The following is a 1,153,433-nucleotide window of genomic DNA, read 5'->3' as shown; positions in this document are numbered from 1 at the left end:
TTTAGGGACTTAAGAGAGACTTTACTAAATAAATAATAGTGTAAATAGAGGAACATGTTTTCCCAAACCATCAATTCAAACACTACAGTGTTTCTGGCTTTTTGTAAGCAGATTCAAATAAATTTGAATAATAGCCTGTTTACCTACCACAAGATGGAACTAACAAGAAAAATACATTAAGCAAAGAACTTTACCTGGTAGGCATCCTGAATCACAAAGGCTAACTTGTTATTTTATTTAATTGTTTTTATTTATCCTCACCTAAGGCTATTTTTCACTGATTTTTAGAGAAAGTGTAAAGGAGGGGGAGAGACACAGAGAAAGAAACATCGATGTGAGAGAAATACATCGATTGGTTGTCTCCTGCATGTGCCCCAACCAGGGCCAGGGATCAAGCCTACAACTGAGGTACATGCCCTTGACCAGAATCGAACTAAGGACCCTTCAGTCCACAGACTGATGCTCTATCCACTGAGCTAAACTGGCAAGGGCAAGACTGACATGTTTTGTTTCACAATAGTGAAATGGCTATATTTTTTATCATTTTGTTACAAATATATGGTAAATCTTCAGTACTTACCTAATGTATTTGATGGTATGAAACTAGCATTGTTAAACACAAACACACACACACACACACACACACACACACACGTACCAGAATTACTTGATGCTCATATTCTCTTCAGCTGAGCTCTGAAAACATTCTAAAAAATAATGCATTCACAAAACAGCAAAGTTCATGCACTTGCCCATTAGACTATGTAATGCTGTATTTACATTCACAAAATTGTATATTCTCCCTGCAAACTATTGTAAAACTTAAATATACAAAATATTTTATTTTTTTTTATCAAAAGAAGTGAGGATGGAACATGTTCTGTATACCAGTAAAAATAATAACCATTTGAAATAAAAAAAAAATTTAATTTAAATTATCACTAAAAATGTATAAGTACTTCCTTTATTTTTGAAAATAAATTTATACTAGAGTAGAAATCAAATAAACATTTGAAAGAACACATAAAACATCCATATTATAACTAATCTATATGGCTGACTTGTAAATTTTAAATACTTTCAATAAAACCATATTCTGACTCTAGCACTATTTAGTTAGGGCTTTATCAAAGCATCTAATTATAAAGTAAGATCATTGATGTTCAGATGAAACCATACATAATATAATCAAATCCTTAACATGAAACCCTTCAATTTGTCATTCTGAGGTCTGGTTTCTGGGCCTACTCCAGTTTAAAATAGCTTCTCCAGTAACACAACACTTCCCTATCTCTCCTTTGCCCTCAGATTATTAGAGCATAATGTAATTCTTTTACAAGCCTTAGGAAATTATTATTGGAATGCATGGCAAAAATGCAGAGATAAAATGGAATGGGGGGAGGGAGAACAAGTTTTTTAAAAGTGGAAAATCAATTACTGTTTTTAATAACAGTAGTAATAGCTTTTGTGGTAAGAAAAGAAAAATTGCCCAGAGACAAAATAGATGTCCAATATTACAGTGCCCTAATGAGTACATTTACATATAATTTTCTGAAATTTATGGCCAAGACTAACTGCAAGTAGAATTTAATATCAATAGGAGTTTACAAAATCCATTCATTTTTCCTCTAATCATATTGGCTATATAAGGTACTTGATTAGTCTGGGTTATTTTTCTTCTGGAGCTAACAAAGAGCTCAGACAGCTCTGAAAGTGATGGATTAGTGGGGCATTTCCCACCAGTGGGCAAACATTCCCACTGCCACAGCAAGAGGAAAAGCAATGAAAAAGTTTGTTTGAATTCACACGCAGGCCCTGGACACAATCTGCTGTGAGCAGGGAGCATGCCCACTTGTCAGAGGCCCACTACAAGAGGAAGAGGCAGAGACCCAAACTTAGGAAGACTTTGGTGCCTCTCCCTTCAGGGCAGCCTGGAGAGAAGCCTCTGATCGAATGCGTCTCCCTCCGCCCTTGGAAAGATTAAAGAACACAGGCCTTAAGCTCCTGAGCCTGGGAACTGAGGAACAGGAAGGGGAATGCAACACATCCGCAGTACCTGCTTGCTTGTACAGACTTCCCAACACATAATAAATAGAGGCTGTGTCTCCAGGATTCCACTTCCAGCTGTGCCCACAAGTTGGAAAAAACAAGATGGGACATGGTAATACTCCCATCAACCTGCCCCTGTGCTCCCACTCTTCCAAACAATGCTAAGGGGGGTGTAAGCCCTTCCCCAGCATGTTTTAAGAAGAAATGTTCCTGACTGGACAGGGAGATTTAGGTGACTCCGGGCTGAATGCAGAATGAGGAGCAAAATGCTCTCTTGAGGTGCCCAATCCTTGATGCAGTATGTTCTTCTGTCTGCTAAAAGCATCATCATAACCTAATTAAATGTTTAAGTGTTGCTTTGATGATTCGTGTAAAATTCAATGTCCCATCTACCCAAGATGTTGAAAATCAGTAGTTATCCTGACCTATGTCCCCTCCATCCTCCCTCTGTTAGTTTGTTAGCATTGATGTAATAAATGCCACCAACTGGGTGGCTTACAGGAAAGAAATGTATTGTCTCCTGGTTCTAGAGGTAAGAAATCCTAAATCAAGGCCTCGGCAGGGCCATGCTCCCTCTGAGATGCTAAATAGAATCTTCCCTTGCTTCCTCCTCACTTCTGGTGGTGGCCATTAATCCTTGGTATTTCTTGGCTTACAGCTGCATATTCCAACTTCTGTCTCTGTCACATTCTCCCTCCTGTGTCTGGGTCTCTTTTCTTATAAGGACACCAGCCATATTGTGGTAAAGATCCACTCCATTCCAGTATGACTCATCTTAACTAATGACATCTTCAATGACCATATTTCCAATAAGGTCACACTGTGAGGCAATGGGAGGGACACCATTCAACCCATAACACTCCATACTGAATCAATCACCAAGTCACAACCAGACTACTTTCTACTTCCTGAATCCTGCCCTCATTTTGCACTGCTTCAATCTAGTTTCTAAAAATCGTATTTATTTAAATGTAACATACATACAAAAATACATGAATTATAAAGAACTTTCACAGAATGCAAATAACCAAGTAACCAACACTCAAATTAAGAGATAGGGCATTACTAGGACCCGAAAAACACTAATTACCCCTCCCCACTAATTAGCCCAAAGATAATCATTATCTTGACCTCTAAAAAGATCAATTAATTTTACATGGTTTAGGATTTTATGTAAATGGTGTCGTACAATACAGACACTTTTGTTTTTGGCTTCTCCTATTAGTGAGACTCATTCTTGCTGTTACAAGTAAAAATAATTTATTCATTTTAATTGCTTTATAAATATTTCATTGTAGAAATATACCATTTATTTATTCATTGTACTGTTGATGACCATACAGATTAAGTTCCACTTTGCAGGCTATTAAAAATAGTGGTGCTGTAAACATTCTCAGTTGTAAGTATAATCTAGTAGAACTGCAAAATCAGAAGGCATATCATAATTCACCTTCAATAGATATTGCAGTTTTCAAGGATATTGTATTAATTTTCAATAGCTCGACACTATATGAAAAGTCTAGTAGTTTCATATCTTTGTCAACACTTGGTAATATCAGGTGTATTTTTTTAACCATTTTGATGTGTTTGTAGTGGTATCTCTGTCCTTTATTTTGCATTTTCATGATGACTAAATATGATAACATCTTTTTCATATGCGTATTAGCCATATGGATATCTTTTTTTGTGAAGAGCTTATTAAAATCCATTGCCCACTTTTCTACTGAGTTTCCTCTTTTTCTTATAGATTTGTAGAAAATATTTATATAGTCTGAATATATGTCCTTTGTCAAATATATATGCTGCAATTATCATTTCCCATTCTGTGGATTGCTTTTTATTTCCCTTAATGGTGTCTTTGATACAAAACATTTTCATTTTAATGTAGCCTAATATATTTATCTTTTCATTTTTTGCTACATAGTTTCATTGAGATATTTTGAAAATGAAATATATTTTAATAAATGCTGCCTTTAAAGTATGTGTATACACCCTATATAATTCAAAACCTTTTCATGTAGCCAAGGGTTTGTGCAGCAATCACTTTAATCTAATTTTAGAATATTTTAATCACCCCAAAACAAACCCTATACCCACCATCTGCCACTTCCCATTCTTCCCAACACCCTCACTTCACCAAGCACTAAGCAAGCACTAACCCTCTTTCTGCCTCTTGAACATTCCAAACATTTCATATATATGTAATCATTTAAACTACAATCTTTTTTGACTGATTTGTCTCACTTAGCATAATGTTTTCAAGGCTAACCCATGTTATAATGCATATTAGTACTTTATTTCTTTTTCTTGTTAAATCATATTCCATTGTATGGATATTCCACACTAATTTATCCATTCATCAGTTGATGCACACTTGGGTTGTTTATAATGTTTTGGCTATTACAAATCCTGCTGCTTAGTTAGTATTTTTTGTATCCTGTTTAAGCAGTATTTGGCTATGCCAAAATCACCAAGATATTCTACTGTACTTTGTATCGATGCTAAATGTTTTCTCTCTCACATTCAGATTAATACATCAACTGGAATTTATTTTACTTAAGAAGGGATCTAGATTAATTTTTTCCCACATGAAAACCTAATTTTCTCAGTCCCATTTAAGGAAAAAGATCTCCCTTTTCCCATTACTCTGTATTGTCACTTTTCTCAAAAATCAAACACCCCTATATGGATGGCTCTATTTCTGTATTCTCTATTCTGTTCCATTGTGCTAGCTGCTTATCTCTGTCCAGTACCACACAATACTAATTATTGTTGCTTTGCAATATATGGGTATACTAGTGTGATAGTTTAAGTCCTTCAACTTTGTTGGTTCTTCATCAATTATCTTTTCAACTATTGGTCCTTTGTATTCTGGTATTTTGGTTGGCATTGCATTGAATTTAGAGATCAATTTGGAGAGAACAGATCTTTTTACCATATTGGGCCACCCATTCCATGAATATGTCTTTCCATTTAGTTAGGTCATCTTTAATTTCTTACTTTTCTCTGAAAAGATCTAATACATCTTTTGTTAGATGTATTCTTCTTTATAATGTTTTAAGCTACTTTAAATAGTAACTTTCAAAAAGAGATTTTAGTAAGATAGAATTTACATACCTACCATGAAATTTACTCATTTTGAGTGTTAAATTAGTTTTAGTAAATCATACAGTTATGCAACCACACCCACAACTTAGTTTTAGAATAAACCTAACCACCCAAAAAGTAACCTCATGTCCATTTGCAGTTAATCCCCACTCCCACACCAGGCAACAGCTGATTTGCTTTTCATCTCTGTGGTTTTGCCATTTCTAGAAATTTCGTAAGAAATAAATCATAAAGGACAGACTCTTTTGCATCTGTATTCTTTCACTTTAGCATAATGTTTTTAAGTATATCCAGCTTGTTTCATGTGTCAGCAGTTCATTTGTTTATATTGTTCCCTAGAACTCCCTTATATAAAGAGACCAATTTTTGTTTATCCATTACCAGTTGGTAGCTATTTGGATTGCTTCTAGCCTGAGGCTAATATGAATACCACTGCTATGAATGTTCACACACAAGTCTTTGTGTTGACACAAATTCTGCTTTTCTGTGAAGTTTTACTTCAATAATTACAACTGGAATTGCTGAATCATATGATAAGTATATGTTGAACTTTTTTGAAAATTGTCAAACTGCTTTCCAAAGTGGCTGCACCATTTACATTCCCAGCAGCAATTTCTCCATATCCTCACCAACACTTCTTATTATATATCTTTTTTTATTTTAGCCATGTTAGTGGATATGAATTAATATCTCATTATGGTTTTAATTTAAACTTCCCTGATATATATGCATAGGTTTGTCTTTTTACTATTTACATGTAACAGTTCTTTACATATCTGATAAATATTTTATAAGATAGGATGTGCAAATATTTTACCCAATTCTGTGGCTTGTCTTTGCATTTTCTTAATACTGTCTTTTTTAAAATATACTTTTATTTATTTCAAAGAGAAAGGAAGAGGGAGTGAGAGATAAAAACATTAATGATGAGAATAAATGATCAGCTGCCTCCAGCATGCCACCTACTGGAGATCAAGCCTGGGCATGTGCCCTGACCAGGAATTAAATTGGTGACCTCCTGGTTCATAGGTTGATGCTCAACCACTGAGCAAAACTGGCCAGGTTTAACAGTGTCTTTTAAATAACTCATTATTTTTCCTTTAGAGATCCTGGTTTTCATAATTTGTTTCAAAAAACATTTGACTAAGGTCATAAAAACTTGCATCTAGATGTCTTATGATTTTAGTGCTTATATTTTGGTCTGTAATACATTTCAAATTAATTTTGTATATAATATAGAGTATTTTGGGATATAGGCATCTAATTGTTCCACCTCATATTCTCTGGAAATACAATTTATTCATAGATTATAATCATTTTCACATATTGCTAGGTCCATTTTAAGTGGCAACTTTTTAAAATTTTATTTTGTAATTCTTTGTTGCTAGTATATAAAAATACGACTGATTTTTTAAAATATTGACTTTGTGTCCTGCAAATTCATTTGTGTGGCTAAATTCACTTGTTAAATGTACATTATTGTATCTTCTGCAAATAATATTGTATAATTTTATTGCTTCATGTCAAATCTTGACACTCCTTTTCCCCTTCATTGCATTCACTAGGACCTCCAGTATAATGCTCAAAGAAGTGTTGGTAAAGATCCCCCTTTCCTCGTGCCTAATGTCAGCTAACAGCTCTCAGTATTTTACATAAGTATAATGTTTTCTATAGGGTTCTTTTAATATATTTTTATTAAGAATGTTTATTTATGCCGAAACTGGTTTGGCTCAGTGGATATAGCGTCGGCCTGCAAACTGAAAGGCCCCAGATTCCATTCCGGTCAAGGGCATGTACCTTGGTTGTGGGCACATCCCCAGTAGGGGGTGTGCAGGAGGCAGCTGATCAATGATTCTCTCTCATCAATGTTTCTAACTCTCTATCCTTCTCTCTTCCTCTCTGTAAAAAAAATCAATAAAATATTTTTTAAAAAAGAATGTTTATTTATATTCTTAGTTTGCTTTAAGTTTTTGGGAGGATTAAGATGGATTTTATCAAGTACTTTCTGCATCTATTTAAATAAAATAATCATATATGGTTTTTCTCTTTTTTTAATAACTATATAATTTGATTTTTTAAATGTTATCCCTCTCATTCCTATATTAAATACAATGTTGAGTAACATATTATCTATTTAATATACTGATTGGTCTTACATCACTTCATTTAGGATTTTTGCATCCCTAGGACTGCCAAAATCTTTGTTCAACTTCCCTACCTCTTAACTGCCGCTTTCTACTGGGACTTTCAACTTGGCAAAGCTTTATCATTTGCAAATCTGCAAATGCTTCTAAGAGAAAAGAGTGGGAATTTTCAGGTCCCTTAGTGCGCTTCCTCTCTCCAGTATTCTGACCCCTTGAGTCCTGGCTGCCTTGGTAACTTTTCAATGCCTTCAAAGACATATTTTATCTTTATTTTCCTAGCTTTACTGGTTGTTCTGTGGGAGGCTATGCTGCCATTACCAGAGCAGAAATCCATTTTTTATAGTATCAACTAAATCATATTACTCTTCTCCTCTAAAATTGATAACAGCTAACCCACTGTGCTTAGAATAAACCTATATCCCCTACTATAGATCCTAAATGACCCAGCCTCAGCCTTCCTTCTAATCATCTATTGCCACTCACTCCCTTGCTCATCCCTATGCAGCCTCAGGTATCTACTTTCTGTTCTTCTAACTTCACAACTTCATTCCCAAGTCAATACTTCTCCATTTGATCTTCCCTCTCCCTGGAACACCTCCTCCTTCACCTTTGCATAGCTGTCTCACCCCTTTGATTCTGTCTCAGTTTCAGTGTCACCTTCTTGAAGGGGCCTCTCCAGGAAAATTTATCTAATCTTGTGCCTTGCCTGCCTGACCCCTACCCGCCTCAAACTAAAATAAGAGTATTAAATTTCCAGGAAGTACAACAATATCCCCACCACATCTCCATAGTCAACACACACACACACACACACACACAAATACACACATACAGAAATATAGCACCTGTGAAGTGGAACAACATCTCTTATTACAAAGCAGAGCTCAAGAGTATCATTTTTCTTTGTAGTGTGACATACCTGGATTCAAATCATTGCTTCATCTCTTTCCAGATATACAACTTCAAGCAATGTTCTCAGCCTCAGCTCCCAAAATTATAAAATGGGAGTAGTGATAGTATCCATTTGATTGTATTACTGCAATTGTGTAATAAATGTTATTTTGTATGCAAAGTACTTAGTACAGTGGTTGAATCATAGAAAGTTCTGTATAAACAAGAGCTATTATGATGACAATGATGCTCATGATGATAATGATGATGAAAATAAGGCTCCATAGTATCTGGTGAAGTACCAAATCATTTAATCAAATACACACACAAATACAATTACATTTACAATGCTCACTAAGTGGATGTAGCCCTTATCTCTCACATTAACTTAGTTTAGACTTAGTTTCTTTCATTTCTGTATTGGGTAACTTCATTGGCAAGAAATATAGACCATCCCTAGCAAATGTCCTCAAAAACAAGAGAAATGTATTGGAAAAAATATGGCAGTACTTAACAACATGGAAGGAAGAACTGAATTACCAAGCTTTGTGAAGAACAGGAATCAAGGTAGTTCCAGAGAACTGGGAGGAAAGACCTTCTAGAGCAGTAGTTGCCAACCGGTGGTCAATGGACCACTGGTTGTCTGTAAGGTCCCAAAGTTGGCACCCGCTGTTCTAGAGCACAGCTATTTAAGTGACTAAAATACCATCAATACTTAGCTTTGTTCTCAGTTCAAAATTCCAAAATCTTGAGAGAGAAGCTGCTTGGTATCACCAGGTCAGATGCCTACCCCTAACCTGGTCTCTCCAGCAAGTAACAGGTCAAACATTATAGTATCAGCTGCTAGAAGCCCACCACTGTGAGTCCTTGGGAAGTGGGGGGGCTGTGGAAGCTGCCCAGAGAGAGGTTTTGTTTTAGAGCCAGAAAGCCATCCCAGGAAACACTACTACATTATACAAAGACTCTATAGAGACCCTATCTAAGAGAAGCGTTCTCTAAAAGAAGTCATTCTGTTGTATTCTTTATGCATTTAGAAAGGTAGTGTCCAAGTTCTGCACCATTAGTTTGCTTGGGAGGGAGTTAATTATAAATTAAATATAACTGAATTGTTGAATCTGCTTTCAAGTCTTCTAAATAGAGTAACAATATGTAGAGCCAAGTTTGCAAATCAAAGCTGAGTCCCATGCTTCCTATGATGAAAGAAAGCCTCTGTGACATTTTTAAAGTGGAGAGGCATGCTTTAAAAAATTGTTACAGCCCAGCTGGTGTGGCTCAGTGATTGAGTGTCAGCCCATGAACCAAGAGGTCACCAGTTCAGTTCCTGGTCAGGGGACAGACCCGGGTTTCAGTCTTGATCCCCAGTAGGGGGCATGTAGGAAGCAGTTGATCGATGGTTCTCTCTCATGGATGTTACTATCCCTTTCTCCCTCTTCCTTCCTCTCTAAAATCAATAAAAACATGTTGTTGTTTTTTTAATGTTATAGTGCCAATCAACAACATTTATGAGAATATATAATGAAAACTATGCTCCATAGGAGCCATTAAAGGAGCTTTGGAAAGTATAACATAGTCATCAATGACAAGGAAAATTTCATATTATGCAGTTACTCAAAATGATAATAAAAATCCCTGATTTTAAAATTTAATTCTCCTCTTATAACTCAAAAGGTTAGCTACCCAAAAGGGTAGGAAAGAACTACAAAATGTATTGAATGCATTCTACAGCAAAAATTAGCTTTATCCTAGTATATTTGCCAAAAAGATAGAGGAAACTATAGGTATGGATGGGATGGAAAGAGCTGAATTGTACTGAAAATTTGGACAATGGTGGAGAGTCAGGAATTGGGGGATATCAGCAACAGAGAAAGAAAAATAAGTTTAGGATGGGGATGGGATATGATTCCTATGTTTAATATGATTGGCATCAATGTATATGCCCCTAGCCTAATAATGCATCATTTGCAATGGGAATATTTACTGAACATTTTCTTACCAGGAAAAAAAAAATATTCAATACTTGGAAGGCTGGCATCTGGCTTACAAGGAGAGATAGATAGTATGGTGAGAAAGGTTCTTGGCTCAGATTAGTAGGTTCATTTCTAGCTCAATGATTTATCAGCTGGGTGACATTTGGCAGTTACTTTATCTTTGAACCTCAGTTTCTTCATCTAAAGTGAGTATTTTTATCTACACTTCCCTTAAATTGTTTTAAGTATAAAATGAGCCAACAACTATAAAAGGCTTATCATTGTGCTGCCACATAGTAAGTACTTTATGAACATTTGTTACTGGTATTGCTACTCCCCTTCTTTTATTCTTTAATATATAATGGCTAGAATCATTGTTTCTAGACATTTACCTTTAACAGTACAGAAAAATTAAATTAAAAACACAGACAGCACTCTGAATCACAAGGTTTCTATTTGACCAGTCAGGACATAAAAACAAATAAGACTATAATTATCTTCATCATTTTAAAGGAAAAAAAAAACATTTAAGGTCCTTCAAATGATAGGAAGCACCTAATCTCAGAAAAAAAGACAGCTTATTGGGCTATAGACAGACGAAGGCAAGGTAAGTCTCATGGACTGGCTCTGGGGCACCACTGCACCTATAACTTATGTGGCAGCCTAAGGCAATAATTAAGGCAAGCATGTGGAGCACGTCCCGCACATTCATAACCTGCTCTTTGGCTCATGCTACTCCCTCCATCAGAGAACCTTCCCTACATGTCTACATGTCCACATTGCTGTTCTGTTTTGAGCCCCAGGCCCAGGACTTCCCTGAGAGCCACCTGATCCCCTCAGCTGGAGTGTTCCCTCCCAGTTCTCCTATCGAGTCCATCTCTGGCTCTCTGATTGCACTGCCATTGTCTACTTTGCAATTTTAAATGTGTATACCTTATCCATCCACTGCACTTAAGATTTAAACTCAGGAGTGGATCCAAAGCTGACTCACTGCAGCAGGCCACACAGTGGCTGGTGGGGCTGCACTCATGCAATTGACATAGGCTTATAGATTGATTCTGAATATAAGATTTGTTACCTTGAGTCAGCAAACCATTCCTGAAACAGTTTATATGGTTCCAAACCCAGCAATGTGAAATGGATTTTGTAAGAAAGGTTGCACTTTCATAAGCACATAACCAGGCAACCCAGCATCTAGTCATCTATGAATCAACAGATAAAAAGGTACATACATATGGTACATATACAATGGAATATTGTGCAGCCTCAAAAAAGAAGGATTTTCTGACACATGCCACCACCTGAAAGAACCTTGAAGACATTATGCTAAGTGAAATAAGCCAGTCACAAAAAGGCCAAGATTACGGAGATCGATGGTGATGATGGTTTCACAATAATGGGGATCACTTAATGTCAAAGATCTGCACACTAAAAAATGGCTAAAATAGTACATTTTATGTATATTTTACCACAATATAAAATTTTAATAAATTTTAAAAATATCTTAAGCACATAATCAGTTAAAAATAAACAAAGGGCAGAGACTAGAAAGGACTAGAGCTCTGAAGCAAAGAAATATGAGAAGGGGCACTACGACAGTAATTGTCAGTTCAAAAACTCATTGTGTGTAAAGGGATCAAACTTGTTCTATTCAGTACCAAGTTATCCTACATAACCAGTGAGTATCTACAGGAGATATATTTCAATTTGACATAAAAAAGAACTTTCAACAGTGCTGTCCAAAGATAGAATGGATTGTTGTTGTTGTTTTTATAAATAACAAGTTCCTCTTCTCTGAAAGTATAAATGGAATAGTCCCTTGACAGAAATTTCTAGGAAATTAATTGCCTTTATGGTCAAGTTATTTAGCAATGATTTGTACTGTTAAGAAGCACATAAAGGACCCATAGAAAAACACTGTCTGAAGATGACTAATAGAAGTAGTTGGTCTCTTAAAAAAAATTATTTTATTTTTTTAATAAGATTAAATTTATGCTCAGAAATTAGTCTAAGAAACAAGATTTTGTTTCGATATTTTTTGTTGTTGGTGGTGATATTTTAGAGAGAAAGGGTTAACAATAAAAATCAATGGTGTAAACATAATAAAATATAGGACCTACAATTCCCTTAAACTGTTCTTCCAGCTCACCAGCTGAATAAATCCCAAACAAAGAAAATATACAGAGTCTGACTAATTTGGAGCCCCAAACAACTCAGTAGTTTAGTGAAAACATTTCTCAGAAAGCCCAGGGCTCTGGAGGCACACAAAGCTGACACAAATCCTAGCTCCGCCCTTCGCAGCTGTGCGACTCCTGGCAAGTTACTAATCTGCTGAAACCTCCAGGCCTGGCCGCCCCCAGAAAATGAAGTAAATAAGATGATGAGATGTTTTAAGGACTTACTGAGATAATGCATGGAAGGTGCTTGACACTTTACCAGGCACATTGTAAACCTCAATGACAAATGTTAATATTTATAAGGATGGGGGGAGAAAGGAGAGAGAGAAATGGATTTCAACAGGCAGTGATGCCCTGACTGGCTTTGGCTCAGTGGATAGAGTGTTGGCCTACGGACTGAAGTGTCCTGGGTTCAATTCCAGTCAAGGGCATCTACCTTGGTTGCAGGCACATTCCCAGTAGAGGGTGTGCAGGAGGCAGCTAATTGATGTTTCTCTGTTATTGATGATTCCAATTCTCTATCCCTCTCCCTTCCTCTCTGTAAAAATCAATAAAATATATTTTAAAATAAATAAATAAACAGGCAGTGATTTTGCTCCCCAGAGGACATTTGGCAATGTCTGTGGACATGGTTGTCACCCCAAAATATGCCTCTTTGGCATAAGGATTATGTTAGACTATTAAAAAAAAACAAAAAAAAACAGCTAAAAGTTACCTTTTCTCAAGAAGCATTCAAATTTATATAAGGAAATTCTCCATTTGTAAGGGTGTTTCCCTCTGTGCTAGAAAGAGAAGGGTGATTCTAATCTCTAGAAACTCTTATCAGTGAAGAAGGCAAATATTTAAATCTGCAAAATAACCTTGCCCTTGACACCACAACTGGCCTCCCCGCTTCTCCCTCAACATCTTCTGCCTTTAGGTGATGGATTTGGGTCAGTTTTCCTGGGTCTCTCCCAAGTATGCAGGAGGTCTACATGTTATTAAAGTTGTTTGTTTTTCTCCTGTTCAGCTGTCTTTTATTATAGGGGTGTCTCAGCCAAGAACCTAGAAGGGTAAAGGGAAAATTATTTTTCTTCCCCCGCACAGTTACACATTCTACTCTGCACAGGACAGCCCCACAACAGAATTATTAGAGACAAAATGTCAACAAGGCTGGGGTTGAGAAATGACAAAGACAGAGAGAAGCAGTGTGATTTACTGAATTTAGGCTCTGGCTGGGTGCCTGCGGTGCACAAGTTCTTACGTGCTCAGAACCTCAGGACTCGTTTGTAAAATGGGCGCAATACCAACTACCTCAAAAAGCTTATTAGCAGGTATGATATTCACCCTTACCCAGATCATTATGGATGCCCACCATATAACCAATAGGACTATACCAGGGTCTGTCCCCACTGTCTGTCAACTCTAATTGTTAGATACTTAATAGGTTAGTGGTTATATTTTTACATGGTAGACCCGCAGCCAAGTGTGACATTTAGCAGGGCTAAGCTGGAAAGGTGAGGTCAGCAGGACTTGGTTCCCTCTGATAAAGAAGTCACCAGCAACCAGAGCCCTAGTGAGTCCTCCCCACAGGGGGTGTTCTCACCTGTGATCCTCAGAACATCTGAAACTCTTATAAAGACTCTGTTTTTTTCTTGAAGAGAGTCTATAAATGGTTAAAGACCACTGGGCCCCAGTTGTTTCACTGAAAAGTAACAAAGGTGCAGTAGGATGTCTGAAGAGATAAGTAATATGTGAAAGGAACCTTACTTGGTATTTAAGAACTTAGATGGGGGAGTTTGAATTCTGTGTCTGCCACTTACTGGCTGTACAATCTTGACTGAACTAGAACCTCTCTGAGTCTCACCTGTATAGTTGGAATGCTCGCAGTATCTGCTTATAATGGGTCTTATGAGAAATAAAATGAGACAAACGCTGTAAGGTATTTAGCATGAGCCTAGCCGTTCGTAGCACATGCTCACTAAGAATTAGCTTCCAGGAGGATGTTTTTTGCACAGATTGTTCTATGTCCAGATGGTGGTAAACACCTTGAGCCTTCTCTAGCTCCATATGATGTGCACTATCAGAGAAACTGCAGGATTCTCCAGTTATCCTATCCACCTGCTACCAGCTCAGCCAGAAGAGTCAGTGATTCTGAAGCTTCCCCACTATAATGCTATCTATACTACATCAAAAAGTTGGCAGGAGAAATAGATGCGAATGTGATCCAAAACCTCTCTACATAGAGCCTCATATAAACTTTAGTTCTCTGATAAGTCCCAGAGAACTCCCAAAATACAATAAGGTGCGTGGTTTTCTAGTGCTGTGGAACAATTCTAAGCCTGTCTTACATACATAAAGGAGATACATTCCTCGAGGACTCTTTTCCACAGCCTTCATTCGTCCTGGTACTTATGCAAACAAAACTTTATGCACAGGTAGCCTGAAGAAAGTGACCTGCTTGAGGCCTGTCTCTGCCAACAATATATCCACAAAGAGTGGCTGTGGGGATTTGCTTGTGCATAAAATAGCCTAAAATTCCTCCTCATCCACTCATATCCCCAACTTTCAAGCAGCTGCTTAAAATTAATTAAATAAAACCTCATCTCTCTCTCTGCATCTCATTCTTCTCTGCCCTTACCCAATATCCCCTCCATGTCATACACTTTCTTCCTGCAGCCCGGGATACCTGCCCCCTCTCTTCATGGTATAGCTTCTGGAAAATAGGGTATGGCCTGCATGTTTGTTTGTTTTTTTTTTCTTTTTTGAATCAGCCCTTAGAATTCCAGTTAATAAACTCTCCATCTCATTCCACAGGGAAGCCCTCCACAAAACTTTCCTCTGTCCTCGGCTTGATGCCCACTCACTCTTCAGCCAGGGGCCACAGGTAAATGACACCCCTGAAGTCCTCTTCCCCACGAACTGTACTGAAGAAGCAGAGGCCTCGCTGCTCTTGACCTGACTTGCAGGGCAAAGCCAGTGTGAATCAGAGGTGCCCTTTGTGCTAATGACAGACAAAGCAGATACGTTCATAACCAAGAGCTTCTTGCCAAACACTCAGGGCTTTAAATCTTTTCCAGGCAAACAGCAATTCGTAAAGAAACCCTTTAAATGGTGTGCATGGAAATTAAAGCAGGCACAGAAGGATGGAGTAACATTTCACCATCTGCCCGGGATAATAATAATGCCTACGCCTTGCAAAGTGTCTAATTGATTGTGCGACCAAAGCCCAGAGATCCTGCCATAACCTAACGAGGAGTGTTCTAAATTATACCTTTGCAGAGGAAGGGACTAAGGTCAGTGCTCCGAGGAGCCAATTTTGAGCATATGAATTTTCTAGTGGCAGAATGAGAGGAGCCCCGGGACAAAGGAGGGCAAGATTGAACCAATATATAGTTCCTTAGAGCAATGGCAAGCTGGGGCACAGAGAGAGTGGGGGATCGGGACTGTGTGCAGGACAGTGTTCCTCACTGCTGGAACAGAATAAGCCTTGGGCAGTGTGCATGAACCTGTCTGGGTTCCTGTGGAGGGAGAGCAGTGTCAGGCCAGGAGGCTTAGGCTTTACTTCAGAGGAGGCATGTCATGCGCGGTGAGGTGGCAATGTCTGCACAAGTCCATGAGCTGGCCTAGCAGGGCTTAGGCCTCCCTGATCACCCTGTTTTCTACCATGGCAGAGCTCAGACCTGAATTAAAGGGCTTGGAAGAACAAGGTATGAAAAGCAGCTTTGATTTCACAAGTCTCCGAAACCAGTGGTCGGCAAACTGCAGCTTGCAAGCTACATGCGGCTCTTAGGCCCCGTGAGTGTGGCTCTTCCACAAAATACCACATGTGGGCACGCACGTAACAGTGCAATTGAAACTTTGTGGCCCATGCACAGAAGTTAGTTTTGGGTTCTCAAAAGAAATTTCAATCGTTGTACTGTTGATATTTGGCTGTTACCTTTTCTTGGGTCTGACTCAAGTGGAAATTCGTGACTTATCTCATTGCCCAAGTCCCTATAATCACAGATAACTATTAAAAAGTTAAATTATAACCTGTTTTCTTTTAAATTACTCTTTTCATATATATATTTATATATTTATATATATATTAATATATATTAATATATAATATTTATATATTTATTAATATATAATAAATGTTAATATATAAATATATAATAATATATTTATTATATATAATAATATAATAAATATATATAATATATTAATATAATAGATAAATATATAAATATATATTACTATTTATTAATATATTTATTATATATATTATATATAATATATATATATTTATATCCTACATACATATTCTACATGGATATGCATATATGATAGGATTTGGGTATAAAATAATAGTAAATCTAGGAGAAAATTGTCTTTTCATGTTTTTCTTTAAACTAAGCAACAAGGAACTAAACATGCTCTTATTGGTAATTGATAGTAAAGAGTTCCACTCTGCTCTTAGGGAAACCTACTTTCCAACATGTACGTTAAATTTATACTAACTGCGGAAACTGTTTTGGCTCAGTGCATAGAGGGTCAGTCTGTGGACTGAAAGGTCCCAGGTTCGATTCTGGTCAAGGGCATGTACCTTGGTTGCGGGCACATCCCCAGTAGGGGGTGTGCAGGAGGCGGCTGGTTGATGTTCCTCTCTCATCGATGTTTCTAGCTCTCTATTCCTCTCCCTTCCTCTCTGTTAAAAATTAATATATATATATATATATATATATATATATATATATATAAACAAATTTATACTAACTATTCTTTTCTCTAATTTTTAAACATTGCCTTATTTTCACTATATATTGTGTTGTACTTTATAATCATTACTAGAGACCCTGCATAAAAATTCATGCACTGGAGGGGGCATCCCTCAGCCCAGCCTGCCCCCTTTCACAGTCTGGGAGCCCTCAGGGGGAAGAAGCGGCCTGGCGATCAGGGGGAGGTGACACCACCATCACACCTCTGCTGCTGCCACTGCCGACAGCATAAGCCTCATCGGACCCTAATTATCTGAGTTTCGGGCAGCCACCATACAAGATTTGCCTGTGCCTTGGGCCGATCCTGGGGGTCTGGGGTCTGAGGGGACTGGGTTCCACCATCTTGTAGCTATTGGGCACCACCACCTTTGAGAGTGTGGCAGCCAATTAGCATATTCCCTCCTTATTGGCTGTGGGCACAAACACTTTTGAGAGGGCATGATTGTCAATTTGCATATTCCCTCTTTATTAGATAGGATTATGTATGTTATCACTATATATCTATATATTATTACTTTATTTATGGCAAGCAATACTGGTTTTCCATTAATGGAGTTCATAAATTCTGCTTCATGTAAATAAATATATATAAAGAGAAGTGGAATTTAAAGAGAGCTATTACATTACCAATGATCAAGGTGTCTGCACACTTATTCCAAACAACAATGTGTGGGAGCTACTCTCCCTATGCCCAGCTTCTCCCACTCCACTAATCACCCGATTTTTCTCTTTACCTTGAAACTCATTTGGGAATAGGTCATCTGTGCTGAGAAGGTCAGGTTCTCTTTTACTGGAGATTAGCAGAAAAAAGAAAAGGAAGGAAGGAAGGAAGGAAGGAAGGAAGGAAGGAAGGAAGGAAGGAAGGAAGGAAGGAAGGAAGGGAGGGAGGGAGGGAGGGAGGGAGGGAGGGAGGGAGGGAGGGAGGGAGGGAGGGAGGGAGGGAGGAAAGGGTCCAAAGGTCTTTCCAGATTCCTACAATTTTTGTGTTTTAAAAATGGCAAAAGGAGCCAAATCTCCCACTTACCCATAGTTTGTTTCTTCTGCCTTTTCCAATGGTCTTGAGTGGCTCTATGAGAGCATGTTCCAGTTTATCAGATAGAAGGCAAGGTTTCCTACACAAAGAAGTCTTAGTGTTTTCTCTTCACCTTTGGAACCCTCTGTTTATTAGCATTGTATCCTTGGGCAACTCACCCAGAGCCTGAATTTCTTCACCTCACAAATGAGGGCCTACTTCCCAAGAGAAATAATGAGCATCAGGCACTTAGCCTAGTGTCAGGCACACAGAAATGCTCAAGAGGAGCTATTATTATTTTATTATTGTTTATGATGATGAAGATGATGATTGCAATTATTAATAATGTTCATTAAACCACACAGCTATAGTGATCATTATTCTAACAGGAACTTTCCATTTTCAAAAAAGGTACTACTGCCTAAGTAATCATTTACCTTAATTCTGGGCTACAACTTAAGGCTTCTTTAGGCATCTTTTCATGCAACATTCATTCAACACATCCTTCCTAGAGCCCCTGTTCCGGGTACTAGGGAAACCACACTGAACCACAGCAGAGAAAGCCTTGCCCTGTGGCTCTCCATCTGGTGGAGGCAAGAAACAGCACATATAACGAATGAATGTTAATTATAGCACATTTGGCAATAATGAGTGCCACAGGGGGGAAAAATGTATTTTGACCTGGCAAGGCCTTGCCTATTAAGGCAAAGGCCTTCTCTCTTCTGGAGCACTTGGGTTTTACCTGTAACTAACTCATCAAGACCTTTGGATATTAGTCTTATCTTTGGGCCAATGATCTCCTTGATGTGATTTCAGAGGTGGGTGGGCCTCAAATAATGAAAAGAAAAATATTTCCTCTACCTACTTGCTGATGTATGCAATCCCTACATGAGGGGAGAGAAGAGACAAGAGGGCATTTTTTGGTGGCAGCCAACACTAGGCTATCAAACGCTAGGCACGAAGGATACGCACGGCCTAGCCCTGTAATGGCAGATATTATCAAGTTTTCCTCTTCTCTGCTGAGCCTGCAACCAGCTGCACAAACTGTCTCAGTACCATTCTCTAGGCAACCACTGTGAGTGACTCACATTAGCATAACTACAGATGTAATCTATGTGTCACCACAGAGTTCGAAGTAAGGTTTAAATGTAAATACATCCAGGAAATGTATCATACTGACTTAAAATCACACGAAGTACTAAATGAGTGATCCTTTCCCAGGAGTACATTTTATCGGGTGTATTAAGTAGCTAAGAGAAATGCCGTAAGTGCATGGGGATGAGAGGTGTACCCAGAGGAGAGGACATACTTTATAATCCCACCCACATTCTCATCGGAAAGTGTCATAAGGCATGTCCATACACCCTCTGAGTTGAAGGCACTGTGGTAGGCAGTTAGACAGACATGAGCAGAGCAAGGACAAAGGGCCAGGTACAAAGGTCACTAGGGCAGAAGGTCCCGGGTCCCCAGAAGAGTGGGACCTCACCCCCAAGGTGACCTTTCTTCCCCTAACAAATTGCTGATCATGTGGTTGGGACCCAATGACCTTTCCTCCCTAGAGATAACATGTAGGCCTTGGTTGTATTTTAGCTTCAGGCCCAGAAAAGCAGCAGACAAGTGACACCACTGCTGCATTGAATAATGACTCCCTGCCCTGGCCGGACCAATCAATCAGTGGAGACCATGAGCCTAAAAGGACAGACCAGGTCTGGTCCAACCACACCAGTCTAACATCTGGTGTTGTCCCACTGCCTAAAACAGAACCACCTCTGTTAGTGTACCTTATGTCTTTCACATAGACACATAGCTGGACCCACAAATTAGTGCTCCCAAATGGAAGTTCTAGCCTTCCAGTTATATAGGCCAAAACTGTGGAGCTCCTCATGCATCCTTTCAGCCAGACTTTCAAGAGATTAACAGAGTCCAATCATTTCTCGCCTTCTCCACCTCCACTTCCCAAATCCAGCCACCACCATGTCTAGCTGGATGGCTGCAATAATTCTCTAAGGATCTCAGCTTCAGCCTGTGCTTCTGTAGACCCTGTTTTCCCCACCCCCACCCCTCACCCTCACCTCCAAGACTTGAGTCAGATCGAATATCTCCTCTGGTCAAAAACTTCCTGTACCTCCTCATCGTCATAGCAAAATCCTACCAGGTTCTTCCCACCTTTGACCCCAACTCTGCTGGGCCTCTTCTTTGTCTCCTTCTTATACTCTTCCCTCCAGCCCAACCGGCCTGGAATGTTTCTACTTCCAGATCTTTGCATGTGCTGCTCCCTTTGACACTTTTCCTTCAGGAAGCTGCATGGCTGCACCCCCACTACAATCACATCTCTGGCATGGCCCTGAGAAGCTCTCCTAGACCACCCTATCTGAAATAGTGCGGCACCAGCCTCTACCTCCACCCTTCACTCTACTTCACCTCACTCTGCTTCATAATTCCTCCTGGCTCTTATGGTACCCAACACAATCTCACCTCCCTCCCTCCCTGTGTCCATCCCTCCCTTCCTTTAATCATTCTCTCTCCCCGAGTAGAATATAAGCTCCATCAGAGGGAGGGCATGATCTGTTCTGCTCATTTTCTGTGCCTAGAAGAGGGCCTGGCCTGGAGCAGGCTCTCCAACTGCTTTGATTAAAGCTCAGCCAGCACAGAGAGAAGAAACCGCTGCATCTACAAAATACAACCGCTTTGCTTGAGTGGCTTGAACTCAATCTCCCGGAACAGTGTGTGATCAAGGTCTAAACACTTAATGATAGTGCTGTGTGACAGGAAGTGAAAGTCCTTTACTCTTGAAGGCAAGCTGGATGTTATCAAATGCAGGATTTGCTCAGTGACATTTAGGTTATATGACTATAAAGCAATATTATTATTTCTTAGAAAAAAAAAAAACACCTTTGATTTGCCAGTCTGAAACTATCTGGTGCCCCTTAACTGTGTCCCCTGAAACAAACATTTTAACTCAATTTTTGGTAACACGGCATTTATTAAAATGTAGCTATTACGTTATTGCAAAATAGGCTGTATGCATGGGAAGATTTAGCATGCTGTCACAGGTTTCCTCATTGGAACTGATAGCTACTCCTAAAGTAGAGATGGTCTTGAGCATATCATTTACCCATTTTAAGCCTCAGTGCCTTTAATCTGTAAAATGAATGGTTATACCAGGCTATCTCTAGCATTTATTCCAAAATATATATTCTATGAGGTAGGCAGTAGGATCCAATAGGAAAGACTTGGAATTTGGAGTCTGAGATCTTAGTCACTTATCAGCCTGGCTGAATCTCAGTTTTTTCCTCTATAAAACATTAATCACTGGAAATAGCAGCCTTGCCTATTTCACTTCTTACTTCCTTAAGACATGCATTTGCAGTGTCACTCAAGACACTGTGAGCCGTGGGGACAAAGATCCCATCTGTGTGGTTCACCAGAATGAGCAGATTACCTGACACATTCAGGCACCATTCCCCTTGGCTGAATGAAGAAAAGACTATATGAACAAGTAGACAAAAATTCTTCCCTACCTCCCTGATTGCATGGATTAAATACAATAATGTATACTGTCAGGACTTACTAAAGCAATATATTTTGAAAGAGCTTTTAAAATTCTAAAAAAAAAAAAAAAAAAAAAAAATACAGTGCCAACAGTTACCATCATAGATCCTCTTCACACTTGCCCAATTCAGCTTTGGATATCTTATTAAATTAATGCCAACATGGCTACAACTGGAAAGAAACTAATGTTTATTCAAACCTTACTATGTTCCAGGGGTGTGTGTGTGTGTGTGTGTGTGTGTGTGTGTAATTTGAGTCTTCTAACTTTGAAACCTGCCCTGCTGTCTTAGTTTAGTCTAACTTTAAGCCAGCAGAAGTCGTAAACTGAATCAAAACTGAACTCCCAAATCAGTCAACAATCATTTAGCACAAAGTACTTGACAGCCTTTATATATGCAGTTTTTTAGATATACTAATAAGCTCATTTAATTTTTAATGTAGATTCTTTGAGGTAACTACAGCTACATAGCACACTTTACAGATGACCAAACGGAGACTCAGAAGTTAAGTAACTTGCTTCAAGTCCACAGTTAACAGGTGGCAGAATAAAGAGCTGACTATCTTACTGAAAGCCCATGCTCTTCACCAGTGTATACTCTGCAGCACATCCATGTAAATTTATCATGGAATGTGTGCTGAGTAATTTTGGCACTTTTCTTTTTATTCAAGGAGAAGCTGCTTTAGCATGCAATGGGCACTGCCTTATTATTTTTCCCCTTACGTAAAAAATATATGCCTGGGAATAGGGAGAAAAACTAGCAATGAAACAAGAGGGAACCCACAGCGAAGGTAGGCAGGTGCAGATTCGAGGTCATATTCCTCACATTGGCCCTTCGTGTGCTGTCCTCCCAATTGTGTTGTCAGGACCTGGAAGGTGGTTTTGAGATCAGGAAGGCCAATGTGCCCCTGACAACTCTGATCATTTCTGTTACTCAAGGATTACTGACATTTCTTTTCACTTCTCCACCTTTTTCAGAGCAAACATGTCCACTTCGGCAGTTATGGCCATTAGCTGGCCAGTCACAAGCGGTTCCTAATTAAGTAGGACTATTGAAAGCTGTTAGATACGAAATCTCTTGCTGCTAAATTGCACACAGGATGAAAACAATGAGAATCTGTTTAGATACGCACAGTGCTTCGTATTCGGGGAGCAGTAGCTCTGAGACATTGAAACCAATCATCATTAGGTCAGCTACGTCTTAGCTGCCAGAGCAGAAATGTCCCTACACCAAGCTACCTGCCCAGACTAGTGGTCAAGAGGCTGATGAGACATTAATGAGACCATGAATCAAAATTTACCAAACAAACAATGTCCCCGAATGCCTTGGCTTCTAGTTATTTCTGTCTGGCTTTATCTCAGAACTAAGGACAGAACAAGATGACTCTTTAGATGTCTTCATTAATGGCCTATTCTTGAACAATTCTCCCAAGCAACCATCCAACCTCATTTCCAAGTAGAAAAAATAAAAAAAGAGGTTCAAAGGATTATATTATAAAGTTCAGATCCTGACAAAAGGCAACTATATTGCCTTCTACTAATGTATTTTTTTCTATGGTTCTTTCCCTGGGAAAGTGAACCACATATTAAAAATAGCTACTATTTATTTTTTTAATACTGAAGGCCCGGTGCCTGACATTTGTGCACTGAAGGAGGGAGGGGGTCCTCAGCCTGGCCTGCACCCTCTCGCAGTCTGGGACCCCGAGGGGTCCTTAGCACTGTCGAGGAAGCAGGAGAGACTTTCACCACCACTGCTGTGCTTGCCAGCCAAAGGCCCAGCCTCTGGCTGAGTGGCACTTCCACGGGAGGAGGGTAATGATCACCAGGGGGCAGTTCCTGCATTGAGCATCTGGTGGTCAGTGTATGTCATAGCAACCCATTATTCTGCAGTTAGGTCGATTTGCATATTAGCTTTTTATTATATAGGATATAACAATAGCTACTATTTATTTTTTAATATGTTTTTATTGATTTCAGAAAGGAAGGGAGACATAGAAATAGCAATGATGAGAGAGAATCATAGATCAGCTTACCTCCTATACATCCCCTACTTGGGATTAAGCCAAAAATCTTCTGGTTCATAGGTCAATGCTCAACCATTGAGTCACACCGAACAGACTATTTATTGAGCACTTACTATGTATTGTACTAGGCACCATGCTGAGAGCTTACATGGACTGACAGTTATAGTTACAGTAACCAGAGAAAGTTTTCTGGGCTGGTCATTTTATTGTTCTGTATTCTCACAGCACTAAACACTTCCTGTCATTAAGCTTATCACAAACCCATCTGTGTATCGATATCTGACATGTCTTGCACTGAACTATAAGCAACACAAGAGCCAGACTCAGGTTCATTTTTGTTCCCCATTGTAACCCCTGCTGCTAATGTACCACCTAATTAATAATAGATCCTTGGTAAACATTTGACAAATCAGTGAAGGCAGTGTGTAGAGGTTAATACAAACAGTAAGAAGCAAAGTCAGCATTTGAACTCAGACTCCAAAACTCCTAACCTGCAGCACATGGTCTCTCTCTGGGCTTGGCAGTCTTTTGCATCAAAACGCATCTACCCATCAACAAACAAGAGCAACTCTTATTATCACCAAGGTCTTTTACAGACATTAGAAAGCAAAAGCAGCTTTCTCTATGGCTATTAAAGTATATTAAAGAATAATTACAGAATAAACACTAGTGGGCACAAAAATATATTAGAGAAGTTTTAAGAGTAAGTGAAGTCATATCCAGTCTTTCCTAAGGGTCTCCCTCCATTTTCTACCTACACTGTTTCAAGTTTATTATTGTTATTACTGAATACACAGGACTTTAAGAATGCTAGCTCGTGGAACATATTGAATTATCAGTACTCCAGCAACAGGTGTTTTCTCACCTGGATTATCAGAGTAAAAGGAGAAAATAAATGTGCATCCCTGAGCCGGTGTCTGGCAGATAATAAGGATGCTATTATTGTTAATAACATTTGCTCTTATTAATATTTGTCTTACTGTGATTATTGGCAGCTCAGAGCCTGAGCTTTGGAGTCAGTCTGAAATGGATTCTAATACCAGCTCAACCACGAAGGTTTCTGTGAGGTACTGGCCAAGTTATGTAACGGCAACCTGTTTCCTCACTCATAAAATATGAATAATAATGTTACCTACTTCACATGAGTGCTGGCACAGAGAAAAAGAAACCCATCAACAGTGCCTATTTTCATCATCTTACTCCTCGTCATTATAGAGTCAGCTGTGAGTGAAAAGAAGCTTGCCTTGGAACCTGGAACTCTGACCCTGATGCCTGTCTTAATGCAAAGTTGTAGAGAGTGGGTTTTATTCAAAGTGTTTCTCCACCCCACCCGCATAATCCCATTACCCTCTCAAGAACTCAGTGGTCCTGGTCTTGGCAAAGTATAAAGCATATATTCATCTCTACCTTGTCAGGGATATCCACATGTGAGATCACCAGACCAGGGACTCGTCACCTACAGCAGCTCCCCAACGCATATAATAGAGTTTAAACCTAGCCTGCCACTCCAGACTCAACATCACTTGGTCCAAACAACTTTGTATTTAACCTCAGGGCTAAAAGATGCTTTTTCCCATTAAGAACAGCAATTTAATCTAGTAGACTCATGATGGATATGCCAACATACCACCTCCCTCTCCATCCACATGTGAACCTATCATGGCAGTAATGTGGCAAATTATCTACTCATTCATTAAAAAAAAACAAAACAAAAAAAAAAACTATTGAATGTAATACTTTCAACAGTAAAGAATTTAAATTAAAAAATAATAACAATAACTATTGAGCCCTGACCAGATTTGCTCAGTTTATTGGAGTGTCCTCCTATACACCAAAAGCTTATGGGTTAAATTCCCTGTCAGGGCACATACCTAAGTTGCAGATTCCATCCCAGTCAGAGCACGTTCAGGAGACAATCTTAACATAACAAAAATAAAAGGAATGATTGAGGAAAATCTTGGAATTTCGCTTCAGAAAAAATATTGACAACACGGAAATGGCCCATCAGTTTTTCTAGGGTTTTTAAAATATTTCCAGTGAAGTGCTCAGAATAACAGAAGAGAATGATCCTAGGGTCCTGATGGGATGCAATTTTAAGCTTACCTCTACAAATGAAAATAAGATTTAAAGCCTAGTCTAGGATCTTAAAAATTCATGCAAGCTTTGCATGTTACTGCATAATGTAAATGGGCTGATTTTAATACAAATACACGTGTGCTTAATTCCCGCAAATACTGAAGGAAAAATCATGTGCTATGAATGTGCCTCAATTAGCCTCTGACTTTGGGGATGCCCTTGTCCAGAGCTCTGCATACAGGGTGAAATTCATTACCCAAGTTGAGAACCATGAAATTAATATGAGATGGACTAGGTAGGTTTTCCCTTAGAGCAGGAATCGGAGTCGTGACCTCTGGAAGTCACTCTTCATTCCTCCAAATCCCGTATCTTAATAATAATGTTAATATTAAAACCACATTAAGTGGTCTTTAACTGCATTCTCTCTCATGAGAGGTAGTTACTACGGTACATAGTGGTGCCTGTGAGAAATGAAGGCCTTCTCTGCTGTATATTAGCAGGTGCTCACCTTGCTACTCTCTTGGTGTTTTCAAGAACAAAAACTAAAAGGCATGCTTTAAATCAAGGGGGCTGGGGGAGTTTATTTTCCACAAACATAATTTTACTTAACTGAATAAATCAGTTTGCAAATTGGACATTTTTGATACATAAAGTTGTGTTACTAATTAAGTAAATGAGTGATGAGTCATAATATCAACACTAGTCATTAAATAAAACTGCATATAAATTTAATTTACCAGATAGTTTACAGTACAAAAACCATAACTAGCAAACTTTAAAGAAAGCTTCCAGCATTTTATTCTTAAAGCCTATATGGTAATGAATTCTCTTATGTTATTTTAAAAGATGAGTACAGTGGGAGAGTAGACTCCATGATGCTTTCTGTCCCTCTCAACATTTGTCTAGAGCAGCAACAGGAGACATGATTTAATTCCCCCAGGAGAGGTCACCTTGCTTGAGGGGCAGGCACTTTCTGTTTAAATTCAGTTTACTCAATCAAATGTACCACAGGAAGAAGTGGGGAATATTTCTCTCTTGAAATTCTTCCTATGTTAACTAAAATCACCCTACTTTCACAGCAAATGAGCCATGAGATACAATGCCAGAAATTGATTTGGAAGAGTGAGTACATAGTCTGAAAAAGTGCCTGCTTATTTTGTATGAAAAGTCCCTGGATGGCCCTAGATACCAAAGAGAATGTGTAAGAGGCCACAGGGATGCCACAGGGACAGAGCTGCACGGAAAGGCTGAATGCATCATCCCTGAAAAGGACACATTCTTCTACAAACATGTGCACTGACTGATTGCTCATGTTATCTGATGAGTGGCTCAGAGGTGGCCTCAGCAAAATGTCATCTCGCTGAGCTTGTGTCTTGACCTAGTGAGGACAGCTCCCTGATCATTCCTTCCTAGAACTTTTCCAAAGCTCCGATTATTTCCTTTCATTTGTCCACCTGCTGTCTATGAGCCGTGTTTTTAGGCTCCTTACAGCATCAACTGTGCCACTCAATGCCCAGCTCAGTGCCTGGCATCAGCTGGGAGGTGCTACATTTCTGAAGGAACAAAGCTCTGGATGACAAACAGGATGCAGCGCTCCTTTGAGTTCATTTTACAAATCAGATTCTGTTTCATTTCATTAAATACTTTTATTTACTGGCCATCCCCTAAAATTACTCTGGTTTCTCATTAATAAGGAGAAACTAATCCTATCTTCAGGGAAGAGGAGGGAAACAACTTTCAGTCACTTGCTCCAAAGGTCTTTTAGAATGATGGTGTAGTATAATTTGGTTTGAAAGTAAAGTCCAACATTTTATTACTTCCAAATTCATTCAGAAAAGCTGAAGGCTCATGATAAGGCTCATTAAATCGCTGAAAGGCCTATCTTCACATGCCTTTCACACAAAAGGTCTCAACTTAATGCCAGGTAATTACTGTTAATTATTCCTGGTTATTGCCATTTCCTGAAGATTCCCATGGAGGTTGGCCACAGTGGACACTACCTAATCAGACTGAGCCATGAGCATGGCAAGAAGGGCTCATGTTTACCAGAGGATCTTTTAAAACTATAACTAAGGAATGACAATTCTGCTTCTAGGGCCTAGAATTTAAACTTAAATAATCTACAAGTCACTCTCTCTTCAAAATTAAGGCCAAGAGAGACTAGTTCCTGGCATGCAAATTGTTTGGCGTCTACATATTACATGTACCACTTTTTACATCACCTGTAGTCTGTTCCACACTCCAAGTTACCTGGGCTCAACCCTCATCTCCATCACTTGTCAGTTTGTAACTCTGGGCAAATAACGTAGATTCTCTGTGCTTCAGTTTCCTCACTCATAAAATAGGACTCATTGTGCCTATTGTAATGTCATTGTGAGAATTAAATGTAAAGTACATGGAACCACATCTTACATACACTAAGTACTCAATAATATTATTTATTAATTATTATAATCTCTGATGTTCCAATTATAAGCAGGACTTATCCCTGTTATTTATGATCAATTTGATCCTACTTCTACTGGCTCCATCAATGGTACTAGAGGTGGTAAAATTTCATTTCTTATGAAATAGCCCAATAAAGGATGGGTGCTAACCAGGGAATACACTTTTTTTTTGGCATCTTTGTTTCAGCTTGGCAGGAAAGGGTGGCATAGCCCCCCTCTTAGAGATCACTGAAGTCACCAGTCCCAAATCTATACCTGTTTTTGCATTTAGTTGGCTGATGGTTGCAATTTACCTATCTCCACAGCAGTGATCCAACTAGCAGCCTTCTCTCCCAGTGGGCTCTCCTCACATCAGCAGTGTCCCTAAATGAGCAGCCAGGTCATTCAAGAGAGCTTAGTTTTTTACAAAAACCATCCACAGTCCAATGGACTTCTGGGAAGGGCAATAACTAGATCTAAGTACCTCACAATAAGTGTTGGCCATTATTGTTGTTGTTCTTGCCAGTAAGAGCATACCATTTCCCAAAATACTTCCTTTATTTCTGCCTACACTTCCAAAGATCTTCTGATTAGGCTTGGTAATTTGGTCATTTGTTATTTGAAGCACAATCATTGGTTACAAATATTGACCTTGGATTTGGGCATCCTTGGACTTGAGAAATGAAAATGAAAACCAGTAGAAACAATAAAATAACCTACTTATAATAGAAAATAAGTTTCCCCATTTGTTTTTCAAATACTCCAGAATACTGAATTTGTCTCAGCCTGCATTTTTCCCTTTTCAGACTTCTGCCCCTTCTGGCCCTGCTTCTGACTGCACCAGGCTGGGAGAATGGCTGCTCTCTGGTGCAAATCCTCAGAGTTCTGCCACAAACACAGACTTCTGCAAAAATTACACAAAAACATCCCAGTGAGGAGAAGCAAAGTAAGGTCAGTCTCCTATAAAGCCACAGAGCTACAAGAGGTAGTTAAGTAGAGTACCTAAGAGCATGAGCTCTAAATTCAAATGGCTTGGGTTCAATTTTTTACTTTGTCAGCAGACTCAAGAAATAGTTCTGCTATTTGGGCATGTCACTTAATACTCTAAGCTCAGTTCACTATCTAAAGGGCAGTTATAAGGGTTCAATGAAATTATTGTGGGCTACTATGTAAAACCCTTAGTATGGTGTCATTTCCAAAGGAGTCATTCAATAAACATTATTATACGTAGATGTGTTTTGGGTATGTGAATCTCAGAAGTCTGTTTTTATTAGATGGTCACTATAGAAGGCAATTTATAGACCACACCCTCCAATGGAGCAAACATTACCATATTTGAATTCAGTGTCTTGACCTCAAAAGGCTACAGAGAAATGTTTATTTAACAGCAAATCAGAAATCACTGGTTGGAGAGTAAAATCTCCCTCATCTTTCTCAGCTATCCAACTTCACCTAAAATGTCAGGACACTTTTCTCATTTACAGAGATGTTTCTAGAAGTTTAGAACTATAAGTAGGTACTTAGAATTCATTCTTCAAAATAGAACTTTTTCAACAATTTTTAAAATAGTAAGATATTAACATGAAACTTGGTAAGAACTCACCAAATACATTAAGAAGCAGGAACAGAAGGCAGTCATGGTCTAGGGTCTCATTAACCTATTTCTTCCTAAAATAGGTTATGTGAAGAATATGAGAATAAATATGTTAAGAAGTAGAATCAATAGGATCTAGTTTCTTCTTGAACTACCAGTACATTCTTGCCAAGTTCACAATTCAGAGCATACAGAATTATGTGAACAGAAAAGCAAAGTTAGAAAGGTAGAATGAAAAAAAACAGGAGCATACAACTAAAGAAAGACAGTTGAATTTTCTCCTACACAATAGACAACATAATGTTTAGACATATCATGTCTGGGTTGGGAGTGACCACTGGGTCAAAATATGTTTTAGAATCAGAATTTTATATTTAAAAACCCACTGGCCTAACACTGCCCTATGTTTCAGAAGGCATTTAGCATTAAGAAGAGACCTGTGGTCTAGGACTTCCCATCACACTAACCAGGCAGAGAATCCTTCTTTGAATGTTCCCTCTCTCCTCAAGCCCAGCTCCTCTACCCCATATATGGTAGCATGGTGGTAAAGGTTTACAATTGGCTGGGGGTTCGGGAGATACATTTATCATAGTGTTTGCAAATTTCTATGGTGTAAATACTGTCACCATGGCTGGTTTTAAGCTATCAACATGCTTTCACTGAAAAGGGGGTTGAAAAGAGATGCATATAATCACCTCTTACAAAGAGATACAAGTTGACTCCAGCAATATCTAAACTATATTTTAAGGGGACAAAAAGCATACTTACAAACATCCATCTCAGGCATATCTGGTTAAAGTAAAAGCAAATTTTTATATGGCTATTTGTGAGAGTTCAAGTATGCCTTTAAATACTAGAAATGGAACTATAATTCCTAATCCACTTCTTATCTGAATGAAGTGTTGACTTCTATCATCCATCTGTGCAGTTCCTCTTCTAGTAAATGTGATTTTTAAATTTTTTCTTTTCTCTTTTCAGTTCTACATCTGCTAGTGTTTTCCATTTGCCAGCTCCCAACATGTCCCCAATTACTTCTTTTTTATTTTATAGCCTACATGCTGATGTTTCATCAGTTACAACCACTGGGTTCCTCTGAGCATTAACAGTCTGCAGTGCCTCTAGGAGGGAACATAATTCACTAAGTATACCAAACCTTTCTTTCTCCAAAGAATATTGTTTAATATAAATACAGAATGAGGTTAATATAGTACAAAAGAAAGATTTTTTCCCTTGTAATTGTCAAAGAAGAAAAAACACCTTTGACTAGTTTATACACAGAAATAAGAAATCACTTGCATTTAAGAAGTACCATTACAATTGGAATTTTTAACTGAACAAGAAGCAAAAAATTAATACATTTGAATGCATGAACAAGTTGATATTTTAACCTATTCAATCAAAATATTTTTACTACAAGAACATGTAGTTAAAACTACCTCATAGTAGGCAATACAAATGCTTAAAAATGTAGAATACAATAGGCCTCCAAATTATTTGTCAAAAAATGAACTAAAAGACTAAGAAAAAAGGTTCTTGCTCACTCTAACTATATTTTTCTGATAAATACATAATCATCCTCCATAAACAATTCATGAATAATGCAATGGACATTCTGCAAATTCCCAAGCAGGTAGGAAGAACCCAAAATACTGAAAACTAAACCACAGGACCCTAGTCATGGCTTAAAATTTTTACAAAAGTTTATAAAAATCATTCTGACAATTATCTCTTCCTCAAGAGATGAACAATAAAACTATGAGGTTAAAACTCTTTAAAACTATGTAGTCCAATGTTCCCTGTTTTAGGCCAGAGTTGATTGTGAAAAGGAAAGATGCTGGAGCAATCAGAATTTTGGGGAGTGGAGAAAGAGGGACATGGATGGAAAGAGTGATAATCTTAGAAAGGTATTTTTAAAACAATAATTGCAATGCTTAATATTTATAGGGTCTCAAGCAACATAGTTGGCCTTCAACATACATAATGATCTTCCATCCACAGGACATTGTGAAGTAGTTATCACTGATCCCATTTTACAGATAAAGTAACTGGACAGACAGTTACCACTCTGAGTATTAAGTAAATGACCAATCCAGCATTAAACCAAGTCTTACCTTTAAGGGGTAGAACCAGGGGGAACGGTTGCTGTGGCTGAAGGAATGGCCACTTGTTTTTGTTTCAGCTTCTAATTTCCAATCAGCCTTAGCAAACACCATTTTACCACCTTTAAAACATGCTACTTCCACTGGACAGGCTCAAAGGTTGAACCGCTGCCCCCACTCCAGTTCACAGCTACATTTTCATTCATTCTTCAGTCAAATATTTATTAAGCATGTACTCTGTTCAGACACCATTCTAAGCACTAGGGTACAGCAATAAACAAGACAGAAAACAAAAACCAAACCAAAGTACTTATCTTCATGCCTTCTAGGTCTCATTTCTAGTTGGAGGAGATAAACAATGAAACAAAATAAATAGTAAAATATATATCATGTTAGATGGTGATGGGGGCTCTGGAGAAAAACAGTGGGGAATCTGAGGTGGGCAGTGAGAGAGGCTGCAACTTGAATGGGGTGGTCAGGATAGACTTTGGAGGAGTCTTAAATATATCAAGAAGGGGAGGAGTAGGCCCTACCCTACAAGTTTAAGGGAATATAATATATTGGGCTAAAGAAAGAACACAAGAGCAAAGCACTCTTGAAAGGGTGGGTGATCAGGCCGGTAGGGGAGCAGTTGGGGGTGATCAGGCAGACAAGCAGGCAAAGGTGGTTAGGGGTGACCAGGCAGGCAGGCAGAGGGTTTAGGAGCAATGAGGCAGGCAGACAGGAGAGCAGTTAGGAGCCAGCAGTCCTGGATTATAAGAAGCAGTCTGACATCCCCCAAGGGGTTCCGGATTGGAGAGGGTGCAGGCTGGGCTGAAGGATCGCTTCCCTCTCCCCCATGCACAAATTTAATGCATCAGGCCTCTGGTATCCAAAGAAAATCAAAACACTATTTTGAAAGAATATAAGCACCCCTATGTTCACTGCAGTTTTATTTACAATAGCCAAGATTTGGAAGCAGCCCAAGTGCCCATCAGTAGATGAGTGGATAAAAAAAGCTGTGGTACATTTATACAATGGAATGCTACTCAGCCATAAAAAAGAAGGAACTTTTACCCTTTGTGACAGCAGGATGGACCCGGAGAACATTATGCTAAGTGAAATAAGCCAGTTGGAGAAAGACGAATGCCATATAATTTCACTTGTATGTGGAATGAAATCGATAAAATAAGCTAACAAAGTGGAGACACACTCATAGACACAGAGAAAAGTCCGACAGCTGTCAAAGGAGAGGCAGTTGGGACTAGGTGAGAAGGGTGAAGGGATTAAAGAAAGAAAAAAAAGAAGGGCACAGACAACAGTATGGTGATTGCCAGAGGGATGGGGTGGGACAGAAAACAGCAAAGAGGGATATGTGGTGATTTGACTTGGGGTGGTGAACACACAACACTATACTGTATACAGATGATGTATTGTAGAATTGTATACCTGAAACCTATGTGATTTTATTAACCAATGTCATCCCAATTCAATTAAAAATAACATTAACGCCAGCATGTTCTTCTCCGGTGTGGTTTTTGTTCCGGCTCCATGTGTGACTCTTTGGTAATGGACCACATAGAAATGAAGGACCTCAAGTGGATGAGAACTTCAGAGCATGTTTGAGCTCAGGAATGAATGAACCAGATTCCCTCAGTGAACTGACTCTGCTATGGAGCCCAAGAGAAATGATAAATTCACTTTTTCACACCACATGGATAACTGTAAATAACAATCTCTCTGCTGCCTTAAAACTTTGTGAATATCTGGATAAAACAAACAAACCCAGAGCAAGATCTTTGAAGCTTAGAGAAATTGTATATAATCAAGAGGGAAAAGACTTGCACTTTGGCTATCTCAGCTACTCTATACACCAATGCCCCTCCATTTCATCAAAATACTACAAAAGTAATTAGGATAATAAGCATAAAAAATGTTATACTTCTTGGAAAACCAGTGCTTTAGATATTCAGTAAATGATATCTTGATTCCAAATTTCCTTAGCAACCTTGAATTCTTAATCATTCACTTATCCATTTAATCATTCAGAAAATTTTTATATCTTTGTTCTCCTGATTGCATGGTAAATCATGCTTACTGTAAAACATTCAAATGAAATAGTATTGCATAAATGAGAAAGTATCTGGAAACTCCAGTAACATGAATATTTTTTAATTACTGCATTTAGGCTCTATGAAAGGTGCCATGGAGTTGTCAAAGCACATGAGACAATATCCCTTTCCTCAAAAAAACCACAGTCTAGGAAGAAAGATGCTAACTATAAAAATAACCACAACATAGTATAAGAAGCAATGCAAGCCATAAGAAAGATATAAAGAAACACTACAGGAAATCAGAGAAGGGAGATTTTATTTCTAGCAAAGTATGTCCAAGGAAAGCTTCCTCCTCTGCAAAAAAGAACCTCTGTTCCCACCACTTCCTATAACTCCATGTGTCGTGTTACTCACGAGCCCTGCTGCTCTGGGCTGCACTTCCTCCACAAAGATCTAAGAGCTTTCATATAAAATTCCCAATGCTGCTTTCTTACCATTTCCCCAGAGTTAGCAGTTCTGAATTTACAGCACACCTCCAAACAAGGCAAACATGGAAGAAATTATTTGATCATTAGTCACTTCCCGTTATCATTGTTCACAGAAATCAGGGAAAATAAAAAAAAATAGTAAGACTGGGAAAGGAGAAATGTTAAGTTCCCCATTGCACTTCCATTATTTGCTGTTGTTGTTAATCCTCACCCAAGGATATTTTTCCATTGATTCTTAGAGAAGTGAAAGGGTGGGAGAGAAGGAGGAAAAGGAGAGAGGAACATTGATGTGAGAGAAACATCAATCCGTTATCTTCCATATGTGCTCTGACCAGGGATAGAACCTACAACCCAGGTATATGCCCTGACCAGTGAATCCAACTGGCAACTTTTCGGTGCACAGGACGACGCTCAAACAAGTGAGCTCAACCAACTGAGCCACTTTGGCTGGGTCCTACATGTATATCCTGGTCAAACCCTGCTTGGAATCATCAGTTCATCTATAATAATAAAAGAATAATATTCAAATCGACCAAATGGCCAAACAGCAGAATTACCATCCGGATGACCATGCTATGACATTCACTGCCTCCAGACCAGCCAAGCAGGTGTGATGAGATTGGTAAGGGGTCCAGCCAAAGTGGCAATACTTCTCCCATGACTGCCCAGCAGAAGGAGCCCTAGGCCACTGGTTGGCAGTGTGATCCATCAGGGGTGCTCCACAATGGCCCCAAAGAAGGAGGCCCAAACCACTGACTGGTGGTGCTATGGCAGGTGGGCGGGGTCTCCCTCTGCAGGGTGCAATCAATCACAGAGCCCCAGCTGGGTGGCAGGGCCTACCTCTTTGGAGCGTTTGATTGTGGGGCTCCTGGACTGTGAAAGGGTATAGGCTGGGCTGAGGGACACCACCCCACCCCACCGTCCCACCCCCTCACCACCCCCCCACACACACACACACACCCCAATGCTCAAATTCATGCACTGGGCCTCTAATATAATTAGAAAAGGTCTGGCTTTTTTCTTTCAGCTCTCCTCCCATCCACCATTGTCTTTGCCTCCCTTACTCTATTCACACCTGGACAATTAAATCACAAATATCTACTGAACACCTGGGAAGGAGAGATGAGCACAGTCTTGATCCCAGAGGAACACATGCTCTCGGTTCATAGCTGCATGAGAGAAATGTGCAAATACAAATACACAGATGCATGGAACAGACTGAGGAATCTCAGAGGCGAGACTGGGGTGTGGATAGGGTGAACAGGAATTAACCAAAGAATTTATATGCATACTAAAGGCCCAGTGCACGAAGTTTATGCACTTGGGGGGGGGATATCAGTAGGAGCTGATCAGGTGCAAAGGACAGAGGAATTCAAAGTGACAGGAATGAGCTGAGACAGGAAAGCCTCACAGACATGGTGTGTTCAGGAAACTGAGAGTCCATAGTTGTCATGTGCTAAGAAGTGGCAGGAGATGAAACAAAGGCCAGATTTGGAAAGTCTTTGACTGCAATGCCAGATGCTTGTGGTTTTACCCTGGAAGCAATGGGGAGCTACAGTGGTTTTTAGCTTGAAGTAAATCTGTGGTCAGATTTGTGTTTGGTAAAAGCACTTTGGCAGCAACATGAAAACTAATGCATGGGAAGGGAGTGTGGAGTTAGAATGGCAATAGACTAAGTTGAGAACAGAAAATAGAACAACTGAGGCATTTCACAGGCACAACGCAGGGACTTGGTGACTACGGTGCATAGTGATAACGAGGGAAGACTTCCTCTCTCTAATTAATTCCTACTCATCCTTTAGATCTCAGAGCAAGTGCTGCTCTTCCTAAAGAAAGCTGTACAAACCTCAGGAATAAATTAGGCCTTTCTGCGACATGCTCTCAAAGAACATTGGACTTTTCTTCTGTTATGCACAGAATGATCAGCTAGCAGAACGCATGGGAGAACAATCAGCCAACACTCTGAGGGAGGAAAGTTCAAATCTTTATTTCGCAGGTCTGCTGGTCCAGGGAAATTCCGGATCCAAAGCCTGAACTGAAGTCGTGGATAGACTCTGACCTATTTATCTCCCCCTGAGGGTCCCCGCAACTCTGCCCGAGTCAGTCAGAGTGTGGAAGTAAGACTACAGTTTTAACCAGATAGTGAACTAGGTTGCAAGATCCCCCCATTTTCCTTTTCACTTCCACCACACTTACCTTAGTTTGTAAAACTATATTTGTGAGAGAAATCAGAATGGTATATTTATTTGCTACCAGACTATGAGCCTCTTGAGGGTCTGTATGGTTGTTCATGTATCTGTAGGACCCTACACAGTGTTTGGCTCAAAAAAGAAATTCAAAAATTATTTCTTGAAAACAATGGAAGGCAGTTAAGGACCCAGGAAGGCTATTATACTGCAATACCAGGTAAATGGTGAGCCTATTGACTAAGCCAGAGAGGGAGGGAGGGAGGGAGGGAGGGAGGGAGGGAGGGAGGGAGGGAGAGAGAGAGAGAGAGAGAATGAATATCAAAGAAAGAGCTCTGGAGAACCCAAGTATAATATCAGCTAACAAGCCAGCCAAAACTTAGGAAGGAGAAGTGGGAGAATTCAGAGAAGAACCAGGAAAATTAGATTTCAACAGACCTAGAGAAGCATAGTTCAAAAAAGAGAAAGTGTTCAGCAAGCTCCAATATTGGCAAGGTATGAGTTGGCTGGTAGGCCTAAGACTCAGGCCATGATGTTTACTTCCAAAGCAGAAAGTCTCTGGACTTTCAGAAATAAAGTCTAAAGGAACAACCAATGATGAAAACAGCATGTGTGGACAGAAGGAGACTAAAAACATGCAGGAGAAAGGGAATAATTCTTTTTTTTTTTTTAACTCATTCAGTAAGTAGTTGTTGAGCTCTATGAGCCAAGAGCTCTACCTTGGAGGAGTAGATGTAAACCAGTTTCAACAATCTAAGGGCCCAGAGGATTAAAGAGGAGATAATCTCAAGATCAAAGAAGAGTTGGGCCATGAAAATTCGTGGCATATCTCTTCCCTGTAAGCTAGAAGGGAAACAGAAATAATACAGGGCTAAGGGTAACACTGGCAGGGCCTAGATACATCAGGAGGAAGGAGATCCCAGGGCTGTCATGGGTTGGGTTCCTTGAAGGCAGAGCCTGAGACAAAGTGCATGAGTTTATTTGGGAGGTGGTTCCAGGAAACAGGAATAAGGGAATACAGAGCAAGACAGGAAGGGAGTAAAATCCAATAGAAGGGTGCAGTATCAAGTGTGCCACTGAAAGCAAGGGGCTTGATTGGCCAGGACCTCCTAAGAAGTGTACAGAACACATCCAGAATTATGCACCTGAAGAACGGAAGGCAGGAGCATTTATTCACATGCCCCAATGCCCAGTGGGTGATGAGGCCCCTGAGGACATTTATTCCCTCCTCTCCCAAGCTCCTCTTGGCCCAGGCCAAGCAGGCTTCCAGCCTGAGAGATGGTCCTAGGGAAGAAAGGAGATAAAGGGCAGGTGCTAGAGTTAAAAAATGACAAATCCTGTTACTACAGATGCAACTGAAATCAGAGACAGGGACTGTGGCCACCAGGGGAATCTGCCACAAAGGTGTATTGGTGAGAACTAGGTGGAAATGGCTAAGCATTCAGCCCAGACTGAGTAAGAAGGGAAGGGAGGCTAGGAGAAAAATAGCTTGAAAATTTTTGAAGGTTTCAGCTTTCTCACAATACTTTGGCCTCTTTATAAAGATACTAACTTAGGATTTATTAGTAGTGTGAAGTTAGGAGCATAAAGAAAGCTTTGCACTCCTGCAGGATAAGAACCATGATATCACCTGTAGATATTTATTGAGCATTTATTATGTGCCAGGCACTTTGCAACATAATAAAGTAAATTATCTCTGCAACTGTATATAGTAAGAACTATTATTGTTCCCATTTTAAAGGGAGAAAACTGAGGCTAAAAGTTGGGGTTTTTTAAAATTTATAAGGTCTATTGACATAGGTAAGTGGCAGGACAGCTGCAATCAATAAAAGCTCCAGGAGCTGTCAAAGGAGATAGGGAGACTAACCCCCAACAGATTTATGGCTCAAAACCAGCAGAGCAGCTTGATTCCACAAGGTGACTAATTTCACCTCCAGTCTCATTGTAATACATTAACATGCTAAACTATACACCGCAAAACACCCTGTAGAAAGATCATATAATGACACAAAAAGGGCAACAGAGCTCCCATGAGAAATCTGTACCCCTCTCCTGGGAAGATCCTATATTCCTCCCCCTCAGTGAATACCCTACCCCCAATTAAATTAACTTCAATAAAGAAAGAAAATTCCACTAAAAAGGTGCTGTCTTGTCTGTGGAGCAGCCCATTCTGTCTCACTGCTTCACTAATAAACTCACTTTCACTTTAGACTCTGCTGGCTTGTCTCTGCATTCTTTCCTGCACAAAGCCAAGAACCAACAGCGGGTTTCAGACGCTCGGGTCCTTAGATCCCGAGAATGCCTGCAACACTAAGGGGTAATAATCTACTCCATTTTGAGTATATGTCAATAATCTAGATTTGTATACTTATATCTATAATAAACACACACACGCACGTGCGTGCGCGCACACACACACATACACACACACTTAAATCAGATATGAGGGTTTCCAAAGAATGAAGTTTACTTAGTTTCCTTACCATTTCTTCATTACGTGGATAATGGAGCACTTCTAAACTCTTTAATGAACATACTTCTTTAAGTTTTTTATTTATACCAATAAAACTGGAAATGAAAAAAAAAAAAAAGGTCTTTTAAATATGAAGACTGGAGCAAAATCCAACAACAAAATACCACCCAAACCACAGAGCTAAATTAAGTCAACAAAGCCTCATAAAGGGGAGAAACTAAAACAAGTTAAACTAAACTCATTACAGACCAAAATGTAAATCTGATTGCACAATTATCTGCATTTTTCATTTGAAGACTCATGGTCATGCTGGAGGTAGGAGGCAAAATTTAATTTAAGGAACAATTGTGGCCAATCACCCTATTTTCTTTAACATGAGAGCAGGAAGGGAAAGAGAATGACATTGACAATATCCACAGGCCGGAGGAAGGAAAAGCAAATGTGATCACATCACCAACACACTGGGGGCTGGCTTGAGGAGGCCGGTTAGGCAATGCAACCCTCCCCGGGCTGGAGCTGGTTTGTAATTAGTTTAGGCTGCAGAGGTCTGCATCGTTAAAAAGATGACAACTGGACACTTGCCACAATCAAGATAATGTTTCATAAGCAAATTAACCCGGCTCACGAGCTTGATTCAGAGCCTGTTTATGGTCAAACATCAAATGGCTTCCAGGGTACTTTGAGCATAAGATATGAAAAAAGACAGTAGGTAAGTACTACTGCATGAACATACAAGAAGCACATGAAGATACGGCCATTTCTAGGCACAGAGCATTTATAATGGGGGCGGGGCCAAGGAGGCAATGAGTATTGAAGGGATAAAAAAAATCACTCAATGAATCTTTAAAGAACTGAATAAATTTTCCATAAATGATAGTAAAGCCACATGCTTTAAAATGTGCATGGTTAAATCTTCGGTAGAAGTATCACACCAGATCCAGAGTTACTCAAAAGCAGGATCTTCAGGCCAAAAACTTGATGACCAGAACTTAATGCTACTGCCTGGAGCAGTGTGCCGCCTCAGAAAGCTTGTGTCCTTACCATGATGTTATAATAATTAGGAGAGGACAACATAGAAACATAGAAAACCTTTTTGATTTATTGGGAAGTGAAAATGATATGTGGATGGATTGCCAACATGTACAAAAATAGGCATGTTTGAGAACAACTAGAAGATAATGTGCAAAAATGAAAACAGTAGTGTTGGGGGTTGGGATTCTGCGTTTGGTATTTTTTTTCTAAATCTATCCTTAACACTGTCAGAAAGCGATCATTCCCATTTGAAAATCTAAATGTTTTTATGATAAAGAAGGAGAAGAAGCCTGGTAGTAAATGAACTGCTAGTTTATAGAATAAGGTTCAAACTCCACAGCTTAGCACTGGAAACCCATATGGTCTGGTTCACCCAAGAACTCCAGCTGCATAATCTACCCCATTTCCTTCCTCTTCTCCATCACCCTTAATTACTCATCCTTTCCAAAACAGATCCAAACATATTTCCAAAATATGTTTTCTTTTTTCCCCACAAATCATTCTCTCTATCTGGAATACTCTTCCTTCCATCCATTCTTCATATAACAAAATCCTATTTATTTTCCAAAAACTGCTCAAATAGCCCTTCTCTGAGAAGTCATCATCTCAGATTCCTCACACCTACCCCATTCTTTTCTTTTCCATACCTCTGTTTCCATAGCAACTTATGCTTACCTCTCAGAGAGCTTGTCACACTATGTTATCATCACTGGTTAACTTGCCTTTCTCCTCCACCGGCCTAGAGGCTACCTACACATAGAGTGGAGATAGCTGGAAATACAAAGACTAATGGATGACCCACAGTCTTTTTAAATAAGTTGTGATGGTGTATTTGGTTCCTCAACATTTTTTATTATAATTAATGAACATTCATTGAAACTATTTTGTGCACAAAATTTATAAGGACACAAAGATACTTCTCAAAGCCCAATAGTAGAAAGTGCAATCAGTAAGGTCTGGACCCTGGAGTCAGAAAGCTACAGAATCAAGGCAACTGCTCTCTTAATCCATCAGTCTTATTCTTCCTCTCCTTCCTCCCTCTCCGCAATCTCGAGTTCTTTAATCTGCATTTCTCCATAGGCCTGTTGTCTTCCTTTCTCTTTCTCAGAAAAACAGCTGTATATTGGCTAGAGACATGAGTTCATGATACTTGGGTTTATGTCTGGCCCTGCCACTACCCAATTAGATGACCTTGGGTGAATTGCTTTACCTCTCTGTGACTCCATTTCCTCTTCTACAAAATGGGAATAAGAATAGGAACTATCAAGGGACTTATGAGGATTAGCAAATAAAACTAAGACATGGCTTTCCATAGCTCCCAAGTCTACCTATTTACCCAGTCCATCTAGAGTGTTTTAGTCCCAAGTCCAACTTCTGGAAAGGCCATTTGACTGGCCCATCTTCAGTCAACTGTACATCCTTGGTCCACTCAAGCATGGCCATGGAGCCAAATTACACCTTACAAACATGACTATACACCTCAGAAAGAGAGAGTTGGGGGCAGTTCTCAGAGAAATGGACCATGGGCTAAGATGGCACCTCAGACAAAAGTCTAATCTAGCCACCAACTATCCTCTTGCCACCTGTGCCGCCACACTTGTGGGCCTGCCTTGGATCACAACTGGGCCCCCGGAGCTCACTGGGACCCTGGAGCTCACAGGCCCCACACAAAGCTCTTATTTAAAGCACACAGCTACCTATCTGCCTGCAGTGGCACCTAGGGGAACTCCATACACTGGCACTTCATAAGGTCTAATGGTGATGATGGCAAAGCTGACAAGAATGACGGTAGCATGACAGGTCACACCATGACTGTCATTGCTCCCCTGCAGTTTGCTGCTGGGCCCGTGGCTTGAAATGGAAGTCAGCACATCCTTCTAACTCGGCTAATGTGACCTGGCTCTCTGGCCGACCTTGATCAGCTCCCATCCAGCTGCCATTTAGGTAATCCATTGTCACACAGGATGTCCTCCTCACTGCCAGGTTTCAAGAACACAGGAACAGCATCTGACAATCAGAAGAAGAAAAGCCTCCAAAGAAAATTAACCATTGGACTTCAAAGTGTTTTGTTGCTGTTATAGAATTTCCAACTAAATGAGCTCAGCTGGGTGAGCTGCATCTTGAAAATAAAGTTACTGCAGCCTAAGGCTCCAGCCTGGCCCATAAATAAAGTTCCATTTGCAACTCTACATCAAACTTGTTTTCAACCTAGTGTAATCTCCTAAACAAAAAGCAACATTTGTAGGCAGGGATTCTTCAAAGTCCATTCACAACACATTATGGCATATATTTCTCAAAACAGCCTGATGGCTGAGTATTGCTATCATCTTTTCACAGAGCAGAAAACTGAGGCTGGGAAAGTTTAAGACAGTAGCCTGAGATCATGTGAGCTGGAAGCAGCAGACCCTAATTAGACCAAATCAGCCAGTGTCTTGTACTCACCCAGCCAAAACAGTTCATCAGACTCATATATTTAGCTTCCAAGGAAGACTTCTTTTGGAGAAATGAAGCATGTGTTACCTTACTCCTTTTACTACCACTACTCAATATCACATTTATTTATCACTTCCTGGGAACCAGACACTGTACTGAGTGCTTTACAAGAATTATCTCAGGTGACCCACACAGTGATGAGGTACTTTTACTACCAACCCCCTTTTTTTACAAAGCAAGAACTTGAGGCCCAAAGCCATTTGCCTTGCCCATGGTCACAGAGCAAGAACTATCTAATTCGACTCTAAATCACCTTTACTGGTGCTGAGAAAAATCAATTCCAGGACCAGTATCAAGCTCTTCACTGCTCTCTTGTGTAAAAATATTTTTCCTTTAAATGTTTAGCTCTCAGTGATAATTAAAACATACTAGTAATTATCTCAAATCCTTTCTAGAAGCAGGAAGGAAAATAAATAAATAGCCAGGAATTCTTTTAAGAATTTTAATATACACTTAAATAAATTTTGCTGCAGCATGAAAAGCAACCTCATTTTCAAATGGTGAATCCTGGCTCATGTGTGTGTGTGGCACTGTAATCACCCAAGGAGAGTTTACAGTCCACCACTCTCAGGGAGGTGGGCACTTTGTATGAATGTAACAAGGGCAGCCTTCAGTCAGTCACCACCATTGAGCAGTCATTGGAAGGCCTGGACTTCACTTTTAGAAAATTCATCTGAAAAAAAAAAAAAAACAAAAAACCTCCAGAAAATGGCAACATTAAAGAACTGAACACCTGGAACATATATAATTTTACTAACCATTATCACCCCAATAAAGTTAACAAAAATTTAAAAAAGAAAGTGGTAATGTTTACTCACGGATCAAAGGCAACCTGAGTATTTAACTCATTGCCATCTATGAGGTTAAAGATTTTTAACAACTGATTGTACAAGAAAGAACATAGAGAGATAGGGATGGCAGAATATAGTTGTCAAGAGCACTTTAGAAAGAACCATCTCTGGATGGGAGTCCTATATCACTCATCAGCTCTGTGGCTTCGGGACAGTTATCTAAACACTCTAACTGGTTTGGTCATCCATAACATCTGAACAATAGAGACACCTATTTGATAGGATTTCTATACTTAAGGAACAACAATGATGACAGAGATAATAGTGATCACAATGAAGATGACTAACCTAACAAAAATGGTATGTTTGCTTTTGCTACGGGGAACGTGACCAGACAGGACAGCATCTTTCTTTTCTCTTCCCGGCTCGTTTGGAAACTCTTTTCAATGCTCATCTATGTTCAAACCCTGACCATCTCTTGAAAGCCCCTTACAGTGTCTGTTAAGAGAAAGGGCAAGCCGAAGCTGGTTTGGCTCAGTGGATAGAGCGTCGGCCTGCGGACTGAAAGGTCCCAGTTCAATTCCGGTCAAGGGCATGTACATTGGTTGCCGGCACATCCCCGGTAGGGGGTGTGCAAGAGGCAGCTGGTCGATGTTTCTCTCTCATCGATGTTTCTAGCTCTCTATCCCTCTCTCTTCCTCTCTGTAAAAAAATCAATAAAATATATAAAAAGAAAAAAAAAAAGGAGAAAGGTCATGCTTCATCTCTTCCCAACCAGGTGAGCGCAGAGGAATTTGCCACTTCTTGGCTTCCTCTGAAGCAAAAAAGCTACTATTCAAAACTAATAAACTTAATGCAAGGAGATTCTGCTTTCTATACTAGTATATTATTGTAGCCAACGATAGCTGGCTTAGTTTGCCAATTTTCACAACAGGGCCCAAAATATAAGACTATTGACATTTGAGAGAATTGCTGATTCACAGTGGAGATACTGGAACCATTTAGTTCAGACTTATTATTACTTAAGGGGACATAGGGGAGATGAAGGAAGGGAAGCATTCTGAAGGTATCAACAGTATACCAGGCAGAGCACTAAAATATTAGACTTAGTTCTAGGCATTGAATTTATAATCCAAATTTAGCTGACAAACAAGACCCAAATGTGAGGAAAACTATAGAATGAATAAGGAGATTATTTTCTTATTAATCAAGAATATCTAAAAGTTTGCAAGACCAGATAAGAGTGTATATATGTATAAGCAGCTGTACACACATCATCCACTCTGTCACTACTGAGCATGCCAAAGAGGACATATTGTACAAAAAATGGCTCTGATCATAATCAAAGGAAGGGGGCTCCTTGAGGGAAGGAACCGTCTGTGTCCTAGTAACAAGTGTAGCCCCAGCCCCTAGTAAAGAAGTTAGCAAGTAGAAAGCATGCAGTCAAAATGCTGAATGAATGCAAGAATGCATGGTTGCACCCTGGATATGAATGCAATCAAAGCCCAAAGCCCTTGGTCGGTCTCACTGGTGACCTTCCTTATTCATCTAGATAGAACACCCATTTTCCTCTCATGCCACACATAAAGTAATTACTAAAAATCTGCAGCACATAAAAAAATATATTCTTTGCCCATCTGACAAAAATAAATAGATATGATTTTATACATTCACACCAGACAGCTATTGCTGTGTTAATTGTCAACATTTTTTTTTTAATTTGACAATCTAAGGGAAAAGAGGTCAGTGTCCCTGACCAAATAGTCAGGGTGTCAGGGACACTGACCTCTTTTCCCTTAGATTGCATGCTTTGAAAATTCTTGCAGCACACAAGTTAAAAATCGCTACAAGAAGGTCCTACAATACCTTAAAACTTTGGCAATTATATTAATACAGATAAGTAAGCTGGTTGACAATAATGAAAACACAAGTTCATAACAAAATAAGATTCTAAACATACATAGCATACCAGGTCATTAAAAATAGAGAATATTTTACTTTGAGACACTAGGGAGCATCATTACTTTGAAATGTCACTCTTCTGCTTTAATTAGTGTGCTCTAATGATAAGTATATGTCATTCTTCTCTAATGTAAGTTTGATTGCATATGGAATCTGGGCCACAGCCCTCTCTGGGAGGTACAGGGATGTACAGAGAACAAGTAGAATGCATGTGTTGATGTCAACTAGCTTACTTATCTGTATTAATATAATTGCCAAAGTTATAAGTTTTAAAAATTGAGAGAAAAAATTGTTCAACACACCAAGCACTGTGCACAGCAATGTGATCTCCTTTCATATTTCTCAAAACAGCCTAAGATGCTGCAAGGACGTGAGAAGTTGCCAGGAGGACTTTCAAGCAGATCCTCTGGGAGGTACCCTGGGCACAGGACCACCTGCGTGGCATATTTTTAATAAAGACAACAAAAAGCCTGCTTGTTCACAGGGAAACTTATAAGGCTGTCTTTGCTTCCTTCCACCTATTGTGGTGCTTTATCCAAGTAGAAAGTACTCTTTTTAGCTTCAAAGCCACTGATAATGGACTTCTTTTCAAAGTCTTAGTTGTCTGCTCCTTTTATTCAACAGTCAGCATATGAAAGACCAGAGTGATACTGACAAATACATCCGAGGAGCTGCCTGTTGTGGCAATATCAGATAAAGAAATTCTGTAGTCTGATAGGTACATTCATTTGAATGTCAATACCAAGCACCCTGCCCAGCCACTCCAAAGCAGCAAGAATATGTCTCAGAAACAGAACACAAGAAATCATAATTCAGATGTGGCTTTAAGTTCCTTTTTATAGTTTCCGGGGGGATAAAGCAGGAATCAAGAACTAATGTTCTCTACTTTGTGTTCCTCAGATTTGGTCAAAAATGAAGGTCATTTACAGCTTCGTCAATGATTGACCCTGAGCAGACTCCAGTTTCCCAGGATTGTAATGACAATGTCATTTGTCAAAAGCAGTCAGGTATGTTAACCAATGTCCAGTTCCTGGCCAAGGCTGGTTACCCGGGGCTTCGTTAGGTGGCAAATCTGCATCACCATGACCCTAGGTCAGCCTCACTCACTACGCAGGCTTCAGCTCATGCACACCCACAAGGACCAATCTGCCTTCCCAGCCGCAGGCTCCCAGCACTGGCCCAATCACACAGCAATTTCTCAGGGGGAAGTCAAAGCCTCACTAGCTTTTCACAGAAATGGCTCGTGGAGATATTATCTTAAAATGCTTTCTCTTAAAATTTTTTTTGAACTGAGAATTACATGCTGTGCTAAATTAGAATGATGGAGGGCTCTGATTATATCTTTTTTCCCCATTTTGGTTTCACTCAAAAGTATGGAAAATACCAGTTGCCCTCTCCTCCAACTCCCTTTTCTCCCTGATACCAAAGCTTAGTTCCCGGAGTCAAAAGCAGTTTCAGTGTTACACTTCCAGCTTTTACCTCCCCACCCACTATCTGAGAACAACGGGAATAAGGATCATTTCATGCTCCTGAGAACTGCATGCAAAATGAAGCAAGGCAATGGTGCATGGGAATGTGAAGCTCATTGAATTCTAGCCCGATGGGATCACCTTTCCTGCTCTTAAATGAGTGGGCTGGAGAGTCTCCAGCTCCGCTCCGAAATTGGATTGTGCTTCGGTACCTCTTGGAGCAACAATATGAAAAGTCATGCAAGCATTAAAAATGATATTGGAAGGAAAAATAATATTTATGATATAACATTTAAATCTCTTTAAAATGAAAAATTATTCCACAAATTTTCTGTAAATGAACTTTTTTACATTAGGACTTTCTTACAACATACCATATCAAAAGGGGTATTCCAAACACATCGGAGTAATTTTGCTAACATTTAAAATTAGGTTGTTAAATAGATCCAGAGACAGAAGCATGGAACAGACTGTCAAATCTCAGAGGGAAGGCAGGGGAGCGTGGCAGGGGAGGGGGAGGAGGACGTCTAGAGATCAACCAAAGGACTTGTATGCATGCATATAGGCATAACCAATGGACACAGACAGTAGGGGGTGAGGGCATGTGCTGAGGGGTAGGAGCGGCTGGGGAGAGATCAATGGGGGTTGGGGAAGGAAGATATGTAATACTTTAAACAATAAAGAATTTAAATTTTAAAAAATTAAATTAGGTTGTTAAAAAACTATAACATTTTTAAATAACAAAATTAGGCCATTAGTCTTTAAAGACCGTATTTTTTTTTTTTGGGGGGGGGGGACATTATATCTTTGAGACATTGCAAAAAAAGGCAAATTATTCACTTCCTAAAAGCCTTAAAAAAATGTGGATTTAAGCTTTTTCTTCATTACTTACTGAAAATTAATCATGTATTTTAGCTTTTCATTTCTTTTTTTTAATATATTTTTTATTGATTTTTTTTTTTTACAGAGAGGAAGAGAAAGGGATAGAGAGTGTCAGAAACATCAATGAGAGAGAAACATCGACCAGATGCCTCTTGCACACCCCCTACCGGGGGTGTGCCCTCAACCAATGTACATGCCCTTGACCTGAATCGAACCTGGGACCTTTCAGTCCGCAGACCAACACTCTACCGCTGAGCCAAACCGGCTTCCGCATAGCTTTTCATTTCTTTACCCAATCCAGGGAATTTTTTTTTATGTGCCCCAGGCACAAAACAGCTCTGGCCACCAACACAAGCATCAAGGTAGGATGAATTAAGACTGTATCTCTGCTTGGCCTCAGCTGGTATAAGAGCAGCACCAACAATCAGGTGTCTCCTTGCCCACTGCCAGAGGGTTCAGGAAATTCTTTTAACTGAAGTAAATTTTATGTTTCTCAATAACACCAACTATTGTACTTCACTTCCCACAAAATGACAAAATCAATGATAGCCTAATCAATCATGAAGTTTCAGGTTTGAGGGGAAAGATCCCAACTGATTTTAAAATTTTAATAATACATAATTTTGGCAATTGTTTTATAAAAACTAAATACTTTATTAATAGAAATCATTCAACTGAGTAACAGGGAAAAGTTCTATAAAAATGACATACTCATGCAGATCATGGAAAGAACTATTGAAATGAAGAAAGCAGTCATGAATCCAATTTAATACAAGTTTCAAATGTTTACGCATAATGTATTGTATATAACATACATGGCCTATAATATATACAGTGCATGCTCATCATGTATGTGTTATGTGTACTGATTGGCTTTGAGACAGATTCTCACAATTAGAAAAACCACTGATTGCTGACATTTCTAAACAGTTATGGAACTGACCAGTCTTGATCTTGTTAGCATTCAGATATGGCAAGAAAATCATTATCTAAAAAGAATTTTCTACAGATCTGTTTTTGGAGTTTATTTGAATGAGTAATTGCATTCTCTTCTCTTTAAGTAATGCAGTACTGTCAGTCTAGGGAATTATTATCATGCTAGCATAATAAATGAATTGTCTTTTCTTTTTTATTGTTGATGTTATTGCCAATGTGCTTTTTTTCCTTAAAGCTTTTTGAGATATCTTTCACATACTATAAAATTCATCCATTTAATGTATAACTCATTAGTTTCTATTATATTTAGAATTGTGCAATTAACATTATAATTAATTTTATACTATTTCATCACCCCCAAAAGAAACCTGGATCAATTAGCAGTCACTCCGCATTTCCCTTAACCCCTAAAGTCTGTGGCCTTTTGTAACTGGCTTCTTTCACTTAGCATGTTTTCAAATTCCATTCATGTTGTAGTATGTATCAGTACTCAATTTCTTTGTAAGGTTGAATAATATTGCATTATATAGCTATACCACCTTTGTTTATCTCGTAACTGTAGACATATGTTTGGGTTTTTCTGCTTTTCAATTAATATAAATATGTACAAGGTTTTATATGTATATATAGTATATATATATATATATTTTTCAATTCTATTGGGTATATACCTAGGAGAATTGCTAGGTCATATGATAATTCTATATTTAACATTGTAGAGAACTGGCAACCAGTTTTCTACAGTGGCTGTATCATTTATAATACCACCAGCAACATATGAAGGTTCCAGTTTCTCTATATCCTCATCAACAATTGTCATTGATTGTTTTATTTTAGCCATTCTGGTGCATACAAAGTGGTACCTTGTGGTTTTGATTTGGTTTTATTTCATTTCCCTAATGATGAATGGTACTGAGGATCTTTTCATATACCTATTAACTATTTGTTTATCTTCTTTGGAAATATGCCAGGGCAGATCCTTTGTCCATTTTCAATTGGATTATTTGTCTTTATTATTGAGTTGTAAGAGTTCTATATATATTCATACAAAGTCCTTTCTTTACCAGATATATTATTTTTTCCCATCAATGGGCCATCTTTTCACTTTCTTGATGATTTCATTTGACACACAAAAGTTTTTAATTTTCATGAAGTCAAATAATCTATTTTGTATTCGTTCATTTGTGCTTTTGGTGTTGTATCTAAGGAACCTAATCCAAGTAAAATAAATAAATAAATAAATAAATAAATAAATTATTAACTCCTGTTTTATTTTTTAGGACTATAATTGATTTTGAGCTAAAATTGTTGTGTATGGTGTGAGGTAGAGGTTATATTCACTTTTTGCATGTGGATACCCAATTTATCCCAAAAACATTTGTTGACAAGACTAATGTTTCCAGCACTAAATTGTCTTGGCACTCTGTCAAAAAAACAATTGACCATAAAAATGAGGATTTATTTCTGGACCCTAAAATCTACTGATCTAGCCAAAACCGGTTTGGCTCAGTGGTAGAGCGTAGGTCTGCAGACTGAAAGGTCTCAGGTTCAATTCTGGTCAAGGGCATGTACATTGGTTGTGGGCACATCCCCAGTAGGGGGTGTGCAAGAGGCAGCTGGTCGATGTTTCTCTCTCATTGATGTTTCTAGCTCTCTAGCTCTCTCCCTTCCTCTCTGTAAAAAAATCAATAAGATATATATATTTTAAATCTACCTATCTATTCACACATTCATGATTACTATAGCTTTGTAATAAGTTTTAAAATCAGGAAGTGTCAGTTCTTCAATTTTGATCTTCTTCTTCAAGATTGTCTTGACTATTCTGTGTCTGTCCCATAGTTCCATATCAATTTTAGAATCAACTTGTTAATTTCTAAAAAAATTAACCCACCTAGGATTCTGAAAGGAATTGCATTTTCTATTTGGATCATTTGCAGAAGTATTGGGATCTAAGTAATGTTAAGTTTTCTGATCCATAAATATGGGATATATTTTCACTTATTTATTCTTTAATATCTTTAGACAATTTTTATAGTTTTCATTGTATGAATCTTGTACTTTTTGTTAAGTTTATTCCTATGAATTTTCTGCTCCTATTGTCAATGGGATTTTCTTAATCTTATTTTCAGATTGCTGTTGCAACTGTATAAAATAAAATTATTGTACTATTACTATATTTTTTGTTAAGCCTCACCTGAGGATATTTTTTCCATTGCTATTTACATGGAGTTGTAAAGGAGGTAGGGAGAGGGAGGAACAGAGAGAGAAATATCCCCCATGCACCCTAACTGGGGCCGGGGATTGAACCTGCAACCCAGATACGTGTCCTTGACCTGGAATCCAATCTGCACCTTCAGGGTGAGGGTTGACATCCTAACCACTGAGCAACACTGGCCAGGACTGATTATTGCATATTGATCTTGAATCTTACCATACTGCTGAACTGGTTTACTTATTCTACAAGTTTGTAGTGGATTTGCCAATGCACTTTTCAGTTTAACATCAAAATTATTTTGATCCCCACCATACTTCTAAACATCAGTTTGTTACTATTATACAACAATTATTCTCAATTTTCACCAGTTAAATCTTGTCTGCTTCCATCTCTCATGCAGCCCTTTCAATTAACCCCTCAGGCTTGATGACCATTCTCCACAGGAAAGTGGAAAGAATGACACAAATGAGAAAAATTGCTTCTTCTTTAATTCCTTACATTCCATTTCTACTGATTAGTAAAATTATTCCGACTAATAAAATTAAACATAAACTAAGCTACTGAAACTCTTCTTACCTTGCTAAGATGAAGTCAAACAAAACGTAACCAGAAGTGAATTTTGACATTTCACATTTTGTTGAATGCCATTAGGGTGCTGGCAATCACTGTCTCCTACACATAAATTAGCAGCCTACCATCTGTCAAGTATTGGGATAATCACAGGGTTTAGTGCACAATATGGTTATTAGAATATGACCTGACAAAAAGGAAAAGAACACAACCTAATTTGGACTATAAAATCTATGATCTCACTTGCAAATGACAGTTGACAAGCTATTATTCTGCATTTGGGCTTCTACAGTAAAAGCCAATTTATGCATACGTAATTCTATTAGTTATACAGGCAACAGCCTGTGGAAGATTGCTTTAACCTATAAAATCTGCTTGGTCATACAATATTTTTAAATTAATTCTTAGACAAATATTTGCACCACGAATAAGTGGGAATGTAATGATCTGAGCCTCCACATTTCCAAGTGAAGCACCAATCATTAGGCAAAAAGTTTTTGTGATACTGCTGTCAGCAACTGCCTGGGATTTTGTAGGATATATGCTACAGAACTTATTAAAACTATTCACGTGGACATACATCAAAGTCAAAACGTTGACAGTTTTGAAAAGTGTAATATATGAAACACTTTGGTGTGGAATTTACTTCATCCCCAACAGTGACATCTGCTAATGAGCATCATTAATATTGCCTACTTTTATTTATCCTAATGCCTCATGGGTGCTATCTTTATGTACATTCCTGGGTAGCACCTTTTGTTTTCATCCTGGGGGGAAATCCCATACTGACAGCTGCCTAATAAAGATGTCTCCAACAAAATACTTCTCTTCTGGTTACAGGGCGCACATACAGTCCCAGGTTCCTTTTATTGCTGTTTTCTGTGAACCAGTGCAGAAATGCGTGGTGTTCCTGAAGGTTATTTAAGGGTACCCCATTGTGTCTAAAACACATGCTTAACGAAGAAATGCATTAATTAAGTCCAGAGGTAAAACATTCTATTGAGGTGACAAAACAAAACAAATTTTTTAATATTAGCAATTATATTACCTGGGGAGCTTAAGTGAGATAATAACTGCATAATACATTAAGCAACTCACACTGCAAATTATGTTGCTTTTAGACCGTAGACCCCATGCCACACCTAAGCATCTCTAAAATCCTGATGCCCCCCCCCCCCGTGACATATAATTCTTATTATTAAAAAAAAAGTGAACTCCTATTCATGTGGAGGAAGCCCTAAAAGGCCATTAACTTGATCTAAACAAGCTTCCAAAGAACATGGCATCCATGAAAGAGAAATAAAATAGAAGAATTGAAGTACTGAGAAAGAAATCACTAAGAAGCTGTTTAAAAATATTAATATGCAGTGATATAAAAAATAGCAAGTAAAGTTTCAAAATATATAATAGAGAACTGAAATGCATAAGTATGTCAGAATATATATTTATATACTGTATAGGAGGTCCATAGGACCATAAGAAATGCAAAACCTTCACTGTTAATAACTCATTCTCAAATTGCCCCCTCTAAAAATCAAATGGCCCCCCTGTGGGGCATGTGCCCCACGCTGGGAACCAATTTTAGACTATGCATTTTTTCTATTATTTTCACACTTCTTCCCTTTCATGGTAGGGAAAATATTATGTATTTTTCTGTCATGTTGGCTCAGTAGAAGGTGAGTGAGAGTGCCAAGGTTCTTCTATAAAAGATCTGGGGATCCAATTTTAATAAGCTGCAATATCAGGCTGCACAATACCCGCAAATTTCCCAATACTAAAACCTTCACAGCCACTCCCTAAAAGGAAGAAAAAATCTGATCCAGATTTGCAGAAGACCTTTGAATATACAAAAAAATACAAAACACTATTCATATCCATGGGTTTAGAATGATTTGTCTACAGCAGCAACCCTGCTTACAAGTACAATAGGAGAGCAGGGAACATAGAAAGAAAAAAATTCTGCCCTGGCCGCTGTGACTCAGTTGGTTGGAGGGCTAGCCTGTATACCAAAAGGTTGTGATTTGATTCTGGTCAGGGCACATATCTGGGTTGCAGGTTCGATCCCAGATGGGGTAAGAACAGAAGGCAACCAACTGATATTCTCCCTCACATCAAAGTTTCTCTTTCTCTCTCTCTCTAAAAATAAATAAGCATACCGTAGGATGAGGATTTAAAAAAAATAATAATAACAAATAAATAAAATTTTAAAATTAAAGAAACAAGAAATTAACAAGAATCCTGGAAACATCATTCAGCTACAGAAAAGCCAGTTCTTTTTCTTTCTTTGGAAAATAAGTAAATAAATAAATAATAAAAAAATAAATCCCAAGTTCTTTCAAGGCCATTATATTCATGATTTTTTTTAATGTGAAGGTTTTCTGTCATGTATAAATAAATAAAATAATTTCCTTTATAAATCATTTTTCTTCAGAAAGAATAATTCCCAGATTCAGAAGTCCAGTTAAAAGCAACATTAAAGATGTCAAAAAGAGACTGCCAAAGTGAGAAGTAAAGAATGAAGAATAAACAAGAGAGAAAGAAAAATAACCCATGCCCAGACAAAAGGCTAGAAGAAAATTAATCAAATTATTTGTGTGATGAGACTCTAAATGACTTAGTTTCTTTGAATTTTTATTCATTTCTAAACAAGTACACATCACTTATTGATGAAAAAGAAACTTTTTACATGTATTTTTTTTTTCTCTATACTTTAGATCAGGGCGGAGAACCTTTTTTCTGCTAATGGCCATTTGTATATTTTTAACATCATTTTGTGGACCATACAAAATTATCAACTAGAAATTAGCCTGCTATTTTTGGCCAAACATTTAACTCACCCCTAATGCCTTGGGAGGGCCAGACCAAATGAATTCATAAGCCTTACTAGTATATAGCCCCTAGACCAGATGTTCCCTACCCCTGCTTTATTTATTTTTTAGATATATTTTTATTGATTTTAGAGAGGAAGGGAGAGGGGGAGAGAGATAGAAAGATCAATGATGAGAGAGAATCACTGATTGGCTGCCTCCTGCACACCACCTACTGGGGATCGAGCCTGCAACCCAGGCATGTGCCCTTGACCAGAATCGAACAATGCTCTATCCACTGAGCCAAACCGGTTAGGGCCCCACCCCTGCTTTAGAAGGATGTTAACTTTCCTTAACATACCATATATTACATAAATCTTAAGTATGTAGATCCATAACATCTTCATAAACCCAATGATCCTCCACCCAAAACAAGATATAAATTTATTTCCAGAAAATTCTCTTGTGACCCTTTCCAGGCAATAGTCTCTCCATCCCTCCCTTTTCCTGACTTTTAAAACCATTGATTTATATTGCTGATTCTCGACTTTTATATAAATGGAATCATACAGTGTGTACTTTTCGCTTTGTATCTTTTGTCAACATAATGCTTTGGAGATGCACTTATTTTGTTTTTTATATAAGTTGCTCTTTTTGAAGGAAGTAGTATCCCATAGTACTGTTATCGGTGGGTGTCCTCTGTGGTCCCACTGTTGCTGGTGGAAGTGGGCTTCTTGGGATGCCAATGGAATAAGAATGTATGGAGGCCACCACAGGAGGAAGAGGTATCTTGGAAAGCTTTATTTCTGTAGAATTAAACCCCTGAATTTCCAAGGTCCAATCTCCTGCTGTCCTGCCAAGGAAAAGGTCCCGTTTCATCTTCAGCAGAACTAAGATCAAAGCCAGTGCCCAGAGTTCCTGCTCAACATTTGCACAGTCCAGTCCAGCATCAGGCTGGCTTAGCTTGTATTCCCAGCTGCAGTCCATTGTACGTGGGGTCCACATGGCCATGGGCCATGCAGCTTCTAGGACCACCTGGCTCTGGAGGAAGCAGGAGTGAAACAAGAGGAACAAGAGAGGGAATTCCTTTGTCTGAGGATTTTAACCTTCTAAGATTCCATGCACTTGCAGTGGCTCCAATCCCTCTCGCCTATTATCTTTGTTCTGCAGGTTAGACTGACAAGTACCTTTCCTCAGACACCCCAACTTCACAGTACCTGCGCCTATCTTCCTCTCCGTTGGATCCCTTCCCCCAGTGATTGTTTCAGGGAATGCAATAATTCTATGTACAACCCAAAGTATTTTTTCACATTTATGATTTTCACTGAATTTTTCAGGAATGAAACTAGCATGTAAACCAAAAGAAGACTGTACTTTATTTTGTTCATCTTACCAGTTGTTCACTATTTCAGAAAATCACATCACTCACAGCAATGGGGCATATGACACTCAGTCTACCAATATAAAACACCATCCATCAGTCTGCATCCATATCTGCCACATGCAAATATGCAAAGAGAGAAACAGGCTAAGCAACAAATAATTATAATTGGCCATGATACATGATAAACAGGAATACCACTAAATTGCATTCATGGAGAGTGTCTTTATTGTCATAATATATGCCTTTTTAAAATCCTGTAGCACAACAAGAAATCTATATTTTAAAAATGACTAATTAAAATTATTTACTTATTTAAAGTTGCCTCTTGTTTCTCAGCCTTACACTGAAACTATCCCTAGAGATTGCACACACAACATTTTTATGATTTTTTTTATATTACTGTTTCTTTTTCCAATCCATTTCCTATTCCCAGGTGCCTACTGAAGAGCTTTTTAAGAACTAGAGACCAAATATATGCCTCAACCTGAGGGAGGATTTCCAGAGTAGAGGTATTCTTCTTATGATTCTTTAATACCACCCAGTCGCTTATCGAAACATAAGGAATTATTTTGCAACTACTCTTATAAATAAGTCTAACTTAATTCCAGGAATATCACACTTGTTATGTTCTCTATCTCAAAACTGTGTCATCTACTTAGCATGTTAGCACTACTTCAACTAATATTATATCCTTCTTTATTTCATCATATATGTGATTATTTATCCTAAGACTACTTTTTATTCTAGTGTCCCAATACTTCTCTCCTTTTGTTTCAGTACTCCTTCAACAGAAGGGCTTCCGGTAGTCTCTTAAATTCAATTTTATTCAGATCAAGAAGACATTAACATTAACTAATACATTGTGTCTTCAGATGTAGTTGCACCATTGACAATTAGTTTATTGTAAATTGCTCCCCTTTGCTTTTTTCTTTATATTACAGTTAAACCATTATAACAATTTTTAAAGTATGTGGGGAGATAGATGATATTGTCTATGAATTTCATGATAATAAAGAAAACATAAGAAAATATTCTTGCCCTGGTCAGGTGGCTCAGTTGGCTGGAGCGTCCTCAGGTACACCAAAAGATTGTGGGTTTGATCCCTGATCAGGGTGTCTAAGGGAACAGCCAATCAATGTCTCTCTCTCATTTCTCTCTCAAAAATTTCTTTATCAAAAGAAGGCACTTTACGTGACGTGATTAAATAGTTCACTCTAATTGAATTTGGAGTTGTGGTTGCTTAAACTGAAACTACGAAGATGGGTAAGATTAGCTGATGGGAGGGAAGCGGTCAGGAGAGACAGGAAGGAAGACCAAACCTTCTAAGCCAGAATCCTCTTCTTGTAAAAACAAACAAACAAACAAAACCACTGAGAGAATTTGAGCTGGAGAAATTGTTTCTAAAAGATGGTAGTGAAGCACTGAAGGCACAAAGCTGATGTTGATAAAAAAAAAAAAAAAAAAAAAAAAAAAAAAAAAAGGCTAACTTTTAAATGTTAATAAAGTGTCTAAAAATAAATATTCAATGAATACTATTTTCCACTAGAGTGGTAAGACAAAGTTCCCCTTTAAAATAAATTTAAGAAAACAGTAAGTGAAAAATTTGTTTTAGTGAGGTGGGACAAGAATATGGTAAATATAGGGCTCCTGAATGACAGTACTTGAGGATGCTCTGAGCTGCAGCATGGGGGTCGAGGGAAGGAAGAGAGTTTGAAATAAGATGGATGAAAAAGCAAGAGCCTGGCCGTCCAAAGTCCTGCAAGCCAATGCAATGGCCTCTATTTAAAAGGTCTTTCTTTTGCCCTGGCTGGGTGGCTCAGTAACTTGGAGCATCATCCCATACACCCAAAAAAGGCTGCACCTTCAATTCCCAGTCAGGGCAAAAACTTAGGTTGCAGGTTTGATCCCCAGTTGGTACTCATACTGGAGGCAACAGATCGATGTTTCTCTCTCATGTGTATCTCTCTCTCACACATACACACCTTTCTCTTTCTCTCTCTCTCTCTCTCTCTCTCTCTCTCTCTCTCTCTCTCTCTCTCTCTCTCTTTGTCTCTCTCTCTCTCTCTCAAAATTAATAGAAACATATCCTTGGGTAATGATTAGGGGGGAAAAAGGACTCTATCTTCAAGTCAATGAAAGGCCATTAAAGGACTTTAAACAGAGGAATGGCAAAATCTTATTTGCATTTTTTATAAGATCAGTGTGGCATCCATATGGGAAATGGACTGGAAATAAGTAAGACAGCTGTGGGTAGGCCAGTTGCACAGCTGTTCCAATTGTCTAAATAAGAGACATCAGTGGTCCAGACTCAGGTGATAACAACAAAGATGAAGAAGAATCTGAGAAATAACAGACATCCTGGAATCTAAGTTGCCATAAATTGGAAGAACATTGGCTTAATGTTCTTTTCAGACACATGACACTGTAACCTACACTGCCACTGCCACTTTTTTAACATTGTTTCTGTAAATGGTGACTTGTAAGTTCACATTTAGCTATGAATAAATAGCATACTTGCTCAAAGGATTCTAGGACCTAATCTGAAAGTAAGCTGACCTTCAGGCAATGCAGCTCCAGGAGATTTGCTCACCTATGACTGACAAAAGCCAGACCATTGCTTGTCCGGCTCTGGATGGTTATTGGAGCAGCCTGCTGCCTGGGACACAGCACCCTAAATGGAGCCCACAATCCCCTCCAGGTTTCTTTGTTCTTCCTTCCCCTTCCTGGCTCAGAAAAACCTCTGCCCGCACTGAGATTCGAAAGGGGTCTTTGTGACAAGAGTCCCACCAGCACCTGTCTCTTAGAGTACTGGCTTTTGAGGAAGCAAGCAGCCGAACCTGGGTTCGGTATCAACACTAACTGATCATATCAGTTATTAGGTCTCAGATTTCAGAAAGAGTAAAATATAGAAAACCTATGGTTCTTTGAACGGATGAAATAAAAATTTAGTAGCTAGAAAGTATGGTATGGAAACTAATCAAATGATCAATGATAATAAACACCAGTTGGAAATAGGTGACTTTGCCAAGTTCCCCTGTCCTCAAAATTCCAAGCATCTAGTGAGTTGGTTCAGTTGTTCTTTTGTCTTTAATTATCATGACATATAATTTTGGTGATGTAGATATAAAATTGAGATGGACACTGGAGAATATAAAAGTGAAAATCCCTTCTTAGGTAAAGATATATTTAACTAAGGAATGTTGCCTGGCCTGCTGGCCTTCCAAAATCAGAGGCCTAAAACTTCAAGGTGAAATTTGCTTCCAGGAAATAATGTTTACAGTACGTACAATGAAAGTCAAGGCCAAACTGTCTACTGATGTGAAGACGATGATTTATAGCCGATGCCAGTGGTCTAGTCCTCGAGGTTTGTTTACAGTTTACAGTAAGAGGAGCACAACCCTAAATTATTAACAACCCTCGAACTGGGAAAAAAAAAAAAAGAATTATATAAGTACATACATATCATCTTTAAATTTATTTCTTAGGGGACAGGTTTTACAACTATATACATATCCTCTTAAACTTCTCAAGATGAATATATTCTTTGCCTCTGCTCCATCATTAGGAAATTTTAATTACTGTATTCTTTTGTGACTGTCCATCATCTTAAAAACCCTGAATCAGCTGGTATTTAAAAATTAAATACAACCTGGTTGGTGTTGGTCAAATGGTTGAGCATCAACTTATGAACTAGGAGGTCAGGGTTCAATTCCTGGTCAGGGTACATGCCCAGGTTCTAGGCTCAATCCCCAGCAGGAGGCAGCCAATCAAGGATTCTTTCTATCTCTCCCTCTCCCTTTCTCTCTGAAATAATATACATATATTTGAAGGGGAAATTAAATACAGTGTATTTTCAAGGTATGGAGGGGCAGGGGGAATAACCCTGCTCACCATGGCAGGTTGGCCTAGCCGAGCATGTCTGTCTATTCACAAAAGCCATTTCTCACTGGGCCCAAGGAAACCTTCCAGAATGATAGGACCATTTACGCTAAATGAACCGAACACAGACTGGAGTAACAGTAGACATTAAAAAGTCTATTACAGCTGCCAGGGGCAGTCTCAGGGAGAATCCCGGGATGACAGGCAGCATGATGGTATATTAGAAGGAAGACCCTTCAGAATCAGAAGGGAAGAGGAAAACCCCTCACACAACAGTTTTTAAATATATAAAGAGGAAATCATGTTTAAAGTAAACCTTTGAAGAAGCAGAGAAATTTTGTTCTTTTTCCTCTGCCTGCGGTAACCTTCTGGCATTAGTGCTGCAACGCATTTGCTTCCCCATAATATGCTCAACACTAACAAGATCAGAGGAAATAATTTATTCCACCCCCTCTCCTGCTACTTCTGAATGGCAGCGGGTGTCCTTGGGGACATGAGATTTCTGAATTGCTTTCGGCCATCTAATATTGCAGTTCTGCTGCCTTGCTTAGAATGAGCCAGAAAAATCAAAATAATTACATTAACGCTGGGAATCAAAGTTTATTGGCTCTCCCTTGAGGTGGAAAACCAAAAAGCTGGTTACAAAAGTTGCCAGCTTATTTAATGATACCATCGCCTCCTCCCTGATCTTGTCAAAACAGCTCTTGAAAGCATTTTCAAATAAAGCCACCTCTGATGTGCTTCAATAGCTTATCTATTCCCTTTTAAATAAAAGCTAGCGCCCATCATCTGGCCTTCCGCATCCAGATCTCCTCCAAGGGAGGACCCTGACAGGCCCTCTTCCCCCACCAGGCCGCTGCCAAGGCAGTCCTCGGGGGCAATAGCTCTGTCATCATTTCCTCTCCCCTCAGGAAGGTTCTGCTCACTGAATATTCTTCTAAGGCAATGAGAGAATCACATGCCTCCCCGTGGTGGCAATCTGCATGTATTATGGCATTCATGGAATGTAGCAGCTGGTTTCTCTCACTATCCAACAATTCTTTGCAACACCAGAGTGAGGGGGAACTCAGGAACACACTCATTTCATAGATGAGCCCAGAGACACAAAGATCAGGTGTCTTGTTGATCTTTGCACCTTTCACAGGAGGTAGCTACAGCCCTGCCAAATAATAGGCTTCAAGAAAAAGAAGGAAAAAAAAAATCTTGAATTAATTGAATTATACTGAATTAGTTATTAAATTAAATTTTTATACTTAACCTGAACCAAATTGAACTAAATCAAAATCTAGCCTCCAGGCCAACATTTATCTTTCTTCTCTTTATTTCCATAGTTTGATTTCGGGGCTTTGGGGTTTTTTAATTTTTATTATGAAAACTCTCAAACAGAATGAGAAACCAATATAATAAACCTCCAGTACCCATCTACTCAAGGCCAACAACAATCAAGATTTTCCCACATTTACTTCATTTTCCCCCTCCTTTTTTTCTTTGTTGAATATTTTAAAGCAAGGCCAAGACCTCCTGTCATTTCGTCCCTCCTTTCTTCAGGCATTGTGTTGTACAGAATAAGTTAGCACAGCAGGCCTGCGGCTGCTACACCAAGAAAGGTTGGCTCACAAAGTCTTGGCTGGCCTCTGGGAAGTTGAATTTCAGGGGCTTCCCACCACTCCCAGAACTAAGAAGAGTGGCTCCCTTTGCCTAAACTGTTTGCATAAACAATATGGTTGATGCCAAACCAACTCTCTTATTTGGAGTCTGGAGTTTTGATATGTGTTGAGCAGAGGGTGCCTAAGTGACCAGCCCCAATAAAATCCTTGGGCACTGAAGCTCTAATGAGCTTTCCTGTTAAGACAACCTTTCACACATGTTGTCACAATTAGCACAGTCCCTGAGTGACTCCACTGGGAGATATCTCTAAGCCTTGTGCCCAGTTTCCTCTGGACTTCACCCCTTATGCCACATACCTCTACTGATTTTGATTTTTAACCTTCTGCTGTGATAAATCACAGCCAAGAGTACTCCAAGCAAATCATGAACCTGGGTGTGGTCTTGGGATCTCTGATCCATTTGACCACTTCAATTTTTCATGAAGACATCTCTGACCTTGGAGAGATGCCAAACTAGGGTAAGTCCCCATTGCCCACTCTCATAGCACCCTGAACTTCTCCATCATAATATTTATCAAAACTGCCCCTGCATAATGTGCAATTATTTATTTATGGTCTATATTCCCGCTCAAGTCTCTAAGCTCCCTCAAGGTATGACTTTTTTAAATATCCAAGAGAATACCATACCTTTCCTCCAAGTACAGTTTCAGTTTAAGAGGTGCAGTGTCCACAATTTCCCCTGCATTTCACACATCCATTCACTAAATAACACACACTTACTGTGTAATCCTTACATGTGCTCATTCAGATTAATATCTGCTTCAGTATCAACATTTTATAATTCACAAAATCATCCAATATTTCATCTTCTGGGAGATAGGGCTTTCCCCTCTGCTCTGGCAACTAATAGATCTATTCGCAACACATTGTAGGACCCTCTTCTCCACCTTACTATCCTCTGGAGTTTTTTGTTCAAATGAAGATCTTTGGAATGATTTATACTAGTATATGTCTAATAAACTTTGTAAACCACTGACCTAGGTCACTCTCAAAATTAGAAGGAAAACCACTAATAAGAAAACACATAGATTTGACTTTTCAGCTGACTTTTTAAAAATATGAATGCACCACAAGCTAAAATGCAAAATAAATTATACTAACCACATTCCACTATTGAAATACCATAAGACAACAGATAGAATAAACATGTATTTCGTTAAAGAAAAGAAGTGAGCTTCCCATATGCTGGAAGGGATACATCTATATATACACATGCTGTCCTGTGCACTTAATTTGTGTGCAGCAATGAGTCAGGAAGACTTTTTTTCAAGGTGGATGAAAATAAAATGTGATGGGACACACTTGGATGGGAGGTGACAATATTTTGAGAAACTTAAAGTATTCACATACCCTCCCCCATTATCCAACAAGTTTATTTCTAAAAATATCCTATCTAATAAAAGAGTAATATGCAAATTGGCCATACCTCTGCTATACCCACAAGCCACGCCCACCAGCCAATCAGGAGTGAGTATGCAAATTAATCCAACCAAGATGACTATAGCCACAGAGAGCAGGAAGGAGGCTTGGGTTTCCATGGCAATGGAGGAATCCAAGCTTTCCACCTGCCCTAGCACTCGAGGGGTCCCAGATTGGAGAGGGTGCAGGCAGGGCTGAGGGACATCCCCAAACCCGCCCCCCATGCACAAATTTCATGCACCGGGTCTCTAGTATATTAACAGTCAATACAACGTTTAGCATTTGTTTCAAAGGCCACCAGTGAAATGCCATCAGAAACACACAGGCAGTCCAAGTTAAACATTTCAACTTCCAGACAGCAAAGGGAAAACTTACTCCAAAAGAACCTTGGGAGCATCTTCATAAGGGCTTTTTCTAGGGGTTGGGGGATCAAAGCAGGCAGGAATTGGCCTAGAAATAGTGATCACACAGAGAAAGGCAGTGATGTTCAGAAGAGAGGGATGTTCAATAATTTTATAGGGCTATAGAATTGTTTTGTTTATAGCTTATTCTGAGCATTGCTTATGCTCAATTGCCAGCAATGTTTTACTTTCACACACGGATACCAGGAAATGTGTGTAAGAACTTTCACAGTGGCACCATTCTTTAAAAAAAGAATAAAGAAACAAACCAAATGACCATTGATGGGAATATCTGTACAAATTAAAATTTAAAAGAACAAAAAATGATGAACATAAGGTTAATAGTTGACCTATTAGGAGGAGGCAGAGATGAAATTAAAAGGACACACACTGAATGAGTTACTCATAATATTTCGTTCTTAGCTTCATGACTATTTGTTATTTATGAAATAAATAAATAAATAAAGCAGAATGGAGTTGTTACATGAACTGAGGATGACAGTGTGTCATGAACCAAGGATTATAGTTAATCTATCTCTGTGACCTTAGGCCCAAATTGTTTTAAAACAAAAAAATAACAATAATCATCTTTACCTATGTTTCATGCTCAGACACACATTCTCCAAGGAGCACTTTTAGCCACACAACACATTAAGTGCCAGTTGTGTTTGTACAGAAGCTGCAATAAACATGACTTTTTATTAAATGCAAATGTCACCACAAAGCAGAATCAACTATCGACTTTGTGCAACCACTCATCAACAAAACCATCAATATGTCCAGCAAGGCACAGGATTTATTATCCATGCACACCTTTCCTGAGAAACAACTAGTTTCCATTATTGGTAACCAAATAAAACCATGAGCAGCCAGAAGAACTCAAGCCTTTTTAGGAAACCGTAAATTAAAGAGAAATGTCTAATTAAATGTGTAGTGCTAACTAACACTGGCATTTCATAGCTTACTCTTTCATGAAGGCAGCCCTTGCTACTTCCTCCACCTACAAATATGGCTTCATCTCTGACATAAAGATCAAAACACTTCACATGAGTTCACTCCTTTTACCTTCTTCATATCATCAACTGCTTTGGAAATGTCTTTATATTAAACAATATTTGCCTTTGAGGACATTTTTATAAAATAGCAACACTAAGTCCTAGTTCACTACTGCAGTGGGTTCTATAAGAACCAAAAGAATGAATGCTTTTCAGCAAATGAGAACACACAATCACATGATCATTATTTTTAAAAAGCTCTATAAACTATATCAGGAAAGGGAATCACATTGCCAGACACCATAATTAGCCCTAGCTGTCCAGTATATGACACAGTGACAACTCCTTCTAGCAGTTGTGATGACTGGATGGCTTAAAAGAAGTAGACTGGCCCTAGCCGGTTTGATTCAGTGCATAGCCTGTTGGCTGGCCTGCGAACTGAAGGGTCCCAGGTTCAATTCTGGTCAAGGGCATGTACCTTGGTTGCAGGCACATCCCCAGTAGTGGGTGTGCAGGAGGCAGCTGATCGATGCTTCTCTCTCATTGATGTTTCTAACTCTCTATCCCTCTCCCTTCCTCTCTGTTAAAAAAAAAAAAAAAAAAAAAAAAAAAAAAAAAAAAAAAGAAGTAGATTGGGTAAAGTCTCATGATATTGGGCATGGATTCAGCATCAGTGTTGCTGCTATTTTTTTAGACCCAAGTATGATTGCCCAATATTACTACCCCTAAAAATATAATACAGTTTCTTTTAATAAATATCTGGTTTTTATCTGGCTTTGGTCTAGACCAGGGGTGAGGAATGTCCGACCCATGAGCTGTATAAGGTCTGGCTTTGCCAAGGCATTAGGGGTGAGTTAATTAAATGTTTGACCAAATATAGGAGGCTAATTTTTAAGTTGTATTGCCCACAAATGATGTTATAAATATCCAAGTGGCCCTTGGCAGAAAAAAAGGTTCCTCACCCCTGGTTTAGATTGAGTTGTAGTTTATTTTAATAATACTTGATAAATAACTGTGTCTTTTGTGATGTGATCTGAGATAATGCTTTTGAAATAAATGGGACCAATATTTTCTATAGGTCTTCCTGAAGTTTTTGATTCACTGAGAAGGACACTAAGGAAATTAGCCTACCTCATTGATGGACAGGTAGCATATATTAGCCTTGTGTCTTTTATGAGATCTATACATACAGGGCAAAATATAATATCATCCTTCAGAGACAAAGTCCCACCTTAGGGTGTACTACGTGGCCAACCGCATACAGCAGCATTTCAACCCACCCACACCCCCTGATTTTCACCTTTGTTCAACTGTATGGGTGTTCTGGATACCTATGCCCTGTTCTTCCTTATTCACTTGTGTTTTTGCTTCCCCTTTCCCCTTAAAATAATTCCCATCCAGTGAAGAGTTCCTGAGACATAAGGCAAATCCATAGGTACCCATGAATGGAGTGCAAAGGGTTCATCAACCCCTGAAACTGGGTGCAAAATGACATCTCATGTGCACATGCCTGCTTCTATGAGAAGAGGTTCCCCAGAACTTTGATGCCAGGTTAAAAGGGCTGTGTCTTGAGTTTTTAAACCAGGAAATGAAGGAATTAATAAAATAAAGTGTGTGTGTATATATATATATATATATATATATATATATATATATATATATATATATATATATCTGCATAACTGCTGCATATTTTCTTCCCAAATCACCTTCAACAGTTTATTCCAATCACCAGGCTTTTTTCATTCCCATAAATCAATGTTCAGATTTTAAATGTGCTAACAAGTCACCTGGGGAACTTGAGAAAACTGCATCTTCCTGGTCCCCACCCTACCCCAGCCCAGGAGAAAGCCCAGGAATTGGCAAGTTTTGCAAGTGCCTCCTTTGCAAGTGCAGATGGTTGGAGAAGCAAGCTTTGGGAAACATGCATGACCAGACAACAGGCAGGAATCAATGCACATGTATTCATCTCCTCAAGGGAAAAAATAACTGTATTTATTTTTTTGGAAAAGTAGGACCTTGGGAATCTTGACTTAGATTACTCTGTGAGCCACAAGGAAATTAAAAAGAACTCTTGTTTTTTTTTTTCCCAGTAATCACTTTCTTGACAGTTCCTGCAGCATGTTAAGATGGCTATTATTGATGACTCTTATACCCTTCCCTACACAATAAAACACAGAAGAGATGGATATATTTTAAAACAGCATAGCAAAGAAAAATAATAGTGGTCGTGTTCCCTTATTTGTGAGGATTGACTACCATGGGAATAATGGAACGCCTTTTTAAAAGTTACACTGTGGATTTATATTGGGTTAACTCAGTGTGTGTGGTTATGAAACAATGGCCATAGAGATGTAAAGGATGCGACACTCTTCTACATTTCTCTTTTGCCTTTTATTTTCTCTGTGGTCTTTAATGCTTTTCTCTTTGCAGTAGATGAAGTTATAAAGTTGCCTTACATAAAAGCTTTGCTTGAAAGATGGGTAATCATTTACTTCACTACTGAATTGTCCAGTCTATTGGACCTAAAAAAGGCTCTTCTCTTTTGTTCAGCCAGGATTAACTTCTTTGCAGAGTATGACAGGAATGTCTGGGTATAAAATTGAGAAATTGTTCATAAATATTATGGAAGGCTTTTTGAGCTGTTTACTATTTGAGGTCTGATTTAACAAAAAGACTGCTGTTTCTGGGTTGTGAATTTTTTCCTCTTTTCTTTTAACTAAATCGCTTACAATTCAAATAAATGATACACATTTCATAGCACTTTCACCTGTGATTATAGCAGAAGGAAACAAATTGCTATTTTTAAGGGACAGTTTTAATATCTTTTACTACATTTGGAGAAGGAAAAAACATACCAAGAACACTATCTCCTGTAGGTAACTTATTTATCTCACCATTTCTTTATTTAAAGTCTTGTGCTGAACCAGCCAATGAAATGCATTATTCCACTGGTTGGCGTTTTCTAGCAGAAACAAAACGAGAGCCAGCATGCATTACTGAGAAGTCAGACACATTAATTCAAAAAAACAAAATAAAGACACTTGCTAGAGGTTAATAATAAAACTCAATAAAAACCAGTGACATTTTTACCGAACATTTGTGAAACTGCAGTTTTGAATTCTGATCAGCTACAAATTAAATTAAAAGGGGCCTTTCTAATTCTGCCTCCTAGTACAGTATGGCATTTACATAGAAAACAGGGAGCCTGCACTACACACCCACTTTACAATGGAAAAAAAAAAGGGTGATTCATTCTCTTAAACATTAAGGAACTATTTAACACATGGCTGCTGAGTGGGTTGCCAATTAAGGTGTTGTAGAACCTGTCAATGCTGGTTTAACAGTCAACAAAACAAATCATCAATTCAAACTCACCAGTACCAGTCATCCTGTTAATTGACCAAATGATTACCCCTCTCTTAGTTAAGAGGGAAGCTGACACACATGAAGAAATCCTTCCTTGTTGCAAACCTTCTGGAGGCTGTGCCAAACCTCAATTTGGCAAAACTACTTAGGTTTTCCGCTTCATTGGAAAGGTGTCTCCCTTTGTTCTCAGAGGGGCTCCTGAATGAAGGCCAAGTTCTCCTCTCACTTTCTGATTGCCTTCCCTCAGAGATATTTCTCTTGCTTTCTGCCAAGAGAAGGAAAGAACTGGCCATAGGACACTGATTAGACTTGAGTTTAAAGGGAGTTAGCAAAGGGTGGGTATTTTACTCGTCATACTGGGTCATACTCAAGGTGGAGTAAGAATGGTCTAGCAGTAAACTGTACCCATATTTTTTTGAAGTGACTAACACATGAGCCATGTACTTCTTGAGATCAAATCCAACAAGCTGCAAACTATAAAAATAAGTCAGTATCAAAATACTCATAGGAAAATAAAACGTACATCAATGGAAAACTCTGCACTTGTTTTGATTGTAAAGGAAACCTCCTGGTTCTCAGATTCTATGAGAGTTATTTTAAAACTCTGTAAATTATAGATTACTAATAGTAATACAGGATAATTCTCATCTGTAGACAACCAAATTATGTCCTGGCCATTGGAGTCTCCTTTGACTATCACCCCACCCCCTAGAAACCATTTTTGCCATTGTAACATTCATTTCAGTATTCCTGATCTACAAATGTGTTCTTTGGGTTCTCTTTTAAACTGTTTATAACATCTAACTGAGTGTTCTCATTATGAGTTGAATAAAATTTAATAATAATAATTTTATCTCAATATGAGTCACAATTTTGCCTTTTTTAAAGAATTATCCTTTAATATGAGAAGAATCAGATTTAATCTTAAGCTGTGCCGTGCTCCCTCTTGTCACAGCCTCTGCACATACCACTCCTCTGCCTCCTCACCACTGGAGCCTCGGCACCCACCAATCCCTTGTCTGCTTTTAGGTTTGTATTCACTCATTATTTCCACAAACAAGCTTTCCCTGACCATCCCTTCTCTCCACCAACAGGCTCAGATCTCCCTGTTATATAGCACTCCTTGGTGGCACTCACCACTGACACCAATCTGATCTTTCTAACTAATGTCTGCTTTTCTCACTAGAATCAACATTTTCTAATGGCAGAGACCATGTCTGATTGTGCACACCATTGTAGTCCCAGCTTCACCAAGGTACTGGGCACATAGAGGATTCAAATATAATATGCAGCAATAGATCCAGGGATCAATGATTGGACTGGGCTATGAAGACTCCTGTTACAAATCAGAACAGATCTGGACCAACGCCAACCAAGGAGGAAAATGAGACACTGTACTCTGATGTAAATGCCAATGATTTGGAAGACCCTGGAGATAACCTATTGGAGGGTACAATGGTACTCCTTCAGACTTTAGAAGGGACCTAGTTGAACAGAACCTTTCTAAGATTCATCTCCCCTCCTCCTGACTTCTAAAAATCCAAGAGAACCTGGGAATTCCTAAGAATTTTGAACCAGATCAAAGGCAAAGCAAAAAAAAGAATCAGCCTGAGTCCTTTATGGAGCAGGAACAGCATGGTTTAGAGCAGGGGTGGGGACAGCTGGCTGTGTAGGCTTGCCAAATCACTTGGTCTGGCCCTGCCAAGGCAGGGCTTGAAATTGAATAAATCGAGGAGCTTTTTTCATGGCAACATAAATTTATATTAAGTGAATTATATTAATTAAATTATGTTATAAATATCCAAGTGGCCCTTGGCAGAAAAAAGGTTCCCCACCCCTGGTATAGAGGAATGGCTCTCAAAATGCGGTCCCTACACTAACACTATCACTTGAAAATACTCTGACTGTACCTCAGATCTACTGAATCAGAAATTCTGGAAGAGGAGGCAGCCATCTGGGTATTATCAAGCCCCACAAGTGAATCTGATACTTGACAAAGTTAGAAACCCCTCTCACAGAATAAAGATGAGCCTCAGAGTCACCCAGACTCTGCTATCTATAGCTGTGAGACCCTGGCAAATTACATAAGCTCTCTATACCTGAGTTACTCATCTGGATAATAACAACACTATCTCATAGGATTGTTGTGAGAATTTTTAAGTAACATATATAAATTGCCTAGCAAAGCAACTGACAAAATATGAATATATTAAATTATATCTGCTATTCCATTTCTCATTCATTTCATCACCACTATCACCACCACCACCACCACCACCACCATCATCTTTATCATCACCATGTCTAGACTCTTAAGGCCTGGAAACCCAGAATAGGAGAAAACTGGTTGATATCACCATTTTTTTTTTTGTCAGTGATTTATAATAAAACTAGTGGTTTGGTGCACAAATTAATGCACATTGAAAGGAAATTAATTAGAATAAATATTTTTAATATTGCTATTTTCCCTTTCTCTATCATAGAAGTGTCAACCAAGTTCATGATCAACAAGGACAGTGTGAAACACATGTGTGCAATTGGCACCATCAAGAGCTTTGTATACAGTATATCACACATGTGCAAGTCAACTTAGCCTTTTATATATATATAAAATAAACTTGCTTAATTAGATCTGCTTTCTGTTTTAGCTAAACTTTTTCCAACCCATTGAAGCACCCCAACTTCTCTTTTAGGTAATTGTCAGCAACATAGCAGTAAATATCAACAAATGAAGTAGTAAAATAGTTAACTACTCAAATAGCATTGTTTGACTATAATCTGCACAGTGAGAAAACTGAAGTCATTTTCAAGGTCTACCATTTCTTCTTTTTAGTCAGGCCAATTTTCTCACCTTTCTAAATCTCCATTTTCTGGCTAATGAAAAAAAATAGAATTCCACCGAGTCTCCTATCTACCTACTCCAGAATTTCTGTGAGATCAAATGAGACAAGGCACAGGAAAATACTTCACAGGCATTTGGTTAAACTGTAAAATGTTTCCACCTGGCTATAAAGCAAGTCATGTTTCTGGTCTGAAGAAACTGCAAAGAGGCTAGTTGCTAGGGAGAGGAAGCTGTGCATTGCTAGTAATGTCATTACCCGGCATCCACAGCGACTGTTTTCAGGCTGGGCTGGGCTGTGGGCCACAGTTTGCATGGGGTCTCCACAGTGTGGCTGTGATTTGGTGGGTGTCGCTCTGGGGTGCTGGTGGGGCCTGTGTTCCACTTGGGGGAAGCTGAATGTTTCTTTGTTGGCACTAGGTCCACAGTGCCATTTTTCTGTAAATAGCCAATGTGTGTCACAGCAGCTCCTGTGTTGAGTGTCTGCCCCCTGGTGGTCAGAGCACATCATAGCAAGTCGGATGGTCAGACACTTAGAATTTTAGCCTTTTATATATAGATATACTAACTTACTAGTAGAATGGAACAGTGCTTAAGAGGTTAGGCAGGTACTTGGCACACATGCTGTTTGATTGTCACACAAAAACTGAGTCTTTTATTTTGGACAATTCAGCGGATTTTCCCGATGTCACAATGCTGGTCCTTCCAAGTCATCTGCAGATCCAGAACTTGAACCCCGATATCTGTATTCCAAATTTAATGCTTTTCTCCTCTACTCTTCACTGCCTATGCTTCTGTTTTTGTTTATAACACTTTTGTAAGGAAAAAGACACTCACTAGACACACCATATAATAAAATAAGCTCGACATTCTTTAAAGAGCTCCTTAGACCCTGGCATATGGTTCTTCTGATTGTCCTTACTTATAAACCTCACATTTAAAGGAGCAGTCCATATTTGCAAACTCCTAATTATTAGCAATAATTGGTCCCTTCTGTGGTATGTTTTATTTTTAGTATAGCCATTTACTTCACGTTAAACTCCAATATGTTTGATGCCAGCCTTTTAACAATCCAATTTGCCAAATATACATTTGTAACACAGAAAGCTATGAAGCATCCTCTCTGCTCCTCAAATATGGTCACCTTCATAAATGCTATCTATTCCTTCTGGCAACGAGTATTCCTAAAACACGTGCTCTTCACCGTGTACTGAGAGAGCAGGCACTGGCCACCCAGCGGTGAGTCAGGCAGATGTGCTACTTGCCATCCCAAGAGTCGGGGCAGCAGACACTAATTCAACAAGGAAAGGAAAGAGCCTCAGACTGCAGGAATGGCCACTGCAGAGGAGCAGCATGAAATGATAAAGAGGTTATGACCTATATCTCTGCAGGGGCTGCAGAAGCCCAGGGGAGCAACTGCAGACATGGTGGTCAGGGAAAGCCTCTCTCTCATCAAACACCCACAGACACACACACACACACACACACACACACACACACTAAAGCTTATCTTGACAAAGAAAGTCTAATATGAAAATCCAATATGTGCAAATATAAGCCATGAGAATAAGTGAGTTAGGAATAGGTTATCTGCTTTAAAATAAAGGATTTAATCTAGATTTACTTGCCCGAGATCTCTCAACAGGTGACAGAACAGAAATCTGATGTAGCAACTATCTCCTATAAAGCAAAGGGCTGGTAAATTAAGGCTCAAAGGCCAAATTTGGGCAGCTGCCTCTTTGGACAGCCTCAAACTGTGAATGATATTTACATTTTACAATTGTTAAAAAAAAATTTTAAAGAATACTTTATTCCATGTGAAAGTTATATAAAATTCAAATTTCAGAGTCCATAAATACAATCTCATTGGAACAACCACATTATCTATTGTCCAAGGCTGCTTTCAAGTTACAAGTAGAGTTGAGGATCTGTGAAAAAATCCAAAACCTAAAATATTTACTATCTGGCCCTTTAATGAAAAAGTTTTGCAAACCTCTGAGGAAAAGAAAGTAAGTCACAGAAATAGAAGTAAAAATATTCTTGGAAATGTTATTTCAAATATGAGTGACAAACACATATGCAAATAAAGGCTGTAAGATGCCTCAGAAAGAACTTGACCTTGTGGCAGTTGCCTAAGGTGCTCCTTGCCCAGTCCACCTGGAGGTCTCATTTTCCTGGCCCTGTGTCCTAGGAAGGAAGTCATAAGCGGGGATTCATCACATTTCAACTTGAGCAGCAGCTGTGTCCAACTTGTGTTCACAGAAGGGAAGCAACAGTGTCTCCACTCCACATTCGCTGGCTCAACTGGGTTCTTAAACAATATGAATGGTTTCAAACTGTTTTTGTGGATTTCCAACTATCTTGTCTTCTCTGAATATTAATAGTTCAAGTGAGTATGCTCAATTATGAAGATGAATTCTTATAAACAGCCCAATCTGGGTGGATAGTGGATTCACAGCATGAAATTAAATTTTTTAAGTATAATATTGTACAAGGAAAATATTACTTTTTCTTCTCAGTCTTCAAGCTATACGGTTGAAGACTACAGGCTATCTATTACAGAATGTCTCCAATTTTTCAGTGCTTTGTAGCAATCCTATCTAACAAAGAGGAAATATGCTAATTGACCCTCACACCATTGCAAAGATGGCAGAGCCCATAGCCAATAAGGAGGGAATATGCTAACTGACTCCCATACCCTCAAAGATGTTGGTGCCCACAGCCACAAGATGGTGGTGCCCAGTCTCCTCAGCCCTGCCAGGGTGGTAGGCGTGCAGCAAGGCCGTCTTTCTCCCTCCCCCCCCCCCCCCCCAGGCAAGCACAGTGCTCTCAGGCACCAGCTGCCCAGGGCTGGCCTGGGTGCAGGCAAGCCTTGGATGGTGGCTGCCCAACCACCCAGGGCCGCCCAAAGCTCAGGTAACCAGGGCCAGCCAAGGCTTGAGCTGCTGGCAGTGGCAGCAGCAGAGGTGTGATGAAGGGTCGCCTTCCCCTGATCGCTGGGTCACCTCCCACACGAAGGCTGCAGGACTGTGAAAGAGAGCAGGCCAGGCTGAGGGACCTCCCCTCCAGTGCATGAATTTTCATGCACCAGGCCTCTAGTACAAAATATATTGGTCTCTATGTCTTCTTTGTCATTTACTTGTATATTGTCATCTTCAAATATTGGATCATTTTGTACTTTTCAAAAGTTGAAAGTTAATATTTAAGGCATACACCTTAACTCAAAGATGTCCTTCACCTTGTAGGGGAAAAAAAGTGCCATTTCAATAGGAAACTATAGCATAACCTGCCCAGCTGTCCAGCTGTCCAATTCTAGCCCAGTTCACTGTTTTTGAGCTAATTTGGACCACTTTGTAAGTTGCAAGTAACTGATAGTGATTTTAATTTATTTCTACCCCACAGTGGAGAAACGAGTTTTGTCTCAATTTGCAATTCATCTCAACATTAGTTTATTCTGTACATATCTGTGCTATTTTGACTTTCCCTTTGAGCCAATTACAACACCTGCTGGGTTTCTTCACATCACATAAGTAAAATAAAACCTTTAGCACATGTTCATTTTTATACCTATATAAGTTACCCTTCTCAAAAAAATTGTCTTTTAACAACCTAAAAAAGGGGTAAAGGACACAGATTCATTTCAAGTGCTATTTTTATAAAAATTAAATTTTGAGTGATATTCACCTAATATGAATTTAATGTGAGTAATAAATCAGCTTAAACCATATAGAAAAAATGAAATGGGATGAATTGTCTCCTTTTGAATTGATGCAAAATAAAAATTTGCAGCAGTACAAGAAACAAGTATTAAAGGAAAAAAATATTCTGACACTGGTTTAAAATGGCAAAGGAAACCTAACTCAGAACTATTACAATAGGGGAGAAAAATCAGGTTTGACTCTAAATACAGCACATACTGAGGGGGTCAGTGAGTGGAAAATCACTAGGAGGGAACATCAAGAGTAGGAATGTTGTTGCTAAACTGGCTTAACAGGCAGGATCTGTGCTTGAGGCTGGCCAAGGACTTAGACATTAAGGATGGGAGATGAGGACCATCATCAGAAATCTAGGGTGATCAAATGATCACTCAGCAGGATTCTTGCCAAAAAGGGTCTTTGGTAGGCCAGAGAGAGAAAGAGGGCAAAGTTCAGGAAGAAGGCTCAGAGAGCCTAACTCAAGTTTGGTCAAGGATGGAGTCTTTGTCACAGGCAACAGCAAGTTTATAAGATGGCAAACAGTTAAGCAATTCTTGTCCTCAGCCTAAAAAATATAAATAAGTAACCCAACTTAGCCAAACTGCTTTGGTTTTATTTGCAATTAAATTTTATACCCAGAAGCATCCATACAGTATATAAATAACATCTTCAAAGAAAAATATAAAATGATAACTTAAAAGTTGTTTCAATCTCTATAATTTTAGTAGATTAAAATAATAATTTGACAGTATGCCCATTAAAGTATATCATATACCTTAATCAAAAATTGTTTAGAATACTAAAGGCCCAGTGCATGAAATCTGTGCACAGGGGGCGGGGTCCCCTCAGGCCAGCCTGCTCCCTCTCCAATCCAGGATCCCTCTCACAATCCAGGACCACTAGCTCCTAACTACTCACCTACCTGCCTGCTTGATTGCCCCTAACTACCCCCCCCCCACCCCCTGCCAGCTCTTCACTCCTAACCACCTTTGCCTGCCAACCTATTCATCCCCAACTGCCCCCCTCAGCCGGCCTGGTCACCCCTAACTGTCCCCCCCGCCCCTTGCTGGTCCAGTAGCCCCACACAGTCTGCTGTTCAGTTGTTTAGTCGTCCTTCACTAACCCCCCTGCCAGCCTGGTCACCCCACGCAGCCTGCTGCTGAGTCATTTGTTGTCTCTCACTAATCTTCCTGTTGGCCTGGTCGCCCCATGCAGTCTGCTAGTCATTTGGTCAACCTTCACTAACCCCCCTACAGGCCCTATCGCTCCACACAGCCTGCTAGTTCAGTCATTTGGTCGTCCCTCACTAACCCCACTGCCGGCCTTGTTGCCCCACGCATCTGCTATTCAGTCTTCAGTCTGGTTATTTTGGTCATGACGCCCATGGCTTTTTATATATTAGGATACTGAAACAAAAACAAAGCATATACTACAATATTTACCCTACTGTCACATAGGCAAAAGATACCACACTAGCCACCAAATTCAGCACCTCAGCCTATGAAACAGGTGATTATGGCTATTTGTGAAATGTAAACAACACTACTCACTATATTAAAATAGAATGCCAACAAAGTTCGAGTCTCGTTTCTCCAAGTGCAGTCTGCCCACCTACAACCTGGAATCCTGGGAGCTTGTTAGGAATACAGAATCTCAGGCCTCGCCTGTTTCAGAATTTGCACTGCAACAAGATCCCAAATAATCTTATGCACATTAAAGTTTGAGAAGCACTGATCTAAAACTGTGGGATAACATAACTGGGCTTGTTATAGTTAACACATTCCCTCAATTATCATTTTTTATACAACTATGTATAGTGTCTTCTGAGACAGATGGAGAGAAAGATTTTATTGTGATTCTAGTAACCTGAATTTTTAGCCTTCCAGTAGACCAAAAGTTTCGCATTGATTATTCGGTCCTGCCAGTAAAATTAAAGTAACAGGGAAAAGGGAGAGGGTGCAAACACAGGAAATTGTGGACCCACAGAATTTTATCCTTGGAAGATAGAAAACAATCTCAATTATACATACAGTGTATGTACTCAATACAGTAATGGTTACATAAATTATGATACAACCATACATCACAAAGGCATTAAAAAGGAGCGAGGTTGTTCTTCATATACCAATATGCAAGGACTTAAGACATATAATATGCTAGGATAATCTCTGTTTAAAAATGCAAGGGCAGCTGAAACTGGTTTGGCTCAGTGGATAGAGCGTTGGCCTGCGAACTGAAAGGTCTCGGGTTCGATTCTGGTCAAGGGCATGTACCTTGGTTGCAGGCACATCCCCAGTAGGGGGTGAGCAGGAGGCAGCTGATCGATGATTCTCTCTCATCGATGTTTCTAGCTCTCTATCCCTCTCTCTTCCTCTCTGTGAAAAATCAATAAAATATTTTTTTTAATGCAAGGGCAGCACAGTAAATAGTTGTATAGCAAGTTATCATTTATGTAAGAAAAAATACCTAATTGAGTATAAGCACAGAACATCTTTGGAAAGATACATAATACACAATGTTTGCCTTCTGGGAGGAGCTGAGGCATGAGGGACAGAAGTGGAACGAAACTGACTTTCCATTGTGCATCTTCCAACACCTTTTGAATTATGTAACTATATTACCTATTTAAAATGTTTTTAAAAATCTGACCACATAAGAATTCCTTAAAGGGGATACTGTTCAGTTCCCAAGGTAACAGAGGAATCCCTTCTTCTTAGTTATCTGACTATGTCCACTATTTTCTGTGACAGTTCAAGGCTGAGAAGTCAAGTGTCTAAAATTAATTCAGACATTGAGCTAAAGTCTATATTTCTGCCCCACCACCCCACTCCTAACCCCTTTTCACCTGCATCTAGTTCTTTCTCTGCAACACAGAGTAAGCCTCTTCCTCTCCCAGCACTTAAAACATTTGATGAAGGCTTTTGCAGTCCTTAGTGAGAGGTCACCAACCAAAGCTGGCAGGACAGGCAGGCCATGTAAATGAGTAAAGCAGCCTAGCCAAGTAAAAACAAGCAGTGCACCTCCCACCTGGGGACAGGACAGGATGAGGCGTGGTGAGCGCTCTGCCCAGGAGACAGAGAGAGTCAGCAACTATTCTCCAAAGAAAGCCTGCCATGTTGGAAAGACGGCCAGATGTTGCCATATCTTCCCAGAGGTATTATCAACTAATGTTTATTTTGAATACCTCAATTTTTCAAATGCTGACAGCTAAACTAAAATTTTAAAACACTGAGTGGACCAAACAAAGTACACGTGCAACGACATGTGGCCTACAGGTCGCCAGTTTACAATACGTCCTGCAATCTTTCTCCCAGGTACCACAAGAATTTAAGTTGGATTTGCTGGGAAGAAAAGCAAACAAAAATATATTTTCAAAACACTTAATCAGTTATATTTTGATTTGGTTTGACATTGTATTAATCCATCTATTACCACAAAAAGGTGCTAGGTAAGTTCTTTACCCATTTTGTGTATGTGTGCCTATGTGGGCCTACATGCATTGTGCAGAGTGTGCTATTGTTTCTAAAGAATTTTACTATTTATTATTGTCAAATAGTCTTTGGTGGCAAGGATTGCAAGGTATTTCTGATGGACTGTATTCCACAGTTGAATATATGTGTGTTCATGGCTCATTATACCGCTGGGGTTTATTTTCAAAACATAGTTCTCATTTTTCCACAAGCTTTCAGTGGGAGAAAGTTTCAATAAAAAAAAAATTCCTTCCCACTCTACCCTGTGAGAAACTATTAAGCTAAATATATTTAAAAAATAAATTGAGGTATAAATTTAACACTTAAAAGTGACTCTTTTAGGAGGAGGTTAAGGAGAAGTAACTTTATACACATATCCGACAGCAGCCTGATCTCCAATCTTCACTGCTCCTCACTAAAAGCCCCTCACCTAAAGTGCCCTCTGAGTCATCTCAGCCAGCCTGTCCCTAATGCGCATTCTGTTTGTTGTCACCCTCTACCCTCTGGAGTGCCAGGGAGGCTGACTGTGAAACTGCTTTATTTAAACAAACAGCAATGAAAGAAGAGCCCTCTGGTTGAATCATAACCTGCACTACTTAGAAACTTATGTGGAGATCCCACAATGCTCACAAAGATGATGGAGGTGGGGGCTGGAGGGTCCCATTACTAAAGGCTAAGTGCAGAAGAGTGGATAGAGGAATAGGCAGTTGCTAGAGAAGGTACGAACATGTATCTTACCCCCAGGATACAAGACTAAGTTTTTAAGTAGCATAAAAAACAGATTAGGAACCTCAAGATCTTGTGGTTCATACAGAATATGCTTACATTAAGTATGGTCTAACTGTAAAGTAAAAACTGATGACTCCTTAGGTTTTCCAAACCAAGACCCACCATGATAAAAAAAAAAAAAAAAAAAAATTATCCTTCAATTCTGAGGAAAGAGACAACACATAAAATTTATGTAAGTAAATATTATCACTTTAAGTTTCTAAGTCAATAGGCATGTCATTAAATATAAAGCATCAGAAAAGAATTTCAAAACGTGTGTGATCCATCTATGTTATCGAATATGATCTATACAGAGAGACTGCTCCAGAAAGAGAAAGCTCAGGAGTCCATCTTTACAACCTAACCTCTGGTTAACTTCCAAATGAAACCACTTTATTTGACAAGTATTTTCTATAAGAAGTGAATTTTTCTACCCTAACTGGTTTGACTCAGTGGATAGAGTGTGGGCTTGCAGACTAAAGGGTACCAGGTTCTATTCTGGTCAAGGGCACTTGCCGGGTTTGGGCTCAATCCCCAGTGAGGGGTGTGCAGGAGGCAGTCAATCAATGATTCTCTGTCATCACTAATGTTTCTATCTCTCTCTCCCTCTACCTTCCTCTCTGAAGTCGATAAAAATATATATTTTAAAAATAATAAAGGAAAGTGAAATTTTTACCATGCTATGGGCATGACAAACTTTGTTTTCAGTTGTTTAGATACTGATATATCTTCAAAACTTCCCTACTCATTAATTGCAGAAGATTATCTGTGCATATTCCTCAGAGTGTTCTTGAAACACATTTCTATGTAAGTTAAATGGGCAATTAAGATTTTACCATCCAATTCTATGTACCTACTTGCAATAAAATTCTAGAGAGGACACCATTATCTAACTGGCCTATTTATCCATCTTTCTAGGGCATTAGAGGTAGGAGTCAGGCATCTGGGTTCCAGTCCAGATGGAAAGCACTGTATGATCTTGCAGAAAGCACAAAAGCACATCCTCCTGTATTTACTTTTCCTTATTTGGTAAATGAAAAGGAGAAAAATTATCCTAGGAGGATCGCTGTGAAACCCACAAAAAATAAAGAACAGAGCATGACGAAGACAAAGGGACCTATTGTAATTGTGAAAATAATTCAAAAGAAAAAAGCAGCAATGCATATAAAGACCTTTAGTCCAAGCATGTCAAACTCAAAGCCTAACATGGGCCAAATAAACAAGGTTAAAGTTTATCTGGGCCGCAAAAAAATAAAAGCTTCAATTTTCATAAAAATGTAGGTTTATTTCAATAGAGACATGCTGAATACAAAAGGGCTGAAATAAATGAGTAATCATTAACATAAAATAGAAAATTTTAATAAAAATTAATATTTTTTTCTTGAGCGTTAATTTACCAGTCTCTGGATAACTGCACAAATTAATAAGCATAACCCAAATAAACATATTTCTCTTATTCCCTGAAAATGAAATATTTCCTGCTGTGCATACCAAACAAGTCAGTACAAGACTAATTATGTAGCAATCAGCTGCTAAAATATTTGCTGCTAGTATTAGTGGAGAGAAATGGTGCACTTGCGCATAAGGCTCATAAGGGAAATGAATGCAACATGATTATAGTAATCAGTCATTAGCGAACGTTGTAGTTCGTTATTAATAATTATGTATAACAGGATATTATAAAAATGAAGTTACAACATTTTTATTAAAATGTTTCTTACATACCATTATATTGGCTGGGCCACAAAAATATTCGTTGTGGACCATATGTGGCCCATGGGCCATGAGTTTGACAAGTTTGCTTTAGTCTATCACACAAAGCACATATTTTTAAAGAAGCAAATAGAAATAATTAAAAGTAGTTCAAGTAATTTAAATGTATGTTCTCTCTTGAAGAAATGTCAGAAGGGAAAAACATTTTCCTAAACCACAACTCTCCTAAAACATCACTCTGTCCACCTCTGTCACTCTTATCACCCTCCACCCAGACAGCAGCCTGGCCTCCCCATCAAAGTCACCAAACAGCTCTGGGAAATCTTCCACCAAATAATGAGCAGCACATGGCAGCTACTAGAGACTCAGCTTTGATCTTATAACATAGGTAACTAACTAATCTACATTCCCAAACTAGTGGGTTTCTGACATACCTTGGAACTAAACAGATAGAGCAAAAGCCAAGATCTCTTTATCTCTGTATAAGACAATTATAGTTGGCAAGTATCTCAAGAGTATTCAACAAAGTGACTAGCAGGCAATAAATGTATAGGTAAGTGAGTAGTATTCAGAATGTAAAGATTGACCTGAATTTTAAATTCCCTTGGGTCTCAGAGCACCCATGGCCAAGGACTGAAACTCCTACCTGAACAGCTTTCTCCAGAGTTTGAGCCATTGAAGCCCATAGTGACAAAGACAACACATATGGTAGCTCAGGGCTTCAATCATCTTATTCCGAAGACAGCATTACGATTCACACAGATGTCAAGGCCAGATGACACTCTGCTGCTGGAAAGCTACCACATGAGTCAGACAAAGAAGTCAATACCTCGGGAAACACATCTTTCTGGAAAACATCAACACCTCTTCTTTTTATTTACACATTTTCTAATGGATCTTCTACTGCAATGAGTTATTCTTAGAGGCTACATTCTAGAACTATTCTGCTTTACAAGAAGTACTTTTAAAGCTTTAAATTTTATAAAACTTTTTTTCCAGTTCACTTGTAAGAATCTTGTAATATCTACCTCAAGGTTGACTTGAAACTTGATTTCACAGCTTATTCCAACTAGATGTCTTCTTCATATTATAACTTTCTATATATTGTATCATCTAACAGTTCTATTCTGACTGTCTGAGCAGCATGTTCAATAGGCAGAGAAGGACTGACATGATGCTGATGAAGCCTAATCTTCAGGGCTCCTCCTAGTGCAGGGCCCTAGAAGTGATGGAAGCAGGTGGGCAGCATTCCTATGTAAGCATTTCTGACAAAGAGATCATGAAAGAAAGAGAACCAAAACATTGAAATAAATACTAACCTTTATTTCTAATGTTTTATTCATCATTTTTTTATTTTCTTTCTTAAAGAGGACCCTCTCCCAAATTGTGTAAGCATCTGACAAAACCTGAACCTGCCCCGATGCAGGCAAAGATGTGTACATGTGCTTCTCTAGTTGTACTCTCCATTGCCCAAGTATTCACTCTATAGTCTTTAAAAATTAAATGCAAAGGCAGAGGGGTAAGGAAAAAGTTATTTTAAATGAACAAAGTTAAGACTGATGATTTCAGTAGGTGCTTTCCAAAACCAAAATTTAAATAAAATAAAACCTGCAAAACTGTTGGCTCTCTGGCAGTTCTGCCCAACAACCTAAAACTTTCAGATGGATGTGATTTGTGGGTTCTGTATTATTACTGCTCCTCACAATATCAGGCCTAAGTGGGTTTTTTATGTTTAGACTAGTGCACATAAAAAGCAAACATTTCTCATATGACTGATACGGCTGCCTTTACAAAAAGTACCCTGGTCAAAATTATTAGGAAACAGATCAGCAGCCCCACTGGACTCTGAAGCAATGTAATTAGGAGTCCCACACCACATTTTGTCAAAAAACTATGACAGCCTAATAACCAGATTGTCATCAGACAGACATTGAAAAATGATGCAACATTTATTCCAGCATTAAAATACCACTGCTTCTTGGGGTCTTTTGTTTTGTAAAAATAAATATCTATCAGAGATGCATCCCTTGGTCGGGTTGGTGTTAAAATGAGTCTTTCCACCTGAGGGATGGAGGAGGGGGTTTTGTTTTAAAGCTTAAGAAATAATTTTTCTAAGAATTGCCTACTTGATTTAAATCATTAAAACCCTATGTGTTAAAAGGGACATTATAAAAGGAGTGATTATAACAACACTAACTGGCATTCACAGAGCATTTAGGTTGTTCCAGGCACTGTGTTCAGTTCTCTGTGTTACTGGACTCCTCCCAACAACCATCAGGAGAGGTGCTATTACTAATGTTATTATCATTTTCAGAGGAGGAAAGAAGCTTTTAGAGGCTAAGGAGCCCACCTGCACATCCAAAAGCAGCAACCCCATGTTCTTAGCCACTGTACTATGGTGATAAGAGGGTTTAATTTGGTTTTGAAGGGAGTGGGAGGTATTGGGGTGAAAGATGTTTTTTCCAATAAAATCTATATATATATACTGAGTGGACAGATTATTATGACCTCTGAATAAATAATAATCTGGTCACTCAGTGTACATATGTATAAGAAAAAGCTTGCAAATCTTGATATTTCAAGGGACCAGGAGATAGTGGTCCCCAGCCTCTGGCTAGTAAGTCCTCTGCTTCTTTATAACTATCCATAATGCAGTTCTTATACATGGAAAAACCTTATTTTAAAATCCTAACTCTGTGGTCAGACTACACTGAGTGGCCAGATTATTATGTGTTCAGAGATCATAATAATCTGGCCACTCAGTATATATAAAAGCCTAAGAGACCGTCTGACCATTCAACAGGCAGCTATGACACACTCTGACCACCAGGGGGCAGATGCTAAATGCACAGGTATGGAAACAAGGAACAGACTAATGAATCTCAGAGGGATAGGGGAGGGGCAGGGTGGAAAGAGATTAACCAAAGATCTTATATGCATACTAGAAGCCCAGTGCATGTATTCGTGCACCAGAAGGGTCCCTTGCCAGGCCTGCAGTTATTGAGCCAAAACTAGTAACCAACATCCCCCAAGGGGTCCCAGATTGCAAGAGGGTGCAGGCCAGGCCGAGGGAACCCACTGGTACACAAATCTGTGCCCCAGGCCTCTAGTAATTATATATTTAGCCTCCCAGAATAGGGTAGTCAAGTGTTCAGTCAGACCTGTAAGCTAAATCCTATATATAGTATGACATTGGAAGAGAAAAGGTTATAGATTCTTCACACATATATGCAATTACATACAAAAAGATATAAATATTAAGATATAGCCTTAGGTTTAAAAATACTTTTGCTTCCATTTAATTAGTCAATTATAAGAAGTTATCCACTAACCTGTACAAGAATAAACCTCAGGGAATACATTTCTAAGATGACCTTTAGAACCCTAATATCCAAAAATCTTATAGTTTTATCTATTAGGATATAAATGACTTGCCCCATGTAAATCACTGTCAAATTTGCAAATGCAAATTGTGTGGCTGGAATAGTCAGTAATAACTCAACGACATCAACTTTTTTTGTCCAGAATACATAAAAATATTCCAGACTACTTAAATGCCCTGGCTACAAACTCAGTATTACAGTTGCAAGGAACTTCAATGTGTTCAAAATATTTTCCCATCTAATGATTACATTTGACACCCATAAGCCTACATTTTCTCTTAAAAATAAACACACACAAAAATGATTCCAAATTTACAAACATAATGTTGAACGAAAGATGGCCCACACAAAGGAGGTCATCTGTATGACTCATTTATATAAAATCCAAAAACCATGGCAAAACCAATTTGCGATGATAGAATCAAGAAAGAGGTGGCCTCAGCTGGGAGCAGGGTAGTGACTAGAAGATGGCAAGAGAGAGTTATGTTCTATATTTTATGCTGGATGCAGGTTCTTGGCATGGGATCGCTTTGTGAAAATTCCTCAGGATGTACACTTTGGATTGGCAAGTGTATAAATCCTGTGAATATGTTATACTTCCATTAGGCTGACATGGAACAATCATTCTCCTCCTTCAGCAGTCTGCCAGCTAGACCAAAAAGAAAAGCTATACTGGGCAAGAAGTGGGCAACCTGAAAACACAAAGAAATTTGACTTTGCAAACTACTGGACTGCTGACAGTCTTAAGAGAACCTTTTAGTATTCTTTCCCTCACAGCATCAAACAATTCATGTAGCAATTCACTATATTAATTCCTGAAAGTGCAAGGAGGTTTGTAGTCAATCATGATTGTGCTACAGATTCCGGAAAATGTTTGCTGGGATTTGGGTCTCTGGTGGCTCAGTGAGCAATTTAGAGCAATGTAGTGAACTTTACAGTAATGGTTCATCAACACTTGATATATTTTTTGAAACATCAGTACTAATTACATGCCTTTCACTTTACCAGAAATCAGAAGATATCATGGCCCTAGCTGGTTTGGCTCAGTGGATAGAGTGCCAGCCTATGGACTGAAGGGTCCTGTGTTGGATTCCAATCAAGGACACATGCCCATGTCTCAGGCTCAATCCCCAGTAGGGGGGTGCAGGAGGCAGCCCACCAATGATTTTTCTCTCATCATTGATGTTTCTCTCTCTCTCCCTCACTCTTCCTTGCTGAAATCAATGAAAAAAAAAAAAAGTTTTTCCTTTATTGATTAAGGTATTACATATGTGTCCTTATCTCCTTTTTGCTCCCCTCCAACCCATTCCCATTCACGCCCTCACCCCCCTGTTGTCTGTGTCCATTGGTTAGGCGTATATGCATGCATACAAGTCCTTTGGTTGATTTCTCTCCCTTACCCCTACCCTTCCCTACCTTCCCCCTAAGGTTTGAGCCTCTGACATATGTTTCTTTGTCTCTGGATCTGTTTTTGCTCATCAGTTTATGTTGTTCATTATAACCCACAAATGAGTGACATCATGTGATATTTATCTTTCTCTGACTGGTTTATTTCACTTAGCAAAATGCTCTTCAGCACCATCCAAGCTGTTGAAATGGAAGGAGTTCTTTTCTTTTTATAGCAGCATAGTAATCCATTGAATAGATGCACCACAGTTTTTTAATCCACTCATCTGCTGATGGGCATTTAGGCCATTTCCTTAAAAGAATAGATGTTAAGTAGATTGTTTACTTTTTCCCCTCTCAACAATCAATATATTAAATAGTAAGTTAAACCTAGTGTGTTTTTTTTTGTTTGTTTGTTTTGTTTTGTTTTGTTTTACTTTTTTTTACAGAGAGGAAGGGAGAGGGATAGAGAGTTGGAAACATCGATGAGAAGGAGAAACATTGATCAGCTGCCTCCTGCACACCCCCTACTGGGGATGTGCCTGCAACCAAGGTACATGCCCTTGACCAGAATCTAACCTAGGACCCTTCAGTCTGCAGGCCAATGCTCTATCCACTGAGCCAAACCGGTTGGGGCTTAAATCTATTTTTGTTTTCTGTTTTCATAAAAACGAAATGTGAAGACAATGGGAATCCTCCTTGAGTTTCTCTATCAGTTTCCACTGTTTTAGGGAGCACAGTTTTGAAATGTTTTGCATATGTTCCAAGACTAAATACCGAGGTTGTGTTTGTGCAACTGCCTAGATAAAACTGATGCTATTTCCAAAAATAACAATATAAATTGTTTTGGTCACAAAAAGTACCAAGCAATGTACTGATGGATTCAATTGCCCTGTTTTTACTTTAAGCTAGACCACAAGAATTATGGGGCAGAGACTTTATCAAGGATGCTAACTGCTATATACTCTCACTGAGCAGTTACAGAAAGATAGCATTAGAACTATTAATTACTGAATGACTTACTTCACCAATCTTTTCTTTTTAAATATGTTCTTATAGATTTCAGAGAGAGGGAGAGGTGTATAGTATAGAGAGAAAGAGAGAGAGAGAGAGAGAGAGAGAGAGAGAGAGAGAGAGAGAGAGAGAGGGAACGAACGAACATCAATGATGAGAGAGAATCATCAACTGGCTGTCTCCTGCACACTCAACACTGGGGATCGAGTCCACAACTGGGCATGTGCCCTGACTGGGAATCAAACCAGGAACTCCTGGTTCAATGGTCAATGCTCAACCACTGAGCTACACTGGACAGGCTGCTTCATCAATCTAGATGCCAAGTGAAAAACAGTTAATGACAGCACTTTAAGCTTGAGTTTCTTTAACTTACAATGTAATAGTTTTACAAGATATATACACTTCAAATAAGTTTATCTTCATTTTTTCCAGAAGTTTGGATTAATTTCCTTTGCTTATACAAATATAAGAAAAGTGGACTTTATTATGTTAAAATGATATTCTTAGATTTACAAAACACCTATAGGGGACACAGCAGCCTATATTATCTGAAAGTAATTAATTGTTCTTTTGTCAACAGAAGGAAGAATTTGGCCCCCAAAATAAACCCTAAGTAATGACCAAGAGTAGCAACAACAGTAACTACTTACTTTTTTTCTGTCTCTTGCTCACCCACTATCAGAAGGCTATAGCAAACAAACACACACAGTCTGTGGAAACACCAATGCTTGTCTCTAAAAAAGGATTGAAGTTACTTTGTATAGTATTAACCCTTCCACTATGTTTTAGAAAAGATGTTAAAGCAGACATTTAGGAACAAGAGTTCCTTCCAGTACTCTGAGAAAGCATCCAATCAAATATACCGTGGGACGGGGGGAAAGTCATCAGAATCACACACAGGTGGCAAGAAGCCCAAGATGTCACCTGGCCTGTCAGGTGCACATGACCAGCAAGTTTCCTTTGATTCCGCTGTCACTGGCTGCTCTTATTCCTCTGGGTTCCCTCTTTGGCTCTGCCTGATAACAGGCCCACTCAAAGGCCAAAACGCCCTTCCAAGTGGTCTCATGCTAACCAGCCCCAGTCCTGCCACATCAGGCCACTGAAAATTGCAGCCAAGTGTTCTCTGTCCTATTCTAATTGCTATTTCAGAGAAAAATCTTTCTTTGTTTTGACAATTTGTCCTGTTCCTTAGGGAAAAAAATGGGTAGATTCTGGTGCTATTTTTGGTACATGAAATAAATAGGCATTCTATTACATTTCTATTCTGTCATTGTATGGTTAAGTGTGTGGCTGCTTCAGACATCAGGTTTACTTTACATACCCTGGCCAGCTCACATGAGCATTAATGATGAAGAACCCTGCAGCTAATTGCTTCAGAGTTTCTCCAAATTTAATGCTAAGAGGAATCACTTTCTCTGAAGTATGACTATTAACTCAAGGAGAAAGCCTGGTGTGACAGGAATCATCTGTGACATCAGTGAATCCCAATTCTGTAGGGAGAAGGAGATGACCACCTATGAAGTAAGAGTTCAGAGGTGCTCTTGCCACCCTGGTTGATGAGATTATCTTCCTATGGGACGAAGCTCAGTATGCCACAGCGGAGGTTTGAAATGCAAATACATGCAGGTGAATTGTCTAAAACTTCAGTCATTCACATTCCTCTTTTGTGATTCTTATAATATCTGCAAACCAATGTCTTATCATTAATACAATATTTTCTTTTAATCAACTCAGTTTTGCCAGCCTAAAGTAATTTTTTAAATTAATTATCTTTGGAAAGAACATTTTATATTACCATTGCAAATTGCAAAGATCACTTTAATTTAGCCAATATTGTTTGCCATTTATAAAAGAAAACCTAAAAAATTAATGGCTAACCAAAAAATTGTTGCCTCACATACTATGTAAGATCATCTCATGTACCACAAGAAAAACTAAAAAATTATTAGTTTAAATATACATTAAAGAGGAAATGACTGACATCAGAATTCTCAACACACCTCTATCCTATCCCTTCAGTGAAGCAGGAGGGACCACTGAAAGAGGTAGGAGGGGCACTGGAACCTGAAGGAGCCTGTGTGAGGCTGAGTGCCCGGGGCAGGTGGGGTGGACGTCACAAGCTCTGAGAAGGAAGGGTACAAAAGAGCAGCTGCTGCGCACCTCCCAGGCTTTCTATCTGGTGCCGCCCCTGCATGTGTGTCATAGAGGAAGCCCACTGTTTGGTATGAAGATCCCACCTCCAATTCTGTGCACCATCTCTTTTAGACACACACGTCCACACTTACAAATTACCCATCACAAAGAAATCACATGCTGTTAATGGTCTCTTCATTGTGGCTGACAGTGCAGAACAAACGCCAGTCCCTGCCCTGAGACCAAATTTCTGGAATGCTAACAGGGCTTCCCAATGGGAGGAGAGCCATGGTCGGCAAACTGCAGCTCGCGAGCCACATGTGGCTCTTTGGCCCCTTGAGTGTGGCTCTTCCACAAAATACCATGGCCTGGGCGAGTCTATTTTGAAGAAGTGGCGTTAGAAGAAGTTTAAGCTTTAAAAAATGTGGCTCTCAAAAGAAATTTCAATCATTGTACTGTTGATATTTGGCTCTGTTGACGAATAAGTTTGCTGACCACTGACCTAGAGATTCTGCTGCTGCTTGCCACACTCACCACTAAGCGCTATCAGTTCTGTGTCTCCCAGCATAGCCTCCCCATCCCCACCCCCACCCCAGGGAAATTCTCAACTCTCTGATCCTTTCCATTGCTCTACCACCTGGCTCTCAGCAAAACAGGTGTTCAATTTATAGAAAAAGCAAGTGAGTGAATCTGAATGAACCAACCGTAAGTGGAAACAGATCAGCTTTGCAGGAAGGAGCACCTGGGGCCTAAGGCATGCACCCAAATTATCTCAACCCCGTCCATAGTTTTATCAAGGAACCACAGCACAAAGCCCACCAGTGCCACTCTGCCTTTGCAGATAAATGACAAGTTCTCCTTCCTTTGCCCTAGGGGACAATGATCTGCTGCTTTCTCTGTTTCAAAGTGCCTCCTTCTTACTGTGCATTCTTGGTCAAGTTACTTAACCTCTCTGAACTTCGTCTGTTAAGAATATCTGCCCCCTAAACTGTGAAATGAGAGAATTAAGAAAAGTGACTACCGCATTGCCTGGAGTACATTGTAAGCTAAAGATGCTAGGTGCCTTTTTGGACCAGGTCACAATGGCATGATAAACATCGATGGTAGCAGAGTTTCTAATGTTTACAGGAGGATGGAGCAGGTTAGCAGGTCTTGGGGGCATGAACAGGTGCAGGGTCATGTGCAAACAGTTCATAGACACATCTTACTTAATGTATCCTGGGCTGACGGTGACCACAGTTCATTCCCACTTTGAAGTCCCTGCATCTTTACTGCTTTCTCACTCTGAATCTCCCACACTTTTAATACCCATGGAGCTCCCCTCATTTCTAAATAAGTAGGATGAGCACTGCAGCCACAGGGCAGAAAGTTTAGGATCTGGTGCCTGTGGTATTTTTCAGACAGAAAACACTCTCCCAATGCCTCTACCCAGGAGATGGTAAACTACTCTGACATCTCAGCTGTTGGCCCTCCAAGCAGAGTCCCACACCTCTCGGCTAACACCCGCTTTGGGCAGGCATCTGACCATGTTTACGGTTATTCATTATGACTGGCTCTACACAGACAGTGCCTTTGGTGTCAAACCAAATGGCCTTGCAGACCCCTAGTCAAGACAGCCAGAAGATACAGACACATTGAGTAAGACACAGGCAGGAAAGTCACATTCACTTCCTCACGAGACTAAGCAGACCCCTACGGGCCTCCAGAGCTCCAGCTGGGGAGGCTCACAGCAAGCAAAGCAGGATCAGAAATCGGAGGTGCTTCTGGGTCAAAAAGCTTGCCCTGCCAGCAAATATTCTGGCAAGGAGAAGAAGAAGAACTGCTTTGCAGGGGATTCATCTTGAACTAGATAGAAGGACCAGTATGCATTCTCAGTCCCAGGCACTTCCTGGCTCTTAGGTAGTGCACATCTGTTGTGACTCCACTCAACTCGCTGTTCTCTCCAAGAACACAAAGTGAAGAGAGTCCTTTGCCATCTGCAATCATCTAAATGGAGGGTCGTGGGGGGGGGGGGGGGGACAATGGCCTGGAGAGATGGCCCCAGTCTCAGAACCCACCACAATGAAGACTCTGGGTTTAAACAAGGGGAACGTGGACAGTCACATCATCAGAAGTGAATCTGACTACAGAATGAGCGCACCATTTCCCCTCTGACGCAGCTGTATTGAAAAATCAACCTGTGACTCTGAGGGAAATGAAAAAACACACTGGTGATTTCTAGCGTGGCATCCAATCTTCATTTTTGTGATCCCTCAATTCTCAGTTCAAGTATAAACAGACTTTTTCCCCTGAAGTAGGAAAAGGATTAAGTAGGCAGGACGCTTTCTGAGTTCTGTGTAGCATATGTTCATAAGCTTTCCTTTTGTAGCATTTATGGATTCATTCTGGAGTAGGGTTAAGCCGGAGCAAAGCAATTTGGCATGCTTGCAATTGCTTTATCAGGAAAAGCAAGTGCAATCTGCAGGGGCCACCCTGACCCGAGTGCATGGAAGCTTCCTGGAACCCTGAGGGGGAAGCTGATTATTTTCCTTCCAGGGAGGATCAGGCTCAGCCACCTTCCCTGCAAAACAGTAAATGAGCTTCATGCAAATCATCCTCAGGAAAGCGGTGGCCCAAGGGACAAGAGTGATCATTATCACACAAACTTAATTTCTGACCGACTTCAACAATCCCCCAGCAGTATCTGCACTGGGACAGAACCTCGGGGTCAGCATTCCAATCCATTCCAGCCCGAGGGCCACATCCGCTGCAGAAGAGCTTTCCAGCTCCGCTTCCACGTGCTACAGCCACAACACAGGACACAGCGTGCCTCTAATGATGATGTGTAGAATTTCTAATGTTCAAGGTACAATGTTAGGTGGAAAAGCAGGCCATGCCATTTTTTTTATTTATCTTTACTGTTGAAAGTATTACAGATGTCCCCCATTTTCCCCCCATTGCCCTCTTCCACCCCACTTCTGCCCCCTCCCCAGATTTTTTCCGCACTATTGTCTGTCCAAGTGCATGCCATTTTAAAAAAATAGTTTAAGCAAATTTATTGAGGTGACATTAGTTAATAAATTATATAGATTTCAAGCGTATAATTCCATGACAAATCATCTGGACATTGCTTTGTGTTTGCCACCCCAAGTCAGATCTTCTTCTGTCACATGTATTTGACTCCCTTTACTCTTTACCACACCTCCCATCCCCTTTCATTTGAAAAACACACATATTTACACAAAGAACTTGATATCATTCTATTTAACCCAGTTATTAACGGGAAAGGAATAAAGGGAGGGCCAAATAGATGCATGCCCAGTACGAGCTGGGTGACATAGGGAGGGTGCTGGCCTGTGGGTCACACCTGGGAGCAGGTCACTGGCCAGAGCAGGCATGGCCATTGCACGCGCTAAAAGACTTGAGATACATGAACTCCTGAACAAAGGAGTCCCTCCCCCTTTCTTGCTCTCTTGCTCTTGCTGCTCAGCCTGACTCCTGGCTTGCGAGGCTCTCACCCTATGCATTTGCCCACATGGCCCAGATCTATGTGCACCCCACACACAATGGACTAACGGACTGAAACTAGCATGATGCTGTGACAGACTCAACTTCACCATGGAATGGAAACTTTGGACACTGGTTTTGGTTTAATCTCTGCTGAATTCCCAGCTTCACCTTTTCCAGGACTGGTTTAAGGGAAATGGGACTTTTGAAACCCAGGAATGTAATTCCACGCAAATAAAGCTTTCTATCATATCTCATTCTCGCCTGGGAGCCTCTGGAAATCCTTAATCCAGCAGTGCTCCTAGAAACCCACTCCCAGTGGCAACTGAAAAGGCCAATCTACACAATTCTCCCATAACAAACTCTCTGGGAAAATATTACCCAAGATGCCATACATGATCATCTCTGGACTGGAGGCTTATAAGCAACTTCTGTTTTTTTTGTTTTGTTTTGTTTTGTTTTTGCTAAATTTTTCCTAAATATTCTAAAATGCAAATGAATTATTTTTGTAATGTAATAACATAATTATAAAGGGATTTAAAGATACAGAATGGCATTTACAAAGGGTTTTTCATCTGCAAAACAATCATCCATTAACATAATATAATTGATCGACAGCAGAGAAAGAACTACTATATATCTCACATTCAACTTCGTTAATCACCATCACTCACTACTTCTTACTAGAAAGTACCTGCTGTAATGCAGTGCTCAGTGATCAGTACTCAACTAAACAAGGTCGTAACTAAGTTATTTACATCGTTGGGATCCCACCAGTGTTATTAAAGTTGGAGAACCTGAAAAGGCATTGAACAAGGGTATTAATCCACCTGCCTTGTATTCTGCCCTCTCAGAGACTCTTCCCCCAATGCTGCTGAGCAAGATTGAGTAGAATTAAGTAGCAGCCAGCCTGATGGACCCTGTGCCCAGGCCACAGCTGATTCCAGCAAGGGTGGGCACCTGACCTACAGCAAGCGATACACATACGTTTCTCCTCTTAAAAGAGGAATTGACTGTGGTGATTCCTGTTAGGCTCTATGGAGCCCTTTGCAGGGCCAGAGCTGCAGGGGCAGTCAGGGTGGACCTGGTGACAGAGAGAGGAGCAGAATCCAGGGAGAAGCAGTGGTGAGAGGCTGTGCAGCTCCAAGACACTGCACTGAGAGACAGTGTGGAGCAGACACGTTTATCCGTTTACCTGTCCTGCTTCTGTTAGCTGTTGAGGGCCAACCACTTCCTAGTGCAATGCCTCAGGAGGCTCTGGGTCCTATCTGACCTCAGGTCAGTATAGCGTAGCTCACTTTATTGCACTGAACAGAAGTTGCATTTCTTATAAATTGAAGACATTAAGACCATTCATCAGCAAAAAAGATTACGACTTGCTTTTTGGTGATACTTTTTGCAGTGGTCTGGAACCAAACCCACGGTATCTCCCAGGTATGGCTGTAAGCTACCCTGGCCTGATGGCAAGTGCCCATCTTCTGTCGTTTTTGTTGCTGTTTGTTTTGTTTGTTTCGAAAACAAATGATTCCTAATTAAGTCATAGATACAAGGGTCAAAACTATGAACCTTCATTCCCCATTCTTCATAGCTGATTCCTCCCTCTTGTCCTTCCTTCAATCTCAGCTAAACTGTTATGAACTCAAAGAAGCCCTCCCAGACCACCCCATAGGAGGAGGCCTGCTCTGTTTTGCATCATTTCCTGAATAGGTCTTACCATACTTCTATCGATAATTACATATGCTCTGCTTGTTTAAGTGTTTAGATCTGTCTGCCGCCCTAAAGTATAAAGCCATCAGCAGGGCCCATGTTGCTTGCATCTCACACAGCTTGTTCCTGGCACATTGCAGGAGGTCAATGGTGTTGCATGAATCAGTTACTCAAGTACATGAATTTGTGTTCATTCTATATATGAATAACCACTGAGCACTTAAATTTTGCAAGTCTTGGATCTTTCTCCGTGAAGGACACTAGGTATTCGTATATGCAAAGACAAGAAACATCCACACAACAAACATGGCTGAGGGCTAATCTAAACAGGCATAGCCTCTTCTGCCTTAAGTTTTATAGTGGGATATCACTAAGCAAAGCCATGTGCCCAGGGAGTATCACAGCTCAGGGGCAAACTCTGGTTAGTTTAAGCTAGGGGTGTCGAACTCAATCAGAGAAGGGGCCAAAATCTAAAATCCAGCCTAAATCGTGGGCCGAATGGTTTACTGAACAGTCATAAACTGTCATTGTGATGGAAACGCAGCGGAGTGCAGTGATGACAGCGCGGTGCGGGCCACATTGCAAGGCCTGGCGGGACGGATTTGGCCCGCGGGCCTTGTGTTTGACACATGTGGTTTAAGCCATGCTCAGATGGCCATCCCTTTAACTCCTAGGGCAACCAAGCAGAAACAGGAAGGGACACACACACACACACACACACACACACACAAAACACACACATATCAGCCACCTCCAGCTTAAGCAGTCTCTTCTGTTTACCTAATGTGCTGACCAAATGTTATCATTTTCTATGTGTACCATGACAAGAACAAACTTAAATTGAATAGCACCAATCTAAGCAAATTAAAGTCATCCTATCCCAGGTGCCAATGTCTGACTGACATAGGAAGGAGCATGTGTCTGCAATCAGCCAAATGGGACCTAAGGAGAGCCTGCTGGAAGGGTTATGGGAGCCGCCCCTTGCTCTTAAAAGGGATACACAGAATAGACAGCCTCTTATGCCAGTGAATGCTACCATAATGCAGGCAGCTCCCCAAAATGAAGCCGCCATTTTAGAACCATGAAGGCAGCCAGTCTGAGGACCAAGTCAACACGCTGAAGATGGCAGAGGAAAAGGAGCAAGAAATGGAAACTTTAATAGCATTGTTGAGCCCCAGAATTAACACAGCCTAGAGCTGCCCCTCCCCCTCCCACCCCCAGAATGTCTTGCTCCTTGAGATAATTCATTTTCCTTATTCTAATTGGTTTTATTTTGTGTTCAAATGTGGTAGAAAAAAAATCACAAAATAATTGACAATGCTTAGCAATCTGTCAACAGTTTAGTGCTCAAAATCCTCTCCCTGCTGCACAGTGACAACCATCAAAGGCCCCCTGGTAGGTCCCCGGTTGCTTGGCACCAGGGAAAAGTGGATTGAGGTTGGATTCCAGCCATGAAGAGCCAGGGTTCTCTAATTCCCTTCCATCAATCATGACATCCACGGTGCTCAGCAGGTAGACACACAGAGAATGGGAAGCTTTTTTCTTAATTCCCTCCTTATTTAAACCATTTTGAATTGACTTATTATTTGCAGCCAAAAGCATCTTCACTGATAAATCTATCTTCACATAATTAGCAGCAAATTTATGTGACCTCCTTCAAGCAAAAGACTCAGGAGAAAATGATAGAGATTCATAATTCTGCACACATTCCCCCAAATCTTCAAATGATGAGTCTTAAGTGAATTTTCTCCAAAAGTTAGACAATTGAGAAGCCAGAAAAATAATTAAGCATATGATCACCCAACACTCTCTCCAAAATGATAGTCATAAAGCACCCCAATAATACTGATGCACAACCTTGTCCCAGTGGTAACTTGGGGCCAGCATAATTTAATATCAATTTGTATTTTTTGTTATCCAGGTTGTGTATATTTTTCCCTTTCTTATCTCAAGAACTTGAATGAAGCTCGCATTCCCTTTGTTTCAGGGGCCTGTCCAGAAGCTGATGGCAATCTCTAACCCCCCAAACCTGGCCTCCACTAAAGATTTTTCTTTCAAAAGCCAAAATTCATGAAAGGGCATGTGCTAGATACCAGCAGAAAGGACAGGGTTAAAAACAAGTTTGGGTTGTTTTGTTTAAGACTGTTTGGTTTCCTGTTATCTTATTTGGGTGGAAGTAGGCTTTCCTGATACTGGGGAAGAGCTGCAGGTTTCCCAGTTCCAGAAAGCAGTTGGAGCTGGCACCTTCCTACCTGGCAGGACTCTAATAAGGTGGCAGGACCTTTGATAGGGATAGTAAGATAATGCTGAGAAAATGAACATTGAGATCTTAAAGCCACAGCAAACCCCCCATCTTCCTTTGCATAGACATGGCAGGGCCATCAACACTGTGTGGACAAGGAGCCTCTAAGAGCCAGCAGAGACTAAGGCTCAGAGAAACTTTGCATAGATATACTGTGTGGGCAGACCTCTAGCTCTTCTGATCAATGACACTAGTGAGCACAAACCTTAAATGCCACTGAGATAGAACTTCCCAACATTTAGAGAGAAAAATATAATAATCATATATGCATGCATGATTAAAATTCATACGTGCAACATTCAACACAATTTTTCCTATTAAATCTTAAATTTGAATGCAAAATCAGTTTTGATTTTTAATTGGCTTGACATGACATGAGTTCCCAAAGGATATCATACTACCAGGCCAAATTCCCACTAGTTAGTCCTGTAAATCCTGCTCCCTACAAAAAGAAAATTAATAGTTAAGTAGACAGTTCCATAGCTGGTCAATATTACTGAATATTTTCAAAACATTCAAATAAAGGTGATAACAAAATGCTTTTATTTTAATTAACGCTAAATAATGCCACACCCATTTATAAGAAATGCCAATATTTCACTCAATGTGCTGGGAATTAATGAAGATTGAATATAAAGAAGTGCCCTGTGTGCATGGCACTTTAAATAATTGAGATTCCCAAATAATACAAAAGCATTTTCAAGTCACAAATGAAATCTGAAGTGAAAATGTTCTTGGAGGAAATTTCTAATAATACTTACCTACTTCAGAGGGTGCTGGGAAACTCTATTGACACCAAAGGAACAGTTTTAGATCTTCAAATAAAAGGACTATAGAAATGCAAAGTATTATTATTATAGTTCTGAAATAATTTCACACCTAGGGATGAGAAAACCCCAGGCCAAATTTTATGCTTTTCTCCTGTCTGATAAACAAGAAATGCCACAAGCATGAGGGGAGTGGGAGACGGGAATCAAATAGGACAAAGACATCAAAGTTTCCCTTTTACTTAAGCTACAGACCCCCTAGATGTCATTTTAGGGGACTCTCAGGAAAAAAAATGAGTTCTTTTTAGGTCAGGGTTAAGTACAGGGGCAATGTTCTCATTGCTTTTATACGAGATGGAGTAACAACCAGCTGAGCTGAAAAAAAAAAAAACTTTGTCCACTTCTATGGGCACTTGCCAAACTTAAAAATAGTCAGATAAATCACAACCCGAATCACCCACAAGTGTGGCTCACCTCAGAGGTCAAAACACAGCTGCTTTCAAGGACACCAGAATTTAGCCGAAACCGGTTTGGCTTAGTGGATAGAGCATCGGCCTGCAGACTGAAAGGTCCCCAGTTCGATTCCGGTCAAGGGCATGTATCTTGGTTGCGGACACAGCCCCAGTAGGGGGTGTGCAAGAGGCAGCTGATCGATGATTCCCATCGATGTTTCTAACTCTCTATCCCTCTCTTCCTCTCTGTATAAAATCAATAAAATATATTTAAAAAAAAAAAAAAAAAAAAAAGGACACCAGAATTTCAAGCTCAGCTACTGAGAGCCCTGTACAAGACTCTTGGTGGTGCTGATGGAGGTGGCAGTGGTGATGATGATGTTAATGGTAAAGATGGTCATGACAGAATAAAGAACTGTTTTCAAACCCTGCTGATCAATGGAATCACCATAGAGATTCTTAAACTACAGAGTCTTGGTCCCCAGCTCAAAACTACTGATTTTTGAATCTATATACCATATTTTCCAGCGTATAAGACGACCCCCTAATTTTACAGTTAAAACATAGGTTTAGGCCTGTATTCGCTGTATAAGACTAACCCCCCACTTCCGAGGCAACACCAGTTCTTTTTTTAATAGACGGCCTCTCTGAGTCTGGCCAATCTGAGCAGGCTTTTTTTTTGTTTCAAAAGTCGTCTTATACGCCGAAAAATACGGTAGATAGAACTTGAGATCTGGTTTGGTTTGGTTTGGTTTTGGTTTTGATTTCTAATGTAGCCGTTAGGATAACAATTGAAGTGACAGTTTTTGTAAATAATGTCATGATTAAGAATTCAGGCTTTGTAGACAAGTCTGGCTGGAGACTAATCCCAATTCTAACACTTATTAGCTGTATGACTCTGGGTAAAATACTCAGTCTAAACTCTAAAGCCTCAGTTTCCACCTCTATCAGAAAGAAATGCTATTACTACCTACCTCATAAGATAGATACCTAGGAAAGTAAGTGAATTTTTAAAAGCATGTTATTTCCAAGGATGACAAAAAAATTACATGTTAAAACAAAAACAAAAACAAAAAAACTGCCAACCAGGCCAGCATGATAATGTAAATATTACATATGGACTCGAACAAAAATTGTGATGTAACCATATGATTATGTTAGCAGGCTATGAAGACCAGGGCATATGAAAGAGCTATTGCTAAAATTGATATATCAGGAAAAAAGAGAATAAGTACATTACTTAGAAATATATAAACACCAGAAGTATTGGAGTTGAAAACTGCCGATTCTGGAGAAGGGGTCAGAAGAAAAGGAGAAAGGGAGAAGGAGGGGGATGGTATCACAGTTTTTCAATATTTGCTCTTTATTGCTGCATTATTCATATAATGTAGATGTTACTTTGATAAAAATAAAATGAATTTTAAAGGACATAAATGAATCATAAAGCTATTACTGTGTAATAGTGTAATATTGGATATATTTACATACTAGGGTTAAAAAAGGTTTTCAATTTACCAAAATTTGCTTTTTTAAAAACTGATTAATATAATACACCCACTCTACCACCAAAATGTCCAGTTTTTGAAAGTGTATGATAAATACTTACTATGTCCCTGGTACACTGTAAGTCTTACAAAGACATCTGTTGAACTGAACGGAAGCAGGAAGAAATATAAAGTGCTTTGTGCAATGAAGGTCGCAGCAGGAAAGAGACAGCACCTGCACCTGGGGTCACTGAGGTGAATTTCATGAAGGGTATGGGCAAGGTTAAGGGAAATGAAGAGGGGCAGCCTAGTACCCTGGGTTAGCAAAAATGCCACCATCGCCACCCAGTCTTCAAGGTGAAGGGAACACCTAGCAGGAGTGGAAAGAGCGGTCACTGCAGAAGAGAGGTCCCACCCACTCTGTGGCCTTCCTTAGAGGAATGCAGCCACTGCCAACCAGGAGTTGCCAAGAAGGCAGGGAATAATATCCAGCCTCATATTCTCTGAGTTTTGCCCAGAGCCTTCCCCTGGTTAACCCAACCGCAAGCCAGAGAGAAGGGAGTCCGGGAATGCTGGCCACAGAGGTTTGCTTCCCCAGGCTAAGAGCTTTCAGAGCAGTGAGGAGGCATCGATAAAAATTTCAAGCACAGGCACTATACAAGTACACAATGTGGTTTTTATTTTTGTTTTTTCATTTACTTCCCTTTCCTCCTCACCCCCATAAAAGAAGCCCTCACATTTGCAATCTATTTAGTAAATACACGTGGCATAATACTAATTAATAACAATGCAGGGATGTTATGCAGCTTTATACAATAATTTGCTAAGCACTTTTTCACACATTATCTTATGCCACCCTCAGAATAGCCCTATGCAGAGATAGGGCAAGGCTTATCCTGATTTTACAGCTGAGAATGCTGAAACCTTAAGAAAGTTAGGTATGTCTCCCAGAATCATGAAGGCAGCAAGCAGCAGGGCCCAACTAGAAGGCAGGTTTCCCAACACTCAGCTAAGCTCCTGCCACCATCCAATGCTGCTGTGCTCTGTACTCACAGGAGGTCAAAACGGATGTCCCTGTGAGAAAGTCATTAACCAGCTTTGTTCTAAGCACTGCACAGAACACAGAAGTCGTCAACAAGTAGAAGGACACAAGGGGAAAGAGAGTAAACGTGCCCATCCATTCTCAGGAAACCACGGCAATGCCAGAGACGGAAGTAATTGAGTTTTCAATCACATTTTACACATCATTGAAAATAAGGTGTTCGGTAAGACAAGAGAAGTGTTCAAAAGGGGAGTAAAAATTCAGGGAAAAGTACAAAAAGATTTAAAGAGTTTTGTGTAGGAATGCTGGGGTAAGTATAAGGAAACCCCAGCATTTCACAATCCCAGGCCACAAGGAGACCAGGATTCCAGAAATTCTCTTCTCATTTTCAACTCCATCCCCACATACACACACACCTCCTTGAGAGCTTAGAGAAGTAGCCAAAAGTGCCTTATTTTTACCAAACACAGAAGTACTAGAGAGTCCAGTAAACTAGCCATTTTTGAAGCGCTAATTGAGAATTCTGCACCTTTATAATCTACTGCAAAATATCCAGCTGCTTACTAGTATACTTGATGGGAGAAAGTAATGAGTGGTTATTTTACCTGTATGCCTCTAAGCATATCTCATGTATTCCAAACCTAGCTCTGTAATATCTACATTACTCTATCTATGCCTACAAGCAACAGAAACGAATAGGCTAATTGAAGATCACTGGAAGGAAATTGGAGGCTCAGTGAATCCAAAGCAGACTCAGTGAAACAAAGCTTGGACAGGCATGGAGGCTAGGGAGTGGAAAGGCTCTAGCAGTCTCACAGAAGGTACTCTCAGACAGAATGTCTGTGGGGAAAAAGAAGAATCCCTCAGCTCAAGATTCAAATGCACCCACTTAACCAAGCTGGTGGTCATGCACCATTCCTAGGCTAAGTATAGGCCCCTGAATTATAGTTCCATTAGTCTAATTTCTTCAAAAGGAAATAAAGGTGCAATAAGGAAAGAAAAAGTGATACCAGACAGAATAAAAAGGGGAGGGAAATAAGTTCCTCTGTACTTCCCAAGACTTTCTTCAAAAATTCCTTAAAATCTAATTAGCTAGCAGATCACTAATTTCTTAAAAACTATATTATGGCGAGGATGTGGAGAAAATCGTACACTGCTGGTGGGAAAGCAGACTGGTGCAGCCACTGTGGAAAAGAATAGGGTGTTTTCTCAAAAAATTAAAAATGAGACTCCCACTTGACCCACTAATTCCACTTATAGAAATATATTCCAAGAAATCAGAAACACTAATCGGAAAGAATATATGCATTCCTATGTTCATAGCAGCATAATTTACAATAGCCAAGATTTGGAAATAGCCTAAGTGCCCATTAGCAGATAAGTGGATTAAAAAACTGTGGTACATCTATACAATGAAATACTATGCTGCTGTAAAAAAGAAAAAAACTCTTACCATTTGCAACAGTACAGATGGACCTAGGGAACATTATGCTAAGCGCAATAAACCAGTCAGAGAAAGATAAATATCACATGATCTCACTCATTTGTGGAATATAATGAACAACATAAACTGATGAACAAAAAATAGATCCAGATGCATAGAAGCATTGAACAGACCGTCAAATCTCAGAGGGAAGTCAGGGGAGGAAAAGGTGGAGTAAGAGATCAACCAAAAAACTTGTATGCATGCATATAAGCATGATCAATGGACACAGGCAATTAGGGGAGTAGCAGCATGGGCTGGGGTGGGCAGGAGCAGGTAGGGAGAGGTCAATGGGGAGACATATGTAATACTTTCAACAATAAAGAATTTTTAAATAAAATAAAAATAAAGAAGACTATATTACTTAGTAATACCCACAAACAGCAAAAAAAAAAAAAAAAAAAAAAAAAAGTGTTTACCCTGATGCCTACAAAACTTCAATCTGACAACACTTTACTTCAGAGATCTCACTTTTCCTGTTACCTGAAAGTTATCTTTTCATTTGACTCCTAAAGACAAAGCAGAACTTGCATCTCCTAGTAACGGCATGCTTATTTTGTAGACATTATCCTGAAGCTTCCAAAAAAAAAAAGACTTCTCAAAATACCTAATGAATACATCCTTAAGGACGCTAATATTGATGTTAATAATGATGACAGTAATAGCAACAAGAGCAGCCGCAGCTAACATCTAGTGAGTACTTACCATGGTCCAGGACCTGTCTGTTCTAAGCCCCTGACTCATTTAACCTCCACACAGCCTTATTAGGAAAGCAATATTATTACCCCATCTCACAAATTAGGAAACTGAGACACAGAGCGGGTAGATAACATGTCCGTGGCCCAATAGCTAATACAAACCAAACCAGGAAGCAATCCATGTCTTTCTCTAGAACACAAATTTAACGAGAGATTTTCATTGAGAGCAGAGAAAACGGGCTGTACGGGTGTGAAAAAACCTCTCCAAGAGGAATGTGAGCCCCATCAACAGACCCAAAGATCTCAAGGTTCTGAAGATTGCCTTCTCTTCACTAACTCCAATAATTTATGAGGCTTTTTCCTGAAAGCTTTCAAGCACTGCTTTATTCCAAGATGTGGCTCAATGGTCCAGAGATATGCAGGTTATATAGTAAAAAGAAGAATTATCTACTTTTGCCCTAGCCGGTTTGGCTCAGTGGATAGAGCATCAGCCTGGGGACTGAAGGGTCCCGAGATTCTGGTCAAGGGCATGTACCTTGGTTGCAGGCATATCCCCAGTAGGGGGTGTGCAGGAGGCAGCTGATTAATACTTCTCTCTATCCTTTTCCCTTCCTCTCCGTAAAAAATCAATAAAATATATTTTTAAAAAGAATTATATACTTTTAAGTTCATTTTTCCTTCACCAGTACCCAACCATTACAGAAAAGTTCCAGGCAGTCAGCTTCATGCACCAGAGTTTAGTCATCTCAAAGCAAATCCTCAAACAGTGTTTTCACAGCTTATGTTTTGATTATTCAAAAATGGTTTTCTCCTATTTCTTTTTTACCCTCAAAATAAACAGTAAAAATTCAACCCCAAAAGTAGATCTGCCATAAAGTTAGGAATAACTTAAAATATAAGGAAAATCAAATGGCTTTTCAACTTTAACTAAAGTGGTCACAGTCATGATTACTGTAATAAAAATGACATAAAAAAATCTTAAATTGTCAAAAACATAATTGATGATGAAAACAAAGGTAAAATTACGGCATATTTCACCCTGGCCACCAAAGACTCTTGATGAAACTGCAGCCCTATAATTCCCCAGAATGAATTCTTTAAATTAAAACACTTCATGCAGAACAGAAATTAAACAATGAATCAAAGAACAATGCTGTACAGCGGTATGTTTATAAATATACCTAGCAAAAAGGAAACAATTACATTTTTTCCAAGTAAAAACCGACTGACTGCAATGCTTCACAGGAGGCTGCATAGATGCTTTTCCCACTGCTGCGAACTTGGAAGTTCATTTCCTGTAACTCACTTAGGATCCACCTTGACTGGCTGCAATGAAATTAGCTACACCAAACTGGCTGGCTTTCTCCTTTCTACAAAACTAGCTTCTCCACACAACTGCACAAACTTACTTTCATGATAAATTTCACCCAACACAAATGAAATGCCACTCTGCATTTTATTTTAAATGCTTTATCTGGCCAACTGGTCTTATTTAACTATTGACCAGAAGTGGTACGGGTGCATTCATTTTCCATCTAGCATTAATCTTGGTAAACTTAGCCCCATTGAAATGCTGAGAAGAAAGCAAAAGTCAGCAAGCATACAATTGAATTTGGGTACCCTCATCACATCATTTTATTTCCTCCTGCACTCTGCTAACTATTGCTCAGCAGTTTTGCCTATGAGGGAGGACAAGCAGGTGGTTAAGGAAGTTGTCCTGTCAGCTATATCTTTAATCCAAGTGTTTAAATCTCCGAACAAAAGAAAAATCAATGTTGTAAAGGCAATGTTTGTCAAGGCCATGTAATAAATACACTTACCTTTACAGGCTATTCTCAATGGATTCCCTTCTCTGCTGAGCTTCAAAGCTATAAAGAGATAAAAATGAAAGCACTGAGTTATCTGCGTAAAACACCAAACGTTTTCCCTCCGTATCTCTGAGTAGAATTTCCATATGCCAAGGTATGTGGTACTAGCCAAATAAAGCGTTGAAAAAACTTGCTCCTCATACCTCCAGTACAAGAGGCAATAACAGACACAGTCATAAACTGAAAACGGCACACTTCTCCCCTGAACTGAAGCACACAAACATAGCCAGATCTGCAGGCAAATCTTTCGAGGTGTGAACTCAACAGAATGGGATGTGCAGAGATGAACATAAAATTAAATGTTATGCCGCACACTCAATCTGACCAAGCATTTTATTTTCTTATTTCTTTTAGTATCCTCTTTCCTGCACACTCTATTTCCATTTCCCTGCACAAGTTTTCCTTGAGGAAGCCTGTTTATTTATAAGAGATACATGGTCCCTCCGATCCAGACCTCAGCACTTGCCCCATGAATACAGGGCCCTGATCCTAATCCCCGGGAGACTCGTTCCAAGACTCCAGTGGATGCCTGAAACTGGGTAGTACCAAACTCTATATGTGCTATATTTTTCCTATACATGTTTCCCATTAATAAAGTTTAATTTATAAATTAGGCATAGTAAGAGATAAGCAACCATAACTAATAAAATGGGACAATTAGAGCAACCTATAATGATAAAAGCTTAATATTCTAATTAGACCGGATGTTCATCCAGACGACCTTACAGATGAAGCTGGGCCTGTGAGGGAAGCCTGGGTCTCAGTGCCTGCCGGCGGCTTGAGGCAAACCCAGACCTGGGCGCATGCTGGAAGCCCAAGGGAAGCCCGGATGCCCAGTGCCAGAGGGAAGCTGGTGCTGGCAGCCGGGAGAAGGAAGGCCTACTCTTGCACAAATTTTGTGCATCGGGCCTCTAGTATACTTAGGTGAATGTGAAGAGACCTGGGGAGGGGAGGGCTAACAATCTGAATCTGTGCCAGTGACCAGTGTCCTAGTGCACATTCTTCTTAGCCTATAATTAAGTCACTGCCCCTCCCTTAGGCAAGAGTCCATTTTCCTGGGTGCTCCCAGTTTGCAGGGGCCACAGGCAGCTTGGCCTGAGGGGGGTCGCTGGTGCCACCCAGACCAGGCATTCAGATACAATCTAACTTCCTCATTCTCCTGACTCAGGAGGGGCTGTGAAAGCCAGCCATAGAGGCTGGTAGTTAGGAAACAAGCAGGGAACAAACTTAGGAATATGTATAATGAGTAATTGCATTGAATAAGGGGTCAGGCTTTGGATCTTCGAATATCCTGAGCCAGCAGTGCTGCTTTAAATAAAGGGTTTTTTCCTGAATCTCTGAGTACTTGTTGTATATTTTCTGGTCACCTGGTAAATTCTGCAACTACTGTGGTCTTTCAGCAAACCAGCACAAATTTATTTTTCCTTCTTCAGAATTTCATAGAATATTCATTCTTACCACAAATTTCAGCAACCTAGCATATGATTTCTTTTTCTTATTAAGTAGAAAACTTCAACCTTCTCACTTAAAGGAAGCACTGGACAGCTTCTGAATAGTCTTGTGCTTTGGAGCCGTTATGAAGTAAAATGAAGGTGACCTGAACACAGCATGGTGATACGGTGACAAACATTCTGATCACCTAAATGGCTAAGTTACTAACTGGGAAGCAGATACAGCGTGGAGACACTGGACCAGGGGATGATTTATATCCTTGGCAGGATAACACAAGATTTCATTGTGCTTACTCACAAGAAGTGTGCAATTCAAAAGGTATGATTTGTTTACTCAGGGCATTTTCCAATTAATATGTTCAGACTGCTGTTAACCACAGGTTACTGAAAACACAGAAAAAGACATCACCGATAAGGGGGAACTACTGTATATGTGTGCAAGTTTATAGGTACAATCCCGAGTGTAGCCTTCTCTCAGTAGAAACTCACAAAACACATGACATTTCAAATCAAATCTTGACATATAAAATTAATCTCCCTATAACAAAAATATACTATGCATTGGCCACACACAAGTCAATATAATAGGAGAGATGGTAAATCACAGTAGCTAAGCAATAATAATAGCAAGGTTTCAAGGGGCTGATTCTATAGCAGTCAAACGTTACTTATATGGTAACTCCAAAGTGAAAAATATTTGGTATATGCCTCCTTTTTGCCTAAGTCCTAATATTTTCAAAAGGTGTTGTAATTGGGAATGGCCAACTATTCCATGGTCTTCCCATGGTTTTCTTTTTTCCCTTCAATGTTCTAAGCAACTGCTTTAGCCCTTACTGGCCTAGTTCCCTCTGCATCCCCCTATCCCACCCAGGGACCCATTACCACTGATGTATGACCACCAAAGAGTAAAGTCATATTTCTGGACTGTGATGTCAATCTTGGAATATTAATGTCGGAGATAGGCCCCTTTAGGGTACAGCATCAGAAATTTCTCCTTCCTCATTTGTTAAGTGAATTACAATAGAGTTGGGGAAACATAATTGGGGAAGATTAAATAGTATAACATTATATTTTGTGAAATCTGACAAATTTATGCTCTGACAACATAAAGACTGAGGTACAGCCCTTTCCACTTGAAACACTGAAGTGCTACATAAAATATAGCAATAATTTTAAATATATATATTTAAATAAATATATGTATTCCAGCCCCCAATTTTCAAATCTTCTAGACGAGGCCTTTGGCATTGTACAATAGCATACAGAGAAGCCGGCTCATCATACTTTGTCAGAATTCCCATTTCAAAGAAACCTGAAGAGATAATAATTTGTTATTTTTAAGTCACTAATTCTTGGATAGTTTGTTATGTAGCAATAAATAGCCACTGCAAGTTCCTATTATATTATTGCTAACTTCCTTCCATTTGCCAAGTTATCTCATCACAGTACATTAGTTAGACATTGGTTATGAAATAAGATCTTAAAATATATTTGAAAATTACAATCTTTATGACAATTTTCCTTTCTGAGTTGGGGTTGAACAAGTCCATTGAATTAAAGTCACTTTGTGAGGGTCCACATCTCGAGTTAAAGATCAGTATTTTGGTTGTAAATATATCGAATTTGACATGCCTTAGAGATATCTAAAAGAAATATCCTGCCCTGGCCAGTGTTGCTTGGTGATTGGAGTATGGACTTGAGCACTAAAGGGTGACCAGTTCCATCCCAGCCCCAGTCGAATGCATGTGGGAGGCAACCAATCGATGTATCTCTCTCATCTCTCTCTCTCTCTCTCTCTCTCTCTCTCTCTATATATATATATATATATATATATATATATATATATATATAGAGAGAGAGAGAGAGAGAGAGAGAGAGAGAGAGAGAGGTACAGCCCTTTCCTCCCTCCCCCTCTCTCCCACCCTAAAATCAATGGGAAAATATCCTCAGGTGATGATTATATATATATATAGTCAAGCTCAAAGAAAGGAAGAAAACCAGTATGAAAAAATAATTAATGTAAATTTTCTAGAAAGACATGAAGAAATGGATTTTTTTTTAAACCTTGCTATGTAACGTTTATAAGGAACACATCTAAAACAGAATTTGAAAGGAAAAGTTAGAAAACCATACATAAAGCAAACAGGAATCAAAAGAAATCTGGTGGAAATAAGTTAATATTAGGCAAATGGAAGTTAGCAATAATATAATAGGAATTTGTATTGGCTATCTATTGCTACATAACAAACTATCCAAGAATTAGTGACTTAAAAATAACAAATTATTATCTCTTCTGGTTTCTTTGAAAATGGGAATTCTGACAAAGTATGATGAGCCGGCTTCTCTGTATGCTGCAATGCCCAAGGCCTCGTCTAGAAGATTTGAAAATCGGGGGCTGGAATCACCTGAAGGCCCATTCCCTCGAATGTCTGCCAGTTGTTGCTGAGGGTTAGCTGAGACCGTAGCTGGCGCTATCAGCTGAAATACCTACATGTGGCCTCTCTATATAGTTTGAGTCTCATCAAAACATGGTGGCAGGTTCCAAATGTAAAGGTTCCCAGAGAGAGGGGCAGGCAGAAGCTGTATTTTTTATAACTTAGGCTTGAAAGTCACATTACCACCATTTATACAACACTCCACTGGTCAGAGCAGTCACGAATCCCCACCCAGATTTCAGGGAAGAGAACAAAGACTCCATCTCTTAGTGGGAGGAATGTCAGTCACCTCAGAAAAAGCACACGTGGGAATGGATGCATGCATTCCTGAAACTACCTTTGAAAAATGCAATGTGCCGTGGTGTTCTTTATAAGTACACATGGAACATAAGCCAAAACTGACCATATGTTACACCAAGATAGTCTCAACAAATATCAAAAAACAGAGAGCCAAGTTATCTCATCACAGTACATTAGACATTAGTTATGAAATAAGATCTTAAAATACTTGGTAAGGTTCCCAGAAAGTCGAAAGGGAAAGGTAGTGGGACTGGTCTTAAAGCAGCTTTCGTCTCATCTTAAGCATGTAAGACCTGGGGTAGGCATGCATGCTGTTGTGTGAAAATATTACTTTCTCCTTTGTGTATGTTTTATCACCTTAATTAGTGTCTAAGCTCTTTCAAACCTATGGCCTTTATGTTCAAACCAAGCTCACCCTGCCCATTCAGTGTGAGTCCCAGGTTCTGTGCCAGCATCAAAGATTCATTCCACAAATACTGTTGAATAAACAAGTATAAGTGGATTCTGCAGTCTTTGTGTCCATCTCTAGTGCCTCAACATTTGTTCTTGTGTGTGCATGTGTGTGAAGGGGGGCGGTGAGGCTCATCTGGAGTAAGAGGAGGGCAGGATCCAGAAAACTCTTGTTCTAATACCCAAAATGCCAACCTCTCTGAACAAACATCAGTAAGAGCCACTCAAACAAGTATTGATACTTCTTTCCCATGTTTGCCTTGCCCAGAAAAATCTAAGGACCTAAACTTCTACAGGCCGTGAAAACATTTCACCTGCAGCTACAATGCATTATACAACCTGCCACTCCTGACCTGCCACTCCCCTCATGCGTAACTCATCCCCATTTTGCTCCAGAGCAGACACACTCTGTAACCTTCGTCTGACCTCCTGCAAGACACCGATTAGATTTAAATGAATCCAAATAGGTTTGGGCTTCAGCTGTCCTAAAAAACATAAACGTAGCAGCAGGGAAGTACAGGCCAATAACACTGTTTTTCCTGGTGCCTTTTCAGAAGATAGTCACCCAGAAAATGTTTACCAACCCCAAGCCTCTCACTCCGTTATCCAGCCCCCAACTCCTTAAAAACCAGATCGAATTTAAATCAACATCTTTCTCAACTGAGAAACCTCTCCTGGTTGTGATTCATCTTCTCTGGGAGCCATCCAGCCTCACTTTACTTAGGGCAAAATTGTTGCTTTCTGCAGCTCTCACCTGACTTGATGGTCACATTCAGGGACTGGTGGTTGATGTTTAAGCCTGACAACATCTACATACCTAGGAAAGAAATATGTTCACTCAGAAATAAAGACAAGACACAAGAATGAAGACACAATGAATTCAGCCCTCATTTTGGTTCTTAGGCCATGGTCAGTGAGCTATTAATGGCAGACAAATTATTACAGCATTCTTTCAAATGATAGCCAATTTTCAACTAAGAGAAGACTTGTAAGCCTTTTTCTACATATCAGTGAAAACCAGGAAGTTGGAAAATGTAGCCCTGTTTAAACTACCTGATGATAAACGAATGTTTTAAACACATGGAGTTGAGAATCTACATACCAATTTAACCCTCACAAGAGCAAGCAGCAAAGACCCCAAAAACCTGACACTTCAGAGATATATTTCTAAAGTTTTATTTTAATTTATATGTATTTCTTATGGAGTATTGTCAGAATTTGTGAAATTCAAATATATTTGGAGTTCAGAATAATTCTTAGTTTGGTTATTCACCTGGAAAACTGATTCATGTTCCCCAAATGTATGTGAGCCCAGCCAGTATTGCTCAGGTGTTGAGAGTCAACCTATGAACTAGAGGTCATGGTTCCATCCCTAATCAGGGCACATGCCCAGATTACAGGCTTGATCCCAAATATGGGGCTTGCAGGAGGCAGCCATTCATGATTCTTTCTCATCATTGATGTTTCTCTCTCTCTCTCTCTTCCTCTCCCTTCCACTCTCTGAAATCAATAAAAACATATATATTGTTACAGAAAACCAGTGAAGAACCAAGCAATGCTTAGGGAGATGGAGTTATATTTTTTATAATTATTATTATTATGCGCAAGCCCAGAGGAAAATGTCTCTCAAATTCTGGGCCCCAATATGGAGGAACTTTCCCTATTTATATGGTTTTACCTTATTTGTCTCCCAAATATGGGGTGTTTCCAGCCCCCTTTGCAAGTTCTTAAAGAGCCCGTATGTGCTGGGGCTTTGAGACCTCAACCAAAGGCTTGGCCTGGTGCCAGCACTGATAACTTTGTCCGGGGAAGGTTTAATGGCCTCTCTGAAGTGGGAGTAGTCTTATTTTCCTTATTATTTAAGCAAGAAAGCATTTAAAGAAGCCAAATAGTAGGGTTAAAATTTTAAACAGCAGTTTTTATATAAGATGGATGCTTCAATATATTAAAAAGATGTATGTGAAAGTCTTTCCTAGACCATATGTTCGACATAGATACAGACCACATCTATCTTGTTCCTTATTGAATCCACAGCCTCTGGCACATAAGATACATGAAATTTTCTTAATAAGGGATTATTATAAGTTTACATTACTATTAAAATTAAAAACTGACAGACTTCTTCAGTTAGGGTGAGTTTTGTTTTTTATTTTTGTTCTTGTTTTCCTCCTTCTTTTATTTGTACTCTATACTTTCATAACATTTAAAGGTCTCTGTCTACAGAAGCTTACAAGTCTGGGGCCTAAGATACACACAAACACACATACACACACACGTGCACGTGCACGCACACACATGCAAAACACAATACGCTATCGCCACACCTATTCAATGTTGTCATATTTGTCAAACATTAGAAAAGCAAATGTTCCAAGGAGCATGAGCTCTGTAAAATCATTAGGTGGCATCTGAGGAGCAGAATAGCAATCAGCCAATAATTAGCGTCTTAACATTCAGAGAGCTAGATGCAAATCAAATTCCATGAAATCTCGGGGAGCATGACCTTGGCCAGGCTGGCGGCCTCACCATGAGGAGTCAGTGGCTTTGTCGGACCAGATAGACAGGACTGGGAAGTACCATGGCTGCTCTAATCCCAGGGGAGACACTCTGACAAAGTGACATTTGCACAGGGATGCTGTAACATGGCCCCAGTATGTTTTCTCAGAATGGGATGACATTTCAAGTCAAATAGCTCTGCTCCCAAAGCACAAACTCTAATGTAACCTGAGTCTGAGAAAACGAGGGTCCTCTCAGAGAGGAACTGAGGTTGTGTAGACATAACGTTAAAATAATCCATTCTTAAGGAAGGCCAAACCAGATATTCAGTGTTTAACCTCATCTTCATCTGTTATCATGCCATCATTATATAGACCTCAGATGGCCTTAGTCTAAAATATATTTATTTGAGTAAAATCCTATTTCTGGAGCATCCACACTGAACATTTTTCAATGAATGCTAAAACTGGTTACAAAATTGAGCTACTGAGAGGTGTGGAGAGTGAGTGACAGTCAGTGTGCTGTGTCCTCACCAAACCCCTGCTGCCTGACCCTGCTGTCCACATGCTGCCCATCCCACATGTATGGCTACCGCTGCCTGCAGCCTTTCTTACATGCTGACTCATTCTAAACAAAGAAGCAGAGATGCTGGAGAACACCAGCTCCCCATGTGGTTTCTCAGTTGCTCACAAGACTTGGGAAATGCATTCTTAAAGGAAGTTCAGGATGAAGGGCGAAACCTCCAAGCAGATTGCTCCAGCCTTCAGGGAAAATGCTGTGTCTCCACCACATGGCCTGTGTGCCTGTCAGAACATGTCCCCAACCCAAGCCAAGAGTGACCATCCTGCCAGGCCGCTGTGCGACTGCAGGGCAGGCGGCAGCCTGTGCTCCTGGCTCCTGGCCCGATGCTCGGACAGCCCAGCTACATCATTGTGGAGAGGGACGTGCCCTCCTCTGAACTCTCCATCTGGAAGATTCTCTGGCCTCCTTCCCTCTCATTTTTAACCTGACACACACTGCTGGACAGGAACACTCAGAGCACACCAAAGTTCATCTTCCCTTCCCCGCTTCTCAGCCAGCTTAATCACAAGGGCAGCATGAGGCTGGCATGGACCAGGATGCCAGGAATTAAATGAGAGGCCCTGAACACTGGACAACATTAGTCCTGCCTCCCAAGGTCTTAATCAGTCCTCCTCTGCCTGGCACACCCACTTGCCTTTGAAAACAGAGAGGTGGCCAGGTAAGATGCCACATTCACAGAAATGTATTCAACAAAATATTGGCCAAGAATGGCAGTCACAAACGCCTGCTGGCTCATGGCATTGCAACAACAGTTTTGAGTCTGGGCTCAGTGGCAAGACTTCTAATGCAAACAGTTCTAGCAACATTGTTCTGAGTGATATTTAGCCACCAGCTCGTTTTGGAAGCACAGTGATCTTAACAAACAGTGGCAGGCAGACAGAGAGGCTTTTGAGCCTGAGGACCAAAACAAAGGATAAAAAGAGAAGGAAAAGGAAGGGTTGATGGAAGGTTGGGGAAGGAAAATGAACAGTGCAGAGAGAAATGAGGAGGGTTATGGAACTAGATACCTCAGTTCTATGGCTCTGAAATGAGCTATGAACCTAACAGGGATTCAGGGGTGGAAATGATGTGGAGGAATCCACAGAAAGGGGACAGGGTAGCATTTGGGAGAATTTTGACACTAAGATAGACTCGGAGCTAGCAGTGAAATAGATGTGACAGTAAGTAACATTTGAGAGGTTTCAGAAGACAATGAGTCTTAATTCTGTCCTGTTTTGCACCTCTTCAACTACAGTGACTCATGGACATTTGCTGTTTTTTAAGAAGACATTGCCAGACACAATGGAAACTCTGAATACATTTTTCTCTCTGCATTCATTATCTCTGGCCCTTATCCATAGGCCTATTGCAGACTAAATTGGATTTTGGATCACTGGTACTGAGGCACTGAAATTAATTAACAATAGAAACATAATATTTACATCCAGGCCTAACAACATCTGACATTTAAACTAGTCTGCCAGTCAGGCAAATTCCATTCGACACATTTTCATTTTAATGAACACGAAGGGCCACAGTTTACATGATAGGCCAAGAAGCAGAACGGAGCTGATCTCTTGCATGCACCTTCCAGGCCTGGCCACACTGGAGGAGAAACAAGCTGGGGGACTGTCAGAACAGCAGAAAGACCAGGCCCCCAGTCCCACTCAGACAGATCAAGGACACAAGTCCCCAACAAAAACACTAGCATGAAACTGTCCATGTTTCCTGTGCAAGCTCAAACTTAAACACCTCTGCCCCTTATGGTCCACTGGATAATTTTTCTACCTTTGGGCTGTTGACATTTTCTTTGGGGTACTAAAATCCCTTAGTCCTTCCTAATTAAAAAGTGATAAACGTTTTACAAGGCGTCCAATAATGTGCAAAGTACACAAGAGTTGGAACCGATGCAGCTTTCAGTTGGCACAAGACTGGCCTTCGTGTTGTGCCAGATGGTATATCTCAGTAAGTCCCAATCCCTGACTCAAGTGAGTGGCATCGTCAATAGGATGTGGAAGCAGAGACTGTCTTTAAATGCTATCTTATTTTGCATTCTACCAACACAAAGGCCTAACATTTTTGCTTGCTGAAATTTTCACAGCCAGAGAAGTTTTCTTTTTTCTGTAACTAATTATTCAAGCCAACAGAAGAAGGTGCAGACGATGAGAAAAACGTCAATCCGACAAGAACCATGTAAATTTGCTGAAACCAATGTCAGAAACCTGATCTCCCAGCCTGACTTCCTACTGGTCTTCTATGGGTTAGTGGTCCGAAGGAATCTGGGTGAGATAGTGTGGATTGCTCCAAACCTATATCCACTACCCCAAAAATGTGGATGTAAAGACAGAGGAAAAGATAAAAAGTTGCAAAGAGAGCAAGACAGTTAGTGAGCTTAAAGATGTGGGAAACAGTCAGAAAAAAAACAAAAACAAAACAAAACAAAAAAACAAACTAACAAATAATGTCAATAGAAGTCATTTTAAATGGAAAGGACATATATTTCTAGTCCCCATATCTAAATACTCTTTATCCTAGCTTCTATGTTAATTTGATGGAATATATATATATATATATATATATATATATATATATTTCTTTATAGATAAATTATACCACACAAATTAAAAATATAATATATTTCTTTATAGATAAATTATACCACACAAATCAGATTACTTTTTCTATCTGATTACTGAGTTATCAGAAAGTTTATCTGTATTTAAAGCAGCAACATAAAATTTTACTATGAAGAAATTCTGTATCTTGACCAAAGGACTGTAAAGTGGATTGAAAATTTTAATGACAAGATAGAACTGGCAACTATGGTGCAAGTACTGTAAGAAGTTTATTTTCTATGTTTTAAATAATAAACAGCTCTCCAAAAAGGGTAATACATTAAGTAAGCAGATGACGTAGCCAAGGAAAATCACATGAACTGCAATCAGCACAAAAGTTGCACAGAGGCCATGGAAGCTTGAGAAGGTGTAAAAACAAACAGGACAAGGCAGCTCCTTGGGGTCATGCGTCCCTGTGCTCACTGAAATTGAGCACTTCAGCTTGAGAATCAGCGCGATTACCCATTTCACAAAGAGGGTTTTATCTTTAAAGTAGAAATAGCTTAGGGAGAGAAAGCTAAACATTAGGAAAGCATTAACTCTTTGAAGAACTGAAAATTACTTAGGAAACCAAATGAAACAACAGAGAGTACAGTGGTTTTTTAAAGTGGGGTTCAGACCTAGCCTCCTAACCTCTTCCTTGCCTAAGCTCAAACATTTCTAATGCTGTTGTGTCTTTTGTGGTTTCAGGAAAAGATTTCTCTTTAAAAAGAAAAATGAAATCTGATGCCATCACTATCTCTTGCTATTTTCTTCTTCTTTAAATACCAGAGACCCAGTGCACAAAATTTGTGCACTTGCGGGGCCGGGGATGAGGGGGGTCCCCTCAGCCTGGCCTGCTCCCTCTCACAGTCTGGAAGCCCTTGGGGATGTCCGACTGATGGTTTAGGCCTGCTCCCCACCACCACGCTGCACTCACCAGCCATGAGTCCGGCTTCTGGCTGAGCAACACTTCCTGTGAGAGCACATTGACCAGTAGGGGGCAGCTCCTGCATTGAGTGTCTGCCCTCTGGTGGTCAGTGCATGTCACAGCAACCAGTTTGTTTCGCTGTTCGGTCAATTTGCATATTAGCCTTTTATTATATAGGATGATCAGAGATCTAAACATATTTTCTTGGTCTGTGTTACTAGAATCTGAAAAGTTTTGACAAAGATTTGAATATTATTCTATAAAGTAAATGAGCAAAAGAAGTTCTTAGAAACAAATAAACTTTGTTAGTCTCACCTCCCCTAAATCTATTCTTTCACTGCCTCCAAACCCTCAATATTTCTGGACAGTATAAAGAAAATTCTAATGAACATTCCTGCCACTGCACTCCAAAGACATTTCCTTCAGTGGCTACATAGACTTTTTTTGAGAAGGCAAGCCCCAAATTTATAGAAGTCTCTAGAATGAGAATTTTCAATTACGAAAAATAACATACATAATGTCAGGATAGAACCTGTGTAGCATTCTTCAACATACTTGCTACTAAAGAACAGCCAGACCGCCTAGAACTTCTCTCTGCATTCAGTAGCAAACAATAGCAAAGTGTAAATGACAATCAGAGAAAAATATGTGACACAAAGTCCATTTTTCTTTGTTGGAATCCAGAAGAAAATGCAACCCAAAGTTTGGCCACTTACCAAGTGGAAGGAATTTAAATAAAGTTCCACTTTCAAGGTAAGACTTATTTGAAATATGGGTTTGATTTTTCATGGGTTCCAATCTCAGCAATTAAAATCTTCATGGTGCCAAAACCGGTTTGGCTCAGTGGATAGAGCGTCAGTCTGTGGACCAAAAGGTCCCAGGTTCGATTCCGGTCAAGGGCATGTACATTGGTTGCAGGCACATCCCCGGTAGGGGGTGTGCAGGAGGCAGCTGGTCGATGATTCACTCTCATCGATGTTTCTAGCTATCTATCCCTCTCCCTTCCTCTCTGTGAAAAATAAATAAAATATATATATTTTTTTTAAATCTTCATGGTGATATATCTTCAAGCTGTGGCTTCTAATAGGTATGAAATGCTAACTGCTCCATGTTACTTGTAGATAGGGCCATGATACTAGAACGTAAATCCTGAAAGGAAAACAGCATTTCCACTATTATAACCTTATTTATAGTCAATAATGTTTCAGTCAACATGTAGAAGAATGTGGCAACACATACACACGAAGTTATAACAATAATCCTATGTTTGAGGACACTGCATTCCCTCCTAAATGAGAAGTAGTATGAACACTATTACACACTGAATAAAAGGCGGTCAGAGAAAACCGACTTCCCTAAAAAGTTCAAGAACACAGGCAGGTAAATGGTAGAGTTAAAGTGTAAATCCAAGCTGCCACCCTCTAGAGTAGGGGTGTCGAACTCAATCAGAGAAGGGGCCAAAATCTAAAATCCAGCCTAAATTGCGGGCCGAATGGTTTACTGAACAGTCAAAAACTGTCATTGTGATGGAAACGCAGCGGAGTGCAGTGATGACAGCGCGGTGCGGGCCACATTGCAAGGCCTGGCGGGACGGATTTGGCCCGCGGGCCTTGTGTTGGACACATGTGCTCTAGAGCCTGTGCTCCATACAACACAGTGGAATATGACAGCATCCCCAGAGAGGCAGCATGAAAGAATTGATGCCTTTTGGCAATAGTCAAAATATCTTAAATATCAGGCATATAACATTTTCAGCTCAGCAGATGCTTATTTCATTTTGAAAAATCAATTTTGAGAAGTAGTTTCACATTTGTTAATGCCTGGTTATATTCTTGAAAACGTACAGAACTTAAAAAGAAAAGATGAATTTTTTAAAGTCAGTAAGAAAAACAAGACTCTAGCTGGATTGAACTGAAAATGTTTGATAAAACACAAATGAACAGAATCTGTAACTTTAGCATGCCTTTGCAGGAGGCTCATACTAAAATGGTCATATCAGATTCAGAACACAAAAGCCTTAACATGCTTATTGTTGTAAACAAAGGCATTTGGTTAAATGAAAGTTCCATCAAAGCTTAGTAACCAAATTCAACTGAAAAGAAAGTAAAGGGTTATATACTTTCTGCAGCTCCAATAATAGCTAACCTAATAATGGCAAATGGAGGGTTATTGTTGATTCCTTTGCCTCTGTTTCATAAATTAGATAAAGCAACCTGGCAGTTACAGTACTTTAGAGTTTTATTCGACTAAGTGATTTTAAAGTTATCTCCAAATAGAACAAAGTCATGACTTGAATGACTGCTGGGTGGTGCCGTGCTTCCCATCGGCATGTTAGTACTTCTGACCAGTGTCAAGTAAAAAGCTTCCTGGGAACTAAACCTATTCTATAAAGCTCAATTTTTTATATCTACAGGACTGACTATTAGAAGGCAAAGTGTCATTGATACAGTATTATCTGATATTCCATTTCACCAGAGCTCAGCTTGTAAAACATAAACTATTAGAGCAGTCAAATGTTATTTATTTCGTATGATCCAAAACTCAGGAACAGCAGAATTTCTCCGGTTAATGATTTTTCATAGCACATTTCCAATATTTTAGTGCACTTTATTGATCTGGAATACTGAAACAGCTTTCTTCCCTGGCTAAAGAGCACATTAAGGCTGAGCCCTGGGTCCCTTGGGATGTGCCTCCAAAGGCAACGGTGGTAGCAACTCATCAGGCAGCGGCAGAGTGGTGAGTGAGTGACATTTTCCTGACGGAAAGAATATTCTGGTGGAATGTCGGCCTTTTGATAATAAGAAACACTTCCCTAGCCTTTGTACTTGAAGACAGGACAGTTCTGAGTGCCGATGAGTTGCCCTTCACAAAAGCAGGCTATTTTTCCCTTGTGCCCTGATATGGTTACTTTCAATTACCCTGATATCCCAGGAAGAAAAATATCCCTCTCTCCATATTTCATTCACATAATAAGGATCTGCAAGCTGTTCTCTGTGACATAGGAGGACTGTGAGATGAAGCAACTTGTTCCGCCTGTCAGCCTCCAAGAACCCACAGCAATGAGATACAGTCGTGATGACATTACTAGAGAAGAAGTGGGTCAAATACATGGTCACTTGAAACAGAATGTCAACTGTTCTTTCTACTTCAGTAATTTGATGCAGTGGTAACACCCGCCCCCGCAACACACACACACACACACACACACACACACACACACACACACACCAGAAAGAGGTACTCACTGCTATTAGCATGTACACTCGCACGCATGCAAATATTGTTAAAATTATTGTTCCCATAAACCCTCTAATGACATTTTCAGCCTCTGACCCACCAGTCTTCAAAAGTTTACTAAACATCTACAAGTGCCAAACAATGAACTCGATAGAATGTTGACATCAGACGCAGACTCTGCCTCTTAGCATTTACAGTCTGGGTCAAAAGACAAACATTAATAAGGCAATTAAAACTGATGTAATGCCCTAGCTAGTATGGCTCAGTGGACAGAGCATAGGCCTGCAGACTGAAGGGTCCTGGGATAGATTTCAGTCAAGGGCACATGTCCGGATTGTGAGCTCGATCCCTGGCGTGGAGCATGAAGGAGGCAGCCGATCAATGATTCTCTCTCATCACTGATGTTTCTGTCTCTCTCTCCCTCTCTGAAATCATTTAAAAAATGTATTTTTTTTAAAAAAAGTTATATAATGACAGCTGCAAATGAAGTAGTATATACTAAAGGGGCTTATGTGGTAAGAACTAACCAAGTCTTATGAGTCAGAATAAGTTTCCCTGTGGAGGAGACATTTAATCTAAGGCCTAAGTAGAATTAGTAGCCAGGTAAGAGGTGAGGAGGAAGAATTTCCAACTGAGGATCTTTCCCTTCAATTGTTCCTATTGGAAGAAACCAAGGATTCAAAAGATGCAGCAGAAAGTATAACGAAGTAAATGAAGTCATGGAGTCTGCCACAGAGACATTATTATCTATTCCTTGTTTTAACCCCTAGTTTAAAAAAGTAATTAATTAAAAGAAGTAGTTTGAAAAGTATTGGTATGCACCAGTACTATCTTGCCAAAGAAGGGCACAAATAATCATAACCAATTTCCTTGCTGATCTAAATATTAAGGTAGATTTTGCTTTTATAAAATCTAATTTATCTTGATTGCACTGGTTAAAACCCCTGGGTTACTTTTAAAAACATGTTTTGACAATAGTGAAACTTCCAGCACATACAACACCAACAGCATAAATTTGTTCAAGGTATAAGCACATGAAAACTAACACAAGCAGTTGGTAAATGTGATTGACAAAAATAAAAATAAAAATAAAAATAAAAATAAAAAAAGGAAGACTCTACCAATGACATGCCACAAAGGGTGAAAATTATAAGGTTCTCTTCTCTAAGATTTGGTCATAAAAATCCTGATTTGTTCTTGAAAGAGTTTGTTTTGGATCATCATACATTACTCTTGTAGCACACAATTTCTTTTCCCCTGGGTTCTACAAATTGGAGTGGAGAAGGGAAACTGGATTTATTCATGAATATGTTCATGCTACTTACTAAACCCCAGTGTGTGATATTTGGACCATTTTCTTTCCAAACTCAAAATCCATCCCCAGAATCAATTAAAATAAATGAGGGCTGAATTTGCCTTAAAAACTCAATGACTAAGTAGAGGTCCAAGTATGAGAGGAAAAATTATTTAATGTCCTTAGCTACTAATGATCAGCAATGACTTTCAAAGTTGCTCTAAACTGAACACAACCTAAGGCTACTTTAAAGAAATGTAGTACACAAACCATGAGAATTAACAGTCCTATTCTACCCTGTTGCTTAGATCTAAATTAGAGTTCAGTCTGGAAGGCATGTTTTAAGAGGAATGAGATTATAAAATACTAGAGGAGGGCAACCAAAAGTAGGGAGAGGAGTGATCTGAACTTCATGTAATAAACAACTGAAGTTCTCAGGGAGATTTAGCCTGGAGAAAGGTAATAAGAGGCACAGAAAACTTCTTTCATATACACAATCATTGATAAGGCCTTGGTTTTATTGAGCACTTTCTCTGTTCAAGGCACTGTTAAAAACAATGAAGATACAACACTGAGCAAGAAAGCCCCAGTCCTTAAGATCACATGGAAGAGAAAACAGACATTATCTACTCTTCACAGTATATAATGTAGAAGCAGAGAATAGATTCTGGAATCAGAGCACTGAAGTCAAAGCCTGTAGTGGGTCCACTAGTTGTCCCCAAAAGATATGTCTATGTCAAAGTAATGGAGCCTGGCAAATGTGGCCTTATACAGAAAAGGGGTCTTTGCAGATGGAATTAAGTTCAGAATGTAAAGAGAAGTCATCCTGGATTACTGGGGTGGGCCCTAACTATAATGACAAGTGTCCTTATAAGAGAAAGGCAGAGGGAGATTTGAGCTGGACAGAAGGAGAAAAGATACAGAAAAGGCCAAGTGAAGAAAACAGACATGTGATCACAAGCCAAAAAATGCCTGCAGCCACCAGCAGCTGGAAGAGACAAGAAAGGATTCTGCCCTAGAGCCTTTGGGAGAGCATACAATGGGCCTGGAACTCTGTGACATTGAATTCCTTAAAAGTAACAGGCCTCCAACCCTTGGATAAGAATGGAGGGGGTGCTCTTTTCCTGAACTAGAACATGAACATATCTCCAGGCAAAGGTAAGGGCTTTGGGCAATCACTGCTTCTTCCAAAGAAGACAAACCTACTTTTATAATTTTCTCACTTCTTAGATTCAGAATAGTTCAGACACTGGAAGGCAAAGTCAAAATGTATAGCAGGCGAGGCAGTAGGTCTAGGAAATTAAAATACAGTTGCCTATTCCTATTTTGGTGGAAATGCAGGGCCAGGTATGGTTCACTTGGGCCTGATTTGGCTGAAAAGACACATGTTACAAATAAGCCTAGACAGGAGAATACATCAATAAAATTATGGAATATTCACAAAAGAGATATTATACAGCAGTCAAACCAAATAAAGTAAGATACAGAAGAGTGTGTATTATATGTTACTTTTTTTGTAAAAATGGGAGGAAAATAATACATATACATATATGCCTATGTGTGTTAAAAATACTGAAAAGATGCAAAAGAAGATAATAAAAGTGACTGCAGAGATGGGGTATAGGGACAGGAACAAAATTTTTTTTTTATGTCTTTTGTATTGTTTTGATTTTTGAACCAGATGAATATATTACTACTCAAAAAAATTAAGTCTATTGAAAATAAACAACTAAAACAACATAGTTCAAAATGGTACATCTGAAGAGGGCAATTTGGTTATATACATTAAAACTGGCACTTCGAGGATAGAGTGGTTCCACTTCTGAAAAAAATTTATCTAAGGAAATGACAAGAGAGTTTTTCACAGAGAGAGGGAGAGAAAGAGAGAGAGAGTGTGTGTGGGGGAGATTCATTACAGAATTATTTGTCATAAATAAAATGTATATTTTTTTAATCTACATGTAAAATAATGAAGAACTAGTCAAAGAAATAATGAAACATGCAAACAATTGAGCAATATGCAATTGTTAAAAGTTATACACATCCAAAGATATAGAAAATATTCATAGTATATTTTTTAATCATTAATTTATTTTTAAATAAAACTGTTAATGCATCTACCAGGTGCTAGGCACAGAGATGGATGCTGATTTTAAAAGGCCAGTTAAAAGGCAGTACATAAATGGATTGTCCCACTTTTTTGTGCATTTTTAACTAAACTAGAAAGATAAACACCAAAATGAGAGCAGTGATTACCTCTTGGTCATGAAATAGTTGGTGAAAAATATTTTCTATAATGATCATATATTACTTCTACAATAAGAGAAAGAAGCACCATTTTTAAAAATCAGGCCAACAGCTCCATGATCAAAAATGTGTCTCATTCATCTGTGTTCTCTCACCCCTCACTGACTCCCTGAACACAAGCATGATGCCTGCTTCAGCCACAGCCATCCGTGACCATGAGAAAAGGCTAAGAACACTGTAGCTACTCTCTCCTTGACACGTCTGAGCTGCTGAACTAAAGCCACAGCCACCCCCACATTTCCAGATTTCTTGTTACATGAGAGAAATAATCCTCTATTTCTTTAAGCCACCATAAGTCGACTATTCCATTACTTGCAGTTGAAAGCATCCTGGCTGACAAGGCTTACTAAATAATACAGCACATGTTAAGACTGGTACCCACAACCCAGTGTGTTTATTTTGATCAAGTAGGAGAGCCTAAAGATTGATCTCCATTTCCCCACCAGCTTCTGGCTGCATAGCCTCTTCTCTGAAGTTCCTAAGAGCCCAGAAGTGGTGAGCATGGATTTTAGGTGCACAGGAGAGCACTGCCTGCAGTGAAGAAAAACGAGAGAGCTACACCTGTGGTTTACAATATGGCCCAGCATTCCGATCCCTGAAAACAGATGCTAAGAAAAGAATCATAGATATGATTATGCATGTTTGCAAATATTCTTCATTAGTATAGACAGAAATAGAAGTAAGGGAACCTAATATTAAATATTTGAGATAGATATAGCCTAATAGTGGAGTATTTTGCAATCATTAATGAGATGGAAAAAGTCTCACAATACATTGATGAGTGAAAAATAGGTAACAAAACTATAATGTAAAGTGTGATCCCAATTTAGAGAAGTAGAAGAACAAATATATATAATACATGTAATAAAAAGAAATGAAATGTGTATGTACTGCAATACTGATAGTGGAATGGCAATGTTATTTTATTTTTCAGCATTTGTCTGTTTTTTAAAAGCTTCTAAAATGAATTCCTTTTCTTATGTAGTTGATAAGAAAAGTGTTTTTAAATTGCACCTTTCATAGAATAAATAATCTGTGCCCTCTGACCAAGATTATGGCCTCATCAACACCAACTCTGCCTAATATCTGGTTGCAGACCTAATGAAGTTAACAAAGAAACATTTTTTTTTGTTTGTTTTAAAAATACCCTGATGCCAATAGCTGCAAGCTAAGCTACAGAGGTAAAGAAATTTTGTTTCCAAGTGAATCTGCATTATATAAATGCAGTATGTTTTATTTATTTCCATGAATACAGTTTGATGCTGCTGATTTGAGAAATATTGATATTTCCTTAAATAACACTATTCTGTTTTGAAATTCATACCCTTATATGAAATGAGAGCGACCTAGGAAACAACATAAATAAATGTTAACTTACTATGTCATTCATAAAAAAACAAGTCCATTTGGATCCTTGTCTTAATTCATTAGACTTCATTACACAGAAATGGTAGCTATCAGGCGGGTTTGATCCTTTTTACCATCTGAGGACATCTGCTCCTAGATCTCAAGCTCCCTGGTTAGATTCTGGATCTTTAGCATGTGTATCAAAGAAGGTAACTACCCCCAGTTGCCTTATTCTATCTACTTCTTTACAAAAAGTAATATTTCATTTAATGTATTATGATTAGTAATAAAAATAATAACTAAAATCATCTCTAACTTACATTTGGTACTTACTATGTACCAGGAAATGTCTATGTATTGGACATTTAATCCTCACAATTAATCAATGAGGCAGGTTCTTTCATTAACCCCATTTTCAGATGAGGAAACTGAGGTACAAAGAAACAGACAAGTGCTGAGTCAAGATATAAACATAATGTCTAAAAATAGCAATAATAATAGAACAGCATCATCATTAAATCCCTATCATGTGCCAGACAGCACTGGATGCTTTCCAAACATCATTTCTTGTGTTTTAACAACCTTGTACTATTCCCACTTAATGGATAAGAACGTAAGCTAATTAGCTAAGGAAAGGTATAGGTCAGTCTGCCCCCCAAGTCAGCCATGCCAGGAAACTGCCAGGGATATTGGGAGGCAGGGAACTTCAGAATGATCAGACTCAAGCCACTCACTCTACAGAGGTGGAAAGGGAGAGGACAAGGCTTGCCTAAGACAATGAGACAGCCACCACTAAAACCTAGGTCCCCAGTATATTGTCCTTTGGGTGACATGATGAGGGCCTCTCTCACTGAGTCAGCCATCTCAGGCCCAGTGAATGCAGGGAGAGCCTGACAGCCTCAGAGTGATGGCATCAGCCTGTCAGCTCTCTCTCTGTTCCCTCCTAACCCTGGGGACTGCAGTGCACACTGCTGGAACATTCAGAACTCAGAATAATAGAAAATCTTGGGGAAAGAATCCACAGCCAAGACAAGAAGTACCTTGTGACCTTTCATGATCTACCTAGAGCCAATTTCCAATATGATTCTCCTGAAATAGAACTGGAGATCAATGGAGGAGTTGGCTCAGGCACATGTGGGACTCTTGTTTGAGAACAGTCTGAATCAGCAAGTCCCCTGGATCCTTTCTGACTAAGGGCACATCTTCCCTAGTTTGTGCACTAGATACAAATAATTATTATAAACTCACTGAGAACTTTTTTAAAATAGAATTTTGGTGGTGATGAATTTAAATTCATTCAATATTATGTAATCTCTGAAATATAACAGTAGTTTACTCGACTTTGATTTCTAGGCTTTCCTTTGATGGCAAATATTAATATTTATCATTTTTCTGATGTTGGACTAATGAGAATCTTAAGTGTTTATGAGAAGGCATTTAAATATTACAGTATGGTAGATGTGTTTGTTTTCTAATTTATATTCCCCTGTCTTTAACATCAAGCAGCATTAATTTTGGGGGCTGAATCCTGGGTTGCTGTTCATCAACATTTTGAGTAAACTTTCTATGGCCAGAACTGAAGGCCTGTACATTTATTTGATGACCAAGGAGAATATGACAGTCCACCAAATAACACAATACTAAAGAAAAGATCTAACCCTGATTGTCAGCAATCACAGGTGTCATGTTGCACACTGAAGGCATTCTTTACATCAGTAATCTCGCCTGATCCTCACAACAAATCTGAGATCTAAGTAATCTTGTTGTCTTTATTTTATAGAAAAGTGAGATGCAGAGAGGTTGAGGACTCTGCTCAGGATTACACAGCTAATGAGAAACACATCCAGTTGTCAGAGCCAGATAGTGGGTTCTTCTCTGTACTCCCTTCCTTACAGCCCCTTTTTGACTCCCCAGCCTTTGAAAATTCCAATTGTCTGTGCAGTATAAATAACCCATCAGCATGGAGCAGTAGCTTTCAGGGCAACCCAGACTTTCATATCTTGATGGTAATGGTGACATAATTCTGTCTACATAGGCCACACATTGTTCTATGCACAGCAAGAAATAGGAACAACAATATCCCTGCAGTTGGGGAGCAAACTTTCTAGAAGGGAAAACACACAACATTGACACAATAAACAAGGCATTATCTCTAATAATTGAAGGAAATGGGAGTTGGTACAAGTTCAAGAAATGGTAAGAGGGGCTATGGTTGGGGATTTGTGTAGATTTCACTTACCTATACTCCACCATGCAACCAAAACTCAATTAATCAAAGAAATAATGGAGGACAGCCCAGAAGTCTATGGATCTATGGCACAGTGCAAAATCCAATACCAAATTCTAAGTTAGGAACCTAGACCACTTATCCAACGTGGGGATCAGATGCTGGGAAGACAGCATCAGCAAAATAGCAACTGGTCCTGCCTTCATGGACCTTATAATCCAAAGGGAAAAGAGGCATTGATCAAAATTTAGGGTTTAAATAAAAGCTATTAAAAAAAAAAAAAAGCATAAGACAAGGAAGCAAAAGACAGGACCTAACCTACAAAGGTCTTTGAAAGAAGGTTATCATTCTGACATTGACTCTATCTCTGACCCAGAGCAAGTCATTTCCCTTCTTTAGAACAAGCTTTCTTCAAACTCTTTCAAAAAATCTTCAGAACCTATCATTCCAACATATAAAAATTCTGTTGTTAACCTGGAAGGTGTGGTTCAGTTGGCTGGACATCATACTGTACACCAAAAGTCTGCCAGTTTGATTCCCAGTCAGGGTACATGCCCGGGTTTCAATTCCCAATAGGGGACATGCAGGAGGCAACCAATCGATATTATGCTCTCACATTGATGTTTCTCTCCCTCTCCCTCTCCCTTTCTCTCTCTAAAAATCTATAAAACTATTCTTAACATACACACACACACACACACAAACACACACACACCCCTATATATTATTGCTTCTTCCACCAATCATTAGTTCCCAAACTGCTCTTCCTTTTCCTTTGGTCCCTTTCGTTCTCTCCCTCTGCACCCCTACAGCAATGGCTTTGTTCTTCCTTGATCTGACAGAGGCCTCAGATCAGGAAGAGCATGGACCTGATATTCCATCACAGGCAGAAGTGGGTATAGCAGACACTCTAGGCAGAACCCAGGTGAAGGAAATGGGAAGAAACCAGGTTCCACACATGATACCTGGTGTCCAAAGAGCACATTAACATGTGAAAGAGAAGCCTGTATGGAGAAGGCAGTCATTAGGGAGGCATCAGCCAAGACCATAACTGGTATCTGGCAAGAGGGAAAGACAAAGAACTCGGAGGAGCAGATCAGCAGAAGGGTGGTCTGAACAGTAAAGAGAAGGCTACAACCACAGTAACTGAGATTTAGGGACAGGATCATTACCCACAGAATACAATCCAAACTCCACACTTTGACCTCCGAACTCTGCATGGCCAGGCCAGCCCCACTTGCGCCAGTCCCCCATTCAATCTCTGTGGTTGAGTGAGAGGCCTTCTTTTGTCCCTTTGAGCATGTCAAGCTCTTTCTTCCCTTCAGGCTGCCAGGCAGAATGGTCCTTCTGCCTGGAAGGCCACTTTGCCTGCTCTGCACATAGCTGCCTCCCTCTCATCCCTGACTTAGGTCTCAGCTCAAATATCAGCTCCTCCTCTCTGGTTACCCTAACTCAGCAGGTCACCTCTGTCATGATCACAGTAACTTGTACTCTTTTTTTGCCAATATTTGGCATTTTACAATTACGTTTGTTTGCATATTGTCCATCTCCGTGGGGCTGTGCCTGTTTTGTTCACTGACGTAAAATCAAAGAGCTAGCACCATGCCTGACATATAATAGGCCTTAGTAAGTGCTTACTGCGTGAATAAATTAATGATAAACAAGAAATCACTCATACCCAAGTGGAACAGGCAAGAACAAACTTGGGGTTTAGGAACTAAAATCGGGTACCAGACAGGTCAGAGGCTGTTGCCAGACTGTTACCTCACACTGCACCTGCTTGCTTGCCTTCACTGAGACAGTTCCTGCTTCCAGATCCTGGGCCCACACTCTACTTTCCTGTCTCTAGTGTGGGCTGCTCCTACAGATTATTATGATCTCTGAACGTATAATAATCTGGCCACTCAGTGTGTGTGTGTGTGTAATATATATATATATATATATATATATATATATATATATATATATATATATATATGGCTTGGTGCATGAATTCGTGCATTGGGGGGGGGGGGCCAAGGAGACAATTTGCATATTAGCCTTTTATTATATAGGATGTACACTGAGTGGCCAGACTATTATGCATTCAGAGACCATAATAATATGGCCACTTAGTGTAGAGTCTCATAAGAACCTGACCAACCCCAAGAAATGAAAGCTGCTTGTGCAAACCCTTCACATCCAGTGATTAGTATCATAGTCATTAAGAGTAGCTAATATATGCCAAGGATGTTATACATGCAATCTTATTCACCCTTCACAATATCCATAGGTAGCGACAGTTAAAAATACTATTCTAAAGATGTGACATAGCCAAAAAAGTGGTCCATACTCATATATCTGGTAATGGGTATAACCATACATGCTTTGGGTCTATGGATATGAACCACTGAGTTCAAAATAATAAAAATGTAAAATATAATAACAATAATAAAATAATACATTTACTAAGAAATTACTATATGAGGGGTACTTTGCTAACATTTCATATAGATTTTTCCCATTTAATTCTTATCTACCTCTGAGGTAGATACTATTATGTGTTCATTTTATAGAGGAAAATAAAACTCTGCAAAGTAAAACAACTTGTCCAATGTCACCCTCAGCTTGTTAACAGTGATATGTGTATCTGTGAACTCTAACAACACTACTCATTACATGAACACAGAATGGCAACACAGTAGAAGCCATAAAGATCTAGAGTCCCTTTGAGCAGTATGGCCAGCAGTGTCTGCATCACGTGGGAGTTTATTAGAAATGCAGAAGTTTCTGGCCTCACCTGGACCCTTGCCCATAGTTGCGGCCAGTTCCCAACCCATAGGAGTCGGACCAGCTGTTCCATCTGCACTAGGAAGCCAAACACAGCCAATTCCTCTAGGCCAGGAAAACCTTGGACTGCTCCCTCTTGGAAGTTCAAGAGGGTAGAGGAAGCCATAGCTACGGGGAAGCTTTCTGCCCGCTCAGAGGGGCCAGGACAGGGAGGGCCTCAGCTGCAGATTTATTTGTGGCCACGGCTGCTGAAGCTTCCTGGCCTTGCTTTTACCCCATCAGCCAGAAGAACCCAGAAACAAGGATTTCAAACTGTTTTTGTATCCCAGAGGTGCTTCCCCTCTTCTGAAGGTACCAGGGCCTCCCATTAATCTCTGTGTGTACAGCCCTGCTCGCTGTGTACCGCATCATTCCCAAGAATATTTGTAAAAACAAAACACTTTCCCTCCCCTCCACCCAGCTATCTTTTTGTTGTCACACCCCCTCCATTCCCTCTGCATTTGTGTCCATCTCTCCTGCTTTTTCCCTGCTCTCCTTCAGATCACTACCTCTCCCTTCACAGGGCATGTTCCCAGGGCAGGTTGAACAGGAATCACCAGCACTCCAGGATTGAAACAACCTTATTCCAGAGGGTCCAGCCCTGTCCTCTGCCTGTCCTCAGGGCTCCAAGAACATACACGAACTGCTGCTTCTAGACATCACCTAAACATCTCCTGGCACAACAAAGCAGGTACTGGCCTGCACTTAACGGGGAGATTGGACAGAAGCAAGTATTCTTTCTTTTTCTTTTTTTTTAACTGAAGACATGGGAAGAAGTCATCAAGTCTCACAGAAAATGAAAATTTTGTTCTCACCACCGACCACACACTCCAGTGATTAAATGTCTGCAGACAATACTCTCCTCCAGCTCGGGCCCCACTAAAATATGCACGCATTAAACCTCATGAGGGAGTACCAACATTTCCCATTATCTGTGATGGGTGTTAGCTCCAATAGCTGTGAGGCTGAGAAACTGCAGAATATACTGAATTTTAATGGAAATCTGATTGTTAATAAAAAGGGTAAATCCATAATGAGCAACACTAATAAACACATAAAAAGACTCAGAGTCTTTAAGTTCCAGAATGCTGTCAATATGTGCCTTTTGCGAACCTCTTAACAGTTTCTCGGTTTTCTCTTCTATTCCTAATTATCTATCATTAAAAGAAAACCTTAGCATACATACAAAATATCCCTAAAATATGTAAAATTTTAACTGTATTAACCCCTCCAACAAAAGCACTCTTTCCCACTCTTTTCTTTTTCTCTTGAGTCAACACAGCAGAAAAATGAAGCAGGTCTGCATTGAAGACACTGCAGGTTTGGTTCCAGACCAAGTAATGAAGCAATCATTGCAAGAGAGCAAGTCATCATCTGTTTGCTGGTGGATGGTCCTGACTTCAGTCTTTAAAAAACATGCCACCTGTGAAGTGCAGTAGAACAAGGCATGGCTATACATTGTTAAATGACCTCCTGTGAGTAGAGAAGCTCAGGAAATGCTGAAAAGTGAAACTATGGTGCAGGGTAATAGAAATTCAGGTAAAGAATGCTTCCGGATCCTGAATATAAGGTTTTAAATATAAATTTTCAGATGCAAACAAACATAAACATACATATATTCTGTAAGGTAAAAAAAAACAAACAAAGAAAAAACAACCTTCATTTTTTTAATCCTCACCCAAGGACATTTTTCCATTGGTTTTTGAAAGAGGGGGAGAGAAAGGGAAAGACTGGAAGAGAGAGGATATTTTTCCATTGAAAGAGTGAAAGAGAGAGGGGAAAGTATGAAAAGGAAAGGATATTTTTCCATTAATTTTTAGAAAGAGTGGAAGAGAGAGAAACATTGATGTGAGAAAAACACATTGATTGGTTGCCTCCTGAATGTGGCCAGATCAAGGAGAAACGTGCAACTAAGGCACCCTTGACCAGAGTCGATTCCAGGATCCTTCAGTCAGCAGGCCAATGCTCTATCCACTGAGCCAAACCACCTAGGGCAAAAGAAAAGGAAAAGATTCCCATATACTGTAGATAATCCAACAAACTAAAGTTATTTAATCAAATTAGCTTAATTGTTCTACACCAAAATGGAGAGTGTGGGTAACTACAAAAAAAAAAAAAAATTTTTAGCCGAAACCAGTTTGGCTCAGTGGATAGAGCATCGACCTGTGGACAGAATGGTCCTGGGTTCGATTCCAGTCAAGGACAAGTACCTTGGTTGCAGGCACATCCCCAGTAGAGAGTGTGCAGGAGGCAGCTGATCCATGTTTCTCTCTCATCGATGTTTCTAACTCTATCCCTCTCTCTTCCTCTCTTTAAAAAATTTAATAAAATATATTTTTTTAAATTTTTAAAGGAAACAAATCTGTATAATAGGTGCCCTCTCTGACAGTGGTTCATCTCAAGCTGCATTAAATTAGAATGTAAGAATGTTACAAGTAAAACTGGGCTGTATTTTCTATGAAAAAATAGTTTAAAAATTTAAATCTTTTCAATAACATGGATAAGCACAGCTCATGAAAGCATGCAATACATTCAGTTTCTTGTGAATTTTTTTTAATGGGTTAATGCTTTTTTCAGCCACGACAAATTGAACAAACTAAATATCAGGAAGAGAAACGCAAGTTTAACTCAACATTAAGGAGAATCCTAACTCGAGTAAGTACAGCTAGAGTTACAAGAAAGCGGGGTGGCCGGGGTCCTTGGCAATTAACCTAAAAGATATAACCCAGGACACAGCCCGGTTAGTTCAAATTCCATGAGAGCTTTGAGATGAGGCTCATCATCTCTTTCACTGCCAAAGCTACTTTCTAGATATCTCATTCACCACCAGGGCTTTCACCTGTTCGACTGTACCTGATTCATTTCACGTTCTGTTTTTAAACTCAGTGATTCTCATTCCTAAAGGCACTTCAGCATCACCTGAGAAACTTAAGAAAGAAAATACTAATGCCTGCCTCCCACACTCCGCTTTTAATTCATCTGGATGGGACCACCCTGAGGTGACTCTAACTTGCAAGAAGGCTGAAAACCACTGGTTGGAAAGCAGTCCAAACAGGTTAAATCAGATACAATATGGTACTTTAAGGATCTCTGATTGTTTCCTCTCAAATAGATAAAATCAATCGCATGGGAGATATACATCTATTGGCTCATAATACTTGTTTTTACAAAGGAGTGAAGAAGTTCCAGACTTTGCATTTGAGACAAAAACAGAAACCTTATATGTAAAGGTAATCTATTTCACCTAGTATTCAAATGTGATAAACGAAGAAACAGAGAGGGGTCATAAAGTTGTGATTTTTATTAATAACAATAAGATTAAAATCAAAGCTACCATTATTGAATGACAATTACTGTGTTCAAGCACTTTCCATAGATTACCTCACTGAAAACTTAAAACATCCCTACACAATAGGAATTATTACTACCATTTCACAGATAAGGAAACTGAAGCTCAAAGAGATTGGGACACTTTCCCAGAGTCACACAGCAAAAAAGTCGTAGAACTAAGGTTAGAATCCAGGTCTTTTGCTCTGTTGAGTTCATCCTCTTAACCACATCATTCCTCACCTAGTATACTCAAGGGTTTCCTAAGTTCTTGTTATTCAAAGTAGAGTCCTTGGGCCAGCAGGATCAGCCTGTTAGAAATACTGAAATCTGGCCCATTCCAGATCTACTGAATCAGAATCCCCATTTCAAGAATTTCAAGATAAGCAGGAAATTCATATTTATACTAAAGTTAAAGAAGCATAGTCCTGTTTTTCCCATATCAACTATTCCCTCTCACAAATTCATCATCTATACTGCATCCATACTTTTTAGAAGACAAATGTAACCGTTTCATTTCTCCACTTAAGATTGTTAAATGGGGTTTTAAGACTCCTGGAGGATCCAAGATGGCTGCTCGGATAGACACCTAACTGCAGCAGCACACAATTTCGATGGAATACAACTAAAGTGTAGAGTGGACATTGCCCAGAGCTACAGGTAGTCGACTGACTGAAAATTCTACAACAAGAAGGAAAGAGAAAACCAGAAGGAAAATCAAAGGAGCTGAAAAAAAGCCTAAGGTACGGAGACATGCTGTGCGCCCGCACGCACGTGCGCACGGAGAGGTCGCAGCCGGAGAGGAGGAGAGGGCTGGGTGCTGCCTGGCGTTCCCTAGCAGGAAGGAAATAGAACCCCCAGCCTGGGCTGAACCCCCGAACCGGCAGCGCTGACCCCCAGTTATGGGCCAAACCCTGGGGACCCAGGCTCCGGCAGGGGGAGACGGGGCTGTGAGGTGGAATCCCACGGAAGCAGCGAAAAGCGGAGCCCCCAGAGTCGCGCACACTGTGCGCAGACGCGCACAATGCATGCAGAGGACAGAATGTTGACTCTGATGCTGTATTGCCCTGGCGGGAAGAAACAAAATCTCCGGCGGTGCTGAGCCCCACTCCCGACTTCCCTGAACTCCAGTTCTAGGCCAATCCCTGGGGACCCAAGATCAAGCAGAGGGAGACGGGGCTGTGAGGTGGAGTCCTGGGGGAGCTGCGAAAAGCGGAGCCCCCAGAGTTGCACACACTGCGCGCAGAGGACAGTCCGTTGACTCTGATCCTAGGCTCCCCTAGCGGGAAGGAGAAAAAAAGCTCCAGACTGGGGGAACGCAACGAGGAGCAGGAGCCCCTGCTGGACACCGGCCAGCCGGGCACCAGCAAGGAGCCCGGCGAAGGGGCCCCCAAAGGGGGGTGTGTCCCTGAGCATTTGACCGCTGATCGCGGGCAACAGAGCCAAGGCCGGGGGCTGCTTCCTGGGCGGCACCGACCCCAGCAACAGGCTGAAGCAGCGCAGGAGCCTGCAGAGAATAAAGGGGTGCCACAGGCCAACCTGCTAAGCTCCCAGGACAAGGAGGAAGAAACCAACGAAGTTCTCAATGTGAAGAAATCAAGTGAGAGCAAAAGATAGTAAAATTACTTAAGAAAGAATACAAAGAAGATCTTGAAAAATCAAAGACCAAGTCAGAACTCAACTCACCAGCCAACATTGCAACATAAATGCGTTTAAAAAAAAAAAAAAAAAAAAAAAAAAAGGACAGAATGTTGGAACAGCGGCGGCCAGGCCTAGAGTGGCCAGGCACAAGGCAGTGGCAGCCGGGCCGGGGCAGCAACGGCCAGCCCCCAGAGCAGCAGCAGCCAGAACCAGAGCAGCAACAGCCAGGCCTGGAGCAGCCAGACCTGGGGCAGTGGCAGCCAGGCCTGAGGAGGAGGCGGCCAAGCCCAGGGTGGCCAGTCCAGGAACACCCAGACCCGGAGTGGCCGGGCCCGGAGAAGCCAGGTCGGGAGCAGCCAGGCCCAGAACAGCAGTAGCCAAGCCCAGAGCAGCCAGGCCGGGAGCGGCCAGGCTCGGAGCAGCCGGGTCGGGTGTGGCCAGGCCCGGAGCAGCAGCTGCCAGGCTGGGAGCGGCCAGGCCCGGGGCAGCTGGGTCTGGTGCGGCCAGGCCCAGAGCAGCAGCTGCCAGGCTGGGAGAGGCCAGGCCCGGGGCAGCTGGGTCTGGTGCGGCCAGGCCCGGAGCAGCAGCTGCCAGGCTGGGAGCAGCCAGGCCCGGAGCGGCCGGGCCCGGAGCAGCCGGGCCCAGAGCAGCCGGGTTGGGTGCGGCCAGGCCTGGAGCAGCAGCAGCCAAGTCCAGAGCAACTAGGTCGGGAGTGGCAATGACCAGACCCGGAGCAGCTGGTTGTGGAACGAACCAGAGCAACAGAGGCCAGGCCCGGAGCAGCCAGGCCCGAAACAGCTCGCTCCTTGCCTGCCCCTGCCCCACGACTGCCTCTCAGACATGGCTGGAAACTTCTGCAGGAACTTGAGGATCTGCTGAATCAAGTGATGAAGGCTTAGATCTGGATGTGTTGAGTTAGTATGGGGCTGGGGTGTTGATCTGTGAGTGCCTTGGGTGGGGCCCGGATGAGGCTGGTTGACCTATTTGGAAATGTCTTTTGTGTGAAGTGTATCATTGGGCATGTGGAGGTATTATTGATATGAGAAAATGCTAAGTAACTGATTTACTATCTGAAAAGGGATTTACTATCGGGGAAAGGGAGGGAGGAAGAGACTGAACATAAACTGTGCACCTATGGATGAGGACAATGGGGGATGGGGAGGGGAAAGAGGGTGGGGTGGGAACCTGGTGGAGGGGGGAAGAAATGAGGAACCTTTGTAATAATATGAACAATAAAGATTGATTTAAAAAAATTGTTAAATGGTTTCCCAAATGCCCTTGGAATTAAGTCCAAAATTATTTTACAATACAGATAACTGGACTCTGCATAACATCACCCATGCTTGCCTCTGTGGTCTCATCTCCCCACTTCCCCACCCATTGGTCTTTATACCCCAGGCCCAGAGACCTTCCTTCTGCCTGTCAAATCCCAACACGCCTTTCCTTTTTCCTCTCCTCCCTCCCTCCCTTTCTCCCTTCCTTCCTTATTCTTTTCCTTCTTCCCTTCCTTCCATCCTTCCTCTAAGCTCTTCCCCAGTTAGAATAAACTACTACTAACCACCATTCACTGCTGCCTCTCCCATATGTAATGGCACCATGCCTGGCACAGAGCTAGGAGCAGGATAAAAGGAGCTGAACAAATATGTTTAGGATACTGAGGACCTCAGCTCTATCTTTTGTCTGTCTCTCCACCATTTGCTCTTGCTATGATCCTCATTCCCCTCTCTCCTTCCCTGTCCCCACATCACCCCTTTTCTGTAACTCACCTCCTTATCAGTAACCTCATGGCTGTTGAAGTTGTCAGCTTTAGAAAGCACTGCCATGCCCACATGGCCACTGCCCTGGGATTAGTCACCATCTGGGTGACAACTGCTCTGCTTTAACCCCGAGGCTCCTGGGATAGGCCCAAGCCTTTCTACATGCGAACAGAAGGCCCCACTGACAGAAACAGGCTGCTTTTCAATCGAGATTTAATATATAGATGGAACTGTAGATCAGGGACCTCTCAGCTGGCAGTGCAGAGCCAAAAGCCTCACTATCTCTCTGCCCACACAAGAGAGTGTCACTGTGCTGACAAGATGGGTTATCAAGAGTGGTGGGTAACTTCATATTTCAAATGTGATGGCCAGCCTTACTATTCTAAGAAAACAAATGGCAAATCCTTTTATACAATAGAAATCTGACTCAAGTTTAAATCTTCAGTAAATCTGATATATTTTCAAATATCAAGTTACATTTAATAAAAGTAAGAGCTACTATTCATCTATTGAATACAAGCTATTGAGTGCCTGACAACATGCTGAAAGCTTTAAGCACAGTACCTTATTTAATCTTTATCATCACTATATGAAGTAGAAATACTTATTATCTTATTTTATAGAAGAAACCAAGGGCTAAGTAACCTGCCTAAGAGACAGGGCTGGGATTTAAATCATAGACCTCCCAACTACCACTCCCTATTGCTTCTCTGCTATGGTGAGCTGTCTGGATCTCTTGTTCATCTGAGAAGTTACAGACATTGACATTCCCAAAGAAACAGCCCCTCAGAGGATGATCTCGAAGGCTGAGATTTTTCTCTGCAATGCAGACATCAAAAGGAGAGTTAGCCCGGCTGGTGTGGCTCAGTGGTGGGGATCCTCCTATGGACCAGGCAGTCATAGTGAGTTCCAATCAGGACACATGCCTGGGTTGTGAGTTCAATCCCCAATCAATGATTCTCTTCCATCACTGATGTTTCATTTTTTTCTCTCTCTCTTTTCTAAAAAATATATATACATATATATAGATATATACAAACATACACCTGCTACCTCTTAAATAGGGTGGGGCAAAAGTAGGTTTATAGTTGCCTGTATGAAAAATGATACAATAATTAATAAATAATAATAGAAGAATGAACTCTGTGTTTCCCATACTCACAACTGTAAATCTACTTTTGCCCCACCCTGTATTTCAAAGTGGTATTTGTACATTAAAAGAGAAAACTGAGATTCAAAGAAAAGATGTGGGATCATAGCTCAGGAGTGCTTATGAATGCAATTCCCCAAATATTTTTTCAGTGTCTACTAGTGGTCATGCACCATGTTGGAAGCTGAATGATTAGACAGTCAGCTGGGAGAGTGCTTGAAGCAGGCAGGGTGAAAAGGGGATGATGGGGGAAATGTCACCCATAGTGACTGTCTCAAGAATGTTTAGCCCCTAATTTATAAATCTATAACCTTACTATCTAATTAGGAAGAAATTATATTTCACCCACAGAGGTGAGAGTTGTCTGCTTTATTATCTATGAATATGTAATTGAAAGGGCCAATGTATCTTCTGAAACAAAACTTTTGTGTAATTCAAACAACTCATGTGGTCATTTCTGATGCCCTATATTATTTAGAGCATTAGATTTTAACACACGTAAATGCAGAGTCATATTTTGTTCTCAACTGTCTGAAAGAACAAAAGAGAAAAGAGTATTGGGAGCCAAAACAACACCAATTTCCAAAGTAGAAATGAAGCATACTGTAGCTGCATGTACATACAAATAGATGGGGACACGGAACATTTCCTAAAGCACTCCATCAAGCATGCACAGGAATGAGGCGAGGACCAGTATCTCAAATAAAAGAAATTGTGAGCCTAAAAGGCCACCTACAAGGCCTCCAAAATCCTGCATGCTTGCAGAAACAGGATGCTTTTGACACACGGGCTAGGATGAAGACCATGGAGATTTTGTACCTCACGCCCCTCGTTTATAAAATGAGAGTTAGATTTGATTATTTATAAGGTCTTTCCAGCCCTAACTCATTAGCAACTTTTCATCCAGGAGTCCCCTGCACCTAAAGAGAGATAAGTATATAAAAATGCTCAAACAAATCTGTGGAATTAATTAGCATTACAACCTTAGAATAATAATAAAAGAGAGAGAGACTGTACAATTGGTCCTGGTCTATGGCTCAGAGAGAACACATTAGGGGAGAAGCCATTATCTAAACAGCTTCACATCTGGTGTTCCTGCTAGCTGGCTGCTGGTAGAGTGAAAATAACCCTGGACTGGGAAACAAGACATTTGGGTCTAGTCTCATCTCTGACCAACTATGTGACCTTGGGCAAACTGCTCTACCACCTGGGCCAGTTTCCTCATTTCTAACATAAAGGTATTATAAAGCTATATATAACTAACATTTGTAGAACCTTTACTATATGCCAGGATTTAAATGATCTCAAAGGTTTTTGCTGTTCTAATGTTAGTGTCTAACTACAGAGGCAACATGGTATAATGGGAAAATTTCAAATCCTGAACTCAGAAAGGTACCCCCCTGCTCACTCTGCTAAGGTACTAAGATCTCTTTCTAATCAGAGACGGCAGGTAGACTGGACTACAATCCCAGTATTCTGTTCAGTAGCTCCCTTAAACTTGGACATGCTGACTAACCTTTCTAGTTCTCTAATATGCAAAATGCATATGAATATGGCTATCTCTTGCATGTAGCCTTTGAGAGGATTAAATTAAATTAGAAAGGCTAAAGTAATATACATTTATTTATATTTATTTGTTTAATAGTCTGGATTTTATTACTAGGTGTGTGTCCCTGGACAAATCATCTTTTCAAGTTGTTTTCCTCATCTTCAAATGAGAGATACAGTGGTATTAAAAGAGATAATATGAACACACCTTGTAATTACACTGTTGGCTGTCAGGTGTGTTTGAAAGCATGCACCATCCCTAATACTTGGAAAAGCATATACAATAATTCCCCATCTAGTACTTGGAATATATAATCAATGACGACAACTAAAGACATCTTCCCTGAACATATCTCTCTAGAGCCAGCTCACAGTAGGTGGACGCAAAGGCTGGCAGGCAGGACACAGGCCACAAGGAGTTGTATTTTCCAGACAAGGACAGCTGCACAAAACCGCAGAGGGGAAACTTCATCTCCCAGGAGGCACCTCGCCCTGAAATGGCCCACAGGGAGGTGGAGTACCGCCCCTCCTAGAAGCAAGAAGAGGGACTTGATACCACCAGCTGCGGGCCCTGCGGTGGAGCCGGGAGGGAGAGCTGGGGTACACCTCTCTGAACTGGTGCAAACCGGGACGCTGTGGGTAGTCTCGGACCCAACCCGGGTCAGAGCTTTTCTGAAACAACCACTGGACCCCTGCACATTTCTGAGACCCGGATCAATGAAGCAGTAAGCGGCAAACTTTCGCAAGCAAGACCTCATGGAGATTTTGGCTCCAGGTAGCTTCCCTGGGCCACACGGGCAGGGAGCTTTAAGCCCCTTTTCCCCAGAGAAGCGCTGTGTGGCTGGTCCAAGGTCATGCAGCAGAGACAGCTGTAAATGCTGCTCCAGTTCCACTAACCTGCCTCCTTCTCCCCAACGCCCCCGATGGATAAACCTTTAAACACCCTTGCATATTTTCATGTAAAAAACATTCAGCCATAAAATAGGTGTAAAGAGGTCCAACAAAGCACTTATGAGTTCTTCCACCATAACGTTCGATGCTTTTTTGTGTTTTTTGAATACAAAGTATCAAGTTCTCTCCCGAGATACTGCCTTCCCGGTGCCCGGTTGGTTCCTGTCGGGACACGTGTTCAAAGCCACACCCCCTTTGGGGAGCCCAGAGCCGGGAGTGTTAACAAAGACCTGTTGGGGCAGAGACCCCTGCTACTTGCCTATGAAACGGGCAAGCCACCTCAAAGCGGCCAGGGCCAACTACACCCCCGGGGCCGGGAGCTGAGGCCGTCCGTGGGACCGCTGGCGTGGCCCCATGCCTCAGTTTACCCACTGACGAAATGCCGCGGAGGGAAGGCGAGTTTGAGTTGGGGTGGGGTTGGGGAAACACAGTAACTGGCCCTGAAAGGGCCCCAGGGATGGGGGTGAGGGTCTTCCTGACAGACCCCCACCTCTCAACGAGCTGTGTGGGCGCAGTCCCCGCCCCACTGGGCCGCCAGGGTGAAGACTGGACGCGCGTGGAACCCAGACCAGCGTCCCCGAAACACTGTTCAACTAGTGCTTGGCCCCCGCCCCTACCCTCCAAGGTCTTGGCAGCCCGGAAGTGAAAGGCAAAGGGAAGGAGCGCGGGGCAGGAGCAGCGCCAGCGCGTGTGGCCCCCGGGGTGGCTGCCTGAGGGGCCAGGAACCAAGGGCAACAAGTCCCACGGCCAGACTGAGCCGAGCGGTGACTACAACTCCCAGACTGCCCAGCAGCAGGGGCGGGACCCAAGATGGCCGCTCATCTGTGGACAGGCGCAGGGGCCAATAAGCACAGAGCACACGCACATGCCGGTCCAATCAAAAGCTACAGTGATAGAGGCGGGAACACGTGTCTCACAGCCGAGAGGCTAAGGTGAGAATCCCCCTGGAGAGGAATTTTTGTCGTAAATCCTACGGCCATTTGTGGGGCTGTTTTCCCAGTGAAAAAGTAACAGAATTCGTTAAGCTATGCTACAGTTTTGCTTTCTTCTTTCCTCCCAAACCAAAACTTCCTCTGTTTATCTTTCTCGGGACAGGAGCTCACAGGCCCTTACTTGATGCAGGTTACTACTACACGCAGCCTCCCCTTGCTTTCTAAGTAAAATTGCTCCGTAGGTTCCCTGACCTTCCTTTTGAAACAGGAATTTCAGGGGGACATAGGCAGGCTTAGGAAATTTTTAGAATTGGAGTCCGTGGAGAAACACAGGGTTACAGACTGGGAGAAAGTACTTCTCCATAACACAAGAAACCCAGGTGCAGTTTCATCTCAAGACAAGGAAGCCAGGTGCTGGGAGCTGCAACAGTGGCATTCCAGAAGACAAGGGAGCTGGAAGTAGCCAAAAAAGGACTATATTTACAAAATAAAGAAGAAGGAAGAAAGCCAGAAAGAAAAGAACAATGAGGGAGGAGGGCATCACACGTCCCCTGTGGTGCTTGACCTTTGAGTTCAGGAGTTACTATAGTAACCAGTCTAAGGGCCCAATCAGAGGGGATATCAAGGCGCCAGGATCTGCAGCCTTTATAAGCCACAGGGAAAAAGAACTCAGTGGGACCCTTTCCCCCTCCCCACGTAGGAGTCCATTCTGTGTGACTCTTCTCTCTCCCCACGTGGGGGTCTGTACTTGTTCTTCAATAAATCTCCATCTTTACTATACTACTCTCTGTCCGTGGATTTATTCTTCAATTCTGGCAGACAAAGAATCCAGATTCCAGTCCAAAAGTTGTTTCACTTTCTCCCTTTTTAATTTTTCACCTTAGCACTTGTCATTTCCAAGCACTGTCTATAATTTATTTATCTTTCTTTGTCCTCTTACCCACTAGAATGATCTGTGCAGATGTGTGTGTGATGGGGGGTATGGGGGGTTCAAGTCACTACAATATTTCTAATACCTAAAACATATTGAGTATCCCAAAAAAAAATGTGCGCACACACTTTGAATAATTATAAAGACACTATTCATTAAAATATATTTCATTTTCAAAATTGAGCTATCAGCTCTTAATGTATTGTATATATTCATTTTTGGGGAACACCCTGTATATTATACACAGTACAATATATGTACATGTACAACTATATTTAATGTTAGTTTATATAGCAGGCACTCAGTATATCTTAAATAAATAAAAGAATTATTCTCTATTCTCCCTTTCTTTGTTGCTAATCAATTAAATCCATCTATGACCACCAACGGACCCTGTGCTTCCTCTTTTTTGTTTCAAACTCAAAGTCATTCTCTCAATACTATGATAGTATATTCTATTCCAGATGCCATGTAGGTGCTGGAGAAATCATTGAATCAGACCCAATTTCCTGACCTCAATATGTTCCTGGTCTAGGGGATTATGAGAGATAAACTTAAATTGCACAATAAATGCAATTGAAAATTGCAGAGCAGCCATATAATTTTCACAGTCATACAGCTCATGAGCAGGAATAGAATCCTGCAGATTCTTGATACTACACCATGTTGCTTCTTCGAGATTGCCTCCTTTCCTTCTAATCCTAGTACCAAAGAAGAAGATACATTTGCCTGTCATCTCTTACTTTAAAAAGAAGAAACAGTGAGCAATTATACTTGAACAAACGTTAAAAAATGTCCCTACTTTCCCTGGCACCATTTCCTTTTTTTGGTTTTTCCTTACTTTTCTCTTTGGTTTGCCTTATTATCAGCAAGTGATTACATCTTTCTTAGATCTTTCATCTTTTCTGATGTTTGAATCCTATAGAGAGTAACAAAGTGTCCTACAAAAGGCCCTGGTGTGAAATGCTGATGTTCTAGGAGTTTGACTCTCAAAGAATGTCACAATGGATTATGATCATTTTACACATCACCACACAGAAACCAGGACCACATAAAATATCACAGAATTGTGAATAACTAGGTAAAATTGAAAACAATTACAGATGGAACAGCAGGATCAATATGTGTACAGGCTAATTTTGTATGTAGGGATTAAAATTCCTGTTCAGGCTTCCTACTCTAATCTTCTGTCAATTTGGGGTTGTTTCCTATAATACAACAGTTCTTTTCTAGCCTTTACAGATTCAGCTCAGCAGTCCCAGCTTTTCTCAAGCTAATCGGCATGAGAGATTTCAACACATGTGTCAGCAGCCAGACTAAACAAAGAAGAAATCACTGAACCATATGATATTGGAAAGCTCAACAACTTGACTCTCCTCCTGAGAGAGTATCAGCTTATAATCATTATATCTATTACTTATCAACAAAAGGCTAATGTCAGGAACATACTCAAAATCTAAACAATAAACAGTGGTGTGTAATGATTATTAAGCCATTGTTGGGCACCCTAGTATGAGCATATAGGTGTTACTTCAGCAGAAAGTCAGCTATGATCATCAGCAATACATACATTCATACTGAGCATTTAGACACGCACTTGCCTTGGGCCCAGGATATCCAAGTGCCAAGGCAATCAGTGGGGAGATATGATATACAACTTGATTAATAATCACTTAAAGATAGTACCTTAGTTTGAGTTCTCCCAGACCTATATCCTGAGACAGATATTCCAGTGCATATAGTTTATGTAGCAGGTAATTACAGGAAATATCAGTAAGAGTATAGGAACGTGAATGAGCCAAGGGAAGACAGACAAAAATGGTCACTGTCGTCCTAGCTGGTTTGGCTCAGTGGATAGGACTGAAGGGTCCTGGGTTCGATTCCACTCAAGGGCACATGCCTGGGTTGCAGGCCCGATTCCCAGAAGGGGGTGTGTAGGAGTCAACCAATCAATGATTCTCATCATTTTTATTTCTCTCTCTCCCTCTCCTTTCTTCTCTGAAATCAATAAAAAATATATATATATATCTTTTTAAAAAATGGTGCACTATCAAACATGTCACTACAAGGGATGATTAGAGCTTCATCTTCCTGGAGAACATTAGGAAATGACATGAAACACATGCATTGGACTGACCTAATCCACCAAAGGGACAAAACACCTGGGTTGTTTAAATACCAGCTCCCATCCATCCATCCATGATTAGGGGCTCATTTCGGAGGCTGTGAAGTTCCTGGCTCTCCCGGCATGCCATATGAGAGAGCAGAATCGCCATGGTGGCTAGAGCTACAGGAGCTGCCACTGGAAGTCAAGCTAGTGCGCACTGAAATAGTAAGGGAATGGAGAGTACTGACAGGGCACCAAAGTATCTGCTACAGGTGGCTGTGGTTCACCACAAACTCAGGTCACTCAAACTAGCAGAATAAGTAAAAAATTTGATAAATACATTCCAAAAAAGTAAGCAGCCTACCACCTTATTTATAAGACTCATTATGTGAACAAGTAAGATAAACAATGTCTTCTAAATGCTCACTAAGACACACAAACCAAACAAAAGCTAAAACAACAAAAGCCTCTCTTATAGTGGGAAATGTGAATGCTCTGGGGACTAAAGAAGAGGCTTCAGTGAGACTGGGGTTTGTTAGAGAGAGGAGCAAGGAGATCAAAAAAGGGGAGAAGGAAATTTAAAGTAATTAAAGTAATATTGGTAGAGACAATATGTTGTTCACTTCATGATATTGAAGAAACACAAGTAAAGGACTTGGGACTTTTTAGAAAAGAGCATTGTGCTCATAAAACCTAGAGGATGGTTTTGTGAAAGACCTCTGTGGATTGCGTCATGATAACACTTCAGAGCAAATAGTCTTACTTGAAATTACAATCACTATTTATTTGCCTTTCTGTTTATCACCTGTCTTTTCCAAATAAAATGTAAGCACCATGAAGGCAAGAACTTTGTCTTATTCGAAAATAGTTATAAGTGAATGAATGCCACACAAAAAACAAAAAGTAGTAGAAAAGCCTGACATTTGTACCACCCCATTACATTCAGTTAAGCCATAAAGAGATAAAAATAACCTCGCATTATTATAATATCACAAAGCTTGGGACCTTCCTGATGTGTGGAAAGCCTTATGGCCATATACTCTTCTGCTTTAGTCACAGACTCCCAACAGCATCCTCTTCAAGCACACAGGGCCTACTTTACCATGGCAACCGAATTTCAAAGCTAGAATGGCCTTACAGGTCAAAGAGTCCAATCCTCTGCATAATTAATCTCTGCTATAGATTACATACAGATCATAATCCACACTTTCAGAAAAGAATATTGGGGCATTTATTTAACTGGAAAGAAGTCACATCTAATATGAAAATATAATATTAGAAAAAATAAAAATGAGACATTGTATTTGCAATTCAAGGTATAAAAAGGTTGAGAAACACAGCTGTACCCAAAAGCTCCAACCTCCTTCACAAGTTTCCCAGCCCATAGTCATTCAGCTCTTTGGCTGTTATTGGAGCATTCTAGTTGCTAGTAAGTGCCATTTCACAATTTACTGAAACATTTCTAAATGTTTCTCCTCTCCTTTTTTTTATTCTCTCATCTTATTTATCCCTTCATTGTTCTATGTTAAATGTAGCCCTTGGGTGGAGTTGTTCATCAGGTATTTAGAGATGGGTCTATTCCCTATAGTTAGTGAGCATATGCATGCTGTCTTCTTTTAACTATATCTCATAAATAATCACACTTAATCCATCTTACTGCCATCTTTTGCAATCATCTTCCAGTTACTTAGAACATAAGGTGCATAAAGCTAAGCTCAGTGTCCAAGCTGTGATCTCACTAGGGTGGCTCACGGATAAGCTATGCTTTTTCATCACTCTCTTTCAAGAAATTATGCCTCTAAACACATGGCCCTGGTTTCACTGCAGCTTTAAAGGCATTTCATTATTCCAGAGGAAAATAACCCTTAAAAGCATTTCTTAAAAATTAAAGAATGTATTTCTTTACTAGAGGACTTAATGCATAATTGGATGCAATTTCAATTCAGCTGTTTTTCATATATTAAAGGTTACTCTGGGCCAGCCACTGTGCTAGTGGCTGGGATTCACCGATGAATCAGACACAGTCCCTGGTATTATTGTACTGTCCTGGAGACCATAAACGAGTTTAAAAAAGTGAGCAAATCAATGTGATGCCACAGAAGTCAATAACAGAATGAGGCGATTTTACCTACAGTGAAGGAGAAAGGGAGTTCTAGGCAGAGGTAAAAGCACACAGCAAGTGCCAGAGCACAGATAAGGTAGAGTCATCAATCCACAACCTAGAGCGCAATAGGTTGGTGGTGAAAGAGGCTGGAAGTGTCCCAAGGACCACCTCCTGAAGGATTTGTAGGCATGCTTCTTAGTTTGTCATAAAAGCAATTGAGAGCCTTGTAACTATCAACTGATTTGCTTAATTTTGAGGTAAAGGAAAAATGCATTCAACAAATATTTATGGACACCGACTGTGAGTCAGGCATTATTCAAGTACTAGGGTTGTAGCAGTAAGTGCCAGTGTGGCTCAGTGTTTGGACATTAACCTATGAACCTGGAGGTCACGGTTCTATTCCCACTCAGTGCACTTGCCTGGGTTGAGGGCTGGATCCCCGGTGTGGGGATGAGATCACATCTCTCATCATTGATGTTTCTATTTCTTTCTTGCTCTTTTCCTCTCTGAAATCTATAAAAATATATTTTAAAAAAGAAAGAAAAATAGTCCTACCCTTCTAGTAGAGAGTACAGACCCAATATACAACTTTATAATATATCAGAGGTGTTAAGGAATGCGGGGGGTGGGGGGGGGTGGGGGGGTAGAGTCAGGGGCTAGAAAATGATGGGCGGTCTTTCTTTGGGTAGGGTGCTCAGAAAGGGCTCTTTGAAGAGGTGTCATTAGAACAAAGATCTCAATGAAGTGAGGGGACCACCCATAAGGAAATCTGTGGAAGAATCTCCAAGACAGAGGAAATAGTCAGGTCAAAGGCCTAAAGATAGGAACAAGCCTCACATGGTGGAAGAATAGCAAGGAGGCCCATGTGGCTGGAGAAGAGTGCGAGGGAAAGTCATGGGAAATGAGGTCAAAGATAACAGAGCCAGATCACAGTAAGGTCTGGAGGGAAAATGTTTCTTGCGAGACAGTATATATATAGTATGATCCATTTATGTAAACATAAAAAGATTGTTCACACATAGTATTGAGGGTCATATCACTCACCCAAAACTTTTGAACAGATGTGTTTTGGATATTAATAATTTTTTTTTTTTTTTTTTTTTTTTTTTTTTTTGCATTTCAGAAAGATAATTCGTGCCTGTGCCATCGAATGTGAAACACTCCTGGAGCAGCCTTGGGAGAGCTCTGCAATCAAACCTTTTAATATTTCTGCAGCAAAGTATATATGGGATAAACAAACACTAAAAAAAATAGCCCTGTATCAGGCTAGTCTTTTGGTTTTCCGAGCTTTTTGGATTTTAGAATTGTAGATAGAGATCTTGGACCTAATCTGCACTGTGTAGAAACCCTCAGGGAGTCTCCCAAGTGACTGTGTGCCATGGTTGGAGAAATGAGATGGGATGGGTGGCAGGAGTGTCTTTTATTCTACTTTATACCATCCTGGACTTCTGCACTTTTTTTTTTCCCATGTATTAGTGATGTCATTATAATAACATTAATTTAAATGTAAAAATAAAATAAAATGTGGATACTGATTTTCATTTATTCATGTAGTCTTTAAGTATTCAACAGTATGGATGGTATTAAGGGGAAAATACTTTAAGCCAAAAATAAAGTAATAGGAAAGCTTTTGAATATGCATTACAAAATTGCTCCAAAATTTAAGTGTTTTATTCATGACATTCAGCTTTTACTGTGTCCTTTGTCTGCTTTTCAGATTTTCATCTTTTAAATATATTTGTGGACTTGAGAGAGTCATAGATAGTATCAAGATTATTGTGTAAGTAGTAGGAAAATTCATTTCTGAAATTCAATATAAAACATATTTTTAAACTAATGGCAAATCGTATTTTCATATATATTATATATAATTTACATTTATATATATATATATTTTTTTGAGATTATTGAGATTATTACAGTACAAATGTCCTTTTTATTCCTCCCATAGCTCCCTTCCACCCAGTTCCCACCCCACCCCAGGCCCTCGCCACCCTATTGTCTATGTCCATAGGTAATGCATACATGCATAGAAGTTCTTTGTCTAATCACTTCCCACACGCCCCCACAAACACCCCTTTCCCTCTGAGAATTGTCAGTCTGTTACATTTCCATGCCTCTGATTCTATTCCATTCACTAGTTTATTCCGTTCATCAGATTTTTTTCATTTGATTGTTAGATTCACTTGTTGATAGATATGTATTTGTTGTTACTTTGTTCTTCATAATTTTTTTATCTTTACCTTTTTCTCCTTTCTCTTATTAAAGAATATCCTTCAGTATTTCGTATAATACTGGTTTGGTGGTGATGAACTCCTTTAGCTTTTTCTTGTCTGTGAAGTTCTTTATCTTACCTCCACATTCTAAATGATAGCTTTGCTTGTTAGAGTAATCTTGGTTGTAGGTTCTTGCTATTCATCACTTTGAATATTTCTTGCCACTTGCTTCTGGCCTGCATAGTTTCTGTTGAGAAATCAGCTGACAGTCGTATGGGCACTCCCTTGTAGGTAACTGTATTTCTCTTGCTGCTTTTAAGATCCTCTCTTTGTCTTTTGCCCTTGGCAGTTTAATTATGATATGTCTTGATGTAGTCCTCTTTGGATTCCTCTTGTTTGGAGTTCTGTGCACTTCCTGTACTTGTAAGTCTATTTCTTTCACTAGTGGGGGAAGTTTCCTGTCATTATTTCTTCAAATAGGTTTTCAATATCTTTCTCTCTCTCTTCTCTAGCACCCTAATAATTTCGGATGTTGATATACTTGAAGTTGTCCCAGAGGCTCCTTACACTATCTTCATATATTTTTTATTCTTTTTTTGGTTTTGTTCTTCTGGGTTGGGTATTTTTTGCTTCTTCGTATTTCAAATCATTGACTTGATTCTCTGGATCCTTTAGTCTACTGTTGAATCCTTGTGTATTATTCTTTATTTCAGTCAGTTAATTTCTGACTTGTCCTCCCCCCGTTTTGTTTTGGGTTTTGTGTTTGTTTGTTTTTGCATTCTCAATATGATCCTTGAAGTTCTCACAAGTTCCTTAGAGGTTTCTAGAAGATCCTTGAGTAACCTTATAACTGTGGTTTTGAACTCTAAATCCAGTAGTTTGCTTTCTTCCATTTCTTTCGTGACATGTTTCTTTGTTTCCACATTTTGGCTGCTTCCCTGTGTTTGTTTCTATATATTGGGCAGCTGCTAAGTCTCCCTGAGTTGATAGAGCGGCCTTTTATAGTAGGTGTCTTATAGGGCCCCGTGACTCAGCCTCCCCAACCATCTGAGGTAGACACTTTTGGTGCACCCCTTTATGGGCTGTGTGCACAGTTTTGTTGTATTTGAGCATTGATTGATGTTGGTGTCACTGGGAGGAATTGAGCTCCAGGCAAATTGGCTGCGGGGACTAGCTGTGACTACAACGGGAGAGCTGCTGTGCTGAGCAAGACTAGCTTCAGTGGGGTTTGGTGCTCATTGAGTCTTCCCCTTGATTGTGTTGCTTATGGATGTGAAGAGTTGTAATCTTGTATGGTGTCACAATGACCACTGGGTACACTGGCTCTTGGGTCTCCAGGGAGTTGCAAAGTCAGCCACTGCCTGGGGCCACAGAGCAGAAACTACAGAGAGATCTGTAGATTCATCCTCTTTGTAACCAGTTTGGAAGTGCCCAGACAAGGCCCAACTGTGAAGCAAGGCAGGCTGGTGCTGGTGCCAGATCTTGGGCCTTTTATTGATAGGTTTGGAGTTCTCTGATCCAGCTGCAGCTTGTTTGACAGAGTTTTAGCCTGAGAAAGAACAGTCCATTCATATGCAAAACCTGCTGTGCACAGCTGGGGTGGGGTCGCAAATTGTGTGGGGCAGGGTCTCAGGGAATCACCAAGGAGTAGCAAACAGAAATGGCTGCCAGTCAGCCCTGCAACTGGAAGGTGCCAGCATGGGAACAATGACTGCTGTGAGCACCTCCGTCTGGAAGAAAGCTGCCCCCGAGTTCCTAATCCAATGCCAGACAGTTCAGTTTCTCCCTGTAAGTGTCTGGGTCCCCCAGAGCCTTGCCTAGCACTGGAGCTCAGAGCAAGCAGGAGCTTGTAAATTCAGTTCACGGTGCCAACCTTTTAAGAGGAACAGCTGGGTCTCCAGCAGCCTGTGTCATTCAGCACCAATCCACACTGGTTTTTACAGTCCGTAGTTCTTAGTGACAGTAGAGACTTCTTTCCCTGGCACTGGAACCCTGGGCTGGGACCCCTCACTCCTCTGAGCAGCCTGCACAGAAGTGATCTCCCTCCTGATTAAAAAAGTGGCACACTCAGGTGCCGAACCAGCCCGATCTGGGGCTTGGCACCTCTTACCAGTCTCAATGTGCTTTCTTCTTTACCTCGCTAGTTATAGTACTTCCACTCAACCAGCTTTCCAGCAGTTTTGGATGATAGTTGTTCTGTATTTTAGTTGTAATTTTGATGTGGTTGTGGGAGGCAGCAAGTAGAGGTGTTTACCTATGCCACCATCTTGGTTCTCTCCAAATCAGATTTTCTAATGTTCAGAAGTTTCTTCTGTTTCCTCATAGAATGTGGTCCAGTCTCATGACCTGTGGTTGTTTCTGTTTTGTTTGATTTTGCTTTGTTGTTAAAACAAATCTGTGGGGTTGTTGTCTATTTTGATAACAGGATGTCAGATTTGTGATAAATACTTGCCTGAAAGAGATGTATAATGTACAAGCCCCTAAAATATTTAGACGTTTTTAAATTGCGATTTGAAACCTCCCTATTTCCTACCACTCTCCCCTCAAAGAATTCAGAGATGTATTTAACAGACACGGTGTTCCATGGTGAATGTTATTGGCTGTGTGGCTGAAAACTGTAATTAGCCATGCCTCACTGATTCACACATGAATCGTTCTGAGGTTTATTATTCCACTGGAATGTTAATGAATATGAATACAAAATACTCTAAGAGATTTTCTTTTTATCTTGGTAAAGTACATATTGTAAGGGAAATTTTATTTAAAGTAATTAATGAAAAATACTCTGTGTATATAACTAGGTCCTTGAGTTTTTGAATAGTAAATAAGACTATAATTTATTGCAGCCTCTTCTCTATGAAGCACACATTGACTTTACACACATTAATTAATTAAGCTTCAGGCCCCCTACCAGGTAAATGTTAATAAGTCCCAGGAGTCCTAACTTTCTGACCTTTGCTCCAATCTCCAGATAAGGAACCAGCTAAGATGCTTCTACATCTTTTAAACAGAATAGGCATGAAACCAACATTCAGTGTTCAGGTGTCATTTATGAGTAACGTTCTCTTATGAACTTAGTTGAAAATAAAAGTAATTTAGGGAAAATGATATTTCAGCACTGCCTTAATCTAGCAGGGATTTTCTTCATGAGAAAATGAAATCAAACACAAACTGGACATATGACTTAACTGGGTCTACTTTTGTATTTAGGGTCACCGAAGCATACAGTAAATGGAAATCAGATTGCTTTAGAATCCAAGATCAAACTCTACTTTTGACCTTTAGAAAGCTCATGATGTATATGTCCACAAAATAAACAAAATAATTTCAAAGTAAATTCGTTGAGTGCACCTGACCTTTGAAACAGAGCAGATGATGTTAATCAGATTTGTACAACTTTAATCTAGCTCAGCCTCCATCTCTCCGTGTAGTTTTTAAATATCATAAAGAGGAGTCTCACAACAGGGAATCTTTCAGATCGGAATAGATTTAGAAATAGAGCAGAATGTATGACCTTGCTTCAAGCAATGAAGTATAACTCAGACAATGCAAGAGAGCATTATGACCATAAACCAATACACAGTGCTCTTGAGGGAAAGTGACTTTTTAAAAATATTAACTTAAACACATTGTAGGCAGCTTCTCAATATTACAATAAAATATGGTCTCAGTCCTGATACCAGGAGAGGTACCTTTGGGAAAACTCTGAGTTTAAAATGGCTTGCATGTTATAAAAAAAAAGTGCTCTATCTGAACACTACATCATTTCTGCATTCTGGACTTCAAATATTTAAGACATGGCCTTTCTAGAACGGACAATTAAGTATCTTGATAGATGTCTGCTTGTCTTTCCAGGATCACCTCCTTTGGTAACCAACCCTGACCCCATTCCACAATCATCTTTCTCAATCCAAGTGGCTCTGTGGAGCTGATCACATTTATTATTGCCTAAAGTGGTGGGAAAGGGGTGCATTTCACAGGAAAAAGCTTTACCAAAGCACTCCAAGCCACTTGGCCACACTGGACCCCAGCTGAGCCAGTATCCTCTGGTGTTTTGTCAGAGAGACCAAGAAAGATGATCCTTCTTCTCTATAATCACAAGCTGTAATGATGAGACAAGAGTGGGGCTCCTGGCTACACTGCCCACTTAGAAATTAAGTCAAGCAAGGGCAAGCAGAGCTAAGAGATAGAGAGAGGAATAGGACCCAGGTGGTATTGCATTCCAGAATCCAATGTTGTCTGAAGCCATCCCTTAGATTTATCAGTTAAATGAGCCTGTTCTTATTTAAGTTGGTTTGAATTAGGTTTTTGTTACTTGCAGCCAAAAGAGTCCTTTGAATTATGACTAACCCATAAAGTCCAGCTGACAGATAAACTCTAACTGCCCAGAATAGGAAAGTGAAATGAAAGGGATAATAATCTTTCATTTAGTTGTAACTTGGGAATTCTCAAAACCTGGAGCCACACCAGCCTCTGCTCTGCCAGCCCCCAAACTGTGCCCTTATTAAATACAAATAAAACTTGGTTTACATCACACCTACCATGTTGAACAATGCTGCATTTAACTCTGGTTCTTTGAGAAACTATGTGTCCCTATAATAATTTATTTAAAATTTTGTAAATATATATTTGATGACAATATATTAAAGAGTACTGTTACCGGAAAGGGGATCTGACCCTTGACAGGTCTGCCTAAGGCCAGCTAGTAGTGTGCGGGTTCTCGACATCGGGCAGGAAAAATTTCACAACGTCAGTCCGATGTCAGAGGGAACATTTATTAAAGCTGAAGACAAGAAATAAGAAAGGGCTTAGTATGGAAGAAGCAGCAGGGGAGCCTAGGCTGGGCTGCCATAGCTCTCTGGGAAGTCAGAGAAAAGAGAGCCTTGGGGTCAGGTTTAGGGGACTAGCTAGTGACAAGCTGTCCTGTCCATTGCTCCCCAGGTTGTAAGTCTCATGGGGGACCCTTAGAGTTTAGGAGATACATGCCTGTCGGGGGGGAAAGTGGAAGAAGAAGATGGGGGAAGAAATAATGGGGGTGGGGAAGTTTGCTCCCCAGAGGGAGAACACCAGCTGGGTACTTTGTCTTGAGGCTTTCTCTCTTTCTTGTCCATGGGAATCTTAGGGGCGGTCTCAGGGGAGGGTTTTCGCAGAATATTTTTCAGGGCCATGGTCAGTGTCAGGGCAGGAGATCATTATTCATCAGAGTTGGTGTCAACCACCTGATTTTGCTGCCTTTTTGGATCTGGAGCAGAAATATATGTAACCAAGACCTAAGATGTTACTTCTAGGGAAATGAGCTTTGGTATCTGCTGTAAATTGCTCTGCTAGTTTGTTCAGTTATCTGCTTCAGTCTCCCTATTCCACTTGTCCTGGCTTACTGGCCTGTCTCAGTACTATAAAGAAATTTTTACATTCGCATACCTTGAGTGTTTCTGTTTGTATATCAGATAGCCAATAAGCATTAGCACAACAATGTATGCCAGACACTCCCAGCCAATGAATGTGAGTCCCCATTATTGCAGTCTACCACTCATCTCTGAGTTGAGAGTGTACATTTTTGCTTCTCTGACATTATTTTGAGTACTGGTCATTTATTTTTTTGTCCTCAAAAGCATTTTTGACACTCAATGCTTAACAAAGAATAACAAAGTGACAACACCATGCTAGATAATAAACACAAGTTTTAGAGAAGTTCAGGGAACCTTTCAAGAAATGTTTGAGAAGAAGGAATCAGGCAAAGGGGACCGAAATACGTCCTTTGGCATTTATGAAGGACATCGGAAACACTACTGCAGAGAGAACAAACAAAAAGTATGACAGCTACTTCAAATTATTGTAAGAGGCACATCATGATATAAGGGTTTTAAATAATTGTAGCTGCCATGTGAAGGGCTGGAACATCCTGCATGGGCACAATGACGGGAAAGCCAGTAAAGCACTAGCCACAGTAGTGCTCCTGTTCTCAGGAATGGAGCACCCGATCCATCTTCCGCCATCTCTGTAAGCAGGCTCCTAGAGCTGTGAAGCAAGAGGGGAAGGCATTCATGGCAGGACAGCACGTGCAAAGGAAAAGAAGTATAAACCAACTGAAATTGCCTGCTATGGACTGAACTGTGTCCTCTCGACATTCATATGCTGAATCCCTTACCCCCAATGTGATGGTACTTGGAGACGTGTGTGCAAAGAGGAGGTCACGTGAGCCTAGTGAGATCGTGGCCATCTACAAGCAGGAAGAGAGTCTCCACAGACCTGTATCGTTCTTGCACCTGATCATGCACTCTAGCCTCCTGACCGGAAACACTGTTGTCGAAGCCACCTAGTCTACGGTGTTTGTTATGGCAACCCAAGCTGACTAATACACTGCTCAAATTGACTCCAAAAATAACAATTCCACATGTTCAACCTACTTAAAAGAAATAGAACAAGAGACTGTTGTTAAAAATGTCTTTGCGATTAATGCTTAGGGGCAGACCTAAAGCAATAATGATAAGATAAGCAGATCAAAGATGCAAAGGATATTAAAAGGGTAGATTCTATAACATGGTGATTGACAGGATTGATAGCCTAGTGTGAGTGAATAAGAAAGAGGATCTCAAAAATGAATTCCGTATTTGCATTTAGAAACTGGGTGATAGTGATGGTATTATTCAAGATAAGGAATAATCAGAAAAACCTGTTTGGTAGCTATCCTCTGCAATGGTCCCCAATAATACCAACCTCCTTGTATACACACCCTTGATTACTTCCCTTCCTCATGCATGAGCTGGTCAGTATTCTATGTCATCTATAATGCTGCAGAAGCAGAGTGATGATACCCACGTCAGAGATGAGCACCCACGCTAGGAGCCAGCTACTGGGTTGTAAGGGTACTCAGCCTACCTAGAGTTCCACATGTTGAGAAACAGGTCTGACAACAACCACTTGAGAGAGGCTGGAAGCAAATACTCCAGTCCCAGAGAAGCCTCAGTTGACTGCAGCCTGGCTGACACCTTACTCTAACTTCATAAGACACCCGGAGCCAACTACCCTGCTAAGCTATGCCTGGATTCCTGTCACACAAAGAAGTGAGGTAGTAAATATTTGTTATTTTAAGCTACTAAATTATAAAGCCATCCTATTACACAGCAACAGGTAACTAATACAGTTTTGATTAATTTGCTGATTTAAAGAGCTGAATATTTCTTGACGGCAGGAATCGTGACTTAATATCTAAGGCTCTCATTGCATGTAGAATGTGGTCTATGTTCAGTAAATAAATATTGCAAGCTGGAAAGGTAGAAAGGAAACTGGAAAAGCTGGCAAAGTAGTTGGGACATGTCTTAGTGGGGACCCACTAAAGGGTTAAAAGATATAACAGCTCAGGATAAAGATTTGTTTGAAAAGTTATTACTTTAGTGCTTGATGCTACTTTAAGGACTTGTATTGATTGCTTGTAGGTATACTTCAATAATCTGATGTGCTGCAGAAGTCCATAAATCCAAAATGACACCAAAAAGGAGAACTCTACACCTGCAACTTTTTTTTTTTTTTTTTAAGAACAAACTTTGGGGAAGTGTGAACCTAAAAAATTTTAACTATAGAAAAAGAGCAAAATATTTTTCTCCAATTTCATTTCAGTACTATAATTTGTAGGTAGCACTTTGTAGGTAGGTAATTTGTAGGTAGCAATTTTCTGCCAGCTTTCCATTTTACTTTGGACTATTTTGACCTTGATTTAAAGCCTAAAGTTGATGAAAGTCACATTTTATAGGATAATTTACCAATTATATGATGCAATAGACAATACAAGAAAATCTTCTCTCTCACTGCATCCATAACTGCTCTCTACTGTTATAAACAACTGACTGGTCCTCTTTATACTTGGCTTGTTAGAGCCACCGGAGAAACAGAGGCAATGGACTGAATGGTTGAGTCTCCCTAAAATTCATGTTGAAATCTTAGCTTTCAACGGGATTTATTAGGAAGTGGGGATTTACTTAGGAAGTAATTAGGAACCCTCATGAATGGGAACAGTGTTCTTACAAAAGGGCCTCCAGAGACCTTCCAGCCCTCTCTGTCACGTGAGGATAAAGAAATCAGCAGTCTGCAACCTTCAAGGGAGCCTCACCAGAACCTGACCATCTTGCACCCTGATCTCAGCCCTCCAGCCTCCAGAACAGTGTGAACAAATTTCTATTGTTTGTAAGCCACTGAGCCTATGGTACTTGTTATGGCTGTATGAACTAAGACACAGAAGAGATACTAAAGAGGATCAGTCCGTTTAAACTTCAGTGTAGAGACAACAATGCCTGGTCTATTTACTTTGTTATTGAAATAATCCCACAAAAACACATGCACACACATCACAGATCTTTAAAATCCACCTCATATTCTCTTCACCCTAGAGCTCAATGAAAATTAGAGGGAATTTGTGAGTCTCTGGAAAACACTGCATGCCTAGTGACAGTGAAAGCAGAAAAATCTCACACATCCCTTTTGTTAAAAGGTAGAACATAAAAATCTTTCATACTAGCCAAATGTAAGCAGAGATTCACATGAAATTTATGTCTCTGGATAGAACCACAATTGATGAGAAAGAAGAACCAAGATGGCCAAGGAGTTAATCCCTCACACATATGAGGAAGGACTGGATCTTGCAACTCTTTCTCATTTACTATAGAATCTGGTTTCATTTGACATCCCCTCAACCACTCAGCTGCCATAGCTCTTGCTTTCCAGACTACCGAAATAGGTATGGCAAATAAGAACTTTTTTCCACAGCATGCCTGGCCTTTCTCTATTTTATATCATTCTATAATTTACTTTGATATTCCTTGAATTACTATTTCCATATGATTTGTAACTTTCAGACATTATAAGATAGCATTACTATGAGATTTTACCTCCTTTACAAAGAAATGGCAAGAACATCTTTGACCTTACATCGTAACTGTAATTAAGATATCATCTCCAATGTTTTCCTCTAGAAAATCAATAAATAAAATATGTATTCATACAACAAATTCATTCACACTGAAAAGCAAATAACCTGACTTTCAATGGGATTTATTAGGGAGAGTATTCCTCATCCTCTGCTGCAGTCAAATGGAAGGATTCCTGGCTGTGTGACCTTTAGAAAAACGTTTAACCTTTCTATGTCTTTGCTTTCTAATATGAACTAGGATAATAGTTCCTATCCTGGGATTGGCGTGAGGACTAAGATAATGCGACCCTTTCCCAACAACATAGGTAGTATTATTTGTAAAATCTCCCAGACCCGAATAGAACTCTTTGGATTTCATTTTTCAAAGGAAACAGGGCATAGCACTCAGTAAGCACATTATTTTTGTGCCTCGCTACCTAAAACAAGTTTGGTTGAATTGTTTTTAGATTTTGCATTATAAACAGCTACTGAGTTCAGCATCCCAAGATGCAATGGGCAATACTATGAGAGGAAGTATGCAGGAATATTCATATATGCACACATGTGAACAATATATTTGTATATACCCACATTGGCTGTATGAACAGTAACAAACAAAGCATGTTGTAAAGAAAGGAAGAAGTATTTATTCTGAGGCCCATTACTTATATATTTATATATTTTTGTTATTCTGGTTTGAAGAAGACAAGGTTATTCAGATATATAACCGTGACTAAGAAAAAAAATGGTGAGTCTTAGCACCTAAGAGCTGCCCTTAGCACCCAAGCAGCTATTGCTGACAATTCCTTCCTCTGCCTCTTCTTTTTCTGGCTTCCTTCCCATTTCCCTGAAAGAAAGCTTGAGCTGAATTCACATGAAACCAAAGAGTGAACACAAATTGCTTGGGCTTTGAAGCCTTCTAATCCAAACCCTGCTACTTTCTAGCTGTGAAACCAAGGCTAAATTATTTACCTTCTCTGAGCTTCCTTTAAACTTTGGCAAAATGGCAATAATGAGGACCTACCTCCATCCAGTTGTAATGAGGATTAAAGGAGATAGCATATGTAAAGAACAGTGCCTGGCACTCAGTGAGCCCTTTAAAAAAATGGTGTTGATGGTTTTTGCCTGAGACAGAATATAGACTTTACCTGCTGCAGTGAATAACAAAAACCTAAATAAAACAGAATATAGACTTTACCTGCTGCAGTGAATAACAAAAACCTAAATAAAACAGAATCAGTTCCTCACTCTGAACTGATATGGCAGCTGTATGGTATCAAGGACCCAGGCTCCTTTTATCTTATTACCTTGCCATAATTAAGTGGTATCTTCCATGCCAGAGTCCAAGAAGGCTGCTGCCACTTCCGTCATTTCATCCACATGCCAGCCAAAGGGACGGTAGAAAGAAGTTAGGTAATTATCGTTTATTTGTCATTCTGGCTACCTCTTTTGTGTAATAAACAAAAAACTTAGTGACATAAAACAATTAATCATCTCTCTTGGTTTCTGTGGCTTATGTTTGTTGTGCAATGTCAGGGCATGAATGAAAAAGAGGTTCTATGAAAAGTAGCTTCACAAGATGATCATAAATTCCTAATTGGGCAGGTCATGGTGGGTAGTCATATAACTTCTTTAAAAAGCCTTTATTGTTGAGAGTATTATGCACATGTTCTTGGCTTCATCTTTTCCTCCTCCATCTTCCCCCACCCCCTCCTCTTCCTCTTCCTTCTCCTTCAAGAATACCTTCAACATTTCATATAATACTGGTTTGGTATTATATGAAATTCAAATTTTTATAGGATGAACTCCTTTATATTTTTCTTGTCTGTGATATTCTTTATCTGATCTTTAATTCTAAATGATAGCCTTGCTTGGTAGAATAATCTTAGTTGTACGTCCTTGCTATTCATCACTGTAGATATTTCTTTTCACTCCCTTGTGGCCTGCAAAGTCTCTGTTGACAGTCCTATGGGTGTTCCCCTGTAGATACCTAACTGCTTTTCTCTTGCTGCATTTATTAAAAGTCTCTCTTTGGCCTGGCTTGTATGGCTCAGTGGTTGAGCATCAACCTATAAACCAGGAAGTCATGGTTCTATTCCCAGTCAGGTTTCAGACTCAATCCCCAGTAGGGAGCATGCAGGAGGCAGCCGATCAATAATTTTCTCTCATCATTGATGCTTCTATTTCTCTCTCCCTCTCCCTTCCTCTTTAAAAATAAAAATAAATTATATATATATATATATATATATATATATATATATATATATATACACACACACACACACACACACACACACACATATATATATGGATTCTCTTTGTCTTTAACCTTTGTTTTTTTTATGATATGTCTTTGTGTGGTCTTCTTTAGATTTATCTTGTTTGGGACTCTTTGTGCTTCCTGGAATTGTAAGTCTATTTCTTTCACCAGGTTTGAGAAGTTTTCTGCCATTATTTCTTCAAGTAAATTCTCAATATCTTGCACTTTCTTTTCACCTTCTGGCACTCCTATGATGCAAATGTTGATACTCTTGAAGTTGTCCCAGAAGCTCTTTACACTGTCTTCATATTTTTGGATTATTTTTTCTTTTTGCTCTTCTAATTAGGTGTTTTTTGCTTCCTCATATTCCAAATTGCTGATTTTATTATCAGTATATTCTATTCTATTGTTGATTCCTTGTAAATTATTTTTCATTTCAGTTAGTGTATCCTTCATCTCTTCCTGGTCCTTTTTTATGCCTTTTATGTTCTTATTAATTTCCTTGAAATTCTCACTAAGATCCTTGAAAGTCTCATTAAGTCCCTTGAAGCTTTTATTAAGATCCTTGAGTACCCTTATAATCATTGTTTTAAACTCTGTACCTATTAGTTTACTTTTTTCCATTTCCTTTAGTTTTTTTCCTCAAGATTTTTTCTGTTTTTTTCATTTGTGACATGTTTCTGTATCTCTGCATTTTGGCTGCTTCCTTGTGTTTGTTTCTGTGTATTAGGTCTTCTAGAATTGGTAGAGTAGCCTTCTTGGAGGGTGTCTTATAGGGCCCAGTGGCTCAGCCTCCCCAATGTCCTGAGCTGGGCACTCTGTGTGCCTGTGTGTGGGCTGTTTGCAGAGTCTTGTTGTAGTTGGGGCTTGATTGTAATTGGAATCACTGGGAGGAATTGATCCAGTTGGCGGTGAGGACCCTGCTGCAGTGGAAAAGATGCTGTGGGGGAGACATCTCTATGGAGCAGGACTTAACTTCAGTGGGGCTTTGTTGCTCACTGTATCTGCCCCCTAAGTGTGTCACTCATGGATATGTAGAGTTGTAATCCGGAGTGGTAACTCTACACCAGGTGCACTGGCTCTGGGACCACCTGTCAGGAGCTACAAAGCAATCTACAGATGGCTGCTAATTGTACTGGGCTTGGAAGTGTACAGGAAAGGTCAAGCTATGAAACAAGGTATGCTACTGCTAGTGCCAGGCCTGGGGCCACTTATTGAGAGGAATGGGGCATGCTGACATCAACTGCTGCTTGTTTGAGAGATTGTAGGAATGTCTGCAGCCTGAGCCAGGACAGGCCATTCATATGGAAAAGCCACTGCAAACAGTTTCAGTGGGGCTGCAAATTGGTTGGACAGGATCTCAGGGAATCACTGGGGCAGAGTAAACAGTGTGAGCCGGGCTGATGGAAACTCAGATACGTCACCTACCTGCTGGTCAGGTCTGCAACATGCATGGTTTGGGGGAAGGTTTCAGCATAGGAACAATGATCTCTGTGAGCACTTTTTTATGGAAGAAAGCTGCCGGAGTTCTTGCCCTGATGCCAGACAATTTAGTTCCTCCCTGTAGATCTTTTCAAACTGCTGCCCAGCGCTAAAGTTAGAGGGTGTGAGTCTTAGTAAGTCTTAGTGCAGACCCTCTACGAGGAACTGCCTATGTCTTCAGCAGTCTTTGTGTCACTCAGACACTATCCCCGCTGGTTTTCACAGCCTGAAGTTACAGAGGCTTCTCTTCCCAGCACTGGAAACCTGTGCTGAGGAGTCCAGTGTGGGGCTGGGATCCCTTAATCCTAATAGTTGGCCTCCACAGCCTAGATATCCCTCTGATTAAAAGCATGCCACACACATGGGTGTCAGACCCGCCCATTCCACGTCATATAACTTCTTAAGTGAACAGTTCATTTTTGCCTAAAGCAAACTTTGTCCATTATTTCTGCGCATCTAAGTTAGCACACCTTTAAAACAACCACCCTTAAAAATAGCACATAGTCTTATTAACTATACTGCAATCCAACCCCCACTTTGCTTTCTCCTACCTTCATGTAATCTTCCTTCAATTCCCTCCTTAATTCCAAATGAGAAAAAACAAAAAACAAAAAACAAAAAAACCTGCAAACTATCATTCTCTGAAACATTTGAGATCTAGTTCCCAGCAATGGTGATCAGTTTTGGCTCAAATAAAATCTTATAAAAATCCTTTACAGGTTAGAATATTTCTTACATCAGCAGGTATCACAACTGGAAGATTCAAAGGCTGTGGGTCACTCAATGGCAGAGGGCCGCAGCCATGTCCAAGGATTCCTCACTTACCCGTATGAGGGTTTATGTGGATTACTGGCTGGGATCTCAGCTGAGGTGAGGTTAGCCAGAACATCTACAGGTGGTCTCTCCTGTGGCTGCTTGGGATTCATGATTGAATCATGGCTGGACTATAGGAAAGAATGACCCAAAGAGAACTCAAGGGAAGCTTTTTATGACCTAGCCTTAGTGGTCATAAATAGCATCACTTGTCCTGCAGTCACAAACCTGCCCAAATTCAAGAGAGGTATTATAAAGCCGACCTCTCCATGAGAGAAATGTTAGAGATAGTGTAAAAAGATCATGTGACATGCAAGAATATAGTGGGCATTTTTGGAAAATACAATCTGACAATATAACAGCTTTATGGTAGGAATTATTTGTTCATTATGCTTTCAATAGATAATTTTTGAGTGCCCACAATATATGAGGTACCATTCTAGGTTCTATGGATCAGTGGTGAACAAAACTGAGTCCCTGGCCTCATGGTAATTGCATTCTAGTGGGGAAGACAGACAATAAACCAATTTTAATACCTGATTGGGTAGTGTGACTTTGTAATAAATCAGTGACCAAAAGTAACCTCACAGGGTGAGCTGATCATAAATTCTTAACTGGGCAGGTCATGGTGGATAGTCATGCCCCAGGGCTATACCTTCTTAAATAAAAGGTTTACCTTTGCCTTAAGTAAGCCTTGTCCATTGCTCCTGTGCATCTAGGAGGAGAGGAGAAAAATACCGGGGAAATCTTCTTTTTCAGAGCCCCAGAGAGGTAACAGGGAGCACATAATCTTGCTAGCTATCATGTATAATAGTAGAGATTCCCCAGTCTTGTTTTCTCCCACTTTCGTGTAATCTTTCCCTACATTTCCTCGTAATTCCAATGCATAAAAAAAAAACCCTGCAAAACTGTCATTTGCCAGAGCAAGGTCTTGCTTCCTGGCATATCATCAGTTTGGCTCAGATAAACACTTATAAAAGTTCTCTACAGGTTTGGACATCCTTACATTGACAGTAGTTATGAATGCTATGAAGAAATTAAGGCAGAGTAAGGGTTTAGAAAATGACAGCATGTAAAAGTTATTTTTTAATAGTGTGGTTTAAAAAAAAGAGAAAAAAAAAAGACCTTTCTTTTTGAGGAGGTGACATGTGAACAGAGAACCAAGTAGTCAGATGGACCAGCCACACAAGAGCTGAGAAAAGATCATTCTAGGCAAACAGCTTTATCCTAGTAAAGATCCGAGGTGGAATACAGCTTGGCTCATTCACAGTCCAACAATAAACACATACACATGTGGCTGGAGTATAAAAATTATGTAAGAGGGGGTCAGAGCCTACAACAGTAACTATAGGCCAGGTCATTAGTCTGCATTTTATTCAAGTTCTATTTAAAGCAGTGAGAGTGATACAACAAAAATATTTAACGCTCATTCTACCCACTGTGTGGTGAACAAGTGTTTAAGAAATTCAAAGTGAAAGTAGAGATTATTCCAATAACCCAGGCAAAAGGTAGGATAGTAACCCTGGAAATAGGGAGAAGTAGCCAGATTTGGAATCTGTTTGGAAAGTAGGGACAACAGGACCTGCTGATGGGGTGATGTGGGGTGGAAAAGAAAGAGGAACATAAAAGATGACTATTCGGTTTTAGGTTCTGGTTTGCATTGGAAATCTTCCTGGCAGTGGTAGGTCAAAGTGTAAAGACTGAGACAACCTTGCAGTGCCCTTCAGTACCTCCCATTCCCACCAACCAAGGACAGAACTAGCCCACACACTGAAGGTTAGCTATCAGGGGAATTAGCTTCTCAGCTAAGGAGAGAAGAAGAAAGCAGGGGGTGGACCAGGAGCGGGAAGATTATTTTTGAAGTAGCAATGGCACAAAGGAATCAGATACTCCCCCAGCACAAGCACAATGGAACCCTGAGGAAATCAGTCCTAGTAATTCACTCAAAATCATGGCCTTTCCTTCATGTATGCCAGGAAACCAGTGGGCACTCCCTAAACACCACTGACAACAAATTGATGTTGTTGGCTGGGCAGTACTACCACTCATTTGACCAATTACTTATGAGCATTCAGCTGATTTTTCACTCTTGTAATAGTCTTCAGTTTTACTGCAAACACATTTAGGGCATGCCAACGCAAATTCTTTACTACCACAAAAATGCCCCCCCAATGGATGTCTTTATGCATTAAATTTGTGTCTAACAGATCCGCTATCAAAGTCCCAGGCAGGGTTCCACTGTCTGCAGATGAAGACAGCTGTAGGAAAAGTCAACAGACTGAGGTCATTGTAGGATGGAGTCTACCTCTCCCCTCTTAGCAACCTGAGTCCACCTGCTTCTTCCCCACCATTTTATTATAACCTCCTGATATATAAATATAAATATAAATATAAGCGTAAGTATAAATATAAATATAAATATAAGTATAAGTATAAATATAAATATAAAGTATAAGTATAAAAATAAGTATAAATATAAATATAAATATAAATATAAGTATAAGTATAAATATAAATATAAATATAAATATAAATATAAATATAAATATAAATATAGTTAAAAACAATTAATCCAGAATGGCAGTATTCTTACTATTTTTACTCTCTGAAGTCAAACTGGAATGGAGGTGGGGATTGAAATTACATCCCTTTTCAAAGTCATACAATTAAACCTTTTCTCCTTAGAATGTCTATTTTTCCTTTCTAGATATTCCACTAATATTTATCTCATAATCATGGTAATGGAATACTAATGGCCCAGTGCATGAAATTTGTGGGGGGGGGGGGGGGGAGGGGGTAAGGGAGGGGACGCGGGAGGGGGAGGTTCCCCTCAGCCTAGCCTGCACCCTCTTCAATCGTGGACCCCTTGGGGGATGTCTGACCACCAGTTTAGGCCCGATCCCACAGAGGACAACTGGTGGTTGGACATCCCTCTTACAATCTGGGACCGCTGGCTCCTAACCACTCACCTGCCTGCCTGCCTGATTACCCCTAACTGCCTCTGCCTGCCTGATCTCACCCCAAACTGCCTTTGCCTGCATGATCACCCCTAACTGCCCTCCCCTGATGGCCTGATCTCACCTCCAATTTCTCTCCCTTGCCAGCCTGATGGTTCCTAACAGTCTCTGCTTCAGCCCCCACCACCATGGTTTTGCCCAAAAGAAAGTTGGATGTCCAGAAGATGGCTAGTAGACCCAGTCTAATTTGCATATTACCCTTTTAGTAGTATAGATTATATATAGGATAGGATTGCTTAAATGGGAGGGGGGGTGCTTTTTCATCAGGAGGAGATATTTTGGCAGACAAAAATACATAATCTCTATATCTGGACTGATAGTCATATGCACTATACTGCCAAACTGGTCATTAAAAAACTGAATTGCTTTCTTACACCTTACATCAAACAGCTGTTGCCCTTAAAACCTCTCCTCAGCCCCCACCTTAGGTCACCCAGATTAGGTTCTGATTGGTTGGTTTCTATGCCAATCAGAGTCTCCAGGCTTATTAATGGGCCTGATCAGAGAAATGAGGCTGATCAACAGCTCCAGCAGAGGCCAGAGAAAAAGAGCGGCCCAGCTGCTGGCCAGGCCCAGAGCAAAAAAGAGAGGCAAGTGCTGATCAACAGCTGCCATGGAGGCTCTGGATCAGACCCTGCTTCTCTCTCCCCAGGCCTCTCTCCCGGCCTAATCTGCAGCCCCCTCAGCAGTCAGTGCTGGGTCCAGGCTACAACAGTGACCCAGCACTGACTTCCAGTTGGTTGAGCCTCGAATTGTTGTAGATGTTACGGATCCTGGGTTTTTATATATTAGGATTGTTTTTTGATGTCAAAGATGTTGTGACTTAGACCCTATACATATTACTAAGCTTCTCCACCAATAGCAACTGATGGAAAACAGAATGATAACAAGTGCAAATCCAAGTGAATAGATTTGGAGTGGAAGTGGATGGCTGTTTCCCTTTTTGCTTCAATACATCTATCCGCCTCCACTTCAACCCCCTTAATTCAAACATAACCACGGAAAGCAAGCTCCTGATAATATTTCCAGAACATGTTTCAAACTAGAAAAAAAAAGTGATTTCTCTAAATTGTAATGTACAGGGCCAAATGGGGGGCTGAGGGAACCTGGGGATAATCCAAACATCCTCAATTAGTACAGCTAATCAATATTTGATTTGTATATTTTTGAGACATTTAAACCATTGATTTCTTTCCCTACCTCAGAGGTCTCTCAAACACAATGTTGCAAGCCCACCCTATGTGTGACAGATAATCTCAAGTCTTTCTCCTGGATATGACAGTTTTAGCCTTTCCCTTCTAGGGCTTCACTAGTCCTCACTTAACTGTTTTTCGTTTTATTTTTAGGTCAACAATAAAGAAACATCTTGTCTCATTAAAATTGATTTATTAAATCTTTGTGAGTGAATAATTTATTGATTTTCTAATCTTAGAGACTGAAGGCTTGGTTATTTTAACAAATTGAAACTCTAGTCCTCACCCTCTTCTAACTTTCCCACTTCCTAAAAAGTAACTCTTATCAGCTCCACTAAATCCACATTGCCATTTAAACCTAAATGTTATTTAACTTATTCATTGCATGTCAAAATAACAGTAAACTGAAAGAATAAACACACAGTACCAAATTACACTTTCCACAGACTCTTGAGGCTTTAAACTGTCCACAATGTTTTGATATTCTTCCTTTGAATGTGGGTTGGACTTAGTGACTCACATCTAACACATAAACTATGCAAAGTGTCTGTAACTTTCAAGGTCAAGTCATGAAAGACACTGTAGTTTCTACTTGTCTCTCTCTTGCACAACTTCCTCTTGGGGAAAACCCAGCTGCCATGTCACAGACACTCAAGCATTCCTTTGGAGAGGTCCACATGAGAAGGGACTGAGGCCTCCTGCCAACAACCGTGTAAATGAACCTCTTGAAAGTGGATCTTCCAACCCTGATCAAGCTTTCAAATGATAGCAGTCCTGGACAATGTCTTGAATGCAACATCATGAGAGACCCTGATCCATAGTCACCCAAATAAGCTGCTCCCTGATCTCAAAACCTCTGAAACTGTGATATGATAAATATTTTTTGTTTTAAGATGTTTTGAGATAACTTCTTAGGCAGCAATAGATAATTAATATACTGATTATTTCACAGGTGTATTACCCTGTTCTCTACTCGATCTTACATAGGTAACTTATTTACACTTACTTTTCTGTAAGTCCCTCTACTCATGACAGTTGATTATTGCACAGACTATCTGTGCAACATATAATTGACTAAAAAATATATAGTAATCTGTGTGTTTTTTAAGAAAGAAAAATATTTGGGGGACTTCCAGCCAAGATAGTGGAGTCAAGCCCTCCTTCTATGACCACATTAAGATTACAACTAATTATAGAACAATCACCTTTGAGAGCCACCTGAATACTAGCTTTAAAGAACTATAAGTAAGGATATAAAGAATAAGTCATATTGAGACTAACTCCACAAAAGAAATATTTTTAAATTCATTTTAATCTTCACCCAAGGATATGTTGATTGATTTTTAATTAATTTTTTTTTAGAAAGAAGGTAAGAGAGAGAGAGAGAGAGAGAAATAGCAATGCAAGAAACATCGATTGGTTGCCTCCTTTTCAAACAAACCCCAAGTGGGGATGTAACCCATAGCCTGGGCATGGGCCCTGACTAGGAATCAAACCCACAACCTTTTGGGAGAATGCTCCAACTAACTGAACCACATTGGCCAGGGCAAGAAATATACAATATGTTTAAAGTATCATCCCTCTGATGGAAAATATTTATATTAGGTAAGTATAATTTACTGACTACCCATCTGTATGAGACAATTACATTCATTTGATATACAGCATATACATTATAAACTACATTATATTTACATATATATGATATATTATTTTATTTATTATATTACACTAGAAGCCCAGTGCACAAAAATTCATGCACTCGGCCATGGGGGTAGGGTGTGTGTCCAGGAGAGGGCAGGTCCCTAAGCCTGGCCTGTACCCTCTCGCAGTCAGAAGGATTGGGCCTAAGCTGGCAGTCAGACATCCATCTGGCAGCCCAGAAACCCTTGTGAGATGTCCAACTGCTGCTGAGGCGGTGAGAGGCTCCTGCCACTGCCACTGCACTTGCAGCCATCAGCCCAGCTTGTAGCTGAGTGGAGTTTCCCCTGTGGGAGCACACTGAGGGGGCAGCTCCTGCATTGAACATCTGCCCCCTGGTAGTCAGTACGTGTCATAGTGACTGGTTGTTCCACTATTAGGGTCAATTTGCACATTACCCTTTTATTATATAGGATTATAAAATTATTTCATTTCATGCACATCCTTTGCAACTGACATCTATAGCCCCATTTTATAGAGGAGAAAAGTATCTCTAAGAAGTTGAGTAACTTATTAATAAATGGCAAAGCTGGACCTCAAAATCATATCTTGGAAAACTAAATTTATGCTTTCTGTGTGACCACAAAATATTATTTTAAATTTCTAACTCAAAGAATAATCCAGTAAATAGGTATATGTGGATTTTGAATTTAAACATGTATCTTATCAGACAAGGTATCTCACAGTCTTCCAAAACCATATTATTCCAGAGCCTAAATTATTATATTATTGTTTTCATCCAGTTTTCATCTAATTTTTAACAATTAGAATATATCAAACTGATGTGAAAACTGATCATCTCAGATGTGCCTCAAATTTTCCTCCTATGGTAAAATTCATTTCCTGCACCGGCTTCCCTCCAGCACCCAGGACCCGGGCTTCACTCCAGCTCTGGCTTCATCCAGTAGGATGTCCGGAATGATACCCAGAAGGACTTTCAGTTTAATTAGCATATTGCCCTTTTATTATTATAGATGAGTTTACTGGTACCATTGCTTACCAATTTTACTCACTATTACTCTCACGTCTATATATATAAAAGGCTAATATGCAAAGTGTTCCCTGGGGAGTTTAACTAGGAGACTGGAAGTTCCATCGCTCACTATGACGTGTGCTGACCAATAGGGGGCGGTGTGGAACAAAGGAAGGCCCCAGCCAGCAGCTAGAAGTAGGAGGAAGAAAGGCCCTGATCAGCCCTAATCACCAGCCAGGCCTAGGGACCCTACCCAGGCACATATTTTGTGCACCATGCCTCTAGTAGGCTGTAAAAATCTTAGTGAGTTGTTGGGGAAAATTAATTCAAACATCTATATCATTAAAGGTAAAATAATGTTTCTATAAAAAACTGTCTCAACTTCTGAATAAGCTACATGGAAGTGCACTTAATTGCAGGCTCAGTAGATGGTGGGGTGTTTTTCTTCACCATCTAAATGATCTGTCTGATCATTTAATGAAAATAACAGAATAAAAACTGATTGTTAAAAATTTTTTCTCTCAAACTGCTATAATCTTTTTCATATCAAGACTAATTAGTAGCAATGGTTTTCTACATTCTCTAGTGAATAATTTACTCTAATTTTTAAAAGAAGTGACCCAAAATAAATTATTTTCAGAGAGGTATATTATTGTGTTTGTTAATGTAGCTTCATGTTTTCTTAATTCAGTAAAAGACTAAAGGGTTTTATATATACCCTGTTTCCCCGAAAATAAGACAGTGTCTTATATTAATTTTTGCTCCCAAAGATGCACTAGGTCTTATTTTCAGGGGATGTCTTATTTTTCCATGAAGGAGAATACGGTACACATTTATTGTTAAATGAAAATAAAGGAAATTTATTACCTGTATATGGTACAGTACAAACTAGACAAACTGTGAATCCTACAGTATCAAGAATTTACTCATTTTTTCAATGACAATCATGTCATCATCTTCTGGAACATCATCATAACAATCCAATTCCTGAATTTCCTGGTAAATTTCTTGTGACTCCATTTCTTTCAGAATCAGTGGACCAAATCTCTCATGTTTAGCAATAGCACTGTCTTTACATGAGTACTTCTTGTCAAGGTAGCCTGCTCGCAGTGCATTTGCAATGCTACTGTCAGTGATTTTCTCCCATGAATTCTTCACCCAAGTCACAACTTCTTGCAGTTTAGGTTTCACAAAATTTCCATGCTGATTCCTCTCCATTCTATTTTCAATGTAGTCATTAATTTCCATGCACAAATTGTCTTTGTATGGCTTGTTTATTGCAATATCAAGAGTCTGGAGATACGCTGTCATTCCTGCAGGAATCATTACCTGATTTATTTTTCTTTCATGAAGAAATGTCTTCATGTCTTTAGCGCAGTGAGTGCTGGCTGCATCCCAAACTAGCAGACCTCTTTGGCTCCCTCGCATAACAAGCGGCAGCATTAAATCGACCCACTTCCTTATAACTGCTTGTGTGGCCCAGGCTTTTTCAGTTTCAAGAATAAAAATGCCCAAACACGTTCAATCTTTTCCTTCTTGCCCTTAGAATTCATTAAAGGTGGGATTTTAGTGCCATCCAGACGAATTGCCAAAATACAGGGAACACATGCACTTTCATAAGCAGTGGAGGGAATGTACACTAAGGAGGCAACCCACTGTTCAATTGTTGTTTGAGATGATTGGCCCATAAACCCTGCAGTTTCATCCATAGCAATCATGTTGGAAAGACTGTATTTAGAGAAGTCAGCATCATCAATAAAAAACTTGAATGCAAGTGCTCGCTTAATTACTTGAGTATCTTCCCACCTAAATAATGTTGTACCGGTAAATCTTCTTACAAGACAGTTCACTTCAATGAAGGAAATTATCCAGCCAGTGTTGTGATGCTTTGAAGTCTTCAGGGGCTATGTCAAACTGTGGTGCCATTGCAAGGGCAAATTCTTGAATCTGAGCCCTATTCACAACCAAAGCCTTTGCTCTCCTGTCAACAACCCATTCACAGATCAGGTCTTCCAGCTCGGAAAATAATGGTTGCCGACCTGATCTACACTTGTGCTTTTTAGCATTTCCCTTGTCCACTTGTTCAATGAGGTTACCATACTCTGCTCGCCATTTTCAGACCAATCGGATACTCAACATCTTCTCTTTGCAGAAAGCAGTAAGATTTTGGCCCCAAGAGTCTTCCACGATTCCTTTCTTGTACTCCACAGAGTAGCTTTTTTTTTTTTTTTTTTTTTTTTTTTTTTTTTTGCACTCATATCTAGGGGTAAAAAAAAGGAATTGGGGTATCAAGGTGGGGGGAGGGATCACTTAAAATGACACAGGGGGGATCAGAGGGGGGAATTAAAATGCCACAGGAGAATCAGAGGGGGGATTACCATTTTAGTAACCCCTTTTGATCCTCCTGTGTCATTTTGATTACCCCCTCTGATCCTCCTGTGTCATTTTAAGTGATCCCCCTCCCCCCACCTGTGCCACTGAACACCTTCACCAGACATCCCCCCTACCCCTTTATCAGACATTTACCCCCTGGGGCTTGCCTGGGGACTGTCACTGGGCTTGCTGGGGCCTGGATCTGGGCTGGAGCAGGGTCTGCCACTGACTGAGAACCTTCAGTAATCATGAGGGTGGCTGCAAGCATCAGATAGTGTCACCAGAGACAGACCAGCACTCACCACCTTCACCGCGCCCCATCTGCTCTAATCCTCCTGTTCTACACGTATCTGTGAGTCTCCTCCTCTCTCCCGCCCCTCGCTCACCGCTCACTCCGACCTCTCTCTGCCTCCTCACAGCAGTGACGTCAGGACTCCGAATAATGTCACTGGTTGCTAGACGCCAGTCCGGGCAAGCCCTAGCGACCAGTTTACAATAAATTAATTTTCATTCTGAGACAGAGCCTAGAGGAGGCCTTATTTTTTGGGGGGATGCCTTATATTTCACTCAGAAGGAAACCTGTAAGTAGGTCTTATTTTCGGAGGATGTTTTATTTTCGGGGAAGCATGGTAAGTTGGTTTCAGAGAGGAAGTAAGAGGAAGAGAGAGATAGAAAAATCAATGATAAGAATCATTGATTGGCTTCCTCCTGCATGCCCCTCACTGGGGATTGAGCCCACAATGTAGGCATGTGCTCTGACCTCCTGATTCATATATTGATGCTCAGCCACTGAACCACACTGGCTAGGCTAAAGGGATTTTTAAGTTCCTCAAAAATGGGTCTCATTGTCCTTTATATGATTCTTCATAGTAGCATTTTTTTTTCTTTCCTTTAATTTGATACTCTATACTGTTCAATTTGTTGAAAAACAGAAGGCTTAAGAAACATATTAATCTATTTTTCAAAAGTATGGCGCTCCTAAAATCTTCTCTTAAAATATGGGTAATACAAAGTAAACTTATAAAAAAAAATTTCCCAATTTAGGAATTTGGCAATTTTTTTAGATTTTTCGTTATAGAAATTAAAATTGGGAGATCAAACCAAGAAAACAAATTATTGTATATTAAATCTACCATTTTGCTTGCAATTGGTCTTTGAAGGACACTTACCACCTTATATGTTGGTATAGAATTAGTTATACAAATGCCTATTCTCTTCTCCAGCACATTATAATCAGTGTATAAGCAGGGCTGTTCTTTTAAATGTCTGGGTCTTTTTCAGGACCTAAATGAATTTCTCAAATTAAATATTTTTTAAAATCTTTAAAAATATTTTTTATAGAAACTTTAGTCCTATAGAATTTCAAACACAATGTTAACAAAAGAGCAATTACTCTTTTGATCTCTATATGAAACTTTTGAAATTTATCACTTACTCATCCATTCTTCAAAGAGATCTATGGTAGATTAAATTGTTGGTTCCCAACCCTGATCAGTTTGGCTCAGTGGATAGAGCATCATTCTTTGGACTGAAAGGTCCTGGGTCCCAGGTTCTATTCTGGTTAAGGGCATGTTCCTTGGTTTCAGGCACATCTCCAGTAAGGTGTGTGCAGGAGGCAGCTGGTTAATGTATCTAACTACCTCTCACCCCTTTTCTCTGTAAAAAATCAATAAAATATATTTTTTAAAGAATTGTTGGTTCCCATTCTTCACTCCCTTGTGGTAGAATTATACATGTAATTTTACAGTTCTCTCCCATTGAGTGAAACATACATATTTCTCTGCCTTGTTGATATCAGACTTGCTCATTGACATACTTGCTTTGGCCAATGAAATGTTAATGGAGACCATACATGTAGGCCTCCATTAACATTAAATGAAAGTTTATTCCAAAATACACTTTATTTGCAAAGTGACATATGCATTGAGTTGGGTCCCTCTCAAAACTAGAATATTAACATTCCTAGATTCCAGGACCTCAAATTATGATCTTATTTAGAGATAGGGTTTGTATAAGATAATCAAGTCAGAATGAAATAATTAAGGTAGACCTAATCCTAAATGACTGGTTGCTAGAAGCCAGTTCCAGCATGTCATAATTGTAAGAGTTTCATCAAAAGGTTGATGAAACTTGGGGACTCAACAAAGGGCTGAGACACATATGTTATCACCTGTTGGGAATGGGTAAAGGATGACAGTTTGCTTCCAGATAGCTTAGGGCATCTTAATCTACATGTTATTGCCTCCTACTGGCCAAACACGTGAACAGCCATAGGCTATTCCCATTCTGACAAAAATGGACTCTGTAGAGAAACCCTACCCTTTGAAGTGTATATCTCCACCTTGCCTTAGGACAATTTGTGTTAATAAAAAGCAAGGGATCCTGAGATAAGGAGAACTTAGTTTCTTTAGCTAGGCTCCTCTGATCCCCAATTCCTTTCAAAATTATCTTTAGCAGTTACACACAACCTTCCTCCAGATTACTGAATCCCTTTCTAATGCTGGAACAAGAACCCCGGCAACTGGTGTCATTGTAAAAGGGAGAAATTTAAACACAGAGGCACACAAACAAAAGAAATATGATATGAAGAGACACAGAAAATTCTTGGCTGGTGTGTTCAGTGGTTAGAGCATTGGCCCATGCACCAAAGTGTCTCAGGTTTGGTTCCTGGTCAATAGCATGTACCTGCATTGCAGGTTCCAATCTGGCTCTGATCAGGGAGTGTGTGTGAGCCAACCAATCAGTGTGTCTGTCTCACAGCAATGTTTTCTCTCTCTCTCTCTCTCTCTCTCTCTCTCTTTCTCTCTTTCTCCTTCTCTTCCCTTCCACTCTTTCTAAAAATCAACAGAAAAAATATCCTTAGGCGAGGATAAGCATAAAAGAATGAGAGAGAGAGAGAGAGAGAGAGAGAGAGAGGATCATCTTCAAACCAAGGACAGAGGTGTGGAACTAGAGCCTTCCCTAAAGAGAAACTAATGCTGAAGACACTTATTTTTAGATTTCTAGCATAAGAACCATGACACAATACATTTCTATTGTTTAAGCCACCCAGTCTGTGGTACTTTGTTATAGAAGCCCTAGTAAACTTATACACAAAATTGCTAATTATAAAATTGAAAAAACAGAAGATTGAAAACAATCTAAATAACCATTAGGAAAATAGTTAAATTAAGATTATAATGAAGTTATTTATATATTTATACATATTGTTTATTTGTATATACTTATATATTAAATGTTATACATCATTTAAAAAAAAGATACATTTTGTATTAATATTGAAATGTTCCCAAGACAGATTTATAATGGAACAAAAAGCACAGAATAGTTTGAATATTAAGCTATGATTTTGGGGGGGAGGGGAATGTACATATAATTGTTTGAATCTTCCTAAAATATTTCTGTGAGAAGAGAGAACAGAGAACATTGGGGGACTGTATGGAAAGGAACTGGACAGCTGAAGTTTGAAGTAGAAATATTTTTTTATTTTATAACTTCTTTGCCTTTTGAATTCTGTACCATACCTATGACTGCATGCCTTTTTCAAATATAATTAATGTATATATATATATATATATATATATATATATATATATAGAGAGAGAGAGAGAGAGAGAGAGAGAGAGAGTAAATCAATGCATTATCATATATATATATATGACAAATTAACATAAAGCCTATAAACATATTATCTTAGGGCAGTGAGATGAGGTTATATTTTTACTCTTATCTTTTTATGCTTAAACTATTACCCTTGCAAGCACAAAAATCACATTTTAAAATTATGTTATATTTTAAATGGAAACATAAAAACAACAGGGAGACGACTGCTCTGTTTTGCTTTGCTTTTCAATCAACATAATAGCAGGAAGCACGTTAATAGAAGGACCTTATAAAGAACCTGGCAGCCTTATGTTAGCCTGAGAACGAGAGAGCAAAGGCAATATTAAATAATTCTCTTGGTTATCTTAATTTCACTTGTAGTAAGTCAAGGAGAATTATTTTCTTTCAACAGAGGCCAATGCAACAACATACTTTAATTTGCTTGCTTGAAATATAAGGCCCATTATTCATTAGGATGCCATTAAAATAAAGCCTATATATGTCTATTCTAAGATTTAGTCCTCTCGGAGCCAGAAACAGTCCACTACTGTAATTGTGTAGAAGCAGTTGTCTCACCATCATATGGAGAATAGCATTAACAAACTGTATCATATGTGAAAGACTGTCTCTGAGAGGAGATAAATGAAATTGAGGGCAGGTATTGGAGTCCTTATCAGTTCATTAATGAACTAGCAAACTTTCTGTATAATAAATAATACCACAGGGCCAACCCAGCTAACGCCAGCAATGATACTATTGTATGTGGAGCAAAACAGATCCTATAGGCATGCTCTCAGATACACCATGAAAAAGAAAACCCTGCATAATGTAAATTTTAATGTTGACTCTGAAAAGATTTTTCTATAGGATAATCTAGGTCAGCAAGAAACCTTTACAGATTTGCTAATATTAAAGGTCTATAGAAGGAAATTGCTTATTTTTTTTTTAAAGGCTGCACAATTTGTATTCTCTTGATTTTACAAAGCAGACAGCCTATCATTCATGGCCTCATATTTATCTTTAATATGTGGTTATTCAAAAATGAGGTAGTTCAAATGGGCTTTTCATTTGCTGGGTTAAAATAAAATCTTGTCAAACTCAGCAGAGAATTAATAGAGCTCTGGGTAAGATTGGTTCTGCATTACAGGTGGATTTAACATCCCAGTTTCCTGAGTCAGATCCAAATGCTTCTCAGTTTTTCTTCTCCCCCTACAGCAGTTAGGATAAAATTCTTGGCTCTGCTTCAGAAGAGAAATAATACATCAGTATTTGATGCTGGGCTTCAATGAGGAATACTGAGGCAAAATCACGTCTCTGTAATTCCCAGTTATAAAAAATGTTGAAATATCTGGATAGTGGATACTCCTAGAAACAAAAGGAAGATATTTCCAAGTATTCATTGAAGACCCTTTGAGATGGTTTTAAAACACAGGTACCACTTTTTTGGCACTCCTCTCTTGAGAGATGGGGGTCTATGTTCCCTCCCTCTGAATCTGGATTAGTCTGGGTGGCTTGTTTATCCCCATGAAGGCAGAGGAAGGGATGCTGCATAATTCTGAGGCTAGGTCAGAAGAGACCATGTGGCTTCCTCTTAATTCTCCTGGGAAGCTCACTCTGGGGAAAGCCAAATGCTGTGTAAGAAACCTGACTACCCCGAGATCACTCTGCTGGAGATGTCCTGGGTAGGCAGTCAGTACACGGCCTTGCTGCACTTCCAGCCAACAGCCATGTAATTCTTAGATAATGCCCTGCCCAATCAAGCCTCCAGATTTCTGTAGCTTCAGCCAATACCTGCCTGTAAGCACATGAGAGACCCCCAAATGTGAACTGCCCAACTAAGCCCTTCCCTATTTCTTGACCCACTCAATCATGAGCAAAACAAATGTGTTATATTAATCTCTGCAATTTTTAGGCAATTTGTTACTCTTTAACATGAATTATGAAAAAAAAATAGTGTTTCAGCCTTTTAATGTCTATAAAATCAAGATCAGTAACCTACCTTTATTCCTTTAGAAGCCTCTGGTATCTTTCCAATCTGCTCTGATAATTCTGGTTCTCAATAGTCCATTGATACTAAAATCTAGAGTTTAGATTGGGCTGAGATGCCAATAACTTCAATAACAATACTTAGTCTTTTTACTGGTCAATACAATTGATTATGAGAGCTGAACAAATGCCACTTTAAGGAGAAGATGCCATCATTCAGGACATGCTCAAAGATCTGAGAATATTGACTATATACTTGTAGAAATACTTCACTTGAGGATAGAAATGATGCTCATGTCTGTTCTTATCCCTTAACATTTTTCATCCTCTACCTTGTATTATTCAAGGTCAGAAGGAAATATTGGATGGTGTGTTTTTTTGTGTTTGTTTTTTGGGGGTTTTTGTTTGTTTGTTTTTGTATTGTCCCCAAAGCACAGCCATTTTTAAGGCTAATAAGCCAGGCACATCTAGAAACAGCAGAGTTTATGATAAAACTTAATTAATGGTCCAAGTACCTCCATGTAATTGATTGTTATAGAACATTTAAAACCCCAAACCTAAATTTATCCAGCATAAATGTGGGATGCTTAGATAGATTCAGTGAGCTTCAGTTCTCACTTGATTTGCCAATGAAGCTAAGAACTTCCCAAGATGGTTGAGCATTTTCAAATGATATTAATGACAAAGCACCTTGACCTGACCACATCCATTTAGATAACCTCCACATGGCATTAAGGATGAACTCAGGCAAAACAGACTGACTGAATTTTACAGTTCTGGGTCCAGTTCACTCATGACACTTGTCTCATCATAATGATAAATTCTCAAATAGATAAAAAGGGGAGCCATACCTGTGCCTTGGCTAAGGAGTGATTTTAAGAATCTTTCCTGAATTGCAATACTCTATATGAATAATCCACTGCTTCAAAAAATGATCTGTTGCAAAGAAAATTCAAATTTCTTTCTTACAGACATTTTAATGATTTTCAATCATCTAACATATTCTTAGATCATTTTGTATATGAAACTAAGTTCAAAACTAAGTTCCTGGTTAAGGAGGTTATTCAAAATTATTTAAAAGAAGTTAATCAAATGTATAAATTAGTTAAGGTAGTTGGAGGTTTTCAAATAATAAGCCCTATATGATGTCTATTACATGCTCATTACCCTTTAATAAGTCATTTCTTGAGTGCCTATTGAATGCCCATGATGGTTGATGAAAGATAGACTATTACTATGTTTTCCTGACCAGCATCCATTTCCATTATTCTGGCAAGGGGACCCTTGTTTTCATTAGGGAGAATTACCCTTTCTTCATCTATAAACCCTACATTTTGTGTGAGGTAGACCCATCCCAACACCCATTTTCAAGTATGGGCACATATTCGCTGTTTTGCCAATCAGAACATTTTAGGAAGGGTGGAGAATTGCAAGTGGTAGGTAATAAATAAGCAGGTCACTAAAAGAGCTAGACTCCAATGAGCACAGAATAAATTCCACAGAGTATGGAAATGAGAGGAAGTGGAAAAAGGTGAGGAATAGGGGCCTTGATGCCTGCTGAGGAATTTGGTATTTTTCCTGGGAACCTTCTGAGGGCTTTAGGCAGGGAAAATATGAGAGCATATTCATGTTTTTATAAAGTAACTCAGTCTGCATTGTGGAGAATGGGTTTTAGAGACCTAAGATGGAGTCAGGGAAACAAGTGGGAAGATTGCTTAGAAATCTCAGCATGTGATCATTATGTCCTGAACCAAGGTTGTGGTGATGGGTGAAAGAGAAGAAATTTAACAAGGTAAAAGCTGATTGCTGATTGACTGAGGAGAGGAAGTTAGGGGAGGAAGAGGGAGACTTGGGCTGCCCATGTGCAAACCCTGTATTATATTGTAAACATCTTGGGGTAGGACTCATGTCTGGTTCATTCAGTATCACTCACTTAGGAGGAAGGCTTATTTAAATTAAATATAGTGTGATGGTTAAGATCCCAAAAGCCAAATGTTTGAGTCCCAGCTCTGCCACTTACTGTGTGAGTTGGGCACTATACCAGACCCTTTGTGCCTCTGTTTCCTCATCTGCAAAATGGAGAAAATACCTGGACCTACCTTACACAGTTGTTGTGAGTACTAAATGAGTTATCCCATGTATAATACTTAGGGATAGTTCTGGAATATTTCAAGCACTATATAAGTGATAGCTACTATTACTAACCTATAATAAAAAAGTGTAATATGCTACTTAGACAAGATGACCTTCTGGATGACCTTCCGAACTAAGCCACAGCACCACGGGGCCAAGGCAGAGGCAGCCACCGTGGCAGCAAGGGGGCTGAGCCCTTTGCATGAATGTTGTGCATTGGGCCTCTAATATCGAGCCTTAAATATAATAAATATTATAATCTCAATAAATATTATAATAATTAATTAACATTTTTCTCAAATACATATCCCACAGGGACCTTAAAAATGTCTTTTGGCATCATGTATCTTGGTTATCTGCTCTTTAGTGCTGAAAATAAGAAGAGTTACAAGCTATTTTCTGGTGTATGTTTGTTGCCTTGCTTATTAATCCTCAACCAAGGATATTTTTTCCATTGATTTCTAGAGAAAGTGAAAAGGAGAGAGAGAGGGAGGGAGGGAGGGAAAGAGGGAGGGAAGGAGAGACACAGCTATTGGTTGCCTCCTGAATGCTCCCTGACTGGACCTGGGGATCAAACCTGCAACCCAGGCACATGCCCTTGATTGGAAATCACCCATGACCCTTAGGTGTTCGGGCTGACACTCTAACCACTTAACCACACCAGCCAGGGAAACTACTTTTTGTTTTTAATAAAAGTATATTATAACAATTTTTTAACAAGAAAAAAACTGACAGAATAAAAAATAAGTATTAACAAGCCAGAGTCGAAATGGGAAAAGCAGGGTGCCGAAAGGCAAACACTGAAGTACATGCTATTTAATGTCTTTATTAATGATCTGAAACACAAAGTAAATTGTACATTATTCTGCAGAAAATCATAAAGAGTGAAAAATAGACCAAAGGAATAATCCAGAGACCTTGGAGAGGCACACAAGTTTAAGTGTGATGAGTTCAATTTACAGGAATATAAAACAATTCTCTTAAGGAAAAATACTATGAAGCATAGTCATAAACTGAGAATTCTCCTAAAGACCAAAAAGGCTTAAGAGATTTGGGGGTAGAAGTCAATAACAAATTCACAGAAGCTTATAATGTGCTGCTAGTAGCAAAAAAAAAAGGGGGGGGGGGTGTTGAATGTTCTAGAGGAGGAGCAATATGAAATTACTGGTAGAGAGCAGAATCACACAGGCAGTAACCTAGGTTATTCCAAGTTGCCCCATGAATTTCCAATTTCTCCTTCAGAAAAGCATCTAGCAATATACCCCTCACTATGAAAATGTGCATCTTCATCTCTGTACCCCTGAATTGCAAGGAAACATAAAAAATAAGCCTGAGCAAATGGAAATAAACAGGACTCTTTTCAATGGAAAAAGGTTCCCTAATAAAACTGTCTTTTACTTTAAGGAATTTGGGTGAACAGTGACGGCGCAGTTAGAAGCTAGCTAGCTTTTAAAAAGATGATGGCTACTACAGGCATCAGGTTTTGCCATCGTTATCTGTAAGGGAACATCGAGGAAAAATACATTTCAATCACTCATTTACTCTTTCAGCAAAATTTATTGAGAATATAAATAATGAAGCCAGGTGTTGTGCAATGCCTAAAGACACAAAAATGAATGAGAATAATTCTCCTGCAAGAAACAGGTCCTTAAGCTGATGATTATAAACGCAGGGATGGATGTACATACAGACAAGAACCTAGAGCAGTGTTTCCCAACCTTCTCTCATGATGAGAATCACCTGGTGGAGTTGTTAAAACACAGATTCCTGAATCCCAACTAAGAAGTGCTAAACTAGAATTTTTGAGGACATATAGGTAAAATTGCATACCTAACTTAGTGCTCTGTATATAAAATCTGTCTTAGAGCACTAGTTAAGTATACAATTTTACCTATATGTTCCCAAAAATTCTAGTTTAGCACTTCTTAGTTGGGATTCAGGAATCTGTGTTTTAACAACTCCACCAGGTGATTCTCATCATGAGAGAAGGTTGGGAAACACTGACCTAGCCGGATGGCGGACCTCATGGCTGGGAGAGCTAAGGCGGGAGATGCCCTAAACAGCTTGTGAGGCTGAAGCATCAGGTTCAGGCTGTGAGAGGTGAGAAGTTACACCACAATTCACTAGGTTCTCAAGGAGTCACTGAAGAGTGTTAATCCAGGAAAGATAAGAGTCAGTTTAAGGTTTTGTTTTATTTTAATCCTCACCTAAGGACGTGCTTAGAGAGAAGAAGGGGGGGGGGGGGGGGGAAAAGAGAAAGAGAGGAGAGAGGGAAGGAGGGAAAAAAGGAGGGAGGAAGGGAGGGAGGGAAAAAGAGATTGAGAGAGAGATTATCAGTTGCCTCCCTTATGTGCCCCCAAGCAGGGCTCAAACCTGAGACCCAGGTATGTGCTTTGACCAGGAATTGAACCAGCAATCTTTTGGTGCACAGGACAATGCTCAATCAACTGAGCCTTTCCAACTGGGTTTAAGGTTTTCTGGGCATCACTCTGGCAATCAGTGTGGAGATTAAATTTGAGAGAAACTAATTGGGAGATGAATGACACCTAAGCATCCAGGTGTAGAGTGCCAGAAGTAACATCTGATGTTTTTACTGGGCTGAATCCAGGAGTGGCCTCCTGCCTTTGAAAAGCGCACTTGCATTTCAGCTTAAGAAGACCCTTCCCCAATGTCTTCAGGCTTGGTGGAAAGATGTGGGCAGGAGACTGGGGCTAGACTAACCACACTCACCCTTTCTCCCTGGATTTGAATCATGAGCCAAAGGACTTAAAACAAATTCATTCTTTATCTCTATGGCAATGTCCTCAGGGGATCTCACTATTTCCTTCCCCCTGCATCTTCCGAACCCCCTATTACCCTTCTACATGCCTGCTTGCCCTTCATGAGGCTTCACTTTTCCCCTGGAGTCTGAGATTCCATCCTCCACTTTTTTGGCTTAAATTAGCCAAATTCCCATTCTTTTATTGTAACTAAAGAAGTCAAACTAATAAAGGTCTGAGAAATAATTAGAAGTTAAAATAAATAGGGCATAGTTTCTACAGTTCAAACTGTTTTTTTTATTAAGAAGTATGGCATATATATATATCTAGAGGCCAGTGCACAAAATTCATGCACTCAGGGGAGGGGGTTCCTCAGCCCAGCCTGTGCCCTCTCACAGTCTGGGAGCCCTTGGGGGAAGTCCAACTGACAGCTTAGGCCCAGTCCCAGGGGGGAGCAGGCCTAAGCCAGCAGTCGGACATCGTTAGTGCTGCCTAGGAGGCAGAGAGGCTCCCACCACCACCATTGTGCTTGCCAACCATGAGCCCAGCTTCTGAAGCACTGACCTCCTATGTTGAGCATCTGCCCCCTGATGTTCAGTGCATATCATAGCAACCGGTCATTCTGCCATTCAGTCAATTTGCATGTTAACTTTTTCTTATATAGGATCTTTCTAATATTTACATATTAGTCTTTTATTATAAAAGTGTGTACCAAATTGCAAATATTAAAAAGTTCTAAAATTGGCACAAAAAATTAACAATTATTTGTAACTACTTCAAGTGAATCATTCCAAAAAAAGATTTGTGAAATTATTGTTTTTAAGACACAAAGTAACTTTCAAAGATACTGAGTTTCCGCAACTGGCATTTGAAAATGTTTAAAGCTCAACTTCAAATCCCTTAAAAACATATTGAAAAGGCATATAAAATCAAGTCATGACATCAGAAAAACTATTGAAAGGAGGGCTCCCAAGCATTTTCCCTTAGGGGGAAAGGGTGGAGTACTTAAAATGATTTTTTCCACCAGGTATAGCAATGAAATCAATTTGAAATTATTGAGCAGCCTACATTATAGCACAGAGGAATAATGTTCTAGAAGTCTTACTTAAATTACTGAAATTACTGACATCAGATATTTGAAAATGAATGACTATGAAATCTGCCTTCAGGTAAGATACTATGTATGCAATTATTCTTTCAATTTTAACTAGAGAGACGTGCTTTTTAAAGCTTACTACAAAAGGTGTTTTCTTAAAATTACATTACCCATTATATATACTGGGTATAATTATACAATCATGGACGTAGGGCCTTCTCTTTTTCTAATAATTGAGGGTTATAAATTGAGGGTTTTCCCCTATCCTGAAGTTAAGTACTAGCAAGATACATAATATCAGGTCATACTTCTGTTCAAAATCTTTAATGATTCACCATTTCTCTTAGAATGAGTCGCCCTCTTTATACGTAATTTTCAGAAACGTCCGTCATTAACTCGCAAGGTCTTTCAAGTTTCAAGATGAGATGCTGACAAAAATGTGCTTAGTCTTCTCTTTTGTCCTCGTGTATCTTTCTCCCACTGCCACCATTTCTGTCCCTGTGCCTGTCTGTCCAAATCCAGCCATTGCTTAAAGATCACCTGAGTTTATTACCTCTACAAAGACCATTGCAGCCACCCAGACCACCCTCTTTCATGCTTCTTCTACCAGTAATCGGCATTGATCAAACATCATTTGTGTCATTACTTTTCTTAGTATATGTTCACCTACCATTTCCATGACTCGGGCATTCATTCATCCATCCATCAAATACTCCCTGAATTCCTATTATATGCAGACAAGGTTCTCCATAGAGAGAACTGAATGGTGAGCATATCAGACATAGATATGGTCTAGTTGGGGAGGAGGATGGGGATGGACCTTTTTGTTAATCAAATAATCATACAGTTTAGAATAAAATCATTGTGTCCATAAAGATAGCTCTAGCTGCTAGTAATAGAAAATCTTCACCTCAAAATGGCAGAAAGAGTATGAGCATTTGCCCCTCTCCCAGGAAGTCTGGTGTAAGGTGAGACTTGCTTGCAGGTGTCTGTGCTGCCAACAGCTTCCCATGGTCTCTGTCCTCAGGCTTGAGGAAGGATGGCTGGAGCTGTTCCAAGCACTCCTCTTGGTAACCAGAGGCAGAAAATGGACTGTGTCCTTCTGAATCCTCATCTCCACAGCAAGAAATACCATCCCCATAACCCTTTTTGTTTCATTGGCCCAACCCTTAACCAGTCATTGGTGAGGAGATTTACTATGAGATGAAAATAAGGTCATCCTCTCCTAAGTCACATAGGGAGGGGCAGACACCTGAACAAAATTCAGGTTTGGTTATTAAAGAAAGCAGTGGGCATAAATGATGAGTAAGCAACTAACTATGCCTAATGCAACTAACTACTAACTACTGATGGGGTGTTATGAAAGGAAAAAAACCCAATTCCATGAAAGTATGCAACAAAGGAAGAGGACATAAAGTGCAGTATGGTGGAGAGAGGAAGTCAGATTTGTGAGATATTTAGGGGGGAACAGTGACAGGCCCTGATGACGAATTAGACAGTCCTGAGGCGGACGGCAGCATCAGCAATGACCTCCAGTATTCTGGCTTGCATCTGCCTTGAATAAGTCATACATACGCTGGGGCCATTTCCCAAGCTAAGAAACATTTGAAGGAGACTAAATTTGGAAGGAAATGAAATCATAATCCCAGTTCAGTGCCTGTGTTTCTTTAGCCTTTGAGACAGCTAAGACGCAATACCCATGGAGCAGTTGGAGAGAGAGGAGTGATCTGGGCTGAACATGTGAATTTGTGAAAGCTACTTATAAGATGTCACTGAAGCCATGGGCATGGAGGCGATGTTCCTAGACAGAGAAAGTAAAGACTGAGAAAGGAAAGGAGTTGAGGAACTCCACCATTTAATGGTTAAAGATAAAAGCTGAAAGGGGGCTAGAGTAGGAGTTATCAGAAAGTAGTAATATAAGCTCTATACATTGCAAGCATATTGTATCATATTTCATATTTCCTGATTGGCTATAATTAGTCTTTCTACTTAAACTCCATTAATTAATCATAATCACAATTAGCACCTTCTAAAATTACCATTATTCTCAAATGTTCTCTAACATATAATTTAGCACTTCATTTTATTGCAACTATTTAGATTTGCACATCTACTGTATTAGTATACTTTTGTTTGGGTCCCCATTAGCAAGGACCAGCTCTTGTATTTCCTTAGTTCTCAAGATCATAGCACAATATTCTTCCCACAGTAGTCAGTCATTCAGCAGATAAGTAAATTGATCCTTACAGTCCCCATTTATTTATTATATCCTTAATTCTAGTCTATGAATAGGCTTACAGTTATTGTACTAAGTTCTAGGCCTAACCTTGGGCTGCAGTAAAAGGAACTAAGTTGCGGAACCAACCAGACTATTTCAATCCATACCTATTATGTTCCGAAGGTCAAAATTATCAAAAGACATTTTTACTAACTATTCCTTTGCCATTTAATCTGAAGCTCCTAATTATTTTTCTAATAGAATGGTTAATAATTCACAAAGTACAAAAATGAAGATTGTGACTTTGAAGAAACATGCCCCTCTCCCTATTTTAACTAGATATGAATTGCTAATTACATCAGACTGCTGTCAATCAACCAATACCATTCTAATTTTATGCTACTAAAATGCATTAAGATTCATTTATTCTTTGTCCCTTTAATGGCCAACATTTCAAATTAATTTTAGAAACTCAATGGATAATGACTCTAGGCTGTCCCACTTCTAAGAAGTTGGGACTTAAACACAACCTGTAGTCATCCAATGGATATCTGTCCACTTGCCATTTACAGTAAAGACATAACAAAAACAATTGTCATATGAGCCTGTAAAATCATTTCAAGAGGCAAGTAAACCCCTATCCAAATGGGAAACATAAAATATCACTGCCTGAATATTAAGAAAGAAGTATTTTCACATCCATCAACAGAAAAACAAAAGTATGGTCCCTAGTGAAGAAGAGAGTTGGTGACCACCAACAGCAAATCTTGCCATAAAAACCAGAAATTCCAGAATTCTCCCATCTGCCAGAATTTCATGTCAACATCTGTGACATTTCAATGGAGGAAAAAAAAAAAAACAGCCCACACTTATTTGTGAAGACCCCAAAACAAAGGAGCTAGGTGTGTTTTAAGGTGCACTGAGCCAACCTATACAATTTACCTGCTTTGTATCCTAAAGCTCTGTGCCCAACAACCCATCAGTTAGGCTGTCAATCAATCCCCAAACCCATATTGAGAAACTTCTGCAAGTCCATGTGGAGAGGAGGCGAAGCTGCAGAAGCAAGCTGCCCAATCTGGTGCCTTTCATTAAATTCTAAAAATCACTTGTCTTTGTCTCTATATTAAAAGAAATTATTTCATATCCAGTCTCTCCTTTAGAAAGTGACAGAACTCAACCATTCAATATTTATTACTTCTTTTTGGCAATCCCATTTAGCTAATGGAAAATCAGGTACATTCATATATAATTATTAGAGATTGAAAAATTATAAAATGTCCAACTTTTCTTTCCATGGCACACACATACTCCCAGGTTTTACTTTACAATGTGAAATTAACACATGCAGCTGTGACATGTCAATAAGCCTCATATAACTGACAAGTTTTCAGTTTGCTGTATCTACATGTAGTAGGATAAATAGCCAGTTAGAACTTCTTTATTATTTTTAACTCTACCACACGTTGTTCACCAAAGCTATGCACCTACTAACCAGTAATTTACCCAAAGTAAGGAGAGTTTAGGAGGGTGGCCCAAAGTGGGAAACCACATACCACTTCTACACTTTTTGGATATACTAGCAGCCACCAAAAGGCAGTGATTAGGAGAAAGGTCTGCGTTGGTGGTTGGGCTCACTCTGGCATCATCTGAGGTCACTATGTGATGTATAGCCATTGGCCTCATGCATCTGAGCCTCACTTTATTCATCTGGAAGATGGAAATAATATTAGTACCAAGGCTGGGAGTATGGAGTAGAATGTGGTAAATGATGCACTAACCTAAGAGCAAAATTTAAGTGTGTGCCAAAAACTCAGTAAAGATAAATCAGACTTTAATGCTCTATTTTAGGAAATCAAGTTGGCAACCAACATGTATTTTTATGAAGTTTGATTGGAACCAGAGTTTCCAGTTAGGCAAACAGAGTGAATTGAGGCAGTCATGGAAGTACGGGTTGGTTCTCTCTTTATTTAAAATGTTGATATTTGTTTAGCACAGTGTTTTGCATTAATTTCAGGTTTTGAAAGTATTATATTAAAATATTACTTACCTTGATTACTGAAATTTTTGGCACTCATTCACTTTACGCTATCCTGGCCCCAACTCTCACTATACCTACCTTTTTGGGAAGACTAAATGAGATAATGATCTAGCTATTGGCCACTGGCCATTCTGTCTAGTCACCCTCATTCCTCATTTCCTTGGTCCACCTCAGCTGCCAGGCACAGTCCCCCTACATGCTGACAGGTCCTGCCTCCTGTGCCCAGCCTCTCAATTCTCTGTTGGTAGTTTTCTCCCACACAGAGGAGCTTCCACAGCCTTGAGCAAGGCATTCAGAAATGCTGGGAATTTAACATTTATGTCTAACATTATAATAGGATTTTTATATTGACCCAACAGTCATGCAACAGAGATGCATGCCCCCAACCTATATTCATGCCAGTAGACCCATAGCCACCAATCAAGCAAATACTATTTGGAAACCCCCAAACAATGCAGATGGTAGTTGATGAATAAATATGCTCATTCACCACATGGAGTTTTCTTCCCAAAGACTGTTCGCAAGCAGAGACATGATGACATAGGGTTTGGTAAAGGAGGCACTCCTTTCAGGAGCAAAGAAGTGACAAAAATTCAGTATCAAGATTGTCAGTGTAAGAAATCTATAGAGAATTTTTATGAGAGTATTTGAGCCAAACTGACAACAATTGCCAGGAAGCAAAACCTCAGTGCATTGAGAAAATGCTCTGGTAAATGGCAGTTTTGCACCTTATTTTATATGTCAGAATTAAAGGAGAAGACATAAGGGGGTTAGCAAGGAGGGAGGTCAAAAGGGTCAAAAGCGGGACATTTGTAATACTTTCAACAATCAAGATAAATGTTTAAAAAAGACATATGGGGTTACATGAAATCCATTGGTAGATTAGGGAGGTGGGAAAAAGCAAAGTAAGGAAATCTCTGGAATTGGATAAAGAGTAAACTGAAGAGGCACACATTTCCTTTACATTGGTGGGAACAGAATAGTCAACAGTGAGCATTTACACACATAGAAATGGTTCTGTGGTCTCATGTTCAGGTGTGCCCTGATGGGTCTGTGAAAAGGGGGATACTCTGACATTCCAAAGAAATGTTATCGAAGATGCAAAAAGATAACAGACAGGCCCAGCCGGCGTGGCTCAGTGGTTGAGGGACCTATGAACCAGGAGGTCACAGTGCAATTCCCAGTCAGGGTATATGCTCTGGTTTCAGGTTCAATTCCCAGTGTGGGGCATACAGGAGGCAGCCAATCAACGCTTCTCTTTCATCATTGATGTTTCTATCTCTTTCTCTCTCTCCTTTCCTCTCTGAAATCAATAAAAATACATATTTTTATAAGATAACAGACAGGCTTAGTTAAGGTCAAGATTAACCTTTGTCAAGGAAGATACTAGCCTAGGACAGGACTCCCCTCTAGTTAGGAAGTTTGGTCTACGTGGTTACCATGTGGTCTCTGAGTTTACACGTCTGCCATGTAGGCCTCCCCTACACTTGTCAAGCTTAATATGTGGCCCCTTTATTCATCCAAAGATAAATATTGTCTTAAACCAATGCTTAAAAAAAATCAATGGTTAAGTTGAAAAATAGAAACTAAGATTTCTGGATTTAAAGAAAGTGAGTATTAAGTTCCACATAATATCATCTCCATCCTGAAAGCGGAGATAGAAATTTAGAGTTTCATAATTTAACAGAAGAATACAGCAGGAAGAAACAATAAGGAAAATGTTCTTCTCACATGAAACGAAGTTCTCACTTGCCAAGATCTCTTCATTTTCCATTCCTAGCATCATAATCCTCTTCCTTACCAACACATTACTCATTACATATGAAAAGTATGACTACAGTGTTATTGCAAAACAAACAAAGAAGTATAACCAAACACATTTGGCCAAAACACATTTTTCCCTATAGCCAAAAATCACTTTTTACTTCCTTGCTAATAGAGAAAAACAAATTCAAATATGTAAAGCAGACAAAGGATCTCTATGTGTTCTAATTAATTAGTTTCTACAATTCAACCCAAAGAGAAGCCAACTCGAATCTGTCAAGAGCACCAATGAGATACCTAGTTCAGTGTCTGTTGGACGAGCTATCTCTTTTCTTGTTTGTACTCAATGCTTCATGACTTCAAAAACCTAAACCTAAGATTTTCTTTCCATAATCCTTCACTGCAGCACAGAATGCTACTATCTTCCTTGTTTTGCCAGTTTACCTCCCTCCTTCATTGAGCAAAGTGCTGAGGAAAATCAGTGCTTTTGCTGCCAACAGGGATTGGAAAGGCTGTCTGTTACAGAGATGCATGGCCCCTACAGTTTGTTTTGTACCTAGTGCCAATGCTTTCATAAAAAGCATGTTATCCTAAAATAAATAATCCCGGTGGGCTGGGAATGTAAAACGTATCTGTGCTCTAAAAGAAGTGTGCTACTTCTAGATCTTCATGCCATTGCCTCGAAGAACCTATACTCATGCCAGTAGCACCTCCCTGAGTTGTTTCTGTTCAACCTGGGACAATCTTCCTGGCTCCTCCACCTGCTTTTCAATACAGCTGGTTCCACCATTAGAACACACACCAGCCAGCATTTCTTTCAACTCGACCCATAGCCACCAGTCGAGCAAATATTAGCTTCATCCTATTTGCACCTAAAATCTGAAGACCATTCCAAGAAGAGTCCATGCAGAAAATACTGGTGAAAGTCAGTAACAAGTAAGAGTAGTCAGGATGGCCCACTACATTCAGCAAGACTCTGGTAACCTTCCTGAAAATAAATGCAGGCTCCAAGGGAGTATTTTTTTTCCTCCAAGTAAATTTCAAAGTATTTTGTTGAAACTCCATGCACAGTTCAATAAGAAATTAAAAGATGAGCAAGATTTTTTTTTCTTCAGCAAATGTCATATCCCATTAAGCTATATTGATTTAATGTAAAATGAATCCTATTATAATGTTAGACATAAAAATACATAATTTTTGTCCTGGCCAGTGCTTAGAGTGTTGGCCCATAGACCAAAGGGTCACAGATTCGATTCCCGGTAAAGGGCAGGTATCTGAGCTGCAGTTCATTCCTGGCCCAGTCAGGGCTCTGGTGGGAGGTAACCAATCAATGTCTCCCTCACATCAATGTTTCTCTCTCTCTCCCTCCCTTCTACTCTCTTTGAAAATCAATGGGAAAATATCCTCACTCCTCAAGTGAGGATTAAAGAAACACATAATTTTTAAAAGAGCTAAGTGTGGTCTAGGTGCCAACCACACTGTGGTTGGTGTGGGTGGGTGTTGGATTGTTAAAAATGTGTAAAAGTTCAAGAAGCTTACTCAAGAACAAATGTCCCCTCTGAAGAAAATATTAAGCAATTATGCACCTTGAAATGCAAGCCATTTCAATGTTGGTTTTAAATTGTTTGTGGAGAAGACAGTTGGAAAATTAGTCTGAAAAGCAAGTGATAGATTAGTGTTATTAGAATAAAATCTGAAATAGAAGAAATTGGCCAGAAATTCAATTTTAGAAAATTGAATCAACATGATTATATTGAAAAACCTATGCTTAGCTTTTATGCTTTAAAATTATATTTTCTTTAAAAATTCCCAAAGACTCTTGTGAATAGTTTTCAAAATATAGGTTGGGGCAAAAGCAGGTTTACAGTTGTGAGTACATGAAGCAAGTTTATTCCTGTATTATTACTTATTAATTATTGTATCATTTTCCATAAGAACAACTGTAAACCTACTTTTATCCAACCCTGTATATTAAGGTATGGATTAACCAGATACGTAGCTTCAGAAATGACACATTCTGGTTAATCTAATTTGTTTCAACCTTGGGTCTTGAAATTCTTTCTTGAATGCCTTTTTAAGGGACGTATATGCAACTTCATCATCCCTTGAGAATCTGTTATCTTGGATGATTGAACATCCTATACAGCTCTGACACCAAAGCAAAAATTCAATTGCATGGATGCAGATAAGAGGCCCTATTTGGGGAAGTGGGGTGGAATACAAGCCACACTCATGCCTCATCTCCTCCCTTGCCCAACTGACATATAAAAAACCTGTCTACCCAAGTTGGGATCAGACTTTAAAAAGGTGGTGGTGGAGCCCTGGAAACTGTGGCTCAGGGGTTAAAGCATTGGCCAACTCACCAAAGAGTCACAGGTTCGATTCCCAGTCAAAGGCAAATACCTGGGTTGCAGATTCATTCCCCAGCCCAGTTGGGGCATGTGTGGGAGGCAACCAATTGATGTGTCTCTGTCACATCGATGTTCCTTTCTCTCCCCATCTTTCTCCCCCTACATCCTCCTCTCACTTCTTCTACTCCATCTAAAAGCAATGGGGGGCGGGAATCCTCAGGTGAGGATTAAAAACAAAAAAGATGGGGGTGGAGGTGGACGTGTATTAGTCAGGGTTCTCCAGAGAAACAGATAGAATGTGGAGAGAGATTTGTTCTAAGAAATTGGCTCCCATCATTTTGGGGGCAGGCAAGTACAAAATCTGAGGCTAAGCAGGCATGACCCAAGGAAGACTCTGATGGGGGCCAAAAGTTTTGCCTTTTGGGATTCTTATAGTTAAACTGGTTAGTAAGAACTAGATTCAGAAACTTTGGCCCTCTCCCCTTTCCTGCTTAGGAGATTCAGAGGGAAACACCCATTTCAGGAAGGAACTCTGAGGATGTTTGCCCCAGCAGCCTCATTTGAATTTAGTCTGGTGAATGGGAGGGTGTCTAGCAGGAACCTGTTTACTCGATTACCCCTGTGTCTCATTGCTCTGGGATGCCAGCAAAAATTTACCAGCCATGCATGTCATATTCTTCCTCAACTGCCTGTAAATTGCCTACTGCCTTTGAAATTCCATTAGTACCCCACCTTCTCCTTTGTCCAAAATAACTACCCAATTTCCTCTCACAGTCCTTGGAATTTTCATGCTTATATGCACATGTATTAAAATTTTAATTTCTCCTGTTAACCTGCCTCTGTTAATTTGATTAGTAGCCCAGCTAGAAGAATTTAGAAAAACATAATATTACATACACACACACACTCACACTCACACACACACACACACACACACACACACACACACACACCTGTCTGAAGGCAGTTTGGAGGCAAATTTCCCTTTGAGGTCAGTCTTTTTTCTTAAGACTGTCAGCCAGCTGGGTCTGGCCTGTTCATATTTTGGAGGGTAGTCTTCCTCATCAAATGTCTGCTAATGTTAATCTCATCTTTAAAAAAAACAAAAACAAAAAAACTTTCACAACATTTAGATTAGCATTTGACCAACTAGCTGGTACTGGGGCCTAGCCAAGTTGACACATAAAATTAACCATCACAGATGGGTGGGACATTTTTGAAGAAGTCACAAAATATTCAATAAGGCAATTAAAAATACATAGAAGAGCGATAAAGGGCAAACATATCTGCCTTGACTTAACATATGAAGGGACCAAAGTCTGTCACCTTGAAACTGCCTTTTGAAACATTAGTTTTAAGGAAGCTACTAAGAAACAAAAGATTCAGAAAGAAAGAACCTTGACACCACCCCCCACTTTCCTGCTCAAGAGATTAGGATAGAAAAACTTGCTTCAGGAAGGAGATGTGAGGATGTTCACCTTAGCATAACTGAATTAGGAATGGTAAATAGGAGGGCTTTGGGCACTGGCCCTTTAGCTGGGTACCCCTTGTGCCCAAGGGTTTCTGAGTTGCCTAGCAAGGGTTTGCCAGCCATGTGTGTTCTGTTCTTCAACTATCCATAAATAGCCCATTCTACTTCTAACATCTAATTCTCACTTCCCCTTTTCTCCTTTTTCCAAAATGTCATATATACCTAATGTTTCACTGTCTTTGGAATTTTCATGTATATGTGAATCCCCCATGTAATTTGATTTTCTCCTGTTTATTGTCTCTGTTAATTTGATTTTTAGCCCAGCTAGAAAAAATGAGAAGGTAGGAAGAAGAGTATTAATTTTTTTTAGCCCCATACACATGTCAAGGCAAGAGGCAAGGGCATAAAGATTAATATTATGCATATCAGCTTAGGTCGTTTTTCTTTCAATCAGAGAGTTTAAATATCTCCTTATATGCCCCAAAGCATCAGGTCCACATTCAATGGCCTAACTCCCATAGCTTTGCTTTATGAACCTTGTGAAATGTCTGAAAAATATCTTAACAGATAATATAGTTAATAGTGATTGAGCACTACACATTTTCCATGCATTAACTTATTTCATTCTCCTAACAACCTCTGATGTAGATAGTAATCTATCATCATTTCATAGATGAGGAAACTGAGAACCAGAGAGGTAAAGTGACCAGTCTAAGATCACCAGAAAGGACGAGGCAGAATAGTAACTCCTAGCCAGATCCACAGAATCCTGAAGCCCACATTCATACACATTGTGATAGAATGCATCTCTATTTTCCTTCATTAATTCTCAAGCATGTATCTATTGTTTGCTACAAATAAATTGTGCTATTTAGGGCACAGATACATAGAAAATGACAAGCTGAAAATTGTTGCTGGTCTGCTCCCTACCTCTCTCTCTTCTGCTTTCCCACTTAACAAACCCACCTAAGCCATCTACTGCATACCAATTATATTAAGTCACTTCCTTATATATTTTCTTGAATAGTTGCTGAAAATAAAATAACCATTCAAGTACAGAAAGGCAATGTAGGTATAAACAGCCCACACAGGCAATACTGACCAAATGGGCTAAATGTAACATATCTGATATGGGATACTGTACATGGAAAGGTATAAAAATTGTAATCACAAAAATCTTCTACACAGCAAAAGAAACCATCAGCAAAATGCTAAGGCAACCAAATGAATAGGAGATTTTTAAAAATATATTTTATTGATTTTTTACAGAGAGAAAGAGAGAGGGATAGAGTTAGAAACATCGATTAGCTGCCTCTTACACACCCCCTACTGGAGATGTGCCGCAACCAAGGTACATGCCCTTGACCAGAATCAAACCCAGGACCTTTCAGTCCGCAGGCTGACGCTCTATCCACTGAGCCAAACCTGTTTCGGCTATATATATATTTATATATGTGTAAAAGCCTAGCAACTAGAATATCAGAATGATTGGTGATTATGATGCACACTACATCAGCCAACCAGCCTGATCTGGGCCCCCATAGCCCTGCCCTTGGCTGCCCCTGACCCCAGATTGGGGGCGGGGGCAGTGGGACAACTGCCCATGGCCCCTCCCCCCCGCCAGCCTGGCCCAATGGGCCCCCATTGGGGCTGGCTGGCCAGACCCCACCCATGCACAAATTCATGCACCAGGCCTCTAGTACTTTCTATAAGGGGCTAATATCCAAATATATATATAAAAAATACAATTCAAAAACAATATGATTAAAAATGTGTAGAGGAACTGATAGCCATTTTTCCTAAGAATACATACAGATGACCAACAAATATATAAAAAGATGCTCAACTTCACTAGCTATTAGGGAAATGGAAATCAAAACCACAATGAGATATCACCTCATACCTGTTACGATGGCTATTATCAATAAGACAAAAAATAACAAGTGTTGAAAAAAAAATGTGCTGAACCCTTGTATACTTCTGGTGGGAAAGTAAATTGGTGCACCTCTATGGGGAACAATATGGAAGTTCCTCAAAAACTACCATATGACCCAGCAATGCCTCTTCTGAATATCTACTTGAAACTTTTGAAAACATTCAATTTTAAAGATATGTATACCTCCATGTTCATTGCAGCATTAGTCACAATAGCCAAGATATCAAAACAACCTAAGTGTCTTTTGACTGATGACTGGATAAAGAAGACGTGGTACATATAAAGATAAAATATTACTATTTATGGCAACGTAGATAACTCTTGAGTATCATGATAAGTAAAATAAGTCAGACAGAAAAGGACATTATATGGGATTTAAAACAAAAAGCAACAAACAAAACACAAAAACTCATACGAGGAGACAGACAACAGTACAGTGGTTACCAGAGGGGACAGGGATAGGGAGGATGAAGAGGACAAAGGGAGTCAAATATTTAGTGACAGAAGACTAGACTCTGGGTGGTGAGCACACAATACAATATACAGATGGTGTGTTATAAAACTGTACACCAGAAATATAAAATGTTATTAACCAATGTTAAACCAATAAATGTAATTTAAAAATTGCAATCACCCGAAGTCTAGATTGAAAATCAATGCAAATAGTTCCACTCCTTAAGCATTCATAGAAGAGTGATTCAAGGATACAATGTGCTCTATGCTCAGATGTTCATTGGAGAAACACAACTCTCCTGGATGAACCAGGAAGGGCAAAAAAATCACTCCAACATAATTAAGCACTGACAAGAAGTGTTTCAGGGGCCTCTGGGTGAGAAAGAAAATGCTGGTTAATAATTGGCTTCATTCTTTGAGCTCCTTCAAGAAAATTGTAAGAGAAGCTGGACTGCTGCCAAGGTAGTGAAAATCAGTTAATGCCACCTTTCAAAAGTGGCATACTTCAGCCAGGAACTTCCAACTCAATAAAGCCCTGACAATAACCTGTTATGACTTTCCAAATGGCTGCCTTCACAAGCTTTGCCTCCACAAGTGGCACCCAAAGAAATGAAAGCAACCACGAGTTTCATCAATATAAGTAATAACGCAGCCAAGTTGGCAATGGCAGCTGGCTCAGGCCTCCAGCACCTGTGGGATTTGGACCCAGTCCAGGGTTATCCTGCCTTGTGCTTCTAAAGGTCCATGGCAGCAGGATCTATGTCTGGTTTGCTCCTGTACCCCCAGTGCCCAACACATTGCCTGGCAGACAGTGAGAGCTCAATAAATCACAGTAATGAATGAAAATCAAGCTACTATGATGAATAACTAAAGTTAATTTTGGGATGGTATTGACTTCTGAAGGCTCTTCCTTTAATTTTATGATTCTCATTTCAAATAGACAGCTAAGCTTTGGGCAACTTTTTTTTTCTTCTTCTTCTTCTGAGGAAGTCTGAAGTCAGCAGTAATAATCAGTGAGATGATTATTACAGGTTTTCTGAACTTAGTGGGGAGAAAAGAGTATCTTTAAAGGTCATAGGAGGGGAGAGGGCAGCATTTTTCTCAGGGAATATGGGAAGAGGATAATATTGGGGATCCTCTGATTTAAGGCCCAACCATGGCAGCATTCTGTGAGCACCAAAACCTCAGAAGGGACTACTTTGGGATGTTTAAAAAGGATGGAAACCAGGGACACAAGTTCAACCTCTGCCCCAAATCAAGTGTCCCAAGCCTGAGGTCATTCATGCTACAGGATGGTAACCCATGCTTTCTTGGGGACCATGTGAGACTCAGGAGACTTTTGCACAGCATCCTTGGTGGAGGGTGTGGGAAGAGAACATGGAGAAGAAAAGTGTTCTAATCATGACCAAGGTTGAAATTGGACTCATTTTGTCAGAATGAGAAAACTTAAGCAAAGTTGTAAGAAAATTAAGAAATGTAATCATGTTTTTTCACCTGTAGGATTGTAGGTAGAGAGTCATGCCTGATGAAACAGATTGGTTTACAAATTGTAAACAATAGAAATAAAGTCTTCAATTGGTAAATATCATCCAATAAAGCTAGGTGAGTTGGTAAATATCACTTAGCAGGAAGTGCATCCATGCAGAGCTGTGCAAGGGCATGGGAATGCCAACACCAACTCCGCAGAATGAGGTTTCTGACCTTGATCACATGAGGCTACCATTTGGAGCCTCCGGGCAGGATACTCCACAGATAGCCACATCCAGCAGTTTCTGCAGCTCCTTTTTAACTGACTACCCAAATTACATGTCAGCACCCCAGGTTTTAGACATTCATTTCAGTGTGGGATTTATGGTTCAGCTTTGTAGCCATCTCACCGTCTATTGACTGGTACCACATTAGTCTTAATAACAGCATCAAAGCCAATAATAATGATAATGAAAACAATAAAAACAACAATAGTGATCGCATTACTGACTTCTTGCTTCTTAGAGAATATACTCACCTCTTTACATGGATGAGGTGGGGGAAAAAAACAACCTCTTAAATTTCCATTTTACAGATGAGAGGATTCATATTATCACAGATGAGGGAATAGAGACAGAATGGTTTTAAAGTTACCCAAGATCCCAAAACAGGTAGGTGGTAAAAGATCAGGCAGGCTATCTCACTCCAGACCCCATAATTTTCACTGTTACAGAATATTGCCTTAATATGCAGTTGTCAACAAGAAGTTCTAAGTGTTCAAAGATGGTATGACTTAACATAGTCTCCAAACCACAGAGATCCAGACTGGCCAAACCTTACCAGGCCTTGTGATATTCCAGTTTCCCACACCAGAGAGAAGACAACCACTATCCACTTTATCTCCCTGTCTCCGGGCAAATGCCCTTCAAGCTAAACACTCTTCCCTTCCAGGCACAAACCTTCCTCCTATGATCCAGGCCATTCTGCTATAGTGACTGCCAAGAAGGACCGGGGTGTGGGGTTGGGACAGCTCCCTAGGAAGAGATATCACTCCTGCAGGAAGAAGTAGTTGTATTTATATTTAAATAGGTATTTTAATATAGAGGTAGTTTGAAATATATATATGTAATATTTTTCTTGGTTCAGTACAAATTACATATTGTTTTATGATATAACCTATGTGACAGATAATGAAATCATCTAGGGTTCTATGAAGGTGTGCAAGATGGGTGATTTTCAGTGTAGCGCGCATGCAGCCCCGGACATCTAAGGGCATCACAGACCTGTTATTGCTCAATCTCGGGTGGCTGAACGCCACTTGTCCCTCTAAGAAGTTGGGGGACGCCGACCATAGGCACACGCTGAGCCAGTCAGTGTAGCGCGCGTGCAGCCCCGGACATCTAAGGGCATCACAGACCTGTTATTGCTCAATCTCGGGTGGCTGAATGCCACTTGTCCCTCTAAAGATGGGTGATTTTCAAAGATGAGGAGAATAAGTGTTAATAATGAACTGATTTATTTGCTCCTCAGAAACACCTCCATGAGATGAGACCTTATCTCAGTTTGGTTCCCAAAATAAGAATTTGTGTGGAAGTGTTCAGATGTGTTCCCATCACAGGGGCGGTGAGGAGAAAAGTGAGAAAGCGGGACAGAGAAGGGAAGGAAAGGGCAGCAAATAAAGAGGGCCCCATTCGCAGTCTTTTTTAAAAATCTGGCTCAATCCAAGGAAACTCAAGAGGTAGTCAGTGGTTCTTAAAGACCACTAGTATTAGCATCACATGGGAATTTGTTAGCAGTGCAAATTCTCAGGCCCCACCTACTGAATGAGAAACTCTGGGGTGGGGCCTAGGGTATTGCATTTTTAACAAACCCTGCTGGGATTCTGATACCCACTAAATGTAAGTATAGCACATTTCAGAGTTGTTCTAATTGGGCAAGAGAGCCAAAGTATTAGATCCCACACCTGTCAATCATTCGTCAAGGCTACCGGGTGGTGGGGGTGAGGGAATGCAGATTCAGAGATGAAGGTGCTGGGAGAGAAATCTCACTGGCAGCTGGGGAGGGTGGGGGGAACAAGGGGGCGTACTAACTGTGTCTGCTAGGGACATCACAGGACATGTCCAAAGAGGCCCGTGAGGCCAGTGTGACTTGCCCAATTCCATACAGTTGATGAGTACCCACGTCAAGGTTTGAATCTAAGTTTGTCTGATTCCAGAAACAATCTCCGAAACCAAAATACAAAACCAGCTCAGAGCCCCTTCCTTCCTCTCCTTTCCAGGCTCTTTTCCTCAAGTAAACATTCTCACTGGATGAAATCCTCACTTAGATAAAAATAACAATCAAATAGGTTACTGTACCAACCTGCCTATCAGCAATAAAGCTTTATTCTACATTTAGAGAGTCATGGTCTCTAACTTAACAAATCAGGAAAGCCATAAGAACTTTTCTTAAAATTTTCTATTAATAATGGATTCTAAATAGAACATAAAAAATGGAAAAGCTTGCCTTCTAGTCCTATCAGTAGTGGTATCTATTTATATACCGATGAAAGGAAGCATGTAAAATGAAGATTATGTAAGTTTGTTTTGCAAGTTATCCAATATAACTGCTTGGAAAGAAGTTATCTATGGAAGGTTTTCTAGATAATAACCTTTCTTTTGCTAATGTGCAACAGCCAGGGAAACTGGGAGAACAGCCACTTAATAAATGTGGATTATTCAGTGCAATGGATTTACAAACTGCCATGTAACATGCAATGTACCGCTTCTTGATTTGGGTTTCATGAGCACCTCAAGAGTTCATAGTCTTACTTTGCAATTCATGAGTTACACGACTGTTTTATATTTTTAAAAAATTATAACCTACTTTTTTTACCAATTATAAAAATAAAATTTAACTTTTATGTGGTATTTCCTAATTGAAAGACTGTTAATAGAATCAAACTCTAGTTTATGTCTGCTGTTTCTGCACTTAAGGTCCTCAACTGTATTGCTAGGAGTCCGCTACTTTTCCCTGTACAAATAAAATACTCAAGCCAGCAACCATTGTGTAGTGGATCAGACCCTTGCTACTTGAAGTATGGTCCCTGGACCAGCAACATGTGGTTTATTAAAAGTTTAGACTCTCGTATGCTGAGTGAACTAAGCCAGTCAAAGATAGACAAACATCAAATCATCTCACTTATATGTGAAATCTCAGGAACACAATAAGCTGGTGAATAAAATAGAACCAAAAGCATGGAAACATGGAACAGACTGAGAAATCTCAGAGGGAAAGGAAAGAGGAGCGGGAAGAGATTAACCAAAGAACATATGTTCGTGTATACATTGCCCATGGACACAGACAACAGGGGAGCGAAGGGGGGAAGAAGGGGAAGACATTTGTAATACAATAATAAAGATAGAAAGTTTTTTTTTTTTTAATTTAGACTCTCAGGCTCTACCCTACATTTACTGAATCAGACCCCAACACAGGTAGCAGCTGGGATTAGATCCCAACTCTAAAACTTACCACGTGTTATTTATTTAACACTTCTGAGCCTCGGTTTCCTCATCTGTAAGTGAAGATAATATAAAATCATACCCTATAGTTTGGCTGTGGGCAATCAAATGAAAAAATGCACATAAAATATGTCACCCTTACAGTAAAACCCAAAGCGCTCAATAAGTAGTAGAAAACAATAATAGAAAAAAAATCTTAGCATAATGGTCATTTTCTATTTTAGCCAATAAAACGATGCACCTTCGAATATGCTCATGACTGACGTTGCCTTCGACATCTGGGGAAGACACACTCAGAAATTCTACTAATTTGTTAATGGACGATAGACTCAATATTGATTTGCTTAATGGCCATGTGTAACCTGATAGTTTATCAAATTGTGTGATGAAAGTAGATTTCCAGAAACAGCATTTAAGCTCTGCTTCTTAGAAAAATACTTCCGTTTGATGGAGAAATGAGGAGCGTAAGTGAGAAAGTCTCCTACTGGCAGACTTGCATGCAGAAGAGAACTCTTTGCATCTTTTCTTCAAAACTTCTACAATATTGACTCATTTTAAAAGACAACCTCAAGCCCAATTCAATGTGACTGAAATTAAGCCACAGGGACAGCTTCATCATGGTTACAGCAACTTCTCATACAACTGTTCTTTTAGTCATTGAACAATTGCTAATTTTCTCACTTTGCAAGAGAGCCTGGGGTTGCTTTCTCAGAGGGCTTATCTGGTAGCAAAGGAAATTGGGTATGGTGGTGATAGGAACATTCACAACAGTAACTTTTGGAAGAAAAACATTTTATTATTAGTCACACTTAGCATTTCAATGTGTTTCCCTGCTCAGCGGGCAGGTGATTTCCCACAGTTCCTCAGACTTCAGCAATAAAGGGACTGGGTAGAACTCTGCTTTCTTCCTAAAACCCAGGCTAGCACAGAACATGAAAATGTTCCTTAAAAGGTATTTTAGCCGAAACCGGTTTGGCTCAGTGGATAGAGCGTCGACCTTCGGACTAAGAGGTCCCAGGTTCGATTCCAGTCAAGGGCATGTACATTGGTTGCGGGCACATCCCCAGTAGGGGGTGTGAAGGAAGCAGCTGGTCGATGTTCCTCTCTCATTGATGTTTCTAGCTTTCTATCACTCTCCCTTCCTCTCTGTAAAAAATAAATAAAATATTTTTTAAAGGTATTTTACATCCACCTGAGAGGGAAGCTTTCTCTTCTGTGTCCATTCATCTCACTGGCATGTTTACTAGATGAGTGACAGAGAATCACTGAAGTTCCAAGATGTTTTTCATAACTATTTTCATCTTTTCCGAAGTGCATAAGAATTGCTTTAATATTTTACTTTCACACGACTCGAATGGAATAATCCATGAAACAAATCAAGGATTCAAAAAGTGACAGTACCTAGAACCATGTTTGGAATTCAGAAGGCTCCATGATGATATCTGAAACAAAGACCTTTATTTGTGAAACACTATAAAGTCTAAGGAATTGTTCTAGATTAAAAGGAACCAAAGAGGCATGGTAACTATACAATGTGGTATCCTCAATTGAATCCTGAATTGGGGAGGGGAAGGGGGGGGTTATAAGGACATTATGGGAATAACTGGAGAAAGTTGAATATTAGAAGTCTATGTATGATATTAAATTCAGTTTAGACTCACAAATAAAGACATCATATTGTGATTAAGCAGAATTTAATTGTTTTCAAGTGATGACTATTAAATTATTTGTTGCAATTCTCAAATGGTCCAGAAAAAGTATATGTGTATTTATTTACATACATTTGTATACATATGCATATATATGGAGAGAGAACACAAATGTGGTAAGATGTTAACAATAGATGGATCTAGTTGGAGTATAAAGTTGATTGTACTATCTTTCAAATCTTATCTGTTAAAATAAAAGGCAGGGGTGTGGAGTCCTTTATGATGAAAAGCTTTAAGCTTCAAATCCTTAGGAAGACAAAGAGCAAAAAACAAAGACCTGGTATTTGGGTAACAGGAGAATATGATGATCTGAGAGTGTATGAAATTGTACAAAAATTCTTTTGGGACCAAAAGCATACACATAAGATGAATCTCCATAGAGATAATATTTGACCCTTAATATATAAATAGATTTTATTGCACATAAAAATATCTTTAGAATAATGGAACTGGAATGAAATGATACAAGACAGCTACTGAAGCACCAGAAATAGTTATTAAAATAAGACAAAAGAGAGGAACAGATATCTTAGACCGTCTTCTTAAGTGACAAGTCCGCAACAGATGAGTGGCAGAACTGGGAACCTCAGCTTTCAACTGCTCATGTGAACATCAGCATCAATAGCATGATCTCTTGCAAAAGCTTTCTAAATAGCAAAAAGTTCCAATAAGCCAATATTGTTTCTCAAAATCATATTAATAATGGATGCAAATCTGACAAATATTCCTTATACTCGTGTCTGTTGTTCTTGTAAATTGTTTGCGGATTTTAAAAAAATTGATTGGTCTATTTCTTCTTTCAGTTGCATTCTTCAAAAATCATTAATACACAATATAATGGACCGGTGAAGGGTGTGTGCTCTGAAGTCAGACTACCAAAGGTTGATATTTAGAAGCTATCTGATCTCTTAACTTGAGTTTTAGCATCCTCGTCTGTATAGTGGGAAAGGGAATTACTTTGAATCTCATAGACTTCCTGTGCTAATTTAAAGTGATGCTTTGGCATAAGACCAGGCACATTCTATACACTCAATAAACATCAGCTAATATTACTTATAACTCATTTAACTGTATCCACTTCACTTATTTCCTTGGGAAAATTATGAACACACAGTACAATATACAGATGCTATACCATATTAAAGAATTGTACGCCTGAAGTCTATATAATTTTATTCACCAATGTCACCCCAATAAATTCAATGGAAAAAGGAAAAAAAGAAGAAAAAAGAAAACTAAACAAATACATTCAAAGATTTACTAAAAGAAGAGACAGGAATATGTAACAGCTGTGCATAGCAGAGTACTTTGCCTTTTGTAGAAAAGACTAATAAAATTACTAACTCATCATTTAGAATATCTGGATGCCACATAGAGAGGAAGAAAGCACATAAGCTCTGGATTTTTAGAAACCTGGGTTTAAAGCTCTAGTTTATTCTCTTTAGCTATGAGTTCTTTGGCAATTACTTAAGATGTTTCTGGCTTCACATGCTCATCTGCAAAGTGGGAATAATGTCACATTCCCTATATTGAGATGACAAACTGGGTACAATGCCGCTCACAATACAGGCATTCAGGAAATGGAAACCATGATCTTTCTCATTCTGCCAGTCCACTGAACAGGAAGGTTTGTCCAATAACAAAAGTATGTGGGCATATATCAAAATCTAAAAATAATCATATTTCAATTGGACATGTACATGCAAAAAATTGAAACTAGACCACCAACTTACAATATATACAAGAGTAAACTAAACACAAATGGGTTAAAAAAAAAAAAAAAAACTTAAATGTAAACTGTGAAGCCATAAAAATCTTAGAAGAAATCATAGGGAGTAAAATATAAGACATCTCTCATAGCAATGTGTTTGCCAAAACATCTCCTAGGGCAGGACAAAGTAAGGAGAAAATAAACAAATGGGACTACACCAAAATACAAAGCTTCTGCACAGCAAAAGAAACCATCAACAAAACAAGAAAGTCCACTGCATAGAAGAACATATTTGCCAATGACACATCTGATAAGGGGTTTATTTCCAAAATTTATAGGGAATTTATACAATTTAACAAAAGGAAGACAAACAATCCAATTAAAAAAATGGGGAAAGGGCCAAACCAGTTTAGCTCAGTGGTAGAGCATCAGTCTGCAGACTGAAAGGTCCCAGGTTTGATTCTGATCAAGGGCATGTACATTGGTTGCGGGCACATCCCCAGTAGGGGGTGTGCAAGAGGCAGCTGACTGATGTTTCTCTCTCATCGATGTTTCTAACTATCTCTCTCCTTCCCTCTCTGTAAAAAATCAGTAATATATATATATATATATATATATATATATATATATATACACACACACACACACACATATATATTTTAAATGGGAAAAGGACCTAAATAGACACTTCTCCAAAGTGGACATACAGATGGCCAAGAAACATATGAAAAAATGTTCAATATCACTGTTCATCAGAGAGATGCAAATTAAAATTACAATGAGATATCACTTCGGATCTTTCAGAATGGCTACTATCAACAATCAACAAATGACAGTGCTGGTGAGGATGCGGAGAAAAAGGAACACTCGTGCACTGCTGGTGGGAATGCCAACTGGTACAACCACTGTGGAAAACAGTATGGAGTTTCCTCAAAAAATTAAATATGGAACTACCATTTGACCTGTGATCTGACTTCTAGGAATATATTCTAAGAAACCCAAAATACCAATCAGGAAGAATATTATATATGTTCATAATAGTGTAATTTATAATCACTAAGATTCTGAAATAGCCCAAGTGGGCATCAGCAGATGAGTAGATAAAAAAGTTGTGGTACATTTACACAATGGAATACTACACAGTTGTTAAAAAGAAAGAACTCTTACCATTTGCAACAGCATGGATGGACCTGGAGAGTATTGTGGTAAGCAAAATAAGCCAGTCAGAGAACATAAGTATCACATGATCTCACTCATATATGGAATCTAATGAACAAAATAAGCTGATGAATAAAATAGAACCAGAAACATAGAAGCATGGAACAGACTAATGAATTTCAGAGGGAAGATGGGGGCGAGGGGGTGGGATGGAGTGATTAACCAGGAAACTTATATGCATAAGCCATGCACACTGACAATAAAGTGGTGAAGGCCTGGGAGGGACAGGAAAGGGGTAAAAGGAGTCAATAGGGAAAAAAACCACAAACAAACAGAGGACATCTGTAATACTTTCAACAATAAAGATAAATGTTTTAAATCACAAAAATAAATAAAAATAATTATATTTCAGATAACCTCAGATATAGTCTATAATTACTGCAAAGTATATACCATGTAGCAACTAGCTTTGTAAATACATTGTTTTGTTTTACTTATTATTGAGGAATAACACAGTAAAGTGTACTAATTTTCAAGTGCACTAACCACAAGTATACAGCTAGCAGAATTTTTACATGTATACATATGTACACATTCCTGTACCCAACACCCAGATCAAGATATAGAACATTTTGCGAGTACTGACTGGAAAAGGTCTAATAATCCTGGAAATGGTAGTTAGTGTATACACTTTTCTTGAAACTCACAAAATGGTAGTTAGTGTATACACTTTATATATATATATATATATATATATATATATATATATATATATATTATTGATTTCTTACAGAGAGGAAGGGAGAGAGATAGTTAGAAACATCGATGAGAGAGAAACATCAATCAGCTGCCTCCTGCACACCTCCCACTGGGGATGTGCCCTTGACCGGAATCAAAACTGGAACCCTTCAGTCCACAGGCCAATGCGCTATCCAGTGAGCAAAACCGGTTTCTGCTAGTGTATACACTTTTTTAAAATTGCAATGAACAGTATATACTTTTTTTAAAAACACATTAAAACTTCCACTGTGCTTCTGTTGAAGTATATTCCCAGACTCTTGTCCCTTTGATTTTATTTTTTACTTGTAATTGGAAATCCCTTGTCTGAGTTCCATATTCACTTGTTTGCTTCAGGTCAATTTTCTGGACATGCTCTGAAATTAATGGACTGCATCCAACCATCTTTCAGGAACTAAATGATCACTACTTGTATTATTCCTTTGAAAGGAAAAGCATGAGTGTGGGCACTGCAGTACATCCTGTAGAAAAAGAACACACAAGTGGCTGTTGGAGCTATTATATAACCAACGAGCATATTCTGGTATACGAGGTTTAAAGCATAAATGTTTTCTATTGGAGTGAAAAAAGCAAAAATTCAATTGTGTAGAGTTTGGGAAAAAGATTCCGCAGTATGAAAAGAATACAACTCCAGGATACAGCTCAATGGGCAGAATTAGAGAAGCAACAGAAGCAAGAAATTATGGCAAAGCCTCTAAAAACACAAAAGGATGTTATGCCTAAGAAAACAATGGCTACTTTTGCTAAACCACGGACTAGAACATATTATGAAAGATGCAGAGAAGAGTGAATATGAAACTCCTATTTTGTTTCTGCCTTTAACACAAAGAAGAAAGGAAGCAGGCGAGTGGTAAGATAAATATTAATGAGTCTCTGGGAATATCAAAAAACAGAATTAATAAGAGGCAGGTAAAAGAATATTTATACAATTTAAATATTTATAAATCACAGGGCTGGACAAGATTCATTTGAACATATTCAACGAGCTGGCTAAGGCCGGACATACCTTCAATACTAGTAGTGTCTGTCACGAAGACTTATGTACCAGGGAAATCTAAGCAGGCTGATTTAGTGTTGGAGATAAAGCAGCCAAAAGCAAATCCGGGAAAAGGTGGGCTAGTTAGCGTATCCAAACTACCAGTCAAGCCCCTAAATGAAATCATAAATCAGTCCATGAGCACCTTGAGGAAAATAACATAGTAAGTAATAGCCAAAGAGGTTTATAAAAAATGGAGCCTGTCAAAGCAACTTAATCCATTTTCGGATATGCTAAGGTATTTGGGAAGGTAATGAATGTTATAGGCATGGTTTAGGGAACCCTGCAGATACCACCAAGTGATTCATTTTGGACCCATCTTTTGATGCAATGGCTGTTGTTCTCACCCTTTCCACAGAAAAGGGCAATTTCACTCGCACACTTAATATGTGGGGATAGGACTCTCTATAATAGACACCTCAGGATAAAATCTGTTTGGTAAATGTAGTCGGTGCCCAGAAGTGCAAACTAAATTTTGCCCAAATGAGAATGCGAGATATTGATAATACTGGAGCAAACTAAACTATTATCTGTGTGTGTACATGCACACATTAATCTGCAATTATCAGCATAATTCAGGCAAAAATGATTTGTTTTTGCTTAATTTGCTCATATAACATAATAATGTAAAATATAGAAGGATGTGAAAACAAAGGCCCCTTTAATACAATAATATGCAGATTTAAGTATGTAACTGTACTGACCTGTTCGTGACTGCCCACAGTTCTTACACCAGATCCCTACCTAGTTTGCCTGTGCTCACCTCTGTGCTCACCTCTGTAGCACTCCTCCACACTCTGTGCAGGCCAGCTCTCTGGGCCTTCCTTCACTTCTTCCAAGGCATCCTGATGTTCTTACCACCTGGCCTTTACACATGCTGCCTCTCCTTTTACTTACTTATTCATTCTTTAGCTTTCTATTCAAATCCTACTTTTGTGAGAAAACTTACTGTAACCTTCCAGACCGGTTGCTTTTCACTGTATTTTGCTCCTTTGTTTTCCTTTTTCAGAATCACATTTCCTTTTCAGAAGTGTTTACTTTAGAATGTGACTTGAAGTTCATCTTCAATAACTAGCAAAGTCCTTTCCTAAGATGGTAAGCTCCACAACAGAAGAGTCTGACTATGAGTTTTTTCCAGGATTGTATCCTTAAGACCTAGCACAGTACCAAGCACAATAAATATTTGTGATCAGATAAAAAATAATTTTTGGACTCCTCTCAAAAAAGGGTGACTAGAAAGAAAACTCTTAATTCTGGATATAATAATAATCATGTCTTCAGTTTTCTTTTCAAGTAGAAAAAATCAGGGCAAAGTCTTTAATGGGGGTCTTGTTGACACAGGTGTAAAAACATGAAGCAGCTGAAACTTGAATTGTTGAATTCTACATTTGCACATTATATTTGCCTCTGATGCATCCCCAAATTCCATTTCACGGTGATAATGAATCTGTGGGAAATTAGCATTCTATCATTCTTCACGCGAGAGCGTTAGGGAAGGTTTCCCAAGCCAAGTATCATGCAGAATACAAAATACATTGTAACACACCCTACTGCTTCAACAGTGGTATCTTTACACCTCAGAGAATCCTAAGCCTGGAATTAGAGGGAGCCATGAAGTTAGAGAAGAATATTTTATTCTTAGGTTAGTCACTGTTGGGAAATTTTCTCCTTTTGCAATTATATTTGGATGTATAAATTTTATTTTTAGTACAAGTTTGTAATTTCCTAAGTGATCAGACCTTTATAGGCAAGGTTTTGATATATTCAAAGTCATACAAAAACTAGAGACTCAGCAGGGACTAAAACTCAGGTTTATGGTTTCAGTCTTTCTTCTTTCATTAGTTTTCTGTATTCATTCAGCAAATGAGACTTGAAGGGCTCCCAGGAGAATGGCACCATGCTAGGCACGGGGGAAACAAAGATGAAGAAGCTGTCCTTGACCTTGTGGAATTCATTATTCCATGGAAGAAACCAAGCAAGAAGGAATGGTTACAATACAACTGTGATGAATGCTATTAGCAGCGCCTTTATTGGTGCCCCAGGCTAAATGGGCCGAGCCTTTCTCTGACTTCAGCTGCAGCAGTGGTGGACAGCTCCCAGGCTCCCAGCTTCCCTGGGGCCCAGCTTCCTGCTCAGTTCATGATAGGGCAGACCAGGGGGAGTGGTGAGACTGCCCCTAAGAGTAACCCTCAACGAAAGAAGGATGAGAGTTGGTAGATAAGTGTCCCACGCCCCCATCCTTCAGAAGGACAATTCTGACAGATGTGCTACATAGTTCTCCAGAGTGCCCTGGAGATTGAGCCCAGGTGCCCACTGCAATACAGCTCAATAATGTAGCTTTACAGGCTTTTTCTCTGACTCACTCTCCTCACTTCGTCACTTCTGTATTCTAAGATCACCTCCCAAATAGACTGCCAGCACCCAAGCCCTTGTTTCAGGCTCTGCTTTTAGGCGAATTGATACTACACAATAAAAGTGAGTGAATGAATGAACGAATGAGTGTATCAGAGCAGACACTAAGGCTCAGGTTGTAAACTAGAGTGACTTTTGTTGGCTATGCACAGGGTCATAGTCTATACTGAAATGGTTTGAGGGGTTTTAACCTACTTGAAGATCATATTATTAAATGCTGGATGTGGGGATGCTAGATGTGATTGGAGCATCCAGGTCAGAGCTGAATGACTTTCCTAAAGAAATAGAAATAAATGTGTGAGTGGAAGGGAAAATCCAGGAGCTGAGGAGGCCAGATTGGCACACCTGTGACCTAAATGATAAAAGAGTGGTAAGGAAAATGATGAGCAGAGGAGAAGGTGGAAAATATCTGGGTATTGAGAATTACTTTCAGAAAAGAGAATGCTGAGTGGTGTAATATTAAATCTCCTGAGCTTTCCCCAGGCGTAGACTGGGCCCCTTTGCCTCCTAAGCTCCTGGGACCATGTGCACAGGACCACAGTTCAGAGTCACTTCTGTGACTCCAATCTGAGCTCCTGGGAACTGTGTCACTCACAAAGATCCCTATCAAACAGAGGACAGTACATGAGAAGTCAAACAGCAGAGCTGGTATAAAATTTCTAGCTAGGGTTTTTCTTGAAAGCCACTACTTATTTAGAACAGTGCCTTACAGGCAAGAAGAAAGATTTGGAGTTAGATCCAGTCATATTTAGAAATTCCCATCATACTGGGGTGATGTCTGATTGGAGCCTCAGCACCCAGCAAAGTTAGTGCCTGGCACACTGTGGTGCTCAATGCATATTTAATAAAAGAAAATCAGGAAGAAAAGGAGGAAGGGATGGAATTAAATAACTGATCAATACATTGTCAATCAAAAGATTTAACAATGGTATAAAATCAGGAACAATGCACAGAACCCAGTAAATTAAGTATTTATGAGAATGAAGATATGTAATTCAGGATCTCTTCTTTGGATCCTTTGGGGGTTTGAACAGAGAGACTGAGGAGTTTGTGAAGAGAACATTATGTTCCCATCAAGGAAATAGAAAGTCTTTTTCCCCTTTGGAAACAACAGTGGATAAGAAGATGCTCTCTTATTGGTAATGAGATACGGGCTTCCTTCCACAGTGACAAAGATGCTTCCAGCAAATCTTGGGTCCTTTGATGTGAGCACTGCTGAGAAAATACCTTCAGTTGAATAAGTATGGAAGGAAACTTGTAGAAGGCATTTCATGTACTCTTCTGTTGCATCTTTGATGTACACAAAGGATTTAGTCCTAGAAAATAAGACTTTACTCTTCTCCTTTTCCCTGAGGATAGCTTTGTTCCACATTTCCCTTTGGGGGCATGATCCTGGTGAGTATGTGACAGTAACAATAGGGTTCTCTCATGATCCCAGTTTTCATAACCCATCTTCACAGGCAACAGGTTGCATAGAAAAGTAAAAGTCATCATAACATAAAATATTTACTAATAATCATACTATTTATAACATTACCCTTGACAATATTTGTCAATTATAGAAACCCATACTTAACTATGAATCCAAAACAAACCAACTACTGAGATCAATTGAAAATGTTATAAAGAATACAGAGCTTTTCATGAAGTCAATAAAAATTATCTGGAAGAAGTGCTCCAAGTACAGGCAAAGCCACTTGCAATGACAAATTGACCTAGTTAAACTAGTTAACAGCTAAAAAATAAATAAATAACAATGAAATGGATGGGTGAAGCGGGTCAAAAAACATAAATTTCTGCCCTAGCCGGTTTGGCTCAGTGGATAGAGCGTCAGCTTGTGGACTGAAGGATCCCAGGTTCCATTCTGGTCAAGGGCACATGCCAGGTTGCAGGTTTGATCCCCTGCAGGAAGCAGCAATTAATGATTCTCTCTCATCACTGATGTTTCTATTTTTCTCTCCCTCTTCCTTCCTCTCTGAAATCAATAAAAATGTATTTTAAAAAATACTAACTTCCAGTTATAAAATAGATAAGTCATGGGGATGTGATGTATAACATGGTGACTATAGTTAATATGCTATGTTGCATATATGAAAATTGCTTAAAGAATAGATCTTAAAAGTTCTATCACAGGAAAAAATGTAGTAATCATGTATAGTGACAGTGTTAACCAAACTAATACTATATAATAAAAGCCTAATATGCTGTCAGTTGTCCAGTTGGCCATTCAACCAATCAAAGCATAATATGCTAATGATATGCTAAATCTGCTCAACTGCTCACTATGACATGCATTGACCACCAGGAGACGGACAGTTGACTGGTCAACCAGTCGCTATGATATGCACTGACCCAACCAGTAGGTTAGCTTGCTGCTGTGGTCCAGCAGATTGGGACTGAGTGAGACAAGCAGGACATGCCCTAGAGCCTTCCCCAATCCCAATCATGCACTGGTGGGGTCCCTCGGCCTGGCCTGCGCCCTCTTGCAATGTGGGACCCCTTGGGGGATGCTGGAGAACCTGTTTTAGCCAGATAGCGGAATGACTGGTCACTATGATGCTCACTGACCACAAGGGGGCAGACAGGCAATGCAGGAGTTTCCCCTGGTGGTCAGTATGCTCCTACAGGTGGAGTGCTGCTCAGCCAGAAGCTGGGCTCATGGCTGGTAAGCACAGCGGTAGTGGCAAGAGCCTCTTCGGTCTCCACGACAGCGCTAAGGATGTCCAACTGCCAGCTTGTCAGACATTCCCTGAGTGCTTCCGAACTGTGAGATAGCACAGGCTAAGCAAGCTGAGGGACCCCTGCCCAGTGCATGAATTTCTTGCACCAGGCATCTAGTTGTAATATAAGTAATGATAGGATTATTCTTCTTTGTACACCTGAAACTAGTATAACATGAGATGTCAATTATACCCATAGGTGGAGGACATAACAGCACCCTAAAAGAAAATAATTTGAATGACAAAATAAGATTCTTTTAGGGAAATTGACAAAGAGCAAAGACTTCCATCAAGATGGTTTTTATTATGAACTTGCTAAATACCGGTACTTAAACCTGAAGCAAAAAATGTCATTATCATACTATCATAAAATTGTGTTAAAGTGATGTCTCCCGATTCATTATTTAATATAAACATTACTTCATAACTGTGGTTATAACTGGAATAATTATTTATAATATTAAAATAGGGATTTAAAAACTAATTTTAGTTTAATTTTTTAAGTTAGAGTCTTAAGTATTTTGCCCTCACTATTTACTTGAAAAATTGGCCCCTGGATCAAATGGCTGTATTTTCAGTGACTCCTTCCATGTATCAGTTATCGTTGAATAAAGAAGACTTCTTCCACCAGCTGGCTGGTATGGCTCAGTGGTTGAGTGTTGGCCTTTGAACTAGGAGGTCACGGGTGAATTCCCCATCAAGGTACATGCCTGAGTTTCAGGCTCCATCCCCAGTAAGGGGCATGCAGGAGACAGCCTGTTGGTGATTCTCTCTTATCACTGATGTTTCTATTTCTCTCTCCTTTTCCCTTCCTCTCTCTAAAATAAATAAATAAATAAATAAATAAATAAATAATGATATGCTAAAGGGGAAAAAAAGACTTCTTCCATTCTTGAATCTATCTCCTCCCACTCTCACTGCTACATCCTTAATCCAGACCACCATCATTTCTCACTTAGGTTATCACAACCACTTCCTATTGTCTCTGCCTCCCAGCTCATCCATTCCAGTTCTTCTCACACACAAACATGGCAATGTCACTCCCCTTGGTGTTCACTCATCTTAGCATGTCTTGCAAAGCCTTCATGATTTAATCCCTTTCTTCTTCCTTCCAATCTTATCCATCCCTCTCCTACATCCTCAGCCCTCGCTGCTATTCAGCTGTGCTCTTCATTCCATCTTCTCAACATCCCCCAATATGCTATTGGTTACTATACCAACCTAATGCCTATTCAGCTTTCAGTTCTCAAGTAAGAAATCATTTCCTCCAGGAAGTCTTCCAAGATCACCTGGGCTTAGTGTCCCTCCCTTACAATCCCACAGCATCCAGCACTAACTGACTATAATGAAGCACTTAACGCACAGTATTATAATTATTTGTAAGGGATGAGGACACTGGACCTGATGTTTCAAGAGTCTCTAGCACCTTCACCAGTGGTACCTGGCAAGAGCAGGTATTTAGTATATGCTTGATAAAGGAATAAATAGATGAGTGAACGTAGCTCCAAGCAAACCACAGCAAAATTAGAACTGTTGTGAAAAGAGTGAAACCTTGCAATTAAGCTAAGACTTTTCAAGTCTGGTAGGTAGAGAATATGATATTTAAGATAACAAAATTGTCCCAAGTGATTATTTATGGGGAGTGGGGCTGAGAAAGTGTGAAAAGAGAATTTTTTTTTTTTACTCTATATACCTAATTGTTTGACATTTCTATAAGATTGCATTACTATTATAACAAAAATTTTTGAAAAACAATAAATACCTATAACCAAATGTTTACTATTAGTTTTAAGATAGCCTCTTATAATCTTGTTAATTAAAAAAAATTGTTTGAAAATAGAAAAAAATTTAAATAAAAGCTATCTTAATGAAATGAAACATTCTGACATTTTCCTTACATGTTATATGATGCTTACACAGGACCTCAAGGATTTTTGCCTGTCATAAACCTCAAAGTATTCTTAATAATAACATGTCCTGAGAATCAATGTTTCTTCAGGGGAGTGAAATTGATTTGGAAGGAAGAACAGGGTACATTTGGAGGGAAGACACTTCTAGTTTTTACTATTCTGTTCTGTACTATACCCTTCTGTGCTGTTCAAAAATTTATAAAATGCTCATATTACTTTTATAATACAATAAAGACAGATTTAAATGAAAAAAACAAATACTGGCAAGCATTTCTGAGGTTTTTAAGTACATATATTAATACTCTTGGTAATTGCATGGGAGATATCCTCATTTCGTTTTTTTAATTTTTATTTAGTTATATATTTTATTGGGATGACATTGGTATTATTATCATTTTAAATACGAAGAAATCGAGGATCTAAAAAATTCTGTGAATTATCAAAAGTAAAAAGTGACAGAATGAGGATTTAAACACAAATCTGATTTTAAGGTCAAGGTATATAGCAGTATAGGTGTATGTAATACACCATGTTTTCCTGTTTTATTAAACAAACAGTGGGTGGTTTGCTTGGAGGATAAGTGTCATTTTAAGGATGGAGAGAGATTTATTTTCTTAGTTTAGGGTAGTAATAAAGCTTAGGGATTCAAATTAAATGCTTTCCTGGATGAAGATAGACAAAGGGGAATTATATTAGCTGCCAAAATGAAAAAAAAGAAAATTCTAACATCATTAGTCTTTTAAACACTATTACCTAAATATTCCCTCTCAACTTAAGCAACAATAAAACTTTAGACATACAACCTTCTATATAGGAAACAGTCAATATTTATTTTAACTTTATTAAGTATGAATGTGCTTATAGTTACACACATCTAAATATGTGTTTTTTCCTTGTAAAGAAAGTGAAAAGGCAAGTCATAAGCAAGGAGAAAATATTGGCAATGATTTAAACAAAGTGTTAGTCGGGGTTCTCCAACAGGAAGGTGAAATATATGTGTACGCATTATAGATATGAGATTTAGTACAGGAACTGGCTCACGTGATTGTGGAGGTGAGCTGTCCCACAGTCCGCCCTCTGTCCCTGAGACTGGAAAGCTGGTGGCAGGATTCAGTAGAGCCTGAAGCCCTGAGCCTGATGGCCTGACTGGAAGCACAGGGGGCCTGAGCACAGGAAAAGATGGGTGTCCAAGGTTCCTGTTCCAAATGGCAGCCTGGGAAGATCCTGAACTCACCTCTTCCCACAGGCACACCAAATCTATAGCTAAATATGGAACAGCTAGCTTTCTCTGACACAAAACTAACCTAGAGGTGTGACCCCTTCACCTCTGGCAAAGAAGAGAGAATAGCATTGGAGCAAGTAGGGAGGCTGAGACACAATCCACAATCTCCCCATAGCACACAGCGAACCACAGCAGGGAGGGAGTCAAAACCCCAGCTTCTCCCCTGAAGCAAAGCGTTCTTGGCCCACCCTGGCTGCCCCATATTTCAGACCAGCACCTGAGCAAGCAGAAAAACAAGCACCCAGCCTGAAAGACCAACGGGCTCAGGCCCAGGAGACCTGCAGCCGAGATGAAGAGAGAAATGGCTCCTAGAGGGACCAGTGCAGAGGAGCCCTCTGCAGAGCTCCCAGGTCTTATGTGAATGGGACTCATTTCCTGGTGGGCAGGCTGGGAGGCTGGTGGGCCCTGTCTGCCTGGGCGCCCTCTGACTGCTGAGCCAGCGGGCACCACTTTGTCTTTTTCTTTTCCTCTTCCTTCTTTTTTTCTCTTTTTCTGTATTTCTTTTTTTCCAGTAGGTGCCACCTTTGCACTCCCCTCCTGCCACGCTCCAGAGTACCAGTGCTTTGCAGGGGGAACTTCTACAGGCTAGGGCCCCAGTTTTATATCTGGTGACTCAGTTTTGCGGCTGCATCCAGGAGACGCCCTTGGGCTGCCTGGCTCTGGAGGCCCCGGGAGTGTGTGTTCCTGGATCCCAGGATCCCAGCAGACTGGGACAATCAGAGACTCGGCACAGGACCACTCCCAGGGCCAGGAGAAGAAACATGATCAATTCACACAAACACACAAATACATCTATGGCCAATTAATATAGAGAGATTATAAATGTCATGAATAATCAGAGAAATGCGGATCAAGGTCAAAATACTGTTTTATATCCATTAGTTTAGGTAAAATAAGCATGTCAAATGTAAGGGAGGATGTGGTTCAACAGGAACTTTACACATTCTGAAGGGAGGATAAATTATAACTCACTTTCCATGTTATCTGGTAAAGTTGAACATTTACATACCTATAATCCAGTAGTTCTAGTCTCAGGCCAAGGGTCCCAATAGAAAATCTTGTTCATGCGCATGAAGACATGTTCAAGAAGGGCTTCATAATAGCAAAAATAATAAATAAATAAAAATCAAACAACTGAAATGCCCATTGACAAGAAGATGAAAATGTCTTAAGGTAGTGCCTGGCATATAGTCCATAGTCAATAAATGGTTATTAATATGAATACCTACTTTAAAGCACTGTATGAATAATTAAATGAGAGGCATGTGTAAGCCCTTGACAACTAGAAATCATGTGACAAAAGATATTGCCTCCTTATAGATCTGCATGAAGGCTGGGAGTGACCATCAGGTTGGTAATGGACGTTTGTATTTATACAGTGCTGTCAACTGAGAGTTAACCTTTGCAGGCCTCCAAGGCTTGCTGTTTTCATTTGGAATCAACATGTTAGTGCTGTTCTATGCCAGGAAAGCACTGGATGAGGTGGTACTACTATTATCCCCATTTTACACATTTGGAAATTGAGCTTTGAGAGCTGAGATGCCTTGCCCATAGCCACCCAGCTCAGAAGAATACATCTGAATTTGAACTCAGGTTGCCTGATCCACTCTGAAAACCAGCACCTCTACTGCTTTCCAAATACCACCAGAGCTAAGCATCAACTCCAAGAGAAAATTAAACAGAATCTCTACTGGCAGGAATTCCAGAATCCTCCTTGCATTCCTTATCCCCGAGGAGTGTGTGCGTGTGCATGCGTGTGCATACGTGTACGTGTGTGTGTGTAGGAAGATGGCCCAATCTTGACAACCAATGGGAGACCTAGGACAAATGCCAGCTTGGAGGAGCAGAAGCCACAAATGGTTAATGGCATTATTCCCCAAAGGGCATCAGAAAGTCAAGTAAGCAATTCCTGACCTTTCGGAAGCTGTTAGGGGGAAAACATAAAGAAACCATTGTGCAGGCTTAATGAAGGAACGCTAGGAGAAGTGTAATGGGCTATTTGCCCACATCTCAAGAGCATCATATAATCTGGCACACTTGGCAGCCTGTTCTCCAGCATGACCAAGCAGGGTGTTGCTACCTAAGCCCAGAGTGCCTTGGCACACCAAGTCTCCACCTACATCCCTTCTCTAAAACCCAGGGTGCCCATGATTTAATTACAGAGGCTTAAACATCAGCTGCTGAAACAAAATGTAGCTCATCCATTTTTTCCCCCGAGTGCAAAACTATGCTTTATGCTTCAAAATATGAGCCCTAGTTTGGTTTTGGTTTTTCCTGCTTTTATACAGAGTTATTTTATTTTTAAATCATATTTTCAGGCAATTAGTTCATTATATTGACTCAGCTCTTCATGCTTTTGGCGGGAATGGGGAGAAGAGTGAGGTGGTAGAGTACTTCATTATATATATATATATATTTTTTTTTTTATTTTTTACAGAGAGAGAAAAGGAGAGGGATAGAGATCTAGAAACATCAATGAGAGAGAAACATTGACCAGCTGCCTCCTGCACACCCCCTCCACTGGGGATGTGCCCGTAACCAAGGTACATGCCCTTGGCTGGAGTCAAACCCGGTACCTCTCAGTCCGCAGGCTGAAGCTCTATCCACTGAGCCAAACCTGTTTCGGCAGTACTTCATTATTTTTAAAAATGGTTATTGGCTATGTTCAGGTCCCATATTTCATTTCCCACTTCAGAAGGGCATTTATATGCAAAGTCTCTGCATAAGATCATCAGCTGCTACATTAGCACAATGGCTCTTTGGAGCCATAACAATCTTCCACAGAAATGGCCCGTGAATTATATAGTTTGTAAGGTCTGGTACACTTACAAACAAAGATTTTTTTCACCATTTCCTATTATTTATTCCTTATTGGGCTTCCCCTCCCTTTCTTTCTACTCTTTAATACAAATGTAAAAATAACATCCAAACCCAGGAAAAGACACTCCAGATCACAGCGGGTCCTTGAATAAAACTGTAACATTGATAATGAAAAACAATGGGTTCCCGGCCAGGCCCACTGTGTGAGTGGAGTTTGCACAGGCTCCCCATGTCTGCACAGGCTCCTCCCACATCCGAGAGATGTGCACGTTGGGTTAATTGGTGTGTCTAAATTGTCCCAAACTGAGCGAGTGTGAGTGTGTGTGATGCATCTTGCAATGGAAGGGCTTCCTGTCAGGGCTGAGTCCCATGTGCCTTAAGCTGCTAGGATAGGCTCTAGCCACCTGCAACCATGACCTGGAATCAGCATATGGGAAAATATTTATCTGATTTGTTTTTATTCATCTAAATGCTTTTCACATTTATGTCATTGTTTAATAATTGTAAGTGTTTGGGGGTTTTATTTTTAAGTTTGGTGATGTTTTGTGACCAAGAATATACTGTGAGCATTAACTCTTATTTTCATTAATTAGCCTATGGTGAAAATTGATTTTGTCATCTGTGATTTTGTTTGAAGTCCAAGTTTCCAAGAACATATTGATGATGTTAAGTGAGGGCTTACTATATGTTTCATTGAAACTAAGAGGCTGAGGAATTGATTCACAAAAGCAATGACTTTCTGTTAATGCTGGGCTTCTGCCCACATTGTCTTCTTACAGAGTTTCTGCTGATGGTTCAGGTTGTCTCCCAAATAAATGAGGAAGTGCCTGACTGAGGGGTCAGCATTCTCTAGCTTTTTTTGTGGTCGTTCCCCAGTCTGGAGGACTGGTGCTATGTTGGACATCAGGGACTTGAATCTATTCCCGTTTCCTGGTTGTTCTAAAACCGAGTGGTAAAAGTTGGAAGCAAAACTGGCAACTGTGTATTTGAAAAATGTGGGCATTTTTAATCAACTTATTTAAAAAATAGAAAACTTTGTCTTAGGCTGGCAGACATCAGTAGGCAGAGAGCAACTGAAATATCTTCAGTGGCCTTAACTATGCTGGAATTAGAGTCCATATGTGCTCAAGTAATAAACAAAAAGCAGCAATGAAGTGAATTTAATGAAAACAGAAACACCCTGGACAACTGTCACTGCTCATGTTTGATTTAGATAATTACTTACCAACAGTATTAGCCTTCCCCTTCACTTCTGACATGAAAGCATAGGTTGTTTACATAGAAACTGAATATTCAAGTGAGAAGTATTTTTAGACACCTCCAGTAACTAAAAACAGAGGGCTGACTATAAGCATTTATTGGGTCTTCCAACCAAGACCCAATAAATGATAGTAAACGGATGAACCCATAACCAAGACAAGCACAAAAGGGAGGTTACAGTGAACAAGGAACCTCAACACATTTCGGATGGATGGATGGATGGATGGATGGATGGAGGAAGTACAATATATTGTTAAATGAAGGAGCGGGCATAAGGAAGTATGTAGGAGGAAGAAAACAAGTGACCTAGGGGAGCCCTAGAGAAACTCTAGTCAGGTTGGGCAAAGTCAGCAGAGGCTAGGAATAAGAATGAGATAATCATTGAAAGGGTAGTCCATCAATTCCCTGGCTCACTTCCCCTTCCCAACCCTGCTGGAAACATGGCAGTGACTGGTTTGTGGGATACCTAGGCAAGCAAACCCAGATCTGGCCCTACTGCCACCTCCTTCCAACCCCAGTTTTACCCCTGGGCTGGAAAACCAGGTGACTTGTCTAAAGAAGCTGAGTAGCTGCCTACAGAGGAAGGAATTCTGGATGCAGGATCTCCCTCAGTACACATCTCCACCTCCTAGCATTTTGGAGCCCCCAGCTTAGAATCCAACTCCTCACCTGCTGAATTAATTCCCTCCATGAAGTGAAATCAGCTAAGCAGTAAACCTTGCCCTCATAATCAAAACTCCCAGCCAGCCTAGCCAGTTTATGGCTCACAGTATAGAGACCTATCTATGCCAGAGTCAATTCCAGTTATCCTTGTAGTTGTCATTGACATTGCTGCCTTCATCATCATCATCAAACGTTTACTGAAAACTAGTTGACATCACTTCTCAGATGGTTCAAAGACAATGCAAACTCTTATCCCCAACTGGGTTGATATACTCTCCCCCGACTTTCATCCACCAAGTCCTCCTCTTCCAATGCCCTCTTTCACAGAATGGACCTACCAACTACCGTAATTAACACTTACATAGCACTTACTCTACACAGGCACTGTTCTAAACACGTTACATATAATAACTATTAAAACTCACAACAAACTTAGATATTAGGGGACTGAAATCAGCAAGGACGCCCATAACCATTTCAGATCAATTGGCTAAAGAGGTTTCAAGAGATAGGAACTTGAATCTCCAAAAACTTTGGTTGTTTGCTATGATTTTTTTTTTGCTCTGATTCTAAATAAATTTCATACCAAATTGTGCGTGCGTGTGTGTGTGTGTGTGTGTGTGTGTGTGTGTGTGTCTTGTTTTGTGGTCTTTTTAAATTTTAAGGCCTAAATTCTTGGATTCATCCCTAGGCCATAGGACTAGATAGAACTAGAATCGAACTTATGTGAGTTCTCACAGGCAGCACTGATACCTGAAATATGTAGAACCAACATGTATAAATGTAATTAACATATTTAACATGGGCAGGCACTGTCTATAGTACTTTATACATATTAATTCAGTTAGCATATTTCTCCATTTTACCTATGAGGAAACTGAGGCACAAAATATTTCAGTGACCTGCCCTAAGGTTTCAAGTAGCAAAGTTTAAAGACTCAGTGCTGTCTCTTGAGTTTTATAAAGCCTTGATGGAAAATTTTAGATGTGCAATATAACTGTGGTTGTGGTTTATAAAATGTATGCTCACCTCAAAAAATTAAACATACAATTACCATAAGACCCAGCAATTCCACTGCTATATATATAGCCAAAAGAACTAAATGCAGAGACTCAAACAGATACCATTCACCCATGGTCATTACTCAAAATAGCCAAAAAGGTGGAAGCAATCCAAATGTCCATCTAGGGATAAATAGATAAATAAGTATAGTATATACACACAATGGAATATCATTCAGTTTTTAAAAGGAAGGAAATTATGATGCATACTATAACCTGGGTGACAGTCAAAGACACTCATCAAAGTGAAATAACTACAAATATTGTATGATTCAATTTACATGAGGTACCTAGCATAGTCAAATTCATACAAAAAAATAGAATGGTGTTTTCCAGAGACTGGGTATTAGGGGAGTTTCAGAATTATTGTTTAATGGGCACAGAGTTCCAGTTTTGGAAGATAATGAAGTTCTGGAGATTAATAATGGTGATGGTCACACAATAATGTGAATGCATTTAATGCCACTGAATTACATACTTAAAATGGTTAAAATGGTAAATTTGTTATTTTACTACAATTAAAAAAAAAAAAAAACAGGAAACCAACAAACTCACCAAAAATAAATATAATAATAATTTTAAATGGTGCTCATCTGTTAGAAATAAGATCTGAAGTATTCATAGATGAAAGAATATGCTGCCTGAGACTTACTTTAAAAATAATCTGGTGAGGGGAGAGGTTGAGGAATGTAGGGGCAAGGGGAGAGACGGGTTAGAAATGAAATAAGACTGTCCAAATGTAAATAATTGTTAAAGCTAGGCAATGGTATATATGGGTGCACGGCACAAATCTTTCTACTTTGTGTATGCTGGAAGCCTTCCATTGAAGAAAGACGTTTTGAAAATGTCATCTCAGTAGGCTATGGTTCAGCAGCTGCCATCGTAATTATTAATGTTCAGATAGAGCCAGGGTCATGGAGAGGAACTGCCCCCCTCAGCTCACTCCATAAAGCTCCCGAGAAGACCTCCCTTTCCACCTACACAACTGCCACCAATAAGGGATTCGCCCTCCTTGTCCCTTAAAAACTCCCAGAGCCTTTACCATCAGCAGTGCCATCCTGGTGCACTCCAAGGTGCAGGGAAATGACAAGCAGCTCTTTCTGAGCCACTTTGTACAGAAGTGTTCCATCACAATACAAAAAGAAAATGCCCGAGAAGGCTCATGTCATCAAGAACCTCTCCTACACGCTGCATCTGTATCAGCACACCGGCCTTACCAACCCTCAGGCAAAAGAAACAAAAACATGCATTTTATAAATTATAAAACTAAGGAATCTATTTCCTCTAGGGCAACGTACAGATTTTTATCTGAGCTTACACATAAATGACCTCTCTCTCTCTCTCTCTCTCTCTCTCTCTCTCTCTCTCTCTCTCTCTCTCTCTCTCCCTCTCTACCTCTCTACCTCTCTACCTCTCTACCTCTCTACCTCTCTCCTCTCTACCTCTACCTCTCTACCTCTCTACCTCTCCCCACCTGGATCCAAGAAACCACAATGGAAGGCTGTTCCCTGTGAGCAAATGATGAGCACTCTACTCACCACTTCATTTATTCGTGTTCCAACAAAGATCTGCTAGGTAAGTGGTCGGCAAACTGCAGCTCGAGAGCCACATGCAGCTCTTTGGCCCCTTGAGTGTGGCTTTTCCACAAAATACCACGTGTGGGCGCACACATACAGTGCGATTGAAATTTCGTGGTCCATGCGCAGAAGTCGGTTTTTGGCTCTCAAAAGAAATTCCAATTGTTGTACTGTTGATATTTGGCTCTGTTGACTAATGAGTTTGCCGACCATAGTGCTAGGTAATGCGGGGACCCACTGGGTCTCTGGGTCTCAGAGCTGGTATGAAGATTCAGTTAAGCTAAAAGCGTTTGAGATTCACTGGATTCAGAAAGAAGCCTTTTTGGAGCTTCCATTATACCTGACTAAAGGCAGAAATTTCTGGCACTGAGGCTGCCGTAATTCCCCTTTTCGGGGCAGCCTCACTCTCACGAAGGAAACTAAGAGTGAAATATCCATTAACTCTCCTCTCAGGGCAGAAAGACGAGGGAGCTAGGAATTGCACCTGCATAAACACTCACAATCACAAACGTTCTCCCCTCCCAGTTCGTTCTCCTAAAAGCCCATTTGTCTTTTCTGAAGAAATTCATTTGTTCTTCCCATAAAAGCCTTTTTCCCCTATTCCCTTTCCCCTGATTAAGTAAATATAGAAGCCCCTATATTTAGCTATTTGGGGAGCCACATTTTTATATTAATTCTCACATCCATAAGTGAATAAAAATCTGTCTTTTATCATAATAATCTTTGTCATTTTAGTTCACAGGCCCTCGATCACTGGACCTAAGAGTACAGAGAAGTCTTTTCTTCCCTAAAAGTGACAAATAGAAAAATTCTTGCTCTCATGGAAACTGCATTCTACCAGGGAATATACAAAGAGCAAATAAACAGATCAATATTTACACGTTGTAATTATTTCTGTGAGTCCAATAATCAGGTGGGTCAGCAGGAGCTGGTGTTCACCTGGTTAACCCTGGACAAAGATACAACTTGTCAACACTGGAGTCTGATCTGATTTGTAGGTACCTTGGCCTGAGGGTGGTTAATATGTACACCATCACACATGGTGGTTCAGGAGAGCCTCTCTGAGGTGACGATACTTAGGCTGAGTCCAAACGCACGAGGAAGAACTCCCTGGGCATTGGGAGAATTGGGAGGACATTCCAGGCAGAGGGAGAAGCACACACAAATGGCCCCCGCCCCTCAGAGCTTAAATTGCTCAAGTGTAAGTAGAGCAGGAGGAAGGGTGGAGTGGGCAAGACCCCATCTCACAGGACACGGCAATGCTACCGTCTGTACAGGACTGCAGGTCACCACCAGACTCAGCTCTCTCCATCATGGCAGTGGGAGGAGAAACCAGTGCTTATAGACAAAGACGATGAGACTTCAAGTTAAAAGAGTCAAGAGATGAATTAAGCACTAGACACCAATTCCAGAGCAAAGACCTGGTGGTAGCCAGAGACATCAATTACAAAGTAGAAGCTCTCTGGCCTTTCAGAAACTTGGTGTGTGTGTGTGTGGGGGGGGGGGGGGGGGGGGGATGAAAAAGAGTCCCAGTACTGATTTTGGCCACTTCATCCTGGGACCTTACCATTTCATCATGCTTGACTACTGGGGAGCAGGTGAAGCTGAATCCAGAGGCAGAAATACACAGACCAAGTATTTACCAACCCAGGTAATACAGTTCCCAAAGACCTGACCTGCCATTGTGTTTTGGTTCTTTTTATGGGAAGAGTTTAGAAGGTCAGGGTCACTCTTAGTTCTGCAGTCAAGGAATGCCATTTAAAAGATCCCATCAATAAAAAAATTTTAAAAAAATATTTATGTTAAAAAAAAAATAAAAACAAAAGGTCTCTTCAGTAAGTAAAGTTTCATTAAGTAAACAATGTCCTGACTTCCCCGGGGACAGGCCCCAACCCCGGAGCCGCCTGGAAGGTGGGCAGGGCTGCTTTAGCTGTATTTATAGGTGGCAACAAAGGGAAGAGCGTCCAAAATTACACGACTCCAATATTCCTAGAATGCTGTCTGGAGTCATTTACTGAAGGCTTGCGATTCTTTTCTCTAAAGGAGAGTGAATTTTATGTCATCCTCGAGGAAATGCAGTATTTAAAGTTAACCTTATTATAGGAGGGGTTCCTGGAAAGATATAATAAAATCCAACAGTTGGTGGATTCAAGCTGGAGGTCACTCTAATTAACAAAGTAAAGAGTAAATGGAATGCAAACAATTCTATTTCACATTAAACAATTCAACGTGGGGAATCATTTCAACATAATGATTCAAGGGTAGATTACATTCTTCCATGCACAGGCATGGGGCCCAGAGGCTAGTGAAATAAATTGTGTGAATCAATTTAAAATGCAGCCAGATGTTTCTGACTCAGAAAGATGGGAATGGGGAGGATCCAGAGATAGCCCACGTGGCAGCCGACTGAGACAGGCAGCTTCTAAAAGTCAGCTACAAATCGGCTAACTTGACCTCTTTTCCTAATTGTGTATCTGTTCATTCTGTTTAAGGAAGAATGCATACAAATAAGCTATTTTATTTGACAAGTATTTCAGAAGACCTCCTCATTTTCAAGCACTCTGAGGAAACAGACATGGATTGCCCTGAACGCTGACCTCAAGTTCAAAGTTTAGTTAATAGGAGAAATGACTTGTGCATGTACAAGTTTAAACAACTTTCAGGAAAAAAAATCACAGATGTGTGAAAAAAGTTGCCTACAGGGATTTCAATGGGAGTATTGTCAATGTAAGAAGCATTCAAACTTGTGGAGAATTTTTGTGTTTATTTGATAATTGCCGAGAAGCAAAATCTCAAGGAACTGTGAAAATGCCCCACAGAATGGCAGTTTTGCACCTTATTTTATACATTACAATCAAAAGAGAAGAAATAAGTGGGTTAATGAAACCCTTTGGTGTGAGATGAGGGAGAAAGCAAAGCACGGGAACCTCTGGGATTGGATAAAGAGTTAAATGATAGACATATTTCTTCTACACAGGTGGATGCAGGATCTTTAACAGTCAACAATTAATAACAATGAGGGGACTTGTGTTCTCTGGAGAGCTATGTCTGTGCTTTGAGGGGTCTGGAAAAAGGAAATTACTTTGACATTCCAAAGGTATTTTATCACAGATGCAGAAAGACAGGTTCTTTAAGGTGAAAATTGAACTTTGTCATGGAAGATTCTAGCCTAGGACATGACTACATGCCATAAACTAAAAGTTTTTAGTTTCAAAATTTTCATTGCAGACCATCCTTTGAGGTTACTTTAGGTCTCTGAGTTTACAAGGTCGCCACATGGGCCTCCCCTGAGCTTGTCAGGTTAGCATGTGGCCCCTTTTCGTCCACAGTATTACTGTAGTGAAAAAATGTCTGAAACAGGGAGTAGCTAAGACTGATACCTTTTTAAAAATATTTAATAATGATGAATAGTTTGCCATCATTATAAAAGATAAAGAAAATATTTAAAAATTTGGAACACTGTTGAAATATTATTAAATAAAAAACAGCTAACCAAATATTATGTACTTCGTTTTTTAAATATAGGAGAGCAAAAGTAATTTTTCTCCTCCTTTCAAATTTTTTCTGACTGGACTATAAACATATTATGAAACAGACTAATGGGAGAAATGCCCAAACTTATTAGATATGCACACAAATAAGACTGTGAGACCCCAAGGACAGAAGGGGCAATTAAGGCTTCTATGCCATCGGCACTAAGAAGAAGGGGGCTGTGGTTTGGGACTTCACAGTTAAGCAAGGCAATTCACATGAAGGGAGAAGAGCAAATGTTTGGTAAGTAAATGCCTACTAGGCCTTCTTTAACAATGGGACACAGACAGGACTGTGATCAAAGGGGCCTGGTGAGGTGCCCCTCTCTATCACCTACTGTAAGCCACAAGAGGCCCAGTGCACAAAATTTCATGCCCTTGGCGGAGCCCCTCAGCCCAGCCTGCATCCTCTCGCAGTCCGGGACCCCTCGGGGATGTCCACCGGCTCAGGGGAGTGGGCCTGAGCCATTAGTCAGACATCCTTAGCGTTGCTGCAAAAGCAACCGCCACTGCCGCGGCTGCACTTGCCAGCCTGAGCCTGGCTTCTGGATAAGCAGTGCTCCCCCTGTGGGAGCGCACTGACCACTAGGGGGCAGATCCTGCAGTGAGCGTCTGCCCCCTGGGTCAGTGCGCATCATAACATGGTCTTTCCGCCACCCAGTCGATTTGAATATTAGGGTTTTATCATGAAGGATAGTTACCTGGGATGTTCATTCCCTCTGGGAGCAGGCAGGTAGGGCGAAGGGCACAGCTTCTTTCTGAGGCTTTCATTCCTAAAGCACAAACAAAAAACACTGCTTAAAATTATCAATATGCCAAAAGGCAAAAAAGAGGTTTTTAAAAAGGCAAAAACAGTTTTGAAAGAGAACAGAAAGGCAGTATAGAAAATTTAAAAGAGGGAGAGAATGTCAGTTGAGATGCAAAAGGAATTCAGTGGGTGGAGTTGGAGGAGGTGGCATTGAAGCTGGTCAATGAAGGAGGGAGAAAACCAAAGTCAGAGCAGCCCACACTGATGCCTGTCACCAAATTTCCCACTGTAAACTCTTTGTGGCCTTAATGTAGAAGCACACAGGATCACACCATCACACAAACTGTAGGGGGCACCATTCGTAACGCATGCCATGTAAATGGCCCCCCTGGAGTTGTGCAACTACTGCCATGTAGGCAAAGTTCTGTTCCTTCTAGAACCTAGGGGGCTTGCCTTAAAAAAAAAAAAAAATAGATAAATAAAGGGGCGGGGAAAAGAAAGGAAGAGAGAGAGAGAGGGAGAGAAAGAAAGAAAGAAAGAGAGAAAGAAGGAAGAAAGAGAGAAAGGAAGAGAGAAAAAAATAGAGAAAGGAAAGCCAGGGAAAGCCAAGCACTTCGTTGCTGTAAATCAGTAGAGGCCTAGAATTTCACTGAGATGCTTCATGGGCATCTGACAGAGACAGGCTTCATAACAGGGATGTGGGACTTTTCTAGCCTCCTCCGGCCCCATTCCAATGGCCAACTACATAGTTTGCAGGGTTCAGTACAAAATGGAAATGTGAAGCCCCTTGTTCAAAAAGCAGGAAAAACACCCAAGTTATTTAAAAGGACCCAGAATATACCAAAAAGCTAGAAAAACAATCAAGTTATTTGAATGGGCCCAGAATATACCACTTCAGCATAAAAATTATTTTGACCTGAAGACACATGAGAATCAACAGATGCAGGAAGAGGTTTTTTGTGTGCTTCCCTTTTCTGTCTAAAATCAGAGCTTTCGAAAGAAGTCACCTGCTATAAAGCCCTCTCCAGGGGTCTTTGTGCAGAAGTTGGTGCAGGGGTGAGAGATTGCATAAACAGACTTTTAGTAAAACAAACCTTAGTTTCCCCTACATATTTCTGTCATTACCCGCCATTTATGGTCCCTTGAAATCCTAACCTCTTTCCCTGTTAAGATGGTATATATCCCCAAATTCTAAGCACTTCTTTGAGCCACAATATTCTGAGAACTCTCAAGTAGGCATATGAGAATAAAAATGTGTCTTTTCTCATGCTAACCTGTCTATTGTCGGTTTAATTTGAGCCTAATAGTGTAAAGAAAGATTTTCCTCCCTAACAGTACTAAAATATAAAACACTTCTCTTTCTTCTGAGGTTTCTCTTTGACTTGTCATAGTGGTTTTTGTTTTTTAGAGCTGTTCTATGTAAAGAACAAGAAAATAATTAAATTATTAGCACGACTTGTACCACTTGTCTTTATAATGTGCAATGCAGTTTTAGGACAAATATAAGAGCAATTTATGTTTTGTCGCTCATACATAAGTAATTTTTTCTTATAAGAACAAAGGAATAGCTGCACAAAAATTAACAACTGTTTTCTACTTTACTTCTTTATTTGCATATCTTCTACCAATACTTTGTTTTATCTTTCCCTTTTTTTCATCATTTTCAGCATAAGTGGCTGGCTGATACAGAGGAGTAACAGGAGCAAAAAAGGATATGACAGGATTCCTTGGTTGTGTGTGTTTCTTAGAATTGCCTTCTTTCTATGTTAGCAAGTTCTGTTTAGAATGAAAGATGTGACCTCAGGCCCCATTTACCGAATCATAGATATAAGCCATTGACCTTGCAATGGTCTGAGTCTTGCTGAACTCCCCTGCACCCTGGCTCCACTGGCATTGTGTGCTACCAGAGAATCGCTGGATGCTATGTGCAAATGAACAGCAAGAAGCTGAGTCCTCAGCCTGTCTCCTCTGCTTCTGGGAGTGCTCCACTATCCCCTCAGACTCCACTTACAAAGCATAAGTTCAAAAATAAAAATAAGAATAATTTCAAGTTGGTGACAGCAGACCTTTAAATGCTGGGGCCCTTCTGAACACAGCACCTTGTGGGACTGCACAGTCCACACACCCAGGAAGGAGGCCCTGTCCACTTCCACCAGAACCGTTCCACGTGGCCTTCCACTTAGAATGCCATTCGAAAAGGACTGTTAGATAGCATTTAAAATGGTAGTCTAGACTAAGAGGTAAACTCAAACACCCGTGGAGCTAGGGAGACAACAGGAAGGCACAAGCAGACTTTCTCGGTCTCTCCCCCGCTGTGGAGAGAGGCAGAGGGCAAGTTATTTCCATTTCCTCTTAACTCTACCTTAAGGAAAACAGCAAAGCATGTGCCATAACAAATGGCAGCTGATTCTCAGCTTCAGTGCCATTTGGAGACTGTAAGAGAATGAAGGTCTCTGCCCTCCCCTCTGAAGGAATGGCCAGCTGTGGGCTGCCTGAGGAAGCAAGCCCAGCGTTGCCAGATCCTCCAATTTCTCAAGAGAAACTGAAAATCTAAACTCTGTGTGAGTGCCACCAATGGATGAGGGGATAAAAAAGCTGTGGCACATTTACACCATGGAATACTATGCAGCAGTAAGAAAGAAGGATCTCTTATCCTTTGAGAAAGCATGAAGGGACCTGAAGAGTATGATTTGAAATAAGCCAGTCAGAGAAGGACAAGTATCACATGATGTCACTCATCTGTGGAATCTAATTAACAAAATAAACTGACAAACAAAATAGATCCAGAGACATAGAAGCACAGAACAGACTGTTGAACCTCAGAGGAAAGGTGGGGGTGGGATGGATAGGAAGAGATTAACCAAACAACTTGTATGCATATACGCATAACTCATGGACACAGAACAGTGTGGTGAAGGCCTGGGGCTGGGGTGGCAGGAAGAGGACTAGAAGGGGTCAATGGGGGGAAAAGAAGGCAAATGTAGCACTTTTGACAATGAAGGTGTTTTTTGTTTGTTTTTAAGTAATAGGAGAAAATCTAGGAAAAGAGCTTTGTGACCTAGGCATGGAAGTCTTGTTTGCCAAAACTTTGCCCAGGCTGGTGTAACTCAGTTGGTTGAGCATCTTCTTGTGCACTGAAAAGTGGACAGTTTGATTCCTGGTCAGGGCACATGTTTGATCCTGGGTAGGAGGCATGTGGGAGGCTGCTGACAGATGTTTCTCAAATTGATGTTTCTCTTTCTCTATCCCTTTTCCTTCCTCTCTAAAATCAATAAAAATATGATTGAAAAAAACTTCCAAAGCACCAAGTATAGGGCAAGATCACTGATGAATGTTGTTAAAACAGAATTAGAAAAGTAATGGAAACTGGTATTAATTTTAATAATGTATTGTATATATATTAATCTTTTATTGTACAAATTATTAAAATATTATACTTCTGTATTCTAGATCTATAAAAACCCTTGTGTATTTAAAATTTTAACATATTTCAAACCATACCAGCCGCACTGTAACTGCTCAAAAGCCACATGTGGCTAGTAGTTACCATGTTGGACATCACAGGTCTAAAATACGTAAGGAATTCCTTTAAATCAATAACTCCTAATATCAATCCTATAGGACAATAGGCAAAGGATATGAATATGCAATTTACAGTAAAGAAAATACTTCTAAAATATAGAGATGCTCAAAATCATTGCTAATTAAGAAAAATATGAAATAAAATCTATGAGCCCAGGAAAAAAATCACGAAGTTGGATAATGCTAAGAGTTGGTGGAGATACAGGTGTATGGCAACCTCATTTGCCTGGGTAGGGGGGAAAGTAGACAGGTGTAGACATTATGAAGAGTGATTTAGTCAAAATAAATAGATCACAGAAATTAATTCTGCTCCCAGATGTTTATCAGAAAGAAGTTCTTACACAACGTAGACATTTATTTTTCTGTTGAATGTTTCTTCCCCGCTGGACGATCAGCAGGACTTTTATTTTGCTCATTTCTGTATCTCCAATGTTGGGATGAGGGCTGATACATAGTAGGTGCTCATAAATATTTGTAGAACGGATGATTGAATGCCATGCTTATCACAGAGAGTCAATGAGGAGTGTGTTTTACAGATGAGGAAACTGAAACTTCCTCCAACTTCACATGTCCATTTGCCAGCAGAGCTGATGTTAGCATAAAGTCCAACTGGCCAGACTGACTCCCAGGCACCATTCATTCACTATTTCTTTTTCTTTATCTTTTTTAACCTGATTATGTTTTTGTTGATTTTAGAGAGCGAGAGAAACATCAGTGTGAGAGAGAAGCATCAATCGGTTGCCTCCGGAATTCAACCCAACCAGGGACTGAAAGCACAGTCGAGGTATGTGCCCTGACAAGAATCAAACCCGCAGTCTTTTCGTGTAGAGGACAATGCTCCACCCAACTGAGCCACCACGCCCGGGACCATTCATTTCCTATCTCAACGTTTCTATTGAGCATGTCATACGGAAAGTGAGCCTGTAAGTTACTGTTAAGAGCAACTACATAGCCACATTTTCAGGTTTTAAATTAGAGCGTGTCTAAATACAGACAGTGTCTGCTAGATAACGATGCCCTCTAAATGTCTTTGTGCATTCTTGGGTCATGTCTTTTCCAAGAGATGTTATTAAAAAAAAAAAAAGGGGGGGGGGGTGGGGGGGGAAGAAAGGGAAGGAGAAAGAAAGGAGATGGTCTAACAGATTTAAGGCTTTTGTTAACTACACATTTAACCGTTCAGGAACATAACAGGCAGTCTCAGAGAGAATGAATTCACAGCTTCATTTTACAGCTTTAAGTTAAAAGGGGTTAATGTTTACCCACCAGCTTGCATGCTTTTCGGGTTTTTGCCTTTTTTCTCCATAGCTTTGATGAGCTACCTTCGGGAAAAAATTCGAGTACTTGCTTCAGCTTTCTCAGTTCTTTTTGGCCATCCATACCTTGCCAGGTCTCACCTTATGTGGATATAAGCATTCACTTTCCATCTCCACCCACTATGTCAGGAATCAAGTGTTAACTCACTTTGTAGCAAAAACAAATCCATCTGGAAATTGGCATTTCTATGACATGTTCTCGCAACTGCTGTTCATCATTCCCAGCGTGTGCGCATGTGTGGAAAACTCAGAATTCATTTAAAGAAGGACACAGGCAAATCTTTATTTTTTTAAACATATTTTATTGATTTTTTTTTTTTTTTTTTTTTTTTTTTTTTTTTTTTTTTTTTTTTTTTTACAGAGAGAAAGGGAGAGGAATAGAGAGTTAAACACATTGATGAGAAAGAAATATCCATCAGCTGCCTCCTGCACACCCCCTACTGGGAATGTGCCTGCAACCAAGGTACATGCTCTTGACAGGAATCAAACCTGGGACCCTTGAGTCTACAGGCTGAAGCTCTATCCACTGAGCCAAACTGGTTAGGGCACTGGGCAAATCTTTAGAAGTCAGATGCATACTATAAGGGGAGAGCACACTCTGAGAGCTCTGAAGGTTGACTATCACTTGCATCAGGCATGCTAAATATTTGACCATTTTGACTAAACGCTATTATTCTGAACAGGTTCCACCTTCTCTATTTACCAAAAGAGATTTCCCAATTGCAGGAGGGATTGCAATTATACCAAGTCAAAACACACAGCCCCCTTTCTTCATTAGTTCATTTACTTATCCCCAGCCCTGCCTATGACAAGGGGTTTGGGGCAGCTCAAACATGACATGAAGGATTTGATTATCCAGGAAGCTTTACTTTCCTACGCTGACTCCTACTTCCAAATGGATAATAGTAGAAAAATTAATAACAACATCAAATGATTCAGAATCACTAACATCCTTCCAATGCCTGCCATCTGCCAGACTCTTTACCAAGAACTTTGCACACATTTTCTCATTTAACCCTCAAAGAATTCTATGAGTAGACACTATTTTCCCATTTCACTGATAAGTAAAATGAGGTTTATAGAAATGGAGTTATACAACAGCATTTAATTAGCAAGGGATAAAGCTGAGATTGGAATGCAAAGCTTTTCCAGAAAGTTCCCTCCCTACCAACTGCTATTCACTACATTTCTGGTGGGAGATGTCTGGGCTGGAGGAAAAAGCACTTGATTCCAGGACACTTTAATAGCAAGCTGGAGGAGATGAGTGACTAAGGCTAGAGGTATAGAGTCAAGATAAGTGATTATCTCAAATTGCTCATATCCAGTGGGGATTTATATAATAGTATAATGAGTTCCCATCACCCTGGACTGTAAAGCATTGAAGTTGACCAGGTCTATCATACTGACCTATCTATCCCCAGGCTCTGGCACATTGGTGTTCCTTGGGTATTTAAGTGAATGAATATACCATTGTTTACCAACTCAGAAACCTTCTTGGGAGAGAATGCCTGAAGAGTTATTACCTTCAGGAATCAAATGGAGCAGGAATATAAATGAACTTCCCTGTAGTAGGCAACCTCTAAGATGACCTGCAAAGATCTTACTTCCTGATAATCATCCCCTGTGTAATCCTTCTCATGATTATATAGGATCTCACTTCCAAGATTAGATTATAAAAAGACTGTCTTCTGGAGATAGATAGATAGATAGATAGATAGATAGATAGATAGATAGATAAAATCTGCACCCTACCCCCTCTCTCATTTAGATGACCAAATTCATGTCATGTGAACACTCAGGCAGCACACAGAGAGGCCCACATGGAGAAAAACTGAGGCCTGCCAGTAATGGAAAAGGGGAGTTTAGGAACAGATCTCAGAGGCCTGCCTGCAGCCATACAAGAGAGCTTGGAAACGGATTCTCCAGACCCCCAATTGAGCTTCGAAATGTCTGTTGCTCCAACTGACAGATGGATTGTAACCTCCTGAGAGACCTAAGCCAGAAGCACCCAGCTAACCCATGCCTGTATTTCTGACCTGCAGAAACTGTGAAATAATAAACATTTATTGTGCTAGGGCGCTAGGTTTTTGGGTAATTTGTTATTCAGTGATAAATAAATAATACATTCCCTGATAAATTCCAATCAATTAAGGACTATAAAGAGGAATTGCAGCTATGAGAATGGTATAATACCACTTATAGCTGTCCTCTTTGTTACTTCCTGACTCCATGTGATTATCTATAAACATCCACAATAGGAAGGGATCAAATGCTTATTTTCAGGTGCAGCAAAGGAATGAGGAGGACTGGGGACCATTGGTCCCATACCACAGTCAGTCCTACAAAGAGAAAACCCTAAAAAACTGAGTGGGTGGCTTTGTGAAGAGTTAACTGTCCAGGAGTAACAGTTAACTCTCTGGAAAATTCATCTTGGTTCCCCAACACTCATAACACTAACATTGGGTGATGTATCAATTAGGATTAGGTTCAGCTACATAAATCAATAAACCACAAAAAACACTGGCATAAAGGAAAATGCGTTTAATTTTCATGTGGAATCCTTGTATAGGAGGAAGTCGTTTTGAGGACTGGTCTGGCAGCTCTATGATGTCATCCAGGACCAGGCTCCTCCTATCCATCCTCAGGGAGATACCCAGAGGGCAGTCCCCAGTCCCACCCCTATATATTATCATTCCAGCAATCGTATGGAGGAGAGGGCAGGAGGAGCATACCCATCCTTTTAAATCAATTTCCTAGAATCCCACCTGACTCTTCTGTTTACATCTCATTGACCAGATCTTATTCACATGCACATGAGCTAACATCAAGGTTCTGTTACTAAATGAAGGGGGAAATAGATACTAGGGAAGCAAGTAGTAACCTCCACACAGGTAACAAGACGGATAGAGTACCACAGGGTTTGTTAATCTAAGATTTCATGACAGACACATCTTACATTGTTGGCTTTATCGCTCTTCTTTAATTCCATCAAACAGGACTAGACACCACTCTTTTTAAATTATATTTTTATTAATTTAAGAAAGGAAGGAAGAGGGAGAGAGATAGAAACATCAATGATGAGAGAATCATTGATTGGCTGCCTCCTGCATGCCTCCTGCTAGGGATCGAGCTGGCAACCCAGGCATGTGCCCTTGACCAGAATCAAAATTGGGACTCTTCAATTCACAGGCTGACCCTCTATCCACTGAGCCAAACTGGCTAAGGCTCATAGGTGCAACTTTTGCTGACTGGTTTACTTCTATGTCAACAATGTTGTATTGGGTGCCTTCCCCACCATCAAAGATAAAATTTTCAGATATGTTCATGATCCAGAGTGTGTAGCAATGCCTGGGAAAGTTATAGGTTCAGTTACCACATTGCTTCCTCCATAACTTAGCACTGTACATCCACCCACCATTTCTTTCAAGACTGAAATGTCAAAGGATTCACTTCCTGAGAAGGCTTTCAGTTGCACAGTCACTATCTATATATATATAAAAGCCTAAGTGACTGTTACAACAGAACGACCAGAACAACTGGAACGACCAGTCACTATGACACACACTGACCACCAGGGGCCAGATGTTCAATACAGGAGCTTCCCACAGCCCACAGGCCCCAATCGCTGATGGGGACTGCCAGCTAACCTCCCAGTCCTCCACCTGGGCGGCAGGGATGGGTGGTGGCAGATGCACGTGGTGAGGAAAGGAGGAGGGAAGGAGGTGAGAAGTTGGGGAACCTAATCGGCCCTGATTGCCGGCCAGGCCTAGGGACCCACCCATGCATATCATATATTTTGTGCACTGGGCCTCTAGTTGGAGAATAAAAATGCTAAAAGTGGTGCAGAAATTGTTTAAGGACCTACAATCACTGATAGATTTCCAATCATCAGCCTTGGTCAGATACATGAATATACAAGTTGTACCACATTCTCTACAACATTGGGATGTATGGAGAGATATATCTCCCACTTTATTTTAAAGACAAGATCTTTAATGTTGCCATTCCCAATTCCATATGCATGTCCAACTTTCAGGGGATCAATAGCTCCACTGGAAATGAGTCCTGATAAAAAAAAAAAAAAAAAAAAAAAAAAGAGATGAAAGAGGGAGAAGAGGAGGAAGACGATGATAATGATTCAACAGAGATGGACAAATCTAATGAAGATGACAAGACAGGCCAAAACTCAACACTATGAGTTTTACCATATTGTTCCCATTCACAGAAGCTGCTACTCTGGCCTCTTTTAGCAAGCCTCTGTGGTGGAAGCATTGAAATGAATCCAGCCTGTTAAACAGATTTCTGAAAAATGTAAACAACTAAACTGCCCTCAGCATGTAATCAGAAAACTAGCATGAAATATTGTTCCAGACCCTGTGTTCTATGTGCCTCTTCATGTGTTTTTGAGGTAGAGGAGAAATGGGGATCTTTTTTCTCTTCTAGAAGTCAATGAGGGAATAGTTCTCTAGCTAAGGCACTGACATCTCTTTGTTTAAAAATATGTAATACTGCCGAGGCCGGTAGAGCGTTGGTCTGCAGACTGAAGGGTCACAGGTTCGATTCCGGTCAAGGGCATGTACGCTGGTTGCGGGCACGTCCCCGGTATGGGGTGTGCAGGAGGTAGCTGGTCGAAGTTTCTCTCTCATCGACGTTTCTCGCTCTCTATCCCTCTCCCTTCCTCTCGGTAAAAAAATCAATAAAAAAATATATTTAAAAAATATGTAATACACAAATTTGGAAGTAGAAGGGAATTTGTTTTGAATGAGGATTTAAAACATGGCAAATACTACCTCAGGGTAGAGAGAAACTATGTGACTGAAAAATTCTGTGAAAAGACCTCTTGCAGTTGCAAGTTATTTAGAACTGAACATAATTTGTAATTAGGTTAATCCATTTAGTAATTCAGATATTTTGTACTCACAGGGAACTAATTGACTAAACTAAACAGCTTGAATGCTAGTTGTTTTGTCCTTCCTTAGACAATCTACCCTTGAATTTAAAGTTTTTATCACGTGACCTTGACTTTAAGTTTAATGTTCAACTCTTCCAACCTTAAATTTAATTTAAAATCTTCAACATAAATTTAAACTTAATTTAAAGCCTTCAACACTATGAGTTTTACCATATTGTTCACAGGTGCATCATTTTGAAATGTGGAATGTAAGAGTGTGTATTGTATTGCTCATTAACAAAAAAGTCTTCACAATGTCTCATGTAATCTAAATTTGTATATACTGCTTCTGTTTTCTTTCTCCTGTATGTACTTAACTGTCTAAATTTTGATAAATGTCATGAATTTAATGTTAAGACTAGAGATCCAATGCACAATTGGGGTGGATTGGGGCTGGGCTTGATAGGAGGAGGAGACAGCAGCGGCCTGCCCTGATCAGGCCCTGGATGGCTGCCGGGAAGGGCTGTGGGCGATTGGTCCACAGGCCCTGCTCCTGATTGAGGTGGGACCTGCCATGGGGAGGGTCTATGGGGGTGGACTGGCTGGCCCCTCCCCTGAATGGGGTAGGATAAGCAGGGTGGGGCCAGCTGACAGGAGGGGCTGCAGGAAAATTGAGGTGGTGGGGGTTGGGGGATGGGTTGCAGGAGGTTGGCTGGCCAGCCCCGCCCCTATAGGGTGGGGGGTGATTAGGGGCAGGGCTGGTGAGGGGGAAGGGCTGCAGGCCAATCAGGGCCAGGGCTGGCCAGGGGAATAACCATGGGGTGGGGGAGGTTGGCCGGCCAGCCCCAGCCCCCAATTGAGCAGTTTGTTGGCCGCAGTGAACATCATAGTGACCGGTTGTTCCAGTTGTTATGGTGTTCCAACTGCTGGCTTTTTATATACATTGAGTGGACAGATTATTATCATCTCTGAACACATTATTATGATCTCTGGCCATTCAGTGCCTATCCTATATAATAAAAGGCTAATATGCAAATTGTCCCCTTGACGAGGAGTTCGACCAGCGGGTAGGCCAGCCAATCGCCATGTCCCCTCCCCCTGGCCAGGCTGGCAAGACCCCACCCATACACGAATTCATGCACCAAGCCTCATACACACACACACAAACACACACACACACACACAAAGCGGCCAGATTATTATGCATTCAGAGATAATCATAATCTGGCCACTCAGTTATAATTAAGTATTTTTTCCTGAAACATAGATATATTTGAGAGTTTGTAATTAAGTTCTCCAATTGTCAAAAGGTCAATTTTAAAAAATAAATTTTGGTTCTGATGCTATATAAAAGAAAAAGAATAAGCAAAGAAAGAAAATTATTGGTTGGCATAATAGAAAAAGTGCAGTGGTAGGAAGAGCTTTGAGTGTGGTTTGAACCAGGCTCCTGTTTGTTGCTGCTACTTTCTATTCTGCCCTGTTCTGCACAGCTTCACCCTCAGACTGCCTTCCATAGCAGCTTTATGGGGGTCCATCTCACCACCCTAGCATATAGCACGGTGCAGTGGTGTCATAGCTGGGAAAGGGGAGCAATCTACCCTGGGTGCAGACAATAGGAAGCACATTACCTATAGAGAATTTTAAAACAATAATAAGACCAACAAAAGCAGGTCTATTAATTTCCTTACCATGAAGTCTGAAACAAAGTTAATGATGAAATGCTCATTCCAGCAAGGCTAACTGCAACCACATCCAATGCTTGGCACTCATGCATCTGTACTCCAGAATCTCCAACAAAAGTCCTGAGAGCCACACTGATTGGTCTAGATTAAGTCATGTGCCTACACTTAACCAATCATGGACAGCAAAATCACGGTATGTCCTGATTGGCTTAGCTTAAGTTTATAGGCTGATTCCGGAACTGGAATCAGCTTCCCTAAATTCCTATCGATTTCCAGTTGAAACCTGGAACAGAAGAGATAGGGAAAGATGAACCACCCTGGTGACCTTCAGCAAGTTATTTGACCCAAGTATCAATATGTGCTAGATACTGTCCTATCAGGTCTACATATGTGTAAATTCCAACCGCTGGAGGAAGCTACTCTGATTATTCCCGTGTGTCATTCAGGATTCTAACAGAAAACAAATAGTCACTCACATTAAAGTGCTTTGAGGAGGGCTTATCTGCAAAGAGGCTATTTACAAAGATGTAGACTGGGTGTGGGAACTATACAGGTGAGTGCAGGGACCCAGGCTGGAAGCAGCCAAGCTACCGTCCCCACCCCTCACACGTCTAGTCCTGCAGGGCCAATGGGAGGGAAGAGCTCCCGGAAGCTGAAAGACAGAGTGAGTTATAATGAGATAATGAAGTTTGGGCTCAGTTAGCCCAAAGGCTCAGTTAACCCAAAGCAACTTCAAAGAAAGAGAGCTAGAGAAACAAACACCCTAACTCACTCTTTGCCTTCTCGGCTATGGCGTGAGCTCCCTGCTGACAACCTGAACAGGAAGTACAGGGCCATCGCCTGCTGATGACATCCTTACAGCTAGGCTCTTGGAGCAGAAATCAGGGTAGAAAGTGTGGAGAGGAAGATTTCCAACACACTCCATTGTTCAGAGGAGGAAACTGAGGCTGGAGAGGTTAAGTCACTTGTCTGGTCCAGAGCATAAACTTTTTTTTCCCCATCAGCTTTATTGAGTTACTAGAGGCCTGGTACATGAAAATCCGTGCACTTGGGGGTTGGGGGTCCCCTCAGCCCAGCCTGCACCCTCTCGCAGTCTGGAAGCCCTCGGGGAATGTCCTTCTGTCATTCAGACATCCTTAGTGCTGCCACAGAGGCAGTAGAGGCTCCCACCAACCGCTGCTGCGCTCTCCAGCCATGAGCCCAGCTTCTGGCTGAACGGCGCTCCCCTTGTGGAAGCGCACTAACCATCAGAGGGAAGCTCCTGCATTGAGCATCTGCCCCCTGGTGGTCAGTGCGCATCATAGTGACTGGACGTTCTGCCATTTGGTCAACTTGCATATTAGGCTTTTATCATATAGGATAATTGCCAAATCAGAGCACAAGTTTTTAATCACTATACTATACAATATCTCAGAGCAAGTAAAGCACAGGCACATTGCTGTACACTATATTATATATGCTTCACAAATGTTACTTTTTCACTTCATTTTAGCCGCCACTGATTAAATCAGTGTCCGAATCTTCCCCACGTGGGGCACTCCCACCAGCAAATAGACTAAGGCCCCCTCCCAGGGAGTCAGACCACATCTCTCAGCCCACACAGCTCTGAGCACCACAAGGGAATACAATATAAATGTAAAAGACATGCTGCTTTTCCTCTCTGCATTTCTAAACTAACTTGAATTGCTGGCAGTACAACGAAAATAAATCAAAATGTGAGATTCTGTGAACAGCTTCCATTCAAGGTGCAATTGATTTGTTACACAATGCACACGGCGACCAGAGCCACCAACTAAGTGGACAGGGAGCCTGACAATATGCACGCACTCCAGCAAGCACGGCGAGGAAATCAAAGTGTTCGACTGGCTGCTTCTTAATCCAATTCATGCTCGCCTCCCTCTTGTCAGGAAGGTGGGGGTGGCAGATATTATTTGTCACTCCAGTGTCACTGGTGGGCTCAGCAGGGTGACATGATTTACCTATTGTCAAACGAGTTTTCCCAACAGCCTAACTCCATTTGACACATTCTTTTCAGCAAGCCAAACATGCTGTTGATCCATACCTTAAATGTGTCCAAATAATTTGCAAGCAACACCCACATCCCCATTCTATTTGATAGAGTTGAGTTAGTCATTTGGAAGAATTGCCAGGGAGGTTAGTCAGAAAGGAGGAATGCCAGAAAATTATTGCTTCGGGGCTTCGCCTCACGTGGAAGAGGCCGATAATTAATTGTGTTATTGACGTGTTAGAGAGATGACTGTGGGCAGGCCACTGCTGCTAAGCCTGATGCTTCCATGATCTCATTTAATGCCTACAAGCACCCAATGAGGAGGTTATTACTACCATTACACAGAGGAGAAATTTGAATCTAGAGAGATCATAATTTACCTGGAGGCCAGGTGAGCTTCATGGGCATGCAATTTGAGAAAGGACCTGTACTTGGTTCAATATTCTACTATCATCATCTTGAAATTCTTAGTAACTTTTGAGCAAGGGGACCTGCATCTTCTTTTGCATTGAGCTTTGCAAATAATGTAATGGGCCCTCCTGGAGGCCTCTAGCCTACGAATACTTCCACCATGTGTACTAGGCACTGCATAGGCCGAGGGGTCAACAATCCCATGATGTTGATGTCCCCTCTGTCATGGAGCTGCATTCCACTAGAGGAAAGATCACAATTAAAGATAAGAATAAGGTTGGGATTATGACAGAGATCTGAAGAAAGTAAATGGAATGTACCTGGCTGGCATGGCTCAGTGGCTGAGCACCGACCTATGAACCAGGAGGTCATGGTTCGATTCCCAGTCAGGGTACATGCCCAGGTTTGCAGGCTCAATCTCCAGTGTGAGGCATGCAGGAGGCAGCCAAACAATGATTCTCTCTCATCATTGATGTTTCTATCTCTCTCTCTCTCCCCTCTCCTCTCTGAAATCAATAAAAATTATTTTTTTTAAAAGACAGTAAATAGGGTGACATGAAAAAGTAAATGTTAGTGGGAGGGGCACTACACTGCATAAGGTGGTCACCTCCAAGAAGTGACACTTAAATGAGGCCTGAGGCAGAGAAGGAGCCAGGCTGGCAGGACCCTGGAAAGGAGCTCAGGCCCAGGAAGTGGTAACAAGGGCAACGGACCAAAGGAAATGCCCTGCTGGAGGGCCAGAAAGAGCGCCTTACTTCACCTGAGTGATGGGCGCTGAGAGGCAGACAGTGAGAGGACAGGGGCCAGGGAAGTTGAGAGTCAGGTGGAAACCAGTTCACCTGGGCCTTTAGGTCCGCGCTCACATGGATTTGATGCCCCAGCGCTGGGTATTAGGGAATGAGAGGATCTGAGACATTTTAATACTCAGCTATTATATGTAGAACAGATAAAAGGCAGGCAGGAGATATGGGAACAAATCACCACCACACGTCACAGCCTCCAACAGGGCCAGGTGGATGGATTCCAGGAAGGCCTCTAGAGAATCAGCTTTTAACTGATGCACATTGGATGTGCAGGCACGTGTGTGTACAAATACATATGTGTACATTTATAAGGCATCTGGAGAACCACCATCTAACTGGCTCTCATTTCATATGTGTGTATAAATATAAACATATTTTAAAACAAAATATAAAAAAATATGCACACACAAATGTATCATGTTCTCAACTGACATCCTATGTATTGATTTGTGCAGCTGGATTAATTCATTTTAATATTATAAACCTGATATGTAAGATTCCTTCACTATATCTGCTTATTTGAAGAGTCTCTTGAGATTGCATGATGAAATGATTAACAAGACCATCATGATTTATTTATTTTAATATTATCTCTTTTTTTTATCCTCACCCAAGGATGTTTTTATTGATTTTGAGGGGGTGGGGGAACGAGATAGAGAGAAAGAGAGACTCAAAATGAGAGAAAAACATCAACTTCAACTGGTTGCGTCCCATGCACACCCCAATTGGGAATTGAACCTGAAACCTAGATGTGTGCCCTAACTAGGAATCAAACCCACAACCTTTGATGTTTGGAACAACCCTCCCACTAACTGCCAGGGCTATTTATTTTAATACTAGAGGCCGAGTGCACAAAATTTGTGCACTGAGGGAGGGGGGTGTTCCTCAGCCTGGCCTGCACCCTCTCCCAATCCAATGCTAGCAGTCGAACATCCCTCTGGCAATCCAGTTCTGCTGGCTTCTAATCACTTGCCTGCCTGCCTGCCTCATTGTTCCTAACTGCTCACCTGCCTGCCTCATTGCTCCTAACTGCTCACCTGCCTGCCTCATCGCCCCTAACCACTTCTGCCTGCCTGCCTCATCACCTCTAACCACTCGCCTTGCCTCATCACCCCTCACTGCCTCTGCCTTGGCGCCCCACTGTCACGGCTTCGTCCAGAAGGACGTCTGGAATGACATCTGGAAGGTCATTTGGCTTTCTGGTCTAATTAGCATATTATGTTATTGTTGTTATTGTTATTATTATTATTATTATTATTATTATTATAGATTATCTTTTAAAAATAATTTTATTTATTTATTTTAGAGAGAATAAAGGAAGGAGGGGGGGAGGGATAGGGAGAAGCATTGATTTGATTTTTACTCATTTATATATACATTGGTTGATTCCAGTATTTGCCCTGACCAGGGATCAAACCCACATGGTGCTCTAACCAACTGACCTACCAAGCCAGGACAATACCATTACTATTAAAACCATTATTAAGTGTTTCCTAACACTGTACAACCAGGACAAAATTAATGGGATGCTGGGACCAATAGAAAACTAACAATTATCCAATATCTTCAAGTTCACATGTGGTGTTTCCCAGCTTGTCACTCACTCTCTTTAAAGAGAGTAAAATACTATATATTTAAAGGCATACTTGTGTTTTGTATCTTAAGACTAATTTGTCTATTTATTCTTGATTCAGCAAATAATAATAATTAACATTGACACACAAGGCAAATCTTTGTCCTAAAGTTTCACACTTACTCAGCATGAAACCTGACAACTACAGAAAAACTATTACCCCACTTTTCACAGGTGAAGAAACTGAGCCACAGAGAACTTACCTCCTCATATTAATAACTTAGTAGCAAGGTCATGCAGCTAATGAAGAGCAGTAGCACGATAAAAACACAGGCAGTACAACTCTAAACCAGAGGTTGGCAGATTGGGACAAATCTGATCCTTCGTCTGTTTTTGTAAATGAAGTGTTATTGCAACAGCCACACCCATTCATTTATGTGTTGTCTATGCCTGCATTTGCTACAATAGTAGAGTTGAGTAGTTGTGGCAGAGACCATATGCCCCAAAACCCTAAAATATTTACTACCTGATCTTTTACAGAAACGTGTGCTGAACCTGCTCTCCACCACCAACCCATACTGCATCTACCTACTATGTGCCAGCACTGATGTAAGTGCAAACAAAACCAATAAGCCTCCTGCAGTCATGGTGCTTACAATTATGTGATGTATTTTCCAAGATGGGGTGTGTGTGTGTGTGTGTGTGTGTACACCGTACTTTCCGGCGTATAAGACGACCCCTAATTTTACAGTTAAAACATAGGTTTAGGCCTATATTCGCTGTATAAGACTACCCCCCACTTCCGAAGCAACACCAGTTCTTTTATTAATAGACCGCCTCTGATTCTGGCCAATCTGAGCAGGCTTTTTTTCGTTTCAAAAGTCGTCTTTTACACCGGAAAGTACGGTGTGTGTACACACACACACACACACACACACACACACACCATCTTGGAAAATCCATCATATAATTGTAAGCACCATGACTGCAGGAGGCTTGTTGGTTTTGTTTGCACTTACATCAGTGCTGGCACATAGTAGGTAGATGCAGTAGCTTCGGGTACTGAACATGTACACTGTGTTCTAGTAAAAAGCCTGCTCAGATTGGCCAGAGTCAGAGAGGTGGTCTATTGAAAAAAGAACTGGTGTTGCCTCGGAAGTGGGGGGGGGGTAGTCTTATACGGCGAATATAGGCCTAAACCTATGTTTTAACTGTAAAATTAGGGGGTCGTCTTATACACCGGAAAATACGGTATATTATTGGTAATGTTAACTTTGGTTCCTCTCTGACCGGCCAATCTGAGCAGGCTTTTTACTAGAACACAGTGTACATGTTCTGTACCCGAAGCTACACTGTGTTCTAGTAAAAAGCCTGCTCAGATTGGCCAGAGTCAGAGAGGCGGTCTATTAAAAAAAGAACTGGTGTTGCCTCGGAAGTGGGGGGTAGTCTTATACAGCGAATATAGGCCTAAACCTATGTTTTAACTGTAAAATTAGGGGGTTGTCTTATACTCCGGAAAATACTGTACATGCATGCACCTAAAGGAGCACCGAGAGGGGCAATATTCTGCTGCTAAAATTTTTGACCATCCAAATATATATGCTCCCTTACATCTAGTCCTCTGTTTAACAAAATCTACTAGCAGAGCCTTGCATCTCTTAATTGCTTTAAAAGGGAAAACAACTGAGATGATTCTAGGACCTCTGTCACAAAGAGCGTGGCTCTGACCTAGCAGGATAGTTCTCATGTATAAAATACACCTGCCTATTAGAATAGTACAGCGGGCTTGTTCTTGAAAAGTATGCCAATGCAAGAATAATTAGTAGAAACAAAGATAGCTAACATTGATAAATGTTCATAATAACCAAACCTGAGCTTGCAACTGGAAAGAAAACCTGATTAACACCACAGGAATTCAAATTTTTCTGAGTTGAAACCCTACCTGCAATATTTATTTTTGCTCATGCCATCAATAGTCTCTATTACGAATTTTTGATTGTCAGCATTACCATGGCAACCTGTTTGAAAGGGGCTGCAAAAGATGCACCTTAGGCTTCCCTACAGCAGATACTCATCAATAATGCTCAATTTTGAATAAATGGGTAAAACACAAACTCTTGATGTAACTAGCATCCTACCCCAAAAGATTTGCTTTTTTTTTTCCCCCCAGGCTATCAGATAATTAAGAAACTCAGAAACTCATTGAATTCTTAATATGAGCTGAATTCTTATATGATTTCACATTTGCAATCAAAATGTGGTGAAAATCCATCAATAGAGAAAGTTTGCTGATCATATTATCATAATTGAGTGATAGATGACATTAACAGTCTAAACACAGATTTTCCTTTTTTTTTTTTTTTTAATTCACTCTTAATTCTCACTTGTGGCCTTACCTCCTAAATTGTGAAGCCACTAATTTGGAATTTGTGATTCAAATTCAATCAACATGTATTGAGTTCCTACCAGGTGCCTTCACATGCATCTTTCATTTAATTCTCCAAGCTACACAACCATTCTTGGAAGTAGGTATCACACCTATTTTGTAGATAAGTAAACAGAAGATCATAGAGGATGAGTAACTTGTCTAAGGTTACCCAGTGAGAAAAGGACAGAGCCAAGGGTTAAACACTAGTGTTTGTACGCTATTTCCAGGCTCAAGCTAAAGTCAATCATTGCCTAGAAATATTTCTTCACAGACTGTTGATTATATATTGGTTGGGGAAAGGGCAGGTATTAAGATAAGTGAGGCAATTATTTTCAAGTAGCACAGACTCTTTAAATTTTAACATTTTTATTCAAATCACTACATGTTTGATGATTACGAATAGCTGTCTTGTTAAAGTAAACTAAAGATTTTTTTCCTGAAAATACTTGGCTTATACTTTAAGTTCTTGGTTAACCTTGAAAAAGCTGTGCTGGATATTCTCTACCATTCACCCTATTCTATGTTCTTGGAGGTCTTTATGGAGCAAGCCTCCTCTGCCCTCTGACTTCCTTCTGGATTCAGTCAATGATCAACACCATCGGAGGTCAGAGGACAGAGAGAGAAGTCAGGGTATTTATCCCCCTGGCTCCTTCCCCATAGTAGGCAGTGGCTGCATTTCTGTAACAAGTGCCAAGTCCCTTCCAGGCCACCGTATCCTACAGCTGCAGTTCTCACCAGATTCCAGCAGAAACTCCCTCTTCGTGTGCCTTCAGGCCTAAAGGAGGGGAGTACTTTCCACCACTTTGGAACCTGAGGTGCTTCACCATGCCTTGTTAGTTCCCTTTAACCCTGCCCTCACCTTCATCGATAGCTACTTCACCGAGCACTCTTCAGCCCCGGCTGTTGAGGGAGAGCTCAGAATATTGATTGAGACCTTTCCCCTTTGCTAATAGAAGCATTAGTATTACAAGTTTTCCTCTCATCACTGTTTTTGTTATGTCCTGTAAATTTGGCAGGAAGTACATCATTCACTTCAATTTTGTGTGTGTGTTTTGTTTTTAATTTCCCTTGAGACTTCATTTTTGGCTCTTGGATTATTTAGAAGTGTGTTGTTTAGTTTCCAAGTGTGTGGGGTTTTTCTATTATCTTTCTGATATTCGTTTCTACTCTGATTTGTGGTCAAAGAACACTCTGTATGGTTTCAGTTCTTTTAAGCATTTGAATCTGTTGAGGTTTGTTTTATGGCCCAAAACATATAGCTCTATAAATGCCAATTAGGTTCTGTTGATCTACTTCCTTGCTTGTTTTCTGCCTAGGTGTTCTATGAGTTAAGTTTGCAACTATAGTTGTGGATTCATCCGCTTCCTTGTTTCACTCTCTCACTTTTGTTCCACCTGCTTTGCAGCTCTGTTGTTTGGCATCTTAGTTACAGCCTGGCAAGGCTGGGTGTGACTTCCCAATCCGTCTCTGCAGGTGAGGAAAAGGGTAACACAACCATTTTTTTCTGTACAGCAGTTGTTTCCTAAAAATTGTGTGTCTTATCAGGCTGCCATTTCCCTGATCCTGTGGTTAAAGAAAGCAGGCTTTGGTTAAGGTTCATTTTATCTGCACCCATTGGTGGTTTGGGGTTGCCAGTTTCTCAGTAACCAGTTGGAATACCTGAGACAAAAAGAAAACCAGGGGACTCACTGCCATGTTGTTATTTGGGTCCTGGAATCCTAGCCAATCTGCCTTCTCTCCACCTTGCAGTTTTCTTATATTTGTAACATACTATAGTAACAATTATACAAAATATAATATTTATAACATATTTATAAATTATGCCCTATCTAATAAATATTCTATTGTATATTATATATAGTTAAGATATTACATCTATTATAATTTATTACATTATTTCCAAGGTTCTCATTTATACTCAGCAGAAGGAATAGGATAAAGTTTGTCTACTGCAGCTTCCCAGAAGCAGAAGTCTTCGTGTCAGGTAGTGTAAAAAGGGAAACTATAATACAGGAATTTAGTGACAAAAAGGTTGGATGAGCTGAAAAGAAACAGGGAACAGTGAGGCCCAAAGATGTGCAGTAACAGAAGGAGGCCAATGCCCTAGGACAGGCAGCACGCGGAGAGGAGGGGTGCTACCTGAGCCCAAGGCTGGAGCAGTTCTATGGGAGGCTGGACCAGCGGGCGAACTGCCCACAGAGAGTGTGAACCCCACAGAGAGTGTGAACTCCACAGAGTGTGTGAACTGTAAAGGGAGATGCAGTCAGTGACAGAATACCAAACACAGGTAGAAAGAGGGAGAAAAAATACCTTGGCCTCTTCAGTCCTCCCTCGACTCCACTCCCCTTCCACTGCCTTCCAATGGCCACACCAGCCAAAAGTCACTTCTCGAGGGAGCCAGGGAAATGTCATTTGCAGGGGGCATGTCTTGAATTTGGAGTCAACAATCCCGAAAAGAAATATGGATGTCAGCAAGAACAGATAAAATAGGTTAGAGGCCACAGAAAAATATCATTCCTGGGCAGCCCAGTGTGTTTAGAGTGAGAGGAAGACCAGTCTGTCATACCCTAAGACATTCTGATAATTTCCTTAAAATCCACCTACTTTCCTCTGGCTATAAGCACCTCACTTGAAAGATAATAAATCCAAAACACTTACTAATATTCTTATAACTCTTTTGTCTTTAAATGCCAATGCTCTGATAATTGGGCCAAAACTGATCCAAAAGGTATAGGTGTGCCTCCCTCTGCTTCTTCACTGGGCTAAAGTACTTGTAATGTGTTTTCTTATCGTTTGTTAAGGATATGCACCTGGGAGATCCAAGTAGAAGTTGGCTACGATTCCCCTTTCAGATGGATTCGTGGACTTAAAAAGACACTAGAAGGTTCTGTTTGAATAGGGAAAAGTCAACATGACTACAAATACATGCTCCATGCCTACCAGTCCAGTATGCTCCATGCCTACCTGTCCTATGGGTAGATAAGTCCCCAAAAAAGATCAACAGGCTTCAGACAAACAACTGCCACTGCACCGATGATGTTAAGTAGGTGGCAACCCATTTCTTGAGAAAGAAGTAGAAGAAAGTCAAATTCAGCAGAATCTGTGATGTGAATAACGAAGAATAATGAACGAAAGAACTTAAGCCAAACATTTTAAAGAATGCTTTTTAAAAATCCATTTTGGTGAACAAATACTGTATTCATCAAAATTCTGATCCTTTTACTATATTTTGAAAATGTATTTCTAAACCAGGGAGACAAAAATCAACAATTCTTTAAAAATATTTTGTAACTCAGATTTGTTAGCATGTTTCTCTCCATGGTATGTATGGAGGGGGGGAGGGACATGGGTTAGTTCTATGTTATATGAAGGAATTTATATACAAGACAAATAAGCTATGTCTATTCTCACAAGTGAGTAAGTGCCCTGATTGACAGTTTTGTCCTAATTAGTATAGCAAACGATGGCTGACTGTACTAGATGCAGAAGCCCAGCACAATAAATTATCCTGCAATTGTCATTCAAAACAAAGTTCAAGAAAGAACTAAACATCAGGCAGGAAGGAGAGAAAGCACAGTATGCCTGGTTTATTAATAATGTGCAAGGACGGCCAGCACAGTACTTGAGTGAGATGGGGGTGATAAAAGTCAATTAAAATCTCGAGACAGGTTTTGAGATTTGGAATATTAATTAGAGAAAACAACTACAGCATACTGGCATAACCAGGCACACATTGGAAATTTTGTTGGTAGTTCAAGAAGCCATTTTTAAAAGAGCACTTGAGAGACTGAAAAGATGCATCCAGCAAAGAAAGCAATTAAAATAATTCAGAGCTGGAAGACAGCAGGTCAACTCGGTGAGTGTCGCACAAAAGGAAACTGGTCTGGAGGACACTCCAGGAGAACTAGCACAGCGCCTTTCATGGGACTCTTCGGTAGTTTTATATTTTTTCTGGCAAAAGATACTTTAAAAACATAAATGTGAGAAAGTCAGTTACAAGTGTGTAGCATTGCAAACTATTATGAATTGCCTCTTTCAAGCATAAGTGAAAGGCCATTTGTGCCCTGGTTCAGCCAATCACGCTTGTCTACAATAGGAGTAGACATGCCATGGACAGTAGTTTGGCTGTGTCTGTGACAGGATGGCTACTCTGCACAGATAAAAATTGCCAACATCTTTCCAGAGCCTTCTGGTGTGCAAGCACTGCAGTGTGCTTCTAAGTGCTTTAGCCCCTCCGGAATGCCCCTCCGGAATGGAAGCTGCAGGAAGGCAGGGCTTGTTTTGAATATTTCTGCATCCCTCAGGCCTGGCACATACACAATACATATTTTATCAGTGAACGGTGTTTCTCAATAGTTGAATTTTTATGTATGTATTACATTTTTAATTTTTTAAAAATGAAATTGTGGTTGACTGCCTCTTGCTAGTCATGCCTCTCTGTAAGTAGCTCACTTCTAATAAGTAAGAATACAATGAAAGTAATGGAGTGTCACTTCTAAGAGTAGGTTATAACTCGAATTTCTACCGTGTCCTCTATTGCTCTTACGTTTGCTCTTTCTGATGGAAACTGGCTGCCATGTTGTGAGCTACTCCTAGAAGAGTCTACGTGCATAGGAACTGAGGGAGGCCTCTGGCCATAGCCAGGGAGGAACTGAGCCCACCAGGAATGGGATCCTGCCACCAATCATATGACTGAGCTTAGAAGTAGATTCTCCAGCCTCCACGAGTCTAGAGGTAAGCACATTGCTAACCATGTAATCTTGTGAGATCCTGAGCCAGAGTTACCCACCCAATCCATGCCTGGATGTTTAACACTTAGAAACTGTGAGATAAAAATTGTGTGTTGTTTTAAGCTGATGAGTTTGTATAATTTATTACACAGCCATATATTTGAATACATAAATTTATAGGACGTGGGTTTTTTTAAGTTGTGGTTTTTGTTTTGGTTTATTCAAAATATATTTTTACTGATTTCAGAGAGAAAGAGAGAGAGAGAAACATCAGTGAGAGAGAATCATTGGTCAGCTGCCTCCTGCATGCCCCCTACTGGGGATAGAGCCCACAACCCAGGTATGTGCCCTGATGAGGAATGGAACCATGACTTCCAAGTTCATAGGTTGATGCTCAACCACTAAGCAACACCAGCCAGGCAATTGTCAGGGGTTTTGTTGTTGTTGCTGTTGCTGCCGGTTGCTATTTGTTTGTTTTTCTAATGAATTGTCAATTTTTTCTTAACGCTTTTCATGGAATGTGCTAGTGTCTCTCAAAAATTGACCCTGCTTTTTGCCCTGGCTGAGTAGCTCAGTTAGTCAGAGCATCATCCTGATGCACCAAGGTTGTGGGTTCAAACCCTGGTGAGAGCACATACAAAAATCAATCAATGTATGCATAAATAAGTGAAACAACAAATCAGTGTTTTTATCTCCCTTTCTCTTTCTCTAATATCAATCAATAAAATGTTTTTAATAACTGCTTTGGCAATGTGGTTGCAGCTGTTCCTCCCATGACCAAATGATAGAGGTAATGTTACAATTGAAAATGTCTTTACCCATTCTACTATGGTACCCTAGCATACTGACAAAGAGAGCTCTAAACAATTCCCAGAAATTTACAATTAAGTCAACGTTTTAAAAATACTTTAAAACCCATTAGATTTATTCAACACAACACTGTACATATCATAATGATACTAATTGCTAAAATTCATCTTTAGACATGTTCCCATTGAGGTTAAAATGGGCTCTCTCTATCTAGTTCCTTCTCTGGTATAATGACATCCATCTGTTTTTATTCTAAGCCAGACAACAGCTGTACAAACGAGACCTAAGGATTCACACCACTTCACCATTCCATTCTAAGAATAGTTAACACCCTGTTGTCTGGCCTCCAAATCCCAATGATACCTTACTTCTGCACTACCAATATATAAAACTTTAAATTCTCTAAGATATATCTACTACTACAAGGAAACCAAAATAATTTAATTTTTAAAACTGGAAGAATTTTATGAGATGCCACTGTAAGTAGCAAGTATTATCCTATTCAATTAACATGGACCTCTTACATGTATTTTTATCATAGCCCTTTTACTTATGTCCCCAGACTGTAGGTATTCTGTTTTAATACCAAGGAATACCTGTCATAGAGTAGAAACTAGGAAGTACATATCTAATGAAATAAGATGGGTGAACTTCACCCTCAATTGTCCATTCAAAGATACTTCAGCATAGTCCTAACCCTCAAGGATTGATGGGCAAAAGTAGGAAATAAACAAATAATCATCATGTATGGCATGATAATTGCTTTGAAAAGTATTCATAATGCTAGTGGAAATTTATTTAAAATACATAAATCCCTAGTCCACAGCCTCCTCCAGTTGAATGTTTAATTTACTATATGAGGGGTGCTGTAAGCAAACTTTTTCTATAAAGGGCCAAAGAATAAATGTTTTGGTCTTGGAAAGCCATATAATCTCTGTTGCACTCTAACTATAATGCAAAAGCAGTCACAGACAACAAATAAATGAATGGATGAAGCATGTTCCAATGAAACATTACATATGGACAATGAAATCTGAATTTCAAACAAGTTTCATATGTCACGAAATATTTTTCCTCTTTTCATTTTCAACCACTTAAAAATATAATAATAATTTTTAGCCCTTTGACTGTACTAAAACAGCTGGCCAGGTTTGGCCTGTAGACTGTAGTTGGTCAATCCTTGGCATAGATGAAAGAACACAGACTCTGGAATCTTCTTAACCTAAGTTTGTATACCAGCTCTGCTCTTTACTAGCTGGTGACTGGGTCAAGCTACCTACCGTATGTGAATCTGTTTCTTCGCCAGAGAGATGAGCAACTTCAGAAATACCTACTCTATCTGTGACGTGGCAATAAATTTGAAGCTGTAACAACAACAAAAGAGGCTAAAAGGCCTATGTGCTAAAACAACAATTGTGATACTTGAACTATCACAGTAAACATGTTTTCTTTTAACATGCCAATCAGGGAACTAATTTGGACATGGGATTTAATTAAATTCAGTTGGCTGCACCAGTAATCTACTCCTCTCTCTTCATCATATTCCATTACACAGTAGTCACTTCTTTTTGGCATTTGTTATTGTAATGTGATAAGACCTCACCATAACATGTCAGGGAGTGCACCAGGCAGCATCTTTTATTTTTATATGACTAGGTTTTAATGGGATTTTACAATTTAGCTCTAGGATGTCTAGCCTGCCAAATCATTCAGAAAATGCTAAGGAAATTGACTTAACTAGCACACTGCAAGTAAATGGTTCAATTTAATACATCATAAAAATAATAAAAAGAGGAAAATAAAATGGATAGGGAAAAAGGGGTTTTGGAGAAAAGCCTAGCTTTCTCCTGAATTAAGATGTTAAGAAACAGTTTACCTTTTACTTCTCCTTTTTAAACAGGGACAGGCATTATAGTTACTGTGATCCTAATTCCTGGCTCCCCTCTCCCCAAAAGAGAGATGTTCTTAGTTTAATCACATTTATTTCACATCATGCGTAACAAGTTGTCAATCATCTAGTCTCATTTCAACAATCTGTCCCTGATAAAGGGGAATCTTAAGGCAATAATGCCTTAACCCAAGAGAATGAATATCTAGATTAGGGGTGTCGAACTCAATCAGAGAAGGGGCCAAAATCTAAAATCCAGCCTAAATCACGGGCCGAATGGTTTACTGAACAGTCATAAACTGTCATTGTGATGGAAACGCAGCAGAGTGCAGTGATGACAGCGCGGTGCGGGCCACATTGCAAGGCCTGGCGGGACGGATTTGGCCCGCGGGCCTTGTGTTTGACACATGTGATCTAGATAATAGAATATTATGCCATTAAACTAGAGGCAAGTGAGTAATTTTGGGAATATTGAGGCAGTAGAGGTGTAGGTAGAAATTTACCCACCCCTATTATTTGTGGGAGCCAGGAAAAGAATACAAATTGAGACTACATAGCATGTTGAAATATTCAGAAGTTATAAACTGACCTATCTCCAGCCAGGCTCTCTCCCAAAGCCCTGCAGCCTAGTATCTCCAGCCTGGATTTTAAAGGCCCACTGGTAGCACAATATGCCTAGCAGGGCAGATGGAAGTAGGTCTTGGCTTTGACTCAGGACCTATGTGTGGTAATTGGACTAAAAAACTGTTAGAACTCAGGATCAAGTTCAGCAAGGTTGCAGGATACAATATCAATATACAAAAATCAATTGTATTTATAGAAATGAACACTGAACAATCCAAAATCAAAATTAAGAAAACAATTCCATTCACAGTAGCATCAAAAACAATAAAACACTTAGGCATAAATTTAACAAAAGAAGTAGAAGTATAAAATGTATATACCAAAAAATATAAAACATTTTTGAAAGAAATAATGTCTTTAATTTTCATGGTATTTTTCTCCTCTCTTCCCAAGTATGAAACCAAGGCTTTATACCCTGGAGAACTCAAATCCAGGGTAGTTAAAAATTTTGTTTTTTAAAACCCCAAATCACAGAGCAATCTATATATATAAAAGTGTAATATGCAAATCAATGGAACTACCGGTCGCTATAATGTGCACTGACCACCAGGACACAGATGCTCAACGCAGGAGCTACCCGCAGCCCGCAGGCCTCGATTGTCTCATCGGAGCCGGCCGGCCAACATCTTGGTCTCTCCCCTGGCTGGCAGGCTCCGATTGCCCAATGGGGAAAGGGGACCTGGGTGTGGGAGGTGGCAGACATGGGCAATGGTGGGCGTGGCTGGCTGCTGGCAGCCAAGGAAGATGGGCCCTGATCACAGGCCAGGTCTAGGATCCTACCCATGCACAGATTTCATGTACCAGGCCTCTAGTATAATAATAATTATAATAATAGCTGACATTAACTGAAGGTTTACAAATTGCCAGACACAGTGCAAAGCATGTTTTATGACAATTAAATTATTTCATCCTCACCAAAACCTTATGCAGTAGAATTTACTATTATTCCCGTTATCTAGGAAACAGGCTCAGAGAACTACAAATCATACATAGCTCTGAAAGAAGTAAGATTTCAATCTGGTCAGAACCTGTTGTTTTAATCGATACATGTATTAAAATGCCAGAACCTGGTAAAAGGAAGGTAGCCTGACCCCTTAGAAAGCCAGGTTCCCATAAAACCAGGGAAATTGAAAGGCTCTATGAAGATGCAGACCCGTGCCCCATACCCACACAGAATCCCTGGGTCAACAAGAACTTTGATGGGGTATGTGGATTTCTGGGGGACGAAGCACAAGTTAATAGTGTTAAAAGATGTTACTGAAGTCCCAATAGCCAAGATTGACATGAAAAAAAGGAAAGAGAGTGGCTTCAGAACTACCCTCCCTCAAATAAACCCAGGTTAAAGAGAAACAGAATAGCCACCACTGGTTTTTCTGGACACTCATAAGTCTCTGAGACCATTTCTAGCCCTGTAAGGAGAAGTGCCCAAAAAATAATGCTGACTAAACCTGGCTGGTTAGCTAAGTCTGTTAGAGTGTCGCCCCAATATGCCAAGATTTTAGGTTAAATCTCCAGTCAGGGCACATACAAGAATCAACCAAGGAATGCATAAGAATGTCAAACAACAAACTGATGTTTCTTTCTCTCTCTCTCTCTCTCTCTCTCTCTCTCTCTCTCTCTCTCTCTCTCTCTCTCTCTCTCTCCCCCTTCCTCTTTTTATCTCATATTAATAAAAAATAATAACTCTGATTATTCATCATGCCAACTAGATGTTGAGGTCTGGGTTGGATTCAGTTTATTTTGGCAAACTAAAGAAATATGTTTCCTTGTAACAAAGAAGAACCATAGAACAAATTCATACTACAAAGTTGAGGGGCATGAGAAAGGATAGCAAAAAAATGCTATCTGATCTGGTGATGGAACATAAAATAGAAAATTTAATTTCCTCATTTGAAGTAGAGTTGGTCATTGGAGGAACCAGTCTTGAGGAACGAGGCAAGGAGAGGATGTAAATGATCTACTACAACAGTGTCCTAAAAATCCAGAACAGTCTTGCTTTCCTTTTCTGCGCTAAGCAATTCTGGGACCAAACTATAAATAACTCTAGGGAATATACCTGCTTCTAGATGATAAGACTGTACTAACTACACCGCTTACTCATCAACATTTGCCTCCAAATATCATCTTGTGTCACCAATCCAAAATTAGTATCCCACAAACTCAGCCCAATTCCAATCAGTTTCTGCCTTGCAAGACTTGTCTTAAAATCACCCAAAACTATAAATATCCTCCTCTAACCTCCCCTTTCTGAGACACTATTAAGATTGTGTGAGATTGTTCTGTCTACTGCAGTAAATCTAATACACTTAGCTTTGCTTGATCAACAAGTTTTTCTGGTGATCTTTCTGAGTAGTCTGCAGTCAACAATCTATTAATAGAGTAGATAAATTAAAAAGTAGTCAGAAATAAATATCATATAGAGATACTTAAGTGAGCACCTGAATAAAGAAATGCTTAACAGATATCCCTCTGGTGGTGGTGGTGAAAGTAGAGGGGTCAAGCAGGGGACAATTGCATTTCGTGTTAAGTCTAATAAAAATATATTAAAACTTTTTTTAAAATATTAACAATTAACACAGTGACTATCCATCCATTTCCCCAACTTCAGTGTGTACCAGGAGGGCTGGCATCCCTTTCTGTATTTAGCCCTGAAAACAACATAATACTGAGTTAACAAAGAAACGTTACTAATTATGTCGAACCCCATTGCACAAACACAAATGTCACACCTTAATAAGCATATTCTACAGGCACAGAGATGGTGTTGACAGAATCAAAAACATTTCCAGGATGCATAACAGACTCTACGTCTACTGCTACAGGACTTTCTAGGTATTTGGTTATGTCTAAGAATTGATCTAAACAAGTTTAGGACTGGGACCCATTCCTCAGCCTGCTCTCACTACACACATACCCAGCCAACTCCTACTTTTAACCTTCAATAACAAAATAGCACAAAGAAAAAGTCATTTTTCTTATGGGACAGACCTTTTCCTGAGCACCAATTATTTTCTAATTTTAAATCATAGAGAGGAAATTAACTTTTCATATAGCAACTGCAGTTCTGCCTAACTCCAGCCTGAGTTTACACATGAAGAACTTTGCTGTGAGGGCACTGTGTTCTGAGTAAGTACGGGGAAGGCTGATGGGAGAACTTAGAGGTGGGTCATGGAAACCCTTTGAGAGGTCCCAGGAGACCAAATGCAAAAACACTGTAGTTCAAAGAATAAATAATGTATGTGAAGAACTTCTTTGAAGTACTTTTCTAGATACACACACACTATGGTATGGTAAAGAGCCTCTTTCCATAGTCAAAGACCATAGTCAAAGCTGAGTCTGGATCTCAGCATGGCCTCTTTCCCAGACCTTGGAACAGAAAGAAGCCACTCACACTTCCGAATCCAATTCCAGCACTGCCCAAAGATTCATTCGTGGCAGGAAAGTGGCTTAATTTTTTAACACTTCAACCCTTGGTTGAGGTGGTACTAGTAGAAACACTATTAAGTGTTCACTCAATGATCATTCATCCAATGATACCTACTGAGCATCTCTACATACCAGGCACAAGTGTAGACACTAGGAATGAAGGTAAGCAAGACCAAAAGTCCCTGCTACAAAAAGTCCCAACATGTAGTGAGCACATCACAAGTATTTGATAATTAAATGAATCAGTAAATACATTTTAAAAATTAAGTCAAAAGATAATAAAATCACAATTCAGTGTTAGACTTTTTTAATTCACCTGAAACACATTTTTATTAATAGTTTTTTATATATTTAAGAGAGAGAGAGAGAGAAGAAAATCAACTTGTTCCATTTTTTTATGACTTCATTGGTTGTCTCTTGTAATATTTGCCCTGACTAGGGATCGAACCTACAACCTTGGAGTATTGGGACGATGCTCTAACCAATTCAGCTACCTGGCCAGGGCCTTCAAATATATTTTTAGATGCCAATGAAAAGTAGCTAAGGTGGGAAAGTATTCAATGATGAGAAATATCTATGATACTACCTTAGAAACAAAAACAATACAAACTCTATATATGATTTTATTTGTTTACAAGGAAAAATATAAATATAGTTACATAGGAGAGGAAAAAATCTAGATGCAATAATCTAAAGTGTTAACTATAATTTTTTAAGAATTAGAATATATTTTTTTGTTGTCTGGATTTTTTTTTAAGTATTTTCATCCTTTACTTTTAAAATTTTTTTCTATACTAAATATACATTCTTCATATAAAGGGGGGAAACTATTATCTAAAAAGAAAAATGTGGTAATTTTGCACTTAGCACTGGAACTAAGAGATCTTCAGAAAACATACTACATTAACAAGCTAACTGGTTTCTATCAACTTTCTCCTGTATTCCACAAAAGAGGGTGAGAGAAACTTATCACACTGCCCAACATAAAGTAGTAAGTGCTAAAAAAAAAAAAAAAAAAAAATAAAATAAAAAGGTATCTTGCTGATATTAAATTATCATTTTAAAAGAGGAAGCCCCTCAGCTCTAAAGCCCCCTGCTGTCGTGCTCTCTACTTCTGAAACTCCTCTCAGGAATATTGATTCACCTTCTCATTTTCTCCTAGTTCAATCTTCCATTAGCATTAATCTTAACTTGCTTTGATCATGATATCCCCGAATTTTGTAAAATCATTATTAGACATTCAAACAGTTATTGAGAGGGCCTGATACGGCAGGGGCCAGACATGGCAGGGATCTCCCGTTTCTGCGTCCCACGCGGAAAGAGAGATGAACAAACCGGTTCTAAGTGGAGGCGGCCAGGGATTGAGAAATATTAGAAATAAAAAGAAAAGACACAGAGATAGATTTTAAGCTTGGAACTGGGTGGGCCGCCATACAGTCTGCTGGAGAGGCAGGAAGACAATGACAAGCCCCTCCCAGTGCATTTATTTTATACCCACAATCCCAGGAAGTAACACCAACAAATTTGCATTCTTAAGTAGGCCCTAGCATGCCTGGATTTACGTATCTAGTCCCCAACACTTGGGCTGATATGAAGGCCAAGCTGACAACATGTCCACCATCTTGGGGAAACATGTTTCAAAGGAAAGCTCTGCCTACACCCTGAGTTCAGCTGACAATAATTAAGGAAAATTGCCATGTGCCTTCCCAGGCAGCCCTCTACAAGTTATCTCTACATTTTGAAATATTTGAACATCAAGAGAGCCTATTGTCTATTTTGCCGAGATCAGTTTGGCTCAGTGGATAGAGCGTCGGCTTGGGGACTGAAGGGTCCCGGGTTCGATTCTGGTCGAGGGCATGTACCTTGGTTGCGGGCATATCCCCAGTAGGGGGTGTGCAAGAGGCAGCTGATGGATGACTCTCTCTCATCAATGTTTCTAACTCTCTATCTCTCTCCCTTCCTCTTTGTACAAAATCAATAAAATATATTAAAAAAAAAAAAAGAGAGAGAGAGAGAGAGAGCCTATTGCCTATTTTAACCTTAGTTGATACAATAATTGTAAGTGGTCTCCTTGGATCCATTCATGTGGTGACTAATTTTAACCCCACAATGGTAAGTTATGTACATATATAATACCTTAGTTAAAAAATGAGAAAAAAATAAAAATAAAATAAAATTAACCCCAAACCACTAGTTAATTAATTAGTTATCAAAGTACTGTGCTAATGTTTTCTACTAAGGACATTCTATATATGTTTGATTTTTAAAGGATACACAAACACACATTCAATTATTGACACTAAACTGATTCTTTCCATTGTATATACCTATACACATTGCTCAAATATTCTATTTCTCTACTACATTTCTTGTCTGTGAGAGATGTGTTAAAATCTCTCACTATTATGATTATAGGTTTGTCTAGATCTCCTTTTATTTATAATCTGCTTTAGTTTTTATATATTTGAGTTTATATCATTAGTTACATAAAATTTAAGATATAAGACATATCTTCCTGTTGCATTGTCCCTTTAATCATTATGAAATGACCCTTTTTATCTCTAGTAATAGTTTTTATATCAAATTTTATTTTGTCTACTACTGGAATAGACAAACCACCTTTCTTTTGGTTAGTGTTTGCATGCCATATCGTTTTCCATCTTTTTAATTTCAAGTTTTCAGTGACCTTATGTTTAAGATATTTCTTTTGTAATCTATTATATATTTGGTTATCCTTAAAATTCAGTGTAATAATAATTACCTTTAATTGAAATGTTGCACCATTTACATTTAATATAATTTGAGTTTAAACTTACACATTACTGTTTTCCATTTGTCCCATATCTTTACTATTAATCCTAGATACTGAAACATACATCCAGGACTTATTAATTTGCTTTAAGTTAGTAACTGTACCACTTCTCAGTGCAATTATCTCACAACACTGTAAGTCCAATTACTCCACTCTTGCCTTTTGTGCAACTGCCATGTATTTTAATTCTTCATATAGTTTAAACAGACTCGATATTATTATCTTAAAGAGTCAATATTTATTTATACTTATATATTCATTTTTTCTGCATTTCCACACTTTCACCTAAGATCATTAACTTTCTGCTAAAGAACTTCTTTTACTGCTTATTTTAGTGTACGTTTTCTGTCAACAGTTTCTCTTCATTTTTATTTGAATGGAAATGTCTTTTATTTCACCTTTGTTTCTGAAGGATATTTTCACTGGGCATAGAATTTGTTGGCAGTTATTTTCTTTCAGCAGTTTATAGACAGACATTTCATTATCTGCTAGCTTTCCTTATTTCTTTTGAAAGGTCAACTATTAGTTTATTGTTGTTCTTTCAAAAAGCAATTTGTCTTTTTTCTCTGCATATGACTCACATTTTCTCATTATGCATTTGCACTTTTTGCTATGACAGTCTGTATTTATTTTGCTTGGGAGCTTCCTGAATCTGTGGTTTGATATCTTTCATCAGTTTTGCAAATTATTGATATCTTTCATTAGTTTTGCAAATTATTTGGCCAGCATATCTTTAAATATTTATCCTGCACTATTTTCCCCTCCTTTTCTTTTTGAATTCCAATTCCACATATTAGACATTTTCACCAACTCTTATATGTGCACTATGCTCCTATCTTTGTTTTTCATTTATTTTTTCTCTCTAATTCAAACTTAGTATTTTCTACTTAACTACTTTCAGCTCCCTAATTTTCTGTTTTGTTATGTCTAATCTGCAGCTAAACTCATCTTCTGATTTCTTGATTCTTTCTCTCTAGAACTTCCATTTTATTATACTTTCATAAATTCTAATTTTCTGGCGATATTCTCCATTTTTATCTACTTTAACATATTAACCATATTTATTTTAATTTAATATTTATGTTAACCCCAATATCTGTATGACCTATAGCCTATTTTTTATTGTCACTCTTTCTCATAGTCGTGTCATTTTGTCCCATCTGATGGCACAGCTGGTAATTTTGGATTGTCTGCTGACATTATGCATGGTAATTGTAAAAACTATGAATGATACTATATTTTTCCAGGGAATATTTTATTTTCTTCTGCCTGACAAGCAGGAAGCCTTAATTCAATAAGAAGCTGAAATAACTAGAGGCTATTTTTAAGACTGACCTATCACTGATTTAGCTGTATCATCAGCATAACACTTCACAGGTCTATTTTATTTTGTTTTTTCCATCACCATTTATCTCCCTTATACCTTCTCCCACCTCCAACTACTCCCTACTCATGATCACAACACTGTTGAGCATGTCCATGAGTACTTTCTTTTCTTGCTCAGTCCCTCTATCCCCTCACCAACACCACCCCCTAACAGTTGTCTACCTGCTTTCTTATCTATGACTGTCTCTATTTTGCTTGTTAGTTTCTTCATTAAATTCCATAGATAAGTGTTTCTTTTTCTTTGATTGGGTCTATTTTAAAAGCCTAGGAAATTTACTGCTATTTTTTGTCCTTGGCAGAAACTAAATTATAATTTTTGTCTCTCCTTAGCACTGTGAGACTGCCAAATGCTCTGATTAGCTTTTTAGCCCCTTAGTAATGACTTTCCTCTGGATTTCCTAACCTCTCATGCTACTCATGCCCCAATTTAGGAATTTGCTAGTGCCTTAAAGAGAAATTGTATGGAAAACTCTAGGATCACTTTTCTGAAGTTCCCATTTCTTCAGGCTCTTGGCCCTTAAGTCTTGGCTGCATTAATAGCCTTGAAGTGAAATTTAGGTTCCCCATTCTAGTGATATTGCTGCAAGCCACAGACCTCTGTTTTCTCTTCAGTATCTATGCCTTGCAAGGTAAATTAGCAAATATCCCACAAGGAAAAGCCCCAGTAAATGGAGGACTCACATTATACTTTTCCCTTCTCTTCGAAATAGGTACTGGCCCTTTAACTTTTGCACACTTTGGTTATTATTGTCTGATGGCTTCAAACAGTTGTTATTTTGTATTTTACTGAAATTTTATAGTTGTTCTCAGTGAAGATTAGTTTAATACTAGAGAATTGGGTTTTAATTTACCTCACTACTTTCTCAACCACTAAGGAAGTTGGAATTAACATTTAAATAGGGTGGTACTATATCCCTGTTTGCCTGGGATGATTCTGATTTATGACTTTTATCCTGGAATAAATATTACTAGTGCCCCCTTTCACTCAAAAAAGTGTCCATATGTTCAATAAATTATATGATTATTTTACCTATAAAAGTGATTTTATCCTTCTTCTTGCCTTCATTAAAATAGCTATTAAAGCCGAAACCGGTTTGACTCTGGATAGAGCGTCGGCTTGGGGACTGGAGGGACCCGGGTTCGATTCCGGTCAGGGGCATGTACCTTGGTTGCGGGCATATCCCCAGTGGGGGGTGTGCAAGAGGCAGCTGATCGATGACTCTCTCTCGTCGATGTTTCTAACTCTCTATCTTTCTCCCTTCCTCTCTGTACAAACTCAATAAAATAAATATTTAAAAAAGATAGCTATTAAATAATTAATTTTTAAGAATAAAATATTTCATATGATTAAACAATAAAAAAGAACAGAGACTTCATATATATTATTTGTACATGGAATTACTAGTACGTTTAAAGATCAAGGAAATTTCTACATCTTCAAGTAGATAATCAATTCCAATGATTAAAAACTCATAATAGTATCATATGAATATACATAAACATATACAAGTAAAATATGCTCACTCTCTCTTTCCATTAAATTCACAAATTAAAAATTTGCAAAAGTCAAATGTTTCTGCATGCATAGTTTTCAGTCTCTTAGGACTAAAAGAAATCTTACAGTGATTAAATTCATCCATATATTCCTTTACAATAAAGACATTCAGCTCTCAAAAGTTAATTTAGGGTTACCTAAATTATTTACCCAGTGTCACAGGTAGATTCTGAATGCTCTTAACACCCAACCCAACAGCATTCCCTCTCTACATACTACCCAACACACTCTTTTTTTTTTTTTTACTACAACAAATACCTCCTGCTCCTATGTCTTAGTACACAAGGATAAAAATATATTTTTTAAAATAAATCTTTATTGTTCATTCATATTATTACAAAAGTTCCTTGTTTTTTTCCCCTCCACGAGGTTCCCACCCCACTCTCTGCACTTTCCCCACCCCCCATTGTCCTCATCCATAGGTGCACGGTTTATGTTCAGTCTCTTCCCGCACCTCCCACTCCCCTTTACCCTGAGAATCGTCAGTCCACTCCCCTTCCATATCTCTGATTCTATTATATTCAACAGTTAATATTGTTCATCAGGTTTTTTAATTCCCTTGGTTTTTAGATTCACTTGTTATAGTTACATATTTGTTGTTCATAATTTTTATCTTTATTTTCTTCCTCTTCCTAAAGAACCCCCTTCAGCAATTCATATAATTCTGGTTTGGTGGTGATGAACTCCTTTAGCTTTTTTTTATTAGTGAAGCTCTTTATCTGGCCTTCGATTCTGAGTGATAGCTTTGCTGGGTAGAGTATTTTGGGCTATAGGTTCTTGCTATTCATCACCTTGAATATTTCTTGCCATTCCCGTCTGGCCTGCATGGTTTCTATTGAGAAATCAGCTGATAATCATATGGGTGCTCCTTTATAGGTAACTACCTGCTTTGCTCTAGCTGCTTTTAATATTCTCTCTGTCTTTTGCTCTTGGAATTTTAATTATGATGTGTCTTGGTGTGGTCCTCTTTGGATTCCTTTTGTTTGGGGTTCTGTGTGCTTCCTGGACTTGTAAGTCTATTTCTTTCACCAGGTGGAGGAAGTTTTCTGTCACTATTTCTTTCCATATGTTTTCGGTATCTTGCTCTCTCTCATCTTCTGGGACCCCCATAATTCTGATGTTGGTTCGCTTGAAGTTGTCCCAGAGGTTTCTTACACTATCTTCAACTTTCTGGATTCTCTTGTCTTCTTGCTTCTGCAGAGGAGTGTCCTCTGGCTCTTTGTATTCCAAATCTTTGACTTGATTCTTACGATCTTCCATTCTGTTTTTAGGACTCTGTATAATATTTTTTATTTCAGACAATGTATTCTTTATTTCTAGTTAATCCCTTATCATATCATCATAGGTCTCATTATTTTATCGGCCTTTTCTAGGAAATTCTTGAAAAACCTTATAACTGTGGTTTTGAATTCTATATCCAGTCGCTTTTTGTCCTCCATTTCTTTCATTTGTGATCTGTTTCCTTGTCTCAGCATTTTCACAGCTTCCCTGAGTTGGTAGGGTGGCTTTGTGTGCTAAGGTGTCCTATTGTATATGGTTCAATGGGTCAGCCTCCCAGTTATCTGAGGTAGACACTCTTGGTGCACCGAGGATAAAAATATCTTAGAATCCTTCCATATTGAGAAGGGCAAGATTCAGACATTAATACTAGGATATACAGGGTAAGAGATTTCCTTTCTGTGAATTTCATAATGTAACCATTTATATTTTTATGCATTAAAATTTTACCAGAATACCTACTGGGTAGTCCCTAAGGATATGGAGTTGCAGATGGTTCATTAGGATTCCTTGTTTATTTCAAATGGAAGAATTTACAGAACACACAATTTATTAGGTAGCTGCAGCAGACACATCTGGCGCCCTGAGTCACATCCACCTAGCTTTGCATCTGGTTTTAGCCAGGTTGGAATAGATAATTCAATGCAAACTTAGATTTGCTTCATCCCACCTGCAGCCCACACAGTCTCTTTACTTTCTACCCCACTGCTGTCTTGGGTATTAGCATAACTTTTCTGGGCCCTTACAAATGGGCATGGGAAGATGGGGGGGGGGGGGGGGGAACAATCTTAACCAATGATTAGGAGCTAAGGGTAAACATTCCTGCCTCTTAATCAATGAACAGGAGCTAAGGTTAAACATTCCTCCACTTAACCATTACGTGGACAATTCTTAGAGGCATTCTATGTGCTTCTTAGGACATATTTTAGGCTTTAGCCCTGTTGCCCAGTGATAGTCTTGAAAACATCACCCTTATGTTTCTACTTTCACTTCTAATCTCTATCTTCCGCTCTCTCATTCCTACCTCCAAAATCACCTCTCAAATCAAACATGTACACATTTCTTGTTTCAGAATATTCTTTTGAAATAATCCAAATCACGTAATTCTTGAACTTTAAATTCTTCACTTGTAAAATGTCCCTACTATTCCTAACCCACAAAATTTCAGTTTCACAGATGCAGACAATACCTTGGCTCCCCTTTCTATGGCATGTCTTGCTAGATAGTAAAAGATAACTATAACAAATGAGTTCCATTATAGTGCTATCTAGTGGCAAGGATGAAGCAAAGCTCATGGCCTTTAATGACTATGTTGTAACTATTAAACTTAAATACTGGTAATTTCACATTACATGAGATAGATGTATTCAAGAGCAGGTAATCTTTCCACAGTTCTATTATAGGTCAAAAAGATAAATGTTTGTGACAAGATATTAAAAGGTTGGGATAATATTATGATATGTAGGTAACACAAGCTAAGACAATGGTAAAGATAATCAAATTTCATGCATGAAAAGGCAAAAGCTAATCACTGACAAGGTCAGGTAGATCATTCCCTCTGTGTTTTGATTTAGCTGAGCACAAAGCCTTATCAAATACACAAAGCTGGCTGACACAATACAGAAATCTGCCCCAACAATACTAAAAAAAAATCTCAGGACAGGAATGAGCAGTAACATGAAAAAAAATAATAATAGCAATTACCATTAAGTGAGTAGTTAATATTTTTATGCTGTTAATCCTCACCTGAGGATATTTTTCTCATTGATTTTCAGAGAGAGAGTAGAAAGAATAGAAGAGAGGGGGCAAGAAAAATAGAGAGAGACAGCAAGGTGAGAGAGACACGTGGATTGGTTGCCTGGCACAGGTGCCCAGAAATAGGGACTGGGGCAGAATGAGCAACCCAGGTACATGCCTATGACCAGGAATTAAACCTGAGACACTTTGGTGTGCAAGTTTACCCTCTAACCACTTAGCAACACTGGCCAGGACTAATGAGCACTTAGTATGCCCAGGCCCTGTGCTATACATTTTATGCCTGTGATTTTATTTCATTTTTCACAACAACTTTATAAGAGAGGTACTAATGATATCGTCATTTTTCAGATAAAGAAAAAAAGCCTGTAAAAAATTACTTAAGTTCTCAAAGTCACACACCCAACAAAGAGCAGAAGGAGATTTAAATCCAGGTCTGTTTGTTCTCTTATCCAGTTCACTATTCATGTTGCATCAGAAATCATGACAACTTTTATGTCAACTACAATTGTTAACTACAGTTATCAATAATGACCCCACCCATTTCACAGATAGGATGCTGAAACAGTCTTGGTTAAATATGTTTCCTCAAGTCACCCAGAAATCACGGGCCTGCCTGAATTAAGACTCCTTGGTCATTGAGCTCTAATCAAAACATATAATTTTTTCTCTAGACTAACTTCTGCCAGCAATGATTTTATATCCTTAAGCAACAGATCTGATTGCTATATTATAGAGCAGTGTTTTTCAACCTTTTTTGGGCAAAGGCACACTTGTTTCATGAAAAAAATCACGAGGCACACCACCATTAGAAAATGTTAAAAAATTTAACTCTGTGCCTATATTGACTATATATAAAGTAATTCTCTTGAATAGGAATCAAATAAACACAAAGAAAGTATTTTATAATTACTTTATTATGAAATATTAAGTAAACAAAATAGTGAAAAATTATAAAATTCTTGTCTTGTCTGCACCTACGGCACACCAGGCAACATGTGCCGCGGAACAGCGGTTGAAAAACGCTGTTATAGAGCATGTAGCTAAAAATGCTATTACTAGATAAGATATTCTACAGACCTATGAGAAATAATTTATCCTACAAAATTTAATTCTGTGCCATCTTCTGATAGTGAGTTTCAAGTTTGACCAAGTTTAGGGTGACTCAGGACTCAGAATATATGTCCTAGCAGCAGTTCATACTAACGTAAGAATCACGGATTTACAATTAAAATGCTTATGGAGCTTCATTGGGATAAAAAAAAAAAAATACAATCTTCCAGTTGTAGACATACCAATCTTAAGAAAAAGAAAAAAACATCTGGATTCTGTTGAGCAACCATTTGCACAGACTTGGCTGGAATACCTAAAGCTCTGAGTCTTACTTTTTAATCTTTAAATAAAGCAAAATGGTGGTGAGGATTCATCTATGTAAATAAGCAATAATAACACGAAGATGTACAACCTTAAATTATGTTTTTCCACTTATATCCTCTTTTGTTTCATAAAGAATTTTAAGTTGCATACAAAAATAGTCTCCAAAAAATGTATTTCTCTTCTTCCTTCCTCTGGTCCAAAGAAGAAAAGTTCTTGCAGCAAGTAAAACACTATAAAAGACTTGAGAAATGAATACTTTTTAAAAACAATTTCGAGTAAAGATTTTGAAATATCTGAGATTGCCAATCAAGAACAATTTAGCAATATCTAAAAACTTACAAATGCAAATACTGTTTGATGTATCAGTTCTACCTGCTGGAATTTATCTTCCAGATGAATGATTTATGTACAAGGCTATTCACTGCAGCATTAATTTTAATAGCAAAATATTTTTTTACAAGTCTAAATGTCCATCAATAAAAAATTGGCTACATAAATGAACCATTGGCAACATGGTTCATTTATAAAAGGGACTAATATGCAGCTAGAAACAGATTTCAGGATTTTTTAAGTGAGAAAAAAGATATTAAACATTATGCATAATTTACTTCTATTGTATAAAGGGACATAAAATATTGTAAATGCTAATATTTGGTGTATGTGCATAAGGAAACTCTGGAAAGACACCAAAAAATGTGGTTTCTGATGAACAGGATAGGGGAAAACAGGGTTTATGCATAAAATAGGTAGGAAGGTTCTCACTGTGGCAAAATTTTAATAAATTAATTGAATATTTAAAAATATTAACTGGACATGTACCCACTTTCTAAAGATAAGAAGATCTTGAAATTTGCCATCTTATCTCATAAAGGTTCTAACAAACAATTGGATGGACTGAGACATAAACAGGCTTTTCCACGTAAATCTCATCACATCCTGGAGATATAGAACTACTCACATCTCTGACTGTTCTATTTTGGTTACTATTTTATTTTTCTGGTGTTCTTCCAGTAACAGAACCATATGCCTGTGATTCATATGGTATCCATTTGCACGTGGAGGGCAATCACAGCTTCACTAACTGTCCTTTCGCATAACTGACAGCACATACCACACACCCTTTATTTCCTCTTCAAACAATCGTATACACCTTATTGAGCTATGAATTACATCGCTGATTTTTGAAAATGTCAAAACCTTGCACTCAGCGTTGTGGGGTCAAACCCTGGGTTCAAAATAAGACCACCGGAGGCTAATGATTGATTTAAAAAAAGCAGGCAAGGATTTATTGAAAAACTGGCCAGAACGGCCTCGAGAGCACCACATGCAGGTGGCCACACTCACAACCGCACTGTTCCAGGGGTAGGCAGTCTTTTTAAAAGTCCAAACCACAGGAATTTTCCTTTGTTCTAAATTCTAAATTCTAAAGGCTGGGAACAGCCTTCAGGGTCGCTCCCAGGCACATCCTGCAGGACACTGGAATGTGGCTCTATCTTTAGATAACACAAAAGCAGAGCTCAGAGGTTAATCTCTAAAGGTTATCTGCAGTTTCTACCCCTGAAGCTACTGAGTCAGTGGGAATCAATCTCCTGGTCCCAGTTCTGGTCCCAGGTCTCCACCTGAAAGCTGAGATAACTACCCTATGTTTAAAAAGGTGCAGAAGCCAGAATAGCAGGGTTAAAATTCAAATAGCAGTTTTTACCCAAGTATGGTTGCTACCTTATTTCACTCAGAATCAAACCGAAGTTGAGACTCTCATGATAAATTTTCTTCTGATGTTGTTATATTCAATGAGCTCTTCCTTATTTGAACTCTTATTTTTCTACTTCATAAGTATGCTCTAGCATAACTAAAATAATAAATTTCTTTTAGAATATCAGAGGGTCATTCCCTAAATTTCATTATACACATTCAAAGAAGTGACTTAAATGTCACAAATTGACTTTGTGATTTCCCATATTAAAATGTTACTACCCAACATTCCCCATCACAGTACATTATACTATCTTCACCTGGGTGCTCAAGCCAAAACCCTTACAGTCAACCTAGATTACTTTTTTCTTTCATGCCCACGTCCAATCTATCACCAATTCCTCTTAGCTCTACAATACAATACAATAAATGAAATAAAATAATAGCAAAATTTGAAATGAAACAATATACTTGTGTTTTTTTCTTGCTAGTGCCCCAACTGGGGATCAAACACACAATGCAAGTATGTACCCTGACTGGGAAACAAACCCACAGGACGATGTTCAAACCATCGAGCCACCAGGCCAGGGTGAAACAATATACTTCTAAGTAACCCAGGAGTCAAAGAAGATACCTCAAAAGAAATTAGAAAATATTTCAAATAGAGATAATTAAAACATATGAAAGTTCATTGAATACAAATAAAGTAGTGCTGAGAGGGAAATTTATAGCTTTAAATGATGGTATTGAAGCAGGAATTTCAATGGGGATATAGGCAGGCTAAGGGGTTTTTTAGAATTGGGATCCATGGGGGCTAAAAAACACAGGGCCACAGACTGGGAAAAGGTACATTTCCATAACACAAGGAAGCCAGGTGCAGTTACACCTCCATAAGACAAGGAAGCAGCAACAGGTATATTTCCATAAGACAAGGGAACTGGAAGTAGCCAAGAAAGGTCTATATTTACAAAATAAAGAGACTGAAGCCCTTTATTCATAAGAAGAGATAGCCCAATAAGGAAGAAGGGGGGGGGGGGGGAGAATCTCACCTGTGCAATGTGTGCCATGTGCCACGTGAGGTTCAACCTTTGAGCCCACGAGTTACTGTAGTAACCAACTCAGAATATTGACCAATCATAGGGGATATCAGGCACCAGGATCTGCAGCATTTATAAGCCGTAAGGAAAGGAACCCAGTGGGACGCTTCTCCCCTCCCTACTAGGGAGTCTGTACTTGTTCTTCAATAAATCTCCATCTTTGCTATACCACTTTCCGTCTGTGGAGTCATTCTTTGATTCCGGGGACAAAGAATCCAGGTTGCAGTCCAAAAATTCGGTATCAGTATTAATTAAAAAGAAGTCTAATATCAAAGAGTTACATTTATGTCTTCAGAATGTAAAGAAGCAAGTTAGGTACAAAGTAAATAGAAGGAAGAAAACAATAATAATAAAAGAAAAAAAACAATGGCATAGAAAATAAAAAATAATTTTTAAAAATATTTCAAAAAATTGGTTATTTGAAAAGATTGACCAGATTAATAAACCTCTTGCAAGACTGACCATAAAAAGAAAAAGCCCAGAAACTGTCAATATCAGGAATGAAAAAAAAAAAGAAAAAGTTATAACAGCAGACCCTATAGACATTAAGAGAATAAGTATATGTTACCAACTACTTTATGTCCATAACATTAATAAGTATATGAAATAAATAATTTCTCTAAAAATACAACTTATCCACTAGATGCCAGAAGCATCTCCCCAGTCATTAAAAAGAAATGTCCTGCCCTAACCGGTTTGGCTCAGTGGATAGAGCATCGGCGTGCAGACTGAAAGGTCCCGGGTTCAATTCCGGTCAAGGGCATGTACCTTGGTTGTGGGTAAATCCCCAGTAGGGGCTGTGCAGGAGGCAGCTGATCGATGTTTCTCTCTCATTGATGTTTCTAACCCTCTATCCCTCTCCCTTCCTCTCTGTAAAAAATCAATAAAATATATATATTTTTTAAAATGTCCCCAAACATTGCCCAAATCATCTCCAGTTGAGAATCACTTATCTACTCCATGACCCAGCCATTGCACAGCTAGTTTCTCAGGAGAAATAAAAAAATATGTCCAAAAACATTTTTGCACATAAGTTCATGCTTATTCTTAATAACTAAGAAAAAGAAGAAAAACACAAATGTCCCAACAGGTAAATGGACAAATTGTAATATATGCATATAATGAACTAATTCATATATTTTCTTCTCAGTTTCCACCCCTCACCCTACCCAATCTCCTACCTAAATGAAATCTCCATGAGGAAAGCGATGACCAAATTTGTTCATCATTGTACATCCAGTGCCCCATTAGTGCCTGGAACATGGTAGACAATTATCAATCACTTAATTGAATGAATAAGTTGTAACCAATTTTATAGATTTAGTTTAGGTCCCTTTTTGGCCTTTATGTGTATTTCTTCCTCTCCTAGAACAGTGGCTCTGAAAATATGCAGACTTCTGGCAATCTATAAGGTCAAAAGTATTTTTATTATAGTACTAAAATGTCATGTGCTTTTTTCATGTATTGACATTTGCACTATGATGCAAAAGCAAGGGCGGGGAGAATCAAGGTAGTAGCACCAAGCAGTTCTAGAAGTGGTTGTATCTTACTGCCATGTAATCCCAGTTTAAAAAAAAAAAAAAAAGGCCAGGTTAATTTAAGAATGTCTCCACTGAAAAAATATATATAAATGATTAAGGCTTGACTTTTGAATACAGTCTCTTTTATTCTGTGTGATAAAATGGGAAATGTGTGAGTACTTCTGCTGCATAACCATGTTCAATGGCTGTGTCTAAGATGGGGAGCATTTGTGTTTGAGTTTGAATTGCAGGCTGAACTAACTGCTTTTCTCATGGAACAAACTGTGGTTATTTAGATTTAGGTGTTTGGCAGACATTTTGTGAAAACTTATCTCAAGAATGAACAGAGTGAGCCAGTCTCTTCAAAACAACTAACAGTATTTGCTGCCAATAATAAAACTTGTTTTCAAGTGAAAAATTAGAATGTTGGAAAATTTGTGTCTTCCACTGTGAGCCAAATGTCTTCCAGTACTTTTCTGATGAGATTGGTGGTGATGGTAATATAGGTAATGTTTTATATATATTATGCAGTGAAACCTGTCAACACTTGGAAGATCTGCAAAAGGCAATGATCCACTATTTCCCAAATAACCAATGCAAGATGTTTGAAATCATGCATAAGTAAAAAATCCTTTTCAAGTACAAGACAGATCAATGAACTGTAATTAAACCAGATACAGAAAGTTCATTGATACAGGTTTAGATTTAGATTCCACATTGCCAATACACCTTTAAAAAAACTATGGGTTGTCCAGTTTTGATGTAATATGAAATATGACTACCACAAACTATCTGAACAGGCTGTTAAAAATATCTCTCTTTTCTAATTACATATACTTACGAAGTTGGATTTTCTTCTTATATTTCAACAAAGACAACATCACAATAAACAGAAGCAGATAGGAGACTCCAGTTGTTATCTATTAAGCATAGATATTAAACTTAAAGTAATAAAACTCTTGCTATTAATTTTATTGTTTTGGAAACTAATTATTTTTATGATAAATGTTATTTAACATGTGATGGTTTATTATTTTATTTTTAAATATATTAACAAATACTTTTTAACTTAAACATTTTAATTTTGAAATTGGTAAATATAGATAAGTATAATTCACATAAACAAAACATATTTAGGGTTCTCAACTCTTTGTTCATTGTTGTAAAATACACATAACTTTTAATTGTTTTTAGGTGTAAAATTTGGTGGCAATAAGAATATTCACAAATTTTTGCAACCATCACCACTATCCATTTCAAGAACATTTTCATCATCCCAAACTAACACTCTATACTCATTAAAAATAATTCCTCCTTTCTCATTCCTCCAACTTCTGGTAATCTCTATTTCATGCTCTGTCTCTATGAATGCATCTATTCTAAATACACCATGTAAAAGGAACCATAAAATATTTATCCTCTTGTATTTGACTTCACTTAGCATAATGTTTTCAATGTTCATTCATATTGTCACACATATCAGAATTTCATTCCTTTTTACTAGTAAAGCAGTTTATGCATTCATCTTGTTGATAATGTTCATAATGTTGCTATAAACATTGGTGTACAGTGCCTTTTTGAGACTACTTTGAGGCACTGGATGTTCCTTGGAGTATACACCTAGAAGTAGAATTGCTGGATTATATATTAACTAGAGGCCCGATGCACGAAATGCATGCAAGAATAGGCCTTCCTTCCCCTAGCTGCTGGCACCGGCTTCCCTCTGGCACCAGGAACCCTGGCTTCCCTCGCAGCCCTGCCTTTGTCTGGAAGGATGTCTGGTATAATTAGCATATTACACTTTTATTACTATAGATCCTATTTTTCACTTTTGAGGAATCCTCAATAACCTTTAAGATTATAAAGGAAGTTGAGACACACAAAAAAAGGTTGAGAACTGTCCTAGATCATCCAGCATTGCCTGTATAACTCCTGTTCATTATTCAAGATAAAGGCAAGCATCATCTCTTAAGAAAACTGTCAAGTCCTGCCCTAGTTGGTTTAGCTAAGTGTATAGAGCGTTGGCCTGTGAACTGAAAGGTCCCAGGCTCGATTCCAGGCAAAGGCACATTCCTAGGTCATGGGCTCGATCCCCAGTGGAGGACTTGCAGGGGGCAGCCGATTCTGTCACATCATGGATGTTTCTCTCTCTCCCTCTCCCTCTTCCTTCTTCTCTGAAATCAATAAAAATATATTTAAAAAAAAGAAGAAGAAGAAGAAAAACCCACACACACCAATGGAGGAAGAGGAGGAGGAGGAAGAGGAGGAGGAGGTCAACTCCCTTCCCAGGTTGTGTTATGAGGCTCTCCTATGTGAACCTCCATCTTTGCTCTTAGTACACTATATTTTAATCACCTGCTAACTTCACTTTCCCCTCTTTAATTGAGTATATGTCCAATGTCTATAATATAATAATGCACATGAAATATTTATGACATGTTTTTGAAGGAAGTTAAAGACTATTTGAAATGCTCTGTAGAGGGAGTGATAAAGACTTCACTCATATGCAACCTCTAATTGCCTAGTATTGGCTATGATATCTATGTTGGGAAGGATTCGGGGTCATCAGTGGTTTAGGAGGAAGAAATGCAGGGAGTAATTAGCAGTATAAGGGGAATGTAGAAAGATCTTACCTAACCTAGATGCTAAGTCTCTTGTAGTCCTAACATTCCACATAGGGAAATGCAAATAATTTTGTCTGCAAATCTAATTCTTTTTACTTTAGTCTAAAAATCTGACACCTCTTTGATTAGCAAATTAAATATAACTATGCTGCAAAATCCACTGTATAAAAACACACAAATATTCCCTCTTCAGTTTTCATCTATCCCCCTATATCCTGTCAAGATCAAAAGGTCCTTATAGAATTCTTCAGGGATTTTAACAAATACATCAGTGCAATTTTATGATAATATGAGGTTGTTAGGTTTGAAATGACTCACACTGCTTTCATCTGGGGACTCATTCCTTACCCGAGCAGCATTCAAAGACAAATATATACAGTTCACATTGTCATTTTATTTCTAGTTTCATGTCTTTTTATTTATAAAAAGCTACACATTGTCAGATAATAAAAACCATTCAAATATGTATTATTTCTCCAATCTCTATTTTTATAAATGGACAGCTATTGGAATTAAAGAAATTACTGACTAGTATAAAAAAATTAACGATGCCTTAGAAGAAAGACTAACAAGATACATTTGAGTGGGGAGTCTGAAATGGTTATGACCTCCATTTCAGGGGGGGGGGGGAAGAGAGACATCTATAAATTAACTGTGGTTTTATTATTATCCAGGTAGCTGACATAATTATCAACAGTATTAACTTATCAACAGATTGATCCATACATTTCAAATTGGACTTGAGATGTTACTCCTACAGAGATCCTCTCATTTGTGCTGCTTAGATTTAGTCAAAGATTATCAGACCTCAGAGAATGAATTACGTACTTATTCTAAACTCACCCTGAATGATGTAAAAACAACAAGACTGAGAATTTCATGAAAATCTAAGTGATGCTAACTCCATAAAGAGACAAAAAAATTCTAATTTATTGAGGTTAGAGAAAAAAGATCATAAGTGCTCTTTTACCAGTATGTATATACACACACATATATATAACTTTAGAGACGAAGGAAAAGGTAGAAAGATATAAACATCAATAATGAAAAAGAATCATTGATCAGTAGCCTCCTGCACACCCTATACTGGGGATCAAGCCCACAACCCGTGCATATGCCCTGACTAGGAATGGATCCATGACCTCCTGGTTCATAGGTTGACACTCAATCACTGAGCCACGCCACTAGGCTAGATGTGCCCCCCATTGCCTCCCTCCACCCAGGTCCTGCCCCACTCTAAGCCTTCACCACCATATTATGTGTGTCCATAGGTAATGTATATATGCATGTAAGAGCTTTGCTTAATATCTTCTTACCCTCCCCACCCCCTTCCCTCTGAGATTTGTCAGTTTGTTCCATATTTCTGGTTCTATTTTATTCATCACTTTATTTTGTTCATTAGATTCCTTGTTCATTTAAATTATTAAATTCAATTGTTGATAGATATGTCTTTATTGCCATTTTATTGTACATATTTTTCTTCTTCCTCTTCCTCCTCCTCCTGCTCTTCTTCCTTCTTTTTTAATTAATTAATTTATTATGGTCTCACATAATTGTCCTTATTCCCCCATTCCCATCCCAACCCCCTCCCTACATATGCCCCCACCCCCCTGTTGTCCATAGCCACTGGCTAGGCCCATATGCATGCATACAAGTCCTTTGGTTGATCTCTTCCCCTTACCCCCACCTTCCTCTTCTTTCCCTCTGAGGTTTAAGAGTCTGATCGCTGCTTCTCTTTCTCTGGGTCTGTTTTTGTTCATCAGTTTATGTTGTTCATTATTTCCTCTAGATGTGTGAGATCATGTGATCCAAGAAATACCCTTGTAAGAACCTAAACTGCGACAAGCCATAATGGTTATGCTGAGAGGCAAATGAATCAGTCTGTAGTGAGTTCCTTTCTGGGCCAACAATTCTTTTGAGTCCCAATTTCAATGTCAAATAGTTCCTTATGTGTACATGTCAGCCATGCTATTTCAGATCTGGTTGGTGGACAAATGGTGGTAATGCAGGTCCGACCGTCTCTGGTTTGGCCCTGGGCATCATTCAGCAACATGCAGCTGCTGTCTGCTGGTATGGTGAGGCGTCGTCAGCATCTTCCATCTCTGAATTGTGTCTCTTCTCTCTTCATGGCTGAAGCGCTTCTGTCTATTCCTTTCTGTTACAGGATTCCAGATGGTCTCGGAGTTGTTTTCTGAAAATATACAAACATATTCTCGACCAAAAGTTAATAAAGGGATATTTTCTTTAAATTTGATTTGGGATTATTTTTCATTTCCCACCCCCCCTCCCCCAAATAATTTTCCCCTGGTTTGTTTTGACACCATGTGTGTATTTTCATAGGTATTCAATATTTCATGTAATACTAGTTTTGTGGTGCTACACTTCATTAGCTTTTTCTTGTCTCTGTGGAGTTCTTTATCTGACCTTCAATTTTAAGTGATAGCTTTAATGGGTAGAGTAACCTTGGTTGTCAGTCTTTGCTATTCATCACTTTAAATATTTCTTGCCAATCCTTTCTGGCCTGCAAAGTTTCTGTTGAGAAATCAGCTGACAGTTGTATGGAAACGCCCTCATAGGTAACTAACTGCTTTTCTCTTGCTTTTTTTAAAATTCTCTCTTTACCTTTAACACTTGGCATTTCAATTATGATGTGTCTTGATATGAGCCTCTTTAGGTTTCTCATTTTGGGGGCTCTCTGCACTTCTAGACTTGTAAGTCTATTTCTCTCACCAGGTAGTGGAAGTTTTCTGTCATTATATTTTCAGTATCTTGCTCTCTCTTCTCCTTCTGGCACTCCCATAATGGAAATATTGATACTCTTGAAGTTGTCTCAGAGGCTCCTTATATTATCTTTTATTTCTTTTTCTTTTTGCTGTTCTGATTGGGTGCTTTTTGGTTCCTCATATTCAAAATTGTTGATTTGATTCTCAGCATCCTCTACTCTGCTATTGATTTCCTGTAAATTATTCTTCACTTTAGTTAGTATATCCTTCATTTCTGACTGGTTCTTTTTCATGTCATCAACATTCTCATTAAGATCCTTGAAAGTCTCACTAAGTCCCTTGAAGCTCTTGTTAAGATCCTTGAGCAACCTTATAACCATTGTTTTGAACTCTATATTCAGAAATTCGCTTGCTTCCATTTCATTTAGGTCTTTTTCTGGAGATTTCTTCTGTTCTTTCATTTGTGACATGTTTCTTTGTCTTTTCATTTTGGCTGCTTCTCTGTGTTTGTTTCTATGTAGTAGGTAAAGCTGCTATCTCCTAGAATTGGTAGAGTGACCTGTGTAGTAGGTGTCCTGTAGGGGCTAGGGACTCACCCTCTCCAGTCACCTGAGCTGGGCAGTGTGGGATATGTACACAGTCTTGTTGTAGTTGAGCTTTGATTGTTGTTGATGTCATTGGGAGGAATTAACATCCAGCTTTGACTACAGAGAAAGAGCTGCTGTGCAGGAGACAGCCCTATGGAGCAGGACTTGCTTCAACGTGGCCTTGGTGCTCACTGAGTCTGTCCTTGAATGTATTGCTTGTGGATGTGTGGAGGTCTAATCTGGTATAGTCTGAAGCTCCACCAGGTGCACTGACTCTAAGGCCTCCCAGGAAGTGCAAAGTCAGCTATTGACTAGGGCCACCAATCAGGATCTCCTGAGGTATCTGCAGATGGCTGTTACTTATATTACGCTTGGAAGTGCCCAGGCGAGGCCAAGCTCTGAAGCAAGGCAGGCTGGTGCTAGTGCTGGGTCTTATGCCTCTTATTGATGGATATGTGCTGACACCAGATGCTACTTGTCTGAAAGATTTTTAGGATTCTCTGAAGTCTGAGCCAGGACATGCCATGCATATGGAAAAGCTACTACAAGCAGCTTTGGTGGGGATGCAAATTGGGTGGAGCAGAATCTTCAGAGTCACTAGGACAGAGTGAACAGTGTGAGATATACCGTATTTTTCGGACCATAAGACGCACTTTTTCCCCCCCAGAAGTGGGGGGAAAAGTCCCTGCGTCTTATGGTCCAAATATAGCCTACACATATACTTTAAAAAAAAAGTTTTTTTACTTGCCTGGCTCTGTGTGGTCTATGTGTGCTTGCCTGGCTCTAAAATGGTTCTAAATGCTGCTGTTTACTTTACAGGGTTGATTACATGTGTTTATGACTGTGATGTTGGGTTTTAATGCACATAAAATATTTTAGGACACTATTTGTTTCAGAATCTTTTTTTCTTCATTTCCCTTCTCTAAAAACTGGTGCGTCTTATGGTCCGGTGCGTCTTATGGTCCGAAAAATACGGTAATAATGCAAACTCAGATATGACTGCTAGTCAGTTCTGCGATGGGGAAGGTCTCAGCATAGGAACACTAACCCCTGCAACCACCCATGAAGAAAGCTGTCCCTGAGTTCTTGCTTTAATGCAAGACATCCAATTCTTCCCCATATGTTCCTGAATCCTCCCCAAGCCATTGCCCCAATGCTGGAACTCAAAGGGATCAAGTTAGAGTTAGTCCATGCACCTCCCCCTTTAAGAGGAACACCTAGGTCTCTAGCAGCCTCTGTGTCACTCAGCCACAATTCTCAATGGTTTTTACAGCCTGAAGTTAGGGGAACTTCTCTTCTGAGCTCTGGAACCCTGGGATGGAGATCTAGTGTGGAGCTAGGCTCCTCACAGGAGGTCTCTGCAGTGGAAATATCCTTCCCGATTAAAAACATACCACACGTGGCCCTGACTGGTTTGGCTTCATGGTTAGAGTGTTGACCTGCGGACTGAAGGGTCCCAGGTTCAATTCCTGTTAAGGGCATGTACTTTGGTTGTGGGCACATCCCCATGGGGATGTGCAGGAGGCAGCTGTTCAATGTTTCTCTCTCATTGATGTTTCTAGCTCTCTATCCTTCTCCCTTTCTCTCTGTAAAAAATCAATAAAATATTTAAAAAATAAATAAAATAAAATAAAAAACATACCACATGTGGGTATAGGACCAGCCTGATTTGGGCCTCCAACCCTCCTACCAGTCTTGACGTATTTTCTTCTTTACTTCTCTAGTTGTATAACTTCCATTCAGCCAGATTTCAGATGGTTCTGAATGATGGTTAATCTGTATTTTCTTTGTAATTTTTATGTGGTTGTGGGAAACAGTGAGTACTGGTGTGTTTACCTACATCACAATCTTGGTTCTTCTCCACATCTAATTTTAAATTGCCTTTCTCTAGCACTTTTTACTTTTTAAAAACACACTCATATCCATTTTTTTGTTTTGTCCTCTCAAGTAACCTATGAAGATGTTAAGTCAGGTTTCATTATCTCTAACATTTATCTAACACTCTTGCCACTATTATTTTGAGACTAGAGGCCCAGTGCATGGATTCATGCATGGGTGGGATCCCTCAGCCTGGCCTGTGAATCCTTGCAATCTAGGACCCCTCAAGGCCGAAACCAGCAGTCCGACATCCCCTGAGGGATGTAACAGGGCCGAAGGAGCCCCAGCCAGGAAGGAGCCCCAGTTGGGACTGGGTGCATGTCCACTGCCATTCATCCTGGCTAGCTGTGCTTGCCACTGCCACTCAGTAGTGCTGCCAGAGCAGGAGAGGCGCCCGCCACAGAAACTGTACTCACCAGCCATGAGCAAAGCTTCTAGGTGAGTGATGTTCCCACTGTGGGAGCGCACTGACCACCAAGGGGCAGCTCCTGCGTTTAGTCTGTCCCCTGGTGATCAGTGCACATTACAGTGACTGGTCGACCAGTCATTCCGGTCATTTGGCCTTAATGCTCACTTAGGCTTTTATATATATAGATAGGGTTCATGGATCTGGAGAATAGGTTCTTATATTATGGCCATATCTGGTGACTCACAAGAACTGGAAAAATGAATTAATAAGGAACAAAGACATTATTTCTTAACTTGGGAGTTGGCTTTCCCTTATAAATATTCCACCAGCAAAATTAGCAACGAGCACATTTGTTCTGCTGTACTAAAGTGGAGATTTCCAGATAAACCAGTTTTGACTTGGCAGCATAGGGAATAACTATAAAAGACAGACTCCAATGCAACATGCAGCAAAAGCAATGCCTTATAATTTCTTACCCTTTTCTTATCTTTCTCTTACTATTTCTGATATCTTGAAGAAACAGAGTTCATGTTTCTATTTCATTTATGCATTGTTTAGTCCATGCCTTATTAAAAGCATAAATGAATAACATTTATTGGATGCTAATAACAGACCAGGCAAATTAAAGAAATTAAAAAATTTATTACAAAAATGTTGCTTATAGGCCAGGCCCGGAGCAGCGGCTGCCAGGCTGGGAGCGGCCAGGTCCGGGAGCAGCGGCTGCCAGGCTGGGAGCGGCCAGGCCCAGAGCAGCCGGGCCCAGAGCAGCCGGGTCGGGTGCGGCCAGGCCCGGAGCAACAGCAGCCAAGTCCAGAGCAACTAGGTCAGGAGTGGCAGTGACCAGACCCGGAGCAGCTGGTTGTGGAACGAACCAGAGCAACAGAGGCCAGGCCCGGAGCAGCCAGGCCCGGAACAGCTCGCTCCTCGCCTGCCCCTGCCCCACGGCTGCCTCTCAGACATGGCTGGAAACTTTTGTGGGAACTTGAGGGTCTGCTGAATCAAGTGATGAAGGCTTAGATCTGGATGTGTTGAGTTAGTATAGCGCTGGGGTGTTGATCTGTGAGTGCCTTGGGTGGGGCTGGGATGAGGCTGGTTGACCTATTTGGAAATGTCTTTTGTGTGAAGTGTATCATTGGGCATGTGGAGGTATTATTGATATGAGAAAATGCTAAGTAACTGATTTACTATCTGAAAAGGGATTTACTATCGGGGAAAGGGAGGAAGGAAGAGACTGAACATAAACTGTGCACCTATAGATGAGGACAATGGGGGATGAGGAGGGGGCGGAGGAGGGGGTGGGAACCTGGTGGAGGGGGGAAGAAATGAGGAACCTTTGTAATAATATGAACAATAAAGATTGATTTAAAAACAAAACAAAACAAAACAAAAATGTTGCTTATAAACACACTAGCTCTATCTCAATGTGTGTTCCTTTGTCACAGTGAGAGAATCATTTCTTTAGGAGAAGGGTGGAAAGAGCTGTCATCAGCTGTGTTGATCAGTACAGCAGTACTTAGGCTCTTATATATATAGATAGGGTTCATAGATCTGGAGAATAGGTTCTTATATTATGGCCATATTTGGTGACTCACAAGAACTGGAAAAATGAATTAATAAGGAACAAAGACATTATTTCTTAACTTGGGAGTTGGCTTTCCCTTATAAATATTCCACCAGCAAAATTATGGCCAACATTCTCCTGACTGCTCGATGACTGCTACCTGTTAAACATTTCACATACCATGCCTGACATAAATATTTGCTATTTTATTCTCTGTACTTTCTTATGTGCTTGAAATTATACAAAGACCTGCGCGCACACACACATATATATGTGTGTGTGTGTATGTGTGTGTGTGTGTGTGTATATGTGTGTGTGTGTGTATATATATATATGGTATCACAAAAATGTATATACACGTAAGAGTTGATAGCTCAATTGATGTGTCTTTCTTTTCAGATTTAACCCATTAGAATTAGTAATTATTCAGAGTGTGTATATATTTTTGGGACACCCTGTATAAATATATATTACTTATATGCATATATGTGTATACAGACATACAGTATATAAGACATATATTATACAAATTTTTTAAAGAAAAACAGGTGTCTATAAAGCATTTCATCTTGGCTTGTAAAGCGGAGAAGACCACTGCAACAGGGGTCCCTCCTCCAGGGCCCATGAGGTTCTGACATCCACAACCTTTCTCACCAAGTTTATATCTTAAACTAGCATGGCTGAGAGTTTATCGTCAAACTCATTTCTTCTGTCAATGGCTTACATTTATTGGAAGAAATGAGAATGTTATATACTATTATATAGTAAGACACAAATTTAAATTTGACAACATTGCAGAAAGCCTCTATGGACTGTTTTACTTGTAGCTAAACAAATCTGGCACACATGGGCTCTTACTCCTCTGTTACCCCTGCCAGCTCAGTCTAGATGGAAAATGCTGTTTGGGAGACACAAGCAGCTGGAACTGGGTTCTAGTTAGCAGTAAGTCACTGTTAACAATGAGGGGAGTGGTCCTCTCCTCCTCCCTCCACCGACTATGTCTGTTGCCTCATGGTTACTGCCTGGGTTCTGAGCTCAGAATTTGTATTCCAGCACCTTTCCTTTTTGAGTACCTTGGGGGGGGGGGGGGGAATGGTTTAACATAGGTCTTAATTTCCTACTTTATAAAATACTAGAGGCCCAGCCCAGAAAATTGTGTGAGACCCAGACTTGCCCCACCGCCACTGGACCCCATACCTGCCACACCACGAGGCCCTTCAATGCATCTCCTGGTGACCAGTCATTTGGTCGTTATAGCGTTATGGCCACTAGCCTTTTATAATATAGACTAGAGGCCTGGTGCACAGATTCATACACCGGTAAGGTCCCTTAGCCTGGCCTGTGAGGATCGGGCCAAAAACAGTTCTCCAACATCTCCCAATTAGTCCCGGATTGTGAGAGGGTGCAGGCCAGGCCGAGAGACCCCACCAGTGCATGATTGGGGCCAGGGAGGACCGCAGGAGGGCTCCAGGGCATGTCTGAACCATCTCGCCAAGTCCCAATTGGCTGAACCCCAGCAGCAAGCTAACCTACCAGTCAGAACGTCTGCCCCCTGGTGGTCAGTGCACATCATAGCAACTGATCAAATGGTCAAATGAACAGTCGGACACTTAGCATATTAGGCTTTTGTTATATAGGATGGATACTGAAAGAACTTACCTCATGGGGCCTTGTAAGAATTAAATGAGGTAATACTTCAGATAATGCTCAAAATGTTATCAGTGCTTAATGTTAATAGGATATCCTACAAAATAAAAGCCTAATAAGAAAACTGCCCCTTCGACCAGGAGTTCAACCAGGGGACAGGGCCAGCTGGCCAACCACCCATGACCTCTCCCCCAGCCAGACCCACACTGGCTGGCAGAAGCAGCAAGCAGTCAGGGGGAGGGAGGCCCTAGCAGGCAGCTGGCAGCTGCTAGGAACCATACAGGTGCACAAATTTTGTGCACTAGGCCTCTAGTGGTTATACTAGCAGAATTATCAACCATGGTTCTTGACTCCGCCAGCAAGCAACTTTATGAAAGGTGAAATACCCTAGTCTAAAAGTCTTATTTTCTGATACTTTTTCAGAGTCCAAGGAGAGTGCATACCTATAAAGACTTCTGAAGCCACACTCAAAAAATTGCCTTTTTATCCTTTTTATAATTATTTCCAACCTCAGTTCTACCACTGTACATCACAGTCACCTACACATCATTTTGCACAGTTATTTCTCCTATCCATTGTTTTGTCCTATCTCAGAGAATGGCACTAGAGAATGGGGATCTTTTACTTAACATTGGCTCTACTACTCTAGCTCCACTGAAAGGTTCTTACAGTGATTGCCTCAGACTTCCACAGTGCCCATAACCAAGATATTTCCTAGACCTGATATTCCTGGGCCTATTTCTCCATAAGACCCAGTTGATGACTAGGTCTTCTTGAAACTTTCCCTTTCAAGATGCTACCCTTGGCTAATCCTCCTCCTTACCACTCTATTTCTCCTCCTCCTTCTCTACCCAACTGATCACCAAACATTGGTATTCCCACTAGGCAGCAGCTTAAAAGAAAGAGGTAATTCTGCATGTTGAAAGATTTCCAAAACAGCCAATGAAATTAGGAAACAAGGTGTTTCACTTATAGCTTGTTGTCCTACTATCTTTATTGTTAAATATCCTAACCATTAGTTTCCTAGGGCAACTATAACAAATGGACACAAACTAGGTGGCCTAAAAACAGTAATTTATTCTCTCAGAGTTCTGGAGTCCACAACTCCAACATCAAGGTGTCAGCAGGTGTGGTTCCTTTTTGGAGGGGCTGAGGAAGAGTCTCTTCCTTGCCTTTTTCCTAGCTTCTGGCCCTTGTTGGCAATCCCTGACATCCTTTGACTCATAGACTCATCATCCCAATCTGTGTCTGTTTTCACATGACATTTTCCCTGTGTCTCTATATTCACATGACATTCCCTTCACTGTGTGTCTGTGTCCAAATTGTACTTATCTTATAAAGACACAACTGATTTGTTGCCCTGAATGGTGTGCTCAGTTGTTAAAGCATTGGCCCACATACTTAAGGGTCACGTGTTTGATTCTCAGTTACAAACAATGTATCTCTCTTACATCAATAACTCTCTCTCTCTCTCCCTCTCTCACTCCCTACTTTTCTCCTTTCCACTCTCTCTTTAAAAATCAATGGGAAAGCTATCCTCAGATGAGAAGGAAAAAAAAAAGACAACTTATTTGAGCCCTGGACAGTGTGTTCAGAGGTTAGAGCATCATCTGTGCACCAAAGGGTCATGGGTTTGATTCCAGTCAGGGCATACACCCATGTTGAGAATTTTATCTCTGGTCAGGGCACAGGAGGCATTCAATCAATGTTTCTCTCTCGCATTGCTGTTTGTCTCTCTCTCTCCTTTTATCTCTCTCTCTCCTTTTCTCCCTCTCTCTCTCTCTCTCTCTCTCTCTCTCTCTCTCTCTCTCTCTCTCTCTCCCCCCCCCCCCTTTTCTGTCTCTTTAGAATCAATGAAAAAAGTGTATCCTCCAGTGAGGATTTAAAAAAATAAGAAGACACAAGTTATTTGATTAGGATGCGCCCTCCCTAAGCTTGTGTAACCTTTTAACATTTAAAAATAATTAAAATCAAAATATACTATTAGTTGAATTTTGTCCCTCAGAAAGGTAAGTTCAAGTCCTAACCCCCAGAAACCTGTGAATGTGACCTTTTTGGAAATAGGGTCTTTGCAGATGCAATCATGTTAAGATGAGGTTGCACAAATCCCAGAGACAACCAAGCTGGAAACCTGAGAGTCCTCTCTGAGTACTCCTTCTCCCTCAGCCTTCATGTCCAATCAATCACCACACTGATGATTACGTCTCATCGATCTCTCTCCACCCAAGTCCTTCTCTCTAGCCTACTGCTATTGCTTAAGTCCAAGAACTCATTCACTCTTACCTGGACTTTTGCAACAGCTTAATCAATGGCCCCTCTCGATTCAATCTTGACCCCTTAAAATAATTATTTCCAGGGTAGCTAGAGTTATTTATATAAGATGCAATCTGATTACATTGCTCTGCTGCTTAAAAACCATACCTTGCTTCCCCTTCCCTCTAGTTCCTCAATCTGTACACAAAAACTTCCATCCCCTGCCCTACCTATCCTTGAACCTTACTTATCTCCTGCCTCTCCTTGCTTTCAATGCTACACCACTAACATCAAACAGCTTGCAGATCCTGGTTTCCATTTCTCTTCTTCTGCTATATCAGTCTCTCTGCCAGAATGTCCTTTCTTCCTCTTCTCAACCTTCAGTACACATACCGGGTGTCACAAGTCTCCCACTAAGCAAGCCTCTTTGCTTAACAATAACCCACAACCTTCGGACCAACTTAAGCAAGCCTCTTTGAATCCCAGGCGAGCTATAGGTGTCTCTGACTATGAGCACTTGAAAGTTGAATGCCATGTCTGTTAAATCACGTATCTGTTGTGCTTAGCCAGGTCCCTGGCATGAAGTCATTGCTAAATAAAGGCTGGTTGCCAATAACAAAGGAAGATATGTCTTATTATTTAAGGATTTCCACAAACTGTTCACTAACAAAGGAATAAAAGACAATCACCTATTTTTTTTAAACCCTAATTTTAAATAGTCTAGGTCTTCTCAAGCTTGGGCACTATTGGCATTGGAGCTGGATAATTCTTTGTGCAGGGCCTGTCCTGAACATTAGAGGTTGTTTAGCAGCATTGCTGGTCTCTACCCACTAGACACCAGTCGCTACCCAGGTCTCAGTGTGACAACCAAAAATGTTTCCAAACATTGTCAAATACCTCCTGGCAGGGAAGGGAAGACAAAATTACCCTCACTTCAAAGCACTGATATAAACTGATGTTCAGTTTACATTTTGAATTTCATAACTCCTGTGAAGGCAAGAATTCCCATAACACTTCATTTGGTCCCTCGGGATATCAATTATTTCCTGTAAGAGGAAATCTGCCATAGTTTATCATATGTTTCTAAAGGTACTTAAATCAACTGTATGTAAAACTTTTAAGGGATTTTCTAATATAATTACCTCGTAAAAAGATGATATCATGTCATTTATTGTTCTATTAAAATGTATGGTTATTTTTAATATATATATATATATATATGTGTGTGTGTGTGTGTGTGTGTGTGTGTGTGTGTGTGCTGATTCTCATTTGGAAAGGAGAGAGGTCTATAATTTAATTTGAAAGATGTTCTCCTCTGGCTGTGAGAGAAGCAAGGAGGTAGAGAAAGGAAAGGGGTGAAAAGGGGAGGGAGGGAGGTAGAGAAAGAAAGAGAGAGGGAGGGGGAAAAGGAGAAGATTGTTTTAATATAAAATTTGGAGAGCTTTTTATGTTAATTCTTCATTTCCTTTGCTCTCTGTATGATTCTAACCCCCTATTATTGACTAGTGTGGTCAACATTAAACAAAAAAACAGTGAATTCTATTACACAGTCTGGTCAAAGGGCAATCCAATATTCTGGTTGACAGTTTCCAATATTCAAAGTATTCTACTATTCATAAATACACAATACATGAAAACTATACTAAAATATTTTAGAAATTCTTTGAGGCAAAGGAAACACCTACTATGGGCCAGGAACTATGATTTTTTTTTTAAATGAGCCACACAGGCATGATCTATGTTCTCTGAAAGTTTATGGTCTAGTAGGTGGATATAAAAATTAATGAAATAGTCACATTGATGGCAGTATAATTAGAAATTAAATAAATGCTACAAAGGAAAGCAATTAAGAAACATGACCTAAACTTGAGCAAATGACACCTGAGTTGAGTCAAAAAAATTAATGAAAGAGACAGAAGAGCAACCGCAGGTGGAGGGACCAGTGTGAGTAGATGCCTGGGCTGGGCTGTTTTTTTTAAATGCTCTTATGTCTTAAGATAAAACAAATTCTATATTCCTAAGTAAAAATACGTTTGAGAGCTGACTTTTAAAATCCTAATTTCAAAGTCATGTTCTTTAAAATGCCTCTTATATTGTAAAAGTCGATTAGCTAAAATTTAAAAATTGTATGGAAACAGAGGCATTTAAACAAGAACTGCTGATCAATGATTTAGAAAGAGCATCATAATTCCTAAATCATAGTTTTTGTTAAGAAAAATTATAAAAGCGCCAGCCACTAGGAATGAAATAAATTGTACTTTTACTATTTTGTCAATTCAGTCAAATAGTGGACTTTAACTTCCAGCACGATTTTCATTTTCTACCCAGACAACCACTTAGCAGATATGTGATATCAATCTTGATTTCAAACCTCAGCTTTCTGTACGAATTTAACAGGGCACTGTTCTTTCAAGGAGTACAGTATAAAGAACAGGATTTATGGAAAACCTCTAACAATGACACTGGCTAATATTTATTTTAAAACTCAGGTTTACATTAAAATAATTGCCAAGAAAGCAGGAACTAGTGCATTGGTTCATTTTCTACATCAGGACTCCTTTCGGTGTGACAGAAAATCCTACTTAAAACAGCACAAGTGAAAAGACAAATTTGGGCTTTTCAACAGTGGTGCTACCTTCAGGCACATCTGGATTCAGGCTCTCAGGCCAGTTTCTGCCAGATTGGTTTCATTTTCAGATTCAAAGTTGTCTCCTGATGGCAAGATGGGAGTCTCTCTCCCCATAATCTTAGCACAACACTCACTGTGGCTGTCGTGTGCTAACTGAGTCATGTTCTCAGTCCTGGTCCAACCACCACAGGCAGCAGGATCAAGCATGTTGAGTACCTTGGGTTTGGGTCACATGATCACCTTGGCAGGGCAGAACCCCATTCAATCGTATAATACCAACAGCAGGGGGCAGTAGAAAAAAAGACAGCGGAGGCTGGCAGGGAAAATCGCTTTAGTCCACTGACGTTTCCAATTAAAAGCTGGGCCAAGATATAGGGCAGTAGGTGGGAAGTTGAGTGGACCCTGCTGGGAGTATGTTCTCAGCCGATTACCCTTCTCTGAGAATTTCCCCATTTTTCTCCTGAGTTGAGCCAAATTCCTTCCAGTTGCCCTCTAGAGCCACTCTTGCCCTTCTAACCCTGCTTTCTAAAAAGGCTGAATTAAATGGATGAGAGGAATAGTTCCTGGGCCTCCTCACTTTCGGCTGGGTTAGGTGAGTAGGGAACACCACTTGGAATCTAAGGGAGAGAGAAAGGGGTCATTTCAGTCTCGTTGTATCCCTCAACCAACCATCGCAGCCCCCACATTTCCCCAGCTATATGGAGATACAACTGACATGTAACACTGTGACAGTTTAAGGTGTACAACATGGTGTGACACAGTGCATATTGTGAAATATATATTACCACAATAAGGTTAGTTGTGGTAACCTCATATAATTACCTTTGTGGTGGTGGTAGTGAGAACATTTAAGATCTATTCCCTTGGCAACTTTCAAGTTAACAATTCAGTATTGTTAATTACTGTCACTGTGCTGTGCAGAGATCCCTTTTATGATGCCCTCTCTACTCAAACTTTCCTTCCTGGCCCTGGTAACCACTCCCTGCTTATCCTTTTAGGCCTAGAGATGGTAGGGACTTTGGGGGGCGGGGGGGGGGGGGGGGTACTACGCTGTTCTTTGAGGGTTTCCATAAACCATTCCCATATCTTTGAAAACAGTTAAATCTTTTTTTGTCCCATAATTAAACCTTGACTTATTGTAATTTGAGTGCATAGTCTGTTCCCTTCTGGAACCCTGGCAGACATATATAATGAACATGACAACAACACACTTGTTACATGACCTCAGTTTATGTTTTTTCTAATCCTCACGTTCATTCTATGAAATAGGTATTCTTTTTTTTTTAATATATTTTATTGATTTTTAACAGAGAGGAAGGGAGAAAGATAGAGAGCTAGAAACATCAATGAGAGGGAAACATTGACCAGCTGCCTCTTGCACACCCCCTACTGGGCATGTGCCCGCAACCAAGGTACATGCCCTTGACCTGAATCGAACCTGGGACCTTTCAGTCCGCAGACCGACGCTCTACCGCTGAGCCAAACCGGTTTCGGCTGAAATAGGTATTCTTAATCCCTATATGACAGATGAGGGAACTGAAGCTCAGAGAAGTTAAATAACTAGACTAAATCCCACAGCGGCAAGGGGCCGAGCTAACACTGGTCTCATTTTTCATTCCGTATGTCCATGCTGCATTATCTCTGACCTGGACTACGGCTTCTACTCTTCCCTCTTGTAGTTTTCCTCCATACAGCAGCCAAATATCATCTGTTGTATAGATGTGCCAAGGTGATTAGGAGGAGTCAATGAAATAACAAGCAATAACACTTAGTAAAGAGTTTTAAAGATGTCACACACTAGCTCAGTGAATATATATGTAGATCCTCTGGTCACTTTCAGAATTAAATTTCTAGAAGTTCGAGGATCTAGAGGAGACAATGGACGAACTGAATATAGGAATCCAATCCCTGTGGACTCAGCTTGCCCATCCTCTACTTCTAGGAGGTGTTTCTGAGACTGGAGGAAGAGCAAGGTGCCCACTCTGCTTCCATAGTATTTACCCCACCTTGGCATCACCCAGGTGTTGTAATTATGATTTGCTTTCTCTTTATCTCACATCCTACTCCACTATAGTTGTCTATTTACTTCTCTTTCTAGACTCTTAAATTTCTGAAAGGCAAGAGCCATATCTATTATTTCTATATCTCTCGTGTCTCACACACCTTTAGATAGGTGCTAAATACGTATCTGCTGAATGACTGATGACCTAGTTCTGAATGAAAAACCATGCCAAGAGTTTCCAGGATGGAATGTCAGTGACAATGCTGAGAGGATCCCCTCAAGAGGTGAACTGTGACTGCTAAGATTAGAGTCAAACTCTAAAAATCGTGATTCTGGATGATAGAGCTGTGATTTAGTCAGAAAATGTGTTTCTTCAGGGGTATGGGTTGTAATGATTTTAAAACCACCTTATGTAGTATCTACTAACATTGATCACATAACAAAACATGTTGTAAATGATAAAATCCAGGTTTTCCTCTGTTAGAGAAAAAACTAGTGGGAAATCTGATGGAATTTAAGTAAGGTCTTCAATGTAGTTATCATACAAATGTTAATTTTGTGGTCCTGATCACTGCATATGTTTATGTAAGATATTAACATTAGGAGTAGCTGAGTGAGGAATAATGAAACTTCTGGACTATTTTTAAAACTTTTCTGTAAGTCTAAAATTAGTTCAAAGCACCACTATCCAATGGCACATTCTTTTAAAGCTATACTCTTATTGATAGAATCTAATAAGGTGATAAAATTTTACCAAGAAGTTCACTGGGCATGTGACATTTTAACAGTGTGCTGTGTTATTCAGAATCACAGAATTTTACAGTTTGGATGTAATCTTGGCAATCACAATCCATCGTTATACTCTTGAGAGACTGCCCTCAGTACTATCCCTGACAGCCTAGCCTTTGAGGCATGTCTCCAGAGCAGTGTTGTGCCACTGTCCCAAAAATGAATGGCTGGAAGAAGAGCTTGGATTGCTGGAAATGCCTTCCTCCTGCTCTCCACCAAGCTGAACCCGGACTCTTGTTGATTCTCTGGACCCACGTGGTGGCCCTTCAGATACATGAAGAGGCAGCAGCCTCCTTTCATGGTGTTTTTCTTCTTCAATCAAAGTATCCTGTCCCTTTCCAGATGTGACAAATGATGTTTTAGTATGGAGTTATAATGCTTTGATGCAGCCATTTCTGAACTGCCTCTTCAGCCACAGAACGCTTCAACAGAAAGGTTCTCAGAGGAAGGCAGTATGTAAAATAGACAGAAGTAAGACTCCTAGGCTGGAGGTGGTGAGGGACCCAAGGACCATCTAATCCCCTTCCCTGAGCTAATGGTTCAAACACATCCTTGGAACTTTAAAAACTCGCAGAAAATGTAACAAAATCTTCCTTAAACCAAAGTTTTAAAGGACATGGGAACCTTAGATCCCAAGGCAGATCTATGGCAAGATGTTTTTGAGAACATGTTTTCTACTGTCCCAATTATACCACTCAGATAATCCTGTTAGCCCTCTGTAGGGCCACACACAATGATGATCACAACAATTAATACTTTAAATGGACTAATGTAAGAATGGTCCAATGTAGATATGATCATTCCATTTTATAGATGAGGAATCAGAGGCATGGAGGGAAAACCATCTTATTCAAGGTCAATAGAAGTGATAGCCGAAACCGGTTTGGCTCAGTGGTAGAGCGTCGGTCTGCGGACTGAAAGGTCCCGGGTTCGATTCCGGTCAAGGGCATGTACATTGGCATGTACAGGAGGCAGCTGGTCGATGTTTCTCTCTCATTGACGTTTCTGGCTCTCTATCTCCCTCCCTTCCTCTCTGAAAAAAATCAATAAAATATATATATATTTTTTTAAAGTGATAGAACAGGGCTTTTAACATAGATTTTATTTATTTATTTATTTATTTATTTATTTTATTTTTTATTACTGAACCATGCCCTTAACCACTCTACTCTCCTGCCCCTCTGGAACAGAAATTGAGAAGAATTATGGGACTCTCATCCTTACCTGTACACTAGTCACTTTAACACCTGGAAATCATCCCAGAGGATTCGACAGGGAGTGCATTATAAACAGTTTATTCCTGACATTTATGTAATACAACCTGTACCTCTTCCCTTAAATACACCTAACTTCTCATTCATAAAGCAAAGACAAGAGATGAAAAGAAGCAAATTCTAGAAATCTCCTTAGAAGCTGCATCAAGCTGTGCCTAGGGATGGACTTCCGACCCTTCTGTGAATTCCCTTTGAGTATAAACCCATTCAAGCTGGAAGTATGGACTCTCTACAGGCCTCTCCTCTCCGTTCTTTATGGAATTTAAATCACACCATCCACTGGCACTCCTTAAGCTCCTCCCCTATTTATTTTTTTTCCTGAGCACTTACCACACTATATATTACACGTATTTGTCTTCTTTCTTTCTAGCCTCCCCAACTAAAATGTAAACTCCATAAAATCAGAGGTTTTGCCTATTTGTTCATAGCTGTACTTTATTTTTTTTATTTTTTTTATTTATTAAATTATTATCTGTGTACATATTTTAACATTGCCCCCCCCCACACATACCCTCCCTCCCCAGAGTTTTGTGTCCATTAGCTGTACTTATATGCATGTATACAAGTCCTTCGGTTGATCTCTTATCTCCCCCAGATCTCCCTACTCTCCCCAGTGTAATTTTACAGTCTGCTTGTTGCTTTACTGTCTTTATATCTATCTTTTGGTTTGTCAGTTTATAATGTTTTTTAATGTCCATAAATGAGTGAGGCCATGTGGTATTTCTCTTTTATTGACTAGCTTATTTCACTCAGCATAATGTTCTCTAGTTCTATCCAGGTTGCTGCAAATGATGAGAATTCCTTTTTTATGGCAGCATAGTATTCCATTGTGTAGATGTACCACAGTTTTTTGATCCAATCATCTCATAGCTGTACTTTAAATGGTACCTGGAATGATCCTGAAAGTTGCTCCATACATATTATATGTGAAATGAATGAATAAGATAACTTACAACTAAAGAGTTCCAAATGGTTTTTATGTAAATTCTTTTGACCATTATAGAAAAGGCCCAGCTAGAGAGAGTCACAATAGAAGTTTTCCCTGTGGCCTAATATGAGGCAATTTCTCTCCCAAATTCACACATTTTTTTCAATAACCATTTATGAGCATCTACCAATGGTTATCAATGTGCTAAACACAAAAATAAATAAAAACATAGTACCTAACTTCCAGTAACTTTCAGTCTTGTACTATCCACCCATCTTTACAATAGTCAGTAAACATGGTGGGAGAACAGCCAGCTTTGGAGTATGAACATCTTTGTTCCCTCCCTCCCTTCCTTCCTTTTTCTGTCCCTCCCTCCTTCATTCCCTACATCACTCCCTGCCTTGCTTCCCTTCCTCCCTTCCTTCCTCTGTCCCTCCCTTCCTTCTTTTCCTCCCTCCATACCTTCCTCTGTCCCTCCCTCCTTTTTTTTCTTCCTTCCTTCCCTTCACTGAGGTATAACTGACGTTTATAATTCACAGTTTGGTAAGTTTTACATATGTTCACATCTGTGAATCCATCACCACAATCAAAAGAGTGAACACATCTGTCATCTCTGCCTCTCCACACTCCCACTCCCTATCTCCAGGCAATTGCTCATATATTTTCTGTCACTAGGTTAGGTTGTATTTCCAAGAAATTTCTATGAATGGAATTACACAATATGTACTCCTTTTGACTGGTTTCTTTTGTTCAGAAAACTTATTTTGAGATCCATCTATGTCATTGTGTGTATCAATACTCCATTTTTACTGTTAAGAAGTACTCCACTATAGGAATATGCCACAATTTGTTTCTCTATTTACCTGTTTATGGATATTTGTATTGTTTTCCATTTTTAACTATTACAAATAAAGGTACTATGAGAATTTATGGACAAGTTTCTGTACAGATGTGTGCTTTCTCCTAGTAAGTGAATATTTAAATTTTTAAGAAAACACCAAACTGTTTTTCAAAGTGGTTGTACCATTTTATATTCCCAACAGCAGTGTATGAGGTTTCCTTCCACATCCCCACAAACACTTGGTATGTCTACCTTTTTAACTTTAGCCATTCTAACAGGAGTGTTGGCATTTTCTTGTGGTTTTAATTTGCATTTCTTGAATGAATAATAACGTATAGTAAATAATAAAAATCTTTTCATGTGCTTATTTGCCATCCATACATCTTCTTTGGTGAAGTATTTGTTCAAGTCTTTGCTCACTTTTTTATTAGATTGTTTATTGTTCTTATTGTACTCGGAGAATTCTTTATGTAGTTTAAATAAAAATAATATTTTTCACATATGTGATTTGCAGAAACTTTCTCCAAGTCCCCAAGTTTTATGCTCTTAACTGTGTTTTTTGATGGCAGGAATTTTTTGTTTTGTTAAAATCCAGTTTATTAACTTCAGTATGGTTTGTGATTTTGTTGTTATGTTTAAACATTTTGCCTTACTCAAGGTCACAGAGATTTCCTTCTGTTTACTTATAGAAGCTTATATTTTAAGGTTTTACATTTAGGTCTATGATTCATTTAAGCCAATTTTTATAAGGTGTGAAGTATGAATTGAGGTTCATTTTATTGCATAAGAATGTACAGTAGTTATTCTAGCACCATTTGTTGGGGAAACTATTCTTTCTCCACTGAATTGCCTTTGTCAAAAATATATTGACTAGATATGTGTGGGTCAATTTCTGAACTCTCTATTCTTTTCCAGTGACTTATTGGTCTTTCTAGATACCAATACCACGCTGTCTTGACTACTATAACTTTATAGTATGTAAGTCTTGAAATCAGGGAGTGGTAGTTGTCCAACTCTCTTTGTGGTTTTCAAATGTTTGTTTTGATTTAGCTTTTTAAGTCAGTTGGAATTTTTATTGGGATTACATGGATTACATTAATTTGGGGAGAAGCAAGACTTTGATAGTGGTTTTCAACACTTGAATATCTTTCCATTTATTTGTATTATCTTCAGTTTTTCTCAGTAATGTTATATAGTTTTTCAGTTCATAGGTCTTAAACATCTTCTGTCAAATTTCCCTTACATACTTTATTTTTTCTGATATTATTTTAAATAGCATCGTTTTCATAATTTTAATTGCTAATTTCTTTAGTTAATTGCTAGTTTCTTTAGTTTTATTTCTATTTAGGGCAGATCTTAAAAAGCCAGGCTATCTCTTAAGGCCCTGGCCTGAGCAGCTGTCCTAGATGAGAAATCAGCTCCCTCCTGCAGCTGCAGCTAAGAGTCCAGAGTCATGTGGTACAGATCATACCCTTGCCCACATGAGCCTTAGCCTAGAATCAGGAAGCCTGACCCTCAGCAAGGATAACCTTTGACTAATTCACTCCAGACACTAGTGAAATTATCATTTATAAATCAGTAAAATGAAACAAATTTAGCTTTGTGCCTTTCAATTTTATGGAGGATAATTCTGTATAGCTGTGGGGGGGAGCAAAAAAGAATCTTGCACTAGAAGTCAGATATTTATTTCTGCTGGCACTTCTAAATACAACCATATGGTCCTAGAGGCCAGAGTGTTACAAATTCCACCTACTACAAAAGCTCTCAATTTCTAGGAGACCATATGTCTAATGATGCATCCCAGCCCTTTAATTTACACTTTGGTCTGTCAACAACTCTGCTTTTAACTGGTTTGTTGAGCACAGAAGGCAGTCCAGTCCAGGGGATGCTCAGAGTTAATAACAAGTATGTTTGGGGAACTCCTGTCTTTGAGGGGACTTAGTACTTTGTGAGTCAGCCACTCCCCACCCCCCAGAAAAGGCATCTGAAGCCAGGAGCAATTTTAAAGGAAGGCATTTTTCAGATTCAGTTTACTTAATGAGTTATAATATTTTTCAGCAAAAATTTGTCTTTTATTGTCATTCATTCAGCAGATATTTCTGAGGAACTACTTTGGATTTCAATGTAGCGTGCTGGCAGGGGTGAAAGAGAACACCAAGATTCTTAACACAGGACTCCTGCATATAGGTGGGGAAACACACATACTCATTCAATACAATAAAAATAGAAAGTGGAATATTTGGCACGGCACTTTGTACAATATAAGGCACTATTTTAATTATTATTTTATAGATCAGGAGAGGAGACAGCACTGCAGAGAGTTGCAGAAGGCCTCAGAGGGTGGAGGCGGCTTTGGTCTGGTTTCACAGTGAACAGCCATTCCTTCACCAGGTGGGAGAACACAGAAAGTCCCTGGTTTGCCTGCCCACTTCTCCAAAGAACTGTGTGTATTACGTTGGAAAAGAGGACATGGGAGAAGAGTGGGCAACCTCATTTTCCAAAGACAGCCACATCTCTCATTAAAAGATGGAGTCTAATTCCTTTTTCTTGGATGTGAGCTGCCTTTTGTGACTATTTCAACCAAACACATGCTACTTGCAAGATTTACAAAATTTCTGCCTCTTTCACCTGCACACTCCTGCTGGAACAAACTACCATGTCAGCAGCACATTTCCCTGAGGGCGCCATTTTGTGAAGAAGCCCAACAAAACCCAATAAAGATTGCTGGAGACACCTTGAGACTACACAAACAGAGCGAGAAACATCCGCTATTCCCAGCCAGCTTCTGACTTCAGCTGCATGGGTACCCAAACCAGACCTGCCAGCTGAGCCCTTTTCAACCTAGTGACCCACAGAAACCATGAAAGATAAGGAAATTCATTACGGTGTTAAGTCACTCTTTCAGCATGATTGGTTACACAGAATGGATAAGCAGAACAAGGAGATAAGAAGTGGTGTGGCTATTTTCTTTTTCCTCATTTCATGTCAGATTTGGGTTTGGTAGAACTAGGCAGAGAGCTGATTGGGACCTGGAGATGAGCCTGACCTCACAGGGCAAAAGAGGTAAATCAGGCTACACACAAGAGTAGGAGAAGAATCTAAAAAATTGGTCAAGGAGCCAAAACTGGTTTGGCTCAGTGGAGAGAGCGTCAGCCTGCAGACAAGAAGTCTCAGGTTCGATTCCAGTCACGGGGCATGTACATTGGTTGCGGGCACATCCCCAGTGGGGGGGTGTGCAGGAGGCAGCTGGTTGATGTTTCTCTTTCATCGATGTTTCTAGCTCTCTCTCCCTTTCCCTTCCTCTCTATAAAAAAAAATCAATAAAATATATATTTTAAAAAAGAAAAGAAAAATTGATCAAGGATGCAGAGTTGCTAAACTGTGGACCAAAGCAGGGAGTCACATGCAGCAGGCAAAGGTAGGGAACTGCTACTCTGGATGCACCATATGCTCATAAAACCAGTGACAAGATCACATCAAAATAAACAAGTGATGCTTGAAGAAAAATAAGAAGAGTGGCTCCACACTGAGTTGTAAAGCTCTGACTACAGTGTTTCTCTTAATTAGGGAGTCCAGAATGTTCTCAGAGCCTATGATACTACCTGCATGAATTAGACAGAGGCAAAACAAAGGGCTGGGTGCCAGTCAGGTTATTTGGTTCCCAGACAGCCCTGATTAACTGCCTGTCCCCCTCCACCCACCCTCCAGCAAAAGGGGGGGGGGGGAGGGGGAGAGAGAGAGAGAGAGAGAGAGAGAGAGAGAGAGAGAGAGAGAGACACCACTAAAGAAGTCTAAAAGAAAAAAAGCGAAGGAGAAAACTGAAAAGATTATGATAGTATTCTGAAATAGTATGCATCCACTGAAAAAATCCAATTAGGTACCTACCCCTAATTTGGCAACATATATTAAAACATTCCTGGCCTAGCCAGTATGGTTCAGTGGTTGAGCACTGACCTATGAATCAGGAGGTCACCGTTTAATTCTCAGTCAGAGCATATGCCTGGGTTGTGGACTTGATCCCCTGTGAGGGGTGTGCAGGAGGCAGTTGATCATGATTCTTTCTCATCATTGATATTTCTATCTCTTTCTCCCTCTCCCTCACCCTTTCTCTAAAATCAATAAAAATATATATTTTTAAAGCATACATGCCTGAAAATAGTTTAAGCCAGAGCAGCAATTAAAATGGGAGGGGGGGACCCTAGGAATATTCTTTATTTACATTATGCATTATTTTCACTGGCCAGGAAAAATAGAGAAAGAGGTGGTGGGTAAACAAATTTGTTGTTAGATAATTTGATATCAATACACATGGAAAATGTCAGTAAAAATCTTTTAAATCCGTTATTCTGAGGTCTTCTACTTCTGGATCCATTTTATCTCTACTTATCTATATGCATTTGTTTCAGCACCTATTACAGGCATAATTTGTCATAAATTAATTTAAGTCTGTTCAGAAATTTTAAAGATTCTTCCCATCAAGAATTAAGAGAAACAAGAATAGAGAAACAGCTGATAAACCTTCCCCAAGAGACTCTCCCAAGCTGGTTCTCAGGTGTTGCTAGCATGAGGGTAAGACTCAACTCTGAAACAGCATTAATGCTGCATGCACATTTACCATTAAAATGGGCACAGGACCAGCGAGCCGTTGCTTCCCTCCCACACCTCTCCATTCCTCTGACAGCACTGGGAATTCTGATTTGAAATGTGGGTGGTGGAAGAGTAGGAGGTGTTAACGAAAACCCCCACCCCAACTTCTACACTAGGCCACTCTGCCTGGCTCTGCACTGTCCACAGCAGAACATATGTTCGTTCCTCCCTTCATTCTCACTCTCAGAAGGAAATGTGGAAGGTTAGATAAAACTGCACCTTAATAAGGGGTTACTGAGTGTGTAGTTGCTCCCAGAGTGTCCAGAGGGATAGTCCCCTGGTAGGAGCCAAGCTTGCTGTAAAGAATCTCACTAAATGGCCCAAAGACTGCAATCCATTCATTTGTGGTTGAATAACACACCAAAGATTACGGAGCATCGTTTCCTTCCTACTTCAGCTCAAACAGGTCAGTAAATTTAGAAGTTCAAGGTTTTAATCCCTGAATCATGGAATGAACAAACCCTGAGATTAGTGCTGGGGTGACTCCAGACCCTTCTATCCTGCTGCAGACTTGACTGGCAAGATGCGATCTCTGGCAGGGTTGTAGGCAGAACCAGTGCACTGTGCTTGTTTCAGAGCTCAAGAGACCTTAAGGGCCACAGCTGCATGCACCTGCCCTGTGTCATAAAGTCGCCCTCTGGGAATGGAGGTTAGTTCTGCTGAGTGCTACCCGGCTGCTCTGCCCATTTTCTCCAGAGACACCAGTGTGACATAACCAGAACAAAATGCATGGTGGCTCAGGAGGGATGGGCACAACAGTCTGACTCAGAAGATAGGCTCTGCCCAAGTTGACACAGTTCTCACTTAGTATTAGTTTCTTTTGATGAAAACTGTGCCAGCTTTCCCTTGTCCCAGAATTGGTGAGATCTGCCCCCTATTTTGTAGCAATATATTTGCCAATACATCTCCGAAGGCCGGGGAAACTAAGGAGAAAATAAATAAATGGGACGACATCAAAATAAAAAGCTGCTGCAAAAGAAACCATCAACAAAATGAAAAGAGAGCCCACTGCAATGGGAGAACATATTTGGCAATGATACATTTGATTAAAGGTTAATATCCAAAATATATAGAGAACTCATACAACTTAATAAAAGGAAGTTGTAAACAATCCAATTACAAAATGGGAAAGGACCTAAATAGATACTTCTCCGAAGTGGACATACAGATGGCCAAGAGACACATGAAAAAAATGCTCAAAGTCACTGATCATCAGAGAAATGCAAATTAAAATGACAATGAGATATCACCTCATACCTTTCAGAATGACTATCATCAACAAATCAACAAATGACAAGTGCTGGTGAGGATGTGGAGAAAACGGAACCCTAGTACACTGCTGGTGGGAATGCAGACTGGTGCAGCCACTGTGGAGAACAGTATGGAGTTTCCTCAAAAGTTAAAAAGGGATTGCTATTTGGCTCAATGATCCCACTTCCAGGAATATATCCTAAGAAACTCAAAATACAAATCAGAAAGAATGTATGCACCCCTATGTCCATAGCAGCACAGTTTCCACTTATATGTTTAGTCTCTCTGTGTCACTCAATGTAAGTCTACCATCCAACAGAAAGCTCACTGAGAATCTGGACTACACCTTTCCAGTTATGGATGGTGTGCAGCTATGTATAGTATGGACAGGCAGGCAGTCAACAACTGTTTGTTGAATGAATAATAGTGAAGTATTTAATAGATACGACTATTTTTAATCATTACAAAGTACACTATAAAATTTAAGAAAATGTGGCTTATATATTTCACTGTTTATCTTTATTAATATGGATAATTAAGCATTATCTGTGGGTCCATTATCAGAAAGGAAAAATAACAAATAATGATGAATTGAAAAAGTCTGTTTGCAAGGACCTAAGAGTGAGAATGTTCACAAAATGATCATGAGTTAGCATTATATTTAGGTGTTCTTCTCCAAGCTCTTTTGGTGATAAGTAACAGAAACTTAGCCTTAGTAGCACAAGTGAAAATGGGAGGTAGGTTACTTATAATGCTACAGGTAACCTCAAAGAATACAAGAAGAGTTATGCAAACCAGAACATAAAGAGAACAATCAAGATTTTTTATATGAATTTTATCACTTCTTCATCTCAGAATTATCTCCTTCCTCTTCCTCTTGCCTGGCTTCTTCTGCCTACTCATCTTAGTCCAGCAGTGATAACCTCAGACTCTACATGATGTGACTTCTTACTCCATTGTTCATCTCCTGAGAGGATATCTGAGCAACAAACTCATCTTACTTTTGGTAGTACCTTAGAAATCACAGCAAGGCAGCCAACCAATGGAGGGGCCACCTTTGACTCAGATGCTCATCTCTAGTCTAACCTATAGCCGCAGAGGACAAGGAAGGAAGAAGATATATCACCTAGAAAGCTTCAAGCATGGGGCAGACAATGAAACATATCTAGTACTTTTGTACTTCTAATAGCCTATGAACTGCTCAGTGTTAGAGATTTTTTTTTTTTATTCTTCACTGTACACTGGACACCTAGAATGGAGGCTGGTATTAGATATTCAGTAATTATCTGACAAATGGTTGAATGATTATGCATGATAATGAATTTCCACCAACCCCTATGAGATATTGTCACACATGCAAGATTATACTATACTAGAGGCCTGGTACATAAAATTTGTGCACGGAGGGGTGAGGAGGTGGGGGAGGTGGTATCCCTCAGCCCAGCCTGCACCTTTTCCAGTCTGGGACCCCTCAGGGGATATCTGACTGTCACTCCCCTGCTGCCCTAATTGACACCTAACTACTCCCCTGCCAGTCCAATCGCCCTTAACTGCCCTCCCCTGCCAGTCCAACTGACCCAACTGCCCTCCCTGCTGGCCATCTTGTAGCGGCCATCTTGTGGTGGCCATCTTGTGATGACGTGGGGGCGGCCATCTTGTGACGACGTGGGGGCGGCCATCTTGTGTCAATGTGGGGCAGACATCATGTGATGATGTGAGGTCACAAGGGCCTGCTAAGGCTGTTCTACCACACACTATGACGTCTACTGGCCACCAGGAGACAGATAGTCACTGGTCAGCCAGTCACTATGATGTGTACTGACTACCAGGGGGCAGAAGCTCTGCCTAGTAGGTTAGCTTGCTGCTGTGGTCCAGCCGATTGGGACTGAGCCAGACATGCCCTGGAGCCCTCCCACAGTCCTTCCCTGGCTGGCCAACCTCCTATAACCCTCCCCAGCCCTGATTGTGCACCAAGTCCCTTAGCCTGGCCTGCACCCTCTCGAAATCTGGGGATGTCGGAAAGCCGGTTTCAGCCAGATCCTGCAGGCCAGGCCAAGGGACCCCACTGGTGCATGAATACATCCACTGAGCCTCTAGTCTATAATAAAAACACACACACACACACACACACACAATAACAAGTGTTGACAAGAATGCAGAGAAATTGGAACCCTCATACATTGCTAGTGAGAAGTGGTGCAGCCTCTTAAAAAAATATGAAATATAAATTTACCATATGACACAGCAAAATTACTCCTAGGTATCTAACCAGGAGAACTGAAAATATACGTCCATATAATGGCTTGCACATAAATATCCCTAAGAGCATTATTTATTATAGCCAAAGAGTAGAAGTAGTGCATACTTATATCAACTGGTGAGTGAACAAACAAAATTTGTTCTATTTATACAAAAGAATAATATAAAAATGAACTAAGTATTGATAATGCTACCATGTGATGAACCCAAAAAAACATATTGAGTGAAAATACCCCAATACAAAAGATCACATATTATATGATCTTATTTTATGTGAAATGTTCAGAAAAGGCAAATCCATAGAAAGATAAAGTAGATGAGTGGTTGTCTGAGGGTGTAGTGGGAAACAGGAAGTGACACAAATGGGCACACACCTGGAAATTTATTTAAAATTATGGAATTATACATTTAAAATGAGTTAATTTTATGGTTTAAATTATACCTCAATAATGCTATTTTTTTTTAAATCTGTGAAACTAAAAATAGTCACATAGGTTATCTTGGATAAACAAACCCCTTTGACTGATCTTTAATTTTATCCCCTTCTGCTTTCTGAACAAATCTGCACCCAATCTATTGTTAGTTCCCCATCCGCCTGCAATCAACTTATACAAAAAAAAAACAAAAAAAAAAAAAAAAACGATCCTAGCAAAATCAGAGTAGTTAACCCATTCATTCTGGGCAATAAATTGTAACAGAACTGTGTCCAGATAACAGAATTATCTGCCTAAAGCTAAGATAGCACTGATTGTGATAGCCTCTTCTTCCTGTTCATGACCTGAATGACCAGCCAAACCATTCCCTGTCATACAGACAACTGACTCATCTGGGGAGGTTTCACACACTGTTGTTCTATGGACTGTTTGCTCCAGAAAATAGAGCCAGCTGATCATTTCTGGTATCCATAAAAACCATAATGTAATTGTTCAATATACACTGTTTGGGGAATGCTTAATGTTACATTATTCTTCACCAATACATATTGTGATGCTTACATTATCTCTTTAACATAATCTTTCCATTTGGTAGGGATTTAGGCTGCAGATGACAGAAAAATATGGGAATAGTCACAATATTTCTCAGCCACCGGTATCATTCTCTCTCCTGAGTGGTAAAGGGAGGATGATATTCAGTAAATAACAAGTTTGAATAATAAAAATATCATAAGTACATATTTTATAATACTTCTTCAATTCACTAAAAAATTAATCTTATATATTCAAGTAACCATAACTCCATCCCTGCCATACATGATGCTTGAATACATGATTTGAAGTAAGGAATCACCCAAAGAGACTTGTGCTCTAAAAAAAGAAAAGTTAAGTTTTTTATAATCTCCAAAGTAGGGTCATAAATCATAAAGTATGATTTAAAGAAAACTGACTTACTTTTGTCAAACTACAGTGGGAAGGCAGTGGAGGGTTGGGGGCCGGTGTAAGAGATCAACCAAAGGACTTGTATGCATGCATATAAGGATAACCAATGGACATAGACACTGGCATGTGCCGGGTATAGGAGAGGCTGGGGGGAAGTCAATATTGGGCCAATGGCAGGGAAAGGAGACGTATGTACTACTATTTGTAATACTTTAAACAATAAAAAAGAAAAGAACTGACTTTTTAAAATACATTATGGATTCCCTAGATAAGCTGGTTGGTTCATTTAAGAAATTTTAATGTATAGATAAATATATAAATGGTGTATCTCTAAGATGTTTTTCTCTGATGATAAAATTGCACTAGTAGATATCTGATTTATCCCTACATTAACCCTCACACCACAAAGTACAGTCATAGACAGGAAAGTTAGTGATAGGAGCTGCTAGTTAATGGGATTTTTTAAGGCAATAGAGCAGGGCCTATTCAGGTAGAAAAGAATTAGTGCCAAAAGACAGCAAACACCCAAAGGTACTAGCTGCATTCTCTAAAAATGCACAGAAAAAAAAAATAGTATTCTTAAATGCAAAGTCAAATGATAAAATGTTTCCTAGTTAACCAGAGCATTATAGAAGTATTGATTATAACTTAGGAAAATAATAAACTTGTGCAGCATAAATCATGCAGAACATGTTGCTTAAGGCATAATGGAAAACAATGGGTTGGACTTATTAAAAGTTCATTGCAAAAACAAAATGATTTCGATGATAAACTGTTTATAATTCCTGTTTATCATATGATCTTCCTAAGTGAAATAGATCTTGAAACACATTTTTCAGAAGCTGAGACACTGATCTTCCTGCAGTAATAGAAAAAATGGGGGAGGGGGGAAACCATCACTCAGTCCAAAACATTACATGACTCAATGTCTCACGAACATAATGGGATTATAAAAAATGAGATTTTGATGCTGATGTTATTTTGTGGAGGGGAGGAGGGTTATAAACAAAATAAAGTCTTGAATTGAGGTGTCTATCTTTAAGGGTTTCTATGCACGATATTTATTTATATTTATCTTGGTCCATTTATAAGATACCTGAGCTTAAAATGGAAGTGTTGGAAATAATCACATTTTGTGAAAACTAAAGTAAGAAAATAGCTTTTAAATAGTGTGGAAATGGAAGAATAATTATTAAAGAGTGTGCATATTGTAAAATGGCACTAACTTGGATTAATGAAGATGAAACTGGTATAAATTAATAAAATATGAACTGGAAGATATTTGGAAATAAAAATAAATGTTGTTTTTCTATGACAACTGAAATAAAAAAAAAAAGACTAACAAGGTATTGGAGCTGATGTTAGGTTAGTAACTGAGACTCGTTTTTAAATGTGCTTTAGCCCTGGCTGGTGTGGCTTAGTTGGTTGGAGTGTCATCCCATAAACTGAAAGGCTGTGGGTTTGATTCCCAGTCAGGGCACATACCTATGTTGCAGGTTTGATCTCTGATTGGGTATGTGCTAAAGGCAACCAATCAATCAATGTTCTCTCTCACCTAGATGTTTCTTTCTCTCTCGCTTCCTCTCTCTCAAATCAATATGTCCTCAAGTGGTGACTAAATAAGTAAATATGCTTTAATTGATTCATTTTACCTGTATTAATCTGTTTCAATCAAGTATTTATTGAGCTCCTTACTTCATGCTCACCATGTACAAAATGCGAGAGAGGACACCAAAGATATGCAAGAGGACTGCATAAATCTGGCTTTCTTAGAAGATCCATTAAATTTATTGAGCAGGCTATCAAATTACAGGGCCAAATATTTCTAAAATAGAGACCCCTCCCACATTATAAAGTAACATATTTCATAAGGAGTCTTATTGGGGCACTTGTTATTAGCTTGTACTACCGTTCAATGACACTCTGAGGAACTGCTAAGGCGCAGGCAGTCCTTGAAGTAGCATCAGCCACTCTGACACTTCTCCCACTATTGCTGGCAGGCCTTTGGTATCAACCTCCCCCTCCATTGCAATGGGAAACTGGACCATTTCCCATTTTATTTTCATTTCAGTCATCTACATTCTTTTAATTTAATCATGATTTGATTTTAATTTATTTCCATTTTAATCATTCTCAAAGTAATAATTGTAACAAACATTCTATGCGCCAGCCTGTGGGTTAACCCTCTGGTGGACTCCTGATTTGCACCCATTTCCCTTTCTTTGGCCAAAGCATTCAGATTTTACTTTGAGGAACTTTTTTCACTCCCCGTACCTACACACTCACACACACACACACACACACAAATACACACACACACACACACACACACACACACACACACTTATAGTACATTTGGTTTATGTAAGGGACCCAGGCAAAATCTCAAAAGATTCCATCTCCTTGACTATGATTATTGGTCAGGGATGACCCAAATTGATCCAATGAGAACTTGTCCCAGTTTTGCTGGAACTGGGAAGCCAGTCTCTTTCTGTTGTGGTGATTAGCTATAAACATAATAGTGTAAAAGTGAAGAGGACTTTGGGGGATGAAATAACACAGAGAAGAGCACAATCCAGAGGTGGAAAAAGAGGCAGATTCTTGATAAAATTTAAGTCCCATGGATTCAGCTGTATCTAGTATCCACTCCTAGACTTTTCAGTTACCAGATTCATTACAGACTTTTTTTCTTATGAGATTTGGACCCTTGCAACTAGAAATACAGTATCTGCTTAATAGACATATTCTATTTGATTTCTATCGAATTCTGTGTGGAAGATATTGTAATTCTCTACATTTTAGCCATCAGAAACCTGAGGCTCACAGAGAATAAGAACTGTGCCCAGCAATTCAGCCATTCAGTAATATAGCCAGGACTCAATCCATATCCCTCTAACATCAGTGTTCATTCTCTTAATTCCTGCAGTCATTTGCCTGCATTTCACATTTCTCTCTTTGTCTCCAGCACTTAACATAGGCTATGACACATACTGGGTGTTCTGAGAATATTATATGAATTAGTTTGCATTAGAGGAGAGAGGAACAGGTTTTCTTACCTAATGGGGAAAAAAGCATAAAATAAAATAACATGAAAGAAAATAAACTAGGTAGTGGGGAGGTTCTTGGAGATGGGAGAGAGAAATGAGACAAATTTGGCCAGAATAAAGGATTTGGGAGAATTCTTGGAAATTGGTTTGGTAAAATCCTTTAAAATAGCTGATTCTCAATAATGAATTAAACATTTATGTGAACTATCTTATTTCTGTGATTTATTTACTTTATAACCCTATATTTCATTGCTAGTACAAAGGTAAACTGAATGATTAACTTTGCCCAAATTCCTAATGAGTAAAGGCAAATCAATATCTTCTTCATATTTAAGCTTTTCCACTTTGCTACTCAATCATGACAGCTTTTTTTTAAAACTCACTCTAGCTTATAAATACAAAAAGCCTACATTCGACTCATGTTCCAAGGGCTGTAATACTTATCTAAGAACAGACTTCTCCCAGAGTTCAAAGGGAACTCTGTCCTCACATATGCTCTGTAAAATTATGTAGTAAGACATAAACAGCCTCTTGAATGACATGGAATCATTACTGTACTGCTTAAATAATACCCCACATAGCCTCTGGCTAAATCATATCATAAAACACACTCCAACAACCATTAGTCCCAATGTACACACAGACATATTAGGGCCAGCACCACTGTACAAGGCAAAAATGTGCAGTGTGAAAATGGCTATTAAATTAGACCCATGTCGTGAATCTCTGCCAGGAATGATTGACAAGCTGCACCTATCTGGATCACTTTTCCTTGGGAGGTCTGAGTCTATTAGGCAGATGATGAGGGAGTGAAGCTAAAGCAAACTGAAGATATTAACACTCCTAACATCCATGAAAATGAATAATTGCACAGAGATTTCACCCCAAGTGGTAGTCTGGGAGGCAAAGAACTCACTGAGAAATTCCATAAATTGTCCTCAGTATTTAGCATATTTAAAATATGTGAAGTCATACTAATAGATTCAACTCAATGAAGACTTGCTGTAGTCCAGACACTTTGCTAAGCATCCTGCAATCTTTATCTCATTTTCATCACCAAGCACGGGGTTGTTGCTATTCTGAATCATGCTGATTCCTGAGCTAGAGAAAGTGAGGAACACAGTGAAATAAGTAACCTGCCCCAAGTCACACAAGGCATACGTGATGAGGCTGGGGCTCAATCTTATGGCTGGTTGGTTGTCTTGGGAATGTGGTACTTGTCCACCATGTTACACACCACTATAAGAGACTATGCAGAACATTAAAGATAGCCTCTGGAAAGCAACTTGGTTAAATTGCATTTATTTTAAGCAAAAATACACAATTATCATTTTGTATCTGGATTATTTATTTAGCATAATGTCTTCAAATTTTGTTCATTTTGAAGCATATATCAGAATTTCATTCCTTTTCCACAGCTGAATGATATTTGACTATACATATATACTACATTATGCTTATCCATTCATCTGTTGATGGACATTCAGGTTGTTTCTACCAGTTGGCTATTGTGAATAATGCTGCTATGAATATCTATGTGTAAATATTTGTTCAAATCTCTGCTTTCCCTTCTTTTGGGTATACACCCAGAAGTGAAATTGCTGAATCCTATGTTCTATGTTTAATTTATTTGAAGAACCACCATACTCTTTTCCATTTTATATTCCCACCAGCAGTTCACAAGGGTTCTAATCTCTCTACATGCTTACCAACATTTGTTATTTTCTAAGGGGGAAGGTGGCTTTTTTTATAGCCATCTAATGAGTGTGAAGTGGTATCCCACTGTAATTCTGATTTGCATGCACCTGATGATTAGCGATGTTGAGCAACTTTTCATGTGCCTATTCACCATCTATATATTTCTGAAAAAATATCTATTCAAGTTCATTGTTCATTTTGGAATTGGGTTATTTAGTTGTTGTTGAGTTATAGGACATCTTTATATATTCTTGATATTAATCCTACATTAGATATGTGGCTTGCAAATATTTCCTCCTATTCTGTGGGTTGACTGTATCTTTTTATGTTCAAACGTTTTTAAGTTCAACTGCATTTTAATAAAAATAAATGTTTATCTTCTGGGTACCCAGCATTGTGGTCAGGAAGAAAAGCAAAGATGGGTAACAGCGATCGTCCCCCATCAGAGAGTGAAGCACACAAGAGGAACCATATGATTAAAGTTTTATGAGGACATTTTTTAAAAGTGCAGGAAGTGATGGTTCACATCAACAACAGGGACCGGGAAACACTTCTAAGAGTTAGCGCAAGTGGAAACTATTGCCTGAGACGGTAAAGACCCTGTGGATGACCTTTATGTTGCTTCAGAGAGGAAGAACAGCACCTAGCCAGGGAGACTGAGAAGGCTAAGTTAGAGGAAAAGAAAGAGAATGTGTAGGTTGGTATAAGATATCCACATGTACACTGGGCAAAAAGTCTTGACTTGGCATCAAAAAACCAGCAGTCAAGTCCTACCTCTTTCAGATACCAAAGATCTGGAGCAAGTCACTTAATGTTTCTGAATATCAGTCTAAACCGGTTTGGCTCAGTGGTAGAGCGTCGGTCTGCAGACTGAAAGGTCCCAGGTTCGATTCCGGTCAAGGGCATGTACACTGGTTGCGGGCACATCTCCGGTAGGGGTGTGCTAGAGGCAGCTGGTCGATGTTTCTCTCAAATCGACGTTTCTAGCTCTCTATCTCTCTCCCTTCCTCTCTGTAAAAAATCAATAAAATATATTAAAAAATAAATAAATAAATAAAAATAAATAAATAAAGTGGGGGTAAACAGACCAATTCTTTCTATATTCATATTTGCTGTAAGGATTAGGTGAGATAATATAATTGTCACAAACTGTCCGTAAAGAATTATGAAAAATAAAAAGGCATCAAGCTGGAGTACATGCTCAGGTATTTAAAATTTGGCACAGTATATAAGAACTTAGGGATGTGGCAATCGGGAGGCCCTCAGAGTCCAAGAAAGCCTCTTGAGTGGCAGAAGAGGAATGGGGGTCAGACTGCCATGGTCTGAAGAGTGACTGGAAGAGGAAGGTGTCAAACTGCCAAAAATGGAAAATGTTTTCAAGCTATTGTCAGTGGTAATTTATAAGGAAAAGAAGGTCATCAAAGTTGTGTGGTTCTAATGGGGATGTCTAATTTATAGGTTCCACTCTTCACAACTGGCACAGGAGTGTAGGGCCACAAGATTTTGGACTGGCTGGCTACTCATTTATCTACAATGGTTGACCCATGATAATTATACATGTCAAATCAACCTAGTTAAACAGGACTATATTTGTAGATACTGAGAGACGGAGAGGCACTCTTTCCTCTGAGGTAACTAAATTGGGATGGTAAGGCTGGAGTTTTTGTTGATCTTACTCCCAATCCCACCTCCACTCACTTGTGATGTGGAGGAAGTCCATTTATACTGGGAAAGAATTAGACCAACACCAAAAGGGGAACAGAACCATGTGAGATATAAACACAGACAGAGAGATGCAAACACCTAATAAAGCCTTCTGTGTCTAGACATGAGTCATCAAACAAACATCTGAAGGTCAAATCCAGCCCTTCACCTGTTTTTATATGGCCTGAGAAAAAAGTATGACTTACATTATTTTATGGTTGGAAAAAAATCAAAGGAAGAATAATTCATGATACATGAAAATCCCATGAACCTGATACATAGTGTCCATAAATAAAGTGTTACTGAAAAACTGCAATGCTCATTCATTTACATCTTATCAAACTTTTGAACATGGCTTTTGGATGTTTGTGCTTCAATAATGTTATTGAGTAGTTGTGACAGAGAAGATAGGTCTGCTAAACTGAAACTATTAACCTCTGGCTATTTACAGAAAAGTTCACTGATTCCTGCTCTAGAATAAGGCCAGTGCTAGCCCTGATCTTTTAGGTGAGCCCCAAAACTTAAGTTATTAGAAGTTAGATCTCCATCACTTAAGCAAAGGATTTCCCCCAAAATTACCAAAGTAGGGGGTGGGAATGGCTGGGGGGGGGGTGTCATTGGAGAAAAAATGAGACATATGTAATAATTTAAACAATAAAGAATTTAAAATTTAAAAAAGTTACCAAATTAAATGTCTATTGTATGATATTTTAAATATAAAGATAAGAGTAAATATGAACTCAAAATCACCATCACTTTACTACACAAGATAGTCAAGGCTAATATAAATTTTTGTCACTAACACTTATAATTGTGATTTCCAATCAATCTTCTATGCACATTTAAAACTTTAAAAATTTGAGTCTCACTGTATAGTCTCACTGTTAAGAATTTGCTTGTGAGCATTTCACCAGGTGTTCTTTACTTTGTAGAGTCTGCATTATTGTGATGGTTCATTTTATGTCAGCTGGACTAGGCTAAAGGATGCCCACATAGGTGGTAAACACTATTTCTGGGTAAACACTGTATCTGTGAGGATGTTTCTGGAAGAGATTAACAACATTTGAATCAATAAACTGAGGAAAGATCACCAAGGCAGCTGGGCAACATCCAATCTATTAAGGGCCTGAATAAAACAAAACGGCTGAGGAAGGGCAAACTCTCTCCCTTTCTTCTTAAGCTGACACATGCATCTTCTCCCGCCTGGGACATCAGAGCTCCTGGTTCTTGGACCTTCGGTTTTGGACTGAGAGTTACACCATCATTTCCCCTGGTTCTCAGATCTTCTTCCACAATAAATCTCTTATATCAATACGTGTATATAGATCCTATTGATTCTATTTCTCTGGAGAATCCTGACGAACAATTATTTATTTATTGGCTGATGGGCATTTCAGTTGTTCTAATCCCCAAACATTTAAAACAACACTGTAATAAACATCTTTATAGCTATACTAGAGGCCCGTTGCACAAAATTCATGCACTCAGGGGGGAAGTCCCTCAGCCCGGCTTGCAGTCCGAGAGCCCTCGGGAGAGGTCCTACTGCCAGCTTAGGCCCCCTCCCCAGCAGTCGGACATCCTTATCGCTGCAGTGGAGGCAGGAGAGGCTCCCACCACCGCCACTGCACTTGCTAGTGGAGAGCCTGGCTTCTGGCTAAGCAGTGTGCCCTTTGGGGGAGCACACTGACCACTAGGGGGCAGCTCCTGCATTGAATATCTGCCCCCTGGCGGCCAGTGCACATCATAGCGATCAATCATTCCGTCATTTGGTCGATTTGCATATTAGCCTTTTTTTATATAGGATTGATGAGTATACCTATATTCCTTTTTTAAATTTCACATTAAAGACTAAAAGAAATGATCCTTACCCTCTATGATTACATAGCTTCTCATTTCCATAACACTACTGACAAGGGAGTTTGGATGAAAGTATAATTTTGAACATCTCATAGAGCAGCATATACATGTAGTCTTGCTCAACAAATGATAACTATTAATATCACCAAGAGAGTGTAGCCTCCATGATATCAAATTCAAAAAAAAGTTTTCCTTAGATGCCATTTGTAAGCTTTGACATAGCCTCTTTAAACAATTTATATGTTTGTGTTATATCATCCCTCAGCAAATGGGTTCCATTAGTTTAGTACTCATGTAAAAACATAAATATTGCCCGGCTGGTGGGGCTCAGGGATTGAGTATTGATCTATGAACTAGGAGGTCACGGTTCAATTCCAGATCAGGGTACATGCCCATGTTACAGGCTCAATCCCCAGGGTAGGGCATACAGGAGGCAGCCAATCAATAATTCTCTCTCATCATTGATATTTCGATCTCTCTCTTCCTATCTGAAATTAATAGAAATATACTTTTAAAAAATACATATCCTCTTGTTCCACTTATATTTCAGTGACTCTCTCATCCCAATACTTCAGGATTAGTTAAATCCATTTAACTCAAAGTACACGTAAAACTTAACAAATTTACAGGGATGTACTGTATGCAAAACAGAGTTCACTACTGTTCTTTTAAAAAAACAGATTATGATACTTTTAAAAACAAAGACTCATTCACATCAATAAAAATTTATGGGACAAAAGGCTTTTACTCTCTGTTAAATACATCTAAAATATTTATTATAATAGCAGCTAACTTAATTTTTTTAAATAGATTAAATACTGTAAGAAGACAAAATTTATTTCCTACTTTGTTCAATATTCCACAAGGGACTTAAGTCATTTAGACTTTCAAGTAAACAAGCTTCCAACATGGCAAGTCTTCATTTAAATGTCAGGTTTTTTATGAGTGTCTGAAATAATCATCACTTTAGGCACACTAAGGATTACTGTGGAAAGGGGTACAGACTAGCATTCAGCTTAGGGCCTGGTATATAGGTAACAATTAAAATTGTATTAATAAATAAATTAATGAATCTATGTCACTAGATATTGCCTTTGACCATTAACGTCCAGGACAACTTTTATTTCTTCTATTTATTTCTAATCACCATTGATTAATAACTTAACTTTGTTCCCTCATCTGTAAAATGGGAATAGCAACAGTACTTTGTACAATCATCATGAGGACTGAGCAATGTTAAATATGTAAAGCACAGCATCAAGCTCTTGGTAAACCCTCAACAAATAGTAGCTGCTCCCATTAACAGTATCATAATCATCACCATTATCATCACCATTATCACCAACATCATCATTATCATTCTGAAGCACAAATGCCATCTGTCCTGCTCCCTTCTTAAGCAGGGATGAGCCTTATTTTCTCCTTGAGAAAAAGGTTATTCTACTATAGCTGAGTTTCCAATACATTCCCTGCCCGAGGATATGAGGTAGAAGGGAGTTGAGAATGAGAGCTAGAAGAGAAAAGAATCCCGTTAATATGAGAAAAGTAGCATGCTCCAGAAAACCTTGGCCAACTGTATGGAAAAAAATGAATTCAGCAATTACAACTGTTATGAAACTGTGTTTTCTGAAGCCAGAGGCTAGAACTGTACAATAAAACAACTCCAAAATATCAAAAGCCCACTTTGGGTGGCCTGCTAGTGGATTATAGACATGACTTTTGTACTGAGAGGGTTTGTCTGGCATTGAATCAGAGAAACTATTGGGTTGAGCAGCAGGATATCAGTAGCTAGTTTGGAATTAAATTAAAAAAAAATCAAAAATGGCAGATCAGTACAGCATAAGCAAAACCTAAGAGATTTGTTACGTGCAATATAATGCAAACACCCCAATCTGGAGGAAAATGCTGCAGACTTTCCTTTAAATCATTTCTCTCGGAGCACTGAAACTTTTCAGGGGCTTAGTTGATTTTCAGGAAGACATTTAACATTACAAATTGTATAGGAACATTCTTCACGTTAATTTAAGAGCAAGTTTATCATAAAAGCTCATTTTTCTAATTATTGAGGGGAGAGTAAAAATGGTCGCAGGTTGGAGAAGGACATGGCAGAGCCCATGGGGGAAAATCTCCAATTTCCTAACACAAAAGGATGAGGGAATTGCATAAATGCCTTCTGTTGAACACCTGCAAAAGCAAGTAAGAGCATGGCATGGTTGTCCATCAATCACTGATGGTTCATAAGCACCTAGCCTTATAAATGCTACCAGTTCAAAATGGGAACAACAGCATGCATAAGTTTTAGGCCATAATTGGTCAGAAAGACTACTGCTTGCTTCCAGAACTCTGCAGCTTGCTGCTCCCTCCTTCAAGACAGCTTAGGAACCACGTGCCATTCAAGTTCTAAATTCACGTTTGCAGCACCATGGCTGGCCATTTCTCACCCACTAGAATGCAACATACAAAATATACAAGGTGGCAAAAATGGAGCTGTGTCCGAGGATGCTTAGGAGCCAAGTGATCTGTAAAAGCAGGTAAATTATGAAACAGAAGAGGATACCAGTGCTAAAGCTGAACACAAACAAGCCATCCCTTCTCCCTGGAAACTTTCAAAAGGATTTTGCCAATGAGTTGCTCCATTCTAACAAAGAAGAGACTTCTGGGCATTGCAAATGATGTTGCTATACCTGCAGAAAGCCATCTTCAAGAAATGGATGTTTTGAATATTAACATATTTGAAATGTTTATGACTGGAGTCTGGTTCACCTAGAGCAGTGGTCGGAAAACTCATTAGTCAACAGAGCCAAATATCAACAGTACAATGATTGAAATTTCTTTTGAGAGCCGAAAACTGACTTCTGCGCATGGGCCGTGAAGTTTCAATCACACTGTACGTGCACGCCTGTGATGTTTTGTGGAAGAGCCACACTCAATGGGCCAAAGAGCCACATGTGGCTCACGAGCCACTGACCACTGACCTAGGGGGTGAAAAACTGAAGGCTTCTTTACATTAGAATCTTTACCCAATCTTGTATGCTGATGTCCTATAGCAAAACCTATTGACTGGTGATCCCACCATTGGCCTCTCAGTCTTCTCAGAAAGAATGTCTGAATGACTCTTGATTGCTACTAATTGTCTCAGCTCCAATCAGTATGCAGGGTGGGGCAAAAGTAAGTTTACAGTTGTTCATATGGAAAATAATAACTAGTAAATAATAATATAAGAATAAACTTCATGTTTCACATACTCAAACTGTAAGTCAACTTTGCCCACCTGTGTATATACATACCAGCCCAGACTCCTGTGCTAGTATCAGGGAAATCAGAACTCTTTCTAAACTCTGACTAATCTTGCTGTCAACCACCTCACCTCCTTGGATCAATCCTCCAAAGTACCGTCCGAGACACCTTTCTAAAACATAAATCTGATATTGTCAGGACCCTGTTTTAAAAAATCTTCAGTGGCTTTCCTACTGAACTCATAATAACCATGAAGAAAACTATATGTTGGGCATTTTATAAATATTTCATTTAATAGCTTTACAATTATGATATTTTATTAATTATTAAACAAATACTTTTTTTCATTTTCTCCTAAATGATGTGCCCTGTGGCTTTTTGTCTGCGGAGTAAATGGTTTCCGTTTTTCCTAAGTAGAGCAGATCCACAGTAGAACAGTAGCTTCCATCCAGGGGCGATGTGTCCCCCTGGGGACATGTGGCAATGTCTAGAGACATTGTGATTGTCACAACTGGGAAGGAATGACTGGAGTCTAGCGGATAGAGGCAAGGATGCTGTTCAACATCCTCCAGTGCACAGGACAACCCTCCATATCCAGAATTATCCAACCAAAATGTGTCTAGTGCCAAGGTTGAGAAGCCCTATGCCAAAACAGTAAAACACAGTGTCACTTATGACCACAAAATTCGGGTTTGGAGTCTCATGCTATAGAAATTGACCGGAGAGGCTGACAGGTGGGTCCCTCTGGAAATTGGCCTTTGCTTCATACAGGGATACAGTAAACATTAAGGAGGGAATTGGGACTATATTGTAAAATACAGGGTGTCCCAAAAATGTATGCACACACTTTAAATAATTATAAAGGCAGTGTTAAAATACATTTCATTTTCAAAGTTGAGCTATCAGCTGTTAATAGTGAATATACAATTTTGGGGGACACCCTGTATATACGGCATAAGTAGTGGGCCAGTGTCCAAATCCAACAGGAAAAAAAGTCAGAAGAATTTTTAAAATTAGAATGATAAAGGAGCATCTCATACCTGGCAGACTCCTTACTCAGAACAGATACTAATAATGACATTCATGGCTCTAGGTCCTTATGAGGAACTAGAGGGACCTGAGAAGCCATCGCCCTGAGAATGTGCAGAGACAAATTCTGCTTTAACCAGCAGTGTCTCTGTATGCTTTGCCATTTAAGATTCTTACATCCTCCAACTTCATGCTTTGGAGTATGCTTACATCCTCCAACTTCATCTGTTGGGCTTCCATGAATCACCATCTCTAGGACAGTGATGCATCAGTGAAACAATGATTTTGGAAGCTAGCTTTAGTTGAGAAAGGAAAAGCATTTCTAAAATCTCCCTTGAACATATCAAAAGTAAAGGTTTTTAGGATCTGAATGTACTTTTTTTCCACCGCAAACTAAAAGAGCCTGAGAATCAAAATATGACATAAGGAGCTGTCCCACTGCCCAGGCAGGAAGTGGAGGGTATTTGCAAGGTAAAGGAGTCTGAGTGGAACATAGAAGATGAGGAAAAGAGGCCAGAGGTCAGGCACAATGGTGCTGACTTCCCTTCCTGATCAAGAGTTTAGGTGGAGCTGAGTGAAAGGCAGTAAAAATGCCAGATAGTATGAGGTGGGAGCTGAAAACCTCAGGGATTTGGGGCCAACTTTTTACTTGAATTCTAGAATGCTTTTAGGGTCTTTCTGACAAATATGAAAAATAGAGGAAACGGAAGCATGGCATATTTTTCGTAAAAAAGGCATGGAAGAGCTCTGATGGGTGTGGCTCAGCTGGTTGAGCATCGTCCATGCACCAAAAGATCCCTCCCTGTTCCATTCTGGTCTGGGCACATGTAGGAGTTGCAGGTTCAATACCCAGTAGGCAGCATGTAGGAGGCAGTTGATCAGTGTTTCTCACTAACATCTGTTTCTTTCTCTCTCACTCTATCTGTATCTCTCTTCCCTTCTCCCCTCCCACTCTTCCTTCCACTATTTCTAAAATTAATAGAAAAAAATATCCTCAGGTGAGAATTAACAAAAAAATGAAAATAATTTTTAACAATCAATAAAAACGCAGTTTTTAAAAGAAAAGGCATGGAAGGAATGCACCGAGTGAGAAATACAAAAAGATGACTATTAGGGCGAGAGTCGCAGTCCTTTGAGAGGTGACTGTGTAGGAGAGGCTAGCGATGGACCAGATCTTGGACTCAGATGCAGGTGATGGCTGACATTCGGGAATCTGCCGCAAATAAGCCCACATCAGCATGGGAAGGAAGAAAAAGATACCAAAGAAAACAAACCAAGAAAATAGGACCAAGTTTCACCATCTCTAAACTTCAGTGGCAATTACCTGGCAAGATGAAGAACAGCTTCGTGAGTCAGCAAAGACCCGAGGGACCAGCCTTATGGGCCAGCAGTCCAGGCTCCTTTTCCTAACAATACAGGGAATCTGCATACACAAGCTCCGGTTTAGGAGGAGGAAGAAAAGCAAGCCTTTAGGAGCAACAGGACTGAAGATCTACCCCGTGTCTATGCAAGATTAAGGGAATGGGCACTCAAGATGTTTAGATAAACTGTGGGAAACAAAGAAGCTATAATTTTTGGCACATCTACACTGTACTATTTAAAATGTTGATACTCGTTTCAGTAGGAAACCCCTACTTAAGAGTATAATCATGAGGGAACTGAAGCTCAAAAAAGTCACTTAACTCACCCAAGTTCACAGAGCCAGTAGATTGGAGACCTCCGGCCCAAAGACCGGGATCTTTCCACTCTGCCTCTTGTTATCCGGAAATCCCAGCAGACCCATGACAGTCTGGCCCACCCAAAATTTCTGGCCTCATTTGCCACCACATTCTTCATCTTCTTTGTGTTTCAGTCATAGGATTATCACCCTCCTTCATGCTATTGAACAAACTTTTCCTGCTGCTTCAATGCACATCCAAGTTCACCCTTTTCTCTTCTCCCCAACTTAACAGCTTTGGGTATGTTCCTTGTTGGTAGCGAAGGTGGGATGTACTGAGAAACACACTGACAAAGCTTAGTTACCCTGGCCAGTTCCCAGGAAAGAGTGCTCTTGTCCCAGTTGTTTCCTCTGGGCGGAGGCTGTCAGATCAACAGGCAGGGAGGGCAGCCTGGGTTTATAACCTCCTACTTGGTTATTGGTGGTTGTGACCACAGCAACAGAATCACACCGAGTCTGCAATGCCTTCTACCTTCTCAAGCTCAGAGGCTGGATCCAGCCATTCTGTTTATAGCTCCACTGTCCCTTTGACTTTCATTCTTATTCCTCTAGCACACAACCCTCCCAATTTCTTCCTAACTTTCCTCTACAATGAAATCAGCCAGGCCAGCCATAATCCCTGTTTATCTTATTTGCACATAGTCTCTTACAATGTCATTAACATGAGAGGAAAACTCCTTTAGCCAGTACAATCACAGGTGTCTCCGCCAAATCCTCTGCTTCACTTGGTTTATCTCCAACTGACTCATCTCACCCTGGTCAAAAGAATCTAACACCTCTACCACCTCTTCCCTTACTAATCCTTACCAAGGTCTTCCTATAACTTCTCTGATCAATTTGTGTTCTCCTAAAGCCAGTTAGGGTAGCACAGCTCTTTCCCACAGAACCTTCTGCAATGGGGTAAGTCTAATATGGTACCCACTAGCCACATATGGCTATTGAGCCCTTGAAATGTGGCTCAGTCTTCCTGAGGAACTTATTTTTTTTTATTTTTTTATCAATTTCAATTAATTTAAATGCAGAAAGCTTTGTGTGACTGATAACTCCCACACCAGACAAACATAGGATTAAGACATTTTATTTTGACCAATGTAACATACAGGGTATTTCCCAGAATATATCCAAAGCACACACGATATATTTACATACTTACAAACCAAATACATCTCATATACTTCACACTTAACTTAAAATATTCCTCTAACACAGCAGACTTTCCTTCTCTTCAATAATAGCTATAAACTATTGTATTATAACCAAGCCAGAAATTACCCCCTCAGCAAAGCTTTTCCTGCCCCCCTCTGTAGAAGCAATCACCGCTCCTTTTCAAGCCTCAGGAGTATCAATCACAGCATCCATCACAGTGTATCAGTTCATTGTTGACATTTTGATCTCCACTCCTGTTAATGTGCTCTCTCTGAAGGAGGGAAGAGACTCTTTTATTCATATTTGAGTTACCAACACCTAGAGCAAGAGTGGTTATACAATAGTAAGTATACACTGTTGGATGAGTAAATGAGTGAAAAACAGAACTGGTAGAAATGTTACAACTGTATTGATTTGTTTTTAATGAACATGGAAAGGACAAAATCTCACTGGGGCAGAGGTAATGAAAGTATCATCTGTTTTATGTTTTTTCCTTTCACATTTCTTTTTGTGGAAGTTGCTGTGATCTATTTGAGAAATAACATAGAATACTAATTGCTAAGGAGGCCTCTGTGGAAGCCAGTATTTGAGTTGTCAGTTATCAGATGTTAGTAATAGATGGGAGACAACATGCCTGGTGGAACAGTTCTCACCACAGTTGTCATCTGCTACACACACCAACCCAAGATATGTCTCTGCAGAGTTGAGTCACAATTAATACACTGGAGTGTTGCCATCACCACTTCAGTGTCTTTTTTCATTTTAATTTTTCAATTACAGTTGACATTCAATATTCTATCAGTTTCAGGTATACAGCATAGTAATCAGATATTTATATAATTTACTAAGTGATCCCCCCTTAAGACTAGTACCCACCTGACCCCATACATAGTTATAATATTATTGATTATACTAGAGACCCAATGCATAAAGACTAGTGGAAGAATCATCCTTCCTTCCCCTGGCTGCCAGCACCACCTTCCCTCCTGTCGGAGTCACCTTTCTGCCTTTCCAGGCTGCCCAGAGGCCCGGAGTAGCTGGAGCAGTGTGGAATGCCTGCGTCATTGCCATGACAATGACACAAGTGTACCACCCCCAACCACTTGGCACCTGTGTATGCAAATTAACCTGCCATCTTTGTTGGGTTAATTTGTATACTTACTCCTGTGGGTGACACAAAGGTATGGTCAATTTGCATCTTTCTCTTTTATTACTGTAGATTCCCTGTGCTGTACTTTACATTCCTGTGACTGTTCTGTAACTACCAATTTGTATTTCTTAATCCCTTCTCCTTTGTTACCCAGTCCCCTAACCACCCTGCTCTCTGGCTACCATCAGTTTATTCTCTGTATCTATGAGTCTATTTTTGTTTTGTTTGTTCATTTATTTTGTTTTAATCCTCACTGAAGGATATATTTTTATTGATTTTTTTTTTAGAGAGAAAGGGGAAATAGAGAGAGAGAGAAAAGAGAAAGAGAGAGAGAGAGAGAGAGGCGCGCGCAGAGACATCGATCAATTGACTCCTATACATACTAACCAGAGATTGAGCCCATGACCTAGGTATATGCCCTGACTAGGAAAAGAATCCAGAATCATTTTAGTGCACAGGAGGGCCCTCTAACCAATGAAGCACCCAGCTGGCACTCAGTCAGCACAGAACATCACCATCTGCAGTGACCAGCAGATGCTTCCAGAGGTAATTAGAAGCACTGATGCTAAAATATCAAGAGATTATCATTGTGGGATTTACTTCAGGATCATGGATATGTTTTAGCTTACATGCTTCCTTATATTTAAACAAGCCAAGGGAAATAGTGTTTCACTTTTCGCTTTTGTGTCTGGTTTTGGACATAATATCCTATATAATAAAAGGCTAATATGCAAATCAACTGAACAACAGAATAACCAGTCACTCTGACATGCACTGACCACCAGGGGGCAGACGCTCAATACGGGAGCTGCCCCCTGATGGTCACTGCCTTCCCACAGGGGGAGTATTGCTCAGCTATTAGCCAGGCTCATGGCTGGTGAGCACAGCAGTCATGGCAGGAGCCTCTCTCACCTCTGTGGCAGCGGTAAGGATGGCCGACTGCCAGCTTAGGCCCACTCTCCGAGGGCTCAGACATTCCCCAAGGGCTCCCAGACTGGGTGAGGGCGAGGCCAGGCCTGAGTGCACAAATCTCATACACCAGGCCTCCAGTGTACTTTATAAACATACAATAAAGCACATTAATTACACATTGATATTAACTCATCTGTTCATTCAACCACTATCTAGCAACTCACTAACATTGCCCAGCATCTATGGACAAACATAGACACAATATCTGGCCTATGGAGCCTACACTCCAATGAATAAGAACTACAATATACTCAAGATATACTCTTGTTCCAAGCACTGTGCTAAGAGCTTGAAATGCGTTATCTCGTTTTAATACTTACAAAATCACATAATGGGTATTTTTTGTTTGAGAACTTCCCAGATCCACAATTTTTAACAGCTAATATTTCCCTTAAGAAACTATGTTCCCAGGAAATAGTCTCTATTTGGGCCTCTTAGACATAGGCCCCACCCTCCCTATCAAGTGTCAAGGTATAACCCAGGCTTCTGGGCTTCTTCCTGGAATCTGAATAGAGAATGAAAGGGACTGCATTCAGACCAGACTCCTCTGACCAGAAAACTGTCTAAGATTTCCTTCTTCCTAACATTCTATACATGCTATCTTCAAATCCATGAGTCCCTAATATAATTCTAATAAATTATTTTTGCTTCAGTTAGAGTTAGTTTCCTTGCTTACAACTTAATATTGTCATTAAGAAGATGATAAATGGCCCTGGCCTTCGGATCTCAGGTTTTATTCCCAAAGACAAGTGCCTGGGTTGTAGATTCCATCCTCAGCTCTGGTCGGGGCAAGTCAGGGAAGCAACCAATCGATGTGTCTCTGTTTCTGTTTCTCTCTCACGCACCGCCTTCCTTCTACTCTCTCTAAAAACTATAGGGAAAAAATATCCTCAGGTGAGGATTTTTAAAATGAAGAAAAAGATGACAAGATGGGTTAAGAAATGTACCTAAGGTCACACCTGCCAGAACACAGTAGAGGTAAGATTAGAATCATTGCAGTCTGATTCTAGAGATCTCCTTGCTACTGAAAACAACAGTGTGTCCCTGGGTGCCATGGCCCACAGGGTGATCTTCAGCAGGTTCTGTACTACACACCTCAATCAGGGCTTTACCAGTGTACCTACCACCTTCAGCTCATAGTGAGTCCGTGCCTCACACGTTTATTTGAAGTGGCTGAAGGGCCTCCTAGAGCAGAAACATGAAGGTTGCCTGAAGCAGTGGGTTGTGACCAGAACCAGCCAGAGAACCAGGGCACTCTCTATCACTTTAAGCTGGGCACGGGCAGATGGGCCAGCCATGGCAGTTCGTGGTTTCCCCTAGATAGCACCCAAACTGACCTTGGAACTGAGAAAGCTTCTAGCCTGAGAGGCTTATCACGTTTTGGGAAGTAGACTAGTTCACCCCCAAAGCATACATCTGAAATCTTTGGGCCAGAAGCCTCTTTCTCTAAGGTGTAAGTCTTTGTTGCAGCTTCCAGAGTGAGTGAGGAAAGCCTGGGAGGAGAAAAAGGCCCTCAGAAAACAAGAAAGAAATCACAGGGGAGCCACACCAGCAAACCGGAGTTACGATTCTTCCCCGTGACCTTGCCCCAAAGGTGCACAGTGACAAGTAATCCTTGTATACTCACAAGTGAAATGAATGTAATACATTGCTGGGAGTCCACTGACGAGCCCAAGAGCACTTCTTTGGCTGTGTTGGTTGTGGGTTTCTCACACATACAATAACAAGTTTCTGGCTTCCCTGGCACATATGCTTGAGCAATGTGTTGCTATATTTCTGACAGTTGGTGACATTTCCTTTGCAGTCAGCAAGATTCGTACAGAGGCTGTGTGTCCAATAAAGAAATTAACATCCTGAGTCCCTATCTCTGCTATTAGTCATCATTTGAGCTTTCATCCAAAAAGCATTCAGTGAACACCTACTGTGTACCCAGCCCTAGGGGACAGAAAGATGAATATGAAGCAGTTGCTGCTCCCTCAAGGAGACGACACATGTACTCTAATGACTATATTATTAACTAAAACAATTGCCATTAAAATTTATTTGAAAACTTACATTGTTCCAGGAACTGTTCTAAAATATTTTACATGTAATAGCTCCTCTAATCCTAACAGTAGTTCTGCTATTATACCCATTTTATAGAGGAGAAGCATGGAAAAGTTATATAATTTTTTCCAGATGACACTAGGACAGAAGAATGAGGACAAAGTACTTCTGGATTCCAGGAAGGAGATGCCAATCGCGCAGAAGAGTACTGGGAAGGTTTGATAGCAGAGACTGCGTGAGCTGGTCAGCTCCTCTATTAAGGTGGTATTAAGGAAAGGTGATCACATTTCTCTTGTGATTGTCACCCACAAGAATCATGGTTAACACACATTAATCATAGGACAGTTGCTTATGAATCTGCAGGGGCTGATAACAGACTTAAGATGAAGACTTTAGGCTTATATCGATCACTTTTCAAAGCTTGAAAAAAATCATTCTATTGTCTATTGTGTTTGAGATCTGAGAATTCAGTAAATTGCTTAAAAAATTAACACAGACTTAGGAGATCAATTCAAGAAACTGATACTGTTTTGGCCAAAAGGCCATTTAACAATCTGAACTTTTCAACTGAGTGAGACCTTCGACATCAGAAACTGATCAATCACTTTCAATTTTAAAGTGAAAGAATGAACTAAAAAACACTGTCCAACAGCACACACAGACTTTATATGGGAGCCAGAACTGGCACTCCTGCCTTATGAATCCTAATCCAATATTCTTGTAAGATTAAAACAACAACCTTACCAAAGCATAATTGAAATACACTAAATTAAATAGTTTTAAAGTGTACAATTTGATCCATTTGACACATGTATTCACCTGTTACCATCACTGCAATAAACATAAATATTAGCGCTCCCCATCCTTCCATTCCTAGACAACCACTGACTTGCTTTCTATCACCATAAATTTGCATTCTCACACTTTTATATAAATGGAAGCACACAGTATACACTCTTTTTGGCTGGCTTTTTTCATTCACATAATCACTTTGAGATCTATCTGTGTTGTGTGTATCCATAGCTCACGCTTTTATTGTTTAATAATATCCTATCGTATGGTATAAGACAAGTTGTTTAGCCATTCACCTGCTAATGGACACTGAGTTGTTTCCAGTTTTGAGCTTTTAGAAGCAAATCCACCATAAACATTCTTGCACAGGTGCTTGTGTGGATATATGCTTTTATTTACCAGATCAGATACCTGGGCGTGGCCTGGATGGGTTGTATGGTAGGGGTATGTTTTTAAGAAATTGCCAAACTACTTTTCAAAATTGCTATACCTTGTACATCCCCACCAGCAGTCTTTGAGTTCTAGCTATTCTGCATCCTCTCCAACATTTAGTATGAACTTCCTTTTCTTATTGTTATTAGCTAGTCATGATTTCCATCACAACTAACTGGTAAATTCCTTAATTCACTGCCAGTCGAGGAGTGCCTCAGATGGCTAGGGCCTGATGTGATTCTCTGACCCCACCCCCATCCTTTTCCTTTCTCCCTGAGTCAGTTTTGTGGGATAAACTTTGAGAAACAGTAAAAAGAGTAGACATTTGAGAGGAGATGTCAGTGTGAAAACCTGGAAGGTCTAACTTTCTTATAGGTGCTCCTTTCAGTGAATAACAGGGAGAACTCCTCGCTTGGTGCACAGGAAGTGCATGGCATTTCCACTGACGGGAGGGAAACAGCTCTCTCAGAGGCTCCAGGACCTGATGCCAGGACCATGAATGGTCCAAGGAAGGGGAAGAGGGAGGGAGACCAATGAGAAGCTTCTCCACTTCCTATTCTGGTGGCTCTTTACGGATCACAAAGTGTCTTATTTTTCCTTCCCTAGACTCTTTGAGAGTAGACAACTTCTCTTGGTCACCCCATAAATACCTGGTATTAGTTATTTATTCAATTAAATTAGCAGGGACCTGATATCAGGAACTGTGCTAAGAATTTTACGTTACCTCATTTTAATTCTCATAAACACCATGTGAGGTTGGCATTACTAATCCCATTTTACATGTGAAGAAAGTCAGACAGAGAGAGATGTAACTTGTCCTCGATCACCAAACCAGTAACTGGCAGAGCAGAATTTGAACCTAGTTCTGTCTGACTTTAATCCCAAGCTCTTAACCACTGAACTCCTTTTAAATGACTATGGATGCTGTGAATATAAGTGTGAAAAGTGAAACCCCTTTCAAACCTAACCCTCAATAAGTCTCTTCTGCCACACTATGCATTGATTGTAGACACGGCATGCTGAATACTCAAGGGATTTTTGCAATTCTTAAATTTTTGCCAAGAGTAGTTCCTTTGTGCTCTCTAGTAAATTTGGAGGAAATGGGGAATTCATATTTACAACTTTGATTACTAACTGCACTGGCTTTTCTTCTCTTTTCTGCCCACCCAATCAAGTTAATATTGCAGTAATTGCTACAGATTTTTCAGATATGACACACAGGTATCCCTCCCCATGAGGTCTAATGGCTCTACACCTTTAGTGTGTGTAATTCTCACCTGGGGAGCTTGTTAAAACCAGAAATGCCCAGGGCTTCACATTTTGGGATTCTGATTCAGTAACATTGGTTCTGGCCTTTGCTGGGTAGCTCAGTTGGTTAGAGCATCCTCCCCATCAGTTAATTCATAAATAAGTGGAGCGACAAACTCATCTCTCTCTCCCTCCTTCTCTCTCTCTCTCTCTCTCTCTCTCTCTCTCTCTCTCTCTCTCTCTCTCTCTCTCTCTCTCTCATATCAATATTTTAAAAAAAGATTGGTTCTGAACCCAACAGGCATCCTAGGCAGAGAGATCATTGTTGTTTCATCCATTCATTCCCTGACCTAGAACCAACCCAATTTTATTATAGGAGTTGCCTATCCCCTGCTGGGCTTGGTCCTGGACAATCCATGCACTCCCCTTCATACTTTGAAATTGCAATGAAAGAACAAGTGCAGATAATGCAGCTCCACAATGATGTCCTGTTCCAGCTGTGGGGCAATTGTGTGCTTACTGCTTCTTGGACACAGTGATTCCTGGGTTCTTATCTTGACCCTCAAATCTATGAATCCCTATCCAACTTATACAAATATCTTTTCAATAAATACATTTTGGCTCAAGCTAGTTGGTCAGATGCCCATGTTTGCAACCAAAGAGATATTCCATGATACCTCAGGCAATTCTAAAAGAGATCCAAAGGCCAGCCTTTGAAAATACTGCTCTTGATTTTCAGCCCTTCCCTACTTGACCATATGGGGAAAGGACATGTTACCACTAGTAGCTATATCCAGCCATCATTCCTCCATAAGTAAACTTGTTAAATCTGTTCAAAAGCATAAGAAGACCCTGTTTTCATAATACAGGGTGAGGGAAAGTAGGTTTATAGTTATTCATATGGAAAACACAATAATTAATAATATAAGAATAAATTCTGTTTTGGGTGTTTTGTATTTACTCACAACTATAAATCTCCTTGTGCCCCACCCTGTACGTATTCATTCTTCTTTTGCATCCCATGCTAGTAGTCTCTGCATATAATAAGGGCCTTTTTTTCCCTTCACTATTAGAACTCCAAAATGCTGTTCGTAGGCTGGCAAACCTGAATTATCCTCACTCGTTTTTCATTATTTGTGCATCTCAGGAGCCTCTGTCAGCCCACAAGTAGAGGAAGAGTTGGTAGAACCAAGTGAACATCTGACAAGCCACTAATGAGCTACCTGGTAGAGTGCTGACGTGGGCCACGACCTCAGGGAACTGACTGCAATGTGAGGATCCATAGGAAAGCAGAAAAACCAAAGAGCGCAATTAGAAACTCCTGATGAAATGCTGACATTCCAGTGGTAGCAATGGATGCTAACTGTCTCCTCAAAGAACGTTTCTAAGGTAATAAGCCTTGGTCACAACTTTCTAGCTAAAGAGTTAGTCACTGAAGAACAAATTGTAGCAGACAGAATAAGGGCTGTGACCATTTTCCCCCAGCTAAGGCAATTCTCTATAGTGTTAACAAACTAGTTCTAATGCTACATTCACCTTGATCTTCAGAAGAATTAACTTCCAGTGGGGAGTGGCCCTCTGAGACTTTTGACTGACCAGCATCATTATTATTCCCCTTCTCTGAGGACAGCATTCCAATATGCCTCTGGGAGACCGCCATTTCCCAATCATGATCTGGATCATTCCAATGGCACCACCTCCTAGGTTCCAGGGCAGACACAGAACCTAGGCCTGGCTAGTCAGGGCATTTAATCTTCCTGGCTACCATGACAGATTTGAAACGGATATAAGATGCAAGCCAGACCAGGGAGACTCAGATCTAGCCTTTTGATGGATCTATGGGGAAGAATATACTTTCTGCTGAGTATGTTAAGCTACTTAGATCCAGGCTGTTTTGGCCGCCATTAAAGGAGAATAAATTTAAGAACTGGTGCAACTCAGAGGAAAGCAGAGTCAAGAGACTAAGGAAGACAGATTCCTGATGTCCCTCGATAGCCTTTGAATCCAGTCATGACTGACGGAGCACTAAACACTGAACTTTTCAACATCCTCTCTCTTCCCCCTCCCCCAATAAAGTCCTTTTGGTTTTTCTTAAGTTATTTCTGAATTGGGTTTCTGTCACTTGCAACCTCAAAAGTCTTGATTAATACACATGGGAAGCAGTAGACTAATTCCCACAAAGATTATTTGGTGTTGTTAGTCCATCCATCTGGAACTACTCTTTCTGTTTGAGGGAAAGTGGTACAGCATAAGAGAAGGGCAGGAAGCTCTTGTGATTGAATCCTCCTGCTGCAAACACATTCCCACACATTTCCCAAGCTATGCGGCAAGGCTTGTTTCCTTGCCTTCCTTCTGCACAGTGTTTTCAAATTCAGAACATATGCTGAAGTATTCCAAATGAACTTGACTTCTGCTGTTTCGTTTTCTTAAGGAAACCATTTCATTTTGTGTGGCCTCTCCTGTGACCTTGATGCCTTTCTGTCAGCTGTGATTCCTTTAAGAAACAAGAGCACCTTCCTAGCATCACCATCCAATAATTTGAGCAAGTTCTCCATCAGAATAAATCACGAAGAAGATTTAGAGAAGACAGGTCAAGGTTGCCTCCTGGACCTCATGCCTATTTGCACACTCAGCTTCTTCATGCATCAGCCTTCAGTGAGAGACTCCGGCCCATTAATACTGAATAGCTTTCCGATGGGCCGGGATGGAACTATGAGTACCCCCAACATGCCTCACTAGTGTGAAGGTATAAAGTTGATTTACAGCTTATCTCTCTCTCACACACACACACACACACACACACACACACACCTTGACTCCCCACAAGTAGTTTATTGCCAAACCCTGTGATCTCTGCCCCCGTGGAGCTTAAAAATAAAACTTGTGTTGCTTAAAAGAAAACACAGAGGTTTTCAACGCCACTGGACCAGGGGATGGATAACCTGGAGATCCTCTCCTTTAGATAATATGAAAACAATGAAGTCTAAAATCTTGCAGAGAATGACTAGAGACAAAAAATAAATAAATAAATAAATTGAAGAAACGTGAAAGAAAAAAGAGTAAAATCTAGCAAAAATTGGACATAGGAATACAAAGAAAGAGACCAATTGGAAATTGTGCTAGAATTTCTTTCTTAAGTAAGAAGTTAGACATTAAGGAGAAAATACCATGGATTAGAGCTGGTAAATGTAAAAGGCTAGAAGGATGAACGGGTGGAGGGGAAGTGGGGGAGACATATGTAGTACTTTCAACAATAAAGATTTTTAAAGTATTACTTTTTATAAAAATAATATTGGTTCATTGTAAAAATAGAAATCGCCCGTAATCATACTGTCCAAGGATAAATACAAATAAAAGTTTAATGTGTTACTTCTATGCTGATATATAGACACTGATTTAGAACACTGGGGTTTTATTAGTATTATTATACAGCCTGTTTATTTAAGGGTAACATTTTATTATTATTAAATATTATTATCATCCACCTCACTAAACATTCTAAACATAATTTTAAAATCTATTTTTGCAGTTAATTATCCAATATTTCCAGAAATACAAGAAGGTTTAAGAAGTAATATAAATACCCTATACCCTCACCCACAGCTTAAGAAATAAACCATCAATTGAAGCTTTCTGATATACCTCTGGAATAACATTCTTTTCTTCTCCCCACTTGCTGATTAAGTATAATATTTTTCCTGGCTGCGTAAGGTTCCCTCAAAGAAATGAATCTTACTGCATTTAATTCTTTATTGTTAGGCATGTAGACTGCTGCACATGTTTCATTATCATACACAACACTGCAATGAGCAGTACCATAGATACATCTTTGCACACCCATCTGTGATTATTTCCTTAACACAAACTCCTGAAAGTAAAACTGCTATTGCCCAAAGGTAAGAACATTTTGCTGCGTATTGCCAAGTTGCCCTGCAGAAAAGTTCCGCTCAAGTGCACCGCACCCCACCCTCCAGCCTTCCAAGGACACACGTACAGCGCAGGGGCGCACGGAGCCCTGGGAGGCGCGAGAACGTTTCCAGGCCACACGTTCAGCGAGCTTACCTAGCAGCTGCGGCCACTGAGGAGCCTGGAGTAATGGAGATCATCTGGGAGTGGGGGGTGTCGTACGGAAGTGGGAGGATCACGTGAGAGTGGGAGGGTCACGGGGGAATGGGAGGGTCACGTGAGAGTGGGAGGGTCATGGGGGAGTGGGAGAATCGTGCGGGAGTGGGAGGGCCACGTGAGAGTGGGAGGGTCACGTGAGAGTGGGAGGATCACGTGAGAGTCGGAGGGTCACGTGAGAGTGGGAGGGTCACGGGGGAGTGGGAGGGTCACGTGAGAGTGGGAGGGTCACGCGGGAGTCGGAGAATCGCGCGGGAGTGGGAGGCGGAAGTTGGAGACTGGGAAGGTAGCCTCGCCCAGTGGTTAGAACGCTGCTGTGGGAGCCTGACTCTTCCGTGGCAGTTATTTAACGTTCTGTGCCCATTTCCGCACCTGGAAAACAGGGGTCCTCAAACTTACGCAGCACACCCCGTAAATCTGGGACAAAAAAGACAACGGACAGTGCCCCTCACTCGGACGCGGTGTAACTGACGTCCACACGCACAGCCGCTCAGGAAAATGCCGGGACAGAAGGGAGGGCGAAGGAGCAAGTCAGAAAATAGGAACAAGAAGGGGGCTGAGCAGGGTGGAGAGCAGCAAGGTTTGGCTCGTCGCACACAAAAATACAATGACCTCTAAGTCAGAGGGCCCAGGAAATGCTGCCTGCTGGCTTTCCTGCCTCCCGGCCCGTGTGTCCCCTAAACCGGATTAATGAAACGCTTGGAGACTGTGATCCACTCCTGCCTGAGGCTACATAGGAGACGGGTTTCTACCACGGCCTTGGCTCCCGTGCAGAGGGTGAGTTTTCTGTCGCCAAGAAAGAAGGAAAACGCTGTCTCATCACATGTCCAGTATTGATGTGCCCCATTTAGCAGCATGTGGACTCAACATTGTAGAGAAAAGCACGTGTAGAGGTGAACCAGGGTGGCTGCGATGGAAGTGACTGCGGGCCAGGCCCCTGCCCACAGCATGCTCCTGTTGTCACTGCTTAGGACGGCTCAGAATCACGCGTGTTATCGGAGCTTAAACACAGGGGACATACAATGGGCACATGGGGGCAGCACCATCCAGTACCTGCACATCCCCGATTAGGTCATTGACTTGGTCACAGAGATGGTGGCCTGCAGCAGCAGGAGCAGCAGCAGAAGCAGCAGAAAGGCCGAGCATGGAGGGGTACCCGGTGAGGCTGAGGCTGGATCCCAGGCACAGGCAGAGGTCAGCCATCAAAGAAACCTAGCAGGCAGGCAGGCAAACAGAGCTGGCCCTGGTCCTCCAGAAACTTGAGCCTTCCCCTGACAGGTTGCGTGTCTGCTCCAGTCCAGGAGTCTGTTCAGAAGAGAAAAAGGCAGGTGTTAGGGGGACCCCCCCCACCTCTGCATTTGTGGCCCTTCTCTCTATGTTAAGGCCTTTTCTTTTTTATTGACTTTTGAGAGAGAAAGAGAGAAAGAGAAATATCAGTGCGAGAGAGAAACATTGATCTGCTGCCTCCCGCATGCACCCTGACTGGGATGGAACCTGCATCCTGGCTATGTGCCCTGACTGGGAACGGAAACAGCAACCTTTTGGTGTAGGGGACCATGCTCCAACCAAATAGTCACACTGGCCAGGGCATTAAGTCTTTTCTGTTTAAAGCTGGCATTTCCAGTTGGAAATGTTATGTGATGCTTTTTATTTTGTGAAGTCGCAGCCAGCTTGACTCCTGGAAGGTTCTGTATTGTGAATGCATCTGCAGAGCCTTCCCCCTGGTGTGAAGGGGGCGTTTTCCAAACAGGTTTGTTTTATATCTCTTGTTGGATCCCTGTGTGACAAACAGATGGGAGTTTTCATTTTAAGTCTTTGCACTGAGATTGACAGTCCAGAGATTTTTCCTGAAATTCTCTTTTCAAAATCAACCCTCACAGACATGTGCCTCATGTTGTGGGGATGTGGTTGGGCCCTGTTCCTTTGCCTCCTTTCTCCCTCTTCGTGTTACAAAAATAAAAAAAAAACAACTACCCAAAAAAGCATACATAGATACATAAATTCATAGAATCACTCGTTAAAAGGAATTCACTGAAGGCTTGCTTGTGCCTGCACACTGTGCTGCGAGTGGAAGGACTTGGTCACTCCTCTTAATGGTCACTTCACTGTTCTCTGAAGTTTCCATCCCAATAGCAGAGACTAGCATCTCTATCGTATATGCTTATATATTGTTTGACTTTTTAGAAGATAATGGCAAAGTACTACCTAAATATTACAAAAAACTAACTTACTTGGTTTTAATATAATGAATGATCTGCAACAACTAAGCAAATGAAAACATGAAACAAAGCAAATAAACCAGGTCACCCTGAACGTGTGGCTCAGCTGGTTGGAGCATCACCTCTTGCACAAGGTTGCGGGTTGGCTTCCCAGTCAGGGCACGTATACCAGGTTTCCGGTTCCATCCGAGAGGGAGGCAACCAATAGATGTTTCTTTGTCTGTCTCTCTCTTTTTCCCTCTCTCCCTCCTGATAGTAAATCTTCTAGGCTTTTTGGACCACACAGTTTCTGCCACAGTTATGTTACAGTGTAAAAGCTGCTGATGACAATACGTTGATGAATTGGCATGGCTGTGCTAATTTTTTTTTTTTAAATATATGGACACAAATTTGAATTTCATAGGATTTTCACGTGTAGTGAAATATTCATCTCTTAACCTTTTTTAATTACTTAAAACTATAAAAATCATTCTTAATTCATGGTGAAATTTTGGCTCATGATGCAAAACAGGTACATAGTCTATTACATGGGTATTTTAAAATATTTTTCATGAACCCCCAATTGGTGACATTTAGATGGTTTCCAGTTTCCCCTGTTACACACAGGGCTGGGATGAACTTCCTTGGAGTGTGTATTTGGATGTGTAACTGTATTCCATCTATCTCTGAGTCCACGCCCCTATTGCTAGTAGGAGCCCATATGAAAAGATTAAATGGGAGGGATTCTTGAGACAGCCCTGCTGAGCTCCCAAAGAGAGGACCATATTGACTTTTTTACTCACCAGCCTAATAATTCTATTTTTTTAAAGGGCTGTCAAATTGCCGACATGAGTTACTCTGAACGAATCCTGCTGCTTGTTTTCAAGAATTCTCAAGATGGCCTTCGAGGTTCCCTCCAGGAGGCTGTCAGAAGCACTTGACAGCCCCTTGACAGCCACCCCACCTCGCTGAGAGACCCCTCCTCCCAGGGCCTCTGGCAGGATACTCACCCTGCCTTTGTTTTAGACATTCAGTCAACTTGATATAAGATTTCCTTCCTACCTCCACTGAAACTCAAATACTTGGAATATTTGTAAACTTTTTCCCTCCCAAGAATCCTCAACTTCTATTTATCTCCATCCTCTGTACACAATTTCTTTACTTTTGTTTTTGCTTGTTTCATTTCATTTTTTTTTAAAGGGGGGTGTTAATTTTTAAATTATCTTTGCAAAAGAAATACAGGCTATTGTATGAAAAACAAATACAAGCTTATTAAACTCCATAAAATGTATTATAAAATTCCTCCTTGCTATGTCCACCCCCAGAGGTAGCCTTGGGTCTCCAGCTGCAGAACTGCTTGTATGTGTGACCTTGGATAAGTCACTTAACTTATCTGAGCTGCACAGTCTTCATCTGTAAAATGGGAGTGGTAATTCATTTTACCTCAGCTAGAAACCATGCTTCTAAAATATGTAACATTTACTACGATGCCTGATCATAGTAAATGCTCAAGAAAGAATAGTTATGTTAGTATCTTTTTTTACAAAAGAATTTTAGTATAAATACATAGAGTACTTTCCACAGAACCGCATCAGCTTTTAAAGCTCTTGTATTCACACTGTGTTCCATCTTGTCCTCTGTAATCAGATGGACTTTTTCCCCATGTCTTCTCTTATGAAGGCTTTTTTTTTTTTTTTTGGTAAATTATAAGCCATTTTTTTCCTCTAATAGGGCTTCTTTAAGTCCTTGACTGTAATGCCCTTGAAGATTCCATAGAATATCGAATTCCATATATCCAAATCATGCCAATACTTGAAAGCAAGAACAATGGCGCCCAAAACACTACTTTTCCAGTTAGTTGGGCAAATGTCGATTTCAGCATAAATTGAAAGTCTTTTTATATAAACCAAAGTTGATAGTACATATCCGGCTGTTACATTTATAGCTATAAAAAAGGGTGAATAAACCGATAGATAGATTCAGGTTCAGGATTGTGTTTAAAGAGTTCCTCCTGATCCGTGTTCTGGGGAAAAGAATGGATTCTGTCATCAAAAATGTCCTTGGATCTATTTGAATCTCTGTTCTTTATGTGGTAATATATTGCTAATACCGGGCACTGCATGGTGATTTCTCAGATCAGACTGGTAAATAGTGTTATCTACAAATATTGTAGCACATGAGTTATACTTTTCCCTAAGGTGACCAGGAGACACCATCAGTCATTCCCACAGCTCAGGTCCATAGTTCTGTAGCTCAGCGCCCCCAACACAGGACGACAGGACCATGATCAACCAACTGAGCCCTCCAGCAGAGCTATGTTAACATTATTAAACCTCTGTTTTATCATCACTCTGTGTAAATGTAGTCATAATTTTTTTAACATAAATGATGTTTAGCATCTGGTATCATTCTATGCATAAGCTTTTATAATATTTTAAGTCACTTAGTTTATCTGAAACATCCATCTTTTTTAATGACTTTGTAGAATTCTAATGTGTCAGAATCCCATAATTTGTTTAATCATTTCACTATTCATGTTTTTTTTAGTTTTCAATGCTGGAGGGAAAATCCATGGACATACAGGTTTGGGGATTTATGGGAGCATCTTATTAGGATGAATTCACAATGAAATCGTGTGTCAACAGGTATAAGCATTTTTTATTTTTATTTTAATAGCTGTGTCCCAAGACAGTCATCTGTTCAGTCCCCAGAATATTTCCAGCTTTTGGCCTTCCAGGGCCTCGTAGGACTGCACCTCCTTGCCTATAGAGGGGCCATGTGACTTGGCCAATAAATTTTGAGTACAAGGAACATATGTCATTGCCATTTAATTGCTGTTGGGAGCCAGCAGAGTTGAGACAAGCAACTCAGTCTTAAGGAAATAGAATTAAGTTCCTTCTAGCAGAAGTTATGCGGTGCCCTGAGGGCTTGGCCAGAAGATAATATTAACCTGGGGCTTAGCATCTTCCTGTCTTCCTGCCTCTTCCCCTTCCTGATCCTCCCCCCTAGATAGCCCAGCCTTGGAATGTTGCACCTTGGAATGTTAACATCTTTGCAACTTCCCCTTCCTGATCCTCCCCCATGGACACTGCCAGGGACCCCTCTGCATGGGCGGCCCTGCCCCCCTTTGTCTCTGCTGTATAAATACAGCCATTTCAGAGAATAAAACGGAGGCTTGATCAGAACCTTGTCTTGCCTTCATTCTTTCGCATTCCTTGTTTGTTTCATTCTCTTAGGTGGTTCCTGCGTGCCCCGTTGTTGTCCCGCGGGTCGGGACAAATTGCCAGATTGAAACCTGCCAGGTCATTCTTTATCTTCTGCCACAGTGACCAGCAATATTCCAGATAGTGGCTGCTCTAAACAGCCTGAGTCCAGTAGTGAGGTCAATGCTGGACAGAGCCTCAGCTGACCCACCACACACATGGTATAAATGAGAAATTAATATTTGTTGTTTTAAGCCACCATCATTTGGAAGTTGTTAGTCACTTTGGTATAACCTGACACACACAAGTTTTCTTTTTCTTTTATTGAATTTATTGGGGTTACATTGGTTACTAAAATTTTATAGGTTTCAAGTGTACATTTCTAAAATACACCATCAGTATATGGTATTGTGTGTTCACCACCCGAAGTGTAGCCTCCTTCCATCATCAGTTATCCCTTCTTTACTCTCTTCTTCTTCCCCACCTCCCTTCCCCTCTAGTAATCACCATATTATTGTCTGTGTCTATGAGGTTTTTTGTTAGTTTACTTAATCCCTTCACCTATTTCACCCAGTCCCCCAAGCCCCAAACACACACCTGTCAGTCTACTTCCTATATAAGTCCGTTCCAATTTTGTTTGTTTATTTTGTTTATTAAATCCCACATATAAATCAAATCATGGTATTTGTCTTTCTCTGTCTGGCTTATTTAACTTAGCATAATACTCTCCAGGTTCATCCATGCTTTAACAAAAGGTAAGATTTTCTTTTTTAAGGCTGTGTAGTATTCCATTGTATAAATGTGCCATTGCCTTTTTATCCATTCATCTACTGATTGCTTCCAAATCTTGGCTATTGTAAAAAAGTAATGCAGTGAACACAAGGATGCATATACTCTTTCAAATCAGTGTTTTGGGGTTCTTTGGATACATTCCCAGAAGTGGAATGGCTGGGTCATAATCCATTTTTAATTTTTTGAGGAAATCCCATACTATTTTCCACAGTGGCAGCACCCACAGGCATTCCCACCAACAGTTCACAAGGGTTTCCTTTTCTCCACATCCTCCAACTTGTTTGTTGATTTGTTGATGATAGCCATTCTGATATTAGGTGATATTTCATTGTGATTTTAATTTGCATTTCAGTAATGGTTACTGATATTGACCATATTTTCATATCTTTACTGGCCATCTCTATGTACTTTTTGGAGAAGTGTCTATTTCCTTTTTAGTTGGATTGTTTATTTTCTTGGTGTTGAGTTGTTTGAATTTATAAATTTTGGATATTAACCCCTTATCAGATGTTTCATTGGCAAATATGTTCTCCCTTTCAGTGGGTTGTCTTTTTATTTTCCTTTTTTTTTTAAATATATTTTTATTGATTTTGTACAGAGAGGAATGGAGAGAGATAGAGAGTTAAAAACATCAATGAGAGAGAGTCATCGATCAGCTGCCTCTTGCACACCCCCTACTGGGTATATGCCCGCAACCAAGGTACATGTCCTTGACCGGAATCGAACCCGGGACCCTTCAGTCCCCAAGCCGACTGAGCCAAACCGGTCCCGACTGTCTTTTTATTTTCTTTATGGTTACCTTTGCTGTGTAAAACCTTTTTAGTTTGCCCAGCCAGCCTGGCTCAGTGGTTGAGCATTGACCTATGAACCAGGAGGTCATGGTTTGATTCCTGGTCAGGGCACATGCTTGGGTTGTGGCTTGATTTCCTTCCATTGGGGGGCATGCAGGAGGCAACCTAAGAATGATTCTCTCTCATTATTAATCTATCTCTCTCCCTTCCTCTCTTAAATCAATATAAAAAAAATACATTTTAAAAAAACTTTTTAGTCCCTTTTGTTTACATTTTTTTTTGTTTTTGTTTGTTTCCCTTGTCAGAGAAGATATATCAGGAAAAAATATTGCTACAAGAAATGTAAAAGGTTTTACTGTTTTCTTCTAGGATTTTTGTGGTTTTGAGACTTACAGTTAATATTTCCATCTATTTTGAATTTATTTTTGTATATGGTAAAGGAGGTGGTCTAGTTTCTTTTTTTCTTTTCTTTTTTTTTTTTTGTGGTATCAGTCTAATTTTTCCAATATCATTTATTGAATAGACTGTCTTTACTCCATTATTTGTTCTTGCCTTCTTTGTCAAATATTAATTTGGGTTTATTTCTAGGCTCCAGATCTATTTTGTTCCATTGATCTATATGTCTGTTTTTATTCCAGTACCATGCTTTTTGATTACTGTGGTCTTCTAGTATAATTTGATGTTAGGTAGTGTGATCCCTCCAACTTCGTTCTTTCTCAAGATTGCAGAGGCTATTTGTGGTTTTTTGTGGTTCCATACAAATTTTTGGAATATGTGTCCTATTTCTGTGAAAAGGACACATATTCAAATTTTTACCAATTTATACTCCTACAAAAAGAGAGTCTACTACATTGTAATTTTTCCAAATTTTACAGATTTCTCCTTTCCATTATTTTATTAGAGATGAACAAGAAAAAACAGTACTTAATACTTCTGCCACTTACCAAAGCTTGATTAATTTCATTTATTAGTGAATCCCATTTTCTCAAAAATACCCTCCATGCTAACCTGCAACTAAAAGCCTTTCTCATGCTCATGAATTGCTTTCCAGCCCTCCCCTCCACACACACAACATTAGCTAATCCCCTTTTTGCAGGTCTCATCTAATGTTCACCAGCCTTAACAAATGCATTGTAATCCCATGCATCGTTTTCCCTGCCATCTTGATTTTCAGAAGTTTTTCTCTTCCTATATTAGAGAAATGAGCAGTCATTCTATTATATATATGTGACTATCTCAAATGGCCCTTTTGGTAAAATGCACATTAACAACTTCATATCTCTTATCTTTTTTTTTTTAGATAGAGTGGAAGGGAGAGGGAGAGACGAGAGAAAGAAACACTGATGTGAGAGAGACCCATGGATTGGTTGCCTTCCGCATTGACCCTGACCAGGGCCAGAGATCAAGCCTGCAATTGAGGTGTATGCCCTTGACAGGAATCAAACCCAGGATCCTTTAGTCCGAAGGCCATTGCTCCCAGTGGTCGGCAAACTGTGGTTCTGTTGACTAATGAGTTTGCCGACCACTGCTCTATCCACTGAACCAAACCAGCTAGGGCCACTTACCTTTTTTATAATAAAGATGAATAAATGTAAGTGTGTATTCAAGTCCTACTCACTGTTTAAGAACCAGCTCAAAACTTACCTAATGAAGCACTTCACCATCATTTCCAGCTCAAGATAATGACTCCCTTGTCTAAATACCCAGGTACTTTTGTAGTATCTTTATCACCACTCTCTCTTTGTTGGATACAATTAGAGAGGTCTGCTCTGTGAACTGGCTTTTCCTGTGTTTCTTTTTGCAACATGTCACTCATTTGCGGCATATTTTGCTATCACTGCATTACAAAGTTATATTATTGGGAGAGAGGAAAGGCATGTGATCAGAGCGCACCAGTGTGAAAAAAAGACCTTCTCAAGAGATTATTTCAAAAAGCCTAGAAGCCTTAAAAATCTGATTGCTCAAATTCTCAAACCTCAGGTGCATTGTTGTATTTTTTTTTCTACAAGTTAAGCTATTCTTCTGATAAAAATCCATGAAGAAGGGGAATCAGAGGATGTATTTTATAACCATTGGCATCTGAACAAACTCTCTGTTGGGATGTACATGTCTCTGGCCTGGGAGGATGGAGTAGGACAGGGTGAACTGACTTAGGCCAGTTTGGGCAAGTATAAACTACTAAGTATTTTTGTAGAATGTAAGTTCCAACAGGGCATATGGTTATTGTTCAGTAAGCAACTGTTTAATGCATAGTTAGCGACAGGTCAGTATAAACTACCCCTAAATGTTGCTGCAATGAAAGTGAATCTAGTACCAAATTTTGTCATGCAGACAAACATTAGAGAAATATTTATAAGCAAGCAGGACCCAAAACGGTCAACCAGCCAAGTTTGATGACACCCCAGTTCAGCTGTCTGTCCTTTCGTGTGCTCCAGCCATTCTTTTTTTTTTTTTTTTTTTAATCTTTATTGTGGAGAGTATTACAGATGTCGATGTCATTTTTCCGCCTATTGCCCTTCTCCACCCAGTTCCGATCCCACGCCAGGCCTTCACCATCCTATTGTCTGTGTTCATAGGTAATGCATATATGCATGTAAGATCTTTGGCAAATCTCTTCCCACCCCCCCCTTCCCTCTTACCCTCTGAGATTCATCAGTCTGTTCCATGTTTCTATGCCTCTGGTTCTCTTTCATCAGTTTATTTTGTTCATTTGGTTCCTTGTTCATTTATTTTGATTTTTAGATACAGTTGTTGGTAGATATGTATTTATTGCCATTTTATTTTTCTATTTTTTTTCCTCCTCTTCTTAAAGAACACCCTTCAACATTTCATGTCATACTTGTTTGGTAATGATGAACACCTTTAGCTTTTTCTTATCTGTGGAGCTCTTTACATGACCTTCAATTCCAAATGATAGCTTTGCTGGCTAGAGTAGTCTTGGTTATAGGTCCTTGCTATTCATCACTTTGGATATTTCTTGCCACTCGCTTATGGCCAACAAAGTTTCTGTTGAGAAATCATCTGACAGTCGTATGGGTGTGCCCTGGTAGGTAACAAGCTGCTTTTCTCTTGCTGCTTTTAAGACTCTCTCTTTGTCTTTAACCCTTGGCATTTCAATTATAATGTATCTTGGTGAAGGTCTCTTTGGGTTCCTCTTATTTGGGACTCTCTGCACTTCCCAGTCTTGTAAATCTATTTTTTTCACCAGGTAGGGGAAGTTTTCTATCATTATTTCTTCATATTTTAATAACTTCATTTTTAATAACTTGTTCTCTCTCTTCTCCTTCTGGCACCCCCATAATGCAAATGTTGATATGCTTGAAGTTGTCCCGGAGGCTCCTTACACTGTCTCCATATTCTTGGATTATTTTTTCATTTTGCTCTTCTGATCGGGTGTGTTTTGCTTCCTCATATTTCAACTCATTGATTTGATTCTCATCATCCTCTACTATTAATTCCCTGTAAATTATTCTTCATTTCAGTTAGTGGATGCTTAATTTCTGACTGGTCTTTTTCATGTCTTTGACATTATCACTTAGATCCTTGAAAGTCTGGGTACTAGTGCCAGGTCTTGGGTCTCTTATTGAGAGGTATGGGCAAGCTGACACCAGCTGCTGCTTATTTGAGAGACTTTTGGAATGTCTGAAGCCTAAACAAGGACAGGCCATTCATATGGAAAAGCCACTGCAAACAGCGTGGGCGGGGCTGCAAATTGGTTGTGGTGTGGTCTCAGGGAATAACCAGGGCCAGGTCTAAGTGCACTTTATGAGCCAACCTGATGGAAATTCAGATATGGCTGCCAGTCATATGAGGGGCATTTCAGGACATGAACACTGACCCCGCAAGCACCCAAGAGAAAACTGCCCTTGAATTCTTGCTCTGATGCCAGACAATCCAGGTCCTCCTCCTATGCTCTGAATCCCCCCATAACTGCTGGAGCTGAAAGGAATCAAATCCAAATAAGTCCATGTGCTAGTCCTTTAAGAGGACTCCAGTAGCCTTGGTTTCACTCAGCCACAATCCCTCTGGTTTTTACAGCCCAAAATTATGGACACTTCTCTTCCCAGCTCTAGAACCTTGGTTTGGGGCTCTGGTGTGGGACTGGGAACATTTGCTTCTCTCGGGAGGCCCCTGCAGCAGAGATATCCCTCCGATTAAAAAAATTATTTAAAAAAGTCACACATAGATGTCAGACCAGCCCATTCCATGACTCTGCCCCTCCTACCAGTCTTAATGTACTTTCTTTTTTACTTCTCTATTTGTAAGACTTCCATTCAGCCAGATTTCAGGTGGTTCTGAATAATGACTGTTTTGTATGTTAGTTGTAATTTTAATGTCGTTGTGGGAGGCAGCAAGTATTGGCATGTACCTACACCGCCATCTCCTATTCATAGCCACGCTTTATATGACAGATTTTTGTGAGATAGACACAGAGACATCCATGAGGCAGGATTCACTTAGCCTCTTAGGATCTTCAGGCAACCAGAACCATTTAAGTTCATGGAAGGAGGTAGCACCATATTAGAATCAACCCATAGACACCATCTGAAAGTTGGAGAGTAAAAGGCTCACTGGAGTTAAATGTCCTATTCATATGAGATTAGAAAATACCTCTAAAATATTTTAGCCAATCAACATCTGTTGAACACCATTCATTTCACTAATGAAAACCCACTTCTAGCATTTAGTATGCTAATTAACAAGCCCTTTGTTATCCATCAAGGATAAATGCAGAAAGGACTTGTAGCTAAATTCATCTAGAGCACATGTGTCAAACACAAGGCCCGAGGGCCAAATCCGTCCCGCCAGGCCTTGCAATGTGGCCCGCACTGCGCTGTCATCACTGCACTCCGCTGCGTTTCCATCACAATGACAGTTTATGACTGTTCAGTAAACCATTCGGCCCGCGATTTAGGCTGAATTTTAGATTTTGGCCCCTTCTCTGATTGAGTTCGACACCCCTAATCTAGAGTGTGGTCTTATGAATAAATGCAAACTGGCCATCTTTGGAGGGTATTTTCAATCAGAGAGACTTGACTGCTCTTAGGGTATAGCATAAAACTAATCAACCACATGTTTATATCATACTATCTTTCTGGCACAATTTAAAGTCAATTAAAGACATCAAGAGGTTGCTCATATAAGTTTCTAAAGCATAAAAATTAGGGTATTTAACTCGGTTCTTGAAACCTGAGGTGGATGTGAACAATATGTAGACTCAGTAGGCACCTCTTTGGGTATCTCTGGCCATATTAACTTTCGTGGCAGTATAGCAAAATGGAGAATTTGATTACCAGGAAGACATTTCTCCTGGTAGGTTGCCTGTGCATAGTAGGAACAGCTAAGAGGTGAGCCTTAGCTCTCCATATATGTCCTCCACGCCCATTTCATCCCAAGTCTCAGAAGACTTCTAATACACAACTCTAAAATTGGGCATAAAAAGCAGTAGATCCCTTATTCCGTCCTTATTGTCTTTAAGATGGATATATAGGAGGCAAGACCTTCTCTTGGCCTTTCATTAACTTGTTCCTTCTCACCCCCATCTGCATTTTACTTCCCCAAAAAAGACGTGGAGTTGATAGAAATGGAGAGTTGAAAGAGGTGACTTTGGACAGTCCTTATTTTGCTGCCTCCTCCCTTCCTCTAATCACTCCTCTCACTTAAGAATAAGCTCTTTGTGGCCATGCTATTTTGGGCAGCATCTTAATGTGTCCCTGTAATTTCTCCACCAGCCAAAGGTCAGTATTTGAAGGTATAAACGATTGCACATGGCCTTTTATTATTCCTTCAGTATTTACATGACGCCTTTTAAGTATTTTTTAAAATGTGTTTTAGGTCAGTGTTAATGGATAAAAAGTGTTGAATAGTAAAGCTCTGAGCATTTAGATTCTAGATTTTTTTTTTTCAATAATTCTTATGGAAATATTGCTTGTTATAAGTCTTTACATTGTCCATTGCATTCTTCCTCAGAGGTAGCCTTGACATATACTGCAGACTCCCTGTGTTCTTAGGCATGTCTGATCTTCCCATTAGAGTACTTCGAGGACAAGATCTACACCTCTTTGTTCTTTGCATGTCCAGCCTCTAGCACAGTACAGTGGAGCACAACAGGCCTTCACAGTAGACTTTCTGAGTAGATGGGTGGGTATTTGAGTGATCACGAGCAATTAGCAGCTATTTGAGCCTGGTTTCCCTGTGATTCTGGTTGCATATAGATTTACCTTTGTTGTTAAATTATTTTTTAAAATATATTTTATTGATTTTTTTTTTTACAGAGAGGAAAGGAGAGGGATAGAGAGTTAGAAACATCAATGAAAGAGAATCATTGATCAGCTGCCTCTTGGATGTCCCCTACTGGGGATGTGCCCACAACCAACGTACATGCCCTTGACCAGAATCGAACCCGGGAACCTTCAGTCCGCAAGCCAATGCTCTATCCACTGAGCCAAACCGGTTTCGGCTGTTGTTAAATTATTTTAACTAAAAATACAAATACACATAGAAGAATGTTAGAGTGTAGTTTATTTCATTTCTCCCTAGCACTAATTTTTCATTTTTATAGGAGGATGGTGGGTAGGCATTGTGCCAAGCCTACACATTTTTGCATAAAATTAAGTCAGTAGTTGCAATTTTTAAAATGATTCCTAATTGTGGCAATAATTGGCAGCTAAGTAATTTCATAACTAGGAGATATATTAGAGATTATTTACTAATACTGTTTTATACAGATTATGCATTTTCTATGTGGAAGGCATTGTGCTAAGTACCTTACAAGCATGGTCTCATGGTCTTATTTATCTTTTTTTCTCCTTGCCTTGAACTCCAAAATGACATAGCACAGCATTGTTACTGATCCATCCTTATTGAAAATGTTTATATTTTGTTCATCATGAACTTTTTGCATTAATTTTGGTTTGTTTTTTTTTTTCCAATGTTATTAAATATTAGAGGCCCGTTGCACAATATTCATGCAATAGGCCCTTGGCTTCACTCCTAGCCGCCCGGGAGTCAGCAAGTCCCTGCTCTCTGGGCTACCTGGGAGCTGGCACATCCCCGCTCCCAGGCCTCCTGGAGCTGGCAAATTCTTCTTTCTGTCTGGGGCACCACTCCAGTAGCTCTCTCCACCAACCTCCTTCCTCTCATAGCAGGCTTCACACCGCTCTGTGTGTGCAGATGCAAACTAACCTCCATCTTTATTGGTTAATTTGCATACTCACTCTGATTGGCTGTGGGCATAGTGGAGTAATGGTTTATTTGCATGTTTCTCTTTTATTAAGTAAGATTATCTTGATTGCTGAGTTTTGGGGATCTCCTTAAATTTTGTACCCTATTCCTGGTAACAGCCTTAAAATAAAAGGTTAAGATTATTATTTTCCTCCCTTTAGAGATGAGGACACTGGAAATCAAAGTAGTTGCACTTGTCCAAGGCTTACAGGTGCCAGTAACGGTGGAACCAAGACTGGAACCCAGACTACCTGACCCATCAGACCTCAGTTTAGGCACACAATTTCACAGATGAGGAAACTGAGTAAAAGAGGAGTGTGAGGATGCTGTGAGTCACTCACTAGCTCTGCAGTAGAACCAGTCAGTCTAGAACCCAGAATTCCTCACCTATCACTAAAACAGCACTGTGAGCATTCACTGTAGCTGCATCATACTTATTCTCCAGGCTGTACCAGATTGCCCAATTCATTCCTTCAACAACTATTAATCAGGAGCCTCTAGGTGCTGCACACTTTGTACATGATATAATTACAGCTGACTTACTTGGCAAAGAAGCTGAAAACAGGTAGTCTTAAACAGGTAGTCATTCATTCATTCCTATTCTAGAGTCTGAGATACAGCAGAATAAGATTCCAACAGGTTCTTATTGACAAAAGATGGACACAGATATGCAACTGAAATTTAGCATAAGGTGTAATAAGCTCAACTTTTAAAGACTCAGCAGTTGTGGAACCTTTGTTCCAGATTCTGAAAGCTGGGTAGCCTTAGTTTAATGAGCAGCTTCAGAATTTAAAATACAATGATATATGCTGGCAGAGAAAATTCAGAGAAATATAAAATAACCTTCCTATTTTTCAGGAGTTTATAGTCGACTTGAAGAAAATTTCATTTGCACACGGTCTGTTCAGTATGCACCTGACCCCCTAATAAGGTAGTGACCCTTCTAAGGATTCTCATAGTTTACAGCACTTCCCTGTTGTGTAATCCTTCCTTCCTTCATTCATTAAGAATGTATTGCATGCCTATTATGTGCCAGGCATTTTTGTAGGTGTTGGAGATGTGAGCATGCCTAGAATGAGCAGAGCTTCTGTTCTCATGAAGCTATGTGAACAAAGAAACAAATGTTGCATAGCAATGAACACCTAAAACAGGGTGATGGGACAATGGTCAAGGAAGTTGCCAAGGCATTGGCATGGGAAAAGATCTACCAAGTGATGTTGAGGAGCAAGAGCAGAGAAGGTAGCAAATGCAAAGACCCTAAGTAAAAATGAATGTGACTCTGCTGGTAAGAGCAGGGAGGATGGTTCAAAACTAGTAAGAGATACAGGGAGGCCAGACCACATGGTATCTCATAGACCATGGTAAAAAGTTAAGATTTTCATCAATGTATCCACCTTGTAATTACTTAACATCTGCCTTTCAAACTGGAAAAAAAAAATCCATGAGAACAGAGGCTTTGTTCCTTTTGTTCTCCATGGCATTGTCAACACCCTGAATAACAAATGGTGTGGAATTGGTTCTCTTTTAGTATTTTTGGAATGATGAAGAAGAAACAGAAATAAGAGTTTTATGAATTGTGTCATTCTGATTGAAATTTCTGACACATCGTCCCTCATCTTTTTCTTAACCTCAGCCCCCAATTTGACTTCAGGAAGGAGGTGTATGATTCTCTCTCAGTCTGAAGTTTTAAGCACCTAATAACTATTCAGTTCATGGGTTAATGTAATCCAGTGTAATGAAGCCCAGCGCTGGGAGTCAGGCAGATCTAGATAGATATCCTGGTTCCATCAGTTGGGCCTGTTACTTTTAACCCCTCTAAGCCACAATTCTTTCAACTGAAAAATGAGAAGATTAACAGTATCCAGCTATAAAGCTGTTGTGCTGATTAAATCCACTATGTATGCCATGGTAAACATAGAGGTGGGCCACTCACAGCCCCCCTCAAGGGAGAACTAACTGTCCGGCTGCAGGGGTGCAGGCCACAGATACTCCAGCTATCAGCTCTCAGAGTCGGCCTCAGCATTCGGCTCCAATCAATCAAGGACATGCCCCTCTTGAGGCAGCCTACATCTTGTGGCTGAGTGATGCAATATAAAGGCTTAGCGATTCAGCTTACTGCAGGATACCATGACGGCCAATACCACAGAATTACCACCCCTGGTTAACTAGAATTTTGGGGGTGTATTCACTTGCCCAGTTCTTCTTCCTTTTCCTTCCTTTTAGTGTGGATTCCTAATAAACATATTGCACCCAACTCCATTTTAGCATCTGCTTCTGAAGAACCCAACACGAGACATATATCAAGTGCTCACCACATGAATCATAAGCATTCAAAAATAATAATAGTGATTTTGCCCTTTACAAAGACAAGAGTAAAACTACTTGCTTCTTCTCAGCATGATCCTCTACAATGATACTGAGATTTAAATTTTTCGATAGAGTTGCAAGGACTTTTGAACCTAGTTCTTGCTCTCTTTGTCTCTCTTCTCTCTCTCTCTTCCTCCCTCCCTCTCTCCCCCCTCTCCTTCTCCACATACATACACACACACACACACACACACACAGATTCATTAATTCTAAATTGTGACAGACTTCTATGTGCCAGGCTCTGAACTATAAAGAATGAGAATAATACAACCATCCTTGCATTTTAACTGGCCCCAACCAGGAACAAAGGTGAGGGTGGGACTTAACTGCCCTCAGTAATGTAAATGTACTAACTGTGAAACTGTTTGTCCCTGATAATGAAAGGGATGGAGGAGACACAGAAGTACCCTGTTTCCCAGAAAATAAGACAGTGTCTTACATTAATTTTTGTTCCCAAAGATGCGCTAGGTCTTATTTTCAGGGGATGTCTTATTTTTCCATGAAGAAGAATACAGTACACTTTATTGCTAGATGAAAATAAAGGAAATTTATTACGGGTATATGGTTCAGTAGTACGGTAGTTGTCAACACAAACCAGACAAACTGTGAATCCTACAGTATCAAGAATTTGCTCATTTATTCAGTGACAATCATGTCATCATCTTCTGGAACATCATCATAACAATCCAATTCCTGAATTTCCTGGTGAATTTCTTGTGACTCCATTTCTTTCAGAATCAGTGGACCAAATCTCTCATGTTTAGCCTAGGGGGGGTGGGGGCCCTTATTTTCAGGGGGATGCCTTATATTTCACTCATAAGGAAACCTGTAAGTAGGTCTTATTTTCGGAGGATGTCTTATTTTCGGGGAAACACGGTAGCAACCATAAATTATTCTATCGATACCTCTCAGCAGAAAGGAACAAGTTACAGTCAGTGCATCTTTATACAACTTCTGTCAATTTTCTCTCACACTCACGCATAGATGTTAGGGGAAATGCATGACTCCCTGAGTAGATGGAAACTCTGGCTCCAACTATGGCCAAAATAGAAATAGTCAAGAATATACAGCCAAAACCGGTTTGGCTCAGTGGATAGAGCATCAATCCATGGACTGAAGGGTCCCAAGTTTGATTCCGGTCAAGGGCATGTACATTGATTGCAGGCACATCCCTGGTGGAGGGTGTGCAGGAGGCAGCTGGTCAATGTTTCTCATCGATGTTTCTATCTCTCTGTCCCTCCTTCTTCCTCTCTGTAAAAAAATCAATATATATTTTTTAAAAGAATATACAGAACATGATAGAGAGATAGAAACAATTCTAAGGCAACCAGTTATTTCATTCAATCATTTCCTGAGCAATCTGAATGCCATGAGGCTGGGGGTAAGAGCGAAATAAGTAAGACAGTCCTCAGCCCTAACATACTAAAGGCCTTGAGTAGCAACTAAAACACATACAAACCAACTCTAAGTGTTTGTGTAAGCACACCTCAGATGCATGAATATAAGGTAAGTTTTATTATCAAACATTTATCCACAAAAAAGAAGTGATGTACCTTATGTTTGAGTTTTTATCAAATCACAGGACATGTGCTCAAATATTTTAATTTGAAAAATGAATTACTGAACCAGAACTATCTTCAACAATGCTTATGTGGGATGGTTATGGAAGCATACTGTTTTTAAAAATAGAGAGATTTAAGACAGATTTAGAAAGTGTTCCTAAATGTATAACTCACAAATCCAAGTCATGTTATTTGTAAACAAATCTTACGAAAGACCGTTTTAGAAAGCAATTCAGCACTTTCCTTTAGCAGAGCAGACACTAGATAAACAACATTGCTGAATAAAAGAAGTAAAGAGCTGGATTAAAAATATAAAAACATCTGTTTAAGTGCTTCGCTGGGCTGGGATGAAAGGATTCTCTAGAGGCCAGGAACCAAAACCAGGGTTTCTGGAGACCTTCTTCTGAGATGAGAGGCCTTGAACTATGGCACTGACAGCTGCTCAGAGGGGTGCCTGAAGGATGGGTTTGGGGGGCGCGGGAGTGTTCTAATTTGGTATTCCCACATAAAGTAGAGACCTAACAAGGCTACTAGGAGTAAGGAGAAATAAACCTCATGTACTGAAAGGAACCACAAGAAAGCAGCTCTAAGTGAAGGGGGGGAAATCTCCCCTGAGAAATTGTAAGTTCAAGCCAGCCTTCACCAGGTTTGTAGTCTGAATTCTACCTGTGTGATCCCACAACACTTCCGGAATAAAATTTAACACATAAAGTAGGACAGGATAACCTAAAGGTTGTCTTTCCATTCATAGAATTGCAACAATTAAAAAAAAACACTTTTATTTCTTTATTACATAGGTATACTTAACTATTATCCATTTTAAAAAGCTAAAAAGAAGCAGACTGTCAAATTGCAGCGGGGAGGGTAGGGAGATCTGGGGGAGATAATAGATCAACTGAAGAACTTTATACATGCATATAAGTACAACCAATGGACTCAAAACTCTGGGGAGGGAGGGCATGTATCGGAGGGGGTGGGCAATGGTATATGTACAAAGATAATTAATTTAAAAATTAAATAAAGAAAGAAAGAAATAAATAAGCTAAAAAGACAAAAAAATAACATGAACAACTTTCCACAAACTCTTTGTATGCATTTGAATGAATAAAAATATCATAGAGAGTTTTAAGGACAGCAAAATGCTTATAAGTAGCTTAATGTAAAGAAATACTTGTTTTAACTATTTGCTTAACTCTGTTTTTTCACTATTTTGTTTTTTCATATGAAAAAATATGAGAGATTTTGGAGATATTTTGAAACAAAGTGATATGATGTTCCTTATTAATTTGCTCAATTAATGAACCAGAACCAACTTCAACAATGCTGATGTGAGATGGTTATGGAGGCCACCTGCTATTGTTTTTAAAAATAAATCAAGAGAGATTTAAGACAGATTTAGAAAGCATTCCAAAATGCATAACCTCACACTAAAGGCTTCTAATTATATCAGTGTTCAAGCTCACCAGAAATGGTATTAACTTCTGCTGGATACCATGGGATGTAGGCATTTAACACTGAGAAGGTCTCAAAAGTCTTTAAAAGACAAATGGGGAAGAGGAAAAGAAGTTAGATCCTGGTAAGCATTCAGATCAGGGGAAAGTAATGTAAGGAGAACAATTATCTTGATATATTAGTGATTCCAGCTGATAATCAACCTCACTCTTCCAGATGTTCAAATTTGCTTTATTTGTTCAAAAGGAACCAATGAAGGCCATAAAGCACATCATTTAAATAGTCAGGCAACAAATTTCATCCAAGTTGCTTTCCTCTGCTATAAAATTTGCCCATCCTTCAACATTTCTTTTTGCAGACATCCTACTATATATAATTTCAAGTAATTCTGGCATTGCCATAAATGTAGCTGTTGGCAGACAAGGAGATGAGGCTAATGTTCACCAATGCCTAAATAATTAGTAGCTCTCTTGTGGGAATTGGGCTTATTCAAGCTGGAACTATTTTAAATCCAAAATCAAAAGTCTCAGCATGATTCCCTTCAATTTATGAAAATTGGTGTGCACAGTATTCCGTTAGACATAAAGGTGCTTCTTTAATAAATAAAAACTAGTCTGATCTTTCTAGTGGATGTTTTCAATAGGAAAAGCCAAAGCACACTCTCTTATTTCCAAGGCAACCAATAATAAGTAGGTAGATGATTGTTCTCTAACTGAAGTCAGTCATCTAGCCTTACTAGCCAAAAATTGGCAAAAAAAAAAAAAAAAAAAAGATTATATTTCATTGCAACTTAGGGAAGAACATAAAATGAGTATACCTTGAAATAAATTTTTAAAAAAAGCATTTTGGAGACAATATTTGTTGGTTACCTCCCACAAACCTTCTAGCCTTTCTCTTTCAAATAGGACTTCAAACTTCTCTGCCATAAGCTTTGTCTGGCATTGAACTCTCCCAAAAACCCAAGGGCAGGCCCTGACTGGCTTATGTCAAGCAAGGCCTGACTCTTCCTCCAGTCACAGTGAATGTTGTTTTTGTGGGGTTTTTTTTTGGAAGAATTCTGAGAAAGAAGGGTTTTTTCTTCTCTGTAGAAGCTACCAAAAGAATACTTTCTTCTCTCTAAGAAAACAAAACAAAAAAAGGGAGGCTCCTATTCCTGCTGTCAGCCTTTTATTGCAAAAAGTAAAAGAAAAGAAAAAAAAAACAGTCTTTAAATGAAACTGATAATGGGGAAGACAATGTGGAGAAACAAATAGAAACTGAGGCCCTAATGATAATGACTGAGCCACTAAATCAATCCATGCCTGGAACCCTGCCCTACCACTGCTCCGTTCAGTTAAATGACTTGATTAATTCCCCTCGTTGTTTAAGGTAGCTTAAGCAATGAGGGGAATTTTCTGTTACTTATAACCAAATGACTATAAGTAACACATACTTGCGACCTAGTTAATTAATAGAGGCTGAAATCAGATTAGAAGATAAACATCCTTTAAAAACCAGACTTGAATAAAATTATCCGGCTATCTTAGCAAATCACAGGTTAGACAATGTAGGGCATCTGACTCGACAAGCAAATGCAGCCTGGTGTTTAGTAAAAGTGCAATCTATTTCAACAAAGAGCTTAACGTCAACATGTGGAGAAGTCTGTTGCTGAGAGAGTGGCAGATTTTGTTAAAACAGTTCACTGTGGAAAGAGCTGAGGCTGATCCCTGAGTCCTTCCTTCTCCACAGGCTGTGAAGAGAAAAAGAACAAGAGCATCATTTCCTCCATGATGTCCACAGCAGTTTGCAAAGTCTCCATCATGAAATGTTTTACCCAGAACATTATTTTGTTGTTGTTGCTTTAGGAAGAAAGATGAGAATTCACAGAGATACTCTTTATACAACCAAGATAAAGCAAAGACTGGCGGGTGGTGGTTTTTTGTTTTTGTTTTTTCATTTTTCCCTTTTCCTATTGAACACCACCTCGTTGTACTTTTGGAGGTTTTCTTGGTATACCGAAGGCTTCTAAGTTTATCTGGCCAACGTCCATGACCTGTCCTTCTTCCTTCTGTCTACGTAGTTACAACATTGGGTTCTCGGCTGTCATGGTTACTTAATAGGTCCCTGCCAACTGGATTCATTTTTTTGGATCAGGGATGGTTGCCTATTTCACAAAGCCAAGCAATCTCCTTTAGAAAGTTGGATTTGGAACCAAGAGAATGTCAAGTTAATTTGTTCACTGTGGCTAGACCAGAATCATATAAAATTAGAAGGACTGAATGGTCATCTTTATACACGTGGACTAGAAAGAAATCAATTCTGCAGTGACATTATGATAAGAATTCAAAGAGCTAGAATTTACTGAGTGCTTGCTAAATAGCAGGCCTGTGATAATTCCTCAATGCTTTAATGCTCAGAACCACCTATGAGAAAGCTAACGTTATACCCATTTAACAGATAAGCACACGGAGTGAGTAAGTAAATTGTCCAAGATCAGAAGGCTTATGTCAGCGCAAAGATCCATGCTCAATATGTCTTCAGAGCATTGGTTCTAAACCACCAAATCCCATCCCTGGTGCCATTTTGTGTCTAGGGTTCAGTATTTCGGTCATAAATTTTCCCTTTTTCTTTAGTTTAAGTTGGTTTCTGTTTCTTGTAACCAAAAAATCTTAAGAAGCACCTTAGTGACAATCAAGGATCAACAGTTACAGTTCCCAGGAACTCAATAAGTAGTGAGTAAATGAGTAAATGAACAAATGAATGTCTGATTACCACAAAGTTCCCTTTGCAGTGGGCTACCGGGCTTTGAATTCACCACAACTTCAGGCTCAGATTCTCTGAGCAATGTCTCTCATGTGTGCCCTGTACACAGCAGATGCTACATCTCTGGGCATGTTGATAGTAGGTGGATGGTTTTCTGGAAATGCAGTGTATTCGTCATGTTCCTGAGATGTAGTACAAGACAGTGTCCTCCTCTGCAGTCTTGACATTTTGAAGGACAGATGTAGGACTCAGTCACTAGTAGACTCTTAGGGGTGGAGAATGTGTTTATGTTAAATTTTTTAAAAATAAACCATATTACTTACAGCAAGATTAACTCAAGGCTGAGAACTGAGCTGCAGATGATTTGCTTTGAACCCCTGCCAGCTCCCCCCTTCACAGCTTTGTGACATCGGGCAACTTTTCTAATGGTTCTCTAATTTTTTGAATTTTTAAAATATTACTTTGGTAATTTAAAAAGTACCCCCAAAAGTAGAAGAAATGAAATAGTGAAAAGAAAGAAAAAAAAAGAAAAAAGAAATAGTGGTTAACCATATTTATTCCAGAATTAATTGCCATTACATTTTGGCTTATTTGCGTCCATATTCTATTTTTGTTTATTAGGCTAGTTGGTTGACATAAGAAAAAACACACAATGATGTTCATAAAAATGATATGTGTTCAATATAAAGAAACTTGGCAATATAGAAAAATTAAAAGAAGTTTATTTAAATTACCAGAAATTCCACCATCCAGAGATTATTATTGTTTATATCAGATGAAGATTATTATTGAGATTTTTCTATGTATGTATAGAAAGAAATGTAACCTCATAGATAAGTTGCTTTAGAAATACATTAGATATACAGATAGAAATACTTTTGTAAAATCAGATTTTTTAGGTAGTTTTTAAGTAAAATATTAAATTTTATTTTATTTGACTTTTATAGAAAAAAAATAAATTGAAGGGAAACTAAGGGCTTTATTCCTGAAGTTTTTAACTTTTGATTTGTTTGGATTACAACCCAAATCTTATCAAAAGCTTACACAAATATCCCCATACTTCCTTATATCCATGTATCCTAAATTTCAGAAGAAAAGAGATCTTCGTATAATGCCATGTATTTTTTGTGGTAAAATACACATACTGTAAAATTTGCTATTTATCATTTTATTTTATTTTTATTACTTTAATCCTCACACAAAGATGTGTTTCTTTATTGATGAGAGAGAGAGACAGAGAAAGAGACGTTGATCAACTGCCTCCCATATGTGCCCCAACCAGGAATTGAACACACCACCTTTTGGTGTATAGGACAGTGCTCCAACCAACTAAACCACACCAGCAAGGGCCATTTTAACCATTTTAAAGTACACTGATACAATTCAGTAGCATTTATTATATTCACATGTTGTATAATCAGCACCATTTGAAATGCAAAACACTTTCATAAACTCAAAAGGAAATTCTGTAACTCTTAAGTATTAACTCCCTCATGACTCCTCCCTCTAGTCCCTGGCAACCACTAATCTGCTTTCTGTCTCTATGGATTTGCCTATTATGGACATTCCATATAAATGGAATCATACAATCTGAGGCATTTTGTATCTGGCTTCCTTCATTTAGCATGTTTGTGAGGTCCATCCATGTAGTAGCAAGTATCGGAACCTCATTACTTCTTACAGTTGAATGATATCTACTGCATGGATATACCACATGTTTTAAATCTGTTCATCCATTGGGCATGTGGGTTGTTTCTACCTTTTGGCTATTTAGAACAGTGCTGCTATGAATGTTCATGTACAAACTTTTATTTGGAGACCTGCTTTCAATTCTTTGGGGTATTTACTTAGCAGTAAAATTCTTGGGTAATATGCTGTTTATATTGATGTTTAACTTACTGAAAAGCCACGAGACCACTTTCATGCTCAAGTGCGCCATTTTACATCTGCTGCTGTTTTCATCACTCCACATCTTTAAAGACTTCCTGATGAAAGGTTAAACACCCTAAGACCAGTTTCAATACCTTTGTAATCATATTTTGCCTATTGTTCTCTTTTACTTAAATGGCTAGAGGCCCAGTGCATGGGAGCATGTGTCCCTCAGCCCAGCCTGCACCCTCTCTAATCTGGGACTCCTAGAAGGATGTACAACTTCCCATTTAGGCCCAATCCCTACCGGGAAGTTGGCCATCCCTCTCACAATCCAGGACTGCTGACTCCCAACTGCTAGCCTTCCTGCCTTCCTGATTGCCCCTAACTACTTCTTTTATATATATTATTGATTTTTTACAGAGAGGAAGGGATAGGGATAGAGAGCTAGAAACATCGATGAAAGAGAAACATCGACTAGCTGCCTCCTGCACAGCCCCCACCGGGGATGTGCCCCCAACCAAGGTATATGCCCTTGACCAGAATCGAACCCAGGATCTTTCAGTTCACAGGCCGACATTCTATCCACTGAGCCAAACAGGTTCCAGCACCCCTACCAGCCTGATCACCCCCTAACCACTCCCATGCCAGCCTGATTGTTGCCTAACTGCTTCCCTGCCAGCCTGATTGCCCCTAACTGCCCTCCCCTGCATGCCTGGTCACCCCTAACTGCCCTCCCCTGCTGGCCATCTGTGGCAGCCATCTTGTGTCCAATGGGGGCAGCCATCTTATGTGTTGGAGTGATGGTCAATATGCATATTATGCTTTTATTAGATAGGATAGAGGCCTGGTGCATGGGTGGGGGCTGGCTGGTTTGCCCTGAAGGGTATCCAGATCAGAGTGGGGGTTCCCTTGGGGTGTGGGGTGGCCTGGGTGAGGGGCCTGTAGAGGTTTGTAGGTTGGACATGCCCCCCTGTGACCCAAATGGAGGCTCTGGTATCTGGGATTTATTTATCTTCTATAATTAAAACATTTTAGCCTTGAGTAGAGCCAAGCCTCCTGCTCACTCCGTGGCCACAGTCATTTTTGTTGAGTTAATTTGCATACTCGATCCTTATTGACTGGTAGGCGTGGCTTGTTGACATAACAGAGGTATGGTCAATTTGCATGTTTTTCTTTTATTAGATAGGATACCATCTCAGTCATTTAGAAAATTTTCTTTTTTATTTATTTTTTAATTTTTCAGTCAAGTTTATTTCCAATATTATTTTGTGTTAGTGTCAGGTATACAGCATAGCATTCAACCATATACTTTACAAAGTGTCCCCTTTGATATTTACAGTACTCACCTGGCACCATACATAGTTATTGCAATATTATTGACTGCATTCCCTATGCTGCACTTTACATTCTCATTACTATTTTGTAACCACCAATTTGTACTTCTCAATCCCTTCATATCTTTCACCCGTTCCCCAACTTTCCTCCTCTCTGGCAACTGTTAGTCCACTCTCTGTGCCTATGAGTATGTTTACATTTGTTAGTTTTGTTCTTTAGATTCCACTTGTAAGTGAAATCTACAGTATTCCTTTATCTAACTTATTTCACTTAACATAATTTCCTCTAGATCCATCCATGCAGTCACAAATGATAAGATTTTTTCTTCTTTATGGCTAAATAATATCCCATTGCATATATGTACCAGAGCTTTTTTTCCACTTGTCTATGATGGACACTTGGGTTGCTTCCACATGTGGCTATTGTAAATAATGCTGCAATGAACATGAGAGTGCATACATTCTTTCTGATCGGTGTTTTGGGTTTCTGCAGATAAATACCCAGAAATGAATGCCTGGTTCATAAAGCAGTTCCATTCATTTAGAAAATTCTTAAACAAATTCTAACTTTTTTTCTCAGAATTCCCAACCTAGTACCATTACCAATCAACCAATCAAAGAGGAAACATGGAAATTAAATATTTTGTGCCCCTTGTCTTAACCCTCCTCTCATTCCTTTTTTTGCTTAGGATGTCTGGCTAACTTGGAAACCCCTACCCATTTCTTTAAGGTGTCTGATGGCTACTTGTTTTGAAGACCCAGATTAGATCTTATTGTCCATGAGTACTGCAGGCCCCCTACTGTGAGCTCCTATACCTGCCATAGTTGTCTGTGCCCCATAGTTTGTGACCACTTTGTAGTGCTTAACATTATAGCTTTTCTTTATATGATATTGTATAACAGCTTTCAGTCCCATCTCTCACCAACATATTCCAACATGAACAAAACCTGATGTGACCAAGTGTTTTTTTTAATCTTTAAACCAACATTCATGGAACATTAGTCTGTGCCAGGCACTGTGCTGGGCAAGTGATACTTTTGAATCTGTTGAAGGAGAATTTATTCCACTTATTTAACTATTGGATATGCTGTATGTCTTAGGAAGACCATTGGACATGGTATAGCCATTGCTTTGTTCTTCTGGGCAGCCTGCTAACCACTAGGAATGAGGTTAAAGAGGAACTTGAGTTTGTATTTAAAACTTTGTCAGAATCTCAATCAATATTATTATCATTTAATTAATCCTTCTCACTTTTCTAATGTTAACATTAAATGTCAGCTAAACCTATGAATTTCACATTAGAAAAAAAAAGTCATGTCAAGATGGAACAATTTAAGCGTGTTATCAGAATGAAACCACATATACTTCATGTTCTTGCACCCTGGCTATGGGAGGCAGAATAATGGCCAAAAAAATCTCCTGAAGCTGTGAACAAGGCAAAAGGGCCTTCGAAGATGTTTTTACTAGTAAATTCATAAGAGTCCTGAAATGAGGAGCTTGTCCTGGGTACTCAGGTGGGCCCAGAGTAATCACAACTTGTCCTTATTAAGAGGGAGGCAGGCAGGTCAAAGTGAGAAGTAGATACAATGAAGAAAAGGGAGTGAAGTGGTGCAGGGTGAGGGGTCAAGGATGCAGCAGCCTCTAGAAGAGGAAGACAAGGACACAGATCTCCCCTAGTGACTCCAGAAGGAGCACAGCCCTGCTTGCACTAAGATTTTTGCCCACTGAGGCTGGTTTTGGACCTACAGAACTTACAGAACTACAAGATAATAAGTTTGTATTCTTTTAATTTGTGGTAATTTGTCACAACAGCAACGCGGAACTTACAGACTTCCTGAATCACATGATAGCTAGATGTTAGATTACCTCTGAGTGAAAGATATACTGGCACTTAAAAAAAAAAAAAAAAAAAAAAAAGGAAGCATCCTTTTATACTAGTGTTTTGTTAATTCCTGAAAAAACTAAACATGGTTCTTTTTATGAAGGCAAAGGGGAGAAAGGAGGCAGAATGGTACAATGTGCAAGAGGCCAGGGCATCATCTGTGAAATGGAAATAATGGGAATTCAAAAGGCTATTATGAGTGTAACTCATATAAAGTCTCTGCAAACCTCTACCATGTTCTCAAGTTTCAACTGAGAATGGCATTCAAAGAGAGCAGATAGAAGAGCACAATTCAGATCAACTCAAATCTTGATTCAAGCTTTCATAAAAATTCTCTAAGGGAAAATTCACTCTTCACAGTACCTTCTTTAATATCCTTTGGTGCTTCCTTCATTCTCTGCCTGTAGGAGTGGCTCAAAAAAAAACACAAAAAAACAAAACAAAACTCTTTCTCTGTCCCCCCACACCCCAAACCCCACCCCCAAATTGTCCTCCATACCCAGCTCCACCACCTTTCTACTCTAGCTGGCCTCTCCGCTTTAAGCCTCAATCTTTTAAACATAAGTCTATAATTCTCCAGTGGGGGCCAGGGATGCACAGGCCAGCCCCCAAAATGAAGAATTATTTGGCACAAAATGTCAAGTGCAGATGATGTAGAACAACTGAGTCTCTCCATCTCTTGATTTTTCTTTCCATTTAGGACTCCTAGATCCTGCACAACAAAGGTAGCTCCTTGGTGAATGAGGTAGCAAGCCTCCTTCCCCTTTAGAAACAAGGAGAGGAAAATGCCTGCAGCCTCTTATAACTAAATATATTTTCTTTTAACTTTGTCCCATAAGAATTTAATGCAATAACATATACAAAGTGCCCAGCATGGTTGCTCAAACCATGCTAATGGATGCTCCAAAAAATATTAGTTCCCATTCCTTTCTCCAGAAGGGAATGAAGAATCCAATTTACTCTTATTTTGATGTCCCAGGATAATAGCAGCTCTCCCTACTGTGTCCTCCCGCCCCAGAGCTGCCTCAAATTCTTGAATATTCAAGTTATAAAAACTATTCACGTTCTATAAGGGAGTAACACATTCCCCAGGAGAATTAGGTTTTAGCAATAAGAACATCAGACAAACAGCAGAGAAGAGGATTATTGAATCCCAGTGTTCAACTGCTGAATATTGCTGGCTCCAATTAATGTTTCAATATTCAAAATAAATAAAAATTTTAATAAGTAGCATTTACAACATGTGAGAAGGAAAATGACTTCTACCTACTTTAAAAAAATAACCTCATTTTTATTGGGATGATCATGAAGCCCTTTGTATTTGGTTGAATACATAAATGTCAGCTTTCCTATGTGCATTGTTTTACTTAAAAACTTTAACGTTGACATAATTTCAGGTATTCCTCATTGCTCCCCAACCTTTGACCATTTCTACCCCCTACCCTCTCCCTTGACCTTCTCCAAACTATTGTCCCCGTCCATAGGATATGCATATATGTTCTTCAGCTAATCCCTTCACTTTCTTCATCTAGCCACAAGCATCCCCCTCCCTCAGGCATTAGCCGGTCTGTTCCATGTACCCATGCTTCTGGTTCCATTTTGTTCATCGGTTTATGTATTCCTTAGACTCCGAATAGTAGTGAGACCATACAATATTTGTCTTTCTCTGACTGACTATACACATTTTTTTAATTGTATATTTTACCATATATATTTTACAATTTCAATCATATTTTAATGTACAATTCAGTGGCATTAAATACATTCATATTGCTGTGTGGCCATGACCATCACCCAGCTCCAGAACTTTTTCACTTGCAGGACTGAAATTTGTGCCCATAAGACAGTAACTCCCCATTCCTCACCCTTCAGCCCCTGACCACTACCATTCTAGGTACAGTCACCATGAAATTGCTCCAGGTACCTCATATAAATTGAATATAGCTGTCCTCTCATGAGTGGATTAGCATAATGTCCTCAAGGTTCCTTCTTATTGTGGCATGTGAAAAGCTTGCCTTCCTTTTTAAATATGAATAATATTCCATTTGTGTGTAGACCTCATTTTGTTTATCCGTTCATTAATTAATGGACACTTGGGTTGCTTCCACCTTTTGGCTGTTATGAATAATGCTGCTATCAGCATAGGTATAGAATATATGTTTTTTAAATGCTCAAGTCATGGGGATGAAAGAGTTCATCCATATTTACTTTAGATATGAACATGCTTAACATGGAGTTCAAATTTTACTTTTACTAGGAGGGAAAGGGGAAGAGAAATGAGAGAGGATCATTAATCCGCTGTCTCCTTCATGCCCCCTCCTGGGGATCAAGAGAGAGAACAATAATGTGAGAGAAAGACTGGTTGCCTCCCATATACACTCGACTGGGGACTGGGGTTCGAACCTGCAACCCAGGTATCTAACCCACAATCCTTTGGTGCTCAGGCCGACACTCTAATCACTAAGCAAAACTGGTCAGGGCCCAATATTAGTTTTTATCATTTATTAAATACTAAATAAACACCAATATTGAGATAGGCACTTTACATGTTTTAGCATATGAACTGATCATAATGCATTGAGAGATATACCATTATTATCCCAATTGTGCTTAGCCTAGCAGCTGATAGTATGTATTGAAGCCACATTGCCTAAGTTCAAATACTGGCTCCTCCACCTACTGTCAGTGGGATCATGGCCAAGTTAATTAACTGTGCATTAATTACCTCAGATTTAAAATAGAAATGAGAGCATCTATTTCAGAGTGCTGTTATAAGGACTGAAGTGATGTATGTGAACTCTCATCTCAGGACCTTGCATATAGTTAGCAGTCAATAAATATTACATATCAATATTTGCATCTAATTTTCACTCAATAAATCCTGGCCTTTTCTTCCCCATTTTTTTGTAATATATTTTTATTGATTTTAGAGAGGGAGGGAGAAAGGAAGGGGGAGAGAGAGAGAGAGAGAGAGAGAGAGAGAGAGAGAGAGAGAGAAAGAGAGAGAGATCAATGATGAGAGAATCATTGATCAGCTGTCTCCTGCACACCCCCTACTGGGGATCAAGCTCAAAATCTGGGCATGTGCCCTTGGCCAGAATTGAGCCTTTCAGTCCGAAAGCCAATACTCTATCTACTGAGCCAAACCTGCTAGGGCTCTTCTCCATTTTTTTTTTCCTCTTCCCCATTCTTAATGGTCGTTTCTGAAGAGAGTGAGTACAGAATTTAAAAACTAACTAGTAGCCCGGTGCACAAAATTTGTGCACAGGGCAGGGTGGGGATGGGGGCCTCAGCCGGGCCTGTTCCCTCTCCAATCTGGGACCCTTGGGGGATGTCTGACTGCCAGTAGGTAAAACACAGATGAGTAAGAGCCTATAATCTGATAAATAAAATTATTGGGAGGTACTGTTTTGAGGTATTATTACATATTCCCACACATTCTCCTTTATTTTCTCTTTTTCCTCTCTCCAAGATAAATAGCTAGTTCTGCCTTTATTGATAATGGAGAAAAATTCAACAGAACATTCTGGATGGTAGTTACCTGGGTGTAGACATAGATAAACATTTATTGAGCTGTACAGTTGAGATTTCTGTATTTTACCTGGACATTTGGCTCTTAGGTTTGCATAAACATAAGCAGTGGCTTCTAACCCACAGGTTAGAATCATTCAGGGACACTTAAAATTTGCTGTTGGCTGGATACTCTCCAAATCAGCAAAACCAGAATCTATGGAAATTGAGCAAAATGGGAACACTAATTTCCGAAGGGTTAAACTTGTTATTTGGAATATTTTACACACACACACACACACACACACACACACACACTCCTGAAGTAATTACCATGAACAGCTATCATTGAAAATCAACCCCTAAGGGAATTTAGAGTCCTTGTAAGGGAGCAGAAGAATTCAGGCACAATAAATAGACAATTGTGTTGCTAGAAACAGCAGGAAATGGGACTTTGTGGGCGGGGCATAGCACTGCCCACCCGACCTCCCCCATCCTCCAATGGACCCAGACCCTGTGCTTGGGGCCTGGTGCTGCCTGCCCTGCCTCCCAACCCCCAATGAAACAGGACTTTGTGGGCGGGGCCTGGTGCTGCCTGTCCCACTTCCCTGTGCCCCCAATTGACCAGGGCTCAGGCCCTGGTGCTGCCCTCTTCGCCTGTGTATGCAAATTTACCCACCAGCTTGGTTGGGTTAATTTGCATATCACTCCTGATTGGCTGGTGACGTAGCAAAGGTACAGTCAATTTACATCTTTGTCTATTATTAGGTAAGATAGCTACTTATAAAGTCTTTTCCCTCTTCAGAGCTAACAGCATTGATTCAGACCCTCTATTCATTTTTATCACATTCTTTTTTTTTTAATATGTGTCTTTTTCATCACTGGAGTCTTCATAGAGCTTAACCTGGAATGTTACAAATGCTCACCAAACATTTACTGATTGGTTGCTACTTAAAGACTATTGAATTGCCCTAGCCTTGTTTGTGTTTCCCTCAACCATCCTCAGAGTAAACAGTGTTGGACTGACTTATCTAAACAGGTTATTTCTTCTGCCTTACCTTCATATTGTTTAAATCTTCTTGATCAGAAAATGTAAGACTGAGAAACCCAGAAAATCAAATAGGAGCATGTTGTTCATTATAGATAGAAAAAGCTTCCTGTATTTGACTTAGTGCCATCCTAAATAACCTAATGAAAGGGAAGACAAGCTTTGACTAGGTTGACTTCAATAGCGTTCTATGAAGTTTCCTGAACATGAGCAACCAAATACCAAATGACTTCAAAAGCTCTTATAGATGATATCAATAGACACTAAGCTGGACCAACTCTGATTGCAAGTAAACAACTTTGGGTAGGAAGAATGGATGGAAATACACAAATATAGACCAATATCAATTTGCAACTTCTATGAAGAGAAAGTGAATGGTCTTTTGGGTTTATCAAAGTCCATAGAGCTGTGAATTAAGAATAAAGTATTTAGCCAGGACCAGTTTGGCTCAATGGATAGAGCGTCGGCTTGGGGAATGAAGGGTCCCGTGTTCAATTCCGATCAAGGGCATTTACCTTGGTTGCGGGCATATCCCCAGTGGGGGGTGTGCAAGAGGCAGCTGATCGATGACTCTCTCTCATCGATGTTTCTAACTATCTCTTTCCCTTCCTTTCTGTATAAAATCAATAATATATATATATATATATAAAAATTAAGAATAAAATATTTAAGAACTGGCAAGATATAAAATCTATTGGCTGATGTTACCCAGAGCCAACGTTTTCACCTTAAATGTTTAAGGGGTTCATCAGTTTCACCTTGAAGAATTGAGTGCTACATACTAGTAATGCTAAAGAGAGGGAAACCACATGCAATCAAATATAGGAATTATCATATTCAAATGTGACAGTTAGCTAGTAATATTTGCCATGAATAATTAAATCTAGAGTTGAATGAAGCCAGACTCCAACCTTTGGATGTAAAACCCAACTCTGAATAACCTCCAGGAAAGTCCCCATGTATTAAGTGGAAATCTGAGTCCCAAGATTCTGGACTTGCTCTTGGGAAGAGAAAAGGTTGGCTACATTCCTGATGTTACTACCAGAGAGTCATGCTCAAATACTCAGTGATTTAGATGCTCTGTCTTTCATTTTTCTCAATTAAAGTCATAGGAATACAAAATGATCATTATATTTTAAACAGTTTAGCACTTTTTACTAAAAGCATTCATGCTGTGTTAAGATGGATGATTAAGACAGAGATAATTAAGACATGGTTTCTGTTCTCAAGGAGCACACTTTTTTTTTTTTTTTTAATCCTCACCAAAGGATATGTTTTTATTGATTTTGGAGAGAGAGAGAGAAAGAGAGAGAGAGCACGCAAGAGAAACATCAATGTGAGAGAGAAACATTGATCAGTTGCCCCACATCTAACCCACAACTTGGGTATGTGCCCTCACCAGGAATCAAACCCAAAACCTTTTGGTGAATGGGACAATGCTGAGCCAATCAACTGAGTCATTCATATCTTTGTATAGTTTTTATAATGGTTATTCTGGGTACTTTAATATATATGTGACAACATTTACTGATATCAACCTTTTACCTCTGTGTGTGTAGAAATCTCAATTCTATTTAGATTACTTTCCCCACTTTTAAATATCATTGTTTTGGACATCAAATGGTATAATTTTTGTTTCAATCATCAAATATTTTTTATAAAACTCAATTGTTTTCCTTCAGCACCTCAAAAATAATTCTGGCTTCCATTGTTTCATTGTGCTCTCATTTGAATTGGTGGTCCCCTATACATACTAGAAATGCAGTTTCTCTATGGCTACTTTCAAGATCTTTTTTCTATATCTTTAGTTTGCAAAGTTAAATTATATGTATCATTGTATGGGTTTTTTTTATTTGTTATATTTGGGATTTACTCAGCTTCTTGGATCTGTAGATTTGTTTCTTTTACCAAATTTGGGGAGTTTTTAACATTATTTCTTCAAATACTCTTTCAGCTCCCCTGCCCTATTGCCTTATCCTCAACTTCTGGGACTCTGATGATAAAAATGTTTGATCTTTCAATATTTCCAAAAAAAAAAAAATCTCTGAAGTGATTTTTATTTATTTTATTCTAGTCCCTCTTTGTTCAGATGGAATTAATTCTGTTGTTCTGTTCTCAAGTTCACTGATCCTATTCTCTCTCATCTCCAGTCCATTTTTAAGCCCATCCAGCAAGTTTTTTTAAATGTCTGTTATTTTTATTTAGGTCTATCATTTTCATTTGGTTCTTTTTTTATAACTCCTATTTTTTTATTTGAGATTTCCTATTTTTCCATTTTCATTTGTCTCAAGAGAATTTGTAATTGATTACTGAAAACATTTATATTGGATGCCTTAAAATCTGATTTATCTCAGTACTCGTGTTAATTGTTGTTTCTCATTCAAATTGTGATGTTCTTGGTTCTTGGTATGTTAGATTTTCAGTTTTATTCTGTACATTTTGTTCATTTTACTAGGAAACTCTGGGTCCTATGCAAATCTCATTTTAGCAGTCTGACACCATGCTTAGAATTACAGTGTAGATCTTGGTCTACTTGCCTGGTTTCAATGGCAGTTTAATTTTTAGAGCAATTGTAATGTTATTTTGGTCTGCTCTGTTTATATGATGTCGCTGGTGCTATCTGGGAGGCAAAAGAGGTTTCCCCAGGCAAAGCCACCAGGTGTCTCCTGGTGAGGGAGGTACGCAGGATCTTCCTATTGCTGGCATTGGGTGAGGGAGGAGACTTTTGAAATCAGGGAGACAAAGCTTTTGAAACCAGGCCTCCTGCTGTGGTGAATGCTCTCCTGCAAGTCCACATGCCTGGCAAAAGTGGAGAGTCTCAGGGCTGGCAGGAAAAAGGGACATCAGTTGAGTTTATACTGTTAAGTTAATCTTGTATTTCTGGAATAAACTCTATTTGAACATGATATCTTTTTATCTTTTTATATTGTTGCACTTGATTTGTTAATTTATTTTGCTAAGGATTTTGCATCCATGTTTCTGAGGAATATTGATCTGTAACTAACTTTTTTTTTGAATTTGAGGAGTCCTTTATTCAGATCAGTTCTCCAATTTTAGTGACCATACGAATCACCTAGAGCAGTGTTTCCCAAAGTATGGTACGTGTATCCCCAGGGGTACGGGAAGAGTTTGGTGGGGGTACATGTTGCACCGGAGTTTGGTGGGGATATGCACTGCATCGTGCTTAGCTGCGTCTAATTCTGCGTTCTCATGAGTAAGAGGGGTACTCAGTGTGTAACTAACTTTTTTATAATGTCTTCCTCAGGTCCGGGTTTAGGTTAGCCTAGTGAAATGAATGAGGGTGTGTTCTCTCCTTTCTTTCCTGATAAAGATTATGTGATAGTGGTTTTAAATCTTACTTAAGGATTTGATAGAATTCACCAGTGAAATTTATCTGGATCTGTTGTTTTATTTGTGAGAGAGTTTTTTTTTTTAAATATAATATAATTAATTTCTCTACTAGATATAGAGTTATTGAGATTTTCTGTTTCACCTGCTAACAGTTTAGGTAAGTTGTATTTTTCAAGAAATTTGTCAGTTTCTTTTTTTTTTTTAATATTTTTATTGATTTTTTACAGAGAGGAAGAGAGAGAGATAGAGAGCTGGAAACGTCGATGAGAAACATCGACCAGCTGCCTCTTGCACACCCCCTACCGGGGATGTGCCCGCAACTAAGGTACATGCCCTTGACCGGAATGGAACCCAGAACCCCTCAGTCCACAGGCCAACGCTCTACCACTGAGCCAAACCAGTTTCGGCAAGAAATTTGTCAGTTTCATCTGGTCTGTTAAATATGCTTATTGCTTTTTGGCATTAAGTTGTTTAAAATATTATATTATCCTTTGAATACCTATAAAATCTGTAATAAAAGTATCTATTCAACTCCTTATTTAGGTGATTTGTGTTTTGTTTTCTCTTTCTAGCTAGGGGTTAGTCAATTTTGTTGATAATTTCAAAGAACCAACTTTTTGATTGGTTAATTTTCTTTATTGTTTATCAGTTTGCATTTTATTGACCCTCTCTTATCTTTATTATTTTTCCCTTTTTCTTATTTGGGTTTACTTTAGTCTTCTTATTTTAGCTTCTTATGAATTTGCCATCTTTTGGTCACTGATACAAGCTTTTAAAATTTTATCCTTCCTTCAAAATGCTATTAGAGCTTTATTCCACAAAATTCTGACATATTATGTATTCTTTACCATATTGCTCAAAATACTTTCTAATTCCCCCTGTGATTTCTTCTTTGACTCATGAATTATTTAAAAGTATGTTGTATAAGTTCTAAATATTGAAGGTTTCCTAGATGTTGTATTGTTATTAATTTTTAATTTAATTCTTCTATAGTCAGAAAACATACTTTGTGTGATTCTTTTTAAATTTATTGAGGCTTGTTTATGACAGTTATTTTTATGATTTATCATGAGACCTTAAAAAGTATGTATTCTGGCCCTGACCAGTTTGGCTCAGTGGCTAGAGTGTCGGCCTGCAGACTGAAGGGTCTCAGGTTCTATTCCAGGCAGGAGCATATATATCCCCAATGGGGGGTGTGCAGGAGGCAGCTGATCGGTGTTTCTCTCTCATTGATGTTTCTAATTTTCTATTCCTCTCCCTTCCTCTCTGTAAAAAATCAATAAAAAAAATTTTTTAAAGTATGTATTCTGGTCATAGTATAGTATTCTCTAAATATCAATCAGTCTAGGTGGTTGATAGTACTGTTCAGAATTTTCACATCTAGTTTTTGTATTAATTCTTATGATGGAGTATCAAAATCTAGTATTGTAATTGTGCATTTTCTTTCTCCCTCTAATTTTGTCAATTTTTCCTCATGTATTTTGAAGTTTTGAAGTAGAAAACAGCAGGATATAGTCAAGAAGCCCACATTCAAACAGAGTAAGGATGGGCATGAAGTAATGTCGGAGCTATTAATTTTCATCTATATATAAATACCGATTGCATGGTAGCATTAACAGCATTATCATGCTGTTTCAAACTCAAGCTATAACACTTTATTAAAATAAAAATGGTTTTATCAGAAGTATCTGCAGGCACTTCCAGAACAAAATAGCATTAGGTCTTTTAAATGAGATCCTTTATAGAAAATTATCTTAAAATGTATAAACACAAGTAGGGGTTATCATAATCATCATCATTATAAAACCATAGAGTCCTCTTCTACCCAATTCCATGCTAGAGAAAGTTGTATTCTATAAAGACAAATATTCCTAAAGTTTATTAGACCTGTTCGTAAAACTCTTTAAATGGTCCTTATATAATAATGTTGGTCAAGGGGGAGCTTTATTCCTATGGGAAAAAAGGAGGAGAGCAAAATAAAAATGTGCTTAAAATTGCAAAAGGTTCATTATATGAAATATACCTAATGTGATAAAAATAAACATATGTAAGCATATGGAAAGTTGAACAGGATATATTGTTAAATGAGAAAGAGAAGATATAGAACAATACTGTATGTAATGTATGTGTGGTTTTTAAAAAGCTCACAAGTCTATATGTGCATATGTATATATGTATGTCTGTGAGGGCCTAGATCAAGAATGAAATGAACTATGGACAACTCTGGGAAGAGGTATTTCAGGATAGAGAAATGGTTAAGGGGCAGGAGGGGACAGGAGAGGGACACTTCCCTTTTGCTTCCTATAGTTTTATATAATTTGTATCTTATTCTACAGCCAATTTGCATTGTTAAATAATAATTGTTTTTAAAAGCTTAGGCAAAAAAAAAAAAAAAAAAAAAAAGATTAAAAAATGGAATAAATGCAAAAAAAAGTTAGACTTTCTAATACTGGCACAAAGCAGACCTGCAAGTAAGACAAAGAGGATCAACTCAGTGAATTTACCGCCAAATGAAAGGCTCGATAAGAATATCAGGACATTTTTTTCATAAGTGTATGAAAATAATCTATTCTGAGCTTAACGATAATTATACATTATAATCTATTTGTTTTATTGGATTTTTAACCAAATTTTTTAAAAATAAGCAAATAGAGCTATCTCCTGAGCATTGCAGCACAATAGTAGCTTTCTCTGGTATTGTCCTTTATTAGATTAATTAAATTAAATTGGCTCTTAGGGGATCACAAATTCTACAAAAGCCTAAAGGAAGAAGACACAGAGGGCTCCCTAGCCACAGCAATATTGAATCAGGACTCAGTTTGATGAGGGGGTCAGGGAGACACACAGAGATTTGCCTGTAGTCAGTAGCATCTTTAAATCTATTTTGTCCCAACAACATATGTCAGCCTGCTCAAGTCTGGTCATATAACAGAAATTGGTATTGCGTAGCAGACACTTACAGTTACTAACCTAAAAGCCAAACATGTAAATTGACTATACCTCCACTACACCACCAGCCAATCAGGAGTGATATGCAAATTAATCCAACAAAGGTTAATTTGCATACACAGGCACTGAGTGATGGGGGCAGGACACTTGTGTCATCTCCATGGCGACAATGCAGGTGTTCTGCCCCAACCCCATCTCTCAGCGCCTCTGGGCAGCGTGGGAAGGTGGGGACTGAGCAGAAAGGGGTTGGGCTGGAGTGGAAAGGCAGTGCTGGCAGCCAGGGAAAGGAAAGCCCATTCTAGCATGAATCTTCCTGCATCAAGCTTCTAGTAACAATATAACAATGAAATCACTAACATTTACAGAGCATTCATTCTATTCAAGGAGCTATTTAAGTTCCTTTACGTATTAACTCACAATAATTCTATAAATAATTCTATAATTTCCCCCATTTCACAAGTGAGCAAATCAGGGTGATAAGTAACTTTCCCAGAATTTCATATCTAATAAGTAGTGGAACTGGGCTATAATCCTTGGAAGTTTGGCTCCAAAGTCTGTGTCCATCCCTTCACAAAACTGCCTCTTAGAAGTCATCTTTTTTCAGAGGCAAAGGGGCCAGTCAGAGAAGAGGAATTAACCTAAGTGACAGATGTGCAGGAAAGAGAGAGGCCACAGATGTAAGAAGGAACACTGAAAAAAAAATGATTAACACTCTCTGAGAGACTGTCCCTGCATTGCCATATCATTCCAAACCCAATTCCCCTGTATCTTCATCTTTTTCTGCAAAAGCAAAGAAGGCATCACTATAGTCCAAATATCCTCCCTTGCCATCCTGCGCAAGCTACCAACCTCTTTACCAAAGCTCGCATTTTTATACTATCCATCCCTTTATTACTTTTTGTTGGTTCAATAACATGTTTACCACCTGATGGAGTTGTACTTTAGGTTGTGACTTGCTTGTCGTTGTTTGAGAGAAGAACTCAGTTTCAGCTTTCTTAAAAAGACAGGAGCCACAGGGAGGGGAAGATATACAAGAAAACTGTCCCTTTGTCCTAGTGTTTCTCTCACATAAGAGTATCCACAGTCAACATGAGACATTACATCTTTTCAATGATACGCACTCACAGCCACTTTTTTCAATGAGGATCCTGAAGCACCAGTGAGATTACCTCAGAAGTGGTTTTACTAGAACTTCTGCTAGGATGGTAAGTCTCAACCTGGGTGCAGTTAGAATCATCTGGGAAACTGTAAAAAAAAAAAAAAAAAAAAAAAAAAAAAAAAAAAAAAAAAAAAAAGCCATGCTGTGCCCCAGATCATTATACCAGAATCTCTGGTGGTAGAACCCAACAGTATTGTGTTAACCTCCTCAAGTTACTCCAAAGTGATTGAACCACTTCCCTAAAAGTAGTTTTGACCTTATTGCTAAAACATAATTTTCAATGCAATTCCTATAAAAATCTCAGTATCATTTTTGCAGAAATAGAAAACCCGATCCTAAAATTCATATGGAATTGCAGGGAACCCTGAATAGGCAAAACAATTGTGAAAAAGAAGAACAGAGTAGTAAGACTCATACTTGCTGATTCTAAAACTTATTATAAAGCTATAGTAATCACACACACACAAATAGAATTGAACAGAGTCCCAGAAATAGACCCATACATTTGTATTTAGGTGACTTTTACAAGAATGCCAAGGCCATTCAATGAAGTAAGAACAGTCTTTTGAACAAATGGTCCTACGTAGTGGGTTCTCCACATGTAAAAGAATGAAAGTGGGCCCTTAACTCATATCATATACAAAAATTAAGTCAAAATAGATCAGAGCCCAAAAGAGCTAAAACTATAAAACTTGGAAGAAAACAAGAGTAACTCTTCATGACCTTGGATTTCACAGTGTTTTTTTAGCTATGACATCAAGAGGACAAGCAACAAAAGAAAAATAAATAAATAAATTGGCTCAAGCTGGTTTGGCGCAGTGGATAGAGGGTTGGCCTACTTACTGAAGGGTCCCAGTTTAATTCCAGTCAAGGGCACATGCCTGAGTTGCAGGCTCCATCCCCAGTAGGGGGTGTACAGGAGGTAGCTGATCAATGATTCTCTCTCATCATTGCTGTTTCTATCTCTCCCTCTCCCTTCTTCTCTGAAATCAATAAAAATATATTTTAAATTAAAAAACAAACTGGACTTTATCAAGAGAGTGAAAAGACATAATGAGAGAAAATATTCTGACCACATATCTGATAAAGATTTATTTAATATCCAGAGTATATAAAGAATTCATATAATAGCATCAAAAAGAAAACCCAATTTAAAGAGGGGCAAAAATTTGAAGAGACATTTCTCCAAAGAAGATATACAAATGATCAGCAAGCACATAAAAAGATGCTCAGTGTCATTAGGTAAATGCAAATCAAAACCACACTAAGATTGTGCTCAGTAGGTTGGCCATAATGCCCCCAAAATGGAAAATATTTGTTGACAAGGTTTAAGGAAATTGGATTAATTGTATGTTTCTATTGGAATATAAAATAGGATAGCCACATGAAAACCAGTTTGGCACTTCCTCAAACAGTTAAACATTAACTGTTTATGACCCAGCTATTCCACTCCTAAATATATACCGAAAGGAATTGAAAACATATATTCAAACAAATACTTATGACAATGGTCATAATATCAATTGTTCACAGTGCCCAAAAAAGTAGAAACAATCTAAATGTTCATCAACTGGTAGTGAATAAACAAATCCTATATAATAAAAGTCTAATATGCAAATCGACTAAACAACTAGGTGCTATGACATGCACTGACCACCAGGGGGAAGATGCTCAGCCAGAAGCCGGGCTCACGGCTGGGTGGTGGAAGCCTCTCCCACCTCCCCAGCAGCGCTAAGAGTGTTGATTGCCAGCTTAGGCGTGCTCCCCATGCCATCAGTCGAACATCCCCCAAGGGCTCCCCGACTGTGAGAAGGCACAGGCCAGGCTGAGGGAACCCTCCCACCAAATGCAAAAATTTTGTGCACCAGGTCTCTAGTATGGTATATCCATATAGTGAAATATTACCCAGCCATAAAAAGGATTGACAGATCAATACATGCTACAGCATAGATGAACCTCAAAAACATTAAGCTAGCCCTAACTGGTTTGGCTCAGTGGATAGAGCGTCGGCCTGCGGACTGAAAGGTCTCAGGTTCAATTCCAGTCAAGGGCATGTATCTTGATTGCAGGCACATCCCCAGGAGGAGGTGTGCAGCAGGCAGCTGGTCAATGTTTCTCTCTCATTGATGTTTCCAACTCTATCCCTCTCCCTTCCTCTCTGTAAAAAAATCAATAAAAAAACAACAACAAGACATTAAGCTAAATAAAAGAAGCCAGATACAAAAGGTCACATATTATAAAATTCCACTTACACAAAACATCCAGAAGAAGCAAATCCATAAAGACTGAAAGCAGATTGATTAATGGTTGCCAGGAGCTAGGAGTATGGTGGAATAGGGAGTCACTGCTTAATGGGTACAGAGTTTCCTTTAAGTTGATGAAAATGTTTTAGAGTAAGCCCTACCCAGGTAGCTCAGTTGGTTAGAGTAGGGGTGTAGAACTCAATCAGAGAAGGGGCCAAAATCTAAAATCCAGCCTAAATCGTGGGCCAAATGGTTTACTGAACAGTCATAAACTGTCATTGTGATGGAAACGCAGCGGAGTGCAGTGATGACAGCACGGTGCGGGCCACATTGCAAGGCCTGGCGGGACGGATTTGGCCCTCGGGCCTTGTGTTTGACACATGTGGGTTAGAGTGTTCTCCTGATGCACCAAGGTTGTGAGTTCAATCTCTGGTCAGAACACATACAAGAAGCAACCGATGAATGCAAAAATAAGTGGGACAACAAACTGATGTTTCTCTTTCTCTAAAAATAAATAAATAGATAGATAGATAGATAGATAGATAGATAGATAATAGATAGATAAATAAAATTTTAAAAATGAAATATTTTAGAGTAAATAAAAGTGATGGTTATACAACATTCTGAGTGTACTATAGGCCAGTAAAGGTTACACTTTTAAATAGTTAATGGTTAATTTTATGTTATGTGAATTTTACCTCAATTTTTGAAAAGGACTTGTTAATGTCCAACATGATCATAAACTTAACCTTTATGGCTATATGTTCTACCATATATAATGGAATTTCTTCTATCTAAAACCCCGTCAGACAAAATCCTGTCAGTTAGCCTCGGCCTCCCCTGAGTTATAAAGTGGCCCTGGCAATAGAAAGGCAGCCCAGCTCTGCCCTGAAGAACACCCACAAGCGTTTTCCTGTTTCTAAGTTTGGAGTATTTTTTTTTTCTTTTCTGACATTATATAGAGTCCCAGTTACCAGTTCCAACTTTGCTCTTCCTGTGAGTTTCTTTAACCTTTAGGAGAGGGCTAGCTTTTTTTTCTTTTTCTTTTTCTAGTCAGTGTCCTCATTCAGGACCTCTCCACCCCATTAACATTGTTATGTTAAAACTGGAAAAGGAAAGTACTGGGGCCTCGATTTCTTTCTTCCCTGGAGATTTCTTAGCCCCTATGCAAATGTGTCTTCCTCTTCCTTGCAACCAACAAGCCATCTGTATGTGTGTCTATCAACTTGTCTGTAGTGTGCATCTGTCGGTGCCACTAATGGGTAAAGAATAAGAGCAGTGTCCTTCCTCTGCTTACAGAGCTGGCTTTTCAGCCCCATCAAGTCCTTTTGCCAAAAGGATTAGAGAAAGAAAGAACTTTTCCCTTGCACTTCGATTTTTACTGAAGGGTTTGAGGTGATTGAACCCTTTGAAAACTTAAAGAAACCAAAGACTTCTTCTGCAGGAAACCACATAGATACAAACATAAAATTGCACAGGTGGTTTCTAACTTTCAGAGGGTTTTGTACTTCCAGAAAGTTTTCCAGGTGAGGCATTCCTACCCTGGGTGCCCAGAACCATCTGAAATGGCCCAAGGAAAGCATTTGAAAATGCTCTGTTTGATCTCACTTGACTGTCTGAGGACAAAGCCTCCAGTCTACAGCTTCCATCTTTTTGCAAAGACTCTCCACAGAGTATCTCAAAGTGCCCCTCCACCCGCAGGCTCCTGGAATGAGGAAATGGACTGTGAGTAGGGAAAGCACCAAAGAGGAAAATGTCTGCATAGGCTTGCTTGTCCAGTTCTTCTTACTAATTAGCCAAGTGCAGTTAAAAGACCTTTATTTTGAAAAATGTACTTATTTTGCTCCACCACATTTTTTTTCTCTCATTGTCATTCTTATGTACATAGATTCCTGGCTAATGAAGTCCGGAACAGCCTTATTCAGTATGCATTTCAGTTTTAGGCTGAAAATGCAGCGAGCTCTCTGTATCAACTTCTAACTGAAATCAACCTTCTTCACTTTTTTTCTCAGCTTGAGGACTTTTTATAGGTCTTTCTGCCTCTCTCACAAACTCATTATTATAATTTGCTAATTTGCTTTTGAATTACTATCTCTACTATACAACTGTATTCAGTGGTTATTGATTTAATAAGTCTTGGACTGTTTCAGAAAAAAAAAATGTCAGAATGGTATATTTTCTTTTTGGGTCTAAAGTTAAAAATAAGATTTACTTTACATGCACCATTAAAGGTGATAAATCTCCCAGCTTCAGTTAGAACATAATGGCATCAAATGTCATAGAAATTCTTTCTTTATGCCATTTATTTCATTAAGAGATTTAAAGTGGAATTTAAAATGTCAGAGCATTGATGAACAGTGCTTCTGGAAAGATGAGGAAAGAGCTATAAAGCCAGGCTGGTGATCCGTTGCCATGCCCGGAACCTTATGTGGTACCTCAAGCATCCCTTCTCTTTGGTCAGGGTTCAGTCTAATCAGTTGGGCAGGGACTGTTTGCATGGGACTTCCCTGGTCTTAACCCTGAAAGTCCAGCATCCTGGGAAGCTCTTCAGTTCTGGGGGAACTGGGACAGCTGGTCAATCTAAAGAGCACTTTCAGCAAAACCCAACATTATTCATTTAAAAACAGCTCAAGTCCACACTTTTAAAACAATTGATTCTCTTCTCATTTGGAATATACACCAGAATTTTTTTTTTAACACTCAACTTCAAACACATTCAAGAGCAGGATGGAAATTACATGAGTATCATGTTAGAGAAGCTTGGTAGCAGGAAGATTAATTTGCATTGGCATTTATAATGAAGATAATTTACATATTATTTGTGAAATTAAAATTATAATTTTTTTTAAAAGACAGATTTGAAAGTATGCCTACAGGATGTTAATCTGAGAAAATATAGAATTTCTCCTGCAGCTGAGATTTTTTTGTTGTTTTTAAATTTGAATTGTATCAATTGAAATAGGCATTAATGTACATAGTGCCAAAGTTCAAAAGGAACAAAAATTGAATATACAATGAAGCGACTTCCTCCCACTCCTGTCTCCCAGCCATTCTGCTGCCCAAACAAGTATTATTAATTTCTATTACATTGTCCAGGGATATTTCATGTAAATATAAATACATGAATAGAATTTTAGAGAGTAAAACGTTAATTCCTAAAGATGAGATCAGAGAAGTGTAAAAAGAAATACAGGTGTGTTCCCAGGGGACCTAACCTAAGGCCAGGCCAGGCTCTGGCCTGGTAGCTCAGTTGGTTAGAGCATCATTCCAAGGTTGCAGGTTCAATTCCCCAGTCAGGGCACCTATGAGAATCAACTAATGAATCTATGAAGAAGTGGAACACAAATCCATGTTTCTCTCTCTCCCTTCCTCTCTCTCTAAAAATCAATTAATTTTTTTTATTTAATTAAAGAAAACAAAAAACACCTACTGCCAAGTCAGAAAAGGCCTCCCTGTAGGCTGCCTTTGGAATTGAAGGGTAGGAATTAATGAAGCCAAAGGCATGGGAGACCAAAGGAGCAGCAGCTCAGGTAAGGCGAGAGTACAGAGTAGCTTGGAACATTCAAGGAACTAGTTCAGGTCAGAGCTTAGGGTGCAAAAACAGTAAGGGCAGTGAAAGGGTACTTTAGAGAGAGAGGCAGGGCCAACACAATTGTTGTTTTAAATGAGTGTGAGCCAGAGAAAAGCAGATTAAATTTCCATGGAGAGGGGGACTATCAAAGGTTTGATGGGCAGTTATCTTCATGCCACGCTCAGTTTGGACCAACCTCTGGATAATGTTTTAGGTCGTGTTGGGTAGGGAGGGAGGTGAGGGCAGATATCGATATTCAAGACCAACCTGAGTTTCTTCCAAGACTGATGTCCACCTCTATTCAGTGAGCCACAGGTGTGGCTTTGACCAAGGTAGACATTAGGGGAAATTGTTCCAGCAATGGCTCTTACTTTTACCCGGGTTTCCTTGACAAGCTCTGTGTGTCTTTTGATGGTTGGGAAGTGTTGCTTTAATAGCCCTCACCAGTCCTGCCTCCTTCAGTCTTAGCTCAACAGATGTCCCAGCTGCCATCTCTCAGAAGGCGTTCTCTGTGGCTGACGCTCTCTCTTGGGGAAGCTTAAGGAACCCTGTGCTCCCTTGCACATTCCCTCTGCATGTCAGTAGACTTCTGGCAACAGTAAACATGTTCTCAGTTGCTGATCCAATAAATAGGAACACTCCTGTTCTAGAGAAAATGACTTGTACCATTGCATAATAATTTCTAAGAAGAAAAGAGAGAATTTCCAAACAGCAAGACAGGAGGAGCTTCCTAACAAAGGCTCTTGAGAATTAAAACAAAATGGCCAAAGCCGGTTTGGCTCAGTGGTAGAGCATCGGTCTGCGGACTGAAAGGTCCCAGGTTCAATTCTGGTCAGGGGCATGTACATTGGTTGCGGGCACATCCCCTGTAGGGGGTGTGCAAGAGGCAGCTGGTCGATGTTTCTTTCTCATCGATGTTTCTAGCTCTCTATCTCTCTCCCTCTCTGTAAAAAAATCAATAAAATACATTTAAAAAAGAAGAAGAAGAAGAAGAAGAGAATTAAAACAAAATGATTCAGTGCACCAATCTTGACTTATTGGGCCAGAATTGGGAGGAGCAATAGCATAAGACGAGAGAGAGAGAGAGAGAGAGAGAGAGAGAGAGAGAGAGAGAGAGAGAGAAAGAGAGAGAGAAAGCCAGATCTCATAATGATCAACCAGATCAGATTTGGGAAACTCCATCTCCTATGCTGGACTGAGACAGAGTCCTCAGCAATCTTTTGTAATCAGACCCATTTCAAACAAGGCTGATTGCACTGAGGGTGTTGAAAGGTCTCTAATCACTTGGGTTAGGAGACTCTATCTCCCTGGCAATTTTAGTCTCCATAGAAGAGGAAATGGCCAGTGGAGAAGGAAGTCTTTATAGAAACCCATTGGTGATGGGTCATTTAACTGTATTGGTGTATCTTAATGCAGTAAATGTGTTCTAGAAAAAAGAGCGAATAAATCAAATTTTTATAAATGGAATTTTTTAAAGTGTACTAGGAGACATAGAGATTTCAAGGGATCTTGTAGGGAATTTTTCAAATCAGTATTTTATTTTAAATGCTATGAGAAATACATGCTCATGGTTTAAAGCAAATCTGCACATAGTAGAGAGGAAAATAACATGAAAGGTAAAAGTCATTCCTCTCCAGTTTAATCCCCCCAGCCATTTTTGTTGTATATTGCAGCATGGTTTTAGTTGCCTTTCATTTCTTCACTCATGATACACGATGGACTCCACTTCGTGCTAGGAGGCAGAGCTCCCTTTCTCTTGCAATTGCTGAATGGATGTATATGTCTGTGGAAATCCCACTACTTATGGAAATTAGGTGATTTTCCACCATCTCTCTCTCTCTCTCTCTCTCTCTCTCTCTCTCTCTCTCTCTCACACACACACACACACACACACACACACACACCCCAAAGTTCCAATGAACATCTTTGCATATGTATATACAAGTATGTCTATAGAATAATTTCCTAGTGAAATTTCCGAGAGGAAGAGTATTTGCATCATAAATTTGGTCAATATCCTCAAAATCAACAAGTATACTACCCTGTTTCCCCGAAAATAAGACAGTGTCTTATATTAATTTTTGTTCCCAAAGATGCGCTAGGTCTTATTTTCAGGGGATGTCTTATTTTTCCATGAAGAAGAATACGGTACACATTTATTGTTAAATGAAAATAAAGGAAATTTATCACCTGTATACAGTACAGTAGTACGATAGTTGTCAACACAAACCAGACAAACTGTGAATCCTACAGTATCAAGAATTTACTCATTTATTCAATGACAATCATGTCATCATCTTCTGGAACATCATCATAACAATCCAATTTCTAAATTTCCTGGTGAATTTCTTGTGACTCCATTTCTTTCAGAATCAGTGGACCAAATCTCTCATGTTTAGCCTAGGGGGGCCTTATTTTCAGGGAGATACCTTATATTTCACTCAGAAGGAAACCTGTAAGTAGGTCTTATTTTCGGAGGATGTCTTATTTTCAGGGAAACACGGTAACTTCTTCTATGTTCCCAAGTCCTCACCTCTTCACAGTATCAAACGGCTTCATTTCATTGGTGAAAAATGGTATCTCGGTCTTATTTCAGCTAGTACTTCTTTTGTTATAAGGGAGGTGGCCTGCATTTTTCTGTGTTTACTGACCACTTCAATTTCTTTCCAGTCTGTTGAGAATTCTTTTGCAAAACAGAGAATCGTTTTTTCAGAGTGACTCTTCAGCTGCCATGATTTCTCCCTTTTTACGTTTGAGTCGTCACAAATCAGCCTGAACCAGGCGTCTCCAGGGGATAACCATACACAGGTGGCCAGTATTCTGAAAAAGCCAACTACTGGATCTTGCTTGCAACCCATTTCTCTGCTTTACTTCGCCGCCAAGAGGTTCATCCTTCTTTCCCCTCTCCTCTTACCTTCCGCGGTCCCCGAGGTGCGGAGCCTCTCCCCCCACCGCACTGGGAAGCGTGCTCTCCGGAAGGTCACCTCCTTGTTGCCAAACCCAGCACCTCTGCTCTGTGATCATTGCTCCTTGATTTGCGGGGGCACACAGGTGCCCCTCTGAACCTCAGATTCCTCTGGAGACAGTAATAAGAATACCCTTTCTGCCTTGGGTTTGCTGGGAGGTTTCAAGGAAAACATATGAATGTGCTGTGTAAGCTATAAACTACTGCATAAATACAAAGTGTTATTATTGTTCGCCTGGGCCTCTGCAGTTCCCAGCACAGGCTTTAAGCTTAAGAGGAGATACTTCATTCTTAGCGATCAACAGATGCATTGCCTTCTCTCCTCTCTCTCTCTCTCTCTCTCTCTCTCTCTCTCTCTCTCTCTCTCTCTCTCTCTCTCTCTCTCTCTCTGACTTTTATTAAGCACCTACTATGTGCCAAGCAGCATGCAGGGTGCTGGGGAAACTGGTAGTTTTGAAAATCTTCAGTGAGTGTTGACAGTGTGCCAGCACGGTGCTTAGAAGCTCTCGGGAATGATGACATTTAATCCTCATACCAATTCTAAGAGGCAGGTATTATTTTTACCTCTGTTTTAAAAATAGGAATCTGAGCCCAGCCAGCATAGCTCAGTGGTTGAGTGTCAACCTATAAACCAGGCGGTTGTGCTTCTATTCCTGGTCAGGGCATATGCCTGGGTTGTGGGCTCAATCCCCAGTGTGGGGCGTGCAGGAGTAAGCTAATCAATGATTCTCTCTCATCATAGATGTTTCTCTCTCTCTCTCTCTTCTCTCCCCCTTCTTCTCTCTGAAATCAATAAAAATACATTTTAAAAATAAAGATAGGAATCTGAGACCCAAACAAGTTAAATAATTTACCCAAAGCTACACAGCTAGTAAGCAGGGACGTCAGGATTTGAACTCAGATCTCTAGGGCTGCTCCATATAATTTTCACTACAATATATCTTGTCTTATACAGCTATTGGGAGAGTTAAGTGAAATCATGCAGATGCTTGATGATATTATGTAAAGGGGGTGAGATTAGTAGGTGCTTAGTAAAGGTAGACTCTTACTAAAAACAGGACCAAGCATGCCAACATGCTTAACTCAAGGAAGAGCACGTTCCAGACGGGACTGACAGGAGCCAGTGCTCAGGCCTTGGGGCACGCAGATGTCGCAGGTGAGCACAGAAGTGGCACTGCACGGTGATCAATCTGCGCCACAGTCAATTACCTACTTCCTCCTTCGCCACGGGGCTCCATAACAACCGGATCTCGCTCCTTTATTGGCCTCTTGCTGGCGGGAACAAGGAAACAGGTGTGATGCTACAGTCCTGAAATCCAAGAAAGACTTTGGAATCAAGTCCCTGTGGGCAGAAAGAGCAGTCTGCTTTTCTGAGATAGAAACTTAAGCACTTTAGTGTGTGGAAAGCGTTCTCTTGAGAGAGGCACTCAGAATCGGGGATTCTGGGTCATTTTGCAGACTGTCCCGTTCGGTCAAAGAAAAAAAAATTCATTGGCCAGCCGTCATTCCAAAGTCTGGGGGAAAAAATCACCTATACATTGCTTAAATGGTTCCATCAGAGAATACACACGGTCCCTGGGAAAATAACCCAAGCACTATTCTGACGACCATGGCCACGCAATTTCCCGTCCGACCCAAAACAACATCAACTGTAGAACACACCACCTTTTAATGAGCCACCAAGAAAAAGAACTGTCAATTAAACTGTGACAAGCCACCAACTGTAATGCACATCCTCATTTCCGAAGAGGTTAAAATCTGTGTGTGCTAAGAATTGATACAATTGGCACTAGTAAGAACAGCTGAAATGTTAGTGTTTTCCACTGCAAGGCACTCCTCCAGGTGCTCTCTGCCCACTCACCTTACTCTTCAGACCCCTTTGGGGGAGCCCCACGGTCCCTTTTTTACAGGGGAGGAGGCTATGAGACTCGGAAACCCCCCAACACATACACCAGATCCCAGGAGAGCCACTGGAGCCCGGATCTGCCCCCACCCAAGTCTTCTTTCCATCGCCACCCTCTGTCCATTTGGAAAAGGTCAGCTTGTCCTTCACAATGCTCAGCGGGCAACGTGGAGTGACTGAGACCAAGTTCGAGAATGCATGTTGGTGGGAACGGTGCCCAGAGCCGCCACCTGCCAAATAAGTCTGGGATGTGTTGCAGAAGGCATGTGTGGCTCCCCAAATGGCTTCACCAAGGTCATCTAATATCAAAGAACACAAGCAAAGGTCAAGAATGCCGTTTACCAACAGGCCACTATTAATCTCATTATTAATCTCAAGCAGTGAGCTGACACAGTGAGGCTGACAGCAAGCACAGTGGGTGAAAAGGACTCACTCAGCCCATCCTAACTGCACTTAATGTGGGTTAATTCTGGAATGCTCATAGCGTTGGCAGACATGCCTGGCTGGCCGAATCAGAAATGGAAGGACCTGCTCCATTAGAACATATTCTCTGAAAAACTGCAATGAATGCCCAAACGCACTTATTAAAATCCTTTGCACTGTTATTATTAAACTAGAGCAGTGTTTTTCAACCTTTTTTGGGCAAAGGCACACTTGTTTCATGAAAAAAATCACGAGGCACACCACCATTAGAAAATGTTAAAAAATTTAACTCTGTGCCTATATTGACTATATATAAAGTAATTATCTTGAATAGGAATCAAATAAACACAAAGAAAGTATTTTATAATTACTTTATTATGAAATATTAAGTAAACAAAATAGTGAAAAATTATAAAATTCTTGTCTTGTCTGCACCTACAGCACACCAGGCAACATCTCACAGCACACAGCGGTTGAAAAACGCTGAACTAGAGGCCCGGTGCACTAAATCCATGCATGGGAGGTTGGGGGAGAGGGAGAGTCCCCTCAGCCCAGCCCGTACCCTCTTTAATCTGAGATCCCTCTCACAATCCTGGACTGCTGGCTCCTAATCACTCACCTGCCTGCCTGGTCACCCCCAATTGCCCCTTTCTGCTGGTCTGGTTGTTCCTAAATGCCCCCGCCCCCTGCTAGACTGGTCACCTCATGCAGCCTGTTGTTCAGTTGTTTGGTCATCCCTCACTAGCTTCCTGCCAACCTAGTCATATGCAATCATCTTGTGAGGGTGTGAGGGTTAATTTGCATATTACTTCTTTATTATATAGGATGCCTACTCCTAGATCAACTTCTCACACTCTTGCATGGGGCCACCTTAGCCTCATTTTCACAACTGAGAAGGAGGTCATCTAAGTAGGAGTCAAAATCAAGTAAAGTCAGCCCCCTGGATGCTTAGTTCCACTCAAGTCAGTTGGTCTCAGAAGACAACTGGATATTTTTACCAAGTAAATCAGGTAGATAAGAAAAAAAAAAAAAAAAGGAAAAAAAGGACAGCATTTTATTGATTTTAGAGAGGCAGGGAGAGAGAAAAGAAAACATTTATTTATTGTTCCACTTACTCATTGTATGTGCTTTGACCCAGGATTGAACCAGCAACCCTGGTGTATAGGGACCAATGCCCTAACCAACTGAGCTACCCAGCCAGCACAGACATCAGTGATGTGATTAATAAGGACAACAGTGCCAGCCTAATCCCATTTTAGGTTTCCCCTGGGGAATCTTACTTAAAATTCTGATGCCTGCATTGTCTCTTCCTAAACATACTAAATTGGATTATCTAAAAATAGATCTAAATTTTGTTTGTTTGTTTTTAAAAAAATGCCTTGGGTGATTCTGCTAAGCCTAATAGTTTGAAAAACCTGCCCTTTGGGCAGTTTTTATTTTAATGTTTGGAGAGCCATTAAAATAGGTGTTGCCTGAGTGGCAATTGCTGGAATGCAGATTACCCCCTCGAGACAAATGTATATTCTCTAAAAGACAACCTTCTAGTCTTTAGTGGGAATGAGTTGCACCCTTAGTGGCTACAACAAGCATGTCAAACTCAAGGTCCACGGGCCACATGTGATCCACAACAAATATTTTTGCGGCCCAGCCAATATAATGGTATGTGAGAAATGTTTTAATAAAAATTTTGTAACTTAATTTTTACAACATCCTGTTATACATAATTATTAATAACAAACTACAATGCTCGCTAATGCCTGATTACTATAATCATGTTGCTTTCATTGTTCTTGTTCTTTTTTTTTTTTACACTATACTTTTCTAAATAAACCTATGTTTCTATGAAAATTGAAGTTTTTGGGTTTTTTTGCGGCCCACATAAACTTTGTTTCTTTGACCCTTGTTACCCTTTGGGTTTGAAATGCATGGGCTACAACATTAGAAGGAAATCTAAGACTGCAGATGAGAATAAAGAAAAAAGAAAAAGACTGCAGATGAGGAACCATGTTTTAGTTGCTAATGATAATCTTCCTGAAACAGTAGTTGCATTGCTCTGTTATTTATTCCCATTTTACAGACAAGGATTCCAATGCCCAAATAAATGAATAATTTGGTGAAGAATTAAGTGTGAATGAGGCAAATGGGAGCCAAAGAGATAAGGAGTCTATGCTTGAAATTAGCATTTAAGTAAATCCAACCTCAATTCTGAAGTGATATCTCAGGCCTTTTAAAAATCATTAGGCTTTGAGCTAAGAGGAGAAAACCCTGCTCTAAAGAAATTAGCTTCCAGCTTTGCCTGCTATTTAAACTCAACCAAGAAGAGTTATCAAAGCCCAAATATACTCAAGTATCATAAATTTTCTAATGGTGTCACCTGACTAGTTTTTAAAATTCTTCCATTGTCTTATCTTTATTAACAAAATGGAAAAATGTCAATGCACTTCAGCTATGCCCATTGTGATTTTAATTGCAAACTTACAAGAAAGCTTTTAACTTATACACAAACCCAAACAAGACTACTCCAGCCTTGTGAGTGTTGTTAAAATAATTCCTTAGTTCTGTTGATCATAAATCTGTGCAGAGGAAACTTTTGTGCCAGTTATTAAAAATGCAGATTCCTGGACCCAGTTCCTGATTAATTCAATAGATTAGGTCTGGGTGAAGCCAGAAATGTGCAGAATGAACTGGTCAATTGAATCTCATGAGAACCCATTTATGAGATTCCATATTAATCAAGCTTCTTTATAAGTTCTTTCCACTCTCACTGTTCTCTTTCACTCCAAGCAAGACTATTTTTACATTCAATTCAGAATTGGCAGAGGTGGCAGAAAAGCTCCGGGTTTCAAAAAAAACAGGTGAATTACCAGCAGAGTGATTTATGAAGTGAAATCTCACTCAGGCATATCGGCTCCCCCTGGTGGAATGTGTTCTATGGCAGATACAGTCTCATAAATGAACCATACTGGTACACAGGTCTTGGTGCTGAGCTGACTAACACAACTCTACCAAGAATATTCTTTTTTATTTTAATATGTTTTATTGATTTTTTTACAGAGAGAAAGAGAGGGATAGGGAGAAACATCGATGAGAGAGAATCATCGATCAGCTGCCTCCTGCACACCCCCTGCTGGGGATGTGCCCGCAACCAAGGTACATAAACTTTGTGCCCTTGACCAGAATCGAACCTGGGACCTTTCAGTACCCACTAAGCCAAACCGGTTTCGGCATCTACCAAGAATATTCTTGTTGCGTGAGCTGGAGTCATGGGAAAGCCATTTGGTTGCCTGAGTTCTGCTTCACTTGATTCCTTGAATCTGATCAGATGCTTGGAGTTCCTCTTTCAATGATGGCATGAATAGAAATTAATTGAATTAGCTAGTCTCTAATTTTCATTTGCACAAACCCACTTAGAATTTAATTCTGCAATCTCTGCTTCCCTCAGAGCCCTCTCTTTTCAGAGGTAAAATCCCTAGACAAACAAACCTCCAGCAGAGGGGTCTTCCCCTTGGCTATTTCCAAAGATAGATGAGCTAAATGGATTTTGTAAAATAGGTCCCATCATCATTTCTAAAACCAACATTTTTTTTCAAAATCTCTTAATTCTATGATAACCTCTTGTAATGTGTGTTTGCTATGATGTTATTTAAGATTATTCAACTCTGCAAGGCAAATAGGAAAAGCAAATAGAGAGAAGAGATGAAACCAAACAGAAGCAGGGAGCTTGTGAGATACATTAGACACAGATAAACTAAGCAGAGGAATCCATGTGCCAAGCATAGATAGGAAGGATAGGAAACCAAGAGGCACAGATAGACCTGCTACCAGTATTAAGGCCAAGATTTTTCCTCTTAAGGATGTTGTATAGGAAATTACATTAATGCAATGGTTACCTCCAAGTATATGAGTCATGCCATAGTCAATCTATGAGGTCTTAAAAATTGGCTCCTGTTGGTGACACATTCTGGTTCCAGAGTTTCCGCCCAAGAAACACCAATGGCTGTTCATCTGGTGTTTTGGCAAGCTCAGGTGTTGACCAGGGGTACTGGTAGGCATCTCAGTAGAACAAGTTTGTGTGTTGGTCCATGGTACCATCTTTAGTACCTTGTTCAAACCTCATTTTTGGTTTTCATAGACATACCATCACCAGGAAGACTGACTGTGTATGTGTCTGGAGAGAGAGAGAGAGAGAGAGAGAGAGAGAGAGAGAGAGAGAGAGAGAGAGAGAGAGAGAGAGAGAATATGTAAACAGCCTCAGAATTCAAACACTGTGGGCCTTTCACCCATTGGTAATCTATGTTAAGTGTATTAACCTATCTTCTCTTCCCGCTTGCTTTGCACTGTGTGTATTAAATTGTTCCAATAACCTGTATGATTTGAACACCTGATTTGGTGTGTGAGCTTTTCAGTTAAGTAATCTCTGAATTTGATTGGTAGTTATTCTGGAAGCTATCATTGCATCCAGGTCATTTCCCACATAACAGCCCTATTTTCATATTGTCTATAACTTATTTCACACTACATCAGAGGAGACATTAAGATACCTGTGTTGTGTATGTGCCCCACCCTAGGTATGGTGAATTAACACTGAAAATGCCTTAAACAAGAATCCGTGATCGACCAGCATCTGACAGCTCTTTTTTTTTTTTTTTTTTTTTTTTTTTAATATATTTGTATTGATTTCAGAGAGGAAGAGAAAGACAGAAACATCAATGATGAGAGAGAATCATTGATCGGCTGCTTCCTGCACACCCCTTACTGGGGATCGAGCCCGCAGCCCAGGCATGTGCCCTGGGCCGGAATTAAGTCTGCGACCCTTCAGTCCGCAGGCCAATGCTCTGTCTACTGAGCCAAACCAGACAGGGCAGCATATGAAAGCTCTTAATGGGAACCAACACACCAGAGAAACCCCTGCCCCAAGAGCTTCAAATGTCCCTCTCTGCATCCAGCACCAGAAGTTTTATTAATTAGCGTAAGAGATGTTTAAAAAGAAGTTCTCCTGTGAAATGATGTGAAGTTGGCAGGAAATTTTGTCCAGGCACCTTCATTGTGGCATGGATGAGGTGTAATTACCTCGTGAGCCAGAAGCCCAACGCCTCCTGAGCGACAGACACCTAAAGGTCACCACGCGCAGCTCGGTTCTGTGAGCCTTCTTTCATCTGGTCCAAGGAGAAGGCTCGTAGGCGCTGCTGTCACAGCAGGGTCCCATTTGTCTGGAGCAAACCTTTCACACAAAATGCCATCCAAGGGGCTGACCTGACAAAGAGCAGGGCTTTTACTGAGGTCACAGACTGGGTGTGTGACAGTTTGATGCCTGCTTGTTTGCGTGGCCCAATTAGATCTGAGACTTGCTTTTGTTTCTTCATTCAATAATCTCGCCAAGAAGGAGACCCAGAGTCCTCACCTGTCCTATCCTGGGGGTCCGCAATAACAATGGGAAAGATCACAGGAGTTGTGAGCAGGCACATTTGCTGAGGTTCACGTGAGGCATGTGTTAGATCTATTGCTGTATAACAAAGTGGCTTAAGAAAATAAGCATCTGTTAAAAAAATAATAATAATAAAAATAAGCATTTGTTATCTCACAGTTTCCCTGTCTCAGGAATTCAGGAGTGGCTTCCCTGGGAGGTTCTGGCTCAGAGCTTCCTAGGAGTCAAGATGTCAGAGCTGCAGGCACTTGAAGGCTTGACTGGGCTGGTAGGTCCACTTCCCAGGTGGCTCACTCCCAAGGCAGGATGGTGCTGGCTGGTGACAGGAGGCCTCAGTTCATATGACTGCTTGCCTTGGTGTCCTCAGGATACTGAGGCTGGCTTTCCCCTGAGTGAGTGAGCCAAAAGGCAGCTCGGTGAAAGTGGCAGGATCTTTTATGATCCACAGTTTAGAATCGCACAAACTTTCACTGCCACGCTCTATGCATTAGAAGTGAGTGATTAAGTCTGTCCCACATGGAAAGCAGGAGGGAATTAGTCTCCAGCTTTTATGAAAAGAAGTGCAATCCTGGCTGGTTTGGCCCAGTGGATAGAGGGTGGGCCTGCAGACTGAAAAGTCCTGGGTTCAATTTCAGTCAAGGATGCATGCCCAGGTTGGAGGCTCAATCCACAGTAAGGGGCGTGCAGGAGGCATCAGATCAATGACTCTCTCATCATTGATGTTTCTATCTCTTCTCTTTTCCTCTCTGAAATCAATAATATATCTATACATATTTTTTAAAAGAAGTGCAAATAACCCATGGGTATTTAAAACCTCTATAAGGTACTTCCTTGATCCTCATCTTTGCAAGTCAAATGGAATTTGTTCTTATCCTCTCCATATTCTTACAAAGTACAGGGTGGGGCAAAACTAGGTTTAGAGTTGAGAGTATGGGAAACATAGAGTTTATTCTTATATTAGTCTATATTAATTATTGTATTACTAGTGGCCCGGTGCACAAATTCATGCACATTGAAGGAAAGTTAACTAGAAGAAATATTTTAATATCGCTATTCACCCTTAGTTGGTCTTCTAATACATTCTGTCAACGACTCTGACTTCTTTCAGCCTTAGAGGTATGTTGTGCCAATAGTTGGTCTTCAGACATATTCTGGCCATAACACCGCTTTCTTTCAGCTTCAGAATGTCAACAAAAACACCCAAGTTTATGATCAACAATGACAGAGCGAAACACATGCAGGCATTTGGCGCCAGCGAGAGCTTTATATGTATCATGTTTATTTTTAAATTGCCAGTGTGCATCATGTGTACCAGCAGGGTGGTCAGTCAGACAGTCGGATGGACATACAATCAGTCACTTAGCCTTTTATAGATATAGATTCTTCATATGAACAACTGTAAACCTACTTTTGCCCCACCTTGCATTTAACAAACAAACAAACAAACAAACAGAAAGCCCTGATGGTTTCAAAATGATCTGAGCAAAAGTAGGGAAAAGATCATCAAAGTCTAAATGCTAGAGTAACACTTCAGCTAAGGATTGAAAGATCAGACTTTCATATATAAATATCAAATGGACAACATATTCACAGAAAGCTCTGCTATTTTCTTAGTGTTATTGATAAGCCTACATACTACTAATAGATACATATATCTTAAAATAATGTTAGTAATTTGTTATGGCTTAAACAAAATCTCTGAGAAATAGAACAGAAAAACATTGTATAGTGGAGGAAATACAATTGCCTCCACTCAAATAAAACGAATTTACAATCATGTACACAATACCTTGGATAACTTTTTGCTCTTTCCTCTTACTGAAAAGAAAGCAATTATGCTACATTTTTAAAAATAGATAGAGTCTTGGCCGGTGGTGCTCAGTGGTTGGATTGTCAGCCCATGCACCAAAGAGTCTTGAGTTCTATTCCCTATCAGTTACTTGGGTTGCAGGTTTGACCCCCGGCTCCCATGGGGCGTGTGCAGGAGGCAACCAATCAATGTGTCTCTGTCACATTGATGTTTCTCTCTGAGCGCTCTCTCTCTGTCTCTCTCTCTGTCTCTCTCTCTCTCTCTCTCTCTCTCTCTCTCTCTTACCCTTCCTCCCTCCCTCCCTACTACTCACTGTAAAAATCAATAAAAAAAATATCCTCATGCCGAGACCGGCTTAGCTCAATGGATAAAGCGTCGGGTTGGGGACTGAAGGGACCCGGGTTCGACTCCGGTCAAGGGCATGTACCTTGGTTGCAGGCATATCCCCAGTAGGGGGTGTGCAAGAGGCAACTGATCGATGACTCTCTCTCATCGATGTTTCTAACTATCTCTCTCCCTTCCTCTCTGTACAAAATCAATAAAATATATTTTTTTAAAAATACCCTCAGGTGAGGATTAACAACAAAAAAGATAGATAAATTGTAGAAATTGATAAAGATATACAGATACAGCCGAAACTGGTTTGGCTCAGTGGTAGAGCGTTGGTCTGCGGACTGAAAGGTCCCAGGTTCAATTCCTGTCAAGGGCATGTACCTGAGTTGCAGGCTCATCCCCAGTAGGAGGTGTGCAAGAGGCAGCTGGTCGATGTTTCTCTCTCATCGACATTTCTAGCTCTCTATATCTCTCCCTTCCTCTCTGTAAAAAAATCAATAAAATATATATTTTTTAAAAAGGCATATAAACATAGAAAAAAAAAGATACAGATACAAGTATGTCTTGAATTTAGCTTGTTGCTTTTGATAACTTCAAAATAAGAGTTATCGATACTCTTAAAAATTTTTTTGCTGAAGATTTTTTTTATTTGGGAGGGAGGAAGGGAGAGAAAGAGAAGAGGGATAGGAAAAAAGAGAAAAACATTGATGTGAGAGAGACACATCCATTAGTCCAGCACCTACCCAGATCAGGGCGGGGATCGAACCTGCGACCCAAGTGCATACCCTGGGCCGAGAATGGAACCCGAGATCCTTTGGTGCCTGGGCTGATGCTCCAACCCCTGAGCAACATGGGCCAGGGCTTGCTATCAGTGCTTCTAGTCAATGCCCTTGTCATTCACTTTATCTCCAAACTGTTTATTCTGTTTTGAGATGCATTTTACCACTGAGAACTAGAAATAATGATGTAGCATGTCTAGATTTAATAATGTGAACTTTGAAGTCAGTAAGGTTCGTCTACCAGGCTCTCAAGCTTAAATAAGTCATTATGACTGACATCCTGTAAATGAAACGGAGTGGGTGTGGCTGTTTGGTTTTAGAAGGTGAATGACTTCTGCAGATTTAATTACAGGGTTAACATTGGGAGGACATTGGTTAGAGCTTGAGTTTTTAACTTCAGACTCTTGGTTCAAGTTTTAGCCTTTGACTTTAGACAAGTAATGACAACTTTCTGAGGTTTTTATTTTTTATTTTGTAAAATAAAAATAATAAGATACACACGCCAACATATTGGAGAGCTAATAAGATCATACAAGTTCCTGTGCATATTGTCACTACTCCAAGAAATGTTAGCTTATCATTATCACTGGCCCAATTGCTTTTCATATGGCACCTCCTGGGAGAGAAGTCAATCCCCCTCATGTAGATCTTCTGGACACTTAAAATACTCGGGGTTCCCAGGGGGCCTCCATTTCCTACAACAGCTGTTTTCTTCAAAGGCAGTTGAACAGCCCTAATTGGTTTGGCTCAGTGGATAGAGCGTTGGCCTGCGGACTGAAGGGTTGCGGGTGATAGATTAAATAGAGAAGGTAGTTGGAGACCGGATGGCAAGACACACACAGGCTTTATTGAAGGGAAGGGTACCCCTGCTGGCTACTTCCACGGAGAGGGGTGGAAGAGAATGAGCGCTGGGGTACAAGCACCTTTAAGGATAGAGGGTGGGGTTTAGGGCACTCAGCACACCCTGATTGGTGATTAGGGACCTAGGGACTTAGGAATCAGGAGCTTAGGGTATTTGGCAGGTGCTGATTGGTGGTTCAGAGCTCAGGAATGTCTGGCCGCAGGTGGGGTTTATGTCTGTCCATCAACTGGAGGAAGGGAGGATCTATCAGCGGATTCTATTCCGGTCAAGGACACATACCCAGGTTGTGCCGATCAATGATTCTCTCTCATCATTGATGTAAGTATCTTTCTCTCCCTCTTCCTTCCTTTCTAAAATCAATAAAAAAATATTTTTTAAAAAGTGTTTGTTTCCTTTGGGGGGCTGTTTCTCTGTTTTCCGTGTCCATCACGGAAAACGACAGGTTCCTGAGTGGAGGAGCTGGGGATTAAGAAAGAAAGAGACCAGGAGGCAGAAATAGATTCATCAAGCTGGGTGCTAGGTGGGCGCCACCTCTCTGATACAGAGGCAGCAAAGGCTACCCCCAAGCCAGCAGCAGGGTTATTTATAGGGTCTAAGGAGCTTATTTGCATTCTTAACTAGGCTCTAACATTACTGGATTTATATATCTAGACCTGCCCCTGCTGACACCTGGACAAAGGTAAGTCAAAAACTGAATACACCCTCAGCCCTAGGCCTCAGATGACAATTTAAAGAATGTCCATGTGCCTTCTCAGGCGGCCCTCTATAGTTTCCAGTTTCCAAAGATTTCCACTACTGAATATTTCTAGTTTCAATATGGGCACAACAGCACTTAAATTTCCTTTGTCACGAAGGGGCTCTTTGTTGAGTATTAAATTGCTAGTTTCACTTGGGGAAGTGAAGGTGCCTGAGTCACCAAATCAAAGAAATGGACTTCCAACCCAGTTTATATTAGTGAGCTGTTCTAGAAGAATGACTTGCTTAAAGGACTATTTAGCTTTTCAAAATGAAGTTACTATTCATTTCACCACCAAAAGGCCCAGAAATATCAAACGGGGGAATGAATAATTGTCAAGGCTCGTGTTGAAGGAAATGTTGCTCGTGAACAAGGACCCTGGCTTCTTTTTCTTTTTTTAGAGTGCTCATTGTTATTTATTTATTTTGCATCCCAGTCTTAAAAGCCCCCTGTACGGCAGAGGGAAAGGCTGTCCCCATTGACTGGAGGAAATTGGGACCATTGGGCTGGGTGACTTTTCCTGAGTTTGTGATGAAGGCTAATGAAAGAGCCAAAATTAGAATCACCGAGTTCCTCCCCGCATCCTCTTTTGCTCCTACAAGCGAAGGCGCTGCACTTTACAGCTTCCTGTTTGGTCTCCCAGGAGCTCAGCCCCTCCCTGTCCCTTTCTTCCTTTGTCTGACCTCCCAAAAGCAGGGACATTTATCCCAGTCCTCTCTCCAAGTGGCCTCACTGGCATCAGCCACCTTCAGATGTCCTAGAAAGAGCAGGCTGGTGACACCCGGGAATCGGGGGATGGGTCCTGTGGGAAATAGGGAATCAGCTGAAGAAAGAAGAACAATCTAAAGAAGGCCTGGAAGAGGAAGTATTAGAAAGAAAAAAAAGTAACTGGCATGCTATAGTAATTGAGAACAGAGCTGGATATTAAAAGACTTAAATTGCAGGAAAGAGGTTGAAAGAGGCGGAAATTTGGTTTCCTGGCTCTGCACAAAAAGGTGGATAACGTGAGGAGAAGGAGGATGTACTTAAGAGAAATTGAATGCAATGCTGTGTGGGACAGGGGAACGGACTGAATGAGTCAGCTGGGCCTCTCTGAGCCACGGGGTCTCAGACAGTGCACGGTGTGAGAGGTGAGAGCGAGCCCGAGAGGCAGGCAGAGGCGGAGGATCTCCGTCGAAGGCAGAGTCTGACTCCATTCCTAAATGGAGCTCAACCCTACGTTTCTAACAAGCTCCCAGAGGACACTTTGGCCGCTGGTCAGCCAACTGCATTTTGAGTAGCAAAGCCTTAGAGTTAAGCTGTTAGGTAGAAATGTAACACGAGCCACAAATGTGATTTAAAATGTCCGGTAGCTATCTTACAAAAAAGAAACAAATGTATTTGAATAAAATTTTATTTAAACCAATATATCTGAAATGTCATATTTAACCATGTAATCAATATATACTTATTGATAGGACATCCTACACCTTTCCTCCCCCAGAACTGTCTTTGCAATCTGGTGTCTCTTTTACACCAACAGGACAAAATTTGGGACCGGCCACATGTGGCTGGTGGCTTCTGTATTGGGCAGTACGGATATAGACAAACCCAGAAAAGACAGAGCCAGTCCGAATGCTCTTGGCAAACTGAAAAGAAATGTGTTTTTGCTCTGACCTGTGTGGCTCCCTTGTTTGGAGTGTTATCTGGCACACCCAAAGGAGGCAGTTTTGATTGCTGGTCAAGACAGGTTGCAGGTTCAATCCCCAGTTGTGGTACCAGCGGGAGAAAACTGATCGGTGTCTCTTCTCTCTCATTCCTCTCTCTCTCTCTCTCTCTCTCTCTCTCTCTCTCTCTCTCTCTCTCTCTCTCTCTCTCTCTCTCTCTCTCCTTCTCTCTCTCCTTCTCTCCCTCCCTTCTTCTCTCTCAAATTAAAAAAACAACAACTGTGCTTTTAGTACCAGAACCCACTTGGGTGGGAACAAGAAGCCTGGGGCAGAGTAGGGGGCAGAACAGGAGTCTTCAAAGTTTAATTCTGCACCAGGAACCCCTGAAGACAGGGTTAATATGCACACTCTTGGGCTTACCCCCAGAGATTTTTTTAAAACTTATTATTAAAAAGAAAGTGAAGACCTGAGTCCAGAATAGAGAAAGTACAGTATTGGATGTTTACCCTTTAAAAAAATTATTTATTGTTGAAAGTATTATATATATCACCTTTTTCCCCCATTGACCCCCTCCAACCCATCCCCCCCTCACTCAGGCCCTCGCAACCCCACTGTCTGTGGTCATGGGCCATACAAGGTTCTTGCTTGATTACTTCCCACCCACCCACTCTCCCCTGCCTTCCCTCAGAGATTCCACACTATGTTCCATGCTTCCATGTCTTTGGATCCACTCAGTTCATCAATTTATTTTGTTTCCTAAATCCCACATATGAATGAGATCATGTGATACTTGTCTTTCTCTGACTGACTTATTTCACTTAGCATGATCCTCTCCAGGGTCTTCCATGGTGTTTCAAAGGTAAGAGATCTTTTTCACAGCTGTATAGTACTCCCTGGTGTAAATGTACCACAGCCTTTTTATCCCCTCATCTGCCGAGGGGCACTTGGGCACAGGTCTTAGCTAATTTTAAATTGTGCTGCTTATGAACATAGGGGTGCATATATCCTTTCTGATTGGTGTTTCAGGTTTCTTAGGATATTTTCCTAGAAGTGGGATCTCTGGGTCAAATGGCCATTCCATATTTAATTTTTTTGAGGAAGCACCATACTGTTTTCCATAATGGCTGCACCATTTTGCATTCCCACCAGCAGGGTACTAAGGTTCCCTTTTCTCCACATTCTCGCCAGCACTTATCATTTGTTGATTTGTTCATGTAGCCATTCTGGGATGTCTTCCTTTTTTTTTTTAAATATATTTTATTGATATTTTACAGAGAGGAAGGGAGAGAGATAAAGAGCTAGAAACATCAATGAGAGAGAAACATCGACCAGCTGCCTCTTGCACACCCCCTACCGGGGATGTGCCCTCAACCAATGTACATGCCCTTGACCGGAATCGAACCTGGTACCTTTCAGTCCACAGACTGATACTCTACCACTGAGCCAATCCGGTTTCAGCCTTTTTTTTTTTTTTTTTTTTTTAATGCCATTGATGTGTTTGTTAGGGAAACTGAGTTGTCACTCCTTGATTTGGCTGATTGCTTCCTTTCACTTGTTCTTCTATTCCCCATATTTCATGAAAACTGGCATTTCATTGCTGGAGAGTTGATGAGACTTGGGACCCAGAGTCCAATTGGAGCTCCACATGGGAAACACCTGGGAGCTTTACAAATTTCAGATGCCAGGGCCTCCCCCTGCCCTCCAGCTTCTGATTTGATCCATACTGCTAAATATCCGACAACGCACAGGACAACCCCTCACAACAAAGAGTAATCCAGTCCGAAAGGTTAATAATGCCCAGGCTAGGAAACCCTGAGCCAGAGCAATGGGAAACTCAAAGACCCTGAGTGGGACTAACCGTATTTTTCGGACCATAAGACGCTCCAGACCATAAGACGCACCAGTTTTTAGAGAAGGGAAATGAAGAAAAAAAGATTCTGAAACAAATAGTGTCCTAAAATATTTTATGTGCATTAAAACCCAACATCACAGTCATAAACACATGTAATCAACCCTGTAAAGTAAACAGCAGCATTTAGAACCATTTTAGAGCCGGGCAAGCACACAGAGACCACACAGAGCCGGGCAAGTAAAAAAACTTTTTTTTTAAAGTATATGTGTAGGCTGTATTTGGACCATAAGACGCAGGGACTTTTCCCCCCACTTCTGGGGGGAAAAAAGTGCGTCTTATGGTCCGAAAAATACGGTAAGTGTTAAGCCTGAGAAATAGACAAAAGGCAGGTGTTCATTACGTATTCTGAGGCCTGGGAAGTGGACAGCGATGAGGGAGACAGAGATGTGAGGCCCAAGTCATGTGATGAGTGATGATGTAATGGTGGATTTACCAGGCCTGGTGGCTGTAGGGATGAGTGTCCCTCAATTGTGGTACATTAGAGCAATTAACATAACCCCCCTCAGCTGCTACAAGTTGTGATTTTAAGCAGATAAAATATTTCCTTTAATAGCTTCAAAATAAAGAAGTCATTGTTTGGGGTTGCTTTGCTCAGCTCTCAGCTATTCCAATAAGAGCAAAGAATGATTTCCGTCTGACTTTCTTCTGAGAACTTGTAGAAAAAACTTCCAAACAATTGGCTCCTTCATTCGGTGGATCAACAAAGTTCCTGCAAGCGAACAGCGACCCAGAAAGTGGAATCTTATTTAACTTTGTTTAATCCAATTCTTCAGTCTTCTGTCATACATCTTTATGGCTCTTTTGCTCACCCAGATTGCTAATGTGGAAAGAAAGACACCTTCATTACTGAGAGCTCAGACATGATGGATGATGATGTAATGATTGATTTGCCATTGTTGGGAAACTGAGCTGTACATGTTAAAACCTCCGTGAAGAGAGGCAAGATTGAACGGGAACGTGGCTGTTAATATGGTTGCAGGGAAACATGAAATAATGTGCCTTTCGAGGTTTTGATGTATACACAAATGTGTCGTTTTCTAAACATACTCATAAGCGCATAGTTATCACTCATTCTATCATTCAAGCATACTTCTAATACTGTTCTCACCTAATGTGTGGGCGAAAATGTGCATGATGTTGGAAGCTAAAAAAAAAAAAAAAAAGTCAGAGCCCTCAGTTTTAAGGAATTCATGGTTTATAGATAAGCTAGTACATAGTGTACAGGGTTTAAAATAATCCAGAATTAAAGTACCAGGTGGAGCCACCGATATCTATAGTTTCTGCCTGTCTAGCATATATTCTCTTTCTCTTTTAAGAACACACACACAGAGAGAGAGAGAGATAGATAGATAGAGAGAGAGAGAGAGAGAGAGAGAGAGAGAGAGATCAGCTGCTTCCTGTACACCCCCTCCCAGAGACCAAGCCCCACAACCCCGCATGTGTCCTGACTGTTACTCAAACAGGCCCGAAGACAACGTGCAGCCAACTGAACCACACTGGCTAGAGATAGAATATATTCTCTTTATTCCAACAACAGCAACATTATTTTTCTTCAAGGAACAACATTTCCCTAATTTTCAGTCCCTGTAGATAGGCTCAGTTTGTCCCATAGGCTGCCAGGGGGCCCAGCAGAACCAATGAGAGTAGGTCCTATCAAAGAGAAAGCCTAGAATAAAAGAGACAAGAATTTGCGGGGGGGGGGGGGGGGGGGGGGGCAAACTCTTGCTGCCATTGTTTAGGCCCCTGTTCCCTGAACCACTGTTTAAAAAATTTATATACAATAAAATTGATTTATTTTTTGGTGCATAGTTCTATGAGTTTTAACACATGTATATGAATATGTATATCTACCATCAAAATCAGGACACAAAACAATTTCATTACCCTCCCACTCACCCCCTCCCCTGCTGCCTGTTTATAGTCAAACCCTCTCTCTAAACCTGGCAACTACTGATCTGTTCTTTATTCCTATAAGTTTATCTTCCCAGAGTGTTACCTAAGTGGGACCATACAAATGTAACTTTTTGAGGCTTAGTTCTTTCACTCAGGATAATGCCTTTGAAATTCATCCAAGTTGTAGTGTGTATTCATAGTTCATACCTTTATATTGCTGAGTAGTATTCCATTGTCTAGATGTACCAGGATTTGTTTTCCATTTCCCACTGGAGGGCATGTGGGTTGTTTCCATTTTGCTGATTATGAATACCATTGCTATAAACATTCCTATATAGAGTTTTGTGTGAATATAAGTTTTATTTCTCTTCGGTAAATACTAAAGTGGAATTACTGGGCCATATGGTAAATATGTGTTGAACTTTTTAATATTTCCTATAGCGACTTATATAATTTCATATCCCAAGCAACAATGAAAGTTCCACATCCCAACCAACCATGCCTCATACACAGCACTTGGGGTTGTCAACTTTTTTTTTTTTTAAAGAGCCATTTTAATATGTGTGGTGATGTCTTATTATAATTTATTTTTTTAAATTAATTAATTAATTTATTTATTTTTAAATCAATCTTTATTGTTCATATTATTACAAAGATTCCTCATTTCTTCCCCCTTCCACCAGGTTCCCACACCATCCTCCGCCCCCTCCCCACCCCCTATTGTCCTCATCCATAGATGCACAGTTTATGTTCAGTCTTTTCCTCCCTCCCTTTCCCCGAGAACAGTCAGTCCACTCCCCTCCCATATCGCAGACTCTACTACAAAACTGTTCATCAGGTTTTTCAATCTCCTTTTTTTGTTGTTGTTTTTTGTTTGTTTGTTTTAATTAATAAACTTTTACACTTCTAAGAATAAATTTTAAAATCTAATAATTTTAAACCTTGTTTTTTTTCTGCCCTGGGAATTGAGAGCAAACTTGTTTACATGTAAACTTGCCCTTAGGCTATCCAAAAGTGTAGCCATTCAAGTGTAAATGGACACATTGTTTAAACGTAGCTGCTGGTTGGAATTGGATTACCTGTTCTGGGTGGGAAGGGCTTGTCTTTCCCCTTCTCCATTAAAATTAAGGTGTTAGCTTTAAAACCTCTTTTTGGCAAGAGACCTTAAACTTTCAGAACTTTAAATTTTTCAGATAGTAATTCAGTTACTTAGCATTTTCTCAAATCAATAATACCTCCACATGCCCAGGGATACACTTCACACAAAAGACATTTCCAAATAGATCATCCAACCTCATCCAGGCCCCACACAAGGCACTCATAGATCAACACCCCAGCGCTATACAACTCAACACATCCAGATCTAAGCCTTCCTCATTTGACTCAGCAGACCCTCAAGTTCCCCTAAAAGTTTCCAGCCATGTCTGAGAGGCAGCCTTCGGGCGGAGGCAGGCGAGGAGCGAGCTGTTCTGGGCCTGGCTGCTCCGGGCCTGGCCTCTGTTGCTCTAGTCCACATGTGTCAAACACAAGGCCCGAGGGCCAAATCCGTCCCACCAGGCCTTGCAATGTGGCCCGCACCGCGCTGTCATCACTGCACTCCGCTGCGTTTCCATCACAATGACAGTTTATGACTGTTCAGTAAACCATTCGGCCCGCAATTTAGGCTGGATTTTAGATTTTGGCCCCTTCTCTGATTGAGTTCGACACCCCTAGTCCGTTCCACAACCAGCTGCTTCCGGTCTGGCCACTGCCGCTCCCGACCTGGCTGCTCCGGGCATGGCTGCTGCTGCTCCAGGCCTGGCCGCTCCCAGCCTGGCAGCTGCTGCTCCGGGCCTGGCTGCTCCCGATCTAGCTGCTCCAAGCCTGGTTGCTGCTGCTCTGTGCCTTGCTGCTCCCAACCTGGCTGCTCTGGGCCCAGGTGCCTCGGGCCTGGCCGCTCCGGGCCTGGGTGCTCCTGGACTGGCTACCCTGGGCTTGGCCACCTCTCCCTCAGGCCTGGCTGCCACTGCCCCAGGTCTGGCTGCTCCAGGCCTGGCTGTTAATGCTCTGGTTCTGACTGCAGCTGCTCTGGGGCCTGGCTGTTGCTGCTCCAGGCCCGGCTGCCACTGCCTTGTGCCTGGCCACTCTAGGCCTGGCCGCCGCTGTTCCAACATTCTGTCCTTTTTTTTTTTTTTTTTTTTTTTTTTAAATGCATTTATGTTGCAATGTTGGCTGCTGAGTTGAGTTCTGAATTAGTCTTAGATTTTTCAAGATCTTCTTTATTATTCTTTCTTAAGTAATTTTCCTATCTTTTGCTCTCACTTGATTTCTTCACATTGAAAACTTCTTTGGTTTCTTCCTCCTTGTCCTGGAAGCTCAGCAGGTTGGCCTGTGGCACCCCTTTGTTCTCCGTGGGCTCCTGTGCTGCTTCAGCCTGTTGCAGGGGTCTGCACCGCCCAGGAAGCAGCCCCTGGCCTCGGCTCTGTGGCCCGCGCTCAGCGGTCGAAGGCCCAGGGGCACCCCCTTCTCCCCCCCCCCGCCCCGGGAGCCCTGTCACCCAGCTTTTTGCTGGCACCCAGCTGGCCGGTGTCGGGCAGGGGTTCCTGCTCCCTGTCGCATTCCTCCAGTCTGGAGCTTTTTTTCTCCTTCCCGCTAGGGGCGTCTAGCATCAGAGTCAACATTCTGTCCTCTGCGGGCAATGTGCGCGACTCCAGGAGCTCTGCTTTTTGCCGCTCCCCTGGGATTCTGCCTCACAGCCCTGTCTCCCCCTGCCCGAGCCTGGGTCCCCAGGGTCTGGCCCATAACTGGGGGTCAGCGCTGCCGGTTCTGGGGCTCAGCCCAGGCTGGGGTTTTTATTTCCTTCCTGCTAGAGAACGCCAGGCAGCACCCAGCCTTTTCCTCCTCTCCGGCTGCGACCTCTCCTTGAGCGTGCGTGCGCGCAGCATGTCTCCGTACCTTAGGATTTTTCAGCTCCTCTGATTTTCCTTCTGGTTTTCTCTTTCCTTCTTGTTGTAGAATTTTCAGTCAGTCGACTACCTGTAGCTCTGGGCAATGTCCACTCTACATTTTAGTTGTATTCCATTGAAATTGTTGTGTGCTGCTGTGGTTAGGTATCTACCTGAGCAGCCATCTTGGATCCTCTCTGTTTTATTATAATTTATTATAATTTGTATTTCTACAATGGATTGTGATGTTGAACAATTTTCATGTATTTGTCATTTGTATACATTCTTTGTTCAATGTTTTTGCTTATTTTCTTATTTTGAGCTTTGAGTTCCTTAAATATTCTAGACCCCAGTATTTTATTGGATATGTGATTTGCAAATATTTGCTCAGAATCTGTAGCTTGCCTTTTCATTCTCTCAATAGTATCTTTTGCAGAGCAAAAATTTTTTATTTTGATGTAGTCAATTTATCAGTTTTCTTCTTTTATAAATTTTGCTTTGGGTATCTTATTGAAGAACTCTGTCTAACTCAAGATCACAAAGATTTTCTCCTATAACTTATTCTACAATATATTTTTAATTTTTTTATATTGTACATTCAGATCTGTGATCCATTTGGAGTTAATTGTTGAAAAAACTCTAAGGTATAGGCTGAGCATTATTTTTTTCTGCATATAAATGCCCAATTGTTCCAATACCATTTGTTGAAAAAACTATCTTACTATATTACATTTGTTTGCACTTTTATAAAAATTGGCTATATTTATGCCTATCAGTTTCTGAGTTTTCTATTTTATTTCATTGCTCTTAGTGTGTCTATATCTCCACTAATAACATATTAACTTGATTAGTGTAGCTTTTTTCTTTTTTAATCCTCATCCAAAGACATGGCTAGAGAAAGAAAAAGGGGGCGTGGAGAAAGAGAGAGAAAAAAACATTAATGTGAGAGAAATATCAATCAGTTGCCTCCTGTACATGCCCCAACCAGGATGGACCACAACCTAGGTCCAGCGAACCCGCAACCTATTTGGTGTACAGAACAATATTCCAACCAACTGAGCCACCCGGCCAGCCAGGCTCTTTGCACTATTTAGTGAAGAGACTATCCTTTCCCATTGAGTATTCTTGGCTTCACAGTCAAATATTAGCTGACCAAATATGCAGTGGTTTATTTCTGGGTTCTAAATTCTGTTCCATGAATCTAAGTGTCTACTTTTATGCCAGTTCCATGCTGTTTGATTGCTATAGCTGTGTAATACATTTTGAAGTCAGGTAGTGTGATATCTCCAGGTTTGTTTTCCTTGCTCAGATTGCAGTGACTATTCTGAGTCCTTTTGAGGTTCTATACAAATTTTAGAAATTTTTTTCTCTTTCTATGAAAAATGTTACTAGAATTTTGATAGGGATTGCATTAAATCTCTAGATGGCTTTTAGTATGGATATTTTAATAATATTAATTCTTCTGATTCATGAACATGAGGTATCTTTGCCTTTGTTTGTATCTTTAATTTCTTTTTATAAAAGTCTTAATAGTTTCACGTACAGATCTTTCACCTCCTTGGTTAAATTTATTCCTAAGTATTTTATTGTTTGTTATGTTGTTTTGAATGGAATTGTTTTATTTTCTTTTGTAGTTTGTTAGTGTAAAGAATTAAAATTCTGCATGTTGAATTTGAATCCTGGAACAACTGAAGTAGTTGATTAGCTCTAATAGTGTTTTGGTGTAGTCTTTAGAATTTTCTTATATACAAACATCTCATCTAAAGAAAGTCAATTTTACTGTTTTATTTCCAATTTAGGTGCCTTATATTGCTTTTACTTTCCTGATTGCTCTGGCTAGGACTTCCACTACTATGTTGAATAGGAGTGAGGATGGGCACCTTTGTCTTGTTCCTTAGAAGAAAAGCTTTTAACCTCACAGTTGAGTCTGATGTTAACTGTGGGCCTGTTAAATATGGCCTTTATTTGTTTATGTATGTTGCTTCTATGCACAATTTGTTGAGGTGTTTTTTTTTTTGTTTGTTTGTTTTTATTTATTTATTTATTTTTTTATCATGAAAGGATATTGTATTTTGCCAAATGCTTTTTCTACATCTATAGGGATGTCACATATAATTTTTTACCTTTCATTCTATTAATGTGGTATAACACATTTATTAACTTGTGTATGTTGAACCACCCTTGCATCCTAGGGGTAAATCTCATTTGATCATATTGTATAATCCTTTTAATGTGCTGTTGAATTTAGTTTGCTAATATTTTGTTGAGAATTTTCAAGCATCTGTATTCATCAGGAACATTAGCCTGTTTATTTTCTTGTAGTGTCCTTATCTGTCTTTGGTATCAGGATAATAGCTGGCCTCATAAAATGAGTTTTTTCTTCCTCTTCATTTTTAAAAAAATATATTTTTATTGATTTCAGAGAGGAAGGAAGAGGGAGAGATAGAAACATCAATGATGGGAGAGAATCATTGATTGGCTGCCTCTTGTACACCCCCACTGGGATCAAGTCTGCAACCTGGGCATGGGTCCTTGACTGGAATTGAATCTGGGACCCTTCAGTCCACAGGCTGATGCTCTATCCACCGAGCCAAACTGGCTAGGATTTCCTCTTCATTTTGAGGGAAGAGTTTGTACTAATGCTTCTTTAAATGTTTGGTGTAATTCATCAGTAAACCATCTAGTTATGGCTTTTCTTAGTTGGAAGGTTTTTTGTTGGTGGTGGTGTTCATCCTCACCCAAGGATATTTTTCTATTGATTTTTAGGGAAAGTGGAAGAGAGACGGAAAGACAGAGAGAAACATTGATGTGAGAGAAATATATCAACTGGTTGCCTCCTGCACAAGCCCTGACCAGGGCTTGCAACATGCCCTTGAATGGAATCAAACCTGGGACCCTTTGGTCCACAGGCAGACACTCTATTCACTGAGCCAAACTGGCTAGGGCTGTTGGGAGGTTTTTAATTACTGATTAATCTCCTTACTTGTTATAGGTTTGTTCATATTTTCTATTTTTTCTGTGGTTCAATCTTAGCAGGTTGCATGTTTCTAGAAATTTTTCCTTTTCTTCTAGGTTATCCAATTTGTCAGCCAGTAGTAGTTTCTTATTATACTTTGTATGTCTGCTATTATTTGTTTGAGACTTCCTCTATTTTTCTTAGTCTAGGTAAAGGTTTGTCAATTTTGTTTATCTGCTCAAAATAAATAGTTGTTACTTTCATTGATCTTTTCTATTGTTTTTCTGTCCGTTTCATTTATTTCTACTCTGATCTTTGTTATTTCCTTCTTTTTGCTAACTTTGGGCTTAATTTGGGCTTCTTTTTCTTGTTCCTTGAGATATTTGTTTATTTGAGATCTTTCTTTTTTCTAAATGTAGGTATTTATCACAGTGCTACCTTCTTAGAGCTGTTTTTGCAGTATCCTATAGGTTTTGGTATGCTGTTTTTCCATTTTGTTTCAAGATTATTTTTATTTCTCTTTTTATTTATTCTTGGACCCATTGGTTGTTCAGAATGTAATGTTAAATTTCCACTTATTTTTTAACTTTTCAGCTTTCTTCCTCTTACTGATCTCTTGTTTTATATCTTTGTGGTTAGAAAAAATACTTGGTATAATTTCAATCTTCTTAACTTTGCAAGACTTGCTTTTTAAAAAAATATATATTTTATTGATTTTTTACAGAGAGGAAGAGAGAGGGATATAGAGCTAGAAACATCAATGAGAGAGAATCATCGATCAGCTGCCTCTTGCACACCCCCTGCTGGGGATGTGCCAGCAACCAAGGTACATGCCCTTGACGAAAATCGAACCTGGGATCCTTCAGTTCACAGGCTGATGCTCTACCCACTGAGCCAAACCAGTTTTGGCCAGGACTTGTTTTAATACCTATTGTATAACCTGTCATGGAGCATGTACAATGAGCACTTAAGAAGAATATGTTTGCCGAAACCGGTTTGGCTCAGTGGTAGAGCATCGGTCTGGTCCCAGGTTCGATTCCGGTCCAGGGCATGTACATCGGTTGCAGGCACATCCCCGGTAGGGGGTGTGCAGGAGGCAGCTGGTCGATGTTTCTCTCTCATCGACATTTCTAGCTCTCTATCTCTCTCCCTTCCTCTCTGTAAAAAAATCAATAAAATATATATATATATTTTTTAAAAAGAATATGTTTTCTGCTGCTGTTTGAATGTTCAAATGTTCTATATATGTCTTTTAGGCCTTTTGGTTTAAGGTATGGTTCAAGTCCAATGTTTCCTTGTCGATTTTCCTGTATGAATGATCTATCGATTGTTGGAAATTGGGCATTAAAGTGCTCTATCCTATATAATAAAGAGGTAATATGCAAATTTACCCTCATGGGCTCGCACCACAAGATGGTTATCCCCATGTTGTCACAAGATGGCTCTCACAAGATGGCCGCCCCCACAAGATGGCTGGCAGGGGAGAGCAGTTAGAGAGATCAGGCCTGCAGGGGAGGGCAGTTGGAGGTGACCAGGCCTGCAGGAGAGAAGAGTTGGGAGCGATCAGGCTGGCAGGGGGGCAGTTAGGTGTCAATCATGCCAGTAGGGGATACGTTAGGTGTCAATCAGGCTGGCAGGGGAGCAGTAAGGGCCTAGCAGGCTAGCAGGCAGAGTGGTTAGGGGCAATCAGGCAGCCAGGCAGGCGAGTGATTAGGAGCCAGCAGTCCCGGATTGTGAGAGGGATGTTTCACTGTAGGATTGGGCCTAAACTGGCAATGTGACATCCCCGAGGGGGTCCCAGATTGGAGAGGGTGCAGGCTGGGTTTAGGGACATTCCTCCAGTGCAAGAATTTTGTGCACCAGGCCTCTAGTTATTGTATAGTTGTCCATTTCTCCACTCAGATCTGTTCTTATTTGTTTTGCCTATTTATGTTTCTGATGTAGAGTGCAATCTCTGAACACATAATAATCTGGCCTCTCAGTGTAATATATAGCATGTTTATGCTAGGTTTATATATGTATTATATATGTAACCTATATATATTACCTCTAATAATATTTGCATTAAGGTCTACTTTATTGGCTGATATATTGATATACTAACATACAAGCTTTATCAATTTGTCCATTGCCAGATTATTATGTGCTCAGAGATCATAATAAACTGGCCACTCAGGGTACATTTACAATTAACATATTTTCTTAATGAATTGAGCCCTTTGTCATAATATAATGACTTTCTTTGTCTCATGTTATCATTTTTGGCTTAAAGTCTATTTTGCCTGATATACATATAGCTACCCCTATTCTTTTTTTGTTTCCACTTGCATGGAATAATTTTTTCTACTCCTTCACTTTTAGCCTTTTTATGTCCTTAGAGCTAAAGTGAGTTTCTTATAGGCAGCATATAGTTGTCCTGTTTTTTGTTTGTTTGTTTAACCCATCCAGCCATTATACGTCTTTTGATTAAAGAATTTAATCCATTTACACAAGTCTAAGTTTTGATTAATAAAGGCTTATTAGTGCCTCTTACTCTTTCTGGCTGTCTTGTAGTTATTTTGTTCCTTGCTTTTTTTCTTGCTGCCTTTCTTTGTGATTTGATTATTTTCTTTAGTGGTATATATGCTTTGATTCCCTTCTCTTTGTCTTTTGCTTTGTGTTCACCTTGAGACATATAGAAAACATAGCTATAACAGTTGATTTCATGCTTGATAACAACTTACATTCAATCACATACTAAAACTCTCCCCTTTTATTCCCTTTTATGTCTTTGATTTGAATTATAAATTTGTCTCTCTTATACTGTATATCATTAACAAATTATCGTAGCTATAGTTATTTTTATACTAGAGTTAAGTGATTAATACTCCACCAGATGACAATGTTATAGTATTCTGAATTTGACAATACACTTATTTTTACCAATGTGATGTATATTTTCATGTTACTAATTAGCACCCTTTCATGTCAGCTTGAAGAACTCCTTTCAGCATTTCTTGTGAAGCAGGTCTAGTGGCGATGAATTGCTTCAGCTTTTATTTGTCTGGGAAAGTCTTTATCTCTCTCTTATTTCTAGACAGCTTTTTTTTTGGATAAAATATTCTTGGTTGGCAGTTTTTTCTTTCCTGACTTCAAATATATCATCCCACCCTCTCCTGGCCTGTAAGTTTTCTGCTGTAAATTTTGCTGATAGCCTTATGGTGGTTCCTTGTAAGTTTTAAGCTTTATTTTCCTTGTTGCTTTTAGAAATTCTCTTTTTTATCTTTGATTTTTTTTGAAACTTTTATTAAATTGTCTTTGAGAAGACCTCTTTAAGTTGATTTTGTTTGGTGACTTATGAACTTTATCAACTTGCATATCTAAATCCATCTTCAAATTTGTGAAGTTCTCAGACATTATTTCTCTAAATAAGCTTTTCTTGCTTCTTTTCCTTTTTTATTCTGGAACTCCAATAATTTGCAATTTGATTTTTTTTTTTTTTTAAATTTCAGAGAGGAAGGGAGAGGGAGGGAGAGGGAAAGAGAGATAGAAACATCAATGATGAGACAGAATCATAGATCAGCTGCCTTCTGGACAACCCCAATGGGGATCGAGCCCAGGCATCTGCCCTTGATGGAAATCGAACCCAGGACCCTTCAGTCCACAGGTCGACACTCTATCCACTGAGCCAAACCAGCCAGGGCTGTAATTTGATTCTTTTGTTGGTATCTCATAAATTACTCTTTTTCATTCTTTTTCCTTTGCATGTCTATGACTGGATAATGTCAGAGTTCCTATCTCCTATCTCACAGATTTTTTTTCTTCTGCTCGATCCAGATCCAGTCGATGTTGATGCTCTCTACTACTTTTTCTTTTCCATTTTATTCTTTGTGTTATTTAGCTGCAGACATTATTTTTGATTCATTGTTATGATTTCTATCTCTTTGTTAGTTTTTGTTTTCCTGATTTTCTTGAGCTTTCTGAGTATTCTTGTAGCTCATAGATTGTCATTAAAACAGCTATTTTGAATTCTTTATCTGGTAAATTGCAGACCTCCACATTGGTGGGCTTGGTTAAGGAAGATTATTGTGATCCTTTGGTAGTGTGGGTATGTTGATTTTTCACATTCCTTGAAGTTTTGCATTGCTGTTTTTGCATTTGAAGTAGTAGTCACCACCCATAGTCTTTATTTACTGCCCAGTCTAGTGTGTCTGAACTCCTATGTTTTCACTCCAGTGGTATGGTGAAAATCCTCCTCTGGATACCTGGACTTCCACAAAGACTCTCATCCATGTGTTATGGTCTAACCAGTGTTTGTTGGGGGCTCCCAGGCTGTGTTGGAGAGGCCCTGGAGCCAGTTCACAGGCCACTACAGAGTCCACAGCCAGGAATGAGGTCTGTCAGCCTATCACCTGATGCACAGCTGGGCAAGACTCCTTTCTTCCAGTTATTTGGTGTATGGTGCTGGATCCCACAGCTTCTTAAATGACTTTTGTGTGTGTGTGTGTGTGTGTGTGTGTGTGTGTGTATGTGGATGAATGCCAATTTTTTGTCGTTTAAATGGGGGGGGGGGGGACAAAAACAAGGGACATATTATGTTACCATTTCCATAAATGTTTGTTTTAAAAAGTAAGTTAATTGTAGAAAGAAATTTTAAAAAAAATTAAAATAAATACAAATTTAAGGAAGAAAAACACCATTTATATATTTTTATAAAGTTGAGCTAAGAGAATGTATTTAATTTTATGTTCTTATTTTTACATTACAAAACAAGGTAAGCATTTTCCCCTTGTCTTCATAAACATCATTTAAATGGTTATTCTGTTTAAATAATAACTTGCCTAATCAGTGGTAGGTGTTTCATCATATTGTTTTATTTGTTTTATTAGCTATTATAAATGTTACTAGAGGCCCAGTGCACAAATTTGTGCATGGGAGGGGTCCCTTGGCCTGGCTGGTCTTAGAAACCTATTGGGGACCTGCCAGCAGGGAGGAGGGGCCAGAATGTTTGTGGACCAGCCTCCTGATCAGGGCTATTGGAGGAAGGGACCACAGGAGATTGGCGGGCTAAGGGGGAGAGGGAGAGCAATTTTGGGTAGGGGCTGCAGGAGGTTGGCTGTGGGAGTGCACTGACCATCAGGGAGCAAAGCCTCTGTTGAGCATCTGCCCCCTGGTGATCAGTGTGCATCATAGTGACTGGTTGACCGGGTTGTTCCGGTCATTTGGTCATAATGGTCACTTTTATATATATATATATATATATATATATATATATATATATATATATATATATATTTCAAGAAATACTTTCATAGATATTTTTTAGGGATTTTAATTTCTGATGGTCTTTGGTGAGAGACTACAAAAAGTTTAATTTCTAGGCTAAAAGATACAGATCTTTGAGGTTTTTGATACATACTGGCAAATTGTTTTTCAGAACATTTATATCAATCTATATTCCACTGGCAGCAAATGAGTATTCAGGTTTACCAGCAGTTAGTATTATCAAGGGATATTTTACATGTGAATCTTCTCCTCCTCCTTCTCCTCCTCCTCCTCCTCCTCCTTCTCCTCCTCCTTCTTCTTCTTCTTTTACTTTGCTTTTTAGGGAATTAGATTGTAAACGAAAACTCAGCCATTTCAGCAAATTCTTAAGTCTTCTTCACTACCAGAAAATCATGAACAGAAACTGTAACTCCATTGCTTTTACATATTTTATATTTATTTGAAGTCTTCTTTGTTTTCTGCAATTGTGGAACACATTATTATAGCTGCATGAAATAATTTAAGGTTTTAACATGTTCAATTTCAGAAACATCACTGTAAATAACAGTATAACATTCCACTTAATGGCTATATAATGATTTAATTAATCCCCTATGTTTGAGCATTTAATTTTTTTTCACTTGTTATCTGGAAAGATTGGGATGAAGGCTCTTGCTCATAAATTACTGTCACTATCTCTGACTACTATGGCCCTCCAATGTAAGCTATGTTACTGTGATGCTCTGACTTTGAACTTAGATCTTGTAACTAGGTTTCAGGACTTATTCCTGAGCCTAGGGTACTTTGTCAACTGAGACCCTGCCTTATTCTCTATTGCTTCCCAGCAGGGACATGAATCAGTAACTTCCCCTCTTTACTCCAGTTGGTTTATTTTTGGCTTCTGTCACATGCCACCAAAAAAGTCTTATCAGTCATTTTTGCTACTAATATATAATCCTATTTTTTATTATTACTACAAGAGACCTGGTGCATTAATTCATGCATGGGTGGGGTCCATCGGCCTGGCTCACAAACAGGGCCGATCAGGGTGAGGGACTGGGGGAGGTTGGCTGCCACGGGAGGTTTGCTGTGGGAGCGCATTGACCACCAGGGGGCAGTTCCTGAATTGAGTATCTGCCCCCTGGTGATCAGTGTGTGTCATAGTGACCACTTGATGGGTGTTCAGTTGCTTAGGCTTTTATATATATATAGATTTGTTAATCCCCATCCAAGGATATTTTTTCCATTGCTTTTCAGAGTGGAGGAGGTGGGGATGGTGGCAGGGAAGTAAGAAAGGGGGGGGGGGGGGGAGAGTGAGAGAGAGAGAGAGAGAGAGAGAGAAGTCGATGTGAGAGAGAGACATTGATGGGTTGCCTCCTGCATGACCACTATTGGGAGCAGTGAGTGAACCTGCCACTCAGGTACATGCCCTTAACTGGGAATCAGATCTGAGATCCTTAGATAGGCTAACTGAAGCTCTAAACACTGAACATACCAGCCAGGTCTTATCCTACTTTTTAAAAAGTATATTTACTTGTTCATTCTCTTAAGGACACTGGATATAGGGTTTCATGTAATGACAAACATCATTATTTGGACTTTCAGGTCTTTCTTTGTTACATTTTTCAGAATAACGGTGTTTTGCTAGTCTTAATTTCATTTACTCTAAAATAAAAATTGCCACAAACTGACAGTCAGAATGACTAGAAAAGCTTTGCTGTTGTTACTGTTTTGCAAGCATTCACTTGTGAGGTTGAAAACAGTCACAAGTGTGGTTTGTCTGCACAATAAAAACCATTTAGGGCAAAAGGTTTCCTAGGGTTGCTTAAGCAAAGCACCACAGACTGGGTAGCTTAGAACAACAGACATTTATTATCTCATACTTCTGGAGCCCAGGAGTCAAAAATCAAAGTGTTGGCTGGGCCACACTTGCTCTGAAACATGGGAGGGGAAACCTTCCTTGCCTCCTCTGGTGTTTGCCATCAGCCCTTGGTGTCCCTTGGCTTGTAGATGCTTCACTCCTGTCACATGACCGTGTTCTTCCCATGTTTGCCCATTGTCTTTCCACTGTGCTTATTTGTGTCTATGTCCGAATTCCCCCTTTTTATAGGGACACCAATCTTATGGAGCTATGACCCACCCTAATAACCTCATTTTAACTTGATTACCTCTGCAAAGACGCTGCTTCCCAATTAGGCCACTTATTGAGGTAAAGATTAGTACTTCAACATACCTTTTTGGGGGGACACTATGCCATCCATACAGGCATTGTTTAATTTTCATATGAAGTAGACTGCTTGCAAAGGCCACAATTTGTCCCACCCTTGCTTTAATGTTCCTTTGCAATGCAACTTTTCTGCTCCTCCCCTCAAGAACTGAAGTCTATTCCCCATCCCCTTGAATCTGGCACATACAAGAAACAATAAATGCATAAATAAGTGGAACAACAAATCTATGTTTCTCTATCTAAAATCTGTAATATAACAATTTTAAAAAAGAATTAAAAAAAAATCTATTGAAGCCTGGCCCAAACTGCTGGACTACAGAATCAAGAACAAATGAATGGTTATTGTTTGAAGCTACTAAGTTTTGGAACGATTTGTTACATGACAATAAATTATTGCACACTAAGTCATTGGCACAGTGGATCTGGCGTCAGAAGCTCGAGTCTTCTGTTGCTTACTATCTCAATTACCCCAGTGAATTCACTAATTCAAAGAGCTCCTGCTTCTTTCTTTGTAAAGTATGAATACAGTATTTTACTTATCTGTCACCATCGGTTGTAGGCTTCAAGTTTTTAATTTCAACCTAATAAAAACCCAACTCAAAGAACCAAAAGGAACAAAAGGGATTTATCAGCTTAAGTAACTGAAAACTTCAAGGTCTGGTCTGGCTTCAGGTATGACACAATCCAAGGACTCAGGTGATGGTGTCCGATGCTGCTTCCACCTCTTTCCTTGGTTTTCCTCTGTGTGTCAACTTCATCCTCAAGCAGGCTCTTCCCAAGGGGAACTCCCCTTGCTTCTCAAGCCTCAAGTGTATCCAGCATAGCAAACCCAAGAAGAAGTCTGACTCATTGAATCCTGTGGAAACAAATGGCCATCCCTCAGTCAAGCGGCCAGAAGGCTGAGAGGCTCTAATATGTACTGTGATGGACACATGTCAGGGCCGGGACACATGCCCATTCCAAGCCAGGGAGGTGGAGAGGAAGAGGCAGAGGGTAGTGATGGAGGAACAAGGGGTCAAGCTCACCAAGCCCAGCTGGGGAGATTAGCACAAAGCAAAATGGGCCTGCTATCATCAGAAGAAAAGAAATGGAAGCTGAGCAGGTAGAAAACAACAGCTGTTCACTTCACATTGCATGGGCTTCTGGAGCAGATAATAGTAATAGCTTACATTCATTAAATGCTTATGAGGTGCGGCTCCGCTCTAAGCACTTTACTCTTTTTAACTCCTTTGAATCTTCTCAAGTGAGGAGTAGATACAGCTACTATTCCTTCCTTACAAATTAGAAAACTGAGGCACAGAGTGGTTAAGTTTCTATAGTCAAGCAGTATAAGAAACACCAGAACCCGACTATACTGGCTTTTACCCACCAGTCTATCCTCAGAATAGACCACCAGAGCTATGGTAGCCAGAGTTCTGGTATATAACCCCCTCTTCTGAGAGTGGGTGAGATCTGTGCATGTGACGCGACAGGCACTCTCTCCCGTGGGTTACATCATATGACAGGAGAGATGAGGTGGTCACTCCCAAGACTCCTTTGTAGTTGACAGGGAGTCTCTGGTTGGCTTTGGAGAGGTCAGGTCCGTGTTGTGAGGGGGCCACAGGGCCTCCACCTAAGGCTGGCCTCTAGCCGAGATGGTCCCCTGGCCAACAGCTGGCAAGAGAACAGGGATCTGTCCTACAGCTACTAAGGACTCCGTTCTGTCAGGAAGCTGAAGGAGCTCTGAAGAGGACCCCCCAAGCTCTAGAATCTTAGGCGACCCTGCTAGCGGTACTCAACCTGTGAGTACCGCTGCTATAGAGCCTAAGACCATCGGAAAACACAGATATTTACATTATGATTCATTAACAGTAGCAAAGTTACAGTTATGAAGTAGCAACGAAAATAATTTTATGGTTGGGGGTCACCACAACATGAGGATCTGTATTACAGGGTCGCAGCATTAGGAAGATTGAGAACCTCTGCTCGAGATGAGGATGTCTTGATTTCAGCCTCTGGAGGCCCTGAGCAGAGGACCCAGACACACCAAGCCCGGATGGCTCACCAATGGAGCTGAGACTGTAAATGTGTGTATGTTGTAAGCCACCGAGTGTAGGGGTAATGTTTTACACCAGAACCTCCCCTTTGGAGTCTTCACTTCCCGCCAGGCCCCTGCACACCCAGGCCCCTCACACCAGCTCTCAGGGGCGCTCCCTGTGCTGTGCAGCCTGTTATCCCCTGGGGGTTGTAAGCACCAGACACCCTGCTGGCTCATTTTGTGCAGCCAAGACATGACACAGTGTCTAATGTGTACGAGCTGTTCTGTAATTGGTGGGGGAATGAATGAAAAGGCCTCCAGTGCCTCGCGCCTATAAAACCTTATTTTGCTATGTGAACTGGTAGGCCTCGGTGGTGGGAGGGTGCTTGTAAGAACAGTTTGCCTTCAAGATCAGCCTAGGGCCCTCGGACAGTGCCCAGGCCAGACCTAACTTGGTGTTCCTTGTTAGCGTGGGCCTCCTATACAATAAAAGTAGTAGTAATTCACTCTCCAAACCCAGGTGAGGTTTCCCACTCCTAAGCCATTTTTCCCCTCCCACAGTTCACTGTCTTTTCAAACCATCACTCCTTTCTCATCTGGGGAGGCAAGCAGGCCTCAGAATCCCAACTCTGCTTACTCACCCACCAGCTGGGGATCCGTTCGTTATGTTGCTTCTCAGAGCAGGTTTCCTTGTCTATAAAACGGGGTTAATAATTCTTATGGCTGAGAGAATGTGTCCTTTGTTTTGGGAGGTAAGCCCCACAAATGTCACAGGCCTCTTCCCTTTAATGTATGCCCGTGTTCCCAGCATGCTCTGCACACAGTAAGTGCTCAGTAAATTCACGGAATGAACACTTTACGAAAAGAATTCAGCACAATGCCCAGCAGAGTCAACATTCACAAATGTCCGTTTTTATGACGTGCATTTTGCAAAGGAAGCAACTCACCTGGGGGGATATCTACCCAGGTGTTCTGTTCTGATTCAAATTCCACGGATTTCCCCATCTTATCCTTCAATGTGTAAATAAGGTAGGCAGACACACAGAGGTCATTCTAACCTCACTCAAAGCTCCCATTGAGGATGGGCATCCCTTAAATACAGCACTCCCCAAGAAAACTGACCCTGGCAAGCATTTAGGCGGGAGTTAAGGATTTCAACAAAACCAGGAAGGGCCAAATTCCAAAGCAAACAAAGTCGACTCATTCCCCCACCCAGGGGGAGGGTGTTCACTCCGGTCTGCTAAAGATAGAGGATGGCCCTCCCCGGGAACTTCCTGGCTTTTATTAGTCTGGAATCCCCAAGGTAACTTTTCAAAGGCTTTCCTCTCGAAAGTGTGGGTGTGAAACTGCTTTCCTAATCACATCTTGCGGGAGGATCGCCGAACATCTGTATATTATTTGAAAATGTAGCATCCGGTTGGGATGTTTGGGTGGGTGGGTGGGGGACCCTGCCTGGTGAGATGAAAACAGCAGGCGCCGTTAAAAACATACACACACACACACACACACACACACACACACAACCAACACGCCAAGACGGCTTTAAATAGTGGCAGAAAAATTAGGCAAAAATTATAAATGGCTAATTACCTTGGCTCCATTACATGTTTAATCAGAAACCCGCCTACCCCACTTTTTTGCACAAGAGTAAAAAGAAAAAGAGGGCGCATAAAAAAGTCTGAGCGATAAGGATCTTCTCACCAAGGGCCAAGGGCCAGAACTCATTACAGATGAGCGCGGTCCTCCCATTTCCCCGATCCCCTCTCCACGATGACTGGAGGCTGCCGCTCCCCCAGCGGCCAGGAGATCGGTGCTGCCCCGCGGGCCAGCTTTCACCTAGCCGGGGGTCGGAGGCCCTCGCCAGCGCCAGGCCGGAGTGCGGGAACCTTCCCTCCTCCTGCGGAGCGGCGAGTTGGAAAACTCTGCCACCGATCCGCCGTGGCGCGGGGACATGGGGGGCTGGATTTTGTCAGTTCAGGATCCATATCCCTCTCCCCCACCCCCACTCACCAGCTGTGGACCCGGCCAATGGAAGCCCAAAAATGAAAGAAAAAAAAAAAATCCTCTCGCTGCTCGAGTGCAAAGGCCGCTTGGCTTTGTTTGCAGGCGGGGGAACGGGCTGGGCTGGGGGCGCGAGCAGGGAGGGAGCCTGGCGCGCCCCGCCGCTGTGCTGCCAGGGCGAAGGGACACAAAAGGATACTCTGGAGCCCTAAAAAAGCAGCAGCCTACCGCCCTCCTCTCCTCAGACCCGAACTACGGTCCCCCTCTCCTGCCCTCCCAAGTCCCAGATCCGCCAGCAGCGAGGACAGGGAGAGACCTAGCCAAGCCCGCGCAAAGCACGGCGTCTTTAAGAGCCTGCAGAACCGGAATCTGGCAAAGCCTCGCCAGTCCCGGAAGGCAGAGCCTCCCTTTCTCTCTTTTTCTCCAAGAATGGGACAGGGCTGTCCCCCTCGCCTGCCCCGGGGAGCGCGCGGGAAGGACGGGGCCGCCGGACCCTTCCGAGGTGGTGGCAGCAGAGCGCGGCCGCTTTAAGAACGTGGAGGGCGCGCGCCCGCAGCTCTGTCTGCGCGCCCCCGCCGCGCGCCCCCAGCTCGCGCGCCGCCGCCGCCGCCGCCGCCGCCGCCGCCGCCGCCGCCGCGCGCCCCCTGCTCGCTCGCTCTCTCCCTCGCCGGCTTTAAAGTCTCTGCCAGGATCCATGCTCACATGTTACTTCCTGTATGGAGGCATGGCCAGCTTCCAGCCCCGCGCTCCCCGTTCCTCCCCAGCCTGCACCGGAGCCACAACTTTCAGGAGCATGGACTGAAGGCGCCGCGGCCCCGGCGTTCCTCTGAGATCCTTTGTGTTTTCCTCCTGCCGGTTCTATTTTGGGGGGGCTCTTTGCTCCCCCCTCCTCCTCTCTCCTCTCTCCTCCCCTTCCCCGTTCGCAAACATGCCTCCTTCCTTCGCGGGGCCCTGGAAGGAGCTGCCTGCCTGAAGCCGGAGACGCCGCGCCGCGCTCAGCCCCGCCGCCGCCCGCCGGCTCCCGGGCTGCGCCGCCGCCTCCACTGGGGGATCCTCGGCCGCTCGCCGCCGCCGCCCGCGGTCCCTGCCCGCCCGCCCCGAGCCCCGGGCGCCGCCGCCGCCGCCCGCCGGCTGCTCGCCTGGCTCGCTCGCTCCTCTCCTTCTTGATCGGAAAGCAGCCCTTCTCCGCCGAGGATCGTCCCCAGCGTGGCTCCGCGTTCCGGGCACTTTTTGAGGTTTTTTCTTTCCTGGGGACACTTGGCTTCCCGGATTCCAGGGGGACTCGCACCGCCGAGCGCCGGGGGCCCGGAGGACGGGCGGGCGAGCAGGGGAAGAGGAGCCCGGGTGCAGCGGAGGCTCCCACGGAGGCGAGAACTTATTCAACAAGTTTACCCCCCTGCCGCCACCCTCTTTTCGATGTGCGTTTTCGGACATGCGGAGGTTACTGGAACCGTGTTGGTGGATTTTGTTCCTGAAGATCACCAGTTCCGCGCTCCATTATGTGGTGTGCTTCCCGGGTGAGTGGCGGCCGCCCCGCCGGGGGACGCGGCCCTGGCCGGCGCGCGCGGGGGGCGCGGAGTGGCCGCGGGGCGCGGGGCTCGGGCGCCGGTCCCGGGGCCCCCGGAGACGGTGTGGGGAGGGGGGCGCCCGGGGAGGAGAGAGGGGTCTCCTCCGCTCGTTCCAATGGCGCAGGGAGGCTTTGGTGGCGGAGGGTGGAAGAAGGGGCTGGCCGGGGAAGGGGGACAGGGGCAGGAGGGGTCTGCTCTCGCTCGGGTTTGGGAGGCCTGGGGAGCCGGAGTCGAGAGAGAGAAAAGGGACTTGTTCTGCCGATCCGCCGCCGCCGTTCGAGAGAGCTCGGTCTTTGGGGCTGCTGGGGGAGACTGGGACCATGGGAGGACGCCTCCGTGGGTTTGAGGGGTCCAGGGTGCGCCCCTCGCTCAGGGTCTTAGAGGAGCTCGGAAGGGGGGGTGGGAGGGACTTGGCTTTGCTGCCCAACAGCCCTTTGGAAAGGCTGGGTCCCTGGGGAGGGAAGCTGGAGACTGGCCGTGGACGATCGGGAATGTTGGGGGCAGGCTGCATGCTGGTCTCGGGGGCTGGCGCGCGGGGCTGCCTTCCGGGGCCGGCGCCGGGCAGCCTCCCCGGGCGCGGGGGGCCTGGGCTCGGCGGGCGGGCGGGAGCGGGCGGTTTAGGGAGATCTCTGGCTTCCGCAGCCCCGACACGCGGCCCCCTTCGCCCCGAAACTCTGCTCGGCGGGGCTGCTCGGGTCCGGGCGCGGGGGTCAGGGGGCGTCGGCGACTAGGCTGCTGCTCTAGCCCGGGCGGATTTTTTTTCTTTTTTCTCTTTCGCGCTCCTGCCTGCCTGCCTTCGTCTCTGCCCTTTTGCAGGCTGCTCGCGGCAGGCAGCCCCAGCCCCGCTGCTTTCTGGCCGGGCTGAGACAGGGGCTATGGACCGCCGTGGGAGATAACAAGTAACCGCATGGAGCAAGCAGGGTGCCCGCTGCCAGCCCTCCGCCAGCAGGCTTCCCCCCAGCCCTCCGCCAGCAGGCTCCCCCAGCCCTCCCCCTGCAGACTCCCCCAGCCCACCTCACTCTTTCCCCTCGCGGAGGGCAGAGACCATCCATCCGCCTCCTCTGCCATCCTGCAGGCCCCCGGGCTGCAGCCCCGAGCTCCCTGAATCCGTCCAGCCGGGAGCATCCTCGGGGCGGAGGCCACGGTCTGTGCCCTCGCTGGGGAAGGGGTAGGAAGGAGGGGGCGATTCGTTTTTTTTTTTTCTTTTTCTTTTGCCCTTTTGTCCCTAGGAGGCTCTTTTATGCCCCTAAGAACAGAGAACGCCTCCTGTCTTTCTGCCTTCTCATCCACCAGCTCCACGATACCTGGAGGCGGGCGTTATCTGAAATTAAAAAAAAAAAAAAAAGAAAGGAAACGTGACTCGATGTTTTTCGCTCCCCCTGGTCACAGCCGCCTGCCCCCGGGCGGCCGGAGCGCTCGGCTTTGGTGCAGAGGGTCCCCCAGCTCCGTGGGGCGCCCTACAGCGGGCGCGGGCGCGTGTGCTGCCCCTGGGGACCAGGAGCGAGTGTCTCCTTTGCAGGCGCCGGGGCGGCCTCGAGGGGCAGAGAGGCCGAGAGGCAGAGCACCGTCCTCCCCGGCCCCCGCCGTACCTCTGCGCCTTCTCCTGCCCCTGGGGCTGCACCGAGCTCAGCCACGGCCCCGAATCCCAGCTCTTTGCCCAGAGAAGGACGTGCGTCCACACTCGCCCTGAGGCCCCGGGTCTGCCCCCCGGAGCCCTGCCTGCATGGGGCCGGGGCGGTGCGGACGTGTCCCCTTAACCATGCCCTCTCCCCCTCAAAGGCCACTGCTCAGCGGCGCCCTTAGCCGTCCTCTTTCCAGACCTCTGGCTGTGGGCTTGCTGCTGAGCGAGCTCAGGTGCACGCCGGGGTCTGCACGGGTCACCTGAGCTTTACATGGGTCACGCGTTGCTGGGGGCAGTGGGGGGCAGTGGGTGGGGGGCAATGGGGGGCAGTAGGCGAGCAGCCTGGCGCATGAGGAGGAATTTTTAATTCCGCTCTGGCTTCTCCTTACGCTGGGCATGCCATGCCGTCAGCGAGTGGGCCGGCCGTGGTTTTCTCGTTCCTGCTCTGAGGACGCTTGGAAGCCAAAATGGGACTGACTGCCAGTCATGCCGCCTCCGTGGGCTCGCACAGTTCCCGTCGTCCACATTTTCTGTCTGTGCCCACATCGCGAGGTAAATGGCCCGTTGCCTGCCCCGGAGCCGAAAGGTGGCGAGAAGGGACAGGGCAGTGGTGTGAGACGCGCGGAAGCGGGGTGGAGGGGTTAGGTGTGTGTGTGTGTGTGTGGGGGGTCATGGTTTGGAAAAGTGGGAACCAGGCAAAAAATGTCAGAGCCTTGGGGGACTCCGGCTTCCCGTTTCCCGAAGGTGCGGTGACGCCGCTGGACCTCAGGGGGCGCCCCCGAACCGCTGGTCGGGCTCCGTAGGCCCCGGAGGGAGCAGGGATGGGGCGCGCGCAGCCCAGTCCCAGGCGCCCGGGTGCGGGTGCGCCCCCGCGGGGACCCGGCCTCCCCTCCGCTGCTGCTTCTGCTCCGCTCTCAGCCCCGGGCAGGCTGGAGCTCGTTTTGGGGGCACCTCTTTGCCCCCCTTACTTGCCGTAATCTGGGAGGCGTTTACCTGCTTGACACGAGGGGTAAAAACGCTTCTGGTATTTAGGGTTCTTGTGAGATTGTAACCAACATCCCTGGTTGTTATTTTGTTTGTGTCTCAGGAACTCGCTCACTTTTCAGCTGCCTCTGAGCTCTCTCTCGGCTGCTGTCTGTCCTCGGGGGCTGCAGCTCGGGAGGGTCTGGGAACAGCCTGGCTCGGTGTGGTCCCAGCAGATCTGGAAACAGCAGCGTGGCGGCCACCGAAGAGTCTGTATGGCAGGTGTGGGACGCGCGTGGCTGTTAGTGTTTCCAGTGGTATTTCCACTTTCCAGAACAGAAGTGTTATTTAACACGATATAGTGCGCACCTAGTACATTCTTTTCATGCATCTCTGAACAGTACTCTTATTATGGGAAAATATAGGAAAATATGATGGACCCCGAAGGACCCCCAGCTCCATGATCAGCTCAGTCTTCCCTCTTTCGTATCCCCATATCCTCCCCATACCGCCTCCTTTTAGAGACTTCTAACACCTGGTTCATGTAAGCACTTGGTATCTTTTCGATAATCACTGAGAATGTAAGTGCCTCCTACAGGATATAAAATATACATCCTGAGAGGGTTAAAAACATTTTATGTATTTTACATTCTTAAGCTCTTCAGCAGAAAGTAAAAAAAAAAAAAAAATTTTTTTTTAAATTGATTTCTTCTCTCTTTCGGTCCTTGGAGTGAAAGCCTTCTCTTTGACTCTGATATGTTTTGTGCCCTAATTAGATTACATCCAGGAGGCTGGGACTGGAAACACTTCAGATGGATAAGCTCCGCTGTATGCTTTTGGAGATGTCAGAATGGGAGGACCCGTGATTGATGGCCGGTGTCTCTCCCTCTAAGCTGTGTCTGTGTATTTGCATGCACATGCTTCAGTCCTGATGGGCATCCTTTACGGCCTTCTTAGAAAGATGGGAGAGGAATGTTTGTAAGTCAGCTGTCTTACTCACAGGAAAGGGGGGGGAGAGAAGAGAGAAATCATGCAGTACCCCTCCTTAAGAGTTTTGTTTGAAAATAAAACATCTTCATCCAGTCGTGAAACTGGCTCTTCTGGCACAGCGAAGTAATAAAATCTTTGATGTTCCCTTCTAAGCATTACCGATGTGGTGAAATTAGCATGCTGCTACCTAACGGGTCATTTTGGAAATCGAGGAAGCGGCAGTGGCTGGAAGCAGAGGTGTTACAAGAGAGGGTGGCTGAAATGAGAAAAAGAAGGAGCCAATCGTGAAGCTGTGAGCATTTCTCCTTAATTATGGACCTGTTTTCACTGAGGAAAAACTTGTTTATATGATGTGGCACGGGACAGGGAATGCTGATGATTTTATGCAGCCACACAGAACAAAACCCCTTTCGGATAGACTCATCCTTTTCTGGAAAACTCCCAAGTTGATGTAGTATAATCAGGTACCTATCCATGCACCAGTGGGAATGAACTTTCTTGCCATTCATGTAAGATCATTTAAGATGCCCCAGAGCCATTGTTACTAAGCCTCCTCCCCCCCGCCCCCCCCTTCCTCCCCTGCCCCGATTTCCTGGAAACTCCATGATCAGAAGGACAGTCTGGATCCTTACTTGAGCCGAATCTATACGGAGAAAGCAAATGAAGTGTTGCTAGTGCTTGCTGGCTTTAACCTCTTCCCTTCTATGGTGAAAGGTTTCTCTCTCTCTCTTTTTTTTAATCCGAATTTCCACTCGGCATTTCACTTGGAGATGGCGGTGTGGGTGTGCATTCTGAATTGCAAGTGTAAAAAGTTGACGGCTAACACTTTGGTCCCGGGGCACATTTTTTTTTTTTCATGTGGTTCATTTCACAAGTCGGAGCTTGTGGGAGAAATTCAGAATGCCGAAAATCATCTCCAAAGTGCTGGATGTCCTCCCCCGTGAGCTCTTGGCGTGCTTGGGTTACAGGTTGACCGCTGTCAGATGACTGGTGGTAATCATTGTAACTGCGTGTTTGGCTGGATCTGTGGAGAGAATAAAATGCCTAATGATAAAGGAAGCCCAGGAAGTGTGCCCCGCTCCCTGTGTAGGTCTCCTTGGGAGGCCGGTCCAGGCAAAGCTGGCAGCTGCTGCCGAGGGGCTCCGAGAAGTGGGAGAGCCTGCCCCCCTCAGGCACCAAGCGCTTATGTGGAATCCCGCAGCAGCCACTGAATTGGTTCCAGAACGAGGTTGCCTGGGCACACGGTTAGGCCTTCGGTAAATATTTGCGAGTGATTAGAACATCTGATATCTGGGCTTCCCTGAGCATTGGGAGTGACCCGCTCGCTTGCAAAGAACCAGACACATGGCGATGGCCGTCTTCTGTGTGCTTACGAGATCAAGTGCACATCTGACTAGAACTATTTGTTTTGTTTTGTTTTGTTTTGTTGGCATTGTGTTTATGTGGAGTTGTGACCCGAAAAATCCACTCCTGAAAAGATGTGTTTTAAAAACCCTTATTTGCCCCTACAATTCCTCTGTCTCAAATTTTCAACACCACAGAATTGTCTCTTAAAGCGGGTCTGGAAGGGATGCAGGTGAATTTCACTTTCGGAAGTGGTTTGCTCCTACTAAGAAGAGGACTAAGGTTTATAGTGATGGCTGGGTGAGATGGTTTGAAGTACCAGAGGGCTCTGTGTGCTATTGTCTCCTTCTGTAGGGACACCTGGAATGGGAGGGGCTGCTTCACCTGGCATCATTCACAGCCAAGTGCTTGGTATTTTGATGGACAGGACACAGATCTATGTGAGGTGACTTGCCAGGACTACGCAGGCTCCAAGTTTTAATGACTACACTTGATAAGACCATTTTAAAGACTGTACAAAGTGCCTTAGCTGGTTTGCTCAGTGGTTAGAACATCAGCCCGAAGACTGAAGGGTCTAGGGTTCGATTCTGGTCAAGGGCACATACCGGTTGCAGGTTCCATCCCTTCCTGGTCCAGGTACAGCGCCTGCGGGAGGCAACAAGTCCATGTGTCTCGCACATCAATGTTTCTCACTCTGCCTCTACCCTCCCTTCCACTCTCTCTAAAAAATCAATGCAAAACACATCATCTGGTGAGGATTAACAAAATAGCAACAACAAAAAAAATTAAGACAAAACAAAACAAAACAAAAAAACGTACAAAATGCTTTTTAGGGCCCGCTGACCATGTTCTAGATGAGCCTGGTTTCTCTTTCGAAGCCCTCTGTTACTGAATTGGGTAGTGTTAACTGATGTACTTGGGAGGCAACTTTCACATTGAAGAAATTCAGTATCTGTCAAGTTTATGAGTGACTGTACTGGTTTATCTATACTAATAAAAGGGTAATATGCTAATTAGACTGGGAGACCTTCGGACCTCCTTGCAGACAAAACCATGGTGGCAGGGTGGAGGCAGAGGTGGTTAGGGGTGATCAGGCCAGGAGAGGAGGGCAGTTGGGGGTGACCAAGCCAGTAGGGGGGGCAATGGGGGGGGCGATCAGGCTAGTGCAGGGGAGGGCAGTTGGGGGTGGGCGAGCAGGTGGGCTGGGGGGGGCCAGTTAGGGGTGAGCAGACCAGCAGGCAGAGTGTTTAGGGGTGATCAGGCAGGCAGGTGAGTGGTTAGGAGCCAGAGTCTGGATTGTGAGAGGGTGCAGGCCAGGCTGAGGGAACCCCCTCCCCGCCCTTCTCCTCCCCACACACAAGATTTCTATGCTCTGGGCCACTAGTAAGTATATAACAAGGAGAAGACTTTTAGGAGCCTGGAACCTGTTAGTACTTTTCATTTTCTCTCTCTGTGAAATGGCCTAGTGATGGTACCCTGATTCTTAACCTCTCTGTGAGGGTTGAATGAGAATGCCTGCTAAAGGACTTGGCACTGTGCATGGTCGGCAGTAAGTGCTCAATAGATTAAACGTTGTTGTTGTTTTTTTTTTTTTTTTTTTTTTTGTGTGTGTGTGTGTGTGTGTGTGTACTAAAGAGATTTGAACAGGAGTATGTGGAAAGAAGAAAAGGAAAAGGACAACTGTATGCAAAGCAAAAACACTTGCGTTTTAAAAATATAAACTCAAATGGAGGTTTGTGTAGGTAGCTTTGCTATTGAGAAGGAGGGGGAATGAGGACTGGCCTCAGGGCATCCCACGTAAAATTAGAGAGTTGGTTGCTTTTTGAGGTTTAAAGAAATGAGAAAGCCATGGTGAAGCCCACTTTTTCAGCTTGCCCTGGGAAAGATGTTTTCTGCGGGTTAGAGAGTGTATGAGCCTCATGTCTGTGTGACTGGCGAACACTAGCATATCCCTGTCTCTGCATCGTCCTGGAACCAGACCGGCAGAGCATCGGAGAGCACGCGCACGTGCAGAGTACCTGCCCTCTAATCAGTTTTCTGCAAACTGGAATCAGCATGGTGGTGTTCTGGCCAGACGACAAAGTGCGATTTTAAATTACCCGACTTAGCTATTTTTGTAGCGGAGTGACACAGTTGGCTACAGAAATCTAGCAACTGAAACAAGAAATGAAAGCACAGTTCACGGACTGTGTGACACTTCCATGTAAGAAAAGAGGACAACTGGTCTTATTTTTGGGTCTGTGATACTATTTTTCTCTTTAAATTTAATTAAATTTGAATTTTTTCTTTACCATTTACCCTCCCTCCCAATACCCTCTCCCACTCCTGTTCCCCTGCAATCACCACACTTGTCTGTGTCCATGAATACTTTTTCTTTTTTGACCTTTTTTGCTTAATCCCTTCACCCTCCGAAACACTCCCTACGTAATACTATTGTATTTTTCTAATAAGAAGAGTGAAGCAGGTTGTTGATTGATATCTCGGAGGGTATACTTTTGAGGAATGTATTTATACCAGTTTTATATGAACCCAAGAGGTATTTAAGCTTTCATACTGCTGCAGCCCCATAAATCCGACAATGCACTTAAATCAGATCCACTCAGCCCTCATTGGCTTTGCTCAGTGGATACGCACCGCCCTGTGGATTGAAGGGTCCAGGTTTGATTCTGGTCAAGGGCACATCCCCAGGTTGCCTGCTCGGTCCCCAGTAGGGGGCATGCAGGAGGCAGCTGATCAATGATTCTCTCATCATTGATATTTTTCTCTCTCCCTCTCCTTTCCTCTCTGAAATGAACAAAAATATATTTAAAAAATTAGATAAGCTCATCCATTTGGAATGATTTGGATAAGGGCTACCGCCATAGGCTGTTTGCCAAATACAAAAGCGTAGCCTAAATGAGTGAGGAAACATTGACTTTTTAAGAGTCAAATTAGATCTGAACTGCCAAAGGATTTTTTTTACAAAGCAGTGGTTATTGGTAAATGAGTTCTGTTCATTTTAAAAAATATATTGCTTGTCCTGAAGTTTTTGGATTTAGTGAGTGGGGAAGCTCTGAACCAGCCTAGCGGTTGGCTGTGTCACTGGCCAGCTGGGCTGCCTTGGACCAATGACCCAGCCTCTTGTGGAAGTGGGGTTGGGTGGTGGTGGGGTCCTGGCAGTCCCAGATATACCGTATTTTTCGGACCATAAGACGCACTTTTTTCCCCCCAGAAGTGGGGGGGAAAAGTCCCTGCGTCTTATGGTCCAAATATAGCCTACACATATACTTTAAAAAAAAAGTTTTTTTACTTGCCCGGCTCTGTGTGGTCTCTGTGTGCTTGCCCGGCTCTAAAATGGTTCTAAATGCTGCTGTTTACTTTACAGGGTTGATTTACATGTGTTTATGACTGTGATGTTGGGTTTTAATGCACATAAAATATTTTAGGACACTATTTGTTTCAGAATCTTTTTTTCTTCATTTCCCTTCTCTAAAAACTGGTGCGTCTTATGGTCCGGAGCGTCTTATGGTCCGAAAAATACGGTACTTGTGTTATCCAGGAACCCAGGGGCCCAGGCTGAAACTGTTGATCTGCTGCCGCAGTGTTACCTGGGAAAAGCGGGCCTTGGTTTTTTAATCTCTAAAATGGGAACAAGGGTTCTAATACCCCACACTCACCAAGTGCTGTGCCTAAACCATGGCTGAGGCAGCTAAAGCTGAAGGGAGGTGCTCACTGTCCAAGGTCACCCCGGTAATAAGTGGGGGTGTCTATGACATACCTCCCTCAGGATTACTTTGACTTTCAGACTGGGTGCTGTTTGATTGGAAGCTTTTTTTCCTACTTGCACAGGAAGGCCAATTAAAAGACAGACCCATGTAAGTAGGTACTGTAAGCCCTGGACGAAGGAAAGGTGTCTTCCTGCTTGCTCCAATTAAATAAGAGTAATGCAATTAGTATAGGATTTTATTTGATTATATGGAAGAGATGACCTTTCAGCAAACTACGTTAGCTTCCTGAACAGGCCGATGATGACTGTGGATGGAGTGAGTCTGTTGGTGGTGAGTTCTTCCGACTCCTCTTTAAAATGTTCCAAATTGATTTAGTGTATAATTTGAGAACTTAGTTTGGGGCATTGAGAACGGTTTATAATAATGCGGTGTTATTATCACATATATCATTTAAGTGTGGCGTGGGCTGCAGGCTCTGAATCACGACTCGGGGGAAAAGGCCTGAGGTGGTGGTGCTGGCCGGCGTGGTTTGGGCTCTGGATTTTTCCTCTGGACTCCAGATCCAGCCATGGGAGCCAGCCACGCCGGTGTGGGATCCGGCTGGCCAAGACCCCGTGTTCCTTTGGGCTTGTTTTCTTTACCCTGAACCAAACACTTCTGAAATGCCGCTGGAGTTTTAGGATTGTTGATTCCAGGCGGGGCAGTTGGGAAGGCTTGTGATCTTTCTGCAACATGCCAGTCAAGTGCCCAGTCAAGTGCCCGGTGCCTGTTCGGTTCTGATCTGTGAGTCTGCTTCTCCTCCGCTTTCCTTGGGGAGGTTTTGCTTCCTGAGGCGCTGTCTGAAACCCTTTGATGATCTTGCTAACTTTGCTACAGAACAGCCTCAGGGAGCAGCCGACTGGGCTGTGAGTGGATCTTGGTTAATGGAATGCCTTTAAGTTATTTTCTTTTTCTTTTTCTTTTTTTTTTTTTTTTAACATTAAACCTTGTTTCACCTGGAGTGCAGGTAAAAAAACGGAGGTTGCTCATGCCAACAAAGTTATGTGTGGCCTTTGGAAGTAATGTGCATGGACAGGATAGCGGTGGCAGAATTTGTTACCTAAACAGAGAGCAGGAGGCTGATTTTGGGTCTTCTGTCTTACAAGGATCGTGAGAAATGGGGAAATAGGCGTTTGACTTGCCTGGAGTACTGCAGGGGCATCTGGCCAGCAGAGGCTGTCTTGGGCCATATTGTTGAAAAAGAAAAAAACTGAATAAAAAATTGGGGCATTTCACATTCTTGCTCTCCACTTGCGTGGCACACTGTGGGTGGACAGTGACGACCCAAGCAGATGGGAATTCCTGCCCTGGTCCGGGCTGGCACTGACGACTGAGCTGCTCCTGAAGCAGCTGGGAGGCACTGCAGCTGAGGCCCTGTGTTCTTGCTTGGCAACAGCAGTGACCTGGAATTAAATGGTGGCTTTCCCCCGGGACCGGCCCACGCCTGGCCCACAGGGGTTATTTACAACATTCAGCTGGTCCCTGGAGGTGTTCGCCTCCCGCATACAGGTGATTTCTAGATTTGCACCTGAGGGACAGGTTATTTATTTATTTATTTAAGGTTTTTATATTTATTACCTGTGTTGGGTGTGTGCAAGTGTGTCTGTGTGCCCATGTGCTAGTGCAAGCAGGTGTATCACTGGTTGATGAAATGACTTAATTCCTCTCAGTCTGATCTGAGTTATCCTGGTAGTGGCTTTTTTTTTTTTTTTTTTTTTTTTTTTTTTTTTTGCTTTGCAAATGCCTGTTCTGTGGATATTTCACAGTAATGCAGTGACTTCTATATGGCTGTTGGCTGTGCTTTGGAAAATCTCTTATTTAAGAAGTAGCTGCCTTGCTGAAACCGGTTTGGCTCAGTGGTAAAGCGTCGTTCTGCGTACTAAAGGGTCCCGGGTTCGATTCCGGTCAAGGGCATGTACATTGGTTGTGGGCACATCCCCTGTAGGGGGTGTGCAGGAGTGGGCTGGTCGATGTTTCTCTCTCATCGATGTTTCTAGCTCTCTATCCCTCTCTCCTCCTCTCTGTAAAAAATCAATAAAATATATTTTTAAAAAAAAGAAAGAAATAGCTGCCTTGGTCACTTTCTTGTTTTCTTTTTTTTTCTTTTTTTTTTTTTTAAATATATATTTTATTGATTTTGTACAGAGAGGAAGGGAGAGAGATAGAGAGCCAGAAACATCGATAAGCGAGAGTCATCGATCAGTTGCCTCTTGCACACCCCCTACTGGGGATGTGCCCGCAACCAAGGTACATGCCCTTGACCGGAATCGAACCCGGGACCCTTCAGTCCCCAAGCCGACGCTCTATCCATTGAGCCAAACCGGTCCCGGCACTTTCTTGTTTTCAAATTGCCTAAGAAGAAGGTGATATGTGGTGGTGGTGGTGGGGGTGGGGGTGGGGGACGGGAAGAGAGAAAAGGACACTTTTGTAGTAGGATTTGAGTGAATTAATATCATCATATTAGTTGATCCCTCGGCAAAGATCTTACATTTTTTCACATAACATTCCTGACCCACTAAGTTTTTTTGCATGTGAAACCTATTGATTTCTCACATATGATAAAAACATCACATATCTTTTTAATATGCTTTTATTGATTTGTTTTTTAGAGAGGCAGGAAGGGAGAGGGGACAGAGAGAGAAACATCAATGATGAGAGAAAACATTGGACGATACCTCCTGCCTGCCTCCTACTGGGGATCAAATCCCAAACCCGGGCATGTGTCCTAACTGGGGATCAAAACATGGCCTCCTGGTTCATAGGTCGATGCTCAACCGCTAAGCCACGCTGGCTGGGCCAGGTATTTTCTAATTAGAGTTCAGATGTTTATGAGGCAGTTGGGTTATGTTTTTATGGTTCAAACGTTTTGTTTTTTGTCTATGAAATAATTAGGCTAAGTTTTGTGAATATGGCTTTCATTGCATCAGAAGTGGCTTCGCTTTAGGGTTGACCGGGGACAAGTAGGCATTCTCACCGTGCTTTGGTTGCTGTAGATCTGAGGCGGCGTAGAGGGCAGCAGAGCTTGCACGCGCTGACTGTAGAAGAAGAAGATGAGTATTGGTCTGCTGCCCAGTGAAGGCTTTTGGTAGGTTGGTTTACGACAGGGGCGGGGAATGTCCCACAGGACACCTGCCCAGTCATTTGGCCTGGCCCTGCCAAGGCATTAGGGATGACTTTATTCAATATTTGATCAATTCGAGCAGGCTGATTTTTAAGTTGATAATTTTTCAAGGCCCTCGAATGATGTTAAAAATATCCAAATGGCTCTTGGCAGCAAAAAGGCTCCCCACCCCTGCTCTAGGAGAAGGGCTTGCCTGGACTGGCTGTGTCCGCTTGCTTGACAGATGTTGGTTGACCACCTTGTCTAATGTCCTCAACTAGACACATGTTGGCTGTGGGACATTATGGAGCTAGGTTTTCTAGAACATGTTGCTAGTCGATGCCTGCCCTATTTTCTTTCTCTCCCATCCAGTTGCTTTCTCTTTGAAGCTAGTAATTTTCTCTGCTTATGTGTGTATGAAGACTATGATTGAAGGATGCAGAAAATCACTGGACAGTTTTAGGCCCTCGTTTTCTCACTTGGTCAGTTTGCACAGAAGTTGCTGAAATTATTTCACGTGATAGAGGGCGGATAACTTGGCATTCTGGTTCTTTCGTGACTTGTTAATCCTCACTCAAGGATACTTTTCCATTTAAAAAAAAATTTTTTTTTATAGAGATTGGGAGGAAGGGGGACAGAGAGAGAAACATTGACTGGTTGCTTCCTGCACGTGCCCCAACTGGGTCAGGGGATTGAGCCTGTCACGAGGTATGTGCCCTTGACTAGAATTGAACCTGAGACTCTTCAGTCTGCAAGCGGATACTCTAGCCACTGAGCCAAACGGGCTAGGATGTGATTTAAAAAATGTATTTTTATTAAAAATAAATAAATAAATAAATAAATATATATATATATATATATATATATATATATATATATATATATTATTGATTTTAGAGAAGAAGGGAGAGGGAGAGAGAGAGAGAAACATTAATGAAGAGAGAGAATCAGTGATTGGCTGCCTCCTCCACGCCCCACACTGGGGATCGTGTCCACAACTGCGCATGTGCCCTGGTTATGACCTCCTCAGTCATAGGTTGTTGCCCAAACACTGAGTCACACTGGGGCTGGGCGAGGTTGTGATTTTTAAAAGGAAAACTCTGTTATTGAAGCATCTTAACGGATATAAGGGAATTGCTTTGCTAGTTCTTGAGATTTCTGCCTTCACTCATTATGCTAAGTGGAAGGAAAATTGATTTCTGGAGAATCTGAGCGAATTGTAACCACTCTGACTAGCTAAACAAAGGAGTTTGTGGAGATCACTCTTTTATGCCTTGGGACTTTAATAGGGTTTTGAGGAAATGAGACTTGAGACAGGTGGATTTTGATGAAAGAGGCTGTGGCAAATGCATGTTTCTTGAATTGCGAAGATCTGTCAGTCAAGTTAGGTACCTGACCCGAGTTAATGAATCCTGGCTTTGTTCTTTCCTAACTTGGGCCACTTACTTAACTTGATTGGTTTTCTCATCTGTAAAATGGGGACTTTAAACCTAGAACCTTTGGGAAGATTAAATGAAATGGCGCTTGCAAAACACCAGAATAGCATTAGGTACACAGGATATTACAAATGGTACCTGTTTTTGTTTGTGTGTGTGTTTTAAAAAAAAGTAAAATATTTTATGATTTTTTTTTACAGAGAGGAAGAGAGAGGAATAGAATGTTAGAAACATGGATGAGAGAGAATCATCGATCAGCTGCCTCTTGCACACCCCCTCCTGGGGATGTGCCCGCAACCAAGGTACATTCCCTTGACCGGAATCGAACCTGGGACCTTTCAGTTGCAGGCCAACGCTCTATCCACTGAGCCAAACTGGTTTCAGCATTGTGTGTGTGTGTGTGTGTGTGTGTGTGTGTGTGTGTGTGTGTGTTTTAATATCCTCTCCTGAGGATATTTTCCCCATTGCTTAGCTGAGTGGATGGAAAGCTGGGGATAGAGGGCAGGGAGAAGAGGAGAGAGAAACATTGATGTGAGAGAGATATATTGACCAGTTGCCTCCTGCGCGCACCCCACGAGAGGTGGGAAGCAAAACCGAAACCCAGAGGTGACGCTCTAACCACTGAGCCACCGGCCAGGGCATGCTACCTGCTTTTCATAGCTGTTGCTTAAAGTTTATGAAACCAGTACCTGCATAAGCATGCTCTCCGTTAATGCCATGCAACTCTGTGACGACAGAGGAGAGCTGGAGCTCAGGGAGAGGGGCGATCCCACAGTTAAAGAAGTGGTGGAATTGAAATGTGAACTTGGCTTTCTGGACGCTGTCATGTTTCTCAGCGGGGCAGGTGGTGGATGAATTTAAGGTGCACATGGTTACTTGGGAACTTTTTTTTTTTAATGTTCTTTTGCCTTCATTTAAAAAAATGTTTTGATTGATTTTAGAGAGAGAGGGAGGGAGAGGAGAGATAGAAACATCAGTGATGAGAGAGAACCATTGATGGGCTGCCTTCTGCATGTCCCCCACCAGGGATCAAGCCCCTGTCCACCCGGGCACATGCCCTGACGGGGGAAACGAACTGGCGACCTCTTGGTGGATGGGTCAACACTCAACCACTGAGCAGCATCGGCTGGGTATGGAATATGTTCTATTATCAGAGGTATGTTTTTTTTTTAATGTATTTTTAAATTTTTGTTAATCCTCACCTGAGGATACCTTTCCACTGATTTTTAGAAAGTGTTGGAGGAAGAGGGAGAAACAGAGAGAAACACCGATGTGAGAGAGACACATCGATTGGTTGCTTGCCTCCTATACACAGCCATCCAGGGCTGGGACCTTGCAACCACAGTAGGACCGGAATCGAAACCAGGATCCTTCAGTATGTGGACCGGCCAACACTATCCACAGAGCCAAAATTGGCTAGGGCTTTACAGAGATTTCTTAAAGATGGCTATTAGGTTTTAATTTGCTCTGTATGCCCCCAGCTTGAAGGAATGGGTTAGAGCTACTTTTGGTATTTTCATTATTGCAGTTATTTGTGTGGGTGCGATGTATTTGCCTTGCTATATATTTCTGTGTTAACATGGGGCCTGTCATGTCCCCTGTGTGCATATGGATGAAGACATTCAGCGAACATCTGCAGCACAGATTTTGTCTTCTTGTCACTGTGTTGTTTATATTTTTCTACATAGGGATTGGAGATTGACATTTGAAGGTTCCCATACTCATAGCTGTGGCAGACATTGCTAATCGGTCACAGATTTCTTCCCCTCTTAACACCAGATCTGTGTCTTAGAATGTTTTGCAAGAGTTGGCCTGGGAGAGAACTTTTGTGCCATCTCTTGCTATACTGAGACAGGAGAGCCAGCTTTAAAAAATATAAGGAGAAGCTATCCATGGGGCGTTTATATCCTTGCAAATAGGTTTGCTGCTATGCGGACAATTTTTAAGCCATAGAGCTATTTTGAAATTGACCTGAAAGAGCAGGTATCAATAGCAAGTACCATGCACAAAGGTTTCCTGATCCGTGAAATTGATTTGGGCTCGTATTTGACTCACATCCTATATAATAAAAGCCTAATATGCAAATTGGCCCCTCAGGCAGTCATTCTACCATTAACAATGACGTGCACTCACCATCAGGGGGTGGTGCGACACGTGGTGGGCTTTGGTGACATGGTGCTGGCAGAGGAGGCGCAGCCAGCCCTGATGGGCCCCAATGAGAGTGGGACTGTGGTGGGATGGTGGAGCAGGTGAGTGGGTGGTGCCAGGCCAAGGCAGGGTGCCAGGCTGGGATGTGGGGCTGTGGGGCTGTGCGGCTGTGCGGCTGGGGGCACCAGCTTGGACATGAGCTGGGGCCCGATCTCTGCAGGCTGCCGGAGAGACCCCACCCTTGCACGAATTCATTCACCAGGCCTCTAGTTCATTTATAAAGGGGGAGAAGGGGAATCCAGTCTTTTGATGGTGGTTGCCTCATTGTCTAGTAAGTGAGCTCTATTAATGGCGGTTTAGGGATTTAAAATTAGTGGTTTATTTTTCCTTTCTTCAAAGTCCAGAGGTTTTGCATCAGATTATAGCTCTTGCAGGACTGTTTGCATTCCAAAGTGACACCTTTTCTGAATTCTTAGCTATTTAAGTAGAAGCTTCAGCCACTCATTGGCTGTGACTCAGGGTTGAGCCTCCTGGCTGCATGGCCAATAAAAGGGCATCCGGTGGGGCCGTGCAGTTTTTCTTCTTAGGCACACGTTTTCATTGTTAGTTACTGATCAAGCTCCTACCAGATCCAAGCGCTGGACTGCAGGTTATTACCAGAGGGGCAGGCTTTCGCACACCGGATTTGGTGGGCTGGGTTGGTGGCAGCCCTGCATCCCTACAGCCTAGCGATGTCCTTTGAGGATGTTTGGGTTCTTTGTCCCACGGAATGTTAAAAGAGTGGCTCTTCCAAGTGGATTAAATGCTCTGTACTCACCAACCTGCTGCGTTGTTTGAAATGGAAAACAAGGAGAATGTGAGACGACAAAGCACTTTTACCTGGAAGGTCAGGTCTGCCCAGAGGGCTTCTCGCATTGGGTCCCAGTTGTCAGTGTGCAGTGCAGGCGGAGAACCTGGGCAGGGGAGGCTGATGCTGGGGAGGGAAGTGGCAGGCCGGCCGGGAAGACCTGCCCCCGGGGGTTGTTCTCAGGTTCTGGATGGGAATGCTTCCTTGGCCGGCTGGACCCAGGCCTTTGGTTTGGTGCAGGTGATAAGAATCTGGGCTCTAGGAGGGACAAACAAGGATGTTGAAGTCTTCAAGTTGGGGCCCTGTGGCTCGAGTGTGGCTCTTCCACAAAATACCATGGCCTGGGCGAGTCTATTTTGTGGCCTGAGAAGAAGTTTAAGTTTAAAAAATGTCGCTCTCAAAAGAAATTTCAATTGTTGTTCTTTTGATATTTGACTCTGTTGACTAATGCTTTTGCTGACCACTGAAAACAGAGAGACCTGAGTATTGAAGCCACCTTCCTGGGTCTTCAGGCTGCACCCCACGCCTGCCTGGGAACCAGGGGGAAGTCAGGAGGGCAGTCAGGACCGCATGGGGAAGGGGGGCAGATTTCAGCGTGACTCTTACAGGAAAGAAGTCTCCAGACCTGTCCGTCCACGGTGCTTTGGTGTTACCCTTGTCACGTTGTCAAGGCAAACCCCCTTTTAGGGATGGTGTGATCACCTGATTGACACCTGTGTCGCCATTACTGCAGCTGCCCCATCCCCGTCCTTCCCCCGGATCTGGGGCTTTAATCCCCAGTGGTGTTTTCCACTGTGAACACCCCATTCCACTCCCCAGCCAGTCCTGCAGGGGGAGGCAGGGTATCCGGAAATTCTCCTGCTGCTCCTTCTAAAGGCATTTTTACAATGTAATGTGGCTAACATAAAGCTCCATTTATTGAGTGCCTACTATGAACACGGCAGGCCTCATGCTAGGGGCTGGACACGCCTTCTCTGAAATTCATCCTTGTATTTCCCAGGTGTGCACATACAATTTTTGCTCAGTGAAGAGGCTTGCCCAGCTGGGGTAGTTTTGAAAGTGGTAGAACCGGGCTTCTGACCCCAAAGCCTATGAATGATCTTTTCCTTAACCCGGCGCTCCTGCCCATACACAGATGACCAGCTCTGCGCGCCTTGTGAAATGATGTCCTTAGTGGACTGAACGCTGGGCACTTTGAGGCTGATGGCTGGGAATGAAAAGGGCAAAGGCCAGGTGAGTGAGGCCTGAAGTCTAACGTGAAGAGATCTCTTAATTTTCCCTACTTGACCATTGTAGGGAAACATAGAATAGGGTCAGTTCTTTTTTTATATTCTGACATAGGGTTGATGAAATGCTAGAATGATTTTCAAACCAATGAATGAAAAGTTAATAAAGGCAAGAGAGAAACAGCCTCTCCGGGTAAGAGAAAAGTAAAATGACTTAAAGATTATTACAGCAGTACCTCCTTATCTGAGGTTTCGCTTTCTGTGGTTTCAGTTACCCAAGGTCAACTGCGGTTCGAAAAAATTAAGTGGAAAGTTCCAGAAACAATTGGCCCATTTAAAACACTGTGTGCGGTTCTGAGTAGTGTGATGAAATCTCACACCAGCTCGTGTGAATCATCCCTTTGTCCAGCCTATGCACGCTGTGTACATGACCCACCTGTTAGTCACTGTAGCTGTCTCAGTTATCAGATAAGTTATCAGACTAGAGGCCCGGTGCATGGACTTGTGCACAGATGGAGTCCCTTGGCCTGGCTGACAATCGGGCCAATGGGGGAGATAAGGGAAGGACCAGCCGGATGGGCAGAGGGACAGTGGGAGGTTGGCCAGCCACTGACCAGCAGGAGGCATTTCCTATGATGAGCATCTGCCCCCGGTGGTCAGTGCGTATCATAGCAACCAGCCAATCAGTTGTTTGGTCGCTTGGTTGCTTAGGGTTTTATATATATAGATATTTTGAGAGAGAGAGACCACATTCACATAACTTGTGTTACAGTATATTTTTATAATTGTTTTATTATTAATTACTGTTGTTAATCTCTAATTGTGCCTAATTTGTAAATTAAACTTTATCATAGGTGTGTGTGTATAGGAGAAAAACATACTGTATATGGGGTTCAGTCCTATCTGCGACTTCAGGCACCCACTAGGTAGGGGTCTTGGAACGGATTTCCCGTGGAAAAGGAGGGACCGCTGTACTTCCTTTCGGCTTCAGAAGCCTTACAGGAGCACTTTGTGAATTACCTTGGGTAACAGGATATAATCCAGAGGACTTGTTTTCAAGGTAGTGTGTGGTTTCTTCCGGTTTATGGAGGTTTCTGGGTAGTTATAGCGAAGTGGTGTCTTTGATGTGGGAGAAATATCTGTGTTTCCTTCACTGCTGCCTTGGTCCCGGAGCACAGCAAACACACGATTTCTGCCTCTGACTTTCCCGAGGCTCGGGGGGTTGGTTCACTCGTGCATTTTTGTTGATGATGTTTTGGGCGCCATCTACAGCCAAGGAAGAAACCAGGTAGCTGGGGCTGACTTTGTGCCTTTTCTTCCTTGGTGGTGGATATGGCTAAAGGCTGGGCAGGGGAGACTCTGGGAGGGACGAGCCCACTGCGCTGAGCTCTCGGTTAGCTCTGTCCTGGAGGATCTGTTGTGAATCTCGAGTCATCAGTTCCCTGCGAGAAAGCTGCCAAGGCTTGTTTTCTTTTTTTTCTTCTTTTCTTTCTTGCTATGCCAGCTAATTAGTTCCAGACACTAGCTAATCAGACAACAAGCGCAGGAGCTCATGGGTGACAAGGAAGGTCAAATCGGTTGTCTTTCTCCATGCAACCAAAGCCCCAGTTTTAAAGGCAAGTAATGGGTCCCAGGCAAATATTAGTGGAAATTCTATGTGTTTTAGTACTTTGCTGGATGCATGGGGTTTCTATTAATAAAAATGTGTGTGAATTGGAGAAATAAGATAAAGCTCCCTAAAACAGCTTGCCTAGCTGTGTGTAAGTCTGGAGATACACTAAAATGCTGAAATACTGATTCAGTTACTAAGTATTCAGGAACGACAGCATATTGAGAAACATGCCTTCCTGGGAGTGGTTGCTTTATAAGCCTTTGGAAGCCTTGCTCGTAATTTCTACTGGAGGCCCAGGGCCTGAGATTTGTGCACTGCAGGGGGAGGGAGGTCCCCTCAGCCTGGCCTGCACCCTCTTACAGTCCAGGAGCCCTTGGGGTAGGTCCGGCTGACAGCTTAGGCCTGCTCCCCACGTAGGAGCACACTGACCACCAAGGGGCAGCCCCTGTGTTGAGCATCTTCCCCCTGGTGGTCAGTGCTCCTTGTAGCAAGTTGTTGTTCTGCTGTTTAGTCTATTTGCATATTAACCTTTTATTATATAGGACTAGAGTCCTGGTGCATGAAATTAGTGCAAGTGGTGGGGGTCCCCCTTGGCCTGGCCTGCACCCTTTCCAATCCAGGACCCCTCGGAGGATGTCTTAACAGCCAGATGGCAGCAGACATCCCTCTCACAATCTGGGACCACTAGCTTCTAACCACCTCTGCCTGCCAGTCTGATCGCCCCTAACTGCTCCTCTACTGGTCTGGTTGTCCTTCCCTGCCCTCTCTATGCTGGCCTGTTAGTCCCTAACTGCCTCTGCCTCAGCCCCCACCGTGCCTTTGTCCAGAAGGACTTTCAGATCTAATTAGCATATTACCCTTTTATTAGTATAGATGTGCACATGGACTAGGGGGAACTAGTAAGCAGAGGCAATAATGAGCCTATTAAAGTGGTTGCCCTGTGGGTAAATGGGCTCATTCCAAAGGGGGGAAGTCATGCGGTTCTGAGACTTGGACCCATGTCTGCCTTGTGTCTTAGCTGCTTCCTCATGGCATCAAGTTGCTAGGGACCATCAGCTTGCAGATGGACACTGCAGAGGTTTGAGAGGCGTGGGAATCAGTGGTGGATGCTTTGGCTGGCCTTTGAATGTCAGACAGACGCACTTGGGCTTGATTTTGTTGTCCATGGAAACTGTCAGGTAGCACAGGGCAAGGATGAATGGCCTTTTCACGGTAATCTTGTACTAGTGTCTTCTTGCTTTGTCAGGGACTAGCTTTATGACCTCAGTCCCCAGTTCTTCACCCATAAGATGAGATAATGGTCGTTATCTCTTAGAGCTGCTGTGAGATGAAATGCCAGTGTAAGTAAGACAATGGTCCCTAGCAAGCACACAGCTGTTGGTACTGTTTTTACTATCTCGCTCTTGTTCTGCCTGCCCAGCGTCCCATTACCATGTTTTGCTAAGAGCATCTTTGCTGTGCTCTTTGGGTGACATCCCTCAGCCATGGTCTTAACGGGGTCTTTTACTGGTCAAGGGGCTCTGTGCACCCCCATTTACGGCACAAAACCCAGGCAAAGCTAGTCATCCCTTTCTCCCTGGAATTGGACTCCAGCCCAGTGACACAGGGTTGACATTTCTCTCAGTTCCTGCTGCCTGAATCCCCAGAGCCGCTCTGATCCTTGCCCTTCCAGACGCTGGGCTGCTTGGCCGTTGATTGGATTCTTTGCAGTGTCCAAGATTGGATTCTTTGAAATGTCCAACATCCTTTCAGTGCTTTCTTTCTCTGCCCGTGTGATCCGAGGGCTGACTCAGTCATTTTCAATCAAAGGGCACCGGGATCATCTGGAAGCACACGAAAGGTAGGTAACGAGGCGTATTGAGACTGACAAGAATCGTCTCCCCTGCCTGGCCCAAATAGTCAGTTGTTAATGGTTTGGTTTTTCCGAGTTCATTCATTTTGAGCTTTTTAGCTGAAGAAATAACAGGACTTTTATTTTGGAGCTAGGGACAGCCTCTCTTGAGGAGACATGCTGATAATGCTTAGCCTTAATGGCTGCTCTTGATTTTATTTGTAAACGAGAATCCTAAGGGTCTGGAAGGAAAGAAGTAAAACTTAATTGAACAACATTTAGAGCCGGAATAAAAAAAAAAAAAAAGTCCATAATGGTAAGAGGCCCTGGAGGATGAGTTGAATGCAGAGCGGTGTGCTTGGCTGTATATTTTGCCCGCCCCTGATCCTGCCTGTCACTTTAACTACGGCTTCTACTGGAGGTCGGCAAAGTGTCTGATGGCTTCCAGGGTTCATCTCTCTTATCATCGCCTGTCCCCACTCACAGCTTCCTTTGCTGGCATTATTGGACAGCAAGTGTTCCAACCTAAATTAAAATCAATAAGAAGCAATTTCATTTGTTTTTAACTGTGAAGATAAGAGCTTCCAGCAGAGCACTGTACTTCCAAGTAAAGTTCAGTGTTGTTTTGCTTTTTTCCTTTTTTCTGTCACATGGGCGCTGTCAGAGATGGAGCTCCTCGGCCTCCCCCCGGCCAGTGGGACCAGGTTTTGCTTTTCCGGAAGTGATCTGGAGCACCTGGACGTTTGAAGACTGCTCTCTGTGTTTGAATGGGGATGCTATTTTCATCTTGTTTTTCACATTTTAAAAAAAATATATATTTTATTGATTTTTTACAGAGAGGAAGGGAGAGAGATAGAAAGCTAGAAACGTCGATGAGAGAGAAACATCGACCCACTGCCTCCTGCACAACCCCCCACCGGGGATGTGCCCGCAACCAGTGCACATGCCCCCGACCGGAATCGAACCTGGCACCTTTCAGTCCACAGACCGATGCTCTACCACTGAGCCAAACCGGCTTCGGCCACATTTTTGTTTTTTTAATGGAAGTGTAACAAACGTTTGTTGTAAAAAAATAGAGGAGTTATTAAAAAAAAAAAAAAAAGGATACACAGAGGAAGATAAAGTCATCTGTAATGCCAACACCAGATGGAACTAATGGCTTACCATGTTGGTTTGTAGCTTCTTGGTATGTCGTTGGAACATTAAAAAAAAAATCATCTATTAAGTTGATATTGTGAAATATATTAAAACATCTTTATTCAGCATAAAGCTTAATTCTTGGGAGATGAAAGATTAAGGTCAAAGATTTTTTTTTTGGGGGGGGGGGTGGTTAGTGACAGAAGATTCTTGAGGAAGAACCCCGCTTTCTCCCAATCCTGTATCATTTGTTAGGTGTCTGCCATGTGCCAGGTGCTGTCCTGCCTGTGGGGCCCTATGGCTGTAATCACAGAGGAAGATGAAAGTGAAGGCACTGGCCTTTTGAATCCTAATATGCACCTTCTGGACAGTTGAGACCAAGGGAATTATTAACATGGCTTGTTGTGTTGTTTTTTTTTTTGCTTCATTTTCCTCTTATTTTTTTGTCTTGCTTTTGCTAATGTGAATTTTGACTAATTGCTACTTTAATTGCTTTCATTAGGTGATAGACTCCTCTGATTAAACAGACCTTTCCATCTGAAAATTTCTAGGGTTTGAAAGTTAAGGTCAGAAAGGACAGCTTATTCAGCTGGGGGAGAAAGGTGGTTGTCTTGGCAGCGGAAGCTTGCTAATTGCACTGCCAGTTGTAGTATCTATTTATGATGGAGGCACTGGGGACCCAATTAGCAGGTCATTTTCATGTAAGCGTTTTGGGATTGGACTCTGGTGTGTGAAGCTGATATGGCAACCAGTGAGTACCTTCTCAGTGCAGGGAAATTGGGGGTGGTGTTAGATCTTGTCTTGGATTGCCACAGGTCGCTGGTAGGAAACTACACCTCTCCTGGCACTGAATTTCTGTTCCTTCTGTTCATCGGAACTAACAGTTCCTAAAGTTAACCTGTCTACAGGGTGAATAGTACTAAAAGTTGGTTCTCTATAGAGAGGCTGGCTTTTCCTTCCTGGGAAGGAACTGGCCATGGAGACGAGGCCAGGAGGGCTGTGAGCAAATGGATGGGAGAGATATGGTGTCGCCTCTTGATCATCCCTTTGGCCTGGATGCCCCCTCTGTCTTGGGGGCCTCTCCCTCCCTGGAAAGAGTCTACGCGGATTCTTTTACTAATCCTCTCTAATAAAAGAGAAACATGCAAATTGACCTTACCTTCGCCACACCCACCAGCCACGCCTGCCAGCCAGTCAGGGTGAGTATGCAAATTAACCCAACAAAGATGGTGCTTATTTTGCATATCCAGGCCAGAGGGAAGACTGAAGACAGCTAGAAAGAAGCCAAGCGCTGCAGAAGGGAGCGAAGCTGTGGAGAAGCAAGGGAAGCAGGCGGGGCAGCGGAGACCAGCGGAGACCGCAGCAGGAAGCCTTATTGCAGGAATCTTCCTGCAAGGGGCATCTAGTGATATAGAAGCGGCAGAACATCAAGAAACAGACTGGGCAACTGGTTTCTTTCTGTTTCTCCCTTAGTGTTTGTAGGAGAAAGTATCACCCCAGTGTGTCTGCACCAGGTGCCAATCCTCTGCCCACAGGAGGGCTGCAGAGGGAATGGGGTTCACTGCTTAGGCGCCAAGGGCCGAGAGGCCGCCTGTTCACTGTTGGGGCCACGGTTTCGAGGGCAGGGGAAATGTTTTGACTCCTTTTGATGTTAGGTCCCATTGTGGCATCAGACGTAGTCTTGACTGTAGCTTACTATATCAACTTACACTATTTTGTAAAATAGAAACAGAAAGCAAATAGGCACACTTTCTAAGGAAGAGCTTTTAGCATAGAACTTGTAGCTGTCATTTATTCTTGGTCCTTAAATTTAAAAATTTTTAAATACTTTGAAATTTCCAGAGAGGTTGCAAAAATAGTACAAAGACTTTCTGTATCCTTTCTGTCAAGATTCTCCAAATATTGTTTCCCATATTTGTTTTTTTCATTCTCTTTTTACATACCCACCTATCCATCCCCACATACATTTTTTTTTTTTTCCTTTCTGGACAGTTTGAAAGAAAGTTGCAAACATGATGCTTCTTTACTTACATCAAGGTGTACTTAAGGATGCTCTTACATAGGCATAATGCAATCATCAACAGAAAATGAACATATAGTTCTATTTATAGACCTTATTCAAATTTAGTTAATTATCCCTCTAATGTCCTTCATAGGAAAGTAAATCATTTTAAGTACTTAAAAAGTTTCCCCTAGTCAGGATCCCAATACACGATCATATGTTGCATGGGGTTGCCCAGTCTCTGGAGCCTTCTTAAGTCTGGAACTTTCTTGGCCTTTCATGAGCTTGCCCTTTGAAGAATATAGGCCACTTACTTTGTAAAATTTCTCTCCCCTCGGATTTGTGTGATGTTTTCTCACGAGTCCCACAGCCTTAGGGGGGAATCTGAGGCAAGAAGTTCAGGAGTGAAGAAGAAGAGGAGAGGTGTGAGTTCTCAGGTCTCCCAGATCTGCTGGTAAGTGGTAACGGAGGAGGGCATAGTCCTTCAGGAATGCTGGGCTGTCTCCATGTCCCATGGGCTTCTGTCTTCTTAGGATGACATCATCTGCTTTTGATAGAGATGATGGGCCAGGAGCAAAGGAGCACCTACTGTTGGGGTAGGCACCTCTGTCATTTTTTTCTTTAATAAACAAAATGCTGCATATAAAATATGAATTTGTTCTTTTTTTTTTAAATGATACTTTTTTTGAATTTTTCATTTTTTAAAACATATTTTTATTCATTTCAGAGAGGAAGGAAGAGAGAGAGAGAAAGAGAGAAACCTCCATGATGAGAGAGAATCATGGATCGGCTGCCTCCTGCAAGTCCTCCACTGGGGATCGAGCCCACAACCCGGGCATGTGTCCTTGACCGGAATCGACCCCAGGAGCCCTCAGTTCACAGGCTGGCGCTTTATCCACTGAGCCAAACCAGCTAGGCCTGATTCTTTTTTAAGAACACTTCAGTTATAGCTTAAATCTACTGACTCTTTTTCCTCATCCTGCCTTCCCAGCATATGAACCCCTATTTTAATAGGTTTACTATGTATATTGATATAAATACATAGATTATTTTTATATAAACAATATACTTTATTATTCTGCTCTTTTCATTCAACAGCAGTTTTCAAAAATATTGATATCTAATACATTTAACACATCCTTTTCGTTTCAATACAGTAGTCCATTGTTATGCATATCCTGCAGAGGCAATTAGCTGTTTTCCTGCTGATGGTTATTCCGGTCACTTCACAGAGAACAGTCTTGATCTGTACCTCCTTGCCCACATTTGCCAGTATTTGTTTAGGGTCTGCACAGAGCATGGGAACTGCTTGGCTTCCCTGTCCCTCCCTCTGGTCCTGGACCCCCTAAGGTATGCTTCCCTTTCCATAGCTGGCCTGCCGGCCTGCCTCCTAGTGCCTGTTGTTTCTGTTCTTTCTTTTTGGGGTGGAGAGGGCAGGAGGAACCCTTGCTCTGATGGTTGCAGGCCAGGTTCCTGATGTAACGATGGTTTGACTTAATGATGTTCGAGTTACAGTTTTTTTGACTTGACTATGGTGAGAAAGCGATATGCATTCAATAGAAATCATACTTCCAGTTTGGTCTTTCCCAGGCTAGCGACATTTAGCCCCAAATGCTTCTGATGCTGGGCAGCGGCAGCGGGATGATTGTGCCCAGCTGTAGGCTAAGGTGGGTGTTCTGAGCATGTGTAAGGTAGGCTGGGTGGAGCTGTGACGTTCGATATGAAAACCATTTTCAACTTAATGGTTTATGGGAAAGTAACCTCCACATAAGTTGAGGAGCATCTGTACGTCAGTCCAAGGATGTCCCCCGGGCTTTATCCCTTGGTTTGTTGTGGAGTGACAGGGCGTCCTTGCCTTCGTGCTAAACTGGTAGCAGGAGGGGCTTGTGGCATCCACCTCCAGGCACACCTTGTGCAAACTAACTGGAGAGGCAGCAGGGAGAAGGGGGGGTAGTGATGCTTATGTGGGGGAACTAGAAGAACCTGCGGGCAATAATAGGTTTTGCACTTGGCAGTAAAGGTGAGATTTGTTCCTGTTTTTAGAAACACTGACGCATCATGAATATGGGGGGGGGGGGGGGGAGCAATAGGCTTTAGAACTGGGCAGAAGCCAGCTAAGTTAGTCAGCCAGCCTGCTGTGAACCTGGCGTTCTGTGAGGATCCTTGAGGTTTCGTCTTCAAAAGTGCGGTTCTCTAGAAGATGATGGATGTGAAGGGGCACACACAGGGCCCGACACTCACTAGGCACTAGCTGTTCAGTCCCTACTGAGTCTCAGTTACTGAGTTTGGTGCTGAGACTAGAAAAGATGACTATGACCAGGTCTTGTTTTCAGAGCAAGACTGGCATGCAAGGAAATGAGCGTCAACAGAATGCTGAATGAGCCCAATGGAGGCAGGAGAAGCCGCACGGTTTCCTCCGTGAGAGGCACTGGAGGAGTGAAAACGTGGCTGACTCTCCCCTTTCTCTGGCGCTTAAACCGTGCTTGAGCTGCTGGATAGTGCCACAGACCTTTTTTTTTTTTTTTTTTTTTTTTTTTTTTTTTTTTTTAATGTAAAGTGTATGCCTCACAAATGACTTCTAATTGTAAGAAATACCCATTTTTTGGGAAAGGGTGTGGCTCTCCTGACTTGTGTACTCGATACCCATGCCGTCTTTGAAAATCACTGCCTCTTCCTTACTCACATCCCAATAAAGCTGGGGATCAAAGGGAAAAAGTCACCCTCTGACCTCCCTGAAGCCTGGTCGGTCCTCTGCAGTCCCCCAGTGGACGTTGGGCAGGCAAAGGCAGCACATCTCTGAGTGGGTCCGGGTTATACGGTAGGATATTACATTTTACTGTGCAGAGTGTCATCCTCTGGCCAGCAGCATAGCATCCGAATCACCTGGGTTGTTGAGAATTCAGAATCTTTTTTTTTTTTTTTTTAAAATATATTTTATTGATTTTTTACAGAGAGGAAGGGAGAGAGATAGAGAGCTAGAAACGTCGATGAGAGAGAAACATCGACCAGCTGCCTCCTGCACACTCCCTATCAGGGATGTGCCCGCAACCAATGTACATGCCCCTGCCCGGAATCGAACCTGGGACCTTTCAGTCCACAGACCGACGCTCCACCACTGAGCCAAACCGGCTTCGGCGAGAATTCAGAATCTTAGAATTGCAGGCATTACCCTGGATCTGTTCTAAACAATACCCCAGTGATTCCAAATTTTGAGAAGTGACAAATTCAGGCAACTTGGTCTACCTCTGTATGTCCCTCTCTACAGCATTTCCCCACATACCCGGTACACCCCGGGCACTGCTGTCCCTGTCAGTTCAGACACGTTTGGAACCCCCAAACAGTATATGAAGGAAGGCCCCCTTGTGGTGAATTGCTTTTGAACCCTGAGAAAGAAGATACCTACTGGAAAGGGTTCCCAATGGCCAACTGGGCTCAAGTTAACAGAACAAAACAAAATAAAACACAGAGCCCAGCAGCCATTTCTACACAAGGACCTTTCATGCAAACTGCACTGAACTACCTACCTATGCACTGAACTGCCTGTCTGCACTGTTGCTGCCATCCGAGCCAGCCCTTATAAAGGAGTTCCAGGAATCATATTTCAACCAATAGGACTGAGGCTTTCCCCATTCAGTCAGAGCTGCACAAGGATATCCCCATTGTTAGCTTCACTGGCCAATCAGAGCAGCTCCGTTCTGACCAATCAGGACAGTGCCTTTTGGATCAATCAAACTGGAGTGTTTGGAGTCCTTTGCATGAGGGAAGACCAACCAGGAACCAGGGGCAGGGACTTACGTCTGTATACATTAGCTCCCTTCCGGCTGTGGGAGCACACTTTCCCTTTCCACCCAAAACTGTGTTTCCCCACTGGAGCAGAGTGGAGCAGGCCAGAGCCCCCTGGCACAGAGGGGAGCTGACCATGCAGGCCAGAGCAGACTGGCCCAGAGGGGAGCAGGCCAGAGGAGGGCAAAGTGGACTGCCAAGGAGCAGACAGTGCTGTCTGGCCAGTGGGCCTGCTGTGTCACTATGGAGCCGTTCCGAAGCTGTGCTGTGTCACACTGTTTTGCAGAGCAAAGTTTTCCTCTTCGCCACACCCAACTTGGGGATTCCTGTTGCTGTTGAATTGCTGCCCGTGACCTCGGTAGACAGCTTTTAGCGAGGCCTCTGCTTTCAGCCCAGGAACCAGCATTTCCTCTAGTTAACCAGGGGAAAGTGGTCAGGTTAAAAAAGAGGGTGGTCCACATTTTCCTCGCAGTCACAACAGCTGCGGTGTTATGGCTGGGAATTCTGCTTGAGGCTTGAAGCCCTTCTTAAAAGTAAGCTGTGTATACAGCTCTCCTTTTCTTAGCTAAACAAAATGAGATGGGCTTTGGAAATTGGAGATAGATGAATGAGGCTCTTTATAATCACCCACTTTACCTCATCAGCTCTTGTTCTTGTTCTGTTCATTTCCTCTTAGATCGAGGCATTTTTAATGAGGAGCGGATTGAAAAAGGGGGTCAGGGAAACCAAAACACAGAGAGAAAAATTTCTGCTGAGCTCGAGGATTTCTCAGTTCTTTAAAGTGCTTGGAAAGTAATATTTTGTTGTGACTAAATCTAATTAATAGCTAGCTGGTACTCATCAAAACCTCATTTCTTTCAACCTTGAAGGCAGTTGGAACGATACACAGATCTGTGTATTATCACAGCAAACGAATTCTCCTTTTTCCTTAATCGCTTAGAGCTTTATCAGCAGTGTAAGCAGCAGATGGACAGCTGTGTTTAAAAAAAATTAAACGCAGCTCAGAGTGTTCACTGTGGCATGTAATGAATGTGTATTGATTGATAGAATTACGTTAAAAGTGTATATATATATATATATATATATATATATATATATATGATTTTGAAAACAGCCTGAGCTATGTAGTAGGTAGGCATGGATCTTAACTGAGTGTCCAGCCTGCCCCTGAGTATTTGGAGGGAATCCACAAGCGGGTTCTCTCCCCAGCACAGACTGGCCGGCATGCTGCAGACCGAATGGATTTAAACACACGGAGAGGATGGGAGGATCACAGCGCAGGGGCCTGCCTCTCTCTGCCAGTGCAGGGGGCAGCCTTGGGCCGGTAGTTCCATGGGCATCTCTCCCATTCTGAGCAGAACCACGTACAGATGGGCCTGGTGGCCGAGGTGCTGATAGGCTCCAGTGAGTTGGTCAGCACTTCATTGTAACCTGCAGATGTTGGGAGTCCCAGGAGAAGAGAGGCCGTGGTGGCCAATGCTGCTTATTGAGGGCAAGGGCCGCCTCCCAGGCTGCCCAGCACCGCCTCTGCACCCCGCCCCTTCTTCCCAGCCCCCGTCCAAATCAGTGCTTTCTCTCCATGACGGACTTGATGATGTTTCGTGTGTGCTAGGTAGAGTGGTACTCAACTTGGCAAGCATTTATTAAGTGTCTGCTTGGTGCCAGGTCCTCGGTGCAGCCGTGTAAGCCTCAAATCTGCGCTTTGATTGCTCGTGCCAGCGGAGCCAACAGCCATCAGCACTCTGTATGTCCGTAACTTATACTATGCTAATCACCTGGCAGCCCCGCTTCCGAGCCTGACTTTCATCAGGAAAGCATGACAGAGAAATCTGCACAGTGTGTTTGGGGAAATCGCTTACAGGAAAGAAACACGATGTTACAACAGAATTGGCCCGATTTGTGCATAGCTGAGGCCTGAGATTGACAGGGGATTGTTACAATTATTTAAACCATTCTTAATCCGTTGTGGGGAAAACGAAGGAGTTTTCTTAATCAGGTGGAAAGTGAGAAAGCCTGTCTGTTTACAGAGGTGGTCATTTAGCCAAAACACCCAGATGCCAGCCCATTTTTTTTTTTTTTCTTTTTTTTTTCTTTCCATCTGGACTTGCTGCACGTGGTTGAGCCCTGATCATCTCCCACCTCCCTGGACAGAGCCTTTGTGCCGGAATGTAACAGCTTTGCCGGCAGTCCGTGAGCCATCGGCTTCCATCTTGGATGTGCCCGCAGCCATGGGACCAGTTTTCCAGGTGGAGAGAAAAATCTGATTATATCGTGTTACTTAGTACTTAAACAAGTTAATTGAAGTAAAACTACAGAAACTCCAAGGTGTCTTTTCTTACAGCTGGAATGTGTCCTCAAAGTTTGGGTGTTCTCCAAAATGCATCAGCAGCATCTCAGGAAATGGGCTAGATGTCATCCTTTGGGTAAAGAGGTATTTCTTATGGCTACTGGAGGGGAAGGTGTAAGAGAATTAAATTTAACTTTTGGAAGGGGTTGACCCTTCTACTAAATGAAATAATTAACACCATACATAGTAGGCACAGTACCATTTACATAGACACTGCAGCTGTCCAGCTCTGGGTGGTTCCGTGTCTAACATTCCCCTGTGCGACTGGATTTGGGTTTTAGAGCCCTCACTGTTTTTTGGGTTTGGGTAACTGGTTTATATAATGGGCAACAATTGTATTTCTTTTTTAAGTTATATATATATATATATATATATATATATATATATATATATATATAAATAAAATTGATTTTTCACAGAGAGGGAAGGAGAGGGATAGAGAGTTAGAAACATTGATGAGAGAGAAACATGGATCAGCTGCCTCTTGCACATCCCCTACTGGGGATGTGCCTGCAACTAAGGTACATGCCCTTGACCGGAATGGAACCTGGGACCCTTCAGTCCGAGAACCGATGCTCTATCCACCCAGCCAAACCGGTTAGGGCTATACTTTCTTTAGACAAAGTTTGAGGCAGCTACAAACATGTTAGCAGCATTTTATTATTATTTTTTAAAGCAGTATTGGCCATGAGAGATTTATTTTCAGAAACAAAGGATAGATCAATTTATTCAAGACATCGTACTGCATGACCTGCTTCCCGACCTCCTCTCCTGGGCCTGCAGCCAGCCCCCTGTCCCGCTGATCTCTGGGTACAGCCACCTTCTCTCTGAGCTGAGAACAGGAGCTGCATTTCCCTGTGACACGGGAATAACTTGGGACTGAAAGTTCTCCGAGTGGAAGGGGTCACGAAGTGGGAGTCCAGGTGGAGGGCGTGCTGCCCTGGGAAAGCAGGATCCCGTCTCCTCCCCTGCATATGACAGAATTGATCTGCTCTTCATCATGCTTTCCTTTCAGTGGTCCCAAGTTGTCATCACTCCCTAAGGGGCTTCTAGAACTTCCTTCTTCACAAACACAATCATATTGCTTCCCCTCTGTGAGCTCCTTTAGGGACCAGAGCAGGGTGGATCTTCTTGATGACAAGAACACGCTGGGAACTTAATTCCAGGCCTCGGCTGGCTGGCAGGGCCTGGATGTGCCTGATGTCTGGGGTTCTAGCGCACAGGCCGCTGGTTCAGAAGTGGGCTCTGGGCAGAGCCCACACAGAGAACGGGTCCTGAACTCCTTGATGATGAGGCAGAGGCTGCTGTGCTCGGCCCGCCTTGATGGGGTGGCTGAGCCCCCAGTCCAAGACTGTGCTCAACTTCTTACTCTAATTGACTTTTTCTTGTTCCATTTTCATCGTTGACAAATGAGGACTTATGCCATTTGCTGCAAAAGGGGTCGCCAGTGTCATCTCCTCACTCTCCTGCCTCCAGTGCCTGGCTACACCCCCTCCCTTTTTCCTTTTTGCCGCAGGGCCCATGGTGCTGGCCCACCCTGCAGCAATCAGCACCATTGTATTTCTTAGCAAAACTTGATCATATTTTTTGAAAGGAAAGCATTTTTGTACATAAATTAAATATGCATAGATCACCTTCAAGGCAAAAGCTATTTAGGCAGGGGGACAATGAGATTTGAAAATGAATATGAACACTATCAATTTGTATTTTGTTTCAGCAAGTCTGGAAAATAGATGCTTTTTAGATTCATTTTCAGTAATTTTGGCCAAAGATATCTTAAGACAAAGTATTCTTCAATAGTTGCTTGTTTTGGAAAACTTAGATTAAGGCAAAAAAAATATATGGTCAACTCCATCCATATTCTTAAACCACCTAAAACTAGTCTCAACTTTGTTTTCCCTTTGTATATGCTGGAATCCACATTGAGCTTAAAGATAAGTGGGATTTCATTTGACGTTTACATCACGTTTCTTGTGTGAGTGTGAAACAATGTAGATGTCCATTTCTATATGAAATGGGATTATTTTGAAAAACAAAACAAAAGACCAGATTTTACCAGTGGTTTTGAAACCTTTAAACACAGAATCCATTCTTCAAATTTGATTTTTCTGGTTGAGGCACAGAATGTGAATACCTTATTTATGTGACAAATGATTGGCAGAGAGGGTACATGAGGCCCTTGCCTGAGGCTTTGAAACAAGGTGTTTGTTTGTTTGTTCATTTATTTTGATGGTGTCCAACTCTTCTCTCATTCCTGATGGGAATCCTGAGGTCAGGGAGCCTGAGACCACTTCAGGGTGACAGGGGGTTAGTGGTAGAAGGGGGCTTGAAATCTACTTCTCTTGGTTGCTAGTTACTGATTGTTTCCTTTTCGATAGAAAGAATGGTGAACAAAAATGATAATTGCACGCACGAGTTTGGAGTCTTAACTGCTTTTCAGAATTGGATAACTTTCTCAAGATTTTTATTCCATTTAACCCAACTTTAGGTATCTGTATATATGATTAAAATAAGTGGTGTGGAACACTTAAATGTCAAATTTCACTTTCCCCAGTCTTTTAGCCAAACTGTCCTCCTTGTTAAAATGGCCAAATAGATTTGTTAAAGGGTTTGATTTAATCTCTTTTTTAAAAATTCTTCCCCCAGGATATTTTTTCCATTGATTTTTCAGAGAGAGTGGGAGGGAGGGAGGATGGAGAGAGGGAGAAGAGAGAAGGAGAGAAGGAGAAGAATAAGATGGAGAGGTGGAGGGAAGGAGAGAGGGAGGGGGGGAGGGAAAAAGAGAGAGAAACATCCATGTGCATGTGTGTGAGAGAGAGAGACATCAATTTATTGCCTCTCATATGTGCTTCAGTGGGGGCTGGGGATTGAACCTGCAACACAGGTATGTACCCTTGACCAGAACTTGGATCCTTTTTGCTCTAACTACTTAGCACACTGGCCAGGGCTGATTGAATGTTGAATTTGGTGTTAGGTCATTGTCCTAAACTTAAAAAAATTGTTTGTTTTAACATCCTATGTGTTTGCTTATTTAACCAATTAAAATGGATACATTTTCAAGGACCTTGAAGATCCCGTATTTCTTAGGTGGGTTTTGTGCATCATTTTATTTTTGCTACGTATTGGTATTTATATGAAATGGATAGACAGAGTGATTGTGTTAGCTGTAATTAGACTCCTTTTACTAATAGGAAGTTTATCCCCTTAAAGCATTTGGAACCATTATTGTGGAGTATAAAACAAAACAACACATTATTCTAGCATGCAAAAGCCACTTAAAGGGCATAGTCATTGCCACAGTTTGTTTTCCTAACAGCCAACATAGGGCTTTGAAATCAAGGGACATTGGCCATGGAAAGGAGCTGTTGGCATGGAATGAATAGGAATTTTGCTCAGGCTCATTTTGAAACTCAGCTACTTCTATTGAGGGTTGACTGGTGTCAGTGGTAACAAGCTTAAAATGAAATAACGCCTTTTTGCCAACACCATCTCGATTCTTCCTGTATGGACTCCGTGAGCCAACGTAACACATAATGCAGAGCAAAACAAGGGATCGATAAAGCCATTAAGCAGCTGGCTGTCTGGCTGGGAATGTTGATGAAGAAGTCCGCGTTTCCCCTTGGGCGTTTTTATTCACCAGGGAAGAAAAGAGTGGGCCAACAAAGTCGAGAAATTGCAGACGGCTTTTCTTGCTTGAGTGAGACAGCGCAGCTAGTGTCTCTGTCTTCTCACCGTGGAGACTCCCTTTCTTATTCACGAACCAGGACACGTGACTGGTCATCCTTGCTGCCCCCTCCCCGGCTCTCAGTTTAGGGCGTATTAGGTGATGAGAGAGTGGAGAACTATGAGACACACTCATCACACTCAGGAATCGGTTAAGTTGTAACTGCGCGTAAAGTCTTGAGCCCAGGGCCAAGAGCCTGGGTGCAGTGGCCTGTAAAGGGAGGCGGGGGGCGGGGGCACCAGAGAACATGTGAGCTTGGGTGTGGTATTAGTTGGCCAGTGCTGCTGTAACAAGGTACCACAGTCTGAGCAGCTTAAGCAAGAGGAATTTGTCTCATAATTCTGGTGCCAAAAGGCTGAGCTCATGGCATGGACAGGGTTGGTTCCCCGAGGGCTCGGTGGGAGAATCTGACCCATGCCTCTCCTCGCTTCTGGAGGTTTGCTGCCAGTCTTCTTCGGTGTTAACACCCTTGGCTTGTAGAAGCATCACCCTGATCTCGGCCTCCATCTTCACAGGATGCTCTCCCTGTGTGCATGTCTATGTGCAAATTCCCCCATTTTGATAAGGATATTAGCTATATTTGCATTAGTGTCAACCCTGATGACTTACCTTAACTAATTACTTCTGCGATGACCCTATTGCTAATTAAGGTCACATTCTGGGCTTAGGATGTAAGATTTTTGGGGACACAGTTCAACTCATAGCAGATGGTGAAGATGGCTGGTTTTGTGTCTGTAAAATCTCATCGAGGAGTGGTTTCTGTCAGGCAGTCCGCACAGATTAGCAAACATCTGTGCGTTGCAGTTTTTCTCTGGGTGCTTTCACATAGCCTGTGTTCCCTACACAGCGAGAGGGTTCACGCTTACGCAGCTTGTAAGGCTCTATGATATAGAGTAAAATCGAGTAAGCCCTGTAGGCGAGCAGGAACCCGCAGCGTCTTCTACTCATCTTCTGTGTTCTCCTGGCTGTGGAAGGGCACAGCGGTTCTGATCCTGACACACCGGCATGAAGACTCTAATCAAGCTCAGTGGGTGGCAGATGTTACCATCACACAATACATGTACTGAATCAGGAGACAACATGTTCTGTACTTTTTGGGTGATTCAGGGGATTTGTCAAGGGTAATTATGATTCTTGCTAAAACCTTGTACACTGACTTTGGAATTTAAATCTTCTCACGACTCCAGATGGTAATCTACTCGTTAAATGAAAGTTTGGACATGATATTGGTTTGAATTTTTTTTTCCCCCCCAAAAAGAAAAAGTCTTGAGGTTGGGTGTTCTTGAATCCACCTTTACCAATGGAAACTATTTTGCAAATAAAATCTAAATGAGAACTTTTAGATTTATTCTCTTAGCAATCTTCAAATGGACAAGTACAGTGTTATTAACTTCTGTTGCCATGCTGTACGTTACATCTTCTTGACTCATCTACATTAATAAAAGAGTAAGATGCAAATTGATCGTATCTTTGCAACACCCACCAGCCAATCAGGAGTGAGTATGCAAAACAACCCAACGAAGATGGTTGGTTAATTTGCTTATGCAGGCGCCAAGTGGCTGGGGGCATTCCGCACCGTCCCAGCTGCTCCGGGCCTCTGAGCAGCATGGGAAAACAGAAAGGTGGCTCTGGCCAGAGCTAACTCATTGCCGGCAGCCAGGTTAAGGAAGACTCATTCTTGCAACAGTCTTTGTAAGTTTGTATCTTTTGTTCCCCTCCATCCATTTTGCTCACCCTCTGCCTCTGGCAACCACCAATCTGCTCTCTGTATCTATGAGCTTGATTTTTTTTGGAGGGAGAGATTTTTGTTTGTTTTTAAAGACCCAACATGTAAGTATACTGAACTGTAGCAATTCCCCCATTCATACAATTCCTTTACTTTCTGGAAATAATAAGCTTGGCCTCTTCAGATTCAGTTCTGCCCTTTTTTGATAGGTGTTTGTTGTTTGCATTTTTGGGGTTATTTGTTTGTCTTGTGGAGCTTTCTCCCCATGTACATATATTTTTCCCTTATTTTTCTTTACTCTCTTACCTTTTTTCCTTTTCTCAATAACATTTTTGCACTTTTTTTTCTCTCCCCTAAGTCTCTTTTCTCTGGCAGTCGATTATACCCCAGGTGCATAAAATTTGTACAGTGGAGAGGGGCAGAGGGGTCCCTCAGACTGGCCTGTGCCCTCTAGGGAGATGTATGACTGCTGGCTTAGGCTCGCTCCCTCAGAGGCGGGAGAGGCTGTCACTGCTGCGCTCACCAGCTGTGAGCTCGGCTTCTGTCTCCTACATTGAGCGTCTGGCCCGGTGGACAGTGCACATCATAGCGACTGCTGGTTCTGCTATTTGGTTGATTTACAAATTAGCTTTTTATTATATAGGATTTACAAAAGCATGTAGAACCCTGGCCTGCTGGGCGGTTCAGTTGGTTGCAGCAGCATCAGGTACACCAAAAAAGGCTTCCGGTCAAGGTGTGGATGGGAGGCAACTAACTGATCCATGTTTCTCTGTCTCTCTCTCCCTCCCTCCCCCTCTCTTCCTTCCTGTCTCTCTGAAATCAATAAATATATCCCACGGGTGAGGATTAAAAAAAAAAAAGAAGACATAAATACTTTAAAAAGTATGTAGAAAAAAAAAAGGTTTTTGTTTCTCCTGTGCAGAAACAACAACAAAATCTTCCTTGAATTCTTTTTAAAAAAAAAAATTATTAATTTTTTTACAGAGAGGAAAAGAGAGGGATAGAGAGTTAGGAACATTGATGAGAGAGAATCATCGATCAACTGACTCTTGCACACCCCCTACTGGGGATGTGCCCGCAACCAAGGTACATGCCCTTGACTGGAATCAAACCCAGGACCCTTTAGTCCGCAGGCCGACACTCCATCCACTGAGCCAAACCGGTTTCGGCTTCCTTGAATTCTTAATATTGTACAAAATGGAAAAATAGATTTTTAAAAAGATCTCATTGAATAAGGATAGAGGCTTTGGTCAGCCCCTTCACCCCATCCCATCCCCTTCCTTGCTTGAGTTCTCTCCTCTGGAGCATAGTTGGAAAGACACCGAAAAATGTCTGTGAATTGGCCATGTGATGAGAGTTTGTTTCATGGAGAGGGAAACTGGAAAATGTAAGGATATTATATCCTTTGGGTAGCTTAGGTTATTTGTGGGTTCAAATCAGTGTTCATGTTTTATTCTTTAGTTTATTCAACAAAAATTGGGAGTGATTTGTATTAGATGTTGGGGGATTCAAAGATCACTGAGCTAAAGCCTCTTCCAGAAGATTTTAGTTTCTCTCCCTGCCTTCATCCATCCATCACATTTATTGAGTACCTCCTGTTTGCTATACTCTGTTTAAGGTGTTTGAAAAACTAACACATGACACCTGCCTTTGGGGACTTGTGCTTTCTTGTGTGAGGTGGCAGGGGTGGTGGGGGGAACTGACACGTAAGAAGATAATGAGTGTCAGGAAAATGGAAAGAAGGTGAAGGGACATGGGGAGTTGGGTAGGAGTCACCTATTTTTTTTTTTAAATATATTTTTATTGATTTTTTTACAGAGAGGAAGGGAGAGAGATAGAGAGTAGAAACACTGATGAGAGAGAAACATCGACCAGCTGCCTCCTGCACACCCCCTACCAGGGATGTGCCTGCAACCAAGGTACATACCCCTGACCGGAATCGAACCCGGGACCTTTTAGTCCGCAGACGGACGCTCTACCACTGAGCCAAACCGGTTTCGGTAGGAGTCACCTATTTAAAATAGACCTCATTGGACCCTAGCTGGTTTGGCTCAGTGGATAGAGCATTGGCCTTCGGACTGAAGAGTCCCAGGTTCGATTCTGGTTGCAGGCTCCATCCCCAGTGTGGGGCGTGCAGGAGGCAGCTGATCAATGATTCTCTCTCATCATTGATGTTTCTCTCTCTCTCTGCCTTTATCTTTCTCTCTGAAATCAATAAAAATAATATTAAAAAAATAAAAAATAAAAAAGATCTCATTGGAGAAAGTTGCCATTGGGTAAAGGTGTGAAGGAGGCACAGTTTAGCATGTGGTTCCAGAACACAGACACCTCCTTCTCCTGTGCAATCTCCTTTGGACCCCACAGAGATGCTGTCAGAGGAGGCACTGGAGATCAGCACTGAGCTCAGGCGGCCGTTGTCCAGGATCGTGTAGGCACCAGCGGTGGGATTCCAGCCTGTGGCTGTGGGATGCAGCGGCTAATTGGACAAATGTCTCTCTGTGACTGGGTTTAATGGGGATCTTCTTAAGCTTCTGGTTCAGGCTCCTAGCTTTTGCCAGGCTGCGTGTGCCAGCGGGCCAAGGCTGTATCTGCTTCGCTCACTGAGCTCTCCAGGCGCCTAGCTCATAGGTGCTGCTCATTCATTATACCTGCTGGTTGAATAAAAGGGATACAATATGGTCTCTGCTTTCCTGTAATTAAGAGAGAGGATCACACACCACAGCTCAGAGAGGGGCAAACGGCGTCCTCATGGCACCAGCCAGGGCATCCGCTTTGGGTTGGACTTGGGGAGCGGCCTTCCGCGTGGGCTCCAGCTAGCTGCCTCACGCACACGGCTTCTCATTTTCTCTGTGGGTCACAATAAATGGTCCATTGTTCATCAAGGAGAGGAGGAATTGATTTCAAATTACTCCTGTATTGCTTAAAAACCAAACTGCCATGGATGCTTTATGGGAACAGGGAGAAGATAGGCCCGGGGTTTTAGCAGCACGAAAGCCTGCGTGATTAACCGGACACTGTCTGTCGCCCTGGGACAGCAGGCGCGACCCCTCTCTGCAGAGGGGCTGGGTGTTAGAGACCACACTCCCCGGCCCGGAGTGGCCGAGACCCGAGGCCAGAGGATTCATGCTTTGTGTGTGTTTTCTGTTGCACGCACGCTTTCCTGGGCCAGGGAGCTGCTGGTGCAGACTTAGGAGGACAGATTGTTAGATTTTCAGGAATTGTGTGCGCTGGTTATTAAGACAATCTTTTAAAGCACAAGGTCATGTAAATTTACAATTACATTATATTCAAGAAGTAGTAAATACCCCAAACGCATCACTTCTTAATTATTTTTACCAATTTCACTGTTATCTATGCTCTTGATCCACTGTCCTGTTGTGTCTGTGGTGGAAATGCTGCATGAGAATGAGCTACTATGAGCCTTTCCCACTTTGCATGTTGTGGTGGCACGTTGGGAGCTTGAAGTTAGCTGTGGTCGGACTGTTTGCTCCATGGTAGCCCAACGGTGCAATCCAACCCTCTCCTAGAGCTGATGGTAAACAAACACATCACTGACTAGGACCGACGTAACAAAGTGCCACAAGCTACGTGGTTAAAACAACAGAACTGTATTGTCTCGTAGTTCTGAGGTCTCCTCTGGAGTCTGGAAGCTCAAGATCAAGTTGTCGGCAGCATTGGTTTCTTGGTGGAGGCTGAGGGAGAATCTGTTCCTTACCACCTCCTAGGTTCCGGCCTTGCCTTCAGTCCTCACTGTTCCTGGCTGGTAGGTCCCTCACGGCAGTGTCTGCGTTCATCTTCACTTGGTGTCTCCCTGTGTCCGTGTCTTCACAGGGCTGTCCTCCTGTCTCAGTAGATGAGAAGACGGAACTGTAGGTGAACTTTGTTCACTGGGCAGGATCACAGAGCTGGTAAAATAGACAGCCAGGAGAGGGGTACAGGTCTCTCTGGACCCAAAGGTCTCTCTTGTTGGGCCCTGCCACACTTTGTTCTTCATCAAATCCCACATCTGGTAAATGGGCACATCCCATTCCTGGTCCTTCTTGTTGTCTGAGGTGTTGAATCATGCAGACATTTTTTTTTTTTTTTTTTTTTTTTTTCATTCAGCTAATAAGTGTTGAGAGAGCCCTGACGGTGCACCTAGGACTATGTTAAGGTTGTGACCTGTAAGTAGTTCAGGTCTCAGAAGTAGACCTAGGGAACTATTGCATTCACTTTTCAGTTTAAAGGGGGAGAAATCAACACAGAGCAGTGAAGCAGATGGAAGAACTTGATGGTGTTAAAATGCAAGTGTGTAGTGGGGTTAGTTATGGCTAGATCCAGGTCATTCTCACTTCCCTAACACCCAGGGTACAGACTTATAGGATATACAGATCTCCTATTTCTAGGGAAAGAAACTCTCATTCAGTCTAGATATTATGCCTTACTCTTTTTATCTTTATTTATTTATTAAAATATATTTTATTGATTTTTTTACAGAGAGGAAGGGAGAGGGATAGAGAGTTAGAAACATCGATGGGATGTGCCTGCAACTAAGGTACATGCCCTTGACCGGAATTGAACCTGGGACCTTTCAGTCTGCAGGCCAACGCTCTATCCACTGAGCCAAAACCAGTTAGGGCATGCCTTACTCTTATCAAGACTTGGGTCACAGGTGGCTGGACTAATAACTGGACAGGCTCAGTTAATGTTCCCATCACTGTCATTGATACAGGGGTGAAAGCCCCTACCATAGCCTCTTGGAATGGCTTTCTTATAGGAAAGAGGGCCCTTGGACAAGGTCATTGGACAGATGGAAATGACAGATACTCACTTTGGAACCTGAGAGTGGTAGGCACATCCTAAATGGATCCTCTTAGTATAATTTCGGGGGTTTAGAATTGGTATTTCTTATCTCTCCTTTCTCAACATCGTAGCTGGTGAAACAGAACTGCCGTGGACAGCCATCTGTGAAATAAAAGCTTTGGGTAAGCGGCGGTCCTTACTTTGGGTAAGTAGGTTTTCATTTCAGTGTAAATCTTCTGTCTTCTTGAAATGGTCTCCTTTAAAGACTGAGGGATATTGTCTTGAGAGAATGCTGCAGGAATTCAGAAGTCGGATCAGACTACGTTCTTGGGGATTCATTAAAAACGAAATGCCGGGGGCCAGATGCGCACCAGATGCATCAAACGCAGCGCTGAATCCGAGGCTGCACCGGGCTGATCTCTCCGATGCGCTCTCGCATTTGATAGTTCTTTCTTCACCATAAAAAGGCAGCTCCACACTCTTTAAATCTTACATGACTTTTCTGGGAGGGGGGGTGCACTCTGAAGAATATAGCTAGAAAATGTTGATTATTAACCTGACTCCCTTCTGTTGTTTCTCCTTGGAATTAAATTCTCTGAAAACAAACTAGAGGTGGCCGTTCCCCTGTTGGACTTTCCCAGTTTGCAGGCCCACTTTCCCCAGCTGGTTTCTGTGATGACTAGTAAGAAGGTTGTAAAGGGAATGCCCTCTGGGCTCAGTCACTGAAGGGAAGGAGTGAGGTGGGCGGAGCCACAGGGAGTGGCCGGGTTGGAGAAGGGTGTGTGTGTGTGTGTGTGTGTGTGTGTGTGTGTGTGTGTGTGAGGGTGGTGGTGGTGGTGGTGGTGGTGGTGGTGGTTACCTTGCCTCTCCTCCAGGAGGTCAGCTCTGTTTGGCTTGGCTGGTGGTTGCCCTGGGGGACTTGAGTCAGTGTTACCTCATTCCAGTACTTCTAGAGAAAGTCGAGTGCTTAGATTTCACCTAAGGACTCTCAATTTAAAAACGTTGCTAATGACTTTTATTACTCTTGTACCATGAGGGCTGCACTAACTGTCTTTTGGCTAGGCTTTTCCTCCGGGTGTCCAGTTTTCTTTTTCTTTTAAAATATTTTATTGAGGCCTGGATGAGGCTGGTTGACCTATTTGGAAATGTCTTTTGTGTGAAATGTATCATTGGGCATGTGGTGGTATTATTGATATGAGAAAATGCTAAGTAACTGATTTACTATCTGAAAAGGGATTTACTATCGGGGAAAGGGAGGGAGGAAGAGACTGAACATAAACTGCACCTATGGATGAGGACAATGAGGGATGGGGAGGGGGCGGAGGGTGGGATGGGAACCTGGTGGAGGGGGGAAGAAATGAGGAACCTTTGTAACAATTTGAACAATAAAGATTGATTTAAAAAAAAATATTTTATTGATTTTTTTTTTTTTTTTTACAGAGAGGAAGGGAGAGAAATAGAGAGTTAGAAACATTGTTGAGACAGAGTCATCGATCAGCTGCCCTCTTGCACTCCCCCTACTGGGGATGTGTCTGCCACCAAGGTACATGTCCTTGACTGGAATCAAACCCAGGACCCTTGGCAGGCTGAGGCTCTATCCACTGAGCCAAACCGGTTTCGGCTGGGTGTCCAGTTTTCATCTCCGGGCTCATCTTGCTCAGGTCGGAAGGCCTGTCAAGGATGCTCTTCGATGCCTTGGCAGCATCCATCTCCTTCTGAACAGAGCCTCAGTGTTACTTCCTAGTGGATGCCACTGCCCTCTGTGAGGCCGAATTTTCGCTTCAGGGACGGGTGTATTTGGGTTACATTCCTTCGTGGTGAGTGGTTCGGGACTGGCCATGTGATCTGACTGTCCAATAGAGGGAGAGGATGTGTGGGCAGGGCCCTCCCTGGAGAGCTGCATGTTTCCTTGAAGCCGGGAAGCTGTGGTCTCCCTCCCTTCTCTGGGAGCCGGCGGGGTGTGCCACCAGCACCACTGCTGCCCTCTCACCCTGCCAGCCTGCGGTTGCCGTCAGGTTTGAGGAGGGGCAGCCTGGAAAGGAAGGGAAGAATCGGAATTCCTGTTGCACGTGCTGGTGTGTGAGATCGTGACTCCTTATTGGTTAACACAGCGTGAGTCGGCCTGAGATGCAGACCAGGGAGAAACCCCAGTCCGTTTCTAGACCTCCATGAACTATTGGCGATAAAGAAGGCCTTCCTTAATGCTGGGCTGTCCCTGAGCTAGGGTTAAGCAATGAAAGGATTTCACCTTGTGTCTTTACTCAGGTCTACTGCTGTTGGTCCCTCGAGTAATCCTCCATCTTCCTGTTGAGAGGGTTGGACTCCATGGGGAGGAGGACTATCTTCCATTCCATCTGCCATGGGGCTTCACACTGAGTGGGAGCGCACCATCTGCTTACCGTCACAGCCTGTGGTCAGGGTCAGCCTGACACGTACTGAGGCCTGTGACTAAACTATGAAAGCATAGCATTTATGGAAATTATTCTTCCGGTTGATGTCTTCATTATGGAAAGATCCTCATCCTTCAGGTAAAGACTGAATTGTGTTGAATAGAATTCAGAAAGTTTCAGGACCTGAGGAGCGTATGAAACAGAAAGGGGCCCCTGCCTGACCTTTGCTGTGAAGACAGAGGAATTGGAATCACCCCACCATCTCTCAACATCACAGATGTTTCTTCTTCCTCCTTTTTAAAAAATAAGAAATAACATTGCATTTAAAAATTTTCCCTCCCTCCCTCCCTCTCTTCCTTCTTTCCTTCCTTTTTGGTTGTTGTTAATCCTCACCCAAGGATATTTTTTTCCATTGATTTTTAGAGAGAGTGGAAGGGAACGGGAGAGGCAGAGAGAGAGAGAAACATTGATGTGAGATAGATAGACATATCAATTGGATGCCTTATGCACGTGACCTGACTGGGGCCAGAGATTGAGCCTGCAACCTTAATACGTGCCCTTGACTAAAATCAAACCCGGGACCCTTCAGTCCACAGGCTGACACTCTATCCACTGAGCTAGATTGTCAAGGGCTAAAATTTTCTTATTTCTATCCATTTATGCAGGTTATTCTTCCCAACCTTTTTCAGTTGTTAGACATTAAAGGCTGCCCTTTGACTATTAATAGCACATAGAGGCTTGCTCATTGCTTTTCACATTTAAATGTTTGGGCTTAATCTTGTGTGGAGGGGCAGGGAGGTGTGTGGTAAGGGGTATGAACTTTGATGCCGCATTGCCCGGGTGTGGATCCCAGCTCTGCAACCTCCTGGCAATTAGACCGTGGCAAATTGCTTAATTTCTTTGTGCCTCAGTTTCCTGATGTGTAAAATAAAAGTAATTATAATGCCAACCTTGTGGGGACGTGAGGATTAACGATTTAAAACACGAGTCCTTTGGAACGGCGTCTGGCACACGGTGGACTCTGTGCGTGTTCCCTACCAGGCCCGATCAGAACCACTGCAATGAAGTCCGCAAGGCTGCTGCCGGCCGTGGCATCAGGCTCTGCTCAGAGGCTTTGAGAGACTTGAATCATCTGGTCGATGCAGTGTCACTGTCTCTGAGATCACAAGTGATTTATGGCTGGATGTAAAAGACGGCCCTGGGAGGTACGCGTGGGGGAAGGCGTGTCCGTGGGGCAGGGCTGCTGGGCTGCAGCCAGCCGTCCTCGCAGCAGATGGATAAAAAGATTATTTAGTGTGTTTGCCTGGATGGATCGACTGTGCGCTGGGTGACAGTAAGTACCGGAACCGGTTGTTACTTAAGAGCTCAACACCGAAGTGTGCAGCATTTAGTAAGACAAACGTGGTCTGTTGGTGACCATTCCCTTCAGGGGTAGGTGGTTCCCCAAGGCCATTCACTTAGATGTTATTTATTCTCTTACAGTCTCAATTCTCTCTTTCCGAGTGGCAGAAGCAGCATGAGTTTTTGAATAGGGGTCCTAATCGTCTTGTAATAGTTAAAAGTAAAGGGTTCAAGCCCATGAAACCTGGGCTTGAGCTCTGAAGAAACCACGTGCTGTTGTGATTTGTGAGGACCTTAGACAACCTCCCTGGGCTCAGTCTCCTCATCTGTAAAATGGGGATAACCGTTCTCACAACATCGAATGGCCTCATGCAGGTAAAGTGGCCAGCACAGGCCACTTTTTACTGTCACCTTTTTCCTACTTTATTTTTAAGCACCATCTTGGCTACCAGGGCGACAAACTTGAAAGCTTTTTGGGGACTTGTACATTGTGCCATTTCTGCTGAGTTTTCAGAGAAGGGAGCCTTGCAGAAAGGGTAAACAAATTTCTCTCATCAGTAACTGCATTTTTCTAGTGGGCTTCCAGTTTTTTTGAGGCCGATTTCCTGGAATCTGTGGCTGAAGTAAGACAGGGATTGGTGCTTGGCTGCGTGGTTGGGTCCCCAGTTGGTTTATGTACTGAACGCAACCTATTGATGATCTCTCTCTCTCTCTCTCTCTCTCTCTCTCAAGTCAGTAAACATACCTTCAGCTGAAGGTTAAACTATTTTAAAAAGAAGAAAAAAAAAGTAGACAGGAATTGGCAAACCTTCTCTGGGAAGAGCCAGATAGAGGATTGACCTTGTGGCTTTGCGGGCCGTGCATTGCAGGTGTGACTTCTCCTGTGCTGTAGCCTGGAAGTAGCCCTGCACCATAGCCAGGGAACAGCATAGCTGTGTTCCCACGAGACTTTATTTATGGACCCTGGACTTTGAATTGCATATATTTTTCATTTGTCTCAAGATATTCTTCTTATGATTTTTTTTTATAGTCATTTAAAAGAATAAAAAACCACTCTTACCTCGAAGACCATACTACAAAGAGACCGCGGGCGGAGTTTGCCAACCCCAGCATTAAGGCCGTGATAAACCTTATTTACGAATAATCCCCGCCTCGGAGAAGGCTCTTATCGACAGAGCTGGGCTGGCCAGCGTCTGGGATCCGGAGCATCTTCCTGTGACATTTGCAGTGACTGCGCTTTCATCAGGTCCCGGCACTTCCCTCGGGCTCTTCCCAGTTAGAGCTGTGAGCGCTGCTGGGCACCAGCTCTGCCTGACGGGCTTCCTGGGAGCCCGTTACCTTCTCTGGCGCTGTGGGCAGGAACGTCCGCTCTCCGCACGGCCAGCCCATTTCGTTCCTCGCGTTTCCCTGCCTTCTCTCCATGAAAGGTGCATTAGTGTATTCTCAGAGCAACACTTTCAGAGTTCTTGGAATGGGCCGAGAGCAGTTAAATCCCATAATAGCAGGATAATAAATGGACACAGATAGACTGCCAGGTTGTAAATCATGTGAGCCGTATTGATGCTATCCGCTTGGGGGGAATGGGATCCCATTACTCCCATTCGGAATTCTCCGGTTCCTGGAATTACTTAATTTCCCCCCCCCGCCCCCCCCTTTTGTATTTGTATTCATTGGACGGGACAGCCTTTGCGATGAACGAGGAGATGACAAAGAGCAGGTCAGCTGTGTCCCTCTCCCTCCCTCTGGTCCTTGCTGTCTACCTCACCCTGGCTGGTTTCAGACCTATGATGTGGAATACTTTCTGTAGCCACAGTCAGCACTGCAGGATGAAATACACTTAGACGGGCGAAGAGTCGAAAGAACATTTATCCCATATTCAGAAGTAAAGAATATCACACCCGTTAGACGGCACTCAAAAACCTCTCAGCATTCTCGGCAAATGCAATTATTGGCAATAGAAAGCAAAGAGCCTTAAAAAAATTTTTTAAAGAGAAATAAACTGTGTCTTATACTTTCTGACTATGGCAGAGATAAAATATGCTAATGACATGTTTTTTTGAAAGCATAGACCAGAGACGTTTGAAACCTTTTCATCTAGCGAATTCAGCTTCCCTTTAAGCGAAGCATCAGGACTGCTTCAATATTTAGGTATTAATGTTCCCTCGTGGCTCAATCAGCTCTTTGAAATGAAATTCTCGGCACTGCTGTCACAATTAAAGCCAGACATGCTGAGGTGAAAGGGAATGTGTGTGTTTCTTAGATTGGGAAGATGTGTTGAGTCGAATGAACATCCTCTCAAGGTTAAATTATCTATTTTAAACCGTCTCAATTACAGCGCCAGGTACAATCTTTGATGAGATTCCGGGAGGACAAATGAATTAATCGGTAGGAGAGATATTCTCTTCGTGTGGAGAAAAGCTGTGAAATCAGAATGAAGTGGACATTGTTTATTATTGTGGGAAAATGCTTGTAAGTTGAACATGGTGTCGTCTCAGTAAAACATGAGCTATTATTGGGTTACTCAAGGACTTATAAAGAAGAGGGTAGAGATGTTTTTTTTTTTTTTTTTTTTTTTTTTGCTGTTTGTGAGAATTATGAGGCGAACAAAATGGAAAACCACCAAACAATATACAAGTCTGCAGTCTGATCCAAGGGATTTAGATGGTGAATACAGTTTTACTTAATATATGGTTTCATGCCCTTACCAGTTTGGCTCAGTGGATAGAGCGTCGGCCTTCGGAATGAAGGGTTATGGGTTCAATTCCGGTCAAGGGCATGTATCTTGGTTGTGGGCACATCCCCAGTAGGGGGTGTGCAGGAGGCAGCTGATCGATGTTTCTCTCTCCTGGATGTTTCTAACTCTCTATCCCTCTCCCTTCCTCTCTGTAGAAAAAAATCAAAAAAAAAAAAATCAATAAAAATACATATTTTTAAAAAAAGGTGGTTCCATGGCCTGGCTTTCTAGAATTATCACCCAAGTTGTTAGGGTTACCTTGTTGGGGTAATAGTTGAATACAGACCCTGGAGCCGGACTGGTAGGTTCAAATCCTGGCTGCACTGGTCACCAGCCTTGTGACTTGGGTGACTTACTGAAATCTTTCCGTTCTTCAGTGTCCTCGTTTTTAAGTTGGGCATAATAACAAGACTGCTTGAGAATACTTAACACTAATTCTGCATAGGATGGCTGTGAGGAATACATGAGTTGAAATATGGAAAGCACCCAGGCCATTGCTTTGCACTCAGTAAGTAATGCATAAGAGTTAGATGGTGGTGCCATTTGTTTTAAAGCCAGCATCACGAGCATCTCCACCCTTTGGGTTTCTGCATGGCAGCAGCTTCTTCCTTTGTACATCTCAGCTCAAGAGTCTTTTCTGAGTGACCTTGCCCATCCATCTTCTGAAAGGGACCACCCCTTCCACAGCCACCCTTCCCTGTACCCATTACACGTTAAAATTTTTTTCTTCTTCTTAGACATAGAAAAGATTACAACGACAAATAAAGGGAGTCCCCCTCTCCCACCCAGTTTGAATTCATTGCCAACCTGGTGCCTGTCATCTCTGACCATTTGTATGTGTACTTCCTACAAATAAGATCATTCTCCCGTAATATTATAGTTCTTCCAGTCAAACTGGGGAATGAACTGTGATACAGCACTACTACCTAGTTCTTAGACACCATTCACATTTCTCCTGATTATCTTTCTCCCCCTTGCCCCCCCCCACAAAAAGCTGTTTGGGATCATGTGCTATTTTTTAGTCTCATTCTTTTCTGGAGAAATTTCTTAGGCTTTCCTGGATTTTTATGACCTTAATAATTTTGAGGATAACAAACCAGTTATTTTATAAACTATCACTTTGGGTTTGTCCAAGGCTTCCTCACGATTAGATTCAGGCTGTGCCTCAGGGCAGAAATATCACAGAAGTGACTGTTCCTCTTATGGCCTCCGGTCACCTGGCTCCCTGTGTCCCATTGCTGGTGACATTAACTTTGATGGAGGAAGCGTCTGCCAGGCTTCTCCACTGTAAAGTTACTCCTTTTCCCCTCGTTGTATTTTGTGGGTAGGAACTTGAAGGCCATTCTTAAAATTCATGTTGTTTATCACATCAGGTGGGACTCGTGGAATTCTCTTTTATTTATTGAGTTATAAACTGTTACTACCATTATGTTGATGCTCAAATTCCCCCCACATTTAGATAGTGGGATTCCTTCCAGCTGGTTCCTGCATCCTTTTGACATGTGTCACCATCATCGTTTGAGCCTGTTCTTACTTTTTTAAACAATTCCAAACATTCCAACACCGTGTAGTTCAATTTAGTTTCCTCCTTTCTGTGTTTTTAACTCCCTGGTCTGATAGGAAGTAATCTTGAATGTATGTGTTTATTCAATCAGTTCCACCCGCCGTTGGGCCACTGTTCCACGTAGACACCATCTTCAACTCTCTTAGGATGCCAACACTCCACGCCAAGCCCTTCTCCCTGCCAGATACAGAAGCCCCCTTCACTGCGCTTGGGTGCCCCTTCTGAACAAATGACACTTCTGTGCAAAGAAAATGGTACCTCTTCCTCCCACAGGAGAGCCAGCCCTATGCCAACATACTCAGCTTGGCACGATGATTAGATGGGCTGGGTTTCACTTCTCTTGATTGACCTACATGCTGTGTACCAAGGACTCAATTTTATGTGACAGCCCTGGTGGCTGCCCCTGACTACACTGGATGGGTTGATGGTAGACTCCTCATCTGCCCATGACCCTCGTGGGATGGAGGGCTGCTGCTCCTGGGGGTTGCTGCTGTGTGAACCACGGCGAGCTGATGTCAGACTACCAAGTTAGCAGGTCACATGGCCACACCCCAAATCAAGGGGCAGAGAAGTACACTTGGGAGCAGATGCATGTTGACTGGCAAAGGACTTGGACACAGGCACCATGATCCAGTTTGCTATTGTCAGATTGTTTGCCAGAGACTAACCTGATGATAAGTGGCAGAGCTAGGAATCAAATGAGGTCTGTTCAGTTACAGTGCTGGTATTTAGTCACTGCTCTGTTGTTTTGGGATGAAATCATCAGGGTCTTGATCCCCTTATGGGTGGGTTTATCAGGGTCTATGGGCACTTTATAAATGGATGCGCTTCTAGCTTTCTCCTGCCCTCTTGTACATGGAAAGCTCACTTTCAAGAACATAGTATTAATCAGATAAAGAACCACTTTCAAGAACCAGATGGCCTTCATTTCTTTCTTCCTGACTAGCTGCAGAAAGCTAATCGTCCAACTGAGAGAGGCTTAATTTTAGGGCTTACATGGGAGGCACGCTCATTGTTTACAGCTTTCCGCCCCCTCTCGCCTTCCTTGCCAGAGGCTCCGTTCCAGCAACACAACCTGAATCTAATGCCAACGAATTTCGGAGGAGGTGGATTTTTATAAGGAGTCATCACATAGTGGCTACATAGGAGAACGCTTCTCTTTAATCTCGAGGGTTAAAGGTGTGCTTTTATTTTCTTAGCTTCTCTATTCTAGGTCTTCTTTGTATTTGTCTTACTTTAAAGGTTTTGACTGACAGCAGGAGTTTGTACGGTGGTTTTCAGGTGTCCTCTGCATGCAGAGAGTTGATTGTACTGGAGACCATATTAAGGAATTATAATGTAAAAATTAGACTGAATTATAAACATGCAGGGACACATTATTATAACTAACAATTAGGTTTACGAGGAGGTCAAGTGGTACTTGGTATGTCTTACTATTTAGTGTGGTGGAAAAGCTATTTGCATCGGTGGAAACATTAGCCTGGAGCGCTGTGCCTTTCACGCAGAGTAAACATGATAGTGGCTGGAACACTGGGTCAGCCGTGCGCTATGTGAAAGGTGGCACGCTAAAAAACCCATTTGCATTTTTGGCAGATTATCTTAACATAATCCACTCGCTTTTCTAATGTAAAATGCTGAAGTTTTTTAAATTTCTATTAAGAACTGGTGAAATCAAGTCTCCGAAGCCTAGACTCCAGTGTCGGGGGTGTGTGTGTGTGTGTGTGTGTGTGTGTGTTAGACTATATGTTGCACTCACCTTTGAATTTTGCATTCACAAATGCATTCCCTCGCAAGGATGTACCATTTTTAATTAAGACTAAAACATGGTGGGGTATTCTAAATTAGGCCTGATTATAATTGCAGATGGCAATTGAGCTTTTGGAAGCTGTTTATTTAACTGTTAAAGAAAAATTGTCTTTTTAAGTACCGGTTTGCAGAAGCTCAGTGGTGTTTATTTAGGGAAAAAACACACACCCTTTTACCTCTTTATTTCCATTGAAGCAAATATCACAGCATATCCATTAAGGGGATTTGACATTGAAGACATTTTTCTTAAGGCTTTTTTTGACAATTGATTAAATGAAAACTTTTGGCCCATAAAACTGAGCTTTCTGGAGGCTTTCTATTGATGAATATTGAAAAACCCATGACAGGTATTTCCCAGGTGTTCTTTTCTGGATAGTTATTGAGAAAATGCAATAATAAAGTGGCAGGATTTATAAATATTTTATTTTGTGTTAAACTTTAAAAAGATATATATTTTTATTGATTTCAGAGAGAAAGTGGACAGGAAGAGAAAGAGAGAGAGAGAGAAAGAGAGAGAGAGAGGGGGGGGAGAGAAACATCAGTGATGAGAGAGAACTATTGATCGGCTGCCTCTTGCATGCCATTGACTGGGGAATGAGCCTGCAACCCCAGGCATGTGCCCTGACTGGAAATTGAACCATGACCTCCTGGTTCACAGGTCGACACTCAAGCACTGAGCCACGCCGGCTGGGGAATTAGTAGACTTTAATGATCCAAATTAGGACCTCAGCATAGCCTCCTGTTTGGTAGGCAAACTTGACTTTGTTCAGTGTCCCATAGGTTTGTGGGCATGACTGGCTGTTGCCTGGGTGTGCAGTGCATTTATGCACGTTGTTCCCTGCTTAGAGGAACCATATACATAAACCCACCAGACCGGTGGTTTGCCACTCCAGGCTCACCCCCTCTCCCCTCACCCCCCACCTGCTCCCGCGACGTTTGGCAGTCTCTGGAAACGGTTTTGATTGTCATGACTGGACGGTAGTGCTGTCACTTGGTTGGTATAGGTTAGGGATGCTGCTGAATATCCTACAGCACAGGACAGCTGCACACAGGAAAGAATTAATCTGGCCCAACACGTCAGTAGTGAGGCTATTGAGAAATCCAGCCCTCCGCAGCGACCTCAGTGTGCCTCTCCCTTTGGCTCCCTTTGTAAAGATGTGCATGGATACACCTTGGACTTCCTGTATGTTATCCTCTCATCGCAGTGCCAGTGGGGAGTATATTAAATTAAACACGGAAGAATTCAACAAAAAGTCAAAGGTGAGCGATGGTCCCGCAACAGGCCAGGTAGTGGATTCGCTTTGGGCTTTGGGGAAGTCGAATTGCTTTATGTCCCCCTCCCTGGGAGGTTTACCTTTGTTAGAGTAGATGTTGTCCTTAAATATTAGCTCTAGGAGGTGATGGCTTCATAAAAGGTTGGTGGGAAAAGCCTCTTCATAAGCAAAATCACACAGTTGTGTTACTCGTTCCCGCTGCTTTTGCCGAATGAAGAGCGGCTGTGTACAGCCACCACTGCTTTATCTTGCTGCATTTTGTGTACACAGTTAGGAAATTTAAGAGACCAGAGAACTAGGATTGAGTAGAATCACAAAAGGACTTTTTTGAATGGTGGCACTTGTGATTTTTTTCTTTTCTTCCTGCCTTCTGTGTCTGGGGGAGTCAGGGGGGGGGGGGGGGGAGATGTCCTGGGGCTTACAAACAGCGGATAACAACAGGCTGCATTTACATTTTGTAGCCTGTATAGCCCCCCTCCTTCAAGCACATGTGTAGGGAATTGAAATTGCAGTTTGCCTATTATGTGTTGGCAGTAATCTTTCAAAAAAAATTTTATGTTTCAAAATCAGGCAGCCAACAGCAGCAGCCAGTGATATATGGTGCTATTGATGGGAATTGAATTTGCAGAGGGAAAATGGGATTTGGTTGCAGTATGAACTCGTAATGAGGTGGCCCCACAGATTTGTAATGCTCAAACATTGTTTGTGCCCAGAATCAGCGAGGAATCAAATACCTTTCAAAGAGAGACAGAAATGAAGCTTGATTTTGTGTTTTTTTTTTTTTCTCTCTCTCTAGCTAATGCAGTGCTTCCACAGTGATGTCATTTTGTTTGGCTATTGAAGGTACTGGAAGTTAACAGAGGAACCTTTTAATAAGTGTGGATGAGTGGTCTTCACTGTTCTCACTCATGTCTTATCAATAAAGTTTGGACTTGTGCTCCCAATATATGTATATGCTTTTTAATCAATTTGGTATATGTGGTCTTATATGAAAATCTCATCTACCTGATAGAAGAATAACATGTTAATTGACTGTACCTTTGTGCTGCCCACCAGCCAATCAGGAGTGAGCATGCAAATTAGCTCAACAAAGATGGTGGGTAAATTTGCATACACAGGCGCCCGAGCAGCTGGGGGCAGGGCAGGATGCTTGTGTTGTCTCCATACCACCCCAGCGGCTCCAGAAAGACGGAATGGGGAAAGGTGACTCCAGCCAGTTTGAAGGTGCTGCCTGCAGCCAGGGGAAGGGAGGCCCATTCTTGTATGAATCTTTGTGCATTGGGCCTCTAGTGTAAATTACAAAACATAAGAAATGCAAAGCATGAGGGAAAAACTATTACCATGGGAGGTTGAGTATTTTTTCTCATCCCTGAGGAATCATCCTATGCACCTGTGGGTGCTCAGTACTGGAAATGACCGCTGTTGCTTTAGGTGACATTGTCAGGTTATGGGCAGTGTCAGGTGATGGGGAAAATTGGGCTTCTTTCCTTTCATATTGCAGGCATCCCAGTAAGATCGTTGTCCTTAATCTTGAATCTTGACTGTGTGTGGTGTGAGCTGCGGATGGGATTGAATTAATAGGAACCATTGAGAAGTGCCCAAGGTGGGAAGTGCAGGAAAGAAATAGTGTGAGTCAAGTAATGCTGACATCTAAGCTTTCTCTGGAGGCTGTGCCTTAGAGGTTTTACTTCCTGATTTACCTTTGCTTCTTCCCTTCCCTCCACTCCTGCTTCCTTTCTTCCCTTCCTTTCTCCTTCCTTCCCTCCCCTTTCCTTTTTGTGTGTGTGTGTGTGTGTGTGTGTGTGTGTGTGACATGGGAAACTGGAACACGGTATTTTCCATATATGTTTCTTCTCTGAGATCTTTGAGTATGGGGTTTGAAGTTAGAATAATTATAGTGTCTGAATGAGTGAATGAAAGGACCATTCGATTGAACGCTTAGTAAACCGTTGGGGTTAGGTGACCATGGTGGGCAAGTAAGCTTCCTGTTTTGTTTTCTTATCTGTGAAATGAGGATCATTGCTAACCATGAAGTTCTTTGTCAGGTTAAGGAGGTGCTTGTGAAGCAGCCAGCACAGGGCCTGGCATCAGGTCAGTGCCCTTTCAGTTATGGTATAATTACTATCTCAGCAGCCCCTGCCTTTCTTGGGATTCTTGAATGCATTTTTTGAAAGTCTTCATTGACTCTGGCCAACACTGTTTTCCCCAACCTCAGAGCTCTTAGATACCGAAATGGCAAGTGGTACAGTATTTGCTGGGTCCGGTTCTATGCTTATTCACCAATCCATTTGGTTTCTGAAGGGTGGAAACCAAGTCTTACCTTTGTTTTGAGGTTGGTTGCCTTTTTGCCTCCCTCCCCAATACCATGCTGAGTGAGTTTAGAATCCAAGAACTGTTAGTTGTTAGGTTAAAAGACATTTTTGTGTCAGATCAGAAGACAGCTTTCGGTTGAATCAGAATACTTGCTTTGGAATTAGAGGTGAATGAGGAAGGGGAGCTGGAAGGAATTCAGAAAGGAGATTTTGCTAATTGTAATTAGTGCTGAACAGAAGTTAGAACATTTCTGTAGTTTTCCGTTGTCAATCACACATTGGGTGATGATTATTTTTGCTATTATTTTTAAGTGACAGATTGCAGAACATATTTTAAGAACTGCCACCCGTTTTGATGTGTAAGATTATGTTGTCGGAATCTCAGACGTTGCAGGTAAAAGACCTAATTTTACTAAATAACAGGGGCTTATGAATCTTGTAAATTACTTCCCTCTTGCTACTGCAAGTGTTTTTCTCAGATTTATTATGCAAATAATTGTAAATCCTATAACTGAGCAAAGTAAAACTTTTCATGCCTTTCAGAATCTGTTTCCTGGCTTAGTTTATTCTGTAACGGGCTTACCTTAATAGGCAAGAAGTACAAATTGGCTTACTGAGCTAAGATGAAGGGCAGTCTCTATTTTGGTTATTTCAAGTTAGCAAACCGCCTCTTAATAAATCAGAGTAAGTACCTTAGTTGCTTCCTCGATAATTTGTTTCTAGGAAGGCATATTTGCACCCTATGAACAATGGAGACTTATTTTACTACTTTAACTAAAGGTAAAAATATCCTTATATTTCTGATGCAGAATTTAAGCATCACCCCTAAGGCTGAAGGACAGGCTAGTTTTCCACTGTGTGTCTTACAATTAGGGAAATAGCTCACATGTATGTCAAACTGATGTAAAAGGTTTCCTTGATGGCTAGCGATGGGATGGATTCTGATTTAAGTCAGTCCTTCAATTTGGAAGGGTGCTGTAGGCTTAGTCTCAGGATGAAAAAAAAGGAGGGTAGGAATCAGAACAATGGGAGCTAACGGGCAAGTGGTGTTGGAATGAGTGTTCCCACTGTGGCTGCTCAGGCTAGTTTCCCGCACATTGGCATCAGGCTAGAGAGTTTGGTTCCCGAGTGATGGTCATACCGTTTTAGTTGGCTGGTTGCTAATGATAGGAAAGGAGCCAAAGGAGGGCCAGGCATTCTAGGCCTGTCATTTGGGCAGCTTCACCAGACAGCGGCAACTTCTCACTCCCCAGGAGAAGGGACTGAACACAGGGAAAGATGGGCACATGTGCATGGGGCCAGGGGATGTTGGGAAGAAGCTTGCTGCCAGTCAAACTCAGGAACAGAGATCATTGGCCAAAGGGAGCAGGGCAATTCCCCCCAAATTTGGGAAAACATAACCCCCTAGACAAAAGATCTCACTCTCTTGGCTCTCCATTGGCTCTTTGGTTCCTTTGGCTTTGCTTCTGCCCAGCGTTCTCTCCTTCGCCATGTGACCATGCAGACCCCACATGCAGTGGGCGGATGGACCGCAGCTGGAAACGCAAGCTAAGCTAGCCTGATGCTGGGTTGGACTCTGCCTTAACATGGAGTGAAAACTCTGGAGACTGGCTTTGATCTTAGCTCTGCTGAAAGCAAAATGGGACTTCTTCCTTGGCAGGACAAAGGGAAAGGGGACTTTGGAAACTCAGGGGTGGCAGTCCACAGAAATAAAGCTTTCTACAACACCTCATCCTTGGGGGGGGGGGGGGCGCATTGAGGGCACCTCCAGAACTTTTTATTCCAGCGGCACATCAAGAACCCCACTTCTTCATATAGTAATTCCCTCTGACACTAGGGAAGAACATCTCTTTCACTTTGCAAAGACTGTACTGACGATGGAGTGGAGCCGGTTCCTATAGACACAGGCTTTCTATAGTAATAGGGAATGAGCAATTAGGAACCAGGTGCATAAAACCAGCTGCTGTTTGTAGAAGCCAAGTAAAGGGCTACTGTGGAAGGCTTCACGAACTGTTTGAGGATTATAAGTATCATGTGAACAAACATCTCGGGGGATAGATGTGAGGTGTGGACCTACAGCAGCCATTTTGGGACCATGAGGGAAAGGCCAGGAGAACTGCAGAGACTTAGGTATCGGAGCTGCTGGGTGTCCACTTGCAGCCACCGACCTCCAGCCTTCTTGTTATTGGAAAGAAATCAACCCTTATCCGGTTAAGCCCTTGTAATGGATCTCTGATAGCATCAGAATGTAGCTCCTGATACCAAGCTTTAGATTCACCACCTACAAAGTGCAGAGTTAATGACTGGCAGCTGCTACTTTCCATTTGAAATCACTGTAACCATGATCACATATGATATTTAGTTGGATGCGTTAGTTCCCTAGATTGCTCACCACAAATGGGGTAGCTCAAACAGTAGAAATGTCCATCTCAGTTCTGGCGGCCGAGTCCTAGATGAAGATGTTGGTAGGGTTGGTTCCTGGGGGGGTGGGGGGGGGGTGGGGGGCAGTGGGGGAGTATCTTCCAGGCCTCTCTTCTTGGCTTATCAAAAGCCATCCTCTCTCTACGTCTTCACAGCATCTTCCCTCTATGTCTGTGTCCACTTTCCCCCTTTTTATAAGGACAGCAGTCAAATCAGTGACACCGGATTAGGGCTCACTCACTCTAAGGAGGTCGTTGTACCTTGATTGTCTCTGTAAAGACTATCTCCAAATCGAGGTACCAGGAATTAGGACTTCAATACATCCTTTTAGCGGGGTACAGGTCAACCCATAACCACACATAACCAACTGGTGGGCAGAGTATGACATAACCTGCAGCCTGGAAATACCCGAGTGACTAACCATGTACCTTTTATGGACTATACCGCAATCAACACCTGCCAAATACCCTAAGCCCTTGTTCTTATATGGACCATACATTAAGCCAAAGCCCTTGTTCTTATATGGACCATACATTAAGCCAAAAAGCCCTTGTTCTTATATGGACCATACATTAAGCCAGCAATCAGCGTGTGTCGAGTACACAAAGCCGCCATTCCTCCCCTCAAAAGGCCTGTTCACCTCTGCACGGGTTGCTGTTCTCCCCTTGCGTGACAGCCCAGCAGGTCTCTCCCCAATATAGCCTGTAATCCTGGTTTTCGGCTCCTGATTGGTCTCTCTCACTCTCTTGGTTCTTAGTGTATTATCAATGTATTATCAGTGAAGTTTTAGTCTCTCACCCTTTTTCCGACAAAACATTTTTACAAAAACCAAATACTACTTCTTTAAAAATAAATATTTTTACTGACTTCCGAGAGGAGGGGAGAAGGAGAGAGAGATAGAAACATCAACGATGAGAGAGAATCATTGATCCACTGCCTCCTACACACCCCTAACTGGGGATGGCACTCCCAAACAGGCATGTGCCCTGATCAGGAATCAAACCAAAACCACTGAGCCACGCCAGCCGGGCTTTACTTTACTTCTTTATGAAAAATTCCCCCCCAACAGTGTTCTGTTTTACAAATGACTTCTAACTTACACTTCTAGATTCCAGAATCAGGCTGTGGAGGGGCCACCAGCTATAGTTGTGTAAGGGGTCAACCATCAGGTTTTACGATACACTTATTAGTAGATTAGGAAGTCACTTGGGTCGGTTTCAAGGCCATGGCTGAGAAATACAAGGGCAAAGGCGGACTGTTTGTTACTCCACAGCCTTTAGAATGCAGTGTCAGTGTGGTCACCGTCCTACCTGGTGTGGGCCCTTGGCTGTTCCTGGTGGATGCACTTGACAGTGATGTCCGGAGGGTCCTCCCACCTGTGCTGCCAGGGCACTGCCTCCTGCTGCCACAGCAGTGTTCCTGCACACTCAGCCTCCCCAGCGAGGTCCGGAGGGTGGAACTGGTTACACCACATTCCACGTAAAACATTAAAAAATGCTGAAATCTCCACTGTTTTCAACTCGTCCTAAATCTGGGGTGGGGTTGGACGGATGTTAACCCAAGTGTTTGTATAGCTGCTTTCCTTGTCTTTGCAAATATTTTATGCATTGAGACCATTATCGCCCGAATGAAGCAGAGTAGTTTCTGCATTAAATAATAACTAACCTGTCCCGACAGGGTTTTTTTGATGATCACTTTCAGGTGACATGATGTGTTTGTAGGGACTTGTCTTCAAATAAAAGGCATAATTGAAATACAGCTGAGTAGGAATCAAGAGTGTGATTCAAGTGTAAGGTAAAATTGATGACATCCCTTAGAGCTTTATAGACGAATTACTTTACATTGGCCTAGTTCCTGATAAAGCTTTTTGAAAACCTAAAAAATGTATTTTCCCGGACTCTGATTGTCCGTCCTCAGCAGCGGCAAAAGAGAAAGGCTGTTCTCTCCCCCAGCACCCCCAGCACCCCAGCAGCGAAAATGGAAATTGCTTATTGCGTGGAAATCTATATTTGCCTACTGGTGTGCCATTAAAAAGGGATTTTGTAGTGTGAATGCCCTTTTTTATTTCACATAAGCCACAGGGGGTTATTTTCCATATTGGCAGGTGGTGGGATGGGCAGGTGACTTGAATGTGGTCTTTTTCATTTGGAGCGTTAACTTACTGTTCAAAACCTGCATATGCCAAGGAATTGGAAATGTTTACATGGGGGGCAGGAAGTAGATGATGTTAGGGTTAGTTCTCTGCCTCCACCAAGTTACTAGCTTTCTGGAGCCAGGAGCTTGGCCAAGGACCGAAGAAGCCCCTCTAACCAGTGCGCTCGGAGCCTGCGCTGGCTGTGGGCCTCCCAGCCATGGCAGGCATAAACCCCGGGGGTGGGGGACAGGGTGAGGGAGTCTGGTTGGCAAATCACTCAGCTGTCATCCTGCCCAGTTTAATGTACGTGGCCCATCTCATCACCTAGGGTGTATTTTTGGGGAAAAGAACACTAATTCAACTCAGATCAAGCCTCTCCATCAGATGCTGGGGATGGTGCGTGATGGGAAGCGCCACTGGGAGGGCGGTCAGCCGCGCCCAGAGTGAGGGGAACTTCATTTTACCCCTTCATTCAGCAAATGTAGGAAACCATTTACAGAGGCAAGGAGGAAGTTTTGGATTAAAAGATTAGAGGCATCAACTAAAGGCAGTGTGTGGGCTGTAGATCCTTATTTGATCCAAATCAAGGTGGGGGAATTTGGATACTGGATGCTATCTGATTTATGGCTTTATTGTTACTTTTCCAGGGATAGACAAGGTAATAGTGTTGGGATTATATTTTTAAAAGAGCCCTTATCGCCCTGACTGGTTTTGGCTCAGTGGATAGAGTGTTGGCCTGCGGACTGAAAGGTCCCAGGTTCGATTCCAGTCAAGGGCATGTACCTTGGTTGCAGGCACATCCTCAGTGGGAGGTGTGCAGTAGGCAGCTGATGGATGTTTCTCTCTCATCGATGTTTTGAACTCTCTATCCCTCTCTGTTCCTCTCTGTAAAAAATCAATAAAATATATTAAAAAAAATAAAAAGAGCCCTTTTAGTGATAGATACTGATTTAGTTAAGAGGGAAATTATGACTGGGATTTGCTTTAAACTAATCCAGTCGAGAGTCAAATGACATTGGAAATCTCTTCTATTTTTGACTGTTTGACATTTTTGTAACAAAATTTAAAAATAATAATGACCTACCTGTGTTCTATTCTTTATGATGACTGCTAACTTTATAAGTCCTACTTTTTAAATATTCTTGGGATGATAAATATTTTAATATACTGAATAACCTTTTACCTGGAAGTAACTAAATATAAGTACAGTCACTAACTACAGCAACCAAGCCTCAAAGAATTGACAAGATTTGTTTAACGACCCATTTTTCTGTATTTAAACTCAACGCTGTGGAGTTCAGACGATGTTTTGTTCATCAGACTCCTCCTCCATTCCCGAATGCTGCCTTTGTAGGAATTAGCAGGAATTTAATGAGCAATGGGAGGATTCTTTATTTGCTGGATGCAGTAGAAAGTCTTAAGAGAAGTTGAAAATATGAGAGTGAAATGGGAGAACGTGGAGAAAACGAATGAATCTGTTCTCTTGTGTCCTGAGTGTATTAAGTTCAAATGAGGTGCGGTTTAATGTTTTGCAGTTTCATTGTAAGCGGAGCCAAAGGAAAGCCTTTCTGCCCTTTGCTCAGACATTCCTGTGTGAAGGGAGCACCAGCACGTGGAACACGGCCAAGGTGTTTCTGGGTCAGACCTTAGACCTCAAGTTTCCATAGTTGAGATAAGCCAGGATTTACAGACAAACCTCGTCAGCGTTGAGCCATTATGTCCGTTTTTGCATTTTATTTCACCATTATTTCTGTTTTTGCAATTTATTTCAAGCTACAAGGATTTAAAAAAATATATATTTTATTGATTTTTTACAGAGAGGAAGAGAAAGGGATAGAGAGTTAGAAACATCGATGAGAGAGAAACATCCATCAGCTGCCTCTTGCACACCCCCTACTGGGGATGTGCCCACAACCAAGGTACATGCCCCTCACCGCAATCGAACCTGGGACCTTTCAGTCCCCAGGCTGATGCTCTATCCACTGAGCCAAACTGGTTTCCGCTCAAGCTACAAGGATTTCTCTGGAGTGCATACTGTCTATTCAGCTCCGTGCTAGGCACTGAGGAGCAAGGCAACCCAGACTTGACTATAAACTGTCTCCTGCTCCCACCTGAAAATCAGGCCCCCCCCCGTCCCCTAGTCCTCTTGTCATTGCTACCTTTCTCTTTTTCTAGCTGCATGGCCCTCTCGGCTTCTAATGATGTAATGCCCATGTGGTGGTAAATTATTTGTTTCTGGGAGAAAGGTGTAATTACGTTGTAGCAGTTTGGAAGTGGGTGAGGGAGGGTGGGGTGAATAGTTGCTATTAATGTGCACGAAGAAATGTCTAACGTATTCCACTAAAAAATCCTGCAAGGTAAGAATCCTTCCCATTTTAAATATATAGAAACATCAGTGCTGAGAGAGAATCATTGATGGGCTGCCTCCTGCACCCCCTTTTAGGGGATCGAGTCCTAAACCTAGGCATGTGCCCTTGCCTGGAATTGAACCTGGGACCCTTCAGTCCGCAGGCTGACGCTCTATCCACTGAGCCAAACCAGCTAGGGCCATTCGAACTTTACAAGGAAGGAAGGCAGCCCAGAGAGCTTGAGTGACTTAGTCAGGATCTCGCGGCTCCTAAGCATCCTTGTTGCTCAGTGCACTCATGTCTGCAGAACGAATGATTGTAACTCACGGGCCATGTACATCTTCCAGAGTGCAGGCAATGAAGGCAGTTTCCAATAAAAATGGCCATGTATTTTGACTTTGATGTTACTTCATGCTTTGTTTTTCCCCCCAAGAATTTATTTATTTAAAAAAATATTTTTATTAATTTCAGAGAGGGAGAGGGAGAGGGAGGGGGAGAGAGGGAGGAAGAGAGAGAGAGAGAGAGGGAGAAACATCAATGCCGAGAGAGAATCATTGATGAGCTTCCACCTGCACACCCCGCACTGGGAATTGAGCCTGCCATCAGGCATGTGACCTTGACTGGAATTGAACCTGGACCCTTCAGTCTGCAGGCTGATACTCGATCCACTTAGCCAACAGACCAGGGCGATGTTGCTTCTTATTGGTTCCATATGGGAAGTTGAGGGACAGGGAGGAGGGACACTTGGGAGCCGGGCATTTGTGCTTTTAAGCAGTTCACGAACTTCATTCAAGGTTGCCTAAATGAGACCGAGAGCTCAGGTATTTTCTGTATAAAAGAGGTGTAGGAAGGACAGACGGCCTCTGGTAGGTTTGGTTACTCTGAAATGGCCTTGCTGGCTTTTCGTCTGCATTGCTGCTTTGAGCTTTGGGTTAAAACGGTCTGCATGATGTTATATATAGAGAGATCTTTGCGAACAAAGCGGCTGTGTGCCCTGTGCATGGCAGGAAAGCTCTGTCTCCCCAAAGCTTGCAACGGATGGCACTTTTGTGGTCTCGGATGAGAAGGAGATAAAAAGGGGAAAGGTTTATTGTAGATCCTTTTGAAGGCACATGGACTTTGTGAAGTAATAACGGGGGCTCCAGTTGATCTGGAGGCTCTCTGGGTTAACCAGTGTGTGTCCATCTTCAGCGTCGGGTTCCTGGTTCCTCTTCTGTGAGGAGCACCATGCCCGGAAGGAAGTGTGGAGTTGGAGCAAACGTTTGAAAATAGAAGGCGGATGGAGAACAGCTTTTTAAGTAATGGACAATTACTTGGGCTGCGATAATGTGCCCAAAGACTGAGCATGGGCTAATGACTGTGATGAGCATTTAAGTGATGTTTCTTGGCCTTAGGGAGTCAGAAATTGATGTGTGCTTTATTTATTTATTAAATAAACTTTTATTTATTAGAGAAAGAGAAAGAGAGAGAGAAAGAGAGAGAGAGAGAGAGAGAAGAGAAGAGAAGAGAAGAGAAGAGAAGGGGGGAGAGAAAGAAAGAGAGAAACATTAGTTTGTTGTTCCACATATTTATGTATCCATTGGTTGATTATTGGATGTGCCCTGACCAGGGATCAAACCCTGCAATCTTGGCATGTTGGAACAATGCTCTAATCAACTGAGCTACCTGGCCAGGGCTGGATGTGTGCTTTAAATGGACGATCTTATTGGTAGGATATGAAATGATGGGGAGAGAACTTAGGTTCGCTTCCTGGACCTTACTTAAGATCTTTTGTGTAGTTGTTGGTCAGAGCAGCTATAATTTAAGTATTCATTTAAAGAGGTTGTCATGAACTTCAATCTGGAGTAGTTTACTTGCTTAATATGGACAAATTCCACTGTTTTGGCTTTCTACCATTCATGTGGAAATAAAATCTTTAAGTTTCCTTCAGTGTTTTAGGTACTACATTTTAGTATTTTATGCTTTCTTATGAGTAGCAAGTTTTTTTGAGTCAGAGATGTTTTGTTCTGTCATCCACCCCAATCAGAAAAAAAGTTACCGTCTCTTTTTGGAGAGCCCATTGGAGGATCTTTCTAAAGCCAAAGGAATTTTCCAGTTCAGTTGACATTTTTTTGCAGTGTGTTTGTGGTTTGGCATGGTTCAAAATATCATATCAAGTTTCTTTGACAAGGGCAGAAAGAAATATTAGTATAGTATCCCTGAAGTACCATAGTAATTGCCAACCAATTTGAACATGTATCTTTAATGACAAAGGAGGGTATCTTGCCATTTGTGACAACATAGATGAACCTTGAGCACCTTAAGTCAGGCAAAGAGAAGTACTGTATTATATCACTTACTAGAGACCCGGTGCATGAATTTGTGCACTGGGGGGTGGGGGATGGTCCCTCAGCGTGGCCGGTACTCTTCTGCAGTCTTGGACCCCTTGCCCGCCTGCTTGCTGTTCCTTACTGTTGCTGCTGAGGCGGGAGAGGCTCCTGCCACTGCCACTGTGCTTGCCAGCAATGAGCCCAGCTTCTGGCTGAGCAGTACTCTCCCTGTGGGAGCGCACTGACCACCAGGGGGAAGCTCCTACATTGGGTGTCTGCTCCCTGATGGTCAGTGCACATCATAGCAACCAGTCATTTTGTCGATTTGCATATTAGGGTTTTATAATATGAGATACTAGAGGCCTGGTACACGAATTTGGGCACCAGTGGCATCCCTCAGACTGTCTGGTGATTGGGGCCAAGAAGGCAGAGGGAGCCTGCAGGAGTGAGGGACCGCAGGAGGTTAGCCAGCCAGGAGGAGGGACCTCAGGAGGTTGGCTAGCTGGGGGGAGGTACCGTGGGAGGTTGACCAGCCGTCCTCTGATTAGGGCCAATGCGGGGGGGGGGGGGGGGGGGGGGACAGCTGGCATGGGGGAGGGACCACAGGAGGTTGTCCAGCAGGCCAGGGGGAGGTTTCGTGAGAGGTTGGCTGTGGGAGCACACTGACCACCAGGGGGCAGCTCCTGCATTAAGCATCTGCCCTCTGGTGGTCAGTGCACATCATAGTGACTGGTCATTCAGTTGTTTGGTCACTTAGGCTTCCATATATATATATACATATATATATGTGTGTGTGTGTGTGTGTATATATATATATATATATATATATATATATATATATATATATATAATCTAAAAAAGCCAAACTCTTTAATTAATCATCCCAACAAGTAACAGCCCTATGGTGTAGGGACTGTCATCTCTACTTATATGTAACTAATAGAAATGATGCAACATGGTTGTGGACACAGAACTATTAACCATATCCAAGTATGAAGAACCAAGTACACAAAAATTACCATTTGTGCCAGTTCTTTCTCTGACTCAAACCTTGAACCCCTGTATATTATACTTCTATCCTGTGGATTGTGGCTTCCTGCTTTGTTTTCTGGATATTCCCCAGTGTATTTTGTCAGATTTGATAAGTACTTAACTGTGAAGTTATGAAAACCAGATCAAGAGCAAAGGATTCAATAGAAGATTTAAAACATCAATTCGTACCACAAAAGCTGTGTCCTATTATGATTTGAATCATCTCATCCTGGTTCGGCCTGGCATTTTTGTTCCACTTGTTTTTTTTGGGAAAACTACTCTCTTAGGTCTTAATGGAAGTGTTTAAGGCCTGTCTTTTTTTGAAGTCTTTCTTATCTCTAGAGAAAAACAAGTTCTTTTTTCCCCCATAAGACCCTTGTATCTTGCACTTGGCTCCACTAAACATAAGTTTTCACAATTATTTTAAAGCCTGTAAGTTCTGTGTGGAGTGTGTGATGTCTTTTTAAGAATTTTTGTATCATAGTTGTTCTCTTAACTGGAGTACACATGGGAAGCACCTGGGATTCTCTGAAAGGCACAGGTCTGGGGTGGGGCCCATAAATTTGCATTTCTAACGAGATCAAGGTGATATTGATGCTTCTGGCCTGGTCCACAATTTGAGAAACACTCATGTATCAGCGGACACATAAAAACATGTTAGGTGAACTCCTTTCTGTAGACTATGTCTTCCTCAGGACAGGTTGCTCTTAATTTTAAGTATGAAGAGAGATGAACCAGTGATCATCAGGTAGAGATTACAGAAATTACTGTGGGCTGTGTCTTCCTCGCCAGGATTTCTAACCAGCTATTTTGAATTGAGAGGAGGAAGCAGAAAGGCAGATTTTTAACTGTGAAAATGCAAAAGCTGATTTCAGTTTGTATTATTCCTGTGGGGGAGAGATCACACAATAAGAATTCCAGTTGAATTTTAAGCACTTTATGAGAGCCAGGAGATTTTAAAATAGTTGTCAGGTCCTACATGAAATAAAATTAATCTGTGTTCTTAAATAAGATAATTTCACACATTGTATTATTTAAAATAATAAATAGCCCAAACTCAAACTCGGAAAGTAACATGATGGTTACCCAGGGGCTATGGGTGGGTAATAGGCTAGATGTTGTTTAAGGGTACAAATTTATGAGTTGTAAATAAACCCAAAGCACAGTACAGTAAATGCAGACAATGTTGTATTATAATCAATAAACTTTCTAAGAAACTAAAAGTTAATTATTCTAACCCCTAAAAAAGGATAATTATAGAATATGATACAGGTGCTAATTATTGCCTCAATCGCAATAGATACATTACAACGTATTAATATAACTAACATATATACCTGAAATCTGCACAATGTTTATGTCAAGTGTATTTCAATAATAAAAGGAAAATGCATCTTTAAGATAATCTAAAATCTAATCTTGAGACTATCAATATTTGAGGGCTGGAACTGTTATTGGGACTTAGGAATCCAAGCTAATGTTGTAGTTTTACTACATTGAAACTGTACAGTAGGATGAAGACGAGCTACTGTTTGCCAAATAGAAATATCTTCCCAGGTTTGTTAAATGAGTATGTTATTTTCTAAAATTTTCACTTCTTATATACAAATACATGTTGTGAAAGTCTTCAAATTAGTAAGCCGTTTGTTTTTGTGAACATTACAGTGGAAGTGTTTATTCTACTCACATGATGATACCATTTTTCTTTTTGTTGTTAATCCACATCTGAGGATAATTTTCTGTTGATTCTTTTAGGGTTAGTGGAAGGGAGGGAGAGAGAGAGAGAAACTTTGATGTGAGAGAGACACATTGATTGGTTGCCTACTGTATTACTCCTGACCAGGTCTGGGACCAAGCTTATAACCCACTGGAATGGAACCTGGGACCCTTCAGTCTGCAGGCTGGTGCTCTTTCCACTGAGCCAAACTGGCTAGGGTGTGATACCAGTTTTTGATCAATAGTAGAAGGAAATTGCAAACATTCAAAGCTTTCCCTTGATTTTTCTGTGATGTAATCAATCACTGGAGGTACAGCTGTGGAACCCCCTTTTCAGGAATTTATGATCTAGTGACAAAAGGTGGACATTTACAGATCAGTTGCAATAAAACAAGGGAGATGGTGTGAGTATAGTCTGGGTGGGGGCAGGGGACGCCAGTGATAGAGTGGTCAGTTCTTCCGAGGTGAGATTGGCAGCAACAGTCTAAATTCTAGAAGTGGTAAGATACACAGATAATGTTTAGAATGCTGGATGGGCAGTGACCCATTAAAGGAGGCAGACAGATAAAGTGCTTTTTTGTTTCTAGAGAAAGAAATTGCTTGTTTTAGGAGACCACGGAAGTCCTTGGCAAGGATGAGGCAAAGCCCCGCCTGACCACCTCCTGTTCCCCCCTTGCTTACCCTGTGTGCTGGCTGTTTCACGAACACACCAAACTCATTTCCACCCCGGGGTTCTTCCATGCCAGCTGCATAGGAAGCCACCCCTCACCCCTTCCTGATTTGGTTCATCTTCAGAATATCCCTCCCCAGGGAGGCTTTGCTGACCTCTGCATCTAAAGCATATACCCCGCCTCCCCATGAGTCTCTTTTTCTCTGTGTTATGTTTGTGATGACACTTAGCACTGTAAAGAAGTTAGAATGTTTTTGTTCATCTGTTTGTTGTCTTGTATTCCCAACTAGAATGTTAGTTTCATGATGGGAGGTGCAGGAATTTTATTTATTTATTTATTTATTTATTTATTTATTTATTCATTCATTCATTCATTCATGCATTTATTTTGTTCACTACTGTTTTCTTAGTGCCTGTAATATGGGAAGTTATTTGACAAATATTTTTTAAGTGAACAAACAAACCTTTAATTGCTTAAGGCATGAGCTCCCAAGAGCCAGAAAAGAGAATGATTGGAATGATTTTGTAATTTCCAGCTTGGAGATTGGAAATTTAGAATTTATTTGGAACAGCCTGATGTGAAATACTAACTTCAAAAATATTTCTTTATTAAAAATAAAACTAATATTAGTTTCAGGTGTGCAACATAATGATTTGACATTTACATGCCATATGATGGTGAGACACAAACTTTTGACTTCAGTTTTGTATTGTTCCTGCTAATGTATACTAGTAGAAATGTATTTGATTTTTGTGTATTCATTATTCAACCGTGCTGGATTCCTTTATTAGCTCTACGAGGTTTTTCTTTTGTGTGTGTATAAATTCCTCAGACACTTCTGTATACCAGCTCGTGACGCCTGCAAAGAAGAAATGGTTTTACTTCTTCCTTTCAAATTTGGATGTCTTTTATTTCTTATTCTTGCCAAGTTGACCTGGCTAGAACTTTGAGCACAGAAGTGAATAGAAATGGTGAGAGCAGAGCCTTTATCTTGATCTTGATCTTGATCTTAGCGGGAAAGCAAGCAGCCTTTTACCCATGAGTATGATGCTAGCTGTGTGTTTTTCATAGATGCCCTCTATCAGGCCGAGGGAGTTCCTTTTATTCCTAGTTTGTTGAGTGTTTTTATTACCACAAGATGTGGGATTTTGTCAAATGCCTTTTCTGTGGGAAATGAAACTTTTAGATCTGATTTTTTCTTTCTAGAGCACAGGTTTGCAAGACAAAACTCTCCTTCTGACCCCCACCGAGCAAGGGTTTGGGACTTTCCCACTTTCCTTTCTGAGCTCTCTGACTGCCTGCCTGGAGCAGTCTGTCCCAGGGTGAACTGCCCCAGATGCTTGCGATTGTCCTCAGGGAACAACTGGTGACGGGTGTTCCCCTGTAAGTCTCAGAAAAGGACTGCTGGAATGTGCTGCCCTGTCTGATGTGCACACCATCGCCGTGTTTGCTTGGGGGTGTAATACTGTCAAAGCGCTGTTGAATGAGCTGATTGCGAGCTGTTGATATAGTTCAGACCTTGGCAGTTCTCTAATCTCCTTGAAGCTTTAGTGTTTGATTGCATTCGTTTGCCCTGCAAATAGTCAATGATGTAAGTGATCTCAAAGTGAGAATCTCTCTAAAGCTGGTATTTATAATAGACAAGGTTCTAAGGAGTGCTGAGACCTTGTAAAATACACATATGGACTCCTGAGCGTGTAATAGAGACTTCTACTCATTGGGGCCTTGTCAAGCACAGCCATGTTGCAGGCATGATTTGGTTGCACAGGACTTCTAGTTTTGATGTTAAAATAACATCCCGTAAAGTGAGTTGGTAAAAAATAAGCTATCAAGCATGAGAGGTGAAGGAAAAGGTAGGGTATCTAAAAATTGTGATGTGTTAATTTAGTAAGTTCAATAGATTGAGGCATATTAGCTTCTTTGTTGGGGAAAGTTCTACTGTCCAATATTACATCATGCCTTCATTAAGGTATTAAAATAGCACTAATATTTCTTAGAATTTCTGGATATTTATTGGAAAACCACATACATGTTTGGATCTCTTTTTAGGAGGGGGTCTTGTCCCTTTTAATCACTGAGTGCTGTTGGATGGTATTTTAGTTTTAGCTTGAAATTTTTATTTTATAGTTCATCTAGTTACCATAAATGCTGAGAATCTCTGGCTTTTGCTCATATGGCTCAAACTCCACTGAGATGCTATGAAAAGGGCCCCATCATAATGTTGTTTGATTCTTATCAATTAGCTGTAAAGTATTGATTTATGTTATTATTAATGATGTAATTTATAAAAAAAACATTTGAGTCTTAGGGTGATTGCTCCCTAAAGCTATCCTCTTAAATGGGGAGTATGGATTTGATTCCAGGCAGTCCACCTCCACATTTTGTACTTTTAAATTAAGCACATCCTAATTCAACAACTAATTCTTCAGTCACATTCATGACAAATATTAGGATTTTATTTTTATTTAAAAAATATATTTTATTGAATGTTTACAAAGAGGAAGGGAGAAGGATAGAGAGTTAGAAACATCAATGAGAGAGAAACATCAATCATCTGCTAGGGATGTGCCCGCAACCAAGGTGCATGCCCTTGACCAGAATCAAACCTAGGACCCTTCAGTCTGCAGGTCGACACTCTATCCACTGAGCCAAACCAGTTAGGGCCAAATATTAGAATTTTAGTATCTTAAAGATGGTTTTTCTCAAGCTTTCAGCTCACAATTGAAATAAATCCCTTTGGTTATATTCTTGACCAAAAGTCAGGTAGTCTGAGCTTAAATGTTTCCAGCACTGAAGAGCTTATTACTTCACATTGACAATCTTTTCCTTTGTTGGATAAGCTCTTCCTTATTTTGAGGAAATCTGAAGGTCAGGTTAGCTTTTCCAGTAATCCTAATATATAAAAAGCCAGGGGCCATCATGACCAAAACAACCGGATGGCCAACCGAACAGCCGGCTGCCTGGGATGACCAGGCCTGCAGGAGGGTTAATGAGGGATGACCAAACACCTGAACAAGCAGTTGAACCCAGATTGGAGAGGGTATAGGCTGGGCTGAGGGGACCTCCACCCTCTGCATGAGTTTTGTGCCCCGGGCCTCTAGTTATAAGTATATTGCTATCTTTATTTAAACATGCATGCAATTAAATCCCATATGATATATATATATATATATATATATATATATATATATATATATATATATATCATATGGGATTTAATTGCATGCATGTTATATTATTTGGTAACAGCTTTATTTGAGGTAGAATTCATATACCATGCAGTTTACCCATCTCAAGTGTTTTTTTTACATTCATTGAGTTGAGCAACCATCGCAATTAATTTTAGAATGTTTTCATCACCCTCAAAAGAAGCCCATACCCTTTAGTAGTTACCTCCCCATTTTCCATCAACACCCCCTCGCTGTAGGCAACTACGAATTTTTCTTTCTTTTTCTTTTTCTTTTTCTTTTCTTTTTTATAAATTTGCCTATTTAGGACACTATAGAAATGAAATGTTACAATATATGGCCTTTTGAGACTGGCTTCTTTTACGTAACATAATGGTTTCAAGATTCATTTAACTTGTTGCACGTGTCAAAACTTCATCCCTTTTGATGGATAAAAATAGTCTATTTATGAGTATATACCACATTATGTTTATCCATTCATCATTTGATGGACATTTGAGTAGATTCTACTTTTTGGCTATTATGGATAATGCTGGGTAAACATTTGTTTTGTTTCAAATGCTTTGTTGACTGAACAGTCTGGTTTCTCCCTGCTCCTTTACCCTGTTTGCTTGTTGATTAATCTGAATGTAATATTTTACATGGTAAAATCTTAGATAATTGGTTTCAGTTTGGTTCCACTTCGCTGGATGTTTGAAAAAAAAATTTTTTTTGATAGGTTGTGTGATCTGTTCATTCCAACCTTTGTATAGCTTGCAAATTGGTTAAATCTCCTGTCTCCGTCTTCATCCACATCTTTTTTTTTTTTTAAATTTTAAAATTTTATTTTATTGATTTTCCACAGAGAGGAAGGGAGAGGGAGAGAGAGTTAGAGACGTCGATGAGAGAGAAACATTGACTAGCTGCCTCTTGCACACCCACTACCGGGGATGTGCCCACAACCAAAGTACATGCCCCTGACCAGAATTGAACCTGGGACCTTTCAGTCCGCAGACTGATGCTCTATCCACTGAGCCAAACCGGTTTCGCCTTCGTCCACATCTTAGTTCATAATACTGTACAGGTTGGGGGTGTCTTCTCTACCACAGGGCCTGTTCCTATGGAAGAGGCAGGCCATCTCCTCCTAGCCACTGCTCTGGGTACTCTTAGGGGACTGACACATTTTTGTGTGTTATAAAGTTGTTCATACGAAGTATTTCAGGTTCTGAACACATCCTTTTATTTCTGCCAACTCCAGGGTGGTCTGGTATTATGGGATTATCCATGCCAATCTCTGTTTAGGTGAATTAGTTGCTTCATGTTCCAATGCAGATCAGAATTTGAATTGTGGCTCTTGCACTGCTTACTCAGATTGACCTTGGGCAAGTTAGTGGAAGCCTCACTTGGTTCATTTTCTCAGGTGGAAAACAGAAATAATAGAGGCACACGCTTCACAACATTATTGAGAGACTGAGCGAAGGAATTCACATCGAGTGCAGGGCATGCTGCTGAGGCTGCCTTTCCAGGAAGAGACTTTCTTGGTGCCAGAGCTGGAGCTTCACAGATCAAGTGCAGCCCTTCCTGCTCCTTCCAAGCTCCTTCCCTGGCGGTACCTGTTTCCCACAGACATGAAGCTGTGATGTTACAGCACACACTTGTGGAACGCTAGATTTCTTGCAGTTGACCAGGTCCCATACTGCCTTCCTCAGCATGTAATCCAGCATGTTCGTGTGCACTTCCCATTGCTGGCCAGGCACCACAAGGACATGTCAGGTACCGCTGACCTGCTGGTCACCCTGCAGGTGAAACTCCTGCACGGGAACACAGCCCAGCCCTTCGCGGATCTGTCTACCTGGTGGTGGTGCTGAGGATAGCCATATTATCATTCTCGTCTGTGAGTTCTTAGTTATCCAGAGTGGGATCATCTAAAGAGAACTGTGGGTAATCTCCACATCATAATCAGCTTTCAGTTACCACTCACAGCTATGACTCAGTCTTGTGGAACTTAAGGACACAATTTAAATAAAACATTCCTATTGCCTTTTAAAAGGTTATTTTTTTTTTTTTTTGTCTTTTGATTTGTCAAACTTTTGGCCATTATTTCTAAAGTTATGATATCAAGTTAATATTTGGCCTTAGAAAAGCTAAAGAGACTGAAGGGGAAGATAGACATCCTTACTGCTAATTTTCTTCAGATGCTGTTATGGAAATGATATGGATATTTCCTGTATTCAAGTTGAAGAATATTTAAGTTACTATTTGTATGTAGGGATTTTATTTTACGTTTAGCAGAATGTCAGGCTCAAAGCATAGGCTGTATTTATCGGACTTATGCACACACCCCTTAACAAAGGGGGACACATTTTGCAAGAACCCTGTGATTGTATCCAAGCCCCACAAACAAAAGGTACTTACGTTGTATTGCATGAAAGTGTCTGTTCACTGCCAGTTCTCAGACCTCTTGCCTGGTTTGGTGTTCATAAATCAGAGTATTTTATTTTTAATTTATCATAGACATAAAAGACCTCAAACTTGTTGACTTTGGAGAATGTCCTAGTGTTTTTCTAATCCTATTTTGAGAAATCTTGCCCAAAGAGGTGAGCCAGCTGGTAGGAAGTGAGGGCTCTGATAGTTTCCAAGTGGTTGCAGTTGTATATTCATGAAGTTCTGGGTCAGACTATGAGATGCGATCTCTTCTTCGAGATTTTTGTTTGGTTGCAAGTTTGCAGGTAATTTCGTTTAAAAAAATTATGTCTCCCGGTGTATGTATCTGTAACTTAAATATGCTGCATATATATGATTTGTCAGCTTTAAATATCAGGCAATCTTTTGTTTACAGCTGACATCCACATTCTCCATACGCACTTGAAAACTGTGCTGTACTGTCCCTGCGTGCTCGCCTCGCTCCTGAGCTGCCCTGTTGGCTCATTTGTTTCTGACATGGCTTCTTAGTTGGTTCCATTTGTGGCTCCTGGGTCACTTCAGCAGGAGGAGATGCTGACTCAACTCTGTTACCTGGGCCTGTACTTACCTGTAAATGAAGTAAGTTTCCTAGGGCTGCCACAGCAAAACGAGAAAGTGCAGAAATTGATTCTTTCCCGGCCCTGGACCTCAGCAGCAGAAATCCGGCAGGGCGTGATCCCTCTGAAGGCACTCAAGGAAAAATCTGTTCCTTTGCCTTTTCTGGCTTCCGGTGGCTGTGGGCATTCCTTGACCTGCGGTTCCCTCTTGGTGTCTGTGGTCCCACTGCCTCTTCCGCCTGTCAGATCTCCCTGTGCCTCACCCTTGTGAGGATGCTTGTCGTTGTATCTGGGATCCACCTGGATAGTGTAGGATAAATATCTCCTCTCAAATCCTTAAGCTAAGAACATCTTTTGCCATGTTAAGTAATATTTACTCTTTGATCATATGAGATGATTATCTACAAGTTCTGTGCATTAGGATAAAGAGTTACCTCTTTGGGTATTGGGGACGCCATTCAGTAACCTAAAGCCCTTAATTGCTTCAGCTGACAAGAGCATGAAGGTAAAATTCAGGATGCTAAGCAGAAGAATATCACTCACTCTCCTTCCAGAGAACTAGATGATGTGTTGCATCATTCTCTGTTTTTCATTCAGTGAAAACTTATCACGTACTAGGCACAGGGGTAGGCAGGGGGATAGATCCCCTTCAAACATTAGGTGCTGGATCTGTCTTTAATTGGGTTTGCATGCCACTGGAGACTGTCAGTGCGTGGCCACTACTTTGAGCCCTGACCACCCGCTATCCTAGACGTTTCCCTCGATCGTCTGCCCTCAGAGCTTCCTGCCCACAGTCCCCATTGGAAAGCTTCGTTTCCTGGCGGAGCGCTTTCTGTGAACATGAATGTTCACCGGGCCTTCTGGGAGGAAGTGAAGCTAATGCAGTTGGTGGGCGGGGCACAGCCATCCTTGTCTTGTCTTTCCCCAAAGCGAAAGCTGCCCTCTGGAGAAATCAGAGTGGACTCGTGGCTACTCTCAACCCTGAAATGGGCTTCCTCTTCTCTCTCTCTCTCTCTCTCTCTCTCTCTCTCTCTCTCTCTCTCTCTCTCTCTCTCTCTCTCTCTCTCTCTCTCTCTCTGTGCCAGGTTTAGTCCTCATACAACCCCCAAAGGGAACTACATACTATTATCATCCCATGTAATAGATGAGGCAAAGGAGTCTCTGAGGAAAGAGGTTGCCTGTTGAAATCCTGTGGCAGGCATGTATCTGATTGTCTGATCCAGAACCCCAGTTTCACAGTTAAACCATCCTGCCCCTTTACTCAACCTGCAAAATGGATTTTCGGGTTTTGAGGAAACTGCCGTTATGTTAAAGGCAGGCAGTGACTGACACAAGGCCCATGGTCTTCAGATATGTCTGGCTCTTCTGGTTTCTTCTTCTTTTTTTTAAATTAATTAATTAATTAATTTTTACATATTTTATTAATTTTTTCTCCCCTCCCTCCCTCCCTCACATCCCCTCCCTCCCCAGAGTTTTGTGTCCATTGGTTGTACTTATATGCATGTATACAAGTCCTTCGGTTGATCTATTATCTCCTCCAGATCTTCCTCCCCTCCCCACTGTTATTTGACAGTCTGCCTGTTGCTTTACTTTCTCTATATCTGTCTCTTGGTTCATCAGTTTATAATGATCTTTATCATCCACCAATGAGTGAGGTCATGTGGTGTTTCTCCTTCATTGATTGGCTTATTTCACTCAGCATGATGTTCTCCAATTCCATCCAGGTTTCTGCAAATGATGAGAATTCCTTCTTTTTTATGGCAGCATAGTATTCCATTGTGTAGATGTAACATAGTTTTTGGATCCAATCATCTGCTGACGGGCACCTAGGCTGTTCCCAAATTCTGGCTATTGTAGATTGTGCTGCTATGAACATAGGGGTGCAAATATCCTTTCTGATTGGTGTTTCTAGTTTCTCGGGATATATTCCTAGAAGTGGGATTACTGGGTCATGGTTTCTTCTTGTTCGCTCGCAGAGTAAATGGACCTGGAATGCACAGGTCCCGTCTTTTGAGTTTCTGTTCTCTTTTGTCATTGCTTTAAGCGGGCATGTGTTGGCAGGTCAGAGGAGAGGCGGAGAGGTTGAGAGGTCTCCAAAGAACTCGGTGTGGAGATGTGGGGAGACCAGGAAAAGCCCTCGGCTTTGGCCCCAGGAGATCCAGGCAGGCTGTTCTCCACTTGCGGAATCAGGGGAATGTTTACCAAGAAGAGCCTGACACTTTAGTCTGCTCATCCCTTTGGAGTGTCCTGTCACTGAGTCACCCAAGGTTCTAGAAAGTTCCTTTCTCTTTTCTTTCTCCTTCTCTCCCTTCCTCAAATACGTAGAGAACCCTTCCCATGAAGCAGTATTCTTGGTGTTGGAGATACAGTGTGAACAGAAACCAGTGAAAACCCTTGTCCCTGTGGGTGTTTTTGTGTGGGACACAGGAAACCTCAGGAGAGCAAGAGGCTGCAGCACGTGGTCATCATCTTGTGGGCTACAGGTTCTGGTGGGTAGGTCGTTAGGCAATATTTATTTTTATTAATCTGGGGAGAGAAACTTTGCAGATGTTTATTTCTCCTTGCTTTCTTCCGAGCCATCCTTTTTAATTAATGTACAGGGCGGGGCAAAAATAGGTTTACAGTTGTGAGTATGTGGACAGTTTACTAGTACTGTTATATTATTTATTTATTTATTTATTTATTTAAAAATATATTTTACTGTTTTGTTTTTTTTTTTTTTTTTTTTACAGAGCAGAAGGGAGAGGGATAGAGAGCTAGAAACGTCGATGATAGAGAAACATCGACCAGCTGCCTCCTGCACACTCCCTACTGGGGTTGTGCCCACAACCAAGGCACATGCCCTTGACCGGAATCAAATCTGGAACCTTTCAGTCTGCAGGTTGATGCTCTATCCACTGAGCTAAACGGGTCTCGGCTTATTATTACTTACTAATGTATTATTTTCCGTCTGAACAACTGCAAACCTACTTTTGCGTCACCCTGCATTTTTAAAGAGAAATCAATGAGTTAATGGTGACTCTCATTTAGGTACTGTTTCTAATTCATGTAAGGCTTATCAGCTTTTGTGTTTCGTCTCACCACAGATGGGCCGTGCTTCTGTTTAAAAGAGGGGCCATTAGTACTTGCAGAGAAACTTAATCCAGGTTTAGGACTGTCAACAGATGCTTTATGAAATCTGACAGCGATGAAGAAAAGGGCTAATTCCTCCGTTTGGTTTGGGCGGGTGGGGGCCCGAAGGCAGAAGCACAGTCATTGGCAGTCACTTCAGGGCCGGTGCCTTTTAGGAAAATTAAAAGCCGGAAACCTTGCCTTCTGCAGAGAGCGGAGGTGTCGGATGGATGGGTCTCATTTGGATTTGCATTAGTGTTTAATGGCCCAGGGCCCTTTCCTGTGGCCTGGTGCACACTTAGCGAATGAATCCCTCCAGAGGGGACCTGTCTGGCCACCGGAGGGCAGGTCCAGCCTCCCAGGCCGCAAGCGCCAGAAGGAAGTCGGGCTCGGCCATCGCGGGGCTCACCTGCGGGGCTGTTTCTGTGCTCCCCGTTCCGCGGGGTTGTTAGTTTATAAAAATCAAAGGGCTGAGGCAGAAGCCCTGGTGCAGAGCCGGAGTTATTAACGCGGCTCCTCTGGCCATTTTTCACAGCCTCCGGCCGCCTTCCAGCCACACCCCTTGCCCTGCTGTGGCGAGGCCATCCTCACCGCCGCCTGCAGTCTGCCTGCAGAGGCCTCGTCAAACAGTTCAGGCTGTGGATTCCGCTTGCCCGTGTACATACAGCTTGCCAGTTCTCTCTGCTCTGCTGCCCTGGTGTGAGGACCTGTCTTTCGCTGGCCTTGGGGGGGGGGTGGTGGTCATCTCTTGGGTTCACAGATGCTGCTGTGTTTGGGGGTGGGGGGTGGCAGCCCTGGGGCCTCTGAGCATTCTGGAAAGTAACTGAGGAGTGGTCTGCATCCCAGAGCCGGCTGGACCGGGCAGAGTGGTGGCTGCTAACCCAGGACAGGACTGCCGGGTGGGCAGGGAACTGCGGAGCCAGAGTGAGACCCCTGATCCATGTGCGGACCCCGTGTGTGTGCTCTGAGCCCTCCTTGGTAACTGAGTGGATGTTAACCCAGCGGCTCCATCCGGACCTTTCGGAGAACCCCCAGACTCCAAAGTTGACTTGACAATAATGAAGCTTTGGTTGTGACTTCCGGTGGTCTTATATGTGGTGGAGGCTTAGATGTTTAAATGTGTATGTATTTTAAAAATTGAGAGTAGCTTTCAATTCTGAGTGACCGAGGAGAAGAGAAGGGAAGGATGGTTTTTCCCTCTTTGTATTGTAGCTAACATTGAGCACTGAGTGATGGAAATAAAAGATGGTTATTTTGCAGCTCGCTAATGAATCTAGGCATGTGGGCATCAACACTTAATAACATCACAAAAAGGCACAGTCAGATGTTCGGAGCCCTCCTCCCCCAAATTACAACAAGACCAAAAGGACCTGAGTTTCTTCACGCGTCTAAAGAACCAATTTTCAGGAAGGACAAAGAAATAAAGCACATGATAAATAGCACCCTGGGAATAGCATAGGTAAATTCTAGACTGGCCAAAGATCGGGAGTTTTTAATGAAAGAATTGCGAGCGGGAAATAAAGAGAAATGGGAGGAGGACTATAGATTAAAGATTTTTAAAGACCTGCCGTCGAATCTCTGTATTGACGGTATTTGAGTCCTGATTCCATTTGGAAATTTCTACCCTTGATTGGAAATGGGACAGAATTAGGGAACTATTTAAATTTTTTTTAGGAGTGGTAATAGTTTTATGGATTAAAAAAAAATAGCCCCACATTAAAAAATATTTGTGAATGAACTAAAGTAATTAAGATTTGTTTCACATAACAGGCCAGGGGAGAATGTGGATGGGCATTGTGAAATAATACAGCCCCTAGGCAAGGAGGGGGAGGGGGAGGGCCTCTGTTTATTTTAATGCTTGTTGGAAATTTTCCATAATTCTATCTAAAAAAAGAGTAATATTCAAATTTACCATCACTCTAACACAAGATGGCTGCCTCCATGTGATCAAAGATGGCTGCCCCCATGTGGACACAAGATGGCCATCACAAGAAGGCCAGCAGGGGAGGGCAGTTGGGAGGGACCAGGCCTGCAAGGGAGGGGAGTTGAGGGCGATCAAGTCTGCAGGAGAGGGCAGTTAGGGGTGACCAGGCTGGCAGAGGAGGGAAGTTTTGGGCGACTGGACCTGCAGGAAAGGGTAGTTGAAGAGGACCCAGACCTGCAGGGGAGAGCAGTTGGGAGGGACCAGGCCTGCAGGGGAGGGCAGTTAGGGGTGACCAGGTTGGCAAGTGAGCAGTTAGGCATCAATCAGGCTGGCAGGGGAGTGTTGAGGGAGTGATCAGGTTGGCAGGCAAAAGTGGTTAGGGGCAATCAGGAAAGCAGGCAGGTGAGCAGTTGGGAGATAGCAGACCTGGATTGTGAGAGGGATGTCCGACTGCTCTTTTAAATAGGCAGTCGGACATCCCTCGAGGGGTCCCAGATTGGAGAGGGTGCAGGCTGGGCTGAGGGACACGCCTCTCCCCACCCCTGCCCAGGGCATGAATTTTGTGCATCCGGCCTCTAGTTAGAAATAAAAAGGAGAGGTCTGAAAAAGCCTTTTCTAATATAAAAGCCACACATGTTCATTGTAATAAATAAAGTTAAAGTAATTCTGTCTTTGAGTTAGTTACCTTGAATACCTGTTTATATGTGTGTGTGTGTGTATATATGTCAGATTTTTTTGGATAAAAATGAATACTATTGTACTCTGTTGGAATTGTTTATTATTTAGTATGTTGTTTGGCGATTAAGTACTCTTCTGAAGCCTTTAGAATTAACAATAGAGAAATGTTTGATTTAATGTTTACATTAAATGTGAGTTTTATTTAATTGTTTCCTTATTGTTAAATGAGTCCTTACAATTTTGGATCTTATGATGAATGCTATGATGAGAATCCTTCTAACTAAATCGTAACACATATCCTTCTTTAAATAAATTCTTTGTGAGTGTTAAGGCAATATCCATCTCCAGTATTTTATTTAGCTTTTGCTTATAGGTGTACTTAATACAGTATACATATAGTAAAGATGCCATCTTTTAAACTTAGGTTTGGCCATGTAGCATCTGTAAAATGCAACGACTATTCAATATTTTCATCAATCTAAAAACTGATTCCACCCCATGCTCTGACATTTATTAGTCTGAATGTAAAAAATTTCTTTGTAAGCAAGCAGCACTGAAATTGCAATAGAAGATGACTGTCAGTGCTCATATTCCATGCAAGTTAGGAAAATGACTTGATTTTGTCCTCACCAGTGTTTTAAAACACGTTGGGTTGGAAGTGTTGGGTGTAGCCATCTGCTAGGGTTGCTAAGGACCTCACAGAAACATCTATTCTGTAATCAGAGTGAAGGGGAATTTAGGGGGGCAACCTGGGAATGGGGAGGGGTTTGCAATCTGAATCTGTGCCAGCGACCATATCCTAATGCACATTCTTGTTAGCCTATAATTAAGTCACTGCCCTTTCCTTAGGCAATAATCTGTTTTCCTAAACACTCCCAGTCTATTGGGGCCACAAACCAAGAATGTAACAGCTTAGCCAGAGGGGAGGTCACTGGCACCACCCAGGCCAGGCTTTTAGCTTAATCTTACTTCCCAATTCTAACTAACTTAGGTAGGGCTGCCAAAGCCCACCACCAAAGCCCGGAAGTAAGGAAGCAAATAATTTGGGAATATATATAAGGAGTAATATCATTGTATAGGGCAGTGGTGGGCAAACTCATTAGTCAACAGTTTGCTGACCACTGGTATAGGGGTTCAGGCTTTGTATCTTTGAATCCACAAAGGTTTCTTTTTTCCCTCTGGAATCTTCTGAGTACCCGTTGTGTGTCTTCCCGTCGCCAGGTAAATTCTGCAACAAGAGGGTGGGTTCTCCCTCTCCCATATTTCCATCCTTCCTCTTCTTTCCTTACTCCCACCAGCAGGGAGGGACTGGATCATCCTTGAAAGGATGGACATGAAATTGATTTGTGTTTACAAATTCCACACAAGAGCCTATACATTTTCCATCTCTGGATAAGGGAACTTTTAGTAACTACAAAGTGAGATGTTTGATATTGGAGTAGGTAGAGGGTGTTGGGAGAGGTCTCTTTGTGCCTACAGATAACAGAAATATAAGTTTCATTTATTTTATCTTATTTTATTTATTGTCTAAAGTCTTACATATGTCTCCTTTCCCCCCAATTATCCCCTCTCCTCCCCCCCTTTCACCCCAGCCATTCCCACCCCAGGCATGACACAGTGTCTGTGTCCATGTTATGTTAATATGCATATATACAAATTCTTTGGTTGCTCTCTAACCACCCCCTCTACTGCTATTTGTCTCTGGATCTATTTTTGTTCATCAAATTATGTTGATCATTATATCTATTTTTGTTCATCAAATTATGTTGATCATTATATCCCACACAAGAGTGAGATCATGTGATATTTATCTTGCTCTGACTGGCTTATTTTGCTCAGCATAATGCTCTCCAGTTCCATCCATGCTGCTGCAAGCAAATGGTAAAAGTTCCTTCTTTTTTATAACGGTGTAGTATTCCATTGTGTAGATGTACCACAGTTTTTTAATTCACTCATCTGCTGATGGGCACTTAGGCTGTTTCCAAATCTCAGCTATTATAAATTGTGCTGCTATGAACATAGAGGTGCATGTATCCTTTCTGATTGGTGTTTCTGGTTTCTTGGGATATAGTCCTAGAAGTGGTAATATTGGATCAAATGGGAGTTCCATCTTTAACTTTTTGAGATAAGTTTCATTCTTAAAATGAGAAACAATATGACGCAGAAACGAAGCAGCTCATGTACAGTCAGTGTACTTCTGTTCCCACCAGCCCTGTGAAGCCAGCCCCGGGAACAGAAGTACCTTGGGCCCCTCCTGTAGCCCCATAGACCCACTGATGTGGAGCATTGCCCAAAGCCTTAGGGGGCAGTTGTGAAGTCCAGCTTAGTGGTTTAAAATCTATGGCTTTTGGTGGACAGAACTGTGTGTGAAAACCACTGTGGACAGAACTGTGTGTGAAAACCACTGTGCTGCATGTGGTTTTATGATCTTGGGCAAATTACACGAACTTGTGTCTCAGTTCCCCCATTTGTAAAATGGTGGCTAGTAATTGGACCTACCTCATAGGGAGTAAATAATATAATAAATGAAATAATACATGTGTTTAAAGGGATTGGAGCAGTTCCTGGTGTGTAATAATGGCTTTATAAATAATTATTGGTATGCTAGCCTTCTTAACAGCATTTTATTTATTTATTTATTTATTTATTTATTGTTTAAAACATATTTTATTGATTTTTTTACAGAAAGGAAGGGAGAAGGATAGAAAGAAACATCTGCGAGAGAGAAACATTGACCAGCTGCCTCATGCACAACCCCTACTGGGTATGTGCCCGCAACCAAGGCACATGTCCTTGTCCAGAATCAAACCTGGGACCCTTGAGTCCGCAGGCTAATGCTCCATCCACTGAGCCAAACCATTTTAAGGCATCTGTCTAATCTAGCACAGTGATTGCATTAATAGGCAGTTAGCAAATGCTTATTGCCTGGCCAGTAGGATACGCTTTTTTCTGAGGTGACCACACCCTATAGTGGAGGACAGATTAGGCTTCTGATTTCCACCTCTTGGGGCTCTGCAGAATCAGATCCATTATGTATAGAGCCCCTGCTCTGACACAGTCACATTTAAATCCTACTGTGCACCTACAGAGTTCAGCAGATGTGTTGGCATTAGGTTATTAATAACTAATTGGGTGCTAACTACGTGCCCTGGAGTTCCTGGAGCTGATAAAGAGGCGGCACTACTGTGCTGAGCCTCTGTTCAGCTCTAGAAAACCTTCTGTGGCAGCTGAGCCCGAGCTCACGTTTTGAGCCTTAGGTTTCAAACCTTGTCTCCCACCAGTCTTGGCTTTATTTTTTGTGCATTGTGAAACCTTTCTGTGAAAGCCATATGACTTGATATAAGTAGAAATCCCATGTACTATTTCCAAAGAAGGGGGTGGCCAGTATTTGACCATGGGTTTTCATCTCAGAGGGGGTAGGACTAAGTGAACTGTGCAATTCAGGGAGGAACTAAAAGCTGCCGAAGGGAATTCGAAAGCGGCTCTAAAGCCCAGTGTGTGTTTTGGGAAGTGACTGTTTCTGATGCGCCTTTAACTCGAGTCTTACAAGATTTAGCTTCAGCACTAAGGATATGCTTCCCCCTCTTACACCCCCAGTTGTTCAAACTCTATCCCAGTTAGTAATAGTTTGGCCTTCTTTAACTGTAAGAAATCTTGGGAGTCGGAAATCCTGGGTGCAAGTTAGCATGCCAGGAATGATCCATGACATCCAAGACTTACGGGATATATAAAATCAAAAGATATTTTTGAATGAGATAATGAGTAAAAATTCCCCCGTTATCTCTTATTGCTTGTAAGCTTTAGATTGCTGGAACTTTCTGCCTCCTGCTTTGAACAGGCAAGATACTCATTTGTCTTCAAGTCAACCCACGGAGCGAAGGTGGTGTTGCTTTATGGTTGACAGAATCCATTTTCTGCGAGGAAGTTGTTAGAACATTAGGGCTGCCTGGTTTGCTTTGTCTTTTAAAATTAGCTTCATAAATGCACACAGTTGAAGAGGATCCTGAGCTTGAGTATTTCATTTCCTCTACCAAACTAAGAGCATTAAAAAAAAAAACCCAAAGCATTTCCAGACCAGGCATAAAAATAAATGCTAGTATGGTATCAAAGATACAAGGGAAAACTGAAGATGAAAATAAATAAATAAATAGAAGCCCACGCTTAGCAAATATTGACAACGATTAGCACCTCTTTTTGGTTAAGTTGGCAGAAAACCCAGTGTTTGGGTTGAGCCACAGAAAATAAAAACTATCCAGCTGTGGTTGATGGCTTTGTCCACACTCCTCCACATGTCCCTTCTATGCAGCGTTTGACTGCCAGCTGTCTGACGCACCTTTCTGGGTTGGGCCTTTCTGCTCTGAGTCCTGGTGGAGACTGTCTGTCCAATGGACGGGTTTCCCGCTTCCTTTGCAGCTAGTGCCTGGAGCATGTGACCTGGACTCGCTGGTCACACACCTCTGTGGCAGACTGTCTCCGTTGCTGGTTTTGCAAAGACACAGGGACAGTGGAAAAGCCATTTTGGCAGTGACTACAGCTTCCAGTTGATAAGGACAGTGGTGGCAGTGGAGGGCTCTCAGAGCCTTTACTGGCTTAGTTCCTGAACTTGGTTATCTAGCCAGATGCTGGCTAATTTTTTTATGTAAAAGGCCTGCTGGCTGTAACCAGTTTGGCTTGGTGGATAGAGCGTCAGCCTGCGGACTGAAAGGTCCCAGGTTCGATTTCGGTCAAGGGCATTTACCTTGGTTGCAGGCACATCCCCAGTAGGGGGTGTGCAGGAGGCAGCTGATTGATCATCGATTCATCGATGTTTCTAACTTTCTATCTCTCTCCTTTCCTCTCATATATATTTTAAAAATATATATATTTTAAAAAAGACCTGCTGGTAAATAGTACAGATACTATGGGACATACGTTCCTTTTTTGGAATTGCTCAACTCTGCTGAAAGCAGCCATAGGCAATATGTGGTTTGGACTAGAGTTTGCCAATCCCTGATCTATCCTATGTAGTGATTTTGGGAGCTGAGCTACCTAATACTTTTCAATAATTTTTTTTTCTTCTTAAATCAGACAGAGTAGGTTTATATTGATTGCCTCTAGGATACTCACTCCTACTTCCAGATGCCTTAGTCCTAAGTTACTGTGTGTAGAGGCTGTAAAATCCCACCTGGTTTATACAGACACAGATAGAGGTTGTATCTATCGCCAAGGAGATGACAGCTCTTTTGGGGTAAATATGATGATCTGAAGTAGATCATTGAATTCTTAACTGAACTTAACCTCTTTATTCAAAACTCCTCTTAGCATTACACATCCCAAAGCACTTCCATTTGAAACATTTTTTTTTTCCTCCAGGGGGATGCTGTATACCAGTCTTCCCCATGGTGCATTCTATAGGACCATATCAGAACCAGGGAATTGGAGTTGTCAAATTCACAAACTTCATTCAGATTTCATCAGTTTTACACATACATATATATGTGGTGTGTGTGTGTGTGTGAGTGTGTGTGTGTGTGTGTGTGTAGTTCTGTGCATTTTTATCATCTGAGTTGATTCATGTAATCACCACCATAATCAGGACACAGGACTGTCCATCACCACCAAGATTCCATGTGCTAACCCTTTACAATCATAGGGAGACCTCAACCTCTTCGCTTACCCCTGGCTAGCACAGATCCATTGGCATTTCAAGAATGTTACATGCTTGGTATATACCTTTTTGGGCTGGGCTTTCTTTACTCATCATCCCAACTCATCCAAGTTGCTGGCACCTTCTCATTGCTGAGCAGCATTCCATGGCGGAGATGTAGCTGTTTGACCATTCATCTGCTGCAGGACATTTGGGTTTTTCTGCTCTTAAAGCTTCTGTGAACAATCATGTACGAGTTTCTGAGTGAACCTGAGTTTTCGTTTTTCTGAAATAAATGCCCAAGAGTGCAATTGCTGGGCCATGTGCTAAATGTGTGCTTTGTTTTATAGGAATCAGCTGAACTATTTTCCTAAACTAGACACAGACATCTTGGAATGGTAGTTTTTGGAGAGTTCTCCCGCTTTCATTTTACTCTCGTTCAAACCATAATGGGTATTAATTTTTCCCAAACAGTAATTGCAGTTCTCCTGCATGCCTGGTATACCAAACACCATGCTTTTTTATTTAATCCTCAGAACTCCCCAAAGGAAGGTCAACACCATTATTTCTGTAGAGAGGGAAACTGAGCCACAAAGCGTGCAATTAACTTGTTCAGTTCATCCAGGTCTTTAAGAGACAGATACAACAATTCAAACTCTTGACGGCTTTGGAGTTAGCGCTGTTAGCCACCCTGCTAGACGCCTTTTAAGTACTGTTGTATGGCTGGGGTTGCTGAGTGATTGGCTCTTGGGACCCATGCACTAAAGGTTGCCGGTTTGATTCCGATCAGGGCACATGCCTGGGTTTTGAGCTTGATCCTTAGCGGGGCAGGCAGGAGGCTGCTGATCAGTGTTTCCCCTCTCACCGATATTTTTCTCTTTCTCTCCCTTCATCTCTCTGTAAAAATCAATAAAATAAAAACAACAACATCCCACTCTATGTTGGATGCACTCAATGCCTTGAGGTGTTCCCTTATCAAGTGATCTGATTCTGATCATGGCTTTTCTTTTTCTTTTCCTTTTTAAAAAAATATATTTTATTGATTTTTTTAAAGAGAGAAAGAGAGACGAGAGTTAGAAACATCGATGAGAGAGAATCATCGATCAGCTGCCTCTTGCACACCCCCTACTGGGGATGTGCCTGCAACCAAGGTACATGCCCTTGACCGGAATCGAACCCTGGACCTTTGCAGTCCACAGGCTGACGCTCTGCCACTGAGCCAAGCTGGTTTTGGCGGCTTTTCTTTTAAAGTGCCTGAGGAGCTCATTGTTTGACTGACCTGATCTGTGCCTGGTCACCTGAGAGTATTCTAACAGCGGAATTAGTAAAGGAAACTTGTAGGGTATAATGAACCACAGCGGGAATGAAGGCTTTCTGGATTAAAACAATCCCAGCAGTGGGTTTATTACCCATGCCAACCTGGTTCCATGGCCAGGCCCTCACACTGGGTCTTAGTTGGACTCCACAACAACTAAACATCACAGATTCCCTGCCATCTGCAAGGACCCCATCCTTTCCATCCCCGAATGCCTTCATGTGTTCCAGGCACAGCCCTAGGCTCCGAGGATGCAGCTATAAGACACTTAGTCTGCCCCTATCAGGGTCCCTGTGGTGCCCACAAAGGGGGAAGGGGTTTGACACTGGGCAGCAAGAGAGCATCTCCAGGGAAAGAATGATGTACTCCCAGCTTATTGTGGTGTAAGAGACATTTCTTCTGGAATACACATCTTGAAATTCCTACATTCTTTTGTCCTGAAACAAAAGCATTTTTTTGGGCCAGTAGCTAAGTGCAGGGTGCTTGCTTGGGTTGGGCCCAGGGGATGGCCTGCACCTCCTTGGCTTTCTGGTGCAGAGCCCGCCTCCTGACACACTCACTTGGCCGCCATCTGGAACACATTCTACAGAGAGGGGCAGGAACTGTTCTATTAGGTCCCATTACCCTCTGTCGGAAGAGGAATGGCATATTGCTTGAATGTTTCCCAAGAGAACGTTTCCATGTGCTCTCTGTGTATTTCAGACTCCAAATGAGAAGACGAGTCATGGTTGGCAGTGGGGGACTGAGGTGGGATTGGGCAGTGTAGTTCCACTTTGAAATTCTGATCTTTGCTGGAGCAGTTATTTATTTAAAAGAGGAAATAAGGGATGTTTTCCTTGAACTGCCTCCACAAGCCCACACGTTAAGAACTGCCTACAGGTTCAATATGGCATATTGATGTACTGGTTCAATACAGTATAGTGATGGGAAGGCACCCCCAGATGTGAGTTTAAAGGAAACGAGGGCCAATTTTGGGGTTCGATCAGAATCACAACAAGGCTTTATTATGTTAAGTGTAGTGCAAGGTTCTTTGTCTGTATCTTGACTCCTCAGAAGTAGGGCGTCCTATTTTACAATATGTATGCGCAAAGTGACACTTCAAGTTTTACTTTTTTTCTCAAGATCATATGGCTGCTGACAGCTTGTAATTGGGAGAGCCTGGGGTTTGGCGTTTGGATCCTGCTTTCTGTCCCTAAGCCCGCTATGTTAGCCTGCGCTCTCTGTTCTGCTTGTCAGATCAGCCTATGAATAAAGAACACCCTTTGTAAATAGTAGCCTGAAGGTCCTAACAGACAGGGCACTGGGTTTTACTTCCAAACTTAATAAGGTTTCTCTCCATTTCTTCTTGTCCTTAGTTCTCCTCTCTTTCCAACCAAAAGGGAAATAAAACTTGGACGCACCAGGGATCTTGATGCCTGCTGATTTTGTTTTCCCCTGTAGACATGGGGTGTTACACAGTGAACGCATGAAACACAGCTGTACACGGTTCTGAGAAATGCGATGCACGAGAGTTACAGAGCTCAGTCAAGGCAGCCAAGGTTGGGGACTGCGTGTACCGTAACCCTCGGTCGCTGAGCGCCAGCGAAGTCTTACGGAAATGGCCATCGCCACATCCCCCGGGACACGAACGGGAATGCGTAATACAAGATTTTTGTGGAATGAGACTCGTGTTTGAAGGGCAGAGTGGGGAGTTCTGCATGAAACTGCTGAGAAGCAGCCAACAAAGAGCTGAGGAATGATTGAGCCCTGGCCAGGAGCAGGGAAATTTGGCGCCTGACTTAATAGGATGCAATAGTTACCCAACCCTGGGCTGCATCTGCCTCCTCCAGGGGAAGACCTTGAGCCTGGGGGTGATGACTGAGTGAGGAAGAAGCTTTGTGTCGGAGTCCATGTGCTTCTAACCAGCAGTGTCCCTTTTCTGAGGAATCAATATTTCGAAGCACTCGTGTGAACATTTATTCAAATTAAATAAACATTTCATCATCAAACGCACCACCGCGTTTTATTTGGAAATTCACTAACGCAGTCATTGCGACTGCTTTGTGTTGTGTTAACTCTTGGTTTGCAAATGAGCATCTTTGTCAGATGTGAGCATTTGGAGGGGGGCTTTTACCGCTGGATTTATGGCTTGCTTTGCTTGTTTACTTTGTGTTGTAAACTAATTTTAACTACCAATAAAAGTTTTAGGAACCCCATTTACATCTGAACAATGATTCAGCAACTCGAACCTGTATTTTTGGCTGTGGCGTTGTCTTGTAAAAAGTTTATATGATTCCATTGACTACTAATAGCTCACACAAATTATACACGTGTCTGTGGGAATGTTTGTATTTCTTTCAGCGTTGCCCACATTTTTAAAACCGTACTCACCAATCTCAATTGCACAGGTGCATTTGGACATTCTCTGTCTCCTTTTTAAAAAAAGAACTTAAATTTCTATATGCTACCAGATGGGTGTGTTGCCCATAAGATAAAAATCCCAAAATACTTAACAGACCATCTGGTGTGTTGGTTCAGGGTTTAGTTGATTAAGTTCTTGCGTCCTGATTTCCAGTCTCAGCAGAGGTAATCTTTTGCCCTTTGGATTTCTACTAAAAAAAGTGTTTATACTTTGTCTTATTGCTAGATGGTACCAGCTATTCATTTCTGTGCTCATGCGGTTACCAGTTGACTGGTGCTGGCATGTCCGGAACAGGCCTCCTGAGATGGGAGGACTAGGCATCCATAGACACAGCTTCTCCAGGAGATGGTAACTGGTGCATGTGGGCATTGGCCTTCGCTGGATTCGCCCGCAGTGAGCTTGAAGCTTAAACCATAGCCACTAAACAACATGCCAAAAGTTTCTGAGTGTTTACATTGTACTTAGCAGGTCAGCTGGTGTGTGTGTGGGGCAGTGTTAAAAGCTTCATATACGTTGTCCTGTGTAAGTCGTAGAATCATTAAATAAATAGCACTATGAGCTTCACTTTGCAGGTGCCAAGAGTTAGCCATTGGCAGGGCTGATCTTCATGACTATCCATGCCCGACTCTGCAGTTGGCATTTCCTCCCTGGGTTAGCTCTGCGTTCCCTCATGGACAGGGCACTTCCTGACTCCTGCCCTGTGTCTGGGCAGTGCCCGGACTACGGGTCCTCAGAAGAAGAGATGTTTCCCATCTCTGTGCTTGGTAACAAAACATATGTGATGCTAATTCTCTTCTCCGCTTTATATTTAGGAGGATAGGCTTTGTGGCTCCTCACACGGTGATTTCCATCCATAATCCTCTAAAGCGGGCTTTCTCAACCTCAGCACGATGGATGTTTTGGGGCCAGATAATTCCGTGTTGTGGGTGCTGGCCTGTGCGTTCTAGGGTGTTTAGCAGCCTCCCTGACCTGTACTCAATAGATGCCACTAGCACCCCGCCTCTTTGGGACAACAAACAGTGTCTCCAGACATTGCCAGATGTTTCCTGGGGGACAAATTCCTGCACTCCGCACCCCACCCCAGTGGAGAACCACTGTTCTAAAGTGACTGCTAGCTCTCTGACACCAGGTAAAGGGTCAGAAGCCTGGCGGGCCGCTGCAGAATCTCCTCAAAGGAAGAGAGGTTTACAGCACAACTACCCGATGTCACGGAGTTAGAACGTAGGTTAACCAACAAATTCCTGTTGTAGAATATTTTATGAATACACGTAAGATAGGGAAAAGGCAGTTTCTAAAAAGTACTGATATGCTCTGGCCAGTGTGGCTTGCAACTTCGTCCCATGCATTGGAGGGTCGTGGGTTCATCCTTGTCAGGGTGCATGCAGGAGGCAACCGATTGATGTTTCTTTCTCACATCAATGTTTCTCTCTCTCCCTCTTCCTTACCCTCTCTCTTTCTAAACACACACACACACACACACACACACACACACACACACACACTGGTAGGTTGTTGAATATTAATATCATGCACCTGGAACTTCTATAATAAAAAAGTAATTTACAAACAAAGAAGAACATTAAAAAAATTCATCTTACATTTTATAATGTAAAAGAAAACAGACTGATGGAGGCCAAAGGGGTGGGGATGGGGTCTCGGGGCTGGTGTAAAAGGTGAGGGGATTGAGAAGTACAAGTTGGTGGTTATGGGCATGTGAAGAACAGCTTAGGGAATACAGTGAATATTGTAATTTTGTATGGAGGGTGCCAGGCAGTACGAGACTTATCTGGGGGATCACTTTGTAAAGCATATGACGGTCTAACCCAGCGTTTTTCAACCGCTGTTCCGCGGCACACTTGTGCCGTAGGTGCAGACAAGACAAGAATTTTATAATTTTTCACTATTTTGTTTACTTAATATTTCATAATAAAGTAATTATAAAATACTTTCTTTGTGTTTATTTGATTCCTATTCAAGAGAATTACTTTATATATAGTCAATATAGGCACAGAGTTAAATTTTTTAACATTTTCTAATGGTGGTGTGCCTCGTGATTTTTTTCATGAAACAAGTGTGCCTTTGCCCAAAAAAGGTTGAAAAACACTGGTCTGACCAACATGTTGTACACCTGAGATCCATGTAAAATCATATTGAATGTAAACTGTAATTGAAAAATAAAAGTTAAAAGGGGGGAAAAAATCACCTCTTAATTTGAAGATAACTATGACTTGACATTTTTCTCTTCACCCTTGCAGATCTTTTTATCTATACATATTATATATAGGAAAGACAAGGCACACATCTAGAGATAGGAAGAACATACTGTCTGTGATGTTTCGTAGTCTGCTATTTCACTTTATATTGTGAACTTTTCCCATTTCTTTAGTTCACAGGCTGACGCTCTAGCCACTGAGCCAAACTGGTAAGAACAACTTTTCCCATTTCTTTAGGTCCCCTTTTCCATCATATTTCATAGTGGACAGTATCTCTTGTCTGCTAGTCTACATAATTTTTTAACAACTGCAATAGTAGCCCTCAATTAATGGAGAAGTGTTTATTTTTCTCTTATTTGGATGTTGCACATTTAACTTCTTTTCATTTTTCAATGCCTTGATGTATTCTCCACATACTTATTTATAATGTATTATGTTTCAAACACTCCTATTTGGTAGCCATGGTAGAACAAGTGAATAAAACAGGCCCCAGCCCTCGTGGGTCTCACAGTCTAGCTCCATCCTTGAAGCTACATCATTGTATATGTCTTTGTTTTTTGTTTTTTGTTTTTTTTTCTTATTCTGCCTGCTGTCATATATGTTGTCTCCTCTACTCCAATTTTCTTTGTTCATCTAGCCAACCTCTTCCCAGTGTAAGGAGCCACTGGAGTCTGCTTGCCTATGAAACTAGAATTAACCTGAGGAGTCTGGCTTAGATTCCCCTCAGTTTTCCCGTGAAATCAGCATGACCCAGAATCTTCTAGAAACAGCATGTGTGTGCTTTGTTAACTGGGGAAACTGTCGAGGAACATGTAAGGCTAATTAAGGAATTTAATCTGTTACACAGAGAGTTGACAGAATGGTCTTTTTCTTGTCCTGTTTTTTAGGGCTGGCCTCTTGGGAAGCCGGGTGCAGAACTGTGGGGAGGAGGGGAGCATAAAGGGGGTATGGACGAGATTGTGTGCCTTTCCTAAGTCTTTGATCTTGGCAAATTACTAACATCTTTGGACCTCACTTTCCTCTTGTGCCTCATAGAGTTGTGAGAAGTGGATCTGGTGTGTGAGTAGATCATAGGGTCTGGGAAGTGGTGGCCACTCAAGAGAATGGAGACTGCTCTTGTTCCCACCCCCTTCAGACAGCGCTTTGAATCATTCTGTGAGTGCCTGCTGTATGCCAGATACTTGACATGCGTTCTCAGGTTTTTAGCACGGTTGTAGATACAAGTAGAATTTTGTAGTTTTTGTTTTGTATATATAGAGGTTTGGTCATTAAATGAATATTGTATATAATAAAAGGCTAATATGCAAATTGTCCCCTTGATCTGGAGTTCAACCAGGGTAGTGGGGCCAGCTGGCCAGCCAACTGCCTGAAGCCCCTCCCCTAGCCAGCGCCGCTCCTGACACTCCTCCCCCCCATACCCATCAGGGCAGGCCAGCTGGATCCCACCCGTGCACAAATTCGTGCACCAGGCCTCTAGTACATTTATAATATCTGTCAGATCAATTCACCAGACTGTTCTGGGTTCTTGCATGTAGTGACTTCATGGAGGGTTCTTCCATACTTTCTTATCAGCTTGTCTTTGTGGTCACAAGATACTTATCCTGCAAGTGGGATGACTGAGTCTTTGTCCCATGCCAGGTCCATCGAGTCACACATGGACACAGCACTGCCTCTCACTGACAGGAACTAGATATTATCTCTCCCTCCATTTCTCTGTATTTCATCACTGATTATTGCCTTTCTAGCATTCAACCACATTTGCAAATTACATTTTCATTTGTTTGTTCATCTGTTCATGATCTTCCTTTACTCTGTAGATTAAGGTAATATTGACAGGGACTGTTTCAGTTTTATTCATCCTTATATGGTCTTACAACAATGCTGGCACTTGATAGGTGCTTTGAGATATGGGTTGAACGAATTTTATTATTGAAACACCTCAGTCAAGAAGGAATGGCAGTTATATGCAATTGTTTTTCTTGAGGATATATCCAAGCTGGTAAGTGCTAATGGATAATTACATAAGTTGGCAATTTCACTTTAAATATATCATTTATTTCATGAACTGGGGTTCTTCCTTTCGAGTTTGTGTTTTCTGTAAAAAGTTGAGGTGCCACAGAAGTGGCCTTAGTCTTTGTTATTGGCAAATGTAGAATTGAAATGTTTCGATAGCCCACAATTTACATGTCATAACTAAGAGCAGACTGTCTCACAAAGTAGGAGGTGGGATGGCCGAGTCTTGTCCAAAATTCTTCAATATTGAAGACACTTTTTCTTGATTCTTTTCTTTACATTTTCCACCCTCCCTTTGTCCACTATCAGCTTGTCCTCTGTATTTACTTATTCATTTGTTTAATCATTTTTCTATTCATTTGTTGTTTTTTTAGATTCCACATGTAAGTGAAATCAGAGGGCATTCATCTTTGTCTGGCTTATTTCACTTAGCATAATATCCTCTTGCCAGGTTTTGTCACAAATGGCAAAGATTCTTTTCCTACCTTTATTTTACTTGTTTATCATGATCATGTTTTCTCCATCAGAATGAAAGCTCCCTGAGGCAGGGACTATCGGATTTTTGGGGCTTCTGCGGAAGCTGGTACAGGAAAGAGGAGCCCCTCTCTCTGCACCCTCCCATTCTCACCTTTCAGTGTTGAAAGCGGATGGAGCTGGATTCGGCGGGAGTCAGTGGGGACAGAGGCACTCAGTGCAGCCTTTGGGAGGGTATGGGGAGCTGGACTCCTCCTGGTCTGGGATGGACCCAGGACCTTGAGGTAGAACAAATACATTTGGGGGTCACCCTTCAGTTACCAGCTCCCTGAGGAACCAGAATTGACCCTCCTTGGTTCGAAGGCACTTGGAGAAGGAGAGAGGAGGGAGCTGCACCTTTTCTCAGCTCCCAGCCCCTAACCTCTGCTGGGCCCTGGCTCCTCTTACAAGGACCCAGGACCCTGCCAAGCTCCCAGCCCCATCCGGAGTGGGTCCCTGTTTGGGAGCCAGAGTGGGAGGTGCCGTGTGGTACTTGGTGGTGGTCTCCAGGTGGCCTCCGGGCTGTCCTGAGCTCAGACCTTGGCCGCCTCTGGAGCGATTCGCATTGGGGCCAGGAGTCCCGCTAGAGCTTGGGTTTCGGGTAAGGTGACCAGACGTCCGCTTTTGGCAGGACAGTCCCGCTTTTGAACAATTTGTCTCGCGTCCCTTGGCGTTTTAAAAAGTTCTGATTTTTGGAAAGAGTGCACGACAAGTTAGGGAACGGCTCCATATAGACCAAATTTTTAATCAACAACCCCCCCCCACCCCCCCCACACACACACACACACACACACACGTCAATGGTGTCCCGCTTTACCAATATTAAAATCTGGTCACCTTAGTTTCGGGTCACCTGCGTTCTGTCTACTTGTGCTCATTCTCTTCTCCTGCCGGCATTTCAGGTTCCTGGCTCTGCCCTGTTTCTCCTCCTGCACCTCCTCCTCCTGGTGCCCGGCACAGGCCTTGGCCAGCTTCCTCCCAGTCCTGCTCCCTCATCTCCGCTGCCAGGTGCGCGCAGGGGCTTGTCCTGAGCCGTCCGTCCCGGAGAGCCTCTCCTTGGGGCGGCGTCCACACCGCTGATTGGGGCTTTCCCTTCGGGATTATAGGAACTTCACCTTCTCCGGCTTCTCAGGCGCTGGGCCAGGGCTGAATGGAGATCCTTTTCGCTCTTTTGGCCAGAGGCCATCTCTCTCTGCCCGGGCAGGCAGGAGGTGGCTTGCCAGGTGACAGGTGTCAGCTCCTGCAGTGGTGGCAAGGGCTCCAGACCTGAGCTCTGAACTTGGGATCCGGACCTGCACTTGCTGATTAGGGTAAGGCTCTGGGGACCCTGGGCCCGGCTGCAGCTGATGTCGGAGGGACCCCCCACCAGCACCACCCTACTCTGGGCCAACTCTGCATTGGGTTCTTCTGGCTCTGGAGGGCTTTGGTGAGTCCCCACTTGGCTTTGGCTGATGTTGGGGGATGGGATGGGGGGGAGATTCATGACTCGATCTTGTTGCCTTCCAGGAGACTCCTGGGTGGACCCTGGGCCTGGCTCCAGCCCCCTTCTGGGGGACCCCAAGCTTGCCCCTGCCCTAGATGGGGTGATCCCTGGCATGTCTGTGGCTGACATGGGTTGGGGGTGGGGACTCCAGGCCAGGCTCCCTCCTTTCTTCTGGGTTCCATTGGAACTCCACAAGGGCTCGTCTGGGGGCAGAATTGAGACGGGGCTCTGGTGGACGCAGGCTTTAGGCCTTCCAGCCCAGGGCTGGGCCTCAGCGGTGTTCCCATGGCCCAGCCCCAAGACTTCTTTTTTGTTACCAAATGATATCCCCTTGCATATATGCACCCCATTTTTATCCCTTCATCTGTTGATTGACAGACACCCAGGTTGCTCCATATAGAGGGGCATATATACCTTTTCAAATTAGTGCTTTTGTTTTCTTCAGATAAATCCCCACAAGTGGAATTGCTGGGTTGTATGGCAGCTGTCGTTTTTAATTTGTTGAGTGATCTCCATCTTGTTTTCCTTTACTTTTTGATCTTTGCTTTCTGGTCTCAAAGCCTTTAATTTGTTTTACTTTTTTGCTGCTATAATAATTTTTATTTATTCCCCAAATACTATTCACAACTATATACCTGCTATATTCTAGGCACCTTTGCTCGCTGAGGATAGAACGGGGAACAAAACAGATCCCTGGCCTCGTGGAGCTTACACTGTGGTTCGTGCTTGCAGCGAACTCATTGCCTATGTCTTGGACTTTGTTAGTATTTCTCTAGTGTTCCCCGTATGTGCCGTGTCCCACCCCTCCAGCTTCCTGGCTCGAAATGAGCTCAGTTGATTAAAAATGAAATGACCACTAGAGGCTTTCACAGAGAGCATTTGGACTTGCCCTTTGAAAACTAGTCCGCCTGGCTGCTGAGCGCTGTGCGTCTTTGTCTTTACGTTGATTGATAACAGGCATCAGCTGGGAAGGTGCATGTACTCTGCTTGTTGAAAAGCGGGCTGCTGAGCAGCTGGGGTCCACGTGGCCTGGCCTGGCTGCTGCTGGTGAGTGTGCACTTACACAGCTGTTACTGGGCTTTCCTGGGCACGCCCACTGTGTGCTCACCCAGGACTGATACCCCATGGACAGGACGTTTGGGAAATACAGGCGTGTCTTGCCCTGCTGTGGGATGGAAAGAGGACCTAACTTTCAGGGGCTTCAGGACAGCAGTGTTCCAGCCTGGACCAAGCAGGTATCAGCGCCTCGAACCCATATGCCCCTGACAAGTAGGTGTCCCAGGAGAGAGAGTAGGTGAGGTCTCAGGGGCAGGCCCTGGCATTAATGGGGGAGATGTGCCATCATGATCAAGAGCTTGGGTTGGCCCTACAGCCAAGTAACTGTGGGTTCACATTCCAGCTCTGACATGAACTCTTCCGCTTGACATTGGCAAAGTTGGATGGCAATTTAAATGTATTTCTCCCCAAAACCGGTTTGGCTCAGTGGATAGAGTGTTGGTCTGTGGAATGAAGGGTCCCAGGTTTGGTTCTGGTCAAGGGCACGTACCTTGGTTGTGGGCACATCCCCAGTGGGGGGAGTGCAGGGGGCGGCTGATTGGCTCTCTATCCCTCTTCCTTCCTCTCTGTAAAAATTCAATAAAATATATTTAAAAAAATAAAAATAAATAAATAAATGTATTTCTCCACCTCTAAAATAGGGGTCAGATGTCAACCTGTGCTACTCTGGTTTCTATTCCTCCTGCATCACCCTCATCACAAGAAAGTTTTAAAATATTGTTTTTCTTATATCACTTAGGATGAAATTTCTTTTTCTTTTTCTTTCCCAGTCTAGCATACTAATTCTTTGAGAGTCAAGAATTTGATTTATTTTTTATTTTTGGTCACTGTTTTATTCTAGCACCCAGCACCTAAGAGATGAAATGTTTGCAGAATGAGAGAATAAATTTGCTAGAGGCTCCTGTCCATTATCTTTTGCTCCTTGGACCATATTTCTTTGCTGCTGCCAAGAAAAGATCTCTGAGTAGGAACCCAGGAGATGAGTTTTAGACATCCTGGATTCTGCCCACTGTGCCCGTGGCACTTAACTTCTGAGTCCTTTTCAGACCAGGAATTAAACATTTGGTCTGTGGCTGGCTTTGGGGGATGTCTTTGGGGATTGCTGCTGACAGCGCTGTACTGGGAGCATGAGCTCTGCTGTGCTTCCTCCTGCCTCTGCCCTGCTCCCCGTCCCCTTTCTCTGACAGTGCCCTGTGCCTGGCAGGGCACCTGGGCCTCCTGCAGCCGGAGAGACCTGCTGATCTCTGCTCTTCTGGTTCCTGAGCCTCAGCCTGATGAACATCAAAGACAGGATGCTGGCTGCTTTATTTATTTATTTTTTAGCCCCACAGCTAACTGCTGGTTTGAATAGATGTTCTCGGGGCTTTGTATAGGCATATAAAACGTATGTTTTCTTTCATCAACAAAGGCTATGATTGAGCAAGTCTAAACAGTGCTGCTTAGTTGAGTATTTTTTAGTTCAATTTTCGGTAGCTCTGGAGGGAGATTGCATTGTGCTTCCTCGGAGAGGAAGGTGGTTTGATGGTGCTGTGCATGCTTCTTTTTTAATTTATTGATTTCAAGAGAGGAAAGGAGTGAGAGAGGAAGAGAGAGAGAGAGAGAGAGAGAGAGAGAGAGAGAGAGAGAGAGAGAGAGAGAGAGAGAGAGAGAGAGAGAAATTCTCACCCAAGGACATGCTTAGAGAGAGAGGGTGAGGGAGAGGGGGAAAGAGAGAAAGAAACATTGATCCGTTACCTTCTGTACATGCCCCAGCTGGGGATCTGACCCAGAACTCAGGTATGTGCCCTGACTGGGAATTGAATTGGCAACCTTTTGGTGCATAGAAAGACACTCCAGCTAACTGAGCCACTCCAACTGGGCTTTTCCTATTTTTTTTAAGAGAAGTTATTTCTGATAGAGGAGTAGCAAATCTTGACTTTGGTGAATATGTTATTTCTTCCCTAGTTCTGTATGCTCTTTCTTGTGCTGGTGTATATCTTATTTATCTGGCTGCCTGAGGCAGATTAAAATATGTAAGCATTTATGCAACTGACTCTTTCTTAGAATTATGGCATCTTTGGTGAATGACTTTCTAGCCTGAGACATTTTATCATGCTATAAATATCAGAAACAGCAGAAATTAAATAATAAGTTTGTTTCACTTTTGTTTATAAATTCTATTCTCTTTATTTTGCAGTGGATAAAGGACTTTGTTTATTTGTTTGTAAATCACCTAGCTTTTTTTTTCTTCTTTCTTTGTAGAGAGTAAGTAAAGGATAGATATTCATTTTTGCATAGATATCAACATTCTCATAGAAAGAATGCAACCTTGGACACATGAAAACCAAACACCTGTGAGACAGTTTGGGAATGTTATTGTGGAAAAGATAATAATGACTTAGGAGCACGGTGCATCAGAAAACCCAATTTCTTATAGTTTCTTTTCAAATATAATTTAAATTAGAATAAGTACCAGGCCTCATATCTCATCAAGTATGCTTTACACACTTCTGGGTTGCTGTCCTGTTAACTAGGTCCGTTAGCAGACCGACTAGTAGACACCACCTTTAAACTTATTTTCTGGGTCTGAGACTGTAGTTAATAAACTTGAGTTCTCCTGACGATCTGATTTCTTCTCATCTTAGAGGACTGTAGGTGCCGAAGATGTAGACTACAGAACATTGCTTCTGACTCATCTCCAAGTTGAGTAACTTTCTATGTGACTCATTTACTTCGTTTTCAAAGCCATTGGGAAGAGCAGCGACATTGGGATTCCATTCAGCTTTGGGTTTGAAATCCAACTTTGCCACTGTTAAGTCTGTAACCTCTACAAAGGCCAAGTTGTGTCTGCCATTCACTTATGAATGCGTGGTGTCGTGGGACATGGAAGGTTTTTAGTAAATACTGATTGAGCCAGTGAATGTACAATACATCATCATGTGACTTTGAGCCACAGTATCCTGCTCTGTCCAATGGGGATAAATAACCCCTATATTACAAGGTTACTGTAAAAGCTTGGAGGTACTGTGGTTAAAGCACAAGGCCTATAGGAGGTGGGCATGTGTTTCTCAAAATCCTTCGATTTAATTCTGATTGTATTGGTTAGAGAATAAATGTGAAGTTTTGTTCATGTTGTACTTTCTGTTTTGGCAGAAATTGGTCTGGGTAGTTCAGTTTCTAAATGTCAGTGATGAATTCAGGATTGGGCTTCATTTCTGGATCGTCTATATGAAATGGATTTGCTCCAAGTTCCCACTCTCCATGCTCCTTATTGTCAAGCTGATGTCACACCTCCCTCCTTTCCAAGATGACGCTGTTGCGGTTGTGAGTCATAGTGTTCCAGGAGGAAGCCACATTCCTGGGACTCAACTTACTCGGTGCTGGCTGCCAGAGCCCCGGACACTGCTCCTCTCTTCTGGTCTTATAATCTCCAGTCCAGGAGTGTTTCAGGGTATCTTTCTTTTCACTGACGGTGTTTCAATAAAGGGACCTGCTGTCAATCTGGATATTCATTAAACAGAATTCTGCCTTTGTGCTGTAAATAATACTTAGGAATGATAGTTTGGGGTTTAACCGGGGCATTATGGGAAGATATTGAGTAGAAGTTTTCTGTCTCAAGGGTAATATGAATTTTAAACAATGGGACAGACCCTGTTTTTGCATTACACAAATGGAGCTTTCTGATAAATTGTAGTGCTACTACTAATATGACTCCTGTTTGGATGGAGGCTATCACGAGGGAGGTCATATTTATTTTTATTTCTTTATTGATTAAGGTTCAGTCCATATTGATATGTTCAGTACATATGTGTTCTTATTCCTCCATTACACCTAGTTCTAGAGGGAGGCCATATTTAATGTCAGAAACCTTGTGCGGGAGGTTGGGGCAATCTTGACCACGTGAGCTCCCGCGTCTTCAGCTTTCAGAAGCTGAGACCTAGAAGAGCTGAGAAATAAACTGTCTGGCCTTCTGAAACACTTGCCTGTATATACTTGCACATCTAAAGGACTTTTTTTTTTCTTCCAAAAAGGGAAATATGCAGATGAAGCTCTTTTAGTGGGAATTAGGTATGTGAATCTGAGAAGTCCTGAAAATGAAATAAAATCAGATTATGATTTGACTGTGGGTGCTGGACACATAGTGCAACATACAGATCATGTATCATAGAGGCGTACACTTCCAGTGTACATAATCTTCTTACCGATATCATCTCGATACATGGAATTACAAAATAAAAGATTATATTGGAAAGAGCTGAGGTCTAGCTCCTAAAGCCTTACCTTTTTTTTTTTTTGTAAAAGAAAATGGCTAATTACACTGGGAGTGGAGACAGGTGCCTGTGAGTGTTACCGGGTAAATAAAGAATGATGCTAACCTCTCCAGAATGCTGGTGGCTGCAGTCTGGGTAGAAAATCCTATAAAGGAGGAAGCGCTGCCTCGTGTAATAAACTCCCCGGTGCTCGATAAAACCTGCCCTGCTTCTGCCGGCTGGCCAAGATCAAGGGCGCTGCTGCCCCGTGAGCGGGAGGCCCCTCGCGGGTGCGCAGGCGATGAGATTCTGCCTTTCCTGCTATCTGTCTGAATTACTTCGGGGCCGACGGAGACGGGGCTCTCGTTTGATAGCAGCTCAGAGACATGGATATCTTGTTTTCTTTAAGTTAAGCCTACCAGTCTTCATTTGCCAAATCATTTCCACTTCTGGGAAGCCTGTGTGTGAAACCCGGAGAGATTGCGTTCAGTTCCTTGAGGCCCTGAGCCATCTTTTCCGTCGTCTGTCAGTGGACAGAGGAAGTGCAGCTTCAGAGACTTGTTTGAAGGCTAACGAAATGAGAAGCACGGTGGGCCTGCCAGTGGCTCTGCTGTTACCGCGGGTCTCTAAGTCTAAGGCAGGGTCTCTCCATCTTGGCACTGTTGTCCTTTGGTGCCGGGCAGTCATTTGTTGTGGGGACTGTCCTGTCGCCGGGGGATGGTTAGCAACGTTGCTGATCTCTGTCCCTAGATGCCTATAGCACCCCAGCCCCCCTCCTGTGACACCAAGCATGTCTCCAAATCTGCCCCTGACCATGGTAGAAAGGTACTGAATGAAGCCTGGCATCAGGTTTCTCCTTTGATCAGAAATGGTGTGGAGCCGAAACCGGTTTGGCTCAATGGATAGAGCATCGGCTTGGGGACTGAAAGGTCCCGGGTTCGATTCCGGTCAAGGGCATGTACCTTGGTTGCGGGCATATCCCCAGTAGGGGGTGTGCAAGAGGCAGCTGATGGATGACTCTCTCTCATCGATGTTTCTAACTATCTCTCTCCCTTCCTCTCTGTACAAAATCAATAAAATATATTAAAAAAGAAAAGAAAAAAGAAATGGTGTGGAATAGTACTTGGAATGAATTACTTCAACTTAATATGATCTCTTTTATGTAATAAATTATATGATGGTAGTGACTGTCCCTCCCTTTTCTTTATCACTCATTGAATGGATGATTAAAATGGCGATTTTGAAACGTAGGCCCAACCATCTGCTCCTTGCTGTTGCCTTAAGTCAGCATTAATCGCTTTAGAATGGACATGGGAGACAAGAGCAGAAACGGTGTCCTGTGACATGAAAGGACTCAGATCCTAAGAGAACCTCAAACGGTTCTTATAAATAAGCTCAAAACTCAAATGGGTCTTCAACAAGCTAAATTTGATTGTATAGATTATGCAGCTGATTTGACATTTTAACTTATGGAAACCTCATTAAATACAAATGTGTTTCTAACATTGATGAAGGGATGAAGATAAAATGTCTTTATAACTTCTTCTAGAATGTCTGGCATCTCTGACATAAGTATACTATAAATAAAAGGTACTGGATCTGGGATAATTATATTAGTCCTATTAAAATAATATTTTCTATAAACTTCATGGTACTTAATATGGCCAGCTACTGTTCCCATCTTAATACACTTGCTCCTCAGAACAGTTTTGTGCAGTAGGTCTTTTCATGGCCACACTCCCTCTGCAGGTTACAGACAGGACACTGGAGTGGGAAGTTAAGTAACGTGCCTAGAATTACCCAGCTAATGAGTGGTTGTCTGGTCTACTACTTGTCTCTAACTTCATTTCTGCAGATTCTAAGACTTGATCTTGGAGACAAGTACCAGTGGTTGGCAGACTAGAGCCCACGGGCAAACATCTGGCCCACTGCCTACTTTTGTACATAAGTTTTTTTGTTTTTTTTCTTGATCACAGCCATGCTGTTTGTTGACGTACTGTCTATGGCTGTTTTCTTCCTACAATGGCAGAGTTGAGTGGCTGCACCAGTTGAGCGATTGCCAGCCAAGCCTAAAATGTTTACCATCTACGCACCTCTGCATAAGTCCATTCTCACCCACATGTATGGTCCAGAAAGGGAGGGAAATAAAAGGAATTATAATTTCATAAATTCCAAATATGATTCATTTAACATTCATTCATGCATTGCATTTTTATTATCGATACCTCTTTCTAGCTACTCGTGAGTGAAGGAGTGAAGGATACCTGCACCCTCCAGGATTGGTTATTGGAATGTTGATGTTAGGTTGAGAGTGGACTGGGCTTGTGTAGATCCAAACAGAAAGTATGAGCGGAAGGATTTGTTTCTGGCTGAGATTTCACAGTGCCTCATTTCCTGTGGGGTGGGTGGATGACTTTTGCGGCTTAGGCTTGAGATGGTGTGACCTACTTATTGAATCTCAGCATTGGGTTGGCAGGACCAATTCCAAACTATGTGGCGTGCCCGGATGCTGGTCTGAGTGAAGCTGGAAGGAACACGGAGCCGTGCTCACAGCACAGTCACACCCATGGCTTCCGGTGTCTGTAGGAGCAATTACTCCTTCCTTTCTGCTCTTACCAATACAGTTAACTACACTTCTGGGGCTATTTCAGATATCATGTTAGTGTACAGTGGGACCCCAGTGCCTAGAATGTATTGTTGAATGAATAAAAGTTTTGCTTTTTGCTTCTTTGAAGCAATGAATTCCCTGCTTGGAACCACATCACTTAGGCTTATCTTAACATTTGTAGGGCGCACAGAGGCATGGTTTCTCCCCTGCCACCAAAAAATCAGTTGTACTCGAGACAGACGGGCACAGGTTGAGAAGGGACCGTAGCATGTCCTGGCATTGTGGGTGACTGATTGGACAGCAGGGAGGTGGCAGGTGGGATTGGCGGTCCCACAGGCTGGAAGGTGAGCTGTCAGTGAGGTAGGGCTGCTCCTTTCAGGGAAGAGGCAGCTTGGTAAGGGAGTCCAGCTGACCTAGACCTAGACTTCTGTGTGAATCCTGGCTTACTGGCTGTTTGACCTTGGACAACTTTATTCAACCCGTTTTAGTCCTTTCAGGCTGCTATTAACAAAAATACCATAAACTAGTCGGCTGATAATTTTATATTTCGTTGGTCCGGAGACTAGGGAGTCTAACATCAGAGTGTTGGCAGATTTGGTGTTTGGTGAGGGCCATTTTCTAGTTCATAGATGGTGCCTTCTTGTTGTCTTCTCAAATGATGGAAGGGACGAGTTAGCTCTGTGGGGTCTTTTTTGTAAGGGCACTTATCCCGATCTTGAGGGCCCCATCCTCATGACTTAATCACCTCCCAAGGTCCATCTCTTAATATCATCACCTTAAAGGTTAGGATTTCAACATAAGAATTTTGGGGGACACCAAACATTTAGACCATAGCAGTCTCCTTGTCTTTTAAGATGGGGATAAATACCAGCTTCATATATAATAGCCTCTTGAGAAGGTGTTGAAAAGTTTAACATCAGCATGGTATACAGGAAATTCTGCATAATTGTTAACATTTTTTTGGTCACTTGAATCTGAATGAATTGAGTTGCATTGGGATTTAGTCAGTGTGGTTAATGTTCAGAATCTTGGGAAGATACAGAAGGGGTTTGACAGGCCATAAAGGGTCATCTAAAGATGTTAGAGAATTAACTATAGTTTCGAGGGCTCTTTAAATGTCACCGTGCCTTTCAGACATACCAGAGTTACTCTTAAAGAGCTCCTTGCCTTCTAGGAGTCCATTTTGTAATATTTGTTTAAATTATATTACAGAGCATTGCAGACTTGTAATCTGTGCTCGGAATAGCATTATGTGTCCCATTGTTGATCAGCGCCACATCTTTGTACTTGTTTATCTCTGCTTCCCATATGGTCAGGCTGCAAAGCTAGACCTCGAGGAGACCCACTAACTCATTAACCTCTGCGACATGAGATAGAAACCTTCCCGGAGGGAACTGGCCATGGGAGGCACTGGGTTTAAGATCTCTCGGAGCCCCATGCATTCATGTGCCCTAGTACACATTTCCATAGCATGCAGGGATTTGTCATGGTCCAGTCTGTGCTGTCATTTGAGAATTATTACCTAGTTCTTGAAAATTAAGTAGAACTGTAGAAAAAACCTTCTCATTAGTATTATTGAAAAAAAAAAAAAGTATGTTTTTATTGATTTTTTTTTTTTTAGAGAGAGAGAGGAAGGCATAGCGAGAGAAGGTAGAAATATCGATGAGCTGCCACTATTGGAGATCGAACCCAGGCATGATCCCTGACTGGGAATCAAACTAGCAATCTCTTGGTGCATCGGACAATGTTTAATCCACTGAGCCACACCTGCTGGGCTCATTTGTGTTATTTTAATAAAAAGATGTTTTTATTGATTTCAGAGAGCAGAAGATAGAGATAGAGAGAGAGAAACAATTAATTATGAGAGAGAATCAGCTGCCTCCTGCATGCCCCAAGTGGGGATCAAATCTGCAACCTGCGCATGTGCCCAGACTGGGGATCCCACCATGTCCTCCTGGTTTCTGTGTTGATGATGCTCAACCATTGCTTTTGAATTTCTCTTTCATCTAACATAGTTAGAGCCATAAGGAACTCTATAAATGCCCTATTTTTTTTTTTTAAAGGAAAGTAGGAGAAGAATCCTCAGTTCTCCAAAAAGTTATTTTAATGTGCTTGCTTTAGTTTGATGTAGCAAATGTTATTGAGCACCTGCTTTTTTTTTAATTTTTAATTTTATTTTTTTGGTTAATCCTCACTGGAGGATATTTTTTCCATTTTATTTTTATTTTATTATTTTAAAAGAGAGAGGAAGGGAGGAAGGGAGGGGGAGAGAGAAAGAAGACACTTAGAGACACATCAATTGGCTGCTTCCCTCACCCACCCAAACCAGGGGGCCCGGGATCGAACTTGCAACCAGTAAGTGCCCTTGACCAGGAATCTAACCTGCCAACACGTGTTTGTGCATGTGCTGATGCTCCAACCACTGAGAAACACCACGCAGCCCCCCCCCCCCCCCGCCCCCCTTTTTGTGCAATTTTTATATCACCTCAGGCGGTAGCGGGAGAAGTTCTGGAATGCCGATAAACACTGGATGGGAATTAATGTTTATAAATTGTCAGAGAGTGTCACTGGGTGATAATTCCCCTCTGTGTGAATGTCATGGTTACAGTCTGCTTTTTTGGCCTCTAAAAGAACAATTATATTCAAGAAATTTCTTAGTGCATTTAAAAACAGCTGGGTGAAAGTCATTTTAAATCCCCAAATCCAACACATTAGTTCTTTTATGCATTTAATTAAGCAGAAGTTAAAATAAATTAGAATAGAAGACATTCAGTGCTGATTGTTGAATCAACAAAGCAAGAAACAGCCTAGCATTACCCTGCCGCAGATGCCTGTCACTCAGCACTGTTCCCCAGAAATTTGCATCAACTCTTAACATTTTTTTGAATAACTCTTTCTTTTGTAGTAAAAACTGGCATGTGATGTATAGCAAGCAGTGTTCTTTATATAAAATTTACTTCGTGCATACGTGTCTGTGTGTGCGTATATGCGTGCGTATAATTTTTTTCCTTTTATACCTTTACATTGTTGACTGGGATAAATTTTTTTTTTTCTGGGGGGGCTAGCCTAGAATGACAAAGTTTAGGAAAATGCTGGAAACAGTAAAATGAGGTCTAGCAATCAATTTGAATGTTATTAGTAAAAATGACTTGAGCTTGTTTCAGTTTTAGTACTAAGGTATTCTTAAGGGCAGGATGAGTCTGAGTTTGTTTGTTTGTTTGCTTGTTTTTAAAAGAATATTCCATAAAAGCTGTGTTCATGGCTCACATTAAATATATTGGCGCAACATTGGTTAATGACATGATACAGATTTCAGGTGTACATCATTCTGTCTGACATCTGTGTGTGCTCACCATCCAGATGAGTTACTATATTTTACCTTCTCTTACTATATTTGACCTCCTTTACTCACTTCACCCACCCCATCCCCTAGTTTGTCTTTATAATGCAAATAGTGTATGGTTGGTTCATTGTTGAAAGAGTTGATTAAAAACATCAGCTGGAAATGTACCCTGTATTCTCATCACCTACAGACATTACTGCTACCTTTTGGGTGCATAGACTTTTCCCTAATATGTATATATTTCTTTCTTTTTGTTTTTTTTTGTTTTCATAAATAGAATTCTGCCTCAGAGGCAGTTTTGTAACACCTTTCCCCCTCACATAATAGAATATCATGAGTGATACAGTGTCTGGTATTGGTTCCAGATAATTGAGGGGGGAGAGGTGAGGTCAAGGTTTAGTCTTAAATTTTGGAAAGTTTTGCTTCAGCTGGCTTGGCTCAGTGGATAGAGCATCAGCCCTTGTTCGGTTCCAGCCAAGAGCACATACTGGTTGGTTGAGGCCTGATCCCAGCCCTGGTCAAGGGTGCATATGGGAGGCAACCAATCGATGTGTCTCACATCAGTGTTTCTCTCTTTTGCTCCCCTTCCTTTCCACTTTCTCTAAAAGTCAATGGAGAAATATCCTCAGGTGAGGATTAACAAAAATAAAAATAAAAATTTTTAAAGTTTCTGCTGGGTAATGGATACATGAAGATTCATGATACTTATAGTTTTGCAAAATTTTTAATTTTCCTTAATAAAAAGTTTACTTATGTGTCAGTCCATAAAGATCTCAGTTTTCCAGGTCAACATCCATGTAATCATCCTTAGGAGTCACATATAGTGCCATGGAAGTATGGGCCATAAGTTATAGCATGGCCCTAAAGTAACCAAGACCCTATTGTTGGATACCTCTGCTCTCAGTATTTTAGACCATATTTTGCAAATGGATGCATACTTGTTTGGTTGTCTTCTTAGGTCTTTGTCATTTAAGTTTTTTTTTTACTTCTGTAATGATTCAACAAGGAATGTTGAATTATAACCGAAGAGATGAGAACCAGAAATCTTTAATTAGAAAAGTTATTAAAGTACAATTACTGAGTTCTTTGAATGCAGCATTGTAATTCAATGAATCGTGTACACACACACACACACACACACACACACACACCCTTTAATCCACCAAATAGCTTTTATTGCCAGGAGTCTTAGAGCACTGATATAGTTTAACTTGTGACATAGCTGCATTTGCTCTTCTAGACACATGTGTATTGTATATGAAGATTGAGTAGTTTATGTGTGTTCTGTCATCTTTGTGTTGTTTATTCATCATAAACTGCAGATTCCCATTCCTCAGCTGAGGGCTGTTCTAGGCCTTTCCCTTTAAACTGGGTAACTGTGAACATGATCAACACTTTCTTACCGGTATCCACCCTTCATTGGATTGAGAATCCTGAGTGAGGAGGAGCATCCGTTCTCTGATCCTCCAGGTAATCTGAGTAAGAGGAATACATTTAATGCCCATCACCTCCTCTTCTGTGAGTGAAGGAAGAGGCAGGCTCTGTAACATACCTGGTACCTGCTTTATCTGATTGAATCCTTACAGCAACATACAGAGATTCTGTTCTTCCTGTTTCATGAGTGAAGGAATGAGGTCTAGAGAGATGAAATCACCAGCTAGTGCAAGTCCCACTGCTGGCTTCAGATGTTTGGGCACCATCGCCAACCCATTGAGTAACTTGGATCAAGATCCCAAAGGATCAGTGGTGAGATTTTGGTGACTGTGTATTCACTTATGAATCATAATATATGCAAATGGAAAGCCCTGGATATAGGCCTGTGACTAAAATCTGCCTGTTGCTATGTGTCTAAGAAGGTGACCATGCCTCAGAGGGTAAATTTTCAGTCCATCTTCCTTTGACTTGGAATAAACTCAGTTCCCAGTGTGCAGGGTTCCAGAGCGGTGGAGTGGTTTGTTTGATGTGTTTTTTTTTTAAGTTAGCAATTTTTGGAAGCTGGCAGTCCCTTTGATGCGGAAGTAGGGGTGTCGAACTCAATCAGAGAAGGGGCCAAAATCTAAAATCCAGCCTAAATCGCGGGCCGAATGGTTTACTGAACAGTCATAAACTGTCATTGTGATGGAAACACAGCGGAGTGCAGTGATGACAGTGCGGTGCGGGCCACATTGCAAGGCCTGGCGGGACGGATTTGGCCCGCGGGCCTTGTGTTTGACACATGTGACCTAGAGCATGAGCCAGTTATGAAGAGTGTTCGTTAGGACGGGGCCTACGTGGGAGGGTCGGGAAGGGGCTGGCGGAGATTTGAAAGGTAGCTTCTGTACAGCTCTCGCTCATGAATTATAGTTTATGAAAACTGTTTGGGAAACTAGAGACCCAGAGGTACAGACACCTGTTTGGAAGGAAACAGAGTGCTCTGCGCAGAGCCTGAGCAGAGAGCTGGATGCCCAGTAGTTTTGGGTGCTTTACCATCCTTAGACAGTGGCGCCCCCAGGTGGTGAGGAGGGGCGGTGGCGGGGATCCAGGGCTCACTCTGCCAGCTCCTAGTTGTAGTCTCAGGAGCAAGCCAAGGGCCTGGGTGCGGATGCGCTGCCCAAGCGAAGGGGGCATGGATGATGGATGTAAGCGATTATTTTTTGAAAGACTCCTCCCTCACGCCCCTAACCAGAAGCGGAGGAAGCCATTTGGAACACCTAAACGAGGTAGCCTGGTCAGTTTTCAAAAATGAAGGAAGGGATAGGCGTTTACGTGTGGCATGGGAAAGCAATAGTCCACTTGCGTTTCGAATCGTCTGCATAGAGGCCTAATCTTCACAAATAATATCGACTGCAAACCCGGAGGGAGTGACAAGAACAGGGAGGGGCAGGAATGCCAGGTACAACCCATTTCCCAGGCATTTCCCTCGTTTAGAAAGAAGTGCAGTCCCGTGTAGCCTGTTCCTGTGTCTGCACCTTGGTCTCCAGCCTGGAGCATCGCCAGAGACGGTGGTCGCCTCCCCCCGATAAAACTGTCCTGGCCGAGGACCCAGAGCGAGTTTCCCCTCCTGGCCTCCAGGTTTCTCAGCTTGGCATCCGCCTGGCTAGGGCAGGATTACCTGCCAGAGCAGGATTACCCGCGCTGTTCCCGGTCCTGCTAGAACCACGTCTGGAGTTGATAATTACTACCAATAACCCCAAACTTGCCCACTTTCTATGGATTGGGGGCCTGCAACGTCCTTTTGTTCTCCAGAAGCCAATGCCCATTGAAATACTGATAAACTTTCCCAGGCCGCATCCCCATCCCTAAATTTTGGGGTGCCTTTGAATGCCCACCCGTCTGTCAGGATCTCTGTAAGGAATACGTCCCTTTAAGCTTTCCTAGAGTAGTGGGTTTTAATTTTTTTTTTTTTTATTAAGACAATTATCCCCGAATTAAGTTCACGTGACCGAGAAGGAGAGCACGTTCGCCAGCGCCCAGCCCCCTGTGGTGGGAGGCGAGGGGAGCGCTGCGGGCTGCGCCATGGCCCAGTGGGGTAGTTGGGAACGCTGCTGGCCCCCCCCCCCCCTCCGGGCGTGGGTAAAAGTACAAAGTCCCAAACGGTAGATTAATTGATTTTGATTATGTGCCTCCAAAGCTTGAGCATTTCATACTGTTTTCAAACTAATGGCTGCCACATCTGGCAGCGAGCCCAGCTGCACACTGGGCTCGTTTTAAAAGCAGATCCTGACAGCGCACCGGGAGGAGGGGAGGGAGGAGGGGAGGGAGGGGGGAGGGGTCCGGGTCGTTGCTCGGTTCAGAGGAACTTGTGGTGTTTTCCTTAAGAAGCACCTCCACCACCAGCCAGGCCGCAGCCTCTGGTCAGCCCTGGGGAAACCTTGCAGTATGGTCTCAAGGTCTCCTCCTTAGATGCCCGCTAACAAAACCTCTAGTGAGCAGAGGGTTCCCGGGGTTCCCTGAAATGCAGTGGGGCCCTGGCTGGTTTGGCTCAGTGGATAGAGCGTCGGCCTGCGGACTTAAGGGTCCCGGGTTCGATTCCAGTCAAGGGCATGTACCTTGGTTGCCAGCACATCCCTGGTGGGGTGTGTGCAAGAGGCAGCTGATAGATGTTTCTTTCTCATCGTTGTTTTTCTCTCTCTCTCTCTCTCTCTCTCTCTCTCTCTCTCTCTCTCTCTCTCTTTCTCCCTTCCTCTCTGTAAAAAAATCAATAAAATATATTAAAAGAAAGAAAGAAATGCAGTGGGAAGTAGGGATAATCCCCAGGAGAAGTAAAATCCCTGACACCTTGCCCCCTTCAACTTGTCCTACTTTCCCTCAAATGCCCGCGCCTGGGACATTTTCTCTTTCTCCATTCTGATTGTCCCCTTAAGCAATTTACTAATTAGACATTAAAATTTCCCAGCCCCTCAATCCCAAGGCAAAACTGGCGAACACAGCCAACCACAGCAGTTGGGCTAGGAAAGGACAAAGGCGTACCTGCAGAGACTTGAAGCAGAGCCGAGGCTGGTACCCACACGTCTCGCCACTGCCATTTGTCCTAATGCATTATTAACGCTGCCCCTTGCGCTCTCAGAAAGGCCGGTTTAGACCATTAGCTCTGAGGACACACCGCAGTGAGGGAAGCAGCGGGGCGGAGGGTGGGGACTGGGCGGGCCCTGGTCTCAGCGGGTGGCTGGTTCTCTGATCCACCAGCAGTGCCTTGGGTGAATGTGCACCCACTGTTGGCCATGAGTGAGTCTCAAGAGAAACCAAAAGTAGGGGTTTTTAGCTGAATGTCCCAATTTAAAAATGTTGGCTTTATAGTGAATGTGTGTGAGCAAACCATGTGGCTGATCTGTTGGCTAGTTTTGAAGGAATTCCTCTGTTCTATTTAAAATATATATATATATATATTATATTGATTTTTTACAGAGAGGAAGAGAGAGAGATAGAGATTTAGAAACATCGATGAGAGAGAATCATCGATTAGCTGCCTCTTGCACACCCCCTACTGGGGATGTGCCCACAACCAAGGGGCATGACCTCAACCGGAATCGAACCCGGGACCTTTCAGTCTGCAGGCCGACGCTCTATCCACTGAGCCAAACCGGTTTCGGCTGTTCTATTTTTTTAAACTCCAGGTGATAAGGAGGGAAAAAGGGAAGACCTGGAGAGATGAGCCTCAGTGTGGGCTGGGGGCATACATTGCTGAGCTGACTTTTCCTCCGGCTGTTCCCTCAGGTTGCTGGGCAGGGATGACTAGGGAGAGAGGATGCAGTAAGAACTCGGTGCCTACACTGTGTAGCTTGGTGGGTAACGGAAATCTGAACATGCCATATCTCTAGTGCAACATGGGATGCGTTTAATGGGGAACGAGTGGAACAGGAATTATTTCCAAACGTGGTCCTGGCTTTTAGGTCATGAATTTTGTTCCCTTCCAAAACCAGTGTAGACGAATGGCTTTGGTTCCGAGTCAGGCTGAGTCAATCTTAGAGCTCTCTGTTCTCCTAAAAACCAGGAATAATGTCCAAGCTTCCCTTCAGCCACTTCTGTCTCCGTGAAACAGGCAATTTACGGTCCGTCCCACCATGAAAGCTTTTAGCCCGTGAAAACCTGCTTTTCTTGCTTTTAAAACCTCCCCTCTGTGTTTAGGATGAATGGCATTCCCGGATCTGTTAAATGGGCAGTTAATAACGCCAGGGAAGCTTCCCAATGTACTGCCAACCCTAAACCTTGTTCAGGGGACGAGGCGTGTGTTGGAATATTCTGCAGTGACCCCAAGCTGTGGGTCACTAACTGCCGAGAACATGGTTAGCACCAAATAAATGATGGCCGTTACGATAATTTTTAATCTGGATTTAAATTTTTTAAAAATCTTGAATTCTGGAGTATTTTATTGACCATTGCAGGGAGTTGAAAAAATATATTGCCTTTGTTTTCTTGATTATAGTAATGCAAGCTAGTAATAAAAACAAATGACAGAATTTTGGGGGGTAATTGGTGTAATTTGAATATGAACTGTAAGTTTGATTATGCTATAGCAATGTTAACTTTCCTGGATTTGATCATTGTCCTATAGGTAGGTAAGAGAATGTCCTTGTTCTTAAGGAGGTTAAAGGGGCATGATGTCTGCAACTTTCTATCAGATGGTTGAAGAAAAAATATGTACCTAGAGAATCATAGAGCACATGCAGCTAGCTGTTGTCAGTGACGGGTGATAGGAATCTCTGTACTATTTAAAATAATAATAATAAAAAAAAGTGGGCTGGTGAGAAAAAAGGTAGCTAGTCAATGTTTTGTGTAACTACTGGTGGAGTTCTCTTAGTTTCCCACCCAAAAATCTCTCTCTCCCCCATTGGGAGCACGTCCCTCACCAATCTGTTCCCACGCTCCAGTTCCTGCTGGCTGGGCGTGGGGAGTTGAAAAGAGGAACTTCCTGCCTTCCAGTTAATACTCCTGCTGTTTCTTTTCCAGCTCCCTCTCATAATCCTTTGTTCATGACATTATAATCATCACCGCAAGTGGCTAATTGTGATGTCACAAACGGAGGATTATGACTCAATGAGGAATACACAGCAGGGGCGAATGAATTTCTAAGCAAAGAAGAAGATTCTGTTTGGTGCAAAAATGCCCAAGGGTCTGCAAACTGCAGCTTGCGAGCCACCTGCAGCTCTTTGGCCCCATGAGTGTGGTTCTTCCACAAAATACCACGGCCTGGGCGAGTCTATTTTGAAAAAGTGGCATTAGGAGAAGTTTAAGTTTAAAAAAATTGGGCTCTCAAAAGAAATTTCAATCTTCGTCCTGTGGATAGTTGGCTCTGTGGACTAATGAGTTTGCCGACCACTGGCCCAGGGTAATGAAACTGAAAACCCGGAAAGGCAGCGGGAAGGCCAAGCCGAACATATGCGATCTATTAGCCAAATAGTCTTCAAGTGGAAAACTTTTCTCTCTCCCCTTCCTCCTAAATTTTCCATGTGGCGCGAATAGCTCCTCTACGGCAGATAAATGGACTTGGCTTCAGGTGTACCGAAGCTCCAGGGGTCTGGCTGACTAATTGCAGGGATGTCACACCTGGACTGAAGAGTGAGCCATTAGGGAGCCATGGATGTGGCTTCGTTTTCCAGGAAGTTGAATTGCTCTTTGCAATCTGCGTTGCAAAAAAGCCAGGCTGTGAAGATCCGCAGGGTGGCTGCGGACAGCTGGGCTGATTGACAGCCGCTCCATCCTGGAGCCCTGGGTGAGGCGGGGGCAGAATGGGAATGGCAGGGCCGCTCAGGCCCAGGACAGCTTCTGAGTGGGTTCCATGCAAATGGAGCCGCGGTGACAGCTGTTGCTAGGGATTGGCCTAGAATTAGGAGTCGATTCTCCGCGGAACTGTAATTTTCAATTCCAAGCCGAGGATGTTTTTTTTTTTTTTTTTTTTTTTTTTTTTTCCCTTTTAGGAAATGTGCGGTTCCCGTGCTATTTGGTTAACCAAATATCCACGTTCCCCCTTGCAGATGGCACCCACAGCGCCGGTATCCCTGGGCTATTTGGCCGTCTCAGGAGCACTTCTGGATTTGTGGCCTTTTCTAAAACCCTGGTGTCGGCAGCCAAGCTAAACTGGAAACCCCTTTGAATTGTTTTCCTCCTCCCAGGACACAGTGTTCCCTTCTCCATGGTGTATATTTAGTTCGTGTGGGGCTGTGGCAGCGGAGCCTGCTCCGGATGGACTTAACCCTCACTTCCATGTTGGAGGCCTTCATGAAAAACGGGGAGGGGGGAGGAGAGAGAGAGAGAGAGAGAGAGAGAGAGAGAGAGAGAGAGAGAGAGAGGGAGAGAAGATTGGAGGCTACAGTCTGGCATGAGGAGCAGAGCAAGGAAAGCCACATTTTAAAAACACGGTAAATTTAGTCATGCTGGAGACTTCCCGGTTGAGTCTAGGCATTTAATAATAGCCTTTATGCACCAAGTGGAAATTACGTGATTATCATCGGGGGCTGTGATTAGGGCGTGCTGCTCTGTTGGTAACGTTCGGAAACGTGCAGCTCCCCGGGGGCTCGGGCTCCGTGGTCCCAGCGGGCGGGGCGTCACGCGGCCTCGCAGCTCCCCGGGACCACACAGCGACAGGCAGTCGTGCCTCCGTTCTCCAGCGGTGACTGGCGGTGTCTTCTGTGTTGTAGGAGCAGCTCCGACAGAAGAAGCGCGGCCTGCTGCCCTCGGGGTGTGAGTGGTGGGGCGGGTGTTCTTCCGGCCATGTCCCTGCTCCTGCGTGGCAGCTGGCTTCTGCAGGGAGCGCTGTCTGGGTGCTGGGACGTGCCTCCGTGTTCTTTCAGGAGCGGCCTGCTCTTTCTGTTCTTTATTATTCTTTATTTATCGACAGTCAGCGCATCTTTCAAAGCGGGTGCACGTTTTTACTTTAGTTTGTCCTTTGAGTGCCTTGTTTGAGACCCTTCAGAAATGCGGTCATTTTTTTTTTTTTAATATATTTTATTGATTTTGTACAGAGAAGAAGGGAGAGAGAGAGAGAGAGAGTTAGAAACGTCAATGAGAGAGAGAATCATCCATCAGCTGCCTCTTGCACACTCCCTACTGGGGATATGCCCGCAACCAAGGTACATGCCCTTGACCGGAATCGAACCTGGGACCTTTCAGTCCCCAAGCCGACGCTCTATCCATTGAGCCAAACCGGTTTCGGCAGAAATGCGGTCATTTTTATGTGTGTTCTCCGGGCCAGCATTTGCCACACACACAGGCGCTGGGAGAGGCATGGGTGCCACAGGCCCTGGCACCTGCTGTTGCTGCTCCCCGGTGCCGCTGCAGGGGGCACAGAAGCTGTGGCGGTGGCGGCCTCTGCGCCTGGGCCCCACAGCCCCCACTGGGAGCCAACCTGGCCCGTGAAATCCCCTAGCAGTTCCCGGGCCAGTCAGTGCACACAGACTAAAGCTGCTTCTGCTAGGCCAGTGGTCGGCAAACTCATTAGTCAACAGAGCCAAATATCAACGATTGAAATTTCTTTTGAGAGCCCAATTTTTTAAACTTCTCCTAACGCCAATTCTTCAAAATAGGCGCGCCCAGGCCGTGGTGTTTTGTGGAAGAGCCACACTCAAGGGGCCAAAGAGCCGCATGTGGCTCGAGAGATCTATGTTTTATAATTTAGGGGAGAGGGATTCCTGGGGTAGTTGAGCCTAGGAACCAGGTTTACAAAGAATCAGTATACGTGGGGGACACCGATTTATGATAACAGAAGCACCTGGGTGAGTCCCTTTCCTGGCATGGACTGACCTCGGGACCAGTTATTTTACTAAGTCTAATCTCTTGGCGATGAACCCCCGCCACCGCTCTCCTTTTTTCTTTTTAAATACAAGGGTATCTACTACCCTGTGTAAGATAACAGTGCCGAGGACAGTTTAAGACAGTCCTGCCTTCATTCATCGAGAATTTGGAATTATCGGTGGAGGCCCAAAGTTTTCCAGCAAACTAGGGAGGGCAGGTTAGGGAGTTTAGAAAAGGAAAGTCTGATGAGGGAGGTGATGGAGTCGGTTAGAGTTAGGAATGCCCCTGATGATCCCAACAGGGTACCCTGCCCATCAGTTCAGGGGTACAGACGCTGAATTAGCAGTGCACGGAGCTTGAGAGATGATGCCTGTAACAAGTCAGGGGGAAGAGGCAGGACTGAACATGGAACCTCAGGCACACCACAGCTCTGACTCGGTCTCAGCCAAGACAGTGGGACGCTGCGGAGCAAAGGTGGCCCGCTTTTAGCTTTGGGCAGAAATGGCCGGGTTCCAGGCCCCAGGCCTCAGACCCCCGGCCTCAGACCCCCCACACCTCCACACCTTTTGCAGCCCTTGTCGGGGGCTGTTTGAAGAGAGCCTCGCCTTGGCCCCAAAGCGGTGGGATCCTGAAGGCTCCTTGCAGCTGAGCATCAAGATCTGAGAGAGACTCGCCACCTCCCAGCCAGGCTCTTCGACCATCTAAATGGGGACCCCTGTCCCGTCTTGTTTTCCATCTTCGTGGTGTTGTATCATCAGCTGTAATTAAAAGTGTGCACACTTTAATTGGCTGCCAGCACGCCAGTGGGCCAGGGCATTTCCTGGCAGCCTGGCATACAGGGAACCGGGTGTCTCATTGCTGTGGTCTCTCATTTGGCCTTGGAAAGAAATGCAGTCTGTGAAGATTTGTTTAAGCATTCACAGGAAATGCATTGTGGATATCTCCCTTACTCTTTCCTGCGTTTCTGCGTGGGGAGGGAGTAGCTTGTATTTTTTAGTTTCTTAAACAAAGTTACGCTTTTTTATTGAATACTAGAGGCCCAGTGCATGAAATTTTGTGCATGGGTAGAGTCCCTAGGCCTGGCCAGCGATCAGGGCCAATCTGTGGGGCCTGGGGCCTGCGAGCTGGGGGAAGCTCCTGGGTTGAATGTCTGCCCCCCTGATAGTCAGTACGTGTCACCCACCAGTTGTTTTTCCTTTCAATCTATTTGCATGTTAGGCTTTTATTATTTAGGATGTTACAAAAGAGGTTTATGCAAAAAGACCAAAGCCCATGTCGTCATCAGATTCTTCTTTCTTCGCTTCCACTGCCCTCTCCTCAGCTGGGACACGGGTGGAGGGGCTGGACCTCCTGCTGGGGCGGTGCCAGCTGTCGGAGCAGGTCCACCAGCCCCTACATTGCAGGTGAGGCTCCCGATGTTGACATTGGCCAGAGCCTTTGCAAACAAGCTGGCCAGAAAGGTTCAACATTTACACCAGCAGCTTTAACGAGGGCACTGATATTATCCTCTGTCACCGTCACTTTGTCACTGGGTGAGCTCTGAGGCAGAGGCCATGGCATGAGTGAGTGCTGGGCCAGCACTGCTGGGAGCATTGCTCATTGCTGGGTGAAGAGAGGGCCTCACCCCAACGCAGCCTGAGCTTCCTCGGGGCTGGGGGTGGGGTGGAGGCGGGGAGGGGTGGTGGTGGTGGTGGTGGGTGGGAGGACTGAACACCTTACTGGCCGCTGGGGGGAGGGGGCGCTTGTATTTTTTCACAGAAGAAGGTATGCATGCAGTCCACTCTATGGATGAGGAAACTGAGCTGAGGGACCTTAGATGTCAGGGTCATTGAACTCAGGAGTAGCAGAGTTGGGGCAGCTCTTCTGCTCACCAAGCCTGTGATCCTCATTGCACTGCGACCCCAGGGCGGAGAGAGGGGAGCTGGGAGTACTTGGCCCACTCCAGCCCCCTGATGCCTCATTGTTCAAGGTGCCAAGGGCAAGGGCCTTTGAAAACTGGCCTGTGCTATGAATGGTTGGTAAGACAGGGGGAAATTGGCCAATCTTAGACCTCGCTCTCAGGTCTTGAAGTTGTTGCAGCTTCTATGAAATCCCAGGCCACTCCCTCACAATCACACGCATGTGCCCTTTGATCCTGCAGCTCTGCCCCCAGATGGGCATCCTATAGATGCACCTCCACAAGCACAGATGACCTGGGTCAGGGTTACTCATCTCAGCAGAGTTTGGATTTGGGAAGGATCGGGAAACAACCCCGTGGTCCTTGAACAGGGTCCCTGTAATAAATGACAATACGCTAAGTAATGGCATGTGTACATTTGTTAAATGTGGTGTATAAGTGAAACATCTCTGTCTGAACTGACATATGTGCTTAATTCTATACTATCCACTAGTGTATCTTGTTTATGAGGGGAAAAGCAAGCTGCACAACAGTATCTAGAGTAGGCCACCTTTTTTCTGGGGCTGTACAGGAGTATCACTAGCATCGTGGTGAGTGCTGCATTGGAGGGTTCAGGAACAGGTGAGGGAAGATGTAATTTTCACTGTCCATTGACTTTGTTTAATATATGCATTGTCAATTCAGGAAATTGAATAAAGAAGTCTCCCAAATCAATGAATCAAAAATGAACTATGGCCCTGGTTGGTGTGTTCAGTGGTTAATCTCTGGCCCTTGATCTGAAGGGTCTCGGGTTTGATTCATGGTCAAGGACACAAACCTGGGTTGCAAGTTCGATCTCTTGCCATGCTTGGGGCGAGTGCAGGGGGCAACCAATCCATGGCTCTCATCTACGTTTCTCTTTTTCCCTCTCTTCTCCCTCTCTCCCTACTTCCTCCTTCCCTTACTTACACTCTCAAAATCAATGGAAAAAATATCCTTGGGTGAGGATTAACAAAAACAAACAAACAAACAACAACAATAAGAACAGAAGAATTATGCATTGGCCATTAGGAACAGGAAGGAGAAATCTTATAAAGTTTACCAGTTAGAGACCACAGGAGGGTCTGCAGGGCATGTCTGGCCCATCTCATTCAGTCTAAATCAGCTGGACCACAGCAGCAAGCCAACCTACTGCTGGGAGCATCTGCCCCCTGATGGTCATTGCATGTCATCATTACTGGTCAACCAGTCTACTGCCCTCTGGTGGTCAGTGTATGTCAACCTGAGTGGTTGAGAGGCCTTAGCATATCATTAGCATGTTATGCTTTGATTGGTTGAACAGTCAACCAGTCACTGGATTATAGGACACTTAGCATATTAGCTTTTTATTATATAGGATAGGAAAAAGTAAGTTAGGAGAGCATGAATTATTTCTTAAGTAGGACTTTGTAGCTTCAATAATGGTCTTGGGAATTCAACACATTAGACCAATTCTTTAGAGGCAATTTGCATTCACGTGCAAATTGAAACGTTTGTGGGGGTGGTGTATAATGTGCAACCATGCCTGCTTTTTTTTTTGGAAATCAGTATGTTAAATAGCCCTCAAATTATGGCAGTTTTATGGTAGGTGGGATTATGACTTTTTTTGTTTCCAGGTCTGCTAAAGGGGTAACAGAATAAGACAGTTTAAATCACACACCCCTGTGTAGATAGGGGTGTGGGAATCTCACACCAGCTTCCAGAGGTGGAATTGGGTTACGGGGCTTTTAAAAGCAGCTTCATAGCAGAAATCATTTAAGTGCGGCTCCTTGGTAAGTGCGTGGTGCAGGGATGTGTCTGCTGACCCCCCTTCTTCTAAGGGTGTCTGACCTTCTTGGGGTGTGGCTGACATTCCTTCTCTACCCCTTGAGGTGTTGCCGGATAGGGATGTTGTCTCACTGGAGTTACCCATGTTTCCAGCCAGAGTTATATTATGGACATGGGACTAGGCATGGAGAATTATATTCACCGTTGAGGCCAGTGCTGCTCAGGAAAACTGTTTTCTGTCCTCAAATCACACAAGTGGCTGTATGCAACCAACCCCGAGAGCAGGTTCCCGGTGGCAGCCTAGCCCTGGAGCCAGGCATTCGCCATCCCAGCTGGGGATCTTTGAGGAATGAGAGCTAGACGAAGCCTGAGCTCATAAGAGGCCCTCTTTCCTGGCTGCCACCATCGTTCCAGAGAGACTCCGGGGCCACCAGCTGTGGAAGCCGGGCTTGAGCTTTGTGAGTGATTAGCTGCGCAGCCGGAAGGCTCTTAGCGTTTTCCTGGTCCTGGAGCCCTTTGGTGGGTTGGAACAGCCTGATCTGGCCCCACGGTGAGCGGATGTGGCAACTCAGAGCTGAAGAAAGGCGACCTTGTCCATTCTCCCGCCTTGTGCTTTTCATACCAAAGGATTTAGGGCTTCCCTTTGTAAAATTCCCATCCTGAGTGCCCTGGTCCACTGCTGTTTGCATTCCCTGTCCTTTCCCTATTTCTGGGTCAGTGGCTGTAAATGGTGAGCATGGCCCCATCCATCAGCTTTCTTTTCCTGGGTCCTCTGTCCCAGCTGGTCAGCAGCAGAATCTTAGATGGGGAGGGGTGACGTTGACTTGTCTGCTGAGTTCCTGGACTGTGCTCTTCTCAGGGCCCCGGGAAACTGGCCTGTGTCTGCTGATATTCTCCTCTTGACAGGGAGGGCGGAGCTTGAGCTTTGGCGATGGATGGAATTGCAGTTGGTTACCCTGTTGGTGGTGGGACCTGACTTAGCCCCAGCATGATGACCTCTGTTAGAAGGAGGCCTCCTTTTACCATAATCCATCACTCTGGGTTTTATTTCTAGGAATGAGAATTACATTTACCATTAGCCTCAGGGGAACATTTTGCAATTCATGTTTGGGACTGCTATTATCAGGCCCTTGATGCCAGCAAGAAGGGACCTGGTGATTGGAGTGACCTATTTGGGTCAGTGACTCATGTACGCAACCACTCTCTATTGTCACCCATAATAAAACGTTGAGATTATATGTATGAATTCACACGTGTACACACACAATAGTATGTTTACTGGATTTACGGAAACTCTAGGATTTCAACAGGACTGGAGGCGTATGTACGATGGTCTGACTTAAATGTAGACTTTAGGGTAGGGGTGTCGAACTCAATCAGAGAAGGGGCCAAAATCTAAAATCCAGCCTAAATCGCGGGCCGAATGGTTTACTGAACAGTCATAAACTGTCATTGTGATGGAAACGCAGCGGAGTGCAGTGATGACAGCGCGGTGCGGGCCACATTGCAAGGCCTGGCGGGACGGATTTGGCCCTCGGGCCTTGTGTTTGACACATGTGCTTTAGGGAATCAGTGAAATTCCGTTACAGGAAGCCTCGGGGGAGCGCCTCAAATAGATGAATAGGTAACCATCCTCTCCTAGTGCAGCTGGAACGGAGCCGGACCCCGTGAGAGGCGATGAGGCTGCCTAGTCTCTGCTACAGGATGCCGAGCACCGGGGTGGCCTTGGAAATGTAGGCGCCAGAGGTGACATGGCAGGGGCCAAAGTGAACGGCAGCCATTCCTTTGCATCAGATCTGCTTCTCTAGGGCACTGCTTAGCATCAGAAACCCCCATATCTGTTTGTTTGTTTATTTTCTGTTACTCTCACTCCAGGATGTTTTTCCATTGGTTTCAGATAGATAAAATGGAAGGGCGGGGGAGGGGGTGATTGGTTGGTTGCCTTTCCCAAGTGCCCTGGCCATGGTGGAGGTGGACCAGCAACCCAGGTACATGCCCTTGTCCAGGAATCAAACCCGAGCCCCTTCGGTGCATGGGCTGATGCTCTAACCATCAGTCAACACCGGCCAGGGCAAGCCTTTTCTATTTATTGATGGTAAATAATTTTCTTAAGAAACGGGGGCAAACAAAATGGTATGATAATCATAAAGATGACAAAGTAGAAGCCTCTCATTATGTAGAGTGTGCTTATTCCATCATTGAAATTAGCTGGTCAGAGAAATGGAGGAATTTAACCAGCGTTGTTTTCTCTTACCCTGAAGCGTTTTGGGAATCCCGGTTTGTGGTCTGAAAAGTCTCCGGTAGCAATGGCACTCCTCTCAGTGACAGCCCAGCAGAGGGAGGACCTCAGCAAGGCCAGGGGCAGACCCAGCAGGCGTCACTGTTTTCCCACAGGGTTGTCCTGCTCCATCTCCCCTTCCTCCGGGCCATGGGGGAGAGCTTTGCCAGACTCTGTTCTGGGTGAGTCCCATCCAGACAGTGGTCCTCACCAGCTCTCATTGTTCAGAGCAGATGGCTTGGAAGGCAAACCCTGTGATCCCAGTGGCTGCCATCACTTCGAAACGTGCAGGGCTTCCTGGTTCTCCGAGGCCTCTACACCCGGGAGGGAGGGAGAACCACCGAGGGGCAGAGTCAGATCCCTTCCTGAGTGTGAGTTGCAGGCCAATGCATTAACGGGTTCTCTCCAGGATAAAAGACAAACGCTTAATTGTCCCTATGCCCGAGGGGGACAGGTGTTGCATACAGCACCTGTTCAGGTCCCTGTCTGCCTTGTTTTCCATCTCATTGACATCTGATACATGCAAAGCAGAGAGATTGTGCAAGAGTCAAAGACAGGTTGAAGAAACACACAACATCAGGGAAAGCTGGGACCCTTAACACCCAGTGCTTTTGTTTTTAAACTTTCACCTGAGGATATGTTTTTATTCCTTTTTCGGGAGGGAAGAGGGGAGAGGGGAGAGAGGGAGGGAGGGAGAGAGGGAGGGAGGGAGGGAGGGAGGGAGAGAGGGAGGGAGGGAGGGAGGGAGAGAGAGAGAGAGAGAGAGAGAGAGAGAGAGAGAGAGAGAGAGAGAGAGAGAGACATGATTGATCAGTTGTCTCCTGTACTCAGCCTTTCTCGGGATCAAACCCACAACCAGGCTTTGTGTCCTGACCAGGAATCGAACCTGAAACCTTTTGGTGTATGGGGGTGATACTCAACCGTTTGAGCCACCCAGTTAGTGTGTGTTTACCCTGAAGGTCTCTGAGGGGATACATTCATCCTCCTTCCCCATCTTCGAGTATTAAGGCCAACATTGTGCCTTGTGCAGATTCCACATCCTGAGAGAAAACCATTTGCTCATACGGTTTCTGGTAGCTGACTTCCTTTCTTTGAAATACCCTTCTAACTCTTTGACCAGAACAAAGCTCCTTGAATAACAGCAATCCTCTTTGGCTTTTGAGTTTGTATCAGGCTTTTGCTAGAGTGTATTTTTTCTTCTTCTCTCCCCCCCCCAAAGAAATTAATAGAATGAATGATACATGCAATGCCAGGCACTTTTAGATCTCAGCTATCTTCCTGGAAGGCACGTTGTATTATCTCTACATCTCCCAGATGAATCTGCTTAGAGAACGATTGATTTTTGGGCGAGAATTGCTGTGTTTTTACATAGACAAAATAAAATCACATTCTCTGTCAGAGGGAACGACTGAGGAAAACATGGCACAGCAGAACTATGGAACATTGGGCTCTCAGATGATGTCAGTCTATGTATGCTGATGTGAAACATGTTTGTTTGCTCTATTGTTGGGTGATAAAAGCAAGATGTGGAACAGTAAGAGGTGTTCTCCTACCTGTGTTTTTTAAAGGAGTGTACGGACCAGCCTGTGGTGTATGTGTGTCTTTGTGCATGTACGTGTATCCACTTTGAAACATGACTAAAAAGCTATAGACAAAACTGTGTTTCTTAGTGGCGTGTAGTGGTGTTGGGGGAAAGGGGGAAAGACTGACCATCATGTTTTGTTTGGACCCACATCCTGTCCCGACCTCACACGAGAGTCTGTTTGTACAACATGACTTACAAGTTCTGATGCCAACAAGGTCAGCGCAGACAGTATGTTGCCGGAGGTCACCATGGGAATCCCAGCAGGAACATACATGTAGCATCAAGTATTCTGGTAAAGTTCTAATACCAAGAAAGTCAGATGGGGCTTTTCCAAGGGCTGCTAGATAAGGTATAGTGGAGTCACATGAAGTATGCAGGTCTTACGTTTCAACCCTGACTGCTAAAGAAAGTATCGATGGGGGCATGGACAGAGAGTGATATATCCTGTGTAGGTGGAAGATAAACACAGTTTAGGCAATAGAAGGTAAGTAGGATGAAAAAGGAGCAGTTCATGCTGTATTTCACTGTATTGTTCTTTGTATACTTTCCAGTGCTAAACTCTGCCCACTATTTGATCAATAATGAACTTTCCTCTCCTGCCCTGGGTCCTCCCATCTTTAAGGACTCAGCTGCCCTATAGTATGTGTGGTGCTAGTTAATGGCTTGATGAAGAGCGTTGAGTTGCACATAAGTTGCAGATGACATTTTTTGAAATTTAAAACATAGGCACTGGTGATTTATGAGACACGTGGAGTAGACATGTACTTAGTGATACAAAGCCTGCCCCATGCACCTGGGCAACCCAGTGTTTAAGTTTCCACGGTACCACTCGGTAGTAACACATGCCTGTATTGTAAGATGGGACTAACAAAATTAGTTCACTTCTTCCCGTTGATGTCAGTGTTACGTGAAGTAGCGATAAAAATAACCTAACTGCAGCTCCTGGCACACATTTGGGAGCCATTGCCTGCTGTTACTGCATGCTGCGTGGCGGGAACGACCAGAAGTGAAAAATCCGGCGTAAGCACATACGAAACTTTTTAGTATGTTGTACATTTCATTCAATATCTTCCCAGCCTTTTTATTAACAATTGTTTTTATAGCTATTGGATATGATGTGAGACGAAGAATTTCTATTAATTGGTTGCTATCCCTTAGAATAAAATGAAAAAAAGATTAACAATGGAAGAATATAAAAAATGCAATTTGGCCAATTCATTTCATCAGACAATTTATTTTTATGGAGAGGTAGGCGTAATTTTAACATCTGACTATTTAGCGAGATGTATAAATGATGAGTGTATGAGAAATTTTGAGTTTAATACCAGTTCAAAACTTGTTAGAATAAATGATTTCGATGTTTCTATTGGGTTTTGTGACAGGAAATAATGTATTTTATGTAAGGGAATATTGAGATGCTGCTACTTACTTACCCATGAGATGTCCTTAAACTAGGCATAGTGTAGTTTCCTAATTTCCTAATACACTCCGGACACTTGTGGTTAAATGCCCAGGTAACGTGTTATAATTGAGTAAATTCGTATCTGTAGTGTCTGTCAGGGGGAAGATAGTGTTAGGCAGGTCATGCCATCTCTGTCACAACTTAATCAACTCTGCCCTTAGGCAGCAGGAAAGCAGCCATAGATGATATGCAAATGAATGGTGTGACTTTGTCTTAGTTAAATTTTATTACTAAAACCATTTATAAAAGCTGGAATTGGCTCAGACACAACATGCAAACAAACATAGCTGTGTGTGCCAATAAGACCTGGCTTACAGCCAAAACCAGTTTGGCTCAGTGGATGGAGCTTTGGCCTGCGTACTGAAGGGTCCTGGGTCAAGGGCATGTACCTTGGTTGTGGACATATCCCCGGTGGGGGATGTGCTGGAGGCAGCTGGTCGATGTTTCTCTCTCATCGATGTTTCTAGCTCTCTATCCGTCTCCCTTCCTCTCTGTGAAAAATCAATAAAATATTGTAAAAAACAAAACAAAGCAACAACAACAAACAAAACAAAAAACAAACCTGACTCACAGAACCAGGCAGGTTGGACTCAGCCCTGGGGATGGTGTCTGCTGGTGTCTTTCCTGTGACAGTGGTTCTCAAACCTTTTAATTACAGGCCTCCTTTACACTCTGAAAAACGAGGGAGGACCCCCTAAGATGTTTACACTTGTATGAAAATTTTAAACAGACAATAAAAAGCTATTGGCTAATTAAAAGGAACACTACTAAAACCATAGCATGTTAACATAACACTTCAATGAAAATGAACTGTTTTTCAAAACGAGACATGCAAGTGGGACGAGTGGCATTGCTTTACCCTTTTGCAAATCTCTTTAACGTCGGGCTCCACAGAAAACAGCTGGATTTTTGTAACTGCTTTTGCACCCAATCTGTTGTATTGTTCCACGCCATGTCTCAGGGGCACCGTCGCTGTTGGCAGCGGAGTTCCTGGGGTGCTGCTGGAGTAAGCATTTCGGGAGGCCCCCACGGGAGGTTGAGATGTGGCGGAAAGCTGTGTTTTCATGGAATTCCATCCTGGTGTGTCATTTCCCTCTGTCTAGTCATGGAAGTGGAGCTGGGGTTCAGTAAAGCTAGAAACAAAGCCAGGGTCCAGAGTGTCCTCTCCAGAGCTGGTCCAGGTCAGCATCAGGCTAGTTACAGCCTTTAGTCCATTGTGTGGGGAGTCCACATGGCTGTGGGCCATGAGGGCGACTGCAGGAGCTCGTGTCCCCAGCAACAAGAGTCCCAAGGGCACTAGCCATTTTGGAGCAGTTGACGGAGCATTGGCCTGCAGACCAGAGAGTTCCTGGTTTGATTTCTGTCAAGGGGCATGAACCTTGGTTGCAGGTTCCTCCCCTGCCCCAGCCTTGGTTGGGTGTGTGCAGGAGGCAACATCTCACCTTGATGTTTCTCTCTGTCTTCCCCTCTCTCTTCTACTCTCCCTACAAATCAATGGAAAAATATCCTTGGGTGAGGATTAACAACAACTACAACAACAGCCAGGACCGGTTTGGCTCAGTGGATAGAGCGTTGGCCTGCGAACTGAAAGGTCCCAGGTTCGATTCCGGGCAAGGGAATGTACCTTGGTTGCTGGCACATCCCCAGTGGGGGGTGTGCAAGAGGCAGCTGATCGATGATTCTCTCTCATTGATGTTTCTAACTCTCCCTTCTCTTCCTCTCTGTGAAAAGTCAATAAAAAAATATAAAAACACACACAAAAGACTACAACAACAACAACAACAACAAAAAGAAGCGTCCCGGGGGTCCAGAAAGCACAAGAGGGTCTGAATTCCTTTGTTCAGGGGATTAAATATCCCCAACGTCCTCAAGCTCACAGTGGCCATAGCCATTATGGCCAACCAGCTCTGTCCCCTGGTGTGGCTGACAGCAAGCACCTTCCCTCGTCTTACCAGCTTTACCTGGAAGCCTAAGAGAACGATTTGCTTAAAGCAGAAACACTTGAAAAACTACAGGAAGATAAGATTAATATAAAAGGAGACTCAACATTAGTAGTGACTGCTTTTGAAATAACTTTTCAGGGTTTTGAAGAACACATGTTTCACCCTTTCGTGTGGAGGGCCCTTGAACTCTAGGGCAGAAATACCTGGAACTCTGGATTCCTTGGCGGGGGAGGCTGTCTCCCTGTTCCCCTGGGAATCGATCGTTACTCCGTGAACAGGTGGTTCAGGGAACCCTGGGAGCTTTCGTACCCAAGGAGTCCTGCTTCCTCTGTGCACTCTCTACCCCCCAGGGGTTTCCATATGCTTCTAAGACTTGACTTTTCAAGCAAGAAAAAAAATTGAGTCACACATTGCTAAAACCACGCTGTGAGATCCTAATAAAAATACATATATGTGAGATTTTCCTCATTAAAAAAAAAAAAAGGCAGAATAACTTACCCAGATCTGTTTTGTTCGGAGACACCTGTGAATGAATAGATTGGGGGATAAAACTGCAATAAGCCGAGGATGTTCGGCAGTAAGATTTCTTGTAGCCCTGACTAGGTAGAAATGAATATTAAAATAATTCAGCCTAGTGCTAAAAGCTTGTACCTAATTGCCTTTTCTTTATATTTAGCTTAACTTTAGGGGGGGATTTATAACTAAATTGGGCTCAATGAATTCCCTGGTCGCATACTTTTATTACCGATTATAACATATTTCTGTTTAATTTACCTCTTAATAGCAGGGATAACTTTGGCGAGGATGTAACTACGTATTTGAAAGATGGTGACGTGAACTTGACTGCCTTTGTGTTAGCTGAGACGTTGCCGAGTCCTCTTCCCCACTGTGTACTGGGGGTGGGGTCCTTAGGGTGTCTGAGGAAAAGAAACACGGGGGGATGAGCGACTTGTATTTGCTTGGAATGACATCCCTGGGTTTCCAGCCAACGAAGAAGTGTCGCTGGGGGTTCAGCAGCGCCGAGAGCAAAGCCACTGTGCAGAGTTTGTGATCCGTGTTGCAGCCAGGCCAGCTCAGCATCAGGCTGGTTGCAGTCCATTAGCCCATTGTATGTGTGTGTGTGTGTGTGTGGGGGGGGGGGGGAGATGGAGGGGGGATGGGGCGGGCATGTAGGCTAACGCAAGGGAGACAAGAGGCGTGCCCCCTGCAACAAGTGTTCCAATGGTACAAGAGGAGCCAAGGGCATAAGAGAGTGAGTTCCTTTGCTTAGGAAATTAAGTATCCCAAATTTCCTCCTGCTTGCAGTGGCCACGCCCATTCTGGCCAATGACCTGTCCCCAGGTGTGACTGACAACTACCTTCCCGAGGCCACCCTCATTTCACTGGGCATGTGTCTGTTCTCCTGCCTGTCCAGTCCCTTCCCCCAGGGATCTGGGCCAGTAGACCCAGTAGCTCCTTGGGGAATGTAAAGCCGCTGTTTCCTTGCAAAGCTGCCCAACTGACATGCCCAGATTTGGCCTTCCCTTTGCCCCTTTCCTGTTGTTAATAACTAGTTAATTACAGTGGTATCATTTGGAAGTTGAACTCCAAGGTTTCTCCCCAAATCCCAGACACACAAAAAACAGAACCCCAAACAAACAAATAAAAATCCGGGCAGTGAAACAGTTTACCTCATTATCGAATGTTCATGTTTTGGGTTTTCTCTTCTGAAGGTAGAGGGATGAATATCCCCATTTCTCAGAATCATGTTCTGTTGGGAGCGCTCCTCCCCGTTAGCATGCCTGTCCATGGCCTCTGTGAATCTGGAACTGCATACATCCGTACTGCACAGGAAATAATACATGTAAACATCCTGACAACTCTGATAGAAATACACGTGTGTCCCTACCGTTAAAGCTACTGCTCTTAGGAGGCTTTGCCTCTGTCCAGGTCCAAAGACCCTGCTAGGTAAGGAGCCCCGGCAATTAGCAACCGAGTGGAAACAGTCCTGGAGGGCGAGGCTCCTGATTTCTGAAAGCATGTGTAGTGGGAGATTCAGAAGTTGCTATTCTCCCACTCCAGCCCCTTGCTTGACCCTCTGTTCCGTTTCCTGCTGGCTGCACCCATCTTTCTGCATGTTCCTGAGCACTGTGCCATCGCACCATCTGGGCTTTTTCCTCTGTGATTAATCAGGCGGTACGCCGGGCGCTCTGATTCTCTGGGGACTGTTTCCTCCTGGTCTTGTCAGAACATGCAGAGGAGCGCTGTGATACTTCTCACCATCGCACCCACTGCTAACAAGATCCCTGACAACTCCACCGACACCTTGGATGCAAGAGGCAGGATGCAGGTTGCAACGGGCTGAGTGCCGTTTCATTTTCAGATCTCCGGCTGGTCTGAGTTTGAGGAAGCCCAGGTCCCACTTTCTAATTCATGTTGCACCTCTGGTTGCAGGTTTATTATCCTACGGGGTGGGCAAAGATAGGCTTAGAGTTGTTCATATGGAAAAGCAATACAATAATTAAGAAGTAATAATAATACAGGAATAAACTGTTTCGTGTATTCACAATGGTAAAGTTACTTTTGCTTACCCCTTTAATAATATTCATTCTATTTTTGTGGGGCTTTCGTGGGCTAAAAGGTGGGGATTAAAAAACCCTATGCCTGTCCTGGCTGGTGTGGCTCAGTTGGTTGGAGGGTTGTCCCATAGAGAGACCTAAAGGTTGTGGCTTTGATTCCTGGTCAGGGCACATGTGGGTTTGAATCCCCAGTTGGGGCCTGCACAGGAGGCATCCGATCTACGTCTCTCTCTCTCTTTCTTCACCTCTCTCTAAAGTCAGTACACACACACACACACACACACACACACATACCACATCCCACACTCAGTGGCTAGTTCTTACCTCTATAACATATGAATGAAGAGAAGTAAGTGCAGACACACTTTTAAGAATTATTATCGTAATGATGATGACAAACCATAGCAGCAGGTTTTGAAGCACTGTGCTAAAATTTCACCCATCCTAACCTTGTTTTCTATTTTACTACAACTTGATGAGAATGGGGGTTATTTTATCTCCATTTTAAAGAAGAGGAATTTGAAGCCCAGGAAGTGAAATATCTGGCCTTCAGTACCTCAGCTAATCAGTGGCAGAGTTGGAATTTTTAAATTTACTTAAAAAACACCACAATTGAAAGCTTTTTCGGTAATTAAGTTATATACAAATCAATACATAAGTTGGTTTATAAATTAACGTGTAATTGAATCATAATTATACTATTTACTACTTTAAAATACTATACATAGGTATACAATGTGTTATAAATACATTTATAAATGTATCATAAATGTAATATTAAATATAATTATTTCATGGTCTAAATATATCTCACACATATGTTAATTGTAATGCTTAATATTTTGTGCACATATATTAATTATAATGTTCAATACATGTGCACATATCTTCACTGTGTGGTTGGATACATTTACATAGTGTGTTACTGTTTTCATCGGTGTGATCTTCTTCCGGGTCAAGCCCTAGGCCATCAGCATCCCATCCACATCAGCCATGCCTTCCTACTCCCTGCAAGATAACCACTGTTACGATTTCACTCACCATACTCTTGCCTGTTCTGGAACTTCAGATAAATGATAGGTCTCCAGGTTTACCCAGAACTTCTGTCCCATTTGGCCACAACCCCTTCCTCAGATTCAGCCATTTGCTAGAATGGCTCACAGAACGGAGAATGCTAGTTTATTTCCTGGTTCATCACAAAGGCTATATGTAAGGACGTACGTGAACAGCCAGATGTGGGGATCACAGGACGAGGTCTGAGTCTGGAGCACAGGGGCTGCTGTCCCTATGAAGCGTGGGGGGCTTTCTGGCTCACCTCCTGGAAGACGCTCTGCACCTGGCTTTCCAGGGGGGCTTTCTTTTCAGAAGCCACCTCGTCACCATGACCTGAGGTGTGGGTGGACGGGCCAAGCTGTAAGCAATGAAAGACACTCCTTTGCTTTTAGGGGTTCAGTGTCAGGAACAGGGACAGTGATAAATGCACGTGCCTTATTCCAGGTCACAGTGTCACAAGACGTTTCTCAGCTCCTTGTGTGAGGCCCACACATCCAGGTGCCAAACCATGACACTGTCCGTCAGCTTCAGTTTGTAAAGTAGATGAAGGACAGATGTCATTATTGCTTGCTTGTAAGTTTGTGAAGAAGCTTCAGCTAGAATAATGTCAGAGTCCACAAGATTGGGATTGGGATTGAGAGGAGCCATGTTTTACCGCTCTGACACTTTTTCTGTTTGGGCCTTATTTTATTTAATACTGCACCTTGGCTCTAAAGGAGGAGTGATCCAAATTCAGAAACCGGGCGTATGTTTCTAAGAATTTCCGTAGTTGGGGAAATTGACGTCTTCCACAGGCTTCCTTTGTGCCTACTTGGTCGCGTGGACTTGGCAAAGCCACATTCTCATGCCTTCATTTGTTCGATTTAAAGGCGGGGGGTGAGGGATGTATGTGGGGGTTGCATTAAGGCTTCTTAACCTTTTTGGGGGTTTTCAACCCCTTTGGTAATTAGAAGGATGATTCCTTTGAAACTCAAACAGATTTGTGTTAAATTTTATATGGGCTTGTTCATGCACATTTGCTCAGGGTTCCTTGATTATAAAGGTGTTTCCAATTTTAAATATTAGATAAAAGATCATCTCTCTGCATTTTGGAGGAGAAAACTTTTATTGCATCACGTTTATTGTCTGGATGCCAGTATATACTGTCATAGCAAAACAAAACAAAACAAAAAACAACTCTGCGGTCACCCTGTAATAAAAGGGAGCTGCATGCACGGCTGATGACAAGTTAAGTAATGTCTTTGTGGACAAGTCCCTAATGTTATCTCCTCATCCGATGCAGCCTTGTGCCCTGCAGGTGGAGAAGCCTCCTGGGCTTGCAGTTAGGGAACCCGGTGAGACTTGGCTGTGTGGGAGGCCAGGTAGTGTAACGTGCTGAAGAGCACAGGCTCGGGAGGGAGACAGGGACACCGGATTGGAGTCTCGTATCTGCATGGGCCAGTTAACCACTGTGTGCCACAGTTTGTCCATCTACAAAAAGCGTGTGGTAACCGAACCCCCATTTGAGGATTGGTGGGGCTTTACATGAGTCCATGCAGGCTTACTCAGCCTTGGAACTGTTGACTCTGGACCAGACAGATTGTTGTTTGGGAGGACCGTCTGTGCATTGTAGGATGTGAGCACCATCCTTGGCCTCTACCCCCCAGATTCCTATAGTTTTGTCAGCCAGAATGTCTCTAGGGTTGCCAATATCCCATGGAGGAGGCCAAGCTCCCCTCTGCCCCCTGGGTCTTACAGGAAATTCATTTTCATAAATGCTGTGAAAAGCCCTTGTTGACTGTTGTTGCTTTGAAGAAAAACTCCTGTGAATAAGCAGTACTTCTCCACCTGATGCCCTTAAGATAGAAACAAAAAGAAAAAGCTAACAAAGCCCCCATAACAAAAGTCTGTTCCCTGCTTGCTGAATTATTGACGTGGCTCTGAGAGGAACTGCATTCATTCCGGTAGGAATAGCACCCACCTGCCTCGGGGAGGAACTGCCCCCTGCCCTTGCGAAGTGATGGTTTCTCTCCCTGACCCTGTGCAGCCCAGCTTCCTGGCATCCTGCAAACAGGCTGTTTGTGGCCCTTGATCAGAGCAGACCTGTTAAGTCATGATAAAGCCAGGCATCCCTGCCAAGAGCAATAACCGGCTGGGCATGGGGACGGGTGCCAGGAGTGGTGAGCTTGGCTGATGGTGATAAAGATATGCAGGGAGGGTTTTGGGTGACTGAGACACAGTCCCTAATATCACCTTCTCACCTCCTCAAGGACCACACACCTCAGAGGTCCACTAAGAAGAAGCTGTGTTTGGGGCGCCTGAGGCTTAGAGTTGAGTTGATGAAGATGACTGTGATGGGCGTGAAGAACAGGTGGAAATAACAGTTGGAAACAGCACTTGGAAACTGGGGAGTGAAATAGCAGTGACTGTTAGGTTTTGGGTGTTAGCGGAGGGAGTTGGAGGTTGGAAAAAAGGGTAAGTAGAGTCTTTTTAAAAAAAGATATATTTTTTATTGATTTCAGAGAGGAAGGGAGAGGGATAGGAAACACCAATGATTGATCGGCTGAAGACTGGGAATTGAGCCCACAACAGAGGCATGTGCCCTTGACCAGAATTGAATCTAAGACCCTTCTGTCTGCAGGCCAACGCTCTATCCACTGAGACAAACCAGCTAGGGTGATTCTTTTTTTTTTTTTTTTTTTTTTTTAATATGTTTTTATAGATTTCAGAGAGAGGAAAGCAGAGAGAGAGATTGAAACAGCCATGATGACAGAGAATCATTGATTGGCTGTCTCCTGTACTCCCCCTACTGGGGATTGAACCCGCAACCTGACCAGAAAATGTACTGTGACCTCTTGGTTTGTGGGTCAACGCTCAACCACTGAACCACAACAGCTAGGAAATTAGCTAGATTCTGATTATTCTTCATTTATTTGTTCAAGGGTGGATGTCATTTGCTTTCTGACCTTGGATTTTTTAGGCCACTTTAAAATAAGACGGGAGGGTTGATAAAAAGTAGTTCCCTATAAAGTTGTCCAATATGATGTTTAAAGAAAACAGAAAGACACTTACTGTCATTTTCATTGCATAAAATAAAAGGTTTTTTGTCACCAAAGAAGGAGGAACACAAGCAGAGAACAAAGAAGAGTTGCTTGTGTGGAATAAATTTGGGGTTATGGAAGGGTGCCCCCGTCCTTGCTTTCTCTTCTTTCTCTAGGGCCAGGAGCAAGTGTCATCTTAGGCCACCACATTTGTTTTACTGCGCATAGTAGGGGTTTGATGCACATTATTGAGTGACAACTGAATTCATGAACGGTGGTATCTCACATTTGCCATTCTTGGTGAGGATGGTGGTGGGGCCAGAGGCCTTGAGGCGCCTTACGTTTGAGGTCAAGGGGATTCAGCTTTCATTTCCCCTGCTCTTCTCTTCCCACCCCTCTGCTTCTGACCTTTCCCCAAGTGGCTGGCTAGACTGTAGGAACACACAGTGTGTTCCCACTTGCCAAGATGCTGCATGTGCCTCTGCTTTCTGTTTTTTGTTTCATATTGTTTGTTTGCCTCCTAAGGGACAATTCTGTTGTGGAAGAGCGAGTCCCCGGGTCACCTCCCAACCCAAGACTGAAGAGGGCTGGCTGATTGAAGGAGTGGGATGTGATCCTTGCTCATGCAAACTAGATTAAGTGCTTGCAGTCCACGGACAGCCTGACATTCTTTGGGCACTAAGGTTTGAAGAGAGCTTTTAGAGTTGGGGACTACCTTTTCATTAACACACACACACACACACACACACACACACACACACACACACACCTTTCTTAAAATATAAAACCTGGGAGAATAATACGATGCAGCTGGGAGCCAGCTCACTGAGTAAGTATTCAATATGAGCTCCGTCTTCAATCTTATGGCCCTGACCTGTTTCTTTGACTGATAATTGGACTGTATATAGTGATACAGTATCTGTAAAGCTATCAGCAAAGGGAGACCTTAATTTCTTGCTTTGGAGAATGAGTGTAAAACTACATTAACTCAATATCTTTCTTTAATTTTTATCTTACTCTGCCATTGTATTGATGTTTTTAAATTTCTTTTGTTAAAAAAAAGATGAATTTCAGACCCCTCTGAAAGATAAATGTGAGTTTTGTGCATTTGCTGCACTTTCACATGTGGAAAATAACTAATTTTCATATTATATAAAAGATATGTGTAGAAGTTAGATAACCTATTTTTTTCCTCCATTAATATACCTTGGAGATCTGTACAGATCATTCCAGAAATAACCTTCCCCATTGAGCTTATATTCATAATCTATCCGCCCCCCCACCCCCCAAGTATCCCGCGACTTTGGAAATGATCTTTGTAGTTACATGGAGTCAGATTTCACATGCTGGCCTCAGTGTTCAGCTGTGGTTACCGCCCACCCCCTGTGTGGCCCGCAGTGTGACCCAGAGCTTGGTGTGTAGAAGGTGGTCACCTTATCTATTATGTGGCAATGAGGCATCCCGGCTCTTTGTCAGCGGCCTGTGCAGGTTATGTGCCTCTTTCCACTTGTTACTGGACATTGTGCTAATTGCACGGGCGATTTAAATGTTAAAAAGGCATTAACGCATTTGTTGTAATAATTAACTAAGGACTGGCAGGTTTCAAATGAATGCCTAATGCCATATTTTTAAAAATACAGCATTCGATGTCTGCAAAGTGGTGTATGTGATGAAACATTAATATTCAAATGAGAGATTTGAACGGAATGATCTCTAATATCCTCTCTAGTCAGTTCTTCCTGATTTTCCCAAAAGTGTTAGCTCTACTCCTACTACTATACTTTGTGAGGCTTCAACTGTGTCACCCTCATGGGGGCCTCAGGGAGAGGCCAGGGCCCGCCTTTTCTCAGACAGCAGTGTGTTCATGGAGCCTTGGACCGTGGACCGGGGATTTCTGATCTTCTTTTCTCATTAACAGAGGCTCTGTTTTCCTAGGTGGATGGGAAGCAGCGTGGAATAAAGACCATCTTTCAGCCTCCAAGTGAGGTGTGATTTAAATTTAGGCTGATGGGATATAAAAGGAAATGACACACGATTTCTAGGAAGTGTCTTAAAGGGAGAGAGTCTGTGCTTCCTCGCTCTGGGCTGGAAGGTGGGCGCGGTGGTCGAGCTTGAGCGGTGGGCATTATGTGCGGAAGAGGGCAGAGCCGCACGGTGGAGGCAGTCTGGGCCACACTATAGATAAAGTTGTGCCGATTATTCCTTAGAGAAGGCCTCTGCCTGAGAGGGTAAGGGCCTGGCATTGAATCCAGGCTCTGCTTCCCAAGTTGTGTACCTGGACGAAGGTTGGGCCTTTTACTTCCCATGAAAGGGTTATGTGTGTACTAAGCCAGGTACCTACAAGGCTGCTTTCACCTGGGGGGTACCTTTCCTAATTCATTAGGAGGCACCACATGAGCCCTATTACTATGGAGGATGTCACCATCCCCAGACCTCCTACCTCTGAACTTCATCAATGGGAGAGAGAAATAACCCTTAATCTTTCTTTATCCTTTACCCAAGGATATGTTTATTATTTATTTATTTACTTTTGAGAGAGAGAGAGAGAGAGAGAGAGAGAGACATCAATTCCTTGCCTCCTGTATATGCCCCAACTACCTGTCTGGGCAATGACCCTCAATCTTGTTTCAGCCACCATTGTGCTAGCATTCCTATGACAGGTAGCTGGACCTACCCTGGTAAAACCTCGCTGTGCTTTTCTCTGCAGGGTTGGTTCCCTTGGGGTTTTGTTTGTTTGCACAGGAGATCCTTCCTGCCCGCCCGCTGTGCACGGGGCAGGGTGAGGATAGGACAGGGGCACCGTGATGGTGGCGGAGAGGGTCCTCCCTGTGGCGACGTAGCCCTGATGGCTGTGACTTGGTTTGTGGCATCCAGAGTCACATGGCAGCTGCAGAAATGGCACTGCAGGCCCAGCCCTCTGCCACCTGCCAGCCTGCTCTTGTGTGACTCTCTAGGAACGGCGGGCTTGCTTTTTCCCCAGAGCTCGGGCTTAGGCCTCAACTCTGAGGGCCTGATGTCAACTTGAGCCCTGCGGAGACACGCTTCCGCCTCTGTAGTGCTATCTGGTGGTCATTTTATGGTTTTCCCCTCTGAATAATTAATCTGAGGAGCCCCGATATCTCTGTGTGAGAGTGAATTTTCGTATTTATCACGGACATGTCTTCACTAGGAGAGAGAAATCAATTTCTTATTAGAAAGCACAGCAGAACATGAGCTCATCTGCCGTATGGGGAAGCAATATGTTTTATGAGCCTTCTGGATTATTATTATTTACATCAGAAATCCGTGATATGTAAACAAAGTGTTGTTCCTTCTCACAAAGAAAATGGTGTATTTATTCTTTTTGTGGGTTTTCTCTGTCCTGTTGTTGGGTTATGAAGTGCCCTCTATTCGCATTGCTTGAGGGCTAAAAAACACTCCTGTGCTTAAACCATCTTGTAAAAATGTTTGCCTAATCTCTTTATAAGAATTCCCAGGAACATTGACTCCATAACCTACGTTGGTGGCTTATTTCTTTTTCTTAAGCTCTTCTGGCTCTTATTGCAAGAAATATATTGAAGCTCTTGTTCAGTTTTCATAAATATTTCCTGGAGTCGCACATTGTAAAGATTCTTGTGCCTCTGAAGTCGAACAACCCATACCAGCTGTTTCTGCAGCTCCTGTGGATAGTTGCCGAATGCCCAGCGGGAAGTAGGATAGTGGTAACGATGGCAAGGCTCACAGTTTACTAAGTGCTTCGTAAGTGCAGTGTATAATCCTGTCCTCAGCCCACTGAGGTGTGTATTTCCATTCCCATTTTACAGATGAGGAAATGAAGACCCCAATTCTCAAGACACAACACTTGGGAGATGGTGCCTCAAAACTCAGTCTTTGGAAAATCAAAACCACTTTTTTTTTTCTTTTCTTCTCACAAATAGTAAATGGATAAGTACTCCACGTTTAAGCTTGATGGGGAAGCAGTAGGTATAATTGTATGGGATGGCTTGCGTTTTATTATAGGTATTAGAATAGATTAAGCTTTGGTAAGGCCCAAAGACAGCTTGTGAGAAGTCTAAGACTCAGGGCGTAACAGACTTAGAAACTCCAACTTCCTCCTCTTCCTGCTGACCTGGTACATTCATTGTGAGATTAATGCTATGAGTTACTTTATTAGGAGATTTTTTTCCACATCCTGGGCTGCTTTTCACTGGAGCTCACAGGCTGTGGGAATGAACTGAAAATGCGAGTGGATTTGTGCTACACACTGGAGAAGGCGTGAATCCACATGAGGTATCCACTTGAATGAGTTTTTGGCTTTATTGAACTAAAATGGCATGGTGTTGTTTTTTTAAGAAATATTTTTTGTTGATTTCAGAGAAGAAGGGTAAGGAAGAGAGAGACAGAGACACCAGTGATGAGAGAGAATCATTCATCCGCTGCCTCTTGCACTCCCTGCACTGGGGATCAAGTCCACAACCTGGGCATGTGCTCCGACCAAGAATTGAGCCAATGGCCTCCTGCTTCATAGGTCTGTGCTCAACCACTGAGCCACACTGGCTGGGCTCAATGGTTTGTAGTTTTGATGCCATCTTTTAGTTTTAAAATCTGGATTCTTTTTATTTGTTATTTGAGTTGAGGAACAAGCAGAGAAAGTGGAAATGTTGCCAGTATCTCTATCACTTTAAAACAAATCATGAAAATTCTTTGTATCCTGAACAGCATCTTGGGAACTGAGTTGAGTGTCCATGTGCGTTGGATGCTTCTCTTGGGCAATTAGAAACCAGGGCGTTTGGAAGCAGAGGACACGGAAGGGTCCTGGAGGCTCACACAACATGCTGATGAGTGAGCCAGGGAGAGCCAGATGTTCAGCAAGATTCTCATAGCCTTTGGTCCCAGTGTCCGGTCCCCTCTCATCCTTTCCCCTGTGTAATAGAAGCCTGGAGTTCAGAGCTGTTGATTTAGTGCGGTCACTGAATTGTGATGCCACAGTGCATTTGAAGTTTGGATCTTAAATTGAAAGGGGATAAGCAATCTACATTGAATTCTTACCTGTCACAGCTTTGTTGGCTTCATAAATTCTCCCCAATAACCCCTCAAGAATGGTACAGATACCAGCCATTGCTGGCTTATTCAGAGCCAGAGAATTCCCCGGACCTCATTTTAGGCAAAGATTTCCTTCCACTTCCCCTCTACAGAAGCTCTCACATACAACAGGGATTCCATATATAAAGCATTGTGTTGCTTTGCCTGCTATCAAGCCATAAAACCTTAACCTTGGAGGGAGGAAAAGGATAGTTAAGTGTGAACTGCAGAAATTTGGGGGAAAGAATTTGTTGACTTGAGTTGTACATGAAATGTAATTGAGGACTGGCCCTGTGATCAATTTCTTAACCGGATCTCTCTATAGGTAAAGAAAGACTACAGGTAGTCTCCAGCATTTAACAAGAGCCCATGACCTTGGACATGAGAGCATGACTGAGGTATGGAGACCTTTTCCTACAGAAGTGCCTGGGGAGTGGCATCCTCAGAGCTCAGGATCTGCCTTTGGGTTCTTCCTAGATGCTGGAAGGTCTCCAAGCCTTCAGTCTTTCCACAGTGGAGCCTGACGAAGGGTCTTTGGTGGCAGGCTCAGTAGCAGCAAAGAAAGGGAACCCGGATGAAGCCGAATAAACCTCGTGGTGGCCATGTGTGCTCATTTTGATTCCCACCTTATTTTTCCTCCTCTCCCCCCCATCCCATTTCCTCCCGGAAGGCGTTATCTCTCCATCACTTCAAATCGGAAGTCTTGTCTGAGTTGAGTGTGTGTTATGTAAGACTCGGGAAAAGTGGGGCTGACAGTGGGTTGGTTTTCTCTGACATCACCAACCCCACGGAATGACCCAGAAGTGTCCCGGGTCAGGCAGGAGCAGCCGCTTCTCTCCATTCTTGCTTCTGCTCCCCTGAATGTTCCTTCAAAAACTCCAGAAGGCCTGTGGGTTCCTGTCTATTGAAATGTTTGTTCCTCAACTGGAGGGCGATGTTGCTGCTCTGGGGACGTGTGGCGGTGTCTGGAGACATTTCGGGTTGTCTCATCTCTGGGGAAGGGTCTTGCTAATGGTAAGTGGTGGGTACAGGCCAGCAACACTGCTCCCCATCCTGCAATGCACAGCCCCCATGAAAGTTATTACCCTGCCCAAATGCCACTCATGCTCAGGGGCAGGAACCCTGCTCTCCTGAGACACCCCCAGCCAGCATAGGAGTGAGTCTTGCCTGGCCCACGCATCATTTGCTGATTTGTCTGTCTGAAGTGTATCAGCCTGGTTTCCTCAACCAGTTAATCATTTCTCTTTTAATTTGGGTTGCAAACTGTTTTTCTAGACAAGACCAAACAAATTGCTGCCCCAAAGGATCACACGTTCCAAAGCAGTGGAATCAGAATTAGAGATTTTATTTCGTGGGAGATGTGCCAATTATAAATCATGTAGGGAAGGATGTTTGGATCATCCACCCAGTTTAACAGCATCCCATGGGATGGTGAGCAAGAGCAGGGATTTTGAAGTTACCCGGCGGTCCAGCTAGTAACTGTGATCTTCTAGGTTGGTCAATAACTTTGCACAGAGTCATTTTTCCCTGTGGGAGGCCTCCCCTTGGCTGTCACCTTTTCTAGGAAGCCTTACTTCAGGCCTCAAGGTCAGAGTCACAGGCCCCTTCCATGTACCTATCGCTCTGGTAACTTAACTCCTTGAATCACAGTGGTTTGTTGTTGACTTTGAGGGTCAGTCCCTCCCATCTAATAATTCACTTCTGGTGGGCCTCTGTAAATATAGGGTGCCCCCCAAAATATATACACACACTTGGGGTGATTGTAAATAGGCAGTGTATATTGAAATACATTTCATTTTCAAAATTGAACTATCAGCTATTGAAGTGCATACAGTTTTTTGGGGATGCCCCGTACTTGGGAAATGACTGACTCAAAGAAAACGGAAAGTCAGCCCTGTGCCTAATTTCAAAAGGCATTTTAGTGGAAAAATAGGAACTCAGAGTGAGAAAACGTGTCTTGGTGTTGGTTCTCTGACTCTCACTTATCAAACAAGTAGGCTGAATGAATGATTCTGAATGGGGAGCCTCTGTGTTTTTTTGTGAGCGTGGCGTGTTCACTGAGTTATCACTATGAGAGTTGAACTGCTTTTCTTCTTTAAAGGATTTCTGTGTATCTGGCATAAGTAGCAGGCCGCGTCCAAAGGCCTTAATTCAGATCTTGCCACTCCCAGTGGACACCGTCTTCCCAAGCGGGAGTTCTCCCAGGAGTGGGGTCCATTCCCTCTGACTTTTCTGCCCCTCCCTTCCTCTGCTCCAGCCACCCTGGCCTTCTTGCTGCTCCTCACACGTTCCCAGGCACCCTCGGGCCTCAGAGCTTTGTAAATGCTTTTCCCTTTGCCTGGAATGTTTTCCCCCAGAGACCTTTGCGTGTCCCCGACGGCCTGTGGCTCTCTGCTCAGAGGCCCCATTTGTGTGAGGCTCCTCTGGCCACTGTCTCAGCCCGCTCCTGACTTGCTCTGTCTCTTCTCCTTGATTTAGTTCTTTTTCTCCCGAGCGAGCACCATTTGGCATTCTGTGTTTTTTACTTTAATTGATCTCGCTTATGGTCTCTTCTCCTCATCCCCACCCCTCTTGGATTGCAGGCACCATGAAGGCAGACAGGGATTTTTCCTTCGTTTTTATTGAATGGGTAACTTGCTCACAGAAAGGTGCACACACACATTGCAGGGAACAGCTGGAGGAGTGATCACAATCTGAGTGTGTTTATGGAAACGGCCCCAGGTCAAGAAACAACATCACTAGCATTTCAGAAGGCCCCTTCATGTCCCCTTCCTGTCACTTTTTCCCACTTGAAGGGCCTGAGTTCTGACACCATGGTAGAGATCCCGATGGTAGGGACTTGTTTCTTTCACTCTTGTATCCAGAGCCCACTATGGCACCATGGGCACGAAGTAAACAGTGGTTGAGTGAATTAAAATAACATGATCTCTCTCTCTCTCTCTCTCTCTCTCTCTCTCTCTCTCTCTCTCTCTCTCTCTCTCGTTGATTTTAGAGAGAGGGAGGGAGAGAGAGAGGAACATTGATGTGAGAAACATTGATCAGTTGCCTCCGGGATGTGCCCCAACAAGAAATCAAACCTTTCCGTGTACCCAAGTTCCAATCAACTGAGCTTGCAGGCAAGGTTAAAGCTGATCTCTGTTGTGGATTAATCTCAGTCGTTGGCAAATGCAATTAAGAGGCTTTTGAAGTATCTGGTTGCAAGACACTGGATGCTATCACTTAGCCTATTTGATTTGTCACTTGTTTCTGCTGTGCTGGCCTTGATTCTTTAAGCATTTTACCCGTGCTCTCTTTAAGTCCACTGTACCTGCTTGTAAGTTTAATTTATTGTCTGCCAGAGGCCTGGTGCATGGATTTGTGCACCTGTGGTCCCTCAGCCTGGCCCGTGCCCTCTTGCAATCTGGGATCCCGGCATCCGGGACACCGAAACTGGCAGTTTGACATCCCCCGAGGAATGTAGTAGTGTGCAAAGTGGAAGGTGGCCGGGGAGGAGCCCGAGCCCAGGCCAGGTGCCGTGCCACTCCCACTCACCCTGGCCCCGCTGCACCTGGTGCTGCCACATCCAATCGCTTGGTAGCACCGAGGCAGGCGAGGCTTGTGCCACCACAGCTGTGCTCGCCAGCCGTGAGCCTGGCCTCTGGCACTGTTGGTCAGCTGAGTGGTGCTCCTGCTGTGGTAGTGCACTGACCACTGGGGGCAGTTCCTGCACTGAGCGTCTGCCCCCTGGTGGGCAGTGTGCATCATAGCGACCAGTCGACTGATTCTACTATGAATTCTATTTGCTAGGCACTTAAATATTTCTCTGGTGATGGCTTACAGGATCATTTAACTTCTTTTTATTTTGTGAAAAGTTTTTCCATTTATTTAGAGCTTTAATTTCCTTCAACACTGTTTTGCAATCCCCCCCTTGAATACAATTTATTAAATGCATTTAAACATGAAATAATCCTGCAATAATTTGATTTTCATGGGATAACTTTTTTTTTTTTTAAATAAAAACATACAATTTTTATTTAAAAAGTCACATGTTCTTTGCATGGTGCTTAAACTTGAACTGAAGGGCCACCTTGAAAACATTATGACATTATGTAACTCTGATAAAACTCCTATTTAAACACAAAAACTGTAAGAAATACATATGTTTTCTTTTTTCAAATTGAATTGATTGGGGTGACATTGGTTATTAACATTATATAGGTTTCAGGTGTACAATTCTATAATACATCATCTGTATATGGTATTGTGTGTCCTACCACCCCAGTCTTCTTCCATCACCATTTATCCCCCCTTTACCCTTTTCTATCTCCCCATCCCTCCTTTCCTCTGGTAACCATACTATTGTCTGAGTTTATGAGTCTGTGAGTTTTTTGTTTGTTCACTTGCTTAATCCCTTCACCTATTTCACCCAGCAAACCTGCCTCTCCCACACCTGTCAGTCTGTTTTCTGTATCTGTGAGTCTGCTCCTATTTTGATAATTTGTTTTCTTTGTTCATTAGATCCCACATGTAAATGAAATAGTATGGTATGTGTCTTTCTCTGCCTGGCTTATTTCACTTATAATATTCTCCAGGTCTAGCCTTGCTGTCACAAAAGTAAGATTTTCTTCTTCTTCTTTTAAAAAAATATATTTTATTGATTTTTTACAGAGAGGAAGGGAGAGAGATAGAGAGCTAGAAACATCAATGAGAGAGAAACACCGACCAGCTGCCTCTTGCACACCCCTCACTGGGGATGTGCCCGCAACTCAGGTACATGCCCTTGACCGGAATCTAACCTGGGACCTTTCAGTCTGAAGACCGATGCTCTACCACTGAGCCAAACCGGCTTCAGCAGATTTTCTTCTTTTTAATAGCCAAATAGTATTCCCTTGTGTAACTGTACCACAGGTTCTTTGTTCACTAGCAAACATGTGGGCTGCATACTTTTTATTTTATTTTATCAGTGTTTCGTGTGTTTTTTTTTCCAGGTAATTCCCCGAAGTGGAATCACTAAGTCATAAGGCAGTTCTATTTTTTAATTTTTGAGAAAACTCCATACTGTTTTCCATAGTGGCCGCACCAATCTGCATTCCCTCCAACAGTGCACGAGAGCTCTCTTTTCTCACATCCTCTCCAGTGCTTGTTGTTGGTTGACTTTTGATGATGGCCATTCTGACAGGTGTGAGGTGATATCTCATTGTGGTTTTAACTTGCATTTCTCTGATGGTTAATGATGTTGAGCATATTTTCATATGTCTATTATTTAAAAAAAATTTTTTTTATTGATTTTGGAGAGGAAGGGAGATGGAGGGAGAGAGACTTAGAAACATCAATGATGAGATTCATTGATCAGCTGCCTCCTGCACTCCCCCTACTGGGGATCTAGACCACAACCGTGGCATGTATCCTTGACTGGAATCAAACCCAGTGCTCTTCAGTCCGCAGGCTGATGTTCTATCTATTGAGCTAAACCTTGGAAACCTAAAGGGCCATCCCCTGGGTCAGGCTAGGGCTGCTTAACTTCTTCTTGCCTTTCAGTTACATTGCAAATCAGCTAAGCATAATGCATTTGCACCAAATATTACCGTTAGGTCTTGATTCTTTCCTTGCTGGAATTGTACATTTTTATTCCTGGTCACTGTCGACCCTCTGGGACTCCTGGTGCTTTGGTTACTGTTCCATTTGGATGTCCACATTAGAATTGCAGCCTGAATTATTTGGTGCTTTAAGTAATAGAGTGCCCTCAGATTTGATTGTTAATCATTTGAGATTTGATGAGTTTAAGTAGGCAGATGCTTCCTACAAGTTTGGTTTAGAGTTGTCTTCAGCTGAAGAGATGTCTACAAACTCAAGGATGTGCCATTTACTACAGAAGCTCTATGTAATTGGTGAGTAAAGTTATTAGGTCTTTATTCTGGCAGATTGCCAAGGAGTGGAACATGTCTCTAACTCACACAAAGTAACCATGTCAAGCTCAGCTATCTATATGATGGAATATTACACAACCACTAAAAATAAAGATGATGAGTATTGTATTTTAGGACACATTTTATGTTTTATTTCTCGCGTTTAACACTATGTCCTATGTGCTATGTGCTTTCTAAATCAGGATTGCTTGGAGGACTTGATTAACTTAGAAGCCTAAAGGGCCGTCCCCTGGGTCAGGCTGCCATATGAGTCACATCCATGTATCACTTAAGGTGCTCTGAGCTGCAAGTGAGGAGAGACGCATTTCTGAGCAGTGAGGAACAAGAAGTGGTATAGTCTCTTATGGAGACCCAGAGGTAGTGGACTTCCAGGTAATCAGTGGCCAACCAACTTTGTTGGGAACTTTGGCTGTTTGCTATTGTCTGCTCTGTCACCTGTGTGTCAAATTAGTCATTGTGGTTCTCCTCAAGGTGGTAAAATGGAGCCACATAAGGTGTCAGGTTCAGATCAGCAGAAAGGAAGTTAGACCTATCTGGACCACTCAGTGGGCGCTGTGAATTGAGGCACAACCTGATTGAGGCTCACAGTGGGTGGCGGAGGGAGAATCTGCAGAGTGTGGGTTCCCATGGGGAGGAGGAGGCAGCTGGTGAGGATGGAGGACAGATACAGGGTGGGCATTCTGGAACTGGGCCTTTGGAGATCTGTCCATCCAGAAGTCTCCCCTGTAAGTTTCACATTCTAAGCAAATATTTGAAATATGAAAATCAACATCAAATTTATATTCCTGTTTTCCCATAATTTTGTTACTACAATTTCAATGTGAAATTATGAGTATAATTGGGGAATTAATAATGGTCAATTTTTAAATGTTAAGTCTGTTAATTTTGGCTAAAATTTTAAACTTAAACACATCGCTTTTACTAAAAAAGAAAAAAAGACTTATTGCACTGTGTGACACAACAGATGCCTAATACACAATTATTTAATCATGAGTATGTGAATAAATGTTTTCTTTTCTGGTCTTAAGAATTCCAGCGCACCTTGTACAGTTACCACTAATGCTTCCTTTGGAATGATTTGAGAGAAAGAAATGGAACTTGGGTAGTGGGCTTGTGGGGAGGACATATGTGGACGATTAATTTGAAGGAAATGGTTTTATAACTTGTCTCTGGGTTTAGAACTATTTGGTATTCAACATAGGCCAAATATTTAGGAATGTGCTTAGTATTTCCTTTCTCCTTTCTTTTCAGAAAATGTCTTTGTTTCAGAAATTACATAATCCATCCCTAATTGCTACATTGTTTAAAGGCCTGGTAATGTGTTAACAAACTTTTGTTTTATTTCCCAGTATTTTATCAGATGATCGGCAGGAAATGACGAATTTAAACTAATGGTGGCTTTTCTATTTTTTATTTTCTTCCTGGTACAACACTATTAACTTTCATGGTTGTATTGTCTGTGAGATACCTTCCCTGAGAAGTTGCTAAGATTCTTGTTCTGTGCAGCCCCTCCCCAATATTGCTATTGTTAAATTTGGGGGAGAAGAAGAAAAGGGAAGAGTCTAATGGTCTTATTGTTTTTAAAGAAGCATTTTTCCCCGTTATGATTTCCTTATTTTTATGTGGAGTTAACAGAATGAATTGACTAGAAAGCAAAAACACCATGGCCATTGTTAGTGTGTCAGAGGTTCTCCTATTTTAACTTGTAATTCTAAAATAGTTGTAGATTCACAGAAAGGTGCAAAATAGTACAGAGAGGTCCAAGTACCGTTTACCCAGTTTTCTTCACCGCTTTCACCTTCCATTCTTCCAGCGCTGGTTCAAAGCCAGGAGTCTGGCTTCTGTCCAAGGTGTCTGCACAGTTCTCATGTGCAGCCTGGTGTAGCCACCTCTGAAATCAAGGTACAGCCTGAGCTCATCACACACAGATTGTCCACTTTTAGCCCTTTTTCAGCCACACACCTCCCCCCACCTTCCTCAGTTCTGGACTTCTACTAGTCTGTTGTACACCTGTGTCATTTCGAGAATGTTCCACGCATGGAATGACACAGTATGTGACCTTTCGAGGTTGGCTTTTGTCCCTGGTGTTGGCAGCTCCCTCACCCTCCCTGCGGAGTCGTGTTCCAGGGCCTGGCTGCCCCAGGGTTCCTTCACCATTCACCTACTGAGCGAGGTTTTTTTGTTTTTGTTTCCAGTTCCTCGTTGCTTCAAAACAGTCAATTATTAACAGTCGTGTACAGGTTTTTGTATGGACACTGGTTTGTCCTTTTCTGGGATAAATACCTTGGAGCAGTGGTCCTCAACTTTCTGATGCCTTGACTCTTTAATACAGCTCCTCATGTTGTGGTGACCCCCAAACATAAAATTATTTTTGTTGCTACCTCATAACTAATTTTGCTACTATTATGGATCGTAATGTAAATATCTGTGTTTTCCGATGGTCTGAGGCTCTACAGCAGCGGTTCTCAACCTGTGAGTCGTGACCTACAGGTTGAGAACCGCTAGCCGGGTTGCCTAAGACCATTCTCTGTTCTGTCCCATTGACCTGGGCTTCTTTCTGTGTGCTAACACAGCACGCTCTTGATTCCCGCAGTTTTACAACACATTTTTAAATTGGGTAGAGGGATTCCTCACACTCTCTTCTTCCCTTTTGAAGATTTGATCCCCCCTCCCTCCCCTCTTTATGATTTGTGGTGGTTGTTTGGAGTGTTTGGTACAAAGGAACTCGGTGCCCCTGAGAAGTCTGCACTGTAATGTTGCACATTTTATCCCGAGGATCAGTCCCACAGCCGGGTGATGTCTGCTTGTAATCTGTTTTATTTTATCCTCTTTCTGGAATCCAAGTCTGAGCAGCATGGAGAGGACAAGGCCTGGCGCAGCAGGGGACGGCTGTGAAATTGGGCAGATAGCCGCCTTGGATTTAGGATAAGATCATGGTGGCAACATGCTGGGTGCTTTCCTTTTTTTTTAATTCATACCTGAGGAGGATATGGTGGTGTGTTTTTTTTGTTTATTTATTTATTTATTTATTTATTTATTTATATTTAAAATATATACTTTAAGTCTGACTCTTCAGTTTTATTTATTTATTTTTAAAATATATTTTATTGATTTTTTTTTATTGAGAGGAAGGGAGAGGGAGAGTTAGAAACATCGATGAGAATCATCGATCAGCTGCTTCCTGCACACCCCCCTACTGGGGATGTGCCCACAACCAAGGCACATGCCCTTGACCTGAATTGAACCCAGGACCCTTGAGTCCGCAGGCCGATGCTCTATCCACTGAGCCAAACTGGTCAGGGCAGGATATTTTTTTTTTTTTAATTTGATAGAAAAAGAGAGAGAGAACGACACATTGATGTGAGAGAGAAATATCGATTGGCTGCCTCCCCTAGCATCCCGACCAAGGATTGACCCCACAACCTCGGTGTGTGCCCTGACCAGGAATCGAATCGAACCCACAACCTTTTGGTATATGGGACGATGCTCCAATCAGCTGAGCAACCAGGCCAGGTCTGGGTGTTTTTCTCTCTGGTTTCAGATCGGCACTGTTGAGTTTTAGTTTTAGCTGGAGAAGAGGCAGAAGTTTATGACGGGCTGGGATGGGTGGACACGGACCTTGCCCACACATGTAATCTATAACCTCTCTGGATTAAATATGTCCAGTGAGTCATCATGCTGTGTGACCTTGCAACGTACATCTGAGAGGAGCTTCTGTTCTTATCTTCCGACTTCCTCTGAGTGTCATTCTGGTGGTTTCCTTGTGACCACATTGTCTTTTGGCTCTTGGCCTCCTGCTGTCTGCTGCTCCTCTGCCTTTAAGAGCGAGGATGTCTTGATCTGTGATATGGTGGATGTTTTTTTCACCATGGGTGGAAATGTGCATGGGTTACTGGTTGAAAACATATGGGATTCAGTTGTTAGAGTGTAACTGGAAGAATTGAGTGGATAATGTTTGGGGACTATATGATCAATTCTTCCTGTCCTAAGGATTTTTATAATGGGAATATACTATCATTAAACAGCAAGGCCCATAAGCAGGTCCTTTCCTATTGAGGGTGCAGCCATTCTGTAATCCACTAGAGACTGATGGTTGTATTGTGTCTCCTTTAAGGCCTGCCTTCTGATCGGCCTGTTTGGATGCCTGAAGTTTCAGCATTAACGGTTGTTATTATTGTATATTGGCAACCCCAGAAATCTTCTGTATTAGATTGCTCCCCTGAGTTTGTGATGCGTTAAGCTTTTCCCATTCATTAAGATCGAGCTATACAATTCAGGTTTGGTCTTCTGTGGCATGTTTCCTTGTGCAGTAATCTGAAAATGGGAAAGAGGAGAGGGAGAGGCCTGGAGCCCAATGTTCAGGAGAGGGGTTCAAGTCATTGTAGGCAAAATCGTAATTTCCACAAAATCAGTGATGCTTACACAAACAATACATATCAAATTCAAATCATTAAAGAGGCAAATAATAATAAGATGGTAAAGCTGATTTGAAGAACTGGGTGTTTGTAGCTAATAAGGTTTGCCAGAATATGATTGCTGGGTTAGGTCCAACACTGGCTAATATCCTGCAGAGTTGTAAAAACGTCACCCATTTGTCTTTTTTGAAACTGGACACAAGTATACAGGTTAACGATTAATTTCTCTAAAGTCTGGCATTTAATCTTAGGGAATAGCAAGTCAAACTGTGGTGCCTTGCCCTAGGCAATTAAATAATTTTTGGTTGACTTTGTTAAATCTGACCCCAATGTGGTGTTGAAAGGAAATGCTGCATTCTGTTGACCTTATTTCTTGCCTGGGATCATTTTTCTTATCAGGTGCCTGTGAAGTTTCATGGAGACTGATAATTGCTGCTTTTTATCTACTGTGTAGTATTGCTTTCGGCTAATGTCGACAGCTGATCTACCTGTCTCCAAGGTGAACCGTTTTACAAACTTGCAATTGAACTATTGGTGATATTTTCTTCGCTTTTGTCCTCTATTGACATTTGGCACTTTTGGTCCCACCCCAGTCCTCACTTCTTTTCCTGTCTAAGTCGTCTAGGGATGTATGACTGGAGAAAAAGCAATCATATACTGGGTCTGACTTACGTACTGACTTCAATGCCCTGAGCTTGGACAGGACTCCCTATGTGACGCTGAGCAAAGCAATTAACCTCCAAATCCCCATTTTACATATCTATATATATAAAAGCCAAGTGACCTGAATGACTGAATGACCAGAACAACTGGTTGCTATGACTTGATGGGGGCATGGATGGCCAGCCAACCTCTTGTGGTCCCTCCCTCCAGCTGGCCCAGGCCCTGATCAGTCTCCCTCATCCCTAATCGGGGGCAAAGCTGGTCGGCTCACTTCCCACGGCCCCTCCCTCAGGCTGGATCCCACCCGTGCACAAATTCGTGTACCATGTCTCTAGTACACACACACACACACACACACACACACACACACACACACACACAAAATCTTGTTATTTTACTTAGCAGATGTTTTCTAGAGGATTTGCAGGGGGCACACCTTAAATAACTGAGGCATCTTCGGGACCAGTTTGGCTCAGTGGATAGAGCATCGGCCTGCGGACTGAAAGGTCCCGGGTTCGATTCCGGGCAAGGGCATGTACCTTGGTTGCGGGCACATCCCCGGTGGAGGGTGTGCAAGAGGCAGCTGATCGATGATTCTCTCTCATCAATGTTTCTAACTCTCTATCCCCCTCTCTTCCTCTCTGTGAAAAATCAATAAAATATATTAAAAATAAATAACTGAAGCATCTCATAAAGTTAAGCATAGGAGCAGGAACAGCTGACAACTGATACCTGGCATCTCAGCTGGGGACAGATTAGTGGCTGGTAGGGACATTGGAAAGTTTGTATTGAGTGAAGGTGACCCAAACTGAACATCTGGCACCAATTGTTGCCATATGGTTCTGTATGGCTTGATATTAGGATTTTTTAAAAGAGAATACTAAAGTCTGGATGGTCACATGTTGTCAGTTGCTGGCAACTGACTGCCATGCCATGCCATGTTTATGGGGTCTTGGCTGATTTAGAATGCTCAGCGGGAGATGCAGAGCTGTTCACATTAGACCACGTCAGAACTGGAAGTGACCGTGCAGTCATTTTTTTACAAACAGTTGGACTTGGGCAAAGTCCCATGCCTGTTAGTGTTGGCACTTTTTAGTTTATATGGAAATGAGCTTTACCCTTGCACATTCTTCCACTTTGAGAGTTCATGCAGTTAAACACAGACTCCTTTTTGAGAGATTCACCATCCATTAAAAATAAAAAGACCCCATTGATTATTGGAACAGAGGAGGAAAATACACCCACATTTTAACAGTGCTTATGGTTATTTTTATTTTCTTTTTTATGCTTGTTATGTACTCTCCTGTCTCCTTAATGTACTCCGCTCATTAATGTACTTTACCTAATGCACTTGTACCACGAATATTTATTGCTTTTATAATCAGAAAAAGCATTAAATGCTATTATGAAAATAATTTATGGTGGAAATGTGTACATGTGTGATATGATTATTGATCAGCTTCATGGCCCCAAGATTGTTGCCAGCTCAGTAATGGTTCATTATTCATTTGTCCCAGCGAAATGATGGTGCATCTTGTTGTGCTGTTTAACTGTGTTTCCAGGGCTCTTCCTTAGGTCTGCAGTGGCTTCTTGGATGGAATGGGGTTTGCAACCGCCAGGGGGTAGGGGAGGGGTAGGGGGTATGGAAGTTGCTGGTCCCACCCGGGGCAGCTGCCTGCCTGGGATGCAGTCTGTTTTGGCGGAGCCTGGGGCTCATCCCGCTGGGCTGGAGCCCACCAACTGTTGCAGCCACAGCGCCTCAGCTGTCAGGCTTTTACACTGACTGCTATTAGCCACACGGACCTTTATGGTTCAAACGAGGCCACATCTGTTGTGAGCCCCGTGACCTTCAAAACCCCGAGCAGACAGAAATGCAAAACACATCTTTTTATCGCCAGTCTTTCTGCAGACGCATCAGTTTAGAGGGCTTAATTAAAATATTTTATAAACCGGTTCTATGAAGGTTTTTATTTTCCTTGTCCTCCATCACCTGTGGATTTTCATTATTGATGATTTGAGCAAATTAGTGTTGCTCAGAATGTGGCCTGTGGACCACCTGCATCTGATCCCAGAAGGAGTTTTAAAAAAAATGTATGCGGGAGCCTCACTGCAGACTAAAAAGCCATGATCTCAGGGCATATTGCTGCACCAGCACGGTGTCAGTCATTGGGGTCTGGGGCCCTGTGCTCCCAGCCTGTCCTGTCCTCTCAGGGAGCAGGTCCTGCATGCCCAGACCTCTCCGAATGTTTGCCATCGGATATAAAGTTTGGGAAAGGTCCTAAGGTCATGCCACCTGGGAAACGTTCACGGTCATTGCGAGAAGGGGAACTGTATTTTCAGGTTCCGCATAGTGATGTATTTGGTTTTGTTTCCCAGAGATAGAATGTCTGAAATCAAACTGTTCTCTGCACGTGCTGTGGCCCCATCACTTGGTCCCCTCCGAAGAACAGGATGGCCCGCATGCTGAACACCGCGATGTGGTTCCTGCATTCTCCAGTGCCCAGCCATTAGGCCTCCTGTTGATTTATGAGCCTTCCGTTCCCATAGCTGAAGCAATGAAGAGATGAGACCAGCGGGCCATATGCCTCCATTGAAGTGCCACCCCCCAGGCTCCCCCCTTCCATCACCCCCCCCCCCCCCCCCCCGCCTTTGTCTCTTGTGTAGAAGAGGGAAAACAAAAGCAGTCAAGCCTCTCGTTTGTGGGAAGAGGCAGACAGCCGGAGGAGGCAGGGTTTCACATTTTCTATTTGCGCCAGAGCATGCTGGGAAACATGTCACACAAAAAGACAGAGAAGCTGCCTTCATAGTGTTAATGTAACGTGTTTCAGACGGGAACCTGGAGATTCTGTTTCTGTTCCATCCGATATGGCCAAGATATCATTTTAACTTGGAATTCAAGTGAAAAATGTTAATGAGCTGCTTGACACTCACGTTTCCTTTTTTGTTTTTTTTCTTTTTTAATATATTTTATTGATTTTTTTTACAGAGAAGAAAGTAGAGGGATAGAGAGTTAGAAACATCAATGAGAGAGAGACATCGATCAGCTGCCTCCTGCACACCCCCTACCGGGGATGTGCCCGCAACCACGGTACATGCCCTTGACCGGAATCGAACCTGGGACCATTAAGTTCACAGGCCGACGCTCAATCCACTGAGCCAAACCGGTCTTGGCGACACTCACGTTTCTTGCTGAGAATTTGAGATCCTGGGTGTATTTTGCACTCGCAGCACAGCTCGGCTCAGGGTGGCCCTGGGCTGGAGGCTCCCGCCTTGGCCCAGCGGTGCTTCCAGAGGCTCCTCAGCCCAGATGTGAGCCTGTGTTCGCGAGGAGCATTCTTTCCCTCCGTGTAGAGCCAGTGTGTTGTTTTCTCGGCTGTCAGCTGGTGTTAGTGTGAGGCCTTCCTGTGTGGGCTGTGGTGTTAGAACTCTCTTCTGCAAGCCATATAATAATTTTCAGGAATTATCCCTTTTTTTTGTAGTATTTTTATTTGCAACTAGAGAGGTTTAACAGTGGGAATCCTTCCGGTGTGAAATCTCTTTCAAGGACCATGGAAAGCACCCTGCTTCTTTTGGGGACACAGGATTGGACATCTGGGCGCCTCGTGGGGTCCTTGAGATGGAATAAGTGAAATTAAAGTCGTCCGTGGGAGTCCTGGTGCAAAGGTCCCTTTGAACCAGTGCAAATATATTCTGTGGAAACATTTTACGTTTTATATTTGGGCCTTTATGTATGTTTAAAAAAATACAAAAACACCTATATTACACCATCCATTTCCATAATGCAGACTCTGGATGTTCTAGAGCAGAGGTCGGCAAACCGCGGCTCGCGAGCCACATGCGGCTTTTTCTTTCCCCGAAATATTGATTCCCAAATAAGCCTCAAATATCAGGTATGATTTCTCACACACCTAAAATCTGCAGCCATTTTTTTTTTTTTAAAGAACAGTTTATTGATTTTTAGAGAGAAAGGGAGAGAGAGAAATATCCACGTGAGAGCAAAACATAGATCTGCTGCCGCCTCCTCACCACCCCCAGGATCGAGCCCACAACCGGCATGTGTCCTGATCAGGAATCAATCAGCAACCTTTGGAGCAGGAGCCGATGCCCAACCAGCCGCAGTGGCCAGGGCACAGCTGCGCCTTTTTGGTTCCGTTGCGTCAAATATCCAAGGATGGATTAGCCTGCACACGGCCATGCCCCAGTCAAAGACTGAGGTTTCCCCTGCTTGCAAAGCTCTTCCTATTTCCTGCCTTTCCACGAACACTCACTGCTTGCACTGGGTTCATCTGCAAGAGGAAATGCGTTTAATAAGCCTTTGTAACTAGTATTTTAAGAGTGCATTTTTCAGAATTCGCTCAGGCTTTCTGCAGTCCGTGGCCCTATAGCTGGGTACACGTGTTGTACCGATTTGTTCCTGAGGATGCACTGCAGGTACTGTATCTCTCTCCTCCGCTGTTTAAAAACCAGACCGACAATTTGTTTTGTTCAATTTCACCTGAGAGGGAAGCTTCGAAAAGTACAAAATTTCCTTTCAGCCATCACTGTATTTATAAAAATAAGGGAAAGTCTTTTCATTCCTCTTCTGATCCCCTGTTTGCGCGGTAGTCATAAACGGAGTTAAATTCAGAGTTGAAATGTCTCCTTGCAGCTGATTTCATTCAGATTCTTGTAAACAAACAGTGAGAGGAACAAAAGGGAAAATTGAACTGAAACTTTCAATTTGGGGTTTGTGCTTTCTAAAGTCATAAAATTGCTTTTCTATTTGACTCCTTAAATATGTTTTTCGGTGTAATTGGTCAGAGTCAGAGAAGGCTTTAGAAAAAGCACAACCAAAAATGGAAAAAGAAGTAAACTTTGTATTTAACAGCTGCCATTTCTTTGTCAGGAGAAGACTTTTGGTTAAATAACTCTTTTTCCAAAAAAGAGCCTCCGCACCCCACCACACCAACACACATCCCCAATAATTGTTTAATTTGGCCATCTTGATGTAACCTGGTGAACGTTTGTATGCAGTTAGAGTTTTTAATTACATCATTGTGGTTAAGAGTCTAATAGCCCTTTTAAGTGATTCTTGTTGAGACTTGCATCAGTTATTTCAGGAGAATAATTCTTCTTCAAGGCAAAGTGCAAGATCTCTCTCTTTCTCTCTCTCTCTCTCTCTCTCTCAAATATATTTTATTGATTTTCTACAGAGAGGAAGGGAGAGGGATAGAGAGTTAGAAACATCGATGAGAGAAACATCGATCAACTGCCTCCTGCACACCCCCTACTGGGGATGTGCCCGCAACCAAGGTACATGCCCTTGACCGGAATTGAACCTGGGACCCTTCAGTCCACAGGCCGACACTCTATCCACCGAGCCAAACTGGTTTCGGCTAAATTCTCTCTTCTGAAGGTCTTTGTCTACAACCAAAGAGAACCAAGCAAACCTCATGCTTTCTGAAAAGGAAGGGGAGCTAGCACCTAATGAAAATGGAGATAACAGAAATGAACTTGAGCCCTGGGGTATTCTCACCAGCAACACGGAAGTGGTTGCCTGGGCAATGCTACCCAATTCCTTGGGTTATTATTACTTTTTCTTTTAGATTTCGAGCAGGTCTACACTGATTGAATCAGACAAAACCTATGGGATGCCTGTTTTCCAAGTGTCAGGAGGGAGAATTGGTGCTATGAACATGGAATTACAGAGAGAGGGATATTTGGTAATTTATTTCCTTCCTAGCCACAAAACATATTTGTTTCTGAATATATTTTCATGACTAGAGACAGCTCTGAAGAGTAACTACAGACAAACTCTTTGTTTTCATTCAGACATGAATTGCCAGAGATTTAATTTATTAATTCCCCTTTACTTAGGCCACTTACTATTCCATTGCTCACAGCTATCTGTGGAAATAGAGTTTTTCTTTATTTAAATAAAAGATTATTTAGGGAGGCAACGAAAAAGCAAGTTGAGTTTAAAGCCATTCACACATGTCTATATATAAACAATGAAAAAATTGTTGTTAAAATAATCACCTACCTAATCTCCTCCAACATCCATAGTAGGTGTTATACAGGTAGGTAGTTTTTTTCTCGTATAATATTGAGGGTACAGTTTTATGCACTGCATAGCTCTAACAGAAAGTATAGTGATAATGTGTGTGTGTGTGTGTGTGTGTTTTAAAATATATTTTATTGATTTTTTTACAGAGAGGAGGAGAGAGGGATAGAGAGCTAGAAACGTCAATGAGAGAGAAACATCAACCAGCTGCCTCTTGCACACCCCCTATCGGGGATGTGCCCGCAACCAATGTACATGCCCTTGACTGGAATCGAACCTGGGACCTTCCAGTTCGCAGACTGACACTCTACCACTGAGCCAAACCGGTTTTGGCATGTGTGTTTTTTTTGTTTTTTTTTGTTTTGTTTTTGCAGTTTTTCTCCTCATTTTGTTTGCCAATAGTTGTATCTCTTTTTTAAAAAAAATATATTTTATTGATTTTTTTTTACAGAGAGGAAGAGAGAGGGATAGAGAGTTAGAAACATCGATAATAGAGAGTCATGGATCAGCTGCCTCTTGCACACCCCATACTGGGGATATGCCTGCAACCAAGGTACATGCCCTTGACCTGAATCGAACCTGGGACCTTTCAGTCCGCAGGCCGACGCTCTATCCACTGAGCCAGACGGGTTTCGGCGCCAATAGTTGTATCTTGCTTGCCTCTCATCAACTGTTTTTTTTTTTTTTTTTTTAATTTTTATTGACATATATAAGCAATTAATTGCCTGGTATAATTAGTACAAATCCTAATTCAGGAGATAAAGGGCAAAAGGGAAATGGCAGAAAATAATAGCAAATACGGGTAGGCAGGCAGTTAGTCGGGTGAAGGTCCGGAGAGTGTTTGCTCTCACAGTTTGCCTCTAGGAGCTCGGCTGCCTGCGCACAGTTGCAGGCACACCTTTAATGAGTGGTCTGTGTGGCCTCACCCTGCGGCCACAGTTTTTGGCTCTCGCCTGCCTCCCTCTGGTCTGTTGCCTTCGTTAGCAGATCACCTTTTAAAAGCACACTTTGATACAGGTGTCCTAAAGTTAGATTGCTGTTATGGTTGCACAGCTCTGTAATTGTACTGCAAACCATTGCATCTCAACACAGCGGCTTTAAAGGAAAGCAGAAACTGGACCCAACTCCTCTTGGTGTCCGAGCTCATGTCAAAGCCTGAAAGTCCTGCAGGACCCAGCCCCTGTTCCTTGCCAGCCCCTCTTCTCCACCAAGCAGCTCCTCAGGGGGCCTCCCGATGCCACACCTTTCCTCACCTGCTGACCTCACCTGCTGTCCTCACCTGCTGTCCTCTTGTCTTGCACTCACTCCATTGTCTCCTCCTGTCAGTGTTTCTAACCAGAATGACATCTCCTGCCCTGACTGCTGTCTTCAAGTGCACTTCTTCCTTACTGTGATCTCTGTGGCTCTGGAAGTTGTCATGTTTGTTTCCCCATGTGCAGAGACGGTAATTTATGTAGTTGTTGGGTGACCCGCCTTGTGGCCTGATGGTCTGAGAGGACTGGAGCGATGTGGGTGAAGTCTCCTGAATGCTTTGTTGCAGTAACGTCTGACCTTGGAGAGACCATGAATACTCTTGTACATCTTACCAAACTCCCTCAGAATTCTTTTTCTGGCCAGAAGGAGTTAGGAACTACTATGTGCGAAGGTGTCGATACTTTGCTGACCAAACCCACAGAGTTTTGGGGAATAAATAGACAATTATAGGTCACCAGGTGGCCAGGATTTAAGTTGTGTCAACCTAAAAATCTAGGAGGCAATAATTGAACAAAAATAGTTTATTTGAAATAAAAAAAATTGCAATTCAGAAAGTACAGATTCAGGCAGTAGCCCCAATAGCGGTACCTCACATTCCCCACAGGAGAGAGACACAGGGCTTTTTTGGAGAAAGAGGAGGAAGATGACATGTTTTTTAACGAAGAGTTCATTGGTGTCCTAGTTCGAGTGACTCAGTAGATAAAGTGTTGGTCTGGGGACTGAAGGGTCCTGGGTTCGATTTGAGTCAAGGGCACATGCCCGGGTTGCTAGATCCACCCCCAGTAGGAGGTGTGCAAGAGGCAGCCAATCAGTGATTCTCTTTCATCATTGATATTTCTATCTTGTTTTCCTTCTCTCTTCCTTTCTGAAATAAAACAAATACACACACACACACACACAAATATATATATATATATATATATATATATATATATATATATATATATATATATATATATTTAAAGAGTTCTTTGGTACTAGATGAATTAAGGATGGATCTGCCTTGAGATTCCAAAGGTTACACTGCACTTCATTGATTGGTTAACAACAATTTGGTCATCAGCAAAGTCCACTGTTCCTACAGACACTACGTTGTCATTTTTACTGCCTGGGAGGGGTGGTGGTTTGGTTCAGTTAGGAAGGTAAAGAAAACAAGGCAAGCAGGGCAGTCCCTCTGAGATGGCTCCTCCGACTCTATTGTAACGTGGCTCCACTCATGTCACCCCTCACAATGGTGTCCCTACCCGGTCCTAGAAGTCTCAGGTTTATGGGTTCACTAAGCCACTTAGCTCTTCTATCCATAGTTGTGCTTGGTATTTTGAGCCAAGGAAGGGATGTGATGGTTGGAATGCTCTTTGTATGTGACCCCAAACCAGGGCTTACAGCTTGTGGCTATGGTTTGGGAATTATCTTGGTGAGTATTTTTGTCACCAAGATGCTCACTACATCCGGGTTCTGAAACGTGAATCCTGTGCTCAGTGCTGGGGTTGGTAGATGCGCCATGGTTTTAAAATGGGCACCCAACAAAGTTTAAGTAGGGTTTTTATGGGTCCATTTCTTTTGGTTCTGTTAAAAAAATACCCATTTTATTAAATATTTTTATGCATTATTTCACAGGGACTAGGTATGTGTATGTGAATGTCTAAACTGTAGTATAAGAAGCCCAAGTTATAAAGCCTATTTATTTCTCAGGTATAAAAATTTATTGGGCAGTCACGATTACAAACCTTAAAGAGAAGACACAGAGAATTTATTAATCAGTGTGTCATGTTGTTTCTCTAACTCCAGTTGTAAGTTAATATTTTGTCTTGAAGTTATTTTCTTTTTTATAGACAATAACCAATGTTTGTATCATTGTAATTGGGTGTTCTCCACATCATGTTAGACAAATTGCTCTCCAGTTTTCTGTTAGGACTCTTATAACATGGGTTTATATTAGACAATTGCCAATAGTGTTGGGAAGAGTAGACTTCAATTTGTTATGTGATTAGTTTTCTGAGTCCTACGTACAAACTGGTTTTCACTTGTGATGGTTACTTTAGAGCAGGTGGAGTAGCTGTTAACTCGGGTATTTTTATAATTCCTAAAATTGAAGTTCATGAAGAATAGTTTTACTATGGTGTCAATTTTATAGGTTTGAGAGTAATATTCATGGTTCTGCCTGTGTATTCTTGGGCAGGTTATACACCATTTCTGAATAATTGTACCTAATCCACAAGATTTTTGGGAGAATTATATGAGCCTTTGTATTGATGATATGTTAATAGTGCCTACCTCATAGGCAATACTTGATTTAGTAAGCAATTTATTATTGAACCAGGCCATGGGTGGCAAACTTAGATGGCGATAAGGACTAGACAGGAAATAAAAAGGATCAAATGTGACTGGGTAGGGCCATGATTCTTCTCTAAAAAGCTAGTCATTATTCACCTGGCATCTTGGTGCTATTTGGGAACAAAGTACAACTCCTATTTAAAAAAAAATACAGATATTGGAGCTCCCGCCTGGATTTTTCCATGTTGGCAATTAATGAAACACACAAGCAGACATGTACAGTGGGTGAAACAGAATTGGGTTAATGGCTGTGTTGAGCCTGGTAGCCACCAGAATGCAGCCGGGGACCCGTATGATCTGTATTTGTCAGTTCAGTTGATTATTAAGGATTCAAATGATGCAATTGTCAGATTGAAAGTAAGACTTTGTGACAGTCGACATTAGCAGATTACTCCCCATGACTAATCCGCATTTTTGCAGGAATTTTGTAAAATCTAGAGAGAGGATCCTTTGAAAACCAAACAGTATTAAAATGGATCGGAAAACTTGGTTGATTTATTTCTACCGGATGTTATAAAATATTTGAAGTCAGACATATAATTCTTTTTTAGGAGGGTGCCTCTGAGCTCCCTTATAAATCCGCTTTCTAGTGTACCTTTTCTTGGACCTGTTAGGAAACATGTATTTTCGTTTCTGAATGTTAAAACTGTGATGTAGTTAACATTGTGGAGCATGGCTCTAGTTTTTGTCCTTTTTCATCTTGTCTGATTAAAAAAAAAAAAAAAAGGGTTCCACCTTTTGGAATCAGTACTTTGGAGGAAAATAGCAAGGAGAAAATTACAGTATTTTGTGTCTCCCCCTGACCTAAGTCCTTTTTACAAGCCCGTTGTGTGTTCTTTGCCCATTAGGATCCTACCCTGCGTGTGCTTTCCCTTCCCTTGAAGTGTCAATTACCTGTTTTACTTGAAAGAGTCATGGCTCTGTGTGAGGTCTCTTTATCCCTTCAGAGGACGAAAAAATATATTTTTGTAGGTGGGAAAATAAGTACCTTTGAATGTGATAAAATAGGCAATTTACTGTAATATAATCGATTATATCTGAGGTCAGTTCAGTATCACAAATATCTGAGGGACTATTTGTAAATGAAGTGGTTACAAAGGAACAAACCTTTTGATTCTGCTTTTTTTGGGGGAGGGACCCTAAGTACGTTTTACTGCAATTAATTGAAAGCCAGGCACAAAGGAGACGAGGGGCTGATTGGAATATTGAATTACTTTGACTATAATTTGATACTTCTGCTCATTGTAGGCACAAAAAAAGATAAAGATTTATTCATTTTCGGCTATTGTGTGGTTTTAATGTTCTTAAATGCTCTTCAAAATGTGGAGAAAATTATGCTTGGTAGCGATTTCGCCATCCTTGAGGGATCTTTAATTAGTTTGTTGTATGCGCTGTTATAATAGACAAACAGCCTGCTTCCCGGTTGCCCGCCCCTCTGGAAGCAGGCACTCTGGATTGGAAAGCAGCGGTGCTCTGGCTGCTTTTCCGGGGGCAGGTTTCTGGCAGTGACTCTGGTAGTGACCTAGGACCCTGTGTGGGAACCATCCGTCCATCGTCCGAAGTAATTTCCATTCTAGCACCAGGGAACCAGAATGTCTTAGTTTTGAGGTTTTCAATTTTGAATGGGAGCTGGCCAATTCTCCCAGGAGTCTAAGTCCTTTGGAATGACCTAGGATTGGACATACAAGGTGAAAGCGGAAATACCTTCTAGGGCCACTATATTGTTTTGCTTTGAGTATCAGATGTGTGACCAGGTTGTTGATGGAATTTCGGGCTGTTCTTGTCTCAAACTTACTGGTTTCACCTCTACCTAACCTCTGCCATCTAATCACTTCATCCGGGGGGAGATCATGGCACAGCTGGGATCAGTGGGCTTTGTCGGTTCAACATGGCGAGGTGCCACCTCAGGTGGAGGAATGCGGTGGTTACATTGACATGCTTGTAGGGACCACGTCTTCCTTTCTTGGTGGGCACCTCAGGCTTCCGTTCCTTTTCAGGTGCACAAGTGCATATATGTAAATAGCCCACCTTTGATAAAAGCAATAAGACATTAGTTCCACTCTGCAGTTTCAATTTCTACATTTGGAATTGTGGGCGAAAAATGTTTATTTTTACTCCATGTAGATTCGGGGACCCTTGTCTCTGACAGTTAAACCGAAAAGCCATTTCCATCAGGAACGTTATCTAATGTGGCGCTTCTAGAGGAGCTGGTGTCTTTGCATGGAGTGTTCAGTGTGCACATTGACACACACGCGTTACCAGCACAGGAAACTCTTGCCCCGACTCCCCCAGGTCCACATTTCTGTGAAACCCAGAGGAAGGGTTATAGAGAGAACCCTCCCGAGGATCACGCTGGCGGCAGATGGCATACACATCTGCTTTTATATTGCCAGCATAAAAACATTTCTCCTTGGAAACTGTGTCCAGTGCTCTGGGAGATGAAGTCATGCCCTTGGGAATCAGTTTCCTTGACATCTTTTGTGGATGTAACTCAGGATATTTTTGTAGGAGAGAATTGAGACTTTGGGTCTGGAAACTTTTTGTCTTCTTCGCTCCAGGAAGGAAATGAGGGACGCTCCGTAGAAGTTCTCAGAGGTGGTGACAGAGGGGATGAAAACTCCCTGATGAAAATCCCCGCCGCTGGCTTAGCTCCCTGCACAGGGACCGGAGGCCTCCTGCTGAGTGAGACTGAGCAGTGGTGGCTGCTTCACGCCCTGGGTTTTGTGATCTCCACTGTCACCCTGTCTCACCTGTCAGAACTGAGAGACCCTGATGGTCCTGGAGTTGCTGGGGTTTTCCTTTCTAAGCTCATTTTATGATTATAGTGTCCAGACCTTGGAAGGCCGCCCATGCTTGCTATTCCTCATGCCCAGATTAGTCAACATGTGGGTGTGTGAATGTGTGTATGCACATGCTGGTTAAACTCACACCAGACAGCACCTCTTTGAGCAGGAGTCCACCTCAGTGTCCAGGCCTGGACGGCCTCTGCCCCTGTCCTTGTCACATCACTGTGACCCCACTTAGATCCCCTCTGTGCTTTCTGCTGACGGACAGCTTCAGCTCCCGCGGGGGGCTTGATGCTATAGAACCCGGTAGTTTGTGTAATGGCGGCTCCTCCTCCTTGTTAGACACACGATAATTAAGGGCAGATTTACACCTGTTGTCTGTCCTGAAGAATGAAGCTACATCTTTTCATAAGCATTCTCCATCTCTAATTGTGTAATTAAGTTGCTGACATAAACAGGGATGCAATTTTACATTAAGGTAAGGACCCGTAAAGGCATGCATTTGCATAATTTAATTTTCTGCAGGGAAGATATTGAAAATCAATAGCATGATTCATGACCTCACCATACCTATCATCACCATGCCGCTGTTGGTTGGCTGTTGGAGTTTGGGAGATACAGAGAGTATTAAAATTGATGGAGTTTGGTGTGCTGAGTCTGTATCTTGGGAACCACGGATTGTGTCTCTCTGCAAATCGCCCACTCCTTGCCAGTAAAGCATTAAGTGCTTTCAGATAGTGTCTTTTTGACTGCTGTTCAAATAATAATTTAAAAAAGTTTTTTTAAAAGAAAAACTTTGTTATGCGATTAACATACATTTGGGAACTTAGAGTTTGTTTGGATTTAAATGGAAGTGCCAGTAGTCTGTGATTATGTTCTTATTCAGGGAAAAAGCAAGCACACTTCACTGACAGAGAGGAAATGACAGGGAACTCTAAATATAGTCATCTCTATCGATAGTGTGCCTGCCAGGGGGTAAAGTCCCCTCCACCCTCTTCATGTCGGAGCTGCCGCCCAAAGGACTGCTTTGAGCCCTGGGCTCATTCCTTCCCGCTTCTCTTGTAGATGCTTGTTGTTTCTGAGAGGGGCAGTGTGAAAGTGAGACTGGAGGAGAAGGCGGTGTTTCTGCTTGTGCTTTATAAAAACACAGCATATACACACAGACACACATAATCTTACCCCCAGCACAGCCACCACCCTCCCCACCTTTCATGTATTTATTTATGTCGTCACTCGCAATTGAATAGCTGTCCTCTGCAAGGTTTCACCGTGGGTGGTAGTTTGTGAGTTCCTAATCTCTAGGGAGCTCAGAGGCCGGGCATCTTGCTCTTTAGAAGTAGGCTTTTTTGTCTGGGGAGAGAGAGAGAGAGAGAGAGAGCGAGCGCGCGCTACTCCAGCCAGGCTTCCTGCCCATTCCGACCCCGCATCCTACCTCCGGACTCTGGAGTGAGATGAAGACAGGGGGACCCACCTTCCTCGAGATGGCTCTGTCCCGGTTGCTAGGGCTTGTTCTTTGGTCTGTACACATCAAAGCCACACGGCTTACTTCCGTTCCGAGTTGAACTACCCGTACACAGGCGGTTCCCCTGCTCACACCAGTGGATGTGTCCGATGGCTGGGAAGGGGTCTGCCTTTGGGGACATGGGTGCATTGATTTGCGGAGTCAGGGGAGCCCTTCCTGCTATGTAACCCCCTTGATTCTTGGATGAAACAGATCTTTGTAGTTTGGCTTTTACGATAATATCTTAGTGGGTTGGGGGAGCCGGCCAGTATTGGAGCCTCAAACCTACGGTCTCTGTCTAATCCAGGTAAGAACTTTTGGCATCAGGGTCTGCTACTCGGGACTGGCAGGTTGGCGCGCTTACCTGATGCAGCTCTGGTCCTGTGTCTGCTTTCCAGCACGATGGGTAATGCAGCTGCCAGTGTGGAAGCCACACAGATGAGAGACAGGCTGGCTGCCTGCATCCTACTCTGCCCCAGCCTGACATTCTCCAAGGTTCCGGGAAATGCAGAGCATCTCCTTTGCAGACAAAAAGAAAAAAAAAAGGAAAAGAAAAAAGGAGGACTGGCTGTAGAGATTGTGATACTAGAGATCATCTCCTGTAAAAGGCACAGGAGTTAATATCCTTGAGGTTCACCTCCTTCCCTTTATGTGACACCTGGTTAGTTTGTCAGTTTCCTGGCTAGAATCTGGCTCCTTCAGGTTTGTTGGTCCAAGTTCTGGGGTTAACACCACACCCGGTGATATCCGTAGCATGTTGTTCCTTTCTGCCTGGCCAGCTCTTTACTCGTGTTGGTGTAACTGTGAAGTTACAGGTTGTAGGGTAGAAGCTGAGCATGAACAGGACTCGGGATCTGACTTATCCATGGAGGTTTGTGCTTCTTATCTCTAAATAATTTACTGTCATCTAAATACTGATGTCTGCAGGTAGGGTCCAGGGTATAGGGTTCTTTATTATTATTGTTACTTTATTATTATTGTTCTTTATTATTATTGGGGCCCAATGCATGAAATTTGTGCAAGAGACCCCCCCAACCCCCCCTGTCATTCTGAAAGGTCACTCAGGAAGGTCATTCTGCCATCGGTCTAATTAGCTCTTTATTATATAGGATTATTGTTGTTGTTGTTGTTATTATTAAAGCATCCAGAGTTGAGAGCCACAGTGGCGTTTACGGATGGAGAACTTAATGATCAGGAGTTGAATGCCTTGTTCGAAGGTCATCAGCTCACAATTTATTCATTTGGGGACCTTTTGCATATGAGACAGAAAAGTAAACTTTGGCAGGTAGTTGGTTTATGCAGATTTAAGGCTTCCATGGGGTTGGTTTTAAATTGGCTTTGTCCCTGGCTGAAAATTTGGCAACAGAAATCATCCACAGATTTTGCTTCCTCTGGCTTGGCTTCATCATTGAGTTCCTCTGCTGACCCCTTGCTGGATCTCCCCGCCCCCCCCCCCCCTCCAGCTTCCAGCTCATGCCATAAGATATCAGGAAGAGAGGAGAATCTCTTTGATTGGTGGTGGATGTCCCCATTGCTAAACACATTGTTGGGAGCCAGGGACGTGGTCTGACTGGCTTAATCCAAAGTAGTGTCATTCTGTTGTCGTCCCCCATTCCCCCATTCCCCCATTCCGCGCACACGTGCACGTACACAGCTGACAGGGAGACAGGAGAGGTCAGGGGGAAAGCCTCCCCAGTGTCTGACTCTGGCTAAGGAAGTGGGGGCTATGGTGGTTTCAAAAACAGTGACAGCCACACATCGCCACTGTGTTACCCGCCATTTAAAAGCACCCCATGCCCCACGCTCAGGTAGGTAGGTGCTCTGCTCACAACAGCTTGTATTTCTAAACAACTATCCCATGGGGTTGGATTTTTTCGCTCTGTTACAGATGAGGAAACTGAGGCTCAATCACATGCCCTAGGGAAGCCACAGGGATTACTCCCAAGGTCAAGACACTCTTACTCATTCTCCTGATGCTAAGAGTAAGAATTATGTGTGAATAATCAGAGTGCACTAACTAGCTCTAAGATACACAGCAAAGAGATACATTTAAAAAGCTTCCCACATACATGGACAATTAGCAGTTATTCGCTTGGTGTGCGTTAGTATATGGACAAAAAGTAGATTAGGAAGTGAGAGATTTAATTTTGATTCCTTGAAGCTTAGAATGATCAACTTCCTGGGGCTTTGTGTGGCTCATCTGCACAAACTAGGATGGAGTAGATGGTACCTGAAACTTCAGCATACTTTAAAAATGAAAAGGGACTTCGATTTTCACTCTGTCCTTCAGGACCAATGAGCAAGCATACACGACACCATTTTTGCTTTTTCGATGAGTTTCCGGATTTTCAAAGATTCTTCTTTCCCTCAGAAGGGTTCATCTTGCTGGAATATCTTTGTTCTTTGTGTAAGCATTAAAGCCGGTGTTTGCAATTGACATGTAAACATATTTTATATGTTTCCTCATTTACTTCACAGCTGTCTCAGCATCTGCATTGCTAATGCCATCCTGGTGAGATTATTATTATTATTATTCCTTTGACTAATTTGGGATAGAAAATGCATTATGCTTTCCTGGTGCCATCCTAATTTTTAATTGACTGTACGGTTCCCTTAACCGCTTTCTTTGCTTTTTAAAAGCACATTCGATTTTGTTTGGATGCGTTTAAACGTTAACACAGACAGCTGGGATGTATTGTTTGATGTGTAATTCCATTTCATTTTGGATTCTGGGCACCTGTGATGTTTGTCTTTGTACACCTTGGTGCACTCAGGTGTGGCTCACAACAAAAGCGATTTGCATCCATGATGGGTTGGGGGGAGGGGAGGTTTGAACACAAGAGCTGGCAGATGGAAGCCTCCACCATGGGGTTGAAGATCGAATTCAGTTTGAGTTTTCAAAAAATACATCATTAAGCAGTCTTTCCTTTTTTTTTTTTTTAATCGTCACCAGGGAATAGTTTCGTTGGTGTTTTAGGGAGAGAGGGAGAGAAAAACTGATATGAGAGAAACATGGATCGGTTGCTTCTCATACACACCCTGACCAGGGACTGAACCCACAACCTAGGTAGGTGCCCTGACTGGGATTCGAACCTGCAACTTTTTGGTGTACAGGATGATGCCCCAGCCAACAGAGCCACCTGGCCAGTGTTTTTCTGTTGTCCTAGGAGGGTTTTAGATTTCATATTCTCACATACAATAGGTGACTGACTTCCTCGGGTCCAAAGGACTTGGAAGTCTGCCACGCTCTTGGCGCAGGCTGTGCTGCCTGTGGGTGGCAGCAGCCCTGGCTTGGATGTAGGCGCTTAAGTTCGGGTCCGTGGCTGGCTGCACACTAACCTTCCGTGACCTGGGCTCTGAGCCTCTCTTCCTCCATCTGTGAAAGAGAAGGAGTGACCCTTGTTCTCTGAAGGTCAACCGAGGCTACAGGCCCTTTGCACCCACCACATAGGCTGATGCAGCTCCAGGTCTTCCAGTCGTACGACCTTGAGCACCTTAAAGACCTGCTCTGAGGCCCAGTGTGACTGCCTCGCAGACTAACGGAGATAATGTACCATATTTTTCGGACCATAAGACGCACTTTTTTCCCCCCAGAAGTGGGGGGGAAAAGTCCCTGCGTCTTATGGTCCAAATATAGCCTACACATATACTTTAAAAAAAAAAGTTTTTTTTACTTGCCCGGCTCTGTGTGGTCTCTGTGTGCTTGCCCGGCTCTAAAATGGTTCTAAATGCTGCTGTTTACTTTACAGGGTTGATTACATGTGTTTATGACTGTGATGTTGGGTTTTAATGCACATAAAATATTTTAGGACACTATTTGTTTCAGAATCTTTTTTCTTCATTTCCCTTCTCTAAAAACTGGTGCGTCTTATGGTCCGGAGTGTCTTATGGTCCGAAAAATACGGTATATAAAGTGCCCAGTGCATTGAGCTTCTTGGCTTGTTGTAAGCTGTGATGAATATGAATAGTCACCATGGCAATGTCTCTAGAGTGTCCCGTAGCTGTTTTTCTGTAAAACCAATAGTTCTGTTCGTTATTCCAACGCTCGTGCTTCCAAGAAGTCACTCACGGGTGTGCCTGTGGCACCTTCCCGGGCTCAGGGGTGTTGCCTTCGTCTCACTGTGGCTCTCCTGTCTCCCTTCCAGCACTGACCGAAGGCTACGTGGGCTCCCTTCAGGACAGCAGACACAGCAGCTCCTCGCAGATCCGCAGGCGCAAGGCCTCCGGGGACCCCTACTGGGCCTACTCGGGTAAGTGCCTGTGTGAGGGGGTCTCCCAGGCCAGCGGCCTCTCCTTACACACACCGGAAGGTTCCCTTGGAGTCGCCTTCGTGCCAGACTTCTGTCTGTTCATACCTTTTGTGATTCCCTGGAAGTTCACATAGTCCAGCCTGTTTTGCCTCGAGGTTATTAAGGTGCCTTAGATGATCCTTCCCGCCCGGGTTCTCAATCTGTTTCCCCTGAATTTATTTCCTGAACTTCCCTTGTGAACGAGTTATTGTGCAAACCTGTCATTTCCCCAAAGACGCAGCCTCTCCTTTTCTGACTGCCCAGTGGCTAGGATTCCAGAGGCTAGTCTGGAGCTGCTAACTGTCTGCTGAATATCATAGAGCATCGCATATCAAAATGAGCATTTATGCTTTAATGATCCAAGAGATGCAACTTTAGTTTCGAGACAGATCTTAGTTGAATAGACTTCAGCCCTCTCTGCTATTGTATATAGTATTCTGCAGTTCCTTTTCCTTTTCTTTTTCATTTTGGCCTTTGAGCCAGTGAAGAGAGCACTACAGGGCAGGCAAAACTAGGTCTACAGTTGTGAACGCACAAAAACACAGTTTATTCTTTATTAATTGCTAGAGGCCCTGTGCATGAAAATTCTAGCACTTGGGGTTGGGGCCCTCCCTCAGCCTGTCCTGTGCCCTCTCCCAGTCTGGGAGCCCTCAGGGGATGTATGACTGATGGGAGCAGGCCTAAGCCGTCAGTCTGGCCTTCCTCTGTGGGAGGCTACTGGAGGGCCTATCGGGGAAGAGCGGTAGCTGGTATCTCCCCCCCTCCCCCCAAACCCCACCCTCTATCACCCCTCTGCCTTCACTGGTCGCTGCTGCCCCTCTGATCGCTGTCTTCTCCATCTTCCTGCTGGTACCTGCCTTGGCTGGCCTGGCATAGCCTTCTCACTGGCCCTCACCCCACCAATGGGGCTGTTCTGTCGATTTGCATATTAGGCTTTTATTATATAGGATAGGATTGAAGTATGTCCTGTACAAACAACTATAGACCTACTTTTGCCTCACCCTGTGTTATAACCATCTTGAATATTCTATTGGAAGTAATTTTATTACATTATGGCCAGGGGGATGAAAACCTATAAGAATACACAAACCTTTCTAAATTAATGCCTCTAACAACTAACAGAGATATGATAGGTGATTGCTGTTTCTAACACATATTTAAATGCTCAATACATGGAACATGTAGCTAATTAAGGAGGAATACTTGAAGAAAATAGGCCACTTTGGAAATTTCTTTGGCACTGAGTAATTTAAATTCTTTGTATGAAAAAGCTGGAAGGCACAGAGTATTAGTCTTAATAATAAACCTGTATATTATAGAATGTGGTTGCCTACAGAACTGAATGGTATTATTTTCATAATGATACTCAGGTTTTAAATCCTGAATTTCTACCTGCAAATCCTCTTAAATATCTGTCAGTGTAAAATTTATAGGCCTGATCTTTAATTACACCTTATCTATTGGCTTTTTGCATCCTTTTGTCTCTTGATAAATCTGCTGCCCCTACAGGGAGAATAGCCTATCTGTTTTGTTTTGCAAAGAACAGATAGTGATTCTGAAGTCTTCCATCACACCCAGTTTCTTGTGATTAGAATGATCTAATTAGAGCCTTTTTGTCAACATTTTTGATAAATGAAGGAAATTTGGAGACAAAAGCCGAAATCACATATATAGAGAGAGCTCCTTGCCAAGAAACCCAAAGAAAATTTATCTTTTTGTACTCTGTGGCTGCAGCTCAGTTGAGAAGCAGCAAAAAGTGGCCTGCTATTTACGGTCCATCAATCTGGGATACTAATGGGCTAGTCAAGAGCTGGAAGTTACGTCCCATCTGCATCCCCTGTTGAAAATGGAGTGAAGGAACTCAAGGCTTAAGCTCTCCTCATTGCTTAGTTAGGAGTGGACACAGTGTATGATCTCTCTCGGATGGTGTCATTGTGGGATCAGGTGGACTTAATGCGTCTCCATTTTGTATTTCTGGAGTGCCTTGTCTGGACTGGGAACGTCTTCTACTGATGGGAAGTCAAATAGTTCAACCTCAGGGATTTCATGCTTTTCTGGAAAGATGCAGATAGTGAATATCTTAGGCTTTGCCAGGTGTGTTGTGTTTATTGCAACCACTTACTTGGTTCTGCCATTTTAATGCAAAAGCACCCGTAGGTAATATGGAAAAACTGGCTGTGTTCCAGTATAATTATATTTATGAACACTGAAATTTTAATTCTATTTAATTTCCATGTGTCAGGAAATATTATACTTCTTTTTCTTTTTAAATATATTTTCTACTGTTGATAGTATTATCGGTATGTTCCATTTCCCCTCCTTTACCCCCTCCTCTTCCCAGCTCCTACTGATTCTCCCAGTATACATCTTATTAATTATTTTTCCCATCAACCATTTTAAAAAATAGAAACCACTCCTGCCAGGTATGTTCAGTGGTCAATAAGGAGTTGAAAAGAGTTAATGTTTAGTAAACACATATCCGTTGGGCCATTTGAAACAAGGGCCACAGGGAGGACTGTGCTCCCACAGGCCTTGCAAGCCTCCTCCCTGTCTATGCCGTCTGCTTCATATTAAACTGCAGTTATCTATGATAGTATCTTTTTTGCATAGGGAAGGTCAAAGATTCTTCCTGTCTTATGTTTCTTAAAAAATATCCGCCTTAAAGTAGTCAGTATCCCCAAAGACATATTTTGGGGGAGCAAATTCTGCTTCCCCTCACACTAAAGTGGTGGAATATTGGTTCTCATGTCCAGAAGACTTGGGGTCCATCAAAGACATTCCTTAGCAAATGGCACTTGGATGAAAAAAGGGCAAGAAGGAGAAAGAGTTGTTGTCTATTATTGTACTTTTGGCACATCAGACCAAGGCCTTTATTTTATTTTATTTCTATTATTTTTTTAAAATATATTTTATTGATTTTTTTACAGAGAGGAAGGGAGAGAGATAGAGAACCAGAAACGTCGATGAGAGAGAAACATCGACCAGCGGCCTCCTGCACATCCCCCTCCGGGGATGTGCCTGCAACCAACGTACATGCCCTTGACCGGAATCGAACCGGGGACCTTTCAGTCCGCAGACCGACGCTCTACCACTGAGCCAAACCGGTTTCGGCCCAAGGCCTTTATTTTATTAAAATTTAAAAAAATATTTATTGATGAGAGAGAGAGAGAAAGAGAGTGAAAGAGAGAGAGGAAAACATTGATTTGTTCCATTTTTTATTTTTATTTTTATGCACTCATTAGTTGATTTCTGTATGTGCCCTGACTGGAGATTGTCCTTGCTATATCAGGACAATACTCTAGCCAACTGAGCTACCCCGGCAGGGCCAGCTCAGGGCCTTGAAACTACAGTAAACCAGATGTTATGGAAGTGGGTAAGGAATGGCTCCAGGCTTCCTGTCACTCTTTGAGCCAATTAAGCAGAGACAGGGTGAATCCTATATGAGCATTTTACTTTCCAATATAGCCAGCAACATGGGAGACTGCAGACTGCAGGTCATCCCCAAAATATGCTCTACCTACCCCCCATTCTCCTCCCCGCCCCAGCCAGCTGCATGTATTAGATAGAAGGCAAAGATTACATGAGGAAGTATGCAAAAGGAACTCCAGGCATGGGGGAGTAGGCAAAAGGAATAAGAATAGGTATAATGATTACAGGTTAGAGGCAATGCAGGCTGGGGGTTGCAAAGAGCAGGATTCCATTGTTTTGACAACAAGGTTGTTAATCTTCCTGTGATGATAGGCAGTTCTAGGACACTATAAGAATGGACCACATTTCTAGGTTAACTCCCAGGTCCAGGGCATAACTCCCAGCCAGGTCAGAATGTGCTTTTGTTTTGTTTTGTTTTGTTAGTAACAAAACATCTGAGAATATTTTTTCCCCACTGATTTGTAGAGAAAGTGGAAGAGAAGAAAGGAGAGAGAGAAACATCAATGTGAGAGAGCCACGTGCAACTTAGGTACGTGCCCTGACCCAGAATTGAACCCGGGACCTTTCAATTACAGGACCCACTTTCTAACCATTGAGGCAAGCCGGCCAGGGCAGAGTGTGCTTTCTTTAATCAGAAAATTTAACAAATTCCTGGCATAAAGTACCTAATATTACTTCTTGCTCTGTTTCCCACCGTTTTTATTGTTGTGATTGGAACTCTCAGTGGGTAACTGTGATTGACAGTAGGTGGGGGTCACCAGGTAGTACTGAGAGCTAAGCAAGCTAAGTTCAATTATTTGTATTTCACCAGAATTTCCCATTTGGGATTTGAGAATAAGGGTTATGAAAACTACCTTCAAGTTCAGGACTTGGTTGGTAAACTATAAACCACCTCCTATTTTTGAGAGTCAAGTTTCATTGGAACGCAATAAGCCATGCCTATTCTTTTGTGTAATTTCCTTGGCTGGTTTCAGGCTTCAACTGAGGAGTTGAGTAGCTCACATAGACCTTTGACCAAAAAGTTTAGAATATTATTATCTGGTCCTTAGAAAAAGTTTGCCAACTTCTGCTCACGCTGATACAGCCCGGGTTTTGGAGCAGATGTTAGCCCGGCTCACACAAAAGTGTGCAGAGATTTGGAACATATCTTTTTTCCTCTTCTCCCCTCGGGTCCTACATTTTCCCCTTGAGCTGGAATATCCTTGGCAAGGTTGGCATTCATTGTGATTCTAGTGGTCCTGTTTGGACTTGGCAGGAACAAGGATGAGAGAGTGGGATGGTGAGGAGATGGAGCCGGGAGAGTGGGTATTGGCCATTCTGGGCCCTCGGGTTACTGTGTCCTGCTCCTTAGATCGCCTTCCTGTGGGGGTTTGGTGAATGATGCTGATCGGGTTATTCCAGAGGCATTCTGTCCTGGTCACTTGAGGAGAGTTATAAGTATTTAAGCTTTGTATGGCTTGCTTTTGGGATATTGTCATAACAGCAGTTCATTCATGTTAGTGTAACTTTGCACTTTAGAACTAGCCAAGTAGCATCATTCTATTTGTATTTGAAGAGCCAAAAGCCTTCACTTCTGTAGGCTTATTAAACAGTGCCATTGTGAGCACACACAGTTTTAGCAGAGAGGGCTGGAGGAGCCCGGAGATGCATGTTCTAGTCCCGTTGTGATCATCTGAAGGTTGGTTCTTAATCTGTCTGCTGTAAAACATGGGTTTTAGTATCTGAGTTCAATGGGGGGAAATACCGTGCATCAGAAACATGAAGCAGAACATAAATGTAAGATATTACTATTGTTAACTGATAATAATAGCAATGTAATTTCAAGATTGCTTTATGTTTTTGGATTTATTTTCTTTATGCCAAGATAGGGAAAGAAGGGGAATGACCTTTTTATGTATTTTATGAAGAATGACTCTAAAAAAAGTGGGCGGTGGGGATGGGGATAGTTCAAGTAAGAGTATCTTAATGGAAATATTAAACCAGTTTCTTTCCTATTAATTTTATTCAACTAACATATAGATACTTTTCTGTGTTACTTGAGGTGATAACAGCATATGCATTTTGGAGTTTGCCCAGAACTTCTGTAGTCATTACACAGAAACGAACACATGTTAGGTAGGTCATCATTGTTGGAAAGGGAAATGAGAAACAAATCTGGGCCAAGTTCAAGTGGAAATCTGAGGCATTTTCATAAAACTCTCTGTTCTCTCTCCTCCCCCTCAAAGCCTTTGGAGAAAAACAGGCAGTGGTTTCTCCTCCCACTCCCTTTTTTTTTACGTATCCAATTTGGTTCTCTGCAGGTTCTATCTGTTGTTCCTTCTGTGAAGAAAGACTTCATGATTCAAAACAAGGGCAACGCTTCTCATGGTTAGAGGAATACAAAACTGAGACATGCAATGACCGAAATGTCTTATAAGAAGCATCTGGTGGTACGTTGGGTGAAGGTCAAGCAGGATTATTCTAGGAGGCATTCGTGCTGTGGCCAGGAAATTGTGGGAGGAGATATATGCAAGGTCCTTTCTCATTGTCCCCGGGATTTGATGACTTGCCCAGCTGTAGAATGGAGATAAAAGGACAGACCTTGCAGGGTGGCCTTGAAGGGTAGAGGTGATGCATGTAATCACCTGGTATAATTCTTAGTTCTGGAGTGGAATAGGTACTTACTCAGTTGGCTCTTAACTATATGTCACTGCACTACCCTATTCATATAAGCATCTGGCTTTCTAACACACACCTGTGTTGTGTGTGTGGGTAGGTGTACGTCTCATTTCCCCAGCTAAATGTGGGATCCGTGGGGACAAGGATGGGTAGAGCTTATAATTTTTTTCCCCTACTGTGTGCCAGCGTATTTCATTTTGTGCATATTTTTCAAGTGGATGAGTGGATGGATGGAAAAATGGATTCATGCCAGAGCCTGTTCTTAGGAACTCACTCAGGGGACCCTGCCATGAAATTCAGATAAATTAGTGGGCGATTCACAAAAGGTTTCACTGTTGGATCCTTTTAAGTAATGAGCTCCTCTGGTGAACTTAAGATATAATTAAGTTCCTAAAATAACATTTCCATGCCTATTTTTAATAATGTTTATACAGGGTAAAGCAAAATATATATGCCTGCAGAAGCCTGCTTTTGTCATTAGAACCATGGAAGACACTGTAGAACCTCTAAGTTTAGTGTTAACATTGTATTATTTGCCCCCTCCCCCTGCTATGCCTTCTCCAAAGTCTCAAGGGAATCATTTTCCCAGAGACATTTTCTTTGCAACAGAGACCTTCGGATCTGATGGAACCAAGTGGTTGGGGATGAATCAGCCTTGAGATTCATCTTCCCAAGCCCCAGTTCAAAGGTTCCCCGCCTTCATGCTTACTTGGCTTTTCCCTAGTTTATTAGTCTCCCCTTTATTTTTTACAATTACATTTTATCTTGATTCTATAGTTCCCTGTTAGCCTATTTATAGTTTATTAACAGTAGTTATTTACTTATTCATCCAGCATAGTTATTCAGAATTGCTACTGCCAGATCTCAGATCCTAAAGGTAGGCAGGTCTGGGAGGCCTTGGGGCATGAAATGATGGCAGTGACCAGGGCCCTGGGAGCAGCTCAGTGGGACTGAGGGCATTGGGGAGGGTGGAGAGAGATAGAATAATAAAGAGAATTGGAGTTGGACCATGAAAGGTCCTGATAGGATCCTGCTTGTGTCCCAGAACAGCTTTCTGAGGATGATAGGGAATCGTTGAGGGTTTCATGGTGGATGTGAACAAAGTTGGTTTTATGTTTGAGTAAAACCATTGGTGGTAGGCTCCGGGAACGGTCAGTGAGGAAGAGGGTAGGATAAAAAATGATGTGGTTGTTTGTCAAGGATTTGAGAGATGAAAGGAAAGAGCCCAGGGGAATTAATTACCACTAGTACACGGAAGAGGAAGCAGAATGTATTGCCTAGATGATCCCAAGGTTGACAGGAGGTGCCATTGCTCTCCACTTAAAATAAGTGAGTGAGGAATGGTGGCGGGGTTTATACAGATAAAAAATATTTGGACTTGGTCCTATTAAGATGTGGCGTAATGTTTTATTCATATATTTTACACTCTTTAAACTTTATGTTCTTTGTGCAGAACCTTTGTGTGTAATTAATCTTTGCATTCTCTGTTGTTGGTTAAATGTTTTGGAATAGGAGGGCCTCGGGTAGAGGACGTATTGTGGAACAACTGTTTTTTTTTCCTGTAGGTACTCTTTTTTTCTTTACACTTGATCAGTGATTACGAGGATAGAGAGGGTGAGAACAAACACATATGGTCACACACGAATCAGGACTTTATGTACAGGAGAGAAAAATGTGTTGCCATATGCTTAGGGCACCGTGAGCATCTTTCAATACTGGGCTGAGTCTGTTTTCCTTTCCATGCACCGTTTGAAAGAAATTATTTGTACCTCTTAGAGATGTCCCCCCCCCCCCCCCCCCCCCCCCCCCCTTTAAAACTTTCATTTTAATCCTGGCTGCCTGAGTTCTAATGTTTTTTGGCATCTTCTCTCTGGAGATGGTTTCACAAGTGCTTGTGATGGTAATGGATGCCATTGTGTGTGCTAGGAGGACAGCAGTACATTTCTTAGGGCCCTTGAGACCTTTGAGAAAGCATCTTAGGAAGGAAGACGGAATAATATTCAACGTTGGGTTGCTATCAAGTAATGGATATCGGCGATAACAATTTCAGTTGTTGCTATGATGGCACATTTAAAACTTGGGTAAATGGAAGCCTAAGAGGTAGGATTTAAAATTGGCTCTGACGGTAGTGAGTTGATGGAGACTTTTGATTTAAAAAAAAAAATTATTTTTAAATTATAGTTGATGTACAACAGTATAATAGTTTCAGGTATTCGGCTCAGTGATTAGACATTTATATACTTTATGAAGTGAGCTTCACAGTAAGGCCAGGCCCCACCTGGCACCATTCACAGTTATTAGGACATTGTTGACCGTATTCTCTATGCTGTACCTGACATCTCTGTGACTCATTTTATTACTGGCCCTTCATACTTCTTATTCCCCTTCACATTTTTCACCCATCTACCCCCCAAACCTCCATCTGTCAACCATCCGAAGATTATTCTACCTCTGGGTTTGTTTTCTGTTTTGTTTGTTTATTTATTATGTTTTTAAGATTCTATACATAAGCCAAATCATATGATATTTGTCTTTCTCTGTCTGACTTACATCACTTAGCATAATACCCTAGAGGGCCATCTATGTTGTCTCAAGTGGCAAGATTTCATCCTTTTTTAGGGCTGAGCAATATTTCATTGTATATCTGTACTACATCGTCTTTATTGATGGAGCCTTTTTGGAGAACTCCTCTTCAATGTCTGAGAAAATGTTAAATATCGATGGTCATCGACCCAATATTTCTGCTTCTAGGTCTCAGTCCTTCAGAAACTCTTGTGCACAGCCCCAAAGTGGTTTTGTAGCCAACAGCCTAAATAACCAGCACTAGGTACTTGGGTAAATACAGTGCATCCTTATAATGGAATGCTTACTAAATACCTACCAAAGTGAAACAGGCTGAGCTGTAGATATAATAAAATAATAGGGGTGAGAAGATCCCATCAATGAAGAGAGATTAGAAGTCTGAAACCTCTACACAAATGTTCATTGTGTTTCTCATTGAGAAATGAGAGATACTGCCTTATATTTCCAAATACTTTAATATCAGATAGAATTATTTAGAGAATATTTCAGTTTCTTATGCCAGCATCTTAACAATCTTTTCTAAAATATTTTTTTTTGTTTAGTTTTGAATAGATGGCTGAATTGAATAGAATTCATGCCGTTTTCTTTGTAACCATTTCGAGGGAAGAGAAAGTCAGAAGGAAAGCAAAAGCCTTTTTGTTCCTGTAATTGGCTGTATCTAAACTATTTGAGGTAAAGCATTTTCCCTGGCATTTCAAAATTTATAAAATGAACCATGCAGAAGTTAATGAACTGCTATTGACTAAGTTTGAAAATGAACACCACGATTTATTGAACAAAGCAGTCAGTAAACAGGGACCTGGGCAGAGATGAGGTCAATATTTGCTTTGATATAACATAAATCCTAATATTCAGTAACCTATAAATTTAGTGGGTCTACAGAAGGCATGCAGACGTATCTATGAGTATATATTTTTCATATTTTTGATGGAACTGAAACATTCCTTCCCTCCCCCGGTCATAAAGTTTGAAGGATGATTCTCTCTCCTTCGTAACTATCTTCTTGGGGGCAGGGGTGGAGGGAGTGTGGTTTGGTGGAGGGGCATGATTAATTTAAAGGTTTCAAAGGAAAATGCACCCCTCCTCATACATGCCTGACAATTGGAGAGCATGATTTGCATGTGCTTTTTGACTTAATTAGAGGCTATTCATCTTCCTTTCTAACCCAACAAAACATTCTCATTTGTTATATCTGACTTCATTCATAAAACCCATTCTCTGACTGGATGAAACGGGAACATTCTATCTTTCCCTTTGGTTATTGTTAAGCTGTTATGTGGAATTTTTGTTTTGTTTTGGCAAATGCTATGCCATTGGTATGTATCATATTCAGTAACACTTTATTGGCCTTTCCTTTGTTGAAAATGTTAAGTTGAGTGTGGACTCTTATTGTTTATCCCAGTGGTTGGCAAACTGTGGCTCGAGAGCCACATGTGGCTCTTTGGCGCCTTGAGTGTGGCTCTTCCACAAAATACAATGTGCGGGTGCGCATGTACAGTGCGATTGAAACTCGTGGCCCATGCGTAGAAGTCGGTTTTTGGCTCTCAAAAGAAATTTCAATCCTTCTACTGCTGATATTGGCTCTGTTGACTAATGAGTTTGCCGACCACTAGCTCATCCTGTCTCTTCTCTTGGTGGGATGAGCTTGGTAGCAATGCAAGCTAAGGGAGAGCTGTGTTCTGGACTGTGAAGTTTTAGTAATGGTGTACAAAACAGGAATAAGTGTCTAATGAGTGTGTAAGCACTGAATTTCCTCTCTGTTTACATGTAGAGGGGGATTCAGTTCACAAGGTTAAGTGTGATCTTGTACCTAACAAAAGTTGATGTCTCTTATGGTCTCCTTGTGGTCAGCTCACCCTGAGTGTTCTTAGGCCAGGGGGCAGCATAGAGAGGAGATGCTAGTCCTCAGTGCTTCAGGTGACCTGAAGTTAACCCCCTCTCCATCTCCCAACCGCTACTCTCCTGGGGCTCTGAGGTCAGCAGCGCTAAGGGTAGTGTGTCTTTTTGGTCGTCTCTTTGGCTACTAAAACCTTTTGCTACTAGGTATGGGAGTGGGGGGAGAGAATGTTTCAGTTCCATCAAAAATATGAAAAATATATACTCATAGATACATCTGTATGCCTTCTGTAGACCCACTAAATTTATAGGTTACTGAATATCAGGATTTATGTTATATCAAAGCAAATATTGACCTCATCTCTAGGTCCCTGTTTACTGACTGCTTTGTTTAGGTTAAAAAAACAAAGCAGTGGTACGTACATAATGTAGAACTTTGGCTTCTTTAGAGATTCTCTCTAGCAACTGTAGAAACTTGATTAGATGCTTTCTGGTAATTTTACTTTTCACTAACAATACTATAGTGTATAATAACTCATGTTTTCCCCAAACGTAGTATTGAATATGATTTTATGCCATATGAAAAAACGACTGCTCTGATTTCAGGACTTGACTTTAACATAATAAAATCATTTCTTGCTCAGATAGTTATTAAGGAGAAACTCCGAATTTGGTGTCAAGAGGTTTGTAATACTCCTGTCACTTGCCAGTATCTCTTTTAATGGAGATAGATCTTGCCCAGAGACTTTAGCTAATGAGTATTCATTCATTGATGGCGAATTTGCTCTTGTGGTTTCATTGTTTCTTGATAACTTTCATATCTGGCAGTCATGCCAAATTTCTATTTTAGTGTGTGAAGCTTCTTATTAATTATACGTTTAAGATTTTATGAAAACTGAGTCAGTTTAAAGAAAAAAAGTTACCTCCGCATTTGTACTGCTGTGTTCCAGTGTGGACAAATACACCTTCATATCGTGGAGGTGTGATCACCTCAGAAAAATTGAAAGGATTCTTCCATGAGGCACAGTTATCCTATACAAAGCGCTTCCTTGAAAGGATTAAGAATTAAGGAGATTTTTCTGTGTCCTAATTTTAAAAAGTATAGCTCATTATATGTCCTATCTCTGTGAGAGCCGTACAGATTATTACAAATCATCAAAGTAGACACTGGCCCAAATCCTGGACTTTCCTCACCTCGCCTCCCTGGCTACTCCGCCACTGTGGGACCTCCCCAGGATGGAACAGTGGTCCCTAACTCATCTGCCACCACCCACTGTTAGTGGTTGTTGCCTCCGACTTGTTAAAATGTTTTAAACACTATCTCTGCGTAGCACAATGGAGAGGATTTTGCAGAGTACAAGGGCGGGCAGTGGCCGTATTGCAGGTCATGTCCTGTGCTCCCTGGCCCACTTGTTGGGTTTAGCTGACCTTGAGATCATCCTTGGGCCTGGGAAGCCACTTGGTCCAGATGTTCTGTTTTTGCTGATCCACATTCTTCCAGTTTGGAGGCCATTGTCTGGGAGGAAAACAAGCTCCTTCTCAAAGTTGCATGGATATTTGCTGCTCCCAAAGGCATCATTTCGCTGCTCTGCCCCAATTATTGTTGGCCTCTTTCCCTCCTGGAACTGTTTTGCTCTGTCCCACCCTTCCCCCCGCGTTCCAAGCGCAAGGCCCGTGCTCTTCCTTCGGCGGGCGTGCACGCCATTACTGCATTTGGTATTGATTGGGCGCCTGAGCCGTTTTAGCAGGAGGATGAAATATGAACCTGCACGGGATCGGCTGCGAAAATGCGAGGAGCGGCTGGCAGTGGGATTCTCTTCTGGGGCTCGCTGTGATAATGGGAGGCATTTTCTCCTCGCAGCTGTGAACCACGGAGTCCACACTGTCCTGTCGGGGAGTGATTTTGACACCTTTGAAGGCCCCTGTGGCTTTTATATTTTTACACCACCTCCTAATGCGCTATCTTACCGCATTTTCTTCTGGGTAAAGACGGCCCTTTCTCTCACCATCCACTGGGGTGTGAAAAGGATGTTTCAACACTCGGGGCCAATTGTGCTGGAAGGAAGGACTCCAGGCTTGCGTCCCTTTGTGATAACAGTACTCCCTGTTGACAGTAATACCAGGGTCCCCTCTCCTGACCCCCTCTCCCCCTCAAATTCACCCGAAGTCATTTCCTGGAGCTTGTTGGAGTGTGAGCGTTGGCTTTTGTGTCAGTTCCCATGCTTTGTCTCTGAAGAGACCTCCGGGCCCTCCCGGCTTAAGCATGAGGGCAGTGCATCCTTTTGCAGAGGCGTCCAGAGGCGGGGCACCTCTAGCACCACCTTTGCGCCTCTGCCTCTTTAAGGAACATTCCTGTGTCCGCGTTTCCACCCTTACTCAGGAGGCTGCATCTGAGAGCCACTTTCCTGTGGCTGTCATATTTCAGCAGTTCCAGAAGTTCCAGAAGTCAGTGCTGACGTGTAATGCCCAGAGAAAGAAGAGAACGCGTCCCTTCCCGTATCTCTGTTTGAGAACCAGAGAAATGTTACTCAGAGGCCCCTACCTCGGGCCAATCAGCCCTTCTGTTTCACCGGCCAGAGCTGGATCTCCTGTTCATGCTTCACCCAGCCCCTGGCAAGAGAAATGGGATTAGCACGACGGGCTTAGATCGATCCGGACTTACCCCGAAGTGGCAGGGGAATGGCGTTTGGATAGGCAGCCCGTGGTGCCTGCAGCCTGGTTATCTTTTTCAGGTATTAACAGCTAAGCAACCTCCTGGCTTAATAATAATACAAGAAGTCATAGGAAAGAAATTAGGTTTGAAATGAAAGTTTAATTTCAGAAGCCTGACATGATTGCTAATAGAATAGGAAAGCTCCATGGATTTGGGGTTCTTTAGAGTATTCAGGGTTGCGCTGGCCTGTTCATCCAGTGCACAGAACAGTACTCCCAGCAAAGAATCATCTGACTCCAAATGTCAGTGTCAAGGCTGAGAAAACCCTGTGCCAGAGGCTCAGCAGAGTTCGGTGCTTTGGCACTCGGTCACCATGATGCCTTGAGAGTCCCACCTTTCTATCGGCAATTGATCTGAATTCTTAACTGAGCAAGCATCCCGTGGTAGGACCGCGGCGGGCGGTGGTGCGCGGGGTGGCTCAGGTATTGCAAAGTCAAGCGAGTGGCATGGTGTCCAGCTCTCTGGAGACTGGAGAGGAGAAAGGGGCAGTGTGGCTCCGTGCCCATCCCAGGTGTCTGTGCATGCAATCACAGAATCTCTGGTGGTGGTGAGGAGCCCTGCCTCTCAGGGTGTGTGAAGGTGATGCGTGAGCCACGAAAGAGGTGGCCAGGTTGCTTTTATTACTGTTTTATTGTTGAGGTTCCTGCTGGCTACTCCACGGGCCCACCCTTTGATCTAAGAGGCTGCTATGAAGTAATATTTGTCTTCGTGTTGCTAACCATGAAGGACTCTCTAGAATGGTGGATCCAGCCAGGGGCAGCGCCATAGAAAATCCAGTTACCTGGTGTGAACCCTGACAAGCCACTCGAAAGCGGGGCAGCGCACAGCCCTCATTCTTAAGTGGTCATTTCAAACAAAGGGAGTGGGAAAGGAAATAGAGCTGTGGATGGTGATTACCGGGTCATCATGAGCCAGCTTTCTGTCAAGTGTTAGCCGCTTCATATTTGATACGAGTTATATAAATGTTGTGATAGTGGTCACAGGTTTCACTTCTTTCTGGGTAAGGATTAAATCAAAATAACGTTGTGTGAGGGTGCAAATGCGTGTGTATTCACGCATGCTCTTAGCGCTGGAGAGCAGGCGGTGGTTGTGTGTTTGCTCTGTCCCAAGACTTCTTGGACGTGTGTAGATGCGAAGACAGGTTCATGTAGGTCCTGCCCCCAGTAGGCAGTTTTCCTCTTTTGCTTTTGAAAACAGTTCCACTACATGTGATAGCCAGTGACTTTGAAGGTTAAATATGCCAAGATCTAATATATTTATCCTGACATACCTATTGTAGGCCAACTGAGAGTTTCAAAAGCCTGGCTCAGAAATACTCTTTGAAATCGGAATGATAATATCTTATCAAAAGTATTGACATGTTACTTAAAATCTTCTGACATGTGTTATCCCAGTTCCCTTGGTCCCTATCCTTTGGAGCTCCAATCCCTTGATGGTGAAGGTCATGTGAGACCCACATTCCCCCAAAGCGATGTTGGAATTATTGTAGCACCTTTTATTTTTTTACTTTTCAGACTAATTCCAAAGGACTTTCTTCAGTCATTGCTGTTGACAAGAGACTATTTAGTCTTTTCCCTTAGAGTTTAAGTCTGACATCTCTGATTGATACCACATTTTGCAGATCTCCATCTGTATACAAAAGTAGATTTGGGATTTCAAATCTCTCCAGTAGAAATACAGACTGCATTACAAAAATAAGTATGTTCCTATCACAAATGATTTAACACCATTCCATTAAAATAGGCTTTCCTAATTAAAGTGCTTAGTGTAAAACACATTCATTATTAAAATATGTTACTTAGAAGAGGAGGATTGCCACACTACATTTTTTAATACGTTTTATTTTAGTGGTATAAGAGTTACACCAGGCTCGTTTACTTCATTTTATTTACTTATTCAAATATATTACGATTTCACTGTAGGAAACACTTTTTCCTAATTTCCCTCTTGTAGACAACTCCAGAATACGTAGGTTCTCATTTAAGTCATTCGTCTCAAGGTAGCTCCAGCTAAGTGCTGCCCTTTGCGGAAGATGGTTCACAGCTTATTAAGAGTTTTTAAAGTGTTCTTTCATGTTAATTGCTTGGCATTTAGAGGTTTTAGGTAATTAATAAATTAGGTACAGTTGTAATAGAAAAGGTGGAAAATACATGCATTCGGGGTCCAAAGGCACTGTAGTGGGTTGCAGAATTCTTAAAATACAAGTTCGGATAAATACTTGATACTTGATTTCTCATCACCGAACCGAATAGCAGGAAATATAATAATTAAAAATATATTAATGGACTTCAGATTTTTGTCCTTAAAATACTAATCATGAATACGGTTGTTAGAATCCATATTTATGATATTAGAATTTGAGAGAGAGAGAAAGAGAGAGAGAGAGAGAGAGAGAGAGAGAGAGAGTTATTTTTTCATTAGAAAAGCATTAGCCCTTCCATTATTTATTGCAAGGAACTGTGAATTATATCTCTGTAACTCACAGGTGTGATGCCTGTCCTTTTTTTTTTTTTTTTTTTTTTTTTTTTTTTTTTTTTTTTAGGGTCATTTACTAGAGGGAGTAATTTTAGACATTGGGAGACTTTTGCAGCCATTTTAACTATTAGTTACGTAAAGATTTAAATTATTTTACTGATTTCTCAATGTTACTGATTTCTCAATGTTTCTGCTCGTAGAAACTTCTATGAGCAGAAACAGCAGGATTTATCCAGAATTGATTATTTCCATGTTCACCTCTGCGGAGTCTCAGAGTAAGAAGTCCCTGGCAAGGGGCTGTGTAAAAGATGGTTGCTGAGAGAGTGTTGTCCCAAAGTCAACCTGGAACACCTTGTAAAAAGTGCCCTTTAAAAAGTCAGAACAAGTAGGCTGTTAAGAGGCTTTTTATGGCAGTAGGTCCTATGGCCAGGGAAAGCTGGGGATTGCTGAGATAAACACAGTAATGCAGATTTCTTTACTGCCGGACTGGTAGAGCCTAACATTCCACCCTTAATACCGAATTGGACATCTCACCTTCACTGAGCGCTCACACTGCTCAGAGAGAGGGGAAAGGAAAGAGGAAAGGGAGGAGTGTGGGGACTATGGGTAGGAGAGTGGTTCTGTTGTCTTCTGTCATCATTCCTTTCTAACAGCCTTGGGGTTCTGCTGGTGCTACAGAGTATGGGTGTAGGGAAATTTCACTCTGAAACGATGAGTTTCACATGACTCACATGTCAATGATGAAGTAAATTGTAGAGATTTGCTTCATTAAAAAGGAAAGCCTTGCCTGTGTACATCAGAAATAGTTTCCTCTTCCTCACTTATTAGAGCGTTTGCATATGAAAGAATTCCTTGGGGGATATAACGCCATTTAGCTTAATGTGATAAAAATACGTATTTAAGTTACCAAAAATGAACATATTTACTAGAAGTGACTACATTTAAATTGATGGACATTTGTTTTGTAGAATATCTTCCTAAGGAAGTATGGGATGGTTTTACATCATATTGGATTTGGGGATGATATAATTGTCACCAACAAATGGTTAGATGAAAGGAAGAAGCCCACCAAGAACAATTTGCCACAATAAAGAAGATTTTAGTCACACCAGACTACACATGCCTGGGCCTCAGCAGTGAAGGTACTTAAAATAATCGAGGCTGGAAATTAAGTTTTTAGAGAGAAGAAAGAATGACCTTGCCTGCAGAGTAGGGAGCTGTAACTGAAATCGAGGTTCTGCTGCCTGCTGCCAGGAAACTCAAACTCCTGAGGTAGGTGCTGGTGAGAAGGAAGGAGGTTCATTCAGGTGCCAGTCACCTGAGAAGATGGAGGACCCTTGTTGCAAAGCCCATCTTAACATCACAGCGCAGACAGAGGTTTTCATAAGGAGGGAGAGGGAAAGGAGAACAAAGAAATCCAGTGGAAGGGGTTGAAAAGTTCTCTATGTGCCAGGCAGGCCAATACAGGCCATTCCCATAAGGACCTCGAAACTGGTCAAGTGATGGTCTAGTGTGTGTCATCCTGGTTCTATAGTTGAAGGTCAGCAATTTTCCTAAAGCTGGGATGACTGAAGGTCAAAGTCTGTATCTTCTGAAGTTAGTTCCTAGGATCCTTATACAAACATGCTGTGGATACACAAGTTACATATTCGTCAGAATCAGCATTTACAGAAGCAATGTCAAAAGAACGGTGGGTGGGTTACAATCACCACTGCTAGAGAGAGAGAAAGAAAGATGGTGGACGATTGTCTCACTGTCCTTTTATTCTTTCTGAGGGGAAAGAGTGGCACCAATCAGGACGACCAGACAGTGCCATGTGCTTCCTCAGGGAGGCAGGAAAAATCGCTTTTGGTTGGAAATCACTGCTATAGAGCGTGCAAGACATATAACACTAGGTATCGATAGTAACAGTATATAATCGTGTAGATGTGTTAGACAGTAATGTTGTCCATGGTGTTTTAACTAACAGGTTTATTTCGGTAATTGTAAAAGATTCCTTATTGCAAGTGGGTTGTTTTAAATTTATTATTATTATTTTTATTTTTTTTACTATTTGTTGTAACAAATGGGCTTGTATGGGATTTGTCATTCTTTGGATGATTTCCTTAACTTCACATATACTTTCCCCCCTGAATTTAATTGTTTCATTCAGATGGTCTCTAATTTCTGGGAAAATGGCTTCACAAAAATTTTTAAAATGAGCTGTGATTTGAGATCTTCTTTCAAAAAATGGAAATTGCATTTCTGCCAGTTAGAATTTTACCCAGACTTAGAGCTTAAAGACTCATGCTATTAACTCAAATTCATATGTTAATCCAATCAAAGTTGCTTTTTTTAAAGTTTGGCGCAGAAAGGATGCTTTTTTTTTTTTTATCTGTCTCATATCTGCGAAGCAATTTATGTTTATATACATATTTTTGGGTGTGTTTGTGTGTGTGTGTGTGTGTGTGTGTGTGGACATCTCTTTTTATCTTCTACCTTTCTGTCCTGAGCTTTTAAATACTATTTGGCAGAATTTTCTCCCTTCCTTCTTACCTCCCATTGGAGCTAGACTAGGCATTTTTTCTCTGGCCCTTCTTTCTGGGACAGCTCACCCTTTGCCTTGGCCTCCTCCATATCTCCTTTGTTTGTGATTCATATTGGCAGGCTGGTCAGGTGGGGGTGGATTCAAGTTCAGTGAAAAGAAGTGGACTCATCTCTTTTTACATCGCACAGTGCCTTTAAAAATGTCAGAACAAGGAGGAAATAAGATACATTATGATGAAACTTTGACACGAGAACATAATGAAGCTTTTAATTTCCATAATGTTGAGTGGAGCCCAGAAAATGTGCCAAAACTCTTATTCTGTGTTCAGCTCAAGTTTGCTCTGGCACTTAAAAGAGAGAAAAGGGGCTGCAGAAACCTGAGTGCTTTATCTTTTTTTTCTTTTTACTTTCTACATAAGTTGAAAGCCTTTTTTAATTTCATAGTCTGGTGGTTCTTTGAGTTTCATTTTGACCATAAGAGCTGACCTTTACATGTGACTTTGGCCTTTATGTTAACTTACATGTAAAGGTCATTAAGAAACTTAGGGTTATTATTTGAATCCTTTGGCTTCCTTTCTTATTTTTGTTTTGAATTTTAATTACCATGGAGATGAGATGTAAATCCAGTACCAAAAGTCATTATAATGCATATGTAGTTTGTATTTTGCACCTTGGCTTCCTGTGTCCCTATTTCGGAGAATTGTCTTTGGAACAATGTTAAAATGATATTCCCTTCCCTGGCCGCCTTCTCTTTTCTTCCCTGAACTATTGGTAATGTTGGGGGTAGTTTGAACAGATATGAAAACTGTGATAACTCTTCTAACCTTTGATCATAAACAGACATACGTGCGCATGCACAGACACACACACACACACACACACACACACACACACACCGCTTATGTAGCATTTTTTTGGTAACTATTTTGTTTTTGATAATGTCATTCCTTTAACAATGTAGAGTAGCTATTCATCTGAGTCAATACATACAGATCCAAGATATTTTAGTAACTGCATGTCATCCATAGTATAGGGACTCCATAAGTTATTCAAACATTTCTTATTGATGGACATTTGCATTGTACCCAGCTTTTGACACTTCCAAAGTTCTTCAGTATTCATTCCTGTGTTCTGATGCTTTTATTTTTTGTAGAAAAGATTGTCAAAAATTGGGCTGGTAGATCAAAGAATGTGATGTTTCTTTTTCCTATGCCCTTAGTTTAAAGCTTTTCAGCTTTGATTATTTCTCCATTACAAATGGGAGACATGAAAGAAACAACGCCATAATGTATAGACTGAAAATAAGTGAATTGATCCACCTTAAATGGATTGCTTTTATAGGCAAAGGCAACATTTCAAACAATAGATGCCAACCTTAAAATCAAAACATGCTGATGCAATTCTTTACAGGTATACTGTGTGTTGAGGGTTCGTGGTGTAGGAGGAGAAGGTTCAGAAGTGAAAAACTTCAAAACTTCTACCTGTCAACTTGCTCATTTATCCCAGGGCAGCTAAGTGGTTGCCATCCTTCTGCAAACTTGACCACACAGAACACAGTAAAGCGTGCTACCGGAGGAAGATTTTTCTCTAAAAAGCCAGTTAATTCACAAAGGCAAAATCTAAACGAGCCTGGTGATTGAGGGTCTCTATAATGTGAGACACTCTTGCTGGTCTGGCAGCACACTGGGAAAGTGTGCCCAGGACCAGATTGCGTACTTATTCATTTACATGCTTCAGCTATTTATTTGTTGCAGAAATTAGTAGGGATATAAATACCCCATTTGGAGTTGGCCTCCTGGCACTTGGAAATCTGGCTTTTCAAATGAGCGATGTGAGTTGGTCTTGGCACCGGTGCACGAAGACCTGGGAGCAGGCAGATTCTGGCAGCTTACACCGATGCAGGTCTCCAGTCTGTTTCCCTTTGTTTCTGCTCATAAGGTTGAACATGTCGTGGCCACTCTTTGGGGAGACTTTAAAGTTGAAATTGGTTTATAATTAGCATGTATATAACCGATGCAGAAATGAATGGATTGGTGCATGCAGGGGGCCTAGAGTGCAGGACACGTGCCTGCTCTTGCCTCTGCCGCACTCCCTGCCCGCGTGTGGCTGTCGACCAGCTTCTGAGGTTGTTACGAAAGCACAACCCTAAAAAGGCTGTTGAAAACAAGATGGAAATGGATGCCTAGGTGACCAGGGACACCCCTGGGTCTGACCTGGCCCTTCTCCTTCCGGTCGCAGGTTAGGCCACTTTCCGTGCCTTCTCTAGCTCTCAGCTCCCTGGGTATCCTCTTCCCTGACCACCAATTAATGGCGTTTACCAGCTTGCGAGTGTGCACGACATTTTGGCCCTTAAAGCAAAGTCTTTCAATATTTGAAATTTGCAAGAGTACAAGGAAAGCTCACAAAACAACATGGCCTGCCCCATTTGCTGAATATGGGGGTATCTTTTCACTAGTATTGATATAATGTCGCAAGAGAAATGTTTGCCTCTTAAAGAAAGTCTTCCTTTTGCTGATTTAGTTGATGTAGAAAGATAAACTGTCTTATCAGGTGTTCAGCACGCTTCACATAATAAGTGGCTCATCTGTAAGAAAGCAAACCCTGAGGCCCAGGCTGAGAGCGGAGGGTCCTCACACCCGGATGAGGATAGCCCGATAACTCCGCACCTCCCGGTTTTTGTCTTTGTCCTGGGGAGTGACTTGGGGGCCAAAGGGTACTGTTTGTTAAGGGGCTGGAGCTCCTGTCCAGGCCAGAAGTGTTTTGCCAGTGTTTCCTTGGATAAATAAGGGCCATGAAGTTGACTTCCTTACTTACAAGGTTAGATGATTTTGGGGGGCCCCAGGTTCCTGTCATTATTGGAATTTTAAATTTAGTTTTATCGAACAGATTATGGCCAACACAGGTGGCTGCGCCTTTGCCAAATGTTGGTAGAAATCCCAGGTTTTGCTGGATGGTTACAGGAAGGACCAGCTTGCATGTTTTCTCGATCAGACCCGTCCTCAGCATAAAGCGCCCCTCACCAGTGAGTTGGGAAAGTGTCTTCTACTCTTGGGCCTTCCTGGGACCGTTCTATGTTTTCCACACAAGAAATCCTTCCCTTGAACTGGAGGCTGCAGGTGCTTGATGTTCTCTGGTTGCCATGATATCTAACCATACATTTTTCCATTTTCTGTCTTATACTTCATACTTCAGCACCAACACCATTTGTCATTCCCGAACTTTCTCTGATTTCTCCTGCAGCTGAATCCTAATTTGCACGGATTGTGAACCTGGGATGGCCTCTTGTCTCTTAAAACGCCCCTTGTCTTCAAGATGTATCTCAAAACCCCCTTCTTTGCCCAGATTTGCTCCATCACTTGAATTAATTATTGTGTGCCTCTATAACTTCCCTGAAGTATTATTTTTGCAATGATTTTCAGCTAACTATTGACTCATCTGCTTTGCTTTGCATACTGGTTTGTGAAATGCTTTTTTAATTTTTTCACTTTATTGACTTTTAGAGATGGGGTAGAGATAGAGATAGAGAGATAGATGATAGATAGATAGATAGATAGATAGATAGATAGATACATCAATGTGAGAGAGAAACATTTATTGGCTGCCACTTGTGCCAGACTGAGAATAGAACCCACAACCTGGGTACAGAGCCAAGGACTCTGGTTAGCCCCCAATGAGAATCAGATTCACCACCTTTTGGGGACGAGGCTCCAACCACCTAAGCCACCCAGCCAGGGCCTGGCTTGTGAGATTCTTGAGGGGCCAGCTGCATGTGTCATTCTTGTTTGAATCTCCACTGGGCCTAACTTGGTACCACAGACACAGAGAAGGTCCTAAATAAATATTTGATGTATTTTATTGAATTCCATGTCTCTGTGGAACACAGAAATAGCATTTCTTCTAGTCAATATGTAATAAAGTGTTTACTTTATAGCTTTATTTTGTAAAGAGCCATACTAGCGCTGTCCAATTGAGTTCTTTATGATGATGGAAATGTCCTGTCCTGTGCTATCAATCACAGTAGCCATTAGGCACGAGTGGCCTTTGAGGACTTGAGATATGGCTAGTGTGGCCGAGGAACGGAATTTTAAATTAAATTAAACTTTAATTAGTTTAATCCTCACTAGCCACCACTATTGTATTGGACAACACAGGCAGGGAAATAAGTTGCTTTCACCTCCATCTTTTCCTCTTACATTTCAGCAGTCTTTATTAAGCACCTATCAGGTGACTGCATTTTCTAGGCCGGGGGATACCAGGGAGCATTTGTTAATTCCGGGACTCGAAAGCTTTCACAGTGCTGCGGAGAGACTAATAATCACGCATTAATCTGGGACGCCAAGTGTGATGCTGTGGGTAATCAGAGGATTGGCCACAAAGTGGGAAAGGGAGGTACAGAGCCACGGACTGTTTGTAGCCAAAACCATGGAATCGGGGGCAAGACTAGGGAGGTCAAGGGTCACTTGAGGTAAACATATTTTGTGGGACATGGTGGGAGGGCATTAACAAAGATATGTTTCTGGATATATGAAACATGGTAAAAGTCATCAAGTGATGTGTTAACCCAGGGGTTGGCAAACTGTGTTTGCCTCTCTGTTGACTAATGAGTTTGCTGACCACTGTGTTAACCGAAGAAAGTCTCCCTTGAAGGATAACACTCAAGTTCTGTTACTTTGTCAATTTATTTTATTTTATTTTATCTCAGCCTTGACACTTAAATATCCAGGCTTTTAGGTACCAGGTGTAACATTTAGCTTTAAGTTGACGCTTCACTGCCCAGCATAGCACCTGTCATGCGGAAGGTATGCAGGAAACTTCCAGTCATTGGTTCATTGATTTATTGGTGTAGCAAGTGTTTGGGGCATGCTCCGTGCCAGGCACTGTGGCTCTGTGGACAATGTGACCCTTTCAGTCCTTGTTCCCATGAGATCCCTCTAGTGGGGCAGTCAGGCAAGACAAGCCTAAAATTGATCTATTGTAGCCAGGAAGAAAGGAAGTGAATGGGCCAGTGATAGCTAGCAGAGGTAGGGATCTATTTTCAGTGGATGGTGAGTGAAAGTTTCCCAGTCATGTGATCATCAGAGGTGCATCATGGGGGGAAATCCCAGGCTGAAGGAACAGCAAGTACAACAAGGAGTATGGAGTGACGAAGAAATATGGCTTGCTCTGGCAACTGGTTGAAGGTCAAGGAGCTCTGAGTACAGTGAGACAGATAGGGAGTCATGTGACATGAGGCCAGGGAAGGAAGGAAGGAAGGAGGGAGAGAGGGAGAGAGGGAGGGGGGAGGGAGAGGGGGTGAGAACGAGATTCTACAGAAGTAAGTAGGATACCTCAAAGGTCCTCAGGATCATGAGCAATCACTAAAGATGGGCAATATTTACACTTATGAATGATTTATTTACACACACACACACACACACAGGGAGGGAAATGTGTAGTTTTTAGTCAGTCTTACGCATTACTGAACACTTCTTATGGTCAATCAGAATGCTATTTTGAGATTCTCTCCTTTTGGCCACAGATTAAAATCCATTAAGAGACTGCACAGAGTTCTCTATCCTCTGGGGAGTGCTTGGAGCTAAGTAAACGGGGGGAACGTCTGATGAATCCTTGGAGAGACGGAAGTGGAGGACTTAATGCTGCACAAGTAGGTTTCAACTCCAGGTCTAATTTTGAGAGTGAGCCTGCTGCGAGCAGCAGTAATTGGCCAGAAGAGTGTGATTGCTCCTAATTGCCTTCCTAATTACACACGCTGGCGTGGGGGGCTGCCGGCCTGGTGCCTGGCACCTTACCTCACAGATGACTTCTCCCTGGAGAGGTGGGACTGAAATAGCTCCCAAGGATGAGCCTCTTTTCGTACCCCTCCAGGCAGTGGAGGTGCAGAAGGGAGAGGCCGAGGGGTGTGGGTTAGGTAAAGGGTCTTTTATAGTCAGATTGGCCTGAGCCAGCTCAGAGTGTCCAGTTACCACCAAACCTTGTAGCTTTAAGAAGGCCGATTTCATTAACCTTTTCTTGTTTAAGTTTTTGCTCATTATCGGTATGCCAAGTGTTGTGGTAGCATAGATGCGGTTAGTACTCTGCTCATTATTTGCTCTTCTCATTTTCAAGGATTTTTTTTTTTTTTTTTTTTTTTTTTACAATTTTTGGCCCTCTGGCCTGTTGTCCACCTGCTGGCTCTTGCAGGTCTTTGCTGGAAGATTCTCTGTGGCCACGAGAACTTGCATCTGGCACTTGGAAAGGTGCGGTCAAGTTCATGTGGCTTAGCCAGCAGCATTCAGCCGCGAATTTATCATTTGGGTAATACTTTTTGTCTCTTATCCCTTCCTTACTGTTCCCTGTGTCACCTCCCAAATAAAGTACTAGTGCAGTTGGCCCTTGAACAGCCTGGGGGTTAGGGGCACCAGCCCCCAGCACAGCTGAAAATCCATGTGTACTTTTTGACTCCCCCTAAAATTTAACTACTAATAGTTTACTGTTGGCCTTACTGATCATATAAACAGTTGATTGATACTTCATATTTTATTCTTACAATAAAGTAAGCTTAGAGAAAGAAAATGTTACCAAGTAAATCATAAAGAAAATGCATTTACATTACTTATGGAACAAAAAAATGTGTGTAAGTGGACCCACACAGCTTACACACATTTTGATCACCGGCCAGCTGTTCTTAAGTCTTTGCTTCAGTATCCGTTTCTGGGTGACCCCAAACCAAGACACTCTACCTTAAGAAAATCTGGCATAACCAGGTATTGGCCAAAAAGCTTCTTTATCAGACATGGAAGTCACGTATAAAACCCAAGTATGTTTCCCTGAGTGAGACCAAGTCAGGGTTATTAAGTGTAACAAGTGATGCTAACTAAGTTGCTTGGAATTAGTCACTTAATCTTCAGAAGCTCTAGGCCCTAGAGTCTAGGGGATGACAGCCAGACGTGGCTTTGTTGTTCTGCAGAAGGACCTCCTCTGAAGCCGGCCAATGTCAGGATCCTGAGTGGGGGCAGGCACACAGGTAGGCCCTGAGCACACATGTTGGGAATGGTGAATGGAGGCTATTGAGTGTCCCCTGCATCCAGCTAAGTCGGAGGCCAATTCCATTTGTCTCTATTTGGGCTACTTTTCTAATGCAAATATTTTGTTTGTTTACATGGTGTTTGTAATATCTTTGAATTAGTTCCCAACATTTGAAAACGGGGAAGAATTTTAATTTAAAAGATCAATGTATGCACCTTCCTTAAATTGAAATCACAGTTCACACCTCTAATGGAAACTGTGGAACCGGGCTGTCTGGCAAAGCGGGGCCGGATGCCTGCGGAGAGCAGAACTTCCTTCCAGGCTGCTGCTGGGCGGTTCCATGCACCCACTCCACATTTACATTATGTGCCTGACCCACCAGACCGTTGGGTTTGCATCCATGGTCTAAGAACTTGTTTTCAGTTCATTAACCATTTGAGAAACTTAATTCTTCGGCCCTCCTGCCAGTTAGCTTTAAATGTGAGGATAAAGGGTCTATGAAATTAAAATGTGTGCTCGTGTCCATCCTCTGCTGTAGACTGGGGCGGCAGGCCTTGATGGCATGATATTGTAAGTTAATGGGATTTTGTTAACAAAAGCATTGATTAGCTCCCTGGTCTCCCGGAACGTGCCTCCAGGGGGAAAGGAGGAGTTTTGTAATTATGTAGCTCTTAGAGTGTCTGACTCGAGTCTCTGTAGTTATGTTAGCTGATTTCTGATGGCTTCGGAGTGTCTGCCAAAAGGTTGAGGGAACACGTGGATATTAAAAGGATTTGGGTAGGAAATTCTCAGCAATGACCTCTGTAGGTGGAAGGATGCCTATTGGGATATTCATGATCGATTCGCTCCTTCCACCCACATTAAAAACGTTCATAAACCTTTGGGAGTAGAGGGAACAGTGAAATGGAACTTGTAAAATAGGATTACTGGTGTGTGCTTTTCAGAGTAAACATTGAAGGATGAGTGGGTATATGATTCCAGGTCTTTTTCTAGGAATAGATGATAGGGAAAAACTGTAACTTCCATTTGATGACTATGACTGGAAGAGAATTATTTGAGATCTGCTATGTCTTTTTGAAACGAATGAGGAATATACTCAGTGGAACAATGAGTTTGGGACATGTCATCTCTTCATCTCCTGACCCCTCTGCTGAGGACAGTTTTATCCATGACGAAGGTAGGCAGTTGAACGATCCAGCTTTAAATGTAGACAAACAGTATATTTTCAGTTGCATTATTATGAGAATTTTGATTACTTGAAATAACTGAATTTTTAAAATAATAGTTACCCTTCCCATTTTTCTTAATAAGTGTGATTTAAACCTTTCTGAGATTTCTGCCCAGTAGAAGTTGACCAATGTGCAATCTTATTGAATGGATATAATTTCCGTCATAAGCAAAGACACCCAGTAGGTAGGTAGTTTGCATAGGGTGTCTGCAATATTGGGAAACAGCATCTCCACCATGACTTTCAGACTTCTAAGGCCAATGAGCAAGGAACTTCATATTTCCATCTTCCTTTGACTTTCATCAAAATTTGGTATTTTTTAAGGATTTTGAGAGAGAGAGAGAGAGAGAGAGAGAGAGAGAGAGAGACTCTGACTGTTTTGCCCCCTCCTGGGATCAGGGGATGGAGCCTGCAACACAGGAATCAAACTGACAACCTTTGAGTGCTGGAAAGATGCCCAAGCAACTGAGCCACTGAACCACACTGTCCAGGGCTAAAACTTGTTTTAATGAAACACATGTACCTGTCTCATTTACCATCTCCTCATTGTCTGTGCTGTTTATTTTTCAGATATCACCAGGCTTACTTGACAGTCCAATCAGTGCTAATTTAGTGACATGAGGATAGTGCTTTGCTCATCAACTGAGTCGTGTTAAATCAGTCAATAGCTGAGTGTGAACTGTCAGCCAGCCCGATGATCCCTGCTTTCACACTTAGCTGGTATGAAAGACAGACATGAGACAAACAATTTCAGCACTCATTGAGTTGAAAGTATGATGTTTGCAGAGAAGAAGAAGAAGTTAGTGTGCAGGGAAGAAGGGTGCTGAGTGAGCTGGAGCTGTGAAGTTTGGGAGGGGAGTGATTGATGGTATTCACGGAAGCCGTAGTCTAGAGAGACATGGGCCGGAGAGGTCTAGGAGGAATTTGTAACTGGTTGCTCTGGGGGCATCATGTAATATTTAGGCTGAGGGTGATAGCCAGGAACTGCTCTTTTTCCCAAGGTAGTAATTATGTGAGTGTTGTTGTTTATTTAATTTTGTAATTCCTCCTTTTTGAGAATATTGAATTGATAATCCACTTTGTGCTAAACTCTGTCCTGAGTCCTAAAGTACTTTGTTCATTGTCGTTGTGTTGGGAGAGACACAGATGACAATCCACGTGATGACCACCATGTGAGAACCGCAATGACGGGGAGTGTCGCTGTGCTCATGGGACTTAGCTGTAATCGCCCTAAGACGGGGTTTGGTGGACATGTAGCTTTTATAGGTAGTGGTGTGATACTTGTGCTGAATCATAGGAATGCATAGAGACCATCGGATGAGGAAGGTGTATTGGGAGGTAGAGACTGAGATTGTTGGGGTGGAGTGTGTTACGTCCAGACTTCGTGATCCCCAAGGACCACCAAGGAGCTGAGTCCGATGCAATAAACAAAAGGGCCTTTTCCATGCTAGCATGGGCTCTGTCCCACTCACGCCAACAGCAAGGTGGAAGAGAGAGCTAATTTCGCCAAGCCCTGGGGTTTTACTCTGGTGGTGATGTCACTGCTTTGGCTGATCCCGATTGGTTGGGTGAGGGCCAGGGTCCAGTTACAAAATGGAGGATAACTCTGCTCTGCCCCACAGTGGAGTCAGGAGTTTGTCCTTGCCCCGCCCTGCCCTCTCAGGGTGGAGGCTCCCGGGGCAGGTGGGTGCAGTGGACAGAGTGGGAGCCAGGTGTGGAATCAGTACTGGCCTGGCTCCTGCCTGAGCCACAGGCAGATCCTGAGCCCTGGAAGGAAACTGAGGGCTGGGAGTGGGGATAGATGAGCTTGGATCGCCAGGCAGGGGCCTCATCGTTTAGATTCTTTGCACCATGTTTGAACTTGTAAATGGAGAGCAATTGGAGGGATCTGTGCAGGGGGTGTCCTGTTGGTAAATTATAGTGGTTGTTGACTTTCTGAGTCTCCAGGTTGGGGTTACCTGAGATGATGTGCAGGGCAATATTCCCTTGAGAAACAGCCATTTTTATAGTGAAGAGCCAGTAAGGTGGAGGAGCCCAGAAAGGGAAGGCCGGGAATGGGGGAAAGTAAGCTGTGAGTTAGCCTGTGCGATGAACCAAAAACTGCTTCCGGAGATTTCAGAACCAGGGATGGTGTCAATGGGCCTTCACTCCCAGGAGTGTGACAGCCTATTCTTAGCAGCTTATCTGAACGGGGAAGACCCACGCTGGTTGTGGTGAGAGGTTTGACTGGGCCAGAAGCAGCGGTCCTTCAGCTAATGGTTTTCCTAATGTGTTCCATAACATGTCAACAACTTTGAAGACATATCTGCAAAGACAGATTTATAACCTCGGTGTGTGTGTGTGTGTGTGTGTGTGTGTGTGTGTGTGTGTGTGTAAGGAATCCTGTAAGTTATTCCTGGGCAGGTACTGAGAAGGAGGCAGCTGAGGCTGACTTAGAAGCTGACATCTGTGTTTTACTCTCATCTTCTATGAGGCACACACTGCATCCAGTTTGTCCATCTTCTGAGTAGTTAAGCTTTTTCAAGTTCTTGTGGGTTGTACTGGGGAACTAGGAGTGTGATGATTTCATTCAGGGACCCTGATCTGTTTCTTCTCCCTTCCCATTCTCACACATAGAAGCAAACATCGTTAACAACCACAATGACCCATTTGCTCTCATTAGGAGATACAATTCTTTGAAAGAATTTAGTATGCGCATCCTCGACCTTTTTTGGAATTAAAAATTATCTTGGAAATTTACCTCCACATCTGTAATTTCTGTGGTGTGCTCAAGAACAGCTTAATAGTCTGAAGACGGATGAGTTTAAAATTAGAGAGTTGAAGGTCACAACCCAGCAGTGATAACCCAGCTAATGAAATATTCATTTCCAAGTGCGGAGTGGCACTGTATATCAATATGTTGTCACCGCCTGCCATTGTTACGTAAAGCACAGGTATGTGTACGCATTTATAAATAGCTGAGGGGGGAAAAGAGGTTAATTACATGCAGGAATGAGACAGAAATTTTCATGGCTGTGCTCCTAATGGCAAGTGCTAACCGTTTTTCCAAGCCATGTTTGTGAGTTAAGTATAGGTTCTGCATGTTAACCTCCGTGTTTGGATTTCAGAATGATGTCATTAGAGGGGGCCAATTCAGGGGACAGGCATGGTTTTTAGGTCACGTTCACACCAGGGGTTTGTTTATACAAATGTAAAATTAAGTGCAGAGTTTATTACTTAGCAAGAAAAATGAAATGAAAACCCCTTTTGTTTGAAAAAAATCTAGAAGAGATACATATTTATATCATTCATGTTACTAATGAAGAATGAATGTACTTTAGCAAAAATAAATGTAATTATCCAGATAATTTGAGCTAATTATTAAAGCCCTTCCCAAATCCTCAGACCTTCATTAGCTGCATGTATCTGGTAAAAGCAGATTTTTTGTGTGTGTTCATTTAGCTTTATAATACACGTTGGTTTTGCTCTGTTTTGCTTCCATTGGCGGTGCCCACTTAATAAACTGGTGTTCCTCAGGCAGCAAATGAAATGGGAAATATAAAACATGGCACTTCACATTGAAAGCATGCGGGCATTCCTGGAGACCGATCCAGGAATCAGCATCGTTATATTCAGAAATACATGGATGACGGTGGAGAAATTATTAGAAATCATGTAAACTGTGTTGAACACATTTGTAGGATCATGGTAATGATACTCTAGTGAACAGCCTGTTACACACACACACACACACACACACACACTCACACACACACACACACACACACACACACACTCACACACACACTCACACACACACACACACACACACACACTCCAAGCAGGACCAGTCTGTGAAACACCTTCCCTTCCTTTCATTTTCATACTTCCCTGGCCTGTAAGAAGGGGTTTCCTCCTGCTCCCCATTTCTGCTATCCATTGTCCCTTTCCTTTAGAGCCTTTTTAAACAAAATGACAGCCATTAATTAGATTTGTAGCTAAATGTAGGTTCCTTAAATACTATTGCTGCTGGCATTTCCCTTTCCATTCTCTGTGGAATTTAAAAAAAACCCATCCCGTTATCTGAGAGGGATGGAGAAGGTGGAGTCAGATGTGCCCGTCAGAGCGGTCACTCAGAAATTAAAAGAGGAAAGCTTCCTCGGGCCGGTCGCACTGTATTTTTGCTTCTAAAATTTCATTTTCTTCTTTCTTGCTTGTTCCTAGCTTTTCATGTGAGGAACAAGCACAGATTGTAGCTTAGGCTCACCTTGTGATGAGGAGAAGGAGGGTGAGAAAACCAAACTTGGTCAGTACAGTGTCGGCTTTGGGTTGACTTGCTGTGTGAGCCTTACAAGGCATTTCATTATCAGCTAGTCACGAGTTTATGGTCCCTTGTCTTTAGAGAACTTTAAGACAGACTTTTTTCATGTCTAGTCTGCTTGTTATAATTGTTGGGGGAATTCAAGGGTGGTTGGAGAGTCAAGGCTGGGAAGATCTGGTAAAGAGGAAAGAAACTCACCCCAAAGTAGTATATATCATTGGTTGAGTCAAGAATAGACTGTAGTATTATTTTTAGAGCAAAGACCTATTTTTGCCTTCTATTTTTAGATTGGTATATAATGATTTAAAAAAAACCCATCAGAAATATCTATATCTGATATTTAGCTACCTATCAAGTTTTGGAATGAATGCATTTAAAAATGATTATTCTGTCTGATTAGGTCTTGTAGCTTTAGAATATGCTAAATCTGAGTGAAATCAGCACAGTGTCTTTGAAATGTCTCAAGGGGAATAGAGCCTTGCACTCTTAGCTTTGCTGAATCGGCAGAGGGAAAGAGAGGTGTTCTCAGTTCTTTCTGTGTTATCTCCGAGGTCTTCTGGTCTCACTGCTGGCTTTTGTAAGCAAAAGTTCTTAGCATGTTACCCAAAAGGGTAATCAGCAGGTGCTTCTTCAGAAGTGTTTTATGACACAGGCCAAAAAGAATCTTTCATCCTTTCTTAGTAGCTGGGCTGTTTATATGGAAGAGTAAAACAACAAATTCTTTCACTTGAGAAAAAAGTTGCTTGCTAAATTGCACTTCTCAATGTGCTCACTTCCCTCCATTCCCCTCCAATAATATGATTGTCACAGAAGGAATCACAGCGATGAATACTTCTTAGTGGCTTTTCAGTGTTCCTTTATATTTCCTGTTGATGATGAAAGTTAAGGTAAGTTACTTGGGGAAGGAAGAACCCAGAAACAAGAACACCTTCCTACAAGGAATTATTTAATTTAATGCGGTTGTTTCCTTTTCCGCCTGTTCCTGATGGACCTCAGGCAACATTGATAGAATCTTTTTCTCTTTGTTTGAAAAAACTGTCCTTTGTTTAGTTTCAGTGGACAGGTTATCTCAGTGATTGGCAAACTCATTGGTCAATAGAGCCCAATATCAACAGTAAGTACAACGACTGAAATTTCTTTTGAGATAGATCCAAAAACTGACTTCTGCGCATGGGCCATGAAGTTTCAATCCCACTGTACGTGTGTGCCTGCCCGTGGTATTTTCTGGAAGAGCCACACTCAAAGGGCCAAAGAGCCACATGTGGCTTGTGAGCCACAGTTTGCCGACCACTGGGTTATCTCATTGGTGTTGGAAACCGGAAGGGTTTCGAGTGGTATCGCTCCTGTTGTGCTTTTCAGTGAGCTGGGTAATCGGAGGCCCCTAGGCAAAGCAGGACAGCGAGGCAGTAACACGTCTGCTTTATTGGGTCTTCTGGGAGCTCGTTCGTGATGCTTCATCACTGACCCCCCGGACCATAAACGTCTCCCTTTGCCTGTTCTGGACCTTAATGTGCATTGCTTATTAGAAGCCTTTAATTTCGGTGTGATGGACACAATTAGATCACAATGGTTCCTATGGAGTTATTAAAGTCAATTTGTTCTTGGAAACTTCTTAAAGGTCAATTTATTGACTTGATGGACTGTAAAAACGATTTCCGTCTATTACAAGAAGTACCTTTTTTTGGGTAGGCATTCGTACCCACGATGGTTGTAGTAATGCTCCTCGCTACTGTGTTAAGCCCTGAAATTGGGCCATTTGTTTCCCAGGGACATTGTCTCCACTGTTGTACTTTTGTCTTGAAGATGACGCCTGCTGTGAGCGTGTCTGAGAACATGTGAGTGTGTCTGAGAACATGTGAGTGTGCCTGAGAACATGTGAGCGTGTCTGAGAACATGTGAGTGTCTCTTAGAAAAAGAAAGTCTCTGAGGCAATGACCAAAGTCAGCAGCTCCCAGGTCCAGAGCCTCCTAGTGCTTACATCTAACTGTCCTCAAACTTACCTTTTTTCGCTAACTTCTTTCTCCTTCCCAGTTTAATAGCAACTATTTGTTTTCAGGTCACATTTTGTACCCAGGACTACTGTATTTGTAGTCTGTATTTTAAACGACATAAATCAGGCACATTGGTTTACAGAGGGAACTAATTGTATTGATTGTCTAGGCTAAATCATTTAAATATCATTAAAATTTGTGATTTGCAGTACATGAACAATTTATTAACATACTAGTGGCCTGGTGCATAAAATTTGTGCACAGAGGGAACGTTCCCTCAGCCCAGCCTGCATCCTCTCCATTTGGACATCCCTCTCGCAATCTGGGATCGCTGGCTCCTAACCGCTCACCTGCCTGCTTCCCTGCCTAATTGCCCCTAAATACCTCCCCTACCAGCCAATTTGGTTCTGATTGGTTGGTTTCTATGCCAGTCAGTGTCAAAAGCTCCGCCTCCTAGGCAGCCTGGCTTGTCATGGTTCACCCAGATTTGGTTCTGATTGGTTGATTTCTGTGCCAGTCCATGTCTCCTGGCCTAGCTCCAGGCCTGATCAGAGAGGCAGAGCTGATCAGCAGCCCCTGCAGAGGTTGTGGATCAGACCCTGCCTCTCTTTTTGGGCCTCTCTCTGGGCCTGATTCACAGCACCCTTGGCAGTCAGTGCTGGGCCACCAACCTACATCTGCAGCCATCACTGCAACCCAGCACTGATTACAGGACTGACTTCCGGTGTTTGGTTGAGCCTTTGGTCAGTCGTTATGGACGGATCCTGGGTTTTTATATATTAGGATTCCATAATAAGATGTAACAGGTGGAACAGCTTTTGTAATAATGAAGTTGTCATGAATGCATAGGACATTTTGAAATACTTGCAGCATCTGTCATATGAGTGCATTCTGATGATTACATATTGCCATGTACTGTTAATAGTACTGTGGTTTTGCCCATGTTTTTAACTTGAAGAAAATGCTGAATGCTGAATTCAACAACCAGTTGACATGGTTGAATAGAAATATATATATATTTTTTCTATTTCAAGTTTATAGATCACTGGAATTTTAGCTACAGGTTGTTCTAAACCGAGGGGGGGTGTCACACATTTTTTTCTGTAAAGAGCCACATAATAAATACTTTGGCTCTGCAGGGTGTATATACGGTAGTTCTTGTTGCAAGTGTTCAGCTCCGCCACAGGAAAGCAGCCATAGACTATGCCCGAAGGAACCTCAGAGTTGTCTGTGTCCCAGTGAAGCTTTAGGCAAACAGAGAGCCGGGGTTGGCCAGGGCCTCCGTGTGCTGACCTCGTTCCTAGAAGACGGCTCTTCATGCCAAGACTCACTCCCCACCCTGCGAGACAGACGCTCACTTTGGGGCTTAGTCACTCAAACCATTCTTTGTAATTCTGCATGTGTCTCTCTTATTCTCATGTCTGGTGCTGTGTCTTATATTACTTACATGTTCGATTCAACTTAATTACTGTATGTTTTGAGCACTAGTATGTCTGGTTTCTGATAATAGAAATATGATTTTTAAAGAATTTTTACTTTTCAATTACAGTTTGCACTCAGTATTATTGTGTATTGGTCTGGGCATAGTGGTTAGAAAATCATATTCTTTACAGAGGGGTCAAGACTAAGGTGACTAACACCTACTCTCATTCTAGTTGGGGAAAGCAACACCTAAATCAGTAACTTTACCAGTGAATATAATGTTATCACTGTTGCAGAAGTGAAGCATAAAATGTACAATATTATAATAAAAATGTCATTTTCCCCCTTCAGGAGACCTCTAAGTTTGCCTTGCACTCAATCCTTTATGTAAATGTTTTTACTTCTTTTCATGACCTGATATATCTGCAAATCACAGTGTCTATGTTTAACTATTTTATTTGTAGAGGGTTGAGAGTTCATAAGTGTTTGATTATGGCAATAAAAGTTGGTTTCAGAGATAGTGAGAACATGTTACTTTGGATGTACTTTTTGCAAGAGTTGCTTTTTATTTTAGGTTTCGGTTTTTAAAAAATGTGTTTATATATTTATTCAATAAAAGTATAATAATTTATTATATATTAACATAAATGCTTATCACAAAAACATATTTAGTGAGAGGAGTGGCATTACATTACATTCTTGCAAATAAATCTCTCCAATTTTTAGTGTAAGAGAAAATTGGAGAGATTTGTTTAATCCTAGCTGGATTCTCTCTTTTTTTTGGCATTCAATCTATTCCAAAAGCCTTTTTAAAAATTGAGATAACATTGGTTATTAACATTATGTAACTTGCAAGTGTATAACATTGTAATTCAGTACACACTATAGCTGGCTCACCCCTCAGACTGGGGTGACAATACCCATCATTTCCCATCTGTCATGAGCAGTCAGGGACTGATGGTGGCTGCCCTCTCCCTTCTCACACCGGCACTGGGCGAAGCCTGAAGACAGATTATTTCTCAATTAATTAATTATCTAATTAATTAAAATATTTTTATTGATTTTAGAAAGAAGGAGGGGGAGAAAGAGATAGAAACATCAATGATGAGGTAAAACATCATCCATCTGCTGCATACTTCACACCCCCTGCTGGGGATGGAGCTGAAACCACAGGCATGTGCCCTGACCTGGAATCCAATCGTGACCTCCAAGTTTATAGGCTGATGCTCAACCACTGAGCCACACCATCTGGGCTCTCTTAATTTAAGGAAGTCCTCCTCCTCTAAAATTGCTGGGCTTGCCGCTGGGTGGTGGCCCACGAGGATTGGTGGCGCCCCCCTGCGCTCTCCTTGTTTCCTCCTCGAGCACAGGGCGCCTCTCTGAGCCATCTCGTCCCTACTGCTCTCCCAAGAGCCTGATTCTCATGAACCTGCAGCTGAATGAAAAGGGTTTTAGTTCAGCAGCGATTTAGATTAAATCACACTTGATGACAAAACTCAGACCAGGTGCAATTTTACTGAAAACATCTACACTCAGTGTATTTCAGCCTGCGCAGTTAGAATAAGAAGTTGCGTGAAGAACAGAATTGCTCCTGGTGTGTTATGGAGCTGAATGGATAAAATATTCTTTTATAAGTTCGTGCCTGTGCACTTTCCTTTCATTCCATGTGATGGAGTTCGGAACAGAAGCACCTTGATAGCTATTTACACTGCTGTTGCTTTGACTTTAGCTTCACAAAGCCAACTTCTTAGTTTGGAATCTCTTCCTTCTTTAAAGTTCTTTGGATTCTCTGATTTTTTTTTTTTTTTTTTTTTTGGAGGGGGGAGGATTTTTTCTTCTTCTGAAATTCATATTGTGATTTAATTATTATTTTTTTCTAGGTAAGTAGGTCTGAATAACTCGTTCATCTCTGCCATAAGTAGGTGCAGTGATTGATTTGTGGAGTCTGTGTATGTCAATAAGATAAAGTAGATGTGAAATCTGATCATTTGATCTGTTATATATTACCTAAGGAATGCTTGGCTGAAGCACATGATAAATCAACGCCTCTGTGTTTTCTCTGACTGTGTTAAGATGAGACATGGGTCATCAGTTTAAAACAACAACAATGCAATCGGTTGTTGCCCTGTTGCGAAATTATTTATGAAACGGGGAGAAATATAATGTAATTTCTATTTGACTTTACTTCCCTGTGTATCTTTGTATATAATTAATCCCGAGCTGTTGCATTCGAAACACTGAGGATAGTTTGGGGAAGGCAGGAAGCAGCATTTGTGCGGGCAGGACAGAGGAGTCCGCATTTATGGAGTGTATTGGGCTGTTAGGTTTGTATGCAAGCGGCTTTCCCAGGCTGGGGACCCTTTCACATCATAATGCAGAGCTCCTGTTCAGTTATAGCAGCACGGATGCTTCCCATGCGCGCTGAGGTTGTTTGCACCAGCTGTCCTGTCGGAGTGCACTGATCTCCATGGAGGAGGTGACATCCTGGAGGCTGAGAGAGATGGCTTTGGTCCATCACTCCATGCTGAAGGCTCACTTTTGTGTTTGGTTTGCTCACGTGTCTCAAGACTGTCTAAGCACCGCCGATGATTTTGGATAAATGCTTTGACCTAAATCCCATCTTTCCCATGGCATGCCCCTGTTTTCTATCTCTATCCCCAGTTTTTTAAAAAAACAAAAACTCAGCATGCAATTTAGTCTCCTTTATTATAATGGACTTTATTTGGGATCTCTCTCTCTCTCTCTCTCTCTCTCTCTCTCTCTCTCTCTCTCTTTTAAAAAAAGAATGTGCTAGATTTACTATTATTTTAAAATTCTCACGTCTTTATTTCCCTGTTGTCATCTGTCCATTTACATCTTTTCAGCTGGCTCCTGGTTTTCCTCCTCTATGCATCCTCAGGCAGGTGGTTCTCCTTTGCTGACACAATAGGTCAGGCCTTCAGAAATCTGGCCCCTGTGTAATTTCACTTGCTCTGCATTGAACACACCGCCTATGCTTTTCATCTCTTAGGCCTCTGAGCAGATGTTAACTGTTTAAATATTTGGTTGTTTGGGTGTAAAGAAAATGGAAATGTAATACGTCAGAGAGCATGTTTTGCTTATGCCAGAGCAGATTGCTGCCTGCAAACTGAATATGCAAAAGTCTGTAAAACATGGAGTGTTCCTTCCCCTTTTGGGTTTGAACCACAATCTGCAGGTTGTGTTCTCTGAAAAGCGCTGCGCTCGTCAGGTTATAATGAAGGCTTCTGTGGCGTCTGGAGCGTATCTAACCACTGGTGTCATTCTCTGAATTAGTTTACAACTCTGGGACCTTAGTCTTCTCCATGGGAATGGAAAATGAATGGGGCGTGTTTTTTATACTCCATACTTGTTGGCTCATGTTGTATTGAGGATGGTGTTTTCATTGATTTTATTACGATGTGAATGGCTAAAATAAATGATAGTAAGTTATTGATATTTTAACGTCAGGAATGTGACATTGCTCTTAGTCGTAGCAATGGCTTGAGTAGCATCAGTGACCAGCATTCATTGTACTCCTACTGTGTTCCTGACAGCATGCCAGGAACATTTTAGTCCTTCACCCCACTCTATATGTTCATCCCTATGACAACCCATTCTACAGATGAGGGAACTGAGGCTGAGAGATGGCTAACTAGCTTTTCTAGGTCATGCAATGACTAAGTAGTGGAGCTGGAATTTCAGCCGTGATGGTCTGAGTCCATTGCTCACAAACTGCCCTCTGAATTGCATTTCTTTGTGAGATAGGCCTTAGGAGCACAGGCTGTGTAGGCCAAGAGGACTTAAAGTCACTGAAGTTAGTTTCTTTCCTCAATAGAAAGTAGATGGGAACTGTATCTACTTTCAAAGTGTTGACAAGTTCAGTGACAAAGTAAAAATGCCTGGTTGGTAAGTGCTCAGTAAATACCAGCTTTAAGGTTGTTGATTAGTGTTATACTATAGAATTTCTTGTATATTTTCTGTGTTGTTTTCCCCTCTCCCCCCTACATGAACTAGCCTTCGGAGAGTCAAGTTCATTATGACTTTGAGTGTAATCATACTTGTAGGTCGATCATGCATCACTGCGTCTGTCTTACATGATATAGTCAAAAACTTGAACAGCAGTAGATTTCCCCTTAACTTTATTCAGATTTCATCCTTGGCTCATTCCTCACCAGCCAACACGAGGAGAAATTTGTAGCTCAGGCCCTCAAGTTGAAAGTGGGCATTAATATGAGCACATTTCCCTTAATAATCACCACATTAAATTTGATGACCGGAGGGGATGTCCCCATAGCTTATAACTGAAAATAATGTCTCTTGGAGACAAGGGAGAGCTTCCCAAATGTTAACCACTGAGGAGATGAAAGAGCCGGAGGACTCGCTGGCCGATGGTCGGTGTTAATAATCTGATAGTCTGCCCTCAGGTAACTCGCATTGGGTTTTCTGAGCATGTATGGATGGCCCTCTCATCTGAGCTGCAGAAATGAAGAAGATTGTAGAAACTTGTCCTAGAGCAAATAGTAGTAATATTTTCCCCTCTTACATGACTCAAAACAAAAGAGGACGGTACTAAGTAATGGCTCTGATCCTCGGTTATTGAAAAGGAATCGTTAAACGCAGCAGCCAGGAGACCGGAAGACCTGGTCGCTTCCAGTACAAGAGCCTGAAAGGGCAGGACTGGGTTCCTGGGCCAGATCAAGCTGTGTAGTCGCTTCAAGAGGACGAACGCCTGCATAGCCTGTGCGTGGGAGATGCACAATTTGGCAAGAGGTAGAGGGCAGTGGAGGGTGGCTCCCGCATGTTCCTGACCCAGCTTTGCACCCTTGGGTGCCTGGTTCCCTCTGCCTTTTTCTTTTCACGGCTGAATCCTCTCTGTCCAGGTCACAGTTTCAGTGTTGGTTCTTAAGCATGGCTCCTGCAGAGCACTCGTATCTTCATACATCACCTTCTTGTATTCGTGCCCTGAGCTTATTTTTTGGTTTTGTCTCTTTTGCTAGAGGCCAAGGCGAGGATTTTGTTCTCCGCCATCTACTGAGGCTCAACACAGGGCCCTGGGGACACATACTAAGCACTCAAAACTCATTAGCAAGCAAATGTCAGTGATTGGCTTATTCTACATAACCATTGTTTAATGGCAGGTGACAGGGTAGATTTTGGACCCAACTTTGTGTGGAAATAAGAAATAAAGCGAAAGACTGATGGGAAAGGTAGAAAACATGTCCCGGATCTGTCAGGGTTGGAAGGCCAGCTTCGTGGGCATGTTCCATCCCAGGGGCTAGGATGGCCATCATCCACTCTAAGTCTGGTTTCCATTCTGTGTGTGAACTGCAGAGGAGGTGTTGATTGTGTTTGGCTTCCCCTGAGCATTAAATTATTTAGATTTCACTTTTGTTGAGGTATTTTTTCTTCTATTTTAACATGTCTGAAATCAGGATGTAATTTTCGTTTCGTAGTGTTTAAAAGCTAGCTCATCCTTTTGGTCAGTTCAGAAGAGTTCCCAGGGTGTTGAATGTAATGTCAGGCATGAAATTACTTCTTCAGGGTAATTAATGCTGGTCAGCATCCTTTGCAACTTCCTGCTCTTCCTCTGAGACTGTGCGCAAAATATTTCCCAGAAAGGAATACAATTTTTTAGTCACTTTGCATTTTAAAAAGCCTATTTTTTTTTTAACCACCCTCTTAAGGTATTCTAAGTATTGTTGCTATTTTTTTTGTTGTTGTTGTTAAACCTTTGTATGATTTTACCTTTGGAAGAGGCTTCTTAATGAAGTTTCTTTTTTTTTTAAATTTGTAAAATGTTTTCAGTTAATAATTGGTTTAAAAACAGCTAGTCTGATATCTCAAGAGTGGCATAAGGCAAGGATTTGCCTAGTGAATGAAATAAACTGCTTTATGGATGAGTAGCAAGTAGGTAATTGGAGGGGTGGTGAGTGGACACACCAGAGGCATGTTGAGTGTTGGGTGCCTGTCCGGAGGCGGAGCTTCACAGCACACACAGACCAGCCTTCCGGTCCTGACAGCTCTCCTCATGGCGAGCTGTGAGGGTTCTTGGTCTTTTACACCTTCCCTGCAACTCTTAGGGGCGTAAACACTTTTAAAAATAAGCAATTTATATTAAATGAACCCTTTTTGTTAAAAAAGATTGTATTTTCATAATTCCATATCCAGTTTTAAAAACACAGTGTTCCCATATCCCATATCCAGTTTTTAAAATACATTTTTATTGATTTCAGAGATGAAGGGAGAGAGAGTTAGAAACATCAATGATAAGAGAGAATCACTGATTGGCTGCCTCCATAATTATTAATTATGTCTCCTTTCATTCTCAGAATTGGGAATCGAGCCTGCAACCTGGGCATGTGGTCTGATTGGAAAGCTAACCATGACCTCCTGGTTCATAGGTTGACACCAGGCCCATAGCCAGTTTTTGTTGTTCCTGACCTTTTACATTAGTTTGGGATATGTGTCACAACTAATGAGCCAACATTGATAGATTGTTACTCCAGTGCATATTTACTCAGATTTGCTCGGGTTTTACCGAACATCCTTTTCTATCCCAGGATCACATCCAGTGACCTTTAGTTGTGTCTTCTTGTGTTCTTCTGGGCTGGGACAGTTTCTCAGACTTGGCTTGTTTCTGATGATTGTGACAGTTTTGAGGAGTATTCACCGGGTAGTTTGTAAATGGCCTACAGCAGTGGTCGACTAACCTCAGCTCATGAGCCACATGCGGCTCTTTGGCCCCTTGAGTGTGGCTCTTCCACAAAATACCATGTGCGGGCGCACACATACAGTGCCATTGAAACTTCGTGGCCCATGCGCAGAAGTCGGTTTTCGGCCTGGGCGGGTCTATTTTGAAGAAGTGGCGTTAGAACACTCAAGGGGCCAAAGAGCTGCCTGTGGCTCTCATGCTGCGGTTTGCCCACCACTGGCTTACAGTTTGGGTTTGTGTGTTCTTTTCCTCAGGATGAGACTTGGGTTTCAGGTTCTGGGTAGGCCATAACAGAAGGAGAGTGCCATATTCATCCTATCTATCAGGTACACGCCACCAGCACAGTTTGTGACCACCTGGCTTGGGAGCTTTTATGTTTCTCCCTTGGCAAGTGCCCGCACCCCACACCTCTCCCACTGCGCTCATTGGAGGGAATTCACTGTGCGTAGCCCACACTGAGGGCTAAGGAGGTAGGTCTGCTAGGATTGTTACTGGCGATGCTGCACTAGAGTGTGGGATGCGAGCAGAGAGCAGGGGAAGCCCACTGGTGTTCATTCCACAGACAGCAGGGAGACAACCCGTACACATGATCGACAGGGCTCAGTGAATACAGTGTACTTCACAGGAAGCGCCACCAACTCTCCCCACCCTTGTTTATGTCTGCATTTTGGAGAGTGTTGACCCAGTTTTTATTGTAGGCCTTGGTTCCTTATCAGTAGGATAACTGTACATTCTGGTGGCCGCCTGCTGTCCAGATATAATTATTAATTATGTCTCCTTTCATTCTCAGAATTGATTTTGTTTGGATGATAAATTATATGGTCAACTCTCTTGGCCCCCGATAGAAACTCCCATTATCTGATTCCATTACTGTCTGGCTCCTTGTGTGACACCAGCTTACAGCAGGAATGTAAATGCACATGGCCAGTGCAGGGAGAGGGCCAGTTCCCTCCCTCGGGGAGGGATGGGGGCACTGGGGGCGGATCACCCAGGCCCAGTCTGAATGCATTCACCTGCTGGGTCCCAAAACATCATCTCCAGGCTGAATCCACCCCCCGGCCCCTGGAATTTGTGTTCCTCTCCTGTAATGACCCGGACCTGAGAAGGTAAACCCACGCTCTCAGACCACATTCATCTGCCCTCTTGTAAATAAAACGTTACTGGAATACAGCCACACCTTGTGTTTATGTATTGCTTTGGCACCAGAGACAGAGCCCAAAATACTGACGGTCAGGCCCTTCCAGAAAGTTTGCTGACTCCTATTCCAGAACAGCACTGCCATTAGACATGTCCCGTGAGTCATCAATGTGATTTACACATGTCATTTAAATTTTCTAGTGGCCACATTAAAAAAGTAAAAAAAGAAGCAGGTGAGATGAAATGTAATAGTATCTTTTATTCAACTCAATATCTCCAAAACATTATGTCAGCATCTAATCAATAAAAAATTATTAGCGTGATATTTTACATCCTCTGTTTTTGCTAAGTCTTTGAAATCCAGTGTGTGTTATGTACTGAATTCTCAGCCACATCCTGCGCGTCTAATGGGCCACATGTGGCGAGTAGCCACTGTGCTGGACATCGTGGTTCTGGAAGGTGTGCCTGAGGCACTTCTCAGAGAGCACTGCAACTCCCAGTACAGTGCTCTTCCCGCTTACCTTCTCGCTTTCTCACATACCCGGCATTTTTTTGCCCGAAGGATTTTCTTTGTTGCCCCTCCCGAATTCTGGGGTACGAACGTCTGGTGGTCGGCTGGGCTCTCTCACTGGGTGACATGTTTTGATGCCCGAGCTCCAGGTCCTGGCAAGTTGTTCCTTTCTCAAGGGATTTCCAAACTTTTGCCGTGATCACATCACCTGGGTCCATTAGAATAGCCGCCGAGCGCCTGGAAAGTTAAAAGTTGCAATGCCGGGTCCTTTGCACTTCCTCTAGGACATAGCTGTCAGCGATGACAAATCTACTGTGGCCAAACCCATTTGCTGTATTAATCACTACCTTTCTCGTAGAGTTGATTTACGGTTCAACTCTCCGGTGGGAAGTTATGGAAAATGCTTGGTGCAAACATGACCACGTTTATTCATGGAGGAGTGGAATGCAGGTTTGAAGGCAAGAAAAATGATGCTCACCAAGGCCCTGGGAAAAAGGGTTTGGTCACTTAAATTCCCCTAAGCTTCCTTTCCTGTAAGAAGCATCAAACCACTGGGCTGCAGATGGGTTTTCCGCACAGTCCTTACAACAGCAGGGCAGGCGTGTTAATAATCCAAAATTCCTTTCAATAGTGATTGGCCCGGGTAATCACTATTGAAAGGAATTTTGGATTATTCCCACATTTCCACAGTCTGAGATCTCCTGTAAGACCGACTGTCCAGGGTATCCCACAACTCCTGTTAGAAAGCTGCTGACTTGTTGGGCAGTCTGGGGGCTCATGGTTTGACCTCGCTCAGCACCCTCTTTGCTGTGGTATGAGGAACCCAATTTCCTGGGCAAGGAACGAAATCTCAGGTTTTCGTGTTCAAGCCGCCAGACTTGGTTTTGCGTTGATATCCCCAAGCAGTGCTGGAACCTTCTATACAGCCCAAGGGAACCGTGTGACAGATAGACCGCATTCGGCAACCTCCTCCCGCCAAGGGGTTAAAATAAATCGGTCTCATCAGAGCCCTTTTGTTTAAGGGCAGCTTGAAAGTGCTGATGGTTAGCTTTTCCTCTTCATATGCTCATTCTTTATTTTTACTCCACGGGTTACTTTTTTTCTGTCTCTCTCAAAAAACAAAACAAAACAAAACCTTCATTGATATGTCAAAGAGATTAAAAGATATTATAAACATACTTTGACTTTTCTCTTTCTTTGCTTCAACGCCACCCCATACCCCAACCCCCACTTTTAAAAATAGGTCTCATAGCATCAGGCATTTGCCAAAGCAGCAGTTTTGATGGGTAGAGTTTTTTTTCCCCCTTCCCTGATGTATAAATGCTAATTCTCCTCCCCCCTTTGCAGACACAGGCATTTTTCCTTCTGGGTTTTAGTTTTATGATAGCACATTATGAAGGGCTGACAGATCCCTTGAGACAAAGGGCTGTAGAAATAGGTGCAGGTGATCTTGGTTCCTAGCTTCATGGGTGATGGGGACCCAGGCGCCGGAAACCCACCGAGGCCGGACAGGCCACCGCCCTCCTCCGCCAGCAGCGCCAGGCCTAACCTTAGTCAGTGTCGATGGGCCATCTCTTTGCCTCTAAAGCAGCGAGTGGTTCTCAGTGGGGCAATTTTATCCTCAAGGGGACATTTGACAATGTCTGGCGATATTTTTGTTTTTTACAGTAGGGCTTGAGCTCCCGGTTTCTAAAGGATTGGGGCCAGGGATATTGCTAAACATCCCATCATGTATAGGACAGCCTTCACAGCGAAGAATGATCCAGCTCACATTATCACTAGTGTCCAGAACCCTGCCTTAAGGGATGCTTTCTAGGATTGAGCTGTGGCCTGTGTGTTTCTTTCTTCTCTGTCTCCTTAAAAATATGCATTAAATGAAAAGCCACCAACTATATTCATAACAAATTGCCTCTTAAAGACAACCCCGTCTATTCTTTCTGCAAAAAGAAAAGAAAATCAAAGTGATCCCCTGGTTCGCGTTCTCCACTGATGATACCTCCCTCGGAGGACTGTTTTCTGGGCTGGGGTAATTAACAGGCCCGAGGTTGTGAAGTCTGTGTTAAGGGGTGTCTTAGAGCCAGTCCCCAGATGGGCCACCCCGCTGGGAGTGTACCACAGCATGAGCTGCAGTTAAGGCTCATGGTGTTTCCACTTTGAAATGGGAGGAAAATAAAGGCGTGCTCTTCAGTTACTCTTTACCGGAGGAAAACATGCATTTTTTCACCATCTCGTGATTTCTTATGAAGGATAGAGTCTGGGTAGTGGGGAAAAAGGGAAATGGACTCACAAAGCTTGTACTTGGCAAAGTGTGACGTGACCTTTTGCTTTTATGTTGTGAATTATGTTTTCTATTAAGGCGTCGATCATATTCCCTCTTTGCCATTTAAGAAAAAGAAGCCATGGACCTTTTTGTGGACTTCAGTACACGGTGATGACATTTGGTGGGATGATTGCTTAAGATCTGGGGCAGGCCTTTGGAGCTAGTTTCTTTTGAATTGACAAGAATCAAATATACCGAAGACAGTCTCGGGTGTGCCTAGGTCTCTACTAGAGCTTGCATGCCATTTTCAGCCCCAGCTCATGGGGCAGGGGTAACGGGAATGCCATTTCAGCATTATCATTTCGGTCTTTCAGAATGAAGGGGGTGGGGAAGGGGGCGACACAGAATCAATGATGGCAAGCCTACTTGACTGGGTAATCTTAGAATGGTCTCTGTGAGCAGCAGTGGTGTTGGTGAGAAACGAAGTTGGGTTTTGAAAGTTAGTGAGCCCTCAGGCAAGTGCATCTGCCTAGAGGAGGTCTCCCCAGGGTAACTGAAAGGGTGTGATGGGTGGGTGGAGACTCTGCTTCTCCATTCTCATCCAAGTTCTACATACATGTGCCCTGTCTGCTTCGGCACTCGTTTTAGATGCAACGAGTGGTAATTTGAGTTTGATGATTAAGGCCCTTTCATTTCTGAGTCGTGGAAATCCTTGTGGTAATTTTGTACTGCTGGATTAACAGCGCATCTTAATGTCATTTTTCTTCTTCTAAAGTCTCTTACAGATGTGCCAGCGGAGTTAGGAGGTTGTGCTGATTTAAAAAATATCTATATATATTTTATTGATTTTTTACAGAGAGGAAGAGAGAGGGATAGAGAGTTAGAAACATCGACAAGAAAGAATCATCGATCAGCTGCCTCCTGCACACCCCCACTGAAGATGTGCCTGCAACCAAGGCACATGCCCTTGACCGGAATTGAACCGGGGACCTTTCAGTCTGCAGGCCGACGCTCTATCCACTGAGCCACACCGGTCTCGGCGGTTGTGCTGATTTGCATCTGCAGGGGAAGGAAGGGAAAGGAACAGCGTAGGTTCCCGCAGGCCCGGGGTGAACCGCAGAGGAGTCGTTATTCTTCCAACACGAAAAGAGGGTTTCCCGCATCCGAAGCCGCATGCAACCAGTGTCCAGCCTCTCTATCTGATTTTTCTGTTGATGCAATTTTAGGAAATCGAATGAAGCGAGATGGAAATTAGGTTAGGTGCGGGGCGGCGGGTGTCCCCGGCACGTTCTATTAGATTTAATAGAGTTCTGCAGGTGGAGACACAGCAGGGCCGCAGCTTTCATCGCTTCAGAGCGCAGGCCCTCCGCAGACGCAGATTCACAGTCCTGCCTTTTATCTCGCCTTTTAAAAATCCCTCATTTTCTGCGCCCGGGTTATTTATCACATGCACGGAGAGGACAATTCAGGATATTGTATTTCGAAAAAGGGGAAGAGAAGCCATTCAGATTCCTATTAAAGCGAATTGCATGAGCTGTACATCACTTTCTAATTTCTGATGCTGTTTGTAAATCATAGGGGAGAGGACATTGAACCACTGGTCGGAGGGGGAATCGGGGAATTTAGTACTTTGTCAGAGATGAATAAGAAAGGATTTCTGCTTGGAAAAGACCGACTTGGTTTTGAACAAGTATGTTTTGAACTTCATTAAGCTTATAAGCAGATGGAGAGTTTAATTACAGTTACTTGTCATTACTCAAGTTTGCCAATTTCACTGTGTCCTGGGGACAGGGCTACACAAGCAGAACTCTGGGAGGGTGGGCATCAGGCTTTTGTGTGGATGTCACCAAACAGGGAGGAGACGCCACAGGCGCAGCCGGGAGCACCTTAGATTTGACCTTGAGAACTATGGATTGTTCTGTCACTCTTTCCATTGCTCTTCCATCATTTAGGAACTGACAAATACAGTATCTTCCAGTCGTGGTCAGCTCTGTGTTACAAATCCTGAGCGTTTAAGTCCCAGTAGTTAACTTTACTTCTTTATTTTATTACTTTACTAGAGGCCCGATGCACAATTCGTGCACGGATGGGGTCTGGTTGCCTGCCCAGATGGGGCTGATTGGGGCTGGACCCGAGGGGGTGTGTATCTGGCCGGGGGGAGGGGTCATGGAGGTTGGGAGGGTCAGATCGGGCCCCCAATCAGGCTACTTGGCCATTGCAGAGTGTGCCATAGCTACTGGTCTATGATCGTTTGGATTTTATATATATAGATGTTTTCATTAAATTTTTAAGCTGATGCTGATTCAAGTTGAAGTAGTCTTTAAGACTGCCAGGAAATAACTAATATATGTATGTATGCATGTATGTAAATCCTATAAGCACACATACACACATGTAAATACCATATTGATAAAAACCATATTGTAAACAGAATCAAATATGTGTGTACATATATATCAACTATGTGTGTACATATATATGTGAGTGTATGTGTGCATACATCACATGTGTGTGTGTGCATGTGTGTATATGTGTGTGTGTGTGTACTATTGAATGTTACCAGGCTGTTTCTTCTTTTAAATTCTGAACTGCATATTGAGATGTTTCATTCTTAAAAGCAAAGCCCGTTCTCTCTGGGGTTCCGGGAAGCTCAGGGAACGCCTGCCTCGGGGAAAGGAGGCTGCATTTGATCCTGTGGAGCTGGAGCGCCCTGATACGGTTTGACAGCAGCGCGCGGGCTCAGGCGCCGTGCCCTTGTGGTGCTTCTGTTAATGCCTGTTTATCAGATTATGGAGAGGCAAGCTGCTTTCCCTGGAACATGCTCCCTCCTCCAGGGTTGTGCAACTCTGCCCGGAAACCGTCCTCACAGGGCTACACAAGCAGAACTCTGGGAGGGTGGGCATCAGGCTTTTGTGTGGATGTCACCAAACAGGGAGGAGACGCCACAGGCGCAGCCGGGAGCACCTCAAAATCGCAGTCAGTGGAGACTCAGGCCAAACACGACGAGAAAAGCCACTGACTTTTTGTCGGGTTATTTTTAAACCAAGTCCGGAAGTGTTGGCACTTGAGGTGTGGACTGCACTTGAGTGCAGTGGTTCTCAAGTTCTACAGAAACCCTTTCTAAGAGGACCGTTCTAAGTGCCCCTCACCCTGTTCCCTAACTGTGATACTGAGTATTCTCGAGCACCCCAGACAGTTCTTATTCAAGGGGTCCCTTGGTCCACTTTGGAAACTCCTAGAATAGGTTGTCTACGTACGACATCGTCACCTGCCCCACGAGGAATCAGTGTCTTTGAATGTGAGTCATTTAAATTCCGCAGTGTGAGATTGGATGTTAAGGCAGATTTAATTATGCAAGACAGACCGTCCTTTTCACAACCACAGAATTTTAAGGACGGCCTAAAGGCTGTGGAACACATGTGCATCAGGCACTGCCCCGCTGCCTGGGTAGCACGGATTAAATGCCTCCCTTCCTGCCCTCCCGCGTACCCACTGGCCAGGGGGCACTGCAGGTCCTCACTCACAGGCCTGTTGTTCAGATCTGGCCATGCAAAGGGCTTTGAAATGTGGGTCCAAACCCTGATGGAGACTTTTCCAGGCGTTTTAGAGTTAGACCTTTTGTACTTCAGTGGATGAAAACTGAGGTGTAGCATCACATTTAAATTTTGTTCGTTATTTCTTACTGAACTTCTTGGGTTTGAATCTGTTTTTGCTGCCTGTGAGCTGTGTGCCCTTGGGCAGGTGACTCAGTCTTGCCACACATTTTTCCTTTCCTGGAAAATGAGGATAATAGAATCCGTAAAGCTATTGCAGGAATAAGAATAAGACTGTGCAGGAGCATCAGCTCACCAACTTCCATGTAGTAAAGGCTTTGTTATCAGTCATTATTACCAGGGCAGGTGGAGAAAGTTACAAATGAATGAGCAGCAGATCTTACCTTAGTCAAGAGCCTGCAGCCTCAGCTTCTGCAGGTGTGATTAAGTCACCAGAGTACAAGTAGGGAGGACTGGCAGAGAAGAAGGGAAAAAAATGATGGCTCTGTTTTGGGGTGGAAAACGGGATTGCTATGGGCTGTCTGGTCCTGCCTGCGCCCAGGGCCGTAAATGACCACCTTCCACAGAGCAGCGTTGGCTTCTGTTCTCTGGCTCACACAGGCGATACGCACCGTTAGACTTTACTTGAAGGTGTGATGGCTGTGTCAGCCAGATAAGGAAGAAATCGCACCATGGACCTTTTCCAAGTTCCCACAGGCTTAAAACACCCCCAGCGCCTCCTGCGCTGGCCCACACCTCGCCCAGTGCCAGAGCCCAGGCTGGTTTGCCCTGTGTGGGTGCCAGAACAGCGCAGGTTATATTAATAGATCAGATCTATCGCTCATCATGAGCTTGGCGCTTTCTCTTCATCAGTTGTGTCATAACAGAAATAATTTCATTTATGAGTGGGCCCATCTTCCAAAGGAGCTTTTATTGTAAAATGTGCTTGAGGCCGCGGTGGGGACACTGCCAGCCCGCCGGAGGTCTCAGAAGGTAAGCTTGTCCCGACGGCCCAGGCTGGGAGGCACGTGGTTTTATGCACGGAGAGGCGCCTGCACCCTGACACGGAACAACTTGGCTGCACAGAACAGATTTCTGGCAACTTCTTTTGGGTACTTTCATGTTGTTTTTTGTTTGTTTGTTTTTTGTCATAACCACGATTTTAGATTTATTGTCTGAGAGGTAATTGAGCAACGGTACTGACATTCTTCACTCACTTTCTCAGTCCATCTGTCAGCCATTCAACACATATTTATTCCCTGCTTTCTTTTCGGGCACAATCAATTTTCCTTTTGTACACAATAATTTTTCACACAAGGCCGAAGATCATTCAAAATGGCTATGTAGATTTTACAACACAATGAGAAATCACCGTTTAAAACCCCGGCGCATTATTAAATGTCCTGTTTCCACACAGTGCCTCAGCTGGCAGCCTTCCACATCAGATGAGGGTTATCCTAAACAAAGGTACACCTTTGCTTACCAACGTAAGCTCCGAGTCATCACTCAACCCCCAGGTTCCCAGGTAGCTCCACAATTAGCTGCTTCCCACAGCGGAGGTTCTGTCAGCGAAATGGTTCTGGGTCTTAAACAATCACTGTGCCTCTAGGGTTCCTTGAAAAGCCACGCTCAGTCCTGCCCTTGTTGGTCCAGCCCCCCCAGGGACATCCGGTGATGGGGACAGGAGTGGAGGAAGTGTTTGATAGCAGCGAGGCAGATAAAAATGCTGTCAACAACTGTTTTGCTGGTTTGAGGACTATTTATTGTACTGGTTCAGGATGCCAGATTCGATTGTGCATACCTGTCTCAGGGTCTTAAATGCCCCGTACTTTATGGGCACATTTAAATTTTAAATCCTATGATCAGCTTTGTTATGTGCAATGAATAATTGCTTAGGGTACCTTAAACATACCACCCATTATTTAGCAAAGAGCAGGGTCTTGACATACCTGGACAGGTGGTGAGGAAGAACATAGTAAAAACCTTCAGCATGAAGTATTGCACAGGCTCCACTTAATGGCAGAGGTTGGGGTTCGATACTTTGGAGAGAGTGAGGAATAGAAGAACTAAATCTGCCCGTGTGTGGTGTGTGTGTGTGTGTGTGTGTGTGATTGTCCCGGTTTTTTTTGCCAGCCGTCACAGTTTGAAGAATTCTGGGCACCTTTAATTATGGTATTGATAGTCATTTATTGAAGGCATGCTGTATTCCTGGCCCAATGCTATATATAATCTCTACATGGAATATCTTGTTCATTTGTCCCTACAATACAGCAATGAGGGACCAGTAAATATTTTCACATCACAAAAGAAACAACATGGTGTCCCAAAACATGTATGTAGTGCTTTTATCTGTGCCTCTTAGACATGAATCCTTACAGAACTCTTAAGAGATCACGTCCTTACAGGTGAGGACATTGAAGCTGAGCTAGTTAAGGCACCTGTCCAAAGGTCCTATTCAGTAGGTGGTGGGGGAGGATTTGAACTCGGGCCTCCATCTCCTGCTGTGGGCTTCTTAAACCGAGCCAGTGTTACCCAGCCTGCCTGGCGGTGGGCTTCGGAGGTGCGGTTGGACCATCTTGCTTATGAGTGTGTTCTTAGTAGCCATGACTTTGTTCCATGTCTTGTATAGAAGGACAGACTCAAAGACAAGCTATACATGTTCTTAACAGAGAGCAGATCAGAAATCCACGGGAGAACTGTGCCTGGAGGTAAATTACTTTGTTGAGGTTCAGCCTCTTTCTAGAAGCCTCATGTGTTTTCTACTTGTTGTTGTTTATAATTTAGATTTTTGTCTTAAAGTCTTCTCTCAATTCAGGGAACTGTGAGTTCCATGGAAGTTAGGAGAAAGAACCTATGTAAAAAAATTGGATGCCCTTGCCAAAACCGGTTTGGCTCAGTGGATCGAGTGTCGGCCTGCGGACCGAGGGGTCCTGGGTTCAATTCCGGTCAAGGGTATGTATCTTGGTTGCGGTCACATCCCCGGTGGGGGGTGTGCAGGAGGCAGCTGCTCGATGTGTCTCTCTCATAGATGTTTCTGACTCTCTATCCCTCTCCCTCTCTGTAAAAAATCAATAAAATATATTTTAAAAAATATATGCCCTTGTGAGGTATTTCTCTCTCTCTCTCTCTCTCTCTCTCTCTCTCTCTCTCTCTCTCTCTCTCTCTCTCTCTCTCTCTCTCTCTCTCGCTCTCTCTCTCTCTCTCTCTCATAACTGGGAGGGGCTCTGGAGAATAAATTTTATTGCTTTGTGCCTAGTTCTTTGCATGCCTGTGCTTTGCACGCCTCAGCTCATTTGCCCGGACAGCATCTCCAGCAGAGAAGCCCCATTCTTATCCCTGTTGTGCAGAGGAAGATGCAGGCTCAGGGTGGCCAGTTGTGGAGACAGGATCCCCATTCACAGCTGCCCAGCTCGGAACCCAGTGCCTGCCCCTCTGCAGGGCTGTCTCAGATTCAGGTTCTCTGTGACCTGCCTGCTAGTTAACAGCAGCCGCTTTCTCAAATTTACTTTCATTTACTATTGAAAGAAACCCCATTTTGGTGGCTGTAATCCTGTTTCCAATGCAGCCTAGAGATGAAGTACGTTATAATGAGGCTAACCATTTGCCAGTGTCACCTCACATTTGAGCTAAGAGGAGAAAACAAGCTTATCTGTTGGCGAGGTTGTAGGGACCCGGATGACGGGCTGTTTTACTGAGTCAGTGGGTTATGCCTCCTTTGCTGCCAGTGCTTACTGAGAACCGTATTGCACTGGGTTCTCGGACATTACCAGGCGAGGTGAAAGATACAGGGGCGTATACAAGGTTAAGGGAGGCCCATGCTTCCACATGACACACGTGTATAAAGCCCTTGTCACATGCCAGGCAGTGTCATAGGTACTGGGTGACCGCAGTGCACAGCGTAAGTTTGTTTTTTGGTTTTCCCTGGAAACAGAGCCAGTGCTTAGAAATTCTAAAAGAGACCTGCCATTATTTTCCTTGTTATTGAATTGTAGGCTACATTACTTCATAAAATCACTGCTTACTGGCCATCTTAAACCCCTGGAAATATCACTGCAAGTGAAGATTTTTCTGTAGCAAAACATGCCTTTAGTTTAACTTTGTTATGAAATCTGTAAGAGAACGTCAAGGTCTCATATGCATTAGATGAGGAAATGAAAGCCCAGGGAGGTGAAGTTCAAATAGCCAAGTTCATAGTAGGACTTCGAACTTGCTGCTATTCTGTGTCTTGGCATTCCTGAAGAGAATTCATAAACACAGAAAACAGTGGTGGGCTGTTCACTGCATCCTGTCTACTCGTGTCTACTAGACACTGTAGCTCTATTGGTCCTTAAGGTCTTGGGGTCAAGGACACCTTGGACTCCTTTTCCCTAGAAAAATACCCATGGTCGCATATCTTCAGGTTGGTTATACATTATTTGAAAATGGATGAAGAGGGACATCCATGGCCATGTTCACAGTGGCCTTGGTAAGAGATGACTAACATTTGGTTGAGGATGATAATGTAGAGAAGTGACCAGATCTGAAGGCTTTGCTGAGACAGCTCCTGAGTGGATTATATATCACTGTTAGAGAAACTCAGAAGGGAAGATTAGAAATAATCAGGAAAAAATATAAAAATAAAACTGTGAATATAGAGATTAAAAGTAGGAAAAAATGAAAGGAAATGCAAGTGTTAATACTTAAAAGTAGAGGAGTAGATGAAACATTTTAATAATCAAAGACTAATGCAGAAATGAAAAAAATGTTTGAGAAAAAGTCTCATAGAAACTGTCTAAAAGTGAACCAAACATATATATTAAGAGTCCTACAAGAAAAAATGGAAGGTTAAACAGAAATAAACAATATAAAAGTCATAAACATTTATTGGAATAAGAGTCCTTGAAGCTACATATTGAAAGGACCTCTTTGTTCCTCACAGTATGGTCTTTAATGAAAGGAAAAATAAACAAAAACAAACCTGTGAGCTTCCAGGAAAAGGGACATTATCATGATATAAAGGAAAAGACAATTAGATTCTCATGAGATTTTTGGACAGCAATGCTTTATGCAAAAAAAAAAATAAATAAAAAATAGTATCATATTTAAGATAGTCATGTAAAGGAAATTAGGCTATGAAAGTTATAACTGGCTAAACTGATCTTCAGAAATAAACCAGCAGGCAAATTGTTGTGAATGTTGCAGAAATCAGGAAATGTTTTTCCTGTGAGCTCTTCTTGAAGAATTCAATAGAGAATAAGCTTCAGACAACTTTAAAACTTGGGGAGGAAGCGCTGACAAATCAGAGTTCAGACAGGTAACTGAATGGCTGATGAAGGATCTCTCTCTGTATAGAAGTGTTTCAGCTTTATTAGCTTTATTCAGGTTTACCTTCGTGATCATAATTGCAGTTTCTGGCAAATTCAGGGACGCTTACTCCAGTGGATATGGTGGTTTACCACCGCGGTGAATTCGTGGATCTAGGCTGTGACCTTTAATGACCACTCGCATTACAGATACAGAGACACCTGGACACAAAGTACTTACCTCTTTATAGGTGTGCACAGTACTGCCTATGAACTAGTCCTGTCAGAAAGATAGGTAGTTTTGCCTGGACCAGTTTGGCTCAGTGGATAGAGCGTCGGCCTGTGGACTGAAAGGTTCCAGGTTCGATTCTGGTTGAGGGCATGTACCTTGGTTGCGGGCACATCCCCAGTAGGGGGTGTGCAAGAGGCAGCTGATCGATGATTCTCTCTCATCGATGTTTCTAACTCTCTGTCCTTCTCTCTTCCTCTCTGTGAAAAATCAATAAAATATATATTTTTTTTTAAAAAAAGAAAGATAGGGAGTTTTATGTCTGATCAAGCTTCTAGATCTCTATATCATAGGCAGATCATTTTTTTTGGGTGGGGGCTGTCATCAGCAAAACGGGTGAAATCAGACCACAGAAACCTTTACAATACAAAAGATTTAGTCTTAAAACAAAAGGGGTAAAGGAAATGAAACGGGAACCTGAAGATTAAAAGGTTAATTTATCGTAATGTGTGGACCTTTTTTGGAACCTGAATCAAGCAACTAAATTGTAAAATAGAAAAATATATAATGTAATTGGGAAAATGTGAATACTGGATGTTTAGGACTTGATAAATCGTATTTTAAGTGTCTTATGATATTTTGACTTTGTTGGTAATAATTAAAAATCACAAATTAAGGGGAAAGGGTTTTTGAGTAACAAAATAGAGAACATGGGATGCTGAACAACTCATTTGAAATGGTAGCATGTGTGAGAGTTCACCACAGAAGCAGAACCAATAGTTACAGATAAATCAAACTAAAGCAAACCTAACAAGTCAAATTGAGAGATGTGATGTGTGGAATTGGCTCAGGTGACTTTGGAGGCTGCAGAGTCCCCGGAGACGCACAAGAGCAGGTGCTGTACGTTCCATCTGAGTCCGGAGGCCTCAGAAGGCCAGTGTCTAAGCCCAGCACTCACACGGGGCTTGACTTTATTCCCTGCCTTTTTGTTCAATCCAGGCCCTCAACAGATTGCAGGATGCTCCCCCACCAAGGGGAAGGCTGTCTGATCTCCGAAGTCTATCCATTTAAATGCTAATCTCATCTAGAAACACCTTAACAGACACACACACACACCTGGAAATAATGTTTCACCAAAATCTATGCAGCCACGTTGACACATAAAATTAATCATCACCCGTGGAAAGCACATTTTTTATTTTCCATCCCTGTGCCTTTGTCCCGCTAGCCGGAGGTGGCCCAACAGTAATTCACTGGTGTTGAATCACTGTGGTCATCAAAATGGAAAAGGCAGGCTTCCCGTTCTGTGCAGGGAGGCTCCTGGTCGCTGGGGATTGTGCAAATAACATCCCCAGTATTCATCCGCAGGGTTCCTTTTTTGCACTTCTCCTGTTAGGGTAGTGAGAAATTGTATGTGAGTGTGATTTCCTAGGGTTCGCGGGCCCCTTGAAGAACTTGATTACTTGTTACCTCTAACACCTTTATAAGACACAGATTTTTTTTTATTTTTATTCACTGACTGTGAACATTTATGGGCTTATTCCTTTTTATACATCAAAATTTAAAAAATTTGCTCTTCTTAGTCAGATTCTTAAAATGTCATGTTTCTTATGGACTCTGTGGACATTTTCTAGGGTCCATCTCAATGCAGATTTTCTCTCAGTCTTAAGACTCCTTAAAAAAAATCCTTTATTGATTAATATATCATATTTTTCCTCATCCCCCCATTCCCATCTCAAACCCTTTCACACGCAAGCCCCCACCCCACTGTTGTCCTTGGCCACTGGTTAGGCTCATATGGATGCACACAAGTCCTTTGGTTGATCTCTTCCCTTTATCCGCACCCACCTCCACCCTCCCTCTAAGGTCCGACAGTCTGATCCACGTCTCCTTGTCTGGGTCTGTTCTTGTTCATCAGTCTATGTTGTTCATCATTTCCCCTAGATGAGTGAGATCATGTGCTACTAGAAATACACTTATAAGAACCAAAAATGAGACAAGCCATAATGGCTATGCTGAGAGGCAAATGAATCAGTCTATAGTGAGTTTCTTTCTGGGCCAACAGTTCTTTTGAGTCCCAATTTCAATGTCAAACAGTTCCTTATGGGTACATGTCAGCAATGATATTTCAGTTCTGAATGGTGGACAAACGGTGGTAATGCAGGTCCGACCCTTTCTGGTTTGGTCCTGGGTTTTAAAAATATATTAACAATAATAACAACAAGGAAATTATCCTTGTTCTGTTCTCATTGGTTTTCATCGGTACTCGTGTGTATGCTCTTCTCAGGTTGAAGGAAAATCAGAGCAGTTTTACATTTTCTGCATTTTTTAATCCTATTTCTTTTGTTTTGGATGCCAGAAAGCTGAGGCTTGAAAAATAACTGACTTGTGCTGAGTCAAAAGATAAAGAGAGGAAAATTCAGTAACTCGAGGGTACAAGAAAGAGGCATAAGAAGGTGGAGAGATAGGAAGGTTCTAGAGCTGTAAACAGTAGGGGGCAGGGAGCTGTGAGGTATTCTGACAACAACAGGCGTGATGATGCTCTTAATGATCATGGTGACAGAGAACATTTTCCCAGGAAGTGCGCTGAGAGCTTTGTAGGTTTGTGCCTCTAGATTTCATTGTGCTTTCATGAGGGCGCCATCATTATGTTCTCCATTTTACAGATGAGCAAACAGAGCCCCTAGGATACTGCACTGGGCAGGCTTAGCCAGTGACAATTACCTGCCTCCCTCCCGCCCGACCATCATGGTAATGCCTGACTCCTTCTCCCCAGGCTCAGCAGCCCAGCCAGGCTGAGGAATGGCCCTAAGCACTTGCATTTCAGTCAGTGGCAGAGCCAAGAAAAAAGCCTCTGTTTTCTGACTCGGAAGCCTTATGGGTTTGTTCAGCGAGTTTGTTTTTGGAATAGCTCCTCTAAGGCAACATTCTTGTCTTTCCTGTCCTGTCTCTGTGACTTCCGTGCCCGGTTCTATTGTTCACCTCTTCACTTTCCGTCCGCGTTCCCAAGGGTGAAGTGAGGCCCCGTTGGGTTTCTCATGATAACTGGGGGAGATAGAAGGCGGCCTGAAAATCATCTGGCCCGTTGGGGATCTTGGCTTGATGCTTAGAGAGTTTCTTTCTTGTCCCCGGCTTTCGACTTAACTTTCCCGCTAATGAGGAGTCACCCGGTAATGTTGTCCCTGAACTTGACTCACTAATAATTCACCCGTGGAAGCACTCACAGCCAGCTCTGGTAATGAATGTAGAACAGCGACCTTCTGTAGAAAAGGAAAGAAAAGAAAGAATCTTTTCTGTTCTCACAGGGATCCTTCCTGTGTGGAGAAACCAAACAGAACAAGAAAAATAAATCAGGCACTTGAAGGAAAGGAGCGACATCTTGAATTTGTAAAAATTCAAATAGCCCAGAGGTTACTTCCCAGTTTAAGCAACGAGGAATTTTCCGATGTGAGATATTTTTCACATGGCTACGAAGAGGGTATTTTTGATGCTAAAATAATTGCTGGTTCTTAGTGAAGTGATCTTTACCCTTCCGGCCACATGTAGTGGGCGAATTTTCTCTGTAACTAACTATGTCCTCAGACCTCCCTGCCTTCCTCAAAAAAGACGCAGGAAAAGCTATAGAAGGGAAAAAGTACCATTAAAAAATACCATACTTAATGGTAGTTGTTTTAGACAGATCCTTTACATGTTTGAGAACATCTGTGCTCTGTTTCTCTTCAGGGGAAAGAGGGTGAGTATCCATTCTCTCTGCCAGTGAAAGGTCAGCATCCTGGAGATACTCTTTGTGTTGTATTTCCAATCGGGAATTCTTGAGGCATTTGATGAATATTTTCCACCTTTCACCTTATCCCATTCGGTGCACTTGGCACCTGAAAGTTTGGGAACCTGGGGAGATGGATGGAGCTGCAGCTAAAGAAACAGTTGCCCCAGGATTATTAATTAGTGAAATGGTGCTACTCAGTGCAAAGGAGTAAGTAGAGGTTAGCTGTGCTATGCATTTTTGGTGTAAGGTATCTGTAATTAAATTGAAAAATGATTTTAACTGTACAGAAGTGATGGGAAAACAAAACTATTGTGGCTGTTCATATTATTTCTATTTAGTTAGCTAAATATTAGGCGGAAACAAAAGAAAACCCACCCCAAAACTGTTCCTCTTGGAGATAAAATTCACAATCCAAGTAGAAATCGATAAATTAGAACAACAGAGAGATATCTTCAATTCCTTGGTTTGTATAGCCAACAAATGTAAAATCTGTGTGATTTAAAAAATTTTATTCTTTAATTTCAGCTTTCTTGAGGTATCATTGATAAATAAAATCACAAGACATTTAAAATATATATGTCATTATACACATACTATATCAGTGTTTTAAGGATTTGGGGAAATTTGTGACATTAGGAGATTTGGATCAGAGAACTTGAATATTTTCACAAACCAAACTATAGCAAGTACTCCTGTTGAATTGTTTTGACTCTTTTGTAGCCTTCCCAGAGAAAATACTTGTTGTTTTTATAGGTGAACATGTTCATTCTGCCTGGGAAGCCAGGTTGAATTTTCATTCGCTTGCTTCCTTGGCTAGTAAGCTTGTACCCCATAAGACGGTGAGCCAGCCCCATGGCAGAGCGGTGCTCCGGTGGCTCAGTGATGCAGAAGCAAACCGAAATTCACAAAGGAGACATAGCTGCCCGCTCATTCTCACTTTCTGCGAGATGTTGGTGTAGAACTATGATTTTGTTGATTTTACACAATCAAGAACATTTTGCAGGAGGTAGACTAAAACCCCCTAACTAGCTGCTTCCCATGTTCATAAGCCATAAAGCATTCAGCTGGCTTTCTAGGTTTCGGGACCCACGGAAGACAGAACCCGGACAGTGGGGAGGATGCGCTTGACATGCAGGTGATGTATGAGGCATGGCTTGGGCCTGTCCAAAGAGGTGGCAGCGACAAGCCAAAGGAGACAGTCTGGAGTAGAGAGAGGGATTGTCTTCCCAGGCTGGCTCCTGTGTCTGCTCGGAGGGGGTTTGTGAGAAGGGTCAGGACCGGAAGGTGCACCGGAGAACTGGAGAGACTTCCTGGGCTTTGTCAGAATTGGGTGACGTCACACATCACACAGGCCACCAGGTCCGAGGAGCCCAAAGGGCTTGCATCTTCTCAGCTTTCACTTTGAAACCTGTAAGTTAAACGCTTCGAGTAGAGGATTGGTCATATTGAACACAATAAATAGAATGACACCAGAAAAGTGCAGGTTAGTGAAGAGACGGATTTGCTTCTGGTCATGATCTGTGGGGATAGTAAGAACCAGGACATACAGAGGGGAAATGTGGGCATTTAAGTATTCCATATCTGTTGATTTGGTGATTTTATAATATGCATTATAGTTAATTAAAAAAACCCCACACAACCAGATAACATTGTATGGTAGCTAAATTTTACAGAATTGAAGTCAGACTAAGATTTGATTATGGTCCTATTATTGCAGGTTCCATGATCTTGTTAATGAAACGAGAATAATAATAACACTTTCATAAGATTCATAGAAATAATCCATGTAAATTACCAGCCACACGGCACGTGGACAATACTCACAGTTTTTGTGCCCCAATTGTTATTAACAACTGTCTGCATAGTTTTGAGAGGATCAAATAGATTTCTTAAAATTGAAAAATTAAAAATTTTGGTGAGTGTGGGTATTGGAAAAGCCCCTTCCTTTGTCTTTCTTCTGGAGATGCAGTGTTTGTCTGCTAAAACACTCATCCTTTTTCTGTCAGAGGAACCGCTCCTCCATGGTGGCCTGCATCCAGGGCTAGTGCATTGTGGTCTTGGAGGCACCGGGGTGGCTGGGCCGTTGGTGTTGCTAAGTGGATGCAGCATGACGGTGAGGTTACTGGTGATTAATGCCGGTCACTGGGGGCCACTGGGCAGTGTATCTGTCCTTTCACTTGACCCTCTCACCTGCACAGACATGTCTGGCAGTAGTCTCGCTGTCACCTCGTCCATTTCTCTACCCATTCCAGAACCCAGCATTTGAATATCTGTACTGTTTTCCCCTTCCCACTTTTGCTGGCTGCTTATTTGTGAAAAACAGAAGAAACGTTAGATGTTTAATGTTTATGTTAGGGGCAACCTGGAATTAAGTACAGTTTTTTTTTCGTTTTTTTTTTTTCATGGTGATAAAAATAGTTGCTTCTTGCCCTACCACTGATTGATTTCTCCAGCATGCTTAACTTTTTTCTCAGCAAAGACCAGTGACTTCTGTTCTCCACCTGTTACGTTCTGTAGGTCAAATATAAAATTTTCTGAAAATGGAAACTTTCTTTTCTTAAATTGGTCAAATGATGGAGAAATCTGTCGTGTCCTGAAACCATTTGGAGACTAAAGTAGTAATTACTGGGTTCAAGAAATAGTTTTAGCTGTCCTCTTCTCAGCTGGGCGTGGCCCTGAGACCTGAGCGGGCAGCAGGACTGTGAGTGGGTGTGAGCGGTGCTGCCTGTAGGCAAGGCTCTCAGAGGGGCACATGCTTTGTATGTCCTCCGTTTTCAGTTCTCTGCAGTCTTGCAGGTGGGAAGGCCAAGCTTCCCTCAGCCCGGGCACCTGAGATTGGGAGAAGCTGAACCCAGACTCCTAGAGGGTGCATTGGCAATATTTGCAAGAAGACACCTGTTGTAGGTTTCTGCTTTGGAGGACTGATTGTTTGTAAATTAATAACTCAATTTACCATGAGAAATAAGGGTCAACAAAAAGGCTTCCATCTTTAGTCTGTAATATAATTCAATGTACATTTTGCAGAAAAGGTTCAATTCCTGGTTCCCAGTGTGATCTTTCTACCCTTTGTTCCTAATTGGGCTCCATCATCTCCCTTCCCCCCAGCAGAGCAGCCCACATCTCGTGGGAGGACAGAGCCAGGGATGCCCGTCTTCCCCATAGATTCAAGGGCAGACATTTTCTAGGTCCTGCCTAGCCACTGAGGACTCTCAACTGGCTTCTTGGCCTCCAGTGACAGCCCTGATCATCCTTTAGTCCATGGAAATGTCCCTGGCTTCCAGGATAGATTCTTAACATATATATGTGTGCAGTATATATATATGTTTATATATAAATTTTTTCCATAGATCTATATATCTAGAAGGACCTATCTATCTCACCATTCATCTACTTCCTAGTATTAATTTGTATAATTATGAAAGGATATAAATATCAATATCAAGTACATAAAATAAAAAGATTTTCTATTTTGAAGTATAAGTTGTCACTGGTAGTCCTTTATATAGCTAGCTTAGAGATCCAAGGAAATATTATGTACATTGTAGGATTAGTTCAAGAATGGAGTATGTGCTGTGCCCATTTTGAGTACCTTAACAATGTCTATGTTAAGATATAATAAAACATCATATTATCTCATGTGTACTATTTGAAGAGCTACTAGTATTGGTCTTATTTTATTTATTTGGACATATTAGGTACTGTACTTACCATTACAGTATATATATTTTTTAAATCATTCCTTAAATCAACTCATGATTGTTAAGTGAAGGCAATTATGCATTTTTGGCTTAAGTTCCACGTACAAAACTTAGTTTTTGTTGGTAAGTATATGCTTTTACCCTCTACATGGCCTTTCTTCTCAGTGTATCAACTCAGGTTATATGAATTGCACATTCCAGGCTTTTCTATGAAGTAAAATAATTGTCAGTCACGTTCAAAGGTTTAAAATCCTAGGCTGGAAAAGGGGTAAATCACGTTCTCACATACAATAATCAAACCTGGTGACAGCAGGAATGGTATTTAAGGTCTGTGTGTACCTGCCTACATCCTTTTGTATAATTACACAGTCATGCGCCCCTACCATGGAGGGGGAGGCGGTAGCATCTGGGAATACACAGAGGAAGGAGTCAAAAGTCCTCTCCGCTCTGTGGAGAGAGTGACACCAGACGGGACACGATGGACAGGGTCTGTTTGGACGTGGTGTGACCTCTCCTTTATGTGCCCAGTGCCTGGCATCTGGTTAACAGCAAACGGTGACTGAGTGAGTGCGGGGACCTGACACCAACAACTGCCATGCGCCCAGCAGGTGCTGGAGCTAGTCTCCCAAGGAGCCATGCTGTGTGGTCAAATGTGCGTGGTTGGGTGGGTGTGTTGGGATGGTTTCACGTTGGGTGCTGTTGGACTCGGGCCCATGGGAGCTGGCTTGGTGAGGACCGGGTGGTGGGGAGAGGAGGGGAGGCCTGCAGCCCACCGACTCACTGAGTAATTTTAATTCCCTGGCCCTGAGGTTGGAGTGAAGGATTGTCATGCCCGAAATCTGTTTGGCTGTGGATTCGGCCTGCACCTGAGGAGGACCATGTCATCCATTCGGGTCGGTGAGGCCACGGGGCTCTCGCACCCCCCAGCTGGTGCGTGTCCTGTGGGGGGGCAGGCAACACCTCTGTGTGGGACCATTATGATATTTCAGCGTGAAGACAGCACCTTTGTTCAACACAGTAGTTGTTCAGAAAAGTTCAATTTACATAAAGGCTGGTCAAATTTATTCTCTTAAAAATGTATTTTCCTGTTGGCTCTGAGAAATGCTGTGACGTCACCTGGCATAACCCTGGGAGCACTGCCAGTTCTAAAAACCCGTGTAGCAGATCGGAGTTGCAGTATTTCTGAAAACGTCCCCGTGACTTTTCCCGTGCTTTGAAATTACTCGGGGTGAGCCGTCTCACTGTCCTGGACTGAGGATGCTGTTTCTTTTAAGTTGATCCTGGCTTCCTTGTGTGTTTATATATCAAACATAAAGCCTGTTTTCTCAATATAAACACAAATATACACATATGAAACACGGACCATATATGAGATATATATATATATATATATATATATATAAATTTTTAAAATAAAATACATACATAGTGTCTTCTCTAGGTTGGCTGGTCCTTGTCAGATTTGTTGACAATTTTCTCTCCATTTTGACTGCTTTGGTGAACACTGGTGATGGGCCCAACTGGCGTGGCTCAGTGGTTGAGCATCAACTTATGAACCAGGAGGTCAGGGTTCGATTCCCAGTTGGGGCATATGCTGGGTGGTGTGCTGGAGGCAGCAGTCAATGATTCTCCTCATTGATGTTTCTAGCTCTCTCTCCCTCTCCCTTCCTCTCTGAAATCAATAACAAACAAAACAACAACAACTGGCGATGGTTCTCTCCTTTTCAGGAGCAAATAGCACACCATGATTTATGGGGCCAAAGTGAAGATTGGGCTTTGTCTTAAAAAAAAAAAAAAAAAAAAAAAAAAAAAATATATATATATATATATATATATATATATATATATATATATATATATATATATATATATATTGTTTCCGAAAGGAAAGGAGAGAGAGAGAGAGAGAGAGAGAGAGAGAGAGAGAGAGAAATAAAACCATCAAAAACCATCAATGGGCTGCCTCCTGCACACTGGGGATCAAGCACACAACCAGGGCATGTGCCCTTGACTGGAATCAAACCCGGACCCTTCTGTCTGCAGACTGATGCTCTACCCACTGAGTGAAACCAGCTAGGGCTGGGCTTTGTCTTTGCTTAGTGGCTTCCTGTCATTATGACTCAGTGGCCATGTGTAAGTAACAAACACTCCCGTTCACCCTTTAAAGCCTTAACGTGCACAACCTGGTGTCCTCAAGTTTTTGACACATATTAGGAGAGTGACGGACATTTTGCTGTGAAGTGTGTTTCTTCTTTGGTGAGCTGTATGCTTAAAGCTGAGGGAAGGCCATATGGTTTTCTCTCATATTTTTACAGAGGGATCAAATTCAGGCACAGCTCAGCAAGCTCCTTGCTTTTGTTGCAAACTTTTTCACTGAAATATATTAATAATGTGTCTAAACATCTGTTTCGCAAAACTTGTGTGAGAACCACAATATCCATTTATGGTGAAGAGAATGAAGAAGCTGTTAAATAAAGCAGCTATGTGAACAATTTTAAGTCATGTAATTTTCAAGAAACCATGGGGTAATTTTTGCCCAATATAAATATGTCACCAATCGAACTAACTTTTTGCTTCATTTTTTAATTCTGGTGACACCTGTCTTTTTTTTTTTTTTTTTTTTTACCCCATATCACTCCCTTTGCTGGATGCTTACCCAGGTGAAAGTGAAACTGGACTCAAGCTGCCATTAATTCTTCTTGCCTCTTCATTTTTCTTTCAAGAATTCCATCCACTTGTTACCTTTTGACTGTGTTAATTAACTTGCTCCATTTATAAGTGTTTCTTACTTGGGGATTTCAAGAATGGATGAGTTGGGATAAGCCAGTAACCATCTAAACAGACAAAGTACTTCCAAATTCTAGGTGTTTTTCACTTCTCTCTTATGGGTGATGTTTTTTGGTGATGTTTTTCCTTATTGAAAAAAGGAAATATAACTTTAGTAGTAATTATTGGTTCTAACATTGTGTGTGTATATACATATTGCTATACACAGGCATACAATATATATACACCCATATGATGTATATTAATATTTATGTTGGTAAATTTTGTTAATTGCTTAAGAAAGAAGACTAAAAAAGTACTTATTAAATAAGAAAAGAGGATAAACTTACATCTTGTTTATATTTATTCTAGATAAATGGCTTTTAAAAATTCAATATTTAAAAATATTCCCAGATGAAGAATTTTATTTATACATTGATTTCTACAGTTGTATCTTACAAAATATCTCAGAAAGAGTCAATCATGAGATTATATCAGCCAAAATAAGTGTAATCATGTTTCCCAGCTTAACAAGAAGGGGGAGGTACTTTGCATGCACAATTCCATGCAAATGAATTCAATTTCCATCTAGCTGTAACAGGCATCTTCTCTCCACAGCTGTGCTTTTCGTTTTGATGTGGTGATAGAAGTTCCACTTTCAAAATTACTGGATTTGGAAATGGGATTTGGAATATTGAATTTGCTGCCGAAAATAATGATATCTTTCTCCCTTTATTTTTCAAAAAATGTTCCTACCTAGACGACATTGCTCGAAACCTTTGCCTTTGCTAACTCATTAAATTCTAATAACAGCCCCATGAGTTAGGTACTGGTACAGTCTCATTTTTTATGGAAATCTGGAGGCACAGAGAAGTTAAGCCTTTGGCCCAGAGTCACACAGCTGGTAGGAGACTGAGTGGACTTTGAACCCAGGCCCTTTGGCTTCAGAGCTTCCCCTGTGAACCGCTGTGACTGACTTGCAGCCTTCAGGGGATCAGCCCCTTCACACTCTAGCCTTTTTCCGCAGGTCCTAATAGTATTGTCTTCATTTTACAGCTGAGAAAACCAAGACTCAGTTGAATTCCCTGGTAAAAAAGTACTCTTTTTTTTTTTTTTAATATGTTTTTATTTATTTCAAGGAGAGGAAGAGAGAGGGAGAGACAGCTAGAAACATCAAAGATAAGAGAATCATTGACCAGTTGCCTCCTGCATATCCTTACTGGGGATCGAGCCAGCAACGCAGGCATGTGCCTTGACCAGGAATGGAACCGTGACCTCCTGGTTCATGCATGGACACTCAACCACTGAGCCACACCAGTTGGGCAAGAGAATTGATAATCTTATCCTCCATTTTATTGCTCTTTTTGTTGTTCTTGTTGTTGTTGGACAGATGGAGTAGAAATGGTCTTAGATGTAGGTGGAGTATCTTGATGGGGAGTTTTTAAGTGCATTCTACAGGAGTTCCTACATGTTCTACAGGCATGTACTTTCATACAATTTTTCAGGGCAGTTTGCTACACCTATTAAAATTTGGCATGCAGACTTTTGATTTTGAAAATCTACTTAGAAACTCACAAAAGAAATCATAAGAGCTTTTGCTGGTTAATTTCTAGTTAATTTCAGCAGTTTAGATTTTCTGTCTGAGGTGGTATTTGCACTTACTCTCTGCCTAATACAAAGAGAGATCTGCTGGGTTATACCGAACACGTGTACCCTTTCCCAACTGTGTCCTTCGTCAGATGTCTATTTGGTGACTTCGGTGCTGAGGCGCTCTCCATGCAAACTCACCTGTGAGAGGAGAGCTCTGCCTGAATGGTCGGTATTACTGTCCTCAAGGTTATGGGGCTTCTTTGTTTCCTATCTACATGGCTGCTTCAGTTAGTCCCACCTCAGTGACTTAGCATGATTAATGAAGTGAAGGTCAGCTTTAGGACTTCAGGAGGTGTTTTTCTTAGGCAGAAAAACATTTCAGATAGTTTATTCTTATGTTCCTTCTTTCAGCTTATTTGTCAAAAAAGAGATTTGCCTTGAAAGGAAATGTTTGTTATGGCATCTTCTTTTGACAGGTTGCCTCTCTCAAGTAATTTCTTTCCTCTCCCTCACCCCCCCCCCCCCCTCACCCACACACACACACACACACACACACCTGCTGTGGTTACAATTGTTGGAATGAGCTTTGATAAAAATTGGTAAGAATCATCTGGGACACTTTTATTGTCAAGTTTGTTTATACAGATTTCTTTATTTTCGCCTCAAGATTATTTTTCTCTCAAAAATATCCTCCTTATAGTACAAAGCTTTCTTTTCTATTTGGCTTAATTTATTTAAAAATCTGGTTCTGACATGTGACGCTGATTCTGGTTTCTCATCCTGAGATTCTTTCTGAAGTGGGACACCAGCAGCACCAGGCTCAGGCTCACACAGGCGGCTTTCATGTTAGGCCGATTGTCGATCCTCGCGATGAGGCCTTAATTTGCAGTCTTACTTACTTATCTTTAGGGTTTTGTTTCATGCTGACATGCCCTTTGACGGCTTTCCATCTTTGATTCCGCTAAATAGAGAAGTACACCTGTGGTCCAGCATCCTAAATGCCAGCTTGCCTGAAAGACCATGTGCATTTGTCTTCAGAATTAGCTGTCACCTTCGGGCGTGTCCAGGTCTGCCTGGCTTGGGGTAAGAGGCCGGCTGTGTTGCCTTTGGAGGCTCTTTACAGAGACTCTTCCTTAAAGCTTTCTCCTAAGAAAAGGGCTCAGGTTGTTGCGTCAGCTTCTGGCCAGCCCTTTCCGTGACGCGTGTTCTGTGGTGGAGTCAGTTGTACATGTCAGTGGGGTCGTGTCATTGTCACCATGCAAATCATTGCCTGTCTGGCCTTGTTGGAGGCCTACATCCGTGCTCTCCCCCCCTGGCTTTCCACCCCAGTCCCCAGTCAGATGAATAGCTCTTCAGGTGTTTTCCGGCTTTGTTCTTAGAGCCGTGACTGGGGACCACTGCTGAGTCCCCACCCTCACAGCCCCTTCTGCTGACACTCTGTTCTTGGCGTGGCTCCGTGGTGGCACGCTCCTCTCACCTGTCTCACCCACCAGCCTCTGGCCTCTCTGGTGCAGGCACACCTCAGCGTGCACCTGGAAACAGTGGCTGAGATGAGTGCATGTGCCATGGTGATGCTCTGGGGCCTGCTGGTGGTGGAAAGGTAGGGAGGCTCAGTCCCAGAACGAGCTACTAGGTTTCCTCTCTCCTGCCTTTACGTGGTGTTCTTAGTGGTACTGAGCACAGCAGCTCCTATTTGCTGTGCTCTCTCTCCCTGTCACCCCACTCCATGCCTTTACAGATACATATATTGATTTCAGAGAGGAAGGGAGAGGAGGAGGAAAGAGAAACATCAGTGATGAGAGAGAATCCCTGATTGTCTTCCTCCTGCGTGCCCCCTACTGGGGAAGAGTCTGTAACCTGGGCAGGTGCCCTGACTGGGAATCGAATCGTGACCTCCTGGTTCATAGGTTCTAACCACTGAGCCTATGATGCTCAACCACTGAGCCACACCGTTCAGGCACGCTTCACGCTTCTTTGATTTTCAACTACGTGGTGCTTTCTGTGTTCCATTTGGAGGCATCATCCAAAATATAGGAAGAAACCGAAGGCAAGTATATTAACTGCTAGGGCTGCAGTAACAAAATACAGCCGACCTAAACAACCAATTGTGTTTTTCAGTTTGGAAGGCTGGAGTCCGAGATCAATTTGCGGGAAGCTTTGGGTTCTCCTGAGGCCTTCCTCCTGGGCTTGCAGACTGCCACCTTCGCGCTGTGTCCTCTTTTTATAGGGACACCAGTCCTTTGGATCAGGGCTGCACACATTTGTCCTCATTTATCCTCATTACCCCTTTAAGGGCCCTGTCTTCAGGTACCATCACATTGGGAATTAGGGCTTCACTAGGTGAATTTGGGGGACACAGTTCAGTCCAGAGCACAAGGGGAGGTTAAATGATTGACCTGAGATTCCATATATGGTGAGTGGGAGGGAGCCAGGCAGCAGGGAACTTGTCTTGAACTTGGTAAGTGAGGAGCAGTGCACCAGGAGGGGTGTGCTGTTGTGTTGGGTGGCTTACCTCAGATCCATTGCAGTTACTTTTATTTTAAGTGATTAATTCTAGAGGTTGGTTCTGAATATAAATAAAGGCCACCAAATCTACACAGGTATATATACTTTTTTTTTCTTGAAAAGGACCATTTTAGATTTAATTACAAAATAAGGTCGCCAAATTTAACCTCCAGTAAGTGTTAGCATGCCTTTGAATTTTCTACATTTTCGATCCAGTTAGCGTGACTGCCTCTCTAGGCCTGGTCTAAAAGGGACGGCAGAGTGCCTGCAATGCATATGCTGGCTTCCTGGTGATAAAAACAAGTCTTTCCCTTTAAACCTCTACCTAGCAGTTTATGGCTGTGAATTTCTGTAGTAAAGATGATTCCTTAAGAGAGTGATGACTTACATTTGCTTGTGTGGACTGGACCTTTAGAATCAAATACCAACTAAGAAAAACTTAAAAAAATTGTCTACTAAGTCGTCGTCCCCCCCCCCCCCCCCAGTACCATAATATTCTGTGTCAAACTATGTCCAATAACTGGTCAAAATTTAGTGCTTTTACGGTTCTCCCAAAGCTCTTTCTTCATTTGCTTTCTCTTGCTAAAATTGTCATTTGGAATTTGTTTTATTTTGCGTTTCTGTAAATAAAATAGATAGCATGTTATCAGTGTCTTTGTTTCCAGGATTCTGAGAGATTGCACTTAAAAGGAGCTGTATAAAATCCAAGCTTTTCATGCTTCCTGGGCTGGTGTTTAAGTGAACAGTAGTGTGAAGTTAGCACATATTCATTAAAATGTCTGGCAAACGGGTGCTTTATGTATTCAGTAATGGCTGAGGGAAGAACGCAAGGTTCTGATTTATGTGTTTTTATCAGAGAATTTTTAATGTTATAAGCAAATCTAAAACCAACAGCATATATCTTCGGTACGATAATAAGTACTTTTCATTTCTGGGTTTTAAGAAGCTGAATTGTAAAATAAGGATGTTTGTTTCGCAGAGAATTTTCATTTTTATTGGTGACAGGAAAAGCTTACAGGGTGTCCTCCCCCAAAATGTATACACACTTAGCAGCTGGAAGCTCAATCGATGTTCCTTTCTTTTCAGATTTAACTCATTGGCGTGAATAATTATTCAAAATGTGAATACAGCCGAAACCGGTTTGGCTCAGTGGTAGAGCGTAGGTCTGCGGACTGAAAGGTCACAGGTTTGATTCCGGTCAAGGGCATGTATTGTACATTGGTTGCGGGCACATCCCCGGTAGGGGGTGTGCAAGAGGCAGCTGGTCGATGTTTCTCTCTCGTCGACTTTTCTAGCTCTCTATCTCTCTCCTTTCCTCCTCTCTGTAAAATATCAATAAAATATATTAAAAAAACAAAAACAAAACAAAGTGTGAATACATTTTTTGGGGACACCTTGTATTTGATGCGTTAACTATTTTAAATAGCTCTTGAGTTTATTACACCTGGAAATATTTATTGTTAGATAATAGGAATTTGGCCTCTGTAGAAAGTAGGACTGTTTTCAGATGACAGATAGCAATGGACATGAGAGTGTTCTACAATATTGTTCTGTTTCTTTAAAAATGTGTCCAGCTGCTCCTGGACACCCGAGGTCATCAAGGAGGATAAATGCAAAAACAAGCTAATGTGAAATGGTAAATATTCTCCAGCTGCCAGAACAGTGGAATGTCTAGGATGGACCAGCTCCAAAAGCTTGGCCTGAAATGTTTCAAACCTCCAGTGACTGAATTGAGGCTTGAGCTGAAAAGCTAGGAATTTGCCTAACGCAGCTTTATATAGCAACATTGCTTTCTTGTTTGAAAGAAAAACTTTAAAAATGGTTGTGTTGACGTTTAAGATTATAGAGGCAACGTGAATATAGAGAAGTTGCAAAGTTAAAAAAAATCGAGAAATAAAAATTGTTAATTATATTGAGGAAAAAGAATGATTTTTGACATTTTTGGTATTTTATTCCAGTACTGTTCTCCTACTGCGTTTTCTCTCCGCTCTCACCCTTGTACACATTTTATTCATTATAAAATTCACCCATCTCACACTTATGGGTTATTTTGTGGTCCCAGTGCATCGTGGAGTTAAGTGTTTTTTTTTCCTGTGGTGCTATTTCTTTTTCCTCCAAAAAAGGGTGCTCTTTAAATGACTGTATTTCAGAATTCATGCAGTCTTAGAATTTAGGGAATATAGCAAATATATATTTATGTATACATTTCTAATTCGTATGCACATGTATGTTAGATGTGTATTTGCATGACCCCTTAGATATTGAGTATTAAGCACTTTCTAGTTGTATCAAGGGGTTGGCACACATAATGGCTAAATCATATCATTTTGTACAATTGTGCCTTAATTGGTAGGATTTTGCTTTTGTTGTCTAGATTGCCCTTATTATTTTGATTAAATATAATTGACTGTCTTAAGAATATTCTTTGTTAATTTTCTACCTTAATATCCAGGACCTATTTTGATTTGTATTTTTTCCAGTTATTAAGTCTTCAAAGTTTAAAGTATCAAGGGGTTAAACCCATATTATCTAAAAAGTGAATGAATGTCCTACATGTTGAATTATGATTTCGGCAAATGAATGTTATTATTCCAAGGCAACAAAACACTAGGCTTTTATCTCTTAAACTAAGCGATTTAATAAGCAGCTTATAGGTGGGGAAGGAGGATGATTTAGGTTTTATAATAAATGGTGTCAGAGTATTAATTGTGTATCTATTTTTTGCTTTAGTCATGATGATTTAAGCCTGAGGTAAGTAATCTTTTATTAATCAAAGAATCATTGACTGCTTACCCATACTGGATGCAGGTGAATGGGACAGAGAAGATGTATTATTTTTTGGAGCTTACATTGGAGGAGGGAGGGCTGGCATTTAGATACTATATAAGTAAACAGATATACAAGATATAGTTAATTCCAGAGAGGTATCTCTAAATTTTTGGTAATAACTTTGATACTAACATTGATTATTTTATCAACTACAAGGAAGATAAAAAATAGACATCAACTCATACAGTGTTGCTGATATAGAAATTAAAACGAAAACTGTTCAGGAGATGTTTTATATATATTTAAGATAACCGTATTACAGTGAGCTGGGAAACACATTTTATTTGGTTTCCCAAGTCAAATGCATATTGAAAAGACAGGAGTTAAAGTGAGGATTTCAGTGCATGCTCCATGGGGAGAAATTTAGAGCTTTTTATATAGTGATTTTTAGTTTTGTGAGGTTAAATTTTTTTCTTTTTAAGAAAGAGAAAAATAATCTTTGTATTGGAGATATAAGTCATTACTCGGACTAATGGGCATTGAACTAATGAGAGATACAAGGTGGACTCTTTTTAAACCTTTTTATTGAATACTTTTGACTTTTGGGTGGGGTGGAAGGAGATGTGAGTGTAGTTAGTCTCCCTCCCCCATCCTTCTGTTCTTAAGAAATGTTTTCATGGCTTAAGCAATGGCACCAAAAAGGGACAATTATGCTGTTCCATCCATTGGCAAGATACTGAGTGATATTAACTGAAAGTAAGAGACAAAGAGAATACCATGGAATGGTCAAGTTGCTTGGGTACAGGTAAGTGGGTAGGCAAGGACCATAAATGGATGTGCCACGTGGTGAGGGGAGCTCAGTGTGTTTGACTTAGGAGCTCTGATCTCTTTAAGAATCTACCCTGAGGTGCTGGAGGCAAAGGAAGCCAGACCCAATGGCACAGTTGGGTAAATCAAGTATTCATTTTTGTGGGATCAAGAAGGGAGTGTGGGCTGCCAAGGGCTGTGCAGCTGGGGAGGTGCAGGAGTCCTGAGGAAGACTAGGACCAAGAGTGGGAACTGGAAGAGAAGGCTGTAGCCTTCTGGGATGCTCCCACATGTGGCAAGCAGGCACAGCCATGTCATACTTAGCCCCACATTGGGCGCCTTATTAGAATTTAGGGAACATAGCAAATATATATTTTTATATACGTTTCTAATTCATATGTACATGTATGTTAGATGGGTATTTGCATCACCCCCTGGATATTGAGTCTTGAGCATTTTTAGCCGTTCCAGCTTAGCCATGTTTGGTGACCCTGAGAGGGGGCGGTGAAGGATTGAGAAAAGACAGACAAGAGAAGAAAGCTGAGTCTGGGTGGACACTGTCCTCTCTGATGGAGAGCTAGCGACAGCGCCACGGACTACAAGCCCTATCTTTATTTTATAGCCAGATGCCACAAGGTGAAGTAAGGGTATGGTCAAGATGTTTACTACATTTTTGTGGGTTTCAATCCTACTCAGTCACATGCACCTGAACTCTATCAAGCCCACATCACTCGGACACGTGGGGTCACATGTTTGGATCATATGTTCGAGCTTACAACTATAGCTATTGGCTATAATTGTGCTGGGAGGGCTCTGCCCTCCAAGCTGGGACTTGCACATGGCCATGAGAGGACTATGCCCTCTCATTAGACTGAGGCTTGAACCTGTCCAAACACTGTAGCCGCTCCCCACAACCACATGATGGTTCTGTGGTGTAGGAGCCTCACCTCAAATGTAGTGTCAGAGTGGACAGAGGCATGAGATGGAAGTCAGGTTAGATTGGGAACCCACGTATTGGAATCTCTTAAAATTATAGTTAGACATTGGCATAATACTGAGTGGCCAGATTATTATGATCTCTGAACATATAATAATCTGGCCACTCTGTGTATGTGTGTGTGTGTGTGTGTGTGTGTGTGTGTGTGTTAATTAGAGGCCTGGTGCATGAATTCGTGCATGGGTGGGGTCCGGTCAGTCTGGCCATGGGGAGGGGACATGGGCGGTTGGCCTGCCTGCCTGCTGGTCGAACTCATGGTCGAAGGGACAATTTGTATATTGACCTTTTATTATATAGGATATATACTGATTGGATAGATTATTATGTGTTCAGAGATCATAATAATCTGGCCACTCTGTTGATTTTAGGCAAACCCAGTCAAAATACTGCCAGATTATTATTTTTAAATAGAAATTGGCAACCCAGTTCTAAAATGCATTGGAAGTATACAGAACCTAGATAGCCAAACAAATTGGAGAAAGAGTTCAGGGATTGTAATGACCTGATTTCAAGACTTACTGTAAGGCTACAGTAAGCACAACAGTGAGGTCTACAAAAAATGTGCGTGTTTATAATTGCCAAAAACTGGAAGCGACTCAAATGTACATCAACTGCTGATAAATTTACACAGTGAAATTCATGTCAGCAGTAGAACAAAACGTACTACAAGTACATGCAACAAATTGGATGAACCTCAGAAACATGATGTTGAGTGAAAGAAGCCAGGCATAAAAGATGATGTAATGTATGATTCCATTTTTGCAAAATTCTGGAAAACATAACTAATGATGGAAATCACATGGGCAGACTATAAGCACAGTGTTAGGGAAGAAATTGACTAAAAGGGGCTGGAAGGAACATGTTGGGATTATGTAAATATTATACAACTTGATTGTGGTGCCAATTATTTTATAGTAAATAACCAAACTGTACACTTAAAATGAGTGGATTTTATTTTACATAAATTATACCTTAATTAAGTTGATTGGAAATTACAATGAGGAGTACTTAAATCTCCTACCTTCTCCTTTGAAGTCATGCCTGAAAGGAAAGTTTGGGAAGGTATTCCTTTTAGTAGCTGTAGATATGAATTTCGCAAGCTATAAAGGACATGAGCATAAATTACAATGTTATTTTATCTGCAAGGAATTTATAACTTGGAGAACTTTATTTTTTTTAAGAGGTATTCAATTTTTAAGAGATTTTTCTGCTCCAGTACCTTGGGAATCAGGTGTTGGTATCAACTCTTAATGTATTTCACCTTATCCCTATTAGAGGAGGATTCAAACTAACATTTCAGAGTTGTAAAGGAAAACTCTTTTCTAGTCATGGAGTCCTGCTGATAAAATTAATATTTTGGGGATGCTAGTTTTTAAAAAAAAGAGGAAAATTGCCTCTGGGATATATACCCCTTGGATTTGGGATGGACTGAAGAATTTGGGAAAGGCGAAAGTCATTAAAATACATTCGATGTAAGCTTAATCAGAATTTTCGCTTCTTCAATAAAATGTTTCAATTAATTTTTCCTCCTGTGAGTTGTCTCAAAATACTTTCTAAGGGCAGGTGCTATTTTATATTTATTTATATCTCTCGTAGTTTCCATTTTGGTAGTACCACAATGGAGGGCATGCTTTTCTTGTAATGCAAACCCTACGTCTTTATTTTTCTCCTTTCAAATTTTCCTGGTGATTCTCATTCCAGATGAACTTTGTAAACTTAACTTAGCCACGTCCTCATATGATGATAACATAGTTTATGAAAGTTTAAATTGACATATTCAGCAAAATTGGATTTTCTTTGCATAATGAGTCAACATGAATCCGAGATAAAAGTTTTTTTTCTCAAGTAGGGAAGTATTATACATCAGGCTGGAGAGAGATAGTTTTATAGAGAGATTTCATTAAATTCCATTTCATTAAATATAATTGGGATTCCATTTGCATTGCACTGGCTTGGGTCCATACTAATAGAAGTGTTAGCTGAAACTTGATAAAATAGTTTGCTTCATGCTCATGCTGAGTTAGTCATTCAGGGCCAGGCTGTCATTCATGGAGCCAGGCTCCTTCCATCTTGTAGCTCTGCATCCCCGGCTAGCTTGGGTTGGGCCTAGAATTGGTGGACATCACTTGTCCCATTCCATTGACCTACACGATTTCTGTGGTGCCTGCCCTGGAATGAGGTACTTTGGTGGGAGTTTCATTATAGTTATGCCATCAGGGAGAAAGAGAAACAAGTTTTATTGCAGCAATCAATGTAAGTCTTTGCTGCAGCATTTAAGTAATCACCCTGCACATATTAAATATAAACCCTGCTGCTTTAATGTGGGCCCTCAGAATATTGCCTTTGGAATACAGACCGCATGGCATGAATGTGGACTTGGACTACCCTCCCATGGGGGCATTTCTGGTGCTGTCGAGGGTCAAGATTGAAGACTTGAGTCAAGAAATGATGCTCATCAGACTGATGAGAGAATGTGTTTGTGTCTGTGTATGCATGTGTACACCACAATGCAGCCACCACCTTTCAAGTGCCTGGCATTCCCTCCAGAAACAAGAAATTTTACTGCCACTGAGTGACGGGTGCACTTAGCATTGATGGATGCTTGGAGGGGCAGGTTGCTAGCCTTGACTTTTTTGGATTAAATGTGATACAGGGTGTGATAGCATCCTGGAAGACCTGTTATTTATCTCTGGCTCTGTTCAACGCTGCATTGTTTCCTGTAAACTGTTTATCAGGTAAATCCAGAGACCACAATCTCATAAGCTGAACTTCAGCTAAACCTTTTATTTTCTGTTCACTTATGGGGTGCTATTCACAGCTGTCCTGGAGTTGCATGGAGACCCAGGCTCTCTTCGTTGACTCACTTTAACATGAGGGTTGGAGTGTGGTTGTTAGCCGGAAGTTAGCAACTCTTAGAGCTGTGGTACAAAAATCAACATTTCATATTTGTTCTGCAATTTAATATTAATGACCAGACCCTATGCTATGTTTGCCAGGTAAAATAGAAGACATACCTGTACTCAAAAATTATTTGTTTACCTGAAGTTCAAATTTAACTGGTCATTTGAATTTCATGTGCTAAATCTGGCAACTGTAGTTTCTGGAACTGTATCATTACGTAACTAAAATCGGTATTAAGTGGTTCCATAGTTTGGGGATAACTACATTAAATATTATAACTGAAAGATTTTTAAGTCTCTACCTACTGAGTAAGGCTATAGCTGACTTACTTGTTGCTCTATTTCTAGTCTTACTAGTGATTGTCACATAGAAAATGTCCAATATCCATTTCTTATTGGATCCTGAATGAGTAAAGGGAAAATGGATCCATTCATCCTGTGTATTGTTTTGTTTTTTTAGGCTCGTCACACTTTCCCTAGCATCCCCTTTTAAGCATCTTGTCTTTGGGGGTTGTTTCATGTCCTTCTTTTGTGTTTCCCTATGAATGATGTGAAAGGCACCTTGTAGGTAACGGTTAGGGGCCCTGTGAATGAACACATACTGGCCCAGGGTTGTTAGTGGGTGCACGGCGCTGAGGGAGGGCGGTGATTTGGGAGAGAAGCTTGTGGTTACCCGGTTGGGATTTAGCAGAGAGAATTTGTGACTATAGACGAGGCCGAGAAACCTGACAGTGAGGATGATTAAGCTTCAGGGTGGCCTCTCGAGGCAAACGGCAGAGGCTGTTGCTTTAGTCAGGCTGTTGCCTCCACTGGGAAGTTGTCTATTGATCCTATTATCTGGGGACTTGAAATAACATTTCAATTTTCCCCTTGAAAAGCCATGATGTTGTTATTTAAAGTCACATGCTTTATCCTTATACTCTCATGCAAACCTATTACTTGTGCCAAACCTTTGCCACCAGGAATCTCTACAAGGAACGCGCTTGGTGTCAGGCCGTAGCTTGTGGGATATTAGGAAAGAAAGGGTTTGCGTTTCCCATGTTTACGTGGCACGGAGTCTGTGAAAATCTCCATGTCACGTAACGCGTTTGCCATTATTTCTCTTGGTGCATAAGCACGTGTACTAATGAGTTGTAAGTACTCATGTGGCAGAGTGGGTCAGGGAGAGAGATCGGAACCTAGGCAGATGGGAGTCCCGGTTCATTCGTTTGCTTTGTTTTCTGAAGCCAATCGCTTAACCTTTCAAAGCCTCAGTTTGCTCGTCTCTTAAATAGGGACAATAACAGTAATTAGTGTCAGGATTGAAGAATATCCGCATAAAATGCTTCTGTCAGCGTCTAACATCTGATAAATGCTGTAAAATTTGAATTGTTATATTATTCATACATGTACTCTTTAAGAGATAATTATCGTTACATGACTGAGAGCCAGCGTGGTACAATAGCAAGTAATTAATCCCTGTAATAGCAATTAACATCTGAGTGGTGAACTGTCTTCGCATAGAAGCAGCTAGGAGTGCAGTCCTCTCGGGCACTGCGGCCGTCCCAGGACAGGTCCGGAAGTTCAGCCGTAGAGGAAGCGCGGGGCGGAAGCCTTTGAAGTGAGAAATCTCCAGGCCTGATGCACTTCCTGACTTAGAGGCTCTTACCTTGCACAGATTCCAAGGACTCATTCTGTGAACTGAGATGTCCTCTGTGGTGACTGACGGTGGCAGTACCTTCCGTGCCCCGAGCTGCAGCCACAGCCTGAGCCCCGGGTGCAGGAGGAAGTGCTTTGGTGGCTGTGCTGTCCAGTGCAGTAGCTGCCAGCCACTCGGGCCATTGAAGTTCAAATGAACCAGCATGGGGTAAAAATAAGTTCCTCAGTCTTTTGTTTTGAATCCTATTCTCCCCCCAATTTATATGTTGGGGTCCTAACCCCCAGTAGTGCAGCACGTAATCTTATTTGGAAACAGCACCAGTGCAGATGCCGTTTGCTAAGAGGAGATCATATTGGACTAGGGCAGTGGTTGGCAAACTCATGAGTCCACAGAGCCAAATATCAACAGTACAATGATTGACATTTCTTTTGAGGGCCGAATTTTTTAAAAACTTAAACGTCTTCTAACGCCACTTCTTCAAAATAGACTCGCCCAGGCCGTGGTATTTTGTGGAAGAGCCACACTCAAGGGGCCAAAGAGCCGCAGGTGGCTTTCGAGCCACAGTTTGCCGCCCACGGGACTAGGGTGAGCCCCTAACACAGCGTGGCTAGCAGCTGTATAAAAGGGAAGTTTGGACACAGACGCACACTCTGGGAGAACGTTGGAACATGAAGGCAGAGGTTAGGGTGGCGCTCCCACAAGCCAAGGAGTGCCAGAGATTGCCTGCAGGCCACCGGAGATGAGGAAAGAGGCCTGGGGCAGATCTCCTCTGGGTCCTCAGAAGAGCCGGCCCTGCCCGCACCGTGCGCTGGGACTGCTGGGCTGCAGATTGTGCGGCCGTAGGTTTCAGTTCTGTGAGTCACCCACGCTGTACTTCTGTTTTGCAGCCCTCCCAGCTGGCTGCACAGAGTCCCACCAGTTGTTGCTGGCCTCGTTTCTATTTTCTGAGTGTTGCCTAGCTCTCCCTGCAGACACTCCCACCGGACAGTACTTTTGGGGGCACCTCAGGCTGCTCATAGCTTTAAGAGCTTCAGCTAAAAAAAAAAGGACGAAAGGTTGAATGGGTTCTATGAAGTATGTTCTTTGTCCTGAAATCCAGAGCAAACAAAACACATAAATGATTTAAAGGAAAGAAGGAAAAAAGCCCTGCATTAACACTGGGCTGGTCAGCCAGCCAGTTTTTGGCAGGACTTCCCGTTCTGGAGGCGATGGAGCTGTGGCCCAGAGCCTGGTCCTCTGGGCAGGAAGACGCTCTGCCTCTGCTCCGCAGCCCGGCTCCGAGCAGCATCCCATTCTGCCCGTACAGCTCCCCTTTGTGTCCAGCGCTGCTGTCCCGTGTCCTTCTGCAGAACGCACACGGCGTTTGCAGCGACTCCTGACCACTCCGTGAGCTGCAAATACACGGGTGGAGGAGGGTCTGCTGCTCGACTTTCCCAGCTGTTGCAGGGTGTGCAGGGGTCCTGCAGCCTTTTCAAAATCCCAGCCATGGCCAAGGGCGCAATACCAAACTCTCTGTACCTCCCCTTTTTCTTCTTTGGCTGGAGAGCGGGTGCCAGGGAAGCTGTCTGGGTGGCTGAGGCCTGGCTGCCGTGGAAAGCCTTGCAGGCTGGTGGGGGGTGAGCACCACCCTGTGCTGGTGGGGATGTGGACTTGCCGGAGGTGGTTGTGGCCTCTGATGGGGGAAGTTATCATCCTCTCTGCAGTCTTTACCCTTTTCCCAAGAGGCCGTGCCTTGGATGCGAGGTGGGCTCTGCTGTTCCTGGTCAAGACAGAACTCTGTGCACCTGACCCCCAGCCGCGCCTCTCACTGAAATGCCTCTGCTGGCAGACGTGGCCTTCAGTGAGTCAGGGTGAAAGGAGAATGCTGAAGGAATGTTTGCATTTTATACCTTTTATTTTTAAATACTTTACCCTTATTGTTGAAAGTATTACAGACGGCCCCTTTATTTGTATTTTTTTCCAGTTGACCCCCCCTTTACTCCACACCCCATTTTTTACCTTTTTAAACTTTAGCATATCTGTAGTATATATTTTATAGCAACTCATAAGGCCTTGGACAATTATGTTATCTTTTCATATTAGGATTATTTCAGATTTTTTTTATTCACTAGGCACTCTAGTAGTGAATGCGGAACAGAAAGAGCTGCTCCTTCCTGCATCGCTCGGTGTACTGTGTCTTGAGCTGTGTTAGACTCAACCTCATACCTATTTTTGAAAAATTATCTGTGTGTGTGTGTGTGTGTTATATACAAAACCATTATGGTGCCCTACTGTGTGCAGGGCACCTGCTAAGCACAGGGCGTTCATTTTAATCCTTCTAATACATCTTATAAAGAGGCAGGCATAACCCCATTTTCTAACTAAGGTGAGGAGTCTGAGGAACTGACCTACTGACCAGAGAACAGAGAAGAGCGTGAAGCTCACCTGATGTCACCGCACAGGCCCCTGCTGGAGAGCTGAGGACGGGCGAGTTAGTGAAACATGGCCGACAGCAGAGCGGTGTGTGTTCCTTCAGTCCCAGGAGCACACGGGGCCCTGTGCGACCCGGACCAGCCATTTTCTTTCTCAGCGGGGAGCGCTCCAATGCTCCTCTGGAAACAAAATGCCCAGGATTATTTTCACAGACTTCTGTGGTGTCCTTTCTTGGACAACACCCTGGGACAGGAAGCCACAGCTTCTCCTCTGCGTGGACAGGATGGAAGCAGATAACATTCTCCACGAAACCACGGCCAGTCAGTGCCTTCGAATCGGCTCAATGGCAGATGGTTTGATTTATGTATTTCTCGACGGAATACATTATGGGAACCTGCCACAGAGGAAGTTCATGAATAATTTTACAGGACTTTCCTTTATTAACTAGGAATGTAGCAAAAAGACATGTGCAGTTGAGGGAAAAAGAGCACTCCATGATTTAAACTGTTTGAGAACTTGGACTGGAAGATGGATTTGAAACAAAATGGGGTATTGCACCATCCGTGCTGAGAACGCCCATGGCTGTGGCTTCCCCAGGCCCAGGCCCTGCTCGCTGTCCGCGGAGAGGATGTGATGTGCTAACGGGATGCGGTGATGTGTGAGGGAAGCCTACACCCGAGTCAGAAGGTGACTGCCTTCACCAAAGCCATTTCTAGAACAGTCCCGTGTTTACTCACCTAAGGACCGGGCTACTAGGGTCACCGTAGGCTTGTGCCTGGACTCTGATGCTCTTTCAATATTTTCTTCTGCTTTCTGAAAAGTTCCAATAGTTGAGTTAACGTAAGCTGAATTAAACATGTTCAGGCTCAAAACAATTTTTTTTTCCTGGTTGTAATATTTTTAGGACCAATTTTTTTATTTATTTATTATTCTAAGCAATACGTGGTTATATTCTCCTGGCTAAAAAAGAAATGTTTTGTACAAATCTCATTCCTTACTGATAGGGATCCCCAGACCCTTTACCTTGTTCCCTCTCCCAGATAAAAACTATCACTGATTTTGTGAATGTAGTTTGCTTTTAATGTGCATACAAAGTATTGTCATATACTTTGCATGCACATTAAGTTCCGGAAATATTTACATTGTTGTTCTTTTATTTTTAAAGATAGAAGGTATAGTGTGTGTGTGTGTGTGTGTGTGTGTGTGTGTGTATGTATAAATATCCTACTTTTAAAAGTTGATGTTTAGCCATTTGTGCCTTGTGTATTTTGTGTGCTTAGTTCTTATGTATTTATTTTGAAAGTACAGCGACGTAGTGCTTTGTCATTGTGGCTATTCTGCGGCTGTATATTTGCCTCTCCATTATTAGAAGTTTGGGTTTTTTATATGTTCTTGACATTAAGGTTGAGCCTTGACTGAACATCTGTCTACAGCGTTTCCTTGTACAGTTCACATGTTAACAGACCCTGCAGATGCGTGCTGTCAGCTGGTATCCAGAGGGCACGGCAGGGAGGCCTCGGTGCCACGTAGGGGCTCCTCTCAGCCGGGGAACAAGCAGGCCCCCTCCCTGCGCGCTCCCTGACAGCACAGAGCGGGGCAGCTGGACAGCTGCTGCCTGGGACTGCCCCTGAGCCCACAGGTACTGCCAAGTCATCTCTGCACCATGCTGGTCCATGTCACAGACAACCTGGCTGAGCATAGGCAGAGACGGACTTTAGTGCAGGAAGACGGGGGAGCTGGTGAAATCTTTAGGAATGCTGAAAACCCGGCTCAGAAAGGGTTCGATCCCGGGAATGGTCTGCTTGAAGCTGTATTCACTGCTGGTATTTAAACGCCTCCGGGTTGTATGATGGGCCCAGTGAAGGGAAAACGGGAATGCATCCGTAGCTTAAACGGCCCATTAGGAAAAGATCTGGTCGGGAGAACCTAGTATCGCTGAAGGAAACCCACCTGCTTTGCGCAAGAGGAGGGATGCAGCTGCCGGCGGCCAGAAACCTCCGTCTCCGCCACCCCTGCCTGCTTTCCCATTGCGCCTCCCAGCTGGATTCATCAGCACCTGTCCCTCTCAGATTGCTTTTCACATCGAATGCGTGTTTACTCACGTGGTGGGGAACTGGCTGTTTGGATTAAGTATGATACCCAGTTTAAAAAAAGTGAGATGAAGGGGAAGTGTGCATAAATCACATTGGAATTTCCAAGCGCCCGAGGATGGGCACCCGGCAGCCTGGCACCGTGAGGCTGCTCCTGATGGGCTCCTGGCCACGTCCTTCCCCCGATGGAGAAGGGTTCTGACGGGGCTCCGGTTTGGCTCCACAATCAGTCTGTTCTTCTCTCCTTGGCTTTCGATGGCGTCGTTTGGAAAGTAAAACATTGGAAAGTGTGCTTAAGAAATGATAACCTCGCATAATTCACTAATGTTTTCTGATGGCGGCTATTTTGATTGGATGGCGCTCAAAACATGATGTAGCGCCCTAGCCGGTCTGGCTCAGTGGATGAGAGCATCGGCCTGTGGACTGAAGGGTCCCAGGTTCCATTCCAGTCCAGGGCACATGCCTAAGCTGCAGACTCAGTAACCTGTGAGGCAACTAGTCGATGTGTTTCTCTCACATTAATGTTTCTCTCTCTCTCTCTCTCTCTCTCTCTCTCTCTCTCCCTTCCTCCCTTCCACTCCTTCTAAAAATCAATGAAAAAATATTATCCAGTGAGGATTAACAATGAAACCTGGAAAAGAAAGAAAGAAATGTGTTGTAACATGTTAGTGGTTTTAAGCCACTAAATTTGAAGTAATCTGTTATGTAATAATTTATAACAAATACAGGATGGACACAATCGGACTGCATTTTTGGTGGATGGAAAAGATTTCTGATAAGTTTTTTACTAGATTTTGGAGCTTTTAACAAAGGCCGCTGTATTGACAGCCTTCTTCCTTCGCTGTGTAAAGACAGTGCCAGGTCCTGTTTTCCTCTCTCTGCTCCGCCCTGCCCTGAACGGAATCTTTGCGGGGAGACACTTTGCTGGTTTTTTACTTCCTTTTCCAAGGGCCCGACTTCCTCTTTCTGTGGTGAGTTGTAACATGGCCCCCGGTTACCTTGACCTCCCCTGGGAGTCTGTCCTGGTGGGTTTTATGTCGAGTAGGTTGCACCGTGATTATACGGGAAAGGAATTTGAAAACGGAATCTGGCGTTCAGATGCTTGCCTATGTGCCGATGCAGCCTCTTGCACATTAGGATTTCCTTACCTGAACAGACTTTCCAAACCACCCAGTCAGATGCTGTCACTGCCGGCTTCGGCGATGTTATAATAGAGATGAGTTCCTCGGTATGAATATGTTGCTTCTTATGAGCACTGACAGCCGGGTCCCCCAGAGGTGAGGGGAAGGGCCTTCGGTGCCGCCCGTTAGGAGTCACAGGCTGTCACTCCGGCCTCGTTCTGCCGGTCACACCGCCCGGCTGGGACTCTCGGCGGGAGGACACCGGGGAAGCGTGTGAACGCTGGGAAGTGAGGATGAGGCCGGCACACACCTCACTCAAAATGTCCCTGGTCTCATAGCTTCTGCTTTACTGTTTTCCCTGTTGATCTCAGCACTCCTTTCCTTATTCCTTCCTCTTCCTCACTGTCTGTTTCCCTCAGTGGAATGTAAGCTGCAGGGACAGGGACTTGCCTGTGTTGTGTTCCCTGTGCTGTCCGTTCTGAGCCCAGGCCGGAGGGCGTGCGGCCACTCTCGCCAGTTCTTTGCTCCGGAGCGAGCTGACACCGATCAGGGGACCCGGGGAGACGTGAGGCTGCCGCCAGCGAGCAGCACCGGCTTGCCAGCAGGTGGCCGAGCCACTTCGGAGATGGATGGTCCAGTGCACAGTGAGCCTCAGGTGGTTGCAGGCCCAGCTGACATCCTGGCTGCAGCCTCATTAGAAAGCCGGAGCCAGAAACAGCCAGCTGAGCCATTGCCAGATACTGACACAGTGGAGAGGTGACAGATAGCGAACGCGCAGTGGTGCTTTAAGCTGCGGAGTTTGGGCGGGTTTTGAGCACAGCAATGAGAGCAGTGGAGGGCACCAGGCAGGCTGTGGCACGAAAAGGCTTTGAGAAACACCAGTGCCCTCCTGCCCTCTCTCTGGGTCACTGTGTCCTGGGCGAGTCCTTTCTTCTCCGGGACTGGAGGAGTGGGTGAGGGGCCCAGGCCGGGCGCTCAGGGTCTTAGTGCTTTGACTGGTGACTCCATTCTCTGCTTTCATCCGGAAGCCCTCTCTGCTGCGGGACCTGTGCCTGTTGGGGCGGCAGCTGGAGCTCCCAGGTCTGCTCGCAGGGAGGGAGGGAGGGCCTGCCGGAGCCTGGGAGCACAGTGAGGGCAGGAGGGGGCGCTGTGGTGGGAGACCCGGCGGGTACAGCAGTGCCAGGCTGACACACAGGCGCCTGAGCATCTCTGCTGGGCAGCCAGGCAGCCTTTGCCCCTTCATTGTGTCTGCTGTAAGCCATTTGAGGTGGATTTGTTTCATTGCTTTCCTCTTCTATAAAAAGGGTCTGATTTTACCTCTTTCAGTGTATGTGTTGTGAGAAGTTAATGAGGGAAGGTGTAGAAGACATTTCTCTGATCCCTCTATTAACTCATTTCCCTTCCCCAACCCTATACTCCATTTCAGAACACGGAGATTTTTTTTTTCTCATAAGGTTCAAAACCTCATGAATATATGTGTGTGTGTGTGTGTGTGTGTGTGTGTGTGTGTGTGTGTGTGTGTTTGTGATCTCCCTATATATAGATAGGTAGAGATCTATAAGTATATCTATGTCCATACCCCCCCCCCTTTTTTTTTTAACGTGTTCTATTAGGAAGACTTCAGTGCACTGCTATATAGCACTCTCCAGGCTGATGAAGCGCTGTTCCAGTGGACAGCTAGTGGTCAGACACAGCTGCAATCCGAGCTGAGTGGTCAACACTGGACCAGCTTTATATCAGGAGTCAGGCCCCGCTCCCTGGATGTGGGGTGTGTAGAGGAAGAGAATGCGGCCAGGGCCGCAGGGAGGGGGGTTTGACATTTCAGGCTTACCGAGAAAGCTGAAGCTGTAGCTGCATGCTATATACCTTTGAATGTAAGATTAAAAATTCCATCTATTTTAGGTTTTTGGTGGGTTTTTTTCTGACTGAGTTAAATATTTGCATTAATTTCTGTAGGGAAGCTGGGAGATGCTGGTTTGTAGAGGTATGACATGGTTTGGAGATGGCTGAGGCAGTTTTTTTGCCTATTTTCATGGAGCGGGAAGGAGCATGGTTACGGTACGACTCTCACTTTGACAATAAGCCTTGTCATGTGTGTTCCTTGCCGTGATCTGTTTTTAGGGCCCTGGACAGATTGCTGAGCTCTCTTGTCATTGTAGCCGCTGACCTTACTCCATGAACCCCGGGGGCGGGGAGGGGGGACAGCAGGAGGATACAAAGATTTCACAGCAGGACAGCTGGACTCTCTTCTTTCATCTCTGCCCATCTTTTTCCTGTTAGAATTCCCTGAGAAGTGATTCCCTGAGAACCGTGGGTTTTGAGGTCAACTCACTGCAACGTACACCTTCCGCCTTTTGCAGACATGCCCCCGACGCTGTCCTGGGGCCCGCGGAGGTGCTGTCACCCCCTTTTCAACAGCAGGCCTCTTCCCGGGTGTGCGGGCTTTCAAAGTGTGTTCAGAATCCTGCGGTTCCCCAGAGCCTTCCAAACACCACTTCTCTGTGTTTTGGTCTTCCGCATAAAACTTCAAAACTCAGTTTGAAGAAAGACTTGAAATAGCTTTAAAAAGTTTGTCACGAACACTTTATAGTTCTGTAATGCTTCAGATAGGGATATAAAATAATGTAATAGGGGAGACCTTTTACAATAAAAGCACATTCGCCATTACAGCAATTTCACACTTTTACTTCCCACGTTGTTGGTTTGAAAAGTGCTCCGTGCCTCACCGCAGGGAGCTCGCTGGGGCTGAATGCTGCAGGTCCGTTGAAGCCCGTCTCCCTGGGGTTCTGGGGACCTCGGGTTTGACAGTCATGAAGCCAGGGAAGCTTGCAGGGAGACAACGGCTGCACATCAGGTGGTGTGGACCCTGGGCTCGGGGTTCCCGTGAGTTAGGGAGAAGCTGACTCCGTATCTCCTCGGGCACACCTCTCCGTCTCATTCCTAGACACTCTGAGTTCCTTCTGTTCCAGCATCTCCTCTATTGCTCTAATATCTACTGGTGGAGGGCTAGCCTTCCAGGTCTCAGTCTCTTTGCCCATATAGAACATTCGGAACAAGAATTTTTTAAATGGTCAAGTATACACAGCATGAACCTTAACATTGCAACCAATCTACGCTGTGCAGTTCAGTGGCACTCAGGACGTGCACAGGCCGATGCACTGGGCACAGCTGTCTAGCTCCAGACACTTCTTCATTCCCCACGTGGGAACTCCATGCTCACGAGCAGCCACTCCCCTTAGCCTACCCCCCACTCCCTGGCAGTGTCTAATCTAAGACCAAGAATTTTTTAAAATATTTTTAAAAGGATAATATTGGTCTTCTAAGCTGCAGCATAGGAATAAGCCAAAAGGGCGAGTTATGCCGAAATGCATGCTCCGGTCTAATGCACAGTTTCATTCTTCTTTTTGTCACTCCTGCTGTCCCATTCCACCTCTGTGCTCAGCATTTTGGGGTGCATCTTTCCACACTTTTTTCTCATTTCATGTGCACTTATGTTGCATTCACATGTCTTTGGTTCATTCCCTTATGGCTTATTACTAACAGGTTATGATGTATCTTTCCCTCTGCAGCTAGCTTCCTGTGAACATGCTCTGAGCAGTACTCCGGATTGTTGCCAACCCCTGGAACCCTTTTGTAGCTCTGTGATTCTCTGTAGTGTAAGGAACCCATCAATTAGTCAGTCAGGCTGCCCTTGGGGCTGGTGAAGGTTTAGTAATTAATCTAGAGGAAGTCCTGTGAGGAGGGTCAGGCAGGAGGAATTAGCCCCCTTTGTATGTTAGACACTGACCCTCAGAGAGAGGTTAAATCACTTAAATCACAGACTCAGAATGGCTCCATGACAATGTGATGCAAGCTGAGGCCTTACAAAGCGAATTCCAGTGCATTTTCTCTATTATATGCTACTAGAAGCCCAGTGCATGAATTTGTGCACCAGTGGGGTCCCTCAGCCTGATCTGCAGGATCGGGCCAAAACCAGCTCTCCAATATCCCAACATACTCCCCAGGGGTCCCAGATTGCGAGAGGGTGCAGGCCAGGCCAAGGGACCTTACCGGTGCATGATTGGGGCCAGGGAGGGATGCGTGAAGTTGGCTAGCCGGGGAGGGACCATGGAAGGGCTCCAGGGTGTGTGCAGCCCTTCTCATTCAGTCCTGATGGGCTGGACCCCAGCAGCAAGCTAACCTACTAGTCAGAGAATCTGCCCCCTGGTGGTCAGTGCACATCATAGTGAGTGGTTGAGCAGCCTTACCAAATCATTAGCATATTACGCTTTGATTGGTTGAATGGACGACTGGACACTTAGCATATTAGGCTTTTGTTATATAGAATTACTTCATTTCTAAAGATAAAACACCTCTCCCTCTTTTTGTTGGCCTTTTCTTTTTCTGGTCAATTCCCACCCTACTCTTATATTCCTGTGTGTATCTAATCTTTCTTCTTCACTCCTTTCATATAGCTTCCTACATTGAACATTTGGCGGTTTGGCAGTTCATTACTCCAGAAGGCTCTTGGTACAACATCTTGTTTGGAATTAGAATGAAAAGATCTGTACTGAGTGTTATGTAATGAGGGACATAGACCCAGAGGAGATTAAGTGACTTGCTTACATTAACACAGCCCTCCAGTGGCTAAGGCAGGACTTGAATCCACCCCTCCTGAAATCACATGCCATCACGAAGGCCAGGTAAGACTGCATCTCCCACGCCAGCCCCGTGGCCTGGAACACCATGGGAGGAAGATTCTGACTTTGATTAATGATGTCTGCTATCAATGGGAGGGAGGAGATGACTGAATGGTGATACAGATGCCCATCACGCCATGCTGAAAGTGACAGTTCTTGAGTGTGGCTGAGGAATTCTACTTTAAGCGTCAGCCAGGGAGCAGTCACAAATTCAGGTTGAGGGTTGTAAAGCTGGGAGCTACTGAGCCACTGTTGCTTTATTTTCTCTAAGAGGTTGAATTCTAAGTTGCTAATTGGTGCTGCGCTGGTGGTGTCTTCATACTAATCTTGGGAAGATTGATGTAGTCCCGAATGTTTTATGCACTTTGAGTCAGTATATTGCTGGGGAAGGTTGGGTACTGAAATTGGCTTTATATTTTCTGCAATCAAATATGGCTTTCTCTTCCCAGGAGAAGAGATGGTACTGGTTTTGGTTAAACCTGGCTGCCTCAGCCTCAGCACTTGGAGCATTGGGCTGGATAATTCTTTGGGGGGTGGGACGGGGGGCTGTCCTGTGCATTGTAGGATGTGTAGCAGCATCTCTGACCTCTATCTGTTAGAATTCAGTAGCACACACACCTCCATCTTGACAACTGTCAGTTCCTCCAGACTTTGCCAGATGTTTCAGGGGCAAAATCACCAATGTGTCAAGTCCACTGTGTGAAATGGTGCAAGCTTTAAGTGGGTTGTAATTCATTTGTAAAGGTCATATTATTCTCTGTGGTCCATTTGTATTTTGGTGTGAGAAGTGCCAAGACAGCAGGAAGGAAAGTAAACTATCTTTGGAAAGACAGTGGGATGCTTGGCTTCCCTGCAGAACTGAGCAGAACCGCACACACAGATGCTGCTCTGCAGCTATAGGTGGCGCTGCCCTCAGGCGCCCCTGCAGAACTGGCCTAAGAGGCGCTTTTAAGAGACAATGCATGGCTGTCCATTTTTATGAACCGTATTACCAACTCTTTTATTTATGGTAGAAGTATGTTCTGTTGCAACACTGCTTCTACCGCCCATTTTATTCTTAAAATCGAGTACAAATTTGCTACTTAGAGTAAAAAACACACCCATAATCAATGCAATGTTTATAATACAAAGAGCCTAGCCTCGTTGGAGTAAACCAAGTAACATTATTTAATGTGTCCATTCCTTTCTCAGTGCAGTACAGAATGATGCTTTTTTACATTTCCTAGAGTATTAGGGTTACATGTGTGGCTTTTTTTTGAAGAGGTATATGCTTTATTATTCTGGTTAAGAAGCTCACTGTTGTTAGCTGTGGCTTCTGTTGGAAATAGGTCATGAGATGCCCATTGTGGGAGCTGAAATTATGGCAAGGCAGTTCCTACTTTTACCAGGAAAAGTAAATACCCTACACTTTCAATTCTGATGCCTTTATGTGCCACTGGAGAAGACTATAAGTTGAATTTTAAAGGTGATAATGACTATGTTTATATCTAGCCTGGAAAACTAGTTCATTACAGACTCCTTTTAATATGTTGTTCATTAACATAAAAACTATGCTTTGCTTTTCCTGATTTAAAAAGTACTACTTCCGGTGATTTGCATATGCAGGTTGTGATGAAAAAATTAGAAGATGGGGTCAAAAATTTCCTGAAAGACTATCTATATTTTTATTGTTGTGTCTCTTTTTTAGGGGTTGGTTTTAAAAACAAAACTTTTTAAAAAAAATATATTTTATTGATTTTTTTACAGAGATGAAGGGAGAGAGATAGAGAGCTAGAAATGTCGATGAGAGAGAAACATCAACCAGCTGCCTCCAGCACACCTCTTACCGGGAATGTGCCTGCAACCAATGTATTATACATGCCCTTGACCGGAATTGAACCTGGGACCTTTCAGTCCGCAGACCGACACTCTACCACTGAGCCAAACCAGCTTCGACTGAAAAACAAAACTTTAAGCGGAATAAAGTCTACCCTATTGAAGAAAAAAGAATGATAATCTACTTGTTCAAAATAATTCTGTTTTAAATACATTTTAATAGTAATGCTTTTAAAAAATATTTAAAGATGCATAGGTTCTTTATTATCAAAATACCAGAGGCCCGATGCACGAAATTCATGCAAGAATAGGCCTTCCTTCCTCCGGCTGCCAGCACTGACTTCCCTCTGGCACCGGAACCCAGGCTTTCCTTCGACCCCCTGCAGGCACCCTGGACCTGGGCTCTCCTCCAACCACCAGCACCTGGCACCTGGGACCCAGCTTCCCTTGCAGAGGGAGGCTCCACCCACCTGCTGGGGCAGCTTGCCTTGGCCCTCAGAGCCCTGGCTTTTTCTGGAAGGTCATCCGGAAGGATGTCTGGTCTACCAGTAATTAGCATATTAAGCTTTTATTATTATAGATTTTTATCGTTTATATTTTTGATCATTTAGTACAAGCTTGTCAACCTTTCAGACCTCACAGACCACCAGTTAGCGACCACTGATTTAGTACATACCGATTATGTTCCAGGCGTTAACAAGGGCGGGGAACCTTTTTCCTGTCAAGGGCCATTTGGATATTTAGAACATCATTCTCGGGCCATACAAAATTACCAACTTGAAAATTAAGTTGCTATGAAAAATGCTCCTAGATTTATTGTATTGTGAGTCCCGCATGTGGTTGCTTGGCAGGACCAGACCAAAGAATATGGCCTGCCTGATGGATGTTCCCCACCCCTGGCTTAAGACCAGAAGGAGATTTTTCTCATTGTAATTAATAATCTGTATAAACTGGTAGGGATGAGGAAATTGAGTCCCAAGGATGATGATTAAGTAGCTCATGTCACCATTTTACTACATCACAGAGAGGAGGTTTAAATCTAGGTCTGGTTTTAAATGATCCTTTACCTAAAATCATAAAATATCACCTCCAGGACACATCAGAGCCATCATGAAATTCAGCCTCACCTATTCCCCTTAGCCTCCTTCCTTGAGGAATGCAGACCCTCTTTCAGGTAAGAATCACAAGGGAGCCATGTCCACGGACACAGGACATCCTCTGGGTTCAGGCCGCGGTGCACAGCCCAGAGTGGCTGCTAGGTCCTGAGGAGCCTGGTTTGTCAACTACTGAACTGGTCAAGATTCTTGGTGTGTGTGTTTTTTAAGAACAGAAAATTTGGTAAATTAGAAGCTTATGGAACAATGGTAGAACTAATGACCTGGACTCAGTAACTGCTCTTGTCTTGTGTCCTCAATTTTGAACACAGGATGCATTATCTGTTAACTATCATTTCCTTTTAAAATTCAGTAAACTCTGGAAAAACATTAAGGGATTCCAGTTTGATATCACATTAACTCAGGCGTGATTGTTTTGTCATGTTACTAAATATGCTGAGATACAGAGAAGGAAACATTCTATGCACATTTCAGATGTGCCTCAAGGTAGGATGTGAAATTGAGCCAGTTGATAAAAGTGCTAGACTGAGAAGGAATCCTTTTCCTAAATGTTAATGTCCTTAATCACCATATTCCATCTCTTGACAGTTGGGCTTGTCTTTTCAGCTGTCATGAATTCTTAGATTATTCTTTTTCTGCTATTAGGGGAGAAAATGCACCCCACATGCCCCAGGCATAAAAATGTAGCTCATTTTTTAAAATTAAAACTTTTGAGATAATTGGTGCTTTATGTGTAGTTGTATACCTTTGCTATTTAACTGGGGAGTGCCTCCAGTGGAAACATTTGGTGAAGTATAGTATATTATCACAATCAGGATATTGGCATTGATACAATCCAGCTGTTTTACTTAGATTCACATTTCCCTCGTTTTCTTACACTTGTGTGTGTGTGTGTGTGTGTGTGTGTGTGTGTGGGCACATGCACAAACATGCGGAAGTCTTAAGTTCTATACAGTTTTATCACCCCCTCCCTTCTCCCCCCCCCCCACACCCCCCACACACACCACAGTCAAGATACTGAATAGGATAGAATCATACAGTAAATAACCTTTGGAATTGCCTTTATTTCATTCAGTCTGTTTTTTCTGCTGAATCATCCAGATTGTTGAGTATATCAATAAGTGTTTGTCTGTGTGTGTTAATTACTAGCTGTGCATTGTCCTTTTAAGACAGTCCTTTAGGAACCAAGCTTTAGTTGTGGTATTTTTAGTGACCTGAGGTGCTGCAGGCAGAGTGTTTGCAAAAACTGTTCTTCTCCAGAGTTTTCACTAAGTAATTTTTTTTTCCTTTTAGTAAAAAAAATAAAAATAAAAGTAAATTGTCAGATACTTGCTCCTAAAAGCTTTTGTCAAATGGTAGGCTGAAAACAGAATCCAGGAAGACTGAGATCAAAGATACCATTGTAGGCGGAGTCCTGGGGGCAGAGAAGCGCTCTCTGCCTTTTGTGGCCCTGGCTGGCCCTGGGGTCCGCCCTTTGTCTTCCAAGCCCAGGAGACATGCTCCACATGAAAGAAATGACATGGGCCACCTTGGGGGCAGCCTTTGCTGTTGTGTAGCGGGAGGTATTGTTCTGGGCTATTGGCAAAGCAATTTCCCGCTCAGGGTGAACCCACACAGTTGTTTTCAGGAGCAGTGGGGCAGGCCTGGAGTGGTGCTAATTGGGATGGGCAGGGAGGATATTGTTGGCATAATCACTGCGGCCCCCCAGGGCTGGGCACCCTCGTCCTTGCTGCAGGAGCTCAGCCAGTGCTTGGGGACACCCAGGGGTTTTATCAGTTACCGGATTTCCTGCCACACACAGTAGGCCTGCATTGCCTCAGACCTGCTTCCGAGTTGTGAAACTCGACTGGAAAAGTCTTGTGGTGCAGAATTACTTCATGGCACAAACAGAGGCTAAGAGGGTAAACGTTGTTATACTCTGAAGCTGTATCATCATGTGTTGAAACTTTTTGATATTGTCACCTCTAAGAATGGTCTCCTTCAACTTTGGCCAAGGAACCACTCTTGGTATTAGAAGGTAACACAGTGGTTCCCAGGTTTAAAGAATGACAGAATACAGCTACCTTTTACTCACGGGTTCTCTGTTTTCTAGGCCTGCTTGGAACCATCAGTTTCAAACGATTCCCCTTCCTGCTTTTCCTAGTTTCGGCCGGTCATCCACCCAAACGGGATTGCTGGGAAAGACTCAAGATGGTTTATTGGAAAGTTCTATGTTCCCTGCTAACATGTCACTCTGGAAATGGCATTGGGTGTCTTGGGTTTCACTCACCTAAAGGGAAAAATAAAAGATCGTATTTCACCGGATGACCCCCAGGCTCCCCTCCGGTTCAGCAGTCAGTGAAATGCATGGGCCTGAAGTCTAAACCTGGTGCCCGTTTCTGAAGCGAGATCGCAGAGCCTGCGGGCCTGAGGCTGCGGGTGCCGCCTCGCAGCTGCCTGTCTAATGGACAGAGCCGTGTCCCAGGGTCCCCGCGCAGCAAGCACTTCCCACGCTGCGAGGAACCGGTGGCCATGGGCTGGTTCTGTCCCTGCAGTGCCTTGCCTCACTCACCCTTCTCCTTTGGTGAGGATGTTTCGCCTGCCTCACCTGTATGTGTGTGCCTGGTGATGGCAGTAAAAGCATTTAGGTGGTGAGCGTGCAGGTGTTGACTCTAAAATTCATTTAACTTTATTGTACGTTTTAACATTTTATTAGTAATATAGAGGGGGAAAAATCTAGTGGGAATTTACTGGTTAAACGTTGAGAGCCAATCAGAGTTGTGTGTGTAGGTGCAGGTTCCAGTAGCATAGACTTAGTTTCGGCCCTTCTCAGGTTCATCAGGTGTTCCTCAGGAGAGACTGAGAGGGCAGGGCGGGGCGAGGATGAGCTCCTGACTCCACTGTGGGGCAGGGCGGAGTTATCCTCCATTTTGTAACTGAACTCAGCCCAATCAGGGTTAGCCAAGGCAGTGACATCACCACCAACCGGAGTAAAACCCCTGGACTGGGCAAAATTCGCTCTCTCTTCCGCCATGCTGCCGGTGTGAGTGGGACAGAGCCCATGCTAGCATGGAAAAGGCTCTTTTGTTTATTGCATCGGACTTGGCTCCCTGGTGGTCCTTGGGGATCACGAAGTCTGGGCGTAATAAGACCAGTGTCTACAGTAAGCATGTCACACTTGCGGCCCACAACGAATATATTTGCCACCCAGCCAATATAACCGCAGTTACTTACAATTATGAAAGGAAATAAGTTTCCTGTCAGACCCAGAATTACTGACATTCACCTTGGGGTCATTTTTGAAAGTAATCACTATGAACAAGATTTCCCCCGAAGTAGGAAAGATAGAAGCAGAGAAGAGATGCCACTTGTCAGGAAGTAAACATTATCCTCCTATTTAATTAAAGGCTAATATGCAAATTGTCCCTTCTACTAGGAGTTCAACCAGGATTCAACCAGGTGTTCAACAGGGATTTCAACCAGGGGGTGGAACTGGCCAACCGCCTGTCACCCCTCCCTCTGGCTGGCTCCTCCCCCAATCAGGGCAGGCCTCTAGTGGTTTCTGAGAATTGAAGGTTTTTTGTTTGTTTGTTTTGAGGCCCCCATAAACTTTTAAACCTTGTTTATTTGGCCCGTGTTAGCCTTTGAGTTTGACATACTTGGTCTACAGGGCAGGCGTGTGATGGGTCTTCGCCCATTTCCCCTCTCTCTGCTCTGCATGCTTGCTGTGCAAGGGCCGGCATCCCAGCTCCCCATCCCGGGCTCGGGGGTTTCTGTGATTCCTGGGGCAGCTGGACACTGGGTTCCTAAGACAGGACTCCGATGCCACCTGCTCTTTCCACACCCTGGAGCGTGCAGTTTTTCACGTATGACATTCAGAACGTAGCATTTAAGGCCAGCTTTGTATGAGTAGTGAATATGCAGTTCACCTTTTTTTCGCTTCCACTGGAAAAGCGGCAGTGCAGCAGATTGGGAGTTACCTGACATGAACCTCAGAGCTTTCTCCTGTGGTCAGCAGAGTTTACTCTGAGCAGGCTGCTCTGGGTCAGGTTCCAGCTGGTTAAAGAAAATGGCAGTTGAACCGGAGCTCTGGGTCCTAATCTTAGACTTGCCCTCTCCTCAGTGGTGGACTTTAGCAAGTCATGTGACTCCCTTGAATCCCCAACTTCTCTTTGTAAGTCGGGGGCAATAAAATTATCTACCACATGGGAACAAAACCAGACCATCGTTTTAGTATTTCTTTGCACCTGCCATGGGTAATACCCAGTAAACGTTACCTGGGGTGGTAGAATTCATCCTGCTGCCTAATTAATTGAGACCTTTTGTATAATTCTACCTCTTTATTTGTTCACCCAGGTTTTATTCAGTACCCCAGGCGATGAAGGTTTTCTATTCTCACAGCAACACAGGGACTATGTCTTGTGACAGTGATCTCTAAAGATGTCCCTCTTTGTCTGATAAACAGGGACGAGGAGAGTGTTTCCCTGGAGCCCTGGTCCCTGGGTGTGGAGGTTCCAAACCTAATGCTGCTCAGTGGTAAGCAAAGCAGCTGAGGCTTCTGGGAGAATTAAGACACAATGTCCCAGGGGCATTGGGGAGCCAGAGTCATTTGCTTGTCACTTGATCTTTCTCTAATGAACTATCCGGTTCAGCTTGCGTGGTGAACCGCATTTGTTTCAGCTCCTGATCTGGCACCTCGAGCTAGGCTCCTGCGGCTGCCCTTGCTGTCTTTAGCTCTGGTTCACTGGCCGCCAGAGTGTTCAATAACGTAGGCGTGTTAAGGTTTCACTTCAACATCTGTGCTTGGCGCATGGAGAGGAGGCCTCGGTGTTGGAATCCACTGCGGAGGAGGCTAAGGGGTAATGTGCAGGGCCTGTTTTCTCCTCCACAGATAGTTTCACAGGCTCCGCTCTGCCCTGAGAGTTACATGGCTCTGTGGCAGGTCTGTGGGGAGAAGGATCGCCTTGTAGCGTGCCTCGGTCACATGAGCACACTCAGGCATTCTCTTGCTCGCATGCTTTGAGGCTGTTCCCTCCCTCGCTCCCAATGTATTTTTTATTGATTTCAGAGAGGAAGGGAGAGGGAGAGAGAGCTAGAAATATCAGTGATAAGAGAGAATCATTGATTGGCCGCCTCCTGCAGACCCCCCTTTGGGGATGGAGCCCGCAACCCCAGCGTGTACCCTTGACCGGAACCAAACCTGGGACCTTTCAGTCCACAGGCCGATGCTCTACCCACTGAGCCAAACCGCCTAGGGCAGTTTGGAGCATTTGGCAATGTCTGGGTGTCTAGGGGTGGGGCTCTTTTTGGTGATCAGTGCGGATGATGGTGCTTTGGTCCAGGGTGGCCAGCGTCTCTGGGGGTCAGGACAGTGCCATGAGGGTGCACCATCATCGTGATAGTCACGCCTGCCAGCAGAGCTCCCAGGGAGAGAGCTGCGTCGTTTCCTCGTCTCTTTCCTTCCCTAAAGAGTCCCAGGGGAAAGTACTGTTTCTCCATTTTCTAGATGAGGAACCCGAGTGCCTGAGGCCTCCGTCCAAAACACGTGTCTAGCACGTGGTAAAGCAGGGACTTGAACCCAGACCTGCGTTTGTGCCCCCAGTGTTTGCTTCCCTGACTATTGTTCTCACGTGTGGAGCCTGTGGGGGAGGGTTTGCTGACCTAACGTGGATGGTCTCATGCTCTGTCATAATGAAATCGTCCTGTTTGGGGCTCGGGCCCCCGCACACTGGCTGGGCAGGTGGCAGCGAGCCGCGGCCGCTGGGGGAGCATGCAGAACCCATTGGCCCCCTCACTGACTCCTGCCGGGAGCCAGATTGCCGCGCCTCCTACCCCCAGGACCCAGTGCTCTTCCTGTGAAGGTCCGGAGCCAGACCAGCCACAGGAGCCTGGGTGCTGTCCACCCCGGCTTGCCTGTGCTCTGCTCTGCAGTGCCGAGCCCAGCAGCTGTCCAAAGGCCCTGGCATCTGACTGTCCTCTGGGCCGTTGCCATAACAAGTCTGCAGAGGGGAGTCCGTCACAGGGCTCTGTTCGTACGTGGGGACATCGGGAAGGGTCCCAGGACAGTTTTATACAAGAGCCCGGACACTCCTCTGGGCCTGCTTCATTGCAGCGTGGATGGCTCATGCACTTGGCCTTCCCGCTGCCTCCGGGAAAGGGCTGCCTTAGATCTGCCCGCTATGTGGGGACACTGCCTGCAGCTGCTGTCACTGGATGCCATCTGGCTACTGTGTTGCCTGTTGAACACCTGTACGTCCCTTAGCACCCAGGGAGGAAAGCTCTTCCCTTTGTCCACAGTGACACACGTCTATTTGCACTTGACCACGATCTCTGTCTTTAACTCATGAAGGAGCGGAAGGTGATGCTGGTCAGGAACTGGGAAGCTTCTGAGACTGTGCCCAGGTGGCGGGCCGTGGCTGTAGCTGAGGAGCAGCAGGAAAAGGAGGAACATGCCCCCGCTTTAGATCCCCCGGCAGGGAGGTGGAGGAACGATGGAGCTCCTATCTATAAAAATTTACAGTTACGCTCTTTTATCCCAGCAGAGACTGTCTGTATGGGAGGGAGGCGGGAGCGGTCACGGTCAGAGAAGGGTTTGACAGGGAATCGGGTTCCTGTTGACGGGGTAGAACATCGGCCTCGGAGCCAGGATTGGAAAGGGAGCCGCACCAGATGGCCTCCGGTCCCTGGGAGTTCGCTTGTCGCTGCAATTCAGCAGCAGCGAGCTCTGATGGCGCCCCTGCTGGGGGCCTGGCAGCCCTCCCGCCTGCTGCTCCCCATCCTGCAGCCATCCTCTGAGGCCAAGGAGTGACTGGGTGTGGAGACACCCCAGCAGCCCCCACTGAGCTGACTGGGTTGCCTGAAGTGAGAATGCCAAATGGATGGAAGCAGAAAGCCAGGGAAGGGGCGCCCCGCTGGGTAACGGGGTAGTTACCAGGCTGTGAATTGATGGCGAGGCTGACGGCGGTGACATTTCCAGAAGCAGACGTTCGTGAGTCTTCCCCCTGCTCTCTGCTGTCCCCAGAGTGCTCTTGTTCCTCTGCGGCTCTCCTGTTGACGTGGCAGATGAGCAGGATCTGTGTTCCAGGAAGGTCTCTATTTACATAAGCCTCTTCCCTCCACCTCTGGATTCCCCCTTAGCCGGTGAAGAAGCGCAAAGAAGAGAGGGGACGTGTCTTGAGACCTGGCTTTGTTCCATTTCAGATCTTGGTTATCTCTCGCCGCTCTCACTAAACCTCAGCAGTGGGTCGTGTTCAGTCTAATCTTGCCAGAGAAGAGCCCCAAGGTCGAGATCGCGTCTTCTCTACTCACGACCCTCTCGTGATGCTGAGCCTCTCTGAAAATCCATTTCAGAATCCCTGCATTCCAGGAGAAAGGCCTTCTAGAACCTTGCCCCTGATTAGCTCCCTGACTTCACTTCCTGCCGCTCTGCAGGCACCTGGCCTCCCTCCACGTGCTGTGGACTTCCCACCTGGGCCCCGGCTGGCCACATCCTCTCCCCCTCCTGGTGTCTCCTCCTTCTGTGACTTTGGTTTTGAAGGTGTTGGCAGGCAAAGGGAACACAGTTGGTTTATAGAATTACCCTGAGGTTAATTTGTAACAGAAAATTGTTTGTAAAGTGATGTTCTTTTTGGTTGAGTAAGCACAAGGGAGCAAATAGCCCTGGGTCAAGGTCAAATACAGTTTCTTACAGATGTTAGGTTTCTAGGGTTAGATTCTCTAGATTTCTTATTAGTTTGAGTTCCTTTGAGCATGGGTCTTTGTACCTGAAATAGCCTCATATTTAATTCAGTGTGCACATTTATTACAGGGTCCTGCTTGATGACTTGCTCAGAACTGTGTTGTTTTTTTTAAGATTTCAGCAGAGTATGGGATTTCTGGTTTGCGGTTGGTCACCTCTAAGAACTCTTTTGCTAAAACAAATCTGGTCTCCTCTGCGGCCCGCCTGGCCTCCCTGCTTGCAGACCATGAGGAGGATGGGATTTCGCTTGCTAGTCACTGCGGCCTTTCCTGCTGCTGATTTTACTGGCGCCCTGAGACCACTCACCATCCTTGGTCCCTTCACCATCATTCCGTGTGGGCGCTGCTGTCTGTGACGGCCTGGGTCACGCGACGAACCCTCCAGCTCTCTCCGCATAGCCATTTCCCACTTCCAAGTGTCTTCATGGAATTCAGAATTTATTTTCTATGTTGGCTTGAGGTGTCCTTGAACAAATCACTGGGCCTTCTTTTGCAAGAAGCACAGAACAAAAAGGTCTTGAGGTCAGTCTGTGGACAGATCTTTGTGAGAAATTGAAGCATGTGTCTGTAGTTTAGCTGCACGACTAAAAAAAAAAAAGTCAATACCCATAATGAACATTTGCTTTGGAATCCGGGTGACTGCACACTTTCAGATCAGTAGCTCTTCAGTGTGTTCATCTGTGAACACCCTAAAGCTGTCTCCCTTGGGCTCTGAAGCCTGAGGCCCACTCTTGACTAAGTCCCTTAAATGTTCTTTATCACTCTCTCCTCTCTCTTCCCCCTCCTGCCACCAGCATCCTCACTCTTCTACCCATCTGCCCCTTCTGGTTGTCCCCAGCGCTGATTGCGCTCCCTGGTCCTCTGTCTGTGCACTTTCTCCACAGCTTCTCCTAAGTGGGCCGTGTGGCTCAGAGCAGGGATTGCTAACCCTTCCCTAGAAGGGGCTCAGTGGTCAATGTTTTAGCCTTGTGGCCCCTCATTTTGTTTGCAGGGACACACTTCTGCTGCTGTAGCAGAGAAGTAGCCACAAGAGGGTATATAATGAGGGAGGGGCTCTGCTTCGGGACCGTCTGTAGGTTGCTGACCTCTGGCTTGGAGAGGTTACTTGTCCAAGAAGAGGTAGCTGTAAGTGTCCGGAGCCAGATTGGACCCTGCAGTCCAATTCTGCAGTCTCTCTGTGCGCCTCATAAGAGACCTGTTGGACTGCTAATCAACTCGTCTGAGCCTTAACTCTTGTCCCTAGGAAATGCACTTACAATTTATTTATTCCCAGGTTATTGAAAGGGACACATGCAGTGTAGGGAAGGCTTTGTTAAGTGAATGAATAATGTTACATAGAAAGTAATTTAAGTTTCTAGTAGATCAGTAATGATTACATAAAATTTTTTTTATTCTGCCTTTTCTTTTTGACTTTTAATTATTGAAATGCCAGTGAGCAGATAGACTATCACTTATGTATGTTATTGAATGAAAACACAGATGTACCTGTTTATTAGCTGTGGTGTAGATTGAAGTGTATGTTGATCTAAGAGATGTTTTGACTGTTCACAGATCTAACGTTTCCGAATGTATCCCTTCCCGGAGCACAGACTTGCTACCCTGTGCCTTGCCGGAGGGAGTCCGGCGATGCAGTAATAACATGCCACCCACCTACTGCATACTTACACAAAAGCGTGCTGTGTCCTTTTTGTGAAAGTGTGTACAGGTGTGCAGTCACTCCTACCCAGGTCAGCTCAGTGAGCGTGTGTGAGACCCTCGTAGCCTCCAGGGTGCCTCAGAGCCTGTCTCCAGCACCTCACCCAGATCCTCCCTCACCGTCTTACCCAGCGACAGCCCTCTCCCAGAGGCTGTTCCTCATCTAATTTCTGTGACCACCACAAGTTCGGTCTGTCCTCAGTCTTCCTGCAAATGGACTCCTGCGATATGTACATATGATGCCTGAGTTTTTCTCTCAGCATTGTAGTTGCATGTAACGCCAGTTTGTTCTCTTTTTCCCATGCCCTGTTTCTCTGCATGTTGGTACCACTGTTTTTTCATCTCTCCTCCTGTGATGGGCATTTGATGTTTTCATTTTGAGGCTGGAGTAAATCAAGGTGCTGTGAACTTAAATGTAAATGTTACTTTTGTGGATATATATGTGTATATATTTATTGCTCTTTGATGAATATATTACTGTTCTTCTTAGTAGAAGAGATAGGAATATTTGTATTCGAGGGGTGTTTAAGAGCCATTGTAGAAGACTTAGGTTTATTCCAGATATGTGCATATTGGGGCTTTAAGATAAAAACACATAAATATGTAATTCTGAAAATATTGCAAGTATTTTTTAAGTGAAGAAGTAAACAGTGAAGATGTATATTGTGTCAGTTAATTAAAATTTAATATTCTGATTTGCAATCATCCAAGCAAGGATACCTGTGACTTGAAAATGCCCAGCATCACCGTTTGAGAACAGAAGTGTGCGATTGTATAAATACCCTTGTGTTCTTGCCTTTTGTTGAGACTATATATAAATAGTTTCTATGCACAAATACCCTTTGCTGATGCTCAATTTTCTGTTGTATAGTAGGAAAAATGATCTTCACCTTCCAGTTTTGAGCATTGGATGATTATATAAATGCTCTAAAAGTGCTGTATAAACCATAAAATTCTATTGAACCGTTGGCTGAAATAGAAGCAATCATCATCATAATAACTGGGTTGGGTTAGGAGTCTGTTTGTGAACTAAATTAGGTCATTTACCGAAAGCTCAATTAGTGAATGTGACTAGGATTTTTTTGTTTTTAAATCACATTTTAGAAATCAGCAGAAGAGAAGTTTAGATGAAAATTCAGCTCAGGGGTTTTAGGAAGAACTGAGAGTAATTTGTTTAGATTGTCAGCCTCCTGATGTTTCATTTTCTTTTCCAGAATGAAGGGGCCATCAGCAGAGTCTCTTGAAGGTCCCTCCCAGCACCCCACTGTCCCCAAATTCCTTTTACTGTCAGAAATTGGATTCTGGTACAGAGATTTCATCCTCTGGGCTCATTTGGATCATGGGGTGCATTTGACAGAATCTTTAGCAACTTCTATGAAAAAAAGAAAGTTTTGTTGATATGATAAATTTTCATTTTATTTTATCTCCTCTGGAAAAACCTAGCTGTTTTGTTAGGTTTCAGGTAACTAACCTTAAAATTGACAGGTTTGCCTAGGGGAAAAGGATAAAGACTGTTTCTAGCCTTACATATACAATATATTTTAATGTAGTATATTACATTTTTATTGACTTTAATATCTTTTTTAATGATTTCAGAGAGGAAGAGAAAGAGAAACATTAATGAGAAGTAATCATTGATCATCTGCCTTCTGCACGCCCCCTGGTGGGGAATCGAACCATGACTTCCTGGTTCATAGGTCAACACCCAATTGCTGTGCACACAAGGGGGGCGCTAGCCTTATGTTTTTGAATTCATCTTGGGTCCCACTTCCCCTCATTTGTGGGGATGATAGCTTTGGTGGTCAAGGCAGTGGCTCCGGAAATCACTAGGGCCATACGTGTCTGTCTGTCTGCCTGTCTGGTTTTCTTTCTGTCTTTCTCAGCAAGGCTTTTAAACTTTGAAGGCCACAAGCACTAAGGAACCGGGGCTCTGTGTTTTAAAGCTGACTGTTCTTGCAGAAGCCAAATTCAAAGCTCTGACCAGCTGAACATGCCCCTTTGTTTATTCAACCACTGTGGAAGCAGCTGAGAACAGAGTGTTTCTCCTGCACTCCATTTATTGTTGGAACCTCATAAGGCAATCACTTGTCAAAGAGTCTTGTTATGGAGAGGATCGGGCCAAATAAATGTATTTCTTGTGGAAAAGCCCACACCCTTATAGTATAGGGCAGTCACTGGAGCGTACAGTTATTGGTTCCAGAGGTACAGTAGAAGCAGCTGCATTCCTAGTGTTTGGCTCTGGGGCTCACTAGCTTTGGGATCTTGGGCAAGTTACTGTCTCTGAACCCCATTTCTCCACATGTAAAGTGGGTCACTCTTGGTTCTGAGGATGGTTGAGCACTGCAGACAGACCTTGCCTGGCCCTGAGCCCTTACCCAGCAGGAGCCACACCTTCCTTTTTCCTGGCCGCCTGGGGAGCATCATCATATAATTGTAAAAAGAGCACATTGTTTTCTCCTGGGAATTCCCGCTGCCTGCCTCTGGGAGCTGTAGTGAGCTTTCCTCAGAGGGGAGAGTCTCTGGCTGGTTTGTGTGTGAGGCTTCGGCAAGTCCAGTCTGTGTATTCCCAGAAACATCCGGACGTTGAGCAGAAGTGAAGGACCCAGCCAGCTGAAATCACTACAGTTGGAAAAAACGATGCTTTCCATGTCACTGTATTTCTCACTGGAAATCCATCCTTAGAAAATCAAGGGGCCGATTCGCAATCAGGCCTATCCATCACTGGAATGTTGAAGAGTCAAAAAAATGCAATAATGGAGTTGGAAAGTGTGACTTGCTTTCTTTTAGTAGAGCCATGGAGTGGGAGTAACTAGATACGCCATGTGGACAAGCTGTTTAGTAATTCAGTAGAGTTTAACATGTCTGCGCTTCATGATCACGTAATCTCGTGTGTAGTTCAGAGAAACTCTTGATACTTGTAGCCTGGGTGACATGTACAGGATTGTTCATAACAGTTGGTGATGGGGAAACTGGCTATAACCTGAATGACTTTCCCTAGGCAGTGGTCTAATAGCTGAGGTATAGTCATCCTTTGGTGGAGACCATGTCGCTGCTAAAGTGAATAAACTAGGCAGCAAGTCAAGGTGGATAAGGTGTTAGCTTTACCTATAAATTCTATGTCTTTAATATTAAATCATCTCAAGCAAATAGAGTGAAGCATTAAATCTTATTAAATAATAGTAGTGGCTGTGTTATTGTCAGTTATATTGTCTCTGAGCATTCAAAACATTTCTTAATTTTAGATAGCTGGTAGAGAAAAAGAAAAATACGTTGTGGCTTGAATAAGGTATTTATTTTATGTTATAAAACAGTATTTCCTTGAGGGAAATACAGCGATCACGTGTAGCACATGGAGTATTTTGTGTGACTGTGGCTGTTTTTTGTGGGAGAGAGAAGGTAGTTTTTCCCACCCATTGGTCTACCTCCATGAAGACATTTGCCCCCATCAGCTCTCTGATGTGAGAAAAGCTGAGTACCAGGTTGGAAGGCGGAATACATGAGTTGCTAGGTGACCTGGACACTGAGTCGGACACTGCGAATTTCCTCCTGGAACCCCACGCATGGCGAGGCTGCGGGGATGGGCTTGGCCCCAGTCTTCTGCCCTGCTGCCTGTCAAGCAGTGTCCAGGGTGGGAGGCAGGGAATGGGATTATTTTTATTCAAATACCAGACACTGTTTAACACAGCCTAGATGTTAACACAGGCAGCTGTGAGCCAGAGTCTGGGGTCCCAAGCCTGCCTCAACCCCTCTCCTGGGCAGCATGGCCATTAGGGGCAGCCCTTGTCCTTCCTGTCCACTCCTTAGCAGCCGGGAGCTGGGCCCAGCAGCCTTCTCTGGATTCCCTCAACCAGTTGTAGGAAGCCTGGGTAACATATGCAAGGATGTTCATAGCAGTCTGTGATGCGGAAGCTGACCACAACCAGAATGACTTTCACCAGACGCCAGTGGAGGGTGTCTTGTCCACTGTAAAATCAGTCTACTGGGTGCTCCTTCCCCTGAAAAGGTTAATTTGGGGGGGAGGGGAGAAGGAGTGCAGCCTGACAAACCATGTGGAGGTCTGTCCTGGGTGAGGCCCTGGGAGTCCTGTGCAAGTTCTGTGTGCACTCACTAGTGACTTCACCAGAGAGCTCCGCCCACAGGCCGAGGCTCCGCCCACAGACCCTCCCATGCTCTGTCCAGGTTGATCTCTGTCATAAATACTAAGTTTCATCAAATGCGTTTCTTGCCAGGGTTTTATCTAGCTTATGCAAATATGTTTTCAGAGTGGCTGATGGATTGGGTATTGAAAGGCACTAAGATAATATCAAAATGTGTGGGCACTCCTGAGACAGGGTGCCTTTTGAGTCAAAAAGGTCACTACCTCCCCTTCCACTTAAAGGCCCACTTCCCCCATTCTCCCTTCTCCTTCCACTCACACGCTCAGTTTGGAGGACTTGCCCTAGGACGGAGGTGGTTCTCAGCCCGGAGAGCTGCTCCCTGGGCGGCACGTGGCAGTGTCTGAAGGCAGTTTTGACTTTTACCACCCGAGGCCCAGGATGTGCTGCTGGCGGCCGTGGGTCCAGACCAGGGATGCTGTGGACACCCTCTGGTGCCCAGGAATTCTCGTGTCCCTAGTGCTGAGGGTCAGGCATCCTGCCTGGGCCTCCTGAGGGAGCCGTAGGCGAGGCCTCATCACATGAGTGTCCTTTCCATGTGAGGTAAACCTGGCATCCAAGACTGGCTTTGATGTGGAGCTGAAGGACAAAGCAGGCCAGGAGAGGGGCAGACCTGTCCCGCGTGTCCTGGGACCCTACCTGGTTGGTGCGCAGTGTGAGCAGGAATAGAAAATGGTAATCTTTGGGAATCCTCCCTCTCCTTTGGGGGATTCTCCCGCTGCCGTGGGCCCTTCTCTAAAGAAGAGAGAGTCCGAGTGGATGAGGAGCCTATGGAAGATGTCACTCTGGCTTGGATTTCTCTTCTGTTTCTTTTTCCTTTTCATTGTTTGGAAGCCGAATGTCGGAGTGCAGACCTGCTTAGAGCGCCCTGTGTTAATAAAGGCTGGATTCCCGCAGCTCTGGCTCAGCACTGGCACCTGAGGAAGTGTTTCCTGTTGATATGGTTCAGGGAGCCGGTCCAGAAGGAGGGTCAGGGGTGGCATAGGAAGCACTTGAATTCCATCTGAAATGCAAAGGCCTTTGAGAGAGAGGGAATTCTTTTTTTGAAGAATCATAATGTTATTTTAAAATATATTTTATTGATTTTTTTTTTTTTTTTTTACAGGGAGAGGGATAGAGAGTTAGAAACATCGATCAGCTGCCTCCTGCACACCCCCTATTGGGGATGTGCCCGCAACCAAGGTATATATGCCCTTGACTGGAATTGAACCTGGGACCCTTCAGTCTATAGGCTGATGCCCTATCCACTGAGCCAAACCGGTTAGAACGAATCATAATGTTTTTAATGTTAATCTGCAGGCTACTTGATGAATCCATAAACTCCCGTCTTTATATATAAGGGCAACTGGAAGAATTTCAAACTGAAAATAGCTAGTGTCTTGAGAAAGCTATTTGCTCTGTGATATCCAGGGACTTGGATAGCTGTCAGGATGGAGGGGTGTCTGCTTGGATTTGTGGCTCAGACATTGCTTCCCACACCACACACACACTTTGTAGACGAGATGGTCAGGCCCTCTACTCTTATATTTTAAAATGCCATTATTCCTTGGAGTGGTGTAACTGGAAACACAACTTGCAGAGATAGCTGAACTGTTTTCCACTCCTGCCTTCTAGAAGCTGAGATTTAAGATGAAGTACGGGCTACATTCCTTTTGATTCTCCACTCCCTTTGGTAAGAATGCACAGTGCAGGACACCAGTGGCAGCAGGGCAATCTTGTCACTGAAATCCAATCCCTACGCTTTCAAGCCTTAATCATGATCGACTCAAAGCAGTTTTTCTTTAAAAAATAATTATAAATGGTGCTTCAAAAGTTCATTATTTGATAGCTCAATGTCAACGAAAGGCATTTTTACAATAAAAGGCAGTAATTAGGAAGGACACAACATCACTTCTATGGTGTTCTTGCCAAACATGCCTCACCTCATTCCCCTCCTGGGTGACATTAGACAGGCCAAATTGAGGGACATGCTGTTACTGATTGGGGTTACCGGCTGGGACCTGGGTTCTTCGTCAATGCATTTATGATCACAAAACTGAAAGTACATCAAAGTGGGATATATTAAAGATACACTCCGAGTGAAGATCGGGCCAGTCGAGAGAGACAGGTAGGTCTCATTGAGGCCATGTCCTTTTCCTCTCAGCTCGCACCAAGAACCGGCTGGCTCTGAATCTACCGCTGGCCCTCTGCTGGCTGCATAGAGGGGTGATCTGAAGGCATTGCTGGTCCTACCCCTGCCAGGACCCCTTGGCAAGCCCACCCCAGCTGCTCTGTCTAACTTCTTATCTAACAATGCTACACTCTGATCTTGTCAATATTATGAATGAGCTTGAGAAGAAATTGCATTTAGTTATATGGAATTGGATAAGGACATTAAAGAAAAGCTGGTACAATTCAAATGAGCTCTGACTTTCAGTTCAGTAATGCCCTGCCAGTGGGAATGCCCTAGTTTTAACATATATATTGTGGTTATGTAAGATGACAGGATTTTGGGATGCTGAGGGATATATGGAAACTATATAATTTTACAACTTTCCTGTAATTCTAAAATTTGTTCTATCCAATTTTTGTTTTAAAAAGCAGTATGTAGTAAGTGTGACAAAAACAAACAGATTCTGTTGTTTTTCTAGTCTAAATAGCAATTTCAATAGCATTTCACATAAATAGTTCACAAATGTGTTTTATGAATTATGAAAACCATGAGGGTTGGATCCAAATATTAAGTGGCAAACTAATATATTAAATTGAAGGGATTTACATTAGTAAGCTTTTTGAGGTTAATGCTTCACACTTTGTAATATTATCTGGCCCAGCCTAGGTACATGGCTCAGTGGTTGAGCATCCACCTATGAAACAGGAGGTCACAGTTCTGTTCCCGGTAGGGCACATGCCTGGGATGTGCAGGAGGCAGCCAATCAATGATTCTCTCTTATCATTAATGTTTCTATCTATCTTTTCCTCTCCCTTCCTCTCTGAAATCAATAAAATATATTTAAAAATATTATTCTGAAAGTAATAGACTTACAAAAGTCTGTTTTGTAAGTGAAAAATTGAGTAATATAAAATAAAAAAGAACATTTTCCTCCTAGTAAAATTCCAACTTCACTCCCTCTGACATTATCACTGTACCACCCCCACCCTCGAGGAATTCAAGTTCACAAACCCCGAGTCTTAGTAATATTTATTAATCAGATTGTGATCATTCTGTATAAGCCTTTCTAAAACTTGCCTCCTTCCTTCCCACTTATTAGTGATTTATAGCTTTCTTCAGTACACAGATTTCTGCCTATGTAATTTACCTGCTGTAAAACATTACATTTTTAATCTGTCATAATGTATGTATGGGAATTTCAACTGTCTCAGAAATCATTCATAAAGTGTTGAACATGTTCTCTTCTCTCTGTATTCCCTTTTTTTGATATTAACAAATGAAGCTCTTAATTTGGGCCTACATTTTAAAAAATATATATTTTTATTGATTTCAGAGAAGAAGGAAGAGGGAGAGAGAGAGATAGCAACATCAATGATGAGAGAGAATCCTTGATCAGCTGTTTCCTGCACATCCTCTGCTAGGAACCAAGCCCACAGCCCAAGCATATGCCCTGGACCAGAATCAAACCTGGAACTTTCAGTTCGCAGGCAGACTCTCTATCCACTGAACCAAACTGAAATGGACTGGGCCTACATTTTTGTATCAGAAAGAGAATATGTAGTCTTTGTCTTTTGCAATCCTTTTAAATTGTTTTGTATCTAAAGTGTAATTTCCAAGATATCAATGTCTGGGTTCACAAAAGAAGGCGTTTTACATTTAACCTGATAAGAAGAAAAGTCATCTTTAAATTCTGCAATTTCCAAATTTTATGCAATTTTTTAAGTACTTTTATTTTATTTTTTAAATAGGTTTTATTTATTTATTTATTTATTTATTTATTTATTTATTTATTTGAAAAAGAAGGGAGACAGAGAAATATTGATCAACTGTCCCCTGCAGACCCCCTACTGGGGATTGAGCATGTGACCTGGAATGGAACTGTGACCTCCTCGTCCATAGGTCAACACTCAGCCACTGAGCACTCTGGCCAGGCTCCAGCTTTTGTGCACTTTTTAGACCAGGAGGGAGCCCAGAAGCTGCCTTAGTGTTTGGATACTTGCTCCCTGAGTGTTGAGACTGTGAGTGTCTGCAGCGGTGGAGAGGTGTATGGGAATGGAGGCCCATCCATCAGAAGTTAATTTCGTGTTTTTAAACTTTGCTACAAATGCTTCGGCCCCAGCAGGGGTAAGTTAACCACAGAGAAAGCCACCCAGGTGCCTAGTTTTGGCTTCTTGTAGTTTATAGACCAGAACCAGGGATCGGGGTTGGGGAGGTGGGTGGGGGTGGGGGGGTGGGGGGGCTGATTGAACACTTTGCAGAAATTTATCATATTTAAGTGGTTAGTGAAACTATTCTAAACAGAATAAACTTCAGTGGGTGTGTGCAGGCCTTGGTAGAAAGGCAGTAACTATTTAATTGCGTGTCAGAAACACGCTCATGGAATGCTAACGTATTGACACAGATAAATGCCTGCTGCAGTGGGACTGAAATAATGAAAGTGCTGGCACTGAGGAGAATGTCTAATAAGAATGAATGCTTGTCGGTGAATGAAAATTGTCTTTTTAGTTCCAGAATATGTAAACTCCGGACAAGCTGTGTGTGTTGTGCAATTCATTGGGTTACATTCAAGAACACAACTTCTTCAAAACCACGAAGAAGCTGTGTTCTTGAATGTTAGAAGCACTGCATCATTACTGGAAGTACAGTCAATGTCCCCATCATTCCTTGGGCTTCATCTTAAGTGGCTCCTTGCACAGTAGAGTGTTTCATTTGAAATGCTGCCAACGCTGATTAAGTGAGAGAAGTACTTCCTGAGACCTCCGTTGTTAAATTTGGAACTTTCCGTATGAGATCATTTTCACGAGAAATGTCAGGGTATCAGAATGGTTGAGCATATCCTGGCATTTATCACTAAAACTCAGCAAAAACACTTAACATTTTCTGTTTTATGGATGGGGCCTTTTATGAACATTGGGGATGTACTGCATCACACGGAAAGCAATGAACTGGGGAGGCCTGACAAGTCTTCCCACTGAGAGATCCATTTGCCTGGCAGAGCAGCCTCGTTCAGTGACTGGGGTGTAAATGTGAGCCCGATGGATTTAATTCTTTTATCTCTGGTTGTTGGTTTCCTATCATTGCTAATTGCCAAGTCAGGGTAGGAGATATAAAATGTGAACACCGGTCTTCTGTGGCTTGCATTTCTATTTTGGTTGCGACTTGACATTTCCCTGAGCTTGTAACATACAATAGCCCTTCTACAACCTTTGGAGTTGGAGTGCAGGATATTTTAATATGGTGTGACCGTTTGTAGGTGCATCAGTGGCAAGGTTTAGCCAGTAATGCATGCTATGGCGTAAGATCACTAACCTGTGTATATTAGGATTCCTTGGTCTTTTCAACTATGTCCGAATAGTAATAGAAAGAAAATGAAAATCCAATCAAGAGTATAAAAGACAGAACAGCAGTCATAAAAAATCAACATAAGTTTGGCAGAAATAAATCCGGTGGAATTCATCTTATTTCCTTTTTTTGATAAGAAATAAAGTTGTAGAATTTCTTTTACAAAAGGGATTGGGAAGTGTGAGCTGTGAGTCCATAGGCTATTTACTTTCCATGGTGATCACACCTGAATGTTGATTACTATGGCAATGAGAACCAAGATGGATGGGCAGCAGTTTTGTCAGCTTGTAGGCTGCTTATCTGTGAGTCCTCAAGGATCAGTTAGCTCAGACTGGAAAATTGGAACTATTTTAAGTCTTCTGATAACTAAACATGTGGTGTCCTTCCATTTACTTACCGTATTTTCCGGCGTATAAGACGACTTTTGAAACGAAAAAAAGAAATTGCACAAAAATTACCTGCAGATCTTGACGGCAAAGTAAGTCTTTTCTTTGAAGTGGGGGGCAGTCTTATACAGCAAATATAGGCCTAAACCTATGTTTTAACTATAAAATTAGGAGGTTGTCTTATATGCCGGAAAATACGGGTAGGTCTAATTTCTTTCCATTAAACTTTGTAGTTTTCAGCATGCAAGTCTTGAACTTTTTAAATAAAATTTATTCTCTCTCTCTTTTTTTTTTTTTTTACAGAATGTTTTTCTTAATTTCATTTTTTGGATTGTTTATTGCTTGTGCATAGAAAAACTACTGAGCTCTGTATATTGATGTAACGTGCAAACTGCTGAATTTGTTTTTCAGCTCTTACTTGTGTTCTGATGGTTTTCTGTAGGATTTTCTATATATAAGTCCACGCCATCTGCTAGTAGAGATAGATTGATTTACACATTTCTAGTCTGGATGCTTTTTATTTCTCCCTGTTGCCTAATTGCCCCAGTTAGAACTTCCAGGACTGGGTTGAGACCGGGCCTCCTTGGGCTCTGACTGTTTTTCAGGGTGTGTTTTCCTCTCCTTGGACTGAGTTACAAACTCAGGTGGTGCTTCTCCAGGTCTGGGCATTATAACGAAACCAACTGTGATTCCTTCTGTAGGTGAGGGAGGCTGAGGCAGAGGGTTTTTCCTCAGCACCCTGACCTTTCCCGGACTGGGCTTGTTATGCTTCCATGAAAAGTGGTTCCTGTGGCGGTTTCTTCTCTGCATCTCCACTGCATTGCAGCATGAAAAGGAGCTTCACATTCTCTGCCTCTACCAGGTGAACTAATAAGATATTTTAATTCATTTCTTCCCCAGATAGTTTTTGATCGCTTACCAAATACCAGGCATAATTGATGTTCTGGAGAAATAGCAGCTCAGGAGAAATTTAGAGTCTAGTTGCTAGAGGCAGACAAATTAACAGCTAAATTAATAAACTAGAGTTTGTCTAGAATTCCTATTTTATAACGCACTCAGCGACAGCCATGTCGCAGGGCGAGAAGGCCTGAAGCCATGTGATATGAGAGGAGCCGGGAGGAGTGATTGTGTGATGTTGAGCCAAGAATCTTGGGATATGGGAGAGGAAGGAAGGAAATGACACGGTAATAATTGCAAACATTTGTCCTCTGGACACAGTAGCATTTTGGTCAGCATGCAGACTGATGGCCAGTAGGAGATTCCCAGTGATTCTTTCCTTGGAACAGGTTGGACTGGGTAGCCACTAACCTCTTTATTGCCACAGTCCTTTGAAATAAAGGATCATTTTAAAGTTTTAATCACCTCTCACGGTACCCAGTTCTAGGAAGCGTATTCTTGCAAGCCTCTCCCCTCACCCCCATGACCACAGACGTCACACACAGGTATGACAGAACCGGTGCTTTCCCCGGGAGTGCCGTATTGGGAGTCAGACCTCTGCGGGGTGGGAATTCCACTTCTGATGAACTCCCACGTACATGGCATTGGTCCTGACAGCGTCCCTCCTTCTCCACCAAGGACATGCCAGCCTAGATCTTTCATGTCCTGGGAACATAAGCTAGGAACAATTTTCCGAATGGAAAAACCATTTGGCATTTTGAAACATAATTAAAGAGCATCTGGGCAACTCATAAATTGTGGGTTAGTCACTGCATGTGCTTTTTACACCTCGCCAGTAATGAGATGGAAAGCTGTTCTTCCCGAACCAAACGGTTTGCTCAGACGGAGTTACTTCTGAAAGACTAAGTTTTGTAAAGTAAGTTGATACACGATGGGAGCCATAATGTCCTCCCTGGAACCGTACTTTCCTGATATGACATACTTTGAAGTTACATGCGTGCACTTCCTATGGAGTTCTCCCACGTGCATTAGGGAGAGGAGTCGGCGATCTTGGCGTGATCTCGGTGACATGGTGAGCAGGAGGTACTCTGGGTTTTAAGCTTGGTCCTATTTCACTTATCTAGATTTTTCCCAGAAAAGTTTAGAAGTTCCACACACTCCTATGAATGTTAAAACTTGTTGTCATAGATTTATGCATTTAAATACCTTCGACCTCGTGCCAGTTGATATCTTAATTATTTAAAAGACTTCATTGATTTTCAGAGAGAGAGAGAGAGAGAGAGAGAGAGAGAGAGAGAGAGATAGATTAATGTGAGAGCAAGACATCAATGGGCTGCCTTCTGCAGGCCCCCTGCTGGGCATGGAGCCACAACCCAGGCTTGTACCCTGACTAGAATCCAACCTGTGACGTTAGGTGCATGGGATGACACCCAACAAATTGAGCCACACCGGCCAGGGTGACATCTTAGTCTTTAGAGTATTTCTCTCTGAATTCAGGGTGTTCTGAGTTTCCCTTTGTAAGAATCCCTGTTACACTGTGTTGCAATTGTCTGTTCACTTGTCTTTTCTACCAGATCGTGTTCTGCTAAGTACCTGTTTTTGTTTCTTTCTATATGGCGCATGACCCTAAAGGAAGTAGACACACAGGAATTGGTTGCTGATGACATGGGTGCCCTGGTTCTTCCTTCTAAACCTCTCTCAGTACTTCCCCGCCGTCTTCCTTTGCATCTGCTGCCAGCTCAGGTCTCTGCCATCCTGGCGGGGCAATTCTAGTAGGTGCTGGATGGTCACCCTGATGCCAGTCTTCCTCTTAGCAGACACTTTCCAACCTTCAGCTCCAGTGTTCTGAGCTGCTCAGGAAGGCTGTCCGTGCCCACAGGTGCCCCCAGCCGTTGAATGCCCTGGCTGTTCATATGGAGGCTGGGCCAGCAGGTTGTATATCCTTGTTAGGGATTTCCAAAAGGATTTCAGTAATCCCTGTAAAGGAATGAATGCCTTGGAGAATGAAAGAAAAACTATATTAACCTTACATGCTGACCTACATATCCTGTCTTTTTACTAAATCACCCCTCCCTTCTCTCTGTTCCCATGAATTAGTCCAGCAGGGGCTTTAACATCCGTGTGCTGGTGAGGTCCTGTGTTCCCCTCTCTGGGTGTCCTTCCCTAAGGTTCTCCATCTGGAAAGCTTTTCCTGGTTCCCCAGGCGTTCAGTAATGCAGAACTCACGTTGTTCCAGAAAAGAAAATCAGGTTAACTTATAGGGATATGTAAGAGTCAGTGAGAATTCCTTGGGGACAAAAACCAGTAGTATGTTGAGGGTTAAGATCTGAAACATAGCCAGAAAGGAGTTTACTATAAAAATGCATGTTTAAGTTTTCCCGTTTTATTGAGATGGAATCAACATTCAGAACTCTGTAAGTTTAAGTTGCACAGCCTGATAATTTGACTTACATGCAATAAGTACCACAATATGTTTAGTTAACATCTGTCATTTCATATAAAAAAGGAACACTTTTCCCCTTATGATGCGAACACTTTGGATCTATTCTCTTAACAACATTCCTATATCACACAGTAGCATCAGCTATCGTCATCATTTTGAAGCTGACACCCTTAAAACACGTACAACTGAAAGCTTGTTCCTTTTGACCACCTTTATCCATCTTACAATAGTTGTATTCTTGTTGTTTTCACTTCGAAGCTTTTGGTGATTAAAATAGCAGAAAAGGCTAAAACATGTGAGCCAGCTTTGGGACATTTGTAGCCTTTTTCTCTTGCCTCAAAAATATTTTCTGGATTTTTAAAAACATATTTTATTGATTTTTTTTACAGAGAGGGAAGGGAGAGGGATAGATAGAAACATCGATGAGAGAGAATCATCAATCAGCTGTCCCTCGCACACCCCCCACTGGGGATGTTCCGGCAACCAAAGCACTTAACATTGACAGGAATCGAACCCAGGACCTTATGGTCCACAGACCTACGCTCTATCCACTGAGCCAAACCAGCTCTGGCTATTTTCTGGATTTTTACCTCTTTTTCTCCTGCCTTTTCTCTCAACTGCCTTTTGGAATTTACCTGCATGGTCACTAAGTTGTACCTACATTCCCGCCACCAAGTGCTGTAGGAGACAGAGTATTGATTCAGTCATTGCCGTGAAGTTGGTGTTGTTCGCCAGCAAAGTGTAATGAGTGTTAAAATAATGAGACCAGTCAGAGAAACGGGGGCATTAAATGGTTGGACATTGTGATAAGCCCTTTGGAGGGCAGGAAGGTCTGAGGCTGTTGATCAGGCGTGAATAGACATTGTGAGAGAGATTCTTAGGGTTGCGTTTAGGCTGCACCAGGAACAAGTGAGACAACGGGAGCTTTTTCTTGGTTGTTGAGGTGGCTGGTGTTGTCTCAGGGGCCAGTTTACTCAGAGCCTCAGGGCTGGCCTTACCTGCTGTGTTTAAAAAAGTGAGAAGTATCTGTCAATGTGGGCTAATCATTTGAACTTTTTCTTAGGAATGTTGAAATTCTTCAAAGGCATGAACTTCTTTCCTTGAAGGTGCTCATCTCTTTGTGATTTGGAAAAGCAGGTGTGTACACAAGGCCACATGGGGCTTTGAGGTTCCCACACGCCGCTTCTGCTAAACACAGAGGGAGTGAACCTCCGGTCTGATTCTTGACAGATTTAAAACGCCCTCAGCAAGCGAAAGCCCCAGAGAAAAACATGGTGAGAGCCTGGGAAAGTGGATGCTTCGGGTTTAATCAGAATGCCTGCGCCTCTGCCCGGGGCGCGCGGAGCTCCGTCCTGCCTGTGTAGTCGGTAAATAACCCTGACATGTGGTGTTGGCTTTCATTGTTGGCTGGAGCAAAATGTCACTTATTTCACTCTGCCAATTTGAAACCCATGTTCTTTCATGAAAACACAAGTAGACGGGGTGTGAAGGTAGGGTTTTCGCTGTCTCTTCAACCAATTTGCAAATTTCATAGATCATATAACAGGCTAAACTCTGACAGTTTTGCTCAGACCGAGACACTGGGTAAAATTGGTTGTGAGTTTTTGCCTATAAATCTCCATTCTGTTGTTTTGTTGCAAAAAAACACCTGTGTGAGTTTTTTTTCCTGTTTTTCTTTTTTCTTTTTAATACTGTGGAATATTTGGAAAATACACTAAACCATAAAGAAGCAAAATAAATAAATAAGTAAATAAGTAAGTAAGTAAGTAAATAAATAAATAAATAAATGATCTTCATTCTTTTGACTCTAAGAACTAGCTATTATTAGAAGGAGCTTTTTTTTTAAGTTTTTTTTTTTTTTTAGTTTTTTCTGTATGTGCACATTCACACTAATTGGTGCAGGAACTGGTGTGTGTGTGTGTGTGTGTGTGTGTGTGTGTGTGTGTGCGCAGCTTTATTATCCCTGTGTTAGGCTCACACCCTTTTCCCAGTCAATCTCCGCAGTTGAGACAGAGGCCAGGTATCAGATCAGACTCTCCAGGCCATCAGTGGTGATGCTGAATTGGACAGCACCACTGGGACCTCCAGTCACATGGGAGCACCTTTCTACTTTTTCCTCGAGCCCGAGTTCTGGGATCTATCCATGGGGAGACAGGGTATGCAAGGCAGACCTAGTGCAGTTAGCTAGCAAGAACACTGCCCTACATGTCACACACTGCGGGGGCGAGGGGGATAGATATTAGAACTTATCCCTAAATTTAGAGAACCTGTAAGATGCTTCAATGTACCTATTAGGTCCCTCCTCCCAGTTACAAATCAGAAAAAGAATCTCCTTCCTGGGGCGAGAAATGGGTGAGGGGATGGAAATGGAGAAATTATTACTTTCCTCTTATAGGGGACAGAGTATAAGAGCAATTCCTCCCGTGGCCCGTTAGTGATACACATACAAGTAGGCGTTTCCTCTTTGACTTTTCAAATCTTAATGTCTGGTTGAATGGCTATCTCGTTCATAGTTTTGTGCCTTTTTATGGTGAAGGTTATTTTTGTTTGTGTTATTTGGTTTGAGAGGACAAGGGAACCATTGCAAAAATGGGTATGTAGGATAGTGTTCAAGGACATGGATATCTGATACTGGTTGTTCCACCTCTGCCTCTATGTGCCTGCTAGAGCCCATGGCAGCTGTGAGGATGCATGAAAGTCTAAGAGGGAAAGGTGGACCATTCTCATCAGGTAACCAGCAGGCTGGAGGGAAGGGACGTTTGACACAAGACATGCTGCTGGACAAACACTTTTTGCTTAGTCATGACCCACGAGCATGTTAAGCTACATTCACCAGCCCTTTTTCTTTTTCTGTTTTCTTTTCAGATTTGTGTTTTAGAGATAATCTTCTTTCAAAAGGGAGTGTTTTTATTTCCTGCTTAATTGAGTGTAAACAATTGATTACATGTTTGCTTCACAGGGTCTGAGTGTTGTGGCCTTTTTCTGTTGTTGGATAATTGATCAGTAAGAGGATTGGATTTCTCCTTTTTAAATTGGAAGTTTTTTTTGTGTGTTTTTTAAACATTTATTTTTTAAGTGTTTATTGTTTAAAGAATTACATATGTCTCTTCCTTCTCCATCCCCCCCCCCCCCCCGCCCCATTGACTTCTCCTCGGCTGTTCCTACAGTCCAGCACATGCCCTCACCCCCCTGCTGTCAGTGTCCATGGGTTATGCTTATAACATGCATACAAATCCTTTGGTTGCTCTCTTCCTCCCTCACACTCCCACCCCCAATCCCTCCTGCCTCCCCTCATAGAAGCATCAAACAGACCTTCCAACTTAAGTGAGGTTTTGATTAGGGATGAAGTCCAACAGCGTTCAGCGTCCATGGACCATCAAGCAAAGCAACGAAGCATCTTGAGTGCTCCACTAATAAGAAGAAAAACTCTCCAGTTCCAATTTTCTGATTGTCTTCCTCTTAAACATTGTCTGTAAATACTATTTTTCAAGTATAAATAACTCTGGCATCTTATTTTTAAGTGCCTTCATTAAAGACTCATTTCAGCTGAGGAAAACAAATTCAGCCCTTCCTGAGGAGAGAAGGAATGCTGGAAGCCAATCTACAGGATGAGACTCCGCTGTGCTTTCTAAACCCCTGTTAGTCATTTTGTATTTCTAACCAAGAGCCATTAAACCAGTTTTAACAAGACCTCTAGACGCCGTGAAAAGCACATGCTAAGAATAAAGAGTCCAGCAAAACTTTGAAGATTTTCTCACTTAGAGATTTCCCAGTGCACTGTTTACCAGTATGTCCTCTATCTTGATGAGTATTTAGATTATCTTAAGGCCAGTGGGAAAGCAAGGCATACACACACCAAAAGGGAAATTTCTTTACCAATTAATGAAATTCTTGGAATTCTGGATGGGAACTGCTGTTCACCATTTTGTTGTTGTGTGGTGGCTTGGATTGGACTGCTATTGTTTTGCAAATTCTAAGCCAATTGTAAACAGGCTTTAATTATAGATGATGGCTTTCAGTATGCAAAAAAAAAAAAAAGGGAAGAGGCTTTAAAAATTGCTGATTGGTAAATTATCTATATTTATTTAGGGCAAAAAAGAGGACTTCTGAGTATATTTGCATTTATCCTTTGCTCCTAAACAAAAATGAATACATCACTTACCTAAATATTGCTGAGGTCACATTCCTGGAAATGTGAAGATGTTAGAGGAAGATTACTCAAAATCTAATTTTTCATGGAACAATGCTATAGATTCAGAGAGTTCTGGAGAATACTAAAATGGATTAAGGTGATATCAAATAAGTGAGATGTATTAGGGAAAAAAAAAATAGAACCAAACAGAGTGAAAGAGATAGAAGGTACTCGAATAATGTGTTTTATGACCAAGTGAATTATTCATGTCTTTCTCTAGACTCAAGAATATTTTTGGGTACCTTTGCATTTTTACATAATTTCAAACTTTAAGTTGAAAGAATAGTATAAAACCATCTCTGTACCTTTGATCTAGATTCACCAGTTTTATCATCAGGTATTTTTTTTTCCTCTGTGTGTGTATTTATTTTATAAAGCTTTAAGCATTATCCCCCACTACTTATAAATATTTCACTGTCTATATAGAAAAGGGTATTTTCTTACACAACAACATAAGTGTTCCTAAATTAGGAAGTTCAGTCTTTGCCTGATTCCATTATCTAAGTCCACATTCCATATTCACATTCTACCAGTCGCTTCTATTATGTCCTTCATGGCGGTTTTCATTCCAATCCAAGATGACTTATTGCATTTAGTTGTCACAGATTTTTGGTCTTCTATAATTTGGAACAGTTTCTCTATCTGTCTTTGCATTTTATGAAATTGGCATCTTGAGAAGTGAAAGCTATATATTTTTTTTATTGTTTGCTTTTCTACAATGTTCCTTAAATTAGGCTTCTCTGATATTTCCTTGTAAATAGATTTAAGTTATACATTTTTTTGCTGGAATTATCACAGCTGATGTGTGTTGTTCAGTCCTTGGCTGTCAGGTGAAATCCATCAGGTTTCTCAGTTGTAAAACTATAATTTTTCCCGAATTATTAATATGTATTTGTTGATGATGCTTTGCATCTGTGTAAATATGCCTTTTTTTTTTTCTCAAACCTCGACCCACTAGTTTTAACACCAATTGGTAATTGTTGATGGTATTTGATGGTTGCCAAAAGGTGACTTTCTGACTCTGTGATTCCTTTACACTACTTCTCCACATTGGTTGGCATACTATTAGAAGTACTCCCCCCTTTCACACAAATTATATATTTGTTCACTCATTGATAAGCATGAATTCACTCATAGATGTTTATCATTAGGACTCATTACTCTCATTATTTTGGTGTTCAAATAGATTGTCCCCGATTTGCCTAGTGGGATCTCTTCCAGCTGATTCCTGGGTCATTAGTACATGTCCCCATCATGTCTAACTGATTAGGCAAATTAAATTAAAATTACAGTAGTGTAATATTTTTGTGTGAAAATGTGAGGGCTGTAATGTTGTTGCTCTGTTCCCTCTACCAGTATTATTGTTATGTCGCTTGTACCAAAGGTAGTTATTATTTCTGGTGCATGTATGTGAGTTGTTAGCTGGTCTAGACATTATAGTTTACTTAAAGTTAATTAATCTTGTCTTAAAATGGAATCTTCCAATAAGTGGATGATTTTTGGGGGGATGGCATCCCAGTCTACCCCAAATCAGCCGGGCCCCGCTAAACTATGTGCATAATGAACTGCAGATAAGATTTAGTGAGAATTTTCTTGTCATTTTAATACTTAGCTTATTTCCCTTGTCACTTCTGCAGCAGCCCATATTGATAATCTGGGTTTAATTAAAAACAGAGGCTTACAGCCATACCTGCGCACAAGTCAAGAATAATGTCAGAGAAACAGAGGGAGGGAAGGGAGGAGTCTCCATGAAACATCTGGAATCATTTTGGCAAGTGTTCTGTCAAGAGACCGCCACATCTTGAGGTTTTGCACCTAGGTTTTCTCATACGTTTGGAAGGAAGTTATTTTCAGCTTTCCCACTTAATGCTTTTCTGCTGGGTGCATGGGGACAGCTGTGGCATTCTTTTGCCAGCAGAATAGGATGCCTATTGCTATCTGAAGTACAGACTTGAAACTCAATTGCTATCCTTAAGGTATTGGTTGGATGGAAAATAATCCATAGCGTGGGATTTAAGATGAACTGCATTGCCTAATTTAACTGCAGGAACAATTTAGCAGAGGGTGTTGTCATTTCTACCCTCTGATTCTGTCTCCTTTTTCTGTGATTACCTGTCTTAGCCTTTTGGATTAACCAAAAGCATTTTCCCACACAAGGTGCTTGGGGACGGAAGTGTTTATGAGTTTTTTTTTGTTTTGTCTTTGTTCTTTTTAGCTTTTTCTTTGGTTTTGTTAATTTTTTTTCAGGGTCTAACTCAATAGCTCTGCAGTCTTTGAGCGAAGACATCTGGCCACTCTAGCAACAGTGAAATGACAGGCATTCCTTGAATAGCTGTGCTACTGCGCCCCATCCCTTTTTAGTTCTGAAGGTGCAGAGGGTTGAAATCCAGTCTCCATCTTGAACTCTTGAATTTGAGAAAGGGCATTTGGTATAAAAATTTGCTTTTTAAATCCAAACCCAACCTGAGTCCTATCAAGCATTGATATTCTAACAAAAGACATGGCTTATGAATGTTCTACAAATAGTGTTAAAACTGTTATATCAGTATAAAAATACAGCTCTTTGTTTGATAATTAGTAATGTGCTTTCACAGACTTTGATCAGTTTAATATTATTTCATTGGCTCTTGAAAATTCAACAGTGGATAGAGCTGTTGGTTTTAGGTGTCTGTTTTATCTTTTTAAAAAAATATATATATTTTATGATTTTTTAAAGAGAGAAAGAGAGAGGGATAGAGCTAGAAACATAGATGAGAGAGAATCATCTTGCACACCCCCTACTGGGGATGTGCCTCTTGCACCCCCCCCGGCCGGGGATGTGCCCGCAACCAAGGTACATGCCCTTGACTGGAATCAAACCTGGGAACTTTCAGTCCGCAGGCCAAAGCTCTATCCACTGAGCAAAACCGGTTTTGGCTCGTTTTATCTTTTTAAAATTTGATATTACAAGGACCTTTCTCTTCCTTCGCCCACCCTGCACTGGATCTCAGCTGACTCACATCTACACCCTGGGAGACCTTTCCCTGAATCCTCTGAATGACAGTCCATTTAATTGTGTCTAGTAGTGGAAACACAGCTCCAGACTTAAAGTATTCTTTCAGTCTTATACATTTTTTTGTGTGTGAATTGACCTGGTGATTGTCTAATGTTGGTGAATAAATACATGATTCAAAGAATAACATTATAGATCAACATGTGCTTTTATGTAGACACTTGCCTTCTGGAAGGCAAAGGCAGTAGCGATGACTAGAAAAGACTATCATCCAAAGCAAGCATCTAAAACTCGCAGCCCGCGAGCCACATGTCTCGTTTATTTGTCTCCTTGTTTACCTTTGAGTTTGACATGCTTGATCTAAAGTCTTTAAAGACATGCTCTAGTACAGGACAGAGTGACTGGAAAATAAACGTGTGTTTGCTTACTGATTGTTTTTGACCCTTTAACTTGCTATGGGAGGACATTCAGATCTCACTTTCATGGATTGTGTTCACCCACGTGGGTGTCAGTCCTCCTGGAAGTTAGCACTTTGCAGAGAACAGGTGTGTGATTCCACTAAGTTGTTAGCACAAACCAGTCATTCGTTTTCCATATACATGGATTTGGCTGATTTAAAAAATAATTTCCTAGCTATCACTATGAAAACGATAACAGCTTAGATTTACAGAGTGATGATAATGTGCCGAGGCATTGAGCAGTTTTCAGAAGTTTCATTCGTTGTTCTCGGTAGCTTTGTGCAGGAGTTAATATTGTGGCCTCCATTTTATAGGCGAGAAGGGTGTATCTCAGCTTGAGGAACATTCCCTGATCCATCTAGCTGAAGTTAAAGTAGCAGAAATTCACTGTATGTAGAGAGGTATCTGGACCCCTTAGTTTATGCTCAATATCTACATGTATTAATTAACGGGATGACATATCAGGGACACTTTGTTCAGTGTTTAATCAGATGGCCTTCAGGTGGTAGGCTGGCTAGTAACTCAGGAGAAGTGGTAAAGTAGTAACTCAGGAAGAATCAACCTTGATGTGTCCAAAGCCTCCACTCCCAGTGTCCAGCCCCGGGAGGTAACAGATGCTACTGTGTTCAGACTGTTATCTTGCTAGGTGGCACGTCGTTATGGGCAACTGCTGGTGAGGAGCAGATGAATGCTCCCAGGAGCCATGCGCAGCCAGGGAGGGCGTTCTAATTGGAGTGCTCGGAGTTCGGGAAATGTAAGAACTTACGGGGTCTTAGGAGGTAGCATAGTGGGTCTGCAAGTTCCTGAAAGATGTTATAGTAGACACCTTGCAGAATCCAGAACTCTGAGACGCAAGGTTGCAGAATTCAAATTCCTTTGCTAATAAGGGTAATGGTAGCACTACACCTGGAGCACTAGGTACCGTTCAACTGCATCGAACTAATTTAATCTTCCTAAGAACCCCATGAAGTAGGTACTGCTTTGTCTCTTATTAGCATTCTGAGCAAATAAGACCAAGCGTGGTTAGGGTGTACCGGCTGTAGGTGGAGGAGCCATTCAGTGTTTGAATTCTTAATTCCTGTGCTATAAGTTCAGCTGGCTCTGTGGTTTGATGGCTCCTGCAAAGATCCATTTGGAGATTGGATCATATTCCTTTTATCAGAAAGGGTTTCCTTCATCTATCTGATTAGACTACGGTGTGTTTTGGAGTCTTTAGGTACAAACAATTCCTTTTGATCCTTGAAGTGGTGCCTGTGTGTTCACTACTTTCTTCTTAGTGCCCAGCACAGCCAGGCCTCAGTGCTGTGCAATGAGTATTTGTTGATCAGACCCGCATGCTTGAGCTAAGGCATCTAGTAGCTGTGGTTAGGAACCACAGGAAACACTTTGATTATGCAAACACCTCTCAAAGAATAGATCTGCCAAACATTTCTTTGGTGTCTGTCTCGTGAGCTGCTGCGTGGATCATAGGAAAGGCGCTTTCCTCCGAATGCGGGTTAGGTGACCCCTTCAGGAGAGGAGCGGGGAAGTGAATTAAGGGGCTGGTGAGGATGCTTTGCAGGTTGTCCACAGAGAGAGCAGCTGGCCCCTGGTACTGAGTTTATAGATCACTTGGAAATGGGCAGCCTGCGTCTAGTGCCAGAGGAGAGGAAACCAGTTTACAGATTAATGAAATAGAACCCGAGAAAGATGTAGAATCAGGAATGGTTCTGTACTTCATTGGCAGTTGAAAAATAATAAAGATAGAGGTGATTAAGGGTGAGAGGTCATTGACAACAATAAAACATATGTATGCCTGGGGTCTATGCAGAGTCTCTGAGACCGCCATCTCGTACTTATTTTCATTCTCTTACCAGCTCTTAAAAAGAAGAGCAGTTATGAATTCCCCTTTCAGATAATAAAGGGATACCCACCAAAAGTAATTGCCTACTTTAATGTCACCCAGATATTAAGTGGCAAAACGGGGATTCTGGCTTGGACTTTATGGCTCTGGAATTGATGCCCTTGGAGCTCAGTGGCCACCAAGATGACCCTCTTCCTTGGGCCGAATCAGCCCCAAGAGGGTGAAGGGAGTAAGAATTACCTATGTTCTTGGAGGGTGACCTCCCCTTAGTCGCGCTGAGTTACTAAGTGTGTTCCACGTATTTATAGTACGTGAGTCTTCCTCTTGTTAAAGCCAATGTAAGTATCCTCTGTGTCGGGGAGTCTCAACCTCAGCACGAGTGGTTCTATGCACGAATGGTGACTGTCTTGTGCCTGTAGGACCTTGGCATCTACCCACTGGAGGCCAGGACTACAGCCACCTCACTCCACTCCCCAGTTGCACGGACCAGAGTCCTCAGACGGCTGTGTGTGATGAAGAAAGCAGGAAGCTGTAAGCGAGCTGTTGTTTGAACAGGGGCTCTGAAACCGGCCGAGAGTGAAGTCACTTGATGTCTGGTTGCCAGCGTTTCTTTTCCAGCATCGCTCTGCCTTAGAAGGTCTGGGCAGGAGCCAGGGAACCCTGCGGAGCGATTAACCCGGGCTGTGTGGGAGCACACCTTCAGAGGGATGACCACAGGAGAGGGAGCTCCCGTGCTTCCCCGAAGGCCAGCCATGCTTTCTGCTTAGCAGCACAGGGTGGTGCCTCTGCGGCGTTTGTTTGCTTTTCTCTCTGTCCTTTTAATCTTCCTCTGATCTCCCGGCCTGTTTTGCCAGTGATTAAGTTTACAGTTCACCTAGCCTTGTGCTCTCCGTTTCCCAGCTTGTAAAATTGAATGCCGTGCATATAAATGTGTGGGATTTTGACCTTATAAACCAAGAAGCAATTATCTGCATATCTTTTGACTTTGAAAATATCACCAAGAAGGCATTTTATTTTAGTAAGTCAAGTTTTGTGTTCTCAAGTATCTGTTTATTGGACTTCTTGGTAGCAGTGTAAGGCAGTGTTTTACTGCGGAGAGAGGCTCAAACCGTTGGTGAAAAGGAAGTTTGGGATTGAGCGATGGGACTTTGTTTTTAGGTGGTCCTTCGTTCCTGTTGCTGCAGGTAGGCAAGCCTGGTTCTCTGTGTGAGTTCTCCTGTTCAGTATCCAGTGTGTTCCTGTCAAAGCCTCATTTAGAAGGCATGGCCTGGGGAGGTGACCCCTCACCTTACAGAGGCATCGTTTGTGCCCTGGCCGGTTAGCTCAGTGTTATCCGGATACCCAAGGTTGCAGGTCCGATCCTGCATCTTTTAAGAAAATATATTTTATTGAGATATTAGATTCATATGTAATTGTACAAAATAATACAGAATAATCTCTTATATATAATACCTCTTAACATACTTTGCCCAGTTATCCCATCTTAACATTTAATAAAACCTTAGTATATTGTAGGATCTAAAAAATATATACATATATTTATGTACACACACACACACACACACACACACACACACACATCCCACTTATCATATCTAGCTTTCTCATGGTTAATTTATATTTAGTTGTGTGTGTATGTGCGTGTGTGTGTGAAGTTCTATACAATTATATCGCCTGTGTAGGGTCATGTACTCATCAGCATAATAGCCAAGATGCTCAGTAGTTCCAGCACCGTCAGGATCCCTCATGATTCCTTTCTATATTCATACCCACCTCTCTTACCGCCACACCCAACTCCTAGAAGCTTCTAATATGCCCTCCATTTCTAAAAGTGTTGTCACTTCAGAAATGTTGTGTGTATGGAATCATACAATATATATATTTATATATACACATATATTTATATATATATATGTATGTATCTGAGGAATTGATTTATATATGTGTATATATATATATATATATATATGGAATTGATTTTTTTTCATCAGTAATTTGGGAGGATTCATCTAAGTTGTATTGTCACTAGTTTTGCTCTTTTTAGGGCTGAGTAATATTCCCAGGAATGGATATGCCACAGTGTACCTTTTCCCGGTGGAAGGACATCTGGACTTCAGCGTGGTGGTTACAGATAAAGCTGCCGGGGACATTCCGGTGCAGGCTTCTGCCTGAGGCTGTGTCCATTCCGGGGATAAATGCCCAAGAGTGCAGCTGCGGGTTGTGTGGTAGCTGCCTGTGTCCATGATAAAGAACAGGTGTGGTTTTCCAGAGTCGCTCTTCTTTCACATTCTCACAGCTTTATTTTACCATTTTGTTAGGAATATAGTGATAATCTCATTGTGAATTTCATTTTCATTGTGATAGCTAATGATATTGGTCTTCTTGTAATGTGCTTAATTGTATTTTATTTTAATTATTAAGTTGAGAGGAAGGGAGAGGGATAAGGAGATGAAAACATCAATGGGAAAGAGACATCAATCTGCTGCCTCCTGCACAATTCCTACTGGGGATCAAGCCAGAAACCCGGGTTTGTGCCCTGACTGGGAATGGAACCAGTGACCTCTTGGTTCATGGATTGAGAACCACTGAGCGACACTGGCTGGGCTCATCTGTATATTCTTTTTAGTGTAATATCTTTTCTTATCTTCCATTTTCTCTTCTAATTGGACTGTGTTTTTTCTTTTGAATTTTGAATATATATATATATATATATATATATATATATATATTCAGATTTTTGGATTGCAAGTGATTTCCCTAGTCTGTAAGTTGTCTTTTTATGCTTTTCCTGTGGGCTTACAAAGAGCAAAAGCTTTTAATTCTGATTATCTTCATCTTACCAGCTTTTCCTTTATAGATCATGCTGTTGGTTCAGGTCTGACAACTCCTTTCTCATGTCCTAGATACCAAGAAATTTTTCCCATGGTTTTTTTTTTTTTTTTTTTGTTAGAGTTTTACATTTTACCTATAAATCCATGATCCCTTTAGTGTTGACTTTTGTGTAAGGTCTATGTTTGTTTATTTCTTCTTATTTGGCCTATGGAGGTCTGGTTACTTTAGCACCATCTGTTGAAAAGGCTGTCCTTCCTTCATTAATGTTAAATCTTCATTAAAGAGTTGTGCATATTCGTGCTGCTCTCTTTCTGGGTTCTCTTTCTTGTTCCATTGAATTATGTGTCTGTCCCTCCTCCAATACCATGCCGTCTTGATTATGATGACTATTTGGTAAGCGTTACTACCAGGCAGAGTCACGCCTCCCTCTTTATTCTTCAGTGTCAGGACTGTTTTAGCTGGTGCTGTTTTAGTTGTGCCTTACCATGTAAATTTTCTAAGAAGCTACTTTACGTCCACAGAAACTGGGCTGAGATTCTTATGGGGATTTCATTAACACCGTAGATCAGTGTGTGGGGCATCGGCATTTTTACTATCCTGTGTCACACTGTCCACAGACACTGTGTGTCTCCATTTATTGGGATCTTTTATTTCTTTCAATACCCTTGGGATTTTCAGCAGACAGATCCTGTACGTGTTTTGTTTAGTATATGCCCAAGTATTATTTCATTTTCCTTGCAGCAGTTGTAAACAGCATCATTTTTGTCTTGTTTGTTCACTGTCAGTGTGTGGAACTGTGAATTATTTTCTGGTGCTGATCTGATACCGTACTGGGCTCACTAGCTCCAGGAGGTTTTCCTTTGTAGATTCCTTGGGATTTTCTGTGGACAGTCGTGTTTGCACAGAGAGATCATTTTACTTTTTTTTCTTTCAGTATGCTTTTAGTTCTTTTTCATGCTTTATTTTTGGGGCTAAAACTTCCAGAACTATGTTGAAGGAGAGTGAAGGAAGCAGCTGTTCCATATCTTGGAAGACATTCAGTTCCTTATAAGCTGTGGTGCCAGCTGTCAGTTTTTTACAGGTGTGTTTTTAGATGCTTTTTATCACAGTGAGGTAGTTCCTCTCTATTGGTAAGTTCCTGAGAATTTTTATCGTGAATGGATATTGGATTTTGTCACATGCTTTTTCTAAGGCCCTGATAAAATATTACGATTTTTCTTTCTTTTTCACTCCTTCAGGTTTATCTCTTACTTCCATGGCATTGGGTCTGGGGAGGGAAAGGAGTCTTGAAGCCTCTGTCTTTGTAAACATCACAGGAGGCGCACTTGCTCATGTTCGCCCCCGTGCCCTTCTATTTCTCTTGTTTCCCTCTTGCTCCTACTTTATCTCTGTTTTCTTGTCACGGCTTTACAGGTTCTGCCTCAGTCCAGGCTGTACCTGCTGGAGCAGGTGCTGTTGTCTGATGCATCGGATCGTCTGAGTTCATAGTCAGACCTGGGTTTTCTGATTTGGCGGCGGAAATAGCTGCTGCAGGTGGCCTATGTGTGGCTTTCCCGGGCATAGGCCCTCCTTGTCCTATGAGTTTGCAATGGATTCTCTTCTGTCATTGGCTGAAGCCTACGGGGAGGGACTTTACATGCAAAGAGGGCTCTTTCTTTCTTTCTTTCTTTCTTTCTTTCTTTCTTTCTTTCTTTCTCTCTCTCTCTCTCTCTCTCTCTCTCTCTCTCTCTCTCTCTCTCTCTTTCTTTCTTTCTTTCTTTCTTTTTTAATACATTTTATTGATTTTTCACAGAGAGGAAGAGAGAGGAATAGAGAGTTAGAAACATCGATCAGCTGCCTCTTGCACACCTCCTGTGGGGATGTGCCTGCAACCAAGGCACACGTACTTGACCGGAATGAACCTGGGACCCTTCATTCTGCAGGCCGACACTCTATCCATTGAGCCAAACCGGTTTCGGCGAGGGCCATTTCTTAATGGTTCACTTGCTGCTAGAGTGATTGAATCAGGGAAATAAAGAGGAAAGGGTTAATTTAAATGAGAATACAAAAGAAAATGGTTATATTCATTCCGAGGTCAGATATACCTATCTTGGGCCTGAGTTCTGGGGATGAGTTTGTCCCTGGGCAGCTTTCTCAGTCCCTTACAGCATTTTTAAATCTGTGAAATGGGCATCACTCTCAAGGTGGGTTAATGCAGGTCCCCTGCCCTGCCAGGTGCCTGGGAACCTGCGTGTCTCCACAAATGATGGGCAGCTCTGGTCCTGGTGCTGTCTGCATGGTGCTGTCTGGCTGAAGGCAGAATCTTAACAGGGAACAAGAATGACGCCTAGAAGGTGGTTGTGAAATGAATGCTGCCATGGAATTTTTGCTGGTTTTTTTTTTTTTTGGGGGGGGGACCCACAGGAACATATTTCAGGAAGAAAAGCTCAAATGTTGAAACTACTGTGTTTGAGAGGGAACATGGTGGAAACTCTGAAAGGAACGTGGTTCCAAGTGGTTTGTTAAGGCTGCTTCTTGAGAGAGAGCCACCAGGGTCTGCTGTGCTGAGGTCACGCCTGGGTGCAGACTGCTGCCAGCTCTTCTGCCTGTTGTCAGCTGCCTGTTGCCAGCTGCCTGGAGGAGCGGGCTGAGCCTCAGGAAGACCCCCAGCTCTGTGTCCAGCTGGAGAGCCCGCAGGCTCCGCTGGGAATAGCTGTTAGAGTAGATTTAGGGCCTGTTTCCTGGATCCTAAGTCAGCAGGTTTGGGGGAGGGCCCAGAGCTGCTCTGCGTATGTTCATTGAGACAAAGATCCCAGGAAATTCCGAAATGGAGTCAGAAGAGGAATGAGGACCAGCGGGTGAAGTCGCTGTCTGCGGTTTAAGGGCGGCAGGAGCATTGTAAGTTCTGCCGCCGATGGTGTGCGCACGCCCAGGAAAATCACTTAACCTTTTTGTACTTTCCTCACTCAGCCTTCTGAGAAGGGAGGCATGAGGGCAAAGAACTCTGACCTACTTTACATGGTGGTTGTGAAGAATTGCTTTTATAAAAATAACAGGGAAGCATTTTGCAAATAGGAATTGCTCTGTAAATGCCTTTTTAAAAGAAATGTAATTTTCCAACACAGTTTTAAACACAAATAGTTTGGATGGGCGCATCAGCTCAAATTACAAGCATCCGATGACTTGGTAGCATGATGCCTGGCACCCAGAGTTGGAGGCATTAAGCAAACGACGCGAGGTTTCCGTCTTTAAAAACACAGTGCTAACACTAACCTCTAAAGTCCACATTTCCCCATTTGGTTTGTTCTGTATTTTTAATGTGATACTCCCACCAATTTGAGAATTTAATTAGAAAAAGAAATGACTTCTACTCTGGCTACTGTGATGTTTGTCCTCCTTCCCTCCCTCCCTCCCCCGATCTCTCAATTAGAGGCCTGATCCTTCTGTCCCAGACACGTCTGTGATCGCCAGAAGGCTGTGAATGGTGCACACCTGCAAAACTGGCGAGGACACTGTGAGTCTGGCCTCTGATGCAAGGTGTTCCATCCTTCATCCATCCCAGCAGATACACCGCCTGCAGCGCCCAGACCGCCCTTCCTCAATGTTAACACGATGAGGCCCATGCATGCAGAGAAACATGAGTTAAGTTTAAGATTTACAGCTTAGCTGAAACTGGTTTGGCTCAGTGGATAGAGCGTTGGCCTGCGGACTGAAAGGTCCCAGGTTCGATTCCAGTCAAGGGCATGTACATTGGTTGTGGGCACATCCCCAGTGGGAGGTGTGCAGGAGGCAGCTGATTGATGTTTCTCTCTCATCAATGTTCCTAGCTCTCTTCCTTTCTCTCTCTCTAAAAAAAAAAAAAAAAAAAAAAAAAAAAAAAAAAAAAAAAAAAAAAAAATCAATAAAATACATATTTAAAAAAAGATTTACAGCTTATAAACTCATCTTAAAAATTATATATATATATATATATATATATAAAATGGATTTCAGAGAGGAAGGGAGAGAGAGAGAGAGGAAAACAGAAACATCAATGATGAGAGGGAGCCATCGATCCCTGCCTTCTGTGCGCCCCACACCAGGGATTAAGCCCGCCAGTCAGACATGCGCCCTGACCGGGAATCGAGCCGTGACCTCCTGGTTCATGGGTCAATGCTCAACCATTGAGAATGCTGGCCGGGCTATAAACTCATTTTCCAACTCAAAAATTGATGACAGGATCTTTGAGTGGTAACAGCTACCAGACAGGTTAGGGGGTAGAGTCCATGGGCATGCAGAATGCATTATTTTAGGCAGCTGTGGTTGTATTCATGTCCTGTAGTTTAAAAAAAAATGAAGGTGGCAGTTCTGACTAACTGTTCTGGAGTTGGTCTGGTGCGGTGCAGGTCTGCAGTACATCGTGGCCTTAGGCAAGGAAGCACCTCGGCAGTCACCTCAGCAATCTTCCTCTTCAGGCTGAGGATGCTTTGAAGGGCAACGGAAATGGGCACAGAGAATTCCTAGCTGGGGGCTTGGCTCCTATGAGGTGCTCCACCACGCCGAGCAGTCTCACCTGCTGAGAAAGGCCGTGGTGCCTTTAGAAATGGAAAGCAAAGCAGGTGAATAAATGTGGACCTCAGAGGTTGTAGTAGCCTGCACTTAAATATTGGTAAGTCCGGAAACCAGTAAATTTGTCTATCTGTGATGTTTACATTTTGCGGGATTTTTTTTTTCCAGTTATATTTTGCTACCATGTCCTTCTATGTTTGTAATTCTTTGGTGTAGGTAAAACCACACGGAGTGAAGCTCGGTGGCTTTTCAGGGTGTGCTTTTATCGGATAATGAGCCTGAACCTCCGGTTGGTACGTAGAGAGCCGTCTCTGTCTTTGAGTTCTGTGCACAGGATTATTGGATGGCTTTCTGCTCCCAGTTGGTGGCTCTGTCTGTGTTCTGCTGAGGAGGGCAGAGCTGATTAATTGCCCACTCTGGGTAATACACCGGGAGGTCAGGTAGAATCGAAAATAAATAAAAAAAAACTTTCAAGATCGTGTTTTAGGTTCCTTGGAAGCTGTAAATTGGAAGGTAAATTGGAAGGTAAAGCTGCATGGTTTTTATGCTCCCTAACGTCAGCTGGAGAGCCCTCACCCCCAAAGGAGCGCCCCTCCAGCACTGTCCACCGAGATCGCAGCGGGCTAATAGCTTCCCAGGCCTGCAGCCCGGGAGCTGAGATCAGCGGCAGCCTTTTCACACTGCCTGCCATAAGCCAATTTGCCAACTGCTCTCCTAGGGTGCCCACCTGTTCCTGGGCCTCCTCCATCCTGTTTCAGACCATTTCAGTACCCTTGTTTTGTAGAATGCCTTTCTCTGTGTTTTCAGCATCCTTGCCCCTTATTTGCACTATTAAAAAGGCAAAAGGAATTTAGTAAAACTGGCATTTTCAAGTAACGTCACCTCATAGTTTTGACCGCCTATTTTGATGCCTTTTTACTCAGTGAAGATACCGTGTTTCCCCGAAAATAAGACATCCTCCAAAAATAAGACCTAGCGCAACTTAGGGAGAAAAAATTAATATAAGACACTGTCTTATTTTCGGAAAAACAGGGTAGTTATCTTGCAATGAAATGTGGCAATAGGAGCAGATTGGATGAGAAGGTACTTTACCTCCCTACCAGCTCAGCATGGAGAGAAGGAAACATTAAGTGCACCCGGATTGGTTGGTTATGGCCCAGTGTGGGCTGTCCGTCTGTCCCTCTGTGCAGAGGTCCACATGCAGACCAGTTAGCCTGCCTGGAGGCCCGGGGCGGCCCCTCTGCTCTGTCTCCAGGCTGATGGGGAATGAGGAGGGGTCACGTGGCTCTCACGGGGCCTCCCGGCCTTTCTGCCTGGCTGTGAGGGAAGGCCGAGGCGGACAGCCTCCGGAGAGCAGCTTTCCGAAGCGCGCTGTGAGCGCCCTGGAGCTGAGCAGCGGGTGCTTTGGAGACAGGTGCTTGGGCTGTGGGGCTCGAGGGAGCAACCTCAAGTTCATGGAGCCTTCGTTTCCACCACCTGCACCCCGAGGAGACTTCTGATTCTTTTCTTGTATCAAATTGAGTATTACTCATATTTTCATTTCACCGCTGTTTGTAAAACTTTCCACTCTTTTTATGTACGAGTAGGGAAGAAATTTCATGTATTGCTAAGGATACCACCAACTATAAGCTCTCCCCTGGTTTCAGAGAGATAAAGATATGGGGCTGTAAAATAAGGAAGCGATCACAAGTTTTTATAATCACAAGTTTTAATAGCTAATACTTGTACAATATGAGCCGTGTATTAACATATAGAGTGTTCAGCTATCATCACCTCCTTTCCTCCGCTCTCCCACTGCTGTTTTCTTCCAAATCAATCAATAAATCTTTTTTTTTTTAAGATTTTTAAAATTTATTTTTTAAGAGAGGGTAAGGGAGAGGCGGGGGAGAAAGAAACATTGATGTGGGAGTGGAACATCAACTGGCTGCCTCCTGCACACACCTCAGCAGGATTGAGCCCTCAACCTGGGCATGTACCCCCAACCAGGAATCTAACCATCAGTCATTCAGTGCATGGGACACCACCCAAACAACTGAGCCACATGGGCCAGGTCTTTGGGACTTGAATGTGTGTGTCAATAGCATAAACATACTATATACATATTATATACATACTAACAGATCTACCAAACTCCTTAGAGTGCATTACCCTCCAGCATTTTCTATGTACCTTGCACTCTGGCTAAGCCAATGGCTCATCTCAAATCTCAAATAAACCATGCTATGCCATGCCTCCTCCTTACCTCCCTCCCCTTTTCTTTCCCTCTGGTATCTTCTTCTTCAGCCATGAACATGCTTCCCCAGCAATCCCAGAAGCCACCTCCTTCCCGATGCCTTTCCCAGACCTTCCATCTATCACTCATCTCTTTAGGTCTTTTCCCAGTGTGAGCTTGCGCATTTGCTGCTGATACAGTGCTGTACTGGAGATAGGCTCCTCAAGGGAAACCGAGTCACAACCATTGCCGGCCAGAGATACATGTTTTACTAATGCGCATCAGAGAGTCCTGTTAAGCCTAAACTGGTTTGGCTCAGTGGATAGAATGTCGGTCTGCGGACTGGAAGGTCCCAGGTTTGATTCCAGTCAGGGGCATGTACATTGGTTGCAGGCACATCCCTGGTGTGGGGTGTGCAGGAGGCAGCTCTCTCTCATTGATGTTTCTAGCTCTCTCTCTCTCTCTCCTCTCCCTTCCTCTCTGTAAAAAATCAATTAAAAAAAGAAAGAAAGTCCTATTGAAGTACCGAATGCAGATTCTCTGTTTTAAAGGAATTAAGTGCAAGGCCTTCTCGTTGGGCCATATGGCAATCCTGCTCTTAATTAATTTTTACATTTTATTAACGGGAAGCCCGTTAATCTGAAGGCTCTCCCCACCCCTTTCCTTTCAATATGTGTCTCTTGTATCTTCTTGCGTTTCTGGATCCACTTAAACTTGTCAGCCGGAAAGATGGATGTCACTCAGGTGTTGGCAGGCGGAGATGCTTCTGTAAATAGCCTGTTTCACATCTGGGCATTCGGGCCTCCGGCTTGGGCTGCCGAGATCTGAGGAGCTCTGTATGCTTTTTCCGTCCCCGGGACAGACGGAGCCTGTGCCGCTCGGTGCCTCTGCTCCCTAACCTCATCCTGTTCTTGCTCGTTTTCAACAGCCGAGTGCAGCTGCGGGCCCTGCATCCGCCCAGCCTTGCCAGAACCCACTGCTTGAAACCGGGCCCTGCTGTGATTCTATGTCTCCTTCCAGAAGGAGCTGTTTTTTTTTGTTTTTTTTTCCTCGGGAATCAAGAGGCTGTGAACGTCTCCCGAAAAGGAAAACTTTTGTGCCAAGAGAAGGAAGTGCAAACACCCTCTGTTTTCTGGCTCTAAAGCGGGGCCAGAGGTTTCCACTCCGTGTTTTTTTATGTCATTTCACTAACCATCACCTTGCGGGCCTGAGCACATGTGGGCAGTGCTGGCCCAGCCCCCAGGGCCCCTGAGAGAGACTGTGATACGGTATTTTACTGTCTCCTGGCCACGGACTTCCTCTTTACGGGATTTAAAACCTTCCTGTCCATGCCACAGGCTTCCAGCTGGCTCCTATCTGCCCACTCCTGCGGCCAGCTTTCTAACGCTTACATAATCGGCAAGCACACAGCTGCGTTTTTCACCGCATTTAAATTCTTACTCAGAGTTTAATGTCGTCTTTTCAAAAAGTCATCCCCCAGGTGGTTCCGAAAGGTGTAAATCCAGCCTATAAGAGCCTCGAAAGGCATGGATGTGAGTACAGTTGGCATTTATACACACACATATATATTTATATTGGCAATCCACATATTTTTTTCCCCAGTTGACAAAATTCAACCCAGTACTTTTAACACTGGGTTTTCCTCCCAGGAAAGGAAATTGCTAAGTATTGCCACAGTGTCCAGTGATCTTTGATTTTAATCAGAAAGACGGTCTTTTTGGTGCTCAAGAGCTAATGTGGGCAAAGCCATTTACGCTGGTTCCTCTGCCTGCCTTCCCCAGGCTGTGCTGAGAGGAGGGCTTTTTATTTTTTTTATTTTTTATTTTTTTCTATGGTAAAGGAAAACCGGATGTAATAATTTAGGTTATTCTGATAATCTTACAGCATTGACGCAGGTCCTTTATATTTAGACTCATGTGCATGTTACCCCATGAGAGCCAGGCAGGGAGGTAAACTGAGGTTAGAGAGGGCCCGTGATCTTACAATCAAGGTGTCATAGATTTATTTTCCTCCGTTAGGGGCCTTGCCCCACACTTTCCCGGAGTCACGTGGAATCTGATGGCTCAGACCAGATGTAAGGCTGGGCAGTGTTCTCAGGATCACTTCCCCCCATTGACTCTTGACACTGTTTATCTGCTCCTCAGGATTCTGTGCCTCCCAGACTCAATTTCCAGGATTGAACATTCCTCTCTTCAGGGTGTGCACGCTCTTCTAACTCTTGCTGGGCATCGTTTACTAGTCCTGCCTTCCGTTTGTTAAACTCTTAAACGTTAAACAAATCCCAGGACTCAAGGGACGTCGGAGCACCTCCCAGAAGACTCTCGCGTTTCGCCGGTCTCCGAGTGAAAGATCACATTCAGAGGAGGCTTCTGGAAGCACTCCAGGCAGGGTCAGGGATCTGCCTGTCTTGGCTGATTTTCAGTCTTGCTCAGCTAGGATAAACCGTGGTCAGATTGGAAATAATAAACTGTGGTCATATTGGAACACTTGGAACTGAGTTAATAACAATTAAAGCAAGGACCGAAGTGTCTTCCCTCTTCATCTTTGTCCATGTGATTTTCCAAATACTTCTTCTGTGGAGGAAATAGAACATCGATGCGATGTAACACTCACTGAGATTCTCTGTGTGTGTAGGAAGGAGGTCCTTTGTGTTTTGGAGAAGCCGTGTTATCCAGAAGTAATTTTGGAATTATTAAGTTTTTTCTTTAATGTGTTTCACGTTGGAGGGTCATGAATGGATTAACCTTATTTTTAGGTTTTCATTTAACTCCAGAGTAGCAACTGCAGTGATTAAAGTTGGACACATTCTTTTTTGCCATTTGCACACCTGCTATGTAAAAGCTATGGGGTTGTATTTTTATTGCGGACTGCTAACATATTTGGGTTTTGTTTCTAAAGTTCTTTCTGGCTACTGTTGCTCCTAGCTACAGCTTTTAGAAAAAAAAAAAATGTAGCTTTCTCTATGGCAAAGAGCATAATTTTTCTTCCTTTATACAAAACGGAATTAATTGAGCCATTAAATGAAATTATTGCAGTTTTCATTTGGACAACTTAAAACATACAATATTGAAATTGTAAAGAATTTTCTTGGAATAACATTTTGTTTCCCTCCCATTTTACATTTAATAACTATTGTTTTACAGTATGCCTGCTTTGTACTGTTGCTAAGAAAAGCACAAGGGTGGCTCTCAAATCTAAGACTATTTAAAAACCCAATGATTAGAAAGCCTGTGTGGCTCATTGGACTGAGGGTAATCCCTTGGACCAAGAGGTCCCGGGTTCGATTCTCAGTCAGGACACATGCCCAGGCTGTAAGCTCGATCCTTAGTAGGGGGCGTGTGGGAGGAGGCAGATCTATGTTTCTCTCTCACAGATGTTTCTCTCTCTCCTCACTTCTTCTCTATCTACAAATAAATAAAAACATTAAAAAGAAGGAAGGAAGGAAGGAAGGAAGGAAGGAAGGAAGAGAAGAGAAGGAAGCAGAGAGAGAGAGAGAGAGAGAGAAAGAAAAAGAAAGAGAAAGAAAGAAAACAAACCTTTCTCTGGATCGCAAGCACTTCCCCTGTGTCCATGCTCCTGGGAGACATCTCCCTGGCAGAGGCCAGAGAGGCCCCTGATCCCAACCCCCAGGGCTCTGCCGGCTGCCCGCCTCCGCCAGGCCGGCGTACAATTTCCCTCCCGTCTTCGAACGAGAGTGTCTTTATTGAAGGTCCTTCTGCGGGCAACATCCTGTGCCGAAGGGAGGTTCAAAAGAAATTTTTTATCCTAGAAATTTATATTTCTGGTTGGGAAGGTTATTACAGCAACGGACAGAACCATACGCGAAGCTCCTGTAATTAAGACAATTACAGGAACGTAATTGTCTTTCTGCCCAGGAAAGGCCTGAGTTTCTATGATTTTATCCACAAACTGCCATGGGAACTCCTTTCTCAATTGTGGTCAAGATGGAAAACCTGTTTTTGCTATAAGTTTTGGAGCAAGCACCAAATTTGAAGCATCAAAGGTACAGATTTGAACCAACATTTAAAATCAATATATATTTTAGAAATGGAAATCCTGGTTGTGATATAGACAGGGTGGAGCAAAAGTAGGTTTATAATTGTGAATACTCGAAACAGTTTACTCTTGTTTTATTTATTAGTTTTTGTATTATTTTTCCATGCGAATAGCTGTAATCCCACTTTCGCCCCTCCCTGTGCCTGTTGGGAGGCCACTGGCTGCCTTTGGCTCCGGCTCTACACAGCCACTGTGGTAGGAGTTGTCAGTGGTTTGGGATCCACACTTCACTCCTGTAGTATTTCGTGACTTAGCACAGTAATAAAACCTGGAACCTTCTGCTTCTGTGCCTCTTCTCTGTACGAATTAAGGGCAGGCAGGAAGAAGGCACATATGGATTGATTTTATTTCATGTGCCTCAGCAGACACAACAAGAATCTGTTGGTGTGGCAGAAGTTACCATCAATCTGCATAAAAATGAAAAATACTGACATTCAATGACAGAGCACCAGTTAGTTATGTTGTGATTGCAGACTTACAGCATTTCAGGGGCAGTGCATACACCTGAGGTCTGAGGTCCCGGATTTGTTGGACATGACATGGCAGCCAGGCTGGTGAGCATCTGAGCATTGCCCTGCCTTTCCCAAGTGAAACTTCCTGCTGTTCCTTCCACTTTGTTACCCTTCACGAAATAATGCCATCTTTTCTCAGAAAGGCTAAAAGGCCTTTTGTGTTTTAAAGAGTAGGAATAAACTGGGTTTTCTCACCCCTTGAATAACCAGGTGCTTTTAATAGTAAGGCTATTTTTGGCTTCATTTCTTAGCCAAGATTGTGATTTTTTATTTTTATAGCACGTGGGCACCCACATGCTCAGTAGCAGCTCTTGAGTAGAAAATTCAAAGATGAGTTACCAAGAATTCTAGATTTCCTGTTACAAGAGGACAGTAATACAAGTTACCTGAGAGAAAGGAGCTGTTCTCCGAGGCTCATGTGCTCTTCCAGCTAGCTGGCATGAATCTCTGTCCGCTCAGATTCTAATCTTTAGTGCACTTCAGATGAAAGAGGGCAAAATCACTAAAAAATACACAGCTAGCCCAGCCAGCTTGACTCAGTGGTTGAGAGTTCACTTATTAATCAGGAAGATCACGGTTTGATTTCTTGTCAGGGCGCATGCCCAGGTTGCTGGCTTGATCCCCAGTAGTGGGTGTGCAGGAGGAAGCCGATCAATGATTCTCTCGATCATCAATGTTTACTCTCTCTCTCTCTCCCTCCCCTCTCCCTTCCTCTCTGAAATCAATAAAAATATGTTAAAAAATACCCAGCTAGAATTGATATTTGTAAGAAAATATAATTGCTAATATTGCTGTCATGAAATTTGTATAGGGTAAAATATCAAGTGAAGTTTTTTTTTAAATCACTGAAAAAGATTAAAGTTTCTTTCAAAATCATTTAGAAATTTTATTATAAAAATTTGGATGTAAGACTCAAAGGGTATCGTATACTTTCTGTTGTATTATCATTTTTGGTTTGTATAGAGGTCTCTGTGGCTTGTTTAATCTTTATTATTTTTCTCCTTCATCTGCTTTCATTCTTTTTCCTCTAAAGATTGTTGCTTGTAATGTTTTTAATTCAGCTGAATGTCTTTGTACTATAGATCTCATTCTATTATTATGCATTTTTAATCGATGTAATCTTTGAAAATCTATTCACTTTGTTTTATGTACATCTTGTTAATTGCTTTTGGTTGCTACATAGATTTCCAGGCATCCATCAGTCCCATTTCACTTATTCCCCCAGGAAGAACACCTTGGTTGTCGATAACCTGTTGCCTTTAGCATCTTTATACTAGGTGTACCAGTTAATAACGCAGATTTTTTTAGATGGAGTTACACTTATGTTGATATACTATATGTGAATATGTGTATGTATGTATATGTATCCATCCATACGAAAGTGAGTTTCTTGTATTTTTGGTGAGTTGATGAATTTTGCACATTTAGTGAATTTGGTTACTGATACGTTTCACCAAAATCTGCTCTCTCATCTGCTAGGATGACTGGTTTATTCTTCACCACCATTGTTTGTATTTGGTTTCACATCAGTTTACCAATAACTTGCATTATCTGATATTCTCATTTTGCCAACCCAGTGGATAGCAAACTCTGTGAAAAAGTGGATAACTCACTCTTCTAAAAAATATACACATATTTTTTTTATTGATTTCAGAGAGGAAGAGAGAGCTAGAAACATCAATGATGAGAGAATCATTGATCTGCTGCCTCCTGCACACCTCCCACTGGGGATGGAGCCCACAAACCCTGCATGTGTTCTGAGACATCTTGGTTCATAGGTCAATGCTCAACCACTGAGCCACCCAGCTGGACATACACTCTCTCAATTCTGCTTTCCTCTTGTTGAGGTTGAACATCATTTTATATCTTTAACCTCCTAGAAATTGCCTATTGAAGTCTGTTTCTGCCCTACACTTTGTGTTTCCTTTTCTTTACTTGGAGCGGTTACTGTTTTCTTACCTGTTGAAGAGCCCATGACTGAAATACCCCCTGTGATCACTCCTTACATTTCCTTCTGCCTTTTAACAGCTGAGGTCTTGCTGGTCCCTGTGCACTTGTTCCCCACCTGCTTTCCCCACCGAAAAGCCAGCCTCCCTGCAGTGCAGCCAAGAAAACACAAGCCCGCCCTGTGGGGTGATTGCTTTGCTTAAAGCCTGCAAGGGCTTCTTTGGCACTTGGAAGAAAGGCCTGGATCTTTGCTGGGTCTCAGGCTCCCCTCCAGTTAATCCGTGACTCTGGGCATCCCTGTGATGTGTCGCCCCGTCTCCGGCCCAGCACGTGAGGTTCCCTCTACTCCCAGTGTGCCTTTACCTACCAGGTAATGCTTTCTCTCCACGTTTCTCATTGGCTTCATCACACTGTGTTAGATCTCTCTGTCCCCCAGTGCAACCCCTGCTTCCTTCCCTGACACTCCTTCTGCACTTACAGTATGTAATACATTTTTGTTTAATGAAAGGGTGGGGACAGAGCCATTTGGGAACTCCACGAGGTCAGTAACTGCATCTTTGTTTCTCTCTATCTACCCCAAACATATAGCCTAGCAGCTGAGACACAGAAGTGCCATTAATATTCGTTGACAGAGGGATAAACATGTATGCACATTAAATGCTAATTCTATGACTTCAGCAGTGCCTCTGGTTTTCACTAAAATATTGGGATCATTAGTCCATTTGGACCCACTTTTGATTCTGCCTTTTATATTCACGATAGAAATACATTTACTTGCATTTTCTTGTTGATCAGATACATATATTTAAATACATTTCTCCCTGTTCGCTTTGTCCATGGGTTTATTTTTAATAGTGATGCGTGTGCCTATTACTGGCTTAAATATCCTATATTGTGCTGCTCTCTCTTGGTTTGTACAATCGTTTCCTTATTTTGAAGCATTAGGTTGTTTCCAATTTCATTATAATGAAATATAATATTTCTTGGCATAAATTAATTTCCTTTTCCCGCAAGTTATTTCTTTGGAATTACTGCTTTCGAACAGCTCTTATTAGAGGCTGATAGATTGTTTGGAAAGATTGAAGTCGGTTTAATTGTGAGGCAGTCTGTACCTGTTTACCCATAGTTCCACCAATATTGAGTTTTAGAATTTCTTCGTATTTTAATAGCTCTGAATTATAACTTTAAAGCCGTTTCCGTTTGCATTCCTTTCTCTGCTGGCCGGGCTGTGCATTTCACTGTGATGATTTACACCCTCAATTTCCTTTCTGAGCGCATCCTCGATGCCCTCCAATGTAATCAAATGTCTCTCTGTGAGTGGCAGAGAGACCAGGTAGTCGGGTTCCAGCTAACTACTTTTTGGAGTATTTTTGGAGATTCACATGATTTGCTTGTAAGAATATTCTTTGATAGCCTTAGAAAATATGCAACAGTGTAGAGTCACCTTCAGAAATACTTCCTTGTAAGTAATTTCCATTTAAATGTCGTTACAGCCCCTTAGCACTCTTAAAATCAAACCAGGACAGTAGTATTTTTCTTCGTTTGGGAGAGACATACTCCACTGAAAAGATAGGAATTCATATAATGGAGAGTGTTTTCTTGGTTCCCTTTAAAATGTGAAAGTTATGTATGGATTTGCATTCCATAATGTCCCACCATCATTTAGAATTAGGCTTTGCTTTCTGAACTCAAACGCCACTTAAGCATGACTCAATTACCCTTTAATGTACAAAAAAATAAAAAATAAAAAACCCATCAGCGTTTGCCATTATGATTGATTCTTGTGCACAGAAGACTGGCAATCTTTCCCCTAACTTTCACGGTTGTGTTTTTTTGATCTTTTGCCTTTTTGTTTGATAGACTTGAACAACCTGCCTGGTTTTGATATTTAATTCCCCTTGTTCTTGATCAGTGGGGAGCTGGGGTTGGGACTGGCATTTATCCTCCATGCAGTTCGGTGTTTTCTCTAACGCATTAAAATTATGCAGAGCCCAGAATTATCTCAAGAGTGGTTTGATAAGGGTGTTTAGGTTTACTGGGAGGAATCAGACTTCATGGCTTCAAAGCAAGTCATAGCTCAATGTTTAGGTTTAAGTTTTCTTTTTTGTTTTGTTTCGTGCCATTTAAATATATGTTCTCTTCCAGGTTCTCTTCTTGCTGTTTTTTTCTCATGCAGCCCTTCAGGTGACCTTGCACGCATGAAGGTGACCTTGCACACATGAAGGGCTGCTAGGGAGAGCTGGCAAGATGCCCGCTGTGTGAGGTGCTTGCTGCGGAGAGCACTGGCCAAGGGCAAATTGTGACTGCGTTCCCAGCTCACGTGGCCTTCGCTGGGCACTTATGATGTTACTAGTTGCTGAGAGTTTTTTAGGTTTTGTGTCTCTACTTGAGTTTCCTTTGTCTTTGTCTGGCTTTGCTTTTGCGATCTTCAGGTGCCTGGGCCTCTTATTCTTTCTTCTTATTTATAGCCTGTTCCTCAAGAAGCGAGTGCCCTCAGCTGCATCGTCGTTACCCCATTCATTGAACCTCAGATGGGTGTGCCCCGTTGTGTTCACAAAGCTCCAAGGGAATGCCCCTGGCGTCCAGTTTTCTCTGCTGCTTTCTTCTCGCCAGTGGGAATGCCTGAGTTTCCAAAGCCAGGTAAACCGAGAGGCACAGTTTTAGCAGAAAGCTCGGTTCTCAGATTAGCACACACATCCCAAAGAGTTTTCCTTTGTGTCTGGGCTGTGACAAAAGGAACGCTCCCTTGCTTTTCAGCCTAATTGAGTGTACTCGCAGTGGGATCGCTGCGAACGGAGCGCTGGCTTATTTCCCACGGAGCGGGACACCGTGGGTCACGGAGCTGTCTTTCTCCTCGCCGAGGCTCTGGCGCTCGCTCCGGAGTGGCCCGGGAAGGACGGCAGGGCGGTGGGCCTGTAATTGACTTCCCAGTTAGAACTCAGATGAAGTCAAGATAGACATGCCCCTGGCCCCTGACTTTTTTACCTCCTTGGCCCCCTTTCCCTGGGTTGGAAATGGTTAATGTTTCCGAGGCAAAGCATTTCTTTATGATCCCATGCTGGTTGCTGGCATCAGATAGAAGGTGCATTGTTCTTGGAGACCTAGATCCAATCAGTGCCCTCTGGGGACGTCACCTGTCTGCCCGCTTCCTGCTTGCTCCCTGTGAGGGAGATGTGCAGCCTCTGTCTATGTCCCCTCCATGCTGTGAAGACAGCTGTGGAGAAGGGGGTGTTTGTCCCGCTCTGGCTTCCCTGTCCCATGTTTAAGCATCTGAAAGCATTCTTCATGAGTAAGTCAGAATAGTCTTGGTCTTTATGAATAGAGTTGTTGTTCGAAGATGACACTGTTTTGTTTTTGTTTTTCTTTGAGTGCCACGTCTACCTGGTTTCATCAGATCCATTTTCTTCTTAGCTATAACCAAGGAAATAAAAGAGAAGGTCTGAGCGCCTCAGTATGTTAGTTACAGAAAGAGAACTGAAAGGGTATGCATAGGCCTGGAATTCACAAAGAGGAGGAGGCAGGGGGCATACCGGCTTTATCAGGGAAGCATTTTGTTTCATCGAAATTACTGTATTGCTTGACTCATTGAAAATGAGAATCTATTTAACTTACAAAATAATTTTTTCCATGGACAACATTTTTAAAAAATCATTTTAATCTTAACGACTCTATTGGTGGCCCTGCATTCCCTCTCCTTCGGGCATGTTCGCAGAAAGACAGTGTTTCCCCGCCACTCTGCCCGCTGATCCCGAATATTCCAGGACGCCTCTCCCCTCCTGGTGGCCTCGGCTTGGCGGAGGGGGACCCGTGCCGGAATGCTGGCTAACATGGGAGCATTGCTGTTCCTGCTCCGATTTTAGAAGGGAAGGCTTCCCGGCGGAGGTTGGCGGCTTGTTCTGTAAATAGAGCTGCGGAATCTGTCTTATTTGTCACCATCTTATTCCTGGGCCTCTTTCTGCGGATCAGTGGGTTCAAGCGTGTGACTCCTTCTTCAGAAGCTGTAGAGTGAGTCTCTGCTGATTGTGACGGGCCTGTCCCCGTCCCCACACCCGAAATTCAGGACATGCTTGTGTCCCATTATCTGATTATTGAGCAGATATTCTATGTAAATGGAGGTTAAATTTTCAATAAGAGCTAAATCTTATGGGGTGTTATTAGAGAACAAAGCATTATATTATCACTTGATTTAAAGTCAAATACCTGACCAGAATCCTCTAGAAATTCCCAAGTAGTGAGGATGTCATAAGGCAGGCTGGGCCACATTCAGGAGCAGCATGGATTGCAGGTCCTTGCTGAGTGGCTGTGTCTGGGCCCATGTGCCTTAGCACAGAGGAGGGAGAAGTGGGCCAGGAACCGACCCACCTGCTGTTAATCCTCATGGACAGGAAATGTGCAGAGCACTGAGTGCCCTGGCCCTTTAATTCCTCCGCCCAAGAGCCTCTGCACTTGATGAGGGAGAAATTTCAATTTACCTTTTAGACGGGAAGCCGAAGAAACAGTCTCCTCCGGAGCCATTAAAACTTGGCTCACTGTTTGCCTTCGCTGGCGTTTGTAAATGGAGGTTTGCCGAGCGTCCTGGACTGGTTTTAGGCTTTATACGGAGAGCCCTCATATCTAATGAAAATATAATTTGATTTAGAATCAGAGCAGTGTTGAAAATTATTTTAGTAATAAGGTTATCACAGTTATAAATTAATCTTGAAAATCCTCATTTGAGTGCTAGATGGCACCCAAGAGACCATCTATGTGAACCCCTCTGAGTTTTGTGAAATTGATTTCTGGAAGCGGGGCCGGGGCAGAACTGTGCCGCGAGTGAAATCTCACGCTCAAACCAGGCCCCTCCGCATGGGACTCTCCTATGCGCTGGAGGCCATTAGGTCCCACATGGAGTTCCCTGGAAGCCTGTGTAATTAACCCTCTTTCAATCTGCTTGGGGAGAAAAGCTATAAGTATACATTATTATTATTATGCTTATCTTTACATTTCAGTCATTATAAATTTTTAGTCTTTAACTTGTATTGGGCTCCATACTTATCCAAAAATCCCAACTAAATTATGCATATATTTAATTGTCCTAATAGTCATGTGACATAGGCACTGAGATCAAGCCCATTTTATATAAAAAAGGGGACACTGAGGCAGAGAGATATTAAGTAACTTGCCTTGGGGTCAGTGACCTGCGGTTGAATGTGGCAAATGCATTTCCGTTTCAGGTCTCAGGCTTTTAGTCACTATTTAGGAAACTCTGGCCGCTAGCAGCGTCTTTATATTTAAAAAAATGACAACATTATGGAAGTGTCAAAATTGGGGAATCAAAGCAGTGGTGAGTGATGCCTTTCCTGTGGATACACTCCCCTGGTGCGCTGAGCCCTCATTCCCCTGCGTGGCCTGGGGCCTGTCTTCCTCCCAGTGACGGTGGGGGGACTGGGACTCCATGGAGTCAGTGGTGCTGGCTGGTTGGTGGCAGTTGCATCTTGGGTCAAGGTGGCCGCCGGTGCTTCTGGGGTCCCCGCAGCGGCTGAGACGACAGGGGTCTGTGCCCTGGAGGTCTGCCAAGTTGGACTCCCGGCTCGTCATTACGGCTCCGGAGCTCACACTCCGCGCAAGCCTCCTGCCCTGCAGCGGCTCACATCAGCGCATCGCTGTGTCAGGCTGAATAATTCGCAGCATTTAGCACTTAAATTGGCTCATTGCAGACAATCCAATTAGAATAAAGTCTATTATCGTTTTGGTACCTTGGAATGAAATGGGGTGTTTAAGCGATGAACATGCCACGTCGCCTGGCAGTCTCTCCACGTCTAACTCATCTCCGTCTTGCAGGTTCCCCGCGTCCCGCTAAAACGACGCCCGGCCTTGGCGGAGCCAAGCATGCGGCTCGGCGGCACGCCTTTCTCGCCCGGGCTTTCTTCTGGTGTGTCAGTGTTTGGAGGCTCCTCGGAGCTCGACAGGCACCTCTCAGGAGCTCCGTGCCATGTCTTGCTAACAAGGGACATTCAGTGAAGGTTTATTTTCAGATTGGAGCCAAGAGCCCAAACAGGCATTGATAAAGGAGGTAGCGCGAGATGCAACAAGGATGTCATGCTGCATGGAGATCACCAAAATCAAAGTTTAAAATAGGGAGCAGTGCTATAGATGCTGGTGCTGTGTGTTCCCCTTTGTGACTTGGCCAGTGATGAATGAGAGAGGTGAGGAAGTGGGAGGCAGGGCAAGTGTGGTGGAGAGATGATCCAAGGAAGATGCTAAACGGAAAGAAAGCACCTGCATTGGATTCAGGATAGAACGCTGGCCTCTGGATGTGGCGGTCGGTTTAGGAGCAGAAATGGGATGTCTACAGGAAAGGGTGGCATTCTTGGGAGACTCACCCAGAAAGGAACAATCAGATGTTCTAGTAAAGCGATGTCATAAGGACACAGGCACATTAGGACTCTTAAGGCCATAAATAAGAAAAGTAACCAATTATTGACCAGAGATATATTTCTATTTATTTATTATTTTTAATTGCCCTAAGAAGCATCACAGTACTCCGGAAAAGCATTGGGTTCCAGAGCTGGATTTGACATTCATCTCCATTGTTTTCTAGTCATGTGACAGACCAGCTAGAGAGAGGTGTGCCAATGAGCCCTTCAGATTTATCTCAAAAGGAGTATGTCGTCCCCCCTGTGCAACAGTAGTGAGGGCAGGAGGTAGCATGTAAATGCCACTTGCATTTAGTAGAATCCATAAACGTTGTCTGTTTATTTCAGCGGCAAGCTCTGAAGTCACATAGACAGGAAGGTGCCCGGAATAGCTTCCTCTCTCCTCAGATTTGGAAAGGGCTGTATTTTAATCAGATGCCCAGATCAGATGGGAGGGCGGGAGGAGGGAAATGCCCTCGCCATTCACTGAATGTGGCAGTGATTGGAACCTTCTCTCTGTGCCTCCTTTTCCTTTTGGTCTGACATATGTTTTCCATCGCTGGCCAGCGGATCCTCATTGATTTCTTTTGCACTGAGTCTAAAAGGCCACCTCATTTCCCGAGGAGAGCCTGGTTCTGTAAACACCCTTTTATTTCTCTGTAAATGCTGTTAATGGCTTCTCCAGGCGAGTCCGGTGGTGGTGGCCGTGGAGCTGGGAGTCTGCAGTCAGCTCCCATACTGCAGCGGGCGAGCTGGCTGTTCACTTGCTTATCGGTGGTGCAAATGCCCTCCAAGAGGTCGGGACAGGGATCGCCTGCATTTGAAGTCCGAGGCATGAACTGCAGGAGCCCGGGGCTGCCCTTGGGAGCACAGCTCTGGAGTTGCAAAAGGGGTGTGTGTATGTGTGTTGCTTTAATGGGGCCTCTAAAAGGAGTGCTGCTTCTGTGAAGCCTTAGCTCTGGCTGCATTTCAGATGATGGATGGATGAATTCGGGGAGTGTTGTGGGTCTTTGCAAAATAGGGATGCTACAGAAATGCAGGGCATTAAGAGACTGGTCAAATGGCTACTTCCCGTCTGTGTTGCAAAAAAAACAGAAAGCAAATGGATAGCCAGATATTATCCATTTTCACTCGCCCATGGACCTATGTGTGCACTGATCTTACTGTGGATTAAACCAGGAGGCCACGATACCCAGGTGGCTCTAAGCCTTGGCTGCCTGTGGACCAGCCCCAACGGAAGCCGGTAAGAGCCTCACGGTGACAAAGGACAGCCAACCACAAACGTGAATGCCCACTAGCCTCGTCACTTTCCTGACTTTGCCTCCGCCTTTTCTCTATGAAAGTCTCTCCCAGCTTCTGTTGGTGGGCTGCTGGTAACCAGTGTTCCCTTCGGTGCTGACCTGTTCAAATCTACCTTTGCTCAAATAAACCCTTAAGGTTTTTAACTCACTTCAGTCTACCTTTGAACACTCCCTATCCACTGTGTGTGACACATGTGTCAAACACAAGGCCCGCGGGCCAAATCCGACCCGCCAGGCCTTGCAATGTGGCTCGCACCACGCTGTCATCACTGCACTCCGCTGCGTTTCCATCACAATGACAGTTTATGACTATTCAGTAAACCATTCGGCCCGCGATTTAGGCTGGATTTTAGATTTTGGCCCCTTTTCTGATTGAGTTCGACACCCCTAGTGTGTGAGAAAGCAGCGCTTAAAAAAAGGAGCGCTTCAAATTTTGGCTAAAATATTATTACCCTGTTTTCCTTCTCCCGTCCCAGATCAGCTCTGCTGCCTGGCCGGAGGGGACAGTCACCCTCACAGAGCCGGCCTGAGAGCAGCCCCCATGGTTATTCTTTGTGAACCAGTTCCCCTGAGAAGGAAAAATGGTCCCATGGAGGTGGGTCCAGGCACCGCGTAGGGAATTCTCTTGGTTTTTGCTCATGACAGGAGCAGTTGTGAGTGTGAAACTCCACTGCCCAGCCCAGAGGTGGCCTCAGAGTGTGGGGAACTCTTGGGGAGGGTCCCCCACATGAGAGGTTTTTCTCAGAAGGAGACGGAGCATGCCTGTGCCTGCACTTGTCCCCCACATGTCATTCCTGGAACAAACCCATCCTCACTTGTCAAATGTGCTTTCCAGAGTATTTCCAAGTCTGTGTAGGGAGGACGTGTCCAGAAATCCTTATATCCTCCATCATCTGCAAGCTCCTCTCAAATGTGTGAATGTACATGGGGGAGGTCCTGCGGAGTATTTTAAAAAATTTAAAAATATTTCCCAAATACCACCTGTTCCCACATACACATAGCCTCCCTCGTTCTGCACATCCCCCACCGGGAGGAATGTTTGTTATAAATGATGAGCCTACACTGATACATCCTAATCACCCGAAGTCCGCAGTTACATCAGGGCTCACATTCTGTGGATTTCTACAAGTGGATAATGACATATATTCGCCATTTCAGTGCCAGACAGAGTGCTTTCACAGCCCTAAGTCCTCGCTGCTCCTCCCCTTCACCCCTCCCTGCCTCCCAAGCCCTAGCAATCTCTGATCATTTTTACGGTCTCCACAGTTTTGCCTTTTCCAGAATGTCAGGTAGTTGGAATTGTACACTATAGTGCCTTTTCAGAGTGGCTTCTTTCACTCAGTAATAGGCGTTTAAAGTTCCTCCCTATCTCTTCATGGCTTGATAGTTCATTTCTTGTTAGTGCTGACTATCATTTCATTGAATGTATTACAGTGTATCTGTCCGTTCACCCACTGAAGGACATCCTGTTTGCTTTCAGATTTTGGCAGTTACGAATAAAGTTGTTACAGACATTTGTGTGCAGGCTTTGGTGTGGACATAAGCGTTCACATTTCGGGTGAACTATCAGTTAGTGTGATAGTTGGATCTTATGGGAAGAGTATGTTTAGTTTTGTAAGAAGCTGCCAACATGCCTTCGAGTGGCTGTCTGCATTTGCCATTCCCTCCAGCAATGAAGGAAGTTCCTAGCTCCACCTTCGTGTCAGCACTTTACTGTAGGATGCCGGTAAAGGTAAATCTGAATGAAAATAAAATCTGATGGAAATAAAGTAGCGAAGGAATGAGATGGGTGTTGTAGGGGATAGTAGAAACAGATCTGAAATGGCAAATGGCACATTGGAAGATCATGCCTCGCCCAGGGATATTCCTAGATTCTGTACTTACAGGTCAGAAAACTGGCTTCCTTCCATAAAGTTCTTTCGTAAAGCGAAAAGCGGAGTGCCTGGGCACTGAGCTCAATTAAAACACACCTTAACATTCACATGTCACTTCACTTTGATTCTATGTGTTTAACATGATGAATTAAGCATTCAGACCTGTTTTTAGTTGTATCGAGCATGAATCTAGATTCATTATTTAAAAATCTCTTTATAAAATGTAAACTTTATTAGAATAATACAGTGTAATTAGACACCATGTCTGAATTAGTAGGCATGGTCTGCTACTGAGTAACTTAGTCCAGTGCATGGCATCTGCCTCTGGGGTGCTTCCCAGCATCTGCCTGCAGCCAGGGTTATACCGTCACTGTCATGGACTTGAATGGGGGCAAAATTTACTTTACACATAATTATTAAAAACATTCCTCTTCTGGATCACTCTCCTGCATATTCATCTGAAAAATTTTCTGTTATTCAACTAACATCTCATGAATGTTTGTGCCAAAATGTGAGGCAAACAAGCTTTGGGCCTTACAGGGCACATGAGCCTGAGTGGGAGATGGGTGAGAGCTCTGGGCACAGTGGAGGGTTCACAGGGAGGGAACCAGGGGCATGGAGGTAAAGATCCTCCCTGGTGAAGGAGTGTGTGTGTATATGTGTGTGTGTGTGTGTGTGTGTGTGTGTGTGTGTGTGAGAGAGAGAGAGAGAGAGAGAGAGAGAGAGAGAGAGAGAGAGAGAGGAGTGTGTATGTGTGAGTGTGAGTGGCTATGATTATTAGTGGATGTGAGTGAGTGTGTATGAGTGCCTATGGGTGTGAATGTGTGTGTGTGTGTGTGTGTGTGTGAGTGGTTATGGGTGTGAGTGGTTATGGGTGTGAGTGAATATGTGTGTGTGTGTGTGTGTTAGTGTGAGTGGTTATGGATGTGAATGTGTGTGTAAGTGTGAGTGTGATAGTGTTAGTGACTGTGTGTGTGTGTGTTAGTGTGAGTAGTGAGTGAGAGTGTGTGTATGTTTGTGTATGTGTGTGTGTGTGATGTTTTGGGACCGAAGGCAGGCACTCCTTTGGCACAGGCTCAGGGGCGTGCATGCCGTATTTTCTGCCTGGAACATGATTTTCTCTTTACCCCTCCCCCACACCACCCCAGGCACATAACTTGCTCCTTCTGTCTTCACACCTCACCTTCCCAGAGAGACCCACACTTAGCCTTGTAAGTGCTCTCCTGCCTGTTCCCTTCTCCTCACTTCCTTTAATTTCAGACTCCTCCAATAGACTTTAACCCTTTGGAGCCTGCTGTTTTTCCACTGCCTACAGCCTAGCAGGAACTGATTAAAATTTAAGTTACTTAATCCAGAGATGTCAGTTCAGTCTTCTTCATAAATTTGAGTCTTTTCTGAAAATATCACAGCACTAGGCTGTGTTTTGCAGGTGTGTAGATGGAGGCGCTGGGCTACATAAAGATAAATAACGATTTTACGGGGAGATTGTGCTAAGGGCGGATTTAACAGTACATTGTGTTTCTTTACTTGCTGAGTGAAGTCACCTGGGCTTCCCAAAAGACAAGGCCTCATATTGCAACCTTTGTCTCATTCATGTTCCCTTGAGGAGCCTGCAATGGATTATTGATGATCAGCTTGTATATTACTTGTAATATTTTTTTCAGGCACAGATAAATATTATAGTATGGGATTGGGGGGGTGCAATATACAAAATGAAGGGTTTAATGTCAAAATAGTGAAAGAGGAAAGGCACTCAAGTTTTTAAAAGGGCAAAAGATTGTTAGGTAATGTATTTGCATGATTTTCTACATTTTTACTTTAAAAATGAAACAGCAACCACAATATATTTTTACCACCTAAGAAGTATTCATCTCACAAATATATAGTAGAGGTCTTTGTATTATACCTCTTTCATGGACTAGAAATGGAGGCTCAGAAAGTAAAAATAATGCTCCTGCCTCCATGCAGGAGCTCCAGCAGGCTCTGACTCCATGACCATGTGATTTGTTTTGTCACTGTGCTATAAAATATAGTAGAAGAAATATAGTATCAACTGTGTTTTTTTTTTAAATCCTCACCTGAGGACATGCTTAGAGAAAGGAAGAGAGAAAGAGAAGTGAGAGAGAAACAGCCATCAGTCACCTTCTGTTTGTGCCTCAAATGGGGGTTTGAACCTGCAGCCAGGTATGTGCCCTGACCAGATTCGAAATGGCAGCCTTTTGGTGCACAGGATGACACTCAACCAACTGAGCCACACCAGCCAGGCTCATCTGCTAATTTTATCAGGGGTATTATTTCTCTTTGATAATAACTAGTAAGCCATAACTGGTTTGGCTCAGTGGATAGAGCACATGTGTCAAACACAAGGCCCGCGGGCCAAATCCGTCCCGCCAGGCCTTGCAATGTGGCCCGCACCGCGCTGTCATCACTGCACTCCGATGTGTTTCCATCACAATGACAGTTTATGACTGTTCAGTAAACCATTCGGCCCGCGATTTAGGCTGGATTTTAGATTTTGGCCCCTTCTCTGATTGAGTTCGACACCCCTAGGATAGAGCATCGACCTGCGGACTGAAGAGTCCCAGGTTCGATTCCAGTCAAGGGCATGTTCCTTGGTTGTGGGGCACATCCCCAGTAGGGGGTGTGCAGGAGGCAGCTGATAGATGTTTTTCTTTCATCGGTGTTTCTAATTCTCTATTCCTCTCCCTTCCTCTTTGTAAAAAGTCGATAAAACACATTTTAAAAGAAAGAAAATAACTAGTAAACATAGTCTCCATCATACTAGTCTGCTCTAACACAATTAGAGGTCTCTTTAAGATGTCCTGTAGTAGCTCCAGTGCTGTAGGATAGTGATTTTCAACTGGTTGCTGCAAGAATTTTTAAAACATGCAATAACCAATTACTTAATCAACTGGCCTCTTTTCCCTCAGATTGTCAAATAAATCAGTGACAACAGCCAGCACAACCATAGCCATCTGGTGTGAATGCATCAAAATTATACTTGCAGTTTTTGTCAGATTGACAAAAATATATTTTCTGGTGTGCTGCAGAGTTTCAGTAACTAGATCGTGGGTGCCATGAGATGTGAGAGGTTGAACATTGCTGCTGTAGGAAGTTGAGGCTTTTATCGTGGTTGGGTCTTTGACTTCTTTTTTCTCTTCTTCCTTTACTCAGAGTTTATGTTTCCGTTTGGGCTCACAAAAGCCACGGCTGCTGTGTGTTGTCTCTGGTGCGCTCTCAGGTTGGCCGGGGGCCTGGTGGTCAAGCGACCTCCGACCCGGACTTCCAGGCCTCAGGGTCCCCTGCTGCCGGAGGCAGCCAGTCCACATTTGGAAACTCCAGACTGTCCTGCTGAAGAAGGAAGGAGACAGAGTTTGTGAAGGATGAAGAGTGGTTATTGTTAGTAATGAGAGTTATATTAAGGACTGTCATTTTTAGCATATTCTAAATGCCTTAAATTGAAGTGCCAGATGAGGAAACAGAAACTTCAAAACATCTTGATTAAGAAGTATAGGCCTGATTACAATTGGTTCAGCTTCCTGAGCATCTCCCCTGTGCCTGGCACTGTGGGAAGGGCTGATGTGTAGTAGTGAGCAAAATAGCTGAGGAGTTCACTCTGCAGCAGGGGGACAGCTCCTGAGGAAGAAGCGCTGCTGCTGAAACGCTCCCCCCGTGGGGTGGAGGGTGGACTGAAACAGGGAAGGGCGATTTAGTGATCTTGGCTAAGGGTCAGCGAAGTTCGGAAGAGGGCCGGTGAATACATATTTTAGGCTTCTAGAGCCATATGGTCTCTCCCGCAGATACTCATTTTTGCAACCAAAGCACAAACACAACCACAGACAGTCAAGTAAACAGATGAGTGTGGCCCTGCTCCAATAAAACTTTATTTACAAAAACAGCTGGTAGTCTTCATCTGGCTTGTGGCTTGCAGCTTGCTGTCCCCCTGATCTTGGCCCCCTTTTTTTTTCTTTTTTTTTTACTTTCACTCTGTTGTCCTCTGCTAGTATGTGTGCCCTTTCTCCCTCATTCTTGTCCCCTTGTGGTTCCACGATCACTCATAGAGCCCCTTTTAGCCCAGCCTCCCCTGGCGCCTCCCATGGCAGACACGAGCTAAAGAAGGAGGGAACTGGACTTTTCATCGCAGGAACTCCAGTTGGCTTCTTTACAAGTCACTGGCCCAGGGCTAGTGTGGAGCAGAGGGGACTCCCAGGACTGGCTGGTGCCAGCATGAGTCACCCTCGGGTGGAATACGTTGCTGTCCCAGTGGACTCAAGGGTCTCTGATGGAGGAGAAAGGAGAAGGTTGCTTTGGTAGCCCGTCTTGTTTCCGTTTAAACAAGCTCCTGTCTGCTCTCAGCTTGACCCTCTGATGAGGGGAATCACGTCACTGGGAGCTCGTGAGAAGCGCACAACCTCACAACCTGCCCACAGGCACCGAATCAGAACCCCGTCCGCATTTTCACAAAACCCTCAGGTGATCTGCAGAGACATCCAAGTTTCAGAAGTGCCTCCGGGATCACGCAAGGCCACCGTGAGGTTGGCGAAACCGGGACCTGGAGAGAGTGGACTGGTAGCGCCTTCCTGAGTCTTATCCGTAGAATGCCATGGTAAGCTCCGGTCTGTGGTGGTGTTTCACCTTTACCATCTTACCTCATGTCATGGCGTTCAGTGCTCACGGTGGACCATGGTTACTTAGAGACCCACTGCTCCCTCTCTCCCCCTGCAGGTCCTCGCAGTGTTCAGGGTGTTACTAGGTTGGGGCGGGAAGGGGGCGTGGAACAAAGTCTAGGGGAGTAAGGCAATGTCTGTAAACTGGTCCTTTTGACCCGTTTTCTTATTATAGTCCCATAGTCCTTCCTTATTTGAGCATAACTCGCCATCATCAATGATAGGCAACTGCAAGGGTGCCCATGACCGTCAGGTGTCTGGCTTCTATTTTTGACCACAGGAAACTCCACAGTTAAGCAACCCCATTCCGCTTCAGAATTCCGTTTCTATTTTTTGTTCTGTTCATTTGATCTTTTCCCTTTGGCAGACGCATTAGCTTCCAAAGCATGAATACTTTTTTTTCCTACTCAAAACTCTGAGGGCTTTTCCAAGAACTAAAAGCCTGGCTAACAGGAAGTGTGGTGGGTCTCACGGTACATGTTTAGGTCCCAAACAACGGGTCTGTGCCAGGAGTTATCTTTGCAAGGCTCGCTACACATTCTGAGGCCGAGCTCTCCACAGTCCCCAGGAGTCTCAATAACCGTGTGCTCTGGTGAGCTAAATACAGGGAGAGGCCTATGGAAGACTGTCCCTGCCAGCTGGGCAGGTCTCCCACTTGGCGGTTCCGAGAATGGTTATATCCTGTCCTGTTGAAACAGGATGAACTTGGCCGCGAGTGTCGGCCAAAAGCCCTCTATCCCATTTATGCGGCTGAGCTGGCGGGGCTCTGAGAAGAGCAGGATTTCATTTGGGAACTCGATGTGGTTTGCTGCTAACCTTCGGAGTCTGCAAAATGCTGCCTTTTGAGCATGACCGGGACAAAACAGCCCCGGGGCTGTGTTTGGTGTGGTTTGTTGCAGGGTTTAAAAGCTCACTATAGGATTTTCTTGCTTTATGAAATTGAGGCCTTCTTAGAGCTGTGTCCTTTCTATGGTTTCTAAATCAGATTATCTTCCTTTTCTAATGGTGGTACTTTAATGTTTAGAGGAAATTGGAGATAAGAGTCCCCTGTAAATATTCCATAATTGTTTGGTAGAGTTGGATGTTTTCCTCTCTCCAAGGGAAGCCACATCCTCTCAGTTAGACTTGGACTTGGGCTGGGGTCCTTGGGAGGGAAAAGGGGTGTCCAGGAGCTATCCGTAACTCGGGGTGTTTTTGTGTCCAGTGGCCACCCTCTGAATCTGAAGCAGAGTTTTCCAGGACGCTGTGGAGGAAGATAAGTTAGCCAGATGATGGATGGCCCGCCATCTCCCTTCAGCGATGAGGAATAGGAGGCGAGAGGTTAATTGACCAGCACGCAGTCACTCCATTTGTCAGGGGGAGGACACCATGGCTCCCATGGCCCATTGGGGCTCCTCATTCCCACACTCGGCTGCTCCCGGTGTCCCTACCGGTTCCTTCTCTGTCTTGGCCTGGGAGCTTGCCCGAGATACCTGGGCAGCAGGCAACAGATGCCCCCGAGGAAGGCTTCCCCACCCCAGAACTCACGGGACACCAGGGACTTCAGTGTGTGTGTGAACCACACGAGTGTGACAGTTTCCCGTCTCCAGTGAATGTGGAATGAAACCCAACCCTGTCTTCAAATCAGGCCGGTTACCTGGCCTCCCTGCCCATGTTTGTGTCCCCTGCTTTCCGCTGGGTGGCTTCAGTTACATGGATTTACTGAAAGGCAACCGGAGCAGTTGTCACACTGCCTGAGGAGGGGTTTATGTGTCTTTCATGGGGGGCACCCATATTTTCTAGGGTCAGTTTCTGATTTGAAATTATAGACTGATGTTTGGGAGTCTCTATAAACCTTAACTTTGCTACCCTGGGACTTGAGAAGACCAAGGCAATGGTGGCTTAATTCTCCTCCCCCCCTCACCGCCCCCCATTTTGGTTTTTACTCGTATTTAAAAGTTTTAGGTTTATTTTTAAAATTACAAATATGTTGGAGGTAAGGAGGCAGAAAGTGTCTTACCTCTTTTCAGGTTTGATATGTTTATATGAAGGCATCAACTGTGTGGTGGCCATCTCTCACTGAAGGTGGGTCTTGTGTCCCCTACTGAGGCTCTCCGTGCTGTCACACTGGGAGAAATGCTGCTGCTGGCATCTAGTGGGCAGAGGCCAGGGATGCTGCTAAAATAAACATCCCACCTGGCACAGGGCGCCCGCATGCCAGCAGGTCTGCTATTGAGAGCCTGGCATCACCAAACCCACATGTGCTGCCCCTGGGCCGTTATGTCACGTGGCCTTTCAGGCAGCGCCAGGGACTTGTCTGACATGTTTCACCCACTCACCCCATGCAAAAAGCATTGCTTTTTATTTTTATTTTATTTATTTTTTATTTGTTATTATTTTATTTTTTTATGTTTTATTGATTTTTCACAGAGAGGAAGAGAGGAATAGAGAGTTAGAAACTTTGATGAGAGAGAAACATCTGTTAGCTGCCTCCTGCACACCCCCCACTGGGGATGTGCCCGCAACCAAGGTACATGCCCTTGACCGGAATTGAATCTGAGACCTTTCAGTCCGAAGGCCAATGTCCTATCCGCTGAGCCAAACCGGTTCAGGCAAGCATTGCTTTTTAAGAACAAATGTGAGCCTTTGAGCTCAGCTTTTCCCTAGAGGCTGTTCGTACTTTGGGAATAAAGCCCGAGGAGTTACTTTCGCATGACAAAATCCTGGTTTTCGAAGAAGTGTTCTCTTTTAATTCAGTGATTTTCAAAGATGCCATATTTAGTCCTACGCTTTCTTTCTGAGACTGGACCTCAACATTCCATTGTGTAACGACTAGGCCGTTCTCCTTCTGTATGGGTTTCATTGTGCGCTTCCTTTGAGAAAAGCCCATTAATTGAGCCAGAGTGTCCTTTGTCTGTGAGTTTTTCATTGTGGGTCACTGCCCAAAAGGTGACGAATTAATTGTGTTAGTTTTGACTGAGCGGAACACATATGCGTGGGGCCAGTGAAACACAGGTTGCTTACCAGCCCACGTGAGCCTCACCCTCAGGCTCAGTGCAGACCTGGCTGCGTCCTCGCCCCTCTGGCCTGTGCCCATTGAGTAGAAAGAGCTGTTGCCGTGCTCTTTGCAAGGTGACCTCCTTTTGACCTTGAACTGCATTAAAGTTTTTTTTTGTTCAGTGCCAGCTCTTGGATTTTTTATTTTCCTCTGGTGCGTATCACATGAGTACAGATTCGTATATACCAGTTTGTACGAAATAAAAGGCATTGAATTATCCGTAATGTTCTCTCAGGCTTTAAAGTTAGTAGCAATGCCCTTTCCTGCCCTGGCTACTTAGCTATTGGGAATATTCTCAGTGATAGAATGACAGCATGTGGTCTTATTTGAGTCGTATAAATGGCTTTCGATTCTTCATGATCAGGATGACAAATGCCAGTGTACTTATTTATAGGCACAGAGGAAGATGGGGCTACCTACCCTGCATCCATAAATACAGCCGGCTGTACAAACCCTGATGGCCGCAGTCTCCTCACGGTGTCCGATGTGTGTGCTTTTAGGATGTCTGAATATGGGACATTTCTGTTTACATAAATTCCTTTTTGTACTTTGTGTGGCTTTTTACTTTCAAGGGTGACTTTGAAAGACATTTTGACCCAAAGACACCAGAAAATTCGTCCCAATAAATTTCACCGTGAAGAATAAGAATGTTGTTGATTTTCTGATGATTGGAGTTGTTTCTCTCTCTCTCTCTCTCTCTCTCTCTCTCTCTCTCTCTCTCTCTCTCCCTCTCTCTCTCTCTCTCTCTCTCTCTCTCTTTCTCCCTCCCTCTCTCCCCCTCCCTCCCTCCCTCCCTCCTTCCCTCCCTCCCTCCCTGTCTCTCTCCCTCCCTGCCTCCCTCTCCTGCTTCACATTACAGTGTTCTCATCTTCCTGTTCATTCTCTGCTTCCTGTGGCTGGAAGGCTCAGCCCCTGGCTTCTGTTCACCCTCAGTGTCTCTGCTTAAGGCTCATGCCTTGTTGGGACTAACTCCAAGTTATCTTGTTGACTTCTGAGTTGGCTTTAGAATTATTCAGTACAATTTCCACTTCAGGAATGTAAATCCTATATGGAGAGAGCTTATCCCTCCCCACACCCCTGTGCTCTACCCTAGCCTACTCCATGTATATATTTGCTGAATGGGCGAAATATTGTGTACCCCAAATAATTTATGTGATTGCAAATATAGTATTTAAAGGAGCAGACACCCATTTCTGGAATTCTGCTTGACAGTATTTAAGAAGTAGACTGTGGTTTAGCACAGATTGCTTTTCCATTGCTTATGCTAACCAGGTGGTGGCATGTATCCAGTCAGTCGATTCCTTTCTCCCCAGGTTGTGACCAGTTGTGACCACTCTGTCCTCCATGCTACCTCTGGAGATAAGCTAACGACACTGGATCTTCTGGCCCCAGCTGGGCACAAGCCCTTTGTCCCCTAGCCCAGCTCAGGGAGCCACCCTGATTGCATGGGTTGAGGACAGCCAAACTAGCAATGGACTCCAGTCTGTTGGCTTGTGGTAGCTTAAACACAGAAGAGCATGCCCTCCATCAAAAACAAACAAACAAAGACAATGCCAGTAGTTTGTTCAAGAATGATGATCACGTTAACCTTTTTCAGGGTTTAGTTCGTGAGAGTTGCTGGAGCATAGCATCTTTACTAACAACATCTGTCCTGTCCTTAGCGCCAAAGGGAGACCTTTGGGCCTGGAAGATTTTCTAAGATCACATTAGAAACATTACTCTCCCGTGCTGTCTGCCTTCCTACTCAACCAGCACCATGTATTTTTTGCCATACAGTAAATAGGGCAGTTTTTCTTTAGTATTGTATTTTTACTTTTTCACTTACATTTTTGTTAAGACATCTTTTCCCCACCCAAACCTGTTTGCTTTTAAAAATGAGTAAGGTCAGATTTCCCCATGCAGTGCATGTAATTTGAGGTCTGAGGTTGTGGGGTGGAGGGCCCCTTTCCGAAGCCGCTATTTAGGAGAGCTTTGCTGGCCTGGGCACCGCAACTTCGGGCTGGCTGTTGCATAAGTTCTTGTTGCCAGTACTGCATGGAATTATCCCCGTGTGGGCATCGGTGTTGAACACAGCAGACCATAAAATTCCATTTCGTTTCTGCCGCATAAACATAGGATCACAAATAGTGTGATTATTTCTGGCAGCCTCGGGCCTCTTCGCTGGGAGGAAGATGTAGGAAAATATGAATACTTAAATGCATTATGAGTTTCCCAGCATGAGCCGACAAAGTGCCTTTGGCACTCCCAGCCTTTAGGGGTCAAATATAAAAACGTCTAATTCCGTCATTTGCTGGGTTCTTAACCGTGTCAGGGCACTGCTTTCATGGCTGCAGGTGCCTTATCGCAGCTTGCCTTGCACATTGCAATATCTTAAAGTTTCCTTTTGCAGCCGAGGGAGTGGAGGCCCACCGAGGTCGTGAATTTGGCCCCGTGGCACAGGATCAGAAGGAGGTGGGATTTGAATCCATATCCGCTGTCCCCCAGACTTGTAACCACAGAGTCAGAATAGTTCACTGTCCCACTGTTCCTCTGACTTCATTGGCGCTCCCTTGCAGACTTGCAGGGATTCCCAATTTTCCTGATCCCACTCTCTCTCCAGAGGCAGGCCACCCCTCAGAGGCATGTCCTGAGGAAGATCAGAGCTGGAAGGAAGCAGTGAAAGCCCCCACCTGCTACTTGGAGCTCAAGAAGCTCAAGTCCAGAAAAGTTACTGTGTTGGCCGACTAGAGAGGCGACTGACAATGAGGAAACCATATGGCTAAGAATTTGTGGTCAGACAAGCAAGACTGTTTGAGAAACCCCATCCCCCATCCTCCCCATTCTCTCCCCCCCCCCTCCCCAAAAGCCACTATCTGAAGGAAGCCAGTCAGGGGTGATGAATATGTCAAAAGGGAGGTAGGAGATAGGAGGGAATGGTGGTTGCGATGCTTGCCCCCTACATACCTTGGCCACCCTGTGCCCCCCAGAGAGAAGCTGCAGGCAAGTGTGTGGTGAGGACAAGGGGTTGATCAGAAGCTCATGCTCTTACCCACCTCAGGTTAAGAAAGGAACAACAAGGCATCTTAAAAACTAGGTGGCCATCGGAAATTTGGGGGGTATGAGCTGTGCCTCTGCAGCTACAAGGCTGGTCTTCTTCACCTCCGTCCTCACTCACAGCATTCCGTAGGCAAGCATTCAGTATGTTTTGCATAAATTGTCAGCTGTAGTTGTCTCTCCTGAAAAATTGTCATGATAACACTTCACAGCTCAGGATTTTTGAGGGATAAAACTGAAATTCTCAAAGTGCACTTTGCTTATAGTGTCTGGTCAAGGGTACGTGATAACTAAAATGTTGGCTGTTAATGGTGTCCGGTGGTCGATTAATTGCTTATTTGGCAGCGATAAACCTTGGAAATGATCATCTAAGGTCCTTTCCCATTCACAGTTGTGACTGTCTTCCATCTTTTGCTGCTCTTTTTTTAAATTAATTTTTTTAACAATTACACTTTGCATTTAATATTATTTTGTATTAGTTTCAGGTGTTCAGCATAGTGGTCAATCACATACCTTATAGAGTGTTCCTGCAGAAGTCTCCAGTACCTAACTCACACCATACATAGTTATTCCAATACTGCTGACTGTATTCCTTGTGCTGTACTCCACATCCTCTTGGCTGTTTTGTAATCACCAATCTATAGTTCTCAAACCCTTCACCTTTCTCACCCAGTTCCTCACCTCCAGTCGCCTCCCCTCTGGCAACCACCAGTCTGTTCTCTTTATCTGTGAGTCTGCTTCTATTTTAGTTTGTTTGTTTACATTGTCCTTTAGATTCTACATATAAGTTGAATCATATGGTATTTGTAGGCCTCTGACTGACTTATTTCACTGAGCATAATACCCTGTAGGCCCATCCATACTGTCACAAATGGAAAGATTTTGTTCTTTTTTTATGGCTGAGTAATATTCCATTGTATGTATGTACCACAGCTTTTTTATCCACTCTTCTATTGATGGGCACTTGGGCTGCTTCCATACATGGCTATTGCAAATAACACTGCATTGAGCATAAGGATGCACCTATTCTCTTGAATTAAGAGTTGTGGGCCGACACTCTATCCACTGAGCCAAACCAACCAGGGCTGTTTGTTTGATGAAGTTGTAAAAAGGGGATTGTTTTCTTAGTTTCCCTTTCTGATAGTTTATTATTAGTTTATAAACATGCAACTGGCTTCTGGATATTTATTTTGTTGTATGCTATTTACTGAATTTATTTATCAGTTCCAGTAGTTTATTTTGATGGAATCTTCAGGATTCTCTATATACAGTGTCATGTCATCTCCAAATGACAGTCTTACTTCTTCCTTTTCAATTTGAGTGCCTTTTATTTCTTCTTTTTCGATTGCTGAGGCTAGGACTTCTAATACTGTGTTGAATAAGAGTGGTGACAGTGGGCATCCCTGTTTTGTTCCTGTTTTTAAGGTAGAGTGAGACATTCCCTCGTGCTGATGCTGTACGGAGGGTAGTGTTCCACCCAGAAAAGTGGCATCAGCAGTGTCGGGGAGGGACTCAGCACAGGGATCCTGGTGGCCCTTCAGCTGACTCCCGAGAGCTACGAATTCCAATCTCTCCTCACAGGACTCTAGTCCACGCCACCCTTTCTCCACCGGATCCAGGGAGAGTTGCTCAGAATGACATTCAAAAGGTGCCTGTCTCTCTTCTGGAAGACAGCATCCCTGCTGATTTTCACAGCCAGGTGTTGTGTAGGCACCTTTTCCTGACTGCGGGGCTCCGAGCTGGGTAAGCTAGGTGTGGGGCTAAGACCCCACACTTCTCAGGTGGGAAACTTTGCAGCTGAAATATCCTTCCAAAATCTCAACTGTGGCCCGTGGGTACAGACCCAGTCCTTTTTGCCTCTTTGCCCTTCTTATCAGTCTCATTGTGGCTTCTTGTGTACATCCGTGGTTATGACTCTTCTGTTCAGCTACTATTCAGTTGGTTAATTCAGGTTGGTCGACTTACATTTTAGTTGTAAGTTTAGTTTGGTCCTGAAGGAGGTGAGTGCAACATCTCCTTAATCCCCTGCCATCTCGGGTCTTCTGCTGCTGCTCTTTTAATCCCATTGTTTCTGTACATTTTCTGGAGTGCTTTTCAGACTTATATCTCGCCTGTAGCAATGAGATAATCTCATGGGTTTTCCCCTTGTCTCCTCATTGAAACCAGTCTTCTCTTTATTGGAATTTATATTCTAGCATGTAATCAGTGGAGCAGCCAGTTTGAAAATAGCCTCCATTTTTAAATTCACTCCATTAAGTATCTGAGCTATCACGTCCAGGGCAAGCGAATTTCCTCTGTCCAAGTGAGCCCCGTGTGGATCAGGCTGGGGGGCCTGGCTTTCACACTTGCACCTGTGTTTTCGTTCCTGAATATTTTATGGACTCAAAGATGCAGTTATATTATAGTTGCCTCACTTTGTGAACACATTAGCTTGTTTCCTTGGGTGTTTTGATTCTTAGTGTGTTCAAGTCATACACGATATCCTAGTTAGAGAAAAAGGAATGATATCAGTCTTATACACAACTCTCATGACATATAACATATGAATTAGAACAGAATCACTGACATTGCTCATCCTGATGAATGTCAGATTGCCCCTAGAGGTGCCTGCTTAAGTGATCTACAACGTGGAATATTCTTGCATTTGCTTTGAGACTTGGACTTTCTAATACTGATCTGCCATTCACAAAATCAACATTTTTTTTTTGTAGGCATGTGTATTTGGAATCCTGTTCATCTGCTACAATAATAGCCCAAGTAATAGTGGCCTAGACAATTTGGTGAATTTAATTCTCATGTAATAGTCTACACCCAAATAATTTACCAAGTAATTTAGTGCCAATGTGGTAGCCATATAGAGTCCCAGGCGCCTTCTGTCCTGTTACTTGCACCCACAGCATGTCTGATGATCTGTGGGGAGAACCCTAGCACCAGCTATTACAGTTGCTCTTTAGCTCATTGAAAGTTGTGTGTAAAAGGGAAATGTACTTTGAGCTGTACATGCTGCTCCCACTCTTGCTCTATTGGTCAGAATTTATTCACATTTGCATACATAGCTACAAGGGAAGCTGGGAAAAGTCAATTGTGTAGCCATTGGGGTTCTATTACTCACTTTTTTTTTTTTCCAGTTGAGTAAACATAATCTATTATCTCACTATGAGGAGCCTGTTTGTCCTTTTGGATGAATAAAATGGAGCCCATCTCATTTTTGGAACTTTCTGAATTCCACGTATTTCTCTTTCACCTCCCTCTTGTTGCTCTTCTTTGTGCTCCAGGGGTGCACAGTACAGCCCCATTCCAAGCATTGCACCTGTATTGCTTTGAAGACAACTGCCAGCTGCAGCCCTTCCGACCCCCCCCCCCCCCCCCAGGCTCAGAAGGCTTGGGACCCAAGTTTCTTTTAACGGTTGCATGTTTTCATAAACCAAGCCTTTTCCCCATACTTGTCTCTCACCTCCAAGCACCTTCCAGCTTTGCTCACTTCTCATTTAATGGTGTGATTGATCACAGCATGGAGCACAGCTTCTCAGTTTTGCACGGAACAGATGGACAGAAAGCAGTCTGCCTCACGAGCTTTTGATGGGCACCCTGTCTTCTCCAACCCTTATCTGCAGCTTCTTTTCTGCCTGGCACAGAATGGCGAATCTATGCACATGCATGCATACCCAGGGACATGCTGCCTGAGCAGAAATACACTTGAAATGAGGAATGAACTTTCCTGATCCTTCTCCAGAAGCTGGGAGAAGCCCCTGCAGCACAGAGTCCAGGCACATTGCCTAGCTGGGTCAGGGGTGCACCCGCACCACACTGTGTGGTAGCACCGATGTAAGGGTTCATTCTGACCACTGTGTTTGCCGCTGTTAATTCTTTTCCCTGTCCTCATTCTCAGATGCCCTCACCCCTCCCCTTTTTTAATATGATGTTTCTTACATATTTGCAAGATGTTTCAATTTTATGAAGACAATTTTATGATTATATGAAGTGTGTATATTTAAAAATTATATTAATATTAGTCATCCTCACATAACCCTTGTTCTGACCTGAGCATTATTCTCTAAGCAGTTTATTTAGAATATTTAATAACTCTTTGGAGTATTTTCCTCCTCCTCAAGAATATTGAGGTTGAGTTATTCAAGTAACTTGTCCCATTTTCCTAGTGGGAGATGAGACTCACTTTGGGTCTGATTCCAGATGTCTTTCTCTTGAGTGATCATTAAGCTCTACTGTTTTCATTGTGACTCTGAAGCTTGGCTTTTACCAGGGCAACCTGTGGCTTGCATCACAGTTCAATTTGCATTAAATAAATGATAAATAAAGCCAGAAAATAAATGCAGTCCTCCCTCTCCCCACCACTCCTCCTCTCGTGCACACAGGAGCATGTACTGTATGTACACACACACTGGTCAAAACAGAACCATGCCCAGTCTGCCGAGGTGCAGATGAGGTCCCAGCGGAGAGAGGTCTGTGTGGAAAAGACCTTATTTCCATTGCAGCTACGTTGCTCAAGTCATACTTTTTTGCTTTTTCTTCAGCAAAGTGGGGATAATCACACTCGACTTCTGCCAACAAGGTGAGGGCTCTGGGTTACATCTCAGTCCCTTAAGTTCTGGAGGTGGGGATTGTGTCTTATTTACAGCTGACATGTGAAGAGAATGGTCAGAGGTGATAATGAGGAAGGAATACCTTCTGTGGCTTTTCTTTATAAAAGGCAACTGCAAAAACATCCCCTTAACAAACTCATACAAAGGAGTAGGATTTTATTTCAGAAGCCAAACTTGATCCCTGAAGAAGTTCAGGAAAGTAAGGCACACTCAGGATTTCTTGCGTAAGCCTCTCAGGTATCTTGCAAATCCAGTGGCCAGGCGGGTTGTGGCTTTCTTTTTAGACATCCCTCTGCGTGTTCTGAGCTAAAATAAGAAGCTTCTTCTCTAAAGACAGTGCGTCAGCCTGGCCAGTGTGGCCCAGTTGGTTGGATGCCACTCTATGCACGAAAGGTTTCTGGTTCTATTCCTGGTCAGGACACATGACTAGGATGTGGGCTTGATCCCTGGTAGGGGATGTGCAGGAGGCAGCAGACAGATGCTTCTCCTCTCACATGGCTGGATCTCTCTTTCTTCTAAAAATCAATAAATTATTTACCGTATTTTTCGGACCATAAGACGCTCCGGACCATAAGACGCACCAGTTTTTAGAGAAGGGAAATGAAGAAAAAAAGATTCTGAAACAAATAGTGTCCTAAAATATTTTATGTGCATTAAAACCCAACCTCACAGTCATAAACACATGTAATCAACCCTGTAAAGTAAACAGCAGCATTTAGAACCATTTTAGAGCCGGGCAAGCACACAGAGACCACACAGAGCCGGGCAAGTAAAAAAAACTTTTTTTTTAAAGTATATGTGTAGGCTATATTTGGACCATAAGACGCAGGGACTTTTTCCCCCCGCTTCTGGGGGGAAAAAAGTGCGTCTTATGGTCTGAAAAATACGGTATTTATTTATTTATTTATTTATTTTTAAAGAATGCAGCACTGCCCAGTCACTTAACTTAGAAATAGAATCAATAGAAAGCACTCAGGACATTTCAGTTGCAAACTTCTTTCCTTAAAATAACTGGGTCTTAGAGGGAGACCTAACCCGGGAGAGTCAGAGTCAGAAAGTAGAGGGGTTGAATCGGACCAACAGACATGGCTTCCTTGCCAGGTCCTTCTCATGGAAAATCACCGGCCATTCATTATTACCCTCCTCTCTCACTGCCGCAGGCTGGCCTTCTGCAAGGCTTACCCATTCTCCCATCATGGCCATGCTGGGCCCCAGGCCCTGTAAACTCCACTTGGGTTCCGGGCCAGACCATCCTCAGATACTGGCGATCAGATCCAGGGTCTTGGAAGCCCTTTGAAAAAAAACCTTATCCTCACCAAGGAGGGGAAGCTCATCGCATGTCCATTTTTCTGAGCAAACACAGAGGCAAAACCAACTTGCCTCTGATGCAGGCCCTGAAGCAGCCTCCCTCTCTGAGTTCTCTGTTCTCCTCTTTGAGGCCTGGAAACTTGGAACCATTTTCACAGCTTCTTGCTTATTTTAGAGGCAAAGAAACACGCAGGTGGAGCCATGGCATTTTTAGATTTATGACAGGTGACGGCAAAAGGACAGCACGGTGCTCATCGAGCTGCCGCGGCCGCTGCCAGCCACCAGCCCCGCTGTATTTATTAACATCTTTTGAGTAAAGTCTTAAAATTATCTATCAGGCATAATTTTTCACCCTTCCTGACAGATTACTGGTGCTGCCAAGAAGCTTTTAAGCTGTAAATGAAAAGGAAAAACAATCCTGCATTTGATCTTGGTTTCTTTTTCCCCCTCCTGTGAATTATCTGAGAATAGAATTTTGCTCTGGGTGCTTTTATTGGAATTTTTAACTATAATGCCACCTTTCCTTCTGTCTGGAATTAAGGTTTCCCACTGTTCTAAGACTGCGTGTGTTTGAAGTTACCTATCTTATCTTAGTGACGGCTTTAAAAATCGCTTGCTTTTAATCTAAATTTCTTTTCTCTGTAGTTAACTAAACCCGAAGGGCTCATTTTAACAAAGCTTCAATATTTTTTCCCCCCTGAACTTTTTTTTCTCTCTCTCCTTCCTTTTCCAATCTTTTTATTTTTTGACATTTATATTTTCTTTCCATATTGGCTTGGATAACCACATGGTATGGGTGTGTAGAAACTTTTTTGTGTGGCCATAAAATTTGAAAATGGGTTTAAAGAAAGTATTTGCACCATCTTACTCTGCAAATTAGAAACTTTTTGATCTGGAAAAAGACTTTTGGTATGCCTCCTCTATTTCCCTGGAGTTTTATGCAAATTGAAACTTATTATGAATCCAGTTCTATTTTAGGTGTTCTTGAGGAATCTGTAAATGCCCGGAGAGAAGGGAAATTGATTTAGCTCTCAGCACTCTATGGTGAATATTGTGTTTGAAATGTGTAAAGGTTCCACTTCTATTAGTTATATATTTTTATTTTTTATTTATTTTTTATTTTTTATTTTATTGATTTTGTACAGAGAGGAAGGGAGAGAGATAGAGAGTTAGAAACATCAATGAGAGAGTCAGCAATCAGCTGCCTCTTGCACACCCCCTACTGGGGATATGCCCACAGCCAAGGTACATGCCCTTGACCGGAATCGAACATGGGACCCTTCAGTCCCCAAGCCGATGCTCTATCCATTGAGCCAAACCGGTTTTGGCTAGTTATATATTTTTAAATAACCTCTCAGGAGAGCCTGCTAATGAAAGCTGTTACTAGTTTTTCATTTAGGGTGTGGTCACTCCAATGGCTACTCTCTACTTTATAAAAAATAACAATGACTGTGATATTGGTCAATTTTTCTAGAAGAAATTCACAGTTAGATCTTCTGGAATGAGAATAGGTACCAGCATTGGTAAACCTTTTCATCATTCAGTGTCCAGGGTGATCAGTATCCAGATTTTTTGGTTTGTGTGTCAAAAATTTTGTAAGGAGTTTTTAATGTTCAGTCATTAATGCAAAAACAGCTCTTTTTCTATGAAAGAATCCTAAATTCAGACATCAGTAATAATCCCTTGAGGTGGCCGGCCTTTGTTGACTGTGAGGGGTCATTCTGTGTAGAAATCACCGAAGCCTGTGGCAAAACCAAAGTTGTTGGTACAGCGGTGGGTGCACTCTCTTTCTTGGTTTGGACAGTTGTTTGGATCCTGTACCGATGAGGCCAGACATTTGCAGGGTGTTTGGAAGCATTTTTTTTTTGTACAAATTGAGGAAACTTTTAAAAATAAAATCTTTACTGAGGCAGAGCAGCTCTGTTTACTCACTCTCGGCTTGCAAATCTCAGTGGAATAACTTGTCATAATGTGCCTCCGAGCACACCTCAAACATGCTCTTTACCTTCAGTCAGTTTAGAACGAGGATGCTTGCATCTCCACACAGGAAACACCTGTAGAGCTCACGCAAAGTCATACATGACTGTAGATTTCACAAAAAGTCATACGTGATTGAGCCTAAGAAAAAGCCAGTGCTTGAGGAGGCCACCATGTGGATGGAGATACATGGCTATGTGTAATGTCAGAGCAAATTCCAAGGAAACCCAGAATTTGCCTACGATTTTTTGCGGTGTGAGCATTAACAGAAGTGAGGTGCTGCATTTTGGAAAAAGCAAATTACACTCTGTTTCTGAAATCACGGGCTTCCATTTGTGTTAACAGTTCCTGAGAAGTTGGAAAGGTGTGTGTATTCTCCTGTTTTGATCCAACGGTTCAAATGGTGCTGGCGTGTTGTTTATGAAATAATAATGATCTCTTTTGGAAAGCCAAAGGAAACTCTAGCTTCCCCTCTCAAGAAGAAAAGGAGTTTCTGAGGCGTGTCCACCACGGTAGATGGAAACACGGGGCAAAAGAAAACGTGAGACCGGGATCAGTTAAAATTTTCCTTGACCCTCTTCCTGCCTGGCCTCTTTGTCCATTTTTAGTTTTCAGACTTCTTTGGTAGAGGTCCAGTCAGGCCCAACAAATGTTTATTGTCCGCCTTCTGCTAAGTGCTGAGCTGGGTTCACTCACGTATCTCCTTTAATTCTCTCAGCCTGTCTTTGAGAGAGTAATGATATTTTTATCTTCGCTTCAGCTTTTTAACTTATTGCAAATATATTTTTGTTGATTTCAGAGAGGAAGCAGAGAGGGAGAAAGAGATAGAAACACCATTGATGAGAGAGAATCATTGAACGGCTGCTTCCTGCAGGCCCCCACTGGGGATCCGGCCTGCAACCTGGGCATGCGCCCCGAGTGGGAATCTAACCATGACCTCCTGGTTCATAGGTTGATGCTCCGTCACTGAGCCATGCCACCTGGGCTGCATTTTTATTTTCTTAAGAGATGAAGAAACTGAGCCTCAGAAAGGTGTGAATTAGCCTCAGTCCTCAGCTGTTCACTAGGAGAGCCCGGCCTCTCACCAGGCCTAGGCAGTTCTTGGTTATGGTTATCTCTGCTGCACCATAGAAGCTCTACCCCACACCTTGAAACTAAGACATGGTCAGTTTTCATTTAAATGTGGAAAATAACCAGTAAAGTATTCCTTCTCCATTAAATATCTTTTTAAATCTGTTTCTATGTATAGAAAGTATTATTTAGAAAATAAAACCCAGAGTAAGCTTTCTTCCCAAACCTAATTTATGATAAGAAGGGAAGAGTGGAATTTCCTTCAGGCAGTCGGGTCAGACTCCGGAGCACTGCTCACCAGGAGTAAGAAAGGCAGGGCTCATACTTATAACACGGGATCGGTGTGACCGATGCGTGTCCTGTGGCTGAGAGGTCTGTTCTCCACGTGCATAGGGTTGGCTTTCTCTGCAACATCAAATGGTCCAGCTCTGCCAGTAGGTCATTGCGGGGTTCAAGTGATTTGTAGCCACTGTGTTTTTGTGCCTGGTGTTCGGGTGCCAGACACAGAAATTCCCTCACGTGAAAAGCGGATACATTAAAAGTGATTATTTGTAGTATGAAGAGAATTGAATTGCAGCTGGAGTTTGGGGGTTTGGGGCCTAATCATAGTCTAAGTTGGGAACATGGTTATATCGTTTCATTGTTCTGAGCCTTCTTCCTGAGAATGCTGATATATAGATGTTGGTAAAAATACATATAATCTGGTTGAGTGTTAACCTATGAATCTGGAGGTCAGATTTGATTTCTGGTCAGGGCACATGTCTGGTTTTTTGCTCCATCCCCAGTAGGGGGTGTGCAGGAGGCAGCCTATCACTGATTCTCTCTCATCATTGATGTTTCTTTCTCTCCCTTCCTTTCTGAAAAGAAGAAAAAAAGAATATATATATGAAACATATAACCTAATAGTTTTTACCCTGTATGGTTACAATGCCTGTGTAGTTCTGAAAAACACAGAACAGTTAATAAATTTTCAAGGAGTAGATTTCATCGTGTCATTGATTTGCCACTGTCATCATCATGCCCTGAAATATTTTATTCACTTGATGGGATCGTTCAGATTGTCAGTTACTTAGAGTGGCCTTTTTTAAAGAAGGCATGTAAAGAAAAAGAGAAAGAAAGAAAGAAAGAAAGAAAGAAAGAAAGAAAGAAAGAAAGAAAGAAAGAAAGAAAGAAAGAAAGAAAGAAAGAAAGAAAGATGAAATAGATCTCGGCTTTCAGAGGACTAACGTTCCACTGATCGGGGAGTCCTCACCAGTCCCGGGCCTGGAGGAGAGAGCAAACCAGAGCCAGCTTCAGTGGCAGATTCCTGTCTGGGGCCACCTCTGCTTCCTTTAGCTCCTCACACTGGAAGTCATTTTACAGGAGATCTATATTGAGCAAGTACTGTCTGCCTGGGCCACCGTAGCAAGCAAAATAACCACCTTTCACGAGTAATTGAGGGCTTCTCAGCCTCACCCCCTGCTGGCATCTTGTGGGCTGTCCTGTGCATTGTCGGGGGTTAGCCACCATCCTTGGGCTCCGCCCGCTCGATGCCAGGAGTTTCCCCTCCACTGTGACGGTCTGTGTGGACCTCATACACAGCTGCCCTGAGGAACAAAGTCACTCCGGTGGAGAGCCACTGGCTTAATGATGCCCAGTTTTCTGTTTTCTTTTTAATTAATATATTTTATTGATATTTTACAGAGAGGAAGGAAGAGAGATAGAGAGCTAGAAATGATGAGAGAGAAACATCGACCAGCTGCCTCTTGCACACCCCCTACCGGGGATGTGCCCGCAACCAAGGTACATGCCCTTGACTGGAATCGAACCTGGGACCTTTCAGTCTGCAGACCGACGCTCTACCACTGAGCCAAACCGGTTTCGACCATGATGCGCAGTTTTCATGGTCCCTGCAATTAGATGCATCTTTACCTGATGATCTCCTGTACTTGGGATTGGCAGGGTGATTCTTCCTGGTGTGGGTGGCACCAAAGGTTCGCTGGTGATGGGACTTCTGCCATCGTCACCATTCCCTCCTCTCCATTCTCAGAGCCCTGGCTGCGGCCAGTCTGAGACCACAGCAAGGGGGAGGTAAGTTCCTCTCAGGCTGACTCTCTGGTAGACGGACTCTCCTTTTCCAAGGGCCAGACCCCTCAGGTCTCACTGTGATCCGGTTGTCTGTGATTCCAGCCTTCTGAATTCATCAGCGAATGGCCGGGGTAGTTGTCCGGCTTTGTCTTTCCAAGGTATAATCTTGAGAGAGAAAAAATATCTCAATTTTAATCAGCAATCTTCCCTCGGGAATGTGCTGTTACCTGCGATAGACTGACTCTGTTTAGAAAAATGGTTTTCCTTGCGTGGTCTAACCTGCATCTGCTGGTGTAGCTGCGGATGCAGGCAGCGCCTTTGCCAGCTGGCTCCGCACCCCTCTCTGAGGTTTCCTGGGGGTAAGGCGGCCTTTGGTGAGGTTCGCTGAGAGGTGCCCAGTAGATGGCAGTGGTTTTGCTGAGGAAGTTGGAATTGTATTACGTCACAGTGTGTTCTGAGAGGTGTGCCTGCCGGGGACAGATAGCACCTGTGTTTTAGGGTATACAGTCGTGGTCAGCACAGTGTGAACCACACACTCCAGCATCTTAGTCTAGCAGGAAGCTTGGTCTGCTCTCACCGACACCCACTGAGGCACATGGTCCAGCTGACAGTGAAGGCCAGAGGGAAATGTTCCACTGAGGCTTTCCTTGGGACCCACCTGAGCCACCAGGCTTTCACCTGCAGGCTTCTCTGGGTAACCATACACTTGTTTACTCTGTTCGAGTTATTTTGCTAATTTCGTATAAAAAGGACAACCTTTTCTTGAGCATGTACTGTGTATCCTGGCACTGTCCTGAGAATTCTGAATGTAGAACTAAAACTGCCAGGGACCATGAGGGTGGGCCCAGCAGTTGACATAGTTACTGTTTCTATCCCAGGTGATCAGGTTATTAATCATCAATCAGGTCATCAATCATCGCTAGCCTAGGGTTTTTTTTTTTTGTTTTTTTAAAAAAATATATATTTTATTGATTTTGTACAGAGAGGAAGGGAGACAGATAGAGAGTTAGAAACATCGATGAGAGAGAGTCATCGATCAGCTGCCTCTTGCACACCCCCTGCTGGGGATATGCCCGCAACCAAGGTACATGCCCTTAACCGGAATCGAACCCGGGTCCCTTCAGTCCCCAAGCCGATGCTCTATCCATTGAGCCAAACCGGTCTCGGCGTAGCCTAGTTTTTTTGATTGATTCAGTCATTCATTTTTTTTTTTGGTTTTTTTTAAGGATTGTTTGTTCCCTTGTATGAGCTAAATATTGTCACTTAGAGTAGTGGACTTGTGGTTTAGTTGCTAAATATTCAGACAACACAAAATCCAAAACTCCTTTTGCTGGGAGGCCCCTAGGTCGGCTGGGGATCAGTGTTTTGTGTCCTCCTCCTCTTGTAATTCCCCAAGCAGCTCCACCCTCACTCTCGGTAAATAAGAGCCTCGGGATGAGTTTCAGATGCTCTGTCCACCAGATGCATAACCGGGGCTGGGCTCAGACTGACTCCACAACTGGCAGAAGCTGCGAAGCAAAAGACATGTCTCAATGCGATAAAAATGTTCATTCCCATGTGTTTGCGAGGTCTGGAATGAGGGACAGAAAAGGAAATAATTGAGGGAGCAGAGGAAGGTTTAGTTCGATTTCACAGAGACTTAGGTTATAAATAAGAACGAAGGCCTTACTTATAAATAAGGCCTTCGTTCTTATTTTTAAGAACAAAGTGTGTTCTTAAATATAAAAAATATTTATAAATATTTTTATAAACGACCCCACACTGCTCTCTGCGGCCTTTAATAGTGGCTGCGGCTGCCTTCAGAAGTACTCTCTGTACCACATTGAGATCAGACCACGGGAGTCACATTGAGATCTCATTCCCAGTGCGATGCTGGTTTGCAGGTAAGCCGAGCGCAGGTATATTCCATCACCATGGATTTAGCTCTTGATTTTAGTCTTGATTTTGTAAACAGGAGGCCAAAAATACCCATGCTCCGTAATTAGTACCTCCCAGTGCATCCATGCCTTATGCTGGCACCACACTCTTCTGCTGCAAAAATTTGAAGACATCTGTTTACCTTCCAGTCTGGAAGACCTTTGCAAGCATCCTTCATATGTAGGACGTGAGCGGGTTCTTCCATTAGATTTCCTCTCGGTATGTCTTATCGCTTCTAGAATGTTTCCCCCAAATTATTACAAATTGGTGAAAACATTTGAACAGATTTAGACACGGTCTGATGAGAAATGACAGCTCCTCGTAAAAGAATGGGTGTTCCGCCAACATCTGTTCTTGGGGAGGGTGAGCTCAGGCTTGGGTGGGACAAGGTTCAGAGGTTTCCAGCAGAGATTTCGTTTATAGGAAAGGCCCAGGTTCCTTTTAAAAAATCACCAAAGTGAGCTGACCGGAATGACGGTGCTTTTATGAACTGTGATAATTAGTCCAGCTTAAGGATGTCAGCCTTGGGGCTTTTGATCCCGCGCTTATCTGCAGGCCTGCAGATGGAGATTAGCTTTTGTGGACGAAAGGTCAGTTCTGTGGTTGGCATGTGTAATGAGCAGTTCTTCAAAGTCCACAGAATGACTGTGCAGAATTCACATCAACTTCCAAGACTGCCTCACGATGGCATGGACATGGGTTGATTTATGCCTGAGGGATTACACCTATGAAATGCCTGATCCTGGGGTGGATTAATTTCAGCAGCAGTGCTTCTGAGAGTCCCCGGGCAGAGTGGGAAGGACAGATGAGAGGGAACACAAGGAGGTATGCCATGAAGGCATGCTGGTGACATTTAGGAAGGCTTCAGATTGGGGGCTGTCCAGATGAAGGGGGCTTGTCCTTTAGGCCTTGTTCGGGAGCATGTAACAGGACATCCAGAACAAACTGGACTGAAGCAAACATTGGAATTTATGGGCTGAGATGACTTAAAAGTCTGGGGCTGGCCCTGGGTCTCAGCTGGACTGGGTCTTTGTGCATCTGCTGGCCATGGCTCCCTTTCTGAGTGGGTGTTCCATAGGTTGACTGAGACTATCCTTAGGGCTTGCAATACTAATGCACCAGTAGCTCCTTTCCCTAACTTTTCCTCTGAAGTTCTGATCCTTGGACTCGTCTCTCTGCAACCTAACATGTGTCTAATTGTTCGTTCTCGATTTCTGTCTGCCTCTTTATTCAGATGTCCTGACAGCTTGCTTGCCCTTTTCAGAAAGACGGGGTATAGCCGAAACCAGTTTGGCTCAGTGGTAGAGCGTCAGTCTGCGGACTGAAAGGTCCCAGGTTCGATTCCAGTCAGGGGCATGTATTGTACGTTGGTTGCGGGCACATCCCCGGTAGGGTGTGCAAGAGGCAGCTGGTCAATGTTTCTCATTGACGTTTCTAGTTCTCTCTCTCTCTCCCTTCCTCTCTGTAAAAAATCAATAAAATATATTTTTTTAAAAACAAACAAAAAAACAAAAAAAAAACACAAAAAACTGGGTATGGATTGAGGCCAAGGTTCCCCAAAAGGAAATGTGTGTGTGATCAATGCTGGCTAGGCAAGAGCTGTACTTCTTATGTAAGGACCTAGGAAGGAAACCGTGGTTTGTTTATTCGTTCATTCATTCATTTGTCCACTCATCCTTTCAGCCTAGAATTATCTATCTAGGCATCATTCTAGGTGTTGGAAGTTCAACAGTGCCCAGAACACCCTAGAATCTCTTTCTTCATTGAGCTTGTTAACATCTTCATGCTATTGTTGGAGGGGTCAAGAATGGGGCATGTTCTTTAGATATGGAGTGATGGTTGCTGTACATACAATAAAGGGCAGAGGGATTGACTGGTTCTGGAGTAGCAAAAACAATCCAGGAAAAAGAAGACAGTGTATTCCAGAAACAGAAATGATGGCGCGAGGTTTGACTACCTCTGAAGAGAAGGCTGATCCTAGGTGCCTGGAGCAGTTCATACAGCACAGAGGGCTGTCGCTGATGTGTGAGGAGCCTTTTTGTTAATTGGTAGCGAGATTTAATGTATTTACCTTTGAGAATGCAGTCATGATACTGCGTTATTTTCGATGCTTCGCCCGCCCTGGGAGAAGCACGGAGTTGATGATCTAATAGCTTGTTACCACTGTTAATGTCTATGATTATCTTTGTCACGGTGGGAATATAGCTGTCAGGGAAAGAAAGAGGCATTGCCTTTTCACTTTCAGTAGCAGAGCTCAACTTGCTAATGCTCCAGAGACTCAAAGGCACACTCAACAACAACAAGAAAATAATAGTAAGGAAAATAATGCCATGAGATCGTAATGGGAATATCAAATGGTCTTGCGAAAGGCCTGATTTTTTTCCCCCCAAGGGCCTTTCGTGTGTAGAATATTATTACCTGATCACTTTAAAAACAACAACAACAAAAAAGGTGTGATAGGGCTTTTTATAGCTGAGGGGAAAATGGGACTTAAATGAGGAGGTGGAAAATTAAAATAACACTTTTTCTTACTGGTAGTAAAGCAGTGAGGATTCTGTGGCTATTTATTTTTTGAGGGTACAGCTATGAGTGGAGGATCTGAATCAGGTTGTCTGATGAAGCATAGCAGCCTCAGAAATTAAGGATCTGCAAGACATCCAGGGCCTGGGCGTTGCTGGGGGAGAATCTGTAATTCATCAGAGACGTGCGTGTGCCATTTACCACTTGCTACTTGCCTGGTAAGGGCCCAGGATCTCCCCTTTCACACAGCCCAAGCTGCCTGGGACCAAAGTTGTCCTAAATTTACAAGTGTGCAGTTTGTGACAGAGAGAAGTGAAGGAAAGAAGTTTTCTAAGCCCTCTCTTTTTAACCATCCCCTGGGCTATCTCAGATCTTCTGATAAATCTGGGAAAGGTGGTCAGGACCCTGCCTCCCGGATTCCCTGAGTGGCTTTGCTTGTCTGCTAAGATAAAGCTTTAAATTCCTTTGCATGGATTACAAAGTTCTTTCTGACCCTCTGCTCCTGCTCTTGCAGGCAGTCCCCTGGCCTGCAGGGCACTGGGCTATCTGTCCTGCCACTCATTTGCCTCCCCCGTCTCCTGCCCCTCAACTGCCCCAGCTTGATTCCTGTGCGGTCTTCTCACGCCTCTAGTGGGAGAATGATGCCTCCAGTTCTTTTCTCCTGATGCTTGACTGTGGGAACTTCTGGAGCTTCACTCGTGCAGAAGTTGTATCCTGTGATATTTTTTTTCCCCTCCAGAGAGTAGATGTTCAGTGAAGTGAATGCTGAAAGAAAAAGTAAATGGTAGGTTTGCGAGAGCAGATAAATCTTAGTTTTTCTTTTCAGATTTGAGCCTGAAGAAGAACTTTAGGAGCAGCAATCATGTCTCAAATGATTATTACTAATAAACTTAAAATCACTGACTGCAGAGTTTTGTTTGTTTGTTTTGCATGGTTGTGTTAGCAACAGATTGCATTTGCTTTCTTGTTCCCTAAGTATGGGAATCCCCCTCCCCCCATTTATCCCCGGGGGTTCATGGTTTTAGTTATCCCTGGTCCACCTTGGTCCAAAAATGTTAAATGGAAAATAATTCTAGAAATAAACAATTCGTAAGATTTAGATGGTACGCCGTTCTTAGTAGCATGATGGAATCTCCTGCTGTTCCGCTCTGTCCGGCTGGGGGCAGGCTTCACGCCTTTGTCCGGCATCTCCATGCTGTTATACTCACAGCCCATGGCACTTGGCAGCTCTCTGTTATCAGATCCGCTGTCACCTATCGCAGTGCTTGTGTTCAAGTGAGCCTCACTTTTCCTAATAATGGCCTTAACGTGCAAGAGTAGCGATGCTGGCAACTCAGACATGCCAGAGAGGAGGCCTAAAGTGCTTCCTCTCAAGTGAAAGGAACGTTTTCAATTTAATAAGGGAAGAAGAAATATCGGAAGTAGAGCTTGTTAAATCTGCGGCAAAAGCAAATCTTCAATCCACGAGATTGCCTAATTTGTAAGTTAAACTTTAGCATAGGTCGTTAGGGACAGGAAACACCGCAGACAGTAAATATCGGCTTCAGTAATACTTGTAGTTTTAGGCACCCAACTTTGGAACCTGTCTCCAGCCGATAAGGGGGCGCTGCTGTAATTGGGTGAAAAAGTCTTCATTCCCCTGGGAAATCTTGATTTATACCTGAGCTGGCTGATGATGCAACCCTCATATTTATTTCACTGTATTTATATGCCTGCCACAGAAAATGTGAAATTGTTTAATTTTAGATTCAAAGGTTTAAATTATTAAATAGAAGGAGTCACACACAGAAAGGGCTCAGTCGCTACTACCGGAGCATGCTATATTTGGAAACACCCTCATCTGGAAGAATGGAGTGTGGGATGAGCACTGGCAGCTGGGCAGCAGGCCCTGGTCCTGAGGTGGGGGTTCGGCTCCCTGTGCAGGGACCCCCGGCTCGCAGCCATGCCGCCTTTCCCTTCCAGGCCGCTGTCCTGCAGGACTTGCATCGAGGAAACCTGGAACCTGGATAAAAAGTCCTTTTCCTGAGGAGTGCAGGAGGGTTGCCCTGAGCTGTCAGAGGCCATAATGCACGCCCATGTGGGAGGGACCGATGCCTGGCCTCTGTCAGCTTCTGAGTTTTCCGTGAGGAGTCTTCTCCCCTCCCAGCTGAGCTCCCTGTCCCAGCCCCTAGGATTGGAGGGGACGGCCATTGCTAATCGAGCCTGTCCCGTGTTTTTCATGAGGCCTCCTTTACAACTAGTTAGACTTGGGGTGCCCTTTTCTATTGGTTTCTTATGGGGCTCCTCAAACGATAGTTTTTAGTGTTGTTTCATAACAATCCCTTATTTTCAGAATCTACGTGGAACTCCTGTTTCTTTAACTGATTTTAGAAACACACCCTTTCACCCAGTGCTTGGTCTCCCATCAGGGCTGCGTACTACCTTCCAGCAGCCGTTTTGGAAACATTCTCCCTCCGTGGCCAGTGGCAGGAATCCGGGTGCTGGTATGTGGACAGTGCAGCAGCAGGACGCACCCCACTCTGCTGCCTTTGGCCCCGGGAGCGTGGGGGGCTCTGCGGATTTCCTGTCTGTCACCAGCACCCGATCCAGTGCCTGGCTCAGAGGCGCCCTCAGGTAACGTTTGCGGGGATTGTGCAAGGATTTCTTCTTGCAACAGCTTACTAACTGCTGGCTTTCCCCTAAGCGCAGAACGTGTGTACTGTGTTACCCATGGAATTGTTTATTTGTCCCCAAGAAGTTCACTTTGTCTCATTGTAATTACTCAAACCCACGTCAAAAGCAGTAGAATCAGAATCCCACTGTTTTTCAGCTCGTTCTTAGCAGCCTGAGAGAGCACTTGAAGCCTGGGCCCCCAGAAAGCCAGCACTATCCTCAGGGCACCCCCTTTGGCCCCTGACCTGTCAGCCAGGATTTAAAAGTTTTTGCCTAGAGTGGTCAAGGGGGACTTTTCGCAGGTTTGTGATCTGTGAGTGACAACCCATCATTTCAACCACATCAAGGCTCTGCGTGATGAAAGGGTTGAATCGTTGTCATTCATTAAATCCATGAAACTGTTGGAATTCCTCTAAGGATCCCTCTGGGGCCCCTTCTCAGCTCGCTCTGTACACTGTCTTACCCAGCAGCCTCAGGGTGGCCTGTTGCCATCCATCCTAAGAGCACTCTCAGAGCATTTCTGGCTGAGCTCTCCCTTTTGATCCTAAACCCTGGGTAGCCCACTTCCTTCTTGACATGGGACCATTGGGGGGTCCTCAGGGGACCTTAAAGCTGAGCTCAGTATCCACACCCTCCGCTATTTTACCACCAACCTGGTGCTCTCCCTGTGCTTCCTGTCCCATTGTTGGCAGAACCATTCGTCTGTTTGCTTTAGCTTCAAACCTGAGGTTCCTTTGTCCCTCCATGTACATGAACCATTAGTTGGCCATGTCAGTGCTGCCTCTGAATGTCTCCTGAGTCCGGTTTTGCTCCTCTCACTGCCACGGCTCTGTAAGTTCTTGCGAGGTGACTGTGGGAGCCTCAGGACATCCCTCCAGGTTTACTTTTTTGTGTGACTTCACCCGTTTGCCCAGAAATCTGGGGCATCTTTTGAAACAGAAATGTCTCTGTGTCACTCCTTTGTTGACAGTCTCCTCTGTGGTGGCTTTCCATTGGTCTGAGGATGCAATCCAGGTTCCAGAATGGCTTTTCTTCTTGATCTCACCCTGCTTTCCTCCCTTGCCCCACACCATGTCCCACTTTTCCCAGCAAGCTCCAATTCCACAGCCACATCTACCTGAACATCTTCTGCTCCCCCAGCCTCACCTTTCACCCTGGCTGGTTATCCTGGCTCACGCATTAGACCTGAACTTGAACTACTTCCGTTAGGAGGCTTCTCTCCCAGGGAAGCCAGGGCCTTGCTTGTCCTCCCAACACCCTGTGCCACCTTTGTTAGGATGGTTAAGGATTACTGGAGAGAGGCAAAAATACAGAGCAAAGAGGTATCGGTGTAGGCATTCAGGCAAAAGGAATGGTGAGAGAAGGAATTGAGGGTAAGCCTTTCTTTATTGAATTTGTCTTTTGGTATTAAAAAAACCTGGGCGTAACCTAAAGGACAAGATGCTACCTGACATTCTAGAACTCTTAGACACGGTACAAAGACAGCTCAGTGGTTGACAGGTGGGAGGGGGAGAAGGGATGAATAGGCAGAGCAGAGAGGGTTTTTAGGGCAGTAAAATTACCCTGTGCTGCTATTATTGCCTGTGAGTACACCAAACCCATACACTGTGCAGCCCCAAGAGTGAATGAACCCTCAGGTGAACTGTGGCTTTTGGTGGTAATGATGAGTTGATGTATGCTCAGCAGCTGTAACACAGTCACCACTCCTGTGTGGGAGACTGACGTTCAGAGAGGCTGTGTGGGACAGGGGTAATATGGGAAATCTCTGTTCCTTCCGTACCTTCCTCTCTGTTTTGCTATGAATATAAAACTGCTCTAAACACACACACACAACAACAACAACAACAACAACTCTAAATCCAGGCAGAACAACAACAACAACAACAACAACTCTAAATCCAGGCAGAATCCCTAGTCTTACTCTGCAGGAGCCTGAACACTACTGGTCCCAAGTATTATATCACTTCTAAGTGTTTTCATAAGGCCCCCTAGTAACCTAATATTGGCTATGGCCATGGCATTTCGGCAGTGTAATGTATAAGCTGTTGTGGTTGTTCTGTAGGGAAGGGGAGAATCATCCTGCAGGCTGAGTGAGAGTGAGGGGAGAGGAAACAAAGGCCATTGTATGTAAATAGTGCCAGTGGTTGAACCAGCCATGCACCTGTGGAGCACATTGGTCTGAGGATACAATTTCCCAGAGAAGATCTGAGGGGCGATGTGTGAATCTGCTGCTCCCAGATAGTGCAACGTCTTCATACAGCGACTCTCACATGATTCTGAATTTAAAGACATGTCTTGTTCCTACACGAGGCCAATTTGTAAGCCAACTTGTATTTAGTGCTCCCTGGACAAACCATGATGGGTTGGATGGCTGGGGAAAGCAAACCTTGTAGAGATTTTCTGTTAATGAAGTAAGCAATAGGGGCCTGCAGAGACTCATGGGGAAGGTGATTCTTATGACCCTGAAAAATGGCACAGCTTGGGCAGGCGAGACTAGACTTGTGATGCAGGCAGAAAATTTAAGGCGAAGATTTCTTGGATGCTGACACTCGTAACTTTCTTTACAAAATCCCAACCACATCCATTTTTCTTTCTTGAGCTAAGTTATAGCAGAGGTCTGCTGGAAGTATCTTATGGTGAAATGATGGGAGTTCTGCGGCATAAATTAGAAAGATCAGGAGGTGTACGGGAAAGAACATCTCAATGACACGGGGAGCAAAGGGCTTAACAAATCAGATGGGCCAGGGGACGCTCCCATGGAAATCGATTCAGGTGAAAGGGAGGCCTGTATCAGAGATTGATTGAACAATACCCACATGTCCTGGGAAACTCATCATAATGGTCTGATCGAATCTCCTTGATACACTGTTATAATCACAGGATTATTTCCATTTAATGACCATACATAATAGCATCTCCCAGCAATTAATCTCACATTAACCCCCACCTTAGTCCATGGATATAAACTATAGTTTGGGCTGAAAACATGATGGACAAGAATTCCTGGCAGCTCTAGATCTGGGCACTGTCATCATCTTCAGCTTGATTGTTTTTCTACTTCAGTCATTTTCCGACACCTTTATCTTCTTTATTATTTGTGGCCCACTGGGAGGTTAGGTATTTTTAACTAGAAAAAAAATGTTAATGATCATTTTTTATGAGAAGTAAATGTTTAGTATAAATTGAATTTTAATGCTTTTACTGTCCCAGAGAAAGATAAAAACCATTAGCTAATGACAATGTTAATGTCCAAATTGTTTTTAATTTTAAAATAATATTTATACCCTGTAATACTGTGCTGTTTCATTTTAGACTTAGGAAGCACTTATGAACATCTACATAAATGTATGTGAATTAGGCATCAGGAATAAATGGCTTCAGAAATGCAACCGTGGCTTCAATATATTTATGAGCATATTTGGAATCTGAATGGCATAGGTAGTTATCTGACTAGAAATCTGCCTGCTCAATTATAACTAAATGTCACATTTCCCTACAGTAACCCATTATTAAAAATATCTTTGTCTTAAATTTACTTTGGCAGGGACTGTGCTTGGTGATGAACATTCTGTGTTACTCTGGGGAATTAAAGATTTATATAATGTTTCCGTTCCACTGGAGTAACAGCATTCCCAGGTACACATGTGTCTACATGTATTTACAGATGGACTTGAGAAAGCTCTCCTTTAACAGAAGATGATTTAAATGGTGTCTGAATTTTTTTAATAAAATGCATGGTTTCATATCACTGTGGAATGTCCCAGAATTTTATTTTTTCTTCTCTCCTAAAATAGGAAACAAAATATAATAATGATTACAGCGAAGGCATGAGCTCTGCTCAATTAAAGAACAGAATTTTAGTTTCAGAGACAGCATTGCCAAGTTTATTACTTCTGGGGAAAGGAACAAATCTCAACCCCTTAGTTTAACCTGAACAAATTAAATATTTATTAAGAGATGGAATTTAAAAAATGGAATTGTCTTGTCTGTTTTTATTTCTAGCAGACATGTGATTACCATCCTCCAAACAGTGCCTGGAGGAGTTATCGTATATTTTTGTTCCCTTAATTATTTGTATTGCCATGCATCACCGTTTAACAGCCATTCTTCATACACATATGCACATGCTCACTGCACACTGACACATTTCTTTTATAGGAAGAGTAATGGAAGACACAATTACTGATCCTAATATTCCAGCAAACAGCAGAACCATTTCAGAATCTTCTTACTGAACAGACTTACTATTATTGCCTCTCAGTGTTGCTATTTATTAAAAAAATTATTAATGAGGATCTCATACTTCACAATCTGGTTAGTTTAGAGAGAACTGGAAAGACTGATCATTGACCAATCCCTATTCTAAAATTGAGTTCAACAGTCAACCCAGTGGATATACCAGACACTGAATCTAGAGGCTGAGGAGGGAAATTGAAAGCTAATGGTGTGAGGAGGGTGAAGCCAAGCAAGAAGGATTGCTATTGGTAGGTTAAAATGAGGGAATATACTAAGACTTCCATACCTATATGTGGACATTTTTCACTTGTCCACAATAGAAGGGTATAATTGCATACCTTTATTTTCAGAGCCATTTCCGTATGTAGCAACATCTCTGACCTGACTAGTTATGTGACATTCCAGAGGGGTTTTTTAGTTATTGTCTACATAGCTATCATTGTCTTCAGTAGTGCCTCAGCGTGCCTCTCCCTTTTTAAGGAAACTGTGTCATGTCACACCAGCCCTGGGATTTTCTTCTTGCATTCTGTGGACTTGCTTAAGGAAGTTGGGTTGAAAACTTGTTAGTATTCCACATTAATGTCAACTCGGCGTCTCGCCCTTGTATCACTAAATCACCACAAATGAAAACTGGCTCTGTGACGCGTGTTGTTTGCCTATAAACATCACCTGAAATAGAGAGCAAATAGAACCGTGTATGTTTAATGTGGAAGAGCTGAGAATTAATGCTAAATTAAAACATTGTCACACAGCTTAGTAGAGGCATCCTCACAGCCAGTCTCCGAAGGCTCTCTCTCTCTCTACTGCGAACCCTGAATAATAATTATCTCATGAAGGTAGTGCATTGTAAATATTTATAAACAGAAATGTAAAACAGTGAGGCCACAGTGAATAAATTATTTTGAAATATTTTGAAATCCAGTTTTTATATGCTTTTTAGTCAAAATTATTCATGGTGATCAATATTTCTTTCCCCACTTGCCATCTGCTCCGATGTGTGGCCGTGCAGCTCGAGGCGAATGAGGCGCTGTGCTGCATAATGCCCTCCACACACTCACCGACTGGGGTGCAGCGCTTTTACGGGGAGCACGCAGGCGCTCCGAACATGGGTCCTCCGGTGTAGGTAGTTGCCAGTTCTTTGCATCTCATTTGGCTTGCAGCCCGATGCCTGGCCTCCGCCCTTCTTCCTGCAGGTGTGGGTCTGTGGGTCCTCTGTCAGCAAGCGGAAGAACTTCAGGCCAGGCAGTGCTGGAGTGCCTGGTCCAAGGGAATTCATCCTGCCTCTCGCAGGCCATTTCCGCATTTCCCCTTCGCCTCTGTTAGTGAAGAGCCCCTATTTGCATGCAAACTCCACTCAAATGGGCTTCTCAGCAGCCAGTTGTGCATGATTGAATGGACCCATCTGCAAGCCTCCAAAAGGGTCTCTGGGCTGAAACAATGGCACTTAGGTGGGCAGGCCACCCCTTTCTCTATCTGGAAGCAGATGTCTGTAGCCAGTTAATAACCTGTGACTCCTGTACTTCCCCTCCTTATCGGGCTTGGAGGATTTTCCTTAATGAGGTTTACGTCTTGTGCTGGTTTATTGGATCCACTTTCCATTTCCCCGAGCAAACCGTGGCAGGCCTTCTTATTACCACTTTCCTTCTGCACGTCATTGGGCTGGCTGCAAATATTTAAGGGATTTTCTTGAATCAGGTAAGAGAATAGTAACCCAGCGATACTGCCTGTGTCTGAGGACAGATGAGGGTCCGGGTTCCTTAATGCTGCCCCTCCTCTGAGGCTGCCTTTGGTTCTCCCAGTCTAAGCGAATGGCCCTCTTTAGCATGCTCCTGTAGTTCCGGGTTTTCCTTGGTTGTTTTCTTTTATGAGCCCACTTGGCGTAAGTCGCCTTAATGATTGTCTGTGTACTAGATGGCAGAGTCTTTGGAGACAGGAACTGAGTCTCAGTCATCCTTGCTTTGCTTTGCTGATCACAGAATATGCACCTGATAATGACTCGTTAAATCGGAGATAGCCACATTTCCTAGACTAAATGCCCTCGGAACCCTCCTTGTATCAGTCAGGGATCATTGGGTAAGAGAATGGAAATCCACGGAAACTTTCTTTAGGCAAAGGCAGCTTATGTGGGAAATGCAGGTGTGTCTCTGAGACTGGAGGCTGGGAACACTTCCAGCCAGGACTCAGGGCTGGAAGGGGCCACTGATGGGAGTGTCCTGGGGCGCCTCTCCATTCTGGAACCCATGGTGCCACTGTGCCAGGGTCCCAGCGTCTGTCTGTCTGTCTCTGCCAATAGATTTCTTTTTCTCTTCCCGGGCCCCTAAAGCCCAGAGGGAGCTTGCTTTTCTTTATACTTTTTAAAGTGTCCTACATTCCGTTCATTTCATGTCTACTTGGACCCAGCCCTGCCCTGCCCCACTCCTGTCCGTGCTAAACTATTCTTACCCTTGCCTTCGGTATTACAGCTTTTGTTCACGCCCTCCCATGGGCCTGGAATGCCTCCCCTCACCTGTTGTATCCATCAGGGCTGAACTTACATGTTCCCTCCTCAGGAGACCCTGTATTTTGTAGACCCTGATCATTTTACTTTACATTTCGTTATTTCACACTCTTCTTCGCAAGTTGCGTACATTTGTTCTTGTTTACTTTTTCATGCCTTTCTCTCCCACCAGAGCACACGCTCCCCTCGGTTTGGGCCCGCCCTGCTCTGTTCACCTTGGTCCCTGGTGCTTGGTATGCAGCAGGAGCGCCATAGATTTCTCGTCCATGTGCGGTTTTCTGGCTGTCACACTCCTCCCGCTTCTTAGATGACGGACCCGGAGCCTGCGTCGGGCTATCTGTGTCAGGGTGATCCACTCCCTGTGTGTGCAGTCAGCTGCTCATCCATGAACATAGCCTCTGCAATGTGCCTAATAGAATCGTTTGGCTTTTGGGGTTGTTTTTCTGCGTCATCTGATCAAGTCAAGTTATGAAGTCAACTGTAGAGATTCAGTCTAAGGACCACAAACCAATGAGATCTGTCTCAGGAAAAAGTAGACTCTGCTTGAGAGCTGACGGGGGTCATTGTTTTTGCTTCCCTGTGCAGGGCTAATCGTCCAGATGTGACAAAAGGTGGTTTTGAATTTGTTTTTGATGAACAAGGTAGGCAGTTTTGTCCCCTCTAGTTTCGAATCAGAGGTCAGGATGGTTTGGGCTGGTTACGTTGCTGCAGTGAGTCTTACATCCCTGTGTTCTGACTGGTGCCCCTTATACTCAGGACCCAAATTCCAACAATTAAGGGCAGCTGATGGTAGGGGTCTAAGCTTGCATACTAGAAACTGAGTTCAAATCCCAGCTCCTTCACTGCATGGCTCAGTGGTATTATGGGGTTGGGTCTAGCCCACTGCAGGAAAGCAAGTTGCAATCTCTTGGCTGGTGGAGGAGCTTCCCTTCAATTAGTAAGAAATGCAACTTTTGTGAAGTGCAATAAAGCAAGGCACAATGAAACAGGTGTGCCTGTATTACCCTGAGCAAGTTAATCCATTAGCTTCCACTTTCATGTGTGATGTGGGTGTAATAATAGTATTGTCTATGCTGGGATATAGTAAGGATTCATTAGGATGATCTGTATTCTCAGCACAAAGCCTAACTAACAGTGAAGTGCGGTGTAAACTGTGTCATCACCATTGTCTTCATCGTCTTCATCACCATTGTCTTCATCATCTTCACTTCTAGGAGACCCCGAAAAGGGGACACAGGTGTGGCCAGGAAGGGAGAAAGGAATTACTTATACACATGACCTCAAGCAAGATAACGTATGTCCATTGGTTATTTCTTGCTTTGAATTTAGCTTGCCTTCTTGTTTGCAAATGGCATCTTTGGGAGCTGAGTGTAGAGATGGGCCTGCACACAAGCTTCCCTCAGCTATGGGAAAGCACCTTTGGGCTGAGGTACATATGAGCATCTTAAAATTCTACACTTTGCTTCACTGAGTTCATTCCACTTCATTTTATTGCCCACATCAGCTTGAGTTCTGTTTTCTTGGGGAAAATGTGACTTAATGCTTTTTTTCTTCCCCTAAATAATAAAGGTTGGTCTTACTGGTCTTGATCTATTTGATTTACATACTATTCTAAAAATAGAACAGGAAAATCTAGCTTTGCTTGAAAAGTATTTGGGTTTCTGTGGATCTAGGTTTCTCCATTGCAACCATGGGCTGGAGCTGCGTGGAAATTACTCCCCTTAGACCAGCTGTTTCTCAAAGTGTGGTCTCTGGACCTGCAGGCTCAGCATCGCCAGGGAGCGTGGAGGAGATGGCAGGTTTCCAGGGCCCACCGCAGGGCTTCTATGTGAGGGAGTCTGAGGCTGGGCCAGAGGCCCCTTTAGTCAGAGGCTGAAGAGCAGGTTTGGGGCAGAGCTGGTGCCTTCCCTGTCATCACACCCCACCTCCCCTCACTGGGTGAGGTTACCTCCCTGCTACCTGAGACTTTTTGTCTGGGAGCTGGTGTGGATTTCAGGGTTGGGTTGAATGTGTGTTGATTTGTGTTCTGCCTCAGATAGATCTGACACTTTAAGCTTTTAAGTCCCCTAAGCTTCTGTAAGCCTGAGTAAGAAATTCACTTTGAGAGGATGTGCCTCTCAGAGTGTGTTTAACATTGTGGACAACTGTTGACAGCTGTGTTGACTCTCCAGACAAGATCTGGATAATAGACTGTCTAAAAGGAGAATGTTTTATTTTATTCCTTAAGATAGAAGGGAATTAGCTCTAGTGACTAGAAAACTGGTTGCAGTTTAGAATCGGGTGCCCCAGTTTGCAAAACCTCGTCTTTGCTCCTGAAACTGACTGGCATGAACAAACATCTTTAACCTCTCTGAACACAGCCTTTCTCACCTGTGAAAGGGGTTTAACACAACCCTGCTCAAAAAGAAAAGGTGCGAGTTGTTGTTACGCTTACAGGAAACTTGTTCTTCAAGATTCATTTTTCATATAATCAAGTTTATCAAGCTTTTCTGAAGAATGAACCCAGAGTTTAGGAATATACTCCAAATTGGTGAACTTAATTTGTTGGTTAATGTCATTTATTAAACTATACTAGAGACCCTGTGCATGAAAATTCATGGAGGGTGGGGAGCATCCCTTTGCCTAGCCTGCCTCCTCTCATAATCTGGGAGCCCTCAGGGGTGGGAGGCGACCTGGCAATCAGGGGAAGGCATTGCCCCATCACACCTCTGCTGCTGCCATTGTTGGCAGTGCAAGCCATGGCCAGCCCTGGTTACCTGAGCCTCAGGTGGCCCTGGGCAGCTGGGCAGCCACCGTCCAAGGCTTGCTTGCACCTTGGGCTGGCCTTGGGCAGCTGGGGGGCTGAGAGGGTTGGGTGACTCTGGAGGCAGGCACACGGCAGGGCTGAGGGGACTGGTTGCGCCTGAATCTTTGAGGGTATGACAGTCAATTAGCATATTTCCTCCTTATTGGTTGTGGGTGCCACCATCTTTGAGGACGGGACAGTCAATTAACATAGTCCCTCTTTATTGGCTGTGGGTGCCGCCATCTTTGTCAACTAGCATATTCCCTCATTATTAGATAGGATGTTTATGTGTATGTAATAAATATAAAAATTATAAATCATATCAAGCCATAATAAATGATGTGAGTCCTTTTTACTTAGTTTTTCTAATGCTTAATATATGGAACAGGCACTGGTCTAGAATCTGGGACACAGAGAGCCCTCCAGATAAGATCCCTGTGTTTATGGCCATGTAGAGAGGAGACAGTAAACAGAATCTGAATAAAGGAATGTTATGGTTTCACTGATAATTCCAAATAGCATTCTATCTGGTGCTTTAGTAACTGTAGCTTGTTTAATGCTGCCAGGAACTAGCTGGAAAGCAGATTTTATTGGTATAAAAAGAATTGCAAGTATCACGTGGGGTCCCCTTCAGGAGGTGTAGACCACAGCGATTAACACACTATCTTTTCAGGAACGTAAAGCTAAGTTGATGGGACAGAGAGGACAATTTCATTCCATAATCACTAACGTGGTTTGGAGACTTTCCCAAAGGTATTGGCAGGATGGCTGTATAACATAAACCATGACTTGGAGAGGATGAAATCAATCAGCTCTTTCTGCTGAGGTAGAAAATGGTGATTGAAGTGGGAAATGTCATGGAAAGATCCTTTCGTGAACATTTGGAGAATAGTTTGCATGGTTCTGCCTTGGTGTCCAGTCCCAGGCAGTATTTACTGTGGTTTGTGAGCTAACCCCCAATTCTATGGCCTGTGCCACAGCAAAAGGTTACTTGGAGATCAAACCCTATGCCCACCCTAGTCAGTTTGGCTCAGTGGATAAAACATAGGCCTGTAGACCAAAAGGTTCCGTGTTCAATTCCAGGCCAGGGCTTGTACCTTGGTTTCGGGGCCCACCTCTGCCCTGGGCCCTAGTTGGGACGCATGCTGGAAGCTACCAATCACTGTGTTTCTCTTTCATAAATGTTTCTTTCTGACTTTCCCTCTTTCTTCCATTCTCTCTAAAAGATATCTGGAAAGATATCATCAAGTGAGGGTTTGAAAACAAAAGGAAAGATCGCATACCCAATGTTGTTGAATTCCAAACCATGCTGCCTTTCCTGTGTTTCTCCATTTTCTCCACGTGCCCCTCCTCTTGTCTTTATGACCTCAGCCCCTCTCCACTCTTTACTGTCCTGGCTGCTTTGTCCGTCCTTGCTGTTTAGTGGTGTGGCTCCGCCTAAGCTCCAGGCTGTGTTCCTTTTAATGCCTTTTTGATGAGTTGCTGGGTCATTCCAACGCACTATTGTCATTCGATCGCATATTGTCTCATTGACCTTGAATTGTAGGAGAAAATGCAGTCTAGAGTAGTGTCTCTGAATTATTCAGCTTTAAAAAAAAAAAAATCCTACAAAAATGAAATGATTGTGTAGTTAGTGAGGAACTAGGGATGAGTTGAAGCTTTTAGGAGCGGCCACCTTCACGAATAGAGAATGTCTGAGTAGTTTGTAAGTGCTCCTCCTCTTAAAGTATCTGCAGAAATCACGTGTTTTAGGTGTGTTAGCAATCAGTCAGTCATCCCCTGGGCCTAGCATGTGCTCAGTTTTGGGGCATAACAATGCTCAGAGTGCTAACATCACTGTTTCATATGCAGTATGATCATTATTGTGCAAGGCTTTGCTCTGAGTTAGGCATTACCACTACCCCTATTGTTCCTACACGGAGAATGACGTGAAGAGGGACAGGTAATCTGTCCAGGGTAGCTCACCTCCCAAGTGGCCCAGGTGAGATTCAGAGTCCGGTTCTGGCGCTCACGGCTTTTATCTCTAGGCTGTGTGTGCACGTGTGGCATCCTTCCTTATTGAACTTGTTGTCTAGGCACGCACGCGCGACCCACTCAACTTTATTTTCAGGACTCTGAGAGCAAGCCTGTTTTCCACAGAAAAAGCAAGTCTTTCTCTTGTTCTGTCTATGTTAACGCAGGACAGGAATGAATGGAGTTCAGAGGAGTGAGATTTAACTATAGTCCCGGTGCCTCCGCACCTGACATGTGACTTGTATGTCAACAAGGTCTTCCATATTGACTTGATACTTACATGTGGTATTTGATTATTGAGTTCAAGTTGGGACTCGGCTTGCTTGCTTAATCCCTGCCTGGGAACGTTTTGGTGCCATGTTTCAGAGCCAGTGGAGCAGTGTGTGTTCCTTACCTGTGTGCACAGCAGAAGGTGCCACCAGCACGTGGCCACCTGCAACAGGAGGGCAGGGCATTGCTCGAGACCCTGAGATTGGGCTGTCAGTGAGTCTTCCTGGTCAGGAGGGAATGGGGAAGTCAAGATGGCTCTGTTCTGCTGGGGTGTTTAGCCAGGGAGCCAAACCATTGCTTTAGGGATGGGATGTGTGCTGATGTGAGGTTGCCTTCTGGTGGCACCAGTGGAGTTATATGATAGGGATTCAGAATTTATACTGCCACATCCGCTGCTTAGGGACAACACGGTTTGGCTCAGTGAATAGAGGATCAGCCTGCGGACTCAAGGGTCCCACGTTCAATTCCAGTCAAGGGCATGTACCTTGGTGGCAGGCACATTCCCAGTAGGGAGTGTGCAGGAGGCAGCTGATCAATGTTTCTCTCTCATCGATGTTTCTGGCTCTCTATCCCTCTCCTTTCCTCTCTGTAAAAAATCTATAAAATATGTTTTTAAATAAACAAGAAATATGTATGGAGCCACCAACTTAGTTCCCATTCATTTATTAGTTCGTTTCTCACTTTATTCACTCAAGAAAGATAGACTGGGTGCTGTTACATGCCAGATACTTTTTCTACACTCTGTGGGAACAGTGGAGGCCACAACAGACAGGTGGGCTCTAGAATTTCTCTGGAAGGTTCAGCCACTGTAGTCTGGGTGCACGCTGGAGCTGTTGGGATCTGTATCGCAGCAACACTTGTGCAGCAAGCACATTGCTTTTCCTTAACTTGTATGTTTGGTTACGTGACTTCTGAAGCTCCATGGCCAAAGTTGTCGCCTAGCTCCTTGCTGGAGTGGCCATGAGACTTATTCTTAGGCTGGTGGCAAATAGGAGGGACAACCAGCATAGGCTCCGATTCTGTGAAGCCAATGAGTAACACTAAGATTTGTGGTCCCAAAGGACAGCAGTGTGGTTGTCTGAAGCTTATAAAAAAAGTAAAATGACCTGAGAATGGGGAGAAAGGACTTGAAAAATTTGGCTTTTTGCTGTAATTTGAATATGTGGCACTAACTCAGCCTGACCTGGCCATTATGGCACCAGACCCAAGGCCTGTATGGTTGTCAAGGGGGTTCTGCTGGTCTGTGACTTGATCTCTCACATGGAGTTGTAAAGCCTTCCTAACAAAGTTGGCAGAATGAAGAGTTAACAACCTCCATTAGAAAAATACCATTACTCATTTTATCAGCAAGGTCTTCAGTTCATCTCAGCGTTTTCAACTCCCTGATCTCTGTTCTACTTGTCAGAAGTAGTGAGAAATATTAGCCTGCCATAGGAATGCTCTCAGGCCTCAATTCAAATGTTAGTAATGCATCAAAACCCATGGTCTTACATTAGCTGCCTTTCAGATGTCTACATTTATCCCCTTACAGAGAAGAAAAGGAATATAGCTAAAAGCAGAAAATGGCTAATGGCAATAACTGATAGTCATGGCCTTCTGATCAGAAAAGAGTGGCATTGCCCCAGATTTAGTACACATGACTGTCACTGAACACTGATTATTCATCTGTTTAAGTTAAACAAATGCTTTCCATGTAGGTTAAGACAGCTATGTCTATTTCTGACTATTGCTGTAGGAAAACATTCCTTAAAGTGTAATTCTTACTCAAAATAAGTGGATGTTTTTAAAGATGTATAAGAAACAAAAGGTTGTGTTTTGTGCATATATATATATATATATATATATATATATTACATACACAAATGACTTAGATTTTTATAGTATGTGAAACATATATTTTATGTAATAGTATAAATGGTGTCTAACTTTATTTTTATTATTGATTGATGAGAGAGAGAGAGAGAGAGAGAGAGAGAGAGATATTGATTTTGTTGTTCCATTTATTTATGCATTTATTGGTTGTTTCTTTATGTGCCTTGACCAAGAATTGAAGCACCAACCTTAATTATTGGTATGACTTTCTAGCCAATTGAGCTACTTGGCCAGGGCCAACGGGCTAACTTTAGATATAAAATCTTTGACTTGCATGGGAAGACATGTCAGGTATGCCTTATTAAAGTCCAAATAAAGAGAAATGCCTTGCAATGATATCTTTTTAAGAAAAAACAAATACATTCTATTGATTTTTTTTACAGAGAGGAAGGGAGAAGGATAGAGAGTTAGAAACATCAATGAGAGAGAAACATGGACCAGCTCCCTCCTGCACACCCCCTACTGAGGATGTGCCTGCGACCAAGGTACATGCCCTTGACCAGAATTAAACCTGGGACCCTTCAGTAGGCAGGCTAACTCTCTATCCATTGAGCCAAACCGGTTAGGGCCCTTGTAATGATACCTTATTTTTCCATGAAATAATTGCTTTCTACATTAAGCTAAATGCCATTCTGTCATGATCAACTTCTTCATTTCGCTAACAAAATTATCTGAATTTCTAAATTTCTATCTACCCTTTGCGGTTGTTATAATCATGGTGGATTTTCAAATTTATTTATTTATTTATTTCCTCACCCAAGGATATATTTATTGATTTTATAGAGAGTAAGGGAGGGATGAAGAGGGAGGAAGAGGGATGTGGGAGAAGAGAGAGAGTGGAGGACCAGGGATTGAACCTGTGACCTAGGTATGTCCCTTGACTGGAAATTGAACCTGCAACCTTTTGGTGTACAGGACAGTGCTTCAACCAGCTGAGCCACCCAACCAGACATATCAGCATTTCATAATTACTTCCCTTGTAGAATGGTCTTAACTGTTATGTTTCAGAGCTATGCTATCTCCCACCTGGTGAACTTACCCACCCACTATTGGGCCAGGCAGTGTGCCCTTTTCTGGCATAAGGAATAAGGATGTGAAGCCAATCTGTGCGCAACTCTCTGCTCTCCCTAAATTGGGCTCTCTTAGGTTCTGAGATCTTCACATACAGACTCACTGGTTTTTATGTGCAAATTGTTAACCCTTTTATACAGATTGTGAGCATTCTCCCCACCAAAACAACATGGAACGAATTAGCAATATATCAATAAAGGATTATCAGTATGTTACAATGAATTAATTATTTTTCTTGGGGAATATTAATGAAATACATGAATTCACAAATAGCTATTGGCTCACAGTAGTGCAGTACTGAATTGTGGGATACAAATGATCTATCTCTGAAAACTATTGAAGAAGAGGAGGGAAGGCTTCATATAGAGGAGCAGGATGGGGGCAGCTGGTTAGTGAGGGTGCTCAGGGAACAAGGTGCGGAGGTGGGGTGGATCTGGGCTTTCCAAGCCCCTCCTCCTAGAATGACTTTCCTATCATGCCCTGTGGTCCCAGTGTCCTTCATTTCTTCCATTTTGTGCTTGATTTGTGGACCCTGATGAGGACATTGACCTGTCAGGACTACACATGCGACTTCTTTCAGCTGCACACAGCCAACCTGGGTAGCAAGCCGTGGACCCAGCATGCCTCAGGGCTAAGATGGGGGAGGAGGAAGAGGGGATACAGTCTTTCCCCTAGGAAAGCTGCAGTGGGAGGGGGACACCCCTGTGCTCTGGCAGTTCTATCTGCAGGACAGATTCATGTACACGGGTGTGCAAATTAACTTGAAATCTCTGAGGTGGTTTGTAAGATTACCTTCCAAAATAAGTTTGAGATAATGTTGAGGCCTATCTGTCTCCAGCTATGAGCTCCTGTTATTTCTCTTTAGCACGGATAATTGTTCACTTAACTTCAGTCATAAATATTCGTAAGCAGCGTAATGAAATGCCATTTTCTGGAGCCACGTGAAATATTTCTCCTGGTGGTTTGCGTTAATAATGTCATTTCAGGTTAGTTTGTTTTCACCAGCATGGAGTATCTGGGAGACTTCTGGATTTGTGTTGAGAACCTCCAGCTCTCAAGAGGAAAAGAGAAACTGATTTGTAACTCCTTTGTCATCTCCTGATTTCTGTCTGTGTGTTAGTGTTAGGAAGAAAATCATTTCTAAGGAGATTTTCTTTTTTGACTTTAAAAATTACCATGAAATTCAAAATAGAGAAACACATTTGGTGTTAACGTTTGCAACTTTTGGAAGCTAATTTAATAGCTTTGTCTGCAAGCATAAGTAATATTTGAAAGGACAGATAGCCAATGTGTGTTTTGCTTTGAAATACTATTTGTTAATGTGTAACCAATTATCCCAAAATTTGGAATTTGAAAAAAATACTCTTGGGATTAGTACTGTTTTGTTTTGTGGGTTTTTTTTTTTTTTTAAACATAATTAACAGTAAAGGCAGGTTAGTAGTGGTGTTTGAATTGTAATTTTTAGGGTGGATGTTCAGAATTTATTTTGAACTCTCAATGAAAATTTTTGGATCTGGATCTGCATCTTAAAGTCACATTGAACCCTTTCTTGGCTTTGAACTCGGCAAGTTAGGAAAGAAATACCTATAATGGAATATGAGCCAGTTTGCTCAGACATGGGAAGTTGCACCTGCCACTTAGTTTAAGTTTCCAGAAAACTTGGGAAACCTAGGGTTAACAATGAGAGGTTGAATCGCTTTTTTGTATTTTCTGTTCCACCATTAATGCCAAAGGGTGGTTTAATTATTAGTAAATGGAAGTTTCGGAAAGTGCAGGTTGCTGTTGTAGGCTCGCCATCCGGGAAAGGACATGCCTTTGACTCACGCCATTCAAGTGGAGAAAATCCTTCCCCCCTGTGGTAGAGCTAGGGCCAGGAAATCAGTATTTGTATGTCAATTTCCTGTGTATGTTACTTAATGTTTCTAGAGAAAGAACAGGATTCAAATCCCACTCATCTTATTTCAATTGCTCTCACCGTGCTGAGTACTGTGTAGGAGCTAAAAAATGTTTGAATCAAAAGGAAGTCATAGATTGATGACTCATAGGGGTCTAGGAGCAAGGACTTCACAAAAATGTGTTTCTAGACGTTTGATTGCTCTGCACAACAAGAGAGGGATGTAATGTAGATACGTCTCGAGTTAAAAATTCCTCTCTGGACCAGTTGGTGGAGGGGAAGTGTTCTGAAACTGAATTGTCGGATGGTTGTGCAGCTTTATAAATGTACTAAAGAACATTCGATTGCACACTTGAGATGATTAGGTTTCAGCATGCATGTTCTATAGCAGGGAAGGGGACTAAAGCCTCGCTTTCACTGTGAGATTTCCTGGCCATGTGTGGGGTTTGGCGTATTCGTGCGGCTCTGTGTGTACAGCAGCGGGTCGGGGAGCATCGCTGTCCTTTGGAGTTCGCAACCCGGTGGGTGCCGTGGACAGACTACAGACGGTATACAAACCACACCCACGTGTGAAACTTTTAGAAGGTGAGGGCCATGGAGGAAAAACATAAAGAGGAAGAAAGGACATGGGGATGAGGGGCTTTGTCCAGAGAGAGGGGCCTGACCCATGTTTGACCTTCTATTCGGCAGACTCAGTGAAATGGTAAGAGCGGTGCTGTCAGTGAGTCTTGGACCCAGTGGTTAGACTCCTGTTCCCGTGACCCGTAGGCATGGTTAAGAGCCTGCTGTTTAAGGAAATGTTTCTTCTTTATCAAATGGGGCTTTTTTCCCTTGTCTTTATCAAATGGGGCTTTTTTTCCTTGTCTTTTCCTTGTGTTTTTGGAGGGAGTTGGGACAACATTTAATGCTAATAAGTGAAAAGACCTCTCCCACCTGGAAAGGTCCACAAAGGCTCAGAGTGAGCACAAAGATGCAGAAAGGAGGGAAGCGGGTGGGTGATCCGAAAAGGATGATTTTATGTTGAGGCTCTGTCTGCATCAGCGGTGTTACCTTCAAGGAAGAGCCTTCTAATGTGCTAATTGCAGAGCCTGCCTTGCACAGCCAGGATCCTGCTGACTGGGAAGTCGCACGCTTTCTGTGGGATGGGAGCTCCTGCCCGGAAACCTGCAGCTACGGTCATGGACGTGGCGGACCCCTCAGACCTGTCCTCTGGGGTCCAGAGGGGAAGGTTCGACGCTCTGTCTTCTGCTCAGTCACAAGTTATGGGTCCGGACTTTGTTTCTTTTTAATTCTGTTTCTTTATGCATTTTGCTAAATTGGATTCTTCATTGTATTGTCTAAAAAATAAGTACTTTCTTCTCCTCCTCCCCCTCCTCCTCCTCTTCCTCCTCCTCCTCCTGCTCCTACTCCTTCTGCTCCTTCTTCCTCCTCCTCCTCTTGCTCCTCCTCCTCCTGCTCCTCCTCCTCTTCCTCCTCCTCTTTCTTTCTTAGAGTTCCAGACTTTTTGGAGCCCACCATTTAACTGTCTTCTTAGCAATGCATGGCGCATGTGGTCAGGGCTGTTTTTCCCTCCTTGTATGAGTGATAGCTGATCAGCTGGTTGAATTATTTCTGAACCAGCACCACCTTCAGCCAGAGAGTTTTCTTTTCATCTCAGCAGTTCCTGGGGCTGTCTCCCCTATTGCCCAGCCAGGGTCATCTTTAAAATGAGTTGGCGTTGTTTTAAAAACTTTTAAATCTTTTGTTACCTCAGTTTGGACAGACCCTCCTATGAACACAGCATTGTGTGATTTGAAATCGGTGTACATGTAGTTTTCCCACCAGTTTTTCCTTCCATCTTAGCCTTGCAAGGCTTCCGGCCTGGGCCTTGCCCAGTGCAGTGTGGTGATTACGGGCATTGTGTGTTTTTTTGAAAGGCCGCCTGCAGACAACAAAGGCAGACGCTACTCACTTCATTCTCCTTTGTCTGCCCACTTAGCTCTGTGCCCCGCGAGGCTGCTTTCCCTGCTTAGCACCTTGGCCGAGAGATTTCGTTCTTTGTGGAACAGCATTTTGGATGTAAACATGCAATCCGAATCGATATTGATTTCCAGACTTGGCTAATGCCAGAACTGCCCAGAAGTAGCCAGCTATTTAGATTTTACGGCAGCGGAATGTTTCATCGGTGTTTCTGGAGCCAACGATCTGAGTTTGAATCCTGCCTCACTATGTGCTTACATGAAAGGTGTGAGCTACATACCAAGTCTGCAGTATCTTCATCCTTAAAATGGGGTTAGCATGTCAGGAGCAACTAGCACCCCCCACGGACATCGGCTCATCGTCAGTGGCCTGTCACCGCTAGCTGTGTTTAAAGAACCGGCCGGGAGCGGAGGGTTAAAAGCTGCTTGCTTGCCAAAACCGGTTTTGCTCACTGGATAGAGCATTGGCCTGGGGACTGAAAGGTCCCAGGTTCAATTCCGGTCAAGGGCATATACATTGGTTGCAGGCACATCCCGACTAGGGGGTGTGCAAGAGGCAGCTGATCGATGATTCTCTCTCATCGATGTTTCTAACTCTCTGTCCCTCTCTCTTCCTCTCTGTAAAAAATCAGTAAAATATATTTTATTTAAAAAAAGAAAGCTGCTTGCTTGGAGAGTGATCATGAACAGGTTACCTTCGGACCCTCAGCATTCCTCGTCTGTTTAACAGGGATGAAGTTTATAGCTTCAGCTGACGTGAGATTATGTGAGGTGATTCCTGTAAAGCACTGCGTGCCTCACTGTCACCCTAAGTACTTACTATTCATGGCTCTTTTCATTGTCCCCAAAGCTCCCTTTTCCCGGCCCCCCCTCTCGGAGATGCTGACGGGGGCTCAGGAAGGTGGGTTTCATTGTTAACACTGGTCTTTGGCTCGGCCTTTGGAAGCCATTGTTTCCATTGCTCACAGCCTCATCATGCCACTGAAATCCTGACACGGAAGCTCGCCTCGCTTACAAAAACCCTCCTGCTCTCTTTCTGTAGGAGGCCTTTTCTACGGTGGCCGCCTTCTTTGCTGTCCATGTACATAGATCCCATCTATAACTCTTAGAGTGGCGCTTGTTTCTTCCCCATCAATGATCAGTCAAATCCCTAAAAACATAATAGTGATCCTTTCATGAGGAGTTTTATCAAGCATTTTATTTGACCCCGAATGAATGAATGAAAAAGAAGAAAGCCGGCCGTTCTTGTGCTTTCACAGATTTTTATTTCCATATCTCCCTGGCATGCCTCATACCCTGCTCTGCCGGGTGTGGGTAAGGGTGAGGAGGCCCAGGTGGGCCTTGCTGTCAAAGCCCCTGGTGCTGGTGTTCTTCGAGGAGGTTCTTTGCTCTCCCCTCCCCGTTTTAGAGTCTGCCATGAGTTGAAGACATTGCAAGGTTTTCCAGTGCAACCAGGGTGGGCGTCTGGGTTTCAGAGCGAGCCTTGGCACAGTGTGTCTTGAGACTCTGAGCTGAGATGGGGAAAAGAGGGTTTGCAGGAGATTGAAAAACTCTTCCCAGGAAGTCCTGACGCAGACCAGAGATGATGGAGAGGTCTGTTACTGGGGGCCTTTTGAGCCTTTTTATCCACCACCGGACAAAGGAGATGGCTTTACTAGGGTTGTGAATGGCAGGTGGCTGGGAGGCAGAGGTGTGAAATTAGGTGACAAAAACGGGATCTCCCCAGTTTCTGAGTGGCAGGAATCAGGGGTGAAAATTAAATATGACGCAGTGGAGAAGCAGCAGGAGGGCCAGCCAAATGGAAGAGCTGTGCAGACTGGTGTAAATCCCAGCCGTGTTTGCTCAGCTAGGAAGCTGAGCCTCAGTTTTCCATCGTTAACAGTGGGTGTATTATTAACTTTTACAGGGTTTTCATATGGGGTCAAATATAAAATTCCAGCAAGAACCATAATGACTTCTTGTAATACTGGCTTTCTAAAATACTTGTCTCATTTTAAGGTTAAAATAGAAAATCTGCTTTAATAGGGATCTGACTTAACAGTCACATGAAAAGACCAGAGGATCTTCGTGGCCCACATAATTCCAGAAACCTTTTTCCTCAAACTTGTTTTCTCTCCTAAAATGCCTTTTTAGACGTATTTTTCCCCCTGATCATCCCCTAGCCCAGTGTTTGGCAAACTCACTAGTCAACAGAGCCAAATATCAACAGTAGAACTATTGAAATTTCTTTTGAGAGCCAAATTTTTTAAACTTAAACTTCTTCTAGTGCCACTTCTTCAAAATAGACTCGCCCAGGCCTTGGTATTTTGTGGAAGAGCCACACTCACGGGGCCAAAGAGCCACATGTGGCTCACAAGGCACAGTTTGCTGACCAGGGGCCGAGCCCATGAACTGTTAAACCAGAGATCAGCTGTGCATATCTGATCTCGGACTCTGTGCATGTCTGTGCTTTAGAGATAGGAAACGGTAACGAAGACCCCACTTCCACTCTTGGGGGCACTGTTGCCCATTGAGATTGCCTGCCATGGTTCATGGCCTCAGAGGTCCAGAGTTTATCCAGAATGTGCTCAGGGCAGGGCTTTAGGATAATATGTGTCTACTTTCTAAAAATTAGTTGTTGCTGCTGTTAGTTATGGAAGTGCTACATGTATGTATCTACAAAAGAAAAATCTCTGAACCTCCCATCCCAAAGTAAGCAAGTTTCCTCATAATCTCTGTGTCCTTCCAGGCTCTGGTTTGGTTTGTATGTAATTTTTCTTAACGTGACACCATGTCATTTCGTAATGATCCCTTTGTCGCTAGCTTTCCCCCCACTGAAGGTGTCAGATACTTCTTTCTCCAGTTAAATGTCTACGAATTTTTGAAATGTCATTTTTAAATAACTATTAATATGGCTTAAATTATACGAGTCAAAGGAAGGAAGTAGTGAAAAATCTCCCCCTTTCTCCATCATCTGCTGGCATTATGGCTTCTTTTATGTGTATTGTGGCCGTACAGTAAATATATGTGTCATTGTTCAAACAGATGCTAGCATATTATTATGTATATTAGGTTTTACACTAAAAAAATATAACTTTTAAGTTTTACCATGTTAGCTTAAAGAGGTTTCTTTTCCTTTTCCAGTTTTACACTGTCCTATTACACTAGTTTGCCATAATTTAGTTAATTAGCCCATTGGTGATGGGCATTAATCTTGTTTCCAACGTTGGATGTTACCAAGGATGCCTCCTTGACTAACTAACCTTATCCTTGCATGGATGCAAGCATGTCTGTGTAATTAACATTAGGGCACGGGAGTGTGCACTTGTCATTTCAATAGCTGATGCCAAATTTTCTATTATAAAGATTGTATCAGCCTCTCAGGAGCCATAAACGGAAGTGCTTCCATGAATACATCCTTGCTGACAGTGTGTATGGAATCAGACATCCTGATGTTTGCATTTAGCATGTGAAAGGACACATCTAATACACAACTTTAATTTGTGTTTCTCATTATTAGTGACATATGGCAACTCTTCCTACATCAAGGGGCCACTTGTATTTCTCTTTTTTGAGTTGTTGGTTCATATCCCGGGCCCATTTTAAAGCAGTATTTTGGGCTTATCAATTACTAGAATCTCTTGATATTTTAAAGAACTTTCCCTTTTGTGGTCTGAATTGCAAATGTTTTTGCTGATTTTATTTGATGTTTTTTGATGGCGCTTTCTGTGATCAGAAAATTAAATATTTCTTTAATGTATTTGATGCTGTCACTGTTTCCTGCCTTTGGGATACAGAGATACTTAAAAATGCTTTCCCAGCTCCAGACTTTTTCACAACTACTCATGTTTCCAGTCTGAAGGGGTCTGTTTGCCAGCAGGCATCTAAGCCAATAAGACAGTAACAGGAGTTTGCACCCAGAAAATAAGGATTTATTAAGGGCATAGCGCCTTGCCTGGAGTCACAGGTGAATTCCTGCTCAAACACTGGCTCACTATTGGCTTCCAGGGGATGGGAGTCTAGGGGAAAACCATTGATCATGGGAACTAAAATCTGGGGCCTGGCCTCTACTGGCGGGTTGGTACTAGGAGGTCATTGATCATTGCATCTGGTCCTATCAGCCATGGAGTTGTTCGGTTCAATTTCAGAAGGATTTATGGTGCGGGCTCTTTTTGTTTTTCTGGGTCTGGATCTAAAACACAACTGAGTCAAAGATACTAAGGTTAGTTGTTTGAAAACTCAATGATCACTAGACCCAGGACCTTGTTTCCAAGACTTCTGGGTGCTGACCAGAACCTCATTGTCCTGAGAGCTCAATGACTAAGCAAGGGACAGGGTGACAGGTGAGCCAGGGTGCTAGGTGAGGCTGGTTGAGTCAAAGGGAAAAAAATCAAAATCAAAAGGCAGATTAAAGAAAATAAGGTTTCTGTGTGGTTACACTTTTTGTACTCTTATTTATTTATTCTAAATATTTAAATTGAGATTCACTTGGAATTTATTCTCATGTAGGATTATCTACTTAATTTTTTTTATAGTTTTTGAAAATATGTTTTTATTGATTCTAGAGAGAGAAGGGAGAGGGAGGGAGAGCAACGTCAAAGTGATGTGAGAGAGAAACATTGATCAGTTGCCTCTTGTACCCACCCTGATCGGGACCAAACCCACAACCTGGGCTTGTGCCCTGGTGGGAATTGAACTGGTGAGCTTTAGGTGCTCAGGAGATGCTCAACCAAGGGAGCCAGATGGGCAGGGATGTAGGATTATCTACTTTTGAACCATTGTATAGTATTAAGTAATGGGTATCTTTTGTTTAGCAAGTTCCCAGTGATAGATATTTACATTATTGTCAATTCTTTCATACTATAATATTGTAGGTTTTGTTTTCTCTTTCAGAGCTGTACAAATCTGGTGCTATAGTATGAAAGCAACCATAGATTATACTTGAATGGAGGCGTTGGTGTTTCAATAAAACTTCATTTATACAACAGTTGGTGGGCTTGGTTTGGCTTACATTGCCATAATTTGGAATTTCTGTCTTAGAGGTTTTATATGTCTGGAATTCACTTTTTTAAATATATATTTTTATTGATTTCAGAGAGGAAGGGAGAAGGATAGACAGATAGAAACATCAATAATGAGAGAGAGTCATTGATCAGTTGCCTCCTACATACCCCCCACTGTGGATCAAGCCAGAAACCCAGGCATGTGGTCTTGGCCAGAATTGAACATGGGACCCTTCACTCCTCAGGATGATTCTTTATCCACTGAGCCAAACTGGCTTAGGGCCACTTTTTATCTTTTACTGTTTCCAGCTTCAGAACCTCAGTTTATTCATGTGTGAAAGGGGAAACTTTCCTGCCTTTCAACAAATTGAAATAAGTTGTTGAAAAGATTAAAGGAGATAAAATGTGGTACATTTTCATCTCGATGCTTGACACATAGTTTTCTCCCAGTGGATGATGCCTTATTGGTGTCATTTTCTTGATGTGCGCCATTAAATGTCCCTCTGCCCTAACCGGTTTGGCTCAGTGGCTAGAGCATCAACCTGTGGACTCAAGGGTCCCAGGTTCGATTCTGGTCAAGGGCATGTACCTTGCTTGCAGGCACATACCCAGTAGGGAGTTAGCAGGAGGCAGCTGATTAATGTTTCTAATTCTCTCTCTCTCTCCCTTCCTCTCTGTAAAATTCAATAAAATATATATTTTTTAAAAAGTCCCTCCCATTTATAATAGGGCTAGGACTAGGGTGTCAAAAAACTCACCAATCAAGATAAATTATAATTTAATACAATATTTGTTACTGGCTTTATTTTATTTATTTTATTTTTATTTTTTAAAGAGCATGATGGTAGAAGTAGTTTATTTTCTGGTTTTAACTTTGTTTAAATTTTCAATGTTTTGTTCATCATGGATTTTTTTTTTTTTGCATTCACTTTAAACTTTAGAATATTGTATTAAAATTTAATTTGTCTTGATAACTGAATTTTTGGTGAATGCCTCCCCTAGCCCTAACCCCAGGAAGAGCCGTGACAGGGGTGAAGGAGAGACGGGGTTGTGTAGGGTGGGTTAGTGGAGCCTCCGGTGCGGAGTGGAATGGAGTTCTTACTTCTGCTAAGTCTCCAGTCTTCCTCTAGGTTCGCTTTATCGAGAGTTACTTACACTACACATTCATTGCGATAGAGAAATGTACAAGCGAAACACAGGCTCCACCCTGTTGTTTGGGCCCCACCTCGTAAATGTGGCGCTTTCTGTCTAGACATCCCTGCAGAAAGCATGTAATAATTAATGCGTTCTGGAGCATGCATACCTCCTCTACAGTTGTCTGGGGAAGGTGGTAATCATCCTGTCTGCACCCTCCGCAGTGTCTCCCAGCCCAAGCCCTCCACGCCGGCCCCTCAGCTGCTGAGTGAGCGCCTCGTAAAACTGCCTTCACTATTTTTGTTCTTCCTCAGCCCTTATGTCAGTAGGCTGGTATACAGACCATCATCCTCCCAAAGAGCAAACTCCTAGGTCTGTCTCTGGGAGTTTCCCCTTTCCCTACTTGTGCCTGGAGTTTCTCAGGAGCTGGAGCAGTCTCTCTCTGACTTTACCATGTGGGGCATGACGCTAAGACGAAGAGCTGTGGTGTGGGAAAGGCCTTCCATGCAGAGACCGGAAATCCCAGCTCTGGGCCAGCTATGTTTCCCTGTCTGGGGTGCAGCCGTGACCTTGGGGAATAAAGCTGGCCCCCTCAGCGAGTCTTCCGTGCACAAAAGCAGGTGCAGAGGCTCTGCTCAGAGGCAGCCTGGTGCGAGGCCGAGGCAGCGGTTCCCAGGAAGCCTTTTAGGGATTCTGAGCCTGTGACTCCCGTGTTACCAGGAGTTAAGACTTCGCAGCCAGGCACTCGAGAGCCTGTTCTCTCTCCTTTTGTCTAAATGAGATCTTGAAACCCTTCCCCAAGTTCAGTCCTCTTCTGTAGGGAGGAAGTGGGAAGAAAAGGAGGGGAGGGGAGAGGAATCGGGAGATGTTATCCTTATATATTTCATCCAGCATGCGGTCTTGATTTTTATCTTTATAATTTCACATTTTCGTCTTAGTGATGAATGTAGAAAGAATTGAATAATTTCATATTGGTATTTTTAAACCAACATCCTGATTATATCATCTATTTTTTTAGTTGCAAATAGCAGAAGGCCTACTGGAGCTATTTTAAATACAAAGACACTTAAAGTGGAAAAGTCTAGAGATTAAATTTCAGGAATGGTTTGATCGGGCCCTAGCTGTATTTTTACTTGTCAGCTTTAGCCTCCAGCTGCTTCCCTCCTGGTTCCTCTCCGGCCCACTTTCTTCCTCTTTCCTTACTGCAGGGAGGGAGGTGGGGTCTTGCTTCAGGCTCTGAACCTGAGTCCGCTGTTTGGTTTTGCTTGTGCCATTCTAATTGGCTTGCCCTGGCTTACCATCCCTCCCCAGCCTATCTCTTTGTCCAGGGGGAGAGGATAAACTAATTGCCAAATACCAAGTGGGAGCTATTTCTGGGTCCCGGGAGCAGGGTCACCCCATCCAGACCTTAGGGTTTGATTGTGGTTCTCAGTGTAGGTAATCTTATTTGTTGGACAGTTAGCATGTGCCAAGTGCTGTTGGAGGTGTTCTTTGTGTAATAATTTACTTATTCCTCATCACGTCCCTGTAGTTACTTTTAAGGGATGTATCCATGGGGTTGAATGTTTGCTAGACTTTTAACAAGTGTTTTCTGTGCCTTTTGGGTTCTTCCAGGTGTTGTAAGAAGTGTTTCATAAACTTTAGAACCATTCTGAATTTCAGAGATGTGATACAACCTTAGAATTTGTGTGGAAGGAATTTGAATTATTGTATGACTTGACACTGCCTCTTTCAACTCCGCTTTCCAGAGTTGAAACTGGAATGAACGAACTTTTTGTGTTTTTTTGTGGCGTGCTGTCACCACTTGGCCCTCTGGTATCCTTGACGGACATTGCCAATCATCTTGTCTTTATGGACAAGTACTCATATAGTCACTTAGCAGTAAAGTGTCAGTTACAGTGTATTTACATGCTTGAACTAGAATTCAGGTCAACGGTCTGGTCACCCGGTGTTCTTTCTACTATTCCATGTGACCCTTTTAGTCCCTGGGGGATAGTGTATGTCAGGTTTCACGGGCACAGTCCATATTCTGAAAGCATAGGTCTTTGTCACATGGAGAGTGCTGACCACTTGAAGACAAACTTGACTTGAAGGTTGGAAACTTGAGGTCTGGGACAAACTCACCGATATTTTCTAAACACTTAAGATGTTTGGCATTGGACAAAAATTGTGACTTTTTGTTTATAGCCCAGAAGATTTTTGTAACCAATTCCATGAACTATGCACAAGGAAGCAAAAATAAAGTTGGCCCAACTTTAAACAGTATGTTAGATTTTGAGTGAAAAACCTGTTTCAATTAATAGTAGACATTTTGATTGCATGGTTGGAGCTGGGTAGATTCAACTTGAGAGAGATAATTTTTTAAAAATATATACTTTATTGATTTTTTTACAGAGAGGAAGAGAGAGGGACAGAGAGCTAGGAACATCGATGAGAAAGAATAATCGATCAGCTGCCTCTTGCACACCCCGCACTGGGGATGTGCCCGCAACCAAGGTACATGCCCTTGACCGGAATCGAACCTGGGACCTTTCAGTCTACATACCGACACTCTATTCACGGTTTTGGCAAGAGATAACTTTTTAAACTCAAGATACATCCAAACATGCACAGGGATCTTTAGGATCCTCCAGTCTGTGAATTGCATGCATGGGCAGGGTGCCTGCTTTATTATTGTCATCTCACTTGCCCATGCAGACGTCACTAATCAATCAGCCTGAAAGGTCTTTGTCTCTAACGCAGTAAACGAGGCTCTAAAGAGATTTTCAGCATCAGAGTTAGAATCTGAGAATCCCTATTTAGAGATTTGTGATGTTTCACATTTGACCTATAATAAATTAATTTGAACATTCAGTCCTAAAACCTGGGAAATAAAACAAACAATAGTTGGTAATTAAAAAAAGGAATAAAACGGTTCCCATTTCTGGCGTTATTCTGTGATATATTGTAGTATTATGGTTAGGTAATGTAACACACCATTTATGTGAAATGGGGAAATTACATTTTTATACCTAAAGTTTAGAAATGAAAAATTTGCCAGACTATTTTATTATTTGGAAAATAAGTTTACCTTCTTAACTGGCTTGAAAATTTAAATATTCCCATCAACAACATTGAAAAACTTCATAATTATACATGAATAAAATGAAAACAGTAGACATTAGCAATATGGATGCTTTTTAGCACTTTTTCTTTTCATATATGCAACAATTAGTGCACAAAAGTTAATTAAGTTAGCAGTAATGGAAAATGTAAAAGAATTTTAAGCTAAATCCAATAACGCTTTTTAATTAAGAAATAGAATAGTTTAAAGATGCGTCTTTGATTTGGGAGAAAAAGCATTAATTGTGCTATTAAGTAACAAAATGAATACACATATTTTTGGACTGTTACTGTTGGTAAAGAGTAGACAACAAGATGCAGAGTAATAACCTGAATCTACGTAATATTTTCGATATAAATTCCTTGAGGAAGGCATTAATAGGCATATTTGACTAGAAACAACACATAACATGTATATTAGTTTTGTTTTTAATTAGATTTAGACAGAATTCATTATTTTTAATGGCTTTTCATTAGTGAATAGAAACCATTATTTAAATGTATTATGACAAAATAAATGCAAGGTGTATGCATATTTTCTGTAAAGAACCTCTTATGTATTTAAAAGAAACCATTGTTTAGGACACAAATCATAGGTCAACATCCGAAATTCCTTGCTTTTAGACAAAAGTGTGATTTATATGCTCTAAAAGTAGTCCTTTTATCTTTCTTTCTCAGGTCAGGTATTAATAGCAAACTATATTAAAGTGAGACAGTTAAATTGTAGAGAATTCTTTTACTAACCAGTTATATTTGTTCATATTTGGGTTTTTCATGTAATATTGCTGAAGGTGGTAGGCAAAATGAACTGTTTCCCTCAGATTTTTATTTGAACAAAGTAAATAGTTTGGCTCAAAATGTATGTCTGGCAGTCAAGTTTTTTGGGTTCAACCTGTTTTAAAGAAGCAGGAACATCAAGTGGGGTCTCAGGTGCGGCCCAGATTTACAGTATTCGCCATTATTTGCACGTGGGGAATTCTGCCCGCCCGAAGCAGGCCAGTTAGAATCAATCTTCAGCTGGTGATTTATTCACCCTCCTGTAGAAATATGTCTTCCTGGGGCTGGTCCACTGAGTTGGAACATCCGAAAATGGGAAAAACACAGCGACTTGTTAATGGCGCACCAAGGAGGTAGAACCGGGTTCTTTTAATGGACAAATGAGCCATAAATTAAGGTAACAGCGTTGTTCCTTAAGCATAATTTTTAAAGGTGAAGTTCTCCAACTTTCTAAAGTGTTTATGTGACCTTACCTAATGAAATGCCGGCCACAAGTGTGTTGTGTGTTCCTGGCCAGTGTCACCTTTCCTTCGGCTCTGCTCTGTGCACCTGTTTTTATCGAAGAGAGCAGACAACAGCCAGGCATTCTCTGTGAATCGGAGCCATCTCCTTCATGTGTGAGGCTTTGGATCTGCCCCCAAGTGTGTCACAGTAAGTCCAGCAAAATCTGGATATTAAAATAGGACCCATTTAACAAAACTCACAGTGTAGTAGGCTTCTGCATGGCTTAACAAATATTTCTTCATCTTGTTGTCAAAGTAACCACCAAACTTGACCAGACAGACTAGGGTCCATGAGGAAAGTAACGATACTGTGTTGCCATTAACTGAACTCCAGACTTTATTCGGGGCTCTTGAGTTTTCCCGCCAATTTCCATTTTGGTTCCACCGATCTAGAATCCCACATTGCCTTTTGTTGTGACTCCTCAGCCTTCTTTGGTCTGGGACAGTTGGTTTTTTTGTTTGTTTTGTTTTGTTTTTTACTTGTTTTTCATGACCTTGGCATTTTGGAGGAGTGTTGGCCAAGCATTTTGTAGAATGTTCCTCAGTTGGGGTTTGTCTGCTGGTTCCCTCGTGATTGGACTAGGATTACGGATTTGCAGACAGAATCCCACAGAGCCCATGAGCCTTCTTATCACTCCCTGCCAGGACGTGCGATGATCCACACACACAAGTGCTCTTCCCCTTCCCCTTCCCCTTCCCCGCTGGGCGAGGCTGACGCGTGTCCATTCCTCCCCCAGAAGCTGCCGATTGTCTATCTCCCTGCTCTGTGCTGTGGAAGCTGGTCACTACAGCAGTTGACGCTGGGTCAGGTCCACCTCACAGGCGCCCAGTTGTATTCTTGATTCTTGTCCCCTGCTCAAGTGGGAAGTCCTGGTACTTCTCTGCGCCTCAGGGAGTGAGTGCCCACAAGGGTCACGTCCCCTCTCAGTCCTGTCCTCTCTTTGCATGTCACCCGATGCCTGCCTCCTCCTGCCTGAGCCCCAGGTTGGACTGCACGTTTGCTCCCTCTGAGCGCAGAGCTGTCCACAGTCACAGCGGCAGGAATGGCGGCAGCACGTTAGAGTTCTGCTGTTTGGCGCTGCTAACCATCCTTTACGTGGATCAGCTCATGTCACTGCAGCCACCTCCTAGGCAGCCACCTCCGTGCTCCCTGTTGTACAGGTGAGGGGCCTGAGCCGCAGGCAGCGCTCGTTGCCAAGGGAGCTGGGCCGGCCCTGCTCCCCAGTGCCAATTTCTCAGCCACGTGTCTGGTAACCAGCAAGTGTGGACTCTCTCTCTAAAAGAATACAGCGATGCATTGATTAGCAAGACTGATTTTCCTCTTTGATTGACCTTGTTTGATTAGGGAACGCTCTTTAAAACATAGAAAAAAAATAAAACTTTTAAAAATAGTCATGCGTCATAAAAGGCATTGAAAGCAAACTTCCATCCAGTTCCTCTCCTTTAAACACTGCTAAGTACAACCAATGGACATAAAACTCTGGGGAGGGAGGGGGGCAAAAAAAAAATCAAAATATATTTTAAAAATAAATAAATAAAATAAACACTGTGGTCGGCCTTGGCGGGCTTGTTAAAGTGACACGCTGGTTCCAGCATGCACGTAGCATTATTTTATATTATCACCGTTCAGACTAATTTAATGTATTCATAAGTAGGGACCGGAAGATGTAGTTTCGAATTTAACATCCTGATTCTTGAGGTGAAGGGAATGAGCAAGAGTCAGTAAGAAGTCAGAAGGCAGACTTAAAACCAAAATAATGCACAGGTAACATGCTATAGTATCATTAGCTGACAGAACTAGAGGATTCTTTGATCCCATCTTCCAATTCATTTATTTGTGCCAAAAAAAATCTTTATGCAAGGCCATGTGCTAGACTAGAATACATGTGAACAAGGTGGAGAAGGAACCTGTTCTCAAAAGGAGCCACCTAGTGGGGAGACAGACACTTAGGGTGGACAGTAGATTGCATCATAATAAGCTGTCCAAAGGAAGCCCGCACTCATTGCTGGGATGGTGCTGAGCCCCTGCGGCTGTGCATTTCTCCCAGAGGGCCTCCCCGGCGGGGGATCAAACCTCGATCCGGGGGTTTCAGATGCATTTGTTGAATTAAATACCAACAAAATATTTCTCAACATAATTGAGAAATTCAACCTAAACTGTTAGGCTCTTAGTACTGATGTGTTGGCAGTATGTCTCCATCAAGATCTCCTTCTGGCCGAAACCAGTTTGGCTGAATGGATAGAGCATCGGCCTGCGGACTGAAGGGTCCTGGGTTCAATTCCAGTTGGGGGCGTGTACCTTGGTTGCGGGCACAGCCCCAGTGGAGTGTGTAAGAGGCAGCTGATCGATGATTCTCTCTCATTGATGTTTCTAACTCTCTATCCCTCTCTCTTCCTCTCTGTAAAAAATCAATAAAATATATTTAAAAAAGAAAAAGAAAAAGAAAAAAAAAAAGCTTCTTCCGGCACAAGTCCCTACATGGGGAATTGCTTCTGGCCGTCCCTCCAAACTGCCTGTGGTTTCTATCTGGGGTCTCACAGCCCTGCCTTGTAGGTTTGATTGCCATGTCGAGAGTTGGCAAGCTGTTCAAAATGGGTCCAGCTGCCAAAATGTGAATTTCCTGCTCCTTCAAGCAAGTTAGCGAGGAGAAGCTCAAGTGCAAAAGCCTTTTCCTTCTCATCTTAGAAGGGCAGAGTCATACCGAGAGAGGAAGACTTCTTGCTGATTTGTGCCCCTCCTCCACCTCTCCCGCCCCCCCAAAAAATAAAAAAAAATAAAAATCTAAGTTTAAGTTAACCACAATCTTTATTTAGTGTCATGTTTTTAACTTAAAAGCATTTATTCAAAGTTTTGAAAAACAAAGCATTCAATACTCAGAGACTTGTGCACCAGCCAATGATTAATGACATGCTCCCCAGCCCTCTGTAAAGTGTCTTCACACCGAAGAGATTTATACAGTGTGGCCTGGCCGGGGAGCTCCAATGTGAGAGGAGATAATCAATACCCGAAAGCCTGGGAAAGGTGTTCTGTTTCCTCCACTAATGACATCGGGGCTCTGCGAGGCAAGGGTGTCTGGAGCATGAAGCACTGCAAAGAAGAATTAATTTAAAATCTGAAGTGGAAGATCAGTTTCAATTAAAATTGCATTTGGACCTGTATTGGGTGGAAGTGTGAAAGCAAGCATGTAGTCTGCTAACTCTCCAGATTGTTACCAGTGAATAAATGAAGCCACTGGTAGGAGCCCCGGTTGTGTTTTTATAGAGGGCTGCGTTGTATTTCACCCACGCTAGAAGGGGAGAAGTAATATGGACAGCAAGTTCTTCTCAGAGGTCTCATGGGATCATTTTTTTTAATTATTATTTGCTTGTTAATTATCAGATGTCTGTGTTTCTATAAGTGATGGGTTGCATTCTTCTTGGGTTCAAACATGTTTCGATTTATTTTACCATGCCTTACCCCCTACCCCCGTTACTTCTAATTTTATTGAACTAGTGAGTTTCCAAAAGGCATTACTCTCTCTCACATACACACACGATATGAAAACACCAGTTTCCATATTTCCAAAATACAGGCCCACTATTTTGGTTAGCCACCAAATACTATATAAACTTTACATAGTTTTTCATTGGTTTTCCAATTTATTCAGTTTTCAGTGTTGTGGGTTTTTTTGTTGTGGTTTTTTTGGCATCTGGAAGAAAATGTAAAGAGTGGTCAGGGCAATTGGAGCCATTCATTAAGGTCCTGTTTCCCCTCCTTTTTTCCTTCAAACATATTGATGCAACATGAAAGGGAAGTTTTCTGGAACACATACAAATGCACTCGGTTCCTTTATGCCTCATCACAGTCTTCAGGGAATCGGACCAAGAAGCTAAGTGACATGAGCCAAGAAGCTAAGTGACATGAGCCATGAGCGAGAAGATCTGATCATTCCAACTGTGGTGGAGTCCTGCAGTAACTCCATGGTCCAGTTCGCTTTTGCTAGAGAGTGTGATGGCGCTTGTAAATGATTTTGAGAAGTGCCCCACGATTGCTAAGGTTTTCCAATCATTGAACAAGTTTTTCTCTGATGACGTCCTTTGTCTTACTGTTTGGATGAGGATCAGGGAAAGGACCCAGGCATAGAATGAGGCCAGACTTGATTGCTAGATCCCAAGACTGAATCATTTTTAGGGAGCTATGTCAATTGTTCTTGGGGCCATGAAGCTTCCATTAGCATGACCAAAAAGATTTCCTGTGTCTGTCCCTTTTTACATGGTTCCCCTGTGTATATCACTGTGAGCTCAATCAGACTTCGGGGGATGGGGAAACCCATCGCAAATAAGTATGTGGTGGTGGGTTGGGCACAGGTTTGGGCTCTTATTTAGTAGCAGAGAGACTTACCATGAGGTATTTTGTGGTCCATCATGCAAGGCTAGTTATTGAGCAAGCCTCAAAAATATGGGTTATTGGATGGGTTGGTCTCATCTCCTAAAATCACTTTGGCCATTACCCTCTTCTGTCTGAGATGTGAAGAAATGAAAGGTAAAGAGCCCAGGGAGCACATGTGCGTGTTCCTGTATATACATGTATACACACAGTACACTTCATTGACTGGGCTGTCTAATGTGAACTTCTAAATATTGTAAAGTTTAGACTTCACTCTGTATTAAACTCTGAAAAGGAGATTTATTGTGATCTTCTCCAGCAAAGGAATTTTTCTTTTTCTTTTTTTTTTTTTCAACAAAGTACTCCTGGTTTGTCATGTCAAGAAAGTTAAAGATCGGAGACAGAAAAGTCTCAGAGCTAGTAAACATAAAGATCAGAGACAGAAAAATCTCAGAGCTAGTAAACAACTTTGTAGACATCGCCCCAGCATGGCTCATTTGCTCATGGGGCAGAGAAGCATGTGAGTGTGTTTTCCTGTTCCTCACTGGTACCCATCAGGGCCAGCGTTATGGTTGCATTCTCTTCCTTTATTTCTGAGTCTTTATCCGAGTGCTGAGTCTAACCGGAAGGTAACCTCAGCCCTGTCTCCAGTGATGGAGGGGATGGAGGAGAGGGCATGCCCTAATCCACCAGTGCACAAACGCGGGCCAAAGTGAGCCATCTTTCAGTGAGCCAAGGGAAACCCTGTCATTGCCTACATCATTCGCAATGCTTCTTGTCCAGAATTGTGTTCCTTTCACTTTCAGTGTTTTCCTTTTCCAGTTCAGTAGCTCCCAGAAACTAAGAAGAGAATTGTGTTTTGTGTTTTCTGGTACATAACTCTGACAGCCTTTCTGCTCAACTCTTTTAATCTGATTACCGATCAAGTTAGCAAATATTTGACGACAAATCACAAACCCAGCTATCTTAAGTCACTTACCTTTTCTGAAGTCTTCCTACCCCATCGAGCAGAGGACTTGGATCCGAAGTTTCCAATGCACTGACGTCTTGGGAGCAGGGACGGGTAGGAAAATGTACCGGGGGAGATGCAGGACGTGGCTTCCCATTTCTTATTTGTTCCATCGCTGACCTTTGAGCCCCGAGGACTGAAGTGTTGTTTTCTTTCACAGGTGCCTACGGGCCTGAGCACTGGGTGACGTCCAGTGCCAGCTGCGGGGGCCATCACCAGTCTCCCATAGACATCGTAGACCAGCATGCTCGCGTCGGCGAGGAGTACCAGGAGCTGCAGCTTGACGGCTTCGACAATGAGTCTTCTAACAAAACCTGGATGAAAAACACAGGGAAGACAGGTAGGACATGTCTTGACCTGTCCACAAACAATGTGAAATGTTGCTGGATGTCTCCCTGTGGTACTGCACAGAACTATAGAGAATGTATAGCTTAGCGAGGCAGCCTCTTGCTTTACTACCCGTGTTTCCCCGAAAATAAGACATCCTCTGAAAATAAGACCTAGCACATGGAAAGATAAGACATCCCCTGAAAATAAGACCTAGTGCAACTTTGGGAGAAAAAAAATTAATATAAGACACTGTCTTATTTTCGGGGAAACAGGGTAGTTGTGTGATTTGGGCAAATTCATTGACCACTCTGTACCTCAGATTTTAAAAATATGATACATGTGGATAATAAAATTGTACCAGCCTCATAAGGTTGTAAGTATTAAATGAGTCAATATTTATAAAAATATAGATAAAACTATTCTAGTTTTATTAGCCTAATATTGCCTCTCCCAATTAAGTTTTCGTAGGTTGTCCATTTGCAATGTTTTAAAACAGAGATGATACACATTTAAATCTTTGTGGATTTTATTTTTAGGTGGATTCATTTCACTTATTTATTTTTTCCAGGCGTATTGAAATATAACTGATATATAACATGCCTATTTATTTATTTGGTATGGGGTTTTTTTGTGTGTTTTTTTCTGTTGTTAATCCTCACCTAAGGATATTTTTCCATTGATTTTCAAAGAGAATAAAAAAGAGGATGAGAGATAGAGAGAGAGAAACATTGATATGAGAGAAACCTATCTTTTTTACCCAGCCCCCCAACCCTAAGCCTTTACCCAAAGGCTTTAATCCATTTCAAATTAATTTTTGTAAGTGGTATAGGTATGGATACATATTCATTCCTTGCATGTGACTATCCCATTTTCCCATCATCTTTTATTAAAGAAACTATCCTTTCCACTTTGAATATTCTTGGCTCCTTTATCAAATATTAGTTGACTATATATGCGTGGGTTTATTTCCGGCCTCTAGATTCTGTTCTGTTGGTCTGTTTGATTACCATACTATTTGATTACTATAGCTTTTTAGTATAGTTTGAAATTAGGAAGTATAATACTTGCAGCTCTGTTTTTTGTTTTTTTGTTTGGTTTTGTTTTTTGTTTTTATTTTTTTGTCAGGATTGTTTTAGCTATTTGGGATTATTTGTGATTCTATAGGAATTTTAGGATTGTTTTTACTATTTCTGTGAGAAATGCTGTTAGGATTTTGATAGGGATTGCATTGAATCTGTATAGCCCTGTGAATAGTATTTCACTAACCACATTTAAGGTGCTCAGTGGCCACATAGCTACCTTAATTATATCATGCAGCACAGAGAGCATTCTATCATTGCAGAAATTTCTACTGGACAGTGCTGTGCAAGTGCACAAATCAAAATAAAATTCTTGGCCCCGCCAGTGTGACTCAGTGTTGACCCAGGAACCATGAGGTCATGGCTTAATTCACAAGTTGTGGCTCCATGGCCTATGATGTTTCTCTCTCATCGATGTTTCTATCTTTCTATCCCTCTTCTTTCCTCTCTCTATAAAAATCAATATAAACTTTTTTTTTTAATTCTCATGTTCCTTGAGAATTTGCTTTGTTGGTGTTTCTTACTACAATAGAATGAATATGAACATTTTGTCATCCTTCAGACCAGCAATTTGATTCTCTTGTTTCTTTTACCCACCTCTGTGAATTGGGCTTTGGGCTCTGTGAATATGTAACATAATATTTTCACCATTTCTAATGCAAAGAGCTGACTCCCTCTTAGTCACTATTATACAACTATTAGAAGTTCGGTGCATGAAATTCATGCATGGGTGGGGTCCCTAGGCCTAGCCAGTGATCAGCGCCAATTGGGCCCTTCCTTCTGGCTGCTGGCTGCTGGCTGCTGGCTGGGGCTTGCTGGATGGAGGGGTTTGGAGAAACTGTAGGAGGTTGGCTGGCTGTGGAGAGGGACCAGGAGAAGTTGGCCAACCATGGGAGGGTTGACTGGGAGTGCACTGACCACCAGGAGGTAGCTCCCGCACTGAGTGTCTGCCCCTGGTGATCAGTGCATGTCATAGTACTGGTCATTCTAGTCGCTTAGGCGCATATATATATATATATATATATATATATATATATATGTATATATATATGTATATGTGTATATATATATATATTATAGGTTGAAGTAGCAGAGTATGCTTTGCTGTGCCCCATTGTCTGGGCTGAAAACAAACATTGGGATCTTATGATATATCTCTGCCTAGTGTTACCTAGGCTTTTGTTGGTGCTTAAGATATGCTTCATATATTAATTCTGAACTCTTATATCTCTAACTTCTTAAAACAAACATGTGTGACTCGCTCTTGCCTCCCCCCCCCCCCCCCCAAATGATTCATTTGTTCTTACCCCTTTAGGAGCCCTGGCTGCTGGAAGCCCTTCTGCCTGGCTAAAATGACTTCACCATCAGCCCGTTGGTCCCATTCATGTTGTGGGTCACAGCATTACTTTTTCTTTTAACCTAACTGGCTGCATGTGCAACTCTTAGGATCCATTTTCTTTCTCCAAAGCAGCATTTGTCTGAGACTATCCGTGGTTGGTTACTTTAGGTTGGCCTGATCTGCTCATGGAATTGCTCCTCACTCATTCAGCACAGAGGTTCCTGGGTCTGGGCACTTTTCATAATGTCTCCATAAGCAGTTCCCATCCCTGCTTTTTGAGCAGGCCACCCTGTCCTGTCCTGGTTTCACCCATTTGAGTAGCTGTTCAGCACAAACATGTGAACTTGTATGTTAGGTGTGCATAACTTTTCATGCCACCCCTTCCACTCTCCCAATGGAGATGCATGCCAGTTGTTACAATTTGGAATTTCTCTACCAGTGGCCCTGCTTTGTATTACACATAGGAGTGTCCTTGGAAGAACTGTGATGGGAGAGTGACCCCTCAGACTACCTGAATGCGGTGGATGGGAGCTTGGCCGCATGATAGAATCAGATCTTAGAGCTGAGTGCCACCTCAGTGCCACATCTTGGAAGCCTGCCAAGGCCAATTCCCTGGGCTCTCTGATCTGGTTTTCTACTTGACTTGCGATGCTTGACAGCCTTCTGCAAAGATAACACATTCCTCTTACAGCTTTCAGCTTGGGATCTCCGGTGACAGGTTTTAGCCGAGTAGAGGGTTCGCTCAATGCAAGTTGATTCATGACCTTGGTCTTCCAGGGGCTGATTATCAATCAGCCTGTCACTCTGCTGGTTTCCTGGAGTGATCCACAACTTGTTGCGTGTCTACGAGTGCCGACTGTAGGTGCTTGATCTGATTTTAGACTCAGCTGTCCAAAAAGAACAAACACAGTCTCAGAAACTTCAGAAGCACGGCGCTGAGAAGTAGAAAGAAATCCTTGTTTCTTCCCAAACAGTACATATTCCTATGAAATTCATGACATCCAACTAGATGGGCCAATATCTCATAAATAATCTACAGGAGTGTCTTTTTAATTTTGAACAGGGACATGGAATTGTTTTTGCAGAAAGATTTCAGCATATGGTGGTTTAGAAACTTGGGTGCAGGGATCAACCTGCTTTGTTCTTTGTATTTATTTGATAGGCACAAACCTGGAAACTTTTCTCATTTTATAAACTTTAAAGAGTCGAGCGAGTTCATAAATTTTCCAGTATTTTAGAGAAATGGCGATTCATTTGCTTTGTCTGTTATGCACGGATTGTGTAAGTTCAAGTGAATGACCAGCCACATGTGGTTCAAGGTGCAGTGTGTCTAAATTAAAGGGGGAGGTTGGGCCCTAGCTGGTTTGGCCCAGTGGATAGAGCATCGGCCTATGGACTGAAGGGTCCCAAGTTCAATTCTGGTCCAGAGCACATGCCATGGTTGCAGGCTCAATCCCCAGTAGGAGGGGGTATGCAGGAAGTAGCCAATCAATGATTCTCTCTCATCATTGATGTTTCTTTCTCTCCTTCCCTCTCTCTTCTTCTCTCTGAAATCATAAAAATGTATTTAAAAACCAAAAATAGCCAAAGCCGGTTTGGCTTAGTGGTAGAGCGTCAGTCTGTGGACTGAAAGGTCCCAGGTTCGATTCCAGTCAGGGGCATGTACATTGGCTGCGGGCACATCCCCGGTAGGGGATGTGCAAGAGGCAGCTGGTCGATGTTTCTCTCTCATTGACGTTTCTAGCTCTCTATCTCTCTCCCTTCCTCTCTGTAAAAAATTAATAAAATATATTAAATAAATAAATAAATAAAAATAAAATAAAAACCAAAAATAAAATAAAGGGGGCTATTCCTAATATTACAGTGGGTAGAATTAATAGGCAGCCTGGAGAATATCAGTTTAAAAACACAACTGTTATTGTACTGAGGTCTTGTAAGATGTTGCCATTTGTAGAAACTAGATAAGGAGACACAGGTTCTCTGTATTATTTCTTACAACTGCATGTGAATCTACGATTATCAGAAACATTAAGACTTTAATGCATAAAACCCCATGTCATAAGCCACATGGCCTGTCTTTGTTACAGTCATTGATTTTTATATCTAAGTTGCCTGCTTAGATGAAGAAAAAACTTTAATTATTAATTTTTTAAGCAACACATTTTCTTCTCCAAGTGTCTCTTCTTGAAACTTGTACTTTTAGAAAATAAATTAAGGAAGTAGTGTTTGTTTCTTCTGGTGGAAATTTACAGGCCACTTATCTGCAAAATAGACTGTCTTTTGGATATTAAAATATGAATTTAGAAAGTTAATATTTAAAGCGGCTTAGTGCACACAGACAGTAACTCCCCCATAAAACAGCTTTAGGGCTCCCATCTGTCTTCCTGGGGCGGGTGCTATATATCCAGCTCAGCATAATCAATGGAGCACGCTGGGTGCAGGTAGCCCACTTCTCAAAAGTTGTCTAAAATATCTTTACAAGACAGATAGCATCTCTCTATTTCTTCCCGAGGAGCCGTAGCTGTCTCTTGTGCCAGTCCTCATTCGATTTCATCTGAAGTTATTTTCCTTTCATTTTTGTGGAATGAAAAGATAATGCATTCATCAGGAACATTTCAAGATAATCTTGCTGTTTCTAGCGTTAGCTTGTAGCCAAGGATCACAACTCAAGACTTCTTAGATGATGTTTCTGGTGTATTTCATAAGCCATCGCCTCCCATGCATTTTAACCATTTGAGGGCTTTTGGGTTTGTTTGGGGGTTTTTTTGGTGTTTTGTTTGGTTTTGGTTTTTTACAACTTTTCCTTTCATCCCACACAAAGAGCAAATAGTAAATGCATTTGTTATAATGCATGTTACTTCTACTTTTCCACTTTCTCTCTCTCTCTCTCTCTCTCTCTCTCTCTCTCTCTCTCTCTCTCTCTCTCTCTCTCTCTCTCTCTCTCTCTCTCTCCCCGCCCCCCGTTTTCTGCATTTTCTCCTGTTAGACAAATGCCATTACCACAGTGCCTGGCTTCAATGGATCAAGAAATAGTTGCTGACATTAATACAGTTGATCCATGGTGTGGAAACTGGATGTGGATACTAGGTCAGGAACCATGTCCTAGGATGTTGTGAGACCAGAAAATGTAGACAAGGTTTAGGGGGCTGTCACATTCACCTATTAACTTATTTTACCTGGCCTTTGGATCTTTTTTTTTTTTTTTTTTTTAATCCTTACTCAAGGATATGGTTCTCCTTGATTTAAGAGAAAGAGAGGAAAGGAGGAAAGGAGAGGGGGGGGGGGGGGATAGGAGAAGGGAGAGAGAGAGAGAGAGAAACATCAGTTGGTTGCCTCCCACTCGCCCCTGGGATTAAATCTGCAACTGGGGTATGTGCTTGACTGGGATCAACCCCGCTACTCTTTGGGGCAAGGGACAAAGCATCAACCAACTGAGCCACACTGGCCAGGGATGGTCCTTGGAACTGTTATCATACAGTAGCACCTAAGACCCCACTGACTTAACCTAAGAAATGCAAGCTATTGACGGCTGGTATAAAGATAATTATGAGATCTTAACCTCAGTTTCCATGTGCTGCTACCCTAATTCAGCATGTGCCCCTGCCCTTGTACACGGAGCATTTGACCCTGTCCCTCTGCCCGTCCACAGGGCAAGATTCCCCCAGGGCACGCAAAGGCTGGGCATTCAAGGAAACTGTTGTGGGTCCCTGGGGTTCGCAGCTGAAGCTCACAGTGGCCTCTGCTGCCCTAGAGGTCAGTGTTCTGTCCCCGGGTGGGGACACTGATGCAGGTCTGAGGGCCAGCGCTGAAGGCCAGTGCGAACACCTTACAGGCGGTCAGGGGCTGTCTCCCTGAGGACTGATTCGGCCCAAGTTGATGCACCTGAATGCTTAGCTCTCTCCCTCAAGATGCACCTGCACAAGGGCAACACGCGGAATAGCCATTAGCGAGCTTGAAATTGGCAAGGAGGGCGTCTAGGACAGAGATATTCAACGGTGTGCCACAGGAAGTTTTAAAACATACGGTTTTTTACTGCCCTCTTTTCCCTTGGATTATCAAATAACAAAATGACCACAGCCAGCACAATCATAGCCATTCCATTCCACAGTATACCAATGGGGGGGGAGGGGGCAGAAGTAGGGGGAAGGGGACATCTATAATACATTCAACAGTAAAGATTAAAAATAAAAATATAAACAAAAATAGGAAAAAAAAAGAATAAAGTATGCCTTTTTGTGTCAGGTGGGCCAGAAACAGACTGTGTTTTCTGTTTTGCTCAGAACGTTAGTAATTAGCTGCTGGTGCCAGGATACGTGGAAGGGTGCCGCTCGCTGGTGGGACAGTCTGGGCGGTGTGTCTGTCTTCCCATTGGGTTTGCTCTTTGTTCCTATTCTGATGGTGGAGATGTGGGTCCTTGTTTCTCTCCACGAGTGTCCACTTCCTTGCTGTTTCCTCCTCTTGTCCTCCCTCCTGTGTCTGTCCCCGGTCCATCTCCTGTTCTCACTCTTTACTCCCGTCTTTGGTCCCTTCTCTCTCTGCCTCCTGCCTTCCTCCCTTCCATCTGGCCACAAATGAGAACCAGAGTGTAAAAGCGTTTTTACTTACTCTTTTACGGACTGGAGATCGTGGTGTTGGTGGGGAGTAAGTTCTCATTTCAGTAAAAGCTCTCTGTCCCGGACATATTGATGGGGAGGGCCTGCGGTAACTCCATCCAGGGCAGCTTTCCCCGGGCCTTCTCCGACAGGCAGCCTTACTCTCCTTAATTTTAATCTAATCACATCTATCCTCGCTCTCCATCATATCAAGGCTTTTCTCTCAGCCATTTCTCTTGGGGATAAAGGCATTATCTTGGGGATAAATGTTCCCGCCTCCTTCTCTAGCCTCTGGTTTATTCTCTGGGCAGGATTCACCCTGACCGCCTACTTACTCCTCCTACCGCAGGGCCTTTGCATGAGCTCCTGTCTGGTCAGCACTGCCCAGCGTGGCTCCTTTAATTCTCAGGGGATTCCGTCAGCCCTTCTCCCGTCTGGGGTTGGAGGTTTGCCTGTTACCACCTGTGCCACTTGCAGGTCTGCACCTGTTGGTTGAGTTGTTGGGGCCTAGCCTTCCTATCAACCACATACTTCATGAGGCAGGCGCTGGGTCTGGCTTACTTACCTGTGGCTCCCTAGTAATTACTTGGTAAACATTGAAAAAGTAAATATCTGTGCCCCAGGGAAGTGAGGAGAAGGCTGGAGTTAAAGCTCATGTGTCCTGACATCCAAGTCAGCGTGTTTCCCTTTCATTATGTCCCCCGGGGACAGGGTATTGTGGTGGTCTGGGCCACTCTTCAGGTCCAATTATGCGGTCTCTTCCCACCTTAGTGTTAAAAACCGGTCGGACACGGTGGAGCTAAGATATTAAGCAGCTCATTTTCTGTCTCATGAATTTTTTTTAAAAATATATTTTATTGATTTTTTTTTCACAGAGGGGAAGGGAGAGGGATACATAGTTAAAAACATTGATGAGAGAGAATCGTCGACCAGCTGCCTCCTGCACACCCCCCACTGGGAATGTGTCCGCAACCAAGGTACATGCCCTTGACCGGAATCGAACCCGAGACCTTTCAGTCCGCAGACCGACGCTCTATCCACTGAGCCAAACCGGTTTCAGCTCATGAATTTTTATTTAACTTCTGACACCTGCTGCTGTTGACTGAGATTTTGTTGTGAACATGTGTTTAGCCCACATTACATAGACATGTTGAGCTAAATTTGTAAGTGCTTGGTGGGTGCCCTGCAAAGCATGCCACGAATGCCATGTCCTCATCCTCCCTTCAAGTTCAGGAGGCAATTAAGTTCTTTTCCATGGTGAGACTCTACCTGCCCCTGCCCTTTCCCTGCTCTTACCCCCAGCCTTGCCCCTGTCCCTACCCCTACTCTGCCCCTATTCCATTTCTGCCCTGCCCCTGCCCCTGGCACAGCAGTTTCCCATGATAAGGCCCTAAACACGGGGGTGTGTGGAAGCTACAGTCCTCTCCCCGGAGTGGTGATCTTTCTAAGCAGCACAGCAAATGCAATCTTTGTGCCATAAAGTCCCGTGTGAAATACTGCTCTGAGCAGTCTGCCCGTGTCAGCCCTTGCCATGGCAGATGAGTGAGGTTACTACTGTAATTTTTCCGCTTTGTGGAACTAGACCCGAGGCACCACGGACTGCAGCACTTTTCCACAACCGGACAGTGTAGGTAAAATCACACTCACTGGCTCTAGAGTCTAGAGCCCTCTCTCTCTCTCTCTCTCTCTCTCTCTCTCTCTCTCTCTCTCTCTCTCTTTCTCTTTCTCTCCTCTTTCTATATATATATATATATATATCTATCCATGCTCAGAATTTTACTTTCTGGGTCAGGAGAGTGCAGCCTGAGTCCGTGGGTAGCTATGAGATGGGCGTGGCTTCTGGGTTAAGAAATCTTGAATTTGAAGCCCAAGCTCTTCCCACACCCTCCATCCTTCTGCTTTGGTGTAATCACAGCCCATGCTAGCAGTTTAAGAGCTGGAGGGCCTAGTTCTAGAAAGTTCTCTCCCAGGTACCTTTCCTCCCCCCTCTCCCTCCTCTCCCATTGTTCTTCAATCTTTAGCTGTTGCATGTTAGCTTCCCAATCATCACCTTATCCAAATTCAACTCTTACTGCGGTTTTAAAATTTAAATGTTTCCTTCGATTCACTCACAGTATTTTAAATGAACAAATTGGTTTTAAGAGAAAACTTTTGATCTGCACCATAATGGGAAAACCTATGCTATATGACATGGATATATTTATGTAAAAAAATGTCTATAAATCAATGAAAATAAGTCATATTTACCACAGATAGTAAGTTCTAGCATAATATCTACTCTTCGGTGGAAGATGGAAATGAGTGAGTCTCAGATGAGTGTGGAGGACATATTAGCACCACATTAGGGTGTTATTTTCCTGGATGTGACTACGGGATAGGAATAATAAAGAAAAGGAAAACCACTTTCCCCCAGGTTTTACTAATCTCACCACATCCCCTCAGCACTGAAGCTGTTCTCCCAGGGCGTGAGCCCTCTCCCTGGTGTGCCCTGCCCGCACACTGCCCACCATATGGCTTCACCATTTTGCTCTGAACTGGATTGGATTCTCTGCGGTCACGCCCTGCTGGGCCTGAGCTCGTCATGTCTGGAGAAATGAGCTTGACAGTCACCGCCGCGGAGTGTGTGCACGCTGAGTGTCTGTCACTGTGCCACGTGCTTCCCGCATGGGACTTCTCGGTGTGACCTCCTCCAGGTCTCATCGCCAGATAGGCACGGTTTGCACAGGCTCAGCAGCCGAGGCCCAGAGGACTGGGGCAGCTTCCCAAGGTCACACCACTTACGTGACAGAAACTGGACTGGCCGCCAGCTCAGGCCCGTCCATCCCCTGAGCTCATGGTGCCCATACCCCTGTGCTCTGAAGTGACTATGGTTGGTGCATTTTGTGTGGAAACAGAGCCCTGTCGTCAGTGGTCACCAGAAAGCTGTTCCACTGCAGCTGGGAGAGGTCTCTGTTGCCGGTTTCACCTGGGAACAAAAATATTAGCCACTTTCCAAGCGGGGAGTGTGCATGTCGCATGCTGTGTGCTCCAGTGAGAAGCACTGTGAAATGAGAAATGAGATTAATGTTTCAGATTGTACAGTTTCCTAATTATGCTTTAATTATTCATATAAAACAAGTAAAATGACCCCTGACAGAGACATAAATGATTTAGGTAAAATCAAATATTAATAAGTTGCTGCGTGTCCCTGGGTGTATTGTAACAGATGCACTCCGAATGCTTTACCTTCGTCCTTCGGATGTAAAATATTACCTGTAGGGTTTATAGCAGACGGAGAGTAATCAATGGCATTGAAGACACTGCTGAGCTAATGCCTATGCATTTCGGCTTTGAAACTAAAGGTGTATGACTAGTTTACTATTCTCTTTTATTTTCTAAAATATCACATTGCATTTTAGAGATCACCAAGTTATGCGTCCCGCCTCCCCCCCCCGCCCCCCCGTTTTTGTTTTTGCATTTTTTAGTGATTGAAAAAAAAATCAAAAGGATGATAATATTTCATGACACATGAAAATATATCCAAATTTCAGCGTGGATAAATAAAGTTTTATTCAACATAGCCTGACCCATTCACTTACCTAGTATGTTTGGCTGCAAAGATGAGGTTGAGTATTTGCAACAGGGACCACAGAGCCAGAAAGCCTTAACTGTTCCCTCTCCCACCTTTTCTAGGAGCAGTTTTCCGGCTCTTGTTCTAAAGCTTGTGTAGCGTGCCCTAAAGGGGGAGCAGTCCCATGGGTGTTAAATAAGCATAAGAAACACTTGCATTTTATTCTTTAATTTGCAATCTCACTAACTGAACAGTCATTGTATATGTTTCAGAAGTTCGAGAAATACTGCCTTTTGAAATGCCATAAAAAAGGGGTGTATATGAGCAGGGTTCCTGCACTTGCATTTAATGCTTCCTTTATATGGAGAAATGCTGGAAATAATGGCATTGTTTCGGAAATACTAGGTTCCTAGTCTAGTTTCTATCTTTCAGGAAGACCTAATTTTCATGCAGGGAAGGGAGAGGGATAGAGAGATATAATAGAAACATCAATGATGAGAGGGAATCACTGATTGGCTGCCTCCTGCATGCCTCCTACTGGGAATAAAGCCTACAACCTGGGCACGTGCCCTTGGCCGGAATCTAACCTGGGACCCTTCAGTCCGCAGACCGAAGCTCTATCCACTGAGCCAACTAGCTGGGGCGGAACTGGGACTCTTTTAGGAAGAGGGGACCGTGAGGCTACGAGAGCGTCTCCTGGGCTTCAGCAGGCTTGGCCTTTGATTATAAACCATTCACTGTTGGTTGGCATCTTATATTTAGTTAACAGCCAGTAAGTGTTTGAAAGAATGAATGAACTCACCTTAGAAATCCGGAAAGGGGGAGATGTATCACTTATAGAACCTGTTTTTTATGCAGTTGGATATCACATTCCTTGTGGAAAACGTAATTTTTTGTTATTGTAAGTCCAAGTTATATGGTCTTGAATTCTCTTTCCCATGTTTCAAGGAAGAGTTTTTCGGGTTTGAGTTGATTGCTGCTCCCTAAGGACATGGACATTCATATGTGTTCTTCTAGATGGGCGAAGGGAATTTTCTTATACTTGGAATGAACAGAAACTGCAAAGTAACCCTAATCTGCAATGATTTCAGTGACTTAATGAGTAGTTTGCTTTATACTTTTCTGAGCACATTTTTCAAATGCAATGAATGCTTTACCCAACCCTGCTCCCTTTTCACTGTTGCCTTAATAATTGGAAGAACCTGCTCATTTTATTTTCTGATATCTTGCCTCTTTCTGATTAAAGAAATGTGCCTCTCACCTTCCGCTTATCAGATATATTTTCCATTTCATTCCAGATCTTGAATCTTGGGGTAGACCCAGGAAACTCACTCTCCAGATCATTTTGATCATCAATCAGTTTTAGGAGACGTTGATTCAGAGTGACTTACTCAGTCACTGTCTCAAATTCTCCATCTGTGAAATGGATAAGGCATTTTGAGACCATTCCCTGGGAATTTCCATGATTTAGAGCGAGTTGTTGCTTGAGAGCAGTCTGAAGCTACAATGTGCTAATTTATTCAGATGGCTTGTTTTTTATTGTTGTTGTTGTTGTTTTAAACAGGCACAAGAGGAAAGGTAAACTTTATTTGAAGCAACAGAGGAAACCTATTGAATTTGCTCTGGAAACTCACTTTGTTTCTCTCCCCTTTCCTTTTCCACAGTTGCCATCCTTCTGAAAGACGACTATTTCGTCAGTGGCGCTGGCCTGCCGGGCAGATTCAAGGCTGAGAAGGTGGAGTTCCACTGGGGCCACAGCAATGGCTCTGCGGGCTCGGAGCACAGCATCAATGGCAGGCGCTTCCCCGTGGAGGTGAGAGAACTGGGAGCTCCAGGTGGCGAAGGGCAGCTGTGCCTGGAGTCTTCCCATTAGCGAGATGCTGTGTCTTTGCTCCTAGTCGCTTTGCAAACCAAACGTGTTCTGTCTCTCCCTTTGTCTGTGGGACTCCTTCACGCATGCATGACAGGTGCCTCTCCATCCTCACATTCCCACTCTGTCTAACCAGAGATGCATGTAGACGTCATGGTCATCTGGATTGAGTAGATTCGGGTCAGGGCGATGAGTTGCAAGCATTTGTTTCATTTACAGTCTCTTTTCCCTGTCCATTTCAGAAACCCTGCTTTTTAAAATATATGTTTTTATTGATTTTTTTTTTTTTTTAGAGGGGAAAGAAGGGAGAGGGAGAGACAGAAACATTAATGATGAGAGAGAATTATCTATTGGCTGTCTTCTGCACACCCTAGTGGGTATGGTACCTGCAACCCAGGCATGTTCCCTGCCTGGGAATTGAACCAGTGACCTCCTGGTCCCTGGGTCGATGCCCAACCTCTGAGCTGAAACCCTGCTTTCTGACTGTGAAATTTTGTAGGAAATTTAGATGACTCCATGCTTGCCCTTTGGTAAACAGAAAAGCTGGTTGCTCTGTGAAGAACAGCCTCAGAAGCTTCTCTCCGTAGGGAAGCGGTTTGAAGGTTTGCTTCCTCCTGTCAGCTGTTAAAACAAGGCCGTGGCCGTTGGTGGCTGTGCCGGTTAACTCTGCTGGGATCGATGCGGACATTTTGCCTCCCAGGTCAGTGTTCTGAAAGATGCCTGCTGCTAGGCAGGAAAACGCCTGGGTGCAGTGGGTCACGCCTGTCTTTTTTGTGACGTTTGGGAGGGGAAAGAGCAAGTCTCCAAGCCTTTATTCATGTTGGAGGACAGAACACCTGCCCGTTGCTAACCTTATTTTTTCTTTTAATAATGGTAAGGATGACAGTCTTGTGTTGGGACAAACATGTTTGAGGGTCGTTTGATTACCCGTGCGGTAAGCTCTACAGGTTTGTGGAAGAGCTGAACGGCTGTGCATCCAAGCCTATCTAAGGTGGGACGCACACATGGGATAGCTCTTAGTGTTTTGTGACTTCTCTCAAGTCGTGACCTATTTTGATAACCTGATGAATGCTTGAGACCCCTCCCTCCATAGAGAAAATACATGTGTGTGCACACAGAATTGGCATATAATTTGTAGGATTTCATCACTCACGTTAGCTCCTCGAGCCCTTTAAATGATCTTACCTGAGGTGAAAATCCCTACAAGATGAGAAAATATGTATTATTTCTTTATGGATACGTGTGTGTGTGTGTGTGTGTGTGTGTGTGTGTTTCTTATCCATGATTCCTGGAGAAACCACATATAGCTACTTCTGTGAATGCTTCATATTTTTTATAGTTTAGCTGAGAAAGTCTCACTATCAAAACTGTTTAGTACTAGGATGCATCTCTCTGTGGGCCTTCTTGTCCTCCTCACACTCATTATAATTCTCATGAGTAGGATTTCTGCTTAATGGCTCTCCTCCCCGCCTTTAAATGGAATGAATAATTTCTTAGAAGTTTTAGCTTTATTTCTGCTTGATTCTTAGAAACAAGATTGCATCAGATTTCTCAGATTGGGTTTTCTCTTCTGCTCCTGCTGAACATTTGCCAGGGGTAGTTTGAGTGGAAGGGATCGTTTGTACCAGGTTTGCTCCGAAGCTTCTTTGTCTTAGAATCGGGTTATGATTTGTTCAGTTAATATTGTTCCAGACAAGAGACTTGTGCTGAAAAGCTTGAAAACTTATTTTGGCATCTGCCGTGGAAAGGAAGAACTCTGGAGCCGGCAGCTACAACTTCTGCCTTTTCCCTGATCACATCCACTCATACCAAGGCTGGCCTGTCTCCTCATCAAATTTGCTTCTGAAAAAATGCATAGACTAGAATGCATGTTCTTTAGGAAAATGTTACTTTAAATGAATATTTTTATTTTCTTTTGTTCAAAGAGTGCCATGAAGTTCAAAACTAATTAGCAATGGAAGCTGCAACACCCAGACTTACTGTTTAACCAAGTTGTTTCAATTTATGTCTTTCAAGTAATGTCAGATGTTCAGGCTGCTGGTATTAATTGGATTTCTCATCCAGTCCCATCTAGTTCATAGTTTGCTTTATAAATATGATAAACATGTTAAATTACTTAGTGGATATGCTTCGAGGGAGTTGAATTTCAGAGATCAAAGGTAATGGGATCAAATTTAACTTTAAAATATGCAAAGAAAAATTGCTCATTTTTGCCCAAAACACATCTGTAATATTTTGTGTTATACTAGAGGCCTGGTGCACCAATTCTTGCACATTGGAAGTAAATTAGGTAGAAGGTGGTTGGCCGGGAGGGAATGGGCGAGATGGGCCTGACACACCCTGAGCCAGGGGTCCTCAAACTTTTTAAAGTGGGGGCCAGATCACGGTCTCTCAGAGAGCTGGAGGGCCGGACTATATGAACTACTAATTCCTACTGTAACACCTCGGCTGCGCTTACTGCCCAAAAAACCTGGCGGGCCGGATCAGACTCCTCTGCGGGCCGCATGTGGCCCGCGGGCCGTAGTTTGAAGACCCCTGCCTGAGCCAACCTCCACAAGTCTCTCCCAGCGGGTCGCACCTGGGGCAATGCCGGGGCTCACAGGGGGTCTGTAGTGTGAGCAGGTGGAGTCACTTGACCTGGCCTGTGGGGATTGGGCCAGAACTGGCAGTCCCACCTTCCTTGAGGGGTCCCTGAGTGTGAGAGGGACCCTGCAAAGTTGCTGTTGCTTGGCAGCTCCTGTGTTGAGCATCTGCCCCCTGGTGGTCAGTACGTATCATAGCTACCGGCTGGTTGGCTGGCCAGCTGGTCGCTTAGGCTTTTATATATATAGATTGCCTTTTTTGAGCTCTTTATTATTAATACCAGCTTTCCCTGAGATGTTCCCACTCTTTGAACATCTCAGACCTGATTTGCTTCTCTCCATATAACTACATTTTTAATGGAATTACAATAAAGGGGTGAAAAACTGTAATGTACCAAGTAGTAATTTATCAGCTTTGGGACATTATTTATTTGTCTTGTATGTGGTGTCAGAGAAGAGTCGTTGCAGAGGGTTGCACTGGGGTTGGCAGAATACAGCATTGCTCCTAGCAGAGTTGTCACTATTGTGGGCAATGGTAAGGTACTCACATTGACTGGGTAACGGCCAGGGACGCGGCTAAAACTTTCAGTTCTTAGGACAGCCCCCACACAAAGAATTATCCTATCCCAGTGTCGCAGCTGTGTGTCTGGAGCATAGGAAGCTTTGCGTTCAGTGAAATCGAACCTTCCTTCATGTGTGTGGCATTGTTTTAAGTTCAATTGAATCATGAGGTTTCCCAGCTTGAGAAGTGTCCCATCCTCTCGTGTTTTGGGGGAGGAAGTGTGCTGGTCTTATGGGGACACGCACCTCTGGGCCAGGTCCTTCTCTGCTCCTCCCGGACAGTCAGGGTTCCGTTTCAGCAGCTGCCCTGGCTTTGCTTGGCAGGTGGAATGTGAAGCATCTGCCCCACAGGAATCTGGATCTGCTCCCTGAGGGTAAATGGCAGCAAACCCAATGTTGTAGGTTTTGCTGCTTCCCAGGAATTCTTTGAGGCCATCCACAGCTTTGTACACATCCGGAAATGAGACCTCTCCACATTTTCCTGGCTGAAATCCTAGACTGGTTCTTGCAGTTCCTCCACTTAAAAATGTCCTGTCTAATAGAAAAATAATGTCCTTGTAAAAATAAAACCAAAGCCCTTCAATAGCCAACATTCTTTACAGCTCAATTAATACTGAAAAAGAAACCAGGAATTAGATTACCAGCCACACCTAGGAGACCAGACCCAGTTTGGGTTCTCAGATGTCCCCACCTTCTCTTAGTCCGCTTTATTCCTTGCCCTGCAGCAGTTTTCCCCTAAGTGTCTTTTGTTCTGTAGGTGCTGAGTTACAAAGGTAAACCAGAGGACTGAGTCCCTTCCCTTAAGGTATTTACAGTCTAGTCAGGACATGGAAACTGAACGAGCAGTCCTGTGAGTAGCTGTGTAATATCAGTAGTGATCTCTGATCGAGGGACATTTGTCACCAGCTGGAAGGCCTCTGTGGAGGCAGATGTTTATTAAGATAAAAGATTTTTACTGAGCGATATTGACTCAGATAGAAGAGATGAGTTGGAGCTTGCCTATCGAACAGGGATAAGCAAAGGCAGGTTAATGCTTGGCAAATTTAAGGAATAAAAACCAGAGGCGGTTTTGGTGAGCAGGATGATGGTCCCCCAAAAAAACCATCCATCCCATAACCTCAGGAACTGTGGATGTATTCGTTTCCATGATAAAAGAGCCTTGAGGATGTCATTCCGGATCCTGAAGTCAGAAGGCTCAGGATAAGCCAGTGGTTAAAACAGTGAGGTCAGAGTGTCTGGTTCTAGTTCTTGCCTGGCCTACTTGGCTTTGCGTTACCTGTCTAATCACAGTTACCTAGTGTGCCTTCTAGGCTGTCTTAAGTCTTCTCCCTAACCCTGTGGTCGGCAAACTGCGGCTCGTGAGCCACATGCGGCTCTTTGGCCCCTTGAGTGTGGCTCTTCCACAAAATACCATGGCCTGGGCGAGTCTATTTTGAAGAAGTTTAAGTTTAAAAAATTTGACTCTCAAAAGAAATTTCAGTCGTTGTACTGTTGATATTTGGCTCTGTTGACTAATGAGTTTGCCAACCACTGCCCTATCCCATACTCATTCCCTGTCCTCTGGTTGGTAACTTAAATGAATGCTCATGTGACACTAATAGGGATTGAATCATGTGGTGTTTCCACTAACAGCTCGAGTCGGAGTTAATGCAAAGAGAAATCTCCAGGTAAAGCCTCTGAGAGCTCCATTAAAGTGCAGGTTCATTGCATGCTTGTTGTCTGAGGTAATTAAAATCTTGTTTATTACAATAAGAGATCACAGGAGTTGTTGATTTAGACTTATTGGCGCTTTATGAGTTGAAGTCTTCAATAAGCTTAAATGATCCAAATTGATTGTGTGTGCCCTTTCCAGTGAAGCTTACAGCTGGTTCGTTTCAGCTCTGTTTAGAGCAGCGCAGTAAGTGAACAGAGGCAAGGGCGTTTTTCCTGACACATACCAAGTGCACATCGCCATCTGGGACAAGGCTCAGTCCCTTCGCCGAGAGCCTCGAGGCCAGATGTGTTAGACTTCAGAATCTCCTTTCTAGAAAGCTTTTATGTGCATATGCCCTGCATGTGACAGAGAGGACACATAGTAGGTCTGGGATGATACCCCTTGAGTACATTAATATTTCTGCAACATGCACGTGACTGTTTACACTAAGTAGGAAATAACAATATTCGAAATAGCTTCGGATCTCTTCACCTCAGGTTTTACCCCCGGATTACTTGTTGCACAAAAATCATAAATAACAACAGTAACAAAACAAACACCTTCAGTATTGGAAGCTTTTGAGATTCATAATTGCTGATAAGGGTTTGTGGACCTGTGTGTTAAAAACTGGTTCCCTAGCCTGGCACCACCGATTTATGTCCCCAAGAGCCCGGGTTAGTTGCAGTCATGACACAAGCACGTCAAATTATTTGTCTGCCTGGTAGGTGAGGCGTGTCCAGGTTTGTTCAGAGGCAAGAAGTCGCTAGTTTGAGGCGGGCCTTTCCAGTGCTTTCCATTGTGGCATCTGTTTGGGGCTGCGATTGTCTTCAGTAACTGCGGCCTTGGTATGCTTCCTTGACCTGCTCCTGTATTCTTCCTCCCACCCAGCTCCTACCTTCCTGCCCAGATCACACTAATGATGTGTCTTTTATTTTGTGAAATGGATCTTGGTTCTGCTTCTGTTATATTTTGGTTACAGGATAATCTTGCACTGGATTTCCAGGTTGTGTCTCAGTGACCTCCATCTGCCTTCCTTCTCCCAGGTGAACTCATGCACTTGTGACACACACTGGGGTGTCACACAGCGTTCCCCCTGTCTACACTGTTGCAAGCATGGCAGGCAGCTCTGCCAGAGGCTGAGCTCCCAGGCTGGTCCCTGGGTTATAGCCTGAGCTTCCAGAGCAGGGACTGAATCTTCCCTTTGTCCTGCACGTCTATGTACAATATCTCCTCTGTTCTGTGGGAAATAAATTTAGACTTGTCAAGTGCCTTCTTGGAAATGTATTTTATACATATTGTTAAAAAAGCTTTGAAGAGTGCTCCATGGAAGGGTTCAGTTTATCTTTGTCTAACTCAGAGTGTTTCCAGAGGTATCTGGCCACGCCCCCTCTCCCATTGTCATGTAAGTTAGTGATATCAATGGTTTGGAAATGAGGCTTATCACACTTTCTTCTCGCCTTCTTTAGTCCATATGCCTTGTAAGACATGGATTCCTGTTCAAGTAAATGTTTTCAGGGGACACGGATGATGATTTGGGCTTTAATTATCTTGAAAATTATAGCACCTGCTTGTCTTGGTCACAGGAAAACTGTCCAGTGGCTGTGGATTGGATACCGCGTTGCTTTGTCAGTAGGGAGAACTGCCATAAAAGGGAGACTGGGCACTTTATATTAAAAATAGATTTTGCAATATCACACATTTCCTTTGGCCATGCCTTGCCTTTTACTTAAAGTCCTGGGATTCATTTCACATGTTCTTTGAAGCATTGCTTTGTTCCTGCGGAGGCCTTGGTCCCTGGCGCTCACGGCGGAGTCTGGTTTCTGGTCCTGCCCCTCCCGGAAGGGCCGGGGGTTGTCCCCCAGGTTTGTGGTGTGTTATTCTGAGGGGCAGTCGATCATGTTTACCTCCGTAGTGATTCCCATCAAGTGGCCAGGGAATTGGTTGAAATTTGCTTAATGACGTCATTGAAATAACGATTCCGTTTTAGAGCAGAATGTTTCACCCTTTCCTCCTGAGACGTTTAATTTCCATTGGGCTGATGTTTGATGTGTCTGTCTTATGTCCATTAAGAACACGTGAGGAGGCCCCGCCTTTTGGAGTGCGAGGCTGGAGAAGTCCGTGCCTGACTGTGCAAAGCTGGAGAACTGGCCTGTGCGTTCACAGCAGCCCTGGCTCCTGTTGGGTGTGTCCCTGTGAGGTCAGAGGGTCCTCTCACACACCACCGTCCTTAGGTGTGAACTTGGCTTGGGCTGTTCGTTGGTGTGTCACAGACACGTGTGTGTGGATAACTGATCTGTACTGAGAACTGCAGACAGGTAGATGACATTCTCTAAAAGGAAAACGGGTTAAATTAGAGATATTCTCGGTAGAGAAACAGGGGGTCCTCAGACACCCAAAGGGAAGGCTTAGTGTACAGGGATGGTGTTGGAGCAGTGCTGGTGGTGTGACTGTAGGGATAATCCTGTGGACATCAGGTGATAGGCATTTCCTGTGACAGAAACGTTCCAGATGTTACCTCACTAATTTTCTCACCAGCCTGATGAGAGAGGTGTTCTCGGAAGGTAAGTAGTTTGGCTGCTAAGTCCCACGGGACCTAGGCACCAGTGTCTCCAGAACCTGAACCAGGTTGCTTTTTATTTGATAGGTGATTTCGTTGTTTTTCTTGCCCTCGGTTTAAGTTGCTTTTTGAATCCCCGCTGCAGCGGAAATAATTTTGTTGAAAGCCTAACTGCTGACCATTGTATAGCGGGAAAGACAAAACATTAAAGAGCTGCAGTTGTTCAGAGATGGTTGAACCTTCAGTAAAACGCACACAGAGGCGAGGGCAGGAACAGAAGATGCTCTGGCTCTTGGCCTAGAGATATCTGTTGTCCCAAGTAGATCCTGGGAAAGGATTTGGGTGTTTATCTAGGGAGTCCCTTTTGATAAACTTTAACCGTGCAGGTGTTGGGACATTCAAGTAGTTGCTAGCAAACAGGCTACTCCATGTAAGCAGGACCAAGGGCAGGCGTAAGACTGAAAAGACCCAAAGCTTTAATTTCAGTTTTAAGCACACGCAAAATGATTCAACCAACTGCCGGAGGAATCACACCACATGAAACATTTGCAAATCACACAGCACTTTATTACTCACACAAGTTCTTGATGCTGTGGGTGCAGGCTTAACGGGATCCCTCTGGTGCTGTCCTCTGGGGTCCTGCAGCTGGGTTGGTCCTGTCCGGATGCAGGGGGCTGGGGTTCCTCACCGGAGAGCTCAGTCGTGTCTCGATCCGGAGTACTAGCCAATCTTCTGTCCTCTGGCAGAGAGAGGAGTGTGGAGCCGTGTTGCTTGCGGGACTGACAAAAGGATGTGCCTTTGTGGATGTCTCAACAGGCAAGCACTGTTGGCTGGCAAGGACCCATTTTTAAAGCCTGTTTCGTACCCGCAGCAGTTCAGGTGGCTATCAGTGAATTACGTCAATGCATACATGTTAGTCTCAAACAGGGCGAGGGGCTACATGTGGTTATCTAGGGAGAGTACATCACTCACACACCTGGTTACCCCAGCAAGTCACTCTGAGTCAGTATCAAAGTTTAAATCCTTATCGATGGGGGAGGTACACACGCTTCAGGGCAGATGGGAATGTGTCCTTAATATCACACTTTAAGTTTCAAAAAAGTTAACTCAAACATTTTAAAACCTTTTTAACATTTTGTAGACATTTTTAAACTTTCTAAAAAACATTTCTATATTTTACTACAACATCCATGGAAAATGCAGCACACTTGTCTGGACTGAGCACTGCAGTCTGTTGTTAATGACACAGACAACACTGTCTGATAGCAAAACTAATGTGGGCCATAAATGGTCATTTTAAATTTTTGGTAGCCACATCAAAATATGTGAAAAGAAACAAGTCATTCTATTTTACTTGAATTATTTATTTATACAATTTATAGTATATAATAATTATAAAATCAATTTAAATTTAATTAATATTAATTATCTATTTTTACCCTAATACACTAAAATATTAGTATGTCAACATGTAATCAACCTAAAAAGTTATTACCAAGACATTGCTTTCTTTTTTATTAATATATTTTTATTGATTTCAGGGAAGAGGAGAAGAGAGAGAAGCATCAATGATGGGAGAGAATCATGAATCGGCTGCCTCCTACACACCTGCTGGGGATCGAGCCTCCAGCCAAGCACTGGGAAGCAAATCCTGACACCTGGTTCCTAGGTCTATGCTCAGCCCCTGAGCCATGCCCGCCAAGCTGGAGACACTGCTTATTCTTTGGTTGTACTGTGTTTGAATCAGATATGGATCATACATCGGATCTCAGCGAGACTGGCCTCATTGCCCGTGCTCGAGCCATGCAGACGGTGTTTACTGCACCGAAGCACGCAGACGGCGTTTCCAGCGCACTCTGACGGGGTCAGAGAATAAATTCGCCTAAAGGCTAACACATTCTTTAAGGGTAATTTTTTTGCTGAGTTTGTGGTAACTATCACACTTTTTCACTGCCAACAAAGATACTCATAGAATACTTCAGTTTTCTTTGGGATCTGACTTGCTTATTGAAAAGCCTTCACTGGATTGGGAACAGATTTTATTCTTTACAAATAACTTTAAGTTCTATCTGTCTATCTATCTATCCATCAATCAATCATCTATTGAACATTTGTGCCCAGGGCTTTGAACACTGTTCTTCTTCGAATCCATTCCCAAGCTGCGGGACCCACACAAAGCACAGAACTGGAGCCCTTTGTGCACAGAACTAGAGACCCCAGGTGGCCAAAGCGGTGCATTGTCAGATGGTCAGGGGATTTATGGGCATATGCCTCAGGACTGCCCCTCCCACTTTTTTTTTTTGTCCTGTCAACATTTGAGCAGGAAGGTTTCAAACCATCTTAAATCCAAAGCCTTTCGCAAGTACTTTTGTGTCATCGTCACTCAGAAAGGACAGTCAGAAAGATCTATAAGGAACAGAAAGAAGTGAAGATTGAATGAAAGTCTATTTCCTGGTTTAGAATGTCAAGGCGCCCCCCACTTACGGGGTTGTGGAGGAATTCCTAAATTGAGTTCCGGGTGTGTGGCTTGGCACTGTCTGGACCACAGCTATTTCTCTGGGTCCCTTTACTGTGATATCCTAGACCATCTGGGCAAATTCACCAAAACCCTATTTTACTTAAAGATAGAAATTTCATCTCATGGAAGTTAGAAAAAAGGGCTTTAAAACCCTGGTTAATACATGAAAGATATTTGGGTTAATAGTAAATTAACTTCTAAATCCCAGCTCTTGCTACATGGGTAGAGCTTACAGTTCTGAATCTCCCCATTAACACGTTCATGGCATTGCTTTATAATGTCCAGTATTTCAGGAACTTTTCCTGATTTATGCCTCCGTGTTCACCCTAAGGTTTGGGGTGAAAGAAAATTCACCCCAGGATCTTCTGATAGTTCTGCCTTTGAATTTGCTTCTCTCTCCCTCTTTCTCTTTTTCACCGCTTTAGCTTTAATTATTTAAATTAATTTATTGTCAGGGTAAGTGTGGGTGGAGATATTATAACCATACATAGGCAGTGCCCTTAGAAAATTATGCTCCCTGTATATTTTTCTGGATTCTTGTTAGTTGGTCAAAATGCTCTGCATAAAAAGTGACCTGTGGTCAGATATGTTTAGGAAATACTGTATAATATGTCTTTCTCTCACAGCTTGATACTGGGCTAACAGTAAAATTTTAAAGGAATATCTCAGCAGAGCAGCGACGTAAATACCATTTAACCAGGAATCTCCCAAACTCAGCTGGCACGGAAATCTTCTTGTTTGCATATCCTGAGAGGCTACTGCTGGGGTGAATACATAGTGATTTCCAATCGCATGTTGAATAAATGCATGAACACTCTACAGTGCGGCCCCAGTAGTTGAGTGGAGAGCCTTCTCCAATGCTGGTGCTCTGTAGAATACCGGTACTTAAATTACTTCCTTGCACCTCTCCAGTTTCTGAGTTATCAACAGTGTTTGCTCAGTCAGTGGATTAACAGAGCCTTGATGCAAACTGCCCCAATCTCAGGGAACTTTTATTTGAGCAGGTGTTCAGGCAGAAGCCCTGAGGCAGAAGCTGCCTGGCTGTTAGCACAAGGGAAGGGCAGAGTGATGGGAATGCAGTGCCTTGTGGACCAGGGGAAGCTCTGCTTTTACTCCAGGAGCGATAGGAAGCCTTTGGAGTGTTCTCAGTGGAAGAATATATATATATATTCATATACATATACATATGTACTGATCTGTAATGTTTTATAGTAATATTTCATTCAGTTTTAAAATTTTCTTTTAAGTTTTTCATTATGTAATATTCAAATTTTATTGTGTAATATGTATTACATATCAAATTTCCTTACATAATGATACACACTAAAGGAGAATATAATACAGCAAAATGATTAAACACAGCAATAATAAACCTCCCTGAAGGCTTGTTTGAGTAAATACTTTGAGCATCTTCCAAGTTCATCAGTGTCTCTCATTAATATTGTGTCCACTTTCTCTCCTTACATTAGATAGCAGATCCTGAATCCATCTCTCCTTCTGTTTCTTTCTTTCCCACTGTTTCCTTCCTGGTCAGAGCCATCAGCATCATGTAGAGTCCTAACCCGTTTCTGTTGACCCCACAATTTACTTCTTACCCAGGAACCAAAGTTTGAAGTATGAGAATTGCATTACACTTTCCCTCTGCTTAAAGTCTTCCTGTGATTTCCAGGCATATGTTGAATAACTGCGAAGATCCTCACTCTACAAGGCCCCCTTGGTCTTGCTCCTAACTCTCCTCATATCCATGCTCCCGTCCCCCCCTCCTTGTTTTCACTGGCTGTTTCCTCAATCCAGAATGTTCTCCCCTGCTTATTCCTCTTTGTGGCTCGTTCCTTTCCAAATCCTGCCCGTTGGAACATTGCTCGCTCTCTCCCTTTCCAGCTGTCACATTCCTTCCAGTTTCGTTTTCCTCGGAGCACCCATCACTTTTAGAAATTACTTATTGATTTGTTTACTTGTTTATGAACTCGCCTCCTCCTCCCACGCACATGCACTGCATGTCATCTTCTGGAGGGGAGAGGCGTCCGTCTGTCTCGTTCACTGTGGCTGATGGATGCGATCCCATAAAAGGGAAAGCCGTGGTACCTGTTAGGACCAACTTGCTCGTATTCTGTCTTCATCTTGTTGTCTCCGTGTAGAAGGCAAGGAGCTCTAATGCCTGAGACGGAAAAACCTGTCATTCGTTCATGAAAGAGTCGCTTAACGAAGCAAGTCCTCCCCCAAAACTACCGCTTGCCTTAAGGATGCGAAAGACCCAGATAAATTAGCTACTCCCAAACAAACACATTCATCCTGAGGCTGAGGGTGATGATCTTTTAAAGGTGTCTGCTTCCAGCGTGTAGCTAGTATTAACTACCTTTACATCTGCATATCAAGACAGATGATTGCCATTAGTTGATGAGGCCCACGATTTTTGAGAGCCGTTAACATGTGCATGAGCAATTACTGGAGCAGAGTTAGAAGGCTCGCCTGCGGGGATTTTACGTTGAGATGATCAGTTTCCTTCATGGGTCCTGTGGATTGTTTGCTGCCTTTCTCTGCAGGTCCATTCACTCACCAGAAGGTGCTCCAGCCCATCCATACAGAGTGAGGACATTCCCAGGCCTGTGCCCTCCCTCACCTTATACCAGACTTCATCCCTGCTCACTGAAAACGCCGCATTGTGGTCAGCATTGCGGAGTTCCAGAGTGAACAAGAAAAGCAAGCTTGTTGACTTTATGGCACCTAAGGGGTCAGCAGAGTGAATATTATCGAGAATTTATGTCAAAATTAAATGAGCTTTTTTTTCCTCTACCAAAACCAAATTCAAGTAATTTTGACTCATTCCTTATTAAGTGGGAAATAAAACTAAACAAACAAAGAAGCTCTCATGTGATAGTCAGTTTTCCACATTCAGGTAAAAAGCTGTCAGTCCTCAGTGCGAACACCCTGCCTCTCCTGTGCTCAGTCTCCCTGTTCTCTCCATCAGTTCATAGAACTCATAATGTAAGCAGCAGCTGGATGGAGTCAGGTAACAGATTTATAGACTCTGGGGTGTTGCCCCCTACCCCCTTTTTAAAAAATATATATCTTTATTGATTTCAGAGAGGGAAGGGAGAGGGAAAGAGAGATAGAAACATCAATGATGACAGAGAATCACTGACCACGTCTCCTGCACGTCCCCCACCCGGGATCAAGCCCACAACCTAGGCATGTGCCCTTGATCAGAATCAACCTGGCCGACGCTCTATCCACTGAGCCAAACCAGCCAGGGCAGGCGCCCCCCCCCCCCTTTTTTTTTTTTTTTAGCAGGTCAGTATCTTTGATTTCATTTAGGGCAACCAAATTGATCTCAAAGATGCCTGAAATTCCACCAATTGAGTTCAGGTATTGCTGCCTCATCCAATGCTAACAGAAGGGAAAGAGCAAAATGAAAAAGTTCCATCTTTATTGAACATGCTAATAAAACTCCTCAGATCCTGCTCCAGGGGGAGCTTGCGAAGAGCAAGCATCACTAGGAGAAGATACACAGGAGGACACTTTGGGAGGACACAAGTGCGATGGCAGAGACACTTCCCGGGGAAGGAGGAGGGCCGGACACCATGAGAAGGAGGGTGTGGACCAGGGAGAGGAAGTGTTAGAGCAAAAAGTGTACCTCGTCTGAGGAGCATGTGACTGGGGTGAACAGTGGTGTGCAGAGAGAGTGGTTGGTAGTGGGTTTGGATAGTTTTGAACGGATGCTGTGGAAGAAGGTATCAACGTGGTCTTTGGGGACCCAGCATGGAACTAGGACCTGTAGAAGCAGACTCTACAAGGAAACTGGTTACAACAGGTGCTTCTCAGGGGCTTGTCCCTTTCGGGTAATTCAGGGGAGATTTTTCAAAATCTCTCTTTTTTTTTTTTCAGTCCCCCCTGGGGAATTACTGACTCAGGTGTCCAGAAATAAACAATATTCCCCTATAGTTCTTCTATCATCAACATCTCCTGGGACAACAAAAATACATATGTTTTCAAAAAGTACTTACTATGTGAACTTAGAGCATTCAACATTCAGTCATCACTTATAAATGCATCTCTTTATGAAACTAGCAGCTAATGACCAGTGTCTCTGTTTGTCAGGTAAAACTGAGGTAAGAAGGAGAGTCCATCTGATGGAATCTCAGTAAGAGCCTCACGTTGGTGGACTTGGCAGGAATCATTGAAGAGCCTGAGGGTGAACTCTGCTGGCACAGTGAGCCCTGTTAGCATTTTCTGTTCGCAGGGAGCGTTTTCACCTATTTCTCCCCATGCTTGGCCAGGGGTAAGGGGAAGATGAAAATATACTCAGTATCAAAGTGATCATACCTGCTGTATCACTATGCAGATTTTAAACATTTTCCATATTTAAAAATACTCTTCACTTCAAAAATGAAATCTAATTTTCTTTCTTGCATCTTGCTTCATTCTACATTTTTTTTTGTTTGTGTTTTACAATGAATACATTTTACTTTAGGATTAGAGAAGAACCCTGGCCGGGTGGCTCAGTTGGTTGGGGCATGGTCCCGTACACCAAAAGGTTGGACGTACAACTGATAGATGTTTTCACATCCATGTTTCTCTGGCTCTAAGATCTGTAAAAATATATTTGAAAAAAAGATTAGGGAAGAAATAATAGAACAGTGAGCCTAACTTAATGTCATTTCTGAGACCTTAATTTTCTAAGCAGAAAGTACAAAGTTAGCATATGAAAGCATAAAAACTAATTTTCTTCAAAATGCAAATGGTTTCATAGCCTTTCGATTATCAAAGTAATATATGTTTATTCTGTAATTGTGAGTTACAAATTATTTAGTAATACATAAATCTCATTATGTATTACTATTACATAATGAGATTATGAATTATGCAATAATTCAAACTGTATGAGCTCAGAAGAAAATATGTGTTTTTTCTAAAAAGTATGTGTTATTACTGCAAAAACTTAAGCACTCTATGGAAACGTCAGTTTGCTGCATATAGTTTTAAAGGCTCATTTTCACACCTAGAGGATAGGATCTTCCATTGTCAATAAGCAGTTATCCACACTCTGAGCCAGACTACAGGGGTTCAAATTTCATTAACTATGAGATTTGGGCATCTATTTAACCTGATCCTTTATCTATAGACTTATATTTAATATCCACCTGATGAGAGTTTTTATATCTGTAATAATAAGAGCATAATATGCTAATTAGACCTGACGTCCATCCTTCCGGACGACCTTCTGGATGAAGCCAGGGCTGTGATCGACCAGCAGGCTGTGATGGGTGGGCATGGCCTCCCTCTGCAAGGGAAGCCTGGGTCCTGCGTGCCAGGGGAAGCTGGTGCAGGCAGCTGGGGAAGGAAGGCATACTCGCATACTCTTGCAGGAATTTGGTGCATTGGGTCTGGAGTGTGTGTGTGTGTGTGTGTGTATACACACAATATATATAATTTATTTCAGAGTGGAAAGGAGAGGGAAAGAGAGGTAGAAAAAATAATGATGAAAGAGAATCATTGATTGGCTGCCTCCTGCACGCTGCATGCCAGGGATCCAGCCTGCAACCCGGGCATGTGCCCTGATCAGGAATCGAACTGTGTCGACACTCAACCACTGTGCCACACTGGCTGGGGGAGACCTTTCAGCTGAGTTAAAAGTTTAATATTTATAAAATGCCTAGTTTCCCATCACTTAGTAGGTGATCAGTACATTTTTGCTTCTCCTTATGATGTGGATATGACAATTTATTTTAGCAATGCCTTGTTGATGGACATTTGGCTCCTTCTGTTTCCCTGGTTTCCCCTGTTATAAATGTCACAGCTATGTGCAGTATGTATTTGGGATAAACTCGCATTCCTTAGGGACCAGCCAGATGACATGAAGGTGAAAGGTAGGAATTATTTCAATTGCTGTTTGGTTTGTTGACATTTGGGAAAATAAGCCAACATTAGTCTGGAGTTCTGGCTTTTTCCAGAGGAACCTGGAAATCTGTTTGAAAAAGCCAAAGTCTGTATTTATGTGTATACTACACACTTTATGTAAAACACACCATCTTGGTCTTCACCAGTGACTTGTGGGCTAGAATTGGTGATCAGTTAACCAGTTTATTCCATCTCAAAGCCAAAGTTATTTGGGTTACAGCTCCCTATGTTTGTTTTTACTTCATGAATTTAAGAATGTTCCAGGTGCCATATGGAGTTAATTGGTTTTGTATTCTATATAATATAATTTGGTGGCTTTGTATATAAATTCTGCAGCTGTCTGCAATAATAATTACTTTTCCCCACCAGGTAGTAGAGTTACTAATCTGAGGTTAATAAACCTCCTGAAATTGCATGTGAAATTTGGTATATTTAGGAGTCTTTTTATTTTTTGCACTTAATGCTTCATTCAGACTCTAGTATTGTGTTCTGATACTCCTTGTCCCACCCCACTCCCCAAATAGGAAAGAATCTGGAGAGAGAGAAAAAAACAACATTTTTTTTCTATAGCAGTAATTTGTCTTTTACTTCCTAATGTACAGGAAATATAAAATTTACATAAAATTTTATTCAGACCCTCGTTTCTTGTCTCAGGACTGGAAGTGACTGTCCTCCCAGACTCAGTGGTCAGGGAAAAAGCTGGTCTCCCATTAGTTTCTATGACCTCAGGGTCAAGCACAGCTGCTAGAACCTTGTAGGTGACATATTTAAATTTTTGGTAAAGTAAAAGAATGAATCTGCTGTTCTTAGTTAATTTGGACATATAAGGATTCTTTTAGCTTGAGTTTACAAGAGCTAGCTCACAAACTATCTTTTAGTCAAATCTGGTTCTAATGCCAGCCCTTGGCATACCAGAAGCAGTATTGATGGACATTTTGCTTTGACATACCGACTGGCCAACACAATGCTTTTCACCTTCCCTTGCCTTAGGAGATGGTAGAAAGTTCAGCAGGTTTTACCCAACAGGCTTTGTTCAATTTAAGTAGATTATGGTGTGAACGATGGAATTGGAGATCAGAGCTGGCAGGGAGCTGGGGTTTGAATAGGACCCTCAATTTGTTTGACATGTCTAATGTTGTTATGAATGGGATGGAACCCTGGTTTTCCGTGATTGGTAGAAAGATTGGCTCCAGGATTGATAAGAGTCCTGGGTGGATTAGTCAATTGATTTGCTAAGAGCTTGAATGATACGCCCTTTGAGTCTGACATTCACCCAGCAACAGCTTAAGATAAAAAAAAAACCTAGTGACACTAGTGTTTCAAAGGTATTTTGCACATAAACTACAAGAGGTTTTGCTATAGGACTGTTATCCCTGCAGAAAATGAAAACCTTTATTTTAGTTAGTAAAAACAGGTAATTAATTGCTCGGTGATTTGTTGTTTAATGTTGTTTATGTGAAGCCTGTTATTTTTTTGGCTGCTCTCTTTTAAAATTTGTTCTCTGACCTTATTATATGTTTATTAAAATAATGTGATCAATAAACTCAAAACAAAACGAACACATTACTTAGGAAGATGCTTCATTAATGAATTAAATGTAAACTCAAAAGGCTGCAGTTTAACTGTATAACCTCTGTGTAACCTCCTCTAAATAGTTTAATTAAATAGAAAAAATGACAACAGTGCCGATTATCTGTCAGTAAATTATGCCTCTGTGTTGTACTTACACATAATCAACCTCAAATATAAACATGTTAGTAAACAGATACTGAGGTTTTTGTCTTCATAGTCCTGATGGAGACATCGGGAAATCAGGACGCTCCCTGACTAAACATGGAGTTGATGGAAAACAGAGTGGGATGGCTGTGAGCACTGCTAACAGGAATGTGTATGTCCCCAGTGCTGCCCTTTGGACCTTCAGCCAAAGCCCTCTGCCTCTCCCACTTCTTACAGCTTCTTGCTGGCTTTCTGCAGCATTTTTTCTCCTACTTATTAGAAAGTGCTTCATTTGGTTTGGACTGTTGCTTCTTGCTATGCATGTCTCCAAGTGTTATCTTTGAATGCATTTCTTCTGTCACTCCTCATCATTCTTGTTTATTTACATGTAAATAAACAAACAAAATTATAATTCTCAGGCACAGTTACCAAAAATGATTAAACTTTCTGGAATTTAGATGTGTTTAACATCGTCTCTTTTTCGCTGACATGGAAACCCAGAGAGACGGATTGTTCTGACTCCGGGTCCAATGTTGGCAATGCCAGGGCTGAATGTCAAGAGATTAAATAATCTGCTTTCCTGGCCTACGGAAAATGTTACAGAATATATTAGTTTTCATGGTGTCTTAGAACATAGTAAACCCAGGAATGTAAGGTTTTGAAAAAATACTAACAAGATTAAACCAGTGGTTGTGCAAAAATCAATAATGCTGTTATTAACCACATTTCTATTGGGGAGTAATTGAATCTAAGGTTTCTCTTAGGACATAGAGCTGCTTTCTCAGTCAGCAAGAGGTTCAAAGAAGTTTAACTTTGGTCATTATTAGGAAGACAGATGACATAAGGGTGTCTGGGGAATGTCTGTTTCATGATTACCAACTCAGTTTCATCCTTCTCCAACTCCTCTTTGCCTTGATTCAAATACTAGGTACGTTATTTAACTCCACCTGGTGGTAGTAATGAATGAATTCCTGCTTCTGTCAAGATGGTGTTCCTATTCCTCCACTTTTCCAGGATGTACTTTATTGTTATTTTAGCCATCTAACCTAATAATAGAGTAATATACAAATTAACCATCACTCTGCTACACAAAAAGCCATGCCCACAATCAGAGTGGGAATGCACATTAACCCAACAAAGATGGTGGTTAATTTGCATATGTGGAGGGAGGGAGTAGTGAAGACTGAAGACAGCAAAGAAGGAAGAGGGAGGGAAAATGGAAAGCAAGGCAGCTGTGGCTGCTGGAGGGAAAGCACTGGCTAGGCACACAGCAGCAGGAGGCAGAGGGGGCTGCGGGAGCAGCAGGTTGGGTGGGCAGGGCGGGGCATGCAGTGGTGGTGGCAGCTCAGGAGGCTGCGGAGATGGTACACTGCAGTGGGAGAGGTGGTGGTGGTGGGAGGAAAGCCCACTGGAAGTCTTGCAGGAATATTCTTGCAACAGGTGCCTAGTAGCTATAATAATGAAAGTCCACTGCTTCATCTTTGTGGTATATTTACTAGGAAAATCTGTATAGGACTTGTGCTGTTTGAATGCCAAGCAGCTTCAGGAGAACAGTTGGTAGCTGCCCTGCCTGCCTTTAAGCAGCGATGGGATGGGATGGATACTGGGTTCCATTCGCTGTGTGTGGATTTCCCAGGGCAATCATTTTGGCCATTTCACCACTTACTACTCTCCATCAAGTGGGTATCTGAAGAAAGAAAGGAACATTTTTGGACACAAGCCATCCTTCTCTAATGTGTTATCTGATAAAGATTGATTGTCTTATAAATAAATTTAAACTCAGTAAATCTGATATATGCTTTAGACTTTAATTTACATTTCTGGCTGTGGGACCCTGCATAGGGCTTCGCTTTATGTTTTGGACATGAGGCTTTCCAGTTTGCCAGCATGGGGTAATAGGAAGTTATTCCTCATTTTCAGCAAGAACCTGTCTTTAAAAGTAAGTCCTGTGTTGTTTTGACCTAAGCTCCTCAATTTCCCTGTCGTTTATTAGCTTGAGCATTATCTTTCTGCGTGTGTGAACCTCTTTGTCAGGTGAGTTAGAAGAAAGTTGTTTAGGTAGTAGGATGGGAGTTAGACCAGAGGTGTTCATGGGTGGGGTCAGATTTAGACACCAATAGGTAGAGGGATGAAGCACTAAGAAATTTTAATACATGGTGTCTTAGCTGTCACTACCCACCTCTGTGCTTAAGAACTTAATTGTAAAAAAATAAATAAAAAAATAGAGGTCTGGCCCTGGCTGGTGTGGCTCATTTGGTTGAAGCGTTGTTCTGGGCACTGAAGGGATGTATGTTGACTTCTCAGTTGGGGCACATACCCTTGTTACAAGGAGGCAACCAATGGGTGTTTCTCTCTCAATCGATTCCCTACCTCCTTCCCTCCCTCCCCTCTCCCTCCTTCCTTCCTTCCCTCCCTCCCTCCCTCTCAAAATCAATAAAAACATATCTTTAAGTGAGGATTAGGCAAAAAAAATTTTCAATGATTTTAAAATAATTATAGGTCTGAATTTTATATATATTTTATATATATAGATATACAATATATATTTATATATATCTATATAAAATATTATATAATATATATAAATATATATTTTATATATATCTATAAAATATATATTATATATATAATTATATATATATATATATATAGAGAGAGAGAGAGAGAGAGAGAGAGAGAGAGAGAGCGCGCGCGCAACACACATGTTCTTGATGCAAATGCACTAATGTTACTGTGTGGAGCCTTGCTTTACATTTTCACTTTGGCATTTGAGAGCTTACTTCTGCAGCCTCAGCAGAAGGACCTGGAAGGACTGAGGATGTTTGGTGCCTGTGTTCCTCTGTAATTAATATTTTATGAATTCTCAATTCAATACTATGGAAAATCATTTTTCTAGTCCTTTTGATACTGTTTTTCCTTTATCTCACTAACCAAAGTTCCATGCTTTTTTAATTGACACCGCCTGGCTTTAAGTTATTAGAACTTCAAAAGGGATAGGGATTTTGTCTTGTTGACAAGTATGAACTGTAACCATTTGGAGTAATATTTTCCCCTTTGAATTCTTTTCATGGCTCCAGTTATTCTAGTGGTTTTTCCTTTGAGTTTCTCTCTATCCTTCAAATTCACCACGTTTCAGAATAACTCTCTTTTGAACGAATGGAAACACCAATGTTTTTTAGACACAATGAAAATTAAGCTGATTGGAAGTAGTGGCGGGGATAGGTTATGTAGAGTCTTCAGTGTTGGCCTGGCTGTCATCAGAGCTCCAAGAGCAAACCTCAGTGGTGTCTTCCTCAGGTGTTGGCTTTTAGGAGGCAAAACCATTTTTATATTCATTCTCGGATTTTACTGATGCATTTCTAATCACAAGTTTCTCAAAAGGTTAATAGAACTCGCCATGCTTTATTGTCATGATGTTTAAATGATTTCTTTTTCAATAAAGGGTACGCTATTAAAGGGAGGAATGATTTTGCAGCCCATGCATTAAGCTACGCAATGCCATTTGTCTTAAGTCTCGGTAATCAATGGTGCGAGTGGGGCCGGTTTATTTCCCATAGTTACTAGCATCGCTGCATAAATAGCCCCAGTGGAATTGATCTCTGAGAATAACGTAGATTTTACCATATACAAGGGCTTGATGATGACTATATTAAATGCTGGGCTTTGGTTAGTGTTAGTTGTCATTGAATACAGAGGTGTTAGAAACTTCATCCTTACAGATTGGAAATACAATATTATGGGCAAGACAATTTTTTTTTTTACATTAACTACTTGTCTGTATATTTCACTTCCTAGACAAGTCCTTGTACTGCATGTATCTTGACTTTTCTGAAGCTCAGTAAAGTATTATGGTTACCAAGGGCACCCGCTTTGTGTACATCTCAGAGGCACGAAGAGTGATGTGGTCAGTAAGTACGCAAGATGTGACCACAGACATGTGTCTGGGTTTGGATGCAGCCCTTTCACTCCCGCCTGTGAGAATTGGGCATGTAACTTTACTTCGCAAGACTCAGTTTCCTCATCTTAAAAATAGGAATGAAAATCCTACTTAGGAGATTGTTGTACAATATAAAACACAATAAATATGTGTTGCTGGTACTTGACAGGGTGCCTGATATATGGCCAAATAAATGGTAACAGTGACTATATCTGTTCTTATTGTCACAATAGCTTAGTCAAAAGGAGACTCATTCAATTCATCATTTGGAATGAGCATAGGTATTGAAGGAAAGGGGCCCCTTACTGTTTATATTTTGTCTCTTTTTCTTTTTCATATTGTTTATTTCTCAATGGCTCTTTTATAGGGTAATTGGGGAATGAAGCTTATTATACTCATTCAAAATTGTTTTCCTGCAGAAGATTAAAAATCAGTAATGAATAGGGCAGGGGAGATAAGACCTCCCGTGTGGGCCCGGGGAACATTTGAGGGCAGAAAGGTCTGTGTTCCATGCAGCGCCCTCGCTCTCTCCAGAACAGTCCCCCTTAAATGGCCTCCACTGCCAATTATTCGCTTCTGATCCTGGTGATAGAGGTGACTGGCTGCTTCACTTCTGCTGGAGAGCCACAGCCTGCTGATACCCCTTTCCTCTCCCCTCCCCAGGAAAATGCAGTTTCCACCCAGGGAGCTTGTGTCAGAGTAAACCAGTTCCTCAGACACCCATCCTACAACCAGGGTCTTAGATGTGCCGAACCATGGCTGCAAGCAAGTGTCTGCTTACAAATAATTTGTACCATGCCTGAAAAGGCCTCGACGCCATGCTAAATCGAATTTCTCCAAATATTTTCCAGGGCCGACTCATATTTTAAGCCAAGCAGCTGGCAAAAATTTACCTGTAGGCTAGTTCAGTCAGATTTTAACCTAGTCGGAGGCTGCACCAAAGAAATAAACTTACTTCGTAAGCACAGATTTTTCAAATCCATCAGAACAAAAAGAGCCCCAGAGCAATGTGCTTTTTAAGGAAAGGACTTGCTAAAGGGTTATCTGGGAAATGAGTGCTCATCTATAGGACGAGGCCTGGCAGGGAAGGCAGGCATGTTGCTATGTTTCAGTAAGTCATTTTCCTTGTTACAATAGCCAGTCACATCCATTGTTGGAAGCCTGGTTGGTGCCCAAATGCTCTGCACAGTGTTTGCGACTCGTGATTACTTATCCCCCCGTCTTTTTAGATGTGCTCTCTGCGAATCAGCCCAGCCTGCATTTAAGCTTGAAAAATGTTCCTTAGGAGTCCTTGCTATCAAAGCATCCATTAATTACCGAGCGGATAAAAGATAGCGGTTTACTGGAAGTCAGGATCTGCATGGCTCTTCGTTCTGGAGGGGAGGGGAGGAGTCTCCGTGGAATGGAGGTCCACTCTTAAAGGTACCCTTTTCATGTCCTTTTGAAAGATCGGCATTTCAAAACTTTTTATAGATAGTTCTTTCAAAATGATCTTTCTCTGGTAACACCCACATTCTGCTGGAAAGCATTCTTGCGTTTCTAGCAGTGATACATTAATTACTGCCTATACATTTTAATAGTTTAATCTGTCATATTCTACGAGAGAGGTGTTTTTGATTCCAAACAAAAACGGAAATGCATGAGCAAACACAGGATGAAATACGCGGTTTCATTAAATCCTGTTGTTAATTCGGTCAGGAGAAAATTGTTTCATTCACACAGAGAACAGGAGGCTGAGGTATCGTGACTGCATTTCCAAATCTGCACACACCTTGCTATTTGTAGTCAGGCCTCGCTGCCATATTCGGTTTTGTTGTCTGGCAGCCATCAAACAAGGATGCCATGTCAGGATCTGAGAGGAGAATGCTTTTGTGTGCTGTAGCTTTGTTAGCACTCACGGGGTACATTGAACAGAAACCAACTCAAGTCAGCTTAAACATAAAAGGACAGTTTCTTATAACGATAGAGGGGTGCCTCGTGCAACTCAAGGGCACACCTGTGGCTAGAAAGGGCTGGCGGGCAGATAGGAAGCTTCCTTTACATCCGCAGTTTCTGCTTGTGTCTTCAAGTTGCTTCTTTTGTATCTTGTTCATCAGCAGGTTCTCCCAGTCAGGGTGATGCATTCTGGTTCCCGATACTTTTTGTATTTTTATATTATGAATTAAGATTCCAAAAACCCAGGAGATTAGTCCAGTGGTCAGGTGGTCCTTACCTGGTCCAGTTGGCTGTGGCCTTTATGTAGAGAACAAAAATGGCAGGAAGGACACCTGATTGGTCCAGTGGTCAAGTGGTCCATATCTGGTCCAGATAGCTCATGGTATAGAGAACTAATATGGCCGACCAGGGCCTACTCCAGTGATTCTCTGTATGAGTGTTTCCAGTGAGATGGGAGCTGGCTGAGCTCCTAAAATGATTTTCTCCTCACATACTAAGAACCTATTCATTTTTTTTCTTTGCAAGACTATTTGCATCAAATCTCAAGAGTGGTGGTCTTGCAAGAGCGCTCTGTTATCTTCTGGACATGGCTGAGAAGCATACTCACGAGTCTGCATGAGACTCTATTTGGACACACTTCTGGTTACTTCATTCTCATAGATCTCCCATTTTCAGAAGTTTCAACTTCGTCTCCCACAACAGGAGAGATGGTGTCTATTATTTAACAACAGGCTCATTAGCAAAAGGTAGCCAGAGGTGTCTCAGCTATAGTTGACATCCCTAGCACGCCCTTAAACATGGCTAAATACACCAGGTATTATTTATGAATGAGTCACTTTAGCAGCATGTCCTCTGAAGGGATGCCTGGGTTATTTATTTATTAATTTACCCATCTCCGTTGGAAAAAAGTACCATCTGGATGCTGTCCACATTTTAAAAACACATAAATTAAAAACCAACACAAATTGACTACAATGAGGGTGACCTTCAAACTGCCTCTTGTCCCAGCAAGCTAGTTCCCATTCTGCTTGTTCTGAAAGGCGGGGTGGGGGGAGTGTGAAAAGGGGAAGATGCGCGCGCGCGCGCGCACACACACACACACACACACACACACATACACATACATACATATTCGCACGTTTACTTGGTGAGATTAGGTCTCCTTTCATAAGACCTTGCATTTACTTTAGACTTTATTATGGGCGATGATAAAATGTGAACTATGAATCCCATGCAAGGGTAACGTTTATTAATTAAAGCAGTGCGTGCCTCCTACCTGCCACCTTCCCCCTGTCACACGGCACTGTCCATTCTGATTTTCCAGCTTGCCTTTTCTGGCTCCGGTCGAGTGACCCTATAAATTGCTTTCATGGTAATTCTTACATTACTGTTAAAGGATATAGGTTTGATGAGTAAATCTATTGTTTACAATTTACCTCAATCATTCGTGTATTCTGAATGACTTCAATTTTAAATCTCACGAGGATTTTAATGAAGTCATGTGTATTCAAACACATATAGGTGTTCTGAATATATTCACGGTTCTAAAAAGATAGAAAAATCCTCCCTGTATTTTTCTAACTTAAAACACTTTTTTTTACACTTATGTAAGTTCATTTTGATGTGTTACCAAAAAAAGTTTATTAAAATTTTTTTTGTTGTGACTGATATTTACATGTTAACTTAATGTTAACCAGTCAAAATATTCATAAATAACTTTGTAAAGATAGTCTAATTGAAAGATTGCCTAAAGGAATTATTAGAAGTAGGTATGAGGACAAAATATACAGAAGATAAATTATTATTTTTAATGAATGGTACAACATTTCTAAAGTAAAGACTTTAGCCGAGGGATTTATTGTAGAGTTGTGGTTAAATGGGTATTAGCTTGAGCAGGTTTCATACTTATGGGTGAAGGGAATCAGGCTTTTCCTGGAAATGCCATCATTGGTCAGTCAGTTGACTTTCAAATGAGTGCTGAGGAGGTGTAGGTCTTGGAGTAGTGGGGGATTCATAAATCATAAAATCTCGTTTGGGATGTGAGATACACTCGTGAACCGTTAAAAAACAGCAAACACGACATGACAAATGTTGAGTTACAGACAAACCCAAGGATATGGTGAGTGTCTATAATGGAATTAACCTTGCAAAATCTGAACAGGACAAGGAGTTGTCTTGGCAGTACTTGGGATGAAGGCTGATTTGCCTCTGGAATAGGGCAGGAATTTAGACAGAGCCCCACTGTCTTTGTAATAGTTAACAAAGGGGTATTGAGCGCTGAGCTTATGCTGGTCTCCATGTTAGGTGCACGAGGCAGAGCAATAAATACAATACAGTCAGAGGGACACAGCAGACCTACAGGTGACATTGGCAGAAAATGAGCAGAGTGGTTTACCTAGCCTGGAAGTTCAGGGACAGCTTCCTGAGAGGAGTTACGTGTTCTGTGAAACCTAAGGAATGTATAATAGAAGAGTTGGATAAGAGGACCTGGGGGAGGTGTGTTCCAGGGACGGGGAACAGCATGTCAAGGCCCAGAGTTTAGGGAGTGAATGGCACTTTAAGGGAAAGTTCAGGATAGTGAATGGGCCAAGTAAAAGCATAATAATATAGTGCTGGCCAGGTAGCTCATTTGTTTTGAGCTTAGTCCCGATACTCCAAGATGGTAGGTTTGATCCCCGGTCAGAACACATACAAGAATCATCCAATGAACACATGAATAAGTGAAACAACAAATTGATGTCTCTCTCTTTCTCTCTCTCTCTCTCCCCCCCCCAAATTAATCAATCAATAATTTTTTAATAAAGCATAATAAGAGGGAAGACTAGTGATGGTGTCAGAGAATATGGCAGTACTGAGTTAGGATTTTATCCTGAGGGAAATGAGAATCCTTGAAAGTGATTTGCAGAGATCGAGTGATGTGATCAGAGTTATCTACCAGGCAGTGACTGGGACTGTGATGGGGACGGGCAAATGGACTGAGAAGGCCTACAATCTGAGGTCACCTCGGGAAGTTACACAGTAAGTGATGATGGTTACTTAACTAGATCTGACAGGTGCAGGGACCAGAGAAAGGAGTGGACTGATGTAAGGGATATTTGGGACATGAGGGTGACAACTCTTAGTGCTGGAGTGAAGAGAAGATAGAGATGATGTGAAGGTTTGGGCTTGCACAGCTGGGTCCCAGGCCTTGCTCTCTTGAGTCGGTGAGTCCAGCGAGGCACATTCTGTAGGAAACACACAAGCAATATCCATTGAAGAAGTCTAACAAACAGATTGGTTTGATGGATCTGCCTCTCAGGAGATGTCTGACCTGGAAATAATGATGTGAGAGGTGTTGCATGCATGCAGAAATCAAATGCCTTTGTGATGAGAGTGCCTGGGGGAAGTTGGGTTGAGTGAGGACTGATCATCCTGAGCTGGGAGTCAGAGCCTTGAGGAGACACTGAGGAGAAGAGGGGCCTACGTTGAAGACACAGGGAAATAGCCAGAGAAATGGAGAGACCTGTGCTAACACCGCAAGAGGCACATTTGTTTTGAGAGATGCAGGAGCCGTCAACAGCCTCACGTGCCTCAGAGCCACGTGAGGATAAGGTCTGTAAGGGAATTCAGCAAGGAGAAAACTTACTGATGGCCTTCCCACAATCATTTGCTTTATTCAGATTTCATAGATATAAATTTCAGTAGGAATATCCAGCATCCATTTGCTGAACAATCCTGAATACTGATATGCCAGGACAGGAAATCCTGAAATCTCCAATGGCTAAATTGGCAACACTAATAGACCTTTTGTGGCCCAGGAAGGAATGAAACAACTGGCTTTTATGAAGAGCATTTCCATTTTACAAAAGTATTGAAGGAAGGAGGGAAGCAACAAATCTGATTTAGTGAAGACATTTTCCTTGACAGCAAGATTTACTCCTGGGTTATAAATTCGCCATGATCGAGCCTCAAATGCAGCGAAAGTTAAATTCCACCTATATCTCACTCAACGCCTAACATGATTTAAATGACAAGATTTTAGAAGTGACATGTAGCCTTGAATCTAAATATATTTTTTATGGCTGGGAATTTTAATTTCAGATCAGTGAAAAATCATGATGCCTCTCCATGTGTGAGAGACTTAGAGTGGAGTGGTCCTGGGCGCTGGCCGGTCAGACAGAGAGCCATGCGCACTGAGGCCAGTGGATGGCAGAATTCACACGGGCTCATCTGCAGACTCCTCCTGCAGGATAATGTGGAGATGGTTGAATGACCCACCTGGTTCTGAGATAGACGTGAGGAGTTCATCTCGTGTTAATCTCACAAAGCATGTTCACTTTGCCAGTGATGTGCTGGCATAGGACCCTATAAAGTAGGGGTGTCGAACTCAATCAGAGAAGGGGCCAAAATCTAAAATCCAGCCTAAATCGCGGGCCGAATGGTTTACTGAACAGTCATAAACTGTCATTGTGATGGAAACGCAGCGGAGTGCAGTGATGACAGCGCGGTGCGGGCCACATTGCAAGGCCTGGCGGGACGGATTTGGCCCACGGGCCTTGTGTTTGACACATGTGCTATAAAGCATCAAGTGCGCATGCCCTGCCCCTGCCTTCCACCCCGGCTCCTTCTAGAAAACACGCCTTCCCAGTTCGGGTCACTCCAGTGTCCCTGTTACTTTCATTGCCCCTGTACTTTTTTGAGTAAATGCAAATTAGGGAGGGAGGGGGAAAGGGAGACAATGTGGTAACAGCCACCTTGACTGCCCTTGACGTTTCCTGGGACCCTTCTTGTTCATTGATGATTCTCATGGAGAAAATGAGAATGCTAGTTAGAGTGTCCGGGTGCTCATGATGTGCTGAGCATATGGGTTATTTTATTCTCCCAGGCACCGATGAGGACAGTATTACCTTCGTGTACCTGATGTGAGGCAACTGAGGTACAAAGAGGTTCTGTCACCAGCCCCGGATCACCCTGCCAGGAAGTGCCCCCGAGTGGCTCCCTGAGGTCTGAGGGTGGGGTCTCTTGGGAGGGTGTCCCTCAGGCCCCTCTTTCAGTCTCCCCATTTGTCAGTTACACTTACTGAGCAGTAGGTGCTTATTGAGAGCCTTCCCAGCCGGTGTAGATTTCTGTTGTGATGGTGACCAGTCTAGTCAGGTGATTGAGAGAAAGGAATTGGGGCCAATTCCCCCCACCACCCCTAAAAGCAAGTTGAAAAATATCCTTTCCAGCAGAATAAAACTATGAGAAATTTAAAAGTAAATATAATCAGCGCCATGGCTTTGCTGTGTTTCCCCAATGATGGTCTGCGGTGGGCGTGGCCTCCACAGCAGCCAGTCCTTGGAGGGGCTGGTTCCATAAAAGCAATGCGCGCAGCCTCACCTGTTTTTTTCCAGTTAGTTTGTTCCCTATGGCTGTCCTTGTTCATGGCTCCTTCCTGGGGAGAAGGACTGTGCTACACTGACTCCAGTGATGGGTGAGAAGGTTGAACGCTTTGAGGCAGGACAGGAGCTTCCTGTCCTGGGCTTTACCCCCAGCCTCTGAGTTAGTGTCCTCAGGTGGGAACAGCACAATCCTTGGATCAGTTTACAGTTGGCATCTGAACATCGGGGCTCTGCTTGGAGCTTGAAAATGGCCTTGTTTCGGCACTGCATTTGAAGACTTGTTCTCAGTCCAAGGCCAAGCCCCAGCCGGAAGAGGGTGGCATGCATTCCCGCCTGCCAGGTCAGCCTGCTCTTTCCAAAGCTCAGCAGCACCTCTACATGGAGTGGCTCCCTCCAACCTGAACCCAGGCAGAAGGGCGCAGCTCTGAGTTCCTGCCCTGAAAACGGGCAGTGTGGGCTGGGGTGAGGACGTGGAAAGATTCTCCCAGGTCATTTCAGAGTAATTGTAACAATAATGCATTAAAGTGTCAGTTGGGGAATGACGGATGGAATTTGCCTTCATTTTTCTCGTTTATTTGCTTTCGGTCCTGTCTTCACCACTCTCTACTTAAAAAATGCAGGCCGCGCTGCCCTGCCCCGTCCCCAGCACTTTCTCTGAAGTCCTTTATTACTGCAAAGTGACATGTGAAACCTTGCCACTGACATTCATAGACTCGGAATCCGACTCCTTCAATTGCTTTATTAATGCATTGGCTTTCAGCAGAAAAGCCAGCACATTGCAGCGCACGGGACATTTCTGATTATGACAATGACATTTATCATTCTCTAATGGAAGAGCTGTGGCTTCGAGGCGGAAAGTTGGCGGGTGCATCCAGTGCGAAATTCTCACTCTAGATGCAGTCCTCGCTGAGTAGCGGTTCTCTCGGGCCCCAGCAAACTGCAGCCTCGCACCATCTGTGGGTGCATGCCCAGCGGTGGGTGCGAGCTCTGTCACTGCCCTTTAACTCTTCCCTTCGTGAGGGAAGGATTCACGCCATATGGATCTGGTGCTATGTTCAACACACCACCTTTGCTCTCTGTGAGTCTGACACTCTCTGTGCCCTTGAGATGATATCAGCGAATAGATAAAAATTCTTGGCATCATGGCGGTTACATTCTAGCAAGGGGTAGGCAAACCAACAAAAACATTACAAATACCATATGTTAGAAAGATGCAGAATACTTGGGAAAAACAAGGTAGGTGAAGGGGGATCAGTTTGGCCGTGGATTCGTTGGGAGTCGGGGTTGATTGAACTGTAATGGGCCTTGCTGGAAAGTGACTTTGATGCGAAGCCTGGAAGGTGAGTCTGCTCTGGAACATCTCAGAGCTCACAGGAACTCCAGACTGGCTTGGCAAGAAATCCACATTGGAGAAGATTAGTTTTCTGAGTTAGTGGAAACTAAAAATGCTTCTTCTTTTTTCTGTTCAACTTCTGAGTCCTGTTTCCTTCTGTCCATAGCCTGGTACTGTTCGGGGACCAAGACTGACCCTCCTTTTATTCCTCATGCCAGTGGGCCTTGGATCGCATTGGGGGAATTGAGAATATGGCATCTGTGTGTGGGTGACATTTACAGTGCGTCATGAAATCCGTTCACGAGTTAAGCGAAGGGAGGGTACTGGCTTTTGGCAGGCTTTGCCTCCCTCGCCTTTATGCCGTCAGTGTGATTCACTGGCCTAATTCCGTTCTAATGGTTCACTTATGTATGCAACTTCTTGGGAAGGAAAGAGATAAAGATGTCCCCAGAGCAGTTTTACTGAGATGTTGGTCCAAAAAGAAACAGTGTAAATAAACAGCAAGAATAGCAGTCGCTGAGGAAGGCAGCATGCTCAGAACAAGCCGGAAGACAGATGCTGGGTCCTTGGACCATCCTCTGATTACATGGCCATGAGCAAGTCGCAGCCTCCAGGGCACGCTCTTGGCTGTGGCTGTGGGACCTCACAGGCCAGCGCAGAGCCCTGCACCTGCGCTCAGATAACTTCGCTGCATTTGCCATCCCGGCCCACCACCCTCGCTCAGTGCTGCCCCACAGTGTCCCTCAGGTACAGGAGCCGGGAATGGTGATTATCTAGTGATGATATTCTTCCACTGCATTGCCTCATCTCATCCCACTAGAGAGCTGCTTTTTATCTTCAGTTAAAGGCTGTGGAAACCGAGGCCATGGGTGGTTACCTCAGTGAGCCCTGGTGCTTACAGCTAGTTAGGTGATAGCATGAAGGTGGGAGGCAGGCAGTCTGGCTGCAGTGGGCAAGAATATATTTGGTTCCATCTAGATAGGTCCTTACTGGCACGATGCCAGATTATGCAATTTGTTTCTTGATGTTCAAGTTAACATCTCCAATCCTCACCTCATACCTTAATCTCTCCTTGCCCATATGCCCTTCTGCTAGGATGTCCCCTTTCTCTAAAAACCTGGAGAATTTATGCCTGTTTATAAAAAAGGGCACCTTTCCTGCTGTAATTTTCTCAGTGTTTCCGGGAAATTTATTTCCTTTTATTGAATACGAATGCATCTGGAGAAGGACCAGTAACCTGGTTTTCCTTTGTAGACACTGCAGTGTCTGGCCAAGTGGAAGCTCAGTAAGTACCTATGGAATTCATCCCAGGTATTTATTCAACAGCATTTATTGAGGTCCTGTTCTCTTCCAGGCAGTGCTCCAGCTTCACAAACTCAGCAACACTGACCTTTTGGGTGGGACAATTCTCTGTTGTGGGGCGTAGTTCTGTGATTGTGTGGTGTCTACTGGCATCCCTGGCCTCTTCACACTAGATGCCAGTAGCACCCCCTCTAAGTTTTGACAATCAAACGTGTCTCCAGATACTAACTGTCCCTTGGGGTGACCTCACTCCTGGTTGAGAACCTCTGGTTGAGATGCTCAGGTTGCCCTCCCTCGTATGCCAAAATCTTAGTCTTCATCTCTGGTCAAAATCCTGGTCCATCTAGGAGCTGGGCAGCGTGACTGAGTATATTAGTCAGCTCGGCTGCCATAACAGCATACCAGAGACCAGAAGGCTTCGGCAACAGGAATTTACTTCTCACAGATTGGCAGGCTTGTGGTTGTGAGAATTAAATGAACCGATGCTGTAGTTTTCTGAATATTAACTATTCAGTAAGGACTTACTGTCCATATTTGGCATGTGTGCATTGAATAGCAGAGTTAAGGTATCTATTGGCAAGATGAGTTTCCTTCTGACGCCTCTTCTTGTGGCTTCTGGTGGCATCCATGTCTGTCTGCTCATGTGAGCTCTTCTCCAGGCCCTTTTATGGAGAGAGCCAGCTGGATGTCTTATACGGGTGTCTGAGAGCCTTATCCTTATGGCATCTATCCTAAATACTCCTCCAAAGATGCCACCTCCAAGTGCCATCTCTCTGGGTGTTAGGGATTCAACACAGGAACTTAGGGGGGACACAGACATGCATTCTGTGAGCGTGAGTCAGGCAGACCAGACGACTCATGTTCCAGCTTTTTATTTGGGCACATTAGTTAGCCTAATTCCTGACCTGCTAAATGACAATTACTGCCCTTTGGGTTTGTTTTGGGGAGTACATGAAACAATCTGTCTTAAGAAGTGCATTTTTAGCAGGAAAGAGGTTTTTGTTTTTCCATTCCTCTCCAGAAGTCTCTCCATACATACCCTTGGGTGGTGATACAGACCTCTCTCCCTTCAAGACTAGGAAAACACACCGAAGTAAGTTTGTAGCACTTAGTGTGGTTTTTTTCCAGAGCATTTGATTAAATATATTACAATTTATCCAGTGAATTAATAATGCTTTATTTCTTAGTTGCCAAAATTGTCACGATTGAAATGAGCCAGAGGTGTGTGTGTGTGTAAGAGAGTGGGGGGAGAGAGAGCAAGAGAGGGAGAGAGAGGAGAAAAAAAGAGAAGTGTTTATTTGTACTACTGAAGTAAAAAAAATAAAAATTAAAAATAAGGTAGAAACTTCTGGAAAGTTCCTTACCCTATCTGGTAAGAATCGGCGTGTTCATGCAATTTCCCCCTAATAAAATTGTGGAAACAAGATGAGTCATAGCAACATGAAAGGGGAAAACGTTTTTCCAAAAGCTCTGCTGTTTGTCCCACATTTCCCTTCGCTCGGGGCACAGCGTGGCCTCTATACAGACTGGAACCTCAGATGGGTTTTTGATAGATCTGAAGCGTGTCCTTGTACACACTGTTATTGGCCATCCTGGCCAGTTAATTTCCTAGATCACATGTGTCAAACACAAGGCCCGCGGGCCAAATCCGTCCCGCCAGGCCTTGCAATGTGGCCCACACCGCGCTGTCATCACTGCACTCCGCTGCGTTTCCATCACAATGACAGTTTATGACTGTTCAGTAAACCATTCGGCCCGCGATTTAGGCTGGATTTTAGATTTTGGCCCCTTCTCTGATTGAGTTCGACACCCCTATCCTAGATGGTGGTTAAGCCAGTGTGGCTGCATGTTAAATTTATTTCAGGATCTGTTTGGGGTCACCGGCCACATGGAGACCCCTGCAGCTGGTGGTGGCCCCAACTCTGCTGCATGGAGACCCCCAGCTGTAACCACTTGGCGCCTGGGCCTGTGGTAGCTGCCTCACCCGCCTTCCCCTCCCCGCCCCCGCGTCAGAGCATCGCGTTAAATATTTTAAAGCGTTGTTTTACTCAGTGAGACGCGCCTGACATTAAACAGATTAAATAAGAAATTGTTGGTTTCTGGTGGTTTTCAGCGTTAAGTATTTTTTATAGGTAGTTACTTATTCCAGCTGACAACCAGCCTCGCATCGTTAATATTTAAAAAGTTGCTTTTATAGCTGCGCGGCGCATCTGGGTATAAACCATGATGTGAGGATCGCCTCTAAATTTTGAAAGACTCCTCCTAATGAACACGAGAAGAAAGTGTTTTTATTTTCTAAGCATATTTATATTTCATCCACCCAAGTGGATTCTGAGTTTCTCGGATTGGAGACAGTTTCCCCCCCCCCAGAATCAGGTTTAACGTTTGTAAGATGCCAGGCACAAAGCACGCGTGGACAGAGACGTTTGTTTCACGATGAGCAACTACAGGGAGCGCGCAGTGGGCGATGATTAAGACATCATTCTGTTTCCCTCGGAAGCTCTCTGAGACATTAGGGATGAGTCGATCTGCCCTCGCAATTTTTTTTTAGTTGCGCATGGTTCTCAGGAGCAGAGTTTTAAAGTGGAAAGCAGGGTAAGGAAGTACCGCCATTCAGCCCCTGCTCAGTGACGTCAGGTGGAACCTGGTCCTCACATGGGCTTCTCTTCTGAGAGCGCTCGTAACCCTGGGATGTGTGCTCTGTACATTTACTAGCTTCCGTCACTTTGCAGACTTTGATTGGGAGGCCTCCTTGGGCAAGCGCTGGGGTTGCCAGGATGCAGGAGATGGGCGCAGAGGTGAGGCGGAGGGGATGATGCTGGACACACCAGCCTGGCTTTGTCCTTTTGGCTAAGCATGAATCAAGACACTTCACCTCTTAGTTTCCAGTGTGTCAGTCTCTTCCTGTAAAGTGTGAACAGGAACAGCTCATTCATGTGTTGGTTATGAGAATTAAATGAGCTGAGGCATATTGGAGCTTTCTGCTCAGCACCCACCGATCTTGAGTATTCATTAAATACTGCCTTTATTTTGTGTGTGCGCAGTGGAACAGCAGAGTTAACTCCTTGCAGCAGTGCTGCAGAGACGGGTTGACTTGGAGACCTAGAAGCCTCTCCGGATGCCACGTTTGCTAAATCCAGAACACGGAGTGTTGTTTTTTCTGGCACTAGAAGAACGCCAGCGTATTCCCCGCCTGAGTGGGTTGGTGTCAGAAAGTGGAGATGATGCCACTCATGAACTCTAGAAGCACATGGGACTCTCCGCCTGGAATTAACAAGGGATCGTGCTGTCCTTGGGTCGCTTCCCCTTTGTGATACAGGGAAACTCCACAACCTCTCCCTGCGAGGAAAACCTACTCCTCCTTACTCGGAATAGTCAGGTTTCTACCACTGTGTTTAGAAACTGCCTTTTGGCCTGTGTTCTCCCCCCCCACCCCCGCCCTCCCCCCATCTGAAATTCTGAGAGAGTCTCTTGGATGAAAGTGGTGAGCTATAAGGAATTTCAGATATCTGCCTATAAAACCTTCCACTGGACCTTTGTGCCCAGATGTGATGGGGGTGGAGATGGTTACTATAGTGATGGTGTGACTGGTTGGAGACAATGGTGGGAGTGATGGTGATGGTAATGGCAGTGGTAGTGATGAGGATTTTGATGATGACGACTTTTTGGTGACAGTGGTGGTTTTGGTGATGCTGGTGAATATTAGGGTGGTCCTTCCCTTGAGCTGACTGTTACCATGTCAGTGACATAGTGCTAAGGACTTAGCCTGTGTTATCTCATTTCACCTTCAGAGCCTCTTCTTAATTCGGCATCACCATCATCCTTTGCAGAAGGACAGGCTTTCCTTTACCCAAAGCTTTACCCCGGGAAATAGGAAGCCGAGGTCAGAACCGGACCTGCCCTCGCTCTGGGCTGCTGAGTGTGCTGCTCTCAGGGTCACTGGGACTGGCATGCCTGGCCGCCAGTTACTTCCCGGACCCCCAGGATATGATGAGGTCAACCCGGAGATGGGCCAGTTTGGGGGTGTGACCTTTTTACCATTTGACCTAGGGTCAAATCCTTTACTTACGTATAATTAACGGTTTGTAGTAAAAGTAAACTTCCATATGGAAAGTACTCTTTAGGGTACAGTTTGTTGTTGTTGGGCGACTTGTGTAGGGAGGTTGTTAGGCAGGTGGGGTAATGAGTTCGTCAGTTTGACATTTTCATTGTTCACAGAGAGAAGGCTTTCAGAAAGAAAGGCAAAACCCCTTTCCCTGTTCTGTTTAATTTGACCTCATAAAATTGCATCAATGCGAGGAAGCCCAGTATGTCTTCTATTTTGTAGAATCAAGTCTATAGGTCGCCCTCCATCATTCTGTCTGCCAAAACACAGTATTATTTGTTTTCATATGCCATTTCCTTCTCTCCGGCAGCACACATCAAGATTTTCACACCCACATGCATTTATCACCAAATGACTTCTCTGCCTATTTCAGAATGATATTAATGTGGCGGTATTTACTTTATTAAAGAATTTTTTTTATCTGCATTGGAATAATGCAATTAGAATTGTTCCCTATGCCATCACTTAGAACCCTTTGCATCAGCGAATAAAGACAACATTGTCCTCTGTTTTAAAAGTGTTTTTTTTTGTATTTTTTCCCTGTGTTAAAAGTTCAGTCAAACAGGGCACTACGTTATACACTTAGAACTCAGGGCGTCTTGATTGATGTGTAGAAAGAAAAACTTAAGTCCCAGCACAATTTTCTCCCTCAAGTTCTGTCGGTTTTACTATTGGGATTGGGATAGCTTCTCATGGGTTTCAAAAAAGGAAGAGACCCACCCTGCCCAAGTGTGGTGTAATTTACTCAGGAAGAAAATGCAGGAAAGAGAATGGAAAATTGTCAGTGAGATAAAGTTCTGACAGCTCCATCCAAGGCCGTTAGAACACAGGGCAGCCTTTCCACAAATTGCCGTGGCTCAGTGCAGACAGTTGTACGTACAAAAAGCTAGAGGCAACATGGAAGGTGAGGGTGAACATTTCCCGTTTTCTTGGGTAAGGCATTTAGAGAATAATTTATTCCCAGTGATAATGGAGCCAGCACCCTCTTACCTGGCCACGAGCCCTCTTATCTTTCATCGCATCTTTCTCTGGAATCTTTCTGTTCTGTGGCCACATTTCAGATGCTTGCCATTTTCAGAGGCAGAATGGCCAGCATCTTATTATGAATGTGGCTTCTCAGCTTTGCACCTTACTAGTTGTGCAGTGTTGAGCAAGAGGCATAACCTCTCTGTGCACTATTTGCCTGTCTTTAAAATTGAGTTAATAGTGATGCTTAGCTTTTGAGATTATTGTGAGGTTAAGTGACTGTTGCATTTAAAGCAATTAGTGCAGGGTGTCAGTAAATACTCCTGAAATCTTAGCTGTGGCTATTAATAAAAAAAAGAAAAGAAAGAGAATCAGTAACATATATTGTGCAGCCAAATTGTCATCGTTGTTAATATCCTTCTAATCTTAGATATGTCAGCTCTTCTATTAAGCTTTCCCTCTTCACCCATTGGATTAATTGCCCTTCTGTATTTTTATTTACTTATTTCTGTGTGTTTATTGTAGCCCTGAATATTTAATGCATGTTATTAGGTATGCCCTGAAAACTTGGGATCATTTGTTACTCATCCGTTTAATCAAGCCTGAACATAATGATTATTTTACATTGAACAGCACTGCAGAGCAGAGGATAAAGGAGTGTGACCAGAGTGAGTGATTTCACTTGCAAGAATGGGGGAGGGGCGTTTCCAGAGGAAAGGGGCCATTTGGTGAACTAACTGGAGTTGCCTCCGAATGCTACCCTGGCTGTCAGCTGTGTGATTGGACGTTAGCTTAGACTCCTTGTTGTTTTTCAAATGATGCAAACTCTGCCTTTGGTCGGGGGAATATTCGTTATCCAATTCAGGAAGAAGTTTCCCCAGATGGGGAGCCTTGAATTATTTATGCAGTGTTTATCTCTGCGTTTACTTCCCATCACAACCAATTAAGGCTATTTGGTTTCATTAAAAATAGCATTTTCTCAGTTGGGAAAACATTTATCGAAAGGAAATTTAAATTTACCCACTTGGAGGCTCCAAAGCTGGTGTTGAGTTAGCTATACAGCCCTTAGCCAAGAAACAGAAAATGGATGCATTTTTTGCTTGCTGGACTTTTTCTTTTTTTTAAAAAAATTCTTGCAATGACATGAATTATGTGGAGTCCAACCTCATTTTGTCCAACATTTAGATTTAAAACTCTACAAATCAGAAGCATACACATTGCACACGTAAGTAGATTGCCTTACCCTGGAAGCGCTTGTTTCCTGTGCACGTCAGTGCCCTTAGCAGTGAGTTACAATGCCTTAATACGTGTGGAGTGGGACCCGTCACTCAGCGCCTGCCATCATTCTCCAGTCATTACCGTGAATGAAATATGCTAGGTCTTGTCTCAGTAGGCCGAGGCCTCTGTCAATCATGGTTCTGCCCTCCCCTCTCCCCCAGGCCTAGTGGTATGCCACTGAAAATTGTTTTCAGACTTTACCTGTATTTATGCAAGCTGTGCATTAATTCTTAAACAATTTTTGAAATGAGTCTGAGTTTTAACAAAACTAAGCCACAGTCCAGAGGCTGAGTGCCCATGCAGCCGGGGCATCTCAAGGACAGTGCTCTCCAAGATGTGTTCTGCCCCCTCACCTCCCACAGGAGAGGATGACATAAAGCAGCATTCACCCCTCCAGGTTACTGAAGGCTTAGCTCTCAACTGTGGGGTGCTCCAGTGACCGCATCAGGCACCCTCTCCCCTCTGTAAACCTGCAGAAGGCCAGTTATAACCTGTTAGGTCAGAATGGAATTGAGCAAGACACACATTGGCTGATGACTGGTAACACCCGGGGGTCTCCCCGAAAGGACATCCTGTGTCTCTCATCCACCCTGCCACATCCACACCCATGCTGTGAAGGTGCACGTGGGCATAGGCCCTGCCTGGTTTCTACTGCTCTTCTGCCTTCGTGTGATTGTCCACCTGCCATTGACCTTTTCTTTCCTTAGGGAGAATGACAGAAGTATCTATACTAATGAAAGGGTAATATGCTGATTAGATCGAAATGCCATGGTGGCGGACTGAAGCAGAGGAGGTTAGGGGCGATCAGGCCTGGAGGGGAGGGTAGTTGGGGGTGATCAGGTAGGCAGGGGGTAGAGTTGGGGGCAAGCAGGCTGGGGGTGGGCACTTGGGGGCAAGCAGGTTGGGGGGGGGCAGTTGGGGGCGAGCAGGCCAGCGGGTAAAGTGGTTAAGGACAATCAGGAAGGCAGGCAGGCAGGTAAGTGGTTAGGAGCCAGCATTCCTGGACTGCTAGCAGTCAGATATCCCCCGAGGGATCCCAGATTGGAGAGGGTGCAGGCTGGCCTGCGGGACACCAACCCCCCCCCCTCCCACCTCAAGCACAAATTTGGTGCACTGGGCCACCAGTACTAGTATAATGAAGGTATAACAAGCACCATATGAATGCACCTGCTGGGCCCAAGCTAGACCTCACTAATTGATTATAGGATCCTGTCCTCTGAGACTGATGGGATTTCCTAATCCCTCATAGATTGGAACCAAGCAGCTACCACCAATTAGGCAGCTTTCAATGCTAGATTAAACCTGAACTAGTTTAATTTCTGAACTAGTCCCATTTTCTCATGCAAATATCTTTGTATGACTTCCTTCAAAGGATAAATATTTTTTTTAAATCTTTTGGGAAAATTACCCTTAAGTTTAGTGGTAGATGTTTATTTATCTGGATTGTTTTGACCCTCCCTTAAAGAATGTTTTAGATTTGCTATATGCATCGGGAAAATATGCTAATAATTGCCCTAGCCAGTTTGGCTGTGTGATGACCTGTGGACCAAAGGGTCCTGGGTTCAATTCCAGTCAAAGACATGTACCTTGGTTGCAGGCTCCTCCCCTGCCAGGGCCCTGATCAGGGCTCATGCAGGAGGCAACCAATTGGTGTGTTTCCATCACATCAAGATTTCTTTCTTCTCCTCTCTCTTCCACTCTCTCTAAAAATTAATGGAAAAATTTCCTCAGGTGAGGATTTTTTTAAAAATGCTAATAATTTATCGGGCACTTACCTGGGTGCAAGATTATGTGCTGAGCTAATTATGAACGTTATGTCATTTAATTCTCATAAATGTGCTAAGTGGGTATTATTACCATCCCATATTATGGATGCTGTAAATGGGTTGGACAGGGTTATTTGCCCATGTGTGTTAAGTGCCAGAGTCACAAATGAAGCTTAGAAGTAGAACCCATTTCTGCTGGATTTGCAAGCTTTATCTCAAATTTAAATCATACTCCTTCTGTTTAAAATATGCTGCCTGACAGGACCCCAGGTACTTCTATATAACTGCCCTATGCTGATTTAAAAGTAGCTTGGGAGATGTAGGGAATGTTTGGATCCCTTGGTTCACATGCCCAACTTCCCGTTTTTAAAATATTTTCCCTGAGTGCCTTGCTCACAGTTTGGCTTGCATGGAGCACCAGTTTTACAGGAAACTTTGTGACTCCACTCAGCTGTCTCCTTCTGTAACATGCGTTTCCTGCTCTCTATGCTGGATGGCAACGCGGAGCTCCTCAGAGACAGCAAGTGCCGCAGGATGGCGGGACCACTTCATCCTAGATTGAAATCACCCAGAGGCCTTTGTGTTCACAAATGCAGTAAGCTTTTCTCTTTTCCTGACCCCACCAATCCCCACACCCCCTTTTAAAAGTGGACTTTGGGTTTAGATTTACATGAATGCAAAAAAAGCCAGCACAGTTTTTTCGCTTCGGTCTGCACTTAAAACAGTGGGATACAAGGCTAATTTCACTCATATTTTTTCACATTTGCATTAGTGACCTGACACTCCACTAATTACTCTATTTCACAGTGAGAAGCTAAGCTTGCTTTTCTTAGAAGCCTGCTGAAAGTAAGACCATTTACCACCGCGAGCCACCCCTGAGCATTTTGTATTTAATGTAACATGTTAACATAATAATGCTGTTTTATGGAGAAAAAGGATGAATTTATATGCTGATGATAGAAAGCCTGCTCTAAAGTTTTGGCTTTCTTTTTTTTAAAGAAAAGAAGGCAATTTGAGATTACACAGTATTATAGCATTCACATCCACGTGAGACAGTATCTACACACATGCCCTCCCCGCCCCCCCAAAAAAAACAACAACAACAAAACTAATCAGGTCCAGAGACTGCGATGGAGGAAAAGGGTGTGGCTTCATTCTCCCCCTAGAATCATGACATCATTGCCTTGTCATCACATCTCACCCAAGCTGCAAAGGTGAATGTGGGCGAATGTGTTCTTTTTCCCCCTCCTGCAAGGAATACAGCTGGAGGGAATGCATAACTCAAAAATAGATCCCAGGAAGGCACATAGCTTTCATGTAATTAAAGGCTCTGAGCACAGGAAGTCTGAGATAAGCATGAACAGCGGCCCGTTGCTCTCCAGCCTTTTCAAAGGGGATGCAGTGTACAGCTGAGTACTTTGTGAGGTGAAGGAGGAAACAGCAAAAAGGAGAAATGGCTCTGCCAAGAATGTGAAGTTGATAACCTTGAAAGTGAGTGAGAAGGTGAAGAGCCTAAAAAAGTAGTTAAAACACACAACACACACACACACACAGAATCTGGGAAAAGAAAATCCTCTCATTGTTCCCCTTTGGACCTGCGGCCAACTCGGTGCTCAGGCTGTTACCTGCCCATCTGAGGGCCAGGCAGTGTGAGCCAGCTCCTGTGCCATTTTTAGGTTCTTCCCCGGGCTATGTGAGCCTCATGTCACTTTGAAAATGAGTCTTTGGTTATAGAATTTCTCTATTTCCAAATGCAGTAAATCCATGAGGTGTTTGTTCAGAAGTAATTTTCGAGTCCCGGTGTGGTATCGCGGTCTCTCCCGGTTGGGACATTGACAGGGAAGTGCGTGTATAATGGAAGTTGACTTTGAAGGTGATCGCTGTTTCGTGTAACTGGCTGTTCTTTTCCTCAGTGACTTTCCAAGTGAAGTGTAGGATTTTCATTGTTTTGTGCCCATTAAAACCATCTGCTGGAGTGGAACGGCTAGATAAGTCCCGGAAGATGCAGGGAGGTAATTTGTTCTTGAACTTGCATAGGTTTCGAGTATCACAACATGTTGATGGGAGAACTTCTGGGGAAACTTACAAGGGAACGTTTTGTGAATTCCGCAGCCCTCAGCCTGCATGGTAAGTCAGAGGGAATTGAGAGCAGCAAAGGAATATATCTGAGCTGTTTGGATAAACTCTGAAGAATGCCAGTATTTGTTAGTTGAAGTGAAATGGTGTTAGGGAGTAATTTTCATGTGGCTTTCTATGAAATTGTTTCTCCTGGACCCTGAAAAACATAAAAAATATAGTTTTAATTTGGGAAAATATTAGAAATAATTGAATATCTGCTTAAAGTGATACCAAAGAGTTGTGTGTTTTTTTTAATATATATTTTATTGATTTTTTACAGAGAAGAATGGAGAAGGATAGACAGTTAGAAACATCAATGAGAGAGAAACATCTATCAGCTGCCTCCTGCACACCCCCCACTGGGGATAAGCCAACAACCAATGTACATGCCCTTGTCCAGAATCGAACCTAGGATCATTCAATCTGCAGACCGATGCTCTATCCACTGAGCCAAACCAGTTTTGGCTCAAAGAGCTTTTTGAAGCTGTCGATTGATTAGAAAAATTAAGCTTGTTGCGGTCTTAGTGAATGTCAACAATATCAGAAAAAGAATAATATATATTTAATAAATAGGGAAATTGTTTTTAAAAAGAGGTAAAACTATAAATCTGTCATAAAAATAATTGTATATATAAGCTCTTGACTTATGTAGAACGAAATAGAAACACAGGCTTGACTGGTTTTGCTGGACAGCCCAGGGGCCTTGGTTTTTACAGAAGCAAAGGGAGGAGCAGGTGGCTTACCCAGCTGTGTCATGCTGTTTTGATTGGGAACCACAGAATCTGTGTCCATCTGAGTGGAGAACAGTGTGCAGAGTTAGTAGTTCATCTCTGAAAGTCCGGGGGTAGGGCTGATTTATGGTATTAAACACAAGTTATCCGGACCCCTCTCCTTGGCCTGGCTCCTCTTTCTGAAGCTGCCTATCTTCTGGGGTCCCTCCTGTGCTTCCATCCTCCATCCTCCCGGGTTCAAACCCCAAGGAAAAGGATACTTTTCCACTGTTCCCTGGGAAGTCACCCTTCATTGTTCCTGTCTGAATGGATCACATTTCCATCCCTTTTCTTCTAAGGATGAGAGGGAGTTGTTATCCAAAGAAAACTGGGGTTTGGTTTCCAGAGGTCAGACCCGCAGGTGTCCCGTAGGCAGAACGTGGAGGCCAGCAGCGCACAGAGGCTGGCGAGTGCTTGGGAAGGACTGGGACTCCCCTACGGGCTCCTGACTCCATAGCAGCTGCCCTCCCTTCTTCAGTTGGTCTCCTTAATCCAGCAACTAGTATTTATTGTCACCCAGGAGCCAGACAGAGAAAGTAGCAACAGGGCTCAGTCAGCATGGCTCCGTGGTTGAGCACTGACCTATGAACAAGAGGTCAGGGTTCGATTCCAGGTTAGGGCATATGCCTGGGTTACTGGCTCAATCCCCAGTGTGGGGCATGCAGGAGGCAGACGATCAATGAGTCTCTCATCATTGATGTTTCTGTCTCTCTCCCCATCTCCATTTCTCTCTGAAATCAATAAAAATATATATATATTTTTAAAGAAAGTAGCAACTGTTTTCCTCCAAAGGGATTGCAGGTTGAACTGGAGTGGCAGTAGGGTACTAGGTCCTACTGGGGGCCATGGAATTTGTGGGCTCCGCTGCTGTGGACCCACTTGATGAGGATTTCTGGCCTGAGAGCTCAGGCCCTGACGTGCAGCCAGGTGAGGAACCACTGTGCCAGGAAGGAGTGCTCTGACTGTGAGCAGGCACTGTCTTACTAGGCATGTGCCTAGATGTCTGTCATACCTGCAAGCCAAGGTGAAATTCCTCAAAGCTATGGGCATGGAGCCCCTGGTGTGGGATTCCTCAGAACTAGGGGCACGGAGCACCTGCTCATGTTAAACTCTTCAGATTCTAGGGCCCACTGTGGACCTATTGGAATTTCCGATCTTGGGCCAAGGAATATGTATTTACTTCAAACTACCCCAGGGGGTTTCTGACCTGTGATAAAATTATTCTCCAGAATGGGTTGCATAGCATTGAACTGTTGGGGTCAGGGAAGAGTATTTGTTAGAAGGTTACTTTTATGTTTTGTCAATTACAGAAAGCATCATTAATATTTGGTAGATACGTGACAGCTGGCACCCTCACCTGGTCTGTGTGCCAGGAGGTCACCCGTCTTCTGTGCGAGTGTCCAGTAGAGAGAATGGGATTGCCACATTACTTGGCATTCAGTGGCTTTCAGCATATTGCAATCAGTTGCATTTTATGTTTGCCTAAATTAGTGAGTGTATATTATGTTTTAACTAAACCACCACTCCCAAAATAGACAATGACTTCATCAACATGCCTCTGGCAGCCGCCTAATAGGTAAAAATTAATGAGGATCTAATCAGTTCTGACACGAAAATTATAAATGATCACGATAATTTTGTTGTGTGCTTTTGAGTCCCTTGTCATTAACCATCAAACTCACTGAAATATATTTTGTAAATTATTATCAAATGGTAAAGGTAGCATGCTATTTTAAAATAACATTTATCTTTCCTTCACTGCATCCATTTTTTATTTCTACTTTTGTATATGTTAGAAGCACCAGAACCCAAATATATAATTTATCCGTTAACAAAAGCAATGAGAATGCATGCGCACACAAAGACAAGTGACCTGAGAAAATAGAGAGTGCTTTTCTGCAAAAGAAGACGTGGGCAAGCTTTGGAACTCTGGCTCTAGCATCTATAATAATAAAAGTGTAATATGCTAATTGGACCAGATGTCCTTCCAGATGACCTTCTGGGTGAAACTGGGGCTGTGAGAGAAGCCTGGGTCCTACATATCTGCCTGCACTCAGAGGGAAGCCGGGTTCCGGGTGCCAGAGAGAAGCCAGTCCCGGCAGCTGCATGAAGGAAAGCCTGCTCTTGCATGAATTTCGTGCATCAGGCCTCTAGGGGCCTCTAGTTATGGTATATTTGATTTGCCTTTCATTTCCTTATTGCTTGATTTTTCAAAAGCCAAAACATCCCAACTGGTGTGGCAGTCAGGAGGCAGTTGATCAATGATTCTATTTCATCATTGATGTTTCTATCTCTCTTCCTCTTTCTTCCTCCCTTTGAAATCAATAAAAACATATTTTTAATTTTTTTAAAGGACAAAAGAGAAGAAGAAGAAATAAATTGTTACTTAGTGTTAGATTTAAGACATAAGGAAAATACCTCACCTGTATTTACACCTTCTTAAGTTGCCTCCATCCTATCAGACTTACATATTGTTTTGTTGATAGCATAGGCAGTGGTTGGCAAACTCATTAGTCAACAGAGCGGCAAACTGCGGCTTGCGACCACTGGCATAGAGGGCGATACCCCGAGTAGCCGGGAAGCTCTGCTCATGCCACACATTAACTTTAAGTTATTCTTTAGATCAGAATATCCTCCATTCATGTGCCTTTCCAGTTTCAATAGCATTTGCCAGAAGGAGGTGTTAGTGTGCTTTCTCTGGCTTCGAAAAAATTTGTTCTAAGGCTACATCAAACTTGACAGATGCTTGAGTGTCATTTTTCTTGGTTTAATATAGACTGTATTCATATTTATAAATGTAATTGCTCTCTAAAGGAAATCAGTAATTTGTAAGCGATTATCTGTATTTTGAATTTCACTGCTTGAGTTTATATATTTGAAACTTCTCTACCTGTTGCTTAATATTCTGAAGGCATAAATTTGTTTGCCGTAAGAAAGATAAGCATGACATCGGGTTCACAGCTGCCGTGTTGGGATCAGAGGTGCCCCGCTGTCTCCAGGGAATGGTCTCTGTTCTCAGGTTCCTTCTCATCTAAATGTAAACGAAAATATAGACACCCCTGTGTCCTCCCTCACCCCCAGGACTTCTAAAAGGCCAGAAGGCTCAGACCAGTGTTAGACCATTTGTCTTCCTAGCTCTGAGCAGCCAGCTGTTGATACAGCACAAAATTTTTAAAGCTTTGCATTGAGGTATGACATACCTGTAGTAATGTTTCAGGTTTTAAGCGTACAGCTTAATAGATTTTACATTTGTGCACCCACGCAGCCACGTTCCTATAAGACGTGCAACATTTCCATCACTCTTGACGTCTCCCTTGTGCCCCTACCCTGTCAGCTTCACCCCATAGTTATGGCTCTTCTGCCTATTCTTGGGTTACTCAAATCTCTATAACTTGAGTAGCTCTGAGATAGGGAAAGGTCCTGTCTATATACAGAATCTTCTAGAAGGCCTTCAATAGTATTTGAAGTGTTCATTGCTGGTCACTATTTTGGATTATGGCTGTATCCCTCCATTTGGTCTTTTCTCTGTGCAGTTGGCCTTTAGTGTGCATGTCACCAGTTCAGTGTAGCTTGTGAAGATCTCCGTGTCTGCAGACCCGTTTGTGAGGATCGGTTGATTTGATTAGCTTGCTGTTTCCAGCAGTAGTGGGGGGGGGGGGGGGGGGCAGGTAATTTGATGAAGAGGACAGAATCAGGAGAGTCCTGAGTCCTGCTTCTTCTGGTGTCTCTTGACTTTACCTGGTCTCCAGCGAAGACTCTGTGGGGAGGAAGAGGCAACATTAACAGTGAAGGTCTAGGCAGCAGCATGGTCACCTTCTCTTTGGGACTTGTGAATTATTTCAGGTTCATGGAAATGGAAATAAATGTGGGGATTCCTAGTATGTTTGTACCTTTTAAAAATCACGTTTAACAGCCTAAACAAACTGCATTATTCCTTCACGTTCTGAGCGCACGGAAGCATGTGACCGTCTTGGTGGCTCTGACTAGCCAGTGCCCACACAGGAGAGGCCTGGGTGCTGCCACTCAGGGTCACAGGCGGGTTATTAACGCTGAATAACAGCCGATATCGGGAGCATAAAGTAGTCCCTGCCTCTGGGGGTCAGGTCGTGGGAGTGATTGATCATTGCCCAGGAGACGCTTCACAGAGCAGCTGACACTTAGTTTGAGTCCTGAAAGATGAGTAGGAGTTGCCCAGGTCGATGAAGCTCTCCTGTTTCTGGTTGTTCTGAAATGAGACACTCACATCATACATTGTTATTGTGGTAAATACTGTAATTAAGGCCCAATTATGTTTCAAGTATTAATGGAATTGAGTCCATGCTTTTACTGCATTGCAAAATTTAAAGCTGTAATTAATATAGGGCTATTATTTAGCACTAGAGGCCCGGTGCATGAATTCATGCACAGGTGGGGTCCCTCGGCCTGGCTGATCAGGGCGTCTCAGAGACTGGCGGGCTGCGGAGGGGAGAGGAGGGCTGTGGGAGGTTGGCCACTGGCTGGGGGACGGGAGAGGGATTGCAGGAAGTTGGCTGTGGAAGCACACTGACCACGGGGGGCCACTCCTGCATTGAGCATCTGCCTCCTAGTAGTCAGTGCATGTCATAGTGACTGGTCGTACCAGTTGTTCCCATCACTCGGTTGTAATGGTTGCTTAGGCTTTTATAGAAATAGATTACACTCATTTTCAAGATGACACTGTACTTACATTTGTACATTTTCTATTAGATCTGGGAAATGTGTTAGGAAAAAAGGTGAAGTTGCAGCAGAAGTAGCCCTAAAAGCACTCAGCACACTGAGGCCCGGTGTCCTTATGGGAGGGCAGCTGTTGCTTGTTGAGCATCTAAGGCAGGTAATCACTCTGCTTTGCTTTGTCGCATCTGCTTTCTAGAGCAATCGTAAGAAGTACCTATTTTTGTGTTTCATTTCATTTAATATAGAAAATTAGGCACTTATGGAGTTCCCTGTGTTGGTTTGCTAGACTGCCATAGCAAAGTGTCATCAGCAGGAGAGCTTAACACCACAGGAATGCACTGTCTCTCAGTCTTGGAGGCTGGAAGTTAAAGATCCCAGGTGTCGGCAGGGGTGGCTTTTCCTGAGGGTTGTGGGGGGAAATCTGCTTGGGCTCCTCTCTCAGCTTCTGCTGGTTTTCTGGAAGTCATTGGCATTTCCCGGCTGGTGGCCTCAGCTGCCTTCCTCTTCGCATAGCGTACCACCTGGGTCTTTGTGTCCACATTTCTTCTTTTGGAAAGAATTGGGCTAGAGCCATCCCAGTGACCCCGTTTTAACTTGATCATCTGCAAAGACCCTATTTCTAAATAAAGTCACATTGACAAGCACTGGAGTGTAGGATTACAACATCTTTCTTAGGGGGGACAGTTCAAACCATACCATTACATGAGCTCACTCTGCTAGTAAGCAGTAGAGACGGAATTCAAACTCAACTCCATGTGGCATCACAGCCCAAAGCTCTTCCAGCGGGGCCTTCAACCATAGGGAATGTGTCCATGGCCAACTATGTGTGCAGTCTTCACCCAACAGTCAGTAGGCAGACTTCAAGATCTAAACATCTTGTTCAGACAGGTGGGAATGTGTCCTAGGGAGAAGTGTGAGACTGTCCCTCCAGCTGTCATGGGATTGAAGGTGTGTGATCTGCACTGAGATAGGAGTTGCATGCCCTGTGTTGGGTCCAGAAGCATATCCATAATCGACTCTTTAGTCTAAATAGAACATGGTACCTCAGCCTTGGCACCAACAGGCTGGGTAATTCTTCATTGTGTCATGTACACTGGAATGTGTTCACTGCCAGCCTGGACCTCTATTACTACATGCCAGTAGCACCCCTGCCACAATTTGGAGAAATGTCTCCAAACTTCGCCAAATCCTCCGGAGTGCCGGGGTTGGTGAGAGCATCATTTGAGAACCACTGGTTGGAAAGGTAGGAATGGCATCGCGGCTACACCGCTAGCCTGGCCCTTGCTGAGCTTTGCTTAGACTTCCTGTGTATGTAGGCTGGCTGCGGTGATGGGTGTGCAGAGGTCAAGCCATCTTTGTGGGATTTGCTGGAGGCTCTGTGACATCTGTGGACACGAGGAGGACAACGGAGAAAATAGAGAGTTAAAGACCAAAACATCTTCTACATGCTTTCTGTCCAGTTTGCGATTTTTCAAAGCATGCTGGTGGTTTGGGCATAATTGTGAAATATAAGTCAAGATATTTCATCAGATCAGCAAGGGATTGCCCGTGTCTCTTATGGAAGACCAGAACGTAATATTTTTATTTACTGTTTTGGGAGATATTTGCCATTAAGATCTGGGTTTTAATAGACATTCCATTTTAGGGAGAAGGGGTGGGGAACCCTAGTTACACCTGCGGGACAGCTTGTGAGGTTTTTATCCTGCTCTTCATGGTGAGAAGCTCTAGCCATAGTCAGCCGGACCTGGGAGCACTGCCCAGAAACCCTGCCTTAAGGCTCCCCCGCAGCCTGCAGCCTGCAGCCAGCCTGCAGCTCCTGCTGTTTTCCTTTCTACTGAGCAAGGAGCTGGAGAAGTGTTTAGCTTCCGGTTGGGAAAATGTTTCTGTGTGGGCTGATTTGCCTGGGCACCCACAGGACTGTTTCCTACAACGTGTCCTCATGTCCCCACACCCGTCAGTCCTTTTCTCCTGTTCTCAGCCCTAACGTGGTTGGGGAGCACTGCTAACACCCCACAGAACTGGGAACTGCACTCTCTACTGCAGGGGAATGCCAGCCAACAGAAAAAACTGCCCACGCAGCATTGGGACAGGTGCAGGGTTCTGGTTCCGGGGACAGCCTGCCTGGGAGTCCAAAAGAATGGACTTGAAAAAGGGAAGAAGTCCATGCACTGTGCAGTTAACGTCCCAAATACAGGGTCATGTGGAGAGATCCGTGGGCAGAACTATTGAGCCAGCACGTTAAAAGCACTCCCGGCGTAGGCGTTTGAAGAAATAATAAAGCTCAGGACTCCAGCCTTCAGACCAGGACCTGGGGCTGTATTAAGATGGAATACAATGCTCTGAGTAAAAATAAAACCCCTGCGGAAACCCCTTTGAAAATTCAACAATGCGTGTGCAGATGTGTTTCCCCTGCATGCACATCCCCGTGGGCCCAGCCTTTCCCTCTGCCGCTCAGAGTGGGGTGGGAAAGTGTGTTCGCCCGCCCTAGTTCCTCACGGAGGCTGTGTCTTTATTGTGCTGAGTCGGTGCAACCCCATTCCTGACCTCTACTTAGGGACTCTGGGAGCAAGCCTCAGTTGCCTGATGGTGGGGAGGGAGCTTGCCAGATGATGGCAATCAGTTGTCCAGTTTAAATAAGTCTGTTCTTTTATTTTAAAGCCCACCCCTTCCCCCATTTGTTAGGATCCAGATAACATCTCCTAGGGAATCTGCTGGCCCTTGTTCTTGCCCTGTGTTTATGCCCCTGGGGAGTGTATATGCCAGGCCTATGGGCAGTGGGTCTCTGCTGGGCTGCAGTGCATTCCTTGGCACTGCAGGTTTGCGTGACCCTAATAGAGGGTAGGACCAGAGTTGCTAACTGCATCTGGCAGATGGGACAAGCTTGAAGTAGATGCTGTGAGACAAACCAGGTCCAAGCTCCGTGAAGACAGGAAGCAGCCCCAGTGATCAGAACCCCGGAAGTTGTCTGCCTGGTGTGTCCTGCCATTTGCAGGCTTCCTGGCAGCATGCTGCTCTCGATGGGCAAAGTGAATAATCCTCCGATGGAGCACATCCCCAGGTGTCTGATCTGTTGGGGAGGAGCAATTTGGAGCATTAATGGGGGATGTGCAGTTCCATGGGGATGTGCATGCAGGGGAAACACATATGTACACACAGTGTTGAATTTTCAAATGGGTCTCCTGCACTCAGTTCCTACATTGTTCTAAACCTCCCTTCCTCAGTCTGTAAAAGGGGGATAACATCACACCACCCCCTGGAATTGTCATAAAGATAAAACTCCTTTATCTTTGTGAAGCCCATGGCCTGGCAACTCTTTCATGAATGGAGCTCACAAAAGGGTAGATTATGATTTTTAGACTTAGAATTTTCAAATTCTGGTTCCTTGGAACCCCATTCTTCTGCCTTACCAGCAATCACCTTGGAAATAGCTGTAAAGATTGCCCTCTGAAGTCTCTGATGCCACTTCCTACAGAGCTCCCAACATCCATAAAACAATTCAGGGCGCAAGAGATAACTGGTCAACCTTGTCAACTTTGTCAGAATGTGGGTGGAGGCCTGCTATGAAAATAGGATTTACTTGAAAGCATCATAGAATCTCTGGCTTAGAATGAGGTCAGAAGAATGAATCTTGGCTGATAGAAGTCAGAAGATGGTTACTCCTGGCTGAGGATAGTGACCAGATAGGAGAGTGTGAGCTGCTGGGCCACATGATATGGCCCCTGTGAAACTCCATCAGGATTACTTACCTTGGCATGCTTATGATGTACACTATCATGTATGTATGTCAGCACTTTGTAAAGATTGATATCAAATCTTGTCATCCGTGTGCTGTTTGATTCCATTTTAATCTTTCTTTGAGGTTGTTTTCATTTACTGATTATTTCAAATATCTACAATAGAAATTCTTCTCCTTGAAAAATCCATAAATAGTGCTGATTGTATGACGTAAAAGTTGAAGCCATTGTTTCACCCCTCTCTCTTCATTTTCAGAGCTCACCACATTTACATTTCTTGTAGGTTGTTCCAGTTCTTTCTCTCCCTATGTCTTTCTGTATTCTTTTCCCTTTACTTGAAAAATGAGACGATCATGTACATAGTGTTTCATAACTTGCCTTTTTAAACTCAATAATATATTGTGGGCTTAATCTTCGCATATCAGATCTAGAACTCACATCATTCTTTTTTAAGAGCTGCTTGATTTTCCACGGTGTGGATGCACCCAATTTATTTAATCATTCTATTGATTGACAGTGAACTTGTCTACAGTATTTTGCTATTATAAATAATGCTTCTTGAACACCATGAATCTTCCTAGTAACACTTCTCAAATTCCAGCTAAGGCCACCAATTTTAACCTAAAATACCTTCTTCATTTAGAATATTTTTGGGCTGGAGTTTAGAGGGGGTGACCGTGGTGGCTGAATCTCAAATTTGGAGATAATGAACCAGGCTCACTGGGTAGAGTTTTGGGTGTGTTCACTGTTACATTTCATACTGTAGGTTCCAGACAAATAAAACACACAAGTGTTAGAGCGCAATTATATTTAATGTGTAAGTTTCTCTGAATGTATTCTGATATTAGCTAATCAAGATGAAATGTGAATGGAGCCAGTCAATAACATGATTATTAGCTGACACTTTCTCCTGTAGACTCTTGGCTTCAGAAAGCCATCGCTTTGATATTTTGTTGTTTTTAATCCCCTACCATAAACTCTGTCTTTATTCCAAATTATTAACAGTTCCCTGCTGAGATGAAGCTATCAGAATCTCAAGATGTTCTCATTAATAGAGTTATTAACCCACTTGCAAACCAGCAAGGCTTTTTCTGGCTTGGACTCAAAGCCTAAAACATATTGGTTGGCCTTCTCTTCATGCTGAGGTTACTAGTTTGACAATGACTGCCTGTCAGAGAGTTTTTTTTCTTTAAAAATTTAGTATCAGATTAAATGGAAGATAGAAAAATCGACTATTAGATAAAGAAAGCATATTTAAATATAAAGGGTGCCGAAACCGGTTTGGCTCAATGGATAGAGCATTGGTCTACAGACTGAAAGATCCCAGGTTCGATTCCAGTCAAGGGCATATACCTTGGTTGCGGGCACATCCCTTGTAGGGGGTGTGCAGGAGGCAGCTGATTGATGTTTCTCTCTCATCGATGTTTCTAGCTCTCTATCCCTCTCCCTTCCTCTCTGTAAAAAATTCAATAAAATATATTTTCAAAAATATTTAAATGGTGATAATATATAGATGTTCAAAGTAATATTCTTTCAACATTTATCTTATTTGAAATTTTTCATAATGTTGGGGCAGAGGAAAAATACGAAACAGGATGGAAAATAGAAAAAATCTCATCAACAAAGCACTTGATCTAGAGTCATACAATCAGTGAAGTCAGTACCAAGAAATGTATTGACAGAGACACTTAATTTTTTAAAAAGGTTTATATAATAATTGTAATAGTTATAGGAATAATGAGGTAGCAAGTGTTGATAATATCTCATGGTTTTGTGGCCTTCTTATTTTCCTGTGGTGTTTAATCCTAACACCAAACCTGTAAGGTTATATTCAACCATTAAACCTTTTTTAATTCATCATCATCCAAACTAACCTAGTAACATTGTCTCAAATTTCCCTCTTTGGAAAAGGGAACTTAGAATTACATATATTTTAAACATAGTATTGATTTCAGAGAGAAGAAGGGAGAGGGAGAGAGAGATAGAAACATCTATGGGAGAGAAACATCCATCAGCTGCCTCCTGCACACCCACTATTGGGGATTGAGTCCCCAGTCCAGACATATATGGCCTCACTTGCAGTAACCTCCTGATGCATGGGGTCAACACCCAACCACTGAGCCGAGTGGACCTAGAGATATTAAGTGATTTGTAAGGTCTTAATACCAGAGGAGGCAGAGCTTGAACTTGAACTTATATTTTCTAATCACATCTTTGCTACTCCATCCTGTTTGCTCTCATTGTAATATGTTAACATTTAAAATCATACTCTGGGGAATTCATGAAGAGGAGGATCTCTTAGCCAAGAGTGTTTTCAGCTATGGTCAAAGCAATGCTGGTGGCAGATCCTCCCCCTCCTCACCGGGGGCCTTCAGCCCCAAGCCCTTCCTCTCAGAGTATGCCCAGTCATCATTAAAATCGCTGCTTTGCCCAGCTTGGCGCAGCCTCGTTTTGCTCCCTAATTGGCTGGTGTTTTCTGACCAAAGGTATGGTCTGGGAGAGTTAGCAATTTGTGTTTACTAGGTGTGCACATTCTAATTTTATGGCTAGATAGTCTAAATAAATATATTTTGAAACAGATTGGTTGGTGGCTGCATTACCAGTAAATGAGTTGAGTAGTCTGTGTGGATCAGAAACAGTAGCTCAGTCTTTTGTGTTTTTCCTCCCTCATTTGGGGTGGTAGTGAGCTTGAGTCATTGCAGCAGAAATGCAGGTGGAGAGTGGATTGTGTCACTGTGAGGTCAGGAGTAAGGGGGATCCTAGCCTGTGTGATGTTGGGCTGTCCATTGCTTTGATGGACCCGCCTTCTTTTTCTTTCTTTCTTTTTCTAAAAATATATTGATTTTTTACAGAGAGAAAGAGAGGTATAGAGTTAGAAACATCGATGAGAGAGAATCATCAATCAGCTGCCTCTTGCACACCCCCTACTAGGGATGTGCCTGCAACCAAGGTACATGCCCTTGACCGGAATCGAACCTGGGGCCTTTCAGTCCACATTTGATGCTCTATCCACTGAGCCAAACCCGTTTCGGCTGGACTCGTCTTCTGAGCTGGGTCCCCAAATGAACCCATCAGCTTCACTTTCTCCCTCTGCAGTGGTGGTGGGATTTTGGTTTTGTTCTTTTCTTTTTCAGTTTTTCTCATTTAAAATAGATTCCTATCCCCCCCCCCCCCCCCAGAGGAGTTATTATTTAGAACCAGCAATTACTTATTCTATTTTTTGTTAATCCTCACCCAAGGATAGTATTTCCATTGGTTTTTAGAGAGAGTGGAAGGGAGGGGAAGAGACAGGGAGAAAGAAACCTGGATGAGAGACAGATTGAGTGTTTGCCTCTTGCACATGTCCCAACCGGGGGCCTGGTATCAAGCCTGCAACCCAAGTGCATGCCCTTGACTGGAATTGAAATCGGTATCCTTCAGTCCACAGGCTGACGCTCTATCCACTGAGCCAGACTGGCCAGGGCAGAAGCAGCAAATATTGTAAACAGTTAAGATAAGACAAACCAGCTTTCTTGGCCCCAAAGCAATCCAAGTCCCCTCCCTAGAGAGAACCACTCTGAGAGTGGTGTTCCTTTCAGAGCCTTCTTTCCCTCCCTTAGTTCTGTGTGTCTGTGTGGCTACATATAAGGCACGTTCAGTGTTTTGTTGTAGGGCTTCTTTTTTCATTCAAATGTGTATTTACTTTGCATCTTGACTTTCTTCATCAACAATATATCTTCGAGAACTTTCCTTCACTGGTGCCTTTTTTGTCAATTTCTTTTCTCCCCTCTATAGTTTATTTTACCAGTTCTCCTATATACCACTTGTGACTTTTTTTCCCCCTCATACCGACAATGGTGGGGCAAATGTATTGTATGTTTGTCTTTGTATTTGTAACACTTGTGACAAAGCTTTAATTTTCTGAATAACGAACCTTCTTAAATTATTAAAAAGAAAATAATTAGAAAAATTAAGCACAGATCCTTGATTTTTTTTATTGGCTACTAGAAAAATTGAAAGTGAGACTGTAGGTATCCACCCAGTGGGTAAAAAATAAGGATCCATAAACCCACGGGTAGCGATGGTGCGGGAAGATGGGTGTTCTCAGGCTGTGCTACCTAGAGTGCAAACGGTGTGGGCCCTCTCAGGGCAGGGCCGGAACCGGGTCTAACATCCGTCTCAGCCAAGCATTCTGTGCTCTGAGAGGCAGAGTCCCATATGTTCTCTGTAGCAATGATTCCTAACTTTCCTGGCTTGCAGAGCCCTTGAAGGGTGTGATGGAAGCCACAGACCGTGGCTCAGGGCTAACGATCTGTCGTGAGGAGCCGTCAGCCTGCGGTAATAGATGGGCCGTGAGAGTTCACCTGGTGCCCAGTGATAGACACTGTCCAGTGCACAGCTGCACGCCCTTGGCAGCAGCACAGATGTGTGGTCCTTCTGGACGCCAAGCCCGTGGCTCCATGACGCTTCCCCCTCCACCTGTCAGCTCCCGGAGCTGTGGCCTGTACAGGAGACTTAGTAATGAGAGACATTCTAAATAGAGGTTATATGACCCATTTCCTCCCTTGATGCAGAGGAGCTATAACTTCCACTTATTTATCCCCCAGACATTTAATGAGTGTCTCTCTGCTATATGTTTGGTCCCAGGGCCAGCCCCGCCCAGTGGGAGAGGGCCCACATACTGTATCTAGAAGGTAGGGTGAGGGAGTCCCCTCACCCTATATGAACACCTGCAGGGCAGAGAGCTGTTTGAAGAACAGGTATTCTGGTCCAGTAGGCTCAGCTCGTTTTACAACAGGGTGTGGTTTTGATGTATAGAACTCCAAAGCGTTTGGCAGCAACTAATACTGACATTAATTTGGAAATGTGGGTGTTGTATGTATGTGTGTTTTCTTCTTCTCCTCCTCCTCTTCCTCCTCCTCCTCCTTCTTCTTTATCTTTCCCTCCCCAACACCCCCTCCCCCCCTCTCTGTAAGAAGCATCTGGGAAGTGCTCAGGTTGTCTTGCAGATGTGTTCTCAGAAATGTTTTGCATAACGCCTCAGATTTGGCAGCATTGGGCTGTGCAGGGAAGATGCAGTTTTCTGGGTAAAACTACCCATCCTGGTTGGTGCACGAGCCTTCTTATGGGCTCCAGACCGGGAGAAGGTGGGGAATGCAACCGACTCTACCTGTGCTCATTCTGTGTCGCTTAATTGCAAATTCTTGGCATCATCATTTCCCCAAAGCCTATTATGGGCTAGAAACACAATATCAGAAGCGAGAAAAGGAACTCTAATGGGAACCTTGGGTGAGTTAGGAACAAATAAACTGCATTTCAGGTTCCTTGTATTTTAAAACGGGAGACATATTGCTGATTCCTAGTTGGTTTTGAATGATTTATCACCTTTTATTTGTGGTTGAGTGTCGCAGTCTATGTTGTCATGGAAATTCTATTGAATTTATAGGTCCATTTATCCAAAATGATTTTCCAGACTTCATTTCATGGTGAATCATGTGGCTGTTACTCCCAAGTACAAAGCAATTTCTAAAAAGTTTCATATTACAAAGAGTGCAAACACCGCGGTGGTTATTTTCGTGTTTCTGAAATACAAATGAGTTCCAGATGCACCTGGGGACCTTCCCTCTCCACCGGGTCCGAGGTACTAAGCTCCCCTGCATTTCAGAGCCAACTAGATGTGCAAAATCGCTATGCAAGCAAGGAAAGCCTGTTTTCTTAGAAGAGACGGTTATTACTGTGGGAAGAGGGAACGTGGTCTGGAAGATACTGTTTTATGGGAGGGGGCCGTCTGTGCTCCCAGTCTTTGGGCCCAATTACAGCTTTGTACCTGTCCCCTTACAGTTCAGGAGCGAGAATGAGAAAGAAAAACGAAGTGCTTTGCCATAGCCATCGACTAGATTTCATGTGACAGAGGGTGTAGACAAGGTTTCTACACCTCAGCACTATAGACAGTTTGGGCGGGATAATGGTTTGTTTGGGGGGAGAGAGTCTGCCTTGTGCACAGTAGGGTGTTTAGCTGCCTCCCTGACCGCTACCCACTAGATACCAGTGGCATCTCCTGCCCAGCTATGGTAACCGAAAACGTCTCTAGACATTGACAAATGGCCCCTGGTGTCTAGATCGCCCCTGGTTGAGAACCGCCGGTCTGCAAGCCCTGCGCTGAGGCCTAGAGATAATGGGTGGGGCGGTCCCGGGGCCCGTGGGAATTCTGGGCCGGATGCTGTGCGGGCAGGATTTTAAAGGCGTGGGCTCCGCAGTCAGATGCCCGAGTTGAGTCCCAGCTTTATTACTTCAGAGACAAGACCTAGTAATCTCAGCCTTAACTTCCTTTGTATAAAATGAGTAAAAGACTAGTAATGACCCCAAAAGGTGATGATAAGGGCTGAAGGAATTAATTCATGAAAGTGTCACAAGGGTGGGACGCAGCCCTCCTGGGACATCTCATGGAGCAGGCCGCCTGCCTCTTGGCCGCATCTGCAGTGTCTGTCTGCAGGTACCCCTGGGAGAGGCAGGGCTTGGTCCGTGATCGCTGCTGTGTCCTGGGCCAGTGAGATTACCGCCCCCCCCCCCCCCCCCCCCCCCCATGCAATCCCCTTCATTTGCGCCAACAGATGGCTTCTCAGACCTTGCCCTATGGTTCCGAGGGGCCTCACTGGCATCCAATGGTGCAGGGCCCAGAAGCAGACTCACCCTGCCCTGCTCTCAGGAGACCTGGTACTTTTGTTTATCCCGGTTTTAAAGAGCAGCCATTTCGCCAAGTTGATTTATTATTAAAGTGTAATACGCAAAGAGGAAAGTTCACACATATTGAGTGTACAACTGAACGAATTTCCATGCTCTTGCAGCCAGGCCCCAGATCGAGAAAGAGCCCTTACTGGCAGCCCCAGAACCCGCTTCCAGTACTGCCCCCAGGGGTGACCACTGTGGGCTGCTGGCTGCAGGAGTTCTTTGTGCGTCATTTCAGGGGACTCACATGGTGTATCTTTCTTCTTTTTGAAAACTAGCTTTTTGGGCTCCACGTTGAGATATGTGTATCTTGTCACCTGTACCAAGTTGGGGCTACTGCAAATAGCCCTTTCAATGATTTATTCCTCTTTTTTTCTTTCTTTTCCCTCTTTAATTTTTAAAGACATGAATTGGACCTACAGTGTGTAGGCCTAGGAGGTATTTATTTGAGTATTTTTGGTTTAGACTTGCTATAACCAGGGGTGTAGTTCTTTTTTGTTTGTTGATGTTGTTAATCCTCACCAGAGGATATGTTTTAGGAAAAGTGGATGACATCAGTGTGAGAGAGACACATTGATTGGTTGCCTCCCACACACATCCTAGCCAGGGGTCAGGGATCGAGCCTACAACCGAAGTATGTGCTCTTGACCGGAATTGAACCCAGGACCCTTTGGTCCGCAGGCTGACGCTCTATCCACTGAGCCAAACTGGCGAGGCCACCAGCTATGTATTTCTTATCCTCAGTTTACTGATGGGACTACTAAGGCTCAGGGTGACCAACTCCAACCTGATCACACAGGAGTTAGCTTCAGCCAGATACTGAACCTACGTGGCTTGTGTCCAAACTTCTGCTAAACTGTTAGAAATAATTCATGAATTATATTATACATAGTAAGTCCCTGACAGACTCAAGCTACTGTGAGCAAAGACCTGAAGTCTTCCCCACCAAGGAGAAATTCCAAAGATTCGACGTTCATCTGAGTAATCAGATGCATCTCCCGAACCAGTAATTCCAAAAATCAACTAATAAATAGACTTGCAGTGGCATAAAGAAGCTACACACAAAAGCCTCTGAAAGGGCTCCCGAAACTTCGCCATCCTGAGTGTGTATGAGCCCTAGCCCTGCTGTGCACTGGGGTCTTCCTACAAAATGCCCGGTCCCTGCCGGAGAGCGTGGGGACAATCCCATGGTTTCGGTGAAGTGGAAGGGGGGAATGATGAAGGGGTCGTGTGCTCTGGGATTCCTGAGACTGTGTAAAGCAAACACTTCAGCATGTTCATCTCATTGCTGCCTGGCCTGCACAGGTGCTAAATACTGGCTGTTCTTCTCAGAAGCCTCTTTCAATGAAGGCTGCCTGGAGCCTTCTTGGCTACACCTTGTGGCATGACTCACACTGGGATGCTGGCTGGCCGTGAAACAATTTGTTCTCATCTTAATTTGCATCTCTCTTCTGATCATGAAGAAAGTGACAAAGATACGTAAGAATAAAGAGTGAGAGCTGTTTAGTTGGGTCTTACTTTTCCAGAGCTTGTGCGTAGGGAACCTGTATTGCAGCGATGCCATGAGGTAAGCATTGCCATGAGGGGTACAGAAGAGGACACTGAGCCTTGGAGAGCTGCAGAGGCTTCAGTGGACAAACCAGGTCTCCTGCTGTAGCCCACGTTGCTTGATTTCACTTAACATCACCCAGCCATGTTGGCCACCAACTTCATGGACATTTCTTATGAGTGACAAGAGGGTGAAGTGGGTTGTCCCAGGGGCTCCATTCTCTAGGGGGAAGCCTGTTAGAGGAAGTGAACAAGAAGACTAGAGCTCAAAGAAGCTCAAAAAGTAACGGTGCAGAATGGTTTTATATTATGCAACAAAACATAAACATCTATCTGGGTACCGTATTTTTCGGACCATAAGACGCTCCGGACCATAAGACGCACCAGTTTTTAGAGAAGGGAAATGAAGAAAAAAAGATTCTGAAACAAATAGTGTCCTAAAATATTTTATGTGCATTAAAACCCAACATCACAGTCATAAACACATGTAATCAACCCTGTAAAGTAAACAGCAGCATTTAGAACCATTTTAGAGCCGGGCAAGCACACAGAGACCACACAGAGCCGGGCAGGTAAAAAAACCTTTTTTTAAAAAGTATATGTGTAGGCTATATTTGGACCATAAGACGCAGGGACTTTTCCCCCCCACTTCTGAGGGGGGGAAAGTGCGTCTTATGGTCCGAAAAATACGGTATATTTGCTTCAAATCAGCAGTGACCTTGGAAGTGTACTGATCAAGGTTATAGACACAGTTATATAGATCTATAGGAGGCTGGTGCTGAGAGCTACATATCTTGTGTGGGATGGGGAGGATGAGAACGAGAGACTGGGATTGTAAGGGATCAGCTAACTTATTTGTGGATGTGGGCAAGAATGAAATTTGCAGAAGAGGCTGAGAATTCTAGCAAAGGTTTGGTTTCTATTGCTGTCGTTAAATCCGAAGGCTGGAAACTCAAGGAGAAATTCCTTTACAACATCTATTCAAACATCTAGAATAATGCTTAACTAAACAACTGGGTACCATGGCCTAGCCAATATGACACATAAAATTAACTATCAAGCTAACCATCATGGGGGTAAAAGTATAATAATGACCTTGTAAATAGAAAACTGTGAGTAAAATGTGTTCAGAATACCAGCATTATAATTCTAAATTGTGTTATATGTTTTTTTAAATAATATATAGAGTGTGTTTTTATCCTTTTCCTCCATAATATAAATCAAAAGATTTTCTTTTGTTGGAGCATTAAAATTTCTGGATAGGAAATTATTTGAATTGCCTGCAGATTAAAGAGAAAGTAATATAACCTGGGTTTAGTATAACCACACCTGGGGGCACTAAGCCATTTCACAGTGACTTTGGCATATATAAGCATTTTCTCTTTAAATACACCTGTTCTCTTAATATTCTGATCTATCCTCTCTGCTCACCTTGTTCTGTATTCCTCGAGGTAGCAAGAACCTCATTATAGTGTTTGGGCTTTCTCATGTGCCAGTCCTTGCTTCCAGTCACTCAGAGCCCCCACTCATTTTATTGACTCCAAATAGGAGTGACTAGTGTTTACAATGAGCATCACTGTTCAAGACCAGCCTTGAACTAGGCAGATAGATGTCCTGCCTGCATCGATCTTCCTGTGTGATGGCAATGGCAGACCAGGCTGTGTTAAGTATGTGATCTGGTCAATAGCAGTAAAGGTACAGCGTAATATTCACAGCCTTTACCAAAACCTTCAGTCTGGCTTTATCCTGAACAAATCCTCCAGCAAAGTGGCACCTGCAGGTCCTTAACTGTGTTGGATTTCCACTGTGCCTTCACGACACATCTTTATCCTTAGGCAACTGTTTCTCATCCACGTCACGTGCCCAACTGGCCTTCTGCAGGTGAGTGCCAAGTATGATTAGAAAAACATCTTATTCTTTTCTTATCTACTGCCTCCTATGTGATAGGCAAGCGTTGCTGTTGCCTTTTTAGTTACCACATTCACTTTATCCTGTTCACATCTCATCTGTTATTTTCCTGTGGCTTTTCCTTTGGGTTCTTTCATTCTTATTATAGTTACCCAAAATATGCTGGAAATGTCTTGTGAGTTATCAGTAGATTGCTGTTTCCTTACTTACTTCATCATGAGTTTTTCTTGGGCCATGTATGTGGGGGTGGGAGGGTGAATATACGTTTTTTTGAGAGGAAATGAAAATGTAGGATCTTGTAAATCACAAAAGAAGGTCCTGTTGGATTGTCCATTGTGTTGGGATAGTTCCTCTTGCCACCACTGTCACAGAGATGTGAGAGCTGACTCTAAGTGCAGGTGTCACAATGCAGAATAGGAAGTTCACCTTCTATGAAATGTCCCCTTTGTCTGTTGGCATTAATAGCTTAGTATTCATTCTATATATGCTTTACTTGACCATGAGCCATTTCTGCCTTATGCTTTTTTTCTGATGCATTTGCCTATGACTCAGCTTTGGCATTCAAGGGGGAAAAGGTTAACCTTGTCTTCTTATTGATACTTTGGTCTTCCCAAGAGCAATCGTGTCTTAATCTGTTATAGCGCCCTATACATAATACACAGTAAGTAAAAGTTTGCCTTCTGGAAGGAAGCACAGTGATGAAAGTCTTGACCAACGAGGATTGGAGAGATTAGGTTTCTCTCACAGTCCCACCCTCTATCCTTATGAGCCTGTAAAGTTAGACATTCTCGGCTCCTTTGGCTGTAAAATGAGGATCGTGGTGGTGCCCACCTTAGTGAGTGTTGAAGGATAATAGTACAGTGCCTGGCATACAGTGGGAACTCATTAACTGTTTGAAATCTTCCATTAATAAAAATGTAGAAGACTTCAGTGCACAGATTTGTTGTTTTCTATTCATTCAGCTCAATACAGAGAGAGATACAAATTGGAAACCAGGCATATACATGGTTTTTAAATCAAATTACAACTACAGTTATTTTACAGTAAAGCAAATGAATGGGGAATCTAAGCAGACATTTTATCATAACTCTGTATGCATGATATTAGTACCCAAACCAATAAAACATTGACCGCCAGCAACCCTATGCTCACAGTACCCATTTCTTTCCTTCCCATTACTTGGTAATGTTACCATTGGTTTAGGCATTTTCCATATCTATATTTTAGCACATGCTTCCTGCTCTGTTGTAGGGCTTTTCCCCCTTTAACTTTGATTTTCCAACAGTCAGGTTAGGCCATGTTATACTCTACATTATCTGCCACCTTGATCTGGCTGGAGAAATGCCTGGAGTTTTTTCCTTTGCAGCCATTTCATCAGATAGAAATTATGATGTATCTAGACCTGTGATTCTTGCTCATGTATTTGAAAGGTTGCTTAGAACTGGTCCCTTGATTATGGCCTGGTACACAACCGTCTGCAGTGCCTTTGTAGTTGAGCTTCATGTAGTGTGTTTGTGTCGATGGGATATTTACATACTCCCCGGCACTGTGCCTGGGGAGGGACGCTCATCAAACAAAGTTGATCCCGCTTTCTTTCCTTGCAAAAAAGCGTCCTGCTTGGAATAGACTCGCACAGCCCCAAGGTATATAGTTCTCTTGAAGAACCGAAGTATCGATATTCTAATCTCAAAAATATTTGGAAAGCATTGAATTAATGATATTTGGTCTTTAAATACCATTCCTCACTAAAAGGAACCAGGGTTCACTCCAGAAATGACCAACTTTAGGACCAAAGCAGGGAAGACACATAATGAGCTGATGAGAAGGTCTTAACTAATGGAAACGGTAGGAATGTGGCAATATGAGCCAGGCATTTGTTTGGAGTCTCCTGTTGGGCAAAGCTGAGACAGTTTGGGCATCAGCAATACTGATTGTGATGGATTAAAACCCACTGAATACAATAAAAACAAAAAAAATGATTCCTTTTTTATATAGACGAAAGAAGGAGTGAATAAACTGGAGAAGGGAAGGCAATTTCTTACACTAGAATGCCATGAGTGGATACAGGAATACGGCAGAGTGAGAAAATCATTCATGGGTACTAAAGCTGGTAGGTTAAGGTTAGCTGAGGAAGAGGGTATTTATGTAATCTCAAAATATCTCCCCTACAAAGTACTTTTTAATTACAAAAGGAGAATTAGTAACATGATAATAGAGAAGCCTAGCAGACATCACCTTAACCACGTGATCAAGTTCAACACCCATTTACTGTGCTTCCTGGCATGGTGCACTGAGAAGACACAGTATTATTACTGTGGTAACCTACCCAAAATATACCCTGTGACCTAATGCTAAAAACCATGAGACAGGCTTCAATTCTGCATGATAACTGGCCTGTACACTTCACATTACCAGAGTGAAGAAAGGCTGAGGGGCTGCTCCGGATGAAGGTTGAGGGTGAGAGGGGTCAGTATAGAGACGTGGCAGCTAAGGCAAAGTTTGATCATAGATTGCATTCCTGGCCTGAGAACCCATATAATGACCCACAAAGGGCTTAGTTGGGCACTTGCCAGAAAAGTGCACTATAAATGAGATAATAGTGTTGCATCGAAGTGAAATTTGCTAATTTTATAATTACGCTGTAGTTATATTTAATAGAACATCCTTATTCTTAGAAAGGATGCACTTAAGTATTTATAGGTGAAGGGGTGTATTATCTCCCACTTAGTATGAAATTACTCAGAAAAAGCCTTGCACGTGAGGAGATAGGATGCAAGCGGAGTAAAATGTGAACAGTTGGTAGCGGTGGGGAAAGATATGTGTGTGCAACAGTTAATGGATCTCTTTATTGCTGCGTTTCCCACATCCTTTCAGCTTATGTGCACCATGGTTTTTCAGGAGGATGATTGCCAGCCAGTGAGCATCACTTACATCCACACCATTAGGAAGAACACACTTTGGAGGATGCTCTGAGTGTGGCTCTTGAGAGCAGGTACAGAATGTTGATGGGCTACTCAAGGTATTTAGTAGCCACCCAGCTCCTTCCAAAGGTATTTTTGGAAAATTGGTTTCTAGCCTCTTCTCAAATATGTCTCATCAAGAATAAAACTAAGATAACTTAAAGTCCATTTCACTCAGCCAAACTCCATCTGCTTATTTACTCTACTGTTTAAGATAGCTTCAAACGTTAGCATAATTCAGTAGACTACCGCTTGAGAGAACTAGCCAGGAAAATTGATATTTCCGACTCGTGCCGCCGTTCTTTTTATGAGACATTGCATTATCCTGATGGGTGGAGCCATGACTCAAAGACATTTTCTAAAAATGAATTTTCTCACCCTGTTGTAAATGAAAGTGCCCTTGAAGAAGACTTAAAGTATTTTGTATCACACACTATTCAGGTGATGCATTACACAGTGCCCGCCTTGCTCATATGCTGAAGAACAAGAAAACCTTCTGTGAACTTACTTAATTTGAGGGCCTGAGTTTTAAAAGGAAAGTGAAGTGTAATTTTTCTGAATATGTTTTTGTGGAGTATTTTCCTTGGGGTAGTAGCCATGTACCCAAAGCAATTCACCCAGTATTAAACTGTTTTAATCTGCACCTCATCGAATGGATTTTTCTCAGTATAAATTCATGATGTCTAAAGCTGTCCAAACCTAAACGCAACACATTTGTAAGAAGCTGCAGTCTCAGTGGGAATTCACAGTCTGAGAAAAATAATTCACCCAAAGAAAGAAAACTCTGGAAAAGAATCTACCTGTTCTTCTACCATCCAATGGCATCCTGTGTTCTTCTAGACAATGTCTTGATTTAGATTCCAGATTTCACCGTTCAGAAAAGAAATGTCACCTTGTTCTTATTGGTGAACTCAATTAACATACTGATTAAATCAGTCTATAGGACTCTGTTTACCATTGACCTGTATTTCTGCTAGTCTCTATGATTGATTACGCTTTCTCCACTGGGAATTTATTATTACTTAGTATAACCTCTCCAAACTCCATCTGGGGTGTGGTTGTTCAGTCTGGTACAGAAAATAGCATCATGTCATTTGGAAAAATGGGGAAAAGAGGTCACGGAAGAGATCTAATGATATAGATTTGGTTTACTGTAAGGAGCAGGGTCAATCTGTAAGATTCAGTGGAATTCCATTCTTGCTAGAAATTTTAAGATGTCTACCAGTCTTTAACTTTACACTATGTGGTGGTGGTAGTAGTGATGATGATGATGGTAGTGATCGTGGTGGTGGTGGTTCTGATGGTAGTGGTAGTGGTGGTGATGATGATGGTAGTGATGATGGTAGAATGGTTATGGTAATGTTGGTGGTAGTAATGGTGGTTGTGGTGATGGTGGTTATAGTAGTGATCATGGTGATGTTGGTTGGTGATGGTGGTGACGATGTTGGTGCTGATAGTGGTAGTGGTGGTGGTGATAGTGACTTGAGCACTGATGAGGTCTAGACATGGTGCTACATATGCTAACTTGTTTGGTCCCCATACCCACCTTACCAAGGATAAATACTTGATTCTGTACATGAGAAAGCTGATGCTCAGAAATTAGCTGGCTTACCTGAGATCTCAAAGGCAGGGAAATGAGGAAACTGGAATAGAAATCCCAGTCTGTTATTTTTATCATAAGTGTGTTCTCAGGAGAATATTCTGTGGTCTCTTTTTGTTCTCTGAATTGTGTGAATTATCAGAGTGCTCAAGCATTAAAATTTCATAATGATTTAAGTTGATTTATCTCTATTCTGCGTTTTGAATAAGAAATCCTAGCCAAATGTAAGAGAAATTATCTAAGGTTGGGCTGAGAGCATCTGGATTTTACATTCTCCCTCTGATGTTTAATCTTAGCCAAGATAACATCAACTTTCTGAAGCCCTACTTCCTCATTTATAACTGAGTGCAGTAATTTCTGCTCTATCTTCACAGGCATTGTTAGATGGATTGAGTGAAATAATGAATGAGATGGCTTTTCCCCAACTGTGAAGGCGTCATTTTTATCATTACCATTATATATATATTTTTTGAGTCCCTGAAATTTAGGCTATTTCTCAAGATTGCTGGGAGACCCCTTCAAATTCTCATTGTTAGAACTGGTGGTATTTATACAAATGTGCCCATTTGAGAATTTATAATTTTAACATGTGGACTGAATCTCACAGCTCAGTTTTTCACGTCAAGGTGTATAACTCCATTCAAATTTGCTTCTCAATCAGGAACTTCCCCCATAACATAAGCATCAGACAATAAGAAGGTTCCAGTGTTTATATTTTGTCGTTATGTGAGAAGATGTGTGTTTGGGTGATGCCTGCTGAAGTGATTTTGTAATGAACAAACATGGGTAGATGAATAATCTTAGTAAGTGGGGAACCGATTATATTGTTCTCTCTACTTTGGTATAGGAGTGGAAATGTTACTAATCCACTTCCAATTGTTCTTTTTCAGATGCAGCTTTTCTTTTACAATCCAGACGACTTTGACAGCTTTCAAACTGCCATTTCTGAAAACAGAATAATCGGAGCCATGGCCATCTTTTTCCAAGTAAGTTAACAGTGGCCCAAGTACTTCATCCAGAGAGTTCTTTGAGTATTTTTTTTTTAATTCACCGAATTGTTCTGTGTATAATGAACGCATCTGTTTTCTAGTTCACACCTGTCTAAATGAAAGATATTTCATATTGTCTAATGTGTGATTTAAAATGTAAATAAGTATGTTTAGAAACATAATGAAAATTTTTGCATGAATTATCCTGATTTTATTGCCACTTGACTGGTACACAGATTGGAGAACACATTTATCATCTAAGTTATTTTCACTGCTGAAGCATTTTGAACAGGTTCCCTCAGCATATTAAGAGCCTGATGTAAAGGGGAAAAAAGTGGTTTTCTTTGGAACAACTTCAAAATTTGACATTTCTTGCAAGTAGATTAATAAACGGCATCAGTCACTTCTCTGAAGAGACCCCTCTTCATACCCTCCCAGAAATCCCCAACTGAAGTATATATTGAGACCATTCAGCTTATGATTTGCCATTGTTTCTTTTTCTTTTAAAATACGGGCTGTGTTGGCATTAATGAGTGTTCCTGGCCCCTGTATTGATTTTGTACCTAGAAGCCAAACTTTTCATCCTTCCACAGGTAATGTTGTCAAGACTTGTTAATGTCAAATTCAATCAATATTGACCAAGTAGCCCAGAGAGACCTGGTGCTTTATTGTGTGGAAGGTAACATGAGTGGTAGGCATGTGACTTGTCTTTCAGTCTTAAAATTTGCCAAAGGAACAGATACAGGTGTTCCTTTTACCAGTGACTAATTCTGTCTTCCTGACAAGTTAAAGGAACATCAAAGACATCAGGACCTTCCCTGGCCTGGTCCTTTCACCTCTGTCTTTTGGGGCAAGCTCCTTTGTCATCGAGATGGAGCTGTTCTTGTTTCCAGTGTGTTCATTTCACTCCTCTTTTTCGTATAAAAATAAAATGATGGAAATTTTTCTCCACTGCTTCTCTCTCCCTCTTAGCAACTTTCTCTCCCTTTCTTTCTTCTAAATAAAGGAACAGATTGGAGGAAATTACATATAAAATATTGAAAAGCCTAATATTCTACTCAAACATTGAAAACAGTAATAGTGGTTGGTGGTCATCAGCTTGGTCATGGTACCTATTTTCAAACTGTGGGTTCTGACCTTCTGGAGAGCTGTAAAGTCATGTACATGAAATCTAATCAGCATTTTAAAAGTACTGACATAGAATAGAAAAAAAATCAGAAAATATTAGTGTGTCACACATAATAAGGTTAAATATGTTTGTAAGACTTTTTTTTTTTTTAGTTGTTTATATCCAGAGTGATGCAGTGACTGAATCAGTGGCCGGCAAACTCATTAGTCAAAAGAGCCAAATATCAACAGGACAACGATTGAAATTTCTTTTGAGAGCCAAATTCTTTTAAACTTAAACTTCTTCTAATGCCCAGGCCGTGGTATTTTGTGGAAGAGCCACACTCAAGGGCCAAAGAGCTGCATGTGGCTCGCAAGCCACAGTTTGCCGACCACGATACTGGGTTGTGTTATGAAATGTGTGTGTTATTGTGGTTAATCCACAGATGTTTTGGAAGTCATCTTTTTTATTGTACATTGGGCCGATTTCTCCACTGTCCCCATTGTTCTCCCCACATACTTTTTTCTCTGCACTTTTCATGAGCCGTAGTAGAGTGTAGCATTTTAACAGTTTATTCACTGTTTGCTTTGAATCCCATCTCTCCTACTTAACATCTGTATAATGGCGACTTAGTAATTTAAACTTTCCAACCTCCGCATCTTTATCTGTGAGGTGGGGGTGGCAACTTCTACAGAATCAAGATTGTAGAAGTCATTACATGGAGCCCCTAGTATCGGACCTGGCACATAGTCAACACTGGGACATGACAAATATTAATACTATGTGTCCATGTCCATTCATCTCTGTCACTGTGGGATAGAGACCCCATGGTGTGTGTGTCTTCTTTGCATGAACAGAAGACTATTCTGGACCCTGCCCTGTTGGCAGCTCATTTGGGTTCTGGCAGGTCCCCTTCTGCTTCTAAGCCATGATTAGGCTGCCTTTCACAATAGTGGAGTTATTTGAAACATTCCTAAACAGTTCCAGCTACGTGGTTAATTCCTTGTTTTATGTTACTGTCTTCTTGGCATGTTGCTTTGCAGATAGTTGGAACTCTACTCCCCTAGCCTTGCCCTCAGATCTAAACCCCTCCTCCCCTGTCATGCCCACCATGACCAGCTCAGCCAGGTCCTGGGTCATCTTTCTTGTGGGAAAATGCATTTTTGAAATGTTTTTAGGAGCATTAACAGGGCTGGCTCACAGCATGCTCTGCCCCAAAGCATTTTATTTTTTTTAGTTCTGTAAACTCTTGTTAAATATAAGACCAATTAGTCTCAGGCAGGGAAAGCACATTGGTATACAAACCACAAAACACCTCAGTGGGAAATCCAGGATTTGAATTTTAAAGGATTTCTAGGGCAGAACTACTACTAGCTCACATGCAAAGAAATTTAGATCCATTTTATCTAGTAAGTTCTTCTCTGAATTTTGACTTCCTGTCCTCTAGACACAAAATAGCGGACAGATAATCTGGAATGGGATGGAATTGCTGTGGTGAGCTGCCCCCATAGTTTCCCTTAGAAATGTAGTTGTAGTCTCTCTCTCTCTCTCCCTCTCTCTCTCTCTCTCTCTCTCTCTCTCTCTCCTCTCTCCTCTCTCCTCTCTCCTCTCTCCTCTCTCCTCTCTCCTCTCTCCTCTCTCCTCTCTCTCTCCTCTTTCTCCTCTCTTTTCCAGGCCACGTAAAAATAATAAAAAAGAAAAAAAAAAAGAAATGCAGTTGTACATCAGTTCATTTGTACATCTGAATTCACACTGTGACTTGCAGTGGAAAGGGAAGCTTTGTTTTTGTTATTTTAATTTCACAGTCCAGTTAGATTCCATACTGTGAGGTCTTTGTATTTTGAGTCTTTCCGTAGGAATGATAAATTTGGGAGTTTGGTATTTCTTCCCCCAAGTAGTCAGTTAAATCTTGGCATATATTTCCCTACTCAAACCTGGCATCGCACATTTTGGCATTGAAGGAGTATTTACCATCTCTTCAGCACTGATTCTGAGCCAGGGATACTACCAGGTGCGCCATTGGGCAAAATAAATGTGATCAGCACCTGCCCGCTAGGACCCCACAGTCCCATGTGGTCATGGCCAGAAAGAGGGGCGTGGAAAAGCTTCCCCACTTGCGACGAGGCTGTGCTCTGATTTGGTGCTCAGGAGCTCACCTATTCATTATCCTGAGGGCCATGATTCCAGCTGCCCCACCTCATGCCTAGGCACGGCTAAGCCCATGCAGATGTGGTAGCCTTGATGCTGACTAACATTAGAATAATTTTTTAATTCATTTTTTTATTATATTTGTTTCTTTTTAATTTCTCACCGTGTGTCCATTATTCCATGTAATTTTAGCTCTCTCGCTGCCTTTGCTATGATGAGATAGGATGAAGTGCATGTTTCCAAAACACCAAAACAAACACAAACCGAAGGGACACATAGTTGGCCAAACCATATGTTGACCTAGAGTCAAGGTTGTCTGCAGGCAGGCCTCATGTTGTGGCTCACAGGAGTAATGACTGAACAGACATAGCACTTACAATTCTTTTCTTTAGTTAAACATGGAAGGGTTTACACATGACATCCAGATGACACAGCAGCCGTCAGAATCTGAGTAGAGGCTGTTGGTCTATTTTGAAGGGGCCTTGCTTTCCCCTTGCAACAGTTCCTCATTCCTTCACGTCAGCATGACCTTCCGGTCAGGATCCCAGCCTGGACCCCAGTAACTCTGAGTGGTACCAGGCATCTTTCAGTTGCAGGCAGAGTGGAAGGTCAGTGTCAATGCTGAACGGTGAGCCACAACACGAGGTGTGTAAATGGAGGGAACACCAGTGAAGGAAGGAATGACCTCCTCCATGTATGGGAGATGGCAAACCTTAGCAGCCATATATGGTTGTGTGCATTTGGGCCCACAGAGCTCTACAAGGTACATTCACTTCATAGCCACTGCGGGGTGGAATATTTATTATAATTTCCCACTCTTGTTAGTAGTGTGTCTGGAAGAAAAAAGGCCTTGTTTTCCAGTTCAAATACACCTTTGGGCCAGCAACCCTCTGGAAGATATAGTGGAAAGTAAGGATAGCATTTGATTTTAAAGGATTGTTAACTTAATTATGTTAAAAAATTGGCAAGGGATGAAGACATTTGCAGTTAATCCACTGAAGAAATGATTAAATGCTTGTTTAACTAAGTTATGTAAGGCAAAAATTAAAATGATTATTTTCTGTTCATTAAAGTAGAATCTCCAGTATTCTTTACCATTAGTCTGATTTGAATTCCTGTAAAAATGTAAAATACCAAATATCATTAAAATCTCTTTTAAAATATTGTATTATTGTGACAATATTCTACATGGATTTAAAGAAGTAAAAAATAAGAAAACTGTTTACAGGAAAGCTAAATATAGCAGTAGGATGATTAGACAATTTGTAAAGGATACTTCACTTTGAAAATAACTGAAAACATTGCATTAGTTCTGATTTAAGATTATGGAGTAAAAAGTATCAGTTCTTGCAGAGACCTTACTTTTAGGTAGGCCTATGTGTTTCAGACCAAGAATCTCCCATCATAACTCTCTGAATTGGATTCTGCTTTGTTTTTCTTTTTTATGGCCTCTTCTTCACCATTCCTCATGAACACTTTCCTCCATTTACGCACCAGAACTGAAATGCAGTCAAACCATGCAACTGTTTTACTGGCTTTTTAATCTGATGCTCATAGATGCTTGGTAATCCCAAACTTCTAATCATTTTGATTATTGTAGTTTTTTCAAGAAGTTCATAATCATCTTTGAATTTTAGTTTGGAGGGAACATCTCGTTAATGTTATAGCTTGGCATTATTATTTGAAGACGTAAATTTTTATTTTTATTTCCTGATTCCATTGAACTCAGAGTTATAAATGCATAATTCTTTAAGAGCACCTACATTTAGAAACTTTTCTTTTGTGATATTTTTTGCAGCTTCCTTGTTAGACGTGTTTGAGTGTAGTCACTTCTGAAAACTTGCATCAGACTCAAAGATATAATATTTTCGTCATGTCTCCATCCAGAGGCCCAGTCATTGGCATAGTTCTTGTACACTTTCAAAACTAAATAAATTGCATCCTGCTTTATTTAAAGGTTGTCTGAAAGGGTTTTCTTTTGAAGACTCAATGGTTCTATTGAGGTTTCTTCATTCAATGTTAACAGTTTTACTTCTTCTACTGGGAGAGTTGAGCCCCTTTGCACCAGTATTTTTTTTTTTTCTTTTTAATTTTTTTAGCCTGAGTCTGCCGGCAGTCTTTTGGTCTTCGCTGAAGTCTGTAACTCAGTCATTTGCCCCTGTTCATTTCTGCCCTTATTTCAGAGTTGAAAGCAAACTTGAAAACTGAAATGTTTCTCAAGTTGCTGCCACATTCTTTATGTCATGTCGGTCCAGACTGCTTAATTATTTCCCTCCATCTGGAGCAGCTTCATAATTAAATGAAATGGCAGCACCTGGGATTATTTATAGACACTGGGAAGGCAAGGGGAGTTCTTGATGACTCATCCATCCAGGGCTGGCCAGGAAGCCTTCCCTCCACCTCCCTGCATTTCACCTTCCCTCTATCCACCCCCACCCCCCTAGGTAGATGTGATTTGCCCTTCCTTTAACCCCTGTTTCTCTTAGCTGCCATTGTGCATTAAGCTTGTAGTTTTACGTGCCTTCTTCTGCCCTTGTACTGTGAGCTCAATGACGACTTGGGGTCTTACTCCTCACTTTCCATCTCTTGCAGGAGGCTAACTCTGGGGCTTGGTTGTGCAAATACTGAACTGAATTTTGTGGAAAGATATTTAGATTCTGTAGTCTTGATTACAGTGGAACAACTTGACAAACTATCAGCTAAGGTGTGTTAGAAGTAGGCACTAGGAGCTGCGGGGTTGGCAGTCTGAGTCTTGTTTCTCTTTTCTTTGTATCCCATCACCAACCTTTCCCTAGCCCTCACATCAGTATCTTAACCTAAATTACACCTCAGGTCTGAATTACAGGGAACTTCTCAGGATGCTTACCACAACGTTAATGATCTGAATCTTGGAAAAGCATATCTAGATGGATATGTCAGCATCACCTGAAAACGAGGTTATATCAGAAGGATAAGACCCTTGAGATGGCCAAGGAAGGACATTAACCTTAAGAGCATAGGCCTGCTGATTTATTGTGGATGGTAACTTTCTGACATGGGCTCCATTGGGTCTAACATGCTGTGAAAGAGCTGTGTCTTCTTTTATGCTTGTAGTTATGAAAAAGCAACAGAGCCTTAAAAATCTGAAAGTAGTAGTGCATTCAGAGACTTTATTGCCAAGACTATCTGGGTATGTCTTTGTCTCTGGATGCTTTAATAAAATTTTCTATCAAAATGCTCTTATTGTAGTACATAGAGGCTGGAGAGACTGAATTTTTGCTATTTGTCTTTCTAGCTTACCTCTGTCTCTAGTATTTCCTTCCTAGGGTCTGTCTGTGAAGGTTAATGGAGTAGTTTCTGTGTGCTTCAGCAAACATGTATGTATGTTTCTTAGTATTGCTATTCTTTACATGTCTATGGTTTTCTCCCTCCCTTTTTTCCATCAGATTCTCTAAGTAAACAAAATGTAATTTTTTTCTCATCTATTTATTCATGTTCTCATTTGCTAACCCATTTGCTCCTTGTGCAATATTTATTAAGCACCTTCTTTCTACCATTCTCCATGAACATTACAAATGTAGCCTCAGATTTGTAGCCAGACCTCAGAGTTTATGAGAAACTTTGAGTCACTTTTGGATTCTTTCATTGACAGTAGCTTTATTTTGTCATTGGGAGGTAGGGGAAGATGAAATGTCAAGAAATTAATACAAGAATTGTATCTTGTGTATAATTTCAAAGTGATATTTTGTTTTGTGAGTATGAAGTTCCTATTTGTAAATTTTAGAATTGGACTCTCCTTTCTCCATTCGTCTTCAACTTCTTCCATTTTTTTCTACATAGCAAACCACTATTAAAGTATCAGTTGCCCCTTGGTGACCTAAATTGACCTCGTTGATTTTTTTTAACCATCCTGAGGAATCTTTTTCTTTTTTAAATGAAGAATAATTTAATTCTATCTTTACTATAGGTCTACTTATTTCATTTTATTTTTACTATTTTACTTTTGACTGATCCTCTTGGCAAGGTGAAGCAAGGATCACTACTCCATAGGAAGGAGGGGAAGAAAGGACAGAGAGATAAGGAGGGAGGGCCTTGGTCAGTGTTTCTAAGTGGCCCACACACCAAAGTGTCTCAGGTTCAATTCCTGGTCAAGGACTCAATCCCTGGCCCTGGTCAGGGCTCGTGGAGAAGACAACCAATTGATGGGTCTCTCTCACATGGATTTTTTTTTTCTTTCTCTCCCACTCTTCTTTAAAATAAAATAAAAAAAAAATCAATGGAAAAAATATCCTTGGGTGAGGGGGTTAAGAAAAAGAAAGGGGGGGGGGGAGTAATTATACTCATTTATCCACCACCCACCACAGAAAAACGAATAAGTTTTTTAAATTGGAAAGCATATGAATTGATGCCAGAGAGTAATGATAGGCTGTTAAAACCTCCTTCTTACACTGCTTTTCAGGATAATTGCAATAAACTAATATGATTCTTAATTTATTCCTTCCTAGTTGCTGCTGTTTGAATATCATCTTTCTCATATTTTCCACATCCTTGGTTTTATCCAGTTATAAGTTCAATTCTTTCACTACATTACCTAAAAGTGTAATTTCAGAATGTTTTGGGTTGATTAAGAAGACTTTTTTTATACACACACAAAAATTAAAATACATATGTTCCAATTAAGCTATTTTAACAGCTAATTGGTTTCATAGGACTTGTCATTAAGTGAAGGCCAGAGTCATTTTTAATGTTCAGATGCAATTTTGGAGCAGATTTGTGGATGTACAACATTGAATTTATAGTCTATCAGGTGTTTTCAGTGCATCTCCTGGCTGCAAATGGCCTGTAATTCAAACTTCCTCTTAACGAACATTACCGGAGACTATTTAATAATTGGCGAAGCATTACATAGTTAAGAAGCTTTGAGCTCTTTGAATGTGACCACGTGAAAATCTCTTTAATTAAATCATTGCACTTCAAGGACAGTTAGCAAGTACTTTGCCTTCATCATAACCAGACAGTAGTTTAGTATCTTCACTTAGTTTAGAATTTACTTGTTTTGACCATTCGTTCTCATACACGTCCTATAATTTTTCATAGTCTCAGAGAAAATATTAGGAATTCCATAGTGATCTCCCTAAACTGAAGTGAGATACCTGGCTTCTAAGGGGTGAAGTGGTTGGCCATGATCCTGTAGCTCTGGAATGTATTAAGCTGAGGATTCTAGTTTCATGACTCTCAGCCCAGTTGTCTTATTTTCCCTAAGAATGTCCTCCCTGGAATGTGAACTGGTAGATTCCTTAGCTGATTAGACCTTTTGGAAGAACTCTACCCATAAAGCACTTTGCATCCCAAGAGTAGAAGCAACTGGCAACTCTCCTCTCCCCACCCTTCCTCTCCAAGATAAACTAGTTGGGAAAAGTGCTTCTAGATGGAATACAAATAGTGTTAATAACCATTAGCATTTATTGTGGACTTATTTTATGTAAAATGCTAAAATGAAGTTTCTACATTAAGTTATCATCTGATTTAATCTTCTCTTCTGACCCTCTCAAGGTGTTATTACACCCTTTTTACAGGCGCAGAAGCTACGTCATGGAGCTTTTTCAATATAAATTCCTCAAAATTCCACAGCCAAATAAATGTTGGAGCCAATATTCAACAGAAACAGGATATCTCCAGGGTCTGTGCTCTTAGAGGAGTACCATGGGAAAAGTTGGACATTCAGTTGAAGAGGATAGAGAAGGAAGTCTATATCACTTGGTCCCTGTTATTATCATCTATATATAGAAAAGCCCAGCGACCGGAATGGCAGAACAATGAGTGGCTATGACATGCACTGTGGCAGCCAACCAGCCTGACCCAGGGCCTCATTGGCCCCTACCCCTGGCTGCCTGGCCCCAAATCAGCCCCCAACACCCCGATCAGGAGCGGGACAGGCCAGCCAACCACCCTCGGTCCTTCTCCCTTGCTGGCCCAGCCCGATGGGCCCATTGGGGGAGGCCAGCAGGACCCCACCTGTGCATGAATTTGTGCGCCAGGCTTATAGTGTATAAATAAGCGCTTTTGTCTGTTATGCTGGAACCTAAAGAGCTATTTTCTTGTAACTTAAATTGTATTCTTATTCTTTCCCCCCATAATTAAATCCTTTGATCCCATTCTAAATTCTCTCTGGCTCTGACCTGTAATTGTTTTATAGATCTGAAGACAAGTTTATTGGTTTGGTTTTTCTTTTTCTTTTTATTCATGAAAAGGCTATAAAGAATATTGAATGGATTGCATGGTTAGATAAGGACAGTGTGATTGAATGGGGTAAAGCATTAAACAGTGATTTAATAACTTTTTTAATGAACATAGTTCTGATGGAGAGGAGGAGGAGGGAGGGAGGGAAGGAACAGAGGATTTTACCCCCCCCCCCCCCGAGGTACAGGTGGCCATGCCTGAAGACACTTGTCACACTGGGTGGTCAGTGTTATGGTGGTGGAGACTGGAAATGCTGCTCAGCATCCTACCATGTGCAGGATGCCCCACAGTGGAAAACTAGCTATCTGGCCTAAAATGTCCGTAGTGAGGTTGGTACACCCTGCTTTATGATACTTAACTGTTTGAGAGCACCTAATGTTTTAATCTCAGTAGATTTGGAAGAGGGGGGGAGCACAGTAGTGGCTATTTGGATTATGTATTGTCTGATAGGAATAACTAATAATAATAATAACTTCAATCTCATGTCTGAAAAGCCCCTAGTTCCTGGCCAATCAAGGGACTAGGTTGGCCAGGGACTAGGCCAAATAGTCAACTGGATTCTGAGATCTGGTGTAAAGATTTAAATGCAATTTAAATGGATGTCTTCCACAGTTGTGTGGAGGACAGTTTGGAAGAGGAGCAAGAGAAGGGCAGAGGTGCAGAACAAGCAGAGCCAGAAAACCACTTAAAATTCTGGCTCAGCATCCCTAGCAAGAATGGTGGATGAGGCAATAGGAACCATAGCAATAGCAGATTCAAGACATACTTAGCAAATAAAATCAGCCAGATTTGGTGACCGCTTGGATATGGATGTCAGAGTTGAGAAGGATCCCTGGGTGAAGTGAGGAGCACAGGAACAGAAGCTGTGCAGGAAAGAATGACCTGAGATGTCAGCGAGGTTTCTAAATACAGATGCTCTGTAGATATGTGCAGGTGTAAATTTTAATCTCAGGGAAAATTGGGGCTAGAAAAGAATACGGAATCATTAGGCTATCTGTATGTGTCAGCTGAGATCAGGAGAATTCTTGAAGTCAAACAAAAAAAGATTTAAGCCTAGAACATTCTGGAACAGCAATATTATGGGACAGAACTCAGTTAAATTGTAAGGAGATTTTGCTAGCCTGTTTCTAAATGCAGCCATTATAAAATATCAAATTGTACAAACTTAAAACTATAACTTAATTTAAAAAAAAAGATAATAAGTAGGGGAGGGAGAATTAAATTTATATGCCAAAATGCTGAAGTTGGCATTTTCAGGGTATTCCAGCTTCATCTTGATGCCCTTAAATTAAACTCACATGGGTTTTCGTTCCCCAGACACTGCAAGTATTTGTGAAATAAGCACCAATTTCGTAGACCACTCATCTAGTCATAAAAATGGCAAACAAAGATAAGAACACGTGCAGATGCCTTTGAACTCAATATCAGTGGGAGATGGTTGGAAAAACTGGAAGATCAAGGCCACTCCCTTTGGCAGTTGTAGGGAAATCTGCCCGACACCCAAATCTCTGCCCGGTTCCCGTGGCATCACAGAATCATTCCCCAGGGCAGACTTTTAAAGCTATTCCTGCTGGTTTTACTTTAGAGGTTTGTGATGGTGTCTTTTGAGATCTGTTTTCTCTCTGGCCATCTAGGCATTGTCTCAGAAGCGATGAACCACCTCTCACCGTGTGAAGCTTGCTGCTCCTCACTTGGGGTGCTGCTCGCTGGGCCTGCCCTCCCTGCATGAAGCTTGCAGCTCTCCTATATTTAGGGTTTGCACTAACGCCACTGTTTGTTTTCTCTGTCCGTAGTATCTTAAAATCTGTGGTGCGTCTGCACCACCCGAAGCCCAGTGCTCTTGTTCGTCAGTGTGTTCTGGGTGATGCCTGCCTGTTTCTTGCGTGGACCTCTGACCCCCCAAAGCACTTGTCACGTGCACCTAACGGTAAAGACAGAGAGCAGTCTGTGTGTACAGATCTCTCCTGGGTGGTGGACCGATTCACTCACTCACACACGACTCAGCAGCAGGCTGGGAAGAAACTTAATGTGTCCATCGATGTGGAACCTTTTGTGATTTACCCAGTACCCCTTTCTCCTCTAACACCTTGATCGTGGTAAGGCTGCTTGGCTGACTGGGCTATTTTTCAGGAATGCAACTCCCGTGTTTGTGAGGGATTAGGGAACAGAGACCGTGGGGGAAATTCCATAATAGAAATATTTTCTCCTTCATGCCTTTTCACTTGCAACAAATGTGATACCGTGAAAGGCACAGTGGTTGGGACTTGTACTGTTTTTTGTGGCGTTTTTTTTATTTTTTTTTTTATTTTTTTTTTTTTTATGTTGCCTGCCCAGGTGTCTTTTGAGAAAAGTATTAGCACAGGATCTTCCTGTTTGGGGTTTTTTAGGGGCTGAGAAGTGTACCTAGGCACTGACTGGCATGGCACATTTTGGCAGTAGATTCTGTGCCCAGCCATTCTTGTCCTCTGAATATGCACTACTCTACCTGATTTTGGTGTCTGCAAATTCCTATTTAGCTGTGTATACAATGATGAGTGAAGCTAATTCACTTTATCTTGCTTGTTTGGAATTTGGGTTTGTCCAAAATTGAAGTAAGCCAGGACTTATTTAAAAAAGTGTTAAGTGGGTACATCAAGACTATAAATCACTTTGCAATTTGCTCAATTTTTGTGTATCAGTTGGGTATTATCAACTGATTTCATTTGATATTAGTCCTTTGGTTATAACAAAGAACTCATATCATATATATATATATATATATATATGGATTTGGTGAGGGACCTCCTAGAATCACAGTGCTAATGATTATATATAATCCTATCTAATATAGAGGGAATATGCAAATTGACTGTCACGCCATAACAACATGGCTGCTCCCGCAGCAGAGGCCAAGTTCCTGTAACAAGCCTTAATGAGCAATCAGCAGGGACCTGAGACTACTTGGAACTGGGTGGGGTAGGGGACCTGAGGCTGTGTCCCCTGCCTGGTGGAGCTTGACAGGGAGCCTCAGGCTATGCCACCCATCCCGGTGCCAGGCTGGGGGACCTCAGGCCATGCCTCCCCCCTTTGCTGCCCTGGTATCAGGTTGGGGGAACTCAGGTCATGCCCCCAGCTTGGCAGGGCTTAATGGGGGCCTCAGAGTGTGCCCTCTGCCCTGGCACTGGGCCAAGGGGCCTGAGGCTGCGCCCCACACCCAGCAGGGCTTGCTGGGGACCTCAAGGTGTGCCCTCTGCCAGGGAACTCAGGCCATGAACCCTGCGCTGGTGCTGGGCTGGGGGACCTGAGGCTGTGACCCCCCCACCTGGAGGGGCTTGACAGAGGCCCTCAAGCCATGCCCTGATGGGGCTTGATGGGGTGGGGCCAGCCGAGTCTGGATCTAGCCCAATGGGGGTCAGGCCAGCCAGGTCTGGGTGTCACACAGTTTCAAGGCACACATGGGTGGGTGGGGACTTGACTGTGGTTCCTGTGGTGCATCCCAGACTCTGACAGGAGGAAGGTTTTCATATTCATTTTACTAATTTCCTTTCATCTCTAACGCTTCTATTATAGAGAAAGGGCAAACAGCAATATTAAAATATTTTCTCTAATTAATTCCCTTTTAATGTGCAAGAATTTTGTGCACCAGGTCACTCAAGAAATATAATTGCTTATCTCAAAAGGAATAACCAGTTCTGACTCTGGTCATTTAATTCTGGGATTTCTCAATCCATATTATTGTGGTCTAGGCATCCTTGGGCACCATTCTAATGTGGTTTCAACCAATTATTTCTATTTTTAGGCACTCTCTAAAGGTGGCTGCCAGGCACTGGCTCAATTTGTCATTTTACAGGCACACCTCACTGTATGGCGTTTCGCTGAGAATGCATTTTCATCAATGTGGAGGCAAAAGGCTCCACCAACAGAAAGATTACAATTCACTGAAGGCTCGGATGATGTTTAGAATTTTTTAGCAAGAAAGCATTTACAGTTGAGGTACATACGTTGTCTTTTTAGACATAATGCTGTTGCACATTGAATAGTACCATCTAGTATACCTACAACTTGGACATGTACTGAGAAAAACAAAAACTTTTGTGGCGTGCTTTATCGCGATACTCTCTTTGTTGTGGTGGCCTGAAGCCACATTCACAATACCTCTGAGGCATGTCATTGTAGGGCTACCCCCATGTGGCTTAGAAATGTCAGCAGCTAGCATATACAAGGCCAGTTCCTCAATCTTTCAAGACAAGAAGGGAATGGTTAGGGCCACATCTGAACTTTTTTCTTCTTCTTTCTTTTTCAAGGAAATCAGCCTAACACTAGGGTTCCTCCATATTTTGAATTGTATGGGCCAAACCTGTTCTCATCCCAGCGAATACTGCAGACAGGTGAACCCCGGGCCTTCTAACAAGGGAGTTCGTTTTGGATTTTCTTTGAATATAAACAATAATTTTTTTAAAAAAAGCAATAGGAGATAGTTGTGGACGTTGGTCAGGTATCAAGCCTGCTGCCCATTCTGCCAAGTGCCCCACCTGCATTCTCCTACCTGATGCTCATGGCACTTCTCTGAGAAGGAGAGTCTGCTCCCAGGTCCTTCCCAAAGGCTATGCTGCCCTGTAGTTCGGAGTCACTGCCCAGGAGAGCCAGGACAGGCATGGGGTTTGGACTGAGAAGGTCTGTGCTAAAAGCCTGTCTTTCCGCCTACTGCCTTGCTCCCCCTCTGCCTTCGTTCCTTTGTGCATCGCATGGCAATGTTGATATCTGCCTGCTTTGCTGTGGACTTGAGGTGGAAGTATGTATGTGAAAAAGCTATAGCGCAGACTGAAGCACTAAACACTTGTCAAAATTATAAGTCTGATAATGATGATAATTACTCACAGGTGGGGTTGAAATGCTTCCCAAAAAAGGGGGGGGGGTGTTATTTTGAATGATTACTTTCCCAGAAGCCTGGCCTGGAATGGGCACGCTAAGGTAAACACATTGTGTTGGTGCATCGAGTATGTGCACCCTCCCCATCCGCCTGCATTGTGGTTCCCGTGCTTTAGCTTTCTGGTTGCCTTGGCTGGGGGGCGAGGTTCTGAAGTGTTGTTGGTGCTGTGACCCATGCCTCTCTTGGCTTTGCAGAGGAGCTCAAGCAATTGGTCATAAGACCCTGGATGATGCCAAAACCGGTTTGGCTCAGTGGATAGAGCATCGGCCTGTGGACTGAAAGGTACCAGGTTTGATTCCGGTCAAGGCCATGTACCTTGGTTGCAGGCACATCCCCAGTAGGGGGTGTGCAAGAGGCAGCTGATTGATGATTCTCTCTCATTGTTGTTTCTAACTCTCTATCCCTCTCACTTCTTCTCTCTAAAAATCAATAAAATATATATATGTATTTTTAAAGACCCTGGATGGTGAGATAGTCAATGGGAGGGGCTGGTCAGCTGGAGAGAAGAAGGTAACTCAGTGACATGGGCCCAGATGCTGTACATGGTGGGGACACCATTTGGAAGGAAGGGTCCCCATCACCTTTTTCCTTGGCCCTCACGTGCCTGCCTAATTTGTAGTATTGAATCCATTTCCAGTGGTGATGTTGTAAGCCAGGTGGCCTTTTTGTGGGCTTGCTGGTGCTGGGAACATGTTCTCTTTTGTGCATGTCTTCTTGGTTACCGGTGATGCCAGCCATAATGCTGTGGTCAGTGTGAGGTATTGCCTGACCTGGCTATTCATTCCACTCATCCCCGTGTTAATGTGGATGGAAGGCCGGGGTTGTAAGTGGGAGGTGCATTCCTCCTGCACTTCGGCAGCTGTGACTGTTCCCCTTTTCTGGAGGGATGAGATCACCCCCTGTGCACACCCCTCCCTCCTTTGCTCTTGATGCCCTTCCGGTGCCTTCCGTGTTCATTCCCTTTGCAAAGTCACTGTGGTGCCCCATACACCATGGCCAGCACAGTGTCCAGAGGATAAATAATTAATACAGCACGATCCCTGTCATCATGGAGGTTTCTGCCTACATACATACACACACACACACACACACACACACACACACACACACACACACCCTGTAAGCTCTCTAAGGCCAGGGCCTGTGCTTGTGGGATGCTGTAATCTCAGTGCTTACAGCAGAGACGGGATGAAAGCAGAGGAGATCACGTCAGAGTCTGCGAGTGAAGAAGAGCTTCTTGCTCCACACGGTGTGATTAAGTCCCAGTTTTCCCCATGAGGAGTAGCAGACGTCAGTGCACCTCACCTTTCCATCCCTCAGTTTTCACCTGGAGAATGGAGAAAGCCATGAAAGACCAGCCTTGGAGAACTGGCTTGTGGCTTGTCTTCATTCATGCAGGTGTGGTGGCCATGTCCCTGGCACATAGTAAGACTTCAATGCTGGTAGCACTCATAACTTACACACTAGCGGGCACCATCATGGATGCTGGCAGGCACCAGCCACCAGTGCAGCGAAGGTCCGTCATGTGGAAGGTAGTGTGAGGAGCCTGCCTGTGTGAGAGGCTAGGCATTCCTGCTTCAGTATTGTGTCACCTGGCATTTGGGCCGAGAGCGCCTGGACCAGTCATCCTCAACCGTGGCTGCTGTTGAGGTCGTGGAGCCAGCTTTAAATGGTTCTCATGCTGGGGGCACACCCCAGAATTCTTCAGGGCAGCGCAGGCTGAGATGTGCTAGTGCGACCAGGCCCACCCCCTCCCCACCAGCTCTCTGCCTGGACAGTCCGTTCATTTGGGCCTTACTCTCTGGGTTCCATCTGCCTGTGTGTGTGGGGGGGGGGCGGGGACCCTGTAGCCCCTCTCTGCCTCCACGTCTCAGGGCCCCCCAGTCCCACTTGGATTCTGTTCCTGTTTTGTAAGGAAGGGTTTCAGAACAAGCCCTTGTCTGTAACTGACTTGGCCTTAATTTATTATGCAAATACCCTGTTTCCCCGAAAATAAGACAGTGTCTTATATTAATTTTTGCTCCCAAAGATGCGCTAGGTCTTATTTTCAGGGGATGTCTTATTTTTCCATGAAGAAGAATACGGTACATATTTATTGTTAAATGAAAATAAAGGAAATTTATTACCTGTATACGGTACGGTAGTACAGTAGTTGTCAACACAAACCAGACAAACTGTGAATCCTACAGTATCAAGAATTTACTCATTTATTCAATGACAATCATGTCATCCTCTTCTGGGAACATCATCATAACAATCCAATTCCTGAATTTCCTGGTGAATTTCTTGTGACTCCATTTCTTTCAGAATCAGTGGACCAAATCTCTCATGTTTAGCCTAGGGGGGCCTTATTTTCGAAGGGGGTGCCTTATATTTCACTCAGAAGGAAACCTGTAGGTAGGTCTTATTTTCGGAGGATGTCTTATTTTCGGGGAAACACGGTAGCAACATTCTCCTAGGAGTCAGGGAGCCTCACCATTTGTCCCGCCTCCTAGTCTGAGCCAGGAGAAAGCCAAGGGTGAGATGTGTGGGGGATGAGGGGGATGGAGGAGGGCCGCTGGCCCCAGAGCTCACCTGAGTCTCCGGATTTCTCCCCTGCGGAGGATGAGCCAGCAGAGGGCGGCCAAGCCCTTTTCTAACCCCAGACAGGGCCCTGCCTGGGGTCTGGGGCTGGCCCTGCATGTGCTTAGTGCTGGCGGTGGAAGCCAGGGCATCGCTCCACAGGCTGCGGCTGGGAGCTGGGCAGGCACAGGGCTTGGTTGCTTTCCTTTGAGAGGCCCAGGTCTAAGGGGCTCCCTCTGCCTTGGGGGAGGCGGGGGGGGGGGGGGGGGGGGGGGGGGGGGGGGGGGGTGGTGGTGGTGGTGGAGCAGAGCTGGGAGCTGGAGGGGGGAGAACTTCTTCCCCAAAACCGTTACTAAGTGTGTGTTGGTAGGAATTCCTGCTCCTGTGAGCCCAGAAGGGAATGTGGAGGGAGGGGAGCAGGTTGTATTGCTCCCTGTCCTGTTCCTTTTGCACCTGCTATTACGTTAGGGAGGAGACGTAGGCTTCTGTGGGCCCGTTTACACCCATTACCTCCTTCCATGCCTCAGACGTGGGTGCCAGAACTCCGGTTTCTAACTGATGAATGGGGAAACCAAGTCACAGACCTATTCAAAACTTCCCAGTCACAGGACTCAAAAATGGCATCTTCTAAACCCAAGTCTTTCTCTCTGGACCTCTTCCCCTTGTCCTACCCTCAGTCTTGCGTTGCCCCTCAAGAGTATGAGCTGGGGTGGTGCCCCAGCAGCAGTACTTGGGCCTTTAAGGAGAAGTCTATTGGGGAAACCAGCACTGGTGAACTCCTTTTCCTGCCAGATATCTCTTCAATATGGAGGTTCTGGGAGTTTCATGTTCTCACTAGCCTGCCTGGGAACCTGGCGTCAAGCTTATCACCCTTGGCTTTTTATGGTTTTTGCCATGCTGCTCCCCCAGTCCCGCTGCTTCAGTAAAAGATTTGCTAGATTCTAGAACGTTCCAAGTCCAGGCAGCACCTGCCAGAGGTCTCAGTGGCAGAGCAGGCCTTCCCCAGCCTGAGGTCCCACCAAGGCCATCCGGGGGCCATGCTGGGGACCCACCAGTGGCCTGGACCAAGGGGGCGTTTGCCTGGTGAGACCAGGAGGCTCAGGGGGTTCTCCGTTGGTTGGCACACCCCTTGGCTATGGCTGGAACGTTCTGGCAGCTCAGGAGCAGTTCCGCGCACATCTGGCTATGTTCTGCCTGGGGATGCTGGGCCTTCCCAGAGCGGGAAGGCAGGACCTGCACCCCGGAGTGTCTATCCCCCACCACATATGGAGCAAAATGATCACCACCTTCCTCCCCCAGAGCCCAGGTGCGCAGTCATCCTCTCCTCCTGCACCGCACTCTTCTGTCGGGCAAACGTGTAAAATCAGCCTGGGTCCCCGGAAGAGTGCCGTCCCTTATATCCTTGTTATAAAAGCTTCATTTACAAACCCCTGGGACATAAAGCAACGCGGGAACAGTGTTTGCCATCGCAGGTTGTTAGACAGGCACCCTGAGTCAGAGGGGACCTTTCTAGGCAGCGATGCTATCAGATATCCAGGAGGTCAAAGTTATGGCTGCGTCTCCCCCTCCCACCTCCCCAACCCCCCAGGGGCCTGGAGTGAGGCCACCAGTGGCCGTCCAGGAGGACTTTTTTTGCGACTTGGTCTAGGTGCCACCTGCCTGAGGCTCTCTGGGTACACATGACAGCGGTTGAACATTACAGCTGTGCCGTGGCCTTGGGAGAAGAATGTGGCCATCCGCCCTTTCCTCTTTATGCAGAGAATGCTCTGGCCTCTAGGTAGTCATTCACCAAATATTCCTGGTAGCCCAGTGTGTGCCCGGCACTCTGCCAGGTGCTCTGCCAGGCTCCCGGCTGCCCTGCTGGGACAGCCACGTGGCCTCGGTCCTTCTGGAACCACAGTGTGTCAGGGGACTTGGTGCTGATCACGTATAGGTGCCGATGGACCTGTGATTTCACATGTTGCATCACTGCCCAGAGAGCATGTGGTGGGGGTCATGCCCAGTTTGGGGTCACAAAAAGGCCACAGAGACACGAGTGAGTAGCATTAGCTGGATGGAGATGTTCTCAGCACAGGGGACAGCGTGTGAGATGTCCCAAGGCAGGAGAACTGAGCGTCCGGGGACTGAAAGATGCCAGTAGGGCTGCAGCTGGACCCCACAGGGCCTTGGTGGCCATTGGCTCTGGACACGTATGGGAGAGCCAGACTAAGGTGGCCAGCATTTGGGAGCAGGTTAGGAAGGATGTGGGGAGCAGACCGACCTGGAGAGAAGCTGGGAGGTTGCGCTGCCATCTGTTTGTCATAAAGAAAAGAGATGGCGGGGCTGGGACCTGGGGAAAAATGATCTCTTTCCATTACGGAGATTGTAGGGATTTTATGTTCTTATGCAGGAGGAAGAAAATTAGTTTCAGGCTCTGGGAACATGCATTTTGAAGCAACTTGGTGACTAATGAAAAGCACACTCTGGGATAAGAAAGCTGGTCAGGCCGGGTTTTATAAATGCCGCGCACGATGGAGTTTGTAGGAACATCCTCATTTTTGTTCTGATACTGGCAATTTTTCTGCGCTCACTTTTTGCAGCTTTTTACATTTGCTGTTTTCTCCTCTTGTGTTTATTTCTTTACGTGTTTTGTGTGCATTGTGTGAGTGTACGGAGTGGGCCTTCTGTCTTCTTCGGCTTCCATTTTAATTTGGAAAGTTGGGCAGGAGGGTGATCAGGATTGTTGGGGAGCCTGGCATCAGGGTGATCAGGATTGTTGGGGAGCCGGGCAGGAGGGTGGTCAGACTGTCCGTTCCTGTGCACATTTTGCTGTTTGTGTTCTCTGCAAATATAACCAGCTGTTGCTGCTGCGTAAGTTAATTTTGCAGCCATATTGTAATATCTGTAAACCTATAGATCAAACTTCTTGGGGATTTCATTAGTGTGTTTGCAAGTAGTCCTAGGATGTGTAATATATAAAAATTACAGCCATCATTTATAGAATCACATCATGTCTCCACTCTGTTTTAAAACGGATTGGCAATGACCAGGCAGAAGCCTGCTTATAATCTATTATAATAAAAGCGTAACATGCTAATTACACCAGATAGCAGAACGACCTCCAGACATCATTCCAGATGACACTGAGGTGGCAGGGCCTGAGGCAGAGGTGGTTAGGGGCGATTAGGCAGGCAGGCAAGTGCTTAGGGACAATCAGGCAGGCAGGCAGGTGGTTAGGGATGATCAGGCAGGCAGGCAGGCAGGCAGGCAAGCAGTTAGGAGCCAGCAGTCCCAGATTGGGAGAGGGTGCAGGCCTGGCTGAGGAACACTCCTCCCTACCTCACCCGCTGTGCACAAATTTTGTGCACCGGGCCTCTAGTTATCAGAATAAAAGAACAAATTGAGTGGATAGTCTCCAGCTGGAGGGCCCTTTACTGCTGACCACATTTTATTCCCATTTACAGTTTACAGTTCAGAGACCTTTCATGTAGGTTTCATTGATAGCACACAAGAAAACACACAGTTTACCAGCTCATCTTAAAAACACAAAGCATAAAAGCTTCAATGTGAAATCCTCGGGCCACGCCAGCATACAATTAGGAACCCACTGTCAAACAGAAAAGCCCCCAGCGGGCCCTTACGATCACTGTGCATTTAGGCAAAGGGTGAACCCAGATCCTCTCTGTTACTGAACGCCTTGTTCCACTTAGGACTGTAAGAATCCCATGGTGTGAAACAGACTTGGTAAAGGGTGGCCTTCCCGGGTCCGGTAGCTCTTCCAGCTGAGACGTGAGACTAGGACTCCTGTAACGTGCAGGTCCAGACCTGAGACGGTTCCAGCAAATGAAAACCCAAGTAAGCCCACAACAGTACCTGGTGTTCTCTCAAGGGCTGCTGGCTGAGCATGTCCACAGAAACCAGCTCTGGGAGTAATGGTGCGTTTTTACACTCTCATGTTACTGGCAGGTAAGTGCAGACGGGGTGCACACGTCTTTTAGAGGCAGAATTCCTCTACCCCCCTTCTCCAAGTTAGAAAACACCCAAGCATAGTAGGGATCTGTTAAAAAAATAAAGTTGCTAAGAGGGTATCCCTTGTATAAAATAAAGTTCACTCCATCTTTTGTACTATCTGTATCTCAGAAAATAGAATTTCCAAGAAACCCCATGTCCCATAGTTACATTCACTGTGTATGTGCATTAAATAATAATGAAAACATTAAGTTATATATTTAGTAAATAATAAATATTGACTAACGTGATCAGGAAATACCTAAACACTAGACATTCATTTTCCTAAAGAATCTCTCCTGTGAGATTTTTATTGTACCATAGGCTTTTCTGGTTTGAAACCTGGGTTAGATGAAATGATGCGTTTTTAATAGAGATATGGCATTAATTTTCTTCTCTAGCTCTCTTTCAGTTTTCCATTATTTTATAAGGTGCACCAAGTATATCATTCGTATTTTTAGAAAGATCTTAATGGGATGACCAACATGGCCAAACATATGCCCTCACAAAGCACTCTCTGAATGAGGAGGCATTTTAGATCCTCAGAAACACGTTTTTTTTGTGTAAAACAATTTCAAATCCACAGTATAATGCTAGGAAATTAACTCCACTCATTAAAGTGAGGTATAAATATCTCAGAATATTAATTACCACCATCCTAGTTTCCCAGGTTTGAATGGTTGCTATCTTAGAGATTTACTGATTCTTATTAGAGATTATCTTCATTATGAATATTAAGCTTTGGAAAGATTAGGTGGCTAATTGATAGAAGAGCTAGAACAAATATTTTAATACCAATTTACCTTTGTACAGGGCATAGCAATTTATCCCATGCCTTTACATATTATACGTATTTGAGCCGTAAGACAAGAAGATAGCTAGGCTCTGTGCAGCCCCTTCCATCCTGCATCCTGGCCCCAGCTTTTTCCTGCTCAGTTTTCTTAACAGACTTCGGGAAGGGAAAGAACAGAAGTCACGTGACTTGCTCACTTTCACCAGGCTGGAGTTAGCACCCAGACCTCTCCTTTTTATACTGTGTTCTTTACTGCCTTCCAGGAAAGCTCTTGGCCTTCTCTTAGGTGTCACAGGTGGACAGGTCAGGGGAACATGAGGCCCTTGTCTTGGATTTGACTGGATGCGCAGGATTTGCTTGTACTTGTGACTAGAACCCAAGTCTGGATTAGCATGGGATTTTCATAAGCATCTTTCATCTTTCAACAAAGATTGTGGTCTAATTAAACACTTATTATAGAATCTAATTTTTTGAAACCTTATCATCCATCACTACTTACACTTGTCTTTTAAAATGATATTTTAGGCCTGAAATGTAATCCTAAAAAAATAATTCAAATACTGGAAAAGTTTTGGGCACAGAAGTGTTGATTAGACTATTGTTTATGGTAGTGCAACAGGTGGAACAAACCCAAATTCCCACCGTTTGAGGAAGGGTGAGTGAGTTAGGCGAATCCCGAAACTGGAGAATCATGTAGCCATTAAACATTATTCTTATGGAGACTTTTAATGACTTAAGGCACATTATTAATACTATTATGATAAAATGGTAATACTGTATGTGAACCAAGCAATTAGGAATCTCAAGCACATACATGGTATCTGTCACCAGGCAGTCATCCCTGCACTTGACATGAATCAAGTCACTTTGGGGCGTGTGCTCATCATACTTACCAGGGAAGTACTTCGTGTTCAGATGCAGAAAAGGGAGTCCAGATACCAGCTCACACGGCTGGTACGTGGAGAAGGGGGCATTCGAACCCCTGACCTTAGCCATTACTGCTGTTCTGCCCAGTGTAGCACATGATCGCACACAGGCTGTGAAATACGTTCATGAGGGGAAAGTTTGGAAGGGCATGTGGCCCAGTTCCCAGCACTGGTGACCTATGCTCTAGACTTCCCTGCATCTTGTATAGAGTGTGAGATATCTATGTTTAAATAAATTGATAGGTGGGGGGCTTCTTTATACCTCCCAGCATTTCCTTGTCACTGAGTGAAAGCCCACTGTAGGTGACATGTCTGTGACTTCCAGCTCCTGCACAGTCAAACCACAGCTTCCTCCCGCCCTGACTTGGCATTGTTTTAGTGAGAAAGGTGGTGCGGACACAGACCAAATGGGCCTGGACCCTTTCCTGCTCGCCAGTCACAAAGCAAACGCCCAGGAGATGCGCAGAAATGTATGATCTGAATTCCTCATCCCTCAGTTCTCATCTCATAAGTTTTTAGCTGGTTTAGCTAAGTGCTTGGACATTTTAGCTGTGGAATAAATACCCATAAAGGCTTTATGGAATAAACAGTGGGAAGCATTTTCAAATGGCGCATGCTTTTTATTGAGCTGTGGACAGATGGGTTGTTTATGCTATTGCAAATAGTTTTCTGTATTTTTTGTTTGTTTGTTTACTTGTTTGTTTGAGAGGTGGGGATGTCTTTTGCTGTTGAAAATAGAACCAGAGGACCAGGGTTCTTTAGGGCTTTCTCTGTACCTCTCTGCCAAAGCATATTAACGTTTGGCTCTATAAACTAATTTGGGAGGGTCAAGTATTATTTCAAATGTTAAAGGAATCTGTTTCTTTTAAAAATACATATATGAAAGTATTTACCAATAAAATAATGATTGACAATTTACTTCAGCGTAATGGAAGGAGTGTGAAGCTACAGACGGAAAGCCAGAGTGGTCATGGAGCTGAGTGGTGGGTACATGGGAAGCCAGCGGGCCATTCTTTCTGCTTCGTTTATGTTGAAAAATTATCACAAGAAAATGAAGCAGACACCTAACTGCTATCTCATGATTCTGTTGCATCATGAAAAGAAACAAATTTGATTTGAAAGGGAAATTTTCAGAGAAGTTTCATAGGACTTTATAGAATCACAAAACAAGCAGTTGACACGCGAGAACTTCTAACAGTCTATCACGTTGTTTGCATACAGGGCTGAGACCAGGCCAGAGAACAATTTGATTGTTTTTTTCAATTCAACTAATCTTACAATCATAAGATGAATGGCTTGGGACGTGTGTAAGTCTGGCTTTGAGCTGGAAGCCTTACTATCTTACCTCAGGACTTTGGCAAAGTGTCTGAAATGTTCGCTTTGACTTCAGACTCCGCCTTCCAAGTCCCATCCTACTTGGTCCCTCAAAACTGGTAGCTCTTGGCCTGTATCCTTCTCCTTGCCTAGAACTTAGCAGTGGATCTGGGCACCTGTGAAGGAAAGCCAGAGGTTTTCATCCGGCCCACACCTGCAGTTGATTTATTCTCCTACAAACCACTTTGCAGAGGTGGAACCACATGGTCAAAGAGAATGAGCTACTCAAACATTCTTGAGACTTCTTCTAAGCCATCTTCTGGAAGAGTTGTGTCAGTCTGTGCTCCCACCACGTGTGTAACAGCCCTTTTCATCCTAAGCAAGTAAAGAGGGGGGCATTAGTAGTTTTCAAAAATATCTCTTTATATGACAGGCAAAAAAAAAAAAATCTTTTTAAAAGTATCACTGAGGAAGGACATTTTTCAAATTTCTATTGATATGTATTGTTTTTTATTTAAAATGTTGTTCAGTCCGCAGGCTCAGTGGATAGAGCGTTGGCTTGAGGACTGAAAGGTCCCAGGTTCAATTCCAGTCAAGGGCATGTACCTTGGTTGTGGGCACATCCCCAGTAGAGGATGTGCAAGAGGCAGCTGATGGATGATTCTCTCTCATCGATGTTTCTAACTCTCTATCCCTCTCTCTTCCTCTCTGTAAAAATTCAGTAAAAGTATTTTTAAAAAGAAAGTAAATAAATAAAATAAAATGTATTTGTTTATACCTCCTTCTATTTTATCATTACCATACTCAACACTAATCTTTCACAGCCGGATACAGGTTCACCCTTCTTTCTCCAGTGTACACCTCCTCAAGGGTCCTGTTACCTGACGTATTTTTGCATCCTATGTACCTGGTCTAGTGCCTAATGCAGGGTCGGTCTTTAAATATCTGACCTTAGCTTTTACCATCACCTTCTTTAAAAATGAAAAGAATGGAACCGTGTCCGTTTTGAGTAGGAATTTCTGTAATGCTCGTTGCTAGGAAACCTTTTCTTTTTCATTTCGACTCCTGAGAGGTGGCCCCGGGAGAAGTCTGAGCATGCAGGGCAGTGGCTGTGCCTCCGAGTGGCTGCTCCTCTCCTTTGTAAGCTCGATCCCCATCCAGGTGTGTTCTGGGGGAGGAGGAAGTGTGTGGGGCTGAGAATGTGGGAATCAGTCGGTCATACTTCGTGGCCATCACCTATATTGAAGGTTCAATGTGATTGGCACTTTTTTCAGACTTTTTATTGCTTGTTGCTCTGGATGGTTTCAGTGGCATTATTGTTTCCATTTCTCCATTTTGGTACTAAAAACTAGGGATTAAATTGCAGCCTTTCTCTTGCATCCTGCTGGCCATCTTTTGTGGTACCCTGCTTCCCTGATTTTCTCCAGGTTTTTTGGTCCCATAAAATAACTTTTAAAATAGGCATTGTTTCAAAAATCCTGTTTCTCAGCTATTTCCCATCAGCTTTTCTTGGTTTTGTATTTCCAGTCGGTACATACTTACCCTGAGGACACGGCGGTCTCCCTGCGGTGTGCTTGGGCTCCCACAACACGGGGAAGCCAGCTCTTGCCTCTGACTGTTCTGGGTAGATTTCCATTAACTCCACCTCCAAATGAGATTGTAGCTCTCCGCTCTCACAGTTCGCTGCGTTACAGTCCCCAGCAGAGTTTTGCCTTCTCTTCCCACACATGTCTACCATGAATTCTAAAGGAGGAAATAAGAGTGATACATCTAAAACACCCGATTTTAATCTCATCTTTTAAAAAGTATCTTTCCTGTTTCCATAGTCTGAAATATACCTAGAAAGGCCATCCCCAGGAAGGAATAGTTAATACCCCCAGTGTGTTCCGTCTCCTCGGTCCCCATGAAGAAATCCAAGCCTAAGATGCTTTCTCCTTTTTATTCTGGTGTCATTCTGAGGCAGATGGTCAATGAAAGCAGCAAGCCCGGGCCAGGTGGCAGAGTATCTGTGTCTGCATGTTGATGTCACCTGTCACTGGAGAATCCAGGCACACGGACTGAGATAGTAATAGTGTTCAGGGACAAGGCAGAGGAAGTGGGCAGCTGAGTTGTATTAGGGTCTCATAAGCGGATGTAATTTTGCCCTGCCCCGGTGGCTCAGTTGGTTGGAGCATCATCTCATACACTGAAAGGCTGTAGCTTCAGTTACCAGCCAGGACATATACCTAGGTTGCAGGTTTGATCCCCGGTCAGATGGGGATAGGAGGAGGCAAATAATCAATGTTTCTCTCTCCCTTCCTCTCTCTCTTAAGAAAAAAAAAAAAATCAATGAAAACATATCTCCAGGTGAGGATAAAAGTAAATCAAGAAATAATTTTGAAAATTAAAAAAAAAATAAGCTTATGCTATTTTTTAAATCAGACCCAAATGGTTAGTTAAGCAACCTGCATTTTGCAAGAGTTGGTCATAATTGAGTCATGTTTTCTCTCACTTGACTTGCTCACCATCAGGTGCAGGATCTATTGCAGCACCAACATCAGTGCAATAAAAGTGCCATCAGCATCCTTCCAATTGCCCAGTGTGGTTCCCTCAGGTTCTAGAGGACTAGGTGCACTTGTGATTCTCCCGCACAGCTGCTCAGGACTCTGCTTTGGTAGAGAGCTGGTTGAAATTTCCCCCTAGATCTGTTAGCAAACCCACATGGTATTTTCAAGTCCTTTGGACTAGCCAACCTAGACTGATCCACCAGCAAAGTTCTGCCCTTAACTGTTTGCCAAGCTAACATTCGGGGGGAGAGGGGGTTTTGCAAAAATAGAACAGCTGATAATTTTGACCTTTTGACATTTAGGCTCTTCTGACACAAGGCAAAGAAGGAAGAGTATGCTTCAATGTTCTCTGTAATCGGCTGGTATTTTAGTTTTCTCTCTCTCTTCCTCCTCTCCCTCTCCCTGTCTTTCCTCTCCCCTCTCTCATAATTGTATGTATATATTATTTAGCTACTCAAAGTCTCTTCCAACTCTGCCCAGTAAAACGGACACGGCGTGGCTGCTGTACCCTGACCATCTGGGCAGAGAGTGAGCTTTGCCTGGCTGGGACTAGGAAGGAAGCTATGCGGCATGTTTGTCTCACTCGGGTTATCATTTGCATGTTGCCGTTGGCTTCGAGGCACACGCCACACCACAGCCTATATTCTCGGGTGCATTGCTTTTTTTCCTGCCAAACACAAAGTGCACTTCATGACAACCCTGGGTTGCAATCTTGCAGGGATTTTATTATTATTATAAATGCCGGAAGGACATTATCATGGTGCTGCTGTCCATCAGCAGCTCCTGGACTCAGGTGCCGTGTCATGGTGGAGCACCATTCTTCTCCATCCTGTGCTGCCTTGTTTTGTGAGCCAGATGTGAGCTTTGGACATGAAGTCCCACAGCTTTGGAAATTCCAGATTCCCTCTCTAATAGCCAAATTAAGTTGTGATCCGGAGAAGTCTGGCCTACAGGGCTTTCGGATCGTCGCCTTGTTAGCTGGAAATTGTCTTTTACTTGGTAATTGCCTTGGCTTTCCTCATTTGTGATTTGTTTATTCACTAAGTAAATTCTGATGACATACCGGGTATAAACCAGACATGTTAGACTGTCTCACAGTGTCTGTGCCCAGCGAAGAAGTGTGGATGGTGTGTGTTTATGCTTCGAGGACCATTTGAAATTGGCATGATTCTCTGTGACTTCCTCAGGTTGGTTTTGGTAAGGAGCAGAGGTCACACGAACAAATGCTTCACTAGGCTGGACCTCCTGTACAAAGCTCATGGGAGTGGGATCAGGAACAGAGTGGGTGTTGTTCCAGTGTGGCCATCAGAGTCCAAAACTATAGAGCTTTGCAGATTCCTTCAAATCTAAAAAAATCCAGCTCTGGAAATTTATTCTAAGGAAATTCATATGAATGCACATAGCTGTACAGATGTTCACTCAAACTCTAAAAATTAATAATGAAAACTTATAAATAACCTATGTATTCCAACAGTGGGATGAGCTACATGCATTTGGTCTATCTATGCAGTGGAATCATAAGCAATTACTAAAAGTAACATTGAATAATATTTAATAACCTGAAAATGAAATGTTTATGCACATTCTTTTAATACATTTGGGAAACAGGATAATGTAGGGGACACTTGGGAAACTGACTTCTCTGTTGACCTTTGGCAAGACTTAACATCCATACATCTGAATTTCCTATCCATAAAATGGCAATACTTTTATCAATTGCCTAGGGTCATTGTGAAAATTAATGAGGTAATTCTTATAAAGAGCTTAGCATAGTAGTTGCCACCCAGTGATTGGATGTTGCATTGAATAAAGACTGGAAGTCTATATATCAAAATATTAATGTTGTTTATATCTAGATAAGATAAACTTTGATTTTGATGTTTTTCTCATTTACCTATAAGTAGTTTCTAAATTTTTTGCAATTAATACATCTTAGTTAATGATGATTATTATAAAGAAATGATTCCTTTAACTATAGTTTAGGGGGAAACACCTCAGTTATAGAAGCATGGTCTTTTTGGAATTAGGTGTACTTGAATTTTTTGTTGATAACTGTAGAAATGTTAGTATTATAGTGGAATTGGAGGGCTGAAACCGTTATCCACTGAAATTTATGGCTAGAGTTTCACTAAGGCAAATAGCATGCCTTAGCCATTGTCTGTGGGAAAATTCATTGTTTTTCTGGGGCATCTGTATGAGCATTGGCCGAAGAGCTACGTTAATGTTCTGGTGTGTGAGTTGGGTTAATTACTGTCGTAGTTTTATTAGGTTTTGACATGACTTTAGTTTTCAGCAAATAAAACTGGAGGAAATTCAAGATTAGCATTAGCTATCATACTGCAAATGAATTTCTAATATGGACACCTAAAACCAACAGCTATAAAACTGCACTGCCAGTGGGAGAAGGAAGAGTTCCAGGTACAGACTCAGCATAGAAAGCCTCATTTTGATGTTGACTTCCCTTTGGAAATGTGTGTAGAGCGGCATGTAAGACCAGAAGGTTCTGGGAAGACCATCTGGAGAAAGGACTGGTGGAGTTATGTCCAGGTGGATAAGAAACTAGCTTAAGGGAGCACCTGGAAGCGACTTAATTTGGGTGGATTTAAGATTTTCAGTTTTGGCAGTAGAGGATCTACAGTTACATGTACACTGGGAGGCCAGATTATCTGCCACTCGGTGTATATCCCTATATAATAAAAAGCTAATATGAAAATTGTCCCCTCAACCAGGAATTCAACCAGTAGGCAGGCTGGCCAACCACCCATGTCCCCTCTCCCTGGCCAGGCTGCCGGACCCCACCCATGCACAAATTAATGCACTGGGCCTCTAATACACACACACACACACACACACACACACACACACACACACACATATATGCACACACACACACATACACTGAGTGGTCAGATCATTATGCATTCAGAGATCATAATTATCTGGGAGCTCAGTGTATTATGACTTTTAGAGATAACATGGAACTACTCAATCACCTCGTAGCAGGTCGTCCATCATTCATACATCAACTTGGAACTGGGTCTCTTCTAAGGTTTATTAATTCATTCACTTAATAGTCGTTCCATGAACACTGCACGATCTGCTTATACAGTAGTGAACATGGCAGGGGCAATTTCTGCTTCAAATGTGAGGGTTTCTGGCACAATGACTTTCTGAAGTAATAGTCACAAATTTAGGGATTATTGCTACTTTTCTTATAGATGTCAAGGCTGTGTCACAGTAACCGGTCTTTGTCATCATGTATCTAAAATGGAATTCCCAGATTTTTTCAATTAATTGAGTTTCATTATATTCCTTATACATATATATATACATTTTTACCAGGTAGAATCACATTCTCTATTTAAAAACTGAAAAGGAGGTGATAAGGGCATATTTTTTTTTACCACCTCTATGTTTTTGTCATCATGGGCACAGAAATGGAATCTGGAGAGGGGCAGGGATGAGCAGATCACTCATGTGGGTGATTCTGCTTAAATGTAAGATGGACTCCCACATCAGGTTAGGTAGCAGGTTTGTGCACCATTTCAGCAGATACCACACACTAGACATAGAAGCACTGACAGCTCCGCCTTAGGCAGGAACGTGAGACCAGGCAGGGGAGACTCTGTGAGGTGCCCAGGACCCAGTGTGGTCTCACTTGGGGTGTCGGTGTGATTCCCTTCCGGTCCTAGTTCTGACTGTACCTGGTCCCCTGCAATGTCTTTAGTAAAACGGCTGTGTCCTGAGGCAGATACTGATGTTTCAAGCCACATGGTTCTGGGATGTGGAAGTTTCATAAGGAAAAGATCTTTTTAACTTGATCTGTTTGTAGCACTGCATTTTGGGCGGGTATACAACTTATGCCCGGTCTCCTTTCTAAAGGTCCATGCGGTTTTCTGAGAAGAGTTTAACAATTGATATTAATATTAGAATGTTGTTGAAAAGAAAACTGTTAGCTATCTCTATTCTTTATTATCTTTGCTAGAAATAATCGGTGTTAGGCTCCTCTCAGCATGTAGTACTTAATTTCCTATACAGTATTAAACCATGATCTCTCTTATTTATAAATGAAAGGCGTTCCAGTTGATTTTGAGAATAGGAGCGATGTGAAACAGCTAGTGGTAAAGATAGAAATTCCAGGCGTTGGTTGCTTATCTCTCACCTTTCACAGTGGACATGCCTGTGCTGGATTATGTCTCAATAAAAATGTTGTCAATAGAATTAGATTCTTAGGGGCATCATGGGAGTCTGCTGTTCCAGTGATTTGTGTGGAAGAGTGTTTGTACAAGGAAGCATACTTCTGTCAAGTGATTACTCCCAAACTTTAGTGGCGATTTTTGTGTCCCCTTGTTTTCATAAAAAGGAGGTTTCTGGGCCACTGAAGGTGTATTGACATGCTTATACTATAAAGGCATGTGTACAAAATACTGCTGCAGCACATATGGTGATACAGACAGCCTTTTAACATTGCACCAAAATGTATCTCAATTCCAGGCGATAACCTATATTAACTGGAAGAAATGTTTAGTTTGGCTATCCATTTTTATAAAATGGGTCAAGACCTCTCTAGAGATTTTTTTCCATGTGTATTGAGTTTTGAGTAATATGTTACATGTTAAGAAAACTTGCTCTTGTAACAAAGAAAGTATGCAAAATACAACTTCTTGGATCAGAGTCCTGACATTCCCTCCAGAATATGGCACACTAACCAGGGTCATGGTCAAAGGTAAGACATTAAGAATATTTACTCATTTGTTGACTGCATACTTACTGAGCAACTGGTCATATCAGGCATTATACTAAGTGCTTAATGTTTCTTACTTCTCCTGTCACAGAGAAAACATTGTGAGTCGGTGCCTTACAGAATTTTTGGCATCTGCTGATGATAAATCAATGGCAGTCCCCACCTTCTCACTCACGCCCTAATGGGAAGCATGCCTCTTGGCCATTTATTGCCTTTCAGTTTCAGATCTCCCTTTCTTTGCCCATTGTGATATTTGATCTAAGCCCAGTAAACACGTCTTCTTTGGTAGCTGGCACAGTGGTAAGCTCTGTCAGTAGAGGGCACTGCCAGGAAGAGGTGCTCCTGTGTCTGTGGGCACATGGCACGGCAGGTAGCTGATCAGCAGTAGGGAGGCCCCCCTGACAAGGCTCATGACGGCGACAGCTACTTACTCCAGCAGCTGTCTTCCCCACGAGGTAGGCTGCTACCTACATCCTTAGCATGTTATATGTAAATCTCTCACCACCCAACATGTCCGTCTTCCAGGGTAGCCAGGCAGTCCCCCGGGGTCATTGTCAGCCCATGCCCTCTGGCAGGTTCCTTGGCCTGGACTGCATGTCCCGTCATACCCAGGTCCTCCCTAAAGAGGTCTGAATGCCAACCTCATGGGCAGGGTCCTCTTCTGAGTTCTTAATTTTATTCTTGCTCACTCCTTCTCTGTTCCTGAGGTAGTGGCCTCTGCTTTTCCTATTCCCCTTACTCCCTCTTTATTTCCCCTTGTGTGAGCTGACCCCCTTTGACGAGCTCACAATTCTTAACATTCAAACTGCTGACATGATTTCTGCCTCCTGACTGGACTCTGGCTGAAAGAGAAGGGACGAGGAAAGAGCCACTTGCAAAAAGAATGACTTTCCACTGAACTGCCAACTCATGGCCAACACCCTGTTTCCTTTGGCGCGCTCAGTGACTGTATCTCAATGTGGATTGCATCTGACATTCCAGAATCAGGTGCTGAATATTCCCCCCAGCGTTACTGCATCGAGAGCAGAATGAGTACACACTCTTTTGCCTCCATCATGTGAAGGCATTTATCCACTCAGCAGAGATTTATTCGGCACCGTCAGCGGGCTGGGCACTGGAGTGGGTGTTAAAAATAGAATGATGCTTCGGTCCTGCCTCACAAGGGTGCCGGGGAGATAGGACCTGGGTGTGTGCAAAGTGGACCAGCAGTGCATGGCGTTTGCATAGCCCATTAGCATTTGCATAGCTTCCTATTTCTAGACTGTAAGTGATGTTGCAGAACTCAGGTTTCTGTTCTGTGCATTCCGGCCACGCGTCGAAGTGCAGGGGTGTTCATTTGCCTTCTCAGTAGTTTCCCATTTTCTGTATGTACACAGTGCTTGCTGGTGGGAATGTCAAGGGCTGCAAACTGGTAGGTCTTCTGTAATCGGTGAACATAGTTTATGCACAATCTTTGGAATGGTGTCTGCATATGCGCACTGTGGGCTTGAGGAGGCATGTCTTTTACCCACAGAATTGCTGGGGGCCAGCTGTGCGGATGGAGCAGGGTGCTTTGTGCAGTGTCATTGGTTCAGAGATTGTGAGGCTCCCTGTGAGGAGGTTCTAGTTTTGGAAACTTTACACAGGTGACATTCGCGGAGCCAGAGCAAGAGCCTGGCCCCTTCATACAGGTATATGCAGAATAATATCCTTCCAGATTGTTCTAGAGAGGCCCTCCAGTGGAACTGTGTGCCTTGCCTTGGAGGGACATTAAATCCCACTGACAGACATTGCCCTCGCCTTCTGGAATTCTGAATGTTGCTCTGAATCCTTTAGACCAGCCTTTCCCACGTGACCTGTGAGGAAACCTGTCACTTTTTACCATGGAATTTCTGAAATGTGGTTCACCCTGGTTACTGTTTCCCCTTTAATAACTATTGTTCCACCGAAATACTGTTTCCCCTACAATAATTAGGACACCTGTTGTTTGTGCATATCTGTCTGTAAAGCCTTCGTGTGTGTGTGTGTGTGTGTGTGTGTGTGTGTGTGTGTGTGTGTGAGAGAGAGAGAGAGAGAGAGAGAGAGAGAGAGAGAGAGAGAAAGAGAGAAGGAACCTGGATGGCTTTTTAAAGGATTTTTGGTGGCTCCCCCCATCCTTAAAAATGAGAAGGATTGGATACCTGCTCATGGGGCCTGGGAGAGGAACAGTGCACCTGGGGTGTCGCAGTTAGGATGTAGGCAACGGCTTAGGTCAGAGGTCACCAACCTTTCGGACCTCAGGGACTACCAGTGGTCGGAGGATCACCCGTTGGTTACTGCTGGCTTAGGTTGTATCAGAAAGTCCATGACCTTGAGTTTGAAACTTACACTGCCACTTTCTAGCTGTGGCTTTTGGCAATTTACTTGTTCTCACAAAACCTTCTGGCTTAGCCAGATCTGTGCTATGAGAATAATTACTTGATCTTACCGCGTAGGGTTGTTGCAAGCCAAATGAAGAAGTCAATGTAAAGCACTCGGTGTAGCATGTGACACATTATAACTCCGCAGTGGGTACTGTGACACTAACTGTTCCTACTTTGAAGAAGATTAGATTGTGGTCAGCATTTGGGACAGTCCTCTGCGGAGCTTGCCTGGGCGTGCAGAGGCAATGACAGAAACCAGATTGAACCAGGTTTGCCCAGGGCCTGCTGGGGAGTTGAGAGAGACTGTCACTGACACCAGGGAAAGCCAGAAACATTGCTATGTCCCTGCGATGTGTGTGTGGGTGTGTGTGTTCATGTCGGCAATGAGGGGTCCTTGGGGACACGGAGAGAGAAGCAACTCACATCGAGGTTGCTCCTCCAGTTTGGGGTCACTTGTCAACTTGCCATCCGCTGCTGTGACTCTACTGACACCCACTTTGAGTGTCGCTCTTCAGGTCTTCTCTGCCTTTAGCAGACCCTGTCCATTTAAACCCTTTTCCAGTATAAAGGACCACATGTATCTCAAGCTACAGGATGAGCATTGATTTCAACCTGGGCCTGTTTGGGAAAACATTTTCTGCTCTCCTTGCCAGGTCACAGGGAGGCCAGGCTCCCTAATGTCTACAGAGTTCTGCAGTGCGGGCATTGTCTTCCCCATCCAGGCCCACGTGGAGGAGCGGGGATTAGAGATCAGTGGTGTGGGACTGCAGTCTATTCCCAGCCACGGATAAGGCATGCTCTGGTTTGACCTCTGGCCTGTCAGACAGACAGCAACACAGTGGGAACCACGGTGCCTGTTGCCCTCCCTGGCCCTGGTTGTCTTTACCAGATGTTTGCTGTAACACAGGAGTGTGTAGCTTAATTCCTTTGTCATTTATAGATTTGATACAAATAAACCACATATGAAAAATACATAAATCAAAATCACAAAATATACACAAGTTTGATGTGCACACAAGTATTACCATAACTTATCTATACATGTCTATCAGCATTTGAATACAATGTTTTTCCAAAATGCAATTAATTTTTTTTTCCTGGTTCTAAACATAATTATATTGTATAAATTTCAAGCAGCATGGGGGTCCATTAAGAGAAAGGGAAAAGTAAGATGCCTTGATCCCAACCTCCAGAGGGAACCAGCAATGTTTGTTCTATCTGTTCTCATACATTTTAAAATCTTTCATTAATTGCATCACCTAAATAGGATAAAACTACCAAAAAGTGGTTTTGACCCTGATAATGTGTCCTAGTCATGTCTTGATGTTGGTAGATATAGCTTTTCCTTATCCCTTTTCACCATTTTATAGTGTTACATAAATTTGTTTTATGTAACACTGTAATTTGTTTGACTTCTTAGCTATTAATGGGGTGTTTTTATTTTTATTTTGTTGTTGTTGTTCTTTCTAATCTTTTCCGGTAATGAGTAACACCAAAGTGTTGTGTTTACATGTGTGTGCCCTTTTTCATTTACCCAAGGTTTTTCTCCACATAAACTCTTTTAAGTAAATCTCCCGGGTCAGTGAGCATGCTCAGTATTAATTTTGATAGGCTGTCCCAGGAGAATGCTACTCTAGCCAAGTACATCTGTACCCCTTTGACAAGTGGCTCATCAGCACGGGGCAGCTTGATTTGGAGTCACTATTTTAACTCACGAGGTTTTGTGCTATTATTGAGTCTCGTTCTCCTCCTTCCAATCTGCAGCAGTCGAATGATTCCAAGCACTTCAACTGGTTGTTATATAAGAAAGTGAGTAGGAAGGAAAAGGAAATGTTGAACTCTAAGGATACTGAGGTAATTTAAAAGCTTGCTATTTTTTAAACAGAAAGTAAATATGGCCATTTATACTCTTGGGCAGGTAGTAGTGGATATAATCCTTGCTAAAATGGTACTCAACCAAATGCTTCAGTTATACACATCATTTTCAGAGCCCATAGAGTTTTAGGCTGTCCTCACATGGTATGTCTCCTCTTTTATCGTCCTACCTCCTCATTATTCTGTGTCCCAGTGGCCTGACCTCCAACCAGGCAGGATTTGAATCTCCCTCTGGTTTCAGGGAGGTGGTATACAGAGTATCTAAAGTTCATAGATAAACCTTCTGCTGGCTTGTCTTTTGCACACTTGCAAATGACCAGAAGTCACAAACAAGACATTTGCCTTTCCCTCAGGAGACTAAAAATAGTCATTTTGGGCACAGATTCCCAACTAAGTCTTTGTTCTCTAGTTTTAAGTAATATCAACAGATTTTCAGGGGGTTGGGGATATAAGCAGGTGGGTTACTGCTCTGTGAAAAGCCGTTGATAGTGGAGGGAAGACTCTGAAACTCAGTTTGGGCTTCGCTGACAGGTAGGCCCACAGGAAAGAATTAGCATGTCACTTACATATGTGCTTGAAGTCAGTGATACTAATTTACCTTTGTTATCTGAGAAACCACCTTAGATTACAGAGTATTACTGTACCAGGCACAGTATTGAGTGATCCAAGGTATTTTCTAATAGTGGGAGGGAATGTTAAGTAAGGGGATTGTTCACATAGAAGCTTACTGTGATGTTTTAATTAGCCAATCATGGTTTGCATGTATTGAAAGAAATTGTCCGAGTACATTATATTACATACACTGAGTGGCCAGATTATTATGATCTCTGAATGCATAATAATCTGGCCACTCAGTGTATATCCTGTATAATAAAAGGTTAATATGAAAATTGTCCCCTCAACCAGGAGTTCTACCAGCAGGCAGACCAGCCAACCACCATGTCCCCTCCCCCTGGCCAGGCAGGCTGGACCCCACCCATGCATGAATTCATGCACCAGGCCTCTAATACACACACACACACACACACACACACACACACACACACACACACACTGAGTGGCCAGATCATTATGCATTCAGAGATCATAATAATCTGGCCACTCAGTGTATATTGCAATGTTATAATACAGTAATAACTAGTGTGTTGGGGTGTTATTCATTGTGTGGGTCATTGTATCAGTTTTCATGACTGAGATAAGAGGTGGTTGATGCTGTCTTTATTTCAAAGTTGAAGGAATTGAATCTCAAGGAGGTTAAGTGACTTGCCCAAAGTCAGGCAGGTAGATAGAATTCAAACCTGAAGGTCTGCTGGATTCTTAAAGTCCTTGCACTTGACCATAATGCTCTGCTGATTCCTCTGGTCATGGGACAGAATGAGAATCTGTCATGGTATTGGCCATGCCTTTTTGGTACTGATAGATCCTCCCTTCCCCCAACTGATGGATGGAGTATGACATAACCTGCACCTGTACCCTGGACATTCCTAAGCACCAAATCAGGCACCTTATATGGACTATCCATTGAACTGCCAATCAGCACCTGCCAAGTACCCTAAGCCCCATCCCTTCCGGTTCCTCCCCTCAAAAGGTGTGTTCACCTCTGCACATGCCCTTGTGGGGGCAGCCTGGTAGGATCCTTCTCCTCTGATAAAGCCTGTAGTCCTGTCTTTCGGCCCTCTGTCTCATCTTTCCGGTACCATTTGAATGAAGTTCAACTTCAGTTCAATTTCTGAACGTCCTGCATTCCTGAAATGTGGCATCCTTTCTGATGTGCTGTATTGGCTGAGGACCTTCCCATAATTGCATCACATTGGTGATAGTTTATATGGCAGGAAGAGAAATAGTTTCTCAATAAAACAACAAATCGATGGATAAATAAATCATGGTATTTTCATATGGTGAGATTATTTGCAGCAGTAAAAAAGAACGAACCATTGCTACCTGGAACATTGATGACTCTCAGAGATAGATGCAGTGTTAAGCGAAAGCAGATAGAACAGGAGACTGGCATAGGGTTACATTGTTATTTATAAGGAGATATCAGCTGGGGGCGGGACTTCTGGGGTACTGCCAGTGTTTTCCACCTGGACTGAGGTTGCATCTGAGCAAATTCTTACAGCTGTACACTTAAGATGTTTACTATTTTATTCTTGAATTAAAAATGAGCATAACAAGTAAATAACAATTAATTTCATCCAGGGCCTCAGTGTCTATAGGAGAATCCTTTTAATTTAAGGACCTGCTTCTTAGAATTGATGCTTAATGAAACCAACTTACATGTGAGTCAGTTACCTGGCAGTCTTGAGAAGGTCAGACACAGGCAGTAACTTAAAATAACTTTGAGGCCCTGGCTGGTGTGGCTCATTTGGTTGGGGTGTCTTCCTGGTCGGGGTACATTCCCATGAGCACCCTGCTGTCCAGTGGAAGAGCAAGATGGAAGAGCAAGCCTAAACCTGTTTGGCTCAGTGGATAGAGCGTCAGCTTGCGGACTGAAAGGTCCCAGGTTCGATTCTGGTCAAAGGCATGTACCTTGGTTGTGGGCACATCTCAGGTAGGGGGTGTGCAGGAGGCAGCTGGTCGATGTCTCTCTCTCATCGATGTTTCTAGGTTCTATCTCTCTCCCTTCCTCTCTGTAAAAAAATCAATAAAATTAAAAAAAAATTAAAATTAAAAAAAAAGAAAAAAGATGGAAGAGCAAGTTGTTAACCTGGGTTTACCAGCCTGGTTTCCGGAACTCTGCACTTTCCCACCACACTGGTTTTACCTACCCAAGTGGCTGTTCAAAACGAGCTCATCACACCGAACTCCAGGAGCTTGTTTCCGAAAAAGCGACTTACTCTCGATTGCCTTCGCAGGCAGCTTTCATATGATGAGCTTCTGCCTGCTTAAGTGTTACCTCCCGCGCGGGGGGCATTTTCTTCCAGCCGAGCCGCTAAAGGAATTGAAAGCTGCCGAGCACACGTTAGTAGACTACATGCTCTACAGAGAAATCATACCATTTTCTCAAAGGAGGGAAAGTTGGCCCAGGGAGGCAATGATGGCTGGGAACAAACTTTCTGGCTTTCCATTTGGTTCCGCTACAAGTGGCACATCCTATCAATCAGAGCCTGCTGGGAAAAATTTTGTCTTCCTTCCTTGCAATTTAATTTTATCCTCTGTTGAACTCAGGTGCATTTTAAATGCAAAGCCGAGCCGTTCGGGTTAGCATTAATCTGTATCCTCCTGGAGGCAGCCCCGCATCTGTTTAGACTGCCACTTACTTGCGAGGAATTTCCCTAATGCGTGGATCCCTTGTCCACTTATCAGTTTTTTGTGGTCCTCCCTTCCCCCACAGCCCTCCCTTACCCCCCGACCTTGCTCTCCAAAGGCTCTTAAATCAGCTGCTCGGATGGCTCAGAGACTGCCGAGAGAAAACATTGCTCATTGCCTTGTCAGTGCATGAAGTGGAATGTTTGGGTGAGGTAATGGGTTGATTTCAGAAGGACAGTGACAGGGACCTGAAGTCCCCCTTTATAGTAATAGAACCAGGCACCGGAGTCCTCACGTGAGCATGGGTTGAGTGGAGGAAGCCCTGTGAGGGATTGCCTGGGAGAGCGGATGGATACGTAGTCATCAATCTTCAGAGGCCATCGTGCGGTAGCGGTCACGCGGCACTCCGGCAGGCACCGGGCAGAGAGCCCCTCCCAGAAAGGCATTGGGGTGTGTAATTAGTTGGCACTCAGCTCGGTTGCCATGAATTAGAAACCACAGCTGCTCACACCAGTGCATTCTGCTATACACCTTGCCCAGGGACATCTTTCATTAAGGAGGTTTGATGCTGTAATTTATGGTCTTTTTATGTTTGTTTAAACACAAAAGCTACTAAAGCCCTTTGTCCCTGAATTATCGATATCTGTTTGCATCATTTGGGGCTTGCTCATTATTTTTGCCACGTCTTCCCGGTTGGAACTTGGATTCTGAACACATCATGTCCCTTCAAACTCTAGAAACTGTGAATTAACATAGCAGCTCAGGTCTGTGAGGGGTAAGCGTTTATTCACAAGGATTGGAATCAACTTTTAATAGTTGATCCACCAGAGTAAGGACAATGGTGGGACGTGGACAATTCATCCCTCTGTGGGAGCTAAAACTACACTTCCAGCTCTGAAGGAGGAACATTTGATTTGTTTGGTGTATCCTGGTGCCCAGTTTTTGGCATGTGGTTACCTATTGCTGTGCAGCACATTTCTGCAGGCTTAGCAGCTAAAACAACACACATTTACCATCCCACGGTTTCTGTGGGCCCTCTGCCTCCTGGTTTCTCACAAGGCTGCAGGCCAGGTGTCAGCTGGGTGTGGTCTCATCTGAAAGTCAGCTGGGGAAGGGACCGTTCATGCTCACTTCGGTTTGTGGCAGAATTCAGTTGCTTAAGGACCTCAGTTTCCCTTCAGTCCCTAGATGGGCTTTTCTAGCATGGCCATTTGCTTCACCAAGGTGTGTAAGTCGAGTAGACAGTGAAGTGGAGATTAGACTATCCTGTAACTTAATCACTGAAGTGATTTTTCTCTGCCTTTGCCATGTTCTGCTGGCTAAAAGTTAACTACTTGATCAGCCCACCCTTATATGGGGCTTGAATGCCTGGAGTAAGGGGTCCCGAGTTTGCAATGATTCTGCTTTAGTCAGCACACCACAGCATATGGTGGACCCTCTGTGAATATTGGTTGTGAGTGGTGGTAAGAGCTAGGTTCATGTGATTTGAGCTAAGGACACCATACCATTTTCTCCCTGTCCCTCTTTCTACAACTATCAGAAAAAGCAGGGTTGTTTTAATATTTTATATACTAGAGTAGGGGTGTCGAACTCAATCAGAGAAGGGGCCAAAATCTAAAATCCAGCCTAAATTGCGGGCCGAATGGTTTACTGAACAGTCATAAACTGTCATTGTGATGGAAACGCAGCGGAGTGCAGTGATGACAGCGCGGTGCGGGCCACATTGCAAGGCCTGGTGGGACGGATTTGGCCCGCGGGCCTTGTGTTTGACACATGTGTACTAGAGGCTCGGTGCATGAAATTTATGCATGGGTAGGGTCCCTAGGTCTGGCTGGTGATCAAGGCAGATTGGGGCCTTCCTTCCTCCAGGTTCAAGCTGTCCTCCCGGGCCTGCTTTTGTTCTGTGCTACCCCCTGGTGGAAAACACATGTCCTAGGAGATGGTTGAACTCCTGGTCAGTTGAACTCCCAAGGGGACAATTTGCATATTGGGCTTTTATTATATAGGACTAGGGGCTTACTGCATGAATTCATGCACCTTGAAAGGAACTGTGTGGCCCCATCCTCCTTGCTCCTTCCAGGCCTCTCTCACCATGGCCCCCTGACCTCTGTCTGCTGACAGCTGCTGCCCCTGTCGACCCTCAGGAGCAGGGGGAGGTGGAGAAGCCCTCAGGGGCGATCAGGACCAGTAGCTGCTGCTCGCACCTGCTGATGGTGCCGAACAATCGGGACCAGTGCCAGGCATTGGCTGTGGGTGCGAGAGGCGGCTGCTGGCCCTGATCTCTCCTCAGGAACAGGGGGAAGTGGAGAAGTCCAGAGAGACAACTTGGGCTGGCAATTGCCATTCACATCCATTGACAGCACCAAGCAATCAGGGCTGTCGCTGGCCACTGGCAATGAGAGTAAGTGGCTGCTCTGGCAGCGGCAGTGGGTCTGAGGGGGGCCAGCACTGGCAGCAGGTGCAAGCTCTGGGCAGGACTGCGGCATGTGTGAGCAAAGAATTTTCAGTAACCACCTGAGGCTCACCCCAATGGCAGCAACCAGTGCCCCACCTTGGTCTGATGCCCCTGCTCACCTGCTCCACCATCCCACTGTGACCAATGCCTGCCATGTTTCACACACACACCCTGGTGGTCAGCGCATGTCATAACGACCCGTTATTTGGTTGTTTTGTCTGGTTGTTCCGCTGTTCGGTCTATTTGCATATTAGCCTTTTATTATATAGGATGATACTACATGACATTTACATAATCCTCCCCCTCCCTCATAATGCCATCTGGATGCTCGGTTACTGAACTTCAGTTGTATCCTAAGTGATGACCCAACTGCTGCTAAGAGAACATTTTTTTTTTTTTTTTCAAGAGAAGGATCAATCCAGTGATCCCTTTGATGCTGTATGCCTGGTCTCTTGATATTTTTCTTGCTGCATACCTGGTGGAGATTTAAAATAGTCCTCACACAGTGCTTTTTTGATTCTCAGTCTGTTGTAAACCGAGTGCCCTGAGCAGCTTTTTGCTTGGGGGGAATGAAAAAGCAAGGGTGAGAGTTCACGTCTAATGTGTTTTGGTTGAAGTCACCTGCTACGTGTGGTCACGCAGCTCTGCTTTGTCCCCTAAGCCTTTGATACTGTTGGGGCTTTCCAGTGCATGGTCAGATTATTAAGGAGAGGGAGCCAGAGCTGTCCACTTGGCCACACAGACCGAGGAAAACTCAGGCGAGTCGCAGAACCTGAAATAAGCTTCTCTTGCCCCAGGCTCCCCCAGATGGCCTGCTTTTTTATATTATTATTCAAAGGTCATGACAATATCTGTGTGAAATGGTTTGCACTGCAGCTTAAGACTCTAGGTTGTAGTTTGCTAAGTTAGAAACTTTTTGCTCCTTCACTTGGAGTGGCCCAGCAGGGGTGGGCAGGTGGGGTGTGACAAACTCTTGAACTGCTGTGACAAGGCTTCCTGCTACCTGCCTGGCCCCCAGCACGATGCCTTAGAAACACAAAGGAGGACGGAAATCACCACGTGGGCTCCTGGGAGAGTTTCATTTGCCAGGTGCCCCAGCCTGCCCACCCCCTTCCTGCTTTGGCTTTGAAAGTAAAGGCTGGGACAAAACTAGGGGAGACAGCATTGCACACGCAGCCTGGGACAGTTCCATCTGGTGAACATATGAGAATGGCCTGTATTGACAGTAGGCGAGCCCAGTGCCGGCAGGTGGGCCTCACTGTCACCCCCTGGCTTGGGTTTTTTTTTCAGCAATAGGCTCTTCCCAGCCGAGTCTGAGAAGTAAATAATAAATACCCTTGTGGGCTGGAGATGTGGGGGGCAGAGGGCTAGAGAATGGTCGTTTTAGGTAGACCAGGAGCATTACATCCATTTCCTCTGTGGTCTTCTCTGACCACAAATCTGGATTCTCTCGAGATGAGTAACTTGTGCATTAACTGGTTCCCACTCATGATATCATTAGTTAATTGTCAGTAAGCGTGTCCATGCTCAAGCTCCATGGGAAGGGGGGAAGGATGAATGCTATTAGCAGTTATAATCGTGTTGCCTTTTCATAAGAATCGAGTCCCGTGGCTGAGGAATTTGGAGTTTTCTCGTCTGTGGGTGGAAACCAGCCCCGGAGAGTGTGTGTCAAGTGCCTGGGATGGATGAGGATCACCATCCCCTGTCCTCTGACAGGCTCTCCATCTCCTGTGAGCTGCCTCTGGCTTGCTTTGCATATCTGTGGACCAGGCTGAAAGCGTGTGCTGGAACTCCGTTAGTGGAAGTTAGACCAAGCCTCCCGGCCAGGAGTCCACACTTGGTTGCTTGCCTTCAGCTTATTGGAAGACCTCAGTCCTTCATTTCCTGAGACTGCCCAGCTTCCCCGGGCCACGCCCAATCTAGGCATACCTCGCTCTTCTCTGAGTTTATTCTGGGCATTTTATGATGCTCAATGCCCCAACCCCTCTGATTCCGCTTTATGTCAGGAGAGAAGAGAAAATTTTGTTGGACAAAAAGACAAAAAGAAACTTATGCTTCAGAAATAGTGAGACAAGGAGGAAAATTATATTTGTGAGTATTTTTTTTTTTTAAGGAAATTAGGAAAAGAACAATGCAGTCAGTATAGGTCAGGGGTTGGTGGTTTATGCTATTATTGCCTTCTTGTACATAGGCACTTTTCCTAAATGATTGACAAGTGTCTAATTTATGAACAAAGGAATCTGTGCTCTGTCTCAAGTAAGGTCTGACTGAAATGCAGGGGTGTGAACATAGCCACGTTGTAAATGGTTTGTGCTAGGAAATTCGTGACAGCGACTTGACACCCAGGTCTGGTGAATGGTGGCCAAGGTGTTAAAGTGAGAATGGGAGAGGATGCAGCATCCCAGCCACGTAGCTCTTGAGGGAGGAGCATGTTCAGGAGAGGAGAATCAGATCTGAAATCCGATCTGATGAGAAGTGCTGGTCCGTGTCCTGATCAGACACTTAGCTTCTAAAAGCACAGTGACCTGCTCACCATCAGCAAGGACAGATCATCGGCTCTGCGGTTCTGGAAGGCCGTGCAGCGTCTCCGGTCCTGCTGTTTGCCCCTCTCCTCTGCAGCCAGGGCTAATGGTGCAGCCATCACCCGCAGCAGGCATAAATCCTTCCTCCCACAAGAGGAGCTTGGCAGGATGTGACGTTTATGGGACCATAGGAGCAGCTGGCGATGTTGGATTCAAGGCAAGTAGGTTGTCTTGGACGCCCTATTTAGCAGATGGCCAGGACTTGATAGATTGAAGATTATTAGGATCCCAGTCAAGGGCCAATGGCACAGTGGGCAGGAAGAGTAAATGGCAGTGCGTATCTGAGCCCAGGCACGTGCAGTCTGAGAGGGCTCTTGGCCTCCCTTTCATTTTGCTTCAAGCATGAATCAACACAGGCCCTCTAGAGCCTGGATTATAGACACGTCTTCAGAGATTATTGGTATCTTGGTTATTAATGTGATAGTTGGTTGAACCTTTCTGGTCAGCTATTATTTGGAGAGAAAATTTTATAAAGTTTAGATTTCATCAGCATTTATATCCACTTGACTTTTTTTTTTTTTTTTTTTTTTTTTTTTTTTTTTTTTTTAACCAAACCTGCATGTCATGGTTTCCTGTATGGCTGATGTCCATGTGGATTTTGGTTCTATCTAAACATACTTAAAGCTTTAACTCAAGCCCTAGGTTGCATTTGTGTGCCGTCCTTTTTGAAGGTGACAAGTGTCATGGAAGCTGCGCTGAAATGGGAGTTTTGCATTGAGAGCACCGCTGCCGGGAAAGGGGTGTCCATTTCTCCTCGTCCATCCGAAGCTCATTTGTGCAATCGCTGCCTCCTCGGCATTGCTACATAACTCCTTTGATCTTAAAGTGGGAGGAAGCAAATTTCAAGAGCCAGAACACGCCTCTCATGTGGCTTGAAAAGGAGTAGCATAATAGGATAATTGAGCGGATATCAAATAAAAAATAACTTTAGAATTTTTTATTATTATTATTTCAACTCAAGTAGATACTACTTCTAGAGCTAAGTGCACTGAGAAGTCCAGGGATAAAATTGCTGTTGTTTGACAATGAATCAAATTTGAGTGTTTGAGTCAAGTTGTTTCCCAATCATATCTACCCCTATTGAATGTTGCATCTGTACTCAGCTTTATGTCCCGGGCTTTACACAATTACTCTCAGGGCCGTGCCTTACTGGCACAAATCCACTTGTGAGCATGCTATTTGGATCCTCACCCTGAGTGTTGCAACAAAGACATCAACTAGAAAATGAGCTTAGTATTATTACTAAGTTACTTTGACCGGCCAATAAACTCCATTTTCTTCACCCATTTGCTCAACCCCAGCCACATAAATTAGCAATGGAGACAGTAGAGGTGAATGGGCATTGCAGGAGGCATTCCATTTATGGGCTTGTTTTGAATCTGGGGTCAAGCCCTTGAGCTTGAATGAGACCAGGCCTGAGTACAGGCACAGGGATACTGTAGACAGAAGTGACCAGAAATTGAACTTGGATTCGGTGGTCTGGTTATTTCCATCTTGCATGGGCTACAGATGTGATCGGTGGGTGTAGTCATGGAGGATTGGGAACACTATTTTTGAGCTTTCACATTATCATATAAGACTGAATGCACTTAAGGGTCCCCATAAATAAAAAATATTCCCCTGCAGAAGGGATGGGAAATCAGAGTGTCTTTGAAATGTTCCCATTGGAAGGGGGTGAGGGGTAACTCAGTTTTAGAGAAGCACATGAGTTGATCAGGTTGACAGCAGATGCTGTGTCTTGTGACATTGAATTCCACTGAGAAACCTGGAGGACAAACCATAAACAAAGTGTATTGGTTACAAAAATTATTGATATCTTAGCCTGTTCCCTATCCTCTATCTCTACACACTCATAGAAACTCTTAACAACTAAGTTTTGCACTGTAACAAATGATCCAAATAATTAAAACAATAATTACGTAATTACTCTATTTCCCACTTGGCTGGTCAGGTCTTCCTGTTGGGGTCAGCTTGACGGGTCTCTGAAGACTGAAGTTCCTCTGAGGCTGGGTGGTCTCAGATGAACTGGTGGGTCTAGAACAACCTCGGCTGAGTCTGCCTGTGTCTGCTCCATGTGGTCTCTCATCCTCCAGTAGACTAGCCTGGGATTGTTCACCTGGCGGTCTCAGGATTTCAAAGAGTGACAAGAGAGTATAAACCCCTTCACTTAAGTCCTATAGAAACCTCCTCCTAATGTTTGCTAATGTGACTGTGATCAAGCCCAGTTTCCGAGAGAGATTTACTATGTAGGACCAAATACCACATCATTTTATTAGCCTATAAACATAACACCATACATAATGACACCCAACGATCCAGACATTAATAATCACTGTTAATTCATAGGACATCTAACCTGGTTCCTCCCCCAACTTCCGCACTGTCATCTTGAATACCTCTCTTGGGGTGAAAGGGGGGGTCCCTTCTCAGCATTATGGGATGTTTAGCAGCAGCCCTGCTTCTACCCAGATAAGAGTGCCTTCAGTTGAGAACCACTGCTCTAACCTGGAGATGCTGAAGCAGAAGAAAAAAAGAATCCTGTGAAGTACAGGTTATTATCAGAAAGCATCCCGGGAGCAGCAGCCCAGCAGGGAGGCTGTAAGTGGGGAAGGAGAGTAGACACTTTTCAGTTACCTTAAAATTTAACCTAAGATGGCCCTGGATTTCTCCAGGTGGCTAGGAAATATCAAGTTGCTGCACATTGAAAAATTCATCAATATCTCCACTTCATTATGTTAAAGGTGGATTAAAAGTACAGATTTTTCCTGGGGGGAAAAAAAAAATCAGAAGCTATGCTTGCCACAGATAATGGATTTGAAAAAACTCTTTATTTGGGAGAAGTTAAACATACACAAAAGTAGAGAAAATTGTATCATGATCCATCCAATACTCATCACCCAAGGTCATAAATGATTGATGGGTGGCCAGTCTTGTTATATCTGTATTCTGCTCACTTCCCCTACTATTCACTCCTGCATTATTTTGAAGTAAATTCCAGTCATTTCATTTCACTGGTTAAATATTCAATGTGTCTTCAAGAAAATACCTAAAACCCAAAATTATAATATGCTGGTGGAATTTTAATCTTCTAGAAAGGGCAAGAATGAGAATTCGTGCTGAGTAGTATCAGAAAGTTAAGGGAAAGAGTGGGTGAGGGTCAAGATCAAGAGGTTTGGCTTGTGGAGAGATGAAAAACCGCAGAAGGAAAGGAAGACGAGGTCAGACACTGTCTCCGAAAGCTTCTGTCCTCTCCTCTCCTCTCACCTCTCTTGCTCGGAGTGACTCTTAGAAATGCCCTTTGTAGTACGTGACACAGGAGACCATGGTTCTTAGAAGGAGAGTAAGCTGGCGGGGAACAGATCATTTTCTTAAAAGAAAAGAAATAAACACAATCACAATAAGGCATTGGAGTATTCATCAATGATGGATTGCTCTCTGATGACTTTCAATGACTTTAGCCGATCAGAGTCCATCTATTTTTAATAAAACAAAAGAGGAGGACAAAGTTTTGCTGTTGCTTTTTTTTAAATTTTGCTAGGACCATGGCATTTCTCTCCTGTTCTCGTGTATTCTGAGAAGTTTCTTTCTTTTGATTTAGACTTCCTCACTTGATTTTATTATGCCATAAATCTATGTTTGGCAAGAGCCAGGGTATATGTGAGACCTAAGCAGCTTGCTAGATAACATCTATTTCCCCCTCCTTCTCTTTAGAAGATTAAACTGAGACTGTTGTGTCTGATGCCAGAATAGATTTAACCAATCATGTTTCCTTCCCATGTAGGTCAGTCCAAGGGACAATTCCGCGCTGGATCCTATTATCCATGGGCTGAAGGGCGTCGTCCATCATGGTAAGTAAGGCACGCACACTTCCCTTTGCTGGGAGGTGAAGGGCTAAGATCTTCCCGCAGAAATGGGTTATCTTGCAGAGGACAGAGGGTGACACTCATTCCTCATCCCCCGATGTTGAAGGGCATTAGAGCCATTATTTGATGGGTAAGGAGCACGCCCATTTATTACCTACAAATGGATCTGGGTTAACAGTAAGCAATTTATTTCTTTTCAGGTACCACTCCGAATGCCTGTGTCATAAATCAAAATGCCCTGAGATGTACCTACCATTCCTAGGCTTTGAACCCGCCACTTGTCTCATATGTCTTCAAAAAATAGTCTTCTTTCAAGTATCTTTTAATTTATAAATTTTTTGATTTGCCTCTCAGATTGAGGCGGAAAATTTAAGCAGCTGTGACAAGCCATTAAACTTGGCCGCATGGGAGCAGACACCATCAGCTCCTCGAATGGAGAGAACCCTGCCATAGTTCTGTGCTGCAGATGTCTTATCCTGGGGCATAAAACTGGGAGAGAAAGTAAGATGAATGTGTTCTGTCTTTCCCAACTGGTTTTTATTGGAGAGATTTTCTTGCAACTTTATTATCGGTAATACATCATTACCTGGGACATCAGGATCCTCTAATTTCAAAAGTACCCTTGTCGCAGGGAGGGGCGGAGTCTGGATGTAATGTAATGATTTTCAAAGGTTTAATAATCTAAGTAGAATTTCAAAGGCATCGACGGAAATAGCATTAGTAATCATAATAAATCTCCCCTTATCTCCACGCTGTGGTAAAATGTCTTGCACCTCCTGGGAGGATTGTCTTTAGACATTAGCCAACTCTGCAGAATTTAACAAGTCCCCCTTCCCGCCCCCTTTTTAAGGGAAATTAAAACCAGTTGTCAGTGTTTAGTTGGAACAGGTGACATTTTGGATCAAGCTGCTCCTGTGTCACACAGCAGGTAACAAGAGCAAACCTCATCGCAGTAGCGTAAAGACCCCGTGGAGGTTTTCATTGTAGGAAGTGTCCATGGCTTCTCGGTTTCAGTTTGTTGTGTCTTTGAAGCAGACCTCGCAGAGCTGCGAAGCAGATCCTATGACAGGCCCCCTAGGGAACAAGGCACCGTTGCCAGAACTGCTTCTGTCTGCGCATTTGTGTTTGAGGTTGGTCTTGGAGTGGAGTGTGAGCAGCCTCGGCGGTGCAGAGAAAGCTGGTGCGTGGGCAACACGTTGTGTATTCTGAGCTCCTTTCCCCAGCCGTCCCCTTGCACACGCCATTGATCAGACTCCTTCTTGACATTCCGGTCCAGAGTGTAGCTTCTGAGTTTGGGAGTTTGAGAAGCATGATTGTAAATGATAGATTACATAGTAAATGATAGATTAGGTCTTCCTTCCTCAGACTAGTCTTCCTTTATTTTTTAAACAAACACAGTGGAAGGAGTTCTGGAAACTTCAAAACAGGTACCTGTTCTTCAGCCAGAGAGGACTCGCTCCACGAGCGGTGGCAGTTGAGTGGCCCTGGCAGATAATGGAAGTAGATCCCCCATGGGACCCCCAGCAGTGGACTCCCTCGAGCCCTCAGATCCCCAAATTTCAGTATGGTCACCCTTCAGTTCATCAGCTGTGTCCTGGCACAATCCTGGCGTCTTTCCTCCTTACCCACCATGGCCTCCAGGGAGCTGTCATATGTAGGGAGGCTCTCCTGGGCAGCAGGAGGGTGGCAGGCGCCTGGGCTGCAGGTTCTGCCGTAGCTTCGGAGTGACAGCCCAGGGGAGACCTGCAAAACACAATGACCTGCAAAGCCGTCCGCTGACTTTCTCAATAAGAGTGTTGAGCGTCTCCTCTGTGAGATCGCAGGGCTGGCAGCCATCGGGGACCTGGCAGGGAGGCCAAGTGCTGCCTTCCCAGGGCCCAGTTCACCCCTGTCAGCCTGTGCACTGGCTGTTTCCGTTTCCTCTGTCAGGAAGGTTCTGGAAGCCTCTTAGCTCCCAGCAAGGGGGTCGCCCTTTTACTATTTCAGTTCTCAGTTCAGACCTGGACTCCTCAGAAAGTTCTTAGCCATCTTGTCAAATTACAAAACCCCCCCCCCCCCCCCTCTGCTCTCCCCGCTCCGTCTCATCATTTTAGGTTTCTTTCCTCAGAGCACTTAAAAGTATTTGCAGTTACCTTGTTTGCTCACACGCACATATTACCCACGAAAACATAAGCCTCATGAGAACCCGTGCATGTGCGGCAAATAGTAGATGCTCAGTAAATATTAACGAAATGAGTGACTCAAGGAAGCATACAGGTAAGAGAAAATATCAAAACGTAAAACAGGAAGAAGGGGAGGAAACACCAGAGGGCCTGCAGGTTTGGCTTCCATTGGGAAGCAAAGGCGCGGAGCTTCTGCCCTCGGTTCTCAGGCTGGAGCTGACTTCCGGGGTGGCAGCCCTCATCACTTCCCTCATTCTTGCGAAGGAGAATGGGCTTCAGATGGCTACAAAAGGATGTTGTTGTAGTGGGAACTGGAAGCATTTTCAGGGGCAGGCCCAGGGAGGGATTTGAATGCTCTGCTCATTCAATGCCACATGAGTAATCGTGCCGTTCCCAGAGTCTCTGGCTTGGGAATGATGACAGAGATGTGTAAAGAAGAAAAAGTCAATATGGATTTTTGTTGTATTAATAGTTCAGACTTGGCTTTGATTTCCTCAGCTCGGGGAGCCATATCGTAGAATATTGATGTCTCATTAAGTGACTGTTTTATTAACAGGAGGAATCTTCTGTTCCTTCTGCCGAGATGGGAATGCGGAATCTGGTCACTCCAGCCAGTCACCCCTGGCACTTGGTCACTCGGGTTCTCTGTGAAGTTTTAAGTGCAGGAGGGTGTCTGCGGGGAGAGCTTCCTGCAAAGGATGAAGAGGAGAGGGAGCAGGAGCAGGTGGGGCGCGGCTGGGACCAGACACAGGTCTGGCACCTCTGAGAGGGTCAGGGAGCCAGGAGGATGGCTGAGCAAGTCCTGGCCAGGCTGTTGGAGAACCGCAGGGCAAGGCTTGGGGAAGGGGGTGTTCACTAGGCGGGCGTGGCCCAGCCCCGGTCCCCAGCGCGTTGTCATTGGCTGAAGCACCCAGTGGTGGGTCCCAAGGCTGTGGGGGACAGGCTCCTCATGGCTGTCTGCCTCAGGAAAGGTCTGTGGGGAGCATTTCCACACTGGGCACGAGGTTCTCCTCCTTCCAAAGACATTTTCTTAATCCCCTCCTGGTCCTCTCGCTTTTAAAAGACTCCATGGTTGTCCTAGCTGGCTTGCCATATCTGTAATATTATCAACAATAAAAATCACATTAAAAAGAATAAGACATAAAAATATATATTTATATATAAATATAAATTTTTACTTATAAAATATATATATTATATATTATGTATAATTATATATAAAATTATATAAAACAAAAAATATATTATGTTTTATATATTTATATATATATAAATTTATATATATAAAACATAAAAAATATATATTTATAATAAAACAAAATATCATATACATATATATATATATATATATATATATATATATATATATGGTTCCGAGGTTTGTACAGCAGTGCTACTCCCAGGAGAAATACCTACAGGGGACTTGTACTCGGGAGCTTTGTTCCTCACCGCCCCACAGAGGAAACGTGGTCAGTGCTAAGAAATGGACATGCTCTCCCATGCCAATTAAAAAGTGTTTACTTTTTTTCTTTCCAGTTTTTGGATTCCCTACTCTTCGTTCTTTTTCATGGCGGCCACCCAAACAGCGGGCATCGAAACACTAGCCACTCCCTCTGTCTGTTTTATTTTTTAAAGGAAACTTGCTCTTGAGCTTTGAAGACCTGTCTTCTTTTCCTGTCCCCCCTCTTTTCCTGTCATCACCTCCCACTTCCCCAACGGACCACTTTGCGGTGCATGGGGGTGGGGGTGGGGGGCAGATAGAAATGGTCTCAGATCCTGGCCAGAGTGAGATGACTCGGCTCCTGTCCTTGTTCCCCAGGCTCTTCTGAGAAGCCATCAGCGAGAGCACAAGGAAATCATTACCTGGGAACACACTCCTGTGAATGTCACAAAATGAGGCTCTTAGAAGCTTCTGTTAACACTCTGTGCAAGTTGGGGCTATTACAAGATCAAACGTCTCTTTGTAGCTTGGCTTGTGTCCTCAGTGGTTGAGTGTCATGACATCTGTGAACCAAGAGGTCAAGGTTCGATTCCCAGTCTGGGCACATGCCTGGTTTATGGGCTCTATCTCCAATAAGGGGCGGACAGGAGGCAGCCCATCAACGATTTTCTCTCCTCATTGATGTTTCTCTCCCTCTCTTCCTCTCCTTTCCTCTTTCTGAAATCATCAATGGAGACATTTTTTTTTTTTTTAAGTTTATTTGCAAAATAGCTTCCCTAACTGACAGGTTTCTTCCCTGGGCTCACTTTTCTGGTCTTTCCACCCATTTTCTCGCCTGCCCCGGGTGCTTGTCATCAGCTCCCCCATTTATGGACAAGGTCATGGCGCAGCTGGAGTCAGTCAGGCATCTGGCAGGCAGGGAAGAGAGGGAATAAAGCTGCCAAGTGCCTACCTAGCCACGCGATTTCGCCTGACATCAGAGCTGGTGCTGCCTCGCCTGTCCCACCTGCTGGCGTGAAGAGGAGAGGGAGCAGGAGCAGGTGGGGTGAGGCTAGGTTCCTACCACCAGGCACATCCTGTGAGCGTCGGTCGCTAGACTGGGAGCAATCTGCAGTCCTTCTGATGCGGTGGGCGGGCTTTACCTATCTGGCTGCCCTGCCTCACAGCCACCAGCCCCAGGGTGTGGACTCCTGGCACCCCATCCTGCTGTACGGATGCAGGCGGTGCCGCCACTCAAGGGCCATGTGGCCTTTCTGCCAGAGTCACACATGCTGTACCCGCCGAGCCAGCAATGGCACAGGTACTAGAGGTTGATATCCAGGAGGAATACCCACAGGAGACTTGTACAGGGGAGCTTTGTTCCCACAATGGGAACAGCCCGGATGTCCACCAGCGGGGGCTGGACATACAGGTTGTAGTGTATTCATTCTGGGGAATATTATCACCCAGCAAGCCTAACTGCCCAGCCCTGGAAATGCCCCATGGCTATGGTTAGCACGCTGAACAGATGCAGCACCATGCCACCATACAAGAACATTACACCGATGGGTGGAAAGGGCGAGAATCTGCCTCCCCACCCCATGAGCCCCGCAGGGAGCACAAAGTGAAGGGGAGTCGAGTGTTCCTCAACTTGAGGTTCAAAAAATGAGAAACCCTCTCCTATGTGGTTCAAGGGTGCACCTGTAGGTGTAAAACTAAAAGAAGTGCAAAGCACTGGGGAATTAAAAAGAGGCCAGTGGTTACTTCTTAGGCTGGGATGGGATGAGGAAGAGTACGGGGTCTGGACTGGCCCAGGCAGGGGCCCAGGGCTCTCCCTGTTCTGAGTGCAGGTCACACAGGGGATCACTTGGCTATTTGTCACCAGTGCATGTGTTCTGTGCGGCTTCCTGCATGCGTGTTGAATGTCACCATCAGAGACGACAGTGAGCATTAGCCTTGCAGAGTAGGAGATTCAGACAGCGCTTTCCTCTGGGACAGTCAGGTACCGAGTGGCCCACCGACAAGCAGAGGGAGTGACGGGACCGCTTAATGACCGTTTTCCCGTAAGCAGCCTTGGCAGGCCGATCTCTCTGCGTCTGCCTCCCTGTCTCGGGATTGTGTCATTAAGAGGTGAATCAGGAGCCAATACTTCCTTTCAGACTTAGAAAAAGGAAGTCAGAAACCAAGGGGGTGGGATAATGGGTGACGGGACTGAAGACAAAGGCCTCTGGCTGCTGCTGTGCCGGTGGCCGGCTCTGCCGAGTGAGGGACTGGTCAGCCCGGGAGGCATCAGAGTCCTCCTGCATCCCCCTGAGATGCTGCCTCGCCCCCAGGACAGACGAGGAGAGCAGGCCGCCCCTAGGGGCTTGAACAGAGTCCTTGTGATGTCAGACCGGCCCCCATGACTCCCACACCACCTCCTCTGCTCCCTGCCAGTCTCTCCGCATCTTTCCTTCTCGATGGAGGCTCCCAGTACAGACTGTTGATGGGTGAGTGGGGAAATATGGAGACCGTGGCCTGTCCTCACCCCAGCACCAGTGCATCACCCCAGGTCTGGAACATCGTGGCATCAACTTTCCGTCTGAGGCTAAATGGCTCACGTCTATAAAAAATAGCTTATCTAGCCCTGACCAGTTTGGCCTGTGGACTCAAGGGTCCCAGGTTCGATTCCCTTCAGGGGCATGTACCTTGGTTGCAGGCACATCCCCGGTGGGAGGTGTGCAGGAGGCAGCTGACTGATGTTTCCAACTATCTCTCTCCCTTCCTCTCTGTAAAAAATTCAATAAAACATATATATATATATATATATATATATATATATATATATATATATATATATATATCTGGACTTCAGGAGAAGAAAATGCTAGAATAAGGGGCTTCTGGGGGGGAAATAGACCACTGGGCAGAAATAGGGGTCAATGTCTGTGCAGGCTGGCAGCAGGAAGAGGGGCCGAAGGGGAGTGAGCGGTTCTGGCCTGTTTTGCGCTTGTGAACTTGAGGCTCCTTGGATCATGGCGTCTGTTCTTCCTCCCGTCCATCCGGGGCGTGATCAGTGCTGGTCAGGGCTTTGAGGGGAAGCTGTGAACAAGACTGCCCCTCCCTTTGGGAAACTTTTCATCTCATGAGGAATTTTTTTTTTGGGGGGGGGGGCGGGGGGAGCCTTGCTATTCTTGGTGCTAAAGGTCAAAAAGACAAATATTATTTGCCTGCAGAGTAATCTTGTGTGCACATGAATAAGCAGGTGGGACTTCAGAATGAGTTTTTATAAAAAGCCTGCCTTGTGGAGTACACATAAAGAAATGGGAATTGTTAACACCGCTAAACAAGGAATCTGAGACAGGCTGCCTAGGGTTTGGCTCCCAGCTTGGGGGCTGAGTGATCCTGTACCAATGGCTGCACCTCTCTGTCCCCGAGCTCCCACCTCGGGGATAACCAAAGTACCTGCCTCGGGGGTATTGGTGCTGAATGAATAGGACAAGGAAAGTACCTACAGGAAGGGGGCCTGGCCTGTGTTCACTGTCCTTCACATCACAGGTCAGCAAGCACTATCTGCTGGCCAAGTCTGGCCTGCAGTCTATTGTGGTAAATAAAGTTTTATTGGAACTCAACCACATTCATTTATTTACATATGTCTATGACTGCTTTCACGCTACAAGGGCAGAGTGCTTGCAAAGGTACTCTGACACTATCTGGCCTGAAAAGCCTTAAATATTTACTCTCTTACTTTTTTTTTTTTTTTTTTTTAAATAATGAAGGGTTTTTTGTTGTTGTTGTTTTTTAATGTTTTTATTGATTTTTTAGAGAGAGAAGAAAGGAGAAGGAGAGATAGAAGCCCTGATGAGAGAAAAATATCAATCAGCTGCCTCCTCTATGCCTTCTACTGGGGGGTTGAGCCAGCAACCTGGGCCTGTGGCCTGACTGGGAATCCAGGTGGCGACCTCCTGGTTCAGGGGCCAGTGCTGAACCACTGAGCGACACCAGCAGGCTACTCTGACTCTTTACACAAAATGTTTGTCCACCTGCTTGTCTGTGTGGAAGCTGTTATAGTAGCTCTACTGTCACTGTTGTCTTCACACAGTGGCTTGTTAATGCCGTGAACACCCTCTCAGGTCCCCCGTACCATTCCATAGACTTGACAGAGATGGACTTGACTTTGCCCAAAATGTGTTTCAGCTGAACACTGGAGGATTCTGTTTTAGTGTTTAGTCATTCAAATTCCGGTCTCCCTTTAGAGGAAAGGTCGTGCTGCATTATCTGCAGCCCACCGGGAGTGTTGAACATCTTATCACGTGACAGTTTCCCGTGTGAAGTTTATGTTTGCCTTGTTGAATTATATGGAACTTTCCTGAAGTGTGCTATAAATATGAGTTCCGTGGTCTTGACTAATTGGCTCATGTCTGTTATGGATCCAGGAAGGACAGATGCTTATCTGGACATTTTTGATCTCAGAATCTTCTAGACACAGGCGCACTTAGGCCATTTCCACAGTTTCCTGGGTTTCGGTGTGTCCAAAGCTTCCACAGTAGCTATTAGGTATTTTCATTTCCTTTCTTAGCCACAGGCAGGAAGTGGGATGCTGGGAGGCTTCTGTCCTATCATTAATAGTGTTGCTAACAATAGTGTTAAGACAGAAAAAAATACTTCAAAAGTGATTCCTTTGGGGCTGCATTTCAATTTGAGGCTGGTTCTCATTTGGCCAGCCTTCTCTGTCAATATTTTGTCTTTGAACAAAGTTACAAGAGCCCAGGGAAATGTGCTTTTCCTGGACGTTTCCATGGGATGTGGAGAGCAAAGAGAGTGTGACAATATGTCCCCAGTTACCTTTGCAGGAGTGCTTGCTAAGCACTTGAGGCTGCCGCGTGATGCTCTGACCCACTCTGACCTGCTCTGACCTGCGGACTCCGTGGTCTAGGAGACTTGCTGTGTAGAGGCCAAGAGTACAGACTCTGGGTTTGAATGTCAGCTCTGCTTCTCACTAGTTGTGCAACCTGCTCTTGGTGGCTCAGTATTCTCAACTGTATAATGAGGTAATAATAATAATGATGATGATGATGATGATGATGATACCAACCTCATTGGTTTGTCCTGAGGAGCCAGTGACTTGCTGTATATACTTGTGTCCGGGCAGGTGAGCCCGCCCACTACCACCAGCATTGCTCCTCTTTCTTGTTGGCCTGAGTAGAGAGGCCAAGTGGCGGCAGGAAGTGACGGTGGAACTCCTAGTTGTGTCTCCTTCACTACCTGGCTATTGAAGTAGAATGTGTGCTGCTTGACTCCATTGGGTCAGACAAAAATAAAATAAAATGATGAAGACAATGGTGAGGAAGATGATTTGCGGTTTGGTGAAGGCCAGGAGAAAAAGGGTAGTGGGTACAGAACCAGAAAGTGGGAGAAAAGAAGAAGCAGAGGCCTCTGCAATTCACCGTTGGCCCGGCTGGGTGCCTGGCCAGGCCGGGAGGGTCTGTACATGCAGTCTTGTTCAGTCCACGGCAGCACAGTGAGAGAAGAGTTTTTAGTCCCATGGGAAAGATGGGTAAACTGAGGTTCAGAGAGATTGGCTCATTTGTCCCTGCTCATGCCGCAGAGCGATGATTTGAGTCCAGTGTTATCGGACTCACATTGATGCAACTTCCTAATCATTGTCAAAATTACTGAACTGTTGTGCCTCGGTTTCCTCTCTGTGAATTTAGTCACTGACTGAGCATCAGAAGGAAGCTACAAGAATGTACACACCAATGTCAGTTATGGCCACGAGAGAGAGGCAAAGAATGGAACTGTTCAGGGATAGCATTGATTTTGTCACTAGATGACTCTGTATCAGGCCAGCCCTACCCAGTAATGTTAAGTGTTAAAGAAAAATTGACAGGTTTTTTTTTTTTTATATAAAATGTTTTGGGGAGTTCTGAGGAGCTAAACAATCACTGGGCTGATAGAAAGTTTGAGCTTTCTATTGTTAGTTTAGCTTATCCACTTCACTAAAACTGGTTGATTCCTTGTTTTTGGTGTCTTTCTCTAAAGACCACTGCGTTCTAACCATACACCTTTCCGTGTAATGCTTTGTCCATTGGTCTGTGTGTGTGTGTGTGTGTGTGTGTTTTCAGAGTAATTCCATAATCTTTAGTTACTGCTGCATAGTTTTGTCTATATGTTGATTGTTCATTATATCTTATAAAGGGTTTTCTTTTTTTCCTATTAACTAAAGCATTGAAAATATTAGGTTATTAACACACTGAAAATGCAATCAATCAGATGATTATCATCTAATGTTTTAATGATCACATTTTTAATCCAATTATGCATGTTTGAATCTTTCAAATTTTCTTTAATTAAAGATTGCCTCCTGGCACTGCTATCAGAAATAAGAAATTGAACAGAATTGAGCCAGATATAATTGAATGTTGAAAGGAAGCTGCCAGAATAACTGGACCGCATTGGGCTTAATGGCTGACCATGACTTGAAAGCCCTCATACAAAATTTTCTAATTGATAAGAAAAATTTAATCATCTTCGGATAGACTCCTTTTGCATTCAAATAGCTATTTCTTGTTCTAAATAAACCTCACTTAACTGATTATTCATATTGTCGTTCAGAATGCTTAAAAGTGAAAGACAGAGTTGGGTGAAATGTAGACTCCTTAATACAGTGTGTATTTAATATAAAAGTCATACATTATTCATTTTTGCAATTTGAATAACTTTGAATTTAGCATCCCTGTTCCTCATCTTTCTCTTTGATGAGCAATTAATTATTAAAATATAATATTGTCTGCACACGGCACTGGGATCCTTGAGAGGGGGAGATGAGATGCACTTCTCTTCAGTTCTTTTATCTATAACACACAGCACCTGCTCATCGTGATATCATGGCGCGTGTGTAGTATAAGTAGAGCATTTCAGATATTTTCCTCAGTTATTTTCCACTAGTTAAGTGGCTGGGATAGGAATGTTTTGACTTCAAATTACTAATTAGGACAGAAGTTGAAAGCAGAAGGCTCTGATCAGGATGGGTTTGAAGTCAAACTGGCCTTTTATAGTGAGACTAGTAGCTCTGCGCAGGAATCCGTGCGCCAGTAGCTCTCTGCCGCCCTCCTGTAGCTCCCCCTCATAGCTTGCTGCCCTGCCCCCTCCTGTAGCTTTTCTCTACCTGCTTGTAGTTCCCTGACCCACCATTCTGCTGATCTGGGATCTGGTCATTATGTGATTGGTCGTTACGCCTCAAGGCATAACAAATAATTAGCATATTCCCCTCTTGTTATATAGGATTCCTTTAACAAGCACTTATATGTGCTTTTCCTGTGCCTAAGCCTGGAACTGCTGTTAATTCATTCAATATTCAGGATCTGCTTATGAAGTCGATAGTATGAGAATCCCAGTTTGCAGCTGAGGGTTCAGTTACAGGAGGTTCAATAATTTATCTTGGGTCAGACCTTTACGTAGACAGGTTAGGATTCAAATCTGGGGACCTGGGTCTAGCACTTCTCTCCATTTTACAATATCTACGTTTATTACAACTTTCTGGAGTCTTTAGGGGGAAGTGCATTCCTTCTTCCCACCAGCTGTGTGTCAGGAACTCTCCGTTTGGGGTCCAGCCGTTGGACACCTGTGGCTTAGGTGAGCTTTGTGGACAGCGCTGGGAATGAAGGCCACCATGCCTAAAACTCTTTCTGACTTAGCATGAAGCATCCTGAGCACCCCATTTGTCAGCGGACACCATCTGTGAGACTGAGCAGGAAATGGCATTTTGAGGCAGATCAGTAAAAATTGACATTAAGTTTGAACTTTAAATCTCAAGGGGGAACAAAAGCAACTCGAGATTTAATTCTCTAATGTTTGTTCACAGGAGAAATTATCGTTAGTGATGGAGGCACCTGAACATGTTATAGTGATGTATTTACCCCCAGGTCCCAGCAGGGCTTAAAATACAGGCAGTGCCCTGGCAGGCTGGTTCAGTTGGTTGACTCATGCACCACAGGGTTTTGTGTTCAATCCCTGGTTGGGGTGGGGAGTGGGGCAGTCAATCTATGTTTCTCATTCTCATCAATGTTCCTTTCTCTTCCTCTCTCTCTCTCTCTCTCTCTCTCTCTCTCTCTCTCTCTCTCTCTCTCTCTCTCTCTCTCTGTTATCAGTGAAGATACCCTTGGGAGAGGATAATAATAATAATAATAATAATAATAACAACAACTAGCATAAAATGTGCTCTGGGGGCCAAATCAGTGCTAATGCCTGTTTTTATAAGGCCCTAAACTCAGGATGGTTCTTACATCTGAACCCTAATTAAATGAAATAGCATTTCTCCCCAAAAGAATTCCATTTTTATTATAGAAGACCCAGATTTTAAAAATTGTCCTCCGTGATTATTAGCATTTTGAATAATGTTAATAAAGCTGTGGAAATGTTGGTCATATAAGTACTCCATTGGCCTGCAAAACCTGAAGTACTTATTGCCTGGCACTTTACAGGAAACTTTTGCTCATCCCTGGGGTCAAACAGGGTGAGCCGGCCTGCTCTTCGCCAAGTGTACAGGGCACTGTGCCAAGCCTCTCCCTTTTATTAGCTTGCTTCATTTTCACAGCCACCCTGAGCAGTACATGCGCTCAGTGTCCCCATTTTACAGATGAGGGAACTACCGGCGAGGTGAAGCTCTTTCCCTGAAGTCACACACAGCTGTGAAGTGTCAGCTGGTCCCAAAACTATGCTAGAGCTTCAGCAAAGAAAACTCGAAAATTCCACCCTGGGCTCCTCAGGTGGATGAAGAATGTGGCAGGTGGGATGTCCCTTTAAGGCACTAGTAATCCAGTACTTAAAAAAATAAGACATGTGCTCAAGCACTTACAGGGAACGCATGGTTATGGTTATGTAAGATGTACGTGGCTAGGCTTCGGTAGTTTAGAGGAATAATAATACTACAAGTAATTAAAATAAGAATGATATTGTTTACAGCATGTTTTATTTAATTTTCACGGCAGCCTGGGAAGGTTTGGTAACTGTGATCACCCAGCTCCCATGTAGAAGAGTTGGGATTTGAACCCATGGACTGAGAACTGCTCCCTTCTCCAGCCCCTGGAGGGAGGGAGGGAGGCGCCCAGGAGGGCAGTGGTGTGATTGAGGTTTTCAGTAATAATACTTGTGGCTTTCCCTGCTCCCAGGCTTACTGCTCCAGATCCTAAGGGGTTTCCTTGAAGAAAGAATCCCCTCCGAGTGTCTGTCTTCTCCCCCGGTTTTCACTTTGGCTCCATTATGTCACCTGGTCTGCCACTTCCCTGGCAACAAAATTAAAGAATCAGACCGAAGTGGTGCCTTCAGTGTCCTGGGCTCCCAGCTCAGCTTCTGCCAGGGTGGCTGCACCTTCAGCCATGGGAGGTGCCCAGCTCCGGCGTGGATTTTGTTTGTAAAAAGGGGCTCCTTTGATCCTGAAGCCACTGCACTAGGGACCTTCCGGGTCTCAGAGCTCTGAGGTCCAAGTGGGTTCCAGTAGTGGAAGGAACAAGAACAAAGAACCTTTCTGTGCCCCTTCGCCAGGTCTGCCTGCCTGCCCACCCGTCTGGCCCACCTGGTAACCAGGAAAGCAGCACCTGCCCTTGTCTGTCAAGGACCGAGAAGCCCTCGCATCGGTAGCAGTGGTCGTGGAAGCAGTCTCCACGTGTCCCTGATGAAGTCACGGGCCTCTATGGAAACAGTTCCCTTTGAAATCTGGCCCCTGATTTATAATAATAATAATAATAATAATATATCGAAACCGGTTTGGCTCAGTGGATAGAGGTTCAGCCTGCGGACTGAAAGGTCCCGGGTTTGATTCCGGTCAAGGGCATGTACCTGGGTTGCTGGCACATCCCCAGTAGGGGGTGTGCAAGAGGTAGCTGATCGATGATTCTTACTCACCGATGTTTCTAACTCTCTATCTCTCTCTCTTCCTCTCTGTAAAAAAATCAATAAAATATATTTTTTGAAATAAAGGAAAAGAAATCTGGCCCCTGAGCTGGCAGCACAGGCCTTTCGGCCCTAGCTTTATGTTAAGGCCCGGCCTCTTCCTGGCATGGGTGCTTCGTGGGGCTCTGCCTCGGCATGGCCCGCAGCGACTTCTGCTCCCTTCCTGTCTGGCCGTGGCATTCTCAACTGCAGCCCGAGCATAGGGTCAGGCCCCTAGGGAAACTAAAGATTTTCTGCTCCTTCCGTCTGTAGCCCTTGATCCTGAGGCAGGCTGTGTGCTGTGCTGGGGAAGCCAAGTTCACCTTCAGCATGAGGGAGGAATACATGAAGGTGGTGACTTTCTGGCCTCCAGAAATGCCAAGCCCTAAGCACCCTCAGTTGCTTACACAGCTCAGGAAGTACAAGCAGAGGCCAGAATATGCCCCGCTCTTAGGCCGACAGTCCCCGCCAAGCGCACTTGCAGGGATCCCCATCATTAGGCGGCGGGCACCGGGTTTAAATGAGAGCCCAGACTTGCCAGAGGGCACAGGGGCAATCCCTTTGTGTCGGCCTTCTGTCGAACAGAAACCGCTTTTGTCGTTTGATTATGGAGCCCTGTAATTTGAGGACTTCTGCCTTGCTGGTTAATATTTAATATTTCCTTCAGAAAAGCGAATTGAAAACCCATGTCAGACACCAGCCAAGGTTTCTGAGCCGCATGGAGAACTGCAGCCCCCTGGCTGCTCCCCAGTGCCCTAGGCTTTAGTTAGGGAACCTCTCGGTGCCTTGTTTCCATGGGTGTGAGATGGTTGTACTCAAAGTATGTATTTTACAGGGTCCTGAAGGGAGAGACTGCAGTGATGGTTCATCAGAACGAAAGCCTGCCCGGTGGTGTGGCTCAGTTAGATGGGCATCATTCTGTGCACCGAAAAGTTGCCGTTTTGATTTCTGGTCAGGGCATGTGCCCGGACTGTGGGCTTAATCCCCAGTAGGGGGCATGCAAGAGGTAGCCCATAAATGTTCTCTTCCTCTCTCTCTCAAAATCAATTAAAAATCTTTCCAGAAGAAGAAGAATGGAAGCCTAGATTCTGAACTGCCTGGTTCTGCATTCCAGCTGTGTAAACCGTTAGTAATAATAGGACTGACTTCACAGGCTATTTTGAGTATTAGATAAATTATTCTTTATAAAGGTCTCAGACCTGTGCCTGGCATATACAGTTAGTGCTGTTTAAGTGTGTTCAACATATAAAAACTCAGACTAAAGCCTGGCACATAGTAAATGTTTTGTTCGACTTATTTCTGCTAAAAGGATATGCAATTTTAATTTTTCTAATGTAATCTATTTCTCTTGGGGGTTTTCTATCATTCCCAATTACCTATGCCTCTTAAAAAAAAAAAAAATATATATATATATATATATATATATATATATATATATATATATGTTTTATTGATTTTTTTATTTTTTTATTATTTTTTTTTACAGAGAGAGTGTGTGAGAGAGAGAGGGATAGAGAGCTAGAAACATCAATGAGAGAGAAACATCAATCAAATGCTTCCCGCACACTCCCTATTGGAGATGTGCCCACAGCCAAGGTACATACCCTTGACTGGAATTGAACCTCGAACCCTTCAGTTCGCAGGCTGACACTCTATCCACTGAGCCAAACTGGTTAGGGCTACCTATGCCTCTTAAGTTTAGGGACACACATTTGCACTATTTGTTCTGTAAGAAAGAAAAGGGAGGAGGCATAAGGCTTGGGACAAATCTTCCTGTAGGCACAGGTGTGTCCGTGAAGTAATCTGGGTCCCTGAAATCCCCCAGGCATGTGCTGGGGTCCAGGGAGGGTGGAGGCCAGTTCAGAGTTAAGGCATTAGCAGGTGCAGTGGCCTAAAAGGGATGAGGAAGGAACCCCAGACTTAAGCTCAGGTCGGGGCTAGACCTTTGGAGGCCCAGGTAGAGACTAGAACTTCCTCTGATTGTCAAAGAAGCTGGATGACCTGGAAGCCTGATTGGGAGAACTACAACCCTGAGCCTTCCCCAAGTTGCACTGTTCCTTCTTGCCTCAGGGCCTTCGCACATGCTGTTCCCAGGCCTAAAATGCCCTTATCCTCTCCCGCTCCCTCCCTTCAACATGCCCCTAGCTCACTCCAACCCCTTTGGCTGAGTCAGACCATGCGAGCCCCAGGGTCCCCCTGCCTCTGCTCTTATCCCAGCTCTGCCACCCAGAAGCCCTGTGACCTTGGGAAGCTACTCGCCCCTTCGGGGCCTGTTTCCTCGTAGAGTGACTGTGAGGGATCGTTGCTGGCAGACACCCAGCTGAAATGCCATTTCTTCTATGTCAGTGAAGACCCTTCCCCTCCCCTTTAATAAAAGAAAGAAGCCTGTTTTCAGGGCCACCACTTTGTAAGTTCGGGGTCGTTCCTAGTTAGGTTTCACTTCCATCTCCCCAGGCCCTGGGTGAAAGCAAAGGGGTGTAACCAACACTGGACCTGCACCTTGACCCACGGTTCCTTCTCCCCCCGGTTCTCTCATGGGTGCCCCAGCGTTGGCTCCTCTGGTTATTGGTCCTGAAGTATTGTATAGGGAAGGGCTCTCCGGTGAAATGAGATTGTGAGGGCTTGGATTCAACAAAGTCAAGTCCCTTGCTCCTCTCAGGGCTGCTCAAAGACTTTACCATTTTCTGGGGAGCATCACTTACCATGGAACCTGTTTTTGTGAGACGCAGTGCAGCCCTCAGAACACGCCCTGGGACCCGCCGCTGTGTTTCCTGTGGTTTCTCCCCCAGGGCTGTGCCTCCTGGGATGTGGGCAGACAAGCTTGTGATGTGGCACCAGCATGCAGGGGTTTGCCTGTGGGCCTGCAGTATGCTACGACTTACCGTTGTCTTTTCTTTTGCCTCTTCCCCCAATCAGAGAAAGAGACCTTTCTGGATCCTTTCATCCTCCGGGACCTCCTGCCTGCATCCCTGGGCAGCTATTACCGGTACACAGGCTCTCTGACCACCCCTCCGTGCAGCGAGATTGTGGAGTGGATCGTCTTCCGGAAGCCTGTCCCCATCTCTTACCACCAGGTAGACACCCAGCCCCCAGAGGGGGCTTCTGTGTTTGTTTGTTTGCTTTGTGTTGTCTTAACTAGCCAGTGTTGCTAGATAGGGTTTGTTTTTTTTAATATTTTGGACCTTCTGATCCTCGTTGATTCATTCTTTCCACCAAATATGTGTTTGAAATTAAGAGTTGTAAAATATAAAACATGGTTTTTCAGCTATAAATTAACTAGGTAGAGAGACTTGCAGGCATGAAATTGGATGGTATTTCGACCTCAAGCAGCTGACAGCGCTCCTCAGTGTTGATGGGTTCTTGTGCCAGGAACTCGTCTATGCCCCTGACATGTGGTAACATACTTCATCCTCATGGACAACAGCCTCATGAGGTAGCTACTGTTGGTACCCCCACTCCACAGAAGAGAGATACAGAAGTGCAGTTACTTGCCCAAGTTCACACACTGATTCCCCAGCCATGGTATCTAATCTCAAAGAACATGCTTAGAATCACTAACCCTACCCAACATTCAGAAAAGGGAGAGATGAAGGAAGAAAAGGAAAACACCCTTGATAGAGTTCTCTGAGTGCCAAGCACGCTACTGAACACATTACATATATTCAATCTAATTGCAGACCAATGTTGAGAGATGGGTTTGACACTTAAGATTGGACCCATAAGGCCATCGAGGTGTGGGAAGACTGGGTAACATGCCCAGGTATTCATGGTTCATGAATGTTGAAGCCAGAAAGCAAGCCTGGCTTTGTCTGATTTCAAAACCCGTGCTGCTAACCTCAACACTGAACTGCTTTTCTCTGAGCGTGGCCTGGACAGTTCTCATAGGAAGCTGAATTTAGGCTGAGATAACTATGGGCAGGAATTGCTGAAATGGACATGGGGCTGGGGCAATGACAGAGGAAGAGGAGCCTCTTGGGGAGTTAGGGTCTTGAAATCACATTGTCAGGAATAAGAGATGAATGGAGAAAGCTCTGAGAGGGATTATCTTAGTCACCAAAGAAAGCAGCATGCACTTTAGGTAGCAGAAGCATCGATTTCTTCTCCATACTTCTAGGAATAATGAGAAGGATTCGTAAGAAAGGCATTTGAGCCTTTAACCAGCAACATCTAAAAGCGGGAGGTTCCTGTCTGGCCGTTCCTAGGAAGGCCTCCCCAGAGCCTGACAGCAGGGTAGGGATGTAGCACAGGGAAGCGCGAGGTTTGGGAATGATGTGATGATATCAGTAAAATAACTCAAGACACCGGCAACGATTTTATGAACCTGATTGGCCTGGAAAAGAGTACAAAGATGTTCCAAGAGCAGAGGATGAAATAGGGAGTAGGGGCAGTTGTTGGATGGTGTGCTGGTCAGGTCTTTTATGGAATAAGAAACAGAAAACCCTTTCAGGGGTAGCTCATTGCAGGAAGTATTTTCAAGAAACAATGGTGGAGGGGATCCTGAAGCCATCCTGACCAGGAATAAAACTAGCAAGTGAGGTGCATGTTTCACTCTCTCAGGGGCCACACAGGCTCTTACATCTCGAAGTTTCTGCTGTGGCTTTGTGATTAAGTACTTTTGCAAAATTCTGATCCCTTCTCCCCCAGGATTTTGTTTGAAAAGGAGGCTCTTTCGCTCCTAAAGCCACTGAAATGGGGTTGTGTTTTTCTGTTTATGTTTTTTCCTTTCCCAATATGGTTTGTGTAGTACCTATTGACCTTTCACTCAAGGGTTAGTTACCAGCTGACAACAGTTTTGATGTATGTCAGACTAGTAGCCCTGCGCACAAATCTGTGCACCAGTAGCTCTCTGCAGGACCCGGCCAGAGGCCCATACACAGCTGGATGCTGGGCAATGACACAGCATTCTGCACCCTGGCCGGGGTGGAATGCTTGCCTCGTCCCCGCTGCGATGAAGCAAGCATTCCGCTTGCACTGCCCACTGTCAGGTGCTGCCCCCCCAGGACTGGGGGACTCTGGCAGGGCTGAGAGGACTGGGCACCACCATCTTGTTGCTATGAGTGCCGCCATCTTTGTGATGGTTAATTGGCATATTATTACCCTTTTATTAGATAGCATAGTATTCAAGAAGATAGGTCCAGTAGACATTGGTCAACCAACGAGTTGGTGGGTCTTAGGTCATGTGCCCGATTTGAATAAATCAGCAGTCACTGCCTGAGACATGAGGGTTGCCCATGCACCGAAAGGTCGCTGATTCGCTTTCCTGGTCAGGGCACATGCTCAGGTTGTGTGTTCCGTCCCAGGTCGGGGTTTGTACTGGAGGCAGCTGATCGATGCTTCTCTCTCTCTCTATCTATCTAAAATAAATAAAAGCATACTAGAGGAAAGAAGGACTAGCAGTTTGATTTCCGAACAGGATCTGCCAGCCTCAAGGAGATAATGAACTATGAAGCAAATTTTCTTCCTAATGATGAAGCCAGCATTGTTTTATCAAAACAAAATTCCAGTCCAGGTGTTTGCATCCTCAGGGTTGGGGGAGGAGCTTTGTGGATTAAGATACATGCTTAGTCTTCAAAGACATAAAGGCTTGGGATAAGGAGGTTAAGAAAGCCGAGCCTGGCCCTGTGAGGGCAGAGGCAGAGCGGGGGTTGCCAGATTGGGAAGCCATCGGACGCACGCTGGGTTTTACTGCGGTCTCATGGTTTAGGCTTGTGTCTTGCCAAGTGTGTGTCAGGTAGAAGCATTTGGACATTTGGTACCTGGGCCTTCTTCTTTGTTAAGACTGTTTTACCCTCAAACTCCCTGCCACCATACACTCAAGGAGAAGACATGGGAGCAGAGTTTTTCTCTCTGACTTTCAATAGATAACTTCTCTGTAGCTATTAATTATCATTTCAAGAAAACAGTGAAGAAGTAAATTAATCATATCGGCTCCCCTGCGTCTTTGCTATAAACCATCTTCAGATGAGACGTGACTTGAACAGGCACAGCGTCGCAGATCCCTGTCTGTCTCCCAGGGGAGGAAACGGCTCGTTTCTCTGTGGCCACGCTGGGCCCCCGCCGGCCCGCTGCATGAGGTCACAGCGTGTCTGCCCTGGGAAGGAAGGCACTTGGGGGCCCAATGGTAGCACGCAGCCCTCCCGGCCCTGCCAACATTCTTTCAGAAGTTAGCACAACATGTTCATTTCGGAAGGGCAGCTGGCCAGTTCGGAGGAGCCAAGCAGACAATTCCATGTCTGCGTCTGTCGGAGAGGGGACGTCCCCAATCCTTCATCCTTCTCGCTGTCTGCTCTCCTCTCTCACCCAGTGCGTGCCTGAAGCAGCAAAACTGAGAGCACGTTCAGCATGAAGTATTGTGGTTGGCGCAGACTGTTGGCTGTGGGTTTCTTTGAAATTTTCCAGAGTAAATAGGAGCAACTACTTTTTTTTTTTTTTTTTTTTTCTCCTTTGTGAGTCTACTTGGACCTTCACACCAGGCTCGGAGCCAGTGACCCTGACTCCGCCTGGTGTGACAACCTAGAACGGAACATGGTGTTGCCGATGGAATGACACGTGGGCTTCGGTGGCCAGCACTCAGGGTAGCTTGTGTGGCTCCATTAAAGGTCTACCGTTAATGCCAGGCAGAAACCGTGCCAGGGCTTAGTCACCCAGACACTGTGGTGACACTCAGTCCTGGTGTCAAAGGTCAGACATTGGGAAGGTGCCAGGTGTGTCCTGACTGGGCAGAGGACGTGTGCAGATGTGCTTTATTCTAGGACAGTGGCTCTCACATGCTGAGACCATCCCAGCCTTCCCTTTCCAAGACTGTCTGCTTCCTGTAGTTCCATATATGACGCCACCTGTCATTTTCCTGAGCACGCATTTTATCTCAGTGCTTTTTGGGGACACTATCAGAAAGGCAGCAGATATAATATCTAAATATGTCCTGTTTGTTTACTTTTGTTGTGTGTTTTTTAAAATATATTTTTATTAATCTCAGGAAAGGAGAGGGAGAGAGAGAGATAGAAACATCAATGATGAGAGAGAATTGAGCAGCTGCCTCCTGTACACCCCACACCAAGGATTGAGCCCACAACCCAGGCATGTTCCCTGACCGGGAATGGAACCATGACCTCCTGGTTCATAAAACAATGCTCAGCCGGGACCAGTTTTGGCTTAGTGGATAGAGTGTCGGCCTGCAGACTGAAAGGTCCCGGGTTCGATTCCGGTCAGGGGCATGTACCTTCATTGCAGGCACATCCCCAGTAGCAGGTGTGCAAGAGGCAGCTGATCGATGATTCTCTCTCATGGATGTTTCTAACTATCCCTCTCTCTTCCTCTCTGTGAAAAATCAATTTTAAAAATATATTTAAAAAAAAAAAAAAAACACAAAAAAAAATGATGCTCAAATGACTGAGGCAAGCCAGTCGGGCAAGTTTGTTTATTTTTGTATGCTTGATGTTTCCCCCCTAAGAATAAGTTGGAGTGGGTAGGGAAGGTTTATTTGCATGACTTTTTTTTTTTTTTTTTTTTAATCAGTGTTGTCTCTTTCATAAACAATGGTAAATGGTGTTCTTTTGAATGCACACCCTTTACCATTTGGAGGCAAACTGCATGGGGTTCCACTCCTGGCGCTAGTCCTCAGACTGTGCCTCGGTTTCCGCCGGTGAAAGGGGAGTGGTAATAACACCCGTGATGGAGTCATCCCACAGCTTCCCTGTGGAGTGTGTGTGGAGCGCTGGGCCCGCCTGGCACCGCAGGAGTTGCTCAGGAGACACCGGGCGGGGCTCGCTGCTGTTCCTACCTGCTCAACAAGGCCCTAGGGCAGCACTGTTGTTATATATAAAACAAAAACCATGTACATCAATCAAAATTTTCTAGTAGCCACCATAAAAATGTAAAGAGAAACAGGTGAAATTCATCTTACTGTATTTTATTTAGCCCAATTTCCCACAGTTATCATTATTATTGCATCACGCGGGGCTAGCCCCGCTCCTGGTGGCATAGTCACGTGTGGCTACCGGCTGTGAGGCTCTAACGTTTATCTCAAGGCTAAAGTCACCAACGAATGGCCTCCTTCAGAACGCTTCTGTCCCAGCACTCCCTGAGGGGCAGGGCGGGTGCACGAAGGCTCTTTTAGATAGTGGGGGAAGGTGTCGCTATTAATCCTCAGCACATCGCTTTCTTTGTTCATTGTGGTTCAGTCCTTTCCTGCCTGCAAGGATTTCTGTGATCGCCTTCAAGAAAAGCTGTCTGTAGCTATGGGGTCCTGTGGGGGTGGGGATGGTCCCGTGGTTAGCTGGCTATTCTTGGATTCTATTTTCCAGCCATGTTTCAGTAAGGAAATCTTTGGGTGCTCCAGGCTATTGAGAATTTAATATTCCATCATGGCGTGTTTAGGAACGTGCCATCGAAACAGCACTCGCCTGTCACCTCTCAATGCGTGGTGAGAAGCGTTTCCGTGACCCTAGGCGTGACATTTCAGGTCCTCTGCATGTCCTGGGGGTCCTTCTGCTTATAGTGGATGCTGGCATCGCCTACCTACCCGTTCCGTAAAATACTGTGCGCATCACCCCCCCACGGCTCAGAATGTCGCTCTGATCTTCCCTCACGTCCCCCTTCAGCCACAGTGGTCCCTCCCACGTCCCGTGGACCAGCGCTCTGGCGGCGTGAATACATTTCAGCTTTCCTTTCATTCGGACCCACAGATTAAAAACTAATTATTCTCTGTAATATTTTTATAATAAAAACGAAGCCGAAATGATTTATATACACTTCCAGCTAAGACATTTGCAATTCAAGGTTAAAATTGTTCTCGAAGCAGCACCAGTTAAAATGCAATTACAGCTCCCCGAGCAGGGATAAAGGGAAGAGATGTTTTACATGGTCACTCCCAAAGTTAAAAAGTCCATCTAATGTCACAGAAATAAAAACTTTCATTTGGCTCTGCTCCATGATAAAGGCTTTATTAGCTACAGTAAAGATAAACTCAAGTGTGTTTGTTCGCTGTGCCTGGCAGAGAGTGAGTGAGGAAAACGCAGGCTTGGTGAGGGGGGCGGCATCTTCGCCTTGGTGCCGCCATCCTGGCCCCAGGGCCGGCCTCCTGTGCTGGCCTGGCCGGAGGCTGGTCTCCCCAAAGGGCCCCGAGTGCAGTCAGGGTCCTGCAGAAGTGGTATTTGGGGGTTCGCTAAGGGGAGTTGTTGGGGGAGGGTCTCTGATCACCACCTCAGCTTCCCCCACAGTGTGACCCCATGAGGAATGCAAGCTCTGGATCAAGTGCAAAATGTGTTTGGCATTAAGCCTCTGAGAGCATGAAAAAAGAGTCACCCCTTGGTTCCTGGGTGCCCTTGGGCAGTTGATTTAATGTCTCTAAGCTCAGTGTCCTCACCAGTCAAGAATCATAATGATACCATGGTACCCCCGACCCTATGGGTGGGATTTCTGTGAGAAGTAAAGAAGAGAAAGCACATGACCCACCTAGCACAATGTCTTTTTTTTTTTTTAATATATATTTTATTGATTTTTTACAGAGAGGAAGAGAGAGATAGAGAGCTAGAAACGTCGATGAGAGAGAAACATAGACCAGCTGCCTCTTGCACACTCCTTATTGGGAATGTGCCCGCAACCAAGGTACATGCCCTTGACCGGAATTGAATCTGGGACCTTTCAGTCTTTAGACCGACGCTCTACCACTGAGCCAAACCGGTTTCGGCTAGCACAATGTCTTGCTCGTAATAAATGTTCCACAAGTATAAGATGCCAGTGTTAATGATGTCATAATGCTGTTAATAACATCACTTTAATGTTATTTAAACTAAAAATAAGTTAAGAACCAAAATAGCATTTGTAAAGTGCATAACCAAATACTAGTACATGGCACATAATGGATGTGACGGACACACCTTATAAAGAGGAAGAGAAGGGAGAAGCAGGTGGCACTAGGTTGTTGGGAGCTTAGAGTACAGTCATGATGACCGCATTCCCATAAAGCGGTAATAATAGTGATCATAGCGATGATAATAGTTATTTGGTATCTACTGTGAGCCCAGAATTGTGCCAAAAACCACCAGGTAGGTCATGATGTCGTCTCCGTTATCCAGGTAAGAGAACTGAAGCTCAGAAACACTATACTTGGGCCAAGGTCACCCATTAGCAAGTAGGGGTTACAAACAGGGTTTCAAACCCAGGCAGCATAATAGGAGTTTTGCGGTTGGAGATTAGGCACAGGCCAGATCCTTAGGGCCCCACAGTGAGAATGGGAGGTGGTTGAGAAGCACTGATCGGGTAATATGATCTCCTGAGCATGTTCCAAGGACCATCGGGTGGCTGCTGACCAGGTCTAGACTATACACGGCTTTGTATAGTTTGCACTATGGCCCCGCCTTGTGCGGGGCTGCTGTGTTGCACACCCTCATTCAGCAACCCTCTCGTTACTCTGTAGATGGCATCCCTGGGAATCAAAACCGGAGGCCCAGGTGGTGGTCACTTTCCCCTTTAGTAAGTGAGTGTGTTTCCAGGGGTCATACGGACCAGGGAAAACCTGAAGCATCTGTGTAGTCACTGTGACATACAGCCGTCACCCCTTACCTGTGGGAGTATGTAAGCTCCAAGACCCCAGTGGGTGCCTAAGGCTGCGGATAACACCAAACCCTACATACACTATGTTTTTTTTCCTATCTATGCATACCTTTCACATAAAGGATGCACATTACAGCCTCTCTGAGGCCTGTCTGAGTTGCCAGCATCGCTCCTCCTGTGCTTGGGACCATTATTCAGTAAAGTAAGGACGACGTGAACACACGCGCTGCAGTGCCCCGACAGGTGGCCTGATAACTGAGACACTACTACGTGACCCACAGGCAGCTACTGTGGACAGCGTGGAGACGCGGGCAAAGGGATGACTCGTGCCCCAGGCAGGACAGCAGGGTACCCCATGCTGTCATCCCACTACTCAGAATATACACAAGTCACAACTCACAAATAGTTTACTTCTGGGGGTTTTTATTTAGGGTTTTCAGACTGCAGTTGACCACAAGTAACTGAAACCTCAGGGGGAGCAAAACTGCTGGTCAGGGGGAGGCACTGTTTCGGCAAGTTTCTGGCCCAGAGGATCGCTGCTTTCCTGCCAGAGTGGAAATGTGGGCTCCCCTTGCCAAACCAGGGACCAGGGGCGGTTTCCCAGTCCCTACTCAGGAGTGCCAGTTACCAGGGAGAGGCCACTGCAATTTCACTCAATGCACAGGGATGACAGGGTGTTCTTGAGTACTGCCAGCCCCCCGGAGGACCGCGGCTGAGTCTCGAAGGTGTGATCCAGTTGACAATATAATACCGTTCAGGTCACTGGTTCACTCTGCGAGAACCATCCCATCCTGCCTTCGAAATCTTAGGGCAAGTTGAGTTAATGGCAAGGAAGTGGCCGAGCTTTTAAGCCGTAGCATGCCATTAAGCCGTGAGAGGCAATTGAAGCAAAAGCATTTTTGTGTTAAGTTCAGAACCTGCCTGTTTTCATAGCTCTATGACTCATTCTCTCCTGAGGCCTCAGAAATAAACTTTTTAGGAGAACTAAATGCTGTCTTGTGAAAGAAGCAACTATTCTAGAAAAGAGACAAACCTCAGGTCGAATTGCTAAGACCTCTCGCAGGCCATCCTGTCCTGGCATCTCGGCGGTTACACTATTTCGGCACAGATGGCTGTCTTTTCCAGAAAATTTCCGGTCTAATGTGCTATGTATGGCCGCCCAGTCTATTTTCTTTGAAAATCACTCTGAAAGTTAAGGAATTCCTTCCTCTCTATTCAACACCCATCGCTAAGGCTATAATTTAAACCAATTTCCTCTTATTCGGCCTTCTCTGGCCACGGAGAAGAGCTGGTCAGCATCTTCCATGTACAAGGGCCTTTAATCAAACTCCTATTTGTTCCCAATTCTGCAGGCTACACTATCCCACTTCCTCTGACCTTTGACACAGGACTTACTCTCCGTCCCTTTAGTCATTTTGGTTAGTCTTTCCCCCACATGTGTCAAACACAAGGCCCGCGGGCCAAATCCGTCCCGCCAGGCCTTGCAATGTGGCCCGCACCGCGCTGTCATCACTGCACTCCACTGTGTTTCCATCACAATGACAGTTTATGACTGTTCAGTAAACCATTCAGCCCGCGATTTAGGCTGGATTTTAGATTTTGGCCGCTTCTCTGATTGAGTTCGACACCCCTACGAGTCCTACACTGTCTACAAAAGAATCTTTAATTCCCTTCATGTAATTTTAAGGAGCTATTTTCCTCTAAGAAAATCTGAAACTGCCGAAACCAGTGTGGCTCAGTAGATAGAGCGTTGGCCTGTGGACTTAAGGGTCCCAGATTCGATTCCGATCAAGGGCATGAACCTTGGTTGCAGGCACATCCCCAGTAGTAAAAAATCTGAAACCTTCTCTCATTTTGGGGCACATTCAGTCCGGATTTTGGCCGTCCCGATGTAGGTGTGCCGTGCCTGGAGATTTTCTTTTCAGCATCTCCCATCATCTTGCATCCGAGGGGGTCACATTTGGACAGAGTGAACCATGTGATTTCTGATTGCCTCTCTCCCTTCCCTATAAACACAGAAGGAACATCTGAAGGAAGGATGGGGGAGGGGAGGCACATTCTGCCTGGCAATGCCGGGAGTTAGAGGAGACGCCGTGCGAACAGCAGAGAATTGGAGTAACTGGAGAATAATGTGCTGCTTTTACGTTGAGGCTGGTTGAGAGCCCGTCTGGTTCTATTACTTTGATGAAAAAGCAGAGAGGTTTCACGGTTTATTATCACTTCACATTTGCAGAATTGGAGGGAAGGTGGCATGATAGGTGAACCCATATACTTGAATGATTCTTGGCTAAAATCACTCCACACTGCACTTACGTATTCATTACTTTCTGATGCAAAGAGAGGGAGTTTCCGAAGGAAGCAGGCTATTCTCGGCCTGCTTCTGCGAGCTGTTTGAGAAACTCTGGGGTTAGTTTCAGGCTTCAGGAGGACCATCCGGAAACCGAGGTGGTAATTCTCTTGTTTGTTTATGCAGTGGTGGTAGCCACCTCCTGGCCCCGAGGCCGAGGGCAGCCACTCTGCCTGCCCCGGAGACATTGTCTGCCCATCACACCTGGGCTCTCCCGCTGACAGCGTTCCTTCCCGCATTCAAGGGGCCAGGTGGTCCAGGAAGAGTTGGTTCAATTTCTCTCTTCTTCACCCCATTCCTTCCCCCACATCAAGGAATTAGTGTTTTCGGTGGCTGCCAATGTTAGGCTCCGGTCCACTTCTTTGGTGTCAAGAATAGCTCTGTGGCCTGTTGGGAACTAACCTCTGCCACCAGCCCCTGCCCTTCCTGCAACCTACTTCCATGAGTGGAATGCTGAGGGCCAGTGGGGAGGCTTTTTTGTCATAGAAATAGGATCCTGGAGTTCCGAGTGTGGTTTTGTGTGTGTGTGTGTGTGTGTGTGTGTGTGTGTGTGTGTGTTTTTCCTTTGCTTTTCCATGAAAGTTTGGTCAGCAGTCTTATGGGAAATGTTCCTTAATAATGTTAGTAATGATGATAGCTTCAGATCTTGACGGAAGGCTCTCCAGGGGCTAAGTGATTAACATCAATTTTAATCTTTCCCATCACCTGGTAAGATAGATACTAGCACAGTGTCTGTTTTACAGATGAGGAGACTTGAGGTGCAGAAAGCTTGAACATCTGACTATGCTGGCCCGCCTGGTGACTGCTGACCTCGGGGGGTGGGGGGTGGGAGGGAGCATTTAACTGGCAAGCCATGCATTTAGCATCTTTGTGACTTAGCGACTCGGATGCCCTGGATCCCCGGATATAAGGAGAAGCTTAGGACGAATTAGATCATTGACATTTATTGAGGCCTGTGTGCCAGGAACCTGGCACTGTACATGGATGATCTCATTTAAGGTGGACTTGAACCCTGTCACGAGGATGCTGCTGTAATTATCACCGCTTCATTGAGGAAATTTTGAGGCCCAGAAAAGTTGAGCCTCTTTCTCAGCATCACAGAGGTGGAACCATGGAGCTAGCATTCCCACCTAAGCAGTCTGGCTCCCATAATACCATGGGAACATAGTATTGGAATATTGAAGGCTGTGGAGGGGACCAGGGCTGCAGAAAACTTGGGACTCTGAGACATGGACTAAGAGTTCTCTACACCCTCCGATGAAGGTTTTTCCTGGTTACTTGGTGGGACCGAAGTTTCAGCCAGACAGCCAAAGCCTGTGTCCCTCGGGGTGTGTCAGGCTTGGCCTGGGGCACATCCTATCATTATTGTGTTCTTGTCACCCCCACCCGCTTTGGACCACGTTACTTTTCTAACCAATGTTCTTTTGTTCTCCCCTCTCTGGCTCTCTGTGCAGCTCGAGGCTTTCTATTCCATCTTCACCACGGAGCAGCAGGACCATGTCAAGTCAGTGGAGTACCTGAGAAATAACTTCCGGCCACAGCAGGGGCTGAACGGCAGGGTGGTGTCCAAGTCCGCCGTTCGCGACGCCTGGAACCACGACCTGACAGACTTCCTCGATAACCCGCTGGGGACGGAGGCCTCTAAAGGTACCTGCGGGCAAAGTGCCCTTGCCCCTGATCATAAACTACTTCACATGGAAAGGAGTTCAAAGCCAGCCCAGAACTGGCGCTTGGTGTTCAGAGTGTGCTTCTCTGCCGAAGGGACCTGGTCGTTGCTTAGGAGAAGCAGGTGTAGGAATAGCTTCAGGTAACTGGATGTGTTCAAAACTGCCCTTTGACTAGGTATGTAGTAGTTATTCTCTCGGACTCTGTACCTTGCGACATCGGCACTAGTCCGTTCATGTCTGAAGAACGCGTTGGGGTGTCTTACTCTTTACCTGTCTGGGTCAGGAGTTTGTCTCGGGGCCTGCTCCTAGGATAAAGTGACCAGGCGGTCCCGATTTTTAACAGTTTGTCCCGCCAAAAGCTGGATGTCTGGTTACCTTATCCTAGGAGCAAGTCCAGGCCCCAAAACAAATTTTAAAACACGATTTTAAAAAGTCAGTCCCGATTTTTAACAGTTTGTCCCATGGCATTTTAAAAAAGTCGGGATTGAGTTTTTTTAAAACGCCGTGGGACGCGGGACAGTGTTAAAAATCGGTATGTCTGGTCACCTTATCCTAGGACCCCTGTCTGCAGCGTCCTTACCAACGTGCAGCCCAGGCGGGGCGCCAGGCAGCTCTGCCCCTCCAGGAACCATCTGGCCTTTTGGAACTAGCACTTCGCAGTTTAGTGTCGTGTCTGATAAACCTAAGTCTGTAAATTTCAGCCATCGAATCCTTTCCATTCCTACTTCCTCAATGTGACATGAGCATGCGTTTCTCTCCCAGGAAACTCGAAAGCCGGCTCTCCCCTGGCATCCCGCCCCCTCCCAGCTCTGTGACTTGTCATATGGTGGCTCAGAGTTTGGGAAATGCTTAGCGGAGTGAGGCCGATCACAGCCCGAGCACCTGGAGGGAGGGAGGAATAACAGGCGTGTTTATGATCTCTCTCAAGCCAGTGCGCTCCTTCTTCAAAACTGTGAACTTGGGTAATGCAGGGTGAGCTGGGATCGTCTGTGGGCACTGGAGTTCAGTGCAGGGTGTTACATGGGGAAGTTTGACATGGGGCTGGCACACGACCTCTGTGGGAACAGGGGGGCTGAGATTCTGTCCACAAATAACGGCATGGACGTGCACTTTGATGGTCAGAATAAGCCCATTTTGCAGGTGCGTAGCTGCAAAGGAGCTGAAAGAAGAGGCGAGGATGTTTAAGAGTGAGACCCTCGTCCTCCTGTCTGATTTGTCTGGGGATGGTGAGGAGGAGTCGGTCTGGCCAGACTCTGTCAGGAACCGCTGGAGACTCCAGTGATAACGGGGGCTGACACCTTGTCAAGGGCATCATCTATCAGCTGGGAACAATGGGAGGGCTAAGAAGCACACCAACCTTAAAATACCTGCAGCTGGGCCGCCGTGGAAACCCGCACGCAGGCTCATTTTTTTTTCCACCCAGCTAAAAATAAAAGCAAACCACTGAACTCCAGCGCTGTCTCCCCAGGGAACCGGCTTGGGAAATAGCTCGTGGGAGCTGACTGTCTTGTGAGACGTGAATGTGGAGGACGTGTGGGGGGTGAGGAATTTATATCTCAAGGGAGCTCTGGAGCTGGGCGCTGCTAAGGATGTGACAGTCGCAAAGTCCCTTCCTTAGAAACGGGCTGAGGAGGCGATGTTGTCAGCCGTGCGAAGAGAATGCGTGGCCCTTCGTGCCCAGGAAGTGGAGGCAGTGGTTTCCCCTTGCACTAAATTGTCGAAGCGGACAAGAGCCTCTGCTGCCACGACTTTTCTCTGAATTTGAGCGGAGCCCTGGACCCGTCCTTCCGTGTAACAGCCAGTTCTTCATTCTGCAGATTTGTGGCAACTATCACAGTGTCCATTGCTGACTCCTAAGGTGTGTGAATGTGAAGAAGTTTGTGATATCTTGAGAAGCAGAAAGAGATGTAGTTTCAATCCTATATCTTCTTTTTTAATCCTCGCCCAATGATAATTTCCCATTGATTTTTTTTAATGTTCCCATGTTTTTAACAGGTTTTTTTTCTTTTTTAAAAAATTTAATGTCTTTAATATATTTTAATGATTTTTAACAGAGAGGAAGGAAGAGGGATAGAGAGTTAGATACATTGATGAGAAAGAAACATCGATCAGCTGCCTCCTGCACACCTCCTACAAGGTGTAGTACATGCCCTTCACCTTTCAGTCCGCAGGCTGATGCTCTATCCACTGAGCCAAACTGGTTAGGGCTTTCCATTGGTTTTTAGAGAGAGTGGGAGAGGGAAAGACAGGGAGAAATAGCGATGTAAGAGAAACACATCAATTGGTTGCCTCCTGCACGAACCCCAACTAAGGCCCAGGCCAGTGAGGAGCCTGCAATCACAGTACACACCCTTGACTGGAATCAAACCCAGGACCCTTTGGTCTGCAGGACAACACTCTATCCACTGAGCCAAAATGGCTAGGACCCTACATCTTTTTTAAACAGAGTATCAGTGTTAACACACAGAAAAACACACTTGATGAGTTTTCACTAACTGGATACACTTGAGTCACAAACACCCAGATCCAGAAGCTCACACCACCAGTTCCCAGAAGCACTGGCGCCTCTTGTTCCTGGTCACAGGCTGTGCCCACGGGCAGCCATGGCCGTGAGCTAGCCTAGCCTGCTGGTAGGTTCCAGGGAAACAGCCATGCGGGTAGCCTTTTTGTGCCTCGCTCCTTGTGCCCTTCTGGTTTTGAGAGTCATCTATGCTGTCCCATGCAGCTGTAGTGTGTCCTTTCTTATTGCTGAATACATAGTGTGACTGTACCTGACTTGTTTATCTTTTCCAATAGACATGGGTGTATGGATTATTCTTGCACTTTGATGATTATGAAAATGCTTGAGCATGTTTTGTAATGAGCGTATGGACACATCTCTGCAGGGTACGCACCCAGGAGTAAAGGCTGCACTCAGGTACACCTACATGTTCCGATCTGGTTACATATGGCCAGACAGTTCCCCAAAAAGATTGTATGTGACAACAGTGTATGAAGTTCCTGTTTTACAGCTTCTGGGTGTCTTTTATTTTAAAGGCATAATCTACATACCATGAAATTCAGCAATTGAACAAGTCCAATAATTTTTAGCAAATTTATAGTTTACAGCCATTTTTATCGCCCCAGAAAGATCGTCATGTCCTGGTGCAGCCAATTCTTCCTCCTGTGGTCTCTTCCAGCCACCGCTGATGTGCTTCATCTTTCCCTTGGTGTTAGGAGCTTAAGATTTATCCAGAGCGTATATGCATGTATCGTAGCTTATTGCTTTTTATTGCTGATAGTCTATTTGTTTTATATTTTTAATAACAGCTTTATTGAGATTTAATCCGCATACCATAAAGTTCATTCTTTTTAAGTGTACACTTCATTGGTTTTTAGTGTTTTCACAAAGTTGTACAGTCATCCAGTCATCACAACTCTGTATCTGCTTTCAGAGCATTTTCATCACCACACAAAGAAACCCCGTGCCCATCAGCTGTCACTCCTGGCCTCCTTCCTCTCCTTTTCCCCCGCCTCCCCTCAGGTCCCCCAGCCCCAGCCAACCACTATTGCACTGTCTCTCTGGACTCGGCTATTCTGAGTGGTTCATATAAATGGAATCGTGCAATGTATGGCTTTTTCTTCTTCAGCCTATTTCACTTAGCATCATATTTTCAAGGTTCACCCATATTCATGCACGTATCAGAATTGCAATCCATTTTACTACTAAATACTCTACCATTGTATAGATATGCCACAGTTTTTATCCACTTATCAATTTGCGTTTTTTCCACTTCTTGGCCATTATGAACAGTGCGGTTAGGAGCATTCATGTTTAAGGTTTTGTAAGGACATAGTTTTCTCCTGGATGTAACCCAGGAGTAGAGTTTCTGAGCCACACTCTGTGCTTTTGGTTTTGAAGAACTGACAAACTGAGTCCCGAATGGCTGCCCCCGTTGCCTTTCCCATCAGCAGTGTAGGAAGCTCTGACTTCTCCACATCTGCATCAGATTGCTCACCTCTTTCATTTTGCCAACCTACAGCGGGGGGGAGTAGAATCTCTTTGAGGTTTGATTTGCACTGCCCTAATGACTCATGATGTCCTATTTGCTATTCAGTGCACATGCCATGGAGCCATGGCCAACATGCCCCAATGTTTCTGATTCCTTCTGCCCCAGAAGACTTGGGTCCAGGGCACTGCAGGCCAAGGACTACCCGCAGGTGCTGGCATTGCCAGACAGCAGGAGGACTGAGATTGTTCACTTTAGGGAATAAATACACAGACAAGAAGAGTTCCCTCTCTTCAATCTTCCGCCAAAAAAAAAGATTTCAAGGAGAGAAGGATGGTATTCTGTAATTTTCAGGTAATTCAAAAGGAACCGATCCTGTCTGATTCACAGTCCCTATCTGGTCATTACTAGGAAGCTCTCAGTGCCTGGGAGAGCCATGATGTTGATCATGACGCTATGCATTTATTGGGCTATTGTCACAGAAGAAAGAAAAATCAACTAATCACACAGGACAAGAGTCAATAAACTTTGTCTGAGTACCGGACAGTGGGTCCTGTGGTCTCTGTTGCAACTACTTAGTTCTGCAACCGTAGCATGAAGGCAGCCATTGCCTGTATATACAATAAAAATGGCTGGATGTAGAAATAAAAAACTTAACGTTGCCCTGGTTGATTTGGTTCAGTGGATAGAGCATGGACCAGTGAACTGAAGGGTCCCGGGTTCAATTCTGGTCAAGGGCACATATCCGGGTTGTGGGCTCCATCCTCAGTAGGGGACATGCAGGAGGCAGCCGATGAATGATTCTTTCTCATCATTGATGTTTCTATCTCTCTTCCTCTCCCTTACTCTCTGGAATACACACACACACACACACACACACACACACAACTTACAAAAAAATAGGTGACAGGCTGGATTTGGCTTGGGAACCACAGTTTAGTGACCCCTGCTCTAATGATGGCTTTAGATTTGCTTTAAAGTAACCGTTTTCTTGAAGATGATAGTAGCTGTGACTGTGAAAGTGCCCATGGATTGGTTTTATTCTTCCATCCACTACAAGACCCTAGGACTAGTGAGTCTGTTGTAGGACTAGTGAGTTCACCTTAGCGCCTGGTCTTCTTTGCCACCAGAGGTGTAAGCAGAGCCACAGCAGGCCGAGCACAGCACCCACCTCCTCGTTCCCCGCTGCGACGTTCATCTCGTGTGCACTGAGCTGCCTGTGGGTGCTGCCTGTGCTTGCGCGCCCGCCCTGCCTCTGTCAGGGTGATTGGATGTCCTGGAATAGAGGAGACGGAATCGAGCCTTTTGATGCCAAGAATGAGACACATGGGCCGTGTGAAACACAAAGACAAGGGGGCAGAGTCATCCTAGCACTGTATCCCTGCCGAAGAAGGACTTCTAATGGATGTCACCCCAAAAAAGCCGAAAGCTTTCATTCCAGTAAATGGAAACAGTATTTGGGCTTGTTTAAGGGCCGGGGAGCTGGCCAGCCTGCCCTGTGTCGGTAAATAACGTGGGCAGACTTTAGGATTTAATGGGCTGTCATTTCCGTTATTCTGCAACACACCCGGGGCACGCGGAAGAGCATGGGGTGATTGAGCACCGAGCACTGCCCATTGTGAAGACGTTTGGAACAGCGACCAGAGAGAAATAGCTTTCCTCCCAACAACATGAAACATATGGATTATTAATTTAATGAAGCCTGTTCGGAGCACAGTGGGATCAAAACCACTTGATGTGATAAATGGATTGGATGAGTTAATCCAAGTGGCAGCGAGTGACATAATGAAAGCAGAGGGAGTGGCGGGGGCCTGGGCTGCCTGTGGACCCCCCGCTCTCCTAAGCCAGTGCTGAGCTTTTTGGAAAATGGTCTTTGCTCCTGTCGATGGCCGCATCCCTTTTTTTAGCCACATTATCAGTTCGTGTTTTGGTTAGCGGCGGTGTAAGGACACGTACCCCCGCGTGAGAATGCTGAGCGTCTAGCCTGCTCCCGATCGGCACACACTGAGAGCGAGCGTTACACCTCCACCCAAATGACCGAGATGTAAATCCGAGATTGCTTCTCCACCCGGGGACATTGAAATCGAGGTTGTCTGCAGTTTGGGGAGAAAATATTAATGTTGTTCTGTTTTCGGTTTGATCGTTTCCACTCACTGTGCTAATGAGCTAGCGTTATTCTCCCTCACTGAGAGAGGCTCTGACAGGGGCACTGAACTCCTTGAGAGGAGCTGCCCACCCAAAACCCATCCCTGCGTTGGCTCACTCCTTGCAGAAACTTTCACACGGAAAAGGGCAGGGACGCTCGTGGCAGCGCAGCCAATGCAGTGGTTTATGCCTCCTCCTTTTACAGATAACGACCATTTAGCTGTTACCGTTCCCCTTAGGAGTGATCGGGAAGGAAGGCAGAAAGTAGGGTTGGTTTAAAGGCTATCCACACTCCCAGTTTTGAAGGTCATGCCTTGTGACGTCAAACGTTTGTACATGCTCGGACATCCCGCGAGTTACTATAATTTCTTCTCATTTTATTTATTTTTACGCAAGCCTCACGTAGCAGTGTATTCTGAATTGAGCAGCGTTTAGCACTATGAACATCGTTTCATTCCTTGAGATACGTTCCTTATGAAAAACAGGATTCTAGGAAACGTGCATTCTAAACCACTGAAGACTTTTCCTTTTAAGATCTTTATTGTTGAAAGTGTTACATATATCCCCTTCTAAAGGAAGGTGCTTTGAGGGTTGGCATAAAGTTGATGTTTCACAGATGCCTCGTGGAGCATTAGCTGCTTCGGCTTCCTATTTGTAGCCAGTGCGTTTCTTTTCCTCCGTCCAGCATCTCCCTTCCTGACTCCAGGCTGAGCCCGCAGCACCTGCAGCTAAAGACTGTGGGAGGGGTGTGTGCCTGGTGCTGTGCCAGCCTCCTCCGCGCTGGTGTTTCATTTACTCCCCAGACAACCTCTGGCAGGACTCAGTTTCCTTTTTTTTTAAATAATCTAATTCTCACCTGAAGATATGTTTATTGATTTTATTTTACTTTTTATTTATTTAATTTTTTTTAATATTTTTTATAGACAGAGAGGAAGAGAGACAGAGAGACTGACTGGGGATCGAACCTACAACCAAGTTTTGTGCCCTGACCGGGAATTAAACCAACAGCCTTTTGGTGTCCTGGATGACGGCTGGCCAGGGCAGAACTCACTTTCCATTTATCACATATTTGTTGAGCATCTGCTATGGCACTAGAAACCAGGGAGAGGGGTTCCTCATCTTGAGAGGACATTTTAGTGGCGAGAAAGAAATGCACACGTCAACCAATGAAAGAACTTGGTGTTGTTGCGAGATTACGTCAGGTGATGTACTAAGAGGGATAGGAGTGGGGAGGCAGTGGGAAAGGGACCAGGGATCTGCGCCGGACAGGACAGGTGGTGCCAGGGAGCCAGCCCTGCAAAGTTCTCAGAGGGAGAGGTCATTGGCAAAGGCCCTGGGCCATGGGAAGCAGCATGGAGACGTGGGCAAGCGAGGGTGAAGGGCGGGACTTTCCTTGCTGAGGATCTGAGGTTATATTCTTACAGCAGTGGTAGGCCTTGGGAGGGTCCAGAACAGAACTACAGAGTGATCTGAACAGGTCTGTGAGCCCTCAATCCGGGTGTGAGCAGAGTTGGCAGAGGACGTGAGGTGGATCTGATAGAAATATTCCTGGCAGGATGCCCCTGGTTGGATGCCGGCGATCCTGGCGAAGGTGGAAGTGATCCTTAGGGATGGGTTTTGGACGAGAGCCTCTGAGGTTTCTAACAGTTTGGATGGAAGGCTGAGGGGTGCCAAGAGAGGAACGCAGTGTTATTGTTTCTCCTCAATAGATGCGGGGACCGGGACTCAGAGAGCAAGCGATTGTCCAAGCCTTTCAGCCAGGAAGTGACAGAACTGTGATGTGAGCCGAGATCCTCTTGTGAGCAAAGGCAGCATCCGCTCAGTTTCAGGGCCTGCCAGGTTCCGACCAATCCACAGCGGGGCCTCTTTGTCCTGGCTGTCAGCAGGTGGCTCGCACAGCAGCTTACTTCTCCTTCCCTGAAGAAAGGAGCTTCACAGCTGCCTGTGCCTGTGGGAATAGGGTGTCTTCCTGAAGACCCGGGGTATTTCAAAAGGAATCCGTCTATTTGCTTGGTGTGCTTGTGGCACCGATGTTGGGTGCTCAGTGCACGGGGTACTGAGGCCTTATCTAGGCTCAGTCGCTGGGTGGGCCGGTGCACCCTCTCTGTCTGGGCCATGGGGCCTTCAAGGCTGACGACCTTGTGTATCCGTGAATCAGCAGAGCCTAACACAGTGCCTAGGGCCGTGGTGGGCAAACTACGGCTCGCGAGCCACATGCGGCTCTTTGGCCCCTTGAGTGTGGCTCTTCCACAAAATACCACGGCCTAGGCGAGTCTGTTTTGAAGAAGTGACGTTAGAAGAAGTTTAAGTTTAAAAAATTTGGCTCTCGAAAGCAATTCCAATCGTTGTACTGTTGATATTTGACTCTGTTGACGAATGAGTTTGCTGACCACTGGCCTAGGGCATAGTAGGTGAACAGCCATTGTTCGTTGAATGAATAAATGAGTGAGTGAATGAGTGAATTAATGATGAGACAATATACGACACTAGGTAAGAATATAGATTTTGTAGTCAAGCACATCTGGACTCAAGTCAACCATTAACTTTTAAATCATTTTTTGCCCTAGTTAATATCAGAGTCTTGATTTCCTTGTCTGTAAATGAAGATCATAATTACAGTTCCCTCCTTGGCTTGTGGCCCTTTAAATGAATCAGTGTAGGGAACATATATGACAGAGCCTGGGGTATGGGAAGTACTCTGCAAATAATTGTACTTTCTTTTTATTGTTGTGAATCCTCACTTGAGGATATTTTTCCCATTGATTTTTCAATAGATTGGAAGGGAGGGTGAGAGATACACACAGAGAAACATCAGTGAGAGAGACACATCTGCTGGTTGTCTCCCAACTAGGGTCAGGTATCGAACCCACAATTGTGTCCGTGCCCTTGACTGGAATCAAACCGTTCAGTCCAAGGGCCAATGCTCAGTCCACTGAGCCAACGCCAGGGCGGGCTACTTGTACTCTCTTGTCTGTAGGTCAGCAGCGGCTGCTTTGAATGTTTCAGAACAACCTGCTGATTGTGACATGGTCCCTGGAGAATCACTTTCAGAACCGGGGACCGTGCTCTCCTCCCAGTGGAAGTGCACAGCCAGGTTGTTGGGAGTTGCTAAAACCTTTCCAGTGAAATCCAGTCCTCAATATGGCCTCCACACCCTGTCTTCCTCCCCAGCCCCAGCTTGCACTTGACTTGCCTTAGCACCCAACCCTTCAGTCCACCAGCTGTCTCTTCTGCCTGGAGGGCCCTGCCCACCTCTGTGCCTAAGCAGCCCCTCCTCAGCCTCCATAGCTCAGCTCCGGGTCCCATCCCCAGGGGGGTTTCCTGGCGGCCCTTGCCCAGCCCCTTGTGTCTAAATGCCGGTGCTTTTCTCTTTCAGCACTCATGTTCGTGCACCTGTGTGATTTCCCCTACCATCTAGCTCTCCCATTACCACCTAAGCTCATGCGGGGTGAGACTGTCTTTTGTCTTTTTGTGTTGGAGAGAGGGCAGTGTTCACTATTAGCTTCTCAGTAAATATTGGATGGATGGAAGGAAGGATGAATGAATGGAGGTATGGAGGGAGGGAGGGAAGGAGGGACAGATGGACTGAGCTAACCCACCTAAGCCGCATGGCCAGGAGTAAAGAGATTCCTTTCACAAGATACAGAGTGGGGCATTGGATCTCGCCGGGCTGCGTGCTCTCGTGGGAAAAGGCTGGCAGGGCGTTTGGAGTAGAATTCCACGTCACTTCCCGGAAAGGCTCCTAGGACTGGGGAAGCCATCTTCCCTCTTACCATAAGCCGTTTGGATGGGAGCGTTCATCTCAAAAACCTCTGTCACTTCCTTTCCTGTCCATCCCAGGAGCCCCTCTGCCCGCCTCACAGGGAGGAGGAGGCATTTAGAGCTGCAGGAGCCCAGGCAGGCCTCTCCCCAGCAGCCCCGCTCCTGGCTGGGGAGCTGTTGCGCTGATCTCTGTAACAGGCGCCCAGGGCGGCTGGGAGATTCACACTGTAAATATTACCCAGTTACCGAGGCCTCTGTCTCCAGGCAGGTGTGGCAGCTTGGTCTTCCAGGCCGCCTTCGCCACCCTCCCACGGCTTCAGCTTGTCTTTGCTCCTGGAGAGCCTCCCTCAGCATTGGCTGTGTGGGCGCTGGGTGCTCCCGGCGGCAGCCTGGAAATTCACCAAGGCCACCAGCACTCTTTTCCCATGGTGACTCACTTCCCGTCTCGCTAACTGGGGGAGGGAGGTTGGGAGCATGAGGCCCGAGTGGGTGTGTCTCCTGGGAATCACAGGAGGAGCCCACGGGAGACACGTCTGTCTTCCCCCTCTCCCGCTCACTCCAGACACTCGCTGGTCCAGGTGGTTTTCCTTCAGGGACAGTCACTTGGACAGAACCCTGGCCTCCTGTCACAAGAAAGTCTCACCTTGGCCAGCGGCTGGTTTGAGCATCGTCCCATACACTGAAAGGTTGAGGATTGGATCCCTGTCAGGGCACCTACTGGAGGCAGCTGATCCATGTTTCTCTCTCTCTCTCTTCCTCTCTCTCTGAAAATCAATAAACATATCCTCAGATGAGGATTAAAAAAAAAAAGAAAGAAATTATCTCGCTTGTCTCACCTCATCAGCCCTGAGGTCTGAGGTTCAAAGACCATCTATAAATTGGAAGCCTGCATTGAGTCCTCCAAGTCACCCTTTCTTCTCAGCACAGCGAGTGGTTGCCATGGTTGCCACGTCGCTCTTGGGCCCTCTCCGGATTGGTCCTGTGATTACGAAGCACTGGCATGGACCAAAATGAGTGTCTTGGCTGTTTTGTTTAACATCTATGCCTGTGTTCCGAAAGCGCTGTCTGTATGTCTGACACTAAGTACTAAGAGGGGTTCCTTATCAAGTGCACGGTGCCTTCAGTTTCCATGCCTCTGAGCTGGCACTGCAAAGGCTTCCCGGGAGAGAGAGGAAGAGAGACCCTCTCAGATAAGAGAGTATAGCCACTGAGAACTAGGCTCTCACCAGCCAGCCAGAACCCAGGCTCCTCGGAGCATAGGGACCCTGATTCCGGAGGGTGAGTGGCTGGTGCTGCACATGTAAGTCCCCATGAAGGGCGCTGCCTGCGCATAACCTGGTCTGTCCCTGCTAGTGACACTCTTCGCCCCCCACCCCCCACCCCCCGGGCCCGTTTTCCTCCGGGTCCTCTTCACCAAGCCCAAGCAGAGCCTCTTGACGCCAGTTCCCAGGTGAGGGAGACTCTGGGGCTATATACACCATTGAGGGCGTCCTGACCACATGGCCATTCGGGGACAGGTGCCACATCCAAGGGTCAGACCCCGGCTGGAATCCCAACCATCAGGCTCACCCCGCGGCCTCCCTGAGCCAGAACTGATAACCGAGGCAGGTGCCAAAGCTTATTTAGTCAAATGCCAGGCAAGACCCAGGACGCTCTTTTTAAATGTATTAGATAACAGGCCTCAATGATACCTAATTCTAAGAGGAAAGTTATTTTAGAGCCAAATAAGAAACAGACGAGGGCACTCTGGCCTCTTTCTCATGATCACTTAGAGTCAGTGGTTTATTGGCGCCTGGCCACCCAGTCTGTGTGGACCACTGATGATCCCTCGCCATGGCCACTGGGATTGCTGACAGACAGCGCCTGGGGCGTGGAACTGGGGTGGGGTGGGGTGGGGATGACAGTCTCGAGTTCCCGAGGGCAGCTGTGGGGCCCTAAGTGTCCCAGGTGTTTCTTCAGGATAAACGGGCCATAACATCATCTCGGTGGTGGGAAATGGGAGACTCAGCTAGAGGAAACCCAGCTCCAGTACAAGGCGCTGGCATGTGCCCGCCCAGCCTGCAACGGTCTCTGGTACAGACTTTCGATAGCTCAGACTACCTCCAGGCAGTGGGAAGCCTTGGCAGTTAAAAGGCATCACGTGGCGAGGAAGCTGTGTTCAGTGAGAGAGGGAGACGTCTAGTTGGCCCTTCCGACAGGAAATCACAGCACCTTCGAGCTGAAGGAGGGAAGGGCCCTCGCCTCGGGTACAGGGGACCCAGCCCTCCACACAGGGTTCCAGGAGCAGTTGTCATCAAGTGGAGCCGGGAAGACGCATCATTCTGAACTTGGCCACCTCCCTCAGCGCCACGCTGAACAATGGGTTTTCCTGCACAGGACACGGACACCTCCCCTGGCTGCTGGCTTGCAGAGGAAGAGGGGGATGTTGTAGGAAAGAAGACTGTACAGAGGTGGGAGAAGTCAGGAACAGTGTCGTATGGGAGAGTCAGAGCCACATATCCACCTATGCCTCCCCACACCGGCTGCTGCTGTGGAACTGAGCGTGTGGCTCTGTTACGTGCACAGCAGACACAGAGCCCAGAGCCCTGACGGGATAAGGAATTTTCGGACTTGCTGTCTTCCATGGCAGAGCTCGAATACCCAGTCATTGGCTGGGAAGCAGAATTGCACACCAGGGCTTGTTCCTGGAATGGAGCGGGTGCCGTTGGTGTGGAGGAATCTCTACAAGTGAAGTAGAAAATATTCTTCCTCCTGAGAAGGGAAATGGCAGCTGTCAATCTCCTGAGTCTTCTTCACTTTCACACAGAACACTGGTCACCACATGTGACCAGCAATTCTCTGCGACACCAGCTGGGGGTCCTACAGTTCATCTCAGTTCTGACCCCATCTACATGGAGATCAGGTCAGATCCCACAAGGATCTGTGTGAGGTTCAGGCCTCTGTCCCACAAGACTCCTCCCTCCCACGTCAGATGCCAATCACAAGTAACAGATCCCCAGGTTACCCACAACTTCTGTCTCACTTGGGTAATGTTAACGTAAAAAGCATTGAAACCTGTAAAGAATTTCTGTGAGTTTATTTGAGCCAAACTGTTGACGTATGCCAGGAGGCAGAACCTCAAGGAATTGTGATAATCTGGGTTACATTTATATTTATACAATGCAATCAAAGGAGGGACGTTGGTGGGTTACATGAAATTCATTGGTGATGAATTAAGGAGGTGAGATAAAGCAAAGCAGAGGAAACCCTGGGATTGGATGAAAAGTAAAATGATGGACACATACTTAGGTTGGTGTGGGAACAATTAACATGATAATGGAATTTGTGGCATCTGTCCTGGCGCCCACCACATTTGGTTATGCCCCAGGGGCTCCAGAAAAAGGGAAGTTACAAGTTACTTAGACATTTCAAGTGAATGTTATGATAGATGCAAAAAGACAGTTAAGGTAAAGGTTGACTTTGTCAGTGAAGATACCAACCTAGGATGTAACTGCCCACCATAACTGCGTTTAGTTAAAGTTTAATTTCAAACCATCCTTCGTGGTGACTTTAGGTCTCTGAGTTTGCAAGACCACCATGCAGGCCTCCCCTGAGCTGGTCAGGTCAGCACGTGGCCCCTTTTGTCCACAGTACACATCAGAGGTTCCCACAAGCACCTCTTTGGTTCCATTATTTGTTAAAGCGGCTCACAGAACTCAGGGAAACGCAGTCACCAGTTCATTAAAGGATACAATAAAGCAAACAGATGAACAGCCAGATTGGAAGCTCCCTGAACCCCATACTTTCGGGATTATCATGGAGGCTTTGTCACATAGGCATATCAATTAATAACTATTTCCAGAGCCCCTGCCCTCTCTGGAAAAGGAGGGAGGGGCTGAAAATTTCATTTCTAATCCTGGCTCGGTTTGTCCAGTGACCAGCCTTAATCCAGAAGGTATCCAAGCCCAGGCAGTCACCTCCATGGAACAAAAGATGCTCCCAGTGCTCTGATTACTGGGAATTGACAAGGGGTTTAGGAGCCCTGTGTCGGGGACTGGGGAGAAAGACCAACTATTAGCATAAGAGAAGGCATGCAAATAGCGGACAGGTACATGGAAAGAAGATAGCAGCATCATTAATCATCGGGAAATGCAAATCAAAATGACAATGAGCTATCACCTCAGGCCTGTTTGAAAGACCATTATCAGAAAAAACGAGAAATAGCCCTAGCTCGTTTGGCTCGGTGGGTAGAGTGGTTTTCTTTGGAATCAAAGGTCCTCCAGTTCAATTCCGGTCAAGGGCACATTCCTGGATTGCCGGCCCAATCCCCAGGAGGGGGTATGCCAGAGGCAGCCGATGAAGGATTCTCTCTCATCATTAATGCTTCTCTCTCTCCCTCTCTCTTCCTCTCTGAAATCAATGGAAAAAAAAAACCACACACACACACAAAAAAACACATACACGCAAGGAACAACAAGTACTGGCAAGGATGCAGGTGGCACTGCAAACTGATGCAGTGGAAAACAATATGGAGGTTCCTCAAAAAAAGTGAAAGCAGATCTACCATGTGATCCAGCACTTCCACTTCTGGGTACTTATTAGAAGGCAATGAAAATCCTGACAATGAAAGATGGCTGCACTCCAGTGTTCACGGCAGAATTAGTCAAAATTAGCAAGACATGGACACAACCTAGGTGTCCATGGATGGTTGGAAGGATAAAGAAATGGTGGCATATGTACAGTAGCCCATTATTCAGCCATGAAAAAATAATGAAATCGTGCGACAACATGGATGGACCAGAGGGTATTGTGTTAAGTTAAATAAGTTAGACCCGTGGTCGGCAAACTGCAGCTCTCGAGCCACTTACAGCTCTTTGGCCCCTTGAGTGTGGCTCTTCAACAAAATATCACGGCCGGGGCGAGTCTGTTTTGAAGAAGTGGCGTTAGAAGAAGTTTAAGTTTAAAAAATTTGACTCTCAAAAGCAATTTCAATCGTTGTACTGTTGATATTTGGCTCTGTTGACGAATGAGTTTGCCAACCACTGAGTTAGAGAAATAGCCATACTGTAAGAGTTCTCTTATATGTGGAATCAAACAGCAAACACGTTTATAGATACAGAACTGATTGGCGGGGGTGAAGTGGTGGGTTCGTTTCCCCCCACGGGCCGTAATCTCCAGAAGGTCAAGAGCCATGTCCACTTGTGTTCTTTGTGGCTCGTTCCTGGGCAGGGTCCTGGCGTACAGTAGGTGCTCAATAACTGTTTAACATAGCTATTCCTTATATTTCCTACACGTTGGCCAGCAGTTGCTTGGGCATATCACACATTCATCCAAGACCACTAGCTGGCACTGCCAGAACTGATGTAGTCTGACTCCGAGTGATTATGAGGATGAATGACCCCCTTGAATCTCAGTCTCTAAAACAGATGTGAGCAGACGTGATGGTGGAGCCAGCAGCCCCACTGAATTACAGTGAGGACTTGATGACATAATTGGTGAAATGCGCTCACTCAGCCCGGAGCCAGCCTTGGACTTGGTGCTGTTGCTGTGTCGGCACAGACTGGCACCGAGGGAAGGCCTTGGGCGTGGTCAGCCTATAATTCCAGCCTCCCTGCGAGAGCTTGAGGGACCTGGGACTTAGTTGGCTTTTCTGATGGGGGAGGATGGTGAGTGGGCAGCGGCCGGTGTTGGAGGAGGGCCTTGGAGGAGATGAGCGCTGGAAATTGCAGACCCTGCCCTCTCCTTGTCCCTGAGAATAGAGAAGCTGGGAAGACTGAGAGGAGGAGTGGGAAGGAAGCTTTTTCCCCAAAGGGTTGTTAGCCCGCAGAAGAAGCCATGGGCCTGGGGCTACAATAGGTGCATAGTCCTTCATGGGGCCGTTTTCGTCCTTTAAGCACTTTGACTGACTCTGCTGACATCTTCATTCCCACCTGCAGATCAGAAGGCAGCTGTGGGAGGAGTCTGAGGATGCAATGCACATGACCTTCCGGTGTGGGATGTGACAGATGCGGCCCCCGCTCTGAACCCTCCTCCCCACGGTGTCCTTGGCCAGCCTGGGACCCCAATATCCTCACTCTTCTTGAGTGGGGAGGGTAATTGAAGGCGCCTCCTGGATCCCCTGAGAGGAACCCCCGGCCCGGTCCACGGTGTCCTGGGCAGCTGGCAGCTCCAGCCAGATCCTGTTGGGAGCTGAAACTCCCCGGATGCTGGGAGCGGGTCCCGCTGTGATCTCTCCCTCTGGATCTGGCATCCTGCACGCTCCTCTCAGGAGAACTTGGGCAGGAGGTGGGGAGGGGACCAGATTCCAAGTTTGCAGTTCTGCGTGGTCAGCTGGAGGATTTCATGTTCACTGAGCCCTCTATACAGCCCTTCAAAAGGGACGTACTTCCCCGAGGCCATTTCTTTGGAAGCTTCCCCTAACTGGCTTCATGTTCAAGGGTTCGAGCTGAGCTGGGCGAGAAAGGAAACACGGGCATTTGAGCTGTGGGAAGGGCTGAGCACTGTTCCATTGGAATGGTCGGTCCCTCTGCCTGAGAAGGGACAGTGCCCACTCTCCCCTGCCCAGTCCCCTGCCCTGGCTCAGGCCAGGCTGGCTGGACAACATCCTCGGGTTGTGTGATCTCGCACCCCACCCCACCCCCAGTTCCATTCTGCTGACAAGCCTGGTGGAATAGTGGCACCGTGTGGCTGGGTTTGAGCTGTGCTATCTGTCTCTCGGACTCTGACCAGTAATTGGCCTGTTGCCTCAGGAGAGAAAAGGAGGAGGCAGGCTTGCCTGGGAGGACCTTCAACCCAATATAGTTCAAAGCACTTGGAAACCACACGGACTCCACCCCACAGATCACAGTGGTGTATCTAACGCCCCAAATGAAGAGGGGTGGGGTGAGGCGGGGTGGGGTGGGGCACCTCCCGTGCACTAGCAGAGCCGCTGGGAAAATACCCTTGCCGTTGCTTTAGAGCCAGAGGACCGTGGCTCTGCTAGAAGCCTCTTCACCCTTTAGGAATCTAGGATCCCAGTCAGAGGCGGTGCAGAAGGAAGGCAGACCTTCTCAGGCAGGCGTGGGCATCGTCCGAGGGCTGTGGGAAGCAGGCAGACGCCAGTGGGAATGGAAGCAGCTGGGGGAGGGGAGGCTGGTGCAGGGAGCACCTCACGGGGGGTGTGGTTAGAGAGGCTGCCAGGTGTGCTGGGGACAGAGGTCAGTGCTGAGGACACACGTTTCAGGCAAAGGTGTGGCCTCCCTATGCCTTCGAGGCCTGAGATCAGCAAACCCAGACTCACCCACCACCACTGTTTGCACGGCTGTAAGCTGGGAATGGTTTTTATGTTTTAGACGGTTGAAAGGTCACAGACAGTAGAAGACTTAGCACACGTGACCAGGATGTGATATTGACATGCAGCGTCCACGAGAGCAGTTCGATTGGCGCACAGCCACACTCAGCCCCGTGCCTGTGGCCTGGGCTGCTTTGTGCCTCGAAGGCACAGTTGCGTATTTATGACGGAGACCGCAAAACGAAAACATTTACTGCTGGCCAGGCCTGCTCTGAGTCCTCCTGGTGCTCTACAAAGGCCTCCTCCAAGTCTGGCCGCGCGGCTCCTCCCCCTTGGCGAGGTGGTGGGGGAGACAGACAGCAGGAGGGAAACTTATGTCCCACCTGCCCGCCCCAGAGATCTGATGCCACTCCCCCACCTGCAGACTGGGCTGCAGCTCAGAAGCGGTCTGTGTGGCCATTGGGGAACTGGATTCCTCCCTGGTAGGTGGTCCTGTCAGAGGGGGAACCGACCCGCCTCCTTCCTGGGCTCAGCGCAGTGCTTTCTGGTACACCGAGAGGGCGGAGTTCTGGCTCTGCTTTCGAAGCAGGGACACCAGGCTCCATTCCCTGACCAGGAAGCATCTGCATGGCCGACCGAGCAGAGCACACAGCAGCAGTGAAAACCCAGCTGCGATCTGTAATGCAGCGTCCCCTTTCCCGTCAGATCGTGCATCTGCTTTTCCACGACCATGGGTCGGAAGAGATACCTGGACACCGACTCCCCAGCTGGCTAACAATACTCATCTCTGGGCGCTGGAATTTGGGGTGATTTAAAAAAAACAAAAACAAAAAAAACACACACAACTTTCTTCTTACTACTTGGGTTTCTTTTTAAAAACATTATTAACATGATCATCTTAATAGCAAAGAGAACCCAGCTATTTTGATTTTAAGGAATAAATAACAGTGGCTGCATCTGCTTTGTGTGGGTGATAGAGTTATTTATGTGGTGATGATGTAACCATTAGAGAGACTCGCACCCCATGCAGCCCACAGCCCACCGGAATAAGGGGCTGAAGGGGAAACGGCAGGAGCTGAGAGGAAATGCAGAAGGCAGGGAGTCTGACATGGTCGTCACTGCATGGAACGGAGCTCCCAGCATATGAATCTTGGTTCGTTATTGGTGTGAGGAAGGACAGGACGCGGGTCTCCTGACTGTCCCCTGCTCGGCCTCCTGAGAAGCCTAAGGCCGGGTGTTTTCACGGTGTGTCAGTGCCACCTAGTGTCCACGCTGCCACTCAGCCTCGTCTCTGCGGAGCCTTCGTTCACACTCTTTGTCTGATGTCCCTGCTCCGGTGGCATTTGAGTGGCGGGCGGCGCGATGCCCCCGGGGTTCTCCGGGGCAGTGGGGATGCCTCATTCGTTTATCCTTCCTCCTGTGGCAGCCACAAAGCGGGCCCTCGGCTGCAGCGGGATGTGGCAGTTGAAGAGCGAGCGGATGCCGCCCTGTCAGAGCCCATGTCCCCTTTTCCCCGGCGGCCAGCGCCTTGCAGGGGGACCCGTGCCTCCAGCAGGGACATCGTCCTGCTCCCGGGCGGCCTGGGGCTCGGAGTTCTTGGGAAAGCTGGCTATGGTGGCTCCACAGCCAAGCCACAGTCCCCTGGCTTACCTCCTCCCCTCAGCCACCCCTCCCACCCCCAGTGCCATCCTCGCTCTAACCATTCACTCCAGAATCTCAGTTCTTGGTCCCCCCTCCCTGGCCTGCAGCAGTGAGCAGCCGGCAGCACCTGCTCCCCGGCCCCTCCTCACTCCAGTCCCCCCAGGTTCCGGCTGAAGCTGGAGGGATCTCTGCAGAGTGCAAACCCGCCTGTGTCCCTCTCTGCTCAGGTCTTTCCCGTGGCTTCCGGGTGCTCTTAGGATGAAGGCCAGATGTTTCAGCTGGGCCTCTGCAGCTCCCATTGAGCTGCACGGTTTCCTTCCTCCCGCCTCTTTCTCTGAGCCTTGGCCCAGGCCTAGCTTCCCTCAGCCCCTTAGGCCCCTCCTTCCCGCAGTCCCTGGGCCTGCCCTCCTCTCCCCTTCCTCCTCCCTCTCCCCGCACCTGCCTCTGCTCCCCAGGTGCCTTCTGCAGTCTTTTTTAAAAAATATATATTTTATTGATTTTTTACAGAGAGAAAGGGAGAGGGACAGTGAGCTAGAAACATCGATGAGAGAGAAACATCGATCAGCTGCCTCCTGCACACCCTCTACTGGGGATGTGCCCGCAACCAAGGTACATGCCCTTGACCGGAATCGAACCCAGGACCCTTCAGTCCACAGACCGATGCTCTATCCACTGAGCCAGACCAGATTCGGCACCTTCCGCCCTCTTCCCAGGCCAACAGCTGGGTCCATGCCTTCCATGCTGTGCTTGGACAGGACTGAGTGCCTCTCCTCTTCCCCCTCCCACCCCCCATCCTCCCATCCAGGCAGTAACATCAGCTCCACGTGTGCGATCCTTTGGTGAACCCCATGTCCCCATTCAGACCCCTGGTTCTCAGCCGGGCCAATTGCCCCCTCCCCCCCTGGGACATTGGGCGTTACTGGGGCATTATTGATTGTTATAATGGGTGGGCGTGCTAATGGCATCTAATGAGTGGAGGCCAGGGATGCTGCTAAGCACCCTGCAGTGTCAGCCCCCCAAGAGCAAACAGCATCTGGCCCAAAATATCACCAGTACCGAAGTGAGAAGCTCGGCCAGACTCCGAGCCCAGAGGCCGCAGGAGCCCAGCCGCTGGGACAGCGCACGCTGACGGGATGGCTCAGCCCCTCAGGTGGATGCAGGACCCCTGTCCCTTCAAACCTGCCGCACAGGAAGGGGAAGGGGGTGGGAATTATTCCATGAGGTCCTGCTGGGCCAGCCCTTCAGTGTGTGTGTGTGTGTGTGTGTGTGTGTGTGTGTGTTCGCACACGCGCCTTTGCTTTAAACTGATCGAACGTCTCATGTTAAATTGATTTCCTCTGATCTGTTTACAGTGGTGTTTGAGCTACAATTCTAGTTTGTTGGGATCCCCCACAGGTCCAAGGGCCTGGTTTCTACAAAAAAAAAAAAAAAAAAAAAAAAAAAAAAAAGTCATCAGGGTAAAAGGTCAGATGACTGTGCTAGATTAACCGTCCCATACACGGGAGGCCGTGGGTTTGACTCCTGGGCAGAGCATATATAATATCTAGGTTGTAGGCTCAGTCCAGGCAACCTATCAATGTTTCTCTCTCACATAGATGGTTCTCTCTCTCTCTCCCTTCCTCTCTCTTTAAATAGTCAATGGAAATGTCCTCAGGGGAGGATAAAACAAACAAATAAATAAATAAATAAATAAATAAATAAATAAATACAATTTTAAAGAAGAGACTAAAGCCTTAAATAATGAAATGAAACTCTGGTAAGGGGGACATGGCTATAAACAATCTTTTGGAGACAATTGGGGAAATTTGAATATGGACTGTGCATCAGGTAGCACTATTGAATTCGTGTTTATTTTCTTAGGCATGATCACGGTTTTAGGGTTTTTGTCTTTGCTCAGGTTCTGTAACAAACTCCTGTAGGCTGGGTGGCTTACAAACAACAGAAGTTTGTTTCTTGGGTCCAGGAGGCTGGCAAGTCCAAGATCAGGCCCTGAGGGTGCACTGTGTGGGGAGAGCCCAACTCCTGGTGCACAGCGCTGCGTCCTCCCTGTGTCCTCCCGGAGAAGACAGGGAACTCTCTGGGACCTCACACACACACACACACACACACACACACACACAAACACACTAATAAGGACACTAATTTATAAGGACACTAATCCCACTAATGAGAACTCCACCCTCATGACCTAATGCTTTCCAAAGCCCCACCTCCAAATGCCATCACTTTTGGGATTAGGCTTCAACATGAATTTGGGGCACAAAACAGTCGGTCTCTTGCAATCCGATGGGAGAATGTCCTTCGTCTTAGCAGAGGCCGGGTGGGCTGTGAAGGAGTGACGTGTCAGGGAACCTGCAACTTGCTTATGCTGCCTTTGCAGAGAAACAGGTGTGTGTGTGTGTGTGTGTGTGTGTGTGTGTGTGTGTGTGATTGTGTGTGTGTAGAAAGAGGGAGAAAGCCCTAGCCACTTTTGCTCAGTGGATAGAGAATCAGCCTGCAGACCAAAGGGTCCTGGGTTAGATTCCAGTCAAGGGTAGGTAACTTGGTTGCAGGCTCCTCCCCAATCCAGGCCCTGGTCAGGGTTCATGCAGGAGGCAACCCATCAATGTGTTTCTCTCCCATCAATATTTCTGTCTTTCCCTCTCTCTCCCACTGTCTCTAAAAATAAATCAATGGCAAAATATCCTCGGGTGAGGATTTAAAAATAACGAGAGAGGGAGGAGAGATGTGGCAAAATGTCGAGGGCAGGTTCCGGTGACGGGAGTGGGGGGCTGTGTGTGGTTTTCGGGGCTGGGCCCTGGGACACAGGGCGGGCCGGTGAGGGGTGCGGTGTCCGGGGAGCCCGCTGAGCGTGCCATCTGTCCTCAGTCTGCAGCTCCCCGCCCGTCCACATGAAGGTGCAGCCCCTGAACCAGACGGCGCTGCAGGTGTCCTGGAGCCAGCCCGAGACCGTCTACCACCCGCCCATCATGAACTACATGATCTCCTACAGCTGGACCAAGAATGAGGACGAGAAGGAGAAGACCTTTACGAAGGACAGCGACAAGGACCTGGTAAACGTCAGGGCGCCCGCTGCCCTTGCCGTTAGGAGAGGGGATTCCTGCCGCATCTCTGCCCGGCGCTGTAGGCAGGCCCCCACCCCACGCTGCCACCGGGCGGTAGTTCCCCTGTTTGGACTGTGGCCGAGCCTGCCTGGGCCCCATCCGCCCTCACACTTACCCCCCAACACCACCTGGAAAAGCTAGTTCCTTTTTTTATCTGGGTTCTTTAAACTGACTCCTCTGTCTTCGTTAGTATAGAAGCAGAAAGCTGCTGTAAGGCCTTTTCCTCTGACAGGGTCATTGCAGAGACGAGATGCCATGTGCATGGGCCACAGGCCCTGGGAAGCAGTGACTGAGGACCCGCTGTTACTCCTGCAGCTGTTCCTCCCCTCGCTCTTTCCTCCTGTCCCTGCCGCCAGGCAGCCGTCCGCTGCCCACACTTCCTTTCACGTGGATCCCTGGGACCATGTAATTCTTAGCCACTGTGCTCAGTCTCCCAGACACTGTGGCATCGGACCTCCCCGTGAGCTCCATGCACAGGGCACAGCTCTCCCTACAGCGGCATCCGTGTTGGGTGGCCGGCACCCAACACAGCCCTTCCCAATAGATGTTTGTAACAGCTCCTCCTCCCCTGCGAGAGCAAACCCTCCGGCGAGCACTGGTCTTCGCGTCTCTGCAGAGAAACTCGATGCGAAGCGGTCGGAGGGGAGCGCCCCTGCTTTCCCTGGAATAACGAAATCCGTAATCCGCATTTGCCGCGTGCACACACGATTACGGATTTCGTTATTGCAAAGCCTGCCTTTGATTAACAGTGAAAGCAGGAAGTGGGATTCTTAATGATCGCTACCACTCTCTCTCCCAGCGGAGTCCCCGGGGCCCGTTCCATCAGTGACAGAATAAAACTTGGCGGATCCCTTTAGATGAAGATTCCTTTTCTTCATTCTCGTTTATATTTTCCATTCCCCCACTAGACATAGTTAGCCGGGTCCCATTGGGGAAATCAGAGAGGAGCCTCCTGAAAAGCCCCCGGGGTTGTGATGTGTTTTGACCTTTTCTCTTGTCGGCGCTGGCAGCCCACGAGGGGTTCCCTCTCTGAAGGAACGGTGGCCGCATTAACCAGCAGAGGCTGTGTGGGCGCTTCGGCGGGTCTTGTTCTAAGAGAAAAATAATTAAAATCACCAAGATGAAGAGATGCTGGCTTGGAGTGAATCCGATAAATCCCTGTGTCTGAGGAGCGGAGCCTTTGCCCTGAGCAGGAGACGGAGTTTGGAGAAATTGGGTTCAGAGAAAAATAGGCTCTGATAGTGAGGTCTTCCCCCCGAGAATTTCTAGGGGTGGCTAGTTTCTTTGGGGACACACAAGATTAATTTTCTTAATTCCTCGGGAAGGCAAGTGTGCTGACTTGGCAGCAACAAAACTATTCTTCAGAGGGTGGTTGCCGTGGCCAGGAAGCCTCAGAGGAATATTTAAGGTCCGTGCGGCCTTTTTAAGGTCACGTGCCTCTTCCCCAGCCTCCTGCAGACCTGGGACGGGTGTTATCATTACCTTCTCCAAAAGAGAGAAATGAGACCCACAGGTCACTGACGTGATGTCACCTGCTGCCCTCACCAGGAGCCGGTTTCTAGGCCGCAGCAGCAGGTGTGGCCCCGGGGCCCCTTAATGCCTGTCAGAGGTTTGTTGTGTTTTTTTTGTTTGTTTTTTTTTGGGGGGGGGCCTGCCACGGGAAACCTGCCTGGTGGTTAAACTCCCAAGGCTGCTTTTTATACTTGGCCCAGGATCCACGTTGCAGTGGCCAGACATTCATCCATTAGGGAAGACTTTGAAATCAGTTGCTTTTGTTTTGTTTTGGTTTTGTTTTGTTTTGTTTTGTTTCTTCACAAAGCAAGCACTGCCTGCTTTTCAGGAACTTTCCCTCTTCTCATTTTTAAAGGCCCTTGGAATAAAGCGCTGAGGAATGGGGACCTGGACTTGGCAGGTGTCAAATGACTAGGGATTGGCAAACTTCTCTCTTTTTTTAAAAAAATATATTTTATTGATTTTTTTACAGAGAGGAAGAGAGAGGAATAGAGAGCTAGAAACATCAATGAGAGAGAAACATAGACCAGCTGTCTATTGTACACCCCCTACTGGGCTTGTGCCTGCAACCAAGGTACATGCCCGTGACTGAAATCAAACCCGGGACCCTTCAGTCCACAGACCGACGCTCTACCACTGAGTCAAACCGGTTTCAGCGGCAAACTTTTCTAGAAAGGCCCAGGTAGTAAAGATTTTAGGGTTTATGGGACATGGGACCTCAGGTTGCTGTGGCAACAACTCAACCCTGCCATTGTAGATACCGTAAGAACATGTAAAGGAGTGGGCGTGGCTGTGTGCCAATAAAACTTTATTGACAAAATCAGTCAGGGGGCCAGATTTGGCCCGTGAGCTGAAGCTGGCCGGTCCTGTGTTAGACCAGGGCCATTCTTTCTGTGGTATGGTGTGGGCTATGTGTGAACAGGTTTCCCCGGCCTGTGTCACTGGCTTTCTCTCCCCATTTTACACGGAAGGTAGCAGAGGCCACAGACTGAGCACCTGGCCCAGGATCAGCCTGTGGGTGGGTGAAAAGGCTACCCTGACCTTTAGCCAGGTGTCCTTCCTGGTATCGTGCCCCACATTACCCATGGAGGATGTATGAGAGGACCTTAACACGCAAAGACAGCCATGCAGAGGTCTTGTTGCGGGTGCTTAAACGCGGCGTGGCTCTGGAAAGCAGTCCACTTGGTAATTCGAGAGGCCGCCTCGGGTACATGATGGCAGTCTATCAGGGATATTAGTGATGAAAGGAGTCCAAGGCTCGTGAGTATAAAGGGGGCCTAAGACACAGTCCAAGCCTCAGTTAAGCAGACTGATTTGGTGCAGACTGATTTGGTCCCGTCTTGTCCTGCAGATTTCAGGGTTGAAAGCAGAGTCCCAGGCCAGGTTCTCTCTGACTATTCTTTCCTTCCACAGGGAGCCTTCGGTCCCTGGGAGCTCCTGTCCAGCAGCTGTTGCCGTGGCAACACAAACCTGGACGTGGTTCCTAACATGACGTTAGGTTTGGCTCAGAAGGTGGGCGTGTGCTGGCCTCCACACCTCTCACTGCTTTTCTTCCTTCACCTGCAGAAAGCCACCATCAGCCACGTCTCACCCGACAGCCTCTACCTGTTCCGCGTCCAGGCCGTGTGCCGGAACGACATGCGCAGCGACTTCAGCCAGACGATGCTCTTCCAAGGTAAGGCCGGCTCCCTGAGCCTGCCCCTGGCGCTTGGTTTGTCCTGCTCCGGTGCTGGGCGGCAGAACACAAGCCGGGCCCAGGAATCCGTAGGGCTTTAAGTCCCACCTTCTAGAGCAGTGTTTCCCAAAGTGTGGTTCGCGTAACCCCGGGGGTGCGGGAAGAGTTTGGTGGGGATATGCATTGCACTGGAGTTTGGTAGGGATATGCACTGCACCGTGCTTAGCTGCGCCTAATTCTACACTCTCATGAGTAAGAGGGGTACTCAGCGTTATGAAAATTATAGAAGGGGTGCACATATGTCAAAAGTTTGGGAAACACTGTTCTAGAGCTTCACAAGCCTGAGGGGAGGAAGTAGAGCTAAGCGGTGATTTTTACTGTCCTGGTGTATCTGGCCGTGTCAGGTCACAGAATCCCTTCTGGATCTAGCGTGGCCCTAGAAGCAGAGCCCAGACACACACCACTCACCTTCCAGCTGGCTAGTTGTTCCTGTGGGTTTGGGGGACTGGCAGGAAGTTCTAGGGCCAGGGCTGGGGTGAGGCAAGGGAGGCATTCACCGAGGTGCAAAATTGAAAGGGCTGCAAAAAACGCTGTAATTAAAACACATGATATTTTAATGGAGTTTTTTTTTTTAAAGCAAAATTCATGTTGAAAAAATTCATGAGCAACATACCAGAATTTGATGTTAGACCCTCACACCTCCCACAGGATCCACTCTGACTGACTCGCCCTAACCCAGTTATTTTCAACCCGTGTGCTAGGAGAGATCTTAAAAGTGCAATACCTGAGCAATGAGTCAGGGGCACTGACCTCCTTTCCCTTACATTGTCAAATAAAAAAGATGAAAACAGCCAACACAACCATGGCCATCCTGTGTGAATGAATCAAAGTTACACCTATTTTTTTTTTTGTCAGATTGGCAAAAATGTATTTTTTGATGGGCTGCAAAATGTTAGTAATTAGCTGTGTGTGCCAGGAGATGAAAAAGGTGGACATTCACTGCCCTAACCCCATTCCAGTCCTAGTTCCAACAAAACTTTATTTACAAAACCGGCTGCCAGCCTGTGGGCCATGGTTGTGGACTTGGTTTGCGATGTGGGCTTAGGCCAGCGTGGAGGGACCAGGGCATGGGTTTCTCTTGGCCAGACCGAGTTCCTCCCCATGAGGCCCTCCTCTTGGGTCCTCCCTTTCAGGGAATCCTCCTACCAGGCCAGTGGTCCTTCACCGTTTTAAGTCCTGTATCTGGTGAAGGCTTTTCCCTGGAAAATGCCAACTCTGAGCATTTTCTGGGGCCCTGGAAAGCCTGTAGGACCGGCCTCAGAGTTGGCTGAAGCTGTGAGAAATGCCCCTTCGGGACCCTCCTGGATCAGTCCCCTCGGCATTTCTGGGGGGAGTGGGGGTTGTCTGAGTCCTAACCAGACGTCTGAGTGACTGGCAGGCACACTGAAGATGGAAGAACTGGGGCCCTGGAGGGAGGGCCCCAAGTTTGAGTTCCAGCTACACTTTGTATTTCTGCAATTCTGAGCATGTTTAGTAGCTTTTCTAAGCTTTAGTTCCACAGTCCAGCACGTGGTTGTGTTAATAGTACTGACCTCACAGCATCCTTCCGGAATGCCATGGCTGATGGTTGTTAAGTAGTTTGCATAGTGTCTCTGGTACCAACTATAAATATCCCCTTACACCCAGCCTAGATGCCCTCCATGGATCCCTTCCAGCCTTACAATCTTGCATTTAGTATTTAAATGTTCTTTGCTAAGGTTCACATTATCTCATCCTTCTGTTTAAACTAATTGAAGTTAGCATGCTATATTTTCTCACAAATAACTCAAGCTCGCGTGTCCACCTGGACTCTGAACACTGGCCCCTTGCCTGTGCTGAGGAGGGAGCTCATGCCATGACCAGACCTGTTCTGGCCCTGGGGACAGAGAGCAAGCCAGAGTGGGTGCCTGCTACGGGCTGGGCGAGAACCTTGGACACACACATCATGATCGAGTTGCATGCATCTGAATGTGGTCTCTGTGGGCTCCAGCTGGGCACTGGGATTCACAGAGCTGCCTTTCCTAACTAATAGGCCCCCTGAGCTTGCTGGCTTCTGTGTGGACTTTGAAAAATCAAGTGTTTGTAATCTACGTTGATAAAAGAGAAATATGCAAGTTGGCTGTACCTCCGCGACACCCACCAGCCATTCAGGAGTGACTATGCAAATTAACCCAACAAAGATGGCTCCAGTTCTGGAAGGTGCTAGAGCAGTCAGACTTCCGGAAACAGGGTAGAATGGGCGTTTCTGGGCTCTGGGGTGGGGAGACCGGGATGTTTCATGAGGGCAGAGTTTTAGGTTTACAAGATGAGAAGTCTACACAGCAATGTGGACCTACTTAATGCTACTGAACTGGGCACCCCAAGGGGGTTAAGGTGGTAAGTTTTGTGTTATGGTAAAGTTATCATGTTATATTGTTCAATAATAGTCACACATGGGCGAACAGAACTTCAGGAAGGAACGAACACCAGGGAGAATAATGTGTGGTTAGTATAAAATAATTTGACCTCTTAAAGCAACAACGGGTTTTAAAACTTACATGGAAATAAAATATGTGACAATACACAAAACGTGAGGTAGGCCAATGTAGTTTAAAAATTGTATATTTCTGCCAAAACCGGTTTGGCTCAGTGGATAGAGCGTCGGCCTGCAGACTGGAAGGTCCCAGGTTCGATTCTGGTCAAGAGCATGTACCTTGGTTGCGGGCACATCCCCAGTGGGGGATGTGCAGGAGGCAGCTGATTGATGATTCTCTCTCATCAATGTTTCTAACTCTCTATCCCTCTCTCTTCCTCTCTGTAAAAAAAATCAATAAAATATATTTTTTTAAAATTGTATATTTCTTCCATTCTTAAGAGGTAATAAAAGTGCTCATTTAAGGTAAACTATAATAAATTTAGGATGTTTATTGCAGTCACTGAAAGGATCGTGTAAGAAATTATAAACAAAAAACAGAGAGGACCAATGAAGTAATGATCCCACTTCTATGACATTCAAAACGGGAATTCTGACCGAGGTCAGAGTATGGGTGCCTTTGGGAAAGGGGGTGGGTGTTGATGGGTGGGGCACAGGCAGACCGGTTGGGTGGGGGTCATGCCTGTACTCAGTGTGGGTGTAGGCACACAGGTGTTTACAGGGTAAACATTAATTGGACTATACACTTAAGACGTGTACATTTTTCTCTATGAAGCTTTACCTCAGTAAGTCAGAAATCAGTAACAAATTTAAAAAATGTTAAACTAATAGCTTAAGACAAGATTCAGCAAATTATGGCCCAAGGTCAAATGCAGCCCTCTGGGTGTTTTTTTAATGACTCAGAGTCTGAGAAGGGTTTGTCTTTCTTAAGTTGTTGGGAGAAAAATTTAAAAAGGAATGATATGTCATTCCATGTAAATTATATGTAATTCACATTTATGTCTGTAAGTAAGGGTTGTTGGTTTTTTTGTTTGTTTGTGTTTTTTTGAACCAAAAATTTATGGTTTACAATGTTATTTCTTTGTTTCTCAGCTAATACCACTCGAATATTCCAAGGGACCAGAATTGTGAAAACAGGAGTGGTAAGTAGAGAATGTTTTGTAAGTAGTTAATGTTTTGTCCTGCTTGTTAATTTGCATGCAGTTGAAACTGTTACCACGAGATGGCAGTGTGATATTGTGAAACTGCTTAACAGGAAAAAGTTAAGAAACAGAAAAACTTACATTTTTCACTGTTTATAATTCAATGCATTAAAAAAAACAAGCTGTGCAGCAGAATTAAAGCAGTAATATTATACAGTATAATTTTTGTCAAAATGGGTTGACAAATAATTTTTAATTCTTTATTATCTGTAGGGTCATAGGATGTGGGATTGCACAGGTCTGCTCCACGCCCTTGGTTGGACAGACGCTGAAATTCCCAGAGGTTGTCATTTGCCCAGTTATGTGGATTTTCAAATTTCCAGAGCCTCGATCAACATCTAAGTTTTCCCATTTCTAGTGCAACTAATAATCATAGCAGTGATCACATTGTTGATGATAACAACCATAGCCTAATGTTGACTACGCATTTCCTGGGTTTCAAGCACAGGTTATTTCATTATTTTATTTACTCCTCACGGCCTCCCACAGATTGGTGTTACCATTATTCCCCAATTATGGTTCAGGAAACAGAGGCTCAGAGCGCACTAGGGGTCTTTGCTCAGCCTGGACTGCCTGACTTCATGGACTGAGTGCCCCATTGTGTGTGGCATCGGGCATTTCATTAACCAACTTAAGAACTCCAAATCTGCTAACTTGGTCCTCTTTAAATTACAAAGTTTTCTAATTAAAACCTCGTGGTAAAACGGTGAGATCTAAGGTGTCCTGGCCATACTGTTTTGAACGGATTTCTGGCTGTCAGAACCGACCGTAAGCTCAGCTCTCAGCAGCCTGGCTGAGCACCAGGTTAGCACGGCAGGGAGCGTGAGCTGCGGTTCGGACACAAGCTGCCCTGGACCTCTCTGTGCCTCAGTTTCCTCCTCTGTAAAACGGAGTGATGACCATCCCGGATGGATAGTGTGGGAAGCCCTGGCACATTGCTGGCAGCTGTTAAATGGAGCAGTGATTGTTGTCCTGGATAGGCCCAGAGGCTCTGAAGGGTGCAGGACGTGGGGTGTGGGCTGTGAAGAGGTCCCAGGCCTGCAGGCTGGCCCCGCCCCGCGGGCATGGAGGGGACACTGCCCTGTCCCTCTGCTTCCTCCCTGTCAGGTGGCGGGACCAGATCCCAGAGGGGGGTCTTGTCCACAGGCGCCAGAGACATAAGAAAGCGAGGCCTCCCGCCCCATCCAGGGCCACCCAAGAGCTGCTGACCAGCTCGTGCTGCCATCTGACCGCTCATTTGATATCTGTCTTTCAGCCTGATCTAATGCTCCTCACTTTTGGGCACCTAGCTCCTCCTTGCTCTGTGAGAGAGGGACTGCAAACCATTAGAGCAGAGGTGGCCACGGTGCTCACCTGCGTCAGCTTTGGCGCCGAGCCTTGGGGAAGCCCACGAGTGAAATAAAAACCCGTAAAACCCTCTGCAAGTCATAACCAGATCCTCCCTCCCAACCTAGTGACTGACGCTTCTCTGCTTTCTCTTCTTCCTCCCTCTCCCGCCCCCTGGTGGCCCTTTCAAGCCCACAGCGTCTCCCGCCTCTTCGGCCGACATGGCCCCCATCAGCTCGGGGTCTTCGACCTGGACATCCTCAGGCATCCCCTTCTCCTTCGTTTCCATGGCGACGGGGATGGGCCCATCCTCCAGCGGCAGCCAGGCGACGGTGGCCTCCGTGGTCACCAGCACGCTCCTGGCCGGCCTGGGCTTCGGCGGCGGCGGCATCTCCTCCTTCCCCAGCACCGTGTGGCCCACGCGGCTCCCCACGGCCGCAGCGGCCAGCAAGCAGGCCGGCAGGCCGGTCCTGGCCACCACCGAGGCCGTGGCCTCTCCGGCCCCGGACGGCGACTCGGCCCCGAGCAAGGACGGCGAGGGCGCCGAGGAAGGGACGAAGGACGAGAAGAGCGAGAGTGAGGACGGGGAGCGGGAGCACGAGGAGGAGGGGGAGAAGGACTCCGAGAAGAAGGAGAAGAGCGGGGTGACCCACGCCTCCCAGGGCCGGAGCCAGGCCGAGCCCACCCCCATGCCCTCGTCTCCCGGGAGAACTGCCCAGGACCGGGGGCGTCAGACTATACCCGGGCCCCAGCGAGACCACACTGCCGCCCCCACTGGCCAGCCCGACGACGCGAGGGGTGCCCGCCTGGACGCCGAGCCCGTCACCTCCACCCAAGTGCCCCCCACAGCCACCGAGGAGCCGTACAAAGGGCGTGATCGCAAGAGCCCTGAGCTGCCATCTAAAAAGCCTGTGTCCGCAGGGGACCGCTTTTCCGAGGACAGCAAGTTTATCACTGTCAACCCAGGTAGGTAGCATCTTCCTCTGGGCTCTGGGGAGTCTTGCCCTTTAAAAATAATTGGGTTAGGAGTGCAGATCCAGAACATGCCAGTGTTCCCGAATGCCCATGTCGAGGACGGAAGGTGTGTGTGTGTGTGTGTGTGTGTGTGTGTGTGTGTGTTTTATTCCAGTAAGACTAACCTGCTTCTTCACTGTTGCTGGAGTAAGTCTTGCCTTGATCTCTGTTCCTGGTAAAATCTCCTTTCCTCTGAGTAACTCCGAGGATTTCAGCTGCGCGAGGAAGTCAGTGACTAAAGATGACATCAGTATTAAATGTATCCATTAAGATTTAATTCCTTAATCGCTTATTCAGCCTGTGATGACGGACTGCCTGCTTGGTGGCAGACACGGGGCCGGCTGCTAACCCCGGGGAGCCTAGCCCCACCCCGTGAAGTCCACGGTGCAGAAGGGGAGACGGAGGTGCAGCAGGTAGCTGGGTGCACGCCTGGAAGCAGGAGGCAGGAGGGTGGAGACCAAGAAAGGCGGCTGAGGGTGGAGGCGGTGAGGTGGGAGCAGAGGGAAGAGGGCTGTGGGAGAGGACAGTGAGCAGGGCAGGGACCATGAGGAAGTGGCATTCACATGGAACCTAACGGATGAGAGGCTCACGTGGGGAGAGCTGGTACCCACGGTCCCACCCCGAGAAACAGGGCTCTCCACCCAGAGCCCAGGGTCCAGGGGGTGAGGCCAGGGCGTGGCCGGTCAGGCCTCCCCGTGAGGATGAGATCTGTCACCCTGACCGGTGGCGGTTTTGCTTTGTCACGTGTTCAGATGTTAATGAACCCTCTGGGGACGGGCGTCTCTGAGGAAGCTTGAGCATCAGGGGCTGTTATTGTTGTGAGGTGTTTTCTTAATAAGAAGCCCTTCCTTTTGCCAGACTACAAGATGTTTAACAATTTTTTGCATCGAAGCTGTTTGGAAGTTATAAGAACACACACACACACACACAAAAAGCAACTGGTAAATATTTATTTGCTTTTGCACTTGTAAACATTAAAATTCATCTAAAGCTGAGATCTCGTATGTTAAGATACAACTTAGAATAAATTTTCATGTGTTGAATTGCGTGCTCTGGGGAGCGGGGCTGGCTGGCCTCCTTTCTGAAAGCGGCTTCCCGTGGGGGCCCGCAGTGAGTCCCGGTGTAGGGGACGGTGTAGGGACGGAGCCGAGCAGCTCATGCAGAAGGGAGTGCAGGCAAGACCAGGCCGCGCGTGAGGCTGTTTGAAGCCGATCCTACACGATCGGTGACATTCCCTCTAGGCCTCGCTGCGAAGAAGCCGAATTTCTTAGACTGGGAGATATGATGGAAGTATTTACGGAGTACCCCATGTGTACCAGGCCCTAAATTAGGCCTTGGGAACAGAACACAGGTCAAAAACGGGCCTCTGCTCCTCTGGGGCTCAGGTCCTGGCTGGGGAGAGTGAATATTCCAGTAAACAAGCACACAACTCCACAGAGTGGTAGGTGCCGGCGTGGGCATGGCGGCCGTGGGTGGAGCCTCGCGTGGTGAAGGAGTGGCGTTTGAGCAGAGACCCCGTGATGAGAAGGAGCTGGCCATGCAGAGATCCATGTGGGAACCTTCCACTGCTACTCGGAGCAGTCGGGGAGCCGTCAGAAGGCCAGTGTGGCCGCCAGTCAGGAGGGGGGTATGGGAAGGCTCAGAGCGGGAAAGGGCTCGGCAGCCAGGCTGAGGACGGGACGCTAAGGGATGGAGAAGTAGCGGTGGATTTCCGTAGAAGACAGTCACCTGTGAGCTTTTGGGGGAGGTGACTCAGGCCTCTGTGCGGAGATTATACGGGAGCGGGTGTCGCGCAAGAGTGGACACTGGAATCCCTGTTTGGAGGTGACGGTGAGGGGTGTGGTGATGGCGATGGTGGCTGGCCAGCGTGGTTCTCCGAAGACAAGTGGTGGCCCTGGAACAGATGCTCGAGCTTAGGCAGTTCAGGCTCTGCACGGAGGGCTGGCAGAGCATGGTCTGCATTTCACAGGCGTCCTGGACCTTCGGGGGCATGGGAAGACGGGTCCCTAGGGAGCCGGCATTGAACACGACATCCAAGCACTCTCCTCCGTCCCCAGCACTGCAGCTCAGCGCCTCCCTGGACACCCTGGTTGTAGTGGGAAGGTTCGCTGTTTCCTAAACTGCTTCTAATTCTATGGCAATTAGAATTCCAGGCAATTCAGGTTTCAGAGTGGGGTGGTGATTGCATAAGCCAGAGGCCGGCCAACTTTTCCTGCCCAGGCCAGACAGTGACATTTCCGGGTCTGTGGACCGTGGGTCTGTGTTGCGCCTACTCCACGCCACCGTGGCGCCCAGAGGAAACCAAACAGCACTGAGCAGGGGCGATCAGTTCCACCCAAACTGCTCACAAAAACAGGCGGCCGGCGGGTTTGATCTGGGAGCCGTCCATGGCTGACCGACTCCCCCCTCCTCATTTAAGTAGCCAAGTCTGCGCCTGTTTGTCAGGAAAGGATGTAAGCTGAGGGTAAAACCCACAAATCGCATTCAGTTCGCTTCCATCCATCCCACCCTTTCCCCTGTCTGCCTCCTCGGACTGGGTATTTATTTTTAAACTGAGATCACTGTCATTCTTATCTTAGTTGTGACTTACTTTAAAGACCTTTTGCAAGGACATTTTTAAAAATCTCTTCCACGTGTTTTTCTTCACATTAAGTAAAAAACAACTATGCGATCAATATTTACTAGGTGGGGGGAAAAAGTGTTAACATTTAAAGTTACAAACTATGTTTTTACCAGAGTCTTGTTTAAATTCCCTGGATGTTTGGTAACATCTTTTCAAGGCCTGTGAGGAGGAGTAGCTTTAGTATATTAATTCACAAGGAAAGGGAGGAAGAGGAGTTTTTCTGTTGATGAAATGGCACAAACTTGGGCACCTGCAGAAATCAGACAGGTGATGTCCGTGAGAGAAGAGGGCTGGGTGCTAGGCATTAGGGAGTGGTGAGGACTGCGGCAAAGCAGACGGCACATTGTCCTTCCTACAGAGGGCCACCTCGCTCAGCTCCAGCCGGGTGTCGCCAGTGGGAATGCCTGGTGGGCCAGAAACCCAGTTCTTTGTGCAGCATCTCCCAGTTTTTCAGTGAGTTCAAACCATTTCATTTTTGTCTTATTATTTCCCCCTTCATATGTGCCAACAGGAGGAACCGGGTTCTTGGCTGTAGCGTTGATTGCTATAGTTGCACCTGCCCTAGAAGCTGATCAGACGGGTTGGAGGCCTCCATGCAGTCTCTCTGCCTCTCACCAAGTGTTTTGTCAGCATCTATTTAGTGCGAGGCCTTCAGCGAGATGTGTGCTGCGTGGGAATCCAACATGGCCCCTCTGTCCGCAGCCACAGCCTGAATGTGGCAGACACCCCCCCAAAATTCACTAGGCATGGGCAAACGTTCTTGGGTCGGGCTGGGGTGCCTTGCAGGAGCCGTCACACACACACCAACTTAGTGCCAGGGTTTCCTTTCTGTCTCCACAAATCAAGGAAACCTTTTTTCCAGACGGAATCCTGCCCCAGTTTCAACACCCCCTCCCTGAAAGCTCCCCCGGGCCACCCCGGAGCCAGTGCTGAAGGAGGGGGCCGGCTCAGGGGTCAGCAAAGTCTCCAGGCCACACCTAGCCCCTGGGAGATGTTGTCTGGCTCAGGAGCTAAGACCGGACAGAGCTGGTCAGAGCCTGAGGCTGCTGTGCTGCTCTCAGCCCCAGCGGGGGGGCACTGAGCCCCAGCCACCCCTGTGCTCCGCTGGGCAAAGCCTGGGTACCTCTGGCATTCTCCCGCTCTGGGGAACCCTCCTGAGAACCTCTGATTATGGAAACAATGGCACCCCAGGTAGCCCTTCTTCTGGGCTGTGCCATTTACCCTACAGCGCCCCCACAAGGGCTGTGTGGCGTTGCTGCCCTTGGGCCAGTGAGGAAACCGAGGCCCGGGGGCTAAGGAAGGTGCCCTGGACCACAGCCCGTGGCAGGCGGGGCTCACACAGGCCGAGTCCAGGGGTCATTTGGGGAGGCTGCATGGACTCCTTCCACTGCTTCAGGCTTTTCCCCGAGGGGCCAGCACGGGCCCATTGCAGATGAAATGCTCGTTACTCAGTGAACATCTGAATGTGTGCTTCACAAAAGGAGTTATGGCAGAGGTTCCCAACCATCTATGACGCCCCCCCCCCCGCCCGCCCCCTCAGGACATGTGGCAACATCTGGGAACGTTTTGGGGGTCCCCAAGGGAGGGGCGGCTGTACCCTACAGTGTGCAGGGCAGTCCCCATGGCACAGACTTCCTCGTCTGGAGTGTCTGCAGGGCCGCGGTGGAGAGCCTGACTCACAGGCCTAACAGAAAGTTTCCTCTGCCGAGAAGCTGATGGGGGAAAACAAGCGTCGTCCATGCAAGGCCGAAGACAAGTGGTGGTCCAGGTCCCTGGAGAGAGGGGGGAAACCAACAACCTCCCTTACCTAACCCCGCAGACCCTTAGTGATCACCCCGGGAGATGTTTCAGCTGGGCCAGTGCTGTTGGCCAGCTCCCTTTGGGGAAGATGCTTCCTGGGAGCACGAGCAGGAGCCAGCCTGGCGTGTTTGGGGGGCCACTCGGGGCCAGTGTGGCTCAGTTTCCTCCCAGTTCCCACCCCTGCTGGGGGCAGATTGCATGTCTTCACTGTGTGGGAACCCAGGCGAGTGCAGAGCGCGGGGTCTCGGGGCGCAGCCAGGAGCGCGGGGTGAGGGGTGTTTGACCTGCAGCGTTGGCACGCAGTTCTCATCAGTCTGATGGCAGAGCATCTGCATCTGCGCCCGGGTGGGTCGGGACCAGCCTGGAAGTTACCGGACACCCTCGTTTTGCAGCACCTCGTCAAGTAGACATGCCGGACTACGGTTGATTGGCTGAGTGTGATGGAGTGGCCCCGTGGGATGTCAGGAGCGGGGTTCACGAGGACTCCGGAGAGGGTGGGGATGGGAACATGGGGCTCTGATCCCGCTCGGGTGATGGGACCCTGGAACCAGGGCCCTGTCGCAGGGTGAGGGTGTGTGTATTCGTCCCTGACAGTCATGTCTCTGCAGCAGTGGCTTAGTGAATGTCAGGGCCCGAGAGTATAATCCAGACAAAGGCCACGGCCCCTGAAAGAAGCGGCCGCTTTTTAAACCCCTCTCTCCCCCACCCCCACCAGTCATGGGGCTGCTATCAAAACGCAAAAACGGAAAGTAACACGTCTGGTGAGCACGTTGAGGATTGGAGCCCCGTGCGCTGTCGGCAGGGATGTGGGTGGTGCAGTCACTGTGGGAAACAGCGTGGTGGTTCCTCAAATAATCAACACGAGAGCCACCTGCGATCCGACTTCAGGGCGTCCACCCACCCAAAAGGATGGCAGGCGGGTCCTGGAGAGACACGGGTGCTCCTAGCGGCAGTCTTTACCTTGCCAGCGAGTAGAAGCAACCCAGACGCCCCCCACCGGAAGGATGAGCGGATAGACACAGTGTGGGACGTATGTCTCATCATTAGATTCTAATGGATGTTGCCCTGCCTTAAAAAAGCACATGCTGTGTACAGTGTGAGTGAGCCGTGAGGAAATCACGCTGACACGAGCCGGTCACAGAAAGACAAGTCCATGCGATTCCACTTCCCCGAGGTGCCCAGAGCAGTCCGTCGCAGGGACGGGAAGTAGCGTGGTGGCTGGGGCAGGAGTGGGGGGCAGATAATGGGGACAGTTTTGCAGATTAAAATAGATTCTGGTTGCACAGCAGCGTGGACATACACCACACCAAGAAGCTGGCCTCTTAGAAAGGGTTCAAATGGCAGCTTGTGTGTTTTTACCACAGTTTTTGTGAAAAGTAGCCGCTGTAATTCATGAAAGAGGGTGGTTTTTCACTCAGACAAATGCCGTCTAGTTGCCCGCCAAGCTGCACATGGGCAGCTTGTCCAGCTCTGGCTCTTTCTGGAAAATGGGAGGAACCCTGCATCCCGCACTGGGTCAGTGGGTCATGGCCCGCAGGCACCATGCTCTGTTAGTCCTGCCCACGTCGGGCTGCTGTCCTGCCCGGGAGCCGCCCTCCCCGCGGCGCGGGCAGCGAGTCAGGGGGTCCATCTGACGCCCCGCCCGCAGCACCCCCGGTGCCGTGCACTCGCTTTCATGCGCTGCGACTGGGCCGGGAGCCAAGCCAGGAAAAGGCAAGCAGCATTAATTCAGCGATGACATATGCCACTGAAAACTGTTTTTCTTTTCTTTTTTTTAAAGTTTTTTTAAAAGGCAGAGTGCAGGCACTTGACTGGGTTCTGAAATGGAACCTGGAGGAAGGAAGCTGTCTGGACGGGGCGGGGAGGGGGCGGTCTCTTACCTCCCCCTGCAGGTGCTCTCGGTGGGGAGTCCCGGCCCCACTGGCCCAGCAGCAGCCCTTATCTGCACCCCGCAGAGATGTGCACCCCACAGAGATGTCCCTGTGAAGGGACTGAGATGTGCACCCCACAGAGAGAGATGTCCCTGTGAAGGGACTGTTTGGGCCGAGAGCCCTTTTCAGTGGGAAGATGAGTAGGACGTGGGGTTTGCATTCGGCCCCCTGCCCACCGTCTACCCTGCAGTGTACAGAGCTGGAGAGGAGATGTGACCCTGGGGGTCCCTCAGGGAAGCAAGGCCCTCCCGGGTGGAATCTGAGGTCACTGGAGGCATGGCCTATAGCGTCAGCGTCAGCGTCAGCCTCCTGCTCTATTTTCCTTGTGCGGGAGCTCCGGTCTTGCCCATCTGTCTGGCTCCCCCTGCTGGGGCCCCGCGAATTCTTCCATCTGCAGCTGATTCCCTGGCGCCTCCCCAGAGCTTTGCTATGAGAGGGTTCCCAGAGGGAGAGTGGATGCTTCCATTGCCCTGGGACTGACCCTGTTCTTAATTCAGCCAGCAAAGCCCTGGCAGGCGTGGCCTCCGGTTCTCAGCTGGCCCCCTTTCCTCGTTCTCATACGCCCACCCCTTTAGTTCTCTGTCTGCACCCCGTCCCTCCCGTTCCTCCCACCCTTGGCCTGGCTCACCCCCAGATCTCATCCTCATGTCAGGGAGCCCCTCCAGAGTCCCTGGGCTGGAGCAGCTGTTCCCCCTTCTCTTTATTCTAATTGTTCGCTCCTGTGTCTGCTCCTCCCCCTTTAAATGATTTGCCCCCCCCCCCCATCCCCCGGTCTTTCTGCTGCTTCCACAGCCCCGAGCACCAGGCCCTGCACACAGTAGGGCTTGGCAAATACAGGCCGGACTCTTTTTGTGCGATTCCCTTCGTAGCTCTCCAAGGTTACCGTGTTTTTTACAAATTGAAAGCAAGACTCTCCGCCAGCAGGAAGACTGCCACTCGCTTTATTGTGATGCTCCCTTAGTCTGGGGGTCTGCCTGCGAGGTGTGCCTGCAGCTGCCTAGCAAAACGTGTGCAGCTGTGGGTGCGGAGGAGCGGCCGCCCCCCTAGGAAGGCAGGTAGGAGCGTGGCGGGCTCTCTGTGGTTTCACTGGGTGTGCCCACCTGCCCGGCCTCCTCCCCGGGAGCCGGGCAGACATGGGCGCTGCCTGCGCACAGGGCCCCGCAGGAGAGGAGGGAGGGGACCCAGGCCGGCTGCGCTCCAGGGAACCGGTGGAGGCTGTGTCTCACTCCCGTACCCCGGAGCCTGGCCTCTAAAACTGTGCTCCCCAGGCCCCCGCCCCTCTCTGTGCCCACCTTCTCTCGCTCAGAAACTGGCCCGATGAGCCCTCCCTCCCGGCCGTCCTGCCAGGGACTCCGCTGGAGGAGGCTGGAGGCTGGCCTCGCTTTCCCAGCGCAGGGTCCTGGCCGAGCGCACACAGCCCCGGCGGCTCTGGGTGTGTCCAGCGGCTTCTCCGAGGTCACAGTTAACCTAAGGTGACCAGACGTCCCGCTTTTGGCGGGACAGTCCCGATTTTTAACAACGTGTCCCGTGTCGTTTTTAAAAAGTCTCGATTCTTTCCAAAAATTAGGAATTTTTAAAACACTGCGGGACGCAGGACAAATTGTTAAAAACCAGGACATCTGGTACCTTAAGTTAACCTTGCTTTCTCGCCACCCACCTCCCACCTTCGCCTCTGCTCCCTGCGCTCCCCCAGCCCCGCACCACACCTGCGCTCCATTCGGGCCACCTGGGGGCTGCCAGGCTCCTGCCCACGCCACACGAGAGCCGGCTCTCCCCGGGGCTCCGGCTCTCCCCCGGGGCTCCGGCTCTCCCCGAGGCTCCGGCTCTCCTCCCCGCGGCTCCGGCTCTCCCCGGGGCTCCTCTCCCCGCGGCTCCGGCTCTCCCCGGGGCTCCGGCTCTCCCCCGGGGCTCCGGCTCTCCCCCGGGGCTCCGGCTCTCCCCGCGGCTCCGGCTCTCCCCAAGGCTCCTGGGCCCGAGACAGGCAGGCGCTGCCAGGTCAGAGCAGGCTCGCCCCCCTGTGAAGCCCTCGCTGGCTACTGCTCCGAGGCGGGCTTGCTGGGCAGCGTGGGCAGGGCGTCCTCCAGGTCAGAGCTTGCGGGAGCTTGGGGGAGGGGGATGCAATCAAAGGCAGAGCTGGAGAAGCTGGATTGAGCAGAGACGGGAGCTTCAGGGCTCTGGGTGCTGAGGACTGAAGGCCACCGGGGTGGGGGCTCCTGCTGGGCTGGGTGCTGCGCAGACCCCGAGGCTGAGGTCCCAGGGCGGGAGCACTTTGTCATCACTGCAGCCACATGCGCCTCGGTGGGGACACTGGGGGCCTCTCCCTGACTGTTAGGGTAAGGTGACCAGACGTCCCGCTTTTTAACAATTCGTCCCGCGTCCTGCGGCGTTTTAAAAAAGTCCCGATTTTTGGCAAATTGTTGAAAATCTGGTCACCTTAAGTTAGGGAGAAGCTGCTCCCCAATGCAGAATTGGGGTGTTCTTATAGGGGAAGGGTGATGGCTGCTGAGCTCCCAGAGAATATTGATAACCATTGTCTTCAAAGCCGGCTCAGGCAGCAAAGCCGCCCTGCCATTTCTCCTGCCCGGGGCGCCGGCCCCTCCAGAGGCGAGGGTGGTGCTGCCTGCAGGCTCCACGCCGCCTCGGGGTCCAGGCCGCTCTGGCTCAGCCACGTGCTTGCAGCCAAGTGGGGTGCCCTTCCCCACAGCTCCCTTTACCACCACCTTGAACTCTACCTGCAAACCCATCCCGCCTGTGGTGCAGGTGCCGCCTGCAGGAAGTGTGGGTGGGCTCAGTAGGACGTGGTGTGGGCTGCATGCAGGTGCCCCTCCTGTGGGAGCCCAGGCCTGTGTGGGCACCCGCCCCGGAGCAGAACGCGGCCGCACTGGCGCCCCCCTCTGCCGGCCCGTCCTCTAACTGGCACGGTCTCTCTCCGCAGCAGAAAAGAACACCTCGGGGATGATAAGCCGGCCTTCCCCGGGGAGGATGGAGTGGATCATCCCCCTGATTGTGGTGTCCGCCTTGACCTTCGTGTGCCTCATCCTGCTCATCGCCGTGCTGGTGTACTGGAGGTGAGTGAGCCGGGCAGCACGTGTGTGTGTGTAAGGGGGGCGGGGGTAGGGGGCGGTTTCTGCTGGAAGCAGCTGCCCTGGGGGTTAGGAAGGAGCAGAAGCCCATGGCCCCTTCGCTCTGAAAGGAGAGGCAGCTGGAGAGCTGCTCCCCTCAACACCTGGGAGAGCAGCTTGTGGCAGGAGGAAGCCAGTGAGAGCCGCTCTGAGGTCAGCACTTAGCGGGAACTTCTGGGATTTGGTGCCCAAGGGGCTGTGCGTGGGAACCAGGGGGGTGCAGGCCATGCTCCTTGCTGATGCTCCGGTCCCCACGGGGAGCTTTCGTGTCTAACCCGCCACACGAGCTAATAAGCTCCATGGCGCTTCCGGTTCCTCTGAGGCCGTGACTGACTGTCACGCTCACATAAGAACTCTGCACCTTGATTTTCCTGTAGCTCGTTGCTGAAAATTGAGTGCTCGGGACACGTTGAGCATATTTTGTGGCTCTTAATGACGTGTGAGATAAAAATGGCTGGCGGTGAGCCATCCTTGTACCCCACTGTCCTGGCCCCGGTCTCCCTGCTTCCCTGGGGGAGCTGCTGGCAGCTTCCGCTTGGAAGGTGGGAGTTTCTCAGCTGCCCCCTCGGCCAGGTGAGGTGCAGCTGCAGCTGCAGGAGGAGGCGGCCCACGTGGTAGCCTGGCTGCTTTCACCGCTCAGGCCAGGTGGAGGCTCCTGCCCTTCATCTAACAGCTTTCTCAGTGAGGAGCAGGTGTTGTATCCCTTCCTCCCTTCTTCCCTCCCTCCCTTCCTCCCCTCCTTCCCCCCTTCATTCATCCACTGTGAGCCCCCCTGTGGGCCCCGGTGATAACAAACGAGCCAAACTAGACAAAGATCCCTGCTCTCGTGGAGCTTACATTCCAGGGAGGGAGACAGGCTAGACAGCACTACTGAGTGAAATCTGTGACACCCAAGATGGTGTTGCACTTGGTGGAGAAAACGCAATCCGGAAAGGGAGGGGCATGTGGGTCTCGGGGACGAGTGTTCAGAGCAGATAAGGGAGGGTGACTGGTGAGTGGCATTGGAGCAGAGACCTAAAGAAGGAGGGAAATGTGCTCCAAAGGGGACAAGTTCCAAGCAGGGGAACAGCCTGTGCAAAGGCCCTGAGGCAGGCACGTGCCTGGCACGTCCTGGGAAGAGCAAGGGGCCTCCTGCCACTCTCCCCGCACTCCCTGTGGTGGGAGAGGGTGCCAGGAAGAAAGAGTGGAGGGGAGTCAGGCCTTGTGGGCCATTGTAAACGCATTGCCTTTCACTCCGAGATGAGTAGGGTCTGGTACCCAAGAGTGTCGCCGTCTGGCCTCAGGATTCCTTGGGTGCTGTGTTGCGAAGAGACTGAGTTGGGCCAGGGCAGAGGTGAAGAGGCCAGCGAGGAGACCACCACACTGGTCCAAGAAGGAAGTGGTGGCGGCTTCGATGAGGGTCGCAGTGCAGGGGGTGGGAGCTGATTGAAGGTCAGCAGAAGCTGCTGGCAGACGATGGAGATCCTCAGTCAGCTCCCGGTTGGGTAGAACAAGGGAACAGGAAGGGGGCATCTCGGGCTTTGCAGCGCCCAGCAGCAGCTCAGCACGGTTAATGCTATGGGCCAGCCAGGTTAGGGGTGACACTGGGTTTCGGGGTGAGCCTGGGAACACTCGGTTCACCTCTGGGTCATCCTCCAGAACAAAGCGGTTTGCAGACCAGCCTGGGGAGCCCGTTGGTGGACGGGAGGCTGCTGGCGCGGGTGTGACTGAGCCCGGGCAGTGGTGGCCGGTCTGCGGGGGCAGCTCTGCGCTCTGCCCTCTGCCGCGCCGCGTGGTTTCGCCCCAGACTCCCACGCAGGACGGAGAGCCCGCAGCTGCCACGGGCTGCTTGCCCCTCACTTAGCAGCCTCAGCATGAAACACTCATGGTCCAAGCTATGCTAGCCAAAACCTCGGGGTTGTTTCTGATTGGCCCGCCCTGGTCCTCGGCCCACCCCGGAGCACATCTCCGTGGCCGAGCAGACGAAACCAGGCTGCCCAGCGTGCATGCTAGCTGCGGGCTGCTCGTGGGAAGAGCTGTGAAGTGGACTGCAGAGAGGTTTTAGAGCCGTCCACTCAAGATGTGCTTTTCTCATTAGAAAGTGGCAACTGTTTGCATTTTGTTTTATATATAACACACACACACACACACACACACACACACACAACAGTGTTTGTACACTCAGAGCTTGGTTTCAAGGAACCAGAGCTTTAACATCATCTAATAGTCATGGCCTCTGAGCCTTTCCCAAATTCCTCAGATACACAAGTGAGTGTGAAGAACATTCTCAGGACGGGGAGCAGAGCTGAGCTGGCATTGGGCCGGCCGAGGGGCTCGGCGTGAGAACAGCCTGGGGGGACAGGGACCTGTTTCTGTCCCGTGTTGTGATTGATGTGAAGGAAGGGAGCGCTGGGGGCTCACCCAGAAAATAGGTAAACGCAGAGAGCCAGCCGGGTGCTTGCCCTGGGCGGTGCCGTTCGGAAGGGACGGTGACAGCGCGTCTCTTCGCCGTGGGAGGCCCCGTGAGAGCGGGTGACCGACCAACAGACTGGCCAGAGCAGAACCTCCTGGCGTGTCCTCGGTGGGCAGGCCTGGCACCTGGGCAGGCCTGGCACCCAAGGCCTGACCCTATGCAGCTCTTGTCCTGGTTCCTGAGTGCGCTGGCGTAGAGCTGTCAGCACTCAGTTTCACGGGGCCAGAGGAGAGGAAAACGAAACCCCGCGCTCCACACCACGATGGTGCTAGTGCCTGCGAGTGTCCCCCGAGCTCTCGGTTAGTGCCAGGCACTGAGCCACGCCTCTGGGTGGCACCATCTCGTATGGGCCTTCCCTCAGGCCTGTGTGGTGGGGACGGTGGCTGTCCCCCGTGCAGGGTGCAGTGGGTGCTGGGCGAAGCGCGGTGTGCGGGGTGCCCATCCCGCACGGTAGGATACGCTGACTTGGTAGCCATCCCGGAGAACAGCGGTGTGAGGGACAGCGGCGTGCACTCAAGCTGGGACCGCTGCGAAGGCGTCTGTAAGCCGATGGTCTGTTCTGTTGTCCTGAGAAGCATGCTGTGAGGGTCACGCTCTCTGGTCATAGTCTCACCCCTGGAGAGGATTTGCGTAGCTGAAGGCCTACCAGCCAGGACCCTTTTATTAGATGTTTGTCATACGAGGCACATGCTGAGCTGACTGCTTTCCTCCTGGTCCGCATTTATAATAGATTCTAGGGATTTTGGTCTCCACTGGGCAGGTCAGAACACAGGCTTGGTGACGTGCCCACATCAGAGGGCTGCTCTTGGTGGGTCCCGATCCGAAGCCAGCCAGTCCGACAGGAGGAAGCCCACCTTCCTCTTGACAGTGCTCTGCCTGGACGAGGAGCGGCCTGCCGAAGGTTTGGAATTTCTGGAAGAAAAGGTCAGAGGACCAGCTATATGTCCGGTGTTCTAGAAGCTGACAGCCGGGTGCCCGTGGGGGGTGGGCACTGTTCACACCCCTCTCGCTCACGGAATGCCTGGCCACGCGTGCCCCGTGGAGCACGGACCCGCCTGTATCCCAGGGTGGCCGCAGTGACCCGAGCTGCTGGGCCGGCCGGGGCACGCCCTCCGCCATCGCCGACCCTCAGTTCACTCGGGAGACGGGCTTAGGGCAGACACTTGCTCCCCTTCCCCCGGTGAAGCCACAGAAGAGACGAGTGCAGACGAGTGCAGCGGGAGGGGCTTCTCCGTGCAGGTGGCTGTGAACAGTCGGCCCAGGGGAAACGTCACAGCAACCCACAGGGCAGCAGTAACACAGAGCACAGGTCACGCACACACAAAGTAACACAAAATACACACACGCACATCAGGTCGTTTTCACAGCCAGGCGTGAGAGCCAGGGCGGCGGGACCGTGTCCCCTTCGTCCCCATAGAGCAGATCCCAGCGGGGACGTGGCGTGCCCAGGGTCCCGCGGCTGGTGTGCTTTGGAGGTGCCCACGTAAAGCTTTGTTGTGTTTGTTGACCTGAAGCCCTTCCCGGCTGCCCCAGGTATGCCTCGTTCAGAGACATTTCTCGGCCATCAGTCTGTGGCAGGCACTGGGGGTTCAGTGAGGAGGAGATGAGCAGGTAACGGGGGTTATCCCAAATGGGGGTGAGACTCTGGTGGCCTCTGAAGACCTGTTTTCTTTAGCTGGCATTGTCTTTAAAAGTCTGGACTGATTTAAAAACAGTTTACATAGAACCTCAGCTGTCTGGGTGTGATAAATGGGAGAGCTGGCAGCATTGTTCTCCCATCATGTGGCCCTTTTGCAGGCATCCCCTCTGTGGACAGTCTGCCTCCTCTCCCCCCACCCCCAACCCCACAAACACACACACACACACACACCTGGCCCAGCCTCCCTCTGTGGGTAGTTAAGGTCTCCAGTCGCCGTGGAGGGTGGTGACAACCAGAGACACTGCTCTGGGAGGGACTCTGGCCACCACCCGGGTGGGGTGAGGAGACCAAGCCAAGCAAGGCTTGGGGGAGGGAAGGCTTGGCTGTGACTTTCACAGCCCCAAGGACAAATGCTCTGGGCAGAGGGCACTGGCCGGAACTGACCAAGAGGCGCTCAGTCCTAGGTGTTCAGGGTGGTCGGAGAGAAAACACCCTCAAACTGCCCTCTCTCCGTGTGAAATGAAGTCCGGTCCTGGGCAGAACCAGGCCCTCTCCAGGGATCCCGCCTGCGCTGCCTCAGCCCCAGCGGCTCCTGGAGGGCGGGAATAGGAAACGGAAAGTAGACTCACCTGCAACTTTCCTCAGGTCTAGAGAAGTCCATGCTTTTAGAAATATTTTTTGTGGTTATGAATGATCACCTTTATCTTCTCTGCAGACAGACCGTTCACAGAACCACAGGTATTCCTGCACCATTTTTCCTGTGAAAGCTGGTGAGGGACCTGGCACCCCTCTCTTTAGGGAACCCCTCCTCCTGTGGCCACAGCTCAGTAATGTATTCATCATCAGGAGCAATTTTCATAATCCAGCTCTCCCAAACCTGACGGAGTGTGAAGGACAGCTAAGGTGCCTTCCTTCCATGATGTCAGGGCCTGGCTTGCCTATGGCCTGAGCTCAGCATGGTTACCCTGCCTTCCTCTGAGACCTGGCGGCTGGGGGCAGAGCCTGGGCTTCCCCGGCTGTGCCTGGAGGTGGGCACCTCCCTCTTCTTCCTCCCTCAGCGGTGCTGGGTAATCCGGGCCACGTGGCTGCTCATGCTGCCAATCCCGGCAACTTTTTGTTCAATAACCATCTCGGGGGCCTTTCAGATTTCAAGAGAACTGCTCGTTGCTATAGTAACCGGCCCCCTGCTGCCTCCCTGGCCCTGAGATACAGTCACAGCTCTGGGAGCCACCAGCACGTGGTCATTAGACAAAAGCAGGGAGGGAGTCGCCGTGACCACTGACCATTGTTTCCCAAACTTTTGACATATGTGTGCCCCTTCTATAATTTTCATAACGCTGAGTACCCCTCGTACTCATGAGAATGTACAATAGAATTAGGTGCAGCTAAGCACGGTGCAGTGCATATCCCCACCAAACTCCAGTGCAACGCGTACCCCCCCACCAAATTCTTCCCGTACGTACCCCTGGGGGTATGCGTACCACACTTTGGGAAACACTGATACACCTACTCACAGCGCTGACCGGAAGGCCTGGAGACTGACTGATCCTGGGCAGGAGACGTGGCTGGGCATGTGTTTACCCTGAGCTCTCTCTCCCGAAAAGGCAGGCCCGGTGCATGCTCTTGATGCGCAGAACCAACCCCTCTCCTGGGCTTTCTCAGAGAGAAGCTTCCTGCCTCCTGGGACTGGCTGTGTCTGCAGTCGGCTCGCTCAGGTAGCCCCCGCGATGGGTCGCGGTATTAGCTGTCGTTTGCTGGCATTTGCTTCGCGGGGAAGCGTTGTCAGCTGCCGGCGGGAGTGCTGAGCCCGTGGCTGTGTGTGAGGGAAGCTGCGGAGCTGAGCTGCCGGCGCCGCTCCAAACTCCCGCAGCAGCGAGTCTGGCAGGATCTGGAGAAGGCTAAGGGTTGCGGAGAAGTCTAAACATTTTAGGAAGCTGCAAATTTCAAGTTTTTACGAAAATTTGCAAAAACACTCTCAACAACACACGCGTGATTTCTTCAGATTAGTGTTTGTAGCCACACCGAGTACGGAGTAGGGTCCTGGTGTTTGGGGACAGCTGTAGTTCCAGAATGTGCTCAGTAGAGGGAGACAAGAGTTCTGAATTACACCCCCCTCCCCCCCAATTCATCAGATTCCCGTTTTTATTTCCCCCCAACTTGGGTTGCTTTGCCAAGCACTTTTAGCCAAGGTGGAGCCTAATAATTATCAAAATAAAGGAACGCTGTGTTAAGGGAGAATAAACTCCCAACACTTGAGAGTCAGAGGGCTGCCAAAACCGGTTTGGCTCAGTGGATAGAGCGTTGGCCTGCGGACTGAAAGGTCCCGGGTTTGATTCCGGTCAAGGGTATGTACCTTGGTTGCGGGCACATCCCCAGTGGGGGATGTGCAAGAGGCAGCTGATCGATGGTTCTCTCTCATCGATGTCTCTAACTCTCTATCCCTTTCTCTTCCTCTCTGTAAAAAATTAATAAAATATATTTAAAAAAAAAAAAAAAAAAAAGGAATCAGAGGGCCTCATTCCAGAAGTACAAAGCCACCAAGCCCATCGGAAGGTAGCCGTGTTCTCTGGGATTCACACCTGAACTCAGAGTTGTGCAGGGGATTCGTCGGAGCGGCCCAGAGAGAGAACCTCTGGAGACCCCAGTTTGTCTTTGCTGGTCTCGTGCCGGAGTTTAGAAGGTACAGGAAGGATACCGGTGTGACATCCCAGAGCCCGGTGGTTAGGGGTTCAAATGAAATGGAAGAAGCGCTTTCCAGGGTTCTTGTGACAAAGGGGCCTCCAACGCTGGCGCCAGGTCTTGGGGGCCACGTCAGTGCATCATTGTGATGGGGCAGCGGCTGCTCACCCCTTCCCTGGGTGCCTCCAGGCCTTCCGGTCCGCGCTGGGAGTCAGGAAGGACTCTGTCCAGCCGGGAGAGGGCTGCCTGGGGAAGAGACATCCAACCCCGGGAGATCTGTGCCGGCAGGGAGGTCAGATGGTGCCCCCGGATGCCTGCTCAATCCTGTTCGTTCCCGGGGTGTTTTACGCCGCCCCGTTTGCCAGGACAGCGTGTCTGAGGCGGGAAGACAGGTATACGAGTTAGAAAGGGCATTATTGAGTTTGTGGTGGTGTAACCTTCGCAGGTTTCTAACATGTGAAGATGGCTTTTTAAGAGCAAAGCACCCATTTCGTGTTCCTTAACCTCGGCATAACAAAAACTAAAGTAAAACCAGCCCCCTCTGTGTACGCTTTCTTTAGACAGGAGGCCCGGTGTGGGGGAGGGGGCAGGGCGGGGTGCCCGTGTTAGAGGCGGGAGGGCATTTGTGTGGAACTCTGGGTGTCAATTGAAAATGCTGTCTTGTACACCTGTTCTTTTTTTTTTTTTTTTTTTTGTCCATTTAGAGGGTGTAACAAAATAAAGTCGAAGGGCTTTCCCAGACGCTTCCGTGAAGTGCCTTCTTCTGGGGAGAGAGGAGAGAAGGGGAGCAGGTGAGGGGCGGCCAAGCTTCCGGGGGCTCTCTGTGCTGGGACTGGCTTGCTGGATTTTTGTTTTGTTGCCATGGCGATTAAAGTCCTCTTGACAGCACATGCTCAGACTCACCTGTTTCTAACCCACCCAGCCCCAAAGTAAGACTTGCAAACACCCATTGCAGCTTTGCGGGCAGCTGGTGCCAATTCAAGTGTGTGCTGTGCGGGCTTGCTTTGCTTTGTTGTGCTGTTTTATGGGGCGTTTTATTTTTGTTTTTAAAGATGGTACGTAATGGGGTGTTCTTTGTTTGTGTGTCTGTGTGTCTATTGCATCCATTTTCTTTCCAGAATTTCAGATGTTTGCATGTTTGCAAGTTAAAAAATAACCCAATGCATGCATTTAGCTGTAAAAGTGAAAAATGCCTTTTAGAAACCTAAATGTATAGATAAGTTAGAGAAGAAGAGTAGGAAGGGGAGAGTAAAGTGAGCAAATGTAAGGACATGTCATGTGTTTTTCCATGAGGCTGAAATGCAAAAATGAAATAAAGGCTTAAATAACTGAGGAAATGCGTGTCCTGGAAAATTTATAGGAAAACCTTTAGAAGTCCTGGGTACGCAATCTCAGGAACCTCTTGAGGGGATTTCTGTAGGGCTTATCACTTACTATTACTACTGCAATTAATACTTTTGTTATCTTGATTGGCAATTTAATATTAATCAATATTGTGAGTAGTCCTTTACAACTGTCAATGAACCAGCTGGTAGAATTTATACTAGAATTCTTACATGGAATGGTTTGTCTCCATGTAAAATCTGTAGGTAAATCGGGTTATCGGTGAAATGTTGACCGTCCATCGCTATAATGGGGTCTGCCTCAGACCTGAGGGGACCGGACAGAACTATGGAAGGTGGACAGGGAGCTCTGCCTCCTGTTAAGCTGCTTGGGGCAGGGAGAGGCAGCAGCCGCTGACACGGTGACGCCTCTCTCTCTCTCTGATCTCTTTTCACTTACTGAAGTCTGCAAGGTCTAATCCATTTTCAAAGCTGTAGGGGTGAAAACAGAAATAGAAACCCCTCAGTATAGCTTTAGAGTTAGAGTCAGAGATCGAATCTGAACAGAGAGAATCTCGTCGATGCCTGACTTTTATGCTTAGTCCGTTACGAATATAACGAGCTTTTTACTGTAACTCAAAAAGGCCCGCGTCACCTCCCGCATGGCACAAGGATGAATGCACGCCCGACCGCTACATCCTCTCCGGAAATGAGGCCGTGGCCGGGACTGTGTTCACTCCTGTGTCCGTGCTGGCCCGGAAGCAGAAGAACGCCTGTTATGGTAGCTACGCCTCGGTCCCGAGGGTCTATATTTTGTTACAGCCACTCAGTCCCTCTGGCATTGTTCCTCAGAGGCTGGGGAAACACTTTTCTTGTAGGTCTAGCAATTGAGAACCCTCTCGGAACCAGAGTGCCTCTCGAACCCACCATAGACCCCACTTCCTTCTTTCATGTAGTAGCTCAGAAGCACAGGCTTTAGCTCCAGAGACATGGGGTCTAACGGCAGTTCTCCCTGGCTCTGTGGCCTTGAGCAGCTTACCAAAGCCCTCTGGGACCCAAGCTTTTCATCTCAAAAATGGGTCTAGTGGCAGTTCCTTGTCTGAGTGAGGTCATGAACGTAAAATGCTTTGTGTGTGGAGTAGATGACCCCATTGAGAAGACAGGAAGCTGAGGCTCTGAGAAGCCCTCGGCTGGGCCTCCCCGCTTAGGTGGCCTGTCCCGATGCCACGCTCTGTGACGGTCACTCCGGAGCCTGCCCTCCATCTCCACTCCTCCTTGTGCCGGCCATGCTATCTTCCTCCAGAGCCACAGCCCGAGTTCCTCCTGAGGGCACTGAGCACCACCGCCCACCTCCCCCTGGCCGTGCCCAGGAGCTTCCATGGCAGCCTCCTGGCCAGTCCCATCCCCCATCGCTCTGGGAAAAGCCTTCAGAGGGGCCGTTTCCTCCTCCAGGCGCTGCGGGAGGCTGGGGTGTGGGAGGCAGGTATTCCTGTGTCCACTCCCCCTTCCTCTCCAGGCCTGTGTCTCCTCCACAATGTGGCAGGGAACCAGGAGAAGAGCCTCAAAAGCCGCCTAAATGACCACCCTGCAAACATTTAAAATAGCTGTTGCCAAGCCCATGCCCGTGTCCCCCAGGGCAGTGCCCACTTGCCCCTTTGTCGAACCTCACGTGCCTGATCCTCTCCCACTCGGAGGACGGGGCTGCAGGAAGGAGTAGCCGGTGATCCCCCAGGAGGAAGAAGAAAGCAGACCCACGTATTTCATTTTTCAAAAAGTTGTTACATTTTGAATCATTAGTACTAGACACAGCTCAAAAAGGAAGAGGTTTAAAATTATGTATATGTCCCCAGATCTCCCCTGTCACCCACCGCCCTGGCCCCACCTCCTCCCAGACAGGTGACCTCTCCTACTAGTTTGCCATCTGTCCTTCCAGCCATTGTGTGTGCGCGCGCCCAGGCGGGGCAGGGCGGGGCGGAAGTTGGCTTACAGTTGTGAGTGCTCGAAACAGTATATTCCTATATTATTATTTTTTAAAATATATTTTATTGATTTTTTACAGAGAGGAAGAGAGAGGGATAGAGAGTCAGAAACATCAATGAGAGAGAAACATCGATCAGCCGCCTCCTGCATACCTCCCACTGGGGATGTGCCCGCAACCCAGGTACATGCTCTTGACCGGAATCAAACCCAGGACCCTTGAGTCCACAGGCTGACGCTCTATCCACTGAGCCAAGCCAGTTAGGGCTATGCTGCTGCTTTTATGGAATCCGATGTCTCCATAAATTTCTGATTTCTGAGTTATTAGGAAGTTAGAGGTTACATTCTGTGTTAGGTACTTTTACAGTTTCAAATTTTAATATTAAGTTCTTTTTTTTTTTTCTTGCTGAAAGTAATATTAACTTCTTAAATCATTTGGAATATAACCTGGTTGATGGTGTGATATCTGAATCAACTTTTTCCCCCAGATGGTCCCAAGTATTTAAAAAGTACTACAATCTGGGGCTGCCGAGGGAGGAGGCCCGTAAATCCTCCTCAAAATAGCTCTCGGCGCACACGTCTGACTGACTTATCTCAGTCAGTATGCTAATGACGTACGTAGTTGCCAACGGTTTCTTACCAGGCCATTCTCAGCTATAGATACGGAGTCATCTGTGCAGTACAGAGAATGCATCTCCATTTCCCACCGCCTGCTGAAAAGGAGTGGGACCATCAGTCCCCATTACCTCCCCAATCAGTGGGGGGCTGTGTCCGTGCCCTCAGATAGTAGCAGGATGAGCTGGAGGAGCCTTCAAGCCTCTCAGAAAGTCAGCGCACTCCAGGGTCCTGAATGAGTGTGGAAGACTCCCGAAGGTCACACACATACGCATACACACACACACACACACACACACACACACACACACACGGCCTGCAAGCCATCTTTTTTGCTCCCAGCTGGGAGCACCGGGACAGCCGTCCAGAGCTCACTGCTCAAACCCAGCTGTCACGTCAGAACTTCCTGCTTGGGCCCTTGGTCCCTGCAAGGACTTTGTGGCAAGCTTAATGCTGAGCAAGAAAGTATATTGCCCGAGACCTCTTAGTGTGTATGATTTTCATTTTCATTTTCTCCCACTTCCCTGAGAGGTTCCGTGCAGACAGTTGGTATCCTCCTCTGAGACTGTCACTGCAGGAATCGGATTGTTGTCACTTCCAGGGGTAACACAATGGACTGGGGCGTCTCCCCTCCCCAAGTGAGATCTGGCGTTTTGAAGTGTTTTCTCCTCATCTGGTACCTGTGTCCTCTCACACCCCACGCATCTCATTTGGTTCGCTTCCCCTTCTCTTCCCCCTCATCTCCCCACACCTGACGAGCCCTGCGTGTCCAAGTATGACAACCAGATGTCCATGCCTCCAGCTCAGCCCTCCCGTGAAAGATGTCATTTGATTATTCCCCAAACGCTCCTTCGTATTGTCAGCTCACACGTCCCTGAACGGCCTGGGCAGTATGCAGATGCGAAGAGCAGCCCTGGTTTCTCTTTGGGGACGATTCACCCTGGAAAAGGACACTGCACGTGCACGCGGAGCCTACAAAGCCATTTTCCCAGCAGGAAGGAGGCTGCACAGCACACGCATGGGGCTGCACGTGAAACATCTCAACTCGGAACTCACTTTCCCAGCAGGACCCGAGTCACTTTGAGCAGTTACTCCTCTCTGAGGAGAAGCCCAGCGAGCCCTGGGCAGGTGGCTCAGTGGGCGGATCAGCCCTGTGCACCCCAAGGTGGCGGGTTCCATTCCCGGTCAGGGCACGTTCCCAGGTTGTAGGTTCATTCCCCAGTCGGGAGGCAACCTACCGATGTTTCTCTCTCCCTTCCGCGCTCTAAAATCAATTGCAAGAGAGGAAAGGAGAGCCCAACAACACCTGCAGCCTTCTGCCCCCATTGTTGTCTCTGGCGCTTCAGTTTCTGGAAACGCTTTGCCCTAATAAGTAACCTGTGTCTCCTTGACTCAGTGCAGCCATCTTCCTTGTAGGCAGGAGGGCGGTTTCAGCGTCTGTTTGCAAGTGGCTCTCGTTCATCCACGGTTCACTGCCGCAGGTCCATTTACAAAAGTAAATATTAACGTGACTCCAGTGCTCCATGGCCTGGAAGTAGATGGGAGGATTAGCGGGTGTGCCGAGGCACATTTAAATGAGGGCAGTCTATAAATCAGTTGAGATTCCTTAATTAAGATTCAGCAGCCGCTCAGCCACCTGCCCGCCCTGGTCTGCAATTAGCATTTTGAGCTGCACAGCCCTGACAAACACCTGGTCACCCGGATGTGACTCCAAACCCATCGAGCTTAATGTGAAGACGGTGACTTGGTTTCTAACCCTTATGCCCACACTTGGGTCTTTGGTCATCGTGGGCTTCCGTAGGAGCCTGGGGATTGTGCTGGGATCCTGCTCTCGTCACGCCCGGCAGTTACGGTGACGTCCAGGGCAGTGCTGTTAAGCCATGGGCCCTGGCGGAGGACACTGGCCTCTCAGGCTCGCCAGAGGGATGTGGGTGTTGACCTCGATCCCCTCTCCTGTATGCAGGATGGGATGCCCCTGCTGGAGGAGCCGGGGGCAGTTCAGGCATTACTGATACCGGTTTTCTGGACTCAAGATCAGCACTTTTTGATTTTGAAAAGTATCAGCCTCCTGCATTGTTCTCAGCACTGTGGGCAGCTGCGGGTGTGTGGTGTGTGTGTGATCAGTCATCAGGGCCTGTCACATGCTGGCAGAGTGAGTGACCCAGGGCAGAGCCGGGGGAATTGACGCTGATGGCTTTATGGTTTTACTGGTTTGGGCCACTGGTGACTGCATCCCAACCAGAAGATGCACGCTGGCGGGTGCTGTGCTTTCTCAAGTGCAGAGTGTCTTATTTTTGAGAAAGGCTCTCTCTTCAGAATACTTCCCTAGTGAAAGAATGAAAAAGTTACTTTAAAAAATTTCAGTCGGAGACCAAATACTCACGACTATAAGCATAAAGCGTCCGTGGGCTTTGTAGAAGCCAGTCTGGTCCATGGACCACACCCTGCCCTCAAGGCCCTCGGCACCCTGTGGTCTGGGCCTTCAGTCGAGGGGCATAGACTGGCGACCGGGGAGCTGCGAGCACAGGGCACGGTGCCTGGATCAGCTTCTGGAGAGGATATCGCACATGACCCTGCTGACTCCCAGCAAGCTGTCTCAGAAACTGTAAAACACAGAGCCCATGAGGTTTTCTTACAAGGGTTGAAGGAATGGAGAGTAACACGGAAAGCTGCTTTCCCTCTTGCTCCTTCGAACGTTCTGTGGGATGCACATAGATTTAATATGTTGGCCAAGTGTGGTCAAGCACCAGAAGCATTTGGCCCCGTACAAGTTACCGTATTATGTGCTGCAGCCTACATCTCGGTGATTATTCTGTAACTACCAGTGTGTACTGCTTGGTCCCCTCACATCTGCATTTTTAAAGCTCCCCAAACCAAAGAGTTATCGACTGCTGGTCGATAACCACAACTTAACTGAAACACAAGAGGGGAGGGAGGGAGAGGAGGCACATATGCACCCAGTGGGCAGGGACCTTTAGCACTTCATCATCAGTGATCAAGAAATAGTCAAATAAGGAAAAGGGTGGAACAATATATCCCAAAATGTTAACATGATCACAGTGAGGAGGATTTAGGATAGTTTCAGTAGACCTTTTTCTTCATGTTCACCTGTATTTCTTGGTTTCTCTGCACAGATCATGGATGATGTAGCGAACTCGTTCTAAATTGCTTGTTTTAGGAAGTGGCTTTAAGGCTCCTGGGCCGCTGCTGTGTAGTGGGCGCTGAGTGAATGTTTCCCGGGTCCGTGGCCACCTTTTCTAAGGGAGGGCGCTTCCCCGAGGCTGTGGGGTTAGGTGCCCGCACCAGCCATGCCGGTCCCGGGAGGCAGGTGTGTGCCGGGCATGAGGTGCCGCTGTGAAGAGCCGGCTGCCTCTCCCTCATCCCCAGGCCTTGCTCCTCTGCAAGCACAGTCCTGCTGCTCCCGGAAAGTCCAAGACCGGCAGCCACTGGGGCACAGGCGTGGGGTTGGCCTTTGTGTACAAGGAGGTGGAGCCTGTGGTTCCACGAGTGACAGCGATCGGAGGACTGCCTGCCGTCCTCTTCTAGAGAGAGATGGAGGGCCCGGAGGCCTTCCTGAGCCACACGACGACCACGGTTCCCTGGCCAGTATCGGCCCTGTGGATTTCTCGCTTTATGTTTTAGAAATTTAGGTCCTGAAGAGGAAGGCTTATTTTTTGTGGGATTTTTCCCCCCAGTTATTTGAAGTGTGACCTGGTAAACTGGGAGGTGTTCTTTCAGGGGCATAGAGCATTTCTTTGGTGTAATAAGTACTTTGAGTGGTCCAGTCGCTCAACAAGAGCAGGTTTCTCATAGCTCTGACTCTGAGTCGTTAAAGTTCCAGTTTGCTTATGAAGTCCATAAGCTGTGTTTTAACTCTGATGTTACATTCTGGAAACTGGTGCGAATTGGGTTGCGGCGGAGTACTCAAGAATAGAAAACTTCATTACTAATTTAGAAACAGAAGATATACCTCAAACATCAAAATGATGGTTGTTGTTTTTGGGTTTTTTTTTTTCTCTCGTGGCTTTCTATACTTTCACATTCAGCAGATTACCCCTGGAAACGTAACGTATTTTGTGCATTTTATATCCTGGAGCTTAAGTTAGCCTGACTGATTTTCCAAATGTAGGTAAAGGCAGCTAAACAAGTGATTTGAACACTTGTTATTTATATTACCAAGTCCAGGTAATTCATAAAATCTATTATTGTTCAGTGCTCTGCAAGAGCGGTCCTCTGAGGCATGTGCCAAGAGAGAGAGGGTGTGTGTTACAGCCCGTGTGGCACAGACCAGCATCTGAGAGCTTCAAAAGCCGGGCCCATGTGGCATGGGCCAGGGTCCAGATGCCTCCGGAGCCGGCCCCGGGGAGAGGACCAGGTCCAGGTGCTTCCAGAGCAGGGCCCGAGGGGAGTGGACCAGCCGTCTAGATCAGTGGTCAGCAAACTGCGGCTCGAGAGCCACACGCGGCTCTTTGGCCCCTTGAATGTGGCTCTTCCACAAAATATCACAGCCTGGAAGAGTCTATTTTGAAGAAGTGGTGTTAGAAGAAGTTTAAGTTTAAAAAATTTGGCTCTCAAAAGAAATTTCAATCGTTGGCCTATTGATATTTGACTCTGTTGACTAATGAGTTTGCCAACTGCTGGTCCAGGTGCCTCCAGAGCAGGGCCCAGGGGGAGAGGACCAGTCCAGGTGCCTCCAGAGCAGGGCCTGATGTGCAGTCGCTCAGAGCTTTCTTCTGAGACGAGGCACCGCTCACAGGAAGCCACTGCACATTGAGATGTGATTCTTTCTGATGGCGCGTGGAGTGACAGCCGAGGTGTGACACCCCTGTGGCCTGGAGCCTCCCCTCCCACCTGTGCAGCACAGGGATGTTGGATTTTCCAGCTCCCGGACACCCCCACCCCACCCCTCTCTGGCATCATAGAAACACAGTGTGCCCAACAGAGCATCCCAGGCCACCCTTGCTTAGATGAGCAGAGACAGCTCGGGAGACAAGTGGGCTCAGTCCCGTGGTGGGATACGGGAGGAAGCGGGGAGCTGTGTGCATGGAGCTGTGTGCATGGCCGGGCGTGCGAGGCTGGGTGGACGCCTCCCAGTTACGGGGCACCAGACGGGGCCGCCTGCTGGGTGGAAGGCCGGCAGCCGCCTGCTATTGTGCAGCCCCTCTGCCAGATGCACGGGGACCCTTCCCGGCACAATAGCCATTCAGCCGGGCGAGCGGCCTCATTAAACATTCAGCCCGTGCTTCCGGCGGCTCATTAGGGCCGCAGAGAGCGGTGACGTGGGTGCGGGAAGCCCGGGCTTCAGAGCGGAGGCTGAGCAAGCGGCAGTGGCTTCTCCAGGCGCAGCCTGTCCCAGGATGACCGGCGTGTGCTCCCTGCTGTGCCTGAAGTACAGGTAAAGACCCAGCCCAGCAGGTGGCATTCGGGGCTGGGTCCTTGTCTCCCATCTGTCTCAGGGGCCTCGGATTTTTGAGCATTTACCCCTATCCCCCCCCAAGCCCTCCGACCCCTTAGGGAACTGCCTGCAGCGTTGGGAATCTTTGCAGAGCCCCGGCAATGTGGTGCTATTGTGTCCTCGGCCGGGGGATGACTGTGTTCAAAGGGTGGTTTTGAACTTGGTGCTGGAGGTTTCGAATAGCAAATCATTCCTCTGTCACACGTCAGATGTTGAGCTGTGGCGGGGTCTGAATCCTAGCAGTTTGTGGAGCAAGTTGACTCCATCCGAGCCTCTGAGGATGTCCTGCCTCGGAGCGGCTCCTTACTCAGCCTCCCCCTCTGGACCATCAGGGTAGGTAGGCATCCTACAAAGTACATATTCATCAGCTGTTCCCGGCTCTGCCAATGGGCGAGGGCTGTCCTTCCGCGGAGCCCGCTACTTTGTTGCTGGGAGCTGGGTGGCATTGAGAGCTGGCAGGTCTGCACGGGGAGCACGGAGCAATGACGAACTCGGACAAAGTGCACTTCCTCGGTCTCACGGTGGGCATGTGTTTCTCTTTCCTGCACAGAAAATGCTTCCAGACGGCTCACTTCTACGTGGAGGACAGCAGCTCCCCTCGGGTGGTCCCCAACGAGAGCATCCCCATCATCCCCATCCCGGGTGAGTGCGGCCCTGCGCCTCTGACTGGGGGCTGGGGGTTTCTGCCTTTTGTTCTCCGCCGGGTGTGACAGCCACGGCGAGTTAGTGTTTGCACAGCCCTGTGAAGCTTGCCCGGTTTCCGAGATCTTAACTCAACTCGGGGCGAGTGAATGAAATCTGTGCTCTGTCTGCTAAGGAATGAAATCCTCCTTCCGAGGAACCAGTGACTCTGAAGGTGCGTGGCAGGGAGGGAGGCAAGAGAGGAGAAAGGGAGAAACGTGAACTTTTGTGATCTACTTGGACTGTATCTTTTTTTCCTAGGTGGTTGTGTTTAGATTTTGTTTTTAAAAAAATCATAATGTGCAATACATCTTTAAGATCGAGTTTCCTCCTGAGTCCTTACTCCGAAAGTCATGTGTGTTGGAGTTGGAAGTTTGGGTTCTTAAGGTGTTTGTGTGGAGGTGGAGGGCTATGTGCTTGGTCTGGAATGTATTTCATTTGTCCTCCAGTAGAAAGATTGAGCACTCGGTCAGGGCGAGGGGGGTGAGGGTGGCGGTGGGGGTAGCAAGCTCTGTGGTAAATGCATGGCCCTTCAGGAGTTCCACAGCGGCTGAGCGGGCTGGTGAGCCTGTGGGGTTTGAAGGTGTCCCCACTCTAGGAGTGCTTCATAAAGGCACGTGGGCTCTCCCTAGTGTAGAAGAATACCTGGCACATAATAGGCATTCTTTATTTATTTTTAAATGTTTTATTGAGTTTTTACAGAGAGGAAGGGAGAGGGAGAGAGAGTTAGAAACATCAATGAGAGAGAAACATTGATCAGCTGCCTCCTGCACACCCCCTACTGGGGATGTGCCCGCAACCAAGGTACATGCCCTTGACTGCAATCGAACCCAGGACCTTTTAGTCCGCAGACCAATGCTCTATCCACTGAGCCAAACCGGTCTCAGCATAGTAGGCATTCTTTATCTCAGAGAGAGGAGTGGGGGTGGGGGGGAGAAGAAGGGAGGGAGGGAGAGAGTGAGAGCGAGCGAGAGAGAGAGGGAGGGAGGGAGGGAGGGAGGGAGGGAGGTTGGGGGGAGAATATGTCAGAAAACTTTCCTGAAAGGCCACAGCTGTGAAGCTCCGAGGCAGCCAGCCGTTCTGAGCGCGGGGGAGGAGGCTGCTATTGTCTGCAAACCTCCCCAGGTGCAGCCACGGCAGGGCCCTCCCTGCCCTGTGTGTGGCTGCGTGTGTTTCCTCATTAGATGTTGTTGGAATTGGCCAGGAGCTCCCCATCTAGTCAGCTTCGCTCACTAAAGCCTGTCCCCCAGAAACAAGCCGGGAGCAGGAAGCCTCTGATTCGCTTCTCCATGGGCCATTTGGTGCCTTGGGATCTGTCTTGTGTTAGGCCGGGACTTCTCTGCTCGCCCTGCCCCTCCTCCGCGATGGAGGGGTCCGCACTCTGACATTGAGAGGAGGGAGGCGGGGAGGAGCCTGGCGCAATCCTTCTGTCCAGTCTGGGAGTCTGTGCAGTCCTGTGTGGATAAGCCTTTTCCTCCTGCATCACCTAGAACTGTGGACGGCAAACTGCGGCTCGCGAGCCACGTGCGGCCCTTGAGTGTGGCTCTTCCACAAAATACCACAGCCTGGGCAAGTCTGTTTTGAAGAAGTGGCGTTAGAAGAAGTTTAAGTTTAAAAAATGTGGCTCTCAAAAGAAATTTCAGTCATTGTCCTATGGATATTTGGCTCTATGGACTAATGAGTTTGCCGACCACTGGCCTAGAATATCTGTTGACCTCGGGAAATTGCCTGGGAGCCTTTCTCCCCTGAACTGATTCATGTGACGAGCAGCTGTTGGGTAGCTGTGCAGTTGAAACCCGTTTTTAAAGGTTAAATGGTGAGATATTCTGTGCTGTCTTCCTTTTTATTCTCTTCTCCCCCGGGGTTAGGAATCAGAGGACCGAGGATCTCTCCCTGTGTCCACCATGAGGCCTTCGGTCAGCGACCTCACCTCCCTGAGCTTCGGCCTCAGGGTCTGTGATGGGAGCAGCTGCCTGCCCGATGCCCAGGGGGTGCGGGAGGGGGGGCAGCGTTAACGCTCCCCTGGGGGACGGCGAAGCACTGGGGGGCAGAGGAGCCTTGTCTGCTGGACCCTGTGCTGTGGGTCCCGCAGCCCCGGAGAGCCAGCTCTCACGGGTCCTCAGGCCGGGATCCCCCTCACACTGGCCACCCCACTTGCCCACCGGGCCACGCTCTTCGGCTCAGGCTCTAGACTTCCGAGCCCCCGGCATCCTAGGACATGCCCTCAGTCATGCCTGCCTTGCCACCCACACCTCGGAGGAGTCTTAGACCAGAGGCGCTTTTGAATCTTTCCTGATTCGGTCCCAGCTCCCTATTCATGACCAAGTAAAAGTCAACCCAAAGGCCTTAAACACGACTTTCTGCCAGTTCTCACTCACGGTGGGACATGGGGATGCAATGTCTTCCAATTTTCCTGGCAGAGGAACCCGTGTGCCTGGCGGTACCTCAGGTGGCATCGTAGATGCCTCCTTGACAAGTTGTTGCTCGTTTGTGAAACTGACAACCTTAGCTTTAATGCGTGTGGTGGTCAAGGACTTACCTAGTATGTATAGTGGTTGGCAAACTCATTAGTCAACAGAGCGGCAAACCGTGGCTCACGAGCCGCAGTTTGCTGACCACTGACCTCGTAAAACCAAGAGAGAGTCCCCTCCCTGTTTTCCAGGTAGGACAGCCTTCCTAACTGTGAAGAGAGGCCTGGGTAAACTCACTTTACCCTCGACTGGGAAGGAGCTACCCCCTATGACCTTTCTTTAAAGATCCCAATTTCTTCTTTTTCTCAAAAAAAACCCCACCATCCTACTTAATGATTAAACTTGTAGGCCAGCTGGTGTGGTACAGAGGATGATCGTTGACCTATGAACCAGGAGGTCCCAGGTTCCATTCCCCATTAGGGCACCAAGCCCTGGTTGTGGGCTCGATCCCCAGTAGGGGGCATGCAGGAGGCAGCCAATCAGTGATCCTCTCTCATCACTGATGATTCTATCTCTGACTCCCTCTCCCTTCCTCTCTGAAATCAATATATATTGTAAAATAATAATTTTGTAAAATGTAGTTTATGAAGCACTTTAACCATCGTTATTCTCCTTATTCTTATGATTTCTTCTAGTTATTACAGTACAAACTCACTTACATGAGGAAATTAATTATAAGAAAAACACAATTTAAATAAATTTGAGTTATTTTCATTCTGTTTAAACTCTCGGTCCAACTTTTTTCTACTGGAGACCTCCTTGGGATGATGTTAAGTCATTTACCTTGGGAATTTTCTAATTGTTCTTGTTTCCAAAAACAATAGGATAGTTATAGAGATCGTATGGAATACTTAATTTGCCCATTAGATCTCATTTACATCTCATTCTTATCCAAAACCTAATAATGGGTCTACAGGCCCAGATTTGTCAACTTATTGTATCACTGGAATGCCTCATATTTAGAATGGACTTTTAAAAATATATTTCTAGACAACTACCTGGACACTGAGTCACCATGCTGGTTAAAAATGTGTGTAACAGCCAAAACCTGTTTGGCTCAGTGGATAGAGCATTGGCCTGCGGACTGAAGGGTCCCAGGTTTGATTCCCGTCAAAGGCATGTACCTTGGTTGTGGGCACATTCCCAGTAGGGGGTGTGCAAGAGGCAGCTGATCGATGTTTCTAACTCTCTGTCCCTCTCTCTTCCTCTCTGTAAAAAATCAATAAAATATATATATATTTTAAAAATGTGTGCAACAGGGTAAGATGGCAAATTCAGGTGCCAAACTGTTACAAAACATAGCTCCTGAGCCAGCAATGTGGAGTGTGAAATATACAGGACTCTGTTCCTAGAACTTACTTTACATTGAACCTTTTTTTAGAAAACATCTTCATCACCATCTAATATTTGAGCATTAACCAACTTCATGCTTTCTATTTATTTTCACTGTACTCCTGTAGAGACGGGTGCAGTTGATATCCCCATTTTACAGGTGAAGAAACTGAGGTTCAGAGCTGTTATTTAGTTTGCCCAGGGTGACATAGATAAATGGTGGAGGGAGCGCTATAATTCTGTGAGACTTCAGGGCACAGATGCTCAGAAATGGCCCTGCCACCTCTTGGGGTGCTGTTTTGGCAGCTCTCAGGCCGGAGGTCTTGGGGCTCCTCATTTGGATATTGCTTCATTCGATCAAGGCCTCTTCAAATTCAAAATGTGAATATTCTCGAGTTTCTTTTTCTGAGTTGTTCTTTGTCATTACTTTCACTAACGCTAACTATTAGCTTCACTAAATTCGCGTTCATCGTCTTGGAATTTGTCATCCTTCTGTTAACCATTTGTACGCCATAAGTGTCTATAGACATAAGCGGTGGGCCTTTTTTTTAATTAAATTCAAAGTATCCTGGCAGTTAACTGGTTAAAGTTTCCTCCATATCAAAGACCCTCTCCCCTTTCCTTTGTTCTCTGGTCATTTTTATTCTCTTCCTAAGGAGAGACTCAACCCACTAGTACTTTTATTCCCTGTGTGATATAAATGACTCCAGGAGGATTCATAAACATGTTGAACGTTGACTAAATTTATACATTAAATCAGCAATTTTGGGATGATTCTGCTGTGGCTAAAATTCATAAATAAATAGCTCTGATCTTTCTATTCCAAAGCATAAGGAGAATCAGTAAGTTATGCTGACTTCAGAGAAGTAATATAAAATAGACAAATGGTTAAGGAAAGCTTTGTTAACCTTTCTAAAGTCAGCCCTTGCAGACAGCAGTTTATGGGTTGTTTTTTAAAATCTATTTTTATTGATTTCAGAGAGAAAGGGCGAGGGAGAGAGAGAGAAGGAGGGAGGGAGGAAGGGGGAGAAAGAGAGAGAGAGAGAAACATCAATGATGAGAGAGAATCATTGATTGGCTGCCTCCTGCATGCATCCAGTCCCATCTCCCCCCTTCCCATGCTTCCCCTCCCCCCGCCACTGGGGATTAAGCTTACAGCCTGGGCTTGTGCCCTTGACCAGAATCGAATCCTGGACCTTTCAGTCCCCAAGCTGAAGTTCTATCCACTAAGCCAAACTGGCTAGGACTATAGGTACTTTTGAGAATTTTAAGTGGATCAATTATACAAAGTTTAACATATTTAGGAATTTAGACTCTACAGTGTACACAGTCTTATAAGAGCATAGATAGTTCTTCCTAGTCTCACCTACACTTACGTACAATGTGGTGGCTATGCAATAGGATTTATCCAACATGAAAGAAGTGCTTTTGAGATCACGTTCTAATCACTGTAGAAATGACACTGATTTTTTATCACGAAAATTGTGAATTGCAGTGTCTGCTCCCTCCCTATATGATGTTTGGGGAAAGTGGGCCTCCCCCTCCCCCAGATAAGTTAAATTGTACATGGGAATATTGTTTTGAAACAACAGAATTGAATAATATTTTTGCTGCAGTTATTAATGAAGCCTTGTGTACATATGTCATCTACAAATTATATTCACTGTATTTTAAAAAAATACTATGTTTTCATTGACTTCAGAGAGAGGAAGGGGGAGGGATAGAGAGATAAAAACATCAATGGATAGAATCATCGATCAGCTGCCTCCTGCACACCCCCTACTAGTGATCGAGTTCACAACCTGGGCATGTACCCTGACCAGGAATCATACCGTGACCTCCTGGTTCAACCACTGAGCCACACCAGTGGGGCTGTTCACTATTCTGTATTACTTATTCTTTTATACTTCCGTTATATATAGCTTTTTAAAGTCAGAACTTAGCTTGTGCTTTTCTCTGGAAGTTAGAAAGTCTCACTTTCTAGTAAGAGCATTACAATACAAAATGTTGTTGCTACCCAGTAGCTTAGAAATCTGGAAATGGTTCATGCCTCTCGTGTGGTTAAAACAGACCTCAGTGGAAGGCCCCTGGCGTCAGCCGGTGCCAGCGTATAAAAGGGTTTTAAAGGCGCAGTGTAAGGCAACCTTGTCGGCATATTTTATTTATGCAGACATTATCTCCAAAGAAGATTCATTGGTCTTTTGACTATAATAAAGCCCTTTCTATATGGACTTCACTGTGTCACAAATGAAGAGAGGTTTCCTTTTATGGCAGGAAATAAAATGTTCCAATCTCCCCAACACGCCTTGCCTCCTCCGAGTCCGGACAAAAATCCGCTATTGTGTCCCTGCTCAGGGACTGAGATCTCGGTAATGTCCTCGTGTTTCATAGTTGCCTAACTGTATCTTCCTAAGTGGATACAGAGGTGTTACTGGCACAGAGAGGCCTGACCGTGACCTTGGGGCCCAGGGGCAGGCAAGGACACTGTGTTCCACATGGTCTGCTCCCAGCCCAGTCCTGGGACGTGGCGTTGGGAGGGTCTGAGCAGGAGTGACCTCAGCCACGCATTGTGCTGGGACTTGGTAGGTTCCCCTTGCCACGGACAGGTCTGGCTGGAACGTGGAGCAGGGCTGAGCCACCCACTGCAGGCTGAATGAACTTGACAGAGATGGATCACAGAGTGGGTGACTTAGCCCCTTGGACTCTTAACGGCAATGATAGACCCTCACACTGCCTGAGTGAGCAAGCAGGAGTATGTGTTAACTGATGGGTTCTCTGCCCTCTCTGACCCTGTGTTTTTTTTGTTGTTGTTTTGTTACTCCCCACCCAAGGGTATTTTTTCCATTTGTTTTTAGAGAAAGAGAGAGGGAGAGAGGGAAGAAGGGAGGGAGGGGAGAGAGAAAAACTTCATTGTGAGAGAGACACTGATTGGTTGCCTCCCGCACGCACCCCGTGGGCCCAGGTATTGAACCTGCAACCATGTGTGTGTCCTGGACCGGGAATCAAACCTTGGACCCTTGGGTGCACAGGCTGACGCTCTAACCACTGCTCAGGGCTAACCATGTATTTTCAGGTGAAGGTCTAGAGAGGTGCTATCACGGGAAGAAGCCAGCCTTGGGGTCAGCTTTGGCCCCATCCTTGATAACGACAGTGGGCCTTGGCTCGGTACCTTGGTCTCTGAGCCTATTTCCCATCTATTTAGTGAAGGTGGTGACGGCCCCTAGATCTCAGGGGGATCATACACATAAAGTAGTTAGCACCGGACAGTGAGTCACAGTCGTTACAAATTTGCTAAAGGCCAAGCGCTCTTACCAGTACTTGTGTTATCTAGTTTACTTTTCACTACACTGTTAGGTTACCCCCATGTAGAGACGCAGAGGGGAGTCGCACAGAGCGGGGCACACCATCCTCTGGTGCCCGGCACTCGGGCGTGTCCGTCACCCTGGCTGTCATCCGGGCAGCTGCACAATGTCCTGGACTCAGGCTGGAGCACCTCCAGGAGGTGTCCTGGCTGGGCCTCGGCAGTGCCCCCTGGTGGCTGATTTTTCCTTTCGGCTATCACACCAAAAATTGCCTAGAAGAAAGCTGTTTTTTTGTTTTGTTTTGTTTTTAATTTTATAGATTTTTCATAGAGAGAAAGAGAGAGGGATAAAGAGCCAGAAAATCGATGAAAGAGAATCATCGACCAGCTGCCTCCTGCACACCCCCTTCTGGGGATGTGCCCGAAACCAAGGTACATGCCCCTTGACCGGAATCGAACCCCAGACCTTTCAGTCCACAGGCCGACGTTCTATCCACTGAGCCAAACCGGTTTTGGCAAGCTGTTTTTCCACTTGTGTTTGATGACCAGCAAATTCAGCACGCGGGAGCGGGTTAGAAGCATAGACCCAGTCTGGCACTTCCCCCCATGGCCTTGAACGTGTGAGCACAGCAGAGACATGGCCCAGGTTTTGGAACCAGCTTTCTTTGTGACTTCAAACCGGCTTTCCCGCATTTCCCCCAGTCACGCTGCTCCGCTCCTTTCCCTCCTGAGAAGCCTTGGCTTCGGCACCTCCTCGGAGGGGTGCTCACCCCTGCCTTCTGCCTGGTGCCTTCGGTGGCTGCAATCCAGAGGTTAATCTCCGCCTCCTCAGAGTGGTCCGTGGGGCGTGGGATGGCTTGTTGCCGACTGGCCAGAGTAAAAGGCCTCTTCCCACAGAGTTTAGTTCCAACCACCAGGGGCTTAGGTCTGGGGGAAAGTGTAAATAGCAGCATTTAACAGCAAGCCCGGATTGCAGGTGCTGATCTGCAACAGACTCTCAAACATTTCATAATGGGGTGCTTGCATGATGACAGTAGCAGCCCCGTTTTTGCCTGATGGAGTATATCTTTGTGATGTGAAAACCCAGCAGATAGAATTTTTGGCACAAAATTAGAAAGTGCCCTTTCATCAAGTTGCTGAGCTGTTCTCATGCCTCGCTCTTCCTGGACGCCGTGGGGTGTGGAGAGGGAATCTTGGGGCATACGAGCGCAGGTTTGGGCTCAGTGCGCCTGGTTCGAATGTCGGCTCTGCCACTGAGGAATGGTGTCACTAGAAACCAGTCCGCTGGGTTTCCTTGTGTGTGATGGGGGATAGCAAGGTCCCCTTTGCCTAGTTCTTAACAAAGTATTAAATCTATGAAAAAGCATGTGGCACTGTCCCTGGCAGCCAATGAGGGCTTAATACATGGTGGCTGCCTTCTCTTTATACCGACTGCCCTCACTCAGACCTAACAACCTCTCGTGTGGCTGGTGGTTAGTGCGAGCATCCTCACTGGGATGCCCCTCAGCTCTTGGTCTCTGTTTCTCTCCCATTTCCACTGCCTCAGGGACAGGACCCTCACCAGCTCCATCCCTTTGGTGGCACTTCTCGCCCTCGCCATTGCTTAGATGCAGTTCCCGCATTTACCTTCCCACACAAAGGCCCCCTTGGGCAGAGGCCACCTCCCCTCCCTCTGCCTGAGTCCCGGGTGCTCAGTCAGTGCCTCGTCCAGGGGTTCCCATTCACATACCCGGTCTCCCAGCCAGGGCATCTGGGCCGAGGGTCGGTGGCCAGCTTTTGCAGCCATCCTGCAACCTTCAGTTAATCTTTCTGAGCGTGTCTCTCCACTCTAAGATGAGTATGAAAATCATACATGTTCACGTGTGCGCTACATTAAAGGGCACAGAAAGCACCTGGTCTGTGGTTTTGCCTACTATTCGCTGCACTCGTTAATGAGACTCCGATGTTTCGTGGAAATGACATCTCTCAGATGGACGTGCTCCTGGGACAGAGGGTCCATCCAGATGAAAACTGTGCAGCTCAGGTCTGGGATGGCGCCCTGATTGCCTGGCCTTCTGCTGGATATAGCAATCTTATAATTATCTGGCTCCTGCTGACAGACATTTAATAGAAAAGCTGTATAAGAGGAAAACTATTAGGACTTCTAATTAGTCAGAGCCTTCTATTCATCTTCATAGCGAGAAAAAAGATTTACGGCCCCTCAGTCTCATTTATCTTGATTAAAAGACAAATAATGTGTGATCTATGTAGCTGACGGTGGCCAGTGCAGCGTGCATGTGGGGCGTGTGTGTGTGTGTGTGTGTGTGTGTGTGTGGCTGGCTGCCAGTTTCATGGCGTTTCCGGTGATGCCTGGTGACCCGAGGGGAGTGGTTAGACTTCCTTGGATAACAGAGCGAATTGGAGAGGTTAGTGAGTCGTCCCCCTTGCCAGGCTGAGCCTGCTGAGCCCCACTGGTTTCTGCTGCATTGAGCCCTGGGGCAGCTCCTGGGCACCCATGGCCTTAGCCTGGGTGGTACAGATGAGCACTTTTCAGGGGGAAAAGGAGGACTGTTAACATGGAAGCATGGTTTTGATGATCTGAGGTCAGCTGTGTCTGCTAACATGCTGTGGCTTGTCCCTTGCGGAGAAAAATAGCTTCAAAGCGAACATGTCTTTTTCTTATTTTGAACCAGAGTCCATGTGCTCACCATACCTTTATTAGGAATGTACAGTTCTCAACTGTCATTGTCCTCCACCTCTGACACTGTTAACGAGGACACTCTGCCCTTGCAAACAGGAATGTCTCATTCGGCAATGAACCGGAGACAAAGGCTGGGGTCTGCATCCGGGAGCGTTTGAGGGGCGAGCTCCATGCCATCTCTCATTTTGCCTCTCGTCTGAAGATGAGCTTAGATTACTCTTTTAGAGACTCTTCAATTCTGTACATAATAAACCCCTTTTCCAACACAAGCTAATGCATTTGCCATTTGATCATTATTTTGGAGTTTGCTTACTTCTGAACATTTTAAGTGAACTGATCAGATAATGTGGGGAACATTATTTTTTTTAAAAAACTGTGCATTCTGCTAAATATTCTGGGGAAGCGTCTTGGCTCTGCTTGCTTCGTTAATGCCGGTTACATCATCACGGAGCTATAGATTTCTTGGGCGTGCAGCGTGATTGCATATTCATGAGCAGCTTCAACCCTGAAATATTGGTAAATACCTTGGCAATTTTTTCGTAAGGTGGCCCATTAAAACGATCGGGTCTTTAATTGTTCGCGCGGAAAGGATGTGCGCTTACAGAGCGGCACCTGTTTGGCGGGGAGCGCGTCTCCGTGCTAAGCAGTTTGGATCGCGAACACACAAATCACCTTCCTTACACGAAGTCTAAGAGATGCTATTTTCCGCGTAAGAATGATTCAAGTTTGAAAATGTCAATAGATGCAGAAAGCCACCCTGGAGCTTTGCTCTCTCTCGGAGGAAAGGAGAGGAGGAATGACACAGTCAATGTTAGCTGTCACCCGATGAAGGGGAATCAGATTGTCAGGCCTGGATCTCTAACTTTTCTTGCCAAAGTAGGACCTCATTTACACATACAGATCTTCATACCCTTTGCTAAGAAAAGCATCTGTGGCAGTTTAGATGTTTGTGCGTTTGCCAAAGATCTTTCACTCTGAATAAAGTAAATGTCATGTCTGTTGTTTATCTCAAATTCAGCGGAGTCTCTTTTAAAGGAAATATTGGTGGGGGAGGGGAGAGGTTGGGGCGCTCCGGTTAGGGGGGCGTGGCTGTCTCTCGGGGGGCCCTGGAGCATCGGCTGGGATCTGGGTGGAGCAGCGTGAGGCCCACGTGGGTCGGGAACCGCGAGAGCACCCTCGTGGAGTGACAGCATAACACATTGGAACGGGGCGTCTTCCTGAATCCATACCTAGGCTGCCGGCACCAGAAAAACTCCCGTTACTTTCAGCCAGACTGATTACTTGGCATCATGCGGACACAGCTGTCTTAAACTAAAATCTGGAATACTTAGCATAGATGGCGTTGAACCCCAAGGCGGCTTGTACGTGGCATCTCTCAGTAATAGCGTGTATAGATCGCTGAGCCTGCGGAGATTGCAGCTAGAATTTAATCGCTCCAACTTCAAGCTGGGCCCCATTGAATGGCAATTTTAAAAAGCCAACAAGGTTGTGATAAAATGTCCTTGACACATAGGTGCCTTCGATGAGATCAGATTTTTTAGTTAAGACTATGTGGCAGTCTGACTAGGTAAATTGCCTTGAATATAAACACAGAGGTAGTTTTTATGATGTACCTTTTCTAAAAACCACGTTTAGCCATAAACATTCAAAACCGTAATGAGACCCTAACGTAAAGGGAATCCCGTGCTCGTCTCGAGGACGTCTGTTTCCGGTGACACGTGGTGTCACTCCTCCCGAGAAGCACGCCTTTGTCCCCTTCCCGGCGCTGCTTGTTCTGCGAGACACACCGTGTGACTGCGTGTCCTTCTGTCCCCAGATGACATGGAGGCCATCCCGGTGAAACAGTTTGTGAAACACGTCGGGGAGCTCTATTCCAACAACCAGCACGGCTTCTCCGAGGACTTTGAGGTATGTCTCAGGGTGAAGTGTCCAGGGACCCAGTTCCCACTGGACAGGGGTTTCTGTAAACCTGAAACGAATGGGCTTCAAGCATAACCACAAGGAAAGCGGAGGTTGGGTATCGTTTTTCCTTTTTTCCCCCTTACACTTCTCATTTTAACAGGCATTCTTGTCTGAATAAACATTAGGTGTCACATGTCCCCAGCACACACTTCCGTGAAAGAACAGGCTGAGAGGTGGAGAGGCGAACTCTGGCTCTGTCTTCACTTTAATCCTAAGTGGGCTGCAGCCACCACGAGGACAGGACTCATCATTTCCATCCCGTCCCTCCCTCCCTGCCCCTTCCCAGGGGCGGCACGTCCAGGGAGCGCAGCTGTGACGGGACCTGCAGGTTTGGAATCAGGGTGGCGATGCTGGCTACGCCCGCAGAGAGCTGTGCCACCCTTGGGCCAGTCACTGCCTCTCAGATCCCAGCATCCTCATTTCTAAAATGGCCCCAGTGTCACCGACATCCTCACGTTGGGGAACATGAGTGATGAACTTCCTCTTTGAAAGGGCCGGGGTCACGGCGAGGGAGGCCTGCGTAGGCTGATGCCCCCCGGACGAGGCCTCCTGGGCGGGGAGACGGGCCAGCCGCCGCCTGGCTCCCAGCGCGGGGCACGGGAAGGAAGGTAGCGTGCGGCTCGCAGCCGCCTGCCAGCTCCGGGGTCCCTGCCAGTTCACAGTGACAGGGTGGCGATGGGAGCGATTAAACAGACGAGACTGCCCTTTTCCCCACCGAGGCGCCGTGCTAGGCACATCCCTGGCAGCAGGAGCCACGCTGCCGAGGCCAAGTGCTCCCGGCGGCTCAGCTGTCTCCTGGCATTCTGGACACGTCAGTTCCTCCCTCTGTCTCGTCTCCACTTGGAAACGGAACGACGACGACGGTGAGGATGCTAACCTGCCGGCCTCCTGTCAGAAATGGGCACTAGGGTCAGACGAAGAGACGGAAGGCAAGCCCTGTGACCTTCTCTTGGACCGCACGGCTGGGAGGGGTGGCGATTCGCGTGGACGAGGAGCCAGAGCAAGAGGCCCAGAGCCCGTCTCTGCAGATTCCGATCCGAAGGCCATCCCCTGGCCGTGACAGCGACAGCTCCGGTGAAAGAAGGCCTTGCTCTTAGCGTCCGTCTGGTCTGCTATGTTTTCTGAGCTGGTATCAAAGCAGAGGTGGTAGAGAGGTTTCACCCCGCCCCGCCCTGGGTTTCATGGAACAAATAAAAACACTTCAAGTATGTAATGTGACACCCCCCCAAAAACTGAGCCGCCTCAGTTGCAGAGAGCGTGGTTTTAAAGTTAGACGCTTTGTATTCATGAGGACAGCGACTGTGTGTGGTGTTCGAGTGATTTAGTTCAATTGACTGCTGGCCGGATGACTGAGCCAGAATATGGAGGCGTTTAACAATGTTGATGGTATTCAGGACAAACATTTATCCTCCGGAGGACAGAATCTGATCAGGATGATCAAATGCAACTCCGGCTTCTCAATTATTTATGATTTGAGACCCCAGTGCTATTCATCACAGCTGGTTTCGACACCATTTAATTATTCAAAACAATCAGCTACACCTCTGTGAACTTGATGGGACTTAAAATGGCTTTGCTGCAGCCCCAGAACCATGCCTGTTATCAAATCCGGGGCATCTGCACCCTATTTCTAGCCTAAAAAAAAGAGGCGGAGGCCAGCAGCTTTTGGAGCCTGTGTTGAACTTTAGAGTTAAATCTTAGGAGCAGATCGTGAGGGAGGGAGAGGGGGCAAAGAGGGAAGGAGGGGTCAGGTGTTGTTCTGCTGGTGTCATTTCACAGTCTGACTGGTTTGAAAGGTTGAAAACCAGAGCTGCTCAGAACAGGAGGATCTCCTTCCTTCTCAAGAGAACAGAAAGGGAGCCAGGCGAAGGGGAATGAGACAGAGCACGAGACCTCAGGGATGCACTGCCGGCTTCTAACGCAGGGGCGATGGGCAGTATTTAAACCCAGTAATAGCATTGCTTTTGGCCGGCCCTGATGAAAAGGAAAACTGGTAGCAGGCCGTGGAAGGAGGTGCTTAGGAACGGGAAATCGTAATGGGCTATACAAGGAAGGCCAGGAAAGGAGATCGTGTGTGATTTTAAAAACACAACACAAACCCTCATCATGGTAAGGGAGCAGTCGCCTCACCCCGGATCGCCAGGTCTTCTCACGGGGAGTGACGGCCAGCCGGTGCCTCGCTCTTCGGGACCAGCCAGGAGGGGGCTGCTTCACTGTCCCCATTTTCAGAGGAGGAACAATGACCCAGAGAACACGGAATCTTCGGGAGGCTTCGTTTGAAATGACAGCCATAGGGGTTAAGTCCCGGGCTTTCTGAAGCGAGCCCGCAGGCTGAAGTAACATCTGAATAAAGCCCTGACATCAAAGAACTAACCTTAAGAGTATAGAGAAATACCACCTGCCAGTGGGTATTTGGCCATTGAGAATAGAACAGCTCCTGTAACAGGGACGGGTGCCTGGTAATCTCCGCCACAATATGAAGCACAAGGGGGAGTTAAAGAGCGGCCCTGCCCTCAAGTTCAATGTGCTGGGTGCGGGCCGGCGTGTACACCGTGAAGGCAGAGGGCCAAGCAACCTAAGTGCTCACACAGACACAGCGTCCGGAAGAACGGATCCCTGTGGAATGATTGGGCATTTCACCGAAAGTGCTATTTGCCCCATCTTGTTAAAAAATCATAGACAGCAGTGGGAGAAAAAATGTGGCGAGTAGCTGTTACATTCTCAGAACTGTGCTGCTTGGGGGGGGAATGAGAAAAACGGCTCACTGGTCATTCTGGTGATGCTGAAAGCCAGCTTTCTGTCTCGTTGGGTAAATTTTCGAGCCAGTGAGAGGCTGGCCACGTTATACCTCTGGCGGCTTTTGGCGTCACTGGACATAACATCAATCATTGTCTCGGTGGGCGGTCAGTGACTCTGTTCCCTTGGCTGCCTGAGCCGGCTTCAGCCTCGGTCTCCCGGGCCCCACCGTCCTCATCCAGGGGCCCCCTCGGGCGCAGTGCTCGCGTGACCCTTCATTAAGGGGAGCTCGGGCCCTGGGGTGGACAGGATTAATAGGCGGGGGCAGGAGAGTGCAGGATGAGGCCGGAGGCCCAGGACCCTTGACCAGATCCTCGGGGGCATCGCCTCGGTGACAATTAGCTCCAGCTGAGCCCCATGTGGGCCCGTTGCTCATCTCGAACCCAGAGAACAAAGCCGTGTCCACCTGAGTCCCTGCGCAGAGGGACCGGCGGCCCAGTCACTTGATGTGAGACGCGGAGTGCATGTGGCCGGGCCATCGGGGGGACGGGGGTGATGCGGGCAGACCGCCACCCGCAGGGCAAGACCCTGTAGAGTTTCCTCAGCCTCAGGGACAAAATGCCAGTTTGGATTCTAAAGGTCCTGAAGAAAGGCATTTTTAAAGCCTTATTTTGAAGAAAACCATGGATGACTAAGTTAAGGTTCATACAAAAGGGTAAGACAAGAGTGAGCCAGTTCCACAAATGGCGTAGAAGAGGTCATTTTATCTTACGGTGACGCTCACAGACGGGCTGGCTTTCTGGAGCCGTGAGGCCCGCTCTTCCTTAGACATCGGGGTGGCGGGGGCAGAGGGCGGCATGGGGAGCTAGAGACGAGGGAAGTGGCAGGAAGCCAAGCACAGGAATCAGAGGGCACAGAGCTAACACCGTCTGGGAACGGGAAGGGGGTTGGTGAGGGGCAGGAGGGACCCTGAGAGGCTGGTTAGGAAAGTGGCACCCCCCCGCCCCCCTCCCCCCAGGCTTCTGAGGGGAGGATGCAGCGTCAGGGCAGCGTTGGAAGGAAATCGTGGGCAGCAGCCTGTGCCCTGAGTGGAGTGCAGGCGGGACGCTGCAGCGTGACCAGCAGCTGGCTGACACCGGCCCCGAGAACGGTACATGCTCGGTCTCACCCCGGCCAGGGGGCCCGGACACTCTCCTCGGCCTGCTTGTGACGCTGAGGCAGCCGAGAGAGGTCCAGGTATATTTTCGTCCAGTTATTTGTTCCAATTGTGCCTCCGACGGCAGGACAGCAGGTCCCCACGCAGAGGGGGGTGATGCTGCTTCACCTCCCAGGAATCCTGAGACCATCAGCTCTTAGTGTGTTTGTTCAATTTTGAAGTTCCACCGTATTTTAAATCTCTTGTCTTCTGTGGCTGTGTGCCTCTTAGTGCTAAGGATGTCGTCTTGAGAATTCCAGCTTTGCTGTGTAGACAGTAAAATACTTACAAGCTCAAATCCTAAACTTTTTGTGAGAGGGCTAAGTAGGTAGCTTTCCTACACACACACTCCATCCGCCACTGTCACCTGGAAGGTTTCAGCACCTGTTAAAACCACACTGACTTTGGAATGCAAATTCTGACGGGGAAAACCGCTCTCGGAGATCAGACAGTGTTATCATCTGAGTGAGCCAGGCAGCACTGCAAGGAATTACAGATGACATCACTATTAACAAGACAAAATCACAAGGCCTCAGGCAAACGCCCCAGTTTCTAATAAAATCAGATCTAACATGTTTATGACTATTCTTTGTTTTCTGTCATCCACATAATTGGAAAAGTGAAACAGAGGCAACGGATCCGAATGGAGGGTTTCAGACAACGACGAATCTGATTGGCCATATCAGATGGCTGCTGTAAGCAGCACAGACAGCTGCTCCCAAGCAGGGTCGGTCAATTGCATTACGTTATATTAGAGGCTCAACCGCGGTCCATGGCTGGGGTGGTCAGGCTTACACAGTGAGGGGAAAACACCAGCAAACGAAGCACTGGAAGCTGGGGTCTCTTAGCACCCTGTGTCAGCAGCTCAGCCCTGCAGAGGCACACGCCAGCCCATGACCTTCCAAACCCAGAAGCAAAGGTGTCACGTGGTTTAGGGATCTGTGCATAGACGGAAATCATGTTTTCCGGAAGACTGATTCATTTTCAAAGGCTCTCTGCCCTGATACTGTTCGGAAGAGTATCTCCCTGGACTTTCTAGGCCATTCTGAAGGCCCAGCTAACCAGATGCGCAGAGTGGGCGAACATCGCTGTGCTCTTGTCTATGTTGAGACCTCAGACTCCTCGCTCTGTGCCCAACACTTTACCTCGTTTTAGGGAAAAGAGCCGAAGGCAGCCTCTTTAAACCAGTATTTGGCAAGCCATAGGTTATAAACCACTAGAATAGGAATTATCAGATTTTATCACACTTAATAAGAATAAGAAAAGAGCCAAAACCGGTTTGGCTCAGTGGATAGCAGCCTGCAGCCTGAAAGGTCCCAGGTTTGATTCCAGTCAAGGGCATGTACATTAGTTGCGGGCAAATCCCCAATGGCGATGTGCAGGAGGCAGCTGGTTGATGATTCTCTCTCATTGATGTTTCTAGCTCGCTCTCCCTCTCCTTTCCTTTCTGTAAAAGAAAAATCAATATATATATATATATATATATATATATATATATATATATATATATATTTTTTTTTTTTTTTTTTTTTTTTTTTTTTAAATAAGAGTAAGAAAAGGGTAAGCATTGTCATGAAACACAGGGAGGAGTGTGTTGAATTCTTTTTTTAATGGACAACTGGGAGGGCCCACAGTTATGAAAAATTCCGTTTACAGCATCTCAGAACCAGGAGCCGTGAGTGTGGTCTCTCGCACTAGATGGCGCCCCTTTGCTTGTCCACTGGCGCTGCTTTGACTAAAGTGGGTTCCTCCTCGGAGCAGGGAGGCCTCGTCACCGGAAGTCCTCTGTGAGCGTGCAAGGCATGTGTGCGTGCTGCCCGCCGTAAACACTGGAAAACATTTACAATCGCCCTGCAGCTCCTCCGTGACAGGAAGTCTGTGTGCTTCTAAACGCTATTACAGCGCCGTGTGGAAACCGCCTCCTGCTGATCTGGCCTCTGTGCTCCTCGCTGCCAAGGACCTTCCCTCACTAGCTGGCTCCAGCACTTGCTTGGGGTGGAAGCGTAACAGTGTAGAAGAACTTGGCTTTTCAGCACTCTGGTTTAGGCTCGTGGGTGATGTTTAGACCCATGGCACAGCTAGCCAAGGAGAATGGCTGTTTCTGCTGTTTTTCTAAAGAAGGATGGTTTAAATAATATTAGAGTTCGCAAATAATTACCAGAGACATATATTTGAGCCAGATATGACGACTGGGCTATATGTCAGTGTCATTTCAGAACTGAGCCATTATAATCCATTTGCAATCTGAAAGTTATAAAATGAGGCTATGTAGACCTGACCAGGTAGCTCAGTTAGTTAGACCATCGTCCCAATACGCCAAGGTTGTGTGTTTGATCCCTGGTCAGGGCACATCCAAGAAGCTACTAATGAATGTATAAATAAGTGAAACAAATCAATTCTTTCTCTCTCCCCCTCTCCTTTCTCTCCCTATCCTTTTCCTTCCCTCCTCCTACCCTTTCCTCCCCCATCTCTCAAATAAATAATTTTAAATGAGACTATATAATTGATAAGCATATTGCAACTCATGGTGGAGCTTTATACGTTTGCCTGGGAAATGCTGGCTCATTCTTTAGGGCCCGTGAATGACCTCCCGCCTGACATTCCTCCGTGTTCCGACCCTAATTTTGTCAGGTCTCTCTTCTGTTAATCACGCTGGACTATCATCTTTTTGCATGGTTTTCTCCCCCGTGAGACTGTGACAAATTTAAAAAGAGATACTCTTTTGTAAGTCTAGGACAACTTACAAAAATGTATTAAAGGAGATGATTGATGAGTTAATAAAGAATGAAATCCTTTTATCTTGTTCACAAGATATGAATGCCTACCTTTGTTAGGAACTGATTATTTCTGAAGTTGTTTGGGGAGGTGGCAGTGACAGTGCCTAGGGACTGAGAGAATGCTTTGTGCTTGTTGCTCAATGTGTCTAAAACCCTGAAATCTTGTGCTTTCTTCACTAGGAAGTCCAACGCTGTACGGCTGACATGAACATCACCGCAGAACATTCCAATCATCCCGACAACAAGCACAAAAACAGATACATCAACATTTTAGCATGTGAGTGATCCACTTCCAGCTCCCTTCAACTGCAAGGAGACTAAATCTTCATGCCGGGTATAAGCTGAAAGCCAGGCAGTCAGAATCAGGGTGCCAGCAAAGAACTACCCTGTTATCTGTCCTTCACCGCCTTCAACGGGACCCGGGAAGAGATGGGGACATTTTCTGCCCCCTTAGTCTTCCATTAAGCTGTAGGATCTCTTTCATTAATCTTAATAATAAGATGATTAAAAGGAAATGTTCTGAGCTTCACTGTTTTCACATGTGATTCCATGTGTGAAACCAAAAATTGTCGCTATCTTGACATTGTTTTAACCAGTTAGAGCCAAATCTTTTAATACAAATAAAAATTCTGAAATTGAATCAAGTAAGTTGACTTGCAAAGCCGTCTTTCTAAGACTAGGCGATTGGTCTCTGCCCTAAGGTGTGAGCCTCCAGTCCTCGTGACCCATGTGTTTAGTCCTATCCAACGTATTTCCGGGGTCAAGAGTATCCTGAAGATCCCAGACTCAAATAAGTGTTCTTTTTTTTTTTTTTTTAATATATTTTTATTGATTTCAAAAAGGGAGAGGGAGATAGAAACATCAGTGCTGAGAGAGAATCATTGATCAGCTGCCTCCTGCATGGCCCCCACTGGACATTGAGCCTGCAATTCGGCATGTGCCCTTGACTGGAATCAAACCTGAGATCCTTCAATCCGCAGGCCGACACTCTATCCACGGAGCCAAACCGGCTAGGACAATTCAGTGGCCAGACTGCCACTTTTCGTAGATGTCTGTGCTTGGGTCACTGGCAGATAATATATGCTGTGCTATTAAGGGCAGGAGCAAAGATGTTTATGGTGAACACACATGATGGTAAGGAACGGATTATAGAGTTTTATGTAATAGTGCACTTAAATTGGACCACTTAAATTTGAACAGTGCTGGAGCCTGTAATACTTCCGTGAGATATAATTCACATACCATTAAATTCACCCATTTAGAGCGAGTTTACTTTCCAATGCTTTTTTGGAGGAGTCAGAGTTGTGTGACCATCACCGCTATCTATTATAGAACATTCTTAGCACCCATTACCCGGCCACGCCCAGTTCATCCCTTTCCCTCTTAATTCCCCCTTAATCCCTAGAAACCATGTACCTACTTTCTGTCTCTATGGGTTTGCCTATGTTGACATTTTATATAAAGGCAATCAGACAACATGTAGCCCTCTGTGCCTGGCTTCTTCTACATAGCATGATGTTTTTAAGATTTATCCGTGTTGTAGCTGTGTCAGTATTTAAGTCGTCCTTAAAAATAATACTCTGTGCTATAGATATACCATGTTTTGCTTATTCGTTTATCATTTAATGGACATTTGTATTATTTTTATTATGATAATGCTGCTACAAACATTTATATATATGGTATTGAGTAGACATATATCTTTAATTCTCTTGGGATTACACTTAGGAATGCAATAGCTAGGTCATGAGTCTTCCAACTTTGTTCTTCAAGATTTTTCCCCTGGCTAATCTGGGTCCCTTGTGTTTCCATGTGAATTGGCTAAAGGATCAGCTTATTACTATAAGAAAAAGCATAGCTGGGATTTGGATATAGATTGTATCAAATCTGTAGATTAATTTGGGAAGCACTGCCATCTTAACAATAGTCTTTCAATTCATTAAGATATGATGTCTTTCCATTTACTTAGGTCATCTTTTATTTCTTTCAACAATGTTTTAGAGTCTGCATTTTAAAGGTGCTACATTTTTATGCAATATATTGCTGGATATTTTATTCTTTTTCATGCTGTTATGAATGGAATTGTCTACTTAATTTTATGTTCAGATTGTTCACTGAATATATAGAAAGTTGATTTTTGGATGTTTATTTTGTGTCTTACAACTGTGGCTGAACTATTTTATTAGTTCTAATAGTTATTTTTGTGTATATTCCTTAGAATTTCTAAATACAAGATTGTGTTATCTATGAAAGTAGTTTTACTTCTTCCTCTAGGTAAAGATTTAAAAGAACTACAGGTCATTTTTTTTTTTTTTTTTATATAAAGAGCATCTGTTTCAGTTATCTGAGAGAAGGAGCAGGTAAACAAGAGAATAAGGAAGAAGGGTCAAACTTTTTTTTTCTCTCCATCCTTGAGCGAATTGGCTCTGGCAGTATTTGTTGGCCAATCCAGTCAAGGCTCATTGTGCTGAGATTGTGAGGATTTATAGCTCATATGACTGCTCTCCACCACAGCTATCTTTACTTCCAATGGCCTCACTGTCTTGGCTAAACATATGTGCCAAAGCAAAGGGAGGAAATCAAAGCAATTTCTGTATAACGTGAGCAAGGGTCCTGGTTTTGCTGGAAAACCACCGTCTCCAGTTAGATGTGGTTATACTTTCACAGGTCCATTGTGATTTTATTTGCACAAATTCAAATCACATGTGGTTCCACTGTCTTGAGTTTAGAGAGCTGGGTTTTGGTGTTCGCCTGGCCATTTGGCCAGGTTCTGGGCATATCACTGATCAGCTTGGTCTACCCCTATGTTAATACCTCTGCATAGCAGAGAGTAGTAGCATGGGAATGTCATGGAACAAGTAAAGTTTGGCCTTGAATGTGCTGGAAAAACAACATTCTCACAAAGCATCACAACTTTTAAGGTAAATGTAAGTGCCAGCACGCCAGCTCCTGCATTGATCTGCTAAACCATTCTATTACCTTATTAATTAAATGTGAAATTGCCACTTGAAGGATTTTTTTTATTTGTCCCTCTGAGAAATAATTGCCAATATAATGCTAAGAACCCAGAACAATTTGTATCCAGGTGCCTTATTGAAATTTTTCATTCGGGGCCTATTTCTATCAGGCAGCCCTGTTCATGTCAACTGTAGTCTGAGTTTGTCAGAACAAGCAATTCACAGTTCCCAGAAGGTAGACAGCTTTCAAAAGGTGCTTGATACAGTCAGTGTCTGGGCTAATCCATTCATTGGGTTTCTTTCTGAACTAGCTTTGGATGGCCATGACTATACACAGAAATGTAAATTGGCTTTGCCCATTTCTAGCTAGGGAAAATAAAATTATGACCTCAGCTTTATTTCATTCAGTTTGTTACCCTAAAAAATCACAAGCTCACTCTGTTGGACAACTAGAGGCACATAGCATCACCCCCTTTTGGTCACAGTTAATGTTAAGTGGATCCTAAAATCTGGTCATTGACTTCAGAGCCCTGCAAGGACAGTCCCCTTACAGGTGGCTCTAGCTCCCTCCATGGCGTAAGCTCTGGGGTGGCAGGGACTCCGATTTAATGTAGTCGTGAAAACTGCTGAAAATAGATGCTGTGGACTTGATAGAACAAAAAATTACTATATACAAAAATATTGCAGAGACAATATTCTGTACAATAAGAGGATTTCCCCCCAGTTTTAAAATAACTGCATTTCAATACCACACTTAACTAAATAATTCAACAGTACCTGAGAACTTTTAAAAATTAGCACAGTAAAAAAATGTAATAGTGGATTCATCAAAATCAAAAGCATTCCTAAGTACATTCTTTTAAAACAGAGATTGTTTCCAAAACATGGGTCTGAGCCATGCATTTAAGAATGCCCATTACCCAAAAATTTTGTTGTGTTTCCTAACAATCACTTTTTCATGTTTGTAGTAATGGGGAGGGGAGGGGGGCAAGGGTTAATCGAAGACCTCGGAAGTTGGTTTTCAAGTGTAGGACAAGGACGTTTTGGAGGTTCGCAACTTGTAATGGGTTAGGTGAACTAACAAGGACCTCAGTCTGCATTGCGGGCCGCTCACAGGTCAGAGCACTAGGTTGAGTTTTTTCCCGTGAGGTTCAGATGCTGGGTCTTTTCATGTTTGTTCTTCTGACAGAAGATTTCAGGGGTCTTCTGGGAGAGGCCACAGAACCTGTTGGCCTGTTTAGTGCTCCAGAATGCTGCTGCTTCCGGAATGTACATTTTGGTTTGCTCTCCTGTTTTCTTGTCCTCCACAGATGATCACAGCAGGGTGAAGTTAAGACCTCTACCGGGAAAAGACTCTAAGCACAGCGACTACATTAATGCAAACTATGTCGATGTAAGTCCAACTGTTTTTAATGCCTGTTTCTGACCATCGGAGAGGCCGGGAGGGTTCGGGCGTGTGTGATGGTGCCCAGAGCCTTCACTAGCAGCACAGCCTGTCCTGCGTGGCTGGCACCTGAGGTAGCTGCTCTGTGACACCGCCTGCGTCTGACTTTGTGCTGTGTCGTCTTCGCAGGGTTACAACAAAGCAAAAGCCTACATAGCCACCCAAGGACCTTTGAAGTCTACGTTTGAAGATTTCTGGAGGATGATTTGGGAACAAAACACTGGAATCATCATCATGATTACAAACCTTGTGGAAAAAGGAAGAGTAAGAGCCCTCTTAATCATATATCCTTGTTCAAAAACTGTATTTATGGAGCACCTGCTGTGTGAGGGGGTTAGGGGGAGGGGGCAGAGGGTCTTGACCAGGCATGGGGTTATAGGAACAGTAGCGTCCCTGCCCTCCCCTGGCCGTGCTCTGGTGCGGGGTGGTAGGCACGGGTCACCTGGGAAACGAGAGGAGAGGTGTTGGGGCGATGCTGGAAACGGACGGCTGTGTCTTCTCGCACAGACATTGTGTAAGGAAACCAGTATCTGAAGTGAGATTGAACAGTGAGTGAGGAGGAGGGTTGCACACGGACAGGAGGGCGGACACATGTTGGGGGGAGAGAACAGAAGCAAGGGAATGGGAAAAGCAGTGCAGCCAGAGAACCAGTAACAGTTCAGACAGGGAGGTGAGGAGACCGCCTTAGCACCGGGTTGGCTTTACAGGAACCTTTTGCAAGGTGATGGTCCATGTTCTGGCGCGTTAGGTGATGAACTCCCAGCCGATGGTGCTGCTCTGGGCTGGGATGAGCGCTAAGCTGCCTGCTCGGTGCTCGGATCACTGCAGCTCCGCTTTGGCTGCCAGAGTCCCGTGTGGCCTTGGGCAGCCCCAGCGGTACGCGCGGCCGCGCCTTCCTCCAGCTCCTTCATCCCTCCCCATGCAACTTGCACATCTCTTCTTGAGTCTGCTTGGTAGTACGTCATGTGTTGAATGAAAGATGATGGTTTCTCTAGTGATCTCGTCCAAGAGGAACCTCTTCAGAGGTCCTGCCGGCCCGTGGCTTGCAGTCCGGGAGTTCCTTTTCTGTCGCTACATGCGGTACTACTACCTGCACTTCAACGCTGTCTCTTGAAGTTACATTATCAACAGTACAATTGTGGCAAAAATGGCATATGCCATTTACAACTCTTTTTTTCCTTTTATTTTTTTTTTTTTTTTTTCCCAGCGAAAATGTGATCAGTATTGGCCGACAGAGAACAGTGAGGAGTATGGCAACATTATTGTCACACTGAAGAGCACAAAAGTCCACGCCTGCTACACCGTCCGCCGTTTCTCAGTCAGAAACGCCAAAGTGAAGAAGGTATCAAGGCGGCGGGGGAGGGGGCTGCCAGGCGGCTCTTTATAAACTTGCACAGAAATGACCGCACGACCAAGGCCAGTTCTCATAGCCAGTTTGGGTTTTTGAGAGTATTTTAAAGCATGTTATTCACAACTCTTTGATTGTCACCACTGTGTGGTGTGGAAGATGTTGGCAGAGCACAGAATAGGGTTTCACTGGCCGAGTTCTTTAACCTCTTTCTGAAGAAAGCTTCCTCTTAGAAAAGGCCCTCTTAGGTTTTGGTAGCTACATCAGATACCTCAGCATCTGTGTTAGCTTTTGTTTTGCTTTGCTTTTGTTGTTAATCCTCACCAGAAAGAGTGGGAGGGAAGGGAAGAGAGAGAGAGAGAAACATCGATGTAAGAGAGACATGTCTATCGGTTGCCTCCCACACCTGTCCCCCAGCAGGGCTGGAGACTGAGCCTGCAGCCGGCACATGCCCTGGACCGGAAGCCAACCCAGGATCCTTCAGTCCATGGCTGACACTCCAGCCACTGAGCCAGTCCGGCCAGAGCTTGTGTTAGCTTTTTAATTCCAATTTTCTGATAGCTTTCAAGGAGCACTAAGCCTACAGGATGCTACTAATAAGTGTGGCAAACCAATGCTACATAACCCTTATCCCCCTTAGAAAGGGCCAGCGGCACCAGTGGTCAGAGGGCTGGAGTGGAGAGACCCGCTTCACTTTGGTTTGCTCGGCGGAGGGTGGGCAAGAGGAACGGATAACCTGAGGGCGGCCTTTCCCCGGGGTGTGAGTCTCGGGACGTTCAAACTCCACAGCGAGACTCCGATCAGGACAGCAGTGCTGGTCCTCTGGGCCGATGCCCATGGAGAACGTGGACCAGTTACTCTGTGGAGACTCTGAGTATTGGCTGTTTGTAGCAGTGGTTCTTGACCAATTTATATTTTATTTTATTTTTTGAGTCTTGGACATCGTTGAGAATAATAGAGCTGTAGCCCCCTTACTCCAGAAGAATTCATTTATTCAAATGATTATATACAGTTTCAGTTGCTCTGAAGACCATCTGGGGACCAAGGTTATGGAGTCCTTTCTTCATTTAGTTTTTCCCCCAAGAAGGGCCGAGTATATAAAAGTCAGCAGCACCGCCTTATCTGTGTTCTCTCTGCTAGAACTGAGCCGGTGCAAGCCAGCAGTCCATTTATACTTGCAAAGCCCATTACTCAGGGAAACCCCTCCGGAATTTAAACGTGGCCCACTCGCTCTTAATTTTAGGAACAGCGTAAGTCAGAGGAGGACGTACATAAGAACTTCAGATGTTTTGCTCACTGATAAGAGGATAAAGTAGTAATTGAAAATGAGAGTTCACAGAAGAATTAAGAAATCAGAGCCATTGGGGGGGAGGGGGTTGTAGCACAGGGCCATGCACCCCGCAGGCTGCAGTGCTGATTTAGTAATGACCCTGAGCCAGCAAACCTTTTCGTTGTGCTTTGTTCATTTGTGTTTTTTTAGTTTTTAGAGGTATATAAGAAAAGCAGTATCATAGTAAGTAATGTGTTTGGGGAAATTTTTTATCTAAAGTAGTTAAAATGTAAAAAGTTCAGCCGCTTAAAGGAAAAGTACTCTAAAAAATCCTATATAACCAAAACCGGTTTGGCTCAGCGGTAGAGCATCAGTCTGCGACTGAAAGGTCCCAGGTTCGATTCCGGTCAAGGGCATGTACGTTGGTTGCAGGCACATCCCCGGTAGGGGGTGTGCAAGAGGCATCTGTTCGATGTTTCTCTCTCATCGATGTTTTTAGCTCTCTCTCTCCCTCCCTTCCTCTCTGTAAAAAGTCAATAAAAATACATTTTAAAAATCCTATATAATAAAAGGGTGATATGCAAATTGACCAAAGAGTGGAAGGGTGGGGTCAGCGAGCAGAAGTGGGGCCAGGCCAGCCTAGGCAGGTGCCAGCAGGCAGAGGGAGGGAATGTCACCATCCCCCAATTGGCCTGCCGGGGCTGCCTCCCTCAGAGGGAGGCCACCTGTGATGGCAGCAGGGCGAGTTGGGGCAGGGCCAGCCACAGCCTGCCCAGTCGCTGGCCACAGAGGGAAGCCAGACTGTGGCTTAGGCCCACTCCCCGGGGGATAGTGCTGGCTGGTGAGCAGGCCTAAACTGTCAGTCGCACATCCCCTGAGAGTTCCAAGACTACAAGAGGGTGTAGGCCGGGCTGAGGGACCCACCAGAGGGCATGAATTTTTGTGCACCAGGCCTCTAGTTAATTTATAAAATGATAAATTTATAGAGATTGAGACTCAGTTGTCACTCAGGGTCCACCCGCACTTGAGCTCCTGAAGGTCCCCCTGGGCGTGGACCAAAAGTGGAGGTTGTGGCCATGTCAGCGGAAAGCAAGGCACGAGGAGGCCTCTGGAGGCAGGGCAGGAAGTCAGGAATGAGGCCGTGGCAAGTTACAAAGTGCTTTGTATGGTTTTAAGCCCAAAAAACGGATTTTAAGCATTCATTCTTGGTACCATCCTAAACCATTCTTTCTCCTAAGGGATGTCTGATACTTCTTGCCCAGCTGGGAAAATGTCTCCATTTATGGCAGGAGATGCCACAGAGAGGAAATAACCGGGCCAGGAGCAGCAGCTGGGGCGGACGAGGCCAGAGGTCCTGTTACCCAGCATGCTCACACTCAGTGTAAAGATGTCTGTGTTCGCCTTTCTCTAGGGCCAGAAGGGAAATCCTAAGAGCCGCCAGAACGAGAGGGTGGTGATCCAGTACCACTACACGCAGTGGCCTGACATGGGTGTCCCCGAGTACGCCCTCCCCGTCCTGACCTTCGTGCGGAGGTCCTCGGCCGCCCGCATGCCAGAGATGGGCCCGGTGCTGGTGCACTGCAGGTAGGCCTGGCTTCCTTCCTCCTCCTGGACGCCCTGCACAGTGGGCAGAGCAGGGCTGTGCACTTGGGAATCCGGACCGCTGTGGTCCTGCTGCTGTTTGATTTAGAAACTGAGTCTTCATCGAAGACGGGGACCAGTAAGAACTGTTACATGAGATATTCCCATAGTATTAAGAAAACATCTGCTTATTTTAAGGTTAAAACAAAGTCTACTCTTATAAACTTTGATTTGTGTAACATGATTGAATTAATAAAATCTCCATTATGTATAGAGAAGCTGCAGGCTGTTCATATCTAAAAATCTGACCTTAAACACAATTTTACAGCTTCCCACCCCGGAGATTTTGAGTTTCTGTCTACGGCTTTTCTTGTGAGTTCCATGAAGTAATTACAGTGTATGAAAGGATTATATTTTCAAAACTTGAGTTTATATGTGCTTCTTAAGCTTTTCAAAAGCACTGGGGAAGCCCATTCTCTCTCCTGCACTTCCTTAAATGGCCTTACTTGGTTGTTGAGAAGGTGCTCTTGCTGAGTTTTATTTGTAATTGTATTCTTGGCCTTTTTTTTTACTTTGGTATTCAGGCAGATGTTGCTTTCGCTGGGATTTACATTCCTCGCTGCACAGCATTTTCTTAGTACTTGTTTGAGCTGTTCTCATGCTCTGCAAGGTCCTTTGCAGAAGTTGGAACACACCTTCTGTTTAAAATCCCACAAGAACTCGAATGTTTGCTACCCAAGTTAGGAATCACTACAATAGAGATGAACGGCTATCGAGGGCTTGGGGGGGGGGGTGTCACACACTAGTGTGAGATGGTGACCGGCTGTGGGTACTGCCTAAAGAAGTACCCTAGTACTTGCTACTCAGTACACAGGGCTTAGATCTTCCCATTTTTAACAACAACAAAAAAGAAATGTGGAGAGGAGGCCAGATTTTCTGGATGTTGACATTCTTATGGCTTATTAAAGGAAAGCACCCCTTTAAATAGGAGCTTTCTAATACTGGCAAGGAGCATTGGGCAGAAAGAGGATTTACTGAAAGGACAGTGGGCACCCACAGAATAATGGGGAGCGTTGGGGAACCAGGCACAGGCCGAACCAGCAAGGGACACTCCCCATCCTGCTGCGGCAGCTGTGGGGCTGACCACCAGGGAGGCCGGGAAAGCCAGGTCACCACTGCCTGGGGCTCCTGTGGTGGGAAGGCAGGCTGTGTCCCCATCGAGACTCAAGAAGTGGGGCCTGTCCTCAGACTCTTTGGATGCCATCAGGATGAGTAACGTGTCTAAACAACAGGGCGGTTCTGTGCTCATTGGCGCGTGAGGTGGTAATTTTCCCATCGCACTTCCTGACATGGGAAAGCAAGAGGTCCCACCAAGCGTCTCCTCTCTTCCAGCGCCGGCGTGGGCAGGACGGGCACCTACATCGTGATCGACAGCATGCTGCAGCAGATCAAAGACAAAAGCACAGTGAACGTCCTGGGCTTCTTGAAGCACATCAGGACGCAGCGCAACTACCTCGTCCAGACGGAGGTAAGCCGGCTGCAAGCTCGGGGCGTGGAACAGGATGGAGGAGACAGATTCATTCTCTCGGGGCCTGAAAGAATTCACCGGTTTGTAGTATAAGGGGTCCTGACCGTGATGCTATTCTTGGGCTCCCCGTTTTCCATTCCTGTGTGGATGGAATTAAATGTGGAATGCTCAGCAACTACACAAGCACTGATGTAACCAACTCAGTGGGAACTAGGGCTGTGGAAAGTGGAAAATAGATGGATAGGATGTGAAAGAACGGTTCTAAAGTCCTTCACTGAACTCCCATTTCTCCATCGCGTGCTACATTGAACCTGTCGTTTGGGGCCTGGTAGGGAGGATAGAACTACGCTCAGCACAGTCTTACCCTAAACGGAGTTACAGTGGATAAGCAAGTCAGTATGGGGCAAACCAGAGAGGGGTAAATGCTTGGAGAAATCCAGGGGGAGGTCCCTGCGAAGGAAAGAGCTCCTCCAAGGTGGATTTTAGGGATGGGGTACAGGTGGCCACCCCTTAGCGGCCCCACTCAGTGACTGCCGTATATTGTGCCTGTCAGGAGCAGTACATTTTCATCCATGATGCCTTGTTGGAAGCCATTCTTGGAAAAGAGACTGAAGTATCTTCAAATCAACTGCATAGCTATGTAAACAGCATCCTCATACCAGGCGTAGGAGGAAAGACACGACTGGAAAAACAGTTCAAGGTAGCGTTTTCATACATTTCTTTGGTAAAAAAAAAAAAAAAAAAGCAAGGAATTAAGAAAATGCCACGAGTTTGGGGTCATGTCTTTTTTTGCATGAACATACATACTACAATGGATTACTGTTTATTCTCAAGTGTAATGCAAAGAAATACAAGGTTTTACCTCTGTGTGCATTGTTGGGCCCAAGTAGGTAGTGCGGTGCTGTATTTTCTTCTGAACAATTTATAACTTTATCTGAACATGGGCACCAGCCCCTGCCCACAGTGACATAATGCTTTGGACTCAGTCCGCACTGTCTGAAAACTACCCTTCCCTATCTTATCCTTATTCTGAACAGTTATTGAAGACTGTCCTAGCAGATAATTTAGAAACTAGGAAAAAGCTTCTAAATACTACTAGAGAAAAGTTAACCTTTCCTAAACGGTTGTTCTTTTTTCTTTGAAAGCGCATGAAATTTAAAGGCAGTTAAGGTTTAGATGGAATTGACTATCGTTTATAAGGGCTGTTAATATAATTAAGACCAGAAAAGCTGTTATTTCAAAGGATTTATTATAACTTTCCATTGTTGTCTGTCTCTCTAATCTCTAAGTGCTTTTCTATTTCCGAGTCTGTCAGTCTTTTAAATTCTCTTTTTTTGCACACTGTTCCATTTGTAATTTCTCATTTTGTATCAAGGTGGAAAGAATGAGGTGAATCTGTACCGTTTTGGTTTTCATGGTAAAACTTTCGTAGACTCTAAAACCTTCATGTGACTCTAAAGAAAGGAGACAGCCAAGCAATTTATAGCAAATGATGCGAAGTGAGGAAGATTAATTTCAGAGTTCAGTCATAACAATTTCATATTTCTAGCTCTCCTTCCATAACATCCAAAGTACTCTAGAAACCATTTGAGGTAATTAGTGTCTCACTTTAAATGTTTAAAATGAATTCCTGAAAAATAATTAAATACCAACATTTCTTAAATGCTGCCTTTTCTATTTCTGTAATATTTTATTTTTTTTAAAAAATATATTTTACTGATTTTTTTACAGAGAGGAAGAGAGAGGGATAGTTAGAAACATCTATGAGAGAGAATCATCGATCAGCTGCCTCTTGCACATCCCCCTATTGGGGATGTGCCCGCAACCAAGGTACATGCCCTTACCTTAACCGGAATCAAACCTGGGACCTTTCAGTCCGCAGGCTGATGCTCCATCCACTGAGCCAAACCGGTTTCGGCATATTTCTGTAATATTTTACATGTACTTTTTTTTTTTTTCCAAACCATATTTCTGGCAAAAGACTTGTGTCCGGAATGTACAAAGAGCTCTCACAACTCAATCAAAAATGGGCAAAAGTTTTGAATACACATTTTATCAAAGAAAATATACAAATGACCAATAAGCACATGAAAAGATGCTCTACATGATTCATCTTTAGGGAAATGGAAATAAAAAACCACAGGAAACCATTTCATACCTATTACAGTGTTGGTGCAGTACATGTACTCTTTTTAAAAATTCATCAAAGAAATCCGTTCATTCCATTGGGAGCCAGGTAATTGGACCTTTTACAGGCACTAACCACTTTAGAACTTGAAGGGGGAAAAATAAGAATCAGAAACCTAACAACATCCAGGGCCTTTGACATTAGTATTTGGAGGAGGCCATTCCCATGTATTCTATTAACATGAGCTAGAGTGTGTGTACCATATATATATATATATATATATATATATATATATATATATATATGATAAAGTGGTTCAACCAATTTATATAAACAGAAAGAATAACCAAACTACTGGGCTAATTATAACAATCTTACAAAAATGTCAGTTAAGTTCAACAAAAATTTACTGAGAACTTAGTCAATTCTTTGAGAAATTGATTAGCGCTTTTTAGCATAGCTCTTGTATCTGAAGAATTCCAAGAAAAAAATTTCACAAAACCAATGACATCAACAGACATCAACAGGAAAAAAAATCCACATTCACTCAATGAATATCTATTATCTAGTACCTATCACAAAGGAGCCAAACCCCTGGTAGAAGAAATAAGCATACAGACAACCAAGATAATATAGAGAAACACCACTCGTGACACAAAAAATACTCTCCTAGTTTCTAAATTATCTGCTAGGTAGTAATCTGATTATTGGCATTTTTCCCCCCCAGATCATCGGGCAAATGCTATCAATTATACTTTATTGTTTGTTTTATATATATTTTTTACCTTTATTGGTAAAATTTAACATTGTAGTTCAAGGTATTTTGATGAACATATGTATTGTGAAATGATTATCACAACAAGGTTAGTTTGCATGTCCACAACTCTGCCCTCGAATGAAGACTAAAATGTGGTTTTTCTTTCAGCTGGTCACACAGTGTAATGCAAAATACGTGGAATGCTTCAGTGCTCAGAAAGAGTGCAACAAAGAAAAGAACAGAAACTCTTCGGTAGTGCCATGTAAGATCCTACAGTTTGATTTGATTGGGTGTGCTATGTCTTTTTTATTGGATATTACGTAGTAATAATATGAACCGGATACTCCCTAGGAAAGGTTAGGCGCAGGACAGCAAAAGCTATTGGGTCAAATTGGGGAGGGCTGGCTGGCTGGCTCTCAGTGCCAGCAAGTCACTGCAGCAGCATGACATGAAGCCTAGTTTCAATTCATCTCAAAATGCAAGAACTAGGTCACTTAACTATAAAGAAGTAAAGTGGTTATCACTGTGGCATTAACACTCCTTTAGCACTTGGGTTCCCAAGATGAACCTGCACAGTGATGACTGGACCACAGAAGTAGTCTCCTGTTGAGATCAAAGCACTGCTGCTCGGCAGTGACCTTTGTATAAATAACTCAGGACACAAGCGATCATTGGAGAGATGATCTCCACTGGGAAAGGCCACTGTGTTTTAAGCCCCTCATGGGGAGAGTGAAGTAAGATACAGTGGTACAAATGAATCAGTCTATAGTGAGTTTCTTTCTGGGCCAACAGTTGCCTTTCAGCATAACCATTATTGCTTGTCTCATTTTTGGTTCTTATAAGTATATTTCCAGTAGGACATGATCTCACTCATCTAGGGGAAATGGTGAACAACATAGACTGGTGAACAAGAACAGACCCAGAGATAAGGAGCCATGGGTCAGACTGTTGGACCTCAAAGGGAGGGTGGGGATAAAAGGGAGAGATCAACCAAAGGACTTGTGTGCATACATATGAGCCTAACCAGTGGTCAAGGACAATAGGGGGATGGGTGGAGGATTGGAATGGGGGGATGAGGACAAATATGTGATACCTTAATCAATAAAGAAATTTAAAGGATACAGTGGTGCAGTTGTAGGACTATGAAACCAGAAAAAAAATTGATCTGAAACCTGTCATCTCTGCCAGAGTATCAGTGATTTACCGTGGGAGGCATTTTCACAGCACAACTATTCCCACACTGCCCATGTCCTGGGGATGTGGAGCACATTTTACATGCTGCTAAGCTATAACACTTTAGCGTGGCTAAAAAGAAGGGGGAGCCAGGAGGATGTTACCGGGAAAGTTTAGGACGTGCTGGTGGTTCCATGTGTGTAACAGGCAAATGTGGCGTTTTGTTTTCTCCTGTGACAGCTGAGCGCGCTCGAGTGGGCCTTGCACCGTTGCCTGGAATGAAAGGAACAGATTACATTAATGCTTCTTACATCATGGTGAGAGTCAACCGTTAATTATAAATAGAGCCACTTAAACTGAAAGGTGCTAAAGAGCAGATGCCACCTATGTGACTGATTGCATTTTTCAAAGAATTTCTCAACGTTGTAATATCAAAATTAGAGAGATTTCCGTGTCTTGGAACCTCTAACAAAAGACTTCTAATCGTTGGGAGCACAAAAATGCTTAAACTAAGAAAAGCGCTTGTTAAGGAATTAATTTTATTGTTAATTCCACCCATCTCGTTTTTAAATAAATGCTGAAATTACTGTTAAGTAAAAACAGCAGGGGCCACTAGAAGTGAATTGTACATGGAGAGAAAATTGTCTACACATGTTAGCAGAAGTGCATCTAAAAATTAGCCAAATGCACTGAATGCCTTTCCCCCCCAATTATTTCAACGGTCCCAGCAGTGCTTACCTTGTTTCATGAATGTGTTTTACTTCTGCAAAGTTAGAATAAAATGCTCATAAATCACTAACTGTTTGTCTTTCTAACCAAAGGGCTATTACAGGAGTAATGAATTTATAATAACCCAGCATCCTCTGCCACATACTACGAAAGACTTCTGGCGAATGATTTGGGATCACAATGCACAGATCATCGTCATGCTGCCAGACAACCAGAGCCTGGTAAGTGAGGCACATCTGTTGTATGTGAACGAGCCAGTGTGGCCAGAAGCATGAATTCCTTTGGTATCTTGCCACAAGGCTGCATAGTGTCTGCGGTGCTAGGGCGGGAACCCAGACCTCTCATGGTTAAGTCTGCTCAGAGTCCTTTTGCAGACCCAGGTACCCTCCCTGCCAGTCCATCACCTGATGCTCCAGCGCTGGTGGTATCACCCCTCAGGTGCACTGTGCATGGCAGGGCAGTAGCGGGCTTTGAAAAAGGCCTTCTTATTAACCTCATTAATGCATAACCTTCACAGCCTCTAAAAATAATGGCAGCTAATATTTGAGAATGTAGCTATACTTACCACTCTACATGTATTTTTTTAACTTATTGGGGTGGCACTAACCAGTTTTAACTCATTCATTCTCTACAATTGCATACATAGGTACTATTACCTCATTGAGTAGCTGGGGAAACTGAGGGAAGTAAGTTGCTCAAGGGCATACATGAATGATCAATCGAGTCAAGATTTAAACCTCAGTCACCTGAGCTCGTGCTTTCAATCATTTTTGCTGTAGTGGGAGTCCCACCCACATCATAGAAGTATCACCCAGCCACCCAAAAAAAATTGTATAAAAAGTAATAACACTGCTTTTCCCTGTCGTCGCTAACGCAGAGCCATTACAGGGAAGGAGGTAAGGAAAGGCTCTCCCATTCCCATGCAAAGGTGTTTAAGAACTTCACTAAGCGACTACCTTTTTCTCCTCTCCTTAGTCCTTCCCTGTTGAGCTCTCTGAACTACTTGAGAAGGGTCAGCAAGTATGCATAGATAAGCTTAAATTTCTGTGCTTAGATCTCTACGTTTCAAAATTACTTGGGTTCAAACGTTACTGTAAGGACATGTGAGCACATGAAGTCAAAACAAAAACACTATGAGGATCTGCCTCATGAGTGTCAGATTAGAGAGGTTTTCAGTCAGGAAAGAGCAGTGTGATTGAACCCGAGGCTGGGTGACATGCATTTGACCGTGTGCCAGTCAGTAGGAACTTCTTTGCTGCCGCATTCTGCTCCAGCTTCAGAATACCAAGACTGCTTCTGCACCATAGAGTGGCAACCACGTTGAGAAGCTGAAGCTGAACACTGAGTGTAAATTTTCAAATTAGCTGGCAGTAGGGGTCTGTTCTGTTGGCATGAGGGATTTTGAGGCATTTAGGGCTGTTAAGACATTCATTTGTTGGATGAATTAGTATTTTATTTTCACTTAACAGAGGACAGTCACCAAAACCATGTACTCATTGGTATGGGGAGGCTGGACCAAATGAGTAGACACATGGTCTGCAGACCTGAGGCTATAGGACCTGCCCTGGACCATGTCATCCCGTGCTTTCAATCATTTTTGCTGTAGTGGGAGTCCCACCCACATCATAGAAGTATCACCCAGTGTTGCTGAGGCGTAGGGGGGCTGTACTCTCAGCTCCAGTGCCCAAAGTCAGATTCATTTATTGTAGTTTTTCCTAAAAAAAATTGGCCAGTGCCTCTCAGTGGTTAGGGCATCAGCTATACCAAAGGGCCTTGGGTTCAATCCCCAGCCCTGGTCAAGGTGTGGGCAGGAGGCAACCAATCTATGCATCTTTCTCACATTCTCTCTCACTCCCCCTTCCACTCTCTTTATTTTTGGGTGAGGACTCCTCTGTTTACACTATTGCTTCTTACTAGTATAATTTTACAAGACCACAATTCTGTGACTAGCCCGGAAGTCACTGGTTCCTGATGCAGAAAGCACCGTTAGAGATGCCTAGACTTCTCTGACCCTCTGTAAATATATTTGTCACCAAATAAGCATGAGACCAGGGTGCCTACTGAATTAACGAGTAGTATATGTTTTTCTCAGTCTTTCAAGATGATCCATTATTCCCGTTTACTACCTGTATTCAAACGTCTCTCTCTGCCTTTCTGTCACCACAACTCCATCCCTCCAGCAGCCTTTCGACCACTCCATAATTTCCTCTTCATGTTGCCTTCATACAAGTTCTCTGAGATAGGGAGTGTTACTATTCCCACTTTCAGCCATGGAGTGTAAGGCTCGGCTGCATTGATTGATTCAGGATCACATCCACCCTAAATCCTATGCTCAGTCTGTGCATATTGGCTGAATTCAGTGGCCTTGTCCATCAACAATGACCTTGTGCTTAATAGCTGTTAAAAGGGCCCTACTTCCTTCTCCTTTGGATGAAGTTTATTGAAACACTGACAGTTACAGACTTCTTTTGTATAGCCTGAACCCAATCGCTAATCTGCTTCCCCTTATGCTGAGCTTTAAAAATAAAAACGTACTTGGCAATAGCTGTATTGAAACTTGAAAGGGTGATAATTCTTATTGGACTGCTGGCTCATTTCTAATGCAACATTGTAATATTAAACAAAACCCTCTTTGTTTTGAACACTATTCAGAATTATTTCTGACTTCACTAGCAGTATCTTAGCATTTTTAGGAAAATGCCCCAAGAAAGTTTAGTTTGCCTCAGGAACCAACTAGGGAGGAGGGCTTATTGTCAAAATCATTGTATTTCTGCAACAATTAACTGTTTTTTTTAGGTCTCCATGGTTTTCAAGGATAGAACTCAAGTACGAAGCCTGAATGTTTACTTTTAATTTTAAAATAGAGGAACATTTTAAAGCTTGCCTGATTCAAGGCTAAAAGGCTTTCTATGTTATCCCCTTTTGAAACCTAACATCATGTACTAACTTTTCTTTTAAAGAACACCTTGTAACTACAGCCAAATGCTTATTTATGTACAGCCTCTTCCCTTTAACATTTATCAGAGATTTGGGACAACTCATGGACCTCTCTTGAGTCCTGGTGTCTTGTTAAGGACAATGAGAAAAATCCCTTCCCTCACTAGTATACTGCAATCATTAAATAAGATAATGTTATGAAAGTCCTTTGCAAAATGTTAACCAACTGTGAACTATTATTTGCTTAAGCAATTATGAATAGCAGCTTAGAATTAATTGACCTAAATCCCACCTCCTTTTCCATGACAATATATTACAGAACACTGCTCAGCTGCGGCCAATGCATCCTCCATAGATGCATTTTGGTTGTTACAGTGACATAGGTGAGAATTGGTAGAAATGGTTATGATCACGTATGCAATGAATAACCAATGAACTCAGCATGATTAGGTAAGGATATAATTCTATGAACCTAATTTAAAAGATGACGTGAGAGGTATAGCAAGCGTTAAGAAATCATTTTGCAAGAAAATTCATAAATGTTTGGCAGCACAGAGGATTTTATCTATGGATGCATTTTGGTTCCCATAGGCAGAAGATGAGTTTGTGTACTGGCCAAGTCGAGAAGAATCCATGAACTGTGAGGCCTTTACTGTCACCCTCATCAGCAAAGACAGACTGTGCCTCTCTAATGAAGAACAGATCATCATCCACGACTTTATTCTGGAAGCTACACAGGTAACCTAACCCTCCGTGCTGAGGAATAGCTATATCTGGGCGGACTGGCCCGAGTAACTGAAGTAATTGACCACCCTCCAGGCAGGTCCAGGCATGTGAGTAGGACTTTGTTTGAAATATGTATATTCCCCTTTTTCCACCTTCCAGTATTTGCTTTCCCAGTTGGGTGGATGAAATATAACCAGCTCCTCTGAGTGGCACATACAAATGGGTCTGTTGACATAACTGGAACAAACAATATACTAGAGCTGTGTTTTCTTTGCCATCAGAAATGGAAAGCTTGCGGTATGTTGCAGGGATGATAATGATAAGACTTTTGGTTACACAGAATTTTGATGTGTAGTAACTGCCTTCTTAAGGGGCAGGTGAGAGGGCAGCTGGCTTATATTAGAAATTATCCCTTAACTTCTTTAATTTTAAAGATGAGAAAAATTGTCCCATGAAATTTTTTGCCTGAACAAAATAGGATTCTCCTGTTTCGCTGTCATGAGCTGCTCTGGATTCTTTAGCTGTCTGTCTGCAAGACGTGCTTTCTCGGGAGCGGGTTCCAGCCACTGGAGGGCAGAGATGAATGCTGTTGTCTCGTTGCAGGATGACTACGTCCTGGAAGTCCGGCACTTTCAGTGTCCCAAGTGGCCTAACCCAGACGCCCCCATCAGCAGCACCTTTGAACTTGTCAATGTCATCAAGGAAGAGGCCTTGACCAGGGATGGCCCCACCATTGTCCACGATGAGTATGTATCTGCTTCTTAAGTTTCAAGTTCACACGGTTGCCTGTTGCATTGCTCCAGCAGCGGGAAGGGAAGGCATTTTAGAAACCTGTTCCCTCTCAGGACGCTTCTGTGTCATTTCTGACATGTACCTGTGCAGGGTGTTGTGGTCCTGTCTGCCTTATAACGTGTCGAAGCCTTCAAGGCTTCAGGTTCTAGAATGTGTGCCCTAGAAAGGGGAAAGTCCCGTATCTGAGCCCAGAAAAATAGATTTGCATGCTTGCCGAGGTTTTATGTTTCAATAACACAAATAATCAGTTAAATTTCTGATTATCTATGCTGATTGGATAGTTACCTTTATTTTAACACTCCTACATGGAATTTTCAAAAACACCTATTAGGGAAGAAACCGTTTTAAATATGGTTTTGTTGGTTAGCAGTAAAGTTGAACTACTAAAGTTGAACTACTAGAGTTTAAAGTGTGCTTTGAAGCTTAGAGTTCTGTCTTTGGCGTTTTCAAGGTAAAGAGGGTAGGTCTCAAAGAGAAGAAGTTGCTCTTGGCTCAGATATTTTAAGGTACAAACTGTGTTCAAACCCAGCTCCATCCATTTTCCTAGGAGGGAAAGGGCCACAGACAGGCCTCATGGTGTATGGGTGTCTGGCCAAACCTGTGAGTCAGCTGTATCGAACCTCACCAACCTTTAGCTGGCATGGCACTAGTTACACATCCTCCTCTCTAGTTTAGTTCCCAGGGATCTATGATAGCTTCCTTGGCCAGTGCTTCCATCATGCTCATTCAATTACCAGCTTCTTCAATAGCGTACATATTAGTCCATTTGAAAGCAAAGCTTATGTTGCCTTCCTCCACCCCACCCCCTTGAGCTTATGATATAATTGAAAGTGCACAAAGGTTTTTGGTCTAGGACTGCACCTTTACCTCAAATCCAGAGTTCTCTTCTATTTGAAGGAAGCCATTTTACTGGCTGCTTCCTTAGGAAATAGTGACTATTACAGAATGTTGGCCTTAGAGTTAGAAGAGCATTATAGTCCAAACCTCAGTTAATGTGAAAACCACCAACAGTGTAAAAAAACAGCACACAGCCTCAAAAACATCGATGAGAGAGAAATATCGATTAGCTGCCTCCTGCACACCCCCAATGGGGATGTGCCCGCAACCAAGGTACATGCCCTTGACCGGAATCGAACCTGGGACCCTTCAGTCCGATGCTCTATCCACTAAGCCAAACCGGTTTCGGCAACTGGATCATTTTTAAATTACTTCTGGGTGTTACCTATCATCTCCTATTACCTATCATCTCCTATTAATTCAGGCCAAATCTTAATGTTGCTGCCCAAGTTCTAAGACTCACTTGGATGGTATGGTAATACTCCAAGGAATTTTGTCCTAAAGTCAGTAAAAACACTTTATCTTATAGTTTTATGGTAAGGGAAGGAGAAAAGAAAAACACACCGCCACCTAGTTAAACAGTATTAGCAGCACTGTTTCATTCACTTATTTGTATTCAGCTTTTGAGTGTATTATATTCAATAATTTTTATTTTATCCCACCTCTGAAATTATCAAAGGCAGCATTCTTAGGTCTAAATAAGAAAAGGTAAAGTTAACCTAAACCAGTGGGTCTACAGATATAGCGGATGAAAACCACCTAAAGCAGGGTGTTCATTCATTTCTCCATCATTAGGTGATAAGCGATGCCATAGAAATCCCTTTTCCACATTACTCAGGAACAACTCTTAAACAGCTGCTAGCTCTAGTGCAATACTCTGAATGCCAGTAACCTTTCAGTACCTATAAATATTCCTTCATGATGGCCTACAAACCCCTTATATGTAGCTCATCTAAAACCAAACTTGTCCTCTTCCAGCTGGCCCCATCTACCACTTCTTGTTGCTGCTCTGCACCCTTCCAGCACATTTTCCAAATTCTGCTTCCTTTTCCAGTTGCCAGCCCGTCCTCCTCCAGGCCGCTTTCCCTGCAAAGACTCTGTCCTCTGAGTGCCCCTTCATTCAACACACTGTCCAAAATGTTTATAACTCATTTCAGAGGTTTCACAATCATTTATAAGCATCACATCCTTACTAGAGCCATTCCTATTTATCACATATTAGAGGTCTGGTGCATGAATCCGTGTACCAGTGGGGCCCCTCGGCCTGGCTTGCAGGATCAGGCTGAAATTGGCTCTCTTGCATTCTGGGACCCCTTGAGAGAGATGTCAGAGGATGCAGGCCAGGCCAAGGGACCCCACCGGTACACTATCGGGTCCTGGGAGGGCTCCAGGGCATGCCCAGCCCATCTTGCTCAGTTCCAATTTGCTGGATCCCAGCAGCAAGCTAACCTACAAGTCAGAGCGCCTGCCCATACCGACCGGCTGACTGTGTGCCCCCTGGTGGTCAGGATATGTCATAGTGAGCAGTTGAGTGACCTTAGCATATCATGCTTTGATTGGCTGAACTGCCAACCAGACAACTGGACAGTTGGCATATTAGGCTTTTATTATATATGTTGATTGCTTTTATTATATATGTTGATTGTAACTATTTGTCCACATGACTGTTGAGACCAATAGTGGTAACTTTGCCATCCCAGTCTCCACAGGGTAAAGCCCAGCGCCTAGCACATAGTAGGTACCTGGCAAGTATTGGCATTAGTGGGCACTAAGCTTCAGACTGTGATGACCTACAAAAATTCAAGGTTATGTACCCTGATAGGAATTTTTTGTTTTTGTTGCGTTTGTCAATTCTTCTGTGAACAGTAAAGCCAATTTACAAGGTGTTTTAAGCTCAAAATTAGAAGTGAACAGACCTGAGCGCTTCCACTCTAAGTCAGAGTCCAGCTCTCAGTGCACAGACTCCACGATATCTCTGGTCTTCACAGCGATCTTCTAACTCCTGCTTTCAGGGTCCTCAGCTGGGAGCCAGGTAGATGACATTTCTAGATAAATGACAAAAAGTAAGCTGATGCTCTTTGAGAGCAGCTGATTAAGAATTTCTGCGTGGCTGCAACAGAGCACTAAACTTAAGCATCCTGAATTCATCTGCTTAAGTCAGTTCTGTTCAGAGCTGAGCCGTATCATTACTGTCAAGTTTTTATACGAGGAAGTCTGTTTCCACAGAAGCTGGGAGATAGGCATGGTTCTTCCACGGTCTTATGAGACAGTAGACGAGGCCCTCACTCACAGCACATTCCCTCTGGGGGCGTATCTGACACCCCGTTGGATATCACAGTAATCTAATGTCACAGAACAGTTCTCGAAGTGTGTTCTAAGGACACGTGATGGGGGATTGGAGGGGAGAGGGAGGCAGTCGTCAAGGCCCTTCCATCCTTCTGCCGTGAGCGTGCAGTGCAGCGCTCCCGGGCTGTGTGACCTGGGAGGGCATCCTCCCTCTGATGCTTAATGGAGTATTGTGCTTGCATGGTCTGCCTCAGTTCTGATTGCTGGTATTGAGAGAGAGAGCCCAAATAAGCAAAAGCTCTCCCTGGCCCCGATCGTGCACCGGCTTTTCAATAACTTATTTTAATCTGGTCCTGAGACAGTCTATAGCAGATGCAGAAATGTATGGAGTGCCTTCTATGCCAGCTGCTGCAAAGACACTCCTTCATCACCGATTCATTTAATCCTCGCATTTACCCTCTGGGAGGGGAGCTTTAGGATGCCCGCTTCACATAGGGGAAAACAAGTATAGTGACTCTGTCTCAGCCTGTGTACACAGATAGTGTCAGAGCTACAATCAGTGGGGACCAGGAACAGTTGTCAAAAATTAAGAATTTCTATATGGCTACAGCAGAGCACTAAACTTAAGAGTAGGACCTTTCTGAGTAGGGGATCCAGCAAACCACACTCCCGCTTCTTGCAACTGCCCAGGTGGCGAGGCTAGAAGCCAGCCCTGACACAGTCGAATCCAGCTGCTTTCCCAGTAAGCATCCTGCACTCACATCTGTCAGACTGAGTGTTTTCCTAATTTCTCATTCATTTACAAAGTTTTAATTTCTTACCGTACTGCGGGAAGTGTTTGCACTGCTATTTCCCCCGCAAGATTGCATTCTTGGCTATCGTGTTAAAAACAACCTCTTAACAGTAAAGCTGGCCGAAACCGGTTTGGCTCAGTGGATAGAGCGTCAGCCTGTGGACTGAGAGGTCCCAGGTTCGATTCTGGCCAAGGGTATGTACCTTGGTTGTGGGCACATCCCCAGTAGGGGGTGTGCAAGAGGCAGCTGATAGATGTTTCTAGTTCTCTATCCTTCTCCCTTCCTCTCTGTAAAAAAAAAAATCAAAATATTTCAAAAGAAAAAAGTAAAGCTGTAACAATTGTGAGTAGTTATATGTAGTAGTAGAAAGTAATTAAAAGGACATATAGATGTTAATATATACACTGACTATGCAAGGAACTCCGGTGTTTTGTAAAATGTGTATCAGCAGATCACCTACAAACATTGCACTGGTTGGTAACTTAAAGTGCTTGCATTTCTTTTCATGTCTTTGTGGCGTAGGTAGGAAGGGAAAGATGAAAATGTTTTGTTCCCCGCACTAATTAAACAATTACTGCTTCCAGGGAGTGCAGACTAGCTGCCAGAGGCGGTACTTTGTATGCTATTCTTACTGATCTGGCTTATAAATGACCCGCCTCATTTTTTTACCACGGCCCTAACATTTTAAGTGCAGATCCACGAAATTTAACTCCTAAACTGCTTTAAAAAAAAAGGCCTTTCAATCTTTATTCTTTCATATTCATGCTTGGTTTATAGAAGGTACTTAAAAATATCTGTTTGATTGAACATGACTAAAAACTAAGTCTTTTTGCATAGATACTTCATTTTAATTTAGATACTGACTTAAGAGTGGCTAAATATAGGAAAGGCCAGAGCAACCCCACATGGTTTGGGTAACTTTAAGGAAGAACAAAGGAAGGGGAAAAGGATCCCCAAGTTTAACAGTTTCTCTAGAACAGACTAGCAAAGGTTAAATTCTCCCCCTGGAAAACATTGGTGTCATGCTAAAATAAGAAAGTAGTAAACTCAGTACAACTTAGCATCCTCTGAGAAAAGAGCAATCATAATAGGATTTTAAAATATGCTCAGAGATCTGAAGGAAGACCTTGTGCAATGAATTAAAAACCTGTGTGTGTGTGTCAGGAACAAATTAGAGTCTATGAAATGGAAAGATGTGCCTGTAGTAAAATGGACAAAGCTGAAATCAAACTCAAACTGGATACAAAAGTTTCAACATAAGTCTAAGACAGTGGTTGGCAAACTGTGGCTCGCGAGCTGCAGTTTGCCGCTCTGTTGACTAATGAGTTTGCCGACCACTGGTCTAGGAGGTGACCCCATGGAGAGATGCAAGAGGAAGAAATAATGGCTGAGGTTTTTTGAGAACCGAATAAAGAAATAAATTCTTACATGGAATGACCAGGATGCATTGGAACAATAAGAGACCTGAATACCACAATTAACAAGACTGATCTAACAGTGATATGTAAAAGTTTACCTAAGAGACTGTATTGAGAGACCATACAGTTTATTTAGATAAATTGACCATAAATGGAATTTCAGTACATTAAAAAAAAATGGTGCCACATTCCTTGATTACAATGAATTAATATTAAAAACCAATAATGAAATGATACCCCAAATCCTTATATTAAGACACTGAAGTCCTTATATCTAGAATTGTAGATAATTGATGGGTTAAAGAGGTATTGAAAATAGGCTACATTTGCCGAAACCTGTTTGGCTCAATGGATAGAGCGTCGGCTTTGGAACTAAAGGGACTCAGGTTCGATTCCGGTCAAGGGCATGTACCTTGGTTGCGGGCACATCCCCAGTAGGGGCTGTGCAAGAGGCAGCTGATCGATGTTTCTAGCTCTCTATTGATGTTTCTAGCTCTCTATCTCTCTCCCTTCAGCTCTGTACAAAATCAATAAAAATATATATATAAAGAAAATAGGCTACATTTAATTTTAAGTATTTTGTAATTTCTAACTACACTGAGAAAAAATTAAATGTAGCCTAACTACACTGAGAGAAAAAAAATATCTAGCCTAAGTTGTTGTCTATTGCAGAAAAGATTAAAAATAAGGCTGTTTCACCTCAAGAAAAAAGGAAAAAATAGATACATTTTTTAAAAGTTCAAGGAATTAAAATGGGGGCAGGGAGGAGATAGTAAGTCTAGTGAAAGATAGAACTTTGAAAAATGTAATTACATGAAAACATTTGAGAATTGTTAATATCCTTAGGTGTGATGATAATGTTTATTTTTTTTCAAATCCTTATAAGAAAATATTAATGAATAAGATACTTGTGATTTCCTTCAATGGACATGCGGGAGGAAGTAGAGATAAAATAAGATTTCCCTTGAGCTGGTGACTGTTGTGATTTATCGATGGCTATAGTACTATTGTACTTTTATGTAGGTTTGATATTTTCTTCTATAATAAAAGGCTTAATAGAAGTATTTTAAAGGACATAAGTATTTAAAATTATTTAGAATTTCGTACTAGTAAACTTTTATGACTTACCTTTATTGTTGAAAGTATGACCGATATACCACCCTTTATTACCATTGACCACCTCCACCCCCCCTTCCTACCTCCAGGTTTTCACTGCACTGCGGTTGGCATCCATGGGTTATGCATGTACATATAAGTTTTTGGTTAATCTCTTCCTGCCCCTCTCCCTTCAATCATAAGCATCCTATATAATAAAAGGGTAATATGCAAATTGACCCTAACTGTGGACCGACAGGTTACTATGATGGGAACTGACCACCAGGGGGCAGACACTCAATGCAGGAGTTGCCCCCTGGTGGTCAGTGTGTTATCACAGGAGGAGCTCCACTCAGCCACAAGTGGGGCTGACAGCTGCAAGCACAGGCCTCTCCGGCCTCCTTGGCGGTGCTAACGGTGTCCCACTGCCATCAGTGAGACATCCCCCAGGGCTCCCGGGCGGTGCCAGCTGAGCTGAGGGACCCCCCACCACCACACACACATACCCTGAGTGCATGAATTTTTGTGCAATGGGCCTCTAGTAATAAATAATACTTATGGTAGATGTGCTAGTCTCTGTTCCCAGCCATTTACATGTATCAGCTCAAATCTGGGCTCTAGTCACCCGCTATGAGGCTTTGGCCAGTTAATTCACCTGAATGTGCCTTGTTCCTTCCACCTCAAAATGTGGATAATAGTGGTACCTGAAAACAGGTTATTATGAAGGTTAAGTTGTTGCATGTAAAATATCTAGGAAAGAGCCTAGCAGCATAGTAAGAGCGCACCACACATTAGGGATCTAAACTAAAAACAGAATAAAAGGATGAGTTCTCAAAACTGTTAAGGCCACTAAGTTCTGACAGCTGGAGATTTAAACAACACACAGAAAACAGACATGAAAATGTGGATTAAAAGGTCTAAATACTCTTAAATAAAAACTGTGTTATATATAGTCAAAGAATTATACATCATGAAAAGGTTAGGTTAGATTGATTCTGGGAATGAAGAGCAGGTTAAATATTACCAAAAAACTCAGTGAATTCAGAGCATTATTATTAAAGGTATTGCTTAAAAAAAATCAATAGATGTTGCAAAGCCAAAATAGCACCTACTCATAATCCCCATCCCCCAAAGAAAAAAAACTCAGCAAACTAAAAGTATAAAGCATCCTCTTTAATTTGATCAATGTTATTTATCAGAAACCTGTACCATTTTTATTTAACGTTAAAAATTTAGAAGCTTTTGCCGAAACTGGTTTGGCTCAGTGGGTAGAGCGTTGGCCTGCGGACTGAAGGGTCCCGGGTTCGATCTGGTCAAGGGCATGTATCTTGGTTGCGGGCACATCCCCAGTAGGGAGTGTGCAGGAGGCAGATGATCGATGATTCTCTCTCATCGATATTTCTCTCTATCCCTCTCTGTAAAAAAATCAATAAAATATATATTTTTTAAAAACTTAGAAGCTTTACCATTAAAGAATACAACATGATGTATCCTTGTAGTGCCAGAGTAGAAAACTATGGAGGCCCTGACCCTCACAGTAAAGCAAAATACCTAAGGGCTAAAAAGAGGCAAAACTGGCATTACTGGCAGATAAAGATGTAGCCAACCTCGGGAAATGGCTCACAGATTATTAGGCCTTAAAGAGTCTTGCCGTGTGGCCGGATACAAGTTCACCATGCAAAAATGAACTTTCTATCAACTGAAACCAAACAGAAAATGCCGTGAGCCCATTCTCAGTAACAAACTCTAAAACACCTAGGAGTTAACCCAGAATGAAATTAGCCAAGACTATGGAGAAAACTATAAACTCTAATTGAAAGCATTAAAAATAAGCTGGAGCAATTAGTTACCCTTAGAAAAAAAATAACTAAAATCAGACCTTATCTTACACCAAAACCAGAATGAAATTCAGATGAATTCATTAAATGTGAAAACAATGTAAAATACTGGACTAGAGAAAGCATTCTCAAACAAGATTCCAAAAAGGACAAACATGAGAAGATGATAAACTTGATTACATCTAAATTTCAGTACAACATAAACAACCACAATCAATGTGAACAGAAACTAGAGACTGGAAAAAAACATTTGCAACATGTGCCACAGGTAATATAAAATAGCTAATATGAATCCATTTCAAAGAGACAAGACTATTAGAGAAATGTTCAAAGCATATTAATAGTTTCCAAAGAGGAAATATAGATGGCCAATAAGCAAGATATTCAACTTCCCTGATAAGAAATACAAATGAAAACAATAGTAAGATACAGTTTTCACCCACCAGATTGGCAAAAGAATTAAACTTTAAATTGACGAGGAAAGCCCTGGATGGTGTTGCTCAATGGTTACAGCGTAAGCCCGTGCATCAAAGGTTCTGATTCCTGGTCAAGAGCATGTGCAAGTTTGACCCCCAACCCGGTGGGCTTGGTATGGGAGGCAACCAATCAATGTGTCTCTCTCACATCCATGTTTTTTCTCTTTCTTTCGCCCCTCCCCCTTCCATTCTTTCTAATCGGGTGAGGATTAACCAAAAAAATAAATACATAAATTAATTAAATGATGAGGAAAAACAAATATTCTCATGCATTCTCATGCTGGAAGAAGTGTAAATCGGTAACAACCACTCGGGAGAGAAATTGGCAATATCTTGAAAACAGAAACAGGCATACCTGTGGCCCAGTGCTTCTCCACAGGGCTCTTCTTCCAATGCACACAAGATACACATGTAACATACATGTCTGTGCTTGGGCGATGAGTGAATCTGGTACACCTATAGCAGAGGAAAGAATGAGCTGGTTGAAATGCACTGACATACTGACATCTGGAAGGCCGCATCCAAAATTGCAACCGTTTTTATCTGTGGATACTTTACCTCTAAAGTTGGAGTGATGGTTAAGAGGACATTGGTCTTATTTGTATTCAGGGTGTAAGAATTTGTCATGTTTTATTTCATGTAAGAATAATGCAGAAACTGCATATTTGATAGTTTTCCAGCCCCTCAGTAGATCTGAACTAGCCTTTTCTTTCTTCCCGAGGTATGGAGCAGTTTCGGCAGGAATGCTGTGTGCCCTCACCACCCTGTCCCAGCAGCTCGAGAACGAAAATGCCGTGGATGTTTTCCAGGTTGCAAAAATGATCAATCTTATGAGGCCTGGAGTTTTCACAGACATTGTAAGTACTCTGCTTATTTATGAAGACTATACAACATCCGTCAAAACTCAGGCTGTGGAGCCGTGGTTCTTAGCGGGGGGTGATTTGGGCCCCCTCCCCATCCCCAGGGGACATCTGGCAATGTCAAGAGACTTTTTTGGTTGTCATAACTGGAGTTGGAGAGAAGTACTCTGGCGTCTAGTGAGTCCAAGGATGCTGCAGTGAAGAAGCAGACCTCCAAGACAAAGAATCGTCTGGCCCAAACTGTCAGGGGTGCTGGGCTGGAGAAACCCTGCTTTCTAAGGTACAGGGTCCTCTAGTTACAATAGGCGGGTACCCTGTTATCTTAACTGACTCTCAACAGTGGGAATTAGATTTAGTTCCAAGCTAGCAGATACCTAAAGGATGTGAAGGAAGCACATGTCTTGGTTATAAAGGATTCATGTGATTTTTTTTAGACAGCATCAGTGTCCATTCCTGTTTCTCAAGTATGTTTTCCGGTGACATTTCTAATTAGTATTCCTACCTTAGATGAAATGCCGAAGCTGCCCTCTGGCTCACGCCGTCTTCCTCTTGTGTTTCAGGAACAATACCAGTTTGTCTACAAAGCAATGCTCAGCCTGGTCAGCACTAAAGAGAATGGAAACGGTCCCATGGCCGTGGACAAAAATGGTGCTGTTCTCATCGCAGACGAATCGGACCCTGCCGAGAGCATGGAATCTCTGGTGTGACGGCGACCCCGCCAGGGCGCCTAATTTGTAAAACTTCTGAAGACTGAGAACTTTTTTGAGGCCTTTTTTGCCAGACTCTAGGTTATATAATAACCCAGTTACTTTTTTACACTGATAAAAGTTTTGATATTTATTTTTTGCCATTTTATGTCTTAATGGTATCCTACTGAGCATTTGCACCTCTGTTCATTCCCCCCGACCCACCACCCACTCCCGTGAAACGCAATTTGACCTAGTTTGCACTATCTGATCAGTGTTACTGCCTATAATCTAATACTAAAGCAAACCCTGGTGTGACATTCCATAACAACATACATGCTCCTTTTTTAGTTCAGTACAGTGAAGGTCTTTGTTAGGACAGTGAATCTTGGTTCTATTATTATTATTGCTAAAGCAGTTACCATTCTACTAGCAGGCAATGCTCTATTTTTCCTCAGCCCTCCTCTGCTATTTTTTTTTTATTTTTTATTTTTTTAGGCATTGTTCAATACTGTATGCCTTCTCTATTTTAGTGGATGAGCATTGTTTTCTTTTAAAGAATAGTAGGTGGTTAGATTTGGGAGCTACTAAGAAGGTTGGTCAGCTTCATGGCCTTGAAGCAGTTCCATGGATGATGGGGAAGACATCCATTGAGAAATTAGAAGGTTTCCGAGTTGCTTCATGTGAACATCACCTATTAGTTACAAACGTATACTCATAGCTTAAAAATGCCCAACTGTGTCAAAATAAAGGATATCTCTGTATTACAGTTTTCACAATAGCTATGTGGACGGCGTGTGTTATTTCCATTTGATTCTGAAATAGCTCCACCCTCAAAGCAGGGCTATCTTTTACAATAGAGAGATGGCAATATTTTACACAGCTCCCTTAAGAAACCCCTTAGCGACTCTCCACTGATCTTTTTGGTTTATAATGCCATACCTCACGGCAGGTGGAATATGAAACTTTTTGCAGGTGTGTGATTTTGAAACCAGTCCTCTAGAATTCCTATTACTCATATAGCAATCTAATAAAAACTACCTATCTAGTTAACATTCTTTTCTTTCCTTTTTTTTTTTTTTTTTTTGCCAAACGTTTCATGATAAATCTCATAACCACATACATTCTTCTACTTAGAATTAGAATGAAAATACTGTCTTAGCATAAGTCTTAGGACCGTCTACACTCCCACATGTGGTCAAATTAGATTTGGAGAGAGGAAAACAGAATCTTGGATAAATCATATCTGCATTTTCAAATAGCTTTTAGAAGAGAGAGATGGCTTTGTATGTTTCTGTGTAGTGTAGCCTCAAGCACAGACATACGTCAGTACAAGAGGCAGATGATCACCACACAGAGCCCAGGGCCTGGCCTCTGGAGCCACAGCCACCCACTGTACATAATGGGAGAATGAGGGGCATTATGAGGAATTTCAGTTCTGTTAGAAAAAAACAACCTACCCACTGAGATCTGTTTCTCCTAGTGCTTGTTTGCTTTCGAGGGACAACTTCTGTCAGGAGTGAAATCATGGCCAGATCTGGACCTGTTAAGAAAAAAAAAGGGGGGGTGGTTATTTTTTTATGCCAATAAACTACAACAAAAAGTCCCCACTGGCAACTTTACTCTCTTGGTAGGCATTCGAATGTTAGTGGTCATCGGCACTGACGTCCTACTTCTCTTCACTGGCTTTCCATGAAGTTTGTCAGAACGGTGCTGAACGGCCTCAGCCCCTAAGCAGAGAGGTCACAGGCCGAGCCCAGGAGTTCTAATGCGCAGGCCCAGTCAATGCAGTGCTCGTGAGCTACGTAATTTTCAGGGTTAGGTTAATCTCATCTGTCACACAGATTCAGCAACATAGAACAGTCCTGGAGAAAAGATGTGGCAATGAGCCATGTTTGCGAACTTTGAATGTGCTCGATGGCTAAGACACCTTTAGAGTCCCCCTGCTCCCATCAGAGGTGACGCAAGAAGCTCTGCCTAACAAGCAAGAATAAAGCTTGAACATGAAGCACTACAACTGCGGGAGGCCGCAGGATCGGGAAGGAAAAGGTTTCATATCATTACGAACTAGATCTTTGCAGTCAGTTAAGTAGGTCACTTTGGCTGTACAGATTAGAACAGTGGTCGGCAAACTCATTAGTCAACAGAGCGGCAAACCGTGGCTCGCGAGCCGCAGTTTGCCGACCACTTGACTAGAGTATTGACATGAGTTGGCACAGCGGACTTGACTTTCAGAAGCAATGTGCAAGTTGGGGGTTCATGATCCCTCAGTAATTTTTTCTTAATATACAAGGAAACATTGGTTAGGAGACACAGCAAGTATTCCCTTCTGTGCTGTTTACAGAGGTGTCAATTCATGGAACTGCACACCCTCCAACACAATCCTGTGACCCTCTCTTAGATGGCCATCAGAAGCATGATAAAAGAGAGAGCTAGAAAACAGAATAGAAACATTACAGGGATGATTTGGAAGTTCTCTGTGAGCTACTTGTTGATTTACAGCGGGCTTGAACCAAAGGCTACAAAATCCTGGTCCCCTGAACGAGGAGCAATTGCCATTTGCCCGTCTTGCCAAAGCGACCCAAGCATCCTTTCCTGAGGACAGTGAGGCACAGCAGCTCCTCACTTGGACCACAGTGTACCCCCCTATTCAATTGTTGTTGGCAGAAGCATGCTTGCCGCTCTTCTGGAGTGGGGCTTCAAAGATGGCATTTTCTTTGAAACATAAGCACATTGCTTAACAAGGTTACCACCACTGCACTCGGGGGGAAGGAAATAGCTTTTGCAAATCAGTGTGTGCTATTTTGTAGAATAAGCGTTATTAGGTACATGACTTTTGCTCTAGGTAAACAGAATGCGCGCATCATACAAAATTAAATTGCAATGACCAGGCCAAGTGTCCATGCTGGACATCAGAGAAAAGACACCTCATTTCTCCATCAGGAGAATTCTCTTGCATCCAAAAGCCACAATATCTTTTTTACATACAAAAAACTGAACGTCTGAATTTCAGGAAGAATAAGATCAATTGAATGGGTTTTCTGAATCTTTATTCATTGTAGCTTTTAGTCTATTTCCATCAAGTTGGAGAGGCCAGCAAGGTCAGAGAAGGAAATGGTATTCAAAGTCTGGCTGTTGGGAGTGTTTAGCCCAGAGTGACATATTTCAATCAACTAACCTTAATTATTTCTTAATGACACAGCACAACTGCCTTGTTATAAATTTTTCTTGAATGCTTATATACTGTATTTAAAAATTAAAATATAGTACCAATTTACCAAAGATACATAGTACTGATTCAAAGCAAAAAATGATAATAAAAGAAACCCAAACTCATCATAATTTAAGAAATAAAAAATGTAGTTTGTCTTAAGAATTTAGCAGTTATACTGGAAAATGCATTTCAACTCCTTATGTTCCAAAGTTCATGCTCCAATGGTATCAGTGAATTTTTATATGAAGGAAAATGCCTGCTTTTTATTTCTTTTTTTTAACCAGCTGTAATTTCACTTGCCCCTTTGCACTTTCCCTGAACATGTTGCCACTTAGCATCCAATATCAGTTTCACTTATCTCTAGAAAGAAGGCATGCTACAAATAGGAAGGAATTGTAATAATGATATTTGGCCTCTACTTTGTCTTAGCTGTTAAACTGTTTTTAGTATTTTTGTTAAATATTTGCAAAGGGAAGAATTTTCTACAGAGGATAATTAATTTCAAGGAAAAAAAAAAATATCTTGAGTTTTAAGAAATAAACATCTCCAGAAAAGGAGACAGCCAATTTTATAAAATGTCGCAACTCTCCAACATTTGGGGTAGTGACTCTTTTGTTAAGACATTTGAAACTAGCAAGCAGCCATTGTTTCTAAAAACTGAAAACAAACAAACAAAAAAAAAATCACTTAGCCTTCATGTTGAGTCGTGTTCCTTTCACTTTGTTTGGACATTAAGACTGTAAATATTTTGTTGCTTGGGTAAGCATCTTCTGGGAACTTTGTATCTATGGTATATAATCATAGAATTTTATATTTTCATATAAAGCTAATTTTTTTCTAGTTTCAACTCCGTCATAGTTTTGTTTTTGATTTTTTTTGTTTTTGTTTTTGTTTTGTGTGTGGTGGATATGTGAATTCAACTTTCTGTGTATTGAAGTAGAAAGAATCATCTCTGCATTCCAAAAGAATCTAACATGTGTTATTTCTTTGAGGCAGTGATTGTGACAGTTGGTTGTTTTTTTAAAATTCCATTGACCATTTGTGCAAAGGAATTAGACATAGTCACTGAAGACATTTGCTGCATTGACCCATTTGGAAAAAGTGTTTTGGGTTTTTTTTTTAATTTGTTCCAGGGGGAGGGGTTTTGTAACCTGAAATTTTTCCCTTTTACTTTCTGTTTAAAACTATATCAAATCATTCTATTATAGTGTTATTTAATATGTAAATTGTATTGCTATACATAAAATAAAGTATGGTTTTTGATGTATTCATTAGTGATGAGCATTTCTATGGAAATATCTATATCAAATAAAAAATCAGGTTGCTAGTCTCCCTTAACAAATCACATTTACACCCCCAGACCCTTCATCTTAGTTTCCATTTTAGTACAATGAATATTAGGGGTCTTTACACAGCCAGAAAGCCAAAAAGAAATGTCTTTTCTGAGTTTTTCCTCCTTTAAAGACTAAAAATGACAAAGCTTTAGCTGCATATTGAATTAAACTGTTTTTTATGAGTATGCTAAGAAGTACTATTTTCCGCAGTGTATTGACTAAAGTTGTAGCAACTTCTTAATATTTATTGTGAGGATGAAGACTAGAAAGACTTGGAGAATATGAAATATATAGGATCAGTACAAACTGCTTCTACTTATAAGGAATTTTGACATTTCCAAATAGGGGGACCTGAAACTGGCAGCTTTAAAACACCATTCTTTTTTAACCTTAGGTGGCCTCAACTCTTAATACCATGGTTCCAATATTTCTTTCCAAGGAGATTAAAGAGCTGATATTTCATTTCCCCTAAGTAATGGAACTTAAGAAATAACGTGTTAATAGTTTCCAGTGCTATATGGTATGTCCCTCAGCCCAGCTTGCACCCTCTTCAATCTGGGATTGCTTGAGGGATATCCAAATGCCCACTTAAGGCCTTGTCCTGTCCAGGCCTAAACAGGCAGTTCTCACAACCCAGGACTGCTGGCTCCCAACCGCTTGCTTGCCTGCCTGCCTGGCCCTAACCGCTCTGCCTGCCAGCCTGATCACCCCATAACCACTACCCTGCCAGTCTGATCAACACCTAACTGTCCTCCACTGCCGGCCTGGTCACCCCCAACTGCCCTCCCCTGCTAGCCATCTTGTGGCAGCCATCTTGTGTCCACATGAGGCAGCCATCTTTGACCACATGATGGCGGCCATCTTGTCTGTTGGAGTGATGGTCAATTTGCATATTACTTCTTTATTATATAGGATATACAGAGAGATTTCAGAGAAAAAGAAGAGGGAGAGAGAGAAACATCAATGGTGAGAATCATTGACTGCCTCCTCCAACACTGGTGATTCAGCCCGCAACCTGGGCAAGCGCCCTGACCAAGAATCAAATTGTGACCTGGTTCATAGGTCAATGCTCAACCACTGAGCCATGCCAACTGGGCCCTAATTACTTATAAGTCCACCCAAGATGGTTCCATGAAGCAGAAGCTCTGACTGTTCAAAATAACTGACAAATCAATTCTCTACTCCATGGCTTTCTCTGCCCAGAATATAACCCTAAACTATATAGGAAGCTTCATTTCTGCTACCAAGAATGGGGCAAAGAAACAAGAATGCAAAGAGCCACTAACCCAAAACTCCATTTTCTGACAATGAATTTAGACTGCTGAGAACTTGTAGTAACAAGTCATTATTCATCATGTCTGGATTCAGAGACATGCTTCATTTCTGCCTGTGCTGGTGAAATAGCATATGTCTCCAGAGGTAGGAACTAGGAGTCAGGTACCAGCACGGTAGAACGGACTTTCGTAATTATGAAGTTTGCCCGTAAGACCAGCAGTTTATCTGATTTAACAATCATGCTGCTTAAACATTGAAATATAGGAAACTGACTGATTTGTGGTAATTTGAAATAATGCAACTGGTATCTTCCCTTCCCCATACTATTTCTGCATGGTGTAAAATCAGGCTTGGAGGTAACAACCTTGCAGAGCTCAGGAGAATGTTCTACATGGTAGTTATCTCGAGCATTTCATTAGAATTCATTTGATAAGCATTTGCTAAATGTCTACTACAGGCCACGTTAGCTATACTCTGTACAGAATGTGAACTTGTTGGCAAAGGCACTTCAAAAGTCAGATGAGGCAAAGATTACAATTGAATCTTAAAAATTAATTCTTCAATTTATGCAAAGATATTTATTTGGTACATAGTAAAGATGAGAAAATAAGTAAAGCCTATAATCACGGATGTTACCTAACTTGTAGACTGTGCTCCCCATTCTTCATTAAATTTGTTACACCTGGAATTTATTTCCCCATAGTGAAGAAAAAAAAATGTTGAAGAATGAAGACTATGGGATCAAACAGCCAAAGGTTCTAGTTAGTTCTGCACTTTCTGGGCAGAATTGCCCAGTAATTTACTGGATGATTTGGGATAAGTTACTTCACTGCTTTATCTGTGATTTGCATCAGCTTGAAAATAGAGAAGTGAATGTTTACCGAATCAGATTGCTGTGAGCAGTGAATGAGAAGATGCATGCAAAGCTCTTGGGAGAGTCATTAGCCATTAAAATTATCTTATAATCTTTATTTTTTAATTGCTTAGCAGACCTCTTGTCAATCATGAAACAAAAAGTCAACAGCCTTAGCTTGCCCAATTGAATAGTAATATTGAGATATTTCCTTCACTGATGAGGAAACTCACTGCATCAAATTAGATGCAAGGCAGGTGAATGGAGATGAATACATATAGTCTGCTGTCCATAAACAAGTGTGGCAGAAGCACAAATGGACAACCATACACAGTGCCCAAAGCTTTGGTATTTCTCTTCTAATGGTTTAAATATCTCAGTGTATTAAAAAAAAAAAAAAGCTTCATACTTTCAGAAAAGTGAAACAGTTATATTTGCTACTGTCAAACATCAACCACACAATATTGTAGAGTGCTATGAAAGAGATAAACTTCTTTCTATTGCTAGCTATACTGCCCTTTCTCAACCCCAAACTCTATAAACTAATATAAACTTTTCTTCAGACAATTTTTTATTTTATTTATTTGTTTGTTTGTTTGTTTATTTATTTTACAGAGAGGAAAGGAGAAAGATAGAGAGTTAGAAACATCAATCAGCTACCTCCTGCACATCTCCTACTGGGGATGTGCCCGCAACCAAGGTACATGCCCTTGACCGGAATCGAACCTGGGACCTTTCAGTCCACAGGCTGACACTCTATCCACTGAGCCAAACCGGGTAGGGCTCCAGACAATTTTTATATCCTGCATCATCTCTGAGTGCAATATATCGCTGTTATTATCAACCATCACCTTTCCTCCCCCTAGAGGTCTACTTGGCCTCTTTAGCTATTACAAAGAAGGACGTGCCATAATTAGAAATATCGATATTTTTTGTTGATAAAGCCCATAAAGTACATTATTGCATAGTATCTCACTATATAAGTAAGATCATCTGTTTCCTCTGCCAAAGCTTTATTGAGTGTTGAAGAAACAATTAGAATAAATAAATTAAGGTTACTTATCTTAGAACCCTTGGTACTTTAACAATAAATTAAAATATATATTCCAATATTTAACATGTTTATGACTCATGAATTCTATAAATGTTTCAAAATTGATCATTTAAAAATAATATGGGATGGGTTATTAGTATACTAGATTTTAAAAATAATTTTTCATGGAAAGATGGACAATAAAACTGAACTTATTAATATGGCTTATTAAGACACCGCTTGTTGACACAAAACTCTCACTTTCCTTAACAAGATGTAAACTGGATTCTGTGTCAGAATATCCCAACAGGTGGCATAATGTTCTTTACTTTTAAGCTTTCACCATACTAATAATCAGGTATCTTCCATTAGATAGGGAAAGCATTTCCTGTTTCTTCATTTCACTTCTTAAATGCCTCATGTGAATGCATGCCTGTGAGCACCCAGATTACACAGTTCCAAAATTATCCCTTGGCTTTTAAAAATTCTCCTAGTCTTTAAAAAATGATAAGGAGTCCTTACTATTCTTAAAAGGATTTAGGCCTAAGGATTTGAAGATGGCAGCATAGGTAAACCTATACTCGCTGCCTCTCACAACCACATCAAAATTACAACTAAAAGGCAGAACAACTTCCACCCAGAACCACAGGAAAGCTGACTGAGTGGAAATTCCACAACTAGAGAGATGAAGAAGGCACATTGAGACTGGAGGCATGGAAAGTGCTGGCACTTGGATGTGCTGCTCTTTAACTAGGAGGGAGAAACAAGCTCCCACTTGCTCTGAACTCCAGTTCCTGGCAAGACTCTGGGGGACCCAGGCACATATGGGAGAAACTGGACTATCTGGCATTGGGACAGGAATGGGAAGGTGGCTTTCTCTCAGAGGTACACGCAGCGATCATTGTTCCTGCATGGAGGTGGGGGACAGGGACACCCGGGGACCTCGCTGATGCAGGGTTGACTGGTAGCCATTGCTGTTTGCTCCACTCTGTTGATTCCCAGAGACCCTGCCCCACCCAATTTACAACTCCACCCAAGTTGTGTGCAACAGCTTTTGCATATGAATGGCCTGTCCTTTCTCTGCCTAAAACTTGTCAAACTGTAGCTGGGTCAGAAAGCCCCAGAGCTTCCAAAAAAAAAAGGCTCAAGGCCCAGCGGCAGCAGCAGCCTGTGTTGCTTCACTTCCAAACCCCATACAAAGAGGAGAAATCTGCAGATGTCTCTGAGCTCCTGCTGGGTGGCCCCAGAGTGTGGCTGGCCTTGCACCTCCTTGGAGATCTAAGAGCCAGTGTACCCAGTAGTCAGACTGAGAACATACCAGATTTTATCTCTTCACATCCATAAGAAACACACTCAAGGGGCAGACTCAGTGATCACCAAAGCCCCACTGAAGCAAGTCCTGCCACATAAGGGTGTCTCCTGTGCAACAGAACTTCCAGTGTAGACACAGCTGGTCATCACAGCCAATTGGCCTGGAAGTCAATTCCTCCCAGTGATACCAACAGCAATCAAAGGTAACTACAAGACTGTGCAAACTGCCCACAAAAGGGTGCACCAAGAGTGTCTACCTCAGGTGATGGGGAAGGCTGAGCCACTGGGCCCTATTAAGACACCCACCACACAAGGCCACTCTATTAACTCAAGGAGATTTAGCAGCTACCTAGTACATAGAAACAAACACAGGGAAGCAGCCAAAATGCAGAGACAAAAAAATAAGTCACAAATGAAAGAAATGGATGAAAGTAAAATACTGGATAGAGAGTTCAAAACTATGGTTATGAAGTTATTCAAGAATCTTTTAGAAACCTTCAAGAAATTTAGTGAGATTCTCAAGGACATGAAAAGGGACCAATCAGAAATTGAGCATACACTAACTGAAATAAAGAATAATATACAGAGATTCAATAGCAGACTAGAGAACCCTGAGAATCAAGTCAAAATTTGAAATACAAAGAAGCAAAAAACACACAATTGGAAAAGAAAAAAGAATCCAAAAGTATGAAGATAGTGTAAAGAGCCTCTGGGACAACATCAAGTGTACCAAAATCCAAATTATGGGGGTACCATAAGAATAAAGAGAGCAATATATTGAAAATCTATTTGAAGAAATAATGACAGAAAACTTCCCCTACCTGGTGAAAGAAATAGACTTACAAGTCCAGAAAGCGCAGAGAACTCCAAATAAGAGGAATCCAAGAGGACCACACCAAGACACATCATAATTAAAATGCCAAGATCAAAAGACAAAGAGAATCTTATTTTTTTTTTTTGAAAAATTTTTTTAATATATTTTATTGATTTTGTACAGAGAGGAAGGGAGAGAGATAGAGAGCTAGAAACATCGATGAGAGAGTCATCGACCAGCTGCCTCCTGCACACCCCCTACTGGGGATGTGCCCGCAACCAAGGTACATGCCCTTGACCAGAATCGAACCCGAGACCTTTCAGTACCCAAGCCGACGCTCTAGCCATTGAGCCAAACCCGTCTCGGCGACAAAGAGAATCTTAAAAGAAGCAAGAGAAAAACAGTGAGTTACCTACAAGGGAGAACCCATACGACTATCAGCTGATTTCTCAACAGAAACTATGCAGACCAGAAGGGAGTGGCAAGAAATATACAAAGTGATGAATAACAAGAACCTATAACCAAGATCACTCTATCCAGCAAAGCTATCATTTAGAATTGAAGGACAGATAAAGAGCTTCACAGACAAGAAAAAGGTAAAGGAGTTCATCACCACCAAATTAGTATTATTTGAAATGCTGAAGGGTATTCTCTAAGAAGAGGAAGAAGAAGAAGGTAAAGATAAAAAATTTTGAACAAAGTGACAAGTATATATCTATCAACAAGTGGATCTAAACATCAAATGAATTAAAAAAAAAAAAAAAACCTGATAAATAGAACAGACTGGTGAATGTAAATAGAATCAGGGGCATATCTTATACAAAGTGCTGAAAACCAAAGTTAAAGAAGAAACCCAACACACACATTACCTAAGAGAGAGGGAAATAGGAATTACAACCTTCTGATCAGAAACCATATAAAGGAGTGACATATATAAAGTGATGAAAGAAAGAAAAAAACTGTCAACTTAGAATTTAATATCCAGTCAATAGGTTATTCTTTTCAAATTATTTATGTAAATGGGTAGAATACATTTCTATTTAGAATCAAACCCTTACACATATTTTTTTTTCCCAAAATTAACACTTGCTGTATGTATGTTTTCCAGGAGACATACCATAAATATGAGTTAATGATAACCTCGTTAAGAGTTGTTAATGAATTTTGTTTAGGGAAAAGCTTAGTACACTCCCTAAAATTACTGAAAACTGAGTCAGCCTAGCTGGAGTGGCTCTGTTGGTTAAGTGTCGTTTTATGCACCAGAAAGGTTGCTTGTTGGATTCCTGGTCAACCCAGTTGGGGCATGTACGAAAGGCAACCAATCAGTGTTCCTCATTGATGTTATCTCTCTCTCTTTCCCTTTCTCCACCTCCCCTCTGCCCCTGTTCTCTAAGCACGACTTTGATGAGGATTTTTTTTAAAAAAAAAACTGAGTTAAAATTATCATATTATCATATTTATCTCTTAGATAAGATTATGTTGATTTGTTAAAGAGTCTGATAAACCACAGAACACTACAGATTCACCTCTACATTATGCAACAACAGAAACCGAAATCAAAACAGAAAAATTAAATCTATTACTGGAGAATAACCAGTGTGTCTACAAAAACTCACTTTGGAGCAAAAGAGGTAAAAGAGAATATGTTTAATGACTGTATTCAAAAACATATTTAAAGAATGCAAGTTTAAAACTCTGTTAATTAAGCTATCTTAAAAATCAACCAAATCTTCCTTAGAACACTTAATTGTTCTCTTTCTGAATCACAAAATGTTATCTGTTGGTTTAAAGATATTCTGGTCCCTCCTTTAACTACTACCATTTATCTAACTTTATACTTCTCTTCAACTCACACCTTTGCTCCAGGCAACCCAGTCTATTCACTCACTTAGACTCTGCCACTCCCCTGGCCTGAATGCCCTTTCCTTTACTCCTAGGCAAAGCTCTGATGGTGACTTTCTCCTGGAAACTGTTTCTGACTAGCTAGCCTATAACTTTTAATAGTAAGATGAACCATTTTGTTTTTTGTTTTTTAATATCTTTTACTGATTTTTCACAGAGAGGGACAGAGAGCTAGAAACATCCATGAGAGAGAACCATAGACCAGCTGCCTCCTGCACCCTCCCCCCCCCCCCCCCCCACACACACACTGGAGAAGTGCCCGCAACCAATGCACAAGCCCTAGACCGGAATCGAACCTGGGACCCCTCAGTCCGCAGACCAACGCTCTATCCACTGAGCCAAACCGGTTTCGGCACCACTTTGTTTTTATACTTATCAAAAAAAAAATCTGTTCTTTATCTGATTAAACTGGAATTCTTCCTGAGAAAATAAAGGCTATGGATAAATATAAAGCTAATAGAAGACCTGAGATCCGATCTGTGTTCCAGGTAAGGAGAAACCAGCACTAGAAGAAAAAATGGCCAACACCCCCAACAGCCTCAGATGCAGTGGTGTTCTTTTCACATAATTAAGCTGGCTGGTAGATAACCTCTTACAATTAACTCCGTGAGGTGGGGCTTTCAGTAACTGAGAGCTGTAAAAGGACAAAAGATTGTTTCCTATGGAGTCTGATAAACACTGTTATTTTTTAGTCAGAGTTTTTTGAAAATGAGAGTATTATGCTGCATAGAGAGTACTCAAGCTCCAAGAGTCTATGCCCCAGTTTCTAGGACTGGATTGGGGTCAATCCATCTTTAAATGTTAAGTCAGACTTCAAACCAAGAACTATAACACTAGGGAAAGCAACCAGCATAAGCATTTTAGCATTTACTGAACTTATTTCTATGCCTATCTCTGTATTCTAGGCCTTACAGAAGAAGAAATAATGTAAAAAATATGTAGTCTCTCTATTTACATACACATACATACTAATGTACCAAAATATAACAATACATGGCCGTATACCATTATACGGTCCCACAAAAATTAGTATTATTAACATAAATACAATAAGTGCCACAGGAGTTCAGAGCAAAAGTTCAAGAAGGAAATGATAATAATTCAGTTGAACCTTGAGAGATGGATAGATTTCGGGTGACAAAGTAATGATAAAGGCAATGCTGTTTATGTCAATGATGTAGAAAGTCAGGTATAAACAAAATTTTCATCTTAGAAAATTAGATGAGAGCTATAACATGGAAGACCTTAAACATCAAGCTAAAGAGTTTGGTTTTTATAATACTTCGCCACTGCAGGTACAGTATATTAATAATGTTACTGCCGCCAAAACTGGTTTGGCTCAGCGGTAGAGCATCCGTCTGCGGACTGAAGGGTCTTGGTTCGATTCCGGTCAAGGGCATGTACATTGGTTGCGGGCACATCCCTGGTAGGGGGTGTGCAAGAGGCAGCTGGTCTATGTTTCTCTCTCATCGACGTTTCTAGCTCTCTGTCCCTCTCTCCTCCTCTCTGTAAAAAATGAATAAAATATATTTTTTAAAAAATAATGTTATTGCCAAAGTAAGATTTCAAAATAGGCTACTTGTCTGAATCCAGGTATGTGTGTTTTTTTTCAGTTTTTCTGAAAACTATATCTCTTCTCCAAGACAGATAAGATTTTCTTGCATAGCTTTAGATAAGGCTCACTCTTACTTGAAGTGTCCCTATGAATAATTACAAAGTTTAAATACAAATAGTACAACTCTCTTTTAAATAATCAATTGGAAATAACCAAATCTTTTTCACATATCTGGGGATTCAAAAGGATTATAATTTCGTGCTTCCAAGGAATACTTCAAATTCCGATAGGTTTGTTAATTCTACTTTCCTGAGAACCTTTACTCTGTGGGTTTAAAAACATTTTAAATTAATTTTAAATTATTTACTTATCAGTGACTTTTGAGAATCAATTTTTGTAAGTTTCAGAAAGAAAAATGAAGACTCAGTTCTTTTGAGCCTAAAAAGCCTGAGAACATTAGTTCACAATGCCTAATAAAAAATTTTAAAAAAAGATGTAGAGCTGAAACCGGTTTGGCTCTATGGATGAGGCATCGGTCTGCGGACTAAAGGATCCCAGGTTTGATTCCAGTCAGGGGCATGTGCATTGGTTGTGGGCACATCCCTGGTGGGGGGTGTGCAGGAGACAGTTGGTGAATGTTTCTCTCTCATCAATGTTTCTAGCTCTCTATTCCTCTCCCTTCCTCTCTGTAAAAAAAAAAAAAAAAAAAAAAAAAAAAAAAAAAAAAAAAAAAATCAATAAAGTATGTTTAAAAAAAAAAAATAGCTGAGACCGGTTTGGCTCAATGGATAGAGCGTTGGCTTGGGGACTGAAGGGTCCCAAGTTCGATTCCGGTCAAGGGCATGTACCTTGGTTGTGGGCACATCCCCAGTAGGGGGTGTGCAAGAGGCAGTTGATCGATCACTCTCTCTCATTGATGTTTCTAACTCTCTATCTCTCTCCCTTCATCTCTGTACAAAATCAATAAAATATATTAAAATAAATAAATAAATAAAAGATGTAGAGCTAAGGATAAGCTTGCAAAATTTACTGTAAAAAATCAACCTTTATTTTCATGTTAAATACATGCAGAAATACCTTTATTCACATGCTAAATACTAGTAAATTTAGCAATTATCAGTCTACTCAGCTCATGTTATTTCAGAGATGAGAAAAAATACTATCTTTGAAAAGATATGAACTGGAGTCCTGGCCAGTGTTGCTCAGTAGTAGAGCATAGGCCTGCATAATGAAGGGTTGTGGGTTCGATTCCCTGTTAAGGGCAGGGACCTTGGTAGCAGGTTCATCCCTGGCCTATGTCAAGGCTCATGCAGGAGGCAACCAATTGATGTAAGAGAAATACATTTGATATTTCTCTCTCTCTCCTCCCTCCTCCCTCACCCTCCCCTTTCTTCCCAGCCCTTTCCCTCCCGCCCTCCCTCCTATTCCACTTCCTTCCACTCTGAGCATCAATGGGGGAAAAAATAGCCTCCAGTGAGGATTACAAAAAAAAGATATGAACTGGAAATTTATAGAATAAATTAGAACTAAAATACAGTAGATTCTTAGGTTACATTGGCAATCCATTCCTATGGCGTGACATAACAAGATTTTTGCCGTAAGTTGGAACCCACCTACATAAGCACCTACGTCACTCACTGGAGCACATACACAGCAGTAATGAAGTGAAACAATAAAACAAAATTAAAAAGAAAAATAATCCCTGACCTTTACTTATGGTAAATAATAAAAAACATAAAGCATATTTGTCAAAATGATGGACTTTTTTTTTTTTTTATAAATAAATGGGACATGGCAACATAACCACAAAATGACATACATGGAGTCCAAGTCCGATGTAACCCGAGGAATACCTGTACACCAGAGCTGTGTTATCAAGGAAACTGAATCCACAAGATAGGATTGTTTAACTTAGGTTATCATTCTATCTAATAAAGAGGGGATATACTAATTGACCATCACACCCTCACAGATGGTGGTGCCCACAGCCAATAAGGAAGGAATATGCTAATTGACTATCATGCCCTCAAAGATAGTGGTGTCCACAGCCACAAGATGGTGGTGCCCTAGTCCCCTAGGGCAGCATGTGTGTGGCACAGCTGTGCCCACCCCCAGGTGGGTCCAGACACTCCTAGCACCTACCTTGAGTTCCCCAGTTCCTCAGTCCCCCAGCTGCCCAGGGTCAGCCCCAGGCACAGGCAAGACTCAGATGGCAGCTGCCCAGCCTCTTGAGGCTCAGGTTACCAGGGCCAGCCGAGGCAGCAGCAGAGGCGTGATGGCGCATCGTCTTCCCCTGATCGCTGGGTTGCCTCCCACCCCTAAGGGCTCCCAGACTGTGAGAGGGGGCAGGCTGGGCTGAGGGATCCCCCACTCCAGTGCATGAATTTTCATGCTCCGGGCCTCTAGATTATAATAAGGATATTAACTCACTTAGCAAGATTGTTTAATACAGTCTGATAAAATAGGTCTACTTTATCATTAATGCTGCCCAGAAGTGAAAATCATACTTTTCATTGTATACATCAACTCTGAAACCATGTCATATGCATTATTTTATTTGGCCCTCACAAGTATCCTGTGAAATAAAGAAGGCAGTTTTTCCCCTTTCTTGTCAACATGAAACTGCATTCTCAGGTAGGAAATTTGGAGCAAGAATCCATGCACAGTAACTTGGCAACAGCACCACTTCTCCACACTGTCCCTCCAGCCAATCAGGGCAACAGCACTGCTTCACCACACTGCCCCTTCAGCCAATCAGGGCAACAGCACCACTTCACCACACTGCCCCTCCAGCCAATCAAGGCAACAGCACCGCTTCACCACACTGCCCCTCCAGCCAATCAGGGCAACAGCACCGCTTCACCACACTGCCCCTCCAGCCAATCAGGGCAATAGCACCGCTTCACCACACTGCCCCTCCAGCCAATTGGGAAGACAGCACCACTTCACCACACTGCCCCTCCAGCCAATTGGGAAGACAGCACCACTTCACCACACTGCCCCTCCAGCCAATCAGGGCAATAGCACCGCTTCACCACACTGCCCCTCCAGCCAATTGGGAAGACAGCACCACTTCACCACACTGCCCCTCCAGCCAATTGGGAAGACAGCACCACTTCACCACACTGCCCCTCCAGCCAATCAGCGCAAACTCCATTGTCCTCACTTGTAAAGGTCAGAGGGCTTACCATTATTTCCAGCATAAACTGAGTTAAAATATCTAATTAGGTCTGAGATAGGAATATGAACTTACTACTTTGTATTTCTTTTTCTATGTATGTTAAGCATGGTCTACTTTCAATCAAGGTGGACATTTTATATGAATATATATAATAATTTGCTATATATATAGCAAAATTGGTAGAGAAATGAATTCATATAAAATAAGGTGTTTTTTTTCACAGAACTTTCCATAAACTCACATTAAGTGTCAACAGACTCTATTTACACTATCAATGGAAACAAAATAGTGATCTTAAAGGGAATTTCAAAGTATTCAACAGCCATAATTCATTTGAACAAAAAAAAAGTCAACTAGTTTTGAGAAATAATATAATGTTCATTGTCATACTTCTAAATCATCTTTTTAGAAAAGTTATCTTACACAAATATATTAAAAGTTCACATGCAAAACAAAACTATTTAAGAAAAACTACTCAAAAAACCCTTGATCCCAACAATGCTAGAATACTTTTAACAAGTTAACATATTTTCTGTTGTCTCTACTGTGAATTACTTCTCTCTCAAGAATTTTATGCTAATGATATACAAAATGATGAAAATACTACATAAGTCATTATTTAATTTTATTTCTTTGAATCTATAGTCATTTGGTAGCAATTTAAAGCATTATTATGAGGCACATCTGCAGGATTATTTTGCAAACTTCAGATTTAACATTATAGTGTAGCTTCAGAAACAACAACTTTCTAATAGATTTTATATTATTGCAGTATTAGAGGCCCAAAGCATGAAATACATGCACAGGTAGAGTCCCTAGCAGCTGCCAACTGCCGGCTGGGACCTCCCTTCCCCCAGCTGCTGGCTGGGGCTTCCCTTCACACCTGCCTTGGCCTGGCACCGCCCGCTCACCTGCTCCACCATCCTGCCATGGTCCTACACTCATCAGGGCCCAACAGGATGGCAGTACCTCCAATGTTGCCCACTGCCAGCACCACGTCGCCATTGCCCGCCATGTTCCATGCTGCTCCCTAGTGGTCAGCACACGTCTAACTCCCAGTTGGTCAAACTCCCACCCATAGGGACAATTTGCAGATTAGCCTTTTATTATATAGGATAGTCCATATGCAAACATCACACCATAAATTTAGTAAGTCATTTATATGAATGTAGTTCTACAAAGCATGTCTAACATACCATTTTTAATTCTACCGTACAATATAGAAAGTCAAATTTCTAAAATTGAAAAAAAAAGTGATTGGGGTCATAGACTACAATGATGGGCACATATATCAAATGAACTATACTGCGGAACCTGATACATAACTTCTCTACTTTGCCTCTGCTGCCCTTTCTCAACTTGAGATTTCTCTTCTACTACTGAATACCAACAGTGGCTACTAGGACTTATTTATTCATTTGTTATACAGTTCTGTTATAAATAATAGGGTTAGGTGCTATTTTAGCTATTAAGGATACAGCAATCAGCAAGATAGATAGGGTTCCTGCCATCATGAAATTTATATTTTAGTGGGAGAGAAAGATAATATACAAGCAAGCAAATATACCAGATATGTATGCATGTACAATATATACATGTATACACACACATGCAAATATATATTAGGTAGAGGTAAGTACTATAAAAAATAAGGTGAAAAAATAGAAAGTGATGGTGAAAGAGATTCTTTTTTATAAGGTGAGCGAGAAAGGACTGTCTCAGAATGACAGGTGAAGCTGTGTGGAAGATGCTCGTGGAGGGGCACCATCAAACGCAAAAGTTCTTGATATAGTACTGTGCTTGGTGTGTATGAGCAAACCGACTAGATGAGGGGACCTGTAAGGATGAGACGGGAGAGGGAAATAGTGCCTGATCATGAGGAACGTGTGGAGTGTGGGTTCTACTCTAATGGCAGTGGGAAGCTACCACAGGGTTTGAGGAGGGGGGATTACAAGTTCTGATTTATGTTTTGAAAAAAATCACTCTGACTGTAAAGAAGATTGTAGAAAGGAAGAAAGCAGAAGAAATATTAATGAAGAGGCTATCATACATTTATTATTTGCATGTTTAGACCCCAAGTAAGTGCCATAAAGTACCTATAGCAACTTACTCCCAAAACTAAATTTAAGGTTATTCTTCAAGAATAAAACTAGGAAGGATCAAAATGCAAAAGATAGGAGCAGGTATCTATAGATATCACCTAAGAGACTGATGGTGCATACAAAATTAAAGACTTTGAGATAGAACCCAAAATCTAATTTTTGATAACTAAAGTATAACCTCAAAAAAAGTATGATTGGATTGCAACCATAATTAAAAGATTCAAGTTAACACGATAAGTGCCCAGCCTGTTTTGTCTTCCGGATGGAAAGTATGGTGTCAGTCACCAGTCAGTCACTGGGCACTTAACATGTTAATCAAATTTGTAACATGTAAAATATAATGAGCTAAAAATGAGACTGGTATAATTAAAGATAGCAAGCCATTCATCTGCTGGTGTATCTCTATATATAAAACCCTAATATGCAAATAGACTAAAGAACAAGTTGGTATGATGTGTGCCGACCACCAGGAGTGCATGCGGAACAAGGCAGGTGTCAGCCATGGTGGGATGGTGGAGCAGGTAAGTGGAGGCACCAGACCAAGGTGGGGCACCAGTTACTGTCATTGGGGTGAGCCTCTGTGGTTACTGAAAATTCTTTGTTCCCACACACTGGGGTCCTGCCCGGTGCTCGCACCTGCTGCTGGTGCTGGCCCCACTCATACCTACTGCCAGCATCTGGTGGTGGCTCCTATTGTTTGGTGTTGTCAGCAGCTATGAGTGACCCCGATTGCCTGAGGGCTTTTCCACCTCCCACTACTCCTGAGAGGTGATCAGGGCAGCAGCCACTACTAGCACCCACAGCTGGCACCGGCCCCAATCATTCCACACCAATGATTGGTAGTTGCAGGAGCGGGGGAGTGGTAGTGGCAGGAGCGAGGGCTGCAGAGGGAGGAGCCAGGCATGGGCACAAAGGATGGCCCAAGACCTGCCCCTGTGCCCACAGCCGATTCATAGCCCACAGTTCCTTTCAAGGTGCAGAAATTCGTGCACTGGGCCCCTAGTATGTATATATTTTGCTAAGCTGTTTTTTATTTGAATTAGTTGCCAACACTGAAAAATCAGAAGATTTCATGTGAAAATCCAAATTTCTGTCTTCACTTGAAAAATCAGAAGCTCTGGCAACTTTGTATTCATGCAAGGCACCAATCTGTTAGAGATGAGTGGCAAGTACATTAATCATTATAAAAATTCTAGCAGAAACTTCTCTAAAATAAATGGATAAATTCTTTTACTTCAGTTTTTTTTTAGTAACATGGGACTTCTTTTATGTTGCTTAAAAAACAAAGCATTTATCCTGTTGCCAACTTATATTCAATGAGCATTTATCAAGAACCTATCATAAACCAACACCTGCTATTAGGAGTTTGAAGTCTAGGGATACTCCAAAGACACAGTAACTCCAAAGTGAGATTCTACCTCTTGGAACATTTATTCCACCAACTCAAAGGCAAATGCTTCTATTAGAATCTGCGGTGTTCAGAGTTCACCTTGCAGTAGGCTGCTCTGACTCTCCACCTCTGTGGCTGAGAAGCAAAACGTCACGTGCAAGGCCTACAAAGTTTTGGAACAACAGGCGGCTGTCTGTATCCATGGGTTTCTCCTCTGGCATTCAGCCAACCCCAGATACAAAACAGTATTTTAAACCCACATTTAGGAATCCAAGGTTGCAGAGGGCCATCTCCAAGCATTGTTTTACACCAATTTACAGAGGGACTTGAGCACCTGCAGATTTCGGTATTCGCATTGGTCCTGGAACTGATTCCCTGCAAATACTGAGGAACCAAGATAAATCTACCTTGTTTCCCTGAAAATAGGACAGTGTCTTATACTAATTTTTGCTCCCAAAGATGCACTAGGTCTTATTTTCAGGGGATGTCTTATTTTTCCATGAAGAAGAATACGGTACACATTTATTGTTAAATGAAAATAAAGGAAATTTATTACCTGTATACGGTACAGTAGTACGGTAGTACGGTAGTTGTCAACACAAACCAGACAAACTGTGAATCCTACAGTATCAAGAACTTACTCATTTATTCAATGACAATCATGTCATCATCTTCTGGAACATCATCATAACAATCCAATTCCTGAATTTCCTGGTGAATTTCTTGTGACTCCATTTCTTTCAGAATCAGTGGACCAAATCTCTCATGTTTAGCAATAGCACTGTCTTTAAATGAGTACTTCTTGTCAAGGTAGCCTGCTCGCAGTGTATTTGCAATGCAACTGTCAGTGATTTTCTCCCATGAATTCTTCACCCAAGTCACAACTTCTTGCAGTTTAGGTTTCACAAAGTTTCTGAGACAGAGCCTGGGGGGGGGGGCCTTATTTTTGGGGGGATGCCTTATATTTCACTCAGAAGGAAACCTGTGAGTAGGTCTTATTTTTGGAGGATGTTTTATTTCTGGGGAAACGTGGTATAAACCTATAGACCTTTGCCCAGGGCATTATCTGCTGCCTATGCAAAAATCCATTGTTTGGAAATGGACTCAGTGCATAAATTGCTAACACAAGGAAAATAAAGTCGATCAATTGAGTCCTCTCCAAAGGATTTCATTATTTTATGTAAAATTGGCAATTAATTATTTAAAAATATTGCGTCCTTCCCTTTTCTGAGCCACCTAACAAATCAGAAGATCCCATTTAGGTATACTTTCAGTTCTTCTTGTCCCACCAGACATCATATCAATGTAGACTATAAACCAAAGTGAGTTGCCCCCTACAGGTCTATAGAAAGACGGACTATTCAAGCAGCTGAGACCATGAGATGAGAACACAGTATGATCTGACAAGCCTTTCCTTTCCCTTGAAATATTATCACAAACATAATTGGCACCCTAAAAAGCAACAAGCTAACACTAAGAATTAAATGCTTATATGTATAAATATTTTTAATGTACAGCAAAGTAACGTAAAAGCAATCTCAACTGTACACGCATCAATATCTATCCCAGATTTTGGAGTGGATTTTTAAATATATATAATGATTTCAGAGGAAGGAAAGGAGAGGGAGAAATAGAAACATCAATGATGAGAGAGAATTATTGATTGGCTGCCCCTGCATGCCCCACACTGGGAATCAAGCCTGCAACCCAGGCATATGCTCTGATCAGGAATTGAACCATGACCTCCTGGTTCGCAGGTCGATGTTCAATTACTGGGCCACGCCAGCCGGGCAGAAAGGATTTTTATAGAACACATTTCTTCATGAAAATAAGCTTTACTTATGTTTAAAATTTTCAAGACATTAAACATGTAATAGTTTTCCCAATGGCATATGGTTTGAATTGATATTGGTAAATAATTGTGCATAAAATGAAACTACACTAAATTAAATGTTAGTAAAAATGACAAAATAAAATATGAGCAATATAAACCATTGCACAGGTGTATGCCATATTACTAGTTGAAAAAAAATCTAGCAATTACAGGCCTACACTATTTATTCCACTTGTGTGTAATTACACTTTATATATGTTTGTTTAGTAATATCAATCCAAGACATCATTTTGAGAATATAATTAACTGGGTGGTAGAACAGAATGTGCATGTGTTTTACTACTTTTGTGTTTCTGTATTTCAAACAAGTTGATCTTTGTTAGCTGTGTTTAACTGCCATCTAGAGTTAAAATGAATCCATTTCTTTTCCCTCCACTACCTTTCTTCAAAATTTAAACAAATAAGCCAACATGTTTAACTTCTATTGCATATCAAACAAATATTCTTCAAATAAATTGTAAAATAATAATTTATCCAAATTTTCAAAGTACAATTAACATTTCCACCAGCTGGAGGCCATTTAAAGTTGACTAAAAAAATGAGGCTCCATTTAATCTAATAAAAACGTTATTTTTGAATGTATAAACAAGCCAGTGAGCAAACCAATCCACATTTGGACTTGGGCAAATACATTGAAGTTTAAATAAAATTAATCTGCCATTTATTTCTATGACCATCTATTTTATTTTTCTTATAGCCTAAGAAAAGCAGACCCATACATAAAGATACTAAAAGAAGATTTTTTTACCTCTACAAAACATGATTATTGGAGTTAGCCAAATCCCAAATATATTGTATATTCAACTAAAGGTTTTAATAGTGTTACATTAAAAATGCCTTTTTATCCAAATTTGAGGAGACTTGTAAAAAAAAAAAAAAAAAAAGGAGGCTTTGAAAACAAGAACTGATGCTCTAGCCCAGTGTCTCCACCCACAGGTTGAGAACGGCTAGCAGGGTCGCCCAAGACCATCGGAAAACACAGGTATTTACATTACGATTCATAACAGTAGCAAAATTACAGTTATGAAGTAGCAACGAAAATAATTTTATGGTTGGGGGGTCACCACAGCATGAGGAGCTGTATTAAAGGGTCATGGCATTAGAAAGGCTGAGAACCACTGCCTAGCCAAAGAAGAAACGTATTCACATAAAGTGTTAAAAAGAAAGGTTAAAACATTTTCTCATGCTATTCTCATGTAAGTGAAGGATATGGATTTTTTAAAAATTATCCGTCCCAAAAGCATCAAATCATACAATATTTTACACATCATTAGATCCTGAAACAAAGACATTGCAATACAGTAAAACTGCAACTCTTGTTCTTTCAAAGGAAATTATATACGTTTTCAAATGGATGGATAGAGCAAACAATAATGATAAAAAAAAATGGCTGCTGGAAAGTCTTCAGTAGCAGAGCATTACAACAAGATGAGAACAGCAGAATACCATGCTCAGCAGTAGTCAAGGATGCATTTAAGGTTTTTACTTTAAATTCTTTATTGTTTAAATTATTACATATGCCTCCTTTCCCCCCCACTGACCTCTCCTCAGTCACTCCCATCCCCTAGCACATGCTCTCACCTCCTACTGTCTGTGTCCATTGGTGATGCTTACATGCATGCATACAAGTCCTTTGGTTGATCTCACCTCATCCCCTGTCCACCCTCTGAGGTTTGACAGTCTGTTCAATGCTTCTGTGTCTCTGGATTTGTTTTTTTTTTTCATCAGCTTATGATGTTCATTATATTCTACAAATGAGTGAGATCATGTGATATTTATCTGCATTTAAGGTTTTTAATTGCTTACTCAATAGTAGACTAAGGATAAGGTTATTACAGAATTCTAAGGGCAAAAGGGAAAAAATCATGAAGAAATAATCAGCAGGAAGGCTATGAAAGAGAAAATTCTTATTTCAAGAAAAGCCTGAGTTAAAGAGTTAGGAACAATGAGGGTAATAAGAGCTGCTGGGAAATCAAGAAGATGGGGCTGGGGGGGAAAAAAAAAAAAGAAAAAAATAAAAGAAAAAATAAAGCCTTTATAAACAAAAGGGTGTCAGTTAAAAAAAAAAAAAGGATTCTGTGAGCTTTAAATTAGTGATATTAGGGAAATAAAAAGTATGCATATTTACTGTGTATATAACATACAAATGACTTGCTAAGAATTACCATGTGTGACCTCAATTTTAAAAGGCTAATGTTCTCTCAATGACTTTTAGAACTAGTGAGGTTTTTAATTTGCTCTCTCAAGAAGGAAAGGCATACGGTATGCAAATTCTCACCGGAAATGTGTAAGGTTGGCAGGTTATCAGTATGGCCTTGTTCTCTCAGCCAAGAGTGTCTACAAAGTAGGTACCAGCTGTGATAAGGATTTCTCTATTGCAGAGTTTTATCTGATTGGACCTAAATTGATAGCTCATTCATTGACAAAAGAGGCATCTAGTTGTAAATTCTCTCGGGTCAAAATCCATCAAGGGCCAATTTAAAGCATTTCAGATATATTTTCAGTGTAGAATATTTTTCCATAGCAAAATAGACAGTCTACAATTATGGAAAAAAGTAAAATTCTAATAATTTTATTTCAAAGTGAAGAAAAGCAGAAGTGCAGGCGATTGGATCCACTTTACCAAATTTCTTCGGGGATTTCCTGCAACAGGAAGATAAACGAACTCCATTTCAGGCATGAGTTTTTTATTTTCTTAGTAATTGTCTGTCCAGAGCAAACCCAAAGGGGGGTATAAAAAGACTATCAGCTATAACAGAGTTTTCTGATAGTAATTTGGAGTCATTGAAATTGTCAAAGATTCTGAAATGCTTTTATATCTCACTCTTACTCTATAAAGCTTGTCTCTCCCTTTCCATCCTCAAGTCTTGCTTCTCTGTCCTCATTCTATTCTCTACTTACCAGCCTCACCTCCAATAACCCCTTCTCCTTATTACTGTCAACCTCTATTTTAAAGCTGTCTAACACCAGAAATGAAATCTTCACAACTGGGGGAAATGAGGACACCTTCTTCTCAATGCTCCCTTTCCACTGGCCCTCGCCCCAGATGTGGTCTCATCGCACACTTCTGTGCACACTGCCTCCTCCACTGAGACTTTACCCTCCCTTTGCCGGCCCTCTGATACAATGGATTACAAAAGCAGACCTCCGAATCCCATCCAGTTTTCAAAATCCAGGCTTTTAAGCTGTCTAGACAATTCCAACTCACAGTGCTCTCTTTCTCCTCCAGCACCCTTATGGTCTGCATGATACCTTTTCATTGCACCTTCTCAATATAACATAAAAAATTACTTGACTTCTGACGCCAAACAAACTGGGGTTCATTTACTAGCAGTGTGATCTTGTCATTCTTCTAAGTCTCAGTGTTCTCAGTTACAAAAATAGGGATAGTAAGAGTTCAGTACCCTTAGTTGTTATAGGATTAGGGGAGGTAATTCATGCTAAGTGCCTAGTGCAGAATGAACACACAATAAATATTAGTAATTTTAATGTTTTTAGCAGTCATCCTCTAAGGTTTTTGTTTTTTTTAAATACTTTAAGAGCCTAGACAGGTTCTAGGCTCTTGAGGGCAGAGACTACATCTTATACATTTTTAATAAATATATCCTTATAGAATTTATGACTAAACTAGAGGCCCAGTGCACAAAATTCTTGCAAGGGAGTGTGGGGGTGTAGGGAGAGACTGGACTAAAATCATATACCTATGGATGAGGACAATGGGGGTGGGGAGTAAGGGTCAAGGGTAGGTTGGGAACCGAGTGGAAGGGAGCTACGGGGGAAAAGGAGAAACAATTGTAATAATCTGAGCAATAAAGATTTATTAAATTTTAAAAAAAGAAAATAAAAAATAAATTCTTGCAAGGGTAGGGTCCCTAGGCCTAGCTGGCAATTGGGGCCAATCAGGGCCTTGGGCTGCTGCCTGGGGCCTCCCTTCATTCCATGCCGCCCCCTGGTGGTCAGGGCAAGTCATAGCGAGTGATCAAACTCCCAGTCTCCTGGTTGAACTCCTGAGGGGACACTTTGCATATTAGCCTTGTGGGTGTATCGAGATGACAGTACTTTCTCAATAATGAGGCTAAGGGGACAATGATATCAAGCTGATGAACAGAGCTAATCCAAGGTTAGGAAATATAAACCTCACTATACATTTAAGAATGCCCCATTATGGGCCGGGCATTATTCAGAAGGTTGCAATAATTCACAGAATAGACCATGAATATCTCACCCAGGAAGTACCCAAATTTATCTAATAAATACAGAAGCTGTACAGGAATAGATAGCCTGCAATTGCCAGAGTCTTCCCTAACTCCGTGTCTCACAGAAAGTCTTAGCTGTGGCCTATGATCTGAGGAGGAGCAACTTATATAATATTATTAGCCAATGTCACCCCAATAGGTTTAATTTAAACAAATAAAGTGAAGATAGCGATCCAAATTTCCTCCTATCACCACAGACCTTTAAGTAGAGCGTCAGTACTTTTCTGGAGGCTGTAAATCACTGTCTATGAAGACAACCTCTAAGCATCTGTGAGACACTAAGAGTATTTCAACTACTGTTTTCCTAAAACCTGCATGAAAACGTCTAAGGCAGGTAGGTGAGGAAAGCTTGTTTTAAGCAACTTAACAAATATTTAATTTACACTCTCAGTTCTCTATTTCACGCAACCTATTACCAACTTAAGGAAAATCTTTAAGTTAGGTAAAAGATAAACAAGAATGCCTTGTAATCTCTATTTCAGTCCTAGCTCACAGGGCCAATCAAGAGTCTATTTTTCATGTTTACTAAGTAATACAATGGAAGAGCTAAGTCAAAGGTCCTATTATCTGAAGACAGATCACTATGACCTTATGATGGAATTTCACTTGGGGAATTATTTCATCTGTTCATTCAAGAAATATTTACTGAGCACTTACATGTCAGGCAGTTCTAGTTGCTAAGAACAGAACAGCAAATAAAAGGTAAAAATACCTGTTCTTTAAAAACTCAAAGACACAGACCATAGTATGGTGGTTACCTGAAGGGAGTTCAGAGTAGTAAAGGGTAAAGGGGTGTCAAATATAAGGGGGGCTCATAATCTAATCTATAGATGGCCTATTATAGAATTGTACACTTGAAACTTATATAATATTAACCAATGTCACTACGCTAGATTAACCAATGTCACTACGCTAGATTTAATTGAAGTGAAAATGAAGATCCAAATTTCCTCCTAAGAAAATACTTGTTCTCAGGGCATTCACATCTAGTACGGGGTACACTGGTAAACGAACAGTGACGTTAAGATATGCAGGGGCTGGTGCGGCCCAGCAAAGAGAAAGAAGTGGAGACATCTGTAACAGTGTCAACAATAAAAATAGAGGAAAAGAAAGACGTGATTGGCGCTGTGTAGTAGAGAAAAACAAAGCAGGAGGAGGATAGAGAGGGGAGAGGGGGAGCTGTGGTCTTGCATCAGGGGGTGCTTCTGTAAGGAAGCAACATGGAGAGAGGAGGAGCCTAGTCTATGTAAGTATCTAAGAAGTGCCTTGGTCCCCAAGTGAAAGCCAAGTGTTAGGTAGATACCTAGCAAGAACAAAAGACCCCTCGAGTGGAAACCTAGCTCTTTGCTTTTTACCAACCCAGAACCTTTAGGAGAAACCTGCTTTACCTCAGTTTCCTGAACCTCAGTTTTTCCCTCCGTGATGATGATAGTATTACGAACCGCACAAAGCGATTTCAAGGGGAAAGGGGTGTTTGGGGGGCGATTCCCAGGTCTGTGTCCTGAGGGCAATGGGGAATTAAATCAAGTCTCTGCTGGCTTCAAGCCATGACCTAAATAAACGACCGAGCTAGTTTCTTCCCCTGCCCAATGAGGACACTGGTGCCTATCTCATCCGTCCTAGTGGTTTTCGATGAATGGGATCATCCACATAAATGCAGCGACTGGCGCACCAACTCAGGACGTGAAAAGCCATCTCCCTGCTCCTCGGGGTGTGCGAGCTGCGCCTGGCCCGCTGCTGCTCAGCACGGACACCCACGGTGCGGCTGCCCAGCCCATGGGAACGTGCGGGGCTGTCCGGCCTGTCCTCACATCTACATGGTGACACCGGCGTGTCCAAGAGGCCAGCTGCACTCCCTGCAGCCGCTGACCACACTCTGATCCCGTGGTAAACGCCCTGGACACAGAGCCACCATCGAACGCCCTTTCCTGGGGGGCGCTCAGCCAGCGGAGCCCGGAGCTCAGCCCTCGGGTGCTCAGCCCTCGGGTGCTCAGCCCTCGGGAGCTCAGCCCTCGGGAGCTCAGCCCTCGGGAGCTCAGCCCTCGGGAGCTCAGCCCTCGGGAGCTCAGCCCTCGGGAGCTCAGCCCTCGGGAGCTCAGCCCTCGGGAGCTCAGCCCTCGGGAGCTCAGCCCTCGGGAGCTCAGCCCTCGGGGCAGCGCCACTTCCGCCAGCTCACTGACCTTGCGCACAGAGGCCGCCTTTTATACCGCCGTGATGACGTCACTGGGAGACGGCTGCGTGGCCACGCCCCGGCCCCGGTCCTGAGACCCGGCCTCTGCGCAGACGCTGTGCTCTTCCGGAAGAGGTCGGAGCGGGGTCCCACAGCATCGCAGCCAGCGGGTCGCTGGACTTTGCTGAGCGGCCCGAGGGGGCGCAGGGCCCGGGGTACATGCTGCTGGGGGGTTAGCGGGGGGGGGGGGGAGGAAGAGCGGGGTGCTGGGAAAGTTCCCGAGTCCTGTGGGGGTGTGGGCAGCACGTGTGGTGGTCGGAGGGATCTTCGGTTCAAAAGGCCGAATTCGTGCGGGTGTGTGTGTGTGTCTGTGTCTGAAGTGCTGATGGCGAAACAGGAGAGAGGTGACCCTGATCAGCTTTCTGGGGTTTCCGTGACACGGCAGGCACTGGAAGCTGGGAGGAAGGCAGCGAGGACTGGGCTGCAGGGGGTTTAGGGGGAAACTCCATCCTTGGGGGCAGGGGTGAGGATCCTGGGGCGATTGCTGTCCTCGGTGCTGAAGACAAGACAATGGTCCCTGGAAGGCAGGGCAGGCCGGGCGCTGTGACAATCCCTTGGCCTGGCTCCCTGCCCTGCACTCTTTTTCCACAGCACGGGGCACTTGGGCTATTAGCAATCAGTGTGCCATTTCATAAAGTTTAGGAGAGCCAGTGCTTCATTTCAGGAAGGGGCTTTATTCCTGCCTTTTGTCCCTTAGGGCCCGGCCCCCTCAACTTTTGCACCCAATCCAATGACTTGCCTTCAGGATCCCAGCCTTTCAGAGCACTTCGCTGGTGCTGGCCCGGGCTCTTCAGCCAAGGTGAGCTTGCTCATGGGCCATGAAAACAGCCTTCCCAGACTTCTCAAGTGGGAGTCCTGAGCAGCCAGGGTGAGGTTGAGGGGCTAATGGTGCTTTTCCCACAGTTACACACAAACATTTTGCTATTTGGAAAAGAGATGGTGGGGCAGGGCAGTCTTCCAATAAAGGGAGTTTTCAGTAGTTCTAATACTTGTTTGCCTCTCTCTCTCTCTCTCTCTCTCTCTCTCTCTCTCTGTGTGTGTGTGTGTGTGTGTGTGTGTATACGTGCATGAGGGATGGTGTTCCTGTGATGAATATTACAGAGCAGATATTTTTCTTTCTGCTTACTAAAAGATTCAATAAAATGTTTACTAGTCTTAGTACCAGCTGCTTGTTTATTTTTAATTCTGTTTAAGGTTAAAATATGTGTGTGTGTGTGTGTGTGTGCGTGTGTGTAGGAGGAGGATAGGGAGAGGGGAAAATATGAAACGTGTTGAATTTACCTGACTCACAGTATTTTTAAATGCATCTTGTATAAGAAAAACTATGCATTGTAAGTAAATATGTTTTAGATGCAGTCTTTCATTTTATACATTATTACATCTCAAGTTTTTTTTTTTTTTTTTTTTTTTGAGAGAACCAATGGGTTGAGGTACTAAAATGATCAAATGTTGCAAAGCTGAGGGCATGTGGTGGAAGTAACTCTAAATGTTTTTATTATTTAGCAGAAAGCTCGTAAGGCAGCTTTAACTAAAGATGACTTCCTTGTTCGCTAAAGAACTTCGCCTTTCTAAAAGACATGAAGAAATGTAAGTTTTTTAAAAGGCTAATTCATCTAAATGTATAAATTACACTGACTAATGAAACATTGTGTGCACAGGAAGACTTCAAGATCTGAAAGCGTGTCATTTCAATTTTCTGACACTTGAGAGTGATTTTGGTCTTAGGGAATGTCATTGTTTCAAGAATAACAAAAATTAAAAGATATAATTATGTTCTGTATGTTTTCATTTTTATTACTGTTAGATAATTTCATCGCTCCTCTCACCCTTTCTAGGCCACACACCGATAATTAATGGACTTCTCTAGGCCTCTTACCCTGGCCATTTCCTGGGGTATGTGCCCTGTGCAGCCACAGCCCCCACACTCTGCTTAATTCTCTAATGTTGGACTCCTGAAATTCATAGTACTTTTTAACAAGGGGTCTCACGTTTTCATTCTGCACTGGGCCCTGCAATGATGCAGTCAGTCTTGTACTTACACTTGGTATTTAACCCTTCTCCACCTCTGACTGAAGGTTCTCATGTTTTCCTTTCCTCTAATCTAGGGGTGTCGAACTCAATCAGAGAAGGGGCCAAAATCTAAAATCCAGCCTAAATCGCGGGCCGAATGGTTTACTGAACAGTCATAAACTGTCATTGTGATGGAAACGCAGCGGAGTGCAGTGATGACAGCGCGGTGCAGGCCACATTGCAAGGCCTGGCGGGACGGATTTGGCCCGCGGGCCTTGTGTTTGACACATGTGCTCTAATCAATTACCAGGCCCTCTTCCTTGGCCTTGAACACATTGCGGACCAGTAGTTTTATTGCTAGTTTCACCCAATGGCCAGATAAGTTTCTATTGAACAAGTACAAAAAAATGTTTTATATAAATGTTAAAATTAAATACGATTTAAAATTAAATACCCATTGCATTTTGAAGTTATTTATTACATGTAAGAACAAGCTAATATCTTCTTAAAGTATGATACTTTGTAAAACACTGTGTAATGTGAAGTGAGAATTCTCGTGATCGTCCGCAGTGTGTTAAGAAATTTTGTTTATGGAAATAACTGTTCAAATAACAAATTCTAGCTCTACCTTCAATAACAGCCCTGTGAAGCAGAGTTTCTTGACAATCACCACACTTGTCTGGGAAACGGTTAGATTATTATATATACCACTTATTTTTTATCATCTGACACCTTTAGTATTTACGAATCATTTAAGAGGACCAAAAACTTGTAAACTGAGCATTGGATCAGTGAGAAACTTTTAAAGTATATTACGTATAACAAAGTGGTTTGATAATTCACTTACAACTTTTTACATCTTTCTTCAATTGCTGATTTACCTTGTGGATATGCATACATACAGCCTCTCACTCATCTTTCTCTTGGCAAAAGAGGAAAAAATATTTTTATTGCTTCTTCAAACATATGGAAGTTTAGCACAATTCTAAATGTGTAATATGAGCTTCAGGGGTATTGAAGTGTTAAGCAGAAGGTTTTGTGTAGCAAGTTATATCAATGTATGTGTGTGTGGAGGTGTATATATAAGCATATACCAAGTATGTATAAAGGGATGTGTATTACAGTTTGCATTTTCACCAAAAAGGAAAACATATTTTCACATTTTGATATAATTTCAGAAGTCCAGAGAGGCTAAAAAAACAGAAGCATGTACTTATGGTATACCAGTATATGTAAATGAAAATAGAAATAATTTTATCCAGATTTGACTTAATGAACTACCTAAGTTTTTTACTATCTTATTAATTGACATAGTAATTGGCTTTCAAAATAGGTTGAATTCAAAGTACAATTAAGAAATGAATGTTTTTTACGTTGGTCAAGCAATAAAATGTCTCCTTCTAAAAGAACTTTATATAATCTCCATTTTTTTTCTAGAGTATCACAAAGAATAAAGTTTCTTCAACAAAGGAAGAGTAAATTAGGAGATCAAAACAAGGAAAAGGCATCTCAGACTCAAGCAGCTGAGGCTGCTTTTAAAAGGAACCTTAGCCTTTTAAAGGTAAGTTTCCATGACTTGAGTATAGAGATTTTGCCGAACTTTCCATAAAAGTTTCAAGCGAAGTTCTTAATTTTGATTATTGTCTTTGTTGTGAGTAAAAAATAGAATTAATGAAGCATCACCTACTTTTTAGACCCATGCTAGTTAGATAAAAAACATATGGACTCATTTTTTAAATGAAAAAAAGTGAAGTTTGCTTAAGCTAAATGTTCTCAATCAACCAGAAAAATCAATGACTACAGAAGGAATTTTAGGGTCGTCTTTTGTGCAATAAGTAATAAATACACGATGTAGCTTTCCATCTTTTCTTTGTAGGGAGGTCTTGAAATGCCATAAAGTACCTATAATGTATTTAGATCCAACTCAAAACTCTTTTAACATCATAGAAACAGGAACGATTTGATTTTGCCTTACCGGGGCCACAGTCAACTCACAGATTCATATCTCAGATAACAGATTTTCAAGATCCTTTTGGATGGTGATGGAGGGGGTGGTCAAAGTGTGTAATTGCGCAGGGCCTCACCATTTGGCCAATGTGCCCACTTGGAGTAAAATCATATGTGTAACATTTTTGGCTGCTTGCTATACTTTGCTTCCAGAATTGTATGGCTTCATCCATAATTAAAACCCTAAAAGTTTGCTTCCAGTCAAGCTTCCAAGAGATCCTATGACTAAAACATTTGGTGGAAAGGCTATATTATTTAAGTTATAAGGCAGTGTTTTCAGTTTTTATTGTTAAATATTTTCATCGATAGGCATGATATAGCTATCTTCTGTCCTCACTAGAGGATAAAGGAAGAGGGAAATTCAGTTATCTTCTCAGCTTCTGGCAGTTTGAGCCACAGTAATTTAAGTCACAGCCATAGTGCTACCAAAGCATTCTATATTGCCATATGTCTTACTTGCCCAATGGTTTTTGCAATATTTATTTTTAAATGGAAAAATATAGGAGAATCTGGAATTTGCTGTGAAAAGTCAGAAAAAACTAATTAGTAGGCTTGAAGGCTTGGTTGCCACTTCCTGTTAAGTACGAGTAATATTTGGTTTTCAGGCACCTTTTAATGAACAAGTATTTGATGGATTTCCAGAGGGTCCTTACAATTGAGCTAGTTCTAGTTAGGAAGTGGGGACAATAAAATAAATATAAATCAGACTTCTTCACCTCAAGAAGCTAACAGGCTTAGTTGATGAGGTCAAGTTGTCACACACAGAATATGAGACACTATATGATCAAATAGTAAGTTATGTGGACTACTCAGCACTTATATTCTTGGGGTAAGTGTAGAAAATCTTGGAGAGCTCAAATCTTTTAAGGGTCTCAGAGGAGGCTAAGCTGGAGCTGTGTGTAAACAGGCAGAAGGCGATGCATTCCGCTGGATGGTTGCAGGAGAGCCAACAGCAGAAGAACGAGTGGCCCTCAGAGCGTTTGTGGGGCTATGAGCTAACTAGGTTAGCAAGTCACAGGAAAAGGTTGGATATGTACTGTGAGTCCAAATGAGGAAATTGAGACTTGATATGTACAGATAATATTACAGTGAAAGTATGTGAGCTAAAGAAAAATAAAAGACTTATATAAGAAACGTATGAGTATTTGAGGAGGATTCATTTGCTATTTAGATGTAACGTGATTTCAAGAATGGAGAGTTTGAATAGGTATGAAATTAACTGTCATATTTAGAAGAAAATAATGAACTGTTTCATAGCCATCAGAAACCAATGTGATATGGTATTTATCCCCTGATTATCAAAGTAATATATTCTCATGGCAAAAATCTTGAAAGAGCAAAGAAGATGAAATAATTTCCTTATCCTGCCCATCTAAGGAATTAATATATTTTTGTAATTTCCTTATAGTCTTTTAATAAACATTTATTGAGCACCTATTACATCCCATATACAGTCTCTTCCCTGTCTTTGTTTTACATATTTTGAATAACTAGTAAACAGTTTTTATTCTGCTTTCTCTCATATTTTCTTAACTTTGGAAATAATTTTAATGGCTCATAAAAATTATCATTAAATTAAAATAGGACTTGATTATGGAATTTTGAGTTGGAAGAGACTTTAAACAGCATATAGATTAGATGAGATTGTCATCTAAAGGTTTTTAATATTTTTTCACCATATACCTTTCCCAAAGATGTAAAATAGATAAAAATGGACAGCCTTGGTCCAAAGCCCCACCCATTTAGCCCTTTTTTGCCTGCCCTGCTGTGCCTCTAAGGAACTGTGAAAACCACTAATCTGCTCTAATTCCTTTATGTAGAGATCAGGAAACCATAACTACTCCTAAGAAAAGGTTGAGTTACATCACAATATGTACTTAGTGTAGAATATACTTCAAAAATGGTTCCATTAAAACCTGGGAGCATTCCTATAAATATTGTAGCAACAAAATAACGATGACCTAGCTCACCATCCATTACTTGATCTTATTTAGATGTGTTGGCCAATATAATAAACACTAAAAGGAAATAGCTTTAACTTTTAGAAAGGAAGGTACAACACTATCATTCTAAAATGGTATGGTTATATGCTAAGAAAAGCCAAAATTGTTTTAAAACTAGTATATTATGAGTTGAGCAAAATTAATAAATAAAAATAAGCATATAAAATCAATAACAATCCTATAGATATAGCTGTAAAATATGAGATAATTTCCACATTAACAACCCTACATAACAAAAGAGTAATATGCAAATTAACCATCACTCAGCTCCACAAGCCAATCAGAGTGAGTATGCAAATTTACCCCAACCAAGATGGTTGCAGCCACAGAGGAGGGAAGCTTGGGTTTCTCTGGCAATGGAAGAAGCCAGGCTTTCTGCCTGCCCTTGCTGGCCTAAGCCTCCACTCAAGGATACAAAGTTTCAATTGTAGAAGGTAAATAAATTCCAGATTCCAGGGCCTCTGCTTGGGTCACTTGGGAGTGTGGTCGGCCTGCAAACCACCATAGACCCCTTGCTCAGGCCGCTCCATGCCCCAAGGGAATCCCCACCCTGATCCAGGACACCCTTCAGGGCAAACCAATTGGCCCCCACCTGTGCACCAGGCCTCTATCCTATCTAATAAAAGAGTAATATGCAGATTGACCATCACTCCAACACACAAGTTGGCTGCCCCCATATGGTCAAAGATCCTGCCCCTATGTGGACACAAGATGACTACCACAAGATGGCCAGCAGGGGAGGGCAGTTGGGCGGGACCAGGTCTGCAAGGAAGGGCAGTTGTGGGTGATCAGGCAAGTAGGAGAGGGCAGTTGAAAGGGACCAGGCCTGCAAGGGAGGGCAGTTGAAGGCTATCAACTTTGCAGGGGAGGGCCGTTAGGAGTGATCAGGCTGGCAGAAGAGGGTGACTATGCCCTGGCAAATTGGCTGGCAAGGGAGCAGTTAGACATCAATCAGGCTAGCATGGGAGTGGTTAGGAGGTGATCAGGCTGGCAGGCAGAAGCAGTTATGGGCAATTAGGAAGGCAGGCAGGCTAGCAGTAGGGAGGCAGCAGCCCTGGATTGTGAAAGGGATGTCTGACTGCCTATTTAGGCCCGATCCTGGTGGGATCCCAGATTGGAGAGGGTGCAGGCTGGGCTGAGGAACAAACCCCCCCTCTTGCCCCTGTGCACAAATTTCGTGCACCGGGCCTCTAGTAAAACTATGAAATACTTGGGAATGCTCTTAACAAAGGGCATGATTTATATAAAAACAATTATGATTTAGTGGGAGATTAAAGAGAAAACTTAAGTGGAGATACATACCTTAATCCTGACTGGGCAGTATTATTTTTCTAAGGTCAGTTGTCACAAAGTTATTTTTAATTTTTTTTAAAATATATTTTTATTGACTTCAGAGAAGAGAGAGAAACATCAATGATGAGAATCACTGATGTGCTGCCTCCTGCATGTACCACAATGGGGATTGAGCCTGCAACCCTGGCATATGCCCTTGACTGGTCCAAACCGGGGAGACCCTTCAGTCTACATCCACCGCTCTATCCACTGAGCCAAACCAGTGAGGGCTATTTTTAAATGTAATAAAATCCCAACAAAATGAATGTGAAACGCAATAAAATTTCTCTAAATGCATTGGTAAAAATAAATTAGCCAGTTGACAGAGCCTTCCACAAACTGCTTGTCACCCAGGATGACCAGTGACTTACAGGTCCATGTTGGTCCTCTTTCTTCCTCACAGTTCTCATTTTCTCCAATTCAGTGAAGAATAAGTGAATACTTAAGTATTCCTTGTAATAATGACTCTGCATCTCCTGCTTTATTGTCTTATTTTTCCTATCCCAGAAACTGCACCTCCATCAGCTTAAAAGATTAGGCCCAGCCCAGGCCCAGCTGTGTTCACTGTACATTTGTAGGGAGATGCCTGTTGCTAAGTTGGAGGGAGGAGGTCTGTGAGGAAAGGAAGATCTCTGTCCATGAGCTTCTGGGTTCGAGTTTTACCTTTCCTGATCACGTCAGCTCATCTTTATTGGCTGCCCCTGTGTAACACACCATCATGCACATTGGAAGCTTGTGATTTAATTGTCTTGAGAAGAATGTACTTCCATATGCATATCACCAGATTCAATGATTATCAAACACAGCCAATCATGTTTCATCCATGCCCCTCACCTCCAATCCCAGCCCCTCAGATTATTTTGAAGCTAATATTCAGCAACACATTGTTTCATCTGCTCAATTTATTACCTCTATATTATTTCAGTGTTTATCAGTAAAAGAGAAGGACTATTTTAAGCAAAGTCATAATATCATTATCAATTTAAGAAATTTACGGTAATTCCTTAAATAGCCAGTGAGGATTCACATTTCCCTGATTCACTTATAAACACGTTTTTACATTTGTCTGAATCAGGATCCAAATAAAATCCACCATTAACCCAACAGTGAGGTGATTGTGGTGGGGAGGGAGTGGGGGGTGGAAGAGGGTATGGGGGATAAATGGTGATGGGAAAAAATTAAGTTAAAAAATATAATCCTCTAAAAACACAAATAAAATCCAGTTTTTAATTTATTGATTGCAGTCCTGACTCTAAAAGCCTCCCTGCCCTTTTAATTTTTTCATTGAAGGAATCGGGTCATTTGTCCCACAGAGGTTTCCGGAGCCCAGGCATTGCCAGCTACATTGCTGAGGCATCAGGGGTGTCCCTTTGACTCCCAGAATTCCTAGGCACTGATAGCCTAAGTTGTGCTGTGCATCAGAATGAGAGCCACATATGTAATTTTAGATTTTCTGGTAAACACTTCCAATAAAATCATGAAATAGATTAAGTAAAATGCTATTAAGTCCATCATACAGAAAGCATCATTTCAAGTGTAATTGCTTTCCTTTCCTTCTGGCAGCGTGTAGTCAGACATTTTCCCCGTCAGGCTAAGAAATTCATACTTCATTCTCTGTGTAGTGGGTTATCAGTTACTCTTTTAATCTAGGTAAGGACATATTTTAAGTTTTTTTCTTTAGCAAAATTAGTCCAATTCAGTATGGACTGAAGTAACTGGGATGTAGTCTAGGCATAGTTCAGGAAAGCATTCAGTAAGGATCTGTTGAATGATAAGTGTAATAAGCCCATCGCATTGGGAATGATGCGGAAAGGCAGAGAGACATCCCGAAGCGCTGAGCTTTCGATGGCAGAGAGTGAAAGAGCTGAAGATTAAAGGACAGCTGGGTGAATACATTCAGTACCTTCAGTAGCAAGAAGACGAGGTTGGTTTATTAGACTGAGCAGTAAGGTCTAGGAAGAAAAATCATCCATCTTCCTACATGATTGGTTGAAGCAGAAGAGAAGATACCATTTTGGAGGGCGAAAAAGTAAAAAGACGACAACAGTTGTCACAAGTCTGAAGCCCACACTTGGGATAAAGGAGAGAGGAGCCAGCTAAGAAGACAAGGAGTCAGAGGTAGCAGGACATCCACAGAGTGAGCCTCCCCTCAGGAAGAAGCCCTCTGGAGGTGATGGCCTCCCGTGGACGAGCTGCACAGGTGACCGCCCAGCCCCTAGCCCGGCCTGCCTTCCAGGCCACACCTCCCGTACGGATCTGCTCTTCTGTGAGAGAGATTCGGTGTCCTTACTTTCTGATCTTAAGAAAAGTGTTTATAATCATGTCCACAGGTACCACTGACACCTAGATCTACCATTAACAATAACTATGCCCTGGCCAGTGTTGCTCAGTGGTTGCACACTGCAGGGTTGCAGGTTCAATCCCCAGTCCAGGTTGGGGTGTATGCAAGAGGCCATCAAGCTGTGTGTGTCTCTCACATAGATGTTTCTCTCTCCCCCTTTCCATTCTTCATAAAAATATGTATCTCCTTGAGTGAAGATTAACAAAAAAATACAAACAACTTTATAACTGTTATAATAATGGCTTGATTAGGATTGTGATTTTATTCTATTTGTAAAACATTACTTTCCCAGGACTCCGTAAAAATCTCTAATCACAGAGGAGTTAGTGTTCTCTGTCTGCTGTAGCATTGGCATCCAATCTCCTCAGCATGTGTCTTAGCTGTAAACTTCTGGGATGGGATCACCATGCTAATAGATGGCTTTTTATCTTTACATTTCTGTCTTTCCCCTTCAAATCACCTTCCTCTAGACAGCAGGTGCACCAATGGCTGTGCAACTTTGGGGAGTCCCTTTAGGGAATTTCCTGTTTTTCCCTTTTACATTTCACACCCATCCCGTGCTCCCCGCCGCTGCCATCTGCTATCTCTTTTCTCTTGTTCAGCACTGGCTTCTTCACACCCACGCCCACGCCCTTCTCCATCTCCCTCCGTCTGTCCACCAGCCCTGCACTTAGACTGCTCCAATGCTTGTACGGGGATCAGGCAGTGTTCCTTTTCTCTAAGCTCAAAGGAAAGACAGGATTCACGTGGCCTTCAGCCAGGGCCTCTGTGAACCTGACAAACATAAGCAGGCACCAGACACACAGGTGCTGATGGGAGCATTCATTTACACCGTTTCAGGAAGCACTTGGAAGTGCTGCGTTTCTGGGCACGAAATTCATGCATGCATCAAGGTAAAGGCTTTCCCAGGGTATGGATTAAGTTTAATTACCCTGGTGTTGCTACAATCATGAGAGGAAATACACACGTCTACAAGCTAAACTCCAAATTAAAGCGGAGCTTGAATGCTGTCGGCTGAATGATACACCGCCCAGCAGTAAAGCCTGCCATTGAGGTTACCTTAGAGATCCAGCTCTAAAAATCTCGATAAAGTGAACAGGTTCTTGTTGCAAAGGTACCTTACTGACTTTTTAAATGTGAGGAAAATTTGCGTAAGTATAAAATTCTACAAGAGTGCAATATTGAACAAATGAAACGCGTCATTCATGTATCGTTTACATGATCCAGACAGAATCCATCTCTTTACTTTCAATGTTAACACAGTGTGGGGCTGGGTAACGGACTGTTTTTGTATCTGAATATTTGACTATTTTACCCATCTGGCTGTTTTTAATGATTTTAGAGCTAAGTTGGTGCTCTGAGCAGTTTTAGAGGAAGGTGTTTTGTTTTTGTTTTGTTTTGTTTTGTTTTTGCAAAAATTACTGACTCTATTTAAAATAAGGCAGAACTTAGAAGTACCCCCTGCTCCACACCTTTTATTTAAAAAAAAAGCCCTGCATTTTGTATCTGAAATGGTCAATCAAGCAATGAGCAGCTCTCCTACTTCATTCAGTGCCTCCATCAGTTCAAACCGTATCCGAGGAGAGCCCAAGTGAGAGGCCTGGGACTTCCCTGTAGCTACCGCAGGTGCGTGCTATGAAAATGCATGATTCCAATGCTGGTGTCTGTTACAGGACATAGAAGCCGCAGAAAAGTCTCTGCAGATCCGGAGTCACCCACTTCCACCGCCCGAGGTGGTGTCTCTTGAGGTGAGAATCTTAAGAAACAAAGTTAGAGACCCTGTCATTGTAAATTAACTAGTGGTTATATGTGTGTATTTTCTAGATGTATTTATTCAGTTAAAATGAACAACATATGACTGATCATTATATGTCCACAGAGCCATACTTTGTACATAGTAGGTAATTGATGAGATCTTAATTAAAAAAATTTTTTTTCAAGTGAAAATTTTATAAAGATCCTGTGTCTTTTCACCCAGTCACTTAGAAATGACTATCCTGGCGGACAATATGCACTAACGGTTAAGGTGATAACGTGCAGAACCAAAATACTTCTCCTGTTGGCTGAAGTTACAAGGAGCAAGCGGTTCAGCCCTTCATCAAACATTCAACCGATGCTATTTAAGTGCATTTTATGCAGCATAGTGTGGCTTTTGTCTGTTTTATTTTGCTCAGTTCAAGAACAGATTGGGAAGATGGTTGGCAAAAATAAACCATCTTTGGCATATGAATGTATTTTTGATGAAAGGGAATTTAACCACATATAGAATCGTTTGATTTGATATTTTTAATGACCTTCTTCAAATAAAATTTTGCTTGCCTAACCAGGGGTGAGAATGGACTCAAATTTAAAGGCTGAGAATTTGCCCCTCCATGTTCTGTGTTCATCTAGAAAAGCCAGCGATCAAGGAGAGAAAACCCTCCAGTACAGATTGTGCCCGAGGCATGTCTTTCTTTGTTGAAGGCTCCAGTACCTCCCTGGGGCCCACGCAGCAGGGGTTCATCTAGCCGCCAATGGTGGAGAAGTCCCAACCGCAGGCCTCCGTGGAATTTCTCTTAGCAAGGTGACCTCTAGTTTAAGGTCGTCAGGCTGTTTCTCCAACCACATGCACTCATGTAGGGCTTTGGAGATCCCTCACCAGTTTCAACTCTCAGACCCCCTGGAGCTTTCTCATGCTCAGAGTGAATTGTTATGTGTTCTTAATGCTGTCCAACTGGCCGAACTTCCCAAAATGGCACTGCTAGTGATGACCTAATACAGAATGCCCTCCGTGATGAGGAGCTTGGGCAGTTACCTTTCTGGACCTCCTTAGGACAGTGAGCCCAGAAACCATTAAAGCTTTCACATGGAATATGGTCATGTTGCAGGCGCTTCCAGAACTTGCAGACCGCTAGAGGCAGCCCAATCATACAGCACCTCAACTTTCAAGTTAGTTGAATTAAAAAATTATTAGGTAATCTCGCTTTTTTTTTATTATACAAAAAAAGAAAGAAATTAAAATTAATCATATCATGTGCTTTGTTCAAAGATACAGTGGCATTTTTAAAAAATGTTTTTCCCATGCAAATAAAGGGTCAATTCATCTGAACCTTATCCAGTAACATACAAGTTATATTTCAGTTCCTGACTTCATCCCAGGTGAAACCTTTTCATGTTAATTTTAAAGCAATTAATGTTTAATCATTTTATTGACTGTTAATTTTATTTAATAATAATTTTGGTGTGGGTAATCACTTAGTATGGGATTTGTAACATTAAACAACGACATTTAACGACTCTAGCCATAAATGATAATACTGGTAATAACCACAAGGTTGGCCACAAGAGGGCGTGCAAAATCACAATAAAGTTCTGAAATCTGTAATTCTGCCAGGCTCTGGTTTTACTGAGAAATTTGAAAATTAACACTAGTAAGTAGCCAGATTTTTTTTTCTGAAATTAACATAAAATATTCTGTAGAGGAAGTGCATTCTACATGTATGTGTGTACACGCACACACACATTTAAGTGAATAAACATTTAGACTATTATGAAGAGCCAAGTTCAATTGCTTGATATGTTTTTTTTCTTTTGCATGTTTTTTCTCCTAGACTCTTTACTGGGCATCAGTGGAAGAATATATTCCCAAATGGGAACAGTTTCTTTTAGGAAGAGCACCACATCCTATTGGTGTTGAAAATCAAGATGAAGCAGAAAATACTATTCGGAACAAGGCACAGCAATGACTTCTTCCCATACTAGCTTAAAAAATGTGTTTAGTAAAACTGAATATTAAAGAATTTGCAGATTGTAGGAACCGAGTATATGCTTATGCCCCATCCCCTCCTCAATGATAGCTGAGACATGAGAATCTACGGGCCAGTCTTAGATTGTCCCTTAGAGACTCACTACTATCTCAAGGTCATGAATTTGCTTTCGACCAAATCCATGCAAGTATTAGAAACTAATGTTGAAAGGTAGACTGTTTATTAAGTAAGTTGCTGAATTAGTGCTGTGTATGTTATTTAAAAAAAAAATCATTTAGTCATTCTCATTTATGAGTCCCAGTTGTTAGTTCTGACTTCACATTTTCTAGAATCCTTACTTTTCAGTTATATTATTTTGGGGATAAGGCTCACTATTTTCGCTTCTTTTAACAAATGAAAAGACAGTGGCACTTAGCTGCTTCAGTATAGTAATATCGGTCAAAAAGTAGATTCAAAGGATTTTGCTCCTCAGCGATAATCAAAGCTCTACAAATTCTGCAGGAACAACGAGTACAGAGAGTTTGGTCAGCAGCCAGTTACCTCAGCTAGGACTGGGTTCGGTAAAAGGACATCCTAACACCCTGGTGATGGCTATTGGGTTTTGAGTTGCCAACCCTGTGAGTGCAAACAGCTCCTCCCTCGCCTTTTCATCTTTAAACTTGCCCTTCCCTCTCCCATCTAAATACTTTCATTATTTCTGAAATACCTGTCAGAAAGCGTTGGGTCACACCCCTAAACAGCTTTGAGGTTCCTCAGTGCACTGCTGCTTGCACACAAAAATTATAACTTTTCTAACTATGGAAGCAGCTCCTGCTACTGAAGGGAGCCTATGCTACTGTACAATGAAAGATTGTGTAGTTCAAGCTGGTTTGTGTTTTTAAAGGAAGGTAGCAGGACAAACTAAACAAACTAGATTGAAACATGCATTGTGCCGACACGTTCCTTTACACAACCATCTTGGAAATACCTCGTTGAGTGGGTGTTGGTGTGGGTAACAATAACGTTGTTTTCATAATACGCACTGGCAGATTAGCATACTTCTCTACAGTGTTAACGGTTGTAATTAAGGACTAAGCAGCACAGAGTGTCAGTCTGATGACAATTTCATCTATAGTGTCACAATACAAAATGTCACAAAATATTAGAACTGTTAGATACCTATAAAGAGTATCAGCCTCAACGCTGAGAGCCTTTAAAAATGGAAGACAGAGAAAGGAAGAAAATAGAAAGCTTGGCATAGCGACCAGAAAAATCTTATCCCTCCCCAAGAATGTTCAGCCATGAAAATAGATAATTTCCCCTTGTTGCCTTACAGTTTGGTTTGTAGCCATGCAGATGATTTAGCAGGAGAATGCAGCGCTTTCTAGCAGCTTTGAGTTGGTAAACAGACTTTGGTGTAGGAGAAAGGAACATGAGGGAGTTTTTTTTAACATCCAGTCTTCCCCGGCATATGCACAGAAGAAGGTGAATGAGGCAATGTGAAACCTAGTTCTCTTTAGTCGAGTGGGAAAAAAAGGCTAAACATTTGTTGAGATGGTAAAATATTGTGTCAAGCAAGTAGGCACATTCCAAAATTAAACAGTGGTTGATACGTTAACGTCCTCAAATATGTGAGCGCACACTTCCTTTGGGTTTTGTAAATGAAATCACCAGTAGGTTAGATTAAGATACAAAATGAATGGCAATTTAACCGTCTCAAAAATGATTCAGGGTTTTCTCCTTTAACCTAACTTGCTAAATAGTTATTAAAGAGCGCATACATTTGATATATTCTGGGTTAAGATATAGGGCAGGAGGGAAGGTATTTCTAGGTGTAAGCTGTGTCATCTCTCCCATTTTTAGTTCATACTCCAACAGTCCCATAGATGACTTTGTTCCTGGCCACACAGAGCGTGCTCCGTCCTCCCCTTGCAGGCTGTAACAGATTGCACCACATGGTGTGTTTATAAAAAAAAATATTCCATAGAGACCTGGATACCCCACTAACGGTCTTTATATTCCTCATGACAAATTACTAGCTTTACACAGGGATTTCCAAACATTGTTTTCGTAAGGAGGGGAGAAATGCCATATCTAATGTATATTTTTGTACACAATTAGTAGGAATCAGACAAAAAAAAGGAAATGTCAACTACTCATACCTCCACCCCCAATTTAGTCCTCTTTCCGTACCCTATATTGTACCTACTGTTAATTCTTCATGAAAATGATGTAATTGTTTTAGTAATGGGTTTTCAAAATAAAGGCTGTTTCCAGAATTTTCCACAGCCTTTCTTGGATTGCTGTGAATCTATAAATAGCCAAAGCTCATTTTCTGCTGAAACGCTTCAAGTATATGACATTATTAAGCTATACAATGCTAAGGATCGGGGGAAGCTGCAGTTTTTCTCTAGACTTCAAAAAGTAAATTTTACTAAGCATGCAGGAAGAAGGCCCTGTACTCTGGACAGCAGGCATCTGGTCTCCCCAGGCGTAGGGAGCAGTGTGAATGGAATACAAAGCCAGTGGTTTTTCTCTGCATTGTGCATGAGGTGTTTTAACTTTTGTCACCTTGAAACTTAAATGAGGATGTTGATCTTTCACTTTTACACTTTTGTCATTCTCTCTTTCCATCAAACAAAAAAATAAGGTGGATATGTTATTAAGTCAAAAGTAAACTTATTTGGAGGTCATTTTGTCACCTCTGAGATCATTGGAGACAGGCCGAGGGTGAGGTGAGGATGGGGTATCTGGAAAAAACAGTTTGCAATCACTAGTTTTAGACAAGAGGAAGATATTAAGCTTCAAACCACCATCAGATGAGTTTTAGTGTATAAAATTTGATGCACAAGTCCATGAATTTAGTTTATTTACAAAATATATCCTTTTATTTTCCTTCCTTATTCTATTAATTTGTCTTCTTTCTCTAAGCCAATTCGCATACTTTTATTTTGTTTTTTGAAGTCTTATTTGAAGCAAAGTTTTAAATCTCCCTAAAGAGTTTCTTTGCCCTTTTTAAGAATTGCCCAAATATAACAGCTATGTGGTTGAAAAACTCTTCATTTCCATATACTGTGACCTCTCCACTTTAATTAGATTGCCCACCAAAGTCTCCTCTTCAGAGAAGGCAATGGTCACGTGGTGAGTTCAGACAGGAAACGAAATGGTGGCAAATGTGGACCAGGGAAAGAGGAGAGAAACTACTTTTAGAAAGCTTTGAGTTGGAACAAGGGGTCTTGCTCTCTTGCTGGTGGTGTTTTTGTTTCTCTTATAATTTAGAAGTTAATTTGTCTACATAGGAAATCTAATTCCCTATTGCTAATAAAAGAATGTGTAGAGTTTTCTGGGGCCAACATGGGGATGTGTCAAATGTCGGCAATTAGGAAAGGATTGGTTCATGGATTTGACACCTGGCATTGTGACTCCCTTTCTAACTGGAACTGAGATCATATACTGACTAAAATCCAAGACAAGGAAAATGACTCCAACAAAGACAGAGGCTTAAAAATGTTTCCAGACATCATCTTACCTCTCAGAGTGAAGTTTCCTTGCTTGCAAGAAAAAGGACCAGATCCCTTACATATAGTAATGTTTTAAAGTTCTTGCTATTTTAACAATTCTAAATTGTGTCTCAAGCAAAGACAAAGACAGAAACTCTGCTAAAGTAGTGTAGATTGACTACAATCAAATCAATAAATAGAGCCATTGAGCAGAAACAGTGTTCTTTAGAAAGTGGTGGTTTAGCATGTTTTTCTCTTATTATGATAATTAGGTCACTTAATCTCCACTGCAAGGAAGGAATGATAAAGAATGCTCTGACCTAAGTCTAGGTTATTAATGTACAAGGGTGCCTTTTTTTTTTTTTTTTTTAATGTTTTAGGCAATTCCACTCTGGGGGCAATTCAGTCAAATTAAAGGGAGATAAAAGAAAGTACATTTATATATTTTCTCTAATTTATCTCTGTCTTGTTTAATCTCCCAATGCAACATAATTATTTTCCATACTCTCCAACTATTTATAAGATCTATAATACTTATAAACATATCCTTGTTGTAACATGCTCTACCCCAAACAAATACTCAGATATGCAAAAGAAGCCAAATTGAAAGCCTTTTAAAATGCTATTCAGTAAACATAGAAGTGGCGTCATTCAAGCACCACTACTTCATTCAGCAGATCTTAGTGACTGCCTACAGTGCAGCAGGTGCAGTTTCAACACCAGAAATACAGCAGTAAACAAAATACCCCCCAAAATCCATGTCTCATGGAATTTACTTTCTGGAGGGGCAATGGGTGAATGGGGTTGAAGGTAGTGATAAAGTAGTACTTGATATAGTAAATGGTGACAAGGTCTAATATAGCATGAAGATCTAAATGTCTTCTCGATGCAAGAAAACAGAGCAGTTTTCATAGTTTCTCAGAAAATATGACTAGAACAAAGAGACTTCTTTCTCTATTCAAAGATCTTGAGTGGGGAGTTTCCATTGAAGCAGCGTTTCCACTGCTACTGATTTGGACACTGTGTTAGCTTATTGAATAGGTAGGCTTATGATAAAGAATGAAGAAAGAAATGCTCCCTACTTCAACAGATATCTGTATATCAACATTCACATCAGCATTAATCACAACAGCCAAGGGTGGGAAGAACCTGGCTGAATGTGTAAATGAGATGTGCTGTACCAAAGCCAGCAAGGGCAGCTCTGCTATCAAACAAACTACACTTCAAGCAACAAACAGTAACAAGAGACAAGGAAGGTCAGTATATCATGACTAGAGGCCCGATGCACAAAATTCATGCCAGAGTAGGCCTTCCTTCCCCTGGCTGCAGGCACTGGCTTCCCTCTGGCACCCAGGACCCGGGCTTCCCTTGCACCCCAGCTTTGTCTGGAAGGTTGTCTGGGCTAATTAGCATATTTTGCTTTTATTATTATACATAATGGTTGATTCATCAAGAAGATATAACCATCAGTAGATGAGTGGATAAAAAGGATGTGGTATATTTACAAAATGGGATATTATGCAGCTGTAAAAAAAAGATCCATTACCCTTTGAGACAGCATGGAGGGATCTAGAGAATATTATGCTAAGCAAAATAAGCCACTCACAGAAAAACAAATATCACATGATCTCAATTATATGTAAAATCTAATGAACAAAATAAACTGGTGAATAAAATAGAAAAATAAAAAGGTTTAACAACCACAAATATATATGTAACCAACATCAGAGCACCTAAATATATTAAGCAAATATTAACATATCTGAAGGGAGAAATAGAAAAGAATACAATAATAGTAGTAGACTTTAATAGCCTACTTTCAGGAATGGATAGATCACCCAAACAGAAAATTAACAAAGAAACATTGGAGTTGAGTCACATATTAGACCAGATGAACCCATCAGATATTTAGAGAACACTCCACCCAACAGCAGCAGAATATACATTCTCCTCCAGTGTACACAGAACAGTCTCCAGGAGAGCTCATAGGATAGGCCATAAAACAGACCTTAAAAGATTTAAAGATAGAAATCATACCAAGTATCTTTCCTAAACACAATGGAATGAAATTAGAAGTCAACAAGAGGACAGCTAGAAAATTTATAAACATGGAAACTGAACAACACACTGCTGAACAACCCATGGGTCAAAGAAGGAATCAAAACAAAAAATATCTTGAAACAAATGAAAATAGACACACATATCCAAAACGATGGGATGCTGCAAAAGCAGTTCTCAGAGGAAAATTTACAGGGTTCCCTCACTATCTGAAAGCACCGTGTCCTATGAAACCTTTCGTAAATCAAAATGGCTTAAAGCAAAGACTACCCCGCTTTACAAAAGTTTGAATTATGTCACTTGGCTTTTACAAAAGAACTTCCTTAATACTTGCTTTCACTAACTGAAAGAAATCTCAAGAGGATTTTTGTTTTTACAAAAATAAGCCATTCCTGTTTTAATGTAGGTCTTTCATAGAAGTGAAGTGGTGTAATGCAAACTTTCAGAGTGGAGGATTTCTAGATAGTGACACATGCATATATTAAGAAAGTAGAAAGGTCTCAAATAACCTCACTTTATACCTCAAGGAACTAGTAAGAGGAGAACAAAAACAAGCCAAAAGTTAGTAGAAGGGATGAAACAAAGATTAGGACAAAAATAAATGAATGAGAGCCTTGGTGGGGTAATTAGTTGGTTGGAGCGTTGTCCCCATTCACCAAGGTCGCAGGTTCCATCCCCAGTCAGGGCACATATAAAAAAAAAAAAAAATCAACCAAGGAAGCATGAAATAGACTGATCAATCTGAGAGAGAAGGGAAGAGGGAGGTGGGAAGAGATTAACCAAAGAACTTATATATATAACCCATGGACATAGACAACAGCGCAGTGGAGAGGCCTGGGGGGAAGGTGTGGGCAAGGGGATGCGGTCAATAGCGGGGAAGGGAGAACATCTGTAAAACTTTCAACAATAAAGGTACATTTAAAAACAATAGAAAACAGTTGCTGAAAAGAAATCAACCAATAACTATATGGAATAACAAATTGATGTTTGTCTTTCTCCCCTTTCTGATAAAAAAAAAAAAAAAAATCAATCAATTGAATGAATGAATGAATGAAATGGAGACCAGAAAAACAATAGGAAAGATCAACAAAATTAAGAACTGATTTTATCAAGAAAATTAACAAACCATTAGCTAGACAAAGAGAGAGAGAGAGAGAGAGAGAGAGAGAGAGAGAGAGAGAGAGAGAGAGAGAGAGAGAGAGAGGAACCTCAAATAAAATCAGAAATAAAAGGAGGCATTACAACTGATACCACAAAAATCCATAGGATAAGAAACTACTATGAACAATTATAACCAAAAAATTGGATAATCTAGAGCACGTGTGTCAAACACAAGGCCCGCGGGCCAAATCTGTCCCGCCAGGCCTTGCAATGTGGCCCGCACCGCGCTGTCATCACTGCACTCCGCTGCGTTTCCATCACAATGACAGTTTATGACTGTTCAGTAAACCATTCGGCCCACGATTTAGGCTGGATTTTAGATTTTGGCCCCTTCTCTGATTGAGTTCGACACCCCTAAATTCTAGAGGAAAAGAATAAATTCCTAGAAATATGCACCTACCAAAATTGAATCATAAAGAAATAGAAAATCTGAACATTCTGGTAATCAGAAAGGAAATTGAATCTGTAGTCAAAAACCTCCCAACACACAAAAAGATTCCCAAGACCAGATGGCTTCACTGGTGAATTCTACCACACATTGAAAGACTAATTAACATCAATTCTTCCCAAACGCTTTTCAAAATTCTAAAAGAGAATATTCCCAAAGACATTGTATGAAGCCAACATGATACCAAAGCCAGATAAAGACACTAAATGAAAACTATGGACCACTAACTCTGATGAATATAGGTGCAAAAATTCTCAATAAAATATTAGCAAACTGAATTTAATATATCATTCAAAAAAATCATACACCATAATCAAATGTTTTTTTCTGTGCAATAAAAGGATGATTCAACATATACAAATCAATAAATGTAATATACCACATTAATAGAATGAAAGGCAAAAACCATACATTATCTCAATGACTCAAAAAACATTTACAAAATATAACATCTTTTCATGATAAAAACCCTCAAGAAACTGAGTATAGAAGGAACACACCTCAACATAATAAAGCCACATATAACAAAGCCACAGCTAACATCATACTCAATGGTGAAAGACTGAAAGAGTTACTTTTAAGATCAGGAACAAGACAAGAATGCCCATTCTCACGTCTATTATTCAACATAGTATTGGAAGTTCTAGCTGTAGCAAGTAGGCAAAATAAAAGGCATTTAAATTGGAAAGGAAGAAGTAAAATTGCCATTATTCATAGATTATACAATCTCATTTAGAGAAAATCCTAAAGAAAACAAAAAAGCTGTTGGAACCAATTAATGAATTCAGTAAAATTGCAGTATATAAAAATCAATATTTGGAAATCAGTTGTATTTTTATATACTAACAATAAAGTATCTGAGAGAGAAATAAAAATTATTCCATTTGCGATATCACCTAAAACAATCAAATAACTTTTAGAAATAAATTCAATAAAGGAAACAAAAAATCTGACAAAACTGTATTTGAAGAGACATAAGTGGAAAGATAGCCCATGTTCATGATAACAAGAATTAATATTGTTAAAATGTCCATAATACCCAAAGCTATCTATCAATTTCATGCAATCCCTATAAAAATTCAAATGGCATTTTCCACAAAATTAGAAAAAACAAACCTAAACTTTATATGGAACCACAAAAGCTCCCCAAAAGCCAAAACAATCCTAATAAAGAACAAAACCAGAGACATCACATTTCCTGACATCAAAGTATACTACAAAGCTACATTAAAACAGTATGCTACTGGCATAAAACTAGGCACCTAGTCCAAAAGAACAGAATTGAGAACTCAGAAGTAAACCCTTGCATATACAGTCAACTATTATAATATTTGACAAGGAAGCCAGGAAGCAATAGGAAAGGATAGTCTCTTCAGCAAATGGTGTTGGAAAGACTGGAAAACCACATGTAGGAAAACAGAATTGGACCCCAATCTTACAACACTCTCAAAATTTAACTCAGCAGGGATTAAAGACTGAAACCTAAGATCTGACATGACAAAACTCCTAGAAGAAAACATAGGGGAAAAGCTCCTTGGCATTGGTCATGGCAATGCTATTTTATTTTTTTAAATTTATTTATTTTTTAAATATATTTTATTGATTTTGTACAGAGAGGAAGGGAGAGAGATATAGAGCTAGAAACATCGATGAGAGAGAGTCATCGATCAGCTGCCTCTTGCACACCCCCCACTGGGGATATGCCCGCAACCAAGGTACATGCCCCTGACCGGAATCAAACCCGGGTCCCTTCAGTCCCCAAGCCGAGGCTCTATCCACTGAGCCAAACCGGTTTCGGCATGGCAATGCTATTTTAGATATAATACATAAAGCACAAAGAGCAAAAATTAACAAGTAGTGCTATATCAAACTAAAAAGTTTCTGCATAGCAAAAGTAAAAAAAAAAAAAGATGCAGCACACACAATGGGAAAAATGTTTGTAAACCATATATCAAATAATGGATTAATATCCAAAATATATAAAGAACTCAGACAGCTTAGTACTAAAATTGCACAAACGATTAAAAAGTGGGCAATGGAATTGAATAGCCATTAAAAAGTGGGCAAAGGAATTGAATAGCCATTTTCCTAGAGAAGACATCCACATGGCCAATGGGTACATCAAAAAGTGCTTAACATCACTAATCACCAGGCAAATGCAAATCCAAATGGCTATTATCAAGAAGACAAGAGACAAACTTTGGGTGAGAAGGATGTGGAGAAAAGGAAACTCTTGTACATTGTTGGTGGGAATGTAAGCATTCAGCCAATATGAAAAACAGTATGGAGGTTCTCCCAAAATTACAACTATGATAGGATCCAGCAATCCTGCTTCGGAATATATATACCCAAAATAACTGAAAACAGATATTGAAAAAATATTTGTACTCCCACATTCACTTCAGTATTATTCAAAAGAGATAAGATATGGAAATAATCCAAGTGTTTATCCACAGATAAATGGATAAAGAGCTAATGGTATTTCTCTATATCTATATATACAATGAAATATTATTCAACCATAAGGAAGAAGGAGATCTTGCCATTTGTGATAATATGAATGGACCTCGATGGTATTATGTTTAGTGAGATAAGCCAGACAAGGAAAGCCAAATATTGCATGGTATCACTTATATATGTGAAATATAAAAAGGTCAAACTCATAGAAACAGTAATATGGTGGTTACCAGGGAATAGAGGGCTGAGGAAATTGGGGAGATACTGTTAAAGAGAGCAAACCTGCAACTGGAAAATAAATCAATTCTGGAGATCAAATTCACAGCACAGTGATTATATTAAACAATGATATGCTTCAAACTTGGTAAGAGACTAGATCTTAAATGTTCGAATGTCAAGAAAGAAATGATAATTATGTGATGTATAGAGGTGGTAGCTAAAGCTATGGTGGTAATCATATTGCAATATATAAATGTATCAAATCAACAGGCCATACACCTTAAACTTATACAATGTTATAGGTAAACCTTATCTCAATATTTAGAATGTGACATATACATCCAATGGAATATTACTCAGCATTTAAAAGAAAATTCCAACATAGGCTACAACATGTATGAACCTTGATGACATTACACTAAGTGAAACAAGCAAGACAGAAAAGGACAGATACTCTATGATTCCACTTATATGAGGTACCAAATACATAAAGTAGAATGATGGTTGCTGGGATGCAGGAGGGATGAGAATTAATGTTTATCTCATTAACAGAGTTTAAGGTTGGGAATTTGGAAAGGTTGGAGATGGATGGTGACAATGATTCAACAACATGCTGTGTGGGTGTGCTTAATGCCACTGAAATGTACACTCAGAAAAGATTCAAATGGTCAATGTTACATTCTGTATATGTTGCCATAATACAAAAAAGTCCCACTGAACACTTCTATGGTATATTTGATTTAAATCTTCCGTGTGACAACCAAGTGTGTATATAAGCAGATTTATTCCTAGGAAACTTCCCTATCAATAAACAATGCATTAAACTCAATGTGTTGAAATTTACTTGACCACCTATCTTCTGAAAGGTTGATATTCTGGGTGTTTTTTTTGTTTGTTTGTTTTCAATATCTACAAAAGTCCTTACAAACAAGGTTCTAGTCTAGGGGTGTCGAACTCAATCAGAGAAGGGGCCAAAATCTAAAATCCAGCCTAAATCACAGGCCGAATGGTTTACTGAACAGTCATAAACTGTCATTGTGATGGAAACGCAGCGGAGTGCAGTGATGACAGCGCGGTGCGGGCCACATTGCAAGGCCTGGCGGGACGGATTTGGCCCGCGGGCCTTGTGTTTGACACATGTGTTCTAGTCCCAGGTCTGCTACTGATTGACACTCAGTTTAATCAGTGAGTTGAATTAAACCTGTGTTATACAACAGAACTTTCTGCAATGGTAGAAATGTTCTGTATCCGTCCTGTCCAATATGGCAGCCACTAACCACACGTGGCTGCTGAGCACTTGAATGAAGCTAGTGGAACTAAGAAACTTAGCTTGAATTTAATTTCAATTATTGAAAAAGATTTAGCCCTGGCCAGTGTAGCCTGGCTGAGTGGAGTGTTGTCCTGTGCAGTGGTCAAGGGTCAGATTCCCAGTCAGGGCACATGCCTGGGTTGCGAGTTTGATCCCTGGTTGGGACATGTAGTGGGAGGAGGCTGACTGACATCTCTCCTGCATCGATCTCCCCCCGCTCTTTCTTTCCCTTCTCCTCTAATAATCAACAACAAAGAAGCATATTCTCAGGTGAGGATTAAAAAATGTAAGGAGGAGGATGAAAGATTAAAAAAAATTTTTTAAGTATGTTTGAAACAATTCTTTCAACTCTGTTACAAAATCTAAAGAGATATCCAATGAAAATTTAGCATTCAAATGGAAATATGCTACAAGTGTAAATTACACATTGGATTTTAAAGACAGTATGACAAAAATAATAGTTTATTAATAATTTTGCATTGTTCACATATTGTAATATTTTCAACATATTAGATTAAATATATTAACATTAAGTTAACTTGTTTCTGTTTATTTTTTCTGAAGAAGCTATTAAAAATTCAAAATTACATATGGACCTTCATTATATTTAATTGAACAACCTAGAAAACCAATTAAACTACAAAACCAATCCTAAGAGCCTTTATAATTCCCTGAATCAACAACTTTACAAACATTAAAAAAATCTACTCTAATATTTAGCAAAGAAGACTATAATTTCTGAATTTGGAGGGGAAACTTAAGATTGGGTAGTTAATATTTCCATACGTTACTTCCAACATAATACTTCAGAAGGTAAGTGAAAGTTTAGAATTGTTTTGACTTCAAAGTTGTATTTATTTTTAAATGTATCCATTGATGACACTTTATTTTTTTTTTTTTTACATATGTTTTTATTTATTTGAGAGAGAGGAAAAGAGAGCGCAAACATCAAAGTGAGAGATCAATTGGCTATCTCCTTCATGCACCCCACAGGGAATCGAGCCCTTAACCTTGGCAGGTGGCCTGACCAAAAATTGAACCAGCAATCTTTTGGGGCGTGGGGCATTGCTCAACTAACTTAGCCACACTGGCCAGGGCTCAGAGTTGTAGTTAAATGTGTGTTTATTTTTAGAACCCAAAGTTCAACTCCAATGCCTAGGAGATATTGGATGCTCAATAAATATTTTTGGATGAATATTAAAACTAGGACTTGCATTTTGACCAGACTCTTAATTAAAGCACATTTGGTAAGAACACTTATTAAGGATGAAACAGTATGAGGCCGCAAGCCAGATAAAGTAATTTGGCTCTGGTTTTCTCAGTACAAGATAAAGAGAAGCTGGATGCTGAGAGAAAGGGTTTGATTTTCCTCAGAGGACCTTGATAATCATTGGAGGCATTATTAATACTGGTAATAAAGCATCTTTATAGAAAAAGGTCATTACCAATATTATCAATCATCCAATTACAGATGGTGAAATGGAAGCAGTGTGACATTAGTGACACCAGGGACTCCGCTCTTGTACCTAAAGACTCAGCATTTTCTGCTTCTACTTCTTCCCTATTCCCCCTGCCACACCAACAGGTTCTCCGGAGAAACCGCAGAGAAGCAATTACCAGTTAAAATTAGGTTGAAAGGAAACACTACTTTCAAGAAGCATGTATTTTAACTTCATAAACTTCATAGGCTGAGTCCAAACTGGAATTGACAGCACTGTCACTCACTAGGAAAAGGCTGTGAGCAAAAACCTCTGTATTAACCTTCACTCACAATTCACTTTGGTTTTTAGCAGATACACCAGGCTCTTGCAGTGCTCTGCTCTGCTGTTATTGGCAACACCAATGCCATGAGAAATGGTATCAATTCTGCAGTTGCTTGCTCATCTAATGGCATGTCTTTTCTTTATTCCCAACATGATCATCAAATTCAGACTCTCCTCTAATTAGAACAAAACTTCCTTTAACCTCTTTCTTTTCAAATTGGATCAGAAGTGAAGTTCAATTCAATAAATATTAGTGAAACACTGAATGGACTAGACATTATGGATAGAGGTAAACAACGTGGCTGCCCCAGAGCCTCTGTCTATGGGGATTCAGATGTATGTAGAAGTAAAGTTGAGTGTTATAAAAAGACCAAGGTAAAACTTCTAACACCGCCAAGGAAATAGGGGTAATGAGCATGGGGAGATAAGGAATCTGGGAGAGAGAAAAGGAAACTTCATTTTAAATAGTTCTGAGTAGAGGAATAAAAATTAGCTAAGCGACTTCCAATTTCAAGATTGCAGAAAAGCTATACCGACAGGTCTCACTGCACCCAACTCTTACAAATGAGGGGAATCTCCACCTCCTCACCTCCAATTTTCTCCCCAACTCTCTATTGAGACTGCTCAACTTGAGGTCACCAATGTCATCTTTCTAAGTCCAAAGTTTGTCCTAAGCATGCACCTTTCTCAACCTGTTGGCAGCATTCGACACAATTAGTCCCTCCCTCATTCTTGAAATGCTTTTGCCCGTGGTTTCCAGAGTCCTGACACCTCCTTCTACTGGCTCCTCTACCTTGTCCCCGACTCCTATATAATGGAGTGGCCACTGGCTCAGACTTTGACCTTATTTCCTCTCTAGCTGTTCCCTCAGTAATAATCATCTGGTGCATGGTGTTAAATATAATCCTCTAAGAAGGCACCCCTAGATATATATTCTCAATTCTAATTTTTCCCTTGAGCTTAATACCCACTCAATACTTGGATATCTAATAAGCATCTCAAAATTTAACATGTCCAATACAGAGCTCTATATTTCTCCCCTCAAACCTATCCGCACCCACAATGTTCTCCATCTTTGTAAGTGCAATCACTATCCTTCCAGTAGCTCAGGTCAAAATCTTGGACTCACCCCCAAATCTTTTCCCCCCCTTCCACCATACATATAACCCATCAGCGAGTCATGCTGGTTCCACCTTCAGAATTATGTCCCATATTGCACTATCCCTCACCACCCTGATCACCATGATGCTGAAGATCCTTGTCTAGTCTACTGCCATACGCATGTGACTGTTCTCCATACTTCCACACTGACCTTCTTTTCACTACAGAGCACCTAGAATCATCTACCAGTAAATGACACTTTACTGCCCAGGAACCTCAAAGCTTCCCATTACCCTTGGATAAAATCAGGAACCTTCATCATGGCCTTCAAAGGCCTTCATGATCTGGATCCTGGTCTCCCTTTTCAACTTCATTTCCTACACCACTGAGCTCCGGACACACCAGCTTGCTTCCTATTTCTCACTTTTGCTCAGTGCTTTTGTACTCGCCAATCCATCTCCTCAGAAGACTATTCTTTCCTTCCCTTCAGTCAGGTCTCTGCTTAAATCTCACCTCTCAGTAGAGGCCTTCCATGACCCCCTTGGCTAAAATAAGACACTTCCTCCCTTTTGCCCCAGGACCTCTATCATCACATCTGTATTACCTTTGCAGTACATGACACTGTACTAAGTACCACTTATTAACATGCTGTCCATTTCCCCATGGAGATGAAAACTCCATGATGGTAGAAACTCTGTCTTGTCACCACCACCATACCATCGACACCTATCACAGTGCACTGGGCAAATATGCTAGTATTTTGAATAAACTAAAAGAGAAGTTAAACCTAAATAGGCCTGCTCAAAACAAGAGGAGAAACCAGCAGAGAGCCAGAAACAATGAGAGCAGGGAAGTCACAACAGTGAACCGAGGCCCAGACAAGAAGCAGGCAGAGAGGGCAGCCAGGGGCAAGAGCTTTGCAGAAAGTTTACTACAACCGGCCAAGCTAAGAAACAACACTAGATCGACACTAGATCTCCACGTGATCAGGGGAATATGAATGACACCAAGGTGCCATTTCTAACCCATCAAATTGGAAAAACAACCAACTGTGATGTCATTAAGTGTCAGTAAAGATGGGAGAAATGTCCTCTCATATACTGAATGCAAACAGTTGAAGCTACTTTGCAGGGTGATTTTAAAAAATTAAATGTACTGGGGTTCATAGGATCATATAGGCTTCAAGTATACATTTCTATGACACATGATCTGGATATTGTATTGTGTGCCCACCACCCAAAGTCAAACCATTTTCCATCACAATGTATTTGGTCTCCTTTTTCCTTTACTATTCCACACCCCCCTTCCCTCTGGTAAATACAATATTGTCCATGCCTGAGTTTTAGTTTTATATTCCACATCTGAATGAAATCAGATGGTCTTAGCTTTTTCTGACATTTCACTTAGTGTAATATTCTCAAGGTCTGTCCACATGTTGTCACAAATGGCAATACCTCATATTTTCTTATGCCTGAGTAGTAATCCACTGTATATGTGTACCACATCTTTATTCACTCCCCTATCAAAGGACACTTTGATTGTCCCCCTGCCCTGGCCACTGTAAATAATGTGGCCATGAACGTAGGGGTGCATATATCTTTGCGAATAAATGTTTTTGAGATTTTGGGGTAGGTGCCCAGAAGGTGGATTGCTGGGCCATATGCTAACTCTATCCTTAACTTTTTGAGGAGCTGCCGTAGTGTTTTCCAGAGAGGCTGTACACTTTACATTCCCACCAGCAGTGAATGAAGGTTTCCTTTTCTCAGTAACCTCTCCAACACTTGTTATTGCTTGCTTGTCTTGTTGGTAATAGCCATTTTAATAAGGGTGAGGTGATATCTCATTGTAGTTTTGATTTCTATTTCTCTCCTACTCAAATTGAGCACCTTTTCATATTATCTATTGGCTGTTTGTAAATCTTCATGGGAGGGGTGTTTGTTCAGGTGCTCTGCCCACTTTTTAACTAGATTGTTTGTGTTTTGGTGTTGAATTGTATGAGTTCTTTATGTATTTTGTATATTAACCCCTTGTTGCTGTTGTGTGCATCTATAGAAACTGCTCATCTACAAGAAGAAGAAAATTTGCTCCCGAGTCCTCACAAAAGCTTTTCAGTGCCTTTAGCAGTGGCTTTCCAGAATGTTTTTTTGACAAGAACCTACATTAAGAAACCTATTTCACATTGTAATTTTCCACAAACATTATATAGTCACATAAACAAAAGCCTTATGTTTTAAATAAAGCAACTGTATTAAGATTTATTTTTAAAATTAGTTCATTGGGGGAAATTGAAACATTGCGATATTTTGGTGACTCGATATTATAGGATATCAAATAATTATTGTTATTAGGAATGATAATGACTGATTATGGTTATGTAAGAAAGCATCTATACTTAAAAATATTTCTTGAAATATATGGCAGTGAAATGAAGTAATGTCTGAGATCTGCTTTAAAATATATCAGAAAAAAAGAAAAAGAAGAAAGAAGCTGGTATGACACAAATCTTGATAGTTGTTGAATCTGAGTGATGGGTACATGTGGGTTCAGTATAGTATTCTTTCTACCCTTGTATACGCTTGAAATTTTTCATAATAAAAAATTAAGTCCAAATAAAATTAATCTACTTGTACTCTTACCACATAAAATGCTCTTTGATATATTTTAACTAAATCATAGAGGGGAAAAAGAATATAGGTAATGACCCTCAAAGTTGATTTTGAGATGCGCGAGACTGCTAGCTACCTTGGTCTCTGCTCTGCCATATGGAGTCATTCTAACCCACAAGACACTTTTCGGTCACTTGAATGCAAATTAATAATGAAAAGCCCAATTCTCAATGTTTCCAAACTCTCAAAATGTAATGCTTCTTGACATTTCCATAGTTGCCTGTTCAAGTTCAATGTAAATAGCTGCTGCTACTTTGGGATGCCTGAGAAAGTCTATCACCGTGCAAGGCTGCGTGTCTCCCCAGTGACATCTCCATGCTGATCCTGTAAGTCCTACAGCAACACATAGCGTAGTACAGAGATATGCCAAGTAACATCAAAAACATTTTTTTTTCCAAAATCTGGGTTTAATATAAATGTCAAATCACATTTAGAGGAAAACAAATTACAGAGTATTCAGACGACTTCAGCTAATTAATTCTCTCCACTGATAATATTTTGAACTTTGGACACAGAGGTTTAAGTGCTTTATTTCTGTTGTTTCTTACAACTGCTAATTTAGAAAGCAAGTTAACTAAGCTGCTACATTTTTAACAGAGACAAATTCTATTTTTTTGTACTAAGTGAGAATTTCCAACATTAAATACATTTATCTATACCCAGTGTTTTTCTTGGTCTGAGATGTGGATTTAAAAACAACAAACAAACAAACAACAACAAAAAACACCCTATGATCCAAAAGAGAAATATCACTTTCTACCTTTTGCTAGCCTGGGGAAAAGTGTCCTAATTTAGTTCTAAAATGCCACTGACTTTGTGAATACCTTCCTTGCCTTTTCCCCCCAAAATCATATATACCCGACACTACTGTCTTAGCATCCATATTGCTGCTTCCTCCACAGCCTTCCTAACTGCATCTTGATTTTATTCAGATCTCACCTTTCTCCAAGCCTTTCCTGCTTCAGGGAAGTTGCCCCACCCTAACTGGTGGTACCAAGGGATATGCTCCTTTGATGTAAAGCAGCCCTGCTAATCCCCTTCTCCTTGATGTTGATTGGTTTAGGTTGAACATGTGATAAAATTCTGGCCAATGAGATAGCAGAGCAAGTCAGCCAGGAGGGTTTCTGGGAAAGTTTCTCCTGCTCTCAAGGCCAAATGATGGTACCTTTGGACACTGTCAGAACTGCACGCAAGGCTGCAGCACCTCTGCCAGCCTGGAGGAGAGCCCATCCAAGCCACACAGACACAGAGCTGGCTCCTCGCTGTGAGTTTATTAGGGGGAAAGTGAGCCATTTCCTCATCATTAAGCCATGCTACTACCCTGTTTCCCGAAAATAAGACAGTGTCTTATATTAATTTTTGTTCCCAAAGATGCGTTAGGTCTTATTTTCGGGGGATGTCTTATTTTTCCATGAAGAAGAATACGGTACACATTTATTGTTAAATGAAAATAAAGGAAATTTATTACCTGTATACGGTACGGTAGTTGTCAACACAAACCAGACAAACTGTGAATCCTACAGTATCAAGAATTTACAATCATGTCATCATCTCCTGGAACATCATCATAACAATCCAATTCCTGAATTTCCTGGTGAATTTCTTGTGACTCCATTTCTTTCAGAATCAGTGGACCAAATCTCTCATGTTTAGCCTAGGCGGGAGGCCTTATTTTCGGGGGGGGGGGGGGAATGCCTTATATTTCACTCAGAAGGAAACCTGTAAGTAGGTCTTAATTTCAGAGGATGTCTTATTTTCGAGGAAACACAGTAGCAAATAGGAGTTCTAAATGATACAGTAGCTTTTCAGAATTTCAGGGGAAACTTCACATCCATTATTTGTTAAACAATTTGTGAACATCAACCAAAAGTGGATCTGTGTGACCCCAAAACAGCCCCAAAACAAAATTGAAGTGTATGAGTTGGTATGGGATCAAGGAAAAACCCTAACGATGCAAGTCTGAGAAGTTTAGGGTCTCTCTAGCAAATGGGGTGAAGCTGAATAGCGAGAGATGCTGATCTAATGCAAGACCTGGGAAAGAGGGGGAAAGGAGGGCATAGTGGGGGAAATGGAGGCTGGGTGCCCTCCCTGTGCAACTGAGGAGATTGCGAGGCAAGGAACTGATAGAATGGATGTGTCACTCTGCCTTCACCCCGGGGTGCATAAGGACACCTGTCGTTTTTAACTTTTTAGAAAGGCATGCCTGGAGCAAGGAAAGGAAGGTAGACTTGGTTTCCATTAAGTTCCAGAGGGTGACGTGAGAGTAATTGTTTTGATTCTAAACATCCCGAGTCCCTAAAATGCGAATGATTATGCATTTTATGTTTTTAAATATATTTTTATTGATTTTTTACAGAGAGGAAGTGAGAGGGATAGAGAGCTAGAAACATCGACACCCCCTACCGGGGATGTACCCGCAACCAATGTACATGCCCTTGACCAAAATCAAGCCTGGGACCTTTCAGTCCTAGGGGTGTCGAACTCAATCAGAGAAGGGGCCAAAATCTAAAATCCAGCCTAAATCTCGGGCCGAATGGTTTACTGAACAGTCATAAACTGTCATTGTGATGGAAACGCAGCGGAGTGCAGTGATGACAGCGCGGTTCGGGCCACATTGCAAGGCCTGGTGGGACGGATTTGGCCCGCGGGCCTTGTGTTTGACACATGTGCTCTATCCACTGAGCCAAACCAGTTTAGGCTAATTATGTATTTTATGTAAAGAAGTTACTTGCTTGGCTTATGATATTTAAAGCAAAAATCACAGCACATGTTTGCTTCGTATTATTTGAGAAGTGACATTTGATTTTAGAATATCGCCTAGCACACAGTAGGCATACAATTACTGTCTGAAAGAATATTTGTTGATTACTTGCTAGACAAAACTTAAAAGGATGAAGGTAAATTGTTCATTTATCTGAACAGACGGAAAAGCCTTTTTAACTTCTAAAAGTTCTAAATAAACTTAGAGACTTTTTTTGCATGATTTATCTTTAGGATGAATTATTTCTATTATTACCTTTTCTTTTTTTTTTAAACTCACCATTTCCTAAACCAGCAAATATATTTTTAAACAGGTTCTAAAACTAAATAAAGCTTGATAATTAGGTGTAAATGGAGATGTGAGTGGCAATCCTAATTAAACTCTTTAAAATCTATTCTCTACTTGTTAAGAGTTTTTAATAAAACGTTTGAATTTTAGAAGAATTTGAATGGAGATAATGTGCAGGCATATCTGCCTACTACAGACGTTTCTATGGGTTTATTTCCTATACATTTTTTATTTATTTATTTTAATCTCATAAAATAACTTTAAAAAATTTAACAGGATTTTCATTAATAAAGGGGCCCAAAATTATAAGCTACATTTGAAAAATACACAAAGTACATTTAATTCTAATCTGACCCACACATGTACTACTTCTTAGAAGCTTATCGAATCCAAGCCTTTGAAAATGCATACACTGTAACAGATTTTTCAAAAACATGATGGAAAATATATACCACCCAGCTAAACACTCTCTTGATTTAGAATCCAGGCCTATATGTTTCTATTTCCATAGTGACTATTGCTGTGGAATCGACATGTTTTAATTTAGATTTGAGATTATAAACATCATTTGGAGACAGAATTTATTTTCTCTCCTACGACTTCTGAAAATCGATCCATGCTAAGTACTGCAGCACAGAAGCAAATTCGGGGACAGGATTTACAAAGGATTTGGCTTCAAGGGCACCTGTGACTAACAAAAGGTGAGTTTTTATAGAAACTCATGGCTGTTTAGTCCTTAAAAAAATGTTGTGGCTTTTCATATTTTATAAAATAAGCTAAAGAAAGGCTCTAATTAGGCCTCCCTCATTTTATATTGCAATGACATATAATTGTGTGATTGTGTGTGTTTTTAAAATCAGGGTGATTAGAGAAATACAGATTCTGCAAATATTTTTGCCTAAATTATCTAAAAAGTGGAAACAAGACATTGTATCTTCCTCAAGTATCTCAGAAGAACAGTGGGGGGGGGGGGGGGGGTGAAGCACAGAGAGGTCAAATAAAAGTGAGCAGACCAAACCGCTAATGCATGGGAACCAGGAGAGCATCCTGTATCCACCCTCCTCTGCTCTCTGCTCAGTGAGCTTCCGGGAGGCCTCCTCTCCCTGTGCCCAGGGAGCCTGTGCATAGAGGGTGAGAGGGCTGGCAGGCGAAGGGGAGGTTGGTCAGCTGCATCCGGAAGAACCTCTCCAGCAGAACAGACAGACTGCCTGCCTGCCTACCGGACGGAGAACTCAGGGTGGCCATGGTGTCCTGCTATCCAGGCCAAAGGGAAAAGGATTCTACACGAAAAGGAGGAGCTGCTCCTTAAACAAAAACAGGAAACTCAGCTCCGATATGGTGGCTCACAGGGCCCAGGCGGCAGGAAGGCGCACCTCCCCACACTGTGACCTGCAGCTGCTAAAAAGCCAAGCTCAGTAAGGTCAGCCTTGTACGGCAGCCCTTAGCTGTGGATGAATGAGGTGGAAACGTTTTATGCTTCCAACCTCTCCAACTCCTTCTGTCTCTCTTAATTGTGTAGCTAAACCACAGTTACGTGCCCCCAGGATTGCTCAGCTGCCTCACCTTTAGAAGCCACGCCTCACCCTGAGAGGGTCTACAGTGAAAAGCAGCCAGGGCTGCAGAGGGGAAACTATGAGAGATGTCAGGAGTGAGAGGGAAAAACAGATGCAAGGAAAGACATCACTTTCTTCCATGAATGATTATTAGCTATGCTCAACAATGAGAGCAGGAAGCCTTGTAGTGTTATTCCAGGATTATTTTTCTGAAGGTCTTGCAGATGTTTGCTGGAGATTTGCAGTTTCTTCAAATCTGTCTGGTTTACTCTTTGCAGGGACCATGTTTAGCACCTAGTAACAGATGCCTCCATTCTCTGAAGCGGTATTCAGTGGAAGCTTGCTGGCCCTGAGGGCAATGAAGAACAATGGGACAAGCCAGCAAGGGAAAGATCGCCACCCTGCCATATTTACTGAACACCTACTGTGTGCTAGGCGCTGTTCTGGCATCAGAGGAACGCAGCAGTGAGGAAACATATAAATACACCTGCCTAGTAGAGCTTACATTCTAATAGGGGAAGAGAGATAATGAATAAAGCAGAGAGTGGGGGGAAGGAAAAGGTGGGAGTGAGTGCATGAGTATGAGTATGTATGAGTGTGTGTGTGTGTGTGTGTGTGTGTGTGTGTAAGGGGAAGCTCCACATTTCGAACAGATTGGTAGGGGAAGGCCTCCCTTAGAGTACAAGATCTGAAGAAGAAAGGGATAATGGAGAAATGGTTCCAGAGGAGGTATAGTAAATGCCAAGGTCCTGAGGCAGGGACTTGCGTGGCATGTGTGGGACACATCAAGAAGGCCTGGAGTAGTGAGTGAGGGGAAGAAGGTAGACGAGTTCAGAGCTGCCAATTCAAGGGAGTGGGGAGAGGCCTTGTAAGTTACAGTAAGGCTTTTACTCTCAGTAGTAGATGGTAAAGCGTTGGAGGGTTTTGAGGAGAAGAGTGACACAATCCAGTGTTTTTCAACAAATATGTGTTGAGTACCTGCTGTGGTGTGGGTGAAGCCATACACTTGGGTGCTGAGGACAGACTAAGGGACATGACAGACATGGTCCCTGCCTCATGGAGCTTATGTCTAAGTGGGAAAGAAAGAAAAGCAAATAAACATACTCACAAAAGTAATTCTAGTTGGGACGATGCTGAAAACTATTGTAAATCAAGGACCCAGGAGCTTATGTCTCTCCGAGTCCTGGCATTAAGGAGACTTCGCTAAGGAGGCAATACTGTAGGTTGGGCTTAAAGAAAACAAAGAAGCGTGCGAAATATAACCCCAGGGGAAAGAGTGCACCAGGCAGAGGGAAGTGCATGATCAAGGGCACAAGAGAGGAAAGGATGTGGCCTGTTGCAAGGACAGAAAGAAACTGGCCCAGCTGGTCCCCAAAGCAGGAGGGGGTGAGTGAGCAATGGGATTGCACCATGCCATAGGCTGGAACCAGACCAGGCTGGAAGTCACCTGGTAAAGGGATGTGAATAAGAAACTGGTGACCCATGATAGAAAAATGCCAGACATCATAGGAGAGAGAAAAAGCAGTGAGAAGCGCCCGGCCTGCGTGGCTCAGTGGTTAAGCATCAACTGACCTATGAACCAGGAGTTCACAGTTCCATTCAGTCAGGACACATGCCCAGGTTTCAGGCTCAAAACCCCTGCATGCCCAGGGGCGTGCAGGAGGCAGCAAATCAATGATTCTCTCTCATCATTGATGTTTATCTCTCTCTCTCCCTCTTCATGGGAATAAATAACTATATATATATATATATATATATATATATATATATATATATATATATCTGAGCCACATAGGCCAGGGCCAAATATATATTATATATTATATATTATATATTATATATTATATATTATATATTATATATTATATATTATATATTATATATTATATATTATATATTATATATTATATATTATATATATAACTATTATATATTGATATATACATATATACATATATTTAAAGCTGTAAGAGGTTGCAGGGAAGAGAACTCACCTGGAATTTTGGAGGAAGGAGATAGTGTTGACATGAGCTTTGAGGGTGCCTGGTTTAGCCATGTCCCAAAGGGGAGAGGACATTCTGGGAAGTGAGATCCAGCCTCAAATGCCTGCTCAGCCAGCAATAGCTAGAGCCTTTAGGAGTCTTTTTCTCCAAATGAAATGACACGTGCCTTGCAGGTTTGAGAGAATTAAAAAGTGTTCATAAAATTTCCCTTTGCACAGTAAATGCCACACACTTGTCCTCATGACAGAATATACATTCTGTGGGTTTGAGTTTCTGTTCCCCAATTTGAGTGAGAGCCCAGAACTATAGACAGTTACACTTTGAAATCTAGGTATAATTTTCAACATTTGATTTGTGTTTGTTTTTTAGAGAGAGAGTAGGGAGAGGGAGAGAGAAACATCGATCAGTTACCTTCTGTATGTACCCTGACTGGGGGATCAAACCTGCAACCTGGGCATGTACCCTGACTGGGAGTCAAACCCGAGATCCTTCGGTATATGGGACAGTGCTCCAACCAACCGAGCCATACGGCCCAGGGCCCAACATGTTTTTTTGTTTGTTTTGTTTTGTTTTAAGGAAAAGGTACATAACTTCATATCTAGATGACCACCTACTACGTGCCAGGCATGGAGGTGGGCATTGGACACACACTGGTGACAACATGCCTCCACACTCTGATACTGCAGGTGTACTTGTGGAACAAACAAGGCAGGAACAAGTGAACAGTGACTCGTGAAAAGTACTAGCAAGGAAAAGAAGGGAGGGAATGTGGAGTGAGAGGGAGGACAGAGGAAGGACATTTAGAATAAGGAGTGGGGGTCAAGGCCCTTTCCAAGGATAGGGTTTGTAGGCCAAACCCATCTGCGTGTGGCTAGTTAGTCTGGATAATGTAACTTCTTTTCCAAGAAATAACTTTCCAAAGTGAATTATACTCTGAGGATGAGAAGGAGGCAGGCACGAGAAGGATTAGGTGGAGGCAGAAGGAATCCATGGGCCGAGTAAAGGAAACAGGAATTGGGAAAGGTAAAACTGAGATCAAATCAGTTGTCATATAAAAATAAAACAAAACAAAAACCCCCACCTTACTCCCCCCCCAAAAAAAAAACAACACAAAACAAAACAACACAAAACAACTCATGGGGAAATTAAAACCTTTCTCTTGAGAGCCGACACTGGCATTTCTTTTCCCAGAAGATGGAATGTATAACACTGACTTAAAGCTACTGATTTCCCATGATTTAACCAGAAGTGATGTGATGAGCACTATAAGCTGTGAGCAGCCACTTGTGAGTTCTCTGAAGCACCCTCGAGGATGCAATTGCAAACACCAGGACATCCTTTTTCTATCACAATATTCCTTTGCAGTAGATAGTCAATGGTTTTGCCAATTTTATAGATTGGAAAGAAAACCACGGAGACCCTGTACATCGTGCTCAAATTAATCTTAGACCTACAGTGTATATCCCACGTTTACTCTGGCTCACTCAAGACATCCAACTCCACTCCGCCTTCATCCCCAGAGGAAAACTGCAAATTTTACTGCAGATGTATAATGCATGAGAACATTCCATCCAGGAGGCAATTTCAGTAAAAGCCTTGTGTTTTCATGAATGTGTCACAATAGTTGGGGCCTGTGCTGCTCCATTTCTTTCTACAAGAACCTTTGTGCCATGACTGATGTTGGTCGGCACCTCCAACGTGCTGACTTATAAGAACGTGATCAATATGCAAGCTGATGAGTACATACTTCTTAATATTCAAGATTGAAGAGGTAACCTCCAAAGGAAATCCATAAGAAAATCTGGTCAAGGAAGCTACTTTACTTGTTTTCTGGTGTCTTTCGAAGAGTATCAGTATAACATAACCCATTGTCTTTCCCTTTTTGGTTTAGCTACCAGGAAACTCCCTGTCTGTCCAAGCCAGTCCTCCCTCTCAGCAATCCTTGTAGCCAACATTATTTTCTCCTATTGTTTTTCTATTTATATTGACTATCTTGTTTGAATATATAGGTTTGTGGATAACTTATAATCATTCATTTTGAAAGGGGACTAATAATAGATAAATATTGCTTCTTACTCCAAATGTGCACCAGATTTTAGCATCTGTGTTAGTCAATAAACAAAGCACAGACTTCTAGGCTGAGACCCCCCAGAATTAACACCAGCCTCCTTCCCATCTCCCTGCTTGACCTCAGCCAATTCTCTTCCGAAAATCTATGTTGAGATGTGTGTCGTCCTTTTTAGTAGACTACACTTAAGTTATTCCCAGGAAGTGCTGGGAAAAATAACCACAGTATATCCTGAAAACATTTTTTTTTTTTGGGGGGGGTATTTTTTGCAGCTTTATTAAAATAGAATTTATATATTGTTTAAGTTTAAAGTACAGCACCTGTTGATTTGATAACATATATTGCAATATGGTTACCATGGTAGCATTAGCTGATACCTTCATCATATCACATAATTACCATTTCTTTTTTGTGGGGAGAACATTTAAGATAAACTTTTTTTTTTTTTAAGCAACTTTCAAGTATAAAATACAGTCTGGTCAACGACATTGACAACACTGTGCATTAGCTCCCTCGAGCTTATTCATCTTCTAACTAGAAGTTTGTACCTTCCACAAACATATCCCCAGTCCTTCCCCGACCCCTAGCCAGAGCTCTTCCTAAGCAAAGCAAAGCAAAACAAACAAAAACCCTAATCTCATCATCGTTTTTAACTTCCCTTTTGTCTGAGTTGCTTGCCTTAGTCCTAACTCAACCTGAAGACATTTTTATTCTAAATGCAAATTGTGAGGTATGAGTAGGGTATTATGGTTTTCTTCCTCCAAAATTTTTTCATGTAGCAAAGTATTCCATGTCAACTTGACAGAGTCTCAGAACTAAAAGAAGGGACTGTACAAGATAGTTTTATTGCCCTGGTAGACAATAAAAATGTTGGGCAAGAAAACCCAATCTTGATCTTCAGGTGTTGTTTCTAAGGACTGGAAGGAGAAGGTAGGTCACGTGACGGAAGATTACTGTACTAGTCAACATCTTTGGTTGGAAGCCAGAGAAAACAACTCTGTCCAATTTATGTGGAAAATTAACTCACTGGAATGCTATGGGGGGGGGGGGGGGATAACAGAACAAACAGAAGGTTATATATACCGTATTTTTTGGACCATAAGACGCTCCGGACCATAAGACGCACCAGTTTTTAGAGAAGGGAAATGAAGAAAAAAAGATTCTGAAACAAATAGTGTCCTAAAATATTTTATGTGCATTAAAACCCAACATCACAGTCATAAACACATGTAATCAACCCTGTAAAGTAAACAGCAGCATTTAGAACCATTTTAGAGCCGGGCAAGCACACAGAGACCACACAGAGCCAGGCAAGTAAAAAAACTTTTTTTTTAAGTATATGTGTAGGCTATATTTGGACCATAAGACGCAGGGACTTTTCCCCCCCACTTCTGGGGGGGAAAAAGTGCATCTTATGGTCCGAAAAATACGGTAATACCAGGTGTGGAAGGGCAGGGATTGGGGTAGCTCAGAATGTGTATAAGTAACGGGATGACCTATAGTCTCCTTAGAATGAATGCGCATCTGTTATGTGTAGTCCTATCCCTCTGCTCAAGGGCCGAACTCCAAAGAAAGCATTTGTACCCCCCAACTTACGCCCCAGGTCTGTCTCTCAGCCAGTGGAGGGGCCTTCTTCACAAGTCCAGTGTCTGTGCTCAGTGGAGAAGGGCAGCTCCCCCAAAGCAAAATCAGAATGCTCAGAACCAGAACGAGGAAGTGGATGATGGTCAGGCAGAAACAAACAACGGAGCCAACCTAATCTTATGAACTGTTCATTAGTGACGGTCATTGGCACTAAGACTTCCAACAAACCTGATCATTCTATGAGCCGCACCACAGTTCACTCTATTATTCCCCTCTTGTGACACCACCGCTAGCTCTCTGACGTCTGTGACTTCAGGAAGCAAGGAGAGAAGAGTGGTATCCTGGAAAGCTCTTACCCAAAAGTTAAGAGTCTCAAGTTCCTAAGACAAGCAAGCACTTCCTTGTGGAAAAATATGGCCTACCCAATATAACTGTTAAACAGTCACATTTAAGTCAAGGATGTGTTGCTTCGGTGATTCCATCTGGAGACTTGGCTGGGAAACACATGCTTTAAAAACATGGCAGCAGTATCTCTTTCTATAAAATTTTTCACTTTGATCAATTACCAGTGGGAAAGTGGTATGTGGGTCAATGGCCTACAGTAGCCCCCGCCTGGTGGTACCCTTTGTGTTCTGGGCCTGCCTTGGAAATTCCCTTTTCTGAGTCCCAAGCAGATTTGAGCTGGGCCAACCAAATGGGTAATTTGGAGCTGTGGGGAGGAGAGGCTTTTTGATTAAGTTGAAGTGGGTTAATCCTAGGGGCCAATTTGAGGTGCAGTAACTTCTTAGTTCCTGGTGCAACAGAGGCTTTAATAATTAGGCGTCTTCAAACTGCGGCCCGCAGAGGAGTCTGATCTGGCCCGCCAGGTTTTTTGGGCAGTGAGCGCAGCCAAGGTGTTACAGTAGGAATTAGTAGTTCATATAGTCCAGCCCTCCAGCTCTCTGAGGGACCGTGATCTGGCCCCCACTTTAAAAAGTTTGAGGACGCCTGCTTTAATTGCACCAACACTAGTACTGACCACCTAGTACAAACAGCCTTTCCCCACATATGTTCTCTAAGGCCACTCTCTTATTTCCTTCCTTGTGTTTACCATAATCTGAAATGATTTCCTGTTTTTTGGCTTTATTAAAGAGAAAACCACAGCCCCCAAATGGCGAAACATGTGCTTTAGCCAGTGACACCAAACATACATTTAATACCTGACCTAACTGCTGTATCAACCTTTCCTAGAAATATCATGCTAATCAACCAGTCTGGAATTTTCTGGTCAACGCTCTCTGTCACATGGGCCCTCTCTATTTCCCTAATCATCTCCACAGAAAGAAGTGATCTGCATGGGGCAGGGGTAGGGTGAGGGAGGGGAAAGAGACAAAAAACAAACCTTCAAGGGTCTCCTCCCTCAAAAGAAATCGTTTTGGTCTAAAAATAATCCTTTCTTTGGTTAATAGCTCCATGCCCCACCCTTCTTTCTATAAAAGTCTTCCATCTTGTACAACCCCTAGTTGCCCCCTTCTAGTTGCTGGATGAGATGTGTCCCAATTCACAAATCACTTAATAATACCAAAGAGATCTTCACATTTACTTGGTTGAATTTCATTTTTTTTTAACAGGTTGTGAAGCACCTGTCTCCCATCATTAAGATGTAAAACCACAAGGTCATAGTCTGTCTTGCTCAGTTATATCCCCACCTCAGTACCTGGCCCAAAGCGGGCCTTCAATAACACACTTGTTTTATGACTGAATTGCTACAGATGGGAGTGCACGTGGCTACCCAGAAGACTGGCAGGGGTCCTCAAACTTTTTAAAGTGGGGGCCAGATCACGGTCCCTCAGAGAGCTGGAGGGCCGGACTATATGAACTACTAATTCCTACTGTAACACCTTGGCTGCGCTCACTGCCCAAAAAACCTGGCGGGCCGGATCAGACTCCTCTGCGGGCCGCATGTGGCCCGCGGGCCGTAGTTTGAAGACGCCTGGAGCAGGGTAACCTTTTGCCCATGGGAGGAGAAGCTGATCTCTCTTCTTCATTTCAGTGTACCTACTATGTGCTAAGCATTGGACACACAACCGTGAACAAAGCCAAACAGTCCCTGCCCTCATACTACTTACGCTTTATTTACTAAAGCAGTGGTCAGCAAACAGAGCCAAATGTCAACAGTACAACGATTGACATTTCTTTTGAGAGCCAAATTTTTTAAATGCAAACTTCTTCTAACGCCACTTCTTCAAAATAGACTCGCCCAGGTCATGGTATTATATTTTGTGGAAGAGCCACACTCAAGGGGCCAAAGAGCCACATGTGGCTCACGAGCCGCAATTTGCCGATCACGCTACTAAAGGATGATGAGTCCTACTTGCTCTGCTTACCAAGCATTTGAAACTTATTTGAATGGCAATAATTGTAATAGCAGTAATTAGTAAAAATAAATAGCCATATTGTACTAAACACTCTGGGCCAGACACTTTGCACATATTACCAAATTCAAATCCTTCTAACAACTCTGTTAAGATTTAAAGTATGAAGCACCTGAGTCTCAGAATGTTAGGAAGAACCCAAGGTCACACAGCTGGTGAGTGTTGAAATCAGCTGGTCTCTGCCACTCCGAAGCCTACAGTATTCACCTACATCTCCTCATCACTCACAAACAGGTAGGGTCAGTAGGTGGACACATACTGACAGAGCACCAGGGCACTGACCTTGTCCCTAAGATATCTCTAGCTCCAGTAGACATTCCATTGGACCATGCAGGATGCGACCAGTCCTTCACGCCCCCTCCAGGTGCCTCACCTCCCGGTGATAATCCCAGCCATTTACCTGAATGCCTGCAATGCATCAGGTGTTGGACTTGCCTCATTACATTGAATCCTAACAGCTCCAGGCGGCGGACGATTTGTTTGTACTCATTCTGCAGAGAAGTCTGAGGCTTAGAGAAGGCAAGCCTCTAACCCAGAGCCCCATGGTTGCTCAGAAGTAGCAGGAGGCTTCAAGTCACACCTACTGACATTAACCCAGTCAGCCACACCAACCCCCTCAAAGCTGCATCCACTCACCGTTTCTCTTCACGCTCTGGGCATTCACTTGGGCCGCTTGGGAGAGTTCTGCCTCTGTTTCTCCACAGCAAACACCGCCTGCCTTTTGAAGACTCAACTCGCGCACCACTTCCTAGAGAAGCATCTCAGACCTTCCGTTCTCCTGCCAGCATCCGTCAGGAGTTTTGGGGTGGGAGCAGAGACTCGATTTAGAGCAAATAGCTATGGAGTCCACGTGTGCCTGGGCTTCACGCCCCCCCAGCAGGGCCAGTGAGGTCTTCGGGGCGAGTTCTCAATTCCGCTGCCTCTCCACCTCTAATCCCAGTACAGGAAAGTCTTCCCTAACAAGGTAACAAACATGCCTACACGGACCCTCACACTACCATCCAAACGGTTCACTAGCCCCAGAGGTAAAGGCCTAAGCCCAGGGTACGACTTTTATTGGCCCTAATTGGGTCAGGTGCCCAGGCCAGGAAGGTGCTGCGCTCTGATTGGCCAGGCCTGGTCACATGCTCACCTTGGAGGCATGGAATAGCCCCCACCTTAACCATATGGACTGAGAGTGGGGGAGGGGTGACATCTCCAGAGGAAATGTTAGAACTGAGATGTTGTCACCAGACGGGAGAATGATGATCAGCAGACAAAAAGAACAGATGTCCACTACACACCCCAACCCAGACTGATCGGATGCCCAATTTCATCTTCAGAACCGAGATGCATGTGGGGTATTTGTTGTGTGATTTTCCTCCCCCACAAAACTGTCAACTCCGAGGCACAGGCTGGGCCCTTCTCTTCCTGGGAATGCCAGCGCCCAGCACAGTGTCGGACTCACGAGAGGTGTTCACATCATATTTGTTGAATGATCAAATATATTCGTTAATTTATAAGGAGCTAATGGTGTTATTTTAACTCTCAAAGGCAGCATCATGGGGAGATAGAAAGAACACAGATGCTAATCAATGTTTCTCAAAGTACAGTCTGGGGAACCAAGTGCTTCTGGTTGAAATGCAGATTCCCGGGTCTGAGAACGGGTCTATTGACTGGGCGTCTCAGTAAATGGGGTTCAGGTGCATTTAAAGAGATCCTTTAGCACATTCCTGTTAGAACCCTGGCCCTACAGGCAATCTGAATCAGCTGAGTGTTAGGCCCCAGTACCATCTTCAGCAGCTCAGTTTGTTCCTCTTTAAAACGGGGCTAAAAAAGCCTGCATAGTAATATGTAATGAAAAGTCAGTAAGATAACACAGGTGATATTTCCTTATAAAGTGCTGAAGTTTTTCTAATAATGACTGCTAACTCCTGGAATGTTTACTATGCATGTGTCTGGTGCAGCTCTAAGTTCTAATTACATGTATTAATTAACTCACTTAATACATATAACTCAAAACAACCTTATGAGACATACCCAGTATCCCCGTTGTGCTGATGAGGAAACAGATACAAAATGGTTTTTCCTGTTAAGTGGCTGAACTAGGATTTGAACTTGCACTCAGCCCGACATCAGACTCCTAACCACACACTCTACTTTCTTCCGATAGATAATATTATTTCTTTCCTACACAATTCACCCCATCCACTTCTAAGGTAAAGGAAGACAGCGAAACTCTGAGGAAAAAGAGCTCTAAATACAACCTAAAACTACACAACTTCGTTGAAAGGAGAGAAGCAATGACGATGGCGTATCATCTTGGTGAAGAGCTGGTTATAGCAGCACGTATAGTCTGTCTGCACTAGAAAAGTCTCATTCCTAAAATGCACCTTGCTAGATTCTATAACACCTCTGTGCTTTGAAAGCCAGAACTAGTCTGTACTCTTCGATGACTGTTTTTATTTTGAATCGGTATATTTCTTCTTCCTCATTCTTTAGTTCCAGACACCAATATATTTTTTTCCCCCACGAAGCATGAGCACAGCCTGAAGTGCAAGCCAAGCCCTCAGAAATGTGATAGTTGTTACCAAGGATTTGAGAGGAAGATATAAAACCTAGAATCAAGATTTAAATGCTGCACTCTAGTATCCGAGATGGCACGGGTCCATGGCAAATGGAATAAATAAGGCATTCAGGAAGCCACAGAATTGGTTCTGGTTCCTTAGCTGGTGAACTCAGCTGAAAACCCCAGCACACCGCTCCATTCTGTCCCACCTGGCTGTCCCGGATTTTGTAAAATAAACCCCAAATGCTTCTGCTGTGGATGCCCGGGCAATTAGCTTTGATTACGATGGACTGCTTGTCTCAGATCCATACCTTTGGTCTACTGTGATCAAAAAAGGAAACATTAAAATGAGGCGGTCCCTGAAAACAATATGAACAACTCCAAGAAATAATGTAACTACTCTGTGACGGGTCGAGAATCCTCAGCCTTCATTTCCTTGCCTGCTCTGCTCCACGCAGAATTAGGAAGGCAGTCACCTGCGCGGAGGGTTTTGAATGGCCAGGGAGGGGGAGAGGAGAACCGAATGTGAACTGGGGGATATGGTACCCCTGGGGTGGGGGCTGTGACTCTAGGAGAGAGGAATAGTTTGGTGAGTGACCAGATCACCAGAACTTTTAGGGAGCCCTCAAAGGCTAGCCTGATCCACTTTTCACTCGTGAAAGAAACAACCAGAGTGTAGGGGCGGGGAAAGCTTCATATCAGCCCCTCCACCAGGGCGGGAGGCTGAGTCTGCTTGGTGGTGAGAGCCAGCCTTTCTGCCTGTTTCCTAGCTGGTGGCCCGCCGAGCTCTGCCTCTGTCTGTCCAGTGTCCACCGCGGAGCGCGGCCAGGGCTCCCTTTTCCTTGGGCTATGTACTTTCAACCAGTTTTGAGCAGCCCCGTTTCAGATTGGCCTTTTTATGTTTGATATAAAGAATAGTTGTTGGCCAATTTCATCTTTTCATCGCTGTTCTCTAGGCCTGAATCCAAGCAGTTTGTCAGATGCTCATTAACTCCCCCTTTGGCTCTTTCTAGTGTGTCTCCTAAGCTCATTGTGCCAAGAACTAACGCTTTCTTTTACACGATTCTCTTTCTCTGCTCCATCAGGGAGACAAATTACTTTCCAAAAGGGATCGCCAGGGATGGTTTAATGAGAATTTCTTTGGGGCTAGGCATGGAACGCAATGTAGTTAACATTCGGTGGACTTAATTGGACTTTTCTTTTCTGCCTCTTTTAAAAAAAAAATCTGAAGCTATCCTGTTAATCTCTCATTTGTAATCAATTGTGTTGACTAAACAAAAGTCTAGGTCGTCTTTTCTTCCTGTCCCAGACAATCCTTTGTTGCCTCTAAATGCCTCATTCTTAAGTGATCCTGGTCTCGTAGATGGGCCCGATTGTTGACAGTTCATTATTGCGCTTTTGTCCATTTAATCTTTCTTGCTGTGTTTTGCATGTGCATGCCTTAATGAGCTCCGTTGGCAATTAACATGTTTCTAGGAGCAAACTGGTTGCTCAGACGGTTGAGAGGGAAGTGCAGGGAAAAGGGCAACGCAGCTGCCTTGAGGTTGTTTATTTCCCAGCGTTTTCTCAAGACTCCAGTCCCCTCTTTGGCAGCCCCCCACTCCTCCTTCTCCCTGCTCCCTCCTCTCCCCCAGCCCATTCAGCACACCTGGATGCCTCATTGCTGTGACTCCTGCTCCTGGCTCAGGCAGTCCTCCATCCTCCTGTGAGCCAAACGGGGACCTTACAGACCCGCTTCTGCAGCCAAGGCAAGGAGCACAGTGCTCCCCCAAATATGTCTGGATGCTGGCAACTTCTCTGTGTCGCTCTCTGCAGAGAGGAACCTCTAACCCGCCTAAGGCAACAGGACTGTACAATCTGTTATGTACAAGGCTGTGGCTTTGGAACAAGGGGAGGGTTTTTTTTTTTTTTTTGAGTTTTGCTGGCAAGATTGCTGAAGTGTGAGCAGTCATGGACAGAACAAACATCTTGTAGGGGAAAAGATAATTGGAGTCTTTTTGTGTCTGTGACAGGGCCCCCCCTCCCCCGCAATTTGATTCTCCCCCCCCCCCAAATATTTTAAGGGTGGCCTCTTCAATTTAATCAAGGTTAGAATATGAACACACAGCTGATGACTACCTTGTTGAAGTCATTTACGGATATTGCAAACGACAAGTCATGCAAACTGTTTAACATGAAGAGGACGGAAAAAATCTGAAAGACAGAGCCTTTTCACCCTTCAATTCCGATGCACGGTGAGGAACTAAGGAGGACCCCAGTTCAGATGGTGACTAAGAGCGCTTAGCGTTTGCTTTCAGAACCTGCACTGTCTGTGAAAGGTATTCAGTGATTCAGACAAAAGGTTCCCTTTCTCTTCTCACTACTCTTCAGGTGAAGGAATCCTTGAATGAAGAAAACAGGCATCTCAAACCCGGAGGAATGACTGCAAACCTGTGGGAGGCAGAGCGAAGCCCTATAGACACAGCCTCATTCTGTTTACCCACAATTACCACCAGATGTGAAATAACACCTTCTCAGGTGAGAGCGATTGACAGGTTAAGTAACAGGCAGGTTATGGGAAAACCACCTCGAGGAGGTTGGTGTAAGCAAAACTCGGCTCCGCTTTGCCCCAGAGCCCCAGCTCCCGCAGAGAAGAGCAGTCCCAGAGAGAAACGCCTGCTGCTGCCCTCATTGGCTTCATCTCCTCGGCTGCCTGGTTTGCAAGCAGGTCCCCTTCGCCCCCTTCAGAACGGCACCGGAAACACCTCTCTCCAGTTTTATGAGCTGGGGACCCTCTCGCCAAGAGAAGAATTTCTGAAACAACGTTCTCTTACTTGATGGTTAGAAAGTTATTTCCCCGATGGGGACATCCCACCTATTTTTAATTTATGTTTTCTTCTTAAAGGAGCACTTGAACCTTATTTCCACACACAGGCCAACTTTTAAATCCTGTTCTCTAAGAGGATGCTTTTGCATAGGATGTTCACCCCTTGCCCAAAGTTCTGGAACTACTTAGAGAGAATGTGGGCTTGTGCTGGCCATTGGTTGGGCTCCAGGAAGCACATCTGCAAAGGATCCTCTCAGGAATGCAAGAAGGAAGGGATTCTGAGGGAGACCGCTGTCAGGGGCACCCACGATCTCCCCGAATGGGGGCGGGCTGTGTGGAGGAGGCGGGGCTCATACAGCCCATTCTGAGAACCGGGGAAGGCGCCTGCTCCCCACACCGGCCCCGGAGATAGGGAGATAGGTGTCTGGGAAAGGCCAGGCGGCGTTTCCACGTCCTTAGCCGCCAAGCTGTCCTCACCCACCCCGGGGTTTCCTGGGGTTTGCGGCATTTACCGACATTCCCAACTTCAATCTGCATCTCCCTCCGGGTCCCAGTCTCCCCGCAGCGAACTGCAGCCAGAACGAGCTAGCATTTAAATTCCTCCTCGCTTCCTCCTCCCCCCCTCCTCCGGCTGCATCTTCCCAGACTTGGGGCGGTGGGGGAGGCTACAGAAACGAGGACGCTCTCCTTTCAGGAAATGGAATTCTAATGTACACGTTCCTATTTCTGCCTCGGAGGCACTAAAAATAGCCCCGCGACAGCCTGAGGAAGCTGTCGCCTTCCTCTGTGCAAACAACATCGACACTTCTCCTTCCCCGCGCAATGGGTCTGCGGGCTGGAAAGGCGGCCAGGAAGCCACCTTCGGCGGTGGCCAGGGCGAAGCATCCACCTTTCAGCCCGTCCTCCTCCAAGGACAAGAACTGGAAACAATATAGATCCCCGCATAGCCCGGGGTTCGAATCCCAGCCCCACCTCGTCCCCATAACCCTAGGCATGTAATTTGGCTCCTCTCGGCCTCAACAAGTCAGCCCGTTAAGTGGGTATAACCCTCCCCATAGCGAGCTGTGAACACTCGGAAGGACGTGTGTCCAGGGCCTGGCTGGACCAGGCGCTCCGTAGATGCCAGGTTTTCAAGCCCCGTAAGCTCCAGCCGCCACCAGCACTGGCCGCCTGCTGTGTCCCGGGCTGTGGGGTGGCCAGACAACAAACCACGCTCAGAGTGGCTTGGGGATTTCCTCCCGCGTTCGCTCTCTTTCCCCCCAAAGAGCCCGCACCTGCCGTGGGAACCGCGTCGCAGCCGCGCCGCCCTCGCGCCGGCAGAGGCAGCACCGCGGAGGCGCCCGCCCGCCGCCTTCCCTCCCGCGTCTCCTCCCCGCGCCGGACCGGGGCCGGGACGTGGGCGGAATCGCCGCGCGGACATTAAGATTGGGGGGCGGGGAGGGGAGGTCGGCGCGCCCAGCCAGTAATCCGAGCTCGTTGATTATCCAGATTCGGATCAAACGGGGCGCGGTGGCCGGCCCCCTCCTGGGGATGATTAGATGATTAATGGAATGCCGTTTGAAGGGTCTCTGTTTTCTCTCTTAATTTGGGTCATTACTGAGGAAGCAGGCGTGAGATCGTTGCATCAGCGCGCCCGGGTGGTGGCGGGGAGGGAGCTGGCGGTTCGGGAACCGGCGCGGCGATCGGGGGCGGGAGGCGGCGGCGGCGGCTCGGGGTGTTTCTCTCCCCCCCCCCCCCCCCCATCTGCCGCGCGGACCAGGGAGTCCCTGGGACTCAGCCCTCGCCTCCGGGAAAGGCTGGGAGGGACAGCGGCCCCATTGGGTCGCCCAGCGAAGGGTGCAGCCCAGAAGCGCCCCGACTGGGCTAGTGCCGGGCCCTTTACCCCGCGCGAGGACGCACCCCAAATTTGTTCCCCAACATCCAGCTACTTGGTACCCCTCTTTAAAAGAAAAAAAAAAGTCATCCAAATAAAAGCAACACCCAGAATTCCAAGCGTCGGAACAGTCACCAAAGAGAAAAATTTCATCACGTGGAGGCCTTTTCACCCAAGCTTTGGGGGGGAGAAGGGGGCTGGGGAGGTCTTAGTGCGCAGGCGCAGTAGGAACACTGGGTTGGCCTCCCAGGGGGTCCAGACGCCCCGAGGAGGTCGCCTTTGGGCAGGGAAACGCTGCCCCTGTGCATTGCCTGCTCCTTCTTCGGCGTTTGCTGAGCGGATGGCGCCGCGAGGGGACGGGGTCGGGAAAGAAAACGCGCACAATGACCTGTTTATTGAGTCACATATGTGTGTATTCCGTGTTCGGATGGACAGGAGGGTTTACATGGCTGTAGAATGGCGGCTGAGGCGTTGCTGTCCCAGGCCGGCGGCCGGAATGAAATACGTGTCGGCGCACAAGGTTTCAATAAGTTTCCCGAATGAATATACAAAGGTGGGAGCCAGGCTGCTCGCTTCCAGTCATCGAGGAAACGTTTAAACTTTCCAAAAATTCGCTGGTTTCGATAAATAGAAGTTAGCCTCTCTGCTACAGTCTCTTCCCTTTGAATTGTAGACACGAGTGGACAGGCGCGCTCTGCCGGCCGGAGAGTCTGGGCCGGAGGGAGGGGCCGGCCTGCGCGCTCAGCTCTGCACGGTCCGGGCCAGGTCCTTGGCGGCCGGGGCGGCGGGGCCCGCGCTGTCATGCAGTTTGCGCACGTGCTTCTTGAGGTCAAAGTTCCTGCAGAAGCCCTTGCCGCAGGTGGCGCAGGTGAAGGGCTTCTTGTCGTTGTGGGTGTGCATGTGGAAGGTCAGGTTGTAGACCTGGTGGAAGGCCTTGTTGCAGATGGTGCACTTGTACTGCTTCTCGCCGCTGTGGGTCAGCTTGTGGTTCTTGTAGTTCCCTGCAAAGACCCAACACAGCACGGTTCGGGGATGGCGTGGCAAGGGGAGGGAGGGGGTGGCGTCTGGGCCTCCTGGGGTCGGCTCCGGCTCCAGTGCTCTGCGAGCGGAGAAGTTGTCAAACTTCCTCAGCGTCCAGCCCGTAGCTCGCAGGACTGGCTGGACGGCCGAGCCCCAGCCCAGCCCGGGCCCTGGTCCCCCCCCCCCCCCCCCCCCCCCCTGCCGGGGCCCCAGGCCCCAGGCCCCAGGCCCCAGGCCCTCCCTGGGGCCCTCCCGCTGCGCTGGGCCAACCTGGACACTTTCGCGCCCCCAGTGACACTTTCTTAAATCGTTCCCACGTGGTGGGTTTTGCCTAGGTTTTTTTTTTCCCCCTTATTTTTAATTATTATTAGAAAGGGGAGTTCCGGCTACAATGGGAACCTTTTCTGTAAGGCAACACACTCTCTCCTACCTTCTTTCCCTCTGTCCCTGCCCTCCTTATTCCTGGCTCCTCTGTGCAACCAACCAGAATCCGGCGAGGTCTGCTAGCTGCCCGGGAGCTCCTACCAAACCCGGCCCAGCCCGATAGCAGAGAAACGCGGTGCGCCTGTTCCTTCTCTCCAGACCGCTCAGCCTCTCCGCTAGCCGGCCCGCCGGCACCCCAGGTGAGAGGGGCAGAGGCCTCCGCCCCGCACCCTACCTTTCTGGTGGAAGCCTTTGCCGCAGAACTCGCAGACGAAGGGCTTGTAGCCCGCGTGGATGCGGATGTGCGTGTTGAGCGTGGAGCTGCGGTTGAACGCCTTGCCGCATTGGTTGCATTTGTGAGGCTTTTCCTGCGGAGAGGGGCACGAAGGCAGTGAGGCCCGGTGCTGGGTGGCGAGAGGCCACCTGGGGGGGGGGACCTTGAAAGAGCACCTTGGAGGGAGGGGCGAGGGCTCTCGGAGGAGCGGGGTACGGGGAACCCTGGGCCATCCTCTCCCAGCTATGCCGCTTGGGAGCAGGGCGTTGCGCGCGGGTGGGCCGGACCCGGGACCACGGGGCCACGTACCTGGGTGTGGATGATTTTGTGTCTGCATAGCGTGCTGGCCTGGCGGAAGCCTTTGCCGCAGACTTTGCACACGAACGGCCTGGCTCCGGTGTGCACAGGCATGTGGCGGGTGAGGTTGTAGTGGGCGTTAAACACCTAGGGGAGGACACGAGGGGAGGGGCGCCTTGTGGTGTGCCCACGGGGGAGCCTGGCCTCAGCCCGGGGAGGCCACGGCTCACCCTGCCCAGGCGGCACCCCTCCCCCAACCAGAGCCCCTTTCATTCTGCAAAGGGCTCCCCAACCCTCTGTCCTTCCCAGCTGCGTGTGGCACCCCCATTGTACAGATCAGGAAACTGAGGTCGGGGACTTGAGTAGACAGCTATTGGGGAGCTCCTAGAGACCAGGGAGCGCCAGGCATCCCCCCAAGAAACAGCCGCTGCTGCTGCCCACCCCTCCCGGACCCCAGGGCCCAGGCCTCACCTTGCCGCACACCTCGCAGGTGAAGTTCTTGGGTTTGCCATCCGCGGACGCCCCGCCTGGCAGCTTGCCGTGGTGGCCCTTGCCGCCGCCGCCTCGCTCGGCAGTCAGCGCCGAGTTCTCCTTCAGCACCTGCTCCAGCGGCGCGGGCAGGCGCTCCTTGTGGGCGTAGGGGGCCGCCGGGTGGGCAAACTTGTCCGCGGCCAGGCCGGCCAGCTTGGCATTCTCCAGCAGGAAGAGCTTGGGGTGCGCTGCGGCCAGGGCGGCGGCGGTGGCGGGGGCCTGCGCCGCGGCGGCGGCGTTGAGGAGGCCGGAGGGGAAGAGAGGGCCGCCCAGCAGCTCGGAGGGCGGGTAGGCGGCCGAGTCCAGGTAGTTGAAGTAGTAGAGCGAGCCGCTGGCCGGCAGCCCCACGGCCGCGTGGTGGTGGATGACCTGCGGCTTGATGACGCGGCCGGCGGGCAGCGCGGCGGGCGCCAGGCCCAGCTCGGCCTTGCAGCACACGCCACAGTTGGTTTTGCACAAGCCGCTGGCGCCGCACACCGGGGCCCCCCCGCCGCCGCCGCCGCCGCCCGCCCGGAGGCTGCTCTTCCAGAGCTCCGAGTAGCTGAGCAGCGTCTTGGACGGCATGTCGTAGCCCAGGGGCTGCAGGGGGAGCATGCAGGGCAGCGGCGAGCAGAGGTTGAGCAGTTTCTTGCCCTGGCCGCCGCCGTCTGCCTCCAGCGCCCCGGCGGGCCGGGGCTCGAAGGGCGCGCGGGGCTCCGACGTCTTGGCCATGATGCGCTCGATGGAGAAGGCCAGCGTCTTGGAGGTGGCCGGCGACGCTCCTCCGGCGCGGGGACAGGCCGGGGGCACCATGGTCTCCAGGGAAGCCGAGCTGGCCATGGCGCTCCGGGGCGAGGCGCGAGGGCTGGGCCAGGGCGCAGCAGCCTCTCTCTCCTCTAAGTCTGCATCCCAGAGGAAAAGGCGAGGGAAGCAAACCGCAGTTTAATAAGCACCTAAGTCGGGTCCAGGTCACCATTTGCATTCAAATGAACGGGGGCAGGCAGAACAAAGTGCACCCAAGGGTACCAAATCGCCGCTCATTCATCCAGCGCGCGAAGGGACCCACCGGCCCTGCCCTGGGACTTTCAAAGGGGGTGCGGGGAGGGCTTACAAAGGACCAGGAGAGAGAGGAGAGAGAGAAAGGAAAGGAGAAAGAAAAAGAGCCTCAAATGAAGCCCCCTGAGCGACTCCCCAGACCCCGGCCTCCTCCGGCACGCGCGCCGGGGGCTGGACGGCGAAGGGGCGAAGTTACCGGAGACCCCGAAGCCGCCGCGCGTTTACCTCTGTCCCCCGCCGCCGCGGAGCTGCCTCCCGAGCCATGCAGCGCTGTCTCCGCTGTCACATTTTGATGGCAAACCTCTTCCCCTCCGCGTGAGATCCCTGTCTTTCACATGCAGCTGACATCACTTGGAGGAGTCACTTCAAGGGGAAGGACCCGGGCGGCGGCGCGGCCCCGCCAGCGGCTCCCGTGTCCCCCGCGCCCGCCGGCCGCCGCCGCCGCCGCCGCCCCTCAAACTTTAAACGGAGGCAACTGGCGCCCGCGCTCCCCTCGGGAAAGTGCGAGCGGCTCGCGAATCATAGGGAAGGAGGGGAGAGAGGGGAGGGGGAGGGGGAGGAATCGTGATCGTTTTGCCGGTGGAGAAAAAAAAAAGTGGCGGGGGGGGGGGGGGGGAAGAGAAAGAGTCCAAACCCAGGCAGAGTTCCGTGCGTGATTCACAACTTTGGGGGCCTATGGGTTTGGGGGACGCGGGGAGGACGGGGGATCCCGGTCTGGCCGCCCCAAAGGGCCCCCGTGGGTCCATCTAGTTGCCGAAGTAGCATCCCCTTCGCCGTCCGCAGCAGCGCCGGCCCCGCGCTAATAAGCTGCTGCCGTGTAGCCGCGGAGCCGGCGCCAGCCCCGAACACGCGCACATGGTAATTACCTCATTAGGATGTGGCGCAGGGACGCGAGCGCCGCGTTTGGAGGGCGAACTTGTTAATGGGGAATTATTAATTTATGCAAAAAAAAAACCCGAGCTTGCCTCGGCTGGCGTCGGAGGAGGTCGGGAGAGAGCTCCCGCCGCCTGGGGACGACCCCGCAGCGCCGGGCAGAGCGAGGCCGCGCGTGCCCGGGTTCCCTGGGACCAGGCGGCCGGCGGGGCCCCTCCCCCTCCCCGGCCAGCTCCCTGCCTCCGGCCAGCTGGAGGGCTGCGGGAGATCCTAATGGATCAGAATCGCCGATCTGCGATCGGGTGTCGGAGGAGGCAGAGCCCGGCTCCCCGGCTCCGCTGTTGGTTCAGGGCTGCTGCGCGCGGGGGAGAATGCGGAGGGCAGCTCTCCCCGCGGATGGTTGGGGACTTGCTGTTTGTCTAATTGAGAAGGGCCAGTCTCCACCTGTTTAAGAAGCAGATTGAAACGGCAGAACCTCCCCTGGATCCTATTAAAACGCTTTTCCCTCCGAAGGCCCATTCAGGGGAACCAATTTTCCGAAGTGATTCATGGAGCTGAATTCTGCCAAGGCAGCTCTTTCACTTTTCGCCACTAAAGCGCCGCGTGGAACCGGGTTTTGTGTTTTTCTAAAATAAAGAGGAGGATTATCGGGGGGGGGGGGGGGGGGGAAAGGGGCCTGGAGGGGGGCGGGAGAGACTTAGTGTGGCCAGAGGTACAAGCGGAGGGAAGAAAAGGCCCTTTTCTAGACAGGCCCCAACTAAGTTCGGAGGAATTCGGCGTTTTGTGCCTGGCGCACAAAAGCAGCGCGCTCCGCTCCCAGCCCGGCTTGGAGCGGCTGAATTCGTCTGTTTGCAGACCGCTCCACCTGCGTATCACAACAAACTGCTCGGAGACGCTTCAACAGGACGGATGCTCCTGGCGACAACAAAAGTGGCGGAGGCTGAGGGCTCTCCTGGGGCGGAGGCCGGCTAGCAGGAGAGTTAGGGAGAGAATGAGGTTTGGGAAAAGGAGGAGGGGGGGGGGAGTGTGTGCATATTGTGTGTTTTTTTCTTTTTTTAACTTTTGGATGGTTTTGTTTCCGGGACAATTATATCTTGCCTGCCAGCTTTTGCAAGACCACCGGCTTTGTGGCCGCAACCAGAGTCTAAGAGGATTATGGTGGGTATAATATGAGCAAACAGGGTTGAGGGTTTGACAGTGAATTCCATCTCCAAAGACACAGGACTTTGTGGCGCTTGGGAAATGGCTGGTGGACACAAACCCTCATCCCTTCCACCAGGAAAGGCCTGGAGGCGCTGAGCATCCCGCCCCAGGCCTCTGAGGCCAAATGTCCCAGGAGAACCTCGAGGGGAAGGCACCGGGAGGGAGCGGTTAGCTTTAACTTCAGGCAAACTGCTCCTTTTCCCCTTCAGAACTTCTACCCACCCCTCCTCTGGGTGTATTTGCAGGCAGGATGTCCGCAGCAGGTAAGGAAAGGAAGAGTGTACTTGGACAGCAAGGAGTAGGAACAAAGAAAGATCTCCAAGGGAAAGTTGCCCAGGGGGTGACTGCCCTCCTTCGACGCTCAGAAAGTACCCCTAAATTCTGCAGTCTCGAGTCTGTTCCCCTCAACCCCTCCCCCTTTCCAGATCTCAGAGCTAGAAAGGGGCTTATTCCTCTGGAGGGGAGCATGTTCATACGGCTCATTTAATTCCGATGGTCAGAGAGGCAGAATTCCAGACCCAATGCACCCCACCCCTTTGTTAATGTGAAAGCAATAATAAAGATAGACCCTCTCCTACATCCCTCTCCCCCCCACCAAAACAAGAAGCAAACCAACAACTCACCCCGGCATTGAAACAGTAACACTAGTTTCAAAACCTGAATTTCTAGCCCGACTTTGCTGGGAATTTCATTCAGCCACCAGCCCTGTCCCCCCAACCCCTTTCCAAACTGGGTGATTGTGGATCTCGGAAGCAGCTTTTGCGGGATCTGCTGGTTTGAAAGCCGGAGGAGGCTGAGAGGCTCCAGTGAACCTGCCTCGCCATCCCTCCGGCTCTCTGTAGCCGCAGAAGCCACATCCCTGCCGGCGCCACAAAGGAGCGCTACCTCCGCAGAGAGAGGACGTGTGGGCAAAAGCCAGTCGCTCCTAATGCGCCTGTCTTTCCAAAAGGTTGGGTGAATACGCTGGCTTTGGGGAAAGTCTTTAATTAGCTTCCACAAACTTCTCCTTCCCTTGTCTGCAGCTTACCCTGAAGTGGAGGGTTGGAAACTGTTTTACACCTTGCCACTCACATGTTAATTAATCTCTATCTAACCCTAATTGCAGTTTATTCAAGCACCGCTCAACAGCTCACCCACACAATAAACACTGGTCCTACTTTTATACATATTACTTCACGTTAACACATCGAGTAATTAACTCCAGTACCAACTAATAGTGCAAACAAATATTTTCTGTAAACGAGATGATTTCAGGCAGAAGAAGAGAGGACTGGGGAAACGTGAAGCTTGGAGGAGGCAGCTCTGAGATTTCGCTTTGCTGCCTGCAACCTTCCAAATTCCTCCTCAGTTGCAGTATTTTCCCCCCCTTTAGGGTCAAAATGCGTTATTTATTTTTTTTTTAAGAGAGGGACAACCATAGGAATTAAAATGTCACAATTCCAGGGAGTTGATGGAGGGGTTCTGTGAGCTAATGTAACTTTTTTTCTTCTTGCACATTTTCAGGGAGGGAAAAAATCCAAATGACATAATGGGCAAGAGGAAGGTCCTAGAGTAAGATGTTTCAAGGATGTGGATCCATTCACAGAGAATAGAGCTTGCCAGCCCCCCTCTCTGAGGAGTCCCGTCTTTAAAGCGATGCTTTCCCCATCCCAGTGAGCCGAGATTGTGGCGGCAGACTGGAAGGCTCAGTCTCTCTCCCAAACTGGTGTACAAGCTCCACTTTGGGCATTCGCTGCCTCCAGGCTCACAGCTAGACCAGAGAGCCACTTGACCTGGAGGGAGAGGTCGGGTCCACAAAGCCTGCTAGGCCTCAGCCTCTCTGCCCCGGGATTGGGACTCGCAGGCAGCGCTCCGGCAGTTTCCGGGAGCCCAGGCCCCTGGCGGGCAGCCTCTCTGGACGGCCTGGGCTGGAACCCCGGTGCATGGCCTGCCAGGCCTGGACCCACCGTGGGCTCCCCCTCTGCCCCGAGGATTCCTCTCCGGGCCCATCTCATTCCTGGTGCATCAACGCAAAGACAGACGCTTTCCCCTCAGCCCATCTGGCCCGCGCCCAGGCCTCCAGGCTGCGGCTGGGGCGGGAAACGCTGCCTGAGGAAGCCTGAGCTCTCCCCATGGTGCTCAGCCCAGCGCTGCTGCGGCTCCACCGGGCCTGACCCAGACCGCGACCTCGGGGATCTGGGGCTGTGGGTCGCGGGACCCCAGCCAAGCCACTCGCGCGGGTAGGGAGTAAGGGGGGGGGGGGGAGCCAGGCTCAACCCCAAGGACTGGAGCTCAATGTTTTAATTGAAATCGCAGTTTAGGCTCAGCTGGTGGCTGTCTGTCGATGTTGCTGGGGCTCCTCTGGTGGGAAGCATATGAAATGTGACTGGCCGGCTGGCCTCCCCGCCTGCCCCCGCCCTCCAGCCTTTTTGTGGTCAGGAACCCAAACACTGTAATGGTGACTTTTGTTTAAAAAAAAAAAATGTAATGCCAGAAATCGCCCTACTGAGCAGACGCCTTGCGAAGGTGAAGCCGACCTCAGAGGAAAACCCCTTTCTCCAGCGAAAGCTCACAGGTTGGCATCACTTCTGGGATCTCCCAGGGGCAAGGCTCGACTCCAGGAAGGTGTCACTCCAGCCCCGGCGACTTTTAGCGCTTGGTTCTAGATGATATTAATTAAAACACTACCATTTTCTCTTCCGATGATTAGATTGCAGTCAATACATAACGCGCCATCCCACGCCACCTTCCCAGGGGCTGAAGGTGCTGAATAGATCCGAGGTTATTTCTTCTGGCTACTCTGTAACTTGTTTGGAAAACAAAACAGAAAGAGCCCCAAACTAAACAAACTTTATGGCTGAAGAAGTCTCCATCCCTCCCTTCCTTCCTTCCTTCTTTCTAAAGGGACAGTTAGGATCTGATTTACTTGGTGCCGTGCAGCAACGCTGAAAATAGATGAACTCCTGAGGACGAATTCTTCTGCGATCCCACCCCCAGGAAGCATTTTATTGAAAACATTCCAACCGGCTTGCCAGAGGCGGCTCATCCCCAGCACTGGGGGCCTCGGCCCCCGGGTGAGCACGGTTTGCAGGATTAGCGCTCCGGAGAGACAAAGAGCCCCAGATACCCCGGCGAAGCGAGGCTGGGTGCCCGGAGAGCTCCAGAGCTCCGGATACCCGCCGCGAGAGCAGCCTCGGGCCTGGCCTGGGGGACAGGTGGGCCAGCGCCATCTGCACCCGCCCGCGTCCCAGGGAGGCTGGGCAGCCACAGCCAGGGCGGCCCAGTGCCAGTCCCACTACCCCTGCGGCTGTTCTGCAAAGGGAACTGGTTTGTAAAATTAATGCACCGCCTTGGTTTCTCCCTCAAACAGGAGAGACGCCTGTAAGCCCAGGGCAGCGGGGTATCATGGTTTCCAGAATTCCCCCAGCCTTCTCCCTGACAGCGCAGCGCACATCCACTGCGTCTTGGGAAACCTGGGCCTGGAGCACGCTCCTAGGCCGGAGGGAATCCCCTCAGAGAGCAGGTCTGCAGGGTGCCCACGGCGAGGTGTGCTCTCCCCTCTGCTTGGTGCATGTATAATCGCACATATAGTTAAAATGTATTTAAATACATATCCTATATGCATATGCATGCATATTGTGTATCTCTCAAGTATATATAGCCATGTCATTGACAACCCTCTGCTTAGAAATGCCATTTGATTAGGAATCTGATCCAATACCCTGGGCGCAGTGGGGAAGGCAGTAGCCTCGCGCAAACGTGTTTTTTTGTTTTGTGTGTTTGTTTTTTTTCCGCTCCTGTCACGTGGTTTTGTTATGCTACCCAAAGGAAACAATCGTTTTTAGAGAACAATTATTCTATATTAAATATATATTATACACAAATACATATGAGTGTGTATAATATATTAATGAAAACACATACATAATAAAAACAAAACAAAACAAAACAAAACGTTTTGGTGAGCAACAGGCCCTGCCTGGTTGGGTGATGGGGACTTCTGACTCCCAGGGAAGCAGGCTTAGGCTCAGCGGAGTCATTTCACTTGGCAGCTGGTTAAGCTCCCCAGTGGAACCTGCCCAAAGGCATTAGTGTTAAGTGCTGAGAGCTGGACTTAGGGCACCGGGGAAAGGAGGGCCTGGGCGGGGCGATGGGGGGAGAGGAACTGATTCCAGGTTCGCCCAGACTTCTGGAAGTTTGAAGGTCAGCGTAGGTGTAACCTGGCTGGTGCTTTGGCTGAGGATCTGAAAGGCTGGGGTCGCTGGACAAGTGAATCCCTGAGCTCTGTTCAGTGTGGCTTGGATAGCAGCTTCTCAGGTGTGCCTGCTAACGAAATGTTCCCCCATCCCCACCTTCCGGCCCTGAGGTTCCAAGCTCACCCGTGTGCAGCCCAACCCCAACTTCTCACCTGGGCAAAGACTTCTGTCTGCGTGCCCCACACCAGGAGTTTGGAGTCTGGCTCAGGTAAAAACAAAATGGAAACTGCAAAAATGCTGAATAGAGAGCCACCCGAACTGGTCAGTCTCTTTCTATCTCTGTCTCCCTCACACACAGACCCTTCCTCTTTGCAGTTTAAATGAGGGTCATCATGGGTTACTCACTACCAGTAAGCTAAATACCCACTTGTCCAATAAAGTCAGTGCCTAGAATCGATATGCCCAGTACAGAGACTTGAAAATGGAGGCTGTTGGAGACTAGACAACATGTCCAAGGTCATGTCACTGACGGTTTTAGGAACCTGTGCTCCTAACCAGCATGCTACAAAACCAGAGTTAAGCAACTACCCCAACTGCAGACAGAGTGTAAGTTGGAACAAACACTGGAAAACTGTTAGGCAGCTTCTACTAAAATGGAAAATTTGTACTCCTCATGACTGGACAATCCCACTCGTAACTAGAACATGCCCAACAGAAACGTGTATTTATGTCACCCAAAGACATGTACTAGGCTGTGCATGGCGGCAGTATTTGTCATAGTCTTAAACTGGAAATTGTCTGAATAACGAGCAAGAGGAACGCCATAAATACAGAGTGGTGTGTTCACAAAATGAAATGCTGCACAGCAATAGGAATCCACAGACCACAGCCACACTGAACAACATCGAGTCTCACAAGTATGATACTGAGCAAAAGCAGCCGGATCCAAAAGACTGTATTTTGCATGATTCCATTTAAATTAATAAGTTCAGTAATAGGCAAAATTTGGGGGCAAGAAATCAAAGACAATGCTTTGGCATATATTCTTTCTATGCATTTACAGGGCTGACATCATATGGTATACACTATTTTATAATCTGCTTTCTCACTAAAACAGCGTGAATATTTCCTCATCTTTTCAAAATGCAACCAAGCCAAAACCGGTTTGGCTCAGTGGTAGAGTGTCGGTCTGCGGACTAAGAGGTTCCAGGTTCGATTCCAGTCAGGGGCATGTACATTGGTTGTGGGCTGTGCAAGAGGCAGCTGGTAGGTGTTTCTCTCTCATCGACGTTTCTTGCTCTCTGTCCCTCTTTCTTCCTCTCTGTAAAAAATCAATAAAATATATTTAAAAAAAATGCAACCAAGACATATTTTTAATGTCTCTGTAGTATGCCAGTGGCTTTATGGGGTGCTAGTAAGGATCTATTTTTAAATATATATATATTTATATTATTGATTTTTTTACAGAGAGGAGGAGAGAGGAATAGAGAGTTAGAAATATCGATCAGTTGCCTCCTGCACACCCCCCACTAGTGATATGCCCGCAACTAAGGTACATGCCCTTGACTGGAAACAAACCTGGGACCTTTCAGTCTGCAGGCTGATGCTCTATCCACTGAGCCAAACTGGTTTCGGCTATTTTCTGATCTGGGTTCCAGTTTATGAATATCTTCAAGCCGTGTATGCTTACTATTGGGATATTTTCCTATATATTTGAGACATGTCTAAATAACATTTATTTGTTCACATTGTGTATACCTATTATATCTCTATATGTGTTAAATAAGTGACTGATCAGCATGAATTTATCTGTCTTGCCCTCCACTCTCGCCCAGTTCCCCAAAGAGATACTGTTCCTCACCTGTCTTTTGAGTACTGCGTCTTGGGTTTCTTTCTCTGGACCAGAAAACCACATGAATTAATTGGCATTTCGTATAGACTTTTAAAAACAAGCTGCATATAAATTTCTAACATCATCGTCTTTGGCGTTTGCACAAGTTGATCCATTTTCCCAGAGCTCAATGCTTAATCGGGGAGCTCATTTGAAGCATTCTTCTCATCTAAGACCTCAGTGATAACTTTGAACTTGGACTTGTACTCTTTGCCTAGGGCTCCAGGTGAAAAACCTCAGGCTAGGAACTGCTTCAAACTTTCCAGACACACCATCTGGCGGGCTGCCCTGGGAGGTGGAGGGCCTGGTTGAGGGCAGGATGGGGAATGGGGCGTTTGCAGGAGCTGGCACTAATAGAAAGCCTTGGCAAGTCTTAGAGCTCAACTCCCTGGGTCTTGGTCCTAGACAAGACCAGGGGGAAAGACAGGATCTTGGCTCTCTGGCCAGTGACCCAGTTAGCAAAACTAACAGTTTTGCTCTGGGAGATTTCCTAGCTAAGCAGAAAAAAGCCCTGGGGCACAGAAATCAAACCCAATACCTGACATCCCCTAGTCAAATCCATGCTGAATTCCACCAGGGGCACTGGGGGCAAATCTGATGTCAGCACTTTTGGAAAGTTAAGAACCCACAATTAAGCAATTAAGATGGGGGTGAGGAGGTAAGAGCTGGCACTCTAATTTAGGGACATGAAAAAGGTAAGAATTCTCTGGTATTGAAAGAGTGAGAGGAGGGAAGACCCAAGGGGATGGAACTCATTCATTAGTTAGCCAGCACACCTGCTTTGAGGCTTTCTGACCTGAGCACTATCTCCATGCCAGAAACACAGTGCTTGCCAGATCGCCACAGTCTCTGCCCTCAGGCAGCTTACTGGCCTTCATGCAACCAGTAGGTAGGCACACATCCCTTCTGCAAACCGAGCTCCGGGAATTAGGCATGGAAGATGGGCATGCTGAGATGGTCTAAGACAGTGGTCGGCAAACTCATTAGTCAGCAGAGCCAAATATCAACAGGACTATGATTGAAATTTCTTCTGAGAGCCACATTTTTTAAACTTAAACTTCTTCTAACACCACTTCTTCAAACTAGTCTCACCCAGGCCATGGTATTTTGTGGAAGAGGCACACTCAAAGGGCCAAAGAACCATATGTGGCTTGCGAGCCGCATTTTGCCGACCACTGGTCTAAAACTCTCAAAGAGGACAAAATTAGAGGGGAAAAGTAAACAGAAAGCATAGCCCCCAAACCTCCCTGATGGTAAATTAAAATCCATCGAGGCCACAGGCTAAACTAATAAACAAGGGGTTTCTGGAGGCATTTGCATGATATGGGAGAGACTCCTCCCCGCTGGCAGCTCATTGCCTAGTGCTCTTCTGGGGAGAGAATGCCGTCCCTGTGGACTTGGGTCTCCCTGGAGCACAGCATTTCTTAAGATGTTAGGACACCCACGAAAAGCCTTTCTGGGCTTTGCTGTGCTGAGTGTCTTTGAGGCAGAGTGGCTTCTGGAATCAGACCAAGTTAAAAGCCTGGCTCCACAGTTGGCCCTGTGCACAGGCAGGTTACGAACCCTTCCTGCAAGCCAGAGATGCTCACTTTGATGGATGAACATGGACTTCAGCACAGGGTGGTGCGAGGTGAATGAGAAACTGCATACCCGGGTTCAGCACCAGCCAAAGGAAAGCCCTCGGAGAACGCTTGCTGTTGTTATTAAAATTCCCTTGTTATTCCTAACTGTGGTGCTTCAGTCTGACAGGGGAGAAAAGGGAGAGAGAACAACAAAATTTCTTATTTTGCTTTTCACTTGTTTTTGTAAATAAAATGAGAAATTTTGGGAAAAGCAGAAAATTACAAAGGACACAGTTAAAATTGTGCAAATCCCACTACCCAGAAATCGAAGACAAGGCTTTGGCATATATTCTTTCTATGCATTTACAGGGCTGACATCATAGGGTATACACTATTTTATAATCTGCTTTCCCACTCAAACAGCGTGAATATTTCCTCATTTTTTAAATATGCAACCAAGACATGCTTTTGATGTCTCTGTAGTACTCCACTAGATGGTTTAACATGAGTTTTAACTGTTAAAGGATCCTTTGTTAGAGACTTAGGATTGTACACAATTTTGTGCAACATCTCATTAGAAACATTCTCACATGTAAGTTTTGGGTGAGGGAGAACTGTCCAGAGACAGGGGAAGCCAGTGTCACATAGTTTTGGGTGTCCAGATGGTTCCAGCTTGCATTAGATTTCGAACATTTCCTTGAGGAACCTCCCTACTCCTTGCTCTTCAGAAGCCCCAGTGAGAAAGGAGCTGCTGTGCCCTCTATGCCTTCTAGACCTTGTCCCTCTGTGGGCGAGCTAGCTCCTAGGTCCTGCATGTGGGTGCTGACCTGGAGCTGGAGGTCTGGACCTGTAAGGGAGAGCCGTGGGCTAATGAGGCCAAGGCGGTCTATGCCTCTCCCAAGGGCTCTCAAAGGACCTGCTCTGGGCTTGGCCAGATGTTTGACAAATGCAAGCTGGCTGGCCAGGAGAGGACACTGCTGAGAACAGTGGGATCAGTTGGAATCTCTCACCACGCCTAGAAGAAGAATCAGAAGCTCCAGGGGAGGAAGTACTAGAAACGGAAAGAGGGTTTCTGTCCACACAACAAACTGGGAGAGAAGGCACAAAGTCCTTTACTCACAGGAACTAGATTTTCATGTTGGATGTGAGTTTCTCTCTCTAGCAGGGAACTCTGATTTTTTTTTTTATTACCTCTCTGATTTCCACTGATGACTGGTGATTAAAAAATAGCCACGCCTTATTACGAGTTTTGAACAGACACAAAGTTCAGAATAGTGTAATGAACCCATATTTCAGCACCTACTTCCCAAAAGATCAATCCATGGTCAATTCTAATTCATCTACATCCTCACCTACTCCCCTTTCATATTATTCTAAAGCAAGGCCCAAGCATATTTTTACCTATAAATAAGTACCGCCATCAAATATATTTACAATAAGTCATTAACATCTTCAAATAGCCTGTCAGTATTCACATTTCCAATTTTCTTATGAATGTCATGATTTAAATAACCCTGTGCTTCAATTAGGGCCCATGTAAGGCCCATGTATTATGGTTGGTTATTATGCCTTTAAATCTGTTAATGTATATGTTTTTCTCCATCTCTCACTTTTTCCTTTGTAATTTATTTCTTGAAAAAACAAACAACACCCACAAAAACAAATCAGGTTTTTATTTTTGTTTTTGTCCCATAGACTTTTCCACAGTCTGCATTTTGCTGACAGCATCACATGGTGTCAGCAATTTAAAAGCTCCCTTCTGAAGATGCTGCCCTTCCTCCTGGTGCTGCTAGAACATTCCTGTGAGAGGAAACTGCACTAAGCCCCCTGCTCGTGACCTCCAGGAGGCAGTGGCTGCTCCGGCTCAGCCTTGGAACTAGCTGGCCACACACCAGCTGGACCCCAGCTCACGGTTTGTTGGCTGAAAGAGGAGAATCATGCTCTCTTTTGTTGATGTTCCTGACCACAGTGAAAGCAGACTGCCTTTTCACTCTCTCTGGTTCAGGAAGGTGGGCTGGTACGTTCGTTCTCCTTACTCATATTTAGAAATGTATCTAGTGTTTAACGGAAGAGAAGGGAGCGATCCCAGACTTTCCTTGGATATTGAGGAGATATTTATTTCAATTTCAGAATAAAGACTACCTGCACAGAGCTCCTCACTCCCACCCCTCCCTGACCCCCTTGGGGACTGAGGCAGAGAAGGTGCAGTGTAATGCATAGGAGACACTTACCCATCTGCACTTACACATCCTCCTAAATTAAATGGGAGTATATGCGTATATAACATGTTCAGTGGGGGAAGTTTCTCATTTGGTTTATGTTTGCAGATTAGATTGAGTTTTCACCTAGAGAACATGAAGGAGTAAATAAATTAATATTGATCATTTTGGAGGTTATTAGATCAGAGTTTTGTGTTTCTTCATTCAAAGACTTTTTCCCCCTAATAATTTATTTTTTTATTGTTTAAAGTATTACATATAGTATAGTACATATAACTCATTCTTTTCCCTGTTGACCTTCCCCTAGCCTCACCTAACCCCTGTCACATGCCCTCATTCCCCCCATCCACCCAGTGTCTTGTGTCCATTGGTTGTGCTTATGTGCATGCATCCAAGTCCTTTGGTTGATCTCTTTGCCCCCTCCCCAACACTCCCCAGCCTTCCTGCTGTAATTTGACAGTCTGTTGGGTGCCTTACTGCCTCTGTATCTATCAATGACTTTTGGATGCAGTAGGAATAGCTGCTGACACTGAGTTCAAGCAACATAATATAGTAGGCAGTGAGAATCAAGCCTCCCTTCCACCCGATAGCTCTAGTCTGTTTTCCCTGAGGCAACCTCTGTTACTGATTCCCTTCTATGTACGAGGCCCTGTGCGCTTAGTAACTGTTAGTGATTACTGTTATTGTTGCATTAACAATGTGACCCTACAGAGCAGGTGGGGCGGCCATCCCTGTCTTCACATGGAATAACTGGGCTTGGCGGGTGCCAGTGGTTTGTCTAACGCCACACGTTTAGGTGAGTGGCAAGAGCTTGAACGCATAGCTAGCCGGTGCAGGACCCCACACCCATTGCTCTTCACCATCATTTCATCCTATCTGGGAACACAAAAACATGACTGACTAATGTCCTCAAACAGTAGGCTGTGGACTATCATGTGTCAAATAGTTTTGACCATTTTGATGGTTTGACTTTCTTTCAAAAAATTAAAAATGTATAGCTCACATGGTTTATATAAAAAAAGGAAGAGACACTGTCCCCATTTTATAGGTAAGAAAATTAGGAAGAGAAACAATGGACAGAGCAAGGGATAGGATGGGGAAGTGAAAGGTGAAGAGCTTTGGCAAAGGTTCTTAGCCTCTCTCTCTCTCTCTCTCTCTCTCTCTCTCTCTCTCTGTCTCTCTTCTTTCCTCCCTCCCTCCCTCCCTCTCTCCACAGACCCCTTTGACATTCTTTTAATACTGTGGACCCCTTCTCAGAATAATGTATAAGATAAAATATGTACAATTCCAAAGGAGATCAATTATATTGATATCCAGTTGTCAAAATCTCAACTAAACACTATTACCAAGTTCTTCTGAGTACCTCCTACACCACTCAGCGCTCTTGGTTGCCAACAACAGACAGCGGAATAGGAGTTCTTGGAGTAGCTCACAGAAGCTATCGAAGGCTGGGAAACAGGCTCAGTCGGGAACTGAGAGACAAGGGAAGTGAGACACAGTCAAAGAGCCACAGGGTCAGCTCTGCTTGGGCGCCACTGCTGCTGGGCCACAGCCCTGTCCCTTGGTGCCCTGGAATGGCCTCTCCTGCTAGCACCTCAGATCCTTCTCCTAAGGGTCAAAGTTCTGAGCTAGAATGTCTGTTCATCAGCCTCATTCTAGCTGTCAGAGCGGGAGGAAGAGACATCCTTTTCCCTTCAATTTCCATGGGTTTTTACTTATATTCTGGGAATGCAAAATGACAAATGTCTATTTAATCTCTTGAAAATGTGTGTGTGTGTGTGTGTGTGTGTGTGTGTGTGTGTGTATAACTTTAAAAAAATTTTAAAGCTGGTTTGCCCTTGATTTTTTTTAAAAAAAGACTCAACAATGTATCTTGGATATTTTGCAGAACCAGCACATACAAATCCACTGTATTCTTTCCCCCCAGCGCCATTGTACTCCATTGTGGTGAAGGCTGGGATTTATTTCACTACTCGTGGGGGCTTCCAGTTTAGCCTGATGAGGCAGCGTTCCTGGTATAAGACATGATGCTTCTCTCTTGCTGTCCTCAGGTCAACGTGGACCACAGTCTCTGCCCTGGGATGCGGAAGGGTGATTGTAACAGAGGCATTGGTGCTATACCCACTCCCCTGGGCCTTACCACTTCCTTGTAGCCAGTCCTGGTTTCCCCACTGCTGTTCTTGCATCTATTTGCCTGAGAGCTTTCTGTGATGGCCAGTTTTCTCTGTCCACCTGCCCTGCAGTTCTGAGTGCTGGAGAATTACCTTCCCTGCCCTCCCCTCTCAGCTGCTGTCGATGATAAGAAGGATTTGGATATAAATACCCCAGCTCTTTCACCTCTCAGGAGGGATAACTCAAAATATATGTTCTAGCCTGGCTCCCATTTTTCTAGGGTGATCAAGCTCCCACTACTAGTGGCTGCCTTTCCTTCCCAAAGATCCTCTCCCCCCCCCCCAATTTCTCTATTCACATTTCCTGAGATCACCTCCCAAGAAAACTGTTTGCATTAGAATACCTGTCTCAGGGTCTGCTTCTAGGGAACCCAAATTAAGGCAGTGACGATGAAGAGGGGACATGGAAATTAATTTATTGATTAATTCATTTCTTCAATAATTATTTACTGATATCCATGTCAAAGGAAAGTAGAGTACACATAAATGTAGACAAAGGAGAGCAATTCTTCTCCAAAGCACAAAATCAAATGGTAAAAGAGGACATGGGTGTCAAGAATACCTTGCTTGGTATATGCAAAAATATGAAAATAGACCAGCAACTTACACCATACACAAGAATAAATTTAGAATGGATAAAATACTTAAATGAAAGCCATGAATCACAATGATCTTATAAGAAATCATAGGCAGCAAACTCTCAGACACCTCTCGTAGCAACATGCTTGCCAATACATCTCCTAAAGCAAGGGAAACAGAGAAGAAAATAAGCAAATTGGACTACATCAAAATAAAAAGCTTCTGCACAGCAAAAGAAAACATCTACAAAATGAAAGGGAGCCCACTGCATGGGAGAACATGTTTTACCAATGATGCATCCGATAAGCGTTAATTCCCAAAATATATAAGTTCCTATAACTTAACAAAAACAATTAAATTGGAAAATGGGCAAAGGACCTACATAGACACTTCTCCAAAGTGGACATACAGATGGCCAAGAGACACATGAAAAGATGCTCAAAGTCACTAATCATCCAAGAGATGAAAATTAAAATGACAACGAGGTATCACCTGTTAGGATGCTTGTCACCAACAAATCAACAAATGACAAGTGCTGGCGAGGATGTGGAGAAAAGGGAATGATAGGACAGTGCTGGTGGGAATGGAGCCACTATGGAAAAACAGTATGGCATTTCCTCAAAAATTAAAAATATAACTGCCATTTAACCCAGTGATCCCACTTCTAGGAATATATCCTAAGAAACCAGAAACACCCATCAGAAAGGATATATCATCCCTATGTTCATAGCAGCACAATTTATAATAGCTGAGATCTGGAAACAGCCAAGTATTCATCCGTAGGTGAGTGTATAAAAAAGCTGTGGTACATTTACACCATGGAACACTATGACAACAGGGGGGTAAGAGCATGAGAGAGGGGGTAGGGGGTTAATGGGAGAATAGGACACATATGTAACACTGTAATCAATAAAGAAATTAAAAAAAAAGCTGTGGTACATTTACCCCATGGAATACTAAGCTGCTGTAAAAAGAGGGGATCTCTTACCCTTTGAGAAAACATGGAGGGACCCAAAGAGTGTTATGCTAAGGAAATAAGCCAGTCAGAAAAAGACAAGTATCACATGATCTCACTCATATGGGAAATCTAGTGAACAAAATAAACTGATGAACAAAATAGATCCAGAGACAGAAACATGGAACAGACTGATGAATCTGAGAGGGAAGGCAGGGGTGGGTAGGGGGGTGGGGAGTTATTAAATGGGGAACTTTTATGTCTATATGCCTATATGCATAGCCCAGGGACACAGACAATAGTGTGGTAAAGGCTGAGGGGTGTGTGTGACGGGGTCAATGGGGAAAAAAAAGGGGGGCATCTGTAATACTTAAAACAATAAAGATATTAAAAAAAAGAAAAGAAAAAAAAGAATGCCTTGCTCAGCACGTTGTGGCCAATGTGCAGCTGGTTCTGAATGAGTTTTGGGGAAGAGGTGGAACAGGAACAGGGAGTGCAGAGCCCAGCTCCTAAAGGACCCACACCGGAGATCTGTTCAGAGCCTAAAACGTGCAGCAGGCTTCTGAGAGCTTAGGAAATTAACAGTAACATGTTAGCTGACACTTACTGAGCACTTAGTTTTTTGTTTTGTTTTTTTTTAATAAAAGTACTTTACATGTATCAACATGTATCTGATGTTGAAAGCTGAACTTTTCATTTAACCCAATGAGTTTATAAATATAGGTCACACTTGGGGTATATTATTCTGATCATTTCTTTTTAACAGAGGAGTAAACTGAGGCCTGGGGAAATTAAGTCATTTGGCCAACATCGGAGGGCTAGTGGTTGCCACTGATTGTCTGAAATCGGCGCCAAGGTCAGCCTAACTGCAAGCCTGGCCCGCCGTCCTCAGCTTCCATCACCACTGCACACCAGCCACCCGGGGTTACAGCCCTGGTCCCTGCTCCCACCTTTATTTGAACATTTAACTGGAGTGGTTTGAGCCCCCATTCTTTATACCAACAGGATCTAGATCCCTTCCATCTCTTCTTTCTCAAATAGAGTAGGGGTGGGTGGGTGGGAGGGAGGATGAGCATGTGTTTCATGTCTGCTCCTGGGTGAGCCCCAGTTCTGCCCCACCCTCTGCTCCCTGGGTGGAAGGCTCTTCCCTGGGACACAGACCTCCTTTCCTCGCATTCTCCGAAGGAGCATTAGCCCACGACTGTGCAGCAGCCTCGTTATGCAGGCGTAGTTGCCGCAGAGGGCAGATGAATGTGACTTTGTTTCCTGGTGGCGGGAGAGATCCCAAATTTCAGAGATGTTAAAAGTGAAGAACGTTTTATTTTAGGATCAGTGAAGTAGAAGAATTAATTTGGCTGTAAATTGGAAAAGAAGTGTATCAGAGATGGCTTTGCTTGTTATCAATGCAGAAGGAAACCCACTTTCGTGATTCAGAGATCATTAGTCTATGTTAGTGTCTCTGGAATTATCAGAACTATTCTGAGTTTTGGAGAGAAACTCATCTCCACACCCTGCCACACATCATTTCAGAGCTCAGCTTTCAACGTCAGACAACTAGAGATGGTTGTCATTGAGCATCTTCTAAAGAGTTCAACTTCCCAAGGACATTGCAATGTCAATATTCCCCATACGCTCTGGAATTTTTAGTCTATAATCTTGATCTTTGATTTTTCTGAAGGGCACTTTATATTCAAAATGAAATTAATTATATCAAAGGATACTGTGGAGGAATTTATTGTGTTCAAAACCCTGTTTTCAGAGGGTATTTGAGAAGACTGAGTGATTTGCATAGTTCAGTAAGTAGTCCCATTCACAATAATATAGTGACATTAAGCCCTGGCTGGTGGGGCTCAGTTGGTTGAGCATTGGCCTATGAAAGGTCACCGGTTCAATTCCTGGTCAGGGTACGTGCCGAGATTGCAGGTTCGGTCCCCAGATATAGTGGGGTGGGGCATGTACATGAGGTAACCAATTAATATTTCTCTCTCTCTCTCTTCTTCCTTTCTCTCTAATATATATATATATAAAATACATAGTGACATTAAAATTTGAAACTTAGTCGTAGCTACCATAAAAACTTTACTTCTCTATGCACCAAATACCACCAGTATTTGTCTTTTTAAGTTTCCTTTGATTTTCTTTTAAGTACATTCCAAAATTTCCAACACTTTCTCTGAAATTTGTACCATCTTCAATTACATGTTTCCTGCTTGAAAATTTAAGCAAAGCCTTGTTTATTCTTTGAAGCTGTATTCACCGTCCAGGAAACAAGCCAACTTGTTTCTGATGGACAGAGGGAAATATGCCAACTTAACCATGTTTACAGTTGCTTTTTGCCATCACGCTCTCAATTCTTAGGAAATAAGGGAAAAATCTGATGTGTGTACTTCTTTGGCTCATTGTTGCTTTTGCATTCCTGAGCTTGCCGTCGTGTGAGTGAATGGTGATCATCTCATTCCCTGTTCACTGGGGACCCTGACCACTCTGTCATGCAGAGTTCCTCGCTGACCTCAGCGTGCTGTCGTCAGGGTGGAGAGCTCTGCTGGCAGGTCCCATGGCCACTGGTTCTTTTCTCATCTTTTGCTTAGTTACAACAAATGCAGATTTACAACTTTAGATGAAATGCATGGTCTCATGAGAAGGAAAACAGATGCTAATTTTAGTATTTAAGTAAAGAAACAAAATCTTGAATAAAAGATGACTATTGATTTTTTTTAAATTTGTTTATCAAGAATTACAGAATTGTGCATAATTTGCTTTCAGTTCAGATTTTTAAATCATGTGCTGGTGGAAATTGGCCGTGAAGAACACATTTATTTTGGAGTTTAAAATTTAAGTAAAATGAACTTGCTAAAATTTATGCCGAAACAATAATGAAGGAACCCTTGTCAAGGCATGACTGCTCATACTTAACTGGAAATTCAGGCCATGTCAGTGAGAGGTGAATAGTTTTCCTAATGTTGCTGAGCTTCTTCACTTCATTTAGTGATTGTTTCTTTATGGATGAAGTATATTGCAATAAATTCAGTTTATGCTTTCTTGATCATACTCAAGTGTGACTCTAATGTTCACTCATTCAATTCAACCAACATTATGGAGTGCCTACCATATCCAGGGCATCAGATTGGCAAACACAAATGGATACACAGTCCCTGACCTCAGAAGCTGGCAGTCTAGCGGGGAGACAAGTACATGAATAGATAATTATAATGCAGTGCAGTTAGGTGGCAATGGAATTTGGGGGGTTTCAGAAATTCTTCAGTCACACATTTCAAACAGTCTCCAGGGTCACTTCCACAGATGGTCATTTCCTCCATTGTGTTTCAGTCCATCCTAGATTTCATCCTGGATTTTCAGTTTGCCTTACTTTGTTCTCATTTCTTCTTTGACCAGACAATCTCCTTAAATATGGCACAACCATCAAAAGTAATATGGAAAATCTATATGTGCAGACATGGGAATGACTTTACCTTGATAAATGAAAAAATATAAGTTGCCTTACTGGGCTGAGGATGGATCCCATTTGTGAAAATACATTTAAAAATATAAATACATAAAATATATAAGTACATCCAACTGGATATTGGATGGTGGAGATATATATATATATATATATATATATATATATATATATATATATCTCCAATATACTTGTATGTGATTTGAACATATGTGGGAGAATATGTGCCCATCTGTTAGCAATGGCTACTTTGGGGAAATGGGTTTGGGAAGGAAGTGGCTTCAACTTTTTGTTTCATATAATTCTTCTCTATTTGATTTTTTAAACTTAAAAAATGTCTTTAAATATTTTGAAAAAAATAAAAATACTGGTTAGCTCTGTTATTCAGACAGACCAACCCAAACTCAGTGAAACTGTCCACCTTTCCCACTCTAGTCTTTCCCAACCCCTTGCACAAATCTTCTAGCACACTGAGCATAGTCATCGCCATCTTAAGTCAATGTATCTGTTGAGAGCTTCATTGGGAATGCATCAAAGAAGAACACAGCTTCAGCCAGGGCCACATCCCCTCAGCTCTCTCTGCTTTAGTTTACACCTTTTCCTGTCCTCTTCAACCCACCTCTTCCTTCTGCCTCTGAATCTTCTAGTAGTTAATCTACTTGAATCTTTTGAAGATTCATATTACCTAGACTAAGGGTTCTAAGAGTAATCAGATCGGCTACGGTTTTATATTGTAGACTTCACTTATTAGTCATATATTTAGCGACTGCAATGAAGGTAGAGTAGGAGAGCTGGAAAGGCCACACCTTCCTGAGTCGGAGAAATGCTGCATGAAACATGCAATTCTGCAAATACCTGGCAAGAAGAGTGTGATGAAAACGGAGAGGAGAAGAGTGGTAGGAGGGTATTTGCCAGGGAAATGGACACGGACTCCAGAGTGGAAAGGCTTTCTGGGGAAGCAAATGTAGCTGGGCTCGAAGGATGAGATGAGGTGCTTAGGGGGAGGGTCACAGGTGGGAAGAACCAGGGTGCACAGGAGGAAGGGAAAGATGATGGCGGATGCTGACATCTAGAGCAAGAGGAGCAGTTAAGAGAGAAAGCTGGAGGGGTGGGCATGGCCATGCACACCACCTTAGGATTCATTCTATGAGCGAGGGGAGCCTCTGGGTGCTTTTAACTGAAGGAGGGACAAGTGACACTTGCCTTTTAGGAAGGTTCTGCTTGCTGATGAGAGGGGCTAGAGAGAGCCTGGCTGTTTCTGGCAGTGCCGATCAGTATGTGCCCTGAATGTTATATGGGTTAACATTTCCATCAACACCTCTATGCCTCACTGTGCACCGTAGGGACAAGGGTTCAATTCCCAGTCAGGGTGCATTCGGGAGGCAAATGATCAATGTTTGTATCGCTCTTTCACTCTCTACCTTCCTCTCTTTCTAAAATAAAAAAAAGGGGGAAAGAAACAAGAGTTTCCCAAGACAGCCTATCCAAATTGCCCATGCATATGTTAAAAAGCATATGTATAAACTCAATTTTTATAATCAAGTGAACTATAATTATACACCACTCCACCTCTTACCAAAATGATAAAAATTAAAGAGTGGCAATACCTAGTGTTGGCAGCAGGTTGATACCCTGCTGGTGAGAGTATAGCTCTGTTCATGTCTTTGGAAAACTGGCAGGGCCTCCTAAAAATGAACATGCCTTTACCCATCACCCGGCAGTTGCATCAGAAGACACGTGCAAGGAGATTCATGGCAGCATTATTCCTAATAGCCCCAAACTTAAAAAACTACAGCACACTTTAACATGAATAAATACACTGTGGTAATGTCATACTTTGGAATATAGAATAGTGAAAGGAAACGAACCACAGCGAGACCAACAATATAATGTAGAACAAAAAGAAAACAGACACTACAGAATAGATGCTGTGATTCTAATGATGTAAAGGTTCAATTCAATGAGTGCAACTTGATGTCAGGATGGTGGTTACCCCTGGAGAGTAAGGAGGGGGTAGAGATGGGGGTAGGGCCTGGGCATCAGTATGCCTCTGGGAGTTCATTACCTTCTGTTTATGACCTGGTGGTGTTCCATCAGTGTGTTCTGTTTGTGGAAAATCACTGAGCTGTACACTTAAGATTTGTGCACTCTTCTGTATGTATAGTTTAATAAAAAATAACAAAAAAGGGAAGAACAGAAAACTCAAGATTTTGTCTCAAAAAAACAAAAAGAAAGACCAAGATACCAAAACTGCCTCCTTCTCAGCTTTGAGTGTCTAGGATAACCTTGACTTAACCTTGGCCAGTTCTTCCTCTGTGATCTCTTCTGATGCCACGTCCTCCCCCTAGTCCCCTTCTGGGACCAGTATTCACCATGCCCCTCACTGGTAGGCTGTGAGGAAGACTCCTCTCGAAGGAAAGGTGCTAACCTTGGTTTTAGAGACAGTCTCTATGACTTGCGTCTCTTTCTGCCTCCTGGATCATGCCTTTTGGTTAGTTATCTGACTCACTCAGTTTGTTCTCTCCCAGAGTTCCTGAGCGTCTTTTTCTTTTCCACTTTCATATGCAACCAGATGCTTCCTCTTTACTTGCAACTCTTTTTGTTTGTCATTGTTGCAGGGAATATGCTTTGATTTGCAACTCAGAACATAATA

The 1,153,433-nt window shown here is 43.2% G+C and overlaps 3 protein-coding genes, 1 long non-coding RNA gene and 1 pseudogene across 12 annotated transcripts; 2 read left to right on the top strand and 3 right to left on the bottom strand.

Moving 5' to 3' along the window:
• Positions 1–47,980: 47,980 nt before the first annotated feature.
• On the bottom strand, positions 47,981–48,123 carry LOC118715809 (annotated as a pseudogene).
• Positions 48,124–411,181: 363,058 nt separating this feature from the next.
• On the top strand, positions 411,182–1,054,251 carry PTPRG (protein tyrosine phosphatase receptor type G). Of its 3 annotated transcripts, none has more exons than XM_036430671.2 (30): positions 411,182–411,326; positions 577,391–577,495; positions 789,439–789,618; positions 801,833–801,981; positions 868,471–868,566; positions 916,149–916,215; positions 932,638–932,795; positions 944,077–944,269; positions 965,944–966,128; positions 969,258–969,366; positions 972,911–972,960; positions 974,538–975,312; positions 984,653–984,782; positions 992,311–992,397; positions 1,001,526–1,001,617; positions 1,013,257–1,013,348; positions 1,020,291–1,020,387; positions 1,024,378–1,024,460; positions 1,024,641–1,024,775; positions 1,025,719–1,025,853; positions 1,028,541–1,028,713; positions 1,030,103–1,030,238; positions 1,030,792–1,030,938; positions 1,033,292–1,033,385; positions 1,034,537–1,034,613; positions 1,035,118–1,035,246; positions 1,038,554–1,038,700; positions 1,039,292–1,039,434; positions 1,048,946–1,049,081; positions 1,049,645–1,054,251. In XM_036430671.2, exons 1-30 carry the CDS (start codon positions 411,242–411,244, stop codon positions 1,049,789–1,049,791), a joined length of 4,332 nt encoding a protein of 1,443 aa, XP_036286564.1. In that variant the 5' UTR covers positions 411,182–411,241; the 3' UTR covers positions 1,049,792–1,054,251. The 3 variants fall into 3 exon arrangements, with proteins under 3 accessions (XP_036286564.1, XP_036286563.1, XP_036286565.1); XM_036430670.2 differs by having other exon boundaries at positions 984,650–984,782; XM_036430672.2 differs by lacking the exon at positions 992,311–992,397 and having other exon boundaries at positions 984,650–984,782.
• LOC118715064 lies at positions 569,792–577,512 on the bottom strand. The gene is made up of 3 exons (XR_004986761.2): positions 577,394–577,512; positions 571,939–571,943; positions 569,792–569,830 (listed from the first exon to the last, which is right to left on the bottom strand). It is a non-coding gene; the product is annotated as an uncharacterized LOC118715064 (long non-coding RNA).
• A 23,878-nt stretch (positions 1,054,252–1,078,129) lies between the features above and the next one.
• Positions 1,078,130–1,091,796, top strand: CUNH3orf14 (chromosome unknown C3orf14 homolog). Of its 7 annotated transcripts, none has more exons than XM_036430666.2 (6): positions 1,078,130–1,078,189; positions 1,078,812–1,078,913; positions 1,079,621–1,079,701; positions 1,081,562–1,081,685; positions 1,089,481–1,089,555; positions 1,091,398–1,091,796. In XM_036430666.2, exons 3-6 carry the CDS (start codon positions 1,079,649–1,079,651, stop codon positions 1,091,530–1,091,532), a joined length of 387 nt encoding a protein of 128 aa, XP_036286559.1. In that variant the 5' UTR covers positions 1,078,130–1,078,189; positions 1,078,812–1,078,913; positions 1,079,621–1,079,648; the 3' UTR covers positions 1,091,533–1,091,796. The 7 variants fall into 7 exon arrangements, with proteins under 7 accessions (XP_036286559.1, XP_036286558.1, XP_045434950.1 ...); XM_036430665.2 differs by having other exon boundaries at positions 1,079,618–1,079,701; XM_045578993.1 differs by having other exon boundaries at positions 1,078,144–1,078,269.
• Positions 1,091,797–1,128,216: 36,420 nt separating this feature from the next.
• Positions 1,128,217–1,132,093, bottom strand: FEZF2 (FEZ family zinc finger 2). The gene is made up of 5 exons (XM_036432413.2): positions 1,131,918–1,132,093; positions 1,130,598–1,131,538; positions 1,130,139–1,130,273; positions 1,129,791–1,129,923; positions 1,128,217–1,129,113 (listed from the first exon to the last, which is right to left on the bottom strand). The coding sequence occupies exons 2-5, from the start codon at positions 1,131,474–1,131,476 to the stop codon at positions 1,128,854–1,128,856; spliced, it is 1,407 nt and encodes a 468-aa protein (XP_036288306.1). The 5' UTR covers positions 1,131,477–1,131,538; positions 1,131,918–1,132,093; the 3' UTR covers positions 1,128,217–1,128,853.
• Positions 1,132,094–1,153,433: the final 21,340 nt, after the last annotated feature.

The sequence above is a fragment of the Pipistrellus kuhlii genome, unplaced genomic scaffold (assembly GCF_014108245.1).
Source record: "Pipistrellus kuhlii isolate mPipKuh1 unplaced genomic scaffold, mPipKuh1.p scaffold_m20_p_11, whole genome shotgun sequence".
NCBI classification, from domain to species: Eukaryota; Metazoa; Chordata; class Mammalia; order Chiroptera; family Vespertilionidae; genus Pipistrellus; species Pipistrellus kuhlii.
This window is presented reverse-complemented; position numbering and strand designations above follow the sequence as displayed.

Excerpts from the sequence above, each read along its gene's own strand:
- CUNH3orf14 (XM_036430666.2), top strand. The coding sequence starts at position 1,079,649 with ATGACTTCCTTGTTCGCTAAAGAACTTCGCCTTTCTAAAAGACATGAA. Across the intron at positions 1,081,686-1,089,480 it reads GGAACCTTAGCCTTTTAAAG|GACATAGAAGCCGCAGAAAA; the intron begins GTAAGTTTCCAT and ends TGTCTGTTACAG. Across the intron at positions 1,089,556-1,091,397 it reads CCGAGGTGGTGTCTCTTGAG|ACTCTTTACTGGGCATCAGT; the intron begins GTGAGAATCTTA and ends TTTTTCTCCTAG.
- FEZF2 (XM_036432413.2), bottom strand. The coding sequence starts at position 1,131,476 with ATGGCCAGCTCGGCTTCCCTGGAGACCATGGTGCCCCCGGCCTGTCCC. Across the intron at positions 1,129,924-1,130,138 it reads ACAAAATCATCCACACCCAG|GAAAAGCCTCACAAATGCAA; the intron begins GTACGTGGCCCC and ends CCCTCTCCGCAG. Across the intron at positions 1,129,114-1,129,790 it reads CAAAGGCTTCCACCAGAAAG|GGAACTACAAGAACCACAAG; the intron begins GTAGGGTGCGGG and ends GGGTCTTTGCAG.
- PTPRG (XM_036430670.2), top strand. The coding sequence starts at position 411,242 with ATGCGGAGGTTACTGGAACCGTGTTGGTGGATTTTGTTCCTGAAGATC. Across the intron at positions 1,013,349-1,020,290 it reads GCTTCTCCGAGGACTTTGAG|GAAGTCCAACGCTGTACGGC; the intron begins GTATGTCTCAGG and ends TTTCTTCACTAG. Across the intron at positions 1,020,388-1,024,377 it reads ATACATCAACATTTTAGCAT|ATGATCACAGCAGGGTGAAG; the intron begins GTGAGTGATCCA and ends TGTCCTCCACAG.